Raw genomic sequence first — 1,153,433 nt, 5'->3', positions numbered from 1 at the left:
ATTCAACTGGTTTAGGTTGAGAGACTGAATATACAAATGGACAACAGCCAGACTTTATATGACAATAGAATTCTGACCCGCTATCTGCAGCAACCAGCCCAGGAAACCAACACAGCCTTTGTAGCAACTGGCCCCAAACACTCAGTACTTAATATCTGCCAGCTTTCCTAATTTTGGCCCCTGCTTCCAACTGAAAATCAGCCAGGGAAAGTCAAATATGGACCCCTAACCAATCACATTGCATGCCCCACTTCTGGTCAGCCCCCTTCCAGCTTTCCCATTTCAACAACCCCGAATACGGCATACCTAAAAGCCTTCTTTTTTTTTTCCACTCTTCTGCCTGACTTTGAGTCTCTCTCTCTCTCTCTCTCTCTCTTTTAAATTTTGTTATTTAAATTAACCGGTTTATTATAGGCTACCAATGTTTCAAATGGTGAAGCTTCTACTGGTCTTTCAACGCCTTCAGTCTTCTGATGGCCGACCTGACTGTGACAGCAGAAATGGCGATATAGGTCCACGCACCACCTGTTACGGTTTTCGTGCAGAAACCACAATGCCAGATCCCCACAGCTTGTCTTTTCATTTTGCTTTTGCCACAGAAGGAGCAAGTGTACTTGGCATGCTGGCTTATTTAATTTTCCGGAGGGAGGCACCATAACGGGTCCCGCATTTACCCACAATCTGAACCTTCTTGGTGCGTTTAACCGTGTCGCTGCAAACTAGGTCTGAGCCCAGACAGCCTGCCTTTGAGTCTCTACCAAATGCAGAGGATGGTAATGTTTGATTCTCCTGCTAGGGCAAGCTCCAAAGAAATAGCCTTTGGCCTCACTTGATTGCTCTTCACTTATTTCCAGAGGATACAGCTCAGAAATCGGTTGTTTTTAAAAGTCCTCTGAGGGCGCCTGGGTGGCGCAGTCGGTTAAGCGTCCGACTTCAGCCAGGTCACGATCTCGCAGTCCGTGAGTTCGAGCCCCGCGTCAGGCTCTGGGCTGATGGCTCAAAGCCTGGAGCCTGTTTCCGATTCTGTGTCTCCCTCTCTCTCTGCCCCTCCCCCATTCATGCTCTGTCTCTCTCTGTCCCAAAAATAAATAAACGTTGAAAAAAAAATTAAAAAAAAAAAAAAAAGTCCTCTGAGTGGTTCTCGAGGCATCTGGGTGGCTCAGGCAGTTAAGCATCTGCCTTCGGCTCAGGTCATGATCTCACAGCTCAGCTCGTGGGTTCGAGCCCCACGTTGGGCTCTGTGCTGTCAGCGCAGAGACCACTTGGGATCTCCCCTCTCTCTGCCTGCCCCTGCTTGTGCTCTCACTCTCAAAATAAATAAATAAACTTCAAACAAAAAAAAAAAGTTCTCTGAGTGCTTCTGATGTACAACCAAGGTTGTGAACCCTAGCTGTAAATAAGTGGTTCTTTTTTTCTTCTTCCACGATTTTATTTAAATTCAAGTTAATTAACATATTATGTAGTATTGGTTTCAGGACTAGAATTTTGTGATTCATCACTTACATGTAACACTCAGCGCTCATCACAAGTTCCCTTCTTAATGCCTGTCACCAATTGAGCCCATCCCCCCACCTCCCCTCCAGCAGTTTAGTTTGTTCTCTCCAATTAAGAGTCTTTTATGGTTTGCCTCCCTCTCTGTTTGTATCTTATTTTAGTTTTCCTCCCCTTCCCCTATGTCCGTCTGTTTTGTTTCTTAAATTCTACATATGAGTGAAATCATATGGTATTTATTTGTCCTTCTCTGAATGACTTATTTCACTGAGCATAATATACTCTAGTTTCATCCATATCATTGCAAATGGCAAGATTTCATTCTCTTTGATGGCTGAGTAATATTCCATTGTGTGTGTGTGTGTGTGTGTGTGTGTGTGTGTGCACATGTACACCACATCTTCTTTATCCATTCACCAGTTGATGGACATTCGGGCTCTTTCCATAATTTGACTATTGTTGATAGTGCTGCTAGAAACATCCGGGTGCACGTGACCCTTGAATCAGTATTTTTGTATCCTTTGGATAAATACCTAGCAGTGCAATTGCTAGGTCATAGGTAGTTCTATTTTTAACTTTTTGAAGAACCTCCATATTGTTTTCCAGAGTGGCTACACCAGTTTGCATTCCCACCAGCAGTGTAAGAGGGCTCCTCTTTTTGTATCCTCACCAACTGTTGTTACCTGTGTTGTTAGTTTTAGCCCTAAAAAAGTGGTTCTTAAAGTTTAGTCCCCAGACCAGCAAATCAGCATCATCTGGTAACTTGTTACAAACGCAAATCCTATATAACTTGTGTTATTTTCAGGCAATTTCCTTCTATGCTCAGTTTCTTGGGAGTTTTTGTCATAAAAGGACATAATTCAAATACTGTTTCTGCATCTGTTGAGATCATGATGTGATTTTTAGCCTTCATTCGTTAATGTGAAGTATCATATTAATTGATTTTCATATATTGAACCATTGTCGCCGCCCAGAAATAAATCCAACTTAAGTATGGTGCATGATCTTTTTAACGTGCTGTTAAATTCACTTTGCTGGTATTTTACTGAGGATTTTTGCATCTGTATTCATCAGAGCTAATATCATACTCAATGGTGAAAAACTGAAAGCTTTTTCTCTAAGACCAGGAAACAAAGCAATGAGGCTGGCTCTTGGCTACTTCTATTCAGTATGGTACTAGAAGTTTTAGCCAGAGCAATTAGGCAAGAAAAAGAAATAAAAGATATCCAAATAGGAAATGAAAACGTCTGTTAGCAGATGACATGGTATTACATATAAAAAACCCTAAAGACCACACACACACACACACACACACACGTTAGAATAAATGAATTCAGTAAAGCTGCAGGACACAAAATCAAGATACAAAAATCAGTTGCATTTCTATACACTAAAAATGAACTACCTGAAAAAGGAAATTAATAAAATAATTCCATTTATAATAGCAGTAAAAAGGAAAAAAATACTTAGGAATAAACTTAACAAAGGAGGTAAAAGACTTCTATTTTGAAAACTATAAAACACTGACGAAAGACATTAAAGAAGATACAAGAAAGACATCCTCTGTTCATGGACTAGAAGACTTAATATTGTTAAAACGTCCATACTATCCTAAGCAATCTACAGATTCAATGCAATCCCTATCAAAATCCCAATGGCATTTTTTACAAAAATAAACAAATACTAAAATTCATATGGAACCACAAAAGACCAAGAATTGCCCAAACAATCTTACACACAAAGAACAAAGCTGAAAGTATCACACTCCCTGACTTCAAAATATGTTACAATGTTACAATACCCAAAAAGTATGGACTGGCATAAAAACAGACATATAGACCAATGGAACAGAATAGAGAAGCCAGAAATCACACATATATCACACATATCCACACATATACAGTCAACTAATCTTTAACAAGAACGCCAAGAACATACAATGGAGAAATGATAGTTTCTTAAACAATGAGGAACAGGCAAATAAGCCCACAATGAGGTATGAGCTGACACCTGTTAAGACGCCTATTAGAAAAAAATAAAAGGCATCAAGTGTTGGCCGAAGACGTGAAGACACTGGAACCCTTGTACACGGGTGGTGGGAATGCAAAACTGGTGCAGCCACTCTGGAAAACAGTTTGGAGGTTCCTCAAAAAATTAAAAAGAGAACTGCCCTATGACCCAGAAATCCCACTTTTTAGTATTTGTCCAAAAGAATTGAAATCAGGATCTCAAAAGATATTAATTAGGACTCCAGTGTTGATGGCAGCACTATCCACAACAGCCACGGTGTGGAAATGTGGAAATGACCTAAATTGATGGTCATTTCCTAAAATGACCATCCCCTGATGGATGAATGGATAAAGAATATGTGGTCTATACATGCAATGAGATTATCTGGCCTTAAAAAAAAAAAAGGAGGTTCATCCTGGATGAACCTTGAGGACCTTATGCTAACTGAAGTCAATAGTCATAGAAAGACAAATATTGCATCATTCCACTTATATGAGGTATCTGAAATGGTCAAACTCATAGAATGAGAGTAGAATTGTGGTTATTTACCAGGAGCAGGGAAGAGGGGGAAATGGGGAGTTGCTAATCAACGGGCATAAAGTCTCCACATGCAAGATGCATAAGCTCTAGAGATCTGCTCTACAACACTGTGCCTGTAATTAACATATAACATGGGGCGTCTGGGTGGCTCGCTCGGTCGGTCAAGCATCTGACTCTTGGTGTGGAGCCTGCTTGGGATTCTCTCTCTCCCTCTCAATCTCTGCCCCTCCCCTGCTTGTGCTCTCTCTCTCAAAATAAATAAATAAACATAAAAAATTTAAAAATGTATAATACGTTATACTATGATGCTAAAATAATACTGTATTCTACACTTAAAACTTTGTTGAGAGGGTAGATCTCATCTCATGTTAAGTGTTCTTACAACAATAAAATAACTAGAAACTTAAACATAAAATAAAAAAGAAATGTAAACCCGTAGGCAGTACAAGACCTACAAGACCTCACTTTGGGGGTGAGGCCCAGCTGTCTTTAAAGCCCTCCAGATGATTCTGGTGTATGCTAAAGGTTGCAAACCACTGCCTAAATAAAGTTTGAACAGATATTTAACAATATCGGTTTGAAGGGTCACCATATCATTTAGCTTCCTTAGGATGCCCATGTGTCTTCAAGTTGGAGGAATGTTATCTTTACCCACGAATAAGAACTTATTGAGCACTTTCTGTATGCTTGATGCTCTTCTGAGTGCCTCACGCGCATTAAATTTTATAACAGTACCCTGAGGTAGAAACCACTATTTATTTATTTATTAAAAAATTTTTTGATGTTTTTATTTATTTTTGAGAGAGGGATAGAGAGAGCGTGAGCGGAGGAGGGGCAGATAGAGAGGGAGGCACGGAATCCGAAGCACGCTCCAGGTTCTGAGCTGTCAGCATAGAGCCCGGTGTGGGGCTCGAACTCATGGACCACAAAATCATAACCTGAGCCAAAGCCAGACGCCCAACCAACTCAACCACCCAGGGGCCCCTAGAAACCATTAGTAATCCTATTCCTAGCAGAATCCAAGCCCAGGGAATTAGGCACCAGAGCTGGGTACACAATGTCCCCCTTCTGGCTCAAACTCTCCAGGAGCACGTAGCTCACTGCCTGGCACAGTAAATAATAAATTCTCATTAGTTCATAAAGTGAAATGTCAAAGATATGGGTCCTGAAAGAATTCTGATAGAGTGGCATGTCTGGGGTAGAGGTGGGAGATAGCAGTGGAGGGGGGAGGAGAGAAGAGGAAGGGAAAGGATAGCCAGAAGGAAATGTGGGCCTATCAGGTGCCTGAGAGAGGATCTGAAAGGAGGGAACAGAAACAACAATGTCAAATGTTCATTCATTGCCAAGTTTTGGGGTGCCCAAGGTCAGCCATGGGGCCCTAATATTCTGGGGCCATGTTAAGTTACTGACCAGAAAGGAAGCAAGGTCAAGCCAGAGCCTATGGGGTGCTTTGAGGGAAGTCCAGAATGAGGGAGTACAGGTTTCATTCCTTGAGGCTCCCTATCTTTCCCTTTCTGCAATAGTCCCATCTTGGGGCTCCTTCTGAAGGCATCTCTACCCCCCACCCACCCATGTACCATGTGTATGCCAAGAGCTTTGAGCCACAGACCCTCCTTTGGCCAACATATGTAAGAAATTCTACAAGTTGAGCTACAGACAGTAGGATTGAGAAAATGAGGAAGACCTGCATCCTGCCCGCAGGGAGCTTACAGTCTAATGGAGAGGCAGACATACAAACACGAAGTCAAGAGGGCAAGCTCCAGAACAGGGTATGAACAAAGCCTTGAGACCCCAGGAAGGACTAACGCAAAGCTTCATGAGGGGAGTAGCATAGGAACAGAGCCTTAAAGGGTAAGTAAGAGTATCTGAGACCAAATAAGATAGGGAAGGGGATTCCCAGCAGAAGGAAGAGCATGACCTAAGGCGGCGTAACGAAAGCGGAGCAAACGGTAAGGAATTGAATGCTTTCATGGCTGATGCAAAAGAAGAAAGCACAGAAAGGACAGAGGGAAGGTGGAAGAGCTGGTGGGAGATGTGGGGAGGAAAGGCGGGGTCAGATTAGCTGGGTCTTTAATAGCATGTAAATACCCACTGAAGCTGGCTTAAGCTAAGGAGAAAACTTTACTATAAAGAAACAGGAAATCTCTCACGAGCCAAAGGCAGGGGCACACCAGGATGCCAGGAAGAACTAAAACTTGGAGGTAGAAGGTCAGGGTGAGTCCAGGCAGTGTTCACTCTCCATCTTTTTCTCTGCTTCTCTCTGTAGATGTGCATCTCTTTCCTTCTCTCTCTCTCCAGACAAGCATTCTGCACAATCCAGTTCACGTCACAGAACACCTGTCCGGCTCATAGCTCTAGAGTTTACATGAGACAGACTCAGGCACAGAGAAAGTAATTCTGTGGTTCCAAACCCAATTTCTTGGGGAGAGAACTCTGACTGGTACGGCTCCAGTCATGGGACTACCCCTGGTCCAATCTACTATGGCTAAGAGGTAAGGTCACATTTTTGCAAATATGGTGACTGGCAGCCCAACTCTGCATGGAAGAGGGAACAGTTCCCAGAGGAGGGGGAATCTGTGGCTCATTTTGGGGTGAATATTCTGGAAACTCCAGACCATGGCCTTGTAAGCCACAATAAGGAGTTCAGACGTTCAGACTTTATCCTATAGGCAACTGGAGGAACTAAAAGGAATGATAAACATCGCTTCTTGGCCTTTTGGCTAAGGTCAAGTGTAAAGGAATGATAAGCCCGAATTTGTCTTTAGAAATGTTGCAGACTACATGAAGGATGGATCACAGTGGGAGAGACTGAAAGCTGGGAGTCCACTGGGGAAGTGTTGAGATCATCCAGGCCATAAAACAATGAGACCCAAACTAGGGCAAAGGTGGTGAGCACGGGGAGGCCTTTTAAGGACTGAAATGTGAGGACTTGGTAACTGCATGAGAATGGAGGCTGATGGTGAAGGAGCCAGGAGACCCCCCGGTTTCCCGCCTGGGAAGACGGGCAAGACAGAGGATGACGCTAAGTGGGACAAGGGCTGCAGAAGAGGAAGAACTGGGGGAGGGGCGCACAGAATACGGAGTGTGGGAAACGGAGGCTAGTTCAGAGCACACTGAATTTGAGAAGTGACGAAGAAACCGATGGTTCCCATCCCGTCTTCCTTCCCCAGGTCTCCTGAAAGAAGCTGCATTGCTAACATAGGAAAATCGGGTGGCGTCATAAAATGATTCTCATTTTGGTTGATAATTGTGAAATCAGAAGGAAGCTGAGTGTTTGGAGTCGGTCAATGTGTATGCCAGTCAGCTGTGCGAGCTTGAGAAAATTATTCAGCCTGGGGCTCCATTGTCCCATGTGTGAAATGGCATATCCAGCTGACCTCAAAGAATTATCGTGAAGAATCAGTGCGATAAAATCTGTAGAGTCCTTACGGTATGGATGGCCCTCGGGAGGTGGTCGTTAAGATCAGACTGTTTTCCTCCATCGCATGAACTGGAACTTTGCCCTGTGCCAGGCAGAAATGTGGCACCCACTGCCCCAGGCCTGAAGCTGGCTTTCCCTGATAAACAAACCCATCCACTCTCCGCCATAAATGCCTCAGGAAATCAAATGAATCGAACCTACCTACTATTTCACTGATGAACTCGTCTCTACATAGCTGCTGAATCCTAAATGGATTCCAAATTTGGGTCTGTGCTGACCATCAACGGACTCTGATGCATCTGACTATGTCGATCAAACTGATGGTGAAGACAATAACACAGCCACCTATGTTGCCTACTGCCTGTTGAGCACCGTTCTGGGGCTGGACGGAGCACAAACTCATGAAATCCTCACCAACAACTCTATGCAGTCAGAACTCATTACTAGCGTCCCCATTTTGCAGAGGAGGAGACTGAGCTCACAGGCGTATCCAGTCACAAATACCGCATAATTCACCCTCTTGTTTTTCACTGTTCTCCAGAATACGTCTCACTGCATTGCTTCCCAAGCCTGCCTCAGCCCAGCGTGACAAACGTCGAACACGACTTCAGGGAGGACTGATTCCCTCTTAGAAACAAAATAGAGCAGTCAGCTCCTTCGCCAATCTTTCCGTGTATTTGAATATTCTCTTTTGAGGAGGAAAGGGACTCCTGCTAGGGAAGCAGAGGTAGTCATGGCACGTTTGAGCCATCCTGGGGCTCTACTTCCTGTCACAATTTAGGGTGGGGGCAGGGGGCTATAAAAATCTGAACACACCCATAAGGCATCACCCCTCAGGTGGAGGCTGCCTACAGTACTTGTCTCAGGAGACCCGGTCTCACAATTGCTTAACTCCATCAAGATTCTTAACCTTTGAGGGGTCAAGGGTCCCCTTGAGAATCCAGGGAAAGCTGCTGCCTCTGTCCTCATTAAAATGCACGAGGAGGACGTTACACAAAACCCCAGGAAGTTTGGGGAGTGCAGGGGTGCCCTGAAGCCCAGCCCTGAACCCCAAGTGAAGCGGCTCTGCCACAGAAGACGGACAAGCCAAGGTACTTTAATCATCCCTCCAAATTCAGTCTCAGCTTATTAACTTGTACTGTAGCTCCCTGGAAATTTCTCTGTAACACTCAAATTTATATGCTCACTTAGCGTGCTCTGCCCTTGAGACACTTGGGAAATTAGCTGCAGAGACCGATTCGGATGGGCAGGCACAATTTCTCACCCGACGTGGCATTATATAGGGAATCATGCCCTGCCTTGCCAGCCTGGAGTACAGACTAATGTTGTATCTCTTTGAAAATTTCAGTTAAGGGACTCTGAATCTTCATCTTGATTGTAATGGAAACTCTCTGTTCTTATGGAAAGGTTGTCCTACCCTAAATAATTTCTGAAACCTCTGAGAAACGGTTACATAGTCTGTGACCAATCCTTCTAGCTGCTCCCGAAGCCCACCCTACCACCTTCTGGACGGACGTTGTGCAGGTCAGTATATGAAATGCTCCGTGCCCTTGAGCGAGCCAGTAGCTCAAGAAGGAGTTCTCTTCAAGCTCCTTAATTTGAACGGTCACCAATATTATCCCACCCTATGAAATGGCATATGTGAAATGGCATATCCAGCTGACGTGGCTGGATGGTGGTAGCGGTGATGCATGGGGGGGGGGGGGGTCTTAATAGTTTCCATGGACCACGTTCTTCCAGCTAACACATTGCTTCATGTATTGCTCATGTGGTAGATGGTAAAGACGTTCCATTGAATCAAGAGCTACGGAATATAATTGCTCATAAACCCACTAGTCCAGTAACAAAGGTATATAAATGCAATGTATTTATTTATGCATTAAACCATTCAAGTGGGAAATTACCTGTAATGGATTCCAAGCCAGCATACCTTTGGGTACCCTTCCTCCAGCTCCTCCCAGCAGGACAATTCTAGTCCACAGATTTAAGTAGGCAGGAGTCAGGGGTCGGGATAGGAAAGGTCTGGTCCATAGACATCTCCCGTCTATGCTTCCCCAGGGCCTGAGTTTAATAAACGCAGCACACATGTACCCTAAGAGAGGGTAGTAACTAGCTGGCTAACATTCTCACTCTCTCTTGTGAATGTGTTTAACTAGACAGCTATCCTCTCAGGGGCTCACAGGTCATTCACAGCTGAGAGTAGAAAGACTAATTGGAGGGTTGAAAGGAAGACCTAAAGCAAAGTTGGGAAACCACAGCAGGATGTTCAGGGCAGCCAGAGAGCAGTGAGTATCCGGAGGGCAAGACTCCCATCAGATGGGAATGATGGAGAGAGGAGAGAGACAGGCTGTCTAAGACGAATTTCACCTCATTCATAATTAGGCCCAAGGCCAGTACTTCTCTTCCCAGACTCACCCAAGACGTGCCGAAGATAATAATTTAATGCCTATTTCTACAAGGGTCAGATGAAACGTCTTTCCGCAGCGCTTGATGTCACTTAGGTCCTGCCTGATTTCTTCTTCACATTGGACCTGTGATAAATGCTGATTTCCAAAGTCATTCTACAATCCCTTGCAAAACAAACCACCCCAAACTTAGTGGTGAAAACAACAACCATAGCTACCTTGAGTAACGTTTGAATCAAGTATTTGAGCCGTCTATTCTGAAGCTAGACACGAAAATTATCTGTAAACATTGAACTTTGCTTTTTTTTTTTTTCCTTTTCCTGCAGAGGTATGGGTTAACAATTTTGAAACTACTTTATGTATATCCTAAGATTAAGAAAATAGAACAATATATCATGGTTCATAGGAACCAGGTTTTTCACTTCTGGAAAAGGAAGTCATAAATATGGAGAAGGAGAGAGTTAAAGTGAAGCTCTGTGGTGTTGGATCGGAATTAGAGAAATCAGTATAAACTTATGGTTTGAACCAATGGTTTTTAATACAAAGGGAGAGATAGAAAATAAAGTGTGGGTGTATATGTGTGTGTGTGCATGTGTATACAGACATATACTTCCTAGATCTGGCCAGTAAGAAAGCCAAAAAGCAAGGACACTCTGGTAGCAATAGGCATCCCAGGAACCCCGATTTTGGTTTCTAAATACTTTCCCTCTAAAAGGAAAGAGGGCTCCTTAGGAAAATGGTTGATTCCAAGGCCGGGGCAGGGGCAGTACAAGATGTACTGGGAACATCTTGTGTCAAAAAGGTACGAAAGTGCCCAAAGAATGACGGGAACATATCAAAGATCATAAGAGCCCCAAAGGCCAAATCTAGGACAACTTAAGCATCAGAATAATTCATAATAGTAACAGATTATAACCTATTGAATCAAATAGTTAGTTAAATCTGATTTTTATAAATAAATGAGGAAGAAGGAAATCTCTTTCAGTAGAATACTAATAAATGCAGAAGGAAGGATGAAATCAAAAGTCAGCCATCATGGTTCATCAATTGAATCATCAATGGATACTAAAGCGAGGGGATCAAAGTGTCATGAGAAACAGGATATTCACATGATCTCAACATATCACACTGTGAGATACTTATTAATTACAAAGAAAACGATAGTGACTTTATATGGACAAAACTTTCAGACACCATCATAACCCCATTCAAGTTTAACATCACCTGATCCCTTCTATCATATTTTGGCCAAAAAATGTATAACCTGAATGTAATCATGAGGAAACACCGCATAAACCCAAATTGACAGACATTCTACAAACTAAATGGCCAGTAAGTATTCTTTGCAAGTGTCAAGGTCATGAAAGACAAAGAAGGGAGAGGAACAGGATGGGTCCAGGTTAAAAGAGATTACAGAGAAAGGACAACTGGATGCAGTGTGCGAACCAGGATTTTCTTTTGCTAAAAAGGATGCCTGGGGGGCAACCGGCAAAACGTGAACGAGGTGTGGAGATCACATGATGGCATTTATTAAAATGTGACTTTTTGATATTATAATTATACTAAGTTTAAGGAAGATAGTGTTCTTGTTCTTAGGAGAAACGACTGAATCATGTAGGGGTGAAGAGATATTGTGACTTCCTCTCAAACAACTGAGAACGGCCTGGTGGTGGGGTGGGAGGAAATATTAACATCTGGGTGAAAGGGATAGGAGATTTGGGGGGGTACTATTTTTAGATCTTTTCTGTAAGCCTGTAATTACGTCACAACAGAAAGGGTTTAAAAACAACCATTTGCTTATTCCTCCTGCTTCTGTGGATTGCCTGGGTTTAGCTGGTCAGTTTTCCTTCTGGACTTACTTGGGCTCACTTGTCTCTACAGTCGGATGTCAGCTGAGACAGGAGTGTCCAAGATGCCCCTGCCCTCATCCTCTCTCATCTTCTCTGGTGACAGTGACTGGGGGGCCAGGCTCGGAGGGGCAGTGGGGTCTGGGTCTCAGCCTCAGGGCTTTTCCACATGGCCTCTCCAGCTAGGTAGCTTGACTTCCTTGCTCGAGATTTGGGGCACCTATGAGTGTGCAAGCAGCAGTCACCGTCCCCTTGAGTCATAGGGCCAGAGGAGGCCTGTGCCATTTCCACTGAATTCTGGTGATTCAAGAGACCCAGGGAGCCATCCAGGCTCCACGTGGAGGGACTTCACAAAAGGGTGACGATCCAGGTGGTTCCCTAGGCCAGACCTGGAGACCAGCCACAGTAACTGTAACAGAGTTCAATGAGGGAAGCGGAATCAAGCAGAATTTCTATATGTGCTACAGAACAAGGGGTTTGTTAAATGAGCAAGACCTTATACAACTGAGGGACAAGTTGGAGCTTGCAGGGAACCTGAGAAGACACGCACTTCAGCGGGGGAAGGACGACGCACAGAAGGCTACTAGAGAAGACCGGGGAGGCTGTCGCCTGCATCTGGGAGTGAGTTGCTATTGGTCAGCAGAGCTAATGGTCAGGAAAAGAGCGGATCACAGAGTCAGGAAGGGCGAGGACAAGCTCGAGTCTTCCGGCACCTCTGCTCGGTCTCTTTCAGCATTTAAAACACCACAGTGTTCAGAGAATGTTGGTCACTATTTCCCTTCTGCCTTCCAGATCTCATACAAATTTCTCTTTGGCCAAGTCGAAGCTGGAACCACAGAGGGAAGGAGACTGTGACAAACATAGCTCTAGCTTAGCCATGTGATGTCGTGTAAAACCACCGTAAGAGAAAAAGAGAAAGGACCATAACTGAGGATTTAAAACTTGATGGGATTCTGTGAGCACACTTCTTGGAGCCAGAAAAGGACTCCCAATGGAAAGATCATAATTAAGAACCCTCAATAAGCTTCATAAATATAATAAAAGCATAATGAAGCACACCATTTTTCTATGGACTGCATCAAACTGTATCTCCTAGGTACCAACAGTCTCCAACAAAACCTCAATTAACCAGAAACATGGCTGAAGTTTAAAGCTTAGGCTAAATTCTTTCGAGAGGGCAAAAGCAACGCAAACTCGTATCAGAGATTTATCCCAAACAGTTTTCTGGCTGGAGCGCACAATTCTTATTTTTATACTCATTGGTACTTACAAGGCACTGCTCTAAGGGCTTCGTGTGCGGGAATTCATTTAATCCTTGCCACAGCCCTGTAAAATAGGCATTATGATCACCCCCATTTTATAGGTGAAGACACTGAGAGGTTAGACGCTTGCATGCTAGTAAGTAGCAAAGCCAGGTTTGGACCCCCGTGCAGTGCTCGAGGCTGCTCCGAGCCAGTGGTCTAAAGTGTCATGCTCAGCCTCCTATACCATCCACACTCAGGGACTGGGCAAAAAGGACGTGTTTTCGGAGTAACAGCCTTGGGCAGGGTCCAATACTCTCGTTTGTAATAAACCTGTGTACTCCTCAATCAGCCAAGACTCACAGCGTGCCATGTGCCAGGCACCACGATAGGCTCTGGGATTACCACACCAAACAAACGCCGACTCAGACCTTGGCTCGTGGAGCTTCCAGTCCAGGGGGCTCACGAGTGAGAGCGTCATCGCAGGCAGCGGTAGGTATCCTTAGGACGAGTCGGCCATCAGTGACGGCATAATTGGCTGCATTTCCCCTGTACTACAGCAGGGAAGCATACATCTCCTGGAGAACTTTTTACTAAAAGCGTTAAAGTCGTTTTTAAGTCTCACTTTCCCCGAAAAGCCCACTACTCCAAACATCTCTGCTCCCAGCCTGCCCCCACCTGGTCCCTCCCCTGGAGCCCCAAGGCTCAGGCAGCGCTGGGTCCGCCCACCTCCCTGCCTCCCTCTGATTGGCTAATTTTCCCTTCTCTTCCTAACGCTGCTTTCGCCTGTTGGGTTTATTGGGCTCCCAGTCCTCCTGCCTCAGTTACAAAAAAAGGTAATTACCCAGATTAAGGGAAAACAAGTGGTTGGCTAATTATGAAGTAGCCTTCCCTGAGAACACCGAAGACGTTTTAAAATTGTACACAGCTGTCTCCCCATTGGGTCACGCAGGCCTGGAAACTAGTCAGGTTTTTTTTTTTTTTTAACGTTTATTTATTTTTGAGACACAGAGAGACAGAGCATGAACGGGGGAGGGGCAGAGAGAGGGACACACAGAATCTGAAACAGGTTCCAGGCTCCGAGCTGTCAGCACAGAGCCCGACGCGGGGCTCGAACTCACGGACCGCGAGATCATAACCTGAGCTGAAGTCGGCCGCCTAACGGACTGAGCCACCCAGGCGCCCCTAGTCAGGGGTTTTAAATCTCTCCAAAGGGAACAAGCGTGGGAAATGTGTAATTTAAACCAAAACAACCCCTCTTGCGCCCTAAGAGCTTGAGGTGGTTGGAATGTGCCTCCGTCCTAGGGAAAATTGAAGGTAGAGCCTCTGCACTGGCTGTCCACCTAAACACAAGGAAGGGGCTTCTTAGGAGCCTCTTCTGGCCTTTCAGAGTAAAGAACACAGTGCTCTGTCTGGGTTATTGTTTTGTCTTGGGGGTTGAAGTCGGATGGGGTGAAAACATACGGAAGCAAAACAAACACTGGAATGGACTTTGTGCGTTGTTTGAAGTCATTGTGTCTATTCATTTCACACACATAGAATTTCTGTGTTTTTAAATGGAAGACTTAAGAGTCTCAACTCCTTACGAATAAGCATGTGGTGAGGTCTCGAAATGTTTGTGTCACTGCAAAATTTATATGTTGAAATCCTAACCCCCACGGTGATGGTATTAGGAGGTGGAGCCACAGGAAGTAAGTGGTTCACGAGGGTGGAGCCCTCATAAGTGAGATTAGTGCTCTTATGAAAGAGACCCCAGAGACCTTGCTTGCTCCTTCTGCCCTGAGAGGTTACAGTGAGAAGACAAGGGTCTCTGAGGAAACAAATGCTCAACAGATGCCGAATCTGTTGATGCCTTTATCTTGGGCTTGCAGCCTCCAGAATGGTGAAAAACACATTTCTGTTGTTTATAAGCCACCTAGTCTATGGCATTTTATTATAGCAACCGGACTGAATTAAGACAACATGGAAACTCCAAAACCTGTAGTAACTCATGACTCACCAGTAAAGTTGTCTCCCTAAGGCTGGAGGGCAGGGATTAATTGTCACAGACTACCAGTCTGGAGATCTCTCTTGTCCAGCAAGGGAGAGGACACAGAATTGAATACAAGAGAGGCTAACGCCTGGGAGGAGACAAAAGCCCCAAACAGGGGTTTCATCTCCGTATTTGTTGAGCTTTCAAGATCTTACACACGTGGTGAACGTGGAGAAGACAATCAGACAGTCATCATCAACTTGTAAGAAGCAAAGGGTCTGGGGGGCAAGTGGAGTTTGTGATCAAAGTACAGTAGTACATTGGCGTCAGATGGAAAGTAATTTCCTGCAGGTGATATAACAAGTTACTCATGATCTCATTACAATATTTGGCTAGCTAAATTTGGGCATTTTTGCCCCGTGGTGGCGGCTTTCTGCCCTAACCCATTTATGAAAGTAGAACCTGGGGCGCCTGGGTGGCGCAGTCGGTTAAGCGTCCGACTTCAGCCAGGTCACGATCTCGTGGTCCGTGAGTTCGAGCCCCGCGTCGGGCTCTGGGCTGATGGCTCAGAGCCTGGAGCCTGTTTCTGATTCTGTGTCTCCCTCTCTCTCTGCCCCTCCCCCGTTCATGCTCTGTCTCTCTCTGTCCCCAAAAAAATAAATAAACGTTAAAAAAAAAAAATTTAAAAAAAAAAGAAAGTAGAACCTATTTCCCCACAGTTAGTCACTTAGTGTTGAGTGGTACTAACTAGCCTCCGAATAGTCCCTTCTCAGTGTGGTTGTGTGGTTCCCAGTTATAATGGGATTTCATTCAATCCTCACATCTCCCTCTGGAGGAACGAAGTGACGTCACTGCTGCTTACCCATATGCCAGGTTCTCCTGTCTTTCTGGCTTCGTTGTGCTTCGTTGCCCCCTTGAAATAAGTTTTGGCCACTTAACTTGCTTTGGCCAATGAAATGTGAGTGAAAAGGACACATTTCACTTTTGCAGGGAAGCATGTGAATTTGTCTTCCTACAGTAATCTTGGAAGCACATGCTGATACAGGGGTGCCTTAAGACCAAAGCGCCCTGGGGGTGCCTGGGTAGCTAAGTTGGTTAAACATCGACTCTTGGTTTTGGCTCAGGTCATGATCTTGTTCTTCGTGAGTTCAAGCTCTGCATCGGGCTCTGTGCTGACTGTGCAGAACTTGCTTGGGATTCTCTCTCTCCCTCTCTCTCTGCCCTCCCCCCACTTGCTCTCTCTGTTTCTCTCGAAATGAATAAATAAACTTAAAAAATTTTTTTTTTTTTTAAAGACCAAAGTGCCCTGGAAAGATGAACCATCCTATGGAGAACAGCAGTCCTGGAGAATGACTGTGTCTGCCGTGGACTTTTTGCATGAGTAAGAAATAAACTTTAGCAGTATCAAGCAACTGGGATCTGGGGGCCCTGTTACTGCAGCATAAAATAGCCTTCGATCAATATTACATGGTAGAAATGACCCAACTCTGGTTCTTGTTACAGCCCTTGGATGGTCTTGTTTTTTCCACCTCCTCGGATGCTAGCCATCATGTAAGAAATGCAGCCTTCCTGGGGCACCCACCCAGGTGGCTCACTCGGTTGGGCATCCGACTTCAGCTCAGGTCATGATCTCATGGTTCGTGGGTTTGAGCCCCGCATCGGGCTCTATGGTGACACCTCAGAGCCTGGAGCCTGCTTCGGATTCTGTGTCTCCCTGTCTCTCTGCCCCTCCCCCACACTCTCTCTCCCTCCCTCTCTCTCAAAAATAAATAAGCATTAAAAAAAAATTTTTTTTTAAAGAAAAAGAAATGCAGCCTTCCTGGGACCACCATGCTGTGAGAATGTCAGGCTGCATGACAGGCCCTGGAGGATACGACACTACCTGGGAAGAAAGAGACCAAGGAATGTTAAATGTGCCGGACATTTGAGTACAAAGTCCTTTGGGTAGTGGGTCCTCCATCTAGAACAGAGATAAACCATTCAGCCAAGCCCTCCACACATTCCTCACCTGCAAAATCATGAGCAAAATAAATGGTGGTTTTAAACCATTCAGTATTGGGGCATTTTGTTTCCTAGCTACAGATCACCAGAACGCCGAATAATAAATATTTTACAGTGACCAACAATTGTTTTTTGTTTTTTTTTTAAAATTTTTTTTTAACGTTTATTTATTTTTGAGACAGAGAGAGACAGAGCATGAACAGGGGAGGGGCAGAGAGAGAGGGAGACACAGAATCCGAAACAGGCTCCAGGCTCTGAGCTGGCAGCACAGAGCCCGACGCGGGGCTCGAACTCACGGACGGTGAGATCATGACCTGAGCCGAAGTCGGATGCCCAACCGACCAAGCCACCCAGGCGCCCCAACAATTGTTTTTTTAAATTGCCTGTCTTTAGTATATAAGTCCTATGTTGCAAGCTTCTATAGGCTATGAGTTCCAAATTAGATTAACATCAATGTCAAAATACAATCGCTCTGAGCCTCCAGCCCCTTGATTGCAACCACATAGACCCTGCTGTCATCCTTACTCTTCAGTTCCCCCCGTCACTCCGAGGAGCCCAAATGTGCTCTCAAAACAGTTAGTTAGTGGCAACGACCATGGGGTGTACAAGGCTACTTCTCTTGTGCTCCAAATCCCACTCACTCCTGTCCACTGCCTGAGACGCCACCAAAAACTGTCTCACCACCGCTGCTGCTCACTGGCCTTGTCACACGTGCTGTCCCTGTGTGCTGTCTCTCTAGTGGCCGCGACGCAATGCACAGCCACCCACCTGCTCCCCCTCTCCTACCATGCACAAGACCAGTAGCTTCCAGACAACTAGTGGGTGCAAAGCAGCCATCAGAAGGAACGCTGTGATCCTTCTCCCAGCTGTCTAGCCAAGATGCCCTGTTTGAACAATTCACAAGCATCTTGGAAAAAAAAAATAAGCAACAAACGAACGAAAACCTATGTGTTCCTACACGCAAAAGCTTTTTAAGCATGGCAGAGAACTAAAAGATTCTTAAACCCATCTTTCACCTTAGACTTTTGCATCTCTGCCCGTGCTGGACAGCAAGATAGAAACGTGGGAGACCGCAAACTCGGGAAGGTATCCACACCAGAGGACAGGAAGCAGCCTCAGAGAAAGAGCAGACAAAGAAAATGAAAATGAAAGGCAGAGGTGGGGAGGGGAAGGGAGTGAAGGGGAGGGCATCCAGCCTGGAGCAGGATTCTCCAGCACTCAGGAACAAGGCTGTAAGTGCCAGCTTAATAATGAATGGACCTAGTCAGCTCCCCGGGGAGCCCCTGGAGCCTCTATTCCTGAGGCAGTTGAATTATTGATGGAAAATATGTGATGTTCTGGCCTGCGCTGACAGCTGCAAGACAAGCTGACAGCAATTTAAATTGATTCTGCCCCCGATAAAGTGGAGGCCACTTTCTGATTTTCAGAGACGCTCAAGGCCCCTGTGGGCGGAGATGGTGAGGGACGCCAGGTTTCCCAAGGGTCCATGCCTCTCCCTCAGGTCTGGAAGCAGCAGGAGATCCTCGCCAGAATCATGGGCTTACCCAGTGCTGTTTCTTACTTTTGTGTGAGTCCCCGGAGACCCCGGATAGCTTTTCCACCTCTCTGAGCATTGCTCAACAGTCCCATGTCCCACTACGATCGCTCGGTCAAGCTCACTTCCGGATGGAGCTGGGCTTCGCTAACAAAGCACCACAACCTGGGTGGCTCAACAACACAGCTTTATTGTCTCAGCTCGGGAGGCTGGAGATCTGAGATGGGGTTGGTTCCCTCTGAGAGAGGCGCTCTTCCAGGCCTTCGTCCTGACGCTGGTGGTTTGTTGGCAACCGTTGGTGTTTCTTGACTTGAACCTGAATCGTCTCAGTCCGTACCTTCATCTTCACATGGCCTTCTCCCAGCGTGTGGGTCTGTCTCCATGTCCAAATTTCCCTTTCTCATAAGAACACAGCCATGTTGGATTAGGGCCCACCTCAGTGGTCTCACCTTAACCTGGTCAGGTGTTCGATGATCCTGTTTTCAAGTTAGTGTCCCCCTAAGGGTCCAAAAGATTCTATTGCTTCATTTTGCCTTATATAAGCATACCACATCAACACATTGTTTACCTTAAGTTTACACGATGTTATATATCAATTAGATCTCAATAAAGATGGGTGGGGGGAGAAGCAGTGGGGGAAAAAAAGTCGCTATTACCAAGCAAGGTCACATTTGCAGGTCCTGGGGCTTAGGGCCTCAACATCTTTTGTGGGGGACACAATTCAACCTGTAACCAAGTCCTTTACACCAGACCTGGCTTTCTTTCCTCTACACTGACTCCTGACCACCATCAATGTAGAAGACTCTGAAGTCACCTATCTCTTAGGCCCAACCCAGGGCATCCTGGCTCAATCCTGGAGCTCTGTGCCTCATCTGTGCCCAGCTCTGGCTTCAGAGCACCCATTCAGGTGAGTGTTCCAATCCTGAAGGCCCAGGACCTTGGGACAATATAGTGCTAAGTGTCACCGTCATCAATCTTGCCAGCTTCTCAAGGGCTCACACCATTCCTGTGCACCTACTGTGTGCAGGAACCAGTCGAGCCAAGCTGCTAAACCACACAGAGGGTCTAAAGGGTGACAGTCAACATCATGGAAGTATATTTGCTACACTATTCATGTTATCTCAAAGGCTAGCAAAAATATCGGATTTTCTCCACCCCTGAGGTCACCCCCAGAGCACAGAGCAAGCCCTCAAAGGACTTGGTACTAATCCCAGCTTCCACTGAAGATCATCGGAGTGACTTTGAGCAAATCACATAAGCTCTCTGGAACGTTCTTCCCTCACCTATAAAGCACATGCACTGATCTAGGTATTTCTAAGCTCTCCAGCACTAAGACTCAGGACAGGAGGGCAGAAATCAGGCAGGAAGCAGTGTGATGTATGGTGATATCTATTTCCCCTAGAAGCGACATGGGGCAGGTTCATCGATGTCAACTTAGGGTCCAGCATACCACCTGGAGTATAAAAAGTGTTTGACCGATATTTGTCGACTAAATAGAAGGATCAAGGAATTAATGAATGTCATGGCAATGCAATTTTTTTTTCCATAAGTTCTAATGTTTTTACCTGATCTGAGACAAGCTTGAGGAGCGGGATTTCCTGCAGGCATGTTGACCCCCCCCCCCCCCACAACTAGACAGACACAGCTGCAGCACTGGGGGGCCTCGGTATCCCCACACCAGAGAGCAGGGACCCTGGTAAGGAGACCGCCACTGAAGGCTTTTCTGGAACAAATTTTGTCTTCCCATTCTTCACATCCTCTTTTCCCAGCTACTGCTCACTTGTTCTCTTGTGGACACGCCCACAAGACATCCACTCTGACATCCACTCAATAGCTAACGCACAGGAAACTCTAACGTTTGACCATGGCCCCATCCCAGGGAAATTTCCCAAGAAAGGGTAAAAACACCAGGAGGGAGTAAAAAGTGGGGCATGGCTTCAGTGTGCTTGTGTGTAGGGGGCAGAATTCAAGAGAACAAAAAAATCCCTCTGGGATTAAAAAAAAAAATGTGTGGGGCGCCTGGGTGACGCAGTCGGTTAAGCGTCCGACTTCAGCTCAGGTCACGATCTCGCGGTCCGTGAGTTCGAGTCCCGCGTTGGGCTCTGGGCTGATGGCTCAGAGCCTGGAGCCTGTTTCAGATTCTGTGTCTCCCTCTCTCTCTGCCCCTCCCCCGTTCATGCTCTGTCTCTCTCTGTCCCAAAAATAAATAAACGTTGAAAAAAAAAAAATTAAAAAAAAAAATGTGTAAGATTTTCTTTCTCTCTCTAGAACTGCTCTGGTTGTCCTTCTCTCACCTTCCAGAAGTGGCTCCCGCTCCTCCGCTCAGGAACAGAAAAATGAGAAGGTGGCATATGCACAGGAGAGATAGAGGCAGAGGGGAAGGAGTGGCCCAGAGAATGATGAACAGAGTTCTGGGGGGGGGGCGGTTTCCTTTTTACCAGAAAAAGGAGAAAATTATGGACAACTGGCATCTCAGCAAAAGAGAACTTGAACACTCTAGCCTCTCCCTGCCCTGCCAAGGCCTTGCACAACTGCCTTTCAGACTCTCTGCCTTTCAGAATTGCTTCATCCGGCCCTGGGTCCCATGACCTCCCTCGTTATCTGGATAACTGCCCAGGGCTGGCCCGGGGGGGGGGGACAGGGTACAGCTTCATTTGGGGAGCAGGCTTTGGAAGCCAAGGGGTGGTGTGGTGCTGGGTATTGGGGATGCACAGATGGGAAGACACGGTCTCTGCCTTCCAGCACAGGCTGCAACAGAGGTTCCACGGCCACTCTGGGACCCACGGAAATGAATTCTGAAGTCTACACGAGAGCCTCAGAAAGCTTTCACAGAGGAGCTGAGGCTTTAAGGATAGATAGGCGTTTGTCAAGTAGAAAAACAAGGAGGGCCTTCCAATCAAAGGGAACAGCATGTGCAAAGGCACAGAGGTGCAAAGGAACCCTGGATGCTCTGTCGGCCAGAAACAGTTAAGTATTGTTGGATTGCACCGCTCAGGGTGGGAAGGGGCAGGAAATGAGGTCGGGCTGAGAGCTTTGGACTGTTACTTGAGGATACAAAAAAGGGACACGGTGAGGTTTGTAATCCAGGTAGAACACTACCCAAGACGATGCAACCTGGAAGAGAAGGAGGCTCTATAGCCTGAATGTTTGTGTCTCCCCCACCCCCCAGACTCGTATGTTGAATCCTATTGCCCGACGTGATGGTATTAGGAGGCGCTTAGGGCATAAAGGTGGAGCCCTCGTAAGTGGGATTAGTGTGAAAGACCCTACAGAGCTCCCTTGTCCTTTCCACCAAATAAAGACACAAGGAGAAATCTGCCACCCAGAAGAAGGCCCTCACCCGATCATGCCGGCACCCCGATCTAAGACTTCCAGCTTCCAGAACCGTGAGAAATGAACTTCTGTTGTTTCTAATCTACCCAGCATATAGTATTTTATTGTAGCAACCCAACTGGACTGAGACAAGAGCCAAGAAGAGAATGCAGATCTAGAAGCGGCATGGCAAGGTGGAGGTCAGGGGCTTGGTGGTACCTGGTCACTGGACAAGTTCCTCGGTCTCTCTGGGTCTCTCCTGTGAAATGGGCATAATAGAATCTGCACTTCAAGGTGAGGTCATTAGGGGAAATCACGCAGGTGCCTGGCTTATAGGAGGCCCTCGATGCACAGAAGCCATGACTAGCTGGGCAGGGGAGACCCACTTAGTCACCCGGAGATTAAGTTCAACGGTCTGTGTGCAGCCTCTCCCACCAAAAAAAAGAAGCACAAGAAGAAAAAAGGATTGGAGTTTACTTATCGTGGTGTTTTAAGGATGGCCACACATTCTTGGACACTCCTCCCATAGGTGGGTGGGTTCTGGGTCCCCTCCCCCTTGAGTTTCGGCGGGCTCTGCGCATCCACGCAATGGAATGTCGTTCAGCCTAAAAGGAGCGAAGCATTGACACATGCTACATGTGGATGGACCTTGAAGACATCATGCGGCGTGGAAGAAGCCAGACAGAAACGGCCACGTGTTCTAGGATTCCACATACACGTGATTTCCAGAGTAGGCAAATCCCCAGGGACGAAAAGCAGGTTGGTGGTTACCAAGGGAAACGGAGACAACGGCTTGATGGGCTTGCGATTTGTTTTGGGGGTGATGAGAACACTTCAGAACTCCATAGAGGTGGTGTTTGCACATCACTGTAAATGTACTCAATGCCACTGGGCTGTTCGCTTCAAACATTGAGCTGTTCATTTAAAAATGGTTGATTCCATGTTACGCGAATTTCACGCCAACCACAAAAGGTAAATGTAGTTGCTTTTGTGGAGCGTGACAAAGTTCTTCTCATAATTCGGGGATCTTTTCTCCCCTCATCCAGGGCTTCCAAAAACATTTTGCATTTGTCAAAAATGACACTTGCCGGCCCGTCACAGGACTGAGTGAAGAATAAGAGAATAAGCCATGTTGTTGGACAAACTCAATAGCTTTCTAAGTGTTACCAAAATGCTAAAAATGATTTTTATCATATTCATTATTGGGAGGTACTCAGAATAATATTGGTTATATATATATATATATATATATATATATATAGTCCCAGTAGTTTTAAGTATCTTATATGTGGGGGCGCCTGGGTGGCTCAGGTGGTTAGGCGATCGACTTCGGCTCAGGTCATGATCTCACGGTCTGTGAGTTCGAGCCCCACGTCAGGCTCTGTGCTGACAGCTTAGAGCCTGGAGTCTGCTTCTCTGTGTCTCCCCCTCTCTCTGGCCCCTCTCTCTATGCCCCCTCTCTCTATGCCCCCTCCCCTGCATCTCTCTCTCAATAATAAATAAACGTTAAAAAAATTATTAAAAAACAGTATCTTAAACATAGAAAAAATCCATTCTTTGTGAACACTTAGAATTTGGGGATTCCACTTAAAGTTCTGCAGAGAATTGTTCTCTTATTAGGAGCATAGGATAACATTTTGAGGAGGAGACATCCCACACGTTAATGCTTTGTGCGGGCAAGTGGCTAATAGAAGCAGGGAAGGAACGAAGTTTGCTTCTGGGGACTGCATGTTGCATTCAGCGTCTGCGGCGGTGCTAGGAAATTGTGAGTTGGGGGGGAGTCACTGGGAATGCTTTCGTGAGCTGAGGGGAAATTCTAGGGAATGAGGACACCGTGGAGTTCTGAGGCCCGGCCCCATGGTTTTGTGAGGGGATACAGGCCCGGGGAGAGCAGCAGAGAGCCAAGGGCTGGTGCAAAGCTTTGAGAGGACAGTGCTGCCCTAATTCCAGAGAGCCGATGTCCTTTAAAACCTTGCCCTAGATTCGCTGATCAGTCCCTAGAGTGAGGCGAGGGCTCTCAGAGGTGGGACCAAAAGTCTTCTTTGAGGATTGCCTTGGTATTTTGGGGATCACGCAACCTAATTCATAAAGGCGGAGGTAAATGCAAGGATACAGGCTCTGGGTCCAGGAATATGCCAGCTCAGGGTCAGGGGACCTGACTCACAGCCCCAGCTAGGTCACCAACCGTTCAATGTCAGGCAAGTCACTGACCTTCTCCACTGCTCACTTCTGTCAAGCGAGGGCAGCCCCCAAAAGCCCTCACCGGCAGCCAGTGCCACGTTCATACTGTTCCAACAAGCAGACGGCGAGGGTGTTCGGGTCATCTATAAGCTAGAAGCCTGGGGATGAGCAGGTTTCACAAGCTAGAAAATACATGCAAAGGGAAGGCGTTTTTACTGGAGCTTGAAAACTCGGTCAGTCAACCATCACGTATGAGGCAACAGACCTTTAGCGAGACGGGTGCTGGGTGCTGAGGGTACAAAGAAACGAGGACAAGCCCCCTCCTTGGAGGAGCCTGGAACTGAGAGAGGGAGACAAGTGCCGTGACAGCTGGAATCTCACGGAACCCAAGCTCAGGAAGTGAGTTAGGGAGCCCCGGGTTATTGAACTCGAACAGGACGCTGGAAAGACTAGGGGCTCAGTGGCCCCCCAGCCCTCCTTCTCCTCCTTCCCCTCCTCTCTCTTTGCTCCCCTCTGTGTCTCCTCCTTTTTCTTTGCACATCGGCTTCTTCCACGCGTTCATCGGCTTGTAAAGGACCCACAGACTTCAAGCCTAGACTCCAGATACATTCTAGTACCATTTTCCGTTTTGCTTTGTCTTTGTTTTATCACTGCCTGGCCTCAATTTACAGAATCATTTCCACTGCCAGAAAGAAACAGCCACCCGATTGATCCAGCTGAGCTCTTCAGTCCAGGGCCCCCAAGTCACTCGCCAGCGGGTGGCTCGCATCTGGGGGCTCAGTCACCGCCTGGAGTCCCACTGGCGGAGTGACGTCGTCTTGGGGGCTCCCGCTTCCAAGGGCCGTGAGCCAGGCGGGCTACAGAGGCTGTGCGCGGCTGGTCTGTCACTTAATCTGGTTCTCCACCAGGGACAAGAAGAGAGTCGGAAAGGGAGGGAGGCATGCCTGGCGGGAAAGTAGCAGGTGGGAAAGCCTAGAAGAGGAGGGAGAGTTCATGGCCGCTGGAGGCGCCTGGAGAGGCTCCAACGGGGGCTGCCTTCATCCCGGGGTGCGATCCCAACCAGGAGCATACGCCTCAACTGGTCCAGCAGGGGCGCCCGCCGAGCCCAACGGGCACCGGCTGTGAACATCTGGGGTGACAGAAATGCCTCAAGGTCAGGCCTGCCTGGACGATAAAACCTCCTCGTGTGTGTTTTTACTGGAGGCTGCGGCCTCACTTCCTCCTTTACCCAACGCACGGCTCTACGACGGGGCCAAGCGTGAGCTCTGCGGGGCTCGGCCAGGGCCGTGTGTCACCTCCAGGTCGCCCGTGGACTGGTCGGCGCGGCTGTGCCTTCTGGCTGCTGCCGGGTTCTGTCCCCGGGAGTTCAGAAGCCGCTCTTCCCCGTTCTCAGCCTTTCCGGGAAGAAAGAGGAGGAGGAAGCTGGTGTTGGAGCCACACTGGAGGCTGCAGGGAGTTGTGCGTTGCGCGTGAGGAAGGACCACACGCGTGGGAAGATTCTGATGAGGCTTCTCGGCGTCTAGCCCCGCCTGGGGGTGAGTCACTGCCATTCTGTGTGTACAGATGACTCATCGGAGCGCCTCCCTGCCTCCTGGGGCAGCGGGGGGGGGGGGGGGGGGGGGGGGGGGGGGAGGGGGGGGCTGCCTCTCTGCAGCGGTGTGAAGAGGGGTGGGGGCGAGGGGAGAGGCAAAGGGTACCTGCGGAGCATTTCCTATGCTCCAGACACCGTGTGAGCTGCAAAGTGCATCAGCTTATTCGACCAAACACCCAGTGAGGACTCGGGTCCGATGCTCTGGCCCCACAGCCCACATTCAGATCCACGACACGAACTCTTCCATTCCTAACATCCCCAGAGCCCACCTAATTCACAGGAGGCTCTGGGGACTGTCAGAAAAAACATCCAACGCCTGGAAACGAGGCAGAAAAGGCGGACGGCACATCCTTTCCATATCATAGCGGGTAAAAGACCATCGGAGGATTATCTAGAACTGTGCCGTCCTGTGCAATAACCCTGTGTGGCTATTGAGCTCCTAAAGTGTGGCTGGTCTGAATTGAGATGTGCTGTTAGTGAAAACTCTACACTGGATTTCAGAGACTTAGAATGGAAAAAAAAATTGTAACATATCTGAGTAAGAATGTTATGCTGATGACATGTTGAAGCGATAATATTTTGGATATATTGGGCGAGATAAGATACATTATTAAAATTAATTTCACCTGTTTCTCAGAACGGCTAACATGAACAACTCAGGCAACAACAGATGTTGGCGAGGATGCGGGGTAAGAGGATCTCTTTTGCATTGTGGGTGGCAATGCAAGCTGGTGCAGCCACTCTGGAAAACAGGATGGAGTTTCCTCGAAAAACTAAACATCGAACTACCTTACGACCCAGCAATTGCACTACTAGGCATTTATCCACAGGATACAGGTGTGCTGTTTCGAAGGGACACATGCACCCCCATGTTTATAGCAGCACTATCAACAGTAGCCAAAGTATGGAAAGAGCCCAAATGTCCATCGATGGATGAATGGATAAAGACAATGTGATACACACACACACACACACACACACACACACACACACACAATGGAGTATTACTCGGCAATCAAAAAGAATGAAATCTTGCCATTTGCAACTACGTGGATGGAACTGGAGGGTATTATGCTAAGTGAAATTAGTCTGAGAAAGACAAAAATCCTATGACTTCACTCATATGAGGACTTTAAGACACAGAACAGATGAACACAAGGGAAGGGAAGCGAAAATAATATAAAAACAGGGAGGGGGACAAAGCATAAGAGACTTTGAAATATGGAGAACAAACAGGGTTACTGCAGGGGGTTGGGGAGGGGGGATGGGCTAAATGGGGAAGGGGCACTAAGGAATCTCCTCCTGAAATCATTGTTGCACTATATGCTAACTAACTTGGATGTAAATTTTAAAAAATGTATAAAAATTTTTTTAAAAAGGATAAAAAAATTAATTTCACCTGTTTCTTTTTATTTCGTTTTTAAAATGTGGCTATTAGAAAATCTAACATTCCAGTGTGGCTTGCATTATATTCTATTGGAAACACTGGTCCAATGGAATGTACCTAGTACATCTCATTGTTTCCTATTGACCCAAAAGTCCCAGCCTTAGAGTGACGTCACTCGTTAATTTGTATATGTTTTTTTAATTTTTTTTTTTAACGTTTATTTATTTTTGAGAGACAGAGCATGAACGGGGGAGGGGCAGAGAGAGAGGGAGACACAGAATCGGAAACAGGCTCCAGGCTCTGAGCTGTCAGCACAGAGCCCGACGCGGGGCTCGAACTCACAGACTGTGAGATCATGACCTGAGCTGAAGTCGGACGCTTAACCGACTGAGCCACCCAGGCGCCCCAATTTGTATATGTTTGTCCACTAAAGATGCAGATCATTTCTGCTGACAGGAACAGAAAACCCCTAAGATTTATAGCCTGTTGGATTAATCAGTTTCATATCTAACCAAGCAAATGTATTTGAATATATTGTTGTTAATTTGCCCCTAAATATCTTAGCTTCTCACATGTTCCTTGTACTGGTCATAATATCTTACTGGTTCCTTCATTAATTGAGTCTTCAAAACTTCTTGATACATGTTCGCTTTCCATTTATCTGAGACTTGTGATTTTTACCTTTTAGAACAGCATCAATAGAAACAGAATGCAAGCTACACATGTAACTCAAACTTTTCTAGGAGTCACATTAAAATGTAAAATTACGGGTGCCTGGCTGGCTCAGTGGGTAAGGCATGTGACTCTTGATCTCAGGGTTGTGAGTTCGAGCCCCACGTTGGGTGTGGAGCCTACTTAAAATAAATTTTTTTTTGAGTTTTGTAAGTGAAATTAATTTTAAAAGTGTATGTTGTCTATCTCAATATGCCCCAAATATTACCATTTCTACATGTAATCAAAATTAAAACATTATGAATGAAATGTTTTACATTCTTTTTGCATTCTCCAAAAATCTAGCACATCACAGTTTGGACCAGCTACATTTCAAGTTCTAGAAGTCACTCGTGGTGAATGGCTGCTGTATTAAACAGTTGTGATATTAATATTAAACATATTAAACACAACAGAGAGGTTGTGACTCTCTCCTTAGAAGTAAAGGAATATGACCAAGAAATGAAGGCAGCTCAAGACATCTAGGGTTCATGTGTGAGCTGGAAGGCAGTTGTCTTCACAAAGACAACATAGGCCTAGAGGGAGAGGGGATATACCTGAAACTATATTCCAGTCCTCAGAAAATTCTCATCTCACCTTTGGATACTTTCTCCCACTCTGTCCATCAGTGGCATGGCCCTGAGCAAATCACCTCCATTCTCTGGTTCTCAGTTTCCTCATTTGTAGAACGAAGGGGTTGAACTTGAAGATCTCTGAGGTCCCTTCCGTCCATTGACGGGCCATCATTCTCTGAAATGTACTCGGGTAGCACATTGTGGGGAAGGCAGCTGTTGGACGTTTTCAGGTACTTTTGAGAGTCTTTTTCCTGTTCTTAGGTTTGCATTCCACAGTCTCTATAATGTGTGGTGTTGAGAGGCTGGCAACCAGATCTGGAGCTGTCTGCTTAACGGAGAAGTGGCTGCTTCCTTTGGGCAGGTTGTTGGGGGACAAGAGTTAAGACATGTAGGATTTGAGGTCCTCATGCAGCCAATTATCTTCCTCTTTGGCCTAAAAGTGTATTTTGTGGGGTGGGGTTGGGGGGTCTCTTGCTTTGTGGAGTTCTATAGTCAATCTTAAGCAATAGGAGATAAAGGAAGTCAATTCCCTTCGGAGGATCCCCAGGAGATGTGAAGGAAATTAGAAGCCAGACTATAACAAAGAAAAGAGAAACTGCATACTGATGGCTCACTTAAGGAGCTGTAACTAAGTCTCGATTTCTGTAGGTAAATGTTACGGGAGCCTTAGATTAAGACAAGGGATTAATTTTTGGATGTTCCTTTTAGATAAATCAATGAGGGGAAACCAAACTGGGTATGCCTTCCCCAACCCAGCAAAATGTACGTCCTGTGGGGACCCCACAACTAAATAGCAAAGAGAGCTTCCCCCCGGTGTAATCTGAGACTGGCCCCACGCACCAACGAAAGAACAAAGGACACAGAGAGAAGACGAGAGGCAGGCCACTGCAGGTTGGTGGCTGGCAGCATTAATAAGCAAAGGGAACTTACATTTAAGGAGTGTCTTGGGTAGCAGCATGAAGAGTAGATTCCCACACCTGCCACCTAAGTTTCCAAGTTTATATAGAAGCTTTAGGTTCAGTCACGTATACCTGCAGGTGTTCTCAATATCACAGCACTATCTCAAGGCTATGTCCTTGAAGCATCCTCTGGGAGTGGATAAAGGCAAGAGGAGCCCGCATTCCAGCGACAGGGGAGGGAGTGAGGAGCCCCTGATGGCCAGGGTCCAGCTCCCGGGTTAACTGGAGGTCATGTCTTCTCGAAGACCTCTCACAACAACAAGGGCAGTAGAAAATCACTCATGATTTGTGAGATGCTAGGGAGGTCCCCAAATACCTCCTCCACCACTGCCTAATGCACCTTTGGGGTGCATTAATAATTCCTTTGTGTCTTGGGGCACCTGGGTGGCTCAGTAGGTTAGGCGTCTGACCTCAGCTCAGGTCACGATCTCAGGGTTCAGGAGTTCGAACCCCGCGTTGGGCTCTGTGCTGACAGCTTGGGAGCTGCTTGGGATTCTGTGTCTCCCTCTTTCTCTGCCCCTCCCCCACTTGTGTGTATGCTCTCCCTCTCTCCCTCTCTGAAAAAATTAATTAATTAATAAACATTGGAAAAAAAAAAGAATTCCTTTGTGTCTTGAAGGGCAGTCTAATTTCAGGAGTTCTCTATGACAGTGCCTAGAAGTCTGGGGACACAGGTGTCCTCAGTCTTCTCAGTTGGCACATGGAAGCCGCTCACGCCTCCCGGCCCTAAAGGAAGGAACCACAGCAAGAGGTGCCCGCAGTAAACAGCTGTGTCTATCCCTTGATGCTGCGGAACACGGGTCCCTGCCTTCCCTGGAACTTGAGGGTATTTGTGATGCCCCCGGAATACCTAATGCCCTACACGTCTTCTGGCGTCTGTTCCTGCGTCTCCGTGCCCATCGCTTGCCCTCTGCCTCCACGCACAGACCTTGGTTTCTCCAGACCTGCCTTCCACATGCCGCTCCCCGACTGTCTGTTCACGTTTTTCCCTTCACCCGGCCTACTCTCCCCCTTCAAATCTGGGCTCCAGCTCCGCTCGGCCAGCCGGGATGTCTGATGTGGGGAAGGTCAGTTAATTCCTCTAAACGGCTTCTTCGATGTCAAGACGCAGAAACTGATACCAGCCCTGTTAACCTCATAAAGTTGGTTTTCCAGTTCCCACCTCTAAAAATGGTTTAAAATTTCAAAGCATCACACAAACGTCGAGGGTTACCAGAATACTGATGTGAAAGGAGCAGCAAACACAGGCACGGAGGGAATCTTGAGGTTTAAAATCTGTTGTGATGTTTTAGAAGGAATTGCATTCGCGGATTGCTAGCTCTGTAAAGGTGCGCCTGTGTTAAACGTGCCGCGTCACTTTCTTGTGAGGCAGGCGTGTTAAATGCGAAGTTAAATTCGGTAGTTGTTCTCTGTTCCATTTTTATCATGAAAACCTAATAATAGTTCCTCTGGACTTCGGTGGCTAAACCCACAGCGGATTGTTTTTTCTTCCTTCCAGGCAGGGAGTCTTTGATGTGGAAAATACTGCACTCTGAAGTTCTAGAGAGAGAACATGAATAAGCAATGACTTCTTCCCTCTCCTTTTATTTAGATCTCCAGCTTGTCCACCTGAAGGACAACAGAGGCTCAAAGCAGCAATAGCGAAAGCTGTTACTTGCCTGAGACCCCCAGCCCTACCTGTGGAATCCCAGCTTCTTGCAAACCCCTTTCCTTTTCTGGGGGGGATGTCTGATCCCAAGGCCCAGCGTTTGAATCCTTTTAACAGATGAGGAAACTGAGCTCAGAAGCAAGAAAGTTGTCACTGGCACAAAACTCACAAACAAGCTGTGGAAGGAGGGGCTGAGCCCTGACTCCCCCAGTGGCCCGTGATGGATGCTGAACACCAGACAAATGCTTTTCAAAGGCTGTTTTGGTCCCTTGTAATTAGACAAATGAGAGCTTAAAAGAATACCTGTATCCTACCCCAGATACTGATATGCAGTAGGTCTTGAGTGCTGTTGGGGCGATTCTAATGGGCAGTGTTTAGGAACCATCATTCTAGAGTTTTTATTTCTTGAGGCTCATTGTCAGCATGGAACATGGCTTCCCCCCCACATCCGAAACTGCTTTTTCCGAATCAGAGCTGGCAAATTTGCGCTGGGTCTAGTATCTCCTTCTGTCTCTGTCTCACATACGCTTGGGCCCTAGAAGTTTCGTTCGTGCCACTGCTCGTCACCAGGTAAATGTGGCTCTCGTCCCAGCCTGACCAGGTCATACCTAAACGTCAGACAGATGAGCTCTACGTTCTCAAAGAGGACTCAAGTCACAACAGAATCCGGGGAACACAAACGACCATCAGAATTTCAGGTATGTGAGGGCAGATACAACATGCTGGTTGTAGGTTAAAAAGAGCAAAAAAACAGATCCGTGGAGGTTAGGGAGCAGAAAAGGCCACAGTTCTGTGCCTCCCTGTGAATAAGAGCCCCACCAATGCAGAGGATGGTTATTGTAATAAAGCTGACCTTGGGCTAGAAGCCAAGTGCATTTCTTTAAAGTCTTTTCCAAATTAACCGATAACTCAAAGGGATACTTCTGTTACCAATATCCCTATGACACTATTTTTTTTTGTATTAAAAACCAGGCATCTATGAAGTCCAAAACAAACTTTATTCTGGAAATAAGGTCCTAGGAGAAGATGACCACACGAGAGTCATTTTCTCCAACCCAACAGTTTTTTAGCACCTATTGGGAGTAAGTCACTATGTTAGCTATTTACCAACTTAAAAAAGGGAAACCTTTTTTCTTAGCACAGAGGTCAGAAGGGGGGTTAAGTATCTATTCTGTATCTTTTGCTAAGTATCTATTCTGTGCCAGCTTCTGTGCCGAGTGCCGAGAACACAAAGATCAACAGGACATAGTTGCTGCCCTCTAGAAGCTTCGCTTGCAGGCTGTATTAGGTAGAGGACTTGGCTGGAGGGCTTCCAGAATGCCTCCCCTGATAGGCAGTACACACTTCCTCCTGGGATCCTCTGGTACATGCAGGTTCTAGCTGAGGACAGTTAAGGACAGTTATTGCCATCAGGAATTCCTGCCATCAGGAATAATTGCTGCTGGCAGAAGTGGTCTCCTGTTAACAAGGGTTTAGCGAGTTCGCAGTTTCTTTTACTTGTATAATTTTATTTAAAAAAAAAAATTTTTTTTTAACGTTTTTATTTATTTTTGGGACAGAGAGAGACAGAGCATGAACGGGGGAGGGGCAGAGAGAGAGGGAGACACAGAATCGGAAGCAGGCTCCAGGCTCTGAGCCATCAGCCCAGAGCCCGACGCGGGGCTCGAACTCATGGACCGCGAGATCGTGACCTGAGCCGAAGTCGAACGCTCAACCGACTGAGCCACCCAGGCGCCCCTACTTGTATAATTTTAAACCAGTGAAACTGTCGAATAAATAGTGTTCTCCATTTTCTTAACCTGAGAAGCTCTTTTTCTTTAGTCGCATCGGTAATGGGACAAAGAGAGATCACGTGCCTCCTGTTACAATGCCCTAAGGACCCGACAGCACCTCAGTAAGATTCCTGAAACAAAGTGCATAGCCTGAAACTAATGGAAAAACATCGGGATAAACCAACACAACGACAAAAAAGAAGGCCATCCTACAAATTATTTGGTCATGAAAGACAAAACTGAGAAATTGTTCCAGATCAGTGGAGACGAAAGAGACCTAGCAATTATATACAACTGAAGATCTTGGACTGGACCTTAGTAGACCCAGGGAGAGTTTTCTTTCTTTAGCCACAAAGGACATTAGTAGGACAACTGCAGGTTTGAGTAAGGTCTGTAGATCAGATGTTAGCATCACATCAGTGTAAATTTTCTGGTTTTTATAATTATAGTAAAACCTTGGATTGCGAGTAACTCGTTTTGCGAGCGTTCTGCAAGACAAGCAAACATTTCTATTAATTTGTAACTTGATAAACGAGTGATGTCTTGCCATACGAGTAGAAAACATGTGACACCGAACGTCACATGGTCACAACTGAGCCAATGGTTCTTGAAATTCGCTTTGAGATACATATGCTTGGGATTCCAAGCATGTTTCTGAAACACAGTATGCTCACAAACCAAGGTTTTACTGTGCATGGTTTTATATGAAACTATCTCGTTTTTAAGAAATAAACACTGCAGCGGTGGCCAGGTGGCTCAGGCAGTTAAGTGTCCGACTCTTGGTTTCAACTCAGGTCGTGATCTCGCGGTTTGTGCGTTCAAGCCCTCCATCCGGCTCTGTGCTGAGGGTGAAGACCCTACTTGGGATTCTCTCTCTCTCTCTGCCCCTCCCCCACTCATTTTCTCTCTCTCTCTCTCTCTCTCTCTCTCTCTCAAAAAAAGTGAAGTATATAGAGGTAAAGAGGCCTCATATCTACAATTTACTCTCAAATGATTCAGAAAAAAATATGTAAACAGTAATAGGTTGTGATTTGGAAAATCTGGATAAATTCTTTGTACTATTTTTGCAACTTTTCTATGGACCTAAAATTTTTAAAAAATGTTTGAGAGAGAGCACACCAGCAGAGGAGGGGTCGAGAGAGGAGAGAGAGAGAATCCCAAGCAGGCTCCACACTATCAGCTCATAGAGCCTGACTCGGGGCTCGAATTCACTGTGACATAATGACCCGAGCCGAAGTCAAGATTGGGATGTTTAACCGACTGAGCCACAGAGGTGTCCCTAGGTCTAAAATTGTTTAAAATAAAAAAGAGTATTTAATGCTATCATCATTTAGAATATGCAACCAAAGAAGGCCTTTAACTGCAAATCACCTAAAATTCCACAACATTGAACATACTTCTTTTGGAGAGGAGACACTCTCAGGTATTCACTAAATGATACAATCAAATTATTTAAAATAAGATACCCAGAATATTAACATCGTAAAATATGGATGTTTGGTTTTTGAACATTTGTTAATGTTTTTATTTATATTTGAGAGAGAGAGAGAGAGAGAGAGAAAGCAGGGGAGGGGTGGAGAGGGAGACAGAATCTGAAGCAGGCTCTAGGCTCCCACGTGGGGCTCGAACTCACCAGTGGTGAGATCATGACCTGAGCCGAAGTCCGACACTTAACCAACGGAGCCACCCAGGTGACCCGAATTTTTGTCTCTTAAGAGAATAATGACAAGACTTTGTTCTCGGGATAAAGCTGTTTTGTATCATTAGGCAGAAGAGTTTATTCCCTGAGATATGTATAATTCCTCATGGTTAGTGTTTTTGCTTTAAAGTCCTTTTGGGGCGCCTGGGTGGCGCAGTCGGTTGAGCGTCCGACTTCAGCCAGGTCACGATCTCGCGGTCCGTGAGTTCGAGCCCCGCGCCGGGCTCTGGGCTGATGGCTCAGAGCCTGGAGCCTGTTTCCGATTCTGTGTCTCCCTCTCTCTCTGCCCCTCCCCCGTTCATGCTCTCTGTCTGTCCCATAAATAAATAAAAACGTTGAAAAAAAAAATTAAAAAAAAAAATAATAAAGTCCTTTCAAAGAGGGGTGCCTGTGTGGCTCTGTCAGTTAACTCCAACTTCCGCTCAAGTCATAATCTCGTAGTTCCTGAGTTCAAACCCCACATCCGGCTCCGTGCTGATAGCTCGGAGCCTGGAGCCTGCTCTGGATTCTTTGCCCCCTTCTCTCTCTGCCCCCTCCCCCGCTCATGCTCTGTCTCTCTCTGTCTCTCAAAAAGAAACATTAAAAAAATAAATAAATAATAAAGTCCCTTGAAAGAAAAAAAAAAATAGCGGGGAGCAGGAATAGGTTTTCTTAGTTTATAGAACTGGGTTCTAGTTCTAAACCAGATGACCTGCCAGATTATTCGATTACCTAGTGTCACTTCATTTTTTTCAGTTTCCATTTTTTTTTTTTTTTCATTTGGGTTTCCGTTCTTTCGTCTTCTTCATATCAAACGCATTTGCTTTGTGGTGTCTTTCCAACGGCTCTTTCACTCAGAGTTCTCGAGAGCGCACATCTCTTCAGTTCATCCTTTGCACTGCCTTTGTCACTCTCCACCGGGAGCTGACATTGTAAGCGAGGCGGAAGACCTAAGTGGCTTCCCGCTAAAGCCTCTCCTCTCTGTGGCCCACTCCTCTTCATCCACTGGCTGCATGGCTCAGCCGGGGCTACACTCTGTAGGGGCAGGGAGGGTCTCACGTGACCGGAAGACAACTAGACATTGCCCTCCTCTGCCCAGGACAGACGCTAAAGCCAACTTTCAGAGTCTCCCACGGATCCTTTCGGGACCGATCACCAATTATCTCTTGAGCGTGCTCTCTGCCAGCTGCTGTTTGACCACCACTCAGACTCCACCATGGGGATTCCACCCAGGCAGCCCTTTTAAGCCAAGTTTCTGGTCTTGACCCTGGCTGGCTAGAAACAGGTCCACATTCTTTGCCTCCACAAACCTTGGGAGAGCAGGCCATTTCTAATGCAGTTACGTCTCCCCCACTCTGCCCTCAGCATGGCAAGCTAGACTCCATCTTTTGACTTTAGAGTGCCCAGGGAGCCTAGTGTCACTCCATGCCACATGGATTCGATCCCAGGATAGTCTGTGAGGTGGCCCCGTTGGACCACCCCTTCTCTCCTTCACTGAGCACTCCAAAGCTTTGTCCAAATTCTCCCATTTCCAAATTTTTTGGTTCTTCAAATTTGACCCCTTAGAAAGTTCTCCAAGAATGGACTAAGGCCCGTAAAAATGACTTCCTGGGGGCGCCTGGGTGGCTCAGTCACTTAAGCGTCTGACTTCGGCTCAGGTCATGATCTCGTGGTTCACGAGTTCAAGCCCTGCGTCAGGCTCTGTGCTGGCAGCTCAGAGCCCAGAGCCTGCTTCAGATTCTGTGTCTCCCTCTCTCTCTCTCTCTGCCCCATACTGCTCACAATCTCTCTCAAAAATAAACATTAAAAAAAACTTTTTAATGACTTTCTGGACAGCTCCCTTGCAAATCCTGGTAAAGAAAAAAAAATAACCAGCAACCATATTTATATTTTATCTAGTACTATTTATGGGTTAGAAATAGATTCTGTACCCTGAACTCTCATCGTCATTAGACTTTTCCTACAGAAACCAGTAAGACTCGAAGAATCGCAGAGGGACATGAGAAAAAAAAGTTGAAAATCTTAAGACTTGGCTATCCATGGGGCGTGACAGATGCCTCAGGGACTCAGGACTGAGTGCGGGGCATTTCCTCTAAAGATAGGGAAGCGCAGAACCTTAGGACAGTCTGAATTCGCTGAATTGGCTGAAGTGGTTTAGGACAAAAACTTCTTCAGGCCCTACAAGGACACGCTATGTGCTACTAAAGACTTTCCTGCTCCTTCATTTCGGAGACCGTACTTTTCATTTGTTCCAGTGTTTCCTAGTACAGCCTTGCCAACTCAGTCCTTCCTCTGACCAAATCTCCAGTTCTTGCTTCCTGCTCCTCCAGAGTAGGTAGGACGATTTTAGGGTGTAACGAATAGGACAGCAATTGACCATTTTGTATGCTCTTTCACCAAACTTGGTGGCTATTTTTCAGATTTTCTTTGCTTAATCTTACCACCATCAGGCAAGCCTTTGACTACTGAATGTACTGGCCTACTGTACCGTTTCCCTTTCTTCTCCTTTGTGACCTCTAGTGCCCAGAGCTGGATTAATCGTATCCCTTGTTTTAACCCTGTTCTTGAATGGATCGCTTTCTAATGAGTATTTGTGAACCCACCACCCCATCCCCAAGCCGGTAATGTTACAAATTACTTACATTTACCTATGTCCTTCTGCCCTAGCCTGTGCCCCCACCTTATCCACAGGCAACCTCTATCCTAAATTTTGTATCATTCATATTTTTGGTAGAGGAAAGAGAAATCCTATCACGTAGGTGTATGCCTAAGCAAAAAAGGTTTGTTCATTTTTGAACGTTATGTCGTATTGTTTTTCACAGAGTATTATTAAAATTCAGTCATGTTACCCGCTGGGCTGCAGTTATTTTCACTAATGAAGACTGCCATTGGATAAAATAACTCTAACCATTCTCTGTCCAATGGGCATTTGGATGGTCTATTTTGCTTGTTCAAAAAGTGCAGTTTTTGGTGCACACATGCAAGTGTTCCAGGACATACACCCAGGGGCAAGTTGCTGGATTATAGCGATGTGAAAGTCACCTTTGAGATAATGCCAAATTATTTTCCAGAGGGATTTAACTCCCATCAGCAATGTGTAAGAGGTCTCAAACCACATCATCTCCAATATTTGGCATTACCAGACTTCCAAATTGCATTAAGTGGGGGGTAAGACGGTGGTATCTAATTGTGGTCCTGGTTCACATTTCCCTTGTTAAACCTCTCTTCATATAATTACTGGTCCTCTATTTCCTCTTCCATGAAAATGTTCAAAATCTTTGCCCACTTTCCTATTTTCTTGTTGTTTGTATTATTCATACTGATTCTTTGTCAGTTATATGTGGTCTCAGTTACTTTCCACTTCCACCTAAATTTTTATGTAGTTGAATTTAAAGTTCATATATACACTGAGTCTGAGTTTACATATAACTTTCTTAGTTATACATGTTGTGTCCACTTTGAGATGTTTCCTTACAAACTGCAAAGTCACCAAGTTATCACCTCTATCTTCCGAACATTGTTCACCCGTTAACTCCTTCATTCTTCTGGATTTGATTTTTGTGCATGGCATGATTTACAAGTGCAAATAGCATTTTCTTAAAATACACAAAATTGTAAGTTACTTATTTCCTCTCGACACAGTGAAAGTTCCAAAATAGTACCTGTTTCCACACCAAACCAGTCATTAATGTGGAGAACCTGTTATGGCAGGTAACTTTATCCTTAATCTCCTTGCTTTGGGAATCATCTGCTGAGCAGATCCACAACCTTGTTTTACAGACTGTGGTTTTAGAACTAGCCTTTTTTGACTCAAAATGTAGTCTTCCCAATTATGTGTTCCCCATCCCCCTGTAGACTTCAGCAGTAAGGAGACTCAATCATTAAAGCCCATGGGAGCTTTGCCAAAAATGCATATTCCTGGACTCCAACCTAAGAACTTACAATCCTTGAGACTGGTTGCTGGGAACAGACATTTTTAAGCTCCTCAGGTGATCAAAAGCATTGAAACTGAAAACCACAAGCCTGTTATTTAGAAAACAGAATGTTAACCTATTTCTTCCCTAGACAGAGTCCCTTGCTTGTGGGAGCACGGAAATTGTCTTTTAAGTTCTCGTAACTTGAAGCCTCTGCACATGCTGTTAACCTCCACGCGCACCCCATTCGTTCTGCAAGTCCTGACTCAAACGTAAATCTTGTACTGATAGGTTTTGAGGTCTGGATTTGGAAATTAATACTTAAGTCTTTTATGCACATTTGACCAGTTTGTGCTTTCAGAAATTTCATGGAATGGGCTCAAATATGGAAAAAAGTACTCCTTATCAACTGAGTCTCTGGCATCACTCGGGATTGAAAAGAGCTGTGCCTAAATCCACCTACTTTCAACTTGGTTTCTATAGCCAAGACACATGTTTGCTCGTCCAGCATGATAGACATTCTTATCAACTGAGTAAGGGGCACCTGGGTGGCTCAGTCAGTTAAACACCCCACTCTTGATTTCAGCTCAGGTCATATCTCAGGATCATGAGATTGAGCCCCACGTCTTGGGATTCTCTCTCCTGCTCTCGGCCCCTCCACCACCCATGCATGCCCTCTATCAAAATAAACAAATTGAGTAATTAGGATAATACAGGGCAGGTGCAGATGTCTTCCAGAAAGTTCGCAGGTCAAAAGTCTTGCTATTCCAGGAACTACTTGGGGGTTGACAGTCATATATAAACTAAGACTTTGAAGAATCCAGGTGGGCAGTGTCGGATTTGGATGGATACTGCAACACTTTTGTGGTTAGTTTTCAAGTTAAAGCAGATCTACCGTGATGAGCTCTCTCCAAGACGATTTCGTCATCCAAGAGTATCATTTTCCTTAAAGGTCTGTTTGTGAAGTCTCTTTAAAAAACAAAACACAACAACCTACACAGATCCAGCAATACCTTATTTTTAGGCCTTTAATCTTTAGGAGAACTAGAATTAACCAAGAAGATTGTGACTGCCACGTCACACTAAAGAGAATTTTATGGACATACTTTCACATTTAGCATAAGATCCAAGTCTAGCCATCTTCCAAGTGCCTGGTTTCAGCCACCACCTCAGAACTGTAGATGTTTCCATTCCGGCACTAGAATTTCCTACATACAACAAAACAAAGCAAAAAATTATGGTTTCTTGCTCTTCCCCTCCAGGAATGTGTTCAGACGGTCTCTGAGAAGATAGCACCAGTTAGAAAGTTCCTAACACACTGCAGGTTCTCATGCAAGGACTATCGCGTCCGTGCATCCAAATGAAGTGCCCTTTTCCCCTAACGTAAAGGATATTAAACTGTTTTAATGATGCTGTCACTACTGCAAAGTCTCCAAAATTCTCAGATTTGCACCAAGAGGCCACGTAAGACTTTTCAACATCTCATTGTTGGTTAAGAGTTCCCCAATTATTCAATGAAGGTTTTACTCTCAAACTGAGGTCTAACCACAAATAATCTTGAGACTACACATTCCATATTGGCCTTGACTAGTTTTAAATAGGATTTGGGCCATGGGGCAGGATTGACTGCAGGGAAGCCAGAATGGAAAACAACTTGAGGCCTTAGTGAAGCCACTTCACATTCTTTTAATTCTCCTAGTCCTCCCTCCCCGACGCCATCTGTACGATCTTTATAGCATGAAGCAGCAGCGGACCTATGAAACGCAAAAGCTAGAACCAGAGGCCAGAGCTGCAGCCGAGTCCATCCTTTCAACTGATCGCACTGCTGGTTCTTCTCTCAAAGGACAACTGTGAAGTGGAATCTAGCTTTTCTTTGTTTTAAACAACTCCAAGACTACACACACACAAAATACACTGTTGGGTTCTCCAAATTCCTGGAAATACCACGTTACATTGACAAAAACAGACATGAAGCCTGGATTTGGGACAATTGAAGAAATGTTATAAAAATTTATTATTCAAATCCCAAGGCAAAAAATCTCAGGTTGGAAACTTCCTTCATCTATTGGGCACTAGTGCGTAGAAACATTAAATTAACAGCTAATATTAATGAAGTATTATCACAATTTATTTCAATATCAAACTAATTTAGATGACTAATGCACATAAATAGGCAAATGTGACAAGCTTTAGATTTTATTATTTATAGTTTACTTGAATGAGAATCAAGTCTAGCTTAATGTTCCTTAGCTATAAATGATTACTTCATGTCCTTGGCCTGGGGGTCAGGAGAAATCGTAAAAAAAGAGCCATGAAGAGGATTATCTTACCCCAATGCATAAAAGATCTTTTCTCCTTGAAAGAAAGACCCCAAGGCCTCCATTGCACTTTTATTTGAATGTAGTATTTGGGACAACTGTCCCAAAGGGCTGATATTTCCCAATTTAATCTGAGGTCATAATAAAACAAGCAACAAAACAGTATTTGGGATTTCAGTTTCTCACCCTTATCACCAAGACTCACTGCCTCCCATCATCAATATTTATTGAGCATTTACAGTGTACTAGGCACAATAGAACATACAGAAAACATTGTCCCTGCTCTTGAGGAGCTTACATTCTAAAAGAAAAAAAAATACACCTCTTTTAAAATGGTATTTTTGTTTGGTGTTTTCTGCAAGGTACTGAGGAAATAGTCTGTAGGGTGAGCTTTGGGTATAACTTAGCCCCATCATTATTTAAAGAGAGGAAGAGGAAGGATTTTAAAGGCAGACAATGACAGACCATTCAGGAAAGATAGGGTTTACAAGGAGATAAACACAATCTCATCAACTAAGGAGAGATTTGCTGCAGTAAATAGGATGAGGGAAATAGTTTGTGGGATGCAAGCAAAGGAAGCAAGGTATCCTTAGACATTGAGTGGAGCCAGAAAAATCATGCGGCCTTTTTTCCAAGTACACGGCCACCAAAGTAGGAATGGTTGGTGACAAGACAGAAGGCTAAAAAAGGTAATCCTGTACACCTGACAAATAGAAAGAATAAAGATCAAAATTGAAGGCAGGCTATAACAAGATCAAGAAATCCTTAAAAACAAAAGTGATTTGGAAGCACAAAACTTAATGCTACCCAATGTCATGATGGGCCAAGAACAAAAACATTGTGGCTTCCTAAGTCAGAAAATGCCATATACCAAAATTTTAAATGGAACACATTACTTTTTTTCCAATCAATCTCCCATCTGGAAAAAAAAAAACACAAGGAGAAATATGGGACATGGTGGTTGGGAACAGTAGTAGTTATAGTAGTAGTATTTTGTTGTTATGATAACCTTTGTACTTAAACTTGGTAAAAGCCCATTAGCTGCCAACAGGGAATAAGGAATAAATTTCCAAAAATGTACAATTTCCTTTAGAGAAGTTTCAGAACCAAAAGACTAATTTACATGAAAAGCTGTATAGAAAGTAGTTGAAAAGTCCATTCATAAAACTTTTATTCCACTTACATGAACTTAATACACGTGTTCTTAACAATTATGCTTGGATTGTTCATGAAAATTTCATAAGACATTAAACAAAGCTAGCCGTCATCTCAAGTTATTTCCCTGTTAACTATTTTTACAGCACATGCATGTTAGGCAAGTATCAAAAAAAAAAAAAAAAATCACAAAAGCAAAAAAAACCAAAAACAGAAACCAAAAAAAAAAAAAAAAAAAAAACACCCTAAAAAAAGTTAAATACATGGGATTTTTGTTTTGCTGCTGTGCTTGATATACATAAAGTAATGGATATCAAGCAATTCGTTTTACTGCATCTTTACTTGTACATTTGTTCTTAGATTGCCTAAAACATTTAAATACAAATAAAATGAGTGTAGCAAAAATAATGAAAGCAAACAGCAGGTAACTTTACAAATAATGGAATGTGAACCGTTTCTGCCCTTATCCAGAGTAAATTGGGTCACAACTAAAGGATCACTTCTGTAACTGTAGTCAAAGGTGTGCACATTTGAGAATGAGTACGCCACAGATACACATGGCTCAACATGTAATATCTACGGGACGCCCATTTCTACTACAGCCCTGTAAGTGCTCCAAACCTTAAAGTACCCACAAAAACTACACCTGTATCTGGAACCAATTATCCCTTTTATTCCCCACCAGGACAAACCAATATGTAGGCAGTTTTCTTTGCTTAGACATGGAAGCAGTTTTAACACTGGCCCCTGTGAAGCCACAATGTACCAAAAGTACTATGCCAAACGTTTATACTAGTATAAAAATTCCACATCCCCATATTGGCCACCTCAAGATGAAAACAGATAACTCCCTAAATGTTAACTGGCTCTACTCCCCTAATATTAAACATAAGAACCACATGGGAAATATAGAAATTCAAATAGAAGTAACATAAACCTGTCATAAATCGTAAACAAAAAACTATTTGTGGGACAGCATGAATGACAAATGGTCTACTGTGTAAATTTTAGAATGAGGCAGACAAAAGTTGGAAGGCCGGTTAATTTTCCCCTCCTTCTCCTGCTTCAGCTTCATCTCCTTGGGTATCCGATGTCCACAACTGGTTAAAAAAGAAAAAAAAAAAAAAAAAAAAAGATTTTTCAGCACAGTTCAGAAAAAAAAAAAAAAAATCTTAATATACTTATTAAGGTACCAAAACGTAACCACAGCTTTTGCGGAAAGGCTTTCTTTAGAAAATAGCAGCAATGAAGAGAACAATGAAGATGGAAAACATCCTTATTTTCTCCCTAACCACTGCGTAAACATTTTAAGCACAAAGAGTTGTCTTCAAATAACAAGGTCAGATACAAGAAATTCTTGATTATTCATATGAGAGAAAACAAAATAAACATCACAGAAGAGCCACAAAATACTAAGTATTAATAGCTACGAGAATATCAGACTGCCCTGAATACCCCCAATATGAGAGATCCTCTTAATCCAACCCATGTTCAAGCTCAGGTCGACTACTTTCCCTTGGTAAAACTTAAGACTCCCTACTCGAAAGGGAATCCCACACTCCATGAAATTCAAGAGTGAGGATATCAAGTCTGAATTAAATTACAAAAGGGAATCCCACACTCCATGAAATTCAAGAGTGAGGATATCAAGTCTGAATTAAATTACAAATTTAGCTTTCTAATGTTTTTAGCTTAGAGAAACATACCTTTGTCAATCTGTAGGATTCAAAATAAATAGCTGAATACAAAACACTGGTCACAACCCAACCTTCTGAGAGGTAATTAAGTAATTAAGACTAATGGATTCTATTAATTTTTCATTAAGTTTATCAGCAAGTTAAAAAAATGATTTCAAAATTAGTTCAGCGGCTTCAAATATTAACTTTTGCAAATCTAAATAGTTCATAATGACTTTTAGAGATAATTACAAAAGGCCTAATTCAAGATGATCTTAAATTTTATATTGCTTATACAATGAAAACACCTCAATATTTTCCTAACTCCCAAGTCACCCACTAGCCTTCTTTATTTATTAACCAAATAGATCTCTGGCCTGGAAAGGAGACTTCTTCCAAGGTCATATTTAAATTAAATGACCTCTGGAAGCCTGTGTGTTCCTATTAAACAGGGGTTTATAAGATGAAATTGTCTTCTAACACCTCTTCCCAGTTCTGAACTTCAAAGATTCTTGAATTTTCCATAAATGCCTTAAAAAACTTGACACATTTTTTCTACTAGGGTTATGCGTTAGCAATTATTAGTCAACCAGATCCAGACTCAAATACTAGGTAGTTTTGACAAAATTTCTTTACTTAACAGATAAATGATCTAACCAACTAATGATACCCAGTGATACCACCAAGGCTCAGAGAAGCCACAGTAACTAGTGACAGAATCAGAATATAATCCTTCCTTTTCTTCTTACTCAGTTGTTCCAGGATGCTCTTCATGCTATACTAATATCCAAAATTTAGCTGGAAGTACATGTATCAGATCACGCCCTCTCAAAAAGTGATGACACTGTAACAGTAAGCAGGCCCCAATTTCTACCTTATAGGAATGACAAGGTTCATCACTTCAAACCTTTAGAAAATATGAAAATTCTTAATATTAAAAAGAGGTAACAAATTGAAGTGCTTCTTTCATTTGTTGTAAGAAATTCATTCTTGGGGCACTGGGTGGCTCAGTCAATTAAGTGGCCAACTTCGGCTCAGATCATGATCTCATGGTTTTTGAGTTAAAGCCCAGCATCAGGCTCTGTGCTGACAGCTCAGAGGCTGGAGCCTGCTTTGGATTCTGTGTCTTCCTCTCTCTCTGCCCCTCCCCTGCTTGCGTGCAGGCGCTCTAAGATAAATAAGCATTAGAAAAAAATTAAAAAAAAAAAAAGGAAAGAAAAGAAAAGAAATTCATTCTTTACGAAAATACAGGTTATTCTCTTGACTAAAAAATCCCACAAGTTTCTGGTAGCCCCCAGTTACACTTTCTAAAATAATTTTGTTTATAGTAATAATAAAGTACATGATGCAGTTCAAAAACCTTTGCTGAGAGTATTCAATACTAGAATATTGAACAGGTTCAGAAAACCGGCAGTGAACTGGAATAAAGCTTAGAAGTAAAATATATGAAATGATGATATACAGTCCTCAAGCTCTACACTGACTGCAATCTTCACTCCTAGTTCATTACCTGGCACAGCAGAATTTGATAATTTTGTCACTTAAGCCTCAAAACTTCAAATTTAATATTTATCTGAAGGAGAATGGAAAAACCTATGGGACTAAAAAGACGATACAACCACTTTGTAAGGTGTAGACTTTATCTGGATCCCAATTCAAATAAAAAACTGTTTTAAAAAGGCATTGTACTTCTTTCTTTCAGTCTGGAGTCGCCTAAGCAGGGATAAGCATGACGTCCCATAAAAAGCCTTTTTTTTTTTCTTTAAACAAAAGGCTAGCTAGGCAAAATACAGTTCCATTTAGATTCCACAGAATATCTGCAATTTTGTAACTGAACTTACTGATGGAGTACATATGGAAGCAACTTTAAGAAAACTATTTTTTTTTTTAAGAAAATCATTTTTAACGGAACTTAAACATAAAACTTTACTATACTTTTGATACTAAAAACTAAATTCTTCTGTGACTAAAATGGAACAAATGGAAACACTCAGATTGGAACAGAAAATCAAACAGTCTATGTGATTAAAAGTTGAAAATCATGGGTTAAAAAATGATTTTTAAGAACTAAAATTGTAACACAACAGGTATGTAACTAATCAAAGTATACGTTTTTGGTCCTTGACCTATTTATTATTTGTTTCTGCAAAGGTGGTTTTTCTTCACAGCTCTAAATAGCAGATAGTATTTTGCATTCAATAAGGAGGTGAGAAAATATTCCTGTAGTTATCAATGAAACAACAGAATTTCAACCACAGTGGCCATTAATGATGTTTGTTATGTACTTACTGTCAAGTTGTCTCTCAGTAATTGCATTATTAGCGTGCTGTCTTTGTAGGACTCTTCACTTAATGTATCGAGTTCAGCAATGGCTTCATCAAAAGCCTATGATCGAAAAAGTACATTTAAGTGCTCAAATAATAAGGATTACTAAATTTCCACAAAACAGGTAAAATACCTACTGTCTTTGCAAGAGAGCAGGCTTTCTCCGGGGAGTTCAGAATCTCATAATAGAACACAGAGAAGTTAAGGGCCAGACCCAATCTGATAGGGTGTGTTGGTTGCATTTCCTTTTTGCTGATCTCAAAAGCTTCCTGGTATGCTTGTTGTGACTGATCCACAATCCCTGGGTAATAAAACACACCAAAATGTACTGACAAAGTTTGCACTTCATCTTCCTCCTTCAAACCAAACCTTTAATATCCAATGATATCCTCTGAAATATTAAGCTGTAGCAACCTTAACTGAATGAGGCTAATAAATTAAAAAACAAACAAAAACCTTCTCCAGGAACATACTAGCCACTGGTCAACGTCAAGACAAAAACAAATCACCTCAGAATTATTACATTTTTAGTAATCAGTCTGTACTGCTCTACAGTTATGCTGTGATCATGATTTATTAAAATTTTAAGGAAACATTCTTATGCACAAAATTGGCTTTTCAGCAAGTGAACATTTTAGAACACCAATATTAGGCAGTAGATGTACCTTCTCAGGACTTTAAAAAAATTAATTACTGCTCTTCATTTCGTGCTCTAAGCAATTAAAAAACACAACCCGCGATATCCCAGAGGCGCCTGTGTGGCTCAGATGGTTAAGTGTCTGAGTCTTGATTTCGGCTCAGGTCATGATTTCATGGTTTATGAGTTCAAGCCGTGTGTTGGGCTCTGTGCGGACAGCATGGAGCCTGCCTGGGATTCTCTCTCTCCCCCTCTCTCTACCCCTCCCCGCTGCTCACTCTCTCTCAAAAAAATAAACAAAAAAAAGACTATTTCCATACTGTGTTATATTATACAAACTCAACAAACACATTGAAAAACACAGTATACCTTTCTTGTCATCACCAGCAGCAACCTCAGCCAAGTAACGATAGTAGTCTCCTTTCATTTTCAAATAGAAGACTTTGCTCTCTGCTTGTGAAGCATTCGGGATCAAAAACTTTTCCAAAAGAGACTTTAGAAGAAAAGAAACAGTCATAATAAGAATAAAATCATTATAAGACTAAAAAAATATATCTGCATTTCTTAAGAGCATACTGTATGTAGCTTAAGTGACAAATTTTTAATACCGTTATTGCCAATAATACAATTGTTAATGTAGTAGGCCCAGGAATTTGTGGTTTAAAAGAAGGATGCTTTGGACAGCAATACTTAAAATCTGAAGTTAGTGTTGAATGTATTACTTAAGGATGATACATTTTGAATATGTACCTCCCTCACATTTTGCTATCTATATACATGCTGATAAAAATGACAATGTTTCAGTGAATGTGAAAGCAGCACAGCTCCCAACAAGCTTTTTCGAACAGGCTGTCAAACTTTCCATTTTCAAGGTAGTCATTAGAAGGAAAAGAATGTAAGAGATGAACCTTTTGGGACTCTGGAGGATTATGACCCAAGCAAAAACCAATAATGTAACAGACACTCTTAGAATGCATAAAGAGAAAGCAGAACAAAATTAATTTCATTTAGAAGAACACAATTCAAGCAAAACCTCACAACAGGCAGAAAGTTGTTCAAAGTCAAAAGTTTAACTGTTTCTAATTAGGACAGTAGGTAGATAGGATTATGAGAATTAAAGATCTGAAGAGTAAACCTGTAAATTCATTAAAGTGATGTTTAGCTAATAAAATACATGTTTACAGATGACACCAGACAATAGATAAAACTTCATCCTGTAATTTTGTTTTTTATTAACAATTTAAATTAATTTAAACCCTAACATGCTAATAATAATTACATTCTGTAACTGATACAAAGCAAAAAATTAGATGGCTGGATTCAGGGGAGAAGGCACAATAAACTAGTGATTTTTTTTTCTTTTAAAGGGGAGAAAGAGAATTCCAGTAGTACAATTAGGCAAAAGTTAATAATCAAAAACCAAAATCATCTCACCACCCCCAATTTTCCTAACTAAAAATACCCTAGGAATCAAGGGAAGTCAATTTTCAACGAGGCTTAGTCCCAAACTAGTCAGTTTTTACAAGGAAAAGAGTTAATTCTTGGTTTCTATTCTTCTGGCAGTCACCCAGTAATTCAGTCTAATAACACCTACTTATATGCAAAACAGTTAGAAGCTACAGATACCCAGATGAAGTGGGTAGTGGCCAACACAGCAGTAGGGCCAAGCTGCACAGCATTATGGGAAGGGGTTGAAGGTGAGAAGTCAATCTAAAATGTTTCCTGTTATTATTAACCAATATTTGAAACTACTAGCCTGAAATCAGACGAACACCTCGATTAGGAAACAAAAACTGTATTACAACCACACCCATAACCCTTGTGTTCAAAGATCTCTCAGTTCCAAGTGTTTTGTCCTTTGAATACCATGTTCTGTAGGACATGAGCAATCTTTGAACCCTAACTAAGGCAGCTCTTTTGGGATCTACCTCCAAAAACCACTGCTCCATTTAATGTAATCAGTGGATTTTTCACTGATGTGAATGTGATTTTTAAAAATGTCACTTAGAAACAAATGATTAGGCCTTTTCAAGTTTTATAAAAATAACATTATTCGTTCAACTATGGAAGGTGGCATAGCAGAGTGGCTTTGAAGTCAGTCTAGGTTTAAATGGTGGCAACTCTACACTTAGAAGGGTAAATTCTATTTCTGACAGACTAGGCTAAGGATTAGACTATGATGTCTAATTAAAGAAAAATATGTGATTAACCAGAATTCACAAATAATTTCAGATCAAATAGCAAAAGAAAAATATGCAAATTTAAAGAAGGCTCCGTGTATATACAAGTCAACTGTGAACTGTTCTCTGGCTCATTTACATATGTAACATTACATTAAGAATATTTTTAGGTGCCTGGGGGCTTCAGTTATGTGTCTGACTCTTGATTTTGGCTCAGGTCATGATCTCATGGTTGTAAGATCAAGGCCCACATTGTGCTCCATACTGGAAGTGGAGCCTGCCTTAGATTCTCTCTCTCCCACTCCCTCTGTTCTCTCACATATTCTCTCAAAAAAAGAAAAAGAAAAAAAAAGTATTTTCAAGTAAAAGAAGTGACAATAACTAAGCCCAATCATGAAAGTAATTTGTCACCTATGCATTTATATTTCAAATTTTACTGCTTCAGTATTTTTCACATTCACCTAATTCTACTGTGCTAAAAACACTAAGAATACAATGATGGGCAAGACAGTCTCTAAGTTTGTGGACAACTGTTCTGGCAAAGAATACAAATGAAACTAAGAATAATATGGCCCAGGGGCGCCTGGGTGGCTCAGTCGGCTGAGCATCTGACTTCGGCTCAGGTCGTGATCTCGGGTTTGTGAGTTTGAACCCCACATCGGGCTCTGTGCTAACAGCTCAGAGCCTAGAGCCTGGAGCCTGGAGCCTGCTTGGGATGTCCCTCCCCTGCTCACGCTCTGTCTCTGTCTCAAAAATGAACAAAACATTAAAAAGAAAATTAAAAAAAGAATAATACGGCCCAGTCATGACCTTCACTTTTCAAAGACTCTAACCCATTCTAGGTCAAGATGAGGGCCACAAACACGTGCAGTTAAGAGTGAATCACATAAGATGTACGTAAAACTTTAAAGTATATAATTTGTGGAAGTTACTTATGCAAGGTGTCAAGAAATTAGTAACCCATCTTTTAGGAGTATTAACTTCTGTATCCCCAAAAATGCGGTTTTATGTTGGAGTGAAAATTTCATATGGGAATTTTTTTAAACTGCAATTAAGCACCTCTTCCTCCAAAGTGAATGCCAAATTAGCCATAGTATCTGACTAAAACAGTAACAACAAAAACTTTAAAAGACATTAATCAGAAAGCACAAGTAATAGGAAGGTAAGACAACAGTAGTCAAGCAGCTTACTGGCCTAATGATTGACCAAAAGAACCAAATTAAGTTAATCAACAGTGACAAGTATTTCTGGTGAATGAAATGCTGACTACAAGTTGAGAAAGCAAGCTCATCAAACTGTACACTATGAAAACGTGCAGTTCTTTGTCAGTTACACCTCAATAAAGCTGTTACAAGTAAAAAGCTGAAAAAGCAGTAAGTGGCAAATAAACAGCAATCATATCTTCCAATGACATAAAAGCTAAGAACCATTAAAACTTAAACAAGAAGACTGGATATTAAAGATTAATAAATAAAGGGGCTGGCTAACATTTGGTTCGATAAGCTAACTATAATATAAAAAAACCAGAATTGTGGTAGACACTCTCTAAAGATGCCTACCACTAATTCCCCTCCATTCCTGTCCACATATGCCATTCTTCCTCCTGCTGAGGTGTGGAATTTATTCCCTTTCTCTTGAGTTCGGACTAACTTTGAGGACTTGCTTTGACTAAGAGAATGCAGTGGAAGTGACTGAGTTCCATTTCTGAGCCTAACGCTTACGAGGACTGGCAGCTTTCCATTTTGCTCTTGGAACCCATATCCAGCCCGTGAAGAGTCAAACCACCTTGCTGGAGAGAAGGGACAAGACAAGTTAGCCCAAGGAATGGGACATGTTAAGTAAGTCATTTGGATATGTGAGCTCCAGCCAAATGCAGCAATGAGTGACTCCAGCCAATATACCACGTGAAGAGCTTCAGTTGAGGCAAGCCACAGAATCACAAGAAAGAAAAAAAATCACTGTTTTAAAAGTCACTATAAATTTAAATGGTGACACATTAAACAACTAAGAAAAAGATCATGAAGATGACATTTCTGACACTTAAATTATTTAATTTGATCCTTCCAAAAGTTACCCATGAGATAGATACAAACAAATTATCCCTAACCTACAAAAGACAATGGGGCCCAGCTATGCTATGTGCTCAAAACCACAACTAACTTGTGAACTCCAACTAGGAAATCTGACCTGTACTACTAAAATTATGCTCCATTTTTTTTCTGCCTCAATAGGGTGATACACCTACCAAAAAGGATGTGATTCCAAGATATTAATAGAATGAGGAATCAAAATTAAGGAAAATGATTAAGTTCTATAAGGTATTAATGACACCAAATCTAGAATATATTGCTTCTTTAAAAAAAAAGTATCAAAACAGACACTGACAAACTGGAGAATATCCAGGAAAGCAAGAGTGGTCAAGAAACTAGAAACCATCACGAAGGTTTAAAGAATTATGACAAGAATGGCTCTAGACGAGACTAGTTAAATTTAGCAAGAGGCAGATTTCTGCTCAGTAAGAGAGATTTGTATGAGTGGTCCAAACTTGGAATAGACCATCTAGTCAGACAGCTCCATCTACTCTTCCAGAGATTTTTAAGGAAAAGTAAGATGATTATTTGGCTATTTTATAGAGGAGATTCATAAATCAGATGTGGTTTCATTCAACTCTAATGTTAGATACTGAAGATACAGAATTCATTCAATTAATTTTGACACTAAAGAGGCAATTAAGTATATTCATTTCTTAAACTGATGAAAGGGAAATAAAAGGTATATTTTCCAGACTAAGAAGCCAGAGGAAAGAGGCAAACATAGGGAGAAGACCAAGATGGAAAGAGTAAGAACAGGGGGCACGTGGGTGGCTCTACTGGTTAAGTTTCCAACACTTGGTTTCTGGTTTCGGCTCAGGTCATGATCTCACAGTCATGGGGATACGGGACAGAGCCTGCATCCGGCTCTGTGCTAGGCTGGCCGTGGAGCCCACAGGAGATTCTCTCTCCCTACCCCCCACCCCCACTCCAGCACACACGAGTGCTCGCTCTCTCAAAAAAGAGTAAGAAAAGGAAAAACAACAAAGCAGCACTGATAATCAGAAAGCAGCAGTGACAAGGAAAAAAAAATTGTGGAGGTGAGCAAATTAAAAAAATGGAAGGGAGGAAAGGACTAACAGCTATTTGCAAAACATACTAAAAAAACTTCAGAGAATATCCTACTAAATATACAGTGCAACCTCCTAAATTTCATTCATCTACTGTAGTACAATATAAGTGATAATGCTGGGACACTGTTAAGAATCTGAATTCAAAGGGGAAACATAGCATTATTTAAGAGGTAGGTGAGACATCACAACTTCCAACTATGAGACAAAGACTGACTACTGACATACCTGCATTTATAAAATTCTTCTATAGCATAGTACATTGTTTTTAATACAAATGTAATTAAAATGGAAAAGGATATTTAAGTCAAACACGAAATTAAAAAACATCTTAAACTCAAGCACTGAGGCTACATAATCCATATGAACCTTGCTGAAATATAATTTGATTTAAAAATTCACAGTATTGGGGCACGTGGGTAGCTCAGTTGATTAAATGTCTGACTTTGCCTCAGGTCATTATTTCGCAGTTCGTGAGTTCAAGCCCCGTGTCAGGCTCTCGGCTGAGAGATCAGAGCCTGGAGGCTGCCTCAGATTCCGTGTTTCTCTCTCTTCCTCTCACCCATTCACACACACACACACTCTCTCTCTCATTCCAAAGTAAACACACATTAAAAATTCACACTGTTTTCTCTAGCAATTTAAAAACCTGCTTTTGATGACAACCACTGTCTCTTGATGTTAAGTGGGACAGAAAGCAGCAAGATACCACTAGAAGCCCACATCCAACACCTCTCTGTAAATGTTCATTATCCAGTGCTAAGTGATATGGCTCTTTTTTTTAACGTTTATTCATTTTTTGAGAGAGCGAGCACACCAGCATGGGTGGGGGAGGGGAAGAGAGAGAGGGAGACACAGAATCTGAAGCAGGCTCCAGGTTCTGAGCTGTCAGCAAAGAGCCCGATGTGGGGCTCAAACTCACAAATGGGGAGATCATGACCCGAGCTGAAGTTGGACGCTTAAGCAACTGAAACACCCAGGCGCCCCAGAAATGGTATCATTCTTAAGATGAGGCACTGAACCTTAATCTAGTCAATGGATAGATTATGTGGCCCTTGAGGTTAGAGATAAAAGATTTTTCTCCACCTACAAATACAATTAAGCTCTTAGGTTGTGAAAACACTTAAGATACACATATGGGGGTCAAGCAATGACTTTTTCCCCCAAACCAGTCAATCTACCACAGCAGGATACATTAGTAATAGTTTCTAACACATGCTTTGATCCAAGAATGATCTAATACCATCAATGCTTTGACTTGGAAGTGCATTAAAATTAAGGAACCACATAAACCGACATGTCATGTAGTCTTGGCTGCCCTTCCTGGGGTAGGCTCAACTTGCCTCCACTAATAGGAACTTAAAACATTCAATCCTGACTGTGGTCAAATACTTGGTATTCTTTTATTTATTTTTTTTATTTTTGGGAGAGCGCAAGTGGGGGAGGGGCAGAGAGAGTGGGACAGAGGATCCAAAGCAGGCTCGGTGCTGACAGCAGGGAGCCCTGATGTGGGGCTCGAACTCACAAACCCAACTCATAAACTGAAATCATGACCTGAGCCGAAGTCCGACGCTCAACTGACTGAACCACCCAGGTGCCTCTGTGGTCAAACATTTCTAAAGAAAGGTTTATAAACTGAAAATCTATCGCCATTCTACGGACATACCACTATCACTGGTCCTTTAGTATGATTATAGTATGAAATTAAGAGGAAGAGTAAAACATCAAACCTTTAGGCAACAATTAGACCAGAAACTACCTACAACACCAAAACTACTACCTGAACCGGTGACAAGACTCTAATCTCTGGGTATCCAAGCACTTCTTGGAATAAAAGCTCAGTAATAAAGCAAACACTCCAAAATCAGGCAGACTTTGAAAGCTCCTCTTGTCATTAATTTGGTATCTCAAGCCAATTAATCTCATCTCTAATCTATAAAATTAAATCAAAATCCACTTCTATAAAATGATCAAAATGAAAATCTACTTCAAAGGCTGCTATGAGGTCTAAATGAGAGTATAAATAGGAAAGCGGCAATCTCCGTTCCTGACAGAGCAGGCACTCTATTCTGATACAAGGTAGGAGGATCCCAACATTCAAAAATCTGCTTTAGTGCTCCTGTAATCTTGTTTTTAATACTTTCCTTTGAATTCAGGAATCTAAAATTTGTGTAACTATTAAGAGGTTGAAATAGTGTGCAAAAAGCTTTAATTTTAAAACACAGGATGGTCCTATCAAAGGAAAGTAACATTTTCCTTTATTCTTTTTACAGCAGATTTGTAAAGCCATAATCTATGGAAATAGACTGCCAACTGCCTAAATTCAAATCCCAGTTCACCGCTTACTAGCTGCATCACCTTGACAAAGTTCTGAAATCTCCCTGAAATCTCAAGGTTTCTCATCTGTAAAAGGGAGATTATTATTAGTAGATGTAACACACAAGATTGTTGAGGATTAAATGAATTAATACATGGAAAGCATTTAGTACACAAGGTTACCCTTTGGAAGATAAAACAATTTAATCTGAACCAACAGTTCTCCAACCAACTATTCTTTCAAGTACTGTTTAAACTAATCAAGTAAACAAATTACCATAGGAAATATTTGCACTATAGATAGTAACTTAAATACCTTAAGCAACCAATCCACCACTCTCCCAGAAATCCACCTTATTAAGTCCAGACTCCCCTCTTATGTGATCTAATTTCCTCATGTTTAAAAAATGCTAACTTATTCCTCCCAACCATGGTACTTATTATTTCTCTCTAAACAGATACACTTTGTAGGAAAAAACTAAGTAGTGACAATAAATGCCCTGTATTTATGGCTTCAAGATTTTTGGTCTTCAGATCTCTTCATACTCATTAAAAAAAACTGGGGGGCGCCTGGGTGGCTCGGTCGGTTAAGTGTCCAACTTCAGCTCAGGTCATGATCTGGCGGATCGTGAGTTTGAGCCCTGTGTCAGGCTTCTGTGCTGACAGCTCGGGGCCTGGAGCCTGCTTCTGATTCTGTGTCTCCCTCTCTCTCTGTTCCTCCCCCGCTTGTGCTGTCTCTCAAAAATAAACAAACATTTAAAAAAATTTGAAAAACTGTCAAGATCATGGAAGTGGATAGAAGTTTTCCAAAATTCTCGTTTGTGCTTCAAAGCTTAAACTGTATCATTGGTCACAAATACCAATTGTTTTCCTTACTGACAAGCTCACTTTCTTCATTTTCAAGATGATGTCTGCCAAATACCCAAGTTTGAAAAACCATAGCCTGCCTGTCTGTCATTCTTTTGAAGTAAAGAGTGCTCTGTGGGTGGAAATGAGGAGGCAGCTAATTCAGCTCACAATTCAAATAATCACAAAAACTTCTGGAAATAACTGCTATACTTCCCATTATGCCTCAAAGAATACTAAAAAGATGTCTACATAAAGGCTATTAATGATTTTACAGGTTCAAGGACATTAAGTTAAGCGGGTCTTTCCCCCCTCCCAAAAAGTGGATGTGTGATGGTAAGGATTATATAAATTACTAACACAATATGGTACTACTATCTTTATTAGTATTGGAACCAGCAGTTTCAGCCACCACCGTTTTTGCATAAGTGCTAATGACCAGAGTGAAGAGTCAATGGTGACTTAGTATTATCATGAACATAGTTGTGACCTCATGGAGCCCCTCTAAAAACAATCCACAGATCACTTTTAAGAACTATTGATTTAAAGTAATCTGTGCTGGGGCACATGGGTGGCTCAGTCAGTTAAGCATCCAACTCTTGGTTTCAGCTCAGGTCATGATTTCATGGTTGGTGAGACTGAGCCCCATTGTCAGCACGGAGCCTGCTTGGGTTTCTCGCTCTCCCTCTGCCCCTCCCTTGCTCACTCTCTCTCAAAATAAACCTTAAAAAAAAAATAAATAACAGGGGCGCCTGGTGGCTCAGTTGGTTAAGCATCCGACTTTGGCTCAGGTCATGATCGCTCAGCTCTCAGGTTCTTAAGTTCGACCCCCACATTAGGGTCTCTGCTACCAGCAGAGCCTGCTTTGGATCCTCTGTCTCCCTCTTTGCCCCTCACCTGCTCTTCTCTTTCAAAAGTAAATAAAACATTTAAAAATAATAAGTAAATAAATAATAAAGTAATCTGTGCTAAATACCATCTGTCTTTCAGTATCTAGCTCTAATCCTATGTTCTCCCTAAAGCTAATTCTCAAAACTCTTCTGCTTAGGCCTACATTTTCTGTACTTCTAGTGTTTAGTGAAGAGCTTTTAATTAAAGGAAATATCTTAGCTTTTTTTTATTACACCCATATAACACTACAAACCATTAAAAAAAAAAAAAGAGGCATGTGTCAATATAGAATGAAGCCTAAGACAAACACCAAAGTCTAGGTGTGTGTAGGCCTGCATGTGCACAATTTACAGAATACTTTAGGGCTTTTTTTGGTTGGTTTTTTTTTTTTTTAAAAGATTTTATTTTTAAGTAATCTCTACACCCAACGTGGGGATTGAACTTACAACCCCGAGATCAAGAGTCATGTGCTCTAGTAAACAGGGCCAGAGAGGCGCCCCCAGAATAGTTTGTATATGATCCTACTCCTGTGTCTTCTTTAAGCTTTAAGGACACAAGTGTTTACATGGGCACCATAAATTCTCAGAAGGATACAAAAAGGACTAGGACTAATAGAGATTACCTCTGAGGAGGTAGGATAAAATCAGGTTTTCATTCATTCATTTATTTTTTACTTCATATCCTATGTTCTAGAACATCTAAATTATTATCCAGAGCAATAATTTAAAATAAAATTAGATTTTGTACCTTTAACTTCACACATACCTCCATATTCTTAACCTGCTTACAGGCTCTTTAAAAACACATATTTTGTACATATTAGGCCCTTAAGTATTAAATCCTCAGGCTGAATTATTACATATGTGTAATTTCAATAACTTCATTTTAATATAACAGAAGAAACTTAGAATAATCTTAAAAGAGAGTCAAGGAGGAAATAATCATAGCTCAGCAACCTGAAGACTCTCAAGAGTTCATCATCTTACCAAACCTCTAGTTAAGACAAAACAGGACAAATTCTTAAGCTTGCTACTGTAGGTCAGATAATGATTATTCTACAAAGAAACGTTCTGTTTCTCTAAAGACCTAAGAAACTCCTCAAAAATGACAAGCGTTTGGGTGCTGGAAGCACATATACAGTTGATTCTTCAATAACATAGATTTGAAGCATGTGGGCCCTATTAAGTGGATTTTTCACAGTACTGTACATTTATTTTCCATGATTTCCTTAATAACATTTTTTTCTCTAATTTTAATATAGTGTACAACACATATAACATAAAAATATGTGTTAACAGACTGTTTACAGTACTGGTAAGAAGTTTTTGGGTACAGTCAACAGTTGTACAATTTTCAACTGTGTGGGGAGTCCATGCCCCAACCCCCACATTGTTCAAGGGTCAACTATATTCAGCAGCCAAGGGCCAGGCTAGGTACATATATAACCTAATATGCTTCCAGGACCTCTGGATAAGCTCCAAGTTTGTATGTAATAACCCTGAAGTAGGCTAAGAGACAAAAATCCACCAGAGATAGGGTCTTCCTGTGTTTCACCGCAGCATTAATTTCAAAACCTCTCCCTTCCAATTTTATCCCAGGAAAACTTCTCTAATGCTGAATACTGAATACTGAATACTTCCCACACCACGACTATTCCTTAGATTTCCTTAGATTTTCTTTAAATTCAAGGTCACTATTTCCTATCTTAAATGAGAGTCAATTTATAGACTATGGGTCCTTAGAATAAACTCTAAAAAATGAACAAGAACCCATTATAAAATGTTTATATATTTATTTCAGCATTAAAGAATGGCCACTACGCACTTAAATTACATTGCTGTGATATAGACTTGCCAATACATAAAGCCAACTAATAAACAATCTAGTTCAAAGGAAAATTACAAGTTGCAGAACTGAGAGTATCTTCCCCCTTTCAAAGAGTAATCCATTCATGAGAAAATTGACATAACCCATTTAGAAAGTACTTCAGCAAAATACATTCAGTTCATAACCTCTGACAAAACAATCACATTATGGGGCATCTATCTTAAAAAAAATTCTACTGCTTGATACTCTTGTATCATAGGGTGTTTCTAGAAGTCCTTGGTGCTGTTTAAATTAATGCCCTATGTAACTATAATTGGTTAAGTAAAGGACAACATCATGTTATCTCCGGAGGGGACTATCACTTCCAGGAATTCTTCTCTAAAATGCACAATCTGCATAATAAGAACTCACTAGACAAATCCAAACTGAGGGACAGTCAACAAAATAACAGGAACAGTAGTCTTAAAAAAAGTGGCAAAATCATGAAAGGGAAAGAGTGAAAAACTGATCCAGATTAAAGGAGACTAAGAAGGGGCACCTGGGTGGCTCAGTTGATTAAGCATATGACTCTTGATTTTTGGCTCAGGCCACAATCTCTAGGTTTTGAGATGGGTTGAGATAATCCTTGGTGGGAGTGGAGCCTAGTTAAGATTCTCTCTCTCCCTCTGCGTGCCCCCCCATCCCCCACCCCCGCAAAAAAAAAAAAAAACAAAAAACAAAAAACAAACCAAAAACGAGAGTAAGAAGACATGACAATAAAATGCAAAGTATGATCCTGGATTAAATTCTGGAAAAGAATTAGAAGGTTATAGTGGTACTATTTGTGAATAAATTCTATAGGTTATGTAGTTTCTTTCATCAGTTATTTTATAAAATACTGATTTTGATAATGATACTGTGGTCATAGGACATGTTAACATATGGGGAAATCAGGTAAAGGATATATGGGAAATATATCATACTTGTTTTCCATTTTTTCCCTCCAGGTTTGAAATTATTTCAAAATTGAAGTTAAAAAATAAGATAACTGGTCAGAAAGACAATTTAACTACCATATGTAGATAAGATCATTTTCTCTTTTAGCTATTTAATACTGTAATTATTACATAAAAGTAAGTTTTAAAGGAAAAATTCTTTTTAATAGTGACTATTTCTAGAACATGACAAAACCAGTGAGTTTGCTCTCCATCCACATACCGTTCTTTTACTCAATTATGTTTTTCAAATTTTATTATTGGGTTGGTAAAATTTCTATTTAGGAGAGAAACAGCAAGAAACAAGTGATGATGCATTTGTAAATAAAAATATAAAGGGTGGGAAAGGGTCCCACTTTTTCTTTGAGTATCCCAACAGAGCTAAATTTAATTTCCCTTGATAACTATACATAAAATGGCATTTGCAACTAGTAAAATAGCCCCAGAATATCAAAGCAAAAGAACTTTTAATAAGATACTTATGGACTGCAATTTGAAAATATACGTGGAGTAAGCCTCCTTTGACTTGACTTCACCAAATATGTGAATGGGAAAGACCCACTCCTCTGTTGCAAATTGTACTACCGTGGCCCTCTTCCACGAAAACAAATGAAGACATTAAGATACAAATTTTCTGTTTTCATACAAATCATGAATGAAAAATGCCAGTGGTTAAAAGGGAAAAGGGCAGGAAATTGAGGCACAAAGGACTCCAAATGTGATTCTCATTATTTGCAGCTAAGTACAGAGCCCTAAAATACAGTCTAAAACTGAAGTCATTGTTTTTAACGAAACAAAGCACAGTGGTAATTTTTCCATTATTCTGACAATCCCCAATCCCTCTTAAAAATTCATACATTTATGACAGAGTAAACATCATGTCTCAATCGACAACTAAGGTGATATACAATGATAAGACAAAAAATATAGGGAGCCTGGGTGGCTCAGTTGGTTTACTCTTGGTTTCAGCTCAAGTCATGATTTCATGGCTTCGTGGGTTCCATGCTAATGGCACAGAGCCTGCTTGGGATTCTTTCTCCCTCTCTCCCCCCACCTCCCATCATGCTATCTCTCTCTCGCTCTCCCTCAAAAAAAAAAAAAAAAAAAAAAAGAGAGAGAAAGACAAAAAATATTAATGCTTATGGTGTAACCTAACCTCTGACCTTCAGTTTCTAATCTGCGAAAATAAAAAAAGCTAGGCTGGATGCTCCTCCAAGCCTAAAATCCAATGATTCTAAAGTTCAACTTCCAATTTATTTTATTATTTAATTACAAGCCTCATAACACCCTGCAAAAGTCATTTTTAATAACAGCTTCAATAGGAAATTTAACTCCAATTTTACAGCACACTGTGTAAGTTCAAATTTCTAGTCTTGCACAATTCGCTTGTGGAGAGTCTTCCCAAAACTTTCACTTTATTTTGCAGAGCAAATGAGCCTTTTATCATTCCTAGATCTAAAATTTTAAAAAGAAAGCAAGATTGTTTTGTTGCAATAGGGGCCCATCGATTTGGAAATTAGTCTCTTACTCCCCCTTGTGGCTGGAATGGCGTCTTTTCTCTCAACTGCAATTTCCATTAGTTGCTTCCAACCGATTAGTTAAGTGCCCCACCAAAACTGCTAACTAATCAGGTGGTGTCAAGAACTAATTTGCAGACATTTCTACTTAAATCCAGTTTTCTATGCAATGTTGGCCTATGAATAAGGTCATATGGTATGAAAAAAACAAGAGCTGCTTCACTTCAAGGATGGAGATCAAAGAGGATTCTGACTAATCACTTAACTGAATACATTTTCCATTAATAAATACATGCCAAATCTTCACCATTTAACTTCTAGAAAATCAACAACTGAATTTGAGAAAACCAAGATATATTATCCCTGGTGTTTAAGGAATGTCAAAGCCAGCCTGAAACTTCATTCTAATTCCTGTCGAAAGCTACAACAGTTGCTCCCTGCTTTTTTCCCTCCAAATGAATCAACAGATAATTTGCAGAAAACTTAAGTGATAGAAAGCCTGGTGTTCTAAAACAGTTTGCATGTATGTTTTGAAATATTAACTGGGTGAAAAGACTCACAATAAGTGGTATGAAAAAATGCTAAGTTAAATCAGATTCAGAGAACTGTCTGCCTTTGGATCCTTAATACCAGCAAAATAATCTTAGGATAATCAATGTTTTACCTCATATTCAAAATGTAGCTCCTAATGATTAAAAGTAAATGGTGGAAAGTACCAAAAAGAATTTATAGACCATTAAGTGGTAACTAGTAAAACTGTCCTGCTATGCTTGGGGGGGCTTTCCTTCTTCTCCCCTGCTAGCTGGTGTCAACCTTGACCTGGGCGGTCACCAATCAAGGCCCCATTTCTCAATATTTCCATCAGAAAACACTTTTTGTTTAAAACACCTAATTTGACAGTGTTTAATTTGCACATACACAGATTTATAGTATGTATAAACTCCCTAGTGGGACTGTATTTTATTAGTTGTTTTTTAAAAAAGGTGAAGACCAGTTCTTTCATATTCAAACATGAAGTACTTCCCCTCTCTCATATTATTTGTGTCTATTTTCCTAAGTTGTCAAGATTTTTTAAGAGCAAAGGACTTAACATCCTAAAGGTAGATACTATCATCATTCCCATTTTGAAGATGTAGAAATAGTCACAGGAATGTAATAACTTGCCCAAAATCATTAAAAAAACAAACAAAAAAAAACAACAACACCTAAAAGTCTGCATAGCCTGTTAGATTCTATCACCCTTTAAAGGTTGTATACGCTTTCCTTTATTTTTAGAAAAATTACACAAGATTATTCTTCAAGTCTTATTCTTGTGATCCAATTAAATTAACACTGATGATAATCCCCTCTCTCAGATGAAAACAACCAAAGGGGGAACTGGAAGGAAAAGTCATTATTCGTAACAAAGCGCTTGATCACTTTGGGATGTCATATTTCCAAACCTCTTCCAAACACAGCAGTACAATTCAAATCACTGAATTGAGAACTTACTTGTTCTAAGTATACTCCAGCCTGCCTATACATAATGCTGCCCTCAACTGTCAATTCCACAGAATCACATTTTAAAAGTAATGCATTTGGGGTAGGATTTTCATTAAATGTCCCTCTGTTAAATGCGGTCCAAGTAGGTCTATGTCCTTCTAAACTCTGGGAATGGTGTTTATTATATGTGTTAAGAAGCAAAAAAAAGTAAAAAAAGGTTTTTTTCAAAAAAGCATTTGTAATTAATCAATTAAGATGAGAAACCCTCAGTTCAGACTGGTTTGGGTTCCTTAGTAATACTGCTAATTAAAAAAAACCTCCTAGATCCCAAAAGCTATTTTCAAGAAGGCAATTAACCTCCCCTGAAAAGCGTTTTTAACTTCTCATTAAACAATTCAAATAAATGAAATCCCAATATAACAAAAATTGGGCACTCCTTACAAATTAAATGCAACAGGGTCTTTCTTAGATTAAAAACAAAAAAAACCAAAAAGAACAGGCATACAGGAGGTCAACCGTCTTCTTTTGGTCTACTTAACTCTACATACTAACATTTGACTGTCCTTACATTCTCACCTTGCCATCCTGCCTATGGCTAACCCCACTGTAAGCATATTTTCATTTAGGGGAGAAGGAAAGAATGCTCACAACAAATTCTGTCAAAAGAAACTGACAAAAGTTTTTATGCTGAAATCTTTTAGTTATCTATCTCAATGTAAACAAATGTGCATGTGCATACCACAGGACCATGCTAATAAATTAATCAGCTAGCTATAAATTCATGCTTTGTTGCCCCAAGAGCCAACTGTAGCTATAAACAAATAGGCAAGCCACTAGAAAGTAACTAGTGAATTCTGACAAGATGTACTTATGTCACACATTGTATCTTACTAAAAAATGCAAAACTAAATCGACCACAAATGACAACTGGTACCACATTTTCATTCAGAGAGAACAAATGAAGAATGACCTGTTGCACAGCAATGTACCAAATACACTGGGAACTGCTGAGACACAGTGGCTAAGCACACCATTCCTCCCAAGCCAGTTCAAATCTGTGCCACCTAAAAAATATTGGTAAACTTAGTATCTAATTAAATACCATAAACATCAATGGTCTATCCTGTTTTCAAGGAGAATGAAGGAATGGAGCCAATCCTCTTTAGTTGGGGAAAAAAAAAAAAAAAAAGAACAGGATAAAAGTAAATTCTAAATCATAATGAAGCAGAAATCATCAGGCCATAAAGATGGGAATTAGCAATGGTTTGTAACAGGAACAGTGAGTGGTTAAGACCAAACTAGACCCAAAGGCTTTGTGTATGGGATTTTGACAAAGAGCAGTCAGAGATAAGGAAACCAGTGTTTTACAGATATATAAGAGCTGTATGCAGCACAGAACTGCTAAAATTAGGTAGACAAAAGGACAGGTAATTTCAAAAGAAAGATGAACTCTAGCTTTTGACATATTGAAACTGATAGCAATCCTAAATCTCCTAAAGAGCAGTGTTTACTCTCAATGTAAAACCATCATAATAAAGAGCCGCAAGAATGAGGATGAAATCACAATAGGGATCTCTGAATTTCTAGGAAAAACAATACTCTAATACCTATTATAATTTCAGTGGATTACAGTTAGTTTTCTAAAACATGGTTGACATCTGAACATCTATAATTTAAACTTAAAAAAAATTTTTTTCATACATAGACACATTCTTCAATGTGAATGCACCAAAGACTGCCTACTTTTGGGATCAAAAATACATAGTCAAATTAATCTCAATAGCCCAATAACATTTAATTCAATATTATAAAGGCCAAACTATTTCATATACTGGGCTCCCTTTATGTGCCCAAACCACTATAGATATATAGAAAATATAGAAAGAGTATCTATATAGAACGTAGATACTATATTCACGGGGTAAAAAAGTCTTTCATAGGTTAGAGCCTCAATTATAAAAACAAGATAGATGTATAAATAATGATTAACTATAAAATGGAAGGCAGTGAGAATCTATTCTGGTATTAGTAAAAGGAGAAAATGAGTCCAAAGAAAAGAACCAGACCGTCAAAGATCAAATCTTCAAAAAATCTGCCACATTATAAAAGCTCTGATTTTCTTTTTCGCCTACCAACCCACCTTCTAAGAGGCAAAATTTGGTGTCATTTTTAAAAATTTTTTGAGAGAGAGAGAGAGAACAAGGGGGGTGGAGGGGGGGAGGTGCAGAGAGAAGGAGAGACAGAATCCCAAGCAGGCTCCGCACCATCAGCACATAGCCTGATGCAGGGCTCAACCTCACAAACTTCTTGAGATGATGACCTGAGCCAGATCAAGAGTCAGATGCTTAACCGACTGTACCAACCATATGCCCCTGGTGTCATTTCCTTTGCTGAAATTTTTTCCTGTCCTTTGAAGTCACCCATTCCTTAGTTTACAGCACTATACTAGGTGTATATACAGTAGGTATAGTAGTGTAGTATGATCTAACCAGTAACCATCTCTCCCAGTCTCATCTCTTGCAATATTACTGAAAAAGCATTTTAAAGGAACCGATGTTCTCTCCACCCAATGTTCTGATAGAATGATCCTGAATGCAACAACTCTTGTACAAAACCGTAATGTGCTGGATTAACCAAATTTCACTTAATTGACAACCTAAATTATACTACATTCTTCACTCCTAGCTAAGTAAACAGGGCAATGACCATGACTTGGACTAAATGCCTGAGGATAGTAGGTTTTTCAGATATTCTCTGGAATCCCCCTCAGCTTGTACCAGCAGTTACTGGTATCTGTTTAAGATATCCAATGGACAATCCAATATTTGTTTCCAAACCACGCTAAACTGGCTATTAATTACTTAAAATGTTATGCTACCTAAATATTAGGAAATACGAGTGTGAAAAGGTAGGTTACTATGAAAACTAAATTGAGTGCTTTGGAACAACTAGTTTTTAAAGGAGAGTCACACACAAAAATCACCTGGGTTCAACAACTGAAAGATTAGAAACAATTACACATTTCTAGGATTCTGTACTGACTGCTTATCAAACATTTATGTTCTCACTCTACTACGCAAACCCAAAATGTATTTATAAAGGATTCATCTGTAGGAGTAGTTAGCAAAGTATTTGAAAAGGTTATGGGGAGCACCTGGGTGGCTCAGTTGGTTAAGTGTCCAACTCTAGGCTTCGGCTCAGGTCATGATCTCACAGTTCTCACAGTGTGGAGCCTACTTGGGATTTTCTCTCTCCCTCTCTCTACCCCTCCCTGCACTCACACTCTGTCTCTCCCAAAATAAATAAATAAAAACTTAAAAAAACAGTCTTGGTCTCACATTAAAAACAGACAACAGAACACATATAAACATCTACATTTTCATTTAAAACAAAGGTTTAAAACAAGTATGATTGCACAGACTACTTTTCAATTAACCAACTAATTAGGATGCCTCTATTGTACCACTACTGAGGTATCACCAGTAGGATTTCTTTAACAAAAAAGCTGAGTGTTCTTAAAAAATGAAAAGCAATGGGGCGCCTGGGTGGCACAGTCGGTTAAGCATCCGACTTCAGCCAGGTCACGACCTCGCGGTCCGGGAGTTCGAGCCCCGCGTCAGGCTCTGGGCTGATGGCTCAGAGCCTGGAGCCTGTTTCTGATTCTGTGTCTCCCTCTCTCTCTGCCCCTCCCCCGTTCATGCTCTGTCTCTCTCTGTCCCAAAAATAAATAAACGTTGAAAAAAAAAATTAAAAAAAAAAAAAATGAAAAGCAAAATTATTCTTGGTAAGCTATTATAAATAACTCTAAAGTAGCTTATTTTCCACCTAATTCAAAATGCCTCTCTGCTGGGGCTGCAAACAATTTCTTCCTTTCTCTTCGGTAGATTCTAAGAGTTGTATCATTATTTTAGAAGTATGCCTGTCCTTCCTATACTTTTGGGATTTTAACTCAGGTGTTTTTCACTCTAATCCCAACTTTAAGTCCTTTAATCATTTCCTCAGTTTGCTTTTAACACACTAATAATAATAATCTTCACGGCTCATCTTATGACTAAAACTAAACATCTCCATGTCTCTTACTAGAACAGGTAGAAAGCACCCCATTCTTTTTTAAGTTTATTTGAGAGAGGGGGAGGAGAGAAAGAGCACTCACATGCAAGTGAGTCGGGAGGAGCAGGGAGAGAGAGCTCGAGAGAATCTTAAGCAGTGCAAAGCCTGATCCCACAAACCCTGAGATCATGACCTGAGCCTGAAATCAAGAGTCAGACGTTTAACGGACTGAGCCACCCAGGTGCCCTGAACATACTCCATTCTTACTGAAGTACTGCTATACTGGAAAAGGACAGGTAGCCTGGTGCTCTTAAGTTGTTGATTATTCTTCCCCTTCCCACCAGACAGCAAACACCTGCCTTTCTATTCTCCTTCTTTTATTTTCTTTCATTTCCCTATCATACACCTCAGACTTCCCAACTGTATAAAACACCTTACCAGGTGCAATACTTACTGCTTATCATGATTAACTCTTCAAAAGATATTGTATTATGGGGTGCCTGGGTGGCGCAGTCGGTTAAGCGTCCGACTTCAGCCAGGTCACGATCTCGCGGTCCGTGAGTTCGAGCCCCGCGTCAGGATGTGGGCTGATGGCTCGGAGCCTGGAGCCTGCTTCCGATTCTGTGTCTCCCTCTCTCTCTCTGCCCCTCCCCCGTTCATGCTCTGTCTCTCTCTGTCCCAAAAATAAATAAACGTTGAAAAAAAAAATATTGTATTATCAAAAAGACTCTGTCCAATGTATTCCTCTCTAGAAGAGACTGTAAGTATCTACTATGCCACAGAAAGTCTTTGTATTTTGAAACATACCAAAAGCCTTTTGACAAAAACATGTAAATATATTAAGTGGTAAAGAGGAGTATAACTGTAGAATTCTTTTGAGAAGCACTTATTCCAATAAATGAGCTGCGTAGTGATTTTCAGCCTCCAATTGCATACAGCGGTTTTCAAAGCCCAAGGCACATATTTCGATATTCAGACCAGGAAAGCCCCCAAAGCTACCTGGTTTCTTAGCTGCTTAATAGCAGTTCTGTAGCCTGGAGATAAAAACCAATGCCCAGCAACCACACCTTAAAAGTGCCCTGGGCAAATAAAAATGTAGAAAAACTTAATAAAATTGATTTCAGTCAAATTAACTGAGTTAACTATTACTGTTACTCTCCTAATGTTGCCAACTGTTACAAATGCTAGATTCAAGATTTTACTGCTTCACCTCCTATAAGCTGTTGTCTTACTCCTGTGGCTTTCAAATTTTTTAATACAACTTCGGAAAATTTACTGGTCAGTATGGACCCTCTGCCCCACAAAAATACAGTTTTTAAGGCTTCTTGGATTTAAATCCCATTCCTAGACTCTTGAGTTAAGAGACTCCTGATTTCATTCTCCATCACAATCTTACAGGGTAGACATTATTGTAACTGAACTCCATTTTCTCAGAGGGACCGCATGATTTCCTTAGGCCTTGCAACTATTAGATGGTTAAAAGTTGGTCTGACTCAACCGGGAGCCTGAGTGGCTCAGTCGGTTAAGCGTCCAACTTCAGCTCAGGTCATGATCTTGTGGTTCGTGAGTTTGAGCCCTGTGTTGGGTTCTGTGCTGACAGCTCCGAGCCTGGAGCCTGCTTCTGATTCCGTGTCTCCCTCTCTCTCTGCCCCTCCCCTGCTCACACTCTGTCTCTGTTTCTCAAAAATGAATAAACAACAAAAAAAAAAAAAAATTTTTTTTTTAGGTTGGTCTGACTCAAAACCTGGCATTCTTTTTACACCACTACATTCTTCTTTGAACTTGAACTGGGTTTTCTAGTATATATTTCCTCATTTTGTCATTTCACGTTCAAGACAAAACTGTCCAATTTTTAGCTTCTTGTGGGTTTATGCAGAGGAGGTATTAGAGATCACTAGTGTTAGGTCCCTGCCTGACTACCAAGAGAGCTTTTGGTCTAAGATCTGGCAGGAAAAGGCAGACTGCATTAGTTCACATATTGCAAACTTCAAATTAACAACACAAGGAATAACCCCAAGTTCTCTAGCATAAAGAGAACTCCATGCTGTCAAGAACATGCCTGTGACCATTTTCCACAGTAATGTTCTACAATTCTTGCACAAAGTGACAAGGCTACTCTTTGTTTAGTAAATGGTATAAATTAAACAAACACTTGATAAATGCACATAACCAGAATGGAAGTCACCATTTTGTAACAACTAAAAAGCTCTTTAGAAAAACTTAGCTCCTTTTTATGAGAAAAGATCTTAGCCAGTATCATATAGGTGCTTGACAGAACAATGAAGTCTGGTTCACCACTGATGCAACCGCAACAAAAACATTAAATTCTGAAAAGGGATTACCTGCTTATTTTTCTCAAATGAAAAAAAAAAACAAAAACAAAAACAAAATCAAAGTTCAGAAAAAGCTAGAATAAAAATTATGATTACTTTTTACCATGTGAGACCTTAAAATATAATTAAAACAACCTTTCACTAATCATCAAGTACATCAAAAATTTTTTTCTCTACGAGAAATGGCAGTTCTTCCGTATTTTATTCTTCCATTTTATTTGAAGGGGAAAAAGGAATTTTATGTAAGCTATTTCCAGAGCCAACATGACCTGTTTGAAAAAAGATGATAGGCCTACTTGTAAAGAACCACAGTATCTGTAAATACTGAATTTTCCCAAGATGAAACAGAAAAGGCCTTGGAAAATTAGCAGTGCTGCTGACCTAGTTCTACTACCCTCTTTTCCAAAAGAAGGCTTTTTGTTCATTTACTTAGCAAATACTTGAGTACATACTATATGTTAGGAAGCATGAACCACGCAAAGACCACTAACAGAGCAGAGCTGAAAGATCTACTTTTAGATCACCAAAAGACCAAGGCTGGAAGCAAAACTTTGTTTAGCTTTTGTATAGTGAAGGAATAAAACTTTGATTTATCTATATGCTCAAGGTGGAAATTTCACTCAGGCTTGGTGAGAGGCCAGTACTATTCTGAAGGATAACATGGGTAGTCACCAATACCAAACCCCATTAATAATCGACAAACAGAAGGTATTTACAGATTAATCTAGTTATTCTCATCCACTGATCCTTTGCAGTATTTTTTTTTCTTGGTAAGGAAACAAAAGGAAAACAAAATTAAAACTGCTAGTCTTTTCCTAGGAAAATCCTCACAATGACAGGAGCTTTTAGACCTTGTATGGGGAAAACATGCAAATACCTACCTGAAATAGCAAAGAAGCTTGTTAGTAAAAAGTAAAATGTTACTACATCCTCTTTTACTCCTAAGATTCCTAAGCCAACAAACTCTCTGAAACCAAAATAAAAATTATCTAATCTATCAGGTATAATAATTGGGGGGAAACCACCAGAGCTACAAAATTCAGTATCATGTATGCAGGTACTAGTCAGTAAAGAGAGTAAGGGGGGAAAACACCCAACACATTTTTTATTACAGAAAAACATATTTTTGTATTTTAAATATTCTTATTACCTTAGCAAACCACAAGATAAACATGTTATTTAGCCTTAATAAAAACATGGAATTCCTTTCCCATCTTAAAAATAAATGACACCTACCAATGTGAAGATTTTAAATAAAAAACAAAAAAGCACCGAAGAAAGATAATACATGAGAAGATTTTGTGAGCCCATGTTAACTAAGATAAAAAATACTGTTCTTTAAGACAGCACTGGGGCACCTGTGTGGCTCAGTCGGTCAAGCATCCGACTTTGGCTCAGGTCATGATCTTGCAGTTTGTGGGTTCGAGCCCCGCATGGGGCTCTGTGCTGACAGCTCAGAGCCTAAAGCCTATTTCGGATTCTGTGTCTCCTCTCTGGGCCCGCCACCCCTCCTCCATCCTCATGCTCTTTTTCTCTCAATAATAAATGTTTAAAAAAAAAAATTAAAAAAAAAAAATAAAAGACAGCATGAAGAAAGTACCATTTCAGGAAAATATTCGTAATTTAGGATGTAAAGCTATTCTACTAGTAATTAAAGACTTGTGTGTAAAGGAATATTGCTATGTTCTATTCTTTTAAGCTTCTTAGAGAAGCAGTGCTTCAAAACAATAGGTACTGAATTCTAAAACGACTTCTTGACTGAACCTGAAAAAATCAGGTTTGAGTTATTCATGATTTTTTACTCTAGTTGTCAAAGTTGACCACTAACACTTAAATGCAAGAAGAGGCAAAAAGCAACTCTGAAGCCATAATTTTTGGCATAGCTAATTCATTACATTATACTGGCTAAACCAAGGAAGGGTATTAAGTCTGTAATGAGTCTTCTATTACATCTCTCATACATAAAACGATATGCAAAATTCCTGTATCCACAGATGTACATTTAAGAAAATGAGTTCTAGAACTACTACAAACACCCTGACCACAACAGAAATACTTTTATCTTTTCAATTAGTATAAAATATACTACCAGTCTTTTTTAGTCTACCTGAAGTGACTGATACTCAGTATTCCATTTAATTTACACAAGCTTAACTACAACTGTTTTAATAACCTTTTAGTAATGACACCCTGAAGACTTCCAAATTGAGAACGCTCAATTTTATAAAGGAAAAGAAAAACCAAAGAAAGAAAAAGTTGAGACCAACACCTGATATTCATTATAGGAATCCTATATCATAGTGAAGCTAGACTGAATGTTTGATTCTCACCAGTACATCATTGCAGATATCTCTGAGCTCGGTCTCAATTTTCTCTCTGTATTCTCGAGCCATCTGCTGTTTTTTCTCAGCACCTTCCGTCTTTTGCTCAATACTTGAGACGACCCTCCAAGATGACCTACGGGCTCCTACAACATTTTTATAAGCAACTGAGAGAAGATTCCTCTCCTCATTGGATAATTCAGCTCCTTGCTCAGTTACAGACTTCATGCAGGCTGCCATGTCATCATATCGCTCAGCCTGCTCGGCCAGCTTGGCCTTCTGCACCAGCTCATTTTTATCCATGACTGGATGTTCTGCAGGGAAAAAAAGTAACATTCAGATATTTTTTCCATGAAAATAAAGACTAAGTATTATACCTTTTGTAAATGTTAGATTAACACCTCAAACCTAATTGCCTGTGGAAGAGTCTTCACATGAGGAATTTAACGCAGCCCTACAAAAGGATGACAATAGGAAGAAGAAAAAAAAAAAAAAAAGGGAAGGAGAAGGGAGAATGCCCTCAGCCTTCAGGGGGCAAATTTAAAGCCATTAACATAAATGTAGCAAAACTAAAATTGCATTACATCATCTTTGCTCAGAAGATTCTAATTTCACATAAAGTCAAAGCACATTTGATCAAAAGGCTACCTTAAAATCCATCCCTTACCTTACTTGGCCAAAATCTCAATTCCAATTTCCAATATCCTAAGTAATCCAAAAGTCAGCAGTTTTTCTTTAGTGAAAGCAGTGCCAATGAAGAACTTACAACCTCTACCATTTTTCCAGAACCATGATTCAAGTCAGCTTAATGTAATTCGTGTCTGTTCATTTTAATAATACCTACTGTTATAGTCAGAAGCATTTAAGTTTACATTTTATTGGTATTACTCCCACCCCAAACCCAGTGATCTCTGCAACACTTGACAGCTGATCTTGGCATGATAGTTTTCTGGAAGAACGGGCCAAACTGCTTGATTTAAGGCATTCTGAATACAAACAACCGCGCCTTTGCCATCTAACAGACCCTGACACCTCATCTACCTGCACCTTGTTATACACATACATGCTTTAAAAACACATCGATGAGTCCTGACTCTTACCTTCATGTGAGCACTAAGATGTATTTATTAAGTGCTTCTAGTGTGATTGGTGTTTCTTATGTCACTGCTCTAGTTTAAATGCAGAGTTATTGCATTATTTCCAGTCGTCAAAATTTAACTGGTTATATGATCACTCAAGCTGCCCTTACCATAACTTCCCACCTAATTCTCTCTCATCTTCAAGTTCCCTAGACCTTTTTTAACTTACCCGTTATACTTTTCCTTAAAGATATCCTTTTGAAGGGTGCTAAAACAGCACAGAAAGATGCTAAACCATACCCTGATCCCACAGCAAGTGGTAAATATAGAGCCTGAAGTGCACTATTAAAAGGTGAACAGAAGAGCCACTGTCACTAGAAGAATTGACACCCGGTATCAGATCCTTCACCTTCTCAGGAAAATCCCACAATACTTCTCTTTTAAAGCCAAATCGGAACAAGGTGAACAAGTAACCACCTAGCTTGGGTGCAAGGGATACCGTGTCAAAGCGAAACTATTTAAAATTTATGATTACATACCCCCCCCACCCCTCAAAATTACTAATTTTCCCCCTAGGATCTCAAGAACGCTCTTAGGTTAATGCTGCTTCTAACGAAAAATTATCAAAAACCAGTACAAAGGTTTCTCTCCCCAACCCCTCTGGTACAAGGGGAAGTGGATCGGGCTTCTCACACAGTAACTAGTACTCCAAGGCCTCGCCTCCGTACTGCGGAGAAGACTAGCCGCACCCATTTAACCCTTAACCGACGTAAGACGTCGAGTGAGGTGAAACGAACACTGGCAGACCTTGACTTTAAAGTGCAAATCCTTCCGTCCGCGCTATCCGCAACCACCCCTCCTTGGCTCCGCCCAAGTCCCCGATTCTCCCTCTTTGTCATGGCGGATCTGTGTCAAGGAGCCCAACCTACCGCCGAGTGTTAATTCCCCCCACCAGAGCAAGAGGGAGGAGCAGCGCGCCCCCGCCCGAGCCGGGGAAGGGGGGGGGAGAGCAGCCCGCCCGCCCCGGGGGCAGAGACGCCAGCGCCGCCCGCAGAAGCGGAACCACGACCGGCCGGGCGGCGGACACACCCCACTCTCCCACCCGCGTCTCCTCCGCCACCGGACACCGCTGGTGCTCATTTAGTCTATAAGGACCCGACAGCTGCAGCAGGTGGGGGAGGGGGCGAGAGCCACACCCAGGCGAGCGGGGCCACAGCCGGCTGTTACGCTCAGCCTCACCCGCCCCAAGAGGAGGTCACCATCTAAAAAGCGAGCACAGGGACCCTCGGTTCAAGCCCACCAGACAGACGAGCGAGACGCCGGCCCACCGTCTTCCCCATTCTCTTCTCTATCCCCCGCCCTGGGCGCACAGCCCCCATGCACCCGAAGGAAAAACAAAAAAACAAACAAACAAAAAAAAAAACCCAGCCCCATCCCCCACCCTACCGCGGAACCCAGGAAATTCGGCCCCGGGTCCCAGGCCAGCCCCACCCCGGAGCCGGCTCCCGCCCGTGCCAGAAGGGAGGCCTCGCCCTCGTGTACCTGGCGGGCGCCTCCGGCCCAGCCTCGGCTCGCGGCCCGGTCCCCAGGCCCGGCCCTGCCGCCGCGCCGCCGCCCGGGTGGGGGAGGGCTGGGTGCCGTCGCCGCAGCGCGGGGCGCGGAGGCTGCGCCGAGGAGCAGGCGGGAGAGGCAGGGGGAGGGGAGGGCGGCGAGGGGAGGGGGCGGCCTCACCTGCGCCACTGCAATGCCCGCAGCCGCCGAGTCATTATCTCGGGCGGAAGCGGGAGGCTGGGCGGCGACGAGAAAGGGGCTTTGGGGGGAAGGGGGGGCGGCAAGGGTGGGAACGGATCGCGCCCAGCGGAGCCTCGGTCACCCCCGGGAGCCGGAGGCCGGGCGGGTCCCTGGGGATCTCGCGTGTGGGCGCCCATTCCACCCGGGGGACGGGGACCGGGAACCGGAGCTTATCGGGGCCAAGGCGTCGATCCGGAAGCAAGCAGCCCGAGGCGGCCGCGAGCCGCCCGCCCGAACCCAGCGGAAAAGCCGCCGCCCGTCTCCGCCTGAGGAGACTCCGCCTCAGCCCAGCGCCGCTACCGCCGGGCGAGCGGGGCTGAGGGGCTGTGGAGCGGGGACGGCCCCCGCGCTTTCCGAAGGCTGGTCTGGGAAAGGAAGGAGTAGGACGAGGCGGCGGCGGCCGGGTCTCTTACCTGTGCCCGGAGTGGGTGGCGGCGGACGGACGGACGGGGGCTCAGCAGTCTCTGGGCGGCAGCGGCGAGGCTGAGACTCTGTCCCTGGATCTCGCTGCTCACAGGCTACAGCCGCTCCGCAGACACGGGGTTTCCTCCAATCACCAGCCCCGGCAGCAGGGGCACCACACGCACGATGACGTCAAACGCTGCTATGGCAACCGTTGATTGGTGCCCACAGCTCTGGGGGCCCAGTGCAACCGCCGCTCCCTAGCGCGCGCGTCCTGCCCGCCCGCGCTAGAGGGCGAGCGGCGGAGCGCACCACCTCTCCCGCTACCAACACTCCTCCCCAGCCCGCTCAGCTCCCAACTTCTCTGCTCTTGGGAGAGTGAGCCTGGGCAGGAAGCTCCTTCCTTTTTCTTTTCCCCCTCCCCCCACCACTACCTTCCTACCTCGCCTTCCCCTCGGATCCCCTGCAATCTTCCCAGGCTCACTCTTCCTCAAAACCAGCAAGAAGGAAATTCCTCCCCACCCCCACCTTGGTTTTCCGTGCGGCCTTTCTGCGCCTGCGCCAGTCACTCCCTCTAGAAGGGGCTCCGGTTCAGCAACATCCGGGACCTTTCACATTCCCCCCCCCCCCCCCCCCCGCCATCCCCTTCCAGGCTCCCTGGTCCGCCCCGCCCTCCGTGCCCCGCGATGGTTAACTGCCTCCTGGGCCGGCCGGGGGCTGGATTACGCGAGTGGCTCCGCCGCTCTGGCATTGTGATCAGGCCTTGGGGGTGGCGGGGGAGGGCGCGGTCAGACGGTCGGGGAGGGGCGGTGTGGCGCCCTACCCCCTCAGCCCGCCGCACCCCGTCGCCAGGCGGGGCCAACCTGAGCGCACAGCCCCTCCCTTCCTCCCTTCCGCCGCCGGGGCTCTACCTGCTGGCTCGCGGGAAGCGGCCTTAGACCTTTTAAGGCTCGGAATAGGGAGTGAGACGTCCGGCCCCGGAGTGCGGGCTGAGTGACGGGAAGGTTTTCCAATCGGGGCCTCGGGATGTGCGCGCTGTGACAGCTGCGAGGGGACAATGGGGGCGCCAAGCGGGGGTGAGGTGGGTCGGGCGGGGCGGAGCTGGCGGGAGGTGAGGCCTGGAAGGAGAGGCCGCCGCTTTCAGAAAGCCTACAACTCCCGTGAGGAGACGGCAGCCCGAGGGTTCGGGTGATCCTGGAAACCGTAACACGAAGAGAGGCAAAGAGCGGAGGTTGGACCGTACTGACTCGTTTCTCGTAGATCAGATTTTTCCATCCAAATCATGCGTCCAATTGAAGACTTGATGTTGCAGTGATTTAAAACCTAAAGATCATTCATTACCTGTTTTCTCCTGAAGCAAGGTTTGCGGGACGTGGTAGTTCCCAGGGACCCCGCTGACCCAGCGGGCAGTGGAAGGGGGCCGCAGGCAGGGCCAGGAGCGAGGACCTGGAGCCAGGAAGAGGGTAAAGTGAGGAGCGGAAATTGCAGGTGCCGCACCAACGGGCGGACCTAAAACGGTAGAGCCTCCGCCCAGTCAACTTAAGGAAGTTCAAAGAGATACATCGATGGTGTAAAATGCCTCTGCCTCTTACTCCCTTTAAACGTGTTAGAGCTAAGAAAAGATTAGCGCTTGGATGAGCTGCAAAACCAGTTGCAAAAGTCCTCTAAGTTTATAGTTGCAGTGAGAACTCAGAAATCTTCCTACTACCTTTTGCACACTCCATCTTGGCCTTACAGATTTTTCCAACCTATCCTTTTTTTTTTTCCTCCTCATAAATGTACTCTTTAACCCCCATCCCCTATTTCCCCCATCTCCCTCCCCTCCCTCCCTCCCCTCTGGTAACCATCAGTTTGTTCTCTATCGTTCAGAGTCTTTCTTGGGCTCTTTTTTTCTTCCCAACATACCTTTATTAAGCACCTACTAGGAGGCCTGCCTTGAGGCACAGCTGACAAAGGAGCCTCTGAAGAGTTCAGCCTCAAGTTGTCCAGAGGATTGAATTTGTCAATAGCAGACACGTAAAATCTTTCCTCGCTCTTGCGGCGCCTTGTCTGTTCTGTATGTTGGATACAGTGTTTCTAACACAGACTGGTCTGCAAATTACGTTTTGCCTGAAGTTCCCGCTGGCATTTAGACAGTAAAGCACAAACCAGGAAGAGAGTTTTCCAGTTTCAGGGTTTTTTATCCCCCCCCCCCCCCCCCCCCCGTTTCCGCATCAGGACAGATTCATGCTAGGCTGAATGGGTGAACAAATTGATCAGGGTTATATTTCTGAGATGGTAAAGTCACTGTTCTTTGACTCCCAAGTAAATTCTTTGTGAGAGTGACTCAAAGGAACTATTTCAAAACCCTTTCCTTTTAAGTTCTCTTTGCTTTTGTGCTAGGCATGGCACCAGAAAGTTGACAGAAGATATTGTTAAATCTTACTTAAAAGGGAAATTGATGTTTCTCTAATCTCAACAATGTGTGTAGGTAGAACATATGCCTTTTTGTTTTAGAGGAGGTTTAGGAATTTCTATGCATTAATAAATTGTGGATTTACCTTAGGAAACCGTTAAATTAGGCGTTTGCTTCATGTTTTAAAGAGCAAGGCATGTGTGTAGGAAACAATAGGAAGTATTAGGTTTTGTTTTTTTTTGTTTTTGTTTTTTTTTTTTTAGTATTAGGTTTTACATACTCGAATCAAGGAATTTGAGTTCATGGAATAAAGGTGTAATGGGGTTGCAGGGAGGCAAGAATAGAGAAAGTCCTAAAAGCCCCGAGTGATAAGTATATCAAGGAATAGGAATATCTATGGCAAGGATAAAGGCAAAACGAAGAATGAAGAGGACCTATGAACTTGAGCTGGGGAGAATTACTGGGAGAATTTCATGTAGCCTGACCTGTTTTATTTCCTTCACTGTTCAACTTTGTTGCCTCAGTCAACTTGCTCAACCCTCTGTGCCTTGATTGCCACATCAATAAAATACTGGTAATAAACACACTTAACTTGTTAAGTGGTGAAGATTAAATGAAGTTTTGTATATATGTAGTATATAAGTGTCTTATAGAAGTAGTTATAAGATACATAGAAGTCATTATAATCTTATACTGCTTAGCACCATTCATTGCGAAAAGTAATTGAACTATTATTCATTTATAAGCAGACATGTCTCTACTGTTCAAAGGGTTGTGAAGGCAAAATGAAACTATTTAAAATGTCTTTAAAAAGTGAGATATAAAGATGTTCCGTCTGGAAAGGCAAATTTGTGTGAGTTTGTCAGGACTAATGAGACTTAAGGGATAAGACAGTGAATATTTCTCCGTTCATGTATAAGGGACTGTAATGATGTCTTCACATCTATGCCATACATTAAAATAAGAAAGAGTTCAGGAGAATTTGCAAAAGTGCATCATTCAAATTGGAAAAACCTCGAAAGATCAACTCTCCTGATAAGCAGCAGTTACATCATCTTTTAAATTTAATCTCAATTCATTCAGGTTCTAATCTCACGTTAATATTATGATTTAATTGGAAAAATGCAGCATGATTTAATGGACTTCGGAGTCGGGACTGGGTACAAATCTTGGTTTGTCAATCAGGCTTTTATATAACCTCAGGCTACTAAATGGGACACAATACCCAATTCCATCAGATTATTGCAAACTTTGAGTAAGAAAGGAGAGCGCTACACATTGTGCTCTAGATCACGATTATCTATGGTTGGAATAATCTAGAGTTTGTTGCAGAGGCCGACTTCACCAAACCCATTTTGCTGTCAGGGCCACAGCTAGATTCCATTGCTCAGGTCTCCCTTGCAGTTAGGCATGGCCATGTGAGTGAGCGCTAACTAATGACATATGACCAATGTGAAGGGCTCCACTTGTAGGCCTGTCCCATTAACTTCCTCTGTGGACCTCTGGTCAGTCCCTGAATAGACCTCTATCTGCCAAATGAATGGAAAGGATTCCAAGTCTTTAGAGGGACCATGAAATGAAAGGAGCCTGGAAAAAGCCTTTCCCTGGCTTTCCCTGAAAGCCTTTCCCTGACCATTTTAGACTTTATTAAGGGATAACTTCTAATTTTTAAGCCACTGAGATTTAGGATTTATCTCCTAACAGCTAGCACTTGTGATACTGTAGATGGCATTGGCAAGTCCAAACCATGAAAACATTTAAGAAAAAAAGGGGGGGGTGTGGTTTGGGAAGAGAAACAAATGAAATTAGGGAGTAAGAAAAAGGAACCTGATCTTGTGATAAAAGGCAGTTTTAAATATTCTCAACTACTCTATTGACTTCTAGAATGACCTTAGAAAAGCAGGGTTTCCTTTTTTTTTTTTTTTTTTTAAATTTTTTTTTTTTCAACGTTTATTTTTGGGACAGAGAGAGACAGAGCATGAACGGGGGAGGAGCAGAGAGAGAGGGAGACACAGAATCGGAAACAGGCTCCAGGCTCCAGGCTCCGAGGCATCAGCCCAGAGCCTGATGCGGGGCTCGAACTCACGGACCGCGAGATCGTGACCTGGCTGAAGTCGGACGCTTAACCGACTGCGCCACCCAGGCGCCCCCAGGGTTTCCTTTCTTAATGCTAAATCAAACTGATAGTCTCACTACTTTATTTTCTTAATTTGCCAATTAACAAAAAGTAAAATAAAGCTACCATATGATCCAGTAATTGCAATACTGGGTATTTACCCAAAGTACGCAAAAACAGTAATTTGAGGGGCATCTGGGTGGCTCAGTTAAGCGTCTTTTCTCTTGATTTCAGCTCAAGTCATGATCTCATGGTTGTGAGACGGAGCCCTGCATAGGGTTCCACACTGGGCACGGACCCTGCTTAAGATTCTCTCTCCCTCTGCCCCTCCCCGTATCGTGAGTACACTCTCCCTCTCAAAAAAAACCAAAACTCCCCACTAATTTGAAAGGATATATGCCTCCCTATGTTTATTGCAGCATTATTTACAATAGCCAAGATATGGAAGCAACCCAAGAATCCACTGATAGATGAATGGAGAAAGAAGTGGTATTATTCAAGTAGGGATATAAAAAAGAACGAAACCTTCCCATTGAGAGCAACATGGACAGATCTAAAGAGCGTAATGCTAAGCAAAATAAGTCAGTCAGAGAAAGACAAACACCATATGATTTCACTCCTATGTGGAATTTAAGAAACAAAAAGAAAAAGTGACAAACCAAAAAACAGACTCTTCACTACAGAGAACAAACAGATGGTTCCCAGAGGAGAGGTGGGGGTGGGGTGGGGTGAAGAGTACACTTATTTTTTTTAATTTATTCTTTTTAAGTAATCTCTATGCCCAGCATGGGGATCAAACTCATGACCCCAAGATTAAGAGTCGTATGTCCTACTGACTGAGCCAAGTGCCCCAAGAGTACACTTATCTTGATGAGCACTGAGTAATGTATAGAATTGTTGAATCACTATATTCTACTCTTAAAACTAGCGTAGGACTGTATGTTAATTATCCTGGCATGAAAATAAAATTTTAATTAAATACACTATTTACTTGATGCCGTCCTCATTCCTCTGCCTCTTTAGCTTTTTTTCTTTTTTAGTTATATTTTTTTCAGCCTATACCTTTTAACTCTAGCCCCACATCCTAGACTCTAGGCCTATGCTCTGTGATACTTTGGTCATAGATGGGGTTTTTTGCATATCGACTTAAAAAATAAAACTGTAAACGAAACCAAGCCAACTTTGAGCTTTCATACATCAATAAGCACTTAATGAGGACCCACAGGTTGGGGTTATGTTGCTCGTTGGGAATATAAATGTGTAGATCATGGTCCCTTCCTGAAAGAGCTCACAGTCACATTCATCCTATAAATTACTGATGTGATTATCAGCAAAGTCAATTTTGCTTTCTTGCTTCCCATGACATTTTTAGTTCTCCAGTGAAAATTTTAGTTTCCTTACATTCTTAACTGTTGGATAGACATCATATCTCTTTGCATTCTCTTAAGGACAGAGACATTTTCTAGAGCATTCTTTTCCTGTGGTTAAGTCATTTCCAGATATATGCTCTTCCTTGGAATCTTTAGATTGTGTTATATTTCCTTGTACTGTAGAAATTTTGGTCCCTTTTACGTTGTGATGATTGTTTTCCTATTACATGTCAGCGAGGGAAGTTCCTTCCAGTCTGAGTTGGCCAACTGACGGATGAAATTTCCTCTGCTTCTCCTTACCATCCTCTTGAAAACTCTTAGGTCTAAAGTTGTAGGAGCGTGCAAGTACCTGCTCTCTTGGCCAAATTCTGGACTCCAGTAGACATTTACATTTATCACCTGTTGAGCAACCGCCATGACAAGATCTTGTCCTGTCCCTGCTGTCTAGTTGTCTGCAACGAGGAGAATTTATGTTGTCAAGAATCAGAGGCTGTGTGTGTGTGTGTGTTTTAAACAGCTGTGATAAATGTAAAAACTACAAGTGTGTGGGGCGCCTGGGTGGCGCAGTCGGTTAAGCGTCCGACTTCAGCCAGGTCACGATCTCGCGGTCCGTGAGTTCGAGCCCCGCGTCGGGCTCTGGGCTGATGGCTCGGAGCCTGGAGCCTGCTTCCAATTCTGTGTCTCCCTCTCTCTCTCTGCCCCTCCCCCGTTCATGCTCTGTCTCTCTCTGTCCCAAAAATAAATAAAAAACGTTGAAAAAAAAATTAAAAAAAAAAAAACTACAAGTGTGATTACTGTGGGCTGTCAGTGTTCTTCCACATGCTGCTTTATTTGCACTTCCTTATTCCTGGGGTCTGTCCATCACATTTTGTAACCAGCCACTCCTGCCTCCCTAGCTCTGTACTTTTGTTGTACCTTCTTTGGGGATTTGTAGATTTTGACCGAATAACAGTTTGAAGGCTTAACTTCTTCCTACCACCTTTGCCCTTTTTTTTCAGAGGATAAATTATCCATGATACAATTTCTAGATTCAACCTCCTCTGCCCTGTATAGTCAGTGGAAATTCCTCTTGAAAATATTTGGTTGACTCTTATTTTTCAAAAAGTCTTACATGATATTTTAATTCGAAGATGGGAAAGATTGTAGCAAGAAACTCGACACCATTTTAACATCTTAACCCTTAAGAGTCCAGAGTCCAGTCACTTATACACACACACACACACACAAATATATATATATATATATATATATATATATATATATATATATATATAAATTTTTAAAAAAGAGACAACAGGCTCCAAATGGAGTCACTTGTGCTTAGCCCACATTACTAAACCAAGACTTAATACCTAATGTAATTGCATTTTCAGCTTCTCCTGGGAATGTAATCTTAACTAGTCAGTCTGGAATTTCCCGGTCAGCACTACTAAGGTAATTCACCTGATAGACCCCTGCCATCCCCAAAAGGAAGGTGACCTTGCCCCAAACAATCCACTCTTTGCTTCTACCCCCTTTTGTTTTGTCCCACCTCCTTCTGCCTATAAAAGTCTTTCATTTTGTAGAGTTCTTTGGAGCTTTCTATATGCTAGATAGGACTCGACCTGATTTATGAATTGTTGAATAAAGATAATAGGATTTTTAAAATTTAATCAGTTAAATTGTCTTTTAACATACGTATAGTTTTTTAACATATATTTAGTAGAATTTATTTTTTTATTGCAGTTTTACACTCACAGCACAATTGAGAAGGTACAGAGATTTCCTATATATCCTTGCCCCAATTCATGCATAGCCTCCCCTATTTTCAACATCTCCTACCAGAATGGTATACCTGTTAAAATTCATAAAATTAATTTGTGAAAAGTGAATAGTATATTTTGTCAAAATACATTCACAAATCATTATCACCTGAAGCCCACAGTTTACATTAGAGTTCACTCCTGGTGTTATACATTCTATGAGTTTGGACAAATGTATAATGACATGTATCCACTATTACAGTATCATACAAATCATATATCATATCATATATATCATATAGTAACATACAAAAATCCTCTGCTCCACTTATTCATCTCTCTTTTTTTAATCTATGGCAACCACTGATGTTTATATTGTCTCCATAGTTTTGTCTTTTCCAGAATGTCCCAGAGTTGCAATCATAGAGTATATAGCCTTTTCACACTGGCTTCTTTCACTTAGTAAATATGCATGTAAGTTTCCTCCATGTCTTTTCATGGCTTTCCTTCATGGCATTTTCTTTCTTTTTAGTGCTGAATAATATTCCATAGTCTGGATGTACCACAGTTTATTTACCTACTTGTTTCCAGGTTTCAGCAATTATAAATAAAGCTCATCTACTTTGAGGAAATACCACGGAAAGCCATTGCTGGATCATATACTAAGAGTATGTTTAGTTTTGTAAGAAACTGACAACCAGTCTTCCACAGAGACTGTACTATTTTGCCTTCCCACCATCAATGAATGAGAGTTCCTATGGCTCTACATCCTTATTTGCATTTGGTGTTGTCACTGTTCTGGATTTTGGCCATTCTAATAGGTATGTAGGGGCATTGATGTTTGAATTTGCATTTCCTTGAGGACATACAATGCGGAACATCTTAGCATATACTTATTTGCCATCTGTATATCTTCTTTGGTGAGGTGTCTGTTAAAGTCTTTGGTCCATTTTTTTTTTTTTTTTCAACGTTTATTTATTTTTGGGACAGAGAGAGACAGAGCATGAACGGGGGAGGGGCAGAGAGAGAGGGAGACACAGAATCGGAAACAGGCTCCAGGCTCCGAGCCATCAGCCCAGAGCCTGATGCGGGGCTCGAACTCACGGTCCGCGAGATCGTGACCTGGCTGAAGTCGGACGCTTAACCGACTGCGCCACCCAGGCGCCCCTTTGGTCCACTTTTTAATCTTGGTTGGTTGTTTTCTCATTGTTGAGTTTTAGGAGTTCTTTGTGTATTTCGGGATCACAGTCCTTTATCAGATATGTCTTTTGCAAATATTTTATATGTGGTTTGTCTTCTCATTCTCTTGATCTGCTAAGTTTTTTAATGTATCACGTTTTTACACTTTGTAAAAGCACAGGTAAAGATTTTAATTTGGTGTTAAATATTAGAATAGCTTTTGGAAGTTACCACTGAGATTAGAGGTGCAGAAATGAAGACACTGGTGTATAATACATACCAGGAATTTTGTCTGAATTCAAGAGTCATTTCATATGTGAGGTACACTTTGCACAAAGAAAAATGAGAAAAAAATACAGGTGTTACCACGTCTGCTCACAAGTGGAGCTTGTCGCCAGGTGACAAGTGCTCGAGGAAGGTAAAGACAGCCGGGAAACACAGTTTCAAAAGTGCCTAATTTGCAATTCAGAAGTGATCAGTAGCAATCATGGAGTGAAAGGTCAGAAAAAGAATTTGTTCCTTCCTGGCACGTATTTCAGTCCTGGAGTACCCAAGAACAAGCAAAGGGAACATTTGGAATTCATTACGGATTTAAAATATAATAAGAATGCATACATATCAGAAGACACTTAAAAAAAAATTCCCCCTCTAGTAAAACAGGCATCTGGAAAAGGAATCAAGGGCAATGTGGATTTCTGGCAGTTTTCCCAGGACCTGATGTAAAATTTTTCCTGGATCTGAGAGTAGAATTTCTGTTTTCTAGTTCTCCCGGTCTTCCTCTGGGGCAATTGCTCTCAACTTGAAATTATTTTTAGGAGGAGTTCACACACTTTCTTGACCATAAAATCCTCAGGAATCCTTGAAATATTCTTTCAATGTTTCAGCAACTTGATAGGAAATTTGAACCAAACCCACTCCATGGGACAAAAGATGGTTACTCTGGGTAAGTCAGATGTGTGTTTTTGACGTGACTAACTCTCATACAGTTAATGCCTCACTTATTTGTTAAACATTGATTTTTTTTTTTCAATCAGGCTAATATATAGTTAGCAGGCTTCAGGCTTGAACTATTAAAAAAAATGAATAAGTAACAGCTAGAGGAACATTTGAATCGGTATGTGACCAGCGGAAAGAAAGGACACATGCGTAGAACTATTTCTCTAAACCACCATTTGTTAAAAGATCTATCTAAGCAGTTTATAAGATGAGGTCACCTTCCTTTTGTAACTTTCCTATCACAGCAGCACAGCTAGCAATAGCTTATGCACTCGAGCAGCGAGCAGCATAAATAAGTTAAAATATATCAGCTAGGCAGCATCTGTAGATGCGAGAAGGTAGGGATTAAAAACAGTACGAAGGTCACTCTCTAGAAAGAACAATTAACCCTGAGCTGCTGACAAAAAAAAAAAAAAAAAAAAAAGGCTTGATTGTTTTATTAGAGTAAGTTGAGAGTCAGAGGTCAGGAAGAAGTGGATGTTGTACTTGACCAAGAATAAAGGGAATGTTTAAATGCAGGGAAAGCTCCTAATGTCTTCTGCACAGACCGAAAGGAGAGCGTGTTCTATGATGAAGCTTTGGTTATGATATCCTACTGCTCTCCTTTGCTGAAACATCTCAAAGGCCTTTCTAGAAGGGCAAGTAAATATGATCAGGACCAGGGGATTCTGGAATGTCAGTGAAACATGCAACATGACCATGGACAGGCTTTCATCATCTTTAGGAAAACAGAACACCACCGATGGATCTGGGTTCTGGAAAGACCACATTTATTCTTTCATTCATTCTTGAACAGATGTTTGTTGAATAGCTATTTAGATACCAGAAGTTAACTGGTACTGAGAGTGGAAAGATGGAAATGAAAAAGATACTTCTGGACCACAGTGGAATCACATTTTAGTGGGAAAGGCAAATATATTCCATTAGCCATGTCCTTATAAGTAATTGGTAAAGATTGGTTGCATGGAAGAAAGATGAATAAATGGGCTTTTAAAAGAATAGAATAGCATTTTGGAGATTACTAATACTACTGTTGATGAATAATAACATGAATAAGTGAAATTCACTGATGAACACATTCTCAGTATTTATTTAAATACAGAAATACCAGGAAGTATTTCTCTATTCATTAAAGCTGAGTAAGTTTTCTTTATGTTCATTTCTCTGCAAAGGACCCTGATAGAGATTTGGTTAGTGATGAAATGAGATAAGGAGTAAAATGAGAAGAGAGATGAGACTTGGGTAATCCACTTGTGTATAAATACTGAAAATAAATGGGACATTATCATTTTTGAAATATTTACTTGACTCGGTACAGATTCAAGACATAAATTTAGAAAGGGCTACTACAATTCAAATATCATCTTCCAGTCTATTTCTGAAAAAATATAGGATATTTTTCAAATAAAGGATCATATACAAATGATATACAAATATCAAATATATTTTGATACATTGATAAATATATACAAATATAGAAAAAAAACCCATATACAAATAAAGGATCATATACAACAGCACAACCTATTATTTTCTGAAAGCCAAAATTTAACCCCTTGTGTCTTAGATCATTTCTATAGAATAAAAATAAAAAAGGTATACTTAAAACTACATACCAATAATAAGAGTTTTTTTTTTTTTTAAGTCATCTCAATGCTCAACATGGGGCTCAAACTCACAACCCCAAGACCAAGAATTGCATGTTTCACCAACTGAGCCAGCCAGGTGCCCCAATAATAAGGGTTCTTTAGTTGCTACTAATAATGAAGCATTCTTTTTTACCTTAACAGTGTGTCTTTCTCTTAAAAATTTAGCACCTAGCACGGTTTCTTAAAAAAAAAAAATAATTTCTATGTTTATTGAGTGAATGGTAATCAATGAGTTTTGGGTGTTTTAGTTTTCTTTTTATTTTTAGAGAGTGAGAGAGCATGAGTAGAGGAGAGGAGTAGAGGGAGAGAGAGAGAGAGAGAGAGAGAGAGAGAGAATCCCAAGCAGGCTCCACACTCAGAGCCTGACACAGGGCTTGATCCCACAACCCTGGGATCATGACCTGAGCCGCAATCAAGAGTCAGATGCTCAACTAACTGAGACACCCAGCCACCCTGCAGATTTTTATAGACAAATTATATTTCTTGTTCAGACCTTTCAAGAAGATAGAGGCTTGAGAAATTTTGAAGGAAAAAATGTAAATGTGGCCTGTGGAAGAGTTTGCAAGTTTTGTCCAATATACCTTCCTCCTTTTTCCTTAGCAATATCAGTACAATTTCTGATATACAGCTGGGCACCACGCTACCTGGAATACAACCCACATTTCTCACGGCCCATCCAGCAAGGTGGGCCCTGTAAATTAAGTGATGGCCAAGAGGTGGAAGGAGAGATTTCAAGTTTGACTCTTGGCAAGGGTCCATAAGGGAAAAGGATGCCCACTGCTTTGTCCCTTCCCTTTCCTGCTGGCCAGAATGTGGATAGGAAGGGCTCTAGCAGCCACCCTGGGCCAGGTGGAACAGCAAAGCTGAAGTGGCCCAGGGCTCTCACAACACCTGGGAACTGTGGTACTAGCCGGAAACCACAAGCTGGTGTTGTTGTTGGTAAGTAAAAGCTTATGTAATTAAGTCCTTGCTAATTGGGGTTTATGTCATATACATCAAACCTAATTCTAATCAATAGCTGTATAAAGAGCCCTAACATGGTTACCTGTTCTATGTACTTGTCATGGATTCTGTGACTCAAGGTTGAGGCTCAATTTGTTTTGGCTATAGGTGTCCAATTTATCTAGAACCATTTTTTGGAAAGGTTCTTCCATTGAATTTCTTTTGCACATTCGCCAAAAATCAGTTCGTCATGTTAGCGTGGGTCTATTTAGTTTATTCTTTTTATGTGCATTTTTAAAGCTTATTTATTTATTTTGATAGAGAGAGAGACCGCAAGCAGGGGAGGGTCAGATAGACAGGGGGACAGAAGATCCAAAGTGGGCTCTGTGCTGACTGCAGAGAGCCCTTCACAGAGCTCAAACCCACGCACCACAAGATCATGACCTGAGCCAAAGTCAGACACTTAACCAACTGAGCCACCCAGGCGCCCCTGGTTTGTTCTTTTTGTTACTGAATAGTATTCCATACATGGACATACTAATGTCTTTATCCATTCACTGAATGTTGGACGTTTGGTTTTTTATTTTTGTTTTTGTTTTTGCTTTTGGCTATTATGAATAAAGCCACTGGGAACACATACCAGTTTTTTACATGGACATTTGCTTTTGTTTCTCTTGGATAAATATCTAGGAGTAGGAGTGAGGGATTGTATGGTAAGTATATGTTTAACTTTATAAGAAATTGCCAAACTGTTTTCCAAAGTGGCTACACTATTTTACATCCGCACAAGCAATGTGTGAGAGTTCCAATTGTTCTATATCCTTGTCAACACTTAGTATTGTCAGTCTCTTTGATTATAGCCACTCTAGTGGGTATGTAGTGCTATCTCATTGTGGTTTTAAAATCCATTTCCCTGGTATGCCTGGGTGGCTCAGTTGGTTAAGCATCCCACCCTTGGTTTGGGCTCAGGTCATGATCTTGTGGTTTTGTGAGTCTGATAGCACAGAGCCTGCTCGGAATTCTCTCTCTCTCTCTCTCTCTCTCTGCTCCTCCCCAGCTCAAGCAGTCTCTGTCTGTCTCAAAAATAAATAAACTTTAAAATGCATTTCCCTAATGACAAATGATGTTGGATATTGTTTCGTGTGCTTACTCACCATTTGTGCATCTTATCTTTTTCTCATTTTTAATTTTACTTTTGGTCTTACTAATTATGTGTCTAAACAACACCAAATAAGTATTTTGAGGGAGCTTACTGTCAAAGGGATCTCGAAGTAGTTCTTCCCAGGCTCAAAGGATCTTAGAGCTTTAAGAAAACAAAAGTTGCTCCTCATTTAAAAGGAGAGAGAGAGAGAGAGAACTTTGTAATTTATCTGGTGTGTGTATATATTTGGATTTCCATGTACATACTTAGTTGTTTAAAGACCGATATGTAACTAATTAACTGAAAAAACAGTGCTTACTGTTCATTCTTTGGTGACTTAAAGTGAACGTGATATTTTGGTGGTCATAGTGCTAACTGCATGTTGAAGGATTTAACTTCTTCAAGTCAGGGTTTTAGCATTTTAGTGAATAACTCTTCTAGGTAATTTTTCTGACTCTTCCCAAAGGTAATCATTCCTTCTTCTAACTTTGAAAAGCCTCTCTGTGCTGCAAAAGATGCATCTCGGGACACGCCTTTTTTAGAAATAAGTGCCACAAATCCAGAAGGTAATGGCACTAGAGAGGGATGGAAGGCAGTGGAATATTCTGTCTTGCTTTTCATTTCTTCCTTTTTTTTTAAAATGTTTAGTTATTTATTTTGACAGAGAAAGAGAGAGCAAGTTGGGGAGGGACAGAGAGGGAGAGAGAGAGAATCTCAAGCAGGCTCCACACTGATGCAGAGCCTGATGCATGGTTCAAACTCACGAACCATGAGATCATGACCTGAGCTGAAAACAAGAGTCAGACACTTGACTGAGCCCCCCAGGCGCCCCTTGCTTTTCATTTCTATCCAGTAGTTTAAAGACCGGGGGTAGATTTGAGACCAGGGTCCACCAGGCACTGTAAGACCTATGATGCCAACCCAGGAGTACAAGTTAATCACGCTGTCAAAGGTGTTAACCTACTAACACAGAGGGCAATTCCTCATTCCTCTACTTTCATTCCTTTTTAAAGCATATTTTACCAAAATAGAAGAGAGTTCGGTAAGCATCAGTTCTTTGGCAGTGAAATGTGCTGCCTCAGAGAGGGTAAGCTCCCCATCGTTGGAAATATTCTGCCATATGGTGCGTGACATCTGACAGGAGTGATGTGGAAGTCAGCAATCAGTTGCATTGTTTAGTATCTTAATTTTATTTACTAATTAATTTGATCGAATTGCAATGCCCAGAGGCAGTTGGCCTAGTAAAGAGACTGGGTTAGAGTCTGACCTTCCGATCCTCAGCTTCAAAATGGCGATAATAGTACGAGGTAGAACATGAGAATTAGTGTTTTGTGAATAAAATGTCTGCCAATATGCTTGGCTTATAGTAGAGGGTCAATAAATAAGAATTCTTATTCTCATATTTCAGTCTTCCTTGTCTATAGCTTAAGTTAACCACTTAAATATTAGAAGTGATCATTGTGATAGGTTTTTATTTTTATTTTTACTTTAAAGTTTATTTATTTATTTTGAGAGAGAGAGAGAGAGAGCATGCGAGCAGGGAAGGGGCAGGGAGAGAGGGAGAGAGCATCCCAAGCAGTCTCCACAACTTGCAGAACCCAATGCGGGGCTCGAACTCACAAGCTCTGAGATCGTGACCTGAGCAGAAACCAAGAACTGAAAACTCAACTGGCTGAGCCACCCGTGCACCCCAGTGATAGGTTTTTATTTCAAGGTTACATTTTGTTATGGGTCGTTTTCAATAATTGGCCACTTATCACGTGCCAAGCTGTGTGCTAAGTGCTTTACATATGAATTCTCACAAAACTAATAGGAAGTAGGTTTCTTTATCCTTATTTCACAGGAAGCAGAGACACATAAAAGTGAAGTAACTTGCTCCAAATTCTTCAGTTAGTAAGAGGCAGAGATGGAATCCAAAGTCAAATCCTGACGCTGGTATTTTAACTGCTACTGTCCCCTGCCTGCCTTCTTTATTTTACTTGCTTTTTTTTTTTAATTTTTTTTAACGTTATTTATTTTTGAGACAGAGAGAGACAGAGCATGAACAGGGGAGGAGCAGAGAGAGAGGGAGACACAGAATCTGAAACAGGCTCCAGGCTCTGAGCTGTCAGCACAGAGCCGGATGCGGGACTTGAACTCACGGACTGCGAGATCATGACCTGAGCCGAAGTCGGACGCTTAACCGACCGAGCCACCCAGGCGCCCCTTTACTTGCATTTTAAGCTTGAACTAATCCAAAACTCGCCTGGCCTTAAACTTGCCCTCCGCTATGTTTGCAGGCATCATTGCGGATATCATTTTATAAACGTATTGGAACCTACCATGTATAAACTTGAACAATATGTGATCTCTTTAGCATACCTACGTTTTCTACCCTATAGGCCGAAGACCTAGAAACTGGTTTCTTCCAACTGGTATTCCATTCAACAAATATAGATAGAAAAAAATATCAAAAAATTCCCCCAAGGATTAGTGCGACAATGAACATTGGCATTTGCTAATGTTGATTTTTAATTAACATATTGAAAAGAAACGAACAGGTTTGAATATTATCTTTATAACTTTTTCTTATTTCTTTTCTTTTTCACCTTTGAACTTTTTTTAATGTTTATGTATTTTGAGAGAGAGAGAGAAAGAATGGAGGGAAGGGGCAGAGAGAGGGAGGGAGAGAATCCCAAGCAGGTTCCACACCTTCAGTGCAGAGCCCCATGTGGGGCTCGATCTCACAGACTATGAGATCATGACCTGAGCTGAAACCAAGGGTCGGACACTTAACCAACTGAGCCACTCAGGCACTCCTTCTTCACCTTTGAGCTTTTTAAAATGTTAATTTTCAAACTACAATTTAGATTGTGTTTCAAAAATTAAAATCCCCAGCAACACAACCTCTTAGTGATTCTCTTTTTCCATTTTAATCTGGCTCCTACCTGGGGAAAGCTCAAGGAAATAGATGTTTCTTATTGCATGACCTGAAGGTCAAAGAAGTCAAAGAAGTCACCCTGTAAGAGAGGGAAGAAATTACAGGAGCAAGGGCTCCCTGCTTCTAAGCTCTGTGTGTGTGTGTGTGTGTGTGTGTGTGTGTGTGTGTGCGTGTGTGTGTGCAGCTCAATTCTAGTTTTTGACTATGCTTTTAAGATTTTTACATATGGGGGAGTGCACAGATTTGGCATCAAATGGATGGTACTGTTAACAGTTCTATTTATATAGAATAACTTTAAACGAAACAGGGTCCTTTTAATTAGATTGTGAACCATTAGAGCCAAGGATGCTTTTCTTCTTTGTATCGCCTGCTGCGGGTGAAGAATATTGAATTCTCATTAAATCATAGAACCTGGACTTGCGAATTCACGTGGCCCAATTTCTCACTCAATAAATATGGCCTTTTGAATAGCCCAGTGATAGGAGTTTCCCGTCTCAGGCAGCAACTAATTCTACTTGTGTTGAATACTTCTAATTATTATTTAAAAATTTTTTTAGGGGCGCCTGGGTGGCGCAGTCGGTTAAGCGTCCGACTTCAGCCAGGTCACGATCTCGCGGTCCGTGAGTTCGAGCCCCGCGTCGGGCTCTGGGCTGATGGCTCAGAACCTGGAGCCTGTTTCCGATTCTGTGTCTCCCTCTCTCTCGGCCCCTCCCCCGTTCATGCTCTGTCTCTCTCTGTCCCAAAAATAAATAAACGTTGAAAAAAAAAAAATTAAAAAAAAAAATTTTTTTTAACTTATTTTCTTTTAATTTTTTTTCAATATTTATTTTTGTGAGAGAGAGAGAGAAAGAGGGAGAGAGGCAGAGTGCAAGTGGGGCAGGGACAGAGAGAGAGAGACAGACACAGAATCCTAAGTAGGCCCCAGGCTCTGAGCTGTCAGAACAGTTCAGTGCGGGGCTTGAACCCATGAACCGTGAGATCATGACTTGGGCCAAAGTCGGACACTTCACAGACTGAGCCACCCAGGCGCCCCTTGAAAGAACCAAGAAAGAAAAGAGAAAGAAAAGAATCCAACATTGAACCCAAACCTGGTGATTTGTACCCATTTTTCATTTTTTTCCCCACATGATGATTATTCAGGTTTTAACACATCATTTGTGTTTTCCTTTACACCTCTCCTCTGGGAACACGAGAATCACTGGGACGGGGGCAGTTTCTTGGGAGACTTTCACACGACAGCACACATCCCGGACTGGCATCTGACAAATCCTCAGGGCTAAGGGAAGAGAGCCCCTGCAGCAGCGAGGTTCTCTAGGAAGTTGAGGCTGAGAAAGAGACGTGCATCTAGCCCCATGACGAGGGCAGCACAGAGATTGCTGCTCAAGGAGTCTTGCACTGAGGGGAAATGGCCAGGCCTTTGCACCATTATCTTGTTCAGTTATTGGCTGGGGATTCCCCCCGGCCCCCAAGAGTGTGATCTTGTCTTGAAAAGCTGAGGCAGAGCCTCTCAGTTGCTGAGAGCTAGAGGGGATCAGACAGTGACACTCCCCACAGCTGGGCAGCGAGTCATTTCTGAAGTGAGCAGCACATTCTGCCTGCCCTGGAAGGGCGGTGGGGGGATGGGAGGGGGAGGGATGGAAGAATCTGACAGAGAAGTCTTGACAAGTCTTGATGAATGGTCAGTTATACAGGCGAGAGGTTGCAGGTAACCTTGATTACTAGGACAGCACTGCCATCAATAGACATAGCTTGGTTAGGAAACAGCCTCTTCCCAAGGTACCCACAGCTGCCTTTTACTGAAAGTAGCCTAATTATCTTCTGCATAAGTTGCCACGGCTTGTGCCTTCTATGTTGAGTGACTAACCATGCTCTTTTGCTGTGACTGATAGGGCTGGCCAGGGGATTGATCCACAGCCCATGGCAGCCATATGTAGGCTGAAGACGGCTTGATGTGAAACTGTCCATTTTGAACGGGGACAAAACAACTCAACACTCTCATTTTGGAAGGCTCAAATGTTAAGTGTCCAAGGAGAGCTTGAAGCAGGTGCTCAGGCTTTATTCTATTTTTTTTTTAATTTTTTTTAATGTTTATTTATTTTTGAGACAGAGAGAGACAGAGCATGAACGGGGGAGGGTCAGAGAGAGGGAGACACAGAATCTGAAACAGGCTCCCGGCTCTGAGCTGTCAGCACAGAGCCCGACGCGGGGCTCGAACTCACGGACCGCAAGATCATGACCTGAGCCGAAGTCGGCCGCCTAACCGACTGAGCCACCCAGGCGCCCCGACTCAGGCTTTATTCTAAAGGACACTAAGCTATTGTTCTTTTCTCCTGCTGCACTGAGTAGCCCAGAGACATGAGGAATCTAGAGGCCCGAAAGAAGCAACATGTCCTTTGCTACCCAATATCCTTGTAGTAAATCCCGATCATCACAGGTGATCTGGGCATATCACTTCCTTAAAAGAGTGTTTTTGAGTACCAAAATGAGAGTGCTGATGGTTATTTCTTCTTTGTAAAAGTGGGTGAAAAAATGAAGCTTGGTCCTGAGCCTCTAAGAACTGTCCCCTTAGTTCTTGGTTTGAGCAAAGTTGTACACTTTGGACATATCCAGCTTGTCTCCTCACCTCCCAAGGTTATTTTGCCCAGAGCGGGAGAGGTCACTAAATTTTGAATGTCAGGCTGCACTTTGATGGCATTCCAAAAAACAATCAGGCTACCCCAAAGTTGCCTAAAGTGATTATTTTCTGCATAATATTTTTCTACACTATTTTGCTCCCTCGCACTGAGTTCCAGAAAGATGGAGTGACTTGTGCAATAAACTTCTACTTTTGCTTTGCCATAAAATAGTCCTACCATCTGTGTTTTCACTCATTCATTTACATGTTTATTCGTTTTTGCACCCCCTACACCCCCACGACCACCATTGCACGTATCCTGCCCAACCGAGTTCAAATGCATTGAGTGGGCAGATATATTTTAGGGTCTTTGTAATTCTATCCTGCTCTTTGTAATTTTAATCATGTCACTCAAGAAGCCAGATGTGATGTTTGTGTGTGGCTTGGATAGGCTAAGGAGAGGCCTGGTTAGAATAAGGGATTACAGTTCTGCACCCACTTCCAATGTGTACAGAGATTTCCACCCCACACCACCAAGCAATTCTCAGACACCAGCTGGGTGTCCTATGATTCAACTGAATTCGGACACTATGTACTGGAAGAAAGCATCAGCTTCCATATGTTAAGGGCTCAGTACTCCAAGACGGCTCCCTCCCCCAATCTTCAGACTCCAGCCATCAGCCCAGGTTGTCAATTGCACTTCTGACCAATGGGCTGTAGATCAGAGGTTCCATGACACCCTTCTTGCGTTCAATTAATTTGCTGGAATGGCTCAAAGAACTTGGAGAAACTTTCTCTTACCACATCACCACTGTGTTTATAAAAGCAGGTAACTCGGGAATAGCCAGATGGCAGAAGTTCATAGGGCAGGGCATAGGGAAGAGATCAGGAGCTTCCACTACCTCTGGGAGTGTGCCACTGTCCCCAAATCTCCATGTGTTCACCATGTGTTTTCTGAATCTTGTCCGTTTGGGTTTTTATGGAGGCTGCATTACTGATTACTACTACATTACTGCAAGACTGATTAGGTCATTGGCCATTGGTCACCAATGGCCAATGATTCAACCTCCAGCCCCTCTCCTTCCCCCAGAAATGCAGGGGATGGGACTGAAAGTTCCAACTCTCTTATCACTAGGTTGGTTCTCCTGGCAACCGGCCCCCATCCTTAGGCGCAATCCAAAAGTCGCCTTATTAACATAACAAAAGACACCTTTGTCACCCTCCTCACTTTGGAAATTCCAAGGGTTTTAGGAGCCAGAAATGTGAGGGACAAAGACCAAATGTATATTTCATATTATAAATCACAATATCACAGGACTAATTACTTGCTTCGTAGCAGGACTTTTGTTTCCATTTTTTAAAAAATAAAAATATTCACCACAGGATCATCTTAGAATGTTTCCATGTCTACATTTAAACTCTTTGATGTACCCAATTTGAATTTACACTTCATTGTCCTCAAAAAGTAGTGATCAAGTTAAGTAGATACAATATGCTTGAAATAACTGCTCTTCATAATTGTAGACGACACATAGCGATAGCTTCGCTTTTTTTTTTTTTTTTTTGCTTTTATATGGCTAAAAATACTTGAAAAAACTGAAGAAACATGGACGCATGACTTAAAAGAGGCCAAGAGGCTCTCAAAATGAGGACTGAGGATCTAAAATAATCTGCCACTTTATGTCACGCCAACCATAAACGCAAGCCACTTTCACACTAAGGGTAAACGAGACATGGTGAAAACACCTTTGGAGTATGATTCTCAAGTACAGTAATGCGGACATGATAGAGCAGGTACTATTTTGCCCCATTTGGTGAAAGGAAGAAACAGACCATGGTTTTCTCCTACGTTTTCACTGTTTTAAGTAGCTATTATTTTCACAGGATTCACAACTCAAAAGGTGCTATACAAGATGCAGGGAAAAGTCTCCCTCCCACCCCATCCCAGGGGAACGTGAACCTTCCTTGGCGTTTGACAGACACCTCCTTGCCCAGCACTCACCACCTCCGTTCATTGGCTCATTCAACAAATATTTACTGAGACTTATCTAGTGCTAGGCACTACTCACAGGTGTAAGGATACAACAGACAATAAAACAAAAACCCTGATCGTCTGGAACTGACACCTTAGGGGTGTAGAGGGCAGAAAACAAGGAAAAGTAAAATATACAGTATGTCTGATGGTGAGAAGTGCTATCCAGGATAAGGAGCACCAGATTGGGGAAGGTGCTGTTTGTGAAGATTGGGCTCACAAGGCCTTTCTGATAAGGAGATATTGAAACAGATACGTGAACAAAGTAAACAAGCAAGACATATGGCTCTTTGGAGAAAGCTTACTGACTAGAAGGAAAAGGAAATGCAAAGACATTCTAGGAAGACTTGTTTCTTGAACTGCTCTACCCAGAGAGCAACTTCTGTTCCTCTTCCAAAGGGAGGCTCGTGGGAGAAATCACCTTTTCAATATCTTATTTAAATCTTAAGGTTGGGGGTGCCTGGGTGGTTCAGTCGGTTGGTTAAGCTTCCAACTTCTGCTCAGGTCATGATCTCAAGGTTTGTGGGTTCGAGCTCTGCATTGGGCTCTGTGCTGACAGCTCAGAGCTTGGAGCCTGATTCATGGATTGTGTCTCCCTCTCTCTCCGCCCCTCCCCTGCTCGTCTCTCTCTCTCTCTCTCTCTCAAAAATAAATTAAAAAAAAAAAAAACATTAAAAAAAATTTAAATCCTAAGGCTGAACTTGAGTTGGTCATGGTGTCTTTGTTTCAAACCTAGCAACAATAGGTATTAATTGGGCCATTTACTTATAGGAAAGGATTACTTTTTTTTTTTTTTTTTTTTGGAAAGGATTACTTTTTAAAGTAAGCTTTATGATGAATGTGGGACTTGAACTCATGACTCCGAGATCAAGAGTCATGCTCACCAACTGAGTCAGCCAGGCTCCCTAAGAAAGGATTGTTTAATATATAAGTGTACTTTGCTTAACTAAGCACTTTTTTTTGGTGGCAGGTTGGGGGGGGGGAAGGGTAAGATATGTGTTGATTATATTTTCATAAGCAAATTGTTTTAAAACATGCAATTTTGTACCAGCTCTGAACCCAACAAGCATCGTGCGTCCTTCTAACCTCTCTTCAATGATAACTTTAGGGCAGTGGTTCTTGCATGGGGGCAATTTTACACCCCAGGGCACATCTGGTAATGTCTGGAGGCATTTCTAGTTGTGACAACTGCATTGGAGGGGAAGTTGCTGCCGGCCTCTAATGGATGAAGACTGGGGATTCGGCTAATGGTCTTATAGCGGTGAACAGGACTGCTCCCCAAACAGCAATTATCTGGTTCCAAATATCAACAGTGCCAAGGCTGAGAAACCCTGCCCTAGGATAACAAGCTTAAACTAAAACTTACAGGAGAGAGGGAAGGTTTATCTTACGGGGCCAACATTTCATCCAGTGCCCAAGTAGTCCAAACAGGGAAAATGAGACCCAGACGCCAAGTCTGACCTTGGGACCCCATTTTTTTCAGAGGTCAAACACCAATTTACAAGGCCACTCAACCCAAGAAACTCAATGGCCAGGGAGTTCTGTGAGGCCCAGTAGACTCCTGGCTTTCCTATTTTCCAGCACCTTGCTTCTTTTATTGTGTGCTTTTTTTTTTTTTTTAAATTTTTTTTTTTAACATTTATTTATTTTTGAGACAGAGAGAGACAGAGCATGAATGGGGGGAGGGCCGGAAAGAGAGGGAGACACAGAATCTGAAGCAGGCTCCAGGCTCTGAGCTGTCAGCACAGAGCCTGATGCGGGGCTCGAACTCACGGACCATGAGATCGTGACCTGAGCGAAGTCGGAGGCTCAACCGACTGAGCCACCCAGGCGCCCCTATTGTGTGCTTTTCAAAATTCCCTTCTTCTGCCCAAGATGTGTTTTCTTCCGGATATCAAAAAATACGTTTTGTATTTACGCAGGAAAGAAAAAAAATTTTTTTTAAATACGTGGCTATAGTGGCTTATAAAATTGTGGATTAAGTTTCTCTGCTGAAAGCGTTTTCAGTAATGGAGGGCGGAAAGGGGTGCATGTGAAGGGATAAGCAGTATAATGATGCCGTCACCCAGATAACCATACTCTGGGTGAAAGAAAACCGTCCTAGCCACTCAGTAGCAAGAGAAAGAGGAGAGGAGCGTGATGTCTCTGTTCTCAGTTTCCGACCAGGTTTGGGAAAGCCTGGGATATTAATATTTTTTGGTACCTAATTTGTGTTGCATCCAGTCACCTTGTATAGGAATAAAGAACTGGAGCCAGGGGATTGGTTTAGAGCTTGCTTGAAACTACATATATTCCCTTAGCAATGTGGTGTCCCCACTCCTCAGTGATATGGACACCACAAGGGTATGAGCTCTGTGTTTTGCTCTTATGAGCGTAATGACTAGAAGAATAGCTACCGTTTTAATTGTGGGCTTAAAGGCAGGTGCCGTGTTAAAAACTACAACCATTATCTCATTTAATCTTTAGGCTACCTCCAGCTATAGAGGTGATATATATCTATATTAGAATATGGATATTCTGAGGAGGCAGGGCTCAGAGAGGTAAAGTAACGCGCTCAAGCTCACATAGCAGAGACCAGAAAGAAACCGGGACTCCCCATAGCTGAGTTCTTAGGCTCCTCCCATGTGCCTGTGACAGCTGTGACCTAGGTTGCCTTTTGTGTTCTAAGGAATCTCTGAGAATGTTTCCCATTCCCCTTTCCAAATGAAAGGTAGGCATTTCTAACACAATTCAATGAAAGGACACACACCTTAATAAGCTTTAGGGGAAGAAAATGTCACATTTTCCCCTCCTGTGCGGTTCTAGATGACCACGGCTCTTCTAAACTCTGATATTTTACTTACGTCACTCCAAAGCATCAAATTTCTCTTTGAATGTTGATTTTTACACACACACACACACACACACACACACACACACACACACGATGATTCTCAGTTTCAAGTGGATTCCTATAATTCCATAGCACCTCCTCCACATTTCTGATGGTGCATGCATCATGCTGCATTTCATTTGTTCAGCATATATGTTTGAGACCTTGAAAGGCCAGGCGGTGTTCAGGTACTAGGGATTCAGCCACGAATCAAGATGCAAAAGTCCCTCCCTCACCGAGCTCGAGCTCGCATTCTAGTTGGGGGAAACTGAAGATAAAATGGGGAAATGTAGGGCAGGTCAGTTGGTGATAAGTGATATGGAGAAAGATCATGCAGGGAAAAAGGTAGGAAGGGTGGGAGAAAAGCTGCCATTGTTGGGCCTTTTTGCTTACTCACCTTCTCAAGGACAGACACCAGTTGAACTTCTGGAACTTATCACCTTTCTTACTGCCTGACCTCGTGAGGCTCCGGAAATATTTGTTGATTGCACGCACAGGATGCACATTTCATGGAGCTCACTTAGTATGGAAATAGTTTGCTTTTCACAGCTTTTGGTGAAGGATGTATTGGTTGTACTACTAAAGGCCTTTCCAAGAAGGAAGTGACTATTTATTTTTGGGGTGGGTTCTCTGCTTTCTATGGTTTTATCAGGACCCAGTGTATGCTGGCAGTTTTTGAATAGAGTTCCAGCATAAGCCCACAGAGAACAAAAAATAGACTTGGTCAGCAACGATGAAGCTTATTCCTTTTATGGGAAAGATGAGAAATGAGAAATTAAAAGGCAAGAAATAAAGCCGGTGTCAGAAAAGGAGACAAGAAAAAGCGATGAACAGAAACAAGGAAGAAACAGCAGAGAAGGACGTAAAAGAGAGTGAGTTGGTAGAAAAAGCCTCAGCCCCGATAGGAGAAACCCACAAACCCTAACTCTAATTCAGCTTAGAGAATTCGAGAGAGGACCATGGAGCAGGGAGAAGAGGAAGCCTCCACTAGTAAACCCAAGGCAGAGAATCCTAATTTATTTCGATTTTTGACTGATCGTTAACTATTCCTAAATGTCTAGTAAGAGCTTATATCTCCTCCCACCTGATACAACTATCCTAAGTCATCTTCACAGTCCTTGACATCGGGAGGAGAAACTTTGGAAAGGAGCACCCAGGAGACAAGCCTTTTTATGTGACAGATGGATCAGGAAGCACAGTGAATGCAGGGTTGGTGCCGTGGGTCCTGAACGGGGTCAACACAAGTCCTGGCTCCCGAAACTTAGCAGTGGAAAACACAGACAGACAAATGTAAAATTTTATGAGATCTATAAGGAAAGCATTACTCACGCCAATTAATAAGTCTCCTCAAAAATAGTCAGAAGCAAGAAGTGAGATCTCTTTTTAACGACCACTTCATGATAATTTGGATGCACTCAGCGTCTGTCTCATAGGGTTGAGGATTCTTGTCTATCTTGTGGCACCAACCACACCTGCTTTTTGACTGCTTGCTGACCTGGGAGAAGGAAAGGCAAAGAGATGTCGATGACTATAACTCAAGTGGCCGCAGGTGGGTGGCAGTCGGCGGCCAGGTTGAGGAAGCGGGAATAGGTGGGCACTGGTAAGTGCTCCATATTGCCCGACACAAAATGTCAAGACTCCTCCTCATGGTAGTACTATTTCTGCTGAAGACATTATCAACGTTTATTTATTTTTTTTTGGGACAGAGAGAGACAGAGCATGAACGGGGGAGGGGCAGAGAGAGAGGGAGACACAGAATCGGAAACAGGCTCCAGGCTCTGAGCCATCAGCCCAGAGCCTGACGCGGGGCTCGAACTCACGGACCGCGAGATCGTGACCTGGCTGAAGTCGGACGCTTTAACCGACTGCGCCACCCAGGCGCCCCATGAAGACATTATCAAACTGAGACCACGAGAGAAGCTCTTCACATTTTCCAGAACCTTCCCCGTCTCAGAGGAATGGGGATTAGCACGGTCTACCACAAATTTATTTCAGGAAAACCAGGTATTTTCTGCCTTTGCATTCTCACAAACGCTCTAGGAGTACATGGAGGCACAGAGTGGTCAAGTAATGTACTCTGGGTCTCACTGACTGGTCATTGCTGGAGTCAGAATTTGAACGTAGCCCTGACTTGTTTGAGTGCTTCTCACTCCCTCTGCCTGCCCCTGCCTGGTATTCACAGGACGGGAGCTGCGGAGCGCTAACAGCATGTAGGAGACCTGAGGATATAAAAGCATCACCGATCCAGGCATTGGGGGAAGGGTAATGACTAGACCAATTTATATTTTCTGGAGCACTTACAGCCTCCAACTGAAAATGCATCCTGGCAGGAAGTGCTTTAATTATTAAGATCAGCATATTGTTTGCCTTGCAGACAGGCTCTGAGAAAAGTCTCCCTTAGAGTCAGAGTGGGGAAGGGAATCTGCTTAAGTAGCAATCAGTCAAGCATTATCTTTCAAAATATTTACAGATTAACAGATAGAGAGGTCACAGTTTCTGTGGTACCGACACCCCAACGTATTTTTGGTTCGCTTCTCTCACGGAGAGTCGAAGACAACAGAAAGATTGTGGATATTAGTTATCAATGTGGGAGGCCCCACAAAAGACAGGGAGGGGCGACTGGTTTGCTGACTGAACGGAACAGGGGCACAGTCGAGAAGACGGGAGAGGAGGCCTGCCAATGACCACCAATAGGACGCTCCATGCGAGGCCCCAACTTGCCTCCTCGTGACATCATCGAGTTGGGTGCTCTCCAGAGCTACGAGAGATCCAAGAAAGGGATAAGGAATATAAAAAGCTATTCATAGGAGAGCTGCTGTCTTCAAAAGAAAAGAATGCGTAGGATAAAACAATGTCATTTGAAACTCCAGCAAATGGATAGGAAAGGTGTGACCACTTTTTAGTTCCTCAGTTTTAAGATAACTGTACCTGATGAGGGTGGTGTCTACAAGTAACCTGAAGACTTTAAAGTCCGTCTTATGTCACAACTCCAAGGTTGGAGGAGGGGAGCACTGCTCTGAGGCCTCAGGTTTATTTGGAAGAGCTTTACCTTTCTCTTCAGTTGAAGTTAAACACACGGATGGGATTAAAATGAAATGATCTTCATACAACTTTAACTTAGTCCCATGACAAGCCACACCAATGGTTATGTATTATCAGTTAATATTTTAATAAATTCTGCAACTGTCTAGCCTTATTTTATTGCATTATTATTTTTACTAGTCACGTTATTATTTCTTATTGCATTGTATTTTCGCGTGTGCACATTAAGAGTTTCAGCTTATGAAAACTAAGCATTTAAAAAAAAAAAAAAACAAAACAAAACAGGGGCGCCTGGGTGGCGCAGTCGGTTAAGCGTCCGACTTCAGCCAGGTCACGATCTCGCGGTCCGTGAGTTCGAGCCCCGCGTCGGGCTCTGGGCTGATGGCTCGGAGCCTGGAGCCTGTTTCCGATTCTGTGTCTCCCTCTCTCTCTGCCCCTCCCCCGTTCATGCTGTGTCTCTCTCTGTCCCAAAAATAAATAAACGTTGAAAAAAAAAAATAAAATATAAATAAATAAAAAAAAAACAAACACCAAATATTTTGACCCTATTTGAACGTCTCCATTACAAGAATATTAGACCAGGACCTTCAAAGAATGGAAATGACTCCAGCCTATTTTAATCTCCCAGAGGTCTTGTCTAAAGCCAAGTCCTCCTTTGCCAGCTATCGCTCAGGCAAAGATTTTGAGAGATACAATTAAGAAAAAAAAAAAAAAAAGACTTCAAGTTCATTTCCATTTGGAAGGATGGAAGGAAATCGAAATGCTTGTTGAGAAGCAGGAAGTAGTCAGAGCGCTATACAGCTCCCGGGCCAGAAGGCATAAGCATGAATTACGGTGCTCCGGAATTTGTTGAAATTACAAAGCACACGTGGCCACTGATGTTGGGGATATGGTTTTAAATTTTGCAGGACAGGAAAAGATTTTCAGGTGTTTGTCCAGATGTTTGGTCTGGGGTTCTGTGAGCACGTCCCTCCTCCTCCAGATGGCACGACCTTTGCCCAACTCTGCCTCTGACACATCTACCCTCTAAAACATGAGCAGAAACCTGCCTCCGTCTGTTAATACTTATGATGAAAAATTCAACAATATGGCCTTTAGAAAGGTAAGGATGTGTTGTCCCAAGAGAAATCCTCAGTATTTCAAGATCCTGAGATGATTGTAATTCAAGAGTAAGTCTAAGGACTCTTCCTGGAATGGTTTGCAAAAAATAAGGAATATGAGGTTACTTATGTGTGTGTGGCAAAAAATTGTATCTGGCAAGAATTTCTCCTCCTTTCTTTCTCAGCCTTTTTCTGAAAGTGGGTGGGTGCTTCTTGTAATTACGGGACGTTTAATGGACACACGAGCTTTTTTGCAGTATTGATGGCTTATTCTTAACTTGGCTTCATTCCTCATAAACTGGCAAACCCTAAAAGACGCCATCAGCAGCTTAGAATTCCGTGTGTGTTGAAAAGTGCAAACAATTTAGAACAAAAATCAATCAGCACATTTATAATTAACAATGGTTAATTTTAAAGGGAAAATACACCAAACATAACAATTTCGTAGCAAAACTAAACTGCACAGAATAACCAGGTGCTTATTGACTTATAGAGTATTAAACTTAGCCCTTGACCTTGTTTAATTAAAACAAAATCCTCTACCCCCCCTACTCTAAAGGACTACACAAATTTCTCCCTCTAAAAATAGATGAACTCCCTTTCTCATGAATGCCATGCTTCTCGCCACCCCCCCCCCCCCCCCGCCCCCAGGCCTTTGGTTCTTTTTGTTGGCAAGGAGTTTCAGCTTCTAGTGATCTTGTAAAAACTTGGAACCCTCAGGCAGTGGGGACAAAGTGTCTAAGTCTCCCCTTTAGGTCTGGGGCCTCCGCAGGACCCACAGGGGACCATCTCTGATTTGTCCCTCACCACAGCCACATTCCAGGTGGATGCCAAGTAAATAAATATTTGTTGACCAAAGTGTCCCCAACACAAGTCATTCTTGAGGTTCTCTGAAAGCGTGCTTGTTATTTATTAAGCGCCCCAGTGGGTCAGAGTCAATGAATTTCAGAGCTGGAAGGGATTTGAACGGTGACCTGGTCCAACCCCTTCATTTTATAAACAAGGAAATTGAGATCCAGAGAAAGGCACCCTGCCCAAGGTCACACACCTAGTTCTCAGCAGAGCTGGAAGCAGAATTCCCAGCCCAGGCTGCTTCACCCTCTGCAGTTGCTTTGCACCTAATCAGACCTGATCCCTGCTTACGAAAGATTTAGAATTTCATCCTACCACATTTTTGAAGTTTGACGTATTTGCATAATCAGAATTGTAGAGTTGGGATCTACTTTTGGATTTAGGGGGAAACTGCAATGCGAAGACAGAAATAGCAGAAAAATGAACACCCCTACCATATATATTTAAAAAATCAATTGGCTTTATTTATATCCCACTTTGTCCCCAGAAAGATGTTAAGAAGTTTTTAAAGGGACATACAATATAACAAAATAAAACAAGTAAGGACAATACTCTAAAAACAAGTTAAGAGAAACGACAAAGAAGGAAATAAACATAGTAAAGTAAGTTGGGAACTAGAGCGAGATTAGTGTACAAAGTACACCCGATAAGCCCTAGATATTTGCTTCAAGGAGGCTACACATTTGCCAAGGCTCCAAACAGGAAGCAGGAACTGTTACAAGATTCATCATTCCCAGATAAAAAACAGACCTAGCCTGGAAAAGCACAACTCTCCTTACTAAGGAGGCCAGAGAGAAGGTTCTCCCGTGTGTCCCATTATATCCTGAAGTACACTAAGATAAACTGGATTCGGATCACAACCTTTCTGAGGTATTCGTGATTAGCCAGTCAACTCCCCCCGCAACAGGTGGAACAGAGACTTTTCAAGGTCACTTCCTGGCACTGGGTCTACTGGATTTGGAGAAGGAGGAAGGGATCCTGGGACTTTCTCTTCCATAGCAGACCTCGGGAGAAGGTCACCACGCATCTCGGTTATAAACACAGACGCCCTTTTAACCTAGCCGAGGAGTCATTTTCCTCCTCTTTGAGGAAAGAGGGCTAGCTGGAGCTATGGCTCACCAAAGTTGGCCCCCTCCTCTTCAGTTTTGAAGAGCCCCTGAGGAAATTCTCTGAGGCCCAGAAGTGACAGCCAAGGAGGCTCCAGGTTCCTTGGAAGCAACTTCTAAAATAGCTGTTTATCTTGAAGGGCTAGCGGGATTGGTGAAAAATGTAGAAATGACTGCCCTGGGTATCAGGCAGAGGACCATTTGGAGCTCTAAATATCCAGTATATAATGGAAGGAGACTGAATTACCTGGGGGGCGGGGGAAGGAAAGGGGAGGGAGGGTTACTAAAAGGACAGTGGCCCCCCATCTACCGTTTCCCTCTTAGTGAAAACACCAAAGAAACACCTGGGTTCTCTGCCCCTGAGAGTAAAAGTGTATTTAGATTGCTTTGCAGTAGAGGCGGAAGGAAATCTATGTTGCAAAAAGGTGATTTGTATTTTAGTTTCCATTTCTCATTTTGTTTCCTAGTCTACCTAGGAAATTGCTGTTGAGAACAATAAATGGAACTTGAACCAGCTCAAATATTTGGGATGATATCCTACCACACAGGGGAAAAGGAATACATATGCAGATAGAACAAATAGTGTTTCCAGTTTCAAACTTCTCTTTGATCTTGATTACCAAAGTATTAAATAATCATTGTGGGCAATGCAGGAAGTAAACTTTAAAGGAATAGAGGATAAAATCCCCTATAATCTCATCCATTTTAAGGTTTGGTGAATTTCCCACCATTTTCATTCTTATGCATTCTTTGTATACATAGTTATGATTCGATTCGGAAATTAATTTGAAAATCAATTTCAAGCTGCAAGACAGTTCTTCGATGTGCTTCTTGTCATCATTCTCTGAGTCCAGAACATTGGATTTCTTCTGCAGTAAGTCTGTAAGGTATGACTAAAGGTAAGAGGCAGGTTTTTTAGCAAATCTCTCAGAACGTAACCATCTAAATGGGCAAATCCCCTTCAAGGTATCTTGGGAGATAGGGACATAATACCACCACACATTTATTCTAATGCTGCTGACTTAACTTACAACGCTTCTGGGATTTCTCCTCTGGAATTACTTTCTAAATCTCTGGCACTTTCTTTTGAATATTATCACATTGACAAGTTTTCCCACTTTGAGGGTGAGTTTGATATTTGGAAATTGCCAAAAATTGTCAGAGCTTGGGTCTGATGAGTAAGGTATGTGACCCCACAACCTGGGCAATATTGTTTTTGGTTACAAATGCATCACGTCCCAAATGTCATGAAACATTTTCTCGTGTGGTAAAAAGGTTTTGAAATGGAAACCTTTTAGTAGAAGGGAGAGTTACCCTCTCTCCATAAATCTTGACAAATTCTATTGTGTGGAGGGGAAAATTATCTCTGTCAGACCGACTTATTCTGGGTTTTCTGACTTGTAATTACATTTTTTTGGTGGCCAAAATCTATTTGTTTTACAAGCTCCATGATAATTCCATTCTCAGTTTTGAGCAAAGCATAAAGTATTCCATATTCAAATATATGATAGTCACAAAGGTAAATTGTTCGTAACCAATTAATGAACTAAAACTACACTTACTGTTACCATTATCTCAAGATACAGAAGACTTCATGCTTTAATTATCCTGTTACTCATTTAATAATGTTCTCTCTATTCATGTCAGCCTGAACATTCTTTTCCCAGTTTCTACATCAATCTGGTAGCATAAAAGAGGAAATTAGAGGGCCCTGTTTGTCAGTACAGATTGTTAATATTTCTGAAGGTTGCGTACAGAATCATGTGTAGCTTTCTGAATTCTCAAGCTTGCATAATATTTTAAGTACAAAGTATAACTCTACTCAGTGTTCTTTTATCGTGTTTCTTCTATTTGACAGCAAAAAATTGCAAGCATTTTTATAATGCAAGGATTTTAGTAAACATCTTGAAGAAGAGCCAGCAATATTTCCTTTTATACTTTTTTCTCTACAAATTCTTGGTTATTCCTGAGAAGTTGAGATATAGAAACGGTGATGTTGGGGGAGGGTGTGTGTGTGAATAGATATATATGTATTAAAAAATTTTTTTCCCTGTCTTCTTGATATTCATGAGTTTTCTTATTCCTTGAAGACTAGTCTCTTTCCTTCCACCTACAAACGTTTTCCCCCTTTTGGTTTGGTCAATTTTGTGAAAGGAAAAAGCAAATACTATCTGTTGGGGGCCTGGGTGGCTCAGTTGGTTATGCGTCTGACTTCGGCTCAGGTCGTGATCTTGTGGTTTGTGAGTTCGAGCCCCACGTTGGGCTCTGTGCTGACAGCTCAGAGCCTGGAGCCTGCTTCGGATTCTGTGTCTCCCTCTCTCTCTGCCCCTCCCATCCTCCCCTTCTTTCTCTCTCTCTCTGGCCAACAGCTTTTAGCTCCTATCGATCGGATAAGAATGTAGAACTCACAAGTAGCAAATGCATTAAGTGTCCCCAAGCTGCCCCTACACTCTGCAGGAGTCTCAGTAGACCCCCGGTGTCCTCCACAGCATGGACGGAGGCCATCTTCTCTGGTGTCCTCATTGCAGCCTTAGCCTGGACATGTGGTAAGTAAATACTCTAGGAGTGTGCTTGTCTTTTGCCATTCATTAAGTCCCCACGTTTTTCTCACCTCTAAGCCTTCAAGTATGTGGCCTCTCTTTGTCTGGCTAACTCTGACCAACCCTTAAGGCCTTATTTCTGGAGCTCTTTGAGACTTAGTGCCTGATTAGTACAGGCCCTAAGTAGAAGGTGATTGCCTTTGACCTCACTGCCTTGCATTTCTTCTGTCCTCCACACCTCACAGCCTAATCTAGGACTCTGTTTTTCCTCCTTGCTGTCTGCCACAGCAAACATCTATAGAATAAATAGATGAATAGATGAACGAATGAAAATCCTTCACACTTGTCCTAACTTTACCTCCTAGCCACTATATCTGGAGATCTCTGTCTCTGCTGGGTTTCAGGGGTGGGGAAGGATTCTCCTAGACCTTAGCAGTATAGCCCGTATATGTTTGATCTTCATAAATGGAGCGCCCACCAAGTTGAAGAATGTGGGCATTCTCTTGCCACATGATGGGCAGACATTATCTAAATGGAGTTTAAGTAGAAAACCTATATGATAAATAATAATCTCAAGTTCCACCTCTCAGAAATGTTATTTTCTTGTCCAGTACCATTGATCTCTGTCTTTTGGGCTTATGTTTCAACTGTTTGTTTATGAATGGCTATAATAGAGGCAAAGTTTTAGGTAAACAGTCATCTTTGAGAGCAAAACCATAAAAAAAAAAAACCTTCTTATTCTATGGAAAGTTTACTTATATAACATGCATATGCTATAAAGTTGGAAGGATTGATGATGAAAATTATCCAAAAAGTTTTTGAAACATTCAAAAAAGTTGAGACCAAAAAAGACGAGGTTTGACAGGATTAAATTAAAGCTCTGCATGTAGATTAAAAAAAAAATCAATTACACAAGCAGAGGGTGGGAGAAAGCAGGCTTGGAAGCTGCTCATATGGAGAAAGTCAATTATAACTGACTCAAATGTTCAGCCAATGGTGTGATGGTGTTACTCTGAAAATTAATGCGTTTAGATTACCTTAAAGACACCAAGGTTTGGACTCAGGAAGTGGAGGCTCCTTTTGCTCACTCAAATCAGTCTGCTGTATCAAGGTACCCCCTTCTAAGAATATCTACAGGCCAGAGCATATCTGGAGTAGCGATTTTCTTTTTTTGAGTAAGCTCTATGCCCAACATGGGGCTTGAACTCACTACCCTGAGATCAAGAGTCGCATGCTTACCAATTGATTGAGCCAGCCAGGCACCCTGGAGTAGTGATTTTCAAACCATGGGTTGTCACTTATGAGCATAAAATCCACTGAGTGGATAGCAAACCAGCCTTTCAAAAAAATAAAATAGAACACCATAGAGTTGAATAGAAAAATAAAAGTTCGTGGCAGCTAATAAGGCTACTTATTGTTTTCTGGAACTTGTGCTTTGGCTTACATGCATGAATATGCATACTGATGATATATAAAATGGATTTCTTTCTGTGGGTCATAGTCAGCAGAGTTCCAGAAACAGTGATCTAGAGAAAGATGTCCAGATGGTGAGAGGGATGGACACCTGGTTATTTAAGAAACAATTGCAACAATCGGGAATGTTTAGTGTGAAGGGGAGAAGACCATAGGATGACATAAGAACTGTCTTCCAATAGTTGAAGGACTGTCATGAGGAGGAAAGAACGGCTTTGTTCTCTGTTATTTCAGGAGACACAGGTTCAGGGGAGGGAGCTTTTAGATCACTACTCAGATACACTATCTGACAATCGGAGCTGTCCATCAATGGAACTGCAAAAACATTCTAGAAGCAATGAAGCGTAAGACGGGGGACCATCTGTTAGGGTTACTGTGGCAGAGATTCTTATACCGGGAGAGAGGTTGAATTAGACACCTTTGAACGCCCCTTTCAACTCAGAGATTTGGCCGTTCTATTTTCTCCTGTTGGTGTATCTGAATTTCATAAGTTATGTGCTTTAGATCAGGTAATTAATTCAGCATTTAAACTAACAGCTATCTTATATGCTTATAATATTCTGTGTTACACCATTTAATTTTTAGTCATGCCTTATCTATTATTTTTTCTAAGCTTGTTTATTTGTTTTGGGAGAGAGAGAGGAAGAGCACAAGCAGGGGAGGGGCAGAGAGAGAGGGAGAGAAAGAATCCCAAGCATGACAGCATGGAGCCTGACGTGGGGCTTGAACTCATGAACCGTGAGATCATGACCTGAGCTGAAACCAAGAGTCAGGTGCTTAGCCGACTGAGCCACCCAGGCGCCCCTTCATACCTATTATTTTAAAGATGAGATTACTAAGGTCACTTGGATACTTGGGGAGAAGTGAGATAGTACCTAGGCCTCCTGAACTCTAGGCTTTCGATTTAACTGTGGCAGCATCTTGACCCCGAATATCGGCCCTGACATTACTCAGACTGTGGCAGACTCTGCTGAGTTCCTACCTCAGTATCTGTTCTCTTCTTGCTTAGGGCAGAGCTCCCAGTTTTTACCTGGCTGTGACCTCCTGCTGAAAACACCATATCTTCCAGGTTCCCTTGCACATATATATATATGGTTAACTGGGCTCAATTATGTCTAAGTAATAGGAAAGGAAGGCAGTTTCTGGAAAACTTGCCAAAAAGACAGCTGATATGTGCTCTTAGCTTCTCCATCTCCTCCTTCTTCCCTTCCTCCTTTCTGTAGGTGGATCTCAAACAGCCATCTTGAATTGTGAGGTGGAAACCATGTGCCCAGGACGGTGTAGCCTGGGGCCCTAAGACCATGCCATTGCCATAACAGCCCTAGAATTGTTCTTTTATAGGACGAGAGAGAAGGAAATTCTGTCTTCTTTAAGTCAACGTCATTTGTTTGTTAGAGGCAGTTGAAACCAATCTCACTTGATAAGCAGTGTCTTTCTCTCACATGTGGACATTGGGTATCCTGCCTTTATTTGCCGTAAACCTGAGAGGATGTTAGATCTTCCGAAATTAGAATTTCAGCATCTTGACTGACATCTTTCATAATAGGTGCACACCTAAAAACGGGCCTATTTCTGTCTAGGTATTTCCAGGCTTCAGATGGGGAATATTTGTGGGCTGCCTGGGTGGCTCGGTTGGTTAAGTGTCTGACCCTTGATGTCGGTTCAGGTCAGGGTCTCACGGTTCACGAGATCAAGCCCTGCATTGGGCTCTGCACTGACGGTGCGAAGCCCGCTTGGGATTCTCTATCTTTCTCTCTGTCCCTCCCACGCTCGGTGTCTCTTTCTCTCTCTCTCTCTCTCTCAAAATAAGTAAAAATTTAAAAAATTTCTTTAAAAGGGGTATATTTGCAAGCAAATTGCTGTTTTAGTGTATTAAATGCTGCTTTCCTTAGCCCCAGTTAATGAGACTTCCAAAGATTCCTGACTCAGGCACTCAGAGAATTGGAGCCATCCATTTCTCTTCTCCCCTTCAGACAATTTTTGCGATAACGATAGTCCCCTCCCTCTTTTCCTAGTCCCAATTCACCCCCGCGACCAAACCGGACCTTGGTTTATCATCCGTTTTACCATTTAACTGCCATACAATGGGGCTGGCAGTGACTATGATTCTGGGCAGGGCCTAGATGTTAAAGCGTTCGGGGAACTTGTGCAACCCTTCCCATTGTCTCAAGAAAAGGGGAGTCTGAGGTGCTTCTTGCACGGTTGTACAGCCAGCCTGGCAGAAAGATGATCTCAGAGCCCTTGTGTAAAGAACAGAGCATGATGGGTAAGGCCTGAAGATGGAACTTTTCTATTTCTAAAACCAGATTTTTTTTTTTTCAACGTTTATTTTTTATTTATTTTTGGGACAGAGAGAGACAGAGCATGAACGGGGGAGGGGCAGAGAGAGAGGGAGACACAGAATCGGAAACAGGCTCCAGGCTCTGAGCCATCAGGCCAGAGCCTGACGCGGGGCTCGAACTCCCGGACCGCGAGATCGTGACCTGGCTGAAGTCGGACGCTTAACCGACTGCGCCACCCAGGCGCCCCGGAACTTTTCTATTTCTACGGCTATGGTCTCCGTTCAGCTTTGCAGCAAGAAGCGGAATCTGCTAGATCTTCTGGTCAGTCTGGTTCTATTCTACTGCAGCTTTATCTCATATCTTGAAATCACTGTGATGTTTGGGGATAACAGTAGATTTCTTGATTCCTGGTTCAGAGCTCTACTCATAGCGTTATTCAGGGGTCCCTGGTGGCGGTACTTGGGAATGAATTTCATGTCCTTCGTAAATTTATACCATTAGAACAGAGAAAGAGTAATAGAAAGGCGAGTCGTCGTTTTGGGGCCGATTCACACAGCAGCCCGAATTCTGATGATGACATGAATTTGAAAGGTTTATGGTATTATAGAGTCTCGATCTGAAATCTGAGGTTCTGCCAAGATTTCTTTTAAAAGCTCATTTTACTTAGGAGAAAAAAAAAAAACAAACCACATCCACATATTTAAATGATATCCTATGCATATACCATAGGAGAAAAAGAATCATAATCTACTGAATAGCATAGCTACAAATGTTTATTTCAAAGACAATCCAGAGTCTCTAGAAGAAAGTTCCAAGTTGGACTCAGAGTAGAAATAAACATGGCTTTTGCAAAAGCATCTGGTGTGGTCCGACAGAGCCAATAGTGCTGCTTGGAGCAATTTCCGTGGCCACCTCCCACTTTCATACACGTTTTCTTTAATGCCACAAAAATACATTTAAAAATCATTTTTAAAAGGCTCATTCATAGTGAGGCACGAAGGAAATATTAGACCTCTAAAATCTGACTCTGTAACACATACACATACACACACACACACACACACACTCACACACTCACGCTCTCCTCTCTTCCCCTACCCCCTCCGTTAAAGCGAACTACCAGGCTATCATTCTTATCTGAAAAACAAAAGGAGAAACCTATTACAGCGCAGTCGCTTTACTTTTCAGATCAAATCCTTTTGAAGCACTTTTCTTTTCTTGGTGAATACCTTTAACATGAGAAATGACAAAACCATAATAACTCAGGATCCATAAAAGATGAAGTGTGTCAGGTGGTTAGGACAGGAATCTTTGGGTTCCTATTTCCTCCTCTGTCACTTTGAACCCATCAGATTTCATCCTTGCTCAGCTTCTCTAGCTCTGAGGGGAAAGCAATACCTGTTTCTCGAAGCTAGAAATGTATTATTGTCTTGACGTAAAGGAAGTCCGCCCTCATGACCACAAATGTGAGGATGAGAATCATTTTGAGCCTTAATACCTCAGCTATTTTAATACAATAAAAATCAAGGGAGCAGAAGAACTGGGACAAATAGCCTGAGGCTCACCGAAATAAAGTTTACTTCCGTTTCAACTACATGAATTGATCCCAAGGACCGAGTCTGGTTTAAATGAGATGCCTCTGAAATTCTTCAGCTAGAAAAACTTCACTTCCAGGAGTTTGCTGACAAAGAGGTATTTGTCTCCTGCCTCTACAGAAGGCTACATTACTCATTCTTGGCCTTTCCCCTCCCAGGTGACTCCGCCCAACATGATCGCCAAATAAGGCAATCCTCCAAGTGAGTTTTCCTTCTATTTACTGGAATTAGTTAGTGAACAGGAGGATTTTTAAAGGACTAGCTGGTTCTCTTTCTTTTTGGACACCCTTGACTCATCGGCCGGGGAGAGGACTAGAAGCGTAGAGAATAATGGTTCTCCAAACTGGTGTACAACAGGATTACTCGGGGAAATTTTAAAATACTGATGTCTGATGTACTGGTCTGGGCATTGGGATTTGTTCACGTTCCTCGGGTGATTATAATGTGTGTGCATTTGGGCCTGGCGGAGTTGTTAGAACTTACAATTTGTGCTCCTTTAATTCAAGAAGCCACCATCGGTAGTAAAATTAGCTGTCACTAACTGAGCACTCCCTGGGCCATGCACTCTGGTTAGTGCTTTACATGCATGATGTCATTGTATCCTTCCCACAGCTGTGTGTCAGGCCCTAGTGATAATCTTCATCATCGGGTCTAAGGCAGCAAATATTTATTGAACACCATTGTGTTAGTCACCACTATGAACACACGGATGAGTAAGACACAGTTCATGCCCTTGAAAAGTTAATGATCACAGGGATTCATTATAACCATAATATAATGAAGAACACCTTTTGTGAGAGAGTACAAGTTACTAATGAAGGTCAGAGCAAGGGGGTGGGGGGGGGTGGGGGGGTGGGGAGGGTACCAAGAAAGGTGACACTGTAGGCTCAGTGGTGTGCTGCAACCAGCTCATTCTGGTCTCTGAGGACTGATACCTAAATTTCCAGAAATGTTGTGAGCCAAGTGAAGTCAAGTTGGTAGCTTGAAATTGGCCTTGGTGGGAGTATTGAGCTATGAAAATTGGCAAACACTACAAATCCAAGCTCTTTCTGTTCACAGAACTGGTTGTTAACAATTTACGAGCACATCACCGATGGATCTTAAAAGATGCATAGGATTTCCCCCTGAAGAGGTGGGATGTGCCAGGTACAAAGAAGAGTACGATCAAAGGCAAAGAATTGGAAGAGAATTCAAGTTTGCTCAAGAAAGAAACAATCGTCTAGTTTGCCTGGAGTAAGATACATATAGGAGAATAGTAGGAGTCACAACTCAAAAGCTGAGGGAGGACTATATCAAGTCTAAAGCTTCCATGTAAAATGTCTAATAGAGTCGGACACGTAGTAGGTGCTTTAAAAAGTTAGCACCTTTTTTTAATTTTTTTTTTTTTTTAACGTTTATTTATTATTTTTGGGACAGAGAGACAGAGCATGAACGGGGGAGGGGCAGAGAGAGAGGGAGACACAGAATCGGAAACAGGCTCCAGGCTCTGAGCCATCAGCCCAGAGCCCGACGCGGGGCTCGAACTCACGGACCGCGAGATCGTGACCTGGCTGAAGTGTCGGACGCTTAACCGACTGCGCCACCCAGGCGCCCCTAGCACCTTTTTTTAAAGTTAACGTCTTTTTCCCCCTTTTCTTTCTCCAATAAAGTTCAAACTTTTGACATCTAAGGCTCTCTAAAAACCCTATGAGGCAGGTATTTTTTTAAATGATGAGACTGAGGGGGCGCCTGGGTGGCTCAGTAGGTTAAGCGTCCAGTTCTTGATTTCAGCTCAGGTCATGATCTCACAGTTTGTGAGTTTGAGCCCCTCGTTGAGCTCCCTGATGATGGTTCAGAGCCTGCTTGGGATTCTCTCTCTCTCCCTCTCTCCCTGCCCCTCCCCGTTCTCTCTCTCTCGCTCTCTCTCAAAGTAAATAAACTTTATTTTTTTTTAATTTTTTTTAACATTTATTTATTTATTTTTGAGACAGAGAGACAGAGCATGAACGGGGGAGGGCCAGAGAGAGAGGGAGACGCAGAATCGGAAGCAGGCTCCAGGCTCTGAGCCGTCAGCCCAGAGCCCGATGCGGGGCTCGAACTCACGGACCGCGAGATCGTGACCTGAGCCGAAGTCGGACGCTTAACCGACTGAGCCACCCAGGCGCCCCAGAGTAAATAAACTTTAAATGATGTGACTGAGGATCAGAGAGATTCAGAAGCTGGACAAGAATCACAATTAATCGCTGCGTCTTATGTCAGGAAAGTGAGGTGGATAATGACTCTGGGATGGTGACTAGGAGAACGGAGGTACAATCTGCAGAAATGGGGAGCAGAGAATGAGGGGAGACCTGGCAGCACAAGTGGAATTTGGGAGAGAACCAGGGGCTGGAGGTATGGTTGGAAAGCCACTACCCAGGGCTTGGTGAACAGAAACCTCTCTTCCATTTCTTTTCTTTTCTTTTTTTTTATGTTAATTATTTATTTCGAGAAAAAGAAAGTGAGGGAGGGGCAGAGAGAGAGAGAGAGAGAGAGGGAGAGAGAGAATCCCAATCAGGCTCCACGCTATCGGCACACAGCCCAACACGGGGCTCAATCCCGTGAACCATGAGATCATGACCTGAGCTGAAATCAAGAGTCGGATGCTTAACTGACTGAGCCACCCCTCCCTTCCATTTCCTTGGATCTGTCAGCAGTGAAGGGCCCTGGTTTCTCCCTTTCTCATTCTCCTCTTGGAAGCTGGGAGGCTCTTCACTTTAATCTGTTGCAATTTTAGGGATCACAAATCAACATTAGCTCCCCAGGAGCACTCAGGATTCTGGGGCCTGTACCCAATGTCCCTGGAGATTTAGGCCCATCTCTGGAAGCTAGAATGCTTCTTGGGAGTATCTAACCCCACCAAGCTCTCGAACTTTCAGCCATGACTTTAGTTTTCAGTGGAAAAGCTCTGAACCAAGTCTCTCTGCCTCTCAGAACCAGGAGAGCCTGACCTTTGGTTAAGAGAACGAGGCGGATTTCCTGAATCCGTCCCAGTGAGGCTTGACCACCTGGTGACATCTAGGAGAAGGGAGGAAAAACGTGCCCTTCGTCTTTCTGTAACTGGCCTGTGGCAGACGGTCTGTACCTAATCAGTGGAGCTTAAAGAATGGGTTCGAGGGTCCAAATAGTCTGTTTTGGAAGTAGCTCTTCTGTTCCTTCTCAGCACTGGTGAAAGTCCCAACCTGAGGCTTCATCTCTCTTTTTTTTTTTCCTTCTAAAGTTTTTTTTCAAGCAGGCGCCACACCCAACTTAGGGCTTGAACTCACAACCCCGAGATCAACCACATGCTCTACGGACTGAGCCAGCCAGGTGCCCCATCTCCTGCTGCATCTTGAACAAACTCCTAAACTCCTAAAGTACAAAGCCTATCCAGACGTGGAAAGCCCTGCTTTCTTCTACAAGCCTACAGACTCTGAAGAACATCTTTTAATCCTAGATTGCATTTGAAAATTTCTGGGTACAGATTGTTCCAATTAAACTCTTAAATGTCAAAAGTTTCTTAAAATAAAAGCCCTGAAAATAAACTAAATCAGCCGTTCTGGATTACGGCCAACAGAAATCAAATTACCTAACCAGATGGGGATTCTGTAAACGAAAGGTAATAGCAGTTGTTCACGGCGTAGGGCCTGACCAAAAAAAAAGCAAAAGGCGTTGGATAGGTCATTTTTCCTTTTCAGATTGTTTCCCAAAACACAGGGTTACATCCTAATAACCAAATGAATTGTGCTTCCTGCAGCATCTGTTCACAGAAACCCCAAAATATCCCCGTCACATTCTGGAAAAAGCTGTCGGCCGGTTAGCAAAACAACTGAGTTTATTCAGAGTGAGAGAGGGATCCAGCAGCCGCTTGTCTACCTGGAGAGAAGCATGTAGAATCACTCGCTCCAGTCTCCGTCGGCCTGAATGAGGGCATCAGCAAGAGGCAACTTGACCCTGACCCAGCAAGCGGGGGTCCCGCTCACCAGGCCGCTGAGACCCAAGGGGGTGTGCTTGGCACGAAGAAGACGCAGCTGTGCTAGAAATGCTTTCCCGTATGACTACTGACAATATCACAAACGGATACCCTGCATTGAGCCCTGCGTTCTTGTCCTGAGAGCACAACAGAATTGTTTGGAAAGAAGTGCTTCCTAATAACCTTAGGAAAGTGATGCCGTCACATATCTTCCTACCCTGTAGGGGGAGGTTAGCACCCACACTGGAGAAGTGGGATGGAGAATGACCCAGGCCAAGGGCAGACACAGACAAGAACAGAGGCAAGTGTCCAAGCCTGGGCTTGGGCTGTGGAGCTGTCAGCACCACAGGGCATCGGGCAAGGTCAGGGTGGTGTCAACAGCCCGAGATGCCAATGGGAACAGGGGTACTTGGTTGGCCGACAGAAGGGGTGAAGAGGCCAACTGGGGAAGAGGGAGACCCCTCTTCTTTCTTTACCTGGCTCCCCATTGGGTACCCTATCGGCCTGGGCTCAGACCTCACTTTCCCAAGGCAGTCCCCAGTGCAGGGTCAAGTGCCCTCATTCACTCCCCTATCACCCCGTGATTCTCCTACACAGCACTCATAATTGAAGTGAGTTATTGATGACTGATTGTGCCTTCCTCCCTGCTAGAACACTCCACGAGTTGGGCCGGGGTGGCATCTGTCTTCCTTATGGCTGCGTCTCCAGTATCCAGCACAGTGAGTGGCCCCTTGTCAGCCCTCAGTGCGTCGTTTTGGGAGGAAGAAAAGATTAATAAAGGGCACACAGGAGAATAGGGGTGCACACAAAGCCTGGTCCTGCTCTGGATCTCCTTTCTGAAAACCGCGGGCAGGCTCACAATGGTGGGTGACCCACCCCAGTAACTGACCCGTGGGGCCGACACTCGAGGACATCTGGTTGAGAAACCTGAAACATCAATCGCTCCTGGAAAAAAAAAATGGTCTCATTTTATTTCTTGGTGTTTCACCGCTTGACAAGGTTTTTGTCTTTCTCCAGGGTTCTGAGATGAAAACCTGCTGTAACTTGAACTGTAGATACTTCTCAAGGATGATGGTATGTTGAAAGAATGTAGTTAAAATGCTCGTTAGGGATCATCTACCGTTGTAAGGAACAGGGTAGAGGAACAGACTCCCCCACTCCTTGAATTTACCCAACAGGATTTTACCAAGACAGGATGAACCTCTGAAAAAAAGATAAGCATTTATAATGCCATGCAGACAAAATCTAATGAAAGACAGCTGAAGGAAACAGGCAAAGAAGCAGCTTGAAGAAGCCCGTGTTTTACAGGCAGACCTTTAACAATAGCTCTGATACCCAGGGAATTATTGATGGTGGCTGTCAAATCAGTGGCTGATAGAAGCCCAGAAGCAGAAAGGCGACTGGGACAATGGGTTTGGGACTATTAGTTGGGGGAAGCAGTGTTCCTCAAATTTCAGTGTTTTCACAACTTACCGGTTGAGTAGTTCTGGCTAGGGGCCTGGATTCTGCCTTTTTTTTTTTTTTTTTTTTTAATGTTTTATTTATTTTTGAGGGGGGGGGGTGGAAAGAGCAAGTATGAGGGGGAGGGGCAGAATGAGAGCGAGACAGAGGATCCAAAGAGTGCTCTGCACTCAGAACGGGGCTCGAACTCACAAACTGTGAGATCACGACCTCAGCTCAAGTCTGACGCTCAATGGACTGAGCCACCCAGGAGCCCCTGGATTCTGCCTTTTTAGCCATCTCCCAAGCGAGGCCCGTGCAGGTGGGTTTTGGACAACACTTTTAGTGGCGAGGCTATAAAGCGCTGCAAGAGAATGTCCGGGAGTTTTGCCTTCGCCCGTGGTCTCTTGTGCACGACAGGCACTCGCGTCTTTCCATTTTACTTAGATTCTTTGGGTTGCAAGGAATAAAGGGTCACTCAACCCAGTTCAAGTGCTCAGGTGTGTGGTGAAGGCATTGCAAAAACAGTGAGGGTGATGGAGACTTCTGGAACACAGGATCTGTGGACTAGCCAGGCCTCGAAGAGACCGGAACCCGATATCGTTGGGAAACTGGGTCAGCTGGAGGGACCTCAGGGGCGGGAATTTGTGGAATTTGTCACCCTCGTGCTATTCTTTGAAGGGCTTTCTTCTACCTCACAGATTTTGCCATCCTGGGCTTTCTCCTAACTTCTGCTTGTTCACAGCCTCCCCAGCACCGCCTCTGCCCCACAGCCTGTGTTCCTTCCAGGATCCCTTCCCTGATAGCAGGGCCCCTCTGGTTCCCACTCTGGACTGGCTTCCCTCATCAGACCGAACTGGCCACTCGGCCTTTCTTCCCTCAGGTCAGGTGTGCCCCCGGGAGAGGATAGATATGGCGATGGCCAGGAGGTCGGACCTGACTGCTGGGGGCAGGTGCACGTTGTGCTCTAGGAAGGGCCTTTTAAGGGTGTGTGGGGGGGGGCGGGTCATGGTATTTGCCTCCTCCAGGAAATCCAGGGCTGGCTGAATTCCAGCTTCTGTGGTCCCTGGAGAGTGGCTTTCTGAGGCAAAAAATATCTTTCTTCAGAAAAGCATTGGGAGACTTCCTATTTGGAAAGGTCTGGTCTGTTCTACTGAAGGGCGGCGGTGGGCGGGGGGGTTGGTTATTGATTTTGCAGTTTTTAAAGGGTTGGTGGTTTTCCGAAGCCTTCATTGAGACTAAACTCAGGATCCTTTCCCACCCTCGCTGCCTGCGGGGGGTGATTGGCTCGGGGTCATTTGGTCCCTGCTCCTCCTGATGGAGCTGTGCATACGTGCACATGCATCATCCAGCCAGTCCTTCCATGAGGACTGATTGACCTCTCAATGTGCCAGGAAGTATAATTGGGCCTGGGGATACAGCAGTGAACAATAAAAGATCATCTCTGCCCTCATAGAGCTTGTGTTGTAGTGGAGGGAGGCAATGGATAAACATAACAAAAACATGAATTCTACATTATGTTAAAAGGTGACACGTACTTTGGGGGAAGAGTTACAACAGAGTAAGTAGGGGTAGGGAGTGCTGGTGGAGGGAAAAGATGGGTTGAGAATTTTAATAGCAGTGGGAATGATAGGCTTCACTGAGAAACTGACATCTGAGCCAAGCCTAGGAGGGGACGAGGGAATTTTGCAATATCCCCCAGGAAAAGACACTACAGGCACCTTGGAGTCTTGTGAAACCAGCCCCCAAAACCCCCCGGGAATAAACAATGGAGTAAGAGTGTGACAAGTTGGGAGTATCCCATGGCCATGCACCAAGAATGGCCCAAGTACAAATATTTCAGGTACAATATGGGAAGCAGTGGCAAAGTCCAAGTTCACTTCAGTGTATTAGTCTTTCAACTTTTTTCGTAGTTTTGAAAAATTGAAAACAGTTGGGAAAAAAGTCTTAGCTGTGACAATGGTATTGTGGTTATGTAGGAGAATGGCTTTATTATTAGGAGGCAAAGTATTTAGGGGTAATATGTCATGATGTCTGCAACTTTTTGCCAAAGAGTACTTGAAAATATCTTACGGAGGGGGCGCCTGGGTGGCGCAGTCGGTTAAGCGTCCGACTTCAGCCAGGTCACGATCTCGCGGTCCGTGAGTTCGAGCCCCGCGTCAGGCTCTGGGCTGATGGCTCGGAGCCTGGAGCCTGTTTCCGATTCTGTGTCTCCCTCTCTCTCTGCCCCTCCCCTGTTCATGCTCTGTCTCTCTCTGTCCCAAAAATAAAAAAAAAAAAAAAACAAAAAAAAAACGTTGAAAATATCTTACGGAGATAAAGCAAATATGGCATGATGTTGCCAATCGCGAATCGAGCTAAAGAATGTACTAGAACGCACCGTTCTTGCAACTTTTCTATGGATTTGAAAAGTTTCAGAATAAAAGGTTCGATTTCACTCTTATTTACCCGAGAGAAATGAAAACATATGACTACACTTAGATTTGTGTGAGAATGTTTATGGCAACATCATTTATAATAGTTCCAAGCTGGAACTGATCCAAATGTCGACCGATTGTTAAGGGTTAAACAAAATGTGGCATATCCATTCAGTGGAATACAACTCAGCAACAAAGACTGAACTACTGATATATGTTACTAGCTAGATCAGTCTCAAAAACCATTGTGCTATGCGAAGGAAGCTAGAAGCCGGAGACTACATATTATGTAATTTCCTTTACATGAAACATCCCCAAAGAGAAAAGAAAACGCAGATCAGTGGTTGCCTAGGGCTGGGGTGAAAGCGGGGACTGACTGCAAACAAGTCTGAGAGAACTTTCTGGAGTGATGAAAATGTTCTAAAAGGGGGGGTGTGGTGATGACTGCACAACTCTACAATTTGACTAAAAATTATCACACTGGAAACTTGCAGTGGGTAAATTTTGTGGTATGTAAGTTATGCTTCAATAAAGGTGTGGAAAAGAGTTAAGAAAAACCCCAGAGTTGATTCTCTACCTGGGAATCTGATGGTGAGACTTTATCATTCATCCAACAGATATTTTTTGAGTCCTACTATGGGCCACGTACCGTGTGTAAAAACCTGGGGGTACGATTTTGAAGCCTGGTAAGCGTTATGAGCTGTTTGTTTGCTATGTTTTCTATGAGACCTGCCTGGGAGTAGACGGATGGACTAGAAAGTCTGTCTTTCTTATGCTGCTTGCTTTGTTTGAGTTCTGCCAGAAGCAAAGACTAGGATGAATGTGAGTTGTTTATTGGGCAGGTGTGGTGGTAACATGGTGGCCTCAAAAAGATACGTCGGTGTCCTGTGCCTCACAAACTATGAATGTGACATTTGGAAAAAAGAGTCTTTGCAGATGTGATTCACTTAAAGATCTCAAGCTGGGAGATCATCCCAGATTACTTGGGTGAGTCCTAAATCCAATGACCAGCATCTTCAGAAAAGACAGAAGAGGAGAAAACACGGAGGGGGAGAAAGCCACATGGAGACAGAGGCAGAGACTGGAGTGATGCAGCCATAAGTCAAGGAACACCTGGAGCCACCAGACGCTGGAAGAGGCCAAGGAGGATTCTCCTCTAGAACCTTCAGAGGGAGTTCAGTCCACACCTAGACTGTGGACTCTAGAAGAGGGAGAAAGTGAATTTCTGCCATTTTAAGCCACTGAGTTTGTTGTAATTTGTTATGACAGCCTAGTAAATGAATACAGCAGGTGATCATACGTGAAGAAGGGAGGAAGGGAGACGTGGAAGGGGGGCAAGCCAATACAGGGAATGCGAAGGAGTGCGTTTCCGCCCTGCGGGACCTTTGGAGAACCAGTGAACAAGGGATAAGGAGGTTTGGATGTCCACCAGCCACTGCTTGCTGATTGAGGGTAACTCAATATTATTAATATTGTTTATTACTATTTAATGGAAGGTTCTCCTGTTCCCATTACATTTGTCTTACATGTGAGCTCTATAATCACACACTGAATCAGCTATCTCCTTGTACGTATGCCAGAAATGCTGCCGGATGCTTTGTGTGGAGACTGGATCTCCTGACTTCGGCCCTCCCAGCACCCAGCTTAGTGTGGAAACACAGCAGATGAACGGCTGGGTTTCTCCCCCCTCCCCCTTCCCCGTTACTCCTCCCGCCTCCTGGTCCCAGTTGGAGTCACTGCCGAGCAGTGCCTCCCACAGCTTTCGTTTTTTGCCTGCCTGTTCTTTGTTGCTCCCAGCCAGCAATGTTCTTTTTTTGTTTCTTTTCTTCTACTTTCCCTCGGTAGAAGCCTGCCGTGCGTTTGGCCACGACTGGGTGGGGAGCTCTCAGTGACTGTCTGTATCGTTTTATAAAGCTCCCAGCATCAGACGTGGCATTTTATATTCAGCTTCGCTCACCAGTCAACTGGTCAACACCCCCCCCCCCCCGCCGCCCTCCCCAATGAGGACTCCAGGGTACCGTTTAACACAGAATAAATGTACATACCCGAAATTAAAAATTCAGGGCACCTGGGTGGCTCAGTGGATTAAGCGGCCGACTTCGGCTCAGGTCATGATCTTGTGGGTTCGAGCCCCGCGTCGGGCTCTGTGCTGACAGCTCAGAGCCTGGAGCCTGTTTGGGATCCTGTGTCTCCCTCTCTCTCTGCCCCTCCCCCCGCTCCCACTCTGTCTCCCTCTCTCTCAAAAATACATAAATGTTAAAAAAAATTAAAATGTATCTGGTCATATCAAAGCTCGGCTGCTCCTTCTCAGGTTGGGAAACTCCTGGAAATGGCACGTCTGTGCTTGTGGGTTCTCACCACGGCGTCCTGGGTATGATCCTGGCTGGTCTTCCTCTGCTTGGCTGTTTACCTCTCCTATGAGCTGGAATCAGGACAGAAGAGCATCCAGAGACTAAGGTAATTTGGTTTCTAGCCATCTTTGGCTTGGATTTTTCTGGCAACCTCTGACAAGCAGAAAGAGTATCTGTACTAATGGCATTATCTTAGCTGGAAGAAGTGATTTTTTTTTCAAATGCTCTAACAATAATAGCTCATATCTGCTGAGTGTTTGCCACACGCTAGGCTCTGTGATAACTGCTTAGCATTCTTCATCAATTTTAATACTCACAACGACCTTACAGAGTCATTCCTTTATCGTCCTCGCTTCACAGATGAGGAAGCAGAGACGTGGGGAGTTCAAGCACATGTGTGGAGCCACATGGGTGGACGAGCTAAAAGTCAAGCCTAGGTCCGTCTGACTTCAGAACACGTGTGTTGAACCTTCCAGGTGTGTGGCCTTAGATCAGACGTTTTTAAATGTCTTTTGTTCCTTTCGAGAGAGAGTTAAATGGAGACACTGAAAAAGCAACGGCTTCTGAAAGTGTCCTTAGAAAACCCCACTGGTAGGAGCCAGGTCTATCAGAGTCAGTGCAAATAAAGCAGTGGGATTCTGGCCAGCCAGAGAGTGGGCTTGTGCTGTTCCAGAAGACGGGATTGCCTCTACATGGAGGTTTACTGAATGGACATTGGAAGGAGAGAGTGAACACTTTGGACCAAGGGGATGGAGGGGAATCAAGGCCTGAGCATCTCAAAGACCATGGGGGCAGCAAATGAGAATGAAGCTCAAAGCGTAGGAGCCTGGTATTCATGAAGGCATGGGAAAAGAAGGGCCGACTGTTGGCATTCACGGCCCCATGATACGGGGTCACTGGGGCGCACGGGGCGTCAGTGAGACAGTGGTAACCTGACTCCCCATCCGGTCACATGGGAAGGCTTCCATTGTGAGAATTCTGGCCCAGCATGTTCTCTGCCGGCTTGGCCTCCTGTCTCTCTCCTGGATGTCTGGCTTTTATCACATAGGAACAGAGGAGAAAAATAAATTGGGTACATGGATAACATTTAAGTGACTCTGAAAAGTTTTGTGGTAACATGGACCTGTTTCAAGAATTATTTTTAACTGCAGACATTTGGTCCCAGTGGGAAATAAAACTTAAAAGGACAGTTATAATTAGGTCACATTTTGAGAAACTTATTACAGTTTGCTGTATGTCCCAGGAGCAGTGTATCTTAAATGATTTTAGTATTTAGATTCAATCGTGGTGCAGAATTCTGTTTTGCTATGTGATAATGGGAAGCATCCAAGAGAAATTATGGTGGCAGTGTTAGATGAAAGCGAAGGCAGGAATACATTTAATTTGGGAGAGTAGAAAGAGAAATATCATATAATTTGCTTCCTTACTCCCCTCTCTGTCTTTTCTCCCTGGCTGACTCCTAAAATAGTGTCTACGGAGGGAGCCTGGATCATTCCATCTGTATTCCCCATTAAATGCCCCTTTATTTCAGCTGAGGGTGAACATTTGACCAAAGATGACCCTGTCATTTCTCAAGTACAGTATAGTGAAACAATTTGGTGGAGGAAAGGGTGTATCCCATTGGAAGCAAGAAAATAAACATTAACTGTGGGTATAACAATGTTTCTATGATCTCTGTACAGGTTTCAGAGCAAGGGCTTACTGGGGAATGCTTATAGGACCCTTGGGAGTGAGGCTGGTGGAAAAGAGGAAGAAAGGTTGGAGGTGGGGTAAGGAGATGACAGCGGCAGAAACAGGGGTCAGAGTGCCCTTCTGTGAAAAATGTCCCATGAGACCTTCACTAGACTGGAGACTGGCAGAGCTCAAGGCCCTTTGCTCTGTGTTCTGTAGACAAATGATGAGGTCTGGCCAATCTCTTTCCCCCCAAAGCATCCCGTGCATTTGTGAAATTTAAAGAAGGAACATCAAAACTTATCTGTATAGCAGTGAATTAAAATGGGCCAGAGATGTTTCCTTCAGCTGACAAAGACGTAATATATTCTTATAGCTAAGTATCTGCCCACAGAAATGATTTTACTAGATTCTCCTTAACCCTTTTTAATATAAAAGGGTTCATAAAATCTGTATTCTTTACCATTTGTCTGGGATTAAATCATGATTTGCCTTGGATGAGTGGGTGTGTGGCTATGTACGGGTTAAATCGATAGGACTGGGTAGAGAGATCTGAGCTACGTGTGCAAAAAGCCTCCTTGCACTTGATGCACAGGGATGCTGCTCAGGGAAAAATGGCACGGTGGGTCCACTCCCTGACTGGACAAAGGGTGAGGAGTTAGCCTTGGTGAACACCTCCGTGAGGGTAAATGGCAGCCATTCATGATGCAACGGCCATGGGGACAGACAGTTCATTCTGAGGGTCCTCTTCTCTGGGCAGATCGACATGTCTGATGTTTCCTGCCTCGTCTGCCCTCCAGTTTGTACCTATTCTTCTACACAGAAGTCAGAAAATGTATTTTGCAGCCATGGAATCTATACTGGGGAAGATAATTGGAAGAAATACTCAGGGATCAGCGGTTAAGGAGCCATCCTACTTTCTGTGTCCAACAGTACCACTGACCTGGTGTCCAGTCCACTCCAGCCCATTCTTTTCCGTGCCATTCTAAGAGGAGGCGTTTCCTCTCTCTGTTTTCCTATCTGACAGGTCGTCCTATGATGTGGTAGACTACTCTGTTACTTGATGGATGTGTTACTACTTCCAGAGTAGACACCAACAATTTAGGCATCACTTAACTGAGGCGCCACTAACCCCAATGCTTAAAGGAGCCAGGCAAGTAATATGAGTGGGCACAGGTCAAATGGGGACTCGCAGAACTGTAGAAAAGATGGCCGTTCTTAATATGGTATGTGGGTCCAGTGTTGCCAGAATTCTCATTTTTTTAGGGAGAGTTTAGGAATCTGAATTTTTATATGATCTCCTAATATTCAAATGTTGGGTAGTCAATTCAAAAATTAAGTAACTTGTATCCCAAAGGAAGAATCAAAACACCCCCCCGCCAACACCCTATCTAGACTCTGTGGTAGAAAATATCTTGGCACACCAAATGATTGTTAGTGGATATTTTTAGGAGCAGGAGTGAGAGTGTATGGGGACTTTTACATTTTTCCTCAGTATACTTTTATACTGTTTGAATTTTTGATAATGAGAATACATTTATATATTGCATATGTAGTTATTTTAAAATCAACAGTCTGAAAAACAGCCTGAAAAGAGAGACTGGATTTAGGATTTGGAGTGACTAGAGACTTACATTTAACATGGAAGATAGATTGAAAGACAGAAACCAATGGAAAAAAAGGAACTTGAAGGAAGCAGGAAAAACATCAGGGAATCAAAGTAATCAAAAGCACTGTCAATTTATGAAATAAGAACAGAACCCTGTACAAATCAGAGAATAAGAAAGGGCACTCAGAAATTAGAAGTGCAATGATAGAGTAACATTCAGTTGAAAGGCTAGTGGATGAAATTAATGAAACATCATAGAAAGGAAATAGAAGATACATATTTGGAAAGTAGGAGAAAAACAATATGAAATTGAGCGTATTGATTCAAGAGTTCCACACTCAACTGATAGCATATTCAGAGAGAGAACAGAAAAAACTGAGGAAAGAAACTGTCCAAAGAAATCATACAAGAAATCCCATGGGTTGCCCGAACACAGTAAAAAATAATTGTAAAATAAAACCTCATATCAAGGAACATCATCATGAAATTTCAGGACACCAGGCATTAAGAGAAGATTTCAGAGAGGTTTCCTGAGAGCAGAAATAAACCACAACAAAGGACTGGAAACAGGATGACATCAGACTTCTCAACAGTAACACTGGAAGGAAATGGAACATTTGGAAAAAGTATTTCTGAACAGATCTATAAAGCCAAACTAATACCAAATGTGAAGGTATAATGAAACCATTTTCAGACATGCAGGATCTCAATTTTTTTTCTAGGTACTTTTTCTTGAGGATTTACTAGAGAATGTATTTTACTGAAATGAGTGATCAAATCTAGGGGGCTTGGGATCCAGACCCCATGGATGAATGGATCCAACACATGAGACAGAGGGAGCAAAGGAAATTCTCAGGGTGAGAGTAAAGACAGGTTTTAAGATGGCTGCTATGAAGCAGGACTAGAGGGAAACAAATGCAGAGAACAAAGAATGAATGGAAAAGTTCTAGGAAAAAATTGGAACTGATAGAGGATCTCGTATATGATGCATAGAATATTTGGGGAAGAAATGGTTGATAAATACACTAAAAATGGGCAAACAAAAATGAAATGGTTAAATGAAAAACAAGGCAATTATGAACTCCAGGGAAAAACTTTAAATATTCAAGAAAGGAATGTTAATGATTCTATACCTATGTTTCGATTGTAAACGATATTTGCATCGTCATAATACTCAACTATTAAGTATGAATTTAACAAAAAATTGTAATGTAACCATTTGGAAAAATGAAGGTGAATGGTGAATAGCTCTGTGTGTGCATGAGGGGTGGAGGATATACAATAGAGCTAAATAGTTCTCTTCTATAGTAGAAAATCAGTAGATCATGCTTAAATTGAGAATTGAGAAATAATGTAAACATTTTAAACATTATTTTTGAGGGAGAGAGAGAGTGTGTGCACATGCATGCATGTAATCAGGGGAGGGGCAGAGAGAGAGGGAGATAGAGAATCTCAACCAGGCTCCATTTTCAGTGCAGAGTCCAACATGGGTCTTGATCTCATGACCATGAGATCATGACCTGAGCTGAAATGAAGAGTCAGATGACCAGTTGACTGAGCCACCCAGGTGCCCCAATAATATAAGCATTTTAAAAGAGAAATTTACAGATGAATATCTGAAAAATCAATTAACAGGTTTTAAAGCTTCTGGAAACAGAATTAGGGATGGGGCTAGGGTGGACCATGAAATGGATTTAGAAAAAAAATTTTTTTAACCTTTGTTTATTTTTGAGAGACAGAGAGACACAGAGCATGAGTGGGGGAGGGGCAGAGGGAGAGGGAGACACAGAATCCGAAGCTGGTCCAAGCTCTGAGCTGTCAGCATACAGCCCGACTCGGGGCTCAAACCCATGAACCGTGGGATCATGACCTGAGCCAAAGTTGGACGCCTAACCAACTGACCCGCCCACATGCCCCGGATGGATTTTTTAAAGCAAACTTTTGGCTTTTTAAAAAACTAGTCACTGGGGGTGTGTCCAATGTTCTGCTATTACCAACAATGCTGAAATGAATAATCTTATACATATGTTATTTCATTTGTGTGCAGAGAAGCTGTGAGATGACTTTCCAGAGGTCAGAGGGCAAATGTATTTGTGCTATTGATAGATAATGCCTAATTGCTCTCCAAAGGCTTTGTAGCATCTTATTGTCTCACCCAAATCGTGTGAAAGTGGTTATTTTCCCAGTCTCGTTAGAAGAATGTGTTGTCGAACTTTTGAGTTTTTTTTCAGTCTGATGGGTGTCAACCTGCTCTAATTACGAGTAAGGTTAAGAATCTTTTAGGGGCACCTGGGTGGCTCAGTCGGTTGAGCATCCGACTTCGGCTCAGGTCATGATCTCGCAGTCCGTGAGTTCGAGCCCCGCATCGGGCTCTGTGCTGACAGCTCAGAGCCTGGAGCCTGTTTCGGATTCTGTGTCTCCCTCTCTCTCTGACCCTCCCCTGTTCATACTCTGTCTCTCTCTGTCTCACAAATAAATAAACATTAAAAAAAAATTAAAAAAAAAAGAATCTTTTAAATGTTCAAGAGCCATTTATAATTCTTTTTTTTCCTGAATACTCTATGTCTTTTGCCCAAATTTCAATTTTTTTTTGTATCTTTTTCTTCTTGATTTCTAGGAGTTCTTTACATTTTAGGGAAATTAATCCTTTTCACTGTAATTTGATTTTTCAGTTTGTTCACGGAGTTTGTTATTATTTTATGCTAAGTTTTTGACTAATATGGAGTAATATTTAGAAATATTTTCTTTGCTAGGGGCGCCTAGGTGGCTCAGTCAGTTGAGCACCCGACTTGGGCTCAGGTCACAATCTCATGGTTTGTGGGTTCGAGCCTTGCCTTGGGCTCGCTGCTGTCAGTTGGGAGCCTGCTTCAGATCCTCTGTTCCCCTCTCTGTTCCTCCCCTGCTCCCAGTCTCTTTCTGAAAAATAAATAAACATTTTAAAAAATTAGAAATATTTTCTTTGATGGACTCTGGATGTTGAGTCATAATTAGCAGGGTCCTCCACACAAAAAGATTACATAGTAATTCGTCAATGCTATCTCCTAGTGACTTTAAGTATTTTAAAATTTTCTCCATTTAAATCTTTGATCCATTTTGAATTTACCCTCATATATTGAACCAGCTTCATCTTTTCCAGATGGCTACCCAGTTGTCCCAACTCTATTCACTATTTGATCACATTTAAGTACCTATATTACCCTGATTAAAAAAAAAAAAAAGTAAACCAAACAAAGAGAGGGCAGGGGGCAGAGATAGCCTGAGCTGAAAAGGGAAGGGAGGAAGTGGGACGGTCACATCCTCTTTCCCAGCCTCGGTGTCCCCACACGGCCATTCCGATGGCCATCTATGTAGAGATGTCCCACCCTGTGGCTGCTTTGTCAGAAGGGATTCTCGGCTGCAAGAGGGGGTCACTACGGGGAGGCTGGCCAAGCTCAGACACCGGAAGGACGAGTTGGATTTCAGACCCTGGGAGGGATAATAGCAGCAGCCACTCCAGGAAATTCCCTGTCACAGGATGACTCAGCTCTGACCGCCTTCCTGCCTGAAGGCACTTAGGGTTCCAATCCCTGGGAGGGAGAATTTGATTGGTCACTTGTCCATCCCTGTCCGAGTCCTAAGATTAGCTGAACACCACCCCCAAGTGCGTGGGGGGTGGGATGGGGCAATGTCTCCAAAGGAAGAGGTGTTGGGTAACAAAACCAAACAAAGCCCCCACAGTGGCTGTCCACAACGTTTGTAAAAATAGTAACAATAAAAATAGCAGCTATTTGTGGACTGCTTCTATAGTCTGGGAATCATGTGAAGCAGTTTCTCATTTATCTCTCACCAGCTGTGTGAGGTTGACAGGTGAGGAAACCGGGGCTACAGAGAAACAAAGGGACTTCTCTGACCTAGTAAATGGCATCACCAGGATACATACCTGGCTGTGTCGACCCCGACCCCGTCTCTGCCTTTTAGCCATTCAAGGATTTCCCTTGGAGAAAGAATAAATGTGGAACTCAACAGGTGCACCCTGTGTCCCCTGTCAGCCTCCATGGGCTTCAGACATGGCTATCGATGACTGTTCTGACACCCAGGGGGCTCCTTCGTGTTCTCGTCACTTACCCTAGCGCTTGTTACCTACTGATGTGGTGAGCACCGGCTGTCTATGGCACCTCCAGGGGCTGAGCTTTCTCCTTCGTTCTTTCCTCACAGCCATCTTTGGGTGAGGTCATCTGGGCTGGATTGATGATCCTGTTAGGGAACCATCTCTTGCTACATGTACAGGTCTCCCTCGGACCCTGAACCGATGCCCTCTTGTGCACCTCTGTCTACGCTTGAGATAGGGTCCCTCTTCATGGGGTCTGTTGCATGGGAGACTGGGGGGGCCACCTATGTCCCAGTGTGTTAGTCGCCACACTCTCGAGATCATAACTGCCCCCCGAATAGGGCTCACACATCGCTGTGCAAATACCCCCTGCCCCTCCCCCTGCCCTGAGCCTCCTCTTGCCTGCCTGGATGGCTGAATTAGAACCGGGTGCTCTCCTTGAATCGTCTGGCACCCGCCCTGCCCTACTTCATCCCTAGCTCCGCCAGCCCGAGGCGCTCTGTTGGCAAGGGTCTCCTGAGAGACCCTATACGGCCAGCAGGGTGCTGACCCCTTTTGGGCCACACGCAAGCCAGGAATGTCTTCTCCTTCCTGTTCCCTCCCTTCATGATTCAGAAAACTTCAAAATTCTGCCATTCCCAGGGCTGGGCGGCTTCTGTTGGGTGTGGTCTGGAGCTTGCCTTCAGTGGTAGAAACACCGTGATCAATTTAAGCACTGAAAGCACACATTCCGCCCTGCAAAAGTGCTGCTCTTCCAAATGCGATCTCTTTAGGACCGAGCGACTCACTTGTCTTTCCCCCTGGGATGCACGGTGTTATATGCCCATGCTGCCTACAGCTTGTCCCAGGGTGGCACGGAAGCTCCCTCTGAATGGCCATGAAGGTCACCTGCAGCTGGGGATGGCCACAAGAACACCTTTTCCTATGTAATCTAGGGGAAGGGAATGCTGGCGGTTCTCATGAGGTGCAGAGAAACTTCTCTCCCCGTCCATGTACCCATGAGGGAGCAGGGTGACAACCACCAGGATGCATGGGTTCTGTGGTCAGATGGTGGACTATGAGGCTATGCACACGGTCCCATTACTTCTCCAGTCACTGCCTTCCCCACGCTGTCTTCTCAGTGAGAACAAGTCTGATGACTCTATTTAAAATGTAACTGACTTGGGGCACCTGGGTGGCTCAGTCGGTTGAGCGACCGACTCCAGATTTCAGCTCAGGTCATGATCTCATGGTTTGTGAGTTGGAGCCCCACATCAGGCTCTGTGTTGACAGTGCGAATCCTGCTTGCGATTCTCTCTCTTTTCCACTCTCTGCCCCTCCTTCTATCTCTCTCAAAATAAATAAAGTTTTAAAACAATGTAACCTGACTCTAGGATTCTGGAGCTCTCTTCCCTAGATCTCTTTTTCGCCAGAGCACTTAAATCTGCAGCCCACTACACAAAACGCAGTTGTGAGGCTTCTTGTTTATTTTGTCTCTCTCCACTAGAATTTAGTCTGACAAGGTCAGGCAGGGACTTTGGTCTGTTTTGTCCAGGATGTGTCCCAACCTTCTAGAACGGTGTGGGCATGTCGTAGGTACTCAACAAATATTTGTTAAATGAATGAATGATTCACTCCTAAATGTTTCTGGTGGCTTTCAAATGTGTTCGCTAATACTGTGATGATGCTCACTTCAAAAGTCAAGTGAATTCCCTCCCTAGTTGAGTGATGGACTCCATTCCAATGAATAAGATGTGACTTCTAAGACGGTCATAAAAAGGATAGCTTTCACCTGGCTCTCCCTCATGGGTCACTCACTCTAGGGGAAGTTAGTGGCCTTGTGAAGACATTCAAATAGCCTGAGAGGTCCATGTGGGGAGAAAGTGAGGCCTCCACCAACAACAGCACCAACTGGCTGGCAGTGTGAGCCAGCCATCTTGGAAGCAGACTCTCCAGGAGACAGCGGCCCGAGCCAACACCGTGACTCTAACCTCAGGAGAGAACCCAAGTCAGAACCGCCCAGCTAAGGCATGCCTGAATTCCCGACCCACGGATATTGTGAGGATAATAAATATTTATTATTGTGTTATCCCACATGTTGGGGGGGATAATTTGTTATGCAGCGATAGCGACCTAACACAATTTCAAGGTCACCTCGTGCGTTTAAAATATGACTTGCATTACATATACCCCCAACTTTGCAAGGAAGCAATGCTGTATGAAGTGAGGTCCACATCCTGATACGTAAATGGAGGTTGTGGAGATTTGATGGAGAGAGAACAGGCTTGGGGATATGAAATATAAAACAGTGTCAGATGGTCTCCAATCTGGCACTTATCCTGGGAATATCATTTTAAGGCAGTGTGTCCCTGGGAGAAGTGAGTGTTTGCCAGGAAGTTGGTACAGAGACTGGAGCCCTAACCCAGTGGCACGTGTTGGGTGAAAACACTTGTCGGCTTATTCCAGCTCCAGTTGTTGGTTTCCTCATGGTGCTGGCACGTGGTGAGGCACAGGCTGGGACCTGCCCAACAGCTCCCGATCTGGACTGCACAAAGACTGAAGCTGTTGTTGTTGCCTTCCTGTAACTCCAGAGCGACCTTAAATTATATTCCCCAGTGGTGGAATAGCCAGAATAGTACACCGCTGAGGACATGAATTAGCCCCTGCGGGATACAGAAGATAGAAAATAACCGCTTGGAGAGCTGCAACGTACCGAATCCTCACCAGATAGGCACCTGCCAGTGCTCTGGAGGACATTTCTCTTAGTGCCGTGAATAGTGCCAGACGAGAGACTCTGGGGGCTTCCTGCCTGCCTCCCCGCTTCTGCCACCAGGGATCACCAGCCATGACCTGGTGACTTGGTGTTTGGTCCCCGGAGCGCACTCCTGCTCTTGGCGTGTCTGACTGCACAGCTCAGAGGGGCAGATACAGCCGGTCTAGGGGCGCCATTCAGGCCGTGTAAGAAACTTGGCCCTCATGAGAATGATTGGCTTTTCACAAAATTATTGACGTTCTCCTTTGGCTGAAATTCTCTTATCTGGGAGTTTCACCAGATTAGGGGGGAAAAATTCAAGGGGGCTTTGGTCACTGGCTGTTCAGACTACCTTTCATCAGTCCTAGTTGACAGATGGAAGGAAAAAAACCAAAGGCTGAGTGTTTTATGAGTATCGCAGTAGGGAAGTCAGAGTGTCTGGGAGACCTTGCTTGCTAGTAGTAATAATTATGGTAGTAGGGAATGTTTATTGAGCATCTGGTATCTGCCCAGTGCCATGCTAAGCACTTTATGTCTATTTTCCTACTGGAGACTCATGACTCGCCTATGAGCTAGGTACTATTTTTATCCTCATTGAACGGATGAAGAAACTGAGGTTCAGTGCAGTAATTTGCTCAAGATTACCTGGCTGAAGGAGGGTCTCATTTCAGGTCTGCCTATGAACGAATCTATGTCCCTAAGTAGTATGTGGTCACTGTCCTGAACGGTGCTGGTTTCTGAGTATCTGCCTGTTTCCAAGGTTGGTAGATGTGTTGCATCTCAAGCCTGTCATATCCAGGCAATGCCTGACACCAAGGAAGGAGAGGGCAGAAAAAACCAAAGTAGGCCCAGCCCTGAGTTACTCGTCCACACTGCAACAGATGTTCATGATGATCGTCCTGGCTTATAACAAAAAAGTTACATCCTGTCCTTTGCTTTAAAAGGTAGAGGGGTGAATGGTGAGTTTTTGAATGCTTTTCTGCCAAACAATTAATATTTTGGGAAAAGTGTTGGTTCTCAAAGAGGAAAACCTCAACTATGTGGAGTATGCAAAAGACTGCAGGCATTCCTAACACTATTGGTTAAATATCTTTGTGTTAACATTCTAACACAGATGTACATTGAGATGACACAATTTTCCCATTTTGCAGTATCCTATAAGTGGACCAAAAGAAGAGGAAACTATTCCATTGTGCTATCATTGGCTCCTCCCTCCTCTACGTAGAATTCACCATGGGCTTCTCTAGGCTTGGCTGTCTGGTTCATATAAATAGACATATCGGTCTCTCTACATCGGTCTCTCTCTCTCAGAAATGATTGATGAGGGTCTCGATGCCACAGCTATACACTGATATAATAATTATGTTTGCATACCCAAAAAACAAGTAATCCAATGTAAAAATGGGCAAAAGATATGAACAGACATTTCTCCAAAGAAGACATACAGACAGCCAACAAACACATGAAAAGATGCTTATCCCTTATCATTAGAACAATGCAAATCAAAACTACAATGAGATGTCACCTCACACCTGTCAGAATGGCTAGAATCAACAATGGGTGTTGGCAGAGACGTGGAGAAAGGGGAACCCTCTTGCAGTGTTCGTGGATATGCAAACTGGTGCTACCACTGTGGAAAATATTATGGATCATCCCCAAAAAGTTAAACATAGAACTACCCTACAATCCAGCAAGAGCATTACTGGGTATTTACCCAAAGAATACGAAAACACTAATTCAAAGGGATTCATACACCCCCTATATTTATAGCACCATTATTTATAATAGCCAAGATATGGAAGCAGCCCAAGTGCCTGCTGATTAATGAATAGACCAAGAGGAAGTTTTATGTATACACATATTATTCAACCACAGAAAAGGATGAAATCTTGCCATTTGCAACAACATGGATGGAGCTAGAGAGTCTAACGCTAAGAGAAATAAGTCAGTCAGAGACATACCATATGATCGCACTCATATGTAGAATTTAAGAAACAAAACTAACATGCAAAAGAGAGAGAGAGAGAGACAAACCAAGAAGCAGATTTTAACTATAGAGAACAAAATGATGGCTACCAGAGGGGAAGTGGGTGGAGGACGGTGAAATGGCTGATGGGGATTAAGGAGTGCACTTGTCGTGATGAGCACCGAGGGATATATGGAATTTTTGAATCACTATATCGTATACGTGAAATATAACACTGTATCTAAGTAACTGGAATTAAAATATAAACTGAAAACAATTATGTTTGCACCAATAATAGTAACCATTCATTGAGTGTCTGCTCTGGGCCAAGGCACTCAGCTAGGCACTTGCATACATAGTTTCTTAAGCCTCTTAATCACTCCATTGTATTTTGTCCATTATATACATCAGAAAACTAAAGTGCAATGAGCTCAAGCAACTTGCTTAAGATTTCAGACACAGTAAGTCGTTTAGGCACAGATTTGCATACTCATCTTTTTCCAAAATCCATGTTTTTCTGAGACAAACTCCCTGCCTGAGGTCATGATAGGCAGGGAAGAATACCCTGGACGGGGCATCTTCATATGTAGAGAGAAAACTGAGAACAACTTCTATAAATATAATATTATAAAGTTAGGTTGATTACACACACACACACACACACACACACACACACACACACACACACACGATCCAGTTACTCATGATGAGCACCATCCTTTAAATTAGTCATCCATGGGGCACCTGGGTGGCTCAGTTGGTTAAGCGTATGACTCCAGCTCAGGTCAAGATCCTGTGGTTTGCGGGTTTGAGCCCTGCATCAGGTTCTGTGCTGACAGCTCAGAGCCTGGAGCCTGCTTCAGATTCTGTGTCTCCCTCTCTTTTTGCCCTTTCCCTGCTCACTCTCTGTCTCTCTCTTTCTCTCTCAAAAATGAATAAACATTAAAAATATATATATAAAATAGTCATCTTTGAAGTCATCTTTGGAAGACTATTACTTCTTCCAAATACTATCTAAAATGCTTGCAATTTCTCTTTGAAAACTCTACTCACATTTAGCTTACATTCCCCACCCCCACCCCCCAGTCCTGGTTTCTTTTGGTTACAGCCAAATTTGACCAAATAATGGTGTTTCCCATCTTGTTCACATACCTTGGTCACCAGATTTACTTCCAAATGACTTCAATTATTTCCAAATCACCAAATCCACTCACGGAGGAAGATTTGAGGCCAGGAAGATTTGAGAATTTTTTATAAAATTCTGCAGCAGGCTCTAGGGATAATTTTAAAATACAGTGAGCCATGGTAGCACGGTTGGAAAAAAAAAATTTGCTATTTGGAAATATAAGCTCTGATTTATTTGTTAAAATAATAAATAAAGTCATATTATTTGCAGTCACCAGCTTATTACATTAACCCCTCCCTGGATCTGCTTTCTCTCCTTACACTTTGTTGGTTGCTGTGGATTTCTCCATTGAGATGGAATTCGGAAGCCCATCAGTGAGATGACATCTCACTTGATACAATAATAATTGCAAAGGACTGGATTTCATGATAACCTAGTGCCTTGATTCTCCAGTGAGGGCAAAGCTTTCCTTCAACATTCATGGGATCACTTCTCACCCAAGGGGTTCTTCATGGGCTTCTGATTTGAATCTAGGAAAACTGGTGTCGGTAATGAGTAAGAGAAACATGGGCTTAAAGAAGCAATGTTTTTATGGGTTGGAGATGTTTCTCAGATCAGGTCAGTGTAAACGCATAATGGAGAAGGAAGAGGTAAGAGTAGCCAAGAGAACAGATGATGTGATAGATATTTGTGGCATTCTCTTTTGTTCTCTTTTAGGATCCCCCATCCTGGGCTTCAGTCATATCCCAGTGGTATAAGCCTAGTTGTTGGAAAGTTAATTTTCTTTGGCTCTCCCCCCAATTTCAACCAAGGCCAAGCCCTGATTCTCACTTACCATCCATGGGAGTTTGCACTAACCCTCACATCTGAAATAGGAGCCCATGGAGAAAGCTCAAGAACTCTGAAAAGAAACGGTAATGTGAAAAAATACAGTGAATATATCTTCGCTTCTATCATGCATTTTCTTTTAACACAGCAGATATAATCACCTAGGGGAGAACTAACATTTGTTGAGAAGATGAAAGGCCTTAAGCACATTGCATGCCGTATCAATCAAAATGCTATCAGGAAAACAGAAATTATAATAGGTATTTTAACCAGGGGGTATTTAATATAGTGAATGGATTTCACATGTGTTGGAATATCCAAAAGAAAGCAGTGAAGTCGGTAAATACAGGGAGCAACTTAGGGCTGGGGGGAACAAAAGGAAAGAGGTATAACCTAGGAATGTAGAGGAAGAGCCACCATCTTTGTTGTTGGGCTGCTGTAGGACCATCATGTACTTGGCACTAAGATTGGCCAAAGGGCGCTGGGTGGCTGGTGACAGGGCCTGTAGGAAGTGGCAAGACTCTGGTCTAAAGTTGTTAGAGTGGTAGCTGTCCTAAGGAAGGTGGAGAGAGGAAGGAAGTCCCTTCCTCTCTCCTCCTGCCTCCCAGTCTCCCAGTTGTGCCTCCCAATTGCAGACCCTAAGTGGAAATCAGCTTGCAAGGGAAATCTGGGAAATCTCATTTTCAGAATCTAAGCCCATAGCCTTACAGATCAAAGTATAAAGGGTGTGCATGGAACTGAGAGATCATTGACGAGCACAATGAGTCAATTCACTTAATACTCTACAAAACTGTGAATAAATAGAAGAAACAAAGTTCAGACCAGGGTCTAATACCAGAATCCTTGCTCTTGTAGTAAGTTCTAACTCAGTTTACATTTATACTTTGCCCTTGCCTTTTTTTTTTTTTAATCTTAGCATTTATTTAGTGCTGGCTGTGTGCCAGTGCTGTGCTAAATGCTCAGGTTCTGCTTATCCTATTTAAGTTTTGAAACAGTGCCGGTAACGTTGATGAAAAGTTGCCCAGTAAACAAGAGGATAAGAAAACTAAATAAGAATAAACCTGGTTTCTTGTGTTGCAAATGTGTGCATATATGTATGTACATGTAAATTTTTTATATTATAGAGATTAAACTCTTTATATATACTTATATAAGTAAATTAATATGTGTATGTATTTATATAAAGCTGTATATATATAATTACATGCAGACCACTTAGGTGAAAAAATACTATAATCAAAGAAGAATAAAAATATTGTCCTAGATTGTTGAGCATGTCATTCTAATCAACTTCAATTCATTTCAGAGAGTAATTGTTAAATACATATGTGTGCTCAGCACCGAGCTAGAGACCATGAAGGATACAAGAAAAATATATGATGAGGACCCTGTTCCCAAGAAATGTGCTGTCTAGTTCTGAAATTAAACCTAAGCTATACAGGACATCATGTACAATGAAAACATAAAGGTCAAGGGACGCCTTGGGAAGTCACTGAGGGCTGGGATTGTCAGGGAAGGTTGTCAGAAAGGGAGGAGACGAGGCAGAGGGGGCAGTGAAGGCAATATGGATGTGGAGAAGTGGACAGACCCTTCCACGTTAGGGAAGACCATGAGTAAAGGCTCAGAGGTGGGGCACGAACTCAATGTTTTATTGTTTTATTATTTTTTTAATGTTTATTTACTTTTTGAGAGAGAGAGAAACAGAGCATGGACAGGGGAGGGGTAGAGAGAGAAGGAGACGCAGACTCCAAAGCAAGCTCCAGGCTTGAGCTGTCAGCACGGAGCCCAACGCGGGGCTCGAACTCACGAAGCACAAGATCATAACCTGAGACGAAGTCAGACGCTTAACTGGCTGGGCCACCCAGGAGCCCCACAAACCCCCTGTTTTAAATGGCAGCAAAGGCACTGGAGATATGAGTGAAGGAAGGAACATTAGTTGGATGGTGGGCCTGAGTCCTAGTTGTCTCTCTCAGTATCCATTCTCCCCTTTTTCTGTTCGGATGGAAGGTTAAGCTGGGCACAAGACCAGCCTTCCTTGCAGCTAGGTGTGACGGGGCCACTAGATTCTGGCTGATGGGATATCAGCAGCAGTGATGTGTGAAATTTCCAGGCCATGTTCCTGAAAGGAAATGAGTTTGTCCTCCATTGCTCCTATTTCCCTTCTCCTCCAGGAGTGTGGGTGTGCTGTTGAACCATTTTGGACATTGTAGATAAGGACACCATCCTAAAGTTAGCACACAGAATCTAGAAAGAGTCTAGACTCCCAACATCGACAAACTGCCGTCCCAACCCTGGAGCGCCAACAGTGATTGATAAATGAGAGGGAGGATTCCAACCGAGAGCCACAGGGGTGTCTTCTGCTCTTGGGCATCCATAGCGCTGTTTGGAGATTCTGGCATTTGTTCCTCTGAGGTAGCAGTAGATCCTCCAAAAGTAGCCTCACCTTGTCCACACATCTGCATAATTGCTCCTAAGAGTATCTTTTGGGAAGGCCGTTCAGAGAACCGAAAACACAGTGAGAGGATCGATTTTTCTCTCCATATGTTAGGCAGGGACACCCAAGTTTCTGGCCAACCATGTTCGGAAGGAATACGAGACTCGCTGCGAATCCAGAAAGCTGCCGTAAGATCTTACAGTTGGTGTGGGGGAGGTATTAAAAAACACTAATATTTCTGGAATGGAAGCATAAATTGCATGCAATAAAGATATCACAACCTAGGACAAACTGCCTTTGAGATCAAATACGTCTTGTGGAGAGGACTGGACCTGTCTTTTTGGTTGTCTCTTTTCAAAATAATCCCCACTGAAGGGCGAGTTGTTGCACTGGCTCCAGATCTGCAGCATCTTTCTCTTTCCCGATATGGCAATAAGCAAAGATCCTAGAACCGGACTTGGGGAGAAGATAGCCCTGAGGCTATCTTTGAGATCAGGCTCTTTGAGAATCGTTCAGGATTCTTTCATGTTGGAAGGTGAAGTGTCATTTAAAAAAAAAAAGGTGAAATTCACACAACAAAAACTATTTCAATTTTTTTTATTGTATGTGTGTGCGTGTGTGTGTATGTGTGTGTGTGTGAGAGAGAGAGAGAGAGAGAGAGAGAGAGAGAGAGCAGAGGAGGGGTAGAGAGAGAGGGGGGACAGAGGATCCAAAGCAGGCTCTGTGCTGTCAGCAGGGCTTGAACTCATGAACTGTGAGATCATGACCAGAGCTGAAGTTGGACACATGACAGACCGAGTCACCCAGGTGCCCCCCAAAGTAACCATTTTAAAGTGAATAATTGAGGGGCATTTAGTATATTCATCATGTTGTGCAACTAGCTAGAGAAGTTCAACGCGTTTTCATCATCCCAAAAGGAAACCCTGTACCCCGTAAGCAGTTACTTCTCATTCTCCCCTTTCGGGCCCCCGGCAACCACCAATCTGCTTTTCATCTCTATGGAAATACCTGTTTTGGGTGTTTCACATACATGGAATCATACAGTATGTGATCCTGGGTGTCTGGCTTCTTTCTATTTTTATTATTGATTTTTTTTAATGTTTATTTTTGAGAGAGAGAGAGTGTGTGGGAGGGGCAGAGAGGCAGGGGGACAGAAGATCGAAGCTGGCTCCACGCCATCAGCGCCGTCAGCGAATAGCCCCGCGTGGGGCCTGAACCCACGAACTATGAGATAATGACCTGAGCTGAAATCAGACACTTAACTGACTGAGCCATCCAGGCACCCCTTCTTTCTTTCTTTTTTAAATGTTTATTTAATTTTGCGCGCGCGAGAGAGAAAGAGCAAGCACACAAGCAGGGGAGGGGCAGAGAGAGAGAGAGGGAGACAGAGGATCCAAAACGGGCTCTGTGCCGACAGCAGAAAGCCCAATGCGGGGCTCGAACCCCAGAACCGTGAGATCATGACCTGAGCCGAAGTCGGAGACTCAAACCACCGAGCCACCCAGGGGCTCCCTGGCTTCTTTCATTTAGCATGTTTTTGAGTTTCACCCAAGTTGTGGCAGGTGCCAGTGCTTCACTCCTCTCCGTGGTGGAATCGCATTCCAGTAAATGCATACGCCCCAATTTGTTTATCCATCCATCTGCTGAAGATCATTTGGGTTGTCTCCACCTTTGGCTGTCATGAACGGTGATGCTATGAACACGTACGTACAAGAACTTGTTTGCACACCCACTGCCATTTTAATGAATATATAAAACTCAGGACTCAGGTGAGGAGGAATTAGCATCTGAAAGTCCAAATTCTCATTCTTCCCCACGTCAGAGGGCAGGTTGCCGGGAAGGGGCTGCTACATCCACCAGTGTTGTTCTAATGGGCCCCCAGAGTTGCGTCGCAGAGTGGCTCTGAGCGTGAAGGAGGCTGGTAGAGTCGCGGGCCCTGACATCTGTCTTCACTGCTGCCATTTCCTTTCTTTGAAAATCCAGGCAGGCACGCGGTCGAGTCATACTGAAGGCCCACGTGTGCTTTGCCGGGTGCTCTCTGCCCGGTTGTTCTCTTCATTGTCAGTTGTCCTCGCACCTTCTGAAAGGTGCCTTCCTGGCGCTAGCAGAAAAACAAAACTTTCCGGGTTAGACCAGAAGGGACCCCAGGCCTCCGAATGAGAGCCAGAGGACAACTACGCAAAGGGACCAGTTCTGTAAAAATAGTAACCGCTGCTGTTTATTGAGTATTGAGCATCTGATCCATTCACCAGCCCTACGAGCCATCATCCCCATTTTACAGATGAGGAAATTGAAGTTAATTCAAGCACAGCTGATGCGTATCTCGGAGATATTGTGGGTTTGGCTCCAGACCACTGCAATAAAGCGAGCGCTGCAATAAAGGGGGTCAAATGAATTTTTTGGTTTCCCAGTGCATATAAAAGTTACGTCTCCACTGCACTGTGGTTTAGTAAGTGTGCAACAGCATGACGTCTGAAAACAATGTAGATACCTTAATTAAAAAAATGCTTTATTGTTGGGGGCACCTGGGTGGCTCAGTCGGTTAAGCGTCTGACTTCATCTCAGGTCATGATCTCGCGATTCGGGAGTTCGAGCCCCATGTTGGGCTCTGTGCTGACGGCTTGGAACTTGGAGTCTGCTTCAGATTCTGTGTCTCCCTCCATCTCTGCCCACCCCACCCCACCCCCCCGCCACTTGCGCTGTCTGTCTCTCTCTCTCTCAAAAATAAGTAAACGTTAAAAAAAAAAATAGTTTCTAAAAAAGAACTCGTCCGACCAAGGGACGCGGGTGGCAATCAGCTGTGAAGCTGTCCCTCCCAAGATGTTTTGATTATCCCCTGATCATCAGTACCCAACATGACGCCTACCATGTGGTTGGTTCTCGATAAAGAGATCTTAAGGCCGGGGTGGGGGGGGGGGGTGGGGGGGGATGAATTCACACACATGTGCATGTTATCACAGCTTCTCTGTGGCCAGGACACTTCGTCTGCCTCATCTCAGGCAGCCTGCCAGTGTTTGTTATCTGGATCCACAGTGCCTCAGACAACTTCTAAGGGCCACCAAGAGGGTATATTAGTTTCCTGGGGCTAATCTATCACAAGTCACCACAAACGTGGCAGTTTAAAACGGCAGCAATTAATTCTCTCCCAGTTCTAGAGGCCAGAAAATTGACATAGGTGTCTGAAGGCTCTGGGGGAGTAACCTTCTTGTCCTCTTCCGGCTTCCAGTGGTTCCAGGCACACCCTGGCCTGTGACCCCCAATACCAGTCTGTGCCTTCGTCTTCATGTGGCCTCTTTCTCGAACTCCAGTGCCCCTCTGCCCTTCTCTTACAAGGAAAACTGTTATTGGAACTAGGCCCGCCTACACAATCAAGATGATCTCATCCCGAGATCCTAAAGTTAATTATAACCAAAAAGGCCCCTTTTCCACATAAGGTCATATTCAAAGGTTCTAGGGATTAGGGCATGAGCATACCTTTGGGGGGCAGGGCAGGGGGGCATTATTCAACACACTGTCAAGGGCCCAAAGCCTCAACAGAGATAAAGAGAAACCATTGGTTCCAGGGTGGCTAATCTTCCTCTATGGTGTCACACAGCAGGTTACTGCCAGGTCCCAGCACTGCCCCCCTGCAACCACGGTTGACCGTAAATCTGTGAAGCCATCACAGGGCACCCCAGGAATTAAGTGAAGAATGTTCAGATTTTCCAGGCTGCTTGCTGGGCCTTCACAAGAATGGTCCAGCTGAACGAGGCCATGACGAGCTATCGTGGCTCATTTTACGAGCTCAGTAGAAATGCCTTGATAAGCCTGGAGGTTGGACAGGTAGCAAATCTTCTCTAGGGGACAGGGGGCAGGAGGTCGAGGGCTGGACAGGGGAGTAATAAGGTTGGGCTGGGTTTTTCCTAACCTCCTTCCGTTTGGCCACTCTGAAGCCATATTTCCCTTCCCCTTCTCTCAGCACCAGCCTTGTTCTTCAGCACCCGGACCGCTGACCCATGGGCTCCAAAGACCCAGGCTACGGTCCTGGGAATGTGTAATGGTCTTTGTGTGTCAGCTCGTGTCAACTTCTGCTAAGGTGACCAGATATTTAGTCTAACATCACTGTAGATGTGTCTATGGGGCTGTTTTTAGATGAACTTTATATTTACATTAGTGGATTTTTGAATAAAGCAGATTGCTCCTCATATGTGGGTAGGCCTCATGCAATCGGATGGAGGCCTGAATGGAACAAAAGGCTGGCCTCCCCTGAGCAAGAATAAATTCTGCAGCAGATGGCCTTTGGACTTGAACCACAACATTGACTCACCCCTATGTCTCCAGCCTGCTGGCCCATCCTGCAGATTCTGGACTTGCCAAGCATCCGTAATCATATGAGCTAATTTCTTAAAATAAATCTCCCTTTCTATATATGTGCATGTTCTATTGATTCTGTTTCTCTGGAGATTCCTGACTAATACAGAGTAGCCTCCACTTTCCCAGCCTGGATAGCAGCCTTCTCAAGGGTGGGGGTGCTCAGCCCCATGCTCCTTCTCTCTCCCTTTGATCTCCCTCCAGACCTTGCACTTTCCAGCTCAGAGAAAAGCTGCCTTTTAGCATGGAGACCGATAGGTCCTATTGGGTCTGTAGTATCGTTCTCTTTGTTTCAAACTGATGATTGTAATTTCACCCCATTCAGGAGCCGTCCCTCCACCAGCTCAGTAGGGTTCATGGAGAGGAAGCATCTGAGGCTAAGAAATGTCAGAAAAGGAACAACAGTCCCGGCCCAGCTGGGGTCTGGAGGGGTCTGCCAGGCTGAGCTGAGTGGAGAAGGACAGCACCCATGTGAAAGAATAGAGACTATGGCCTGGGTGGCAGCTAATCAAGTTCCCCCTTGTCAATTAATGAGTTTAATAAAATCCTTGACATGCGATCATTTTATATCTATATGAGAATCATGATTTTACCTCTTTAATTAAAAATAATTATGCTTTAATAGAGCCCAACCTCTCTCAACTCTCCCCCAAATGACATGACATCATAACAAAAAATCTATTAACATGTATTAATACTCTAGAGTTTTAATATGTACACAGAATGGGACTAAACCCTACAAATGAGTAGGAACATTTTCAAAATTTCCTACCCTTTTTTTTTAATTATGCACAGGTTTATTGACATTATGCTGAATTTAAAAATCGAATTAAGAAGATCAGCGGATCTCGATGCAAGAGAGGAAAATGACATTGTGTCATCTTGTCAGAAAAGATGGTATGTTTTCCCATTTGTTGATGTGTTCTGCTGTGTGTTTTTGGAATGTTTTGCTCATTTCCTTATTGAGATATAATTGACATATAACATATTCGTTTCAGGTGTACGACAGAATGATTCAGTATTTGTATATGTTGTGAAATGATCACCGTAGTAAATCCAGTTAAATTGCATCACTGCACAGAGTCACAGAATTTTTTTTTCTTGTGAGGAGAACTTCGGAGATTTGCTCTTAGCAGCTTTCAATATGCAATACGGTGTTATTAACGAGAGTCGCCATGCTTGATCCCTCCCCCTCTTTATCTTCAAGACGCCATATTTGGAAGGACCAAAGATGTGCATCATACACCTGCCTTTTTCCCTTCTTTCAGTCTAGGCCAGTGGTTCTCAGCCTTGAGGTTCATAAGAAGAACCGTCTGGAATGTTGTTGCTAGGACTATGAATACTACTTACGAAAGCAACGGAAAGAGCTTACCGTATCTTAAGAAACGCCTATGGTAATAATGACAATATGAAGATTTTTGCCTTTCATGAATCTGAAGCTACCAGACCATGAATCTGAAGCTCCTTTCCCCCATAAAATACAACCGCACCACAACTGCATCAAGGTGTCTGAGGCTCTTAAGCTCTCAGTGGCGTTTCTCTCCTATTGTACTTCCCTGGGAAGGCAGGTCTCGGGTGTTGGAGGTGCTTTTTTTTTTTTTTTTAATTATTTTTTATGTGTATTTTTATTTTTGAGAGAGAGACAGACACACAGAGTGAGAGCAGGAGAGGAGCAGAGAGAGAGGGAGACACAGAATCTGAAGCGGGTTCCAGGCTCCGAGCTGTCAACACAGAGCCCTATATGGGGCTCGAACTCACGAACCGCGAGATCATGACCGGAGCCGAAGTCGGACGCTTAACTGGTCTCTGAGTTTGAGACCAGTGTCAGGCTCTGTGCTGACAGCTCGGAGCCTGGAGCCCGCTTCAGATTCTGTGCTTCCCTCTCTCTCTGCCCCTCCCCTGCTTGCAGTCTCTCTCTCTCTCTCTCAAAAATAAAGAAACATTAAAAAAAAAATAAATAAATAATTCTTGAGGTGAAATTCGCATAACAAATTTATAGCCATCTTAAAAATGTACGGTTGAAGGGCATTTAGTACATTCACAGTGTTGTGCCACGCTCACCTCTATGAAGTTCCCAAACATGTGCGTCCCCTCAAAAGGAACCCCGTAGCCATTAACAGTCATTCCCTACTGCCCTGTCCCTCCCAGCCCTCGGAAACCATCAATCTGCTTGCTATCTCTATGCTTTTCCTTATTCTGGACATTAACGCATACGTGGAAATCAACCATAAGACTCCGCAACAATTTCCACTCCTGGATCTATACCCCAAAGAACTGAAAACAGATACCCAAACAGGTATTTGTACACAAATGTTGACGGCGGCTGGAACAGTTAGGTCTTCCCGGGAACCCTCTGCGGGCTTTCTTGTGGTTCTACAGGTAAATGTCTCTTCCTCTGAGAAAAAGCAACAGTGAGGACAGAAACAAGAGAAAGACAGAAGCCGTACCCAGTTACCCCCATTGGCGCTCTGCTTCCCGGGCACAACAACCCAGCGTGACGGGTGAATGTTACCCACTGGGGGTTCTGGACAACAATGAATCAAATACACCCAGAAGAGAGAGGCTTGGCAGACACATTCGGGTGGTTCACCAAATTCCCAGGAAGCTGGGAATGCCTGCCCTGGAAGCCACAGAAATGGGGGAGTAATCCGGGGTCCCTCCTGCTTAAAGACGAGTGCTGCCTCGAAGCCTGTTATATAAGTGAGCTGGATTTCCAGCCTATGGGGAAAATGCACAGGAGAGCCTGCCTCAGGGCAGGCTTGTGGTCATCATGGTCAACGGTCAGCTAGGAGCTGGAGGCTGGCAGACCCATTGGTAAAGCGGGCCTCTTTCTAAATCTGTTTCCTCTTCGTTAATCGCGGAGCATTTTTATTCTAGCCTTCTGTGGGCTCAGGAGCTTGGCTGGTACTACACTCCCGGTTTGCAAAGGAAGAAACTGAAGCTGCGGCCTTTTCCAATGTTTTCTTCCCTGCTCTCACTTCTGGCAATTATTATAAAGTGCACTCATTATCCTTACAATGGTTCAGAGATTAAAGCTTAATTCAGTCTGTTATTTCTGTGGCTTTGCCTAATAGCATTTGCACCTGTACTAGCCCCACTAGGTGGTGAGGCCAACGCCTCCTTAAATCACCAGAGGATGTGCTTTGTGTTCTTGTCTTGGCTCCTACCGGTCTGGCCAGAGGCAGTTTTCATAACATTTTAATGGGTCACCAGGGTTTTCTATGGGGACATCTGTCTCCATCACAGGCAAAATGGGACTCTCCTGAGAAGAAAGCCGGCCTGTAGGAAAGTCAGCTTTGACTTCTAAAATGCAGTAGTTGAGGGGCGCCTGGGTGGCGCAGTCGGTTAAGCGTCCGACTTCAGCCAGGTCACGATCTCGCGGTCCGTGAGTTTGAGCCCCGCGTCAGGCTCTGGGCTGATGGCTGGGAGCCTGGAGCCTGTTTCCGATTCTGTGTCTCCCTCTCTCTCTGCCCCTCCCTCGTTCATGCTCTGTCTCTCTCTGTCCCAAAAATAAATAAAAAACGTTGAAAAAAAAATTTAAAATGCAGTAGTTGAATACCTGGTACCCTTTGTTGACAGGCAATGCACATGAACGTGCTCTCTTCTTCATGTGGCTTATCACAGTGCCCGGTAGGGAAGGAGACAGATCCGGGTTCAAATCGTGGCACAGCTGGTGTTCCATGTGTCATCTAGATGAGTCCTCTAATCGTCCTGAACCTCAGTGTGCCCAGCTGTGAGGTGGGGTGACAGAACTAAAGTTATGTATAATTGAATAAAAGAATTTGAGGACGTGCTTGACAAATGATAGGTCCGGTCAAAGATAATAGCATTATTATTCATTTTAGTACTAACAGCTACCTCTAGTCTGAGTTGACCAAAAAGGATCAGACCATGTGGGGACGTTTTCAGCCTTATAAGCTGTGGTTTATGTGATGTTAGATATAATGGGGCTTTCCAGACCTCAACATGGTCTGGGGTTCTCACCTACTAAACTGGCCCCTCCACTCCTCCAGCTACGTGGTTTATTTAATCATCTGGGGGCTTAGCTAGGTTAGGGCAGCATGTTGAGGTCCACAATGTCTGTGTGGAGGGGGAAGTCCAGAGAAGCCCGTGGCAGGGTAGCGTCAGGTGGAAGAGTGGGGAAAGAACGATCTGGTTTTTTTTCTGTATTACTTTCAAAGCTTCTTTGGTTCTAGGAGTTATCTAGATGCTTTTCAGTGTATCAGCCAGTCAACAAGTGTTAACTCAGCACCTGTTCTGGCTGGTATGCTAGTCCCTTCTTACACCCGTTCTTACCTCCTCTGTGTCTGCTCTTGGAAAGGTCACTATAAAATAATACAGCGTTTTCTCCCGAACAAGGGGGAAAGGGTATATGAGCTAGCCAGAGGACTGTGTGACCAAGAGGGTGTCTGAGAGGAGGAAAGCAGACAGGGCCAGAAAGGAGATGGGGGAGAAGAGAGCGGTGACATCTGGTTAGCAGAATACCTGCTGCCACGGGGTACCCCTCTCTGCCCAAGCCCCTGATGCTGCGAATTACCCCTATGGTAACTCTGCCTTGCAGACAAAGGCGATGGGGGGGGGGGGTGGGTAGCTGAATAACCCTGGCCAGAATTTCCCAGGGGATTTGCAAATTGCCTGCTCGCACGTGTGTGACTATTTTTTTCATCCTTTGATAGAAGACGTGCTCCCATACTCCCAAGTTCTCGGGCTTCCTTTCTGCAAACACTCCCTCCGTCAGGCTCAGGGGACGAGGGAGATGTGACCCTGGTAAGAAGAACACAGCCAGAGACTGTTCGGAGGCAAAGAAAAGGACACAGAGAGATGGGGGGGGGGAGGGGTGCCTTCCTGCCTGGCTTGTTTATTGCCACAACTTAGGGAGGAGACACGTGCAAGCGCTGTGCCACTTTCCTTCTTCTCTCTCTTCAGGGTTCCTCTCCCTCGATTGCCCAACAGCCCAGGACAGACTCCCAACTACCAGCCGCGCCCGCAGATTCCCAGCCTGAGAGAAACGTGTTGCTAATACCTTCCGGGCAATTTGTTTAATTAAAGCTCAAAACAAGTGTTGGTTCCTGGTATAAGTGGAGAAATGGAAAGAAAATGAATTACCCATGGCCAGGTCTGCAAGTTCTCCCGATTTCTCGTATCCTTTGTTAGCCAAAGGAAGGAGTGACGAGGAAGGACCGTGGCTAGATGTTTAATTGGGCTCAGTAGCACACATGCAAACCAGAAGTTGTGGATGAATCACGGTACACGATGTGAAGCAAAATGTATTACATATCTTATCGTATGTTCGATCCCTACTTGATTAAAATAGCAATTTAACTTATATCGCCTTTGTTGTTTTTGCAACTCAATAAGACCCGCTGTCTGGGTGCACCAGCCCCTAGAAAACAGGTTTCCAAGACTTTGAAAGTGAGTCCTGCTGTTACACGGATTATTTTTTACGGCATCAACCATTTAAAGGAAAACAATTGGGGATCTAGTTGAATACAGTATTTAGTAATGCGACATGTTTAATATTATTCATCTATATCTTCAACCATTCGAGGGAAATCACGTGCAATACAAAACAATATGCCCAGTGTAATCCTCGCCTCCTGCCCCCAAGAAAACAAGGAATCTACCTGTTTTTAAATTTCTGCATGTCCAATAAATCCATTTGATAGATTTTTTTTTTAATCTCAAGGTTTGACTTTTTATTTTTTTATTTTTTAAATTTGTTTAATGTTTATTTATTTTTGAGAGAGACAGAGAGAGAGAGAGAGACAGAGTGTGAATAGGGGAGGGGCAGAGAGGGAGGGAGACACAGAATCGGAAGCGGGCTCCAGGCTCTGAGCTGTCAGCACAGAGCCCGACGCGGGACTCAAACTCACAAACTGTGAGATCGTGACCTGAGCTGAAGTCGGACGCCCAACAGACTGAGCCACTCAGGCGCTCAACTTTTTTTTTTTTTTTAATAAATGTTTATTTATTTTTGAAGAAGAGAGAGAATATGTGGGTGAGGGGCAGAGAGAGGGGGATGGGCATCCAAAGCAGGCTCCCTTCTGTCAGCACGGGGCCTGATGCGGGGCTTGAACACACCAACGGTGACCTGAGCCAAAGTCAGATGCTTAATCAACTGAGCCACCCAGGCGCCCCTCAAGGTTTGACTTTTTATTTATTTTTTTATTTTTTTATTTTATTTTATTTTTTTCAACGTTTATTTATTTTGGGGACAGAGAGAGACAGAGCATGAACGGGGGAGGGGCAGAGAGAGAGGGAGACACAGAATCGGAAACAGGCTCCAGGCTCCGAGCCATCAGCCCAGAGCCCGACGCGGGGCTCGAACTCACGGACCGCGAGATCGTGACCTGGCTGAAGTCGGACGCTTAACCGACTGCGCCACCCAGGCGCCCCAAGGTTTGACTTTTTAAATGACGTGACAGAAGTACCATTCTGTATTTATAAATACACATTTTAAAGGCTTCATTCATTTCCTCACTCATTAAACGTAACTGAGCACTCACTACATGTAGGTGTTGCTGTTGGTGCAGGAGATGCAAATTACATCACTCTGGGTGACTCTCGTCCCCTCTTCCTTAGCCAGTCAACCTCCCGGTAACATCCTGCACCTTGGTATTCGATTGGAGATACCTGATGGGAAAACGGCTCCTGGACACTCTAGAGTTTCATGCATCAACTCGTCAACCTCATGGAAACACACCAGCTTCTCTGTGATGGGTCCGGCCAAGCCTGGGTATATTCCTAATTGACTGGCACAGGTTGGGTCACGTGACCACACCTGCACCCATCTCTGTGGTTGAGGGTGGGGGGCTCTGATCGGACAGCCTGGCTGAATGTTTACTTGTAAGGGGTGAGGAGGTCAGGTCCTCACGACCCCATGGTTTCCTGAAAGGAGAGTTGCCCTAAAACGAGCCCTATTGCTGCCTCTTTGGCTCAGATCATCATCACTTGACCCAGATGCCTGCAGTGCTCTCCTAACTGGCCTTTGCACTCTAGACTTGCTCCTCTCCAATCCAGGTTCATCATTCCCGGACTAAAGTAGGACCCCATCACTCAGTGACTACCCCATGCCTTCAGCGTAAAATGCAAGCTTTTAAAACTTGGCATACGCAGCTTTATCTTGCACACGGAACCCCTCACCTGGCTTGGGGACTGCTGTTCTGGTGCCCAGCCCCCTGCTACACTGATAACATTGTACCATCTGTCGGCTTGCCTGACTCTCCCCCCAAGCCAGAGCGCTTTAAGAGCCAGGATATTGTAGTTTGGCTCACTCCAGCTCATTGCAAACCCTTCGGAGCGCATTTTCCTGTTGGAGCTAGAAAGCTAAAAATTGCATTTACGAGACCGCCTGGCAGCTGGGATATAGAAAGGTAATGTAAGTTCCATCAAGCAGGTATACCTGTATGAGACTTCATTTTTTTTAAACGTTTGTTCGTTTTTGAGAGAGAGCGACAGACAGACTGCGAGCGTGGGGGAGGGGCAGAGAAAGACGGAGGCACGGGATCAGGCTCTGAGCTGTCCGCACAGAGCCCGGCACGGGGCTCGAACCCACAGACCGAGAGGTCATGACTTGAGCCGAAGTTGGATGCTTAACCGACTGAGCCACCCAGATGCCCTGTATGAGACTTTAAATAGAAGCAAAAACTGAAGAGACTTCTGGCAACCTTGGTGGTGATATCTGATCCTTTGGGGGCAGGTACAGGTGAGTTTCTAAAATCCGGCCCCCAGCACAGGATGGCTATAATTATGGTGTTTCCGACTAGAACATTGCCTTAATGGAGTTGGTGCTTTTTCTTAGTCTGCAGTTCCCAGCTTCATTGCTGGCACTTGTATAGACACCAAGCCTGGCCCTGGCCCTTGCCACGATTCTGTGAGCGGCACAATTCTCTGGAATAAAACTCTTTCCACAATAAAATAGTGGATGCTATTGTTGGCAATTAAGCGCCCTGATTAATAGAGATAGCGTTTAATGCCATTTTGTGTCCGCAGCACCCAGCACTATGCCTGGCCCGTGAGGAATACCACACGCCTGTTGGCGAATGAACGTTTGAATGGCTAATTGTCTCTGTTCCTAGAGCGCTCACTGCACGCTAAGACAGGCGCGCATGAGAATATTTCAAGGTAACAGGTTGTAAGAGAGTCACGAAAGTTAAGAAAATGCTGAGACGGGAGCATCAGGACCGTCTCGAGGAAGGTAACATTTGAGATGGGCCTTTAAGAATAAGTAGCAAGTCGTTGGCTAGATAAGGAGATAGAGGCCATTCCAGGCAGGAGAATGGTATACCCGAAGTGCAAACACATGAGATGGCAGGGCACGCTCAGGGAATGCGTGTGGTTGGGTAGGATATGACCCTCTGGTCAGGAGATAAAGAGGGACAGGGCAGGGGAAGCCAGGATGTGAATAGCAACAAAGGTTAGCATTTCTGGTACTCTCTAGACACTGGATCCTGAACTATGTCACATTACCTCAATCCTCACCATCGCTATTACTCTCATTTCACAGGCTGACTTGACCAATGTCGTATGTTGCAAGTGGCAGAACACATTCAGATTGAGCTCTCTCTGACGACCACGCTTTAGACTTTATCCTGCAATGAATAAGAACCAACGAAGGTTGGACGACGGCAGAGGAGAGATAGCAGCCACAAGTCAGGAGTGGTGAGAATGGGGACGATTGAATACATCTGAGAATTTTGTTTTTTATTTGTAATTAAAAAAAAAATGCATGGGGCGCCTGAGTGGCGCAGTCGGTTAAGCGTCCGACTTCAGCCAGGTCACGATCTCGCGGTCCGTGGGTTCGAGCCCCGCGTCGGGCTCTGGGCTGATGGCTTGGAGCCTGGAGCCTGCTTCCGATTCTGTGTCTCCCTCTCTCTCTGCCCCTCCCCCGTTCATGCTCTGTCTCTCTCTGTCCCAAAAATAAATTTAAAAAAAATTGAAAAAAAAAATGTTATGTTTATTTGTTTTTGAGAGTGAGAGAGACAGAGCACAAGCGGGGGGAGGGGCAGAGAGAGGGGGAGACACAGGATCCAAAGCAGGCCTCAGGCCCTAAACTGTCAGCGCAGAGCTGGATGCGGGGCTCGAACCCGCGGACCGTGAGATCGTGACCTGAGCTGAAGTCAGACACTCAACCGACAGAGCCACCCAGGTGCTGAAAAATATTTAAATTTTTTTTTTTTAATGTTTATTTATTTTTGAGAGAGACAGGAAGAGACAGAGCACAAGCAGGGGAGGGGCAGAGAGAGAGGGAGACACAGAGTCTGAAGCAGCCTCCAGGCTCCGAGCTGCCGGCACAGAGCCCGACGCGGGGCTCGAACTCACGGACCGTGAGATCATGACCTGAGCCGAAGTCGGATGCTCAACCGACGGAGCCACCCAGGCGCCCCACTGAGAAATATCTGAGAGGCTGCATAGACGAACTCGGAGACCAATGCCATGTTGCAGAGACTGAAGGCGATAGGAATGAAGAGTGAAGCCGAGACCTGGGCTCAGGCACCTGGGTGGATGGTGGCGCCATTCATCAAAATAGAGAAAACAGGTGAAGAAGCTGGTTGGGGCGTTGATTCGCGATATTGGTGTTAGATATGTTGATACAGGATTCCTACAGGACGATAGCTTGGAGACCATCGAGATATCCATTTGTCTGAATCTGTAGGGCCCGTGACCCTGGAGTAAAGCCTGGTGCCCGGGGTGTGTTGGCGGCTGTACAAGCACGTCTGGAATCTGGCCCAGCATCAGGCTGAGCGAGCCCAGGGCCTTGCGTCGCTGCGTATTGAAACTGACTTGTCAGGCCACGGAGCTACAGAGAAGAAAGGCTCTGGCCGAGGCAGGCAAGCAGGCGCCCCGCTCAATAATTCAGCACAGAGCCTGTCTTGGCTGCAGAGCTACCATCACAAGGAGCGTTTTTAAAGCCAAACCCGATTTCTGTGCGAAGTCATGCCTGAGCAAGCTGGATCGTTGCCAAAAGACAAGAGAAGGCTCCAGGCCTCTTTATACACAGGCCCGGGGAGATTGGGGTACTTCGTGATAAAGCTGTCAGTCTCCGCAGGGCAGGCATGTGACTCATTTGCATATGTCACTTCCTTCAGCACACCCCAGCCCGCAGGCCCCTGACTCCAAATCCCGCGGACAAAGAAAGCTGTCCCAAACGACCTCTTCCTATCAGATTCAGGCTTTATTATGCTAGAGGGTCTGGCCGCAGATCCCTTCACTGCTCTGGACCAACTCAGAGCCCCTCTGGCGGAATGGAGCTCTCTAAAGGGAAGGGCACTTCAGAGGGGGGTTCAGGCACGGCCCCACAAGGATCAGGGAGTGGAGCAGAATGGCCTGAGCGCTGCTGACATTCTGCCACCAGCGGTCGGCTTCCAAAGCTCTGGGAGAATGGGCCCGTTCCGCCTTCTCGGCACGCTGCTCCCCAGCCGGCCACGGGGGCCGAACCCTGGGTGGTAGCTACCCGAGTCTTTGCTTCTCTCAGTCTCTGCTTCCATGCCTCCTTGATTCGCACTGGCCTCCTGTGCTACCCATACTTGGGGATCGATTACTTAGCAGGAGACTGTAAGGAAACCTTCCCCTGGCATGCACAGCCGTGCCCAAGGGACTGCGCCGATGCTTGAGTGGTTAGTAGCCTAGTTAGGACTGGATTCAGGTGGCCTTCCTCACTCCCTCCCTCCCTTCCTTCTTTCCTTCCTTCCTTCTTCTCTCCCTCTTCCTTCCTTCCTTCCTTCCTTCCTTCCTTCCTTCCTTCCTTCCTTCCTTCCTTCCTATTTGGACACTGGGCAGGCTGCTCCTGGTAGAAGGGATCTGGCCTGGGTGCTCCAGGGTGCTCTCTTAGCCTGCCTGGCCTCCTTCCCCAAGGGCCAAAGGCATCCGTATTTCAACAGGTCTATAACCTACTGGCCGAGCCAGCAGCTAGCAGAAACTAGAAATAACAAAAATGTGTCCTTCCCTGCAGGCTGGCTCGTCCCTGCACCAGGATGCCAGGCGTGGTGGACAGGACACAGGCTGGAGGTCAGCCCCCACCGCTGTCCCTTACGGCAGGTTCTCTGTACTGGCCACTAGCTTCGCGGCTCTGGAGGAGGCCCTCCCCACCAACAGTTTATCGGTGCGCTATGATACGCCAATCGGCAAATTCTGCTTCAGAGATTCTCGATCCCCCCCCATCCCCATTATGTAATTCAGAATAAAATTTAAAATAAAAACAATACTGGCTCATAAAACACAAGCTTACAACAATACTGACTCACAAACTTACCCAAGTGTTGAAATTCTAACGAACTTACTCGGGATATTTAGATTGCAACATTCTTGTTCGCTGAAGAATCTTGTTCGCTGAGGGTCTCAAAGCTCATGTTTAGGGGGCCCACTGGGCAGTCCGGCCCTGGGCCTGGGGCCCCCTCCTGGGTCCCTCTCGGGCCCTGCCCCATCCCTCCTTGATCCTATCATCCTGCGTAAAAGCACAGCTCAGACCTTGGCTGACGGCGCTCACGCCTGACTTCTACTCCCCGCCCCCCACCCCGTGCTGGCTTCCTGAGAGCCCTATCCCAGCAGTGATCGTTTTGACTATGCTCTTGTATTTAGACCCCTAACCTTTCCCAACTGTGTCTGAGTCCCAATTCCAGTCTTGTCACGTGGGCTTCCTCATGTTATTACCACCGGACCCACGTAAAATCCGTCACGTTTTGGGGATCGGGACAGTGGGGCAATTCAGGAAATCTGACTTCCTTCCTGCCCTTTGGTGGTTTTAAACTAAGTCCATAAATAATTTGATACTCGCCCCACCCCCACTTCTGGAGGTGGAGCTTAGTTCTCTCCCCTAGAGTGTGGGCTGAGCTTCTTTGGATCAGGATGTAGTCTTCCTTGCTCTTTCTCTTGGATCACTTACTCTGGGGGAAGCCGGCCGCCATGCTGTGAGGACGCTCAAGCACCCTGTGGGGAGGATCACGTGGTAAGGGACTAAGGCCTGCCAACAAGGAGCATCTGAGTGAGCTGTGGTGGCGGTGGACCCTCCCACCCCAGTCAAACCTCCAAGTGACTGCAGCCCCGATCATGTCCTGACTGCATCCTTCTGAGAGACCCCGAGCCAAAACCACCTGGCCAGGCCATTCCCAAATTCCTAGCCCACACCAACTTTGTGACATGATAAGTGTTGATTATCTGAAGCCATTTAGTTTCGAGGCGATTTGTTGCCTAGCAATAGTAACTCATATATATCCCAAAGGTGGGACTGGAGAGAGGGACGGCGGAGTCTCACAAAAACGGTTTTCGGGGCCAGGAGCTTCCGTATCACTCATTACCCCTTTCCCCCGAAGGCATCATATCCCCGGTAGATATGGTTTCCTTGCTTCTCTGTCTCCCAGACAGACTGTGGGCCCCTGAGAGCAGGGGCTCGGCTGACCCATCCTAAATGTAGCCAAGTTCTAAGGATACAAGCTTAAAGGGGCCAGTCACAAAAAAATTCTTTATTTTTCTACACCTCACCCAAATATTTATTTTTGGCATCTGTTCCGAGGGTAGCATACACAGCCGCTTCTGGGGACCCTCTTCCTCTCAGATCTTGTTTGTCTCAGCTCCTTCCACGCCCCTGTTGGGCTGTGGAAATTACTGTGTTGCCTCTGTTTGCTGCAGGATGTGGGAAATTCTGCCAGCTGTTCGCGGGTCCTCCAAGGACCCTGGGGACTATAAGGTTTGCCACTTCTGGGCTTCTTCCCTGGAAAGGAGGCTCAGATACCCCTTGCTCCACGTCTCTTCCTACAACCACTGCCTGGTAACACAGGATTTACCCCACTCACGAACTCTCTTGCTTTCATTTTCACTGTTATTTATTTGCCTCTAGCTTCCAAATCTCTTGTTTAGAACCGGAGACATTTAGGGCCGTGTGTGTGTGTGTGTGTGTGTGTGTGTGTCTGAAATATCTCCGGTTTTTTTATAAAGCGTTTTAACCTACAGAAAGATCAGAAAATAATATGAGACCTCTGTACCCACTACCAAGATCAAACCGACCTTAGCATTTTGTCATATTTGCTTCAGATCCTCCTCTTTTTAAAAACAAAATAAATCAATCGCTATAGATAGAGCCCAATACCTCCGCTATCCCCAGCTTCTGCAAGTAATGACAATGCCAGAGCTGGTGCTCCTCAGTCCCTCAGAGATTTCTGTTTTGTTATAACTTGTTTCTGCACTTAAAACGTATATTCTAGGGGCGCCTGGGTGGCTCCGTTGGCTGAGCGTCCGACTCTTGATTTCAGCTCAGGTTATCATCTCACCGTCAGTCGCGGGATCAAATCCCAGGTGGGCTCCGTGCTGAGGGTGGAGTCTGCTTAGGATTCTCCCCCCCCCCCCCCGCGCACCCCTCTCCCCCACTTGGGCACTCTCTCTCTCTCCCTCTCTAAAAATAAAAATGTAAAAAGTATATTCTAGTGTTACATGCATTTACAGATTTTTACATAAAGAGTGTCATATTGTACGCATTTGTTTTCTTTTTTCCACTGCATATTAATACTTTCTTTATTCCTAAGGTAGCAATTTACATAAAGCAAAATGCCTTCTTTTTAGGGTCCACTTCTGTGTGTTTTGACAAAGCATGTGACCATGTTAAGACCCCCACAACCGAGACGCAGAAATGACCCATCACCCCAAAAAGTCCCTGCTAGGACCTTGGTTGTTGACATCCCAGGCTCTGGCAGATGGAAAGCCTGGCCTTGGTTTTCAATCTCAGTGGTGTTGTCTTTCTATCAGTCCACACCCAAAGCAATGCATGCCCGAGGACTGAGGGGGAGATGGCTGGGGAAGGTTAGAAGATTCAGAAGCAGGAATCTGTGCTAATACCCCCACAGCTAAGTCCTACTGCCTGGCCAAAGATAGAGCCACAGGAAATGTCGGTGACTCAGTGAATAAACAAATGAATGAATGAAGCCATGTAAGAGGAGGCTGGTGGGAGTTATTTTCTTCTCCAGCCTTCCTGGGTATCAGGAATCACCAGAAACTTCACGCCTGGGCAGCGGATCGTCTGTGTCCTTCTGCCGGGCTGCAGCCCCGGTTTTTGGCTCCCAGCCGCCGGGGGAGGTGGGGATTGACTTCGGAGACCATGTATCCGCTCTACATTCCTATCTCCAACATTCTTAGTGCAGTCTTGTAGGCTCTTCCTGGGACAGGAAAGGGTCTCCTGGGCCCACCCCTGCTCTTGTCTGTCAGGATGCTCCCAGTGAACCGGTAGCTCAGGGCTTTTCTCCCCATGAGAAAAAAAAAAAAAAAAGAATCCACTTGGGCTCCTAATTATAAAGTGTCAGCAAAGGATCCCTTTAGACTCCGTTAACTATAAAACTTAACCTTGGGGCGCCTGGGTGGCGCAGTCGGTTAAGCGTCCGACTTCAGCCAGGTCACGATCTCGCGGTCCGTGAGTTCGAGCCCCGCGTCGGGCTCTGGGCTGATGGCTCAGAGCCTGGAGCCTGTTTCGGATTCTGTGTCTCCCTCTCTCTCTGCCCCTCCCCTGTTCATGCTCTGTCTCTCTCTGTCCCAAAAATAAATAAACGTTGAAAAAAAAAAAAAAACTTAAAAAAAAAAAAAAAAACAACTTAACCTTCTCGGGAAAGGAGATCAATACTCCTCTCTTCACTTTCTCTGCAGCCCAAGAATCTGTATCAGCAACTATGGCTCTCAGCATGGTACATGCTTTCAGAAGAAAAAAAGTCCTGTGATTGATTAGTTCTAATGTCTCTTGTGAGAGAGGGACAGAAAGAAGGAGAGAGAAATTTAGCTGTGCTATATTTATCAACTCTGACCTATACCCTTGATGCTGGTCTATTGCTTCTCTAAGATGTTAGAGACACAGGAGCTTCTGCGGCAAAAAGCCTCTCGTCCTTTTACGAAGACCAAGTTGCCTGATGCTGCCCCACAGCTAGCTGACCTAGAAGGTTCTGTCCGGATGCAGCCACGGTAGCGGCATTCTTTTTGTAGCTAGGCTGAGAAGATAAGACAACAGCACAGCAATCAGCTTCCTATTACCCCAGACTCTCTGTGCTGGAGGTAAATCAATACAGATTTCTGGACTGGCCTTCATTTCTCATTGAAGGTCCCGAAAGCAAGTCCAAGGGGGCTTTCCTTATTTAGCACCCTGGTGGAGGTGTGTGCTTGTCAGAGCAAGAACGAGCCACACAGGTCCCCCCGTGTCGTTGCTTCCTCTGATGAAAGAAAACAGGCAGCCAGGCCTTGGGAATTCTAAGTTGCAAGGGGAAAAAGAGAAGTTGCCACTCATATCCACTTTCCTGTTACATGCACTGGCCCTACGGGCTTGTTGACTTCTTGCTTCCGCTAACTGGTCACAATAAAGGATGAAGACCGACTCTCTGGGCTTTAAATAAGAATTAGCTAACATACTCAGCACAGCTCTTTTCTCTGCCGCATAGGAAATTCGCAGGTCTGTACTAGTGCCCAGTGGAAGCGAAGACTCTGAATGAAGAGTTTTCCCTTCCCCCCCCCCCACCCCAAGGGCTCCTGAGGACCCATGGGGGAGGGGCAAATTTGGGGACCAGCAACCAAGAGAAAGCCCTGAGAGCCAAGCACCCATGGTCTGTAGTCCTCACTGCCGGTCAACGTAGCCTGGCCGTGTCCAGACTACATAAATACTCAGTCAGACTGCTGGGAAGATCTGAGACCCTTAAAGGAGTTGGAGGAGGGTGGGGGAGGCGATCCGTGCAGAAGATGGCGTCAGGAAATGCTAAGAGCGAATACAAAAGTCAGCCACGAACGAGGCAGAATGGTTTCTACCAAGCACAGCTTCTGTTCTTGGCTTAGAATTTGCATAGACATTACTTCTTGAGGCGTAAGTCGTGCGGGAATTTGACTGCCTGGGTCAGAACGATCAGAAGGAAGAAAGCAGGCATCTCTCAGTTTGATTCTCTAAAGTCTCCTCCTTTACCTGGAAGTCAAGTATGTCACTTTGAGGCTCCTCCTAAGCCCCAGGAGAGCTCACTGCCCTATCCCGGGACAGATGCTCTCAGGGGCCTCCCGTGGGGATGCCATTCTTTGAGGGGTCCCAATTGACGCAGGAGTCGTTTTTGCTAGGAAGCCTTCATGACACCCCCAAACCTGGGCCAAGCCCCCTCTCTGCGCTGCCTCAAACCCCGGAGGTCACTTCCATCAAAGCACATATGACATTGGCTTCCGTATGTGTCCATCTCTCCTGGTAAACTACAGTGACTGGGACAGGCTGGTGTTGTAATCACCATTACAATTCATAGCAAAGTGCCTAGGACATGGTAGGTGTCAAAAAAAACCATGTATTGAGTGAACATAAGAAAAAGAGTGTTTGGGGGAGCCTCAGAGTGGGATATGCTGGACTGCTGCTCCTAGGGCAGGTCCCTACCAGAAGGTACCTCTGAGTTCTTTATTTTTTTAAGTTTATTTGTTTATTTTGAGAGAGAGAAAAAGAGCACACAAGCAGGGGAGGGGCAGAGAGAAGGAGAGACAGAATCCCAAGCAGGCTCCACGCCATCAACACAGAGACCGATGTGGGGCTTGAACTCACGAACTGTGAGCTCATGACCTGTGCCAATATCAAGAGTCGGACGCTTAGCAGACTGTGCCACACCCATCCCTGGGCCTCACACTGCTCTGCCTCTCTCAGGGTCTCCAACTGACTGCCACTTCCTGACTTAACACTGCTTCGTGGTCTATTGCCCAGCCTGGTTCTCCCCTCAATTCACTAAGATTTGGGGAAAGAGTCTCACGGTTTCAAGTCGTCACTCCTTTTTGTCCCCACTTGCTCTTAAAAAAAAAAAGTCTATTTATTTATATTGAGAGACAGAGAGAGAGAGAAGGAGGGACAGAGAGAAAGAGGCAGAGAAAGAGGGAGAGAGAGGAAATCCCAAGTGGGCTCCACACTGTCAGCACAGAGCTCAACCCAGGGCTCGATCCCATGAAACGTAAGACCATGACCTGAGCTGAAATTAAGAGTCAGAAGCCCAACCAACTGGGCCACCCAGGAGCCTCCCCCTCCACCTGCTCTTTCCAATGAGAAGTGCCATAGGTCTTGAGAAGTTTATCAGGAAGTTACCAGGAGGACAAAGGGGAAATTTCATCCCAGGAAGAGGAAAAAACTAATACAAAGAAGAAAGAAAATCAAGTGAGAGAGGGACAACTAGAAACCTGGGGTGACCTGAGGTGATGCGTAAGGTGGGCTGGGGGAGACCATGAGGAGTGGGGATGGAAGGCCTTGCCTTGTCAAGAATTTTATGGGAACTCATGAAAACATCTTTGAGCAAGAGAGTTCTTGATTAGTTGTGTTTATATTCACTGTTCCTCATGTTACCAAGGGCTAGTGTCCTTGATAAATAAGGAGCTTGACATTGATAAAGAAAGTCGATTTTAAAAATCAATAAACTGACTTTTAAATATAGCCAATAACTCCAGAGAAGAAGGTGCAAGAGATATGATTAGCTGGTTCACAGCAAAGGAAATACAAATGGCTCTTTAACATACAAAAGATGTTCAATCTCACTCATCATAAGAGAAATGCAAATTAATTCTCTACACAGATCCCATTTTTACCTATTATGTGGGCAAAAATCCCAGAATTTGATAACACAGTCTGGTCGCAATACCAACCACTGCTGGTAGAAGGTAAATTAGCACAACTCAGGGGAAGGCGATTTGACGATATCTACCCAGATTGTAACCGCTTATACCTTGAGCTCCACTTCTGGGATTTGACTATAGAGATATACTTGTACACATGTGACATAATGCATATTCAGGGTTATTAATCAGAGCACTGTTGTAATGGTGAAATATAGGGAGCCGCTAAGTGCCCATCAATCGGGTACCATTGGGTAGATGGTGATGACAGATTCCGTACAATAGAATATCATGCAACTGAGAAAAAGAATGAGATGTGCTCGTGACAGGGAAGGGATCCAAGATATCCAAGATAGCTACAAGACAGCTAAGAAAAAGGTAGGCCTGCATAAATAGTTGGTGCATTTTGTGTATAACATGGGGGAGGAGAAATGAGAATATGCATTTGTGTTCTCTTGTAAAAACATAAAGGAATTAGGTGAGGTGCAAAATGATTGCCCAAGTAGAGGTGAGAGAGGTTTGGAAACCAGGCAGATGGGGGTAGGTGTGAAAAGGAGACTTTTCACTGTGAACCTTTTTATATTTTTTGAATTTTGAATCCTGCGAATGTGTACCCTATTCAAAATATTACAAAAAGATAGTTTCCCGTTTCCATAGTCTTTCTTTCAGAAGACTTCTGTAGCCTGGTCTGATGACTCACACCATCTCCAGTGAACCCTCAATGTTAAGAAATATTCCCCCCAAGCAAATTCATACATGTCTTTAGAGGACAGGGGTACCGCATCACCCAGCTGTAAGTTATTAGAACTCCCTCGAGGTTGAAAATACCCCGCCCCCCCATCCTTCCGGGGGTTTGGATTTGGGTTTCTGCATTTCCCCACGTGCTTCTTTCCCACTCAAGTGGTCATTTTCAGATAGTATCTCTACTTAACAAAGCCAGTGTCTGCCCTTTGTTTTCTGATGTTTTTCTTCCTTGGGCATTCCCTCCCAAAGATGACCTTGCTGAGAAGTTCTTGAGAACTGGTCACTCTTGGTGCTTGGTGATTGCTTGTCCAGACTCTCTACTTGATGCGTATCAAATGCGGCTGCCCAATTTGAACACCTTGTAAAAACATTTAAAAAATCACTCAGTGAAAATCCTTCAAACAAGGAACAGCTGGGCTGGAGAAAGAGCCAGCTGGTTGCTCACCACTTTCTCAGAAGTGTGGTGGGAAGCACAGTGTTCAAGAATTCCAGGAGGCGAAGGGCAAAATTAACCTACACAAGCCCCTTGGTTGGGATGTGATTGCCTGAGAAAATGGCCCTCTTTTGGACCAGCTGTATTCGCAAAATTGCCCTCTTTACAGAGCAGAATCAGAAGGCTCTGGGGGTTGGGTCTGAGCTTCCCTTTTCTTGGCTTAATTGCTCTGACTGTGACACCTTCACTCAGGTCCAAGCTAACTCACTGCGCCCATATCTGCTGCAGATGCTGATGAAGTATTTATAAGCTCAGGTCCAACCAGGTTGACTCAGTCTTCTGCTTTTCTTCCCTAAAGCTGGCTCTTTGTAAGAATTCTGTTCACTCCTGCGTAGTTTCATTCCCTGGATGGAAAAGTCTGTGGCTTGGTTACACATATGGATTCCCAATCAGTTACAAACTCCTGGGGTGCAGGGACCACCTGTTTTTCATCTTTGTTCCCCCCACAGGTGCTTACCTATGGCTGACCCTCCATCTGTTTGCTTAGTAAACAAATAAGTGCATCGCTAAGTGGATTCCTAATACTTGTTATGTATTTAGATCAGCTCTGTCCAACAGAAATTCTGTGATGATGGAATATATAACGGTGCTGTTCATTATTGCACTCACAAGTAGCTGCGGAGCACTTGAAACGTGGCTGGTGTAACTGGGAGACTGAATTCTAAATTTTAATTCATTTTATTTAACTTGTCGCATGTGGCCAGTGGCCACCATATTGAATGTGCAGATTTAGATTATTGGCTGCGTAATTTGATCACCTACACTAATAGACTGTGTAGCCTTCTCAAGTTAACTCTTTTTGCTTAACATGGTCTAGAAATTTTCAACAACAGTTTGGAAGCAGTGAAAAAGCATATTCGCACATACCGTGGCACTTGCCATCATCACCATGGGCAAAGAGAGGCCAGAAGGAGAGAAGGTGAATAGAAATGAGTTCTGCCTGCCTTTTTATGAGTAAGTCTTGGGTCCCTCAGGAGTGTAGACGGTCAGCCTCTTGGTTTATGACTCACCTCTTGGTTTATGACTCTACAACTGCTCCAAGCCCTGCCGGCAGGCTGGGCACAGAGTCTGGGCTGAATTCGAGGGACAAGCGTCATGTGGTGAGTCATTCACAGCATTTCTCAGAGCAGGTGTTCTTTGGGAGCCTCCTCCAAGGGCCCCACCCAACCTGCCTTTCCCTGCAGGGGCAACTGTAGCCCGAGGACAGGCATGGAGTTCATTCCTGTTCAGGAATGTCTGGGGTGGTGTGGAGTTACCAGGGACTCGTGCCCAGAGACCCCACAGGGTTTGGATGCTGGAGTGGGTTTCGAGCTCCGACTGCCCCGGCAGAGGCCGAAGTCCCCTATGTGGGTACAGCAGCAACTTCAGCAACTTTCATGCCAAACCGGGACCTTTTCTTCAGTACTTGGTCCCTCTGGTTCCACCCCTCGTTGCCCAGGACAGAAAGCAGAGTGTGGTTTCACCAGTGGGCTGGAAAGCCTGGGGCTCCACAGTCACAGCAGGAGCCTGGCTCCAGAGTGGGCACTCCTGTGTGTCTGTGTGTCTGTGTGTGTGAGTGTATATGTGTGTGTATGTGTGTGTGTATATGTGTGTGTGTGTGTATGTGTGTATATGTGTGTGTGTGTATGTGTGTGTGTGTGTATGTGTGTGTGTGTGTGTGTGTGTGTGTATGTGTGTGTATGATCCCCTAGGTGCCACTATCTTCTAATGCATGCAACAGGACAGAATCTCCACACCCAAGGTGAGCAGTGCCTGTTTCTCCTGTTGAATGGAGAAAGTTCCCTTTGCCTTCTGGACTAGGAAATGTCGACAGAGCAAGTCATGAAAGTGCCCGTGAGGGAGGCCAGGTCACTAAGCCGGAACTCCCAGAGCTGCCAGCATCTTCTACTTTCCAGCCTCACGGATACAGGCTCCTCACGGAGCCGTCTAGCCCTCCCCAGTCCCACGCTACACTGTCCCTTCTTGGGCTGCCCGTGGTCTCTCATTTGAAAGACAAAACGACTGCAGCCCTGGGTCCCTGACACAGCAGAACCCCCACGGTGCCTGAGGCCAAGGCAGTGTCTGGGTACAGTGTTCGATGGGTGGCGAGCCATCTTCCGGATCCCAGAGTTGTTTCAACCTATCTGACGCACCCTGCGGGCCCAGCGGGCAGGGCGGGGGAAGCCCATACTGTACGTGACGCACGGGAGAAGCGCCGGTTACCGTTTGCACGAACCACGCCTCATTCAGGGCTCAGGTGAGTGTCGAGGTGACACGTTAATGCGCCTCGCCCTCCCTTCGCTCTGCTTCCCCTCCCAGCCTCATCTTTAAACTCTTCACGGGCTAGGGGCAAGCCTAGGTGTGGAGAACAGTTGGCGTCCAGAGACCCGATCATTGCAAGAATCACGTGCTGATAGCATGGTAATGTACTGTCGGCTTGTCAGGACTTTGCTTCTTGAAATTCCATCCAGCTGCACCTACTTTTCATCACTGCCCTACTTTCTTAGAGTTACTCATCCCTGCAAATGGTGTGGTTCTTTCTGGGCCAAGTGTGACTGAAAAGGCTGCTGGGAGTGGATCACCCTGGTCATTCTGGAAAATTCTAGGTTTCCTGGGAAAGTATTCTGTCCCAGCCTATTTGTGGCGCCGTGCGTTTCTTGGGTTGCTGAAGATTAATACCCACAGAAATGATTCCCTAAATAAAGAACACTTCTTTGAGGGCAAGTCTATCTCCGTGCAGCACAGTCACAGAATTGTAGACTTTAAGGACTAGAAGGGAACCTAGAGATCACAGCTTCATTTTTAGGGTAAGAAAACAATACCACAGAGGTCAAGCAATTTGGTCAAAGTCATTGCAGTTTAGAGACAGAACTACTAGAACTCTGAACAGACAACCGATCAAGATGATGCATAAATCAGCAAGTTGGGGGTGACTTCAATTTTTTTTTAACATTTATTTATTTTTGAAAGAGAGAGAGAGAGTGTGCGAGTGGGGGGTGGGCAGAGAGAGAGGGAGACACAGAATCCGAAGCAGGCTCCAGGCTCTGAGCTTGAGCACAGAGCCCGACAGGGGGCTCGAACTCACGAACTGTGAAATCATGACTTGAGCTGCAGTCGGACGCCTAACCAACTAAGCCACCCAGGCGCCCCAGGTTGGGGTTGACCTCAGATAAAAACAGGGGACTTATTCAGGACTCCTTATTTAGAGGAAAGGATAGGGCTTCAAAATTATTTTGAAAGCCTCCGTTTTTTTCCAGCATCAGATACTCTAAATGTTATCATATATTAAGGAAGATGATAAACACATTCTCTCCTTGACCATAAAGTGTTTTTGCTTTTTCTCTCCCTCTAAATTGCATCAGCTGGATTTGTATAATTTGGGATTCACCTGATTGACTGACTCTGGTCACAGGGGAAGACCCAAGGGAAAGCTACAACTGGGGACAAAACTTGCTCTTCCCTCTCTCCCTGATAATTGCCCGTCAGCTATCAGATGTGGACTGGTTTGGTATTGGGACGAGAATGGGGGGAGCTGACACCTTCTTATGAATTAAGCAAGCTTTGGTCAAATGAACCCCTTTGACGTAGGTGAGGGACGTTCAGAGCCTTACTGCCATGGGGATAGTAGGATACACGCAAGATGGGTGAAGTCTCTGCTTTTTCTGTGAGCCACATGGGTCTCCCTTCATCTCATCCTGGAAATGCAGGGGCCAGAGTTTCTCCAAGTGGGATCTGGTAAAAGGATGAGTTCATGCTTTCCACAAGGTTCTTTATCGGTTTTTCACTTGTCCTTCTAGAGGCCATTCCCGTTCTGTTTATGAAAGAGTCGCTAGTTAAGAATCTGGCTGTCATCCATCCTCTATGTTGGGCCAGTGTTGTGGTGGAGATCCTGTTTTCCTGGAGATGTCAGGCTTATAAACTAGTGCCTGGGCTGATGGTTCCTGTCTGTTATGGTCCATGTACCCCAGTGCTGTATCTACACTCTCCTCTGTTATTCCCCCAACAAGATGTTATGTTCCTTGAGCCCAAATAACAGAGCTTATATTTTCTTTAATTCCCTAGCTAGTCCATAGCCTGAACACATCATACATACTAATAAGCAGTTGACTTGAGTTTTTAAAGGCTTAAATTAGGCAGGAACATACATTTATAGCAAAATATGTATGTATTGTATATAGAGTAAAAATTCAAAGTAAAAATAATGGTGTTACTTATTCAAGTTGGCAATGAGAAACAGAATTTTTTTTTTTTTTATAAAAAACTATCTTGGTAAAAGACTTCAAAAGCCCAAAGGTTCTCAACAATGCCCCTTAAGAAACGTGATGGAGATGTTGCAGAGGGTGAGAAGTCAGCTTGGAAGGTGTCAACTTTGCATTCACATATGTGACGAAATCAGACGACACCTCTGAAAACTCAGAACCAAAGGAAAGGTTGAGAAATGTAACAGATATTGACTACGTCCCCCCAGAGTAGATGGTTTATCACCCTAGCATGTGTCGTGAGGACAGACTGGGCCCAAGTGTCAGGTGGTTGGACAGATGAGGGGAAAGCACATTTTGGGGACAGATGAGGGAGGAAAGATGAGGGAGGAAAGCCCTCCCAGAGCTGGAGAGCCATGGCTCAGATGTGACCAAGAGCCACCATGTGGCATCATTTCAAGGGGTTTTCATGTACCTGAGGTCTGACACCTGGGGAAGCTCATTCCTCTAGAGGTGCCCTGCAGCCTGAGTGTGCCTGCAAATTAAAGAAAGCATCAGACTCCTATCCTTTGAGCTGAGTCAAAAGGCAGGGTGGTGCTCAGCCATTTAACGTTAGATTTTAACATGGGGGGCTTATACAGTCCCTGCCACCTTGATGTCATCCACACGATCCGCAGCAGCTAGGGCAGAAGGCAGGAGATGGGACTCAGACCCTTGTAGCACTTTACTGGGAGATAATAAGCAAGAACAGCTAGCATTTTAAACTCCAAATTGCTTAGCCCTGGAAGGTTCTGTGAGGGGAGGAGGCTGAAAAAGTTTGAAAGGAAGGATTGTTCTGCTGTCTTGGGTGCTGGTAGAGGATTAAATATCAGCACTAACACGTGCATTTAAATCGTTCCACTGGGTTGGAGAAGTTTTAGCCCAAGGTCACTTATTTCCAGTTCTGAACACAATTATCTAAGTTGTTGCCTTAAAATTTTCAAATGCATTTTTGAGCTGGATTTCGGCCAAGCTGTCAGGCAGGCATTTAGAGGAATGTTGTTAGCTTTGGAAATTGTTCCTTCTGCAAGGACCCTCGTGACCCGGAGGAATTAACCCGTCTCCCCCAGTTTCCTCTTTGGAACTGGAGACCTCTCTGCCCCCTCTGACTTGTTTTATCCTGGTTTCTAGTCAAAGCCCACAGAAGTCTCCCACTTTTGCTTTTCTGGAGGCTCTCTCCCAAGTCTGGGAAAAACAACAAACAAAACTCAAAACTCAACCAGACACACACACACACACACACACACACACACACACACACACAAGGTAGAGTATCTATTTTGGGATGTATCTTTGAGGAGAGTCTGTTCCCTAAAACTGTGTCATTGACTTCTGTTTTCAATGACCAGAGCCGAAACTGAGCCAAGAAGGCCTGATCTTAGAAATAAGGGCTGTGACTACCTCAGCCCAAGAGTGATGAAGACAAACCAGAGGAAGGTGTGCTCATGCCCATGACACTCTGGGTTCCCCACTCATCTCACAGGAAGAAACTTCTCTCCTCCTTTCTCTGTGGAAGACTCCACAAGCAAGCTGGGGGTGATCATGCTTGAGCTCCCCTAAAACTCTTCCCTTTCCCGGTTGAGGCAGGCCTGGATGCAGGGATTACGTCATTGCCAAGTCCCGCAGCACACTCTATGGGAGCCTCAAGCTGAGCTGAACTGTGTAAGATCAAAAGCAGAAGAAGCTTTGCACTTGCCCCTGATGGCAGGCTGGGGAAGGCCCAACCAGGTACCTATGACTCTTTGGGGACATCTCTTTTTTTTTTTTTTCTTTAATACTTTTTAATGTTTATTTATTTTTGAGAGAGAAACAGAGACAGAGCGCAAGTGGGGGAGGGGCAGAGAGAGGAGACACAGAATCCGAAGCGGGCTCCAGGCTCCGAGCTATCGGCACAGAGCCCGACGCGGGGCTGGAACCCATGGGCCGCGAGATCATGACCGGAGCCGAAGTCGAACACTCAACCGACTGAGCCGCCCAGCCACCCCCGACTGGGGACATTTCTTACCAGACTCAGACATCAGGTGGGCACTAGGCATCTGGTGGGACATCAAAGGGACATTGAGAATGTCCCTTGGGGGCCCAGGGAAGACCTGAATTTCCAAGATGTGTGTGTTTAATATTTAACAACAGGTGGGAGGAAGCCCCGGTTTTGTATCATTTGCCAATTTCTGTGGTGTAAATACCCCCAAGCTAACAACACGACGGTAACTGGCTTGCAGAATTACAAAATATGGATGATGGTCTCTTGCGAATAAAAGCCAGCTCTGGCTCCCCATTGGCACTAGCCCACATGCTGTTGCTGAAACTGACCTGAGGACCCAGTGCAATGGCCTCGGAGCCAGACATCCACGGAGGGTCTCCCGGCCCTAGCACCGGGGAGATATGTGGCTCCGGCATGTGACCTAACCTTTCTGAGCTTTAGCATACTTATCCAGAAAACCAGGGTGAACAGTAGCTGGAGCAGCCTCTGTGGCCAGATCGATGGAAGACCACGACTGGCAGCCCTCGCCCTACCTCGTGGTCTAAATCAGCAACGCCCAGAAGAAGAGGAAGCCATTTTGAGCGGGCACAACCCCCGGGGGCCATCTCAGGGGTCACGTGCTGATCTGGAGGGGGTGTTGTGAGGCTGGAATAAGCCAATGGATGGGAAGGGCTGCCCTGTAGCAGGCATTTGGTCCCCAGTAGCTATGAGTCCCCGACGTGTCCCACGCCTGCTTATTCCTCCTGCTTTCTCCTGCTAAAGTCCCCGTGAAACCGGACACCCTCGGGCCTCTGGCTGGGGTCAGGCTCACCCACCCACCTGTTAGAAACGGCTCTGTGCTCTGCCTCCAGTCCCCACGTGACTAACCAGACTGGACCACGCAGAGTCGAGAGGCCTCAAGAGTCGGCCTTAGTGCCTACCCACCACATTTTTCGGTGTCTTTTTCTTCAGTCTCTTTAGCCACCGATTTATATCCCGGGTCCTGTTCTCAAAGGGCTTTGCTCTCTGGCATGACAAGCCACAGCCCCTCAAGGGGAATTACAGCTGTGTCTCCTAGAAGGGGGAGGTGAGGAGCACTTGGCCAGTGCCCCACAACGCCTCCTGGCCATTCGCAATCCCCACACACCGCTCCAGCTTCCACCCGCCAGCACGGGTATCTTCTTGCTGCCTGGGGACGTCCGCTCGCCCTGGAGCGCCACCTGCTAACAGATGGAAGGTTGAGAGCAGCCCCAAGGCAGCATCCTGCAACCAGTGACTGATGAGCACCGGGGAAGGACCCCCTGGTCTCCACCCCTTTGAGGCGAGCTACCTCTCAACACTGCATTTGACACCAGCCCCAGAGTTTCCCTGACGGGATTAAGTGACCCCACACTGGTAGCTGGCTAGATCGCAGATCCTTTATTAGCTGCCTTCCTTTTCTTGTCTTTTTCCCGTTTCCGTTTTTGTTTTTTTTTTTTCTTTTTGGCACCTCCCAAATACACTGCGATTGAGTTCTTGTCTCAGTGTCTTGCCTGTGTCCGCTTTAGGGGGAACCCAAACGATCAGAGTGGATGTATGAAGAGCCAAAAGAAGGATTCTTGGAGAGTGGGAGTCCAAACTCTGCTTTCTTAACCGGAAATGGCACAGTCTGACGCATACACGGGAATGGATGGGAACGATGGGACAGAACACTTGGAAGTGGAAATTATCCAGCAAAATCAGAGAGGTTTAGCTACCATCCTGACAACACTTAATGGGAGGACAGACGCTGCTCCGGGGCATCATAGGCCAAAGGAAGCGTGTGGCTTCCTGTCATTGAGCCAAGGTCATACAGAGGAGGACAAGCCTGTAAGACTTGGGCTTACTTAGGCCCCTACATATTGTTGGGGCTCATTCCGGCAGGACATCTGGAGCACATTCTAACTCTTCTCTCTGGTCTCACCAGATTTTTTTTTTGTCTTTAATGTTTATTTATCTTTAAGAGAGAGAGAGAGAGAGAAAGCAGGGGAGGGGCAGAGAGAGAGGGAGACAGAATTCAAAGCAGGCTCCAGGCTCTGAGCTGTCAGCACAGAGCCCGATGCGGGGCTCCCCCCCCACGAACTGTTGAGATCATGACCTGAGCTGAAGTCAGATGCTTAACCGAACGAGCCACCCAGGCGCCCCCACCTTTTCTTTTTTAAGTAGGCTTCGTGCCCAGCACAGGGCTTCAACTCACCACCCCGAGATCAAGGCCTGAGCTGAGATCAAGGGTCAGAGCTTAACCAACTGAGCCACCCAGGGTGCCCCCAGATTCTTGAATAAAAACCCCTCTATACATGGGAGCCATTCTCATGGAGGCCAGACTCCCATTGCTTAGGATAGGTCGCTATTTCTTGGCTCAGTAGAAGGGAAAGCAGAAGATGGGAACTCTACTACATGGGCCCTTTTTAAACTCCTGTGTATGAGAGTCTGTGCTAGGAGCCAGGAGGGATTCAGGAAGAATGCGACCTGCCCTCACCGAGCCCCCAGTCTGAGTAGAGAGACAGGCAGGGCACCCACTCACCCACTAACTGCAGACAGAGCCACATGAAGATTCTCCTAGAGTATCTGGTCTACCAAAGTGCCGATAGAGGGCAGAGAGCAATGACCAATTTCAATTCATAGGGTTGAAAAGGACATCCTGTATTGGGTGAATGGAAATAAACCTGCCAGCAGAAGGTCAGAAGCATAGGAGGAGCTCCCTAACCTTGATTCACATCTAGGATCTTTTCCACATTGAGAATTCTGTAAGCATTAGTGCACAGAGACTGTCTTGTAGACCTTTGATGAGTTATAACTACAGTTATCTGCAAAATGAAAGGCAAAAAGCCGAGGGTCTATTTGTAGCTCAATCACCAAACACTGGGAGGATCCGGATCTGCCTGCTATTATCCCGATTGGCCGTCCTTGCTGTCAGAGAAGGGCGTACGGTTGCTCCCGTCCATCTCACTTGGCTGTGATGGCCACGGCATCCCAATCCCAGATACCAGACGACGAGAGACCTGCAGTAAGGGAGGTTACCTCTCCAGGAAGGAGCCAGAACACAAGTGGCAGCTTTAGTACCAGCCTCTACGGCCTTTGCTGCCATGCGCTGTATTCCGGTGACCTCCGGAAGGGACCACATTGGAGGACGGGTTCCTGTAGGGAGACATCTTGGCAAAGGAAGACGTCTCTCCCATTTACAGGGAAGAGATCGTTCTGTGGTGCCCGGAGAGGGGGAATCCTAGGGTATGCGACGGGGTGGGAAGGAAAACGGGCTGGGAAAATGTCAGATTATCGGAGCCCAAGTTCAGGACGACCACGTGAAGCCGTGCGAGCCTGGGTGAGCCGTCTTCATTTTGAGATTCAGGGGAGCGCTTGCAGCCTGCACCCTGGGAATTCTCCCCAACCCTCCCACACAGCGGCAGGAAAGATGCATTGCGTGTTTGCTGCCTGGCTGCTGCCAGGGGAGGAGGCTCCCGCTCTAGCTGAGCAGCCCTGCAAGAACATGGAGCCGTGGATGGGTGTGTGGGAGTCGGGGGAAGGGGGGGGAGGACCTTGGGCCCTCCTAATAGGCAGAGGGGCGGGCAGCTGTTTAAGGAGGAGCGACAGAGAGGGAGGGCGACAGAGCTAAAGCAAAGGTCACTGTTAGCTGCTTTATCTAGCTAGCTTGCTCTGAGGAGGCCGGGAGGCCATGATCTGTAAGTTCTGGTGTGTGTGTGTGTGTGTGTGTGTGTGTGTGTGTGTGTGTGCGCGTGCGCGCGCGTGCGCGCACGCACATGGCATTGTGTGTGTGTGAGAGAGAGAGAGAGAGAGAGAGAGAGAAATAGAGAAAGAGGGAGGGAGAGAAGTCATGAGAAAGTAACTTAGGGAAACCGGCGATACTTGTCTTGAGCAACTTTTCACTAATCAAAAGCACTTTCATTCATTCCACAAATGTGAAAGGTGATTTACTTATGAATTAGATTCTTGGGGTTTCCTGTTGGTTTGTTTAGAAGATGTGAGGGAGTGGAAACATTTGCTGGGACAATCATTTCTCCTCTGTTCCTCGCCAGGGAGAAAACAAACCCTTAGAGAAGAACGTTCTTTTCTCCTCGCTTTCTACTCAGCCCATGACTTCTCACCACTGCAATTGTCTTCTCTCCTGACCTTGTTCTCCTCCTTGCTGCCAGTTTACTCTGCGGAATCACTGACTCAGTCAGTCAGCCTGTCCGTCGGTCAGTCCACACACATATATACCAGGTGCTAGTGTCTGTGGGTGGACGCCATTAAATAAGCAGATTATAGTTTTCACTTAGTCTAGGGAAGAGTTTTCCAACAGTCAATTCACTACTAAAAGGAGCTCGCCCTTCATGGGGGAAAATGTGTGACTGCTTGAGCCAGCAACAGCCAGCTAGGATGCTTCTGGAGGATTCTTGCATTATGCGTGGCTTGGCTAAGGTAATACCCGAGGTTCCACCCAATGCTGAGAGTCCATGATTTGCTTGTGATAATTTTTTTTTTCAACGTTTTTTATTTATTTTTGGGACAGAGAGAGACAGAGCATGAACGGGCGAGGGGCAGAGAGAGAGGGAGACACAGAATCGGAAACAGGCTCCAGGTTCCGAGCCATCAGCCCAGAGCCTGACGCGGGGCTCGAACTCACGGACCGCGAGATCGTGACCTGGCTGAAGTCGGACGCTTAACCGACTGCGCCACCCAGGCGCCCCAACTTGTGATAATTTTTAATGGAACTAAATAGACACCGAGGAAAGACTGTGGTCCCTAACTTGGATTTCCCCCCTCAACTCCAAAGCGATCGAGCACAACAAAGTAAATGTTCACACTGATCTCTGCTCTCTCTCCACCATTGGATGACTTAACCATCTGTCTAGACTGAGCCGAAGGGGTGATAAAAAGCGCAACGTGAGTTCTCTAGAGTGGAGACACCGTGGAGAGGAGACAGGGCCTGTGATGATGCTTCCTCTGATATGCCCAGGCCGTGGCTCGATTCACCCCCCCAAAAAAGGCACGCGTCCTCCTCAACCAGAACGAAAGGTAACGATCGAAAATGAAGGACCGGATGAAGAGACAGAAAACCGAAAACAAGCAGTTTTCTAACCAGAGATCTGGCAGCTTCTCCAAATCACAGTGGGCAGAGTGAAGCGGGGTTTCACTTCAGGTCAGCTCGATTCACTCTCACAGGCACATTTTGCGCATTCCCACTACATGAGTCTGTACTTTGGGGATGGGGAGACTGAGCTCCACGACTCTTCCCCGAGCAAATGAACCTTCTTGCCTGCCCGTCCTGAATCCCCAGGCCTGTGCAGGGGGGCTTTCTTTCCGGAGCCTTCGATGCCTTCCCTGGGCCCGGTTACCATTCTCATCACAAAAGGATGCCGGCCAGAGACCTCCATGATGAACATGGGGAATATAATAAGCTGTGATTTTAATAATCCTTCCAAAGATGAAGAAATTCTTGGTGGAACCCACCCTTCTCTTGACTCTGTTCACGAATTAAGTATAAATCTGTATCTTTGCCTTTTCCTCCGTCGGAGTGCTGTTCTATAAAACTGCCGTTAATCAGGGAGAATTGACAATGGAAATGTCTGTCAGAAAGACCCTTCTTACAATTGAGACCTAGCCTGTCGTAGGAGGTGAGGTAATTTCTTCTCAAGCTTCTGGTATCCAGGGAGAAAAAGGAACAACAAAACAAGGTCTGTTAATAAAGGTGTGAGAGTCTCTGGGTATTTTCTGTTAGTCAAGAGACCTCAAGGAAGGTTAATTCTGGGCTGAAAGCAAACCTTTGTCGAGGATTTCATTTTAGAAGGTTCAAAAGACACCAGGGAGAGAGAGAGAACAAGAGGCAGGAAGAGGCATGCACAGAAAGAGGGAGAGAGATGAAGGCAGGGAGAAGCAGGAGAGCCTGGCCTTGCTGAGATGTCACAGGAGAGAGTCACAGATACAGGCTCCAGCAGTTTGATCACTGGAAAAATGTCTGTTAAGAGTTGATGCAATGGAAGAGAGAAATTTCTGGATTTATTATTTTTTTTAAAGGTGTGCCTTTGCTCCTGCTGCTCTGTTCACCTGGAATGCCCTATTCCTGTCCAGCCTTTAGCCTCTCTGTTCTAAAAGGGGCTCAGTTCAAATGCCTCCTCCTCCATGAAGACTTCCTGGGTATCTCTAGTTACATATACAGTTGCTTCGTTTTCTGTAGGTCCCTAGCAGTTTTTTTTCCATTAATTGTTTTTATATCTAGTCATGGCAAAATACACATAACATAAATTTTACCATCTTAAACATTTTTCAGCATACAGTCCAATACTGTTAAGTGTAGTTATATTGTTGTGCAGCCAATCTCCAGAACTTTTTCATCTTGCAAAACTGGAACTCGGTACCCATTAAGCATCACCACCCCGTTCCACTGACCACCACCATTCTACTTTTCATCTCAATGAATTTGACTACTTTAGGTAGTCAAATAGGTGAAAATCATATGTGAAATCATACAGTATTTGTCTTTTTGCGATTAGCTTATTTCACTTAGAATAATGTCCTTAAGGCTCATTCAAGTTAGTTGCATGTATCAGGATCTCCTTCATTTTTCAGGAATATTAATTTGATTCTATTTTTCTAATGGCATTTATGGCACGCGGTCTTATTTTTAAGCAACATTTGCACATTATACCTCTCTTGCAGAATTCTAGATCTTTGGAGGACAGGGTCTGAGTCTCCACACAGTTGAGTCCCACTGTACCTATTAGCCCGGTGCTTGGCAGAGAACTGGTGCTAATTTATTGAGAAGATCACAGGACCCATGCTCTTCGTCTTGAGTGGGCTCTTTAGAGCTCCCAGTCTCTCAATAACCACACCCCGCGAAAGACTCAACAGACGTTTAAACCTTTCCATGTCATCAAGCTGAGGTGAGCAGAAAGGGATCGGCACCAACCATTTGGGGCTGCTCTTACCCCACAGCCTTGAATCAGTCGTGTGTCTTCTCTTGACTTGAGCCTTCTACTTCCTTTTGGCAGGCATCTCCTTTGGGACAGGACAGTGGGCCCAATCTTAAAAGAACAGAAAGTAGGAATAAGAAAGAGTAAGGGGAGAAGGAAAGAGTTCACACAAGAATGCAAGCTGATAATTAGATTTAGATTTTCCATCCTGCTAACTCTCTGATTGTGTCATCGCTTTTAATATGTATCTTCTGATAAAGATGGGGTGGTGATGGGGGGCAGAGGACTGGGGAGGGGTAATGTTAATAATCATACTAAGCATTCTTTCCTGCCCTCTCCCCCAGGTTGTCACTGTAGAGGACAGCTTTTTTTCCAACTCAGGAACAGCAAGGGAAGCCTTGCTACAATTTGATTTGGGAGGTTGGAGAACTAAATGCAGCTTTACGTTTGGTCTATAATAGCTATTTTTAGAGTTACTTTAGTTAGCTTGTCTTAAAGCCCTGCCTTTCCCTTTGTCCTTCCACTGTCATTTGTAAGAGGGGATCATGGAACAAACACAGGCATTGAGTCCAGCAGTCTTGGGTTCTACCGGTGATATAAACTGGGGTGGGCCAATTCACCTCACTGAACCTCAGTTTCCTTACCTGTAAAGTGGGGAGAAATACCCTCCTCCCTCCCCAGGCTTTCCTGATGATTCAATAAGGCCATGAATATTAACTGCCCGGTCTGGCATACAACAGTTGGATAATACATGTGAATTTCCTGCCCTTTTCCTGAGTTGACCTGATGTCCCTCTTTTCCAGGCTGTGGCTGAATTGGCTTCATTTGGATCCTTGACTCCACATAAGCCACATTCGCTGCACTGGTTTTGTCTCTTTCTCGGCAGGCCATGACCCCCAAGGAAACCCTATGGCAGCTCCTCCTGTTTTGCGATGCCTGGATCATCAGAGAAGAGTACTTTGGTGTGGGATAAGGCCCTGTTCAGGCCTAATAGAACCTTGTTGGGAGATGGAGTTTTCAAGCCTACACGGCAAATCACAGAAGAACAAACCACCACGGTTCAATTTATTTGCCAAATGATTTATCTCCATGGTAGGCAGCAGGCTCTGTGTTTGTACATTGCTTGGAGTGCTGGAGCCTACCTACAGAAGGCCCTTTATTTTTTTTTTGACCCACGTCACCTTTATTAGCAAAGCCTAGTCCTAAGGGTCAGCAAACGGGTAGGAGCTCAGCCAGCCCAGAACAAGCAGAAATATGAAAGCAGTTTTTGCCAGAGTCTAACAGAGCCGGTAGCCTCGTTGACCCAGAATGCCAAAACCAATGGCCTGTTGTTGAGAAGAAGTACACGGAATGTGTTTGAATTACCTTGGTCCTTCTCATTTAGGTGTCATTGCATTTATCTGGAGCACAAAAGAGCTGTACTTTGTCACTTTCTCCCATCAAACTCTTCCCCCCCCCCCCCCCCCCCCGCACTTCAGAGAAGAAAACAACTGCTTCCGGCGAGGTGGCGGTAATCAAGGCGTCAGGGAAGTACCATTGGAGTCTGGCCTTAAAAGATGGGTAGGATTGGAAAATGTAAAGATTTGGAAGCAGGCCTTTCTGGTGGAAAGAACAGCAGCGACAAAACATAGAAGTGGAAACTTGTAGTGGCATTGCTGGAGAATTATTGGGAGACTAAGCTATACAGAAGGGATAATAAAAATAGGTAATATTAAACACTGTGATAGACATTTCCTAAGACGGTCTTTAGTCTCCGCCTTCTGATCTTTATGCTCTGTGTGACTTCTCTCCTTGAGTATGGATTGGATCTATTGACCTGATGAATAGAATGAGTAGAATGTCTCTGAAGTAATGGGGTACCTTCTGAGATTAGACTATTCAAAGACCATGGCTTTTTTCTTGAACACTTTCTCTCTTGCTGTTGCTTTCTCTTGGGTTGGGTGCCCCGAAGAAAGCCAACTGCTATGTCATGAGGCAGTCCCGTGTAGAGGACCACATGCGGAGGGACTGAGGCCTGCTAACGACCATGTTAGTGAGCTTGGGTGTGTCCCTTCCCTGCTGTGGCCCAGCCTGCAGATGAGACCTCTTTGACTGCTTGACTATAATCTCTTGAGTGACCCTGAGGCAAAAGCACCCAGCTAAGCTGTGCCCTGTTTCCTGACCCACAGAAGCTGTGGGTAGAAAATGTTTATTGTGGGGTGCCTGGGTGGCTCCGTCAGTCAAGTGTCCAACCTCAGCTCAGGTCATGATCTCACGGTTCATGAGTTCGAGCCCCGAGTCAGGCTCTGTGCTGACAGCTCAGAGCCTGGAGCCTACTTCAGATTCTGTGTCTCCCTCTCTCTCTGGCCCTCCCCTGCTCGTGCTCTTTCTCTTTCTCTCTCAAAAATAAATAAATATTAAAATAATAAAATAAAATAAAATAAAATAAAATAAAATAAAATAAAATAAGGAAAATGTTTGTTGTTTAAAGTAACTAAGTCTGGGGGTAATTTGTTATGCAGCAACAGATAACCAATACAAGCACTTACTCTAATGTACCAGATGCTGTGATACATACTTCCTATGTCTGACACCATTTAATCAACATTAGGTGAGTATCCTTGTCCCAATTTTTTCCAGTTGAGAAAACCAAGCTTTAGACATCTACCCAATGCCTGTTACACATCTAGTAAGTGCACAAGCTGAGACTCAAACCGGGCTGCCTTATTCCTGGGTGTGTCCTCTTAACTTGGACACTCTATATTCTACAGTTTGGTTCACTCCCTCTTCGCTCCACGTCCCCCAAGGTCTGTTGGCAACACGGTCCTCGTGCCTCGTCAGAGCCTGGAAGGAAACTTGGGACTTTCTCTGGAGTTTTTTGAACAGAATCTCCCTCTCTATGTCCAGTTGTCTCTGACAGGCTGTGCTAGGTACTTGCAGCTCCAACCATTATGACAGCAGTGACCTCCCAGCCCCCAGGACCCCATCTTCTTCCTCCTTATCTCCTTGCCACTCCTTGCCCTGGGCACCACCTGTGGTTTTGGAAGTCAAGGCCTGTAGGGCTACCCTTGGGTGGCATAGTGGGCCCCTTTCTCCTGCCCTGGGCTGGAGGTTGTTTCCCGGGAGACCATATCATATTCTTCAGGACCCGACAAATACAACTTTTCCACTTCCTTCTATCACAGGGCGAGAAAGACCCAGAGAGTCCTGCTCCTACTCCAGGAGATGAGGACTCTAACCCTGCGAGTCCTTCTCTAGTCTCTGGTAAACAAGTGGAAACTCTGCCCAGTCTAACTCTGCTTCCTCCACGGTTTCATTGGACACTGGTTTATTTCAGGGTGTTCCTAGGAGATTTATACTCAACACTCCTCGTCAGTCACATGTGGTGGTCTCTCCCTGGGCCTTTGCAGGGAGGCAGTGATGCAGATGTGTGGGCTGCCCCATCCTGGGTCCCGAGTAACCACGATATTCCTTCTCATCACGGTATCTATTGCCAATTTAGTGAGCTCTTTGATACACTGAGTCTCAAGAGGTCCATAGATGAATGATTACCTTTGGCTAATATGAAAAACAAACCAACTAATCAAACAGAAACTTAAGAGTTAGGAATGACCTTTCGGGACTGATAAGCCAGTCTTCACTGTTGATCTGCTACTACGTTTTGCTGTACTCTGTGTATCAGTTCATAAGCTCAAAGGAAGCCACTGCTCAGAAAATTAGCTCCAACCCCCTGGACTTTACACCTTAGTTCCCTGTTAATCCTTGATGGAAATGAGCAGGGCCCTAGGCTTCAAAAGAACTTACAATGGGAAACTAAAGTCCAAAGGCAATCTCTCCCCAGTGGCAGGAGAACTAGGCTCTCAACCCAGCTCTACCACCTGTTTTCTGGAGGATCCTGGGGGGTTCACCTCACCTCTGTGAACCTGTTTCCTTGTATGTCACACCAGGAGGGTGGGGCAGGCCACCTCCAAGATCTCTTCTAGTCTTCTAGAAGGTTTTATGGGCTGGCCTCTGAACAGGGCACCCCGCCCCCACTCTGTCTCCCTTTCCTCTGCTCAGATGGGCTCCCCAGTTCCGCTGGCTCTCGAAGTAGTACCCGTTTGTCCGGAACAAGGTCTCACAGAAGAGTATAGGAGCAATCTTTTGGCTCTCTGGAACATTCTTAACGAGGCGGGAGCTTCCTTTCAGAAACGTCACGTACGGTCTCCAAGCACCTGCGGCCGCTCATTCCCCACTCCTTGGGAGGTGAGGAAAGGGAGGAACAGTAACGAAAGAATAGCCAGCCCCTTCCTCCCGGGATTAGGGCACCAGGCTGGAGGCCTGCACAGCCCTGTGATTAGGCTCCGTTTTACAGAGGCGGAAAACCAGGGGATGCTAGACTTGAGACTCAAATTCAAGTACGTGCCAAAGGAGACGCTAAGGAATCCATAAATATTTATTAGAGTCAAAAGGTCCTCAATAGATCATCTGAGTTGGCTTTCAGGCAGTTTATCCAGCAGAGAAGTAAAATGATTTACTCAAAGTCATACAGATTGAGAATTCATTTGATTCACATTATGTAGTCAGACACCTTTCTCTAGGAGGACTGACTCAGAACCCTTTTAGAATCAGTTCAAGGACATATGGGTTGGAGGCAGCCAGTTACTCTGCCTCCCCTCTCTTTCCTAGCAGGACTTCTCCCACTTTCTAAAGGATGTTCTTTGGCCTCCCACACCACAGACTCGCCTGATATCAAAGGGCCACGTGTAAACACCCTTCCTTCTGTCTTATCAAAATCCCTCTTGCCTGGGTTTATCAGAGGTGACTCACTCCCTGGAGCCCTTTGCAAGGATCTGGGCTGGGGCTGCAGGGCTGAGAGGTACCAGCCTCTCTGCCCACTTCAGAGAAGGGCCTCTTAAACCTCCACTCTTCTCCATCTGCCCCAGCTGGGAGCCCCGCCACCCGCATGTAGGGGAGCTTGGCCCCAGACGCCACTCCTGGCCTTTGTCACAAAACCCTTGCAAGGGGGGGCCCTTAGGGGCACAGGATCCTGAGTGACATAGGAACCAGGGCTGATGGCTGTGGGAAAGAAGGCAAATGCTCCGAAACGTGAGGCGAATGGCGGGTACCCCACCCTGAGGCCGGGTACTCAAGGAAAGCTTCCTTTCGTGCGGGAAACGTTAGCTCTTCCCTGGCCCTTCCAGTCCAGCAGGAAGGGGGAGACATCCCATGAAGACATGGCAGCTGTGACCATCGCTGCAAAGAAGAGGTTCACGGGAGCCTCAGGGGAGAGTGACTGATCTGAGAGGCCAAGCCAGGCGTTCCTGAGGAAGTGGTGTTTGAGAGGACTCCAGAAGGGGCACAAGCAGGGAGGGGGGTGTCTGGCCGGACAGAGGGCAGGGCGTGATGAGGAAACTGCGGGGAACGGAAGGGGGCCCATGTGGCCCAGGGCAGAGTGTGGAGGGTGGGGGGGGGGGGGGGCAGAGGTAGGATTCAGGACTGCAGGGGAAGGTTGTGTGTGTCAGCCGCTTTCAGTCTTGTCTTTGTGCTGCAGGCGGGGGGAAGCCTGTAGAGGGACCGGAGAAGGGACTGGCGTTCAGGGGACACTGGCTATGTATGTGGGCACCCAGCCCAGGGAAAGCCACGAGCCCAGAGGCCTCTTCACCCTCTGGTTCAAGCAGTGTCAATGGGTATGAGTGTCCCCAGGCTCGGGGACCAGGGAGGACATGGTGGAGTCGAAGGTAGGGTGGGGTCGGAGGCCAGCAGAGTGGGCGCTCAGTGTCACCTTCCCAACCCTGGCCAAGCGAAGCTCAGGTCCCTCTGGGGGCGGTCTCCTCCAGATGCTGCCCTTCCCCCACCCCCTGGAGCTCAGTGCGCACCCTGGGCGTCTGCGCGCCTCCTCTGCCTGGCTTACACCCCAGGTGCTGTGAGTCACCTGCGTGGTGAGTCAGGGGTAGAGGTGGGAACGTGAGCCCCGGGGAGGCTGGCGAGGCAGGTGGGCGCAGCCCCGCCCCCACGGCCGCACCCCCACCCCAGCTCTTCAGAGGAACCCTTCGGTCCCATGGGCTGCAGGAGGCTTCTTCCCAGCTCCCTCTCCCCCACGCCCACCTCCCTCCGCCACCGGCTACCCGCCACCATCACCATGGTGACGCCAGCTCCCGAGGCAGCTCCGCGATCAGATCAGATCCGGGAGTCGAAGCAGGGGGAGGGCGGCTGGTCTCATTAGTCGTCCTATTGAACTGGGTGCTTTTCAAATCAGCTCACAGCTGCACGCGGCAGATCCAAGGTCTGCTCACCTGAAGGGCTCACCTCAAACACAAGAGGCGAACTGCTGAACGGAACATGTATTCCATGGGGACTTGTTTGCACCAGGAGACGATGCACCCCAGCTTTTAAGCGCTGAAGCATACTAGTCTGTGGGTCCGGGCTGATACCCAAGATTTAAGGGCCACTCGCTGGGTGACTTGAGGTGGACTTGTAAGGCTTTGGTTGTGAGAGGCAATTTGGGGCCACCCAGACTGGATTCAAATCCTCACCCTGCCACTTTATCAAAGGGATACACTGGGCCAAGTTACTGAAGCTTGCCGGGCCTCAGTTTCCTCTTGGGTAAATGGGGGATAATCACACTCACTTTGTAGGTTGTAGTGAGGATTAAAGGTAATTTATGCAAAGTGGCACATAGCCCTACGAAAAATGGCCATTGTTGTTGCGGCTGTTATTATCCTTAGAGTTTCGAGCCCTTCCAGATGCTGCACAGAGGCTTGTTGATTTGAGGTTGACACAAAAGGCAGGTTTTCCCAGCAGTGACTTCTGGGCTGCCAGGACCATCAGTTTCAAGATGGTGGGTAGAGCAAGTTCCGACCTCTCCTCAAAGGTTTCTTACATGATGGGAGACATAATGTAACCTTGAACTGCAGTGTATAAAGACATTGGACCGGTGAAGGAATTGGCAGGAAGAAGGAAAGTCCAAACGGAGTGCCAGGGGGCAGGGTAACACAGCTCAAAGAGGGGTAAGTTTCTACTGTTCCATAGAACCTTGACAAGCCTATAAAAGGGGATGGTGTGGGGCCTGAAAAGAGAGAGATTATTTAGAAATATTTATAAGAGGCAGATAGACTTGCAGGTCCCAACCCCGACTCCCCCTCCTGCCTGGGACAGGAGAGTTATTTTCCAGAAAAACTGGATCAGAGAGACTTTGTGCTACCGACATCAGATACAGAGGGAAGCTGGGGTCAGGTGAAAGTTTGCACACTAAGTGAGCCCTTCTCCCCTGCCTCTTCCCCCTCCTTGCCTAAGACCGACAAGGGCAGGAGAGCGAAAGATTCTTTCCTGCAGAAACCAACCCAATCCAGGAAAAAGACCTATACATGTTGACATTTGGAGGCTCCTGGTGAAAAAGTCATTGCCTACCTGAGTACCCTACAATAAATCCCATCCATGTATACAGAACTTCAATCAGCTCTTTAGGGCCCCTTCCTTAAATCCAGTCCGAGCGGCAGTCAACAATCACCACAGAGGAAAGCATCCAATGTGACAGAGAATACAATAATCAAACAGGAAGACAAAAGGATCTATGAAGGAAGCAGAAATGATGAATGAGCAGCAGACACTGAAAATAAAGTATATTTGATATCTTTAGAGGCAGAGGAGAAAATGCTGCATCCATAGGATGTGATGAAAAAGGGATAATCAAAGCAAGAAAGGGTGTTTGGAAATCAGAAATACGAAATGAAAATTTCAAAAATTCTGCACCAGCATTGGAAGATAGAGCTACAGAAATTTCCCTGAAAGCAAACAAAAGAACAGCAATACGAGTAAGAAAGGGAATTAGAGGAGTAATTCAGAAGGGTCGACACCCAGTAAAAGTAGTTTCCGAAAGAGAATAGAGAAAAGTGATGGTAAGGAAATTATCAAGGAAATAATACAAAAAGATGCTCTGGAACTGAAGGACACGGGTCTTGTCTAACATGCCTAGCACAGGAGTTGAAAACGGACCTAGACCAAGATACCCCATTGTGACACCGCAGAACTCTAGGGTTGATAATTCCTTTATATTTTGCATTTGATTTATCTAGGGATAAAAAGGTCTTAAGAGTTTTCAAAGAGAAAACTAAAAAGTTACATATAAAAGATCAAGGGTCAGAACAGGATTGGACTTCTCAATAGTAGCATTGGAAGTAAGAAGACATTGGAAAAATACTTTTGTTATCCCAAGGGAAAATTATTTTCAGCCTAGATTTCTATTCCCAGCCACACTATTGAATAAGTATGAGGACAAAACAAGGACATTTTCAAACACGCAAAATACAAATAAGTTTATCTGATGTACCCTTTCTTGGGAAGCCAATGGAAGATGCTCCATGATGAGGGAGTAACCAAGAAAGAGGAAGAAGGCTTGTGATCCAACAATGCAGAGGGGAAAGGGAATTTCCAAGATGCGGGTGAAGGAAAGTCCCAGAATGACAGTGGTGGGGCAGGCCTAGGAACCAACCAGTTTAGATTAGAGAAGAACATTGAGAACTCCAACAAAAATTTCTCTAGGAAATTCTGATTATTGATAGATTTGAGATCTAAAAAGGATTGTATAATGAATCCGTTTGCAGAGCTGTTGGAACTATGGGAAGACTTAGATATTTAAGGAAACAAAACAAATGCAAAATAAAAGGAATTATCAACTCCAGAAAGAAGAAAACGTTGAGAAAAACAAAACAAAATCTCAGTTCACTACTTGGCTCAGTAATGAACAATGTTTATTTTACATAATCATAATAATGAAAACACTGTGTGTGGATTGAACCAAAAAGTAATAAACAATTATGTTGGGAGGAGAGAAAGCACAGGAAGGGGAGGGGTGAATGATTTAAAACGTTCACTTACTATAGTGGAAAATATTTAAAATAAATGACTCAAGAGAGAGAGAACTACGTGTGCCTATTATCCAAAAACATGAATGTAAATACCAAAAAAGGAAGAAAAAAAAAAAAGCTATGAATGTTGCAAGTGGTTGCCTCTGGGGAACAAAAGAAAGATGAGATAGGAAGGAGGTCAAGGGACTTTCACAGATGGTGTATTTTGATAAAATATAAATAAAAATTAAAAATCCAAAAAAGGAAAGAAGACCGGACCTGTGTTGGTCCAATGATGGCTTTACAAACGCACACCTTCAAATCCCTCAGTGATAAAGTCAGCAAAGACAAAGTGTCAGGTATATGCATTGCGTTAGGAGAATTTCTGGAACTGGGACCGTTTATTCCTACTAATATGAAAACACCAACAGTAACAACTAGCGATCGTGTCCATAGGCTTTCAAGACACCTTAGCAAGTTTGCTACCATGTTATCCTATGCTTTCAAGGAAAACACTGAAACTCAGGATTTAATGGAAGTCATTGATACAGTAAGTGGTAGAGGCAGGACCTGATGCCAAGTCCTCTGTGGTAGATTATATTTTCAAAGATGGACTAATCCCTCATGCTCTTCTTCCACTCCTCCACCAAAAGATGGAGTCTATTTCTCCACCCCCATGAGTCTGGGCAGGTCTTGCATCAGCTTTGACCTATATAATGCCGTGAGTGAGTTTTGGTGACTTCTCAGTCTAGATCATTAGAAGATTTGCACCTCTTGCTTTGGTCTTGTGGGATATTCCCTCCGGCACACTCTCTCTTGGAAAGCAGCCTCATCCTAGGAGAAGCCTAAGCCACATGGAGAGGCCATGTGGGCACTTTAACTGCCACCAACTGCCAACCGTGTGAGTGAGCTGCCATCTTGGACTTCCAGCCCATGTGAACCTTCCTCTGACTCCAGGTCACTATCTGACTACAACTGCATGAGAGATGCCAAGTGAAACCACCCAGCTGGCATGTCAACCCACGGAACTGTGAAAGAGAATAATTAAGACTATTATGTGATGTCATGAAGTTTTAGGGTGATCTGTTACATGGCAATAGGTCACTGAAACATTGCTTAACACCAAGGTCCTTATTCTTTCCTCAATACCACCCTATGGGCATTTCTCAGCAGAGACATTGAAATTTGGGTGGGAGAATTTTTTGGTAAGAATTTTTTAAGTTTTCCCTGCACACTGTGGGCCCTTAGCACCCCTGGCTTTTGTCCATGAATCTGATACCCCTCCCCCAATGTCATGGTGATAACAAAGAATGCCTTCACAGTTTCCCAAGGGGCTCCTAAGAATAACATCCCCAGGTGAGATCTCCAGGTAGACAGAGCCATCTTGAGATGGTTTAAAGCTGAATTCCACACAAATGGAAAAGAGAAGTCACTTCTGTCAGTGGGAACGGACAGAAAGGGAAAGCGTGCGGGATAATAGCTCCCACAGTCCAACTGCAGAGTCTCCATGGCCCTACCTCTGACATCTAAGTTGCTGGTTTTTTGGCCTGAGCTCCCTAAGCCTTGCAAACTGTTTGGTGGTAACCATGCCCACAGGGGGAAAGGGTGTGGGAGGTACAGAACCATGGAGCATTCATCTGGGAGGGAAGGGAGAGATCATTTAGTGCAGCCACTCGCCTTACCGGCTACTGAAGCCAGAATGGGGAATGTGCACCAGGACTATACCCCAGGACCTCCCCCCCACCCCCAAGCCACATGCTCTTCCTACCACTCAGACAAGGAAATGCTTGTGATTGAGGTTATTTAGATGGCGAAATGGATAAATTTACTTTGGGCACACAGAATACAGCTGTCCAAGTTAGCCTCACATGACCGCCGGTTGGACAAGTTTTCCAGGGGCTGCTGTAACAAAGTACCACAACCTGAGTGACTTAACAGAAATGGATTGTTTCACTGTTCTGGGGCCTGGAAGTTCGTGATCAAGGCGTCGGCAGGGTTGGTTCCTTCTGGGGGATGCACAAGAAAATCTGCGTCATATCCTCCTCTAGCTTCTGGCGGCTTGCCCGCCATCTTTTGCGTTCCTTCGTCTTCATCTTCACAATGGCATTGTACCTGCCTGCATCTGTCTCCAAATTTCCCCTTTTTGTAAGGACACCAGTCACACTGGATTGGAGCCCACGGTGCATTAGTATAACCTCAACTTACTTCTGGAAGAACTCTATTTCACATTCTGGGGCTAGGACTTCAGCATACGGATTTGGGGGTGGGTACAGCTCACCCCATACAAAAGTTGCATGTCGGGGCGCCTGGGTGGCGCAGTCGGTTAAGCGTCCGACTTCAGCCAGGTCACGATCTCGCGGTCCATGAGTTCGAGCCCCGCGTCAGGCTCTGGGCTGATGGCTCAGAGCCTGGAGCCTGTTTCCGATTCTGTGTCTCCCTCTCTCTCTGCCCCTCGCCCGTTCATGCTCTGTCTCTCTCTGTCCCAAAAATAAATAAACGTTGAAAAAAATTAAAAAAAAAAACAAAAAACAAAAGTTGCATGTCACATGCTTTCTGTCTCTCATGTAAAGTGTCACTTTGGATTTCCGAAGTTTGCATCTCGCTTTGACTCTTGGCCTCACACTGTACGAGGCAGATTTTTCACTTGAAAAAATCTGATCAGCCCACCCGAGCCCGGGATCTGTCTCTTTTCCTGAGAGAACGTGTTGCGGCCTGAGAGCCGCTGCGGCAACTACAGAAAGTCTTTGACGGGGCCTCTAATCTGCTTCCGTGGCACACCTGTGACAGCTGTGACCTAGGTGTGAGTCACATTTTGCCTTCAGAAGGCTCTGAAAGAATGAAGTTAGCTGGCTGAAGACACCTGGGAAGTACAGCCACCTGAGCATGGGGAGCCTTCCAGCTTTAGAAGCACAAAGTCTTTAAGACACAATGGGACGAGGGGCGCCTGGGTGGCGCAGTCGGTTAAGCGTCTGACTTCAGCCAGGTCACGATCTCGTGGTCCGGGAGTTCGAGCCCCGCGTCAGGCTCTGGGCTGGTGGCTCAGAGCCTGGAGCCTGTTTCCGATTCTGTGTCTCCCTCTCTCTCTGCCCCTCCCCCGTTCATGCTCTGTCTCTCTCTGTCCCAAAAATAAAAAAAAATAAAAATAAAAAACGTTGAAGACACAATGGGACGAGACAGAATATGGGGAAAGCCTGATGTCACTGCAAGTCAGGGAGAAACGTTCAGTCATTTATTTATTCATACGTTCCTTCAACATGTTCTCAGTGAGCAAGCACCCAGTATGAGCCAGGTGCTGTGAAATTCAAAATCCGGTGGGGAAGAAAAGTAAACATACAAGCAATTCTGACTGCGATAAATAACATGGAGGAAACAGTGTGCAATAATAAGGAACAGCAAGGACGTCGACTTTTAACGGTGGTCAAAGAGCCCCCATAAGGGGGTAGCCATGGAGACCTGGAAGATTCGGGCAAGGATGCAGGAACAGCTTGTGCAAAGGGCCTGAGTTGCTGATGGACTTGGAACTTTTCAGGAACTGAAAAGAAGCAGATGTGCCCTGGAACAAAGATATGCCTCCGGCAGAGGCAAGAGATGAGGCTGGAGAGTAGGGTGTGGGCCAGGACCGGGATGGGATTTCACACAGACACTGTGCAAAGCCACCACAGAGTTTTAAGTAAGAGAGTGAGAGGGGTGCCTGGGTGGCCCAGTCTGTTGGGTGTCCGACTTCGGCTCAGGTCATGATCTCATGGTTCATGAGTTTGAGCCCCGCGTCGGGCTCTGTGCTGACAGCTCAGAGCCTGGAACCTGCTTCGGATTCTGTGCCTCCCTCTCTCTCTGCCCCTAGCCCACTCGCATTCTGTCTCTGTCTCTCTCAAAAATCAATAAACGTTAAAAAAAATTCTAGGGGCGTCCTGGGTGGCTCAGTTGGTTAAGCATCTGACTTCGAATCGGGTCATGATCTCATGGGTCATGAGTTCGAGCCCCACGTCGGGCCCTGTGCTGACAGCTCAGAGCCTGGAGCCTGCTTTGGATTCTGTGTCTCCCTCTCTCTCTGCCCCTCCCCTGCTCGCACTCTGTCTGTCTCTCTCTCTCTCTCAAGATAAATAAATGTTAAAAAAAATAAAAATAAAAAAAAGAGTGAGATGATTTGATTTCTTTGTTTTTTAATCATTCTCTCAGATTGGCAAAGATTAAGGTTTGAAAACACATGGGGTTGGCAAAGGTGTGAGGAAACAGACAATCTCATAGCTTGCTGGTGGAGTTATACGTTTGTAGAGGAGCAACTTGGCAATATTTATCAAAATCAAAAATGCACTACTTTGACTCAGCAACTTTGTTTCCATGCATTTATCCTGTATATGTAATGCTTGAAAATCATCATATACTAGATTATTCATTTTTGGCATTGTATGACTACACAAGATTAAAAAAAGACCCTAGATATCAGTAAGTGACTGATAACCCATCAATATCAACAAATAAGGGCTTGGCTGAGCAAACGGTGGTCATTCACACGGCATAATGCTGGACAACTGTAGGGATCAGGGACCTCTTTATGTACTGATGGGGGCCAATTTCTGAAATATACAGATAGTCCATTTTAAAAAGCAAGTTTCACCCACCTGAAACATTGTATGCCAACTATAAATCAAGAAGAAGAAGAAGAAGAAGAAGAAGAGGAGGAGGAGGAGGAGGAGGAGGAGGAGGAGGAGGAGGAGGAGGAGGAAATTCCAGAGCCGTGTGTAGAGTATATATATCATTTAAGAAAAAGACGTGTGTGTGTGTGTTTGGGTCCTTCAGGAGAGGAGTAATGAAAGCTGTAAAGAAACAAAAGACCTTGGCCACCATGTCAGAGTGGGGGAAGATGAAAGTGGGGGGGGGGGGGAGTGTCCAGAAGCCACCCGGGTGCCCAGGCTGGAGGCCCTGGCCTGGATGCTGGGGGCAGTGCGTGGAGATGGGGACAAGTGGGCAAATGTGCGGCAGGAAAGCCGGACAGGATGTTGGGGTGTGAAGAGAGAAATGAGCACGAGGGACAGCCAGCCAGGTTTCTCGCGTGACCTCCTAGTGGAGGTGCCGTTCACCTAGAGGAAGGGCAGGCTTGGGGTGGGGTGCAGGATAGAACTGAGGGTGAGGTTTGGGGCATGCTAAGTCCGACGTGCCAGCAATCACCTAAGCGGAGATATTGTACAGGAGCCCCAGTAGTGAGGCCCGAGTTTAGACGTCCTGCTCGGTCCCTCCCCACACCTCCACCCAAGAACACTGCCAGTGTCTGTAACAGACAGCTGGCTGTTTTGGGTGACGAGAGGAGGCAAGAGCATTCCTGGGAGGGGAGAGGGGAGTGCTGAGGTGTGGCAGACCGCACTTGATTGACATGCCACAGGAGAGGTAAGCCCGGGAATGGCAGGGCATGACTTGCATTGTAGAAGTCCCTCTGATGGGAACAAGACAGACAGATCAGAGGGAGGTAAAATGGAGCCACCGGCAAGTTATTGCTGGAATAAAGGAGCTGAACGAGCTTGGGGCCAATGGCGATGGAGAAGAGGGTAGGATGTGGATGGGATGTGGGGGTGGGGAGGGTGCAGGAGCTGAGAATAACTCCCAGCCTTCTGGCGTGAGTGACTGCAGGGGTGGTGGGGCCATTTCCCGAGAGCAAGTGTGGGAGGTGGAAGGGGGAGGCAATCCTTCATCAACCTAAGCTTGACTCGGTTCCTAGAGACGGGTCCTGTGTGGTAAGAAGACTTTTCTCCCAGCCTGTGTCTTACCACACCGCACTGCAGCCCTGTCCTGGGAACTTCGGGGGGCTCTTACTCTATCGTCACCAACTTTGACTCTATCTCCCCATGGCCCCCCCCCATCATCAAACCCTAAAAATCCTGCCATCAAACTATCTCGCTTCTGTCCTCACCTTTCTATTCTCACGGGGCCCTGAACTGGCAGGAAGTGACCAGGGCCTCTCTGGAACTCTGGAGGCCTGTCGCTGGGTCACAGGAGGCATCTGGCTGCAGTCGAGGCTGCTGTGCGTAAGATGACTCTACGGCCAAATCTATAGCCATTACTGAGGACTTTCCCCATAATAACATGGTGACAAGCCTTGTTCTCATAGATAACGCGGGCTAAATCCAAGGTTAGAGTTCCGCGGCATTTCCTCTGAAGCTTTGGGACTGGGAAAGTCCTTTGCTAAGTGGCTGATCACTGTTCATGCAGCAGCCCACCCCAGCGAGAGCCTGACTACCACACACAGAATGTCTAACACGATGAGGCCTCGGCTCTGGAGGGCCTGCCACCCTCTGAGTCACAGAGCCACACTGCACTGTACCTTGGGCCCCGTCCTGAAGTCAGGGACTGTGTGAGGCCTTCCCCAAGTTGACCAGGCACCTAATGTCAAGAAGCCAGGTAGCAGAAGCAAGGGGTGTGTGTGTGTGTGTGTGTGTGTGTGTGTGTGTGTGTGTGTGTGTGTTTGTGATTGACAGTGGATCGGGCAGGATGGCAGGAAGGCTCCCTGCTGAGGTCTCTGGATGGCAGAAAATGCACAGAAAAGAGCATGTCAAGTGGCTCTGGGACAGGGAGATGGCCTTATGCTTTTCTTACTCAAAGGTACTGCTTCTTCTGGGTACTGGCCACATTTGGAAGCTGGACCAGGAGCTGAACTTGGTTCTCAGAATCCCAGCAGGGTGGTCTGGAAGGTGACGGGGGAAGGGCGTAGGTATGCCTCAACTGCTTTGACTCAGGTTGTAACATGTCAGCGTGCTGGCGGGTTCTTCGTGTTTCAGTCAGATGAGGTTTTTGTTGGATGTTTAGTGACAGGCACCCTCTACTCACGTCATCAAAAGCCTACGGTGCAAGGGAAAATCAACTGCATATTCCTGAAAGCCAGGAAGTATCATTTCAAGTGCAAAACCTAAACAGACTTCGGTTACTAGGGTGCCCGAACGCAGTGACAGAGGGAGCAGGCGCTTGCGTGTGGGGTCGGGGAGAGAAGCTCCTTAACACCCACCTTCCCAGATGGGGAGGCAGCTCATCCCTCGGGGGCAGTGCCCTGGTGGGCGGCAAGGGCTCGGCCTCTTCCCCGCTCCTCTGGGCCCCGTCTTCATCTCTGTCTCCGACCTTCCAGAGGGTCCAGCACTGTGCGGGGCACGTCCTGGACCCTCGGGAGGTGCTGGTGGAGTGGCTCAGAGAAGGACTGGATGAGCGGTGAGTGTGTGGATGCCCGGGGCCACAGCCAGCTTTGGGGGCAGCTGTGTGACTCTGGCCAGTCACCCGCGAGCTTTCTGACCCCCGGGCTACGCCCATCAGGGTCATCTGCGAGACTTATTGGTCTCAACCAATAAGTTGCTGGACCTTCCCGTCATTAAGAATTGCAAAGCCTCGGGGCGCCCGGGTGGTTCAGCTGGTGAAGCGTCTGACTTCATCTCAGGTCGTAATCTCCAGGCTCGTGAGTTCGAGCCCCACGTTGGGCTCTGTGCTCTCAGCACAGAGCCCGATTCGGATCCCCTGTCTCCCTCTCTCTGTGCCCCTCCCCGCCTCAAAAAGAAATGTTAAAAAAACACAAAAAACAAACAACAAAGAATTGCAAGGCCTCTGTGACCGCTTCAACCACCTGCCAATCGCCCAGCTCTCCTCGTTTCTTCCAGAACCCCAATTCCCACCTCTTCACAACCAGACCAGGGCCTATAAAGACACTGATCTCACCACATCCCAAGTGTCCCTCCCCTCCGTCATCTTCTCGAGTTCCCCTCACCCAGCTTAAACTCCATGGCCAGTCATAACTCCGCACGTGCACATCAGCCCCCTCCCTTCTCTTGCACTGTGGTACTCACCCAACAGCCCCAGTGGAGCTCAGCCTTCTGCCAACGCCACACCGGCCCCCACCCCACCCCCACCCCTGCCCCCTCCCCCCAACACTGAGCATGAACAGTCAAAAAGATGAGGAGCAGGCCGGTTGGTGTTACTTCAGATATGAGGGAGCCCTTCGTGCTTTCTGAAAACCCAGCCACGTCCCCAGCTCCACGCGTTCCCTCGCTCTCCAGTCCCCCACGTCTCCGTCTCAGTTGATGACGTTGCTTCTGACTTCACTTGGGAAATCGTGAAATGAGAAGAGCGTTTAAGGAGACTCCTCTCATCCCGTCCGTGTTGGCGTGCGGGGGCGGCCGTGACCGGATACCACAGACTGGGTGGCTGAACCACCATTGATTTTCCCACAGCTCCGGAGGCCGCGAGTCCGAGATGAAGGCGTGGACAGAGTTGGTTTCTCCCGAGGCGTCTCTCCTTGGCTTGTAGATGGCCGCCTTCTCCCTGAGTCTTCACATGGCCTTTCCTCTACGTGCTCCCATTGTTGGCATCGCTTCCTTGTCTTATAAGGACATCATTCGTATCGGATTAGGGCCCCCTCATTCGGGGCACAGGGCCCACTCGCCTCCTGGCACACAGGCTTAGCAGTGGTAGCTCCTCCCAGGATGCCTGAGCCCCTCAGGAAAGTTTTGAGGGGCAGACAAACCCTCCCTCACCCCCTAGAGTAGGGCTATTTATTTTAAAGTAGATGTGGCCGGGCAGGGGTGGGGCGGGGGATTGCCTGGGTGGCTCCATCGGTTGAGTGCCCGCCCAACTCTTGATTTCGGCTCAGGTCGTGATCCCAAGGTTCATGGGATCAAGCCCCATGTTGGGCTCTGCATAGACAGCACGGAGCCTGCTCGGGATTCTCTTTCTCCCTCTCTCTCTGCCCCTCCCCCACACGTGCAGGCATGCTCCCTCCCTCTCTCTCTCGCTCTCTCTGAAAAATAAATACACTTAAAAAAAAAAAAAAAAAGATTTGGTGTTTCAGTCACTTCCCTAGATGCCAGCAAAGCACAAAGAAACAACGGGATTCCAGAAAGGTCAAACGGTTTTTGATCAAATGTCTCCTTTGTGTTTGGTGATGGAAGTGCTGAGGCCATCCCTTCTCCCTTCTCCCAGGTTCTTCCTGAGGCGGGCCTGGGAGGTGGCTGGTCTCTCCCTCTCTCCACCACGCCTCGGCTTTCCTGCGCCCATGGCTTCTGTTCCACAGCCGTGTCCAGGGAGGCCACACCCCCCGCATTTAGGCCCAAGGAGGAGTATCAGGCTGGGACAACCACAAAAGTTTATGGATAATCACCTTAGGCATGTAGCTCAAACGGAGTCCAAGTAGCACAGAGTTCTTAAACGGGGGAGAGCAAAGGGTCTGGAGGGGAAAACAACATCCACGGGCTCTTTCATATTTTTCTAAGTTTCCCCTAGGTTTCTACTGCATGCTGGTGTCTGGGGAGAGAAAGGGAGGGAGGGAGGGAGGGAGGGAGGGAGAGGGAGAGCCCAGGGATGGGGCAGGGGGAGAGAGGGGTTTTTATTTCATAAAGATTTTACTTCCCACAGTCTCAAGGAGGGAAGGAATCGGCAGTGCTTGCTTATTTGTCTGTCAGACCTATACACTCACCCTGCCCCTGACTCAGATCACCGAGAGGCCCAGAAGCGTGACGATCAATTAAAGCAGAAAAGCGGCAGAAGTGAGTGGCATGTATTCAAATCAAGGGGACACAAATCGTAAAAGATCGTCTTCTCCCGGGCCGGAGGCTGCTTCTCTTCCTTCAGGAAGGCCTTGAAGAAGCAATCACTTCTGTGTTCCAGAAGGGACGGGGATTCCAGATTTTTCTTATTAACTCATTCCTCATTATGATGAAGGTGTTTCTCTTCTCCTAGAAACCCTGCCCCCTGAAGCTTCAGCGTCTGTGTAATTTGCTTTCCGCAGTTTTCTGTCCGCTAGGTTAGCCCTTCTTGGTTAGGTTGTGATGATTCTCCTTTGGTTTTCTCTGCTTTTCTCATCATAATGCTTTCTTCACCTCATTTCGCTCAATCCTCTCTCCTTTTTTCTTCTCTCTTGTAATCTTCTGACTTCACAGCCATAGCACCAAATGCTCAGTGGCTATTAAATAAATGTTTCATATCAAGAAATCTTACACCGCTTGATGTGGAGTAACGGCTCACAGTTGCTGAGCATTTGCCGCAGGCCAGCTCTGGGCCAACCTCCCAGGATGGGATGCATTACATCCTGCCTGAATCCTCAAAGCTACCACATGAGGTTGTGGGATCCTCAGGAGGGCTGGGACAAGGCGGAGGCAAGCGGGACCCGCTCACTTTTAGAGTCCCGAAAGGGCAGGCCGACCCCCGAGAATGCCTCACGGTGCACTAGCCTGAGCATTACCGTGATTTCCATCTCTAACATAGAAGGAAATGGACAGATGGTAGGGCAGTTGCCCAACGTCACAGAGCTAAAGAAGAAAGAACATTTGAACACAGGTTTACATAAGTCCAGAACCCCAGCTCTTAAGAGTTATAACCAAGGGGCGCCTGGGTGACTCAGTTGATTGAGCATCGGACTTTAGCTCAGGGCATGATCTTCCAGTTCACGGGTTCAAGCCCCACATCAGGCTCGCAGCTGTCAGTGCGAAGACAGTTTTGAATCTTCTGCCCCCCCCCCCGCCCCCTCTCTCTCTCCCTTCTCTCTCTCAAAAATAAGCAAACTTAAAAAAAGGAAGAATTATAATAAATATGTACCCAGAGCACCCAAGTAGCTTTAAATGTCACCATTCTTAAATATGAAGAGAAAGACAAGCGGCTTTGACTTTTGAGGAAAGCCTCTAACCCAAATGCCAGAGATCTAATTAAGCAAACAGATAAAAGGGGAAAAAATGCAGGAAGTCCTAAAGCTGCAATAATGCAGAAAACAGAAGACAGCTTCAAACTAAAGCTTATAAACTCAAACAATGAGAAGATGTTGCATCCATGGATCGAGGACCAGATAAAAAAGAAACATTCAGAGAGTAGGGAAACGCTTCTAGAAATTAAGACATTTATAACAGAAATGAATATTTCAATAGAAGGCTTGAACAGTGAGGTTGAAGGAGCCTCCCAGGAAATAGAACAAGACAAAAAGAATAGGAGAGGAAAGATAGAACCAGAGAAGCAATGCAAGAAGTCCAACACCAAATTTATTGGCATTCCAGAAAGAAAGCAGAGCAAAAAATGGAGAGGAGGAAATTATTTAAAAAGACACCAAAAAATGTGGACCGACTGCCCAGAATATTTGAATTAAAAAAAAATAGATAAGTTATGGTGAAATTTGACAAAATCAGGGATAAAGAGATGATCATAAAGACTTCTAGAAAATATGAAAAATTAGGAATCAGAATGGTATTCCGATTTCTCACCAATCCCATTGGAAACTAGAAGTCTGTGGAGCAATGCTTTTAAAATTCTGAAGGAAAATGACTTCCGTGTGGATGTGAGGCTAAGCCAAAGACATTTTTTTTCAGATAGGCAAAATCTCAACAAATTCATTTTCCATGGACCCTTTCTCATGAAGCTACTTCAAGGATGTACTTCAACAAAACGGGAAAGTAAACCAAAAAAAGCGACCCGGGTAACATCTAATCCAAGGCAATCATGTCCAGGGCAACGTGGTTCAGTAGGTCTGGAGAGCTCTCAGTTCACGGTGGGGCCACAGGTTGGAGGACACTGAATACCTGTGTTCATGCCACCACAAGGACAAATGACCTGATAGCCTTTTAATGTACTTGCCTCCATTGGGAAGAGTTTAACAAGGAGTCAGAGGACTTGGTGAGAGGCACCTGAAAATCGGAGCAAATGTACCCGGGTGATTAACTCCGGGGAACAAGAAAACACTGTACGTGAAAGGAAATGTAATTATAGCAGACTCTGAGGCTTATCTGTGAATAACAGTTAACAATATTGACTGGGGCATATCAACATAAATTCTGAGTATTAAAGAATCCAAAAGAGGTGAAACATTATATTGGAGAATGATTGTGAATGTGTGCAAGTGTGTATAAAATGTAAAAATTAAATTCTCCTCTACTATAGTGGGAAGTTAATATAGGTCTAAAATGCGGAAAAGTCAAGAAATATATTACTTGAAACTACGGAGGAAAATACCAGAAAATGTCTGAGAGAGTCCAAAATGCCTGTCTCTGAAAACTGGGACTCAGGGAAGCAACATGCTTAGGGTAAGGGAGCCTCTGCTTTTTATTATAGAAAGAATACTACTGTGATACCTTTCTATGCTTAAATAAGATATATTTGTTACCATGATCAAAATTAATGTTAAAAGGTAATTTCAGTATCAGCTTATTTACTTGCCTTTTCTTTTTCCTCTTAAAACTAGAAACCGTAGTGGGGAAAATATCACTTCTTTGGGCCTTTTTGCTCTTTGAACAGAATATGCTGTCTTACTCCTTCCTCTCCTCTATTATTTATTATGAAGCAGAACAGCAGTTTTAATCACCCCTAAAGAGCCCATAATCCTCGACCCAATATTTGACTTTGAAATTAATTTTACAGCTCTGTTTGACTACACTTAGGTCATAGATTACGTTATGGAAAGGCAGCTTACGAGAAATTTAAAAGCTGTCCACCTTCCCCACCTGCCCTTGATCCAGAGTAAAGGTCTGCTTCACGGGTTCTCTGATGGAAAGTACCCATCACAACAACACAGTCCCTCTCGCCGATCGCGCCCCCATTTGTGTTCCCACACTTCGCCTGGAACTGGCTATCAAATTCCGAAACTTTTCCAACAGCCATTCAGTCACCAGCTCAATCAATGTTTCTTTTTTTAATCTTTATTTATTTTTGAAGGAGGGAGAGACAGAGTGTGAGCGGGGGAGGGGCCGAGAGAGAGGGAGACACAGAATCCGAAGCAGGCTCCGGGCTCTGAGCTGTCAGCACAGAGCCCGACGCGGGGCTCGAACCCACAAACCGCAAGATCGTGACCTGAGCCCCACAAACCGTGAGGTCATGACCTGAGCTGAAGTCGGACGCTTAACGGACGGAGCCACCCAGGCGCCCTGCTCAATCAATGTTTCTTAAGCATTCAAGGGTGCTCAGCATTGTCTTAACCCTCTGGAGGAGAGAAAATACCAGAAATGGTCTATGCCCTAAGGAACTTGAAACCCAGTTGAGACAGGGGGCCCTGGACAAACACAAAACAAAAGAAAAGAAAACAAAACAAAACAAACCCATCGTGAACAAGGTGGAATTAAGAGGTTATCTGTGAAAGGCAAGAAAACATAAAGACGTGCTGTTTGGTTCCCGGAAGGGGAGACCAGGGATGGCGAAACGGTCAGATCAGACTCCAGGGAGGAGGTAGACCTTGGCCTGTGTGCTCAGAGGTCATGTGTCGCTCAAAGCTATCTTTCTGGACTCCCCTGACTTGGCACCTCTCCCCTCAAAAGTTACCCACGCCTTCCTCTGGGCTAACGCTGGATTTTGGATATGCTTCTGGGACTGCAATCATCCCACAGCTCGACAACTTGGGCTAAACTCTCTGTTTACGCCACAAAACTGCGAGTTCCCCCAGCTCTGGGCTGTATCTCTTGGCAGGCCCGGCCCCTAACTTAGCTGAGGTGCTCAAGAATGTGAGCTGAATGGAAGAGCGAATATTCTTTACTGCAAGAAGGACAATGACGACTCGGGCACAGTGCGTGACACTGCAAGTATTTCTCCCCAGCCCCGAAGCGGGCCTCCCTTTCCCACCCTGTCTGCATGTGGGGGGCGTGGGAAGGCTGGTGGGAGAGTGGGGTCAGAGAGCCAGACAGGACAGGGAGTTCTCCGTAGGGGTCATCTGGGGGGCGGGGGGGGGGGGCGGGAACAGTCTGAGCTCCAGCTGTGTCTGGCACATGGAGGACTCTCAGAGAATTCACACGCCATCCTTCCCAGGCCCTGGGACTTCATACCCACTGCCCGAGGGCCCGGGAGGCTGAGTGTCCTCTCCTGATTTCTCAAGAACACAGAGCAAACCCGCAGTCAAGGTGGCCTTGATGGGGAGTGGCTCTGTGGGTGGCCAGTGTTGACTGAAGGCCCCAGATCTGTAGGTCTGGGGTCACCTGAGCCCATGTTATAAGCCTGTGGAGTACATGGAGAGGAGACAAAAGAGGCGAGTGGAGCAGGGGGGACCCGGCGGTCCCCTCACCCCCCAGGAGACACCACCAAGTGGAGCCAGTTAGGCTGACTCCGGAAAGATGGTGCCGGGCTGCCTTCTCCTCCGGTGCTACGCGGTCACAGTGAACTTCGGCCTCTTCGTTCGTCATAGGTTCCTAACAGTGTCTCCTTCGTGGGGTGTCTTCCAGGCCGGGCCGGGCCGGGCCAGGATCAGGCACAGACACGGCCAGCATGGTGGCTGGCTCGCGCATGGCACACTGGGCCCCCACCCCTCACCTGGGCACCGGCTCTCCCACGTAGGAGGTGCAGAGTAAGGCAGCGTCCTGAAAAACGACCGGCGTTCTAACCGTGACTTGCATTTTTTATAATTCTGGTTTTCTCTTGACCCAATTAAAAAAAAAAAAAAAAAAAAAAAAAAAAAAGCCTTTTTGCTCCTTTTCCTCTTGGGCCCACCGGTTGTGCTAGTTAAGGACAGCTCCAGGTAGATTGTGTCAATCATAGAGCAGGCGGGAGGGACCCTCAGAGCAGTCCCAAGAGGCAGTGCTGTGCCAAGGTCAGGGCGAAAGTCAGACTTCCTGGCTTGTGCTCAGCAGTCCTGGGGGAGGAGGGGGCTGGCGCAGAGAGGCAGGGACGGAGCAGGGCCGAATGGACAGCCCTTTGCCCCCATTTGCTTGAAGTGCCCTTCCTGACCAACCTTGGCCATCCTAGAACCACCTGAGATGCTTTTAGAAAACGTTCATGCCCAGAGGCATCTGGGTGGCTCAGTAGGTTAAGCATTGACTCTCGACTTTGGCTCAGGTCATGATCTCTCGGTTCCTGAGTTTGAGCCCTGCATCCCCCTCCATGCCGACAGTGTGGAGCCTGCGTGAGATTCTGTCTCCCTCTCTCTCTGCCCCTCCCCACCTTTCTCTCTCTCTCTCAAAATAAATAGACTTAAAAAAAAGTTAAAAAACAAAACCAACACCAACAACAAAAAGACGTTTATACCTAGACCCCACCTCTCCCCAGGATTCTGACTCCATTGGTCTGAGATGGGGCCTGGTTATTCTATTTACCTCCTGATGGTACAGCACAACCAAGGTTGAGATGCTCAGGGTTAACGGAACCTGGTTGCTGAGTTAACCCCTTCTTGAAAAGTTGTCTTTGGACAAGTCCTTCGGCACACAGGAGAAACGTGCTCAGGAGTCAGATGACCCAGGTTTGCATCCTGGCTGTGTGTGACCTTGGGCAGGTTATCTAAGCATCCCTGGACCTCAGTTTATTTATCTACATAATGGTCCCTCTCTCTCGGCGCTGCAGTGAGCATTATAGAGGTCAGGCACGTGAAGTGGTTGGCACAATACTGAGCAAGTCAGCCCTGCCATCGATACTAATGATTAGTTCTCGAAGAAAGCAGTCTTATCTGCTGCCCAATCTTGCAGGTGGAGAAAGCCTGGGGACCATTCAAGACACTCACCTCATGGCTTCTGCAAATGAGCAGGTGAGCAGTGCTACTCCAGGCCATTTCCTTTCTCCCCGGTCCACCTGTAAGTACCAGGGCACTCTTTCCGGCTCTTTCTGGCAACGACAGCGGGACTGCCCTTCCCTGATACGCCGTTTCCAAAGCCGTTCTCAGGTGTTGTCTCATTCAACAGCAGCCCTCGCCCTCCCACGACTTCTACAGCTCCTTCTCAGCCTGAGTAACACCGAGTTAACAAACGGAGCCGTGTCGCCGGGTGTAGGGGGCACAGACGAGTCACAAAGGCAGGCCACTCGGGTACCAGCTCTGGCCTCGCAAGGCATAAATCTCGGGCGCGTGTGCCTGTGCTGCCTAACCTCTCCTGCTGACACTTGAGCACCCGTGCAGCTGTCCGGCTTAAAAGAGCAACTCTGCTTTCCTCTCCGGGGAAGGGTACTGTGCCTCACGGCCCCCTGCCCTCCCCCTCCGGCAGGTGGTCACAGGGCACAGGGAGCCCTGAGGATGTAGGTGTGGGCACACAGGAGCAAGGAAAGCAAGCAAGACCCTGTCCCTTCCTAAGGCTTCTCCTCTTCCCAGGGGCTGCTTTCCTGGAGTATCTCTACCCAGAGAGCGACAATCCCAGGGGCAAGGCTGCCTGGAGGGCTGCCTGTTGGGGGGCTGCTCTCTTTGGCCTTGGGAGGCAGGTGCAGGGGGAATAAGCACCTGGGAACCAGGAAAGGTCAGAGGTCACTTCCTTGAAGAACTGAAATGAGGCTCTGTGGCTGGCATGAGCAAGCAAGGGTGACAGCAGGGGCCAAGGGTGACAGCAGGTGAGCCAGCGTCTGTGGGCTTGTGGGCTATGCACGAGGCCTGTCCTCACTGGATGACGCCGAAGGGACTGGCAACGGAGACGCCGTGACCAGATTTATGTTTTGTGTTGGCTTCAGCTCTACTTACAATCCCCTTATTCTCTGCAAGAAAAGTTCCACCGAGCTTCAAAGGCCAGCATTTACTTACTCGGGTGCCAGGCTGTGTATGAAGTACTCTACACGAATTGACTGCCTCTTCTACAGGGCCCCACGGCATTTCCAGGAGGAAGCCAGGGCCCAATTTTGTCCTCGGCCCATTTCAGGTCCCCCCCCCCCACTCCTTTGCAATAGAGTGAGCGGCGGTTCTAGGCCGCCTAGGTGCTCGAGTGGGCCCGCCGGAACCCTGCCCTTCTGATGTCACGAGGACCACACTCAGCATCGAAGGTTCTCAGAACCACAGGGATGCCTGACATTGGCTTTGCACACGCTCTCACCTGTTGCTTGAGCTCGCCTTTCTAAAAGCCATTACTGGGTGTCAGGATGCAAACAAGATACATTTCTCTGGATCGAGCACTTACACGTATCGGCCGCAAGAGGTTTCTTAATCCTTCCTGCCCCAAGTGAACTGCCCCCCAAATGGCAGAGCTCCCTTCCCTTGTGGAGGCTGAGGCTGCCCGGGCAGCTGACCTCAAGGGTGTGGGTGTCTAAAATAAGGGCCCAGGCGGAGCTATACCAGGAATGCACAAACTCACCCCCACCTTACAAAGCAGGAAGAAGGGGTGAAGTCGGTCATTCAGAAAATCCAGAAGCGCCGACCTCTGAGCCCAGGTAGGAATGGGAAAGGACCGTTGTATGGTGCCCCCTAAAAACCATCACTTGTTGAGAAACCACATTTGGCATTTGACGGACATTGTCCTCATCCTAATGACAGTCATGTCATAGATATGGAAACTGAGGCTTGGAGTGGTTACCCAGCCCAGGCACATGCCTCTTAAGAGGCAGGAGCTGGGGTTTGGACCTGGAGCGCTCCTGCCAGTGTCACCCCTTCCACAGGGGCGGAGCGGCCTGGGCCCCTGAGTGAGCAGGAGCCTGAAAAGAGGCCTGGTTTCCATTGTTCGTATTAGTCTGGTCCCGCCGTCCAGCAGTTCAGTCCCAACTGGCTAAACGTGTTCCAGCAACTGATCGCTGAGGCAGCACTGTCAGGGTGATGCAATGAGGGCTCGGAAGCGTTTCTTTTGTGCTTACAGCCAAGGATGAGTTGGAGTAGGAAGCCCAAGTCCTCCAGAGTCAGGCGAGACCAGCCCTTGCTGCACCAAGTGACAGAGAATACGGGCCCCTGCCTTGCACCCAGTCACAAAAATGGGTGACTTTCTTTGGTGACGCCTCAAAATACGGTTCTGAAATGGATCATGCAAAGTAGGGGGCGGCATATTATTCAAGAGTATCCAACGGATGCTAGATATTACCAGGGATGCGGTGTGGTGCTTCCTGTACATCCGGGGAAGGCAGACTGGATGGCACGAAAGTGACACAGGAATCGGTGTGTGTGCGTGCACGCATGTGCACGCGTGTGTGGGTTTGGACTGGGGGAAGGGATGGGGAGGCTGAGTATCTAGGAGGGCCTCCAGATGCCCCTCCCTAACTTCAACTGCTACTCTTCTGCTTTACTTCATTGTATATTGGAGCCCTTCCGCTGAAAACGGTTTGAAAATCACTACTAGAAGGGAATGGTGAGTTACTGAAGAATTCTGAGCAGAAAGGTGACAGAGCAAGATTTGCACGTTGGAACTATCGCTCCGCTTGCAGGCCGGAGGCCGGATTGCAGAGAAGCGGGGGAGGAGGCGGTAGGTCACGGGGAGGGGACTGCAGTACGACCTGTGGCCTGGCCTGCGGCCAGAATCAGGCAGCCGGGGACAGAAGGGGCGGAGCAGAGGGGGATTTCGGAGGTAAAATCAGAGGGACTTGGCAGTTCTTGGAATCTGCAAGATGAGAGAACCCGCTGGTTCCGGTCTGGGAGGACAGAGGTGGGCGTCACTGAGCTGGAACGCACCATCGAGGAGCAGCTTCTCAGGAGGATGAACTGAGTACCCGGCATGTGGGTGTGACAGCTTCGTGGGCCATTCCTGTCAAATCCAGACCTCAACAGAGAGCTCTGTCTGTGCTCGAGACATAACCTTGGGTTTTCAATGTACAAATGTCATCTAAAGGGACATGAACGGATGAGGTAACCTGGGCGGAAAGTATAGCTAGAAAAGGGGAAAGGACACTGGAATGAGGCCTGGGGAGCCCCAACATTGAGAGGGGGACAGAGATAAGAGAGCTAGAAGGAAACAACAAAGCGACTATACGTTAGCAGGCAGCTGGACATAAGCGTTTCAAGCTCAAGAGATAGCACCAGGCTCAGATTTGGGTCATCAGCACCTAGGATGTCCTCAGCGCGACAGAGTGAGGGTGGAGTGAGGACCAGGAGCCTTGGAAACAGCACCGTGTCGGGGAGAGGGTGGAGGAGGAGGAAACCTAAGAGGAGGTGGCAAAGGATCGGCCAGAGAAGTATGAGAACGAGGCCCGGGTAGAGTCTCAGAAGCTGGACCGGTCAGGGGACTTGTGGTTGCAAGTAATCAAATCGCTGAGTGAATAAAAAAGCTGAAGAATCAGGTAATAGGAACGCGAATTCTCTCACAAGAGGTCTGTAAGCGGGCAATTCCTGGGCTGGTTCCATGGCTAAGTCAGGCCTTTTGGGGCTTTCCCTCATGTTGGCAAAATGGCTGCAGCAACTCCAGACATCTTTTTTTTTTTTGCCAACAATGTGGCTTTCTGTGTCCCTCCTCCCCTTGTATCAGAAAGTAAATGTTCCCTGTGAAGCTCTCCCACGTAGACTCTCCCTCACACCCCCATTAACCAGTCCCAGCTGCAAAAAAGGCTGGATAGTGAGTAACTAGCATCTCAGTCTCGTGGGAGAGGCGGAGCTCTTGCTGCAAGAAGGGCGGAGAAAGGCTGGCAGTCAGGAGGGCGACTACCAGGGGCTTCCTCTGGAGCCCATAGAGTAGAGACTTTCAGAAGCAAGGAGAGGTGGTTTCCAGTGGAGTGACATAGCCCAGCACAACGGACACGAGCGATTGCACCGCGCAGGTTATAGGGAGTGCTTCCGAAAGCAGTTTCAGTAGGATGGCAGAGAAGTAGAAACGGAATTGCAAGCGAATTGAGAAGTGAATGAGGATAAGAAAGGGGAATAGATAGTGTAGACCAGTGGTTCCCAACAGGGGACAGGGAGACAGGCTTTTTCCCTCTAGGAAATGTTTGGTAAGGTCTGGAAACCCTTTCAGTTGTCACAACGGGGCTTCTCCACAGCTGTCACAATTGGACGCCGTCACAATCATCACTGCTGGCAGCTGGGGTCCTTGCATCCTTCCCAAACTGAACGGAAAGCGTGTCTTGTGGGTAGATGCTGCTAAGTGTCCCCCCGTGCTGCTAGAGGCTGAGTGCTTGTGTGTCCCCCCCCCCCCCCCCGCCAAATCCTCAGGTTGAAGCTCTGACCCCAAAGTGGTAGAGTTTGGAAAGGAGGCATTGGGAGGCAGTTAGGGTTAGATGAGCTCAGGAGGGCTGGGCCCTCGCGATGGGACTAGTGTCCTTATAAGAAGAGACCCCAGAGCCAGTAGCCTCGCTCTGAGCACTCTGAGGACGGGCTACTGAGGATGCGGTGACGGACGGCTATCTGTGGGCGAGGGAGAGAGCCCACACTAGAAACCGAACTCCGCCAGACCTCGAGCTCAGCCTTCCCGCCTCCGGAAGTGGGGGAAATACACCTCCAGGTTTAAGCCTCCAAGTCTACAGTCCAAGCAAACCCAAGCACCTGCACGGGACAGTCCCCACCACAGTGATCTGGTCCACAACGTCGGTAGTGCTGAGGTGGACGGACCCGGTGTAGACTATCCTTTCACGAAATTAGTTGGGATGGGGAAGTAGAGTGAGAAATGCAGGGGTGAGGAAGGTGGGAGAGACAACAGCATGTTCCCAGGCCAGGGACATGGGTCCAGAGGAAGGGGGTAGAAATTCGGAAGGGAAGTTTGGTTGCTGATGGAGAAGGATGCCACAGAGCTAGGAAGGTGGGTCAAGGGTTGACTGAGGGGAGGCCTCAACCAGGAAGAGTATCTGTGGCCCTAAGACTAAGAGGAGAAAACAAAGATGGGGTAGAGGCAGGTGTGGGGCTGGAACTAAGGGTTATTCCTGCCCCAGGGCCATGGCCTTCTGGAGTAACAGGAAACGAGGTCACCCACTGAGCGTGAAGGGGACGAGGAAGGAGGGAAGGGACGGTCTGGAACTGTTTTTAAGGAGGACATAGAGAGGGCAGGCCAACCCCCGGAAAAGGAGTGTGTTGAGAGCTTGGGTGAGGTTGGAGGCTGGGTCTGTCCTTGGCCACAGTCCCCGTGGCTGCGTGATTTCCTCCAAAACGCTCAGTACCTCGGGCCAGCCAGGACGAACTGGTGGGTCGGTGATGGAGGGATGCGAAAGGACAAGGACTAAGTGATAGAAAAGTGTTTCAGGTCATCAGGCCGGCGGCCGAGGCCCTGGCCAAACCACTTAAACTCTCCAGGCCTCAGTTTCCTCGTCTGTAAAATGGGCTTACCCATTACGTCACGGGGTGGTGGTGAGGTTCAAGTGACAGAGCTTACGGGAGCGGCTTTGTCAACGATGACTCTTTCCCTATCACTAGTTATCATCATTAGTCCTTAGCGGAGTGATGGTTACCAGCACTTTCGCGGGCATCTTCATTAAGTATCCTGCTACCCTCACTGCCCTCCTCCACTCCTGTGTGTTCAGAACAGGGGACTTCTGTCCTGGCGGGACAGACAGACAAATGAATTACCCCAGGACGCACAGAAGACCGCTGACCCTCCCTCTCTGGTGTCAGGAATCCTCTTGCTGCCCTGCCCTGACGACACCCCCCCCCCCCACTCCACCCCTGCCGCCCAGGGACCAGGCCCCTCTGTATCCCGTGTCTGGGGTCTGTCGTGCACAAGACTTTGACGAACACTGGGAAGGAACGGCATGCGCCTACTGCTGGTGCATCAGTTAATTAGGGCTTAGCTGGAGCGAAAGGGAGCCAGCCAGGGAGTGGGCAGCAAGAAGACAGTGAGGAAAAAGGGGTGGGGCGTGAAGACCAGCTGGGGACACAACTGTCAAAGAGTTGGAGCTAGACAAATAGGGGGAGACTGGGGGAAACTGGGAAAGGTGGACGTTCCAACAGCCTCGTCCACCCATCCTGTGGTGAGGACGGGTGACAGGGAGCGGGGGGGCCCAGGCCGGGGCAGAGGGCGGGGAGGGGAGGGCCGCGGATACCCCAGAAAGAAAGACACTGAAGAGAAGGACGGCTAGGGCTGGGGAGAGAGGGAGGGCCTTGACCAGAGTGCCTGGGACACCACATGCGGAGTCGCCAGAGCAGGAACCAGTTTGGGAGGGAAGAACAGGTGACCGACAGGTCAGTCATCGTTACTAACATTTTTTAGCTATAACCTGTGTAACAGCTCCCGCTCGTTGACCATCTTACCTACGGTCACTTATTTCGTCATAAGCCATGAGACGGGTATCGGTAACCCCACTGACAGACTGGGGCTTGCAGAGGCCACGGACCTGGCGGGGGCCACACAGCCAGTAGACGGTACAGCCACTTGAACCCAGTTCCAAGGCTTTGCGGCCCATGCGCTGGCCTCTGCACCACAACACGGACAATATCCCAGTGTTTTCGCGGAAACCCCCACCTCCCTGTGTCTCTCCTCACACATTCGGATGACTTCTTCCCGGGCCTAGACTTCCCGGTGGCTAGCGTGCCTGGCCAATATTGCCATCACCTCAGTTTCTTAGGACCAGGTTTTGAAGACGATCGTAGACTAAAGCTCAAAAGCTACGTATTTCAACGGCAGATTCAGGCCCTGCAACGGTTCGTGGAGGAGACAGTTTTGAACGGAAGGCTTTTTTGTCATTCTCTCCGCAAGCCACGAACGGGTTGCTTTATTCACTCGCTCATCTGTCTTTGTTCACTGAGGGTCACTGTCGTGTAACGGTTAGGAACACAGACTCTGGAGTTCCGCTGCCTGAATTCAAATCCTGACTCCCGATTTATGAGCTTTAGGAGCCTAATCTCTCTGGCAGTTTCTCCACCTGGAAAACGGGAATCAAACCTCCTAGGGTGGACGCGACGGTTAATGGGCTAATTACCTAAGGCACTCAGAACAGTACTTGGCTAACCTGTGCTGGGAGATCCCTAGTTCAGTGGGCCCGGCTTCTACCCTTGAGATGCCCAAGTCCAGGGAGGGCAGCAGGGCTGTCTGTCCACCCTACCTACCGGCCAGGACAAGGACAGGGTGAGGCCCGATTACCCTCGGCCTCTCCGGTGACTTTTCTCTCCGAGGCAGATGCTGCAGCCTCAGGCCAGAGCCCAGAGGGGGCGCGATGTGCTTCTGAGCTGGGTACCCTGTGCCAGCTTCGGGAGTTGGCTTCAACCCCCCAGGCACGAAGGCCTGCCTGTTTGAGGCTGTGCAACTGAGTGCATTCCTTTGATTGCTTTCTTCTTCCCCGACCCCAGAAACATCTGCCTGGCTGAGGTAGGAGAGGCTTTTAGGATGCTAGGGGCCGGCTCTAACAAGGGCTCTCTCCCTAGGGAGGCTGGCTGATGAAGATCAAGTCCCAAAGCCCAGAATGCTGACCCCAGGCACCTCACAGCGGAAGGCAGAGCCCAATAAGGGAAGTCATAGCCGTAAGTAGGGCACTGGCCTGGGCTTTGTCGCCTGCTAAAGACATCCGCTGCCCCCAGTGCTTTGTACGCGTCTTGGCTGCTGCTCCATCAAGGCGACAGCTTCTGATCTCTTCCTTTTGCTGGAGCTCCGGCAGAACAAGGCTCGAGTCTCATTTGTCTGTCTGAGGTGGAGGCTTTCAGAGCCAGGCAGCTTGGAAAAACGAGGTGACAAAAGAAGCCGGCCAGCAATTAGGTAATGCCAGCCTGCCTGCTGGGCTGCCCTGCACAGTCTGTCCCAGACTTCACTGGGAGCCCAGGGGAGAGCAGACACGTGGATTCTGGGCTTGCATTAGAGGGGTGGCCGGGGTACGTGGGGACGGAGGGGCCCTGGGAAGTAGCCAGTGACCTAGTGTGTCTGAGCCTCACCTGTGTCACGGGGTAAAGAAGGCCTCTCTCACTGAGAGGCATGAGGTCCTAACCTAATCGTACTGTGATCACAGGTGACAGGACGGGTGGTCTGTAAGGCCGGGTTCCTTCCTTCTCTAGTGTGATTTCAAGGCAGTAGCTTGCACTCAGGTGAGCTAACACCGGCCCATAGCCCCCCAGGCACAGGGGGGATCTTCTAATCCCCTTCCTCAGCCGGGCCTGGGCTGTGAGCTGGGGGCTCTGCCCCAAGCTGCTTAGAGCCCCTCTTCCGGGTGCAAGGCCCCCTCGAGGGGGTGAAGGCTTTTCCCCACACGACTGCCTCTTCCTCTCCGTGGTTTCCTCTCAGCTTCTCCACCTCGGACAAAGTCCTTTGCTTACTCATTTCTCTGAATTTTCTTCCAGGCTGGTCCTCCTATAAAAAAAACCCCTTTACTCCAGGTGCCTCGGCTAAGCGTCCAACTTCAGCTCAGGTCATGATCTCACGGTTCACACGTTCGAGTCCCACGTCAGGCTCTGTGCTGACAGCTCGGAGCCTGGAGCCTGGAGCCTGGAGCCTGCTTTGGGTTCTGTGCCTCCCTCTCACTCTGCCCCTCCTCGTCTCTCACTCTATCTCACTCGCTTTCTCTCTCTCTCTCAAAAAAAAATGAATAAAACATTCAAAACAAACAAACAAAAACCTTTACTCAAGGCCCAGCCCTGCCTTTCTGCAAAATTCACTGCAACACGGCAACTTGGGAGCCCAAAATCCCCAGAGCCTCCTAAGACTCCAAATATTTGGATCTCTCTCTACAACCAGGTACTTATTGGAGTGTTCGTTTTTGTTTTTAAAGTACATGTGGGCCTGTGTTTCTATACGGGGAATGAGAAAAGCCCAGAAATTCTTTGGTCCTGGGTTCAAGTTCTGGCTTCACTATTTACTAGCTGTGTGACCGTGGGCAAATCACTTAGCCTCCCCAAACCTCAATTCCCTCATCAAATAATAGTTTATATAAAAGTTTTCCCCATATATTGTCTCAGCAGCTCTTCAGAATAGACTTACAACAAAGGAATTATTAGAGATTCCTACTTTACAAAAGGAAGAAACAAAAGCTTTGAGAAGTTCTCTGAACTGCGTCCCTGGGACATACAGCTGGTGCCAGAACCTTGACTTGACTTTGGACTCCCCACGTCTTGTAGGCGATCAGGGGAGGTAAGGAACTCTCCCCAGTTTACTTCTCAAAGTTGTTGTGAAGGTCAAAGGACATCATCCGTCCGCCTGTTTAACAGGCTTTTGTTGAGGACCACGATGTGGCAGCTTCAGTCTCATGGTCCCACGGTCTCACGAGCAAAGGGTTCCACGGGCTGTAAGGAGCTGGGTGGATGAAAGGAGGGTGGCGCACCATCCATTCAGGGGAGGCAGCTGAGTCGATGTGCAGGGAAACCCATCCGTGGCATAACGCGGGGCACAGGACGGGGGCTCCCGTAGCCCTTGTCAAGGGTGTCCCGTCCCTCCCCAGGCCTCCCCGCCTAGGCCTCTCAGTTCAGCCTTACAACACCGTGTTCGGAAGGTACCATTTGCCCCATTTTACAGAGGGAGGGAATGTGGATCCCTGAGGAGAGTGGAGTTCAGTCCTGGCTGCATGTCAGAATCACTGGAAATCTTTAAAAGCCCAATACCGGGCTGAACCCCAGACCGCAAAATGAGGAACTGGGGGGACAGACCCGGGCATCAGTGTTTCTTCTAGAGCTCCCAGACCATTGCAGGTGCCGCAGGGAGGAGAGCGCCGAGTGGCTGGGTACCCGCAGTGGATGCTGGTGGTCTAGGTCCTTGAGGGCAGTGTAGTGTTGGGGACAGGGGTACGTTTAGGATGGCCTGCAGCTCCCTTTCTAGCTGGGTGATCTTGGGCACGCAGCTTCACCTCTCCCTGCCTGTTTGCCCAGGGTGCCATGGGGGTCCCTGCGGCCTGAGGGTAGAACAACTGGCATCTGTCAGAAGCTTCGGGAATGTTGGTTACCTTCCCTTCCTCCTCACCCAGCTGCTGCCCAGCTTTGGGCCATTTTTCTGTTTATCCACAAGAAGTAAAACTCAGATCAGTTCTCTCTCTTATTGACGACACTGCCTGGAGGCTGGGCGGACTTTGGGAATGGGCAGGGAGAAGCCTCGAGGGACGACTGGAGTTTAGGGCGGGTAGGTCTTCTTCATGCTGGAGAGCTCAGGCGGCAGAGACCCAAGCAAAGGCACACGGCGGGTCCTGAGCCACAGGCGTCCTCCCAGCTCGCGGGGCACTGGATCGTGCTTTATGAGGTGTCCCAGGAGGGACGTTTGAGAAGCAAAGCTGCCCGGAGAGCTGGTTGGTCAACAGCCAGCCAGAAATAACAGCTCTCCCCAGGTGTTTGTGGGCCAGAGGGGGTGTTACCCCAGAGTGGAGCTCAGCATAGTGCCTGACCATGCCCTGCCGTGAAACAGTATTCTTTGTTTCTTCCCTTTTCACACCCCACCCCTGCCCCCAGCAATTTGCGCAGAGCTTCTCCCAAGTCTGTTAGAGGCATCCTTGCCGCCTCGAGAAGTCAAGGTTTTTAAACGTTCAGAACAGGCCTTCGAGAATTGTCTTAGCAGGCTTGGGCTGCCATCGCAAAATCTTGTAGACTGGGTGACTTGAGCAGCAGGGATTTATTTTCTTCCAGTTTTGGAGGCTGGGAGCCCAACATCAGGGTGCCGGCGGGGCCAGCGTCTGGTGAGAACCCTCTTCCTGCCTTGCAGACGGCACACGTGTTGTGCCCGCACACGGCAGAGACAGGGTGAGTAGGCCGAGGACAGGGATCTCATCTAACCCTACCTACCTCCCAAAGGCCCCCACCTCCAAATACTGTCACGGGGGCCCGGGGTGGGTGAGGGGCGCGACTCGGTCCATAGCATTTGTGTCCTCTCATGCAAAATACGTCCATTCCATCCCAGTCTTGCCTCATTCCAGCAGCGACTCTAAAATCTCCAGTTTAAAGTCTCATCGAAATACCATCTAAATCGATGCAGGCAACTCAAGCTATGGTTCATTCTGAGGCCACATTCTTCTCCAGCTGTGAGCCTGCGAAACCATTTAAGTTACATACTCCCAAAATACACCCGTAGGACAGACACAGGATAGGCATTCCCGTTCCAAAAGGAAGAAGCAGGAAAGAAGGAAGGGGCAATGGATCCCAGGCAAGCCCACAGGTTAACAAGGCAAATTCCACTAGATCTCAAGGCTGGAGAATAATGTCTTTGGTTCAGTGCTCTGCCTTCCCGACCCCCTGCGACAATGGTCCCACCTCTGCCAGTTTTGTCAAGTCGGGGAGGGAGGCTCCCTCAAGAAGACTTTCTGGCCTGCCAAGTGATGGCCTAATCACCTCTCAACTGCCTTTAGGGCCCTTCTTCTTTTTCCTTGAAGAACAGTGCACATTGACAGACGCTGGTCCTGTAGCATACAAGAAGGTTGTGAACTTGCCTTCACTCTGTCCTGCTTTCTCGTGCTCCCTTCGTTTCAAACTGGCCGTGTCTCTGCTGGTTTAACCCCATCATTTTCCCGGCTTCCACTGAGCTGGCTGATTAGATCTGTGCTCACACCCGCGTTATTAAGTGGGTGTTCAGCCTTACCTTTCTTTCTCATTTTTTTTTGCAGTTATGCAGACTGAACATTTTCTAAGACTCCAAGCTCTGGCTCCATTTTGCTTAACGATTCCTTCTTTAATTCATGTCTCCCCTTTTGCATTTTTCTATGAGGGTTCGGGTAATACCAAGCGGCTCCCTCACCACTGCTCAGAGATCTCCTCAGCTGCATGTTCAACTTCACAGTTCACAACTTTCACCTTCCTCAAAACACTTTATAACAAGGATCACCTTGGGGCACCTGGGTGGCTCAGTCGGGTAGGCGTCCGACTTCAGCTCAGGTCATGATCTAGCAGTTTATGAGTTCGAGCCCCACATCAGGCTCTATGCTGACAGCTCAGAGCCTAGAGCCTGCTTCAGATTCTGTGTCTCCCTTTCTCTCTGCCCCTCCTCTGCTCATGCTCTCTCTCTTTCAAACATAAAAACAGTTAAAAAAAAAAAAAAGGATCACCTTTTCTCCAGTTCCCAATAACATGTTCCTTATTTACATCTGAAACCTCACCAGAGTCGCCCCTAATGTCCATATCCTAGCACGCACCCCAAAATTCAGTGTTACAAGAGTGACCACATAGGGGAGGGTCAGGCTGGCTGCCGTGCAGGAGACCAGCTGATGGGTGGAGGCTGAGCCTGCAAACCATATTCCCGCATTGAGACAACACTACCAGCCCCTCAGCAGGGAGCCACATCAGCATTGAGACAACACTACCAGCCCCTCAGCAGGGAGCCACATCAGCGTCCATCCCTTGCTCTGGGTGGGCCTCTGTGGAAGCCTGCCTGCAGGCAATCAGGGGGTTCAATGCTGGCCTATACGCAAGTCTCTTCCAAAGCCCCTCTAAGCTGTCCTACCTAAATACCAATTTTCAAAGGCCAGCAGAGTTACAAGCGTTCCGGTAGAAGGAGCCTTTGCACCCAGAAGTGCAGTGCTGATGGGAAGGAAAAAGTCTCAGCATTGCTGCATTGGTGGATCAGGAGAGTGGGGAGCCTCCCTCCCCTCTTATGTAATACATGTAACTGGCAACACAGTATAACAGTTTAGTACCCAGGCCCAGAAGCCAGAGTGCCGGACGGAAGTTCTGGCTTTGCCCCTTCCTGGCAGTTCGATCTCAAATATCTCTTTCAGTTTCCTGTCCTGAGAGAGGGAGATGATGACAATTCTCATCTCATGGAAGGGTGGCAAGAATTTAAGTGTTTACACTAGTTTAAGGAACATAGTAACTGCTTTAAAAAAAAATGTTAGCCATTAGAGTGCACTCATGAGAATATGCACAGTTATTGTCTGACAGCCGGTCAGGAGTGAGGAGGCAGTGAAGAGATGTGGTCAATGGGGGAGGGAACAGGTGTATGCCGAGGTGGGGTGACTTTGGTATCTAGCCTTTCTGAGCCTCAGTTTCCTCATTTGGAAAATAGGAATTACACAAAACGACACTTGCAAATCTTATATCTGGAAGCAATAAATATTCACAACTACATTTTGCAGATAAGGAAACTGAGGCACAAAGAAGTTAGAAACTTACTCAAGGTTACCAGCTAATACGTGGGAAAGCTGAGATGTGAGCCAAGGTCATCTGCCTTCATTGTAGAAAATACAACATGTTCATTTTTTTTTTCTATTATGGGCTGTTAACAGGATAACATTTGCCCACCAAAGGGATAAATGTATTCCTAAGCCTAATTTTCAGTAAATTTTTTCTTTATCTTTTTGTGATAGGCTAGCAGCTTTAAAGTAGAGATCATCTATCCACCTGAGCTGACATCTATCTAGACAGAACAGATTCTTCTGGGGTTAATGACCGTTAGTGGCTGATAGGGGCTTAAGCTCCAGTATACCCAAATCCACATACCAAACTGGAAAGATATCCCGATAATACTAAAAGGCGTAAAAGTGCCAGCTGACACTTTATTTCAGGTAGTATTCAATACCACAAAAGTAGAAAGGAGGTTCTGGAGAAGCTCCCTGGGAATCCCTGCAGGGCAGGTTTGACCTGGGCTTATAAACTAAAGACAAGCTTGGGGGCCTGGGGACCCTGGTCTGACTCCCATCTCTGCCAATTGTATTGTTATCTGCTAATCCTATCTCCCCAGGCGAACTCAACTTTGTTATTCAGCGACGCCCATTTGTGGTTGAGCATCCGTGGTCCCGGAAACTTCTACATAATCAGCGACTCACAAGTGTACCGACCACGTGCTTTAAAAAAAACTTAGGGTACTTGTTAAAATGCAGATTCCATGCCTTTCCCCGGTTCTACTCATCTTATCCTCTGCGAACAAGGCTGGGGAAAAGTGCATTTCTGACAAGTCCTCCAGGTGATCCCAAGCCAACCCATTCAGCCTGTACCCCACACCCCGGGCAGGTGGAGCAGCCCCAGAGAAACCTGCCCGAACCACGACGCTGCGGATCTGTCGCGAGGCTTTGCCTTGAGCCCCCAGATCATGATCCCCTTGGAGGTAGCATCCTCGGGGACGGCAGCTCCTGCTCAGGGCCGTGTGAGAGCTGCGAGGGTGGGGGGCTGGGTGGGGGTGACCTTGGTCCTGGACTTGCCCAGGGTGAGTGCAGGGCTTTGTAGGAGAGAAGCCACCTCTCTGGCTTTTGTCCCTGCTAGCTCATTAGAGGAGCCGGCTTCAGGAAAGAAACGCATTCTTCCGGGAGGGGGCCGTGTGGCCATACGCCCAGCAGTCAGCCGTGACTCAGCTTTGGCCGGCTGGCGCCCGGGCCTGGGGCTGAGCCGGACAGGAAACAAAGAACCGCTCGAACGCGCCCTCCCGGGGCCGCGCCGCACCTGCCGGCCTGCCGCCGCCCCCCTCCCGGAGGCGGCCTCGGCGGGGCGGCTGTTGCCGGGCGGGCGGGGCCCTCCGCGGAGGCCCGCGGGCTCTCCCGGCCGCACCCCGTCCCCCGCCCTCCGAGCCGCCCCCCTCCCGGTCGGAGCCGCCGCCCCGTCCCGCGCCTCGCGGCTCTGCGCCTGCGCGCGCTGCTCGCGGCGCCCCGCTCGCCCGGCCGCCGGGCTCTCGGTGCAGACCGGCACCCCGCGAACTCACCCGAAGCGGCCTCCCAGCGTCCAGACAGTCGGGGTTCTTGAGAAGGAGGCTCCCAGCCCTCGTCCTTCCGCAGCCGGTCTCTGCCCAGCCGCACGCACCGGCGGGAAGGAGACCCGGCTGGGCACTGCCCCGGCACCGGGTCTCCCCGGCCTCCCACCCCCGACTGCGTCGCTGTGCTTTGGGAGGGGACGGCAAGTCGCTGGTGACTTCTACCTCCACAGCCTTCAGCCTGTCCCTTCTTCCTGACAGGGGTCTCAGAGGTTGCTGCCCCTTAGAATCACCTGGGGAGCTAAACCGCGAAACAAAACAGAAGCAAACCCCTCTGATGCCTAGGTTGCCCCCAGCCCCCTAAAGTCTGAACCACGAGTGTGCGTTTGCAAAGTTCCCCAGGTGATTCCAGTGTTCAGCCAGGGCTGCGGAGGGCGGACCACGGACCCAGACCCAGGCTTCTCAAACTTTAATAGGCACTGAAATCACCTGGGATCTTGTTAAAATGCAGGTTTCGATTCAGTAGGTGTGGGGCGGGGCCTGCGAGCCTGCATTTCTAACAGGCTCCCCAGTGATGCTGAGGCTGCTGGTCTGGGGGTACATCTAGGGCTGAGGGACACTTCTGTAAGTGCTCCTTGTCCCTTTACCTTTCTCTTGTGATGTCATGGAGAAGATGTGGGCCGTGGAGCAGATGGCCAGGGGTTGGAATCTCACCTCTGCCACTCTCCTAGCTTGGTGAATGAAGACAGACCCCACTTCTTTATGCGTGAGATTGGGGTGTGATAGTGACCTTGCAAGTTTCTGGCAAGTTTGATACGAGATGATGTATGGAAGGCACCTGGCACTCAGTGAGCTGTCAGTGAGTATCAGCTCTCTGAGGATGGCTAAGCTCTCTATCGGCCCTCATGGCAGAATCAGCCAGGATATGACAAGTAGAGGAAGGAACCTTCCAGGCTCCCTCTTCCCTGCTCTCTGCCCTCATAGGAGGACTGCTGGGCTGAAGCCAAAACTCCACTGTTGGGTGGGGATGGGGAGCAGAAAAGGAAGCGGGCTGAGTTGGAGGGATGAAGGGTAAGGAGGGTCCCCACGAGAGCCCTGAGGAGACCTGAGGCCCTGGGGGAACAGTCCCGCTGGAGGCAGACACCGATGGTAGCAGGAAGAGTGACCTGAGCAGGTGGTGAGTCACGGAAGGCTGGAGAGCAGTGGCCATCAAGGGTCAGGATCCCCGGAGACAGAGAGAACAGGAAGGGGATGGCCCCAGGAGAGAAGATGACTATACCTGGGGAGCTGCCTGTCTGTCCCATTGCCCCTTGGAGGAGTTAAGTGTGCAGGCTTTCCCTGGAGGCTGTGCGAGGCTGTAGCCTGTTGCTAGTCATGTGACCTTGGGCACCGTGACTTAAGCTCTCCAGCCTCAGTTTCTTCATCTGTAAAATGGAGCTGTAATCACTAACTCAAAGGATTGTTGTCAGAACTAAGAAAGGCGATCCTGTAAAGCCCTCTTATCAGCGACTGACACACAGCCAGTCCTCCGAGGGTGTTTGGTATTTCTCCCGTTGGAGAGATGAGCAGCCGGAGGCTTGCTCCCCAGGAACACCCAGGTCTGTGCTCCCCTCGCTCCATCATATAGGTGGAAAAAAATCACACAGGGATTTTTTAAGCTCCCCAGACGATTCCAAGGGGCAGTGACCTTTGAGAACCACTGGTAGAAGGGAGGGGATGCTGAAGTCTGGGGGGGGGGGGGGTTGGGGGGGTTGGGTAGAAGCCGCCAGCAACTTGCCATTTCCTCCCAAACCTCTTGGGCTCCCATTCGGTCAAACACCCCTTTCAAACCGACTTTATGACTTGGTGAAGGGCCCACCATGCCTGCTTGTGGTGGACTCCAGCCAGAATATGTCTCAGGTGGTAGTCCAGTGAAGGGGTTGGAAGTCAGAAGCTCCGGATTAAATCTCGCTGCCTCCCTCGGGACTGGTGGTGGCGTCCACGGGCAGTGACGTTGTGCTAGTCCCGAGACGTGCGAATGCTCTCTTAGGACCTGCCCGAGCACAAGGCACATTTAGGATGTTCTCTTCTAAATGCACGTGAGATTGGAAAACTGCAGTCTCTTTGAAAGCGCAGGCCTCTGATCTGATGTAGCTCCAATGGGCAGCTCAGTAGGCCGGATTTTTTTTTTTTTTTTTTAATTTTTTTTTTTTCCAACGTTTTTATTTATTTTTGGGACAGAGAGAGACAGAGCATGAACGGGGAAGGGGCAGAGAGAGAGGGAGACACAGAATCGGAAACAGGCTCCAGGCTCTGAGCCATCAGCCCAGAGCCCGACGCGGGGCTCGAACTCACGGACCGCGAGATCGTGACCTGGCTGAAGTCGGACGCTTAACCGACTGCGCCACCCAGGCGCCCCCGGATTTTTAAAAACAAGCTTTCTTTTACCCAGAGCTCACGGGCATCAAGCAAGCAACGAGCCTAGAGCTGAGGTGTGGGACACCCACGGTCCACCCTGAGCCCTGCTGGTGCCGTGTTCCCTGCATTATTCTGTGATCTTTGCCTTTCACGACCTTTTCTCCTCCCCTGGACAGTCAGTTTTGTTAGTTTCCATCACCCAGCAAAATGCCTGCCATTTAATCAGTGCTTGCTAAGTGCTCATTAACAATGCACAAATAACTGAGCTGCGGGAGCTGGGGCAGGCCCCTCACTTCTGTTTCTCCTGGGCCTCAATTTTTTCATGCATAAAATGGGGTTTGGACTAACTTTGATCTCTTAAACTCCCTCTTGCTCTTACAGCCGCTAAATTTGAATTATTCTTCACCCGGTCGTAATCCACTTTATTTTTCCTTCCCAGGTACATATTCCTACCTTTGACCTTGATTTTGTTTTCTCCTTACTCAAATTGGTGGATGAGCTTTAGAAAATGATGACAAATGCCCTGCCCATTAAGGCCTGAAGTTCCTTTATTTTCTCAATCAGTTCTTCTTGGTTAGGCCATCCATCTATTTGTTTTTTAATGTTTATTTTGAAAGAGGGGTGTGTGTGTGTGAAAGCAGGGGAGGGCAGAGAGAGAGAGAGAGAGGGAGAGAGAGAATCCCAGGCAGGCTCTGGGCTGTCAGCAAAAAGTCCGATGAGGGGCTCGATCCCACCAACTTCGAGATCGTGACCTGAGCCGAAATCAAGAGTTGGCCGCTTAACCGACTGAGCCACCCAGGGGCCCCCATCTTTTTTTTGTTAGAGGCTCACTGGGCTGATCATTCTGGGCTTTCTCTTCTCTGATCATGTTGGCAGCCTCTGCAACATCTTTGAACACATCACTTCTGTGGCCTTGGCAGCATACACATCTGCACCCCCTTTCCTTTGCCCAGATCAGGGGAGGTGCCACTCCCTTCCCCCCAGTGCATGATGTGGTCACCGGACGCAGCACGGGCCCACAAGAATATCACCACCCACAGGATTAGATGAGTTTCACCACCCCCGTCCCCTCTAAAATAACTTCCACGTTTACCTGTTGGGGCTGAAGGAGTCCAAATAGAATGCGGGTTCTGAAGGGAATCTTTTCCCCTCCAGGAAAGCTGCCACGGTGCGATTTTCCATAATGTTGGCCTCACCCTTGGATATTTGCCACTGATGAGTCAGCATGTGTGGTGCTGTCTGTAAAGGCGACCACGCACAGGCCATCTCTATTTGCATGTGCTGGTCCTCTCATCAAAAGGTAGAGGTGATGCCCTCCCCCTTGAATCTGTGCTGGCCCTGGGACTGGCTGTGACCAATGGAAGGAGATAGAAGGGATACTGTTCTGGTTCTGGGCCGAGGCCTTGTGTTCCCTGAGCCTGAGCCACCAGGTAAGGTGCAGGCTATTCTGCTGGGCAGAGAGCCAGCAGTCAGCCTCAAGGCCCCTAGGGTGTCGGCCCCACCTGGCTGACACCACATGGGACAGTCCCGAGACGGCACAGATGAGCTCTGCCCAAAGTCCTGGCCCACAGAATTGGGAGCAATAAAATCGTTTCGTGGTTTAAACTGCTCAGTTTTAGAGCGGTTTGTCACATAGCAATAGATAACGGAGACATTATACTCTCTGGACCTTCATTTCCTCATTGGCGAAATGGTGGGTCTCCCTTCCATCTTGGAGGCCAAGCCAATGCCTCCGTAAGCAGCATCAGACTCTCTCACTGTAAATAAACCTCCTGACATCTGGTCTCCAAACGAGGGTTGAAATCAGGAGAAGTGCCCCTGAGTCCTAAAGACCACCAGCACTGGTGCAACTGAAATTCATCAAGGAAAACGCAAGAATGTAGTGAGAGCACTGGCTTTGGAGTGAGACTTCCTAGCTTCGGATTCCAGTTCTGCCACTTCCTGGGCCCCCATCTTGGACAAGTCTCTTTCTCCAAGTCTCAGTCTCCTCTCCTGTAAAATGGGGATAAGAATAGTGCCTCCGTATAGGATTAATGCGAGGAGTAGCTAAAATATTGCCCATATATTACCCAGCACGGTGCCTGGAATGTTGAAGGTATTCAATAAACAGTAGCATTCCCTTTGCTGGCTCTTATGGTATTTTTGTTTTGTTTTGTTTTTATATCTTTCCATTGAGGAAGTGTAAAATAACCAAAACATGATAACCTAACCTTGCCCCAGTCAATGAGAAAATGAAATTACGTATTACCAGGGGGCATCCATAGCACGGGTGTATATTATCGTCGTAGGTTCAGAGAGAATTTAAGTGATTTCTTTGGTGTAAAAAAAAAAAAAAAAAAAAAAAAGCAGACTGCAGGGGAAGGGCAGCAGGAAGAAACTGAAGGATTTGCTTTCATTTCTAAAAAGATATTTATGATTAGAGGAAGGACGGATGAAAGGGATGAAAAAATTAATTTGTGGCTTTGTCAAAACCAAGCCCAAGGAAGCTGCACATTGGTTCGCACATTTTTAGAGAAAAACAACAGTGGAACAAGAGAAATCAGAACCTAACCTACCATCTGCCACAGATGATTCTGTAGCTCTCTACCAGAATCTCATTAGCATCTTCTAAGAGGCTGATTGTGCCACCAGCGAAACAGTGGTGGAGAAAGGGCCACTCACCCGCTGGGCACAAACTCCACCTGAGTCTGCTCTGGCAGTGAGGTGGCTGGATAGGAACCTGGTCCTCTCTCCCGATTCCCTCCCTCACGCAGGAAGTCCCCGGGCGGACGAAAGCTTCAGCAAGGAGAGAGTTACCCTTTAAAATCTCTGCTCCAGGCAGCGAGAACAAGGAGGAGGAGTGATTGGCCTAGCAAAGACAAGAATAACACCGAAAACCCACATTTGCTTCTAGTTCTGGGCCTCCTGGGTCTACTCTCCTCCTGGCTACATTTTCAAATGCTACATTTTCTGGAGCTTTTTAAAACCCGGGCCTGCCAGGTTGGAGGTGCAGGGAAAATGGACCCCTCCCCCACCTTCCCAGCTCCTCAATCCTCCCACCTTGCCTCCCAAAGGAAAGCAAGACAATACAAGACTGTTCTCCAGTGGCTTTCACCTACTCAGGAGCTGTGAAAAGAATTTTGAGCTTTGCAAGGAAAATCTCACAGGAAAGGGGGCCAAGTCCAGAAGATGATTCCCCAGAAGGCTTTAAGGAATTCTGATGTTTCTTACCATTTCCTTAAATCCCCCTTTCTGGGGAAATGTGTGAGGCTGGAACCTGAGTGTGTGTGTGTGTGTGTGTGTGTGTGTGTGTGTGTGTGTGTGTACACACATACATACGTACATACACACGTGCAGATGCTCACACATACATGTATACATACAAATATGTACGAACGAAGCAAATACCACCCAATGGTCTACTCTCTCCAGGAAGATTGGGATCCATAAGATTCTGGAAATCTGCTAAACCCTTCGGGGACCCATAATTCACTGGACCCTTTTACTGGGGCCAGAACTGTAGAAACCCAAATCCAAAGGTTTGCTTTGATCCCATCCAGTAGGATTTCAACCCAGGGTTACTTGACTCCTTTGCCCCAATCTCCTTGTCTACAGACGTCCCAGGTCCCTAAGCAATGTATATTGCCTATTTGGTGTCCTCTTTTCCCCAAATACTCTGATCACACTCCTTTCTTATGGACATCCCCCGAGGACTTCAGAATTCATATGAGCAAATGGGTAGGTCTACAGGGAAGGTGATAAACTAAAACTAGATTAGATACACTCCAAGTCACAGGACTTTTTTAAAAATGATTTTTTAAAAATGTTTATTTGAGAGAGAGAGAGCGCACGCGCACGCGCGCATGCAAAGCTGGGGAGGGGTAGAGAGAGAGAGAGGGAGACAGAGGATCTGAAGCAGGCTCTATGCTGTCAGAGCTGACACGGGACTTGCGTTCACAAACCATGAGATCATGACCTGAGCTGAAGTCCGATGCTTAACCGATTGAGCCACCCAGGTGTGCCAAAACTCAGTTTGTTTAATGCCCTAAGAACTTGGGCTGGAACTTCCGACCTTCTAGGTTCATCATTCATGAAACCAAATGACAATGCTGAATTACTTTCAGGAGGGTATCAGCTAAGACTGTGAAAATTAGCACCAGTGGAACTTAAGATGAATTAGTTGGTCCTTTATGGTTGTGAGGAACCCCAACTAGCTTAAGCAAACAGCAGCTCAAGCACGGACTCCCATCACTGAGCCAGAGGCTCCGTTAAAGCCACAAAAACTCTCTCTCTTCTGGTTTTGTTCTCTCCTAATGGCTGATAGGCAAAGGGAGGTATGGATGCAGACAGTTCCATTCTTCTGTCATCGCAGCCCAGCAACCCCCCCCCCCCGAGAAAGAAAGGTTATTCTCCCAATATCTGTCAAGCCAAAGGACCCTTTTCTGATTTGGTGTGGCTGGGATCACGCATCCACCTTTAGGCAACCACTGAGGACAGGGGGATGGGATCCACGAATGACACTGGGTGGGGGATGGGACGGTAACTCCAAGGAAGAGAGGGCTGCCATTACCAAGAGCAGGGGCAAGGGACGCTCTTCACACACACACACACACACACACACACACACACACACAGGTGTTTGCACTATGTGCAAGAAACACATTCAACATTCACCAGATCTTTCTCTTCCTTTGCCTTCAGATTCAGCTTTTACAGCCTAGGTGCTAATTGGAGGAACCCTGAGTCATGGTCTGATGCATGTTTTCCCACACTACCAGGCAATTCTACAATCCTCAGCGGACAGTGAGTGGGTGCCTACAACTCAGCTCAATTCTGACACTCCCCGGAGATGGCATCAGATCCCACAGGTGAAGGGCTCCCTCCCACAAGACTACCCTCCACGCCAGATGTCACTTGCCAGTCCAAGCTGTCACCTGGGCTTCTGACTGGCCATAAATTGGGGGGCCCCCACAACACCCTCCTCAGGTTTGATTAATTTGCTAGAGTGGCTCACAGGACTCAGAGAAACATTTACTTACATTTACCAGCTTATTATAAAGGAGATAAATAAACAGCCAGATGAGAGGTCCATAGGGTGAGGCCTGGAAGGGTCTGGAGCGCAGGAGCTTCTGTCCCCATGGAAGTGGGGTGTGCCACCCACCTGGCACCTGGGTGTGTTTACCCACCGGAAGCTCGTCAAATCTCGTTACTCGAGAGCTTGAATAGAGTTTAACCTGCAGCCACCAACACCCCCTTCCCTCCCTTTCCCAAAGGTCACGGGTGGGGCTGGAAGGTCCAACATTCTAATCGCTGGACCTTGCTGGTGGTGGCCAGCCCCATCCAGAGGCGATCTGGTATTCCCAAGCTGAATCGCCTCATTAGCATAACCTCAGGTATACTCCGGGGGGGCCCCCAAAGATACTCCTGTCACTCAGGAAATCCCAAGAGTCTTAAAGATCTTTGTGCCAAGAACTGGGGACAAAGACGAAATGTATTTATTACACCCCACATGGTTAGGCATCAGATGCTAGCAAGGACAAAACAGAAGGCATTAAGCCGGGCTCCTGCCTACACTTCTGTGCATTTTCGGGGCTAAGGCTATTCCCAAGGCTTGGTTTCGCTCCTTGCGGCCATCACCGTGACCTCTGCCTGCAGCCCCGCCCTCATGCAGTTACTGACCTGATCCCAAAGTCGCAGGGCTCACCCGCACCAGGGAGACGGCCCCGGGGCCACCCTCGCCCCTGGGACCGATTGTTGGAACAAGTATAAAAGAGTCCCTACCTCCCTCAGACCCAGCCCGACACCTTCCTGGCCCCGTCACCTTGAGCCGGCGCCCCTTGGCTGTGCAGATTCGGAACGTGTTACCTCTTCTCGCCTCTGAGGCCTGCGTGTGCTTAGCGGTGGCTCGCGGAACGACACAAGCGGATGCCAATGTGTGCCAACGTCGTTCTGAGCGCTTTCATGATATTCGTTTATTGGATACTCATACAGCCCTATGTGGTATGCATAATTATTGTTATCCCCGCCTTGTAGACGAGCTAACGGGGGCGCTGAAAGGCTAATTCACGTTCGGTCATGTGGCATCTAAGTGGCAGAAGTGAGAAACCTCAGGCATTAAAGGGAAGTGGGTAAGTACGCAGACTCTAAAATAAGACCAACTTTGTCACACCGTGTGACCTCGGGCAATTTGCTTCTCTCCTCTGAGCCTTGGTTTCCCCATCTGTAAAATGGAACTGGACATTCTCAGTATATTCCAAGACTCTTCCGCCGGCTCCTTCGTGGCCTATACTCTCCTCCCAGGTGCTGTCATTCAGCCTTGGGCCTTTGAAAGTCATCTACACATTGATGGTTCTCAAAGGTAGGTCTTCAGACTATTTCCCGCGAACTCCTGCCTCTTGAACGTTTCCACTCCCACGTTCGTCTGCATCTCGAATTTAGCAAAATGGAACTCTTGCTATTCTTCGTCAAGTTCCTTCCTTCCCCGGTGCTCCCAGTCTCGGGGCATGGTACCACCACCCACCCCGTTTCTCAGGCTAAGAATCTAGAATCTAAATTGTATTCCTCTTTTCGCTCACCCCATAACGAATCGTTCATTAAGTTCTATCGGCACAACCTCCCAAGTGTATCCTGAATTCTGGTCATTGTCACGGCTTCCACCGTCGCAGACAGAGTTTTGGCCCAGAGTCTGCCTGGATCACACAGCCTTCTAGTGAATCTCCTCGACCCCATCCCTGTCAATTAGATCATTTCATGTCTCTGCTTACAGCCCTTCTGCGACTTTCCACTGCTTCGGGATAAAATCATTTCCATGATCTATCCGGTCCTCCTTAACCTGGCCTCTGCTTTCTCCTCCAGACCCTCCTGCCTGCTCTTTTCTTCTTGTTCTGTGACAGCAGTCTGTTCATCTATTTTGGTCACTGCTACGTTTCGAGGGCCTAGAACACTGCCTGCAGCATATTACCCTTTTTTGTTTTTTTTTTCTGTTACATTGCCTGACTACGCCCACCCCGCGAGAACGTGCCTCGATGACAGAGACCTTGTCTGTCCACTCGTAGCTATATCCCAGCATCTAGAACAGTGCTTGCCACATAGTAGGTGCTCAATAAGCAACGGTGAACTGACTGACGAACGCTTACGGTTGTTGCAAAGATTAAACATAAGAAAACAACCTCTTTGGAAAGCTGGAGGTCTCTAATGAAGCTAAGCACACACTGACAAGGACCAGCAAATCTACCCCTGTGTATATATACAAGAGAAAGCAGTATAGTACATACATCCATAAATTGCCTTGGACAAAAATGTTCATAGCAGCCTATTTATAATAGTCAAAAACCGGAAATAACCCAAATGTCCATCAAGAAGGGAACTGACAAATTGTGGTCTATTTATATAATGGGATAGGATTCGGCTTCACATGGCTGAATCTCACCGACGACGTATTGATCAAAAGCAGCCACACGCAAAAAAGGACATATTGTGTGATTCTATTTATATGAAACTCAAGAATAGAGAAAACTAATCCTGGCTGCGCCCGGTGACCCCTTTCCAGTGCCACTCGTGCTCTGAGTGGTGCGCACAGCCTTTGTGATACGCGGAAGTGAGACAACACTGGTTCGAAGGGGAAGGATTTGCATGAACAAATGGTGGAGGGGTCAGTGCGGATACTGTGGGTGGAAAGAATGTCGATGGCCTTGGTAATTTTGGAAAGCCATGTGCAAGGCTGTCCTGGCCGACAAAGGTTTGTGGAACGGCTGGAAAAACACAGAACTTTCAAAGAACACCAAAGAGGATGCTGTGGCTTCACGCAGGAATCAGATCTCAAAATGTAAAGCGCACGATGAGTGTGACCCCACCGGTGACCGTTGCTGCTGCGGCAGGTGGCTTCCTGCCCGGTGCTGGGAGGAACCCGGGGGGGGGGGGGGAGGGTAGCAGCAAATCTTTTTCCTGTTCCCTGGGCCCTTGTCTCCAGGGCTGCAGGGGTGAAGGTGCTCCTCCATCTAGTGGTGGAGCAAAGCCCTTTGGGGGGCCCTTTTCACTTCATCTGAAACTCTGCCAGTGAGAACAGGAAGAGAACGGTTTCGTAACACGTATCTACATACTAAGTAGTGAGGTGTCTACTTAAGAACCAAGAGATCAAGATTTCCTTTATAAGAAAAGCCCCCAGAGGCAGCGCACAATGGCAAAGGCCCTCTGTCCATCACTCCCCTTGCATCCACCTTGCAGCCATTTCTCCGTCGTCCATCTGTCACGTTGCAGCAAGGACTTTAGCTGGTTGGGAAACACGGCTATCAAAATTAACAGCTCGGTGTGTAACCAAAACCTTGTGAAACCTAAAGGAAAGCTGAATTCAGCAAATGTGCAACAGCAGGGCGGCAGAAATCAACCACAGTCGCTGGAGACCCTCGGGGATGCAGATAGGCATGGCTGGGGATGTTTGATTAGGTCGGCACTGATGCTAATTATGTACAGGTATTTACTGTGCTTTCTCTCCTCAGATACACCACGCCCAGGCTGATTAAAAAAAAAAAAAAAAAAACCTCCGCTTTCTGGAAGGCTGGGAACGTGTTCTGTTGTTCCCAATGATGTCCAGTTTAGAAAAGGGAATATGGTAAGTGCTATTCAGAACAAGTGGATAAGCACCAGTGAGGATTCCATGTGTCCCTCCAATCATCTTTCGTTTCAAAAAAAAAAAAAGTGGGGGCGCCTGGGTGGCTCAGTCGGTTGAGCGTCCGACTTCGGCTCAGGTCATGATCTCACGGTTTGTGAGTTCGGGCCCCGCTTCGGGCTCTGTGCTGACAGCTCAGAGCCTGGAGCCCGCTTCGGATTCTGTGTCTCTCTCTCTCTCTCTTCTCTCTGCTCCTCCCCTGCTCATGCTCTGTCTGTCCCTGTCTCAAAAATAAATAAAACATTTAAAAAAAAGCGCCTTCCCACAAGAGCTCCTCAACCTGAAGATAAGTGAGTAAAGGAAAAGAGAGGTCAAAAGTTGGAGGAAATGGAAATTTGGGTTTCAGTTTGAATCGAAATACCGTGTAGTCAGTACCTACGGGTGACAGTGTTGTTAGAAGATTATCCTGGAGTGAATTCAAGAGGTGACCTATGAGATCAGTCATCTGTGGGCGGGACAAAGAGTCAGTGAATAAGCAGCTCCAGGGAATGAAGAACCTGTAATCCCCGTCCAGGCAGCCAAGAGACCAGCCAGGCATTGTCCCAGCGATGCAATAACCTGTCACTTGCGGTGGCTAAGACACCTGAAGAAAAGACCCCATCAAGCCCAAATCCTATCCATTAGGGAAAATGGCTGAAGCAAAACATGCTGACAATTAATTGTATCAACCAAGATGACGTGTAACCAGTTTTATTTAATTAGATGATACATACAATTTTCCCCTGGTCGATCCTCTCAGATCTTTGAGGGAATTGCTGTCTCATCCCAAATGCGTCTGGTGTGTTGTCGATCAAGATTCCCGGGCACTGGAGTGGCTTGTACCCCAGCCCTCCGCAACCGTGATCAGAATAAGAAGGACGACCAGGGATAGGGGTGAGGGGGCGCCTGGGTGGCTCCGTCGGTTAATCATCGGACTCTTGTTTTCAGCTAAGGTCATGATCTCACATTGTGTGAGTTCGAGCCTGGAATTGGGCTCTGAGCTGACAGCTGGAGATTCTCTCTCTCTCTCTCTCTCTCTCTCTCTCTCTGTCTCTCCCTCCCTCCCTCTGCCGCTCCCCTGATCTTTCTCTCTCTCAAAAATAAATAAATAAATAAATAAATAAATAAATAAAAAGAAAGAAAGAAAGAAAGAAAAGAGGACCAGCAGGAGACGGATGAAGCAGGACAAATCCTCTGACATGCAGAATGCAGATACCGAAAGATGCTTTGTTAATTGCTTCTTTTTTTTTCTATCGAGACTATGATAGGAGGGTAGACATCTGAGGCCATGGCGGGACGAGCTTTCTGTAGAATGGAACCCGGCAGAGAGAAGCAAGTCTGATGAAGAGATCATCTGCGCAGCGGTTCTCAGCCTCGTCTGCACGCTGGGATCCCCTGAGCTTTACATCCGCTGATGTCTGGGTCCGACCCCAGAAATTTTTAGTTAATTGGTCTGAGTGCAGCCTGGGCCTCGGAGACTTTAAAAAAAAAAAACAAAACCCTCTGGGTGGTTCTTACAGGGAGCCAGAAGCCACAACCTCTCATCTAGAAGCTCCCCATCCCATCCTCAGGGGCTTGACTCAACAGCTCTTCCTGATTCGGTACCCCATCTCGGGGCCCGCGGCTGCCAATGACTTTTCTTTGTTTGCTTGGATTAGTTGGAATTGAATTTCTAGCGTTCTCGGCCGAGAGAGATCCAAGCAAAAAACTAAAAAGACTCTAATCACAACTAGCACCATTCAACATCAAGGATGTGTGAGGCAGTTTGCAATGCTTTTCTTACATTAACTCATTTAATTTAATCCCCATGTCCCCAGAGTCAGAAAACTATTATGGCCCCCATTTGACAGATGAGGAAATGAGACCTCAAAAGATGAAGTGATTTGCCTAAATGGACACAGCCTATAAAAACAGAGATGGAATGTGAACCCAGAGACTTCCTTAACCACCACACTTCAAGGTAGAACCAAGAAAGGGGGCAGATTCTCTACATAAAGCCCAGAAAGGGGACCTCCCAACAGCCAGAATATGAACACTTATCAGGAAGACGCTTTTGGTTGTCGTAAGAGAAAAGGCCCAACTGCACCGGCTTGCACAATTATTTAACATATCGAAGGAACGGAGATGGGGCAGAACGGAGGTTGGCTGACCGAGGGGCTCATTCTGAGCCACCGGACACCCCAGTTCTCGCCACCTGTCCCCTCCGCTCGCCGTGATGGCCTCTTCCTCAGGCCGGCCGTCCTCAAACTCGCCGATGGTTGCAGGCCCGCAGACATGGTTTCCTCAGCCCGTAACTTGCCTGTTGAACTATGGTAAATGGGTGGAAAGAGGAGGTAGCTTTTTAAGATCAGACTCCTTTAAAAAAGCACCTTTGCCCATAGGAAGAGTGAATATCAGACTCCTCCTAGAGCATATTGGAGTCATCTTCTCCATGATGCCAAACCTTCCTTTTTATTTCCTGAGCCTGGCTTGGACCTTGGCATTCTCGCGGGCAGCGAGATCTGCTACTTGGGCTCCGCTGTCTCTTTTCATTGGGCAGAAACACCTCGCGCCAGAGGCCTCCAGTCGAATTCGTCTCCCGCTTCGTCACGGGGAAGGGGAATGGAGGGGGCATCAGGACGTGCTGGGTCTGCGGCTCTCAGCCAGGGTGCTGAAGCAGCCGGGAGGGGTGCATTTTCGGTGGTCAGGAGGATTCAGGGAGGGCCATGACCGTTAGCGCGTCGAGCCGGAAAGGCCAGGGGTGGTGAACTCCCTGCAGTGTGTGAGACAAGCCCATGCTTGTGAGCTACGTGATTTCTGAACATCTCATTGAACGTTCCCACGGGGGGGGGCGGGGGGGGGGAAACCTGTTCAAAATCATCTGAGCTAAAACCTACTTCTCTTTTATCTATGCACCCAAAGCATTTTAAAAATACCTCGTATTTTCCAGGAGAGCAACGACCGCGTACGTCAAAGGAATACCGTGCTCGGTTTTGTTCAGAACTTTTCCAGGAGTCGTTCGCTGCCTTAGAAAAATCACATGAGCAATGCCAACGCCATTCATGGAATTCGAGTCTCCACTACAACAAGCCTGTGTGGGCCTGCACGGGGAGCTGCCAGCCCAGAAGGATTCTGGGGAGGGACCCTAGCACCTGGAACGTCGTAATGCATTTCTTCTAGCGTGGTCCTGCCCAGCACTTGCATGTTGACATACGTCCTATTTTATTCTCAATTATTTTCCTCTTATTTTTTTTAAGTGCTTGTTAATGTATTTTGGGAGGGAGGGAGAGAAGCAGGGAGAGAGGGAAAGAGAGAATCCCAAGCGGGCTCTGAGCTGTTAGCGCACTGCCGGTCTCGGGGCCCAATCTCACGAGCCGTGAGATCACGACCTGAGCTGAAATCAAGAGTCAGACGCTTCACCAACAGAGCCACCCAGGTGGCCCGATTATTTTCCTTTTCTTTCTTGATTTTTTAAAATGTATTTACTTTGAGAGAGTGCAAGAGTGAATGGGGGAGGGGTAGAGGGAGAGAGGGAGAGAGAGAGAGAGGGAGCGAATCCCAAGCAGGCTGCATGCTGTCAGCCCAGAGCCCAACACTGGGCTCGATCCCACAAACTGTGAAATCATGACCTGAGCCAAAATCGAGAGTCGGACGCTCAACTGACTGAACCACCCAGGCACCCCCAGCTCCAATTATTTTCCTTTTAAATTCTACTTGGCAACTTAGATCAGGCAGTTGGCTTATCAACAAGAGAAACTGATTTCTCCCCGTTCTGGAGACTAGAAATCCAAGATTCGGGAGGCAGCATGATCAGGTTCTGATGAGGGTGGATGGTCATTTTTTCTTTGTACCCTTATAACGCAGAGAGGGACAGTGAACTCTCGGGGGTCTTTTCGAGGGGCACTAATCCCATCCCAGAGAGCTCCACCCTCACGGCCAATTACCTCCCCAAGGCCCCACTTCCTAACACCATCACATTTGGGGTTAGGACTTCAACCTATGAATTTGGGGGGGACACATTTAAGGCATAACACTTTGTAATATGGTTAGTGAATTTTTGGAAGTTATACGTATAGATAGACTATATTATCTATAGATTTCATTTCCGTGTAGTACAGAGGAAGCTGTAAAAACATTTGCCGTAAAAAGAGGGTTGTTGGATCTAACAGAATGAGAGCCGCTATTCAGAGCGGTCAATATGCACCTGTGGCACCAAGAATGGGACTCGCCTCCTTGACACCCGGGCCTCCACAGAGGAGGGTGGAACCTGGACAAAGCGAGGTTCCTTTGGGAAGAAAGAAGTGGGGCTGGGCCGCGGAGCAGGAAGAACGCTGTCCCACTGACCAAACCTACTTGTCCTGCCCTCTACTCCAGCGTCACCCAGCAACCCCCTGATGACCGATGTGGCCTCCTGGCTGCTTGGATACTGGGAAGAATTGGCAGGGGGTGGCTCCCCATGCTGGTGACTAGGGTCCCCGAAAAGGAGCACCCTCGGTCAGGACAGATACACTGACAATCTGATTGATGCATCATTTCCTATGAGTTTGGACATCAGTCCAGGGCTGCCAAACTGATGGGTTCTGGGTGTGGTGACCAAGTGGCATTCTGGGATTGGCAATGCTGGCGGGGGGCGGGGGGAGGGCGGTGCGGGGCAGGGGGAATAAGCCCGCTGCTGGGCACTGTCACCTTGAACGCCTTTCTGGGTGGCTTCCTAGCTTGTGCTGGCTGCGCAACCTGTAAGCTAATGAAATGTCACACGGGGCCTAGCGAGGAAGAGCCAAGTAAAGGGAACCACCCTGTTTGGGGGCTGGGATTGGGGGCCACGGAGACAGCTACCTACCTTTCCACGAGTCCCTCCCCGTGGTGGGGCTTCCACTGGGTACCTGTGTGTCCCTCACAGCTTTAGACTTCTCTCCCAACGTCAGGGTGCAGTCTCTGGGCCCAGTCCTTCCCTGGGGGTAGGAGAGGGAGCCAACCTCACACAAGCTCCCACTCAGGGACTCATCCCCCAGAGGTGCCATCAGGGAAGTCCCGCTGTACTCACTGAGGAGACAGGAAGGCCGAGGGGTTTGTGTCCTGCTGTGGGCAGGACTTCCTGCTCAGGTTCCTTCCAAATAAATCATTCTGCTTTTGCACCTTAAAAGTGAAGCAGAGGGGCACCTGGGCGGCCCAGTTGGTTAAGCATCTTACTTCGGCTCAAGTCATGATCTCACCATTTGTGGGTTTCAGCCCCGCGTTGGGCTCTGTGCTGACGGCTCGGAGCCTGGAGCCTGGAGCCTGCTTTGGATTCTGTGTCTCCCTCTCCCTCTGTCTCTCAAAAATTCATTGATTAATTCATTTTTAAACAAGTGAAACAGAGCAAGCTCCTCAGGCGAAACCACAGTTAAGTGGGCGGTGGGAGAGCATTTAAAACAAGCACCAACACATGAAAACCAATCAAAATATTAAAAGCACGTGGGGTATCTGGGCGGCTCACTCGGTTAAGCACCTGACTCAATTTCAGCTCAGGTCATGATCTCATGATTTGTGGGTTCCAGCCCTGCATCAGGCTCTGTGCTGACAGCTTGGAGCCTGCTTGAGATTCTCTCTCTCTCTCTCTCTCTCTCTCTCTCTCTCTCTCTGTCTCTCTCCCTGCCCCTCCTCTACTCACTCACACACTCTCTCTCTCTCTCTCAAAAATAAGTAAACCTAAAGAAATATTAAAAGCATTAAAAATTTCATGAACCCAAGTCATAGGTCGGTAAGGCCATCAGCTTTCCACCTTTATGAGAAAAGACTGTGGGGGAGGGGTCCTTTCTTTCCATTTCTAAAGGGTGCAGGGTTCAGCATCATGCATGGAGAACTCCAGAAAACCAGGACTCTTTGTTTTTTAATTTTTTTTTAATGTTTATTTATTTTTGAGAGAGAGAGACAAAGTGGAGTTGGGGAGGTACAGAGAGAGAGGGAGACACAGAATCCGAAGCAGGCTCCGGGCTCCGAGCTGTCAGCACAGAGCCCGACGTGGGGCTGGAACTCACAAACCATGAGATCATGACCTGAGCTGAGATCTGACGCCCAACTGACTGAGCCACCCAGGTGCCCCTGGAAAACCAGGACCCTTAAGCTCGAAGATGGTTTATGTTCCCCACAGACCTGAGGGCCTAGGACCACTCCAGCTATACAAGGTGCCTGGGGGCCACAGGCCCAGGGGTGCTGGCAGTCCTGAGAGTGGAGATATGGTTCTAGCTCCCCGGGGCTACAGCAGCCACCACCGAGAGGCCAGAAAGCGTGGCTGAGGGGTGCTTGCGATTACCAGGACAGCGCCTTCCCTCAGCCTGATGTGCGGCCCAGCATGGCGACCATGGGACTTGCTCTTGACCGTCCATTTGACACATACTGATTACTGAGTGTCTATTCCATGTCAAGCACTGTTCCGAGTGCTCAGGATCGGTGTGGCTGAGGTCAAAATGGAGTGGGGTGGGCCTCAGCAGCTACCGCTTATAGAGAACATCTTTTGTTTCTTTGTGCTTTTTTATATATCAAAGGGGTTTGTGTTGCCTTTAAAGTCAGGGAAAAGGCTATTAAAGTAAGTTATTAGAGATCATTTTTGAATAAATGTCCACAAGGAAAATAAACGTGCATAGGAAATACCAGGTAATTCCAGATCCGCAATAACAGTGGACTTTGGACTCCCGGGAGGCCTTAGGGGGTGTGGTCAGAAAGCCAACACCAGAGGATTCTCGAGGGCTTGATTCTGAGCTGCTGTTGTTGGAGAAATCCTGTCCTTGAGAGTGTACTTCCTGGGGGAGGGGGGCGGCTATGTCTGCGGTCCCAAACAATGGAATGTTAAAGGTGCCAAAGATGGGCCAGGCCAAAGGTGCAGAAGGGACCCCTGAGGAAGGCGAGCACTGTGTCCATCTGACCACCATCTTATCATGGCCTATAGCACCCAGGCTGTTACCACCTAGGAGGCACTCAACGCGTTACTGAACACATAGCTGTTGGGCAAAGCTTCGTGGATATGGTGACCTGGTAACCGGAGCCTTGAGAGAAGCCTCTGCTCATTGCAGAGCCTTTGTTTCTCCCTCGGTAACTGCAGGAACCAGTAGGTGCTCTCTGACCACTGCTAACTTTGCTCTCGTCACATTCACCATGTGACCTTGCGTTTTCAGCCTTCCCACGGCGGTCCTTGGTTTAACTTTGTCCTCATGTCGTTTAAACCTGCTCTTTCCTCATCAACTTCCGCTTTAAAAGGCCATGTCCTCTTCTGTCCTCACAAAGATGCAAACACAGTTTTCTAAAATTCTCTTCTGGTTCCCGCAGTACATTGTTTTCAGAAATACTTTGCCCTTCCTCGAGATTTCAGGATAACGGTGCGTTTCCTTTATATGAAGTATTCTAGAACTTACCCTGCGACGAAGAGTGATCTGTCCGGGTCTACTGATTGCCAAAAGATGCAGTGTGGCTTCCTCTTGGCACCCCTCACTGCCCGTCTGGATGTTGGTGGAATCCATTCCTCGGGTCTTCAACTGAAAGAAAGTATAATGTGCACAGCTAGGTGCAATTTCTAATATCCAGAAAGTAGTTACTCCTTTAGTCCTGCTTCATAAGGTTGAGTCAGAATGTTCTCCTGCATCTAGTATCTGGTTTGTCGACATTCTGAATACATGAAATGTGTGCGCGCGCACACACACACACACACACACACACACACATACAACCATAGTCCCCAGGATGTACTGTTACCAGAACTCTTCCTGTATCTGTCATCCCCAAAGGTACCCCATGTGCTGGACTACACTCTCCCAGGGCACAACTGCCATAAACTATGCCCACCCACCCGCTGCCATCACGTATACATGTACACAACTTTCCACTTACTGTTTTCTGGGAATATATTTATTAAACTGGGACTTGCAGTGTCTAAATAAATGCAGAAAGCGAGAGCTTACTGTTAGTAAGCTTGGGAAGAAAAGAATGAAGTTCTGTCTTGAAGCAAAGAACCTGAGTAATTGAAGAATGGATTCTTGACGTTTTGGGCAAGCCAGACCTTGGGCCTCTAGGCCAAAGGACAAAAATCTAGAGAGAAATAAAATGTCCAGCTTCCTTCTTTGGCATTATAGGCCTACATCGCTTGACATCATGGAGTAGGTCCTGTGCCCGACTTTGAGTCTCAAGTCGGCCGTATAAGACTTAGAATTACCCTAAATTTCCTCCAAATTCAGGCAGTGGATTTTCCAATTGTCTTAACTTATGGTGGGATTATGAACGCTTACTGTTTTGTGCATCCTGAATACGTATGTTAGTAGAAAGTTAAAAGGCTATATTAGGTATTGGTAAGCAAATTCCATTTCAAACGAGAAACTCTGAGGTATTTATTACATCTGCATTCATTCAACTAATATTTATTGTATACAGATCATGTGCCTGGCACAATGGTAGACACTGATAGTGAAAACTCAGCCCCTGCCCTCTTGAAGGTCTAGAAGGTGTTTCAGACTCTGAGGAATTGTAATACAATATGATCAATTCTTCACGGTGACATACAAGGAGGTTCTACCCTACCCTTCACTCTGGTCCGTGAACCAGGCATCGTGGGAGAAAACCCTGCGATGAGGTGCTGGGGCTCAGTATTGAAGGGTCTTGAATGTTGTGTTAATAAGTTTGGATTTGGATGGGGAGTCACTGAGGAACGTGGTGCAAGGGAGTGAGTGGCCGGTTTGAAGCTGGGATTTAGGACGTCACTCCAGTAGCCAAGTAAGGGGTTGACTGAGACGGGAGAGGAATGGAGCAGAAAGGCCACTCCAAGAAGCTGGCCCAGTCGTTCAGTGCAGATTGCAGCGCTGAGCCCTTGAATTCAGTGTGAGAGCAGCGGAAACAGAGGGGAGGCAGACAAGTTCAAGTTCAAGAATCTGGTGATCAGCTGCACGTGGCAGTGAGGAGCGGCAGCACTGGGGATGACACAAAGGGACTAGGTCCCTGGAAGATGGGGGGTGTCAGCACCCAAGCAGGAAAGCCAGGAGCACAAGCAGGACTGGGAAGAAATGGATAGTGTGGCTTTGGACTTGAGAAGAAAGCACCCACCTCTCTACTCTTTCCTTCACACACTTATTCACTGTGTGAACTCCATTCTGAAGTTCCAACACATGAGGCGTTGAAAAGTTCTACAAAGAAAAGCCCGAATAAACCACTTGAAGAAGATATTGATGAGATAATTAACCAATGTAATCATGCTAACTCATCACTTAATTTCATATGCTCTGGGGTCAAATGCGGTTAAGCTGGTGCTTTTCATCGTGGAAATGTCCTTCACTCCAAATGAAGCAATGAACTTGCTTTGTGCTCCCAAAGGATATGTATTATTTGTGATTTTCTGTCTGGAGCCAGTTGGGGCAGAAATGTAGGGACCTTTGCCCAAATCACGAACAGTGTTAAATGTCAAGGCAGAAACAAGGCTCCAGAAATCTGATCATTTCGATTTACACATTAAAAAACAGTCGCTAATTTAAAGGGGGAGGATAAGAATAAACTTGCCTCTGCTTTAGATTTATTATAATCTGGTTCTATTCTCCAGTATTTGGGTTTCTGGTAAAATTCCTCTCTGATTTGCCCATCCCTTAGGTCTGTGGGTATAATAAAAGAGAAGTCACAGACTAGTTCTGATTAATTTCCATCATGAGAATCAACTCTTGATTTTCAGGGAGAGAGTAGAGAAGGAATGACATGGGTAATTAAAATCCACAGATAGCACAAACATCCAATTTAACCAACAATTTCAAATCCTCCTCCACTGATTTTTTTTTTTCCCACTAGAGGTGCCAAGTAGCAAGGCTCAGCCCAACTTCTGGGGCGAGATGTAACAAAATGTGAACGAACTAATGAGAAGGCAAGTAGGTGGGTGCAAGAAGAACAATGAGAAGTTGGGGGTTGCTGGCCTTTCTGAAATGGAAAACCGGCCACTCTTTCTCACCCTGTTGGTTTTCTTTAGAAGAATCACAATATCGGCACTGTCGGTTTCACGTGGGGGATGCCAGGCTGAATTCTTAGAAAGGCCAGCTCGCTGTTTGCCCATCGCCGAAAGCAGCTCACAGGCAGAGCACGTAAGATGGGTTTTTAGTGAGTATAGGCAGAATGAAGGGACAGAGCGGGGGCTCACCTTCCAGAGCGGAGGCCCTTGTCACTTGCCTCAAGCTTTAAACGCCACCAGTTTGAGCTTCTGCTATGACACAGACCCAACCCAGGCTGCAACTGCCAGCATTTTAGACTTCCTTAGTCCTGGCCCTTTCTGAACGCCTTCATCCGGCCTCTCATCTGCTTGCCATTCAAGGCTGCACATTCTCTAACTAGAATCAGACCTTACTTCTCACTACTCTCCAAATCACATACATCAACCTCTGCCCACATTTACACACTGGTGCTGGAGGGTGTCTGCCCTTCTCACCATCTCGTCTTTTCTCATGTCATTCCTTGAACCCCCAAACATAGGTATTTTTCAAGGTCTAGCCCTCCTGCGAAAGCTTCCCTGTTTCCCCAAGTTCAAAGTGATCAGCACTGTGTTAGTATGTCTTTTATGACACTTAACCACATTATGCTTTCATTATATCACACTAGCTTATGTGCCCTGTGACTGTAATGTTCTCAGAAATGTGGATCATGACCCACTAGTGAGTTTTGAAATCACTGTGTTGGGTCATGACTTGAATTTTTAAAGATTAAGTAGAAAAAAAAAATGGAACATTTTAGAGTGCATTACACATAAACATATTTCTCACTTTGGTTTATGACCAAAAAGCTTGAAAGTCACTGCCTCACATAGTTAAGACATTTTCAGCTTCTATGGAACAGAAAGCCTTGAACCAACCAGTTTAAATAACAAAGGATTGGGGCGCCTGGGTGGCGCAGTCGGTTAAGCGTCTGACTTCAGCCAGGTCACGATCTCGTTGTCCGTGAGTTCGAGCCCCGCGTCGGGCTCTGGGCTGATGGCTCAGAGCCTGGAGCCTGTTTCTGATTCTGTGTCTCCCTCTCTCTCTGCCCCTCCCCCGTTCATGCTCTGTCTCTCTCTGTCCCAAAAATAAATAAACATTGAAAAAAAAAATTAAATAACAAAGGATTTATTATCTTATATAATGAGATGTCTAAAAGTGGAGGCAGCTCTGGGTTGGTTTATCATCGACTTATCAACAATCGAGGACTCAGATTTTCGCCATCTCTGTCATCCTTCCAGCTACCTCCCCTCACGTCTGCAGGATGGCTGCAGGAGTTCCTTGCATCATAACAACATCCAGAGGTCAAAAAAGGGAGCTACTTATTCTTTGGATCTTTTTTTTATCAGGAAAGAAATCTTTCTCAGAACCACCTTCCCCGCATCACGCACAGCAGGACTCCTTTAATTCCTCGTTGAAATAAACTGAAATAAAATGAATGCAGTGTCTAGCCGGGAGTGGCAAGGAAAACCAAAATTAGTTTAGATGAGGAGAAGAACACCTTCCCCGAGCACCTGTCCGGTCAGGAAGAAGGGGGAGATTGACGGATTTGAGGTAGTCAAGCAAAAGTGTCTTCCAGCTCCATACAGAGTGCATTGGGGTAGGACCAGAGTCTCATTCCCTTCACAGTCCCTGCCACGTGTACCGCTTCGCAAATCGAGACTGTCACCTCAATTTCCAGTGACAAATTAAACCAATCACTTTGCCCCAAAGTATAAATATTCATGGGATGCACAGATCAAATATCCAACCTGAGATACTGGGAGGCATTCTGCAGGCATGAGCTGCCGACATAGAACTCACCAGGGGCTAGGATTTTTTTCGGTTTTCATTTTTCTACTGCCTTTCTAAACATGAAGGGCTAGATTAGCAACACTGTACATTGTAATACCATTTAAATAATAAAATACATATTTGTCACAATGCAGATGGCAAGTGAAGAGCTCACAGATGGAAATGTGGCTCCTAAGAAGAGACGGTAAATGTGTGACGGTGGGTGTGGGGAGATGGCTGCATCGGGCTGGAGAGACATTACGTCATCCCAGATATGGGCTTTTTTTGGGAACCTGGCAGGATTACTGCTGAATCATTCAGCTAGGCAAATTATTGGCATGTTCGTTGGACAAAGGTCCCTGTAATTAAGCCCTTGTACCGCCACACTCTTTGGCATCTTTCTGCTGATGTTACCATTTAAGGGCAGCCTTGAAAACGTGTATACGTGAAATAACCGTATCTACAAGAGTCAGTGGCTTTAGAGCATGGAGCCAGCACTCTTTGTCCTCTCTTGCACGCACACGTATGTGCGTGCATACACGACACACACGCACGCACGCACCCCTCATCAGAGAAACCACGGGTTCAGAACAATTTGAACTGCAGGGACGCCTTTTGCCTCTGAGATTCCCAGAATGCTTCTCTTTGCTGCTGTTACAAACGCCAAGATCCTCCCGTCTGCCCAGTAGGGAAGACTAGCCTTGTGAGTGTCTTGAAATTCCTTGAAAGACGGCCATGGTTGTGGAGTCACAGGGCAAAACTTGTCTCACCTGCTAGAACTTAGGAGGCTGGAGGTGAATCTGGTTGTTCTAAGGGGGAGGCGATACACTTGCCTCTGCTACTAACTTATTACCTACGTGTGAGGCTGTGCTGGGTCTGCAGGCCTCAGGCCAGGTCCCGGCTCGGCCAGAGCTTGCTGGAAGTTCCACGCTCAGTTTCAGGGGCCTGGCTTAAGAAGGTCCTTGGCTAACCAGATGGTGTGCCGCCAGCCAGAACATGGGGTGTCCAGAGACTATGGGGAAACGACGGAGAAAGAACACAGTAGCAATAAGTACCTTCGAAGTTTCCATTTGGTTTATTTTCTCTGCCAACCTGAGGAATGTACACGCATTTGAAAGAGGTTCTAGAGACCGTAGACCAGAGAGATGGACGTTGTTGCCCGGGAACGTTCTTTTTTTTTTTTTTTCTAATTCCCCAGGAACATTCTTACGTGGGCGATTTAACAGATGGCTTGGAACCTTGGAAAAGGAAGTGGCAATTACAGAGGGCCACATGGCCTCACCCTCGTTTCCTTTCTGTCGCATGACCCATAACTGACAATAAGAGTTAAAACACACAGAGTGCTTCCTGTGTGCCTGGCTGGATGCTGTGTTTCAATGCATTTAAGCTTCTCAAAAACCATGTAGCGGATGCTATTATTATCTCACTGTCTAGATGAGGAAACTAAGCCTTAGAGAGAGAAGAACCTTTTTTCTGTTGGTGGCTGTTCCTCATTTTCCCCCTGGCCCTCCAAAAGGCCATCTCATTCCCACTCTTGGGGACTCACTCGGATGCTCCGAGCAAGGCTTTCCCTGCCCGCTCGTCACTCAAAGTAGTCCACCCCAACTTCAGGTCCACTGTCACACTCCCCCCGTTCATTGCCTTCGGAGGACATATTAGAGACTTGTTTACTTACTGATGGGCTTTTTTCTTTTAAGTCTCTACCATTCCCTCAGCTTGTGAGGCAGAGACCCCATCCCTCCCGATTGCCCTATGGTAATGTCGAGCAGGGTGGCTGGAATATAATACGTACTCACTAAAAATTTGAATGAGTGGATGAGTATGATTCGTCAAGGGGATTTGGACATGAGTTTGTCTCACGCCAGGGACCAAGTTTTCAGCCCCTGCTCACGTGTTTACTCACTCATCCCTTCATTAAATTATCAACAGGTGCCAGGTACTGAGGTAGGTGCTGGAGATTCAAGAGAGTAAGACAAGTCTCTGTCCTTGAAAATCTCATGTAAGAAGGGTGATGGTGATAGTTTGGAGGGGTGAGGAAGTGGGTTTATAAAAAAGCACAAATAAAAATGTAATTTGATATGTCTTATAATAGAGTTAAGTACAAAATGACACAGCAAGAAAGAGAGGAGACCACCTAAATGCCCCTGCCAAACTTGGAAGACTTCTACAGGGCAGGTGACTTTGAACCTGAACTTGAAAGAGGACTCCGGGGGTGTCTGGATGGCTCAGAAGATTTTGGCTCGGGTCGTGATCGTACAATTCACGAGTTGGAGCCCCGTGTCGGGCTCTGCACTGACGGTGTGGAGCCTGCTTGGGATTCTCCATCTCCCCCTCTCTCTCTGCCCCTCCTGCACTCTCTCTCAAAATAAATAAATAAACTTTAAAAAAAAACAGAAAAGAAAGAGGATTTCGGACTATTAGGGAGGAAAGCACACGTGCAGAGGCAAAAAGGAGAGAACTCATGGATCTATCTGGGGAGCGGAACAGAACTTGTCCCCAAACCTACACTGCCGAGTCATATTTTGCCCATGGTGCCCAGCTGTTGGGAGGGTCACTGACCAATTGACCCCTTGGTGAAGCCATCAAGGAGGACAAGTGCACCTGATGTGGGGGTGGGGGGTGGGAGGGCACCAGGAGGTGCATCTGAGTGATCTCAAAGGTGCCCTCTGACTCTTAAGAGTAACACGACCCCAAGGCCTGTCTCTCAGAGGAAGGCACCAAAAGGCAGAGCCAGAAACAGCCACATTCCTGCCCCTAATACGGGGGATTTCCTAACAAAAGGGCTAACTATAACCGCTGTGTAGTTTTCAAAACCTCTTCTCAAATATGATCTCATTTGATCCTCTAACAGCCTGCTAGATCTGTTCTGAAGTTCAGTAACACCATTTATTATTTATTGGATCAACAGCTATGGAGCACCAGGGCCCAGCCTGACCGGGGCAATGCAAGTGGGAACCGCACAGCTTCTGGCTCCAAAGCGGCCACATGCAAAGAGACACGACAGCAGAGAGTAAAGGGTGTGACCCCACCCAGCATGGAGGGAAGAGAGTTAGCCGAGGGCCCGCAAGAGCAGAGAATACTGAGTCAGCCAGTCCTGGGCCCAAATTCTTGCCCTGCACCCACTTGCTTGTAAGACCTTGGGCAACGCAAAAAGATCATTAAAAAGAAATTAAATGAAATAATATATGTGTACCGTTAGGTTATAGTCTAGCCACTAAAACAATGACTCTTACGTAAACAATCGCTTTAACAAGATGGAAATTGACTTCTCTTTCACATCAACACCCAGCCAGAGACTGTGGCTCTGCTCCAGGAAGTCACCTGTCCCAGGCTCTTTCCACCTGGTTACTCTGCCAGTTGTAGGGGTTGACCTCATGCACCTGGTCCAATACGGCTCCTCACCACAAGTGATGCTGTGTTTCGATGCAGTTTGATACGGAGCTAAAACGGGGTCGCCAAGACCTGGTCCTTTCGGTGTGGCTTCTCCCCTCTCCTCTAGATGAGGGCTGTGCTCTCCTATCCGGGTGGTAGGGGGGTTTGGGTGGCTCCAGACTTCATGGGCTGAGAGCTTTATGTCCACTGTGCCCCTTCTAGGAGCTGAATGTAAATCTTGGACCTGACTCTCAGCAACCCGCACCAATCCTATTGGCCAAGGGTGTGGGAGAAGTTGGTGAGCCAAGGCGAATTAGGGTCCCCTCACAACGGCATGGCTGAGAATGGGGGAGAGATGAGCCCACACACAAAACTCACCTTACCCCTTTACCAGGAGAAGGATGGATGGATGCAAGGTGGTGGGGAAAAAAAATCCCTCACTCCTTCCTTCAATCAGTTATATGTACTTCTAGGGTATATAATCCATAGCAGAGGTCTTTGAACTGTACCCTAAAGGCCACAGTTTTGATTAGGCCCCTAACAGGTGCATTTATTTTTTGTAAGTATACACGCGTGCGGGTGGCACCCCACTGTCCATGCTTCCTTCAATAGCATTCCCCGATAGGCACGTTTAGCATTCCCTAATAGATGACGTTTCGTAGGATCCTTTGCAGCTCGCAAAGTCATGTGACAAAATGCTAGGTAAATGCTAAATGCGGACAGTACAGTTTCCAGGAAGTGTCCTCACGGGAGGCACATGTGATTCTTCCTTTCTTTCTCCTTGCCGCCTAGAATGTGAACAGGACGGCTTGGCCATGAGCAACAGCCTTGGATAGTGAAGTGGCAGCTGCCTGTTGAGAATGTTGGAGCAACCAGGAAAGACAGCTCACCAGCCGAGCGGCCTGCCTCCGGAGTCCATTTACCTGAGGGGCAAATTAACTTGTCTCTTGCTGAAGCTCCTGTCGTTTTGGCTATGCTCTTCTTTCTTAATCTCAGCCCAAACTGATCCTACTGGACATAATTATGTATGTTATGATACATGTACCAAAGCAGATTAAAAAAAAAAAACGTTCTGCATTTTGTGCCCCATTGGATAGAGTCTCACACCCCTTTGGGCTGCATCCCTGCCCCCTTACTTTTGGTCTCCTCGGTCTTTGCCCTGCAGTGCTCCGTAAGGTTAGTGACGTGCGGGAAGCTGTCTGCTTCTTCTCCCGGAATACACTTTGCTCTTTGAGGCAGGGGTCCCGAAGTGAGTCCTCGGAACCAACCTAGCACGGTTGGGCCAGCATCCCTCCCAGGCCCTGCCTTTTGCTGCCTGCCAACTCTTCCGGGTCTGTTTCCATCATCTAGACTTTGTTTTTGCCTCGGGGAAAGAAAGCACGCCAGCCAGTCTGGTGGAATTGACAAGATGCGATGTAACCTGAACCTAAAGAAGTAGGCAACCGTGACCTGAGTCAGGGAAAGAAAGACGTGCGCTCGCAGCCCGTGCTGTTGCTAAGGTGCACCCACTCACTGACCAACTTCTCAGAGCACGGGCTCGCGCTAACTTGCTAACGTGGCCTGGTTCTGTGGGGAAGGAGGGGGTGGGGGGAGGAGGCAGAGAGCTTTGTTTTTGGAGAGCTTCCTCCAGGCCCCAGACCTCCTCTGCCCCGGAAGGCAATGGCCAGGCGCCAGGACTGCCCCGCCACGGCAGAGACTGGCGGAATACACCCACTTCCATGACTCCAAGTCTGAGGCTCTGCGGACCCCCTTCACGGCCGTGGCTGGGAAAGCAGACCCTGCCTGGTATGTGGACGATCCGGGTGAGTCCATGCTCCCTGCCACCACCCCCTGGAGGCATCGCTGTCCTGATTGTATCACGGCTTCGAAATTCCCTGACTCATGCCATCCTCAGATTTTTTTAAAAAGAGCTTATTCAAGGGGTGTAGGCTGCATGCTCCACCTGTTCCCACTCAACACAGCTATTTAATTACAGCACCCGTGTGTGTGTGTGTGTGTGTGTGTGTGTGTGAGTGAGGAGTCAGGGAAAGGAGGCGTTGGGGAGGGGCAGAGGGGCTCCTGGACCAGAAGGAGAAGCCCTTGAAGGAGGCTTGTGCTGATCCCATTATGAAAGGGAAATACTGCTGCTCAAAGAAAGGCTGGCCCTTCACCCCAGAGCTGGGCAGGTCAGAAATGAGGAAGACTTCTGGGGCCGTGCGGGTCGGCTAAGAAAAAGCCACCGATGTGGGGGAGGGATGCTTCCCCCCACCTCCCCCCCCCCCCCGGCTCCTCGGCTCCCACTGTTCTCCTACACCGCTAGGTAGCCAGGCTGCCACGTGACTTGCTAGTAACCATGGCAACGAACCCGGCTCCTCCGTGGAGCGTGTGGAGAGAAATCCCACAGAAAGATGACGGGGGTGCGGGACGTCGTGTGGTACCCAAGGGCAGGGGAAGCCAGCTCCGTCGCGGCCGGGGCAACTGTTGCCGTCGTTGTCGTGGAGGAAATAGCAGGGGCTTGTTCTCTTCTGAGCTCGAGACGCTGGCCGTTTTCTCCTTCTGACACTTGCCTCCCTGATCTTGGAACGCGGTTTCTGGAGATGAAAGACAAAAATAGCTCTCTCTGAAGGAGAGGATGCTAATGCACGCCGTGCTTTCAGACATGGGCTTCTCGCTGTCAGGCGTCCACCTCCAGTACGCGGAGCCTTGGGCCAGGTTCCTCTCACTGTCCCTGACCACAGCGACAGCCCCGGGGAAGCCGACACGCTGCCGGCAGCCAGAAGCCCCGAGAGGCGGTCTGGGGCCTGGAAGACCGCAGGGCGGTGCGCGGAGGACAGGCCAACCCGACCGCGGGCCCTCGCCACTCCCCTGCTCACAGGCACAGCTGGAGGAAGTGGCTCACATATTCCTTGTTGCCGACAAGGACATAATGACAGTTTGGGGAAACACATATTGTTAAGTGATCCGGCCTCCCACAGCCAACGTGGGAGCGCAGGGCGGCCCCTTCTGGGGGGCGAAGACCTGCCTCCGCGGACGCCGGCTGGCAGGTGCTGCCTCCTTAGTGGGATGCCCCTGACTCAGCCAGTTACTGCCTGTGTGACCTTGAACCAGTCACTTAGTCTCCTTGGATGCTAGTTGCTCTCTCCATCTTTAAAAGAGGCACGGTAATATTTGCGTGGCCAGGCCCACTGGGTTTGTGTCACAGTCATGCTTGAAAATTCCCTACCAGATATCATCATTCTTTTCCTTAGTTGTAGAAGTATTCATTCTTAAAGGGTTCTGAAAGTTGGAATGAGTCAGCAATTAGGTCGAAAGTGACAGTAGTGCAAAGCTACAGAAATGACCGTGATGGGGTTTGTAGATAACATTTAATGAGTGCAAAGCAAATTGCCTGTTGCATTTAAATCCTAACAACACCCCTACTGGTATGACGGTTTCCGTTTCACAAATGAGGCCCAAATTCACATAGCTGGTGGTAGAGTCAGGATTCAAGTCCCGGGGAGTCTGATTCCCAAGCCAGGATCTTAACAGCCACAGGGGCCTGTGCTGGGGTGGGTCCACTGATGCATTCTCCATGCTCCTGGAGTTGAGTTACCAGGTGGTTTCCTGGGGGTTCACAGAACAGCATGGGGGCGGTGTGTGTATGTATGTGGGTGTGTTCACAAAGCAGCCTGGGTGTGTGTGTGCATGTGTATATTCACAGAGCAGCATGGGGTGTGTGTGTGTGTGTGTGTGTGTGTGTGGTATGTGTATGTGTTTATAAAGACTGGACTGCCTTCCTTCCTCATCTGGGAGTTCCCCATTTGTCCCATGCTGACATGACTATCTCTTAGGGTCCTCGCGGAAGCTTCCAGAACAGCCCAGAGTGCTGCCGTCTGCCCTAGTCTCAATGGAACCACAATTAGTGGGCATGGGAGGCCAGACAAATGGAGTCACATGCCGCTGTCACAGAGACAGAGGAGCAGAGTGGGCAGGTTAAAAGCTAGACAGCAGGGGGGCGCCTGGGTGGCGCAGTCGGTTAAGCGTCCGACTTCAGCCAGGTCACGATCTCGCGGTCCGTGAGTTCGAGCCCCGCGTCGGGCTCTGGGCTGATGGCTCGGAGCCTGGAGCCTGTTTCCGATTCTGTGTCTCTCTCTCTCTCTGCCCCTCCCCCGTTCATGCTCTGTCTCTCTCTGTCCCAAAAATAAATAAAAAAAAAAAAAAAAAAACGTTTGGAAAAGCTAGACAGCAGGGGTTGCCTCACGTAGTGCTGGCTAGCCTAGTTACAATGGTCACTCCTGACTCTTCTCATCCTACCCGTGGCCTGGAAAGCCCACCCCTCTGACCGGCCAGGGTGCATTTGGCACCGGGGATCACCCCCCCCTCCCCCGCCACCACCCACCCTGCAGGCAGAAGCAGAGGCCAGGGTATTTATGGTCCTGGCTCCCTCCCTCCTGGGATGCTGTGGGTTGGCTGCTCCTCTTATTTTGGGGGGTGATAAGGACTCTGCCGCCGCCAGCCCTGGGGTGCTTACCCTATTCCCTGCCGACTCCTTAAACCCTGCTCACCCTTTTACAAAATTCCTTTCATTAAACTCTTCTCAGTTCCCCGGCTTGAGAACGCTAACCTGTCCCTTCTGGGAGCCTGCCTGATACAGCGGGAGGAGGGTACCTCCCACCCACAACTGTTAGGGGTATTAAATGGGCCAGTAGGCGTCAGTGAGCCAGCATGTGCTCCAAGCGAGTCAGCAGGTGAAGGGGTGTCAGTGCCCCTCCCCAGGGCATCTGCAGTCACCCTGCCCAGGGCTACAGCGTGGCTCGCAAAAGCCCGGACTGTGGCGTGGGCCTGGGTGGGGTGACTCTTCTTCCCCAAGCCTTGGCTGGTTTGCAACAGGAAACCGTGCCTACTAAAGAAATTGAAGATGGTGGGGGTTTTTTTGGTTTTTTTTTAATGGGAAAAGGAAACAAAACATTAAGTTCATTGAAGGCACAAATGCAGGGTCAGATAAGCAGATAATGATTACTCATTTATCCTAAAAATATTGATTGAGCACCTGCCACCTGCACAAGATTTAGCAATTAATAATATAGGCCTGGCCTCATTTTCTCATACAGCTTACACTCCAGTAGAGGAAACGCACTGTGAGGTGCGGTGAGGAAAGTGCCTTTTAATTGAGTACTTACCACGTGCCAGACACCATGCAAAGCGTTCCATTTATATCATCTCACTTAATTGCACAACACGGGAGAGGTCGACCTATCTCCTTTTTGCAGTGAGGAAGCTGAAACCCAGAAGATGTTACATGATTTACCAAAGTCAGTGACCATTCAAAAAAAAAAAAAACCCCACCGTTTATTAAGCACCTACTGTATGTATGCCTTGTCTTATCCCTGCTTTTCAAGAATGTGTAGATAGTAGGAGAGATAGGCACCTGAACAGATACTCCTCAAACAGTGGGTTGTGTGTGGTGATCATAGAGATATGCTCAGGGCATTATGGAAACACTCAGGAGGGATCCTCAACCCCTCATGAAATGTCAGGAAAGGCTTAGGGAGGGCAGCCTTGAGGACGTGAAGCCTCATTCGATTTTTAAAGGTAAACTGGTAACGGCCAGGTTGGGGTACAGTGGTAGGGGGAGAAGAAAGCCACGCAGGAAGAGGGAGTGCCAGAAGCAAAAACAGACAGACAAACAGACAAAAATCAGGTTGCAGCGAAGGGGTTGTGGGTAGGGGCCAGGTCCCCGCAGAATTTTATTTGGTAACAAGAAATGTGGGCTGCCAGTCCCATAGCTCACCCTCTAGGTTAAGGAGCTCAAACAGGGGAGTCACGTGGCTAGCTCTGGATTTAGATAGATCACTCTGGCTATCACGTGGAGGACAAACTTGAGGTGGACAAGAGAGGGAGCAGAGACTTTTTAGGAGGCCACCAGTAGTCACCAAGCCAAGAGATCATAAGACTCCAAAGGAGGTCAGAGGTCCAAGGGATGGAGAAGGCCATCGTTTGGAGAACTACTTTAAAAATCTCAGAATGTAATGACTGACTGGTGTTGAGATACCTGAGTTGGGGGAAGGGGGGAGAGAGGGAGAGAGGGAGAGAGGGAGAGACAGAGAGAGACAAAGAGAGAGAGACTCCCTTCTGGTCCAGAAGAAAAACAAACTTGGAAGGCTCGGTGGCTGCTGTCTTGTCTGAGACCTTTTGCGTCTCTCATTCCACTTTATTTTGATTACAGACCCCAAGGAGTGGGGCCATGATCTGAGCTGGGTGTGTCAAATTTGCTCCCGGGAGCTTGAATCTGGGCAGTGGCCTTGTTCAGGCTACCAGACGCCAGGCTGTCCAGTGATTCCCTTGATTCTAGGAACCATCTTGCAATCCTTCCAATTAGTCTCTTCCGTGCACCGGCAAGTCAGGGTCAGTCCCTGTTGCTTGCAGCCAAAGAGCCCTGATGGGGAGATGAATTCAGCCCTGGACCTGGCGGATCTCAGGCCCACGCGACACCCATGTGAGGACCAGCACCTCCAGGAAATAGAAGTCAGAGGGGAAACGTCTGGGCTGGAGTTATCGGCATGTAGATCATGGAAATCATGGCTGACACTAAGAAAGAATCAGTGCCGAGAGGGTGTGGGGGAGAGAACACCGGTGGGCGGAGGGAGACATCACGGACAACAAGCAAAGGCTGCGAGGAGGAAGAAACAAGAACTTGAATGTTCAGAGAGAGACCAGGAGAACTAGGAGAGGCTTGATTTCATAGAAACCAAGGGAAGAAAAGTTTGAAGAATGAACAGTTGAGGATTTCACGTACAGCCAAGGGGCCAAGGGCACTGGCCTTTGAACTTGACAAGAAGTTTGTTGATGACCCATAGGGTAGGATCCCTAGAGGGAGAGGTGGGAGGAATAAGCCAGGCTGCCTGCGGAGAAGTGAGGAAGAGGAAGTCAATGGCTCTGGGAGTCTTATGGGAGGTTAGTTATGAGAAAGGAGAGGGTGGTGGGTGGGGGCAAGGTCACAGCAGGGTTTATGTCAGTGGCTCCGGGGCTCCTTTGAGTCAAAACCTGCTCCCCTGTGCCTGAAAGAATGGGGCTTTGGCTGGCAGAAGTGATCCCAGCAGAGCATTCTTTGCAGGGGTGGTTTTGCCTGAGGGTCTGTGCATCCCTGGGGCAGAAGAGCATTTGGAAAACTGACAAAGTCCATAGCTGGTAGGTATCTTGTGCCGACTTCCTGCCTGACTTTGTTCTGAGACGGCCAAAACAGCAACTAAAGGAAGAAAGAGAGGCAAAAAAAGAGGAAACTCTCTGTTGGCTCTTTTGGATTCCATCTAAAAATCTCCCTGCCCACCGCCCCCAAATTTAGGGGGTGAGAATGCTCAAACCATGTCTGAGAAATTAGTATTAGAATGACACTGACTACCCTCGTGTTAGTTGATGAGTGTGTTCCTACAAGGAAGGCCTGGCTTGGCAGGTGCACTGTGCTAATGCTTCACATAGACTTTTTCTTTAGATATTTACTGGCAAAGGATGGCAATAGAATTGAGCCAATGACAAGATATTTTTTTTTTCAAAAATCATTTAAAAGAATTCTTGAAATTATAAAATTTGTATACGGTCATCGAAGAAGGTCTGGAAAATCCGCAAAGACCTAAAATAGCCAGGAGTCCCACCATAGTAATACCTTCTTGGCCTATTTTCTTCTAGTCTTTTATTTCTAGTAGCAGGTCCAATATTGATAGCTGTTATGATGGCCGAGCCACTAATGTCCGTTGCAAGGCTGATCTCAGGAGTGACTGTAGGACAGACAGCAGGACCCTATCTGTAGTGTGTGAGGGGATGAGGGAAAGATGAAAAATGCAGGGGGAAAAAAACCCATCGGCTGGTCAGATGTCTGTCATAGCACAGGTGTGCCTTGTGGTAAGAAACCTAATGCCCTACTGCGAATTCCCATGTCGGGGTATCACTCTTATTTTAGTTGTGATGGCAGATTGGGTTATTGGTCCCTAGTCTTTGTTCCTCCCATCATGTGACCCTTCCAGCACCAGAAGAGTTGACTGATAGTTCCGTGCCCCATTGTCTTTGGACTTAGCCACATGACTTGCTTTGGCTAATAGAAATTAGTGGAAGTGATGTGAGCAGGGGTTTTAGATATGCCTTCATGGCTTGGCTTAGTCTCTTGCATTTCTGCCACCTGTCACAAGATGAAGTTGCCTGGATAGCCTCTCGGAATGAGGAGACACTTGGAACAGACCTGAATACAACTGGCAGCTTGGAGCCACACTTTGCTAGTTTCATTCACCCAGGAGAGTCATAGCCCCCTGCACACCCATAAGCAATAAGTAAATGCCTATTGTTGTAATGCACTGAGATTATGGCATTGTTTGTTACACAGCATTTTAGTAGCAGACATCTGAAGGAAGCAACTACTATAATTGCTTGGATGTGAAGCTTCAGTAATATCTGACATCTGCATTTCCTTTATCCCCATAGTTATTTCTTGTCAAGTCCTCTTTAGCTCCTTTGAATTCTCTTCCATATCTGTTCCCTGACTCCCTTTCCACTGCCATCATCCTTTAACACTTCCTACCTGGGTTCCTGCAATGGCTTCCTTAATGAACTTATTTCTTCCCCATCCAGGAGTGCAAGACTCAACCGCCTTACAAAACCCCCTGCACCACAGGAAACCTCTGCTCAAAAGGCTGAGAAGGCTTCTCTTTATTTCAAAGTAGAAGCAGCCAGGCAACTCAGAGCTAAGTTTTAATAACCAGCCTCAACCTGGCGTTCTGATACAATTCTCTCCTCTGCTTTCCATAGCTCTCTTTTACAGCTGACCCTTGAACAATGGGGGGTCAGGTGTGCTGATCGCCCTGTGCAGTCAAAAATCCGTGTATAACTTTTGATCCCCTAAAAACGTAGCTACTAATAGCCTATTGTTGGCCAGAAGGCTTATCTGTGATAGAAACTGTCGATTAGCATCTATTTTCTATGTCACGTGTATTGTATTTTTTTTTTTATAATTAAAAAAAAAATTAAAAAAAAAAAAAGAGTATTGGCCTCAGGGGTGCCTGGGGGGGCTCAGTCAGTCGAACGTTCGACTCCTGACTTCAGCTCAGGTCTTGCTCTCATGGCTCGTGAGTTTGAGCCCCGTGTCAGGCTCTGTGCTCACAGCGCAGAGCCTGCTTGGGCTTCTCTCTCTCTCTCTTCGCTCTCTACCCCTCCCCCACTGACACTCTCTCAAAATAAATACATAAACTTAAAAAAAAAAAAAAAAAAGACTCTTGGCCTCATTCTCGACATGGCAGGCAGAATGCTAGACATCACATCCACCATTCCAGGCAGCAGATTGGAAGAAGGACAAAAAAGAAAAAGGGAGTAAAGAGTAGATACCAGCTGGCCTCTCCGGGTAGTGGCCACATAACATCTGCTTGTACCTCATTGGCCGTACTTATAAGGCCAGATAGAGCTGCAAAGGAGGCTGGAAAGTATAGTCTTTATTCTGGGAGGCCACATGCCTAGCTCAAAACTGGGAGTCATTACTATGGAAAAGGAAGAAAGAGGGGTATGCGGGGGCAACAGCCTGTCTCAGATATATTCCCTTGCTGAATCCTCATGACACTCCTGTGAGATGGATACTGTTCTTATGCTCATTTTACAGAGGGGAAAACTGAGGCACAGAAAGGGTGACTACCTTGGCCAAGGCCACACAGCAAGGGTGAACTCAGGCGCCCTGCTTTCGGAACCTCTGCTCTTCACCCCCATGCCACCCAACTTCCCTGGGAGTAAATCTGCCCACCTGACTCATGTGCTCCCTCAGCTAAGCTCCCTTCTGTCCCCTGCACCTCCCTCCAGGGCCCAGGTTCAGGCTCTGCCTGCTCCTGTTCTTCCCGATCTCCTCCTGGAAACCCTCCCCCTGTGCGGCATCATCGTCCTGGCTGACAATGCCCAAGAGGCAGAGAAACAGCCAATACAGCATCAGAATACATACTCCGTCTAGGCAGTTCGGTATAGTAATTAAGAGCTTGAACTCTGGAATCCAGCAGAGTGAGGTTCGAATCCTATGTGACCTTGCCCAAGTCACTTGACCTTTCTGATCCCTCTTCTTTAAAAAGGGAGGTAGAGAGAACCTGACACATAGGACGATCGTGAGGGACAAATGAGATCATGCACCTAAGTCCCCAGGCCACCGCTTGGCACAAAGCAGGTGCTCAGTACAACAAAGCTGCTACGATGTCCTTGCCTTCCAGACGGGAATGCCTTAGACAGAGAGGGGAAGAACGACCTTTGCTGGAGGCCCTTGCCAACTGTCTGCCTCTCCTCTCTTAGGGATCTGCAGGGGTTGCTTGTGTACTTCCATCTAGGGCTCCAACCCTTTAGACATGGCCCTGACCAACCGTTAGGAGTGACAAGCTCTGATTTCCTTGATTTGGAATACAACCTGGCCACCCTAGGGAATCTGGTTAGTGGGGGAAATGCTACTACTGAACAGATGCGAAATATCCCTCGTGAACAGAACGCAGGGCATCAAGGTATCTGCCAGAGGGAATGATTTTTGTTGTTACACAAACATGTCCTATCAGAGCCCGTATAAATCCAGAGAACAGGTGCATTTCCAGAACAGATTACCTACCTCTGGCGACCGAGGAAGGGGCAGGGGAAAACAGGCCACGTTATTTTAACATTCAGTAATGCTCTTACTGGACGTAAACAGAAATGAAAATCGGGACGGATGGAGGAAAAAACACCTGCTCATGAACAAGACGCCTTCTCAGGAACAGAGCTTCTTGTGATGCTCTTTGTTTTACCCAGAAAGAACCGGGTTCTATTCGTTGGGCTTGGGAAGATGCAGCAAAGCCCGTGCCCGACCACGGCAAAGGCAGAGCTTTCTGGAGGCCCCCTGGCCCCCTTTCTGAACCCCTCAGGAGGCCAGGCTCTGGTGCCCTCCAGCTCTGCCCTTCCCTGCCCCCAGCTGCCTGCCGGGAGGCACACATGTGGACAACCAAGCTGTGTTTCTCTCTTACTTCGTTCCTTCCAGTCCACTCTTCCTGCTTATTTCCTTATCACCCTTATCACCTTATTTCCTTATCACCCTTATTTCCTCACGTCCGGGCTCGTATTGTCGTCTTCTGAACAGTTTCTAGGCTCCGAGTCTCCCATACCTCTCCTCGCCACCCCACCTCCACTCACACAGCCACCAGTCAGAAGGGCTGACCTTTTGTACCTCCTCCCTTTGAGTGTAAATTCTTCTTACCATTTTCCTTGACTGTTTTTTCAGAGGTGAAGGATTCTAGCTCTCCAGACAGTGCATTTCTTCTTTAAGTTTTGACTTCTTTTCTACTGAATCCAAACCTATGTCCCCGATTGCTTCCAGTCAGCTGAGAATTTAGTCCACCAGCTCTCTCTTTCACAGTTTTTCTCCTCACATGGAATCCTTCTCTTTCTCCCTGTGGCAGACTGTTAATTGCCTTCCCCGAATCTGTTTTCTCCTTCAAAAGTAATAGTTTTGGCTGGGCATGGGGCTACCCCGTGAAAAACTACATTTCCCAGACTCCTTTTCCACTGGGGGTGGTCATGGGACTATGCGCCGGCCAACACGACATGGATACAAGCAACATAAGCAACTTCCCAGTTATATCCTTAAAACGACTGAGCGGTTCGTCTTGGGCTCTATCTCCCTGCCTCCCTGGCTGGCAATGGGGAGGGCTGGAGCGGTCACTTTGAACACACAAGTGGAAACCTCATATTGAGGACAGAGCAGAGAGACTTGGATCACCTACCTTGACTGTTGAGGGAGAAATGAACTACCAGCGAAGTAAAGCGTCTGTCTGGTGGACCCCTTTGGTACAGCAGCTTAGCCTGCACTTAATATCCTCGTCCTCACTGACGACAGTCCTACTCATTCTGTAAGTCTTCGTCCAGGCAGACACGTGCCTTTCCACCCTTTGACTCTCAAAGCCCTTTGACCTACCCCCATTCTACCTTGGACTACACCGGTCTGTGGAGGAGTCCTACTTGCTCTTTGCAGCTCGAAGAGGACAGGGGCCAAATCTTCATCATTGTTTTATATTATACGAAGCCTAACACCCAGGCTCACGTGTGATGACTGAGTTAATAAATACGAGTAATTAAAATGAAGTAAATAAAACGAGTACTAAAATATAATAAATCACTAATAAATGAGTTGAATGAATGTATAGGTTATTCTTCATTGTCTCTATACGCAATGACTTATAATAAAATGAGCAACTAGTCGTATGTGTTTAAACAACCATATCCCGGGGTGCCTGGGTGGCGCAGTCGGTTAAGCGTCCTACTTCAGCCAGGTCACGATCTCGCGGTCTGTGAGTTCGAGCCCCGCGTCGGGCTCTGGGCTGATGGCTCGGAGCCTGGAGCCTGTTTCCGATTCTGTGTCTCCCTCTCTCTCTGCCCCTCCCCCGTTCATGCTCTATCTCTCTCTGTCCCAAAAATAAATAAACGTTGGAAAAAAAAAAAAATTTAAACAACCATATCCCAAAACTGCTAGATAAGAGGTCATTGTCAAGCTAGAGAATGAGGTGCCATACTTGTCTTTCTCCTGTTCAACATTACTATCAGTAACTTCAGTGGAACGGTCAGTATACCCATTGTACCTGTGGCTAACATAATGGGAAACCAATAAACTAGATAAGAGAATCAAGAACAACAACAACAAAACATTTGTAAAGACAAGTACAATGGACGAAAATTAAACTAACAGATGAAGTTCTGAATATCAGCTCAAAGGGTGGGCAAAAGGAAAGGACAAAAGAAGACTCAATTAAAGATTATATTTTTTAAAAGCTTAAGGATTTTGACCAGAAGCCCAGTAGGAATCAAGGATAGGATATGATGGCCAAAAAAATGTTAGTGCAATTTTTGGGCTGAATAAATTCGTTCGAGAACTGCTTATTCAGTGCCTATTCCGTGCCTGGTGTTGTGCGAGAGACAAGGGTGAAGAAGGTGTGGCCCCTGCCGGCAAGCTTACGGCACAAGGCAGACGGTGCTCGGTGCAAAGAGTGTGACCACAAGCAAGTAGCTGAGTTTGGCCTGAGTGTGGGGAACAATAAGGCAAGGGGGGGGGGGGTGTTCGGCACCAACCTGTAGGGCATCCATAATGCCAGGCTATGGAGATTGGCATTTATGTGAAAAGAGGGACAACTGAAGGATATTACGGGGGGAAAAATCAGTGTTTTAGAAAGATTTCTTTGGAAGCAGTCTGGTGGGCAGACCAGAGGGGGGAGACCTAACAGCTCAGAACCAGAGGCATCTCTTTAGAGACTGTCTTGTTCAATATCTTCATTTTGTAAGTGAAGAAACTGGGGCCGAAGGTATAAATCATGTACCGAAAGCCACAGGGCTGGCAGAGGCACAGCAGAACTGGAATCCAGGACGGGCAGCTCCTCTGTCCAGGGAGTGAGGACAGCAGCCATCAGACCTCATGTAGCTGTTGGAGTTTAAGAAAGCATTTCTGGAGAGATGTGGGGCAAGGAAGCCAGTTAAAGGACTATGTCCACAGTCAAGGTAAAAAAAAAATACTGAGTCATGGGAATAGAAAGAGGGTGAGCTGGGACAGAAATTGCTTCGGTGCCGGGAGCTGGAAGGGGAGGAGGAGAAGCAAAGGCGACAGAATTTGGGGGGCTGGGAGACAAGGCGGACAGCGGTGGAACTGATGGACATTGGGAAAGCAAGGATGACGAACAAGTTGGAGGAGTCCCACTTTGGGGAGGTCCCATTTACATAAAAGAGGCACCGACCAGGGGACTGTGTCACTGGAAAGCATCCGGGAGAGGGTACTGAGGAAGCACCTGCAGGAAGAAGTGATGGAACAGCTCGGTCTGGAGAAACCTACACTGATGGCAAACAGTGGAGCCGAGACCCAGGGAGGGATACAATAGCTGGCTTCCCATGCCTGGAACGCTTTCCCGGCCGTCTGTGACATTGCCTCCTAATTAGCAGGACACCAGTGCAAGGCAGCTGAGCAGGAAAAGGCGTGGAGAGGGCCTGGACCCAATCATCAGCAGTGAGGCAGAAGGATCAAAGGTTTTGGAGCCACACAGACCTGGGAGCTCGGCTCACCTATGAGCTGTGTGATGTTGGGCAAATGGCTGGACCTCTCTGTGCCTCAGTTGCCCCGTGTCCAAAATAAAGAGGCTGCACTGGAAGACTTCAAAGATCTGGTCTAGATACAAAATTTCTTGGTGCTAAAAAGGTGGCTTATGTGCATGGAATAAACGGGCGGAAATTTTAGGGTTGTCTGATTTGGATTGGGCTCCTGACACTGTACCAACATCGGTGATGGAGGATGAACAGCCAGCCTGCTTCTGGTGCCCTCTGTGGTGGCGTGTAATGACAGAGCGGGGCTGACACGTTCACAAAAGCACTTTCCTCTGTGGGTAGGAGTGGGAAAGAGTCCCACTTAGCTGATATCACTAATTTTTAAAGAAAACCATATGAGCTAACAAGAACTGCAAATGGATGTGGGAGCCATGAGTCAACCACTGAGTTTCAAATGCATTAATTTTACATTATAAATGACACGGGTTTAAAGTTTCTTCGATTTTATAAAACTTGTGATTTTTCTTTAAAAACAACAAAAAAAAACTTATCCAGACACACACCAATATGTGTTAAAAATACTAAACATTTACTTCCATCCGGAAGCATCCTTAAAACAATGATTGGACTCTTAGCTACGTTCATGAGAAAATCTGTTTTCGGACAGTCTTGTAAACTGATTAAGTATTTTCTGGGCAAACTACCTTCTTCCTACAAAAAAAAAAAAAAAAAAAAAACCCCAGTTCTTGTTACCTTCATAGAATTTTTAAAATTCCCTTTCAGGCTGCTTTGTAAGGGATAATGCTGCTTACACAACATCCGGCATTTCTACTAGAAATGAAATTCCAAAGGCTTCTGGATAAGCAGTATTTATATGTAATCCTTACCTCTTAAATATCGAGTTCTTAAACAGCAGAAGTGAGAGAGACTGTTTTCCTTTACTGTGGTAGATTCGGAGTGACTTTACAAATTGTCCGGTAGAGAACAAAAATATAAGACCTGGAGATTATGTAAGAAAGATCCGCGCTTGTCGTCCTCACCTCCAGGCAAAACAAGACCCAGAGGCAGAAAAGAATTTTCAAAGCCTGACTTAGAGGACGGTGGAAAATAATCCCGTCAAATCAAAGTTTAGGGCAGTGTTGGACTGTGGCAGGAAGAAAAGAACATTGTTAAAAATAGATACTCACTCTCTTTTGGCCACGGACAGTTCTTGAACATCTGACATTAGCCAGTTTTAGCTCATCCTGTCACTTAACCATTCCTAGCTCGGTTTTTTTCCTCACCAAAGTGGGGGTGATGTTACTTATTTACTACCGGGGTGAGCCTGAGGCCGACGCGAGACAACACGCACGTGAGACGCTGTGTAAACCACAAGGCACTTCAAATACAGGGCTTCGCTGCCATCGGCAGAGACGGCCTGCCCCTGGGTGATGCTCACACCGGGGAAGGACTAGTGGCTGTTGTCTAATAACACGCGCTGTCGGTTTCCAAACCGCAAGTGGCATTCAGGGTGACATAGCATTATTAACGGGGAAAAAAATCTGCTCGGCGCAGACCTCCCACTTACACTAATTAAAGCTCCACACAGGTAGAAGAATGCATGGCTTGAGATCCACCCTGCGGGCCTAAAGGACAGAATCGTCTCCAGCATTTTTTTTGTGTGTTTGTGATAGCAGCATTCTTTGTTTCAAGAAGAAGAGTGGGGGAGGGAACATATGTGGGTTTGCTCAAATGCTCGAGAAAACTGTGCTACGCGGCTGGAGGGATAAAAGGGGGGGGGAAGCACTAAGGAAAGAACGTGCTAAATCTAAAGGTGTAAGCGAAGCACTCGGGAACTGACTGAAAATGCTCTGGTGCCAGGTGAGGCATGGAATGACGAGAAAGCAGACTGTGCGCGTGTTGCAGAGGTGCGTGTGGAAAACAGGTTTCTCCTTGTAATGAGCTTTGTGGCTGGGAGAATCTTCCTCCAGTTTTTGACCATTAGCTCCGGCCCAGAATCTCGTCCGTGGTTCTTGGGATGAGCTAATGAGGCTGTGGGCTGGCTCTGATTGGGGGCGGCTCAGTAGCTCTGGTCTCCTTCACAGCCACCTTACACCTCATACCCTGGGGCCCAGGTCCCTAGGAGGGCAGCCCCCAAGGTCGCAGAGGGGTGTTCCCTGTAAAGGAAAGCCAGGGAGAGCACAAGCCTTTTTGATGGTGACTTGGGTACTTTAAGCCAGATGTCACTCTTTGGATGAGGTGAGGATGCCTCCCTCCCTGAGCCACACCCCCCCTTCTTAAATGTTATATTTTCCAGGAATATGCTAGAGAGACTACTTGTCCTCCAATGTCTGTTCTCTTCCTCTCTTAATAGAATATCAGTTTTTACTGGTTGCCCCAAATAAAGACATTTCCCAGCCTTCCTTGTGGCTTGTGTGTGTGTGTGTGTGCGTGTGTGTGTGTGTGTGTGTGTGTGTAACGGGAGATTCTTTGAGAAGCAAACATCTCCAAAATGCAGTCTTCTGCTAAGTCTGCAGAATATGCTTGGAGCCCGTGTGGTTTGTTAGGAGGTGAACTTGTGCAGAGAGTGTTGGATACACACTGCGTGACAGCAGGCTGGGCCTCGGACATCCGCAAGGGAGTGAAATCAGGGCAGCTCTTGCTAAGACGGTTCTCTATTATCTGCGTAAGAACTAAGAACGGAGTGCAAGTGAGTCACCAAAGTTAAAGGCGAAAAACAACAGCTGAGATTGGACCAAGAGACCAATAAGCCACAGTCTGTTACATATTATTGCACAGTGTTACGGGGGGGAGGGGGAGGTTTTAGACGGGTTTAATGTGGAAGAATATGAGTTGGGCTATTCCAACCCTGTCCCCAAATATATGTGTTTGTGTGTGGGTATGCGTGGCCAAGATACATAACTACATTTTGTACAGGTACCTATATGGTGCCCTTTTTTAACCATATTTGTTTCATTCTTTCTAATTCTGAGAATATATACGTGTATCTTCCTCAGTTAGAGTATAACATTACTTGGGACAAAATCCCTTACATTAAATTCACTTTCATAAAAAGAAGGTTCACAAGTATAGCTTTCAAAGAATCTTAGTATTAGAAACAGGACTAGAGGGGCGCCTGGGTGGCTCAGTCGGTTGGGCGGCCGACTTCAGCTCAGGTCATGATCTCGCGGTCTGTGAGTTCGAGCCCTGCTTCGGGCTCTGTGCTGACGGCTCAGAGCCTGGAGCCTGTTTCAGATACTGTGTCTCCCTCTCTCTCTGACCTTCCCCCATTCATGCTCTGTCTCTCTCTGTCTCAAAAATAAATAAACGTTAAAAAAAAAAAAGAAAGAAACAGGACTAGAGGTCCCTTTGGATGTGTTCAAGCAGGCTGTAAATTCACATAAACTGAGCAATAACTCGGTCCACGTCTCTCCCCCATGGCATGTGAGGTTATTTTGTGCGATCTTGTCAGATGTGGGGACAACCTCCATCGCCAGCACTCCCTGACCTACCCAAACAGGAACGGTCTGCTCTTCCGTACTGATTCTTTAAAGTCACACAACTTTTTAATTAAGCATGCTATAACGTTTCCAGGAAACAGATTCGGACTTACTGGCTTGTACTGTCCATGAGTCACCTTTGGGACAATTGGGCTGATGTTTCTGTGACTCCTGTCTTTTGACGTTCTCATTTCCCATGCCCTGTAAGAACCCATGGCTACTCAGTTTTATCTGCAAATCTTTTCAGCGCCCTGAAAGCACGTTTTTGGGGCCAAGAGACACAAATCTATTTTGTCAGGCACCTCTATAGAGTGTTCTCTTTTAACCAGATTTGTTTCATCCTTTCTAATTCAGAGAGCTATCTTTGATGGAGAGGAACCGGAAAGGAGTTATTTGTTGACTTAAAGGTATCACGAAGAATAGAGTCCTTCTAACGTTTAAACAGGGACGGTTCTCCACCCTGGCTGTACATCAGAACCACTTTGAAAGATAAAGGCAAAACAAAACAGAAAAAAAAAAAAAGCCTGGAACCCCCCCCCCCCAGACATCCTGACTTAATTGATCTGGGCTGGGGGCCTGGACATCTGTATTTTTCTAACGTGTAGAATTGAAAATCACTGCAAATCGAACCATTAGAAAAGTTATGACTTTTTTTAAGGCTCTATTCCATAGGAAATCTTGTCTGTTGTCGCTTCAGCTGCAGCAAAGCTGTGGCAGATAAAAAGAAACCTCCAGGCTGTAAACCCACATACCCATGGGGGCCCTGAGCATCAGGGGTGGGGGCAGACTACTTAGCTTAGTGATTCTGAAACTCTATTTTTGGATAGAATCAGCTGAGGACCATGTCTGAAATACAGATTCCTGGGGGGTGGAGCTCCATTCTGAAGTGGTTGGGGACAGAAGGAAGGCGGGGGTGGTCAGGAATCTGCATTTATTACCTGCAGGCCAAACGATGCTGACGCTCCCGTCCACAGCCTTAGCCAGTGGCACATGCGTGGGACACTGTTCAGTATATTCACAGCAGAACTCCTCAGTGTCAGTCGTGACACTGATGGGCTGGGGATGGCTTAGAGTTCAGCAGATCCAAAGGGAAAAGCCTGATCCTGGACCACAGAAACAGATGCTGACAAAGCCATGTTTTCTGGAAGGTCCCCATCATTTCTGGGTTGATTCTTTACCGATCCCTCCCCAGCCGTGTCCTGCAATTTCTGGTCAGCTGTTGTCTTTACACCATGCCCCTCCTTTCTTAACCTTTGCCCTCTAAACACAATTTCTAAGTGCTGACTAGCCCCAGTTGGAAAAGCCTCAGCTTCAGGAGCCCTCCGGGTACCTCCCACCCAGGAGAGCGCTCCGTCACTGTCCCGGGGCCTCTGAGGTACCCGAGTGCCTTCTTTCATGTGACCAAACTGCCTTTCTGAGGGCTCTCTCTCTCTTATACCATGGCCCCTTTTCCTTTCTGGCCATGAAGTCCTACCCAGGGGTCTCTAAACTTACACAGTGTGCACCCCATCCAAGCGAAGCCTCCTACACCCCAGAGCTGAGCCCCATCCTGCCCTAGAGCTATGCTCTCTGCTTACCCAGGCTCTCCCTACTGGAATCTGGGCATGGTGTTTGCTCTTTTTCTCACACCCCTTTTCCACTGTTAGTCTCAATACCTTTTCTTTTTCTTTTTTTTTAATGTTTATTTTTGAGACGGAGAGAGACAGAGCATGAACGGGGAGGGTCAGAGAGGGAGACACAGAATCGGAAGCAGGCTCCAGGCTCTGAGCTGTCAGCACAGAGCCTGACGCGGGGCTCGAACTCATGGACCGCGAGATCGTGACCTGAGCCGAAGTCGGCCGCTCAACCGACTGAGCCACCCAAGCGCCCCAATACCTTTTCTATATGAAACTGTGAACTTGCAACCATACATGTTTCCTTTTAGGAGCAAAGTCTATCTAAATAGGCTGTCATTTTTTCATTCTTCATCTCAGAGATGAAATCATCAACACGTCACAAGTTTGCCAAACGCGCGCTTTTAGTAGACCATTCTGGTAAAGGATCAGAGAACTGAACTACATGCTTAACTGCATCTTTCCTCTTTCTCGAATCAGGATTCGGAGACCATGGCCTACAGATGCTGGATCCCGTGGTCCTCAAGTTTTGTAATAACCCCCACGGCGACATCACTTGTCGTCACTTCACTTCTAATTTGGGGACATACACTGACCCTGTCACCCCTTATATTAGGCCTTCCATATCCCAGTCCTCACCCTGTTTCTGGGGTACCTGGGGATCCTAGGTGTTAACATCGCAAGTTCCCTTTGCCTAATACAATCTCCTAACGAAACCCAATATAAGATTCCTTACCCTTTCCCATTGTTCCATGAAAATTAACAGATTCTCCAACTGCTCTGTCTCAGCCACACACACTTTCTTATGAATACCAACATTTATAGTTTCACCTGAGCCCTTTTCTCACCCTTTCAAATGTCAGCGTAAAGGCCTTTTGGTGAAATTATGGAATTTCTGGCAAGCACATTTTTCCAGATCTTCCCAGGTAGACTTTGGCTCTTACCAGAAATCCATCGTTCTGGCGTGACAGTTGCTCTCCAGTGTCAACTGCTTGCCAGAAACAATCAAGAATTTGGAAAACCCTCACAAAAGGAATGACAACAGATGACTTTTGGCTCACGACCTTTTGTGCTATGAATAGCCGGTTGCTGGTCCGCCCTACACCTGGGAAATCTTGACTGGCAGCGTGCGGTGCGGCTGGATCTCAGGAGACCTCGTTACTTGTTGAGTGTCCGTCTTCATGTTCCCAAGGCCCGCGTGCCAACCTGGCCCTTCCTCTAGTTGCTGCTGTTGCCTGCTGAGGAAGGGGACTGCTTCTCTCTCCTGCTGCCACAGGTCTTTATCGAAGCCGTCAGAGGCCGGCCTTGCCGAAGTCCTCTCAGGAGCTTCCGGCTCATCACCTCACACCTAGGTTAGAGACATCTGACTGATGCCACTCAGGACCACCTCCAAGGACTCCTACCTGCTAACACTCACCCCGACCGTCCTGATCCAGTGGGAGCGCGTGTGGACCCAGCCATCTCTACCCAGTGGCCGCGGGCAGGTTTTGTTCTGTTTTGTTTGAGGATCTAATCGGCAAAGTGGGACAAAGACCATTAGTCCCGATGTTCTTTTTACAACTTGTCCCATTTTATTTCAAGATTTTATTTTTAAGTAATCTCTGCACCCAATACGGGGCTCGAACTTACCACCCCAAGATCAAGAGTTGGGTGCTGACTGCGCCAGCCAGGCGCCCCAAACAAAGTCCATTTTTATTTTTTTTTCTTTTTTTTTCAACGTTTTTTATTTATTTTTGGGACAGAGAGAGACAGAGCATGAACGGGGGAGGGGCAGAGAGAGAGGGAGACACAGAATCGGAAACAGGCTCCAGGCTCCGAGCCATCAGCCCAGAGCCCGACGCGGGGCTCGAACTCATGGACCGCGAGATCGTGACCTGGCTGAAGTCGGACGCTTAACCGACTGCGCCACCCAGGCGCCCCACAAACTCCATTTTTAGAACACACACATATTTAAGATTCTGAGACTCCACAGACTCTCCTCCTCCAGTGATTAGCCCTTCCCTCAGTTTCACAAGAGAACTCTTGAGATGGGCGCTCTACCCCTGCCCTTTCCACCTTCCCAACTCCCATTCCTTCGTTAACCCGTTTATTTTTGGCTTCCCTCGTCACCACTCACTCCAAAATGATCTTGTTAAGATCACCAATATGGCCACCTGCCGCCAAGACTTTGCTAGCTTCCTCTTCCTGGCTCTCCTCTCTGAGACACTTACCAGTGAGTGAGTGCTCCCTCCCTGAGGCACCCTCCTCTCTGAGGTGCTCGACCTGTTCCTCCCCTGGTTCTTCTCCTTTCTTGACTCCTCTTCCTCTACTTCATCTGACTGCTGGCTTCTGCTCAGGGCTCCTCTCCTCAAAGTGATCTTACCCAGTCCCATAGCTTTAAATACCTTCTGCATGGGGGCGCCTGGGTGGCTCAGTCGGTTAAGCGTCCGACTTCGGCTCAGGTCACGATCTCGCGGTCCGTGAGTTCGAGCCCCGCATCGGGCTCTGTGCTGACGGCTCAGAGCCTGGAGCCTGCTTCCGATTCTGTGTCTCCCTCTCTCTCTGACCCTCCCCCATTCATGCTCTGTCTCTCTCTGTCTCAAAAATAAACATTAAAGGGGCGCCTGGGTGGCGCAGTCGGTTAAGCGTCCGACTTCAGCCAGGTCACGATCTCGCGGTCCATGAGTTCGAGCCCTGCGTCGGGCTCTGGGCTGATGGCTCAGAGCCTGGAGCCTGTTTCCAATTCTGTGTCTCCCTCTCTCTCTGCCCCTCCCCCGTTCATGCTCTGTCTCTCTCTGTCCCAAAAATAAATAAATGTTGAAAAAAAAAAATTAAAAAAAAAAAATAAACATTAAAAAAAAATTTTTTTTTTTTTAAATAAATACCTTCTGCATGTTTAACCACTCTGTAATTTCTATCTTCAGCCAATCCCTCCCTGAGAATCATATATGCACCTGGACCCACGTGCTTCAAGTACGACATACTTGACATTGCCGCTGGGCTAATGGCCATCGCAAACCTGTCCAGAGGTGAGTTCTTAAATTCCTGACATGCTGTTCCCAAAACTCTCCCCTCACCCATCTTCCCTATTAGATCAGTTTATGGCACCACCACCTGCCCAGCTGACCAAGCCAGAAGCCTGGCAGTGGGCTCTGATTCCTCCTTTTCTTTCATTCATAGAGAAGCCATCGGCAAGTCTTGTTGGTTCTACCTTTAAAATCTTTTCAGTCAGCCCATTCGTCTCCTGCCACCACCCAGGACCAAGTCTCCACCGCCATCTCCCAGGATTGTTGTTAGTCTCCTAATTGTCTCCCACTCCCACGCTCGCCACGTTCCAGATGATCCTCCACATGGCAGGAAGGGTGCTCCCGACAAAATGCCAATCGAGTCACATCCCTCTCCTTCTCAGAACATCTTCCATTCTTCCCGCTGCATTTGAAATAAAGTCCAAAAGCATCACCACAGGTGACAAAACGTTGCCTTATCTGGTTCCTGCCCACCTCCAAACCTCATCCCATGCCACACCATCCCGAATGTTCCCTTCACTCCAGCACACGGGGCCCTTCCAGTCCTAGAACAGGCTAGGCTCTTTCTTGCCTCCGGGCTCTGTACTTGCTGTTTCCTCAGCCTGCAAGGCCGAGGTTACCTGGCCTCCTGAGAGGAATCTGACGGCCACCTATCTAGAGAAGGGCACACCTGTGGTACTTTCACAATACCTGTGTTCCCAGCGGACTACAAACTGCATGAAGGCAAGGACCTGTCTATCAAGCCTAGGGTTGCACCCCCAGGCCCTGATACGTGGCTGATTGGTACTGAATGATGATCCAGAGGTGGGTCTTTTGTCTACAGATTCCTAAGGACCAACCTTCATATGCCACAGCTCCCCATAAAGGTATGCGGTTGTAGGATCTCTGGCACCTGTGAAAGCGTGCTGCTCAAATCCCCTAGGCCATGGGAACCCAGCTGACAGCTCCAGTTGTGGCCCCTTGGATCCAGCAGTCTTCCTTCTGGGGCCACCCTCTACCCACTGCCCACCCGGCCCCCAACCACTGCCCAGCCCTCCCCTGCACAGGAGGCCTCTCTCGGGCGACTTCTGCTTAGGGGAACACCCCATTGGCCTGGCAGAAAGCTTTCTCAGGACTGTGTGGCAGTCTGACGCTTCTCCCCAGTTCTTCCTTTCGTATCAGTTCTCCCTTCACAGGCGTGAGAACTGCCTGGTAGTCTGGAGGCTTTCCAGGAATATTCCTACCCTCTCCCTCGGTCCTTCACAGGCATGTCCCCTACCCTGTTGCACTTCCAGTCCTGTTTTGGCATCAGTTTCCCAGGTGCCCCTTTAGAGCCTTGAAATATTGATACTATAAACCGCAGTCCCGAAAAACAAACTCTTACCTGATACTGTGTGTAAAACCATCTGCTCCCTTCCCATACCTCCTCTAGGCAAGACCTTCAACTAGAAGAGATAAAAAAAACACCACCTGTGCCCCGGAACTTCTGGTTTACCACCTAGGGTTCCAGATCACTCCAGATACATTCCAGATGTCACTTAACCTTTGTCCCCACAGGAGCTAGCAGAATAGATAACCACTGGCTGACCTGGTCAGTTCTGGCACAACTGAGGCCCGTGATCCAGACAGGCAGCGTTAGGTTCATACGCAGGCATCTATAAACCCCTCAGTAAATGAAGTCACCAACTACTGGCCCTTGTTTGGTTGTACTGACGTTGTCTCTGTAGCTCCTAGAAGGCTTCACTCGTGTTGTGGAGAATAAAACCTACTCTCTTGTGAGGGGAGAAGCACATTTGGCTCTATAACTTGTATACGTGGCATTTCTTCACCTTCTCTGGCTGAAAAATCAATCCTTTTTGCCCTACTTCTGTGTAAGCGCCATGAACACCAATGGTCTGTTTTGTCCATTATCATGTCCCATAAAGGCACTTGGCAACTGCTGAGCAAATTGTCCCATAGGTGCTTTCCCATTTTCTGAAACTCAGAGTAATCAAGTGACTTTCCCATTCAAGTGGCTTATCTGCCAGGGTCAGAAAAGTAGATTGCTTATTGTGTATGGTTAACATTTACTGAACACTCGCTCTAAGCACCCAGTGCTTACATCCCATTTAAGAGGTAACTAACTCTCATCATCGTCCCTACTTTGCCAATGACTACATACATAGGTCTGGCCAGGTTAGGTGACTTACCTGAAGTCACAAAGGGAAAAGGCGGGGCTGAAACTCAAACACAGGTGAGGTCAGAGCCCACGTTCTAAATTCTCACACCATACTGCTTCATCCCAAATGACAAGAAACAATCATCCCCCTCGACACGATCAGAACTGAAAAGAATAGACTGTTAGATCTTTGGGAGGCTAATGAAAGGTCAATAAAACATCTGGTAGCGGCAGTAAGCCACAGGGCAGAATTACATTTTGCCTTTCCTTAGAAGAAAAATAAGCGGATCTCAGTGTTAGAACAGTAGCTCAGTAAGATCAACACTGTCAGCGATCCCGTCATTGACAGAACAGCTGACACTGACTGACTCGAGGTACCCACGTCAAGACCCAATGATACATGGACCAAACAAAATGGGGCAGTGTCCTCTCAGGCTGCCATAAGAGAAGATTTGAGTAGATGGAAAAGGGAGAAGGAATAGAGGACAATACAGAAGAATTACGAGAGTTAAGCAAGCGTGTGGTTTTCCCCTGAGATTTGCCGTTCCCGGTTTTGCATTTGACCATTTAAAGCATATATCACATTCCTCTGTTCAGTCTTAAGGGGAAAACTGCCAAATGTTGGTTGTGGATTAATCGCTGCTGTGCCATTCAGCTCTTGTTGACACAGGGACGAACATTCGAAATACGGTATTAACAACTGGTGGGGCGCGGGCTGGTCAGACAGGTCCTGGGCCACAGTGCTGCCGCAGGGTCTGCCAGGCCCCTATTCTGTCATCCCTTTTGTTGGTAGGGCAGAAGGAGGTTATGGAAAGCAGAGGGACAGCGTGGCTGAGGAGTGGGCATCATTTGGGATAATCGGTTAAGTTATTCCCTACTGGGTAGAAGCATCTTAATATGGTTAAGTGGCAGGGCTGGTCAGACTGGTACAGCCACGAATCAGCTTTGGATACGGGTTAATTGGATCCTAATTTCAAACCTCTTGGGTGAAAACGTTTGACCCTGAACTTTTTATTTCACGTTAGATCAAGTTATGTTAATGAAGAACTAGCTTAGAATATGAAAGGCAAACCTCTGTATTTCAACGACGTAAGCGTCACTCCGTGGTCTTGGTACGTTAAAACCATTTCCTTTGAAACTCCAAGTTTTCCTTGTAATCTATCTTCCCCCAGGGATCTGACGGTAGTCACATCAATCCCACAACAGGAAGATTAATTCTTTTAGGCCTGTAGTTAGACTTTCGAGAACAAAACAAAATACTAGTAAACCTCAAGTTCTTTGCCCATGCAACCAAACACCCTTATGGAAGTGGATTTGGAGGCAAGGCCTCCCTCACGGAGGGCGTGTCCAGCGGGCTGTGGCATTTCCCTCAAGCGGCCGGCTCTTCAATTAGAGCCTTTCACAAGGCGGGCTGATTAAAATCCGGTTTTATATTGAGTTGGTGAGTTTTGTAGTTAGAGCTTTCAAGGTGTTTTAAATCACAGAGGCCCAGCTGAGCAGGGTGACTCTGGTCATGGGAATTTTCCCCTTTACACAGTGCAAACAAACCGTTAAAAAATAGTGGCACTTTGAATTTGGAAGCCGAAACCCAAACCGATCAAACCAAACCAACCAACAAACAAAACCAGTTTCACAGTGTGGATGGAAAAGGAAGGGGCTTCTATTTCCATCTGTCTGTACGGACTGAATGATTTACCACAAAGCACGAGTTACTTTTATTATCTACAAACTAATTACCACCACCCAGACTGTAAAGAACAAGGGAAGGGAAGAAAAGCTCCAAATTAAGACAGGTATTTCCCACCACCTATCCATTCAAAACACAAAACAGCATCAAATATTTTGAATATCTGCACCTATCCAGACCGGATGCCCTGGCCAGAATGTACCTGCACAACCTCCTTTTCCAGGGAGTGCTGCTACCTGTCAGATGGCCAAGGGCCACGTTTGAGGCTTTTCCTTTCTACCATGTAATAGCTGGTGGTTATCCTCATTTCAGAGACGAGAACAGTGGGATTCAGAGATGTGCAGTGAGTTTACTGCTCAGAGTCACTCAGATTCTCAATGGCAGGGATAGATTCAAATCTAAGTTTGCCCGACTGACACAGACCTAGGCGATTTCCCCCGCATCAGTGACTCTTAACTATCTTCTTCCTGCTATGATGCACATGCGATTTCACACTCGCATCTGTGACAACCAGGCATACCTAGAGTTTATATGTGTGGTTCTCTACCTGCTGCATGTAATTCGAGCTCTTTCTCTCCCTCTGAAGAAAGCATGCTGAAATGCTACTAAGTGGTGTTCTTGCAGGGGACAGACAGTCTTGAAACCATTCTAATTCATAAAAGAGTCTACAAGCTTTGGTACTTAACAGCAATCACTAGTTAACAGCTTGCTTTTCATAGCGTGAAAGCACACACCAGCACATCGCACACGGTCTTGGAGAACCACTGCACTACACCTCAAAGGGCTCGAGACTTTACAAAAACACTTTAACATAGATTTTAAAAATATCCTCCTTGCACCGCTAACGAGAGCTTCCGAACGGCTCCTCTGCCATTTGTCCACGCAAAACACGTTGGGACGCATGGCCTCCTTACCCACGTCAAAGGACAGCCAGGGTGGAAGCTTGTGTATAGACCTTTAACTCCAAAATTGCACTTCTGGGAGTTTTTCTGAGAAAATAACCACTATTACATTTGAGTTAAAAGACTAAAATAAGTCTCATAGTTTAAACTTGCCAGGAAGGATATCGTAATGTCAATATATTCCTAAATAAATGAATCGATAACTTGGTATCCTCTATTTTCATGCTACCTAGAATGACTAGTACATTTTATGTCACCGAGGACTAAAACACTGAAAACGTCGGTTAAGATGCTATATTTGGGGCGCCTGGGTGGCGCAGTTGGTTAAGCGTCCGACTTCAGCCAGGTCACGATCTCACGGTCTGTGAGTTCGAGCCCCGCGTCGGGCTCTGGGCTGATGGCTCGGAGCCTGGAGCCTGTTTCCGATTCTGTGTCTCCCTCTCTCTCTGCCCCTCCCCTGTTCATGCTCTGTCTCTCTCTGTCCCAAAAATAAATAAACGTTGAAAAAAAAAAAATTAAAAAAAAAAAAAAAAGATGCTATATTTGAATATGGCATATTTGTTTCTAAGTATTTTATGCCAACACTTTAAACATAAATTAAGCTAGTTGTGCCTAAAAAATAGACAACGCCAAGTACATTTTAAGCTCGAGCACTGGTGCCGAACTACAATCAGGTTTCCCTGGCCATCAGGGCTCCGGGCCTCTCTGAAGGAAGCCTTGACTTAGGTATGGACATTTACCACAGGACACTTCCTGGGCTTCTCAAGTCAGTGGTCTACATCTGCTTCCTTGCTACCCAGGTTCTAACCCGTCTTATTTTCCCGAAACCGCATTTCCTTGACCTCAGAGCAGCATTTGGGATGACGACCGCTGCACTTCAGAAATGCATCTAATCCACACCCTGGCACGAAGCAGGCATTCACTGAATGATGGCCGTTCGCGCCTCTGACTGCCCGGCCTTTGCTCACTCTTCTCACAGGACTCCCGGAGCCCATAGTATCCTGGTACGCTCAGTGTGTCCCTGTCACCTGCTCTTTTAGTCACTGTTCCTGGCTCCTTCTCTACCCATCTTCCAAATGGCAAGGCTTTCCAAAGTTTTACACACAGCTTTTTCTTTTTACTATATACTGCCTTAGAAATAAGCACCATTTCTAGGGTTTCAAAGATCACCATTATGCACATTAAGGAAAATCTCTATCTTCAGTCTTAAGTCACAGTGTCACATTCCAAACTAAATGGGCTAACTACTCAAGAAGTGCTGCCGTGTACCTTCTACCAGTCTACTTTTTCAAGGGTACACTGGGTCTTATACTTTTTGCAGGCTTTGCATGTTTTATATGCAGCGTGGACCCTTTATACATTTCACTTGCTTTTACTCTTTTATGGATCCATATGCATCCTTAAGTTGCTAGAAGCTCTTCAGCTTAAAAACAAATGGGAAACCAAGGTCCCAAGTTCTATGCCAAAGAACAATGGTTTCCAAAGTGAGGTGTGTGTGCATCCCCAAAGGCAAGGGAATTAAAAGCAAAAATGAACTACTGGGACCTTATGAAGATAAAAAGCTTCTGCACAGCAAAGGAAACAACCAACAAAACTAAAAGGCAACCAACGGAATGGGAAAAGATATTTGCAAATGACATATCGGACAAAGGGCTAGTATCCAAAATCTATCAAGAGCTCACCAAACTCCCCACCCGAAAAACAAATAACCCAGTGAAGAAATGGGCAGAAAACATGAATAGACACTTCTCTGAAGAAGACATCCGGATGGCCAATAGGCACATGAAAAGATGCTCAACATCGCTTCTCATCAGGGAAATACAAATCAAAACCACACTCAGATATCACCTCACGCCAGTCAGAGTGGCCAAAATGAACAAATCGGGAGACTATAGATGCTGGAGAGGATGTGGAGATACGGGAACCCTCTTGCACTGTTGGTGGGAATGCAAATTGGTGCAGCCACTCTGGAAAACAGTGTGGAGGTTACCCAAAAAATTAAAAATAGACCTACCCTATGACCCAGCAATAGCACTGCTAGGAATTTACCCAAGGGATACAGGAGTACTGATGCATAGGGGCACTTGTACCCCAATGTTTATAGCAGCACTCTCAACAATAGCCAAATTATGGAAAGAGCCTAAATGTCCATCAACTGATGAACGGATAAAAAAAATTGTGGTTTATATACACAATGGAGTACTACGTGGCAACAAGAATGAAATATGGCCCTTTGTAGCAACATGGATGGAACTGGAGAGTGTTATGCTAAGTGAAATAAGCCATACAGAGAAAGACAGATACCATATGGCTTCACTCTTATGTGGATCCTGAGAAACTTAACAGAAACCCATGGGGGAGGGGAAGGGAAAAAAAAAAAAAAAAGAGGTTAGAGTAGAAAAGAGCCAAAGCATAAGAGACTCTTAAAAACTGAGAACTGAGGGTTGATGGGGGGTGGGAGGGAGGAGAGGGTGGGTGATGGGTATTGAGGAGGGCACCTTTTGGGATGAGCACTGGGTGTTGTATGGAAACCAATTTGACAATAAACTTCATATATTGAAAAAAAAAAAAGTGAGGTGTGTGTGTTCCAGCTGCTAATACGATTCAGTGGGATGTTGGAAAAAAATTATTAAAATGTTCTTTCTAAAACCACAGCGAGATACCACCTCACACCAGTCAGAATGGCTAAAATAAACAACTCAGGCAACAACAGATGTTGGTGAGGATGCGGAGTAAGAGGATCTCTTTTGCACTGCTGGTGGGAATGCAAGCTGGTGCAGCCACTCTGGAAAACAGTATGGAGGTTCCTCGAAAAATTAAAAACAGAACTAACCTACGACCCAGCAATTGCACTACTATGTATTTATCCAAGGGATACAGGTTTCGAAGGGGCACACATACCCCAATGTTTATAGCAGCACTATCAACAATAGCCAAAGTATGGAAAGAGCCCAATTGTCCATCAACGGATGAATAGATAAAGGTGTGGTATATATATACAATGGAGTATTACTCGGCAATCAAAAATAATGAAATCTTGCCATTTGCAACTACATGGATGGAACTAGAGGGTATTAAGCTAAGCGAAATTAGCCAGTCTGAGAAAGACAAGTATCGTTATGACTTCACTCATATGAGGACTTTAAGATACCAAACAGATGAACATAAGGGAAGGGAAGCAAAAATAATATAAAAGCAAGGACGGGGACAAAACGTAAGAGACTCTTAAGTACAGAGAACAAACTGAGGGTTGCTGGAGGGGTTGTGGATGGGGGGATGAGCTTAAATGGGTAAGGGGCATTAGGGAGGATACTTGTTGGGATGAGTACTGGGTGTTATATGTAGGGGATGAATCACTGGAATCTACTCCTGAAATCATTATTGCATTGTATGCTAACTTGGGATATAAATTTAAAAATAAGTAAATTTAAAAAATGATTAAGATTGTAAATTTTGTTATGTGTCTTTTACCACAATTAAAAAACAGAAAAGAAAAAGAATTTTTTCATCTCATCCTAATTTAAGGTCTATTTTTGTGTTGCTTTATAATTACAACGAACACACATGTATATAATTTATAAATACATTAGTAGTGTATATTCAAGAATTTTTAAAAATATTTATGTACTTTTTGGGAGAGCACAAGCAGGGGAAGGGTAGAGACAGGGGCAGAGGATCTGAAGCAGACTCTATGCTGACAGGCTGACAGCAGAGAGCCTGACGTGAGGCTCGAACTCACAAACTGTTGAGATCATGACCTGAGATGAAGTTGGATGCTTAAGTGACTGAGCCACCCAGGTGCCCCAGTCAAGAATTTTTTTACTCACATAATTTTATAATTGAAGTTTGGAGTCCACGGACATGAAGAATAGTCCTGACTTAAACTATATATATATTATTATATACCATTCACCAGGTGACAAAAATAAGCATTTTTTTAAAAGTTTACTTATTTTGAGAGAGTGAGTGAGTGGGGAAAGGAAGGAGAGGGAGAGAAAGAATCCCAAGCAGGCTCCACATCTTCAGTGTGGAGCCCGATGTGGGGCTTGAACTCATGAACCATGAGATCATGACCTGAGCCAAATTCAAGAGCTGGACACTTAACCTACCCAGGTGCCCCCGAAAGAAACACTTCTAAACTAAGTTTGAGATCTAAGAGCCTATTAAAATACTGAACACAAATATACCCTATAGTTGGATGTACATCTCAAGTCCAAATGTGATAAAGACATACGGACACCTATCCTGACTCAACATTCTCCCCATGTAAAGCTTATAAACATCTGAGAAAGATGAGGACAAATTAAAGATCAAGTGGTTTTTATGTTAAAATAAGTCAATATAAGAGTAGTTCTTCCCACTACTTTTTCTATTTCTCTCTTGACAAAACTTGCTCAAAGTACAGAACTACCTACATAGCTCCTGCACTGTGCATGCCCTGGTATCATAGGATTATTGAATGAGAAGGGATCTTGGAATTGATTTACTTTACCTCCCTCCACGTGCTAGAAAGCCCTGCTGCGCTGTCCCAGACATGATCAGACAGCTGCCTTGCTAAGAACTTGAGGGAAGGGAAGCTCAGTCCATAACCAGTCATTCTGCTCCTGGGCCAGATCCAGCATTGTGACGACGTTTCTTACGGTCAGGTAATGACTTCCATGATCTTCCAGACCAGCCCCTAGAACAATCAACAACTTTCCAAGTGCCTCCCTTGCAAACATAGCTTCAAGTCAACTCAACATACTAAACCTCTTTTCCCACCGAATGGAATTTAGCCAAGCACTGTTCCATTTGAAAACACCGAAAACAAAGACACCAAGAATCAAACACCAATTTCACATGAAAACTGGCTATCAATGAATGAGGAACACTGTGTGTAATTATGTGTGTTCTCCTAAAGTAAGGCTGCATTCCCACCTTTTAAAGCAAGGAAATCCTATTTGAATCAAAGTATGACTCAAAATGTGCCTATAACAAACACATTGGCTCTCACATCAAAAAAAACAAAACAAAAAAAAAGAAAATAAAAGACAGATTTCTGTCCATATTTTAGGCTCATACAATACGATTTTTATTAATCCTAATTGGGCTTAACGTTTATTCCATTTAAACTAATTCTTGTTGGTGTCACTTTAGTGTTTCAGCCTAAAATCTTTCCGAACTGTAATTCTCTATTGGCTTCCCTCCATATTTTGTGGTACCTGCAAACTGCTAATACACACACACACACTTTAAACTAAACAAGACAGAGGTTTATGGAAGTTGACAACATCTATTAAACGTATCAGTACAGAAGTTCAAAATTAGCTTAAGTCCACTTATATTACATTACTCTGCCCTGATGAAATTAAGATGTATTATCAAGCTGTCCCTTGACTTCATGTTTTGTGTGCATTTCAAAAAAGAAAAACGACTTTGAAAACCATGAAGTATTCCACATGTATGGCACTGCCTGTAACAAGCACTCAGTATGACTTTAGGAATCTAAAAAAAGGAAATCCAAAAAATTTTAAAAGTAATCCACAAAAGCAACAAGAACGACTTCTTACAATTCAGGGAATATTCCACTTAAAGGTAATGAACAGTTGCATACTCCATCATAAACATTCAAGTAGGCACATAACAAGACAATTCCTGGTTCCTAAGAATCCTAAGTAAGAACAGTATACATCGTGCTGGAAAAATAAGACTATTCCAAGTGGCTCAGAGCTAGAAAGAGTGATCCTAGGCGCCAGGAAAAGTTAGAGTTAGGACTTGAAAGAATGGAAGAGAAAGATGGCACACTAGTTAAGAGACAGAAAAATCATGTGGACGCAGGGAAAGGGTAGTGAGAGTTACTCAAGGAACAGCATGGGATCAGACAGGGCAGCAGAAGGGGCTGGCAGGAAGTGCAGTGACCAGACTGCAGACGACTTGTCAGTCCCACAGCACGGGGGTATATTCATGTGGTGGGAACACCTGACAGCTTCAGAGGTGGGGATGTGGCTTTACTGTGCTTCCAGAGAGTTTCTTATTGCAGGGAAAGTAAATGTAGTTGGGGGAAGAGATTAGAAACCTACACACAAAAACCAGTACAGGTGAGGAAAAGGGGATTCACAATTAAAAGCTAATGCACGTGGGGCGCCTGGGTGGCGCAGTCGGTTGGGCGTCCGACTTCAGCCAGGTCACGATCTCGCGGTCCGTGAGTTCGAGCCCCGCGTCAGGCTCTGGGCTGATGGCTCGGAGCCTGGAGCCTGCTTCCGATTCTGTGTCTCCCTCTCTCTCTGCCCCTCCCCCGTTCATGCTCTGTCTCTCTCTGTCCCAAAAATAAAATAAAAAACGTTGAAAAAAAAATTAAAAAAAAAAAAAAGCTAATGCACGCAATTAATTACCCAGAGACTATGAGAAAATTTAAAATCCTATCCTTTCTTTGATATCCTCTTTTGTGCTTTATGAAAATCAAGACAGATTACCTATCTATATTTTTTAGAATAGCTTCTCATTGGTATTACTTTCCTAGAATGACAGTGCTTCAGGGGCGCCTGGGTGGCTCAGTCGGTTAAGCGTCTGACTTTGGCTCAGGTCATGTTCTCACAGTCTGTGAATTCGAGCCCCACATCGGGCTCTGGGTGGACAGCTCAGAGCCTAGAGCCTGCTTCAGATTCCGTGTCTCCCTCTCTCTGCCACTCCCCGGCTCATACTCTGTGTCTCACTCGGTCTCTCAAAAAATGAATAAATGTTAAAAAAAAAAAAAAATTAAGAATGACAGCGCTTCAGACTTACTGGCAAACTGCAAATTCCTACAGCCTTCTGAGTTGTGATTGACCAGGGCCAAGTGAAGACCCAGGGAAATCCTGTTCCCCTTCAGGGCTCCATCATATTGGGTTTGTTTCCCTTTTACAAAATACATAGCAAGTAAATAGACATTGCTGAGGTAGTGCTCTCCAACACCCATTCCTTTTTACTGCTTTTCAGAAACCTAGACACTTTTCAGAAAAATATCAGCAGTTGAGTTGAGCCCTGAAGAATGGGTTGCATTTCCACAGGAAGAGACTGGAGTTAGAGGGAAAAAAAGCTATTTCAGTAAGAAAATACACAAGCAGAAATGGGAAAAAATAAGAAGGGCGTGTGTGAGACGTATTACGTACTAACTTTTAGCAGAAGGAAGATAGTGGGAAGAGAGCTAAGTTCTTGAGCACCAACTGACTGCGTAAGAACTTGTCTGTCATTTTCTCTTTAAGTTAGAACCATCCTTTGAGGTAGAGATTGGGTTCTGTGTTTCCTAATGTGACAAGATACGGTAGCTCGGAAGGGTGAAGTAACCTGTCCACATTCACTCAGCTGGGAAAAAGCAGAGGCGAATTTGAACCTTAATGCTGCCATCTTTCTTACTGGTCATTCAACTCCCGCCTTAAATGTTTTACAACCTCCTATCCTAGTTGAGAAACCGTTCCTATTAGAAATATTCCTATTTCTAATTTCTAATTTCTAATTCCTAATTTCTAATAAGCTATTCAAAACAAGACTTAAAAACAATCTTTTGTTACTATGAAAATCCATATACATATACAGAAACATGAAATAACAGAACTTAACAAAATGCGGATCCGAAATAAGCTCTAGAAACATGAAAGGTTGTTTTCTTACTGCAACTTCCTGAATTGACCTAACGTACAAACTTAGTGGAATCTAAAAACATAAGAAAAAACACCGACTATAGCAAAATCTACTGCATGGATCATTAAATAGCCACAAAAATGGCTTATACAAACTTTGTAACATGAAAAGACCCCACCTGTTATAATATTAAGTGACATGGAAAACATAATGTGCAAAAAGCAACTACATAAAACCCAACTTTACTATATTCTTCCAATTTCTGTACGCACTGAAGATGTTATTTTTGTGATGAAGCAGAACACAAAAAGGATCATGTAGAGATACACTGTAGTCTGGGACCATTTAGGGCCAAGCAAACATCTCAAAATACAGCTCTTTGGGCCCAGCTGTATCATTGCATTATAGCAGGACAAAATTTTTGCCTGTAAATCTGCATACATAATGAACTTGCATAATCAAGAGTGAAACCACAGACAGTATACTGTTAAAAAAAAAAAAAAAGTCCAAAAAGTTGTAAAAAGATCTCTATTAAAAATAAAAAGCACCAACTGAATATTTGGTAAATATGAGTCTTCCTACCATCGTGTCACTCTCCTGCCCCCAAACCCTGAAAGTGTCCTGACAGCGTTGGGAGTAATTTGAACTATTTATTATGATGTACACACATTGCAGTCTGGCCCCATTCTAATGACTGCTCCCTACTCCCACCCATGGGCTCAAAGGCTCTCATTCTCAAGCCTTATGCTCTGGCTGGCCTACTCACTTTCTTTCAAAGAAACTTTATGTACTTAAACTGAGCTTTTGCTCACTCAGCCACCCTCATTTGGACTCCCCCCATTTACTCCCACTCCTCCCCAGCTGACTCCCCGCCTTCCAGGCACAAATCAACCTCTCTAACCCACAAGTCTTCTCCCTTGTATAGATTCCTGTAGAAGTTATTATTTATAAAACACACCACTTAACCCCATAGCCTAAAATTATGTAAAATGCATTTTAATTTCTAAAGATAAAGGACCTTTGTTTTTTTTTTTTGACCTTTGCTTATTTCTTTCATGATAATGAATTACTTCTATATTATGCTTTACAGTTTATAAAGCAATTTCACATGTATTATTCTCAATAAATATCCTGGTAACTTAAAACAACAACCTCCTACTTAGTGGCCACATCTTGGTCTTTATTTATTTTTAAAGTTTATTTCTTTATTTTGAGAGAGTGCGAGCAGGCTCAGCGCAGAGCCTGATGCCAGGATTGATCCCACTGTTAGATCATGACCTGGGCTGAAATCAAAGTTGGACACTTTATCAACTGAGCCACTCAGGTGCCCCCAGATCTCGGTTTTTAAACACCATTCTCTAATAAAAGGACTCAGGACTCTGGAGAAATGGCTCATTTGAGGACCAGGGCAGAGAAAATACAAGATGAGCATGCAATTCTTATAGTAAAAAGTAAGGAAATGATCAAAAAAAGAGGGGGCATATGAAAGGGATACAGGTGCCAATCTGAAAGAGCTCTCACTGGCCAAAGCTGAACTAATTTGAATAACAAAATAAATAATATCAAGAGTGCATATGGATAAATGACAGGAAGAACAAATCTTCCATATAGAAGAATTCCAAATAATACACATAGATACTCCCTTCCAGGAGGTGGAGCCAAATCCCCACTCACCTTAAGTTAAGGGCTGGACTTTGAAAAAAGGGGGAAAAAAAAAATGTTACTTTCCAGTGGAGAAACCTAGCAGACAGCACCTTCACCATGAAGGCTAACATCACCCATGATGTCATGTGGGGATCATCTTCCCCGAGGATGCAACAAGAAGGGCACTTTATCTGTGGTCTTCCTCACTAAAACCTGGTACCCTAATGCAATCGTGAGAAAAACAAATCCAAACTGGGAACATTATACAACATGCTGCCACACACCTCAAGTGTCAAGGTCATGAAAAACAAAGAGAAGACTGAGAATCCACTGCAGACCGCAAGAGACCAAGGAGGAATGCCAACTAAGTGCAATGTGGTATTCTGGACTGGATCTTTTAAGAAAAAAAAAAAAAAAATTAATAGACAAACTGGTAATGGTAATATAAATGGTAAAATACCAATGCTGGTTTCTTGGTTGTGATAAACACACCACAGTAATGTTTAAGATTGTAACAGTAGGATAAACTGATACTGGGCACGGGGATGAGAATGCCTTTATACTACACCTTTAAAACTTCCTGTATCAAAAATCACAAGCTTTGCCTCAAGTGTTCACTGCTATTATTAGCCCAGGGGACACCTAACCTGCAGCCAAGACTGCAGGTCTCCCTTCCCTCCTCAGTAAAAATGTTCTGTACTAAGCGGCAGTACCTCTAATCCCAACTGGACATTTTCCTTAAGTCCTTTGGGTGAAAAGATGATCAGAAAATAAGTCTGTGGGGCGCCTGGGTGGCCCAGTCAGTTAAGCGTCCGACTTCGGCTCAGGTCGTGATCTCGCAGTTCATGGATTCAAGCCCTGCGTCGGGCTCTGGGCTGACAGTGCAGAGCCTGGAGCCTGTTTCGGATTCTGTGTCTCCCTCTCTCTCTGCCCCTCCCTTGCTCGTGCTGTGTCTCTCTCTCAAAAATAAACACTAAAAAAAAAAATAAAGTCTGAACAACTCAGCACAAACAATATTAAGTTCATATGAGTGCTTGTGAATAAAGGCATTTCAAGGTTTTGGAATCTAGTTCATTTGACCAGATATTTAAGTCTCAGTAGGATTTAAAAAACCAACCAACCAACAAACTTAAGTAAAAATAGATGGAAACACTTTAAAAGACAAAACCTAAGCAGTACGGGTGCCATAAGGTTTTTAAAAAAATGTACATTAAAAAAACCTTTTTTTTGATGTTTATTTATGCTTGAGAGACAGAGTACGAGCAGGGGAGGGGCAGAGAGAGAAGAAGACACAGAATCCAAAGCAGGCTCCAGGCTCCAAGCTGTCAGCACAGAGCCTGATGCAGGGCTCGAACTCATGGACTGCAAGATCATGACCTGAGCCAAAGTCGGACACTAGACCGACTGAGCCACCCAGGTGCCCCAAAAATGTAATTTTTAAAAAAAAGACCTTGGTTGTTTGACAAGTGACCAACAAACTGCTCGACATGTGTGAGTAAAAGGAGGTAATATTAAGATTTATAATGAAGAACCTTAATATCTAGTTTAAATTTGATATTTAGTACTAAATTAATATTTAAACCGAGACTATCTTTGGCAGACCAGGATGCATGGTCACCCTAACTGTAAATCTAATTTTGAGAAACACCGTTATATTCTTGTAGAGGAAATATTATGATGGCCTACTTACTAATTAAAATTTTAATAATACGGAATCCAAAAAGCAAGTCACACTTAGAATTTTATAAGACTGAAGACAGTGACAAAGTAAGGTACTTATTTGGTCTACAAAAACCTAAGCTTACTAATGATATCACCTATAAAAACAATGATGGTGTATACATAAAAAATGATGAGAAAGTAATAGGATTTTAACATAATTACTTCACATTGCAGATATGCCCATATGGACACAAATGATTAAAGTCTGGCTCCATATATGCAGATTTTAAATTTGGAGCCCTACTATGTACAAAAAATTGGAGAATGCCTATTCAAAACCAAAAATTAAAAAATCCAAAAAGATGGTAACTCACTAAAAAGCTTACCCAAAGAACATTTAAAATAGAAGACATTTCAGTTCAATATGGTAATCTGCAACTAATGACAGGTTGAACTTTCATTAATAAAACATCTATTTTCTCAATAAAGTATATAGATGTTTTATTAAATCTACACATAGGAAGGGCTAAGGTTTTTCTGAAACATTTACAACAGATAAAATTAGGGAAGCCTGAAAGATTTCAGTAAACACAACCCCTAGTGTTAATCTTCATTTTTATACACTCAAAAAAGTATATGTCTGACTAAAATCAAACCAAACCAAAAACTCCCCAAAATGAAAATTCTAGCACAAATAAATTATTCAGATTAAATTTAAATATGGTATTTTAGTTACAGTTTGGACTGTGGCTATCACTGTATTTTAGAAAAAGGCTTTGATATTAACTGCATTTTAAAACAGATGGAGCATATTCCATATACTAATAAAAATGAAACACAAGAATTCTTTTCGCCAAAATAGTAACATTGGAAATTCTATTTTATTCATGCTACATATAGCTCAAGTTTGCATTATGATGTGATTAACTAGCTATGCAGTAGCCTTAATATAAAAGCAAAGTGTTATCTCAAATTGGAGTCTGTGTCCTAAAGGACTTACCCATTCAATTTATTGACCTAAACATTTTTCATTTTAGTATTATTTTTACATTAATAGCCAATTACTTCTCCCTTCCAACAACTTACACTTACTCTACACAGGAAGGCTTCAGAATGACAACCTTTTCCTTTTCCCTTGTTAAGTATTCTGTACACCTAAAATAGACCAAACTTCAGGAAAAACAATGAGAAATGAAAGAAATCTCTTGCTGCCTTTAGAATGACTGAGCTCTACACTCAAGAGGCAACTCTGAGTTGAGAAATTAAAAAAAAAAAATGGGAAGAGGCAATATAAAAATCTCCTAGAATGTAGAAGAAATTAGACTAGTTTAGTTTTCTTTAATATCTTCTTTAATAAGACATTACAGCACACAACTGAGCCCCAGTGTGTCAGTTAAACATGGGGATGTAGATCCATATGAAGTAGAATGAAACAAATTTAACCTTAACCCCATTCCTTTTGGCAATTAGTGGAAATACAGAATACAAACGGACCAATTCTCTCTCAGTGTCTCAGATTTTATAAAGTCTTTGAAGACACCATAAGTTTTATAATGAACTTTGCTGTGGTCTGTTAAAGAATCTTCAAATTAAATAATGAGGATGCTTAAGAATTTTAATTTTCCCCTTAGAGCAAATTTAACTCAAACATAATAAAGAAGGGATTGTAACTAATAATCCTTACGTGAAGTATGAGAATCAATGTCTTATGCAAGACCAATGCAGCTATTTTCCTATCACTGAGATATAAAGTTAAATATGGTGTCTTCAGCTGCTTATAAAAAAGGGTTAAATACAAGAACAAAAAGCTTTTATTCTGAATTACAGCCAGTAAAACAAATGAAAAAAAAAAAATAAAACCAAAACTTGTGAATGGTTTTTAAATGATTTGTTACTAAATGTAAACATACATATGGTCAAAGCACTTTTAAAAACCTTTAAATTGTAATTTAACCAGAACTTCTGTAATACCCACCACAAGCAATCAGGCAAATTCTAATGTTCTGGTAACCAACATATTAGGAAACAACAGATATTAAATCTGAACTTAGGAAATTACACGGAAAAAAAAGACTATTTTAAAGTAAGAACATAACAGAAGTTGCTAAGAAACTATCACCACTGAAGCTTTTCCTCGTAAATATCTTATTTTAAACTTACAGTGAAGTCAAACAAGGTGGGCAGAATACGCACAGCTATGAAACAAATGCAGTGATGAATTACAGCAGAAAGAGGGAACGCGCTTTGTGACCCACAGGATCAGATTCGTGGCTCTAAGCAATTACCAGTAAATAGTTGAGTTTTCTTCCTATTATATTAACTTCAAATTTTAAACCGAGTTAAAGCAGTTTCACTAGTAAAGCTAATAGCTGACAAAAGCAAATTAGAAGGACCCTAAAATTAGTCTTCCTTAACTGGATGGGATATACCTCATCCATCGGAACCAACCCACTTCCCCATCCTTAGAGCCAAAAGAATGTGGACATTGGCCTATTTTAATACTTTTCTAGTTCAGACAAATCATACTGTACAGTCTTTGATTTCAGGAACCAGTACAAAGTAAACTTCTAAAACCAACCATTCACTTACAAACGAAAGGAGGGAGAAGGTTCTGGGAATTAACCCAGCAGCAAGTCATTCCAATCTTCCTATTAAGGAAAACCACTCATAAAATTGGCCAAATTATTAATAAATTCCATCAAATTTGGAGTTTTAATCTCAAATTAATGAACCTGAAGAATTGTGAAAGAATCCATAGGTGTAATTTATATAAGATAGATCTTCACCAGTTCACATGTGATCCATCAGGTTTTGTATTAAACGAAAGCTGGATTATTTCGTTACGGCATATACTTCAGAACCTATTCTTTCAGAAGGGCTCACTGAAAATCCAACCACATTAGGAATTTGTCAGTTATCTAGAGGGTATACCTGGCTGGCAGCTACGGCCAGGTCACACAGCAGGCTAAAATATTCCAACCTCAAACACAGGAAATGATCAGAGGGGGAAATGACACATGGTGGTAATATACCAAGGCAGCAGGTAAGTCATTCTTCACCTAGACCAGCAGCTGCCAATAAAACTATGAATGAGTCTGCTCCAATGTAACTAGCGAACCTGCCACTGAGCTGAGAAAGGGAGATAGGAACTGCGCTTGCAATTCTAGCTGACGAATTCATTAGATTTTTATAAGGCAAATAATGTGGAAGGTTAGAACAGAATTTCTAGAACCATTTATCCTGTGATGTTGTAAAATCAAAGTACTACTTTATTAAATGAGTTATTTTACACAATATGAACATCAATATAATTACAATTGTAAAAAAATTTTTTATAACAAGGATGGACTGATTTTCAGATTTCCAAATCAGAGTCAACTGTACATTTACACAGAATTGTCTTTGCATGAAGCCCAAAAGGGAACAGCATAAAAATGAGTGTTTCTGTAGCCCCTTTATTTTTGCTGATCAACAGTTTGTTAGAAAAGCAGCTGCAGGTTTGTTACCTAAGGTCTGAGACAGTAGAAGAGCCAAAGGTGTCGTGAATTCACCTATAAAACATAAATGGAATTTTCAGTGAATGTAAGCATTGCACAAATACCACTTATACGCATTTCAAATGTCTAAGAAAAATGCACCACATGCATAAGCTACCAAGTCATTCTGATGGATCTGTCAATGATTTTATACACAAATCTTTGATAAATTTACTTTAAAAAGGAAGTTATCTCACACCATCACCACCACTTAGGGAAAACAAAAACCACACAAAAAATGTAAACTGATTATTTTCAAGCCACTATCAAGTTTATACAGTGTAAGCCCACATTTTGCTACATATTTCAATGCATTCAGAAGCTCTGTTAAACACTCTAAAATACCTGCAACAAGGCACTCAGGAACATTGTTCTGCATCATTTCTGGGAGCAAGACCCTCAAATGCCTTTGTAATAGTTACTTTCTTTAGGCTGGTAAGTCTCTTCCATTCTTGGACCAGAGCTGGCCAGCATCACCTCAGCCCCCCATTTTGGGCTACAGTAGTAAAAACTTGGGTGTTTCAAAGGCATTGAGAAGATCTGGTTTGGGAAAATGGGTTTTTAACAGTTGTGAAGGTAAACACTAACTTAAAAAAGGGGAAGCAATAAAATCTCAGCTAGAAAAAAGGTAGACATTAATTTCAGTTACAGAAGTAATTTTGCTCTCATATACAACCTTGACATTAACAAATGAAAAGACAAAAGGTCAACTACCTGTAAACAACTTTATGCCTGAACATCAGCCAATTCTGGAGGAAGTGGAGTCTTAGGATGCTTGCTTTCAAAGTGCTGCTTGAAGGTCTTAGGGTCTGGCATTTGTGTCTAATTTTTAAAAATGTGCAAAAAAAGAGTTAGACCTTATTCATGAAATAAAAATGTGTTAACTTTTCAAATCCTGAGCCTGCTCACGATAGACAATCGTCTCAAAATACTTTGAAGTTCCTGCAACTAGTGGCTGGCATATGAAAAAGGACCTCGTAACAAAGAAATTCCTAACGTATGACCGTATTTCACATATGGTGAATAGAATAGGTGGGTTACATAAAGGATTCCGCTTGTTTAACAGGAAACAAGAGATAACATTTACTTAACACATTATGTTAAGCAGGTTACCTGAATTCTCATAGGACCTTCCCAGTAATCTTAAATTAGTTCCTACTATTATTCCTCATTTCACGTAAGAAACTAAAACCTAGAGTGTAATTTGTCCAAGATCTGTTTCAACCTCATACTGTACTTCAGTTCTCAAATGTTACACTACACCAACTTCCCTAGGCAAGGACCTTCAGTAATTTATTCTCTTGCTCAGGCAGTTAAACAAAACACGAAATACAAGTTTTGGCTATTTTGGCTATTTTTGGGAGTTTAAAGAGGTGAACTACTCTAGGTCTTTTATTATTTTTTAAAACTTGATTTACTTATTTAGTGTGTGTGTGTATGTATGGGGGGGGGTGGAGGGAGGGAGGGGCGCGTGCAATCGGGGTAGGGGCAGAGAGAGAATTCCAAGCAGGCTCTGTGCTGTCAGCAGAGAGCCCACTGCAGGGCTCAATCCCACTCAGGAGCGGAGATCAAGAGTCAGATGTTTGAGCCACACAGACACCCCTACTGTAGTACTTTCAAATCGAAGCATTTACTCATCAGTAATTTAATGAAATTTACTTTTACCCTGTCTCTTTCCAAAGAGAATTTAAAGTTGCTCACTTGCATTATTTTCAGTGTCTCAAAGCTCAGTATGAACAAGATACTTAATGTAATAGGTTTCCTCTCTTAACAAGAACTTTCATGTAGTTTGAAACTTCAATTTCGGGGCGCCTGGGTGGCGCAGTCGGTTAAGCGTCCGACTTCAGCCAGGTCACGATCTCGCGGTCCGTGAGTTCGAGCCCCGCGTCAGGCTCTGGGCTGATGGCTCAGAGCCTGGAGCCTGTTTCCGATTCTGTGTCTCCCTCTCTCTCTGCCCCTCCCCCGTTCATGCTCTGTCTCTCTCTGTCCCAGAAATAAATAAACGTTGAAAAAAAAATTAAAAAAAAAAAAAAAAAAAAAAGAAACTTCAATTTCATCAGTAATGCCTTCAGATGATAAACTTTAGTTTTGGAATCGTGTCTTACCAAGATCCCTTCCCACAACCCTACCAAGGTGTGGGGCTTTGGAAAAAAATACATATACATATGTATACATGCATATGTACTGGGCCACCGTCACCATGTATTTTTCCTTTGGCACTTCTATTCACGAACTTCAAAGGTGCTGAGCTTAAACAAAAAAGCAAGAAAGAAACTGGCTTGGAACTGAAGAAAAACTTCTTTGAAAGGAAGTGTGGTATGGTGGCCTGGAGGGTGGGCTCAGGAACTAGACTGCCCAGCTTCAGATCCCAGCTCTTCTCTGTACTAGCTGGGTGACCCTGCATGAGTTATTTAATCCCCATGGCTCAGTTTACTCTTCTGTAAAATGAGAATAATAAAAGTCCTTTATCTCAGAGGGTGATTTTGGGGATTAATGTGCTCATACGTGTAGAACACCAGATAAGCACTCAATAGTTGTTATGACTACTCTTCAAATCTAATAAAACATATGAATTCTAGGAAAGGCCCTAACGTAAAAATACTCTGTAGAGTTTTGCAGACCTCCTAAGAATTTAGTAAAGAAAAAAGACAATTACATAACCAGGGGTATACTTGTGTCTCGTACAGCTCTAAACTAAGAATGTAGATCTGACTTCTTACAAAGTTCAAAGTGTAGTATCTGCCCTGAAGAAGACATCTTTATTCTTCACGAGGAAAAGGACTTTGCTTTGTTCACTCCCTTCCCCCAACACCTACAGAACTGTGCCTGGCCACAAGAGCCATTCAAAAAAATATTTATGGAAGAGACAACTGAAGATGGAAACCTAAAATAAGCAGCTCTCCAATCTATCTATTTTGCCATGGCTGCAAAACTTTAACCTCGATACAGCAAAGTCTAAGCAAAGAACTGTCCACAGGAGGGTTATGCCGTCCCACTCCCCTTACCCTACAGACAGTGCAGGTATATATTAAGGCAGCTTTGGCAGCAGCCTTTTGGTCATGTCCTTGTTTCTTCTTTTGTCCAGCTTGCTTTTTGGCATTTTTCTGCTGCGACTGAATCTTCTGCTGTCCACGAGCCATATCTAAAAACAGAAGTTGAGGCATTAGAGTGATTAATACCGAGTAATCGAAGTATGGTAATGCTCTCAAGAGTTGAAGACTTAAGTTTTATAGAGCTGTCAGTCAAAATGTATGGGTTTTCAAATTCTCACATACAATGCTACTAGAGAATAAATTAGTACAACCACTGTCGAAAACTGTTTTGGTGTACTCTATAAACCTAATAATTCCACTCCCGATATAAATGCAAATGTACATATACACCCAACAGAAATGTCGCATTTCCCAACAGAAATGCAAATGTACATATCCACCCAAAGGCAGTACAAGAATGTCCAGAGTACTTGTTTCCAAAACTGGAAACAGTGCAAATTCCAGTTAATAAAATGGATACATAACTTGTGGTATACTTATCAATGGAATACTACCTGCATTCACAAAGAAAAAACTATGGTTACAAGTAACAGGGTCGTATCCAGTGTTAAAGAAAAGAAGCCAGACACAACATACGGGTTGCATACAGTTCAAAACAGGCAAAGCTAATCTAGGAGGTGGTGACTGGGAAAAAAGGGCATGGAGGGCAGTTGATACGTTCTATCTCTTGATCAGGGTAATGGTTATATAGGTGTGTTCACTTGTAAAAACTCACTGAGCTGTACATCTAAGATCTGTATAGTCTGCCGTACGTAACCTTCAAAACTTTACCAAAAAAGTTTAGCACTCTTCCCCAAGCAATTGCTTGATCACTTTGCAAAGGTACTTTCCCTTTCTAGTATTAACTGTCATGAATTAAGATTCTTACAATTTAAGAGAAATTTAGAGCTGTCATCTAAAGGTTCTGAAGGAGATCCTAAGAGCAGTGGGAACTGTTCTCCTAAATACTCAGGTTACATAAAACCACTATGCTATTCTAAATCTTTCTAAACAATTGATCTTTGCAGGATTGCTGGAGAAATTACTAAATAAGATTAAATTAGTTCCCAATTGAGAGAATAAACCTTGTAAAAAGGGTAAAGGTACCTTTACAAAAATGAAAGGTACCACTTTTTACTACTGATAGTCTGAAATGAAGCTAAATGGGTTAAAAATAAATGTCACTGAAAAAGTTACTTTTACTTTTTCATTAAATTTAAGTCTTCTTGGAGCACCTGGGTGGCTGTTGGTTGATTCTTGATTTCAGCTCAGGTCAGGATCTCGCGGTTATTGAGTTCAAGCCCCACACTGTCAGTACAGAGCCTGCTTGGGATTCTCTCTCTCCCTCCCCTGCTCTTGCTCGCTCTTCAAATAAACTTATAAAACAAAAACAAACAAAAAAAAACAACAAAAAAAAGAAGAACTGCAGAAACTTAAAAAAAAAATTAAAGGCTTCTCAAACCAAGAAACAGATTCTTAACTATAAAGACCTGATGGTTATCAGAGGTGGGTAGGGGGATGGGTGAAAATAGGTGATGGGGATTAAGGAATACACTCATCATGATGAGCATTGAGTAATGTATAGAATTATTGAATCACTAATATTGTACACCTGAAATTAATATAACACTACATGTTAACTCTACTGGAATTAAAATAAAAACTTAATAAAAAAACATTAAAGTCTTCTTTTGGGCAACACACGTTAAACCTGCTCATAAAGGGCCTAGGAGCCCCAGCTACCTTTTAAATATATTGAAATTGGGTCCTAAGTAGAATTCCTATGTATAGCTTTGACTAGCAATGCAATTAAATTTTAAACTTCTAAATCACTGCAGGGCATGAACATAACATGGACCTACATCACCTCTGACCAGAAAACAGTACTGGCTTTTTCTGACTGGGATCCTAATTAGTTAATGAATATAAAATCAAAGCATTTCATAGAAGCACATGAGGTTCTCCCGAAAAAAGGAAAAAGGGAAACTGAATACATAAATACACTGCTTGGACAAGTTCCCACTAGTATTTAACACTGAACTGAAAGTCAAGTAAAATATAGAAGAGACTCAATGCTTTTCTAAAAAGCCAGCTATTTTAACAAACTACAAAAATTTTTAGTATGCTAGCCTAATGTAAGAACCCCGTTCCCATATAATGGTAAATATTACCAGATGTGTTAGTCCTTGAACACCAAACTTCCATTTTCGCTTTTCAAAAGCCAAATATTTATTATTTCCAAGCCAAACGGAATGATTTTAAGTATATTTAACTACAAATGTTATGGCAGCATATCAAACCTGTTCCCACAGAAACCGTTTTTAGATACTTGAGTATGATGTGGATGCTAACAGGTATGCAATCTTTATGTATCCCAGTCTATTATAACATCTTGTATCAGTACCTTATGTTAGAATACTTCAGTCCTCTCAGGCTTCTGAACTCTTCTACACAATGTCTGCCATGCATGCTAACACTGATTTTGCGGGTAACCTCAATTGTTTTAATGCCACTGATTCCTGAAATTTCTTTGATAATTACAAGATATTAGCTATTCTGATATCACTTTCAGGCAGTGCTCTGTACAATGTCATGAGATGAATATTATTTTTAACTTTTCCACCTAGCACTTCTCCTAAAATATAACATTACACTACAGATTTAACCTATTTTCCACTGTCATCTAAAGTAGTAAATAAAACCATAAAAGCTTTGATAAGTATAAAGACTGTTGTCACTTGTTCTTATTTTTAAAACACAAAACTGAACACCCCGTAAAGGAAATCGAATCAACAGTCTAAATGCGTGGGGTAGGCCCCTAACTTCCAACAACTCACTGCATTAATTTCCTTTCTGAAAGCAGAAATGCAAACGAACAAGCCACCTGCTTTTGGACAGCTCAACTTAAGAAATGCTCTCAAGCCAAATCGAATTTTCTACAAAATCTTAAGCACAACTTCTTAATTACATACGACAAACTCAGGGGCAACAAGTCACTTACAAATACCTTAAACGCAGATTTTTAATGTTACTCTTATTTACTGCAATTTTCCGAGAGGGCTGCAAAGAGGGAAGTAGAACGAATAAAGAGTTGTTCTAAAATGAAGAGCTTTTACAGGAGGCAACAAGTAAGGAGTGCCCCCTAAAATCCTCTTAAAACCCAAACAACTGAGTAAGAAAAGATTTTTCGATCCAGGAAGTAGGATCATTCTCCATAACCATCTGAAACGAAGAGGCCCAGGCAGTGATCAACATCCTGACCCCCACGTTTTAACTACATCCGTTCACCGAGGGTAGAGAAAAGCACCAGGAGTAAGGTCTATCTCACCCAACACTTGACCGACCCCAGCTGCAGCCCGGCCCACCTTCCTTCCCAACCGGCCTCTCCCGCCTCGGGGAGCTCCTTCCCCGGTCCGGCCACACAGCCCCCACCTACCCGCCACTCCGCACAGATTCCGGCCCGAGACGCGCCTCCCCGAGGCTTTGGCCGCCCCAAACCCGGCCCCTTCGGCCACGGGGAGCCCGGGCCTCGAGAAACCGACCAGCTGCTGTCGCCAAGGGGTAAGGTTACCGCTCCGCTCCGCGGCCTGCAACCCGGCCACCTGCAGGGCCTGGCAGGCGCCCGAGCTCTCCCTCCTGCCCGCGGCCCGCGCTGGGACAGGACGGGCCGCCGCTTGGGAGACGGGGAGGCCGGCGGCCCCTCGCGACCCGCGGCGACCCCGCCGCCGGGCCCCCACCCCGGCTCCCGGACGTCCTGCGGCGTCAGCGCCGCCCCCACTGCCGCTCACCCGGGCCGGGACAGTCTTGTGTCGGAGAGACCGCGCAGCGCGAGAGGGCCGGGGGAGGTGGCCGGAGGGAGAGCAAGGGGGAGCGCGCCCAGCACCGCTTCGGCCTCCTCCACCCGCCAAGGAGGGGAAAGAGGAGAGCGGAGAGCACAACAGCCCGCGCCTCGAACCCGCCGCCGCGCGCGCCCGCCGCCGCCTCAGCCTGGGGGGAGGCCACTACGCTCGTGCCCGCGCACGCCGCGCAGCTCTCCCAGTCGCCCCAGCGCCCGCCCGCTTTTCGCCGCCCACTCGCCTTCCTGCTGCGGCCACCTCCCCCGCCCCTCCTCTGCTCGCACGCCTGCGCCCTTTCCGGTCGCGCAGGCCAATGGCAGCGCGCCCCTATTACATAAGCGCCAGGGGGCGGGGCCTGGCGGCGCCGGCGACCCCTGCGAGACGGGAACTGCAGGGGACGTCGCCCTCTGTCCCCGGCGCCCCTCCTCTCCCGCGTGCGCTATCTAGGCGGCTTCAGCCGGCGCCGCGCCGCGTGTTCGCTGTCCTGCTGGGTGACGGCCCGCGGCGTGTTTCACAAGTCGCTCGCTAGCACACTCACTCGGGCGGCGGCCAGCCTCGGCCCCCGCGGCCCTTCGCACTCGCCTCCCGCCTCGCCGGCGCCCTGTTATGCTGTGGCTCCGGGGACTGGCCGGGAGAGGTGCGCCAGCGCCGCGGCGGCGTGGGACACCGGGCAGCCCGCCACCCGGACGCACCGCCGCCCTCGCCCCCAGTGCGGCCCGTGGGCCCGGCAGCTCCTAATAGGGACGCGGCCTTTGTTCTCTCATCGGCCTGCCTTTACCGCGTTCCCACGGAAACCCCGGTTATTTACTTATTTACTTATTTATTTATTTTACCAATCTGGGGTTTTTAGGGAGTTCAGGATTCCAGCCTCAGTGTTGCTGGCTAGGGCTCCCTGATCGGATTAGCGGACTACTAACTATACAGAGTTGCTAATATTTGGGGGAAATGGCTAAGTTGGGTTGGTTTGGTTTCTCTTGATTTATAGGCCACAACAGCCAACTTCCAGTATCTGATTAAGAGCGATTGCGATTGTAACGATTATTGTATCTGCTGATTATCTGGAAAGGGCATTTTAGACATTGGCTTTATTCTCTCGTGCACCCACCCCACCCCCCCTTGTTGGTTTCTAATTAGATTTATTCGTAACAAGGAAAAGGGAGGCTTTTGCATTTGACCCAGTCACCTTGCCCATAGTCTCCACTCTCCCAAATTTGCCTGTAAGTGTGCAGGAGTTGCTAGTTTAATATAACTACATCCCAGGTTAGCTGGACTGGGATACAAATATTACAACTGAACTGTTTAAAATAACCAGGAAAGGGGCGCCTGGGTGGCTCAGTCGCTTAAGCCTCCTACTTGAGCTCAGGTCATGATCCCACAGTTTGTAAGTTCAAGCCCTTCATCAGGCTTTGTGCTGACAGCTCAGAGGCTGTAGCCTGCTTGGTATTCTGTGTCTCCTCCTCTCTCTGCCCCTCCCATGCTCTTGCTCTGTCTCTCAATAATAAATGTTAAAAAAAAATTTTTTTAATCTCTTTAGTTTTCAGTTGTAAGCTAATTTTCATCACCACATGCCCAAATAGATATTGACCAAAGGAACTGGAGGTGTCTAGAGAACCCAAAACTTGGCATATCATGAAGCTCTAGCTTAATCAATATTCACCATAACCATAATAACTGTATTAACCTGTCTACTAGAAGGGGATTGTGGTATTTGGAGAACCTAGAGACAGGAAATCCAAAGAGTTGTGTTTGGCCATGAATCAGAGTGGGCAGTGGAAAGGGACAGCGAAATTTGGCCAGCTAAGATAAGTCGTCTTAACTAGAGAGGTGATTTTTGCTGTGAAATAGTATTAATATGCCACTTGTTACCAAGGCCTAGGTGAAACATCCATTTAAGCCAGTGTTCCTTAAAATTCTGCATTATACCACCTTTGAGAATTTGGTAAAAGCTAAGGAGTGTGCTCCCGGAAAGTTCATATACCTAAAAACTCAGCCCCATTGGTACAGTTTCTCAACCTTGGCACTACTGATGCTTTGGGCTAGATAATTCATTGTTATGAGGGGCTGCCCTGGGGATTGTAAGATGTGAGGCAACATCCCTGTCCTGTACCCTTTTGAAGTCAGTAGCACCCTATCTCCAGTTCTGACAAAAGAAAAATGTCTCCATACCTTTCCACATGTCTTCTGGGGGTCAAAAAACTCCCTTGGTTGAGAACTACTGCATAGAGGGTGTGGTATTATAGTAACTATATGTTGGTTAGGGCATTTGAAATCTGAAGGGAAAAAAGGAAAAAAGGAATGGATAAGATTCAGCATCTGAGAAGTGACAAACAGTAAAGGAAAGGCGGATGAATTAGCATTACTACCAGCTGGTGTCCTACTTATTCTATAGAAATGTAGAGGCAGCAAATGGGATATGAACGCCTTGGAAGGATTTTTATACACATTTCTGCTTTTAATTGTGAATGCTGCAGTATTTCTACTGACTGGTTTTCTTCTTCTACCTTTAGAAAATTACTCTAGGTTAATATGCAATAAGCATGTGCCTATTTTCAATCCAAAATCACAATCAGATTAAAATGCTTCTCTGGAGACTTGAAAAGACTGATTTATTTGTATTCATGTCTGATTTTCAGGGCTGAGAGAGCTGATGGTTAATCAATATATTATTTCTCAAATGAACGGATTATTCTGAATCACTTTTCCCAATTTATCTGTGATATGTAGGTTAATAGCTAAATATAGGAAAGTGCTTAGCTTAGAGAGGTTCGTTAGAGTATAAAAGAGGCAAGGTCCTGGCCCCATAGGTCCTTCCACTTAGTGATGCATAATAATAGCAATAATGACAACAATAACTCAAAACAAAAATGTTCCCTTTTCTATATCTTATTCTTCTAATCGACTTCTTATTGTGATTTCTCAGGGCAGGAACCTCTGTTTTCCCAAAGGAATCTCATTCATTGCTGTGGCTTTAAAATAATGAACTTCTGGGGTGCCTGAGTGGCTCAGTCGGTTGAGCATCGGACTTCAGCTCAGGTCATGATCTCATGGTTTGTGACTTTGAGCCCTGTGTCAGGTTTTGTGCTGACAGCTCAGAGCCTGGCGCCTGCTTTGGATTCTGTGTCTCCTCTCTCTGCCCCTCCCCTGCTTGTGCTCTGTCTCTTTCTCTCTCAAAAATAAATAAACATGAAAAAAAATTTTTTTAATAATAAAATAATGAACTTCAGATGACCCTACATCTATCTTCTAGTTCAATTCTCTTCTGATTTCTAAATTGATATATCCAAATGCCTATTTTCCATTTCCACTTTAATGTTTTATAGACATTTCACATTTAATACCGTATGGTATTGAATCAAAGAAGCTATTGATGGTAAATCACATTTATCTCCACCAAGATAAAAAAAAAAAATTACTGCCACTTGTACTATGGCATAATGCTAAGATACCCTTGATTGTACAGTATCTCAATTTCAGAGATGTTAGAATTGGTTTTTAAAATACTGCAATTTATTAGAATAGCATCAAAAAGAATAAAATACTTAGGAATAACTTTACAAAGAAGTGCAAAACTTATATTCTAAATGCTACAAAACATTGTTGAAAGAACTTAAAGAAAACCTAAATAAATGGAAAGGCATTCCATGTACATGGATCAAAAAATGTAATATTATAAAACTAGCAATATTCCCCAAATTTATCTGCAGATTCAGTGCTTCCCCTATCAAAATCTCAGCTGTCATTTTTGCATAAATCAACAAACTTATTTTGAGATTCACCTGGAAATTCCAAGGAACTCAGGGTAAAATAAGAAATAGATTTGGTCTTCAACCAAAGCTCCTAAACCCTCGGAATTTCCTGAGTGATAGGAGTGTCTTTTGTCATTGATAAGGAGCTCCTTTTGAGTTTACCTGAATTTATGCTAATTCGTGGCTTAGGGTGGGGCTCCTAGATGGTCTCCAGATAAGACTGGTGAACATATCAAACAAGGGAGTAGAGGATTAAAACTGTCTTTTTTTTTTAATGTTTATTTCTTTTTGAGGGAGGGGTGGGAGGGGCAGAGAGAGAGGGAGACACAGAATCTGAAGCAGGCTCCAGGCTTTGAGCTTAATCAACTGAGCCACCCAGGAGCCCCAAGGATTAAAACTTTCATCTACAATAGCCAGACTATTGAAAAGAGCCCAAGAGTCCATCAATAGATGAATGGATACAGAAGATGTGGTATATAGGGGCACCTGGGTGGCTCAGTGGGTTAAGCCTCAGACTTCAGCTCAGGTCTTGATCTTGTGGTTTGTGAGTTGGAGCCCAGTGTTGGGCTCTGTGCTAACAGCTCAGAGCCTGGAGCCTGCTTTGGATTCTATGTCTCCCTTTCTCTCCTCCTTCCCCTGCTCACACTCTCTTTCTCAAAAACAAACATTAAAAAAAGAAGATATTTTATATAAATATATATATATACACACAAACATATATATTCCATTATATATATTATATACGTATTCCATTATATATATTATATATGTATTCCATTATATATATTATATATATATTCCATTATATATATTCCATTACACATATATTATATACATATATATGTATATATTATATATAATATATGTGTAATGGAATATTACTCAGTCATCAAAAAGAATGAAATCTTGCCATTTGCAATGACGTGGATGGACCTAGAGTGTATTATGCTAAGTGAAATAAGTCAGAGAATGGCAAATGCCATTTGATTTTACTCATCTGTGGAATTTAGAAATTAAAACAGATGAACATATGGGAAGAAAAAAAAGGGAAAGGGAAGCAAACCATAAGAGACTCTTGACAATAGAGAACAAACTGAGGGTTGATGGAGGTAGGGAAGTGGGGGATGGGCTAAATGGGTGATGGGTATTAAGGAGGGCACATGTTACGACAAGCACTGGGGGCTATATGTAAGTAATGAATCACTAAATTCTCCTGAAACCAATGTTAACACTATATGTTAACTAGAATTTAAATAAAAATTTGGAAGAAAAAAAAAACCTTTCAGCCCTAACCACCAAGCTCTAGGAAGGCAAAGGGAGGGGGCTGGAGATGAAGCTCTATAAAAACTATTGAGCAAGATTAGATGAGCTTCCAGGTTGGCAAACTTATCCACATGCTGGGAAGGTGGCACACCCCAGTTCCATGGGGACAGAAGCCTCTGCACCTGGGACCCTTCTGAACTTTGCCCTATGTACCTCTTTATCAGGCTGCACATCTGTATCCTTTATAATGTCTTTTATAATAACAGTTTAAACATAAGTAAATGTTTCTCTGAGTTTTGTGAGCTGTTCTAGCAAATTAATCAAACCTAAGGAGGTGATCATGGGGACCTCTAATTTATAGCAGGTTAGTCACAAGCACAGGTAACAGCCTGAACTTGCTACTGACATCTGAAGGGCGGGGGTGGTGGCAGAGGGCACTGTCTTGTAGGACTGAGCTGTTAACCTGTGAGACCTGATGATATCCCCGGGTAGATAGTGTCAGAATTGAGTTAAACTGTAGGACACCCAGCTGATCTTGCAAAATTGTTTGATGTTTGGAAAACCTATATGTCTGGTGTCAGAAGTGAAGTAGTGTTGTTCTGAAGTATTGGGAGTAGAGGAGACACGGGGAGGGGAGGAGTCTGCTCTCTATTTACATCAGAATAGCCAAAACAACGTTGAAAGGAGGACCCAAGTTGGACGACTTACCCTTCCCAATTTCAAAACTTGGCTGTAAAGCTACAGTAGTTAAGACTATGGTACTTGGAGAAGAACAGACATTTGGGGGGCACCTGGGTGGCTCAGTCAGTTAAGCATCTGCCTTCGGCTCAGGTCATGATCTCGCTGTTCATGATTTCAAGCCCCACATCAGGCTCCCTACTGTCCACGCGGAGCCTGCTTCAGATCCTCTGTCCCCCTCTCTTTCTCCCCCTCTCCTGCTTGCACACACACTCTCTCACAAAAATAAATAAATAAAAACTTTAAAAAAACTTAAAAAAAAAACCCAGGCATTTGGTCAATCAGATAGACTTGAGAACCCAGAAATATTCACACTGATTTCAACACAGATGCCAAGAAAATTCAACAGGGAAAGAATAGTCCTATCAACAAATGGTGGGGGAACACTTGGACATCCACATGCAAAAGAATGAAATTGAAACCTTATCTTATGCCGTACACAAAAATTAATCAAAATGGATCACAGACCTAGGTGTAAATGCTAAAGTATAAAATTTTTAGGAAGAAAATATAGGAATAAATCTGCATGACTTTCAGTTAAGCAAAGCTTTCTTAGATATGACACCAAAAGCATTCATGACAAAAGAAGTAACCTATTTAAATAATGGGTAACAAATCTGAGTAGATATTTCTTCAAAGAAGATATACAAATGGCCAATGTATACAAGAAAAGGTGCTCACTGTTATTAGCCATCATGGAAATACAAATCAAAATACTGAGATAGTATTTCACACCTACTAAAATGGTGGATGTAATAAAAAAAGACCGGAATTACGTGTTGGAATGGATGTGGAAAAAATGGGACCCCCATACTTGCAATGTAAAATGGTGCAGCCTCTTTGGAAAATATTCTGGCAGTTCCCCAAAAGGTTAAATATAGGGCTGCCATACGATTCAGGAATTCCTATTCTAGATCTATATCTGAGAGAAAGGAAAACATACATCTACTCAATAGCTTGTACATGAATGCTCAAAATAGCATTTTGGCTATTTATAATAGGCAAAAAGTAGAAACAACCCAAATTTTCATCAACTGATGAGTTGATACATTAAAGTGGTATATATATATATATATATATATATATATATATATATACACACACACCATATATATACACACACCATATATATATACACACACACCATATATACACATTTTATATATATAATAATTATATATATTTTTATATTATATAATTTATATCATATAATAATAATTATATATATAATATGGAATATATATAATATTCCATTTAAGGAATATATATATATAAAAAAAAAAAATCCCTAAATGGAATATTATACACCCATAAAAATGCATGAAGCACATGGCCAAATATTGAAAACATTATGCTAAGTGAAAGAAACCAGTCACAGAAGATCATATATTGTGTGATTTAATTTATATGAAATGTCAAAAATAGGCAAGTCTTTAAAGATGAAGTAGATTAGTGGTTGCCTAGGGCTGGGAGAATTGGAAGGAGATGGGAAGTATATGGTAATGGGTACAGACTTTCTTTTGGGACGATGAAAATGTTTTAAAATTGACTGTGGTGATGATTGCACCACTCTGAATATACTGCAAACTACTGAATTGTGTACTTTAAATGAGTGATTTGTATCTTATGTGAATAATATCCCAATCAAACTGTTATATTAAAAAAAATTTTTTAATGCTTATTTATTTTTCAGAGACAGAGACAGAGACAGAGTGTGAGTCGGGGAGAGACAGAGAGAGGGAGACACAGAATCCAAAGCAGGCTCCAGGCTTCAAGTTGTCAGCACAGAACCCCACGTGGGGCTTGAATTCACAAACCGCGAGATCATGACCTGAGCCGAAGTCGGATGCTTAACTGACCGAGCCACCCCCCTACCATGGGGCCTTGCTATATGCCCTCCCCTCTCTTGTATGCCCTGCCCTCCCTTCCAGTATGTCTACTTTATATTCCTTCTTCAAATTCCAGCTAAAATATCACATTCTCAGAAAAGCCTTCCTTCCTTGAGCCCCCATCTAAATGAGGATTCCTCTGTGTGGAGAAGAAGGAACTCTCATACACTGTTGGTGGGAATGTAAACTGGACAGCCATTGTGGAAAACAGTGTGGAGGTTCCTCAAAAAATTAAAAATAGAGATACCATATGATCGAATAATTCCACTATTCGGTACTTACCCAAAGAAAACAAAAACACTAATTCAAAAAGACATATGCATTCCTATGTTTATTGCAGCATTATTTACAATAGCTAAGATGTGGAAGCAACCTAAGTGTCCACTGATAGATGAGTGGATAAGGGAGATGTGGTACACACACACGCACACGCAAGTGCGCACGCACATTGGAATATCACACAGTCGTGAAAATGGATGTGATCGTGCCTTTTGAGACAACATGGATGGACCCAGATGCTACGTGAAATAAGTCAGAGTGAGAGAGACAGATACCACATGATTTCACTCATATGTGGAATCTAAAACAAAAATAAATAATCGAAAAGCAAAATCAGACCTATACATACAGAGAACAAGCTGATGGTTGCCAGAGGGAAATGGTGAGATGAGCAAAATGGGCGAAGGAAAGAGGGAGATACAGACTTCCAGTTATGGAGTAAATACGTCATAAGAATAAGACGCACAGCAGAGGGAATATAGTCAATAATATTGTAACAGCAATATACGGTGACTACACATGTGGTGAATATAGCATAATGTGTAAACCTGTCAAATCACTATGTTGCACATCTGAAACTAATATAACATTGTCAATTATACTCAAATAAGAAAATTTAAAAAAAAGAGAGAAACACAAATACAAAAGGCAATTCTAAGAAAGGGAAGCATTTTATACTGTCGACTATGCTCATGAAAGTAAAAATATTGAATAGCAAAGAATAGAAAAGCTAGGGGCGCCTGGGTGGCTTGGTCGGTTAAGCGTCCGACTTCGGCTCAGGTCATGATCTCACGGCCCGTGAGTTCGAGCCCCGCGTCGGGCTCTGTGCTGACCGCTCAGAGCCTGCAGCCTGTTTCAGATTCTGTGTCTCCCTCTGTCTCTGCCCCTCCCCTGTTCATGCTCTGTCTCTCTCTGTCTCAAAAATAAATAAACGTAAAAAAAAAAAAAAATTAAAAAAAAAAGAATAGAAAACCTATAATGGAGTGGGGTGTGGAACAGTATTTGAGTGGATGGCGTCAAGGTTATTGATTCCTTTAAGGGTGGCTAATGAATGCAGGAAAACCTTCAGGTACTTACTTTTACAAAGAGCTCCGTTGGGGCACCTGAGTGGCTCAGTCGGTTAAAGCGTCCCACTCCAGCTCCAGCCACGATCTCATGGTTCATGAGTCCAAGCCCCACACTCAGATCACGGAGCCCACTTGGGATTCTCGCTCTCTCCTCTCTCTGCCCCTCTCTTCCTCATGCTTTCTCTCTTGGTCCCTCAAAATAAATAAACAAACTTAAAAAAAATAATAAAAAGAGCTTTGCTGAGGTGTAACTGACACACAATAAACTGAATATACTTAAAGTGTTAACAGATAAACAAACAAGGATTCGTCTGGTTTAGTACTCTTGTAGCACTCTGTACTTTTCATTCTTAGTAATTTATTATAAATATAGACATCATATTCACATATACATAAACACGTATGTATATACATATACAACCATATATAATTATATATATAAGTTCGTGGAATATATGTAAATTTTTCCTTTCCATTTGACTCCTAAAACAATAATATGTAACATTTCTGTATTGCCTACTCTCTACCAGGTACTATTACACATACTTGATAGTACTTCACACATTTTCATTCATGTAATTGTGTCAACAATTCTTAGGTAACTGAGGTATAAAATGGTTAAGTAAGTTACCCAAGATTACATGACTAGAAAGTGGAAAAGATTTTTTTTTAAGTTTATTTATTTATTTTTGAGAGAGATCGCGTGAGAGAGTGGGAGTGGAGGTAGGGCAGAGAGAGAGAGAGAGAGGGAGAGAGAGAATCCCACCAGCGCAGAGCCCAATGCAGGCCCGATGTGGGACCCAAACCCACCAACGAAGAGATTGTGATCCCAGTGGAAGTCAGACACTTACCCAACTGAGCCACCCAGGCACGCCGAAGGTGGAAAATATTTGACCCCGGCAGTCTGGTTCCAGATCCTGGGCTGACTGTTCTACATTGCAACGGAAGGCCCATAGCTCCCTGGTTACCCCTGTGTAACCAGCATTGAGCACAGTGCTTGGCAGGGTGTAAGCATCAATAAACACTTGTCGAATGAAGATACACCTGAATGATCCCTCCATACTAGGTTGGAAGTCCTCCTCTAAGTATCACAGAGCATGCTGTAATAGCATTTACACAGCGATAATAATGTAGATATGGATCTAACCACAATTATAACTACAAATATAACTTAATTGGGAGGATGCAGGGATGCGAAGTCGAGGCAGGATGGGGCCAAGGAGGTGGGAAGAACACTGAAAGCGAGCTAAATTCTTACTTGCCACAGCGGGACGTCCTTGGATGATGCGTAACACTGAGAAAAACTTGCAGGAAATGGTAGTATACGAATATTTTGCAGAAGTGTAGAGGTAAATACCAAAAGAATTGACGGACAGGATTGTACACAGCTGTGGCTGAAAAGAGAGAAAACGGCAGGCAGGAAACTGAAACTGTTTTTCCTAACTAGCCTGGTAGGACTAGTAGGGTGTTTTAACTGTGTGCATGCGTTACTGTGACAAAACAAAAACTAACTGAACAAAATAGTCTGCGTTTCTAATCATTCTCTAACCGTATCTGTTTCCAGGCAGTATGGATGTCTTCATAGTGCTCGGTGCTTCAGAAAGACGGATGAACAATTCCGGGTATTATAATGAGTCCAGGTTTTATTAGCACCTTGGCATCTCCCTGCAGTTAGTCTCTGCTTCTCATTCCAGGTAAGGACATGCCTTGGCTTCCCCTGTTCCATTTTTCTAGTTCTCGGCATACTGTCTTTATCTTTAGACTCAGGCAGCTGAGTCAGCTAGGGGGAAAAGTATCCAAAACGTAATGTGCCTGTCCTTGCTGGCTTTACATTATTACTCTTAAACAGGTGGAAACACTGAGACAAAACAGAAAAGTCCAGAATGGAGTGTTTCATTCTTCCCCAGACAGCAATTCATACAGATGTCTACTGGGTGAGGGCCTTTGCCTTGATCTTAACCAGAGAGCTGTCTTGGTCTAGCTGATGGCTTTGATTTTGTCCAAAGTCCACTGATTGCATTGGTGGCGGCAGGCTGATTCCATACGGAGAAATCTGTCCTGAAAATGACTCCTGTAGTTTCCCCTGACTTCTGCTGATCTGCAGAGACATTTTTCTAACGTCTCCACTTTGAACCCTTACTTTGGAGGAGAGAAGACAAGAAAAAAGCATTTAGTTGCACTCTGAAATGTAACTACTTTTTGGCTGAGTATGGTTATTAATGTTTCTAATTACATGCTTAATTATATTCTGTGTTTGATTTTAATAGTAGTTAAGCCATTGAGACTCCGGAGAATGTTTAATGGTTGATTCCCCAGATATAAAACGAAAGAGGGGGTTTGAGTGACTTCCCAGACCCCTCTAGTCCTTGAACGTCTATGACTTGATGACTCAACATGAACTTCATGGTCTTTTAAAAGAACTCTATTTATGAAAGGCAGAATTAAAACCACTCCAAACTCCATCCAGCTGCATTTTTTTTTTTTTTTTTTTAAGGTATGCTTCACACCCAGTGCAGAGCCCAATGCAGGGCTTGAACTCATAACCCTGAGATCAAGACCTGGATGCTTAACCAACTGAGCCACACAGGTGCCCCACCCAGGTACAGATTTGAAACCAAGGGTGCTCACTATTTACATAGAAGATGACAATGTAGTTTCTGCATACTATAGGAGAACTCTAAGTGTTTGAGGGATGGGTAGAAAATAGTATGAAGAAGGAAACACTTGTTTGAAACTAATGTCACTGTGTTCATCATGTTTTTTGTTTCCCGTGTCTTATGGCGTTTTAATATTTGGGAGGCCTTCCAGCCCCAGGGAGAGACTGCCCCTCCCGGTGCTAGCTACTTCCTGAGGATAATGGCAACCTGCCTAGAACTATGCCTTCTGTATGCATGTATAGTCTCGTGTGTATCCCCTCAACACTCTCCCTGACTCTCCGACAGCACACCAGTGTTAACCCCGACCTAAGTCATCCCAGGGCCAGGTACCAGTCAATCAGAGATCATCCCTATAGCCCCCAAACTGGCCTGAATTATTCAAACTGGCTAATTCTAAAATGTTTGCTCTGCCCAGCCTTGACTTTCCCACACAAACCCCAATAAAGGCGCTGGCCTAGGCTTTCCCCTGGCTTCTGCTTCTGTGGCCTAACTACAACCTGGTACCCCCCCTGTGACCCTGCGTGGTGTGGTGGGCCCCCTTCTCTGTGGTAATGTAAGTAATAAACTCTTTTTTCAATGGCATTGACCTCGCCATTTCGTCATTCCCTTACTTCCATAAATTAAAATCTCATGGGTACAAATGAGACAATGATCTACACTCAGTGTTTGTTGAGTGTGGAAACTGGGAGAATTCCCTGGCCTCCATGTTCTTTGTAGGTATGGTTGGCTCACCTGCTTAGGACACCTTACAAATGATAATCCAGACTTCTAACTCAGTCCCCACGCAGGCCATGTAGCTTTATAGCATTTCATGATCACGCATCCAACCCCGAGACTGGGTCAAATTCCCAAAATAAATGTTTTATCTTAAAGTATAATGTGACAGGCATGTGGGGATAGAGGTGGAGAATGACAGATAATCACTTCAGCTTGTTATTTTGGAACCATTAGTCATAGGGCATGCCCTACTGAAGCTAGGTCCCTAGTATTGTCTTCCCATATAAAACTGAATTCATAAAGAAGACATCCAGATGGCCAACTGACACATGAAAAAATGCTCAACATCGCTCTCATCATCAGGGAAATACAAATCAAAAGCACAATGAGATACCACTTTACACCTGTCGGAATGGCTAACATTAACAGCTCAGGCAACAACAGACGTTGGCGAGGATGCAGAGAAAGAGGGTCTCTTTTGCACTGCTGGTGGGAATGCAAACTGGTGCAGTCACTCTGGAAAACAGTATGGAGGTTCCTCAAAAAATTAAAAATAGAACTACCCTATGACCCAGAAACTGCACTGCTCGGTATTTATCCAAGGGATACAGGTGTGCTCTTTCGAAGGGACACATGTACCCCCATGTTTATAGCAGCACTATCAACAATAGCCAAAGTATGGAAAGAGCCCAAATGTCCATCGATGGATGAATGGATAAAGGTGTGGTATATATATACAGTGGAGTATTACTCGGCAATCAAAAAGAATGAAATCTTGCCATCTGCTACAACGTGGAGGGAATTAGAGGGTATTGTGCTAAGCGAAATTAGTCAGAGAAAGACACATATCATATGACTTCCCTCATATATGGAATTTAAGATACAAAACAGATGATCATAAGGGAAGGGAAGCAAAAATAATGTAAAAACAGGGAGAGGGACAAAACATAAGAGACTCTTAAATACAGAGAACAAACTGAGGGTTGCTGGAGGGGTTGTGGGTGGGGGGATGGGCTAAATGGGTCAGAGGCATTAAGGAAGACACTTGTTGGGATGAGCACTGGGTGTTGTATGTAGGGGATGAATCACTGGAATGTACTCCTGAAATCATTATTGCATTGTATGCTAACTAACTTGCATGGAAACTAAACACTAAAAAATAAATAAAAAACTGAATTCACGATTATGTCAAGCCTCTTATCGATGATAATAGCTATAATTTGGCCACTTACTGTGTGTCTCTAATCCTCACATCAGACCTTCACAGTTAGGTCTGATTATCCCCAATTTTTTGACGAAAAAACTGAGGCTCCAAGAGGTTACTTTTGTCACTGTCACACAGCTACAGGGTGGGGAGCTAGTAAGTAAAAGAGCCAGAACTGGGAATGGAAAGCTGATTCTAAACCCTGCCTTCTTTCCCCCACACCACACTGCCTCAGGAATGCATTCCAGCGTGGAGAATTTCTGTGCCTGTGAACTGCTGATGCCCTGCATCAGACTTAAATAGTGGTTAACATGGGTGGCAAGCTTCTCTCTGTTGCCACGACTATGCCCTGCTGCTCTTTTGGGTGCCACAGGGATATCTCTTATCATGTCTGGCTCTTGTTTCTTAATCTGAAAAAACAAGGGATTTGGAGTAGACAGCTGTCTTTTATGATAACTTGGATTCTTTTTTTTTTTTTTTAACGTTTATTTATTTTTGAGACAGAGAGAATGAACGGGGGAGGGTCAGAGAGAGGGAGACACAGAATCCGAAACAGGCTCCAGGCTCTGAGCTGTCAGCACAGAGCCCGACGCGGGGCTCGAACCCACAAACTGCGAGATCATGACCTGAGCCGAAGTCGGACGCTTAACCGACTGAGCCACCCAGGCGCCCCACAACTTGGATTCTTAAAATATGCTGGTAACTTTGCTACATCTGATGTATGAGAAATTTATATTTCATAGCCTTCTTATTTCCAAAGTAGGTTTGGAGTACCCAAATACCCAAGTGTTCACTTTATTTAGCTGACATTTTAACTTTTTTTTTTTCTTTCTTATAATTTCAGAAAGTCAACAAAGAACATGAATTGGTTAACCTTAAAGAGAGCTATCTTTAGTGGCCTGGAATTTAAAGGACAAATAAGAGAAGGATGTCTTTAATAAACAAGTGATGTGTCATTTGGGACAAATGCAGCGTGACATGTGGGTTCCTCCAACACAGTCATCAGGATACTTCAGCATACCTGGCATAGTTCACATTTGCAAGGTGTATGTGTGTGTATGCGTCAACCTTAGTGTTTAATTTCACTACTCGTCCGTCTCAGCAGGGCTTGTGCTTCCGGCGGTCTTTCTGCCCGTGAGGACAGGTATATACACAGATTCTTCTTGTGCCTGATCTATATTTTGACATGTGGCTTACACAGGTCAGACGTTTGGCTCGCCAGAATCTGTGACCAGGATAGCATATTATTATCTGGCCCACCAGGGGATTGGACCCAAAGCGTAGCCAACTATTCTCACCAATCAGTTCAGGAAATGTGACATTTTCACATCAGCTGGGCCATTCATGCTACTTCTTTGTGTCTCCGTTTCTACATTTTTTTCCCCCAGAGATAATAACACCTCCGTGACACTTAATGGAAGCCAATATTTTGCCCGATAGAATATGTTGACTGCAGGCTGTTAACTGGCTTATAAGATAATCCAATTAACTGGAGAGAAAGACAGTATACAATGTTAAAAACAGTTGCATTGATTAAAACCTAATTACAACTAAGTTGAAAACTGGCTTTTTTTTAAAAGAACTTTTTCAGTTTGGAGGAAATTCAATAGGGGGAAAAGAAAAGGAAAGAAATTGAAAGAAATAGGAAGAGAATTTTTCCTGTTTTTGAGTCAAAACTTTTTGAGGAAACATATCTATTCCAACCCCTGTTTTTCTTACTCATCAATAAAATGCAGCATCCCATAAAATTTGCTATAATATGATGCTCCAGAGTTCTTTAATTATCAGATAAAGTCTCTTTTCCTGTTACATTATTATTGTAATTACAGTGTACTTTTCAGCTGGCCCAGCATTTTTTTTTCATAATATAAATGCTTAGTCTGATTTGTGATCAAAAAAGCGGCAGAGTTAAAAATTCAGGTCATAAACATGTATTGAGATGGGAATGAAAGTAGCAGTTCCAAAATATTGGAAATGCGGCTGAATAAGCATTTACGGCAGGGCGTGATCCTGAATAATGCCAATATATCTGGTTGCTGCCTCGTTGGGAAATGGATGAGTCGACTCGCTAGACAAGTCCAACCGAGACTAACATGAGGTTCTGAAACTATGGGACAGCTCTCACCTTCTGCTCCCATAGGATGATGTTTGTCAGCTTAGAAAAAATTGCCAAGCACTGTGTTTTTCAATAAGACAAAACGGGCCATAGGGTTTTAATGTCAGAGCAGGGCTTTGGTATGATCAGTGGAGTTCGTTTCTGAGAGCAGCTGACTGATGTTCTGCATTTTCCAGCTGAATACTTCACATGCCATGTCACTGACTCCCTCACACCAAAACCTCAAGTGTCCCTGTGCCATGATGCACCTGCAGTACTAATGGACAGTCATTTTCCACCCTCTAAACATATGATCAATCTATTTGCTAAAAGGAATTCTGGCTCCACAAATGTGAGTTTTATTTTCTTATTCATCTTCTTCCTCCTTCCAAACAAAAAATAAGCTAGACAACTGTTGAAAATTTCTTACATCATTCCTGCTTCATTGCCATCCCAAAGTATGTGTCAGAGAGGGGAAATGTAGAGGGACTGTCTTAATTCAGTGTGCAGACTAATTGGGAATCCCGCTGGAAATTTATGGAAAACAAATCAAGGACTGCTCAAATGAAATAATCATGAGATTGATCCTATATATAAAACATGTTGATTTCTATGAATAACTCAAAATATCTAATCTGCTTACTTATTGGCCTCTTTGTAATTATAGGGATTATTTTTTCTTTTTCTCTTTACATCATTTACTTCTGTTACTTTGAATTTGCCTTCACAGCAGGTAAAGCATTTCCTTAATGCTTTTTCCATAAAAAGAGTAGTATTTAAGGATCTGTTAGGAAGGAATTTAGAAATAGAAGAGTCCTAAAGTTTGCAGGAAACCATCAAAGACATCCAAATAGCCAAAGCAATCATGAGAAAGAAGAACAAAGCTGAAGGCATCATGCTCCCTGATTTCAAACTATATTAAAAAGCTATAGTAATTAAAGCAGTGTGATACGGGCATAAAAACAGACACATAGATCAATGGAAAGGACTAGAGAGCCCAGAAATAAATCCATGCATTTAGTCAATTAATTTATGACAAAGCAGTCAAGAATGTACAATGGGGGAATGACAGTCTCTTCAATAAATGGTATTGGGAAAACTGGACAGCCATGTGCAAAAGAATGAAAATTCACCACCACCTTATGCCATATACAAAAGTTAGCTCAAAATGGATTAAAGATCTGAATGTAAGCTCTGCAACCATACACTATGGAAAACAGCATGGAGTTTCCTCAAAAAATTAAAAATAGAACTAACATATGATCCATCAATTCCACTTTTGGGTATTTACCTGAAGAAAACAAAAACACTGATTGGAAAAGATATGTGCATCCCCATGTTCATTGCAGCAGTATTTACAAAAGCCAAGATATGGAAACAACCTAAATGTCCATCAGTGGATGGAAGAATGGATAAAGCTGTAGTATATATATACAATGGACTATTACCCCGCTATAATAAAGAATAAGATCTTGCCATTTGTGACAATATGGATGAATCTTGAGGGAATTACACTAAGTGAAATAAATTAGACAGAGAAAGGCAAATAATATATGATCTTTCTTATATGCGGAATCTAATATATATATATAACATATATATTATAAATATATATATAATATATATATCTCAAGCTCACAGCTATGGAAAACAGATTGGTGGTTGCACAAGAGGGGGTGGGAGAAGGTTGGGGGTGGGAGCAATGGATGAACTGTTTTGTGAGGTTTTTTGGCTTAAATAAATTGAGTTTTAAAAAAATCTGTTACTAGTGGTGAAGCATGGAGAAGCTCCATAGCTGCTGGGCACTGGTGGGAGTGGGGAGGCTGTGGCCACGGTGAGCCCAGTGGGGGTGGGAGATGGTGCACTTGGTGCATCCTGTGAACTGTGAGAGGGGAGAACTGCAAAGTCTCTCTCCCAGAAGAAGGAAATTGTGCAAAGGCAAATCAGAATAAGCACCATTTTTTTTTTCTAGTAGCAAATATCCTCAGGCAAAGATTGGCGTTCAGATTTAAATCGGATTTAAATCACCCATTTAGTTCTATGTCTCGCAGAGTGAATTTCATGTTAAAGGTCTGCAGGTCTTTTCTATTAACAGAAGTAATCAGCTATTTGCCATTATTCATTTAAATTAGAAATGTGCATGTTTTCTGTTGAGTCCTTTCCTCTGCCACCTGGTGGATTTTGCTTAAAACTGCAGTAATAATGTCCTGAGTTGAACATGTCATATAATTCAGCCATAAAGAGGGAATGAGATTCTGACACATGGATAAGCCTTGGAAACATGATGCTAAGTGAAATAAGTCAGACACAAAAAGACTAACACTGTATGGTTCCACTTATGTGAGATATCAAGAATAGAAAAATTGGGGGTGCATAGGTGACTCAGTCAGCTGAGCGTCTGACTCTTGATTTTGGCTCACAGTTGTGAGATCGAGCCCCACATTGGGTTCCCTGCTGAGCATGGAGCCTGCTTAAGATTCTCTCTCTGTCTCTGTCTGTCTCTCTCCCTCTGCCCCTGCCCCCTGCTCATGATCTCCCTCCCTCATGGTGGGGGGGGGGGGGGGGAGACAAATTCACAGAGACAGAAAGTAGAATACAAGTTTCCAGGGCTGGGAGAGAGGGGAATACGAAATTATTGCTTAATGGTTATAGAATTTCTGTTTAGGGTGATGCAAGAGTTTTGGAAATGGATTATGGTGATGGTCACACAACATTATGAGTGTACTTACATGCCACTGAATCATACACTTAAAAATGGTTAAAATGGTAAACATCATGTTGTATTTTACTGTAATAAAACAAATTTTAAAACACGTTAAATATCATTCTTTTATGATTAAGATAATTAGAGTCATTACTCTTAATGGGCTGTCAGTAATTGTCATGCGGTTTTCCCATGAGGCATCCCAGAACCCATGCCACATAGTTGATCATTATAAAGAAGATCATATTTTATTAAAGGAATAAAGTTATAATCGAGAGTTACATTTGGGAGTACATGAGCAAGGAAGCAGGAATGTGTAAGTTTCAGAGATGACCAGAAATATGCCATAAAAGCCAAGACGTTGTAACAGTTGTCACGGCTTAAGACTATTGTGTATGTTTACACACGAGATAGAGAGGGCATTAGGGGAAGGCAGCACCTGACTCCGGACACCCACCAGGGCAAGGGTGACCCTGTGCAAGGGGTCTGGTAATGTCAAATATGGTTCAGAAAAATGGCGTGCCTCAGAAGACAGAACAGTGGGGCAGAGAATCTGGAAATCTGGAAAGGGAGCCATGACAGAGAGGTACGCCCGTGATATAAAATAGACATCTGGGTGGCCGATATACGAGAGCCAATCTCCCAGCCACTGGGAGGGACAAAAAGCAGGACTCTAGTTCCAGGGAGGAGTTAAGAATCTACTCAGTTTTATAGATCAAGAACTTGGAAATAAGGAAAGCTAGCCTAAGTTTTGATAATAATTATATCCTTCAATTTAACAATTTGTTTATAGGGAATTGATTCCATAGAAGTAATTATTTAGCACAAAGATGTAACTATTAATACAAACATTTTAATAGCAACAGCACTTAAAATAATGAAAATTACTATTAACTGAAAGGCACAATAATAAGGAAATCCATACAACAAAAAATGTAGTCATTAAAAATCCTATCATGGAAGAAATCCCAAAGGGTTGTAAATATGGTTTCGTTTCTGTAAATACTAGAGACTGTTCTTTGGTTAGACAGTACTTATGTAAGAACTCCACTGGAAAAAAATAAAAGGAGATTACACTGTCAACATTTTATATCAGAAGCCCTCTATGTTACTCAGAACTTTTCATCGCAGAGAGAGATCATGGGATAAGAGAGGTCTTTCTTTTGCTCATTTCATTCATGTTGTTAAAATGTTTTATTACCTTTGTATGTTTTACTGAAAGAATGCTTTTATAAAGTCTTGCATGGATGCAGAGACCAAAAAAAAAAAAAAAAACAAAAACTATATAAAAAACGTTTGCTTCTGTTGTTGCCGAGGGGCTCTGCTCAGTAATAAATACCAGCTTCATTCATGTGTTCACTGAACACCTACCTTGTGCCCAGTTAATAGTAGACAGAGCCCTTGTTTATAGGTTGCTTACACTCTAAGGCAGGGAGGCAGACGACCAATCAGGACACTACGCATGACTGTGGGCGGTGATTGATGCTATTTACAAAATAACAGGAGACAGCAAGACTGGAGTGGCCACTTCCGGGACAGTTCAGGAAAGGCCTGATGACCAGCTATGTATGTCCACCGGGTGGAAGTGTCCTGCACTTGACACTTCTATTGAATAATAAATCATGTCATTTCATACAACTCATATTTATCTGCTCTGCGTTCAAGTATGGCAGGAGGCAGGTGGTGTATTATTGAGAAGGAACTTACAAGAAATGTCATTCTTGACTCACTTCACAATTTATTGAGAAGCCAGAAAAAGTATTACCAGATCATTCATCCAGACGTTACAAAATGAGCTTCCACATTTTTCTGTCCGGAAAATGTCTAGGACACGACTCTAAGTGGATCCTGCCCCAAAGCTGCTAGACCAGGGTGCAAATGCCTAACTGTGGTGCCCAGCCAGCGTGCCCACTTAGCCCGTCCTCTGCCTCACCTGTCCTCCACCAGACTCTGCTGTGCCGGTGCTTCTGCTACTGCCTCCAGAGTTGATCAGACGCATTCATTCAGTGGGCATTTCCTGAGTGCCTAGTGCACACCCTGTGCACACAGAGCTTGTAGCCTAGTAGAAAAGGCAGACAATTAAACAAGCAATTACAACAAATTGTAATCATGAGATAATAAGCTGCTTCAGGGATTCTGAGCATAGAGCACAGGGAGAGTCATGAGAAAAGGGAAGCCAAGGACTTGCCAGTTCTCTTTACCCATCATTTTTCTTTTTATTTCAATTTTTTTTCAACGTTTTTTATTTATTTTTGGGACAGAGAGAGACAGAGCATGAACAGGGGAGGGGCAGAGAGAGAGGGAGACACAGAATCGGAAACAGGCTCCAGGCTCCAAGCCATCAGCCCAGAGCCCGACGCGGGGCTCGAACCCACGGACCGCGAGATCGTGACCTGGCTGAAGTCGGACGCTTAACCGACTGCGCCACCCAGGCGCCCCTACCCATCATTTTTCTAACAGAACATTTTCAAACCTACACTGAGGCAGAGAGAATAACAGAATGAAGTCCCATCTCCATCAGCCTGCTTCAGTGACTATCAATTCATGGTCAGTCTTGTTTTCTCTATGCCTCTTCCATTTGACCAACTCTCCTCCCCTACTCCTTGGATTATTTTGAAGCAAATCCCAGACATGGTTTTATTTGAAAATATTTGTGTATTTATTTTATCTTCAGCTCCCGGTACAATATCTGCTCATGGTAGGCACTCACTGGCTGAACTAATTTGTTTGCTAAACCAACAAACACTTGAGTGGACGGAAGAAAGGCACATATGAAGGACATTGTCTGCCATATTGGAGTTTGGACTCAGTTCTGTGGCTGCTGGGAAGTCAATGCAGGGTCTTGAATCAGAGAGTGACATAAAGTAGTCACTCTGTCTAAAGTGGAGAAAGAATTAGAGGTGGAGGCTGCATCCACAGAGGGATTTTTAGGAGGCTATTGTACAAACCCAGGCAACCAGATTACAGTTCTGTGTGGGAGAGGCTGAGTAGCTGGAAGAAGTGAAAGGGGGCTGGGGAGGAGGCTGGAAAAAAAAAAAAAAACCAAATTAACACCTAGAGATAGAAAGAGGAAGAGAAGGAACATAGCCGATAAGGCAGAACAACGAAAAAGAGCCAGAGAAAGAAGAGGGTAAGAGTATAAACGAGAGGATGCTGAGGAATGTGGAGGGAGAGGGGGGGCACAGGACCAGGGGCCTGGCCGGTTCTTACGTTGATCTCACGGTGCCATGCTGGGCAAATGCCCACTGAGAGGAGGTTGCCCATTTCCTGCCAGTCCTCTTTGCCTCTCTGGATTGAGTGCCAGCTATTCTCAAGCCGATACTTGGTCCAAGAAGGGAGGAGGAAGGGAGGGAGGGAACAAGGGAAGGGCAGTGCCAATAGTTCTCAGGGATTTGCGGGTATCCTAGAAGCATCTGGGCAATGTGAGAGGAGGTGAAATCTAGGCAGGAAAAGAGCTAGCAGGAACCAGACTGAGGGGGAAGAGCCTCCAGCCAACTGGGAAGAGGTTCAAGGCCAGGTCTTCTCTCAGAGGGAGCTGGAGGGGGAACAGAGCTCTGGGCAGATGACCAGTGTCCCTGGCACATCCAAGTGGTATTTAATAGAATGCAGGCAGCTCAAGGCTCCCATAAATACTGGCAGCAGGGGAGGGGGCGGCCACCCTGTCCTCAAGCACACACTGAGCCCCAGGTATGGAAGCCACTTGTTGTCCCTACCCCCCTCTGCCAGACTTTCAGGTTCAAGGCCTTGGCAAAATAGATCTTACAAGTGAACAAACAGCCTTTAGAATCCAAAGCTCGGCAGGAAGGGGATGAATATTTGAGATACTCCTATTTTCTAAACTGGCGAGATTTAATAAGGTTTCCTAGCCTCCATGAACATCCATTTGTCTTAGGGGTGCTGTGAAGGATTTCCCTCCATACAGCTGCCCTCTTACCACATTGCTTCCTCTGCGGTCTTAGGTGGGCAAGACCTTGGGTGGTGGCTGACAGTCATTGGTCAAGTCTGTTGCCGGGGCAGAGTGACTGGCTGTAGCTCCTCAGCAAGGATGAGTTGACTTTATTCTTCTCCTTTATTTTCCTTCCAGGCCAACCAGAGGCTGCCCCCTGCAAATGTGTTTACTTTACAGATTCCACCTTCCCTTGGGTGGAGGCTGACCTTTGACCGGGGTTAGCAGACCCATTTGGGCAATGACCCTGAGGTATGCTCCCTGACCTAGCTTTCACTGGCAGCAAAGGTGGAGTTTTGTTAGCTCTCTGCTACCTCTTTTGTCCAGAACTTGGGGACTTGCTCTTCCTGGATCCCTGGTGGGCCTGGAAAATGCTATGGGCAGCCAGGCTTCTGCAGGCAAGCCTTGGCCTCCAGCAGAGGAAGAAGATGTCCTGGCCTGCTCTGTCATTCCCTTGGGGCTCCTGGTGACATCCCTGACTGTCTTTTTGGCTTCTCTGTGATATATGTGGACAAGTTTCTCCCAAACTCTTCATGGAGATATTTGCATCAAAAGAGAAACTAACAGCTACGGTAAACAAAAGGGACCACAAGCAAGGGACTGGTGGATGTTATTCAGATTCCCTGTCCCAAACCACACATATTTTACAGAAAAGGGAACAGCCACCCTTAGTTTATCTTGCTCAAGAACACTGATTGCAATCTATTATGTACTTTGTTCCTGTAAGACGGATAACCTGTATCACTGCAGGTCCTGAACTGGGAAGTTCAGGCCCCATTTGACAGTTTTCCTACTTCTCTCCTTGTCCCTCCAGATGCCGCAGGATCAGATCGAACATGAACCTCTGCCCTTGGGTCTGAACGTCTGGACTTAAAACCGGTGCTTCTAATGGTACAACATAGTAATAGCTCAGCGTGTGTTAGCAGAGAATAGTTCTGGATAATGACATTTTCTCTAAAATGTGACAACTGAATTCCTGAAGTTCATAGTGTATAGCCATTTTAAAAAGAAAGCTTTCAACAGTATGTACTCATTACCCTGCCTTAGTTAACAGAGTGGGCTGGAGCAAGCTTAAACTTGTGTTAATTTAGAATTGCCATTGGATGCTCCTGATATCACACTTGGCCCATGGGAGAACGAAACATAGCCTGTTGCCTCTCTGACTTCCATCACATCACCTCCTAGCCAGCCATCTGTGTCCCTGCTTCTATTTCAACAGTCCATGTTTAATAGTCAAGTTTAATAGTCTTTCTTTTGTACCACTCTCCCTTTAGTAAGCTCTCTAAAGCCACAGATATTCATAGAATGAGAATTTTTAGAGCTAGAAGGAAATTGGAGCTCCCAATTTGTCACCAAGGGCAGGACTGCAGGTTGCTAAGGAAACCTGACAATCCAGTGTTGGTACCACTAAGTCAAGATCGCTTTCTCTGTGCCTCTGAAGGAATCAATTATCAAGACTTTGTCTCAATTGGCATTGTTGAGGTCAGTCTTGTAAACTAATTTACAGCTTATTTTCATGGTCACTGTTAACCTGGAACCAGGCCCAAGGAGGAGAACACGGCTCCGCCCAGATCCAATCCCACCTACCAGAAGTGTCATACATAGAGATTGGAACTCTCTAAGTTCCCATCCACAGTTCATGTGCCTCTTGAGTCCATGTGAGATAGAGCCATAGGTAACACTGAGCATTTAAGATGTGTATGAAACAGTCCGAGCCAAAGATTAGGGAATCGTGATGAGAACAGGAGAGTGTCCAGATCCTCTCCGTTGTTCCAACATGAAAATTGGCAGGTTTGGTGACTGGCTTCTGGGTGAAGTAGGGGGATGGTCCCAGATAAGCCAGCTCTCTAACTTGGGTGTGGCACAAACCAAGACTTAGAGCACACAGGTAGGAGCTATTTTAGAAGTGTAGATAGCAGGTTTCTCTTTGTGCACATATTTCAGGGGATGTGTAGGGGAAATATAGTCCCTGGCTTAAACACTCAGACTGTAACTATTCTGGAAGATGTTTATGGAATTTCTCCAACTCTGAAGATCCTGTGGTAGAAAGAGGCAAGACACATTGGTTCTCTTGGACCAGGTTCTTCCACTAACCAGCTATGTTTCCCTAAGCCTAACCACCTATGTTTCCCTGGTTCTTCCATTAACCAGCTATGTTTCCCTAAGCATGTCATGACTTTCCTGAAATTTCTGAAACATGTTTTACATATTTAATGAGAATATTTTCAAGGTCTGTTTTTTTTTTTTACTTTTTTTACTTTTTTTTTTTAATCTTTATTTATTTCTGAGAGAGAGAGAGCGTGTGAGCAGGGGAGGAGCAAAGAGGGAGGGAGACACAGAATCCGAAGCAGGCTCCAGGCTCTGAGCTGTCAGCACAGAGCCCGATGCAGGGCTCGAACCCAACGACTGTGAGATCATGACCTGAGCCGAAGTCAGACACTTAACCTGACTGAGGCACGCAGGCGCCCCTCAAGGTCTGTTTTAACTGTGACATCCATAGCCAGGTCTCCTTTTCCAGGGTGGTATATTCAATCAATGCGTTTATGTATTGCCACTGAGACAGCTATGTTGGCCTCACACTCACAGCCTCATCAGGTGAGTCTGGTAGAATCTTTGTCTCTCTATCGGGTATTGCCTGCCGCGTGTGATTTGAACCTAGCGGATTATGTGCTGGTTGCTCTGCAGTAGCTGGAGGACTTAGACTTCTAGCACTGTGCTAATTCACTTGCCTTACCATCTCTGCCACTTATTTGCTATTGTGCAACCTTAGGAAGGGTCTTTTGGTTTTGGTTTTGCTTTCTTTAAGTGGTGGTAAAAAATCACATAATATAAATTCACCATTGTAGCCATTTTTAAGTGTACAATTTAGTAGCTTTTAGTACACTCACAATGTTGTGCAACCATCACCCCTATCAAGTTCCAGAATATTTTCATGATCCCCCAAGGAAACCCTGTACTCATTATGCAGTTATTCTTCATTTCCCCCTCCCCCAACCCCTGGCAACCAGTAACCTGCTTTCTGGCTCTATGGATTTGCCTATTCTAAATTTTCATATAAATGGGATCATACAATATGTGTCCTCTTGTGTTTGGCTTTTTCACCTAGCATAACATTTTCAAGGTTCATCTATGGCGTATATATGAACATATATATATATGTGCGTGTGTGTGAGCACTTCATTCCTTTTTATGGCTGAATAATATTCCACTATATCCATATACCACATTTTGCTTATCAATGCGTCCGTTGACGGACATTTGAATTGTTTTCAACTTTCGGCAACTGTGAGTAGTGCTGTTATGAATGTTTGTGTACAAGTTTTTGTTTGAACACCTGTTTTCAATTCTTTTGGGTATGTACCTAGGGGAGGAATTTCTGAGTCATGTGACAATTCTATGTTTACCTTTATGAGAAGCAGCTGAACCATTTCACATTCCTACCAGCAACGAGTGAGGGTTCCAATTTCTCTGCATCCTCACTAACACTTGTTATTTCTTTATTCCTTTATTATAGCCATCCTAGTGGGTGTGAATATCCCCCTGTGGTTTGGGTTTGTATTTTCCCAATGACTAGTGATGTTGATAATCGTTCCATGTGCTTGTTGGCCATTTGTATACCTATCTATTAAAATCTTTTGCCCATTTTTTTCATTGGATTGTCTTTCTGTTGTTGAGTTTTAAGAGTTCTTTATATGTTCTGGATAGTAGGCCCTTATCAGATGTATGATTTGCATATATTTCTCCCATTCTGTGGATTGTCCTTTCACTTACTTAATTCTTTGATTTACAGAAGTTTTATTTTTGATGAAATTCAACTCATCTATTTTTTTTTCTTTCATTGTGTTTTTGGTGTCATATCTAAGAAAACATTGCCAAACCCAAGGTCATGAAAAGTTACCCTTTGGTTTTCTTCTCAGAGCTTTATAGTTTTAGTTCTTACATGTAGGTCTTTGACCAATTTTGAGTTAATTTTTGTATACGGTCTGAGGTGGAGGTCCAACTTCATGCTTTGCAGGTATATACCCAGTTATCTTGACAATACTTAGGAAGGTGCTTATAACTGTTGGTTTAATTCCACAGCAGCTAACCATATTAACTGTGCTACACTTTCCATGTATTGTGCCCATGCACAGTAGACACTGCTGATTGTCTACCTGTATCCATTATTCCCTCTTTCTTCCTAACAGAATCCTAGTTTTGTTTAGTACCTACTTCTCTCCTATATGATTCAGGGTAAAGTGATCCCACCCTGTACTCCAGATCTTGCTAAGCCTAAGTCTGCTGTCCTCACAGTATGGTTCCCCAGGCCCTTTCAGGAGTTTTATGGGATCAAAACTATCTTCATAATAATACTAAGATATTATTTGCCCTTTCCTCTGTAACTGACATTTGCACTCATGATGCAAAAGCACTGTCGGTGCATCAGCACGAATCGAGTCACTGGCACATATTATACACACTGTAGTAGTATCATTGTATTCTTGCACTGCACCATGCACTTGCAGAAAAAAACACCCCAACTAGTTTTACTTAATGTCTTTGATGATGAAGAAAAAAATTTAATTCATTAAATTTTGACCCTTGAATATGCATTTTTGATATCTGTACTTTTAAAAACGGCAAGTTTTCATAAATTTCTTCTCTGCCTATTGAAAAATATGATAATTGTCTTGAGGGAAAGCAGGCATGTGATTGTGGGGTTGCGGTTTAGCTCCTTTTTTACTTGAAAGAAGGACTGACCAACTATGGTTACTTAAATTTGAGTATTTGGTAGACATTATCTCAAATTTGGACAAAGTGAGTCACTTCAGAGAAAACAATGGACAGTATCTGTTACCAGTGATAAAGGGCAAGCTTTTGAGCAAAATTAGAATTTTGGAAAATTTGTATTTGTCTCTGTGAGCTTGATAGCTTTCCTATATTTACTGATAGCTTCCCAATATTTAAAGACTTTTCTTTTTTTTATTAAAAAATTTTTTTTTACATTTATTTATTTTTGAGAGACAGAGAGAGACAGAGCACAAGTGGGGGAAGGGCAGAGAGAGAAGGAGACACAGAATCCGAAGCAGGCTCCAGGCTCTGAGCTGTCGGCACAGAGCCTAACACGGGGCTCGAACCCACAAACTGCGAGATCATGACCTGAGCTGAAGTCGGATGCTCAACCGACTGAACCACCCAGGCGCCCCTAAAGACTTTTCTGATAAGATCAGTGGTGATATTAATTAATTAGATTACTGTGATATTGTATAATGAAATGTGTCAATATTTAAAAGATCTGCATAACTCATTGAACTAATATTTTCCAAATGACCAATGCTTGACTTTAACAAGATTATGCAAGAGTTAAAGATCCATGCAAGATAGATCAATGGATGTAACAAAACATAAAAACTTCACTGATAGGGTTTCAGATCCACATTATAACCAATCTTCAGGAAACTAATCTTGGGTTTGAGTATAGTATCAAAGAAGAATATCTACAATATCTGAAAAGACTATTAAAATGCTCCTTTCTTTTCTAACTACGTTATCTGTATAAGACCGATTTTTTCCATATACTTGAAACCAAAACAACATTGAGTATTTCTCAGTTTTAGTTCTTACTGCAACAAATGTTGATAGATATAACCCACATCAACAGTGTCCTGAAACCAATAGTTTTGAGAACTACTCAAACTGGGTCTAAGCTGTAATGGTATCATTGAATTAGTAATTTTACTGTTACTAGAATTTGCCCTAGCTCTGTGTATCTTGTTTTGAACAAACTAACTTTCTTCCTTTGTTTAAGCCAGAGTAAGTAAAGCTTTACTATGGCTTACAACCTAAGCATTCTGAATGGGGCATCATGGCGCAAACTTCAAACCAATGGACTGTTTTTCTCTGATGAAGTGTATCTAATGCTAAGACATCTTCAGCTGTTTTTGTTTCCTATATCTGTAATGCATTTTCATCATTTAAATCATTTAAATCCAAGTAATTTGATTCTTATTGTTTACTATCCACAAAATACAGTGAGCTGAATACTTCCTTCCTTCCAGCTAGCCCCTGATTTTTTTTTTTTTAGCTTCTTCAAGATGTTATATGTAATGTTGTTATTATTCTATCTGCAGTCTCAAATTCTTCCAATTCCTGAGCCTGTTCTGAGTAAGGCAATAAAGATCTCATGAGCCTTAGCTTAAGACTCACTACTGCTCTTTACCTGGGGTTGGTGCATGGTGGTAAGTTCTGGGCTACAAGGAGCTCTCACTTTTTCTTGCTGTTTAATTCTCTGACCCGGTCTCCTTATTGCTTTCCCTTCCTAGCCTTTCAGTTTCCTATGAATCCTATAGTGGACATCCAAGTTTTTTGCCTTCTCAGCATTGCTTCTTCTGGAAACAGAATTAATGGGATTCTGATTTTCCTTTGAGGAACCAAGTCTTCACATAGTGCATACAATTTTCTGGAGACTGTTGTGCAATTTTCTGGGGACTGCCAAAGTAATGGCAGATGGCCCATATTAAGCCAATCAGGCTGTCTCCCCTTGGATAATGAATCTTGATTGAAAAGAAGAAAGGACATAAAACTGTTGAAGTTGGCACTAGGAAGAGATTTTCCCTTTGTCCTTGTTACCTGAATCCTCAGAATCACTCTAGTTCTTGTCCTGAGGGCTGGATGTTCAAGTTGTCTATGGATTTGTGAGCCACCTATATTCTTTCTTCTTTACTGTTTATTTATTTTGAAAGGGAGTGCAGAGAGAGAGAGAGAATCCCAAGCAGTTTCCTTACTCAGCACAGCCAGACATAGGGCTTGATCCCACAACCCTGGGATCATGACCTGAGCTGAAATCAAGAGTCGGAAGTTCAACTAAGCCACCCAGGCGTCTCCACCTGTATTCTTAATAGATTATTTTTGTTAAAGGGAGTTAGAGTCCAAATTTGTGGCTTTCTACCAAGAACTTGGACAGAGATGTGAAAAGCTGCTCTGAGTTGCCTCCTACTAGATTGGGACTTTGGTGCTCCACCTACCTCATTGGGCCTCTGGTGCCTCTCACCCATAGATCAGAGACTAATGAATGACACTGATGGACAATGAATGAAATTAGTTAACCTACCAGCTACTTAGCTGGTTAAACATTCACCATCCCTCATCAGATTCCTCCATCAGATCACATCACTGTGGATGTGGATGAGCAAAGCCTGAATGAGCAAAGCCTGTTCCCTCTGTGTCTATTCAGACAGTGCACAAGTAATATCTTGGATTACCCCTGGAGGGCTAAGCACTGACTGGTCCCAATTCCTTTTCTCCCCATCAGTTCTGTGCTTATGAGTCCCAATATTCTTCAGACTCAAGACTTCAATGAATTTAGACTAGATAAAGGACACATACCTGTTTTACATACATCTTTAATATGCATTAGAAAGAACATGGGACCGAGCACAAGAACACCTGAATTCAAATCCTAAATTTACTACTTGCTATGTAGCCTTGGGCAAATGATTTCATTTCTCTTGAGCCTCAATTTCCTCATTTGCAAAACGGGTTGTAATTATTCTTGCTTTACTTACCTTTCAGAGAGGTTGTAAGGATCAAATTAGATGCCGGATGTGATAGCAGGTAATACCACCAGACAGTTTCTAAAGGACTGGGATCTTTTACCTGCATTCTAAGTACATGGCATAGCACCTGGGTCATAGTAAATACAACATGTTGGTTGAAGTAATCCACTTTGGGTGGGAACCAACTAGAATTGGGACTAAATTGGTGATGGGGAAAAAAGAGGAGATCTAGGAGCATGGGGTCTCATTATTCTGTTGTCTTGTTCTTTGGCTCCTCTTTCAGGGCCCTTTACACTAGACTGAATTTTTGCAACACTGAAAACCTGGGTTTTCTTCCTCCCTGGTTGCCATTGACACTGGAACAGCCTGAAAGAACAGCTGAGCAATTCATCAGGCTCTTGTGGCTTAGAAGGACTGGGAGCCCACTCTAAATTAGATTTCTATTGACACACAGGCTCCAGTGGGGATGTTACAATTTGTGGTTACAAGCATTGTTCAGAGGTTGGGTGAAAGCTTTTGCTAAGCCCAGCTGCCTCAAGTTTTGCATCAACTTGGGCAAACTGCCAGCCCTTCTGCCACATTCTTTCCAGACCAGAAAGACTGAGTATCCATCACAAATTTTTCTAGAGTAAAATAAGCCAGCAATATATAGGTCCATGTGCCCTTGGAATGAAGCAGAGATCAATGGGATTTTTTTATTGTTAATTAAAAACTTATTTTTAGTGTTCATTTATGTATTTATTTTGAGAGGTGGCAAGGAGGGGGAAGGGCATAGAGAAAGAGAGGGAGAGAGAGAATCCCAAATAGGCTCCACACTGTCAGTTCAGATCCCGATGTGGGGCTCGATCTCATCAACAGTGAGATCATGACCTGAGCTGAAATCAAGAGTTGGACACGTAACTGACTGAGCCACCCGGGTGCTTCAAAAACTTATTTTTATTGAGGTCAAATTTATATTCAATACTACTCAAGAGATCTTAAGACTACAACTGGATGAATTCTTTCAAAAGTATATACCTAAGTAACCAATCCCCCCAGTCAAGATGTAGAACATTTCTGTCATCCTAGAAAGTTGTCTTCTGTCCACTTCCTTTTAATCCTTGCCCAACCAGTAGGCAACAATTTTTCTGTCTTCCATTGGCATGAATTAGTTGCCTTTTCTACAATTTCTTATAAATGTAATCATACAGTATGCTGTTTTTTGGTCTACTTTTCTGTGCCTGGATTCTTGTTTTTGAGATATATCCTTGTTGCATGCATTTGTAACTGATTTTTTTAATTGCTAATATTTCATTATATGAATATACTACAATTTTTTTATCCATAATGTTTTTGATATTTATTCTCATTATTGTGTGTATGAGCCTCTCATTATTTTTTACTGCTGAGTAATATTCTATTATACAAATACACCATAATTTGTTTACCTCTCCTCTAGTTAAGAAACATTTGGGTTGTTTCTAGGTTTTGGCTATTATGAATAAAGATACTATAAAGATTCTTAAAAAGTCTTTGTGGATGTATGTTTTATCTACAAGTGCAACTGCTGGGTCACACAGTAGGTATATATGTAACGTCCTAAGAAACTGTCAGATCTTTTTCCCATAATGGTCTACCATTTTACATTCCCACCCATAATGCATGAATTGCTTCATACCCTCACTTATACTTGTTTTTCAGTTTAATCGTATTACTGGGAATGATATTGCTGGTATCTGACAGGGTCAGTGGGATTTTAACGGAATTCTCTATACTTGCTACACACACTTCTAGGCAGGACAGATGAGGGCGATAGGAGGATCCTGGCATCAGTTAGGTGTTCTGGAATTCCACACTTGCCTTCTCCCTATACTTCACCAAGTTCTGCTGATATTTCCTTCATAATCTCCCCCATTTTCTACACCCTTTTCCCTTTCAGAGTTATCACTGTATTTAATGCTCTGACAGTTTTTATTCTGGGATTGAGCCCTTGAACCTAGGTCAAACTCTAGCTCCTGTTCCAGAAAAGAAGACATCCTTGAGGGCAAATAGTGTCAGGAAGAAAAGGTCTTACCTTCACCTCATCTCAGCCTATTGGCCTCCTTTAGGACACACTAGAGTGTGCAAGTCAGAGCAGATACCATGGCCATTCTATCATGTGGAACAGAAAGTTCTTTGGGTATTGAAGATGATTTACAGTAATCATAGGATTTAACCCAGTGATCATCAGAGCTTTCTCAAGAGAATACAGTCAAGGATGACTTCAAAGTTTTGAGTCTAAAAAGGCATCTCTGTGGATCCTTAGACTTCAGTTCCAAAAACCTATTGGTTTAGGGGAGCTCTCCAGGGTACTGGACTTCTGCCTGAAAACATCTCTGACACCAAAGACTAGTGTTCCATGCCTGCATCTAACTAATATCTGTGTTTTAAACATTGTCCTCCCTATACCAGCTTTAAATCCCAACTCAAATTCTGTATGCCTATGACTATCTTTAAGACATTCCCTCTACGCTCCCACCTCCCCAGTCACTCTGTTGGGTCAAGCTACCATGATCTTCCAGCTTAGTGCTTCTCAAAGTTTAATGTGCAAATGAATCATTTGGGGATCTTGTTGGAATGCAGATTCTATTTCTAGATTTGGGGAGGGACTAATATTCTGATGCTGTTGGTCTATGGATCACACTGAGTAGTAAGGCACTAACTGATTTTCCCACTACAACTCTTGTCCCTCAACAGTAAAGTTACCATTTTGAAAAACAAGACCTTTCAGTGACTCTAGTTACGCTAAGAATGAAATCTAGTGTCCTTCTTGTGGCCATAAGGCCCCTGCTGCATGAACTGGCATCTGTTTACCTTCCTTGCCACCTTAGGTACATCCTTCCCCCTCATTCTCTATTCTTCAGTCTCCTAGAACTTTGATTACACTTACAGAGGATAACATTCTTTCCAACCCCAGGGCTTTGCACGTGCCATTTCCCTCCTTGGAACCCCTTATTTTTTTGTGGAACTGCCTCTTTCCATTCTTTAGGGATCAGCCTAAACCTTCTTAGAAACATCCAACTGGAAGGTAAACTCTATGGAGATATAAACACGTCTACTTTATTCCTTCTGTAGTCTCAGCATATAGTACACACTCAATAAATATTTGAATGAATAAATATAAATACCACAAGCTCTACCCAAACTGGTCTTGATTAACACAGGTTTTGTTGTTGGTTTGTTTGTTTACCAGTTTCAAGTAAATAACTTGTTTTTCTGACTCGTACCTCCAATCACTGATTATTTCATCCTGAACAATTTCCCATAACCTTCTAATGGCTTTAATCTCTAAATTTCCAGCTTGTTAACCCACTGTATTCTCCATCATCAGTTAGTGAACCTGAAACACACAAATATGCCTATGTCCTAATGCCCAGAACCTATTAATATGGTAAATTACATGGCAAGGGTGACACTGAGGATGTGAATAACTGAAGGATCTTGAGATGGGAAGATTTTCCTGGATTATCTAGGATCAGAGTCAAAGAAAGGTGATGACAAAAGCAGAGGTTAGAGAGAGAAAGGGAGAGAGAGAGAGAGAGAGAGAGACCTGAAGTTGCTATGGTCCTGGTTTTGAAGATGGAAGAAAGGGTGATGAGCTAAGGAATGCAGATGACCTTTAGAAGCTTGAAAAGGCAAGGACTTCTTATCTCCAGAACTGTAACATAATGAACCTGTGTTAGTTTAAGCCACTAAATTTGTGGCAACTTGTTACATCAGCAGTTGAAAAACAATACAGTTAATAACATAGAGAACATTCCAAAACTCAAGTTCCCAGATACCAGCCAAGGGTCATCTCTGCAAGCAGGTCTTTCTAAAGAGCAGCATCAGCCTACAATTGTTAACTTTCTCCTGGACAAGCCGACAGCCGGCCAATCATGTAACATGTGAGAGGAATCAGCCAACATCAGCAGGGCTGTCTACCCACACCACAGCAGGCTGCAGAAGTCCGGAGAAGACCCAAAGAACTGCCCAAGATATTATTACTGTGGGCAATAACATTAAATATTTATTATTTTAAGCCAGTGAATTTTATGATGGTCTGTTATGCGGCAACAGCTAAGTCACGTGGAATTTGAGAACTTTGAATAGGAATTCATGAGCCCGGCCCATATGCTTCATCTTATCTTTTGTTCAGAAATGGCTTTATTTACACTGGTGTACGTCATGTCAACCACTCTTTGTTCTTTTCCTATCACCATACTTTCCTCCATGTCATACCCTTATCTGGAATGTCTTTTTCCTTCACATCTTTGCCTACTAGTTCAGAATGTAATTGACAGACATTTGGCACGGACTTTTGTAAGCATCTGACTTTGCAAATCTAGTCAATTGGTGCCATTTGGAATTTGGTGAGGATCAGGCAGTGTGTTACTAGTATTAAAGAGGCATTTAAGTCATTGCCGTCTGTAAGCTCTCAAAAGAGCGAATACTTTAGGAAACGTTCCCCTTGGGTGAGAAAGTAGAGTTGGTGAAGGGAGCTGCCAGTTGTTTTTTCCTGTTGGTTAAGAAGGAGGTTTGTTGGTCCTTTGAAGGCTTATGGGACTCTTACTTCTTCCGTCCCACAGCCGAACTGTCTGGTACTCTCATTGGCACTTTATGACTGTGTTTATAAATGCTAAGAGCTCATCTGGCCCAAAGTTAGGCAGCTTGTTGTCTTTCGTTACCATTTAAGTGTTAAAGCTAGCTACAGAGTCCTGAAATCGGCCAGTGTTCTGAGGGAAGAGCTGCAAATCTTGTTGACAACCACAAAATGGCGACTCAGCAAACGCTCTTATTGAGTTGTAAAAAAGAAACACAACCACCAGTATTTATGGAGTGCTTACTCCGTGCCAAGCTTGGGGCTCAGTTATAGAGGTACAGAGTTGAATAATATAGAGATAGTCCTTAACCTCATGGAAATTGTAATATTGTATAAAAACAATAGTTAATGTCAGAAGCAAATAATATCCCTAGGCCAGCAGTGAGATATAAAGGCATCTGAAGACAAAAAGAAAAAATCTGACAATCATGATGTCATCTTAAGAATATCCTAATATCTTTTGTGTGATATGACCTATACATTTCTAATTTTTGTACCAATATTTCATAACAGTCCCATATTCAGCGATATTTATTAGGTACTAACTATATTCTAGGCACTCTGAGGAAAACATGAAGAAGACCAATATAGTCCCTGCCCCCGTGATTCATGCATTCTATCTAAACACTAATAGAACGAACAAAATATCTGGGCCACAAAAGTGTGGTTCATATTATATTATTTGTATATTCTGCATTATTGCAATTTTTGAATTTTGTTATATCAAACACACTCCTAAAAATTATGCTATTTTCTGGCCAAGCTCTTTGATACATAGAGAGAGATGCAGATTATGTGGGTAGTCAGAGTTAGATTATGAATGAGCTGCAAGAATGAAAGAGCAGACCTTGGGATTTCCGGTGATGTTTTCAATGGACCACCAGAGCATCTCACTATTCATATAATGAGCATTGTGAAAAGAGCACCGCACTTGAAATCAAGAGTTCGTGGTGGACCCTTTGCCATGAAACACTGCCGTGTGGTTTTGGGTAAATGACTGTAGACCTTCTGTCTCCTCTAAAAACAAGAATTTCAGCTCTGCTCCGCTCCAAAGATCGGTAACTCTCTGATCTATTTTTCCCATATAGTTGTTATTGAAATTCCTCGGTGACTTCTGAAAGTTTAAATTTAGTAGAGAGAACCGGCTATCTAGATACAGAACTGTCCGTCAAGTCACATGTTACTACTATTCATTTCAGCAGCAAGAACATGAGCAGCAAAGTACATTTGCTAATTAACCAGGGTTTCTTTGTGTTTAGGCAAACAGGATTTGGGGCACTAGCCTGGTAGGATCACTGACTCTGAAAGCCTGTTTTAGCCACTGTTTCAGAAAGAACACTGAGCTTCAATTTCAGGATGTTAGCCCTGGCACAGGGACTGGGACATAGAGGGGTGGTGCTAAGGCGCGTGTGGCCTTTGTAATTCTGCTCACCCACAGACCTACAGACTCAAAGTCCTGGAGGAATTTGCCTTTCAAATCTTTTTTTTTCCTGCAGCAGAGCATGAATGGCTTCGGCCTTAGCCACTGGGGAACCCCTGGGGATGAAGGGTTTGCAATTTAGTCACCTTAAAAGCCACCAGGCTGGTTAGGGAGTTTTCTGAGCTTGAAAACGCAAGTAGGAGTCAAGCAAAATGAAAAATCTAAAGATGTTATTGAAGTCCCCCCAGCAAATATTGGTGCTTTAAGAATATCAGAATACTTTTTGGAGGGGAGACCATCTAATTGCTTCTCACCAGGGAGCCTTGCACACGTCACCTCTGACAGCACCAAATCGATGGCTCACTCCTTAAACCCCGGGTGAAGAAGGATGGCATGGGCTAATAAATATTAATGAGGCCATCTCGGGCATCAATATTTATAAAGAACTATTAATGTGTAAAAGACAGAGGGCAATGGGGGGCGGGGGCGAGGGATAGAGGGCACACTGCCACTGGCTGCAAAGGAATTCCTGCCCCTCGCTGAAAGGCACCTCCCCAGGTACCCTGTCCCCACTCCCATCCGTACCAGGCCTCGTTATTTACAGAGCCAACTTCTTTTTACAAAAGGTACATTTTGATTACTCATAGTTGAATATCTCTTCCTCCCACCTTCGTGGTAAATATCTAAGCCAGCATGACATTTCCCGCGCCCCTGTGGATTCCCAAGTTCTTCTGGTATCTGTCATGGCTGTTCAGGTAATGCAAGCACTTTTTAATATTAGCCTGAGTCAAACACGGTGTGAAGGTGAGTCTGTTGTTAGTAAGATTAAATGTTGTAAGGCTTGCTGGTGGGCTTAAATGAGTGAATGCACATGAAGTCCTTAGCACAGCCTCAGACATATGGGAAGCATCGGTGCACTTCACTAGCAAATTCATCAGGGCTCTGGCAGGAACCAGATGGCACGTTCAGACTAAATAATCCCAGGAGGGCTTAATAAAGGGTCTACAGGAATTTACAAAGGTATGGACAGCATTATGAGGGTTAAGGACGAGGGATACTGCAGTAATGTGGGGACACTGAAGGTAAAAGCCCTCAATGAGTTAGGGCCAGGGCAGGGAGTGGTTCGCTGAACCCAGAAAGGGCTGCAGGGATCACCTCCCTGACCAGAGCTGTGGCTTTCCCCAAAGGAATACAGCCAGCCCACGTGATCTGAAGGGAGGGAGCACCACACCCTGGGGAATAAATGCTGCTCCTTGTCTCTCCTCCTTCCCCCTCCCTCGATTCCCACCAGCACCTCCTTTCAGCTGAACCCAACTAGAAGGGAACCTGTTTTTACAGTCCACACGGGTCAGCCTTCCAGGGCTTAAAATAGGAGGGACAGGCAAGCAGAAACTACCCAGGAGAGCTAGCATTAAACTCTCACCTGTTTAGGGGCACCCAGGTGGCTCAGTCAATTGAGTGTCTGACTCTTAATTTTGGCTAGGGTTGTGATCCCCAGGTCATGGGATCGAGCCCTACATTGGGCTCCACGCTCAGCATGGAGCCTGCTTAAGATTTTCTCTGTCTCTCTCTCCCCCTCTGTCCCTCTCCCCCATGCATGCTCTAACAACAACAACAACAACAACAACAACAACAACAAAATAAAATCTTACCTGTTCTGACTAGCTGAGGAGACAACTAGTCAATCTAAGTTAAAGAGACATCTGAACTACCAACTAGCCTATGAGACCCAGCATGGGAATCAGGAATGTTCCCTGGGGGGGTGGGGGGGGTGGGGGGGGGGAGGGTGATCACTGCAGTAAATAAATAAGAAACCACATTTAGTTAGTGCCTCAGTTATATGTAAATAAGTACTTCTAAACCAAATGAGAGTTTGAAAACAATTTGTTTTCTTCGAGTAGTGTATGCTTCCTCTTTTATGCTACTCATTCAGCAGACAGAGATAAAATTTACTCCGTGCTCTTCTGAATTCATCCTAATTCCTGATCCAGTTGAATCCCATTGAATAAAAACTCTATTCTGATACATTTCAAAGATTCAATCAAATAATTCTGGGATATTCAAGACCTGGAAGTTGTATTACTTTGTGTGTATTACTTTGTCAGGGCTGCCACAACAAAGCATCACAACTGAATGACTTGGAAATATATCGTCTCACGCTTTTGGAGGCTAGCCGTCGGCGATCAGGATGTCTGCAGGGCTACGCTCCCTCTGTAGGCACTAGCAAAGAATCTGTTCTAAATCTCTGTCTTAGTTTCTGGTAGTTCCTTGACTGGTAGCAGCGTATTCCAATCCTCACATGGTGTTCTCCCTGTGTGCATATCTGTCTCTGTGTCCAAATTTTCCCTTTTTATAAGGACACCAGTTATATTGGATTGGGGCCCACCCAAATGACCTCACTTCAGCTTGATTACCTCTGTAAAGATCCTATGTCCAAATAAGGTCACATTCTGAGGTACTGAAGGTTAGTACCCCAACATAACTTCTTGGGGGGCACAATTCAACTCCTAACAGAATTCTTTGGGCTAGCGTGTCCTCCTCAGGCAGACAGTAAGAGCTGGCTGTGGGGTTATCTCTGTGTCCTGCCTTCATGAAGGAGAGCATCTTCCTGTGGGGAATGATAGGCTATAGCTGGGGGCAGCTTCACGAAACCTGGGGCCCCAGATGAGATGACTCCCTGATATTAAGAAACAAAGAGTAAGAGCAAAATTAATATAAATCAACCATTTAAAAGGGAATCCAGGGTTGCGTGTGAGAAAACAAAGCAGTCGATGTTATAGTAGCAGCAGGGCTCAGAGCCCCTTAGGGACTTGCAGAAGGAAAGCCTCTCCTGGGCACTCTTGGAAGCAGACCAGCCATCAGTGCCCCCCCCCCCCCCCCACCATAAAGCTTCTGAGAGCCCACGGCACATCTAGGCGAAATCAGAACCTATTTGCAACAGTTTCCACCAACAACCCCGAAACAATTTGAACATGCTTAGCCTATTACTTTCTCACCAGCCTCTTGCCCCTAAAATCCTTGGTCAGTGACAAAAAAGCAACTTGTTTTCTCTTCCTCTCCCTGGTCCCGTCTTCTTCCTGCCCCTCCCTGGCCCCCAGTATCTCCTACCCTTTCTTGTATGTCTTCTCCCTTACTGTTAAGCACAAAAATGAATATTAATATTTCCCAGGATTTTGTCCTTGGCCCATCCACTGTTCTTCTTTTGTGCAGTCCAAGGATAACCTTACTCAGTGTCATGATTTCAACCACAGTCTATATTCAATTTCTCGGTTCTCCGTGTCTGTGTCAGAGCTCTGCATTGTCTCTGTTAAACCACTTGCTACAGTGAATGTTTTCATCTTTTACACTAAACCATCTCTTGTTTGTCATTGTATTTCCTGGTGCCTCAGAATGATTGACATGGTTGTCAGTCAATAAATATTTGCTGAATTGTACGGTATAAAATGACTCCAAAATATTTATCTTGATACCCCTCCTAAGCTTCAGACGCCTCCTTACATCTGCCATCTTGCTGTTCCATGGGTGCGCATGTGTTCAAAACTGGACCACTCCCAGTCTGCTTTGCTATCTCGGGATGGCCCAACCATTGCCCTCACTGCTCACACTGGAAACCCAAGAAGCCATACTTTATTCCTCTCCCCTGCACCCTCCATTTTCAGTCAGTCATGAGGCCCTAAATATTTCTCACACTTACCCCTTCTCCAGTCCACCCCCCGCTAGAGTGCAGGCTCGTGCATCCATTTTGTTCACCTGCAGGATTCCTGGTACCTGCAACTGAGCCTGCCACATAATAGGTGCCCCAACATATTTGTTGAATGATTGAATCCCACTAACACTGTCTATTTCAGTTATCTGGGCTGCTTCACAAACCTACCCTAAAGCAACACTCATTTATTATTCTGATGGGTGGTTCGTGGGCTGGTCTTGCCAGGGCTCACTTAGCAGTTGTAGGCGGAGGGTTGCTGGAATGACTATCTGACTGGGATGCTCAGTTCTCCACCTTGTCTCTCATCATCCAGTTGGCTTGCCTGACTTCTGGGTAGCATGGTGGTCTCAGAGTTCCAAGAGGGAGAACCTGAAGCTGCATGGCCTCTTGAGGCCTAGGCTTGAAAGTCACATAAGGTCATGTCTACTGCACTCTACTGATAAAACCCTGTGACAAGACAAGGGCAAATTCAAAGGTGTGAAGGATAAACACCTCTTCATCAGAGGAGTGGCGATGCCACATCACAAAAGGGTGTGGACACAGGAAGTCCTGGGTCACTAGAGAACATCCACATCATCTCTCTCCCAGTTACCTGCAGCAGCCACCAACCTCCCGAGCTAATGCACCCTTCAGATCTGTTTTCCACATAGCTTCCAGAACCATCCTCGCAAAGCAAAGATCTGACCCTGCTGTCAACTCCCTTCGTTTTCTTCCAAAAGGTAGAAGCTGCCAAAAAGGACAGCCTTTGAATAGCAAACGGTTAGCTGTAATTACGGCTCCATCTACCTTCCAGTGACAGTATTTTGGTGCAGTGCAGAAGGAAACGCACGGACACGCGCACCCACTGGCCTGCTCAGGACGCGGTGACGAGGCATTGAGACACCCCCACTGAGTGCGGGCGGCAGCAGCCTGCAGTTGCTTTTACAATTTGGCCATCTCCCCATTTTGACTGTGAGCTGAAATCTCGCAAAATGGGGAGTGGCAAGGGGGCAAGCTGAACAGAAGGGAGGTTCTGCGCATGCACACACACACACACACACACGCACACACGCCAGGCGGTTGGGAAAAGGCAAAACCTGCGGGAAGAAGGGTGGCAAGGGGAACGCAGCCGGGATCTTTCTCCCTCCTGCTTCAGTTCTCTTTCGGTAACTAAGAACATCCACGGAAGCTGGAGTGAGGGAGAGTGTGCGCTTTCCTTATCTTTTTATTCGTTGTTAATTTCAATTTACGGATTGTCAGCGTTTGAAAGCTATGGCAGGCGTCTTCAATGCTTTTGCTAACGAGCTTCTCAGCGCCAAGTTGCCATCATTAGCATCGTGGGGAAGTACTTCCCCAGCACCCACCAAATGCTCCTGGGTAGTGTTGCCTGGTTCTGTTTCTGCACAGGCTGTGTCCTCAGAGCACCCAGCAGGAGATGATGGAGAATCCTGAGATTGAAGGGATGCAGGGATGGCCTAAGGTGCAGGAAATGCATCTCTGCAGATTCCATTTCCCTGGTGCATGGTTCACGTTCCAAGCTGTGAGATGAAGGAGGAATGGCAGGTGGCTCCTGTTTACAGGGCAAGTGGGCAGAAGGGGGATCAGCTCAAAATGCACCCCATCCAACCTTTTCTTGTAGGCCTCAGCACCAGGGAGCACTTGGAGGTTCTCACTGTTCTCAACAGAATGACAGAGGAGAGGGTGTTAGCAGTTGAAAGGAAGAAATAGGTGTGGGTCTAGGACAATGGGAAAACCAGAAAAAAGGAGGTGCACTGGGGACAATCAGGATGGGGCACCCAGAGCCAGGGCTCCTATGTTTGAAGCCTGGGTGTTTCCTTACCCTTCCTGGCAAGGTGATGGGAGCTAGAATGCCCATGTGGTGGCCACCAAGACAAGCAGCCCTAGGGCTTCAGAAATCTGGGACCTTGGAAGCTGAAGACACTAGAAGACAACAGACATGGAATGGAATGGAATTAGACTGGGGGCCCCAGACACATCTGCCGGCTAACTCTGCCTTTGCTCCTGCTTGTAATTGGAACCGGAGATAGAATCTTGGCAAGTGGGGATGCCAGCACAGCACGGAACACGGTTTTCTAATGTAACCAAGGTCTCTTGCTCTACCAGGTGGGTACAACAACCTCCCGCCCCTGGAGTGGAGGCCCCTCATGCCTCCATTAGCAGGAAGTCCACACCGTCCCTCATCAGGTCATGGAATCCCAGAGCCCTGGGGGGCTTCCCCAGTGCAAGGGATCAGTCCTATCACTCCTACCTCATGGGAAGAAACCATAAATCCGGTCATCCCATCAAAGGCACCTCTTCTCTGCCCTTTTTGCCACCGCATGACATCACTGGAAGACCATCATCTCCGCACTTGAAGAAAAACCCCACATCTTCAGCAAACTCCAAGCTTCGTATGGCAGTGATTTGGGGGCAGGACTGACTCTCCTCCATCTGCCCTAGAATTCTAGCCCCCCAACCCCTATGTGTTTCCATAGCAGTATCCTTACCTACTTTTAAGTAATCTCTACACCCAACGTGGGGCTCAAACTCATGATTCTGAGATCAAAAGTCTCATGCTCTTCTGACTGAGCTGGCCAGGTGCCCCTCCATAGCAGACTTCTTAATCACACCTCTTTGACAGCCCTTTCCACATAGCCTCGCTATTATTTCTCTAAAAATCTCTTTCTCTGTCAGAACTTGTATACAGCGCCTGATGTATATTGTGTTCATTGAATGAATGAATGAAAGAACGTTACTTTCAGAAACACCTAAAATCCCGGCTTATATTTATATAGACCTGCAATATAGATAACAAAAGTAGGCTAAAATCTTGAAGTTGCACAGGGGGCATCAAAAGATGTTATTTCATTCCCTTGCTTTGATAATTAGAAAAATATATATTCAAATATTTTTAAAGAGATAGATGGCTTCTTCAGTCCTCTACAGTTATCTGTTCAAGCGGCTTCTATGATTTTACATGAGGAACCTGAGGCTCGGGTTGGTTGACTTGACCAAGGTCGCACAGCTAAAAAGCCAAGGAGGTAGGTCCTGTACTGAGTCTCTCTGCCTCCAAGCCTCTTTCCTCTAGGCCACACTGATTTCCTTGTGATCCCTCACTTAAAACCATTGATTTATTTGTTTGCTAATTTAAGCTCCTAGCCTAGAGTAGGCACTGTTTTAGGACTTATGCATAAAAGGATACAAAAAAAATCTATATATCCTGCCTGGTGGGTCAGAGAAGGCTTACAGAGCAGTAGCATCTGAGCTAGGCCTGCCTCTCCTGATTAAGCCAGTAAATCCCCTTTTTGACAGAAGCTACCATGAGCAATGATATGTAACTTGCAACTAAAAGTTTCCTCATACATGTTATATGGATGTAGCAGAATTTATTAACCAATCTGATATTGTTGGACATTTACGTTGTTTCTAAAATTTCACTATTAATAATAAGATTATGACGAACCTTTTATTTTATGTATGTATTTATTTATTTTATTATTATTTTTTTTAATATTTATTCATCTTTGAGATGACAGAGAGAGACACAGCGTGAGTGGGGGAGGAGCAGAGAGGGAGGGAGACACAGAATCTAAAGCAGGCTCCAGGCTCTGAGCTATTAGCACAGAGCCTGATGTGGGACTCAAACTCACTGACTGTGAGATTATGACCTGAGCTGAAGTCGGACGCTTAACTGACCGAGCCACCCAGGCGCCCCTATGATGAACCTTTTTAAAAAAAGATTTTATTTTTAAGTAATCTCTACACCAAACATGGGACTCAAACTCACAACTCTGAGATCAAGAGTCACACGCTCCACTGACTGAGCCAGCCAAGTGCCCCTATGATGAACCTTTCTGCATATGCCTGTTTGTATACGTGTCTCAAAGCATTGAGGATACGTCTTTGGTCTGTTACCATGTCGCCTTCCAGAAAGATTTGGATCAATTACTCTTCCGCCATAATTGCAAAAGAATGCCAATTTCTCCCCAATAACCTACTTCCTAATTGCAAGGCCCTGTATAAGGATCAGGATAATATGCATAAAAATACTTTACAAATAGTTATTAAATTTTTACCTATTATCAAAGAGCTTTCCTCTTAAGAAGGGAAACTATTATGTTTTGGGTGCTTCCTATGTGCTGGGCACTATACTAAGAACTTCCCATGCATCATGCTTTTTAAACTTCGAAACAACTCTTTGAGAAAAGGACTATTTTTTATTGAAATATAACTGACATACAATATTCTATTAGTTGCGTGTGTGTATAACACAATGATTTGACTTTTGTAAACACTGAAAACTGATCACCACAATAAGTCTAGCTACCGTCTGTCACCTTACAAAGTTAATTCAGTATTATTCACTGTTCTGAAAGGGACTCTTATTATCCCCTTTTCATAGGGGAAAAAACCGAATTGAAGTAATTTGTCCAATTTGCAAAGCCAGCATCGGAACCCAGATCAGTCTGATTTCAGCTTCTCACTCTTACCATTGCTTATGTTAAGCGGAATGTCTAAGTATGAAATAGCGGGGGCATCAGACACATAACAGTTAACGATACTACCAGGCAAAGTTAGGTACTAGGTAAGTTATACAGATGGCTATGTAAGGTAAATGTGTGCCTTAGCTAGGGTGACCCAGCCCCGGCTCTCAGACGGCAGGTGAAGGTGAAAACATACGTAGCCTGGCAGATAATACTCCTCAAAGACATTTCTCCCTCGTTTCTTTTCCACTGCCAGGCACCCCCCAACTCAGTGTGGGCATCCCTTCCTCACCGAAGACGGTGCTGCGGATCGTCCAAAACTTCCTCATGTCATTTTCATCAAAATTCCCTGGTTCATAAAAAAAACTCAGAAGGTGTTAAGATTCTTACTTGTTCTTGAGTCATTGATTATTACAAGTCGTTGATTTGGGTAATAACTATTACCCAAAAAAGACTAGTTTATTTTTCCCTATCTACTCCCCTTGTATTTTTATTCAAACCAAGAAGCCTCGCTTAATTATAAAAGTAATTCATTTTCATGCTACTGCAAAATGAAAATATGAGTCAAATACACCAATTACATCTCTCTCCTTTTAGTAGCTATCCAGGTACTTTGAAAACCGCTCACAAGTCTTTGGAGACAGTCAACTGGCTTCCGGTCTCCTCCCAGACTGGTGCTCAGGTGCCCACGTCCCAACTTAGGGCTGTCAGTTAACACAGATCAGTCTTATCAGGCTGTGGGCCTGAGGCCTTGGACACACCTGCCACACTCCCATGTCATCTCTTTGGGACGAAGGGGGGTGAGCTGCCCACGTAATGGGCGACTTTGTAGCATCCTGGTAAAGAGATACAGGGACTCGACCAGTTTACCTAGATGACCTGAGGTCAGCTTCTATATCTGTTTCCTCATCTGCAAATCGGTGAAAAATTACATTCTCGGGGCCTTTGTGGGTATTAAATGAGACACTGTATATTAAACTCTTCGCCCTGTGCTCGGCACATATTGTGTTCAAAACATAATTGTATACGCGGCTCCACACTGGGAACAAGAAGGGAAAAGATGTCCTTTCAAGACCCCTGTCTTGAACCTCAAACAGCTCTGCCTCTCCATTCCCTGGGCTCCGTATTCCTCTGAACCTTTGGGAAGCGGAAGGTAGCAACGAAGGAGACCACGCCACCTCTTCTAACACTCTCAATGCCATCATCACAGATCCAAGCTCTGTCTCGCAGCTCTCCTCTACCTCAGCTGCCTGTTTTTGGCTACTGCCTTTGTTCCTGCTTATATCATGCATTTTCCCCGAGAGAAAACCCAGAGGCATTCCTTGTTCTTCCTCTCGCTTGGCCTCCTGCACGGCTACAGTGCGAACAACAGTTGGAGTTGCAGGATTGAAGAAAAATAATGAAAATGATGAATTCATACCCATTTGCACATTAAAAAAACCTCTGCTTTCATCAAAGCAGAAGGTGAAAGAACATTCCTCATCGGCTTCAGGTTATTTAAAGTTACATTCTTATAACAATGGAGTTAATAAAAGATTGTGTACAATTCACTCTATTTTAAGCCAGATGTTCACAAAGCATGCTCTATAGAATACCTGTTCAGAAGAATGTTAGCAACACAACATTAAAGAAAATCCCTTGCTAGCACAACATGGGAAAAGGTGGGCTAAGCAAAATTTAAATTGTAGGACTCTCTCAAGGCCACAAGATCAAAGTGCACACTGAATCTCCAATGGGGGTTATGGTGTGTGATATTTTCCAAATTGGACTTCAAGCTCTGTTTTTGAGGAACGTCTCAGAGGACTTGCGTTCTTCTCGACCCACTTTGGAAAACAGATACAAATCCAAGGAAGATCACATTTAATGACTGTTCCAGAAACAGAAGTGAGGCTGAGAATGATATACTTGAAGATAACCAGAGAACCTGTCCTTCTGTTGCCAGACAACAGGAATTTAAGAGGAAAGGGAGGGTAGTGGTTAGTCCTCTACCAAACTGGGGCAGTAGATTTGGGGGACAAAGCAGCACCTATGTAAAGAGCTCTTTTGCCCTGGACAGTTGTCACCGAAGGGGAAAATAAAACATGCCCTGAAAAGAACATATGCTACATAAACATGGCAGGGTAGAGGGCAGAGGAGAATGGTGTGGGATATGTTGGGGGGAGTACATTCCTCTCTTCAGCTTTTTGGACATATGGTAGAATTATGCAAAGGAACTAAGCCAGTGCCAGCGATTATTAAATACAAGGTCCAACCATGTATTTCTGCAACAGTATACAAAAATCACTTCTTCGACCACATGGGAAAAAAAAGAAAACCAGGAGTGCTTCGGTTTTGCCTCACTTAGACTTACAACCACTACACCTGAGTGACTCAATACTTCTCTCCCTCCCTCTCTACGTTATCAGTCATGCTACTCCTGCTCGTGAGGCCTCTGTCCTTGGCCACCGACTTCCCCCCCACCTCTGTCTCATCCCAACGTCAGACAGGATATATCCCTCGGTTTAGGGCTATTTCACTTGCCTGTGGCAACAAACGGACAAATGTATTGGTGCATCGCACTGAAGAGCTAAAGAGGAGTCTGGGCTCAGGCCCAGCGTGAGCAGCGTGAGGGGGGCCTCAGTCAAGGTCATGAGGACCCAGGTCTCTCTGCTGCATCTTTTGGCTCCACTCTTCTGTGTGCTGGCCGGCTCCATACTCGAGCTCCACAGCTTGGCCAGATGGCTGCGGCCCCCCGTGCCCGGCAGATACAGCCCTCTCTTCCCCAGAAGTCCCTGCAGTGGTCACCACTGAATCTCATTGGCTCTGGCTGGGTCCGGTCGCTGAGCCAACATAAGCATTCCTATCTGCTCCTTGACTGACCTTGCCCTCCCTCGAAAATTTGATGAATTTTTCACTCAGTGATTAATGTCCTATTGCCTCTGTGTCTTGGTGAATTTCCCTATATTTTAAACAAGATACAAATTATTCTAACAAAATAGTAAGAGTTATAAATGATACCTGAATAGGGTGGATACAGGTGGTTCGGGGTCGTGAAGGCCTGGCCCTGGAGGCACTGCCTGGATGGAAGGCACCTGAGAGTTGATTCTCCACGACGGTCCAGATGGCATTAGGGACCCTCTTCTCCCTCCGCGTCCTGAAGGAGAACAAGGGCACTGGGCTCTGTAGATCAGAGTAAACACAGGGTCTCGGGTCAAACGAGCAATGTGGGAGAAGCAGACTCTTTCTTGTTTTAGTACCTTTCTCTCCTTTTATCTGATCTTTAGAATATTCTAAAGCGTTCGGCTTTACTTTTCAACCATTCCCTGGTGGTTCATTATAGGATTAACCAGGCCAACATGCATAACCCACTGGTGTGAATTTTGTGGCTAGGGTTATGTTCTAGACTCACTTATGTTCGGTTCTGTGGCAGAAATACCAGACTCTTGCTGGCACAGTACCAATACCGGTAATATCAGGATCCAAGCTTCATCTGGCTGCTGTCTCCCCCTACCCCACACTTCTCAACTCACCAGCATCCTTCTCCTTCACCCCACCTCTGTCTACCTCCCTCCCAGCCTACCCTGTCTGCTGTGCATCCCTCCAGGAGTATAAAATAGGGTCTCACGTAGAGGTTCCCCGGCTATCAGTGACAGAGGACATTACACTATCCCTGCGGCCTTTGCAGTTAAGGCCTCGGAGAGGTGGGCAGCCCAAGACCCTCCCCATCCCTCCATCCCATTCCTCCTGCTGGTAGCACAGCATGTAGATAGACATGCTGGGCTCCCCCACACCCACTCTGTCCTGTTGCCTTAGCAACGAGACTGAGAAAGTTGGGTTTCTTGGTATCCAAGGTTACACTGTGCTCAGACGACTGCTACATGTACAAATGGATCTCTAGTTCGGTGAGAGGTTTTAACTGTATACAGGTGGATACGAGTGACACAGCGAATCTGGGTCTGATCACAAGATTCCCTTTCGTTTGTGTAACTAGAACTCAGGGTTATCACTAGGATCATTTGCAATCAGCAGAAAGAGCTGCTTTCTTTCTTCCCAGGAGTAAGGAAAGTGGGTTCTTAAAGGCAGGGGTGAGAACTGGGGCGAGAGTTGATAGAAAGGGAGCGTCAATGTTATTATTTACTTTTTATTCAGTCACGTGAATTTACAAAAGAAGAGGACCGTGCATCTTTGCCCTTTACGGTTCATAGCCCAGGGTGTTTTTTGGGGTGGTCCCACAGACCATCTCCCCCAAGACAGCCAAAGGTCAAGCTGGTAGTCAAGGGACACACATAGCTCACCCCAGATACTCATCTGAGCAGAGGCAGCAGGCCCTCAAACCCAGAGTCTTTTGTTGCCTCAGCCCTGCTCTGCCTTCCCTGCTCTCTCCTGCCATGGGGGGGAAGCTTCTCTGGGCCCAGCTCTACCCGGGTTGTGGCCTCTCAGCCAAGCTCAGCCACACAAGTGTCCCAGCTGAGTTCCTGCAAGGAGGAACGGCTCCATGGGCCGTTGGATCCAGAGTGCCTGTCTTCTAGCTTGGCTCATGACAGACAGCCCTTGATGGTTTCCAGAGCAGTTCCACAGACATCTCATGCGATGTTGCAAAAATCCAAGGAGGAGGAAGGTAGTTTATCCGGCCCATGTTGCAAGTGAGCAAACAGGGACTTAGAGCAGCCCACTTAGTAGCGTGGACCTGGTGCTTGTGGCCTGGGGTCCTCCTCTCCCTATCTCTTAGCCCCATGACCCGGGAACGTGGTCCTGCAGAAGGCAAATTTGCCATCCAGTTTTGAAGGAGATTTTACAGACCCATTTTAGTTGGCATTCTCTCAGAGAAACTGGAAGAAATTAAAGACAACCCCACCAGCTGTAGTATTAAAGTTCTCAATAAAGAAGTTCATGGTCAGGGTGCCTGGATGGCTCAGACAGTAGAGTATGCAGACTCTTGATCTCGGGGTTGTAAGTTCGAGCCCCACGTTGGGTGTAGAGCTTACTTAAAGAAATAAAATCTTATAAAAAAAAAAAAAGAGTTCATGGCCACAGTGACAGTATTTTCTGAACTAAAACACAGGATATGTGGTCTTACCAATGGTTCTTGCTAATTTCAGAACTTGGTCTTATGAAAAAGAAAGCTCATCAGATTTAAATCTCATTCAGTTATACATGTAACCAATTGCCATCAGTGGAAAAAATAAAATGACTTGGATCAGGATTATCCCAGAAAGTTGGGGCCAGTGGGGCTGCATTGATGATGCTATGAGGTATGAAGCCACACTTACTTATTTTTTTAAATTCACATTCTTTTTTTCTTTCAAGAAGATTAAGGTGATTTATAAACAACTTCTATTAATCCTTTTGTGAATACTGAAATCAAGTTTAATAGAAATTGATCACTATAGGTTTCTTCTAAAAAACCTGGCAGGATTAATATTTAAGAGGAACCACAGAACTCTGATCATTAACGATACTCTTTTCAAAAACTCAGATTAGGAAATTAGTAAAGTCAACAGTTCAAACACGGAAAAAAAGTGATCTTCGATTAATGTCATGATCCATTTTTCTTTCAAAACTTTTAAAGGAGGGGCGTCTGCGTGGCTCAACTGGTTAAGCGTCTGACTTCTGCTCAGGTCACGATCTCATGGTTCGTGAGTTTGAACCTCACATCAGACTCTCTGCTGTCAGCATGGAGCCCGCTTTGGATCCTCTGTTCCCCTCCTCTCTCTCTCTGCCCCTCCCCTGCTCGTGCTCTCTGTCTCTCTCAAAAATAAAAAATAAACATTAAAAAAAACAAAAAGCCTTTAAAGGAAACTTGATCTTTGTTTTCAGGGTTGTTGTTGTTTTTTTCTTCTGGTTTCCTTTCAAGGAGGTTTCAGAAAGATTTAAGAAACATGTAGGTCAGGCAAATGTCTAGAATTTTGAAGAATGAGATTATAAATTCTTTGCCACCAGATCTTTCCTCACAAGAAAAGCTGGTGACAACAACGTGCCAGGGACTTTATTTTATGACAAATAGAAACAGTGAAGTTTTAGCATTAATTTGAAAAAGCTATGCTCCAGAAACATGGAAACACAGCAGCCAAATCATTTCTTAAAGGTTTTAAAATAAAAACCTAATTGCAATATAATTTTATTACATTTTTATATTGCTTGTAAAATTACAATTACACAAATATGAAAACAGGCTTCTGTTACTTGACTGTCTCATTTTATGCTGTTCTTGGGACAATTTATCCTTAAATATAATACTAAGCAGCTTTAAGTTGCCTATTTTACAACATCAACAAAATTAAGCTCCCTGTGTCTTAACCTGGAGTATTTCACGAGAAAACATTCTTCAGATTTAATAAGTGTTTTATGGATTTAAAGGGAATCGAAATAGAGTCGCATGATAGTTTTTTTTTTTTTTAATTTTTTTTTTTTTCAACATTTATTTATTTTTGGGACAGAGAGAGACAGAGCATGAAGGGGGGAGGGGCAGAGAGAGAGGGAGACACAGAACTGGAAACAGGCTCCAGGCTCTGAGCCATCAGCCCAGAGCCCGACGCGGGGCTCGAACTCACGGACCGCGAGATCGTGACCTGGCTGAAGTCGGACGCTCAACCGACTGCGCCACCCAGGCGCCCCAATAGTTTTTTTTTTAAATAAGATTTGCATTCTCTGTAGGTGACTATAAAAAAAAAAAAACCCAAAATTTAAACTCCAAACCATACATACGGAGGCTCCTTAAATACACGTTTGTTCTTGCTTAATCTTAAAGACTGTAAATTACCCACCACCACATCTAGTTCATTTGCAGCCTCGTGCCCAGGGGCTTAAGTTTCTTCCCACTTCGGAGATGCCCTGTGTAAAACCTATTTACACAAATATTCAAAAACTCGCAAAGTGCGTACGAGGATAGCTGCCTCTTCCCTGCATCTGACGGGTGTTAAGGATTTTCCACCCTGAGCAGTTGCGACACAGTCTCTTCGGGAGTCCAGGTCTGAGGTAATGAATCCACTTACTGGAGAAACGATTCACCAGAGAGAAACCCGGTACAAAATGTATCCAAGTTGAATCAGATTCCCAAAACAGCCACCAGATTTGCCCAGATTTGACTCTATGACCGACACAACCAACAGCAGTTGAAATGGGTCACAAACACAGCTTGTGTGACAAAAGCGACCAGATTTTGGGCACTGCACCAAGACCTTTCTTCTCCCTTTTTTCTCCTCCGCACTTTGTCTTTGGCCAGGCTACGCACCAGCACAATTGGACCTTTGTTCCACGGCCCACCCAATAGTCAGTGGGGCTTCCTATTCTTGTGTTTTTCCTCCATCTGCACAAAAACCAGCCCTCCTCCTACCCTCTAAATCAAGATTCATGCGGTGGGCAGCAGCTTTTGCTAATAGAACTTGAACTTGAAGGATGAAAGAGGACACAGAATTGAGTTGCCTTTTGAGGGGTTAATTGAACTTAATCCCGGATGGAATGAATGGCTTGAATGTCACTGCCCTCCTCTTCCCGTCCCCACACTCCTGCTCCCAGTGCTGTGATGCTTGGTTCCTGACACGCTGTCCTAATGCCAGCTTCTTCACAGAGACTTTGCACAGCACATTTGTTCTCTCTGATCTGCACTTCCGAGTTCAGCCAGTTATTTGTCCATGAGCTCGACACATTTACTGATCTTTTACCATGGGCCAGGCATTGTGCTGGGATGCAAAGATCCATTCATTCAACCCATTAATTATCAATATTTGTTAGGCTACTATTGTGTGTTCTAGGTGCCAGTTACACAGCAGAAAACATAGCTGCCTTCATGGGGCTTATAATTTATGGGGAGTGTGGCAAAGACAAATTTACAAATTACATATATAAATTATATACCATGTTAGGTGAGTGCCTGAAGAAAAATACACCTGGGAGAGAGATAAAGGGTTGGATAAACTTAAAACTGAGCGGGGGGTGGGGGGGGGTCGCCCCTGGGTGGCTGAGTTGGTTGAGCAACTGATTCTCGATTTCAGCTCAGGTCATGATCCCAGGGTTGGGGGATGGAGCCCCAGGTTGGGCTCTGTGCTGAGCATGCAGCCTGCTTGAGATTCTCTCTCTCTCTCTCTCTCTCTCTCTCTCTTTCTCTCTCTGTCTCTCTTTCCCTCTTCCCTGCTCACTCACTCTAAAATAAAATAAAATAAATTAAAATAAGGTGGTTAGGGAAGGGCTCACTGTAATGATGAGCATCTACAGATGTGTGGGGCAGAGCCCTGTAGACAGAAGAATAGCCATGCCAAGGCCCTGAGGCACAAGAGTGTTTGGAAAGCCAGTAATGTGGCTGGGACTGCGTTAATGAGGGGCAGAGTAGTGGGAGGTGAGATTGGGAAATAGGTAGAGGCAGATCATATGGGCCTTACAGGATGTGAGAAGCTCTTTGACTTCTCAAAATGAAACGGGGAGCCATTTGAAGGTTTTAGGGCAGAGGAGGGACATAATGTGCTGGGGTAACAACTGGCTGGGGGATGGGGGAGGCAGAAGCAGGAAGATCCGTGGAGGCCCCCACAGTAGGAGTGACAGACCGATGTTGGGGAGCAGGCGGGGCGAGGAGGGGTGGTGTCCAGGTGGTAGGGAGCATCGGAAGTCCGGATATATTTCGAGTATGGAGCGGATAGGATTTGCTATGGATCAGATACGGGACGAGGAAACAAGGAAAGGAGGTATGACTCCGGTTTTAGGCCTGAAATCTGGGACAATAAGAACGAGACGCAAATACGTGCCTTCAAAGAGACGGCTAACGAGGGCCCTCGTGGCAGGAGCGCCTGCTGTCCCAGCATGAGGCCGCGGGGAAGTCGCCCGGATGCCTCGGAGCAGCCAGGGCTGGCTGGGGCCTGGGGCGGGGAAGGCAGTGCACCAGGGTCGGGGTCGCCAGGCGGCCGAGGCGGGGAGGATGTTGCAGACTCAGAATCCACCAGGGGCCTGCTGCTCGGGGGGTGGTGGCTGGGCAAAGCAGGAGTGGCCACCAACGATGGCCCCGGTGCTGCCGGACCGAAGCGACAGTCCCTAGCCGTCCTTCCGCGGTTGGAGAGGCCAGGCCCGCCTTTCACCCCTTCCGGTGCAGCAGGGAGGACCACGTGACAGTCCTGGCCAATGACACGTAAGCTCGTGTGGGTGGGGCTTTGCGGCAGAAACGTGCTCCGCCCTCCCGAGGCAGGAGTCCCTTCGGGCCGCTAGGGCGGCTCGGGCGGCTCTGGCTGCTTCCGGGAATGCAGACGCCGAGTGCCAGCAATACGCGTGCACCTTCGAGCTGGCAAACCCACGTGCTAAGTCAGGAGGATGTAGAGGGAAGGTGGAAGAATGAGTCTTGATGAGGGTGAGCTGTTGCTCCCACTCTGATGGCCTGCTTCTAGACCTCTCCTAGGTGAGGTCATGAAAGGTCTTTGCTTGCGGAAGCCTCTGTTAGTTGGATGTTCTGTAAGTGCCCAAATCGTTCCTAAGTAATGGAGCCAGAAGCCTTGCAGACCTTGAGAGTTGCTCCAACTTGTGGGCGATGGGGAACCCGCTGAAGGGTTTATGGGGGAGTAATGTGATCTGATTTCTACTTTAGAAAAATCTGGCAGCAACACGGGAGCTGAACTAGGGACTGGAGGCAGGGAGGCCCAAATGCAAGAGAAGGACCAGAGGTGTGGAGGGCCCTGTGTGCCAAACGCTGGAAGACTCTTAACCTTGGGCACCTCTTCCATACCTTCTCTAAGGTCCCTCTCTACTTGTGGGAGAAGCAGAAGGGGCAAGAAGAAATTTCTCTAATCATTGCCTTTTCTTTCTGTAGAGATTTCAACGCTACATAACAAATTAGCACAAATACAGCAGCCTACAGCCACACGCATTCGTTATCTCAGAATCTCCAGTGGGGTCCGAAGTCCAGGTGTAGATGCACTCTCTGTTCAGGGTCCCACCAGGCTGAAACCAAGACGTCAGCTGCGTGTGATCTCAGCTGGAGCTCAGGGGCCACTTCCAAGTTCAGTCAGTTGGCAGAAATCAGTACTGGGTCTTTTAGGACTGAGGTTTCTGCTTTCTTGCCAGCCATCAGCCAAAGAAGCTCTCAGCTCCTGGAGGTCTCCCCGGGTCCTTGTCATGTGCCCCCATAAGCAGTGCTCAACATGGCAATTTGTTTCCCTCTTTGAGGCCAGCGGGACAAATCTTTCTTGCCAGTCCAGCTAAGATGGAAGGTGTATGTAACACAAAGGAATCACAGGCGTGACGATCCCATCCCATTCCCAAGTCCTCTTCATATGAGAGAAGGGGATTAGACAGAGAATATATACCGGGGGGGGCGGGAATCTTGGGGGCCATGTGGAATTCTGACCACTCTACCCATTATTCTCTTTTCCTCTCCTTTGCTCCTACTCTCTGCACTCATGTGGGACCTAATCTCTATGTAGTTCCTACCTCTAGAAAAATGTAAGTCATATTTTGGCATAGGAAGTTTCTTGTCAAGAGGGAATTTGAAGTGAATCAAAGGAACCTGACTGGAACTAAACGTCCCTCATTGGCCAGTATGAAGTCCATTAGATTTGTTTGCCAAACTATAGTATTCACTGTGTTCTAGGTATTGCTGTTGAATGGCTTATATACACGATGTTATTTGATTCCCTCAACATCTGTTTGAGAGGAGCATTGGTGTCCCCATTTTACAGATGAGGAATTTGAGACTCGAAATGGAGGCACTCAGGCTCACACAAGTGGCAAGCTGGGGAGGCAAGTCTTTTCAAAGGCCTACTCTTCACCACCATGCCTTCACCACCATATTACCTCTGGCTGTCCCTTCACCAGTATGTGTGTGGTGGCCTGGGGGTGAGAAGCAACAAAGGCACCACTCAGAATGACATTCCTCCATTGCATTAAGTAGAAAACGCACCATCCTCCAAAGTTATACACATCCAGTGTCTCAGATGGGTTCCTTTGGCTTCTCTCTGTGATGAACAGCATCTGACATTTTCAAATCGGCCTTGACACATCCTCATCAGAAACACAAATTTGAATGAAAGAAGAATTTTAAGCCTCAAAAATCAGAAAGAAGACTTCTCAGCCTGCTTCCTGTTCATGAAAGGATTTGGGCCTCTACCAGTAATTATCAAAATGTTGAGACCTCGATAACTTCCCCATCAAGTATGAGGTAAATAAAAGTGTCTAATCTACTGCCCAGGAACTTTATGATTGTGTTTCAAGGACTGAGTATTGGGGGCTGCCAACTGGTTGAGATGGAATATTCCATGCAGCAGTGCAATGCATCCGTCTCTATGGAGGCTCCAAACGGGGGTGGTATGAAGACATATTAAACTATAGGACCTAAGTGCTGGTTTATAACTTAAAAGGAATTGCATTTGTCTTCAAGAACAATAGAGAAGCTTTCAACCAATTGAGTCAAACCCAAGAGAGACTTGTAAGAAACGTCTCATAGAGGCGAAAATATCTCACAGGTGATTAACTATCACTGAAAATCTCATTGAGGTTCTAAAAAAGCCGAATGCATCCATTGTGGGATAAACTGTGGACTCGACTCATTGCAGTTGACAATACCTCCCTGCCTCTACTTCTGACACCGAGCCAGTCTGTCTAAGGAAAGGAGGGCCATCCTTTTAGTCATCTCAAGGCAGGAGCCACTGTGGCATCTGTGGAGGGCCTGGGGCACAGCGTTAACATCTCCTTTGCCCCTAAACATGGGTACATGGCCAGAGACACTTTGAGACCCCAAGAAAGAATTAGGACATGGCCATGTTTCCCATGCCCCACAAATGAAATCTTAACCCTGGGCTGTTTTGTGATCAAACTGTCTTCCATGTAGACCTGGTGAACATATAACAAACGTCCCTTCCACTTCCCCCAAGGTAATGGAAATAGAGTTTTGACTTCAGCTCTACCTTGCTATACAGCTTCTTCTCTTCTTCCCTGGGCTTGTCGCTTTCCAATGCTTTTCTAACGGAAAGAGCCAGGGAGACCACTGTGTGTTTTCCTTAAATGAGAACCAGCATGGAAGTATGGGATGAGGTGGCAGTGACTTGTGTTTGCCCTTTGCTAAACCAAGTGTTTAACTGACTTCTTATTTAGTTACACAGCAGGTTGGAAATCCTTGTTTATGACAGTATATTATGCTCTTGTTGATACATTCGATTAAACCTAGTTTGATTTTCTATGATAAACATTAAATTTTTTGCAAAAAAGTGAATTTTATCCTTAGTAAAAAAATGGCACAAAAATAGACACATAGAGCAATGGAATAAGAATAAAATAGAATAGTAAAACCCAGAAATAAAGCCACAATTTTACGGTCAATTAATCCTCAACAAAGGAGGAAAGAATATACAATGGGAAAAACAGTCTCTTCAACAAATGGTGTTGGGAAAACTGGACAGCAACATCCAAAATGATGCAACTGGACCACTTTCTTACACCAAGCACAAAAATAAACTCGAAATGGATTGAAGACCTAAATGTGAGACCCCAAACCATAAAAATCCTGGAAGGGGGCATTGGCAGTAATGTCGTTGACATTGGCCATAGCAACATTTTTCTAGATAGGTCTGTGAAACAAGGGAAATAAAAGCAAAAATAAACTATAGGGACTACATCAAAATAAAAAGTTTTTGCACAGTGAAGGAAACGTCCACAACAAAATCAAAAAGCAACCTACTGAATTTGCAAATGACATATCCAATAAAGGGTTAGTATTCAAAATATATAAAAACTGAAACAATTCAATACCCCCCAAAATGAATAATCTAATTAAAAATGGGCAGAAGACATGAATAGACATTCCTCCAAAAAAAGATATACAGATGGCTAACAGACACATGAAAAGATGCTCAACATCACTCATCATTAGGGAAATGCAAATCAAAACTACAATGAGATATCACCTCACACCTGTCAGAATGGCTAAAATTAAAAAAAAAAAATAGAAGAAAAATCGTGTTGGCGAAGATGTGGAGAAAAAGGAACCCTTGTGCACTACTGGTGGGAATGTAAACTGATGCAGCCACTCTAGAAAACGGTATGGAGCTTCCTCAAAAAGTTAAAAATAGAACTACTCTATGATCCAGTAATTACACTATTGGGCATTTACCCAAGAAATACAAAAACACTAATTCAAAGGGATACATGCACCCCTGTCTTTATTGCAGCATTATTTACAATTTCCAAATTATGAAAGCAGCCCAAGCGTCCATCATTTGATAAGCGGATAAAGAAGATGTGGTGTATATACATGCAGTGGAATATTATTCAGCCATAAAAAGTAATGAAATCTTGCCATTTGCAATGGCACGGATGGAGCTAGAGTATAATGCGAAGCAAAGTAAGTCAGAGAAAGACCAATACCTTATGATTTCACTCATACGTGGAATTTAAAAACAAAACATAAGAGCAAAGGGGGGAAAAAGAGACAAACCAAGAAACAGACCCTTAACTATAGACAACAAACTGATGGTTGCCAGAGGGGAGGTGGGTAGGGGGATGGGTGAAATAGGTGATGAGGATTAAACAGTACGCTTATCATCATGCGCACTGAGTAATATATGGAATTGTTAAATTACTATGTTGTACCCCTGAAACTAATATAACACCATGTTAATACTGTAATTAAAATAAAAATCTTAATAAAAAAATAAAATTGGGGCACCTGGGTGGCTCCGTTGGTTAAGTGTCCGACTTGATCTCAGCTCAGGTCATGATCTTGCGGTTGGTGGGTTCGAGCCCCGCATCAGGCTCTGTGCTGACAGTGCAGATCCTGCTTGGAATTCTGTCTCTCCTTCTCTCTGCCCCTCCCCTGCTTGTGCTCTCTCTCTCTTTCTCTCTCTCTCCAAATAAGCCAGTAAACTAAAAAAAAAATTTTTTTTAATTAAAAAATAAAATTAAAAACATTTATTTATATCTTTAAAACAAATCAGAAAGAAGAGACTGTGTGGGGGTTAAATCCAAGGCAGAGCTTCCAGCTTTTAGGACTTACATAAATTTTGTCTAGAAATCAATGGAGCATGAATAGAAATGCTGACCTACCCCAAACAAAGCACACACCTTCCCTGGGCCAATTGCCCAGATCTTTGCATGGGCCAGTGATGCCTGGGCATTGCTTCTTCAGAATTTAGCTCTTGATTTGTTGCTGCCAGGATTCGGACCAAGGCTTACAAAGGAGGCAGGAAGCTATCGGCACAAAATGGCCACATTGCTTTGTTTTAGAATCTTTGTCTACACACGTGGGTGAAGAAAGCACCACAGAAAGCCTGGGAACGTGTAAGGGAAGCCACTTAGTACGGTGGTAAAGATCATGGGCACTGGCCCAAGTCCTGTGTTTAAACACCTGCTTTGCCCTTTAATAGTTGTTTGACTTAAGAAACTTTTTATTATTTATTTATTTAAAAAAATGTTTTTAATGTTTATTTATTTTTGAGAGAGAGAGAGCACGAGCAGGGGAGGGGCAGAGAGAGAGACACAGAATCTGAGCTGTCAGCACAGAGCCCCATGCAGGGATTGAATTCACAAACTGTCAGATCATGACCTGAGCTGAAGTCAGACGCCTAATTGACTGAGCCACTCAGGCAGGCACTCCTACTTAAGAAACCTTTTAAAAAAGTGATACAACTTTATTTCATTCACTGTTACACTACCACAGTTTAAATAGGAGTACCGATCTCTCTGTTTCGATTGAGGTGTTATTGACATATAATAGTACATTAGTTTCAGGTATACAAAGTAATGACCCAGTGATACGTATATGCTGCAACATGATCACCACAATAAGCTAACATCCATCACCTCACAGAGTCACACATTTTTTTTTTTCTTGTGACCAAAACCTTTAAGTTCTACTCTCTTCGTCGCTTTCAAATATGTGACACAGTATTGTTAACTATACTCACTGTGCTGTACGTCCCATCCCCATTTAGGGAAGATTTTTTTTTTTTTTTTTTTTTTTTTTTACCCTCTCTGAGCCTCAGTTTCTTGATCTGTAAGCTGGACACGCGAAGACACCCACCCGTGAGAGAATTTAAATGAGATATGAAACCACCTCGCCCGGGGCAGAGACCCTGCCCCCAGGAAGTGTCTGATAAGGGATGATGGTTGGTGTTTTGCCTTTGCAGCTGTTCTGGTCTGCTCGGCACTGTCTGCCAAGCTCTAGCAGAGGTACTTCCATGCCCCGGTGGCGGCAGCTTAGTCAAATCGCAGGCAGGAAACGGTGCATCTTCTTTTAGGCTAAGCTCCTAACCAAGCTAGGTTAGAGAGGCCCTTAGCACGAGAGGATGTTCAGAGTTCCACTGACAGAGGCACAGGAGAGTGTGGGGAAGGGATCTGGGAAGAGAGGCCAGCGCCTGTGAAGGCCCGGCGATGAGACACGGCGCCTTCCTAGTGCTCCGCGGTCTGTTGTTACTGAAACTTAAGTCCTTTACGTGTTTCCCGCCCTGGTGTCTAGAGGAATGCGTAACACAGAGGAGTGTCGCCATCTACGTCACTTAGAGATTTAAGCGTTTTGAAAAGTTTGTGTCTGTGTATCTGAGGCATACACACACACACACACACGCGGAGGCAACATTCTCCAAAAGTTCAACGATAATTCTTGTCTCAGGAATCAGGACCTGTTTCACAAACTGTGACCCTAGGAGGAAGCCCACTGCTTCTCAGATGCAGGGACCCTGGGAACAATCCTCCCGCTGCATATTTTAAAGCAGCAAACCTGTTAGCTCAAAGTCTAGGCACTGTGGTCAGCAGTTTGCCTGCATGACGTCAGTTATGCCCTTGTCTTTATCCATTTCCCCTCAGCTCAGGCTGTAGGCCACTTCCTGTAGACCTGGAATGTTTGATGGGCAGATGGACCTTATAATACTCTGCCTAACTCGGAGACGGGAGATACTGCTGGCTTGTTGCTCTTGTTGGGGAAGCCTGAATGGAGGCTCTTTGTACCCATGGCCTTGTGACCCAGAAGGGACAAAGACCAAAGGGCCGGCCACCATGGTGAGGGGGGACAGAGCACTTTCAGCTTTGGGGCATGGCAGCTCTTCCTTTCCGGCTCTTTGATTCCGTACCCATATCGTGTTCAGCCTTGTTTGCATCCTGTCTCTTTCAAACTATGCCACAGAATGACACCATCTGCAAACAAAAGTATCTTCCCCTAGATCTAAGAAAGAAAGAACGCAAGCAAGAAAGCAAGCAAGCAAGCAAGAAAAGAAAAGAGAAAAGAAAAGAAACGAAACGAAAAAGAAAAGAAAAGAAAAGAAAAGAAAAGAAAAGAAAGAGAAAGTCAACCAAATGAAAACCAGGGCAATGTCAGTGTCCTTGGGCCTCCAGATACTGTAACTTATGGGCAAAAATAGCTGCAAAAGGAATCACAGATCCCTCCGGCCCTGACGGCCTGGATCAGGCCAGATGGAGACCACAGGCTCCCCCGCAGGGCCAGGCCTGTGGCTGGCCAGCCTCACCTGCCTGCCCCTTTCCCCAGGTACCATTTTGAAGCCTGGGTTTCTCTGCATTTTTATTCTCTTCTCTCTGGAGTCTGCTGTTCACACGCAGGAGTTACTATGGTAATGGAAAAACCCTGTTGTGTTAGAAATTTTGTAGAAATATAATTTAGGCAGAAGCGTGAAGCTGGTGTGTTTATCTTTTCGTGGGGATGGCAGCCCAGATTCTGAGTTTCCAGGGGAGCTGGAAGAATTCAGGTCTGAGCACAACTGTCCAAACGCCCGGGAAGTGGGTCATCGCCTGGGCCGGTGGACTGGAATGGACCATCCGCCAGGCCTGGGGGAAGCAGGGAAGGCCTGGAGTGGGGCAGAGGACAACACCCTGGCCTCACTCCCTTCAGAAAACTGTCAGCACTCCAGGTGTGCTCATCACCCGGAAGAATCTTGTGAATGAATAAATGAGGATAGGGCCTTATTTTTAGTTCGTTCCCCAAGCTTCCCTTCTCCCCTTATTAAGGGAGGAGGCTGGACTGAGACCTCCTGAGAGCAGAGCCTAAAGCTTATTTGGGTTTTGCCCCCTCCTCCCCTGCTCCCCATCTGGCCCCAATCCTAGGCTCAGTAAATGCTTATGTTGACTTAACGCATAGCACTGAGAACAGGACAGACGGATTTCGTCAGTGATGTGAGGAATAGAGTGGACAGCCCCTTCTGCAGAGATTTAACTGAGCAGAGTTCCTAGGACAGAGCAGCTTTGAGTTCTCATGTGACTCTTGAGACCTGTCTCTACAGGGGTGAGCCTCCCCACCTCCCCCAGACAACCCAGGGCAGTTCTTGATGACCTACTATGCAGAACCTTTCTGTGCCTCACAGTGTGACCGACCGGCTTATCGGCCCTGCCTCCACTACTCCACCCCTTCCATTGTGTTTTGAGGCTAATTATCTTTTCCTCTGCTCTGCGGCATAAACCACAGGGAGGTGACTTAGGTGTTCACACTAGCGTTTTATCAGAATCATAGTCTCGTGGAGTGTAAGCACTGCCATGCATCTGAAAGATCATCTGGAACCATGAGCGATTCACAATCTCTTTTCCACCCAGCCCTCTAACAGGATGAAACACACTTCGATCAGGAGGAGGAACCCTTCTAAAGCGGTGATTCTAACTGGGGGTAGGGTGGGGGGGGGTCACATTCGGAATCACAGAGGGCTGGGGGAGGTACCTGTCAGGTTTGCTTTGTGTCATCTAGAAGGCAGAGGTCTGGGGGAAAGGCAACACAGGGCAGATACATTTTGATAAAGGTGACCAAGGACAGCCTGAACGACACAGCTAGAAGCAGTCCCGAACCCCCTACACCCCATGGTTCTGATATCCCTTTGTCTGTGCCGAGAAACACCAACCAAGTTAACAACTAATTGTTTAGATGTGGGAAGCCAGGGAGACCCAATGATGGGAAGCAACCAGAAACACACAGAAAAGAGACAATGCTTTGTGTCAAATTCAGGTCCCTGACTCCCAACCCAGGTTAGGATGTAGCACAGTACATAGCTGCCTAAAAAGGACTATGCTTTCTGAAGGAGAGGAGTAAAGGTATTGATCCGTTCAATCATTAATATGATATTGTGGGGTGAGGTGCGTCTGGGTAGCTCAGTCGATTAAGCGTCCGACTCTTGATTTCGGCTCTGGCTGTGAGCTCATGGTTCACGGGTTTGAGCCTCACGTTGGGCTCTACACTGACAGGGTGGAGCCTGCTTGGGATTCTCTCTCTCCCTTTCTCTCTGCCCAACCCCCTCCCTCCCCACCCACTGGCACCGTCTCTCTCTCTCTCAAATAGATAAACTTAAAAATAAAATAAAATAAATGTGGGATGAAGAAGGAGCCCAGGAGAGAGGTGGGAAAGGCAGGGGACCGCGGGCATCATCAGCTAGAGCTAGGGAAGTGGAGCCGTGCGGCTGGGAGGGCAGAGGCTGTTCTCCAGGATCTGCAGGCTGGGAAGGAGAGGGCTGCAGGGCTGAGGGCCCGCGCTGGGACACCTCTCTCCAGCTCCCTAGTCACTGACATCATGTTGGTCACGCACCAGCTCTAGCACTTGCCAGCTGAGTGACTCCGGCAGGTTGCCTAAATCTCGCTGTGCTTCAGTTTCGTCTTTCGTAAAAACGAAGACGGCAACGAAAGTCCTCATCTGCCAGGGGACTGTGGGGATCAAGCGAGGCAGTTGAGTGTGAAGTGGTAGAAGGTGATCTACTGTGTGAACAACAATGAGTGTATCGCCCTGGCTGGTTTAAGGGTGCCCAGAAAGCCAAACAAAGAATGTCAGGGTTGTTAGAAAACGGGAGCAGTTACCGTGGAGAAAATGTATCAAAGTAAAGGGGGTGGGAGGCGGGGGGAGAGGGGAGGTTGACCAGAGCCACCAGAGTCTGTCTTGGGCAAATCAGTGAAGGGGGGGGCTTGAGTGTTAAGGCCTCTCACATAGCTGTCAAGCTTGGTACCAAACGATTTTCATTCTTTTTCTCCAAGCCCTCCCTGCTCGTAGAGCCTTCCTCCCACCTCCCAGGTATCCGCTCCCATCCCACCCTTTGGCCGTAGGTACAACCTCCCGCCACCTGGTGTGGTTCCCTCACGCAAGGACACTTGTGTTTGCAACTTTACCGACAGTGGCCCTCAGACCTTCCCTGCGCTCAGATCCCTGCCTGTCCCCTGCTAGGTGACAGACGGCTGCATCGAGGAACAAATCCTAGACATTCGTGGCATACTGCTTTCTGAGTGCCAGAGTGGCCTTCATCACCATTTCAGGCGACGGTCACAAAGTTTGAAATTGGTATTCTAGGCAAATATGTGGTTTGGGATCAAAGGAAAGCAAAGTGCTCATCAGGAAGGATTCCTGGTCATAGCAGATCGAGCTATTTCTTTCCCAGGGTGACGTTCACCACGCCCAGTTTCCTCTGCCTATATGCCCCAAAGACACCCCCCATGCCATCTGTCCCAAACTGATGGCACCATCATATCTTCAAAACCAGCTTCCCCTTTGTTCCTTTTCACAGGTGCTGGCAGCCCCCACGATTAATCAAATCTGAAACGGGTCGTTCATTCTTGATTCCCCCCTCTTCCTGAACACCCTGCCACCATTCAACCGCGTCTGCTAAATTTGGGTGACCAAGTGCTATGGTCTGATAGGTTGTGTTACCCCCAAATTGATATGTTGAAATCCTAATCTGCAATGAGATGGTATTTGGAGGTGGGGCCTTTGGGAGGTACTTAGACCATAAGACTAGCACCCTCACGAATGCAACTAGTGTTCTTATATAAGAGACCCGATGAGAGAGCTCCCAAGCCCCCTTGTGCCATGTGAGGATACAAGAAGTCTGTGACCTGGAAGAGGGCCCTCAACTGACCATGCTGCCACCCCGGTCTTGGGCTTTCGGCTTCTAAAATTATGAGAAGTTTCTGTTGTGTATAAGCCACCCAGGCTGTGGTATTTTGTTCGAGCAGCCTGAATGGACTAAGGCACCAACTGTCCCAGTTTTCCTGGGACTGAGGAATTTCCCAGGATGTGAGAGCTTCAGTGACAACATTAGGGAAGTGTCATGGACGGAATGTTCTAGGCAAAATTCTGGGAAGGATGTGACCCTTAAGCATTCGTATAGCAGTCAGTGTTATGCCACATCCATGTCTCTCAGAATTTGGGGGCTCTTGTTAACATCCACTGCAAGTCTCTGCCTCTGAACTTAGGGGCTTCTCCCCCCACCCCTGCCCAACCTCCGAAATCTCTGCCCACCTGCACGTAGATCAGAAGTGCTAGGAAACGGGGCTTCTGGGTGGCTCAGTCAGTTAAACGTGAGACTTCAGCTCAAGTTATGATCTCACAGTTTGTGAGTTCAAGCCCCATGTTGGGCTCTGTGCTGACAGCTCAGAGCCTGGAGCCCGTTTCAGATTCTGTGCCTCCTTCTCTGTCTGCCCCTCCCCCACTCACGCTTTGTCTCTCTCTGTCTCTCAAAAAGAAACAAACATTATGGAATTTTTCCTAAAAAAAAAAAAAAAAAAAAAAAAAGCGTTAGGAAACTCTGAGCCTTGGGAGCAGTTCTCTGGAGTGGTGTACAAATGCCCCAGCCCCCTCTCTTTGGAAAGGATAATTTGGAGATGTGTTATTTTACATCATCTCTCAGTTTCACCACACATTTAAGCAGGTGATTCGCTGCCTGCCCCTCTCTCTGGGTCGCTTCCCTGCCCGTGCTCCCTGTAATTCTCAGATAAACCACTTGCCCCCCAGTCTGCTTCCGGGGAAGTCCAAGCAAAAACAGTCACCCGAGGAGAAGCCCTACGCCTCACATTGGAGCTTGTAGATCAGGACTATTCAATAGAGCTTCCTGCGCGATGGGAATGTTCTAGATCTTTGCTGTCCATAGCGAGAGTCACTGGCCACGGAGAGCTATGAAGCATTTGAAATGTGGCTAGTGTGACTGATAGGCTGAATTTTCAAGTTTACTCAATTTTAACTAACTTATACTTTACTAGCCACATGTAGCTTGTGACTATCATATCGGATAGCACACATTAGGGGTCAACCATACCTTTCTCTTTATAGAAGTAAAAAGTGTTTTGACTTCTTAAAAAACAAGGGTTGGGGATTGATAAGAAGAAGGGGTGTGGAAGAGGTGGGGTGAAAACCCCGGTTTTTGAGAATTCCCTTTCCCCTGGGTCTGTGGAAAAAAGTTGTGTAGTTGGAGGATGATTCACTGATGCTGTCCATAAAAGATAGGACTCACAAATCATAGACTTACCTGCGTTAATTATAAATAAGGCTGGCACCCCTCAGGATGCTCTTAGGTCTTGTAATTAGTTCATATAAAATCACTCAAGTGTTCTCTCGGTAAAGTTCAAGCTACATCCAAGCTACTTTAGTATGTCTTGTTCTTTCAGCTACATGTTCTTAGAGACGAGGTTTCCCATGACCTTGGGTTTATTAGGTCACCATGAGAGGTTGAGAACAACCTCCTTGGCAGGCACGTTGAATACATCTTCCTAGGAGAGAGTGTTTGCTAATAACCATTTGTAGTGCTGAGAAAAAAATAAAATCTCTTCCCAAAGTCAGGCTGTTCACACAAACCAAGGGCCCTTGTAATTATGCAGAGTTTTGTGTTGTGACCGGTTGTGCCTCTTGCTGTTGTTAAGACAGAGGTAAGTGCTTGGGCTTTGGGCCACCATGACCTAGGGCAGACACCTGACACTTCCTCTATGTGACTGTGACCCTTCGTCACTTAATCTTTCCCCATCTGTACAATGGGCATAATAGTTGTCCCTAATACCTGCCCCACTGCAGCGGTGTGAAAAGAGCAAACGAAGCAATGGAAGGAGAGGTCGGCACATTGCCTGGCATCCAGAAGGCACTCGGTAATTAACATCACCTTCACCAGTGGCAGCCCACAGACCCGAGTTCCGATCCCAGATCCTGTGACCTTAGCCAAGTTGCCTAACCTCTCTGTGTCTCCATTTCCTCATTTTTATTTATTTATTTATTTATTTATTTATTTATTTATTTAACCTTTATTTATTTTTGAGACAGGGAGAGACAGAGCATGAACTGGGGAGAGGGTCAGAGAGAGGGAGACACAGAATCCGAAACAGGCTCCAGGCTCTGAGCTGTCAGCACAGAGCCCGACGCGGGGCTTGAACTCTCACGGACCACGAGATCATGACCTGAGCCGAAGTCGGACGCTCAACCGACTGAGCCACCCAGGCGCCCCTCCATTTCCTCATTTTTAAAGTAGGGATGATCTCTAGCTTGAAGGATAGCGTAGAACACAGATCATTCGTAGGCAGTACTTGGTATGCAAATTGGTACTAATTATGTAATTATTATTCTACCCTTTCCCCCCTGTAGTAATAGGCACATGGTGGAAATGGAATGAACACTTTCTAACTTGATTTTTCCCTCCTCTGCTGAAAAATGCTAGGCCTCTTTGAAATCACATTAGTGAACTCTGAAATTTGAGTTGCAGTCTATCAAGCTACGTCAAGGGTATTCCCTCATTTGACTTCTTGTTTTTTTCTGATTGTAGTCAGCGATACATTTTGTATTTTATATGACAATTTCAGTCATTTTTTGGGAGGGGGCTAGGAATAAACCAACATTATATGAGTACTTTGTGTCCAGCCCTGGGTCCAGATTTACCTATATAGTCTCATTTTGTCTTCATAACAATTCTTCGTTGTTCCTCTAAGGGGCTAGTCTCATACCCATTTCAAAGGTAGGGAAACCGAGGCAAAGGGTGGCTAAATGGGTGGTACAAGATCATACAGGGCAAAGCCATGTTTCAAAGCCAAGCTGTCTCTCTCCAGAGCCCCAGGTCTCTGGTCGTCTGCTATCTCCACACGATGTGAGCTTTTCCTCTTCCTCAAGGGGCTCAATCCTGGCAAAATCTTGTTAACACGAGGGTGGCCACATCCACTTAAGCTCTTCTGAGTGTCTCTGTTCTTTCCTCTCCTTGACCCGCTAGATCCCAGCAGCAGTTCAGGCCCTGGTCTCCCTGCCCTCGAGATCTAGGTGGACAGCAGCTGTCCCCACTTGTCACATCATGGCGGTAGATCCTGTGCTTGCTTCTCTGTGGTTAAAGAGCTCAGTGAAGCATATAATGCTATAATGGATTTCCAGTTGCTTTAGCTAACATCCTAGCTCTGGTTTCCTGCTCTGGTTCCACTGCAGGCCTTTACCATTCTGATGCAGACCAGGTAGCACAGATTGGGGGGTAAGTGGTAATGCGGTGCGTGCATGCTGCAGGGAGTCAAAAGCAGGTTTTTGGTTCGGTCTAATCTCTCTTGTCTGTCTCTATCTGTCTCTCTCTCCAACAAACTGTTTATTACACAGACACAAATGTGTTGCAAAACTCCCCCTTTTCAAAAGCAAGATGGGGGCGCCGGGTGGCTCAGTCAGTTGAGCGTCCGACTTCAGCTCAGGTCATGATCTCGCGGTCCGTGAGTTCGAGCCCCGCGTCGGGCTCTGGGCTGATGGCTCGGAGCCTGGAGCCTGCTTCCGATTCTGTGTCTCCCTCTCTCTCTGCCCCTCCCCCATTCATGCTCTGTCTCTGTCTCAAAAATAAATAAACTTAAAAAAAAAGAAAAAGCAAGATGGCGGCTCATTTCCAGGCTGCTCTGGTGGGTTGAACAATAACCATATATGGGCCAGATCCGGGCTGCATGTCACATAATTCACATTCTTGGCTTCTTGAGTCACTGTCATTATCTAACCTTTCCAGAGAGCCTGCAGTGTGTGGGCATGGATGGACAGGAAATCAGATAAGCCCCATCTGTGTGCGCATCTGCTTGGGGACCTCTTTACCTGTTTCTGGAGAAAGAGTTTCACATTTGCAGTAACATGACTGAAAAATTCTTGCCTTAGAATCTAAGGCCTCTTTAACTCTGGAGGGAACTATCAGAGGTTCCAAATAGAGACAGATTGTAAAACTGTTCTACAGTGAGAATCATTCTCCGAATCCAGTCTTCATGCCAAACCTCTTCCTATTCCCTTTAATCTCAAAACTATTGAGACAGATTCTTCTTCTGCCCTCAGTCCAGCCCTCTTCAAACTGGAAGCACCTTTGGAAGCTTTCTTTTGGAAAGTTATCCCTACGTGGTGGAACGCGTCCATGCCCCTCTCCTTATCTGTCCGTGTGCCCCCCACCCCCATCTTTGCCCCCTGGTTTGTGTAGAAAGCCTTAATAAGAAACAGTCTGTGAGAGTTTTCCAGGGCTCTGCAGTGAGGTGACGTGGGGGAGCTCATCCCATCCCAATGGTCCCTGTGTGAGGTCCAGGCTTAGGGTTGGGATACCCACATTCTCCTGAGGAACTGGTTGGCTACTATCCTAGGGACCCTGTCAGCTAACTCTGGGCTCACGCACTTGGAGGCCCATGGGGCATTTCCCATGAGGAGCGTGGGCTGGGTGGGCCATGTGAGAACTGAGAGCACGTGAGTCCTTCAGAGGGGAGCTGTTAGCTCCAGCTGATGCTGCCATCTGGGAAGGCAGGCCCAGTATTGTTGTACCTTCCATATCTTCTGATTGTTTTTTTTTAAAGAGAAGCCAGAAATGCTTTCCAACAATAGGAAATGTCTCAATTTGTTAAGGTTGGCGACCATCCAACTGAAACATAAACAAATAGTACTGGAAGGACCCAAACAACATATCAGTGGGCCACATTTGGCCCACAAGCCGCCATTTGCAACTTTAGGCAAACCCTCCTGGCATTGACTACTGAACCCACATGCGTGGCCTACACTTCGCAAGCCTAGAGGATGTTGTGGCATGCATTTTTTTACTCGATAGTATTTCAGGCTTCACCTTCTGTATCCTTGTTTCCGTTTCTGTTTTCGCCATCCTCATCACTTAATCCTGTTGAATATTATCTTGTTAAATTGCATGTGCCACTGAAGAGAGCTTTCTGGAATAAGAAAGCGAAGTCATCCACTACTTATCTGCAGCACGCCTTTCTGCCCTGTTTCCCCACGCCTGCTCGTTTGGACAGGTCTTCAGATGAATGCCAATTAGTCTAAGACAATCATAGTAACTCCACTCCTCTTGCCAATGACTGGGTTGGGCATGGTCATGTGACATACCTCTGACCAACGAGATATAAGATAAAATCGGAGGGAAGGGGATGCACCATGGGAAAGTTTTCCTTGGTGAAAAATCTCCTGAGTTCCTGATGCCCTTGTCAGTCCCAGAGCTAGCAACCCAGGGCCTCCCTCCCTCTGCATCTGGTCAGGTGAAATAGTTAGTTTTTCTTCATATTGAAGCTACTTTTGGTCAGGTTTTTCTATTGTTTGCTACCAAAAGCATCCAAACTGATACAGAAAAGAAAATTTCTGGGTCCCGAACCATACTCCACTCAAGAGATGAGATGACTTATCTATCAGTGGGCCCAGGCTGACTGCCCCTTGAGGCCTCTTACATGGAGAAAACCGAAGACTCTGCCCTCTCTGCCAGGTACTTGGGAACAGATCACAGGCACATTCATTTGGCGACATTTACCAAATGCCTACACGTGCAACACTCACCTCCAACAACCATGTGGGTAGGGGCAGGAGGCACCAGATGTGTGACAACCTCACAGAATTCCAAAGATGAAAGCTGGAGGGAGTCCTTGCTTAAAAGGGCCAGGTGAATACATTTTCATCTCACAACCTCTCGGGATTCCCAAACCGTCAGGATTGGGCCAGCTTGGGCCTCCCTCCTTTCTTGTAGCAACATTTTAGCCTCTTACTCTACCACCAACTAGAAAGTGTGGTTAGAGACACCTGGCAGAGGCGTCCAGGGCTTAGCCAGCCCTAAAGGGGCTGCAGTGAGGAGACGTGGAGGGTGTTCACTACATTCCACAGCGGCCACCCTATGGTCTGGGAGTCCTTCTCCCTAACTCTAGGTTCCTCCCAATACCTTCCATCTCCTGAACCCATTAAGGCCACAGAAAACCCTACGAGGAATGATGATAATACTAACAGCAGCAGTAATGGTAGGAATGATTAATCCCGAGTAGGACTGTGTGCGTCAGACCCTGTCCTAAGTGCTTTACTTCTATTAGCTCGTGTAACTCTCGCAGCAACTCACGACTTAGGGGATAAGTTGTCCCCATTGTACACATGAGGGACCTGGGGCCCAAGTCACATAGCTAGTCCCCTCACAAAGCAGGGATTCGAAGTGAGGGGGTATGGTTCCAGGGTTTGTGCTAACACTGTCCCACCCAGGGCTAATTGTGACCACTGCTGGCATGGGAAGAGGGGATAGGAAAACGTTTACTTCTCACTCTCTGCATGACTTGGATTTTTTAAAAAATCTTGAACATGCACTACTTTGGGCTGGGTTAAAAATATTAGACATGACAGCGACCACACACTCTTGGGAGCATGTGTCTAAAGATTGTACACCTTAACCTCTGACCTGCTGCCCCTCGTACAAGCCTATGTGTCCCATTCCTCCAAATTTCTACCATCCTCCACACTGAGGAGACACTAGAAGAAGAGAGATAAAGGGTGGATTCTACAGGAACCATATGGTCCCCAGATAACCTTGGCTAGAGCACCTCTGACCCGGGGAAGGGGTGAAGTGGAGAATTAGTCAAGTAAAGATGCAAGGAAGGTGAACTTGGGCGGGGCATTTGTCTTTGCTCTTGGATTGCAGGGTTTATAGCATGAGGGTCAGAAGCTACTGATACGTTTCTACAAAGCGAGCATCTGATTTCTTGGGTAGGTGTCTTTCTTCATTTAGATGCATGTACCAGTATTATGGCTATGTAACAGTTACCCCCTCAGTTCGGTGGCATAAACAGCTACCCATCACGCTTATGGGTTCTGTGGGTCAGAAATCCAGCCGAGGCAGAATGGAGATAACTTGTTGTGTCTGCTCTGCAGTGCTGGGCCTCAGCTGGAAGCCTTGAAGGCTGAGAGCTGGGATCCTCTGAAGGCTCCTTCACTTGCGTGTCTGGTGGTCGGTGCTGCCTGTTGGCCGAAGGTCTCAGTTCCTCTCCATGTGATCTCTCTACTTGGACTAGTCTTGGCTTCCTCACTGCATGGTGGCTGGATTCCAGAAGTGAACATTGAGAAGATGGCGGGGAAGGGAAGAAGAGAGAGAAATGCAAGCACCAAGTGGAAGCTTTACCCTTCTTGGGATCTAGCAGCCTAAGTCACACAGTTTCACTTCCGCCATTCCCCAGTAGTCAGCACAGTCACAGGCTCGTGCCTAGACTCAAGGGAAAGGAAAACAGACTCTACCTCTCAGTGACTGGGTGTCAGTCGCACTGTAAGAAGGACATGCTGTATGAGATAGATATCTCCATCTTTGGAAAACCATCTGTCCTGTCATATGATGATGACAGCAGCAGTAGAATGTCAGGTGTCATCGACCAGAGAGACCACCCGCCCCTGTTATAGCTTTGAAAACACTCCTCACACTAGTTTTAACAATTACCCATCCTACAGGTGTGCTATTTCAAAGGGGCACATGCACCCCCATGTTTATAGCAGCACTATCAACAATAGCCAAAGGATGGAAAGAGCCCAAATGTCCATTGACAGAAGAATGGATAAAGAGGATGTGGTATATGTATAATGGAGTATCACTCGGCAATCAAAAAGAATGAAATCTTGCCATTTGCAACTACATGGATGGAACTAGAGGGTATCGTGCTAAGTGAAATTAGTCAGAGGAAGACAAAAGTCCTATGACTTCACTCATATGAGGACTTTAAGACACAGAACAGATGAACACAAGGGAATGGAAGCAAAAACAATATAAAAACAGGGAGGGGGACAAAACATAAGAGACTCCTAAATATGGAACAAACAGAGGGTTTCTGGAGGGGTTGGGGGAAGGGGGATGGGCTAAATGGGTAAGGGGCACTAAGGAATCTACTCCTGAAGTCATTGTTGCACTATATGCTAACTAACTTGGATGTAAATTTAAAAAATAAAAATAAATAAAAATAAAATAAACAAGTAAATAATGCATTTAATTTGTTAAAAAAAAACAAACAATTACCCATCCTTCCCTTCCATCAGAGTCTTGTTCTGAGCCAGTTAATCTGAGAAACCGGTCTCTGTTCACGGATGCTAATGGGTTACTCATCTCATAAGACCTAACTACAACTAATAGGGACCTGCTTTCTGGAGACATGGTTACTTAGCCTAAGAAGTGACTTAATAATGGTCCCAGAGGAAGGGAGTGGGCACAACTGGCTCTCTTTTGGTGCCGCTCAGCTCATACTGAGTAGACAGCCACTTGTCTCTCTGAATGCCAAGCAAGGATCTGTATGACAGTTCAATTAGTGTAAGATTGCTAAGAGCAGGTATTCACTGCATACCTGAGCGTGTAGAGGGGAGCACACAGAAGTCCTTTATCTTCTGGATCAAAGATGTTAACAATAATGGTGTTTGAGTGGTAGAATTGGGAGTAATTTTTGTTCTCTAATTTTCTCTATTTTCTAATTTTTTTCATGAGTACGTATTACTTTTATTTTATTATTTTTTTTTTAACGTTTATTTATTTTTGGGACAGAGAGAGACAGAGCATGAACGGGGGAGGGGCAGAGAGAGAGGGAGACACAGAATCGGAAACAGGCTCCAGGCTCCGAGCCATCAGCCCAGAGCCCGACGCGGGGCTCGAACTCACGGACCGCGAGATCGTGACCTGGCTGAAGTCGGACGCTTAACCGACGGCGCCACCCAGGCGCCCCTATTTTATTATTTTTTAATGTTTATTTATTTTGAGAGAGAGAGAGAGACAGAGTGCAAGCAGGGGAGGGGCAGAGAGAGAGGGAGACACAGAATCCAAAGCCGGCTCCAGGCTCTGAGCTGTCAGCACAGAGCCCGATGCGGGGCTCGAACCCATCAGCGGTGAGATCATGACCTGAGCTGAAGTCGAACGCCCAACAGACTGAGCCACCCAGGCGCCCCTGTATTACTTTCATAATAAAAGAAAGAACATTTTTAAAACTTTCATCAGTAACAGGCCGACACGAAACCATGGCTCCAACCCTTCTCTGTCACTATCATTGTGACCTCTGCCAGGGCCCTAGAGAGACAGCTCTCTGACTTTGTTCCCACAGGTGTCGATGTTGACACCATACCTAACTCCTGCTCCATCACAAGGTTGTCACAATTATCTCATGGATGAGCAAATGCAAAACATTTGGAAAAGGCATTATTGCAAAGATACTATTTCTTGCTATTGGCCCTTTTTCCCCCTGAATAAGCTAGACTTCCCCAAAACGATAAAAGTGAAGCCAAGTTGTTTACTTGTTTACCCTAACATCCATGGCCATTGCAGAGGCAGACGCCGAAATATAGGTTTCACAACATATTTAGAAATCCTGTGAAGCTCCTATCACAAATAGAATTTCCTTTAGCATTTTCTTCTTTGGCCTTCTCGACATCTATCTTACAACTCTATGCAGCACCTGTGAGCTAATAAATAATGTATTCAAAGAATTCTGCAAATCCAGAAAGGTCACCATTTGTACACCATCAGTCTATCAACAGAAATTTTTGGCTTAAAGTAAAAAAGCAGGCTTATTTTGGTGACTGGTGACTTGGAATACCAGCTGCAAAAAAGGAATGGGAAATGAAGACCTGCCACCTAATCCCTTTCCAAATATTCATTTAAAGTCCAACTTTCATCAGAGTGGGTGAGTCTTCATGGGTGAAACCTTGCCAGATGGATTGCTGGTGGGAATGCAAACTGGTGCAGCCACTCTGGAAAACAGTATGGAGGTTCCTCAAACAGTTAAAAATAGAACTACCCTAGGACCCAGCAATTGCACTACTAAGTATTTATCCAAAGGATACAGACAGGTATGCTATTTCGAAGGGGCACCTGCACCCCGATGTTTGTAGCAGCACTATTGACAATAGCCAAATTATGGAAAGACCCCAAATGTCCATCGACAGATGAAAGGATAAAGAAGACGTGATATATATATATATATATATATATATATATATATATACACAATGGACTATTACTTGGCAGTCAAAAAGAATGCAATCTTGCCATTTGCAACAACATGGAGGGTATTATGCTAAGCGAAATTAGTCAGAGAAGGACAAATATCACATGACTTCATTCATACGTGGAATTGAAGATACAAAACAGATGAAAATAAGGGAAGGGAAGCAAAATAATATAAAAACAGGGAGAGGGGCAAAACATAAAGAGACTCTTAAATGCAGAGAACAAACTGAGGGTTGATGGAAGGGTTGCTGGAGGGGTTGGGCTAAATGGGTAAGGGGCATTAAGGAGGACACTTGTTGGGATGAGCCCTAGGTGTTATATGTGGGGGATGAATCACTGGCTTCTACTCCTAAAATCATTATTGCACTGTACGCTAACTAACCTGGATGTAAATTTAAAAAATTAAATTAAAAAAAAAAAGAAAGCTTGCCAGATGGGTACATGAAGATTGGGAAAGCGGCATAACCTGGAATTGAGACGAGTTGGGTTGCTACAAGCCTTCATTAAGAACTGAGGGTATGGAGGCCCCTGGGTGGCTCAGTCAGTTACGCATCCAACTTCCTCCTAGGTCGTGATCTTGTGGTTCATGAGTTCAAACCCTGTGTCGGGCTCTGTGCTGACAACTCAGAGCCTGGAGCCTGCTTCAGATTCTGTGTCTCCCTCTCTCTCTCTGCCCCTCCCCATCTCGTACTCTGTCTCTCTTTCAAAAATAAATAAACATTAAAACAATTTTTTTAAAATAAAAAGAACGGAGAGTATGCACAGCCTGCCGTGGGTGTCAGCTCTGTTATGGCCTGCAGTCCCAGGCCCTGCCTGCCTCGTGGCACAGCTGAAGAGGTTAATGACCCCGCAGAGACTCAGGACCACTCACCACCAGCTCCTTGGGTCCCAGAGCAATCCTGACTGAGGCCCTAAGCCTTGCACAGAAGCCCCATCCTTGCCCCCAAGCTGGGAATGACTTGTATCGATGACTTCAGTCTCACCGGTTTCTTATGTTTCAGCGGCCCCACTCTTCCCTCGTCCTGTGCCGTGAACATGACCTGCAACAGGCACTCTCACCCAGAATCCATGAAATAGACGATATCCCCATTCTCCCAATGAGGAATGTAATTTAGAGTCGTCAGAGGACTCGCCAAAGGCACACACCAATGGCAAAGTCAAGTGTGCCCGTGTGCAGCCCTGCGTCCCCAGCTCCCGCTGGATCCCCGGGGTGAGCTTCCACCCCCTCCTTCCGCCCTCACCGTCTCCGTTCAGTAGCACCTGTGTCTTCTCCAGGGCACGTCACTGTTGCTTCTTGTGTGCTGTGGGCTTGGCCGCTTCAGAGGTATAATCACTGGGTGCCAGGGAATTTGGTCTGGAGAAATTTCACCTTATCAGGAGAAAGGAACACTTTCATTCCTTTCTCCACCTGAACAAACACAGCTCACCACCGGAAAACACAGTATTGGCAATTTCCCCTTCTCTCCAGGCCGTGGGATGCCCTCCGGTCTCTGACTTCCAATATCTGGCCTAGGATGCAGCCGGTTTCTTTCAAAATAAGGGGTCCTGTCTTTGGAAGATGGCACCCTGACCTCACAAGAGCTGTGCTAACCGTACTCAGAGCAACTCTCGCAGTGAAAAGGTGAAAACCTCAAGCACAGAAAAGCCTCCTGGATCTCTCCTGCTGTCCTTAAACAGGGTGGTCCGGCAGGGAAGTCTGATTTGTATTGTTTTCAAAACCTAACATTCTGTTTGTTTTCCATCAGGGTAGGCTAGTCAACAGTGAGCAAAGCCTTTCTTATGGCTAAGAACACAGGGAGAATTCTAAACCAGTTTTTAAAATTGAAAATGGACATCCGGCCCAGGAATCTTACTCTACAAGACAGAAATACGTGTTTGCATGTTCTGTCTCAGTTGCTTGAGAAGAGGCTCCCGTATCTTGTGACCAAAGGCCTCTGGTCCCAGAGGCTGTGTGGGTCTGGTTCCTGACAGGCCTAGAATTCCAGCTTCTAATCTTTTGCAGACCTCAGTATGGACAGACTAAACTTGAAATGTCTGCAAAGGCACTACACGTGCTGGCTCTTTTCTGGGCTCAAGTTCATGCCTTGATTGCATGAACTGTCTTCCCTGGAGAGGCCGACTTATTCCGCTCCAGCTCTTTAATCATTGTTTGTACGAGGCTTGATCAAACTTTCTGAAGGGCAATTGGTTTTAAATGGGCAGTCACAGGCTCAGCTGAGGTCTAAAAAATACATTTTCATTCTATTGTAGTGGCAGGATACACAGAAAATTGCACGGGGATCAGAGAAAGCAAGAGAGGGGAGGGTCAGCTCAGGACAGGAAGAGAATACATGTGTCCACAAATTACATAATCTACAATTACGTAATACATCAGCAAGTAACACTCTAGGTCCCAAACTCTCTGGGAGGAAAAAAATAATAACTTGTTTTCCTCTTCCCTTGTCCTTTTCTTCCTTCTCAACAGTGAAAATGAGTTATGATGCAAAATCATATTGCTCGAAACCTGTTATCAACACCCACCCTTGGAGACAATATTAAACAAGCAGAGAATGACTATTCTCCATTTAATTCTCCTCTAACACCGTTACTATAACTACCACTACTAAGTACGACATCCGGATAGGCCTTCTCAGATTACAAAACTCTTCTTATTCCATTTGTCACTCCAAAAAAACTCTGACTCTTTGTTGCCATGATCCTCACTTCGGAGATGAGTCAATCCGTCAGTTTCTCGCTATGTAGACAGGAAAGGTCCAAATCTACACTCTCTGATGATACTGTGGATTGGGATTTGGGGATGGCTGCCCCCTCCGTTTCTACCCTTAGCCCCTCTAGAGAGTGACTAGCACACCGTGTGTGAGTAGTGGCCACCAAATTCTGTCTGGTCATCGAATTGTTGCAGAACAGACTTAAACCTAGAGGTTTAACACCACAACCGCTTTCTTGTATGTCACAATTTTGTAGATCAGGAATTCAGAGAGGACTTGATAAGGTGGTTCTTCTGCCTGTGGTGTAGACTGGGTCATTCGGTGGTATTCAGCCGGAGCGAGCTGGTCTGGAAGATCCACGACAGCTTGCTCACATAAATGGTGCCCTGGCAGGGATAGCTGGGAGGCTGTGGCTTTCTTCCTCTCCCAGAAACCTCCAGACCTCTCCATGCAATCTCCCCAGCAAGGTTGTTGGACTTGTTACGTGGAAGATTAGGCCTCCAGATCCAGTGTTCTGGGAGACAGGAAGTGAAAGCTGTCTGACTCCTAAGGCCTGGACACGGTCAAAGCAGTCCTAGACCCTGCCCCGATTTGAGAGGGATGGCAAATGTACCTAATGTGTTTGCACAACCCCATAGAAACCACAGAAGTCCAAGACTGAAGCTATTTGATGATGATGTCTCAAGAGTTGTCTATGGATACTCACAGTTTTGAACAATTTTGATTCACAAGGGAGAAAAATGCATATTATCTGCTTCGGGGCCCACAAATTTCTACCCTTCAACAAATGACCAGCCTTGGATTTCCCAGAGTACATGTATGTGACTGTCAACTGGCCACCCCCAAGAAGACTAAAAGAAGAGAGAGTTCTGGGGTGGTTTATGAGGCCTGGATTTTCAACAGCTTGTTCCTTCCCTTAAGCAATGCCTGAATCCTGATCCCCTGAACTGTAAATATTACCATATATGGCAAAAAAAAGAGACTTTGCAGATGTGTTTAAATGAAAGATTTTGAGATGGAGAGATCATCCTAATGACCTGCGGGTGCCCAACATGATCACAAGGATCCTGATAGTAGGAAGGCAGGAGACCAGGGCGGGTAGCAGGCGATGTGATGCAGAAGCAAGTGGTCTGAGTGATGTGAGGAAGGGACCACGAGCCAGGGAATGTGGCCGGACTCTAGGAGCTGGGAGAGGCAAGGAACGCATTTTCGGTTAGCGCTTCTAGAAAGTACCAGGCCTGCCAACATCTTGATTTTAGTGCTGTAAAATACATTTTAGATTTCTGATCTCTAGAACCATACCGTGATAAATGTGTGTTGTTTTAAGCCGCCGAGTTTGACCAATGAGTTACAGTAGCAGAAGGAGACTACAACCTTCCTCTAAAGCATAGCTAAGAGATTACAACATCTCATGGGATTTGTATCAACAAAGGAGTCAACCTAATAAATAAAATATAGCAAAATCTTCTGCCCAGCGAGAAGTTACAATTTAGCATTCTACCCTCCACTAGATCCCTGTTAACGCCCTGCACTCTTGGATTTACTCTCCCTTCCTTTCTAAGGGGAACCTCTTCCAGGGAAAAGAATGAAAAGTAACCAAGAGCTAAAGACCATCTTCTAATGACGGAGGGAAGGAAGAACAGTGGATTTTGTTTTTGTTAAATAACACTTCTAAACTCAAAAGAGTGGTTTGACTGGGTGGGGGAGGGTATCTCTTTTAAGAACAAGGCCATTAGGGGCGCCTGGGTGGCGCAGTCGGTTAAGCGTCCGACTTCAGCCAGGTCAGATCTCGCGGTCCGGGAGTTCGAGCCCCGCGTCGGGCTCTGGGCTGATGGCTCAGAGCCTGGAGCCTGTTTCCGATTCTGTGTCTCCCTCTCTCTCTGCCCCTCCCCCGTTCATGCTCTGTCTCTCTCTGTCGCAAAAATAAATAAATGTTGAAAAAAAAATTTTTAAAAAAAAGAACAAGGCCATTAAACATTGAATGCATTTCTTAAGAATTATCTGAGTGATTCAGTTGACTTTTCACATCAGAGAATAGAGCTTAACTAATACCTTTTTTTTTTATATATATAGCGAAATACTGTTGGGGACTTATGTAATAATGCTTATTTGCTTTTGATGAGTACTTAACAGATCACTGTCTGTGAATTTTAAGGCTCATAACAAGTAAGCTTGTCTTTCCCTCAGAGAGCAGGGAAGAGAAGGCTCATCCAGATCCCACACGTGCCTTCCACTAAACCTCTCAAGTCACTGTCAATGTTCTTACCTAACTTCCTGCTCCTCACCCAACAAGAACTGGGGAGTTGGAAGTGGGTTAAATGGAAAATGAATACGATATTTGCCCGTATCAAGGAACAATTTGGTCTCAGTTTGAGCAAACTGACCTTCAAGACAATAGGGCGGGGTGCCTGGGTGGCTCAGTCAGTTGAGCATCCGACTCTTGATTTGGGGTCAGGTCATGATCCCAGGGTCGTGGGAGTGAGTCCTGTGTTGGGCTCCTAATTGAGCATGGAACTGCTTAAGAGTCTCCCCTCTCTCTTTCCCTCTACACCCCCACTCAAAAGTTGAAAAAAAAAACAAATAAAAAAAGACAACAGGGAAATATGAATATGAACTACTGTGGCATTAGGTGATAAATGCATGGTGAGCGTGTTGAAAATGCTATCTGTTAAAGATGTGCCTCTGACATATTTATGGGTACCATGACATGTTATCTGAAACCTACTGTACTTCCCTATCCCCGGCTCCTAGAGTTATGATGACAGATGACAACCTGTTGAAGCTGGATGACGGGGTCCTTGGGGTTTCACTTTACAATTCTTTCTACTCCTGTGTTTGCTTTGAATTTTCTATGATTAAAAATAAAGAGAAAGAGAACTGTGGCCTTGGGCCCCAGGACAAATACCATGGAGATCTCATTACAGAGGGTTCTCTTCTCTCTCTCTCTCTCTTTTTTAACGTTTATTTATTTTTTGAGAGAGAGCATGGGCAGGGGTAGAGAGAAAGGGAGACACAATCTGAAGCAGGATCCAGGCTCTGAGCTGTCAGCACAGAGCCCGAAGCGGGGCTCAAACCCACGAGCCGTGAGATCATGACCCGGGCTGAAGTCGGAAGCTTAACTGACTTGAGCCACCCAGGCGCCCCGAGGGTTCTCTTTAGTATGTCTGTTCTCAGCCTAGATCCTCCGCTCGCCTCCTTGAGCACTTCAGTGTCTGAGGGCAAGATCTGCCCTGGAGCACGAGTCTCAGGAAGGTGGATGTGGCGAGCCATTCCTGGCCAGCATTTCAGACGAGGGAAAGACAACCTCCAGCTTGTCTGAAACAAGGAAATGCTCTCCAAGGCAGCTCACTGTTGGGCACCAGTGGAGATGGGACCCATGTGTCCCAAACGAGACAGAATCAGGGTCAGCAGCTGAGGGCTGGAGTCCATGAGGCTCCCAGAGCACACCTGGGCCCACTCAATAGTTCCAGAATCTAGTCCCGAGAGCCCCTTTCCCTTAAAGATTCCCCCTCCCCATTTATTTATTTGAGTGTAGTTGACGCGCAAAGTTACATTAGTTTCGGGTGTATAACATAGTGATTCAACAAGTTTGTAAGTTAGGCTATGCTCGCCCAAAGTGTAGCTACCACCTGTCACCATACAATGCTCTTACAGTGTCGCTGACTTTACTCCCTATGCTGTGCCTTTTATTTCTGTGACTTATTCATTCCCCAACTGGAAGCCTGTATCTCCCTCTCCCCTTCACCCATTTTGCCCACTCCCCACGCCCTTTCCCTCTGGCAGCCACTGGTTTGTCCTCTGTGTTTAGCCTGAGACTCTTGATGAATTCCAGAGCAGAAGGCGGAGAGGCAGGGAGTTAGGTACAAGGCCAGGGAGGCGTAGTTGTAGGAGAAGCAGCTTAAAGTGGTCACCTGGACAGCAGAAAGCGTGCTCCCTACCTTAAGACAGACAGGTGGTAGGAGGGTCCTCTGCTCCCAGGTAGGGCACCCAAGTGTACTCACATGGGGGTAGGAGAGGGATCCTCTCTAAGATGATTCCTGGGCCCGGAGGCCTGGCAGGGTCAGGTGTGTTTTCTGGCTGGCGGAGCGAGCTCAGCCGCCCAGCTTGGCTGGACTTCAGGGAGCCGCCTGGGACAGTGTCACCACCGGTCCAGTCCCAACCCAAGGCCTCCAGGATGCAGCCCGCCATATGCCAGTCAGCAGCAGCGAGAAGAGTCGCTGACACCTTTCTGAATCCTATCATGGAACCCTATTCATTCAGTTACAGGAAAATAGTCTACCAAGGGGCATGATTTTCTGCTGAGGTATTGAGAGTCAATGGTTCTCAACCCCGGCTGGACATTAAGACCACCTGGGAGAGTTCAAACCCCCAGCGCCCCGACCCTGGCCCTGACCAATTAGGTCAGCACACCTCAGGGGTGCTGAAAAGCTCCTCAGGTCATTCTCAGGTGCCCTGGAGGTTGGAGCCACATTTTGTGAATCATTCAGGCCTCTGCTCACCTGTCACCCCACAGAAAGGCTTTCTCAGACCAGCCCACTGAAAGAACCTGCTTATTTTCTCTTCCGAGTACGACTGATGACTGAGATTACGTTACGTGACAGATTTATTTGTATGTTTTCATCGTCTCACGGGCAGTGGGCATCATTTAGTCATCTGCTTTGCTCACCCCCATACCCCCAGCTCTGAGAACTGCACCTGTCACACAGGGGACACTCACTGGAAGGTTCCTGAATGAATGTATTAGCAGGAAGCAGTTTTTATACGTTTTAGGATCCATTGACGGCTGTGGTGGATGCATAATGTCTATAAGATTGCAGAGGAGAGGAGAGTGGATCAGAGTGGAGCCTCGCCCTAACTCCAGGCTTTGGAGGAACAACCTCCCTGAGGTTGTCGAGTCCCTCGACGTTACCGGTAGATGGCCCAGCAGAGTGTGGTGCACAGCGCCATCTGCTGGATAAAACAAAAGCGGGTTTGTTCTAATGTCCTGGTGGGTTGTTTCAAAGCGGCTCTCCTTGGAAGAGAGCAGAAGGCAAGCCTCATCCTCAGCACATTCACCAGTTTGAGTGAAGCACCACGATGGATGAGTGTGTGTGTGTGTGTGCGTGTGAGAGAGAGAGAGAGAGAATGGAGACAATGATTGAGATTTTACCGTGGATGAAATTGTGGGTGTGTGTGCACGTGTGGACAATGATGAAGATTGTACCTAAAGCACAAATGCAAAACCAAAATCCGCCACTCCTTTAGGATTGATCCAGGCAGCGAAGAATCGCTGGGTCCGTGCCAGGAAAGTCACACCTAGGAATCTTCAAGTAGCTCTCAAAAGTGAAAAATGCCAAGCTCACACTCTGTGGGAAACACTGCTCTCTCGCCCCTTTCCACATCTGTTGCTCTGAGGCCAGACTGAGGTGACACCATAAAGGGCTAATTGATGGTCTTTGATCAATTTCCTGGAGCTAAAATGACAGAGGGCCCAGCTGTTAGAAGATTCCAAGTACTTAAGCGGATTTCCAAATGCTTACCGCATGTTCGGTAAACTTCAGACTAGTTTAGTTTTTTTTTTTTTAACCTTTATTTTTGAGACAGAGAGAGACAGAGCATGAATGGGGGAGGGGCAGAGAGAGAGGGAGACACAGAATCGGAAACAGGCTCCAGGCTCTGAGCCATCAGCCCAGAGCTCGACGCGGGGCTCGAACCCCCGGACCGCGAGATCGTGACCTGAGCTGAAGTCGGACTCTTTAACCGACTGAGCCACCCAGGCGCCCCTAGTATTTTTTTTTTTTTCTAACATTTATTTATTTTTGAGACAGAGAGAGACAGAGCATGAACGGGGGAGGGGCAGAGAGAGAGGGAGACACAGAATCGGAAGCAGGCTCCAGGCTCTGAGCCATCAGCCCAGAGCCCGACGCGGGGCTCAAACTCGCAGACCGCTGAAGTCGGACGCTTAACCGACTGAGCCACCCAGGCGCCCCTAGTTTAGTATTTTTATACCGTAACCTGATCTTTAGAAGGACAGCTCAATAATCTCTCAGTCTCCCTCAGACAGACAGACAGACACATACACACCCCTCACTTACACCCACACCCCCCCATATACACACCCCTCACACACACACACCCCACGTACACACCCATCACAAACCCACACACCCCACATACACACCCCTCTCTCACTCTCTCACACACACACACACACACACACACACACATCATACAGGTACACACAGGATTTAATATACTTAGAAGTTTCCTTAGACCCTTACAAGAATATTTATTTCTATTTCAACTTGAAAACATTGGATAAGGCCAGAAATAATCTCTGGGGGGAACAGAGATTATTTAACCAAGAAGGAGAAAGTTAATTTCATAGAACCTTCAAATGCACAGGAGGCCTTGATTAGAGAAAAACAGGACTATGATGCGTGTGACCTCGTCATGCCGTGTGGAGGCTTCCACCTTATGGGGTTCTGTTCAGGGACATCACGCTACCCTGTGTGATAGCAGACCATGTGACAGAATTCTAAGGTCTACCAAAAATTGTTATGCCAAATATGGGCACCAGCTGTTCTCCAAAGTACAGAGGTGATAACAAGAACAAGAACAACAAAAATCAGCCTACAGTGTGGCTGGAGAAGCTGAATTAAACAGCAGGATGAGCTTCCCAACAGTGAGATACCACATTCTAGACCAGGTCATGGAGAGAAGCTCTGAAATACCTTCTCTGTGTCTTTTCAATGTGTGACAGATACTCATTTGAGATTTCTGGAATTGAAGGTTCTCAGGAATTGGAGGAAATGAAAAAATAAGTAAACCCGGCAGTCGTTCAGTGAATATTTAACGAGTGCCCAGTCTACGTCAGGGCCAGTCCTGGTCCCTGGGGGGCATGCAAGCCTGTGCATGACCCAGTCCTGCCCCTCTGGGAGCGAGGCATGTTGCCAGTAGGCACTAACCCCCCCAGGAGAGGCTGCCTCTCATGGGCATGACCAGGTTGTCCTTGACCTGAGGCTGGAGAGATGGGTCGGATTTTGTTTGACAGGACAGCTGAGAGGGAGACGAGGGGGTGTGACCAGGCCAAGGCAACAGTGGGAATGTAGACCCAGACCTAGGAATACACAAGTCTGGTCTAAATTTAGGAGAGTGGGTCGTGTGGGCTGGAGGAGAGATACGTGGGGCTAGGTGGGGACCGGTGAACTGGGAAAGGTAGTTGTGGGTGACCGCGAAGGCCAAACTGAGGAATCCGGACTTTGTTCATGAGCAACAGGATGTTAATTATGACCTTGAAGATGCCAGGGGTCAAAAGGAATGCTGTGACTCACATACGTTCTGAGCCTGGGTGTTGGGTCTCATGGGTGTCCCCTCTGTGTCCTGAACATCTGGGTACAGGCACGGGGGGGACCGCTGGGTCCTCTCTGGGAGAAAAGGTAGCTGTGGCCCAGGAAGATGCCACCTCCCTCCAGACACGCTTGAAACCCAGCTCGGAAGGCATAATCTGAGCAGCATTGCCTTAAAGGGTCATCAACGAATTTCTACTTTATGATGTTTGTAAATTACAATCTTCTACAGATGATAACCCTCTATTCCAGATACTAAGAGGTCTATAAATATCTTGCTATTTTTCGGCGGGGGGGGGGAATACCTCCCGCCTTGGTATTTTGAGACTGGTTTATTTCCCTTATTTAAAATTTTTGCCTACACTCTAGTTGCTCCCTCTGATCAGCCTACTGCTATTTGGAGGCATTTAAAAAACTGAAGTCCTGGGGCGCCTGGGTGGCTCAGTCGGGTAAGCATCTGACTCTTGGTTTCAGCTCAGGTCACGATTTCATGGTTTTGTGAGTTTAAGCCCCACGTCGGGCTCTGCACTGACAACACGGAGCCTGCTCAGGATTCTCTCTCTCCCTCTCTCTCTCCCCCTCCCCTGCCATTGTCTCTGTCTCTTTCAAAATAAATACATGAGCTTTAAAAAATAAAGAAAATAAATAAATAACTGAAGTCCTTCCAATATTTCTGGGACAAGAGTAGCAAAGTGGTTAAAGTTGGGCTCTTGAGTCAGACTTCCTGGGTTCGCATCTTAAAAACAAATTGTGGGGGCACCTGGGTGGCTCAGTCGGTTAAGCTTCTGACTTCGGCTCAGGTCATGACCTCGCAGCCAGTGAGTTCAGGTCCCGCATCCGGCTCTGTGCCGACAGCTCAGAGCCTGGAGCCTGCTTCAGATTCTGTGTCTCCCTCTCTCTCTGTTCCTCCCCCACTCACACACTCTCTCTCTGTCTCTCAAAGATGAATAAATGTTAAAAAAACAAAATTTAAAAAAATTGTGGACATATTACTTACCCTCTCTAGGCCTCTGTTTTCTCATCTGTAAAATGGGCCTAACAATGGTCTTACTACCTGATAGGATTGTGAGGATTAGTGACCTAACACACGTCAAGTGATTACAAGTGCCTAACACAGAGTCAAAGCTCATATATGCTCCCTTTATCACTTCGCATCCTGTACTTGGGCCAGAGTCTGCCCCTATTTGGTAACAGCTCACCTGGTAACAGCACACCTGCCTCCTGATTTCTTTATTTTTATATTTTTGATTAAGTTTATTTATAACTGAAATAAATAGAGCTGGGGAGGGGCAGAGAGAAAAAGGAGGGCAGAGAATCCCAAGCAGGCTCCAAGTTGTCAGCACAGAACCCAGTGCAGGGCTCGAACTCAAAAACTTGAGATCATGACCTGAGCCGAAACCAAGAGTTGGACGCTTAACTGACTGAGCCACCCAGGCACCCCACCTGGCTCCCGATTCTTGCATTGGGAGCCTGCCCTTGTGTGGCTCCTGCTACCTTCTGGCCCTCAGCTCCCGCCCTGTCCCTTTGCCTCTGTACCCAACAGTACCAGCCTCTGCTAGACACGTGCACTCATGGATGCTTCCATGCTTTTGGGCGGATATTCCCAGGAATTTGTACATCTCCTCTCCATCACTCAAACCCAACACAGGGGTCACCTCTTCTGTGAAGACAGCTCCCTCCCCACACTACCCTCTATCACGTCCCCCGCTCACCCTGGAGACCGCGCCGTCTGCTGTCGTGGCCTGGGCCTTACTCACACTCCTGTTACCACGCGCACGGCGCTGATGGGTAATGGCAGCTTCACAGGCCTAAGACCCAGTGGACACCTAATAAAGGTTGGCTCTCACCTGAACCAATTTGAGCTTAGACGATCCAAATTGGAGCTCTAGGCGTGTCAAAGATGTCGTCTCGGGCAATGTGAGGTGGGAGTCAAAGATGTCGTCTCGGGCAATGTGAGGTGGGAGTCGGGGACACCCAGACCCGATCAGCAGCGTTCCGCAACGCTTCTGGCTTAGTTAGGGACTCCGTACGCCTGCAGGTGAAAGAACAAGATAAATAAGAACAAACACGTGGAGCTGGTAAATACAAGTGTAAATGCTGCACATGGGATGGGGTGAATTCGAGGCTGGGGTAAGGCAAGCTAAGACTTGGATCTGAGGAGAAGGTGCAGGGCGAGGCAGGCAGTGTGGGCACGGCAGCGCCTTCGAGAAACCCGACAGTCCCAGAGGGAGGACACACACGCCCTGTGCGGGTGTACTGCCTCCAAACGAAGCCAGGTGAGGGTAGGGTTTCGGAGTAAGAATCACAAGGGGAAGACTACCAGACATTCTTGGGCAAGGGGCCTTCATAATACAGGTCCTGTTCTGCTAGTTTTTAAGTGCTTTTAATACAATTCTTTAATAATTATTTATACAATGAATAGCAAGGAAGGAAGCGAAACACAGACGAAAAAAGATGAGCTACGGACTCAAATGGACACCTGTGTTTGAATCCCAGCCCCACTACCGGCTAGTTCTGTGACTTAGGCATGTTCCTTACCTTCTATATGCCTCAGTTTCTTCAGCTGTGGACTGGAGATGACACATGCTTCATTTGGGGGCAAGGTCACTTTTACGAAAGGTATAATTTACATACAACAAAAACTTACCAATTTTAAGTGTTCAATTTGATGAGCTTTGTTTTACACATGTAATTGTGCAACCACCACTGCGGTAAAGATGTTGAGCATAATCACCCTAAAAAGTTTCCCCCCGGGGGCGCCTGGCTGGCTCACTCAGAAGAACATGAGAGTCTTGATCTTGGGGTTGTGAGTTCGAGCCCCACATTGGGTGTAGCGGTTACTTAAATAAATCATGAGGGGCACCTGAGTGGCTCAGTCGGTTAAGCGTCTGACTTCGGCTCAGGTCATGATCCCAAAGTTTGTGAGTTGGAGCCCCGCATCAGGCTCTGTGCTGACAGCTGTGCGCCTGAAACCTGCTTCAGATTCTGTTTCTTCCTCTCTGCCCCTCCCCTGCTCGCACTCTGTCCCTCTCTCTCTCAAAAATAAACATTTAAAAAATAAAGTAAAGTAAAGTAAAACTAAATTAAAATAACTAAACTAAACTAAATAAGGGGTACCTGGGTGGCTCAGTCGGTTAAACAGCCAACTCTTGGTTTCAACTTTGGCTTGGGTCATGATCTCATGGTTTGTGCGTTCAAGCCCTGCATTGGGCTCTGTGCTGACAGTGAGGAGCCTGCTTGGGATTCTGTCTCCCTCTCTCTCTCTGTCCCTCCTGCACTCTCTCTCCGCATTCCCCTTAGCAGTCAATACCCCCCTTCCACGCCAGCCCCTGGAAGCCAGTGCTCTGTTTCCCATTATCACAATTTTGCTGTTTCCAGAATTTCATACACACGGAAACATACAGTATTATAATCTTTGTGTTCTATTCTTTCTTCCCCGACTTGGCGTAATGCTTTTGAAATTCACCCACGTTGTTGCTATTATCAAGAGTCTCTTCCCGGCCAGTTCAAGTACAGTGGTCTTTATAATGAATTGTCACAACCAGTGACAGGTTTCTTTCTTTCTTCTCCCCGCCCGCTGCCTCACTTGATTAGCCTGAAATAAAAATAAAATGAATAGTTCATACCTTTTTATTGCTAAGTAGTTTTCTATTTTGTGAATATTATGCAATATGTTTGTTCACCAGTCGATGGACATTCAATTCCAGTGTTTGGCTATTATGAATAAAGCTAGTACAGGCATTTGTATACAGGACTTTGGGCAGACATACATTTGCACTTCTGCAATGTAAGTGCCTGAGGGTGAGAGTGCTGGCCATATGGCAGGTGTACGTTTAACTCCATAAAAAATGTTTTCCAAAATGGTGATATCATTTTACATTCTCACCAGCAATGTATGAGAGTGCCAGTTACTCCACATCTTCACCACCATTTGGTGTTATGTGTCTTTTAAAATTTTAGCCATTCTAGGGGCGCCTGGGTGGCTCAGTCAGTTAAGCGTCTGACTTTGGCTCAGGTCATGATCTCGCGGTCCGTGGGTTCAAGCCCCACGTCGGGCTCTGTGTTGACAGCTCAGAGCCTGGAGCCTGTTTCAGATTCTGTGTCTCCCTCTTTCTCTGACCCTCCCCTGTTCATGCTCTCTCTCTGTCTCAAAAATAAATAAATGTTAAAAAAAAAATTAAATAAATAAATAAAATTTTAGCCATTCTAATGTGTTTGCAATAGTAACTTATTGTAGTTTTGATTGTCATTTGTTTTTCTGGTAACACTTTTTATGTGCTTAGTGGCCATTTATGTGTCTTCTTTGGTGTAGTGTCTGTTCAAATATTTTGCCCATTTTTTTTTTTTTTTTTGTATTGAGTAGTTCCTTTTCTGAACTATATTGAGTGGTAACACTGCTTTATATATATTCTGGATACAGTCTTTTATCTGATACATGATTTGCACATATTTTCTCCCATTCTGCGGCTTGTCTTTTCATTTTTAAACAATGTGTTTTGAAGAACCAAAGTTGTTCATTTTACCTTCTCTTCTGTAGTTCATGTTTCATGTGTCCAAGCTAAGAAATCTTTCCCCAGCCCAGGTCACTAAAATTTTTCCTGTGTTCTCTTCGAAAAGCTTTGAAGGTTTTCTTACCCTTAGGTCACAGGATCCATTCAGGGTTAATTTTTATCTATAGTGTATGATAAGGGTCAACATTCATTTTTCTTTTCTTTTTTTTTCTTTTACATATGGATAGTCAACTATTTCAGCCCCACCCGTGGAAAAGATTATTCTTTTCCCATTGAATTGCCTTTGCTTCTTTGCCAAAATCCAAATGGCCATGCACATTTCTATTTCTGAATTCTCTAGTCTGTTCTAGGATCTATATACCTATCTACATCAATACCACTTTTGATCATCGCTGTAGACTTAGAACACACCTTGAAATCAGCTAGTATAACTCAGATGTTCTTCTGCTTTAAAATTGCTTTGCATATGGTACCTCCTTTGCATTTCCATGTATACTCTAGAACCAGCATGTCAATTTCCACAAAAGCCTGCCAGGATTTTGACTGAGATTGTGTTGCATTTATATATCAAAATTTGGGGGGAATTGACATCTCAACAATATTGAGTCTTCTGAACCATGAATATGGTATATCTAGCCGCCTTTAATTTTTCTCAGTAATGGTTCATGATTTTCAATGTACGTGACTTATACATGTTTTATGAAATTTCGAATAAAGAATTTAATATTTTAATGTTATTGCCTATGGCATTTTTAATAATTTCAGTTATGATTGTATTTAATAATACAAACAATTTGTCTATATTGTTGTATGCTGTGATCTTGCTAAATTCACTTTTTAAAAGAATTTTTTAAATATTTATTTATTTTTGAGAGAGAGAGAGAGAGAGAGACAGAGTGTGAGCGGGGAAGGGGCAGAGAGAGGAAGACACAGAATCTGAAACAGGCTCCAGGCTCTGAGCTGGCAGCACAGAGCCTGATGCAGGACTCGAACGCATGAACTGTGAGATCATGACCTGAGCTGAAGTCAAAGCTTAACGAACTGAGCCACCCAGGTGCCTTTAAATTCACTTAAAAAAATTTTTTTTTAATTTACTTATTTTTGGGAGACAGAGAGAGGCAGAGCATGAGCAGGGGAGGGGGAGAGAGAGAGGGAGACACAGAATCCAAAGCAGGTTTCTTCTGAGGCCTCTCACCTTGGTTTGTAAATGGATGTCTTCCCTGTATCTTCACATGGTTTTCTCACTATGCATGTCTACGTCCAAATTTTCTCTTCTTCTATATGGGCACTAGTCATATTGGAGTATGACTCACCCTAATGACCTCATTTTAACTTAATACCTCTTTAAAGAAACTATCTCTAAATAATGTCACATTCCGAGGTGCTGGGGGTAGGACTTGAACATATGAATTGGGGAGGGCAGGCACAATTAACTTATAATACTCTCTCTCTCTCTTCTTTTGGAACTTCAATTTATAGGCCAATTTATATTGTTCCACAGATTACTGACACTCTGTTCTTACACTTTTTTTTTCAGTGTTATTCCTCTCTCTGTTTCATTTCGTATAGTTTCAATTGTTTTGTTTTCAAATATGCTAACATTTTCTTCTTCCACGTCTGATTATGCACTTTTTGTATTAGAAATTCCATCTGGGGGGCACCTGGCTGGTTCAGTTGGTTAAGCATCTGAAGCCTGATCTCAGCTCAGGTCAGGTCATTATCTCACAGTTTGTGGGTTCCAGCCCCCTGTCTGGCCCTGCACTGAACAGGGCAGAGCCTGCTTGGGATTTTCTCTCCCTCTGTGTCTGCCCCTCCCCTACTCATATGCACACTCAAGCTCTCTCTCTCTTAAAATAAATGAATTCACTTAAAAAAAAAAAAAGAAATTCCATTTGGGTCTTTTTACGTCTCCATTTCTCTCCTTGTCACATCATGTTTTCCTCTGACTTTTTAAACATGGATTGTATTTTTAATAGCTCATGTATCACTCATATCTGTTAATTCAGTTCTATCATCTATGCTATTTCTGTGTATGTTTCACTTAAAAATTGTTCTTTTTTTTTTTTTTTTGGTTTATGAGTTGTATTTTCCTTCTTTCCATGTCTAGTAATTTTTTTTAAAGTTTGTGGACCTGTAATCTCTCTCTCTCTTTTTAGTTTATTTATTTATTTTGAGAGAGAGAGGCAAGGGAGGAGGGCAGAGAGAGAGGGAGAGAGAGAGAGAGAGAGAGAGAGAGAGAGAGAGACAGAATCCCAAGCAGGCTCTTCACTGTCAGCACAGAGCCCAATGTAGGGCTCAAACCCATGAACCCTGAGATCATGACCTGAGCTGAAATCAAAAGTCGGCTGCCTAACTGACTGAGCCACCCAGGTGCCCTGATGTTTGGTAATTTTTTATTAGATGCCAGATGTTGAGAATTTTACATTCTTGGATGCTGGATATATTGATATATTCTTTAAATATTGTTGGGCTTTGTTCTGGAATTCAGTTACATCACTTCGGAAGAGTCTGATCCTTTCGAAGCTTGATTTACGATTAGTTAGGAAGGAATGGTTAGAATAGTCTTTTATCTAGAACTTATTTGGCCCCACTATCGAGGAACACCCTATGATGACTATCCAGTGCTCCACGGGAAGATTTCCCAATTGGGCTAGTGTATATGAACTAATCTAGTCATCTAGGATTTGTTAGAACTCTTGGAATTGTTATATCTAACCTATTCCAGGGATTATTCCCCCTCCCTGCTCAGTGGTTTCCTTACATGCATATGGAGATGAGGACAACACAACCAAAGATTACAAGGAGATCCCTCTGAAGAACTTTGAAGTGTTCCTCTCTCTCTCTCTCTCTCTCTCTCTCTCTCTCTCGCTGCATGTGTCTTCTCCAGCATTATCTCTGAAAAGTTTATCATTTTTGCCTCCCTGTGCTCTGAATTCAGTCTTCTCAACTCAGTGAGACTACTGGACTCTGTTTGGGGCCATCTTCACTGCACTGCAGCCTGTAAACTTATTCCAAGTCCCAAGCTCGGATACTCATAGGACTCACCTCCTTTGTTTCCAGTCTCTCAGTGATCACTGCCCTGTAGTACCTATTGTTTAATGTCTGAAAGACATCATTTCATATATTTTGTCCATTTATCCAGTTGCTTAAGGTAAGAGGGTGAATCTGGCCCCTGGACGGAAGCAAAAATCCTCATATTTTCAAAATTTGTATTAAACCTGGTAATATGCTGGGGATGTAAATCACCTAGCAGAGTACTTGGCACTTGAATAGAGATAAGCTCCTTTTCTTCTCCTCATTTTGAAATGGTACAGGAACAACGTGAGCCATTTGAGCCATTCGAGCTCATGTGAGTCATTCCTGATGCTACAGGAAATGAATGGTTAGAAGAACATTCCATCTTTGTGCTTTAGAAATATACTTCAATTCCAGACGCATTTACTGAGCGTCTATTGATGTGAGTTGCTATTCTAAAGCAAAAGTTTTGTCCACAACAGTGATTTCAGAGATGCTGGCATTCTTCCTCACGAGACTCCGCTTAGATTCCCATTTATGAGAAATTAAGTTTTGATGGTGAAGTAGGGTACTTCCTGGTGAGATTTACTGCCACAGACTTTGTCAGAATAGATTTCTTCTAATGATCAGGTCCTTCAGTAAAATGTATCTTCTACATTTCTAATTCTAATTGACCAGGGAGCTACTGCCCTGACCCATTAGTGTGGAGGTTGAAGCCTGCATTGCCATAATTTGGTGCTTGTCTTTCTTGTTTCCCTGCATTCTTCTCCTTGTCCAGAATGCCTGCTTGTGTCTTTATAATCCCAACTTTCAGTGAGTAATGCTGTTAAACTCTGTACTTCGACTTCTTCCTGCCTACAGTGACAATAATAAGAGTGCCTGTTTCGCAGGATTGTTGGGGGGATGCAGTGACTTCATATGTGTAAAGAACTATAAACTGTACCTGGCAGACAGTGAGTCCTCATTAATGTTTGCTATGATTATCATTGTTACTACCGCCACATTGTTGTTTGTTAATTATTATTTTTACGTTACCCAGTGAGAGCAGGATGCCCTGGGGAGGGTCCTTATTTTAACTGGACTGTGATTTCCTTCAGAGAAGGGTCCATTTAATTTATCATTGTCTCCCTCGTGTCCACCTAGCCCATAGGAGCACTAGGGTGAGATGGTTAAGGTCAGGGGTCAACAAACTTTTCAGTAAAGGACAGATAGTAAATATTTTAGGCTTTATGGGACACAGTCTCTCTGCCCTTGTAGCACAAAAGCAGCCATAGTCAACACAAATGGGCCTGGTTATATTCCAGTAAAATTGTATTTTCAGGGGCGCCTGGGTGGCTCAGTAGTTCAGCATCTGATTTTGGCTCAGGTCATGATCTCATGGTTCATGAGTTCGAGTCCTACAGTGGGTGAGCTCCAACCCTGCATCAGGTGAGCACAAGCCCCGTTTTGGGTGAGGCCCACCTCTCTCTCTTCACCCAACCCCCCTGCCCCATCCCTCCTGAGGTTCTCTCTCTCTCTGCCCCTCACTCACTTGTGACCTCTCTCTCACTCTCAGAAAAACAGTTGTATTTTCCAGAACAGACAGTGGAACAAATCTGGCCATGGGCCATAGCTTGTCAACCCCTGGTTAAAAGTCTTACTCTGCGAATCACACTGCCTGGACTCAAATCTCAGCTCTGCTACTAACCTTGCGACTTTGAATTACACCTTACTCATCCTTTGAGAACAAACTCAAGTTCTCTTCCTGTGGGAATTCCCTCTTGATGGCCCAGCCACAGGCCACCTCTTCCTCTTCCTCTTTATGGAAGTTCATTTGACATTATACTCTAGGTGGCCTTGGGTTCTCCAGAGAAATGTGACTATCTAACTTGTCCCCACATACTTTCTCTGTTTACCTCGTCATCAAATCTCTCCTGCAGTGGAACATAAGCTCCTTGGGGCAACTGGATGGCTCAGTCGGTTAAGTGTCCGACCTTGGCCTAGGTCATGATCTCATGGTTCACGAGTTTGAGCCCCGCGTCAGGCTCTGCGCTGACAGCTCAGAGCCTGGAGCCAGCTTCAGATTCTGTGTCTCCCTCTCTCTGCCCTTGCCCCACTCATGCTCTGTCTCTCTCTCTCTCTCTCTCAAAAATAAATAAACGTTTAAAAAAAAAAAAGAACATGAGCTCCTCGCCATTGGTTCTCCAGCACCCAGGACAGTGCATGGCACGTAGCAGGCACCTAACACAATATATTGTTTATTGAATGAATAAATGAATATTTTGTATTGTTGTGCCCTGTGATTTTTATCATTTAATTTTTCTCTTTTTGGCTTTATTTCCCAAACTAGAGCCATAGTTTCTTGAAGACACGTCTCCGATCATCAATTCAGGATTATCATGAAGATTAAGGGAAATTACACGTATAAGCATCTAACCCAGAGTTTGATGTATACGTGTCAACTGCTTGTTTACTAGTTGATATTTTCTTCTATTCACTTCATAAAGGTTTACTTCCCAGCCACTGTGAAAGGAATTGAAAGGCAAGGTCCTTAGACAAGTATGACATCTAAGACACTAACTGAGGTATGTCATCAATGTAGCTGCATGAAATTGCCATATTTTAAACTCTGCAGTTCTGCAGGAAAGTGGTGGTATTTTTGCCACAGCCCACATCAAAGTCCAGATGGAGTGAGGGAGGGATGGAAACGGAGCCCCATAACCCCCAGGAACTCTTAAGATTTCATCTCCTGAGTAGTATGGTCCATCTGTTTTCTGTAACTTCCTTAGCAACTTAACAAGTAAATCCTTAAATAGTAACTGCCAGCAATATTTCAGGGGTTTTTTTGTATTTCTTATCAGGTACAAGAACCACGAAGGTAGCCCCTTATAAACCGTTCTGCTGTGAGAGACGTCCACCGAGTTGCTCTTCTGGATCCATATGCCCTTCAGTCTGTCTCTAGGGGAGGTCTCTACTCACAAACCCTTCATTGGACATCCATCGTTCCTACCAATTAGCATCCAATATCCCTTCCTGAGGCAGCAGCTGCCAGGTGTTCCCCGGGACCCTTTCCCATCTCAGACTAATGGTTAGGGTAAGGATGGTGTCCCTTGGATAATTACTTATTTAGCAAATCATTCTGAGAAGCACACCTCTTATCTATCTATCTATCTACCTATCTATCTATCTATTTTGGGAGAGAGAGATTGGATCCCAAGCAGGCCCCCACTGTCAGCCTGGAGCTTGTCATGGGGCTTGATCTCATGAACCTTGAGATCATGACCTGAGCCAAAACCAAGAGTCAGACACTTAACTGACTGAGCCACCCAGGCACTTCAGAAGCACATATCTTTTTTTTTTTTTTTTTAAGTATGTAAAAACAATGCTTGTTCTTGCGACTTTCATCTCCTGGATGGTTCTGTCTTTGAAGAGATTTTTTTTGTGTGTGTGTGGTTTGATTAGAAATGTGCTGGTCAGACCTGGAAATACGATGAGTGTGTTCACACGTCAAATCGGTTTCTTATCTCAGGTGATGTTTTTCAAATCAGGTCTTTTTGGTTTTCTTTTATTGTTATTTTAAATATGACTGAATTTAGTCACCACCAGACTAGTCAGTGCTGTTTTATCATTCAAACTCCCAATAGCTAGAATCCAACCTCAGAAAATGTGCATTCTTACACTGTTGACCATCATGAAATGACATCAGCAGATTGGAATAGGAGGCTTCGTGTTCTTCATCTTGGTTCGTGGGTTTCACCAGCAAGTTCCCAGCACCCGCCAAGCCCAGATATGACAATCATAGATATTTTCAGATTTTTCAGTCCTGATTTCTAAAATATCCTTTTGTCTCCAACCATGTCTAGTTAGCCAGCTGTCTCGATTTTTGGATTGGGAACCCAAATCACTGTAAGAATAGAGTGCTTGCTTTCATCACCCGAATTCTTAGCTCCTTCACTCCACTTACTCTGTTCCTTGTCCCTCTTGTTCTTCCTGCTTCTGGAATGTGAGTCTTTGGCTTTCAGCCCTTCCTTTGGCAAACTGTGATGACCTTTTCTCCTGATGATTATTGTAGCGGACAATGTCATGCTTCCTGATCCACTTGGGTCCCCTAAAATATTGCTATTTTTAATTATTGTTTAACTACACAAAGACAGCACTGGAAGTGCTCAGGGGTTCCCCATCCCCTCCTCCATAGTCTCAAGACCATTAGCCACTGACTGTAGAAGGAGCACAAACACCCAGCTGAGGTTGGGACAACTGTGAGGCATTCCTTATGCCCATGGTTCCCCTGAGGTTGAGGCTGAGGCTGAGCCTTGCAGAGCCTTCTGCCTGAGATCTCCCCCTTGCTTGGTGTTATGGGTGGAATTGTGCCCCCCCCCTTGCACCCACCACCCAATTCACACATTAAAGTCCTGACCTCTAGTACCTTAGAATGTGAACTTATTTGTAAATAGAGTAGTTACAGGTATAATTAATTAAGATGAGGTTATACTGGAGAAGGGTGGGCCCTAATCCAATATGATTTGCATCCTTGTATAAAGGAGAAGTTTGGACACAAAGACGTACACATGTGCAGAATGCCAGGGGAATGTGAAGGCAGGGATTGGGGTGAAGCATCTACAAGCCAAGGAAGACCGAAGATTGCCGGCAAACTACCAGAAGCTGAGAGAGAGTCGTGGAACAGATTCTCCCTCACAGCCCCCGGAAGGAACCAACCTGCCAAGACCTTGGACTTCTAGCCTCTGGAACATGAGATAATACATCTCTGCTGTACAAGCCATTCAGATGGCAGCACTTTGTTAGGGAAGCCCTGGGAAACCAATGCCCTTGGCTTCCTACCTTCTCCTGTCCTACTTCCCACTCCCTTACATGTGTCTTCTGGGAGCACTTCCATGATCAAACCACTTGCACATGAATTCTCATCTCAGGGCCTGCTTCCTAGGAACCTTGAGCAGATATCGGGTGTTAGATATCTCTCACCAGCATGGATCTCTCCTGAGCTAGACAGAGGATCCAACTGCCCACCCGACACCGCACCTGGTCATCTCCCAGATATTTTAAACTCAGTGTGACAAAATCAGACTCACCACTTATGAAGTCTCTCTGCTCCCCAACCGTGCCTCCCTAAAATGTGATGGCACCATCAAGCTTGAAATGGCTCATGTCAGAAATTTGAAAACTACCTTTGCCCACTTTTCCTCTCTCACTCTCTTAGAGCTCATCATTGTTCAAAGCCTGTCAGATTCCCCCTCAGTTCCCAAGTCTCTCCTCCCCACTCCATTCCTCTCTGTTACTGCCCTGGCCGGTCCTTCACTTATCTCTCTTGGATGATTACACTAGTCTTCTCGTCCCTAGTCTTCCCTCTTTTATCCCCTATACCATTCATACCAGAATGCCTCCATGACCCAACCCAATGATGTTACTCCTTTTCTTAAAACTTGTCAATGTCTCTCTATCACCAAGAGATGAGATCCAAATTCCTTGGCATGGTGAGCCTAGCTCCTGCCCCATGTGGCAGCTTCCACATGGGCCTCACTGAACCATCAGGAGTTCCCTGGGTGTGTATGCCAGCGCTCTCCTGCCTCCTGCTTTAACTGTTTTTAAGTCTAGAACCACCCCCTGCCTTCATCCCATGGCTGGCTAATTCTCATTTGCGCTCCAATCTCTTCTGAAGCTTGACCAGCTCCATGGAGCTCCCCCAGCCACTCCACCTGCCAACTCTGCTGTGCCCTGAACATCTTGACCACACCCCAGGATGTTACCCATCATTCTGAATTGTAATCGTTCACCCTTCTCACTAGACTGAACTCTGTGAGGAGCAAAGGAGAGAACACAGCCAGAGCTAGAGCCAGAGTGAGGGAGCTGGGCAGGGCCTGGAGGAAGCTTTTCCAAACCCTGCTTTGTTATCCTACCAGCAGTGTTTTCTTTAATACCATGTTCCTGGACACTGTAAAACCAAAATTAACCTCATCTCCATCCCCCCTCTCCTCTCCTTGATTGGTGCTACCCTTTGCCTGGGACAGGCAGACAATCATGGTGGCAACAGAAAGACAAGTTCCTTGTCTTACTCTGGTGGCAACAGAAAGACAAGTTCCTTCTAAGGTTTTAGGGGTTTGTGTTTGTCTTGAGTAAAGGAGGAGGGTGAAATCAGAACTCAGAAGGGGAGATTAAGCTCATCTTTAAGTATAGTCTTTTTGTTTTCTGCCTCTTGTCTATTGCTCTAACGCAAAGGTTTCCATTGTTAAAGAAATGAGAACTCATTTAGACTTTGAGATTAGAATGCAGGTAGTGAGTATCCTCAATGCACTACTTATATAAAATGCATTTTACTTTATCTTTACTGAGTTTACAATGGAAGGTTTGTGCTCTGTGACTCATTCATTCAGTAAGCATTTACTGAGCACCTACTATGTGCCAGGCACTGGGCTAGATTCTGGGGATACAGAATTGACTAAGAAATGGTGCATCTCCACTGGCAGACACCCAAACACTAAAGAGAACACTGTATGGCTGTCAGATGGCCAGTTGTTCCCCAATCTTTCTTCTTGCCTTCTTCACGGTAACAGGTTCCTCAGCCCCTGTGAGCACCTGGGGCAGATAGTGAGAGAGGGGCCGGGACTCTCAGAGGCCAGTAGGAAAGGATGACGGTGGTGGTGGATGGGGTGGGAGTGGGGGTAGTTCTCAGGAGCAGAGAGGAAGGAAACTTTGCAGCCATAACATGTGACCCAGACTTCAGGAATGAATACTGGAGTTTTGTTAATCCTTTTTTTTTTGGAGATGATTATATGGCTTTTCTTTGTTAATTTCTTAATATAGTGAATTGTGTTGATTGATTTTTGAATATTAAACCCATCTTCCTCCACATCTGGGATAAACCCCATTTGATCATGATTTATGTATTGTTGGATTTGAATGGCTAAAATTTTATTTAGAATTTTAACAACTGTATTTATGATAGATTTTGGTCTGTAGTTTTTCTTCTCTTTTCTCCCTTCCTTCCCTCCCCTCCCCTCCCCTCCCCTCCCTTTCCTTTCCTTTCCTTTCCTTTCCTTTCCTTTTTTTTCCTCTGTAGTTTTCTTATAAAGTCTTTGTCGGATTTTGGAATCAGGGTAATATTGTCTTCATAAAATGAATTGGTAAGCCTTAGACCTTGGATTTCCTGGAAGATTTGATGTCGATTTGGTATTATTTCTTCCTTAAGTGTTTGTTTGAGAGAATTCACTAAACAAGCATCTGGGCCAGGAAGCTTCTTTGTAGGAAGATTTTTAACTAAATATTTAATTTCTTTAGTAGATTTAGGGCTATTCAGGTTCTCTGTGTCTTCTCGAGTGAGTTGTTAGTTCGTATTTTTCGGGGAATTTGTCCATTTCATCTAAGTTGTTCATAAAATTGTTCATATTATCCCATTAGTATTTTTTAAAATATCTGCAGGATCTGTAGCAATGCTACCTCTCTCATTCCTGATATTGGTAATTTGTGTTTTTTCTCTTTTCTTTCTGATCACTTTCGCTAGAGATTTATCAATTTCATTGATCTCCTCAAAGCTTTTGGTTTCATCAATTTTTCTCTATTACTTCTCTAGATTTTTTTTCTTTCATTGATTTTTATTCTTATCTTTATTATTATTTTCCCCTTCACCTTTCTTTGGATTTCATTGGCTCTTCTTTTTCTGGTTTCTTGAAATAAAAGCTGAAGTCCTTTCTTTGACAGCTTTCTTCTTTCTGAATATTTGGTGCTATGAGATTCCTTTTAAGTATTTCTTTAGCAGAATCCCGTACATTTTGTGTTTTCATTTTCATTAAGTTCTATTTTGCCTTTTGATTTCTTCCTTGACTCAGGGGTTAGTCAAAGTGTATTATTTTACTTTGTTTCCACATCCCTGGGACTTCAGAGATCTTTTTATTACTGATTTTTAATTTAATTTCATCATGGTCAGGAAACATAATGTATGTGACTTGAGTCTTTTTATACTTCAGTCTTATTTTGTTGCCCAGAATATGGTCTATTCTGGTAAATGTTCTGTGTGCACTGGAAAAGAACGTCTATTCTGCTGTTGGTGGTGTTCTATGAATGTCAGGTTGAGCAAGTTGCTAATGATGTTCAAACTCTCTGTATCATCACTGGTTTGCTCACTACCTGTCCTATCAGTTATTGAGAGGGACACATTGAAATCTCAGACTGTAATTGTGGATTTATTACTCCTTAAAGTTCAGTCAGTTTTGGCTTCGTGTATTTTGAATCTCTATTATTAGACACATAAGCATCTAGGATTTTTATGTCCTCTTGAGGAGCTGACCCGTTTGCCATTAAGAAATTGCCTTTTTAAAATTCCTGGTAATCTTCTTTGCTCTGAAATATACTCTAATATTAATATAGCTACTCAACTTTCTTTTGACTGGTGTTGGCATGGTCTAGCTTTCCCCATCTCTTTAGTTTTATCCCATCTGTGCCTTTCTATTTTAAGTGTATTTATGAAAGGCCCTACACAGTTGGGTCTTCCCTCCGAATGCAATCTGACAGTCTCTGTACTTATTTAGACCATTTACGTGTAACACGATGATCCGTATAGTTTGTTTAAATTGACCATCTTGGGGCGCCTGGGTGGTGCAGTGGGTTAAGGGTCCGACTTCAGCCAGGTCACGATCTCGCGGTCCATGAGTTCGAGCCCCGCGTCGGGCTCTGGGCTGATGGCTGGGAGCCTGGAGCCTGTTTCCGATTCTGTGTCTCCCTCTCTCTCTGCCCCTCCCCCGTTCATGCTCTGTCTCTCTCTGTCCCAAAAATAAATAAACGTTGAAAAAAAAAATAAATTGACCATCTTACTGTTTGTTCTCTAGTTTTACCATTTGGTCTTCTTTCTTTTCTCTTTTTCTGTCTTCTTTTGGATTCCTTAAATATTTTATATATATATTTTTTTTTTAAAGAGAGAGGGCATGAGTTGGAGAGAGGGATGGGGGAAGGAGAGAGAGAGAGAGAGAGAGAGAGAGAGAGAGAGAGAGAGAATCTTAAACAGGCTCCAGGCTCGGCACAGAGCCCAATGTAGGGTTCGATCCCACAACCCTGGGACCATGACCTGAGCTGAAATAACAGTTGGATGCTCAACCCACTGAGCCACTCAGGCACCCCTGGATTCCTTAAATATTTTTAGCGATTCCATTTATTGGCTGATTAACTATGATTCTTTGTTTTCTTTTATTAGTGGTTGTGTTAGGAGTTAGAGTATATATTTAATTTATCCATCTACCTTCCAGCGATACTGTATCACTTCACATATAGTACACAGACCTTCCAATAGCGTGTTTTCATTTCTCCCCTCCAGACCTTTGTGCATCTAGCACAAGCCTGGGAGGTGATTCTTTATTTCAATTTATTATTTATTATAATACTGCTATCAATAGGACAGTAGCTAACATATATTGAGCACTTCACATGTGAGTTCTCATTTGGGAACTTGTTTCATCTAAGTAATCTCAGAATGGCATCTCCCATGTTACAAAATATCTTTACATAAACAACATTTCTGAGTACTTGCTCTGGGCCCAACACTGTTCCAGCTGCATGCAATTGCATGCACTGATTTATTAACCTTAGTAATAACCCTGCAAGGAAGGTAGAGGGAATTTGGGTCGCTTGCTCAAGCCTGGAATCTGAGCCTATCAATCTGACTCCAATATCTACCTTCTTAACTGGTGCACTCTTAATAGGGACTATACTGATCTGTTAAATTAAAATAAATAATTATAATACTTTTAGTATAACAGATAACAGATAAAGATATCAAGGAAGTCATCTTGGCTCTCCAAAGGCAACATTTTTCTTTTGAAGACCCACATACTAGTCCCCTCTTGGAGGCTTGCTGATTTTGACGGCTCATGGAGCCGTCAGGCACTCAGATCTCTTTAACTGTCTGCTTCCTCAGATCAAAGTCTTGGCTTCACTTTAGAAGTAAAATCTATGTTTTTAAGAGTATAATCTTACTTCACCAAGTTTTATTTTTTGATAAGTTTTCAGTGAAAATCATTGTCCAAGAACCATGAAGTTTAAAAAGAAAGGGCCAGGGGCGCCTGGGTGGTGCAGTCGGTTAAGCGGCCGACTTCAGCCAGGTCACGATCTCGCGGTCCGCGAGTTCGAGCCCCGCGTCAGGCTCTGGGCTGATGGCTCAGAGCCTGGAGCCTGTTTCCGATTCTGTGTCTCCCTCTCTCTCTGCCCCTCCCCCGTTCATGCTCTGTCTCTGTCTGTCCCATAAATAAATAAAAACGTTGAAAAAAAAAATTAAAAAAAAAAAAATAAAAAGAAAGGGCCAAAGATCTATTCTACCATCTGAGTTCTCCTTTTACTTTTAGAGTCTTGTAGGGGATTTATGCTTTAAAATTATATTTCTTTTAAGATAGTTCTAGAGGAGCTATGGTGGATGGGTGCCTAGTTAACACAACGATTTTTTTCTTGAATAAAAGAAGACTAAATCAACACGAACTAAAGTACTTGTGCTACGAGCCATGTAAATGCGGGTTATTCTGCAGGACTATACACTAAGGTATTCTTATTTCCATTTTACAGATGAAGAAACCGGGGCTCAGGTTAACACAGCTAATACATGGGAGAGGGGAACCGTGAAAGCAGGTCTCTCTTCAGCACACGCCATGCTTTCTCTAGTTCTGCTCATCACCAGAGAGTGCATCCGTTATTATTTTCTTTTTACGGTTCTTATTTATTAACTGTAAGGGCTAAAGTACATTAAAAAAGAAATAACCTTGTGGTTTCTTATTTTACATGGAAGCATATTTCTAAAGAAGTCAAGAAAGGAAAAGGAATCTGACGTTGATGCTTGCCTGGGCGAAGGTGGGGAATCCCATAGGTTTTTGTTTTTGTTTTTGTTTTTTTTTTGCGATGAGACACAGATTGCTGTAATCCGTATTCACTTTAAAGGTGATATAGCTGTTACACATTCTGCACATACTGTTTTGTGCACCCAATTTCACTGTTTTTGCTTTGGTCAGCAGGTGGCAATATTGGGTCGCAAGGAACATTTAATGTTCTTAAGCGATGAGGTCAACAGTGACTTTACTTTCATGTATATAACTGTATTTTACAATAAAATAATGGGTTACAATTTGAACTCTTGAATCCTATTTCTTCCCATGAAGAGGGTAACACAAATATTTCAGGCAGCTTCTTTGAGAGGGGTGCGTAGACGTCAGGGTGCTTGTCCTGGAACCTCAGTGAGGAACGGGACCCGCATTCTTACCCTCTTGCAGTAGAGCCACTGGACCCTGATGGTGACCTCTGGACTCCTGAAAGTAGGCGCTAGTCACAGGGCTCAGAGTCACTTAATAGAAAGGTAGGTTCCTCACTTAAAGAAAGTGACGATGGGGCGCCTGGGTGGCTCAGTCGGTTGGGCGTCTGACTTCAGCTCAGGTCACGATCTCGCGGTCCGTTGAGTTCGAGCCCCGCGTCGGGCTCTGGGCTGACGGCTCAGAGCCTGGAGCCTGTTTCCGATTCTGTGTCTCCCTCTCTCTCTGCCCCTCCCCCGTTCATGCTCTGTCTCTCTCTGTCTCAAAAATAAATAAACGTTAAAAAAAAAAAAAAAGAAAGTGACGATGGAGATTATAGCAATATCTCATTTCTTTAGAGATTCCCCAATCCAATAATTTCAGTTGTTAAGATGCCATTCTAAAAGTGAATCAGGGTGGGAGAGGGGAGCATTTACACCAACACAATGGTTGTAGAGTGGATGCATAGAGACAAATTCATGTAACTTATGCCTGAGAGAGACACTGAGCTCCTATTAGAAACTGTTTACTCTTAATGCAGACGGAATTCAAATGTGGCTACTTAGTTTTCAGGTACACAGCAGAGGTGGAAGAGAGAACAATTGCTGGGGGCAGGTGCAAAGACAAACTCAAGTTCATCCATCAGGGTAGGAGGCCTGGGAACAGGAAGACGAAAAGAACAGAAGGTGAGACTTGAAGGCCTGGGACTGCAGGGCTAGGACAGACAGCCCCAAGGTGTCACTGCGCAGTGCTCAGCCCAGTGATAAAGGCCAGGAGCCATCCATCTGAGCAAGGGTTGTATCTGCAATGCTCCATTTCATAAGGCAAGTAAGTGTGTAATGAGATAGAGATGAAGAGATTCCTTCCAAAGTGGGGAAAGAGAAAAAATGTTTGCTGCAAAGAGTGGTTGCAGTGACTGTGAAAGTGAACTCTTCCCCCAGGGAGAGGCAGTGTGAGCCCTTGGGTCTGGAGGCTGACAGACCTGCGCACAGATCCCAGCCGAGACATGTGGAGGGAGCAACCGGCAGGTGCTCACGCTCCCTAAGCCTTGGTTTCCCCATCTGTACAATGGGGATTAGAGGGTTTTGGTGAGCGTGCCAAGCCCTTAGCCCAAGCCAGCATACATCAGTCCCAGCTATCATTTTTTATGCCAGGTAAGCCAAAGTGTAGATGTGTGGTCATGACCTCCACCTCTGTTGGGATCCCTAGGACCACAGCCACGCCTTGGATTGCCCTTTTCCTGCACAGGTGTTGGGCTGGTTCCCGCAACTGGGCCCGGGGTTCTGGCTGTAGCCTACGGGACACTGTTCTCTGTGTTTGCTGCAAAGCGTGGCCACTGGTCCCACCCCACCTGTATAGCTGGGGATCCCTGGCCATATGGCCACTCTGCCCCCTGCACTTTTGGCCACTCTCAGTGCTGCTTCCACCTTGTGCCTGGACACTGCTATTCCATCCCACCAGCGAGGTCCTCACTGAGGCCCAACAGTATAGTGACCCTCTCTTTCAACTGAGGCTCAGCAAAGCCGGTGTTGCGAGACTGAGCCCGGCCTCGCGGACAGCACTGACCTCAGGATGAGTCCCTGACTGGCTGGACCCTGTCCCTTTCCTTATGTGAAATTCGCATCCCTCCTATCACCCCTCCTTGCTTCCCCCAGGAAAGCACTTTTAGCGCCTGGTGGCTTTGATGACAGCTCAGCGTTCCCACACTGCATTACAAAGTCGAACCTGGGGTGTGCCTGGTTCCCAGACACGCCCCATGTTAGTTTCTTGTGGCTGCTGTTACAAAGTACCGCAAACTGCGTGACTTAAGTCAACAGCAATTTATTCTTCCACAGTTTTGGAGACCAGAGGTCTGCAATCAAAGTGTCGGCAAGGCTGTGCTCCCTCTGCAGGCTCTAGAGGAGAATTGTCCCTGGCCTCTTCCAGCTTCTGGGGGCTCCATACATTACTTAGCTGTGGCTGCAACACTCCGGTCTCTGCCCCACCTGCACATGGCCTTCTACCCTTCTGTGCCTTCTCTTCTTGTGTCTCTTATACAGACATGTGTCACTGGATATAGGGCCCATCAGGGTAGCCCAGGATGACTTTGTCTCCAGATCCTTAATGACATCTGCAAAATCCTTTTTCCAAATAAGGTCCCATTTGCAGGTACCATATCTTTTGGGGGCCACCATTCCACCCAGTACACACCCCCATGCCTTGCTGGTCACTGAACGTGGAGGGAGAGCTGTGGAGGATGGCTCTGGAGTCTTTAGTTTGGGTTTCCCCAGGCTCTTATAGGAGTCCATTTGAGGTACCTACTCACCCTGCCCCTCCCCACTCCCCTCTCTCTTCCCAGTTCCAATGCCTTCCAGCAATCCAGGCCATGTTCATGCATGCTAAGAATGGACTGGAAAGATCTTCAGCATCTCCAGAGCTGTCCATAGGAGACACCGTGGTCCCTGCCCTCATGCCACACAGTTTTCCCAAAGCAGGGCCCTGTGAGTCCCACTAGGGGAGCCCCAGCACCTTCAACACTCTTACATTCAATCCACGAACCTAGCTGCCTCCCTGGTAATCTACCTCGGACGTTGACATCACTCCGTGAGCGTCCCAACTGCAGCCTCACCAGGCTCTGTGTATTAGATCACCTCCACCTGCTGAAAGTCCTCAGCACCGAAAGTGTACCCATCACACACACACACACACACACACACACACACACACACCAAGTCAATGCCTCAAGGTAAAAAACCTAGCACCGTTAATCCCCACAGGTATTCTGAAAAGATTATATCCACGTTGGACTTTTGGAAACTGGCTTCGTTTTTTGCAGGGATTTTCAATATTTTAGCAATGATCTACATTTCCTTTCTCATCATTTAAATGTCTTCTCTCCTAATTTAAATATTCCGGTGCAACTCCCAGTTGTGATTTGTAAGTGTTCACTGTAGTGAACGCTCAAAAGTCACACAGGAGGTGGGACGACCCTTCGTCTGGCCGGTCTGTCCCGGACATCAGACATCGTGAAGTGTCTCTCAGCCCTGCCCCCTAAAGGCCAGCAGTGCCTCCTCATCAGTGAGGACCAGAGAGCAGTTCCAAAGAGCAGAACAGGCCAGGGCACTGGGCCTGGGAACCAGAGCCCCGTCCCCCAGAAGGGATCGGGGGTACCTCCCGGGAGGAGCTGCAGGGCGTGCTTGTGAGCAGCCAGGCTTTGCTGAAATGGGTTTCTCTGAAATGTTTTCTCAGTTCCATCTCTTAAGAGTATCCTATTCCCTTAAAATAACCACAGATCTTGCTTTTCTGATATAAATCTGGGGTTTTTTTAGGTTTATTTATTTATTTTGAGACAGAGAGAGAGAGAGAGAGAACAATCAGGGGAGGGGCAGAGAGAGAGGGAGACAAAAAAAATCCCCAGCAGGCTCCTTGCTGTCAGCACAGAGCCTGAGGCAGGGCTCAAACTCACAAACCTCAAGATGATGACTTGAGCTGAAGCCAAGAGTCGGGATGCTTACCCAGGCGCCCCTCTGATATAAATCTTGAAACATATTGATTTTACTGATGGGTGCTGGATAAGCTCTAGGTTTCAATCTGGCTAACATTTAATAATTTGAAGACCTGCCAGATCTTTGTGTCTATATGGGGAAATTTACCTATATGCAAATGGCCACATTTGCTGAACCCGACCAAATACAAAGCAAGCCTTCATTCTTTCAAAGGATCGGTAGCCTTTGGGAGAGGTGCGTGAGCAGGATCCACAGATCCTTTGCCGGAGGGGGATCTGCTGGCTGCTTTCCGATTCAACAAAGCCAAGGTGGGGACTTCTACCCAGGCCCCTAGTTTCGGGTAGTGTGCTTTCCTCAGTGCTGCTAACTTCAGGACTCTGTGTGTGCTAATTACCCACATTCCCAGGGGGCCTGTATTCCCCGGAGGTTTGGAAGAGCCCTTAGATTTTTACTTTTTGGAGCAAGATCCTCAGGCCTCTGGCAGCCAGGTGCTCCCAAACTCTCCACTTGGAGCCTGCTTTCACCTGGCCTCGCTTGGCCAGCGGGTAACTCCCGGAAGTTGTAACTAGAGGAGGAGGAGACGGAGCTCTTTCTGGTGCGTAAATATTGACTTGTGGTTTTGTATCATGGCAATCAAGGCCCTTCTTGCCCTGAGCCTGCCACACTCTGGACTCCTATTCCTCCGCACATTGCCCCCCACCATTCTATTGCACAGACAATTAGATTGGCTACGATCTGAAAAATAAGCATGAAAAAAGCTCTATTTTGTTCGCTCAAGTCTTCATTTTAGATTGTCTTTCCTCTGCCTCGCTGCCTGGTAGAAGCTTCCTCCTGCTTCCTGGCCTCAGAGAAGGCTTGCTGGCTCAGCCTGGCTAACACTCCCACATAGCAGCATTTCGTGCCCAGGCCACGTGGGCCCAGGTGTCGTAGCTGTGGGCCGCCTGCCTTTGGGAGTCTGGGTTAGCCACTCCTCGCTTGTTCTTTCAGCATCTGGGCAAACATCTCACCAAAGCCCTGTCTCGGTATCATAATGGCCCCCGCTGAGCTGACCCCAAGGCTATGAGCTTCTGGAGGGCCAGCCCACATTTCTGTTTGATTGCTTGCTTTTGTGGCTCCCCATCCTGAGCACAATAAATAGCACAGACAAAACGTGCTCAGCTAAAATTAACTGAATTAAGTAGAATTTCAAAGCTGAAGGGAGGACAATTAACTTCAGATCATCTACTCCAGAGATCACCACATGTCCAGAGAGACAAATTGGTTTGGCTAAACTCACCAGCAAGTTATGAGGGAGGGAAGACTAATCCATTCGCCATGACAAAATGGTTCCAGAACACTTGCTTTTTACTTAGCGTTCTGCACGGCATCATGGGGTCAAAAGAGACAAGGACATTTGTTTTTCCACATAAGAAACTTACACCGCAGGGGCGCCTGGATGGCTCAGTCGATTAAGTATCAGACTTGTGCTCAGGTCATGATCTCGCAGTTCATGAGTACCAGCCCCGCTCTGTGCTGACAGCTCAGAGCCTGGAGCCTGCTTTGGATTCTGTGTCTCCCTCTCTCTCTCTGTCCCTCCCCTGCTCACTGTTTCTCTTTCTCTCTCAAAAATAAATAAAAAACGCTTAAAATTTTTTTTTAAAAAAGAAACTTATACTGCAGCTCCCTGACAGTTAAATTATATTGTAGCTGACCCTCACCAAAGCCTTACTGATAGATCAGTGAGTGGGCGAAGGACGAATCTTTTTATTATCTAAACTCCCTGGTGTAAAATGCACACAGATATGAGAAGATGCACACAGTTTAAGTATACAACACAAAATTCTCACAAAGTGAGCACTCACTTAACGACACTCCTATCAAGAAAGAAAATTATGCCGGTGCCCAAAAGCCATCTCTACGCTTTCTCCCAGCTACTGTCTATTCTTCTTCTTCAAAAGCAACTACCTTCTTGACTTAACCCTGGATTTGTTTTTGCCTGGTGTTGATCTGTATGTAAATGGAGCAGTGTAGGGATGGTTCCTTTGTGCTGGCATCTTTTGCCTAATGTCATGTTTGGGCTGTCATGGTATATTAGGTGTGGTTTGTTCCTTTTCATTGCTGCATAGAATTTCATTGTATGATCCCACCATCCTCACCCCCACTAACTTAGTTTGAACCCTAAACGGCCTGGTTTTAAACACCGCCTCCACTCCACGGTACCTGTGTGATTTGGGGTAAATTGATAAATTTCCGGTGCCTCCGTTCCTTCATCTGTAAGATGTGCATAATAATAGTTTATAATGTAAAAAGGATTTTATGTTATGTTCACAGGTCTATGCTTTGCTTTTTAAACGTAAAATTTTGTTTGGGTTATTATTGCTATACCTACGCAGATCTTGTGCGGATCTGTATCATTTTTAAAAATGGCCACACAGTATTCCATCCTATAAATGCATTATACCTTATTTAACCAGTCTCTCATTGGTGGGCATCTTAAGTTGTTGGCAGACTTTGCTATCATAAACAGTGCAAGAATTACTAAGAATATACCTGGCTGTCCTTTTGCAAATACATTTTGGGTTAAATGTCTGGCAACGTGCCAGATCAAAAGGCACATGCTTTTGAGATTTTGATCACATTTTTCTCCAGAGGTTGTACCAATTTATGCTTTCAACAACCACATGTCAGACAACCTGATTCTCATCAACAATGAACATTACCAAATGTGTTGAGTTTTTGCACACTGGCAAGGTGCAACATTTTTATCTTTTTGTTTGTTTTTATATTTAAACAATTTTAAGAACCGGGGTGCCTGTATGGCTCCGTCGGTTAAGTGTCCAGCTCTTGATTTCAGCTCAGGTCATGATCGCACGCTTGTGCGACCTAACCTGACCCTGCGTCAGGCTCCACACTTGGTGGAGGGTTAGGGTTAGGGTTAGGCTCCACTTGGCGTGGAGCCTACTTGGGATTCTCTCTCTTTCCCTCTCTCTGCCCCTCCCCCAACTCTGTCAAAATAAACAAATAAAATTTTTTAAAAAATTATGAGAACCATTTGCATCTACCTGCTCGTATTTTTAGTTTATTTTTCTACCAGATTGTTTTTGGTTTTGTAAGAAAAATTTAAAACTCTTTGTAAACTAAAGAAGCTTATACATTCAAGAAATATGTTGCATATAGTTTCCTTCCAGCTTGTCATTTGTCATTTGATTATGTTTACCATACATAGTTTGACTATCTTGTTGTGCAATTTATCAATACTTGCCTTATGGCTCTGGATCTTGTGTTTTGCTACACCACTCTGAGATCGTCCTTTGTTTCATTACTTTCATAGTTTTTTTTTTTTTTAATTTTTTTTTAACATTTATTTATTTTTGAGACAGAGAGAGACAGAGCATGAACGGGGGAGGGGCAGAGAGAGAGGGAGACACAGAATCGGAAGCAGGCTCCAGGCTCCGAGCCATCAGCCCAGAGCCCGACGTGGGGCCTGAACTCACGGACCGCGAGATCATGACCTGAGCCGAAGTCGGACGCTCAACCGACTGAGCCACCCAGGCGCCCCATGTTTGTTTTTTTAATGTTGAAGTTTCTGCCCTATTTGGGATTTATTTTGGTAAATGCGCTGGGCAGGAATAGAGCTTTATATTTTTTTCAAAGAGCTAGTCAGTTCTCTCATAATTTATTAAATGATCTAAGTTGTCCAACTGGTTTGGAATGCTACTACCTTCAGAAGGTACTAAATAAGTCTATGTGTTTGGTTTTCTTTGTGAATTCTGTTTTCCATTCCATTGAATTATCTGGCCATTTCCTCTCTAGAAGAACATGGGATTTTATTCACTCATACGCTTTAATATCTGTTAGGGCCACTTATTCTTCCTACCCCTTCCCCCTCCCCCCCAAATTTTCTTTGTATTCATTTCTTTGGATTCTGGTATCATTTTGGAAAATTCCTTCTCTTCCGAGATACTATTGTATTGAAGTAACAACATTTATGCACTAATTCAGAGAGGTTTGATTTTATATTATTTTCTGTTTCCAGAATGAGAGAAATCTTCTGCTATATTGCTCAGTTATTTAAAAGTTTTCTGTGTATACGTTTTCCACATTTCTTCGACAATTTATTTCTTAGTATTTTACTTCTTCACTTGCTATGGTAAAAGGAGATATTCTTTCTATTATATTTCCCAACAGGCTATTGTTTATTTATATTAAAACGATTTATTTGTATACTTTAATGAATCACCACCTTTTGATACTCTCTTTAGCTCCCAAGTTTTGGGGTGAGCCTCTTTACCTCTCTAAAAATATAACCACACCATCCGTAAATCACAGTCACTTTACTTTCCAATATTTGTATCTCTTATTCCTTTTTCGAACTGCATTGGACTGTGCTTCCAGAACTCTGTTAAGCAACAGTGGGAGAGTGTTTTAATGTTGTGCTTCCCTTTGGTGTGTGGGAAGACCTGTGGTTGAATCAAGATCAGACCCTCTTTCCTCTGTTCTAGGCCGAGCTGGGAAACTAAACTTTGGTGAGAGAATTCTCCCTGAGCCAGTCACCTCACGGGAGCTGTGTCAAAGCCCCACTCAGTAATAAAGTATTTGTTGTCTTTCTTTGTTTACCATGTGTGTCTGTCTCTCTCAGTCTCTGTAGGGGTGGATGAGGTGGAAAGGGCAGCTACCTGAGACCAGATTTGAGCTTCCTTGTCTCCTAGCCAAGTTATGTCCCGCCCTGCTATGTCATTCCCAGTAATACATTTTTCACTTACTAACTATAACTCATTTCCTGTTTGACATTTTTACCTTATATGTGTTTATTCGAATAGTCTGTTTTACCAACCCTAGTTTATGTTTTTAAAGTTCTGGAACCAAATTGCATTTCCCCACGTACACCCAATCCCCAGTGTGAAGTCCTGCATGCAGTAGGGCCCCCAACAGCTAATTAACTGACGTTACTTACGGGAGTACACCTGGAAATTAGGAAAGTGCACTTTACGGACAACATGAAGATCTTAATAACAATGACAATGGGGAGGGGCGCCTGGTGGCTCAGTCCAGTAAGCATCCAAATCTGGACTTTGGCTCAGCTCATGATCTCACAGTTTGTGGGATTGAGCCCCACATTGGGCTCCATGCTGACAGCACTCAGAGCGTGCTTGAGATTCTCTCTCTCGGCCCTTCCCCTGCTCACTCACTCTCTCTCTCTCTCTCTCTCAAAATAAATAATCATTAAAAACAAAAAACAGGGGCGCCTGGGTGGCGCAGTCGGTTGAGCGTCCGACTTCAGCCAGGTCACGATCTCGCGGTCTGTGAGTTCGAGCCCCGCGTCGGGCTCTGGGCTGACGGCTCAGAGCCTGGAGCCTGTTTCCGATTCTGTGTCTCCCTCTCTCTCTGCCCCTCCCCCGTTCATGCTCTGTCTCTCTCTGTCCCAAAAATAAATAAACATTGAAAAAAAAAAACAAACAAAAAAAAAAAACAAAAAACAAAAAAACAATGAGAATGGTTGCCTTTGTCACCTCTCAGCGTTGTTTCCAGAATCAAATGAATAATGGAAAGGAGAGTATTTTGAATATGTGTACCATTGCTAAGGCTGATTTTCCACTCCGCCTACCATGTTGTAATGAAATGACGACTTTGGTTTTCTTGACTAGACCACAAGCTCCTGGAGGACAGGACCAAGTCGTATTCATCCTTGAATTCCTGGTATCCACCCCAGGTCTTGGCATATAGTAAGTACTTAATGTCTGTATTGCTGAATAGAACAGCAAAAGGTCTTATTTTGATATGGGGCCAGTTGTGTGGTTGGTCTGAGGGTCACATGAGACATGGCTCCAGTTCTAAATGGCCACAATAGACCAATCACCTAAAACAGGACCCAGCTCTGGAGCATGCCAATGCCTTGGAGCTCCCCACCTTTGGTTTCTGATGATTTATCTGGTAATTAATCGCATGGTGCTTGGGGCTATTTCTTCTGCTATTAAATGCTATTAAGTTATTTTATCATTTTGCTTTTTCTCATGTATTTAGGTCATTTCCTAAACAGATGGCATACAACTTGGGGAACAGTATACGATTATATCTGTTAAAGATTTCCTGTACTCCTGGTACAAAATATTGTCCCTGGCCCTGACCCAAGCTCATAAAAAAGTCTTTTTTCCTCTCTTCTATTTCTGGACTGATGGTTTGACTTCCTCAGTTAGATTCTTTTTATATTTTTAAAATCCAAAATGCTTTTCTGCTACCCTCTGGATTCATGGGTCACTGAGTGATAACATAATTGCCATTTATGGAGGGATTACCATATGCCAAGCACTGTATGGGGCACTTAATATAGAGAAGGTGTCCTGACACATGCTTTGCAGAATAAGAAACACTTGAAAATTCCCTTTCTCTATTCTCTTCCAGTAGAGCAAGACATTTGGGCTATCTGTATTTCAGGATGCACACTGGGTCCCCACAGAGAGCACTGAGGAGGGATTGCTCATTTGAGGTGAAGAGTCACGTGACAATTTTAAACGATTGTTAAATTACTCTGGTGACTTAGAAGCACCTTGAAAACTGGATATTCTAAGTGCCCAAGGCATGCAATTTTCCAAGGTGCAAACTGTGGTTTGGGAGTTTTGAAAGAGCATTGGCTACTTTTGCCCTGCAGCAAAATGAGGACTTTATTTGAAAACCGTATTCTGGGGGCACTTGGGTGGCTCAGCGGTTAAGTGGCCGACTTCAGCTCAGGTCATGATCTCAGTTCATGAGTTCTAGTCCCGTGTCGGGCTCTGTTGCTGACAGCTCAGAGCCTGGAGCCTGCTTTGGTTTCTGTGTCTCCCTCTCTCTCTGCCGCTTTCTCACTCGCACTCTGTCTCCCTCTCTCAAAAACAAAATAATAAACATTAAAAAAATTAAAAAACAAAAAAAGGAAACTGTATTCTGTGTGAAGCCTCATCATGAAAGCATAGTTCAAGGACCTTGGAGAGGTCCTAGGAGAGTGAAACCAAAGTGACTCTACAAATGCCAAAGGAGCCTTACTGGGAAGGGCCTGCCAGGGGCTTGCATCGACCTGAATTGGAACAGTAGTTGCTAAACTTTTTGTATTGTGTCTCTTGCTAGTAATACTGAAATAAACATTTGTGCCCATGTCTTTGCATTTGTTATTTTAAAATCATGCACATATACAGCTATGCCATTATATTATGTATGATACAAAGTATACACAAAAAGGAATATTTTTAAAGAATGAGAGAAAAGGGAAAATAAGATTTTAACAATAATTTAAGCTATCTATACAATACCAAGTTACTGAAAGTTGTGTAACTAAAAGTCCATTATTAGTAGTATATTTTTATTATTACTATCTTAAAATCTTATTTCGACACTTGAGCCTGAAGTCAGTTGACTTTAATACTGGGTTTAAATACTAGTTTTAAAATGGTATCTCATAAAGATATGCAGAGCCAAGTGCAAGAATACATCATTGGCTACATTTACTGAATCATATGTGTTTTTCAATATGTTTACATTATCCACTTTATAGAAAAAAAAAAAAAAGGTGCAGGAAGGTCCAGAACTTTCCAAAGCCTCTAGCTAGGGCCAGAGCCCCAGTGTCCTGACCCCCAGGACATCACTCCTTCCATTCCAAGGAAAACCATTTTCCACCCAATGACATCTTTGCTTTACAAATACTCTCATACCAGGGGCACCTAGGTGGCTCAGTTGGTTGAGCGTCCAACTTCAGCTCAGGTCAGGATCTCACGGTTTGTGAGCTGGAGCCCCATATCGGGCTCTCTGTTGTCAGTACAGAGCCCACATCAGATCCTCTGTCCCCTTTCCTCTCTGCCCCTCCCCCACTCATGCTCACTCTCTCTCTCCCTCTCTCTCTCTCTCTCTCAAAAATAAACATTAAAAAGTTTATATAATTTATTGTCAAGTTAGCTAACATACAATGTATACAGTATGCTCTTGGCTTTGGGAGTAGATTCCCGTGATTCATCACTTACATACAACGCTCAGTGCTCATCCCAACAAGTACCCTCAAAAACATTAAAAAAAACAAAAACAAAAACAAATACTCTCATGCCCTTTCACCTGTGTATGTCCGGGGTCATGTCCCTCCAAGTAATTGCAAGATGTTTTTTCAAGGCAAGAACTGTGTTTCTACTTCGTCGTATTCCCCTAGTGCTCAGTGGACAGTGGGAAGAAAGAAGGAGGGAGGTAAAGGAATCTGCTTTCACACCTCCAAAAGGAGCAGCTCCACCAGCTAGGGATTACCAGGATAGAAACGCTCTCCTGTCGGAGAAAAGGTACACTCCTTGTATCACAGATGCATTCTTTCTGTCTTGTCTTTTCCCATCTGTTCCTGGCACCTTGGGCCCAGAATATAATTATCAGGGATTAAGCTAACTTTACTTACCTTTCCAATCATAAATGTGGAGGCAGTTTTTTCCTTGTTTGCAATGGCTTATTAAGTTGCACATTGATTTATTAAGCACCGCAAGGCTAAAAGTTCAAGTGGCAGATTTAAAAATAGTAATTTGTTCAAATAAAATCTCAGCCATAGGATTAACCAGGACCTAGCCTCCTCCTGAGGGAAACCTGCAAAATGGTCCCCCACAACATCTTTGTGTGGTGTTTCTCCCATTTCCTGATATATTTCTTCTTATCCCTCACAGCACACTGTTTCCAAGAATCACACCTAGATATTTCCCATTGTCCCGCTGAGATGAAGCATCAGGTAAGACCAAGGGATCTATGAAGATAGAAGAGAATACGGGGTCAAGTTCTCCTGGTGGGGCTGGCACAGTTCCAATGCCATTTCAAACTGGAGCCCCGGGGCAGTAATAAATTGTTTTGTTTGCCTAACACTCCTGGTAGCTTCCAGTAAACTTCACATTTCTCTCCTCTCTTTGGGGGAAATTGATCCTCTGCCCTGCTTCAACTGTTGAGTTCTATCCATGGCTGCCAACAAGAACGCCCCACTCAGCTCACATTAGAACTAGGGATGGGACCCAGGCCATGCTAAGGAGACACCTTCGCTACCCTAAGGAAACTTTTTGGGATTGAATGTCTTTGGGTGGTGATGGTAGGGGCTCTGCTATCTCCTTTGGCCAGGCTGGGAAGATATGTGAGAGCGGATACTGCAGCCATGATTCCTCTGTGTGGAATAAGTCTATCTGCCTTTAGAGGAAGAAAAGAAGAGCTTATAAATACAGAGAAGCAAAAAATGAGAGTGGAAAGACAGTCTTCTTTAACTACAGCTTTCCTTGTTACATAAACTCTAAATAACCCCTTTTGCTTCAACTACCTTGAACTGAGTTTCGGTCACTTACGATCAAAACGGCCCCGATGAGGACAATGCTCCTTTAATGAGTGCCTGGTTCTATTCCCAGTGTTCAGAGACAAAGGTGAATATGATTCTGTATCTGTCCTCAAAGTACTCAGAACCTATCAGGAGAGGAAGTTACACACAATCACAAAGCAATGTGATGGCTGCCACGGTAGAAGGAATGAACACAGCCACAGGGTTAAGGGAAAGAATTCCGAAAGTGCTGAAACTAAAGATGGAAGTTTATCTATTTTTTAATGTTTGTTTACTTATTTGTTGGGGGGAGAGTAGAGAGCGAGCAGAAGAGGGGCAGAGAGAGAGAATCCCAAGCAGGCTCCCGGCTCTCAGTGCAGAGCCCAATGTAGGGCTTAACCCCATGAACTGTGAGATCTTGATCTGAGCTGAAACCAACAGCCAGATGCTTAACCAACTGAGCCACCCAGGCGCCCCATGATGGAAGTTTAAACTAGGCCTTCAAGTCTCTGGAGTCAAGGCAGATAAAGACCCAGTAGGATGGGCATTTGTATCCAGTCCCTTTCCCTTACTAACTGGGCAATTTACTTACCTTCTCAGTTCCTTCTGTAAAATGGAGACCATAATCATATCTATCTCATAGGTTTTGGCAAATATTAAATGCTATAATACTTGTAAAATGCCTGGCACAGTAAAAGTCTGGTAAATGTCAATGATTACCATCCTCCTCCCAAGCACAAAGTCCACATCCATGTATTTTTCGGGTTTACCTTTTAAATAGAGTCAATCAGGGCAACACAGCTAGGGGAGAGCATATCTTACACTCTGCTTGATAGATACACTGCTTCCTAAAGAGGCACATTTACATCACCTCTCATGTATACTTGGTCACGGCCTGTATATTGGGTCTGGATCCTTGCCTCTTTGGAGAGAAGAGTCTCAAAAGGAAGGAGAGACCCCTGCTTGGACCTGAATGAACTCAAGGTAACATCTTACAGAATCTGAACAGGAGGCAGAAATCCCATTAATTTACAAGCTGTTATGCAGGGTTTCAATAATCTCAGGCTTATTATCATTCACAAAATCCATGGTACTAGCTTGGTTGGTTCAGCTTTGCAAATTAATAGACACTGAATGAAAAAAGCACAGAGGGGTGCAGTTCCACATCTGACTCTTTAATAACCATTCCCCAAATTCTAAAGCCAAAGGCATCTAGGCCTGATTTTGTTTGGGGGATCCTCCTGGGACCTGGAGCATGATGGGATTCTAATGAGCCTTGATGACTGGGTGCTTAAATTTTGTTTATTATGAAAACCTAGTTAGTCTTGTGTGGCAAACTGCTTTATTTCAGCACAAAGAGCATAGAATTGGAAGTCTGTCTCTGACCATATAATGGATTGAGCTAATATGCATGCCCCTCCTATTACAAACGCTGAGAGATGCTGGATGAAATAAAACCACCACCTCCTCTAATTTAAATCCATAGCTGAATGAATAGAGAGAGGTTACTTGGTTTAATGGCCTGATGTGGTGGTTTGAAACTCTTGATGATGTTATCTTGGAAGGCATGTTTTGTACGTGAAGTCTGATGGACTAATGAGTGTGCACGCGAGCAGAGGAGAAATATGGAAGAACGGAAAAAGCTTTACATTTTAGTACATTTAATAACACTTTATTTATGCTTCTTGAGTCAGAGGCCCCTCAGTTTCATCTTGCCTGGGCCCCATAATCATGTAGCCGATCCTAGGTAAGTTTCTATTTATTAACTTAGGTGGCTAAGTATATAGATGTTTGCTTTATTATTATTCCTTACACAGCTCTCCTGCATATGTGATACTGTTTACAAAAAGAAGAGAATAGGGGAAAAAAGACAGGTAAAAATGCTTTCAGAGCCTCTTTTCCATAACTCCAGTGAGGCTGGTCTTTCTTATAGAAAACGGATTTTATTTTTGGATGCTACCAAAAGTAATGTGGCAATGAGTCTGATTCATGACTGCTGGAAAATGCCACTTGAATTCACACATAACATCATTACTATGACTGAGTTTGTCATATGGTTCACGAACTAAGATCTAAAGAAACACACGCTCACACCCACACACACACACACACACACACCCTGTTTTGAACATACTTTTCAATACATAAACATCACTAGATTGTTAACATGCTTCCAAGTAGACTCTTCTGATTGGATCAGTGAACTTGGAGAGTATGAGTCCTGATAAGACAGTTTAGAAATAGGCAAACTACTTTAAAGTCCTTCCTCCACACAGTCCTTGAACCCTGTGAAAGTACAACAAGGATTCATTTCACAATTCCCTCTTCTAAAAAAAATGTAGAGGAAATTCACCAGGCAAGTCAACATAAATGCATCTTCCACCGATGAAAAAAAGGCCTGTTTATCATTTGGCTAAAATGTATGTGGAAAAGATGAATGTGTGATGCCCAGGGTGTCCTAAATCTATATCACACTCCACCTGTAGGTTTAAGATAAGGTTGGGAGATAAAGTTCTTCACTTCTAACTAATCGACACCTTTTCCCCTGCTTTGCTTGACATTTGGTGGAGCTCTCGATCCTTTCTTTTCTTCTTCTTCTTCTTCTTCTTCTTCTTCTTCTTCTTCTTTTCTGGGACAATTTAATCATTCTTGCCTATTAATTTAGATCAAATTGGACAAGCCAGTTCCCATGATGTGTGATTTGAATGTGACTTCTACCACATTTAACTTGCAAACCACGCTCTGGGTGATGACTGCCGGCAGTGGTAACAAGGTGGACGTAATTCCACACTAACGGCATTCGTGAGCTGTATCTTCCCTGATGCTGGTTGCTTCCCATCTCTGGGGAAGAAGCAGGACGGAAGAGTCCTTAAGCTTGTTAAACAAGACACCCGGGCCCTCCCGGGAAAGTTGCTATCTGCCTTGAGGACTTTCCTGCTTGGCCAAGTCAGCGGTGGGCCCGGCCCCTCCCCCGGCCCTGCTCACCAGGAAGAAAAGGTGCGGGCCTCTGGCACAGTCACCAGGGAGCTGGTCTCCAGGGCTCAAGCCAGAGACATGCTAGAGCCAGCTCATGCCAGCTTGCTAGAACCAACTACACACGTCTCTTTCTAATTCGGTGTTCAGTGATCTCACGTTGGTGGACTGAAATCAGCCATGGTAGGTTTATTTACACCAATAGAATTAGCAAATACAAAGCTTTTCTGTTTAGAAAGCTTGCTGTTGAAATGTTTACCAGCACACCACTGGCTGAAGCCCTGAGAGCTGAGACTCAGAGCCCGTTAGGAGGTGAGGGGTAAGGTAAGGGGCCTTGGGAAGGCTGGGCTGCATCCCTTTAGTTATGATTTAGTTGGTCACATTGTAGGAAAAATTCCAACACAAGGACCAATCTGGCAGGACCGTTCTCAACAGCACAGACCAGCAGCTTGGCTGACCTCATAGGCTAAGGGTGAACTAGGTGTGTTAAATAGCCATTCATTTTCCACCCACTCGTTTAGGAGCAGGGAAACACTTGTTCTTCCAGATGCAGATCTGGCCAGGGTTGAGAACTAAAAAGATTTCATTACGTGTCCCAGAGTAAAAATAGACACCTTGCTTTTTTTAAATGAAAACCACATGATCTCTTTTGATATTAATTACCAGTTTTGAATTTAAAAATTTAAAAATTAGATAAAGAACTAAATTTTAACTTGAAAAAGAAAACCTTAATCAGAATCGATATAGAGGGGCACCTGGGTGGCTCAGTCAGTCGTGTCCGACTCTTAGTTTTGGCCCGGGTCATGATCTTACAGCTTGTGAGTTTGAGCCCCACATCAGGTTCTGCGCTGACAGCTCAGAACCTGCTTGGGATTCTCTCTCCCTCTCTCTCTGCCGCACTCTCACTCTCTCTCTTGCTCTCTCTCTCTCAAAATAAATAAATAAACAAAAAAATTCTTAAAAAAGAATTGATACAGAGAAAAAGGCTTGCATAGCATTTTTTATAGGTCTTTACCATGTTGTACATAGAGTGGTAACTTTCTGCAGGACTTGGCATCTGTTCATATAGCCTAGCAGAATGTATAAATGGAAACCATTCTGAAGGATAATGCACTGTCACCCTTGGTGAATTTGGATGGATGGATGGTAAATACTGAAAACTCCAGGGCTGCATGTGTATTGTGTATTGGGTAGTCTGTCCTCACCGCTGTTGCCTCAGTTGATGGGAGGCTGCTCCCAATGCAGCTGACATTATCTGAACCAAACAGAGACGATGATGGATTGAATCCACTTAGCAATATGACATAGACAAAGTAATGCCCAGAAGTGTGTTTTTGTCTCTGCAAAAAGGAAATAATTTCTGTTTCTTCTTTTAAGATGAATACCCAGTTTCTAGACTCATCTGATTCTTTTAAGAACGTCTAGTTTTTAGACTCATTAAACTGTCATTTCTTTTTAAATCCAAAACTGACGTTTCTGATCACATCACTTTTATCCACATCTAAGGGGCGCCTGGGTGGCTCAGTCAGTTAAGCCTCTAACTTTGGCTCAGGTCATGATCTCTTAGTTCATGAGTTCTAGCCCCCCATCGGGGTCTGTGCTGACAGCTCAGAGCCTGGAGCCTGCTTCGGATTCTGGGTCTCCCTCTCTCTCTGTCCCTCCCCCACCCATGTTCTGTGTCTCGCTCTCTCTCTCTCCCTCAAAAATAAATAAAACATAAAAAAATAAATAAATAAAATTTAAAAATTGAATTATTCACATTTAAAATTGTGAATACTAGGGGCGCCTGGGTGGCGCAGTCGGTTAAACGTCCGACTTCAGCCAGGTCACGATCTCGCGGTCCGTGAGTTCGAGCCCCGCGTCAGGCTCTGGGCTGATGGCTCGGAGCCTGGAGCCTGTTTCCGATTCTGTGTCTCCCTCTCTCTCTGCCCCTCCCCCGTTCATGCTCTGTCTCTCTCTGTCCCAAAAATAAATAAAAAACGTTGAAAAAAAATTTTTAAAAAATAAAATTGTGAATACTAAAAAAATTCTACATAAAATTCCCACTTCAGGAATGCCTGGAGATTCTTTTGTTTCTTTGTGAACGTGTACGAAGAAGAGTCCGCACTAACAGCTGTAGGAAGTGTGAGAAATAGGCAGCATTGAATTAAGTGTGTTCTGAATATCTGGGGAAAACGTTCTAGGTTTATTCAACATTTAGGCAACCGCTGTCTTTGTAGACTACAGCTAATTCTGCTCTCTGGAGAAGAAAGCTCCTAATCCCAGAATTTATTAAATGCTTAGTACCTTGTTAAGAAAAGCCTGAGGCTAAAAATGTCAACTCTAAAATGTCAGAAAAGTCTGAAGTTCTCATGGCAATGTTAATTTGCTCTTCTCAAAAGACGTTTTGACGTTAATAAAAATATTGTTAACAGACCAGGAAAGTGCAGCTCCTTCTGAATTGTGTTGAGTCAGCTCATCTTAATTAACCTACAAGATTCCTCCATTTCCTGGGCCCAGAAAAGTCTTTCTTGGTGCTATAGAACAAGAAAGAAAAATGGATGGACTCTATGGCTGGGAAGCATGAAGAGGAGAGACATGTTGTTGGAAAAGCTCTGAGCTGAGTTCAAAAGGGCCATGGCTAAAGTCTGGGATTGTGATGCCTCCCACTTTGGTTTTCTTCTTCAATATTACTTTGGCTATTCGGGGTCTTCTGTGGTTCCATACAAATTTTAGGATTGCTTGTTCTAGCTTCAAGAATAATGCTGGTGCAACTTTGATTGGGATTGCATTGAATGTGTAGATAGCTTTGGGTAATGTTGACATTTTAACAATATTTACTCTTCAAATCCAAGAGCATGGAACGTTTTTCCATTTCTTTATATCTTCTTCAATTTCCTTCATAAGCTTTCTATAGTTTTCAGCATACAGATCTTTTACATCTTTGGTTCAGTTTATTCCTAGGTATTTTATGATTCTTGGTGCACTTGTGAATGGGATCAGTTTCCTTATTTGTCTTTCTGTTGCTTCATTATTAGTGTATAAGAATGCAACTGATTTCTGTACATTGATTTTGTATCCTGCAACTTTGCTGAATTCATCAAGACAGCATGGTATTGGCACAAAAAAAGACACATAGACCGACAGAATAGAATAGAGACTCCAGAATTGGAGCCACAAAAGTATGGCCAACAAATCTTTGACAAAGCAGGAAAGAATATCCAATGGAAAAAAGACAGTCTCTTTAGTACATGGTGCTGGGAGAGCTGGACAGCAACACGCAGAAGAATGAAACTAGATCACTTTCTTACACCGTTCACAAAAATAAACTCAAAATGGATAAAGGACCTGAATGTGAGACAGGAAACTATCAAAACCCTAGAGGAGAAAGCAGGAAAAAACGTCTCTGACCTCAGCTGCAGCAATTTCTTACTTGACACATTTCCAAAAGTAAGGGGAATTAAAAGCAAAAATGAATGATTGGGACCTCATGAAGATAAAAAGCTTCTGCACTGCAAAGGAAACAATCAACAAAACTAAAAGGCAACCAACGGAATGGGAAAAGATATTTGCAAATGACATATCGGACAAAGGGCTAGTATCCAAAATCTATAAAGAGCTCACCAAACTCCACACCCGAAAAACAAATAACCCAGTGGAGAAATGGGCAGAAAACATGAATAGACACTTCTCTAAGGAAGACATCCAGATGGCCAACAGGCACATGAAAAGATGCTCATGTCGCTCCTCCTCAGGGAAATACAAATCAAAACCACACTCAGATACCACCTCACGCCAGTCAGAGTGGCTAAAATGAACAAATCGGGAAACTATAGATGCTGGCGAGGATGTGGAGAAATGGGAACCCTCTTGCACTGTTGGTGGGAATGCAAACTGGTGCAGCTGCTCTAGAAAACAGGGTGGAGGTTCCTCAAAAAATTAAAAATACATCTACCCTATGACCCAGCAATAGCACTGCTAGAACTTACCCAAGGGATACAGGAGTGCTGATGCATAGGGGCCCTTGTACCCCAATGTTTATTGCAGCACTTTCAACAATAGCCAAATTATGGAAAGAGCCTAAATGTCCATCAACTGATGAATGGATAAAGAAATTGTGGTTTATATACACAATGGAGTACTACGTGGCAATGAGAAAGAATGAAATATGGCCCTTTGTAGCAACATGGATGGAACTGGAGAGTGTTATGCTAAGTGAAATAAGTCACACAGAGAAAGACAGATACCATATGTTTTCACTCTTATGTGGATCCTGAGAAACTTAACAGAAGACTATGGGGGAGGGGAAGGAAAAAAAAAAGTTAGAGAGGGAAGGAGTCAAACCATAAAAGACTCTTAAAAACTGAGAACAATCTGAGGGTTGATGGGGGATGGGAGGGTAGAGAGGGTGGGTGATGGGTATTGAGGAGGGTACCTTTTGGGATGAGCACTGGGTGTTGTATGGAAACCAGTTTGACAATAAATTTCATATTTAAAAAACAAACAAACAAAAAAAACCCAAAAGGGCCATGGGCAGCCACATGGTTTTTATCATGAAACAAGTTAATGGCAATTGAATATTATGCCAGCCCCATCCACTGGAAGAAGGTGGCCTTAGGACTCTGGAGGGCTCAGAATCCAGGGAGAGTCATGCAATGATGGGGCTTTGGATCCCATGGCCCGCAGTCTGCCTTAGTGGGCTAAATGTCAAAGCTTTTGCTAAAGTGTCCTTAATCTCTGTATGGTTCCTGAAGCTACGGCTGATGTCCTTGGTTTCAAATCTATCTTTTGTCCTGCTTCTAGTAGATCATTAACATAAAACTGGAAAATGGCACTCAAGTCAATGAAAAAATCTAAAATAAATCTTTTAGATCATTGGATGCAAGCGTCTCTAAACTGTCCCTGGGCAGGCTAAGTGCCCAAGGCACTAGGATTGAGACTATGTTGGTTCCCTGGCCATTGCTGGCTGACTGTAAGATCCTGAATACATCATTCAAATCTCTGACTTGGACCTCATGTAAAATACAGCAATAGCTATTACATATTTTGTGTGTATGTCTGTGTGTGTGTGTGTGTGTGTGTGTGTGTGTGTGTGTGTGTCAAATTAAATGAAATAATAAATTATAAATACTTCATCAGGCATCTGGCCTGAGAAATTATGATTTATTTACTTAGACTCCTTCCTTCACCCACTCCGTGTCCCCTTCTCCCTGGCTACTACATACACTTGTTGTTCTAAAAGCTATTTAAAAGGGGATGCTTTAGGGGTATCTGGGTGGCTCAGGTATAAGTCAGTTAAGCGTCTCACTTCAGCTCAGGTCATGATTTTGCCGTTCAGAGTTCGAGCCCCATGTCGGGCTCTGTGCTGACAGCTCAGAACCTGGAGCCCTGCTTCAGACTCTGTGTCTCCCTCTTTCTCTGCTCCTCCCCTGCTCACGCTGTCTCTGTCTCTCAAAAATAAAATGAACGTTAAAAAAAATAAATAATAAAATAAAAGGGGATGCTTTATACATATTGTTTGCTTCACTCTCTTCCTAACCAAATTCTTTGTTTATCCACATACCTGGGGTTTCTTGTTTGGTGAGAACAAGCAATGTTGTTAAAGTGATGTGCAATTGGCCAATGTTCCTTGCACTAAAGATATCCTAACTGTCATGTCAGTATCTGTTGCATCTGTGAAGAATTTTGATTGGGATCAAGTCCAAGCAACTACCAGTGGTGGCCCAAGGTATGTTCCTTAGAGAACGAATCTGAAGCATTTGATAAACCAAGGCGGTGATTCTCCACTGTGGCTGCACATTGTGATTCCCTGGAAACCTCTAAAAGTACTGATGCCCATAAGAATCAAGAGCCTTTAAAAATTTCATACCATTGAACTGGGCAATTCCACTTCTAGGAATCAATCTACTCTAAGAAAAGAGAGATGTGAACAAAGACATATGCACAAAGCATCTCAAGCATTTAAAAAAAATTTTTTTTAAATGTCTATTCATCCCTGACAGAGACAGAGAGAGAGAGAGACAGAGAGAGAGAGAGAGAGAGAGCAAGTGGGGGAGGGGCAGAGAGAGAGGGAGACAGAATCTGAAGCAGGCTCCAAGCTGTCAGCACAGAGCCCGACGCAGGGCTTGAACTCATGGACCGTGAGATCATGATCTGAGCCGAAGTCAGACACTCAACCGACTGAGCCACCCAGGTGCCCTGTCAAGCATCTTTTAAAAAGCATTTTCCAAGTCTAATTAAATGAATGGGGAACGGTTAGATAAAATATGATATGCCCGTAAACAATTGTAGATCCATTAAATGACACTTAGGATATGGTATTAGAAGTTGGGATGTCATTACTCTTGGGGCAGGGATTGTGACTGGGAGGGGTATGGAAGAGGTATAAAGGGGTGCTGGTAATACTGAATTTCTTGACCTGAGTGCTGGTTGTACAAGTGTCTTCACTTCGTGAAAATTCATCAAGCTGTACTCTTTTAACATATGCATTTTTTAAAACACACATAAAATTTACCATATCAACCATTTTTAAGTATATGGTAGTATTCAGTACTCTCACATTGCTGTGCAAGGGATCTCCAGATCTCTTTTCATCTTGCAAAACTGAAACTCATACCTAGTAAATACTTCCTCATTTACCTGCTCCCCCAGCCCCTGGCAATCCCCACTCTGCTTTCTACCTCTATGAATTTGACGACTCTAGGTACCTCATGTAAGTAGAATTATTAACAGTATTTGTCTTTCTGTGACTTAGTATAACGTCCTTAAGGTTCATTTGTGTTGTACTGTGTGTCAGAATTGGCTTTCTTTTTAAGCTGAATAGTATTTCATAGTATGGATAGACCACATTTTGTTTATTCATTCATCCATCGATGGGCACTTGGCTTGCTCCCACCTTTTGGCTATTGGGAATGATGCCGCTATAAACATGGGTATGCAGTTATCTCTTCAAAACCCTGCTTTCGGGGTGCCTGGGTGGCTTGGTCGGTTAAGCATCCGACTTCGGCTCAGGTCGTGATCTCACGGTCCGTGAGTTCGAGCCCCACGTCGGGCTCTGTGCTGACCGCTCAGAGCCTGGAGCCCGTTTCAGATTCTGTGTCTCCCTCTCTCTCTGCCCCTCTCCTGTTCATGCTCTGTCTCTCCCTGTCTCAAAAATAAAGAAACGTTAAAAAAAATTTAAAAACCCTGCTTTCAATTCTTTTGGGTATGTACCCAGAAGTGGATTTGCTGGAGATAAAAATGCACTTTCTATCTGTATGTTATACTTCAATGAAAATTTAACTTTTTATTTACATCAGCAAATACTGATGCCTGGGTTTTACCTCTAGGAATTTTTATGAAATGCCCTGGGGTCAGCCTAGGCATTAGACTTTGTTAAGCCCCCTCAGTGGATTTTAACATGCAGCCAAGGTTGAAAGTCTCTGACCTCAGAGATTCATTTAGAGCATTCTTACATACAGCTTGCAGAGAGCTGTGCAGGCATCAGGGACTGGGGTATTCATTCTTCACCCAACCTATGCTATCCCTTCAATATTTTAACTTCAAATCATTCCCATCACATGGTGACCTAGACCAGGAAATAGTAGGTCAGTCAGTGCTTTGTGCCTTCCATTGGTTGCAGGTAAGGGAGACAGCACACCTGGGTCTTCATTTCAGCCCTTGCCAGAATGAGTGCACAGCGTGCTCTTTCTGCCCATGGAACAGGTAGGTGGGTGCCTCCATGCTGAGACTATTGGGATAGCCAGAAGGGCCTCCCCAACATGCACACATACAAAATATTTCTCCCTGGAGCTTCCCAAAAGTCTTCACTTCCTTTTTTTGCATGATGTAAATTCCTGCCAATGAGTAAGAACCTCCTTTATTTCTCCAAACTTTTGTTTAAATTCTAGTTCATTAACATGTAGTGTAACATTGGTTTCAGGAGTAGAACTTAGTGATTCATCACTTACATGTAACATCCAGTGCTCATCATAACAAAAATCTCTTTTAAATGCCACTGACCCTGGCAGGTTATATGTAGACTATTGGCCATTTAAACCATATTGTGAATTAGTACAAATAGATATTTTTCAATAGTAAAATTATTATTTTCAAAAATAAAAAGCTGTGATGTCAAGACATGGAAGCAGGGTTTTTTTCAGCCTCAGTACTGACATTTGGGCTGAATAATTCTCAATGTGAGGAGATCTTCTATACCTTGTAGGATGTTTAGCAACATCTCCAGCCTCTACTCACAGGAGATGCCAGGGCACTATAACCCTCAGGTGGAATCACTAAAAATATCTCCAAATGTTGACAAATGTCCCTTTGGGGGCAAAATCCTCTCCAGCTAAGAGCCGCTATACTGACAGAATGAGAAGTTTGATGGAATAAGAGAGTAAGAAGAAATTTTGCAACGTTAGAAATTCAGGCACGGTTAGAGCAGATCAGGCCTGGATAAGGGTGGGTAGAGGGGTGTCAATGCCCTTTTACGTCTCTACTTGTGTCTCAGCCCCAGAAAACCCTCCTCAGTGTTCTGAGGTGAGAAATAGGTGCATCATGGGAAGCAGCAGGGCACTGAAGACAAGACCATCCATATGAAATAGTGCCTTGCACCTGCATGAAAGCTCTGTGTCCCCTGGACACAGGAAACCAACTGGTCTCCTCTCCTTTGCTGCCTCCAAAATGTGGATGTTGTGAAGTTAGGGCGTATTATGGGAATCGTCTTGCCCCACCCTCTCCCATTCAAAAATTTTTCCAGTTTTTCATGGCGACAAAGCTACCTCTTGTGAACGTCATAAATACGGGTGTTCATGGACACAACATTATGCCAATTTATCACCTGTGAAACCATAACACATATTCCTAAAGTTTCTTAAGTCTAATCTGCCCAAATTCTAAATGACTCTGTGTTGCTGAAGTACATAGATGGAAGGCAGAGGAGGAGCATGCTGGCTGGTGGCTGAGGCCCTGCTTTCTAGGGTGACCCGGAACTTCTGCAAACCACCTCTTCCGAATCAGGTCCTTTCCTCACCTTGGAGCAGGAACCTTAAAAACTATTTCCCAAGACTGTCTCTAACTAACAGAGTGTGTTTTATGCCTGTTTCCTTCCAGTTCATTCTCTTCACCTGAGGCTTCAGCTTTATTCAGGTGATGGGACCCTCAGCCTCTCACCATGAGGAATAAGCAGCCGTAGGCAGGGGAGCCAGCACCCCTGTGAAGGCAGATGCTAACCCCCATCCCCGAGACTTCTCCGTCCCCTGCTCCACCCAGCTCCGCTCATGACTCTAGTGGGGCGGCCATTTTGCAATGAAAGACACTGAGTAAACAAAGCACTGGCCAGGGAGATTGGCTCAGATTTAACAGAGGATGTGTACAGGCCTTCAGTGCTCCTCGGCTCACAAGCTTTAACCACCGTACAAACTGATTTAGAACACTAAAGCCCAACTGTTTGTTTAGTGCCTTTATTGACTCAATTCCCGCCTCTAAGGCAGGTGGCCTCAGCCAGCCACTCAGTCATTGTTCTGATCCGTTCTCCTCAGTGACACAGTGGCCTCCCTGTTAAGAGTTCTTTTCTTTATTTCATTTTCTGGTCCTTGAAAAGTCGGACAATTGACTCACATTTACAGATGTAGTGTTTCATTTCTAAAGAGGCATAATTCCCTCTAGTAAAAGTTTTCAGCTGTCGAAATGGGGTTGTTGCAAAATAGGGACTTTTCTACCTTCCTCTTGGAAAGCGAAGGACTGATTTCCCTGGTGACTGTGAGGAGTGTTGTCCCTGTTCTGGTATATTAACTCTTTCTGACCCTTGCTTGTAAATGGCTTCCAAAGTGCCCTAATGGATAATTAAGATGGGCCAAAAAAGCTTCTACAAACCTCCCATTGTGCCTGGCTCCACTGTGAGAGTTAATGATTTCTCCAAAAGGGCAACTTGGAAGAAAGAAGCTGGATTGTTTTTCTCGTGGTCTACTGGAACAATAATATCATTTATTAAGCATATATTTTGTGCAAAGTACCATGCCTGGTTTTGTTGTTTTTAGATGTGTTGGCTCCTTTGATATTCACCATAAACTTGTGTGCAGGGTACAATTGCTCTCTTTTATCAGATGGGGAAGCTGAGGACAGAATGGTTAAGTAGCTCGTCCACAGTCCCTCAGGGTCCACAGGCAGAGCAGGAATTTGATCCCAAGTCTGTTTGACTCCAAAGCCTGTTCTACTCCCTCTCTGGCCCCTGGTCACTCATCTAGGAGAAAAGGAAAACCCACGAGACCCCAGGTAGGGGGCGGCACGCACATGGAGTGGGCCAGGGAGCCAGGCCAGAAGTGGCACCAGTGGGGGGTTTGCTATGGCCTGGCAGGTCAGAGTCCACTTGGCCACCTCCCCCAGGGGCACAGAGCCTACATCCTCTCTTCTCTGTGGCCAGGGCTGTCCTGGGACAACTTCCTCAAGCTTTTCTGTCAGAGAGCAGAGTTCATGTGTCACTTGATCTTTTTTTTTTCTTTTTAATGTTTATTTATGTTTGAGAGAGCGAGACACAGAAACAGAGCGCGAGCAGGGGAGGGGCAGAGAGAGAGGGAGACACGGAATCTGAAACAGGCTCCAGGCTCTGAGCTGTCAGCACAGAGCCCGACGCGGGGCTTGAACTCTGAACGGCAAGGTCCTGACCTGAACCGAAGTCAGACGCGTAACCAACTGAGCCACCCAGGCACCCCATGTGTCACTTGAACTTGCCGCCAGTAAGGGAAGCTGGGAGAAGCACACAATACTCACACATTCACACACACACATGCAACATGCAGATACAAGTACACTTGTGGGTCACTCAACCACATGCACACGCACATGTATTCATTCAGACACACACGTGCGCGCACTTGGACATTCATATGCACATTTGCAGACACACGTATACACGCATATGGATGCACACACACTAACGCACACACATCCACACACACATATCCAAATTCATCCAGACACATTTACATCCATCCGTACACATCCGTCCTCAACAATTCACGTGCATACTCATTCACACTTCCACTTGCACACACTCACACATGCATACTCACAAATGCACGCTCGCAGTGAAACCCTTCCACTCATATAAAGTCATGCCTGCCCACTTACAAACATCCACTCACATGCACATTATTCACACACGCACACTCACACACCGTCACACGTATTTCTCTTACTTCCTGCACGAAGCTAAGGCGCAAGGTCAAGAGGCCAACAGCCAACATAATAAATTGGAAGCGGGTGGTGTGTTGTGGGGTTTTGTGACTGCAAAGCCACTTGAAATCACTGGAGAGCTTAGAGCAAGGGCACTGGCTTTATTTTAAGGAAATGTGGTCTCTCTCCTAGCTTTAACTGGCTCCAGTCTTCATGAGCCAGGTTTTTGGCCCCAGGCCCTTTGGTAAGAGTATCCGCTTTGGAGTCTCACACACTAGCTCTGCAACCTTGGGCAAGTAGCTTAACTTCTCTTTGCCTCTATTTTGTCATCTGTAAAATGGGGATCATAACAGTGCTTACTTTATAGAGTTATGAGCACTAACCAGGCTGATACATGTGAAGTTCATGGGCCAGGGAAGGGCACGGATTGTTCAATAATAGTGGGCCATGATTGGGTTTACTCAATTTCATTAATCAGGCAAACCTGGTTAATTTCATTAACCAAAGGCAAACATCAATGGAAATTTTGTTATGGAAGTGAGGTCCAAGGAGAGTTGCCAAGTTTTAAGGGCTTTCTGCCCTGGTGGCTGTAATCTATAAGCTTGAGAAGGCCTCAGGGCAGGGGACAGCTATCTTTTCTTCTTCTCAGTCTAAGTGTCCTAGGGTCCCTTAGACTAGTGAGTGATAAATCGGTCCGGGGGGCGGGGAGTCAGAAGGGCAGCATCTCAGACTCATGAAGAGGCCAGGTTTACACCTTCCTGTCCTCCCTCCCTCCTCCTTAGTTAAATTAATCCTTATCTTGTGAAAATTTTGGAGAAGAAGCCATGCAACAAACAAGACTTTTATTTTTGTGCTCAGCTTACTTGCAAGCAGCTCGCGTTTAAGGATTAGCACATTTAATCTGCACTCCCAAGACCTCTCCTCTTAAAAGTTACAGAAGAAAGTAGAATTATTTTCATTAAAGAGTAGTTAGACCAATGGCACACTATTTCGTTCTATTTCTTTCTTTCGCTCAGATTCTGGATCAGTTTGCAAAATTTCCAAGTCTTCATTATCCCACCACTTCCCCCCCACCCCCGTTCCACCCCCGGCAGGCAGTATATTGCTTTGCTCTGGCAGCAACTCTGGGTCATGCCTTCTCTTTCCTTCTTCCCTCTGTGACAATCTATATCTTGGTTCTGTCTTTCCCTCAAAAAGTCCCCGTGGGGACTAGAGGCTGTTTCTCTCCTTCCAGCCTGCTTTCCACCCGAGTAGGTCAATGCTTGATCAGAAAGGCACTATTTGCCTTAGAATTCCAACTATTTTGTTATCAGAGCAGTCATCTCATCAAAGGAATGACCAGAAAAAGGCTATTTTACAGTCTCTGAAAGCACAAGTTCCTCTCTTGTTTGCCACAGAGATAAAGGGAGGTTTCCCAAGCAATTTTCCTTTGTAATTTGTTTTTTACGTTTGCACCCATGTTTACCAAATAATTCCTATCTATGCCTAGAGACTAATTGGAATGATATTCACTGACTGCTAATAAGAGTTACTTGGGGAGGTGACATGGGGTGATTTTTATTTAAGATTTCTGCTTTGTACTGTTCCAAATCAATTGACTTAAAATGAAGAAAAAACTTAAAAACATACACACAGCAATACAGCAATCATTTAAAAAAAAATTCTTCAAAATGCACCACTTTTTTTTTTTTCTGTAGTAGTTTTTGAACACCTCACTCAGCTGGCCAGTTAAGCAGGACTCTTTTCAGAGCTCTGTTCAAGACAGGTTTGGGGATAAAAAGAAAGTTACTCTGGACATGGAGCCAACATTTCCCTTCATTTTGGAAGGCACGGTTGAATTATCAACTCAGAAAGCTTTTATAAAATACACCTTCTGGGAGCGCCTGGCTGGCTCAGTTGGTGGAGCATGTGACTCTTGATCTCGGGGTCGTAAGTTCGAGCTCCATGTTGGGTATAGAGACTACTTAAAAAGAAAAACCTTTTTTTTTTTAATTTTTTTTTTCAACGTTTATTTATTTTGGGGACAGAGAGAGACAGAGCATGAACGGGGGAGGGTCAGAGAGAGAGGGAGACACAGAATCGGAAACAGGCTCCAGGCTCCGAGCCATCAGCCCAGAGCCCGACGCGGGGCTCGAACTCACAGACCGCGAGATCGTGACCTGGCTGAAGTCGGGCGCTTAACCGACTGCGCCACCCAGGCGCCCCAAGGAAAACCTTTTTAAAAAAAATTAACAGTAAAAGAAATAAACTTTAAAAAAATACACCCTATGGACATATCTTTCTTCAGGTATTGTTTTGTCAGATTTCTCTAAGGACAAACACCACGGTCAGTTGGGAAGGGTGTTCAGGGGTTAGTGTGTGGGCTATTCCTGGCGTCTTTAAAATGAAAGGAGGTCCTTCTTGTACAGAAGGAAAACTCCAGTTTTCCCTTGGTGAACACCACTGGCTACACTTCAGATATACACCCTTGGGGTTAATTTCAGCTTCCAGTTCAAGTCTAGCTTCTTTCATAAAATCACGTGTATGAAATACATCTAACTTTGCATATAATTATAGATAACTCATTTTCTTTGTTGTGGCAACATATTAAAACTTATTTATCCATTCTAGCGCATAAGGTCATTTGGGTAGTTTACGGTTTTGAGCTATTATGACCTGTGAGACCATAAACATTCTAGTACATGTCTTTTGGTAACCGTATGTTAGCGTTTCTGTTGAGTATGCGTGTAACAGTGAAACAGAATACAGTATGCGAACGTTCAGCTTTACTAAATACTACTAAACAGTTTTCCAAAGTGTTTGTACCAATTTACATATCCAACTGAGTGTATGAGAATTTCAACAGACCATTTTTTTTTTAAAAAGATTTGTGATGGACAGTGACTCTGGAGAGAAATACTAGCCTGAACTAGCAGATGATAATGCGCCCTGAGGACTTCCAAGAAGTCCAAAGCGCCATTCATTTTCACGTTAGACGGAAACATCCCTCTGAGATCGAAAGATCGAAACATCCCTCTGAGAGATAGAGGGGCGTGCCTCATGCCATGTTTTCCTGAAGCAGATGAAATTCTATGGAAGCAACTGAAATGCTTTTTCTAAACGCCTTACTAAGCTCCATATCTTCCCATGCTCCCCCAGAGCTTTGATTTTAGGTCCAAATGCCTGTCTGTGAATTTGTTACAGGAATTTCATGCTCACGGTAGCATTTCTACTGTAACATTACTAGTCTCAAATAACAAAGCCTAATGCTGTCACCCCTCAGAGCATTTCCCAGGCATTCAGCCAGTAAAAAGGGGCATATTCGAAAACTCTCAGGCCTGACCTTGAAGGTCTTTGGACAGCCTGTCTAGGTTTCCTGGCCTGGCTACTCCTCAGACACACCTGGGCAGCTCTTCAAACTTCATCCCCACTCTAGAACAAGTGAGTTGAATTCCTTGGGGTTGGAACTTGGGGATCCGTATTTTATAAAGTTTTCAGGTGATTCCGATTTGATTGGAGACCACTCGTCAAACTTTGGAATCACTGTTGCCTCCAGATAGAAGAAGGAGGAGGAGAAGGAGGAGGACAAGGAAGATAGAAGATAGTCATCCAATACAAATACAATAGCAAAATCCCAAAATAAGAAGGGAAGATGAGGGAAAGGTTAGGCCTTATCCTCTTCTTCAAAGTATTCAGTGGTAGGTGGTTCTGATTCCAGGGTAATAATAATTATAAGCCACAATTACATGACATTTAGTAGTTTGCTGAATGATATCACATATATTATGTCACTTAATCACTCAAGACTTCTTCATGGTAGAAAGGATAATCCCCAATTTACAGAAGGGGATACTGAGGCTAAAAGATTAAGTGAGTGATATACATGCATTGAATAGTAGATCTAGGACACAAACCCAAGTCTCCTGATTCCCAATTAAAAAAAAATTTTTTTTTCATGTGTATTTTTGACAGAGAGAGAGAGAGAGAGAGAGCAGGAGAGGGGCAGAGAGAGAGGGAGACACAGAATCCAAAGCAGCCTCCAGGCTCTGAGCTGTCAGCACAGAGCCCGACGCGGGGCTCGAACCCACGGACCGTGAGATCATGACCTGAGCTGAAGTCAGATGCTCAACTGACTGAGCCACCCAGGCGCCCCTGGAATCAGAGATTTTTAAAAGTTCACCTTCCAGTGGGGAGAAAAACAAATCCTCGTGCAGAAATGCACCAAATGTCATGGTCATATCTAGAGAAATGACAGACCGCCACAATTAGACCAAAATGGAAAGGGGAGATTATTGCCGTGATCACCCATTCAATTGGGCATGTGGATTCATACTCTCTACTCCGACAATAGGTCCCAATTATTAACGATAAGAACTTGCTTTGGGGCGCCTGGGTGGCTCAGTCGGTTGAGCGTCCGACTTCAGCTCAGGTCACGATCTCACGGTCCGTGAGTTTGAGCCCTGCATCAGGCTCTGGGCTGATGGCTCAGAGCCTGGAGCCTGGAGCCTGCTTCCGATTCTGTGTCTCCCTCTCTCTCTGCCCCTCCCCCATTCATGCTCTGTCTCTCTCTGTCTCAAAAATAAACAAACATTAAAAAAAAAATTAAAAAAAAAAAAACGAACTTGCTTTGATATACTCTCACTTCAAAGGGGGACTGTTTTATTTTGAAACAATCCCACTGCCTCCAATACCCTGTTAGTAGACCCTTGGAAATATGCTGTTAGGTTTCCCATCTATATTCTATAACATGTGTCTACCCTCTCCTGACTAAATTTAGAGGCATGCTGTCTTATTAGTGGTTCATTTAGATGCTCTTTAAAGAATTATCGATGTTCAAAAGAGGTATAGAGGCCTTAAGTAACTGTAGGGAGAAGCTCAGGGATTCCCTCCCGGGTCTGGTGCATAGGACAAATGGCTTCCATGCACCAGGAAATAGCTTTGTTTATACTCAGCCCCTGGGCTGGACAGAGTAGGGGTAGGTACGTGTGTGTGTTCATATTTTCGCGGCACAGGTTGGTAGCATGTGGATTTTTTTTCCAACAAGCTATTTCAGTAGTGACAATAAACCACTCACTTTATTTTCAAACACCTACGAGTTATTCAACAATAATAAATAGTTGTCAGATGCCCGATGGGCACCAACAGCATCTTAAGCACAGAGTCCATGGTGGTGAAGGAAACAGATACGTCCCTGCCCACACTCCCCGCTTTCCAGGTTGACTACTGAGAGCCCATTAAACATTTCTGGAAGAGTAAATGTGGGCAGTGCTCTTAAAACTGACACTTCACATCACTGCTTAACCTGCTTGACATTTCTGAAGCACCGCACACGACTGATGGCCCATCAACTGTGCCCTTGTTCACCCTTTGGTTTCTGTGTCCCTGTCCTTCCAAGTCCTCACATGCAGGAGTGCTTGCTCGCCTTCTCGTGATCAGTGCGTCTCCTCGGGACAACCGTGGCGTCCTCTTGACTGCTGTCCCTGCTCCAAGGGCTCTGACTCTTGTCCTATCTTCCACGTGTTCATTGGAGTTATATTTCGTTTTTCCCCTTTCCAACTCAAAATAGTCATAACTGACAACTACGTGTGTTTTAAAAACATTTACAGAGAAAGTTCCATCTATTGTCTGAATCAACGAGCCCTCGTTTGGAGCCTTCCGTGGACCAGGCTGGTACTAACCTGGAACTAACATGAGGCTGGTCCAAGATAACACCGTCAGGATGTGATAGGCACGAACACAGTCTTCTCATCCTTAATTCTGGTTCCTTCCATCTGCTGCAAGGTGGTTCCCTAGGAAGCAGACCCTGAGACGATGATTCATGTGCAGGAGGGTTGGAAGGAAAGTTCTCAGGACTGGAGTCTGTAGAAGGGAAGGGGAGGAAGTGGCATTGGGCAGAGGGAGAAGTTGGGTGACAGCACAGTCTCAAAAGAAGTCTTAGCGTTCTGAACACGGGGTGGCTCTCGGAGTGTCTGCTTTGAAGTAAGACTCACAGCGGGAGGGGGTGTGAGTTCTTCGGTTTTGAAGGGGGATCAGGGCGGTGCATCTCAGCCTCCACCACACCTCCCACATTGCTAGGATTCACTGCAGGTGACTGATTTGACTTGTTGCATTGAGCTTTAAATAAAGGGCAGGGAGTTCCTGGAGAAAGAGAGCTGAGTTCCTGCGGTCAGGACTACTGCCCTAGGTGGTGGTAGAACAGGAAAAGGCTGGAATGGGTCTGATCAAGTCCCACCTGATAAATGAGCAAAGGCCAAGGTCAGGCCAAGGTGGACAACCGTATTTCTTGGCTCAGGTCTTCCTTTACAGATGCTGCCCCTTTTGCCTGGAATGTTCTTCACTCAATCTTCAGGCCTCTGCCCACATGTGACATCCTCTGTGCTATCTCCTTGGGCTCAATCTAAATTAAAATCTTAGAGACCCACTTGCTTAATATCCTGAAACCTGCTTTTGTCACATTAGTCACTCTGTGGCCCACTGGGGGACTATTTATTCAATTTTTTCTCCTATTTTGCTGAGAGCCTCATGAAGGCAGACATTTTTTTTTAACATGGCATCTCCCGTGACTACTGGGTGCCTAACACATAGTAGGTGCTCAACAAATACCTTTTAAATGATTAAAATTGCAAAAAGAGCTACATCAGGGTTCTTTGCTTGCACAAAATGGAAACTGACACTGACATTATTAAGCAAAAAGGGGGTTATAGGAAGAGTGTGGGAGACTCCCAAAGTCACAGAGAATAGGGGTGAAAATAGGCAATACCCAGAAGCTCTACAGAGGGTCATGAGGCTGGGGCTCTTGGACAAATCAATCATTTTCAGTCGCTACCATTCAGCCTAACAGTCAATTTCCACAGGGGAAAGGGAGTGTTTGACTGGTCTAGCCTCAGTCATGTGCTACCTCTGTGGCTGGAAGAGAACAGAAAGAGGAGAACAACCTCACCAGGGTATATACAAAAGGAAACTGGGGGAAGTTGAAGGAGAAGAAATGGATTAAGGGCAACCAATCAAACCAAACAAACCCATTTCCATGATAGGAGCCAGAGTGAGGAAGGAGAGTCCTGACTACCTGGGGGTATCAGGGAAAACTCCATGGCAGCACGGAAGAGTCTACCCTACTTTCTCTATCCCAGCACCAAGCATTATGCCTGCCACCCTGTAGATGTTCTAAAAATTTGTGTGTGCGGATGACGTTCCTACCATAAGCATCTGAGACTCTGGTCACTGGACCATGAGTGGTGGGCCTGCTGGAGAGTTTACACCTGGGAGCAGCCTGCAGCCCACGACAGATGGAAGATGGTGGGTGAATATCTCCGCTTCCTTGCCCTTGTTCTACGATGTCACCCAGAGGTCCACTGTGATTGACTCCCAGCTGCCCATGGCAGGAACCTGCTCTTTTTTTTTTTAATGTTTATTTATTTTTGAGAGAGAAAGAGGGAGAGAGGGAGCAGGGGAGGGGCAGAGATGGGGGCATAGGATCTGAAGTGGGCTCTGTGCTGACAGCTGAGAGCCCGATGTGGGGCTCAAACTCAGGAACCATGAGATTATGACCTGAGTCATAGTTGGACACTTAGCCCACTGATCCACCCAGGTGCCCCAGGAACCTGCTTTTTAATGCACGCTATAGACTTTTCTCCTCTGTCTCACGTCCCCACACCCCTCCTGGGGCTTCCTGGAATTACTTCCCAAACAAGTCACTTGCATTCAAGTCCTTGTCCCAGGTGGGCTTCCTAGAACAGCAGGCAAGAAGGCAGGGGCAGTGAGGAGTGGCTGCTCTCAGTAATTACATGAAGACGAGCAACGCTGTCAGGAGGCATCAGAGAACATTTAGTCTCAGGGTGATTCATTCCAATGTTCTTCCCACCCCTGCAACCTTCCTCACAACTCTGAGCCTTCCATGGTCATGTCCACTGGTACCAATGGGTAGGTACTCAGAATGGTAACTCAGTTTTCAGTCGATCTGAGAGAGACATAGTCAGGTGGTGGCTTAGTCCATTCAGGCTGCTATAAACAAAACACCATAGATTGGGTGGCTTATAAACAACAAATATTTATTTTCTCACAGTTATGGAGGCTAAGAAGTCCCAGATCAAGGCACCAGAGCAAATGCAGTGTCTGATGAGGGCCTGCCTTCTGGGTCATACATGGCCATCTTCTCTGTGTCCTCACATGGTGGAAGGGGCCAGGGGTGTCTCTGGAGTCTCTTTCATAAAGATACTAAGTCCCATTCACCTCTCAAAGGCCCCACCTCCCACTCCCATCACCTTGGGGGTTAGGATTCCAACATATGACTGTGGGTGAAGGGGACAAATACTCAGTCGATAGCAAATGCATAAACTGCTATCAGAGAATCTCCCTACACACTGCCAAAGCTGACTGGACGTCTCCCTACACACTGCCAAAGCTGCCTGGATGGCCCGTCTTGTGGCTTGCCTACTTCCCTGGGACATGGGATTTCCATAGCTCCTCTCCCAAATGATCTCCAGCGTCACCCCTAAAGCATGAGAGCCCACACAATGATGTCACTTCAGTGCCAGGTCAAGGATCGGGGGCCCTGTCTCTCAGTGATCTCTGAAACGCAGATCTAGTCATGACCTGGGTTTGCTCAAAACAAGGACTCCCCGTTGTTTGTGGGATGACATTCAGACTTCTTTTTTAATGTTTATTTATATTTGAGAGGGAGAGTGAGCACAGGGGCAGGGCAGAGAGAGGGGGGTGGGGGGACAGAGGATCTGAAGCAGGCCCTGCACTGTCAGCACAGAGCCCCATGCGGGGTCGAACTCATGAACTGTGAGATCACGACCTGAGCTGAAGTCGGACGCTCAACCGACTGAGTCACCCAGGTACCCTGACATTCAGATTTCTAAGTGTGACTCTTCGAGTTTTTCATTCATGACCTGCCAGCCTTTCTAGAATCTTCTGCCACTGCTCCTCCTTGTGGCCCCCAGGGAGCCACACCAGACTGCTATTCTCACCATCCTGCAAACGTGCACCTGTTGTCCTAAACTTGCAGCTTTGCTCTTGCTGATCCTTACTCTCCCAGGCCCCTCCCCGCCCCCATTTGGGTCTGGTAAAATCTCTTCTGTAAAGCTGCTCAGAATGCCCCTTGCATACCTAGCTAGGAGTTATTGCTTGCTGTTTCTGTCTGCTTGGTTTTTACTGTTAGCAAACGTTACTGCACTTAGTTGCATGCAAATCTGATTTCCCTAATAGAACTGAAACTACTTGAAGGCCGGCTTTGTAGCTGCTGATCTGCCATATGCTACTATGGCTCCATAAATAGTCTGCTGCTTTAAATGAATAACAATAAGCACTTTAAAGAATACCTTTCTCCTCCACTGTTACCATATCTTTCAGGGAGAACAAGCTAGAAAGAAATCGTTTCCACTGAGAAGTCACTTCATTATTTTTTTCAATATTTGGTTTTTATTTGAGAGAGTGTGCATGTGTGAGCGAGAGAGAGGGGCAGAGGGGGAGAGAGCATCCTAAGCAGGTTCCATGCTGAGTGTGGAGCCTGATGCAGGGCTCATTTCCATGACCCTGGGATCACGACCTGAGCTGAATTCAAGAGTCGGACATTCAATTGGCTGAGACACCCAAGAGCCCCGAGAAGTCACTTTAATATAAGGCTCCCTGAGGGGCGCCTGGGTGGCTCAGTCGGTTAAGCGTCCAACTTCGGCTCAGGTCACGATCTCACGGTTCGTGAGTTCAAGCCCCGCATTGGGCTCTGTGCTGACAGCTCAGACCCTGGAGCCTGTTTCAGATTCTGTGTCTCCCCCTCTGTCTCTGACCCTCCCCCATTCATGCTCTGTCTCTCTCTGTCTCAAAAGTAAATAAACGTTAAAAAAATTTAAAAAAAAATATATAAGGCTCCCTGAGAAGAGGCCTGAAATAGCAAAATAACAAGCAGCATCAAGAAAGCCTAGATATGTTCCTGGTACGAACCTGAAGGTTCTTGGGGCACCTGGGTTGCTCAGTTCATGGAGCACGTGACTCTTGATCATGGGGTCATGAGTTTGGGCCCCATCTTGGGCTAAGAGTTTACTTTAAAAACAAACAAACAAACAAACCTGAAACGAGGCTCCCAGTGCCATTTCCTGGTAGGATCTCTCTCTTCTCTCTCAGAAAGAAAGTTTAAAGGAAGGAAGGAAGGGAAGAAAGAAAGAAAGAAAGAAAGAAAGAAAGAAAGAAAGAAAGAAGAGAGAGGGAGGGAGGGAGGGAGGGAGGGAGGGAGGAAGGAAGGAAGGAAGGAAGAGAGAGAGAATGAGTGGGGGGCGGGGAGGAAGGAAAGATTTCAAATGAAAATTTCAGATACAATCAGCACATATATTCAATTCCTCAGAAGGAGTTCCCCAGTGCTCAGTTTCCTCTGCCGATATTGCCTGTAGCCGGGGGCCTTGGGCAACTGCAATTTCAGTATTCTCCATTTTGCTCCAAGAAACTGGTGCAGTCTATGGAACAGTTAAGAGAATTGGCACCAAAGAAAACCTAGGCTCTAAAAGGACAAGCAGGTGCTTTGCTAAATGACCTCAACAAGTTCCTCCAGAAAAAGAGAGGCAGTAACTGCGGCCAGGCTTTCTTAGCCCCAGGCATTGTTCCTAAGCAGGCTGGGCACAACATGATGGAGGAGGACAGTCATATCCCAGCTGGTGGAAATCTTGTCAGTTACTTAGGCCTTAGTGTGAGCCAGGCACCGTGAGCGGAGTCCAATGCTTGCAGGTCTCATTTAATCTTCACAGGAAACTAGGAGACAAGAAGGACTTCTGTGACTTGCATTTTGCAAATGAAGTTTCGAGATGTTAGGGAACTACCCAAGGTCATGGCACCCCTCGACTGCAAGACAGGACTGGAATGGATGTCTGCATAACTCTGAAGCCTGTGCCCTAAAGTTGCTCCTTGCAAACTTGGCTGCATGTTAGAATCACCCTGGGATCTGGGGAGATGAAAAATAAACCAGACAAACAATAACAGCAATAACAAAACAAAATATATAGCATGTTACATGGTGATAGGGATCTAGAGAAAAATAAAGCAGAGAAGAGGGACAGCGTGGGGAAAGGGTAGGCTTTAGTTTTAAATATTGTCAGGAAAATAATCAATAAGATAACATATCAGCAAAGATCTGGGGGGGAAAGAAGAGGAAGCTTTGTAGCTATCTATAGGAAAAGATTTCCAGACAGAGGCTATATGGCAGGTATAAGGTCCTGTTATCAAACAACTGGCCAATATGGCCAGAGAGATGGAGGTGGGGGTGGGAGTGGGTGGGTAGCAGATGAGGTCAAGGAATCATGTGGAACCTTGTACCACTATAAGACTTTTCTGACTCTGTAAGTCTACTGGTCAAATTACTCATATTCAACTTCAGCAAGCATTTAAAGCATCTTACATCTGAAAGTAGAATTGACCTAAGCTTCATTAAAAAAATGTATCTTCAAAGTTGGAGCACCTGAGCAAATGTTTGGGACCAGGGTCCAGAGAAGGGAGGGCTAGAAAACTGGGGAAGATGGCAGAGAGGGGCAGTAGGGTCCAGCTAGGGCTCTAAGGAGTCACCCAACCACCACAGGCCATCCTTCCTTTGAATAAAAAAGAACAGGCACACCTGAGTGGCTCAGCTGGTTAAGCACCTGACTCTTTATTTCGGCTCAGGTCATGATCTCAGGGTTTCTGGGATCAAGCCCCACATGGGGCTCTATGCTGACAACACGGAGCCTGCTTGGGATTCTCTCTCTTTTCCTCTCTCTCTGTCCCTCCCCTGATCATGCACGCTTGCTCACTCTCAAAAAAAAAAAAAAAAAAAAAAAAAGGACTTAAAAAAATAACATTATAAAAAAGAACATCACAAGGGCTACCTGTAAAATCCAAGCTCCTTCATTTAAAAAAGTAATGGTACATGGATTTGTAAGCATTTTATTTCCAATTCTCCTCTTTCAGAAAGAAATCAGCAACTTTTTCTCTCCATTGCCTACCTTCTGCCTTGCCACCTATCTGACTTCTTTGATTTTTATCCTGCTCTCCTAATGATGCTCTAGATGGTTTCTGTTTAACCGGCCACAGTCCCTTTGTTGGTCTCTTCAGCTTGATCTCCTTGTCCCCGCCCCCACTTCCAGTTAAAGCACTATTTTCGGTGGTGGTTACATTCTTATTGTGGCCTATGCTCAAGGCCTATGTCCCACCACAGCAACCCCCTTCCCCACTGCATCCTCCTATCACATCCTGTATCTCATCCTATGTCCACATCTTGGTCCCTGTGGGAGACTGTTGGACCGAGGGCCCTCAATAAACCACACCTTGGAATAGTTGCCACCTGTACAGATCCTCCTACGTTGACCGTGGGGTGGGCCATGTGACCTGCTTTGTCCAGTGGGACATTAGCAAATATGAAGCAAGCAGAGGCCTCATTAGTGCTGACACATCAAGGCTTACATTCTGGAAGTCATCTGCGCCACTGTAAAATTGCCTGAGCTAGACTACTGAAGATCGGGAGAGAGAGACCCTGATGGATGAGATGCCACCTCAGATACCGGGCCAGGCCAAGTTCCCAGTGGAACGCAGCCATGTGAGGTCAGCTGCAGCAGGTGAAGCAAAGAAAAGCTACCCACCAGAGTCTGTTCAACCCTCCGGCTCATGAAAACATAATAAATACTGTATTTGTTTTAAACCGCTACGTTTTGTGGCGTTTTGTTATAAGGCAATAGATAACAAAAGCAATCCTCATCTGATCTGGTCCCAAACCTGTCAGTCCCAGACTAGGCCAGGACATCCCCATACCTGTGTCAAGGTCAGTTTCTGCACGTCTACATGCTTTCACCGAGACCTTCTACAGGCATCTGGTTTGGGTCAGCTTTGCATTTGGACTTTTCTGAGCAGGAAACACATTGAGGGAAAATTGGGTGTACAAATATTCACTAATAGCATGCTGTGTTGTGACTTATGTGTGACTCACCTCATTCACTCCTAAGCCTGTATTCTATCTGTCATTACGCTGAATCATTGTTTGGAAAGGGATTCAAATTTACACTCTCTGTCAGTCAGGGAGCACAGCACTTATGGTTTGGGGTTTGTTTGTGTTTTTGAAAAATGTCCTCTTTGTGGGGTTGCCTGGGTGGCTCAGTCAGTTAAGCACCCAACTCTTGATCTCAGCTCAGGTATGGATCTCAGGGTCCTGAGTTCAAGCCTGGTGTTGGGTTCTGCCCTGGGTGTGATGCCTACTTTAAAAAAAAAAAAGTGCGTTCTTTATAACGGTATTGTCTCTGTATTGATTTCATCCTCCTCACATCCTTTAGTGTAAGAGAGTGTTGGCAGCTATAACTAATTTTTTTTTTTTAAAGATAACTGATCCGGGGTGCCTCAGTGGCTCAGTAGGTTAAGTGTCCAACTTTGGCTCAGGTCATGATCTCGTGGTTCAGGAGTTCGAGCCCTCTGTCGGGCTCTGTGCTGACAGCTCAGAGCCCAGAGCCTACTTCAGATTCTGTGTCTCCCTCTCTTTCTGCCCCTCTCCCACTCGTGCTCTCTCTCTCTCTTTCTCTCTCTCTCAAAAATAAACATTAAAAAATTTTTTTAATAAAAAAAAGATAACTGATTTAAAACAACTTAAATGTTCATTTTATTTTATTTAAAAATATTATTTTAAAATGTTTATTTTTTTCAGAGAGAGAGTGGGGGAGACAGAAGTGAGAGAGGAAGAGAGAGAGAATCCCAAGCAGGCCCTGCACTGTCAACACAGAGCCCGACGTGGGGCTCGAACTCACAAGCTGTGAGATCATGACCTGAGTCAAGATCAAAAGCCAGACACTTAACTAGCCAAGCCACCCAGGTGCCCCTAAAACAACTTAAAATTTTAAATTTTAGCTCCAGAAATATTTGAAAAAAGATATTCATTTTTCAGTAAGAAAGCTATATTTTCATCTTGAAGGGTTACTTACAAGCTTAGGCTAATAAACTTACTTTTGGTCCATTAAATGTGCACTAAAGGGACCTGGGATTTTGGACGAGTGGCCTTCACTTGAGAAGCGTTCACATTGGCCTGAGGAGTGGGTTGCCAAGATATGTACACATCCAGTGGGTGTGCTCTGGGCCATGAGCACAAATGCAGAAGTGATTTGGTCTGGTCTGTGTCCTCTATTGTCAGCCTTGGGCACAGTGCAGGGACAGAGGTGTGCTTCATAAATATTGACTGCATAAGTGAGTGAATTACCTTTATGAGCAATACAGTACCTTGGAAATGGTGTTCCATTTTATATAGGAAACGCAACATCTTGATAAGTAAAAAAAGAAGGAAAGGAAAGGAAAGGAAAGGAAAGGAAAGGAAAGGAAAGGAAAAGAAAGAAAGAAAAAGAAAGAAAGAAAGAAAGAAAGAAAGAAAGAAAGAGAAAAAGAAAAAATTAGAATAAAGAAGCCATTGCTCCAAAAATAGTAAAAACCAAGTTCAGTACTCTCCTTCAATCCCTATGTCAAGTATTGATGTGAAAACAAATTCAATGTATGAGCAAATGAACTCTACAGAAGGTCAGGGAGAAATTAATTGTATGTGTCCTATTACGCATTTCATTTGAAATATGAAAGGGAAGGTGACATTTTGAAGGCAAAAGAGATTTGAAGGATCATTTTTCTGATTAAAAGGAATAGTTTGCTTTATTTTTTAAGATCCAGATATGTAAAAGTGAATGATATAAAAACTACCTCTACAAATAATAAAAACAAATTGTTGTCAACCCTATACACATATAACAAAAGTAAGGTTACATTTTGCAATATGCTTTATTTTTTTTTTTTACCAATGTATTAGGCATAACTTTTCATTTTGTTATCTTTTCAAGGATTGCATTGTGTTACTCTACCCCATTTAGTGTGGCTACTAAGTTATCGTGGACAATTTTCCAATTTTGGATGCTTATAATTATATTGTTAGAAATGGCGCTATGATAAACAATCTTATAAGTGAATCTTGGCAAATATATGATTTTTTATAGCCAAATCCTAAAACAGTGGATTTCCTGAGTTAAGTGGTATGCATTTAAATCTTTTCATGTTTCCCTCCAGAAAAATATTGTACTTTTTTTGTATTCCTCCCACTTAGTTCCTGGACATTCATCACACCACTAATTATTAGGATTTTTTGTTATCTTTTTAAGTATGATAGATAAAAAATAATAGCTCATATCTGAAAATTAGCTAATTATTAGTGAGATTAGATTATTCTAATATGTTCAGGGATCATTTGTATATCTTCTTTTGTCAAGTACCAGTGTGTATCTTCTGGCTACTTTTTCTATTGTAATGTTTTTATTTTATGTATTACATAGAATTGACATTAACTCCTTGTCATGTAATTTGCAAATATTTTGCCTGTGTGGTCATTTGTCTTTTAGTATTGATTGATATTTTTACTTTTTCCCCAAGAGAATGCGAGAATCTTAGGAAGAATTTCATGGATTTTGATAATACCATCTGGTCTCATTTTGCACTTGATTATTTTTTATTGACTTTCAGATATTGCATACACAACGTTGTAGAATAATTTCAAGTCTCCAAGAATGCTATAATCCTTCAGAGAGGACTTACACTTGCTTCTGGAAGAAAGCTTAGGGTTCTAACAATCCAGGATCAAGCTAATCTAATTCCCAGGTTTGAGATGATTGGAAGCTGCATTCAGTGTGAAGGTTCATGTATTTCCACACTCCGTCAGGTCAGGTGTACCTTTCAGGATGCCGAGCCAATGCATGGGGCATCTACTAGAGGCTTCCCCTTTCAGTGATCTTGTATTCTTTTTAAAAAAAATTTTTTTTTCAACGTTTATTTATTTTTGGGACAGAGAGAGACAGAGCATGAACGGGGGAGAGGCAGAGAGAGAGGGAGACACAGAATCGGAAACAGGCTCCAGGCTCTGAGCCATCAGCCCAGAGCCCGACGCGGGGCTCGAACTCACGGACCGCGAGATCGTGACCTGGCTGAAGTCGGACGCTCAACCGACTGCGCCACCCAGGCGCCCCACAGTGATCTTGTATTCTTAATTTTTATCCCCTTCACTCCTCAGAGCTCTCCAAAGTGCCGCTGTCTCCAGCCTCTTGGCCACCTACTTTGGAATCAGCTAGCACTTAGAGGAGTAAAGCATCCCCAGGTGCTGGGTTTATGCCCCTGAGTTTCCTCCTTCTTTTAGACCTTGGCCATGCCATTCTTCACAGGTTTTTTAGCTCTCAGACACCTTCAAGCAAATGTATTTTAAACTCTGTTCAGTTTTTGAAATTGCAGCAAAGTGGTCGATCTCAATTGCTTAGTCTGTCATTGCTGGAAAACCAAAGTGCTTTTGAAAACATGAATTCAGTTGGAATGTATTTAGAGTGAGTTACCCTTTCATTCCCAGCATAATTCATGGAGCAATATTTTTATAATGACATGAACTGTCGCCATTACCATACTGTAAGTGATTATATAAATCCTGATTATATAAATATTTGGGTCTATTTCTGGACTTTCTATTCTGCCGTACCCTTTTGTATATTTCTGCACCAGAACCAAGTCATTTATTGGGTACAGTCGATTGCTCTAACTTTATAATACATTTTAGTACCAGGTGAGAGTTCTCTTTTCTTCCTTTTTTTTTTTTTTTTAACGTTTATTTATTTTTGAGACAGAGAGAGACAGAGCATGAATGGGGGAGGGTCAGAGAGAAAGGGAGACACAGAATTCGAAACAGGCTCCAGGCTCTGAGCGGTCAGCACAGAGCCCGACGCGGGGCTCGAACTCACGGATCACGAGATCGTGACCTGAGCTGAAGTCGGAGGCTTAACCGACTGAGCCACCCAGGCGCCCCTCTTTTCTTCCTTTTCACAAAATGTGTTTTGGCTCTTCTCATGTCTTTGTTCTTTTGGGTGAATTTTAGTATTTTTAAATTACATCTGCCCCCCCCCCCCATCTCATTTATATTTTAATGGGACTCTTAGGAACAACTTTTAATATTTAGTTTTTAGTGCAGAAGCATGGCATAAAATCTATTTAGACAGGTCTTTTAAAATTTATCAAAGCCTATATACAAGTTATCTTTTATTCCTGAGCTTTCTCAAGATATTTTAGTACACTGCCTGGGGTTTTTCAAGTAGCCAGTGTCTGCTGGTAATGATTAATTTATCTCATCTTGCTCAAAATACCTCATTTCTTTTTTTTTTCTTTTCTATTTTGTCTTATTGCATTAGCCAGAACATCCACTATCCAGAGCACTGTTAAACACTAATGATGATAATGAACATCCTCGTATTCTGATTTTTAACTGGATTACTTGTACACTTCTCTCAGTAAGTATAATGGATGTCAGCTATTGATTTAAAAGAGAGTCTTCACTGAAACAATTTTTTGAAAATATTGATAAAAGCTGCATGATCTCATGTAAAATATAGGATATAATATAGATTATACTCATATGCTCATATGCTTCCTATATCTTGTATTTGTGTCTTAGGTTGGTATATTAGCTTCTTAGGGCTGCTATAACAAAATGCCACAAACTGTGGCTTACAACGACAGAAATTTATTCTTTCACAGTTCCAGAAACTGAAATCCAAAATCAAAGTGCTAGCAGGATCAATTCCTTCTGGAGGCGCTGAGGAAGAATCTGTTCCATGCTTCCCTCACCCTTCTGGTTAGCAATCCACAGTGTTCCTTGCCTTCTAGATCTTTCACTCCAATCTCTGCCTCCATTTTCACATGACTGTCTCCTCCACCTCTGTGTCTCTGTGTCCGAATTGTCCTCTTTTTATAAGGACACCACTCTAATCCAGCACGACTGCTTCCTAATTGGTTACCTTTGCAAATAAGGTCACACTGACAGATCCCAGGCAGACACGATTTTTTTCAGGACATTATTCAATCCAGTGCAGTTGGGATCTCCCAGAAGCAGACTCTGAGATGAAGATTCATGTGCAAGCCATCTATTTCAGAAGGGCTCCCGGAGGAGGCCAGTAAGAGAGCAGGAGAGCAGAAGGAGCCAAGCAAGAGTGTGATGGCAGGCAAGACTTTTTGGAGAGATGATGCTTTGATATAATCAGGGAAGATCTGCATTAAAAATTATGCCTCACATTTGTCCCCATCTGAGGCAAGGGAGTCTGGACTGTCATATTTCCAAACCAGTTAATCATGAGATAAAGGTTGCCCGGGAAGGTGTAAAATCCCAGGCACTTCTGTCTCTGCATTTGCAAGTGAAGTGTTCCAGTAACTTCAGGGAAATGTTCCAAAGCAAAGTCATAGCTGTAAGCTATTAGAGTAAAAACTCACCTGAACTAGGTGAAGGGGACACAGAAATAGTGAAGAGGTCCAAGGAAAGTCAAAGTGTCTGCCACAGGTATCTTTTTTTGGTGTGTGTGCATTCATGTGTCAAAAATGTCATCAAATGTGTCCATTATTTTTTCTGGAAATCTGCCGGGCCTACTTAGTGTAGCTTCTAGCATTCTTCCCTAGGTAAGTCCTAGATTCCTTCCATTTCCTTCCTCCCTAATTTAGTCATCATTTACAAAGTATTATAAACCTGCTTCCCTATACTCATTTGTAGCTCTTCACATTTTAGTACACCCCTAATGCTGGAAGTCTCCATAAAAGCTTTGAAATATGCGGTGACAAAAAAAAGTTGTCAAGGAGAAATGTTGGTAATAATGAGAGAGCCTCAGGAGTGGAGGCAGATGGCAGAGAAGGTAACAGAGGCAGTGAGAGACAGTTTGCCATCAAAGTGATGGATGTGGGGGCATCACGAGGCAGGAGACGGAGAGGCAAGGACCACACAAGTTCTGTTACACCCCATACGCGCACATGTGTGCACACGCGTACACACACACACACACACACACACACAGCAAACATGCAAACGAACAATCCACAGAATCCCGATGAGAGCAACCCAGAGTGTGCTAGGCCAAATTTGGGCCTAGAACCACTCTGGAATCTGAACATTCTGGGGGACCCACAAGAAGACTCTTCGAATGAAGTTTTGTAGGAAAGCCTTCATCTGAAGAGATAAGAAAGTCAGGCCCTCCCAGTGTAAGAAAGGAAGCACAATTTTATACGTAGGACTCTGTCACAGAGCTGATCCTTTAGCTGAGGATTGAGACTAAGGTCAGAGGAAAGGAGGGGCGCTTGGGTGGCTCAGTCAGACCGTCCAACTCTTGGTGTCGCCTCAGGTCATGATCTCAAGGTTCGTGAGATAGGGCCGCATGTAGGGCTCTGTGCTGACAGCATGGAGCCTGCTTGGGATTCTCTCTCTTCCTCTCAGCCCCTCCCCCCACCTCTCTCTCTCCAAAAATAAATAAATATGTTTTTAAACAATTGGATGTTTACCTTCTAAAACAGCAAATAAATTTTGGTTGTTATTAAAAACAACAACAAAACAATGGAAAGGAGACTGTGGGTAAAAATGAAATGACCTCTTCTCGCAAAAAGTCAGATGTGATGATGGCAGCACAAGGCAGCTCTCCACAGGGACCCTTGTAGTGAGGTAAGGGTGAGGCACTCGTCTGAGCAGACAGGACTGGCTACTTTTGTCTGCAGTGGGCATGATCTCAGGTAAGCGCAGGGTTCTGGTGTATTGTGAGTCCCACGGCGTCAGCAGAAGTGGGCGTCAGGGGGCCCACAGATAGGAGCAGATGTGGCGCAATAAGGAGGAGACTTCGTGAGGCTTTGGGAACATCAGAGACTGTGGTGCAGGCAGCTCTCCGGGAAGCCAGGGCGGGAGCAGGAGCGGGGGGGGGGGGGACAGGAGTGGTGTTGGGTAACCCACATCTGTGAGCACATGCGTTTCCTCCAGGAAACATCTGGGGGTGGGTGAGACCGACTTTAAAAGAGAGCAGGGTAGAGGCTCCTGTGTTTGTTCAGGTCCTCTGAGAAGCAGACGCCATGCCAGGGTTAGATGTCAAGGGACTGATGGAGGACAATACCTGTGAAGGGAAAAAGAGTGAGCCAGCGAAGGTGGGGAGAGCCCTCAGATTCGTGTTGTGTGTCTGACTCCTGTGAAGGAGGAGTTAAATAGGAAGAGTCCCAGACTGCGGGCCAGTTCTCAGAAGGCGTCAGCCTGGCCGAGGGGAGATCTGGAGCCACAATCTCCCAGTTGAGGAGTCCTGTGTCCAGCCATGCCCAGGAACTCCATCATGCTTAGTCGTTGGCTGGGTGCAGCCCATGGAAAACATGGCGGTGACACCAATGTGACAGTAGAGCAGGAGGGGCTGTCATTGGAGCCATCAGACAACCCTGCTCCCACCTTCATGACTACCACAGTCCCATACAAGCAGATGGCACCAGCACAGAAAGGTATCATTTGTGATAGTCTGTGAGGCCCATGTGATCTACATGGAAAAACTTGGGTTGCAAATGCTCACAAATTTTAAAACTCTTCGGAGCTGAAAGAGTTATACTCTTAGTTAACTGAACTCTTTTATCCAGAACTATGCCCTTATTCTCTCATGATGCCTGCTAACTAGGGCACATCTATAGGAGATAATATTAGAAGGCATCAAAGAGATTCTGAAATCACTGATAACTTGTGCAGACATGGTCAGAATGAGAACTCTTGGCCTCAGAATATCAGAAGATAACAGAATTGTTTGCATTTCTCTACATGCACATGGGGTTGGCTAGGGTGATACAAGCGAGGATATATGAAGGAACCCAGGTAAAAGAGAAACAACCAAACACCCCTCCTCCAACTGAGCAGAACTCTACAGCTGTTCAGTTGTCTAAGGAATAGAAAGACTGCTTGATGGGCCCAAGATTTCAGAACACTGGTGAGGGGAAGGCTTTTAATGGGACTGAAAACCTGACCTAGCGTGTATCTGCAACGATGCCATTTGCCAGGACTATGCATTCAAGAATTCTTTGCTCAACTGGTGCTTCTGCCGCTTCAGGTTGAGCTTGTTTACCAACACACAGCACCTAGGGGTCACCCCTGGAAAGTGTGACAGGTAAATATAGGCCAGGGGAGAAAAAGGAAGTGCATAAGTGATGGCAACTTACTGAACTTGTTGTGTTAAGAGGTGATGGCAACCAAAACCATAAACAGAATCACTATTAAAAAGCTTAAATGAGTTCGTGCCCGACAGATCATTAGCTGTGATGTGAAGGTGCCCTGCTTTGGTCTTTAGAGGGAAACATCAGAGAGATTGTCCTGTTTGGGCCACAACAGTATCTACTGGGGCCTCTGTGAAAGCCAGAAGTACAGTGGTTCCAATTTAAATATTCTCAAGTAAATGAATGAGTGAATGAATGAATGAATGAATGAATGAATTCTAAGGTAGCTGTTAACTTCCGTGGTTGTGCTAGCTTCTGGTCATCACACTTTTGTTGGTGTTGGAGGGCTTTTCAACCAAGAAGACAACACTATGGGCACCACCCAGCCTATGTGGTGCTCAGCCCTGGAGGATCCTGGAGCCCTGTGAGTTTCCTTTTATACAAGATGTTGAACCAGAAGCTGCAGCATGTGGGGGAACAGAGGTTATGGGAACCCTTTTCAAACACATGCTTCCAACCCATAGAACAGAGCATTTCTGGTTGAAGAGATGGTTGGGGGAGGATGGGGGTTGAGTACAGACAGTGTGTCACCTGTGCCCATCCTCCTTCACTGTCCCCAGTAGAGTCCCTAAGAACCCTCTTCAGGGCATATGGCAAAGGAAGCCGATTTATTTAGAGTTGGACTGGATGCTCTTTGACCATATGATGACAGAATGCCACACCATACTGGCAATCAGAGTTTTCTGGTGAATGCTGACAGGCTTTTCTAAATTTCAGCGTGGTGACCTGGATAAAACACAGACTTCAGAGTCTGAGCACGTGAGTTCCAGTCTTGACTCTGACACTGGCTTTGTAACTTTGGCTAAGGCCTCTAAGTTTCACTTTCATGGCCTTTACGATGGGGAGAATAACATTTCCCTCAAAGAACTCAAAGCGAGATGCCCATGTTGTCTTGGCCAAGAAGAGACAGTCCTGCTCAAACCAACATTCTCCAGGAGCCCTTCTATGGTTCTCTGACAGCCTTTTGTACCTTGATTCCCAACATCCCCTGCAGGGCCCTGTCTTTGGCCATCTACTCTGTAGATATCATTGCAGTTCAATATCAGTTTTTCCTGGGACATGATCCTAATACCACTCTTTGACTCAACCTACCATGACCATGTATGAAAAGCATCAGGGCACTCTTGGACTAGCCTTGCAGGACTCAGGCTGCTGGAGGGGGAGGGCAGTAGGTGGGCCTCAGACTCCAAGGCCTGCTTGGTTTCTGATCTAGCTCAGAGGCAGCCTTCCTACTGGGACTTGGGTTCTGGGCCCTATGCACTGAGAGAACATGCAGTGACTTCACCTTCTGCCAGCTGAATTTAGGCATCTCGATCCTTCACCCCAAATAAGCATCTGTCCTGACTATAAGCCACTGGGGGAAATCTTTAAGTCTGTAGTGGGTGGCATACACTGGAAAGACCAAACAGTAGCCAAAGCTGAAGAGTAAGAGAACAAGTTGGGCTCACCCCAAATGAGTGCTCGCTGCCTAGAACAGTCAAAAAAGTCACCACGGAGAATCCACTCCAGCCATGAGCATGGAAGGCAATAAGGGCTCTAAAGAGGCAAGAGTGGTAGGGTGCCAGGGTGACTCGGTCAGTACAGTCCTCATCTCAGGGTTGTGAGTTCAAGCCCCACATTGGGAGTAGAGCCTACTTTAAAAGTATTAATAATAATAAAGAGGAAAGAGTGGTGGCCTGAGAGTTGGGAGGACTGGGCTCCTGTCTTGACTCGGCCAGAATCCAGCTGTCACCATCCTTCTCGCCTTCCTCATCAGTAAAATGAAAAGGTTGGATGAAGGGATCCCATAGCCTTTCATAAGAAAGATCCTATGAATACAGGGCTTGAGTTACACGCATTATTTATTCTCCAGTGCCGCCCTCCCCGCGTGCCCCTGCCCCCGCACCCCCCCCCCCCCCCAATCTGGGCACATGGGAAAGTGGAAGGAAAGCCAAACCTTCCAATCTGGCTTCTTTGGGAGAAGAGGCCCTCAGTTCTGAAGAAACTGAGTGGAAGAAACACCTCGGCCTTATCACAATTTATGCTAAATGATGCACCACTGATATCTATAACACATGTTCTTGTAATTCCTGATCTCAGGAGAGAAGCTCCCTTCTGTTCATTGTGAGGGAGTTAGCAGAAGTGAAAGGATGTGGGTAGCAAGAACTAGGGAAAGAGCTTTGTCAAGCCCCATCACCCTGGATGCCTGGCAACTCAATCTGGTGAATATCAGATAGGTAAACAAATCTGTTAATGGTAGGAAATGGAGCGCAGCTCCACAAACTAAGAAGAGAGACCGGGCCAGATACTAAAGGCCCCTTTCCTTTCCAGAGGCCATCGTTTCGGTCTTCTTGCTGATAAAGAGAATGAGACAGGGGCTTACACTGTACCCAGAACACGAGGTGGTACGGTAATCACATGTTCCAAATGTCAAGCAGCTCGACAGGAAACAAGAATAACAGAAGTTGGCAGAAGGAAGATGGGAAAGCAAGACGCCAGGATCCCTGTGATTCTGAAGGAGACAATCAAAGGAGCCAGAACACATGTCACCTCTGGGTTCAGCACGGAGGGCTGTGGGGCTGGAGGAGGTCCCAGGCCAGCGGGGAAAGGCCAATGGGTCCTCCCCCATAATCTTCCTTGAGCTTGCACCTTGTCCCTAGACCATCAGAGGACTTTCATGACAACCCAAACCCAATTTACGGCCGTTTGATCAAATCATTTATGTGAAAATTCTTTATATTGTGTATGCCACGCATGCCTCGTATACCAGGCTTACCGTGTTTCAGCCTGTCTTCAGGATATTTTTGGATATTAGGGAACCAATGAATATTAATAGTGACCCAGATCATGACCATCATTAGAATAGCTAACTGCCAGAAACTCTCCCAAGCACTTTGAGCATATTTTCTCACTAACGTAAGTACTATTATCATCACTATTTTACAGATAAGAAGGCTGAAGCTCTAAGAGTTGAAGTCATTTGCTCCTGGTTACAAAGCTGCTCAGTGGTGAAGCTGAAACTCCATCGAAAACTAGTCACACCCAACTCTATATTTTTAGTAAATCCATATTCTCAACCAGGCTGGACAATGCAGCCAACAGTAATCAGGGGGCATTTAGTGAGCACTCTCTAATTCTCAGGTCTGCCCATGCACCTTCTACTGATAATTCCCTTTAAATATTCACGGCAGCCCATAGTGTAAGTGCTATTATTACCACTCTTTTTCTATTATTGTATTGTTACAGGAGAAGACGATGAGGCTTGAGAGGTTGAGTAATTTGCCTGGGATTACCTGGGATGGGAATCCAAGCAGTCAATTTTGGATGCAACCCTGGGAAGTCTGACCCGTAAATTCGTGCCGTTAGCCACTGACTTAACTTTAGAGAGAACCCTTCTGACTCACTGACCCAGAGGTACACATGCTGCGCGTTGACAACAATCTGAATTTCCAGGGTAAATCCTATCTGTTCAGCAAGTTCAAGTTCATATTTTAACTACCTAGGACTCTTCTCACAGGAGCAATGTTTGATACATGGTTGGTCACCAACATGTACCAACAGTATGGATCTTGGGTCAGTTTCATTGCTCCCCGATTCATGCTTGGGCTTGAAATATTTATTGCACACCATTAGTAACTTCCTAGGAAAAGGAAATACTCCTATGTGAATTGAAGGATGATGGGCTTTACCTCCCCGTGAAACTTTGTATAAACCTTCCCAAAATCAATACGTGGCCAACTCCACACTTACTTTGCTCCCATTCACCATCCTGCCAGGGCTCAAGCCCTGTCACTAGTAAGGGCCAGGTTCTTAGAACTATGCTGGCTATTCTAAGCAGAGCCTCTGTGTCATCAAGAGCTTTGGGATTTCCCAGCACTAGACTTCTATTTGACCAAAAGTTCTAATCTGTTCCAGGCTTCCTTTCCCCTGTCACTGCCTCCAGACCTCCAACACATTTGAAAAGGCCCACTAAAGGGTTTCTAATGTTCACCTCCATTTCCTTCAGTTTCGATGTAAGTTTTCAAGAGTCTTATCAGCATGAAGAATCTTGAGGTTTTTCTGATGCAATCTGCCCACTTCCCAAATCTTCCACATCAATCCATCGTAATTTGATTCCAGACTAAAAAACAAACAAACAAAATTGTCAGTTCTGGGGTGCCTGGGTGGCTCACGTGGTTGAGTGTCCAACTCTTGACTTTGGCTCTCGTTATGATCACATGGTTCGTGAGTTCGAGCCCTGAGTCGTGCTCTACGCTGACAGTGTGGACCCTGTTTGGGATTCGTTCTCTCTCCCTCTCTCTGCCCCACCACTGTTCATATTCTCTCTCTTTGGAAATAAATAAATAAACTTGGGGGAAAAAAAAAACATCGGTTCTTTCATATGAATAAATGCAGGGTGCTCCAAGGGCTTCACAATTTCTTTGTCCTTATCTCTTCACTAACAAACACACTATTGCCATTTGAGGAAACAGTTTCTTTTGCATCCTTAATCTTTTGTTTATTGTTAATTGTTTTTCTCCCTTTGAACGCTTCAAAATGGCCATTTGCATCTTTCTATAACTGTGATTTTTGTCTTTTTGAACTAGAATTTGCCCAACCTTTAATTTTCTCAAGCAGTTGGACTAGATTAGGGCCAGCAACCTTTTTGATGTAAAAGACCCGATAGTATTTTAGGCTTGTGGGCTATGTGATCTCCATGGCAACTGCTCAACTCTGCCATTGTAGTGCAAAAGTAGCCAGAGACAATACACAAATAAGCAAGAACGGCTCCAATAAAACTTAATTTATGGTCACTGAAATGCAAGTTTCACATTAAGTTTTCACCTTTCATGAAATACTATTTTACCAACCACGTAAAAATGTAAAAGCCATTCATTCCTAGCTTGCCATGCACAAAATCAGGCAGTGGGCCAGACTTGGCCCCTAAACTAGATGATTCTAAATTTCCTCTTTATTCGAAGTATCATGACATTTCAGAACTAGAGGGAGCCTTAGAAGCCATCAAATCCAGTCACCCTGTGCGCCACAGAAGGAAAGAGGAACCCCCAAAGGGAAAGGGACTGACCCACACTTACACAGCCAGCAGGTGAGTGACAGTTCAGGACCATAGCAGGAGTCCCTGCCCTGCCTACAGTATGGAGACACTGAGGCTGGGTTCCATGTATAAGCAGAGGAGATCTCTTCAAAAAGTTGCAAGTTAGGGTTACCACCCTTTACTCTTTCCTGGAAATTTTAGATCCTGGTGTTTAAGTAAAAACGTGACTTTGAGCACTTAATTTGAATACATGTATAAAGTACTTGCTTCTAATGTAAAACACTAGAGAATTTGTGTAGTATACAAATACACTTTTTATTATTGCTGTTATAGTGAAGGTCAAATTAGACAATGGTTTCAATGAATTCAGAGCAATTTACAAATGTCCGCCATTTGTGACACTTTGATTAAAAAAATAAATAAAGTAAATGTATCTAGAAAATCTTCTTGGGTGATTTGGACTGAAGTGCTGAATACAAGAATAATCACACATATACGCACACATTTTTGACTTGTCCCCCAAAGACTGGTAAAATTAGCACAAATAAATTAAAAACTTCTAGACAAGCTATACATGGGGCATGCCACCTCTACTCTCTAAGAGGCCCTCCAAAGTATTAGTGACAAAAGCCTTATTGTTGTAGCAAGATTGAGTCCATCACAGGGCAACCACACTAAAATATGAAGCATCTTTGTAAAGTCTATCATTCCCCATCCAAACGATTTAACCAAGTAATAAGACCATCAAAAATACCACACTTTCCTTTCCCTTTTCATCTGTTAAAAATGAATAAAGTATTTTGGAGGGATGTGGTGTATATGTATAGGGGGGTGGGGTGCGTGCGTGCGTGCGTGCATGAGTGCATGCGTGCATGTGTGTGTGTGTTGGAGGGGGTACAGGGCAGCTGCTTTAAAAATCAATGCTTTTGGGGTGCCTGGGTGGCTCAGTTGGTTAAGCATCTGACTTCAGCTCAGGTCACGATCTCACGGTTCATGGGTTTGAGCCCTGCGTAGGGCTCTGTGCTGACAGCTCAGAGCTTGGAACCTGCTTTGGATTCTGTGTCTCCCTCTCTTTCTGCCCCTTCTCTACTCATGCTCTGTCTCTCTCTCTCAAAAATAAACAAACATTAAAAAACATTGAATGCTTTCGCTTCCCTTTTTGGTGACCAGAAAAATAGGAAGCTGATGTAGGAATAAGAGGGAATTTCATAAAAAACAGCCTATTAAAGCAAGTTTTAGAATGGTAGTGGAGGAAGGAGGAGGTGGACCAGAAAGAGAGGACTGTTCCAGCAATTCCCATCTGGAACTTGGTTTACACTTCCTGATTCTTCACACAAAGCCTACAGTTTCTTAACTTCCAGAGGGTCCCTGCCTTAGCAGCCAGCTCTGGCAAGTGATCCGGGGAGACAGTATTGCAAAGAGAGAGATGAGAGAGACCTCCAGAAGCTTTGCTGATGGCCCCCATCTTCCATAGTCATCCTGTTGTGGATTGCAGGCTCACTCACCTTTCTGAACCCTTTCCTGACTGAGGCTGTCTGTGCACACCTGGGAAGAGGGATCAGAGGTTGGAGCAGCAGCAGCCCCAAGTGATGTAAGTTCAGGTCTCCATGTACCAGACCTGGAGCCAATCTCCTAATGAGTCAGGCCTCGGTGATTCAAGGATTCAGCAAGATGCACTGAAGCTCCCAGTCAAGAGGCTGGGCTACATCCTTATGTGTGGAACCTTACTTTGCAGGTGCTAAACCATTGCCCCTCTGTTCCCCAGACCTTTTGGGACCTCAAGGCCTTCATCTCACAAAAGAAAAGGATCCCGGCTTACTTTGCAGTGTAGGAAATGATTGGCTTAGCTTTTTCTCTAGGCTCGAGAGGCCCTTGGCCTCGGTGTACCATCTCGAATGTGGTGGCCTGCCTTCTCTGTTCCCTTAGCTACACACACCACCCCGTCAACACCTGGAAAGGAGAATCTGGGCATCCCACGTCCACTCAGTCAGAAGTCCTAGACTTTTGCTTCTTTCTGTTCACCTAGCTCCCTTCTTGGACATATTTGATTCCTAACCTGTCAGTGCTGTCTTTCTTTTCCTACCCATTTCTAGAGCTGTGGGCTTTTATTCATGTTTGTTTATTCTTTTATTTATTCCTGCCACCAGCGTTGGATGCCACCATATGCAGGCACCATGCCAATGCTGGTGGAGAACAAGATAAAGGAGGTCCCCGTGTGCTTGGGACTTGAAGCTTAGCAATGAACAAGACAGCTGAGAAAGAATGACCTAAGGGTTTACATCTTTTCCATGTGGCGAGTGCTATGAAGGATATCAGCTCACTAAATATTTATAGAGAACCTACTGGAGCCAGGATGAGTGCCCAACTGTGATCATAAAGACACCCTCTCGCCCCTATTTTCATGAAAACAGACCATTAATAAAAAACTCACGCCTGGAGCGCCTCTGTGGCTCAGTCAGTTAAGTGTCCGACTTCAGATCAGGTCATGACCTCATGGTGCATGGATTCGAGCCCCATGTCAGGCTCTGTGCTGACAGCTCAGAGCCTGGAGCCTGCTTCGGATTCTGTATCTCCCTCTCTCTCTGCCCCTCCCCCACTCACACTCTGTCTCTCTCTGTCTCTCAAAAATAAATAAATGTTAAGAAATTTTAAAAGAAAGTCACACTCATGAATGTCACAATTATAATCTGAGTACCTGACAGGGGAACGTAGGGTCCTGGGGGTCAGAAGTAACTTCTGGGAGGAAATGTTATTGAAGCAGAGACCTGAAGGGGGTAGGACACAACGAGGCCCACCTAGCACAGGGCCTGCACTAATTAGCAGCCATTCACTAAATAGTAATATTTAATATAAAGTAAGTAATTTGCATTTCTTCGATAACACTCTGGTCCTCTGGGTAGGCGTCTCCACTCACCTTATTCTCACATCCATTTGCTCTCTGGGAAGAACTTACTGCTAACATACTTCTATCTACCTACCTGAGCTTATTACTACCCACAAATATAAGACCAATAGCTAATTTATATTTTGGCTTCTGAGGTGGATGTCTCACTACTCTGATTAACTTAAACCCATAGCAGTCCATCCTTCCTTGGCCTCTGTACAAGCTGGAAGATTAAGCAGGAGGAGTAGGAATGGGGTGATGGATTTGTAACAACGGAAGCTTAGGGAGCCAGCAGGTGCACAGAAGTGTGGCCATGCACTCGGGGCAGAGCTTGGGCCGCAAGCCCTCAGTTCCCTCCACTGCTTATTCTTTTCAGTGCTTGTTGTCCTGAAGCACTGCCCAGGCTCAGAGAGCTTAGAAACAGTCCCAAGCCCGGGAACACAAAGTTCTCGTTTTAGGTCTTCTCCTGGGGAAGAAGCCCCTTAGTGACCTATTGTACTTGCCTGGAAAGAAGAGTCATAGGACAGCCCTGAGCTGACTTCCCAGGGGGTGGAGGGAGTGGAGGGAATCCTCATTAAGATCATTTGGAGGCACTTAGTAAAGATGAAGTTTAGGTTCAGTACTGAGTATGGTTCTTAATAAAACCCTTGGAGCTTCTGGGAGGAGAGCTGTTGAGGCATGGAGGCGGTGATCAGGGGGAGGAGGAGGGGGAGGGAGGGCAGTGCCCGGTCAGGATCCTGACTCCTGTGCTCACTGGGAGGACATGGTCTGACCTCTTCTCCCATTTCACAGCTATTTTGTGGCAATATTTCTGCAGTGGGAACAGGCTGCAAGATCTGATCATGCTCAAGCGGTCACCTCGTTCTCCTCCTGGGCTTTATTGAGGGACTGTTGTTCATGTCCCAGCCGGCAGGTGGGCGTCCCCTTTGATGCACACAACCTCTTCCTCTGGTGGTTTTCTCTGATTCCAGTTCCTTTTAGACATATGATCTGTGATGATTTGAGGGCCTCACAGAAATTACCCAAATTGCTCAGATGTGGGATGTAGGAAGAAGAATTGTTTTAAATTATCCGCATAAGATAGCCATGTTTTAGAAATAAACTAGGAAAATTAGGGGGAAACACACATGATCCCATTAACTTAAGACATTACTACGACTCCCATTTTGATGTACTTCCCCCATCTTTTCCCAAATGCATTTTTTTACATTGCTATGATAATGGTCCATTAAAACCAGTGTCATATTTTGCCTTATGTTTCCATGTCTTCATAATAATCACTCTGAATGGCTAGATACTGCTCATTGAAAACATAGATCATATTTATCTTAATTGTTCCTTATGACTTTACATTTTCTTGCACCCAGTTTTTTCACAGTGTATGACCCTAGAAGAAATGTTTTCACACATGATCCACGGTATAGGTCCAAGAAAGGGCCTGAGCCATGTGGCAGAGCAGTTCTCTGTGCTGAAGGCTGGCTCAAGTCAAGGATGCCTTCATAGGTATCTGGAGTGAGGTTAATTGCATATCAGCCAGGTAGTGCCCCATACTGTAGATAATAAGACTATCCTGGACCCTGGATTGTGAAAAGTCAACAGGAACCTTTCTCATTTCTCATCTCTGCAGGCCCTTTCTTCAAGCTCTTTCCACTTCTTTGAGCACATGGTGGATGGAAAGTGGCCACCCCTTGGTTCCTGGTTTCAAATCACCATTCAAGAGACATTCCCAGACTGGCTTCTGTCCCTTAAGCCTTGCTCCAAATTCCGGAGAGAGGAAATCTAATAGCCCCATTTAGGCCTCTCTTCTGTCAAATACAGGCAAGGAGTTAAAGTCATTCGGTTCCCACTAGAGGCCTAAGCTGCTTCTATAATGGGTGATATATCCTGTCCCTTATCCCAGGCCAGCCCTTCATTTGTGACCTATCTCCTACTTCTCTCCTTCTCAAAGTTGTGACTCCTGGGGCGCCTGGGTGGCGCAGTCGGTTAAGCGTCCGACTTCAGCCAGGTCACGATCTCGCGGTCCGTGAGTTCGAGCCCCGCATCGGGCTCTGGGCTGATGGCTCGGAGCCTGGAGCCTGTTTCCGATTCTGTGTCTCCCTCTCTCTCTGCCCCTCCCCCGTTCATGCTCTGTCTCTCTCTGTCCCAAAAATAAATAAAAAACGTTGAAAAAAAATTAAAAAAAAAAAAAAAGTTGTGACTCCTGCAACCATCCCAGCCCTCCCTTGGGTCTCAATTTCTCCCATCATTCATGTCATTTTTGGGGTCAGCAAACGTGTTCTAGTGTCTTTCAACTTAAACAACAAACCTCCCTTGACTCCACGTCTTTCTCTACTTACCACCCAGTCTCTCTGCCCCTATTGACTGGTAAGATTCTCAGAGGAATTCTCTGTCCTGCTGTCTCTATTTCCTCATCTTCTATTTTCTTCTCAGTGTCTTCAACTGGATTTCATCCTTCCACTTCCATTAAAACTATGCTGGTTAAGGTGACCAACACCTTCAACTTGGCATATGTCTATCCTCCTCTAAGTCAAGCTTTCAGAAATATTCCATACAGTCAACCACACCTTTCTTGAAATATTCTCTTTTCTTGGATGAGGATACCATATATAATAGATGCTTTGCTGTGCCAGTCAGATTCCCCCAATAAGGCCAAGGAGCTCTTCCTCCAGTTGTCAGGCATGTTGGTGGTTAATCAGCTTGGGGCTCACTCCATCTCTGGGAACTGCTCTCAGACAAACAAACTGCCTTGCCCAAACCTAAGCCCCTTCTCAGGGGTAGTCCATACCCAAGGACTGGTTGATGTGAGTTGATGTGAGGGTGCAAAGTCCAGCTCCCTTGCCTCAATTTGGAACAACTCTAAAGGTCCATCCAGCTCCAGAGCTGGGCTGGACTGACTACAAAAACCATGGCATCACATCTGAATTTCTCCCTCTGCCCAGTCCTGCTTCTCTCACTTCCCTAAAGATGTCGTTCCTGAGAACTCCTGAATCTCCAGCCCAGAATTCATTTCCAGGGGACCTGACCTAGGATAACAAAGTCTCCTGGTTTTCTTCTTACCTTGTTTTCTGCCACCTGGAATTCTTACAAGTTCATTCCTGTATATCTTCATTCCTGGTTTCTTTTCTGCCTCAACAACTTTAAAATGCCTCGTTTTTCCTCTCTTCCCCTCACTACTTCTGATCTCTCTTTAGCTTTCTTCTTTTCTTTGTTTGTATGATCGGGTTGCTACACAGGCGCTAAACAGAGAACCTATAAGATAGTGGTCCCAGCCTCTCAGTTTTCCTTAGAAATAACCATATTACCCAACAGCTATACTCAAGTTGTCTGACACCTAAGGGACAGAGAAATGGCAAGATGGATTTTATCTGCTGGGTCAAGTGAAATGTGTGCAGCAATGTTTATTCTTCCATAATTGGTTAAGTAAATAGTATTTACCCACGGCACAAACCTGAGGACTTGTTATACAAAATCAAACCAGTGATGCTGAAACCATGTACTTAGCTTCAATTCTCCTGTAAGTACATCTCATCCTTTCTCTTAATCCATTTCTATAATAATAACAATAAAAAAAAAGGGACCAAAAGTTTGAATTTGCAGCAGCTATAAACTTTCCAGCGGGGCAAGGGAACACTTTGTCACAAAGAACTTCACAAGCTGAGGCGTCAAGAAGAAATCAGCTTCCTAGACTATTATGTACAAATGAGATCGCCTAGATAATTAGGAAATACCTGTTACATGATGTAGTGTGCACGTCCTGAAGCATATTAAAGCATACAAATGATGCTGATCTCTTTGTTCTGACAAACACACATGGTTATGTAAGATGTTAGAGGAAGCTAAGTAAAGAGTATTGGGAATCCTTTGCATTAGCTTTGCAACTTTTCAGTAAATCTAAAAGGAAACGTCTCAGTACTACCCAGTTTAATTTGTAAGTCCAATTTGATTAGTACCTCTGTGATGCTGAAATGGAGTATTTGGTGACCCAACCCTTCAGAGAATTGCCATGCATACCGAAATCAGAAAAAAAAAGGTCTTTAGGCAGCTAAACGCTCTCAAAAACTCAACAGGACAGGCGGCGTCATCCCGGGCCCGCGCACAGCAACTGTGCACAAAGACAGTGGAAAGACTGGAATCTGCGGGGAAACACAGACTGCAGCAAGAAGTGCTAGAAGGAAAACTACCAACAAATGCACAGCTGGTTGGGGACATCTGGTGCGCAGCACGCGGAACCACATGCTTCATGGAGTTGACTGAATTATAATGTGTTTCAACGGAGGACATTCATAATGATGCTCTTGGATGACAAAGAAAGGTTGAAGTCATTTTTGGCTTGGACAGAAAATGCTTCTTAGAAGGTCCTGCTCAACTCTGCTCATACACCCTCCACCCAGGAGAAATGTGGTGGAGAAAGAAGAGCATGGGCTGTGGAGCTACCATCCCACACCGTCTGACCCTGGGCAAATTCTTTCATCTTTTTGAGTCTTAGTTTCTCCATCTATAAAATGAGAGTAATGATCGATATTAGATCGGTATTAGAATCTTCATGAAACAGATAGCAAATGCCTGGCACTCAGAGGGCATGAAGGGTTCAGGGAGGTGATGAATAGTTATGCGCACACCTGACTGTCTTGAGATTTGGGGTTGATGCTCAGATCACCTCTCCAGCTGTGGGACTTTGGAGCCCCCTTCCCGTATGATCCCTGGGCACAGGAGGGACTGATATGGGTCAGGCCAACAATGTTGTCAAGTCCCAGTGATCAGGGTGAAGCTTATGGACTGAAGAGCAAAGAGGTGAGAAGCTCTGGCATCTTTGTGGTCTCGGCTTGACTCTGTCATCTTCTCTCTGCATTCTTTCTCATCCTTGAAGTTCCCATGAGGCTGGCAGAGTAGGTGAATCTGGGGCTGCCATTGCCCTCAGGCTCCAAGATGGTGGCAGATTGCACACTGGCAGGTGCCAGGTCTGCTCTGAGCCTTCAGGAGAAGCACTCCTCCTTTGGGTTAATTGTCCCTGACCCTTTCCACCATAAGAGTGATAAGATCCGGAGAGCCATGAAGGCGACGAGCCGGGTTTTAACTGAAGCCAAAAGAGTCCTCCTCCCTGATCTATGAGGTCCCTCCTCATTCGTCAGGGGCCAAAGGCTCCAGATGGTCATCTGGGGCCAATGCCTAGAACAGAATCTTCCCCGCAGAGCTCCCTCAGAATCCTCAGCATAGACAGAAGTAGAGGATTCTCTCATGACTATCATAGTCTCTTGAACCTTTCCAATCTGTAGACATTACTTGACACTCTAGAGGGATCATCTTTCACTTGCACCAGTCAGTATCCCTGCTTTGGGCTGAGCCCTGGCTTACCAGTGCTCCCATTCTATTCTCTAAGTCTTGCTGCAAAGAAGCTTGTCCCAGGCCCATGCTCTGCGTCTGTGCTCCAATGCCCTGGCAAGAAATGTATACCCTACGCCTTAGAAAGATATCTGTTCAAATTGGCTCAATATACAAGGACTGGCAATCAAAGAAGAAAGTGCCATATATTATGAAAATTCATACATGTGGATATCTTATGAATCTAGACATTACTGAGCACACAGTAGCCAAGCATATTTTCCCTGACTGTCCTTGAAAGAGGTGGCAGTTTAGAGGCACGGCTTGAGTTCTCTTGAAAGCACCTGTCACTTGCCACTTCTCACTTTGCTACTGATTTCCTGAGTCCCCGCTCATACGTCTCCACCTTCTCCACCTCCTTCTGAGACTTAGGACTGAGGTCTGTCACTTCCCAACATACTTGAAACCAATTCTCAGCTGCCAGACTCTCATTTCTGACCACATATATACAGCATCTTTTCAGATATAAACATGATAATAATCACTCATAAAATTTTGTCGATAGCAGTGTCCTGATTTGAATTTCTCATAAAAGGCAGACAAAATCTAAACTAAATGGCCATGAGATTGTGAATCTTGTTTCCTCTGGAACTGCTGACACTCAGCTCATTTCCTTTTCCAGGAGGAGGCAACAGGTTCCCACTCTTTCACCTCCTTGCCTCTCCCCTGTCAGATCTATCCTTCTCCAGTGTCCACAGGCATCTCCTTGTTATGTTAGTGGCTTCCTCAACCCTGTCAGCAACTTTCGTTTGCTCCTTTCCCTTCAGGTTCATCTTAACAGTGTCACCCTTGCTTCCCCTCCAAGAATAATTGCTGAGAACTTTGCCCCCGTCCCCAAATCCTCTTGCCATCACCCACCTCCCCTTGAGCAGTGGGCGCCGTGATGGCTAGTCCGGAAGGGGTGAGTACATCAGCTTTTTTGTTGTTGTTTTGTTTTATTTTACTCTCTCTTAGAGGCAAGTGTGGATAATGATGCAGAGAGTATGAAATCTATTTCAGCGAAGCAATGAGAAATCGTCAGTGCACACTGAAGAGGTGAACCCAACAAAAGCCTTTCGAGCATCCAGCCCCACACGTGTAAAATGAATCTATGGGAGAACCCGACTAGAAACACGAAGACATCATTTTGTTTGTTGTTAAGATAATAGAAATCAGGCAAAATTGACAGAACACACTTATCTTTAGCATTCCCTTCTTTACTAGATTCAGAGCCTGAGCTCAGTTCCATTCTATCTGCCTAAAAGCTGGCCCCACGGGCTCATTTTCACAACGGGGACAGAGAACCCCAAATACGTGGTAGTGTTTCAAACAGAGGAGCAGGTTACTAATGGAGAATTTAAAAGATCCGAAGCATTTGTTTAAATTGACTAGGACCACGAAGATGGGAGACGAGGTCTTCCCAACCTACTTAATACTGCATGCTGACTGCTTCTGGTATCTTCCATGTAGCAAACTGGCCCCAGGGAGGGGAACAGCTCAAACACATGCAGAGACATTCTGGGGTATCGAATCATCAAGGTGGGACTTTCTGAATCTTTACCTATTTTTACCTTGTTTTCCCAATCTTCAGATGGGTGAATGGCCAAATAAATGCAAGGTTCCAGGTGTTGGGGAGACAAACATGGCTAACACACATTTCTGCTCTTGCAGAAAGCAGACATATATCTTCATTTTCATGAGAACAATCCAGCAGAAAGAGCTCAAGACAGGACAACCACAGGAAAAGCAGAAAGGGGATGACCAAAAGGAATGGGTATCTAGGAGGGTTCTCTGCTCCAAACCATCCCAAGCCTAGTTCAGGGAGTTTTGGGTTTTGCCCACCTAAGCCTCCAGAGATCCCTTAGTGGGGAGAGTTGGGGTTGGGTAGAGCCCCAGCTGGTCTCCTCCACTTTTCTGGGGGAGCATTCCCCCAGGGAGGCCACTTTCTCCCAAGCCTTTCCCATTCAACCACATGAATTCTTAGACTTCCTGGCCCCTAAGACCTGCTGTGATTCCACTAGGGTTGACTAACCCTCTCCTCAACACCTGGAGCTCTCGGAAGACACCAGGGCATTTTTCAAGAATGTTCTAGAGCAACTCCATCTCTCCAGTTGCTTAGGCTACAACCTTGCGGTCATCCTTGACTCCTTCTTTCACACTGTACTTTTAATCCATTGGCGAGTCCTTTTGGTCCTACCACCAAAATATATACTGGATATGACCTCTTCTTTCCACTGTTACCACCTTGACCAAGTCACCATCATCCCTCTTTTGGATTTTTGCAGAAGCATTTTACCTGGTTTGCTGACTTCATTCTTGCCCTTGTACAATCTATTCTCAACACAGCTGTCAGAAGGATCCTATCGTTCCTTTGCTACAAATGCTACAATGCCTTCCCATCTCACTCAGAGTACAAGTCAAAGTGCCACAGAGTCATGACCAGCCCAACCCAATCTTGCTGGCTTATCTGCTTCTTCATGGTCTCACCTGCCTCCTTCTCATTTTTTGCAGATACCAAGTACACTTCTGCCTCAAAACTTTGCCCTTGCTCTTTGCTCGGGTGAGATACTCTTCCCTCAGAAACTGGCCCAGCTCATTTCTCATTTCCTTCATGCCTCTACTCCAATGTTGCCTAATCAGTAAGGCCTTCCCTCATCATCCTCCTTCCCAATCCTGACCCTGGTTGACTGTGCTTGTTACCACTTCTTACCTGACATATGTATTTACTGGTTTGCTTTTGGTAGTCTCACCCAAAAGAATGCCAGCTTAGTGAAGTCAGGAACTTTGTCTACTCAATTTACTGCTGTAACTCCAGGACCATGGACAGGAAGCACTCAGGAAATATTTTTGAATGGCTAAATGAATGGAAATTATTTGTGGTACTGTAAGGTCCAGTGAGGTATGATGGTAATCTAGACCTACACTCTAGTTTCCAAACCTTCTTTAACTGTGGAATCCTTTGTTTACGTGAAACTAAGTGGTTGAACGATGGGGGAGAGTTGGGGAAGTGGAGGCCTTTTCCTGGGTTTCTCCTCCCACACCCCAAGGAAGTCCCCAGCGTACCGTGGCTGAACCTGCAGGGGTTTGAGGAGCACAATTTGAATACCAATGATCTGGGAGATAATCTTAATATTGTGACTGTTCATAGTTGTTTAACGGTTATTCTGTCTTTTGGCTTTAAATTTGGGCACAGCTATGGGTTCTTTCAAGATGTTCTCTAATTAAATACCTTAACCTCAAAAGAAGCTCACCCTCCTTCTGAGAAAATAGAACTTGCTTTGCAGCAATCAGCTTTACAATGGTGTCTTCTGGATCCCTTATGTGGTGAACAAAAAGAGGACTTCTTGTAATGGTATTTTGGCAAGACATCACTGAAGTAGAACCCAGGAAAAATGTTCACATTTGACTTTTTAGTAATAGGCAAAGAATAAGAAACTAAGGGATTTGTGTTTCAATAAACTTGCATGAAGTGGCTACCTTGTGCCAAGCTAGGTGCTGAAGACTCAGTCAAGAACAAGACAGAGTCTGTGCCCCATGGAGCTCCCGTTTGAGAGGGCCAGGCAGATAGAAAACACACACACAGATAATGAATTGTTTGTTTTCAGTTAGCACTGCATGCTATGAAGAAATCAAGACTATGTCATAGAGAATGATGAGATTTGCCAAATAAGCATAGACTTCTTCACTATTCAATTGTCCAAAAAATCAATCAAGTTAATTTCCATATCTCAAAACTGAACAGTAACATTTCATGTTCAGAATGATTGTCCAGAAGAGTCAGACAAATTATATCCCTTATACTCATTTTTAAGAAGGAAATGAGAGAAAATAGGAAGGAAAGAGAAAGGGAGGGGTAAAACTATGTTCTAGAAACATTTCTTGCAAGGTGAAGAAAATCCAACTACCAAAGCATGCCACTCCTGAAGCATTCCAGTCAATCAAGGATTTGTTGAACCTATTACAGCTGCATCTTATTACTCTGGCTACTTAGATTGAAAATCTAATAAATAAGTGAATAATAATAAATAAATAAATATAAAGAAAAGAGTGCTTATACTTATTTATATTTCCTGATTTTTAAAAATTACACTCTCCCTTTAATAGAGGAAATCCTGATGTGTTTTTTGTAAATGCATTTTGATTTCACATATACCTCATTACTTAATCTAGCTCCTTTTAGATTTACAAATGGTGTCCTAGTCATCTGTAGTCTTTACATAACTGGAAAGAATCATGTCTGGAAAAGTGACACATTTGTAAAAGTGACAATCTTTCTTAGACCTTTTCTAGATCGATCCAATTTAATTCAGATTGATGCACATTATTACAGAGTTTGAAAAGAGTTGAAGACACATACTAGACCATACCAATCGCCCAATTGCTTCCATTTTCCTTGACTGACAAACCAAAGGCAAAGGCATCCTTCTCAGAGTGAGACCAATTAAACTGAGTATGACACAGGCGGGAGACTGCATGATTTGGATGCAATCCCCTTCCCATCCATAAATATAGCTTTTAAAGCCAAGGATAAAGGATGTGACGAGGGTATGAACTTGGGGCAGAACTGATATTTTTCAGGGATGCGTGGGTGGCTCAGTCAATTCAGTGTCCGACTCTTGGTTTCAACTCAGGTCATGATCTCGAGGTTCATGAGATCGAGCCCCCACTTTGGGCTCTATGCTGATAGCGTGACAGCCTGCTTGGGATTCTCTCTCTTTCTCTCTGGCCCTCGTCCTTCCCCAAAAAATTAATTAATTAGAAAAAAAAAAAAAGAACTGATACTTGTCAAAGCAAATTTCTGTCATACTAAGGTTTGTGAAGAAAACCAAATGCTTGGTCATAGTAGAGGCAATCTGGAATGTTCCTAGGTGTGGTGGCACCGATCTAGGCAGATATAAAATTAGAACAGTGCAACCAATAATAAGATTGAGAGTTTTAAAAGGTGGTTCCAGTGGAGATTCCTGAGCCACGGTTGGAAGTTGGTTTATCCTCTCCTCCACTCTCAGACACCCATGTAGTAATCGTTAGCTTTGGCGGGCACAGTAGGTGCCATTTGTTTTATTCATTATCTCATGCAACTACCTTGCCAAGTGTACCATTATTATACTCATTTGCAGATGCAGAAGTTGAGGCTTCGTTGGCTAATTTGAGCAATCTCACATACTAGTAACTGAAGGAGTTAGGATTCCAACGAGGCAAGTGGCTGCAGAAGCTGCATTCATAAACACTACATCATGAAAAGCTGCACTTTGATCTCATTGTGTGTTGGCATCTCTTGTAAATTTTTGTTAAAAGAGAAAAAAAATCATGTTGTTAAAACAAACCACATTCTCCCCAAACTAGGTTTCCAGACCACCCACTTAGAGTAATTAGAACATCTCTACTTACTGCAGCTGTACCTTGCAAAGAGGGGTAAATGGTAGTCTCCACAGGGACGCAAAACTGTCCTGAGCCCAGACATCTGAGATAATAATAACAAAGAGGAGATAATGACAGTAATTAATAACAACATCCACCATTTATTGAGTGCTCACTGTGTGCTAGACATTAAGGCATTATGCTAGCTACGTTACAGGGATTATCTCAATGGATCCTTCCCCAAACCTTTTGAGGTCAGTACTATTGTTATTCTGAATTTTAAGAGGAAGAAACCCAGACTTAAGCCTTGTGCCCTGCCCAAGGTCAGGCAGGACTCCTAAGTGACACATATTTGAAACTTCATCTATTCGATGCAGAAACTGCATCCCTAATCACTAAACTCTATACAGCCCAAGGTCAAGCCAAGATGAATGTCATGAGGAGCTGGGGTCTGGTTAATGGCCTGAGTCCAAAACAGACAGATATGAGCCTGCTAAGAAGAAAGTGGAATAAGGTATAGCAGTTTAGAATGCATTCATCAAACCAATGATTCACTCTATTATTCAACAAATACTTATTTTTAAATTTTTATTTTAATTCCAGTATTGTTAATATACAGTGTTATATTAGTTTCAGATGTACAATACAGTGATGCAACAATTCTCTACATACTAAGTGCTCATCATAAGTGTACTCTTTAATCCCCATCACCTATGTCACCTCTCCCCACCCCCCCACCTCTCCTCTGGTAAACATTAGTTTGTTCTCTATAGTTAAGTCTGTCTCTTGGTTTTCCTCTCTTTTTCCCCCATGTTTATTTCTTTTGTTTCTTAAATTCCACACATGAGGGAAATCATATGGCATTTGTCTTTCTCCGACTGACTTAATGTCGCTTAGTACTATACTCTCTAGCTCCATCCATGTCACTATAATGACAAGATTTCGTTCTTTTTTTACGGCTGGATAATATTCCAGTGTGTGTGTGTGTGTGTGTGTGTGTGTGTGTGTGTGTGTGTGTCTTCTTTATTCATCTATCAATGGACACGTGGGCTGCTTCCATAATTTGGCTATTGTAAATAATGTTGCTATGCAATCTTCGAGTTAGCGTTTTATTCAACAAATTATTCCTTGCATGCTCACTATTGGTTTAACTGAGCTGGTTCCACTCATGAGCTCTTTAATTCGTTCAGCAAACATGTATTAAGTGCTTCATCCTGGAGAGATAAAGATAAGTAAGTCCCTGTCCCCAGAAGCTCCAGCCTAGCAGACAAGTTGTGTTGACAAATCTCTAAGAAAATAATCACTAACTCAAACAAACCAACCAAGTCCCACTGACCAAACCCCACTGCTTTCTGGATGGCTCCCTTCCCACTGATGGAGCCCGGTGTCTGAAGGAGTTTTGTATTTGCAAAACTGATTTCAGAGCTCCTGCTGTTGATGTACCCTGCTAAAGGGTGCCGATCTGTGAGAGACAGCACTCTTTTACTCATTTGTGAGTTTCGGATATTCAAACGTAGACCCAGAACTTAGAGGAGGGATGCAGACTGAAATCGCTATGCATGGGGAATGGACGGGAGTTACGGCTGGTGATGGAAGGGAGTTAGAGCTGATGAGTGGAAGGAAGGGGTTTGGGATGAGACAAACCCTGTGACAGGGCAGACATCTAAGGGGGCTCTCTGAGGACAGGGAATGATTACGAGAATTTTAGGACGCCTCTATTGAAAACATGCTTTTAAACTGCTGCCTGTATTATGTTGGTTGCAGTCTAATCCTTTCCTCACCCACATCTTCAGTAAAAGTCTGATATGTTGGTGTCACTTGAGAAAAGAGGAGGACAGTGCCATTCTGCGGACCCACGAGGCAGCAGGAAACTGGGTGCAGACTGACTGTGGGAACTGCAGCCCCCAGGACAGCTCAAAAACCTTGAGGTGGGAGCTTGACTTGCTGGGCTGCAAGGGGCACAGGCGGGGTGGTAAGGGCCGGGAGGGTAGATTCAGCCCTGAAGGCAGAAATACCTCGAAAGGCTAGTTGACTGGGATAACTACAGACCCTACACTTCGGAGTAAGGGGGAACTTCCGTCACCACGAGGACTTCCTGCATGAGATCGTTCCTAGGCTGGGCTTCCAAGGGTAAGCGCAGCCAAGCAGAGACAGGCAGCATGAACATTCTAGGCAAAATGCAGGAGGGAGAGCAGGGGGGTGCACCAGGCACAGTAGGGTCTGTGGGAGGAGCTGGCAGGGGTCTGCAAGGGTGATTCCGAAGAAGGCCAGGGCCCAGGACCGAGCATCCTGGGGAGGCTGTTTATGCATCCACTGGCCCTGGTTCCTCAACAGTCTTTCGTGATGGAGTTTTCACGGGCTCTGCTGAAATGAGGAAAGTATGGACATCTGTGTAATTTTTTTTTTTCCAACGTTTTTTGTTTTTTTGTTTTTTTGGGGACAGAGAGAGACAGAGCATGAACGGGGGAGGGGCAGAGAGAGAGGGAGACACAGAATCGGAAACAGGCTCCAGGCTCTGAGCCATCAGCCCAGAGCCTGACGTGGGGCTCGAACTCACGGACCGTGAGATCGTGACCCGGCTGAAGTCGGACGCTTAACCGACTGCGCCACCCAGGCGCCCCTGGACATCTGTGTAATTTAAGAAACTTTTTTTCCCTTAAATTATATGTATTTTCTACCATTTGGTTGTAATAACCTTTCTTTCACGAAAAGGTAACGGTCATTAAGTGGTCATTGTTTCAAACGACATACCTGACAAAGGAAAAAGTTGGCAGCTCTACATGGCTCTCCAATATTATTTTATTTAATTTTACTCTATTCTATTTTACTTTGCTTTACTTTCTTTTCAACTGCCCTAGAGAACCCAGATGTGCAGGAAGCAGGGTCAAGGGGATCGGGAGAGGGGGTTAGCAAGGCAGTGATACAGATCTGCATTTTGGAGTGAAAAGTGGTCAGGATGTGAGAGTTACTTGGGAGGGTGGGGCTGGTGGCAGGGAGGAACAGAGGGCAGAGCCCTGATGGCAAAGAGCTCTCAGCCAGGGCAGGGATGGTAAGGGCGGGATGGACCCAAACAAAGGCAAGAAATGTGTGAGAGGTGGGCACCTGGGTGGCTCAGTTGGTTGAGCTTCTGACTTCAGCTCAGGTCATGATCTCACGGTTCGTGAGTTCGAGCCCCGCGTCGGACTCTGTGCCGTCAGCCCAGAGCCTGCTTTGGATCCTCTGTCCCCTGCCTCTCTCTGCTCCTCCCCTTCTCTCTCTCTCTCTCTCTTTCAAAAATAAATAAGTAAGCTTAAAAAAAAAATGTGTGAGTGGTAAAGCTCCAGGAGCTGAAGGGCCTGTCTTGTTCCCCTCTGTTTCTGGTGTCTGAGGTGCTGACTGGCCCAGCCAATGACCAGTACATGCTTACTGACCGTGAACAAATGTGGAGACAGGTTGAGGGCAGCAAATGAAGGACCGAATGGGCGGGCTCATGCTTCCTGGCCCGTGTGGCTGGGTAGCTGGTAATGCCCACAGCTGAGATGAAGGAAAACAGGCAGGAAGCCGGACTGGGGCAGACGGCAAGTCTTGCTTCAGAAGTGTGCGGTGTTACGGGGCGCCTGGGTGGCGCAGTCGGTTAAGCGTCCGACTTCAGCCAGGTCACGATCTCGCGGTCCGTGAGTTCGAGCCCCGCGTCGGGCTCTGGGCTGATGGCTCGGAGCCTGGAGCCTGTTTCCGATTCTGTGTCTCCCTCTCTCTCTGCCCCTCCCCCGTTCATGCTCTGTCTCTCTCTGTCCCAAAAATAAATAAACGTTGAAAAAAAAAATTTTTAAAAAAAGAAGTGTGAGGTGTTAAGGGTTTATGAGACATCCAGGGGAGAGGCTCAGCAGGCAGGCCCGTCATAGGCAGGAAGGTCCAGGGAGAGGTGGAGGCTGGAGCTGAGGTTGAAAACACTTCCTAGCGCGTGGCCAGCTGAGGGAGAGGGAGGGAGAGCTACTGTGGGATGCTTAAAGAATTCTCTCACCTGACTGTAAGCTGGCAAGCTAAACTTTTTTTTTTTTTTTAATGTTTATTTTTGAGAAAGAGACATAGTGTAAGTGAGGAGAGGAGCAGAGAGAGAGAGGGAGGCACAGAATCCAAAGCAGCATCCAGGCTCTGAGCCATCAGCACAGAGCCCGACACAGGGCTCGAACCCACAAACCGTGAGATCATAACCTGAGCCGAAGTCGGTTGCTTAACTGACTGAGCCACCCAGGTGCCTCTGGCAAGCTAAACTGTATCGAAAATTCCAGAACACATTAGTGTGAGAAACACGGTCCCCCGCCCCCACACTCCGTTAGGAAGTACAATGTGGTGGCCTGCGGTCCTTGGTGATACGCTGGGACTTCGAAATTTACCCCGCCATCCCTGCTTCACATACCCAGAATCTTCTCTATCAATACATCCCTGATATACCCACCATCCTGTAGCAACTTAAATGCTTCCCATTTCAAATCTTGACTATACACGAAAGCCTTCCAAAGGATGAGAAAATATTCTAAATAATTAAGTTTGTATATCATAGGTTTTATCAGACACACAGTTTGAGCAGGTTAGGGGAAAAACGTCTGGGATTGTTTTTTCCTCCCAAATTCAGACTTTACTGCTTAACCTGGTTTCTTCAAGGTTGATGTGATTGATGTCAATCAAGGTTGATTATTGATTCTAACCTGCTTTTACTGTAAAAATCAGAGGAAGAAAATAGATAAATGAATAAGCGTTTGGGTTGGGCATGAGAAAGGGTACCTTGTTTGGAACACTCTGTTTGGCAGGCACCCTGCGGGCCCTTGAACTAGGCTCTCATTGAATCTTCACAAGGGCACCGCAGGGCAGCGCCATTTAACACTCGCAAATGAGGGAACTGACAGGCTTCAAAACCTGTCCTCAGTCCTACGCTCAGTAAAATGGTAGACAGCAGATTTGAACCCATATCTGTGTCTCTAAAGCCCTTGGAAAGGCTCAGCATTACTCTGATTGCGCATTTGCTACTGTCCTATTAGGCAAGGCCTGAATTTAGAGAGAACAGTGCCTTGAGCTGAAGTCCTGATTTCAAGGGTCACCAGGTAGGAAATCTCTCCCCAGATCTTCTGCCATGAGATTATTCCACTGCACTTGAGTAAAGAGGAGGCGGAGAGGGGGAAGAAAATCAATGGATCCCAACACATTTACACCCTGATAGTTCTGAGGAACGAAGGCAATGCGCAGCCTATCAGGACACCTTGACTGTCATCAGGCCAGGAGACCCACAGAGGGCACCCCAATCGGGGCAGAGGTGACTTGTCCAGGCAGATAACCTGCTAACAGAGGTCACTCCAGGAGCTGGGAGTGATGGGAGGCAGTGATGGAGAGGCTGCGTCACCACTCAGCCTTGTGATCCAGCCACCCTCACTCACTTGGCAAAAGAGCGGGGGAGGGAGGAGGTTTTTGGAGAAGTTAAAAATGAGGCATGTGGTCAGTATTTGGGGAAACACTGACAACCTGAGGGTTGCAATACAACGATATCTATTGCTGTGGGGCCTATTCGCTCATTTCTTTAACAACTATTTTTGAGTGCCTGTTTTGTAAGTGACGCTGGGGCCACTAGTGGTGAGTAAAACAGACACAGGCTCTTGCCTTTGTAAAGTTTATCATCGGGAGGAGAGGGCGTAGACGGTAAACAAAATGACCAACTGTAATCATTGCTTTGTGGGGACAGTGGCGTCAGACCTCTGGGAGTGGTCTATTCCAATCACGGTCTTGGGGAGGCTTTCCGGGCGGGCAGAGTAAGGCGCCCAGCAAGAATCAGCACACACCCCCTGAGCACTAACATGTGGCCGTCTGGAAGAGAGAAGTTATCTTCTACCTCTCATGCTGCTTTTGGGCAGGTATGGGGGATGGAGAAGTGTTCCTGAGCACAAGGGCAATAGATGGCTGATCGTTCAAGAATATTCACGCCTTCCCATCTACCTCCATGGTAAGAGTATATTTCCTTATCCCTTGACTTTGGGGTCAGTTGTGTGACTTGCTTTGGTCAGTGGGTTGCTAATAGCTGTAACGCAAGCCCAGAGCATTGGCACTGCCCTCCTGCTCCTCTGCCACGGTCATGGAAAGAGCTCGCCCTTCTAGCTGCTGCCCCTTCGGCCTGGGCCCCAGAGTGAACACAGACCGACCTCAATCCGTAAGAGAAGCCCAGTCCAGCTGGAGCTGGGGCTCAGTGCAGTCACTGCTGACCCACAGTAGACACGCAGAGCTGTGAGCGTGAGAATAAACGGCTGCTGTTGTAAGCGGTGAGTTTTGGGGTGGTTTGTTACACAACAGTATGTGGCAATCGCTCATTGATACAACCAGTAACAGTGCCAGGACGTAGCTGGGAGAATTAGTCTCCTCTTGCTCAAGCTCTCCCAAAACAAACAATCCAACTGAAAACAATGGATATACTATGCAAATACAGCATCCAAAAAAAAAAAAAAAAAAATCACTTAGCACTTGCCTTCTTCCCATATTCCAGCTGTCACCTCCCACAGGAATTCTGGAGCCGCCACTGTGGACAAGAGCTTCTGCCTCTGAAAGTGGGCATTACTGCAAGGGCATGGGCATCCCGGTGGCACAGGTTACTCTCTTCATACCATTCTTGGCCTCATGGTGGCTCTGATCTTTACGGCTAAAGGCAGAAGCTTTCATTTCCTCTTCCAGTACCTTCCACGATCTTTCTCTCTCTTCCTTCCCCCAGCCCCACCCTGACATTTACTGTGAATAGGCTCTGACTGGGTCTGTGATGGACAACTGGGGTCCAATCAGCTGGGCCCAGGATATAAGATCAAGTTCAATGAGCATGACTGTAGGGAGCCAGCTTCCTGTGAGTGAGTATAGAGTGGGAATTTAAGGGGGGGGCATTGCAAGTTGGGCACAAGGTCCCAGAATAGTCTATTCTGGGCAGGGCCATCTCTGTTATTTCTTCGTATTGCACATTTCATACAGTGCTGAGCACACATATGTGACTCCCAGAAGCTACAGGCAGACTGATGGATCGATTACAGTAGCATTTTTACACTGGAAAAGAACACCTACCATTGCAGTGATTATAAAACTAGTTACCGGGCAGTATTAGGGGACCAAGATTTCTCATCATCCTCAAGTAACACTGGACAAAGAGCCAGTTAAGTGATGCCATTGCAGCCCCAATGTTTTCCCTCCAGGGGCTGAACTGAACCCCAGTCCTCACTCTCCACACCCTCTGAAAGAAGAACATTTTCAAGAAAGTCAGAACAATCTATTCCCCATCCCCTTCCCAGCCCCAACCATCACAAGTACACCTCTTCCACTATAAGGTAATTTTATCTATAGCAAGAGCCACTTACAACTAAAAGGTATATTTAAGGAAGGAAGGGAGTTCTTGCTGCAAAGGTTTTATGGCTGGATGGTCATTGCTTAGGTTTGCCTGGGGGTAATAAGGCTAAAATCGAGCCATGAGTCAAGGGAGCAAATCAAAATCTGAGTCAGATCTCCAGGCTGGGTTACAAGTACAGCAGTGTTTCCCAAAGTGGATGCCAGGAAGCACTGGTTATAGGGGACATCATGAGAAAAACAACAACAAAAGAATCTTGTGGTTAAGTCAGAACCAGGAGATCAGAATCAGCTCGCTGAGCCAGAGACTGGAAGACAGAAAAGCTCAGAACAGAGTAACGAAGAAGCTCCAGAGGTCAGGCTCAGAGGGTAGAGCAGAATGACGGCCCAGCCGTGTAAAGACTACAGTAGAGGTCGAGACAAAGTGCTCACAGAGTACTGGGGAAGGAGAGAGGAATCATACCAGAGAGACCTAGGACAATTTCCCAGACTGGGACGTGTGCCTCGCGCGCAGTCGGCATTCGTGTAGAATCAGTGATGTAGACAGGATTGGAGCAGCACTTGGAGGAATGGCAGATGGGCAGGCAGGAAGGTCATTTTGGGCAGAGGACACATTTGAACAATAGCCTGGAGCGTGGGGTTGGTTCCACCTGCAGGTGGTTGGAAAGGGGGGCGTGAGGCTTCAGCTTTGTGCGTTCTCAGCATCTCCCCAGGGAAGGGAGAGTGACTTTCAGCCTCGTGCTGTTTCAGGGCACAGCCTTGGAATGAAACAGGACCCGCCACCCTCATCAATGCCAGCTTTTGACTGAGATTGGGCCGAGACGGGGCCAGGCAGCCCCAGTTCCCGCCTGCACAAAGCGGACACCCGACCTCCCCTGGCGTGTGCCACCTGTGCTCGGCAGAGCCGAGTGTCCATTACTCTGAGCTGCAGGCTCCCAGGCAGGGCCCCCCTGCTTTGTTCACTGCCGCTCCTTTGAGCCAGACGAGCAGCGGGGCTGGAGTCTCCTCCCCTGCCCGGACGCTTGCTTTGTTCTGCAGGACAGCTCTGCCGTTGTGTGCCTCAGTCCGCGTTCCAGGCCACTGAGAGTGGGAGATGCTGTGTCCTCAGTTTAAAAGGCTCCGGGGCTCTTGGGTGGGAAGGGAGAGTGGAAAACATCGTAGAGTAAGAATGTCTATGGAGAGTGCAAATGCCCAGTGCTGAGCCTTTTGGCAAGACTTTCAATGAAAATTCACGTTCAAAGTATAACATAGAACAAAATTAGAAAGCTTCCCCTTCGTTCAGTAGTACTCAGGAGAAACCAAAGAAGCCTAGGAGACATTAATTAGAGTCAGAATCATTTCCTGGCCTCCTCCAGTGATCAACCTTTAAATTTTTGGGTTTTCCTGCCTGTAAGACGGGCCACCTCAGTCCACAAGGCAGCCCTTGTGACATGTAATGAAAGTGTTGATAAAGACAAGCAGAGAAGATGAGCGTATCTGGTGAAGACTGGGAAACTTGAGCAAATTCCCCCATCCCAAACGATCCTTCCAGCAACTGCTGACGAGAGTGAACAGAGGTATTTCAGTACTTCGGTCAGGGAGATGTTCCCAGCTGCCATCCTGGCTCGACCATTTGTCTGCTGGTCAAACTGGGTCGAAATACTTATCTCACCCTCCTGTTAAGTGGGGATAATCACATCTACTTGACAAGTAGTTGTGAAGCTTCGGTGAAATAATAGGTATAAAACATTTAGTGCAATGCCTGTACCTCACAAGTGCTCAATAAACGTTAGCCCTTCAGGGTGAAAAGCACTACCCTACCTGTCAAGACTGTCCTTAATTTTTTTTATGCTTATCTCTTCATTTAGAGAGAGAGAGAGAGAGAGAGCACAAGTGGGGGAGGGGAAGAGAGTGAGGGAGAGAGAGAGAATCCCAAGTAGGCTCCGCACTGTCAGTGCAGAGCCCGACGCGGGGCTCGAACTCATGAACTGCGAGATCATAACCTGAGCCAAAATCAATAGTCTGACACTTAACCAACTGAGCCACCCAGGCGCCCCAAGGCTGTCCCTTTTATACCAAACATGTGGGTACATACATTCATAGCCTTTGATCCAGCAACCCCCCTCCCAGAACTCGCCTTAAGAAACTATACCACCAAGAGAAAAAATACAACAGAAAAAAAAAACAAAAACAAAACAAAACTGGAACAGCTAAATGATGAGGTATACTCATTATAAAACATCCATTTTATGGACTATTCTGCAACCATTAAACAGTGTTAAAAAGTGTTACAAAGAATAAACAGTGTTAAACAGTTTTACAAAGAATAGGCGAAAGAATTTTCAAAAAGAAGAACAAAACTGAACCTTATTTCAAGATTCACTGTAAGGCTACAGAAATCAAGACAGTATGCTATTGGCATAAGGATAGACCTGAATGAATCAAAATTGAGCGTCCAAAAATACACTCTTATATTTAGTTATACTTAGGGTCAACCAATGTTTTTTTTAACATTTGTTTATTTTTGAGAGAGAGAGAGAGAAAGAGAGCATGCACACACATGAGTGGGGAAGGGGCAGAAGGAGAGGGCGACCAGATCTGAAGCAGGCTCTGCACTGAGAGCAGTGAGCCCGATGCAGGGTTCGAACTCACAGACTGTGAGATCATGACCTGAGCCAAATTGGGATGCTCAACCGACTGAGCCACCCAGGTGCCTCTATGGTCAAGTGATTTTTGACAAAGGTACAGAGGCAATTCAGTGAAGAAAGGATAGTCTTGCCAACAAATGGTAGTGGGACAGTTGGAGAGCCACATGCAAAACCCAAAACACTTAGATCTCACATTACACCAGACACAAAAATTAAGTTAAAAGTGATCACAGGCCTAAACATAAGAACTAAAAGTATAAAACTTTAGAATACAACAGAGGAGAAAATTTTGGGGACTTGGGATTAGACAAACATTTCTGAGGTATGATACCAAAAGAATAATCTGTAAAAGAAAAAAAAAACAAAAAACTGATACATTGGACTCCATCAGAATGAAAGAGGTTTTCTCTTCAAAAAAAATAGCACTAAGGAAATGAAAAGCCAAAAGGGAGAAAATACTTGCAGATAGTGTATCTAACAAAGGACATAAGTCCAGAATATATTTAAAAGCCCTTATAACCAGAAACAAGAAGAAAAACAACCTAATTTAAAAATGGGCAGAATATTTGAAGTCACTTCACCAAAGAAGATATATAAAGGGTAAATGCACAAGAAGAAATGTTCCACGTCATTAGTTATTAGGGAAATGCAAACTGAAACCAATGAAAAACCACCTTCCATCCACTTTAAAGGCTGTAAACAAAAAGAGAGACAATAACAAGTGTTGGCGAAGATGAGGAGAAATTGGAACCTTCATACCTCGCTGGTGGGAACGTAAAATGGTGCGGCCACTTTGGAACACCTTGGTCGTTTCTTTACAAAGCTAAACAGAGTTACCATATGACTCAGCAATTCCACTCCAACTTATCTATGCCCATGTAAAAACATAGGTTTACAGCACAGTAAACAGCCAAAAATTGGGAACAATCCAGGTGTCCATCAGCTGGTGAGTAGCCAAACGAAACGTGACATCTCCACACAAGAGATATTATTCAGGAGCAGACTACTGACATATACTACAATGTGGATGGACCTCAAAAACATTTTACTAAGTAACATACGCCAGACACAAGTTTAGATAAAATTTCTAGGAAATACAAATCTCTTCCACAGAAAGCAGATCAGTGGTTTCCTAGGACAGGGGATGAAACCAGGAACTACAAATGGGCACAAGGGAAATTGGGGAAAATGGAATTGCTCTAAAACTGGATTTTAGCAATGATTGCACAGTTATATAAATTTGCTTACTTTATAAATTTATAAATTGACTAAGAGTCCTATAATGATACACTAAAATGGGTGGATTTTATTGTATACAAGTTACGCATCCACATAATACTTTAAAGGTTATGTAGCAACATGAGTAAATTATGATGTTAAGTAAATATAAGAAAGCTAATGCAAAACATGTAAGTATTTAAAAGCCGTGAATGGTTACAACCAATGGGCGTAATCAGAATAAAGATGGAGGAACTATGGCGCAATAACACGAGAAATTTCGTGCGTGTGTCTTTTAACAAAATGTTCCTTAATCACTTTTTGTTATTTTAAAAAAGACAGAAGACAAGACAGACTGCTTTGCACTTGGTCCTTTCGCTTTGCAGGGGGGAGGGGGAGGGCATAATAACACCTCCTACTTCTCTAGTTCTTTTCTTCTGCATTGCCAGAGAGCTTTACAGACGTCAGCTCATTAATCCTCAACAATCCATGAAGCAGGCAGAGAATATTATTACCTCCCCCACTGCACTTATTCTGATTCATTTAAGGGTAACTTATTTGAACTCATGATGAGGGCTTTCTTCGAAGCCAGTTATAATCATATTTTTAGGTATTCTAAATCTTCGAGTATGTATACACCAGAACCAATGGATTACATTTTAACCACCGCCTCCCGAACCAGGCTATTTCTGCCCCCTTCTCATTGTCCTCTTATCCACTCTAAGCTAAAGCTGAGGTGTCCTGTTACCTGGGCTTCAAAACAAAAAACACTCAGCCTGCTGAATGCTTCTGGTGGACCAAAATGGAGTATGTTTCTGTGCTATCCTCAACTTCTCTGGACCACAGAAATGAATGTTCAGGAGCCAGCTTAGCCAGTTGATGGATAACACTTCATGTTGCTATGGTTAAGGACTCACTTCCTCTCCACCACAAACAGGTGAGGTCCCATGTTGGAGAACAAATTATTCCTAAATAACAAATCCTGAAGAATGTCCTTGTTCCTTAAGAATTCCACCATATATGTATTGTCCCCCTCACTTCATTTACCAAGTGACCTCCCTCCATTTTTTCAAGCCAAGAGCCGATTAAAACATCTTTCCTTTTTCTCCCTCGCGTCTCCTTAAGTAATTTCTCCCTCCTCCACACTACGAAGCATCCCACGCTGTAATGGGTACAGACCTCCACTTTTCTCTTTATCGGGCTGCATTATGAAGTATATTTGCTTATGTGCTTGTCTCCCTCAGACTGTGAATTCACCGAAAAAGAGTTAATGGCACAGTCATCTTTGAATCCCAGCACATGGGGATGGCGGTGATGGTGATGATCATATTAGCTGCCAGGACTGACGTAACAAATACCACAGAGAGGGTGGCTTAAACAACAGAAATTTATTTTCTCGCAGTTGTGGAGACTAGAAGTCCAAGCTCAAGGTATAGGCAGGGTTAATTTCATGCTCTCTCTTCTTGCCTTCCAGATAACCATCTTCTCTCTGTGTCTTCACATGGTTTTACCCTGTGTGTGTCTGTGTCCTACTCTCCTCTTCTTATAGGGACATTAGTCATATTGGATTAGGACCCACCCATATGAGATCATTTTACTGTCATTACCTCTTTTTCTTTTTTAATGTTTATTTTTGAGAGAGAGAGTGTGAGGGGGGAAGGGCAGAGAGAGAAGGAGACAGAATCTGAAGCAGGCTCCAGGCTCTGAGCTGTCAGCACAGAGCCTGACGTGGGGCTCGAACTCATGGACTGTGAGATCATGACCTGAGCCGAAGTCAGACACTTAACTGAGTGAGCCACCCAGGTACCCCTGTAATTACCTCTTTAAAGGTCCTGTGTCCAAATACAGTCATATTCTGAGGTACTGAGGTTTGAGACTTCAACAATGAATTGTAGGGTGGGGAGTCAGGGGGAGGGAGGACACAATTCAGGAGGGAGACAGAATTCAGCCCGTAACAATGGTGATGTGGAGGATGATAACAACTGCCATTTATTGAGTGCTTACTATATACCCGACACTTGACTTTCCACCTGCTATCTCTTTTACTCTTCAATGATCCTATAATTATGATCAATATTTTGTCCTCCCCAGTTTACACATAAGGGAACCAGGCTTAAGGAGATTAAGTCACTTACTCAATGTCAGAGGGTTAATGTGTAGTGGAAATGAAAGTCAATCCAAGTTATTTTGCCTCCAGAATTACACCTAATCACCATGTTATGATACATGGTACATAACAGAAGTGCAGTGTATGTTTGAAGAAAGAATGACCGAATAAATGAATGGAATAATGAAGAACATGGACATGTGACATTTAGATTCAGTTGTACTACAGACCACATCATAGTTCTGAAAACTTATGTAAATTACAGGTTAAGTTTGATAGATGGTTATCCTAAAAGGGAACTTCATTCTTGTCTTCTGATAACAGATTTTTAAAGGGATTCCATCAAATTTAAAATCTAGTACTTTTTTGCTTAAAAAAATAAGAGCTGCAGGGCACCTGGACTGCTCAGTCGGTTGAACGTCTGACTCTTGAGTTAGACGCAGGTCACGATCTCACGGTTCCTCGGTTTGAGCCCCACGTCAGCCTCTGTGCTGGCAGCACAGAGCCTGCTTGGGATCCTCTCTCTCCTCCTGCTCCTCCCCTGCTTGAACTCTCTATCTCAAAATAAATAAACTTAAAAAAATAAAAATAAAAGCTGAAGTCATACATTCAAAGAACTATAGAACCAGCAGAAATTTCACACGTCATCACTTTCAAATTTCATCTTTGTCAACTGAGGAAACAAAAGCTCAGTGAGGTTAGCTGACTTGCTGTTACTTTATTAGACTAATAACACATTAATTATGCATCATCGTTCTCCCTATTTATCATCCCTGCGCTCTTAGGTGTGGAGTAATCAAATTAGGTTCTCCTTTTCCCCAAGATCATTCCAGAGTAGTTGGGGGGTTAGAAATGTCAAAGGGTCATAGTAGGGCAAAATCAGCAACCTTTCAAAGTCACCTTCCAAGTTCTTTTCCCATTTGCCTCCCCACCGCCCGGCAAGTGCAACTCATCCAAACTAGAGAAAGGGGGCTTTTGCTCCCCTCCCGTGGCTGGGAGGAATATTCCCTAACCGTTGCTGATGAAAAGCAAAGCAAACTTCTCCAAAATTCCCAGAAAGATTAAGCAAGCACATGTATGGAGTGCTGCTAGGAAACAACTTGTGTTCATAGCCCCACTGCTCCTGACAGCATCCCCTACCGGGGTGCTGGGCCCGGCAACAGAACATGGAAAATCACAGGTCTCTAAAGACAGAAAGGAACTCACCACTTATTTAGTCCAACTTCCTTAGAGGAGGAAATGAAGTTGTAGGGGGTGAATAACTAACCCAGGATTGATCAGGCAGTTAATGAGATTATTGGAACCAACAGGTCTCTTCCAGGGAAGAAGTAGGCAGGCTGCATTAAGTGCCTCTCACACCCAGCATCCTTCTTATAGCTGGGCAGTATTTTCCAAAATGGGGTCTGCGTGCCATTCATGGTTACACAAGATGTTTTTAGCTATTGTCTTTTAAAATGAGGGGCGCCTGGGTGGCTCAGTCAGTTGAGTAGCTGACTTCGGCTCAGGTCATGATCTCCCGGTTTGTGAGTTTGAGCTCCACATCGGGCTCCGTGCTGTCAGTGCACTTTGGATGCTCTCTTCCTTCCTCTCTCTGCCCCTCCCCTTCTCAGACTCTCTCAAAAATAAACATGAAACAAAATTTTTTTAATAAAATAAAATGGGCCAGTATTTTTTTTTTTTTTTTTTTTTTTTTTTTTTTTTTGGTAATAGCTATGTATTTGTTTCAATTGATACGAGAAAAAAATAATTATCCCACAAAAGCTATGACGGGTAAAACTGATCTAAAAGAGATGGCCAACTTGATTCAAAATACATTCATTTAGATGTTCTGGAAAGTGAGTTGACTTAAAGAAAAAAGTCCAAAAATAATATTATAGAGGGTACGATGACAGGACAAAGATCGTGAGGTGGTGTGCAATTTGAAATGTGGGCCATGCTGAACAGGACACTTCTCTCCTTTTCATAGATGCATTAACTGGTGGGTGGAGAAGACATGGTATCTGCCCGTAAATACAACAAAAATGTATTTACTTCTAGTTCGGGGATCTGGTCTTGCCCTGTCCTTAGGCACCAGGACCACTCATTTATGTGCCCTGGTCATGGGATTCCAATGCCTTCAGGGTGGCCATCAGACAGACTTTCAGATGAATGTTGTAAATACATTGTGAGAACAGCCATTGCAAGGAACTTTTATTGATACACTTAAACGTTTGGTGCTGAAATGATGAACCAGAAAAGATCCTGTGGCAAATGTTCTCATGGCGTTCTGTCACCTATCGGATCCCGGTCTTTTATCTGCAGATTGGCAGATTGGACAGCAACCAGTCTACACTTGTCTATACAACTGCCGTTCTGACATGTTTACTATGAAAAAACACACTTTGTTTTTATAGGAGGAATAATATCCTCAAAGGGCAACTTAGGTTTCTCGTTGCCCAATTTAAGCTGGTCCCAGATATCCTTAGCCTTTAAGTAATCCCTTTCTTTACTTACAATGTCTCATTAAGGCCTCAAAATTCACGAAGCTGACTAATGAGTTAAGGCAAGGCTTTCTGCAGAGTTTTTCTGGGGCTGTTTCCTCATTCACAAAGTGCTCACCTTCAAGATTTGGGTCTGGGACATTTGAAATCAACAAGCAGAGGCTTAAACCGCCCCCGGCCCCACTCCCTCAGAGGAGGAGCAAGCATTAATGTGAAGTGTGTGGGCCCAAAATTCTGTACCCCAAATCCTCTTACTTAGTCCAGTGCCTAGAGGCCCACGGAGAGTCCCCCAAAGACAGTCCATCAAATCTTCCAGTCCTACAGAGAGACTTGTGGTAATGTTTTCTTAGAGTCATGATGTCAAAGGAGCATCCCAAAACAATTTGGAAAGATGTGAGTTCAGCCCTGTGGTCAGATCTCACAAGCATCTGAATGGCATGCAAGCCTACAACAAATTACAGGGCAATCCCCGGGCTGGCTTTCAAAACTTCTCAGGGAACGTATGTCCAAGGGCCCTTCTAGAATGTTGCACTCTGCTTTGTGTTAAATAGAGTTTAAGACAAGACATTCACCCAGTCTTAAAAATGTATCCTTCTTACCTCTGAACCTCCCTTTAGTCGGAGGCCGTTAAGACCATCGTAGCTAAGACCTTACAAGTGTTCCTGCCGAATACAAGCTGATTAGAGTCTCACAAGATAAACACAGCTCCGCTCCTGGAGTGAAGTGACGGGACTAGTGCCTCACTGGCACTCCACCATCTCACCGGGGCCGAGCCCCCACCCAGCCCAGCCTTCTCGTTCTTTCTACCTGACTCTGTGGTCTTTTCCCGGTTTCACTGTATAAATTCTGGAACCCACAGTGGAAGCAGCACTTCTTGTCTGGCTTGTGGTCTTGGCTGGCTTGCCTCTCACTCCAAGCTCCAGCTCTCACCTGGTCTCTCTTTGCTCCTACCCAGCTCTCACACCCAACTCCCTTATTACTGTCAATTTCTCCCCACTCCCATGGCCTGAGGGCCTCCTTCCACCTCTCCTCTGACTGGAAACTGAAGCCTTTCCTTCCAATGAAACACTTTCCTGCTAGCTTGAGAACTTTACACAACACATTTGAAGACCCAGTTGCTTCAAGTTGACATTCTGTATTCACCACAGAAGGGAGATTTCCATAATCTCACAGGAGATCTTCTTCAAGGGCAAACCACCTCAAAAGGAATTTGGGTGGGAGACATAACCCTTGGAAATTTTCTTTAAAAACAAGAAGAAAGTAGTAGAAAAAATACGCCTTAAAAGGGATATTTAATATACAAAAATGCATCTTGTATTTTGGTATCATCACAGGTAAGGTGCCTCTTACCAGACATTGCTAACACTTTCTGACCAGTCCACGTCTCCTGCCACGTGGGCAACAGACCAGGTGAGCCTGCCTCCCCAGACTCAGCTGGTTGTACCCAGCAAGGACATTGGTCTCAGGGATGGCCCATGGGTAGCCTGTGACACTGACTCAACAGCTAAAGTCAACTGACTCAAGTCAAATCCTTCTCGGGATTTAGGGAAAGACACCCAGATGTAAGTTAGGTATGGTAGCTGGACCTGGATGACCATGCAGATTTGGGGACTGAATGGCCATCTTGGGCTGTGTGTGTACAAATAACCAGAAATAGCCAGCTGGCAAGGAGGAAGATAAAGGAGACAACATACAGAGAGAGACTTTGCTGTGAGGGGGAGAGTTGGAAATGTGAAAAGAGCACGTCACAGAGATGTCTTGATTCATGCCTTTCCTGAGGCTGGGTTCCTTGGCTCTTCCCAGGCTCCCATGCATATATGCCCTTTCAATAAACTCCATTATTCCTAAAACAACATGAGTTGAGTCTGTGTTCCTGATTACGATAAAATTGGTAGAAGCACTGAGTGAGTTAGTCTGTGGGACGCTAACCTGGGTGACCAGCAGAGCCCTCTCCCAGGGCAGGTTGGTTAGTGACCCCTCCTCAATGCTGGCTTGGACATCAGCCCAGGAGATGCACCCAACCATATTCAGTTCTCATACCAAGACATCGGTCTCTGCCATTTTGCTTTAAAGGAGTTGCCCATCTCTTGCACATCCATGCTAAATCTCTCTAGTATAGATTCACAGACACTTGGTATAGGAATGAAATGATACTATCATGTCCAACCACTCACCTCAGAGGTTGAATCACCTCCGTAGATCTCTGGTCAATCATTTTCCAGTGACAGAAAATTATAATAAAATCACTTCCACAGCTACCATTTATTGTACCATTTATTGAGCACCTGCTATGTGCTAGGCACTATGCTAACCACTCTACAAGCATCTTCGTTTTTCTGAAAATAGAAAATTTATGTTTTAAAGGAGAAACAGAAGCGAAGCGGCACTTATTGAGCACTTACTGTGTGCCTTTCTCTTTATAGACACTATTTCATGTTATACGCTAAAACCTACTGGGATCATTTTCAAATGAAGGAACTAGGGCTCAGAGAGCTCAAACTGTTGCCCACAACCACAGCCACACATCTAGTTAATGGTGGTGTCAGTCAGAACCTTTTGCTCACATTGAAAAAATTCCCATCAACTTACGTAAAAATAGAATTTATTGGGAAGAGATGAGCAGAGCGTGGAATTGCAAACCACACCATAAGGAATCCACAATCCTTGATGATTCTCTTTAAAGACTGAAAGCAAATGGTGGGAAAATATAGCTTGAAGGAGATGCTTACTATACAAAACATAGTTCGCATTTTGGTATATGCTCATTGGTCAGGGCCCTGGTCAGGGAAGAATCAGTTCCAGCTGTTTTCCACCCTCATGTCACCCAGCTCAAGACAGTGTCCTGGGAAAAAGAATCTGACTGCGCCAACTTGGGTCACATACTCAACTCTGGGCCAGGGGTGAGTGGTACAACTTGATTGGCTGTCCCACCAAGACTGCTGTCAATGGGGAAATGTCATTTCTCCAAAAGAAATCAGGCTATTGCTTTTAGAATAAAGAGGAAGGGACTCTGGAAAGCAAAACAACAGATGCCTACCAAAGCGATGGAACTGGCATTCAAACATCCTTTCCGCCGCTTTCTAGTCTGAGGAATAGCAAACTTTATATAGGATCAACACCAGTTTCCCTCCAACTTCTCCTCATTGGTCCTGAGGTTCCAACTTGGAGTCACACAACAGCAGCCTATTCTTTGTTGCATCTGACAGTCCTTCAACTATTTGAAGGCAACTAGCATACTGTCTTCCCACGCTGCCCCAGCTCTCCAGCGCCAGTCTCCTCAAATCTGGCTATAAATATTTCTGGTTCTGTAAACTCTTCTTCACATGATATGGTTTGAGCATCTTCTCCCCTGGTGGTTCTCCTTAAAACCTGCTTCAGATTTTTTTCTTTTCCCATTTAAAGCACGGGGGCCAGAGGAACTCAAGGGTAACACTTCTGATATGCTTTGTTCAAAGCAGAGTAGAGAAGAGCACGTCGGAATTACAGAACCTTAAAGACCAACTGGTCATTTGCCTTCACTTTCTGCCTGATACAGGCTCTAGTGCCTAATGAGCCTAGTTCTGCATCTTAGTATTGCTATTAGTTAGCTGTATACGTCAGGTAAGTTATTTATGCTTTGTGGGTAGCTTCCTTCCCTGGTACCTGTAATCATAACACATGCCTATAGACGCTGTAATTATTCAATGAGACAATGCATGTTGAGTATTTCCACAGTGCCTACCCCATAGCAGACCCTTGGCATACTTACTACTATTACCATTTATTATTATTATTCTGTCCCAAGAAAGTGGCCATTCAGCCTTTCTATGGCCACTGAAAGTGGGTCATTGCCAGAGAAACCATGTCTGTCCTTCAGAGTTTGCTTAAAGGCACAAGAAAGACAGACTGGTCAAAGAGCACAAAGGTCAGAGTTTATAGACACTATCAGACGGAAATATCCTTTGGGAAATAAAAACAACCTTGTTGGAGAATGTGCAATGCTATAGGGTAAGGAAACAATGGTACTTCTCTTTGGGTAGGTTAAGCGCAAGTTAACTTTGCTTTCCTTCCCCCCCCCCCCCCCCAGGATTCTCAGGAAGCAGTTATTATTTCAGAATCCACGAAGACCAAGTTCTCATTATCAAGGGTAAAAACCAGCATGCAAATATTTGTCTTTTTTTTTTTTTTAAGATTGTTTTAAGTAATCTCTACACTCAATGTGGGGCTCAAACCCTCAACCTCGAGATCAAGAGTTGCACACTCCACCAACTGAGCCAGCCAGGCACCAAACAGATATTTGTCAATACCCAGTAATTAAAATGGCTTCTCACACCCATAGTAAGCTCTGCTCACACGACTTTCAAACTTGGATTTCCTGCTCCCGTAACTAATTAGGCAAATAAAACAAAGCAGGCCTGGAGTATACATGTATATGCTCTAGAAATTGGCCATCACCTTTACTGCACTGAGACGCTGCTCAGAATGGCTAGAAAATGGTGGGGATGAAGGTAGTGGTCTCTGTATGGTGATCAGTGGTTTCAGAAACAACTGCAAACTTATTTATGTATGTATGTATGTATTTATATATTTATTTATTTTGAGAAAAAGAGAGAGAGAGCGTGCACAAGAGCACATTAGAGGAACAGAGGAAGAGAGAGACTTTTAAGCAGGCTCCACGCTCAGTACAGAGCCCGATGCAGGGCTCCATCCCATGACCTGATCATGACCTGAGCCAAAATCAAAAGTCAGACAGACAACTGACTGAGCCCTCCAGGCACCCTGACAACCGCAGACTTTAAAGTGTTTGTAGCAGTAAGGCGTCATTAAGGGGATAGTTAAGAGAACTGGGTTGGAGTCAGAAACAATAACTAGATTGTGTGACTTCCCATTTGTCCACAGAGGACCAACTCTGAGACTTCATCATGGTCTTATGAACCCTGGCAGTATGCCTGTCTCAGAACAAGAATGCAAAGCTGAATGAATGAACGAATCAACCGCCTAAGTTCAGATCCCAGCTCCGCACTTAACCACGTGTGATCTTATGCAAGTTCTGGAACTTCTCTGTGCCTCGAGCTTGTCTATAAAATGGAGATCATAATAATACCTGTCTCAGGATTGCTGTGGAGACTCAATGAGAAAATGTGGACAGTTTAGAACAGCACATTCCCCATAGTAGGAGCTCGCTACCTGGGAGCTGTGATTGCTCTGACTCTCCAATATCATTACCACTGACTTTGGATCAGTCCTGGTACATGGTCTGTACACAATAATCCTCACGTTGCACAGATACCCAAAGAGTTAAATTGCTACATTAGCAGCTGTGTTACCACCAGCAATGGTCAACAACGAGACGGCTAAGTTTTTGTTTGCTTGTTTGTTTCTGCCAATTGAATTTTAAGATCCTTTGCTTCACTATAATTAAGTCTTTGAACTGGCAACTCTCTTTCTATGTAATCACCAGCTGCCAATTCTCCCTGGCCTTCCCATCTCACTAACAGGACTTCAGTGATGTGCACCCAATGATGGACTTCAGAGCTTTGGGAACACACAGGGGAAGGGGAAGCACCTATCATTTATCTGGAGGTGACTTAAATAATTTCTGCAACAAAGAGAGACAATGTGAAAGAAGGGGAGGTTTTGGTTCTTGTTTTAAAGAAAACTAACTCGGTAAAAAAATTTTTTTAAGTTTATTTAGTTTGAAAGAGAGAGAGAAGCGGGGGCAGAGAGAGAGGGAGAGAGAGAGAATCCCAAGTAGGCTCCATGCTGTCAGCGCTGAGCCAGATGAGGATGTGGGGCTCAAATTCGTGAACCGTGAGGTCATGGCCTGAGCCAAAATCAAGAGTCGGATGCTTAACCAACTAAGCCACCCAGGTGCCCCTGAGTTGGTAAATTTTTAAAAGTTAACTACTTGGAAATGTTAGAGTTCTGAGCTTGTTTCAGCCATGTACCCTACAATATTGCAATCAATTTTCAGGTCCCAATCTCCCTTGACTTGATTCTCTCCCTTCTCATCAATGATTGAGTATGATACAGGCAAGTTAAAGTCATGTACCAAAAGCCCCTTGGAATCAAAAGGAAGCCATGTGATGCATGTGGGTCTATGTGTAGACTCTCCATTATACTATATATATTATGTATATAATATTATCCTAATATTCTATTATTTTAACCACACAATTACTTTCTTTAATTATGTTTTACCAGAACAACATTTTTAACTTTTAAAATATACAGATTATGTACAATTTATTGAGGAAAAAACCCAGAACTTTATTTTTCTGGTGTCTTCCGTAACTGTGCTGATAAAAGTAGCTAACATTACTAGACTGTCTCAAGCCAGACACCGTCCTTTAAGGAGCCTATGTTTTGCTCTTAATAATATTATGGCCTCCTTAAAAAGAAAAGGGGGGGGGGAGTTGAGGGGAGGGTGGAAGGACTTTTCAGTTCTATTATCTTTGGCATTTTCTACCAGTCTGGAGTTTTCTCGGGTCTTGAGACAAGAAGCGCATATTCATCTAAGACAAAAAAAAAAAAAAAAAAAGAGTCCTGAATGTCTTTACAGTTTCTTCCTTGAGCTGTCTAGAGGGAACTATTTATTTTGCCTCTTTACCTTGCAAATAGCTAACGGCTTCCAGCCAGGGCTCAACCCAACCCTTTTGTGCCCTGCAGCCATCGCTGTGTCTTTAAAAGAAAACCGATTCTCTGGAATGCTGTGCGTGCACATGCCTGTCCTACTCGGCAGGCCCCACCTGCTGAGCAGGTAAACCAGATCCTCCTGCCGGCCTCTGCAGCCACATTCCAGCCAGGCAAGCTCCTACTCTCTAATTGTTACCTGTCAAACAGGTCAACCAGGCACTTGGGTCTGGTCCAAACATGCGCATGTTCCCACGAAACCCTAAACCTGCAAACCTTTGACCTTTCTATAGTTTCCCCAATTCCCTTGCTTATTTCAGCCGGGGCTGATTTAAATCCAAATGATGACTTTTTAACGGGCACATACATAGTTTCTTTTCTTCCCCCTCACCATGGATGGTAAAGCTGATCATGCAGTGTTTGGGGTTTCTGGACTAGCACACCGTGGTAATTGGAATTGACCAGAAGGCAAAGATCAGGGTAGCAAAGCTCCTGAAACGAAACCCACAAGCTCTAAATCACTCCTGGAAATCACAGGCTGTCCACCTGACCAAATGGAGAGTGAATTCCCTAGGGTGGATTAAAAAATGGAGGTGCCTCCCAGGTGAAAACTCGTTTCCTCTCCTTCCTGGCACTAGGCCGGCAGCCGAGAATGTGGCCTATCAGCCTCAGCCTCAGACTTGCTGCTTGTGAGACCTTAAGTCACGGGAACCGTTTGGGCCTTGACTTCCTCTCTCTGGTAAAGAGTAGAAGGAGGCTACACAGGTTCTAAGGCCTCTTCGGGTTCCATTCCAAGTAGGGGGATCATGTCACAGGAATGCCGATGCCTCTTCATCCTTACTATTTGGGGCTGGGTGGGAGGCTTGGGCGCTGGATCAGCTTGGGGCCATCTTGATTAGGTTACCAGGTCTGGGCACTTTTCCTCAAGCATGGGTCTCCCCTCTTGGGAAACCTGGATAGAGTACAGGACATCCATCTGAACCTATGTTTGCCTCTGTATCTCACCTAGTGAGTGCAGTCCTTCTTAATTGGGAGAGGTGACTATCTCGATTGCTTTGGTAGTACGGACTATCCTTTTTCACTCTGCTGGTAATGAATTCAGACCCAAAACTACAGGCTCACCGAATCCAAATGCTTCATTTTGCAGATAAAGAATCTGAGAGCTAGAGAAGGGGTATGAGTTACCAGATGTCCCTCAGTTAGTCAGGCTTTACACTTAAGGGACTGTGGGAGTTAGTGAATGTTGTGGGCTAGGAGAATCACTGCCAGAGAAGCGACATCGGAAGATGCTCCCTCTCAAGACTGCTCCAATTAAGGAATGTCAAAAATCCAAGCAAAGAACACAAGCTCTCTCTTCCGAGATGGGTGGTGCTATCAGGCCCGTTTGCTGGGGCTGGGGCAGCAGGGGGAGGGGGCGGTGGGAGGTTCTCCTCTCGGGCTGGACAGGTTATTCTACAAAGAGCTAAGGATCACTGCATGCGGAGCAGGGTCTGGCACTTCCTGCTCGTTCGTCCAGCTCAGACTTGTCTGCCAGAGCCAAACCTGCAGGGCTGGCTCCCAAGAGAGAAACTTCCTTGAGGCTCCGGCATGGTGGAGTCAGGCAGTCTGCAGGTCTGCTTAGCATCCTTCTCACCGGCTGCACAGTATACGGTGCATGGGCTTAAGGAGAGGGACTCCAACCAGAAGCCTGCCTGGTTTGGTCCCCAGGGTGCCATTAACTCACGAGGGCTGCTCTACGCCGTGGGCACCAGGACCCCCACTCCCCCCGCCCCCTGCCCAGACAGACACACAGAAAGGGGTTATATGGACGGAGGGGGGCTTCAGAGGTCAAACTGGACGAGCGGGCCCTTTGTCTCCTTGTGAAGACCTTCCGGAACGTGTAGACCACTACGTGTTTGCTTTAAAATAAACATTACGCAGTATTTACACAACATACCTGATTAGCATTGTTTTCTCATTCCCAAACCCAAAACTTTCCACACATAACCAGTTGTTCAGCCGTCAGCTTCCATCAAGTGCCACACATCCTGATTTTCATACTCTTCCCCAGTTCCCTCCACCACGTATTGACTGTGGAACACTGAACCCGTTATAGGGTCTTCCTGAGCCCTTAGCTTCCTCAACGGCATGATGGGAACACTGTCCTACTGAGGACGTGGCTGCACTGTGTGGAAGAAATGACATGGCGTTTCCTGCCTGGTATGAGGCTTCACACATAATATGCATTTAGTGGCAGCTGTTTTTGTTGCCGTGACCGATGTAGTGACCCACGTGGCCCAGTTTCAGAATGGTAGTTCTGATGATCAAAACGTAACTTCAGAGTAACTCGGAGTTCTTTACTTGCTGGTCTCCAACACCGTGAAGGGGGTCTTCTCACACACCATAGCAGCCCCCTGTCCACGCGTTGCCTTCAATTCCAGGCTCCTTCCCCTGCCGTCCTTCGTACTTCTCACTGCCTCCACTCGTCATGTGTTGGCAAGCGAGGTGGGGTTGAAAACAGATTTTAGCATCAAAGACTCCAAAGCCTGATTAGAAAAGGCACACTCTGAAGGAGAGGGTGTTTTCGGTCATGGCTTGGGATCTTCTCCACCCTCATCCTCCTCTGTTGGCTATAGATCATCCAAATGACCACATGGCAGTAGTGATATTGGGTGACTGTCCCTCCCTCACCCTTTCTTTAGGTCACCACACTGATCACAAAGCAGGCTTTCAGAGCAAGGAGTCTAAAGGCTGAGAGAATCTACCAACGGGGTAATCTGGCTCCCAAATCCTCAAGTGTTGACAGCTCTCGTTAAAGCCCTGCCTTTTCTAAAATCAGAATGGCCCGGGGCTACCCCGAGCACACTCTACAGGGCAGGGTCAGAGCCCTGCCCCCGGTAAAAGCAGCCTGGCCTCTGGGGTGGAGGAGGAGTTCTGCCGGACATTTGGCCCAGGGGTCGATAAGGAAGTAAATCAGTCAAGGTCCTACCCGGAACAGAGGGTGTACTCAACAAATAGTTGTTGAATTCGGCCTGACTGAGCCCCATACATCCGATGAATCACCAAAACTTTTCAATTTTACCCCCTAAATCTCTCATATCTATTGACTGCTTCACATTCTCCTTGCTCTGCCTCCCACTTAGAGCACTGAGGTTTTGCATTTGAATTAATGCAACAGCATCCTAACCGAGCTTCTAAGAATGGTTTAGGTGGTCTTTGATGGTCTAGCTGAGAATTCTCTCTGCAGCCTCACTCCTGGCCACTCCCCATCTTGGATCTGGGGCACACCGCACCTGCCTGGGAGACCCTCCCTGCCCAATCCCTACCCATCCCTATGCATCGCTGTCTTCAGGAGTGTCTACACTCTACCAAAACCAGTTTGGAACCCCCTCTCAGGCTCTTGCCAGTACAATGACAGGCAGACGTTCCATCCAGGTCACTACTGCAGACTGCTCGATGGGCTGTTCAATATGCGTTTTCTCATGTGATCTGTAGGACCACACAGGTGTGACCATGCCCCCTTGACAGATGGAGAAACTGAGTGTCAAGACACGAAACAACTCGCCTACAGTCAGCCAGCTGAGACAGAGGCAGAGTCTATGTTAATCCAGATCTATGGGACTGAGTCCTACGCTTTTAATTCTACAAGAAGCTATCCCAACAATACTCAACTCACTCTGTAATTAAACAAGTCAGGGGTCAAATAATTAGTTAATGAGGCTCTGAGGCAATAATGAAGGAGATCAAGAGATTCTCGTGAGCATGAGAGAAATTCAAATTCAAATTCAAGTGAACGTGTGACTTTTTTTTTTTTAATTTTTTTTTTCAATGTTTATTTATTTTTGGGACAGAGAGAGACAGAGCATGAACGGGGGAGGGGCAGAGAGAGAGGGAGACACAGAATCGGAAACAGGTTCCAGGCTCCGAGCCGTCAGCCCAGAGCCTGACGCGGGGCTCGAACTCACGGACCGCGAGATCGTGACCTGGCTGAAGTCGGACGCTTAACCGACTGCGCCACCCAGGCGCCCCAACGTGTGACTTTTCAAAGGAAGGTGTCTGGGTCCTTTGGGAGCAGTTGCTGTTTGAGCCACACTAGACTAGCCAATTTAAAATATATATATATTTGTTTTATTTTTTATTTTAGGGAGAGAGAGAAAGAGTGCATGAGCAGTGGTGATGGGTGGAGGAGGGGCAGAGGGAGAGAGACGGAATGCTGAGCAGGCCCCATGCTCAGCGTGGAGCTGGTCTCAGGGCTCAATCCTATGACCCTGGAATCATGACCTGAGCCACATTAAGAGTCAGACATTCAACTGACTGAGCCATCCAGGCACCCCTAGATTAGTCATTTTTACTCACATAAGTATTTAAAAGACACTCTTACAGTCACATTCTGAAGAACTTTTTTACAATGATTACAAATGAAATGGGGGGTGGGGGGACCGTGCCTGGCTGGCTCAGTCAGTACAGCATGGGACTCTTGATCCCAGGATCGTGAGTTCAAGCCCCAAGTTGGGTGTGGAGCCAACTTTAAACAAACAAACAAACAAACAAACAAATAAATAAAATTTTGGGTACAGACACACATTTTTGCTTTGAGGTTAGACACTAGCAATTAGAAAGTTTTAGGAGGGAATGAGTTCTGAAAGGCAGTCCTCCAAAGGCTGAGATGTAGGGAGTGGCCACAGTGGCCACAGAGAAAGAGACCACCCAGAGACTAACAGGAAGAGCCTGGGGGAGGATGACACACGGAGGGGCTCTGGGAGGTGTGTGGGGGACACAAGAATGCCAGCACCCTATCTTTCCAAAGACCCCCGGTGCTCCTGAGCTCAGAGACAAACTAAATTTGATGCAGAAGAAACAAGCTGTCCTGGGACTGGTGGTGGTTAGAGACATGGCGGAGGGAGCTTGAATCTGAACTGCTTTAACCAGCATGGGAAGACCAATAGCATGCACCAAGTGCTGCCTAATGTCTCACCTGGATACTCCTGAGAGGGCTTCAGGATTAAATGTCTGAGTTGATGCCAAGAAGGACATGAGGACATCAACTGATCTGGCTTCCTTCCCTTCCAGAGAATGAGAGTCAACATGACTTAGCCATGGGCTTTGATTGGAAATAAATATAAACAGGAGCAGACAATTAAGACTCTAAGTGTGAAGGGAGTCACATCCGGTTGCTTTGGCTCCTTCCCACCCTGTCTTCACTTTGTCCCACAGCCCTTGCCTGTTGGACTTCTGGTTTCTGCTCCAAAGGCTGGGATTCAAGATCGTGAAAGAATGAATAAGATCATCAATTCAAAACTTAGAGGATGCAGCAAGATTTGCTAAACAAATGATGTGAGAAAGGAATGTTTTTCTTAAACTAGCCATTGTAAATCTTTTCTGAGATAAGGTATGGTACACAATAACAAAATGAAATAAGAATTAATATTGGGGCTCCTGGGTGTCTCAGCCACTTGGGTGTCCAATTTTGGCTCAGGTAACGATCTTGTGGTCCATGGGTTAGAGCCCCATGTCGGGCTCTATGCTGACAATTCAGAGCCTGGAGCCTGCTTTGGATTCTGTGCCTCCCTCTCTCTCTGCCCCTCCCCAACTCATGCTCTGTCCCTCTCTCCCTCAAAAAAAAAAAAAAAAAAAAAAAAAAAAATTAATATTGAAGTTAAGAAGAGAAAGGTAGCTATGGTGCTTATAAAAATTCCTTGATGGGTGCCTGGGTGGCTCGGTTGGTTAAGCGACTGACTCTTGATTTTAGTTTAGGTCATGATCTCACAATCGTGGGATCCAGCCCTGCGTCAGGCTCTGCTCTGAGCATCGTGCCTGCTTGGGATTCTCTCTCTCCCTCCCTCTCTCTCTGCCCTCCCCCTTTCAAAATAAATAAATAAACTTTTAAAAAATGTAAGTAAAGACATTTACTTACATTTGAATGTAGAAGTATAGAACTAAAACCCACCATGTCATCAGTAGCACCCATCCAGTCCGCTAAACAAAGAAATCATATCAGAAAAGGAAACATTTTTTTACAGAAGGTCTGCAGAAATCAGCTTGTGCTTTATGAGGGAGCATCATAGAATGTGCAGGCTATATCCCCAAATGGAAAGTATTGCTCCTGTTTATGGAAGAAATACGTTTAAACTTGAATGTCAGAAAACTACATGAATCAATTAGTGGCTGAGTGAAGCAATTGAAATGCATCCAACTTCCTACCTGCAAAAGGTAATAATGTTTCATCATAATGAACGATAACGGCCTGCAATGGCATGTGAGCACCACGAGGCTGACACAAACACATGCACACATACGCACACACACAAAACAGGATTTGTGCTGCTCAATGACTTCAACAGCAAGTCCTTCCACGAAGAAAGTAGTGGGACTGCAGATCCATGTGTGTCCAAACCAAATCAGTGCTGACCCTGTTGGGAGCTTTGGCGAAAAAGGAGCCGTCCAATGGAGGAAGTGGCTAAAGCTGCCTGCAGAAAAACACTAGCCTAACTTCTCTCTGGGAAAGGGAAGGAAAAGCTACACTGTTCAGGTTTCATTAATACATTTATTGAATATATTAAGAAAGTACAGGGCGCCTGGGTGGCTCAGTTGGTTAAACGACTGACTTTTGATCGGGCTCAGGTCATGGTCTCATGGTTGATGAAATCAAGCCCTATGTTGGGCTCTGTGCTGAGTGTGGAGCCTGCTTGGGATTCTCTCCCTCCCTCTCTCCCTGCTCCTCCCCTGCCAACGCGCACGCTCACTCTCTCAGATATAAATAAACATTAAAAAGAGAGTACAATTCTTAATATGGGCAAAATTCAAAAAGACTTTGCAAATTTATACAGAAGCATTCTAGCAGTCTATCGTGTGTCCTTGAACTTGCCAAGGGCTTTCTGAGAAGACATCATCACTTCCCTCCAATTTTATTATTATTTTACTTCATTTTTACTTGAAGATACTTTTTTAATTTAAATTCCAGTTAGTTAACATGCAGTGTAATATTAGTTTCAAGTGTATGAGATAGTAATTCAGCACTTCCCTACATCAGCCGGTGCTCCTCACAGCACGTACCCTCCTTAATTCCCATCATCTATTTAACCTATCGGTTACCCACCTCCCCTCTGGTGATCATCAGTTTGTTCTCTATAGTTAAGAGTCTGTTTCTTGGTTTACTTCCCTCCAATTTTCATCTAACTGGGTAGACAAAACAAGTGACGGAAATGCAGACTGTCTCCGGCCATGGATGAGTGAAGAAAGTTTGTGTTGTTTGGTTAACCTGGGGACACAGAGAGTCAGAGAGCAGAAAAGCATATGCTATGGGATTAGCCAGCAAAGGGCAGTCCCGTTAAGTAAATTAATTTAAAGAAATCACTTGGACTTCAAATGTCCCAGTTCCGTCCATGATGCCCAAACAAATCATGACAAGGATACTTGCTGGGTATCTCCAGGGCTTATGACACTGGGAGACTTACTATATGCAAAGTGCCTTACATGTGGTATCCTCTTTAATCCTGCCACCGCCACCAAGGGGCGTGCCTTAACACCATCCTGTGGTGCGGGTGAGGAAACTGAGACACAGAGCAGCTGATCACCTTGCCCTAAGTGACAGAACTAGTAAGTGACCTGAGATATTAACCACTACCCTCTACCAGCCAGAGAGTAAATGCTCGGTAACTGTTGAGGCTTCCTGGCGAGCAGAGAAGCTGTCGAAAGTCTCAGCATCAACCTACTACTTCTGCTAAAGTAACACCGGCTTTGAAACACAGATAGTTGGTTTGGAAATCTCAGGGGCATCAGTGTATTCATAACACAGCATTTATACAAAGGATTTTCAGTGAACTACTACTACTCAGAATATTTGCCCATTAAATGTTGAAGGGTCGCCTCTAAACATTCCATTCAGCTTATAATGCTGATTATAACAAGCAGAGTTTTGGCAACATTTAATTCTTTCCCACGCTAGAATATCCGATTCTGCCTAGTTTTGTCAATAGAGGTTAGGTTTAATGCATACCACCTAATTTCTGGATTTAGTGTTTGCCCCTTTTGAACCTGTAAGAGGTGCAGCTAACATCTACAGGAGTCAGAAGTCTTACCCAGTGACATTTTGGAACAATCCAAGAAATGCTGACATTTCACTGAGATTTCATTTAAGGTGATCCAGTGGTCCCTCATGGAAACTACCTCCTTTACTAAAATCCAGCCTGATAGAGCATCAGGTTTAAATGACACACAGATGCCAAGATTCCCAGCTCCTCTTGTGGCATTAAGAATGTGTTACATTGTGGAGTGCCTGGGTGGCTCAGTCAGTTGAGCATCCGGCTTCGGCTCAGGTCATGATCTTGCGGTTCATGAGTTTGAGCCCCGCCTTGGGCTCTGTGCTGCCAGCTCAGAGCCTGGAACCTGCTTCGGATTCTGTGTCTCCCCCCATCTCTGCCTCTCCCATGCTCATGCTCTGTCTCTGTCTCTGAGTAATAAATAAACGTTAAAAAAAATTTTTTTTTAAAAGAATGTGTTACATTGTTTTCTTACAGCCACTCACCCATATTGTTTAGGCCCCATTATTATAGTCAACATATTACACAAATCACTTGGATTTTTCTTTTTGGTATATTGGAATAAAAGTGTCCATTATGCCATTATGCAAAAACATGTAAGTAATGAGACCTAAAATACATAGCTAATAAACCCGAGAGGGTATTTACCCCAGGTAAACCATCACGCAGGTATACAAGGGGACATACACAAGGATGGCTTTTGCAGTGCTGTGGTGTTTGGGAGCTAGAAGCAATGTGGGTGGGTACCATTGGGGGTGTGGATGGGGAAAATATGTTGGAAGCATGGACTAGAATACTCGACAGCAGACAGGAACAAAAGACTGGGTGGAGTGAAAAATGAACTATCAGAATAAGGCTGGAGCATAATGCATTTACATAACACAAGGACAGGTATATAGAGCAGCAAAACACATTTTCACAAGAATGCATATGAACACCAGTGTACGTTGTACATGCATCAAGTATATGAGGACGGTTGCCTGTGGCGAGGGGGTGAGATACTCAAGGGAGAATGGAGTAAAAGGGAATAAATACGAGAGAGGGCCTTGCATGGACCGATGAAGACGACGTACTGTGAACTGATGAATATGACAAACTCAGGTCTGCATCTGAGATCCAAAGCCCAGAGAAGTACATTTAACCCAAAAAAGGTTTTCATCTTGGGCGCTCAGCCCTGTGGCTCCTGAGTGAGGTGTTTGAGAGCAAGGTTAATGATTGCTGGTGGGTTTCTTAAGTTCCCTGGACGTGCTTGGAGGCTCTTTAGGCCAGAGCCTCTCAACCTTGGCTGGACAGGAAAGATACCTGGGAAAAAGTAAAAAAAAAAAAAAATCCCCCTGCTAGGCCCCACCCCCGGAGCTTCTATTATGGGTCTGTGGTGAGGCCCAGGCATCTGTATTTTTCCAGCACTTCCCAAGTAATTCTAGTGTGCATCCAGGATTGAGAACCCGTGTTTTAGGCTTTTTTTTTTCCCTTTTCTAGTTGCCAGTGTTGCATTCTTCAGCATTTGAAAAGAGACGGCTGAAATCAGACAATTTTCCTTTTGCCAAACATCAATCTCATGGCTCACAGAGAGCACCAGAGATAGCATAATTCATCGATTCTTTTAATTATACGATGAAAACTTCTGGCTGGCCACTGCGTGTGCTTAGGGTGGGTACTGCATAAACCTAGGGGATGTGTCCACAGCACAGGTTATGTATCTGTTGCTCCTTGGAGTGGACCAGTGCACAACCTGCTCTATGGTACATGGCAGCCTGAGTGCCCCCTGTGTGCCACACACTGGGCTAAGTGTCTTGGCTACATTGGTGAACCAGATGGCAATGTCACTGCCCTGGTGGAACTTCCAACCTCCAGGAAAGGTGGTCACAATGTGATTTCCATGAAGCGTGGCTGTGCAATGGTGGGAAGGGCACTTCCGGAGCTCAGGTCAGGTCCCCTCACCCAGTCTAGGGGTCAGGAAGGGCTTTCTAGAGGAATTGAAATTTGGACCAAAATCTGAAATGTAAATACATAGGATGGTCTGTGATGTGGGAGAAGAACCGTCCCATCCACCAAGAGGAACATCCCTGAAAGGGTAGAGAGATTTTACCATGCTCATAACATAACAAAGGAACTGAAAGAAACTCAGAGTGAGTGAGTGTGATGGTCAGGGATGAGAGATGGGTACTCCAGAGGAAGGCAAGTTCTGGTTACAAAGGGGGTTGTGGGCCAAGTTAAGAAGTCTGGGCGTTATCACATAAAATATTCAAATATGGGACTTAGATCATTCTGGCAACAAGAAAGAGTTCATACTGTAGGGAGGCAGGGGTGGGCGCGGAGGACTAGTTATGGGACTATTGTGCAGATCGGAGTGAGAGATGGGGTGGCTTGGACAAGGCCAGGGAAAGAAGAGAAATGGACATGTGCGAATGATGTCCCAGAGAGGCAGACATGGAGAGTGCCTGAGGGAAGGGGCTGATGCTAGACAGGGGCGGGGCCATTCACTGAGCTAAAGCACAGAGAGGAGGAGAAGATGGGGTGGCATACACCAGGGAAAGATGCTGATTTTGCTTGGACATGTTGGTTTTGGGCGGCCAGTCTTGCAGGGTCAGTTCCTGGGAAACAGGCTCTGAGACCCAGTTTGATGAACAAGGTATTTCTTAGGGTGTGCTCTTGAATGCAACACAGAAAGGAGGGGAAAGAAACAGGAGTAGGCAGAAGGAGAGATCCAGCTGCAGCACAGGTCTAATGACTGCCTTGGCTGAGGCAGAGTATATTTTCCAAACATGGCCCCACGAACTGTGTCCCATCCCACATATTCTTACCGTGAGTTCGAAGTTCCTCCAAGGAGAGGTGGGGTCTATAGTCTATATTCTTGAACTTGGGGGGACTTTTAAGCTGCTTGACCAGAGTGATGCTGCATGACTCCTAAGGCTAGGTATAAAAGGCAATATGGCTTCTGCCTGGCTTCCTCTCTCACCATATGCATTTTAGGAGCCCTGAGTCAACAAGTAAGAAGTCTGGTTTCCCTGAAGTCTCCCTGCTGGAAAAAGCATGTAGAGAAATCATGTAGTAGGTAGAGAGAGAAGTCTGAGGAGGCCAGCAGTCTAGCTGTCTGCAGTTTGAGCATGCCCAGTCCAGGTGCCAGACCCATGAGTGAGTGAGCGAGCTTTTAAATGCACCCGGCCCCAACCTCCAAGCTACCCCAGAAAACGCTGGGTGGAGCAGAGACAAATAATCGTTTTGTCCCTTCTTCAACATGGAGACCAGCCCAGACTGCAGATTCATGTGCAAAGTAAGTGTTGCCATTGTCTTAAACCATTACACTTTGGGGTGGTTTGTTACACAGCATTAGATAACCGGCCCATCAGCTCACCTCTTGGGGACCTTTAGAACTAGGATGGCCATGGGGCACCTGGGGGGCTCAGTTGGTTAAGCGTCTGACTCTTGATTTTGGCTCAGGTCATGATCTAATGGTTCCTGAGTTTGAGCCCCCCATTGGGCTCTGCACTGACAGCAACTGAGCCTGCTTGGGATTCTGTCTCCCTCTCTCTCTGCCCCTCCCCTGCTTGCTCTCTCTCTCTCTCTCAAAATAAATAAAAATAAACTTAAAAAAAAAAAAAGAAGAACTAACATGGCCTTTCAGAGCCATTCCAAGTTGGGCCAAGATGGCAGAGGCTTCATATCCCACACTGATGAGTGACTGGATGTGGCTGCCTGAGAAGCAGTGTGACCTTGGACCAGGAGGGTCTCTCCAGCTGAGGCAATGCTGGAAGGGGTGGACAGCTGAAAGCTGGATACAAACAGCAGCCCCTGTAGCTGGGGCAGAAAGTACTTCCCTGAAGGGGGAATCTGGGCAGCACATTGCTATGACTACCACAGCCAAGGAGACATCAAGCCGTCTACACCGTCTAGACCTTGGAAGAGCATGATGTTGGGAAATTGAGCTACAGCACAGGGTTTCATCCTGTGGTTTCAACCTGCACTGAATCCTCTGAACCCAGCGTCCTGCCCTGCCAAATCAGCACTCAGGATGATCTGCGGCCTCCTTCGGGTTACCCTCGTGCCCACTAACACTGAGAATCTCTGGATAAAGATGATATCAAAGCCAGGGAGACTACAGAGGATGAAACGAGAACCCTGAAACACCACCACTTGCGACGAAGTTAGAGGAAGAAGGGCTGCCAAGGAGAAGGGGTAGGAGTGGGGACCACAAGTGGTTTCCAGTAGGAGCAGGCACTGGTAGAAAATGCAGATTCAAGTACAAGAAGGGTGAGAACACTGGAGTGTTTATTGGATTTGGCAATAAGGAGGTTCTTGTTGGCTCTAGCCAGGGAGTCAAGGGGGGTGTTCATCACATGGGGTAACTGTGGTGAGATTTACTTCGAGCAGCTTCCTGGCTGGGAATCCTGGGGCAGAGGAAGGGACTAGGGCTAAGAAGGACTAAATGAGAATTGTCTCGAGATGGACCCTCTGCACAAAGCAAAAAGAAAAGGGCTGACAACACAGGCAGCACAAAGTAGGATGGGAAAGAGTAAATGAGTTGAGAAGCTAAAGGTAAGGCCATATAACCCATGAGGGAGATGAAGGGCCAGAGAAAGGAGCTAAACCCAGGAAGATGTTTATTGTCAAATAGTCTACAGGGTCTACACAACCCAGCCAAGGCAACTCAGAGGAGGCTCTCATTTAAATAGTCACTTCAGGGGTACCTGGGTGGCTCAGATGGTTGGGTGTCTAACTCTTGATTTTTGCTCAGGTCATGATCCCAGGTCTTGGGATCAAGCCCCACATTAGCATCCAAACTGAACACGAAACGTGCTTGGGATTCCTTCTCTTTCTCTCTCCCTCTGCCCCTCTTCACCACTCACGCCTTCTAAAATAAAAAAAAGATATATAATAAAATAAATAGTTACTTTGGTAGGCAAGAGAGCAAATGTGTTTGGAATCAACAGACTTTGATTGGGTTCCCAGCACACAAAGCAGTATCTCCTTGGAGAGTCACTTAACTTTTTAAAGCATCCATTTCCTTATCTGTAAAATGGAGATCATAATGCCTACCTTGCTAACTTTCCTGCAAGGACTATAGCTTATCCATTCATTCAGAGAGCATTTACTAAGCATTGCCATGGGCCAGACACCCCGCTAGACATGGGCAGTAGAACAGAGAACAGCAGAGACCGGCCCGTCCCTTCCTGGAGCTTGTCCTCTAGTGAGAGAGATCAGCATTCAATCGACTCTAACAACACTGACATCACTACAGTTGTGGTAAGAGCTACAAGGCAGAAGAAAGACAAAGTCTGTTAGATGCCAAATAGTGCCCGGGACAGAGCAGGTGTGAAGAAATGGTATCTACAACCACCTTCGCCACTGGGAAGATATTTAATGGCACCGTGTTCAGAAAAATTCTGAAAAGAGGTATTTTACAGTCAGTATCTGCAGCTTCCCTCTCTCTGCGGTTTTCTCCTCCTGGGCCACTGTGGTACGTCACATTTTGCTTGTCAACATTAGTACTTAATTAGCCCCATTAAACACTTCCCGGAAGAACTGAGCCTACCGGGAGGGAAGAGGGCACTGTTTCTCAGCCTTCGAAGTCACACGTGAAGATGGCAGCCTGTGTCACTCGACATGTAAGCTTACTCTTGACATTCTTACACACGAAAACAAAGGTTTTTAAAGTGTTCTCTCCTCATGCTTTCATTTGTTAGAAACAGCACAAAGATGCTCTCTTGTGACGGTAATCTGGGTAGCGTATTGGCGCCTCGTGTGGTTTTTTTTTTTTTTTTTAATTTTTGAAGTAATGTTAACATAGAGCTGACTCATCTGGCAGGGAAGTTTGCCAGTGTGAGTCAGGAGTGAGTATGAGAGACATTTTACAACTCATCCGCCAGAAGAGTCGCTGCTAAGAGCCCCCGCTGGGATAGCACGTCTGGACCAAGCATGGGATTTGATACTCGCCACGACTCTGTGACATGCTCACTCTATGTTACAGCTGAGGGAATCGAGACTCAGATGTTTACGGAGTTGTCCAAGGCCTCACAACGGGGACTCGACCCAGGCTGCGTGTCTCCCCAAACCTAGTCCCCCGCCCCAAGCTGTCTCTGGAAGAGGAGGAAGCCGGAATGGGGCTTGCGATGCTGGGTGGTCCCCTTGGGGAGGTCAGCGGAGGGGCCCCCGGCTTCCACTGGCTCGGCACACCCTCTCCTACTTCGGCAACTTCCAATCCTCACACATACGTGATTTGGGGCCAGGGACCGTGTGGCCCTGCTCTGAGGGAATACAAGCAGGGCGGCTAAAGTGAGCCTGGGCCTGGGAAAATGCTGACTGGGCTGGGCCCAGAAAGGAACTTGGGCAGGTTAGTACAGCTGCAGTGGCTTTGCCAGAAGTATGTTGTGCAGGTGAGAGAGAGAGAGAGAGAGAGAGAGAGAGAGAGAGAGAGTGTAGGAGTGTGTGTGTGTGTGTGTGTGTGTGTGTGTGTGTGTGTGTGTGAGAGAGAGAGAGAGAGAGAGAGAGAGAGAGAGAGAGAGAGACACTGTGTGTGTGTGAAGAATCCAACTGAAGGAGTTCAAAGGTGAAGGTGCTGTTTAGCTGCCCTGGGTTACTCCGAGGCATACCCACTCCTGATTGACTGCGACACCACATTTTTAATTTTCTTTAAGGGGGAGTCTGAAGGAACAGAATCCCGGTGTTACCTGAGCCACTAATCCCTGGGAGTGAAATTCCTACACACCAGCAGGTATTATTTAGAGCCTTTCTCAATTAGCAATCATAACACCTGAAGCTTTGAACCGTTGTTGTATGTTTATCTTTCTCTCCAAGTTCACTCTGTTGGCTCTCAGAGCCAGCCAAGTTCAAATAACCTTCTGTCTGGCAGCCACGGAGACAACACCCCCAGCCCCCACCCCAAAGCAGTGATAACCAGACAGAGGCTGGAGCCGATTTCCGTGATCTCTGTGTGTGTTCTGCCGCCTTTTTAGTTCATTGTGCTTTGAGATGTGCCTACTGCCATCAAGGATTTGTGGTAGCTTACAACGGTAAAACCACGCCCCCAACAAAAACGCCCCGGAAACACAAAAACACTCAGATCAAAACTCAAGCCATGGTAAAAGAAAGATGTTCCAGGGTGTGCGTTCTGATGCTTCGTTTTCGCTTATGGTAAAAGAGACCCCATTGGAAGTGCAACACCAGGTAATGGTTAAGATTGAGCCGTTAGGAGTTACCCCGTCTGGATTGTTTTTTTTAATTTTTAAAAAATTTTTTATTTATTTTTGACAGAGAGAGAGAGAGAGACAGAGCATGAGCGGGGGAGGGGCAGAGAGAGAGAGGGAGACACAGAATCCGAAACAGGCTCCAGGCTCCGAGCTGTCAGCACAGAGCCCGACGCGGGGCTCGAACTCACGAACTGTGAGATCATGACCTGAGCCGAAGTCGGATGCTCAGCCGACTGAACCACCCAGGCGCCCTACCCCGTCTGGATTTTAACTATTGTGCTGTTTGCTTGAGTTCTCTAAGCCTTGCTTTCCCCGTCACTAAAAATGGGGACAACAATGCTACCTATCTCACGGGATTGAGAACCAAGTAAGATAACGTATAGAAGGCGCTTAACACAGAGCCTGGCCCACGGTAAGCAATCATTTGAGTTGTGCTGCCATTTTTACTGCCATTGTGGAATTTTAATTACCCCCACCTCGCCTCTCTTTCTGGCTGCGTGCACAGATCTAGGTGGGATTTCTCCTTCTTTGGCCCCATGTGAAGACAGGTGTAGTGAATGTATTACTGGAGTCCTGTCATCCAATAGCCCAAAAGTGGATGCTATGGACTGCTCCTGTGCACGACAGCAAGATTATTCAGGCTCACAGTCCCCTGGGATTTCTTTAATTTTTTTTTTTTTTTTTTTTTTTTTTTTTTGCGCTTTGGCCTTGGTTGCAAGCTCTATTGGACATACACGTGGGACCTGCCATCGTCAGCTGTAGGGCTAAGCTGAGTCGAGGTGATGCCATATGCTCAGCAGGTCAGGTTGCATTGACACTATTCCAGGGGTATAGCCCAAGAAGATCCATGGGCCTCTTTCCACACCAACCTGAGCTCTGTTGCTCTCTGAGAAACACATGCTCGTCAGAGCAACTGATGTCAGAGAACACAGGGACCCGATTTGATGGACACCGTCTATAGCACAAATACCTCCAGGTGCTCCACCCCAAATACCTAGACACACAGCCATCACGTCCATTACTTTCTAATGGTCCCCAGTGGCCACGTGAGAGATGATCTATCACTCCTCAAACAGAATTAAATACTCAGGAGAATCCCACTGTGCCCTCCCTCCCAGCTTCGCCCCAGCTTTGCCTCAGTTCCCCAGCTTCCTGAGGCCAGCGTCATCTGGACAGGCAGGCATGTGGGAGTTACCCCAAGAGCTATCAACCGAATTCTGCCCAGTATCTGTGTTCCATGTGGATGTCTCCCATTCTCTCTCTCCAGCCAACAAGATGGGTTCAGGGGCTGCAGCGGTTCACTTTTTATCTCTGCGTCCCTGTCCCCATCTCTCATCCTCCGCTCTACTTGGTGCCTGGAACTTAGTATGTGCTCCGTAAATGTTGAATCGGAGTAGGAGTATGAAAGCAAGGAAGCAAAGGAATGCAGTATTTTGCAGAGAAAATGTTAAAGGAGAAGTAAACCCTAGAGACCTTTACGTTGAGCCCCGACAGGGAACAGTCAGGGAGACAGAGGCTGTGGCTCCCCCTAAGACGTGATGAGCCTCAGCAGCAGGACCAGCGTCCAGGTGTCCCCCCTCTCGCTGTGCTGCCGTGCTGCCTCTTATTTCCTTCCTCAGTCGTCATCTACCGTTCTTCTCAGGGAGACTCCAGGAGTCTGCAGGGCTCTCTGTCAGCTCCACCTCTCCCTGAAGTCACTAGTTCATTAACTACAGTATAACTTAGCCTGGCCTCATTACAAAACCAAATCAATAAATACTGATTGAATGTCTACTACGTCGACAGCCAGGTGAGAATGAGGGAAGGCAGGAAGCAAAGAAGAGAGAAGCTGTGTGCAGCTTCTCTGCCTTATTAATGATCAGTCTGACACCCCCGTGCACATTTGAAACACGGTCCTGTGAAGGCAGCAGGCATGCTTGTGGGCTTTCGGCTAGGAAAGATAAGGTGGGGAGGTCTCCGCTGCCTCTAGAGAAAGCCCCTTTCCCCCTCAGGCAAGAGGGAGAGGAGAATGTTGTGTAAATAATGAGACCCAAACTATACCCTGTTCATGTACCAGGATTCTAAGAATGATTAAACCTGACTATAGCTCCAGGATAAACAGAAATTTAACATTGCAGTTGCCCGTGCACTTTCTCTCCATGTCTGTCTGTCCCTCTCTGTCACACACGCGTGCACACACACAATGTGAACATCTGCTACCTCCTCACTGGTCCATAAGGGAGGCAGTTTAGTTTGATGGAAAGGTAACACTGGGTGCACTTAAAACACTTGACTGCTGGCCCTGCTCAGGCTCGTTCACTGGGATCCTGGCTTCCTCATTGCTCCAGGCCCCTACTTGTCCATTTTTAAAAAGTATAATGCTAATCTCATTATTTATTTGTTTTACAAGGATAGCTTCATGGATGTAACAATCCTTACAAGCCGAACTGCTGTATGCCCCACACAGCTGAAGTATTCTTTGAAAGTTGACTATAGACTTCAAGTGACTGATGGGACAAGTGTCCTTATAAAGAGGAAGCACCAGAGAGCTCACTGACTGTCTCTCTCTCTCTCCCCCATTTGAGGACACAGTGAAAAGGCAGCAGTCTGCAAGAGGGCTCTCACCAAAGCCAAATGGGCTGGCACTTTGACCTTGGACTTCGCAGCTTCCAGAATGGTGAGAAAAGAAATTTCTGTAGTTCAATCTACCCAGTCTATGGTGTTTTCTCATGGCAGCCACAAAACGAATCTCAATAAATTAAAAAGGAGAGAAACAACACAAAGTATGTTCTCTGATCACGATGGAATGAAATTAGAAATCAATAGCAGGAAAAAATTGGGGAAACTCACAAATATGTGGAAATTAAACACTACACTTCTATATAACCAATGGATCAAAGAAGAAATCAAAAGGGAAATCAAAAAAATGCTTTCAGGTGGGGTGCCTGGCTGGCTCCATTGGAGGAGCGTGCAACTCTTCATCTCGGGGTCGTGAGTTCCAGCCCCACGACAGGTGTAGAGATTACTTAAATAAGTAAAACTTAAAAAAGATAATTTGAGGTGAATGAAAATGAGCACACAACGTATCAAAATGTATAGAACTCAGCTATCACGGTGCTTAAAGGGAAATTCATAGCTGTGGCTGCTTATATTAAGGAGAAAGATCTCAAACCAATAACCTGATCTTCCATCCTGAGATACTGCAAAAGGAATAAACTAAACCTAAAATGAGCAGAAGGAGGGAAATAGTGATTAAAATGGGAATTTAGGAAGAGCTGACAAGATGGCACAAGTGGAGCAGGAGAAGCGCACCTTCCGCAAGCTCACCTACCCGGGCAGACCTGAACCAGCTGCTGGACACGCCCTACAAGCAGTTGATGCGGTGCCCAAAAGACACGAGGCTCAGCCCAGGTCTGTGGAGGACGCAGCACTCCCTACTGAAGCTCCCGCGCAAGGTCAAGAAAGAGGCTTCCCACACAGGGAAGCTGGAGGTGGTTAAGATGCATGTTCCATCCTGCCCAAGATGGTGGGCAGCATGGTGGAGGTCTACAATGGCAAGATCCTCAACTAGGTAGAAATCAAGTCCCAGACGATTGGCCACTGCATGGATGAGTTCTCCATCATCCACAAGCCTGTGAGGCCTGGCCGACCCGTCGTCGGGGCCACCTACTTCTCAGCTTTCTCCCTCTCAAGTAGCCTGTTTCACCAATACATTTTTTCTATCTTCTTAATTTCATTTATTTTGAGAGAGAGACAGAGAGATCAAGAGGGGGAGGGGCAGAGAGAGTGGGAGAGAGAGAATCCCAAGCAGGCTCTGCACTGTCAGCATGGAGCCCGATGTGGGGCTCCAACTCACAAACCATGAAATCAGGACCTGAGCCAAAACCAAGAGTCGGACAATTACCTGACTGAGCCACCTAGGCACCCCCACAGGCTGTTCCACCAATAAAGGAACAGACTTCTCTAAAATAAAAATAAAATAAAAAATAAATAAAAATCATTATTTTTAAACTTTTTTTAATTTTTATTTTTGAGAGACAGAGACAGAGCATGAGCAGGGCAGGAGCAGAGAGAAGGAGACACAGAATTTGAAGCGGGCTCCAGCTCTGAGCTGTCCACACAGAGCCCGATGCTGGGCTCGAACCCACGAATTATGAGATTGTGACCTGAGCCCAAGCCGGGCGCTTAACCAACTAAGCCACCCGGGCACCCCCAAATAGTAATTAATTAATTAACTAATTAAAGTGAAAATTTAAAGAAATAGAGACTAGAAAAACCACAGGAAAGAAATCAATGAAACTAAAAGCTGGTTCTTTGAAAAGAATCAGCAAAATAGCAAACAATTAGCTAGATTGACTAAAAGCCACCTACAAACAGACTTTTGGATTTATTTTTTTTTTTTAATTTTTTTTTCAACGTTTATTTATTTTTTTTTTGGGACAGAGAGAGACAGAGCATGAACGGGCGAGGGGCAGAGAGAGAGGGAGACCCAGAATCGGAAACAGGCTCCAGGCTCCGAGCCATCAGCCCAGAGCCCGACGCGGGGCTCGAACTCGCGGACCGCGAGATCGTGACCTGGCTGAAGTCGGACGCTTAACCGACTGCGCCACCCAGGCGCCCCAGACTTTTGGATTTAAACAGACTTTTTGCTATGGGGCCCTCAGACCCCTACTCATCCTTTACAACAGCCACAGAGACTGAAGCTTTAAAAGCTGATGGTCTGGTCAACACAAAGGCAAGACTGGAAACCAAGTGTCCTGTCCGCTACCTGGGGCCTCTGACCCACCGCATCAAATGCTTGCATGTCAACTTGTATTTGAAAGGCAACAGGAAACCTAATGAAGAGAAACTTGTCATGATATGAGCTGAGAAATCCTGAGTAAATCAAATCATTGCCTCCTACTTTGTCTTCAGCACAAGTCAACAAGTGTCCTATTTTGACTCATTTGAAGAAAGGATTACTCTGCCAAGCGCTGGACCTACTTTGTCTGATTGCTTAAGAACAACCCAAGGCTACAACAGATGTGGTAGGAGAGAACTTATATCATGCTTGTATAAATAGCTGTTCTCTTTCAGGATCATAGCGACGTTCGGGATTATAATCCTAGACAGGGAAAAGTTGAGCAGTGGAGGAACTAGGATGTGCACTGTACTAGAAAATATGCTCTATTTTATGGGAGCAGAATCCGCAGAACATTCCCTGCATCTCTCACAGTATTTCAGAAGCACTGCCCCCAGGGGTGTGTGGCAAAATCTAGGATGACCCTACTCTGTGATTTTGGAGAGAATGCTTGAGTCTTTCCTGAGGAAAGAGGAGCCTTCCTAGAACAAAATCAAAATCTCAGGACACTGCTCTGATGGGAGTCCCTAAATTGGTCTCCCTATTGAGCAAACAGCTTATGGCGGCCCCTACTATTCTGTGTAGGGGCATGACTACTCTCAAACATGGAGACTTTGCCCCCCCCTTTTGAAAGTTTATTAATTTTGAGAGAGAGAGAGAGAGAGCAGCATGAATAGAGGAGGAGCAGAAAGAGAGAGAGAAAATTCCAAGCAGGCCCAGTGCTATCAGCACAGAGCCCAACAAGGGGCTTGATCTCACAAACCATGATATCGTAACCTGAGCCAACATCAAGAGTCATATGCTTAACCAACTAAGCCACCCAGGCGCCTCTAGACTTTGTCCCTTTTAAGTAATATTTTCTCACAGGGTTCCAGCAATAGGCATGCCTTCACAGTTCCAGCTAGGCTTGCTCTCCCTCTTGATATGAATTTCATTCAGCTAATGAGAGAGTAGAACCTGAAGGCAGGGAGAGGATTTTAGTTGCAGTCAAATGAGCTTGGGTCAAAGGAAGGAGTCTTGGAGTTATAATAACAACAGTTATTGACTGAGCGCTTGCTATAGCCAAAAAGTATTCAAAGTACTTTATGTGGATTAACTCATTTAATCTCAAAAATTGTAATACAGCTACTCTTATTGACTCCATTTTATAGATAAGGAAACTGAGGCAGAATCTTTAAGGAATCTATCCAATGTCACAAGAGGCTAGGTTCCATTAAGTCCTTTCTTTCTTTCTTTCTTTTTTTTTTTTTCACCACCCCACATAACCAGCCTTTTGAGGGAGTCAGCTTTAAGATTTGGGGATACCCGGGTGCCTGGATGGCTCAGTCGGTTGAGCGTCCGAATTCGGCTCAGGTCATGATCTCACAGTCCGTGAGTTAGAGCCCCGCGTCGGGCTCTGTGCTGACAGCTGAGAGGCTGGAGCCTGCTTCGGATTCTGCGTCTCCGTCTCTCTCTGCCCCTCCCCTGCTCATGCTCTGTCTCTCTGTCTCAAAAATAAATAAAAACATTTTAAAAAAATTAAAAAAAGAAAAGATTTGGTGCTACCAAGTACTGTTTGGAATCCTATAAACAAACCTCCGCCTTCCATTTGAAAAGACTGGAGTCTAGAGTGTCCACTAGTGTTAATGATAGAAGAGTTAATTACATAAGGCACAATATATAGCTCTAGTTTCAGTAGTTAGAGACCACCAAACCACAAATTCATTTGCTAGATCCTTATAAAATAATTCTGGATATTTCTGGGAAAAGAGAGAGCCTTGCCCAAGGGTTCTAAACCCTGGCTGCTCATTAAAATCACCCGAAGAATGTTTAAAAACGTTGAATCAGAATCTCTAGGGCAAAGCTTGGACAACTGCATTTTTTTAATCACCCAGGGGAATGCAGTGCGTAGTGAAGGTTGAAAAGCACTCGCTTTGCCAGTATTTGATATATTCTTGCCTCTTGGAATGCCAACACTCTAGTTAATAACCCAACTGGTGACAGTGGAACAGGGTTGGGGCATCTTAGGAAAGCAAAGCCAGAATGGCTGCTGGTGTCCTGAATTCTTTCTGTGAATTAAGAACTACTCGGGTGCGTGGGTGGCTCAGTAGGTTAAGCATCTGACTCTTGATCTCAGCTCAGGTCTCCACCTCAGGGTGGTGGGTTACAGCCCTGCGTGGAGCCTACTTAAAATAATAATAATAATAATAATAATAATAATAATAATAATAATAATAAATAAAAGAACCATTCACATAGCATGTAACTACTTCCAGGTATTTTATATAAACATGACATTAAGTTAAAGAAGGTAAGTGCTGGAGCAAACACAAGCTTTTGCAAGTAAACTGGCTTGTGTTTGTCTAATCCAGAAAGGTATCAGCAGACCTATCCGACATCCACACGTATCTCAGCCTTAGACTTTCCCTCTCTTGGCATGCAAAGGCCTAAGGGTCCCAGACTAACCATCTGGCCTCAAAGCTAAAATCAGGCTGAGATCTAGACAGTCAGTTATTTAAAAAAAATAAATAAATAAATTAAAAGAAAAAAAAGGAAAGTGTGGGCCAAATGAAGGACAGGCAGTCTCTCCCAACAGAAGAAAATTGGCCTGCTGGCCCCGAGGGCATGGGCTAATGTACAGGACCAGAGGAAAGAAGTGGGAAGGAAACAGAATGCCATCTCTCAAGCCTGCCCCCCACTCCCTCCTGCACGACATAAACAAACAGTTGTTTGAATCACTTTGCTTCTCCTTTTTGATCCTGCACAATGATAAAGACCATCCCTATGGTGTTTTCAGGGGTAGTTACAGAAAACTGCATTTTGTCAGTTTGAATAAGTCAATTTGAATGAGTCCATTTTTTTTTTTAAAGGCTGAGATCAAACGGAGGTGAAGGAAAGTGGGGAGTGGGGTTAAATGGTCCATTTGAGATGTTTGCCTTGGGTTACATGAGAGGGAAAACGGAATGTGCGCCCCTGGGCAACACGATGCAGGGCCCTCGCGGCGTCCCCAAGCATCTTGCAGTAAGGAGAGGCACAGGATCAGGCCAATCCCTAGACTCAAGGCAGCACGTTGAAATCCAACTCCTTTTCTAAGGCAGAATTAACCTGAAGACTTGAGTTAATAAAAGCTCTTTGATGAGCCATGATGAACAATGACCAAAGCATCAGGGTCCAAAGAAAACAATTACAAATGGAAAAACAGCTGAAACTGTTTCTTACATTTGTCACTGAAATGCAAAGTGTGTGCTATGAACATTAAATGTCTCGGCGAGTCGTACCTGTGGTCCATTTACCTGGGATCTGACGACGTCATTAAAGCGAACACAGTAACACACTAGTGGTCTTGCTTTGAATTCTGAAACCTGTGAATTTTTACGAGTTGTCTTCTTTTTTGCACATTTCATAGCACGCAGAAAGACTGAACTGCAACACTGTCTTTCCCCATCCCCCTTTCCCCACCCCCTCAACCTTTCAAGTTTTGGCCCATATGCTAATGACAAAGGGAACACCGGGAGGGAGGGCTTTCCACTCTAAGATCCTTTGGTGCCCAGCATGGGCTGGAGTCAGGGAAGGAGGGGGTTCACTTCCATCAGAGACTGAGTGTCTCAAATTGGAGCCTCTGCTTTTTTCTAAGGAGGAAAGCCTTCTTGATGAGGCTGATCATAAGGACAGATAGGGATACTGCTAGCCAAGGTTTCTTAACTTTCTTTATTTCAGGTTTGCATATTCACTGACAAAGATCCTCATTGTTGAGAAACTGTCTGAAACCTTTTTATATGCATTTAAGCAAAGTGAATTTGCTTTCTCTAATCCCTAGGAGGAGGGCGGAGAATCGCTATTTATTAAAATTTTAAAGTGAGCCAAGTCTCTCACAAACACCCTCATTTTAAATCCTGTAACTACCCAGTGAGGTCAGCATTATTACTTCCCTTTTACACAGATAAAGAAACTAAGGTTCAGAGAGGGAAGATAACTTTTCCAAGGTCACACAGTAAACCCACGGTAGAGCCAGAGACTTCACTGGTAACATGATTAAGACTCAGGGATGGAGGCTGGAGGATTGTGGGGAGCAGAACAGAAAGAGCTACAAGACTGGAACTTCGATGAAATACAACTGCATGAGCATGATGGAAATAACGTGGACTTGGGATTTAACCAAAATGCTCGAATTCGCCTTCACTGCTGAGCGGTTTATCCTCGGGCACATTATTTCCTCTCTGAGTGTCAATTTCCCCATCCTAATGTGTATGGAGATATGCGGGGCACCTTGCTGATCACTTTTCCTGTGTGTCACGTATATCTAAGAGAGCTCACATTCACATGCACCCTGCAAGCTGTTATTGATGTCCCACCGCCTAGTGAAAATCTCTGGAAATAGGGAGGTGATTGTGAACAAGGCAAGTACGCCCCTTGCCCTCACATAGCTTGCGTTCTAGGGATAATTCGAGGTATGAGTGGGTTATCATGTCTAGCACATAGTGTGACTTTAGTTTTAAACGTCAGTTTTCTCTTCCTTTGCCATAATTCGCCTCGTTGTGCTCCACGGAGTTCAGCTATTAACCTCAATCACATAAAATTAACAGTTTTAGAATCAAAAATGGTTAACGAGCAGCAGTTGTGTATGGTCTAACATCGCACGGAAGGGAGAAGACCAGCCTTGATTTAAAACAGTAATAGAAGTAACGTCCCAGCGGAAGCTTGAATCGCACTATTTTCCTTGACTTCCCAGAAAGGCAAGTCCATCCCTCGCTTTGTAAAACCAGGTTCTAATAGCAAGGCATCAAAACAGACTGTTGAATGCTCACTGAGGTAGAAAACCAGAGCCCAAAAGCAGTGTCCCACACTAGGAGCCAACAGGTGGGAACAGGGGCATGGCAGGTGTAACAGCAACAGAGGCAGGCTGGCTGGCCCGCTGCCCACCTGGGCAGACTGACCGACCGCAGCCACCAGCCACAACCCAGAGCAGGGCAACACTGCCGGCCTTTCTCCCGGAAGCTAATCTAACCAAGAGAAAAGCACCCAAGAAAAAACAGTACCACTTTGAACCCAGGCAAGGCTTTGTCAAGGGGGATGCCCAGAAAAATGCACTCTGCCCAAAGGGAATGCTCCTTTGGCAAAAATTGGGCTGCTCAAAGAATTTGACTCCATTAACATCTCAATGACCCCACGTAAGCTCTCAATGATCAAATCTCATTAATAGTACTCTCAAGGACAATTACCTATCATTATGGATGTATTGCTTTGCCCTTTTAATTAGGATGATAATGTCCAGTGTAAATAAAGCCTTTTTTGCTAATTTCAGTTGTGCACAATGAATAGGCTTTTTTTCTTTTACTTTCCCCGCCCCCCCCTTTCCCCTAGGGTTCTTTGGACTGAATTTACTCTGGTTCCTGAAGTGTGGAAAAAGTAAACAAGGTTTTGTTTGGATTCTCTGGGCTAAAACACACAAAAGTGCCGGAAAGTTATCCCAATGAAAATAATTATTCTGCGGTTTGACAATAGTTTCAGAAAATGTTATAGAACAAAAAAAATTCCAGAGTTTTTGTTATAATTAAAGAGGTTGGGTGGGGGGCTATTTGGCCTATTTCCAACTGCTTTGTATTTCCACAGAAAGGTAAACAACTTAAAAAATTCATGTTAAATTTTAGCTACATGGGTATTCGGGTCATTACAAAAAGGATCCCACTTGGCAGATTAAATATTTCACATGATTACATCAAATTCAGGTGCAAAACTTAAAGTAATCGATATAAAATTTCTGAGAGATGAGATGAAACAAAGGACTTACAAAAAGAAACAAAAATCATTGAAACAAGTGACTTTAATCTTTCCTCGTGGCCCTTAGTGATCTTAGTCTAGTTTGTGAGAATGGACTTACCTCTGGGGAATGTGCTAATGGTCCCCAGGGTACAGGTGTCCCTCATGTGACACAGCTCTGGAGAAACCTCTGGCCGAGAGCAGTCGGAAGTGGACGCCACGCCTCACTTATGAGAACAAGAACATCTCCCTGGCCTGTTTTGCATGTTGTTCTGAGGCTAAAAATAGGCCAAGACTTATTAAATGGCTTGAAGTTCTACAGCAGAAAATAACTTGTCACAAAAATGCCAACAGTTAGGTGGTTAAGATTATGAGTGATTATCGTATTCTTTCTTTCTACAGTGATTACTGAAATGAATTCCATAACTTTGTGGTAAAAAAATTAGGAAGTAAAAAATATATGATGCTATATAAGGTAACTTTAAAAAATAGTATCTTCGTTGGCCCATTTAAGGGGTTTTTATAATGGTTGGTTCTCACCTCAATTACCATTTATATAGAGGTGCTTGCTTAAAGTAGGGTAAACCCTAATGTTCTCCACAAATCTATGAAACCTCTCTTCTATTTACCATTTAAAAAAAAAAAAAGATGTTTTTTTCCTTTTTTACAAAAAAAAGTTCATTTATTTTGATAGAGAGCGAGCGAGCACAGGGAGGAGCAGAGAGAGAGGGAGAGAGAGAACCCGAAGCAGGCTCTTTGCTGTCAGAGCAGAGCCCAATATGGGGTCCATCTCACGAACCGTGAGTTTATGACCTGAGTTGAAATCAAGACTCCAACTTTGAATTAGGTGAGCCACCCAGATGCCCTGATGTTTGTATCTTTTTAAAGATCTTTATCTCTTTATCCACAAAATCCTTGAAGATGATCTCTGTTATATTCCTAACAAATATTGAAAAATATGGAGACTGAAGAATGTGTAAACAAGCCTTTAAAAATCTGTATTTCTTGGGGTGTCTGGGTGGTTCAGTTGGCTTAAGATTCTCTCTCCCTCTGTGCCCCTCTCTCCGGCTTGTGCACTCTCTCTCTCTCTCTCAAAATAAAAATAAAATAAAGACCTATATTTCTTTGGTTATAAGAAATAATATAAGCCCACAAAAATTTTAGAAACTATAAAATAGTACCTAAAAAATTATCCATAGGGGCGCCTGGGTGGCTCAGTCGGTTAAGCGGCCAGCTTCGGCTCAGGTCATGATCTCGTGGTCCGTGAGTTTGAGCCCCGCATCAGGCTCTGTGCTGACAGCTCAGAGCCTGAAGCCTGTTTCAGATTCTGTGTCTCCCTCTCTCTGCCCCCTCCCCCCCGTTCATGCTCTGTCTCTCTCTGTCTCAAAAATAAACGTTAAAAAAAATTAAAAAAAAAATTATCCATAAACCTACCAACTGGAATCAACTGTTGTCAGTATTTCTGTGTAATAGGCAGGAAGCCCATCACAGCTGGGGGCTCCTTTCCAAGAGGCTCTGGCCCTCTCAGTTGAGGGCAAGCATGCCAGGGCTCAGTTGTATTTGTCACCAGACCTATTTATGCCCCTTGTAATGGAAGTGATTTACTTGAACATTACATAAATTAGGGAAATACGAGTAAGAAAACAAAGAGAGTCTCTATGCAAACCAGATCGAATGTTTTGGAAAGACTCCACAGAGGCAGGAGTTTTTTTTTTTTTTTTTTTTTTTTTTTTTTTAAATAGAAGGGATTCTGCACTCAGGTTGCCTTGACTTCAGTTTGAGATGGAGCTCTTCCCAGGCACTGTATTCCATGTTCTAGAACAGCTGTGGGCAGACTGAGGCTGGGCCAGTCACTTCAGTCCAATAAACCACGATCTGGAAATTAATAGACTTCAGCTTCCCTACCTATGAGATAAAATCACCTGGCTGGAAAACTCTGTATCTAGAAGACTGGAGAGGCTCTCTCAAGGACATCTGCTAGTTCCGTACACTTTTGAAGATTTGCCCCAGATCCTGCAGTTGGATAACAGTTTAAATTATCCAAAGCTTTATCTCAATACCAGCTCAAGTTTTCCCGTGCCGCCCCAGGGAAAGGGCCCCCTTCTTCCCCTCATTGCTGTTTCTTTTGGTTTTCATAATTTAGAAAGTGCCCCCAGAATGGTTAGGGATGAGTCAAACTCCACCAAAGCTGTGTTGGTCCAGACTCCTACCCAGATCTACTCTGTTTAAGAAGGTTGGAGAAAAGGGAGCATGGTCAGGTGACGTTCCTGGATGGAGTCCCAGCTAGGTGCTGAGGCAGGAGGAGGCTTTCCAGAGACTTTCTGGCAGACCAAATGAATGGACTAGGCAGCAGCCGGCTCATTTTCCATTTGCCCCTCCCCAGAGGCATCACTGCCAAGATAGTACGAGGGGCTCTGGCAGTGACCTCTGTTGTCTTTGCCTATCTGGACCGTACCCCTCTTCCCACTGTTGCCGTGGGGACCCCTACCCTTGTCCCAGTGGATGCCATTTGGTGGGTCTATCAAAGTGCTAGAGCAAGCAGCCAGGAGGCCATCTGTCCCGAGGTAGGCCGGTTAGATGCCTTCTCTGGGATCTGAATCTTGGGCTAAGGGGCAGAAAACGGTGTGCCAGCACCCTGAGCAGACCATTAACTCATTCCTGCTGACTCAGAACCTGAGAGCAGTCTCAGTTCCTGTCCCGCCTGAGCCTGAGTATTTGGATTTCTTCTTGATTCTGTTAGCTGTCCATATGTTTCCACTGAAATCTGTTTCTGGCTAAAGTATCCCAAACTAATTTCTTCTGATTGAATCCTGAGGGACATAATTCATTCAGTGTGTGTATGTGTGTGTGTGTGCACGCACACGCATGCATACGTGTTGTATGTATGTGTGTATACATATACACCCAAATATGTGTGTTTTGCCCTGGAAGCAGGGTCTGTTCATTTTACAGTCAATCATACAACAAATACATATTCAGTCTACCACATATATGCCTTCCACTAACATCTAGGCCACTGAGCTAGGAATAGAAAGCAGTAAAATGAGCAAGATTCAATGCTTTGCTTTGAACCCGTGGTGCATGTGTGTGTATGTGTTTAGCCAGGAGAAGAATCCCACAAACTCACCATACCCTGTTGTAGTGGACACCTATTGGATTATAAGCCTTGTCCTTCTAAATTGGTGGCAGTGGGATTGGGGCAGGGACTGGTAGCTATTTCTCCTGCACGCTGCCTGCCGCAAGCTGAACCCCTCATCCAACCTAGGCCAATCATATTTTTCTCCCAGGAGCTTAGAATGGGGAAGGGGAAACAGGTGTGGGAGGGGAGGAGCGAGAAGGAGAGAAGGACAGAGAGAAAGGTTGAGACACGGAGTTAGTGGGTTTCCTCCATGTGGGTCAATCATAAACACTTGAATGGAATAGGAAACCATCTTCTGCCCATGGAGTGCATGAGTAACACAGCAAGGTAGTTTGCCGAGAAAGAAGAATGGCGGGACCATCAGTGAGAAACCAAGATGAGAGGCGGTGAGAGGCCACCCAGCTACGGGCCACAGACCCTTTTTGAGACCTACATGCACTTCTGTCTTTGGATTCCGTGCGACCCCTGGATCCCAATAATGTATTCTCACTTGCATGGCCAGCTCAAGTACTTGCAACTCGGAGTCCTAATACAAGCATGAATTTCAAGTGCTGTGGAAACCCAACCTATAGAAAGACACTCTCTAGGGTGAGAAGAGACTCTACAAGGCTGTCTGTACATGGTAGGTATTATTTCACCCCTCTTTTGTCAGACTCACAGAACGTTCACCTTTCCTTACATCCCTAAATGCTACTGTTGGTCTTGTATTTCATGTTGTGTCACTCCACTGAATCCTCCAAGTGGGATTAGTTGAATTCTGTTTCATCGTGGAAGACAACTATTTTTAAATGTAGGCTTATGTTTTTACATTTAGGGTAACCACTCCTAAGATACTTGCAGAATTAGATACTTCAGCATTGGCATATTTTGCTTTCATTGCTGCGTTCTGCTGTTCAATAGCTTCCATTTCTATGTTCCATGAACATAAATATATTACCACCACAGATTAAGATTTGAAGCAAGTCTGGAGTGCCTGGGGTGGCTCAGTTAGTTAAGCGTCTGACTCTGGCTCAGGTCATGATCTCACCATAAGTTTAAGCCCCGCATCGGCTCTCTGCTTTCAGCACAGAGGCTGCTTCGGATCCTCTGTCTCCTTCTCTCTCTCTCCCTCTCTCTCTCCCTCTCTCAAAAATAAAACTGCCTTGGTGGCTGAGTTGGTTAAGCATCCAGTTCTTGGTTTCAGCTCAGGTCACAATCTCATGGTTCGAGAGTTCAAGCCCCGCATGGGGCTCTACACTGACAGGGCAGAGCCTGTTTGGAGTTCTTTCTCTCTCCCTCTCTCTCTGCCCCTCCCCTGCTTGATCTCCTTCTCTCTCTCAAAATAAATAAATTAATTAATTAAAAAAAAAAGATTTAAAGCAAGTCTGACATTCACACAGTCCTTCACAAGGACACCATCAGAGGGCATACAGCGAAATTTATCAGTTGTAGCCTATACTGCACAGCATATAATACCAAATCTTTTCCTGTCATGGTTGCCATGACTAAGAACTCTTTGGTCCCATCCAAATCCTTGCTGACGCCATTCATTAACACAGCTAACTAGAGGGTACTGTTCACACCTGTGCACTCGTCAATTGAATACACCACTGATAATTTTAGAGTCGCTTAACTGATGTGAAAATTTTGGAAAATTAACTGGACATGTCGTTCGGCTGCTCGTGTTCTTTCGTTGTCTTGAACAGTACCTGCCTGCAGGGAGCATGGCCTTTCCAGGGAGCACAGCCTTTCCTGTGCTCTCCCGGTGTCTGTCTGCAGGCCCAGGACCCCAGGAGACTGCCACTCTGGAGTTCAGGCTGCAGGCCCACTGTGGTTCTCCCATTAAGCCCTGACCTCTAATGTGCCTCTCTCAATTATAAAAATGACCTTTTGGCCTCCATCTTTAATCTTTACTTTGTTTCTCACCTTGTTCAGAACCTAGGTGTGGGAAAAAAAGTGCAATTGACTGGGGGCTCCTTTGGCAAGCCCATAAAACCATACCTCTAATTTTTCCCTCCTCATTTTGCACATGCTGAGTTCCAGTTTTTCCCAGTTGCTGGTTAGGGCGGATATATTTTGCTGCATTCAATAAATACTTTTATAAGCTCACATCGGTAAAAGGTTTAAATGTCCTGATGTCAAATTCATAACCGCATTTTTTTAATGTGTATTTATTTTTGAGAGAGAGAGAGAGGGAGAATGAGAGGCGGAGGAGCAGAGAGAGCGGGAGACACAGAATCTGAAGCAGGCTCCAGGCTCTGAGCTGTCAGTACAGAGCCCGACGTGGGGCTCAAACCCACGGACTAGATCTTGAGATCATGACCTGAGCTGAAGTCGGATGCTTAAACCCACTGAGCCACCCAGCTGTCCCCATAACCTCATATTGCAGCAACTTCATTCACTTTATTCACATGTTAAAATGACCTTTTGAAATGTTTATCTTCTTTTTTAGTTTGGCAAAGTTTTCATCGTGTATTGTCTCATTTATCCTTATTCTCCTTATGGTTTTTTATAACAAATATTGATTTGTGTTCTTTAGATACAGTCATTCTTTATATAATAAACATAGCAATATTCTTGATTTCCACAGAGGAATAGTCTCTCACAGTTTTCTTAAAATAGGTGGCCCTTTCAGTCTAAAGGGTTTTGTTGTTTTTTTTCCCCTCATCTATGCTAAAGGCATAAGAGCAGAAAATGAAACCAGTTTCTTTAAAAAGAAGCCGAAACCCGATTTTTATGTGAAATTTCAGTTGAGAAACATTTTTTAATGTTTATTTATTTATTTTTGAGAGAGGGAGAGAGAGAATTCCACGCAGGCTTCACATCATCAGCAAAGAGCCTGATGCAGGGCTTGAACTCACGAAACGTGAGATCATGACCTGAGCCAAAATCAGGAGTTGGACACTTAACCAACTGAGCACCTAAATTTTTTAAAAATTAATTAATTTTTTAATTAAAAAAGTACTGCCTCACGTCAAAAAGAATCACTGAGCATATCAACAAAATATATATGTTTTTTGGTCAGAATCCTCCCTAATCCCCCAAGGGCTGCTAGTTTGCCTATTACCAGAGGCATTAAGGAGCTCCTAATGTGGTTGGGCACAGACTATCTTTGTCATGAAATCTGTGGGGGCCAGGATTGGGGCCCCTCTTTGGGACAGGCTGTCTTCCTTTCACGGGGCTGAGATGCTTAGAGCAGGGAACAGAAGGGGGTAGGCATGGTGAGCCTATCCCAGCTAAGAACCCATTTTGCATTTTGCCTCTGGGGCAACCCAGGCACCCGGTGACTCACCAGCACTCTTTCCCAGATTCCAAGCTGGCGAATTCCATTCTCAGACTTTCTTTCCCTTAACTTTTCTTTCCCTCTGAATCTGCCCATTCTCTCTGTTTCTATTTTCTAAACTGGAGAAGTTCAGGTTCTGTAGACTGGGGGGTACTTGTGAATCCTACCAACTGGGGAACACAGCTAACAGCCGAAATAAGAAATATACAGTCACATTAGAAAGGCAAAGTGTCTCGGGCTAAAATATAACAGCCAGGAAAAAAAAATATTTCAATTGTTGTAGAAAAATATAATATTACAGAATCCAAAATGAAAACTACTTTTAAGAGACACATAGAACATTTTAAGCTTTCCTATAAAACTGATTTGATAAGTTTTATCACACATGATAAAACTTTTTACAAGCCTTTGTTTTAATAAATTAAAAACAAAGGTTTTTTTTTTTAGTATATTTTTCATGTTTTTTGATCATTTAAATATCCACTTTTTGGAATTGCTTATTCAAATTTATTGGATCATTTCCCATTAGATTGCCTTTTTCTTATGGATTTGTACAAGTCTTTCTTCTTCTCTTTCACTCTTTTTTTCTTTCCTTTTCTTTCTTTCTTTTTTTTCTTTTGGCCTACTCCAAGGTCATGAAGGTATTCTTCTGTGTTATCTTCTGGAAGGCTTATGATTTTACTTTTAACATTTAAAATTACAATCTATTGCGGTGTCCGGGTGGCTTAGTCACCTGAGTGTCCGACTGACTCAGGTCATGATCTCAGGGTCATGGGATTGAGCCCCACATGCTGAGTGTGGAGCCTGCTTGAGATTCTCACTCTCTCTCTGCTCCTCCCCCTGCTTGTACTCTCTTTCTCTGTAAAATAAAAACATAAATACATTTTAAAAATTTTTAAAAAGGTGTGCTTGGGTGGCTCAGTCAGTTAAGTGACCGACTTTGGCTCAGGTCATGATCTCTCAGCTCATGAATTCGAGTCCTGAGTCAGGCTCTGTGCTGACAGCTCAGAGCCTGGAGCCTACTTAGGATTCTGTGTCGCCTTCTCTCTCTGCCCCTTCTCCACTTACTCAATCTCTCTCTCTCTCTCTCTCTCTCTCTCAAAAATAAACATTAAAAAATTAAAAACAGGGGCGCCTGGGTGGCGCAGTCGGTTAAGCGTCCGACTTCAGCCAGGTCACGATCTCGCGGTCCGTGAGTTCGAGCCCCGCGTCGGGCTCTGGGCTGATGGCTCGGAGCCTGGAGCCTGTTTCCGATTCTGTGTCTCCCTCTCTCTCTGCCCCTCCCCCGTTCATGCTCTGTCTCTCTCTGTCCCAAAAAGAAAATAAAAAACGTTGAAAAAAAAAAATTAAAAAAAAAAACATTAACAATTATAATAAGTTTATAATCCACCTGGAATTAACTTGTTTTGTGTGAAGTATGGAGGAAGTTCCTTTCTTTCTTAATTTAGATATCCTATTAGCCCAGATTCTTTTATTAAAAAGACTGTCCTATCCTTACCACACTGCATATAGCTTTGTCATAAATGGAGGTATGTGGGTCTACTCTGTCCATTCGTTTTCCAAGTTTGTTTTTCCTTAAGCTTTAAAAATGACCCGTATGTGGAAGGCAATGTCTAAGACGGTTCCAACGATCCCCATCTCCTGATATTCACACCCTGGTGTTGTTCTCTCCCACAATGCATCAAGACTGATTTGTGTGACCAAGCAGGAATGGTATACCCCACTCCCAGAATGAGGTTATAAAAGATGATGAGGCTTCTGTTTCCTTCTCTCTCTCCCTCTCTCTCTGTCACTTGTTCTAGGGAAACCAGATGTCATTTCCTGAGGATATTCAGACATTTTTGTGGAGAGATTCACATGACAAGTGACTGAGCCCTCCACCCGACAGTCTATGGCACAACCTCGTGAGTGAACTTGGAAAGAGATCCTCTAGCCTTCTGATGACTGCAGACCCAGAGCATGGCTTGGCTGCCACATCATGAAAGGCCTTGAGCCAGAACCACCCAGCAGCCCTGTTTATGGATTCCTAACTTTCAGAAATCAAGTGAGATAATGTTTGTGGTTTTAGCCTACTATATTTTGGCCTGGTTTATTACATAACAATAACTAACATCCCATTTTCACTTAAAAATGCTCACGTATTGAAAAATACTAACAGAACTCCTAAAACTGTTTGTCAGTTTTTATGAGTTATTTCTGTTGAAATGTCAAAGGCATTTTTAAAGCAGAGAATTGCCTATTAATGCCTTACATGCAGTAAGAATACAGGCGGCTCTGACTTTGAGCACACCATTGTTGCAGAAAATAATGTCGCAGCAACTGACAGAATGAGAAAAAAAGCAAGATTAAATCTAAGATGTGGGGATAATTTCTCGGGATCCCTTCCTTCTGGACTATTTATGATCCTGGTGGAAGCCTAAGAAGCCTATTTCTTTAAAATCCTTAAAGTAAAGAGCAATCACCTTTCCTCTTCCTTCTTCTCTTTTTATTCCTACACTGACAGTCTTTTTAAAAAATTAATTAATTAGGGGCACCTGGGTGGCTCAGTCAGCTAAGCATCTGACTCTTGATTTTGGCTCAGGCCATGATCTCATGGTTTGTGAGATCGAGCCCTGCCTTGGGCTCTGTGCTGATGGTGTGGAGCCTGCTTGTGCTCCCTCTCTCTTGCTTCTTCCCTGCTTGATCCCGTGCACGTGTGTCCTCTCTCTCTCTCTCTCTCTCTCTCTCTCTCTCTCCAATGTAAATAAATAGACTTTTCAAAAAATTAATTCATTTTTAAAAAATGTTTATTTATTTGTTTTTGAGAGGGGGGCGGGCAGAGAGAGAGGGAGAGAGAATCTCAAGCAGACTCCACAACGTCAGCACAGAGCTGGAGGCGGGACTGGAACCCACCAATTGAGATCACGACCTGAGCCAAAATCAAGAGTTGGCCACTCAACAGACTCAACCACCCAGGAGCCCCTAATTAATTAATTAAAAACATATTTTTTAATGTTTAGTTTTGAGAGAGAGACACAGCATGAGTGGGGGAGGGGCAGAGACAGACGGAGACACAGAATCGGAAGCAGGCTCCAGGCTCCGAGCTGTCAGCACAGAGCCTGTTGCAGGGCTCAAACCCGTGAACCGCGAGATCATGACCTGGGCCGAAGCTGGACGCTTAAGCGGCTGAGCCACCCAGGCGCCCCTCTGTTTAATTAATTTTAAGTAATCTCTATGCCTCTGTGCCCAATGTGGGGCTCAAACTCACATCCCCAAGATCAAAAGTTGCGTATGCTCTGCCGACAGAGCCAGCCAGGTACCCCTACACGGGCAGTCTTAAGGTATTTAAGTTAAAGTGCAACTGGAGGGGCGCCTGGGTGGCTCAGTCGGTTAGGCATCCGACTTCGGCTCAGGTCATGATCTCACGGTCCGTGAGTTCGAGCCCCGCGTCAGGCTCTGCGCTGACAGCTCAGAGCCTGGAGCCTGTTTCCGATTCTGTCTCCCTCTCTCTCTGACCCTCCCCCGTTCATGCTGTCTCTCCCTGTCTCAAAAATAAACATTAAAAAATTTAAAAAAAAGTGCAACTGGAAAATGCAGTGAGGATCTAGGCCATAATGTGCACAGCAGTTTGCCTGGAGCAGAGTTGATGAAGGAGACTGTTAGAAGGTAAGACTGAGAAAAGTCAGTTGATGTCCTTTCTCTCTTGATCCAGGGAGCTGGGATAAGCCAATACCTGGTTCCCCATGGATATAAGCAATGCCTTATTTTCCCCAAGTCTTGTTTTCTCCTTCTCTTCATCTCTGACTCCAGGGCCTGACCATGAATTTGCCTATATTAATTCATGAGGTGTCTTTGTTTCAGAGGGGACCTCCCTGGCTTTAGGGAAACTGTTTTCTCATCCACTTTCTTTCTGCTCCCTTTGTTTTCTTGGTTTGGACATTATCTGATATCTTGGGAAAGGAATTCCCTGCTGCAAACCCGGGCCTTAGAAATTTCATCCTTAGCTTAGTTCTCACTGGCCCCCAGGAGAGTTGTATCATTTTTTGTTTAACTGTCCTATTTTCAAATTGAGTGCCCTCCCCCCCCCCCCCCCCCCCATGCATGTGCCTGTGCACATGCACGCACACACACGCAGACTTCCCAAGCTGTCATCCACTCAGGGGCCCATGAAGCATGGAGACCCGAGCTAGTTTCACATATTCTGGTTCTTGAAAGACTTGTTTCAAACCCTCATGCCCACCTCCCAGACCTGTCCACACCCTTCCCTGCAGCATAGCAGATGGACAAATATGGAAATTGAGTTCTGGATTTTGTTGCTTTTTAAAAGAATGTTTTGCTGATAAAAAGAAATTAAACTCACACAGCAAGATGAGAAACAATACAATGAATCCTCTTCTACTCATTCACCTAAATTTAAACATCATGAAAGATTTTGCCACATTTGCTTTACCTCTTCTATTTCCCCCTTCTTTTGAACTATTTTAAAGCAAATTTCGGATAATTGCACCTCTACATATCTCCCTATACATTTCTGAAACGTTAGTTGTCTAAATCAAGATCCAAACCAGGTCCACAAATCACATTCAGTTGCTTGTCCTTTAAATCTGCGTTAATGCAGATTCCTCCCCTCTCCACCCCACAATTTTTTTTTTTTTCCACATCATGGACTTGTTGCAATGAGGAAGCCTACTTCTTAAAGAAGTGGTCGAGATTTGTCTATTTGGCTTCCTGGAAACATTCGTTTCCCGCTCTTCATTTCCTGAGGCTTGATGAGACTCCGCTTCATTTGTAGGCAATAACACCTCAAAAGTGGTGTCATAGACTTTGTAGCACTGTACCTCAGTAGGCCCACAGTGTCTGGTGGTCCTACTTTTAGTAATGCTAAGACCGACCAAGGGTTTAGGTGGTGACCACCTAATAGCTCATTCTAAATTTCGATTAGCCATTCATCATGTTAGTTTCATCCATCGATAATCTCAAGTGAGTTCTGAAGGGGAATCTTTGCTGCGGCAACAGACCTGGCCCACTGGTTACAATGTACTTAAGGCAATCTCTTACACAGTTGACGTGTGAACAACACAGGTTTGAAATGCACAGGTCCATCTTAGGCAAATTAAAAAAAAATTTTTTTAATGTTTATTTATTTTCGAGAAAGAGACAGAAGGCGAGTGGGTTGGGGCAGAGAGGGAGACACAGAATCCGAAGCAGACTCCAGGCTCCGAGCTGTCAGCACAAAGCCCGATGCATGGCTTGAACTCACAAACCGTGAGATCATGACCTGAGCTGAAGTCAGACGCTCAAATGACTAAGCCACCCAGGCGCCCCTTTGATAAATACAGTATAGTACTCTGAATGTATTAACTCTCCTTATGATTTTCTTAATAACATTTTCTTTTCTCTAGCTTAACTTACTGTAAGAATATAGCATATAACATGTATAACATACAAAACATGTGTTTGTGTTACAGGTAGGGCTTTCGGTCAACAGTAGGCTGTTAGTAAAGTTTTGGGGAAGTCAAAAGTTATACGTGAATTTTAACTGCACAGGGAGTAGGCACCACTAATCTCTGTGCTGTTCAAGGATCAACTATATTTCTTTACCCTGAACCCCCAAAAGATATGGCTTCCACTCATGGCTGTATCTCCATCCTCTAAACAAGTGCTCCTTAAATATTAATGTGCATATAAATCTTGTTAAAATGTGGATTCAATTCAGGAGCCTGAGACTGTGTACTCCTAATAAGCCCTCAGGTTATTCCAAAATTACTAATCTGTGTCTCCACTTTATGAAGCAAGGCCCTAGTGCGTTTCTTTCTTTTCTTTTTCTTTTCTTTTCTTTTTTTTTTTTTTTTTGATGTTTATTTATTTTTGTAGGAGAGACAGGGCATGAGTGGGGAGGGGCAGAGAGCAAGGGAGACACAAAATCCGAAGCAGGCTCCAGGCTCTGAGCTGTCAGCACAGAGCCTGACGCGGGGCTCGAACCTGTAAATCACAAGATCATGACCTGAGCTGAAGTCAGAGGGTTAACCGACTGAGCCACCCACGTGCCCCAGCCTTAGTGCATTTCTAGCATTTAATATCCCACAGGAGCCAGAAGGAGCTAGAGATCAGAGATTTTCAAGAAATTTTCTGATGATATATGACAACTGGCCTTAAGAATTAGGGAGAACATAAGAACTGGGCAATACTATAGGGCTCTCTTCCTGGCAAATCTACCCTCTTCTAACCTGGAAAAATACTACATGGAGACCAGTCATGGCCTCAGAAGCCCTCCTGTATGTGGCTTTTGCCTCTAGTGCAAGAGCTCATTACCATCCCCTTCCTGCTGGGCTGGACCATCTAGACCAACTCACCTCCTCCTCCTCTTTTCATGCACATCTCTGCCTGACACTCTACAACTGGATATGGAAAAAGGACAGAGATAACCATACTATGCTCTGGTTTTCTCCAAAACCTAGTATATTGAGAAGGGCATCGACCAGCTACGGAGACCTGCCTACTATCTTCCACAGTACTCTGGAAAAGCTCAGGGCTTTCTGCCAGAACCACCCAGAAAGAGGTGAGATCATGTGATGCAGGGGACGGAGGGAGCTGTATCAAGATCAGGGCAGATAATAAAAGCAAATCATTCCTATTAAGCAAATGCTACAGACACTTGTCCTAAATTTTCTACTGTCTGAATCTCAATGCTCCCAGCTGGGTTGGGATATCAAGCTAGACATATCATGCATATGTCTTGGCTTGATATCCTAGATCCATGGCTTAGTTTTACCACCTTTACGCCCATTTAAGTTTCCTCCAAATACCCTTTCTGGCATTTTTGCTCCACCTCCTCATTTTCATTCCTGGTTTATGGCTCTGCTCATACTTCTATTTCGCAGTTCCAAGGCTTAGACAAGGACAGTCCCCTCTAGTCTGTAGCCCTGCAGATCTCATGTCAGACCACATTCAGCTTGGGCGTCCTTAGCAGAAGACCAGCGGGGCTGGATTCAGGCAATTGGAGTTAGATTGGGGTAGTTCTCAATTCATAGATTAGATTAGGTTAGGTTAGATTGATTAGATTGCCGTATGTGTGCTGAGGAATTGCTTAAGGTTTTCAAACAGGGAAGGGACAGTCATGATATTAGGTTATTTGAACATGTTTTCCCAGGTACAGACGTTTTCAAGAGTATATCGAAGCATCAACAGTGAGCATGCCTCATTAAAAATCTCAGAGAGAACATTCTGTTCTGCTATAGCCCTAGCCATGGTCTCTGGGTTCTCATTTTGGCATTTTCCCTTGGGTAAATGTCGCCTCTTTTCAGTTTATTTATAGTTCATTTAGACTATCAAAGCAATAACAATTCCCCAAATAGGAAGAGATGCTCTAATGGTCAGTGGGATACATGAAAACCATTTTTTTTTATGAGAGTGAAAGTATTAATACCCTACAACTATCCTCTCACTTTCTCCATCAGATCAATTTGTGTTATTTTCTTCAAAACCTTGCCTAAAGTATTTGTCTTCTACGAAGTCATTCCTGACAAAAACTACCACATTTTGATACAGGAAGAACTTCTTCACATTCAAGGCTAGGAAGTGGCAAGGTGCAGGCTTTGGAATCAGGCAGATCTAGATTTGAATCCCAGATCTGCTACCTACCTGATCCAAAATGAAGGTCAAATTTACCATCTGGATTACGAAGCTATCAGTACTGTGGTATCCGTTGGGTTTTTTTTTTTTTTTCTTTTTAACCAAAGGCCAGTCTTTCATTTCTTTCTTGCTAAAATAACCTTACATGTTCAAATGTTGAGTGGAGATTCCTTGATTCAGCTCCTGATGGATCCAAGGTGGATCCAGCTCCTCATCTATACTGGTCATGTGACCCAGTGCTGACCAATGAGATATAAGGTAAAATTTGATGGGGGATCCTGGGAAAGATTTTCATTGCCTGAAGTGAGTGCCTTGTCTACCTTTACCTCGGTTTTAAGTTCAGCTGTGTGAAGACATGATACTTTTTTTTTTTTTCAACTTTTTTTTATTTATTTTTGGGACAGAGAGAGACAGAGCATGAACGGGGGAGGGGCAGAGAGAGAGGGAGACACAGAATCGGAAACAGGCTCCAGGCTCTGAGCCATCAGCCCAGAGCCCGACGCGGGGCTCGAACTCACGGACCGCGAGATCGTGACCTGGCTGAAGTCGGACGCTTAACCGACTGCGCCACCCAGGCGCCCCAAGACATGATACTTTTTACCTGAGAGGTAGATAAGCACAAAGACACTGACCTAGACCTCTGAGTTATGGAGTTGCCAATCTAATACCAGCAAGTGCACCCTCCTGTTCATCCTAACTTCTTGTCGTGTAAGATAAATTAACCACTCTTGGGTAAAAACCCCTGCTAGCTGGCTTCTCTTTGGCTTGTGGTTGAAAGCATTCTTAACTGTTGTAATTACCTATCTCATAAAGTACTATTGAAACTTAAATGAGGAACCCAGTTCTGCACCTGGAATATGGAAGGTACTCCATATATGCTCATGGAATTCATTTATTTATTCAATATTGCTGGTGAAAGTGCTCAGTTTGGTGTTTCCCTCAACTGAAGTCCCTCAACCATGGAATAATTCTAGAAAGGGAAGGATGCTCATGATTCTGAGTATCGGTCATTTATTCACTCATCAAATCTTTACTAAATGGTAGGCAAGGTGTTAAGCTCTGGGGAAACAATGATGAACCTATTAATAGGCATAATCTCTGTCCTCCTGGAGCTTAGAGTCTAGTGAAGGGGGATGGTCAATGATCGAACGCCCCTCAAGTAACTGTGGCAGGTGCTTTCAAGAAGAGGAGCATGTTTCTACAGCAATAATGGAGAAATGTATCTTCCCAATATACCTATTTCTAATCTGGAAGAGCCAGAGAGACTTCCCTGAGGATGAGATGATTAAGCACTGATCTGAGGGGAAGTTAGGAGCTAGTCAGATGAGAGAGAAAAGACAGCAAAAGTTTAGGGAGATAGAATAGTAAATGCAAAGTCCCTGGGCAAGAGGGAACATGGTATGTTTGCAATTCGTACTTTTATTTTCAAAATTTATTTTGATTAAAATCATATAAGCATGTAGGTGTATGTGTATAAGTTGTAGATGTGTATAAAACTATATCCATCGGTTTAAAAGTCAAATAATTACATCAACTGATAATGTAGAATATAGTATTGCTATTGAAAAATACCAATCCATGCCTCACTTTCACTCTACTGCCCAATCCCGCTCCTAAGAGGTGACCTTATTTAATGAGCTTTCTTTCTAAAATGCTAACATTTACTTCCGCATTTCTAAACAATATGCCGATTGGCTGACCCTGAATACATTTCCAATTTTTCCTTTCTTGCCTGCGTTCACGTGAGGGTTTGGGAAAGCTAGATACCCATGTTTCCAGCCACTCTTGCAAAAGGAGGTGACTGTGGGACCCCAGTTCTGGGCGAGGACATGAAGGCACTGGAGGCTTCTAACATCAGTGCTGGAATTGCTGTCGTGACTGATGGCATAGCTGAAGCTGACACCGTCTCTTTCCCCTTCTTACTGCCTTAAACATAGATGCAATGGCTAAAGATGAAGAGATCATCTGTGTCCACCAGAAAAAGACCCAGAGGATCTCAGAGATGCCAGAATTAAGCATCAGAACTGAAGCGAGCAGCTGTTAACTTTCAGATCTTTTATTTTTTAAAGTGAATAAAACTAGGGGCGCCTGGGTGGCTCAGCTGGTTAAGCGACCAACTCTGGATGTCAGCTCAGTTCATGATCTCACGGTTTGTGAGATTGAGTCCCACCTCGGGTTCTGTGCTGACAGTGCGGAGCCTGCTTGGGATTCTCTCTCTCCCTCTTTCTTTCTGCCCTTCCCCTGCTCGCTCGCTCTCTCTCTCAAAATAAATAAACTTAAAAAAATTAAGGTGAAGAAAGCAAAATTTTAAAGCTTTCTGTTAAAGCCACTGTTAATATTTATGTCGCTAGGTTTTGATTTATGAGACTTAGGCAACAACTGTTGACTTTCTATGATGGTAGATGACATCACTCTCTGCCACAACATTCCACTTCCTCCTCACCCGTGAGACACTATTGTCTTCCTCCTTCCTGATTGAGTTTTATCACCCGTTTTAATACATTATCATTCAGTAATTCCATTATTATGATCATATGATTATTATCTGCTGTCAAGCCAAGTACATACTAAGATTACTATGATCGAATTTCCATTCTTATATAATTTCTTTCCCCCTGGACCTACTGAATGTTAACTGTCTACTTAGTTTCCTTTGTACCTATTGCTAAGACTTTCCTCCCCCTCAAAAGAATTTCTCAATACAACTTTCCACAATGTTAAATGCAATCATTGGATTCTACCCCCTACTGTCACCCAGAGACCTCTGTTGAAAGACAGTCTCTCTGAGTCTGCTACAAAGCCATCATTCTGGCCTCCCTCTAATTGCCTTTTCTGTTTTCTGAGTCTCAAGACCATCTCTTTCTTGGTTCTGCCTTGTTCTCCTAATTCCTAACGGAGCACATTATTCACTATGTTTCTGAGAAAGGGTCCATGGGAGGCACTTTTGAGACTTTGCATTTCTGAAATGGAATTTTATTCTACTTTTATTCTTCGTTGATAACTTGTCTAGGCATAGAATTCAGTATTCAGAGGTATTGCTTTTAATATCTTCAAGCTGACACTATTGTTGAGAAAGCTAATATATTCTGATTCTTGATCCTTTATGTCTGAGTTGTTTCCCTGCTCATTTCATTTTATTTTTACCCTCTGGAAAGGTAAGCCCAGAAATTTAATCATAATTGCCTCAATTTACATCATTTAGAATCCACTATACTGAGCACTACATGGTCAGATCAATCAGAAGGTTCATAATGCTTAAGTTCTCAAAAATAGTATTTTATCTTTCCTCTAAAAGTTTTCTCCCCAACATTTTTTTCCATTTTTTTCTTTCTGAAACACCTGTTAGTCACATATTAGATCTTCCTGACCCTTCTTGCAATTTTATCTTTTTCTCTTGTATTGTCTATTTTGCTGTCTTTTTATTCTATTTTCTGGGAGGTTTCTTAGATTCTGTCTTCAAATATACCATAAAAGGCTCTATTTCAGCTTTTACATTTTTAACGTCTGCAAACTCATTTTGGTTCTGATGATTGTTTCATTGTTTTTAAATAGTATGCTCTTCTTGTTTCATGACTGTAATATCTTATATATTAATTATATAATCTTTATCCCATCCCTGTATGGTACTGTTTTCCTCAAAATCACTCTTTTTTAAATTTTTTATTATTTATTTTTTTAAATGTTTTTATTTTTGAGAGAGAGAGACAGAGGCAGAGACAGAGACAGAGCATGAGTCAGGGAGGGGCAGAGAGAGAGAGAAGGAGACACAGAATCCGAAGCAGGCTCCAGGCTCTGAGCTGCCAGCACAGAGCCCAATGCGGGGCTCAAATTCACAAACCTCGACATCATGACCCAAGCCCAAGTCGGACACTTAACCGACCGAGCCACACAGGCACTCCAAAATCACTCTCTTAATTACATTTTTGCTCTGGCCTTTATACTCCATTTTGGAGGGTTTTTTTCTCAAAGGTGTGGCAATCATTGACCTCATATTTATACTTAAGAGCATGGCATAAAAAGCTTATTAGAAGTTGCCTGGGTGAGGACAGGACTTGTTGACTGATGGAAGGCAGGCATGGGTGGTGGTGGTATAAGCTTTGCTCCAGGTTCCCTAAGCTAGGTGGAGAGAGCCAGGAGATGGTATCTCCCTAATTAGCATATGGTCTTTCACTTACTCCCCTGGCTATTCAGTCCAATGCCTCACTCTTGATGACTGATGTACCCAAGCCTCCAGTCTTCCAGGTTCAGTCTGACACTTCCGTCTCCTGCCATGGAAGAGGGATGGGTTTGTGGGCTGAGCTGTGTCTCCCCTAAATTCATGTGCTGAATCTGTAACCCCCCGTGCCTCAGAATGTGACTGTGTTGGGAGATGGGCTTTTAAAGAGGCAATTAACATAAAATGAGATCATACGGCTGGGTCCTAATCCATTACAACTAATGCCTTATGAAAACCGGCTGGCTCAGTTGGTGGAGCGTGTGACTCTTGATCGTCGGGTTGTGCGAGCGCCACTTTGGGTGTAGAAATTACTTACAATAAAATCTTTTTTAAAAAAAAAGTTAAGAAAAGAAAAGAAAATTAGGACTCAGATGTACATTCACAGTGACAAGACTATTTGAGGACAAAGCCAGAAGACAGCCATGTAGAAGCCAAGGAAAGAGGCTTTAGAATGAAGCCAACCCTGACAAGCCTTGAATCTTGGACTTCCAGCCTCCAGAACTGTGACAAAATAATTTTCTGTTGTTTAATATTTTTTTAAATGTTTATTTTGAGAGAGCGAGAGAGTGAGCACGAATGGGGGAGGGGCAGAGAGAGAGAGCAAGAGAGAATCCCAATCCCAAGCAGGATCCACATTCAGCAGGGAACCCAACATGGGGCTTGACCTACCGACCGACTGTGAGCTGAACAGAAATCAAGAGTCAGACGCTTAATTGACCGAGCCACCCATGCAACACAAATTTCTGTTGTTTAAACCACACAGCCTGTTGTACTTTGTTATGGCAGCCTTAGGAAACCAATACAGATGGGAGCTTGATTATGCCGGTGGCGGTGGGGACCTAGGGTCCTAACAGATTTGTATCCAGATTTTGAATCAGTCCCTCTGGTTTCAGCCCTACCGCTCACTCCCACCTTCAATGATAACTGGAAATTTGATTGCTCTGCCTTATGAGGTCCTACCGACTAGTCAGGCTAGTTCCCCAGGGTCATCCTTCTTCTCAGCTCAGCCAAGTCACTTCTTCCTCCTGCAGTCACGTCCCACTTCCCCGATTTTGTTGCCATCTTTACCCTTCTCGTCTCTTCTCTTACTCCTCTATCAGTGGGACTGCAGGAAGAAGTAAACACATGTATTCAGTGCACCCTGTTTTAACAGGACCACGAGTTTTACTAATGGCCAGCCCAGGAAACAGTTCTCTCCTGAAGGAAGTATGCGAACCCCAGCTGACTATTAGCTGAATTCCACACCACTAGACCAAGAGCCTTCACAGAAGGAGTAAATGTCGATGCAGATATACATATCCATGCAACTAGGAAAAACAGAAGTGGCCCCCAAACTGCAAGAAAACTGCTATTTACCGCTCAGTTGGTTAAGTTATAAATCTATACGTTGATTTCAAATGTAGGCATCCAGGGTATCTTTCATTCTTCCCAAGGTTTCCTCTTGGGGATAAGAGCCAATCAAACAAGTTCGGGTTTTTATAGTGCAAAACACGGTTCTGCAACAGATTCAACGACAGACACGCTGTAGTGGCCCGTGTATGGTAACGTGTAGGGGGCCAACAAGCAGCAGCCAGACTTGTCTGACGAGAACCATAGCCCTTGAAAACTTGGTATTTCTGCCCAGATGCTGCAGAAGGGGCATCCTTCTCCCAAAGTCTCACTGTAATAGACTCACCATAATGAAACAACAATTTAGTATCAAATACTAAACGTCTTACTTTAGGAAAATGTGATTAGCTGTCCTAACACGTGCTAAAGATTACTAATAAAAAAAATAAACAATTCCATTTTTCTTGGCTGGGAATTTAACTACAACTTTAATCTTATAAATGAAATGGTTTGGTGTAAAAGCAATACCCTTTTATCACTAGCTTTTTATCTGGAAATTTACTTGGTTGCTGCCACCTAAAGTGACAACCAAAGCTCTACACTGTGCTGAAACTTGGAAGTCTGTGACGTGTACTTTGGCAAATACCAGGTTCATTTTTTTTTTTTTTTTTTTGATGTGCTAATTGTTCCGAGTAAAGACAGTCGTCAGCCATTATATAAACAATCACTAGGTTGGGGACTGAAGAAGAAGAAGAAGAAGAAGAAGAAGAAGAAGAAGAAGAAAGGAGAAGAAGAAGAAGGAAGAAATCTGGAGAAGAAGAAAGGAATCTTGACCATCACGGACCAATAAAAAGAAAGGTTTGGCCATAAATGCCGGTTTTGTCTGCACCAAGAAATTTGGGACAGTTTGATAAAAGCTTTTGGATAATTTTTTTTTTAATGTATTTTTTTTTAATTTTTTTTTTTAACTTTTATTTATTTTTGAGACAGAGAGACACAGAGCATGAACTGGGGAGGAGCAGAGAGAGAGGGCGACACAGAATCTGAAACAGGCTCCAGGCTCTGAGCTGTCAGCACAGAGCCCTACACGGGGCTCAAACTCACGGACCGTGAGATCATGACCTGAGCCGAAGTCGGATGCCTAACCGACCAAGCCACCCAGGCGCCCCTTGGATAATTTTTTAAGTAGCTGCAAATTAAAGATGACAGATGGACTCACACTTGTTTATCTTCATTGTCTCCTAAAAAGGACAGTAAAGGGACATAAAAAATAAATACACGGGAACAAAGCGGATGAAGGAAGGGTCATCTGCAAAAGATATTTCAGTACAATTCTGGGCGACGGGGTGGATGGAACAGTAGGAACCGCTTTAAGAGAACAGCAAAAGCTACACTCGCATGTCTTCCTAGAGGTCAGTACAGAAAAAGCCCAGATTATGCTATTGTGCTTCCGAGTGCCTTGGGTCCAGAGATCATCAGAGGAAAATGCTGATGAGAGGTCCCAGCATCCCAGAAGTGAGGAAGAGGTGAGAGGCTGGGGCCTGAGTGAATGTGGGCATTTGGAGTTGTTAGGCCTTCAGGTCCCCTGTCCCATTTCTTGCAGCTGGGTGATTACCTCCAGCTGGAGAAACAGCAGAGAGACTTGTACACCAGGCATGAAGAAAGGCAGGAGTAAGGCACCTACAGGAAAGAAAAGAATATGAAAAACTGCATAGTAAGCTGTGACTCACCTGGGCTTCCCCCCCAACCCCGAACTGCTTTCAGAATATCGGCAGCCAGGTGAATGTCACTTCAGGCAAGAGATTGCAGCTACTTCTCCAGAGAAACTAAAGAGCTGAAAAGGGAAGAGCCTATAGAATAAACAGCCTCCACCTGATCACCATACAGCACGCCCACTCCTTCCCATCCTCACACATAGTTTCTGGTGGGGTTTTATGACCTCATTCTTAAGTATGAAAGGAGAGTCAACGGTTTGCAACATTTGATGAAAGCCTTCAACGCGGTGAAATTTTAGAATACTAGAGAACTAAGGAGCATAATTATGACATTTCAAAATATTAGAAACAAAGAGACTATTCTACAAGTTTCTAGAAAGAAAAATTCCTGGCCACAAAGAAATGGGAACCAGGATGCCATTGGAATTTTCAGCAGAAACACTGGATATTAGAAGATAAAAGAGCACATTTTTATCAACTTATTAATGAAGAATTTCAACTTAGAATCCTACACTTGTTCAAACTTTCCATCTAAAGTAAGGGTTGAGGGGCGCCTGGGTGGCTCAGTCGGCTGAGCTTCCGACTTGGGCTCAGGTCATGATCTCACAGTCCGTGAGTCCCAGGTCATGGGTTTGAGCCCTGCTTCGGGCTCTTTGCTGACAGCTTGGAGCCTGGAGCCTGCTTCGGATTCTGTGTCTTCCTCTCTCTCTGACCCTCCCCTGTTCATGCTCTGTCTCTCTCTGTCTCAAAAATAAATAAACATTTAAAAAATTAAAAAAAAAAATAAAGTATGGGTTGAACACAGCCATTTCAAGTTTTACCTTCTGTACCTTTTCTTGGTTTGTGGCTGGAACATGTGCCATGAAAATGAAGTGGTAACCAAGAAAGAAGGCGTAGGACAGAGAAATGGGGTTTTTGCTCTGGAGATGAAGGAATGTCCCGGGATGACAGCTGACCAGTGGGTCCTGACAGGAATTCATCTTCTTTGGAGCAGGAGGACAGTGAACTTTTGGAGGAATTTTTTTTTGGGGGGGGGAGGGGTGGAAATGGGATTGTTTGATCATTTGGAAGATAAATGTGACAGTCATTTGATACGTTGTAGAAAAAATATAAGACCACGTGCATAACAAACTAAGTAAACAGATTAAAGGCTGTATAAGAAAGAAAACAACCACAGTACACTAATTGGCTCTGCTGTGACTGGTATTTGCACAGTCATCAGCTACTTAGTGGCCCTCAACTGTGAGTGAGCTATGTTGGAAGAACAGTGGAAGGGGAGATTCTGGGCTTTGAAAGAGCTAAATCCTTATCTAAAGGCAACAGGTGCTCAAAGCACCACATCTAAAATGATAAATCAAAAGACAGCAGTATAAATCATTTAGCAGCAGAGAGGTCAGGGCACCCGGCTGGCTCAGTCGGAAGAGCGTGTGACTCTTGATCTCGGGGGTTGTGAGTTCAAGCCCCACGGTGGGTATAGAGATTACTTAAAATCTTGAAAAAAAAAAAAAAAAGAAATGGGGAGGTCAGCGACAAAAGAGACAGCTAAAAGTGGAATGTGAATGCCTCTAGAAAGGAGGTTAAGAAGGTGGGGAAAAGGTAGGTATTGCATTGTCTTAAAATATTACATTATCTTGAAAAAGTGTGTATGCTTATATTGTGGTTAAAAACGAAGAACAAAATTTTGTAATTCACTTGCTGAGCGTGAAACACGGAACAACCAAACCTTGTCTCATAATGTAATTCTCAGGAAATATGTGACCCATAAAGGTTAAAACAGAAGTTGCGTATCATCTCTGGCAACCTAGTATTAACTTGAAATAAAACAGGATATGCCTTCCATGCCCTCTTTATTTTTACTATTCATATGTATGGACTGGATTTCCTGTCAGGACTTTCACAAATATTTCTTTAGGAACAGTGGTTATAAATTAAACCTTTGGTAATTGGTGTTGTTCCCAAACAGGAGAAACAGCACCACAAAAAAGTCAGTTTCATCCTGAACTGTTTCCATAGCAACCATATTAAGCTGGAAGGATAAAGCACCTTTGTAGTCGCTGCTTCTATTGAATTACAATGTAAATGTTGATGCCTGCCTGGGAACGTCAAATGACAACAGGCTTACAGAAGGGGTTCAGTGGTTGTTTGCAGCTCTGGAATCCCAGACTAGAGTTGCCATCGAAGAGGCAGGCCTGGGCCATCTTGGCGTCTATTCACCCCAAATCTCCTCACCCCATCAAAACCACGCCACTAGCCATCTGCCCAGCTCATGAAAGGATGCTCACCTATGTGAAAATCTGTAATCTACCTGGTATCTTTTACACATCGGGACACGGAAAGTGTTTGCTCTGGATAAGAATGTTAAAAATGCAATTACACAACAGACTCGGCAATCTTTGTGTTTTTTCCCCCCTCGGCGCAGAAAGTAAACTTCAGTCCCTCACTCTTCCGACAATGTCAAAAGTCCTCTTCAAGTGTGTGTTAAAAGCCCTGCGGTTGTGCTGCCCATTTGATTCCGGTTCGGCTGGCCTGGGGTACCTGGGTTCAGCTCTCCTTTAGGCCTTCCGTTCGACCCACAATCCCTAGTGGTGGCAAGTGTTTCTTTTTTTCCTGCCCCCTCCCCCCCCCCCCCGCCCCCACGCGGCCGGCCTCCGGGAAGAAGGAAAGCGTGGCGTGAAGCCTACTCCTAGCAAATGACCCTCAGCTCCCACGGGCTGCAAACGTGCCGCCGCTCCACTCAGGTAAACTACGGAGTGAGTTACCTGCACTTGGAGAAGGGCCTTACCTGAGCGCGCCTCTGCCAATGGCAGCTCACCTGAGGGAGCTTTGCAGCCAATCACGGCGCAGCTCGTCCCTCGGGCTTGTATCCTTTAGTGAAAGAATTCAGCTCCTTGCGAGAAAGTTACCTGTGGCCGCCCAAGTCCGCCACTTTCTGCTCTGTGGCTGCCCACTGCCACCTTCCAGGAGGACTCCGCGCCGCCCGGCCGCCTCCGAGCTCGGGCCCCATGTGAGGGGCCCCCCCTTATCCCACCTTTCCGGCTAGGTGAGGGCGCGAGCGGGCGAGCGAGCGAGAGTGGTGAGGGGGGACGGAAAAGCAGAATTACCTGTAGCTCTTGTTCTGCCATCTCGGGCGCTCTCACACACCTTCACCTGCACAGACTTGAAAGTCCAGTTTCACCAGAGGCTGAGGCTCCAGGAAAAGGGGAGCGAGTTCATTGGATCAAACATGTCACAAGAGTCGGACAAGTAAGTGGATCACACGCGCCGGCTGCTGCTACTACCACTTTGGGCTGATGGCAACTGGTTTGTTATGTTTTGGTTTTTGTTTTTTAAGTTGCTATTGTTGGTTTTTTTTTTTTCTTTCTTTTTTCTTTTTCTTTTTGGTGTATCCAGACTTCTCCAGATTGTGTTTCTACCCTGGTTAAGGGGAGAAACCCTACAAGAATGTGAATGTTTAATACCCCCTTTGGGCCTTGATAGTCAAAGTGGGTTTTCCTCTTTTCTTCCTCCCTTGCGAATGGTCTCACCTCCCGTCTCCCAGGGCGAATACTTGCATATTGACAGAGGTTTTGGTAGATGAGGGCGGGAGGCCTGTTATTCCCCCCTCTCTTTAGTTGCTCCTGCCGCTTCAGGCTGCTAAGGCCATTTGGAAATTCAGCCGAGTTCCTACGAGGTGTGCAAAGGGCCTGCGAGAAGAGCGGGTCTTGGCCGCTTTTGTGTGCGCGCAACAAAGAGCCTTTATCCTGGCGCAGAAACGGCCATCTTCCCGCACTGGGGCAGGAGAGTGCGTGTGTGCGCGCCCGCGTGTGCGCCCCTGGGCCCGGGCGAGGCGCGGGGTCGCGGGGCTCCAGCCCCCGCCCCGTCCCCCTCCCCCACGCTCCCGCGGTGTTTGGCCGCCTCCCGCAGGTGCGGGAGGACCGGGCCCTACGGAAATGAGGGGAATTGATTTGAGGCCCCGATGTTGCACTTCCGTGGGGCGGGAAAGGCCGCCTGCGACTTGATTCACCCACGTCCGGACGGCGTGTGCACGCCCCTGCGAGCCCCGGGCCCTGGCCCGGCCAGCCGGGCCCTGGCGCTCCACGCCGGCGGCCGCCACCTCTGGGGTGGCTGGCGGGGCAGCGAGGGTCGCGCCGGGCCTTCCTGGGGGGCTCGGAGGGCTCGGGGCGGCGGGGCCCGGCTTCCCGCGCCTCGAAGGCAGGGCGGGCAAGCGCGTCCTTTCCGTCCGGGACGGGAACTCTGGGCTCGCCCGGGATCGGCGGCCTGCGCGGCCCGCGCCGCGGGTAGCCGGGCCCCGGGCCCGGTCCAGTCGCGTCCAGGCGGCCTCCCGCAGGCCTGGCCCCCGCCTCGGGGACGGCTTTGTGCTTAGCAGGGGGAGGTGGGGCCGAGGGCGGGAGCGGGAGCGAGCCGGAGGTGGGTCCCGCGGCCTTTCTTGGGATTAAGTGGCGACACTCCCTTCCCCCTCTCGGGCGCGTCCCTGGCTGGGAACTGGCTGAGTCCTCTTGGAAGTGCCTACGGGCCACCTTGCTGCCTGGTAACTTTGCTCTGGTGTCGTGGCCACCCCAAGGAGACCTTCCTGAGGGTGTCTCCGCCGGGGCCAGGGCGCCGGGACGCCGTCGGACCCTCTCCTGACGTGGCCCGGGGCCAGTCCCAAACTGACGGACCCTGAGTGGGCAACAGGAATGCCCGGAGGACCTGTCCAGAGGTGGAGGGGCGGGCCATCTTCAAAGTAAAGCCGCTGGTAGAGTAGGCGTATCGAACAACACAGGCTGTCATGCTTAAAAATAAAAAATAAGCAAAACCCAGAACAACAACAACAAAACCCTGCCAGATATTGGTACCGCTTTACCCACCAACGAAAAGCGGACTGCTGGCTACACAGCGGACGGGAAGAACTGCTGGAAACAAACGCTGGAAGAGGGTAGGAGTGGGGGTAGGGATAGGAAGGTGTGTGATTGTAGGAGTATTGCCCAACCCACCCCCGCCACGTTTTCTCTGTAGCCTCTGAGAAGTCACTACTCGAGCTTGAAAACTCCAGTAGCCCGAAGTCGGAGATGACAGCAGAACTTTTTGGATTGTTTTGATCTTCGTGTCAAAAAATGGTTGCAAATCGGAAAAGACTTACTGCAGTTCCTTAATTAAATCACACGATTAACATTTGGTTGCACTGCTTAGTTGTGTATTACAACATGACTCAAAATGAGTTCCTAATGAAAACGGGTCGATGTTTCTTTTGCCCTGTTAGACCTAGCGCCAAGAAACGATGTATTTAGTATTGAGAAAAGTTCAGCACAATGCGTTACTTAATTTTTATGGGTAATAACTATTTGGGGTTACTTGTATTTAAGGAAAATAGCTTTTATCTAATCCTAGTTTCCAAGACATAATTTTGTAGCCTGGGAAAAGTAATACTAATAACGATACCCATAAAAAACTGCTGCAGCCCAATTGCCTCTCTTTGCCTGGGCTATTGAGAAATTGCTTGAAATTAATAAACGATCCTTGGGATCAATTTTGGGAACTATAGCCTTTGTTTTCTTAATGTCCTCCTCTAGCGGAGGACCGGCAGGGGTGGGTCCCGGATTCGCTGGCCTGAAGTTTATGCCTTTGTGTGTGTGTTAGTTACGTGGGGTCGGGGGTGTGGGCGCTAAGAAAAAGGACAGAAGAGCGAGTTACTGGGGCTTCCTGCTACAGCAAGCAGAGTCCTGGAGCCTGAGCTTTATCGGCTTCATGGGAAAACCACCTAGGAGGCATGTTTTCTAGAAGTAACCCAAAAGAATACACACAGGATATTTTCCCATAAACCCCATCAAAGTGTAGGTAATCTTTTGGTTAGCAGAGGAAGATAATTCCAGTTAGCAAGTCTGAACTGAAGTAGCATCATCTTTTTTATGGTTGTGGACTTTTCAGATTGAAACGTTCTGCTTTTTATGTCCTGTAATGTTGATGCTATCACTAATTAAAACAAAGTATTTTTAGGACAGCTTGTCTTTGTACATATTTGAAGATTCTCTGTTCCCTCTTAAATTTTATGAAGATTTATGATCTTTGTCAACAAGCTTGTGTATTCTAGCAAGGCAATGATAGATTTAGAAACTTTTTTTGCTGCCAAAACATACAAAATATATTGAGGATATAATATTATATATATATGTATATAATTTTGATATCCACAGGTATTTTTCATTACACAAATGTTTTCTGATTACCAGCTATTTGCAACACATTCAGATAGGCATTATAAGAGAATAAAAAGATGTATAAAGATGAGCCACGTCCTCCAGGGGCTTACACTCTCGTGGAAGGTGAGACGTGAGCAGACATAATTGTAATTAAGGCAATACCTGGTAAGTGCCTAAAAAAATCACAAAGAAAATATAATAATGTATTATCAGATCATGGTATATCAATCCTCCTTCCAACTCACCTCGTTTTTGTCTAGGACAATTACTTTTAGGCATTCAATGTGGTTTAAGGAGTCTGGCCATTATTCCAGAAAAGAAACAGAAATTGCTCAAAGTTATAGATATCTCATGTGGTATAAACTTTCAAGTAATGGGATAAAACATTTTAATTAATTTTTTTACTCTTTAGTTTTATACATGCATGTTTGTTTCCATTTGGCTATATAAAATGTATTTTAAGATCATAAACATTAAGTAATCATATCTTCCTCAAACCACTAAAAACCATTAATTTATTTGACAAATGTATCTTGAGTGCCAGGCATTGATCCTGGCATTGAGACCCACTAGTGAATAGAACAGAGTCCTTGCCCTCATGATGCTTACATTCTAGTGGGGGGAAAAACAGACCATCAATCAAGAAGGAATACATAACAAAATAGAGGTTGATAAGTGATATGAAGGAAAGCAAAGCAGACCGAAGAGATTAAGAATAATGGGAGTTATTTTATATAAGGTGGTCAGGGATGGCCTCTCTGATGAGATGCACTGGAGATACCTGGGTCAAGAGTACAGGTCCATGGAAGAGCAAGTGCAAAGGCCCTGAGGTAGGAGAGTCCTTGGCATATTCAGAAAGGAGCCCGTAAATCAGAGAGGTAGAGAGATAATGGTAATGAAGTAAACTAACAATTCTGTCCTTCATAGTCCAGATATCTGTATATTTAAAAATAGGCAATTATAAATGGTTCTGGCAATGGAGAGGTGAGTAAATGATAAGCTAATAGCATCAGCCTTATCTCTTTCCCCAAGTAGCACCAGTTTAATGGTTAAGCTCTAGTGTTCTCTTCCCTACAATGGATTAAATTCTATATACTCCTTAATTTAGAGATGAATAAGTTCACATATCCTAGAAGATTCCTGGAAACTGGAACAGAAGAAGAGGGACCAAAGACAGCTGGTGCTTGCTCTCTCACCCTGCTTTCCTGCCTTCCTCTTGCCCTAATCCAGTGCAAACTTGTATCCTTTAGGAAACAAGATTTATCCACTGTGTTTGGAAGTGAGACACTCCAGTCTGCTTTGGTTAGCTTGGTAGCTTCAATGAAGTAAACTAATATACAGGCAAAATTAACATATTGAAAAATAAGAAAACGCTAGACAATAAGATAAGAATTTGGATTGACTTAAAAAAAAGTTAAATTACATGTGTGCCTAATAAATACACTATTGTCTTTATGTATATTGTGTTTAATAATAGAAATCTCTGAGAAATCCTTTAAATCATTGCTTTCCAAACTCATCTGATTACAAAAATATCACCTGAAGCATTTGGTAAAACTACAGATTGCTGGGTCCCACCCCCTAGCTATGGAATCAGAGGGGCCAGGGCATCTGAATTTAAAAATTGTCCCAGGGGCGCCTGGGTGGCGCAGTCGGTTAAGCGTCCGACTTCAGCCAGGTCACGATCTCGCGGTCCGTGAGTTCGAGCCCCGCGTCAGGCTCTGGGCTGATGGCTCAGAGCCTGGAGCCTGTTTCCGATTCTGTGTCTCCCTCTCTCTCTGCCCCTCCCCCGTTCATGCTCTGTCTCTCTCTGTCCCCAAAAAAATAAAGGTTGAAAAAAAAAATTAAAAAAAAAAATTGTCCCAGGTATATTTTATGTACATTTATGATAGTGTCAGTGAAATAATGCTTTAAGTGAGTACTCAACATTACTTTAATAAATTCAGTATATATATATATATATATTTCAGTATATATATATACACATATATGCATATATATACACACATATATATATATATATATACACACACACACACACATATACACACACACACACACACACACACACTCAGGTGTATATCCACTGTGTCAGTGAAATGAAACCTGGGAGCTTTATTTTACATTCTTTGAGCTACCCTGTTTAAGCAACTTCTGATACAATTTCAATTTGGTTTAAGAATTCTTCGGCCGCCTGTCAATTTTGTTTGCTTTCGTTGTTTTGCTGAACTGCCCCTTCTGGAAGAATGGGATCCTTTTGACAGGCCATATATTTCCAGAGCTGCTGAGGACCTCATTTGGAGTGATGTCACCCATGTGGGTCTCTGCCAGGTTTGTAGCTAAGTGTCAAGCTCAGATTTTAGGCTGGAGCCTACTCACCAGGGAGTTAGGTTAGAGTTAGAAGGTCAACCTTGACCTTCTGCACTTTCACATTAGAACCTGAAACTAGTGCACCTTTTTCTAGGGATAGGCATTGAATTTAGAATCTATTCAGTAGCACAAGGTCAAAGATAACAAGTTCGAATCTGATGTTGTTCCTGGTGAAATGATTTAATGGGATGATGGTTGCAGTTTCATTTCTAGGGCTAAGGGTAGCTTTAAGTATTACCTGATAACATGGTAGTATACTGTCTATTGTCCTGTAAATAGGTCCTGTTTTAAACTGACCACCAGGATCAGGCCACCCAAATGGGCCCAGTGCCCTCTGGTTCAAGGAGGATTAGAGTAAGTGCTGGAGCAGTTGATGAAGCACTGTATCTAGCAATTTCTATTAGACTCTGCAGTCAAAAGGAGAATTTAAACAAGTAGTCAGCTAAGTCCAACATACATAGGCACATTTAAATAATAATACTCAGTAACCTAAGAAGTATTTGTTTGAAATCTATAGATAATTTTAAAAAGATTATTATTTTGATGTTAGGTTTTTAAATCTACTTAAAATTTTTTTAATATTTATTTATTAATTTTTTTTTTTTTTTTGAGAGAGAGAGACAGATAGAGTGCAAACAGAGGAGGGACAGAGAGAGAGGGAGACACAGAATCCAAAAGCAGGCTCCAGGCTCTGAGCTGTCAGCACAGAGCCTGAAGCGGGGCTCAAACCCATGACCCGGGAGATCATGACCTGAACTGAAGTCAGTTGCTCAACCGACTGAGCCACCTAGGTGCCCCTAAATCTACTTTTTAGAAAGGCTTAGGTAGCTCAAGCAAATGCTTTGGTTCCTCTTTGTGACTTTGATATAACTGGGCATACATTTCTGGTTAAAAGATGAACAGTTGGGATAAAGAGTATTTTCCCTCTTACTTCCTCCTCCCTAGTCTGAGCCAAACATGCACCCCTTCCTTCCCTCCCTTCTTTCCTTTCTTCCTTAATCTGTCTGCTGATAACTGCTTTCTTGATTGTTTTTTTCCCTCTTATAGTACTTGGTGGAAATGGACACATGTATAGCTTCTATGCATTGAGATACATGTGAATCTGATTTTAGGTACTATTTTAGTCAGTGAACTTTACTGCATTCTCTTAGCATTCACATGGAGCATAGCATCCCAACCTTGTACCTGAGCCAAGAGTTAAGAAGATGGTAGTAGGAATGATGTTGCCTTATTTAAGTCAACTAAGTTTAACCTTGGAAAATGTTTACTTTTGAGTTATTCTTAGCATAAGAGAAACCTTATCCTAAGTCACTTAGAGTCTCCACTCATGATCCCTGGCTTCATATCAGGGTGTGGACCTTCTCTTCCTTTTCAAAAGGGATTCAAGGATTCCTGCTCAATTATAACAACTAAGTATAAGCTAAAATTGAGTAGTGATTGGTTTGGCAAACTTGTTCAGGAAAAATTCCTTAGCAAGCAGCAACAGGTTGAATAGGAATTTTTAGTTTGGCCCAGGAGGACTAGTGGTTGCTCAGTAACAACAACATGTACCTGGGAGTCCCTCAGACAGCTTCACAAGTCTTCAAATTGAGGCCCCCAAAGTTCGGGTTAACCTTCTTCTCCACCTGGCCTGCATATTTCCATCCTTTAGAGAAGTCCCAGCTCCTTGGTTCAAATCCATCCATCCGTCCATCCATCCGTCACTAGGAAATTATATTTTATGCTGTAAGTCTTTTAATGGTAAATGTATCCATCCATCCGTCCATCCATCCATCCATCACTAGGAAATTATATTTTATGCTGTAAGTCTTTTAATGGTAAATAGTAAAAAGGACTGGACTAAAATGGATTAAATGGGATAGAAACAAGAAAGTATCTATCTCTTTGAGGATCTACCTCCCAACCCCCACCGCACCCCACCCATTTTTAGTAGGAAGAGGATCAAACAGTGTTTAACTTGATGTGTTTTGGTGACTACCAGGATTAAAGTAACATTATTTCTAAAAACAGCATGTTTAGAATTGCTATATACAACACCATACAAGTGCTCATTTTTAGAGTTCTTTGGAGACTCCTGGAAAAGCTGGTACATTTCAGGGGATTTCAATGTACATTTCAACAATAAGTAGGGTTATGGAGATTGTTTACGCATTTGAATGGGCATTCAGTGGAAAGCAATCGCTGCAGGGATGAAGAGCCTTATTTTACTTTGTAATGAACATGGCAATGAACTTTGTGGGGAGCACTTTTAAAGTGATCTGACTTCACATTCACTCGCAAGGAAATGCTTCCTTTACAAGTGTGAATGCAGACACCCTCCAGAGTAGAAAAAGACAGCAAGATTTGCTTGCTGTTTCTCTTTACTTTGGTGCCGGCCTTTCATCTGAACGCTGGATGTACAAGTATAGCTTACCCCCCCCTTCCCGCCCCCACCCCTTGCCACAGTTTTTTTTTTTTTTTTTTTTTTTTTTTAGGTCTCTGAATTCAGACTGGAGTTTTAGAAAAGACAAGTGCAGTAAACGCAGTAAAGAGAGGAAGAGAAAGAGAGCAGGAAGAAACTGTTCTTTAGTCACTGTTAGAGTTGCCAGCATTTTCTTAGTAGGAGGAAAGTTGCTGCGCTACCTGGCTGAGGTTTACTGTGGGATGGCGTGTGGCTATTTATCCTTCTGGGGAATTGATACTGACTTTAACCTGAAGCCTGGAATCCTAGAGCTAGGGAGGGCTGTAGAAATCACATAGGGCATGTGAGTACCCAAGATAGGATTTGGAGCTAAAAGTTTGGTGTAAGAAGTAAAGTGCCATACACTCTTAATTCTGTGTTGCATGTTGAGGTTGTAAATATGGGTTGAAAATTGGACATTTTGATTAATTTGAAAAAAAAATACGCTGGCTTTTTGGGGGAGATTGGGAACAGGGGAGGCATTGCCTATTTACTTTTTAAAATAGGAACATGAATACATGAAATGCCTGTTTAAGGTTCTGATAGTATTAGTGTGAGTTAGAATGGACTTTCCTTCCCACACTCACCCCAAATCATTGTTTTTAGTTCTCAGTTCAGTGAGCCCCATAAAATAACTGCTTTCTGTACTTCTTGTATCTAACTTTTCGAAGAAGCGCAAAGAACAAAGGTAGCTCTTTTTTGCCTCTTTCCTGAATTGCCAATAAGATAATTAACATAAGACCCGAGAACTCTTTTTTCATTATTTTTCATCTGTAAAATAAAATTGAAATAAATGAGCTCTGAGGATAATACCTGCTGCAAAATTCTGAGTCTCAGTTTTCTCCCTGCAGAGGGTTCTGGGCTGGTGGCGACTCACAGAAACTGTAAAGGGTGTTAGCAAGATAGGAAAGTACTGGGCACAATGGGACTTGCTTCCATTCCGAAACCACCCTCACCCCTTTAGCAGAATAAAAGGTGGTCTGACTAAGATGACAAAGACATCCGGCAGGTGGGAGAAATTCAGAGGGACACATGGAATTCAGATGGGCAGGTAGGAAGTAAAATCAATGGTTTACCTAGAGGAGCCCCGCACAGCTTCGCTAGAATGATAGACAAAAGGTACAAGAAAATCAGATAATAAGGGCTGGTAGGTACTCTGAGAACTCTTTCCAGAGAGAGTCTAGGAAGTGGGTTACCCTGGGCAGGTTTGAGTGAGAATGAGGCAATATCAGAACAGATGGAACATTGAGTAAAATGTAGTAAGCTGAGAACCTTAGGCTAATTGGGAGAACCTCTTTCTCCCTTCCCTTTCCCTTCCCCTCCCCCTCCCTCCTTCCCCTCCCCCTTCCTCCTTCCCCTCCCCCTCCCTCCTCCCCCTCCTCCCCCTCCCCCTCCCTCCTCCCCCTCCTCCCCCTCCCTCCCCCTCCTCCCCCTCCCTCCTCCTCCTCCCCCTCCCTCCTCCCCCTCCCCCTCCCCCTCCCCCTCCTCCTCCCCCCTCCTCCCCCTCCCTCCTCCCCCTCCCTTCTCCCCCTCCCCCTCCTCCTCCCCCCTCCTCCCCCTCCCCCTCCTCCCCCTCCCCCTCCCTCCTCCCCCCTCCCTCCTCCCCCCCCTCCTCCCCCTCCTCCTCCCCCTCTTCCTCCCCCTCCTCCTCCCCCTCCTCCTCCCCCTCCTCCTCCCCCTCCTCCTCCCCCTCCTCCTCCCCCTCCTCCTCCCCCTCCTCCCCCTCCCCCCTTCCCCTCCCTTCTCCTCCTCCCCCTCCTCCTCCCCCCTCCTCCCCCTCCCCCCTCCCTCTTCCCCCTCCCTTTTCCCCCTCCCTTCTCCTCCTCTCCCTCCCTCCTCCCCCTCCCTTCTCCTCCTTCCCCTCCTCCCCCTCCTCCTCCCCCTCCTTCCCCTCCTCCCCCTCCTCCCCCTCTTCCCCCTCTTCCCCCTTCTCCTTTCTTCTTCCTTTTTCTTCTCCCCTTCTCCTCCTCTTCCCTACTCCTTTTCCTCCTAACTAAATATAATTCAGGGACACCTATTGCCAGACAATATTACCAAGCCAGTAGTTTAGTCAGTGTTCAGGAAAGGTATTAAATAATAGAAGGATAAGAATAGTATCTGTGGTTTCACTTCAATTATTAGGTAATATATTATTTCACATCAGGCATATATAATGACCATTCATTTAGGTCTGGAATAAAATCTCCTCTGGTATCCTATTGTGTGATATGTAGGATTTAAGGTCTCTGAAGTCAATTTTCTCAGAAGTCAGTAACTGCTAACCAGGACAAAATGGATAATGGATTGTAGCTCTTGGAAGATTTTCATGTTGGAGGACTTTTTCTAGGTTACAAGTCCCTTTACATACATTTTTCTTCCTCTGCAGACCACGATTTTTTTTTTTTTTAGCTGCTTTGGAGTCTTGGTGTCTCCTTTTAAAAATATGTGTATCTTACATATCTTTGAAAGCATTTTAATAAAGGACAGATGCTTCAATAGAAATATGGTCAAAGAACATGAGTAGATAATGCACAAAAGTTATAAAAAAACTGGGTTTGAGGAAAATACCTTTCTAGGAGGATTATAAATTATTGTAAACTTTCTGGAAGGCAGTGTGGTAAAACCGTTTGAAATGGGCCTACTTGTTGACAGGACACCTGGATTCCAGTTGTAGGGATTTGTCTTAAAGAAATAATCAAGGCTATTAATTGTAGCATTATTTTTGAAAGCAAAATATCAGAAAATCCCTCTAGCGCCTAGCTCCAAAGGATTGGTTTCTGTGCTTGGTGAGATGGTGGGATTCTCTGCAAGCATAATAAATCCTATTAAGAAAAATATTTAATGGCAGGAGAAAATGTTCATGATGTATTGTGTTGGAAAGTTTACAGACAGAGAAAATAAAGCATCAATAATAATAGCAGTAACCCCACAATAGGTTAACAGTGGTTTGCTCTCTGGAGAAATTATAGATACTACTGTCTCTTACTTGTCTTTCTAGTTTGCTTTAGTGAGCTTGCACTGCTTTTGTGATAAAAGAGAAAAATTTAAAGGTTACATTGTAAAATAGTCATTCCACCAGGGAGACATTTGAAAATAACGCTTACCTAGTCTACACAATGGAAAAGCCCGCCTGCTTGCTTGTTCCCGGTAGCATTTATCTGCTCCCCCACCCCCCCCCCCAAGAAGTCCCTGCCTCTCTCCGTACACTTCACTGCTGCTATGCCTCCCTCACCTGTAGCTTTGTTGGGTTTATGTCTCAACAACCTTGTATTTTTGGATTTGCCCAATTATCGGCTTCCAGCTATTTTTCAAAATAGAACAAATGGGTGTAGGAGTTTCCAACCCTTGTATAATTTGAAGCTGGGGAATGACTAAGAAGGAGAGGAACTCCTTCCACTCAGTAGGCTGTACCTGTGGTTTCCCTTGGAGAAAATTCTCTGTAGAGGAGGCAGCCTTGACTCAGACTCTGCCTGAGAGTTTTTGGGAGAGACTTGGTGATGAGCCCAGTTGTTTTTAAGCTATAGGAGGAACACGGAGAGCACAGAATATGACTTCCTTTAAAAATAAAAAGCAGTTGTCGGCAAGTTTGAGTTTCTGTTACTTTTTAACGACAATTTATTTTTTTCCACAATTTATTTTTTTCCATAACGTAGACTTGCATTTTCCCTGGAGGGCCGAGCGAGTGACTCATCTACCTGCTTCTACAAGCTGGTACATAGATCATGCCAGACGGGCGCTGGAGTCTGTTAGTTAAGCTGTATGAGATTGCATCACTGGATTTCCTGCAGGCTCTTTAATGGAGTCTTTGTAGAAAATATGAAATTATTTGCTTATCAACATACCCGAGAGCATCCACAGTAGGGAACAAAAAGTACACAATATGAACTTGGGGGAGAAAATGGCCTTACAGAATCACTGCAGTTGCCAAACTTCTGTCAAGGAAAGAAAAAAAAAAAAAAAAAAAGACGGGGCAGGGAAAGGGTGGAGGGAGTTTTTTTTGAAAATGGAAATGAAGTCTGTAAATAGGAGCAAACCAAAGCAATGTTTGGCTATGGGAATCAACACAAGAGTTTGAAACAGAAACTCATGGTAAGTATATCTTTTGGTTGTGGATTCAAAAGTGAAATTTGCAATTGCCCCTTTCTCTCCCATGCCTACCTGGTTTCCCCTCCCCCATATGTTCCTTCTTATAGTGCAGAAATGATCAGACCTCAAATACTGTATCTTACATTTTCAAAAATCGTTATATTCTTTGAATGTTCAAAGTCTAAATAAAAGCACGTATTCTTACAGGGCTTGTGGGAGCCAGGAGCGAAGGGCTACAGTTTTGTCTTTTTATTCGTATTTGTTGTCAATTTTAGCAAACAGCCTAACCGGTGTGGTTTGTATTCTGTTCAGCCACGTGAAACCACAAATTTGCTTTTTGAATTTGCCCGCAAATCTCGGTACACGATTCATTGATCACTTCTAGTATCCTGAGGTTGAAATAGACTGGGGCAGTGATTGTTTCTCTCTTTCCTCATTTAAAAGACCCGTATGCTTTTTTTGTCTTCCTGATCCTTCCTAAACAATGAAATACCTGTGTGGTAGATACCTGGGATACATTTAATTACAAGTTGCAAGTTTTTCTATTGCAGCATACCCATGCTTGGCCAGGTGAAAATTGAACACGCCACTGAGAGCTTTTTGGACTAACTAGATTTTGTTGTTGTTGCACCAGTATTCCTGGACTATGGAGGAAATTGAAAGGTTATGATTCTGAGATTTTTATTGTACTGACCCTAGGCTGGACAATTTTGTAAATCACTGTTTTGCAGCCTTTCTGCATGATAGGCTAAACTGCTTCGAAGGCCATCTCCCAGGCTTTCATTGTAACTATTTTATAGTGTACTTCGGGATTTTCATGTGTGTGTGTGTTTTTTTTAAGCGCCATTTTGGGTGGAGACTTTCTGATTATGAACATAATATATGGCCATTAAGAAAAACTGGAAACTAGAGAAAGTTACAGAGGAAAAATCATTCATAATTCTAGGATCCTAACACTGTATATTTTCTTACAGTGTCTAGTAAGTGCCTGCATATGAATGTGGTTATAAAAGAATATATAAATTATTATCCGCCCTTTTTACAACATTCATGCCATTCAGGGCTTTCCATTTAATGCTCTATTATTAGCATTTTACTTGTTTCTTAAGTATTCTACATAACACTTAAAGATGAAATCAGCCATCTTCTATTTTTATTTAGGCTGTTTTTACTTTTTCATTATTATAAATCATGCTTGTATATAAATCTTTGTATCTCTGGTTATTACTTCAGAATAGGTTTCTGGAAGTATAAAAATGAAAAGACATAAATATTTTTAGGTTCTTGATATGTAATTTGAAAATGACTTCTAGAAAGAGTGTAAAGCCTTTTCTTCCTACAGTGGTGGAGAGTGTCTTTTGCACATCATGTCCTCAGTAAATGAGAATTACAATTTTTTTGTCAACTCGAGAGGCAAAATAAAAGGGTACTTTTGTTTTAACTTTCAGTTTGATAATTAAGGAAGTTAGCATTTTCTCAGATGTTTATTGGTCATTTATATTTCTTTTTATTAAAGATCTGGCTCTTGCCCTAGCTACAGTTGTGTGGTGTCTTGGATGAGGGGAGCTTGGGGCTGAGTTGCAGCCATGCTTCCCCTGGGCCTCTGCCCAGTGAAAAGGGCACCTTCCAACATCTGTACAAATGTACCGTATGGGTTAGCAGGGCCCTCTTCTTATTTTTTCACTCGTTAAAAAAATAAAAAATAAACATCTATGATGCTGACATTTTTATTATTGATTTGTGAGGGCTCTTTACACAGTTATAATTATTAGCCCTTTTATCAAAATTCTGGCTATCGTTTCCCCAACTTCTTGTTTGTCATTTAATTTGATGATGTAAACAGTGTTCAGAGCTTTACATTTCTCGGTGACAAATAGTACAGCTCTTGTACGTGTGTGAGTACTTTCATGGCTTTCAAATCGTGATTTGGAAGTTTGAGATTAACCTTTAGGGACTTGTTAAAATCTTTTCTTTTGGGTTAGCCTTAGTTTTAAGGTTATTTGAAAGACCCTTGGGGGAAAAAAAAAGACCCTTGATAAAGTAAATAATTCATAATTGATTGTAAAATCATTAAAATATACGATTTCTTTCAAAACTAACCACTCAGTGGGGCACTTGGATGGCGCAGTCAGTTGAGCATCTGACTCTTGATTTTGGCTCAGGTCATGGGATGAAGCCCTATGTCTGGCTCAGTGCTGAGCTAGAGTCTGCTTGAGATTCTCTCTCCCTCTGCCCCTCTTGCTCACTCTCTCTCTTAAAAAACAAAAAAAAAACCAAAATACTATTACTTGGAGATGTTAACACTGCTAACATTTTGACATGGATATTTTACTGTCTGTCTTTTCCATGTATGTACATACAAATACACTATGTATACAGAGATGAGAGTAATTTACATTCTGTTTAATAACATGTTTTTAATTAATATTGATCGTGGATAGCTTTCTATGACAAATATTTAAAAAAATTTTTTTTAATGTTTATTTATTTTGAGGGACAAAGAGAGACAGGGTTGTGAGCAGAGGAGGGTCAGAGTGAGAGAGAGCCCAAGCAGGCTCCAGGCTCCGAGCTGTCAGCACAGAGCCTGATGCAGGGTTCAAACCCACCAACCACTAGATCATGAACTGAGCTGAAGTCGGAGGCTTAACCGACTGAGCCACCCACACACCCCTCATGATAAATATTTTTAATGGCCCATGGTTTTGCATGGAATGGAGACGTCCAAATTAAGCAGTTCCCTGTCATCATACATTTAGGGTTTTTTTTTTTTTCTCAGTTTTTTACTATTAAAAGCCAATATTTGAATGATTATCCTCAGAGCTAAATCTTCATATACTTCTTAGTTATGTCCTTAAAATATGTTCCAATGAATAGACATTCCTGATCAAAGGTATGCTCTTTTTAAAGACAGTTTGGTTCATATTTCCAAATTGCCATCCAGATGTTTTCTTCTCATTAATACCCACCAACGGTGTATCTGAGGGAGTCAGATTCCGAGTTCCTTCCCCAACAATGCATATCATCCTCTGTTTAGTATTTGCCAGTTTGATAGGGTAAAAGTGGTAAGTTATTTGGGACTGTGTTTCTTTCCATTTACTCAAATTGTCTTTTTTTGTCTCAGGAGAGCTTTATGTTTTGATTTTAATATATATAATATTTTGATACCTTAAAAGCTCCTGATGGGGTTTTATAAAGAGTTTGGCATCACTAGGAAGAGTCAGTTAGCAGAATGTCCAGCCATGGTCTCTTGTCTCAGGACAAGTCACTGGGCCTGAGAACTGTCCCTAGTTCACAGCCCCCATCCCTTGGCAAAGAAAGCAGTGACCCAGGTCTGCGCTCAGTCTCCCTAACCAAAGACCACAAGTTCAGGGAACTGCATCAAGGGGTCGGGAGCCTATATCTCCAAGTTGACTGATGATGACTGAGTACAGGATGAATGTATTCAAACAACAAATAAGTGGTCACCACACACATCTACTCCAGCTTGTGATTTATTGACTGCTTATAGGCCAGGCACAGAACCGGGCACCATGCCAGGTGCTGAGACCACAGAGATGAAACAGACTGCTAGTTTAAGGTCTGAGAAACTTAAACAATATAATTAGGGGAAAAAAAGTAATTAGAAAAAAAATGCACATTTACCTTCTATTTTGGAGGTAATTAGTTGTGGGAAAATTGGAGGCAGGAAGGGCCAAAAAAAGACAAAATATTGCAAATCTTCGAATTTTCTGCTTTATTTTGATTTGAAAAGTCCTCTCCCTGTTTTTCATTTCTCAGGCTTTGGTTTGGTCAGGCTTTTATCCATTGACATTTTGGGGGGTCTATTATTATCGGTTTAAGAAACACTTTGGTTGTTTATCTAAATAGTAGGGCTATTTAAAATGGAGTCACTTTTCAAAGATAAATCTCTAGGGCTCTGTAATTAAACCTTGTATTAAAAAACTCTTCTAGAGCTATGGGGTTAAAACATATTTCCATTCTCTGTCATGTGCTTGTAGCGTTAAAGGTGACATCTGTAGAAACTGGTAATTTATGGAAGTGACTTGGTACTTTTCTAAACATCTCGGACAATTAGAAATTTATTTTAAAAGTGTTGGTGGCATTATAGCCAGCTGCATTAATAAGGAACTCATGGGGTGCCTGGGTGGGTGGCTCCGTCGGTTAAGCAGCCGACTTCAGCTCAGGTCATGATCTCACAGTCTGTGAGTTCGAGCCCCGCGTCGGGCTGTGTGCTGACAGCTCAGAGCCTGGAGCCTGTTTCGGATTCTGTGTCTCCCTCTCTCTGACCCTTCCCCGTTCATGCTCTGTCTCTCTCTGTCTCAAAAATAAATAAACGTTAAAAAAATTTTTTTTTCAAAAAAAAAAAAAAAAACTCATAATCTGGTTTGTGAATTATTGAGGCTTGTTTTCTTCAATCTTCTTATCATTAACCTTTTGGATATATAATTTTTTCCCCCCTAAAGACCTAACAAAGGCACGAAAAGGAAAATTCAGCCTAATTTGTTTGGCCACTGATTAAGGAGAAAAAAACATTTAATTCCAGTAGAAGGTAGAATTCATTATTTTATTTTAATTTTTTACTTTTTATTTTTATTAAAAATTTTTTTTTATGTTTATTCAATTTTGAAAGAGATAGAGCACAAGCAGGGGTGGGGCAGAGAGAGAGGGGGACACAGAATCTGAAGCACGCCCTAGGCTCTGAGCCGTCAGCACAGAGCCCGACACAGGGCTCGAAGAGATCATGACCAGAGCCAAAGTCAGATGCTCAACCAACTGAGCCACCCAGGCATCCCTATTTTATTTTAATTTTTAAAAAATGTTTGTTTTTCAGAGAAAGAGAGATACTGTGAGTGGAGGAGAGGCAGAGAGAGGGACAGAGAGAATCCCAAGCAGGCTCCAGGCTGTCAGCTCAGAGCCTAATGTGGGGCTTGAACTCATGAACTGTGAAATCATGACCTGAGCTGAAATCGGGAATCCAATGTTTCACCGACTGAGCCACCCAGGAGCTCTTAGAATGCATTAATTTAAATATATTCTTTGATTTTCTAGGATTTCATGTGAACCATGCTGTACTTTCTCTTGTTATTTAAAATTTTCTTAAAGCCATAAATTTAAGAATTGTTTGATTAGGAAGTCTACCATTTGCAAGGTACAAATAGTGGCCTTCCGCCATGAAAACTATATAGCACTATGTCATTGAAGGGCAATCTTTAAGTAATTGGTCATATTGCATATTTTTCTCTTGTTTCCAGTCTGACCCTGGAATAAGTATTTGTTCATGATTTTATGATTTCTTTTTAAATATTTTAATGGCTACAGAGCATTACCTGTGGATTTGCTCATTGACTTAAATTTAGGTTACATGTAGGTTAACATAGTTCTCACTGTATAAAATCATACTTTTATAAAAATTCTCAGACATAAAACCTTTCAAGATTTTTAGATCACTTCCTAGAAAGAGTTTCTATGAGTGGAATTTACTGGATTAAAATATGTGAATATTTTTTAAAAATTTCATTACACAATAACTATACATTTAGGGAGGAAAAAGACAAATACACCTTCTATAATTCTCTCCTACCATTTTCTTTCTTTTTTTTTTCATATTTTTATTTATTTTGAGACAGAGAGAGAGAGAGAGAGAGAGAGAGAGAGAGAACATGAGCAGGGGAGGGGCAGAGAGAGAGGGAGACACAGAATCCAAAGCAGGCTCCAGGCTCCAAGCTGCCAGCACAGAGCCTGACGCGGGGCTCGAACTCACAGACTGCAAGATCATGACCTGAGCTGAAGTCGGAGGGTCAACCGACTGAGCCACCCAGGCGCCCCTCTCCTACCATTTTCAACAGAATCTTGACAGTTTCTAGATGTGTTTCTAGGTGTTATATATTTATTACATATGAATGTGTATGTATTTGAGAATTTTAAAAATTTTCATTTTTTCTACATAAATGATTTTATACATGTTATAATTTTGATTTTTCATGTCAATAATACAGAACACCTTCTTTTTTAATGGTTGTACAATAGTCCACAGTATGAATATATGCGTGGCTAAAGGATGAATTCATAGAAGTGGGTTAAAGGCTAAGCATATTGAAATCTTAGAGTGTTCCTCAAAAATGCTACTTTAATTAATATTCCAATCAATAATATTTGGATATACCCATCTGCCTACCATCAACCAATGGATCTTTTCAGTCTCCAAAAGTTTTGCTACCAGGAAAACTGTATCTATTCTCTTACTTTACATTTCTTTTTTTCATATATCTAAAAGCCATTTTTACTTATTTTTTCCCCTGTGGACTGTTAATGTTCTTTGCTTATTATTCTATTTCATTGTCGGCCTTTTTTTAAAAAATGGCTTTGTTGAGGTATAATTAATGCATAAAGAACTGCATATATTTGATGTGACATATTTTGCACGTGTCTTAATGTACAATTCAGTGAATTTGGAAATACGTAAGCACCTGTGATACCATTACCATAATCAAGATAATAGATATATCCAACACCTACCAGAGTTTCCTGTGTCCCTGTGTGGGTGTGTATGTTAAGAACACAACATCAGATTTACCTTCTTAGCAAATTTTGAAGTGCATAATACTGTATTGTTAACTACAGGGACTAATGTTGTATAGCAGCTCTCCATAATCTATTCATCTAGTATAACTGAAACTTTAAACCTGTTGTATAACAACTCCCATTTCACCCTCTCCCTAGCTGCTGGGGAATACAACCCAATGTTGTATTCTCTCCTTTTATGAGCTTGGCTACTTTAGACAGCTCATATAAGTCCTAGAGTATTTGTCTTTCTGTCTGTATCTGGCTTATTTCACTTCACATAATGTCCTCCAGGTTTATGCATGTTGTTGCAAATGGCAGGATTTCTATTTTTTTAAAGGTGAAGTAATATTCCCCTGTATGTATACACCAAGGGAATTCCTTATCTATTCCTCTGTTAATGGACACTTGATTATTTGCATATCTTGGCCATTGTGAATAGTGACATGATGCACAGTGAAGCGAAGATATTTCTTCGAGATCCTGATGTTCATTCTTTTGGATATATACCCAGAAGTGAGACTGCTGGATCTCATGGTGTTCTTGGTTTTTTCCTGATGAGTTTTAAGAGCTATGTATGCACTGAGAGATTAGCCTGTTGTCTACCAGTTTGTCATGTGTCTTTTAACTATGTTGTGTTTTTGGCTCCGCAGAGATTTTTAATTTTTACGTAGCTGAATTTATCTGTTTTCTTAAATGGCTTCTAGATTTTATCCCTTGCTTAGGAAGCCTTTCTCTATTTTAAAGTTACAAACAACCCCTTCCCCAACACTAATTTCTCCCAAATTTTATTCTGCGTTCTATGCCTTATGATTTCACATTTCTATTGAAAGCTTTGATCCATCTGGAATTTACTTGATGAAGAAGTGAAGTAGGATTCATACTTAATTGTTTTTCCAGATGGCCACTCTATTGTGCCAATACCACTTATTGAATAACACATACTTCCCCTGCTTTTTGAAATCACATATTAAATATTTATGTGTATTGGGCTGTTTCTTTTTTTTTTAATAAAATCTTTTAATGTTTTTATTCATTTTTGAGAGACAGAGAGAGAGGGAGACACAGAATCTGAAGCAGGCTCCAGGCTCTGAGCTGTCAGCACAGAGTCCGATGTGGGGCTTGAACTCACAAACCATGAGATCATGACCTGAGCCGAAGTTGGACCCTCAATCAACTGAGCCACCCAGGTGCCCCTTATTGGGACTTTTTCTTAACTCTTCATTCCTTTCCATTGATCTATCCATTTATGCTTCAGAAGCAACAATGTACCTATTCACTTATCTTTATAAAATGTTTCCATATCTGAAAGGGATGTGCCATATCATTACTTTTCTTTTAAAATATCTTCCTGGTTATTTTTTCCTTCTTTTCTTTTCTTTTTTTTTTTTTTTTTCATTTTCATATAAACTTCAGGATCAGCTGCTGTAGTTTTCAAGAAATCCTGATTTGGGGTTGGGGAAGAAGGAAGGGAATACATTAAATTTTATGGATACCTTTGGTATAGAGCTGATATTTTATTAATATTATAAATTTTTATTAATTTTGTAACTTACTAATTTTAATTTTATTAATATTGTTAATATTGTATCTTACTATTTAAGAGGACAGTATGTCTTGCTTCATTTATTTCTTTAATGTTTCTCATCAAAGATGATAGATCTTGCATCTTTACTGTTAAGTTATTTAAAAATAAGTTTTCTGGGAAGCCTCAGTGGTTCAGTTGGTTAGGCACCCACTTCGACTCAGGTCATGATCTTGTGGTTTGTGAGTTCGAGTCCCTCATCGGACTCTCTGCTTTCAGCATACAGCCTTCTTTAGATCCTCTGTCCCCTTCTCTCTCTGCCCCTCACCTGCTTGTACTCTCTCTCTCTCTCTCTCGCTCTCTTAAAAATAAATAAATATTTAAAATATTTAAATTTTCTCAAAAGTATATTATCTTCTTGGTACTATTTTAAGTGGAGTCTTTTCTTTTTTTACATGTTTTAGCTGTGTTTTTTTTTTTACTTAAAAAATTTTTTAATGTTGAAAATATATTCCAGTTAGTTAGCATATAGTGTAACAGTGATTTCAGGAGTAGATTCCTTGATGCCCCTTACCCTTTTACCCATCTTCCCTCCCACAACCCCTCTAGTAACCCTCTCTTCTCCACTTTAAGAGTCTCTTATATTTTGTCCCCGCCCCTGTTTTTATATTATTTTTGCTTTCCTTCCCTTGTGTTCATCTGTTTTGTATCTTAAAGTTCTCATATGAATAAAGTCATATGATTATGGCTGAAATTAGTCTGGCTGACTAATTTCACTTAGCATAATACCCTCTATTTCCATCCACATAGTTGCAAATGGCAATATTTCATTCTTTTCGATTGTCAAGTAATAGTCCATTGTATGTATATACCACATCTTCTTTATCCATTCATCCATTGATGGACATTTGAGCTCTTTCCATACTTTGGCTATTGTCAGTCGTGCTGCTGTAAACATTGGGGTGCATGTGTCCCTTCGAAACAGCATACCTGTCTGTATACCTTGGATAAACACCTAGTAGTGCAATTGCTGGGTCATAGGGTAGTTCTATTTTTAATTTTTTTTTTTTTTTAAATTTTTTTTTTTTTCAACGTTTATTTATTTTTGGGACAGAGAGAGACAGAGCATGAACGGGGGAGGGGCAGAGAGAGAGGGAGACACAGAATCGGAAACAGGCTCCAGGCTCTGAGCCATCAGCCCAGAGCCCGACGCGGGGCTCGAACTCACGGACCGCGAGATCGTGACCTGGCTGAAGTCGGACGCTTAACCGACTGCGCCACCCAGGCGCCCCACTATTTTTAATTTTTTGAGGAGCCTCCATACTGTGTTCCAGAGTGGCTGCACCAGCTTGCATTCCTACCAGCAGTGCAAAAGAGATCCTCTTTCTCCACATCCTCGCCAACATCTGTTGTTGCCTGAGTTGTTAATGTTAGCCGTTCTGACAGGTGTGAGGTGGTATCTCATTGTGGTGTTGATTTGTAGTTCCCTGATGATGAGTGATATTGAGCATTTTTTCATGTGTCGGTTAGCCATCTGGATGTCTTCTTTGGAGAAGTGCCTATTCATGTCTTTTGCCCATTTCTTCACCCGATTATTTGTTTTTTGGGTGTTGAGTTTGATAAGTTCTTTATAGATTTTGGATACTAACCCTTTATCTGATATGTCGTTTGCAAATATCTTCTCCCATTCCTTCGGTTGCCTTTTAGTTTTGCTGATTGTTTCCTTTGCTGTGCAGAAGATTTTTATTTTGATGAGGTCCCAATAGTGCATTTTTGCTTTTGTTTCCCTTGCCTCTGGAGATGTGTTCAGTTAAGAAGTTGCTGAGGCCAAGGTCAAAGGTTTTTGCCTGCTTTCTCCTCGAGGATTTTGATGGCTTCCTGTCTTACATTTAGGTCTTTCATCCATTTTGAGTTTATTTTTGTGTCTGGTGTAAAAAAGTGGTCCAGGTTCATTTTTCTGCATGTCGCTGTCCAGTTTTCCCAGCACCATTTGCTGAAGAGACTGTGTTTATCCCATTGGGTATTCTTTCCTGCTTTGTCAAAGATTAGTTGGCCATACGTTTGTGGGTCCATTTCTGGGTTCTCTATTCTGTTCCATTGATGTGAGTGTCTGTTTTTGTGCCAGTACCATACTGTCTTGATGGTTACAGCTTTTGTAATACAGCTTGAAGTCTGTAGCTGGTTGTTTTTATATACCGTAGGCATTGATTTTTAAATGTTATTTTTCATCCACCTACCTTACTTTATTGCCTTTTGCTTGTAACAATTGTTCCCCAGATTATTTTGGGTATCAGTAATGAGGTCATATTGTGTGTAAATGATGTTTATTCATCTCTTCCAGTTTTTCTACCTTTTATTTCATTTTTATTTTTAAGTGTATCAATCTATAACTATAGAACAGTATTAGCTAATACTAATACGTGTGAGAGTGGATATCCTTGTCCAACGCCTTCAGGGTTTCAGCATTAAATATTATCTACTCTTTGAAAAGCTCTTGGTTTTATGTGCTCTTGTACCTGTCTAACTGAACTCCTCTATTCTAGTATCTATCTATCCATTCATCTCCTCTTCTCCTCTCTCTGAGTCTCAAATAGTCTTATGTTATCTACAAATAATGATTATTTTTTCTCCTTTTCAGTTTTTCTGTTTTCTTAAATCTTTCTCTTTTATTACATTGCTCAGGATGTAATGTATGTTGAAAAGCAGGGTAGCAGAGGACATTCTGGAAAGGAAGTGGTTTTAATGTCTCATTTTTAAGCATAATGGGACTGTAGGTTTTTTGGCTATCAAGAATGATTTTCATATGAAGGTTATTCTCTTACTATTCTGATATCCATTAATAAATTTCCTACTTTTTTTGGGAGCAGTCTTGTATTCCTGGGATAAGCCTTTTGTGGTCACAATGTGAAAACATATCGATAGATTCAGTTCATCAATATTACTTTGAGGATTTTATTTTGTATTCACCCCATTCTCAGTACTTACTGGAATTATGGCCTTTGTGACATGGGGAAGTTACTTCATCGCTCCGTGCCTCAGTTTCTCCTCCAGAAAACTGGAATAATAGTAAGAGATCTTGCCTCCCAGCATTGGGGTGAAGTATATAAGTCCATGGTATATGGTAAATCTTCAGTAAATGTCAGCCATCATTAATCATTGACACTGTAACTGATCCTGTTCTCTTGTTAATTGTGTGTGTGTGTGTGTGTGTGTGTGTGTGTATGGGTCTATGCTGTCTTTTGCATTTTGATCTCCATGTTATGCCAGCTGATTAGATTGAGTGGGGAAACTTGCCATGTTTTACTACACTCTGCAATAATTCAACAATTTTAGAATGATGTATTGCTTGAAGGTTGCCTGTGCCTGGTGAAGGTCCTTGATGAACTTTTCAATTTCTCATATGCTTCCTTTGTCTATTCAGACTTTCTATTCAAGGCCAAGGTTTAGCATTTGTATTTTCCAGGAAATCATCAGTTTCTGATCTCTCTCTCTCTTTTTTTTTTTTATCAGTGGTATGTCTTCTCATTTCTCACTCTTTTTTTGTTACTCAGGTTTTACCTCTCCTACCATTACCTTCATCCCTGCCCCACCCTTACACACATACACACACACACACACATTCACATACATACACAGACACACACAGAGGACAACTCATCATTGCTGTTATGGATAATTCAACTAGAAAAAAATGGGGCCACAGGAGAAAAGAGTTGGGCAGTGGTTCATGTAGATAGAACTGTTGTAAAATGTAAAAGGAGACTTTTTATCTCACATCAGATAAATATATATGTAAGATTTTGGCTCAGTTTATGTGTAAGTTAATTCAGAGCCTCCAAGAAGCTGTCACTAAGATGAGATTAATTAAGCAAGGACTTTATGAAGGGAATGCTTTATCCCAGGGTCCTGTGAGGAGCGGTAGGGAGGGCACTGGGTAAGGCTGGGAGAGCCCCAAGCCTGGAGGCAAGTGTGGCCCTGAATGTGGAAGAGAGGGGGGGCATTGGGTGGAAGCCTCTTACCTGCCCAGCAGTCTATGGGAGCTTCTTCAGAGCTTTAGGAGTTCGGGTTAGTTCTGCACCTGCTTTAGCACCTGGGCTGAGCTCAGTCATGGGCAGCGGGCCGCTTAAGGGAGGCCTGGCTTCCGCGGCAGCTGTTCCCTGTCAGCTCTGTCTCCGCTGCTGGAGGTCTGCAGGATGCATTTGAGTGACTGTCACAGAGTAAAAGCTTCCTAACAGTGAGAACTTCCTAGCAGTGGAATGACTGCAAAGACTTGCTACTGCAGATGTTTAAGCAGAAGGATGTTGGTTGCAGGGGTGGTGGGGGTGGGTGGGTTGCTTAGGTTTGAGGGAGTCTCAACCTTCAAGTACCATTTCTGTCCTCTTGCCCCCCCATCCCCAACCCTTCCTTTTCTCTCTCTGGTTCTTCTCCTCCCCTTCTCTGCTCCCTGCTCTTAACCTCGCACCCCCCCCACCCCCACCATCCTTCCCATCCTCCTTCTTTCCTCTTTCTTCTCAGGTCTCTGTCTTTCTCTCTGTCCACACACACACACACACACACACACACACACACACACACGTGTTATCACTCTTCCTACTTCTTAAGCTTTGTTTACAAATAAAACATTTCTTTTAATATTGAAATTAAACACCTCAGCACCTCCCTGCCTTCTCCCTTCCCTCAAACTGTCTTTCTCCCTCTCCTCTCTCTCTCCCAGGGCTTTGTCTCTCCATTAAGTTCAAGAATCTTGCAGCTGACTTGGTTTCAGTCCTGGTGTGCAACACAGTCAGGGAAATAATACTGTGAAATGGGGCCAGGGAGCTTCTGTCCTCTTGTCCTTCCGCTCCTGCTGTCCTTTGGAGTCACTGTTGAAAACCAAGGTGTATTGTTCATTGGTGGTTAAATTTTCAGGTTTTGATGGGAGGCAGTTGAAGGGTTCTTATGTACACCCTTTTTAAATTTTTATGTAAAAAGTTTTTTTAATGTTTATTTATTTTTGAGAGAGAGAGAGAGAGAGAGAGAGAGAGAGAGACAGAGCACAAGAGGGAGAGGGAGACACAGAATCCGAAGCAGGCTCCAGGCTCTGAGCTGTCAGCGCAGAGCCCCATGTGGGGCTTGAACTCGCGAACGGTGAGATCATGACCTGAGCCGAAGTTGGAGTGCTTACACCCAGGTCCCTCAACTCACATACACCCTTTCTTCCCCACCCCCCCCAACCCCAACATGCCGAGGGGCACCCATAGTGCTAGAGGCTGGGGCAGGGGAGACTGCCAATGTCAAGTAGGTAAGGTGTCCAGGAAAAGCTGCGGATTGCACCCAAGACATCAGCCTGATGGTCCCTTCTCCTGCTGAGGCTTCCATTAGAAACTCCTAGTATCTCTTGCCAGCCCACTGGCGTCCTCCAGGCATGGCTGACTAATTTTGAACCTTAAAATGTTAACGTGACTAGCTAATGTAGATATACTTACTGTGCCACAGGTAGTGGTCTCAATATGTTACATGTATCAGCTCAATTCTTTCTCAAGCCACACCTCTGAGAGTTGATGAGAAAATGGGGTACAGAAAGGTCAAGTGGTGTGCCCGGGTCCCAGAGCTAACAGGCAGGAGAGCTGGGATTGGAAGCCCTCTGGTCTGATTCTTTCTTCTGAATGTAATCATCATGCTTCCTTGCCTTCGAAAGGGAACAGGCTAGGGGTCCTGATCCCCTTGTCAGGAGATTCCCGCGCCCACCCACCTACTTTATTTCACCAGGAACTTGGTAGTTTAGTGAGTCCATGGTAGTCATGGGCTGCCTCTGGGCCGCAGACATGATTCCTATGACCTGCATGGTATTTTTGTAATATGTATTTTTATTTGTCTCAAAGAAATGTATTTAGCTTAAAATATCTAATAATACTAGAAAGGTTTGTGAAAAATAGCTGTTTCCTGAGATCCGCCCTGCTCCTTGGATTCTGGTCTCCAGAGGCAGCCGTGCTGAACTCTTTTCCTTGGTAGCCACCTTTGTATGTCTCAGTAAGAAATACTGCTATTTCTTCATCTATCCATGTTAGGTATTATCTATTGACTTCCAGCCATGGAGGGTTTTGTAGGTTTGTTTGTTTGTTTTGCCAACCAAAATAAAAAATAGTGTTATTCTGGTATCTCTGAAGCACAGGGAGGGAGGAAAGAAGGAAGGAAGGCTGGAAGAGAAAGAAAGAAAGAGAGAAAGAAAGAAAGAAAGAAAAAGAAAAAGAGAGGGGGGAAGAAAGGAAAAAGAGGGAAAGAAGGAAGGAAGGAGGAAGAAGAAAGAGAGGGAAAGGAAGGAAGGAAGGAATGTAAGAAGGAAGGGGGAAAAAGAAAGGGTGGGGGGAAGGAAGGAAGGAAGAAAAAAAGGAAAAGAAACTATCCCACATTTTAGCCCCACCTCCAAGTCAAGAGGCTGCCCCTACAGGCAGAGCAGTCCAAGGGCCAGGTCAGTCCTGCCCAGGGCTCCACGGGGGACCAGCCCCTGGGTTTGGTTCCTCAGGCCTGACTGGGAGGCTGTCTGCTTCAGTTTAGAGAACCTAGGCTCTGGACTAGGGAGGAGAGACAGAGGTCAAGGTCAGAGGTCTAGACCACTCAGTTCTGGTGCTCCAGCGGCTGTAGCCAGAAGTCAAGGTTAAGATGTGGCAGCCAAAGCCGCCCAGTTCCATGGTGCAGCGGAGAGGGCCAGAGGCCAGGGGCCTGAGTACTTCATCCTGGGTTGGCATCCAGAGGGCACTAGACCGCTCAGAAGGGATGCTCCAGCAGGGGCTGGGCTTTGTGCTTCTCGGCAAGGGCAGGCCACTCTCAGGAGCACTGCTGTCTAAGCAAGGACTGTCCTGAGCTGCTCTAGGAGGTGAGGCACTGGTGCAGATACCTGGGCTGAGGCTGAGGGTTAGGGGCGCCTGAGGTTTTGGGGATGCTCCCTATTGGGGTTCTCAAGGTTGGCCCCCCTTCAGATTCTCCCAGCCCCTTCTGACCGCTCCTCTCCCCAGGCTCCACTTCCCACTGGGACCCTGAGACCAGGGTCAGGGGCCTTTGAAAGCCGGGGCCCCTCAGTGGGGGCCAGAGAAGCGGGGAGCAGTTCAGGGCATCGAGGGGGCGCGCCAGTCACTAGGGCCGTGCAGGGAGGAGCGGTCACGAGGTGGGGTGCCTGCAGGCCGTGCACACGCTGCTGCCCTGTGAGTCCTGTGACCCTGGGCCTGCAGCGGCGCCGCTGCCGTGCTCCCGGTTTGGTGCTCCCGTTAGAGTCCTCCCGGTATGGCTCTCCTAGTACGGAAGCGGCGCCAATGCCCTGCTCCTGGTGGGGTGCTCCCTTTGCGATGCTCCCTTTTCCGTCCTCCTGGTATGGTGCAGTGCTCCTCGGAAGCGGCGCCGCTTCCGTGCCCTTGGTGGAGTGCTTCCGGTGCGGGCTCCTCGGAGGCGGCGCCACCCACTGCCCCTCCACCCCCCCCCCCCCCCCGCCCCCGCACTGTCTCCGGTGGCTGCAGGAGGAGGGGTGCAGGAGTAGAGGTAACGTTCGCAAGTCTTGCCTATCTTAAGATGTAGTTTATCTGCCATCGTAGCTGACTGATAGTTTGGTTAGATACGGAATTCTTTTTCCTCCGAATTTCAAAGGCACTGCTTCATTTGTTGCCAGATTCCAAAGAGGCTGACCCTTGGCGGGTGACTTTTTTCTCTCTGGAAGCTTTGAAAATCATCTTCATATCCTTGATTTTCTGAAGTTTCATGATAAATGCCTTAGTCTCTCTCTCTCTCCCCCTTCTTTTGTAGCAGGCATTCCATGGACGTTTTGATCTGGACATAAAGATCCTTCTGGAGAATCTTATATTATTATTTCTGTGAGAATCACTCTCCATTAAGTTCTCTTTTCTCATTAGGGAATTCATACTATTCTCACGCTGGGCCTCGTAGATTCTCCACTTTGCCCACGTTTTCCCTCCTGTTGTTTATCTCTTTGCCTTTTTGTTCTGCTTTCTGCAGGTGCCCTCGCCTTTATCATCCGACATTTCCATAGAATTTTTGACATTTTGGGGCGCCTGGGTGGCTGAGTTGGTTGGGCATCCAAAATGGTTCAGGTCATGATCTCGTGGTTTGTGATTTCCAGCCCGCGCTGGGCTCTATGCTGACAGCTCAGAGCCTGGAGCCTGTTTCGATTCTGTGTCCCCCTCTCTCTCAGCTCCTCCCCTGCCCCTGCTCTGTTTCTCTCTCAAAATTAAATAGACATTTAAAAAAAATTAAAAAAAAAAGAATTTTTGACATTTTAGTTATATATATATGTATATATATTTTAGTTGACAAGAGTTCTTTCTTATTTCTAAAACTGTTTTTAAATGTTTATTTTTGAGACAACATGAATCGGGGAGGGGCAGAGAGAGGGAGACCGAGGATCCCAAGCAGGCTCTGCACTGTGAGTCCACTATGTGGGTCTGGAACTCACCAACCCTGAAATCATGACCTGAGCTGAAGCTGGACGCTTAACCTACTGAGCCACCCAGGCGCCCTATCTCCCTCCTTCTTACTCCATAGGTGCAATAACCTCTTTTTATCACTCTGAAGATATTACATTTATTTTTCTCCAGTTTCTGCAGCGTCTCTCTCACCTGAAACTTCTTGTTTGTGTTTTTGTTTTGACCCTCTTGATTCTTGTCTCTCTGTGGAGCTGTTCACTGGTTCCATATTGGATGCCTGAGAACAACAGCTATTCAGCAGCTGGCCGGAGCTGTGTGGGGGTGTGGCAGGGAGAGCACCAGTGGGCGGGCTCCTCGATGGGCTCATTTCTCTGGAAGGTGACCGGGCAGTCAGTACCTTTTCTTTGGGCTACCTCCAGAAGTCAGTATCTCTAGGCCTTTCCTCTGGGGCCAGTGATTGTTTCCAGAGAAAGCCCTCTGCTTATAAGCAAGGAGATGGGATTTTGGACACTGGTGGGGTGAGGGGAGTTTCATGGCTTATTTTGTGGTCTTGTCACACAGTCCCTTATTTTCATTCAAGGGTTTTATCTCTCTCTGGTGCTTGGTGCTCCCCAACCCGGGGCCTTTGGGGTGTAATATTACCAGAGAATTAGCCTTCCGTCCACACTAGGATGTGGGAGAAGTAGATGTTGGCTGCTGGGCGTGGGAAAAAGATCTGGGGAGGGAGGTTTCATCTATGTACTTTTTTTTTTTTTTTTTTTGAAAAGTGCAAGCAGGGGAGGGGCAGAGAGAGGGGGACAGAGGATCTGAAGCAGGCTGTGCACTGACAGGCGGACAGCAGTGAGTCCAATGTGGGGCTCGAACTCACAAACCCCAGCCAAAGTCAGATGCTCCACCAACTGAGCCACCCAGGTGCCCCATCTTTTATGTACTTTTAATCAATCTTCCTGTTTTCAGGCATTCCCCACACTCCACATTCCAAGATCCCTAGTGCTTCCAATTCCTTAGCCTTTCGGGTTCTCTGGTACTATTTGACTTGCTTCTTGACCTGTTTAGCTGCCATTTTAATGGGGTTTCAGATCATGTGCTGAACCTGCCGTATTTAACCGGAACTCTTGCTGTACCTAACTTTCAACACCTTCCCTCTTCTTCATTTGATGTTCTACTTCTGGGATATTTATTATCTCCACATTTCCTCCTCTTTGCCCCTGATTATCTGTTACCTAGTGACTCTAATTCCTGCTTCCCTTTTGCATTCCCTGTGATTGTCGCAAGCCTTTCCTCCATCATTAATTCCATTTTCAGTTCTGTTTTTGTTCTACTAATGCTGTTGTTTTGGTCTTCTCTTTTCTTAGCTCTGCAGTTTCCCTTTCTACCTAATTCTGTTGCCATCAATTTCGTCCTTTTGTTTTATTGAATTCACGTTCTTATTATGTCTTATAGTAGAAGGCAACTTCTGGGCACTGTATTCTTTTTGGGGGGAGGGGCTAGTTCAGCTTTCTTATGCATGCTATGTTCTTTCATTATTTATTCAATATCCTGTGGTACTTTTGCCCTGTTTCTATGCCATTTCTTTTTGACTTGTTCGTGCTTGGTATGTTCTATTCGTACCTTGTTTTGTTATATTATAGTCAAGATGAATGATTTCTTTAGTGTCTTCCCACCATCTGAGACCCGTTTCAGTGCCCTTTCAAAGCCAGCTTGAAGCCTGGTCATTTGAAGATGGGACAGGGCGGAAAGGCTCAGCTTGGCCTTGTGTCGCCTGCGAGTGACTTGGTTAAGTGCTGTGTGGTGTTGATTCCACATCTGCAGGAAAGCGTCCTCTTCCTGTCTGTGTGGGGGGGTGTCTTCGGGATTTAGGTGAGACCCCTACTTGGCCATGGAGTGCTGGGGCCTCTACGTCTGATGGAGACAGTCATCGTAGTTGTTCACACCTCTCCTTTCCTTTCTCACTTCTGTCCGTCACTTGGGTTAAAAGAAAAGGGTACCTGAGAGTATAGGCACCATCACTAATAATTCGCAGTGGAAAATTGTCATGAAACTTCATCTAGATCTTTTAACGGTCTCTCTGCCCCTTCCCCAGTTTTTCCCTCCTTCAAAGAGTCTTACTGAATTTGGCTACCATTTTGTTTTCAGTTCTGCTAAATTCTTCTTCACTGCTGGGAATGTTTAGCACTAGCTCCTTCCTCCTCTCGGCGTAGCCTCTGGCTAGACCAGGGCTCCCAGGACAGCCAAGTCGGCAGAGAAAGTGTTCAGACAGCAGCCACAATAATGCCAGCAAGTCACAAAAGCCACCAGGACAAAAGGTGGTGCTGATTGGCACTCCAGTGACCTCTTTCTGTCAAAGAAATCAGGGTGTGCACTGTATTTGATTGAAGTCTGCAGGACGCCTTTATTGGGCAATACTCTAACATTTGTTGGGGAATCTGTGTTATTTTTTTAAATGCTCACTTTCCTCGGAGACAAGACAGACAAGATGAGGTTTTCTTAGAGGGTCAGATAATATAAAAATCACCACACTGACATTTGTCTTTTCTTCAGACTTTCAAGTGTATTTGAAGTAGTCTGTTACAAGCTTCACAAGCATTGTAATTAAGCAGCTACAATTCCTAGAAAGCTTTATGTCTCCTGCAACCCCACCTCTCTGTCTAGCAGGCTAAGCACGCGTTTGGCTAGCATCTGCATAATATGACTGAAGTTGGAGACGTTTTCATGCAGCGGTGATACCAGCTAGAAGAGGCAAGGCAGCTTGGATTCCCCAACACCTTGGTGTTTTGTTTTCCTTTAAAAAATTTTTTAAATGTTTATTTATTTGTGAGAGCGAAAGAGACAGTGCAAGAGAGGGAGGGGCAGAGAGAGAGAGAGAGAGAGAGAGGGAGACACAGAATCCGAAGCAGGCTCCATCCAGGCTCTGAGCTATCAGCATAGAGCCGGATGCGGGGCTCGAACTCACAAACCGTGAGATCGTGACCTGAGCTGAAGTCGGACGCTTAACCAGATGAGCCACCCAGGAAACCCCACAACACCTTGCTTATACCCACTGACCCTATCGCGTAACCCGCAGAAGAGTCGATGTGTCTGCAGAGTCCTAGATGTTCTAGAGCTTCCAGGCTCAAGATGATCCTCTATTCCTGATGCAGGTTTATCCCCTGTGATGTCGTGCTTTGTCCGTAATAGAGCAGCATGCCCTCCCTGAGCCCTCTGGTACGTCTTCCTTCCGAATGATCACTTATTAAACTTCCGTGTAACTTTTCCCATTATCAAAGCATACTTGCTACTCTTCTCCTCCCTTGGTGGGGCTCCACCCGAATTCTGGTCTCTCCTCATGGGTTTGGTCACAAGCACATTGCCGTTTTACAGGCTGCTGATCTTTATCTCAGGTATTTCTGCCAGTGCCTCCCTGCTAGTTACTGAAACAACTTCTCCTTCTCTCCATGTCCCTTCAATACAGAATGATTCACTCTTAGCCAATCACAGTTAACCTATAGATGGCTGAGATCACTCCATTTCTTTTCCCTTTTTTCTCCCAGACTAGAAAGACCACAAGTTCTTTTCATCTCTGCTAAAGTCTGTTGGTGGAGGTAATAATTTATCTCAAAAGGTTTTCCCAAGCTGCTATTCACCTGTCACTGGGCCATATTGGGGAGATAACTAGCGAGAATGCTCCATAATTAGTTGCTTTAACTTCTGTCTCCTCTATTGCTCTAGGTGAGGCACATATGTACCAGAACCTTCTGTGTCCTCTGTTTAGCACCATCTGTTGGACTGTAATGACATGCAGTGTCCCCCTTCACTGTTTGGTGAATTTTTGAGACATACACACAGACATGCTATTTTTTGTCCATTTGTGTTAGGTCTTCTGGGAAAGAGACTTTGTATTGCAGCCTCACTTTGATATGTTCAACCTGAAACCCCTATACATTTTTACTGCTTCGTTTACCAAAGTTATCTCTTTTTTCTTCATAGATTCTTCCATTGTTTCTGTGTTTAACAAACTCTTCCCAAATCCAAGAGCAGATGAAAGGTTCACTTACATATTCTTCTGTATGTTTGTATGTGCAGTTGAACACTAAATTGCACTTAAAAATGGTCTGAAATTTATTGTAAAGGTCTCCAGTAAAGGTCTAACTAGACAGACACACAAATGAAATGAAATACCGCACTTGCTTGCCCCAACATTATTGATTGGGAGAGAGATTCTTTCATTCCCCTTCCTTCCTTCTTGCCTCTATCCCTCTTTCCCTTTTTCTTTTCTTTGACTTTCCGTTTTTATTTTTCTCCCTCTCTTCCTTTAAAATTTCTTTATGTGTATATAATTTTATACACAGACACAATTTGCATAAATGCACAGTATAATTATTACACAGTATTTTTGGTGCCTTTCTCACTGTCCTTTTCTTGCTGCTGCTTTCGACACTCCTGCCCTTGACCCACGTCACACACACCCCAACGCTAAGTGTGTGTACGTAAAGATACAGGTGTATATATACATGTGTATATTCCTATTCATTCACATAACATGTACAGTTTTAAAATTAGCGTATCTTTTACAACTTCAAGCACAGATCTAAGGCAGAGGAATAACTGAGTGAGTGCCTCTGATAATTGTCCAGAAGAGGAAAAACAAGTAATTGGTTCTTATTTTTCTGATCGTGTTCTCAGAAGCCCGCCTGAATTCTAAGAAGTCAAACCAGAGTTTCACTGGTTTTTATTTTTTCCAGCATTTTTATTTTAGGTGAAGCTTACTACATAGGAAAGCCCGCTTATTTTCCCCATTTTGTTTTAGGGGAGGAACATCTTGTGTAATCAGTGCGTTTGGCATGGACTTTGTATGGACTTTCCCATTACTTCCGTGTATAACATTTATGGGTCTGTAATCTTTCCTTATCTATTAGGGGTAGAGCTGTATGCTAACGTTTTTACCATTGAATGTTTCTGTTAATTTTGAAGAACATGAACTAATTCACATGCTGTGTGAGATTACAATTTGAGTAAGATGGGATACCCATGTGTGCAAAGCTGGTGAAAGTGAGGACCTGCACCTAAGTCAAGAATAAAGCACAGGGGCACCTGGGTGGCTCACTCACCTAAGCGTCCGACTCTTGGTTTTGGTTCAGGTCGTGATCTCACAGTTCGTGGGTTCGAGCCCTGTGTTGGGCTCTGTGCTGACAGCTCAGAGCCTGGAGCCTGCTTTGGATTCTGTGTCTCACTTTCTTTCTGCCCCTCCGCCACTTGCACTCTGTCTCTCTCTGTCTCTCAAAAGTAAATAAACATTAAAAAAAACGTTTTTTTTTAATTTAGAAAGATTAAAACATAAAATATTGAATGCCTTGAGATAAAAGGGCCATGGAATCTTAAGGGAGACACTATGAAATGATGTATTTTCCCATTAGATAGAAAATAATTTTTTTATGTATTTATTTATTTTTGAGAGAGAGAGAGAGAGAGAGGGAGAGAACACAAGCGATAGAAGGGCAGAAAGAGAGTGGGAGACACAGAATCTGAAGCAGGCTCCAGGCTCTGAGCTGTCAGCACAGAACCCGATATGGGGCTCAAACTCACAAACCATGAGATCATGAACTGAGTTGAAGTCAGGTGCTTAACCGACTTAGGCACCCCGAAAATAATTCTTTTTTTTTTTTTTTAATTTTTTTTTTCAACGTTTTTAATTTAGTTTTGGGACAGAGAGAGGCAGAGCATGAACAGGGGAGGGGCAGAGAGAGAGGGAGACACAGAATCGGAAGCAGGCTCCAGGCTCCGAGCCATCAGCCCAGAGCCTGATGCGGGGCTCGAACTCACGGACCGCGAGATCGTGACCTGGCTGAAGTCGGACGCTTAACCGACTGCGCCACCCAGGCGCCCCAATAATTCTTAATTTATCTCTTTGTTGGACCATTTCAGTAGCCTCGTTCTTGATTTCCTAGTACCTCTTTTCTTTTCCATCCATTTACTGCAGCTCCAGTGATCTTTGTTAAAATGCACTTTTGATAAAGTTGTTCCATTGCTAAAGACCCTGCCTACCTATCCCATGCACTTAGAAGAAGTTTTAAAATTCTTAAATTACAGTTCCTTGCATAATCTGGCTGCTGCCTGTCTCTTAAGCTTCACCAGACCTTGCTTTCTTCCTTGTTGAAATGTTGTGGTCCAGCTACACCTCCCTTGATTTAGTTCCTCTGTTGGAACTAGGCTTCCTGCCTCAGAGCCCTCACACATGCAGTTCCTACAATGCCCTCCTTCACCTCCCCTTTCCTTTTTTTCCCCATCTGATTTTTCCTCCCTCAAGCCTCACTTTGAGTCTCCGTTCCCCAGTAGCCCAGTCCTAAATGCCCCACCTCAGTCTAAACTAGGTCCTGTGTTAGTCTGCAGTCTCTGAGATGACGACTCTCAGATGGGATTAAACATGCGAGGATTCCATTAGGGCAACCACCCCTGAGAAAAAAAATGGGGAGGGAGCTGGCAAAGATGGGAAGGGCTACCAGACCCCCAAACAAATCTGGCCTCCTGGGAAAGAGAGGGGGAAAGTATGTTGAGCGGAAGCCTGCAAAGACTCTCTTGCATTCTTAGGAAGCTTCCCCAAGGCCGCTGGGGGGGGGGGGGGGGCTTCTAGCCACAGTCAGCCATAAGAGGAACCCCCTGCCTTCCACGGCCGTGCACTGGGATGGACTGGGAGCAGCCCAGGAGGAAGGTGTGGCCTCCACATAATAGATTTCAGATAGATTTCACATGATAGATTTCAGAGCCGACAGCAGCTTCTTTGGTCACTCATGCTTTCTGTAGTTGGAGGACCATGAAGTGAAGTGTTTGTGGCCACCACAGGATCCACGTGACATAGTCTCTCATTGCACCGCGTGCTTTTTCTTCATTAACACTTGTCACATCTGCAGTTGTGTCAGGGCAGAGACTGGGTCTGTGTTTTTCGTCTCTGTGTCCCAGTAGTCAGGGAAAACCAGCCCATCGTAGACACTCAGTTAAGCCTGTTGATCAATGTAGTCTTAATTTCAAGTTTGTAAGTAGAAGTGACTCTGTATATGAAATACATGCCTTCCACAATCCAATTTTCTGTTACAACTTTATACCTGTTACTCCTGTATCTAAGGGTTGGAGCCAGTTGTGCAAAAAGGGAGCTCAAAGTGTGAGCACTGGGATTAGATTTCTGTTAGCTTCTAGGGGAAGCTCTGGTGATGAGATAGATCTTGGAATGAAGGAAGGAAGGCAGGGGGAGGGAGAGAGGGAAGGAAGGAAGAAAGGAGAGAAGGAAGGGAGGGAAGGAGGAAAGAAGGAGGGGAGGAAGAGAGGAGGAGAGGAAGGGAAGGGAGGGAGGAAGGAAGGAAGGAAGGAAGGAAGGAAGGAAGGAAGGAAGGAATAGCAGATATTTTGTCTCACTTGGTCAACACTATGTCCCCTGCACCTAAGTCAGTGCCTGTTGCACAGTAGGAGCTCAGTTAAGGTTTATTCAATGAATTGAGAGAGGGCAGGGTGTGTGTGTGGGGTGGGTGGGAGGGAACCTTTTGCCAAGCATGCATATCATTTTTACTTTATCCCCAAATAGAAGAGTGTTTATGTGTCTACAAAGCACACCTACAAATTAGCCAGTAGTGTATGCATCTTCCTACAACTTGTCCTGTAATCATTTTGATGTTAATAAAGATCCCTGTGTAGTCCCAGAGAAGTGGTATGATCCTTCTGGACCCCAGTTTCCCCATTTGTAAAGCGAGAAGTTTGGAGTCAGTAATGATGAAGGATTCTTTCAGCACTTACATGCTATATGATTCTCTTCACAAACATGGAAACAAGTTGTATGTCAGGCCGTTGTGAAATACACGGATGTATAGAGTATATCTAGTTCCAAGGAGTTTTGGAACACATTTCATAAAATATGAGATGCTTTTCAAATTTTCATTTCTCTTCTAAGTAGGCCTTTTGGTCACAAACTGGGAGGGTTCACAGAGTAGAAATCTGTTCTTGAAAGGAATCAGTGGGAGCTTTTCCATTTATTTGGGTGAGGAGGGAAGGGTGCACAGTCGAAGCCTCATGCTTTGGAGCGACGAATCAAATAAAGGTTGCTGTGACCAGCTTTTATGTGTGAAGCAGAGAAAAGGAAACCAGGAATTCTGAATGCCACAATGAGGAAAATGCCCAACTTATCAGTTCCCTCAAGCTAATTCCTTCAGTCCCGTACTTCTCTCTCAGCTGGATGGTCTTTTCTTCCATCTATATTCAGTTATAAAACAATATTAAATAAAATCTACTAAATCGAGACATCACTCACAGTTCCACCAGCCAATGTTAATTGTTTTTATTTTTCTTTGTTTTGCTGGTTCATGACCTCATTTACTCACTCATTGACTCACGCTTACTTGTTTAAACGCTGTTGATAGGATAGTCAATCAGTAGTCAAGTCCTTAGCAGAATGCCCCTCCATTTGGGTGTGTCCGCTGTTTTTCTCATGATTAGCCTGGGGTTATGGGTTTTAGGAAATAATACCACCGAGGTGAGGCATCTTTCTCATCACATCATGTCAGGCTGGGCATGATGTCACTAGTTATGTCAACCTTCATCACTCAGTTAAGGAGCCGCTGACAGGTTTCTCCCTGTGAAGTTACTGTTTTTCTCCTTCCAAATGATTGAATCAGTTTTGGTTATATTTTTCTAGAAATGTTTCCATTTTGTCTAAGTTTTCAAATGCATTAGCATTAAGGAATTTGGAAATTCTTATTTATTTATTTATATTTTTTAATTAAAAAATTTTTTTAAATATTTATATATTTTTGAGAGAGAGACAGAGCATGAGCAGGGGAGGGGTAGAGAGAGAGAGAGAGAGGGAGACACAGAATCTAAAGCAGGCTCCAGGCTTTGAGCTGTAAGCACAGAGCCTGACACGGGGCTCAAAGTCACTAACCACAAGGTCATGACCTGAGCCGAAGTCTGACCTCAGCTGAAATCTGACTGAGACACTCAGGTGCCCCCAGAAGTTCTTTTTGTACTTTGAACTACATCTGAGCTTATGTCTTCTTTTCTTTTCTAAAATTTGATTATCCTTGCCAGTTTGTTAGTTTTGTCATTTCAAAGAACAGACTTTTGATTCAAATTGTCCTTTTTATCATGTCTTCATTAATTTATGTTTTATCTTTAGTAGATCCTTCTTCTTTTTTTTGGAGTAGTTCTATTATTTTTATTTTATTTTATTTTATTATTATTTTTTAATGTTTATGTATTTGAGAGAGAGAGAGAGAGAGAGCGAGAGAACGAGTGGGGGAGGGGCAGAGAGAGAAGGAGACAGAATCCAAAGCAGGCTCTAGGCTCTGAGCTGTCAGCACAGAGCCTGACGTGGGACTCGAACTCACAAACCATGAGATCATGACCTGAGCCAAAGTGTGACACTCAACAACTGAGCCCCCCAGGTGCCCCTATTATTATTATTTTTTAATATTGTGTATACTTACTTAGCTCTTTAGCTTTTATTCATGTCTAATAAAAGCACTCAAAGCTATAAAATATTTACTGTTAGTTGCTGATTTATCTATATTGGCAACATGTAAGATGTATTTTATCATTTAGTTTTGATTTTTGAAAATTTCCCTTAAGAGCTATTTTTTGACCTCTTAGTATCTGGATGAGTATTTTTAAACTTCTAATTGTAGAGTGTTTAAAATCCATCTTTGTTGTTGTTGATTTAAAATTGGATTATGTGTGGTTAGAGAATTTAGTTTGTGTTGTAAGAATTCTTTGAAATGGGTTGTCTTGCTTAGTGGCCTGATACAGTGACAATTTTCTTATGAATCATGGGAGCTTAAAATACTGGTTTCTTTTTTAAATTCAGTTTGAAAGCATCTTTTAAAGGCAGGGGTAACTCATTATCACTTACTGTAATTGCCGATGTGTTGTCAGCTTTTATTTTTCCCACATTATGTCATCATTTTTATTCTTATTTTCGTTTCATTGAGGATATATATTTTTAAATGCTTATTTATATTTTTTGAGAGAGAAAGAAAGAGAGAGAGAATCCCAAGCAGACTCCATGCTGTCAGCGCAGAGCCCGACATGGGCCTCAGTCTCATGAACTGTGAAAATCATGACCCGAGCCGAAATCAAGAATCTGATGTTCAACGGACTGAGCCACGTGAGCGCCCCGAGGATATTTTTTTAAAGTAGGCTCCGTGTCTAGTGTGGAGCTCAGTGCAGGGCTTGAAATCACGATCCTGAGATCAAGCCCTGAGCTGAGATCAAGAGTCAGATGCTTAACAGATTGAGCCACCCAGGCACCCCAACATTGAGGATATTTCTTTTTCTATTATTTTTCTCTAGTGATTTTCTAGAATAGTGGCTCTCAAACTTTTTGTTCTTAGAATCCCTTTACACTCTTAAATTATTGAAGTTCCTGAAAAGCTTGTGTTTGTGTGGACTTAAGTAGATAGATATTGATACTTGCCATATTAGAAATTAAAGATTTATGACTTAATTAAAATCATAATTGTAAACCCATTGGATATTAACATAAAATGAAAAATAAAATTTTCCGAAACAAAAGGATTTAGTGAGAAGAATGATATTGTTCTATATTTTGCAATTCTCTTTAATACCTGGCTTAATAGATGAAGGCTGGAGGGGTGCCTGGTCCATTAAATGTGCTATTCTTGATTTCAACTTGGGTCATGGTCTTGTGGTTTTTGAGTTCTAGCCCCGCATGGGGCTCTGTGCTGATGGTGTGAGGCCTGCTTGGGATTCTCTTCCTCCTTCTCTCTCTGCCCTTCTTCCCTCTCCCCAAAATAAATAAATCAGCTTAAAAAAACATTAAAAAATAGATCAAGGCTGGATTCTCATCTGTTTTATTCAGTTTGTTGCAGAATGTTATTTTGGTTGAAGTGTATGAAGAAAATCCTGCTTTACACTGATAGTTGGAAAAGGAAAACATTTTTATAGCCTTTTCAGATAATTGTAGATATTCTTTGATATGGCCTCAAAATTTGACAAGTTAAAGGATAGTTGCAGTGTAGAAACTAAAATGATACAGTGAACTTTCTGTACTCTGTTACATTAAAATTCCTGGGCTTGACTTCTACTGTGAATGGATATTTGACCTGTGTGTGATTTCATAACGTCATGCATTGGCATTTGGAAATATTGGTTGACTGAGTTATTTAGATCTTCCAACTGTTACCGTGTTCATGATACGTTAACAAAAAGTCACATCTATAAATATCTGCACTGATCTCTTTGTAAATCCTTAAGTATTATGAAGTTATCAACAATGGTAGATGCAAGCTTTCAAAAATTATACTTTTTGTTTGAAAGCTCAAATTATACCATTGACAGCAAATGCTGCCATTTGTTTTCCTTGAAGTGAGAGTCACACTTGGTTTCTTTTTGAGAAAATGTCGGCCAAACACTCAAATCTGAAAGCATAGTTTGTCTGTGAAAAACAAAAGCAGCTCCTTCCATTTCCACTTACCGATTGCACAAAGGCTTCTCCTCGAGGTGATCTTTGTTCTTCAGAACGCAGAAGGGCTTTGTAGGGAATGCCCACTTTGATATACACAATATTGGAAAGATGTGTATCCAGAGTTTGAGATTAATAAAATTAATATTTTATACAGGTTTGTCAAGGACATTCCCAAATAGTACTTTTGTTTGTGTGCTTGGTTGGTTTGTTTTTGTTGTGAGTGTGCATCGGTAAGAGCACAATGGCTCAGGGACAGTTTTATGTCACTGCCCTGATTCATGTCAGGAATAAGAACTTTCACCCACCATTAGTGGGTACCATCAGTGCAAGTGTTAACATAGTGAAAAAGACAAATAATGTCTTAGAATTATTATGAAAACGATTTTGACCTCATGAGCCTCTGAAATATCTAAGAGACCCCATAATATTCTCATTATGAGAATTGCTGTCCTAAAATTTGTACATCCTATTTTTATCCTAGTAACTATAACCATTGGGTTTTTGATAAACCTATTTGAAGTTATATTTTATTTTTTTAAAAGTTTATTTTGTGTGTGTGTGTGTGTGTGTGTGTGTGTGTGTGTGTGAGAGAGAGAGAGAGAGAAAGAGAGAGAGAGAGGAGAGAGAATCCCAAGCAGGCTCTGCACGGTCAGCACAGAGCCCGGCGCAGGGCTTTGTCTCACGAACCATGAGATCGTGACCTGAATGGAAATCAAGAGTCGGATGCTTAACTGACTGAGCCACCCAGGCATCCCCTAAAGTTATATTTTCTATCAATACCAAGAATTAATCATTATCCATTACTCTTCCTCCATACAAAGCAAGATTTTCCATACACCTTTTTATTTTTCTTTTTTTATTTTTTTTTTTAAATTTTTTTTTCAACGTTTATTTATTTTTTTTGGGACAGAGAGAGATAGAGCATGAACGGGGGAGGGGCAGAGAGAGAGGGAGACACAGAATCGGAAGCAGGCTCCAGACTCTGAGCCATCAGCCCAGAGCCCGACGCGGGGCTCGAACTCACGGACCGCGAGATCGTGACCTGGCTGAAGTCGGACGCTTAACCGACTGCGCCACCCAGGCGCCCCTCCATACACCTTTTTAAAAAGCCACTCTCCTATTCTCAGATATTTCCTTCTAATTTGGTATTATTCTTTTTTTTTTCTTAGCAAAATGAGCACTACCTCAAATAATCCAAAGTGATAAAGTAATAAAAATGAGTTTTCTTACCACAAAGATGTTTTCTCAGATAAACTTTTTTTTTTTTAAGTTTTTATTTAAGTTCCAGTTAACATACAGTGTAATCTTAATTTCAGGTATACGGTATAGTGATTCAACACTTCCCGACATCATTTGGTATTATTCTTAACAATCCTTTCTTAGTGGCATAAATTTCATTTCCATGAGCAGAAATTATTTACAGTGAATTTCACGTTTTACTGGTGTATCTGATAACTGATTGCTGTGTTACTTTTCTTCCCTCCCCATCAATGTCTTTTTACGCTTCAAACTGAGAAATAATTCTTTCAAAAGGGGCGGATGAGCAGAAGAGGTTCTGAGTGTTTTCATGGCGAAACAGATCTTGATTTTGCCCTCACACGGAATTGAAGGTTCGCTGTGTTCATAGTTCCACCTTCAGACCCCTTTCTCGTCTTGCAGAATTTACTGATGCAGATGAAAAGTGGACTGGTTGACTGTTTTCTTTGTTTTTATTTTTGTTTTTTTTTTTTTAAGTGACTTAGTTCTTTTTCCATTTGTAGGGTTTTTCATTTAATTTTTAACATAGAACTTTTGCAGGATTGGGTAGACATGTTGTTTTTTATTACCCCTTCCTGCTCTCTGGAGCCTTTCAGTCTCAAGACTCAAGTTTTTCTTCAGCTGGAGAGCATTTTCTTCTATGATTTCTCTGATTATTTGCTTGTCTTTGTCATCGTCTTCATTGCTTTCTTCTGTTAACTCTCGCTAATTGAACATTATACCCCTAAATCTATTCTGTGTGCCTTTTACCTATGTCTTGTAGTTTCCTTTTTTTCTTTAAGAGTGGCAAAATTCCTTGGTTCGACCTCCCAGGTTATTTATTTTTTTTTTTTGCTCTTTTCAACTTAACCCTCATACAAAAAATTATTAAATTTCTGACCTTTTTATCGTGTTCTGTGATGATTTCCTTTTCACAGTAACCTGCATTTTCCTTATAGATGCAGTATCTTGTTTTTAACATTTTCTGCATCCAAAATTCATTGTTTTCCTTGTCGGTAAGCCGTTTTAGTCATCTCGGGGCTGCTCTTTAATCCTTGTCTCGTTTCCTAAAATACCTAATGATTCTTAGTTGTCCCGTCAACAGTGAAGAGTCCGACTACTCGTCTTTTAGAGCTGGCAAGGTTTGTTAGCCGAACAGCGCACACTCTTCGCCGGGGTGTGCTGTTGTCATAAAGTGGAAGGAGTGGCCACAGGTGCTGAGGGTACCTGGAAGATTCCTTTGCGTTTGTACAAGTGAGGTCCAAGGGAGCAAGGTGGGGATTGAATACCTGAGAAGACTTTCCTGTTTCAAGCTGAATTCTTTTCTTTGTTCTCATTTGGGAGTTTGAATTAACTCTAGGCATTTCACCAAGTTATTTCCCTCTCTGGTCCTAGGGCCCCCCAAAGGCTAACTCCTTGTGTCTTTAAGAAGCGAATGCTGGGGCGCCTGGGTGGCGCAGTCGGTTAAGCGTCCGACTTCAGCCAGGTCACAATCTCGCGGTCCGTGAGTTCGAGCCCCGCGTCGGGCTCTGGGCTGATGGCTCAGAGCCTGGAGCCTGTTTCCGATTCTGTGTCTCCCTCTCTCTCTGCCCCTCCCCCGTTCATGCTCTGTCTCTCTCTGTCCCAAAATAAATGTTGAAAAAAAAAAAAATTTAAAAAAATAAAAAATAAAAAATATAAAAAGAAGCGAATGCTCTGTCTAGTTTGGCTTGGTCATGGATGCTGAAGACGCTGAGTTTTCTGGGCTCAGTGGGAAAACCAGTTCTCACTCAGTAACCCCTCCTGCACCAGAGCTGGGGTGCAGCCTTCTTGATTTTGGTTTCTCCTCTAATCCAGTCTCTCTTGCTTTCTATCTTCTCCAATTGCACTAATATTTCTGTTCCCATGTTGCCTATACACATGATTACTTCTCCCACTTCAGGGAAACCTTTGAGATAGAAGTCCACACATAGAACGGTTTGAGATGGAAGTCTGTCCTGCAGCCTTTAAAGAGGCTTTTGTGGTTTTGTTTTGTTTTGTTTTTGTTTTTTGCTAGAGATTTGAGCCTGTTAAGTTCCTCCGAGGAACTGATGCCCTTTTTAACTTGTAAAGCTAATATGGCTTAAAAATATTTTTTTTCCTGTAGAAATGGGTTATTTTTGGTTGCTATCTATATACAGTGTTTCTAATATGTTCTAATTATTTAATTTCTTTTTTTATCATGTCAATTATTTAATATTTTTCGCAGGCCATTTAAAAACAGATGACGTCTAGCCACGTCAAACTAAAGGTGAATATGGGGGAATTTCTACCCTTCCCCACACCCCTATAATTTATTTGTGTTGCTTGATAGGATATGCAGCCTGCAGAATATTTTAGCACCTTGGAATTCTACAAATAATTGCAACGTGTTGTCTGTGTTTTCAAGGACTGTATAGTCTTCCCCTTTTGCACAATTTCTCTAGAACTCTGAATTTGGACATCATCTCATTTACTTCCATGTAAGAAATCCCCTGTCATGTTGCACCCTTGCAACCAGACTGTTTTCTAGTTCCCTTTTTTCAAGTGACTTTTTATTTTCTGATTGTGATAATAGAGCATAGTCGAGAATTGGCAAAAGGGACGGATGCTTAAGAGCTCAGACTCTGGGATGCGGTTCTGGTCTAAGCTGACGGCCCTGTGACCCTGGGCAGATTACTTAGCACTTTCCGCTTAGTGTGTTCATCTGTGCAAAGGGCATCGTTACCATTCCTGACTTTAAGGCTATTGTAAGGAATAAGTGGTAACCCGTGTTTGGGGCTTAGAAAGCATATCTGGCATATGGTAGGTGCCCAGTAAGTACGTGTGACTCATTACCATTGAACACTTTGATCTTTTAGGAACACTATTTGAAAAATGTAAAAACAGAGGGGCTCCTTGGTGGGTGGCTCTGTCAGTTAAACGTACAACTTCGGCCCAGGTCATGATCTCACAGTTTGTGAGTTTGAGCCCCGCCTGGGAGACTCTGCTGTCAGCACAGGGCCCACTTCAGATCCTGTCTCCCTCCCTCAACCTCTCCCCAGCTTGATCTCTCTCTTTCTCAAAAATAAATAAACATTAAAAAATATTTTTAAGTATGCAAGCAGAAGAAGCAAATAAAAACTCACCTCCAATTGTTGTTAACATTTTGAATTTTGATTTACATACACACAATTACCAATTTTAGTTATACCGTACATTGAGGTCTTTGCAAATTCTTTTCATTTTGTAATTCTTTCTTGTCCTCTTCCTTCCACTTTCCATTGTGATCTCTTTCTCCTTATGGTGGTTTCTAGTGCTCTATGATGTATGTGCCTTTTCTGTTTCAGTATTTCCCTTATCCTCTCAGTCTCGTTTCTGGATTACTTAATAAGTGGACTCTGGGCACTAGCAAAACTGGGGCACCAATGAGAGAGAGAGAGAGAGAGAGAGAGAGTGTAAAAAGTGTGGGGTGGGGGAGAAAGCAGGGAGGACGTGGGAGGGACAGGTATTATGTGTCAACCAGTTAATCAGCATATTTTGCAAGGAGTATATCTAAAATGGCACTATCTTCATTTCAATAAACATAAGTTTTGTTTTATAGTTTATTATTTTAAAAACTATGCGTTTTATGTGGTGGGAGGCATCATAATATTTTCACTGAATTAGTTGGATCCTCTCTTTTTAAAACATAACCATCATCAATGTGAAGATTATCAATATCACCCCAGGCTTCTGGATTCATTTCATTTCCCTTGAATTCTATCTGGATTAGGTCAAGGGTAAAGGTTAGTCATTAAGAACAAGTGCTCAGTGTGGAGACTTCCTCATAAATTTCAACTCTTGCTCTAACATGGAAACTCTGTGCTATCTCTTGTGATTTGCCTCTAGCAAGGACCAAAAGGAGGGATTACTGAAGGTGGACAGCAGTGAAATGACTTAACATTGTTGGCATTTAAATCGTGACATTAATGCTGGCTAGGATGATGGGCTCATCAGTTTCCATTTGCAAGTATTACTCTGTTAATGGAGAAAAATGCCAAGACTCCAGAAGAAAGAATAATCGTCACTTCTTGAAACTTTGCTCTTAAGTCTAGGGTCTGACTATGGCTGAAGTGATTATATGCCAATAAGCAGCTACAAGATATTGAAGTAGATGAAGACTAAACCCTGAGTGCTGAACACTCAGTATAAGATAAGATATTCTATGTGGAGAACAGAATTCGTATTATCTCAAGATAAAGGCACTGTGTGTGTGTGTGTGTGTGTGTGTGTGTGTGTGAGAGAGAGAGAGAGAGAGAGAGAGAGAGAGAAAACAAGAAAGAGATGTGGATGGGGGGATGGAGGGGGAGATTGAAGTAGAGATTATAACATGAAATCCTGTGAATTATATAAAAACTGCATTTCTTAGAGAAAAGGAAGTGGCTTGTCCAGGGTGGAAAAATTCTTTTGCCTCCAGCTCAAGTCAATGTTGAGAATGATGGACAACAGGTAGGAGTAAAGGCCCAACAGTTTCGGACCTTTGCTGATTGGGTTTTATTCTTCCTCTTGTTTTGCCTCAGGTCCCCATGTAAATCTGCTTGGTTTCCTAGTGATGTAGCTCACATTTAAGGAGACTAGAAGAATGAATCCTCAATTTGTCTAATTTGAAGGTGAGAATTAGGAGGTGAGAGAAAGATAGTTTAGATATGATCAATAGTTAAATTAGATTTACAATTAAGGCAGGGTGCCCGGGTGGCTCAGTCCACTGAGCAGCCGGCTTTACAACTCAGATCATGATACTATGGTTGGTGGTGAGTTGGGGGGGGCACGGGGGGGGGGGGGCGTGTCAGGCTCTGCGCTGACAGCCCGGAGCCTGGGCCTGCTTCAGGTTCTGTGTCTCCTTCTCTCCCTCTCCCTCCCTTGCTCATGATCTGTCTCTCAAAAATGAATAAACATTAAAAAAAATTAAATTTACAATTAAGGCAACTTACATTTGTGTAGCACTTTATTTTTTTTTAATGTTTATTTATTTTTGAGAGAGAGAGAGAGGGAACATGAATGGGGGAAGGGCAGAGAGAGAGGGAGACACAGAATCTTAAACAGGCTCCAGGCTCTGAGCTGTCAGCACAGAGCCTGACGCGAATCTCGAACCCACAAACCGTGAGATCATGACCTGAGCCGAAGTTGGACACCCAACCAACTGAGCCACCCAGGCCCCCCTTGTGTAGCACTTTATAGCTCACAATCAACTTTACAAATATGCTATACATTGATTTTATGAAAACATGAAAAATCCAGCTCCTGTCCTTCCCCCATTCCCTTTATAGTACTTGAAACTACAACTTATATATACGTAAATGTTCTAGGAAGACGATTCCATGGGGCTGCAATACGGATTGAAGAGGGGAAACTTGAAGGACAGGGAGACTAGCTGGAGGTGTGAAGAGATAGGACTTAAAGCTGGGATGATGGATATGGTAACTGACTCTGTATAAGGGACAAAGAGAACTAACAAAGGCCAGCATGTACATAGCTTTTACACTGCGTCTGTACTTAATTCTGACAGAAATACTAGGGAATGCATATTATTTTACTTCATTTGAAGTATATCTCAGTTTTACAAGTGAGGAAACTGATGCCCAGAAAGATGAACTTGTCCAGGGTTATACAGCTAGTAAGTTGTGCAGCCAGGATTCGTACCCAGGCAATATGGTACTGAGTGTATCTTTTCAACCAGTACACAAGACTTGGTTCTAGACGACCAGGGACAGAGGATGGCGAGGACTGCCCGGCTGAGAAGTGATGATTAGCTTAGTTTTGGACCTGTTGAGTTTAAGTTGACAACAGAGCATCCGAGCAGAAAGTGCAGAACTGGGTCTCTGGCAGTACACATGTGTTTGTCATTAAGGTAGAAGATCAGTGAAAGTCACTAGAATCAACAACGGAGATAAAAGAGAGAAGCCTTCAGGATCATATAAAAGGAGAATTGAGGTGGAATACAAACTGGGAAAGAATGGCCACAGAGGAGAACCACTCTCCCAGTGTCTTGGAAACCAGGCAAGGCAAGATTCTACAGATGTAAGAAATGGCTGAGAAAATTCAAGTAGATTAAAAACTGAAAACAGACTGTTGGATTTTGAACAGAGGTCACTGATAGAATCAGTTCTAAAGAGAAGTCATACTAATAATATTATTATATATTATATTACTGTTCATAAACTATTATTTCTTGAACTATTTATCTGTAATGTGCCAGGCACTTCATTTATAAATATCTGGGTTATTCCTTTAGAACAGCTTTAAAAGATTGATATCATGTTCCAGATGAAAAAAATGGAAGCTCAAAGAAGGAAAGTAACTCCTCTAAATTCAATAATTGACAAAACTGAAATGAAAACTGAGATTTAGGGGCTCCTGGGTGAGTCAGGCAACTGAGTGTTGAGCGTCCAACTTCGGCTTAGATCATGGATCCCATGGTTTGTGGGCTCAAGCCCCACTATGGGCTCACTGCTCTCAGTGCAGAGGCCGCTTCGGATCCCCTGTCTTCCTCTCCCTCCCCCTCCCCCTCCCCCACTCACTCTCTTTCTCTCAAAGATAAATAAACATTAAAAAAACACAAAAAACTGAGATTTATTCAAATCTGAGATTTATCCAAAACCATCCTCTATCTGGATTGAGAACCCCTCCTACAACAAAGTAAACCAAAACAAAAAAGACAAAAATCAGTGTTCTCCAAGAGTTATGAAAGAAATGGAGGGTGAGAAATGGATCAAAAGTGATAATTTGTGTGACTATGTCACGTCCTCATTTTTGTTTGGGGTCTGAAGTGACATGGGTTTGTGTCTGGATTTATTGGCCATCACTACACATATTTTTAGAAGGTAAAGATATTCGCTGTTCCGTGTGCTTCTCCCTAGCACAGCATTCCTGCATTAGACTCTTGGTAATGCTTGTGGGGGTTGGTAGATTGCCTCTGGCAGAATGTGATCTGGAGCTTTTCCTGACTCCTCCTTGTGATCTCAGTCTCCGTCGCATGACTGCCCCACCTCTTTCCCTGCTTCCGCTGATGACTCATTTTAACTGTTCTCCCAACATCCACAAAGTAAAGTAGTGTGTTGAAGAAAAAAATGAGAACAGATATATGTGCGATCTAACACTGCCTTTAGCCTGGCTGTGAATGCTGTCAGGTATTAAACTAAACTTTTCTCCAAAGAAGGCCCAGGGATCAAGTTTATAGTTGCTGTTTACAGTTCTGTGTTTGAGGCTACCCAGAACATGCCATACCAACAGCTACAAAGAGACTATTTAAAAAAGTTGACCAGAGCTGCAGGAGAACTGCCATTCCAAAAGAACAATGAGGAAAGTCAGCTTCAGAGTTACCAAACTTTGGTAAAATCTGCTCTGTGAAACTTTTCCTTTCTTTACAAGTCTGCATCTTTGCTCAGTGTACCAGTGATTATGCTGTTTTTATTAAACCAGGCTTTATTCAACAATGTTCTGTACCAGAGAGATTATAATCTATGAAGCCAAAAAACAAAGTCATTCCTCAGTTATAGGAAAGAACATAAAGAGGCTCCTTTTTGCCATCAAAATGTGAAAAGAGCCAGCTAGTAAAGTGCTTTCCCAGGATATTTCTTTCCACGAATCATGTAAGGATTCACCAACCGTTTCATCATAGGGGAAAGGCTGATGAGTCTAAATTTATGAGTGAAAATTTGTGCTAGGAACCAATGAAATCGGCAATCCAGAAGACCCGGGAGGAGGGAGGAGGAAGGAGGGACATTAAGAAGGAAGACTGGAAGAAAAATCTCTCCAGTGAATCAGGACACCACTTAGTGTAAACTGAGAGTTGGCTCTTACCCTTCAGCCTGGCACTTCCTGTTAAAGTTTTGGAAATTAGCCAGTGTTGTCATTAACACGTTTCTCCTCCCAGCAATGTATGCTTCTCTCAGTCATCAAAGAGAATAAGATCCAAATCTTTTTCAACGATGAGGTCACTGCAAATAACATGAAGCTCTTCATTCCTGTAGGACTGAGCATTTTAGGTGTTTAAGCATTTAAGTGAGTGTGATGGCTGGACCCTGCTGGACACAGATTAGGTTTCAGAATTTGCTGCTTCGTCCTCTAAGTAATGGAATCAGCCAGGGTGGCCCCAGCTGAACAACCGCGGAAGAGGTGATGGTGGCATTGCCACACCTGGGCTCATCACCTCCGCGCTCTTGATTCTCCCCAGAGACCTCATTTCCTGTAGTGACAGACCCTTAAGTTGTCACCAACATTTCTGTCCCCAAATCCAACCATATCCTATGTAAGTTAGTAATTTTTGCAACATGAAAATGCTATTTTAGTATTAGTTTCGAAAGTATAAATTTTTCTAGCGGACTCCAAAATGAATACAAGAGAGCTCCTTTTGTCAGAAAATTCCATTATTCTGAATTACCAAAATATTCTTCACTTTAAAAAATATTGCCCAGGGGCGCCTGGGTGGCGCAGTCGGTTAAGCGTCCGACTTCAGCCAGGTCACGATCTCGCGATCTCGCGGGATCTCGCGATCTCGCGGTCCGTGAGTTCGAGCCCCGCGTCGGGCTCTGGGCTGGTGGCTCGGAGCCTGGAGCCTGTTTCCGATTCTGTGTCTCCCTCTCTCTCTGCCCCTCCCCCGTTCATGCTCTGTCTCGCTCTGTCCCAAAAATAAATTAAAAAAAAAAAATTTAAAAAATATTGCCCATATCTGCCTATTTCAGCATTGACTAACACATTCCCTCCCTTCAGGTCTTTGTAGACACTTTAGTTCCTCCTTGGTCCTCCGAATAGGTTGGTCTCCTCTGTCATGCACCCTTTCTCAGGCTCATCGCTCTTTTAATGCTGGTTACTTTCTCTCCTCCACTGGACTGCAAGCTGGGTGGGCAACGGGACGGGGTCTGTTTTGTTTGTCACTGCATCCTCAACGACTGGCGTAAGGCCTGGCATCCACTAAGTTCTCAATAAACACTTCCCTCTAATTAATGATTATCTTTAACACTTTTTTAAAAAAAAAGTTCATTTCTTTATTTTGCCAGAGAAAGAGCGTGTGAGTGGGTGAAGGACAGAGAGGGAGGGAGGGGGAGAGAATCCCTCTGACAGCGCAGCTCGATCCCACGACCCTGAGATCATGACGTGAGCCAAAATCAAGAGTCAGATGCTTAACAGACCAAGCATCCCAGGTGCCCCTATCTTTAACACTTTTAAATTATAATTGACTTTACCAAAAATTGGTGGACCTGGAAACTTTACAGGAACAATGAACGGTGCACTGATTGTAGTACATGTTATTTGTATAGCAGTGTGCTGTTTACAAAGCTCTATTTTATCCATTTTTTATCTGCTTCTCACAGTCACATCGTGCGGTAAGTAGGGTAGGCCTTGCTGTCTTTATTTAAGGCATGGAAAGCTGAAACTCCAGACAGTTTTCTACCTCTGTAAATGGTGGGCAAGGACTCCCTTCCAGCACCCCTGCCAGTCCACGCCCCCACACTGCCTAACGGTTAGTAAACCCTTCCACCAGGGTTTTTCTCCTTTACTTCCAGATACATCATTTTACCATTTTAATCCACTTCATTTGCAGTTGGGTCAGTATCCCTTCTTTCTTCCCAACCAGTTGTTTTGCCGAACCACCGACGTAGAGTTGAAATCAGGGGCCTGGAGACTATCCAGCCTAGAATTCCACTCTGCTAAATGTGGATTTTCCCACCCTTACTCCCCGATAGATCTTACCAATGACAGTGTCATTTTCTGATCTTACACCAGTGCGTGGCACCACGTCAACACAGAAAGGGCCCTCAGCACAGTCTTTGTCGAGAGTGGGCAACGTTTCTCTCTCACAAAGTGAGCCGAAAGGCCATCTACCATTGGGAGGTCCTGTAGGAGTGTCAGCCAAAAGGTACACCCTCTTTTCGAATTGAGCGACCATAGAGGACCCACGGTGGCTAAATTTCCATCTATTAATCCAGGTGTTGCCCTCACCAGTCTTGTTGCTTGTCCATGTTATGTTATCATGTGTTACAGCTGTTATTGAAATACAATAGGTCATCCTTACATTTTGGTTCTGTTTCAATGAGCAAACGACAGAGGGCCAGAAGACAAGTGCCAAAGCCTTTCTGGGCTCCTGTAGCTTGACAACTGGGGTCCTGGCCCAGGGAGCTGCAGAGGACTGTCATGGTATTTGGGTGTTTGAGTCACTGTCACATCCTCTGTAAGAAATTACCTTGTCAATTACCAAGTTTGGCTTGGTTAGGGTTGATAAATGACTCCAATCCCTTTCTGTCTCTGTTGAAAATTCTCCAGGGGCACCGAGGTGGCTCAGTCGGTTAAGTGTCCGATTTCGGCTCAAGTCATGATCTCACGGTTCATGGATTTGAGCCCCACATCACGCTCTGTGCTTACAGCTTAGAGCCTGGAGCCTGCTTTGACTTCTGTGTCTCCCTCTCTCTCTGCCCCTACCTCACTTGCACTCTGTCTTTCTTGCTCTCAAAAATAAACGTAACAAAATTTTTTTTTTTTTAATTCTCCATATACTCTATTCACTTTCCATGAGGATTTTATAACCTGGAACTTCTATGTCATCGAAATATAGTAGGATCCTGTGGCCACCCAGGGTTCACATAGAGTCTGTGTCATTACTGTTGCTTCGTATGGTTATTACGCAGCATGTCTACAATATGTCTTATTTACAAAGTAGCTTATACTGCCATTTCAATGAAGAGATGTGGACTGGTGTATAATTTGCAAACCATTTCATTTTTTTTAATGTTTAAAAAAACTTTTTTTAATATGAAATTTATTGTCAAATTGGTGCAAACCATTTCAAATGTAGATTCAACTAGATAAAAGTTTTTAATAATCGTTAATGTATTGATTGCATTTAATGCATTGCACATATCTATTTATAATTAGAACTCAGAGATTTAAATGAAACTTGCTTCCTCTCAGAGTCACATGCATTCTAATATTCCTTAATAAAGAGCAATCAAATAAAAATGATTTGGCTCCTAGAATGCCAGAAGATGAAAAGCCCAAGTGCGAAGAGGCTCAACTTAACAATCCTCATACAACCTTGTAAAGACCATTATTACTTCTCAGGGGCCTAGGGGCTTTATAAATGCAATGTGGCTTTGGTGTTAACCTGCCCTTCTCCACTCTGGGGGAGTGCAAATTAACCATGTAATGTATGTAAATTTGGTGGAAAAGGGATCATTTCTCTGATAATGAACCTCACATTTCTCTTGCTTTCAAGTACAAAACGACTGGTGGCCCTAGTGCCCATGCCCAGCGACCCTCCGTTCAATACCCGAAGAGCCTACACCAGTGAAGATGAAGCCTGGAAGTCGTATTTGGAGAATCCCCTGACGGCAGCCACCAAGGCGATGATGAGCATTAATGGTGACGAGGACAGTGCTGCTGCCCTGGGTCTGCTGTATGACTACTACAAGGTAGACCCCGCAGCCCCGCCTGCTCCTCTTCAGGTCCCCAGAGAACCGCCCGCCCCTTCCCCACCGCCTCCCCCCCCCCCGGTTGATGGGAGGAGTGGAGAGAACTTACTAGTTCCGAGGTCACATTGGAACTCAGCCTGTTCTGTTCTCCTTGCGTCCCTGCTTTCCCATCGCTGGAGCAGAACTTCACCACCCACCCGCAGGAAGTTTTCAGTTGGGGATAATTACTTCTGTGTCCTCTGTTCACATGCATGTAACTCCTACTTCATACCATATTGCAGATACTTCCTTGCTGCCATTTTCACTTTATGATTTTTGGTCAATAAAAAGATGACAGGGGCGCCTGGCTGGCCCAGTCTGTAGAGCAAGTGACTCGATCTCAGGGTTGTTAGTTCAAGCCCCATGCTGGGCATAGAGATTACTTAAAAAAAATTGCATTGAGTGCTATACTGTAATTTAGTCATCACTCAGTTTTGGGGCCTTTAGGTTGCTTTTAGATTTCTCATTTTTTAAAAATAATAGAAACATTTTCTTTTTAAGTTCAAGTTAGTTAACATACAGCGTGGTCTTTGCTTCAGTGATTCATCTCTTACATATGACACCCAGTGCTCATCCCAGAAAGTGCCCTCCTTAATGCCCATTTGGAGTTTCTAGATTTATTGATAATTTTAGTTTTATGAAAGGAATATTCCAATGAGTGCTTTTGCAGCAATTCCAAAACCCACTTTTGTTATAACCCTTGTTTCCATGTGTTTTGATGGGCACTAAATATTTATTTAGAAAAATCCTTGAAACAAAAGGAATGTAATTCACTTACCTTACAAAAATACCTGCCGTGTAACACCTTCAAAATAGGACTATTTCAGGAAACCAAACAGGAAACAGTGGTCTATTTCTTAGGAAGGGATGACCAGTTCCCTTAGCGCTGGTGAAGTGTAAAAAATCAACAAGTATTTACTGAATGAGAAGATTTACTGCCAGCTTTGATTGTAAACACCGGTCTTGTTTAGGCTGGGAATTGGCACAAAGGTGACAATGGCTGTGTTTATGTTGCTAGTCGGGCACAGTGAATGCTTTATTTTTGAACAAGAACTGAATCCCCGCCCCTGCCCCCTCCCATCATGAGATCACCCAAGAGGAACAATTTTCCTTTTAGTTAGCTTTAATCTCTTCCTCTTTTCCCCCCTGTTTCTTGCTCTCTGTGGCCTTCCAGCTCTCCACTTTTGCACATTGTGTTGTTTCCTTTCTCTGTCCTAAACCAGAGTTCTCACTCTCCAAAGATCTCCCACCATGAAGAGTGACCCTGATGTAATCACTTGGGTCGTTACAGCTTCCTTTTATAACTATATTAAGTTAATATGTTGATAGTTTGGTAAGACATTGAAGAACTATTTTAAGAAATGTCTTGAATTAATATATTGTTCTAATTTTTTACAAATAGATTTTATTCCATCCCTTTGTGGTGGGCGTCATTTCAGATAGCTCTATTAGATGGCAATTCCTTTGTATTAATGAAAAGAGAAATATACCTCAAAACCAAATAATTAGTGGGGCGCCTGGGTGGCGCAGTCGGTTAAGCGTCCGACTTCAGCCAGGTCACGATCTCACGGTCCATGAGTTCGAGCCCCGCGTCGGGCTCTGGGCTGATGGCTCGGAGCCTGGAGCCTGTTTCCGATTCTGTGTCTCCCTCTCTCTCTGCCCCTCCCCCGTTCATGCTCTGTCTCTCTCTGTCCCAAAAATAAATAAATGTTGAAAAAAAAAAAATTAAAAAAAAAAAAAAACCAAATAGTAATTTATAAAAGCAATGTATTTTATTTCCCATAGGTTCAGAGGATAATTATTAGTAAATGTGGTACCTATTTACCTCTCCTCTTGCATATTCTTAATATTTAAAGGAAAGTTGAAACATTGCTGTTTGTAAATATGTTGAGATGCAGAGTAAGGAGTTTACATAAAACTCAATTTGTTGTCAAGTCTATAACTCTACTGAGTTAACATTTTTCCTGATTAATTTATTAATTTAGGATATAAACATTTTTTAAATGTTTTTATTTATTTTTGAGAGAGAGTGCATGTGCAAGCGGGGGAGGGGTAGAGAGAGAGAAGGAGACACAGAATCCGAAGCAGGTTCCAGACTCTGAGCTGTCAGCACAGAGCCTGGCGCGGGGCTCAAACTCACGAACCACGAGATCATGACCTGAGCTGAAGTCGGACGCTCAACTGACTCAGCGACCCAGGCACCCCTAGGATATAAAACTTTGAAATAAAATGGTTTCGGAGACTGTGTGGACAAGTAGAGTTACATGGCTCCCTTTATGTCACACAAGCTTGGATTATGTTTTTGCTTGAAACATTTTAAACGTTGAAGAATTAGTCTTGTTTCCCAAAACTGTGTCCAAGTGGTCATTTTCAGGCCTGAAATCTCTGACATTCACAACTTATATATGCTGGTATTAAAGTTAAAACAGAGTTAAATCTACTTTGAGGATAGACCTTCTTTCTGTATAAAGTAAAATATTAATGAAAAAAAGAGATTCTATTTTTTGAGTTGTAAGCTGTGGGAAGTTAAATTATTGTTACAATTGCTGCCGTTTTATCACTTAAATTTGATAGATTTTTTTTATACTGCTTTGGAAGTGCTAATAGAGTCTTTTTGTAAAATACACCATTTTTCCTCATTGCTAAGGTTGGACCGCATCACCCCTCAGGGGACAGTAGTGGGCTTTGTCACAGACAGGAGTGTGTGATACCCAGCAGGCACTCAAGAAATGGTGATCCCTGTCCTTGGAAACTGCAAAGGCATATCTTGGTATAATAGTTCACACATTTCAAAGTCTTTTCCTGTACATTTTTAAACTGTCACCATAGGATCACTGCAGTGAAGCCCATCAGGTTTTATATTTTATACTTCAAGCAACTAAGTGGGATTTATTCAAGGTCAGAAGACAATCCTGTAAATTTCCTAATATCCATTCTGTTACACTGTCTGTATTAGTCTGAGGGGCTGCCATAACAGAATTCCACAGACTGTGTAGCTTAAACAGCAGAAACTTATTTTCTCAGTTCCGGGGGCTGGAAGTCCAAGATCAAGGGGCTGGCAGGCTTGATTTCCGGTGAGGCCTCTCTTCCTTCCTGACTTGCAGATGGCTGCCTTCTGGCTGTGTCCTCATATGGCCTTTTCTCTGTGTGTGTGTATTTCTTTGTGGTCTCTTCTTTTTCTTATAAGGACATCAGTCTTATTGGTCTAGGGCCCCGCTGTTATGGCCTCATTTAACCTTAATTACCTCCTGCAAAGCCTGTCTCCAAATATAGTCACATTGAGAGTTAGGGCTTCAACACATAAACTTTGAGGGGAAACCATTCATTCAGTTCATAACACTGTCCACCACTAGAAATTGCCTTTTTTTTTTTAATGTTAATTTTATTTTTGAGAGAGAGAGAGAGACAGAGACAGAGTGAGAGCAGGGGAGAGGCAGAGAGAGAGGGAGACACTGATCTGAAGCAGGCTTCAGGCTCTGAGCTGTCAGTGCAGACCCTGCTGTGGGGCTTGAACTCATGAACCATAAGATCATGACCTGAGCAGAAGTCAGATGTGTAACTGACTGAGCCAACTAGGTGCCCCAGAAATTGCCTTTTTTTGAACCCCATTTAAACATGGGTTCAAATTTTTAAAAATCCATTCAAAGCTTATTAGATGGGATTTATTAAAAATAACCAAATTGCAGGACACCTGAGTGGCTCAGTTGGTTAAGCATCTGGATTCAGCTCAGGTCATGATCTCACAGTTTGTGGGTTCAAGCCCCGCATTGGGCTCTGTGCTGACAGCTCAGAGCCTGGAGTCTGTTTCAGATTCTGTCTCCTCTCTCTGCCCCTCCCCTGCTCACACACTCTCTCTCTCTCTCAAAAATAAATAAACATTAAAAAAATAAAAAAAATAACCAAATTGCTAGAATTCTCAAAATTTATGGGCTCAAATATTAGCCTAGTTTTATATCCAGTTCAAGCTACTTATCAATAGCAGCTCCAAAGTCAAGTGTGAACTTTTGATGAATTTCAGGCATGACAGAAAAACATAACAGATTCCATTAGTTAGTTAATTTTAAAAGTGGTTTGACTCACTTTATCTTCATTCTCCCCTGAAGGAGCTGGTGGTTCATATTTATCTGATTCCAGCTCTATGAAAATAGCTTCTTTGGCTAGCTGGTTCCTAACTGTTCTGTTGACTGTAGAGTGCTGGAAACCAGTCTGTTGACTGGCTTGTTTGTCCATTTATATAGCCATCTATTTATCCATCCGTCCATCTGCATATCATCTGTCCGTCCATCCATCCATCCATCCATCCATCCATCCATCCATCCAACAAATTTTCACTAGCTGTGACCATCCAACAATGATGATAAATATGGAGGTAGAAAGGGTATCCAAAGGCAGAGAGGACTTTGATGGCTCTGCTGAAAGAAGGAGCATTGCATGTTTGACATACAGTGTGACTATATACATGGCAGTGATGGGGCCACCCAAAACTGAGGTGGAATGTTTTTTGCAGCCATGTTCTCAAGAGTAATTGGAAGCATTGGAGAATTTTAAGTAAGAACATAGTGGGATTAGACTTGCATTTTTTTTTTTTTAAGTTTATTTATTCATTTGGAGAAAGAGAGAGAGAGAGGAAGAGAGAGAATCCCAAGCCGGCTCCACACCCTCAGCGCAGAGCCTGATGCGGGGTTCGGACTCATGAACCCGTGAGATCATGACCTGAGCCGAAATCAAGAGCCAGACACTCAACCGACTGAGCCACCCAGGTGCCCCTAGACTTGCATTTAAAATTTTTTTTTTTAAACGTTTATTTATTTTTGGGACAGAGAGAGACAGAGCATGAACGGGGGAGGGGCAGAGAGAGAGGGAGACACAGAATCGGAAACAGGCTCCAGGCTCTGAGCCATCAGCCCAGAGCCCGACGCGGGGCTCGAACTCACGGACTGCGAGATCGTGACCTGGCTGAAGTCGGACGCTTAACCGACTGCGCCACCCAGGCGCCCCGAGACTTGCATTTTAAAGGCCAGTCTGGATCTTCTTAATGGATCCAGAATGGATTTGCTGGGACTGAGTGACGGAGAAGAGAGACCATTTGGCAGGCTGATGCAGCAGCCTAGGGAAGAGATGTTGGAGGCTGAACCAGGAGGCAAGCGTCCAGAGGAAAGTGGGTGGATTTGAGTCACATGGGATTTAGCATAAATGTCTTCAAGACTCATATTAGAGCATGTCTCAGAATTTCCTTTCTTTTTAAGGCTGAATAATAATCCATTTTATGTATATACCACATTTTGTTTATTTAGATGGACATTTGGGTTGTTTCTAGCTTTTGGCTATTGTGAATAATGTTGCTTGAACGTTTATGTTTTTATGTTATCTGTCATCCTCAGTTGTTAATAGGAGCTATGTTTCATTCACCTCATTCCTTCTTTTTTTTTTTTTTAAATATTTATTTATTTTTGAAAGAGTGTGAACGAACAGGGGGAGGGCAGAAAAAGAAGGGGACAGAGGATTGGAAGCAGGCTCTGTGCTGATAGCAGACAGCCCTATGCAGGGCTCAAATGCACCAACCACGAGATCATGACCTAAGCCGAAGTTGGACGGTTGACCAGCTGAGCCACCCAGTTGCCCCTCATTCACCTCATTTCTATCTACAATGTATACTGTAGACCCTCAACACTGGCACGTGAACAGAAGACTTAAAATTGGCTTATTTTTATTTAACAAATATTATAAAATATTAGATACTCCAAGTACTTTGAAAAAAATTAACTCATTTAATTTTCCTGAAAAACGCTCTGAGTTATAGTACTGCCATTGAGCATGGTTTACCGATGGGGAAAGTGAGGCAGAGCTTAGTTACTGATAGAGCTGAGATTCGAACCCAGACAGGTCTGTGTCTTGACTGGTAGCCACCTTGCTATGCTGTCTCCTTCATCCATCTGACTGGCTTGCGTACGTATCCAGGTGAGTGGAAACTGTAAGAATTTCTAGAAGAACCCAGAAGAGGGATGCTTCTCATAAAAGCTCTTTTATGTCAAAATAGTGAGGGCTGCATTTGAGTGCAAAGGTGTTTGGCTAGCACGAAGATATGGAGATGTAGCAAAACAAAACAAAACAAAATATATAAACAAACAAAACATTCATCCAACCAACCCACCAAATCTAAACCCACTATTCATATGTTTGGAAACTATGGCAGAGATATGTGAATGACCCGTGCTGCAGTAGGGTGATTGGATGGTGGTCAGAAATGCAGCCGGCAGGAGTTTCTTTTCTCTAGTAGTACTTTTCAATAACCTTTCAGGTAATGTGCTGGCATTGTAGTTGCAAAGACAGCACTAAAAGTGCATTAGAAGAAGAATTTGGAAGCAAAGCTACAAACTCTATGGGGATGGTGGTTAAAGGCTGGCCCAGGTATATTAGATGCTGCTCTCCCACTAGATAGTGTAGCCCCACGTCTGGTTTGCTGTCCTCCGTGTCAGCACCCAAAGTCCCTCATCAGAGTGGCGGGTCAGCCCCTGTTGTTCAACAGGATGCTTGTTGTTAACGCGTGATGATTTCTGTCTGCTTCAGCGTCTGGATTCCCCATCCACACATGGTGTTCCTTTCCCCTCATTCACTTCCAAGGTGGGGCGGGCTTGGGCGGTGGTCGGGTGCAGGCAGAATTGCCCCTGTCAGCAGTGCGTAGCAGAATCATGATCATTATGGCCTTCTGTTTATCATCACCCCTGTGTGTCTGATGCATTGTCATTGCCACTCGGGCTACTCGCCTTTAACCATCACCTGCCTGTAGCAAATTTGCCACCTCTTCCCGGAGAACATTCCACCTCATTTCTTTGCTTCTGCTGGTCTCTAGCTCTGCACATAGGTCACAATTGCATCTATGTGAATCTCACTGATGGTTGGTGATATTTCTAGGTTCCTCGAGACAAGAGGCTGCTATCTGTGAGCAAAGCAAGTGACAGCCAGGAAGAGCCGGATAAAAGGTATGGTATTATATAAAGGGATATGCCTGGCTCCCCAAATAACTCTTTTTCAGTGTTTTTGAAAACCGTAGTATTCAGCTATAATTTTTGTTCTTAAGGGAAGATGGGACCAAAAAGTTTAGCCTCTTCTCTCTGTCTTTGAAGAGTCTTGACCAAAACTGGATCTCTCAGTAGGGACCACAAATTGCATCCAAAGGGTCATCAGCAGGTTCTTGATGTACCCCCTTCCTGGAAGCCTGGATATCCCGAGTTAGAGGTGAAATGCTGGCAAGATAGCGTACTGCCGGGGTCAGCTCTTGTGATCGATCCCATGGCTGGGTAATTATGATCAAGCCCTTGAGGGAGTGAGCCCCATGGAGATTGCTTTTGATGAGGGGGAGAGGAAGGAGACTGGGCTGTTTCTCACTCCAGGAGGCGGTTGGCAGAGAACCAGGCATGGCAGCACATACTGTGAGGGGGCAGGGGCAGGACAGATGTTAGGAGATCATTATATGACACCCCTTTTCCTGCGATCCTGAATTAAGAACCGATTGAAACACAAGACACAGACAGATTGAAATTGAAAAGGAAAAAAAAAATCAGTTTTCTTTCTGATTAAGCCAACAGAGAATGCCATTTTTGAATCTCGGCTTGTAACATGTCAATCCTGACTTAGGTATGTCTATTCACCTAGTCTCAGGCAGGACTGCAAGCCTCCCTGAAGGGACAGGCCACTGTGGTATGGCAGGGGTGACTGGAGTCCTCTCTGTATGGCTGGGATGAGCCAAACATAAAGAGGAAACCAGAAGGGACTGAACCACCTTACTCAGCTACTTCTCCCAAACTCATTAATCAGATATATCCCTTTCCTGCAGAGGAATAGGGGAGAAACCGCAGTGCTTTTCCTTTGGTGTTTCTTCCTAAAAAAAAAAAAAAAAATTTTAACATTTATTTATCTTTTTGGGAGACAGAGAGAGTGAGTGGGGGAGGGGTGCACTTGCGCGTGCGCGCACACACACACACACACACACACACACACACACACACGCACACAGAATCCAAAGCAGGCTCCAGGCTCTGAGCTGTCAGCACAGAGCCTGATGCAGGGCTCAAACTCAAGAACAGTGAGATCATGACCTGAGCCAAAGTCAACGGCCCGACCAACTGAGCCACCCACGCGCTCCTGGTGATTCTCTCATATGGAAATATGAAGTCAGGAGAAATGAAATCCCCTGCTAGCTCATATATCCAGATCTTACCTGGCCTTGATGGGATCTGCTTATGACACGAATGGCAGCAGGAACCACCCCACCAGCCAGCAGCCCTGGGCTGTGTATCACCTCCAAAGTACACCCTTAGCAAAGGTTAAGGCTGTCTGCATCTGATGTGCGGTTTTAAAGGAATCTTCTGATGCTGTCTTGGGACCCTTGTTGGTAGCAGTGATGACAGGGAGAAGGAGCCTGATACTCTTCAGATCTTGTGACTTTTCCTCCCGTTAGCCGGTATTTATTAAGCCAAGCAGGTGCAGTCTGCTAAATCGTATACCAGTATTCATAGAAGGGTCAGGGAAAAACATGTCTAAAATATGTGCTCCGTCTGCGTCATAATAGACAGAAGAGACCATTTGTCGTTACAGCATCTTTTAGAACAACATCGTATTTTCATGGTTATTTTGTGATTTCGGTGGAGCAGCTTCAAAAAAACTGGCAGTGGGGTACAGACAAAACTACCTTGTGTAGACTAATTATGACCTCGTAGACTTCAGGTCGAATGTAATTTGGAAGGATATCATTTGATCTGCAGCATATTCAGGAATTAAGGTGCCAGGTGCTTGCATGGTGTCATTATAACTGTCTGTATATAGAAGTTGGTACTTGGAAAAATAACTGAAAGTCTGGCATGACCCAGATTTTTTAAAACACATATTTAATGTACCGTTTGTAGTCTTGCGTTTTTTTCCTCCTATTGCAATATTTGGTTCAACTTTAAATTCTATTGCGGGTGAGCCAGTAGCTCACGATAATTCTTACTTTGCTATAATCAGCCATTTTTTGGATGTCTTTCTGAAGTTCTCTAGCTTCTAAAACTACCGCTGTTCTGCAGAGGCAGTTACACATTCTAGGATGATGCTGTGTCTATTATTTCCTCATCGTGTGGTAATATCGATGGTTCAACTAGGTTTATAGTTTATAATATAGGTTTATTTATATTTATTTACAATATAGATGTATACGACTCTATAGTTCGCTTGTGTTGGCTTATAAGAATGCCCCAAATATTTTGACTTGTGTCTCTTGTTTGGGATTCATGTGTCTTGCGTGGATTAGAGAATTAACAAATTTAGCTTGAAATGGACTCTAAGCGCAGAGGAGTTGGTTAGCTTTGAATCTGTTGGCGAAGGCAGTAGGTGTGTGCTTATAAAAGTCCAGAAGAGTAGAAACTGGACACTTGCTTTGGTAGCTAATCAGTGTAGACCAACCAGCCCTTGTACATCCAACTCACAGGACGTTATCCACATGTATTACTAGTTAATCCTCCACAAAAGAGTCTGGGGTAAAATTAGTTTGGGAAATTCCGGGTTATAATGAAACAGGCGAAGGAATGCCTGGGAGCCTTTTCTGTGTTCATGATGTTTGTGACCCACCCAGGCTGGGTTTGTTACGGCAGTTTTTGTTTTTGTTTTTTGTTTTTTTGAATACTGATTTTATCACAGACTCCTGTCTTTGAGGACCATCTGTTAACATTCCATGCAATATTCTAAACAATGGAGTATTAGGAAATGCTGACATAAACGCGTGGTCTGGGTTTGGCATCATCTAGCTAATTGGACTCAGATTAAACGTAATTTGTAAATTTCACCATGTCTTATATGCAGATTCACTGTATTGCTCTGACCATGAAAGCAGGTCAAAGCCAGAATGTAGCCTTGCAATTTTATTCTTTAAAGAATTACTTTCTGGAATGATTTCTACAGATTTGTGACAGACTCAGAAAAGTTTAGGTACTTTTCTGGTGTCTTTATTCATGTCGGAGCCATTCTTTCCTCAAGCTTCATTCACTTTGAGGTTTTGTCTGAGAAATCAAAGCCAAAAATGCACAGTCCTGCTGGAGAGCTAGGCAAGCTCAGAGGGGCCAGGAGAGGTCAATTCTGGGAAGAAGCAATTTTATTCAAATAGTTCTCTCTCTATGAGAGATGCCAGTTAGCCCACACTAGTGGGCTAACTAATTTAAAGCACACACACACTCATACACACACACACGCTAGTTAAAAACAAAACAAAACAAAACAAAACAAAACACAGACATTGGAGATAGGGCTCCATACAAAATATGTATTTTTTTTCCTCCATATCATTCAGAATAATCTATAAATGAGAGGTGCCCCAAATTTTACTGACCACAGGGACTTTGCTAGTAAAATCACTGTGCTATCCACAATACTCTTCCATTGACGAATTTCTCTTTGCTTCTGCTCTCTCCCAGAATTCTGTAGTATAAATGGAAAGTATTTTATCCTAGCCTGGTGAGAACTAATTTTCCAAATCCTTTCCTTTCTCTTTGTACCAGTCAGGAGGTCTGAGATCTGAGAGAGCTTGTTTTACATAAGCCCAGTGATGCCACTCTCTGAAGCTCCAAAAGTAATTCAGTGCTAAGGGTATCAATGAGCTCGTGTTGTTTCTCCATTTAGTGAAAATATTTTAATGATAAATTCTCATTGCCTTTTGTCTTTCCTGCAAGGAGGTTAGCCCACAGAACAGTGAAATATATTCTTCCCACTGCCCCCCTTCAAGTTATTGTCCCACCCCCACCTTAAAAAAAAATTTTTTTTAGTGTTTATTTAGTTTTGAGAGAGAGAGAGAGAGAGAGAGAGAGAGAGACAGAGCATGAGCAGGGGAGGAGCACAGAGAGAGGGAGACACAGGATCCGAAACAGGCTCCGGGCTCCAAGATGTCAGCACGGAGCCCAACATGGGGCTTGAACTCACAAACCGTGAGATCATGACCTGAGCTGAAGCCGGACGGACGCTCAACTGACTGAGCCACCCAGGTGCCCCTAAAAACAACTATTTTATAACTTTTTCTTTTGAAAGTTTTCAAACATATCCAGGAGTAAAGAGGACAGTATAATGAACCCCCAAATACCCACCCCATTCTCCAGGTTCAGCAGTGGTAGTTTTTGGTTACACCTGCTTCATGTCTACCTTTTCTCTTTCTCTCTCTCTCTTTTTTTATTGCAGTAGTCTTTGAAATAAGTTCCTGACATCATGTCATTTCATCTCTAGCTACTTCTCATTTATATCTCTAAATAAAAAGGACTTTTATTACATAATCTCACAATCATTATCGTAACTAAATGAACAGTACTTCCTTAATAATCACCTCACTTGAGGTCCATAGTCAATTGCCTCAAAGATCCCATTGTCTCAAAACGCCTCTTTGGCTTTTCAAATCAGGATCCAAACAAGATCTACTCATCCTGTTTGATTGTTATGTCTTTCAAATCTCTTACTCTAGAGCAAGCTTCCCACCCTCCTTTCTTTTTTTCATGCCTCTAACTTATTGAAGAAACCAGGTCAGTAAGATGTGTTACATTCTGTTTGTATGATTGTTTCCTTTTGATTTTGTTTAAGTTATTCTTCCATCCTTCTGCATTTCCTGAGAGAAATACAGAGTTAGATCTAAGGCTTGCCAAAATTCAGGGTCAACTTTTTTTTTTTTTTCTTCCCCTTTTCCCAACTGCACTTTATAGGCGGGGTAATTTGCATGGTTCCGGGAACAACTGTCCTACCTCTAGTCATGCGAAGATCCACTGCATTCCCTTGTAAAGTTCACCATCAGCTTTTTCCCTAATGGCATTAACATCCACTGGTTGTTGCTGGCCCCCGTTATTTTATTAGGAGTCGCAAAGTGGTGATCTTTCTAATTCTGTTATGTTGGGGGGGGGTGGGGGGGTTTAAACATGCAGAAACTGCCTTGGCACCAGCGAAGCCCAGAGTAATCTGACTGGAGGAGAAAACCGAGTGCAGGTCCTAAAGACTGTTCCAGTAAACCTTTCCCTAAATCAAGACCACCTGGAGAATTCGAAACGGGAACAGTACAGCACAAACATCTCCGAGAGCCCGGCCATCATCCCGGTGTCCGGAATCACGGTGGTGAAAGCTGAAGATTTCACGCCCGTGTTCATGGCCCCACCCGTGCACTGTCCCCGGGGAGATGGCGAGGAGCAACGTGTGCTTATCTTTGAACAGACCCAGTATGGTGTGCCCTCCATGGCCAGCCATAGCACCTACCTCAAGGAAGACCAGCGCAGCACCCCCGACAGCACTTACAGCGAGAGCTTCAAGGACGGAACCGCAGAGGTGAGTCCCTGGCTGTGTCCGCAGCAGCCAGAACCTCAACCCAGAACCGCCAGCTAGTTTTGTTTCTGTTTGCTTTTGGAGTGGGATCAAGTAATTAAAACTGTGAGTTCAGAGTTTTCAAAACATGTGTTTGTATCTGTATAACAAGGTTTTAGGGGCGCCTGGGTGGCTTCGTCAGTTAAGCCTCTGACTTGATTTCCGTTCAGGTCACAATGTCATGGTGAGATCATGCCCTGAGACAGGCTCTGCTTAAGATTCTCTCTCTCTCTCTCTCTCTCTCTCTCTCTCTCTCTCTCTCTCTCCCCCCCCTTCCTCCCTCCCTCCCTCTCTCTGCCCCTCCCCTGCTCGTGTGCTCTCTCTTCCTCTCAAAAAAGTTTTTTCTTAAAGTTTTCATTTGATTTTTCATTTTGAAAGACAGAGAGAGGTAGAGAGAGAGAGAGAGAATAAGTGGGAGAGGGGAGCAGAGAGAGAGAATCCTAAGCAGGTTCTGCACCATCAAAGCAGAGCTTTGCATGGGACTTGAACTCACGAACTTTGAGATCACAAACTGAGCCATAGTCAGATGTTTAACCTACTAAGCCACCCAGACACATGTATTTTAATAATTTTCTAGACCTCATCTAGTTTGTAACCTTCCAAAAGGTAGCTAAAGATGCTGCCTGTGCATTTTTTGAAACAGTGTGACTCTTTAAGACCTAGTATGATTGAATACTCAAGAAAGAATTTGCATTATCAGCAATCAAGTGTGTATATGCGTGTACATTTTATACTTTACAAGTAGAGACCACATATTCTTTTCATGTGCCTGTAGAACTTACAGAAACAAGGTTCTTTGCTCATTTGTTTTAAATTCACCAGCTTGAGGGGTGCCTGGGTGGCTCAGTCGGTTAAGCGTCCAACTTCATCTCAGGTCACGATCTCGCGGTTTGTGAGTTCGAGCCCTGCGTCGGGCTCTGTGCTGAGCTTGGAGCCTGGAGCCGGCTTCAGATTATGTGTCTTCCTCTCTCTCTGCCCCTCCCCTGCTTGTGCTCTGTCTCTCTTTGTCTCTCAAAAATGAATAAATGTAAAAAAAAAAATTATTAAATTCACCAGCTTGAAAATTGTGGTAGTTGTATCAGAATCAACATCAGAATCCATAGAAAGTTCCCTCACCCTTAAAGTTTTCTTGAGCCTCTGTATTTGAAACCTTCTCCTCTCTCTTGCTCTGGGCAAGCACTAACCTGCGTTCTGTCACTATGGTTTCAATTTTTCTTTCACTTGAGATTCTTCTATTTTGTTGCTTTTGTTAATCGTTTATTTACTTGCTAAATAGTATTCCATGGTAAGCATATTATCACAATTTGTTTGTGATATATCTGTTCACCAGTTAATGGACATATTTTGTTGCTTCTGGTTTTGGCTATTATGAGTAAGTAATGCTGCTGTGAACATTCACATGTATGCTTTTTTTTTTTTTATGTTTATTTATTTTTGAGACAGAGAGAGACAGAGCATGAGCAGGGGAGGGGCAGAGAGAGAGGGAGACACAGAATCCGAAGCAGGCTCCAGGCTCTGAGCTGTCAGCACAGAGCCTGACGCAGGGCTCGAACTCACGGACCGCGAGATCATGACCTGGGCCGAAGTCGGACGCTTAACCGACTGAGCCACCCAGGCGCCCCTACATATATGCTTTAATGTGGACATATGCTTTCATTTCCTGGGTAAATACCCAGGACCAGAATTGCTAGGTCATGGGGTAAATGTATGTGCAACTTTATAAGATACAGCTGTACAGGATGGCCATGCCATTTTCATTCTCACCAGTAGTACATGAGGGTTTCCATTTTCCTCATCCTTGCCCAAACTTGGTATTGTCAGTCTTTCTAACATGAGCTATTTTAGTGCATATGTGATGATGTCTCATTGTGGTTTGAATTTGCTTTTCTCTGATGTCTAGTGGTGTTGAACATCATTCATGTGCTTCTTTGCCCATTCTTACAACTTCTTTTGTGAAAAGTCTGTTCAAATGTTTTGCCCATTTTTTTTTATTCAAAAATTTTTTAATGTTTATTTATTTTTGAGAGACAGAAAGACAGAGTGTGAGCAGGGGAGGGGTAGAGAGAGAGGGAGACACAGAATCCGAAGCAGGCTTCAGGCTCTGAGCTGTCAGCACAGAGCCCCATGTAGGGCTCGAACTCCCGCACCGTGAGATCATGACCTGAGCTGAAGCCAGCTGCCCAACCGACCAAAACACCCAGGCTCCCCTCACCCAATTTTTAAATGGGGTTACCTGTCTTCTTCTTTTTATTTTTTATTTTTATTTATTTAATTTACATCCAAGTTAGTTAGCTTATAGTGACCTGTCTTCTTTTAATTAAATTGTTAAGAGTTCCTTAAATAATGTGAAATCAGTTATATGTTTTACAGTCGGTAGGTAGCCTTTTTTGTTGTTGTTGTCGTTTTAACCGTGTCTTTCAAAGAGCAACAGTATTTAATCTTGATCAATTTTTTCTCTTCTAGTTTATGCTTTTTATGTACTTTTTAAGGAGTCTTGGTATGACCCAATGTCGCAAAGATTTTCTTTTGCTTTTTTCCCCTAGGTTTTTAATAGTTTCACCTTTACATATAGGTTTATCATCCATTTTTGAGGTGACTTTTGTAATGGAGTAAGGGAAGGGTTGAGGTCCATTTTTGTTTTTTCTCCTTATCACTATCCAGTTGCTCCAGCACCATTTGTTAAAAAGACATCTTGTCTCCATTTAGTTGCCTTGAGATCTTTGTAGAATGAGTGTAATTGTGGGTTAGTTCTCCAGTTTTTGACCCAAGATATTGAATGCATTTTTTTTTTTTCCTATTGGTTCAGGTCAGCTTTTCCAACATTTAGGAGCCATGCCCCTGTGTTTGAGATGATGGTCATTGGCTTCCCATTTTTCAGTCTGCCCAGGACAATAAAAGACCGTGGCAGAAGGCGAAACAGACGGTTTCTAATTTCCTAAAGAGGAGTCAATGTCGTGGCAGTGTGCCAGATGCTTGCAGCCTGCTGCCCGTTTAGTTGCCGCGGGGGCAAAATGCCACCACCTGAGGCTGAGATTGCACCCTAAATCATAATATTTGAAAATAATAAACATTTGATGGGCCTACTTACTATGTGCTCTGCTCATTTAATACTCACCCAAACCCTATGAGGGGTGTACTATTTTTGTCATCTCTGTTTTCCAAGTGAGTAAACTGAGGCACAGGGAGCCTGCCTATGCCCATGGTCATACTGCAGTAAGTGGTAGAAATAGGACTCATCACAGGCTGCCAGGCGTCAGGACCTGTGTGGGGCCTTCCAACCCTCAGTGGTTCCATTCCTAAAGACAGGGAGTGACTCACCCCAACTTTTTTTTCAAAATTGCATGTCCTCTGTCAATGTCATTAGCGGTATCTTATCTTTCAGAAGAGCCAAAGGGACTGGCTCTCTGCAGTGTCGATAGGGAGTTAGGTGGGCAAATTGCTCTGGTGACCCTCTGTCACCACTGAGTCCCTGCTGTACTGTGTGAAATCGGGGAAGAGCAGAGTGAGACATGATAAATCCCCTGCCCTTAAGAGGCTACCATATTTCTTGAGTTCTGGTAGCTTTATAGTCAAACTTTCAATGTCTTTCTAATAAAAAATAATGCCTTGAAGTTAGCTTCCATAATTTCCTGGGCCATATTGCTTAAAATAGTTAACAGACATTTTTTTTTTTTTTTTTTTAACCGAACAGGGATCTTGTAAGCTTTTTGGCATTATTGAATATTTATGATTTGCCCACAGGCAGTTGGGATGTTTCAGCGAGGAAAGCAAAAGCAGCTTACTTCACATGGGAATGTCGGGCACATGCTTTTTCATTAAAAATTTGCCACTGAGGTTTTTCTCAGCGGGTGTGGAAATCTCCCATTAGTCACATAAGAGTCCACGGAGGTGGCCCAATGTCAACAGAACCATGATGCTGTTTGGGGGTGTATGTTATCGGTTGTGTTTGTGTTGTAGATAAGGAGGCTTGTGAAAGGAAACTATTGTATTTGGGGTTTTATTTGGAAGGGAATGAGAAAGTAACTTACATGAAACTCAACGTGAAGACTATTCTCAGGACATTTGGTGTAGCGGCCCTCCTCGTCTTGGAAATCAGTGTTTACGTTGTATATTGTATTTAAATCTGATGTAAATTAAATGGAATCAGATCTGTTGTTATCTTTAGTCATGGCATTGCTAACTGGTTCTAAGATTAGGTGAGTAATTTCACCAGGTAAATTTCACTAAGAAAAATTTGTCTAAAATCTGGTACTTCTTTCAGGAAAACTATTTTTTTTTTTTAATTTTTTTTTTTCAACTTTTTATTTATTTTTGGGACAGAGAGAGACAGAGCATGAACAGGGGAGGGGCAGAGAGAGAGGGAGACACAGAATCGGAAACAGGCTCCAGGCTCTGAGCCATCAGCCCAGAGCCTGACGCGGGGCTCGAACCCACGGACCGCGAGATCGTGACCTGGCTGAAGTCGGACGCTTAACCGACTGCGCCACCCAGGCGCCCCCAGGAAAACTATTAAAATGTCTGGGACTCTTGTTGAATTAGCAAATTTTATTTTATTTTATTTTATTTTATTTTATTTTATTTTATTTTATTTTATTTTATTTTATTTTATTTTATTTTATTTTATTTTATTTTATATTATTTTATTTTATTTATTTATTTATTTATTTATTTTATTTATTTATTTTTTTTTCTTAAAATGTTATATTTTATTTTATTTTATTTTATTTTATTTATTTTATTTATTTATTTATTTATTTATTTATTTTATTTATTTTATTTATTTATATTTTTTTTCTTAAAATGTTATATAACCTAATTGAGAAATTCATAACCTATAAGAGAGGGGGTTTACTTTTTTTTTTTAATTTTCTAACGTTTATTATTGAGAGACAGAGCATGAGCACAGTAGGGGCAGAGAGAGGGGGAGACACAGAATCCAAAGTAGGCTCCAGGCTCTGAGCTGTCAGCACAGGGCCTGAGGCGGCACTCGAACTCACAAACCACAAGATCATGACCTGAGCTGAAGTCGGCTGCTTAACCGACTGAGCCACCCAGGTGCCCCGCAAATTTTATTTTTTAAAAATGTTTATTTGTTTTGAGAGACAGCACACATGTGAGTCAGGGAGGGGCAGAGAGAGAGAATCCCAAGCAGACTCCATGCTGTCAGCACAGGGCCCCGACGTGGGGCTCCAGCCCACTAATATGATCGTGACCTGAGCCAAAATCAAGAGTCAGATGCTTAATTGCCTGAGCCAGGTGCCTTACAAATTTCATTTCTTATTAGAGACTGATTCTTCTGTATGTGTGTGTGTGTATGTGTGTGTAGGTGGATATCAGAGAAGTGAGCCGTTTGGCTCAACTGAGGCTGGGAGCTTTTTAAGACAGTGGTAACATTAAAAAGTTCTTTAATGGATTGATTTTAGCTATTATATTGTGCAGTCCCTGTGTAAGAACATTTGGTAAATATTTACTTCTACTGGTGCTGCTTTGATTTCTGTCCTGTAGAAGCTTACTGTTGGTCTATAAGACATGGAAAGGAGTTTTTACAGAAAAATTATATGTACAGTCATAATAAAAATCAAAATGGAAAGAAGAATTTGCTTATTCTGTACTACAATTTTGTGTCAGTTAAAATGAGTCTATCTACCTGTATGAATAAAGGAGCACCAGAGTCTTAGTGATTTAATACACTAAAAGTTTATTTCTTATTAGTAAGAATCCTGATACATGTCTGCAGACCTCTTTCTAATTAACGACTCAGGAATCCAGATTCCGTCCATCTTATGACATTCCTGTCTTCATATGTGGCCTCTGGGCCCCCCTGCTTGGGAAGTGAGATCATGAAGATTGCAGACTGACTTGTAAATACTATGACCTGATCGTGACATGCATCACTCCTGTTCATCTTTCATTGGCTAGAACTAGTCACATGGTCTTAACTAACTAACTGCAAGAGGGCTGAGAAGTTTAGTTCTGCCATGTGCTTAGGAATGAGAAGAACTATATACATGGGCAAGCACCAGATATTTCTACCATGTATTTAATAATTCAGTCCTTGGTATGTTACTTGTCAAATTAACATAGTTTGCAGAGAATCCTGAAATGAAAGCAAGGAATGATTATTTGTCATACCCAATAGATCTACGATGGTTAGTTAGTGATTTTATATTCATCTGTAGACTGATAACTGGAAGTTATCCTGAATCTAAGCCCTGTCCAGTAGGATTAATTGTTTTTCAGTTTTTTCTTAATGTTTATTTATTTTTCAGAGAGAGAGAGAGAAAGAGCATGAGCAGGAAAGGGGGCAGAGGGAGAGGAAGACACAGAATCTGAGGGAGGCTCCAGTCTCTGAGCTGTCAGCACAGAGCCCAATGTGGGGCTCGAACTCATGAACCATGAGAACGTGGCCTGAGCTGACGTTGGACGCTTAACTGACTGAGCCACCCAGGCACCCCAGCATGATTAATATTTTAACTAGGAGCTCATTTCCTCCCACACATTTAAAGAATAACACTTTAGTAAGAAAGAAAGAGAGAAAGATATGTATATCTTGTATACACACACACACACACACACACACACACACACACACACACACACACCATGGAGTAATAGTCCATCACAAAAAAAGATGCGATCTTGCCATTTGCAACAACCTGGATGGACCTAGGGGGTGTAATGCTAAGTGAAATAAGTCAGTCTGAGAACGACAAACACCATATGATTTCACTCATTTTGGAATCTAAAAAACAAAACAAATGAATAAACAAACGAAAAGCAGAATTAGATCTATAAATACAGAGAACAAGCTGTTGGTTGCCAGAGGGAAGGAGAGTGGGAGAGATGGGCAAAATGGGTGAAGGGGAGTGGGAGATACAGGCTTCCAGTTATGGAATGAATAAGCCATGGGGATAAAAGGCACAGCGTAAGGAATATAGTCAATGATGCTGTAAAAGCCTATGGTGACAGATAGCAGCTACACTTGTGGCGACCGTAGCATAATATAGAGAGAAGTTCACTCACTATGTTGGACACCTGAAACTACTTTAGCATTGTGTGTCAACTATACTCAAATTAAAAAAAATGTTTTTTAAGGATAAAAGTCTTAAAAATGTTGAATCAAGTACTAAATTGGAACATAGTTTCACTTGTGATTAATGCACTTGGTTTTACTATGTTTATTTTAGACATATTGATATAATGCATACGGTACCATCAGATTTCTCTCCTTTTATTACATCCATTTGTTTCTGCATCAAGCAACATTTTGGAAAACGCTTAGCATATACATTTTATACTTTAGGAAGATTTCGGTTTCTCTGTGTGTAGTCAAATTTGCTGTGATTGGATGACCCGTTATTCAGATTGATAGCAGTCGTCTTCCCACCTCCCGAACACAATGGCCATGGAAGCCCTTGTCTGTTACACCTGGTACTTTGCAGCACCATTTGATACTTTGATCACTCTTTCCTCTTAAAAATGCTCTTGGTTGGGGCGCCTGGGTGGCGCAGTCGGTTAAGCGTCCGACTTCAGCCAGGTCACGATCTTGCGGTCCTTGAGTTCGAGCCCCGCGTCGGGCTCTGGGCTGATGGCTCGGAGTCTGGAGCCTGTTTCCGATTCTGTGTCTCCCTCTCTCTCTGCCCCTCCCCTGTTCATGCTCTGTCTCTCTCTGTCCCAAAAATAAATAAACGTTGAAAAAAAAATTAAAAAAAAAATGCTCTTGGCTTCATGTCCACAGCTTCAGTTGTCATGTATCTCTAAAGGCTTTCACATGTTTTCTCCAGTTCATGTCTGTCTTCTTTGCTCTAGACCTTCGTATCTAACTGCGTATGACTCTCCATCTATCCTGAATCTGATCTGTAGTCTTTCCTTGTGTTTTCCACCTTAGTGGGTAGCACCACCATCCTGGTTTCTCAAGAAACTAGGATATTTCTTGATATTTTGCCCCCCCCATCCATTATCAATTCTATCAATGTTTCTAAACATTTCTCAAATCCATTTTTCTCCATTCTGCTTCCACCATGCTGGCCCAATCTGTCAGTTTCTCTGGCCTATAATACTGCCTGCTTTTGTACACTGTACCAGGGATAGTGTTTTCAAAATGCTTATCTGATTATGTCACTCCCCGCTTAAATCCCATCGCTTTTAAGATTGAGATATAAATCTTTAACGAGTATACAAGGCATTGCATATTCTGCTTCTCTTCTGCCTTTCCCACCTCATCTTCTACCTCTTTCCCCCTTGTGCTCTCTGCTGTGGGCTCCATTCGGTTCTGTGAACCTGAAATACTTCCTCTTCCCTCAGGACCTTTGTGCATGCTGCTCCATGTTCTCGAAGTGTGCCGTGTAATGCCATAGCCACTGGCCACATGTGGCAATGAAAATTAAATAAAATCAAGAATTTAGTTTCTCAGTCCCACTAACTACCATTTTAAGTGTTCAATGTGACTTGTGGCTACTGTATTGGACAAAGAAGATACAGAAGACTTCCATCTTTAAACTAAATTCTCTTGGACAACACTGTTCTAGAATATTCTTTGCCACCTCCCACACCCTTCCTCCTGTGTGATTTCCTCAGGAAATCCTTCCCTGCCCTCTTCCTTCAGTTTCTAGTAGAGTCAGTTTTCTTTGTATCTAAGTCTACCAGCAACTACCGTGAACACATCTGCAATCAAAGTTACATTTATTTAGCCTGCTTCAGCAGGGGACCCTTAGGAACAACTCTGTAACATAGACTTGGGAGTTGGTCTTCATAGTGTTTGGGATTATACCGGGTAAGTGTAAAGAGGGATTACGGAGGTGACAGCCAGCTCTGGACTGGATATGAGAAGTCACTGAGGCAGTCTGGAAATTGGGCAACCATAGTTCAGGAGATGAGATAAGCCAAGCAGGACTGAGGATGCATTTGCTAAGAAAGCAGCAGTTCCTTAGAAGGAAGACGTGGGATCCACTTTCGTAGCTGTGTTCCTGTCTTCTGGGCTTCTGTTGGAAACATTGTTGGTCTTGTCCGTGTGCCACCAGAAGTAGTACACAAAGGCCGATTGTCAGTGGGACTGATTTTTTACTCTCTCAGTCGTGCTGTGCTCTCCTACAACTCTGCTGCTCTTCTCCAGAGTGCTGGCACCACTTTGTGATTTTTTTGAATGAATGGTATTTTTAATGAATATGTTTCCTCTGGTAGACCGGAAGTTTCATGAGAGCACGCACCTCTTCCCTTTGTGCTCACTTTGGTACCCATAGCATCTAGCACACTGCCTGACACGAAGCAGATGCTCAGTCTTTATTGAAAGAGTGGATAAATGAATAAATGAATGATAAGACCTAAGAAATTTGGTGGCTGATCAAAGACACGGAGGCAGAAAGTATCTGATTTTCTGACAGTTGACGAATCGTTTGTCTTTTTCCAGTAGACTCTTAAGCAGACGTCTCCTTCCTCCCACCTAAAAAAATTGTAGACTTCTAATATCCAAAATTTAAATGTAACATTCTTTTTTTTTTTTTTTAATTTTTTTTTTCAACGTTTATTTATTTTTGGGACAGAGAGAGACAGAGCATGAACGGGGGAGGGGCAGAGAGAGAGGGAGACATAGAATCGGAAACAGGCTCCAGGCTCTGAGCCATCAGCCCAGAGCCTGACGCGGGGCTCGAACTCCCGGACCGCGAGATCGTGACCTGGCTGAAGTTGGACGCTTAACCGACTGTGCCACCCAGGCGCCCCTAAATGTAACATTCTAATATTGCCTGATATCTCGAGTCCTCTCAGGGTCGTCTTTAAAATATATGTTACTGTACCTTCTTTACTCTCCTTTTTCTCAGTCCACATGATTAAGAAATGTATAGATGCACACATCAAATCACAGTAAAGTACGGTGTTGTTGGCTGTCTGCTTGCCTTTGGGCATTCTACAAATTATGTGAAAAGATTTCCAAATGGTTGTGGAAACTTGGTAACTGTAACCAGAATGACCCAAACATTTTGGGTATGACTCTCCATACTGAATCAGGTAGGGCTGTAATGACCCATCAATGTGATCGGGTCTCATGAAGGATTATGGTGTTTTCCAGGTGGACCACACATTTAATTTTTTAATTATAAAGACAATATAAAATAATGAAGGATAAAGTTGTAAGCTTAGACATTTTGGCCACATGTTTACTGTCTTTATTTTTTCATAGTTCTTGTTCACATGTGCCTTATTAGGGTAAGATTCTGTGTTTTAGTCAGCATGCAGTCCCTTTGAGTCTGAACAGTCGTAGTATATCACACCTTCTCACATCACCTGAGGGGTTAGAACCACAGAATTTATAAGTTTAATGTGTTTTAGTAGGCTAGTCCTCAGGTTTCAGAATTCTGCGGCATGAACAATAAATTCACTGAGGCCTGTGTTTACTAATGCTGGTCCACCAGAATTAGTTGTATTCGTATTGTTATGAGTTACTGCATATTCCATCAAAGGAGACCTTGGAAATGCATTTCCTCTATCCCTTTTTTAAGTGCCCTTTTCATCATGCTACCCTCCTACTCCAAAATTTTCTAATTCTTAACTATACTAAGTATAAATACCTTTTCGTAGATCAGCCCTGGCCAATAGAACTTCCTACAGTGATGGAAATTTTCCTGTATTCGCTCCATTATGGTAGCTACTAGCCACATATGGCAATTTAGTACTTAAAATATGGCTGGTTGCCCGAGAAACTAAATGTTTAACCTAGATTTTTAGGTCCTCCCTTCATAATCAAATCAGGCCCGTGTCCTTGTCCCCATGTACACACCACATTTGTGCCATCATTTTGTCTTGACTCATGTTGGTTTTCTTTCACCTGGATTACTTTTTCTCAATTCCTTCAATTGATCCAGCTTCTCTTTAGCTTCCATGGGTTAGAACAGTCTCCACAATTTCTACGAAATCGTCCTGTCATCTTGCTGACCTTCCTTTCCTGGCAACGCCCATTATTTGCTTTTCCATCCAGGACACCTGAATGGATGGATGGATGGATGGATGGATGGATGGATGGATGGATGAATGATTCAAAATAGACTTTCACATTTAGTCGTTTGGTCTATTTTACTTCGATTTGTTGTGGTTGTTGTTCATGTGAATTTGCCCATCTCTTCAACCAACTTTCGGTGGAGCCCCAGAAGATTCCCATTGAATGCTTTGTTGATTGATTGATTCATTGATTGATTGCAAAAGAAACGCAAATCTGTATCTTTGATTCTTTGTCACAATTATTGAACCAGTCAACAAGCTCCTAGGATGCACATAAATGCACTTTGATGGCAGAAACCATTTTCTTGGATCCAGGGAATTTATAAGACGACATAAAAAGAAGTATCCTGTATATTTTACTTATAAATTGTGAATTCTAGAGATGGTGGTTAAGGATCGTGAAGAAAGTTTGGAAAATAGCTGTGAGTAACCCTTTCCTGTGAAGGAAACTGGTGAGCTGTGGTCAAAGAATGGAAGCTTATGGCTGTGAAAAGAGAGGCAGGAAAGTTGTTGTTTTGAAAGAGACACTAGAAAAAAGTCACATTGGGAGGAGCAGGTGTGTGTGGTCAACCAAGTGCTTTTTCATCCTGTTATATTCACTTCAGGATCAAGTGGGGGTGTTTGCACATCTACTTTTAAAAAGGTTTTAAAATGTAACCAAGTGCTTCCAGCTTGCACTAAATAACAACTGGATATCCTTGGATCCAGGCTTCTTCACACATAATACTAGGCTTTAGAGTTTCCCTCCAAAACGTACTCTTAGAATATTGTGATAAAGATGATCTTAGAGAAGGGCACTGAATATGGTCAAGTGATTACTATAGAATAGAATTTAATACACATATATTGAGTTCACCATGTACCGAGTACTGTACTTAGTCCTTTATATCTATTAACGCATTTATCCGTCTAATCACTGTAAATAAGCATTTTGCAGATGCAGAAAACATGGCACTTGCCTCAATTTTATACAGGTAGCCAGTTAAAATGTTAGAATTTCGGACGCCTGGGTGGCTCAGTCAGTTAAGCTTCCAACTTTGGCTCAGGTCATCATCTTGCGGTTTGTGAGTTCGAGCCCCTTGTCGGGCTCTGTGCTGACAGCTCGGAGGCTGGAGCTTGCTTCGGAATCTGTGTCTGCCTCTCTCTCTCTCTCCCTGCCCCTTCCCTGTTCATGCTCTCTCTCTCTCTCTGTCTCTGTCCTTCCCTTTTAAAATAAGTAAATAAAAAAAGAATTTATGATTTTTGGAATATGCACTGGCAATGATAGAAAATGGAAGAGTTGTTTTTATATGTTTGAAGAAACAGGTTCCAGTACCTGCAGACACTTTTGCAACACCTGTGGACGTGTGAATATGGACATGTGAATAATATGCAAAGCACAAATACCCTTTCTGTCCAGCATAATTCTCAGTGTGCAGGTGATATGTGAGTTCTGTGCGCAAATGACAACTATTTTCATTGTAGTTGAAAACACAGTACTAAAAAATGTGTCACTTTCCTTTCTGAAGTGAGGATTTAACAGTTTGGATACATTTGTCACTTTTTGTTTCTTTTGCATGATGACTTACCTATTTGTTTTAATTTTGATGACTCGTAAATTTTGCAGAAATTCCGGAGTGCTTCCGTTGGAGCTGAGGAGTACATGTACGACCAGGCATCAAGGTAGGCTCCCGGGAGATGCCCCTAGAAACTGATGAACTGCTAACACTTGAAATGTCTCCCTACGTTATACTTTTGAACCTTTAAAAGAAAATTATTTTCTCTATTACAATGACTTCTAAATTGCTATTTCCAGTCTTGACCTACATTCTGAGGCCCGGACCCTTTCTCTGTTCTTTTGGTTACATATCCCCTCTTGGGTGATCCTCTAAAGCTCAGACGCATGGGCTCCAACACAGCATGTGAATAAATGGAACTCTTTGTCTTTCCTTCTTTCTCTTTTTTTTTTTTTCCTTTCCTTCCTTCTCCTCTTCTTTCATCGGTCTGCTTTTATTTCCTATCGTGGCTAAGGATGGAACCATCCTCCAGCTACCCACCCTAGAGGGGTAAAGATCTGCCTGACCTTTCTTACTACACTTTCATCATACTCGCCAAGTGCCGAATATCCTATTCTACCTGTCCTGTCCCTTGCAACTTACTCTTATTCGTGTTCTGAACTATAAAAATATAAGTGAGCTTCCTGCCAACACTTTCTTCTTCCTTCTGTTCCACTTTGCACGTATTTAGCTACCAGGTACCGTACACTCTGGTGCCCTCCGTGTACAAGCCATGCGAGAGGGATGGGGATGAGATACACCCTCTCCCTACAAGAGGCCCGTAGACTTGGAGGGGACAAGTGTAGTGATGGGCAATTGTAATACAAATTGTAAGTGGTGAGTCCTGCCACCGAGATACATAAACAGAAAGCTGAGAGGACCTACAGGCCTGTGTGTGCGATGTGGGTTGGGAGGAGTGGGGGGTGGGCCAAAGCTTGCAGGAAGGGGCATTTGAGCCACATCTTGAAGGACAGTTAGCAGGAGTTTTCCAGGGAAAGAAGGAGTATTAAGAACATTCTAGGTAGAGGTGCCAGATGTTCAAAGACCTCGGTCGTGATCGTGTCTGTAGATAGGAGAAAATAGCAAGAAATGAATCTCTCTCCCATTTATAAAGCTTACCAGTGATTTCTGACCTAATTAAACGCAAGTTACTCGTGAAGGTAGTCAGAGCCCTCTGTCTGCTGGTCCATTTACTTTAAACTTTGTCCTCTACTGTATCGCTTGCCCCTTTTGCTTTTATGTGTGTGGCTGTCTTCTGTTCTCTCTGTTTCCGCCTAATGTCCTCCTCATCCTTCAGGATCTTGCTTCAACCTCAGACTCCCCGTTTGGTCTCCCCAGTCAGAATTTGGGTGTGTGGTGTTCATGAGGGGGAAGGGGCATGGTGGGGAAGATAAGAGTTCCAAATAACCTTCTAAAATGTGGAAATACATACATAATTTGCATGCTATAAGCCCAAATCACCATGTAGTCAGCTGTCTGGTTGGTGAAAAGAACATTGACCTGTCAGTCACTTGACCTGTCTTCTCTTTCTGCTGCTGTCATTGTCCACTGGAGTGAGCAAGTTTCTCAGCCTGTCTTCAGCTGTGAAATGAGGAAGGTGTTTTTTTTTTTTTTTCTTATGTTATGAATAGACAGGCTTAGGGGGCACGAACTCCCCAAAATTAGATTCAAAACTATTTCTGTTCATATGTGCTTTTTTTCTGGAGAGAGGGTTCACAGCTTTCTTCCTTTTTTTTTTTTTTTTTTTAAAACAAAGTCTGTGCCCTAGACAAGTTGCAAATTGCTGGTCTAGGTGATTCTTAATATCCTGTCCAACTCTCAAATTTTATGATTCAGTGGCTGTACTGAAATTGCTTTTTCTAAGCAAAATGACAGTGAAATTGGTTCTGTCTTGAATGATTTATTTCCTACCTAATTCTAAGACACATATTCTGGAATTTGCTTAGTTTATCAGTTTAAGGGTAAGGTTTTTATCATGAAATGAGGAATATTGTTTTGCCCTTCACATTTCATTCTCCTTACAAAACTTACAAAAAATTAAACATTGCCGAAATGTTTAACATAGAAAGTAGGGGTCCCCCATAATGTTGTAAGTAGGTCATTTTAAGAGGTGAACTTTGACACATTTTTACATCCAGCTTTTCAAAGACTACTGAATTAAAGAGCTAAGAAAACAATAGGCCCAGTGAAGAGCTTTTGATGATTAAAAAAATACACAAAACATTGGTTATTGGATTATCACTATAGGCCATCCAGCAGTGTAGGAGAAAGAAATATTTCTGAATGGACATCTTAAACAAAAGAGATTGTGGCGCATACCTGTTTACTTTAAATAATGGATAAATTCTCCAAATTTGGGAAAATCAGTGTTTTTATTTTATTTTGCTTTTATATATTAGGGAAATTATGTAGAGCAGCGATCTGCAAACTTTTTCTGCAATGGGTTATATAGTAAATATTTTAGATTTGGCATACCATATGTCACAAGTACTAAACCCTGCTGTTATAAAAGTAGCCATAGACAAGACATAAATGAATGAATGTAGTCGTGTTCCAATAAAACTTTATTTACAACAATAGGCAGTGAGCTAGATTTGGCCAGGGGACCATTGTTTGCAAACTCCTGATTTACAGCAGTTACCCTTTCATGAGTTCTTTTGCAGTCTTGAAAGCAAAAAACAAAAAACCAAAAATAAAAAACCCAGTTTCTGCTATGGAACTAGATTCTCAATAGTGAATGTTTGAGTTTCATTTAGGTTTTCACATTTCAAAATGTTTTCAAGTGGGATATAGCTATTTTGCAACATCTTGGTTGTACAAAAAGAGGTCTAGGTACAGGTATGAATTAAACAAAAGCTTTCACACATTTGGCTTGTTGTTGGGATAAAAGTGGCAAATTCTATCGATTCTTAAGCTTCAGGCGTTACTGATTGCCATCCAAGACCTAACAGATTCTTCTGGCACAACCTTACGTAATTGGACAGGCTCCTCATGGACTTTTCTCTTCCTTCTAAACCATCTGGTTTATGAGCCACTATTAGAAATGCTCTATACATTGTATTAGCAATGACCTTTGGTCTGGTCTCATCTCTTTGCCATACGTTGTGTTTTGTCTCTGAAATGGAGTAAATATTGGTTAATATTCCTACAAAATGCTGTCAATGTGAAATTGATTAGGAAGGCAGAAATGTCCAAGTGAGTGAATCTGACCACTGTTTGTTTTCTGTTCACAGTGGCACATTTCAATACACCCTGGAAGCTACCAAGTCTCTGCGTCAGAAGCAGGGGGAAGGCCCCATGACCTACCTCAACAAAGGACAGTTCTATGCCATAACGCTCAGCGAGACTGGAGACAACAAATGCTTCCGACACCCAATCAGCAAAGTTAGGGTATGATCCTTATTTCTCAAATAAAGCGCAGAGGGATCAGATGAAGGGAATTGCTACCTTCCTTCATCTTGCGGGAGGGTGTGGAAAAAATTCCAAAATAAATAATTCCAGAACAAATGTCAGAGAGTTGGAGCAGGACAGAACTCACTGGCTTACCGTTTATCATTTTAATCAGTAACCAATAAACCCCAGGGAGGGACATGGTTGAGACATGCTTTCTGGCTGTATCCAAGGGATTTTCCCAGTTTCCTTCATTACCTTTATGCTACCTAGTTGTTGTTCTTGTGTTCAATCAATTGATCTTAATTTTTCAAGCAGGTAGTTGTAAGTCGGAGCCTATTTGTGGGCAAGGAAAGAGCTGCGGCTGTCTTCTGTGAGGGAGGCTGCAACTTATTCTGTGTCCCCGGACCCTTTGCGACTTGCTTACAAAGCCCTTCTGCAGCCCGGTGCTTCCTCAGGAGTAAAGTGAGGCATGACATGATCCCTACCAGGAGTGACTCGGTGGAGTTTTCACATTCATGAGTATTAGTTCCGTTTGTTGGAAATGGAACTGTGCCGGAAGCCTACCAGCTTCTGGCATTCTCGCCGCGGCCAAGAAGGGAGGAAACTGGTAATCCTTTTCTCCTGAAAAGGAAAATCATAGCAGAGCTCTCTGAAAAGAGGTTGAAGGACTTTCCTGCCCGATTGTAAAATGATTTGTTTTACATGCTGTGTGCATAGTGCCACCCCACCTTATTTTATCCATAGCTACCGCCTCCTAAGCTCTTTAGTACATTGAGAAGAAAGCCATGCTGTCCCTAGAGAGAGCATAGTGACTTTGCCCCCATCCCAGATGCCCATGCAAAGGTAACAAATGAAGGAGAAGAGAGAGAAGAGTATTTGGGCACCTGCTGGCCAGCTTGTCTGTTACTAGTTTTAGGTAAAATCATTGTAGCAGTGATCTCTCAGTCAGCTGGGTTTTGTGGCTTTGTTTCAGTGAGAAAGATAAGGAAGGTTGCTGGTCATTTCTCAGGCCAGCAGTTCTTCCTCCCTGTAAGCCTGTCCCAGTCCCAGATCAGAGCTGCGGGAGGCAGGGCAGCTGGGAGTGAGAGAAAGATGTGGAGCGAATGTCCTACCCAAGGCTGAGCCCGTTGTAGGCGGAAAGGGGGCTTGGTGTGTTCCCTATCCTGTGGTCAAGGCTGTGGCAGAGGGGGGCCATCCTCCTCCTCCTCATAATCATCGTAATGGTGGAGGGATATAATAATAATATTAATGACGACAACAATGACAGAGAGATGCCATGATACTAACAAGCGCCACAACGTAACAACTAATATTTATTGGGTGGATCTTCTATGTGCCGGGCACTGTGTTAAGTACCATATATCTAGCAGTCCATTTGTTTGAAACTAACAACCCTATGATATAGGCACTATTTTTGTAATCTTACAGATGAGGAAACGGAGCCTTTTAGAGACTAGTAACTGGCCAAGGTTACACAGCTAAAATGTGAGGGAACCAGGATATATCCTAGGCAGTCAGATTCCTGAACTCATTCTCTTAACCACTAAGGTACACTGTGTTGAGTCACATGGAGGGCTAAAAGCCATAAGCGTTTTCGCCTGGGACCCACCTCTGGATATATATGCTGGGCTTCCTACCCTATACCCCCACGTGTGGATGCCTGGTAAGAAGACTCTGGATAAATTTACTTTTTAAAACACAATCTTGTAAATTACCAGCGCATGCATAACTCTTTTAGATTGTATAAGTCTATAACCAGTATATATATGCACCCTCTTAACAGCACCATTATCTTCACCCTGAAAAGATGGTGGATGGTTCACATTCTAAGGCCATGACTATTGAGTTTGAGTATAGACACTCTTCCAAGAATTCTACTTCATTGAAACTGTGGAAATAATTTAATATTTAATTTATTTCCATCTGTTCATTTTGGCTAGAAAGAGCCCTGCTCTCTTACGGACTTCAGTCTAACACCCTTGGAGAGTTAGAATGGTGCCTTTCAGAGGGGTCTTTCTTCCTCCTCAGCTCTGGGAGAGCAAGCCAACATGGAGGAAAAGAGGGATGCACTTGGAACCCACCAGCATTAATTTTTGAGAACAGTGTCATTCTGAATAGAAGCATGTATGCTTGGTAATAGCATTTTCAAACTGCGTTTTTCTGTATTACTGAAGAAACAAATTTCCAGACCAAGAATATGCCATTATTTAGGCTAACGTAGTCATTTGCTACAAAAAAAATTACCTGCTATTTTTATCTTGGAACAGAAAGAAAGAAACACCAGGAGACCACTCCCTGAACTTTTACATATATGGTAGTCCTTGCCCTGTTATGTGTGGGGGATACATTGGAGGTCCCCCCCACCCCCGCAGTGGATGCCTGAAACCATGGATAGTATGTAGCCATTTATATGCTATGGTTTTTCATTTACATACGTACTTATGATAAGGTTTAATTTATAAATTAGCAGAGTAAGAGATTAACAGGAATAGCTAATAATAAAATAGAAGAGTTTTAACAATATACTGTCATAAAGGTTATGTGAATGTGGTATCTCTGTCTCTATATATCTTACTATACTCTGCTCACCCTTCTTTTTGTGATGATGGGAGATGATAAAATTCCTACATGAGGAGATGAAGTGACATGAATGATGTGGGCACTGTGACCGTAACGTTACGCTACTGTTGACCCTTGGATGAGATATCAGAAGACACTTCTTTGCTTCTAGACTGTGGGTGACCAATTGTGGGTAACAGAAGCCACAGTTAAGGGGGACTATTGTAAATGGCGAAGTTTCAGGAAATGGAAGACAGATTCAGGAAGTGGGAGAGAGAAGAATGAAACGCTTGTGGCTCTTAGTTCCACCAGAATAGCCAGTGATGCCTCTTCTTGTCATCTTTCTGTACCTTCGAGGGTCATGCTGCTTGTGAATCCGAATAATAGGGATATTTCCGAACTAGTGTTCCTAACAGACACCTGCTTTCCTGTGTAACCAATGTTCACACATACTTTGGGAATCAGCCCGATTTGGAGTTGACGGTACAGCCGCAAGCATGTATTGTGTATCTCTTATTTGCCAGGCACCAGGACCACTGTCCTTGTCCTCTTTGAGTTGGAAGCCAATGGGAAGACATTGCCATCGACAGAATAGTTATAAATAATTAATGAAATGACTACAAGTGTGCAAAATGCTACAAGGGAGAAGTTATTAAGGAATGAGAATCAATGAAACATTCTGCAATAGTAGGAAAATGTCCAAGAAGTATTTTGGTTATGCAGGGAGGAGAACACCAGTATCCCTGATATTGTAGTTAAAGGGATTTGGGGTTGTTTGTGTTGGTGGGGTCTTATCTCGTAAGTGGCAGTGAATTAACATTTATTTAGTTTAATGAGGATTTTTATCATTTAGAACTCAAAGGGGTTTTGGATTCTTATTTCTACAAGATATGATTAGTTTTCCAAGAAAGCCCATCCAAACTGTGTTGAAATAAATAAAACAGTTGGCCTTGTAGCTTTTGGTCTGTAACTTAGATCCATGTTCATCAGTGTGAACTCATCTTGTAGTATTTCTTTCATTACCTTAGTATTTCTCTCATTACTCCACTATTCCAGCCTGAGGCACTTAATTAGGCTAGAAACAGGTGCTTGCTTCTTTTTTTTAAAATGTTTTTTTTTTTTTTTAACGTTTATTTATTTTTGAGACAGAGACAGACAGAGCATGAACAGGGGAGGGGCAGAGAGAGAGGGAGACACAGAATCCGAAACAGGCTCCAGGCTCTGAGCTGTCAGCACAGAGCCCGACGCGCGGCTCAAACTCACGGACCGTGAGATCATGACCTGAGCCGAAGTCGGACGCTTAACCGACTGAGCCACCCAGGCGCCCCTAGGTGCTTGCTTCTTTATAAATGGCACCAAATTCTATGTTTCAGAATACAGAATTTCAAAAATGTGTTTGTTTTCAGTACCAAATAGATTTTTTTGGTATTCCCACTCGCCCCACAAGACAATAAATGTGCTGTTCATTGGTTAATTTGGTTGTTTATGACTCGTGGTAACGAGTAGGTAGGATTCTTTTTTCCTATGTACGGTTCTCATTTCCCAATCACTTTTTAAATAGGCCCATCTGTAAACAAACTAAGCTGCACAGCCGAGCTTGTCTGGGTTTTGTAAAGCAAGAAAAGCAGCCCCACGGGAGCACACCTCTGGCCGGACTGCCAGAACTGGAGGCTGACGCATCGGAGGCCCTGGGCAGAAAGTAAAACCTGTGATTCTCCTCTCTACAGAGCGTGGTGATGGTGGTCTTCAGTGAAGACAAAAACCGAGATGAGCAGCTGAAATACTGGAAGTACTGGCACTCTCGGCAGCATACGGCGAAGCAGCGGGTCCTTGACATTGGTAAGTTGACCTTGACCTCTCCGTGTGGTCTTTGGTGAACTGCCCTGTTGCCGTGATGCCAAGGAGAGCCTGGCACACAAATCAGAGCTGGGACCCACACAGCTCTTCAGGAGAAATGCCAAGCACGAGGCTGTGCACTTTGTCAGTACATTGGGTACAAATCAGGCTGAGAAATCAAAATCAGGCTAAGCTGGGTGCAAAGCACTTTTTGTTCTATGGAAGTCAGCTGTGCCTCATATAATAATAGTGATACATTTGGATTTGCGACGACCGTGTCGGTTTCTAAAACGTATTTCCAGGCCCTCCTGTGTTTGGGTCTAACGGCCAGTCGGGCCGACCAGATGAACTCTTATCCCGCTGTGACACGAATAACCTCAGGATCATTTGACTCTAAGGTACTTGTGAAGGTCACATGACTGGAAAGTGAGTTCTGGCTCTCTAATTCTCTGTCTAGTGTCCCTTCAGCTCCAACACATGCCTTCAGCTCCAACACATTAGGTGGTCTGGCAAATGACACCTTTGAGAGAGTTTTTCCAGCAGGAGGAACGAATTTGCCAAGTATATTTCCTGGAGTTTGTGTATTCTTTTTTAATTTTAATGTTTATTTATTTATTTTGAGAGAGAGAGAGGGAGAGAGAGAGAGAGCACACGTGTAGGGTGGGGGCAGAGCAAGAGAGAGGAAGAGTGAGAGAGAGAGAATCCCAAGCAGCCTCCGCACTGTTAGCCCAGAGCCCAACATGGGGCTTGATCTCATGAACTGCAAGATCATCACCTGAGCCAAAATCGAGGGTCAGACGCTTAACCAACTGAGCCACCCAGGCGCCCCTGAAACCTGTGTATTCTTAGACACGATGTCTGTTCTCTACAGACAGGTAGTCCCTGGGTGGGACTCAGGATTCAGCCAGGAAAGCAGAGTCCATGCCAAATGGTCCCACGGAGGGAATCTGTTGCAAACATTGGGAGGGCTGAAGGCACCGGGAGGCATTCCAGAGATGAGCAACAGCAGGAGTCTGCTGCTGTTACCTGCAGGGCTGGAAGATCAAAGGGAGGAGGTTGTGGGTATTGGGAGAACCACCCAGCAAGAGCTGGAACCATAGTGGGGGCTGCCTCAGCAGGAGCTGGGGCCACAGAGGGAGCAGCTTTGCAAGAGGAGGAACTACGGAGGAGTCACTGCCAGACACACCTCTTTAAAGAATGCCAACTGGGAGGAGGGGACGGAATGCCCTGTCTTCTCCCTGTCTCCCAGCCTCCCACCAGTGCTTCCCAAGGGCCGCATTTACCCTGAAGCCATTGGCACAGCCTAGCAAATGCAGTTTGCGGGAATCGACCTCTGGGATACAGAGTAAGATGGGAAGTCAGGGATCGGATCTTAAAGTTTCTAGAAGGTATTTCAGTATGCAGACAGTAATATATGTGTTTCTAAGTAATTTTAACACTGCATATGCTGTTTTTATAAGAAATAAGTAATTTCTCATCTGTGGGCTTTCTTGCCTCACTTTGCAGCAAAGAGGATGCAGTCGCAGTGAGTGTAGGCAAAGTGAAGGTTTCCATTGTGTTGGGTTTCAGAAGGTATTACTGAACCATTGAAAGAAAGGCATTACTGAGCCATGGCTTTGATTTCTTACACATTGCAATGATGGATGTTTAGACACTCCCATCTCACCCTTGCTAAGGTCTCATGACCAACGGCAGAAAGGTTAGTGACTAGGTTAGGGTTAGAGACTCACAATAGAACCTATGGAACTACTTGCTGGTTTATCCTGCAAGATGGTTACACCCCTCCTCCCCCCAGTGCACACCAGCATGCCCCCCCCCCCCCCCCGCCACGTACACCTCCTACTAGTCAAATGTATTTATAAATGCTTAATAATAAATAATAAACATAATAACTTTAATGAACCAGGAAACTGAGCCCAGAGAGACCCACTGACCCACTTTGCCAAGTGACTTCTCAGATAATTAGTGCAAGAGCTAGGATGAGACAGTGTTCCTCACCCAGCCCTTACATAGAAGCTCCAAGAGTGAGTGACTAGGACACGGGCTTGGGGATACTTGCCTTAACCTGCTTTGTAGCCAGTCTACATGGAGCAGAGGAACAATTTTATTTTATTTGAAAAGTTAGCCTTATAATTATTACCCAAGAAAATGAGAGGAGCAATTAAGCAGAAATATGGACTAAGTCCAAATAAGGCAAATAATAAAAGCATTTTACTGGCTTACCTGCTGGTTCAACTTTGATAGTGTTGCAAGGTTTACTTTTCTTAGACCAGAATGATTTCTCAGCTCTCACAGGACTTCAGATCTTATCTCTCTTCTTATCACCTCTTGCCTGCCTTCAGACTTTTCTCTGCAACCCTTTACACACGCATGGGCACACACACGCACACACGTGACTTATCTTTGAGATTTATGACTTTTACTAAGAAGCTTTGTGGCTTACTTGGGCCACTTGCTCTGAACCTGAACCTGAGGGGTGTTAATCAGTCCCTTAGCTTCAAATGGAAAATGGACTTTTCTCACCACAGCCTCAACCTGACAGCTGCTCACAGAGGATGAGGAAATATGCAAAAATCTTACATAATTCGTTCTTTTACTAGATTAAAAAAAGATCAAACCGCGCACTCCTCTGCCAGTTGATGGCTAACACCATCTCCAGTATAAAGGGGGGGCCGAAGCCACGATCACGTGTACGTCTGTGTGTGGTACCCCGCCATCAGCGGGAGCTCTGGAGTGTGGTGCTGAGAACATTGTGAAGGCTCTACCTTGGTTCCAGCAGGGGAGTGAGCAGTGCCTGCTGAGGGTGAGGGGAGGCTGAGGAGTGCATGTGCCGTGTAGTTGCCAGTTTGGGTCGAGAACCTTCTGGTAGCCTAAAGAAGGAAAGGAAGAATCCAGCGTTTAAAAATGTTTTACTTTGCTTTAACCTCCGTGAAGCTGGAGGTTATAGTTAGGGCTCCAAGGCTGCCGTTTCTAAATCTCCACCAGCCACCGCGGCCATCAGGTTCCACCGGGCCCTCTGGGTAGTGACCTTGAAGTTGGGAGTTCGAGACTGAGATAAGGCCCCTTTCGCTAAAGCAGAGATTCATAACCTGTGGTCTTCAGAGTCTGTGGATGGACTGAGGGGAACCTCAAACTTCTTAAACACAATTTTGTGTGTTGAGGCATGCAGAGTCGTTCATCTCATTTTTCTGGAGGTTCCCGGGGTAACCGGCCGTCCTCCAGCTCTCTGCCTCTCTACCTCCACTCCAAGCAAAGCCCACTGAAGCCTCCGCCTCTCTTTGTATCTTTCCTTATTCCGCATCCCCTCGGCACTCATACGCAAGGATTTCTCTCGTCTCTTGTACCCTGTAATGATGGCTGGCGAACATTCTACATCTTTCCTGACGTACATTGATCTCACTTGGATTAGAATGTTGGTTGCTCTCCAAGGCTGCTCCTCATCCCCACATACTTCTGGTCCTCTGAGTAGCCCCTCAGTGCTGGTCTCCTGCTGGGGAGAGGACTCTCAGTGTTCCCGATGGAGTCCTTTCTGTGGGTCCGTGCAAAGGAGAGTGGGAGCCCGAGGGCCCAGGGCCCAGGGCACAGGGAATGAGGCTGCTCCTCAAAGCACATGATGCCTTGGCTCCCAGGTTCCCTGTGTCCTGATTGGAGTCGCCAGTGGGGCTGCCCTGCATCACACCAGGCACAGCCCTCCTTGGGCAGATACTTGCCCATTACATGGTTTGTCCCATCACTTTTTGCCTGTTGTCACCTTATCAAAGAGACCTTCCCTGTCACCTTACCTAAACGGCATATCCTCATCGCTCTCCAGCCCCTTCACCTGTATTTTACTGCAGAGCGTTTATCACCCCCCTACATTTTCTTTATGTATATATGTTTCTGTTTCTTATTGTGTCCCCCCTCCTACTAGAAGGTAAAGCCCATGAGTGCAGACACTTGTCTCTTTTAGCACAGGGCCTGAGACATAGTGAGTCGTCAATAAATATTTCCTGAATGAATGAGTGAATGGACGAATGAATAAAGAAACGTGTGGATTAAACTCTTATTACACTGACAGAAGGCAGGCCTCTGGAAGGACTGAACTATGTCTTAATTATCTCTCTCATGTGTTCCTTGTCTTCTGTGTCCCAGGTTCGTTCATATATAAACATTTTGTCCTTCATTCCCCAAAACAATTCTAAAAACTGAGGTGGTGAATGGTTGAGAATTTTCCCCAAGGTCATGTGCTTGGTAAGTGGTGTAGGTGAGGTGGAAACTCAAGAATGCTTGAGTTTGCACCACTTGTGGGTTTTTTTTTTTTTTTTTTATTCTCTGTCCTCACTCCACTGTATATCATCTTTGGATCTCAACCCCTAGGTAGTTCATGGCCCCAGCAGGCCCTGATTACTTGTAGAGTGACTGCAGACATCCATTGCCTGACCTTGCTGATGTCCTGCTTCCCCTTTCTCAGCCTTCCTCTCCAGACATGAGGCTGTTTGGCAGTCTGGGGCATGGGACTCTTGGCTGCTGCTAGTTCTGATGTTTCTGAAAGCCAGTTCAGATATGTGGTTCTTGTACATTAGGCCATAAACTATTTTGCGGGGGGCGGGGGGGGAAGGAAACATTAGCAATTAGTTTTTACTTGATAAAAGTAAAACAAACAGACTTCAGCCCAAGCGGCTCCGGCTGCTTTTCAAAGCATGCGAGCAGAGTTCTCTAAGCCTCACAAGTTCTTTCTTGTGAGCTCGTTGAATGAACAATTATTCCAGGTCATAAATGAGTTTACATTCTGCAGCCCAAGGAGCTCTTCTGTGCCAATTATACCTGAGGTCTCCTGTATGGAAGCGGCACTTGGATTGTTTCTCTTGTTTGTTTATCTCTGATTGTGAACGTCCCTTTATAAGGATGCGGAGTTAGTGCTGTCCCCATATTAGTTGCCACCGGCTTGCAGAAAGGCATGGCTATTCCTTATTCATTCAGCAAACAGGCCAGACCCTTTGTTAGGAACTAGTGATTTAGAGGTAATGAGGACAGAGCCCCTGTCCTCAAACTGCTCGAGCCTGGGGGCAAGAAGATGAATAGCTAAGATGTCACACAGTGAATGGCATCTTGGAGGAGCACTTCCCGGAGGAGGTGTTTCTGAGACCCCTCAGAGAGGATGACAAGAACATACCAGGTCGACAAGGTGCCATACGAGTGCGTGGCAAGCCAAGGAAACAGCGCATGCATACCCAGGAATCAAGGCAGAAGAACCAAAATGAGATTGGCAAATTATTTTATAAAGTCTGATAAAATTGTTAGCAAAGATGGGAGGGCTGGAAACAGACCTGCATACTAGTAAGAGTGTTCATTGATTGAACTAATACAGACAGTAAGGTGAAAGAAGGAAGTCCTGAGGAAATGGGGCTGAGGAAATGAGCGAGAAGGGCTTGGGAGCTGGGGAAAGGCTTGCCTTTTAAAGGAGAATCTTAGGGCAACAGGGATGTGTAAGGTAGATGGGTTTGCTCGTCTCTCCAAAAGGAGGCCTGGATAAAGCGGTTTCCGTGTGGTCCAGGCCAAAACTCCAGGCCTCCCGTAGAGGCTCATCAAGCCTGGCAGAGTGTGTGGGGGTCCAGGCCCCGGAAAGCTGTAGGCGTTAGAGGGCCATTGACTCGTGCCACCTGTGTCCCAGTGGCAAACCTGACCTGCAGGGAGAATGTTGGGGAAATGCTACCCCAGGGGCTTTGCAGAAGGGCATCGCCGCAGCAGATGTTGAGGGTCGTGAAGCTCAGAGTTTTTCATCCTCTGCTGCTTTAACACAGTCTTGGCTTCATAAAGTCTTGTTGCACAGTTTTGTTGGGGAGATATTCAAATGTGTGTTTGTGTGTCTGTGTTTGTACTTTTTTATATTGAACTGTAGCATGCATACCTTATTTTTAGTGTTGCTATTATTGAACAGAGTGGAGTTTAGAGATCCAAGAATATGTAAGAGAGGAATAATAAAAATGATACCTACATATTGTCATTCATCCAAGTGGGTGCATTCCATTTGTACATCAGTCGTCCCAGATTGCTGGTAAGGACAGATGGAGGGAAGGGTGCAGAAATAGCAAACAAATAGGATAATGTAATGCCATGACATTTCTCTTTAGTGAGTTGTAGTACTTGAACCCAGAGCCTTTGGATAACCATTGAGGGTTTTTAGCAGCACTGTCATGGGATGATATCTGTATTTCAGACAGTTAATTCCAGGTCAGCATGGAGGATGGGGTGAAGTGAGGGAGAGACTGGTAGTGGGAAGACCAATTATAGCCGGGTGAATGGTGGAGAGCCCCCCGGAGGAGTGAATTGCAAAGGGGAGATGCAAAGTTATCCCAGGACCAAGAGACGGATTCTAGAACTGATCGATCCTCCGTGATGACTGGCTGTGGGGATAAAGGAGAGGGAAAAGATCACAGAAACAAAGTGTGGCTTTGCTAACTAAACGGCTGCCCTGCTTCTAGGTAGTGGTGTCAAGAGGAGCTACGTAGCCAGGAAGTGCAGGCTAGCCAGGTGCTGTGTTCAGCCAGGGGCAAGACGACTTTGAGGCACCGTCTACACGCGGAAGTTCCCCGGGACTCCTTTGCACAGTGGCGTCATCCACTTTTGCGCAGCGCGAGCCATTTAAAAATGTTTTACGTGAACCACAAATGACAAAACGAGCTGGACTACATCTCAAGCTTACTCAAACCATGGATAACTCCAAGACCGCTTTCTGGGGAAGGCACATATTTCTCTTTGCTCCCTTTCATGGAGGGAAGGAAAGTTAGAGGAAGGTCCACAGCTGAAATTAACTTTACAGAATGAGAGCCAGAAGCTACAATAGATAAATTGAAGCACATTCACATACAGTTTCTCTCTACTGGACAGAATTAAGACTTATTTTACCACCTTACCATGCAGATGTTCCAAAATAAAGAACACCGTGGTTTTTGCATTTTCACAGCGGGTGGCGTGGATTGTAATGACAATGACACTGTAGTGCAATGACACTGACTCCACAAGCACATCTAAATATGCCTCATTACTTTGTAGTCACATCCAACAAACCATTATCAATATAACTTTGTGGCTAATTGTGAAACCAACAATTTGTTCTTCGTTCCCTCTCTGTCTTCAATTTTGATCAGCAGTCGTCTTTCCCTGTATCGGGATGTGTCAGTTACATTGTTAATATTAATCCTGTAGTCCTCCATGGTAAATAGCAGCAGGCGGTTGTAGTTCATCTTTGATTATTAGCATGTGATTATGGGATTTTCATCTGTCCCTCATGCAAATCTATCTTTTTAGCGCCAGTTTTTAAATGCCCCTTGTATGTCAAGGTAAAGCTTTCTTGAAAGCTTAAGTCCCGATGAGGTGGAAATATTTCCTGAAGTTTCGTTCTCAATAGTTTTCTTTGCAAGTTGAAGAGAAGCCTTTTGGAAGACTCTCCAGCTCAGAATTATCCTGACCTTGGTGAATTACTCCGCTTAAGCTGTTCTTTCCAGGCTTCAGAGCTCTCTTTAGTCTGGAATCATACCCCACTTTGAAATAGGAATTGTGATTAAAATTAACGTGATTGTTTTTTTTCTTGGAGTTTTCTAGAGGAAAGACCAATACCATATGATTTCATTCAAATGTGGAATTTAAGAAACATAACAGAGGAAAGAAAAGTGACAAACCAAAAAACAGACTCTTAACTATAGAGAACAAACAGATGGTTCCCAGAGGGGAGGTCGGTGGGGGGGGGTGGGTCAAATAGGTGAAGGAGATTACTAGCACACTTACCTTGTTGAGCACTGAGTAATATATGGAATTGCTCAATCGCTATATTGTACACTTGAAACTCATATAACACTGGATGGATGTTCACTACACGGGAATTAATTTTTTTTTTTTTTTTTTAATGGAGGTTAATCTTAGTGGAACTTGAGCAGCTGCAGGAATTGGGTTTGTGGTTCAAATTTAGTGAAAGACAATTGACGTGAGGATTGATAGTTCTTGTAACGTGTCTGTGTCCTATACCACTAGTTACCAAAAAGTCATTTCTTTTGTTTGATCAGAAGGTACTGCCCACGGTGGCCAGTCTGCTGTAATCACCTCAGACCTGCAAATGGGGCTCCTGTCTCCAGCACGACAGCCCCCAACATTTTCCCACCCTTGATGATACTTCCAGACACTGTTAACTTCCCAGTTAAGCCAACTTTGATTTATAAAAGAGACCTGAACTCTTTGTCAGATGATGGTACTTGATCCTTCGTGAGAGACTTGAGAAGTGCCATTCCATGAGAGGACATTCCAGTCTTCTCTCGAAGACCCATTCTAGTGCCCAGCAGCCTTCAGTGTCAGCAATAAGCTTCAAATAGCCAAAGATAAGTATGTGCAATTGTACTTTTGAGTTGCAGATTGAAGAAATTCAAACACACGCTTACACATGTGAGTCACCTTCTGCTTTTAGGGAAGTGCTGTAGCCACAGTTACTGAAAATTCCTCTTCGCCATCAACTTTGGTTAAAAACATTTATGTGATAAAAGTGTGGTAGGCTATTAAGGTTATATGTTTTAAAACATTATAAGGGGCACCTGGGTGATTCATTGTGTTAAGCATCTGACTCTTGGTTTTGGCTCAGGTCATGATCTCACGATTTGTGGGGTCCAGCCCTGCACCAAGCTCTATGCTGACAGCATGGAGTCTGCTCTCTCTCCCACTCTCTGTGCCCCTCCCCTGCTTGTACTCTCTTTCCCACTCTCTCTAAGATAAATAAACATGAAAACATTATAAAATGCAAGTACTCTTTAAAGTTTATTCAGGCAGAGCATATTGATTTTCAGTTCAGTAAGCATTGAGCCACTGTGGGTTTTCATTTATTGCATTGCATGTCTCAGTATGCATCCTAGAAGCTCATTCTGTTGGGGACAACAGCTCTGGGGAGAGTCACTTCCTTCTCAACATGTGTACTTAGTGTGATCCAGCAGTTCCTCCCCCCTTCCCCCAGCAAAGGGTCCAGAACAGAGCCAGAGTTCATATGTCCAGGCCCTGATTCTTGGAGACTTCCTTTTAAACTATTGCTGGGTCTTCCTCTTTCCTTCCATTCTGTGTTTCTTCAAAATGGCGTCCACTAGCCCATATCCTACACTGCTAGTGTCTCTCCATCCAGTATAGTCTGTCTTTTATTAAACAATCTTTTTAAGTTTACTCATTAATTTTGAGAGAGAGAAAGAATGGGGAAGAGGCTGAGAGAGAGGGAGAGGAAGAATCCCAAGCAGGCTCCACACCGGCAGCACAGTGCCCGATGTGGGGCTCGAACCCATGAACTGTGAGATCATGACCTGAGCTGAAGTTGGATGCCTAACCAACTGAGCCACCCAGGCTTCCTTATTAAAAAATCTTAGTGCCAAATCTACAGGTCCTTTTTTGCCCCTCACTAGTTTTCCTAGTTGCTTCCAGCTTCTTCTTTGTTCCTCTTTAGGGCTCTGCTTGCCTAGAGTGTCTCTCCCTCCCTCCTTGACCTGGCAGACATTTCACCCCTTAAGACCTTTTCCTCCATTCCCACTTGGGTGGGATCTTCCTAATCTTTCCAGGCAGAGTCAGCTGCCCCTCTGTGGGTTTTGGTTTATATCTCGTCAATGCCTATATTTTAAATATTCCTACATTTTAAATATTAATCAACTATACTATAGCCTTTTCGATGAAAGTAGTTTAATAACTAATTACTAACATAAAAATAGAATACATACACTAATACACCAAGGGAAATGACTCATTTTTTTTTTTTTAATTTTTTTTTTCAATGTTTATTTATTTTTGGGACAGAGAGAGACAGAGCATGAACGGGCGAGGGGCAGAGAGAGAGGGAGACACAGAATCGGAAACAGGCTCCAGGCTCTGAGCCATCAGCCCAGAGCCCGACGCGGGGCTCGAACTCACGGACCGCGAGATCGTGACCTGGCTGAAGTCGGACGCTTAACCGACTGCGCCACCCAGGCGCCCCAACTCATTTTTAACTTAACTAGAAATCATTACTGTTTCGTGGAGGCAAACACATAGGAAATTGTTTCAAAGCAAACTTTCAAAAAAAAAAAAAAAACTAGCTAGATTTGGAAATTAAAAATTGTAACGAAAGTGGCCCTTAGTTATTTTTCTTCACTGCTCCTGAGAAGTATGTTTACCTGGTTCCAGGATATTATGGTTGACCAAACCTTTCCCTGCAAAGGGTTTCCTTAGTGCTGACAATTTAAAAACCCTGAGTGGTTAACCAGAAGGAATGTTACAGAGGGGATTAAAGCATGGCATGGATGCTTAGAGACCCCTCTCAAAATCTTAATAGACCCTCTGTACTTAATGCAGTAAAATGCTTTATTTCCTGTTTTATGTTCCCCCCTCCCCCCACATTTCGTGGGCACTATACCGTCTTTCCTCTGCTTGATGGAACCTTTTCTGTATCTTCAGCAGTGGAAGACCATGCTTTCGTCTCAAACATGTAATCTGCGCTTTTATTTGATTTCATCTTTTTTGTCTGAGGCTTGTTTCTTTTCTTCAGAGATGCTTTTAATGAGACCCCAGGTAACCTGATAGTCTCACGGTTTGTAGTATTCCTTGCTTGGCTTAAAAGTTACAAAAAATATGTGGAGATACACTCTGATAGTTTCGTGAGGCTCGTCTGTTGATGGAACAAAACCGCACAGCCACCATCGTCCGCTATCCTTCAACATTGACCAGAAGCCTCTCTCTGGCTGCACTTTGCAACAGACACAAACATGCGTCTTTGCCACACCCCCGAGTGCGAAATTAGGCAAATCTAAAGTTTTCCTTCTTCACTTACACCACCTAAAACTTGCCAAGAGAGAGTCTTTCCAAAATTAAATTAAGCTCTTTGAGGTTGTAGAAACCCAAGTGAGGGAAAGCTGGTCAGAAGAAACGTCTTTGAACAGGCTCCCAGGAATGCAGAGCCACCTCTAGTGTTTGTATTTTTGAAAAGACAAGTATTGCAATAACTGAGTGCTACATGAGTGAGCATGATCTTGTAGGGTAGGTGCTGCTATTATCTGCATCTCACAGATGGGGAAACCCGCTTAGAGCAGTTATGCAGATTTCCTTAGGTGGCTGCTGGTCCTGTTGAACTTATCAGGACAGTCCCCGGATGCTGTGGCCTATATATATATATATACACATACATACATACATATATTTTTTTCTTTTTTAGAGAGGTGGGCGGGGGCAGAGAGAGAGGGAGAGAGAGAATCTTAAGCCGGCTCCATGCTCAAGTGTGCAGCCCGATGTGGGGCTTGATCCCACGAACTGTGAGATCATGACCTGAGCTGAAATCAAGAGTCAGACGTTCCGCCGATTGAGCCCCTCAGGTGCCCCTCGAATAAATATATTTAAGAGAATTAGAATTTCAGTTTTGAAATGTTGTCTAAATCCTCTAATAATTGATAGAAAATAAGTAAACAGGAATGGCAGTGTGAGTAATTCAAGTAGCAGTGAATGTAGAAATCATTCGTGGAACGAACTAGAATAGCTGGTGCCGTCCCCCCACCCTGCACCCATCACGTACAAACTCACCTTCCTGTGTCTGTTAATCAATGTGGTGTGTGTGATGGGGCAGCCGGAGGCAACTGGGGAGGTTAAAAGTGGAGGTGAATCCAGAAGAAATGGCAAATGTTTATGAGGATGTGAGGAAAAAGGAACAGTTGTGCACTCTTGGTGGAACGCAAACTGGTGCAGCCATTGTGGAAAACAGTAGGGAGGTTTGTCACAAAATTAAAAATGGAACTACACTATGACCCAGTAATTGCACTATTGGGCATTTACCCAAAGCGTACGAGAACACTAATTAAAAAGGATACATGCACTTCCATGTTTATTGCAGCCTTATTTGCAATAGCCAAATAATGGAAACAGCTCAGTTGTCCGTTGATAGATGAATGAATAAAGACGATGTGGCATATATATATGCATATATATACATGTACATATATGCAATAGAATATTACTCAGCCATAAAAAAGAATGAAATCTTGCCATTTGCAGCAACATGGATGGATCTAGAACAAAATAAGCCAGTGAAAGACAAATACCGTATGATTTCACTCAAATTACATTCACCGGCATTTAAAGAACAAAACAAACAGAGGAAAGAAAAGTGACAAAACAGACTCTCCCGGACTTCAAGCTGTATTACAAAGCTATAATTATCAAGACAGTATGGTACTGTCATAAGAACAGACACTCAGATCAATGGAACAGAATAGAGAACCCAGAAATGGACCCACAAACATATGACCAACTAATCTTTGACAAAGCAGGAAAGAATATCCAATGGAATAAAGACAGTCTCTTCAGCAAGTGGTGCTGGGAAAACTGGACAGCGACATGCAGAAGAATGAACCTGGACCACTTTCTTACACCATACACAAAAATAAACTCAAAATACTGTTTCCGATTCTGTGTCTCCCTCTCTCTCTGCCCCTCCCCCGTTCATGCTCTGTCTCTCTCTGTCCCAATAATAAATAAACGTTGAAAAAAAAAATTAAAAAAAAAAAAAAAGGGGCGCCTGGGTGGCACAGTCGGTTAAGCGTCCGACTTCAGCCAGGTCACGATCTCGCGGTCCGTGAGTTCGAGCCCCGCGTCGGGCTCTGGGCTGATGGCTCAGAGCCTGGAGCCTGTTTCCGATTCTGTGTCTCCCTCTCTCTCTGCCCCTTCCCCGTTCATGCTCTGTCTCTCTCTGTCCCAAAAATAAATAAACATTGAAAAAAAAAAAAAACTCAAAATGGATGAAAGACCTAAATGTAGGAAGCCATCAAAATCCTCGAGGAGAAAGCAGGCAAAAACCTCTTTGACCTTGGCCTCAGCAAACTTCTTACTCAACACGTCTCCAGAGGCAAGAGAAACAAAAGCAAAAATGAATTACTGGGACCTCATCAAAATAAAGAGCCTCTGCACAGCAAAGGAAACAATCAGCAAAACTAAAAGACAACTGACAGAAAGGGAGAAGATATTTGCAAATGACATATCAGTTAAAGGGTTAGTATCCAAAATCTATAAAGAACTTATCAAACTTAACACCCAAAAAACAATCCAGTGAAGAAATGGGCAAAACACATGAATAGACACTTCTCCAAAGAAGACATCCAGGTGGCCAACCGACACATGAAAAAATACGCAACATCACTCATCATCAGGGAAATACAAATCAAAACCACAATGAGATACCACCTCACACCTGTCAGAACAGCTAACATTAACAACTCAGGCAACATCAGATGTTGGCGAGGATGTGGAGAAAGAGGATCTCTTTTGCACTGCTAGTAGGAATGCAAGCTGGTGCAGCCATCTGGAAAACAGTATGGAGGTTCCTGAAAAAATAAAAATAGAACTACCCTATGACTCAGCAATTGCACTACTATGTATTTATCCAAGGGATACAGGTGTACTGTTTCAGAGGGACACATGCACCCCAATGTTTATGGCAACACTATCGACAATAGCCAAAGTATGGAAAGAGCCCAAATGTCCATCGATGGTTGAATGGATAAAGAAGATGTGGTATATATATACAATGGAGTATTCCTCGGCAGTCAAAAAGAATGAAATTGTGCCATTTGCAACTACATGGATGGAACTGAAGGGTATTATGCTAAGTGAAATTAGTAAGAGAAAGACAAATATGACTTCACTTATATGAAGACTTTAAGATACAAAACAGATGAACATAAGGGAAGGGAAGCAAAAATAATAAAAAAACAGGGAGGGAGACAAAACATATGACTCTTAAATATGGAGAACAAACGGAGGGTTACTGGAGGGTTTGTGGGAGGGGGGATGGGCTAAATGGGTAAGGGGCATTAAGTAATCTACGCCTGAAATTATTGTTGCACTATATGCTAACTTCCTGGGATGTAAATTAAAAAATAAATTAAATTAAAAAAAAGAATAATGGCCCTGCAGGAACTTGGGAGATGTTTTTTTCCAGACTGCACATCACATTAAAGGGGAAAAAAATAAAGGGAGAGACAGAACCAACTTAAAAAGCATTTCTTTGCCAGTTAAAGACTGGATCAAATAAAATCGCATTTTTTTTTTATAAAGAAGAAAAAAAAACCAGATTCTTAATTATAGAGAACAAACAGATGGTTCCCAGAGGGGAGGTGGGTGGGGGATGGATGAAAAAGGTAAAGGAGATTACGAGCACACTTATCTTGCTGAGCACTGAATAGTATATGGAATTGTTCTATCACTATATTGTATACTTGAAACTAATATAACATTGGATGTTCACTACACTGGAATTAATTTTTTTTTTTTTTTAATGGTGGTTAATCTTAGTGGAACTTGAGCAGTTGCAGGAATTGGGTTTGTGGTTCAAATTTAGTGAAAGATAATTGACGTGAGGATTGATAGTTCTTGTAATGTGTCTGTGTCCTGCACCACCAGTTACCAAAAAGTCATTTGTTTTGTTTGAATTTTTTCAGTCTGCAACTCAAAAAAGTACAATTGTACGTATTTGAAGCTTATTGCTGACACTGAAGGCTGCTAGGCACTAGAGTGGGTCTTTGAGAGAAGACTGGACTGTCCTCACATGGAATTGGCAATTCTCAAGTCTCTTACTGATGATAACGTACCGTCATCTGACAAAGAGTTCAGTTCTCTTTTATAAATCAGAGTTGACTTAACTGGGAAGTTAACAGTGTCTGGAAGTATCATCAAGGGTGGGAAAATGTTGGGGGCTGTTGTGCTGAAGACGGGGGGAGCCCCGTTTGCAGGTCTGAGATGATTACAGCCAATTGGCCACCGTGGGCAGTACCTTCTAATCCTGTATACCTATAACTTTTTGTCCCCATACCTACCCCTAAGAGTGTTGGTAAACTAAGTAATAAGATGAAGAATGGAAAGCTAAAGTTGAACATAAGTAGTTCATGCAGTATACAAGAATGAATTACTTACCAAAGCACTATGCATGTCTTCATCATTCATCAAACTGTCAGAATGTACCAGGCACTATTTTTCAAGAGACGAAATAGTTTCATGAAAAAATAGACTGAATCTAAATCTCACTGAATAACATAGACTAATGAGAAGAGCTTAATTTTAAGCCCATCCAAGTTTATTTAAATTCAGAGCTAGAAGCCATGGTGCATATAAGGTACCACATGCACGTATGTGTTTTTGGGTCTGAACAAAGGGTATGACTTATTCTGTATTTGAAATCAAGTTTACAGCCAAGACCAGCGTTCTTCAAAAAAAATTAAATCAGAATAAAAAACACTAGCATACACGGAACACAGTAATGTGTTACAGTGTAAAATGCTTTTCTTATTTGTAAGTTTATTGTCACTACAATTGAAAGCTAGAACATTGGCTTATAAATTCCTTTGCTAGAAACAGAAAGGTAAATCAAACACAAATAAAATATTAGGAGAGAATTCCAAGAAAAGGGAGAATTCCAAGAAAGATTCCCTCTTAAATGATGTGTGTGAAGGTAATATATTCAACTATGAATAGTAAATAGGAAAAATATTTATATCCAGCTTTCATATCAAAGTCACTCTATATTGGTCACATCCTATAAGTAAGTCACAAATTATGTCTTCATAATTTCAGCCATTCTTGTTCTAGGTTGTATATGGAAAGGCACTCATTTGAAAGGTAGTATGTCACAGAAATCAGAGGACTCTGGCTATGTACGTAGGCAGAATTTCTTAGGTTCCAATCCCAACTTGACCACTTAGAAGCTAAGTGATTATCTGGGAGGGGAGGTAGTTAACATTTTTTGCCTGTTTCTTATTCTACACAGTAAGGATAATTTAAAAAGCTACTGGTTACAATTGTGTGAGGTAATGTTTGGGAAGTATGTATATTTAGCACACACTCGGGCTCTCAAAACTGGTGGCTGATCCTATTATTTGCTCAGGGGTCAGGACCAAATGATGGAAATACATTTAGAGCCATTAAAAAGCAGCTCAAGTGTCAACACACTTAAGAAAAGCCAACCTCCGACTAGGGAAAAGCATGATAATGGATATAATGAACTCATTCACCTTCTTAGGAGTCATCCAGGCTTTAAGAAGCTACTTCTTTGATTTTGAAAAACAAAAAAATCTCAAAACCTACTTGGACTAGGGTTTCTTTATTCTACCTATTTTAAGTCAGAGTGAATACTTCTAGAATGACCCTCAAGTGTTTCCTGAATTTGAGCTGATTCTATGTGGTCTTTGCAGCCAGAGGGAAGCAAATGTTTGAGGACAGGTTGATAGGGGAAGTAGGGGCCAGTGTTGTTCCCCTCACCCACTGAAGGGTCTGTTTTTAGATATTGTTTCCCTTTTGTCGATGAGATAATCACGTTCAAAGAGGTTCTGTAATTTATTCAGAGTCACAGGACTTGTTGAGAGCAGGACAGAAATTAAATTTGGGTCTGTGTGTCTCCACCCCCAATGTCCTTTCTTCCTCTGCTTTGGACAGCACCCCATAAATCGACTCCTTGTATGGTCTTTGCCTTTTTTTTTTTTTTTTTTTAGAGAGAGAGAGAGCCCACAAGTGGTAGGGGGAGGGAGAGAGAGAATTTTATTTTTTTATTTTATTTATTTATTTATTTTTTTTAAAATTTTTTTTTTCAACGTTTTTAATTTATTTTTGGGACAGAGAGAGACAGAGCATGAATGGGGGAGGGGCAGAGAGAGAGGGAGACACAGAATCGGAAACAGGCTCCAGGCTCTGAGCCATCAGCCCAGAGCCCGACGCGGGGCTCGAACTCACGGACCGCGAGATCGTGACCTGGCTGAAGTCGGACGCTTAACCGACTGCGCCACCCAGGCGCCCCGAGAGAGAATTTTAAACAGTCTCCACGCTCAGATTGATGCAGGGCTCAAACTCACAACTGTGAGATCATGACCTCAGCTGAAATCAAGAGTCAGATGCTCAACTGACTGAGCCACCCAGGCGCCCCACGTCTTTGGCTTTTGTTGTTGTTGTTGTTAAAAAAAACAAACAACCTCTTCTTAGGCTGCCGGGGATTCACGCTGAATTGGCAGTGTGCCATTTTCAGCATTCCAGGGCTCATTATTTCACTAGTCCAGACAGAATCCACACTTTTCAGAAGAGAAACAATTTTTTATATTAATTATACCATTCCTTTTAATCTCCACAATATATACAAAAAATAATTTAAAAAGATAGTTATAATTTACCAAGCACGTGAAGCTTAATTAAGGTGAGGGAATTAACAGTTCCTTTGACGGCATTCCAGAATCACGCTTACACATACAGTTTGAGGAAAACTCAGCCTACAAAATCTGCGTCTAAAAACTGATTAACAGACCACCGATTATATGCAAAAAGTAAAAGAATAAGACGGCAAAAAGGACTCACCTCATGCTTTCCACAAGAATTAAAATAGAAATGAATCCCATCATTTCTCTGCAGAATGTAACTTGCCAGAATTATATATGAAAAGCACAGCTCATCTGCCCATGCTCAGAAGTCCTTCGCCAAAACACTGTAGTTGGCCATCGTTCTTCTTCAAACCTCTTGTTTTCTCAGAAGGGCTAACTTTTGAACTTTTCTTTCCATCTTCATGGAGCCTCATGGAACTGACCCAAGTGCTTCTCCACTAGCTAGTTGCCATGTATGATGTGCTGTGATTTTTCTCTACAAGGTATTCGTATCTGGTGACAACTTACTGTTTAATTTTGCAAGATAAATGTAGGCAGTGATTAATAGTTTTGGCCTTCGGCAACGGCCAGACCCAGATTCAAATCACAGGTTGGCCTGTTACTAGCCATGTGATCTTCTACGAGCCACTTCTCTGTAGGAGGAGGCTGCTAAGATCTACCTCACAGAGCAGTTGTGAGGATTAGATGAGCGCGTGTTGGTAAAAGACTTGGCACATGCTTGGCACTCAGTAAGCTCTTGGCTTATGGCAGTTGTTATTATCCCAAGAGTATTTGCATTTTAATGTCATGAGATGACAATATCCTTACCCAAAGGAATGGATGTTTCAGGATGGGATTGCAGGCATGAGAGCAAGCAGACATCTCGGAACCGGTGCTGTTCAGGTCTCACCATTTAGGTAATTGCTTGGGTCTCCTATATGCACGGTTTTCATCCACTTGAGGGGAAATCGTTGTCACATGGATCACATTGATAATTGGTATAGGACCTCACTGACAGATGTCGCTTTTTCTAAGACTGCATGTGGACTGAATCAGGTGCACCCAAAGGAGTAGTCATTTCAGTTTGCCACAGAGCAGTACTACCCAAAGTGTAGACCCCAGACCAAGAGCATCAGCCCCGTCTAGTGGAAGCTGATTAGAAAGGCACATTCTTTGTCACATCCCAGACCCACTGAATCATAATCTCTGGCAGTGGGCCTAGACAACTACATTTTACCAAAGCGCTACAGGCAATTCTGATGCACCCCAACATTTGAGAAGCACTGTTATAGGACACGAACACAGGCCTTTAAGCTTTGGGAAACCAGAAATCTTCACTCTACATCTTTGGGGGAGCCTCCTACAGGCCCTAAAGAATGTATATGGCTGTGCATTCCCATACACTTCACTCTGACATTCTAAGGACATACATAGCCTTAGAGAGGACCCTGGAAAGTTTGACTATCACTAGCAACGTGACATTAACAATGAGATCAACTTCATTCTTATTTCATTAGATAGAGTCCCATTTCTTTCATGGTTTCATTCTTTTCTATGCTTCAGATTAGTTGTGTACTTTAGGGTTATTCTTTTGTGTATAAATTATTGAGATTAATAAGGACGATCTTCAGGGGCACCTGGGTGGCTCCCTCACTTAAGCGCCCAACTCTTGATCTTAGCTCAGGTCTTGTTCTTAGGGTCATGAGTTCAAGCCCCATGTTGGGCTCCATGCTGGAGTGAAGCCTATTTGAAAAAAAAATTAGTAAGAACTACCTTTAAATTTCAGATTTAAAAAAGGCGGGGGGGGGGGTGCCTGGGTGGCTCAGTCAGTTGAGCATCCAACTTTGGCTCAGGTCATGATCTCACAGTCCGTGAGTTTGAGCCCCGCGATGGGCTCTGTGCTGACAGCTCGGAGCCTGGAGCCTGCTTCAGATTCTGTCTCCATCTCTCTGCCTCTCCCCCACTCATTCTCTGTCTCTCTCTCTCTCTGTCAAAAATAAATAAACATTAAAAAAAAATTTTAATTCAGATTAAATTTGCATAAATTTTTTTTGGAATCTGTTTCAGCCAATTATAATTTTATTTCAACATGCTGATTTTTGGAAGCATCTAATCCATTTTCCCATTTATATCCTCATTCTTACTAAGTAGATGTTAGTATTCTATAGACATTTGCAACCCAGGTACCAAACATGTAGTTTTTATTTTGCCTTGTCTTCTTTTAGAGAAAAAAATCCATTCAAAATGTAATATGTTCAAAATTAAGTGCTTTATAATTTTTTTTTTTTGAGTGGGTTGATTACTTTTCAGCCATGGTGGCTATCATGCAAGAACAAGCCATACACTCAAGTCACCTGACTTCTTGTCATAGAAGGGAATTCCAGGTGCAGGAGGTTGAATGGTGACCTTCCAAAACTGCTGTGTCCATGTCCTAACTCCCAGAATCTATAAATAGGACCTTATTTGGGAACAAGGTTTTTACAGATGTAATTAAGTCAAGGTTCTCAAGATGAGACCATGCTGGATTAGGGTGCGCCCTAAACCCAATGACAAGTCCTTAGAAGGTAAGAGAAGAGGGAAACAGACACAGAGACACAGAAGAGAACACCATGTGAAGACAGAGGCAGAGATTAGAGGGATATGTCTATAAGTCAAGGGACACTAAGGATTGCCAGCAACCACCACAAGCTAGGAGAGAGCATGGAACCTATCAACCTTCAGGGTCTCCAGAAGGAACCAACACCGCCATCATCTTGATTTGGGTAGTCTGGCCTCCAGCGAATAAATTTCTGTTGTTTCAAATTACCAACATTGTGGAAATTTGTTGTGGCAAGAAACTAAGCTTCTTATGCCAGCTCATTGACAATGCCTTTTACTAATTGCAACTATCAACATTTGCAAAATTTGGGTTTAAGAAGCTTTCTTGAGGAAAGGCTTACCAACAGGTTGCTGAGTTTCTATTTCTATACTATGAGCCATAAACCCTTAGGCAAACAACAGTAACACCGTTTTCGGAAATGAGAGGTATAACTATTAGCGTTTTATTCATTGGACCAAAAAACATGTGGACAAGCCAACATCAATGTGCATAAGCTGCTTAGTCTTAGAAAACTTTCCTAGTCACAAATGATAGCAGAGCTATTTTACCATTGTAGGAACGGCTTAGAGACTAAAGATAAACAGACATTTCTTATATTGCATAAGGTTAAAGAGGAAAGTGTGAGATCAGTCTCAGTTATATATTTGGTTTAGAATGCTTGTGGATACATTCATTCACTTACCCCATTGTTCAACACATTTATGGAGCGCATCTTATCTGTATGATGTTAAGCATTGAAAAAACAGCAGCGTTTAAGATCAATTCCTTGCCTGCATAGAACAAATAGCTAATGGGAAATGCTGGTAATAAATAAGTAAACAGATAAATAAAATATTGGCACATGGTATGAAGGAAATAAACAAAGTAATGTAACCACTCAGTAAAAAGCAGCCTTACCAGTGTTTTTGGGTTTTGTTATTGGCATAAAAAAGCATATTAAATGTAATTGTGTTGTTCATTTATTTGTCTACTTATTTATATTCTCTCCTTCTGGACCGTAAAAGCCACATGATCAGGGACCTAGTCTTGTTTCTTGCTGTCTCCCCAGTGTGATGACACTGGCTGGTACACGGTGGACACACGGTACATATTTGTTCAATATATTTATTTGGTGATGAAGTGAATATGATACAAACTGACAGAGGCCCTATGCACGATTAGGGGATGCAGAAAGCATTGTATTTGTATAGCATTCGTATTTAAGATCCTTAGTCAAAGTGTTTGACCAAACTGCCTTGGTTTGTCTTTATTTCTAAATATGACTTTTGGTTTTTAAACATTACAGTTGACCTAAAGCTGTTTAAAAATGCTAATCAGGGCGCCTGGGTGGCTCAGTCGGTTAAGCGTCCGACTTCAGCTCAGGTCATGATCTCGCAGTCTGTGAGTTTGAGCCCCGTGTTGGGCTCTGTGCTGACAGCTCAGAGCCTGGAGCCTGCTTCAGGTTCTGTGTCTCCCTCTCTCTCTGCCTTTCCCCTGCTTGTGCTCTGTCTCTCTCTGTCTCTCAAAAATAAATAAACTTAAAAAAAATTATAAAAAAGTATATTTGCCTTGGACTTGTTAATTTCACTTCTGAGACTATATCTTATTGAAATAATGAAGTATATGTGAATATTTAGCCATAAAGATAATTAAATGAAGTACTATTTATGGTAGCAAAGTATCGGACATCATCTAAATGACCAACAAGAGCAAAATAAAGTTTTGGCAAAGTTATTTTTAAAATTCAGTATAATAGTATTTTGCAATTACACTAAATTGCATTTTCCACAAGTTTATTTATTGACATGGAAAGATGCTGAAGAAGTATTAAGGGGGAAAAAAAGCAAAGTAAAAATAATTGTCACAATACTGTATAAAAATATTTACATATTGTGGAGAAAGGGAGACAGACTGAGGGAGGAAACAGGAAATATTTACACAGATGTGTTGTTTGTGGAGTAGATTGTGGTCTTTATGATGAATGCTTTTTTATTAAAGTGTGTATGCTTTTTTTAAGACGTAAAGATAGGGACGCCTGGGTGGCTCAGTCGGTTAAGCCTCTTGCTCTTGATTTCAGCTCAGATCGTGATCTCTTAGTCATGAGATCAAGCCCTGAGTCAGGCTCCAAACTGGGTGTGGAGCCTGCTTGAGATCCTTTCTTCCTTTCCTTCTGCCCCTCCCCCACTCATGCACACATGGTCTCTCTCTAATAATAATAATAATAATAATAATAATAATAATAATGCAAAGATACATGGTTTTGCTTTAAAGTTTTCCTGGGGGAACCAACAGAAACATGGACAAAGGCCATGAACAGGCAGTTTATATAAGCAAACACCTGTTTAGCTATCCCGGATGTGAAGAGATGCTTGAACTCACAAGTGGAAGAAGAAATGCAAATGTTACGTCAATAGGATACCACTTTGTACCCATTGGATTGGCAAAAAAAAAAAAAAGTTAGAAATTGGGTGAGCAAAAGGGGAAATAGGATTCTGGTGGAGTCTAGATTGGCACAACACATTCTAGAGAATGGGTCTGGAGGGCTATTTTGGAGGGCATGTTAAAAAGTAGGTTTTTCTGTGATTAACCCTCAATACAGGTCCTGGTAATAAAGAGAAAACCAAATCAAACTGACTTTATTTTATTATGGATTAATATGGACTTATTATTACGGACTTTGTTTTATTATTATTTATGTCACGGGTAGAAAAAGCAAATAGGACCTACTGCTTCTCTCCACCTGATTCATACAAGCACGATGGGTTGCATTACTGTAAGAAAGTGGTGAAAATCTTGATAAAGGATCACATGAACTTGGACTTTACAATAAGTGAGGAGGAAATGGATAAAAATGACTGGATATGTGAACTTTAGGAAAGCAGACTTCAAAATGTCACAGCATGAGCACAGCTTGTTAAAGCCTCGAGAAGCCACCAGCCCCAGAGTGACACAGCAACCCAGAAGGACACAGCTTGAAGAGATGACCATTTAGTCAGAATCATGTCCGATTTTGTAGGCAACAAACACTTGACACATCCTGGGAATTCGTCATAACACCCAGCTCCTGTCCTGGTGCAGCAAGAAAAATATTCATAAAGATTTTATTTATTTATTTAAAAAATTTTTTCTAGTGGCGCCTGGGTGGCTCAGTCAGTTAAATGTCCGACTTCGGCTCAGGTCATGATCTCGCGGTTTGTGTGTTCGAGCCCCGAGTCAGGCTCTGTGCTGACAGCTCAGAGCCTGGAGCCTGCTTTGGACTCTGTGTCTCCCCTTAGAGAGAGAGAGACAGAGCATGAGCAGGGAAGGGACAGAGAGAGGGGGAGACACAGAGTCCAAAGCAGGCTCCAGGCTCTGAGCTGTCAGCACAGAGCCTGATGCGGGGCTCGAACCCACAAGCCGCGAGATCATGACTTGAGCCGAAGTTGGACGTTTGAGCCGCCCAGGTGCCACTAGAAAGATTTTATAAACAAAAAGACCTCTTCTCCTGGCCCCCATTGTGGGCCTGGAGTATGAGGGCACAGAGAGGTGTCCAGTCCTGATTGTGAAGGACATGATAGATCATGGTGTAAATTTTAGCCCTGAGAAAAATTAGAAAAAGCACGTGATCTGACTTTCATTTCAGAAGAGTCATGATGAGACCTTTGAGAGAAAGAACATTTGTGATTAGGTGACCACCCTGTGAATGATCCAGACCTCGAAGGAAAGCAGATGGGCCGTGGACCTTGTTGCCATCTAGGCAGGACACGGCCGATGTTTATTTAGTACAGAATCAAAGTAGGCCAAAAGTAGGGGGAAATCCAGATGGTAAGCATAAGCTAAAACACTCAAGACATAGTGAGGATTAAAACTAGGAATATTGAGGCACCTGGGTGAATCAGGTGGTTCAAAGTCCGACTGTTGATTTCGGCTTGGGTCCTGATCTCACAGGTCGTGGGTTCCAGCCCCGCGTCAAACTTCAGGCTCTGCGCTGACAGCGTGGGGCCTGCCTGGGATTCTGTTTCCCTCTTTCCCTGCCCCTCCCTCCCTCTCTGTCTCTCTCTTTCTCTTTCACTCTCTCAAAAATAAATAAATAAACATAAAAAATTAAACAAACAAAAAAGCAGGAACATCATGTCCAGGCCTTAATGCCATGTATGACGGTGACAGTGGAGAGCGTGGGTAGTAGGGATCAGTTGCGATGTAGTATGTGTACCAGAAAGCTGGAGACCACTCGAGGGTCCATATCTGGGGAGAGCGGATAAGTAAACAGTGGCTGATGGTTACCACAGAATTCTCTACGGCTGCTGTTAGACGTAGGCATGCCACCAGCAATGTGATTAGAGACCCGAAGAGGTTCCTAGCTAAGGCTGCCAGATAAAATATAGGGTGCACAGTTAAGTTTGAATTACTGGCAAACAACAGATACTTCTTCAGGATAAGTATATCCCAAATAACTGCTAGATCTGGCAAGTCTAGCCATAGCACAGCGCAAGTTCCGGAAATAACAGCTATGCACACAGGCAAATCAACCCAACGTATTTTCTAAGCACACATAGCAAACACCTCGATAGCTGTTGCGTTTGTGGGAGAGGATAGGGAAGAAAAATGAATACATAAATATTCACATAAACAAAGAAATAAACGAAGAGAAGGCCTTAAATGGACAAGTGGTAATAGGGAGGTGAAAATGATTAACTCAATTCTCTGCACCTAAATCCAAAAGGAAGTAAAAAAAAAAAAGAAAAGAAAAAAAGTTTCCTTGCACTCTCCTGGAATCTCTTCCCTGGGTTCCCGCAACACTGCCTGGCTGATAACCAGCATATTGTTCTACCAGACCGTCCCTACAGATGACTCTGGCACCTTCCAGCACAACTAAGCTACAGGAATGTGAGGAGGTGAAGGAGTGGATATGTGTCCAGGGATTCAGGAGGGAAAAACACTAATAATTCTGTAAACCTCGTAAAAAATGAAACCAATAAGCAAATCTCTTAGGAACATCGCTTCACCTAGATTTGCTCTCCCAATAGCAGAACATTCTCATAGAGAAAATATTAGTAAAAGAAAATGTGCGAGCACAAATCCTTAACTGTTGCTAAGGGGTAGCCGGAAGAATAGGCAAAGTTTAAATCTCTTCATTGGAAAATGACATTTAAGTACATGTCATCAAGTAACTCTTACTCTCTTAAAACCTTTTTCTTTTTTAACGTGACAGCTGATTACAAGGAGAGCTTTAATACGATTGGAAACATCGAGGAGATTGCATATAACGCTGTTTCCTTCACCTGGGACGTGAATGAAGAGGCAAAGGTGAGTGAAAAAAGTAGCCTTGATTCATTTCTCATGCCTTTTAAATAACGTCACCGTTCCCTGCAGATGATTCTTTCACAACAGCCTCTATAAGTAGGGAAAGATTTGTTAACTGAAGCCAGGGGTAAAAAAAAAAAAAAAAAAGGGAAATGAGCTTGTTATCTTTCTCTAGAAGTTACGCACATTCAGTTACGTGCAGTTAAATTGCCTTTTGGAGGATAAAGGAGAAAAGGGAGTGTGTGCGTTTCTCTGTGGCCTCTCGTGGGATGGGCCAAGCTGCATGCCCCTCCCCAGTCCTCCAGCTCCCTGTGCTTTATTTTAGCACATGATACTGGCAAGGCTCGTCCAGAAAACCTCGTTCACCTACACTGCAGATTCCCCTAAACAGCCCTGACTGCTGCCTTCTACAGAGGCAGGAAAGTGTTCAGAGCTAATGTGTCCATCGGTAAGTGACTGGGCAGGCCTTCTGGCCCCATGACTCCTTCCAGACAGAGCCTGCTTGAGGGAAGGGTACAGAAAGCACGACTGGGGGTCTCTGACCTTCATTCCCTGTGGTAGAGCTGGCACCGTTACATTCAATCCTGTCTTTAATCCTGACTGCTTCAACTTTTGGTCATTTTTCTTGGTCCCAGCATGGTTAGGAAAGGCAATGGTAAAATCTACGGCGAGTTGTGCCCTGAGGGTAGATGTCCATACTGCACTGATTTGGGTAAAAAAAAAGTAAGACGCATGGCTACTCAGGTCTGTCTGCCAGACATGAGTCTCTTCGGTTTTATGAAAACTACAGACTCTACTTAGGCTCACTCTTCTTTCTGTGTTGTTTAGCTTCTGATCCTTGAGCCTTATTTTGCACTTAAGAGAAGGTTCCAGATGAAACCTAAGCTTGTTTTCTGCCTCAGTTATGTACCATTTAGGAGGGTGTTAGAAGACTGTCTTCAAACTAATGAAAAGATCAATGTAAACAGTTCCCTTCAATGCTTTATTGTCTTCGAACAGGGGGAAGGCTGGGTGAGAAAGGAAGCTGGATGGGAGTTTGTGGGCATGAGTTATGTACAATATGAATTGCTCAGTGTCTCATTTCACTCAGGTATGAAGCGATGTAAATGAAATTGGCTTTAGGCCCAAGAAAGGTGACCCAAATGGGTGAGCGGCAGCGGAGTGCCAGAACAGCCTGGAGAATGTTCCGGTGGCTCAGTGCATCCAAGGGGAGGAAGTAGGCCTTGCAACAAACGGATGGGAGGTCAGGTCCCACACAGAACTGTAGGGAAAGTTTGTCTTCTACGGTTCACTCCTCCTCCATTTAAAGTTCCTTGCTCAAATCTTGTGCTTCCCGTTCATAACTCCATTCCCTCAGCAGCTACATTGCTGGGGTAGATAATGAAAAGGCCATCTGGGCAATGGCACCGTGGAGTGGGGGTTGAAGTCCTCAGAGAGTCATCTGACCTCCCTGGGCCTCAGTTCCCTCCCACATACAAACAACAGCACTTTTCCAGTGGTCTCTGCTGTACCACACATTGTGCTGGGATTATGACGTGGGAAGATCCAGGGCTCAGGGAAAGGCGACAGGGAAACCAATAACCCCACAACAGTGGGAGGGGTGAGAGGCAGGCCAACTATATAGGGAGCACAGGGATCAGGAAGACAGTGGGATCCTATCAGGGACAGTGTCTTGTCAGGGGCGCCTGGGTGGCTCAGTCCGTTAAGTGTCCGACTCTCGAGGCTCTTGATTGCGGCTCCGGTCATGATCTCAAGGTTCGTGAGATTGAGCCCTGCTCTGGGGTCTGCGCTGACATCACAGAGCCTGCTTGGGATTCTCTCTCTCCCTCTCTCTCTGCCCTTCTCCCGCTCACGCACGTGCGCGCGCACACACACACACAGTCTCTCTCCCTCCCTCTCTCTCGAAATAAATAAACATTAAAAAAAAAAAAAAAAGAAAGAAAGTGCCTTGTCAGTGTAAAGCAAGCTATAAATGTGAACTGTGATCATAGCCCCAGTTTTCATTATCAGGCGGTCGTGATAATGAGTGCTAGTGGGTAAATGTGTCAGTAGGGACCTTTTGAAGAACATGCCTAATCAGAGGCGATGGTTTAAATGATGGAGGCTCTGCAGTGAACTAGCAAGGTAGGTAATTTGGGGTTGAACTGACCTTTCTTTTAGCCTAGTGCAGATGATATCACTCATTTCCCATAGGTAGGAGCTCACTTTTCTTCTTAAAATGTGTGTGGTTGTGCATGTGTGTTGTTACGGGCTGACAAGTTTAAGCTCACATAGACCTTGACAAAGGGCAGTGGAGGATATTTCATATTGCTTACTGTGGCAAAATGTTTGTTTAATATATATATTTTAGTGACTATAACTTGGTTGTTGCCATTGTATGCAGTCTGGGTTGATCAAATAAGTAATAAAAAAAAAATAATAATTTCCCCCAAACTACTGGCAGAATTTTCAAAGAAAAACCGTAAAAGTTAAATTCACTTCATTCTTTAAAATATTACTGATTTTATAATAAGCAGATTGCAAAACAAAAAACAAAAAGCAAAGTTGTGGGGCGCCTGGGTGGCGCAGTCGGTTAAGCGTCCGACTTCAGCCAGGTCACGATCTCGCGGTCCGTGAGTTCGAGCCCCGCGTCAGGCTCTGGGCGGATGGCTCGGAGCCTGGAGCCTGTTTCCGATTCTGTGTCTCCCTCTCTCTCTGCCCCTCCCCCGTTCATGCCCTGTCTCTCTCTGTCCCAAAAATAAATAAAAAACGTTGAAAAAAAAATTAAAAAAAAAAAAAGCAAAGTTGTATGACTGTTGAGAAAATGGTTTCCATAAAGCAAGAAGTAAAAACATCCTTCCTACAGCAGAATTGTTTGTGATTTTCATCATGTGGACTTCTCAGGAGCCATTGACCTTGCCTTCAGGTTCCTATTTGTAACATCCACAGAGAAATTTTTTGTAGGTTATGAGGCCGGGGCCCCATTCAGTGTCCTACATTATTTTGGTTTATGTGGCCAGAGGACACAAAATTATGACCTCCAGCCTTTATGTGGGCCACAGAATTATATGTTGTGTTGTACCTCATGCATTTGTGTACTCCTATTTCAAATTAAAAAAAAAATTTGCCCACATTTCATAACCAGGAGATTATAATTATAATTACTATTTTTTTAGATCTAGACTTCTGGACTCTTTTGGATAATTAAAGATTCTGGCACCCATGAGTCTAAGCATTTGCAAGGCCATGAGTGGCTCTTAGGAGATACTGGCTGTTCTTTTTAGTAACATCCTTTTCTCTAGCCTTTTCCATTCTGGAACTTTCCCTGCCTGGTCGTTGGGGACATGTGAGTTCTTAATGCCTCAACCACACACTCTCAAACTACTGAATATGCAGTTTACATCTTCACTGGCTTTCAGTGTTGGGGAAGGTAGTGACACAGTGGAGGTTGCCAGCATTCCCGGGTGCCTTGGCCAGGCTTTGGCAGCCGGCCAGAAGTTGCCTTGTGTTAGCTCTGTTCAAGAGAGTTGCTGTGACCGTTTGAATGCCCACAGTGGTGGTAAATCTTGATCTTTGAATATGTTTAAAGAAAAATATCAGAAATCGGGGCGCCTGGTGGTGGGGGGGGGCTCAGTCTGTTAATTGTCCCTACTTCAGCTCAGGTCATGATCTCACGGTTCGTGAGTTTGAGCCCCGCGTCAGGCTCTGTGCCGACAGCTCGGAGCCTGGAGCCTGCTTCGGGTTCTGTGTCTCCCTCTCTCTGCCCCTCCCCCCCCCCCCCAATAAATAAACATTAAAAAAATTTTTTAAAATAAAAGAAAAACATCAGAAATCGCCTGGGTCCAAGTCTGAATACGTATCGACACGTTTGATAATACCACTTCATGGTTAAAAATGAGATTTCCTTTGTGAAAGACCAGCTTTAAAGACAGCAATGTCAGAAGAGACATTACAAACATACTTTGAGTCACAGCAGCATCATTTGAGAAAACCATATGTCTTCCTACGATAACTATGTTAAAGAAGAGCTTTTATTTGGACATTTAAGGTTCGGGGCGTTCATTAAAAAAAAAATAACGGCCTGGTATTTGGTAGTCTTAGCACATATGCATAATCAAGACTCGATGATAAAAGTTTATGCGTTTTTCGAAAGCACAGTTCCTACTTTTTTCTTTTGTTGCTGTCCTACCTTGCATTTCTAGTTCTCCTTTAGCACAAATAGAAGAATGGCAAGGATGTGAAACTCTAATCGTTTAATCTAACGATAGGAAAAAGTTGGGCCAGGGAAGGTGTTAAAACTATTAGTCAGAATGAGGCCTGGGGATTAGCTGCAGATTTTCGGTCTCAGTCGCAGCACGGTTCTGGCAGAACTGTCAGAGTTCTTCTACCCAGAACCGGTTTTGCTGGTTGTGCCACAGCGTCCCTCTGCGCAGTGACACAGGCAGCAGAAACAGTCTGCAACTGGACGTTCTTTTCCCCTCAGGGTCTGTGCGGTCTGGAAGCTCATGTAACACGAACTGGTGTCCCTGGGTCCCTGGGTCCCTGGGAATGACTCGGTGATATCTGGGTGGGTGAGGTCCTGAGTGTCCACGCTGTCACAGACTGGAGATTGATGGGGGTCTGAGCACAGGGTGCCAGCACTGGAGTTTGGGCAGTCAGACGCTCGTCCCGGCCCCGGAATGGCTGGCTTTGTGAATTGCCCCTCCCGAGCTGCGGTTTCCTCAGCTGGCAAATGGCAGGAAGAGGTGACAGAGAATTAAGGTCCAGTCCATGCGATTCTGTTGGGAAGGTCACAGTGCTTCATTCTTTCACGTGACTCCCGTTTCCAAGGTCCTTTCACTTTTTCTTTTTTTCCCTTAGCCAAACGCTGGTACCTACAAAGTAGATCCGTTGCTCGCTAATCCCCAAGATGAGGAATTCCCAGGCAAGACCCTATTGAATTATCGAAGAGCAGTGAGCTCAGATTCCTGGCACCGAGCACTGCCTTTCTTCAGGCGATGACATCACCCCCAGAGCCGAAGGGCAGCAAACCCTAATTACCGACTCCCCTTTCTCCCAGATTTCTAAAGAGATTCTTGAAACCGGGCCCCTTGTTTTTGTCCGGTGCCGTTTTCTCTGTTCACAGTGATTTCAAGAAACCGCGATGTGCTACAAACGCCTCTCATGTGACCACAGAGAATTACGTGAGCATTAAGATGCTACTTGGTGCTCTGAGGAACAAGTTTCCTTTCTGTGTATTTTCTACCGGAACACCATAGCACTGTCTCCCCCATTTCTATGCTTCATTCTTTCTGTGGTGTATAAGCTAAGACGAAGGAGGCTTCTTTCCATGAAGCCTTTTTTAATCCCTCTGCATCCAAGCCTTTTGGAATGATCTTGATCCAGTAAAAATGTTGCTCCTCCCTTAACTACCAGCACTGCTAAATAACCAAGCAGTTAGATAAACCCACTACTACTCTGTCTCCCATCCCTGATTTTTAAAAGAACTTATTATAATTCAAGAATAAGAAATTCTGTCACTCCTGGGTTACTCTTGGCTGCCTGTCACCTGTGCCTGTGTGCAGAAGCAGGGATCACCCTCCAGAGCAATGCCTACCCTGTCCCTCCCCTTCTCTGTGCTGAGTTGCAGGAAGGGGCTCTGGGGGGTCGCTAGTCCAGCTTCTACTCTGCCGTATCAGCAGTGAATGTTCTTCCTGCATTTGGGGGTTCAGGGAGGAACTTTCCGAAAGGAAGTTGTTGTAATTTTAGAAAGGGTCAAGGACACAGATAAGCCGTATGTTTTTATCCCTGTTAAGCTTTTGTGCTGAAATTGGGGGTGGGCAGGGCTGAGACCTGGTCAGGGTGGGGCAGGGAACAGAAGGGTGGTAAGACGTTATGGATCATTTTCTTGTGTATCTCAGATTCTGATTCCACTAAATATCGACTCCTACGTAGCAGGCACTGCAAGATTAGGCAAGTAGACAAGGTGGACTTTAAACATAAATCCTCCAGAGTCCATGCTGTTAAACATCCCATGAAAGGGAAATCTGCATTTTTTTTTTTTTTTTTAGACCCAAGCATACTGTGATTTTTCTTCTCAAAGCAATTTATGGAGTACAGCTCCAGAGAAAAAGAAAACAAATGGTTGGCCCCATCTCCTTGAGTAAAGCAGTTCAATCAAGCCACCATGATTTTGTCACTGTCTCCTTACTGCCCACCAGCAAGATGGGTTTGCTGCTCCAACACAGTCTCTCTCTGTCCATGTCTTTGGTTGCCCTGGTACATTTTCTATTGATATTATACATATTATCGATTAGAATGAATATGGGAATGAGGACTGTTCAGCTGAGTGCGTGTGTGTATTAGCCTTACATTAGTGATCTCATTTGCACGATCACTAACTTTGTATTAATTAAAGATCGGTGCATGCTTTGTAATGTAACTCTGAGACATCCCAGTGTTTTCTTCACCACAGTGATATACATCTATACTTCTCACTTCTCTCCAGCTGCTTTCCTTGGTATCCCGAATTTCATTTTCATATTCATGTGCGTTATTTTTGTACACTTTTCTTTTACGCTTTTGTTTCTGTTGTGAACGGTGGTATAATGCTGTTATGAACCGTGAAGGCTATTCTTTTCTCTTTTTTGCAATGCCATGCGGGAAGCACAACATGAAAAAAAATTCAAGGCAAGAGTGATGATTATCATTAGAGAAAATAAAGTTTACAGGAGGCACACAACGGTTTTTAGCTTTATGTTTGCAACTTGAGAATAATCCAATAAACGAAAGCCCACATTTACCGATCTAGTAAATTCAAAGTAAATATTTACACATAAGCAATATTCATTTTAGAGATATGTTCCTCTAACTTTGTGGTCCCTTTGGATGCTTTAAATGAGTTGGATTTGTGGAAGAGATATCCATGTAATTTTTTAAATTGTAAGGAAATTCAGGGTGGGGGGTACATGTTGATATTTCTTCTGAGCCCTATTTTCCTTAATGTTTGTACCTTTTATTTATTGCATTTATATCTGATTTTGCTCTGATCCCAAGGAGATATTACATGAGAACTGAGACCCGGTTTGAGGGATAGAAACATGGATGTGCTGATAAGAGTCAGCTGGCTGGCCTGGAAAATCAAAATGGAAGTTGGGAATAAAAAGTGTCCTCTATTTGTAAACCCATTCTTAAAATAGAAAATGGAGGGGCGCCTGGGTGGTTCAATTGGTTGAGCGTCTCACTCTTGGTTTCGGCTCAGGTCATGATCCCAGGGTTGTGGGATCGAGCCCTGCATTGGGCTCCGTGCTGAGTGTAGAGCCTGCTTAGGATTCTCTCACTGTCTCCCTCTGCTTCTCCCCCAGTCGCACATGTGCACTCTCTCTCGCTCTCAAAATAAAAAAAATAAAAGAAAATGGCGTTTGTTTAATGTCCCAGCATGGCCCTATAGCTGCCTTGGACTAAGGACACTTGATGTGGCCTGTGTCATGAATTCCTTCACGTTGTGAGATGTGAGGAGAGCTATCGTGGAGGGTGACTTACTCTGTCCCCATGTACTCCAGGGTGCTTCCTTTTCTTGATGCACGGGTTAACCCTTTCTCTTCCCAGTGCTGTCTTTTCTAGGTACAGCTAGTGGTCGGTAAGCTAAGCTTAGCTTTTTGCTCCATCAGCTGCTAATGGATGGGAAAGACAGCTTTTCTGTCCTCATTATCTCAATGTTAGTAGCTTAACAGATAGGCTGGTGGAAACACCAGTGCTTTGATCAGGGCCTACGTAAAAATACTAAGTTGGCGAAAATGTAAGTGTTCTCACCGCCTTGTACACTGCAAATTATCCAGTCTTTTTTGTGGGAAATAAGGTTATGCTATTTGAAAGACTGGCTTGAAATTCACCAAATCATGGTGCATCCATTAAATCGTCCCAAATTTATTATATCTCTCATTCCTTCTCTTTCCTTTCCAATACTTCTTTTTGGTCTAAAATAGTTCATCAGTTCTTATTGGGCCACCTCACAGCACTTAGAAAATTATGGTCTCTGTAGTCTTGACAAATCTCACCTTCTGATGGGATGTTTCTAAATGGACTGTGTTCTCTCTCTGCCACACTCCAGTGCTGGATCCCAAGGCAGAAGACAAGATAATGTAAATATCGATTTTCAGGATGAAAAAAGAAGCCAAAGTACTGGCTAAGGATGGCCATACTCCTGATGCCCCATGGGCTCATGACCTGGCTCATTACCCCAACCCCCAACCTCCTGCCAGCAGTCTGGGGAGCCCTCTTTCTGCTTATAAGACAGTCTGGGATGAGATGAGCTTGATAGCTATTGCTGAGTAAGAAAAAGTTACATCCCAATTTTTCGTCTAAGGAGGGCCCAGTTTTAAACAAGTCATCTTGTGGAAGGTTAGAGAACGTTATAAGGCATCTTTCATGGTCTCAAAGGTAAAGAAAGGCTTGGGGGAGGCTCCGGGGTGGGGTCGTGAAAGGTCCAGATACACACTGCGAAGCAGGGCAAATGGCATTTTTGTGTGTTTGCTGGGGCGTGGTGTGGGTGAAGGAAGTTTTAGAAGGGAAAGGTAAACATTTGCTGGAGTCTTTGGTATTGAACTTAAACAAAGCCATGCCTTTGTTCCAGTTTTATAAGGTAATGGTTGGTAGGAAAAGCTCTAAAGCTAGAGTTAATTCACATATAGAAGGAATAATCTGTGGAAGGCATCTCACTGAAGATATCAATGGCCTGATCTTTTGTTAGGTTGTGGAGTATCCATGGTTTCTGGACTGAATTCTGCTCAGGGCTCTGTAATTTCCATGCATGAATTACTGTATGTGTGCCGAGAATTAAATTACAGATTTGGATTTCATAGACCGATGGCGGTGCGTGTGTATGTGTGTGTGCGCGTGCGCTCTCATGCACACACATGCACCAAGGTTAATATTTATTCAATGATTACTACATACTGGGCACTCCGCCAGGTGCTTTGTGTATATTATGCAATATTCATATCTTAAGTGGATAACACTTTTCATTTAAATAATGAAGACTTTGAAGCCCAGAGAAGTTAGCCAGCTTAATGAAAGTTGCACAGCTAACGCGGAGCAGAGCCAGAACTCCCACCTTGGGCTATCTAAAGCACGTGCTCTTTCAGCACTGCCGTTTTGTATTGAGGAGGATCGAGCAGGAACATATCCGACATTATTTCTGGCAAAGGGGCGGTCACTGCTTCGAAGCAGCTTGCCTCTTGCATATCATGCACTAGGCCAGGCAGTGGAAATTCACGGACAGATAAGCCAGGCAAAGTGTCTGCTCTTGGAGAACATTTTGGCCAGGCTGAGAAGTAAGACATAGCTGTAAATAAATGTAATATGAATGGAAGAGTGACAAAGATTCTTATGAAAATAGAGGTAAAGTGCCAGGAAAGGTCTGGAAAGGGAGAAAATTCTTTTTTTTATTTAAAAATGTCCCCAACTTTTTCCTTAAAGAAGTTAGAGGGGTGCCTGGGTGGCTAGGTCCGTTAAACATCTGACTTCTGCTCAGGTCATGATCTCACAGTTAGTGAGTTCAGGCCCCACATCGGGCCCTGTGCTGACAGCTCAGAGCCTGGAGGCTGCTTCGGATTCTGTCTCCCTCTCCCTCTGCCCCTCCCCCGCTCATGTTCTGTCTATCTCTCTCAGGGATGAATAAACGTTAGCAATTTTTTTAAAAAAATTACAAATGAAAAGCTGAAAGAATAATACAATTATCGCCACATACCCTTCACTGGGATTGACTCATTATTAATACTTTGCCAGATTTCTTTTATCTTTTCTCTCTCTCTCTCTCTCTCTCTGTCTCTCCCTCTGTCTCTCCCTCTGTCTGTCTGTCTGTCTCTCTCTCTCTCTCTCTCTCTCACACACACACACACACACACACACACTTATACTTCACTTCTAAATACTGTAGCATGTAGAGAGATCACCTTTCTGCGGGATCAGGGAAGACATAGGGAGGATTTGGCATATGGGCTGTGTCGTAAGGGTCAGTTGTAATGTAAGCACATGGAAGTTGGAAAGAGGAGCACGTCAGGTGGAAGAACAGGATGCTCGAAGGTGTGGCGTGGAGAGCACAAGAAGAGCAGGGAATTTGGGGCAGGAGAACTATTAGGAGTTGTTTATAAAGAGGGGAGGATAGAAGTCATGGGAAAGGATGAGATGCAGACTCACCCCACTGAGGCATGTTGGAGGAACCAGACAAGAAAGGGGTGGTCAAGAAGGAGACTACAGGGGTGCCTGGGTGGTGCAGTCGGTTAAGCGTCCGACTTCAGCCAGGTCACGATCTCGCGGTCCGTGAGTTCGAGCCCCGCGTCGGGCTCTGGGCTGATGGCTCAGAGCCTGGAGCCTGTTTCCGATTCTGTGTCTCCCTCTCTCTCTGCCCCTCCCCCGTTCATGCTCTGTCTCTCTGTCCCAAAAATAAATAAAAAACGTTGAAAAAAAAATTTAAAAAAAAAAAAGAAGGAGACTACAGAAGAAGGCAGAGAGGCAGGGGATGGAGCCGGGGAAGAAGGAAGAACTAACTGGCCAGTGAAGTCAGTGCAGTAGGTCGTGGTTTCTCAAAGCCTGGCCTTCCATGTGTGTCATCCATCTCAACTTGGGTTAGACGTGCAGGTACTTGGATCTCTCACCTCGGACCTACTGAATTGGAAACCCTGGGCATGGGGCCCTGTAATGCATATTTTACCCAGACCTCCTAGATGCCTACTAAATAGGGAACCCTTGCTTATAAATTTGCTATTGAGTCCTCGAAGAAAGCAATTTCAGTCACATTGTGAGGACAAAAGCCAGATTAAAAATAGTGACATGGGGGGCGCCTGGGTAGCTCAGTCGGTTAAGCGGCCAACTTCGGCTCAGGTCATGATCTCGCGGGCCGTGAGTTCGAGCCCCGCGTCGGGCTCTGTGCTGACAGCTCAGAGCCTGGAGCCTGTTTCAGATTCTGTGTCGCCCTCTCTCTGACCCTCCCCCGTTCATGCTTTGTCTCTCTCTGTCTCAAAAATAAATAAACGTTAAAAAAATAAAAAAATAAAATAAAAATAGTGACATGGCCTTATATACTGTGAAAAATTTATATGTGCATGTGTGTACGAAATCCATGTTGAAAGACACACGTTGCATCCTTGTAAGATGAAAAGACTGCAAACAGCCCAATGGTAAAGAAATTATTACTCCTTATTTCACAGTTCTTTAAAAACGAAAAGGGCTATCTTCAAAATTTATTTAGTAAAGCAAGATGCATAACTATGTTTACTGTGGTACCATTTGTATAAAAAAAGAATAATGATATGTATTGCATGGCATATTTCTAGAAGGATACACAAGAAATTATGAAAGATCCTCAAGAGACTGTTGGTTGTTTAGAGAACTATGCAGGGTGGGGGGGAGGTGTTTTCAGTTAATTCTTTTGTGCCTTTTGAATTTTGTGCCATAGTATTACAAACTCAAAGCAAGTTTTAAGTATTAAACATGAGCCAAAAAGGATTCATATAACAACAAATGATCAGAAAGTTGAGTCACTGAATCTTTTCAGTCTGTATTTACATCCTTCCTCTGACCGGGAGCTCATTATTTATGAAACAGGCCACCCCACTGTGGTATAAGGTCCAAATTCTTCCTCATCCTGAGATGCCATTTCACAAGCTGTGTTCAGGTGAAGGGCAGTAAAGATCCTGCCTGAGAGATTTCTCTCTTGCTCTCTCCCTGTCAAACCCTGTGACTCCACCCTTCTAGAAGTGTTGTGCAGAGAGTGATTTTCTGTTGTAAAAATCAGTTCACTTCAATTAAATATCTTTTTGCTCAAATTAATGTGAATCCTAATTAACCTGCCTTTGAATCATTTGGCGATAGCATCTCAAGATGCCTTGAGAGAGAATCGAGGGAGGAAGGAGGGCTTGAACTGGGGGACTGGAGGGGACACAAAGAACTAGCCTTGCAGGGGGAGCAGCTGGGGGTGGGGGGCAAAATGGGCGTGGCTTTGTTGGCTGTGCCATCAAGGTGAGGAAGGGCTTGGGGTCAGAGAAAGGAGCAACCCTAGAGACCACGGTGATGAGGAAACTCCCTTAGATTTTCACAGCACTGTACAGTTTCAGACCTAATCTCATTTTATTTTTTTAAACATCTATTTATTTATTTTGAGAGCAACAGAGAGAGTAGGAGCAAGCGAGCAGGGGAGGGGCAGAGAGAGAGAGGGAGAGAGAATCCCTGCTCTGACAGTGCAGTCCCTGACTCAGAGCTCGAAGTCACATACTGTGAGATCATGATGAGTGCTGAAATTGAGCTGGATGCTTAGCCAACTGAGCCACCCAGGCGCCCCAAACATAATCTCATCTTAAAGTGGCGCAATATTGGGGCGCCTGGGTGGCGCAGTCGGTTAAGCATCTGACTTCAGCCAGGTCACGATCTCGCGGTCCCGGAGTTTGAGCCCCGCGTCAGGCTCTGGGCTGATGGCTCAGAGCCTGGAGCCTGTTTCCGATTCTGTGTCTCCCTCTCTCTCTGCCCCTCCCCCGTTCATGCTCTGTCTCTCTCTGTCCCAAAAATAAATAAACGTTGAAAAAATAATAATAATAAAGTGGCGCAATACTGAGGTAGAGATTGTTGCGCCTATTGAAAAATGAGGCAAGTGAGGCTTAGAAAGGGCAAACAGTCCAAGGCCACAGTGCTGGGATTTGCATCAAGTACCTGACTCTGAACTTCCTGTACATTTTTTTCCCTCGCTGCGCTTTCCCCTCATTTGGCTTCCAGTTTCCAAGAAAGCTCTGTCTTTTTTCTTACATAACTTCACTTTTGAGTCGATCCTATTTAATCCTTGCTTCCGAGGCTCTTAGGCCCCACATTCCACCTTTCTGCAGCCTCTGACATTCACCTTCTCTTAATGTGGGAACACCTCCTCCATCTTGGAAGAACACCTCTGCGTGGCCGTGCTGTCTGCTACCTGCTTCCCCTATTCCTGTTCATCCCTCCTTCCCCCACCACATTCCCCAGCTGAGAAGCCTTCTGTCTGTCTCCAAGTCTTGGCTCACCCCAGCGATCTAGCTTCCTGCCCTTCCCTCCATTAGTCGGGCCTCTCAAAGGGATACAGGACCTCTTTACGTCTGAATCTGGTGGCCTTTGCTCAGCCTTCACTCTCCTTGTCCTCTCTGTGACTTGAATGTTGAGTGCTACGGCTGGAGTTCTGTCTTGGCCCCGATAATACATAACTTGACCTCATTAGGTGTTCATGACTTGATCACAGTGACAGACACATCGTGGTTGGCCTCTTCCGTCACCAGGCGCCTTCCTTTGGGCTCCACCTTAACTTCCCCCTACACACCCTCCTCTCCCACAAGGCTTGCCTCGTTGCTCTTTTCAGAGTCAGCATGTATCTGTCTTCCAACTCGTGACACCTATACCAAATCTTCCCTGGCTGACTTGCCGATTTCTCTCCTTTTCATCAAGTCTTACAGAACTTATAGTCTGGGATAGTCAGTTTAGTATCTAATTATCTACATTTCACAATAGCAAAAACTGTAACATCTCTCTTCTTTCTTGAGGATAGGACTGTACTGAACACTCCCTTATTTCCCATAGCATACATAAATAGCATCATCCATGGCATACACACACACACACACACACACACACGCACACACACACGGACGTATATTCATCCAGAGTATATGGTTGGTGCTCACTTTATGTTTGTTGATATGCAAGCAGGTAACAAATTTTGAGGATAAATCTGATCAGAGCAGCTCATTCTGCTGTATTATCTTGATGACTTCAGCTACTCAAAGCAATCTTGGCTCCTAAGAGGTTCGGCTAAAATGAAGGCAAGAGTATGGATAAAGAGGGAAATGTGTTTTTAGAAAGGTAATTTTCCCTTAATGCATTAGACAAATATTTGTTGAGTATTTATCATGGGACTGGCACTAGGATTAGAGTGACCTTGAGGCAGACAAGGGCCTCCTCTTATGGGCTTGCAACCCCGTGGAGCAGACAGGCAATTAGGCACTAAACAGAAAAACAATAAGATAAATCCAAACGATGTCAAGTACTATGAAGAAAATAGAGGAGCAGCGTTATAGAGTTTGCTTCTGGTCCTGGGCTGAGGTGGGAAGAGGAGGAGGAAGATAACTCTAGACGGGGTGGTCAAGACAGGTATTTGAAGAGTTGGCACTGGACTGAAATCTGAATGAGAAGGAGCTGGCAATGTGCGGGACAGTGTGTGGGGCAGCACTGGAGATCGAGGGCACAACAAATAGCAAAGGCTGTCAACCGGGAACAAGCTTGGTTTGTTGAAATGGAAAACGTTGAGGACTAAAAGAATATGGAAAACTATGGTAGACTCTGTGAATAAACCTAATGTGTATGTATGTATATGCAGACATACCCAGAGTATCTGTAGGAGAAAATAAAGAATTATGAGATTTTTAGTAATTCCCTAAAAGTGCTATATAAATGGAAGTGTCAGAAAATCTAAATTTCTTAGGTTCTCAAGAAAATCACAAATTCTCTCATTTTTTAAAAATGTTTATTTATTTTTGAGAGAGAGAGAGAGAGAGAGAGACAGTGTGAGAGCAGGGGAGGGGCAGAGAGAGAGGGAGACATAGAATCCGAAGCAGGCTTCAGGCTCCAAGCTGTCAGCACAGAGCCTAACTCGGGGCTCCAACCCATGAACCATGAGATCATGACCTGAACTGAAGTCAGATGCTTAACCAACTGAGCCACCCAGGTGCCCTTATCTCATCATTCTTGAATCCCACCATGTAGCATAATACCAGGCACAGACAGAAGATACATGATAAATATTTGATAAATTAATGCCTGAAGGCAATGAATGAATGAATGCCTAAGACCGAGAGGTTATGTGTTCATATTGTCTACTTTTAGGCTGTCTTTCTGTCTTAATTTGGCATTGCCTCTGCACCCAATTACCATCATATAAAATGGAAGAAAAATGCTGATATTTAAGAAAACCACCCATATGGTCTTTAATAATTCTAAGAATCAAGAGGAAAACAGAGTGGGGAGATTGGCAAGAGCACACTTATGTATTTATATATTGTTTGTGTTTTAGAGGGAGAATGCTGATTTCTTGTTGTACGCTATGTCGCTCTAATCTGCAGGCTAATGCTTCTGCAATTTCTTGGAAAAGAGCTCTTCACGTCCCAAAATAAGGAAATAAGTAGCTGTCTTCATCTTTAATCAGAAGAATCTTGAAATGCAAAATACATTGTTTAAAGAGGAAAAGATAAATGTTTTCCATCAAATCATCGACATTATGATTTTTTAAATCCCAACTTGCGGGGCGCCTGGGTGGCTCAGTCAGTTAGGCCTCCGACTTCAGCTCAGGTCATGATCTCGCGGTCCGTGGCTTCGAGCCCCGCGTTGGGCTCTGTGCTGACAGCTCAGAGCCTGGAGCCTATTTCAGATTCTGTGTTTCCCTCTCTCTCTGACCCTCCCCCATTCATGCTCTGTCTCTCTCTGTCTCAAAAATAAAAATAAATGTTAAAAAAAATTTTTAAAAAAAATCCCAACTTGCTTTGTAAATCAAAGGTAGACCCATTTATTTTAAAAGCAAGCTCTTGAAAAAATCTTAGGGGTTAATAATCAAGTTAATGTGGTAATTCTAAACCTCATTGATTTGTATTTATTTTGATAAATCTTACTATATGCTTGGTGCACAACTGAGAGTTATTATATTCTGGGCAAAGTCACTTGTCTTTTGTAGGAACTACAAACTGGAAATTGTAATTCACATGTAAAAAAAAAAAAGGGTTTATTAAGAAATGTCAATTGTCATGAGACTGCCTCTGTTTCTGGAAAGGTCTTGGTATATTTAGAACCAATCTTTCTATCTGAATCAATTTTTGAACCAGTGACAAAATTATAATACTATCTATTATCTGCCTAGATACACTTGATTTAATTATTATTTTTCTAAAAAATAAATTACGTACTGTCAGAATTACAGGAATATTAATAGCTGAGGTTTTGAAAGCATTATATGAACGTATATAATATTCATAATTATCGGGTGACATACCCAATTGTTCATGGCATTTATATGCTCTTTACATAATCAGGGCTCCTACTGGAGTGAAAAAGAATTTTCTGTGCTTGACATTTGGGTGAACGTTTGGTGGAGAGAAAGCATACCTTTTCCCTAAGTTTCTGTAGCATGCATTTGCAAACAGTACTTTGTAGATAAACTTCCAAGAAAATGGCTTTCACGTTTGCCGGCTGTGCGTGGAGCTGGGACATGTTTGGGTTTGCAAGATGAAACAAATAAATGCTTATCAGTTCTCAAGCCAGGGTTTTAGTTAATGTCCTTCCATCCCTTCCCATCCCTTCTAGTCCCCAACTGCAGTTAAAGTTCAACCATTTAGGTTTTAAGTGCAGCACAGTGAGACTATGATTACTACCATGGGGCACGGAAACTGTGCTTTACTATTGGGTTCAGGCAGCCAGGTAAGAGGAGAGCGGTGCCAACTCTATTATAAAATCCCTGTTAGGATAGTTTTGGGAGCTGCCAGCTCAATGTAGCAGAGAAGGCAGAGTCTCGTGTCATTTAGTTTGTATAGGATCAGGAGGCCATGCATCAAAAAGAGCCCATTGGACCTTTACTAAGAATCTCTCCCATTAAAAGGACCTAGTCTAAGTGTGTCCAGGTACAGTCTCGTGTGTTGTAGCTCATTTGACCTTTAAAGACCTTCTCTACCGGGGAGGATTTAGTCTATTTATCGTAGTATATTGCCAGCGGATCTGTCCTACTCAAGCGGTCCTTGTAAATATACACATGCCATCAGCCCAGCTCTCTTAGTTGGGACTTGGAGCTGACAAAGGCCACAATTATCATTGCATTCTGCCTGTCTGAGTGCGGTCCACTCTGTGTGATGTATGGGTAATTCACTGACCCAAGTGTGAACCCTAATACCTTAGGAAATATACATCAGAACACTTTTGTCTTTTGGATTCTGTAGTACTAGGCAGGTTTTATGAGGGAGTAGAAAGGAACCAGTCTGTACTGAGGCCCCCCGTGAGTTATAGTCACTACCGAAAGATTTCTGTATGAAATCCATGGTCAAAAATACGGACAATGGCATAGTTCCCCAGAGTGGTCATTGATTTGCTGATAGAAAGCTGTGTTTTATACATTCTGGCCAAGATAAGCCTATTGTCAGTAATAACAATAACAATAGAAGAAGTCAAGTGTTCCCAGGAAAGTATACTTTTATTTGTTGGTTTGACCTAAAGATCAGCATTTGACGACGTTGTTGTAGTCTTTAGAGCTCCATCATGTTGCTTCTCTCTCCCCATCTGGCCTCTGACTTCCGTGATTACAGGACTACAATTGGTGCATCTGTCCTAGTCTCTAGCACAGTCTCAGGAACATAGTAGGCATTTAAAAATATTTGTGGCACACATCAATGTTCTCTGCAGTTAGGGCATCTCCAGGAGCAGCAGACCGCATTTGCTGTCTACTTTTACCCTGAAAGTTCAGGAAGAGAGACAGGCCTGGTGTAGTCTTTCTCAGTGGTCTTTATCACTCAGTTCCCCTGAATCACTTGACATTTGAATTTTGAGTCCTTTTTCTCTACCATTACTAATTAATGATAGTCCATAGTCTCATCCCAGTGTCTGTGCGGGCTTTGCTTCACACATGTCCTCCAGGTTCAGTGCCGTGTTCTGTGTTCTCATGACCTCTGTACTTGACCACCCTGTGTTGGTTATTACTGGATTACTCCTCTGTCCTCCCCTTGGACCGTCCACTATGTGAGTCAGGGGTCTGGCTTTGTTCTCTGCCCTCAATGTCTAATGTTATGTTTGACTTACAATGGGCTTGTGTTGATGTTTATAGGATGAATAATAAGAATGAATGAATGAATGAATGAATGAATGAAAGATATCCATGGTTACATCATCTCTAGGCACTTGTTTTCATATGATGGCTGGAAAACTGAGGGTCTGTGGCACAGTGCACAAGGTTGTTGTAATTCGCATGTCACTAAGACATTTCATCTTAGCCTTATTGTTGATGTGGTGCGTTATTGCTGTGTTTCTCGTGACCAAGTAAGAGGCTCAGAAACAAAATTAAAAAATGATCTTTGTATTGATAAAGCACTAAAAATGAGATATCTGCTTGTATAAATTACCAAAAACCTACAGGCAATAGAGCTTAAAATGAATTAGATCAATCCTGGTAGGAAAATCAAAGATTTGAATGGCCTTTAAAATGCAGTTCATGCCAGCGGCTCTTTGCTTTTGCAGAACTGTTCTTTTTGATGTTGCTGTGACACAAAAGGTCAAGGGTTTGAGAGTGAATGAAAATTTCAGTGGGACCAAATAAAACATGGGTCACATAATGCATCTATGCAGTTGTTTTCAGAATATTTAATAATTTACATTTTCATCCTTCAGGGAAGGATTTTAAAAATAATTTTAAGAAAAAAGTTGAAAACCAAAGACAGTAAGTGACTTGTCTGAGGTCTCTTAGCTGGTTCATGTTGGAGCTAGAACTAAAACTTTGGGCTTTTGGGGGGAGCCTGACTGGCTCAGTCTGTGGGGCCTGCAACTCTGGATCTCGGGGTCATGTGTTTGATCCCCACATTGGGTGTAGAAATTACTAAAAAAAATTAAGTAAACTTGGGCCGCCTGGGTGGCTCAGTCGGTTGAGCGTCCAGCTTTGGCTCAGGTCATGATCTTGCGGTTGACGAGTTCGAGCCCCGCATTGGGCTCTGTGCTAACAGCTCAGAGCCTGGAGCCTGCTTCCGATTCTGTGTTTCCCTCTCTTTCTGCCTCTCCCCCGCTCATGCTGTCTCTCTCTGTCTGAAAAATAAAGATAAACATTAAAAAAAATTTTTTTAATTAAATAAACTTAAATAAAACTTAGGGGTTTTTCTACAGATAAACTTATTGATGGATTCATCACATGTTTATTGAATGCCTGTTCTCCACCACACTCTACATTAGGTACGCCTAATACAAAAATAGTAAGAAATGGTCTCAAATCTCAAAATTAATAGTCAAGGAGGAAAAACAGATATATAAACAAATAACTATTTCAATGCAGTAGTGTGCAAGGGGAAATGTTCCCTACTTTTGTTTTTGGTTTTGTTTTATCCCACAGGTCAGAGATTTGAGACAGTGATGTAATATTAGAAGTGACAGCTTTAATATGTTGAAGAGATAGTGGTTTACACATCTGATTTATGCATGTTTGAAACATAGGTAAAACTTTGCTGATATGCCTAAAGGAAAGCATCAATTGTCTATTTCAAGATTTAATAAGAAAGCAACAATTTTTATACATTTAAATTATAAACTACGATATATATAATGTTTCATGTGCTCAGCATGTTCTTATTTCAGCGTATCCAAATGTTCTTCACTTGTCCTTAGAAGATTGTGTAGTGTTGTGATTCCAAGTCTTAGGCTTATGCATTTTTTAATAGATCCTTTTTACGGTGACTTGTGACCTTTTCCTTTCTTTCTCCCACCCTCAGATTTTCATCACTGTGAATTGCCTGAGTACAGATTTCTCGTCCCAGAAAGGGGTGAAAGGACTTCCTTTGATGATTCAGATTGATACATACAGTTATAATAATCGTAGCAATAAGCCCATTCATAGAGCTTACTGCCAGATCAAGGTCTTCTGCGACAAAGTGAGTAAAGATCATAAAGGTATCTTTGTTATTAGATACTACTTTTAATGACGTTTCCCCCTTGTTACCTTCTCTTGTCTGATGGTGTCAAATTAATTACCTTATCACACTGGGAGTTGTAATCTGTCATTTTCAATTCCTGTTAGATATCTAGGGAGTCATCAGTCAACTCTATTCTTTTATTAGTCAATCAGTTTCACCACTAATTTAATGACTGATTGACACTGCACTGTACCATCAGTCTAATTCACTTAGATAACTGAAATAATAGATTAATAATTTTTACCGGGTATAAGCCTGTCCCAGAGCATATCAGTATAAGATGTATTATTTTATGGGTTAAATGGGATCTCACTTAGAGCTTTTTGGAATGGAAATGGCACCTATAAAATAAGTTTATTAGTAAACATGCACTCAGGAGATACAGTTTTTTTAATCACTCTGAATCCCACTATAAGAGATACAATAATTAGAATGGCAAAGCTTAAAACCCTATGATTATGTGACATGAGATCCTTACAAATCCCAAATATGAGTGGGAATAAGCAACAACAGTTTTGAGACCTGTATGGTATCAGCATCACGAGGGAAAACAGTGGGGCTACTTGATAACCAAAGAACAGGTAACCTACAAAATCGCCCCCAGGTACTCACTAGAGAGTGAAGTGTGCCATCTGAGGACTGTATGTGAAACTGGGGTGGGAGGGTACAGATTCTGTAGACTCCAATTTGCTATTGCTGTTGGGTGCAAAGGGATGGAACATTGAAGTGTTTAGGGCTCTATGAACTCCAGAAAGTTATAAATTTAAGTTTCCTTCTAGGGCAAAACTCTGCAGTGAGAAAAAGCTGCTAGGAGTAGAATCCAAGTTGAATTGGACTCCTCCCACTCCTCCCCCCCCCCCCCAAAAAAAAAGGTATAAAGTAAAGAGAAATTCCAAATAAAAAGGGTGAAGAGAAAGGATATGGAGTAAACAAATCTCAGGAAATACAAGACTGTTTTTTTTGTTGTTGTTGTTGTTTTTTTTATCACTTTGTGAACACATCTGAAGAGAGAGCATGAGAGCCATGAAGCTAGCAGAACTATCCGGGTCCATTCATTTCACTTAAAAATGACCATCAGGAAAGAAAAACAGTTGAATCCCAATGGGTATCTCATGAAAATGGAGACTGAGATCACACTGACTTCTCTGTGGACCTACCCATGAAACGGGTGAAACCTATAGCTTAATGTTCCAAAATGAGCCAAATGCAATTAAGAAACACACAGAAGTCATGAAGACCAACATAAATCACATACAAAACTCAGGCATGACATGTCTTGAGAATAGAGTGATTTGAAAAGAGTTGTGATAGAATTCAGAAATAAACAATTAAAATATTTCAGAAGTAAAGACTACACTAGAAGCAAAACAAGAGTGAATAAATATACCAGGGGATGCCTTAGGAGAAATATGCAAGTTGGAAAGAGCAAAATTTTAAAAATCAAAAGAAAAAAAAGAGAGATGAGAAAGAAAATAATAGATATAAGAGAGTGGTAAAGAAGATCCAATATACATATAATAGGCGTCTTTGAGGTAGAAAACTAAAACAATGGAACAGGGTTTCAGTGGCAGAAGCAAGGTGGGTGAAAGAGTGGTGGTCATGGCCCTGGAGGTGGTAAAGAAGGATGACAAGGACCAGAAAATGAAATACGAACCTCCTGTGCCAACTAGAGTGGGGAAAAAGAAGAAAACAAAGGGACCTGGTGCTGTCAGCAAGCTGCCACTGGTGACCCGTCACACTCAGTGCCGGTTAAAATTACCGAAGTTAGAATTAAAGACTCTCTTCTTGTGGAGGAAGACTTCAGTAGAAATCAGGAACAAATGAAGACTTTAGAAGAAAAGCAAGAGGAGGAAAGATCAAAGGTGGATGATCTGAGGGGGACCCCAATGTTGGTAGGAATGTTGGAAGAGATCATTGATGACAGTCATGCCATCGTGTCTACATCTGTGGGCTCAGAACACTACGTCAACATTCTTTCCATTATAGACGAGGATCTGCTGGAACCAGGTTGCTCAGTCTTGCTCAACCACAAGGTGCATGCTGTCATAGGGGTGTTCATTGATGACACGGATCCCTTGGTCACAGTGATGAAGGTAGAAAAGGCTCCCCAGGAAACCTATGCTGATATTGGGGGGGGGGGGGGTTGGACAACCAAATCCAGGAAATTAAGGAATTTGTGGAGCTTCCTCTCGCTCATCCTGAATATTATGAAGAGATGGGTATAAAGCCCTCAAAGGGGGTCATTCTCTACGGTCCACCTGGCACAGGTAAAACCTTATTAGCCAAAGCAGTAGCAAACCAAACCTCAGCCACTTTCTTAAGAGTGGTTGGCTCTGAACTTATTCAGAAATACCTAGGTGATGGGCCCAAACTGATGCCACTGGAACAAAAACATATGACTCAAATTCCGGTGGTGAGAGAGAAAGTCAAAGAACAACGTTGGAACTGTTGGACCAGTTGGATGGATTTGATTCAAGGGGTGATGTGAAAGTGATCATGGCCACAAATTGAATAGAAACTTTGGATCCAGCACTTATCAGACCAGGCCGCATTGACAGGAAAATTGAGATCCCCCTGCCCGATGAAAAGACTAAACAGCGCATCTTTCAGATCCACACAAGCAGCATGACACCGGCCAATGATGTAACTCTGGACGACTTAATCATGGCTAAAGATGACCTCTCTGGGGCTGACATCAAGGCAGTCTGTACAAAAGCTGGTCTGATGGCCTTGAGAGAACGTAGAATGAAAGTAACAAATGAAGACCTCAAAAGTCTAAAGAAAATGTTCTTTATAAAAACCAAAAAGGCACCCCTGAGGGGTTCTATCTGTAGCTACCACATTGGCCTTCAAGGAAATGGTGGGGAGTGTCCCAGCTCCGAGGAAGGATGAGGCTGGGGAAGTTGCCCAGAGGGACCCATGTTCCAGTTGCCTTCATCCGTTGGCCACGTGCAGTGCTCTGCCCCCAATAAAGCAGGCTCCTTCTCAATAAATAAATAAGTAAACATATAAATAAATAAATAAATAAATAAATAAATAAATAAATAAATAAATAAAAAGACAGTGGAACTAAATCAATGCTAAAGATGATAAATCGGGAAAACTGAAAATATAAACTATATGTACAAATAAATCTATGTATATTTAAACAGCCTACCAGCACGTACTTGGGAAAACTGATGCAGGAAATCAACACCGAATTGTTAATTTATTAGACTTTAAAAATATTCTTGGGGCATATAAGTAGAAGAGAAGAGAAGAGAAGAGAAGAGAAGAGAAGAGAAGAGAAGAGAAGAGAATAATTAAAAAGTCACTATAAGGAAACCTTTGTCATCAAACTTTTCAATACCACTCTCAGGGACATTTAGGTAGCCTCCCCAGTAGAAGGGCCAGTAAGTCAATAGACACAGTTGTATAAATGAGAAAACAGTGGGTCAGCTGCACAGGTAACTTGTCTAAGTCACACAGCGAAAAAGTAGAGAGCTGGATGCAAATCCGGCCTGATTGCAAACCCATATTCCTTGAACTGATAAACAACCATATGCATAAAAAGCCAAAATGACAACTGAGGATTCAAAGCCTCAACAAAGAGCCAAGGTAGCCTGTTAAAAACAACAGAGAACAAAGAAAAATCAGTACATATCTTTAATTCAGCATATTGAACATGGAAAAAGCATTTCCAAACGATGTGCAACAGGGAATTTTTTTTAAAGTACAAGTGGGATAGCATTTAAATAATTTGAATTCCCTCACTGTATTCCAGATATTTCAAGGGAGATTGTAGAATTCCCCCCTCTGGGAATCTCCTTAGAGGTGAGGAGTAAGATTAGGGACAAGGAGAAAGGAAGGGAAGGGGTAGAGACACTGGGCAGTCCAGTTACCCTTACGTTAGAGCTGGAATTGACAGTGGGAAAGAGAGGCCTCAAGGGATGCTCATATAATTAGTTTTGTCAACAGTGTCGATATGATAAATACTAAAACTCAAAACAAAAGAAAAATGAAGGATGAATAGTGTTGTTCACCCATGTCCTAGGACTCTAAGAAACTAGTGATATAAAGAGTTTCCAGGGGTAGTTTTTAGCTTACTTCTCCTGTTGTTAAGGATAAGGAAGAAATCTCAAGTAGAATGCATTAACCTTACCTGCTGGTAATTTTTCTAATAAGCTAGATATAAAATCTTCTGTAATTTGGCATATATGCAGCTCTAATTTCAAAACCCAGGCAAAACTTACTCCTGGGAGATTGAAAAGAGAAAAAGTTTAATTTTTCCACTTTTCAAATGGGTGCGCGAATGCAAATGATTCATTTGAATTATCCTCTAAAGCAAAAGAGCTAAGAGCTATTCCAGTTTAAAATATAAGATTCCTAATCACAGTTGAGAACCCTAAACAGATGCAATTCTGCACTATTTATAGTTCTCCGGTTTGATTTATGATTAACACACCTGTGAGATACAAATAAAGACCTTCTCTAATTTATTTTTGATATTATGATACTTCTTTGAAATGCATATGTTTATGCATTAAAAAATTCAGGATCTGTCTATATATCTACCTATATCAATACCTATGTCTCTGTCTTTATATCTGTATTTAATAACTTCCATTATCTTTGCTGAAAAACAAGAATTGTATTACTGTAAACAGTAACTACGCATTGTGTAAAACTTGAGAAATGAAGCCATGTTCTTTTTTTTTTTTAAGATTTTTTTTTCTCTTTATTAATTTTTGTTTGGAAAGATCTTGGAAGTGACAATTGTTGAAGATGATGAAAAGCTAAAGATGCCCCTGCAAACTATCTTGGTACCTTGGCCAACTTTCAATCTGTTAAGGACACATTCTTAAAATAAATTCAGGGGAAACAATTTAAGTGTCAAATAAAACAAAGATAGCCATCACCCCTCAAGAAGTGGCCACAGTGATCACAAAATAATCAGGAAATCTTCAGGCATATTTTTCAAATCTGACACTCCAAAGTGAGCATTTAGGCAGGGGAAATTATTTTCAAATGACAAATTTGGTCTTTATAGAAAATTGTACTGTTCTGGAAGTAGACTTTTTGCACTTTGATAAGAGTGGAAAGAATGTCTTAGAAGCTTCGGTCACAGATAATCAAAGGAAGGAAAGGAATTCATGGAAGGTCAGGTTCAAGGAAGCTTTCTTCATCTTAATTAAATGTATCTCAGCTTTTCTGGGTCATTGTGAAGTCAAAGATTGATTTTAGAAATGGGAACTAGAAATGTTTGGATACCATCAGACTTGTTATTTTATCATGCCGATATCTGGGCGTTCTGGGCAGGAAATTTCTAATATTGACATGGCAGCAAGACTGGGCTCTATGGGGAGCCACTCATGTTTTATGTTAATCCATTTGGTTTGGCACATCAAAGAATGCCTGTAAAATAATAAGCAGGTGACTCTATTTCTTAAAAATTGACATTGAACATATATAAGTCTTGAAACAGATTAATTCCAGACCTTTTTCTCATAGTAATAGTACCAAATAAAGCACTAATTTAGAAATACAACTGCCTGACCAACCTTGGGGTCTATCTTCAGTGAGTTGTAATTTATATAAAATTTCACACTTTAATTTATGTTAACTACTATATTGTACATAACTCCAAGTACATAGAAAAATGTCTGATATGAACCTAACAAAAAATGAATAATGGGAGACTTCTGCTTATGTTTCACACCAGTTTTGACAAGGTGAGGTCTGTACATTTATCACTTCATTATCTACATATAAAAACTGTACAAAACCTTAATATATCTCGAAGAAACTTCCAAAGGATATATTTCTATATTTTATTTCCCTTTTGATGTGAATTTCCATGATGTATAATTGTCCATGACAATTCAAAACTTAAAAGTGAAGCACTATAAAACAGTTACTCCCTTTTGGTAGTGAGAAGTTTTTATGACATAAAAACATATTTAAAATATCTGGTAAAAAAGGGATGCCTGGGTGGCCCAGTCAGTTAAGTGTCCCACTTCGACTCAGGTCATGATCTCACGATTCATGAGTTCAAGCCCCACATCGGGCTCTGTGCTGACAGCGTGGAGCCTGGAGCCTGCTTCGGATTCTGTGTCTCCCTTTCTCTCTGCCCCCTCCCTCCTCGAGCTCTTTCTCTCTCTCTCAAAAATAAATAAACATAAAAAAGATTTTTAAAATACCTGGTTAAATTATTGTATCTGTCCAGAATCTATGTAAAGCTCTTAGAACTCACCTGGCAGAGAGTAAGTGCTATGAAGAATGGAGAGAGGAAGAAAAAGAAAACTGTGGGAGCATCTGTATTTGGAAGAGTGAGAAGAAGAAGATGAGTTGGCAAAGCTGACAAAGAAGAGTGACTAATAAGAATAAGAATAATAAGAATAAGAATAATAATCAGGGAATCCTTGAAGGCCAAGAAGGAAAGAGCTGTAAGGTGATGGTCAACTGGTTAAGCAGGGTGGGATCTGGCAAGGGAAGCCAATGAAAAGTCAGATTACCAGGAACAGAGGAGCCCCAAGGAGGTGAATAGACCAAACTTTTTTTCTATTTGGTTGAATGAGCACCATCCCCAAGCACTTCTGCACACATTAAAACAAAAACCAAAATCACACTCGTATGTGCAAAATGATCTTACACTTAGTTTCCTTAGCCCTCCCCTCATTTCCATTACTGTAATGATTTTTAAAAGTTCCATGACAGGGGCGCCTGGGTGGCGCAGTCGGTTAAGCGTCCCACTTCAGCCAGGTCACGATCTCGCGGTCCGTGAGTTCGAGCCCCGCGTCAGGCTCTGGGCTGATGGCTCGGAGCCTGGAGCCTGTTTCCGATTCTGTGTCTCCCTCTCTCTCTGCCCCTCCCCCGTTCATGCTCTGTCTCTCTCTGTCCCAAAAATAAATAAAAAACGTTGAAAAAAAAATTTTAAATGTCCTTCAACTTGTCTCTTACCTCTGTCTTCTTCTAAAAAAAAAAAAAAAAGTTCCATGACAATGGGCAAAGGGGAAGTTTTCTAGGGAATTCACACTCAACTTTAATGCTCTCCCTGTGCCTAGGAACCATATTGATAGGGCAGCGCTTTATCTTAATGACATTTTATTATAATCACTAAAGTTACCTAACTCCCCTCCCTGGGATAGGAACCTGAGTCTGGTCGTTCTGTGTGGATTCAAAATTGAAGTTGTACAGACAGACAGGATTTCAAAAGAGGGGGCCATCTGGAAGAAGTGGGATCACTCAGAGGTGAAAATGTACTACAGACTGAGGATCGGTCTCCGCCTTCAGAACCGAGTCCTGACCTCGCCAGAGGAACGGAAACAGGGCTGCCTGCTCTCCCTTCACCCTCGTTTTGTGTCTTATCCTAGAGGTTTGTATGCTGACAGTATTCTTGCATGCTCTGATAACATGCCTGGCATTGTTTTTCCCTGTCAGGGAGCAGAAAGGAAAATCCGAGACGAAGAGAGGAAGCAAAACAGGAAGAAGGGGAAAGGCCAGCCCTCCCAAACCCAGTGCAACAACTGTGAGTGTTGCCGAGGAGGGGTGGGCTCCAGCCAGGCCAGGTCCACTAGGGGAACAGGTGGAAGGAAGGGGGTGGTGGGCAAAACTGTGGGTATGTGAGGGGTGGCTTGCTTTTCCCTAGCCGTAAAGACTGGGTGAATTTTCTCTGGGAGAAGCAAATGGGATCACATGATCACAGATTGTTTGTGTTGGGAGGGACTCTGTAATATCATGGAGACCAACATCCTCCTCCTCCAGACAAGGAATCTAGGGTGCAGAGAGGGACAGGAGGGCCCGAGAGGTGCCAGCCACCTCAAGAGTGCTCACCCGAAGTTCACGCTCTTTTCGTTAGTTTGGCAGTAGGAGAGGGGGAGATGGTAAAGAGTGTTCACCTCTCTGGCTTTTGGGAAGCTTCAAACGAGAAAACAGAGAACTCAGACTGGGGCTCACAGCTAAGAGTTCTTAGTCACGTGTAACCCTCTCACGTCCAGCCTCTGATGGGAAGTTGGCCGCAATACCTTTACAGAAGAAGAGCGACATCACCTACTTCAAAACAATGCCTGATCTGCACTCGCAACCGGTCCTCTTCATACCCGACGTTCACTTTGCAAACCTGCAGAGGACAGGACAGGTAGGACCTATCTGCTAATATCCACCTGCCATCCATCCGCAGGGCCGGTGGAGCCTTGAGGCAGAATCACATCAGGCAGTGTTGACCTTGAAAGTAACCCCTGCACTCCATGCCTCCCATGAAAAGTCAGTCATTTTGTAAGAAAGTGGATTTTTATGGAAAGGAATGTCTCAGGAGAGGAAGCTGAGGGGAAGAAGGGAATGAGCTGATATTAGTGAAGTGTTGACAAAGCAGTGAAAGAGGAAGAAAGTAAGGACACTGATAATCTGAGAAAAAGTTGTGTGCTGTCCCTGTGGTCTTGTGAGTTTAGCCTGATGCAACAGAGCTCCACCTCATGGTGGGAAATTAAATTGCACCTATAACTTCAGAAGGTTGCCCAAGAGGAAAACTTTATCGATTAAATAAAACCACATCAACAATTCTTCCCTTAGTAAATGAACAGTTCCCATGGAATAGGTAGATAATTTCACACCAAAAGAAAAAATGAGATTGTAGACATGCCTTTTTAAAAGTAATTTCCGTCTTCTCCTTATATCTACAAGTAAAATTAAAGAACTAGAATTAAGATAACATAAACACCCAATAATTAACTCATTATGGTAGCTCAAGTTGATGAAATATTCTGTGGCCACTAAAATTATAATTACGGAAATTATGTGGCAACAGAAGAACTAGTTATGATAATATTCAGTGCGAGAAAACATTAGAATACCCATTTGTGTCTATACTGTGATCCTAGGTATGTACCTGAACTTGAAGGCAACAAGAAAATTGCAACACTTGATGAGGCGGGTTAAGTGATGGATGATTTTTTTTCTTTCTTTAATATTTTTAGTATTACTTATTTTATGTGGTAAATTAAAATTGGGTGGAAAAAAAAAAAAGTAGTTCCCTAGCATTATGCAGGTTTGTCTTTCACCAAATCAAATGGCTCTCAGTGAATCTTGTGTGGGTTAGTTTTCTTTCAAACTCAAAATCCTCTGACGAAAGGTTTGTTTTGAGAAATAGGGCCATACTACACACTCAAGTTTTTCTTCCGTTCTGAGTGTTCAGAAACTCAGTGGAATTCACCTACAAGGAGAAGTCATTATTGGCTCAACTTTCTCCTTAAGAATCTATTGTCTCCCAACCCCCAACATACATGTTGTTTCATTATAGGTATGAGACAAAGCAGTTATACAGCCGGGGTTCTTTGTTGCTGGACATGACATAGCATGGTAACAAAATACTTCATGTTTTTTTTCTTAGAGTACATTCCACTAAAAACTAATTTAACATTCTTGTCTGACTTGTTTGATAAGAACAAGGACACAAAGGGGAAGGAAGAATGTTAAGGTTTATCAAGCTATGAGCGCCAGCACCTCATTTCATTCATTTGTTTAATTCCCAAGAACAACGGTGATTTGTATAGTTACAGTCTTAGCCCCATGGGACTTTATGAAGCTGGGTATCCACACTTTCCAAGAGAAGGGATAATTGAGTTAAATTGTTCTTAACTGTTTACTGTCATGATTCTGGCTTCGGCTCTGTGTCAAAGCTGACAGCGTGACCTGTTCTCTTGGGAACACGTCTCTGAAATAGACAAAGGTATAAATGAATCTTCAGAGGAAAAGACCGAATCTGGCTGCTCACGGCTGTCAGCCCTCTGGCCGCACTTGGGCCTCCGTGTCTGAGCTAGGTTCCTAGCCTGTGACCAAATCAGAAGGGAAATGTCGCCTCTAAAGTTTGTTGGTTGTAGCAGATACGAAGCAGCTCAGCACCCCCGAGTTATTGGCGAAGTTAAGTTCTACAATCTGGGGCCACTTTTGCAGAGCCCTCAGGTTTCCCCTGTGGCCTCGAAGTCAGAGTTAAAGGGGTCAGTGAGGGAGCCTGCCTGAGCTTTGGGCAACAAAGGAACACAGTCAGCTGTGCTCTGGGACAATGCGCGAATATTCCATGGTTGATCAACTTACTTGGCCCAAGGACAAGAGCGCCTACGGTGGCTGGCTAGGGCTTAAAGGCTGCCTTGCCTTGGAACAGCTAGAAAGCAGGAAGATGCATCCAGAGGTAGGAGGGAAGCCGGCAGTGCCAAGGCCTGAGAAGTTGGCGTGGTGGGGGTGGAGACCGGCTTTGCCCTGCAAAACAGGATCCAGCAGTGGCCAGTTAAAATATGGACCAGTTTCACCATAAATGGCGACTTGGGTAGGGGAGGAAGGCGGGTGATGGTGTGCCACTCAGGAATCACTGCAGACACAAGCCTTGTCAAAATCAGCCACATCAAAGCCCTGTGCAGCTGGAAAGTGAGCAGCCCTCCAGCTCTCAGGGTCGGTGAGAGACCCCCCAGCCATGTTGAGGGCTCATCAGCTATGGCATAGCAATTCCTAGTCACCCGAGGACACGGACTGGGGAGTGGGTATGTTCACTGTCAGCCTACGTGTCCCCTCCTCCTCCTCCATTACCTCATCGATGCACATGCGGATTGGAATCTTCATCAGAGAATTATCAAAAAGTATGAGGGAATGAACCCAATGTGCAGGCACTATGGAGATCTTCAGTCTCCCTCTCCTCACATTAAATACCAAATGGTCACTGGCTTTTCTCTGGAATGGCTTTAGAAACAAGCGATAAGGGGAGCTTGGGAGAAATTGTGAGACACAGAGGCATCATCTTTCCGGATAACGCACACTTTGCAGGCATCAGCCTTCCTCAAGGCACCTGAACCCAAGGATCACTTCACTCCTCCTCCGTACCCTCAAGAACAGTCTTCCCAGTTGTCATTTGTAAACAGCCTTCCTCCAGACCACAAGAGTGCTTGATACGAATTCAGGTTCCCAAATTCCATTCCATGTCTTTTTTTTTTTTTAATGTTTATTTATTTATATTGAGAGAGAGAGAGTGAAAGGTAGCATGGGGGAGAGGCAGAGAGAGAGAATTCCAAGTAGGCTCCATGCTGTCAGCACAGAGCCTGATGTGGGGCTTGAACCCACGAACTGTGAGATCATGACCTGAGTGGAAATCAAGAGTCGGACACTTAACCGACCGAGCCACCCAGGCGCCCCTAGTCCGAGTCTTTTGCATTAAAATCTCTGAAGAGGGTTCCGGGAATTTGCCTTTATGACAAAGGCTCCAGATATTTTTTATGCACTCTAAAGTTTGAGAAACACTGTCTAAAAATTAAAGCCATGCGATAAGCCCTACAGCCAACAAGGAAGAAACAGCAAGGTCATTGCGTGAGAGAAGAAGTGACAATTCAAGGACAGTGATAGGAACAGTGTCACAGAGGCTATCCAGGAGGGCAGGAAAACACTTAAGAGAAGGCTGCTTCATTTTGGGGTCACCAATCAACTTTTCAGAGAGCTGTCCATGACCCTGTCATATAGACAGACAAGGCACATTTAAAGAAACTAGCAAAAACAAAACAAAACAAAACAAAACAAAAAAACAGGCCAGCATCAGGAACTTTTTCCCAAAAGTCCAGTTGTGTGGCCAGTGCCATGGCCCAGGCTCCCTCACTTACGTGGGTCACTCTATATGCACCTAAATAGACAGTCTCATTTCTAGAACATCACCGTGACAGATCCTCCAGAGCCACACTGAAACTTGGGGGAGGGAGGAAGAAAACATCTTACCTTTGCTGGTTTCTATTAAGAAGAAACAAAATATACAACAATAGACATAAAAATTTTTTTTTTTTAATTTTTTTTTTTTTCCAAACGTTTTTTATTTATTTTTGGAACAGAGAGAGACAGAGCATGAACGGGGGAGGGGCAGAGAGAGAGGGAGACACAGAATCGGAAACAGGCTCCAGGCTCTGAGCCATCAGCCCAGAGCCCGACACGGGGCTCGAACTCACGGACCGCGAGATTGTGACCTGGCTGAAGTCGGACGCTTAACCGACTGCGCCACCCAGGCGCCCCTAGACATAAAAATTTTTAAGAGGAGGGGCACCTGGGCGACTCAGTGGCTGAGTGGTTAAGCGTATGACTCTTGATCTCAGCTCTGGTCTTGATCTCAGGGATGTGAGTTTGAGCCCCGTGTCGGGCTCTGTGGTGGGCATGGAGCCTGCTTTAAAAAAAAAAAAAAAAATTAAGAGGAAAAAGTTCCTTGTGGAAATCTAAGTAATGTAGAATGACTCGTGCCCAAAGAGTTGCAGGTAACCAGCCTTGTCGTGTAGGAAATCTGGGCGTGGCAGCATCCCAGGAATTGCCAAGAGCCTTTGAGAAAGTTTGTAGGGAAGGCGGCAGTCTAGGCGAAGGTGCTTTTCTCCCAGGCAGCTGGGGGAGGGGCGGTGACCAACCGCATTAGAACCGGAAGTGACTTTTGAAGTTAAACATGTAAACGTCTGATACTAACTGGGGGTATTGTTCTTCACCCAGACACAAATGGTCCTGAAGCACACAAAGAAAGCTCAAGACAGGCCTGCAATTAATTTTTATAAATAATTGGGCCGAGAGATACATCCCACATCCCCTCTGGATTTCTGTAGTTTCATAAAAGAATATGGATGCTTCATAAGTTCTTTAAATCTGATTCTGCCTGCCACCATGCTGACCACCTAAAGAAACCTGTTCCCAGAGGTCTTCTGGCCAGGAGCACCTCCTAGAGGCACATGATCTTTCCCCAGCCTGAAGACGGTTGACCGCTAAATGGCTGTGGTTGCGGGATGCCAGAATAACCCAGGCCTTTTCGGGGAGCCGGAAGAGGCCCGGGTGATGTTACGGCTACGCCGCGTGGGACTCTCTTGCTCCCCTCTCTTTGCCAGAGCGCAGTAGCCGTAGGCAGCTCACCTATGGACCCTATGGGATTGGTTACTCACAGGCCTTGCTCCAGAGATCCTGCTAAAATATTTCTTCAATATCAAAAGCCAGATTTGGCTTAGAGCTGTCGGTAATCTGATCAGAATGACTTGAGCTAATAATAATCAGATTTCTAATTTTACTTCCTTAAAATCTAAGAATTATCCTAGGGAGAATATGAGGTTAAATCTGTATTTCCTTGGGGACACACACACACACACACACACACACACAGCATCATTAAACAGATTTGTCTTTTGTCTTCTTGAAGAGACAGCATAAGCCTAGGAAAAGTTCTGTGCATCACGTAATAGATTTCCATTTCTTGTGTCTGACCTACAGTAAGCCTATTGTTTTGTTTCACAGGTGTATTACAACACGGATGATGAACGAGAAGGGTAAGACACTCTGTTCTTTCACTTTACCCCCAAAGTCCGTTCATGTCGGTGGAAATGGCTCTTAGAGCACTGGATAACCATGGGCTCAGCGCTGAGAAAGGCTTGACCCTGGGCACTGAGAGGAAGGCTGGGAAATGCTGCTCCCCTCCTAAGCCTTTCTTTATCCCTCCTTCCTATGATCTGCCTTTGAATAACTAGCTATTTTTCTAAGTGGCACATCTCTTTGATTCTACCTTTTCACTGATAATCCAGTTCCTGAAATCTTTGGCCCCAACACAGGATCGAGGTGAGCTTGAGGTGGCAGCCAGGCAGACATCCTGCCCTGCTGAGTACTGGGGTCCCCACATGTACCTCTTGAAATGGGCCTGGTGTGCTAACGGTGAGGCTGGTGTGAATGAAGCCAGGGAGGCTGAGAACTTAGTCACTGTCCATGGGATTGTAGGTAAGAGGGGGTTTACATGGTGTCCCTAAGGCTCCCAACTGTCTTGCACATCAAGTTTCTGCATGGTTCTTTCTATGCATTTACTCATTGTATAGCCTCTAGAATTTTTGAGACAAAAAGGAACCTTCGAGGTCGTTTAGCTGACCCTCTCTCCTAGACTATGTACCAGAATATATCACATTAAAAAAATTTTTTTTTTTAATATTTATTATTTTTGAGAGAGAGACAGACCTTGAGTGGAGGAGGGGGAGAGAGACAGAGGAGACTGTGTCCAAAGCAGGCTCCAGGTTCCAGGCTCTGAGCTGTCAGCACAGAGCCCAATGCGGGGCTCCAGCTCGCGAGCAGTGAGATTATGACCTGAGCCGAAGTCGGATGCTTAACCGACTGAGCCATCCCGGCGCCCGAGTATACCACATTTTTGATAGGTGATCAGCCAGCTTCTACCTGAATATTCTCACTGTATGTAAGATAGCTCATGACACCATGGGACACTTGCACTCTGAGAAAGTTAGTTTTGTCTGTTGAACTGATGTCTACCTTCTTTTGACTTCTACCCATTGCCTCTAGTTCTCTCTAGATAAGCCTCATGCTTTCCTCCTCATTCAAACATAGTTTTACCTTTCAGCATTCCCACTCCAGGGGACACCACCGAATTTGTTAATAGTTTCCTTAGAACTGGCTCTCAGAAATAAACATCTGTCCTCAACCACGTGAGTTGGAGGTTATACTGGGATGATTTCTTGTGACCTGGACCCTATTTTCCTCTTCAGTATCTATGTTACATTACATATATACAACTCAAATCTTGGTTTGCATTATGCATGTATAACTGGAATCTCTAGATCATTTTTTTCAGAGCTTCCCTATGCTTATGCAATTTATATATGTACTTAGAAAACATTTCCAGGCGAAGTAAGTGGAGCAGATATTGCTGTGTTCATTTCCTAGAGCGGAGTTGGGCAGACTGCAGTCTGAGGACCAAATCAACCCACCACCTGTTTTTGTATTGTCTCCGAACATTTTTAAATGGAAAGAAAATCCAAAAGGAGCATGATATTGTGCGACACGTGAAAATTCCATGAGCTTCAAGTGTCCATAAAGTTTAATTGGAACACAGCCATGTTAATTCCTTTATGTCTTGTCTGTGGCCGCCTTGTGGCTACACCAGCAGAGCTGAGTCGTTCCAACACAACAGAGCCCCGTGTAGGAGAGCCCAGATGTTTGTTAATCTGGCCCTTTACAGAAAGCGTGTGCCATCCTCTGGCCTAAAGGGTAAAGAATCTCAAAGGGGTCATTCCCCAGCTGGTTAGTAGCTGAACCTTGTCCATCCAGGATCTGGCCTCTAAATTCTGACTTCTGAATTTGCTAAGTACCAAATTAGATTGTTCTTTTTATCTTGGCACATAGGTAATATATTCGCCGTGGCTGGAATGAACAGAAAGATTAGCGCTATCGGTTCTAATCTGTTACTCACATATTTTACAAGGGACAGTGTGGCGTCATGGAAAGAACAGTGACTCTGAGCTTAAGGAAGCCCACATTCTACTCCTGGGCCGTTGCTTACCAGTGTGAGGCCTGGGGCTGGCTCCTTGGTCTCTGGGCTTTGGTTTCTTCAGCTGTAGCATGAGGATTTCGCATGAGGTGATCTTTGAGGTCTCATCTAGCACCAACATTCTTCCCTTCTCATGGGAAAAGTTAGCCTCCTAAGTGACAAGTGTCTGAGCCCCAAGTGCTGCTTCATGCGCAGACCTCACCTGTGAGTCTACCTCAGCCTACACGGTCCTTCCTTGCAAGTTGGCAGCATTTAGGTGGCCAGTTGACCCACTTCTAACTCGTGTGGCTTGACTTCTCAGTGAGTTACCCTTTGTTATTGTGTAATCGTGAGGCCTGAGGCCCAAGTCTGTGTCTGTCATACATCCAATTAGAGTTCAGTTGAGCAATGCGGGTGGCTTTGGAGCTTCAGCGTTAATACGGAGTTGGTAGTTGCCTATGGTTATATGTAAAAGTAATAATTAACCTTCAGTGGATATGTTGCCTAGGCACCGTACTAAGTGCTTTCTATGCATTGTCTCATTGAACGCTCCCCGCATTCCCATGGGGAAGGTGCTGTAATTACCTCCACTTAAGAATGAGCAAACTGGAACTTTCGAATTGAGAAACGTGTTCCAAGCCACACAGCAGGCAGTGGTAGAGGGTTGGAACCCGATCTAGCTGCTTTCCCCGTGGCCTGCTTTTAGCCATCGTGTCCTGTCACCTAACCCTCTTAATTCTTGATCTGTGACTGCCAAAGAGGCATAGAGACGGGCCCTCACCGTGATAGCTTTCTGGCCGTGGCAAAGGCACATCCTCGGCTCATCTTTTGGGGTACGGGACCCACGTTGTGACAAGCCCGGATTCGTATACCTGGCAGAGGGGGTCAGCTCACCGAGCCCCGAGGACTGTCACCGTCCTCGGCACTTGCATAGCCTCCATCAGGGCTGTCTCTGGCCACTTCTACACCCCCTGCCAGGCACAGTCAGTCAGTATGAAGGCATCTGATTAAGAGCAGGATTCACGCAGCCACCAGCGGGAGGAGGCACACCAGAGCCCCTCCCCCAGCAGCTCCGAGGCCAGCGTGCTGGTCAGACACAGGCTCGTTCACCAGTAGAGCCTGTGGCCTGAAGTTCTGGTAAACCTGAATGAGATTAAAGAGGGAAACCAAAGAAAATGCAGATGAGGTGGGATGGGAAGCAGTCATCAGCCAAGGGCCTACACAGAACAAAAACAGGAACACCTGCCTGTTCCTGCCTCCTTGTCTGATGATAAACGATGGTTTGGGGTGACTTCTCGTGTGAGTTTGGCAAGCAACAGACCCCGTGCAGATTTGTTTCATAGGCAAGGGTACAAGTTAGATACAGAGGCTTTGGGTACCACTTCTCAGCAGCAGGCCTCTTATTGCACTTTGGAATCACCTTGGGAGATGAAAATTATGGGGATTTTTATTTAATTGGTGTGGGATGCAGCTTAGGTACAGAGACCTTTTTTTTTTTTTTTTTTTTTTTGTAAGTTTATTTGAGGGACAGAGAATCCCAAGCAGAATCCATGCTGTCAGCACAGAGCCTGACACAGGGCTCGATCCCACAAACTGTGAGGTCATGACCTGAGCTGAAATCAAGAGTCAGATGCTTAACCGGCTGAGCCACCCAGGCATCCCAGTAGGGAGACCTTTTTAAAGTCCCCAGGTGATTCTAAAACTCAGCAGTGTTTGAGAACCACTGCTCAGGAGCCTGTCGCCATGATTGGAATCAGGCTTTTACAAGCTCTGTAATTTAATAGAACAACTGTTTGGAGTCTTACCTAAAAATAGCAAATAATAATACCTGATAGACTTATAAGCATTAGTATCTCAAATGTCCCGGCCTATGGAAGGTGCTTTCAAAAAACAAAACTCGTGGCTATTATTATTATTGTTAAGGTTCCTTTTCAGGCCCCCAATAAATGAAACTTAATTGGGAAATGGAAAAGAGGGAGATGAAGCAGAATGGAAAGAACAAGCCAGACAGGAAGAATTTCCTGTGGAATATGGGCCCTTAACCAGGGATTCATGAATGGCTCTTATGCGGAAGAGGGAAGGGCTTTAAACCCCCTGAAATCATATGTAAATTGCTATGAAATGTCATGCATGGTGGGAAAGTCTATTCCGTTACTTTTGGGGATCCGGCCTCCATCCCCATCTGACCTCTAGTTCCTGGAAAACCCTTCTTGCCTTACTCTCTTGTCCACAGTCGTCCCCACGGGAGTGCCCCCTATTCCTTCCTGCCGTGAGGTCCCTTCAATCTAGCAGCTCTGTAGCTTTCGCACTGCATTTGAGGCACAGGAACCCTTGGCAAGTTTGGGTGGTCCTGTGTCTGGAGGAAAGTGATTTTCCTCCATAAATCTTCCATTCATTGCCTTGGTGCTGCTTAGGATCCTCAGACCACAATCCTCTCCAAAACCTTCTCTTATCTCCTCGCTCATTCTCAAAGAGAAGAAGCCCCATTGTATAATCTCCTCATGAAACTTGGGAAAACGAAAGCCAGAAGACAAATGTTGGGCAGGGCAACCCTGTAGATTGGTCCCATACCAGCTCAGAGAGACAGCTCCCAGAGTGACTGCACTCTTCATGCTGAGTGCCGCCAGCAGAGGGCCCTGCCATTCCTCTTGGCAAAAGGAGAGTACTTAGATCTTGCCAAACCAAACCATGAGCTTGGTCACAGTGTTGCTGAGAAAAAGAGGCAATTCTGGTAGTCATCTACCATGAAAGCAAAGGCTTTGAGTAAAATTCAATACCTTTTGGCCTTTGGGGAAATTAGAGATTATTAACCGATCACCAGGGAGTGCATTTAATATTAAATTTGAAAAGTCATCACCCTGTGTTCATCAGCACAAAATAAAATTCTTCTAGAATTCTGCAATACAAGTTTTTTGAGTGAGAGAGAGAGAAAGGCAGAGCATGAGCATGTGCACCAGCTGGGAGGGGCAGAGGGAGAGGGAGAATCTTAAGCAGGCTCCAAGCCCAGCTCCGAGCCCAAGGCGGGGCTGGAGCCTGACCTGAGACAAAATCAAGAGTTGGAGGCCTAACCAACTGAGCCAGCCAGGCACCCCTGCACTACTTCTTTTAAAGGGGCAGTTTCTCAGAGCTCCAAGTATTTGTCTTTGATAAGGTTCTCTTTGATAAGGGATGCTAAGCAAACCATGAAATGTAGGGTATGATAGGCTTTGTTTTACCACAAAAACATGAATACAAAGGTGATTAAAAGCAGAGGGCAGTTGGGGCTCTTGGGTGGCTCAGGTGGTTAAGAGTCCAACTTTTGATTTCGGCTCAGGTCATGACCTCATGGTTTGTGAGATCGAGCCCTGCGTCGGGCTCTGTGCTGACCGTGTAAAGCCTCTCCTATCTCTGCCCCTTCCCAACTCATGTGCTTGCATTCTCCCTCTCTCTCTCTCTCTCTCTTTCAAAATAAGTAAATAAACTTAAAAAAAAATAGAGGACAATTTCCTTAATGTCCCAAAGAGGAAATGAAAACATAAATTAAAGTTTGGGAGCCAGTTTGAATAGTGAAACTTTTATGGCTATCTCCAGAAGCATCAATGATTTACTGATACTTGCTCTATTGATTTAGTTAACCTACATTTAAAGAATAATATATAATTTAGAAACCTGTCACATTTTATGAAACACTTTTATTCAAATTCTTTTATTTTTATTTTTTTATTAAAATATTTTTTGAGTTTATTTATTTTGAGAGAGAGAGAGAGAAAGAGACTACAAACAGGGTAGGGGCAGAGAGAGAATCCCAAGCTAGCTCTTCACTGTTATGAACCGTGAGATCGTGACCTGAGCCGAGATCTAGAGGCCAACATTTAACCAACTGGGCCAAACAGGCGCCTCTTTAAATTCTTATAATTCATCTTTGATGTAGTGTCTTTCTCATTACTAAAGTTACATTTTAGCTCATCTCACATCATTTATCAGGGGAATTCTTTGCCACTACCATCAAAGTGGAGATACAGCGCTTTTTAAATCCGTATATGTGAGATTGTCCTTGGAAATTTTATCCCAAGCCACAGATATTGATTCTCGTAACATTAGAAATAGCTACACAAGTGACTGCCGCTGTGTTGCCTCCCATTTTCAATTCTGTTTTTAATTAAAATTTTTATTTCAAGGTAATGGCAGATCTGTATGTAGTTGTAAGGAGCCCGCCTGCTTTTTGATTGATACATTTTAATTTTTTAATGTTAGATATTGAATTTAAAAACCCACCCAGTAGTACTCAAATCTGTATCAGATAGGCAAGGGGAGTTTTAAAAAAAATATTTAATATATTTTCATCAGTTTCTTACATTAGTACTGGTTATTCATGCTTGTATGCTACTTTGCTGTTTTGCAAACTGGAAGATTTAAACTAAAAACTCCTTTTGTAAATTTAACCTATATTTACCCTTGCCACTGCTCTTCATTTCTTCCTCGATTTCTCTCTTTTACCTTGGGATTTTTTTTTTTCCTGGTGCCTGAAGAACTCTGTTTAATATTTTTCTTGTTGAGCTTTTGGCAAAGAGTTCTCACATACTGTTTGTTCATTGTGTGCTTGTTGTTAAGTGCTTTTCTTTCACAGTCACTTTTGTAGGATAGTTTTGCTAGATACCAAATTCCAAGTTGTCAGTTGCTTTCTTTCAGTTTTGGTTTCCATCATTACTGTTGAGAAGTCACAGGTCTGTCTTATTGTTGCTATTTCACATGTAATTGTCCATCCTTCCCTCCCTCCCTTCCTTCCTTCCTTCCTTCCTTCCTTCCTTCCTTCCTTCCTTCCTTCCTTCCTTCTCTTTCTTATTGTTTGAGGAGGCTGCTTTAAAATGTTTTTTGGAATTTTCATTAAGGTGTTCCTACATGTAGGTTTTCTCTACTTTTTTCCTGCTTGGTATTTTATAGCACTTATTGAATCTGTGGGTTGATGTTTTTCATCAGTTTGGGAACATTATTGGCTATTCTCTCTTCAAGTAGTGCTTCTTATGTGTTCTCTCTCTCCACCCCTTTGAGATCATAAATGGGTATTAGAACTTTTTATTGTGTCCCTATGCTTTTTATGTGCTTTTCTCAAACCTCTGTCTTCTTTGCTCACCAAGCATCAGCCTGGATATTTTCTATTGACCTAACTTTCAACTCTGTTAAATTCATCTACTGAGTTCTTAATTTCAGTTATTGTCCTTTTTAGTTCTAGGATTTCCACTCAATTGGTTTATTTGTTTTAATAGATTCCAGCTCTGTATGTCTTCTCATTTATATTCATGAGCACAATAATTACAATTATTTTAATGTTCAAATCTGGTAACTCAAATAATAATATGGTAGAAGTGTGTTTTCTGTGGGCATATTTCTATTGCCTTTTTTTCCCTCGGTCCTTTTTTTTTTTTTTTTTTTTAATTTTTTTTTTCAACGTTTATTTATTTTTGGGACAGAGAGAGACAGAGCATGAACGGGGGAGGAGCAGAGAGAGAGGGAGACACAGAATCGGAAACAGGCTCCAGGCTCTGAGCCATCAGCCCAGAGCCTGATGCGGGGCTCGAACTCACGGACTGCGAGATCATGACCTGGCTGAAGTCGGACGCTTAACCGACTGCACCACCCAGGCACCCCTCCCTCGGTCCTTTTTATTAGTATATTTGCTAAGCATTAGTTGAATGATAAACAATGTATGTAAAAATTACGGAAGATTTAGATGACCATGTTTTTCTCTTGTGAAGGTTTTCCCTGTCCTCTGGTGTGCAGCCTGCATGAATGCAGAACATTATACCCCAGTCAGGGCAGAACTGACATTAAGCTGGATTGCAGTTTGTATTAGCCTCAGACTACCTCTAATTTATCCTAACCCCCAGACTGTAGCTCTGAGGAAACTTTCTATGGGCCTTCCTTCTTGGTGGGGTCCGGAACCCAATTTTTGCCTCTCTGGCATGGGGAGACTACTCAAACATCTTCTATGATTTTCAAGAGCTCTCTGCTTAATCTCCTAGTCTCCTGTCCTGTGTAGTTTAGCGACTTGGCACATGCCTTGGAAGGAATACTACATTGTCTGGCTCACTTCTCTGTGCTTCCCTACTCTCTGGAAGTTTTCCCATAAGCCCTGGATATCTTTGCAGCACCAAACACCAATTTCTGTTTCTCTAACTTCATAAGATTGCCAAAAGCTGTGCGTATGTGCTTTTGTCCCTGCGTATGTGCCTCTGCTAGGATGATCACCCTCTGCTCCCAGTTGAGAACTAGCTCTGAGGGAACAGTGGCTCACTGATCACCAGCTCACCTTCTTTGTCTTCTCTTCCCTGAGATTTCTGCTCCTGAAGCGCTCGCTGGCTGCCCCATCAGCAGTCTCCAATACCTTCAAGAGGTCTTCTGTTTGTTTTTTAAATTTTACACAGTTTCACATTGTTCTTGGCTAGAACACTGGCTTGCCACAAGCTACAACATCTTGTCAGAAACAGGAATATCTGTATTTCCTCTTCAAATAATCCTTCGGGGGTCTACTGACCTGGTTATTCCTTGCATTTTTGAGCTTGTAACTCCAGTAATCATTACGAAATCTAGATGTGGGTTTTGTTTGTGTTTTGCTAATTCGGTCAGATGAATTCTATCACTGCCCCAAACTAGTATTGATTAAAGTCATTTTGGGATGATTACCCAACAAGTCATGTGTTATTGAAATCAATTGAGATCCTACTCCATACTGTAGGAGACCTTGTAAGGACTTGAACATAAGAGGGCCTCCTCTTTTCTGAGGCTACATTTTCTGAGGTGAGGAAGCTCAATTCATTTGAGGCAGACATGGTAATTAGCACACATAGACCATAAGCAGAGTTGTGAAATAGACAAACTGTGTCTCCATGGTGGCTGCAACTCATTTCTGCTTTATTTTGCTGCCTCCTCACTAGGGGCAAATGGCTAGTGCACCTCAGCTTGGCCGGTGTGGCCAGAGACCCAGGCCTCAGAGCTGAACACCTTCCCAAATTTTTTCTGATGAGACTTAGCAGTTTGTGTGTACCTCAGCGACTTTCTTTCCCTGAGATTGACCCCACAAGGCAATGGCTTCTTGGACTGCTAAACCTGGGGTCACTCACAGCCACACATTTGCCAGCGAAATAGAGGTTGATGTCAGAGGAAGCACCTTCTTCTGTTTCTCTGGTCCTTCTCTGGTACCGCAGTGGTACAATACAGTGTAATTGGACAAGGCATTGGGAGACCTGGAATTTGCGTCTTTTCGCCTATTAAGTGAGTCTGTCATACCTGGCCCTCTTTTCTTGCCTTTGAAAATAAATGAAACATTTGAATCCAGATCACACAAACTGATGATTCCTGCTGGGTTTATTGATTCAAAAGTGTGAAAAAGCATTTTTTTTTTTTTTTTTTTTTTTTGCCCTCCCAAGAGACATGTGGTTTATCCAAGATGTTATTTTAATGGCAGAGTTTGTCATGGCTCAGAATTGGGTGCTATCAAAAGTCAGCAGAACTGGAGAAACATAAATAGATCTTGCTTGGTGAGAAAAAGAAAATCACCGGTTTAGGAACCCTCACACAGCAGGAGAGCATGTCTGGTGATATTTCAGGCTCTGTACCTGTTACTAAATATCACCAGACTGGAGCTGTGTGAATAGATTTTTAATCATCTGTTCCCAAGGTCACGGTCACTCCATTTGCAAGACAATGGAATAACATGACCTGCTTTTATGATAACAGAGTTAGGTGAAGACAGAAGAAACAGTGCCCTAACAGCTTATTACTGGCATGAACTGGGACTTGAGTTTGAGTTTTCCCTCTAGTTGTGTTCGCCATTTGGCTTACTAGGGAATAAAAGAGAATGCTGACTCTTAATATTGATTTCTCATGCCCTCACTCATCATCACCTCGGATTCTGAGTACCTTTATCATGAGGTTGTCCCTCAAAGCCACATTCTCTAAACAGTCTGTTTTACTTATTAGCTGCATTGCCCTGTACTTATTCACTAAAATAGGGATAAGATTACACCGTGCCCTGGCTGGCTCACACAGGGTTCATGAGACCTAACTGACGAACAAGATGAAAAGTACTTTGTAAAATATGAAGTTATTTAAAAAAATTGATAGGCCTTTTTGAAACACTTAGAGTATACGATGATAAATTAAAGTATTGTTGGTTTAATAATTTAAACTATTAGAGTTAATAGAAATACTTACTGAGATGTCCATACTTTTGTACCACTTTGTACCTCTGGACCCCACCACTGGCTTGACTTGAGAACCGATAAATAGCTTCTTAATGACAGCAATGCCAATGGGGAGTTGCCTTTGAAGCAGGGGTTTGTATTATCTTGGAAGTTTGGTATTGATATAATGTCAACCTGCCGTGCAGGAAGCTTTTCCAACGTGGGTCCTTAACTTGGGCCAAAGTGGACTATTTGTTCTCTGATGGTACATGGAAACTTGGATGTCTTTCAAGGTCTCTGCCATATTTATTCTTCTCCATCTCTCTCTCTCTCTCTCTCTCTCTCTCTCTCTCTCTCTCTCTCATCTCTCCACCTTTAATCATCATTGTCCTCATCATCTCTAACAAGTAGCACTTATAGCAGGCAACCTTGTGTGTGCTCTCTGTATGTCAAATTTATTTAATTCTTTCAACAGCCTCCTTTTAAAGACAAGGAATCTGAGACTCAGGGCAGTTGAGGAACTTGTCCATATTCCCATAGCTAGTAAATTGTAAAGCAGGGGTTTAAACCAAAGTAGTCTGGATCCAGAGTTCACTTCTTAACAATTCTACTGAACTGCCTGTCTGGCATTGCTTCACATGCCTGGTTCCAGGCATCTCCAGAGACAGTAGAAATTTCTCAATGTCTGTCTACTCCCTTAAGGGCTTGAAGAATACCAAGACTCCATTCAGGAGCATTTTCTCTGTGTCTGAGCCCATTCAGGTGGCTTGCTATAACAAAATACCATAAACCGGGTGGCTTAAGCAACAGAAATGTGTTCTGGAGGCTAGAAGTCTGAGATCAGGTGCCCGTATGGTTGGTGTCTGGTGAGAACCCTCTTCTGGCTTGCAGATGGCCCTCTTCCCGCTGTGTCTTCACATGGCAGTTCTTTCTTATTAAAACGCTCATCCCATCATAGGGGCTCCGCCTTCATGTCCTAATTACCTTTCAAAGGCCCTACCCCTGAATGTCACCTTACTGGAGAGTGGGGTTTCAGCATATGCATTTGGCACACACCTGCAGCCCGCAGTACCCAGCATCACTGACTTCTCTTCAATGACAGTCTGTCCTTCTAAAGCTTTCCCTTTCCTTAAAGAGGCCAGAATGGTCAGGAACTTTGGGAGGAAATGCAGAACCACCAGCACGGCTCCGGTGGGGACATGTGGGGACCCAGCACCATATGGGATCCAGGGAGTGGAGGGAGGGGATCCAGGGGAGGAAACGGCTGGGTAGCCAAGGTCTGGGTCTCTCGAGAACTTCCACCACTGCGGTCCCATCTACTTCAGCCAGACAGAGCCATAGATGAGCAGAAAGTCGGGGCAGCCTCAGAAATGACAGCCAGCCAGGCGAGCCCATACCATCTCCATAGGGCCCCCCCCCCGCCCGTGCCCTCAGGGGCTGGCAAGAAAGTGCAGGACACTCAGGCCCCAGCTAGATGGGAGGGGTTGATAACTTGGAGACCACAGAGACCCCAGGGCTCACTCCTGCTCTCCCCACCCCAGCCCCGATCTTTTGAGCAGGAAGGAGGTTAGGTGCGGGATGGAGTGGCTGAAACCCAGGCGTCTCATCTTGGGTCCATATTCAGCAATGAGGAGTATGTGTTTGGTCCATGCCCCAAAGACATTGGCACGTGTGTTCTGCCCCAGACAGGGATGACCTGGGACCTGTAGGGGGAGGAGGGAGGTTGCTGAGTGGATCCAGTTGTGGAAAACTAAGGATGGTATAAGCAAAAGAAAAAGCCCCAGAAACGCACACGTGAACCTTTCTTTTGGTCCCCTGCATGCTCTACTTAACAATTTCTGCCCATCTTTTCTAGCAGCAGTGTCCTTGTCAAACGGATGTTCAGGCCCATGGAAGAGGAGTTTGGCCCAGCACCTTCTAAGCAGATGAAAGAAGAAGGGATGAAGCGAGGTATCTCCTCACTGGCATTGCCAAGGTTACCCACCCTCCCATCATGAATGGTGGGGGTGCTTCACGGGGACGACCGTGCAGCCCCGCCCAGGCCCTGTGCTTCAGGGCTGGCCTGGGGATTGTTTATTGACACAGGAAAGTCCACAGTCTTTTCCTTTACTTTCAGTCGTATCCTTGTAAGCACCATAAGCAAACATTTATTCTTTCTGGGCACCGGTTCTCTCCTTTGCCTTGGGAGAAACGTAACCAGTGAGGTCAGAGGTTAAAAAGAAACTTGTGCTGCGTATGTGACAATAGCATCTCATAAGAATCGTTCCGTAGATGCAAAGGATTAACCTCGTCCAAATAACGTGAGTTCTGACCTCACAACTGACTTTCTCGCAGTCAAGGATCTTACTCCACTTCATCAAGAGAGTAAGAAACAAAGCGAGAGTGTGTCAATGTCTTGCTCAGCATGTCGAGGCTCTACGTGACTCACTGGCCTTCCTTGGAGCAAGAGGAAAGTGTGGGGAATGGCCGTTTCCCCCCATATCCTGCTATAGCCAACACCAGGAGCTTCCAGAGATCTTAGACATATGGTACTGGAATTTCAGTGAGTCAGGTTACCAGGTTAAATATGTTCGCCGTCCACACAGGCTTGAGTTGTTTGCTAATGAGACATTTTCTTTTCTGTTTGTTGTAATGGGATTTGCATAATGGTCAAGAGCATCCCCTCTGTAGCCTACCTCAGCCCTTCAGAGTTGTATGACCTTGGGAAGAACCCCCTGCCCCTTCAAGTCCTCATTTGTAAAAGAGGGCTGACAAGAGTTCCTACCTTTAGAGTCCCTGTGAGGACCGGTGAACTTTAATGTATGTAAAACACTTAACTCAGGTGCCTAGCACATAGTAAGCACCCTGTTCACTATTGTAACTGTGAGTTTTATTATTAGGTCTGCATCTAGTTATGGTCTATTCATCGTGAATAAGTAATTCGTGTTTCAAAATGGAAAGAGCATGAATACCTGGGTGGTGTTAATTACATTAGCAACATTTATACCTTTAAAAGACTGGCTGATTTCACAGGCTTACCATCAAACATTCAAGTGCATTTTGAGCACCATTCCCGCGTGCCTTTTATATCACATACTTCAGAATGAAGGCAGAATTATATGGAAATGAAGAATCACACAGACGACAGGAATTGTAGCTCCCATCCATATCTAGTGCATGCTGGCTTGTCCAATGGTTGTGTTTTTCAGATTAGTTTGAGACTGTGAGGTCAGTACAAAAATTGCCACTGGGAATTTTATCGGGCTGTGACAAAAAAGTAAGTCTGCGGCCTTCCAAACATCTAAATCATAGAGACACATGAGGGCGCTGCAACCCACCAGCAATAGAGAAATGTTCTCCTGGGAGTGGCTTTTCTTTGGAAAAAGGACAGTGGAGTTACTGAGCCCCTCGCCTGGAGCTCCCAGTCTGAGCTGGTCTTTCACAAACAGGAGGAATCAGGGTCAGTGATGGTTGCTATTGTTTATTCCTTGGAAGTTCTCCAGGAGAGAAAATGATCGTAATTATCACCAATGCCATTCTTTGTTGTTCTGCCTTGGTAGCTACTTCTCTGGGTGGCTCCGTGGGAGTCACTTGGAGCCTGCCCCTGTGGCCGTCTGCCTCTCCTGTGGTGTCTGGGATGCAAGATGGTCCTTAATGCTGTCGTTAATGGAGTTGATTATTTGAGTGTCCTCCCTCAGATACACAGTGACAGAAGCGGACGCCCTGGGGCAGGCTGTGGGGGTGTGCTGTGAGCCCAGCGTGCCCTGTATGACTGTCAGCATGCCCAGCCGAGGGGGGGGGGGCGGGGGACGGTGGCACGACCCTGTTTCTCCCACAGCCCATCAACACGCCTCCATCCCGTCTTTAACCCCTTACGGTGACACTTGGGGCAAGAGTATCAGCCATGCTCTTTCAAAGACAATGATTTTAAAAGAAGTTTGTAAACCCAATGGAAGCAGTACTCATTTTAATAGAATATGTTTGGGGTTTCCTTAGTGTCAGCCTGCTGGAAAGTACATTTTTCTGTTGGTGGCTGCAGGAAGAAGTTATAGAAGGTTCACTGTAACAGCCGCCATATTTTAAAATTGAATTTTCCTCATCTAGTTATACCTGGGGGGGCCTGTGGTCTAATTGTTTCTCATTGTACTGCTGACGCTGAGTCCTCTTACACTGCCGTTAGGTCACCAGATCATTTTAGCTGAAATGGAAACTATCAAATATTCCTTCCAAAGGACTAAGTTTTGACATCTTTGGAGACACGCTCAATGTGTTTATTTAATTGGTAGTTTATTTTTATACTTGGTAAAGAGAAGAAACTTTGCAGTACTTCAGGGTTGTTTTTTTTTTTTTTTCTATTTTGTCGTGCACAAACTGAACATCTGCTGTCTACAGAAAGAAAATGTAGGCAGAACCCATGTGCATTCACGTAGACTCTGCCTTTATAAAGCAAGCAGCTTTAATGACGTCCTTGGGGACTGGGGAGGGGTGGGAAGAAGGGGCAGGAGTTTGAGTTAGAGTGGGGTTTCATTTTCTGGCTCCAACTTCATTCTTTCTGGTGGTGACTGTAGCTCTCTTGACTATGGTCAGAGGCTCAGCAGAGTTTCTTTTTTCTTTTTCTTTTTTAAAGTTTATTTCTTTATTTTGAGAGAGTGCGTGGGAGGGGCAAAGAGAGAGAGAGAGAGAGAGAGAGAGAGAGACAGAGCTCTGGTGTGGGGCTTGAACTCCCGAACCATGAGATCGTGACCTGAGCTGACATCGAGTCGGACGCTTAACTGAGTCACCCAGGCGCCCCTCAGCAGGGTTTCTTGACTGTACATTCTTCCTGGAATAGCCAGGTGCAGGGGGCTTCAGTCTTGGCCTTGTCCCTCCCTCTGAAGTTAGAGCCAGAAACCACATCATTGGAAGAAGGAGAGAGAGCAAAGTCAGCTCAGGGGGCTGGAGGGTCACATCGGAATGAGGTCCCCAGTGTTTCTGGGCCACGCCCCAGGGTAGTGGGTGTAGGGAAGGGTCTGCTGTGACAGAGTGTCTTCTCTCTGATGGTGTCTGGGGTCCTGACCATCTCTCCTAGTCAGCGCATCAGCAAACTGGGACTGTTCCGTTATAGACAAGTGAACACAAAGCTGGGCTTACCTCCACTGAGGAAACTAGAACCGCGACAGGTGCTTCATTGTGGCATGTGCCGAGGGTGGACCGGGGCTCGCTGGGTGCCGGGCTCGGTGCTAAGCGCCCCACGTGGGTGCTATTCATTTAAGTCTCACGGCAACATTATTATCCCCGTTTTCCAGGGAAAATCAACACTTGGAGAGGGTAAGTGAGCAGGGCCCCACAGGAGGCTGAACTGGGGTCAAAGCCAGGCCTGTCATACTCCACATCCTCCTCTTCTCCCTCAGCTTGCCTCTGACAGGCACTGGCTCCCTCCCGGGCCTTTGCACATGCTGGTCTGGCTGGCTGGAGTTGCTCTCCCTGCCCTCTCCCCCCACCTCCCCGCCTCCGGGAAAAGCCCAGGCCCTGTAAGCCCTCTCTCATGTCTTTTTCCTTCTGAACTCATCCAACCCCGGATGGCTATCTGCTTCTTTGAGGAATGCCTCAAATTCCTGCCTCCCTAAGTGACTACAGATTCCTTAAGGGCAGACCATGCCTTAATTCAGGGCTGCACCTCAGCTCGTAGCACATAGCCTCATGGGTATTTGCAATATTTGTTGAACGATCAGATGAATACATAGGAGTCAGAGGTCACAGAAGGAGTTGTATCATGGACCCACCTGGAGAAATCCACTGTGAATAGTGTGGGACAGCATCACAGCCTGCTAAGTGTAGCCTAGTTGTCAGTATACCCCATCGAGGGGCCTTGGCCCCCCGGCTGCAGGTCATCTGTGAAGGTGCATCAGTCACCCTTGTAGGGGTCATCAGGGTCCGGGGTCCGCGACCTCGCAGATACTGTCAGCCTCTGGCAGGTGTGTGTCAGGAAGTGGCCGGGAGTGGTGGCAGCTGTGTGGGCTCCTGGGTCACCGCCTCGCCTCTGCTTCTCTTTCAGTGCTTTTGTACGTGCGGAAGGAGACAGACGACGTGTTCGACGCTTTGATGTTGAAATCCCCCACGGTGAAGGGCCTGATGGAAGCGGTAAGCAGGGGGACCCGTCAGCCTCTGGGAAACCTGCTTGTGTTCTCCTGAGCTGGAGTCCGTTCGTTAAAATGCAGCCTTCCAGATGGCTCCAGAATGAGCTTTATAAAGAAAAAAAAACCAAAAACAGATTTAGGGAAACACTGATCTGACCTCCATCACTGTCAGGGCCTCTTAGCATCTTTTTTTTTTTTTTTTAATTTTTTTTTTTTCAACGTTTATTTATTTTTGGGACAGAGAGAGACAGAGCATGAACGGGGAAGGGGCAGAGAGAGAGGGAGACACAGAATCGGAAACAGGCTCCAGGCTCCGAGCCATCAGCCCAGAGCCTGACGCGGGGCTCGAACTCACGGACTGCGAGATCGTGACCTGGCTGAAGTCGGACGCTCAACCGACTGCGCCACCCAGGCGCCCCAGGGCCTCTTAGCATCTTAAGGAGAAGGAAACGTTAGACAAACTGCCAATTCCTGTCAATTTAAGGCTAATCAGAGTAAGATTGCCGTACAGGAAGGTTAATCTGTGAGTTTCCATTGGTCTCTGCATGAAACCAAATTAGATACGTCTAACTTCCAAATATGCACAGAACAAAAACAATTAGGAAGTGTCTTGCGAGCTGTGATAGTGAAATCCAAAATAAAATATGACAGAGTGATGTATGTATACATATCGGAGGTAAGAGATATCTGAAGTCCCTCCCTCCCTTCTCATCCCTAATTTAGTCGATCATGGTGGAACCTGGGCTCAGGAAAAGTTATTTTATATTTTATCCATCTGAGTATGACTTTAATATGACTCTACTTTGAATATGATTTCTCACTGCCACTTTGTTTTTGTTTTGTTTTGTTTTGTTTTTGTTTTTTGAGTACAACTGTGTTATAGAGGATCTGGGTTTTCTATGGTGATGGAGACACTGCCAGGGGACCATCCCAACTCATTTGTGGGTCTGCAAAATGGCTACATTGGAACAGCATCTTGGGTTGTGAGGCAAAACGTTAAAATGTATAGGATAGTGGAATCTCTAAGTGGAATCATACAATATGTGGTCTTTTGTGGCTGGTTTCTCACACTCAGCATAATGTTTCAAACATGGTGTAGTATAATTAGGACTCCATTCTTTTTGACGGCCAAATAATATTCCGTTGTATGGATATACCATGTTTTGTTTTTCCAAATTCATCAGCTGATCGATTTTTGGAGTTTTTCCACCCTCTGGCTGTTTGGAATAGTGCTGCTGTGAACATTCATGTGCAAGTTTTTGTTTGAACTTTTGTTTTCACCCACTGAGTAACCTCTGCCAACCCTCCCCCACCATAGGAGAGTTGAACTTCTGATATCTCACAGGGGAGTTCATTACACATTCCTTGCTTTGCTTGGCTGGGGGTATGGGGGAGAGTAGTGCACGCAGAGGAAAAAACGATTGGCAAACATGAGTGACTGGGCGCCTATCATGACTGTGCGGTGTCACAAATGGCACTCAGAGTCTTCTGTTTCCTTCCTTGTAAACTGTGGACAGTGCCTACCTTGGAAAATTGTTCTGTTTGTTTGTACTGCCCTTGACCTCTCACTATCTTAGAAAGAACTCTTGATCACAACAAAGAAGAATGGAATTATTGTTCAACCTGTGTCCTATTGGGTCGCTTTTCTTCAGGAGTGGATAATTCTTTTACTCGTCCTGAACCTCCCACACCTTCATTTCAATGCCATAATATCATTACACATACAGATGTAGACACCTGGATAGAAAAAATTAGTTCTCTGTCAGCAGATGTTACTGAATGCCCCCACACTTGGTGTCATTTGGATAAAATAGAATATTCCTCTTTTCATCTGCATATTTGGTATCATGTCAACTAAGCCATCTGTGTAACTTCGGTGATTCACTTTGGCTGCTTTATTCTTTTATTTTTATTTTTTAACATTTATTTATTTTTGAGACAGAGACAGAGCAAGAACGGGGGAGGGGCAGAGAGAGAGGGAGACACAGAATCGGAAACAGGCTCCAGGCTCTGAGCCATCAGCCCAGAGCCCGATGCGGGGCTCGAACTCACAGACCACGAGATCGTGACCTGAGCTAAAGTCGGACGCTTAACCGACTGAGCCACCCAGGCGCCCCAGGCTTCTTTATTCTTATAATTAGGTTTTAAACCTGATTACAGACAGAGATTTTGTGATGATGATGGTGGTAGTGGAGTTGACATGAGTTTTTAAAGTTCTTTGGTTTTTCCAAGTGATTTTACTTAGTAATCCTACAAATGAATCTTCAGCTGCGTAGCCTCCTTGCTGGTCTCTGAGTCCCCTAAGGCCTACTCATACCTCAGGGCCTTTGCACCTGTTTCTCCTTCTGTCAGGAGTGTTCTTCGTGTGGACAACGCTCACTCACTCTCTTTTTTTTTAAGTTCATTTATTTATTTTGAGAGACAGTGTGAGCGGGGGAAGAACAGAGAAAGAAGGAGGATCTCAAGCAGGCTTCCTGCTGTCAGTGCAGAGCCCACGTGGGGCTCGAACTCACAAGACCGTGAGATCATGATCTGAAGGCTCGCTCTCTTATATCCCTCGGGTCTCTGCTTACATGGCCCTTGCTGAGATGGGCCTGGCCATACCACCTACAGAAATGGCTTTTCTATCACTGTTCCCTTACCGTGCATTGTTTTACTCCATATTTGACATATTTAACATTTGCTAGACGTTTATTTTTTTTCTCCTCCCCAATAGAGTGTAAAGCTCACGAGCACAGGGACTTTGTGTCTTCTGTGTATCCCCAGATCCTTGAGCATAAATATTTGACTGAACTGAACGCCTACTATATACAGGCCATCATGCTGAGTGCTGTGGGTGGCATGGTTTCACATGCATTGCTTTATTTGGTCCTTGCAATACCCCCTGGGAACTTGGCATCATCACCATCTTACAGAGGTGGAGACTGAGGCCCAGAAAGGGGGTCTCCCAAGGGCTGATAGCTCCACAGAGTGGTGACGCCGACTTAAGCCCTTGAGTGTGTTACATCCAATTAGATGTCCACACATGAAAAGCTACTTCCAGAAGAATAAACTTTCCAAGTCATAGCTCACAACAACTGAAGGAAAGAAAAGGAGGCAATAATAAACCATCAAGCAGAAGTACTATGTGTAGGGGTTGACCCCACACAGTCAGGTTCAAATCCTGGCCCTGACACATTTGAGTGATGTGACTTTGGGCAAGTTACTCAACTTCTCTGTACCCCAGTTTCATAATTTCTGAAATAAGAATAATAATAACGTGGGCCATCGTTATAAGGATAATGATATAAAATGAGATGTAGAGTTGTGCTGAAGATTAAATGAGGCCACATACATGGCACCTAAAAGTAACACATAGAAATACTCTATAGATAGATGATAGATTAGATAGATAGATAGATGATAGGTAGGTAGGTAGATAGATAGATAGATAGATAGATAGATAGAGGATAACTGTAAGTACTACAGGGTAGGGAGGTGGATTGAAATTCCTCCAAGCCAAAGGGGCTAGAGAAAGGGGTAGGGATGTTCTCTGTTGTTCAGTTGGCTGATGCACACAAGGGAAGGGGTTGTTCAGTGGACCTGGTGGCACCCTCTTCAATTCAACTGAGTTGTTCATGCATGGCGATAAACGCCACTGCTTCCTGATTCTCTTGATAGGTTGAATGCAGCCATCAAGGAAGTGTTTGCAAGCCAGAGTCTCCTCCTTTTTAAATGTGTTTCTTAGAACCCACACTGAATAGTTTATAACCCCAAATAGAAGTCACTGCCTTCCAGAGCAGGCTGTCCTGTTGGATGTCTCTAGACAAGGCAGACTGAGTCCTACATTGGTGGAAATCAGTGGGAGTCTCTAAGTTCTGTCTGTCACATACCTGAGGTTTCTGGGCAAAGATAATACTCTACAAAGTAAAAATCTAAAAATTACAGCTCATCAGGCAACCAACCAATAACACATTGATGAGATATGTCCAAGATCTAGAATCCTCCTGGGTGTAAAGGAAGTCTTTGGGGTCTTTAAAAATATTAATGATGGGTTTTTAAAAATCATAGAAGTGGATCATCGTGGGGGCTCCCAGGTGGCTCAGTAGGTTAAGCATCCAACTTTGGCTCAGGTCACGATCTCATGGCTCGTGATTTTGAGCCCCACGTCAGGCTCTGTGCTGGCAGCTTGGAGCCTGGAGCCTGCTTTGGATTCTGTGTTTCCCCCTCCCTGTGCCCCTCCCTCACTCATGCTCTCTCTCTCTCTCTCTCTCTCTCTCTCAAAAATAAACATTAAAAGAATAAAATTAAAAAAAGAAGTGGATCACTGTTGCAGGTAAATTGAAAAGCACAGATTAAAAAGCAAGCACTCTTACTAACTGCTGCCTTCAAGAGCACGTCTTTTCCTTGCATAGAGAGCAGGGTTTAGGGGTGATATCATCCAGGGCCTGGGCAGAAGGAATCAATTCTTCTATAACCCACTGACAGATGGCCAGCTTCTTCCACATGATATCTTGCACAGTCCCACTTCTTTCCAGGGTTTCTGAATTTGCCAAAACACGCTTCCTCGCCTGGCATGGAGGCAGAGGACGCTCTGTCACTGTGGCGTATTATCAAGCTGCCACTCCCTCTGCCTGTGACAGTTGTGTGGAGGGCAGACATTTGCCCTTCAGTCTCACGTATGCCCATTTTCTCTAAGAGTTCAGAATCTGAAACCGGACTGCCAGATTCTTACCTTTGAAACCCATCTCTGCCACTTATTAGCAGGGCAAATTATTTAATGACTGTCAGCTCGAGTTGCCTCACCTGACCAACAGGGCTCAGAAAGGTACCTATTTACTGTAATGATGCGTCTGTTGGATCAGAGTGTTATGTGCCCCTATGATAGGCACTTAGTAACTACTCAATAAATGCTAGCTGCTGCTGCCACTCCCAGCAGACCCAAGTCCAGACTGGAATTGTGCTGGTTTTATGCAAATTGCCTAGTTCTGATCGTTATCGACTGATTTGTGAGCCGAGGTACTTGCATTCCTGCTCTGGGGCGTTGGGAGTCAAACCTCTGAAAAGATCAAGAATCAGAATCACTTTTCTTTCACAAGAGAGGAACTTACAGATAGGAGTCTGATGGCGTTGGGTAGAAGCATGTCCCTATTTTATTTTAAAAAAGAAGTTCCAAACGACACCAACCAAAGTTAAAAAAAAAAACAAACCCTTTCAGGCCAAGCAAGTCAGAATAATAATCAGGTACAAATAACACATGGTCCAGCCGACAGCAAGTTCTCACGTAGGGAATGCTGATCAGAAATTCTTCCCTTTTTGTGCTGTGGCACGTCTTTGGTAGTGTGATGAAGTCTATGGACCCTGCTCTGAATAAAGTTTTTCAATGTACAAAATAAAAAACACAGGATTACAAAGGAAACCAATTCTATCGATCACATTGAGGTCCTTAATGAAAAATATTTGTGCTACAGGAATATATGCGCTCCTTATTCGTGCACTAACATGATCTATGGGTGGGACTCATAACTACTGTACTTTCGAAGTCTGATGGATGAACGTAATTGATATTTCGAGATCTGTGCCGTAATTCTAATATGACATGAGAATATCTGTGACTTCCATTGGTAACAAAACTCAGTTACCGCTAAGACTATTGTATGTTCCTAACTGAAGGGAAGGTTAAATTAAAGTCCAAGGTTAGCGAAAATAAAGATGTACGCTTTCCCCACCCCAGTTCATGTGCGTCCTCCGGGCATCTGCAGACCCCAGGTTAGGGAGCGCTGGCTGAGACCAACCCGGAAGTGCTCAGGGAGTGGCGGCTCCAGGAACGATGCCGAGGGGACCCGCTCCTCCAGCATTGGTTCTGTGCACCAGCTCTGTTGACTGGGTGGGTTTGGAGCCCCACGGGGTGGGGGCCACGGTGAGCTCACTCCTGAGCAACGGCCACACCTCCATCCCTCAGCAAGGCTCCACTCGCAGCGCTCTGCTCTGGGTGCGAACCAGCACACGTCAGCGTTTCTTTCTCGGTTGGCATGTGCGGGTGTGGACGCCAGGACCCGGCAGATAGCGCAGGTGCCGGGCTTGGGAAGACGAGAGGAAGGAAGTAGAAATTCTCCCAAAGGGCAACGGTATTGAGCCTGGGGAGGAGTGACAAAATCTGTGCCCATCCTACCTTATTCAGACTATCTCACCGCTTTGGAAATAGCATGACGATGCTCAAAGAAACTTGCTGCTGTTAGAGCTTCTTTAGATAGCTATAACATAGCATCTTCCCCAGACGGTTGCTAAAGGAACTGGAGAGTCTGAGGAAGGGGTGCTGAGCTGTTACACAGCCAGGGTTCTGGGGCCCCCTTATTCCCAGTTTCGCTTTTCCGCGGTGTCACTTACCTGTGGTCAGACGTAGTCCAGAAGCAGATGATCCCCTGATGATCTTTGGAGGGTCAATAGCCTGACGCTCAGCTCATTCGTGTCGCTTCATCTCGTCACGTAGGCATCTTATCAGCTCACGTTATCACAAAAAGAAGGGTGTGTCCAATACAGTAAGATATTTTGGAGAGAGACCACATGCACATAACTTTTATTACAGCATATTGTAATAATTTTTCTGTTTTATTATTAGTTATCAATCTCTAACTGTGCCTAATTTATAGATTAAACTTTCTCATGTATGTGTACGAAAAAAACATTGTGTGTGTGTGTGTGTGTGTGTGTGTGTGTGTGTGTGTGTATACATACAGGGTTTGTTACTGTCTGAGGTTTCAGGCATTCACTGGGATCTTGGAGTGTATCCTTATGGATAAAAGGGGACTGCCCTACTTCCAAATAATTAAGCATGTGTGGCAACTTTGAATTTTGCATTTCTAATGAATTCTGATGTAATTTGGCTTATCTTTGTGACCCAACACATGATTGCTTCTCTTTAGGAGATGTGTGTGTGTGTATATGAAATATTAAATCTAGCATAGCGACGATATTATTCCTTTGTTCTTACTTGCCTTAGGTGTGTCCAACTCTAAAAGCAAACCGGGAGTATGGGCGACTGCTGTCCTCCTACAATACTGTGCCTGTTCCTGTGCTGAAGTGTCACTTGTTTTTCTTTCAAATCTGCCCACCATCTTGTACTTGGTGCTCAAGTGCTGTGCTGTTGGAGGCCTCAAGTTTAAGATTGCTACACCTTTTCCTACACTGTGTTTTTTATCATTGCATAATATCCTGGGTAACCTCATCAACCCTAACGCTCACCTTGTTGTCTACAAATGTCCTCACCCCTGCTCTCCTTTGTTTGCTAGCCCTCCAGCCATCCCCTCTTTAGCCTTTGCCTCTGGTGTTTTTCTGCCAAACAACCAGCTGGTTCTCTTTCTTTCTCGCCCTTCTTTTAACTTTTCTTTTTTCCCTACGCTGACACTCTGGCTTTCGATGGAAAAGGGCAGTTCGTTCTCATTTCGTAGAATGACGAATAGACTGGATTTTCTGTCGTCTGTATTTTTCTTTATTATTGATTTTACTTTGCAGTTTCCTCTTGCTGCCTCTTCTGCTTGGCAGACTTATTAACTTGCTGTTTTCCACCTTTTCTGGAAAGTTACTGTTTACGTTTCCTCAGTTATTTCGGTCCCTCCTCATTTCTCTGTGATCGGAAGATGAAATTCCAGCTATGTTTTGCACCGTCGCTGTGTAGCTCCCCCCAGCACGAGGCGAGGCCGTGAGAGCTTTGGTTTCTCCCTCTCCTGCCGCCTTCTCTTGCTTAGCCGGAGTGCGTCGGGGGTGCTCACCCCTCTGTCCCCACAGACTCCCGACTTCTTGGTGTTGCTGAGATAGTTTGATGCTTTCACTCTAACAAACGATGAGATTTGCTCCCTTAGTGTGTCCTTTTTACTTCGAGAATCTTTATTTGGCCCTTATTTTGCACCCCCATTCCATCTAACTATGTAAACAGCCACACACAGTTACATCCTGATAGATAACTGTCTATCTGTAGTTAAGTATATATCAATATAATATAGATAGATGAAGAGAGGGTGTTTGTATACATTTAAAAATTTATTTATGGCACAATGCTAGTGGTTTGTTGTCCTCCCCCTTCGCCTGGCAGAAACCTCTTTTCTGATGCATTTTCTGTTTAGATAACGTTCTTTTGTGAGTATGTTCCTCCTGGAGTGAACATTTCATTTGGGTGAAATGTTCTCTGAACTTTTGCATTTCCTCGATACCATTTTTTTTTCACCCTGATGCCTGAGGCATAGCTTATTGGTGTACAAGGTTCTTGGGGTGAAGTTCTTTTTTTCAGTAGTCTAGAGAGGTTACTCTGCTATCCTTTGGTTTCTAATGTTGCAGATGGGAAGACCGAAGCCAGGTTTATTCTTCTGTTCCTTTTTTTGGAGGGGGGTGGTGGTGGTAACTTGTTCTGGAAGGTTTCAGAATGTTTTTATTACCCTTTGGAGATCCGGCACTTTGTTCAGAATGGCCAGATGCGTGTCTTTCCTCGTTGATCTCTCCCGGGATTCAGGAGCCCCCCGCTTTGTCCAAAAACCTGGGTCTTTCTTCTATTATTTGTTTAATTATTTCCTCTTCTCCATCAGTTCCTTTTTCTCTGTCTGGGACCCTGGATAGTCACATCTTCTGTGGCCTACCTCTGTTCTTCAAATCTCTCTGTTCGCTTTTGTTTTTTATTTTTTTTTTTAAATTTTTTTAAATTTTTTTTTTCAACGTTTATTTATTTTGGGGACAGAGAGAGACAGAGCATGAACGGGGGAGGGGCAGAGAGAGAGGGAGACACAGAATCGGAAACAGGCTCCAGGCTCTGAGCCATCAGCCCAGAGCCTGATGCGGGGCTCGAACTCACGGACCACGAGATCGTGACCTGGCTGAAGTCGGATGCTTTTGTTTTTTAAAGCTGCCTTTTTTGTTCACGAGTTCCTCTATGCTCCATGTCTTTGCTCTGCTTTTGAACTTGTTTTTCTAATTGATCTTTCCTAATACTATTGGTTTGCTGTGTTGACTACCAGTCTTTCAGTTCATTTACTGAACTTTAGAATGTGTTTAGTTCAGTAATCGTATTTTTGGATCAGAATTTTGCATGTGTGTGCAATCTTCATAAGTGTTTTTTTTAATGTTCTGTTCAAATGGATGCCTACAACACAAGCACCGTTCATCCTCTCCGCTGCCCCCAGGCCATGTCATTTTACATACTGGGCACATTTAGGCTCTGCTGTGGGCACAGGGCGGTCCCATCAGTGATGGAGCAGTGACGAGTGGAAGGCAGGCTGCTGGTTCCCCAGGCTCCTGTTGCCCTCTCAGCCTTCTTTTCTGCTCCTCTGGGCTTATTCTGGGGATGAGGAGTCCTTCCTGTGCAAGTGGAGGGGTAAGAGGTGGGAATGTGTGCTTGTATGTGGGATAAGCTCTTCCGGGGATCCAGAGCTGTCTGCCTGTGCCCTAGGGCTCCTCAGCCTCTTTTCAGAGCCCCTGTTCCACTGCCCAGCTGCCCCTGTCCCAGAACTCACTTATCCTAGCTGGCTGTGAGTCCCCCCCAGCCGCTGGGCTCAGAAGAGGCTGGTGGATCGGATTTGGGACAGAGAAGGCATGACAGACATTGAGGGTAGGTCTCTCCAGAAGCCATCTCCAAACTATGATTGCTTTATATTTGTAAAAGTGAATCACAGTCGTTGTCAAAAGGAGGACGGGGGGAGGGCAAGCCACTACAGAATGGTACAAAGTGAAAAGTAAAAGAGTCTCGTTTCTGTCCATTCTCCCAGGGTAGCCGCTGTTAATAGATTAATAGATTGGCAGGTCCTTCACATATTTTCTATTTCCTTACATACTTATTTCTTTAAAAACATGAATGGGGGGGCGCCTGGGTGGCGCAGTCGGTTGAGCGTCCGACTTCAGCCAGGTCACGATCTCGCGGTCCGTGAGTTCGAGCCCCGCGTCAGGCTCTGGGCTGATGGCTCAGAGCCTGGAGCCTGTTTCCGATTCTGTATCTCCCTCTCTCTCTGCCCCTCCCCCGTTCATGCTCTGTCTCTCTCTGTCCCAAAAATAAATAAATGTTGAAAAAAAAAATTAAAAAAAAAAAAAACATGAACGGGGTCACACCATATATACTGTTTTGCAATTTGTTGGCTTTTTCCCCTTCGTGTGTTAAGGACTTTATTTTTCATATAGGCTTGTCGCATTTTTAAATGACTGGATGGCTTTCGACTGTGAAGATACCAAAACATGCTTAATGAGTGCTTGTTATATACGGTTTTCTCTATTATGAACAACGATGCTCTGAAAAGCTTTGCGTACGTCTGGGCGTATTTCCGTAGACCAAGTTACTAGCGGTGGAATATGTGGGAATATGCTTTTTAAATTTTAAGAGCTTTTCCTAAATTTCCCTCCAAAAAGCTCGAGCTTGTTATTCTCCACCTATGGAATACGAGATCTGACGTTTTTCACGCTCTAGCTGACATATTATCATATTATCATTCTTCTAGTTTCTGTGAGCCTGGTAACATAAAATTCCATCCTACTGGTTCAATTTGAAATTTTATTTTATTTATTTTTTTTTTTTTAATTTTTTTTTTCAACGTTTATTTATTTTTGGGACAGGGAGAGACAGAGCATGAACGGGGGAGGGGCAGAGAGAGAGGGAGACAGAGAATCGGAAACAGGCTCCAGGCTCTGAGCCATCAGCCCAGAGCCTGACGCGGGGCTCGAACTCACGGACCGCGAGATCGTGACCTGGCTGAAGTCGGACGCTTAACCGACTGCGCCACCCAGGCGCCCCTCAATTTGAAATTTTAAAGTGAGGAGTGAGGTGGTACATTTCTTCATGTACTTACTGTCCTCTCGTGCTTTTCTCTGGGAGTTACTTCTTCACGCTGGGTTCTTCCTTTTCCCGTTGACAAGAAAGTTTCATAGTATATTGTCTGTCTTGTGCTCCTTATGGCGGAGTTTGCTCTACCGGTATTTGTAATTCTCTGTTGTTTGATCAACCTTTTGACCTTGTTTCTTCAGGTTTCATGTCTTCATTGGAATGATCTTCCCTCCTTGAAGATGACATCAATACAAAGAACTGACCCATGGTTTCTTCTTATACTTTTATGGTTTCAGCCTTCCCGTGTAAATCTTTGCTCTATCTGAAGTTCATTCTGATGTCAGAAGTAGAGAAGGGATCCAGCTTAACTTGTTGAATTTTTTCTATATGGCTACTTATTTAACCCAACATCGGGGCCGGGGTCCATTTTCTTTCCGGCTAATCTGAGATGATACCTTTATTGTAGATTAAGTTACCATGTGGCTGAATCTTTTGTTGAATGACTCAAGGTTTAGGCACAGGAGAGCCTTGCAGCTGAGCCGTATTGGGAGCTTGACTCCTGAGTGAAGGATACGGGCACCCAGGAGAATCTCCACGAGACTGAGAGCCGAGGTTTCTCTCTTGCCTCTGCTTAGCCTCCCCTTCCATGCTCATCTGCCTTTCTGTTATTGGTGTTACAGATATCTGAGAAATATGGATTGCCTGTGGAGAAGATCGCAAAGCTTTACAAGAAAAGCAAAAAAGGGTAAGAAAGAAACAACTTAAACTGACTTCCAAATCAGAGAAGTCTACATAGTCCCTTTAAAAAAAAAAAAAATGGTGTCTGCCTTTTGTTAGTTCTGTTTCCACCTTTTATAAAAACTGTGTGTCATCCTTACAAAGGATTGCTGAGCAGCTTGCAAACGCAGTGCATTTTGAAGATCTTTAATAAGATAGGGAGGGAGGGAGACAGTGCATTGTCATGATGCCGCCTGAGATGTCCTATTGCAATGTCAGAGTGGTGGAATAGAAGGGTCTGGAAGGGGTGAGGACACTGGGGAGAGTGGCAAAGTCAGCTCTGCCAAGTGTGGAGTGTGTAAAGAATCACATGCTACTCTGGGGTTGGTTTCAGGGTGACACATGAAGAACCAGAAGCGCTCAGGGTATAGCGAATTCTTCTGAGGTGAATATTAACAAAATGATCTAAATGACCGTTGGACCTGCTTATTCTCAGCGTTAAGAACAATAACTCGTTCATGAGGCGTTCAGTAGGTTCTGGGCCCCCTGCAAGTGCTTTATATACACTGCTCTGTTATTCCTCCCCACGCTTCCACCCCCCAGCCTTCCTAGGGCTTCCTGCGTATGAGGGTCTAAGAGTAGAGGCTGCGGGAGCTGGATTTAGTCCCAGGAGAGCGTTTCCACCGAGTCAGCTTCTGGAGTTATTTTCCTGCAGAAAATAACTTTTTCCTAAAGAAAACAGGTCTTTAAACTCTTCTCTGAGCCTCTGTCATAAAGGAGATTGATTTGCTGAGATGCTCAGGCTTTCTGAGTGATGGGTCTCTTGGTAGAGCAGGAGTCAAATGGGAGACCTTTTCCACTGGAGCCCTGTTGGGACGCTCCCTTAAATGTATGTTACAGTTTTCCTCACAGTCAGTGCAATAGGCTGAGTGTATTCCTTTGAGGATGAGATTTGAGTGGTGTCTCAAGGTCTTACTGCCGAGCAGAAATCCTTAGTGCAGACATACAGTCTGACGGCGATAATGTTTCACTTCCATCGAGCGCCATGTTAAGCCCTGCGCTAAAAACTTTAATCCTTACGACAACCGTCTAGAGAGGAGTTGTTTTTCTTATTTTTGCAGAATAAACTGAGGCTCCTAAACTTGCCAGATGACACATAGCTGTCAAATGAGTCAGTTCTTCGATGGCAAACTGAGATCTGATTTCCAAATGATGGAGAGACCCTAGAGGTTGTTGGTTCTCTTAAAACTAAATCCACTTGGGATAGTTGACCATAGGTCACACGTGGTGAAGGGCGAGCTTTAGAGCCAGGCAAAGCCAATTTCTGATCTAGCTCAGCCACGAACCAGCTGGATGACCTTGGGGAGCTGATTGACCTTCCCTGCACTCAATCTTCTCATTTGCAAGGTGGCGATGGTCACGCCTACCTTCAAGACTGCTGTGAAGAGTAAACACAAGGTCTCTGAAACCCTGAAACACATTACATTCCCAATGGGGTAGCCACAGTTCTTCATCTTTGTCTTCCTCTGACTATGGAGTACTTTTTTTTTTTTTTTTTTGAGAGAGAGAGAGAGAGAGAGAGACCACAAGCAGGGGAGGAACAGAGAGAGAGAGAATCCCAAGCAGTCTCCGCCCTGTCAGCACCGAGCCCAATGTGGGGCTTGAACTCACGAACCATGAGATCATGACCTGAGCCGAAATCAAGAGTTGGATGCTTAACTGACTGAGCCACCCAGGTGCCCCTGGAGTACTTTTTTAAAGTGTATTTTCAAGAGGCAGTATGGTTTAATGCAAACGGGGGACACGTGTAGGACCCGGCTCTGTCACTAGCTTACTGTGTGATTTCCGGCTCATCTCTCTGAGCCATAGTTTTCTAATCTATAAAGCAAGAGGGTTGGGTTGAATGCCTCCGGAGACCTGTTTAATAAGGAGTCGTGAGGTTAGTTCTGAACAATCGAGGCTTTGGGTTCTTCAGACTGGTTTCTGCGGGAAGAAAATATGAGGGTCTTCTTTTCTTGCCTTACCTCCTCTCTCCTCCACCCTTCCCAGCCTCCCTTGCCAAAGAATGGCTAGGGGAGCCCCCAGCCTGGGGTCGGTCCTTGCCCACCACTTGCTGTTGATGGCATCTTTGTTTCTTACCCCCCACCCTCCTCCCCGGCAGCATCTTGGTGAACATGGACGACAACATCATTGAGCACTACTCGAATGAGGACACCTTCATTCTCAACATGGAGAGCATGGTGGAAGGCTTCAAGATCACGCTCATGGAAATCTGAGCCCTGGTCTCGGCGTCCCCTCAGCAGGGGCCCTCGGTGCATTCCTCCCTGGGAGAGGTGGAAGCCCCGGCCCAGAGCCCTGCCCCCCCCCACCCCGCACCCCCCAACCGCTGTTACAGACTGTGCTGGGAGCCGGGCGAGGCACAGAGCCCCGTCCCTTATCAGTGTGTCTGGCCCATCCCCTGGCTCCTGCTGGAGCTAAATCCTGAGCCCCTCAGGAAGGCGCGCTGGGCCTGTCAGACACTTATTTATTGTCCACCTGTTTCTGGAGCCCTGGGGTCCAGGCCTGCCAGGACTCTGCAGGACACTGCTGGCCCCAGGTGAGACCGTCCAGAGCCCCCCCTCACCTTTCAAGGGAAACACAGCCAATCTGTTCACCCTGAAGAGCCCGAGAACGCCTCACCTCCGCTTGCCCTGAGCGGCTGGTCAGAACGAGCTGCTGCCCACTGCCGCCGTCGGGTGGGGTCAGAGGTGGACACCCGCGTCCTGGTCACAAGCCTTCAGGTGTCTCTGGGGAAGGCCGTCCTGCTAAACACGTCTGGGGGTTTCCAGTGAGTGGCCGCCAGGCCTTGTACAGGAAGACATTCGGCTACCGTGTAATTAGTAACCCAGAAGGTACGCCTGGCTATTATGTACATAGTGTTTATAATATGGCAATAATATATTTTACCTGCGGTACGTGGGCATGTTTACTGCCGCTGGCCTAGGGGAGACGCGTAGCTGAGGCTCCGCTTTCTGCGAGAGGTTTGCAGGGGACGCGCCGGGACAGGGAAGCGGCCTTCGGGCTGTCCGGTGACTGCAGGGGTGCCAGCGGGCACGCCCGCCCTGTGGGCCGCCACGCTTGCCTCCCGGTGATATGCTTTCCGGCCTCTCTCACTCTCTGAACGGTCTCGTCAGCGGGAAAGGTCGGATTGTCTGAGGCCCCAGCTCCTCCAGCTTCAGTGAGCTTTCCGGACAGACCGCATGGGGCTTGCGGCTGGGCCCCGTGCTGGGGCCACTGCAGAACTTGGTGATCATGAGGACCAGGCCTCTGTGCAGCGCCTGACAGTTGACAAGTGCGTCTTTCATCTCAAGTGGCTCCCCCAAAAGCCCAGCTGCGGTTCTGAGAGTGATGCCAACAGCTTAGCTCCGAATTCACAGGCTGGGGGGCTGCTTCCCGTGGCCACCTCTGCTCCGGGCTGCTGGATTCGGGGGGAGGGGGAGGGGGTGCCCCCAGAGCCTCCTGGCTCTTCCGAAGGGCAGCCCCTGGAGGAGGACTGGGAGAGAGAAGGCCTGGTCCTCCCGTACATGCTCTGGGAGACGAAGAGTAGAAAAAATGCTTCCCTAAACACTCGCGAAATCATGAACCGTCCTGGGCCGCTGTTCTCTCTGAAGGGACAGGTAGGTGGCCTGGGGGTTTGCGTTCACCCTTGTGGGTTGAAGCACTGGCCTTTAGGTAGCCAGACACGTCCCCAGCCCCAGGTCCTGCACTAGGGCAGGTTCTATGTAAGGGCCCAGATTTATTTGTAAAGCACTTTGACGTCTCACCCAGGGAGTTCTCTCTCCAAGGGCTCCCTGCCTCGCACCCCACCTGCCCCTGACGCCCAGAGCAGGACAGAAGGGCTGCTTCCAGCCCAGCTGTTTCTCCTTGAGGCTATAGACGATTTGGATGGAATGGACAGCGGGTGCCGCGCCGAGGAAGATGTCCGGGTGATGGTAACGGGGCACCTTTCTGTGTCTTCTGGACACGTTATCCCTTCCTGTGGTGCCAAAGGTTTGCATCCCGGATTCAGTTCTGCTCCCATCTGTTCCCTCCTCCCCCGCTCTGGCTGCCATGCCCTGGACCAGCAGCGTGGGGACCCTCCTGGGTCCTGATGAAGCTCTGTTCTGTGACGGACAGATTCAGTGTTGAAAATCTATGACGTACTCTGCACTTCGCGTGCTCTTTGCCTCAGAGGTGGATTGGAACGTGACTGGCAGACGAAACGGCAAATACTGTTGGGCTGGGGCAGAGACTCCAGAGTAGGGAAGAGATAAGATTTGGGGCGTCTGACACAAGTTACCCTACCCTTTTTTCTCTAGTCTCTTTGGGGAAATGTTTGCTGGTCTTCCCCAAGAGAGGATGATCAGAGACGCCTTTGCATTTGTTTCCAGTCCCTGAGCCATCACTGTGGTGACCCCCACCTACCAGAACAAAGAATGTGAGGCCAGTGCCACCGAAGGGTGGTGCAGAGAGAGCATCACCTCCCATCTGATCTGCCCCCCATCCTTCTCCTGCCCCCTCTGCATTCTCAGAGTGTCCATGGTCTAGCTTGGATGTATGTCAGCAGGGCTTTGAGGAGTACAATTTTCTGAGCGGAAACACTCTAGAAAGATAGGAAGACTTGCCTCTTCTCTTGTCCCTTCAATTTATTACACTTAAACAAATATGCTTCTCTGAAAAAAATCCATGTAAAATGAGGGACACGTGAAAAAAGTATTTTTCTTACACATACCCACACTGCTTAGACTTAATGGGTGTCTGGAGATTGGAACCAACAGAAAAACGCAGTCAGATGTCATCTTGGACTTGGATCCTGAAAGACTAAGGCACGTCCCAGCCCAGAAACTTACGAGGCGTGAAATGAATCAAACATTTATTTTCCTTCTTATTTAAAATTAGGAAAATGCAACAGAAACAGAGGGTTTGTGCCAAATTCTGTGAACGGCCCTTTCTTAAAAACAAGCAAGGGAGATTGAAAGATGGACAATTTGCTCTCGTGTTTTAAACAAAAGAAAAAGGCAAATGTAACTTAATAGTTTTGTAAATGGGAGAAGGGGAATCTATAAACTATAAATACAGTTATTTTATTTTTTGTACATTTTTAAGAGAAAAAAATAAATATTCATAACGTCAGAGTAAATGACAGTGTCTGGTGCTTTCTGTGAGGTGGGTGTTGGGGCTTCTTTGCCTTGTTGGAAAGAAGCCGCAGTGTGGCCTTGGGAAGATTCTAGGCCCCCTTTGGACACCTTCGGGTCCTAGACTTCAACACAGCAGGCACGTCCTCTGCCTTGTGCTCCACCCCATGGTTACAGGAGAAGAAGGCTGAAGAAATCAAGACGCCTTCACTGTGCCTCGATGGGCCACCAGGGTGGTTATTCTTGGCCGGCTCCTCAAGGCAGGGAGAGTAGGTCCTGTCCACGGGCTTTTAACTTCCTCACCGCCTCGCTCATGCTTATCCCCATGTAAGTTATCACAGGAACTTTCTGGCTCTTTAGTTCATTTGTACCAGCCCCTACAGAGGCTGAAACCACATGGCTAAAACTCCAGTTCCATCACGATGGTCTCTTGCCCCCCAAACTCCCAGGTCACTAGGATCTGTCAGCTCAGAGGCAAACAGCCGGACTCAGGATTCCAGTGTTCGTTAGCGCTTCCTCTGCCTGCCTCCCCACTGGGCCACCATGCTGTTCAGCCGTCATCCACGCTCAACTCCAGAGAGCCTCTGAACAAGCAGCATTTCTTCTCTCTTTCACAGTAAGGTAAGTAATGAAGCTACGTTATTTATTCTAGAAAGCCTTAATAGTTTGAAGCTTGTAGGGTTTTACAGTGCGTAGGCATCAGTCAACAAAATCTGATGAAGAGACCTATGCTGATTTGTTTTTCTGTTTCCTGACAGTGAAATATACACACCCTAGATACCCGAATATGTATTTTCAGCGCAAATGTTTCTATTTATCTGGAGTCACCAGGATGCTCACAGCCTGGGAGATGTCACATGACGAGCCCTCTTGAAAATAAAGAGCAGCATACAGCTCTCGCTTTAGCTTCTCTCCAGTCTTGCCTGGAACAACCCAAAGCCACAAGATGGCAAGGCCTAAAATAATCATTGGTGGTCTTTGCAAGTCGGAGGGAGGGGGCAGTGTGAGTGAGGGATACCAGCATTTCCGGTTCAGCTCTGAAGGGAGGATGGGAGGCCAGGGGTTTTCATCTCTTTCCCCCAAGCAGAAGTCTCATTCTCCAGAGGACCCCTTTGAATGTGATGACTTGGAGGAAGATTTCACTCGCAGCGTCTTGTCGACTCAGCATTTGTTAACTCACATGGAAAAGACACCACAAACTTCTACGGAAGAAATCCGTGTGTGCGACATCCACGCGGCAAAACCTGCGGTCAGTGGTCTGACCACAGATGACGTGAGAGAAGTCACCGGCCGATACTGTCCCTCGTAGTCCCTGGTGTCGCCTAGTCCATCGCTCCCGAGGCCACACGTCCCTGGGCTAGCTCTCCTGTGGACCAGCATTTCTACATCCTTCTGCATTTCACACTGTCTACATACACAGCTTTCAAATCTTGGCTGAAAATTTGCCTCAAGAAAGTCTTCTCTGATGGCTGCAACCCCAGTGGCACTCCCAGCAGCCGCTATGCCGGGACCAGAGGGCAGGGGAGAACAGGCTGGGGGAGGAACTGAGGGAGGAGGCTTCTGGAGGGATTAGCAATGGGCCACAAGGCCTTTTTGCCATGACCCATGTTCCACGGCCTCCATGGGTGGTCAAGTGGACCCACAGGTCTGAGTAGGTCCTGTAAAGGATGTAGCTGGTCTCCACATCTGTCCTGAGGCAGTCCCTCCCTTGGCCGGTGGCAGCCAAGGTGCTGGGTGTGCCTCGCCATCCCCCCGCTCCCCCCAAATATGGAACTCTGGTCAGGTAGGTGAGGATGACCAGTTGTCAGGGCCACAGGCTCCCGTCCCGGCTCTTGCCTTTCACTCTGTGCTAATTCAGTTCGTTACTTTGCCCCATGCTAGGGACAAAGAGGCAGGTTAGATGTAGTCTGCCCTCCGAGGCAGTGATGTAGGTCCAAAGTGATAGTGGCCTGGCATCAGCACAGTAATAAGGGCTCATCCTGGGAGAGCCAGGGTTCTGTCATCACCCCAGTTCTAAGGCATAATATAACCCCTCCTACCCTGAGCTCTTGTACAATGTAATGAAAAGTCACCAATGTGAAACTCACTTTGGGAAGGCTGCCAACTCGAGTGTCTGAGCCCATGGAACTGAGGGTCAACAGGAATGGGTAAGGGATGGTCACTGCGTCAGTTCAGGTCGTCCAAGAAGCAGAAGCCAGGATGGGATTAGACATTCAAGAGATTTATTGGGAAACTCATGTGAAGGCTAAAGGGGTAGTGAGCAGGGAGAGATAGGGAGAGCGTGTGGACTAACCCCTGTGAAAGGAAAGAAAGGAAGGAAGGAAAGAGGGAAGAGAGAAGGGGGGAGGGAAGGAGGGAAGGACGCTTGGGTAAGATGAGCTTCAGACTGCGTCACCCAGGCCCCTGAGGAGTCCTCGAGTATAGGTCACCTGCAGGAAGAATCTGTGTGGGGCAGGAATGGCCAGTCCTAACACTCCACCATGTGCGGTCACTGGGAGCAGCCCCAGAGAATGTGGCCTCAGAGTAAATGCTAAGGTGGTTCCAAAGATTGCAGCCAGAGCCTGTCAATCAGCTAGCAGGGCTCTCAAAAGGTAAGATCGGAACAGCACACCACCCCCCCCCCCCCCCCCGCCCCGGTGACCACAGCCAACTCCTTCTAAAAGGTGTCCCATAGAGATTCACTGGGGCTCTATTCTTACAAGTAAACATTCACCGAGTGGGGTTTCTGGTCTACCAACTTAGTAGGCTACCTTTTTTCCTCAGGGTCCTCCATCCCCCCACTTCTCTGAGCTCTGCTAAAGGGGTGCACGGGTTAATTTGGGGGACTCAAATTCTAGGAAACACGGGGGGGGGGGCTCTGATCAGCCAGAAGCAGCAAAAGAGAAGGGGATGTTGAAAGGGCACTAAAGGCAAATGTTACCAGCTTGTTCCCTGGGTAGCAAACACCTCTCCTGCACCACTCAAGAAAGAACTTGATGTCTGCTCTGCCATGGACATAGATGTAGGCCACTCTGTGATTGTATTCAGTGTGCTGGACAAAACTTACCAGCTGAACCGTGAGCTTGCTTCTTTGCTAATAACTCCTACCTCCACTCTCCCAACATACACACGCCTTCAAGACTATAGTGCCTGGTACTGTGTTGAGTCGCCATTGAACACTCAGTGTCAGCTCAGTAAAGTGATTAAATACTGGTATTGGGAAGATAGAGCCTGTCCATCTGTCTGTCTACATGTGTATGATACACTGGTGGTAGCTGTTGGTATTTAATAAGGGTCGGCAGGCTGAGCTGGGCAGAATTTTGAAGTATTTTCACCATCCTCTCTAGAACTCTTAAAATGCCTTCTCTTTCCTGGAATAGTTCTGGGAAAAGAAGGCATGAAATAAGACTCTCTGAGACTCTTGCCCCTTCTGAGCTGCCTTAGGGGGTTAGCTTCACACCATGGAATGTTCTCAGAGTAACTGCTGGTTGCAACCCCAGGGATGTCTGGGACCGTGCATGGCGCATTCGCACCGAGTGCGGCAAGCACCCGAGACCTATCTAAGTCTTGGTCAGCATTCAAGTGTAGAGAAACCTGGGGTGCCTGGGGGGCTCAGTCGGTTGAGCGTCTGACTCTTGATGTCGGCTCAGGTCATGATCTCAGGGTCATGGGATCGAGCCCCAGTCCTGGTCCACACTAAGCATGGAGCCTGCTTGGGATTCTCTCTCTCCCTCCCTCTGCCACTCCCCCCTCCCCAAATAAACATTTAAAAAACAACAACAAATGTAGAGAACCCTGTTTGACATTAATGTACCATTGGTTACACCCTTGGCCTGAACATCTTTTCATTACGCAACAAACCTTTCTATTTTAGGCAGATTTGGCTGATTCTCTGCTGCCTTGGGAAATACAAGGCTCGATATTCTTTTTCTTGTTTTTCTTGCAGCTGAAGAGCCACCTCAAAAAACAAGAGTGCTGAGCATACTCAAGCCAAGAGAGGCACGTGTGAAGTATCGACATTTCTTCCAGAGACAGTTCTCGGGATCTCTCTCCCATAGAGAACTCTCAGATGACTCCTCAATGGGCATGCCCCCTCCGTGCCTGGACTAGGCTGTGAGGGGATCCAGTTGAGTTGGGGTATTAGGACAATGCCCTGAAAACAGGAGCCTTAGTCTTGGAAATTTGCTGGAAATTGCCAGGTTGGCTCCAGCAGGTGCAGGAGGGCAGGTTCCCGATCTGTTTGGCAGCTGCCAGCCACCTCTCCATCGGTGCCATGAGCAACAGGCTCAAAACTCGAGAGTATCGTGACCATTGCTAGTCCGTAGGGACAAACGGTGAAGACAGAACCCCTGTAGGCCAACTCCATTCCCACAGGAGGTCTGGATGGCCCATGAGGCACCTACTGTAGCTGACACTCAGTCCCTTTTTTCTAGGTTAATGGCCTTCTGTGCTGGAGGCAGGGCCAATGACAACGACAAAACACACACCCTGATCCGAATTGCATGGACGGTGTGGGGTCTGCATCACATCATCTTTTCTACGGACTCTTCTCCAGGCTGAAAAGGTTAGAGGGCAGAGAAGAGGAGATCAATCTGTCACTGAAGAGGAAGTTGCCTTCCATTGCACTTAACGTTTGGACTAGAGTTTGCAGCGCCAGTTGTGAGGAAGGAGAGGCGGTGAGAAGAAAGTGAGGGCCAAGAAATAAGTGAGTGGAGAGAAGGAAGCCCACGTGCAGACCCAGGATGCTTTCGGACAGGGCTTTGGGCTCGGCACCTCCCCATTCCCCTCTCACAAACCCTGGCTCCCGTGTCTCTAGGGCAGGAGCCACGCCCGGTGCGGGGAGGCGGGTATCAGCACCTGGACCCTCACTCAGGCATATTGACCTGGGGCAGCATGGTCAATGAGGCACAAAACCCTTATGTCCCAATCAAGTGCTTGAATGCCAAGCTAGTGAGACACAAGGTCAACTGATATGGGGGCCTCTCCACATGATGGGATCTATGAATATATATAGATGATCCTTGAACAACATGGGTTCGAACTACATGGGTCTGCATATATGCAGATTTATAATACTGTAAATGTATTTTCTCTTCCTGTGACTTTCTTACATTTTCTTCTCTAGCTTGCTTTACTGTAAGAATACAGTGTATAACATATATACAAAATAGGAGTGAATTGACTATGTTATCAGTAAGGCTTCTGGTCAACAGGCTATTAGTAGTTATGTTTTGGGGAGTCAAAAGTTATGTGTGGATTTTTGACTGCATAGGGGTCTGTACCCGCAACCCCCCCATTGTTCAAGGATCAACTGGAGATTATTAAATCCATTTGTGGAAAGTGCCCCCCTGGGACATAGAGATGGGATGGGACAGCACCCTCCACATCCCTTCCCCACCCTCAACAAGGGTATGAACGGATAGTCGGCCACTCTGTATCATCCTTCAAGTCATAAGCCACTTTATTCCAGTCCCTTGAAATCACAGACTGCCTTGATTTTAGACAGAACAGACCATTTCCAGAGGTCCCTCAACACAGCAATGACAATAAACAGCCCAGCAAAGGAGTGACATAAACTTTTAGGCATTCAACCTTCTGGGTGCTGCAGAGTCCCTTGGCCAAATTTAAGTGCATTGCATTGGACATACAAAGCCCTTCCTGGGAAGGAATAGAAGAGAAAAACAACCATCGAGAAAATACAGACAGGGTCAATGGCAGGCCAGGACAAGGACTATTTCTGTGCATCTCAGGCGTGTCGGTGTTCGTCAGCCATGCATCTGGCTCTGTTTTCTCTCCTAAGCAGCTGGAGCCCCTCTCCCCTCCCTCTCACTACAGCTCTCAGTTCTAGGGAACTGGATGAGTCTGGCTCAACAAGATGTCCTGACCGAAGGCAGAGCCCAGGCGGACTTGCCCAAATATTAACTGACTCCCCACCCTCTTTGGAGAACTGAAAGGGAGGAATTTGGTCTTCAGTCCACAGCAGGAAGGGCTTTCCCTCCCAACCCCCGGGTGGGGGAAGGATGCACCTCCTGAACACGACCAGCAGAGGTGCTGGGTCCCTCACGCCCTCTGCTCTCCGCCTCTTAGGGTAATCCCCTGGTTTTCAGACCCAGATCTTACCACTCGGCCCAAGGAGGAATTCGGCAAGTCTCAGGGCTGACCGACTGGGAGGAGCTGACGCTTAGAGGAAGATAAAGATTATTTTACCAAGTCTAGGCCTCCAAATTTCATTCTGCAAAGTTGGTTCATTTTGGCCAACCATACAAATTCAGATTTTTGCTACCAGTTAAAATGGACTCAAGTAACACAGAGGAATCTAGAGTTAGAATGGACTCAACATCATCTTCCTCATGGTTATTTCTGTCTTTCTGTGGGTCATGATCTTCAGGAAGTAGCTTCAGTGCAGACAGACCCACTAAGGACCTCTCGGCCTCCTCCTGGGGCAGGGTCTACCATCTACATCCTTGAGGGTTTGGACTTCCCCATGCCTACTGCTTGGGAAAATATGACGGACTTACCTGTGATCAGCAATTTTTACTCTTAACTTTCAATTCCAATTAGTGTGCGTGAGATCGCCAGACCAAACAGCGACGCAAATTTGCACTGTCACCTCTCAAAATAGAAATCTGCATTCAAAGAACATGGTGATGGAAAGTACTTTGGGATTCCCCATAGCAGGCCCTGGATATCACAGACGCACTGGCCCGTGCCTTCTTCATGATGAGTCAGCCGGCTGCCCGACCTCTGGTTGTTTGAAGGGCCACTGGGAGCATGAAAAGGTCAGTATTCCAGATACAGCTCCCTAATCATACATGTGGCTTAAACCACTGGGAAGTCCCAAGAATTTATGGTATATATATATTTTTCGGGTCTAAGGAATATTGATCTATTCAGAAGAGTACCACACTTCCAATCTAATACCACTGAGCTGCTGGGCTGAGTGAGCTAACCATCACCTCACATCTCTCACAAATATTAACCTTCTGGTGGCTCCCAAGGACGTGTCCCACTTAAACCTGCCCTAGTCTATTCTCCAGGCACAACCACTCTGGAAATGCATTCGAAATTAAGGTTGGGTCCTAGTCATGGTGACTTTGTACTTCTCTGGAATATATAAAATATACCTGTTGATTGGTGCATTTGTGCAAAGACAGATATGACTTTAAAACAAGACATAGACATTCATTATAGTTGGCTTACTTCACATTAAGCTACTAAAAACAGTCTTCTGTAATAAGATTGTATTAGTGCTCACTAAACATGCATTTCATTTAAACAAGGCAAAACACTTAATTTGGTCTGCAATACCCAATAGTTTATGTACAGCAGTCTTTTGTCTTAATCACAATAGGCAACAAGATGGGTCTGGTTTTGTTATATAAGTTACCATTTGTGTTTAATTTCCAAAGAAACTCATCTTAGCTCAGCTAGTGTAAACGCCGTGAGAAAACAGCTGAGCCATCATTTTCCTCTTCTCTACGAATTTACCTTGACACGTTCACAGCTTAGACACTACAACAGCCTGCTGGGGAAGAGGGTGGAGTGGACGCCTCCACGTCCCTTCTATAGCCTGGCCCCAGAGGGTTCCTTGTCCTTGCGGAACCCAGCACATGGCACCATCACCCCGAGGGCACGTGCGACTCCAGACCCGGGTGGGGAGTTTTGTTTTTCCAACAAGCCCCTGGAAGCTTGCGATTGAATCACTGGACCGAATTGTTTTCCCTTCTCTTGCCTCCCCGAGTCTTCGGTTTCCGAACAGAGACATTGGAATCAGAAGAAAAATGACAATAATAATAGCGATGGAAAAATCATAGAACAACGAACACCACAAGGTCTGTGCAAGACAGCACTGTCCATGCTCGGCCACAAGCGATTGGGGCTCCGGGCATTCCCACAACAAAGGAAGCTGAAGGCGTCACGGAGGAAGGTGCATCTGACCTCACGGGGGGGCAGCATCACCATCAATATTGTTTGGCAAAAAAAAAAAAAAAAAAAAAAAAAGACAAACTTGTTAAAAAGGAAGATCGAAAGGGAACACAAGCAGCTCTACGATCCGTAGGGCGCGGGGCTCAGAACTGGCCGGCACTGCTGGGGTCACACTGCAGGAGGCGCACTATGGACGGGTCGCTCTTGGCCCCTCGGATGAATTCCTCCAGGGACAGTTTTCCTAGAAAGCAAGAGGACAGGTGAGCGGTGGCTGGTGGCAGCTACAGGGCCTTACGGTCGTCCCACTGCATCTTGGTGGTGGCGACCGCTCACCTTCTCCCCTGCGGTCACACCCTCTGCCCTTCCCGCCTGAGACCCATGGGGCAGGGCGCGGCTCATCACCGCAAAGCTAGCACCTAGCACAGCACCCTGCTTCCTGGGAGCCCATCGCTGACCTGGTGGCAGGTGGCCCTGACAGGACCCCTGCCCTCATAGCTCTTCCAGCTCCAGGCTCCCAGGAGGGGGTGGGAGGTTCTCATTCAGTATTTGTGAACAGTTATCTGGCCTTTGTATTATTATTATTATTATTATTATTATTATTATCATCATTTTAGAGAGAGGGAGAGAGAGAATCCCAAGCAGGCTCAGTGCTGTCAGCACAGAGCCCCTGATGCTTAACGGACTGAGCTACCCAGGCGCCCCTGGCCTTTGCATTTTTAGGAGAATGAGCTGTGCTCTGTCAGCACCAAAGCCGTCACGGGATTCCCACGGTTCCCAGAGCCTGCTGGCCTCCTTCGGGTACACTTAGGTCTGCTGCAAGAATCCCTCTGCTTGCACGTGAGCCGAGGGGCCCTCGCAGACATCTGGGGGGAGGACCTTCTTTTGGACAACATGGGAGGAGGCTGCCCCTCCATCCAAAGTAAGGAGAATAAAGGGGTGTTCGCACGAGGCAGACGGATGCCCCGCCGGGTCCTTTGGGTCAAACAACAGGCTAGAGGAGGGACACCTGGCCTCCTGCGATCCCATTCCTATCTGTGTGTCCCTTTTCTTTCTGAGTAAGCTGGAATATATATTGAATTCCCTTCTGTCATACTGTTGTGGAGGGTGGGGGCGGCACAAAGCTTCTCCACCATTGCTGATGCTTCCAGAAGGGTCCCTCCTTGGGAAGAGCTGCTGGGCCTGCTCTTGATAGGAGCTCCCACAAGGGACCTGCTCCCCCTGCCCCTGAGGACAGCCCATGCCCACTGGGGCTTCCTGTTGCTGTGGGTCTTGTCCGAATGCCCTCAGGCTCTCACACTAGGCTCTACCCGCCCCCCCCCCCCCGCCCCCAACAAAATCCATCCTCAAGGATTGTCTCTTACTTCTCCACTTATTGCAGACCCAGACAGAAAGGATACTGCCTATGGAAGCCTTCACCACCCCATACTCAGAGACATCAATAAATATGTCTTCCCCTTCATCACAACCCACTCCCCCAGCACCTAGTTCTCATTTAACCAAATCTACTTTAGCTACGAGGAGGAGAAAGGTGGGCTTTTATGCATCTATTTATTTTTAATATAGAGCAGGCCACCTCTAGGCTTTGTGTCCTGCCCCTGCTCTAACCGTGGTTAAAATGGTGAAGACTTGTTAGGTTTGAAAGGCTGGCGTGAGCAAAGGCAGAGGGCAATGGCCACTTGAACACTTGAGCATCTCCAAAGGTAAGCCTTGGGAACCCTGGACCGGAAGCAGCGGGGAACACCCAACATTTCACCTCTATGTCTGGGTCTCTTGGATTAACTCCCCATGTGCTTCTGAGTAGACTCCAGGGCTACGTTGCCTGTGTGTCCTGACTTTTCCAGTCTGAGGCCTGGGGCTCCACGCAAAGAGCCTCCACCAAGAAGAATCTCACAGTGGGGAGACTGTAGGTGAAGCCTCTGCTCCAGGCTCCCGCCCCCTCCCCACTTTTGCCCCTTAGGAAAGCACCGGGCTTTTAGCAGCGGGATGTGTTCCCCGAGTGCTGCCCCAGTCAGGACCCCAGGACACCATTATAGCGAGCCTCTAACTCCCTGCCTATGAGCAGCACACACGAAAGTTTTGTCCTCCAAGCACCTGCACCTTCGCTCATCCTATAGCTCTCTTCCTGCCAGGGGGCTGGGCCCTAGAGCAGGACACAAACCCACCTGTGCTCCCCTGGAGCACCAGCAAAACGTGCAGTTGAAAATCAAGTTCATTAACAAACAACCCCATTTGTTTTGTCTTCGCAAAACAAACTATCTGCCGTGAATTAAGGTGCGTAAGGGGAAGTCGGATGTGATAGCACCTTTGGGCAGGAAGCAGAGCAAACAGATTGGTCCGCACCCTGCAAAAAGCCAGAGTCTCAGGCAGCTGGTGCCCCAGAGGCGCGTGGAGTAGAAAGAGAGGCTCCCTGTACTACAAAGCCTCCTGTCATTCTGTCCACCAGCACCATTTGGGGGATGCAAGAGCGTTCGCACGTCACGGACAAGATTTGCTGGGGACGCCCAGGGAATCAGGGGAGCTGGTAACAATAGCAAGTGTTACCCTGCCTGACGCGTGGGTTTCTTATGTACCAGACTCAGCGCTCAGCGCTTTAAATTCAGGTGTCCCGTCTAAATAGGGTGGCCAGATTTGGCAGATAAAATACAGGATGCCCAGTTAAACACTGAATTTCAAATAAACAAGAATTCTTCTCATATAAGTATGTCCCGTATATTTCACAGGGCATACTTCTAGAAAGAAAATCATTTGTTTATCCAAAATTCAGAGTTGATTAGGCCTCCTATAACTTATCTGGCAACCCAATATCTAAAACCCACTGTCCTTGAGTTTGAAATCCACTCTTCCTTTTCACTTGGGATTGTTCTGATTCCTCTTGTTGGGTCTGAATTGTGGATGGCACCCTCAGGGTGGAAACTGCTGGCCACCTCCCTCCCCTCCTCCCCTTCCCCACAAGGGCTGGGGAAGACCAGACTCCAGGAAACCAACACCTTAGGGCATGCGCAGAAGAGCCCAACCACACCCCCTGGGCAGGCTGGGGTGAAAGGCCAGGGTCTGAGTGGAGTAGCACCAAGTCCCTCTCTGCTTTCTGATTAGCTGGCCTGCAGGGATCCAGCCTGCTGTGGCTTAGGCCTGTTCCCACCTCGGTCCTTCTCTGTCCTGTACTACCAGGGAGCATGCGGGATGAGCCAGTTTCACAAAGAGCTGAAAGCCACGTCTTTGCGGCCAGTATCTTGCCCTCGGGTGGCACTGCCCTGCCTGGGTGGCCCCAGCCCCTCCAGCAGTCCCCACTGAGCAGAGCAAAGCAGCCTTGGCCGCCTACCATCTCTGTTGGTGTCCATCTGGCGGAAGATCTTTTCTGTCCTTTTCTCTGGGGTTGACTCGTCTTCAGGCATTTTCATTACAGAGGAAACCATCTTATAGATCGCCTGGGGACAGAAACAACGTATAAGCCAGAAACATAACAGCCTTATTATTAAACCTCCCAAATGTAGGGGTGAATGGGACATCCTCCATTAGCCCAGGGAGCTAGTCCCATTCCTGCCGATCTGTTGTAGAAAACCGATGTGCAGTGACTAAACTTGCTTGCTCCAGCAGTGAGAACCTGGCAGGAAGACCCACTAGACCCCTGTGTCTCAGACTTTCTTGTGCATATGAATCCCCTGGGGATCTTGTGAAAATGCAGAATCTGATTGATCAGGGCGGGGTGGGGGTAATGGGGGCCTGGCATTCTGCACTTTTTTAAAAATTTTTTTTTAATGTTTATTTTTTATTTTTTTTTAAATTTTTTTTTTCAACGTTTTTTATTTATTTTTGGGACAGACAGAAACAGAGCATGAACGGGGGAGGGGCAGAGAGAGAGGGAGACACAGCATCGGAAACAGGCTCCAGGCTCCGAGCCATCAGCCCAGAGCCTGACGCGGGGCTCGAACTCACGGACCGCGAGATCGTGACCTGGCTGAAGTCGGACGCTTAACCGACTGCGCCACCCAGGCGCCCCTAATGTTTGTTTATTTTTGAGAGAGAGAGAGAGAGACAGAGTGTAAGCAGGGGAGGGGCAGAGAGAGAGGGTGACACAGAATCCTAAGCAGGATCCAGGCTCTGAGCTGTCAGCACAGAGCCTACCCAACACGGGGCTGGAACTCACAAAGGGCAAGACCATGGCCTGAGCCTAAGTCAACACTTAACTGGATGAACCACCCAGGTGCCCCTGGGATTCTGCATTTCTAACAAGCTCCCGTGTGATGCTGCTGTTGCTATCCTGAGAACACCACTTCTAAAAGCAAGGCTGTGGATAACAGTCCTCAGGTCAGAAAGACAGGTGGGTCTCTCCACCTTGGTCTCTCAAGCATAATAAACCCATGATGGCCTGCAAATGTCCGCGCATGTCTTCTCCCAGGCAGACATTACTAATCCATCCCAATCCTCTCCCCCTCCCCCTGCCCCCATATGTGGCAATCACCTCACATTCCTTTCCAGCAAGCTCCCGGGCATCCCCAAGATGGAGGCAAGCCGCCATCCAAGCTTTGTATTAAATAAGTTAGCAGCTCAAGGCTTAAGATAAATTGGGTAAATCTGATGAGCAACAGAGGGTTTGACTGAGTTTCGTATGCAATACTGAAGCTGTCTCCCCCACCATAGTGGAGCCCGTGTGGTACTCAGTAAAGGCTTGGAATGTGGCAGTTGTCAAATGTGGATTTGATTTGGAAATAATGTAAAGTCACTGTTTTTATCCCCAGGCCATGACTTTGCTAATCAGATTCACTCTGGCTACTTTCGTCTGGGGAAGCAGTTTTAGAAAAAGTAGATTTTGCAGGAGGGTGGGCATAAAAAAATCTGGAAAGTTCTGGAGCTTCAGATGCCATGGGATAGTTGGAGGGAGGGGAGAAAAGAAGCCAGCTGAGAGAAAGTAGTTTTCCAATGAGAAATGTGTGAGAGAAAAAAAATTGATACTAAAGGCTCAACTTAACTTGCTTTACAGTCTTTTTTAGGATAAACTCTGCCTCATTCTGGAGAAAAAGGCGGCGAATGTTCTAATCCCAATCAATAAATGAGGAATGAAAAACTGACTCACCCAGGGTTCACCCTTGGGCGGATTCCACACCATAGGGATCCCTCAGGCCAGGTTCCCTGAGTCTGTCTGAAACCCCCCCCCCCCCCCAAAGCCCTTGCTCAACTCCAGGGTGGCCTCCACAGTGATTCTGCCTGGGAGAAAAGTCAAGCTCAGAGTTACAGCTCTGTCTCAGATCGTGGGTGTCACTGGGGTAAACTTGGCCATAGCTCCCTCAGGAAACGTTCATGGAAGTGTGCAGTGAAGGCATGAAACAAACCACACTCTGTCTTCCTCCTGGACCCCTACTTGCTGTCCACTCTAGCCCGGGTCTACACCGCCATCTGTGCTGGGCCTACAGTGCCAAATGCCAAGCTTCTGGGGACACCTGACTCCTGGAGGGAACTAGAAAAGCCCATAAAGATAGAGTTCTTTTTACAAACAGGAAGACAGGTGCTCAGAGTTCCTGGACCAGGTGAACATTTGGTGACGGCAGCAGAGAGCAGAAGTCCTCTCCAGAGCTCGACAACCTGCCCAACGCCCACCTTGGTTTCCTGGACCAGCAGCAGCTCTGTTATGCTCTTCCCTTATCTCAGTGCTCACCTGGCCCTCTCCCTCTCCCAAAAATCCTACTCATGTGTTAAGGGCAGGTTGAAATGTTACCCTCCTCCAGGAAGTCTTCCAGGGTCTTCCTTCTATGTGTAATTTCCCTTCCTCTGTGCTAGCAAATGGCTCTATTCAAAGCCTCTCTTGGATCATGCCATCCCATTTGCTCGAACTGCAGCTACCAGCAACATTCTCCTCTTAGATGGGATGGTGGCAGTCTGATCTGGCTATTCACTGAACCCCTGACAGTTCCTAACACAGGGCTTTGCACAGACTTGGGCTCAGAAGTTTGAAGGATTCATTCAGGAATAACTGTCCCCAGCCCCCCCATCGCCTCCTCTCAGGCTCTTCCTCTACTCTCAGTGTTCTATTCTGCTTCTCGTTATAAAGTTCCCCTTTCTCCTCTTGTTATGCTTTTCTCAGTTTCCCATTCTCTTTACTTCCTCCCTCTCTGTATATAATTAAACATACTCATGTGAAACCCCTTAAAGATTCTGTTGGGGAGGGAGACTTTCCTCTGCCCTTCAAAAGCCCTCTAATTGGACTGAGACTCGAGCTGACAAGAGACAAACAGGAGGAAATCAGATGTAATATTGTGCACATGGGGAATCCACACAGACATCAAAGGTTCCAAAGACAGTCGAAATGAGGCATGTATGTCATCCTGAACTAAGGAGAAGGGGGCACGGGTCTGGGACTTGGAAGGGAAAAATTGTAATTCACAGGAAAATGAAAAGGAGTAAATGTTTGGTAAACAAATGTGTCCTGGGGACACTTGGGAACCATGGGACGTAGAGGACTTTGATCAAACAGGCCTTGCTGTTAGGTTCCTCCCTGTCTACCACACCTAGATCATACCATAACGTAGCTCTTTGGGGTGACGGCTCTCTTCCTGGAGCGGGTCCTCTACTAAATTCTTTTTAGACAGCTGTGGGGGAGGCAAAGAGCTTTCCTTGAATCTGCTCAGTTTCAAATGCTCAATTAAAAAACTCAAAATAATCTTCATGCCTAAGTGGCCCATCCTGGGCACCCTGCCCTTGGCCCCCACAATTTTTCAGTCTATCAAAAGCTACGGGCTCTCCGCTCAGGAACCAGGCACACATGCTCGTGGATCTCCACTCACTGTTACAGACAGCTTCAGGGGCTCATGGATTCAGGAGCCCGTCCACGGACTCCAGGTGGGAAAACCCCTGATCTCAATTTACCCCCTCTCCTTTTGTCATTCATCCATTCACTCAGTCATTCCCCAACTATTTGTCAATCAGCTGTCACATAGCAGGCCTATCTACCCCATCCTTGCCCTCAAAGGTTTACTGTTAAATAAGGCAGACTGACATTATTTAAACAATCAAAGAAATGAGTGTAAAACATTTGTTGAGGAAAGTGCTACAAAGGAGGGTGCATGGTCTTATGAGATGTTGTAACGGGGGAACACTCCTTGCCGGGAGGATGAGGGCAGTCCTCCCCGAGGAGTGAGGAAAGCAAAAAGATGAAGGAAGTGGACAGCTTACAGAGAAAAGCGACAGAGGAAACAGGTGCATAGACACCCAGGTAGGAAGAATGGCAAGAAGGCTGAGGGAGTGTGGGGGATACGGTACAAGATGTGGCTCTGGAGCAGCTCAGGACAGACCACTGGGGCCCCCGATCAGATGAGGGTATTTGTATTTCTCCAATAAGCAACCAAAAGAGAGAAGCGATATTAAATTTGATTCTATTTGCACCTACTCCCCAAATCCATGCCTACTCCCTTACTTGCAGGCAATGGTGGTCAGAGAATTTAAAAACTGTCATTAATAATTTACTCATCATTTATTGAGTGTCTACTACGTGCTAGGTGGTGGCAGTCAACTATCAACATGACCGATATGGTCTTTCTTATTGTGTATCTCACCAGTCCTCTGGTAGAAGGCTAGGGAGACACCATATTGGTGACCCAAAGCACCATTTAGATGGGTGCAGTGACTCCAGCGATGTCTGACTGTTACAAAAGCCTTTACTTACACTACCTCTGGTTCCCATGATGGTGAGTAAACTCACTGGTCGGGAGCATTCCTTGGAACTCCCAGCCTCTAAGAGCTGGGGCTCATGAAATTCTTCTCCTTCTTGGAATTCTGATGGGAAGTCAACTGTGCAATAATCCAGAGATTAGTCCCTTAATACTCTTGGTTGAACAAACGAAAGATCAAATGAACAGATGAATTTGTGTTAGAAAACGAGGTTCCCACACTCAACAGAAGGTCTTTAAGAGATTTAGCCTTTTGCTATTAGGCCAAAGGAGTGGGGTTGGAACAGAGAAATAAAGATGGGCTAATATAAAAACCAAAATCCAAATCAAAACAAAGCAATGAAGAAAGTCAGGATGCCCTTACCTCAGTATATTTGCAAACAGGACTTCTGGAATTGGGCAAGAGGCACAATGTCTGAGCATATTGTAAAGTTGAGGAGGAAGTGAGGGCTCCTTCGAGAGGCTCACATTCCAGACAGCTCTTTCATGGCCCTAGATTAGAATTTTTTTTTTTTTTTTTAATGTGCATCAACTCACAGACAGGGGTTAGTGGATTATTCACAAAACCAGGTCTCTGATGTGTGTGGCACCAGAGCAGTGAGCAAAGAGCTGAGGTGACAAGTCCCTGTGGTCCCAAGAGTGAGTAAGTAGATGGCAACCAGGCAAAACCACATTTGGGAAATCGTCTGTCCCCTTCCCACGGCATCAATAACCCAGAGCTGATTGCATTAGAACTTCAGAATCTAGGACTCCACAGCACAGGGAGAAAAGACACAATGCCAGACAGCAATCTGAAACAAATCATGTCTTTTATTAGCTCTACTACCCCCCCTCCCCAAATTTAATGGGATTAAACCATGAAGAGGCCAGGCTACTTTCCTGCTTATTTTTAGCAATGTCAATGAGAGGCCCAGCAGGGACATCCTGTTTTTAATTAAACTTGAAGAGCCTTATTCTCAAATCTGGGTAAACACAGAGCTATGGGTTGCCCAAGAGCCCAGCTCTGGCTCTGCCCCTATATAGGCTTGGGACAGTTTTCTGCCCTGCAGCCCGGGGTCTCACCAGCTTCCTTGTGCCCTATATTTTTCTTCCTTTTTTCCTCTGAATGAACCACTTCTTGGAATTCTGGAAAATTAGGAGTCACGTCTGCACTGATAAAAGTTGTAGGATTAACGGAGGGCAGGCACAGTGCCAAGAGTCAAACTTGACCTTCTCTCTCTAAAGGAAACCAGACCGTCTTTTTTCACCAGATGGAGGGTCTTCTAACAGGGCATCCAAGGCCACGTGACAACTGACCAAGGGCAGAAGAAGTTAAACGGTACAGGGTGGGGGGTTGCTTTGAGATTCTAGATAAAGAACAGCACCCCACTTAGAAGAATATTGCACATCGGGAAATGAGGGTGGAGAGAGGCCGTGAGGATCTTTCTTAGAAACACTTTTGAAATAGGATCGAAGTCTGTGTGTCTGGAATGGTGTCAGTGGTTTCTTGTTCAGAGTGAGAAGAACACCTGAAGGCAGTAACTTACCTAATGTTCTGTGCAGGTGCTGTAGGTACCTTCACAGGGAGAGGGTGAAGGGAGAAGACCCTGTCCCTTTTCAACCAAAGCCGCTCCATTCCTATTTTAGGTTCCATGTAAGATTTTACTTGAAAAAAGCAAACTCATTGCCCTCAAAATCCTGTGTGTGTGTGTGTGTGTGTGTGTGTGTGTGTGTGTGTGTGTGTGTGCGCGCGTGCGCACGGGCATGTGAATAGCCCTGCCATCCACCCTGTGGTGCAAAGACGTCTTTGGCACCTCTCTGCCATCTATCTCCATTTCTAGGACCCAGTGAATCTGTCTCCTTAGTATTTTCTTAAATCTATCATTCCTCCTGTCACTGTCCTCTTTTAAGTCAGCAACGATACCCATCATTCTTAGATATGGGCAATTAATATTTGTTTTCAATCTTACATTAAGTGCAACGCAAAAGCAGCTTCAAAGAGCCCCATCCGAAGAGGCCTTTTATTGTCCCTAACAGACATTCCAGAGCTGTTGTATTCTAGGCCTCCATGTTTGGGGGGTTGGGGGGCAATGATGAGTTTGATTCGGGAATACTGACCTTCAAGTGCCAGTGCAACATCTCGGTGGAGATGTTTACTAAGATTTGGACGTAACAAAGTTGGAGATCTGGAAGTAATCAGTTGTTTCCTGCATAAATTGGGGCTAATAAGGTTGGCATGAAGATTCAATGAGATCATGCACGTGCACTGAGTTGAACAGTATCTTGCAAAACTTCATGTCTACCCAGAGCCTGGTAAGGTGACCTTATTTGAAAATAGGGTCTTTGACAATGTAATCAGGTAAAATAAGATCATGCTGGATTCGGACGGGCCCTAATCGATCCAGCAATTCAAAGGAAGGAAAGTTGGACACAGACACACAGGAAGAATGTCATGTGATGATGGAGGCAGAAGCTGGAGTGATGCAGCTGTGAGCCAAGAAATGCCAAGTGTTACCAGTCACCACCGATGCTAAGAGGCATGAAACAGATTACCCTCCCCACTGGAGTTCCCAGAAGGAACTAACCTTGTCCCTACCTTGATTTTGGACTCTGGCCTCCAGAACCCTGAGAGAATACATTCCTGTGGTTCTACGCTTCCCAGTTTATGACAATTTGTTATGGCAACCCTAGGAAACTACCACAGCGTGGAAAGCACTCATCATTATGCTCAACCCACCGCAAACACTGATGAGAGGAGACTTCTTGGAGGGAATGACAGGAAATAAGGGCTGTAGCTGGAACTCTGAGAGTATCCATGTTCAGGGAGCCGAAGAACGAAGAGCAGTCCACAAAGGACATTGGAAGGGAAGAGCCAGAGAGGGCTGCCTCGCTCACATTGCCAGATGGCATACTGGATGCTAAGAGTTAAACTCTTGTCATAAGATTAATCCCCTAATAAGAAAGGGATAAACCAAACACAACTGGTAAGCGTGAAGATTAGTCCTGAGAGGAAGCCACTAGCCGAAGCAATTGCTTTAGAACTTCCTCCAGGAAAGAAATCGAAGGTGCACGCCAGGGTCATATCTGTGGTCCACATTCATAATTGAGAATTAGGTGAGGGTGTGGACCTGAATTCCCAGGTACCATATCAAAATAGATTAGAAGCTCTTGTCTCACCCCTCACTCTTTTTCCCCCAGAATCAAAAGAGCACAGTGTTTTAGGTCTCCAGGAATATATTAAAATTGACCTAGTGTCTGTGACACCAATTTAGAAAGATGATCGGGAGGAAAAACGCAAGGTGCCACTCAGGAAGTGGCTCTTAAAGAACGTAAAGAAGGTTTCCTGGTCCTGACCTTGGTCCTCTGTGGCACAAATACTCACAAGCTGGTTGTGCAAAAGGTCACAGTTGGTGATCTTGCAACCAGCTGGGACTAATCTGTGCATTTGTGTGGTGCTCCTGGAGGGCAAACCTGTGCCCGGTCCCCCTGCTTGGGAGTCTCTCTCTCTCTGCCCCTCCCCCGCTCATGCTCGAGCTCTCTCTCTCTCTCTCAAAATAAATAAACATTTAAAAAGAAAAAATTCCAATACTGCTAAAAGAAACAGAAATGTACCTTCTGTGATGAGCTGCCAATATACCCCCAACCTCCTTCCTTCAGGTCTCATTCATTCAAAAGGTATAAAAAGGTAGACTAAGGGTGTCCTGAAGTTCATTTGCCTTCATCAAAAATGCCAATTAACTCTGAATCATAACTAGGAGGAAGGGTCTGATTCCAAGACAGCATTCTCTCCCTGGGAGTGCTGTGGTCCCATTGATGGATCCTCAAATTCAGTGCTCTCTTACCCCCAACATCCCAGGGAAGGTCCAGGCATTCATGGCCAAACCAGCAATGCCACTCTTTGGCTCACTCGGCCCCTTCCTCGGCCCCTGTGCTGTGAAGGGTGTAGGTGTGCAGACCTATCTCCACCTGGGCTGATGCACAGACAGGAAGCCTTCTCCCCGCTCTTGTAGCAGAGGGCTGACCCTAGCTCCCACCCAGAGGAGAGGCTCTGCTGTAAAATGGGGAAAAGTCAGAGCTGTGGTCTGGCTCATGACTCCCGAGAGGCAGTTTTGATGCAGTAAAACACTGGGCCTAAATCATGTTCCCAAATTTGTCACTTAAAAAAAAAAATAAGCATGTGAATGTAAAAATGCTCAAGACTCTAAAAATAAATCTGTGTATGTTTTTGCTTGTTCATCCAGATGTTGATATAGCACAAAATTATTTTTTTAAAAAAGGAAAATATCTGCATTTTAGTATATGTGGCAGACTGAATAATGGTCCCCCACAAGATGTGCCTGTCATAATCCCTAGAACATGTGAATATGTTACCTGATATAGTAAAAGGGACTTTGCAGATATGATTAAGTTAAGGACCTTGAGATGGGGGACCAGTCCTATCTGGCTGGTCTCAGTGTAGGTGCAATGGCCTTTATGAGTAGAAGAGAGAAGAGAGTGAGATGCCCAGGAAAACGCTCGTGTGAGAAGGACTCAATCAATCTACTATTGCTGACTTTGAGCGTGGATGAAGGAGGCCACAAGCCAAGAAATGCTTCCCCCATAGGTTGCATCCCATGGACGCCTTGATTTTGGTCCAGTAAAACTAATTTCAGACCTCTGACCTGGAGAACTGTACGATAACGACCCCGTTGTTTTAAGCAACTAAGTTTATGGCAATTTGTCACAGCACCAAGAGCAAACTGCCACAGTGCAGTCAGTGTGACAGAGACCAAAGCTTGTCACCGTAAGCCATTCTGTGGACACGGACGCCTAACTGAGAAGCAACATCAGGGAAGAAAAACACTAGAAAATGTAGGCAATACTACACTCCATTCATTGTCAAGCCTAATTATAAACTTGTTGGGACCCCAGTCTACACCCCGCCCGGTTTTAGTGTCTGTAGGTGAACACCACAAATTTGCATTTTATTAAATTGCTTTGCATTGCTGAGTCTTGGAGGAGCAGAAGTTCGGTCAAGAGTTTATATATCAATGCTTGTCATCAAGCTGTAGGTTTTACTCACTTTAATAGGACCTTAATTTGTGAATGCTTCTGCTGGCCTCTGGCCTGCTCTCATCTCCTCATTCTCTACCATATATTTGCCCACATGCAAAGCGGAAACCCAATGGGACAGTGACTCTCTGAAGTACATGCACCCCTGCAAAGGTACTTCCTCAATGGTGCAGACCAGCTGGAACCAAAAAAGAGAAAGAGAGAGAGAGAGAGAATCCGCACAAGGATACACAACTTCTTGGGACAGGGACAGGGTCTGGAGTGTGGGCTTTCAGAATGGGGTGAAAAAAAGAGAAGAAAAATAGGAAGGGAAGTTTGGCAACATCCTACACATTCCAGTTCATCCACGGGAAACTTGGGATTAGCATTAGAATGAGACAGAATACGTGAATCGTCAGTTTGCAAAGTAGCAGAATAGAAATAACATAGCCCTTAATAGGAAAATGATTCTAAATGTAATTTAATCTCATTGGCAATTTGGAAGTCGCCTCAAGGTGCCACAGTATTTCCTCCCCACGGTGGGGGGTGAGTCGTGAATGTCAGTCCTCAGGGTGCTGTAGGAAACTCCATTTGCAGGCTCCGGAAAAACCCGTGCTTACCAGCACCTTCTGCACATTCTCTGCAATGTTCTCACCCTCCCTTGCAAACCAGAATTCCTCAGCCCAGGGAGAGTGTCTGTATTCCTCCCCTACTATTTATTCCCAGCTACTTAGCAGTGCTTCAGGGCAGGTGTGAAACAAAATGGGTGCCGGGTTTGATTTTCAGAAGCCCGTGGGGTCCAGAGGGTTCTCCTTGACTGGGGGTCAACATATTCATTAATACTGGCCACCACATCATCGACCAGGAGAACTGTGCAAAAAATGTTAAACAGGAGCTAACACAGTGGCTAACAGGATTTTTTTTTTTCTTAGATCCCAATCAGGAAGTAGTTCTCTTCAAAAGGAGAATGTACAGGGGCGCCTGGGTGGCGCAGTCGGTTAAGCGTCCGACTTCAGCCAGGTCACGATCTCGCGGTCTGCGAGTTCGAGCCCCGCATCGGGCTCTGGCCTGATGGCTCAGAGCCTGAAGCCTGTTTCCGATTCTGTGTCTCCCTCTCTCTCTGCCCCTCCCCTGTTCATGCTCTGTCTCTCTCTGTCCCAAGAATAAATAAACGTTGAAAAAAAATTAAAAAAAAAAAAAAAAAAGGAGAATGTACTCGCCCCTTTTTCTGCAGTGAGGCAGAGGACATGGCGGAAAGTGGGGTGGGGGGGGTGGGGGGGGGTGGGGGGGGGTGGGGGGGGGTGGGGGGGGGTGGGGGGGACAGAGCACAGCACCATGCCCAGATAAAAAGGAGAGAGAAAATAAAGCTAATGAAAATGAGTCCCATTTGAAATTTAAATTTTTGTTTAATTAGCAAAGATTAGGAAAAATCAGAAACGTGCAATGACCTGGGACGCCCTTCAGTCACTCAGGGAGCATGTTTGGAAAAACAATTTGGCACAGTGTCAAGTGTCTCAGAAATCAATGCTCCTTCCCTTCGGCTCAGTGATTGCAATTCTGGGAATCCACTCTAAGGGAATAGTCCCAAATATAGAAAAAGCTTCATGCACAAGAATTATCTGTTATTTTATATTTAAATGTTACAGTATCATATATATAATAATAAAACGTGGAAACAACCTAAATATCCAACAGTAGGGGAAGAGTAAGTAAATTATATCGTATGACTATTATGCAGCTATTAATGTATCATTATTGGGGCACCTGGGTGGCTCGGTTGGTTGAGCATCAGACTTTGGCTCAGGTCATGATTTCATGGTTCGTGAGTTCAAGCCCCGCGTCAGGCTCTGTGCGGACAGCTCAGAGCCTGGAGCCCACTTCGGCTTCTGTGTCTCTCTGCCCTCCCCCAGTCGCGCTCTCTCTCAAAAATAAAAGAAACGTTAAGAATAAAATATCATTATTAAAAGTTTTTATAACATGAGGGGCGCCTGGGTGGCTCAGTGGGTTGGGTGTCTGACTTCGGCTCAGGTCAGAGCTTGGAGCCTGGAGCCTGCTTCAGATTCTGTGTCTCCCCCTCTCTCTGCCCCTCCCCCCACTCAAGCTCTCTTTCTCTCTTAAAACTAAATAAACATTAAAAAAAAAAATTTTTTTTTAAGTTTTTGTAACATGAGAAATGCCTGTATTACTATGTTGAGTGAAAATGGCAAGGTGCAAAATTTCATATACGTTATGAAGTCACTTAGATATTTTTGAATGCGTGGAAATAAGAACAGAAAATATTATTTTCTACTATTAGAAAATTATTAGCGGTGATTCTCTTTGTGGGAGGAGTGGGATTATGGAAAATTCTTCCCTTTTGTTTTTATATTTTCCTACACTGCTCATATTTTTACAGTCGAAATTATATTTTTCATGCATTTATCCTTGGGGGAGGGGAGAAACCCTTTATTCTTGCTTAAGATCCCGTCTCTGAGGGATTAATTTAACACACCGTATTCAGACAGTCGCTGCTCTGGGTGAAGGAAGAGGCACAGAAAGACCTGGTTGGCAGATCTTGGAGAGTTAACTAGTACAAAGGTCAGTCGGATTCCTGCTCAGCACCCGGCTCCGTGTGCACCTGTCCTCTCTCACTGCCCGTGCAGGTCCAGGCCCCCTGGCCCAGGAGCAGACCCCAGGCCTCAGCTACAGTAGCTCAGGGACAAGTCAGTCGCGTGGGTCTCTTTTGGCCCTGCCCTTAGTTTCTGTAACCGGGTCTCCGGGGTTCCTTGAAAGCAAGTGCCCCTCTGCCTCCATCCTCAACCCCACCAGCAGCTTTCCGGCTCCTTGTGTTACATGCCCCCTCCCTTCCAGAGCCCCACCTGTTCCCCCAGGGGCTGCAGATCTATCCCTGAACCCAGACGTCCTGGAATGAGTGCTGGCTTCTGAGACGAGCCCTCCAGGAAGCCAAATGTCCACTCTCTTGGACCGCTGTCTGCTTCCAGATGCTTCCCTCTTGGGCCCGTTTGCCTGCCAAGATGGTGAGTGACGGCCAGCCCTCCCCAGTGCTGCCCACCCACCTAGTCCTGCTTATTGCCTGCAGCTGTCCTGATCCTCCCCTCAGCTATGTCCCAATCTCCTCAAGCTCCTCTCTGGGTCCCACTCTGCTGATCAAACAGTTAGTTACCATGACCATAGCTCTTTATGCCCGTTCCCAATCTTCCCTTGGGGTCTGACAGGGAAAATGTGGCAGACGCTAGGGCCCACTCTCCTGTTCCACTCAGTATTTACTCTGGGTGAGTGATTTGGAGGACTTGATTCTTTACGATGTTTGTATCTCCGATGAGACAGAACCTAGTCTAGAGATCCCGGCTTTCATTCAACAGTCTTAAGAAAGTTGGGGGCACCTGGGTGGCTCAGTCGGTCAGGCATCAGACTCTTGATTTTGGCTCAGGTCATGATCTCAGGGTTTGCGAGTTCGAGGCCCACTGACAGCACGCAGCCTGCCTGGGATCCTCTCCGCAATCTCTGCCCCTCCACCTCTCATGCTCTCTCTCTCTTTCTCTCTCTCTCTCAAAATAAATAAACTTAAAAAAAAGAGTCTATGAAAGTTGTAAATTAATGATGGTGGTGATGATGAGCTTTTCTATACGGCTGGGGCTGTGCTAGGCACTGAACACGGACAGTCACATCTAATCTTAAAGTAACCCCACAACATGGGTGGGAACCACTGGCAGTTCCATTTCACAGATAAACACACTGAGGCTCACTTAGGTGAATTAAGTTGGTCAGAGTTACAGAGGTAGTGACTGAAAGAGGCAGGGTTTGAAACCCAGGCCAGAAATTGATCATTAGACACCACTCCAGGGGATAAAACCCCAAAGGTTCGAGGGGCGCCTGGGTGACTCAGTCAGTTAAGCGTCCAACTTCAGCTCAGGTCATGATCTTGCAGTTTGGGAATTCAAGCCCTGCACCAGGCTGCTTTAGATCCTAGAGAGAGATGCCTTTCTCTTTCCTCCCCTGCTCACATATGCTCTCTCTCTCTCTTAAAAATAAATAAACATAAAAAAAAAAACCCAAAGGTGAGAGGTCCAGGCAGGTCACTGGGATGGGTGGATGGAGGGGCCGCAGGGAGAATGATCACCTGAGGAGTGTATGTCCATTTGTAGGGTGGGGGGGTCACCACAAAGCACCAGGGGAGTAAGGCCAGGCAAGATTGGGGGCCCAGGGTTGCCAGATCTGAGTTTTCAAGAGATGCCAACCAGTGTGCATTTTTGTGTGCAATCTCCCTGTTCTAAAATATGGGTTCAACATTTTCAGAAACACTAGGTTGGCCACATCAAAGCCTAGATGGGCACCAGTCCCCAACCCACACAGTGCTATACTGTGCACCTCCCAGTCCTTACCTGTGACTCCTGCTCTTCTCTTTGTAAAGGGTGAGGGCTACGTACCTGCACAATCTCTAGCATTTCTGCCTTGCTGATGTAGCCATTTCCGTCCAGGTCATACATGCTGAAGGCCCATTTCAGCTTCTGTTCCAGCTTCCCCCTCGAGGTCACACTCAGGGCTATGATGAATTCTCTAAAGTCTATCGTCCCATCTCCATTGGCATCAAAGGTGCGGAAGACGTGCTCTGCAAATTTGGAAGCATCCCCATAAGGGAAAAAGTTCCCGTAAATTTTCTTAAACTCTTCCATTGACAAGTGTCCACTGGGGCAGTCTCTCAAGAAGCCTTTATACCATTCCTGGATCTCGTGCTCTGTAAAGTCTGTGCTTTCCAGCAAATCCTGCATGACCTCTGGGCGAAGCTTGCTGTTCTGTTTCCCCATCCTGGCAGCGAGAATTCAGCTGCAGATAGAGAAGAATATAAATCATTTTTAGACCTGTTCTTTAGAGGCACGCTTTGTCATTTGTGATTGTTCCTTTGGAAAAAAAGAAACAAACTCTTTTAGTCCAATAACATTGTCTAGGATTTCCAACGCAGCCAAACAAAATGGTGGAAAGACCGACAGAAAATGCAGAGCAGAAATACCACTGCCCAGAAAACTGTTCATGTCTTTCGTACAGAGTCACTCTTGGAAACTGTAGATACATAATGAAAGAAAGAGGGAGAAAAGGAGGTGGGGGAGAAGAGAGAGACAGAGAAATTGGCTACTTATTTCCACCTTTTCTATTTGCAAGAGGTCTACTCTGCCATTAAGAAGTCTGAGGCTCTAACACACCCAATCAAAGTATTAGTAGGGAGAATTTAAGAAGAACTGGGAGAGAGAGAGAGAGAGAGAGAGAGAAAAGAGGTAATTTACCATGTTTTACTGCTAGAATATTTCCAAGGCAAGTGCTGCTTAGACACCTTCTGAATACTATAAACACAGATATGAGTAAGGAAAATAGAAACCTTCTAACACCATTAAATGCTACCAAACTAGGTCAGTTATTTAAATTCACAAGGTCAAGACACTGTTAACATTAGGTTCAGATGGTAAAGATGAGGCTTGTTTATGTGTATGCTTCTGGAAGAGGCCAAACTTTCCTTTTTAAATACAGAGAACTTCATATTCTCCTATTATAGCAGTAGCTCACATCCACAGCAAAATAGTAAAATAGCACCGCAATGCTGAAAGGAAAAAGGTAGCATCATTTCAGAACTTAATGCTTCGAGATAGCCCTGCTAGCATTTTGGTGTGCGTCCTTCTAGATTTCCTATATGCAAGTTTATCTGAATGTACTATTGACATATACTTTAATACATCTACTTTTCAAAAAACAAGGATATATTTTGTTACCTATTTTTAAACTTAACATAGTGTGGGGGACAAAGACAACTTTTATTAGATGGGAAACAAGCCTATAATTATCATCTTCCTATTCACAGAGCCATTCAGCATTGATTGGGCACCGTGTACGGGGCATGTGTCTGGTGCTGTGAAGGCAAAGAAGACTGCCTAAGTTCAAAAGCAGGGGTGGCAGTGAGGGGACAGTGTATTCGAGACCCATTCCCGGTTACGAGGGGAATGGATATGGTGCAATGACAGGACATAGAAAGGATCCCCGAGCCAAAAGGGGGCATCGGTGCTATCGGGAAAGTCTTCTTGGGGAAGGTGATATCTGAGCTTAGTTCCCATCTGCAAAGTCTTAATAATTTGAGCAGTTACATTTTGCATTTTTCCTATATTGGGAAAAAAAATCCCGAAAGTAAAGCTTGGAAAATTATGGAATACATGAAACACAACACATACCCATTTTAATCATGATTCCCAATTTTCTCTGAGATTTTCTTGTGTGGTGTTTATTTGTTAATGTCTGTCTCCCTCCCTCTGTAAGGTCAGCCCCTTGAGACAGAGTCTCTACTGAGGTCACTTTGTCTCTCCAGGGCCCCCACAAATAACACTTGGTGAGATAACGAACAAAGGAGCGACCGGCAGACAGATAAATAATTACAACAGGGAAGTGCGTAGTAATCCTCCCAGAAAAGGAGTCTTTCTGTTACAGTGGGGAGGCCCTGGCTGTCAGAATGCTATTTGAGTCACTAAAAATATCTCGTTAAGGCTTGGTTTTGGAATGTCTTTCTTTCCCCCCATTTTATTGAAATATAATTGACATATACATTGTATATATTTAAGAGGTACAACGTTAATGACCCACTACTATACCGATCATCATGGTAACTTTGGTTAACATCCATCACCCACATAGGAATGATTTTCTTTTTTTAAAGTTTTTCTTAAGTATGTTTATTTGTTTGTTTATTTAGAGAGAACGTGTGTGGGGAAGGGTCAGAGAGAGGGAGAGAGACCCAAGCTGATAGTGCGGGGCCTGACACAGGGCTCGAACCCACCGTCTGTGGGATCGTGACTTGAGCTGAAATCAAGAGTCAGATGCTTAACTGACTGAGCTACCCAGGCACCCCCAATTTTTTTTCTTCTGATGACAGCTTCTAAGTTCCAACTCTCTTAGCCACTTTCAAATATGCAATACAGTATTGTTAGCTATTGTCACCAGGCTGTGCATTATAGCTGTAGGATTTATTTAATAACTAGAAGTTTGTACCTTTAGCACCCGCTAACCCAGGTGCCCCTCCCCCACTGTCTGGGATCTCTTACACTGAATTGCCTGTATACCCGTCTTTTGCCCCCACTAAAAATAAATTCTAGAGGGCAGTGTTTGCACCTAGCAGTGCTCAAACTTCTTGTTTATATCCATAGCCCAAGAACAACACCAAGCAACCTTAGTAATTGACGAGTTGACTGATTTTGTTTCCTGAGTTCTGCACTGGAGGCAGAACTGGCCTCGCTCTCGCTCTTAGGCAGGGACCCTCGGAAGGGTAGGGAGAACAGGGCACCGGTCCTGTTAACAGGACCAACAGGTGCAGGAAGGTCCCCTTTTACGTGGAATCTGGCAAACCCGATTTTATGCAAGAGCAAAATTAAACTACAGCTCCAAACAAAGTACAGTTTACAAACTGAAACTTTCAGTAGCTCTCATTTTCCTCGTGTTATCTCTTTTTTCTGGAGGGAGAAAAACAAAGCTAGGCTGGTTCGTATTAGAATTTTAAAACTATCATGTAGTTGCTAAGTTGGCAATTTGCCCGAGGCAAGAACTCAGAAACATGAGGTAATGCATAATACATGGGTTTACAGAGCTCCGAAACATTTTTATGAAATTTATCAGTAATTTCACGTTTCCCTCTTTGGAGGGGGGGTTCTTTAGAGTACAGCTCTTTGGTGTGGTGTTCAATCAAATCGCCATTACTATTCTCTGGTTCTGTGCAAATCACCATGTGCCCAGCCCTAGGAAAAAAAAATACCATTTTGATATTTAAATCTACTTTCTTAAAGAATGATTGATTTTTTTGGAGATACAAAACACTGCTTCTTCACAACTAAAGTTCCTTTCCCAACATTTAAAAAGTACTTCTCACTCATTAGATGTTTTTGCACTAGAGACAAATTGCCTCAACATTTTGGCTAAGTCTCCCATCGAGACTGATCTGTGTGCAACTATTTTCCAGTAAACAGTAATTAAACCACATTTACAAATTCATTAGCACAGAAAGGCCATAACACAAACAAGGCAGAAGAGCATGGAATAAGTTATTTGGGAAGCTGTGCTTTGCAATTTAGTCCAGAATTTGTTTCAGTAGATAACTACAAACACTTTACCAAGTATGATGTCTGAACTTGAGAAAACCATCTGGACTTGGTTAGACTGTACAACGAAAATCTCAGGGGACATACGATAGAGTCTCTTTCCCTGGGGGAGGAGGGGAAGAGAGAGGAATGCCTGAAAATACCTTTTTCTTTTGGAAGACAGGAATTTCTGCCTGTTTGAGTTGAAGAGGAGATAAAAATACCATCACAGGGAAATGCTGCATTAATTAGCAGTCCCGGAAAAAATCGTCTGGAGACAAAAGTTGCACATCAGGTCAAATCCTTTTCATTACTCCATTTGGTTATTAAAACATTAACTCTGTGCTGGTAGAACACAGTGGGGAAAAACTCAGGCCCTGGAATAAAAATGCTTGGGTTGAAAGCCTGGCCGAATTGTTGACTAGCTCTTGGGTAATTCGCTTAACTTTTTGGGGCGCCTCAGTTTTCTCGTCTGTAAAATGAGTCCAGTAGTAGGAGTTCATATCTCACTGATTTGATGTGAGAGTTGAGTGAGGAGGCAGTCGTATGTGTAAAGCACTGAGTCAGGGCCAGATGCTGTGGTAAATGAAAACCACGTCTTGTCCTTGATGGCCCTTCATCCATTATTGTGTTGAAACTTTGAAGCAACACTGAGTGAACAGCTTCCTCCATTTTATAATGGAGGAGCAAAAAATGAAAACTCAGAGAGGCCGAGTGACTTACCCCACGTCACACAGCTTGTGAGTCAGACAGCCAAGTGGTAACTTCGGCCTCGCACTTGGCTGTCCACTGGTTTTACCACTACGTTCTACTAACTCTACTAACTCTGTGGACAGAGCACAGAGAGAAATTAAGACGATGCCATAAAAAATCAGAAAGAAGTAGTTAAGAGAGAGGACACAACCTCCTGTTAGCACTCATCCATTTCACACATAGGGGCTAACTGTCTCCTAGGAGGGAGGCACGGCTCTAGGCACTGGGAATTCATCACAGACACAACCCTAGTTACAGTCTTGTGGCATGAGACATACAATAAAAAAGATAAATAAGTGAAATGTTACAGGAAACTGTTCCATGGAGAAAAGTAAAGAAGGGAGGGGGTGGAGGAATACCAGGAGTGAGTGGGTAGGTGGGTGTCACAATTGTGAATAAGAAGCCAGAGAAGGCCCCATTAAAGTGATATTTGGATGGGGTGCCTGGGTGGCTCAGTCGGTTAAGCGTCCGACTTCGGCTCAGGTCACGATCTCACGGTCCGTGGGTTCGAGCCCCGCGTCAGGCTCTGTGCTGACAGCTCAGAGCTTGGAGCCCGCTTTGGATTCTGTATCTCCCTCTCTCTCAGACCCTCCCCTGCTCATGCTCTGTCTTTCTCTGCCTCAAAAACAAATAAAAACATTAAAAAAACACTACAGTATAAAGTGATATTTGGAAAGGAAGAGACGAGGTGAAGGGGGTAGCCATGGAGATCCTGGGAGAAGACTGCTCCAGGCAGAGAAAACGGCAAACAGGAAGGGTCTAGACAGGGAGCATGCTTAGCGTGTCAAGGATGCGGCTGGAGCGGAGGGCGGGAAGGAAAGCAGATGAGACCAGAACAGTAACAAGGGTCAGGTGACGTGGGACCTGCAGGTGACCTTAAGGGCTGTGACTCCCACTCTGAGTGAGACAGAGCCACTCCAGGATTTTGGCTTATATTCTAACAGGGTCTCTCTGGCTTCTGTGTTGAGAATAAACCAAAGGCGGGGTAGTGCAGAGGTGGGGAGACAGCTGGGAAGCCACTGTGATGACCCAGACAAGAGCCAATGGTGGCCGGAACCAGGGTGAGGAGAAGGAACTGGAAAGGGAGACCGAGAGGGACACCGAGGCAAAGGGAAAACACAAGACTGACGCTGCCTGCTTGGCGGCTACGTCCTTCGTGCCCAGCTCAAGGCGGCACCGGGAAAGCATTTGGTGCAGAACAGAAGGAACCGTGGCTCTTGTTCCCTCTCTGAGTGCTCCCTGACCCGCCCTGCATCTGTGGAGGCCGCCATCTGCGGCCCAACCGCCCACTCCAAAGCCAAGGGACTCCTCTGTCATTCCTTCTGCCTTTGTCCCCAAACCTGTCTCAAATCCATTACTTCTCAGCATCTCCATCGTCACCACCTCAGTCCAAACCGCCATCATCTCCGGCCGGCTGTCCGGATCGCTCTCCCCAGTGGGATGTCCCTCTTCACCCTGTGCTCCCTCTCCCCACTCCCACCCTGCCCCAGCCTCTTCCCCACGGGTCCCCAGAGTGACCATTTAAGAACACACAACAGACTCTGTCACTCTTCTGTGTAAAGCTCTAGGAGGGCATCCCAACACACTTTGAATAAAATCCAGACTTCACTCTTGGCCCCTCAAGGCTCTGTGCGAGCTGCCCAGGCCACCTCTGACTAATCTCTCAGTCCCCTGTGCCCCCGACGGGGCCCATCTTTTAACTATAAAGGCCTTTGCTTCAGCGCCCTGAGAAGACCTTTAAATAGTAAATATATCTCAGCCCTTTAATGTATATGTCTATATATGCAAATCTTAAATATACAGAAGATACATAAAATACATATATTTACTAAATATATATTTATATATAACATGTATATCACGTATATCTTACAAATGTATAACTATTTATATACCCATATATATTTATACATATTGTGGCTGAATCTGTGCTGCATTTCATTAAGTGAAATGCACACCAACTCTATTCAACATCAGCATTCTGTTCTTCAGTAGTTTATGCTGAGATGGGCCACGTGGCATTTCCCAACTTATTGTGGGCCGCATCCAGTCTCCCAGGGTCCAAAAAAATAAATCCGGGCTTGATACTGACCACAGATGAGAAAGGAAAAATACACAAGGTGAGAAGACACCAAAACCACCAGCAAAGGACCATGACCAGGAATCTAAAATATAAAGCGAACCTTCCATTTAAAACGAAGAGAAAAAGGAACCACTCCTAAAAACGATGCCATGGAGAAAGGAAATGGTGAATAGTGGACAACCTTTTGAAATATAGTGCTTCCTTTTTTGTATTTTGTATCTGTGGAGTGAAAGAGGTACAGCATTTCATTTCTGTGATTCCTCATGCGGTTTTACACACTCTGGGAATTAATTCTTGAGAGCCCAGAGTTAGACGTTCCAGATAAAAGTCCAACTGACCCTGGAGAGCCTGGCTAACTTCACAGAAGTCGCAGGGCAAAGTGCACAGAATTTGCAAGATGCTAGAAGCTGACGTCAGGTTTAGCGGCAATGAGGAACACGGGACCTGCGGTGGTTCCAGAAAGAGACCAGGTTAATTAAAATGTTTGCCTAGCTGGACGTGTAACCTTGACCTTCAAGAGTCGCTGTGAATTTTCAATCAATGGAATGTCTAAATGATGAAAACATAACCAGAAAAAGTTTCCTAAAGTGTAAGGTAGGAAATGATAAAAATTATAGATGAATGGGAACAAGTGTTCATTTACCACGACACCAGGTAGTGTAGCCATCTGAGTTTTGTAGGTGGCTAAAATCCAGCAAACACATTTCTGGGGCAGTTGTCCCTGATTTTCACTGAAAAAAGAAAAAGTGAATAAATAAAAACCTGAAGAGCACACTGCTCCAGAAATTTCCCTTCAATGAAACTTGTCTCTCAGTGGGAGTTTGAAAGGAGAACATATATATATATATATATATATGTCCATATATATATATATATATATATATATATATGTCCCTATATATATATATATATATATATATATATATATATATGGACAGGGGACATACTATATCTATATAGCTATATATCTATATATATGGAATATAAGCTGATATATTTATATATAGTGGACAAATTAAGAAATAAAACAGTGGTGCAGAAAGGGAAGAATTAAAATGTGAAAGAGGGAGGATGAAGTGATATAACAGTTTCACTAAACTCGTTTCATCTTGCCCAAAGAATGTTCTCTCCTCTGGCCTCTGGTAAGATTAGCTGAGACCTATTTCCTACAAGCTCACGTGCACAGCAAAGGTGGCTTGGCTGAAACTGCCTGAAGGCCTATGTCCCGAGGCTTACAGGATGGCCTTCTTCCCTTGAGGATGGGCACCTGGACCCGCACCTGTGACTCCTCGTCACACACCTGGCACCTGCTCCCCTTGCAAAGAGGGGACAGGGTTGGAGATGAGAACTGAACTGATACAACAATACAGTGAGGAGGAGGCTCACTAGAGACAGCCTTGTTCTTCTTTCTGCTTTCCCCCCGCTGTGTGGTAAAGCCCAGGAAACACAGTTGGTCTTCTCAGCGTGAGCAGGGCTTACAGTCTCCGAATTAATCTGGGGCTCTTGTTCTATAGACTCTGCCTTTCAGACTGCAGAGGGCCTGGTCTTGGACTCTTTTCCAAGTTTTATTTTCGACAGAAATAAAGGGCAACCACATTCCTGCCAATAAAGCGTATTTCTGATAGAATCTCAATAGAGCACTATCTAACAACAACCCCCTCCCTGAAATGGAAATATCATTTTTGGTTCTGCTACTTACCAAAGTAACACATCATTATTGTAAAAAATGCAAGTAATCAGGGGATATAAGAATGAGAACACGAACACTCTCACTGGGATCTAATATAACTCTACAGAAGATAACCACTATTAACCGTTGTATTTGTATATATCCTCTTAAACATTTAAATGCATATATATGAAATCCGTATACTCTAACCACAATGGGATCACACTATCCTATTCTGGAACCTTCACTTTCACTTCAAAGTATACTGTGGGGGCACCAGGGTGGCTCAGTCAGTTGAACGTCCAATTCTTGGTTTCAGCTCAGGTCATGATCTCATGGTTCATGAGTTCCAGCCCTTGCATCGGGCTCTGTGCTGGCAGCAAGGAGCCTGCTTGGGATTCTCTCTCCCTCTCTCTCTCTCTGCCCCTCCCCTACCCGTACTGTCTCTGTCTCTCTCAAAATAAATAAACTTAAAAAAAAAAGTTTGTTAAAAGTAGACTGTGGATATTCTTCCATGTTAGACATATGGATATATCTCATCTTTTTAAATGGCCGAACCTTCATCGATTGATTCAATGGATGGTGTTGAGCACTGACCTTGAGAGCAGCATTGAATTAAGTAACTGACAAAGTGTTTACTAATGTCAGGCTTACAGTCTTTTGGTAGTCTACTGCATATTATTTAATCCCTCTTGATGGACATTTAGGTTGATTCTGCTTTTCTTTCATTCCCTTGGCATTTACCTGAGTCCTGGTTCTCTAATTCTTTGGGCAATATATATTATAAAGAGGTTCTTGATGTCTTAGATAAGTACCATGATCTCTAGACCCTCCCTTCGAAATTTTCCAACAAGCCATTTTCCCTGGAGACTCTACATCTTAATTGTGAATTTTGCAAGAGTCTGCACAGCAACTAGTATCAGACATGAAGGAGCGCTGGAAATGGACTTGGAACTCCAGCCCAGCCCAGCCCCCCTGGTCTGCCTGTGTTACAGGCACACACGTGCAAGTTTAGCCTTTCTTATTTCTAGCACATAGGACGGCATGCTCACCCTGCTCTTTCAAGAGTACATGACTATTAGCATGGAAATACCCCTTCTCTACTTTTGGCTTAAAGACATATTTTGCCCAACAGCATCCTAAGTGCTCTGTTGCCCAATGCTCCCCTCCTGACCTTCACGTCCACTCTTCTCCCTGCTACTTCATGTCCAACTAATGGCTAACTTCCCACCACCCCCTCCTGGATGGCCAGCCATTAGAGGTGAACTTGCATCGTATGCTTAAAGTGCCCTTAAGTAAGTGGACAGGGGCCATACTAAAAGGTCACCTTCCAGGCCTGCAGAAACTACAAAGCTATCTCAAAGAAAGTAATTGTTAGAGGGGCCGAAGTCGAGGGCTTCAGACAAAGTTAACCTGCCTGTCTGGGCTACCTTGGAGCCAGGTGCCAGGGCAATGCTGACGGCAGTAGTGGAAAGAGGGGGGACCTCTGGGGGCCCTCAACACTCCTCCAGGGTTGCCAGGGCTAAGACCATACCATGGTCAACTTCTGTGGAATTCTGATTGCCATAAACATCTACTTAACTAAAGGTATTAAAGAGTCTCTTATTTAAAAGATAGGAATTATTGGGATACCTGGGTGGCTCAGTTGGTTGGGCATCCTACTTCAGCTCAGGTCACAATCTTATGGTCTGTGAGTTCGAGCCCTGTGTCAGGCTCTGTGCTGACAGCTCAGAATCTGGAGCCTGCTTCAGATTCTGTGTCTCCCCCTGTCTCTGTGTCTCCCCTTCTCTCTGCCTCTCCCCTGCTCGCACTCTCTCTCTCTCTCAAAAATACATAAAACATTAAAAAAATTATAAAAGATAGGAATTATTACCTTGGGTTTTGATAAAATAATGAAGGGAAACAGTGAGCCATCATGGGCTGAGGAGGACAAATAGATTAGCCATAGGGATCTAGGCCTCACACTTAACCAGCAGCGCGAGGTACCAGAGGAGCTCCGCTCCTCATTTTTAGACATCCTCTAGGGGCCACAAATGCATTTAGCTAATTGATACAAGCCCCTCCATCGAGTCTAAGAATAGTTCGTAATTTTTAAAAAGTTCATTCAGCAAACATGTGTTTAACATCTACCGTTTCCGGGCTTAGCGCGAATATTCTTATTTAAAAACTAGCATCCTACCTGGGATAACAAAAGGAAGGGAATCTGGGATTCCGGTTGCAGGTCAAAGCAATTTCGTTAATATTTATTTTCACAATTGCGCTGTAGAATTGGTGAGATGGTTATTGCCTCTTCGTTTTACCCTAAGAATGAGGGGTTCAGAGAAGCTAACTGTTAAGACAAAATCATGCAGCCTGTGGCTGTGGAGAAGCAGGATTGGAAGTCCCCTTCCCATCCCCCACACCCTTCACATCCCTGGCTCCATCACCTTTGGTGTTTGAAGGGTCGCTTCCATTGGAAGGTACAGATCGATCATGATCACTTTCTCCCCCAGCCAACATGGCTGAAATATTAATGTTTGTGCACCAAACATACGTCCAGGTGAGAAGGCCATTAACCAACAAAAAGACTATGAAGTAGCATCTTTTAAGTTCTTACACCTTTTGCATCCTCCAGCAAGGTGCGTGGAAAGGGAATTGGACTTGGTAGCAGAGGAACGAAATTGAAGTCCTTATTATAGTACTGTGTTTTGTGACCTTGGGGAGGTCATTTGACCTCTCTCGGTTTCGTCCTTCTTCAGAAAGTAGGTATAAGAACACCTTTCTCCTAGGGCTGTCTGAAGGACTAAATGAGAAAAAGGAGCCCGAGTGAATCGGGAAAAGTTCAACATCGTGTCTTATATCCACCAGGTGCTTAATACACGTTGACTATTAATCTAAATGAAATAAGGGCTTGGTGGGTTGTTCACAAAGATGAGCCTTTCAGATTTGGGAACACTCTCCCCCATGCTTTAATGGAGAATTAGAAAAACAAGAGGAAGACAGTCAGTCACATGAGGGGGTGAGCTTCCAACCTGATTCACCTCCCCGGAATCACTTGCCAAATGTGAAAGAATTTGTGGATTTGCACCCAGACAGGACTCCTGCCAGACCTCCATGACTGAGTGTTTTCCCTGGTGGAAGTTATCACCTTAACTTGAAAGTAAGCAAGAGATCCCATTCGAGAAGAAGCTGATGGAGAGCAGGACACTGTTTCTTTCTTTGGTCTTCTGTCCTGAGGCTGGGGAGGGCTAACGGGGGTTTGGGCAGAATCAGAGCAGGCTCAGGGAAACCCCACAGAATTTGCCATCCTGCTCTGGGAAGGTACTAGTGCTAAAAAGTGGACTTTAATCCAGGGTCTGGCTGGACAAGACTGGTGTTTTCAGAACAAACTGGATATAAGATACCATTAACAAACATCAATGATTGATTGAATCAATTCTTTCCTACCTGGGGAAAGAAATGATTCAGTTGTTTTATTGCTTTTTTAAACCAGGTTTTCCCAAGAAGATCAGAGGTGAAAAGGAGGAATAAACTGGGTTTAAAAAAAACCCCAAACTTCCATTCATCGTTGGGGGGGGGGAGGGAAACATCCACAGAGAAATCCTTGTCTCTCAATTTTATTTCTTTAATGTTTATTTTATTTTTGAGAGAGGGAGAGAGAGAGAGAGAGAGAGAGAGAGAAAGATAGAGAGAGAGAGACAGAGTGCGAGCAGGGGAGGGGCAGAGAGAGAGGGAGACACAGAATCTGAAGCAGGCTCCAAGCTCTGAGCTGTCAGCACAGAGCCTTACACGGGGCTCAAACTCAATGAACGGTGAGATCATGACCTGAGCCAAAGTCAGACACTTAACCAACTGAGCGACCCAGGTGCCCCGACTCAATTTTATTTCTAATTATTGCCCAATTTCTTAACCCAGGCTTTCATCATCTCCCACCTGAGCTCAGAAATATTAACTGCTCTCCGTCTTTAACACTCTACCCGACCATGTCATGTTCCTCAAAAAGCTTCCATGTTCCCTACTGATGACAGATTAAGGACTAAACCCCATAGCCTAGCATTCCAGGTCCTTCAAGGTCATGCCCAAATTCAGAGGAATTGTCAAATTCTTCACTCTACCCTGAACTTGTACACATGGCTTTTATTGCCACTCTAATCCCCACAATGGTCCAATGAACAAAGCTCATGAGAGCATAAACATAAAACACTTTGTAAACATTAAGCTGTTTCCTTAACTAGTCAATATTATAACCGTGACTCTCTACTTATTGAATCTTACTTGGTGTTCAGATGGAGGTTATTACTTCCCGCATTCAGCTGTCCTTCCTCTTGCAAGTGAGCATTAAGCATATCCATGGTGTTTTGTTGGTACATCTCTATACAGCTGAGAAGGACGCTGAGCCTGTTTCCCCTGTAGATGGTGTTACTTTCCTTGTGTCGCTTTTAAGAATTCATGGGGCACCTGGGTGGCTCAGTCAGTTGAGCGTCCAACTCTTGGTTTCAACTTGGGTCATGATCTCATGGTTTGCGGGTTCAAGGCCCACACTGGGCTCTGTGCTGACAACATGGAGTCTGCCTGGGGTTTTCTGTCTGTCTGTCTCTCTCTGCCCCTCCTCTGCTCTCTATCTCACTCTCAAAATAAATAAAAATAAACATTAAAAACAAAACAAAATAAAAGTATTCTATGAAGCAGAGGGCAGCTGGAATATTTATACGATTTTGTGTTAGGCGAATAGTAAGGTGGCTGGCAAGTATTCCTGGAGATTATTCAGTTGGTAGTAACCAAAGCTGCTGTGTCTGGACTTCCCAGTGAGTCTTTCTTCTACTAAGAATGTCTGGGGAGCTGGAAATTTTCTTTGTCTAAGGCCAAAGTTTATCAGGGATAGTATTAGGTTTGGTTTTTTCCTTACATTTTGTTTTGCCTGGGAAAGAGTGGTCTCAGGGGTAGTAGGATAGCGGTCTTTGAAGGTAGCATAGTCACTATAAGCTAGCAAAGGAAAAGAAGAAGTCCCCCAGAATATAACAACAGATACTCTTTGGGGGCTGATCTTACACAGGAGGGGTGATAAAGCACAATGGTTAAGTACATGGGTGCTGGAATCAGAGGGCCCTCAGATGCAATCCTGGCTACAAGACATACTAGTTGTATGGCCCTTAGGGACTTGTGCTTCTTCGCGCATCAGTCTCCTTAAGTGTAAATTTGGGTTTTTGTCAGGATCAAGTAAGATATGCAGTAGAGCCTGGCAAAGTAAACACTTCCCCCCCCTCCTCCTCCTCTTCCCCCTCCTCCTCCTTCTCCTCCCCCTCCTCCATCACTGTTGTCGTCATTACCATTATCATCATCATCATCATGTTATTGTCTCTCTGGCCATATATCCTTCTGTCTCCACATTCCTTCCCTCCACTTCAGCTTCCCTGGTTTCCTTCCTTAAACATGCCAGGCATGTTCCCTCCTTAGGGTCTTGCACATGCTGTGGTCTTGGTCTCGAGTGTCCCTGTGCCCCTGTATCTTCGTGGTTCAAATGTTTCCCATATCCTCATGGCTCAAATATCCTCCCATGAGCCCATGGCTCAAATGTCACCCCCTTACATCACTATAGCTTGATAGCTTGAATGCCTTCCCTCACATCCTCATGGTTCAAATCCCTCCCTGCCCATATCCTCATGCCTCATTCCTCACCTCCTTCAGGTCTACTCCAATGTCACCTTCTCAGTGGCACCCTACCTTATCTCTTAGCAATAATTTTAACACCTCTTTCCCTACTTTGCTGACTGCCTTAACACTTATAATACACTATCAACTTAATCTTGTTTATGGTCTGTCTTTCCCCACTAGAAAAGAACTTTCACCAGGTCACAGATTTTGGTATGATTTGTTCACTACTCTATGCTAATGCTAGTGCTGAGAACAAAGCCTAGCATATAATAGTTGCTCAGTAAAAATCTGTTGAATGAACAAATAAATTACTAAATTCAATTTGGTCTCAATTGTAATTTAACCTATTTTTTCTTTGCTCCTAATCTCACAATACAGATTATAATTTTTAAAAATGTTTTAATGTTTACTATTTATTTGGGGAGAGAGAGACAGACACAGCATGATCAGGGGAGGGGCAGAGAGAGAGAGGGTGACACAGAATCCGAAGCAGGCTCCGGGCTCCGAGCTGTCAGCACAGAGCCCAACGTGGGGCTCGAACTCACAAACCGTGAGATCATGACCTGAGCCGAAGTTGGATGCTTAACCGACTGAGCCACCCAGGCGCCCCCAGATGATGAAAATTTTAAATAAAACAGAGGACAGTGTTTTTGGCATCACGTGCAGCCCTTCGTGAACCCACTCCCCCTTGCTGCTAATACTTACTGCACTCCAAGTGTATGCAGGGCACTATACCGGCTGCCCAAGGCCACAAATTGAAACAAAGCATAATCTCCTCCTGCATGAGTTTACAGGGCTTTCACATAGCCTATTTCAGTAAATCCTTGAAATGCTGTGAGAAAGGAAGGGGCAAGATTAATTACCCCTGCATTAAAGCAACTGGGGCCAAATGTCGAAAGGTTTTCCCAAGGTTACATGGCTGCCGAGCTCCAAAGGTAGAAGAGAACCAGACCTTCATACTTTGTCCACTCAGCAGCCTCACAGGAGAACACACAGCAGTCTCGGGGAGGATGTTCCCAAGTGTTCGAGGATGTGTGTGTGTTTGTGTGCTGGAGCAGAGCCTGCCTGCCCAGCTATTTACACTCAGGTTACTATTTCCATTTCTTGTTAAGAAAAAATGGAAAAGGAAGCTTAATCGGAAAAGAGAGAAGGTGTGGTTCCATGGTGTAATGGTTAGCACTCTGGACTCTGAAAAGAGAGAAGGTGAAAATGCATCTGCAAAGCGAATAAAATACAAGAAATCTAAACAAAGGATCCCCGCCATCTCTCACAGAGAAAACTGTGTATGGTAGTTCCTGTGAGTTTACTCACTTAACGTCTTGCACACCCACCTACCCCCTTCCCAGCAGGAACCACCTAACATCTTTCACTTCTAATGAGCGACCTTATCTTTTCTTGTCCTTGTGTTACAACAAACACTAAAAAACACCATAGCACTGGGCGCCTGGGTGGCTCAGTCAGTTGAGCATCCGACTCTTTGATTTCAGCTCAGGTCATGATCTCACGGTTCATGAGATTGAGGCCTACGCCGGCTCTAGTAAAACTTCGGACTGTACGGATGGGATTGGAGCAAAAATGATTACAATAAAAAAGTATGAAAATTTCAAATGTATCCAAATAGTTTCATTGAAGAAAAAAAGCAAAAAGAAGTGTTGCGTTGTATGTCGCTATTCTGTCTGAACAATGGTGAAGATAAGTTTGCCAGAACTTCTCTTGCCCTTCATTAATGACTTCTGATGTGCACCAGTGTGTGAAATGATAACAATATTACTCCAGTCCTCTGAATCAATCACTTGTTTCTTTAAGAGCAGCATGTTCCCTTATAAGAAAGTTATGCAAAAAATAGGACAGAAAATAGTAATACAAGAACACGGAAGCACAGTGGAATTGACACACTTCAGTGATCAAAACTGAATTGGATTCATTTGTACATAAAAGCCAAAAATATCCATTCGTCAGTCTGAATGTCCATCAACTGATGAATGGATAAAGAAACTGCGGTTTATGTACACAATGGAATACTATGTGGCAATGAGACAGAACGAAATATGGCCTTTTGTAGCAACGTGGATGGAACTGGAGAGTGTGATGCTAAGTGAAATAAGTCATACCGAGAAAGACAGATACCATATGTTTTCACTCTTATGTGGATCCTGAGAAACTTAACAGAAGTCCATGGGGGAGGGGAAGAAAAAAAAAAAAAGAGGTTAGAGAGGGAGAGAGCCAAAGCATAAAGGACTCTTAAAAACTGAGAACAAACTGAGGGTTGATGGGGGGTGGGAGGGAGGAGAGGGTGGGTGATGGGTACTGAGGAGGGCACCTTTTGGGATGAGCACTGGGTGTTGTATGGAAACCAATTTGATAATAAATTTCATATAAAAAAAAGCCAAAAATAAAAATTTTAAAAGCTGAATTGTAACTATGGTATGCATGTAGCTTAAATCACTTCTTTCCTTTGGGTCACGTGGACTTTACCTATGCATTAAGAGGCATATCTTTAAATGCTTAAATCTGTCCCTAATGCATTAAATAACAGGATTGAAAAGTTAGAACAACACCATTCCTACCGTAAAACTGTGAGCTATGAGCTACACGATATAGGAGAAGCCTGGAGTAATGTCTTCATTCCAGGAGCTCCCATTTCCCTTTAAATGGTTTCACAAGAATTTCCTGAGAATGTGCTGCATACCTAGGGCGGGGCAAGATATCACGGTGTGTTCAGAGGACAGAGGGATTTAAATAGGATGGAGAGGGGCGCCTGGGTGGCGCAGTCGGTTGAGCGTCCGACTTCAGCCAGGTCACGATCTCGCGGTCCGTGAGTTCGAGCCCCGCATCGGGCTCTGAGCTGATGGCTCAGAGCCTGGAGCCTGTTTCCGATTCTGTGTCTCCCTCTCTCTCTCTGCCCCTCCCCCGTTCATGCTCTGTCTCTCTCTGTCCCAAAAATAAATAAACGTTGAAAAAAAAATTAAAAAAAATAGGATGGAGAGAGGGAAGACAGGTCAGCTGGCAAACCAGAGAGATGGTCGCTTCACGTTAGAGACGTGCTGTCTATACTCAAGGAGCAGAAGTACGCAAGGCGACGACACGTTACACATGAAACAATGAGAGCAGGAGTTCTTTTCACTACGACTTTGGGTTCGGGAGTGGGCAGGGTGATTGGATTTTGCCTATGATCCTACTCATGGAAAAAGGCAAAGGTAGCTTTATGGTCACAAGGGAACAAGAACGAGGCAGTACAGGTGAGTACAAAGTGATGCTTTTCTCTTGAACCTTCCCTGCCCCTCATCCCTCAAAAAAACCGAGCTGTGAGTGACACTACAAATTCTGAATCTGTTTTCATTTGTCACAGGTGCCAGAAGAAATATGACAACAATAAACTAAACTCTTCATTGATTTATGAGAACATGATTATCAGATTTGGATTAGAAAAACAACCTGAGGATGAAGCTTGCAGTATAGCTCTGGATACTGCATCTCATGACCAAATTTTATGTGAAATCTGCTCCTCTCTCCTTGGAGAGGAATCACAAATGGGGTGAACAAAGATCCCCACGACGCTTGGAACAACAACAGTAAGTGGGAAAGGCTTCCCTTGGGCCAATGTGTTGGACAGGAAATCACAGAGGTGGCTTCGAGTCTTGGAGTGTGTGTCCCCGCTTAACTCCTGAGAGAAGGTGCAAAAAACCCTGAAATACAGAGACCCATGGCACTGACTTGGAGGAAATCCCCCATGTGACTTCCAAGGGGAAGACAATTTGTTGGTAGAGGATCAAAGACGGACCAAGGCTCAGGCCCTGGGCCATCACCCTATTTCTATCAACCCTTTCTCCCTCTTCAGCTCCCACTGTGCTTGGCACTCAGGGTCCTCACGATCCTCCTCAAGGACTCCAGCCCAACCCCTCTGCATCCACCCAGGCTGCTTTCTGACAACTTTCTTCTGCCAGTGCTCACCAACGGAGGCAGCACATAGCACTGTGGCTGGGAGCGTGGCCTTTTTTGGACAGACCTAGATGGGAACGTCAGCTCTGACTTGCCAACAGAATATCCCTCACGCTCACCCCCACCTCTTCCCAGAGCACACACACACACACACACACACATACCTGTGCATGCGCACACACACGCATACACATAATTTAGCTTCTTGAACCTACAGCATTTTAAACATCTCCATCCAAAAAGAATCATGGCTTCACATTTGCATAATTTAAAGTTCACTTGGGTGTTTTTCCTAGTCAAGGAAAGAGCCCCAAAGCAATAGAGAGGTCTCCATCTCTAACAAGACCCATAGTGCTGGCAGATTTTTAAGTGACTTTTTTTTTTTTTTTAAAGCTTCTCTCTGTCGAGGTTTAAAAAATCTTACAGAGTTTCAGGCTTAGCAGGGATCCTGTCTCACTAGTTTATCTGCCATAGATCTTCACTATTCAAGTCAGGGTTGGTCAGGAAGCTAGCTACCTGTGAGAATCTACTTACTATGCATTCCTATTGTGGTGATGGGCACAGCAAGTGTTTTATATACAAGGTGACATCATCCGTGCAGCACCCTGGGGTGGGTGGGTGAGGGTGACCAAGGCTCTAGGAGACCTGAGGGCTCCTGCCACCTGCAGGGGGTGTGTGAGACTTGTTGGTGCCACAGTGTCATCGTTGTGCAATGTGGGTGTGGTCTCTTTTGCTCCGTTCACTCTGGAGCGTGTGCACACGTGTGTTTTCTGTATGCCGGGCATCAGTGTTAACCGTGTGGCAGCATCTTGCCAGCCGGGTGGGCTTAACTCTGCGGGCTTTTCCAGTCTCCCCAGTGAAACTCGTCAGAGCTACCGCTTTGTCCTCGGACATTCATTTCCAACCAGGCTTTGACTGTTGATTAGAAAGAAGCCCTTAAAATAATTACATTAGCCTGAAATAAGATCACTTGTCTTTTCCTTTGGAAAACAATTTTCAGGTTATAATCACCTCAACTGTTTCTAAATCAAGCCTTGGGAATGGCTCTGCAGAATGGATGGTTTCCACAGGTGGAGATGCTTCAAAAAGAACCAAGACTTGTGATCGGAACTGACCTGTCACAGAAATCCTAGTCCACTCGCTGAATAGGGTTAGCAAGAGGACCGACCGAGGCAAGTGTGGTAGGGCCTTGTGGACCTCTTTCTGAGACCAAGCTTGATAAAAGGAATATTACGGATAACTCTTAGATCAGAGGCCATGGGATCCGTATCCTGCTCTGCCAACTCAAGCGTGCGGCAGGCTGTTTACGCACACTCCCAGGTCCTCGGTTTTGTCACCTGCAGAATCATGATGATGATGAGTGCGTAGTGCCTGTGGCTGTTATGAAGGAAACAGGCATAAAGTGCCTTCGCCTACACAAGAAGGAGGAGGGAAATTTGCCCTCCCCTCTGCCTCTATTCGGGTCACTCCTCGGGAAGCACTGACGTCACTGGGTAGGCGTCCAGGTTACAAATTTGCCAAAAGCAAGGATCACAGTTAAGGTTAAGGTTCAGTACATTCCCTTTGCTTGTCTCTTCCACCTGGCTCTAGAGATAAGCAGAAATCTCTGGCACTTTCCCCCTTATCCCTTCTGCTCACAGGTGGTACAGTGACTCTGTCCTCCCTGGCTTAGCAGCTGAACGGTGGTAACACTGGCATCTGAATTGAGAGGGTGGAGGAGGGCTCTGCATGGGCCTTGAGCCTAAACCATCCCCTCCAAGCTGCTCAGTGCAGAGCCTGCCCTGGTTGTCTGGCTAATGATAAGAGACACTTTGATTTCCCGACGTCTGTGTGTTTATAGTTCCCAGTGGGAAGAGGAGGGGACTGGCAGAAGAGGGTTTGGCTGTTTCCGGATCTCGGTACAACGTCAACGAACACTACCTCATGGAATAAAATGGTAGCCAATGCACACCGAAAGGAAGCTTCACTCTCCGAACACAGGCTGTATGCAACCCTCCTCCAAGATGTTCCCATTCTAGAGACAGGGACACTTCCACTCCCCTTTTAAAAATTCCCTCTCCTGCACTAGCAACCAGGTGGCCCTCAGCTGGAGCTTTCTGTCAGAACCTCAGCCCTGGCTGCCTAGGCGTGGATGGTGGGAAGTGAGCAGCCCGGCATCTCATCTCTTGCCAGGGGATGAGGCAGGGCTGCCTTTTCTGAGGGGTGTTTGCACTCGGCCCTGGGAGATTTGAGCTGTAAAGATGACATCCTTCCGCACAGCAGCCTCTCTTTTCCAAGCAAGGAAGGCAGAGTAGGTTTCTTTTCTTCATCAGCAATGGATCCATTTCTGATCCATTCGCCACGATGGAATGTGTCATCACTTATTTTCATGCTCTGTTAACCCCCCCTCCCCCACAGCCAAGGTGAAAACAAAGCTAATATCCATCAAGAGACCAATGGATAAGCAAAATGTGGTATACACACACCATGGAATATTATTTAGCCTTAAGAAAGAATGAAATTCTGATACGTGCTACACCATGGATGAACCTCGAAAATATTATGCTAAGTGAAATAAGCCAGACATAAAGGGACAAATATGGCATGAATAGGTAAATTCAGAGAGACAGAAAGTAGAATAGAGGTTACCAGGGCTAGGAGGAAGGGGGTGAACAAGGAGTTAGTGCTCACTGTGTATAGATTTTCTGTCTGAGGTGGTGAAAAAGTTCTAGAGATGGATGGTGGTGATGGTTATACAACATTGTGAATGTACTTAATGCCACCGAATTGTGCACCTAAAAATGGTTAAAATGGTAAATTTGATGTTATGTATATTTTATCAGAAGGAAGGAAGGAAGGAAGGAAGGAAGGAAGGAAGGAAGGAAGGAAGGAAAGAAAGAAAGAAAGAAAGAAAGAAAGAAAGAAAGAAAGAAAGAAAGAAAGAAAGAAAGAACCAACCACCCAGCAGTCCTGGGATACCAACTCCATGGAAGAGAAGGCTCCCAGAATTCCATCCCAATTTCCCAGCATCCACATGTCACTGAGGCACAGCTTTTCTGAGTGGCCAAGACAAGATCAAAGCCAAAGGAAACAATGTTCTTCACAAGACTTGGCAAAGAGCATTTATTAAAGCAGTCCCACTGACAAAATAATGGACTCCACGATTGTTTCTGTTCATCCAAGAGGACAGCATGCCCCAGAGGCAAGGAGAAGCAGGCAGCATTCTGCTTTCAAAGGCTGCTTGGCCCTTTGACCAAATAATAACCAAATAAGCCTGTTGTAGTCTCCAGCACATGATTTATGACCATAGATATTATTGATTTCCAAATCAGAACTGTAAATTCTTGGGGCGTCTGGCTGGCTCAGTTGGTTAAGCATCTGACTTCGGCTCAGGTCATGATCTCATGGTTTGTGGGTTCAAGCCCTGCATGGGACTCTGTGCTGACAACTCAGAGCCTGGAGCCTGCTTTGGATTCTGTATTTCCATCTCTCTCTGCCCCTCCCCTACTAATGTTCTGTCTCCTTTCTCTCTCTAAAAAATAAGTAAACATTAAAAAAAATTTTTTTTAAAGAAGTGTTATTTAAAATAACAAGAGAACTGTAAATTCTCTAGATATTTCTGGAAAAAAAAAGATGATTGCTCTCAAACAATGGCTTTTTTTGGCTACTGTAACTACAAAACTTAATTCCCTCATTTCTGCTCATGAAATATAAAAAAAATTTTCTGATTTTATTATGCCAGTATAAATAGATTTCCTCCTACATGTTTCTAGAATATGATAATTTCTTTGGCCTTCTTAATAATCCTGGCTAAGAATAACTGGTAAACAATATATATATATATATACATACATATATATATATATATATATATATATATATATATATATATATATATATATATATATAAATTCTTTTATCCATGAAAAAAAAAGCAACTGCCAACTATAATTCAGTGGGGTTAAATATAAAGAGCATAACTTACATCTGCTTCTTTATTCCTAATAACAATTGTAAAAATAACTAAAATATTCTGGACACTGTAGTCATGGAGACACTACTATCTCCAAAACGTAAAATATAATTTGTTGAGGAATGTCTAATAAGACAGAATGAAAACTAACAGAGGCAAGCAAACCTAATCAAAATCTTGGTTTCAGTCTAATTAGAACAGAGAAAAGAAACCCACGTGTCAGAAATCCAGAAGCAGCAGTCAAATAATATGAAATCATCCTGTTCTTTCATCTACGAATGGAGTTGTGTTACACTTTAACCAAATAAAGTGTTTTGACTAGATTCCAACTCTGATGGACCCTGAGGTAGGGAAGGAAAGCTGCGTGATGAATAATAGATAAATAAGAGGCAGCCCCTACTCTCAAGAGCTAGCAGTCTAGTGCACCAACATACAATGAAAGCTACAAATGTGAACCCTGTAGATAATTTAAAATATTCTAGTCATCACATTAAAAATTGAGAAGAAACATGGGGCTCCTGGGAGGCTCAGTTGGTTAAGCGCCAGCTTCGGCTCAGGTCATGATCTCACAGTTCATGAGTTCGAGCCCTGAGTCAGGCTCTGTGCTGACATCTCAGAGCCTGGAGCCTGCTTCAGACCCTGTGTCTCCCTCCCTCTCTCTCTGCCCCTTCCCCACTTGCACTCTCGCTCTCTCAAAAATAAAATAAACATAAAAAAATTTTTTTAATAAAAAAAATTAAGAAAAAACAGGCGGAATGAATTTTACTAATACATTTCATTTAACCAAAATGTATTCAAAACATTATCATTTCAACATGGTATCAATTTAAAAATTATTAACGAAATATTTTATATCCCTCTTTTTTTTGGTCATTGTTCTAAATCTTTGAAATTCCAAGTGTATTTTGTATTTACAATACATCTCAGTTGGGGCCAGCCACACTTCAGATGTTAAATAGCCACATGTGGCCAATGCTACTGTACTTGATGGCAAAGATAGTGGGAGGCAAAGAAAATATGCAAAGAGCTCAAAAGCAAGACCATCCTCATCAGGGCTATAAAAGAGCCGTAAATAAAACATCTGTAGTGTCTTCAAAGAGGTGGTTGCATCTGAATTGAGTCCTGAGTTAGGAAATGGTATGTCCAGACTTGCATTATATAAAGACCTGACTGGTGGCTGAAGGGAAGATCAGATGGTTGGGACAAGGATAGAAGGAATCAAGAGTCTAGAAAAGAGATGCTGGAAACTAGGGCAAAGGCCAGGATGGACTTAAGAGCTATTTTGGAGGCAGAATTAGCAGATGTAGTAACTGACTGGAAATGGGAGTGACACCGTCTGTGGTTACCCAGCAGCCATTTCTCTGACCTTCCCTGTTTACAGAACTGATTTTGTTCAGGTGTTTTGCGCCCTCTGTAATGCCTCCTTTGGGGAGAAGATGAAAGAAGTCCTAGCCCCAGGAAGGTGGATCTTGTCTAGCATAAACCAATTATAGTTACTTTATTTATCATTGACTACCTTAGGAAGGAACATGAAATCCAATTTTGGCCAATGAGAGTTGTAGATTAGTCTGCAAGGGTGAGGATGGGATTCTGAGAAGAGCTTCTTAGACCTTAAGAAAAGATACAAGGAAGAGATAGTCTCTTTCCACCTCTAGTGTGTGGTGTGGTAAGGATGTAATTAATGCCTGGAACTACCACAGCCAGTGTCATCCTGAGGTGAGTCAACCAACATCTGAGAATGGCAGAATGGATGTAGAGACTCTTGGTGACATCATTAAACCATGGAATTAACCAACCCTGGAAATGCTCCACCTCTGGGCTTCTGGTTTTGTGAGAGAATGTATGTAGGGATTATTTCAGATATATGGGGTCATCCCTTATTTGCAGGTGACAGCATGCTAACAGATAAGAAAAGGGAAGAATCTAGATAATGCCCCAACCATTGGTAGTAACTATGACTTTCCTTTGTTCAGTATGCTAGATAGCATAAGAAGCTCTTTCAACTCATAAATCCTCCTAAAAGTCCAGGCAGGTGTTCAAGCAGATCGTCTTGTCTGCTTTTGCCTGCACAGGATCCCTCTCCCCCATTCTTCCTTTGCATTTTTAGCAACTAGTATAGTACTTGGGATAAAAAAAAAAGACTCCTCTCATTCCTTGAGCTTTTTCTATGTGTCAAAAACTGTTATATGTTTTATACACAAAATCTCACGTTATTTCCTCATTCACACTGGCTTACAACAGCTCTGTGAGTGAGGTATTATCACTATTTAACAGATGAGGAAAATAACTGAAGGTCAGAGGGGTTATATTATAAATTCAAGGTCTCAAAGTTAGGGACTTGAACCCAGAAATGTCTCTCCGTAAAGGTTATGTTCTTTACCACTGTGATACAATAGCACAGAGTAATTCAATGTTTATTGAACGAATGAATCAATTGATTGAACAAAATAAACAGGCACTCAAAGACATTAAGTACCTTGCATAAGGCCACCCACCTAAAGACAGGTCCATGACTTGACAAATGTCTTTTAACCCAAAAGCCATTGTCCTTCCTACCACATCCTATGACATCATTTCCCCCCCAGCTTTGTTGAGGTATAACTGACAATTCATGGCTATCATTCATTTGGCACTTAGTTAGACACCACTTTGAAGGGTTCCTGGCCATCTCTTTGTGTATGAGTCTTGACAACCAGATTATCAATCCCTTGATGTAGCATTGCTTTTTTGTGGCTCTCACAGCAATCAGAATAATGTATTTTTCCCAGTTAAGAGTTTGATTTCAACATACAGTATCCTCAATATACTAATGGTATAAGATGACCATAACTCCTGGTTTGCCTGCAATAGTCTTGTTTTACATCTGTTGCCCCAGCTTTATTATTACTAGATAAATATTAATAATCTCAAAAGTAATCCTGTTTGGACAATAAATTGTATAGTCACCTTAATCATGGTAAACAAAAGCTTAGTTTGGCCTGTTCAGCTATACTCTGTCAACCGTGCCCAGCACAGATGCTTCTGGATGGAGGTAGATCCAACAGCCATCAAGGTTCATATTCAACACTGGAACACAGAGAGCTTTCATGCAGAGAGCCTACCATGCCTCATCACCTCTTTGATCCACCATTTGTCCCATATTCTTCTGTCCCTCAAAATCTCTTCTCCTTTGTATCACTGGTTTCCCTTCCAGCAGCCTCTTTCCGGCCCTTATCTCACATCCTAAGGCTTGCCGGCAGAAATGGGGTAATAAGTTTGAAAAGCCAGAGAAATGCATTCTAACATTGCTGTAACTGTCTAGCAACTATTTGTGGCTGAAATCTTTTCAACTAAAGCTCAACACTTCTTTGTAAACAGTAAGATAGGAAAAAACAAAGCTTTTGTGGCTAACCATCTACCTTTTGGCCTTTATGTCATATGTGAATGTGTTTATGTCCTGAGAATATGGGGTCACGTGGTAAACGAGACTATCTATCTATCTATCTATCTATCTATCTATCTATCTATCTATCTAATATTTTAACCAGCAAAAATGTATCGTGGTGGTAACAGGAGATTCCCAACAGGTTAATGCCATTGTGAGCTCAGCTGAAATTACTTTAAGTTCTGGAATTACTAATGAGGTGGAGAATAAGAAACAAAATAATTTTTAAACACACTATGCATATGGAAGTATCTTATCAGAGGGGACCTACCAAAGATTAAATTTTTTCATGAAGACAAATGGCAAAAGTGACATCTAGGTGGCCTCATTTATGAGTATAAATGTGGAGCTAGTGGCCCTGCTGTCTACGGAGAGAAATGTTTCAAGATCCTTTATTCTGAGGATTTCATAGAAAGCTGGTTCACTGTGTTAAAAACCTTGGGAAAGAGATTACATGAGTTGGCAGATGCTTTAAGAGGCCTTGACTCAGCACATGTGGGGCTGACCTGCATCCTAAGAAGTGGCTATATAGGAGAACTCTCTTGGTTGGGATGTCCTCCTGCCTGACTTGTCAGCATGACCAGCTAGGAGTCCCTGTGGCAATGAACAAGCAGTGACTGTCAGACTGCACAGGACTAGTGTCCAATATCACTACTGTGTGATACTGAGAAGTAAGTATGGGGTAGACCAGGAAGACCTTAGCAATTTAGGCTGGGCACATGGAGGTGAAGGGCTATTTCTGAAAATAAGCCCTGGAGATTGCTGAACAATTAAAGGAAGGATGAGACCAAGAGAGATATATTGGCCTGCCTGCTTGTAAGATATATGGGAATTCTGAAGATTTAACTAAAAAATGAGAAAGATGTCACTTCACTTGTACCCCATGTTGTGAAATAGTTCCCACTATTTGGAAATCCATCTGACAAGAGGATCCGGCTGGATGAGATTGTCCTGGTAAGAATCTGGCTCTAATGCACACTATACATAGTGTATTTTGTTTCATGGTTACTAAATTTGTCTTATTAGAATCGCTGCTATTCAATGTGTACGTTATTGACTCTTATTCACCCTGGCAATAAATTATGCCATGGCCATCTTTCCAACAAAGGTGTTGCTGATAACTTCTGGAGGGATTAATGTAGTCAAAGGCAATAGTGGCCACTTCTCAGTTGCCCATATCTCTGTCTCCTCTTTAAGATAATATTATTCCTTTATCAACAACATCTTTCCAATAAGCAAATGACCTCGCACTGTAATCCTTTTTCCCTTCCTTGTTTCCTCCTGGGCTCCATGTCAATATTTACACATCACCACTAACTCCTACTGTTTGCCTACAATGGCCTTCAGATCCTGTCCTCAACCTCTCATCAAATAACCTCAGATTTTCCATTATTTAATATTGTTTTGCATAACATTTCCACTTTGACAGGAAAACAACTTTCCAAAGTCCAGTGCTAGCTTCTCTTTTAAAAAGCAAATTAGTTGAACACTCAACCATGGTGAGCTGTGAGAATATTGTCCAATGCTGTTTGCTAATTTCTCACTGTTCACTCAATTTTCATTATCTCTGTGGAAGCCAATACAGACCATGGCCCAACTTCAGAAGGCTGCTGGACCAACTGCTCAGTGGGGCTTGCCATCACTAACTCCTGTGATTTCTCTTTCCAAAGAATAAGAAAAAGGGGTAGAAGAATGGTGAGAAGAAAAGTTGGCCATCTGTCTTCTTCCTTTCCAGAAGTATCTTGAATTTCAAGAAGTATCTTGAATTCCAACAGTCCAAAACAATCTCATTTTCCTAGGACATTACTTTTCATTTATCCTTTGTCACCCCCACTTCCAGACAGTCACCACTTTTTATCTCTTCTATTAACCCCATACATCTACTGTCAATCTCAGAAAAGTTTATTGTCTTGTTTGCCTTTTCTCCATCCCTTGCCCACACTCCACCTTCATTTGTTTCTAGCAAAATCCCCAGACACAATCGACTTTCAATAGATACTGAGAGAGTGAACGTGAACATAATTTCTTGCTTGCACTAGGGTATTCATTTTTTTTTAATCTAGTCTCTCCTCCAGACAATTCCTCACACAGCTCATAGAGAGGCCATTTTTAAAAACTCACATCTCTCCACACCATTTTGTTGCTTGCAAACACCAAGAACATTCCATTGTCTTTGATGTCAAGTCTAATCTTTCAGTCTGACATCACAAATTGCCGCACAGTGTCACCCCAACCTGTCTTTTCTAAAGCTCTTGACTCCCTCTCCACTCACTCCTGCTGCAACCACAGAGAGGGGAAGGTTCTTCTTAAATGACCATGAGCTCTTGCCCCCACTGCCCTTCCTCACGTGGTCCCAACTTCTACCAAATAAAGGCTGAATCAATTGCTTAGTCTCCAGTTACAAATGATCATTCATTGAGCATGTTTTAGGTGCCAAATGCTGTCCTGAGCACATTATATACTATTTAGGTATTTTTTTTTTAATCCCAGTGATAACAATGAAAGTTGGGCATTCATTTATTCCCTAACTTGTGCGCCTATTTGATAATGCCAGATCCAGAATTTAACCCCATACATCTGCCATCAAAGACAGGTGCTCTTACCCACCAAGTATGCTGTCCCCCACTCCACCCCACCCCCCTGCCATTTGTCTCTAGCTGGTGCCCACCACATTATAGGAGAGTTGCTATTGACAGGTGAAAGTTCCCTGGAGGGATTATGAACAACTTGATAGCAAGGCTAATTCTTACGTATCTGCATACCTCTGGTACTCAGCATAGCACTAACACACAGGGAATGCAAAACACTTTTTTTAGGTAATCAAATTTGAATCTATGCATCCAATTAACAGGAAAAACTCGATCTTAGTTGAATCAGATACTTGAGCCACCTGTAGATCTCAAAGCTCTTTTACCTAGAAAGAACAAATCCAGTGACTCAATTGGATAACGAAGTTGAATCTCCACTTCCATCTCCAACCTACTCCATAAGTTATTATTTTTAATTCATCAATAGGAACCTGGCATTGTAATACACATGGCAGCCATCTGCGATCCAACCAGCCAAGCATACAAGCAGAAACCTCCCACATTTTCAATAACAGCATTGCCTAATCTGAAATGCTTTTTGGAAGACAAAGAAGCATTCATAAAATGAAACAGTAGTGAATGTTGATAATGAGAAAGTTTTACAACAAAGTGTCTTGCTGATTTATACAGTGCTTCCATGCCAATGGCTAGAAGAAATTTTTACAAAGATTCTGTCTTCTAAGCCTAGGCAACATGCCAGAAAGGTTGTCAGTGTCTTTAAAGACAAGGAAACTGAGAGAAAGAGGAGGCGAGGGGGAAGAGGGAGGGAGAAAGAAGCGAAGGAGGAGGTGGAAGAGAGAGAGAGACTTGCCTTTAATCCCCTGGCACAGAGCGGAAACTGTAAGCAGTAAAATGAAAACAACAATCATTTCCCCAACGCCCCCCTCTCTGGAAAGAGCGCTCATCTGAATTTCAGGTTGGTCTTGAGTATATCCCAGAATGTGCATACTCTCAGGGCTGGGGAGGGCTATGTTTTCTTTCCTACTCCTGCATCAGTTCAGCCACACAACAGAGTTCTGAAGAGCAAGGAGCAGGGAGCCATAAAGCTAGACATACATCCCCAAAGAAGACCAGAAAATGTCACCAGAGTTTCAGGTTTCCTGACTGAATTTCCAAGGGCAGCAGTCACTATGATTTTCTTTCCTTGTGAGAAAGAAAGAAAGAAAGAAAGAAAGAAAGAAAGAAAGAAAGAAAGAAAGAAAGAAAGAAAGAAAGAAAGAAAGAAAGAAAGAAAGAAAGAAAGAAAGAAAGAAGGAAAGAAAGAAAGAAAGAAAGAAAGAAAGAAAGAAAGAAAGAAAAAACGAAAACAAAAACGAAAAAAAGTGAAAATGTAAGCTTCTCCCGAAGCTTGACTGAGGTAGCAGTATCTGATGCTCAGAGTGTTGGATAAAGATGTATCAATAGCTCACATCAGAGGAAAGGCTGGCCTGGTCCATGATTAAACAACGCCCCAAACTTAATTCTCATAATTAAGTAATTCAATAAAGGTCAATCACTCCTGCATTCTGCCACTGAGTATTCAAGGCCATACCAGACCCCAAGAGGTTAGTCAAGAAGGTGGCCCATAAACAAGCTGGCCCAAGGCTATGGCTCCAGCCCCATTAGCCTGGTTCTGACAAGACTCTCCAAGAGCGACCCGCTGATAATACACAGATTAGGCCTGGTTAGAGAACATCTCATCCCATTTCTCCCAGTGGAACACCTCAGATACTGACAGTCTGTCACCCCAAGAACACATAGCCCAGATTTCCCACTCCTCCCATGCTGCTTGGCTGGCCTGGCCAGCACCAGACTTGATTTTTACAGTGCTTATCACTGCAGCTTTACCTCCAGGCCAGTGGGCCTTGAAGCAGCTGGGAACAAGAGCCAGCTGGGGGCCCAGCTGAGCAGCCAGCCATTTGGAGCCTTCCACACGAGGAGAAGAAAAGGATTGGCCAAGGGCCATCCCACTAAATATTCTGGGACGGACAGATGACAACAGGAGGGGGAAGGGAGCCCGTTCATCCTAAAGCAAATGCAAACCGACATGTGGATTAGGGGTAGCCGAGGTTCTGAGAGAGCATCCAACAGTCTTTACCAGATGCAGCAAACTCCTTGCTAATTCAGAGAAATGAACAAAGGCCAGTGTGCATTCGTGAAATTCCAAACCCACAGAGCAGAAGCTGTTTCTTTCAAGTTCATAAAGCAACTCAACTTCATTTTAACCCCGTTTCAAAGTGAGGTGCGGCTGTGCCCTCTGCGACTTGAATCTGTGTCTCACGGGGCATAAGCAGCGGCCATTTAAATTCAGTAGCTCATGAAATCAAGGCCTGCAAGGTTGGCTCTCATGAATATGATAAATATCATCCCTTATATTCGTGTTTACCATATTTATTTACCCAGGCTGGCCTTCCTTCAAAGGCATCATAGAGATAAACCCAGAGCCGGTTCAGTTCCAATGATCATAAATTGCCAGTTAGCAGAGAGCAAGCGGATGAGGTTTTTCCTTTATAGCTGGAAGCCTTGTGCTCTGTCCCTTCCTCATGGGAGCTGTGAAAAGTTTGAACAGATGTTCAGATTCAAGGGGAGGGACGCTTTACTGCTGCTCTATTTACTTCCTCCAGCAGGATCCGTTTTCATTTCCTTATGGACTAGAGAGAACAATTCTACCAGCCTAACAGCTACCTGGGGGAGGGGAAGTCTGGGATCCCGGTTCCCATGAAACATGATGATTTGAGAAAGGAATGCAAGTATGCCATGAAACCACACTTACCTCTGGCTTCTGGGTCTCAACATCCAGCCAGCAAATTTCCTGGGACAGCAGCTTAATCTGTGCGTGCATTCATGAAGCAGACCATCAGCAGGAACACGAACCCATTTAGCCTGCCTTGTGTCTGTTTTACCACAGGCGGCCCCTCCAGCTTAGCATGAAGGGGTATGTAGGTGTATAGAGAACCTACCTCTGACAATGTTCCCCTCTGACATTTATTTTCCTTCACTATTTACCCTGGGATTAAATAGTGTTTGTTTTGGGCATTATAATAAGAATTCTCCATAAAGTCTCTTGGATGAAAGTGTATTAACCAAACCACCCAATCAACAAATATTTATTGAACACGCTCAATACGCAAGGTGCTGAGCATAGAAGAAAGATAGAGCTCTGCCCTTCAAGACCTAATTTAATTGGAGGTAGCAAAAATATTCATAGACACGGCCAAGTAGGGACTTTCACTTCTCTCCCAGTGTCAATCTCGCCTCCCTTTAGGTAATAGAATTTCCTAAGCTGGGCACGTGGCTCGAGATGGCATTGCTCGGTTTGTCTTCAGTACGGTCATGAGACTAAGTTCTGTCCAACAGGTATGGGATATGAGTAGAAGTGAGACGTGCAGCTTCTAGGTCATAGCCTTAAAACAAGTCACTTGCTTACTTCTCCTACCCATCCCCCTTTCCCAGAGCCTAGAATGTGTCTGTGGGAGTGGGAGCTAAATTCTACCATCATGAGAACACAGTAGAGAATGGTGGGTAGCAATATGGAAGCAGCTGGGCAGGAGATGACCCTGGGAGACTATCTCCTCTCCCTGATTGCTTGTCAACTGGAGACAGAGAGAGAGAGAGAGAGGATCCTTTTGTCTTGTTTAAGCCACTATTATTTAGTTTCTGTTAAAGCAGCTGAATCAATATCCCAACTAACATATACCTATTTTCCCTATTCGACAGGGAATTTCTGGAATCTTCCTTATTTCCCCAACCCTATCACAGAGTCCACACAGAATAAGTGCCCACCTCATATTTGTGCATGAGGTTACAGAGATATAGTTAATAAAAATGCTACTTTGCTCTTGTGAAATACTTCGATACCAGTATACGTATTGTAAGAAAATAAAAAGATTAACTTATAAGGAAAACTCCAGAGTGATGACTGGCTTAGCTTCTTAAAAGCATAACAACAACAACAAAAAGGCATGGGGAACATAACATTAACCTGTTGGTGTATGAAAGGTGAAAATATTTCATGAGGATTTTATCACATGACCAAAAGGCATAGAGATAAGAATAAGAGAATAACCTTTTCCTATGGTCAAGCATAATCGTGTAAGTTAGCACTGGTCTACAGACACTGCTATCTGGATAAGGTCTCCTTTTAATAAAAAATGGAAAAGAAATGCCCAACAGCAGTACTACAGAAACTTACCTAACGTCGGAGCTTCTTGCCTATGACTGTTAAGTACTGTTCTAGAACTGCTTTACTACCTATTCCCTGTGTCACCTTGGCAAATTCTTACTTCCTTTAAGCCTCAGAGTTTCCTCACCTCTACAATGGCAATTCATTCAACCGACACTTACTGCATGTATTCTACATATCAGGCATTGTTCTAGGCAGTCTAGAGGCAGAAAGAAAGACGACAATCAGAATGAATAAGGAAATTACATGGTCTATAAAAGGTGTGAAGAGTATATCATTAAGAGGATAAAATCAGAGCAAAGGAGAGCAAGACAGCTGGTGGCGGCAATATTACATATACATATTTTAATCTTTATTTTTGAGAGGAGAGACAGACAGAGCACGAGCAGGGAAGGGGCGGAGAGAGAGAGGGAGACACAGGATGTGAAGCAGGCTCCAGGCTCTGAGCCGTCAGCACAGAGCCCGATGTGGGGCTCCAATTCAGGAACCTCGAGATCATGACCTGAGTCGAAGCCAGAGGCTTAATTGACTGAGCCACCCACGTGGCCCTAGTGGCAGCAATTTGAAGCATGGGACTCACACAGTCTTCTGTGAGCAGTGCCAGTGGCTCGGGTTAGGGTAGTAGCAGTGGCAGTAGCAGGCTGTGGTTGAATTCTGGATATATTTTGGAAGTAGACAGGAGTTTCTGACAGGCTGGATGTGAGATGTGAGATGTGAGAGGAAGTGAGGAGTCAAGGGTGTCTCCAAGGTGTCTGGCTGAATACACACTGGAAGGATGTCGTTGTCAACCCATAACACAGGAAAAGGTGGGTAGAGTAACTTTTGTCCTAAAGATCAGTAGTGACCACGAGGTGCCCAAGTAGTTGGTGTAACACTATTCTGGGTGTTTTTTGCGGGTGCTTTTGGACGAAATGAACATTTGAATCAGTACACTGATGAACGCAGATGTAGGTGGGCCTTATCCAATCAATTGAAGGCTTGAATAGAAAACAAAGGCTGACTCTCCCCAAGTAAGAGAGAATTTTTCCTGCCTGTCTTTAAACTGGGACATGAGCCTTCTTCCTGCTTTTAGACTCAGGCTGAAATATCAGCTCTTCCTGCTTCTTGAACCTGCTGGTCTTCAGACAAGAACTAAATCATCGGCTCTCCTGGCTCTCAGGCCTTTGGCACTAAACTATCAGCTCTCCTCTCCAACTTAACAACTCATCCTATACATCTTGGGACTTGCCTGTATCTTTAATTCTTATAATAATAAAAATGCATGCACGCACGCATACATACATACATGCTTAGGTACATCCTATGGGTATATATATACACCCTATTGGTTCTGTTCCTTTAGAGAACCCGATTAATGTGTGGTGCTAGATATTCAAGGGGTGAGTCCAGTAGGCAGTTGGATAGGAGTCTGGAGTTTGGAACTGAGTGTAGGGCTGGTAATATATATTTGGGAATCCCTGGCAAAGACAGTATTTAAAGCCAGAAGACTGGGTGAGATCACTGAGGGAATAAATATTGATAGAAAAGAGGAATAGTTACTGAATCCTGGGTCCCTGCAATGTCTAAATATCAGGGACCTCAGCCATGGAGATTGAAAAGGAGCAGCCACTGAGACAGGAGGAGGAAAGCAAGGAAGTGTGTTGTTCTGAAGCCAAGGTGAAAATCACAACAAGGAGGAAAGAGTGTTCTCTTCTATCAAATGCTGCTCTTCTATCAAATGTGATGGCATTTAGCAATGGCAGTGACCACCAGTGGCCCTGACAAGAAAAAAAGCATTATAGAAGTGGAGGTCAAAGCCTGGTAGAGTGGGTTTAGGAGTAAACATGAGAAGGGAAGTTGGAGACAGTGAGTATGAGCCCTCTTTGGAAGAGTGTTGTTCAAAAGAGATGCAAAAACAAAACAAAACAAAACAAAACAAAACAAAACAAAACAAAAAAAACCCAGGACAGTTGTGCGCAGAGGAAAGGGGGCCAAAAGAAGGATTTTTTTTTTTTAATTTTTAAATTTAATTTTGAAAGAGAGAGAGAAAGCACATGGGCATAAGTGGGGGAGGGGCAGATAGAGAGGATTTGAAGCGGGTTCTGCGCCCACAGCAGTGAATCCAATGTGGGGCTTGAACTCACAAACTGTAAGATTATGATCTGAGTCGAAGTCGGACACTCAACTGAGTCACCCAGGAGCCCAGCCCCCACCCCTTTTTTAAATGGGAGAGCTAACAGCATGTTAGTAACACCATTAGGTGTCATTTATGGAGCACTTGCTGTGGGGCTAGGTGCTTTACATGTGACACCCTATATAATCCTAATGGTTTTGTAATGCAGATGCTAACACCTCTTTCATGCAAGGAAATAGATATCAAGGGAAAGTGAGGCACTTTACAAAACCACATTCAGTAAGGGGCTGTGTCAGGATTTAATCCCGGGTAGTTCTAACTTGAAACCAGGGACTCTATCACTACGGTGTATTTCCTGCCTCCCGTAACAGAGCCTGCTACTCAGAAAGCCTCAGATCAGGCCTGCGAGGGCCCCAGGCAAATGTTAGCCATCAGGACTTTCACGGTAGGTAGGAAGCTCCTAACTGTGCAGAGCAGTGTAGTGTGCAAAGCGATTTATAGCCTTCTCTAGTCCCAGCCTGTAGGAAGGTAGCCTATAACACAGCATCCTTCCACGGACTTCTATACACAGCACTCCGTGAAAATGGCACTTCCATCACACCCAAGGAGAGGAACAGACAATCCTGTGCAAATTCTATTTTCAGATTAGGCAGCGCAGTGGCGAGAAGTCCTGCCCTTTCTTGCCTGGCACACTGGTATGGATCGAGGGAGCTTCATACATATCTGCTGCTTCTACCGTTGCCACACTGAGCTGAGGACGACACTGTTCTGGAGACGGGGTGCTATGGGAAGAGGCTCACTGCTACCCTTGACAGTGAGAACTCCTGGGGTCTCTGGCTATTGTCAAGCCCTAATATGTCCACAAATCCAATTTAATCCAAGATTAAATCAGGCTGCAAGATTAGATTCCTTTTAAAAAATGCATAATTAATTTTTTTTTTTCTTAGCGAAAAGTAAGTTGCTCCTGGAATCTTTGTTCATGCTCAGAATCAGATTGGATTATACGGCTCTATGGAAATTCACGGCACTGAAGAGAAAGAGGCTGTATATGTGAGGGAGAGGGAGGGATGAGGAGAGAGAGCATCTGTCTTCCAAACCCGGTGCTACTGTGTAAGAGGACAATCCAGATGCATCAACTCAAGCTACAGCAAGAGTGACCAGGTAAGAGCTTAAGGAAACCCTCATCAAGACAGGACGCCCTGGAAACAGCCATTTCAATTAGTGCCAGACTGGCTTGAAGTGAGGGATTAAGAGGTCATTTCAAACTGTAGCTCAAGATTAATTTGTGTAGCTCCTTTCCCCTGTAATGTAGCACTAACCTTGATTCCCTCTTCCCATGAGGTTCTTACAGAGGCATAAGTTACTAGGCACAAAGGGGGCTTGAATTCTCACATCAAGAGCTCCACCGAAAGCCTTCCGCATCCTTCTTGTCCATGGTGGAGAACACTGATAACGCTTTCAGAAATGCCCTTTATGGTTCCACCCACACACTTACTTTTTTCAGTTATTAACTTTGATGAAAAGTGGTTGTTTTGTTTTGTTTTTGACAAAATAGCCCATAAGTACTACCTTCACTACGCATCACAAAGGCGTTCTTTTCCAGTTTTTCAGTGGGCTCTCCGTCATCTCTGCGTTATGACACAAACATTAGAAACCTGGTCACCGGGAGAAAACTAAACAGCACATTCCACTTTATGTTGGAAACAACTGAACTTCATTCATAATCTTCAGCATTTTTTTTTCTTGGTTCTAGAAATAACATGTGCTCTTCACCAGAAACAAATTCAACCAATACAGACAAAATTAAGGGATAATGTGAAAATGTTCTAACAATCCCATCCCTCAAAGAGCATGATTAATAATTTGTGTATATTCTTCCAGACTATTTTTTATATGTAATACATATATGTTAGAGATCCCTGGCTTTAACTTCTTAGAGTTGTGTGAGAAAATTTCATGAGTTTTCAAAAAAGCTCAACGTAGGTATAAACACGTCTATACCTAAAAATAGACATGTGTGTAAAATAGACATGTATGTAAAAAATACATATATTTTATATATGCACACATATATATATTTTAAATATACACACATATATACATTCCTATTTAGTTTACAAAAATCAAATCATAATCTACATAAAATTCTGCAACTCATTTTTTTCCATTTATGGATACTTTTCCATTTTAGAAGTAGTTGTTTCTGATAGCATTATATTGTCACTTATATATTGTCTGCACTATGCAGTGTCTGAAGGAAAGTAAATATTCAATAAACATTAGTGCTTTCAGTAGGTAGAATGCACTTGGTCCAAACTGATATATCTAACAACATCTGGAGCAGATTTTTAAAATCGAGATTTAGGATGACAATAAAGTGGATTAGTGAGACTAAAGCTGAAGCCACATGCTGGAATAAGATGGTATTATCCATCCTGCAGGAGTAAGTCAGCAAGCAAATGATGATTTGTACAGCTATAAATGTGACAAAGGATCAGGTGTCAGCCATTGTCAGCCTGTCCAGCACGGTTACAGGAATTGCCTAAGGACTGAGCTGATTGGGACCCTCTGGGATCCTCCTCTTCTGCGATGGTGAGAAGGTCATGATCCATATTACTCTACTTGAGTCCATTGGGTTTACCTTCCCATTTCTGGGTCTTACTACTCAACTCTCAGACGGTGTCTGCAAATGTTGCACATTCAATGAAAATGCAGCGTTCCCCTGGAGAGCTCGGTCAGTTAAGTGTCCAACTCATGGTTTGTGGGTCCGAGCCCTGCATTGGGCTCTGTGCTGGCAGTGCAGTGCCTGCTTGGGATTCTCTCTCTCTCCCTCTGTCTCTTCCCTGCTGGCTCTCTCAAAACAAACAGACAAACAAAAAATGACAATACAACATTCCACTAGCCCTTGCATGATGCTGGCAGCCTGTCTCATTCATTAGCACGGAATGGCTTTGGCCTCCCAGGCTCTCTGCACTGCTTGTGTCCACTCTTGACCTCTGGTGTACTCGGCAGCCCAGAGCTGGGCAGGCCACCATGACCGCTACTCATTGGGAACAACCATATGCTAGGCATACATGCCTAGCTATATGCTGGGCACCAGAGCCCTGGTGCTTATTTGTTTTTTAGGGGGTTTTTTGGTTTCTTTTGTTTTTAATAAGCTCTATGCTCAATGTGGGGCTTGAACTCACGATCCCAAGATCAAGAGTCGCATGCTCTACTGACTGAGCCAGCCAAGTGCCCCCTAGAGCCTTGGTGCTTATGAATGTTCCACCACAGCTTTTGATTCTGTGTAATGAGTTACATGATACATCTGTAAGACTTCAGTGGAAAAGGACAAAACACCAATTTGGTGACCACTGGAAGTTTCCCTTGGACAGAGCAGATTCCACAGCAGGCTTTCTTCTCAGAGGAGAAGCAGCATGATTTCTGCAGCATGGCACGTTCAAATTCACAGTCCACCCCTGCAGACCATAGCTGCAGTGAACTCCTTCAGCTTCCCGAGAAGACCAATGAGAAAACTGATAAGAAAGGGTGTGTTATTTTACGTGTGGTAGGCAGAATAATGAGCCCCAAAGACGCCTGCGTCCTAAGCTCTGAAATCTGGGAATATGTTGCCTTATATGGCAAAAGAGGTTTTGCAGATATGATTAAGGCAAGAATCTTGAGACGGGAAGGGTGTCCTGCATGATCCAGGTGGGCCCAATGTTATCTCAAGGATGCTCATAAGAGGTCAGAGGAGAAGATGTGACAGCAGAAGCAGAGGTCAGAGTGATGCAGGCAATGTCTATATTCTAGAATGTCTAGAAGCTAGAAAAGGCAAAGAAAGGAACTCCCCCAGAGTTTCCAGAGGAGAACTCTGTTCTGTTGCCCACTTGAGGCTTCTGACCCAGAACTGTAAGGCAATAAATCTGTTGTTTCAGATCCCCACTACCTCTGTGGGGATTTGTTACAGCTGTCCTAGGAAACTAATACAACGTCCATATCCCAAGTGTCTTATAACAATACTTTCCAGCATAAACCAGAGGTCCTATACCAAATTATTTGAATCCATAAGATTAATGTTTCCTGGTGCCTCAAAGAGTCCATCGGTGAAGTTCTAATTGAGCTGGTTCTCCCTCTTCATAAAGAAAATGAATTATATTATATTACCTGTGAGCTTTTAATTGAACATTGCCTGTAAACCCTACATATTTCTGAAACTTAACAGTAGAAGGCCATGTTCCTTTCCCTTGGAAAATAGCATTGGCACACTACCCTCTAATCGATAAACATTCATTCACTGATCCACAGCTTTACGAATCTACAACGGGCAGGCATGGTTGAAAGTGGATGCAAATTTCCTTTTTTGCCTAGATGCCTGTGAACATTTTCCACACCCACCTACAACAGCAACTTTCATCAGGTCTATTGTACAATGGTTCAAAAGTCTTCCTAATTTTGATTCACATAAATGACTTGAAGAAAAGAGTGTCCCTGTTTGTTTACAAATACAAATTTAGAAGCACTGTGAAATCTCAAAATTAGCCACCAGGGAGAAAAGAAATCAAACAACCTAATTAACCAAGGCTGAGCCCCTTACATTCATAGGACTCTGGATACTGCTGGCCAGCCGGACCGAACAGAGAACAGACAAGCACTGATGGAAGAACCAGCAGCCCAGGAATAGAATTCAAACCACCAGAGTGAAGATCATTAGCAGATTGATGAGACTTTTGTTGTCCCAGTCACTGAGCATGAAAAAGAGTCCTGTAGCTCTGGAAGCTTCCTAGCTATCGTCATTGTTATTTGAATAAGCCAGGGAACATCAGATTTCAGAACTACATCCCTTTGTGGCCATACGTTTCAGAGAGTAGGCTTTGGTTTTTGGAAAACCTGCTGGCTATCCCTGTGCTTTCCAACCCAGACACCACAATAATTGATGTTTCTGTGTCGAAACTAGACTGCTTGGAAATAGCTGAAGGAACACTAGTTGGTTCTCTTGTATTGTTCATTTCTCCAATCAAGAGCTCCAAGCAGCTGTATGTGCCTGGCACACGAGGCTAAGCCTCTTAAAGAAATCTCATCTGAAGCTGCCATTATACTCGTTAGGCAAAATTTTTGTGATTATTTTCTTTTTCTGGATTTTCCCCATTACCTATGATCCCCTTGTCAACAGGCTCCTTCTTACTCTCTGATGGGAACAATTCACACCAAACAAATGATTAAAAATGCCAGAATCACTACACAAACGTGTTGCTGCTTTTCTGCAAAGAAGCAGGCTGGCAAATAGTTGCTATTTCTTTACCAGGAAAAAATAAAGTTAGACCGGTGGCTTGTCTCTATGTGCCAGCTGTCATCTGGGACGACAGGGACTCTTGACCCACTTGGCAAACAGCAGAAACTTCCCAGTCTCTTTTTCTCCCCCAGAGCACAGGGCAGGAACAGTCACAGCCCAGATTTCCCAACAGTCATGATTTCAAATAATTTTATTTTCAACACAGTGACTTGTTTAATCTAAAACTAAATATGGTTTAATCCTTACACTGGTTGAAGTCTATTAATATAAATGTTTTTTACAAAAAGATAAAATTTTTAGACTCTGTGTTATTATGAGGCAGGGTTAAGATCATATGGTCACTGTATTTGTATACATTATCATGTCTATTAATAAGGTTTAAATTTAACTCCCCGAGTCAAACATAACTTACAATGCACAAGAGTTCAAACGAAATGAGCTTTCCTTCCTAGTCATTGCAGCCTATGGATCTGATGTAAGTTCCAGTTCCTCCCTGTCAAATTGCTTGCTCTCCTTCTGCCCACCCTCTTCAAAAAACAAAAATAAAAAGTGAACTGCCATTCCGTAAGTGCAGGTGGGTGAAACACACAAGCAATAACAAGTCCCGTCTCTGCACAGGTTAGGCTGTCTGATGTGACCCTCTGCAGAGTTTTAGCAGGAACTACTTTAGCATCATAATACCTCCAGGGGAGCAAGTCCAGGTGGGTCAGCCTGGGTGAAAACATACAAAAATGCATCATTCCTGGGATGTAGTTGCACGAAGCATAGAGGAAAAGCTTTTATTATTTGGGAAATTGCTGAAAATAAATGCTATCCACTATATAATAATCAAAGAAAATAGCCCATTCTTGTTCCATCTCTCTTCTCCACTTAAACTTGCAAAGCCTCTGGTTATAAAACACACTTGGGGGTAGCCTTTACTGCACACGCCTGGATTTTCAGAAAAGATCAGACTAGTTACTAAAGGGCCTAGGAGAACATGAACAGATGGGTCTAATTCCTAAAGGAATCATTAAGATTGTATTTTATATTTGTGAAGCTTAATTTTTGCAAGCTACTCCCATGACTGTTTTGAAGTTGGATGGCAAGATTATTAAGAAGTCATTTTGGATAGGTGGAAAAGAATGGTACCATTAAAACTGTAACTCACATCTCCTGATTTCTTGGTCCTATTAACAAAATAACACTTGCCCCCAACAAAGAGTGGGTCAGTTGAATACCTAACCCTAGGCACTTTCTATGGTAGTAATTGGAATTAGAAATAGTAACTGAATTGTTTCATTCATTCATTTAATGAATAATCATTCTACAAATAGGTACTATTTGAGTCCCAAATATGTGTCAGAGAGAAGAAAAAGATAGGCACGAGCCTGCCATCATACAGTCCATAGCCTCATCTTACTCCTTTATGGGAATGGTAGAGACCAGGAATGAGGCCACAGAGGGTTCTACACACCCCTGAGAAGTGAGGAAAGGGTGTTAAGGCAAAAGCTTCAGGAGTTAAGATGGCAAAAGAGCCATAGGAGTTAGCTTCTAAGAAGAAAGTGTTCCACGGCCAAATTAGTTTGGGAAATACATCTTACCATATATTCCCCTTAGACATTTACAAGCAAATTAAAAGCACTGAAAAGTCCTCTAAATAAGAAGCATGCTAAATTTCCTTCACCCAGCAATTATGTTTACTGTGGAACATCCCACAGAACCCTCCTTCACACCTTCTGTGGGTTCCACTGTGGGAAATCGGATAGGTCTCGTCTTCTAGCAGAGTTAGAGGGCTCTGATTTAGAACACACATTTTCCTAGCAGTATACATACTTGTCAGAAAGGCCTGCTAAGATACGCATTTCCAGAACCTACTTGGCTTTGAGTAACTTTCCAAGGAGACAGAGAACAAAGAATCTCTGCTGGTTCCAGACATGGGCTTTGGAAGGCTATTCCTAAAGCCACCTCCTTCAACATTAGGCACTTTCCCTGGTTTCTGGATCACGGATTGTATTGGGACTGGGCTCCATAACTTCTGACTTTGGTAGCTGTCCATTCTTTTTGACCCGAGTCTTGTCATAACCCCACTTGGCTTCCTGGTACTTGTTCTCACTCTTTGGTCTAAGGACATAGACTGACCCTGGATCCCACAGCCTTACTCTGCAACTCTGAGCCCAAGGGGCTCTCGTGTAAAGCTTTATACATGAACTCTCTTACTTCAGAGTCAACATAGGACTCACTACCTTACATCTAACCTTGTGCTGCCTTGTGAGAATTAGTTACCTGGAAGGCAAAGGTAATGGTCTACCTCATTTTAATCGAGAAAATTTCACAGTTATCTAGTTACCTTAGAAAGGTTTAGTGGCAGAGCACTTACGTATCTTATCATATCTTATCTCATTTCACTGTCCTAACCAATGATGAGGCAGTTACAGTTTTTACCTCTGTTTTCAAAATCAGGAAACTCATCATTTGAGAGACAGTAACTTTCCCAAGGTAGATACATTCTGATAAAGACAGGATTTGTACCCAGGCAGTCTGACTTCAGAGTGCATGCTATTCTGAGATCAATAAGCCTGCCTTGATCCACCCCTCTACCCTAATCAAGGTCTCCCTGTTCCCCTTCTGGAACCACTGCCCAGGAGAATGGCACTCTTATGTGGTTCCCAACATCACCCCTTCCTCACCAGTCTGGTCAGTACCCAATACCCTGGGCTTGTTTTCCTCTCCCTGTCTTTCTGTCAGAGTGATGCATTTCTAGAATTAATTACTAAATCACTCTGTGCAAATGTTCCTTTTCTGCAAGATGCTTTTAAACCAGGCTAAATCTGTATGTCTCCAGAGACTCCACATGCTGAGACTCTACTGGTAAGATGGCAGAGATGTACCATCATCAGGTCAGATTTTAAACTTCAGCATCCCTTGAGCCCCTGCTTACTTTGCCTGGGCCAACACTGCCAACCCTCCCTGCATATGAGCATCTTGGAAGCTTTTTTTTTTTTTTTTTAACAAACAAACGAACAAACAAAAAAACAAGAAACTATGCCTGGCCCGCACCCTAGATCAAATGACTAAGAATCTTCAGGAGGGGGACCCTAGCACTGGCATTCTTTAAAAGCTCTCTAGATGATTCTTGCATGACACTAGAGTTGAATATTCTTTTCCCAAACATAGGGCTATGTTTGTAAGTGGAAACACATTTTCTAAATTTGGGTCTTTGTACATCCCACTGAGGCTGGTGAAAGATGAAAATCTGCTTACTCGGAGGAGGGAAGGGGGTTTTAAAAATCACAGGCCTGACTCTGATCACCATGTCACCATGTGCTTTTGAGTCAGAATCAGCTTCTTTGGGGTTTGGTTTTCTCACCCAATAATGAGGGATTAATACTAACTTACCTCAAAGGTGGGTAATGAGAAATGATTAATTCAGATGGCCATCAGGTACTACTTAGGCAAAGTTAAAATGCGTCTCTAACAAGCAAGGGGATGTCAGGGATTTTCCTCTTAAATATTGGCAAGAAAGCCCCAGTTATACATGCAGAGGCGGGGTGGATCGCAGTGAGGCAGACAGCACAGACCCACAGATCACCCGTAGATGGCGGCTGCTCTTTCCTCCCATTAATAACTGTCCTCCAGATAGCAAGTGGGGAAAATAAATCAAAAGAAAAGAACACAGGTTCTTTGGCACACTCCCAGAAAACTGATGCTGTCTTGCTGACAAACTGTTTCCTGGAAACAGGTGTGCCCTGACTCAAAGAAAGTGGGGGCCTACAATGAAAGAAAATAACCAAAATGTTCCTCCACTTTACAAAGCTTTCTTGAAATAGAAACTTCCCTTGTGCATAGTTCATTAACTTATTGCTCTTGGGGAGAAAAAAAAATCATTCCAAAGTGGAGATGGAACTCTGAAACGATCATGTTAACCACTGGGGAAATAGGATTTAATTTATAAAACCTTTACAGTAACTCATGATATTTGGAGTGAGGTTTACTCCCATGAAGCTAGAAAGAGCTTGAAGAGGAAGATATATTTAGGTTGCAAGATACAACTTTCAGCCCCTGCCAACCACCATCTCAGGTCAAGGTGATGGAGAGGCACTCACCGCCATGGATGTGAGGTCTCCCTGGGGTTTATCAGTTCTGCCAGCCAGGCTCTCTCCTCCTACAGCTCCTAAGAGGCCAGCACCGAGGTTAGCCTCGTTGGAATAAGAACGACTTCACACTGATTCCTTATATATTATTATTCCCTGAATACTACGCACCAAGGAAGGCAAAGAGAATAAGGCGTGTTCCCTACCCTCTACTCTTGTCAACTTACTGTGACCAGATATCCACATTTGACAGCCTTGATCTTTTGGGAAGTGTCCCTAAATGGCTTAGGGATAGGGCTGCCGATAAAATATGGGAAGTCCATTTAAATCTGAATTTCAGATAAATAACAAATCATGTTTGAGAAGAAGTATGTCCTAAATACTTGATGGGATATACTTATACTAAAAAAATCTCAATGTTTCTCTGAAATTTAAATTTAACTGGGTGGCTTATATTTTTTACTTGCTAAATTTGATAGCCCTACTTAAGAGATATGTAGGTTCTGTTGTAAGCTTGAATTGGCCCCACCCTTAGGTTGCTCCTCACTGATAGGGAACTTGGGAGTTGTTTTCTAGTTGTGGTAGTAATCTGGGCTGATAACTTCTTATTTGCATCATATCTCTTTGTGATCAACGGCATATATCCACCACAGGAGCTTTTAGTAATGTTAGTGATGCCAGGTGGTCATGTTGGGTTGAGAGTGCAGATTGCGGCTTCATAATTTACTGATCCCTAAAGGCAAGAGTCGGTTTCAGGGACTAAAGCAGTGCCCGTATTCCAGGATCTCTTGTTAAATCCAAGGGCACAGCCATTTGCAACAAATGGATGGACCTAGAGGACATTATGCTAAGTGAAATGGGTCAGACTGAGAAAGACAAATACCATATGATTTCGCTCATAAGTGGAATAAAAAAATCAAATGAATAAACAAACAGAAAGCTGAATCAGACCTATAAATACAGAGAACAAACTGATGGCTGCCAGAGGAGGCAGGGGGTGGGGCAAAATGGGTGAAGGGGCGTGGCAGATACAGGCTTCCCAACAGAATGAATAAGTCACGGGAATAAAAGGCATGACATAAGGAATATAGTTGACGATACTGTAACAGCGATGTATGGTGACAAATGGTAGATACACTTGTGAACACAGTATAATGACTCACTTTGTTGTACACATGAAACTGATGTGTGATTGTGTCAACTATACTCAAATAAAAAAATAGAATAAAAATAAATACACACCTACATATATAAATACACACACACATACAAACATAGGATCAACCCAAGGGCACAGAACTTGCCTCCTCATGTTATGTGCGGACCAGCAGCCACATGCTTGACTGAAATTCCTGGTGCTGGGCAGTCTGTCCACAGCAAGAGATCCTTGTGTAGTGAGAAGATTAGGAGGTGCTGGTGACTGTCAAGGGTTAGTTGCTGTGAGTTAAGAATCACCTGGAAAATGTAAAGAAGCAGATCCCAAGCCCCAGCCCTCTAAATTCTGATTCCAAAGTCCAGAACTCAGCCTCAGGAATCTGCATTTTTTAATCACACCACTGCAGTTCTGACCCCAGTGCCGGACGCCTGTGTTTAGACCCCTCTCAGGCTCCCGGGAAGATCTCAGCTAAGAGCCCTTGGGGATCAGTTGGGCTGGTGCTCCCATCCACTGATCCAGCAGCTCAGATCCAGCTGGGACTCTCTTCCTGTGTCATCTTCGTTTCTCTCCTTATGTCCCCAGCCCTGACTACTGCAAGGGCTGCCAAAAATGTGTCCCTTTATGCCAGTCACTTTATACCTTTAGCATTTCCAGACCTTGTTTTCCTATTAGCATAGCTTAGGATTTCACTGATAGTTGCCAAGGTAGTTCCTGAGTCATACAACTGGGAATGCCCTGCTTTATAGTGTCCCACATTTAACAGAAGACTGCTGGAGGGGCCACATAGCTTCACCTTTAAAAACAAGTCCAATGCGATGCTGAGAAGTTGGGGGTGTGATGGACGTGCCCTTTGAGTCAGGGTCTCTGCCTCGGCAGAGAGGAGCAAGCCCACAGGAACAGCATACTCCGCAGACAATCCTGTATTATGAACAACCTACGGAGATGTCTTCAGTGACAGTCTAAATCCTGGAGTAAATTAGCCCCGAAGACGAAAGATGGACGATGCGTGCACTATGTCACGGAAACGAAATGGCTGAGATGGAAGGAGTAAATGGCCTGCAATCAAAAGCAGATCCCTGCACTTACCTGGGACAAATTCCAGCAAATGTGCTCCATGAGTCTAATTTCAGAAAAGGCAAACCCAATCCCTCTTGGATTTCATTCATTCTTCCACTCATTTGACAAATATTTATTGAACACCTGCTACATGGATAGAATAACACATCTTGAAATGAAAAGACTCATTTTAATTAACCAGGAATTAAAAGCCTACTTGCTCTGAAAACCAGTAGGTTTTTTTTTTTTTATTAAGTTATCAGAAACAGGAGGCAAGCCTCTCAGACTTTTGGGGAGCACTTTTAGGTGCGGACTGGAGTCAGAGGCATTGGAGCAAGAAAGTTCTGCCAGGTAATTGCGTGAGAGGCAGAGCTCTGCAAATGAGGGGCTCATGTTTCACCAGTTTCCAGAAGGCTACAGGAGCCCAGTAGGGCTTGGAAGCCCCATTGTCAGCTGTCTGTGGTTCACACTGTTCCTGTGAAGTGAGGGCACAATACAGTTCATGATACTTAAAAAGAGTGTAAGCAGATCCTTTAATGTAAACTTGCAAATAAGACTGGGGCAGGTTTTAGGTCATGATTATAAAGAATCAGGAAGGATCCTTTATCAACACATAAGGAACTGAGGAGCCAGCATTTATACAATAGTTCTAATTAGACCTTCATTCACTGAACTGGCGAAAATTGAAGAACCTCGTAATAAGATTGCCACTCAGCACAAAGGACACAGCAGAGATTAGAGATCGTATCTGGATGAACCACTTATCTACAGCCACTTTGGGAACAACCTCCACCAGTTCCCCCAAAAAGCCATATCCCAGTTTGCCTTAAGCTTTCTCCATAATTTTCCTTCAGCCTGAAACATCCTCCTAAAGCTTCTCCTGACAATCAGGAGGTCAGTGGTCTTGTCTTCAGCAAAGAAAGACAACACACTTGTTTCCAAAGTCAGTATCAAGCTTGCTCATTCAAGCTTGTTCACTCATTTAGTTACCTGGTTATTTGACCTGTATTGGGCACTTAATGCATGCCAGCCCCTGTGGGGTACACTGAGGATACAGACATGAAACAAGGCATCTCATCTACCCTCAAGGAGCTTAAAGTCTAATGGAAGAGACAAATAGGAAATTGTAGAATTGTGTGGTTAGTGTTATAATACGGGTTTGTATTATGCAAGAATACTGGGGAAGTCAGGAAGGCTTCCTAGAAAAGGCAGCACTTGAGTGGAGTCCTGAAGGATGATCTGTTGGAGGCAGATATTATGAGTCCAATGATGGAATCAGCTCATGTGATCCATCTTCTTTCACTTTGTTCTCTGGATAAAGGATCCATTTTGATCACATGTCCAGCCAGGGTTGGGAGTGCTGTCTGGGGCCATGAAAGAAAGAGAAATGGCCTCGTGGAGAGTAAGCCTTGTGCCTTGGTCTCATGCACTAACACACTGGAATAACCATGCTGAATGTTAATACAACCTCACTCTAAGATGGTAGAGTAAGCATGCAGGTTTATGTATTCTACCTCCAAAAGTTCCGATGAAATGGCAGAAAATATGTGTGAAAAAGAATGATCTATAACAAAGATGGAAATCAAAAAAGGTTGCCATCTGTAGACAGAATTTTTTTTTTTCAAAATTCCGGAAAACAGCAAACAGACATGGTTGGATTGAGCCAATAAAACCACCACATACATTAGGTTTCAGAGAGAGCTGATAGAGAGGTGAGAGCTGTTCTTCCCAATAGGACTCCAGAGGAATCAGGTCTGGAATCAAAGGGGAAAGGAGTATACAGGGTAATTAATAGAAGGACTCTGCCGAAGCTTTTTTCTCCATCTTTTTGCACCTCACTCCAAACTCTGCACAAAAGGGCAATACACCTGTGCAGTTCATCCCTCAAAATATAGTCTTCCTGGTGTGGGCATTTGGGGCAGTCATAAGCCTGCCTACCTGCTTCTTATTCTCAAATGTGCCTGCCATAAGCCTGCCTGCCTGCCTTGCCCTGCATGAGAAGCATGGTACAAAAACATTCCTGTATAACTGCTAAGGAAGTCCCATCAGCCACCTCTACTAGTCAACCCAGTATTTCGTTTATAAATATGATTGGGCCAGTCAAAAGCCAAGAGTTATTTAAGAAAAACCAAGAACATGAAAGAGAAGGATCCAGAAGAACAACAGAACAAGTGATGCCAAAGGAAACAGAGTTCAATCAGGACATAGAAGAGAACTTAAAAAAAAAAAAGTGTTATTACTGTTTTCAGGGAAATTTGGGAGAATACTGTATCCATAAACAAGAGGATGCTGCTTTAAAAAAGGAGCCATTAAAAAAAACAAACAAAATTTTTTGTAAAAATTAAAGATTTTAAAAAGACCTGAGTAGAAAGGCTGAACTCAGCCTTTCTGAATGATATGATGCAAAAATAAATATGAGATCTGGAAGACAAAGTTAAGGAAAGTCTAGTAATGTACATGAAAGAAAAAAGAGAGAGAAAATATGAGAGAAAATTTAAGAACATAGAGGAGAGAGATCCAAGATCCAAAAGATCTAGTATTGCCTGGGGCTAAAAGACATAATACCCCTCCAACAATAAAAGCTGTTGGAAGAGAAAACACAGATGACAGAGAAAGTGAGTATTTCAAAGAAATAACAGGATATTTTCCTGAACTGAATAAACCTTGAATGTTCAGATTAAGACAGCCTAAAGTGGAATAATGGAAAAAAAGACATACCTGGACACTTCCTGGTGAAATTTATGATCTCCAGATACAAAGAGAAAATCCTGAAAGCTCAGGGAGGGAGTAAAAAAAGTTACCCGTAAAGAGAATGGCAGCAGACTTTGCATCTTCTTTCAGGTTTGCTGGAAGACAATGGAACAAAGCCCAAAATATTGTGATGGAAAGTTATTTTGAATCTATTTTTCAATTATAAGGGCAAAATGCAATCTATAAGGAGTAGGCCATGTTGATGAAACAACTCAAAATATACTCTAGAAAAATTGAAAATGAATCCAAGACATAGGAATACCCAGAAACAATGGAAATAATTCAGTTCTGATGGAAAGATATCCTAGTGGAACAGCCTATTTGGTCTGAATTAGAAAACAGGATAGTGAAGAACATCTTCAACAAACAAAAGTTTGTATGATAAACTGGGTATTCTTTTTAAATGTTTATTCACTAGTTGAGAGAAACAGGGGGAGAGAGAGAGAGAGAGAGAGAGAGAGAGAGGTGAAAGAGAGTCCATGCACAAATAGGGGAGTGGCAGAGAGAGAGAGAAGGAGAGAGAGAATGCTAAGCAGGCTCCATAATGTCAGTGCAGAGCCCAACGTGGGGCTTGATCTCACAAACCTTGAGATCATGACCTGAGCTGAAATCAAGAGTCTACCGCTTAACCCACTGAGCCACCCAACCGTCCCATGACCAACTGGATACTTAAGACTCAAAAAGTCAACTATGACAGGACACATAGGTACTTAAGATTTAAGTCTCTTCAGGTCAACCAGAGAAAAGAAAGATAATTAGAAAGGCCAGAAAGATAAATATACATAAAAAGCAATCATGATCTAAATATGAAGCAAACTTAAGTATAATTTTTATTCAAACAATGAAATATAAAAAAAGCACTGATGTCTGAAGCACATAAAGTTAAGTCTCTGTGGTCCAGGGAGAGGATCAATAAATACAGTAAGTTCCTCTAAAATCTCTGAGTTCTAGTTCAGTGGTAAAATAACTGCTTCCTTTTTGTAGGATTTATTTTCCCTTTTGGAAAGGATTTGTAACTTCATGGACTGTGTTTCTTACAGATTATGCTTTTTATCGAGTTCCCCCCGCCCCAGGAGAATATTCCTAAAGGTAGAATTAAGTTTCAAGTTCTGGTTATAAACCTTTTATTTCCCCAAAGGTATTTTTGTTTGATTATCTGTGGTCTTTTCTGATCTTCATGAGACAGTTAATTAAGATCCACTAACTTAAAACATAAACCTATACAATTAGAAACAATTAGTTTTTAAGATATGCCGATTCCCCAAACTCACTGTATTTGGTTGATTTAAAATTTTTAATTGGCAATTCAATTTCATTAGAATCCAATAATTCCTGCTTTAAAGAAATTATTACCTTAAGTTCAAATTCTCATTTCAGAGCTCTTTTTCTTCTGTTAAAGTAAAGTAAAATGAATTATAATGCTTTTTAATTTGAAAATATTAATTGTGGTTGTTTTAGGCAGTGGAATTTTAAAGTGCAGTTTATCTTCTTCTTTATATTCTTCTGTATTATTCAAATGTTTGATCATAAACATGTACTGTTACATACTTACATTATTTAAAGGGAGCATTAATAGAAGGCTAATATAAGACTATTTGAGTATATCACTGGGACCAGAAACTCTCAGGTTCAATGCCTTACTTTTTGACAAGCAATTATATGAGCATTATATATATATATATATATATATATATATATATATATATATATATATAATTTATATTTTTACATAATTATAATTATGTATTATATATAATTATGTAAAAATTATACTGATGAGTATTTAAGTAGGTGGTTTGGAAAACATGTTTCAGTCCATCATCTCCATTGTGTGTCTGAAATCTCTATGTCTTGGAACTCTGCATAAACTTTGCCCACTTGTAAGGGATGCCTGGGTGGCTCAGTTGGTTGAGCATCCGACTTTGGCTTGGGTCATGATCTTAGGGTTCTTGATTTCGAGCCCCGTGTCAGCTGTGCTGACAGCTGAGCGCCTGGAGCCTGCTTCAAGTTCTGTCTCCCTTTCTCTCTGCCCCTCCCCCACTCACACTCTGTCTCTCTCAAAAATAAACATTCAAAAAAATTAAAACAAACAAACAAACAAACCTTTGCCCACTTGTCAATCCAAGAAACTTCCAGTTATCTGGGGACTTTTAACAGGGATTTTACTAATTGAAGAGTGTATACAAGAGAAAGAGAAATTATAGGTTTATTTTAAACTTCCCTACAATGTCCCTATTTAAAGAAAGTAAAATGGTGATTACCAGGGCCTGGGACGAGGGGAAAACAGGGAGTTAGTGTTTAATGGGAATGGAATTTCAATTTGGGAAGATGAGAAAATTCTAGAGAAGTATGGCAGTGATGGTTGCCATGAATATGCTTAATGCCACTGAATTATACACTTAAAACTGTTAAAATTTTTTAGGTTAATTTTATATTATATATTTTACCAAGATAAAAAAGCCCCTCTTCTTAAATCCAGACATGATTTAATGTGATTCAGTGAGACCTTTCCTTTTTTTTTTTTAACAGTATCTCAATATTAGTTATCTTTTTGTCAACCTGTAGCAAGACTAAGCTTTGTGCCTTTTATAAGACACTTCGTGATTTTAACAAAGTAATCCTCCTGGCAAGGATGCTGACAGAGATCTTGGTCAATCTTGGTATTAACCCCTAGGCTGTTTTGAGGGCCGGAGGAGGAAGTCAGTCCTTTTTCAAAGAGCAACGGATTGGTTGGAAGTTGCCCAACAGTTTTGAAGGTGAGCATATCAGATGTTAATGATAGTTACTTTTACAAAATGGAATTTAGACCAGAGGTTGCATCTTTCTTAAATAGCTTCTATTTTTGTGAAAACATCTTCTGGAGATGCCAGAAAATAATTTCATGAAAACTATAACTTGCAGTTAAATTTCTGCTCAGTGTCTCTGTAAAGAAATCCCCCAGAGAGTGAATGGTTTGAGTTAACTGCCCTCAGCAACCGGCCTTGAAAGAGAGAGCTCAGGGATCACCAAGTGTTCGGTGGCCATTCACTGATGAAGAGTCAGTGGGTAGCAAGAAATGTCAATGCACACAATGGGCCCAGTAAACAGCATCGATTTCCAAACGTGCACAATTGCCAGCAGCAGTGGTGAGTCACGTTCTGTAAGCATAAAGCACAGCCTTTACTCTCTTTCAGAGGTGGAGATAACCCACTCTCTGTCCTCCACTGCTTTAAAATCCTTATGTCTTTGGAGCCTTAACAATTATATCACAGAGTCAATTCCTGGGAGGCACTGGACGTTAGGGACAGTACTTACTTATTTATATATAATATATATACACAAAAAATATGTATCGTAATCACATCTGCATGTATAATTTACAATATTTTTCCTGAGAATGGGACATTCTAAGAACATTCTGATAGTTGCCAAACACATATATTGATGGCCAGTTTTCAAAGACTCAGATATGATGAAATATACTTGCAACTAAAATTTCACTGAATATAATTTAGTCTTTCAGTGATGACTCAATCAGAAGACTTACCAGGATAATGGAGCAATGTCGCAGGGGTTTTATTATAAATATCAATGATCACCACAGTATAATTCTATGGAAAATGTTATAAAGGCTTCACTTTTTCAATTGGTTTGGGGTTTACGTGAATATGACTTTGCTAAAAACAGATTATAGTTTTAAAACTATGAAGTTGCATAGCTCTCCCTACAGATATCAGCCAGCTAAAGTTAAAAGAGCCACTCACACATCACTGATAGCAAAAGATAATTCCCATTTTTTTAACTTAAAAAGTTAGAACTTTTCTATGAGAAAAATAGAGAAACAGGAAACAACACATATTTGGGACTTTAAAATAACTTGGGTAGGGGCGCCTGGGTGGCTCAGTCGGTTAAGCGTCCAACTTCAGCTCAGGTCATGATCTCACTGTCCATGAGTTCGAGCCCCGCGTCGGGCTCTGCGCTGACTGCTCAGAGCCTGGAGCCTGTTTCAGATTCTGTGTCTCCCTCTCTCTCTGACCCTCCCCCGTTCATGCTCTGTCTCTCTCTGTCTCAAAAATAAATAAACGTTAAAAAAATTTTTTTAAATAAAATAACTTGGGTAGAGCAAAAGTAAACAGGGTTATTAAAATATTACAACACCATTTGACACATACATCACTTACCTGCTCCCCAACTTTCACAAGTTTCCTGCTGTCTATCTGATCAAATCTAGCTTATCTTTAATTGATAAATTCTAGATTCTCACAGACCCACCTTATGTATTGTATGTTTTTTCCTTTTCCCAACTTTTTTCTCAAACCCAGAAGGGTGAGGGTCAGTTTCTGTTACCAGAAGGTACCCATGATGTTTGTTACTCATGGACAGTCCTCTCACTTCTGTTGGTCATGCCAAATATTCTCTCTCCTTCAAGACCAGTTCAAGGTTTACTTCCTCTCTGAAGTCATCTCAATGACACACATCCTTCTAGAGTTAACCTATTCATTCATCACTTACCAAGAGATTCAATGAGTAGATACAATGTGTTGAGCACTACACTAGGCACTATGAGAGGTTGTAACTGAGACATAGCTCTTCAGTCTCAGATGCATATGCTGTCCAGCCTTCCCATTTAGACTAAAACCTGTACAGTTATTAAGGTTGGTTGGTCCTGGTCCTGTATTATGAGTGTAGTATCCTACTTCGTTGGAACATCTGGAACGAAGTGGGACACGTGCTGATTTTTGAAACGTCTGGGTCACTGGACCGCATGTGCCTGGTGTCAATGGTAAGCAAGTGAGAGACAACTGGAGGAGCCATACCAGTCCTTGGACACAAAGAAATCTTTTCATAAGCCTTCAACAACAGGGCCCACTACATGGAGTTAATAAATGTTGAATAAACACAAGCATGAGTGGAAAAACCAATTAACCTTCTAAAGGGAAGGTGGGAAGTCCATCTGGATAGGGTGACATTTAACTAAATAAGAAGACAATCAGGGGTATTGACTTCTTTGCAGCAGAAGAGACAGAGATGCCTCTTTGAGTGAGGACATAAGGGCTACATTTCTGAGTATTCCAAGTGCTAGGTCTGACCAACACATGGAGCCACAAGCCAGTGGGACAGTTGCCATTTTGGCAGCTTTGTAAGACAACTTTGCTGAATGAGCTAAATGTTACCTGGCCAAGAGGAATTCCCTAGCTTTAATGCAAACCATTAGAGCAGAAAAATAGGCTTAGAAGCATTGGAAATGAGCCAAAAGAGAGTATCGAGAAGACAGCCCGATCTAACAATAGAAAACTAGGCAGCAGATTAGACAGAGTAGGTGTGAGAAAGGGAGACAGGAGCTGATAAGAGGACTAAACTGTGACCAAGGGAACATAGCACAGGTACCGCTGTCCACACGGACTCTCCTGTACAGAGGGTCCCAGCCAGCAGAAGCAATGAGGGAGATTTTACTAAGACATACAGTCAAGTCTCAGTGTAGCCCAAATCTTCTAGAATGAGCAATAGCATTACTGTGTAGGGCACTGTTTTGAATTTACAAACAAGATGTGTACCGAATGCCCAGGTGTAATTTGGCAACTGAAATATACTTTCCTCCAGAAATTATTTTAATTAGGTAAGGTACTTATCTGAAATCACAAAAACCTATTTAATCCATATGTACTAAAGTTTAATCCCTTTTACAGGTATTTCAGTCAAAGCTAATTACGCTATATGCTCCAAGTACTCTGATTGCTTAAGAAATAATGCCAAAATTCATGTACTTAAAACAGTAATTTTTATTTTGTTCATGAATGTGTAATTTAGGGCAGGGTTCAGCAGGAATAGCATATCTCTGGTCCACTTGGCAGGAGGAGGGATGGGGAGACCTAAGGGCTAAGGCCTGGCATCCTCTGAAGGCTTGCCCACTCATATGTCTGGCTCTTGGTTGAGGTCTAAGCTGGAAATGTTGGCAGAAACACCTATACATGGCCTCTCCATATGGTCTAGGCTTCCTCACAACATAGTGGTTGATTTCCAAGAGCAAATGTCACATGTAAGAGAAACAAAGAATAGCCCAGAGACAAAGCAATTGTAGCTTTTTATGATCCAACCTTGGAAGTCACCTAGCACTGTTTCCCTGAACCAACTGAACCAATCACAAGCCTACGTACATTCAAGGGGAGGGCAAGGGATTCCAGCTTTTTATGGTGAGTGGCAAGATTCTAGAAGGTGATGTGGGCCATAATTAAATGGCCAATTTTTGAGAGGACAATCTACTACAACATATTACAGGGAAAATAAAATATATTCCACCTTGAAAGGCAATAATGTACCATAGAGAATTCAGAGCCACGGCTCTAGGACCAGATACCTAGAACCCTGTTATATACTCTTGTTTGATGCTAGGCAGTTTGCTTAAGCTCTCCATGCCTCCATTTCCTCATTTATAAAATTGGGATGCTGTGAAGGAAAAACAGTTATTTTGAAAAGAGTTTAAAAGCCTATCTAGCTCCCTAAATGTTAGCTATTATTGTCACCTAAGGGAGACACCTGCCCCAACTTCAGCAGTGGTACTTCATGGTTTCTGGGGAAATGGTGGTGGGAACAGCACTACCAGAGGTAGAAAATTAAAGAGAACAGCTCACATTATTGAGTACCTAAAATCTGTCCCTTACTATGCCACAACATAAGTTGACTTCAAAACCAATAAGACAGGCACTAATATTATCCAGGTAAGCAAACTGTGACTTTGGGTCACACACTTTTGGGTGTTACTTTGGGTAATTTGCCCAAAGTAACACCTGCAAGTGGTGGATGCCAGGATTTCCCCCAGATTAGTTTAACTAGATAGGAGAAGTCCGAATTCCTGGATATCTGCATGGAGCAGAACCTTTCTCCTAAATCTGATTTGCAGCTGAGTAAAACATGAATGGTATTATGCCACTGGGAGTTAGGGTTATTTATTACAGCAGTAAGCCTACGTTGACTGGATTAGTACAGGGAAAAGACAGACATACAGCTGGCCCTTGAACGACAGGGGTTTGAATTGTGCATGGGTCCAGTTATATGTGGATTTTTTTCTGGTAAATACAATACTGTATTATCTCTTCCTTATGATTTTCTTAATAGCATTTTTTCTCTAGGTTTCTTTATTGTAAGAATACAGTATGTAATACATATAACACAAAATATGTGTTATTGACTGTTGATGTTATTAGTAAGGCTTCTGGACAACGGTAGCCTATTAGTAGTTAAGTTTTTGGGGAGTCAAAAGTTCTATGTAGATTTTCAACTGCATGGTGGCCCTCCCAACCTCCAAGTTGTTCAAGGGTCTACTATACTTGGGCACCAGTAACTTAAGGATTCCTTAAAATAAAATGGCTCCTTTATTTGCAGAAGACAGCATATTTGCCTAAAAGAAAATCATTCTTTAGGTCCCTTCCTACCAGTCTCATTTTGCTTCAGAATTAGAAGACAGACAGCCTTTGGCCCACCAAGAATAGGGCTGGGCGTACTGATCTGGAATCCTTGGCACTGATACGAACAGACTGCTCACAAATTAGGTTGGCTGTTCACCAGCTGAAGAATGCTCCTTCTAAGTTTAACTCAGGTGTAAAATCTTATGGCTCCCAGTTGTTTGCTTGTCTCTTTTGTTTTGATGTTTGCTTGTTTATTTGTTTAAAAAATTTTTAATGTTTATTTTTTTGAGAGAGACAGAGCACCAGCAGGGCAGGGGCAGAGAGAGAGGGAGACACAAAATCTAAACAGGCTCCAGGCTCTGAGCTGTCAGCACAGAGCCCGAGGCAGGGCTCGAACCCACAAACCACTCCAGATCATGATCTGAGCGAAGTCAGGCACTTAACTGACTGAGTCACCCAGGCGCCCCTGTTTGTTTTTAATGATAATTCTCATTTTGGCTATACTGGCCAGCATTAGGAAGAAACTTGGGTGTTGATATACATAGGTTCCCTGTATAAGTAGACTCTAAGTTCCATGATGGTAGAGACCTTGCTTGTCTTGTTCACCATAGCACCCCTGGTGTCTAGTCTAATGCCTGGCACACAGTAGGTGCTCGAAACTTGTTTGAATGTACAGAAGACTGAATGTTTGAATAAAAGCTCAAACAAAAATCCGAAGTCCATAAAGTAACCTGGGCTCTTTATGCCAGTGGCATATATCATTCAAAGACCGTGTTGGGGAGGAGCCCAATGCTTCCTATAATACTGTGGATGCAGTAGCCAGTTAATAAACATTTGCCTCCTGTAGCACTTGATGCCTGGGAACGCGTAGGATGGGCTAACTTTTGTGGGATGCTATTTTTTTTTTTTATCTCCAAGGATGTTGTAAATATGGTTGTCACAAAATTGGTTGTGGTTTTAGTTGTATGAATCTGTGGGAGTCAGCTGAGCAGACAACCAAAGAATATAACATTTCTCAACATGTACCTCTAAATGGACAGGGTTTAAATTCATAAAAGTAAAGAAAATCTAGAATCACACTTTAAAATTCATCCTTGCATAAAAATGTGCAGCTTTGGGTTTCTGGCAGTCATTGGGACAGAATTCAGAAAATGTGAACAATCCTTGCATTAGGACAAGCAGCAGCTGAATATCGTTCAGATTAGAGATTTCTTTCCTGCAAATCAAATATAGAACTTTAATGTTAGCTGAGTATACTGCTGTACATTGGTGCAAACTAAATTTTAAAGAGATTCTGTGTCTCTTAATTAAAGGCATTTATAGAAATATGTCCAAAAAAACTAAAGTTCACTGCAGAGATAAAAAGAACAGACTGCCTTTAGTTTGGAGAACACGGCTCCAGTGAATTTAAATATTTATCATATAATTTTTATATCAAAGTCTTAATGAGCACTAACTTTTATGGTATCACTTCTGGAGACAATAAAAAATACTATATTTTGGACTGCTATTTCTAGTTGGATTCCCACCATGGGGGACCATTTAAATAATAGATGATTTCATGAAAAGTAAAGGCACATTCCTTCCTGAACTTAAAATTTCAAACACCTGCCATCAAAGAAGCAAACAGTACATCCGGGAGTCAGAGATTTTAGACCTTTTCCAAGTTTCTCTATCAAAGTTGCCTCAGAGACTCAAAGTCCCCAAAGCAGGTGTTCTTTTCTTGTCCAATGAATTAAAAACATTTGAGAAAAAATCCTCTTTCATAATTCCCCCGAGAACACACGAAGAAAAATTGCTAAGCTTCCATTTCAAATGTTAGGGATTTGGATTGAGTTTAGACAACAGCTTGCACAAAATGTCATAGCTCCAACTCTCTTACGCTGACGTGGGGGGTGCTGATATAATAGAAAGAGTGGCTTTGGACAATTGAAAGGCAGACTTGGAAAGGTAATGATACCTGACATCAGCCAACCTACTGCAAAGCTATCTAGAAACTTGGGCAATATCTTCCACAAATTCAGAGTGACATGAGAATGAGACAGTTGTCTACATAGTCTGACGAAACAATAACATTAACACCTTCTGGATTGTTCTTAAATATCCAATAAGTCAAATAAGATTCTGAGTTTAAATTACTTGGGAAGTGTCTTTACTCCACATTTCATTTTGAATATGGTCCATCCTGGGGACCTCTGGTAGATAAGCCAGCAGGCTCTACCCTGTGTAACGAACTAACGTTGCAACTTACAATTCACGCAATTATGTGCTTTCCATTAAACTAAAAAGTTACATAAGTTCTTTTTTTTTAATGTCTATTTATTTTTGAGAGAGAGAGAGAGACAGAGCGTGAGTGGGGGAGGGGCAGAGAGAGACGGAAACACATAATCTGAAGCAGGCTCCAGGCTCTGAGCTGTCAGAACAGATCCCGAAGCGGGGCTCAAACCTGTGAACCGCAAGATCATGACCTGAGTCGAAGTCGGACACTTAACTGATGGAGCCACCCAGGCGCCCCAAAAGTTACATAAGTTCCTTAATGATCTCATATAATATCCCACATTGTTCATCTAAGTACAGCTTATTTTCTTTGAGTGGATAAAGGTTGCTTTGTAAATAGCTAAGGTCTTACTTCCATGGTCCTTGGTTTTAACTTGCATAACTTGCATTAATACTGAGTGAGTCCTTCCCCTTAACCCCTATCTGATGAGGTAAGAGTTCCTCAGTCCGTGTAACCTAAGAATGTTTACAGATTTCACGGAGGAAAAACAAAAGAAAGTTATAGCTTGGTAGCTGTCTGGATAGATCATCCCTTTTCACACAGAAATTAGAGAACACTGTGAAATTCACACATTCAGAGAATAAAATCAGCTGTGGAACTGAATGTGGAAATGGTGGTGTGGGTTTTGTCCGATGCAGTTCTGTGACATTTTGGCATCACTAGCTTACACGCCATTTAACTCTGGGGTGAATAGAATTCAAAGGGATCCAGGAACTTGGATGGGAAAAATATTCCACTTTTAGTTTTACCAGTCTCAAGCTAAAATTTAGTATTTCTTTTCATTGAAATGTAGGCTACAAACCACACTACCTGTGATTTTGTTGCCAAGAGAAATCACGGATATTCTCACATCACGTTACAGTCGGTATGGATTTTTCTGAAATACCTTTTACACTCATCACAACTTCAAAATTATGGTATTTATACCTGCTGCTAGTTTGTATTATTTAATAATAGATTATTAATAAGGCACATATCACAATTTTTAAAAATCTGGTTAATGTATTTCAATAAGAGTGGTTTCCTTTGTGGTACTGCATACTTTATCTTACGCATTTAAAAGCATCATTCTGAGAAGTCTAGAGGCTCTACTAGGTTGCCAAAGAAGCCTATGACACCAAACAGGTTTGAAAAACCCCGAAACTATACCAAGTATCTAATAATTCAACAGCGGGCTTCAGAGTAAATCATTCCTTGCTGCTATCTTGTGAAGCTGAAACAAAGTTGACCTTGAAATCAGTACAGCCTCATTGCTGTAAATAGGCAATTGTGAAGAAAGTCATTTTTTAAAAATTTTGCCATAAGAACAAAAAACCTGTAGATTTTAGAACATCTAGGGGCGCCTGGGTGGCGCAGTCGGTTAAGCATCCGACTTCAGCCAGGTCACGATCTCGCGGTCCGTGAGTTCGAGCCCCGCGTCGGGCTCTGGGCTGATGGCTCGGAGCCTGGAGCCTGTTTCCAATTCTGTGTCTCCCTCTCTCTCTGCCCCTCCCCCGTTCATGCTCTGTCTCTCTCTGTCCCAAAAATAAATAAAAAAACGTTGAAAAAAAAAAAGAACATCTCTGCAATCGTGGCATATAGGATGCTCTCTTCTGGTGATAAATGTGATCACTGACATATTGCCATCGACACTGACTTGTTCTCATATATTTCACACTGCTGAAATGCAGGGCATTTTATAAGGGCATTGAACACAATCATTTTATAACTTTAACTTAAAGCATCACAGAGGGAGCACTAGGAAAATCTTTGCTATATCTTTGCTATCTAAACTGTAATGATAATTCCTTATTTTTCATAAAAGAAGGAACCATCAAAGTACTCCATCAAAGAGAGTGCTATTAAGTCACAGTGCTACCGGTCCTATTCATGCTCATTTGAAATGTTGCAAATCAATTAACATATTTCTAGGGTTGTTAAGAATGTGGCCTCTGAGTTATTATAATCATGAGATAAATCATATGGTGACATGATGCCTCAATAGATGTGTCTTGATTTAAGCATACTGGACTTTTTGGAAAATCCTCCATGGGGACTCTGGCCAAAGAGAAACTTATCAACTGTCAGTCAGTTAAATGAATTTTCAGTCATTGAAAGCTATTGAAAAATTATTGATGCACACACAATTTTTCACTTATCACTGACTGAAGCGAAATACGGTTCAAAATCCTCATCTCCATCTCCAAGAGTAAAATAAATGCAAACAGAATTCTGAAACTAATTAAGAACAATATATTCTTGCATTGCATTGAGATATAATTCACGTAAGATATATATTATTCATGTACATAGTTAAACCATTATTATCTATCCATCAAAATAGTAGGTATATTACATGTGCTGCTCTAAAATCTGCCTATTTCTCCTGTTGAATTTGTAAGATTTAGAAACCTGATCATAAATGTAGACTTCGATTAAATCGATGTCAGAGGTTTTTTTTTTTTTTTGAATTATCAGCTGCAAAACCATCCAACCTGTGTGCAATGATAGAAAACCCAAAATTACTAAACTTGGGAAGAAAATGAACTACAACAATGCACATAAAACAATTTGCATTGTATACTGTGACAGGAATAAGGAGATAAGAGGCCTTATTAATCACAGTTATCAAATTATTCATTCAAGACCTGGAGCAAAATTTTAGTGACTGTTTATATCTGTATTTGCATTAAAGTGACCCCTACCAGTGATAATTTAGTTTTAGGGCTATTCTTTTCTTCTATGGGTAATATTTCATTTCTTAAATATAAGAACAGCTTACATGACTCCTTCCTTAGTGAAGAGCATCCAATGCCACTCTCCACACAGCTGAATTTTCAGAGGAAGATACTGAAAATGTACACTTTGCTCTAACAACCAAGAAGCAACTGCATGCACACAGGCGTAAGAGGTTCCACCCCAACTTCCTTGGCATAGTCCAGATTATTTTTCTCTAAACAGGAAGCTGTTGACAGTTTCTCTGGTATTTTCAGAATACCCTATTTACAAGAAAAGTCCCAACTTTTGTTTCAAAGTATAATGTTCTTTCCCCGCTGTGCCTATTGTTGCTAATTATGCATGCTGCAAACAAGATAGAAACCAAATTCCAAACTATTCCAGGCTGATTTAGAATGAGGAACAATTGTTTAAAAAAAAAAAAAAAAAGCAGCCAGCAACATATTGCAAGGCTATGCTGGAGTCTTTAAACCCAAAACAATGCTGAAGGGAGGATTCCTGGAATTCAACGGGAATATTTGGCTCAGCTGCAAAATCCGTATCTCTGAATAATGTCATGCTAGCAAGTGTTGAGCAAGAAAGGCTATTATATTTTAACTCACTTCGGAGAACGTTAATCCAAATTTAACCAAATTCCGGAGACTCCACACAAAATTAGCAACTGGAAGCCGCTTCACATTTTTCCCCCCTGGTACAACAATAATTGCTCATGAAGACAAACTTGTAGGAGGTAAAAGAGACGGGAAAACCACAATAAGCTATAAACCATCCAAGTACTGTATATAAAGCAGACGAATTACCTCACACAAAAGAAGTGCAAGATTTAACAGTCCATGCTCTGCAGCCCCTGGAAAGCAGCGGTGCGGCGTGGAGAGCAGCAGCGGTGGCGGCAGCAGCCAGCATCCACCAGATTCTCACAGGCCTTTGACTGTGTGGACTCAGCCACAGACTCTGCCTCCAGCTGACGTCAAAGTCCCTGTCACATGGCCAGATGAAAGCCAAGAGAGCATTGGTTGCCGTAGCAACCACAGAACAGCTCTGAAATTATTTCAATAGGTCATCTGTCACTGTGGGGTGCATGTGTGTGTGTACAACGTGTATACACACACACACACACACACACACACACACACACACGCACACCACAGTCATCACGGACAGCTCCCGGACAACCTCGGCCCCTGAAGTTGTGACTCAAGCTTGCCTATAACTTTCCTCTTTAAGACTTTTATGTCTGTTTTCTGACACTTCCTCGCAGGAAAATGCATGCCACTCCGAAGTTCCCACTGGTCTCGTTATCACCAGCACAAAGCGGGCATCTCTCTTTATAGAACAGAAGGAAAGAAAATGAAAAATTCTGGAGGGGAGGGGGGTTAGTTTTCTGAGCTAATTAAATCTATTTGCAAGCAAACGGATACAAACAGAAACTCAAGGGGAATTGGAAGAAAACAGATCTTAAAAACTCCCTAAGAATCCACGTCGATGTACTGAGACCATGTTAGTGATGGAAAGAAGAACAAGAAACATGGGGTAGCAGCCCAGAGTCAGATGAGAGAATCCAAGGACCCCGACAGCAAGTGGGATGGGGGAAAACGGCTGATGAATTCCAAAGTCCGGCAATGTAAGATGTCTGTGCAACAATGATGACCAAAGTTTCAAAACAGCACCACTTTAAAACGGCCTTGGGAGTACATCGAAAATACTTTTAGACCTTTGCTTTGAGGCCGCCATACAGGTGCCAAATCCTCTCCTCCTAAATGCTCTCCTCCTAAAGGCTATCATCTGAGCCCCTCTGGGGCTCAGTGTGGAGTAAGTGGGTGAATGCCTCATGAACGCCAAGTGCAGTGAAAGCCTACAGTCGCAGAATAAAGAACAGTCCTGCACGTTTTCTAACTTCAGCTTTATTTCCTTTAGGACAACCCCGCGTACTTCTAATTCAGCACACGTGCTTATTTCCTAGTTCATTCTCCTTCTCAATTAACAGGAAACCAATTAAACAAAATGGAATGAGGCCCACAGGAAGGACCCTGAAAAATACACGCAGAAACTGTATACTCATTCAAAGGGAAAAGAGTTAAAAGGTAGGGGAAAAGAGATTGCTTGCAAAACCCGAAGGACCTTCTCATGCTAGTGTTATCAGGATTTCTACTCTGCTTCTTAAAAAAAAAAAAAAACGGCCAGGGCAGGGGGCGGGTAGCTCTGAGGTGCTACAAAACATAAACGGAAGCTAAACCAGCTGAGCAGATTACATTTGTGTCACTCTAAAAGAATGAAATTTCTTCAGAGTCAGAAATTGCTTCTTGTTGAACAATAAGACTAATGTCCAAACTGTGGCTGTAAAATCCTTCTATTCCTTCTTCTTCTTCTTTTACTTCTGTCCCAGCCCCAGCTGGGAGAAAAGACATATTTGTATTTGAAAAGTTATTTTCCTGATGCTATTAGCTATAGCAACGCAAAAGTAAAATCAAGCTGCAGTGCTACAATGATTTCAGAGTTATGACAGATGAGAATTTACCTGTTCGCACAAGAACAATGAGCTTTTTGAGCCCAATGTCCATCTGAAATAGGTCGAGATGTCTCAGCAGGGGCAGGTCAGCCACAATTCACAATTTTGCAGTTTGTTACAGTTATGGTTCTGGGTTTCTGTTCAGAAATGCACATCCTAGTAATGAGCAGAATGGGAAGAGAGGAGAGAAAGTATGTCTTTGTAGACTTCACATGTCCTCTGAGCTGCCTGCTGTAACATCTCCCTGACTCTGGATCCATGGCTGACTTATCGATCAGCTCTTTCTGTAGCTTCAGCATCTGAGTAAAACTGCAGTACCAAGCTCTGCCAATAGGTGATGTCCTCTGAAACAAGAAGTTCTTGGTAATGAAAATTCCTAAAACCCAGGGCTTTAACCTGAAATTCAGCAAACACTGACATCTTTTCCTTTTGAATTTTCCATCAATTTTTAGAGTAAGGACACTTTATACTGACTTGGGCTTAAACTCATTATAAGTCAAAATAATCAGTGGACGGACCTTCAAAAAGAAAAGTGGATGCATGCTTTCTCTTGCATACTTCCAAAATGCTATCACTCATTTTCCCTTCGCAAACTACCTAGGACTAAGAGCTTCTTCTTACAGCTGAAGAAGCTTCCAGTCACCTGCAGGGTTGAAATCATGATGACTGATCTCACTGGTGCTCAGGTTTCTACCAAGTTGGCTAATTAATCCAAATGTAGTTGAAAATATCATGGGACATACAGATGTGGGTTTTTCCAATCACAGCCCATCACACTGAGAGAGTATGTCGTTTAGGTTTTAAATGACAACACATTTTTTTAAGGTGAACATGATTCACTGAATTTAAAAATATCCACTCAAAAACAGTTCTGCACCACAGTTTTCATTTGCTGTATGAATGCCAAGGCTGCCTATTATTAGTCTGACCACTTTGCCAGAAATAACTGATAAATACCCAACAGGGAGTCTGACTTGGGTTCACACACCTGAACTAACAGGTCCTTTGGGTCATGAACAGACAACTAGAATCAGCCTTTCTAGGTAAAAATGTTCCTATCTCCCCATCTTAACATTAGTGGGAAGGCCATGGACGCATTTTTGGAGACAATGGGTTCAAATCTCATCTGGGCAAGTTATTTAAGTCCTCCGATCCTTAGTGCCTACATCCTAAGGTTGTTGTGAAGGTTATAAAGTTAATGTTTTCTAAAAGTCTGACTCCCAGCCATAGGGTAGATGGCTTAATGTGTATGCCACTTCTGACTCTAGTAAGTTTATCTTTCTGACTCTAGTAAGTCTACAAAGACTTTTGGGGAAAGGAGACTCTTATTCATCTCTACAACTCCGTGTTTAGCACAGGGCACAGAACATGATGAGAGCTCAAAAAATGTTGAGTGACTCTCCTATTGGGAAATCACTGCTGAGCAATAGAAAAAAAAAATGGCTCCTTTTTATTCTAAAAGAGAAGAGAATAACCCCTCAACCCCAAAAAAGGCAACGGAAGGAAAAATAAATATTAAAATGTAGACTTATCACAAAATTTTCTAACAAAGAAAGGGTTCAAATAAATTTACCAAGTAAATCAAACTTATCTCTACTAAATCATGAGATAAGTTATATGCCGATGTACTTTATGGCTATTGCTGTTGATGTTGGATAATCTTTTTTTATTTTTAAAAAAATTTTTTTAATGTTTTAATTTATTTTTTGAGAGCGAGAGACAGAGTGTGAGTGGGGGAGGGGCAGAGAGAGAGGGAGACACAGAATCCGAAGCAGGCTCCAGGCTGCGAGCTGTCAGCACAGAGCCCGATGCAGGGCTCAAACCCACGAACTGTGAGATCGTGACCTGAGCCGAAGTCTGACGCTTAACTGACGAGCCACCCAGGCGCCCCTGGATAATCTTTTATATTAACTTACATTAATTGAGTACTGAATACATGTCAAGCATTGTTCTAAGTGCTGTCAAGATATTAAATTATTTACTATAATAATCCTATAAGGCAGGTACGATTCTTTTCCAGATTTCACAGCTGGTGAAACTTAAGCATAGAGATGTCAAGTAATTGGCCTACCTAATACATGGCAGAGCCAGAATCTACACTCAGGAAGCCTGGCTTCATCAATTCTGGGAAATAATTTACATGTGATGCATTCTTAGAAAGAATCGCATTATTTCTTATGTTCATTTTATACTTGAGGATTGTTCTCTATTTTTAATTTCTTACGAGGGAGAAAAGGCCAACTTATTTTTTTCTGCATCTGGGAAGTCTAGTTATCTAATCTCGCTTTGGCCTTAAGGAGTGATATGGCAAGAAAAATCGAATCACGAAGATTTGAATCAAAGAGAACGGGCAAAGTCGTGAAAATATCCTGAATAAAACGGTGCCCAGGTTATTACAGTTTTCACTGAAGCAACTATTTGGATTGCACGGGCTTGGGCAACTTCCGTTGCCCACCATGGTGGAGTTGCGTGTGTTCAAACCAATACTCTCACTGAGATAATAGTAAGAGCTGGATTTTTTAAAAAGTGGTTGGAAGACATCAATGAGTAGTAAAGGCAGACAAATCTGTAAGTTCCAAGATCTCAGATAAAAGGAAAATACATTGATATAAGCCCAACATTCTCTACCTGCTGCTTTTCTCCTCAAGTTATTTTGATACGTGGTGTGGGGCTTCTGGGATTCTCAGAGACTAGAGAGATAAAAATTAGAGTACAAATGTTCAAAAGCACCCAGGAATTGGGGGATTGAGTCCTGGCTTAAAAAGAAAAAGGTACCATAAAGAAGTGATACTAAGTTTCTGAACTGTTTTCCTCTTGAAGTGTTTGCCAATTCCTAAATGATGTCAGGCACTAGAACAAGAAGTAAAGCAAAAAATGCAGCAAAGAGCGTGAGAACGTGAAGGGAGAGGTTAGCAGTCTTGTAGTCCTAGGGAAACAAAAATTGGAGTTCAGGATCCTCCGAGGAGTTGGAGCTGGTAAACACCCTAAGTTTTCAGGTCTCACAACTCAAAGGCAATGCCACAGAAATCATGGAAAACAGGGAATAGATGCATCCTCAGAAAACCCAGGATCCATTCTAGATTTATTACAGTGCCTAGTTGGATCAAGGTAATTTGTCTATATTCTAACTATCTTCTAGAAAAAATTAACCCTCTCTAAAGAAAAATGACATCATACAAAACCTCTATCATTTTTCATACACCAATTCCAATTTGATGCAAAACTATTAATCATGCCAAGAGATAGGTCTAAATCCAAGAGGACAAAATAGAGAGAGATCCACTGGTGAGTCACCTTTTGTAGTTATCAGACAGGGACTTAAAATTAACTGTAAGTAGGGGTGCCTGGGTGGCTCAGTTGGTTAAGCATCTGATTCTTGATTTGGGCTCAGGTCATGATCTCACAGTCATGGGATCAAGCCCTGCATCAGGCTCCATGCCCAATGTGGAGCCTGCTTCGGGTTCTCTCTCTCTCTTCCTCTGCCCCTTCCCCCTGCTCTCTATCTCTTAAAAAAATAAAAAATAAGATAAAAATAACTGTAAGTAATATTTTCAAGAAAATAAATGGCAAGACGGATCATTCAACCTGTAAAAAATTAAATCTATGAAAAAAGAACTATTGAAATTTAAGAACTAAAAAATCCAATAACTGAAATTAAGAACACAACAGATTAGTACAAGAGTACAGAAGATATGGGAGCCTAGGTGGCTCAGTTGGTTAAGAGTCCGACTCTTGATTTTGGTTCAGGTCATGATGCCGAGGTCAAGTGGGATTGAGCCCTGACTCTGGCTCTGCACTGAGCACGGAGGCTGCTTGGGATTCTCTCTCTCCTTCTCTCTCTGCCCCTCTCCCACTTGTGCATGCTCTCTCTCTCTCTCTTCTTCAAAATAAATAAAACTTTAAAAACAAAAAAGAATAGAGAAGATATACCAAAGAGAAAAATAGTGAAATGAAAGGTAGATTAGCAGACAATATCTAGAGTGAAGTATAAGAAGAAAAGAAGAATGGAAAATGCAGAATCAATGTTTAAGAGACATTCAGGACATGATGAAAGGCTAATGTGTGTATTTGGGAGAGGAGAGAGAGATAGGACAAAAGCAATATTTGAAGAGAAGGGGCTGAGAAATTTATAAAATTTATAAAACAACAGATTTAAGAAGCCCTTTATATCCCAAACAGGATAACTACAAAGAAAATCACACGTAGACACATCATGACCAACCTGCTGAACACTAAAGACAAAGACAAAATCTTAAAAGCAGTAAGACTATAAAGTCATATTAAGTCTAAATTTTTTCATGTTTTTATTTATTTTTCAGAGAGAAAGAGAGAGAGAGAGTGTGGACAGGGGAGGGGCAGAGAGAGAGACACACACACAGAATTTGAAGCAGGCTCTAGGCTCTGAGCTGTCAGCACAGAGTCCAATGCAGGGCTCAAACCTGTGAACCGCGAGATCATGACCTGAGCCAAAGTTGGACACTCAACTGACGGAACCACCCAGGCACCCCATAAAGTCATATTAACTCTAAATGCACAACAGAAGATTTTTAACAGTAAAATTCAACAGTAAGACAAACAATCCAAGTAGGAAATCAGCAAAAGACAGAGATATTTCCCCAAAGAATATATACAGATGACAAACAAACACATGAAAAGATTTTCTAACATTATTAACCATCAGGGAAATGCAAGTTAAAAAAAACCATAATGAGATATCACTAGACATCTATCAAAATGACAAAAATAAAAAATTGCGACCATATTGAATGTTGGCAAGGATACAGAGAAACTGAATCACGTATACATTGCTGGTGGGATTGTAAAATGATACAGCCACTACGGTGAATAGTTTGGCAGTTTTTCAAAAGTGTTACACATGCAACCACCATATGACTCAGCAATTGTGCTCCTGTTATTTCAGAGAAATGAAGACTTATGTTAACACAACAGCTTGTATGTGAAAGCTTCTAGCTTTGTGATGACCACTAATTTGATGCTTTCAATGGGCGAGTGCTAAATTTTAGCGTATCCACACCTGGGAATACTATTCCGTACTAAAATGGAACAAAGTACTGATACACAAGAAAACCTGCATGAACGTCCAGAGAATTAATTCCCGAGTGAAAAAGCTACTCTCAAAAAGTCACAAACTGTACGATCCATTTACATACCATTATTGATATGGCAAAATTATAGAAGCAGATTAGTGGTTTCCAGAGAGTAATGTGGCGGTGGGTGGGAGAGAAGTACTTATGTTGTTAAAGAACAACTGAGGGATCCTTGTGGTGATGAAAACTTCTGTGTCTTGACAGCTTCTGTATCAATGTCAGTATCCTGGTTGTAATATTGGATCACAGTTTCACTACCTTTAAGGGAAAGTGGGTAAAAGATATTTGGATTCTCTCTGTGTTGTTTCTTACAAGTGCATGTGAATCCACACTCATCTCAAAATATAAGTTTGATTAAAAACATTTTAAATGGATATAACACAAAACATTTTCAGTCAAAACCTGAGGGAATTTTTTGCTTCAAAAGAATTACACTAAGTTTCTAAAGAGTTATTTAGGCAGAACAAAACAACGTGAGATGGAAACAGAGATACAGAAAGGGCAAATATATACATAAGTCTAAATGAATACTGATCTTATAAAATTATGACTTGTGGGGCTTAAAATATATATAGATTCAAAACATAGGGCAATATTAGCAGAAAAGGGAAGAAAGGATGGATAGAATTGAGACGTTCTAAGATTCTTATATTCTGGTAAAAGTACTAATTAATAAGTCTCTCATAAGGTAAGGGTACACAGTGTAATCCTTGTATCCACTAAAAGACTAACAAAAGAACGAATAGCTAATAAATTAATACATCAGAAAACTCATTTTTAAAATTTCTTGATTCCCCAAAGAAGCAAGAAAGGAGGGGGAAAAAGGAAGAAAATGATAGGAGAAATAGTAACATCAAAGACTTAATCTCAAACAAGTCAGTATTTACCAAAATACGTAAACTGATTAAATATTCCAGTTAAAAGACAACAAACATCAGATTATATTAATAAGCAAATTCTAACTGTACTAGACACAAGAAATGGAAAGTGATTTATAAACTACCTAGCAAAAGCTGGTATAGCAACATTACTATCAAGAAATATAGTGGTCGGTAGTATTATAAGCAAGAAATACGGCTAGAGGGCACCTGGGGGGGGGGTGGGGCAGGGCTCAGTCGGTTAAGTGTCCAACTCTTGATTTCTGCTCAGGTCATGATCTCACGGTTTGTGAGTTCGAGCCCTGTGTCAACTCCATGCTAGCAGTGCAGTACCTGCTTGGTATTCTGTCTCTCTCCTTCTTTCCCTTCACCTCCTTCACTCTCTCTCAAAATAAAAAAACTTAAAAAAAAAAAAAAAGAAAGAAAGACTACTAGAGATATAAAGGAACACTTCATGATTTGCCTTTCTAAACATGCATATGCACCTAATAAAATAGCACCAAGATAAATAGAAAAAAAATCATGGTCATAGTATTGATTTAACATATCTTCCCCAATAACTCATAGAACAAACGGAAAACAACAAGTTAGAGATATAGAATATCTCAGTGACAAAATTAACCTACTTGGCTTAATTAGCATATGAAGAATAATCTAAATTACAGAATACATATTTTTTTCTAGAATGTTTTTAACAATATTGACTACATGCTGGACCATAGGAATGTCTCCAACACATTATAAATGACCAAAATCACAGAGTATACTCTTTGTACACAATGGAGCACAGCTAATAATCAGTATTAAAAAGACAAATAGAAAACCTCTTAAATCGTTTTTAGGTGATACATTTCTAAGTGACCCATGGATTAAAAAAATTACATTGCAATTTAGAAACATTTTGAACTGAATAAGATACAATGCATCAAAACTTGCATGCGCCTAAAGCACTATTTAATGAAAATGTGTATATATGTTAATTAACACACACACACACACACACACACACACACACACACACACACGTTCTCTTTTAGAACGGCACTTTGAGGAGCTCCATGGACATGTTCCCCCTACAACAAAAATAACCAGTGAAGAATACTTTAAAATATCATAAAGTCTCTGAAAATCTTACTTAGGGTATATAGCCAGTGAAGAAACCCTTATTCAAGAAAAAAATACTAAAACTTGATAAGAATATTCAGAGTCTGTGGCACTTGAGTCATGATCCTCCCTAACCCCTTAGCTCAGTTTGATGGACGCTAAATGCTAGAAAAGGTGTGAACAACAAGACTGGGTTCCTTCTCCCCTCAGCTCAAAGGATACACTGCCTCCCTGGAAAAGGCAGACCATCAGCATTTCTCCTGTTTTGGTGTCAAATTCCTGGTGAATACAGCCAAGATGGTGGGGGCTCCCTTCGTCCACCTAGCCCCCACTCACAGAGCAAACAGGTTCTACTCCAGGTACAATAGGTAGAGAATGCTGGGGCCTTACTGCTCTCAACAAGTTCACTTGTAGGACAGAGATTCTATATCAGAGACAGTCTCAGAAGACTGGAGGCTACCACCATAGTCCGGTGCCCAGAGTAGTTACTCAGAGCTTTTTTCAGAGAGGCAGTCCATAGGAACAGAGAGCTTTGAAGATCTTCCCAAAGGAAATGACTATTTGAAATCGAGTGTGGAGAAGTTCAAGTTTAAGGGTGCTCTGGAAAACGATGGAGATTTGCGTGGTAAAAATTCAGAGGAGGCTGACAGAAGAGCAAAAGCTAACCTGCAGACCAGCCAGTTTACCAGAGAGAACCAGGGAAAGAGCTAAAAAGAGCCCTTCTTTTGGGATCAGAACAAACCTCAAAGACCTTAAAGTGCCTTAAAACCCCTTTGATAAACGTAATTGGATGGCATAGAAGAGATCAGGGAAAGAGACAAAAAGAGCCATACTAAAACTAGTCTTCCCAGGGTGACTGGGCAGTTACTGAAAAAGTGATATGAATAGCACCTTTGTATTGTGCTTTATGGTTTACTTTCACAATTCTATTCATTTGACCCTAAATTAATACAAGCATTTAATTTTTTATAAGGCTGAATATCCTCAATCTAATACCCACCTCAAGTAGTGGGGAAAAAGCAAAGTAAAACAATGAAGGTAAAAGGAAGGGAATTATAAAGAGAGCAGAAATTAATTAAATTGAAAACAATGTCCAATAAAGAACACAAGAAATCCAGAATTGATTCTTGAAGCAAAATAATAGAATTAATAAACACCTAGAAGAATAAGCAAGAAAAAAAATCACCAATATCTGTAATTTTTAAGAAAAGCGTAGCATCGCAGATCCTACAGATGTTAAGATGTACTTGGTTTCACAGGTTCTTGGAACAGAAGATACCTTAGTAGTCCTCCAGTCCTATCTTCCTTCCAGTGGAGAAATCCTCTCTATACCATGTCTGATAGATAGTAAGCACCTGCTGCTTGAATACCTCCCAGATGTAATGAGCTCTCCACTACAAAATGTCAAGACATCCATCGTACAATGTTCCAACTGTTAGAAAGCTCTCTCTTATGATGAACCAAATGTCTCCTTCCCACCACTTTAAAATCAGGCTCATGTTTTGCTCCTTGATGCTACAAAGAGTAAATTGAATGCTTTGGTTCACATGATGGCCCTTTAGAGATCTAAAAGAGCAGCTATTATGTCTATAGCTGCTAGTTGTCCCTCAATACCCATTTTCTCCTCCATAGAAATAGAATCCTTAGGTGGGAAATAGCTGCCCAGAATAAAGACGTTTTCCAGCCTCCCTTGTTGCTCTGTGGCTTTGTGATTAAGGACCAGCCAATTAGATGTGAACAGATGTCATGTGTAGCTTCCAGGACCTTCCTTAAAACCCAATGAGCAAACAAACTTGTCTGAGCCCTTAGACTTTTCTTTTCCACTCCATTTACCATCCTACTGCTTGGGAGCATGGATGTGACGGCCACCACTGTGGACCGTGGGGAAGCGGGCTATTCACCCTAAAGGTGGATGGTGGAGATGTGAGCTGGCAGAAGCCTGGAATCTGAAGCCTTCATGGAGAAAGCTGCCATTCTAGTCCTACTGTACTTCCCTCTGGATGTGTGTGTGTGTGTGTGTGTGTGTGTGTGTGTGTGTGTGTGTGTGTGTGTCTGAGAGAAACAGAGACAGAGATAGAGAAAGACAGAGAGAGAGGAAAGGGAAAGTTCTTATTTAGGGCATACTTTGTGCATATTAAACCTATTCCCAACTGTTAGAGTTTCTACCATCAAAATTTGGGAACTTTATGGGGCACCTGGCCGGTTCAGTCAGTGTAGCATGTGACTCTTGATCTCAGGGTCATGAGTTCAAGCCCCACATTGGGTACAGTGCTTAATTAACCATCTTTTTTAAGTTGGGAACTATGTGCAAGTGAAATGCCACATGTTAAATAAGCTAATGGAATTTCATGAAATTCCCAGAATCCTTAGAGAATAAATTGTAATACATCCAAAAGTATTGCAAAATAAGTGCTATACAACAGCTCTTCATTTATCCAAATAATTAAACTAGTACCCTTTAAGCTATAATATTCACAAAAGACTCCTTAAAGTCTTTCTGGACACTGAGGAGTCACGTGGGTTGAAGATAAAGAAAAAGGAGAAAAGAGACAACAAAATCATTCAATGAATAAAAATGGCCTCTCCTACCATCCTGCCTGCCTTTTCAAAGATTGAACGAGAGAAATAAATTCTTTTCTCAAAGAGAGAGAATTTCTCACAGGAAACTAAGGATTTTGTTTTGGAGAAAAATCTTCCACAAATCATCTCTTTGTATTTCATTTCCCATACAAAAGAAAAGCTGCAAAATGCCACTTTCCCATCATCAACATCTAGTACATTTAAAGCAAATATTGTAATAAGATCTTTGGTTTTGCCTTTTTGGAAAGATTGCTTTGGAACCATAACTCTTCCTTTGCTGTCAGACTGACACCATTGCACATTTATAAATCACAGATCATCAAGGATTCTATCACTTCCTACTTCCAAGGGATAAGGCAATAAACCCCAAAAGAGTAAAGAATCTAGATGTTTCCCTGGTGGTGGCTGTGTTGAAAGTGCAGTTCCTATAAACAGGAAGGGAGAAGCAATCCTGAAATTCATCTTCAGCCCAAAGTCATACATTTTGTTGAGTTTTTGTGCAAAATGTTGGCATTAAGGACTCTTGCTGTGTTAGAATGGAAAGGATATGAACTTTGGGGTTGGGTACACTCAAATCTAAATGTAGGCTTCCCAAACATGGACTTTTTATATCTGTGACTTTGGACAACGTACTTGACCTCTCTGAGCCTTGATTTTATTATCTGTGTAATGGAAATACTAACAACTACCTTGCAAGGTGGTTATAAGAATGATGTTCAAATTAGTAATGCATCTGCTACAGTTAAGGAAATGGAGCAAATGTTCATACTTAATTAATAATTAAAAATGTGCTAATTAAGGTCCAGTTTACCCTGTTACTGCTTTCTGAAAAACAAACTTACATAAAATGTGATTTTCTGTTTTCATTGAATTCCTTAGAGAGCAAATTATAACAGTTCTTAATATCAGCAGAACTCTGAATTTATATTTCCATAGCCTATAAATCCATTTAATAGCATTTGTGACAGTTAAAAGCACTGCATAGAATCCTATTTAGCCTATTAAATTATTTATGCCTTACAAAAAAGGGAAAGTAGGACATTTATTTTATTAGGTTGCTGATATTAGCTTCTTTTCTAAAAAAGCCACCCCTAAAAAAGCACACGCCACATACTCCAAGAACTGCAAATCTATAGTTTTAATGCAAATTTTTTTTCCATAATAACCCTTACACAGATTTGTACAAAACAAATGTTCTAACATGGTAAAAGAGGTGAATCTTGCCTTAATAAAATCAAATGTATATAAATCTTAGTGTAGCAAAACAATCAATTAGAAGATTTAAAGCATAAATACTTCCTCTGGTACATATAAAATGCAATTCAATTATAGAAAAAAAATGATTGATTACTTTTCAGAAAAACATTTGACTAAAGGAGGCAGCTGTCTTGACTATTGTCCCAATAATCAGAATACTTATTTCACTCATTGTATTTGGGCAACATGATAGACAGATTAATGCTCTCCACTTCCTCCCCCACCCCCTACCCCCAGATGTCCCTCTTCTAATCCCAAGGAGACTATGAATATGTTATCTTACATATTGAAGGTGAATTAAGGTTGCCAATCGGCTGACCTCAAAATAGGAAGATTATTCTGGATTATCTGATGAGCCCAATATAATCACAAGAGTTCTTAAAAATGGAAGAGAGAGACAGAAAGATGGCAGCATGAAAAGGTGTTGGCCCAATGTTGCTGGCTCTGAAGATGGGAGAAAGGGGCCATGAGCCAAATGTGCAGGCAGCCTCTAGAAGCTGGGAAAGGAAAGGAAATTGCTATGATTTGAATGTTTGCATCCCCTTAAAATCCATTTGTCTAGAATCTAACCCCTAATGCTATGGTATCAGGAGGTGGTGCCTCTGGGAGGTGACTGGGTCATGAGAATGAAGCCCTTACAAAGAGGGTCCAGAGAACCTTGTCACCCCTTCTACCATGTAAAGATACAAGAAGTTAGCAACCTTGGAAAGGGCCCTCACATGACCATTCTGACACCCTGATCTTTGACTTCCAGCATCCAGGACTCTGAGAAATAAGTATCTGTCATTTATAAGCCACCCACCTTATGATTTTTTAAAAATTTGTTTTAGACTGAGAATATGAGTAGGGGAGAGGGGTAGAGGGACAGAGAGAGAATCTTTAGCAGGCTCCACACTCAGCATGGAGTCCAACATGGGGCCCAATCCCATGACTCTGGGATCATGACCTGAGCTGAAATCAAGAGTCAGACGCTCAACTGACTGAGCCCCCCTCCCCGATATGAGTCCCTGATATCTTTGTTATAGCATCCCGAATGAACTACAATAGAAGTGGATCCTGTCCCTCCTGTTCTAGAGCCTACACAAAGGATCACAACTCTGTCTATATCTTGAGTGTACCCCAGTGAGACCCATTTCAGATTTCTGACCTCCAGAACTGTTAGATAATAAATTTGTGTTATTTTAAGATTGGGATAATTTATTATAGCAGCAATAGGAAACTAAGACAGGCAAGAATTGTGTACACCTTCTAAGCAAGACTTGATGGAAGAGATAAATAATGAGCTCCTCAAGGAGCTAACAGGACAGAAAAGGGGAGAGAGCAAATAGCCTAGGAGAAGCACAGCAAAGTGCCATATGGCCTCAGGGGAGGGAAATGTCCCTCCCAGTTGGGAGTAAACCCACTGCTAGAAAACCTGCTGCAGTGTCTTTACAGCAGCCTTCCCAGAAGGCAAAGGCCTGCGCTAGTTGAACTTTGGTCATTCCATCAAGTCCTCTGATTCTAGAAATTCTATCTACAAAAAGACTTGCATTGCAAAAATGGTATTTTCAAGAGCTGGCCTGAGCGTGGCTCAGGTCAGAGAACATGCTGAATGACAAGCAAGAAAAGAAACCAAGGGACCACACTGCTCTCTTGCTATCATCTACAGTTAAGATCTGACCCAGCATTACAGGAAAGGGTACATTCTCAGATGGGCTGGAATGAGATGGCTCATATCCAAAGCTATCTGGACGCCTGTCCTATCAAACCTGCCTTGAGGTTGTCTTAGTTTCTTATACTCTTACCTGTGGGAAGCCACAACGGTTTTCATTATGGTACCAACCAACCAACCAAAGTGTGAAGTTCTCTCTGAAGAAGCACAGTAACCACTAAAAAGGCACTGAATGGAGTTCCTTTCAGTGGGCTACACAAATCCCAGCACCTCACCACTACTACCAAAACAACCTATGAGTCAAACTCATCACCAAAGCTGTTAGGGCTTTGACTCTTTTACACGTAAAATGAGACGTTCGATTATTGAATTTCCCATAGTGTTAAGTTGCCAATATCCTTGGAGTTCAGCCCAGATATCAGCAACCTCATCAAGAAGAAGTGAGAGCCCACAGTGCCCGGAGGCACTTGTGCCAGGGCTAGAAGGAATCCAGAAACAAGACTTCACATTGGCCTTTTCTCCAAACGATTTTTTATAAGGGATTTCACCATGAAATCCTCAATTGCCTAAAAATTAATGAAGCAGGGATGGGAGAAGCAATGGCTGTGGGGTAATGGCGGGGGGTGGGGGGTGGTTACCCTTGCCAAAGGAGAAGAATCACAAGTCAAGATGAAAGGAAAGTTACTGACAAAGCTGTCTGCTTCGGAATGAATAACAGTGGGAGCTCCAAAAGAATGAAGAGAGGCTTGGAGTCAGAGTCACATAGCAAGAGTCCCTGGTTACAGCCTCTGAGCGACCCGGGGCCTCTCCAGTTCCTAAAGTTACCCTACAGGCTCCAGGAGCCACTTCAGCATCATATCAGTAACTTTGCTTTTTGCTGAGCCAGCTTGAGTGGGTATCCCATCATCTGAAAGCAAATAAGCTCTATCTAATACAAACACAATCAGCACATCTTTGTCCTTCACTGAATTAGTGCCATTGATTTCTCAAAACTGAAAAGGACCTTGGGGATTTATCTAGCTCAATTCGTTCATTCATTCATTCAATCGTTCATTCAAAAATCTTCAGTGAGTGCTCTCTGTGTGTCAGGCACTGTACTAGGCTGGACGACTGTAGCAGTGAATAAGAAAGACACCGAAGTTGGCATTTACAGTTACGAAGAATTACAACATTTAATAAGTAACAAGTGACGTAGAATGGGAGCTACCTGGTGCTAGCCCAGGAGGACCTAACTCAGCCTGGCATTTCATAGAAAAACTCCCTGAGAACATGACACAGGAATGAAGAAGAAAGAGACGAGGGAGACAGTTGAGGAGTTAGTTGTGAGAGAGCAGTGAGTTTGAAATCCTGGGGCTGAGAGGTAGCCTGGCACATTAGAGGAGCTGAAAAGAGGCCAGGATGGCAGAATGCGGAGAGGAGTAAGCAGCGCACCATGAGTGAGCTGACTGTGGGGCAGCGTATGTAGGGCTTTGCAAGCCAATGTAGCAAGGCGACTGAATCACTTGCTCAAGGACACACAGCTTGTAGGTGGCACAGAGGAGCCTAAGTCATCTAAGCGCTGATACAAAGACCAATTAACATTTTAAAGTAATGTTCTTTTAAGATTTCTTTTCTGGTTCTAAACACAACACATGCTGATTGTAGAGCAAACTCAAAGTGGCACAAAGACCACCGTGGAAATGGCCCCTAGGCGTGTGCGTGCAATATACACCTTGCATCATACGATGAACCTGGGCCAATCCATTCTCCCCAGACACTGGATACCTTTAGAAAGACTTAAGGGGCGCCTGGGTGGCGCAGTCGGTTAAGCGTCCGACTTCAGCTCAGTTCACGATCTCGCGGTCCATGAGTTCGAGCCCCGCGTCAGCCTCTGGGCTGATGGCTCAGAGCCTGGAGCCTGTTTCCGATTCTGTGTCTCCCTCTCTCTCTGCCCCTCCCCCGTTCATGCTCTGTCTCTCTCTGTCCCAAAAATAAATAAATGTTGAAAAAAAAAAAAGACTTAAATTATCAGATTTGTCCAGACTGAGCCATAAAAAAAGTCTCAGGACTAGGGTTCATGGCGAAAATCTGTCCATTACACAAAGGAGCCCATGGCCTTCCCCGTATGTCAGCTGCTTGCCCATTTTTACTGCATAAAACTGTAGACTTGAAGATAACCTAGTGATTATACACAGAAAAGTGTCTCGAAAAAAATGATATCCACACATCCCCCCCATTTCTTCATGGCTTTGTCTCCAGGAAATTTCTAGACATTTCAAAATCAGAAGATGGTGTTTCTATCCTCCGACCACAGAAGCCATTTAGAATGCCTCTGCCTCTCTCCCCACTCCTGGCTGCTCCGGTTCCTTGGTCAAACCCAAACTGAGCGTTTATGGTAAGGATTCATGCAGCGGAATAGAAGCCCCCTGTTCTTCCTCCTGGGAAGGTGCCCTGCAAGCCTAAAGGAACCAGCGTTCCGCCCCCCCCCCCCCCCCCCGCAGGTGGCATGGCAAGCGACAAGCCCTGGGAAGCCTGGGGAGCAGATAAAGCGCTTGATTAAGATGCCATCCTCTTCACAGCTAATTGGCAGATCGTTTTAGGAGTTCATGACTTAGAATTTGTTCTTTCCTGATTGTCATTTTGTTTCCCTGCCACCCATTAAACGAGTCTCTTTGCCTGTCCTAGCGGTTCCCAACCCAATAATAATTATGGTTTCAGCCTCTTGCCTTGAGTTTCTGACAGCATAAATAATGCAGGTGCACAGAAATAAAGTGTAGCTATGCTGGCTTTTGCTTCTTTAGCCAATCAGCTACCCCCGCCCCCCCCAAATAAAAGTAAAGAGACTGAATTGATAGATGCATTTGACCGTCCAGCTGCCAAGAGGGCATTGCCAACAATGAGGATTTCAGAATAATAACCCTAAAGAGAGAAGGTTCAGAGCGTCCCATTCACTGTGGCCGCGGGCCTCCTGAAAGAGGCATTGTTCTCAGCAGGTCAGGTAGAAGAGCCCTCCCATGAATGCAGCATTCTGAGGAAACACGAAGCCATCCTTTTTTTTTTTTTTTTAACCATCTGACACCAGAAATTTCAAACGTGATTTGGTTCTTAGGGAGCAAAACTATACCCTCACAGGTGTGGAATAATCAGGCATCTAAGAACAGCAGTTTCTCCAAAAACAGCTGCAGAAAGGATAAAGATACAAGTCGTCCGTTTTAAATCTGTGCCATGGACTCCCCAGCTTAATGTCTGCATTCTGAGAGCTGGGGGGAGGGCTGTGAAATCGGGCTTTCCAGCTGCTGGAAAGAGGAGGGGCCCTAATATGAGGGCGTTGCCTTGTGCCTGAAATGCAGTTTTTAAAGTGCCCAAGTTTTAAGAGGATAGAATGTGGCACAGTGAAATGCTCAAAATAAAATATTCACCCGTTCCATGATCCCGCACAAGCCCTTTCCCCCATTCGCCACCCCCCGCCTCATGTTTTCTTCTAACCTTTAATTTGACAAAGAAAAAAAGTAAATATAGTGAGGACTTTGGGGGCTTGTTTTACACTCGGCACTGTGCTGAGTACTTCATGTAAATGATCTCATTTGATCTTCACAATGGCTGCTTGAGGTAAGGATCATTATAACCAACCAGGGAAAACTCCATCTAAGGAGAGTGGCCATCATTTGCCTGAGATGCCTGACCTAATTTGTACAGTTAGACAGTTCACACAAGAGCTGGCACTCAAAATCCAGAAGCCAAAGGTTTTCAGAGCCAAAGGTTTTCCCTTTTTTCCACTCAACGTGGGCTAATGAATGCCTTCTACAAGCCTTCAAAGTCTCCATATATTTCCTTTTCAGTTGCTATGCAAATGCCAATGAATGGATACGGACGGTATAGTTAACCATTCCCTGACTCCCGCAGAATTCAGCTACTTCTAGATTTTCCCTATTATAAATGGCACATACAAACATCTTCACACATTTACTTTTTCCTTTGATTTATATCCTGAAGAATAATTCTAATGAGAGTGATTACAAAGTCTTAGGTATGAAAAGTTTGTGCCTGTTGATACTATTTCTGTTCAGATTTTTAAATAAACTAATTAAAAAAAATTTTTTTAATGTTTATTTTTGAGACAGAGAAAGAGCATGAGCGGGTGAGGGGCAAAGAGAGAGAGAAACATAGAATCTGAAGGAGGCTTCAGGCTCTGAGCTGTCAGCACAGAGCTTGATGGGGGGCTCAAACCCACAAACCACGAGATCATGACCTGAGCTGACATTGGACGCTTAACCAACTGAGCCACCCAGGTGCCCCAATAAACTGTTTTAACTGACAGTAGCAAGAAGCAAATATACCACTTCTCCAAAGCTTGTCAGCACTGTATCAGATATATACGTTTATATGTATGTCATATATATAATGATATATATTTGTTTATTTATTGTTCTTAGTTTAATAAGTGCCACATAATAACGTGTCATCACTTGGATTTTTCTTGCCTGACCGAGCGGACAGGTGGAACATATTTTTACATATGTGTTGTCATTTGTGCTTCCTTGTCTATATGTTATATTTAAGACCTCTGGTCCTTTATTCACTGAGACCCAGATTTCGATCCCTCACCAGACATCGCTTGGTGCATTCCAAAACTGATCTTTCTCTCCCCTATTCCCAACCCACCCTGGTGAAATGATGATGATGATGATGATGATGATGATAATGATGATGATGATGATGATATCACCCCTATGTTAATCCTACCTAAATCCCTTCCTTCCTCATGGGTTTTGCCCAAGACAATGAATACTAGAAAAGACATATAGAACCTTGTGCTACAAAGAGATTCAAGCAAAGAGCTCTAGACGTTCAAGATGGCTCTCTCCACCCGCTGGACAGTACAGTTTCTTGGAGCTTGTAGTAATATTACACTGGGAAGTATACCTTGGCAACATATTCATAAGTCTTATTCTTATTCCATATCCAGGTATTCCCTGGGTTGTGAATAAAAAATCCTTTATGTTTTTGAGGAGAGAAGGCCACCGTGTGCTGGCTGGAATGTGTTGGGTGGAGTTCTTGCCCCAGCTCTGGAAATGAAGAGCTGTGAAGCTTTTTCTGGGATACTGCTTTCTAGGGGGACAAAAGTAATTCCTACCTCATAAGGTTGTCGTAAGTCTTAAATGAGAAATATTTGTGCATCACCTGGCATCTCTGTAAAAGCACGTCAAACGGCAGTTGCCTCCCCCCAAAACTTTCTAAGGAAACAAATTATAAAAGATAAACCACAGAACGTATTGCTTGATATTTTCCAGTCATGCCCTGTCCTTAAATATCAAAAAAATGAAAGCTATTTAGAAGTTAAAATCGTTTAGAAACTTTAAAGAAAGCCGTGTGAACGTGTAGTTATTGACACACTGGGTTGTTCCTTGTCAGCTTCGTCTAGAACATACCTCAGCTCTGTGTGAAGGACAGAAGTGAGCTGGTCACTGGCCTATTTGCCCTTGACTCCATTCCTTCCCTTCTCTGCTCACCTCTGTTTTGCAGGGAGTGGACCCTGCAAGTTCCACTCTCCGGAATCCTGCCAGCTGACTGCTAACTAGATCCAAGCAGTGGGAGACACTGGTGTGTGTCGGGAGGGGAGAAGCCATCGTTCCCTTCTGCTTCCGGCCACGCATCAAGCAGGGTGGGTCAGTTCCGACAGGGGCCACAGCAGGTGGCTCTGGGCTCCAGTGGTGCTGACTATTCAGCAGCATCAGGAGGCTTGGCAGCAAAAGCAGACTCCAGCAGCTGCCACGAGTGTGCGCCTGGGCTCCGGGACGCCACCGCCACCCTCGTGTCTTCCGGTAGCAGCTGATTCACACTCTCATCCCTGAGTTAACCCACCTCCCCTTTTTTGTTCCTTCGGGCCTTACTTTTATAAATTTTTTTTTTTCAATGTTTATTTATTTTTGGGACAGAGAGAGAGGGAGACACAGAATCGGAAACAGGCTCCAGGCTCTGAGCCATCAGCCCAGAGCCTGATGCGGGGCTCGAACTCACGGACCGCGAGATCGTGACCTGGCTGAAGTCGGACGCTTAACCGACTGCGCCACCCAGGCGCCCCAAGGGCCTTACTTTTAAAATCAGTCCCATTTTGGGGCGCCTGCGTGGCTGTGGGTCAAGTAACCGACTTCAGCTCAGGTCGCGATCTCGCGGTTTGTGAGTTCGAGCCCCGCGGCGTTGGGCTCTGTGCTGACAGCTCAGAGCCTGGAGCCTGCTTCGGATTCTGTGTCTCCCTCTCTCTGCCCCTCCCCTGCTCACACTCTGTCTCTCTCTCTCAAAAATAAATACACATTAAAAGAAATTTTAAAAATAAAATAAAATTAGTCCCATTTTAAATCTCCTTTGACATACTTAGTTTGTATTTTCTTTCTTTTTTAAAAAAAAATTTTAAATGTTTTTATTTATTTTTGAGACAGAGAGAGACTGAGCATGAACGGGGGGGGGCAGAGAGAGGGGGAGACACAGAATCGGAAGCAGGCTCCAGACTCCGAGCTGTCAGCACAGAGCCCAACGCGGGGCTCGAACTCACAAACCATGAGATCACGACCTGAGCTGAAGTCGGACACTTAACCGACTGAGCCACCCTCGCGCCCCAGTTTCTATTTTTCTAATTAAACCTTTACTGATATAATTAGTTAAAAAGTGAATGAGAAATCCCTTTCTGATGACCAAAATCATACTTGACCCAACAAGGCCCATAACATGCAGTCTAGCTGCTTTTATGAACCTTGTGAGGATATAAAAATGTCCTTTGATATTTTGCATTTCTGTAGAGTTCAAAAGTTTTCTGGTGACAAATGGTACCTTCTCACGGAATGCCAGAATCATTCTGGTAAGTAGTTATAGTTTTAGGAAATTAAAAAGATAGTGAGAATGTACAATGTTAAAAAAAATTTCCTGATGTTAGCAAGGCCATTAAATTTTCTACTTAATCAAAAGAAAAGAAAAAGAGAGGGCTAAGAACTGGCTGAAAAACTAGGTCTTAGAACTCCTGTTTAAAAAACTGCAATTCTGGGGTGCCTGGGTGGCTCAGTCGGTTAAGCTTCTGACTTTGACTCAGGTCATGATCTTGTAGTTTGTGAGTTCGAGCCCCGTGTCAGGCTCTGTGCTGACAGGTCAGAACCTGGAGCCTGCTTTGGCTTCTGTGTCTTCCTCTCTCTCTGGCCCTCCCCAACTTGTGCTCTCTCTTCTCTCTCTCTCCCTCTCTCTCTCTCAAAAATAAATATTGATTTTTTTTTAAAAAACACTGCAATTCTATGAGGCACCCACATGAAAAACAAGAAGAATCCTTCAATGTTCTTCCTTCAAGTCTAAGTTTCCACATATAAGGCCTCGCCATTGGCAAATATCAGTCCATCCGACATCCTGAGTTTGGTCCAGGATAATTTCAAGAGATCTTTAGGACAAAGGTATTAACAATATTTGTGACCAATCCAGACAAGACTTTGAGCAGATACAAATGTAAAGATCATCAGTCTCCAGGCTTCTAATGGTCAACAGCATGGAGAAAAAAACATTTCTAGAAAGAAGGAACCAATGGATGCTTACAGGTCTGATAGGTTCTCAAAATACTAGAAAATTCAGACTGTACTCAGATTGTGCTGCTCTTTAACTGGGGGTTAAGATCAGAATGCAGGCAAGCCCTAGAGAGAAGCCATAAAATTCTCTGAGTGTGGTGGAAGAGGACAACCACCCACTGTCGAAATAATTATATAGGGCAATGCCAATGGAGTCAACTGAAAAAGAAAATTCTGGAAAGATCCCTCAGTCCGCCTTCCAAAATCCTAGGAAGAAAATTAAATGTAGCAGCTTCCATATTGATCTACATGGGGCCAGTTTGCCTTGCAAATTTTTATTTCCCTTTGATCAGCTGTCAAAAGAAACAATGTAAATCCTACAATTATCTTGAACAAAATGTCATTTAATTGTCACGAAACGTCTATATTCAGTCAATTGTTTCTTTGTTCTGATCTCAAAAATAAGGGAAGAAAAAAAATACCTTCTGTCAGTAGAGCACAGAACCTATGCTCTATTCTAACTGTGATCTTGGCCTGCTCCCAGCCTCTATATAGAAGCTGGAATGTGTTATTATTACTGGCAGTATTTATTACTGATAAGTGCCAACTTTCCTATCTATTGAGCACTCTCCGTTTCCAGTGGCCTTTTGTACCATGGTCCTGATGGGGCCCATGGCTGTGTCCATGAAGGAAACATTCCCATTGCTATTCTCACAGGGTGATAACAGCTTCCAAATTATGAATAAAACCACCACACTAGGGTACAAATATGCAAAGATCCTGTTTTCCCTTAACAACTCATTAGAAATGTATCTTCTTGTTTTATATAAATCCTTACTTTTTTTTTTTTTTTTTTGGCTGAACCACTGTTCCTACCATCTCTTCAGAAAGTGGGTTCATTAAATTTACTTCTCTCCTTCATCAATAAGACCAGCTGAAAAGGGCAAAGAATTGAGCGACTACTGTTTGCCCAGTAGTGTGGACATCTTTTATATTACCTCTTTTACTTAATCCTGACATGCATGCTGTGAGTTGAAAGTCTTATCCCCTCTTACAGGTGACACAACTGAAGGTAATCAACTTGACACCAGTAGAAGCAGAATGAGATGAACCTGACATTTGAACCCAGGTCTGTTTGACCTGCAAATGTAAGCTCTTCTGAGTGTGCCACACTATGGTAGTCAGACTGGACAGAGGTCATCATCATTCCATACAAACTAATAATAAGTCACATGATACCAAAGAGAAATCTCTAGGTTCTTAAGTGCCAGCATCATTCATAGTGAACTTTCCTTCTGAAACGTGATAGGGAATCTTTTCCAAGAGGCAATTATATTGGCATCATTTCCCCTCCTCTCCCTTCTTTGTGAAGTGTCTCAGCTGACTATGCCCACAGATGCAGCCTGCAGAACTTGACAGTCATATCCTACCCTGCAGCGATCCCTCCAGGTTTAGAGGCCACACTGTCTTCCAGCAGCACTTCCCAAAAGGCAAGCCTGAGATCACTTCCTGCATCTGTTGTCACCTCTGAGCAGAAGGCTGGGTCATCCAATTAAGTCAGCACTCAGTAAGGGTGCTCCTCTACCTCTAGTGTGCACAGGACAGTGTGCCAGGGCTCCTTGCCTAGAGGGCTTGTCCTTGAGGATCCACCAGTCACTGCATTCATACAAGGAACAGCCTGAGGGCTACGGAAGTGTGACAACATCTATAAAGACACAGAGGGGCAGCCCCAACAGAAGGAAGATTCTTGAGTAATCTCGTTGGATCTGGGCCACCACAGAATGTGGATAAATGGAGAGTAATATGATCCTTAGGATGTGTTTTTCCACCATGACTACGACAGCTCAAGAAAGAAGCTAAGGTCATTCTGAATTGGATCTCAATCATACTTGGGCCCCCAAGTTAAGTCAGACTCCCTCGAAGCTGTGGAGCTAAGTGGCAGGTTATCCTATGGCAGGATAATGTGCCAAGTCATTAATTTCAGTTCTGTCCTTGCTATGCTTTCACACCTCTGTTTAAGAAAAAAAAAAAAAAAAAAGTAGGCGGGGACACCTGGGTGGCTCAGTCACTTTAGCGGCTCAGGATTTTGGCTCAGGTCATGATCTCATAGTTCATGGGTTTGAGCCCTGGGTCAGGCTCTGTGCTGGCAGCACGGGGCCTGCTTGGGATTTTCCGGCTCCCTCTCTCTCTGCCCCTTAATGACTCCCTCTCTCTCTCTCCCTTAAAACAAAACAAAACAAAACAAAACAAAACAAAACAAAACAAAACAACAGTAGGCAGAATCTGAGTTCCCTTGACTGAGAGCAGGGATCTGCAAACCTTCTGTAAAAAGCCAGATAGTAAATATTTTAGGCTTTGCAGGCCTATCTACCTTTGTCCAAGTACTTAACTCTGTTGTTAACAGCAAAAAAGCAGCCCTAGACAATAAATAATGGGCATAGTTGTGTTCAAATAAAACTTTATTTAAAAGTTAAACAGGAGGCAGGCTGGATTTAGCCACAGGTCATAGATTTCTGACTCCTGACTTAGAGGATTTAGATCTCAAGGCCAAAAGATATTAACTAGAGACTATCTCCCTTATGGTTTTTGTTTCCAGAAATGTAAGCTCATGAAACGTGATCAGAGGAGAGGAGAGGAGAGAGTTGAGGGCCTTTGGAAGTCAGAGAAAATCACTGAATTACAATGATAAAATATTTCCAAGGTTCATGGGGTTCTATTAATAGCTGGGACCAGCCCCTACCCCAGCATCTAAAATAAATGGGGATATGGTATGACCCCAAAGAGAAATGCCTTCATGGTCTACCCAATAAGGCTGAACCCTGGGAATCAGGTTATTTATCTTCGGTAATAAGTTCCATTCCTAAATGGGGCATGGTAGCAAAAAAACCCAAAAAAACAAAAACAACAACAACAACAACAAAAACCCACAACACTTCAGGAGACTACAGGAATTTCAGTAATGAGCATTTATTTCAGCTAAGAGCACTTTACCATCCTGAGTGTTTTGCTCTGCAAAAGACTTCCCGGATCTTCCCAGGATTCCTAGATTGGAGGGTCAGCAATGTATCTGGATGAAGAAAGGTCAAGTAAAGCTGAGATGAAAATCATATTTAATTAGATTTTTCATCATGCGTAGTGTAAAATCATCTGCTACGTGCCCAATAGTGCAAATTACTCTTGCTCTTAATTCTTTCAGGGAAAGAGAGAGGGGGAAGACAGACAGAGACAGACAGAGAAGGGGAGAAAGAGAGATAGAGAGAGACATGAATATGCATGTAGATGCTTTGGAATCTTTGGATAGATCGAATTTTAACCATAAAGTAAGTAATGCAAGATGGCTCAGTAGTATATTTTCCTTTCAACTACTGTTTACTATTTATAAAAGCGCTTATTGGCAAACAAACTGTCACAGCCTAATTTAGAAGGGTTTTTGGTTAGCAGTTGAGCAGATATTGGGGTACCCTGTAAACCATCTTGCCTCGGCTTCAAAAGCACTCTTGTGCAGAGTCATTGCTGAAATATTCACAGAGAAATTTCAAGACCACATAACTGTTCTTTTGGTGTATAAATAGCTATCCAAGAAATAGATGAAAGCTTAGTTCACTACTCTGTTAGTGTATTAGTTTCCTGCGGCTGCTGTAACAATATTGCCACAAACTTGATGACATAAAACATCAGAAATACATTCTTTTAGAGTTCCGGAGGCTACAAGACTGAAATATGTATTTCTGGGCCAAAATAAAGTTGCTGGCAGGGCCAAGCTCTCTCCAAAAGCTCTAGGGGAGATTCTGTTCCTTGCCACTTGCAGCTTTCGGTAGCTGTCAGCTTCTTCTGTCACTAAAGTATCTGCCCTGTGTCACCTTGCCTTCTCTTCTGTGTCAGATCCCCCTCTGCCTTTCACTTACAAGGACACTCACGATTGCGGTTAGGACCCCCCAGATAACCCAGGATAATATCCCACCTCAAGATCCTTAACTTAATCACACCTGCAAACACCCTTTTCCACATCTGGTGGTTCTGGGGGTGCGGACCTGATACTCTTAGAAGCTACTATCCAATTTACTGTAACTATCCAGCCTAACAAGTCCTGGAACCAATAGTATTTAAGATTAATATTTACGATTACAGCTTCTGCCTTGTTTCTGTGATCATGTGGATCTGTGACACTCTCCAATGGCGGGAGAACTTCCCAAAGATACAGATACATAGATACCCATAGATCATCACCACATTGTGCCACTCAAAGGATCCATGCTGCATTCGGTGGGAAAGGCATGTCCTGGAATTGAGCAATACTGTGGCTCCAAGTATTACATTACATTGAAATGGTTTCATGTCTGACCCAAATACCCGGAGCTGTGCTGGGAAAGGAAGGATTCCTTTAAAATCAGCCTCTGGGACCAAGAATATACTCCCCCAATCATCCTCTTCCTCATAATAACACACTGTCAACCACTAAATTTTTCCTTTAGTTCTTAAACAAATTGCATCTTCTATTTCAACCACCTTGTATTCACAACTTGAGATTTAGTTCTGTAGAACTCCCCAGATGGGCACAATTTATTTCCTGAAAGGAGATTTTATGATTTTCCCCCTTTTTAAAAATGTGTGTTTGTTTTTGAGAGCGCGTGCACACGCAAGAAGGGGAGGGGCAGTGAGAGAGGGGGACAGAGGATCCGAAGCAAGCTCTGTGCTGAACCCTGAGATCATGACCTTAGCCGAAGTCAGACACTTAACCAACTGAGCCACCCAGGTGCCCCTTATGATTTTTCTGAGTGAGCATTGTGATAGGTGCCAGGAATGCAATGGGCAGGTGGAGGAGACAAAAGTAATAATAAGTAGATGATTTCAATATAACATGGCGACTGAGAACTAACTCCATCACCTTCCACCACCCCCACTTGGACCATTTCTCACCTTGATCACTGCACTGTCTCCTAACAGGCCTCTACTTCTGCACTGGCCCCATGTTATGGACTGAATGCTTGTATAGAACCCCCCTCCACCAAACTGGTATGTTGAATCCCTACCCCCTAATGTGATGGTAGTAGGAGGTGGGCTGCACGGGAGGTGCTTAGGATGAGACGAGGCATGAGAGTGGAGCCCTCCCGAAGGCATTAGTGCTCTTATAAGAGTCCCAAGAGCGCTCGCTTCCCCTCTCTGCTCTCCACAGTGTCAGGATAAGTCAGCAGTCTACAGCCTGGAAAAGGATCCTCACCAGATCCCAGCCACGCTGTCACTCTGATCTCAGACCTCCAGCCTCCAGAAATAAGAAGTCAACTTCTATTGTGTACAAGCCACCCAGTCAGTCTCTGGCACTTGGTCACAGCAGTCGGAACAGACTAAGACACCCCACTCAGTCTATTCTCTGTAACGCAGCCAAAACAATCCTGTGACAACCCATGTCAAACCAAGTCATATCCCCTGCACAGAACCTACCAGGGATTTCCCATCTCACTTGGAGTAAAAGTCAAAATCTTTGCAAGCCTCCCAAGACTCTGCCAGTCTGCTAACTGCTTCCTCTCCTCCTTAACTAAACCCAGAGCACAATCCTTCCTCAGGGCTTTCGTCCTTAATGTTCCCTCTGTGCCGTAAGCTCTCTCCCCAGAACCTGCAGGACTCACGCTCTTAACCTCTTTATGATGCTGACTCCCGCATCATTCTCAGTGATGCTTCCTCTGATTGCTGGATTAAAAATTGCAGTGTATTCCCTGCAATGTACAACCTAATATCTTTCTCTCCTTTGTTTTTTCCCATAACATTTATCATTGGCCAATTTATTATATGTCTTACTCATTTTTTAAAGTGATGTATTTTCCCTGTGTACAATGTAAGTTTCCTGAGAGCTGGGATTATTGATGGTTTTGTTCACTGTCTATTTTGTATACCCACTATCTAGAATGCTGACATCGAGTAAATGATGAACACATATTTGTCGGATGGAAGGGTAATGAATGGCTGGCTGGCTGGATGGGAGGATGCATAGATGGAAAGATAGGTGGATGAATGGGTGGATGTCTACACAGGGTATTACGGGAGTGAAAGATGAGGACACACAACCTAGCCGGAGGCAATGGGCTTTAGGAAGGCAAATACTCCACTCCCCTGGTCACACTCTTCATGGGTTAATTAGACAATGATTATTAGGTCTCTTTCCCACTTTGATTCTTCATGACAGTTTTTTTTTTTCAGCGTTTATTTATTTTTTGGGGGACAGAGAGAGACAGAGCATGAACGGGGGAGGGGCAGAGAGAGAGGGAGACACAGAATCGGAAACAGGCTCCAGGCTCTGAGCCATCAGCCCAGAGCCTGACGCGGGGCTCGAACTCACGGACTGTGAGATCGTGACCTGGCTGAAGTCAGACGCTTAACCGACTGCGCCACCCAGGCGCCCCTCTTCATGACAGTTTTAAGTGTTAATTTTAATTTTTCCAAAAGCTATTTTTCTAGATAGCCTAATTGTCACTGCATAAAAGGTCAGCCTATTGGGTCTCATCTTTTAATAAAAGAAAAATGAATAAGTCACCTAGAGTCCAACAATTCCTTTATAATATTTTGACAGAAGATAACTTAAAGGATTTATAGGGAGCCTTTACGCATTGCACAAGATTTTCATGGTCACTATCCATTTTATTCCACAGTGTTATAAAGACTCCACTATATTTTACAGGCCTGGTTTTTATAAAGTTAACCTATGTTAGTTACATCCTGTAACATTTTGTGTATTTCTGGCATTAACTGTTTGTTACAAGAGCTTTCCTCTGTATGATTCAGCGAATGAATCATTTGGTCCTATCTTTATCTCGGTGGTCATATTCACCTAAAGTTTTCCATAAAACACTTTTTAATTAAAGAAGCAATTTAATTGTTGAAGATATATCATTCCCAGTGCATTTTCCTCTATGTGGTACACAAACATGCACACACAGGCGTACCCACACACATATACAACGTAAAGTGGTTCTTTAAATTCTAAATTATTAAAACAGAATCTAGCAAATACTCTAGGCTGAAACATATTGACAGCATACATGTTTTTATACCACTACACAACAAACATCCCACACTGCATCATCTGTTCTGATCCTTGCTTCTTCAGACATCCTGCAATATTTTCTTCTTCTATTCCAATAGTATGAGCTCACCAAAACAAAGGTATTTTGTTTGTCACTATAAATACTTTTTATGTATTACTTCAACCATCTTTAACAGCATCAGGAGGAGCAAGTATTTACCCAGTCATATGAGGCTTTTTTTTTTTTTTTACTAACAAGTAAAAAATCTCAAAAGAGGCTTTTTTAAAAAATTTTTTCTAATGTTTATTTTATTTTTGACAGAAAGAGACAGAACATGAGTGGGGGAGGGGCAGAGAGAGAGGGAGACACAGAATCGGAAGCAGGCACCAGGCTCCCAGCTGTCAGCACAGAGCCCGACGTGGGGCTCGAACCCACAAACCGCGAGATCATGACCTGAGCCGAAGTCGGACGCTCAACTGACTGAGCCACCCAGGCGCCCCTCAAAAGAGGCTTTTAAATATTTGTCAGTAAATTTGGCAAACATTTTAAGTACTGTTGAGGGGCTCCTGGCTGGCTCAGTTGGCAGAACATGTGACTCTTGCTCTTGGGATTGTAAGTTCAAGCCCCATGCTGGGCGTAGAGATTCCTTAAAAAGAATAAAATCTTAAAAAAAAAAAAAAAAGTACTGGGGCACCTGGGTGGCTCAGTCGGTTAAGCATCCAACTTTGGCTCAGGTCATGATCTCACGGCTCGTGGGTTTGAACCCCACGTTGGGCTCTGTGCTGACAGCTCAGAGCCTGGAGCCCGCTTTGGACTCTGTGTCTCCTTCTCTCTCTGCCTCTCCCCTGCTCATGCTCTGTGTCTCTTTCTTTCAAAAATAAATAAACATTAAAAAACAATAAAGTACTGTTGAGAATCACACGTCTCTACCCACCACTGGTGGGGGGTTGGTAAACTGTAGAGGTTTGTTTCATGTTCTAGATGTTTAGTTTTTAAGTGAATTATTAATCACAGTAACTTCCTAATGTCCTTGAGCTTATATTACAAGACACAATGGATACTTGGGTGACATTCATCATCGAGAATAGGGAAGGTAATTCACTTTGCAAAAATGTTTTGGCAACTTGCTAGCTTGGATGAGATTGTGGTTGTTTTCGGTATTGTATGATGGCTGACAATGAGCATACACCAGCAGTAACAGAAACATCGCTTGGCTGTTTCCTGGGCTTGGTGCGTGCTCGCGTCACTAGCATTACCCCCACTGATCATTTCTTTGCAAGAATCATTCTGGAAGTTGCTTGTTCACTCTGTCAGAGGAAGGAAGACAATGAAATCTTTAGGTTAAACACGGGTCAATGTAAAGCAATGTGCTGAAAGTGGACAAGCAAGCCAGGGGGGGGGTCTCTCTGCCCCTCGGGGATGTGGGCAGCCCCTCAATCCTCGGGAGACCACATGGGGAATATGTGATGCAGGGATGCCTGACATACAAAAAATGACAGAATGTGCTAGGCTCAGTCCATATTTAAAATGTTGGTAAAGCTTAATTTTTTTTTTTTGCTTTTTCACTTCTTCTTTTTTATTTTTTAGAAAAAAAAAACCTAAATAATTTTCTTTTTGCAAGCAGTAGATTATCTTGTGTACTCTCTAGAGTATAGTGGGCCACTTATTTTAGGGGCCACTGATTTAGTGGGAAGAGTACTAGCCACTTAGAGGGAAATTTCCTCATAAGCCTGCCAAGACAATGGTCTGTAAACTAAAAAGCCACAGCAGTGAAATAAATGATTATTACTGTTCAGGAAGATCTGTCTACCTGTGTCACTTAAATTATCTTAACCTAAGTCCATTGCCTTTTTGTGCACGCACTCTCAAAGCAATCCCCAATTCCCCAGAGAATCAGAATTGCGATAACCTGATAGACGAAACCTACCAAAGGATATCTGAAACCCTGAGTAGATGACTGCTTTGTAGCCTTTTCCATGAACCCCGAGAACCACCTCCTGAGGTCACAGACACCACACCCCCGCCCCCCAGACATCTTCTCTTCTGCCCCAGGAGTCAAGCCCCACTGAGCCCTCAGCACAGCCCGCTCAGTGGGAACTGCCATGTACTCCTTCTGACCTCATCTAGAATATTGCAGAATTAGATGACCAACCACGGTTCACAGTGGGCTCCACTCCCATCATTTCAGCCTGAACCCACAGAAGCCCTAGTCCTTGTCAAGAAGTCCAAATTTCTCATGACTCCAGAGGCATAAAGATTCTCACAAAGCAGCCCTGATTCTTAGAGTGTCTCTTTTATCAGCAACAATGGAAACATTCTCCTTTATGTTTTGCCAGTACAGATAAAGTCCTGTTGAACAAAGAGTCCTCTTGAACAAACCAGATCTGCCTCTAGGTTTTGCCAGGGCTGTCTCCTCAGCACAACTCTCCAGACCAAAGAGGAAAGAACATATATGGAGTGGTTCCTATATGCCAGACTTCTCCATCTGGTCTGCATTTGAAGGTAGGTTATATCTCATTTACATGCACTCCACCCTCAATAACAAAGAAATGCAAATCCTCCTTTCTCTATCCCCTCCAGTGGAAAGAAACACTCCTCTCCCCTTCTCCCTCCTTCTCACTCTCCAGGCCCATAAACCCAGGGGCCTCCTATGGGGTCTCTAATAGCCTGACCCTTGTGCCTAAGGCAGGGAGTTCAGACCCATACATGTGACAAAGCATCTTCTTTCTCTGCCCTCAAAAGTACATTGCATTTGATTCTCTTTATCTTGATTTCTACAATTTTTTTTGAGTGAAAAGGAGAGAGAGAGAGAAAGAGAGAGAGAGAGAACCCACCCACGCAAGCAGGGGAGGCACAGAGGGAGAGGGAGAGGGAGAGAGAGAGAGAGAGACAGAGAGAGAGAGAGAGACAGAGAGAGAGAGAGAATCCCAAGCAGGCTCCACACTGTCAGTGCAAAGGTGGACGTGGGGCTCAATCCTGTGAACTGTGAGATTGTGACCTGAGCCAAAATCAAGGGTCAGACGCCTACCCAACTGAGCCACTCAGGCGCCCCGCCACAATAATTGTTTTTGTTGTTTCCCAGCACATAGGAAGTTCGACAATCAGAAACAATTTCCTTTTTATAATGACAGTAAAATGTTAGAATCAATACCAAGTCTATTGAATTTATGGTTCTATTTACAGTGAAAATAAAATCTAACATAGCCCCCAAAGAACTAGGCTGCCTCAGGTAGCAATTGCATCAAACCTGAAATATGAGAAATAGGTTATGTTTGTTGTTTTAAAGGAACACCTGACTCCAGGGGCCTACTCAACAACAGACATGTTTGAGATTAATGAGGATTTTTCCTTATATAAACAGTGAAAACTCCAACATAAATATTGTGCATTCTGACCTCCAGATTCCTTATAGACAACTGTGTTCTTGTCACCCCTGAGAACCTGGTCATGGCCAGGGGTCTGAATAGATGGGGACTCATCATTTACCTGCCAGATCTGAAATGACCAGGTCAGCCATATCTGTCCTGCAGAGGTAAGTCTTTCACTGTTATTTTTAGAAAAGTGCCCAGCTTGGCAAACCATCGGTTTTCAGCCACCACCACTGCACCCCCCCCCACCCCACCCCACAGCCTGCATCAGGAGAGACTACAAGGTCATGGTAGCTTGCTCTTAAGATTCTTCATTGCTACAGCTTCCCCTTGCACTCTGAGAATCTGCCCAGGCCTCAGTTTCCCCATATGTCAGATGAAGGAGTCAGACTAGCCAAGTGCAGCTCAGATTTTAATGCAAGACACAAATCCCCTGGGGATCTTGTTGAATTGCAGATTCGAATTCAGTAGGTTTGGGGTGGGGCCTAAAATTCTGCATTTCTAGCAAGGTCTCAGGGGATGCTAATGCTGCTGTCCGTTGCATGGACACACTTTGAGTAGCAAGCAGTTAGATGACTTCTAAAGAAACTTCTCGTGCAGCAGTTTTTTCCTATTCAAAATGGTGCAAAAAGGTTAAGCAACAAATGCTGCAACATAATACAGAAAAGCTAAATATCTAAAGAGAGAAGTCCCTTATCCTTAACCCAGTTCAGCAGACTGTCTAATCTGCTTTGGCCAGGACTGTTAATAGGTTAGTTTAACCAAGCACATAGGATCTCCAATGTCTACATATTTATTCACCTTTTTTCCCCATGACTAATGAAAATAAATTATTTTGCTTTTTTTTTTAGAATGCTGTTGCCTCAGGAAAATTCAATAATTGGCCCCCAACTCAGACATCGTGAGGCTGAACTGTTATCCAAACTGGAAAGGAGAGAGAGACAGACAGACAGACAGACAGACAGACAGGCAGAGAGGTATTTGAAGGTGGTGAGTATCCCAATTTAAAATAAAATTCATAATTCTCAAAGAGTGAGGAAAACCGTCCCCCTTCTCTTACCTTAAGTTTGGGCTGAAAGGAATAGTTAGCAGACGAGAAAAGCAACTGATCTGAATGAATCTGGGAGTGGTAAAGCTGGCATTCAGCTTTCTCATTCTGGATGAGAGACTGGCTTCTGTGACTTGTAAGAATTTATAGGAAGTTAATTAACCACCTGGGACAGATGGCCATTGTTTTGTAATAACCCCAGGGAAGGTAAGTCCATTCTTCCCTCCATAACTGGCAAGGAAGAGGTAGAAAAGGGACATTATTGGTGTCTTCTGGGGACGGGGGGGGGGGGGGGGGGGAGATTTGTAAATGCTGGAATGGTGCCAGGGTCCATATGTTCAGAACTGGCTGGAGGAAATACAGGGAGCATGGAACAGAGGAAGGAGGGTGTATAAGTGTATGCAAGAGGCATTAATCACCACATGTACGTCACAGCTTTCTCTACAGTCCACCTGTCTGATGTGTGAGGACATGCCAGTGCCTCCCTGAGAGGACGAGTGTCACCCAGATGCCCAGGAAAAGCCTGTAGGCTTAACATGCCCAAAGCCTGAGCTCATGGGAGCCAGGCTTCAACTTCTGCTGGAAACATCTTTTCCACCAGCAACTAGGCTTTTTCCGTGCTCAGTGCACACACCAGGTGTGGTTAGGCCACCTGCCGGGCCTTCAGTTTCCCAGTTTCCTGGTTCCTCAGTCCTCTCCTTATCCCAACTGGAACTCCATGCTGGCCCTGCTTTAGGTACTGATCTGCTCAAAAACCCATTTGAAAGCCTTCCCCATCCTTCTGGGCTGCTGACTAATGCAACAAAGGGATCTAAACTGATGGGTAGCATGTATATAGCATTATCCCTTCTAGGAATAGCTTGCATTTGAACAAGGTCTTTGAACAGTGGGGCAATGCCTTACTCCCGAATAGTAACTCCAATAATATAACACAATGAACCCATAGAAGAAACGTGATGGGGAAAATGAGTTGAAGACACTTTATCTACCCATCCTTCCTGAAGGACTAGGTTGATATCAGCCCAGGTTCTGGCCAAGTTAAACTGTACCAAGGGTTTTGAGACAGTGCTCCTTTTCAATATGGCTGGTTTTATCACTTCCACCTGTTGTTGATCGGAGAGGGTTAGAGGTGGGTGAGTGCAGTGAAGGTGCTGGTCAAAGCATCTGGAGGCCTGAGTCCTGAGCTTGCCTCTGCTTCTCATGCGCTGTGAGATCTTGGACAAGTCACCTCATTTCTCGCTAGCCGTGACATCTTCCCAGAAACAAATCTATGCTACACAAGGAGGAGCCTGAAGAGTTGGTGAACAGCTACCTGTCTGTCACCCAGAGTCTCCTCAACTGAACATACCTGGTGACCAAAGATGACAAATTATAGAACGATATTGAACAGTGGTAAGGCAGAATCACATTAGGCCTCGCAACCCAAAGGCTGGTATCACCTGGGGTCTACAAAGGATCCCTGGTGTTCATAAAAAGCATGGTGAGATCCAACCTGCACTACTACTGGATGCCAGAATCACAAAGACATGGAGTTCCTCCTGAAAATAATAAATCCATGGATATGATATAAACATTATTTATCCAATGTAGAACTACATTTCATACTGAAAGGAGGAGGCCGGGCTATGGCTCATGGAAGCTTCTCTTTTTCTATTTGAAGAGCAAAGATGAATACAGTCAAGTACAATAAGGGGATTAAGAAAGACACACTGGATTTAACCTATTTCTCTCTTGGCCCGGGACACAGCAGTCATTCTTTTCCACCGTTACTATCACTAATCAGACAGTGACCCAGTTTCAGAGGACACAGGCATTTAGAAACACAAATGAAAAGATATGCAAATTGTGTTCAGTTTTCGGAGGAAAGTTCAATGAAATAGGTCAAAGTATCTGAACCTACACCTCTTTCTGCTTCTGAGCAGTACTCACAGGGAGATTTAGTTATTTTCCTGGGCATTGGTGCCTTCACAATTTGCCCATTGCCTGGGCAAATGTAGAAACAGGCCTGCAGCAGTAGTTTCCAAACTGTGTCCTGGGGAACCCCTTGTAGACTCAAATGGAGCAAATCAATGGACATTAGTCCTCATATCCAACTCCACTTTTGTCTCTCTGACATACCACACTTCGGTGTAAAATTTTCTTTAAATAAAGGATTCTTCGGCTAAACAACATCTGAAAACCCCCGGTAGACATCACCGCTCATTTCCAATTCTAACATTTCATGATTAGTCCTCATGACTAGAACAATCTCAGTAAAAGCCTCCATTCATCCCACAGTAAGACACTTTTTCAGCTCTAAATTTTAAATTACCGTTAAGAAAGCAAAACTAGGTTGGCCCAATCTCTTAATTCTCTGTATGTGTCTATCAGGAAGTATTTAAGTCTTAAAGTTAGTCTCAGTCGTGTTGAAGAATATACAATGAAATCCTTCATGGCCCGAAGAGAAGAATCTTGGTAGATTCAAAATAATTATTAGTTAAATCAAATTTTTATATATCAAATGTAGATAACCCTAATTTCAAAAATCTCTAATAAATTTGATTTTTAGTGTGACCTCTAACAGTTGTTCTCAAGCCCAGCACCTGCTTTGTCAACCCTGCTGCTTTGATAGAGTTAAGGGATCCTTCTTGTACCAAGATGTGGGGGAACTCTCCATTGCCAATTGCTTCACTGAGATGTACTTTTACAACACCCCAGAGCAACAATAATCTTATTTTCCCATTAGTAATCAAGATATGCTTTCTCACAGTTGCTATTCTTCCTGTGATCTTGAACCTGCATGCCCTGTCTTTGGTTGATGCCATTCCTGAGCTATAAACCCACTGAGAATAAAACAGAACCTTCTCAGTATCTAGCATGGTTCTTTGTGTACAATAGATACCCAATAAATAAGTAAACATTAGTGTAAGACACACGTGACAAAGACCAATATATGTAAATCAAACCACTTAATTCTATTACCTGCTAACATTTGGATATCTATGCAAGTCCATCATATCTTGTTATATAAACAAAATGTGCCTAGGAACTCCCCAAGTAGGAACTTTGGCTCCAATTTTCAACAGCAAACGTTACTTCCTACTTTTTTTTAAATCTGGACACAATCACTGCCACTGGGGCTCCCACTGGTGTTCACCCCCTCTCATTACTGATAGGCGTCACCATTCTCCTCCACAGACAAACCACTGAGATTACAAATATAAATCTTGTTCCCTTAGCCAGCGTTCCCACCTACCTGCAAAAATACCCAAAATAACCAAGTCCAGAGAGATCACTGTGGATCTTCATCAAAACCCTGATCCCTGCCACCAGAGCATGCAACTGGCCCTTGTCTGGGTTATGATAGTCTCTCAACCCAGTGATGGAGACTTCATTGGAATGTCAAGTGAGCTGGCAGAGGTGGCTAATGTTTTATGGGCTGGTAAATGTCTCAAAACAGAAACATATCCTCTGCTGCAATTCTGTGTGCTGCTCTGTCTCTTCTCTCTCCACATGAGGACCTTGAGGCAGGAGTCATATCTATCTTGTTCAGTCTTAGGTGCCCAGGTCCTAGCACAATGTCTAGCATGTGGTAATTGTTGAATGACTGGATGGATAAAAGGAATACAAAGTCAATTGGTGAGCCATTATTGGTATGGTATGTAGCCATTTTTGTTGTGACAACAATCTGATTCTCTAATAGAGTTTAAAAAAAGGTAATATACTTCAAGTTCATATAGCTTTCTGTGGTCATTAGTATTTAAAACTTTCCCCCCAAAATTAACACTTTCAAGAAACAGGAAAAATTCTGGAGAAGTTCACACTAAATGATCTAGGGTAAGATCAGTGTACTCCAGATGTTTCGTAAGCGAAGTCACCCCTCATTCATTCATTGAGATCAAAATCTGACAGTAATATTTGGTGTTTCATTGGAGGGTCGTTGGATGGACCACTGCTTTATTTTGTCAATATGCATGTTTTACTTAAAGAGCATTACTTCATGGCACTTTTATAGGTAATAGAACATGGATAATATTGGAGCTCAATGTAATAACTAACGCTCACAACAAGATTCCTAAGTCAAGAAGTGAAGCACATTCTAGGCCCTTTTACTGAGGCAGGGATATACTTAATTTTTTTTTTTATCCAGAAAATGGTTCAGCACATATATGCTTATGTTTTAGCTACCTGTTCACCAGGCTACTGGGTAACACCTCCTTCTACATCAATGCTGGTAAATATAGGATACCATAGTAACAGTGAGAGCTTAATGCAACATTCCTTTACTGAGCACCAGCCAAAAGCCAGAAAACATATAAGGCACTGGTGATATCGAAGTAAGTAAGATAACGTCCCTACCTTCAAAGAGTTCACAGTCCAGTGCTGAGGAAAGCTGTCTGTTGGACAACTAGAATTCTGTGCCAGGTCTGTGGTGACCAGCGAAGTGGAGGAAGTGTCGTCGGCACACAGGAAGGAGGGTATAATTAAGCCTGTGTGGGGAGGGTTGAAGATGGTTTCTCAGAAGAAGTGGGTTTACACAATGAGAGATCACTTGGTGAGCGTTAAAATGGCCTCTAAGGAATGCTGGCGAGGATGAACAGAAAAGGGAACCCTTGCCCACTGTTGGTGGGACTGTTGACTGGCACAGCCATTATGGGACACTATGGACGATCCTCAAAAAATTAAAAATAGAATTATCATATGATCTAGCGATTTCATTTCAAATTCATAGAAAAAGAGATCAGATTTGTGGTTTCCAAAGGCAGGGGGTAGGAGGAAGGGAAATTTGAAGAAGGTGGTCAAAAGGTGCAGACTTCCAGTTTTAAGACAAATGAGTAGTAGGGTACTAGGAAGGTGAGTACAGCCTGGTGATGACAACATATAACATGCGGTAAAGTTGTAAAGAAAGTAAATCTTAAGAGATCTCATCACACCAATTTTTTTCATTTTTTTCTTTCTTTTTTTTTAATGTTTTTTTTTTTTATTTTTTAAAAAAAAATTTTTTTTTTCAACGTTTATTTATTTTTTGGGACAGAGAGAGACAGAGCATGAATGGGGGAGGGGCAGAGAGAGAGGGAGACACAGAATCAGAAACAGGGTCCAGGCTCTGAGCCATCAGCCCAGAGCCTGACGCAGGGCTTGAACTCACGGACCGCGAGATCGTGACCTGGCTGAAGTCGGACGCTTAACCGACTGCGCCACCCAGGTGCCCCTTTAATGTTTATTTTTGAGAGAGAGAGAGAAAGACAGAGTATGAGTGGGGGGTGGGCAGAGAGAGAGGGAGACACAGAATACGAAGCAGGCTCCAGGCTCAGAGCTGTCAGCACAGAGCCCGACGCGGGGCTGAACTCATGAACCACGAGATCGTGACCTAAGCCCAAGTCATATGCTTAACCAACTGAGACATCCAGGTGCCCCTCTTTCTCTTTTTATTGTATCCACATGAAAGGATGGATGTTAACTACATGTACTGTGGTAATCATTTCACAATATATGTAAGTCAAAACCACCATGATGCATATCTTAAACATATACAGTAACGTGTATCAATTCTATGCCAATGAAACTGGAAAAAAAAAATAAAAAGAAGAAGTAGAGTTTAAACTGGGTTTTGGTAGAGGGCCTAGGTGGTGGGGAGGGGAGAGAATCTAGACTTTGGAATTCCCAAAAACTAAGGAACAGAGGAAAAGAAAACGTTGTGTGTCCTGTTCATGGAATGGTCACAAGCCCTGTGCAGTTGTAGTTTAGCTACATGGAGGGTTGGGGTGGGCAGCACAATGGGATGTAAGGCTTGAGAGATATCATAATGATATTATAATGACATATATATGATGATAATATATATCATATATATATATATAGATGATAATATTATCATCTAAAAGGCCATACTAAGATAATTGGCCTTCACTGGCAGCAACAAAAGGGGCTTTCCATGAGGAGAATGACCAGTGGCTCTACTAAAGGGTGACTCAGAGGGCTTGATACTCCTGTCCCCAATCAAATAGCTGTCATAAAAAATACAGTTGGTATCATACACGTTTGCTCTGCAAACATGCATTCAAGACAAGTTCCTCAGCCTTCTTCTATACTGCAGTCCCTAAATATGTAGAAATTCAGGAGCCACCCCTGAGGGCTTCCATATTCCACAAGGATGTGTATGCATAAAGTCAAATATATCTAGAATATAGTCAAAATGAGTGGCTTGCCTTCCTTATTTCAGTCATGGCACTGTACCAAAGGTAAGTTGGAGTAATGAGGAATGCTCAGGTTGCTGAGAGGAAAATAGAGACGCTTGACTTGGATTCAGTCTTGGAGGGCAGGGATCTCGCCAATTAACTCCAGACTCCCTGTGGCACAAGCTGTATATGTTGGCAGTCAAATAACCGAGAACCGATTGTGTCACCCCAGGCAGTGTTAAATTAGATGTATAGCATATCTTCCACAGCTATTAATAGTAAAGAGCCTAGAGCCATTAGAAATATGCCCATGTAATAAGGAAATGAAGTGCTCTTAAATGTGTAAAACATCATTATCTGTCATCTATAGGCAACTAAATAGAAAAACACAGCTTTAGAGCATCTTCAAACTTAACGAATATTCCTGTGAAGACCATAGGTCTATAATAAACTGGAGACTGAATGAAATCCTGGTTCTGGCTTCTAGACACTGGCTAAAAGAAATGAAGTAACTGCAAAAAAAAAAAAAAAATGTACGTGAAGGCACAGGAGCACGTACCAATGAATATATTTGTGGTGATTCTTTAAAAAATGAAGTCGGAGGCAAGCTGTTTGTGACTGTTTAAGCAAAAGTGACACTGAGTAGACCATGTAAAGTGCAGCCTATAAAACAGGAAACGCCTTGCAATTTAAGCTAACTATGGACTTTTTACTATATGGAAAGCTAATACATTATAACATACATAAAAGTAAGTACATGATCACTTTTAACAAAATCAGACTCCATGAAACTGTAAGCCAATTTGGCTACATCTTCTATATCACTTCTTTCATTTTTATTTGAGGAAAAAAATGTGATCATGCAAACAGCAGCCATAAAGCAAACAGGACAAATTATATATTTGCAAAGGAAATTGCAGGTCACAGTACTGATTTGTTTAAATCTAGCTACCTTTGGTAGAAACAAATGTGCCTATCATTCACATATATAAATCATATTTAATGTTTGCAAAGAAGTTTAAAAGTTGTTGAGGTATTATTTAAACCACAAATATATTTTATTATACCATTTATTACGTACGGTAAAATGTCACATGGGTGGATATAAAAACCTCATCATTGATTACGATGCCTAAAGAGCTACTCTGCAAAATTATAAAAGTAATTTAAGTATATACTAACAATATACTAAAACAAGGTCATTAATGTCTTTTATTTTTTTAAAGATTTTTAAAAGTTTATTGGGTGGGGGGAGCATGAGTGGGGGAGGGGCAGGCAGGGAGGGAGAGAGAGAATCCCAAGCAAGCTCCATGCTGTCAGCACAGAGCCCTGATGTGGGGCTCAATTTCATGAACCAAGAGTTCATGACCTGAGCCAAAAACAGGAGTCAGACTCTTAACCAACTGAGTCACCCAGGCACTCCTCATTACTGTCCTTTAAATATCAAAACCCATGAATTCAACACAGTGACTAAGGCATTATTATAACCGGAGTGGTGAAAACCAGCGACAAGAGTGACAGACTACCATATTTTTATATTCTTAGTTCTGTTTATGTGTCGACTGCAGTCTCAGAGGTTCTAAAAGGGCGTATTCAAATTCATTTCCAAATCATCATTTGTTTTCTTCTCTTTTCTAACTTTAGTCTGTACAAATCTTTCTGGTTCACTCGGGCCTCTGACACACAGGTGTAGACACGGGGCCAGCTGGCCAGTCTAATCAGATCAGCTTCCAACCCTCAGGGGCGCTGCAGTGGGCACCCAGCTAGACTCACAAGGAGGTGCTGCACACGTAGTTTCATCCACTGCAGACACTGCTTCTTGCCCCCCACTCCCCACCCCTCTTCCCTTCTTCTAACACAGGGTTCCTCAATCTCGGCACTGTTGGCATTTTGGCTAGATAATTCTTTGTTGAGGGGACTGCTTTGTATGATGCTTAGCAGCATTCCTGGCCTCTACCCACCAAATACCAATAGCAACTCTCTCCACTGGCTCCTAGATTTAACAACCAAAAATATCTTCAGACATTCCCAAACGCCCCTTGAGTTAGGGGTAGGAAGGTGAAATCACCCTGGATGACAACCACTCTTCTTCCGGGACCCTGTTGACGACCTTATCCCCGTCACTCTGTGAGCATCTACAAGCTGTAAGGGAGGTGGCCTCTCTTCCCAGCCAAAGAAGGTAAATCTTTGTTGGCCCATATCAGTTATGGTGGTCCCATTCCCGTTCTCAGCCCTTGGTTTACACAGGGACATGTGACACAACTCCGGCCAAGGAGACATGAAAAGAAATCTGCAGAGGGGCCCCGGTGCAAGGGTTCCTCACTCTTGGGTGTCCCTTGGGTATACCACACACACACACACACGCACGCACGCACGCACGCACACATACATGTATCCACATACACCCCTTGGGGTGTATGACAAATAAAGAAAAATAAATAATGGAAATAATAGAGTGAAAAAAGGGGTGGAAGGTGTGTATTAGTTCGCTAGGGCTGCCATAACAAAGCAGCATAGCCTAAGTGTCTTAAACAACAGAAATTTATTGTCTCACAGTTTTGGAGGCTAGAAGTCCAAGATAAAGGTGTCACCAAGGTGGTTTCTTCTGAGGCCTCTTTCCTTGGCTTGTAGATGTCCATCTTCTCCCTCTGTCTTCACAGTGTCTTTCCTCTTTCCATCTCTGTGTCCAAATTTCCTCTTTTTTTTTTTTTTTTAAGGACACCCATACTGGATTAAGACTAATGACTTCATTTGAATGTCATTACCTCTTCAAAGACTTTATCTCCATATCTAGTTACACTCTGACTAGAGGTTAGAGCTTCAACATGCGAATTTGGGGGGAGGGATGCAATTGAGCCCATGACAAGGCAAGAGACAAAGAAGAAAGGGAGGCAGATGACAAGAAGACAAAAAGAGAGAAGTGGATGTGTCTATTGGGAATTATTTCCTCTGTAGGTGATAGAAATTACCAGTATTCAAATAAGACTGTGCTTTTCTCACTAATATTACAAAGTCTGAACATACGTAGTTTGCTAATACTGGGTCAGCTGGTAAAAAAAAAAAAAAGTCACAAAAAAACAGGCTCTTTCACTATTTCCAATCTATTACCTTTGGATTTGGCATCCTAATGCTTGTTGTCTCCTGGTCACAAAATGGCTATTACAACCCCAGACATCATGCCTGCCCTCAAGGTAGGAAGACAGGGAAGAAGGCTGTACCAATGATCTTCCTCCTACTCCTGCTCCTTTTATATAGAAACAAAATCTGTCCCAGGAGGCCCCCAGTATATTCCCACTTATGTCTCATTGGCCGTAACTGGGTCATGTGGCCAGCCCTGGCTGCCACGGAATCTGGCAGAGCAAATATCTGGCTTTCCAGAAACTTTGGTCACAGGCAGCAAGGAAGCAGGTGATTGAGAGAGCTATTAGATTAGTCAATCAGCCATATTTATCCAGGGGAAAGAAGGAGAGAGGAGAGAAAAGAATAGGAGGGGGCTGAAGGGAAGACAAGAAAGGGAAACTTATCTACAATCATTATTAATTACTATATACAAAAAAGCAAGGTTTTCATATGCCACTCTTTCCGGGGTGTTCCCCTCGCCTGTTGATTGGCTATTACAACATACAACAGCTTACCTCAGCATCTAAATAATTTCCCATCTTTTGGCCTAAACATAAAATGTATTTAACAATTACTTCTTGATAAGGAGTTGAAAGTGGATAATAATAAACTGCATGTCTACCACATGGAACATAGTCCTCAGCACATAGTAGATACTTACTAAACATCGGTTGAATGAATGAACTCAACCAATCCAGATCAATGCAAAAAGAGCACATGGCATCTACTCCACAAGGAATCATTAGGATTTCTTCGTTGTGAAAACTTATTAGGAATGCAAATTCTTAGGCCTCACTCCAGACCTACTGAGTCAGGACTAGGTAGAGTCAGCAATCTGTGTCTTAAACATTCTACAGAGGTGTGGAGGCATGTTAAAGCTTCTGAACACACACACACACACACACACACACACACACACACACACTCAACTATCTCTGTCCATAATTTTAGGGCCATGGATATTTTATTCACCATAATTTCCTTTCTGTGTTACATTGATCATCTCAAGACAATATTCTGTTCTAAGGATTTTGTTTAAATTTCTTACATGTTATGAAATATTAAAACGTAGAGTACAGAGAAAAATACAAAACACCCACGTACACACTCTTAGGATTTAACAGCTGTTAACATGTGCCATGGTTGTTGCATGTCTTTTTAAAGTTGTGAGGCCTGGCACTGTTCTCTCCCATCCTTCCAACCCTCTCTGACGGATGGTCTCTGTTCCTAAGCATCCTGAGCTTTTCCTGCTGCTTCCTAAATCCCAGGCTAAGAGAGGCAAGCATGTGATGGAAAGCGCATGGTCTCCGGTGTTCTCCCAGAGGCCTGGTTAACAGCAATTTGCATCACCTGGAGCTCTATTACCTTGTCCCTTAGGTTCTTTTTTTTTTTTAATTATTTTTTTTTTTACTTTTTATTTATGTATTTTGAGAGAGACAGAGCATGAGCAGGGGAGGGGCAATGAAAGAGGGAGACACAGAATCCAAAGCAGGCTCCAGGTTCTGAGCTGTCAGCCCAGAGTCTGACGCACGGCTCAAACTCACGAACCGCGAGATCATGACCTGAGCTGAAGTCAGACACTCAACTGACTGAACCATGCAGGCGCCCCAGTCCCTTAGGTCCTGACGACAGATGCTGATACTGGCTTCATGTTCAGACACCCAGGAGGGAGGTTGAGAATGAGCTGAATTACCAATATCACATGCTACTTGTCCAAAGTGCAACGCTAAATTCTTTTGTTTCTTGTTAAGTTTAAGAGCAACGTTCTTTCACAGGAGACCCACCATCAAAAGAGAAAAGAGAATAGCAAACTCAGCTAATGGCATCGATGCTGGGAGGAGTGAGTTCTAATTCTGGCAATATTGTGCGGGGTGCTTGTTCCCTGTGCACTGTTTACTCCACATGATGGAGGAAAGAAAATACTACCTGATTCTTAAATATAAGTAGGCTTATAAAGTACTTCCACGCATACTTTCCCATTTGATGACAAATGATATCTTTGTTGCCCATGGTGGCCCCAGCACCCAGCACGGTACCTGCTACACTGTGGGCCCCAACCAGGTGTTTGTTAAATGAATGACAGAACGATGACTCAAGTGATAGGTCCAGAATTTCTGGGAAGGAAGGGCCTGGGTGGTTATCTTGCTGGACTTGAGCCATTAGAACAGTGCTTCTCTAATGATTTCAGGAGGCGAAAAGCCTGTGTCTGGGTCTAGGGACCACACTTAGAAAACTACTTTTTTGGGTACCCAACAGAGTCCATTTGCGGGGGGCTTTCCATCCTATCCAAAAGCAGGATTTTTGTATCCTTAGCTTGGTAAGGACTGCAGGCTGCCTACCAAATGTCCATGATCTCTTTCACCTCCTGGAAGAATGCCAATTTTATTGAGAGCAATAACATACCTAGCTTCAAGAACACTATTTTTCAGACACCTTTCAGCTACAAATGTCCATCTGACAGTTTTACCAATGAAATGTAGGTGGAAGTCACCAGGTGGCCCTTGTAGGAAAGCCTTTTAAAGGGGATTGGCTGAATGTTTCTCTGTTGGTATCTTATACCAACCAGTCTGTCCACCAGAAATTTCTCACTTTCCTCCTTCTTTCCTGGAATGTGAACATGATGCCTGGAGGGGTTCAGCCACATGGGGACCACAGGTGACAAGCAAATGCTAAAAATGCTTGAATGGACAAAGGTGCCTGGGTCCCTGATGACATTATGGGCTATTGTGCCAGCTCTGGACTGCCTACCTCTAGACCTCTGATGATGTGAAAAAAGGAAAACCTGTAATTTATGTAAGCCGTTGTTTCGGGATCTGTGTTATTTGTAGCCAATGAAATTCTTTCTTTTTTTAAATTTATTTTGGGGTGGGGGGTGGGGTAGAGAAAGAAGGAGAAAGAGATTCTGAAGCAGGCTGCATGCCTTCAGTGTAGAACCCAGCACAGGGCTCAATCCCACGAACTGTGAAATCATGACCTGAGCCCAAACCAAGACTCAGACGCTAAACTGACTGAGCCACCCAGTGTCCCTGAAGCCAACGAAATTCTTAACTAAAACACCTACCATTTTTAAAGACCCCAGTGCTGGATGTGGAGATGTTAAATATAAGATATGTTTCCCACCCTCATGGAGCTTACGGTACAGCTGTGGAGACAGGAAATAGACACTGCTCTTGGGTGAATGTGAGACACAAGAGGCTTGAGGGTTAATAGCAGCCAGAACACCTCTCAGGCATTCTGAGAAACTGTTTTAGAAAGATTTAGATCAGGGAGTACTGGGGAGAGTGAGGTATGTGGTTGAACTTAGAAATCTTGAAATAAGAGGTCTATTTAAGCTCATGAGAAACAGTGATCCCACATGAAAAGAGGATGCTGGGAAATGTTCTGGTCCATACGAGGGATGTAAATAGTAGAGAATTATCCATGGTACAAAAGAGAAATGAGGAGGAATATGCATTATAAAAGTCTAAGAAAGGCAACGTCTCAAGAAAGAAGAGAAGTGATCCAAAGTTGATATAAAGAGACTTTGGAAGTCAGGTAAGTGATACTGCACAAGATAAGCATGTGGTTTTTCTGGTTTTTGCAAACATTTTAAACCCATGGAATCTTTATTTTAAGAAAGCATCATGGGAAAAACATCCCCAAATGGAGCTATTCTGGTGAAATAAGTCATAGAGAATGCAAAGGGTCAGCAACCTCCTTTCTCCTGTTGTATCCTGGGACCTCCACAGAGCACCAGGGAGCTACAGGGACCAACTTATGGGATGATGGAAATGAAGGTACATGTGGAAAACTGACTGGTTTCAGTACCATGATGCAACTCAGAGATGAAGGAGCAAGAGAAAACTTGAGAAAAAGTACTGTTTGGGAATTCAAGACATCCTGAACATGTTCTAGGTTTGCTGAACTATTGACATAAGCAAGCTGTTAGACCCCTCAGAAGATCCATGTTCAAGATGCTCTCCAGACCTAAAAAGTATTTTATCCTAAGTTTGGGGAAATTATGTTTAGAAAAAAAGTGATGGTTTCCAGAGTCTGCGGGTTTGCATGAAGAGTCACACTGAAATGCTCCTAGGATTTTTAGCGTTCAGGTGCTCTTTGCTCTTGAGAGTTAAAAAGTTTCTTTCACGGAGCCCCTTCTCTACTTTCTGTGCTAAAGGAGTACGGTCTATGATGTTGACTTCGAAGTTTTACCTGTGTCTGACATTAACAAAGATAAGAAAAAGATAAAATCCAGCCTGAAAAATATTGTTCTGCAATATTGCTTCTAAAAATTGTAAGACGAATGAGTGGAATTTGGTATCTGATCCCAAGTGGGCTGAGAAGTTGTGACCATTTTGGTGGGTTTTTTTTCATAAAATAAAAATATATGTTGATGCTCAGCCTGGATATAAAGCTCTTAATTTGTAAAGTGCCCCATAATAAAGTTTTTGTCAATTATTCATAATGTCACTCTGCAAAAGGTCTTCATTTTCCTGCTCATTTTCCAGATAGGAGACCAGAAAACACGTCAAGGTGAAATTCACTAACTATAGTTTAATGACACTAGCAACTTGCCTGGCCACATTAGCAAAGGAACGAAGTCTCCTGCATTCTAATCTTTCTAAAATTAGCCAACACAGCCACTATGATGGAAAGAACCATTCATTTCATTTCGTAAACCTGCTCTGGACAGAATTATAAGTGAGCAAAGACAAGTTCATGCCAACTTTTATCTCTGCTACTATGACTGACATGGAATTTGAAAGGAAGAGCAAGACAAAAGGCGAGGCTCCGAGCAACGCACTGTAATACGTTCAAATTAAAGACAGAGACACTTTCTTGTGGCTGCCCAACTGCCTACATAATTCAGGATGTTCTTCTACATTCAATAAAACTAATAAAAAGTTTAAGTTTTGTTTTTTTTTTTTCCAGATGATATTTAAAGTACCTTTCAAATCCGATTAGCCAAACCCTTGTCATGACTGAAAAGGTCTTCAGACTGAACATGTACACAGTCCAGCTCTGGTGGGTGTTACTCCGAGGGACCTGTCACTGAAGAGGCCCTATGCTTCCTAGAGCCACAGGAGTGCCACAGCCCCTGGCATCAGCCACCTGCCCTGTAAAGGAAAGTATCTGAAGTCCTATGTCCTCTGTATCTGAAGTCCTATGTCCTCTGGGCTAAAGCCTGGAAGCTCTTCTAGGAAGCATAACCCAGATGAACCGTAAGTCAAAGCACTTTCAGGCTACTGGGACATAGCTGCCCACATACAGACAGGACGCGCCAGCTGCCCTGCTATGTAAATGGACGTAACACGGAACTAAATGCTTCCTAAGAGGTCATATTTTCTATAAGTAAATGATGAAAGAGAAGTACAAATGTGTGCAGAGGCTGTGAGGGAAAAAAATGCTATACACTTGTACTAAAGTAAAACTTGTACTGGGCTAATGCTTTCCCTAAATGCAAGACCACTTGGGGAAGAAAAGGAATATGTGAACCTATAGGTTATTGGAGAACTCTTGAATGTTTAAACAAATTAAAACAAAACAGTATCTCGAGCCATCACAAGATATAAGATAAAATGATGAAAGACTTGAAACAATTTCTATGTTTGTTGTGAGTTTTCTCATTGCGTAGCCTCATATCTTCAAAGATGTGTGAAGCACAGAGTAGAAGACATGTTATTCTGATTTTCTTTTTTTAAGTTAGGTCTTTGGGAGTTAAGATACATCTATAAATATAGAGTGTGACACCTTCAAGGAAAGCAGAAATGATAATAATCAGTCCAGTTCCAGGGTTAGAAAGTCATTTAATGAGTGGACCTAGATGAACAGTCCTCCAAGTGCACTCAGCAGTGTTAACAGGGTTTACATCAGAAAGGAAAAGTTCCACGGAAAATTGCATTTGAGAAATACTGGATTAAAAGGTTTTGCTTTTTGTTTTTTTTTTTTAACTTTAAGGCAGCTCAAAGCTTTGTGTATGTTTTCACATTCGTAGCAAATCTCAGAGCAGGAGATAAAGCATGAAGCATTTTCCAAATTTATTTATAAAGCCATTTTATTCCTGGAATATCTGGTGGGATTGGTGTTCCTTGGTTTACATTTTAGGAAATGCTGAACTAGATAAGACTTGTGAATTGCTATAAAAAAGGAAGGGAGTGAGGGGAAAAGGGAGAAAAGATATGAAAAAATGCAAAATCTTAGGTAATTTGAGGTCACGTGCATCTGATAGACTCACTGTCTTTGCCATATCTGAAGGTGTAAAAAGAGAGGAAAGTGTATGACATTCTAACTAAACTTTTTAAAAAATACAAATAGTCGTGATAAGACAAACAAACAAACGAACTTAGGGTCATCACCCATGGATCTACCATAGCTTTCTCTTCTGGCCCATTTTCCTTTGAAAATAAAACTAAATATAAACAAGAAATTAAAAATCAAAATAAAACACATGGTATCAAACCATGTTTAGGTTATGAGTAATCAATCTCGATCATGGATTTTCCCCTGAGAACTCTCTGGACCCCACCCACACCCCAAGAAACTCCTCTTCACTTCGGCAAACTGCAAATGCTCACTAGTATTCTCAGTGGTCACTCAGGACCTCCTGGGTGCTTTTGGTTACCATGGATCATGCCAGGCACCATACTCAACACTCAGAGCACACTGTTCCATGGATGGCCTACAGCAATGCTATGAGGCTGGGGCATCAGCTTCCTTATATGAATGAAGCAGTGTAAACTCAGTGGACATTAAATAACTTTTTCCAAGGGAGTCATATCTTCTTGACTTGAGTGCCTCCTCTATTGCTACCTCCTACTGAGTTCTTTTCACATTTTTACTCTCTTAACTCCCGTGCACAACTCTGAACTTGTTGCCTCTGTGATGCCCTTCCAGACCTAAGCCCTGTATTGGCCTTGGAACCTTGATTTTCACTACTGGAGGCAAGTTTGGCACGTCCTCTGTTCCAGCTCACTGTGGGCAATCAACTCATGACATCAGCCACTTGGCTAGAACCTTCTCCAGAACAACGGGAGTTTGGGACCCCAGGCCAGAAGGAGTGACTCACTCCCATTCAGTCTTTATCTTTGGGACACATAACAGAACTACAGTTACAGGAAGAAATGAGGACATTACGAATCTAGAAGACTGAGGAACACATTTTGGAACTGGTCCCTGATGTATTAGAGTAGTGTCCATACACATAGCAATTAAAATAGAGGTCACAAGCTCACAAACTTGTAAGAGCTTGGATGCTATGGTCTATAGTGGTGGAGACTGTGGCAAACTGGTATGTGTGTGCCTTATCCATACAGATAATTGTGGCTCAGTTGTTGTGGCTGAGTTGGAAACATAAGCTTAATAATGTCTGGCATTCCCATTTTCAAAAGAAGTAAAAAAAAAATCCAGATTTCTCTGTAAATTTTCTAAACTTTTGGGTTGTGAATGGGCCATATAAAACATATTCATGGGCCAGTTTTCATCCTCTGATTCTAGAACATTGATTGAAAAGATAAATAAGCAACCTGAGAGACAACAGAGGGCAGTAGTGAAAAAATAAACTCTAGAGCCAGATTTCCCATGTCCAGACACTGCTCCATCACTCACTAGCTCTCCTGCAACCTCTCTTTGCCTTAGTTTCCTCCTCTGTAAAGTGAAAATAATATCAGTACCTACTAATGGGGTTTAATGAGCATTAAATTAACATCCAAAAAGTGTTTTTAATAGTAGCAGGCATTTAGTTAAGCATTAAGTAAGTGTTTATTTGAAAAGTTCTCTGGATAATGAAATCCTGCCATTTGCAGCAACATGGATGGAACTGGAGGGTATTATGCTAAGTGAAATAAGTCAAGGAAAGGCAGATACCATATATTTTTACTCATATGTGGATCTTGAGAAACTTAATGGAAGACCATGGGGGAAGAGAAGGGGGGGGAAAAGTTACAGAGAGGGAGGGAGGCAAACCATAAGAAACTCTTAAATACAGAGAACAAATTGAGGGTTGGGGGGGTAGAGGGGAAAGTGGGTGATGGGCATTGAGGAGGGCACTCGTTGGGATGGGCACTGGGTGTTGTATGGAAGCCAATTTGACAATAAATTATATTTGAAAAAAAATTTTTTTAATTAAAAAAAAAAAAGAAAAGTTATCTGGATAGAGCCCAAATGCCCATTGGCTGATGAATGGATAAAGACGATGTGGTATATATACACAATGGAATAGTACTCGGTGATAAAAAAAAAAGAATGAAACCTTGCCATTTGCAACAACGTGGATGGAACCAGAGGGTATTATGCTAAGCAAAATAAGTCAGTCAGAGAAAGACAAATATATGATTTCATTCATATTTGGAATTTAAGAAACTCAACAGATGAACATAGGGGAAGGGAAGGAAAAATAAGATAAAAACATAGAAGAAGACAAACCATAAGAGACTCTTAAATACAGAGAACCAACTGGGGGTTCCTGGAGGTAAGGATGGTGGGGGATGGGTTAAATGGGTGACAGGCATTAAGGAGGCACTTTTTGGGATGAGCATTGGGTGTCACATGTAAGAGATGAATCACTGGGCTCTACTGAAGCCAAGACTACACTGTATGTTAACTAACTTGAATTAAAAAAAAAAAATACCAACAGTAAGAAGAAAGAAAGAAAGAAAGAAAGAAAGAAAGAAAGAAAGAAAGAAAGAAAGAGAAAGAAAGAGAAAGAAAGAAGCAGATAGAAAAGAAAAGAAAAGAAAAGAAAAGAAAAGAAAAGAAAAGAAAAGAAAAAAGAAAAGAAAAGAAAAGAAAAGAAAACTTCTAGAAAACATAGCCCAAGAAAACCTGCCCCGGCCAGCTTTGGAACCTTCTGGATGGCAGATACATTAGAATTTCTCACTCAGACTTAAGCTCACCAGGATGGAAAGACATTTTGGAGTAAGAGATTCTATAAAACAGGTGGGGATAAACGAGGACCCTCAGTATGACATATCTGGTGGCAGTGCATAGAAGACAGAGAGACTTAAATATCCCAGCACTAAAATCTGGTGATTTTATATGGAAATGAGGTTTTAAGTCGGTAAGAATGTATTTCTTACTGGTCTTAATAATCATCCACAAGACTTGGGCAGTTTTGAAACAGAGAACGGAAACGGTCTCTCCTACACACAGGGAGTAACAGGTAATTGTTTAAATGTTTGAATCTGGACTGAACGAAGTTATTCTGCAGGTTTGGGTGGGAGACAGCGTGAAGTCAGGTGCACTGGATGGAGAGCTGGTACTCGTTCTCTGCTAACAGGCAAAAAAGGAACAGCTCCATAGCTTCCTCTCTTCCCAAGAAGACAATGAACTTCAACTGTTAAACCTCCCCAGGGGACCCCGACATCCCATTTAAACTCCTTTCCACCAACCCAGTGTGAAGTTAAGAAAACCAAACCCATTAGAAACACTAACACTTGCACACTGGAAGTCATGGGAGAGGCCTGGTTGACCTACAGGTCACCCCAAGAGACACAAAGAAGCAAAAAGGGACTTTTAGGAAAGACTGCTGTTTCGAGGATTGAAAGTCAGAGGCTTAACATCTACTTTGACCCAAAACCCAGCTTGAGCCCCACAAGATGAGAAATATAAAGCACATTAAAAAAATGTAACCTTTAGTTCTTACTTGCAGCTTACTCAGAAAGATAAAAGCATTCCCTTGTGCAGAGGTCTCTGTGAGTGGGTTGAGCTAGGGGAGCAGCTGCTGCTTGGGGGTCCCTCTGAGGTCTGGACTTGGAGTGTACACAAGCTGTCGGCCCCGAGACGGGTGTTGGTCCCTGGGCACGAGAAACTTCCTTTAAACAGATCAACTGATCCTCATGATGACGAGCCTGGAGACACTCTACTTCCAACCTGGTTTCAAACAGTTCGGTTATTTGCAACCTAAGATACCAGACAGCATTTGGTGGGAGAACTGCAGTCCTGAAGCGTATGGGCAGGAAGCTCCTACACTCCCTTTTCTACTTCCCATTTACCTTTTCTCTCCAACTCCCTGCCGTTCCATTTCCCCTCAACCTGCGTCTTCCTCTGCCACTAATTTCCCTGGTCTCTCCAGTAAGCCTTTTCTTATTCTTGACGTTTCATTCAATTTAGCACAAGACCAGCAATCAATAGTTTATTTAAATTGAAAACTGTATTTTCCGACTGAATAAACATAGGTTTTCCAGTCTGCCACCAAAGAATACACGGACCTGATGTTTAAATGCAGGGTGCTAGCACAGCTATTATCCTGGAGTGTAACAGCATGTTTTTTGTTTTTTTTTTAATTTTTTTTTTCAACGTTTTTATTTATTTTTGGGACAGAGAGAGACAGAGCATGAACCGGGGAGGGGCAGAGAGAGAGGGAGACACAGAATCGGAAACAGGCTCCAGGCTCCGAGCCATCAGCCCAGAGCCCAACGCGGGGCTCGAACTCACGGACCGCGAGATCGTGACCTGGCTGAAGTCGGACGCTTAACCGACTGCGCCACCCAGGCGCCCCAACAGCATGTTTTGATACAACATCATATGGCTTAAAAAAAAAAATTCACAACATACTAGATTAAGACTGGGTACCTGAGTCATTCTTTTAGTTATTTACAACATTCATTCATTCACCTTATACAGCAAGCCTGAATGAGTACCTCGATGTACCAAGTACTATTAGTACGGGGGATACTGAGCTGGTACAACTGAGAGACTGGCAAGTCCTACACAAGCAGAGCAGTGAGAGTGGGATGGGTTGAAGGTCAGCACAGAGTGCCTTGGAAACATGAGTCTGAGCCTCCCGAAGAGGCTTCTGGGGATGAGGGGGAGTGGTTGCAGAAGACACCTGGAGACAGTGCTCAAGCTGAACATGAAGGATGGGTGACAGGCAGAGTCAGAGGGGACTGGTAACCCTAATAGAGAAAATGGCAGGTGCAAAGTGATGGGAAAGGAATGCACATGGCTTCATTCAAGATCTTCTAGCTACTGGGTCTGGCTAGAGTAGGTTAGGAAAGTGAAGAGAAATGAAGCTGGGCAGGCAAGTCTGCATGAGTCAGCTCATGAAAGGTCACACTGAGGGAAGAGAGTTTATAATGAAGGAGATGGGAGCCACTCAAACACTCTACATCTCCCTGGAGGCAGTTAAAGAGTGGATGGGAATAGAACCAAATGAGAGGCAGGTGCACCTACTAAGAAATTATTGTTGTAATTTAGGTGAAATAAGGGCCAAAATGAAGGCAGTGGTGACGGGGATAAAATAAAGAGATGACTGAAGGAGATATATTTAGAGGGGATGGGTAGCAATGACACTTGTCTATGTGATTGATCCTATGTAGCAAGTGAAAGAGAATTCAGTATGATCCTAACTGTTGGGTTTGGTAACATGAAACTTCTATTAATCCCCTATATCTGGCTTTTTTTTCTCCTCTAGACACATAGGACGGTAATACCAAATTCTCTTGCTGCTAAGTAGGACATGACTAGGTCTAGCCAATGGACTGTGAGCAGAGTGATATATGTAATTTCTAAGCCAGATCATTTGATAGGCAATATGAGATCCTCCAACTTTATCTTTCCTTGGAAGCATATGCTGATAAGAAGTTTCCATAAGATGAGGAGCAGCCTGGAATACTGAGCCAACACATGAATTCGCTACCCAGGAGAGTCACCTGGACCCATGATAGATTTCACACGGGTGAGAAATAAACTTTATCTGTGGTAAGCCACTGAGATTTGGGGCACTGTTTTTCATAGCAGCATAATATAGTCTATCCTAACAGATACACTCAAGAAATGGATGCTCAGGTTTATTTTTAATTATTTATTTATTTTTTTAGTTTAAAAGGTCTATTTCTTGGTATTATTTCCATACTTATTTCATATTTGTTTAAAGTTTTAACTTGTATAGACTGTTTATAAAACAACTAACTTTTATGAATACACAGATGATTTGGTATATGTATACATCGTGAAGGGATTTTCACATCCCCTCACCTCACATATTTACGTGTGTGTGTGTGTGTGTGTGTGTGTGTGTGTGTGTGTGTCCTACCTCCATTCTCCTCTCTGTTTTCATTTGTTCAAATTTTTTTTTTTCAGATTCCAAATACAATTGATACCATGCAGTACTTGTCTCTCTCTGTCTGGCCTATTTCATTCCATGATGGGATTTTTTTTTTCCTGTAGAAAAATGCCACTGGAATTTTGATAGGGATTGCACTGACTCACTAGGTTGCTTTGGCTGGTATGGACATTTTAACAATATTAATTTTCCAACTGATAAGCACAGAACATCATTCCACTTATTTGTGTCTTCTTTAATTTCTTTCATCAATGTCTTATAGTTTTCAGTGTACAGCTATTTAACCTCCTTGGTTTAATTTATTCCTATTAATATAAAATATTAATTTTGGGGGGATGCAATTGTAAATTATATTGCTTTCTTAATTTCTCTTTCCAATAGTTGGCTGTTAGTGTATAGAAACACAACTGATTCTTGTATATTGATTTTGTATCAGCAACTTTACTAAATTTCTTTATTAGTTCTAACAGTTTTTTGGTGAAGTCTTCAGGGTCTTCTATATATAATATCACATCATGTGCAAATAGATCTTCCTTTACAGTTTGAATGACTTTTTTTTTCTTGCCTGATTGCTCTGGCTAGGACTTCTAGTACTATGATGAATAAAAGTGGCAAGAATTGACATCCTTGCCTGGTTCCTGATCTTAGAGGAAAAGCTTTCAGCTTTTCACACTCAGTATAATGTTGGCTATGGGCTTGTCACATATGGCTTTATTATGTTGAGGTACATTCCCCCACTACCCACTTTATTGAGAATTTTTATCATAAATGAATGTTGAATTTTGTCAAATGCTTTTTCTGTATCTACTGAGGTAATCCTATGATTTTTATCCTGCATTTTGTTAATGGGGTGTATCATATTGATTGATTTGCAAATACTGAACCATCCTTGCACTCCAGGAATAAATCCCACTTAATCATGGTGTATAATTTAATGGTCTGTTGAATTCAGTTTGCTAACATTTTGTTAAGGATTTTTGCATCTCTATTCATCAGGGATATTAGCTTGTAATTATCTTTTCTTATAGTCCTTGTCTAGTTTTGGCATCAGGGTAATGCTGGCCTCATATAAAATGAGTTTGGAAGTGTTCCCTCCGCTTCTATTTTTTTGGAAAAGTTTGAAAAGGATTGGTATTATTATTCTTTAAATGTTTTGTAGAATTCACTAATGAAGCCATCTGATCCTGAACTTTTCTTTGTTGGAAGGTTTTTGATTACTAATTCAATCTCCTTAATAGTAATTGGTCTGATCAGATTTTCTATTTGTTCAAGATTCAGTTTTGGTAGGTTGTATATTTCTAGAAAAATATCCATTTCTGCTAGGTTATCTAATTTGTTGATGTATAATTATATAGAGAGTTTCTTATGATCCTTAGTATTTCTGTGTTATCAGTTGTAATATGTCCTTTTTTGTTTCTGATTTTGAGTATTCTCTTTTTTTCTTAGTCTAAGGGTTTTTCAACTTTGTTTATCTTTTAAAAAAAAAGCTCTGAGTTTCATTGATCTTTTCTATTGTTTTTTTTTTTTAATCTCTATTTCATTTCTTTCCCCTCCAATCTTTTTATTTCCTTTTTTTTCTATTGACTTTGGGCTCCATTCTTCTTTATCTAGTTCCTTGAGGTATAAAGTTAGGTTGCTTATTTGAGAACTTTCTTGCTTCTTTTAATTTTTTTTTTTAACATTTATTTATTTTTGAGACAGAGAGAGACAGAGCATGAATGGGGGGAGGGCCAGAGAGAGAGGGAGACACAGAATCTGAAGCAGGCTCCAGGCTCTGAGCTGTCAGCACAGAGCCTGATGCGGGGCTCGAACTCACGGACTGTGAGATCGTGACCTGAGTGAAGTCGGACGCTCAACCGACTGAGCCACCCAGGCGCCCCAGAACTTTCTTGCTTCTTAATGTAAGCATTTATTGCTACAAACATCCCCCCTCAGAACTGCTTTTGCTGTATTTTTTCACTGTAAGGTTCTGTGATAGATAGAAGACATAATCCTTGCTCTCAGAGAACTTATAACCCCTTGTTATCTCATAATTATATAACTTTCATTACCAAAAAAATTCCTTAAATTTGCAGAAGGATTCATCAGCAGGCTGTCCTTAACTAGTAAACAAGACTGTATTTCCTAACACCACAAAGTATTCTTTCACAGGCTTTTAATTACCACATCTGACAAAGAATTAGAAATTACTATGAATTAGACTCAATCGGAAACGATGTTTCACAGATATTATAATGTAAATTAATAGGTAAATGATTTTATAATTTATAGATTTGTTGTAGACACAGTTAGTTGTTCAGAAACAATTATTAGGTAGGTTAAACTATATCTATATACTAATTAATGCACTACTCTGCAACTGTGACATTTTCTGGGACTTCGTGGATTTCTCCTAACCAAGTTATCCTTTTGAGGCCTTAGGCACAGAGCCTATAACTTGGTAGCTGGTTCCAAATGAATAGTGTTTTCTTAATTATGATCCACGAAGCCATGCTTAGGCTTGACTTTTCTAAGTCTTGGACAAACGTTAGAAAATGTTTAGCATGTACTTTACTGTACTTTTTCTAAAAGTAATCTATTCAAATTACAAGCAAATATTAACTAGTGGTTAATTTCTAATAGCATAATAAGAAGGAACACAATTTGCATAAACATTTTTAAAATGAGAAATACCCAAGTACAGCTTTGCACACTTCTCATAACTTTGACTACTGTGACTTAGTGTTTATTTTAACATTAGTTTTCCCTAACAGGGACAAGTAGAAAATCCTTTCAGTATTTTGGGAAGAGTCAAAGTCTGGTCACATGTCTTGCTCCTGGCTCCCTGAGATTAACGCCAAATGACTAAAATTTTTCCAGCTCTCTCTGGTAGTTCATACTTCTTTTTTTAAAAGCCATTAATAATAGATGTTTATGAAGCATTTGCTATTTCTCAAGTACTCTGCTAAAACTTTTCCATATTATTTCCTTAAATCTTCACAACCTGATATGGCAGGAGCTCCTGTTCTCACCTTATAGATGAGAAAGTGAAGGCACAGGAAGGAAGGTCAAGTCTGTAAGTCCTCATAGCTGTTCGGCAGTGGTGTTGAGCTGGAATCCAGGCAGGCTGCCCCTGGAGCCACTACTCCACCAGCCCATGCTTGGCTTCTCAAAATTCCCACCAAGGTTCCCCAAACACCCCTCACTCCAATAGCCTTCTCATCACCTTTCATCAGAATGTGAGGTGTGATTTGGAAGAATGAAGCATGTCTGTCATTCGTGACTATTTTTTTCTCAACTCTGAGGTTTTTCTGTGACCAACCAGATTTATTCACTCAATCTGGATATTGGTTCCGTAACTGTAGGAATGAAGTTTCTTTCCATTTGTCGGCTTTGCCTCTGCCAAAGACTTGCTTTGAATTTTTAGAAAGATTGGATTTTCTCCCCCCTTTTTTTGAAATGTCTTAAAACTATGTTTCTCACTTAAAAAAAAAAAAACAAAAAAAACAGGCTTCCTCTATCATCTGCTTCTTCCCACCAGCCAGGAGGATTTAGGCTAGCATTGCAGTCTGTGGTGGGTATTCTTAAAATAAATAGGGTTTGGAAATTTAGGGATAACACCTTAAGAAGGCACGTTCCTGTTCCTCCATAGAAATGGAATTAAATTCCTTATCATTCCACATGTATTAATATCATGTAAGGTAGCCATTAAATGCTTTGAAAAACACAAAAGCATTTTGAAGCGATTGAGGTAACTCTAACATGCAGGAAGACAGAAAACTGAACTATGTTCATCAACAATCAGAATGCCCCCTTAAATTAGGCAGTATTATATATTTTTGAAAGCATTTTCACATACTGTAATCTCAATCTCAATCAACCTTATAAGACACATGAAGCAAGTCTACTACTGCCATATGGTGGTTCAGGAAATATAGAGCTTTTTGCTTCAAGTCACTTGTGAAGGCAATTCTAAGTGTTCCAGTCTCTTTACAAGAGGCTAACACAGCGAGTGAAAATGTATCTACTCTTCATACACGAATATCAACAACCAACAAGCAAACAGAACCATGACCAATAAGAACCACCGTGCATATTAGGTGCTGAAATGCCAGTGCTGATTAGGGTGAATGGAGTTAATTATGAACACCTGCATGGAATACTGCACTCTTAGATACTGATGGAAGAAAGGGGGCAAACAGGAGACAGGTGAGCTAGGCATTTTAAGATAACAAGAAATGGCTTCTTTATAAAGATTTGACAAGAAAACCAATATTGTATATGACCTGATAGGATTGTTGTAATTTCCTAGAGGGACAAGGAGTACTTGTAATCTTTACCTGTCGCGAATGGAGGACTCCAAATAGAATCATTCAAGGGTTTGTCACAAAGACTGGTTAGAGTAGTATAACTCAGTCCCTCCCAGAAGCTGTTGTGACTCAAGGACTCAAGCAAGACAGGGGTTCCTGGGTTCTCCTTGATCATTGGCAGACCTGTACACATGTCCATAGAAGATGATATGCATCAATACTCCACACCCAGTTCTTGATTTTCCAGAATAAGAGAGATTTTGAAGAATGAAAGCTTGCTTGTTCCTAATTCCATCTTAACCAATGAAACTTTTTATCATTGTTGCCAGAGAGACTTACATCAAACAGTCAACCAAATACTATGGTTTGAATTTCCTTTCCTATTGTGTTTGTTGGGGGCTTGGAGTATGGAGGTCAAATCCCTCTTCTTCTGACTTGATGTGTATGGAAGGACTTCTGGAGGAATATTCCTAGCCTCTCTCCTCCCTGCCTCACTGTCCTGGGGCAGAAGCAGTGTTTTCTACAAATCTAAGCTTTGAAAATAGAAAGTAGGCATGTGTAGCCTTAGCCCTGATTTACTCTTTTTTTTTTTTTTCTCTTTGGGATGCTAACTGCCTACAGGAAGCACACACTCTTATACGTTCTCAGCATATGCTTAGGAATACAGGGTTTATCCCTGTGGGGATCTCTCTCACTCTCTCCCTTACCCCTCCTCTTTCTGATGGTGATAGTGGGTATGTATTTTTCCCATTAAATTTGAGTTCACAGGTTATGATCTCCAGTATGGTAGATGATAGACTTACTGGATTCTGGTGAAACAAAAATTAAGATTTTCTCATCCAGTATCATAGCTTTAAATAAAAATCTATATACTGATAGTCACCAGATTTATATCTCCAGCTTGGACCCTCTCCCCTAAACTCCAGATCCATATGTTCAACTGCCTGCTCATGCACTTTTGCAAGTTTCACTATCTTAGATACAAACTCCATAAGGGACTGATTTTTTGTGTTTTGTTCACTGCTCTATCCTGAGTAACTAACACAGTTCCTGGCACATTGGAAAAGCTCAATAATTATTTGTTGAAAGACTAAATGACTGTGAGGTAATGTCTCAGAAATTTCTGAATTAACTTTGAACTGAAGTAATTTTAAACCTTAATGATTAGAACTTTGATTTCTTTGGACTTTAACTCTCAAGGGCAAGTGCTTTTGATTTTGGACCTTAATTCTGTTGGACTTTAACTCTGGAGTTTTAACTTATAGACTTTTTCTCCCTGAAATTCATAATGGGAAAAAGTTTACGCCAAATTGAAGGCATCACCAGTTTGTTGCCATTTCATTAATATTTATCTTAATATTGTCATTTGATCTTCCAGCTAAATTTCTGATGTGACTGTTGGGCACTGTGACACAATTAAGGACAGATTTTCCAGCTTTGAGTAATTTAATTAATGCATCACCTCTGAACTTAGCATTGACATTCACTGTTCACTCATATGATGTAGTGTTGTCTATTCCTTGGCAGTCTGTACTTTTTTAACTAGAGAGCAGTTGCAGATTGGAGAGCTGAGGGGCTCCTGTGCACTTTTTTTTCTTGCACAGTGTTTAAAATTAAAAAAAAGATTTCTACCTTTGTCCAAAAGAATTAAAAGATGCAACCACACTGGGCCCCTTTGTGCTGCTTCCTTTAGAAGGGGCAGATGGTCTCCAAGTTACCACCATCCACCTCCACACATTCAGTTATGTCACCCATCTGGCTGCTGAAGGCAAGACTGGCCCCTGCTCTGAGCCTCAAACTTTAGAGGCCTTCTTCTGGCTGCATTCCTCCTCATGGGTCAAGGAATCCACAAGCCAAGGGCATGTGCCCACATCAACTTTGCACTGACCTTCTCCTAAGTCTAGACTACATTTCAGCCAATGATCCCAGAATTTCCTGTTCAACTGGTCTGAGACACTTCGAGGACCTGTGTGAGCCCTTGCCTGGGGCCCTTCTCCCTTCTCCCAAGGGCACAATAGCAGTGCTGCCTCTCAACAATAGCCAAATTATGGAAAGAGCCTAAATGTCCATCAACTGATGAATGGATAAAGAAATTGTGGTTTATATACACAATGGAATACTACGTGGCAATGAGAAAAAATGAAATATGGCCTTTTGTAGCAACGTGGATGGAACTGGAGAGTGTGATGCTAAGTGAAATAAGCCATACAGAGAAAGACAGATACCATATGGTTTCACTCTTATGTGGATCCTGAGAAACTTAACAGAAACCCATGGGGGAGGGGAAGGAAAAAAAAAAAAGAGGTTAGAGTGGGAGAGAGCCAAAGCCTAAGAGACTGTTAAAAACTGAGAACAAACTGAGGGTTGATGGTGGGTGGGAGGGAGGGGAGGGTGGGTGATGGGTATTGAGGAGGGCACCTTTTGGGATGAGCACTGGGTGTTGTATGGAAACCAATTTGACAATAAATTTCATATATTAAAAAAAAAAAAAGAATAGCAGTGCTGCTGCTGTTCTTAAGGGCAGGCAGGACAGCTGTGTGTGTGTGTGTGTGTGTGTGTGTGTGTGTGTGTGTGTGTGTGTGTGTGTATGTGTGTGTTGGGATGTAAAGATGGTGCTGGAAAATGCAGGACTAGAAATTTCACATATGTGGTAGACTCCCCCGCCCCCAAAGAAATCCACATCCTACTTCCTAGAACCTGTGAATATGTTACCTTACATGGTACAGATACAAAGAAGTTAAGGATTTTAGGATGAAAAGACTACCCTGGATTATCTGAATGGGCCCAATGTAATCACAAGAGTTCTTATAAGAGGGAGGCAGGAGGATCAGAGTCAGTAGAAGAAAATGTGATGAGGACAAGAGGTTGGAATGATGAGATGAAGGGGGCCATAAGCCAAGGAATGAAGGTGGCCTCTAAAAGCTAAAGGAGGCAAGGGAATAGATTCTTCCCTCAGGACCTCCAGAAGGAAGAAGCCCTGCTAAGAACTTGAGTTTAGACTTCTGACCTTCAGAATATGACAAGATAATAAACTGGGATTATTTTAAGCCACTAAGTTTGTGGCAATTTGTTACAGCAGCTACAAGAAACTGACACAACATGCTTGCATGGGAGGTCTGTCGGAGGGGCTAGAGATGGGATGGGAAGAGAAGGTGAGGGGCCGCCAGCTCAGGCTTCCATCTGTACTCTTGCCCCAGGCAGCATCATATACTAATTTGTAGTAATGTAGGCTCAAAAGATACTGTTTCCATCAAAGACTTAAACCACAGTCCACACATATATTTTAAGTTTCACATGTCCTATCTGTGCAGTGGCCAAAATGCCAGGCATTGATAGCACAATAGTATTCAAGTAATCCACCCACTTACATATTAGTTATAACATTATTCAGGACCAGGCTACAAAGAATAACCTCATCAAATCATGATAGACCAGATATGAAGAAGAACAGCATTTTATTGGGCTTTCATGCATCTTTTCCACAAGCTTCAAACCAAATTTCTCTGTATCAAATTTCTCAAGTATTCACTTGTGTTTCTGTTCCTAGGAAACAGACATCATAATATGTTTTTTTACCATTCAAAAATTCAGGAAATTAAAACCAGAAAATACACCAGGTCATCAGCATGGGCACAACGCTTATTCACAAGGAGAAAGGAAGGCTAAACTGGATGTCTTGATCTTTTCAACTCAGACTCCCCAAACTCTCCTCAATTCATATACTTAAGAAACATCTTTCCCATCAGAAATATGATTGCTTCCATGGCTTAGGTCTAAAGAACAATGACTCTTTTTCCCACTAGAAATCGGTGTTGGAAATGAGGGTTTTGGAGGACAGGCAGAACAAATACCTAATAAGTAAACATTTTCTCCACAGTTTCTGCTTTATCTCAGGAGATTCTCTTCAACTTTGATTTGGTTGTATATGTACTCTCTACAAATCACTTTGTTTATGTAAAGTTCATAAGAAATAAACAAGAATCAAAATCACATGAAAGAATCTACTTTTTTTTTTTTTGGTGGTGGTCTGATGATCTAACTTGTTACTTTGTTTGAATCATTCCAGGATCTAGCCAAGGTCCGTGAGCTAAGCTGTCAGAGGCACATTAACTCAGTGGCCCATACCATGTGATGAATGCTCTTCTGGAAAAGGCTGACTCACCATGGTGCTGCTGAGATTCACAGGCTCTATACAAAGGTCTGACTTGGTCAAAGCCTTGACATAGTCTTGAAAATTCTGAAAAGTCAAGGCATATGCAAAAGTACTTTTGGGCATGTTCGTTCTATGTCTCTCGCTCTCGCACTCTCTCTCCTTTTGGAGGGGAAAGGCCTGGAGAAATAAGACTCTGTCCATGGGTCTGCCTCTAAAAAGAGCCAAGTATAAAATGTAAAAGAGAAAATAAATAATCAATAGGGAGAGAGGAAAGGGAACTTCCAGGTACGGTTCTCTGACCAAAAGAGAAAAAAAAAGAAAGAAAAAAGTTTTCCTGAGTTATCTAAAGAACATCTGGCAGAAATTGACCAGAAAACGTAATTTCAAATGAGTGTTCTCTCAAGTCTGGAAAGAAACCAAAACCTTATTATAAATATCCTAGTTGAGGTTTTGGAAGAACAGTATATGAGGCTACATTTCATGTACTTTGAGAGCAATTTAATTCTTAGGTTTTTCCTAATTTCATCTCAGGAAAGAGTAATCAATAGCATTCTTGGCTCAACTTAACAAAGAGCTTCTTGTCTTGTGGCTGACTCTGTTTTCTTGAATGTATGAACCATACCCAGTATCCTCAGAGCCTCTCAGTTCCTGTCCTCTTTTAGAAAGGATAGAAACCGTATCAGCACTCCCTCTGAGAGAGCACTATTTTTAAATAGAAGAATCTGGAAAAATACAAAGCAACACAGAAATTTTTCCTGATTGGCCTTTTGCGCAGTTGATTTGGCTCTTAACATACCCCTCTAACCCCGCAAACAAAATTCTATGGTATTAGGACTCAGCAGCTTTTACAGGAGTCCAGTGCAATGTGTGTTGGACCCCAACACCATGCACCCACACACACGCACACACACAACAGGGCTGTGACCATCTGCAGGCACTTACTTCAGCTGTGTGCCAGGGGAGATGTTCCCAAACACAGATATTTTAATCCTCTGGAATTCAGATTTTTTAAAAAATGTATTTACTCTTCAAATATGACTAACCCTTGCACATGTGTGTTTGAATCCATCAGATCTGTATTATGAGAAAGGCCAACAAATGTCCTTCCCTCTCTTTATTAAGTGTGAAAGGATGCTAGAGAAAATCTAGACTTTTCTAGCTCCTTCTGTCTGGTAGTATTAAATCCATCTTTCCTGCCAAAGCCATGTGTCAAGGAGGAGCTCACATGTTCAGAGCATGATCCCACTTACAGCAAGTTTATTGAGGAATACTATTTCTTTGGCCATTCAAGTTGACCCTCAAATGTATCTAATCAGTTCTCACATCATGAATGAGAGTCCGAGAGAAAAAAAGAGGATCTCTACAAAGTCCCTCACCTTTCACTTCATCCTCTGCTTCCTTGAGCAACTGCATTTTCCTCCAGTATTTTCTCCCACCACCCCTTTGTTTTCCTGCTACTTTATCTTATTCCAGTTAATTACTTTCTCTCCATTCCTTTCCTATGCCATTCATTCCCATCTTTTAAGTCAACAAAATACCTTTGTTTCCTCCTTCCTGCTTCTTTGGGTCTCTTCCTCAGAGGGAAGGCTTAGTCACTTCTGTACTTCATTCCAAGCCAAAATAAAGTGAACAACCCCCAATGTCTTATAATGGGATCCCCAATAGTTTCACTGAAAGGAATGGCTTTTTATATCTTCCCAAGCTCTAAGATCACTGGAGGAGGGACACTGACAACAGTGAAATCTCCAGGGCCCTACCCCTCCCCTTCATGGAGGTGTTTCCCAAAGTGTGGAATGCATAACACTAGTGTTACTTGAGACAACTGTAGGCAGTGCATAGTTGTGGTAGATTTCAGTTGTTTGCTTGTATTGTGCATTATAAAAAATAGAGTTGGGATATCAAATCCGCAAGTTCACCACTATTACTGCTTGGGGCAAAGGTAGTTCAAATACAAAGAGGGGGTGTTTTAAAGAAAGATACTAAGTAGAAAATAGTATAGATGGAATGTGTACACAGTAAAAATCAGGAAGATGGGACATGGGTGACTAAAGCTTGGGAAGCGCTGTCTGATGGAAGTGATTTGAAACTAAGAAGAACATGGCGTGATGTCAGCTTCTGGCCATACTTCCTCCTTCCTTGCAAAGCCCTGAGCTCAAGGCAGAGGCTGGGAATGCAGCTGTTACCCAGAATGGGATTCACAATTTCACACCAGGGACAAAAATATGTAGAAATGTTTCTGAATGGATAAATCAAATTCATATCCTGCTATAGCCAAGGATCACATTACCAGTGATTTACAATTAAAAGCGCTCTGATACAATCCTTCCAGTTTAGAAGCTAAAAAGCCCAAGGAGGTCACATGATTTAGTTAGTGTCATCCCAGTGAAGAGTAGCAGAACTAGAACTGGAAGCCCAAAGTTTTCTCATTCTAAATCCTTCTACCACATTATTGTTGCCAAATGAGTCTTTCTGACACCCAAGTCTTACCTATTCCTGATTATATCTAGCTAGATTTAAGAGAGTAGCAGGAGGTAAAATCAGAGAGGCAATATAAGGTGGTGGGGAAGACTTTATCAGGACCTGGAGACCAGTGTGAGGATTTGGGGGGGATTCAGCCAAAAGGTGGAGCTAATTGTTGTATCCCCTCCAGGCAAAAGAGCCAGAGGAAGTGACGTAAGTAGAGAATTGTCTGTCACTAGGGCAAACTGATAATATTGCTATAGAGTCCTTTCCTCAGAGCCCTCTTTTAAAATGTTTTCTTTGGGGGAAAAATGTCTAATTTTAGAATAATTTTAGTTCACAGAAAAGTTGCAAAGTCATATGTACAGACAGTTCCCATATACCTCTTACCCAGCTATTGCTAACATTTTACGCAGCCATGGTGTAGTTATCAAAACCAAGAAATTAATACTGGTACAGTACCATTAAGTAAACTACAGGCTTTATTTGGATTTCCTCAGGTTTTTTTCATTATTTTGTTGTTGTTCTAAGATACAGCCTAGGATACCACACTGTATTTTGTCATGAGGTTTTCTGAGCCTCTTCCAAGTTGTGACAGCTTCTGGTCTTTCCTTATTTTTCATGACTTTGACACTTTAGAAGAGGTCAAGTATTGTGCAAACTTTCCTTCAATTTGGGTTTGTCTCAAGATTAGCCTGGGATCAGGGATTTGGAGAAAGAATACCACCAAGGTGAAGTGCCCCTCTCACTGCATCGTATTAGTGGATACATGCTATCAGTATGACTTATCAACAGTGACATTAACCTTCATCACTTGCTTTAGGTGGTGTCTGTGAGGTTTACCCATTGAAAACTTTCTCTCTTCCTTTCCATGCTCTGTTTGTTAGAAACATGCCATTAAGTCCAGCCTACACCCAAAGAAAATTAAGCTACACCTCCTGGATGAAGAACTATCAAAGAATCTGTGACAAACATTAAAACTACCACAGTAATTAGTAAATATTTTGAGAGAGATATGTTGAGTCTATGCAAATATTCTCTTTTCTCCTTAAAAGTTTGCCCACTGATCTTAGGATTCACCAGTGGATCTTGCCTGCAGCATTATTGCTATGATGTCCTAATGATGATTTTCTATTGCCCACATTTCTTCTACACTTACAGTTTAGAATTCATCTGTTAAAAAAAAATTTCCTTCTCTTCCATTTATTTATTTAATCATTTGTTTCTATTAGTATGAACTCATGAATACTGATCTTTGCTTTTAGTTATAATCTAATACTATTATTACTTATGTTTTGCTCAAAATGTCCCAGCTTCGTCTATAGAAAACTTTCAGGTTGACTTCTATATCCTTTTCACATGCTCTCTTCTTAAAAAAAAATACAATTTTTTTAGCACTTTCAAACTTTCTAGCATTACAAGATTCTCTATATTTATCTTGCATTTTTCCTGCCTTAGCTTTATAATCAGCCATTTCTCCAAGGACCTCTGGTTTCTTTGATTGGAGAATGGTATTTAGAAACCAAGATGTGGGATCTGAGTGTGCTCATTGCTACCAGGGTGTCATTTGTTTCTAGGTTCTCTCAATAGGCAGCTAGAGAATATATGTATTTATATGAGCCCACACATACACACATATCAATATTAATTTCTGTGTGTATTTGCCTGTATGTATATATAAAATATGTACATATATGTATATGTATACATATATATGTATGCATTTGTGTTAATGTTCATATATATATATATATATATATATATATATATATATATCAGTATAATATAAGATTACATTGATATCCCCAGAGCTACTCTGAATCAACTGGCCTAATATTGAGACCCAGTGTCATCTTAAAGGCTCCACCCTGTCTCTAAAATCCTAGATTAGCAACTGTTATAGGTTGAATTGTGTGCCCGCAGAAGACATGTTGACATCTTAACCCAAAGTACCTCAAAATGACCTGATTTGAAAATAGGGTCATTGCAGATGCAACTATATGACTAGCACCCTGAAAAGAAAAGGAGAAGACAGAGACATGGAAGAAACACAGCCATGTGGATAGAAGTAGGGATTAGATTTAAACTGCCATAAACCAATGAATGCCAGAGGCTATCAGAGAGGGAACAGACAAGGGAGTATTCTTCCCTAAAGCCTCTGGAGGGAGCATGGTCCTACCAACACCTTGACTGCAGACTTCTGGCCTCCAGAATTGTGAGACAATAACTTTCTATTGTGTTAAGTCACCAGTTTGTGATACTTTCTTATGGCATCCCTAGGAAACTAACATAGCACCTATATATTTGATAGTATTTCCTACCCTTTATAATCTGATAACACACAAATTTATCCACTTTACTCCAAAGGCTATCTCAGTTATATCACATTTAAGCCCATCTGGATCCTTCCTAGACCTCTGTCCTTGGTAGCAAAGATAGTATCTTATTTTTTGTTACATTGCTATCATCTGCTTCAGTGCCAGGTACAAATGCTCATTAAATGTTTGCTGACTCGAATACCTATAGGCCTCCTCTGTCCACCTGTTAGACTAGCCAGGAAAGTCTTCTTTCTAACACCTTTTTTCCCCACTTTTTGGCCTCAAGATCCTCTGGGTAAAGTTCATTTACCTGTCTTTCCTTCCTCCCTCCCCTCTTTCTTCCCTTTTCTTCATTTCTTCCCTCCCCTTTCTTCCTACTATCCTTCCAACTAACATTCACTGAACACATACCATGTGCATAGATTAGTTTTAGACACCAGAGAATTAACAGTGAACAAAAGAAACAAAATCCTTGCCATCTTGGAGGCCTACATTCTAATGGGGGAGAAAAATCTAGAATTTGAACTGCAAATTACCTATGTATAAATGGCAAGTAGTGGCACAGAATGATAGAATGTACTTTGGGAATGATTTCCATGTGTTATTTGGCCAGTTGTGGTCTGGTAGCCTCCTTCCCAAAACCAAAGCCCCCAGCTGAACAGCCGTACTTTTCTTACTCAATTTCTAAATTATTCTCCTCTCCCAAAGGGGAGGGAGGAGGAGGCAGAAGGGGGCAAACAAATTGGCTAGAAAAAAAGTAGAAAGGAAGGAACAAGAATATGGATTCTCCTACAACATATTTTAACGCCAACTCTTCCTGAGCTGTGTCAGGCTGAGTATCTTACCTATGTTAATGTCTTTGTTGTTATTACATCATTAATTAAAAACACAACCTCATGATGATAATGGCTAGCCAGTACTGAGAGTTTGCTATGTGCCAGGAAGTGGTCTAGACACTCAACCAACTTGATCCTACTTACTCCTCACCACAATTCTATGAGACAAGTACTATAATTTATCATTTCACAGATGAAGAGCTGAGTGCTCAGAGAGGTAAAATCATTTGCTCCAAACCCCACAGTTAGTAAATAGCCGAGTCCAGACACAGATGTCAGTATGTCAGACTTCAAAGTCCTGACTCTTCCTCCTGTTTTCAGGGAACCCTCCCTCCCCAATAGGCAGCACTGGCTGGCCAGGCCTGCTACCCAACACAGCCTTCAGACAGAATTCTTTCCATGAAAATGTTCTACTTAACAATGGCCCCTCTTGCTGACCCTGTCCCTTTCACCACTTCATTGTGAGGATTTTTTTTCTCTAACTCCTCTGTCCCAGGGTTCTATCTCCCTTGGTTACTGGGGTAACAGATATCTTGGGTGATATTTGCTGGATTTCCTATGGCCATGGCCTCTTTATCTTTCCCAGCGCCTCTGAGCCATTTAATGGTCTCATTATTTAAGCCAGCTTGGAGCAATTTTCCAAAACATCCAATTAGCAAGTGCACAGAAGGAACTGGGTCCATAATTAATTAGTGACTCTAGGACACAACAAAGCAAAGGCAAAGCCAAGGATGTGGAGAGCCCTGAAGAAGCTGTGGGAAGAAGATACACACATTCCAGGATCCTTCCCCACAAAGGGCAAAGAATCAAACAAAGTGCTCACTAATTCAAATTCCAAAAGCCCTCCACACATTTTGGGATTGAACAACATCAATCACTGGGTGACAATCCCAAGTGGAACATCTCCCCTGCCAGGATGAATGGCTGCTTCTGGTTTTTTTTTTAGCCAAGAACTGATTCTTTCCCCATTGTTTTCGTGCAGAAGGTTGGCCCCTCTTTCCTCCCACAACTGTTCTCAAGCCTCTTCAGAGACAGTCTTTCCTACAAGATGGCCCGAACCACTGGGATTTCTTGCTTGTCATCAGAACAGAAGCCAAATTAGAACACCAGGATTTAAGAGACCAAGCTAGGATGACTGTGGCGGCCAAGGAAGGGGAGATAATAGAAGAATGCCAGGATTCTCAGCTGTACTGGTACTATTCCAGTTTGAAGAAGAAAGGAGGGCTTTGGAAGAAGTTCATCCAGATCAAATTTTCCCCAGACACCGACTCATTCTCCAATACACACGTGAAGTGTAAATGACAGGGGACTGCTAGCACTAGCAGCAGGGGACTGCTATTCGTGAAGGTGTTACCTTTTCATTAGGAGGAAATAAAGATTATTCCTTTGGAGTTTTTCGGTTACTTTTTTCTTAGGAGGAAGTAAGGATTATTCTGTACACTTTTTGGTTATTATGGACTCTCATTATTGCCCAAAAGGCCAGAGCCAACAAAACAAGTAGTCTGAAGAGTATTATAGCAAGTTCCCACATCTCACAGGATGACATCACCATCACATACTTGCCAGCAGTGAAAATAAGAAGACTTATAGAGAACGTTAGAGTTGTAGGAATCTTTCACTACTTTTTCTTACTTATAGCCTAATTTCCTTTTGGTTCTAGATTCAACCAATAGCCAGCTTTCAGGGCTGATCTCTATAGTAAGGGACTATACCTAAGCCCACCCCATGCCCCACCCCCACAGCAAGCCACAGTCTAAGCACCTTGATTAATACCATGGCAGTGAATGCAAGCAATGTTAAATGAAAAGGAAAATGAAAATAGCTACTAAGACATTTATAAGACAGACTAGTTACTGCTGCTGCTGCTGCTCAAAAGAATAAATAACCATGATGCATGTTGCTAAGCAATGTTGCATTTTCAGTCCTTAATAACTCCATTAGTAACAAAGGATGACAAACTACACTTTGAGATTGATGAGATGCTTTACCTTGCTTCTGTGAATAATCAGCCTCAGCAACCATGGCTTCCAACACAAAGCAAAAATGATTACCCTTTGTCTCCTGGCTGGGATGCATATTAGAACTCAGTGGTATATGTCCGATTGGAAGGTCTAAGGACTCTCTGCTAACCCCATTTATCCCAGTGTCTTTAAGTCTTAAATTAAAAAAAAAATAAGTGAATTGATAAATAAGCACACACTCTTTCCCCCCCAAATTCCTCTTCTTGGTTATTATATATGTATATGTAACAAGTGCTTGAAAATTGTGAATTTTAAATACCATATCCTTAAAGATTTGTAGTACAATGGTTCATCCTTCTGATTCAAAGATAACACTGCTTTGGGGAATTCTGTGCAAGGTGGCCAACTCTGCAGACCAGTCCCAGGTCCTGAGACTATCGATGACAACTACCCCTTGGTTTAGAGATGCTAGGAAGTTGCTCAGAATAAGCTGACAACTAATGGCTTCTTGCCCCTTTCCCCCAGTTTCCCAGCATTCTCTGGTTACCCAGAATTCCCAGTTACCTAATATACCCCAGTTACTCAACATTTCCTAGCTATTAGACAGAAATAGTCTGCAAGAAAATAATCTCTTCCACAGGATTCTACCAATGGAATACTGGAACTTTTCATCTCCTTAGACAAGCACACTGCACAAGAGACACTACTATCGGATAGAGCAGAGTCTGGGGCCAGACTTTTTCAGGTAGATCTCAACTACGTAATTTCCCACTGAAGTGACTTGGGGCAAAGTAATATCTTCCTGCCCCTATTTGCAATGATTAAGTGGAATATGCAAAGTGCTTAAAACAGTGCCTCCTTCTGGCATCTTTTGGCTCTGGAGCAGAACTATATAAGCGTTTGCAAAAATCTTCAAATACCTCCCTGGTCAAAACAAGCAAATAATTCTGTTTCTAAAAGGAGAAAAAAAGCTGACTCCAGAATTCACCCTTAGGATCTTTATTTGCTGCTTTTATATTTCAGAGGAAGCCACTGATCTAAAGAAGCTAGAAATTGCCAAAATATGAATTCCTATAACATCAAACTGTTACTAATTATGGTTCTGGTCACATGCCATATGTTTCCCAGAAATAACAAACGTTCCATGGAAAAATAAGTGGCTAATAACGGTGGGAAAAACATATAGTAAATTTCCTTGTTTTTCTTGGCTGTTAACTTTAAAATAATGAAATAGTCAATAAAAAGTATGAACATCCAACTGCAGCCACTTTTTACCACTTGAGAAAGACTCTTGAACTACTGAAAGTTAGAAATCTTTGTTCAAAAAAAAAAATGGAAAGAAATAAGAAATCTGTGTTCCAAGAGCACTGTCAAGTAATTTATTCTGAATCTCTTACATTTTCAATTTTGAAGAAAAAAAAAGTTACTCATGTCCCAGGTGTTTTTCCCAGTAGAAATTACAGTGGTGGATGTTAAATTAACTCCATGTGATTCTCATTTTCAGAAATAGAATTTTAAACTGCTGAAGACTTTCAATGTGCCCCCTTGAGCTGCATAAAAGAAAGGCTTTAAATATAGTTTTGTTTTTGTGGGGTTTTTTCTTCTAGAAATACATTTCTCTCAAACAATTTCTCAATATTGCCATTTAACAGGCTAAGTGTTTTAGATTTCTTTTAAACTCCTTTCATTTTTACTTAAGTGAATTTGAATGCAGCGACTTTTTGCAACTATCCAGTGAAAGAAAATTAAATTATTGATCAAGTAATCTTCACTTATAAAGGCCATACCAGCGGTAGGAAGAAGGAGGTATGTTTTATTTCAGTGGCTTTTATGTGTTTAATTTGTTTAATGTTTATTTATTTTTGAGAGAGAGAGAGAGACGGAGCATGAGCAGGGTTGATGTGTTAGGCAGAAAGAGAGGTAGATGCAGAATCTGAAAAAGCTCCAGGCTCTGAGCTGTCAGCACAGAGCCCGACACAGGGCTTGAACACACAAACCATGAGACCACAACCTGAGCAGAAGTCGGACACTCAACTGACTCAGCCACCCAGGTGCCCTTATTTCAGTAGCTTTTAAACTAAAGAGCAATATTTAAAATAAATCAGTCTGATATTCTCATTCATTCCTATTTTCTGATACAAGTAAGGCATGATAATCCTGTAGGTGCTAAAAATTGATTCAGATCTGATCCAAGTTACTTGGGAGACAGGTGCTGTTATCTATAGCATGATACTTCCACATGCAATAAATGTGTCTGCTATGTGACAGGCAATGCCAGGGGCTAGAATTATAATGATGAAAAAAGCAGACCCGGGTCCTTTCCTCATGGAGTTTATAGTCTGGGTCAATGCTCCTTAAAGTGTGGTCTGTGGACCTGAGCCACCCCCATGAACTATTCTTATCAGACTGAAACAGGACAAGTACAGATATTGCAAGTAACTATTCAGACATTTTTTACACAAGTTGGACATTGCTGCAACATCCAAATAATGTGTGGTCAAGTGGATGCATCTCATGGAATGTGGTATAGATGGGGTATACGCAGAACTTGGGTAGTTAAGTTTCACATGGAGAGATGTAAGTACCAGTCATGGACAAGAGGATACATATTGGCATGTAATGAATAGGAAATTTTAAAAAGCCTAGTCATCCCCATAGATAGTTTGAAAAGCACTAATCTAGTGTTTTCCAAGCATTATAGGAAAGAGAGAAAGAGGGATGGAAGGGAGGGAGGGCGGGAGGGAGGAAGACAGGGGGAGAGATAGAGAAAGAAAGGGAGAGTTTAATCCCAACTGAGAACATTTGAGAAAGTTCCATGTAAGAAATGATTCTTAAGCATGAATTCGAATTTCAGGGGTTAGACATCACAGCACAAGAAGAGCTATGAAGGCAGAAAAGTGCAAGGAGAGGTCCATCCTGTTACTCAGGCCACCTAGTTCATTGCTGTCAGAGTGATAGGGGGACAGGAGCAAAGGGAGGTAAAGAAAATGAATCTCAGGAGGCGGACTGCAGCCAGTTAGTAGAAAGGTTTGAGCACCATGAAAAAGAATAAGAACTTTATTTTTGAGAAATTAGTACTTTTTAAATATTCCTGAGGGGGGGCCTGGGTGGCTCAGTCAGTTAAGCATCCACCTTTGGCTCAGGTCATGATCTTGCGGTTCGTGGGTTCAAGCCCCACTTTGGGCTGTGTGTTCACAGCTCTGAGCCTGGAGCCTGCTTCAGATTCTCTCTCTCTCTACCCCTGTCCCACCTGCACTCTGTCCCTCTCTCTGTCTCTCTGTCTCTCTCTCTCTCTCAAAAATGAATAAATATTAAAAAAATTTTTTTTAATATTCCTGAATACAATAGTGACAGGAAACAAAGCTCTATTTTACAAAACAATATATTGGTCTCACTTGAAATATATGCAACATTTTGAGGCAGGAGGCCTTTAGGTAAAATAAATAATTAAGACCCCTGGACGGCTCAGTCCGTTAAGTGGCCGACTCTTGATTTCGGCTCAGGTCATGATCCCAGGGCTCCTGAGTTCGAGCCCTGAGTGGAGCCCTACATCAGGATCTGCACTGACAGTGCAGGGCCTGCTTGGGATTCTCTGTCTCCCTCTCTCTCTGCCCCTCTCCAACTCATGATCTCTCTCTCTCTCTCTCTCTCTCTCTCCCCCCCTCTCCCTCTCTCCCTCAAAAATAAATATATAAACATTTAAGACATAAATAAAACAATAACAAAAAGGAATTTACAAAAAATAGTTCCCCTAATGGTGCCATGTATTAGTTACATGTCTAAGTAAATTTATGCAATATTAAGTCTTCCCAGGCACCATAGTGTAGTAAAATACCACTTTAGAAGATCTATTCATGCATGATTACGGTAATTTTCAAATGTCATTTCTTAGCTGAACAGTGGCAGAGAGAACACACATTCTTCCATGTTCAGAAACATTGATTAAACCACAGATATTAAGGGAACATTAAACCAATACACTATTGTAATAACTTACACTAAAATGTTAAGTGCCAGCACCAAAAGACAGAAGAGTGGCACTTTTTTCTCTCTGTTGTTCTCAGCCTCCCATCAAACTAGAATTGAACTCATTAAATGTGCCTCATTTAAGTTTCTATGTGTCACCTAGAGGCTCTTAATTCTTGCAGCTGAATGAGCTGGAGTCTTTTTAAGATTCCCATAAGCGTATCTTTTAAAAAATTAGGTGATCCACCAAGTAAGTTTGAAACTTTGAGGGTAAAATTTTATACAGTTTTAATAAAACAATCCTCTCAAAGTGTAGGCACCCTCCCCCAGAGAAAAATGTATTACCATGTTAGAATTTCACAGGTTTGGCTGAGTAAAAATCTAATTGGTTACCCTTCTAGCTCAGGTTTCATAATATCATTTTTAATTGTGATGTAGGAACTACAGAATTATAAAGACACCATCCTGTTAAACTGAAAGCTATGCATTTAGGATTGCACATGTTTTCGATACAATATAATACCAAGCTAGAACACAGGATTGGGAACCAGTGACTATGATATACTAAAGCAATGGTTCTCAAGTGAGAAAGTGAGTTTGCCCCTCCCAAGAGGCATTTGGCAATACTAGAGATGACTGTCATGATGGGGGGGGGGGTGGGCGCAGGAGGAGATAGTATTGGTACCAGAATGCTACCGAACATTCTTCATGCATGGGACAGCCCCTCACAACAGAATGATCTGATCCAAATGTCAACAGTGCGCCTGAGAAACCCAGTACTAAAGGATCACATGAACATTTCCATTACTTTTGGCATATATGGGAATAATAATTTTGATTCATACAATCTGAAAATCAAAAGTCAGGAAGTTCCTAGGGACTAAAACAGATTATTATTAGGCCTCCCTTTGCTATAATGAACTCTCCTCTCAGTTTTGCGAGCAAGACCCGAAGGTGACCCTTAGAGGTGCCCTGGTTTAGTTCCATCAATGGTGATACTTTATATGCAGATATGCAAACGCTGTCATCAGGGAAGCTTCAAGGAGATCTTCAGAAAAGACAGGCATGACTGAAAATTCGAACAAGATTCCAGATGTGTATTATTTTCAGAGTCGTAAGGCACTGATGATTTTAAGATGGACCATCAATTAAATAACAGCTTTTGGGAATGTGGCAAAGAAATACCTTTTCTTAAATGTGTACATTGACTGTAGGATATGAATCTTTTTTTTAGAGATGGTAAATGTGCAAAATTTACAAAATATATTAAGTGTGTAATAAGATGTACTGAGTTCTTTTTGTAAAAAGAAATGGACTGAAATACTCTCTCTTAGATCCTTCTCGATCAGTGTTAGCTTCCGTTGTTTTCATTTAAATCTTTGTATTGCTCCCCTCCTGCTCCCCGCACCGGTCCAAGAAGAGGAGGTAAGGTGCCAGGTGGGCTGTGGTATCACGAGATCCTCAGAAACAAGAATACAAATCTCACAGCTTCCCTCTCTTGGAGTTTCACCCGAGTCTTCAACTGTGAGTTGAGTACAATGAAGAACACCCGTGCTAAGCATGGTCTTAGCGCTGCTAGAACGTATAACTTAATGAAACAAAGGAATAACTACACTTGGATGCAATACAATAAATATCTGAAATTATTTTTAAAATTCCACCTAAAAACTACCCACACCACTTATACACAAACAAAAACTTACCATAAGACCTATATATTATTTCCTTATTGGCACATTATCTGCTTGTTCCACTAGAATTTAAGATCCATGTGAATAGGGATCTTGTCTCGTGTTTATTGGCTGAATGAGTGAATGAATGAGTGAACATCATCTCCCAAAGAGCAGAGTCATTATAAAATTGCAAGCTTCTTTTATTTTCACACTAGGGACACAGGTCGATAGGACTCACTGTGTATAATAAGCTACTCACATTCATTCACTCATGTATTAGTCTCTCATAATCTGTTCCTGCCACCTTTCTAGCTTTCCCTCTTTCTCTCCAGCTACAGTGCCCTTGGTTCAGTTCCCAGTAAGCTCCATGTTCCCTGATACCTGAGAGCCTCTGCCCAGAACACCCTCTTCCATGTTCGCAATCTCTTCAAATTTCTTCAGGGAAGTCGTCCCTGATCACCACTTACCTAGATGTAGTGCCTGTGTTTTATGGTCTCAGTTTCCCATGTTTGTTTGTTTTTTTTCCCATCACAGTAATGGTCACATTTGTAAAATGTGTGCAATTATTTCATTAACATTTCCCTCCCAGCCCACACCCCTCAACTACAGGCAGAAACCATGCCTATCTTGTTCCCCATGAATATTGCCATCATTTAACACAGGGCCGTCACATAGCCAGTGCTCAATATTTATCAGGTGAATAAATGAATTATGTTTTTAGGAACATTATGTTACCAGATATACAGGTCTAGGATATACTAGATCATTCTCCACTAGGACTCAAGTTAGTAGGTACTTAATCAACACTTTGGGGCTAAATGGAATCATTTATCTACTGTCATTGAACTACATGCTCCTAAGTCTACATGATACTAATGGAACGTATTGCAAAATTGTTGAGAAACCAACTGCTCTCTTTCTATTCTGTTTTCTACACACTAATAAAAATGCAGCTTGGTTTATTTATTTATTTTTTCAATGAATTTTTTTTAGCTGTTTTGCATTAAGAACATGACTGCGTGGAAAATAGTTGTCAGCGAATCAATTATTTGGATGATCAGTATCTGTCTCTATTTGAAAACAGCTGGAAGCATACTTTAATTATCCCCTAGATATCTGGTGTCTTCTACTCTTGGGCTCTGAGATAATTTCTCCCCATGACTGTTCTTGAATGATAGATATTCTGTTGACACAATAGGTGGGGTTTTTTTTTGATAGAGGAGAATTTATAGGTAGATATTCTGTTGACATAACAGGTGGGGTTTTTTTTTGATACAGGAGAATTTATAGGAAATTGACAATAAAGAGTGGTGAGCTCCCAGGCTAGAAGGATTAAAATAATATTTGTAAGAGGAGAAGGAAGGAGGTGTCTAGTGCAAAAACTATAGAAAAATAGAATTCCATGTAATATCATGTAACTGAGAAGCCAGTTACATAGAAAGCCTTGGGGAAGATATGATTTCTTGGGGATCCAGACAAAATGACTCTAGCCTCAAGGAGCTAAAGAGAGATACCCAGATGCCAGGAATCAGAAATAATTGTAAACCTGGAGTCTATTCATATACTTCACTTTAAAATAGTTTCTTTACATGTATCTTTCCTACCTATTGCTATCAGGATCTCTGTCACTAGGTAAGGGTACCTGAAATTCTTGAACAAATTCCAGAATGCACAGGAAATGGGGCAGTATTTGCTAACTTAGGCCATCCATTTGGAAAGTCCCAGTTGGGAGATTTGGCCTCTATTCCAGAGGTCATCCTTATCCCTGCCTTGTCCACGCCTCCCTCAAGACCACAGTAGTCTTGAAGCAGGAAGTGGCTCCTTCACTGCCTCAAGACCTCTTCTGTCAATTTCTCATCCAAACTGTCCTCCTGTGAATCTGGAAGATGCCTTGAATCTGCAGCATCAACTCCAGCGGCCTAGCCTTTCTCTGCTCCACATAAACCAGAGACGAAGTCCAGCCTACCTGGGGCTCACTCACACAGAGAATCTACAGTAAGGAATCACCTGTCTCTGAAATCACAGAAGAGAGACCTGCACACTTGAGGAAGGGCAGGAATGTCAAAAGCTAATTGCAGGCATATGGATTCTCCACACCTCCATGTCTAGGGGAATGGTTGCATCACACTCCTGCTCTGCTGTCTTTTGGCCAAGAACACATATCTTCCTATTACTCTTTGGTTTGACGTCAGAAAGATCCAAGGAACTAATGCAATGGCTACTATCGTGTTTATGGTTGTGATAGCCATAAGTACTTCAACCAGATTATCCCAAGACGTAAGAGCCTCTCACCACCAACTTAAATGCTCAATTCTATTTTGGCTTCCACGAGCAATATACTAGAGTTGCGGCTCAGTTCTTGATGATACGAAGAAAGAAAAAATTAGAGTTTGCTTAGCATGACCTCACATACTTTATTATTGTCCGATGTATCACATTAAAAGGACTGGCCTACCAGAGTTGGAATACAGACTTTCCCTTTCACATTCTTATCACATCCAGATAAGCCATGTTGCTCATCTAATGCCTAAACTTAATGGGGACAAAGGAAGTGGGATGAAAAAAAGCTGAGTACATTTAAATTTCAATTTGCATCAACTTACTTCCCTTCCCTGCAACACCAGGAAAATACACTTGGTTTTGTTCTTACCCACATTTGTTTTATGTTTGCCATTTGTTCTTCGTTTAAAACTGGCCAAGTAAACATCAGATTAATATTCACGCCTTACTTACAAACAGTCACAAAAACTATTACCAGGACCTAAGCCATATTACCTTGCCTATAAATCTTGGCTTGGCTCTCATCTGGGGCCATTAGCATATCTTGAAACTTTTCCAAGAACTTCATATATCAGTAGATTTCCTTTCCTGAAAAGCCAATTTCCTAAATATTCAATGAGATGGCTTTCGAGACCCACATCAACAAATTAGGAAATTAATCATGGTCCTAATTTAACAGGAAATCCACTATTGCTGGTACTGCTGTCCTAATTGTACCATAATAGAATTTCAAAAGAATTGTTTCTGAATTAAAAAAAAATCCCATCTACTTGCTGCACAATATCTTCTTCAATTTTCCATACCAAAGAGTAGATGTAGAAAGTAAGGAACGGCACATACAGGAAGAAAGTCAGGTTTTTACTTCATGATCATGTCCCCTATTTGTTTTTTTTTAAGTAAATTTCTTACACTTAAATGAGGTTCCCATTTAATCAGAGTCACCACAGAAGAGATTTTTTTAAAAAGTAGAAAGGGTGCATAGTTTTCTTGTCACTAATACACAAATTCATCCGGAGTTCAAGTAGAAATGTACACCTCATGGCAAAGCTCTAATGACAGCTAATAAGCCAGCACATTTTATTTACCAGACAGCAAACATACAAACCCACAATAGCCTAACTAGGATGCAACATTTTTGCCTTCTGAATCATAATTTAAGAATAATCACAACTTAAAACCCAGACATTCAAGAGGTTAAAAAAAGGAACTCACAATAAGCAGTCAGACAGCGCCTCGGATTGCACAGCCTTCCACAGGATCACGACAGATTTTATCACCAGCAGCTCCGTGGCCCTGCAACTGAGATCACTCATAATTAATGAATATTTTATTTGAACATTTGACAGCTCAGTAAGCAGTTTATGTAAGGCCGTTACTTTTATTTCTTCTGTAGTTGCCTTTGCAAACAGGAAACAGGAAACACACCTTCAAGAACACTGACATATCTCAGCCTAATTGGTCTTTGGCTTAAAGTACCCAGGGGCGAGTCTTGTACCACAGGGGAGATAAGTGCAGTCCCCAAAAGCATGAGACTCAGGTCTTAGCACTTCACAGTTTAAAATCATTTAGACAGATGCTATGCAGTCCATTTATTACAGAGAGAAACTAGCCTTCTCAGCAACATTCAGGCCTCATGGCCTTAATCCTGGAAGGACTATAAACTTTAGAATAAACTCATGTATATACCAATATATATACATATGTATACATATTATATATAATACACACATATGTGTTTACATATGCACATAAATATATACTATATTAAGTAATGCATTATTTAAAACATATATATGTAAGTAATATATTATTTTAAATAATATATATTTAAATAATATATATTAATATAATATAGTTATATTGTTATGTTATATTATATTATTATATTTATATATTTATAAATATATATTAATAATATATTTATTATATTTATAAATATAAATATATATTATATTTATATAACAGGATTTCCTGTTAAGTTAGGAACATGATTAATTTCCTAATTTGTTGATGATATAAATTAATATATATTAAATAATATATATTTAAAGAATATATTTAAAATAATATATATATTTTTGCCTAAACCATATATTGGAAACTATCACTCAGGAATCTTTTGGCTACAAATAACACAAACCCCACCTCAAACTCACTGATTCAAATAAATAACAAGACAAGGAAATATTATGGTTCATTGAGCTGGGGAAAAAAATGTCCAGGTGTACGGTTGGTTTTGGGAAAACAGAGGTTCACCACATCATTTGATTCTCTGGAGTTCTCTTGGCACAGGTATTCTCTGTAGATTGATTTCAACCTCAGGCTGCCTCCTTTCATGGTACAAAAAATACTAGCTGCAGCAATTCAAGACCACTTATGTATCTTTCAAGAGGATAGTGTTAGTACTCTGGCAGTCCCAAATTCTGAGGTCACTCAGATTGCCCATCACTGAATCAGTCACTAATACTTTGCTGAGTGGCTTTAAATTAATCAAGGCTTATCCCTGGAGGTGAGGGTAGAAACGTTCCAAAGAAAAATCGCATGGGAAGTCACTCAAGATACTGGAAGGGAAAAGGGATTATTATGGAGGAAATCAACAAATGTCCAGCACAACAATCTTTGGCAGTAACCTGAAGATTGGTATTTGAGGATGTGCATCCATGAGAACACTGTGTTCTCTAAAGATGTCAACAAGAGAATGAGCTGAGGTTCAAGAGATACTGATTACCCAAATCTTTACATTCAGGTGGGCTTTCTGTTAACATTAGATTTGCTCTCTAAAAACATAGGTCACGAGAGGCATCTGGGTGGCTCAGTTGGTTTCAGCTCAGGTCATGATCTTGTGATTTGTGGATTCAAGCCCTGCATCGGGCTCTGTGCTGACAGTGCAGAGCCTGCTTGGGATTCTCACCCTTTCTCTCTCTCTCTCTCTCTCTCTCTCTCTCTCTCTCTCTCTCTCTCTCTGCCCCTCCCATGTGTATGTGCTCTTTCTCTCAGTAAAATAAATAAAAAAGCTTTAAGAAAAAGAATTTAGGTCAGGATACTTCCATTTTGTTTATGAAATACATTTTATAGTGTATGAAGTGCTCCTGCATTTGATTTTGATCTTCCATTTTGACCTCCAAACAACTCTGTCGGGGGTGGGGGAGGAACAGGCGTTCCCAATGGAAGTTTAGAGAATGGGGCAGACACTGCTGGTTACCTATCCAATTCCCAGCATACTGTTTTTCTTTACAGAACCTTGATTTTGTTCAGGGCAGCAATTTGCCCTGTTAAAACCACAGCTAAGGATGGACAGGTGGAACAGCTTGGACCCTGGAGGTGTAAGCTAACATTACTGCGTAGGCTTCCTGGAAAAGCTCTTTAAAAAAAAAAAAAAAATGTTTATTTATTTTTTGAGAGAGAGAGAGACAGATCACGAGCAGGGGAGGGGCAGAGAAAGAGGGAGACACAGAATGTAAAGCAGGCTCCAGGCTCCAAACCATCAGCACACAGCCCGATGCGGGGCTCGAACCCAAGAACCGTGAGATCATGACCTAAGCCAAAGTCAGATGCTTAACTGACTGAGCCACCCAAGTGCCCCCTGGAAAAAGCTCTTTAAAGAGCTCTCCACTCGCTTTTTGCTCTTTGCCCTTCCTCTTCTTCATGCCTGAAACATTGATACAAGGCCAGAGATAGAGACATACTTTGCAGTCATGAAGTAACAAGCATGAAGACAAGAGCCACACGCTGTGAAGCCTAAACTGAAAAAAGGAGCCACTACACTAGTCCTGGTTTTCCTGCTCCCAGGCTGTTATATGAGGGGAATAAAACAAAACAAAACAAAACAAAACACACCTTTATTTGGCTAAGCTGCTGTAGAAGGGTTATTACAGGAGCTGAACGTACTCTGGATACAAGAAGCTTTTGCAACCACGTAATGACAGATCAAGGCTTAACTCCAGGCTCTTGATTCCTTGTCCAGCAATATTTCCCATAAACAGCAGTGCCTTTCCAAAAGCAGAATCTGTACTCTGAATACCACACAAACAGGCATGTTAAATTTATGCTTTCTTTCTTAACAAATAGCTTCTTTAAATGATCTGAGTCATAGTTCAAATGGTGAGAAGAGATTCATTGCTTTTCATTGCTTTTTGGTTTCTTTAGCTTTTTAACACGTGACACTCAAGCACTTACAAACCCGCTAAAGCAAGAATGTCTTGGCTACAGTAAAGGAAACCCATCATTTGACCAAAATTTCTTTCAAAGTTGCCTAAAGGAGAATTGGCCATCTTCCCAAATCTCACCATGGTTGAATTTTCTTCCTGGACCTTCTCATGAATTCAGGTATTAAAAGACAAAAGAGGAGTAGGAACTTGGAAATCACCACTCTGTCCTAACAACAAGTAGAATGCAAGAACTCCTCTTGGAACACGTTAAGATAGGGAAGCACACAGGGCAAACCACTGTCCCCCAGATTAGAGAGATGGATGGATGGCTTCCCTGAGCAGGGACTTACCAGCAGCAACTGCTGTAGGAAGCAGTGCTGGGGTAGGAAAACTTGAACTGTAATTTCTGAATTGCTGGAATTTCTGTGGGGACAACTCTGAGAGTTAAAAGCTCTGGGGGTACCTAGTCAAAAGGGAGCTCTCCCAATACTGTGAGATTTACTTGCAGGACATCTACCAGATTCCCACAGTAAATATCAGAGAAAAATCCCCTCCAGCTTCCAGAATGCAGAGGGCGAAAGGATCCATTTTGAAATATGCCAGAGCACTCTGTTCTTTTTCTTTTTTAAATTTATTTATTATTTATTTTGAGAGAGCAGGTTGGGGAGGGGCAGAGAGAGAATCCCAAGCAGGCTCCGAACTGTCAGTGCAGAACCCGATGCAGGGCTTGAACTCACGAACCGTAAGATCATGACCTGAGCTGAGGTTTGACTGAACCACCCAGGCGTCCCAGAGCACTCTGTTCTTAGCAAGGCCCACCCTCTGGGTAAACTAGTTAATGAGAGCCTAACCTGCTAGAGTATTATGAGAACCTAACTGACCTGGGAAAGGGAAATACTGAAACCAGTCTCCTCTAGCCTTCAATGTGGGAGAAAGCAAATACTGAACTTCAGTCCACTCCAGCCATCCTGAGAAAAGGGGGAGAAAAAAACTGCAACACTGTGATGGCCACAGTCCAGAGGCACAGGCTTGCTAAAAGGCTGATCACAGAATGCGTAAAACACCTCCTCTCTCTGAGAACCTCACCACCACATTACTAAAGATCTATTTATAGCAGTTCCTTTCACCTGGTACATTGTATCTGGCTAGCAGGAAAAATTTACAAGGCATACCAAAAGAAAAAGCGCGCACACACACACACACATACACACAACTTGAAGAGACAGAGCAAGCATCAGTACCAATCAAGGCTGGGAAGTTGGAATTAAAAGACAACAGAGCTCTCACAAAAGGATGAAATAATTTACTGAGCCAAAAGTCAAGGAGGAATCATACCCAAAGATCAATTCCAGAGGGATTAAGGACTTAGCTAAAAAAAAAAAAAAAAAAAAAAAAAAAAAAAAAGTTATAATGTGGAAGAAAATATAGAACATCTTTCAGACCTCCAAATGGGAAAAGCGTTAAGGCACAAAACTGTTTATTGCAGAAGGAAAGATTGATAAATGTTCCCTACTATAATATTAAGATCTTTGTTTATCAAAAAGTACAATAAAGAGGGACACCTGGGTGGCTCAATTGGTTGAACATCCAACTCTCGATTCGGCTCAGGTCATGATCCCAGTGTTGTGGGATCAAGTCCTGCATTGGGCTCCATTCTAAGTGCGGACTCTGCTTAGGAGTCTCTCTCACTCTCTCCCTCTTCCCCTCTCCCCCATTCATGCATTCTCTCTCTCTCTCTCCCTCTAAAAAACAAAAACAAAAAAAGTATGATAAAGAAAGCAAAAAACTTGCCAACATCTGCCACAAGTTTGCAGCAAGTAAAATCAACAAAAGGCCAGTTTTTAGATTATATAAAGAAATGTTACAAATCAGTAAAAGACAACATAATAGAAAAATGAGCAAAAGATCTGACACATTGTCACAGAAGAGAAAAACAAGAATGGTAAATGTACATATAAAAAGACAAGCAACCTCATTTGTAATCAAGAAAATGCAAATTTAGCTGATGGTGGGTGTATTAGTTGATATAAGCCTCTCAAACAATTTAACCTTAACTCATGAAGTTGAACACACTCCTACCTATATTCTCTAGAGAAATTCTTGCATAGCAGCGCTGGAAAACAGGCACAAAATGTTTATAACACCTTTCTTAAAAAAAAAAAAAAAAAAGCTATATTTAACATAAATGCCCACCAACAGGTAAAGAAATAAACTGAGCTACATACATATAATGAAATATTAGACAACAAGGAAAATGAATAAATCAAAGCTACAGGCAACAACTTGGGTGAACTGTAAAAGCACAAAGAATGAAAAAAAAGCAAGTATTGGTGACTTGTTTTTATAAATAAAACCCAAGAAGAGCACATACAAACAATATTTTTGTTTAGGTAAGCCTACATCTAATATATTTTTATAGTTACATTTCATTTTATCACACGTGAAGATCTGTGTAACCAGCACTGCAATCAAGGTACAGAACTATTTATCACCACACAGAACAACATCCTACTACCATTTACAGCCACACCCATCCTCTCAGCTCCCACCCCTTATCCCTCGAAACCACAAACTTGTTCTCTTTCTAATTTTGTTATGTCTAGAATGTTAATAAGTGGAAACATATAATATATGACCTTTTGATGTTGGGTTTTTTAATTCAGCATAATGCTGAATTGAGATCCCAGGCACTGCCTGTATCCAAGTTGTTATTTGTATCAATAGTTGGCTCCTTTTTATGGCTGAATAGTATCTCACCGTTTGCATGTATATTTCACCACTGTATATTTAACCACTATTTATATTTATGTATATTTAACCACTATGTATATTTAACCACTATTGTAGGACGTGTTGCTTGTTTTCAGCTTTTGGCTTATTACAAATAAAGCTGTTGGGAAAAATTGTCTATAAGTTTTTCTGCGGACGTAAGTTGTTTCTCTGGGATAAATGCCCAGGAGAGGGACTGCTGGGTCTTATGATTCAGTTTAGGTTTAGTTTTTAAGAAACTGCCAAGCTATTTTCCAGAGTGGCTGTACCATTTTAACCACCATCAATGAATAAGAGATTCAATTTTGCCACATCTTTGCCAGCATTTGGCATTATCACTATTTATTTCAGGCTATTTTACTAGATGTGTAGTGATATTTCATTATGGTCTTCATTTGCATTTCCCTAATACCTAGTAATGTTGAACATCTTCAAGTGCTTATCTGCCATCTATATGTCCTTTTCAGTTAAATGTCTCTTTCTATCTTTTGCCCATTCTCTAATAGAACTGTTTCTTTTTTAACTAAGTTTCGAATTCTTTATATAGCCTAGATTTAAGTCCTTTGTTAGGTACATGTTTTGTTAAGTTTTTTCTCTCCATCTATAGCTTGTCTTTTCATATTCTTAACAGAGTCCTTTATAGAGCAAACATTTTTAATTTGGATGAATTTAAATTTATTTTTTTTCTTTTGGAAATTATGCCTTTAGTGCCATGTTTAAGGACTCTTCACACAGCCAAAAGTCCTGAATATTTTCACCCATGTTTTCTTCTAAAATTTGTATAGTTTAATATTTTATATTTAAAATTGTTTAAGTTTATTTATTTATTTAGAGAGAGACAGAGACAGCATAAGCGGGGGAGAGTCAGAGAGAGAGGGAGAAGATAAAGAATCCCAAGCAGGCTCTGCACCATCAGCACAGAGCCCAATGTGGGGCTTGAACTCACAAAACTGTGAGATCATGACCTGAGCCAAAACAGAGTCAGACACTTAACTGACTGAGCCACTCAGGCGCCCCTATATTTTATATTTAAATGTATGATCCAATTGGAATTAAGCTGTGGGATTTTTAGGTTGAGGTTATCCAGTTGCTCCAGCACTAATGCTGAAAAGAATATCTTATCTCCATTGAATTGCTGTTACATACTTCTCAAAAATCATTTGGCTATATTTATATGTGACTACTTACAGGTCTTCCATTGATCTATGTGTCCATCCCTCCCTCTGCTATTTCCACAGTCCTCATTATTGTAGCTATGTAAGTCTTGAAATCAAGTAGAGTGATTCCTCCCATTTTATTCTTTTTCAAAACTGGTTTAGACATTCTAGTTCCTTTCCCTTTTTGTATAAATTTTTATTTTATTTTGTTTTTTCATTTTTATCAAGTTTAAACATTTTTATTCCAGTATAATTAACATACAGTGTTATGTTAGTTTCAGGTGTACAATATAGTGATTCAACAATGCTATACATTACTTAGTGCTCATCATGATAAGCACTATTTCTCCATCATTTCTCCCTTCCCCCCATCCATCTCCCCTCTACTAACCCTCTGTTTATTCTCTATAGTTAACAGTCTGTTTCTTGGTCTCTCTCTCTCTCTCTCTCTCTCTCTCAAACTTATTTATTTCGAGAGAGAGAGCAGGGAAGAGGCAGAGAGACAGGGAGAGAGAAAATCCCAAGCAGGCTCCCTTAGTGTCAGCAAGGAGCCAGATGCTTAACCAACTAAGCCATCCAGGCACCCCATCTCTCTTTTTTTCCCTTTGTTCATTTGTTTTATTTCTTAAATTCCACATAAGAGTGAAATCATATGGTATTTGTCTTTCTCTGACTGATTTTATTTCACTTAGCATTATACTCTCTAGCTCCATCCACATTGTTGCAAATGGCAAGATTTCATTCCTTTTTATGGCTGAATAATATTCTGTGTGTGTGTGTGTGTGTGTGTGTGTGTGTGTGTGTGTGTGTGTACCACATCTTCTTTATCCATTCATCTATTGATAGACATTTGGGCTGCTTCCATAATTTGGCTATTGTAAAAACTGTTGCAGTAAACATGAGGGTGCATATATCTTTTTGAATTAGTGTTTTTTTATTCATTGGGTAAATACCCAGTAGTGCGATTACTGGATTGTGGGTAGTTCCATTTTTAACTTTTTTTTGAGGAAACTTCATACTGTTTTCCACAGTGGATGTACCAGTTTGCCTCACCACAAAAAGTGCACAAGGATTCCTTTTTCTCCACGTCCTTGCTAACACTTGTTGTTTCTTGTGTTGTTCATTTTAGCCATTCTGGCAGGTGTGAGGTGACACTGTAGTTTTGACTTGCATTTCCCTGATGATGAGTGACATTGAGTATCTTTTCGTATGTCCATTGGCCATTTATAGGTCTCCTTTTTGTGTAAATTTTTAGAGTAATCTTGTCTATATTTACAAAAATCTTTTCTGGAATTTTTGTAAGAATTTCATTAAACCTAAATATCAATTTGGGGAAAGTTGACATATCCACTATGTTGAATCTTCCAATCCATGAATTAGATTCATAGTATGGCTCTTCATTTATTTAGATCTTCTCATTTGATTTCTTTCATCAACATTTTGTAGTTTTCAGCATACAAATCCTACATGTTATGTTAGATTTACATACAAGTTTCATATGTTTTTGAGCTATCATAAGTGATATTGTACATTTAATTTCAATACCCATGTATACATTGCTAGTATATAGAAATACAGTTGATTTTTGTTTCTTTTATACCCTTCAACTTAGCTGAACTTACCTATTAGTTCTAGTGTTTTGTAGATTCCACTGGATTTTTCTCATGCCATCTGCAAACAGAAACAATTTTATTTCTACCTTCTGATCTGTATGCCTTTTATTTTCTCTTCTTAGTTTATTGTACCGTGTAGAACTCCCAGTAGTATGTTGAATAGTTGTAATGACAAAGAACATCCTTGTCTTGCTCCTGATATTATGGGGAAAGAATTCAGTCTTTCACTATTAAATATGCTGTTAGCTGCAGGTGTTTGATAGATATTATGAAATCAATTTTAGGAAGTTCCCTCCTATTCCTATTTTTGAGAGTTTTTTTTTTTTTTAATCATGAATGGGGGTTGAACTTTGTCAAATACTTTCTCTGCTTCCATTAGCATGATTGTGATTTTTTTCTTTAGATTGTTTATATGGTGGGTTATACTGCTTGATTTTCAAATATTGAATGAGTCTTACATCCCTAAAATAAACTCCACCTGGCCATGGTATATAATTATTTTTATATAATTATTTTTATACATAGCTGAATGCTATTTGCTATTTGTTAAGGAATTTTGCATTTATCTTCATGAGAGCCATTAGTCTCTAGCTTTCTTACATTGTATTGTCTTTTTCTAGTTTTGGTATCAGAATAGCTTCATAAGATGAAGCTTTTCTATTTTCTGGAAGAGAGTGATAGGATTGATGTAATTCTTTAAATATTTGGTAGAATTTTCCAGTGAAACCAACTGGATCTGGAATTTTCTGTTTTGGAAGGACTTGTATGAAATGGATTCATTTCCCAAAAAGCACAAGCTACCACAACCCACACAACAAATACCGATAATTTGAATAGCCTTATACCTAAGAAAATTTAATTAGTAATCTGGAAGCTTCCTTCCAAAACAGAAAATGTGTAGGGTTGTTTGAAGTATTCCTTTATTTTTCTTTTGATGCCTGCACGTCTATAGTGATGGTTAGTCTTTTTGATTCCAGATACTGGTAATGTGTGTCTTCTCTCTGTCAGTGTTGTTGAAGGCTTATCAATGTTGTTGATCTTTTCAAAGAATCAGTTTGGGCTTTAATCTATTCTCTCTATTGTTTGTCTCTTTTCAATTTTATTGGTTTTTGTTCTTTATTATTCTTTCTTATGCCTGCTTTGGGTTCATTTGCTCCTTTTTACAAATTAAAAAAAAAAAAAAAAAAAACTAGTTTCTGGAGGCACCTGGGTGGTTCACTCAGTTAAGCATCTGACTTCAGCTCAGGTCACAATCTCATGGTTGGTGGATTTGAGCCCTGAGTCGGGCTCTGTGTTAACAGCTCAGAGCCTGCAGCCTGCTTTGGATTCTGTCTTTCCCTCTCTCTCTCTCTGCCCTTCCTCACTTCTGTTCTCTCTCTCTCTCTCCCAAAAATAAATAAACTTAAAAAATAGTTTCTAGAGATGAGAATTTCAGTTATTAACTTGAGACTTCTCTTTCCTAACATACTTAGTGCTATAAAATTCCCTCTCAGAACTGCGTTAGCTGAGCCTCACAAATTTTGTTATGTTGTATTTTCATTTTCATTTACTTCAATGTATTTTTAAAAATTCCCTTAAGAATTCCTCTTTGACCCACAGATGTTTTAGAAGTTTGTTGTTTCAGTTCTAAGTATTTAGAGATTTTCCTGTAATGTTTCCATTATTGATTCCTGGTCTGATTCCGCTGTAGTCAGAGAATACACTGTATGATTTCGATTCTTCAAATTTGTTGAGGTTTGTTTTATGGATTATGGCCTATCCTGGCATATATTTTGTGGCACTTGAAAAGAATGTCTTTTCCCCTGTTGCCGGGTGGACTATAAACATAAATCAGATCTGGCTGACTGATCATGTTGCTGTGTTCTCTGTACTGGCTGGTTTTCCATCTAGTTGTTCTATGAATTGTTAAAAAAAGGTGTGTTGAGGTTTCCAACTCTAACTATAGAGTTGTCTATTCTTTCAGTTATCAGCTTTTGTTTCACATATTTTGCTCTGTTTGGTCCATATTTAGGATTTGTGTGCAAAATATTATGTTTGCTATGTCTCTTTGGTAGATTGACCCTTTTATCATTATGTAATGTCCCTCTGTCCCTGGTCTTTTTTTTTTTTTTCTTTTTTGCTCAGAAGTCTTCTTTATCTGATCTTAATATAACCATTCTTGCTTGCTTCTGATTAATGTTTGTATGATATATCTTTTTTCTATCTTTTTACTTTCACTCTCCTATATTGATATATTTGAAGGTAGTTTCTTGTAGACAGCATCTAGTTGGGTCATTTTTATTTTTATTTTTTTTTAATTTTTAAGTAAGCTCTATGCCCAATGTGGGGCTTGAACTCACAACCCTGAGATCAAGAGTCAAACGCTCTACCAACTGAGCCAGCCAAGCACCCAAACTGGGTCATTTTTTTAAATCTATTGTGTCAACTGCTTTCTTATAATTTGTATACTTAGGCCATTCACATTTAATGTAATTACTTGGGTTATGGTCTGCCATTTTACTTTTTGTTTCCTGTTTGTTATTTTCCCTTTCTTTATTTTCATTTTCCAGCCTTATTGTGGATACTGGAACATTTCTTAGAATTCCATTTTTATTTATCTATAGTTTTTTTTAGTATATCTCTTTGTATGGCTTTTTAATGGTTGTTCTTCATATTACCCTAAATATATGTAACTTGTCAGAATCTATTATTTTTTTTCATTTATTTTTATTTTTATTTTTTTATTTAATTTTTTAATGTTTATTTATTTTTGAGAGAGACAGAGAGAAAGAGCATGAGTGATGGATGGCAGAGAGAGAAGGAGACACAGAATGTGAGGTAGGGTTCTAGGCTCTGAGCTGTCAGCACAGAGCCCAAGGCAGGGCTCGAAGTCACAAACTGTGAGATCATGACTTGAGCCAAAGTTGGACACTTAACAGACTGAGTCACCCAGGCACCCTGTGAGTCTATTGTTTTTAATGTTATACCAGTGCAATTAGATTCCTTAACTCCCTTTACATCATTTTACTCTCCCTCATTTATAAAATAACTTTCTTTTTTTTAAAGTTTATTTATTTGAGAGAGAGAGAATGTGCATGAGTGTATGTGGGGGAAGGGCAGAGAGAGAGAATCCCAAACAAGCTTTGCACTGTCGGTGCAGAGCCCAACTTGAGGCTCGAACTCTCCAATTGTGATATCATGACCTGAGCTGAAAGCAAGAGTCGATGCTTAACTGACTGAGCCACCCAGGCACCCCTAAAAAATAACTTTCTTAAACATTTCTTCTACTACACTGAGTCACATCAATGTTAAAATTTTGTTTCAATCATCTAATTTAGAAAACTAAGAGCAGAAGGAAGCTTATTGTATTTATCCCTATTTTTACTCTTTGTTTTATTCTTTCTTCCATACTGATGTTCCCTCTTCCATCATTCCCTTTTTGTTTAGAGAAATTTCCTTTAGCTATTTTTTTAAGATGAGCCTGCTGGTGACACATTACTAGGTATTCCTTCAGCTGAAAATGTCTTTATTTCCCCTTCATTCCTGAAGGATGTTTTCATTGCTTGGGTTGACAGTTCCTTCAACATTTGAAAATATTCTGCCACTTACTTCTGGCCTCTATGGTTTCTGATGAGGAATTCACTATCTAATTATTTCTCCTTATAGATAAGGTCTCATTTCACTCTTGCTGCTTTCAAATCTTTTCTTTGACTTTATTTTTCAGAACTTTGACTAAGATGTATCTTAGTGTGGATTTTTTTAGGTTAATCCTGTTTGGGGTCTTACTCAACTTCTTGAAACTATAGGTCTGTGTCTCTTACCAAGTTTGGAAGACTTTCAGCAATTGTTTCTTCAAATACTTTTTTGGTCTCCTCTTCCTCTTTCTTTCCTTCTAGCATGCCGATGATACACACGGTATACAATTTTTATATCCCTTTGGGTCCCCTGAGGCCCTGTCTCCCCACCCCCACCCCCCAATTTTGATTCTATTTTCTCTGTTGTTCACATTGGGTAATTTATTATTTTTTTTTTCATTTTTATCTATTTTTGAGACAGAGAGAGAGAGAGAGAGAGAGAAAGGTGGAGAGGCAGAGGGACAGGGAGATACAGAATCCAAAGCAGGCTCCAGGCTCTGAGCTGTCAGTACAGAGCCCAATGCAGAGCTTGAACCCAGGAACTGTGAGATCATGACCTGAGCCAAAGTCAGAGGCTTAACCTACTGAGCCACCCAGGTGCCTCAGATTGGGTACTTTCTATTATTTTATCTGTAAGTACACTGATTCTTTCCTTTGTTTCTTGTATTCTACTGTTGAACCCACTCATTAAACACTTTTTACTTCATTTATTATATTTTTCAATTTCTAGGAAACTGAAAAACATAGCAAAATTTAAAAAGAACACAAAAATCAAGCCAAAACATTTTTTTTTTTTTGATGTTGCAAAGGGAAGCAACTCTTTTCTGCTTCCTAAGAAATGAATACATTGATGGGGGGACAAGGGGTTGAATGACCATGCAGACTGATACGACTCGCACTTGGAAAGGTCTTGCTTTCATTCAACATCTCTCTCTAGAACATGTCCTGGGAGTTCCTCTCCAGAAAAATGTGGCTGTTCTGGGCATAACTGACTCCCAGAGACAGGGCAGGCAGTTGAGGCAGGAACAAGCAATGTTTCAGCATTAAGCTATAAAATACTACAGTACTGGGTGCTACAGAGCTTTCTTCCTCTGGCCTTTTCTTTTCTGTTTTTATGTATGTATGTATGTATGTATGTATGTATGTATGTATGTATGTATGTATGTATGTATATTTCAGAGAAAGAGAGCTTGAGCAGAGGGGAGAGAGGCGGAGAGGGAGAGGGAGAAGGAGAGGGAGAGGGAGAAGGAGAGGGAGAGGGAGAGAGGGAGAGGGAGAGGGAGAGAGAGGGAGAGGGAGAGAGAGAGAGAGGAAGAAAGGGAGAGAGTGAGGGAGGGAGGGAGGGAGGGAGGGGGAGAGAGAGAGAGAGAGAGAGAGAGAGAGAGAGAGAGAGAGAGAGGATCCCAAGCAGGCTCCATACTCAGCACAGAGCCCAACACTGGGATCATGACCCGAACTGAAATCAAGAGTCCATCACTCAACCAACTGAGCCACCAGGTGCCCCTTCTAGCTTTTTCAATCCCACCTTACCACTTCCTATTTTAACCCTTCTGCTCCATAAGATCCTTTAATCTTTGCATGTATTTTTATACTTTTCTCTCCTCTGGCATCATCTTCCTCTGGCATCCTGCTTGTTCACCTGGTCGCCAACCCTTTTTGTGTGTATTAGGGCATTTTGTTCATGTGTTGCTTCTCTGACCCAGCTCCTTGACTGGGGCTCTTGACCTGGCTAAATACCACCTACACATTTTAATGGGTTCACTTTTAACAATGCTTATGTTGCTCTCCAAAGCTAATGGAATACAAATCTTTCTTTCTTCTCTTCAAGGTGGGGGTGAGGGAGACTGATTTTCAAGCCTCCTCTCTCTAGGAGATGTTTCTATGTGATCACCAGCTGCTTCTTGTACACGCTTCTTCCATACCAAACCCAGCACGTGGAGGCAGGAAGAGAAATGGGTAGGAGGACAAATTAACACTGAAAAGCTTGACAAATACTAACAGCAAATACTAAAAATAACTAGGCAGAAGTAGTCTACTTTTAGGAATTTCATTTGTGCCTTTGTGCTGGGGGCGAGGAGGAGGGAGAGATAGGGCTGTGGAAAAGGGACTGGAAATGTTACTGTTCTCTGGAGGTGGAGGCACTAAGAATTCCCCAGGCAGACAGCACCACCCCACCCCCTCCCTGAAATAACTCTTTCTCAGCTTTCTCAGGCTTCCACAGCTCTGCAAATGGCTCCCTCCTGGTGCTGCAAATGGCATGCCTGTTTTTGACAGCAGAGAGGAAAAGCAGCTAAGAGATTCCAGGCTGGTTTGCTCCTCAACTTCACCTTCTCACTATTGTAGAATAGCCTGGCCATCTTTTGACCTCAGTCCCAGAGAGCAGAGGGTAGTTGGGAACAGTGCGTGCCGCCTGTATGTCTCTGAGTGTCTGGTGTGCTGGGTGTGACATGGCAAAGCTATTAATCCCACATGACACAATCTGCATGGTAGATCTCACAGAGTAGGGGTTCCACATGTCCCCCATAAAGGCTTCTGCTGGATATTCCTACTGCCCCCTTCTAAGATTGGAGACACAGACAAACAATCCTGATCCTTTCATGGCCAGGATCTCCTGGTCTAATAAAATGGAGGAAAGTGAGTCTGTTAAATTCTGTTTCTGTCATTTTCCCCTCCTTGGTGAGAAATTCAATTACACTACGAATTAATATGGATCACTAGCGCTGAAGGAAGATACAACACGAGGAAAATAAATGGTTCCCACTTAGATGAGTTACATGCACTTTTGAGCTCTTCATCATATCTGTCCCATGCAAGCAGCAAAGAGGGAGTATCTTGAGCCTGAGTCTTCCCCTCCTGCTCCCCTAATCCCTTCTCCATAACATGTACTTGATAGCACAGAGAGCAAAAAGAAATAAAAGCCTTCCTTCTTCTTCCCTACTTCCAAAATCTCCACCTCTTTATCTCCCCCTCCTTCTTTCATGGCTTGGATGAAGAGGGAGCATCCTCCATGCAAAGGTTAATCCCTCCATTTACATCCTGATTCTCCCCCTCCAGCATCATCCACAACTCACTCCATCCCTTAATCCCATCACCCCTCTTACATCCTCAGGATGCCACTACCCTGGGCTCCTCAGAGGCTGGCAAACAGCCTCGGCCTCTCTAATCCTGAAAACCTGCCTTCCATTTTGTTATTCTTTACCATCTCATATCTCTCCTTCTGTTCTCCATCACAACTCCTATAAGAGAGATATACGCAGATCACTTCCATCTCCCTTACTTTATTTACTCCTTAACCCGTTGCAACCAGACCCCCATCTGCTTTCTCTAAGGTCCCTGATGATTTCCACGTAGCCAAAAGCAATGGTCTTGACCTTTCTGTTCAGCACTCTGCCTTTGGATTCCATGATAGTACAATATCCTAGCTTTCCTGGGTCCTATCTGTCTCTCCCTAGGCTCTTATACCATCTTTTCCTCTTCTGACCATCCCATAATTATGGGCAATCCCCACAGGCAAAGATTGCTAGATTTAGCAAATAAAAATACAGAATACCCAGTTAAATTTGAATTTCAAATCAACAACGTATATATATTTTTTAGTGGAAGTGTACCTAAATACTGCAAGGAACATTCTTATACTAAAATATGATTCTTCGTTGATCTGAAATTCAATCTTAACTGAACATCTTGTATTTTATCTGGCAATTCTACCATAGTTGTTTCTTCAATGCTCATCTCTTCTAACTTCCTCCCTTATGAGGTTTTTGATGCTCAGGCTTCAATGATTACCTTTTATCAGGTAACTTCTAAAATTTCATCTGCAGCAGTTTCCCCTCTCTCCCTCCCTCTCCCTCTCCCTCTGCCTCTTCCTCTCCCTTTTCCTCTCTCCCTCTCGCATGCATTCCTCTGTTCTCTCCAGGGCATTTTACAGTATATTCAATTTATTTTATATAAAGTCAAACTTATTATTTTTGACCCCAAAACCTTTTCTACCTGGCTTCTCTATTTCTACTAATACCTCCTCCACCCTCCCAGCCACCTCAATTACAAATCCAGCAGTCCTCCCTAGTCAAGTGGCTGAATATTGGTTAATGTTACTACTCTCACTGGCATCATCAGATCTTTCTTCCCATTAACATGGATACTGCTAATAGAGGCCCCTGCCATCTCTATAGGACTTATATAAACCATACTAGGCTAGCGAAATCATCTTCTGATTAGTCCCCCTACTTCTATTCTCATTCACCTTCCACTCTTCCACACTCAGTTCATATCCTAATTAAAGCACAGGTGTGGCTATGCCATTTCCTTGATCAAGGAAGCTTCTAGTGGCTCCTGGTTAAAATTCAAACTCCCTAGCCAGCATTCAGGGCCTCCCATAAGTTGATTTTTCTCCTCTTAGTCTCCCTGTCATCTCCTCTATGCACCCCAAACCTCAGACACATCAGAACACCATGTCTGGGGGTTTCCTATCTCTGCTCACACTCAAACTTAGAAGTAGACTACTTTGAGCATGACTCTTACAATTTCTGCATAAATGGGTGTTCACTAAATACTGTTGAATTTGTGAAATCAGCTCTAAGTTATCCATATTAACAGAAATTAAGTAATTAAAGCCACAAACCATATATGTGATAAAACAAATGAATTCACTTTTCTACAAACCCATTTTTTTCTTTCTACCAATTAGGGGCAATGTCAAGCTTGTATAAACATCTCATGCCTTGTGATGTCAAGTCACAACTGGACTCTGACAGAGGACCTGCAGGGGCACAGACAGACAGAGATCTCACCTATTCTCTGCTGCCTCTCTTGACTTACTTTTTGAACTCTGATGCCTTCTCAATATCCCCCAGTTCTTACAAATGAAAGGTAATATTCTCTGTAAATGTACTTGAATTCTCTGTTACATAAATTTCCAAATGACAGTATATTCTAAACTGTCGCCAACCCCACATACTGATCCAAAAACATCTGAGTGCTTTGATAAGCTGAATCAGAGGTCTACATCAGACCAGACAGTAAAGGTTTTCAGCTTTGCAAACCACATGGTCCCTTTTGCAACTACTCAACTCAGCCATTGTGTCCCCAAAGCAGCCACAGACAACACAAAAACAAATGAGCAGGTCTGTGTGCCAATAAAACTTTTCCTACAAAAACAGGCAGCTGGACTGTGGGTCATTGTTTGCTGACCTTCTGACCTCAATTAAGTTCCTGATGAACCATTTACTTCATGTTTTCTTTCCTAAGTATATCTCACCATGGTAGTCACTTGATTAGAAAGAAGGCTGGAATTTCATCTGATATACAGTCTTTTCTTTTTTCACAAAATTATACTTAAACCAAAGCCAGGACCCCAGAGTGGGTGAGGGGAAACAGGAAGTGGGGACCTGAAGCCCGCTCTGGAACTCTCCTCCCAGCTGAGTGGACACCACCCCAGGGTGGCGGCAAGATGAGGCTAATGGAATGGGTAGCACACTCTCCTTGGGCACCAATCTTACAAAGGCACCAAAAAAGTCAGCAATCAAAATAAATAATACTTTAATGCAATATTTTTGGAAATCAAAAACATCTACAATAAACAAAATATCAACGGTTTAAATAAAGACAGGATTACAATTACTGATTTTTTTCTTTTGTCTCAGGCTCTGATATGACTGTGCAGAACACTGTTTCTGATCTTATCTTTATGTAAAATGTTGGTAGTGTGTTCATCATGATTTTTTGCATGAATTTTAATTTAAAAAATATTGTATTTAACATTATTTACCTTGATTATGGAGTTCTACAGTGCCCGCTTCAATTTTGTGCCAAAGTGAGTGCCCCATTCACCTCCCTTCCCACCCCTTCAAATCAAGCCCGTGTCACCTTTTGCACTATCAGAGTCCATGACCATTTTAGAGAATGATAGACATCTCTTTAATGTTACCTTTAAACTAGATCATTCCTCTTGGCTGCTTTGATACCATCTTGATGGGGCGCCTGGGTGGCACAGTCGGTTAAGCGTCCGACTTCAGCCAGGTCATGATCTCGCGGTCCGTGAGTTCGAGGCCCGCGTCAGGCTCTGGGCTGATGGCTCAGCGCCTGGACCCTGTTTCCGATTCTGTGTCTCCCTCTCTCTCTGCCCCTCCCCCGTTCATGCTCTGTCTCTGTCTCAAAAATAAATAAAACGTTGAAAAAAAATTAAAAAAAAAATATACCATCTTGATTACTGGATCTGCCACACACACAGGTAGATCTGATGCACGTGGAAAATCTTGGGCCAGACTCTCTAGAGTCACTTTTTTTTTTTTAACATTTATTTATTTTTGAGAGACAGAGAGAAACAGAGCGTGAGCAAGGGAGGGGCAGAGAGAGGGAGACACAGAATCTGAAGCAGGCTCCAGATTGCGGGGCTCGAACCCACAAACTGTGAGCTCATGACCTGAGCTGAAGTCAGACGCTTAACCAACTGAGCCACCCAGGCGCCCCTCTCTAGAGTCACTTCTTAAGGGACATATTAAGATGAGAGGGAATAACATTTTATTAAACACATACTAAGTGCCAAGTGGCACTATGCTAAGAAACTTTACACCCATCATTTCATTTAATCCTTATGACAATCTCATGAGGTTTGATTCTACTCTTTTGCCTTCATGATGAAACAGAGGCTCAGATAAAATGAGATTATCAAAAATACTAAAGCCAGGCTGAAGCCTTCTGCTACCTCACACTATCTGTCAAGAAGCTGACATTTTGGACATGATTAAGGCACTTTATTGCCTTCCTACCTTACACTTGTACAGAATCACTCTCATTTATAAAGAGCTTTCAAATGCTTCGTCTCATTTGAGCTTTACAATAATCCATGAAGGTAAAAATCTCCTATTTTTAGATATTCTAGCAGGAATTCATCAAGTACATTTTATGAGTGAGAACATAGAAACTGTAAGTAACATAACCCAAGGTCACCAGCTAATAAGTAGCAAAACTAGAATTAAAAACCCAGATCATCTGAGGCTTGGTGAGTTTTCATTACCTCTTTTCCACTCCAGAGGAACACACCCAGCATAGGTATCTTTGACCCAATACCATCCATGTTCATATCACAGTGAGTAACTTGAGGAATAATATCTGAGAAATTTTGATCAGAGGAAATCAGCATTTAAGGGAAGGAAGCTAAAGTATGGAGCACTGTCTACCCTGATGAGGAAGATCTGAGGAAAACAGGGGCATCAGAAACAGAGGATACCTAGGGAGTGGGGGGTTTAAGGGAGTGTAGGGGGTGTTAGAAGGATGGCACCATGAAGAGGATCTGAAGCAAAGCCAACCTTGGCCGGCGTCACCTCTGACAAAGGTCATTTCCTCTTGGAGCTTGGAGCCATTGTAATTATAATCAAAGCAATTGTAATCAAAGCAACTTCTGTTCAAACCCCTAACCTTTCTGGATTCCATGCTTCAAGAAAGCACAGGAACAATTTCCAACTTGCAGTTGTTCCACATGCCGCCATGATTTTGTCATCAAGAGGAGCATCACACAGAACACTGTGGAGACCATTCAGATGGGGGAAATAATCAACCCAAAGTGAGGACAGGATGCAGGAACAGAGAAGAGCGATGCAAGACATTAGAACATCATTTCCAACCCAAAGCTGGGGAGAAAATGGCAGGCACTCTATTTTGGAAAGAAATCACATTTCATGTTATTCCAGGCAACTTCCAAGGAGGCATCAGCCCATGTGACAGGTCACACCTGACATTATATCTCGGTAACAAGATGCACAACAGGCAGTCTCAAGTGTTTAAAATAGTTGAATGTGCAAAATTTCACAGTCAGTCACAAGTTCATAAGAGCTGTGTGCCTCTTTCACTGAGGAGATGCCACACCATGCTGGGATTCCACAGGGCAACATGGCTTTTCCATTCTTCAAAATAGAGCAGCTCAAACAATCCTCTGGCAATTTTTAACTACACAGGAATAGAAACACCCCAGGCAGAGTGTGAGAGACCAATCTTGTAAACAGCAGGATGGCAAGGTATAAACAAGAATCAAGGAAAACATACAGATTAAAAAAAGTCATCGCTTTTGACAAGGACAATAAGATGGGAATAAATTCAGGCCCAAATATCATGGAACAACAAAAGCTCAGAGAAGTGCTAAATCACAAGCCAGGTGGCGGCAGGAATTTGCAACGATCCATTCCAATCTGCCAACTCGTCCCTTTTGGCACCAGGCTAGATTGCACAGACTCCTCTTCCAGTTTCGCATGCTTAGGGATTGTTTTTTGGTTTTGGTTTTTCCTTCCATGAAGCACAACCATCGTTTTCAAGGCTGGTGCAACTTTCCCAAGTCACATCTTTCTTCTTCCCTGACCCCACAAACAATGTTGCTTTGGAGAACCACAAACCACACTAGTCCCCTCTTTCATTTGACTGAGTCATTTTCTTGCATGCAGAGAAAATATGTTCATAAACTTATATTAAGTCTTAGTATATCTTTTATACGATCACTTGTGTAGTACAGCAAAACACCAGCATCTTCTATCCTTTCCATCACTCTACCAATAATTAAGCACTGAGCACATACTCTCAACAGTGGCCTGGGGATAACAGAATGAGCTGGGTCCTGGCTTTGAGGACCACACAGTCCAATGGAGGAGACAGAGTCTGAAACAAACAATTCAGAGAAGGGGTGAAGTTACCCTACCCATCCTCTGTACAGTAACAATGTTGGGAACACAATGCATGGGTTCCACTGATACTTTTTCCACTCCCCAGTAGGCTGCTTCTAAGCCAAAAATGCCTCTGCAGACAAACTGATCAGAGGATTATGTACCTAAGGCTAAGTAAGCACAGACAGACACTGAACAGCACTCATGTTTTCCTATGAGGACAGGAAGTCCTTTCTAGGATGTTCTCCGCCTTCAATACCTTGCTCTACATACTTGTTCTCAGCCTCAGACCTCCAACAGCCTTGGTTGGACTTACAATCCTCCCTAGCTCTAGTTGTTATCATTATTACTATTATTATTATTATTTTAAATGTTTATTTATTTTTGAGAGAGAGCACACAAGCAGGGGAAGGGCAGAGAGAGGGGACAGAGGATCTGAAGTGGGCTTTGAGCTGACAGCTGTGAGCCCAATGTGGGGCTCAAACTCACAAACTGTGAGATAACGACCTGAGCCAAAGTCAGACGCTCAACCAACTGAGTCACCCTGGCACCCCACTCTAGTTATTATTACTGATGGCTCCCATGTTATGCATGTTTATTATGTGCCAAGAATGGCTATACTGTAGCTGGTCGAACTTTCATAACAACCTTGGGATGGGTTTTGTTTTAATGTTTTTAAGATTTTATTTTTAAGTAATCTCTACATGCAATGTGGGGCTCAAACTAGAACCCTGAGATCAAGAGTCACATGCTCTACCAACTGAGCCAGCCAGGGGCCCCTTGGGATGGGCTTGGTTACCCTGATGTTACAGATGAAAGAAATGAGCCTCAGAAAATTTTAGAAACTTGCACAAGGCCACAAAGCTGATGAGTAGAAAAACTGAGATTAGAAGCCAGGACCATGTGATTAGAAAGGTTCTTAAGCTATATGCTAGTCTGCCTGTAGGCACATGTAGTCCAGCTCTCCTGCTAGGTTATTCACACCGTAAGGACCGAGGTTAACATTTCCATTTTTTAAATAGTCCCTAGGCAGGGTGGGAATGGGAGCAGAGTAGGCATCTACCTGTGTGATGTGACTCAAGGGAAGCCAGACAAGAATGGGTTAAAAATATTCCCATTGTTCCCTATCACAGTGCCTGGACTTTCAACACTGGAGGACATCATTTGGGGCCTTGAAGTCTTCCTCTATAAGAACATGATTGCCCTAAGAAAAGTCATACTTGGCTGAGACCTCAGTGAGGTTGGGGCTCTGGAGAATGAGTCATAGGAGAGATGCCTGGACAGGAGCCTGGCAGCTCTGAGAATGGGCAGAGGGGTCCAGAGAGGAAAATGGGAAGGTCTGAAGATGGGAGTAGACATTTGGCTTGACTGACCCCACCTTTGTGACTCCCAGCACAGAGTGAGGCAAATAGAAGGTACAGAATTCTCTTGATTTGAGGAAACACTTTTTGATCAGGCGTAAGAGTTAGAGGCATGGGACATGGTGGCAGGTAGGCCTCAAGTGCTGAGGGCCGTGAGCCTTGTGAAGGCATAAAACACAAGAAACCCTTGCCCTCAAAGAGCTTATAGTCTCCTTGTAGAGAAAAATTATCAATAGCGAACAATGGGTGAGTAAGACAAGATAGGAATGACCAGGCACAGAAAATATGTGTAATAGGAAATTCAGGAAAAGAAGAGCACAGTGTGGGAGGAGGTAGTTTCAGCTTCACGGGGGTACATGGGGCCCCAAGAACAGTACCAAATAAAGAGATAAACTGGTAAATGCCTGGCTTATGTCAAAAGAAGACCAAGTTGGCCACAACCAATTGCTACCTCAGCATTCCCAAACAAGGAAATCCAACCTGGATTCAATCACCATGATGCAAAATAATGTTAAGATGGTCTAGAAACCAAATCTGAAGACAGAGCGTACAGAGATACTATTTAGAAAATAAGCCCAGCTTTTTAAATGAAAGGATCTAATGGTTGCTCCAATCATAATAAATAAGTCCAGAATTTCAGTAATAGGTGAAAGTATCTAGATTTATATATTAAAACTGATGGCAAAGGCAAGTCTAAGCCCTTCTAATACTGAGGAAAAGAGATCTGATGACTACCATGGGCCTAAAACCTTGGCAAATTCCAAGACCTACCACTAAATTCAGCTCTGATAAAGAATGGCTTTATCCTGTGACCTTCAGTAAAAGCCAAATTCTCTTCTTCTGGGCTTTCACTGAATACTTCCTTCACAATCAGGAAAGGTTACTTCTATTTACTCTAACATATTTGGTATTTTTTTAAAGATCCCTTTATTTAATTCCCACAAAGAAAACAACCCCGAGGAAGAAAGCAAGTAAGCTTTGACCTTTATATGCTAAATGAGTTATTTTACCAATAGCTACAGGTGAATAACAATCCTTTGTACACCTTGCACAAGAGAAACCAACAGCTTACAGCCTAAGGCTTAGTTGTGAATGAGCAGTGAAAGCAGAAATGTAGGTAGAAAGAGACTTGAAAAAGAGGTAAAGGGTAAAAAAGGAGGAGCCACAAGAAAGCCTTCCTCTTTTGAGTTTCTTCATTGAATTATTGCAATATATATATTTCCTTTTCATTTCAGCTTTGTTGTTAATAAGCCTCATTTCCACAAGTTGCCTATTTTCTTCAAGGTGGCTACATATCTGAGATACAATCAACAAAGGTCTCTGGTTCCATCAGCTAATAGCTTTGTATTATCTCTGTGGAGATGTGCAGATACAGTGATCACATTATACAAACCCACAATTAGACACAGGGTCTAAAAAACGATACCTGTGCTTTATTTCCAAATGCAAGCAGCCATTTGGCAAATATTGTTCCAATGCCTAAATGTTAGGATTTCTGGAACATTTGGTGTTATAAGAAGCCATCAGAAAAAATACATATATTTTTGAGTTCCTGAAAATCTGGGTGGTGACTACTATACTGGAGCAAAATGACGACAGCAGTATTTCTGTATTTAACATTTTATAAGAAAAGGATTCAGAATCCATAAAAAGAAATCAGTGAAAATGAATATTTAATATATTTAAAATACACAAATTTATAAGCAACATGTAAAATGTAAAAATTATAACCTAAACAGTACCGGACTATTAGTAATTATCAGTAGACAGAGGTGCCTTGGTAGCTCAGTCAGTTAAGTGTCTAACTCTTGGTTTTGGCTCAGGTCATGATCTCATGGTTTGTGAGTTCGAGCCCTGCATCAGGCTCCATGCTGACAGTGCGGAGCCTGCTTAGGATTTTCTCTCTCTCTCTCTCTCTCTCTCTCTCTATCTCTATCTCTATCTCTCTGTCTCTCTCTCTCCCTCACTCCCTGCCTCTCCCCTGCTTGCTCTCTCTCTCTCTCTCTCTCAAAATAAATAAACTTAAAAAAAAAAACAAAAATAAGTATCAGTAGACATAATTTAAAAACCTAAGTATTAAAACACTAAACAGTCTCAACAATGAAAAAAATTAAGTCATAAAATGTTGAAAATAAGATCATATTATTCAAACTTTTATGAGACTTCTTAAAATGCAGAAATGTTGTCAAAATTTTGTCCAAATTGCTTCACTGCTAACAAAAAAGAAAACACTAGTTAGGAAAATGGTGATGTATTTATGAGCTATCTCCAAATATTTTTTTCTGGCTCCTTCGTCGTAAATAATTATAAGTCTCATTTGATAACTTTGATGAATATTTTTGAACTTTGAAGAGTATTTTTAAACATAATTTTGTGTACGGGGGTAGGGGTGGGGATGAAATTTATTTATTTACTTCAAGCTACAGTCTGCCTGAAAACAAGAAGCCAGCATTTCCAGTTTGTTCTCCTCTTTAGTTTGCTCATATATGCCTGGATCTGTTTCAAAACTCTCCTGTTGTAGTGGATATATGCTAAGGTGATCCCTAATGAGTCAGGCCCTAGTATGAGCCTCTCCTCTTTTTTTTCCTTTTAATTTTTTAAAAGTTTATTTATTTATTTTGAGAGAGAGACAGAGAGAGCAAGCGGGGAAGGGACAGAGAGAGAGGGAGAAAGACAGAATCCCAAGCAGAATCTGCTGACAGTGCAGAACCTCACGCAGGGCCCGACGCAGGCGCCCCAACTCACAAACCATGAGATCATGACCTGAGCTGAAACCAAGAGTCAGACACTTAACTGACTGAGCCAACCAGGCCCCCCAAGCCTCTCCTCTTGAGTGCAGGCATAGCCTGTGACTTGCTCCTAGCCAACAGAATACAGCAAAGCCAACGGGAGAGTCACTCTCTTGGTAAGGTTACATTATGGGACCTTCTTAGGGACCTTCTTAGGTCCATCTTAGCCGACTGGAGTAAGACATTCTCCTACTGGTTCTGAAGTCAGCTGCCATGTTGTGACAGGGCCTGTGAGAGGCAAGCAGCCACATGGCCAGGAACTGGGAGTAATACCTAGATGATGAGAGCACCCACATGACAGCCAGCAAGAAAACAGGGTACCTCACTCCTACAACCTTAACTGAATGCCACCAACAACCACATGAACTTGGAAGAAAAAACTCAAGCTCCAAAAAAGACCAAAGCACAGTCAACGTCTTGATTATACCTTTATGAGACTTGAAGCAGAGGACCCAGCTAGGATGTATCTAGATTCCTGATCCAAAGAAACTGGGGGATAATAATTATATGCTGTTTTAGGTCACTAAATTTGTGGTAATTTGTCATGCTGCAACGTATAACTAATGCACAAGTCATAATCCACGTTAGCTCCGAAAACAGTTATTCTTGCAAAAAAAAGGTTTGTGTTACCAATTGTTATTTTCTGTCTCCATTTGAGGACAGCAGAAATATAGCAGAAGGCTTTAGATATGTGTACACCTTTAATCAATTAAAAACTTCAATGCAGAATATAATTCTCTATGTATGAGTCTCAAAATATAAATTAGTTAAATTCAACATTTTTCAAAATATTATTTTGGTACTTGGAAAATGGAAAATATACCTCCAAACCAGTTTTTTTTCAATATGCACACTTCCTTATTTTTTTAAATAAACTTTTTATTTCAGTGTTAGATTTGCAGAATTATTATGAAGATAGTATATACAGAGTTCTTGTATATCCCACACCCAGGTTCCATTATTAACATCTTACCTTAGTATGGGACATTTTTCACAATTAATGAACTAACATTGATACATTATTATTTACTAAACTCTATAGTTTATTCATATAGCCTTAGTTTTTACCTAACGTCCTCTTTCCATCCCAGGATCCCACCCAAGATACCACATTACAGTTAGTTGTCTTGTCTCCTTAGGCTTCTCTTGGTTGTGACTTTCAAAATTTTTAATGACCTTGACAGTTTTGAGGAATACTGGTCAGGTATTCTGTAGGGAGTACCTCTACTGAAATTTATCCTATGTTTTTCTCATGATTAGACTGGGGTAATGCGTTCTGGGGAAGAGGACCAGAGGTAAAGCACCATTCTTATCGCATCCTACAGGGATACCCACTATCAACATGACATATCGCTGTTGATGTTAATCTTGATTACCTGGCTTGAGGTAGTGTTTGCCAGGTTTCTCGATGGAACTTTATTCTTTTTTTCCCCTCCCTCTCCCACTTCACTCCTTGGAAGAAAATCACTACGTGCAACCCCCATTGGGAGTTATAGTTAACTTCACGGAAAGCAGAGTATCTACATACAGTATTTGGAATTCTTCAGCATGGGATATTTGTCTATTCTTCTCATATATTTATCCAATTATTTATATCTGAATAGATATTTATTTCATGCCTTGGACTATACTACTACTTTATTTATTTTCTTGCTCAAATTGCTTCAACTTTGGACACTGGGAGCACTTTTAGTTGGTTCCTGTATCCTTGTGATGCACTGTGTGTTATGCCATTGTGAGGTGCTTTTTGTTTTGTTTTGCTTTTCTTTTTTTTTTTTTCTTTGAGCACTACCTTACTTTCTGGCACTATAAGATGCTCCAGGCTCATTCTGCATATTTCTTGCCCCAGTTCTAAATTAGCCATTTCTTGAAGGAGCCCTGGATCCTTTTTATTGGCAAATAGTATTAAAACCAAGATTTGGGTGATCGGTGTGTTTATTGCTACTGAAGAGTCATGGCATCTAGGCCAAACCAGTTTTTCAGTCTCTAAACATGGGACCTTAGAATGTCCCTATACACTTAATGTATTTTTTAATTTATTCAACAAACATTTTTACAGAGATTACCATATGTCAGGCGTTATTTTAAGCATTTTGCACATATTAACTCATTTCATCCTTGTAATAAGCTCATCACAACAACGAGATAGGTAATGTTAGTAGTCCCATTTTATGGAGGGAAAAAGTGGGATACTGAGAGGCTTAGACATGTGGCCAAAGTCATTCAGCTAGTAAGTGGCAGAACTAGGAATTGAACCCAAGCATCTGGCTTCAGATTTGGGGGACTAACCAGTACACCACATTGCCTCACAGTGGTAAGGAACACACAGAGCAGAAAACTGATGAATTAATTAACCCACCTACGTTCATTCTCCAACAAATATTACGTGCCCCTTAGGTGCTAAATTCTGTGCTAGACATTACTTGGCTTAATGCCATTTGAGATACTTTCTTGGGCTACAGCCCAACTTAAAATGAAGGAAGAAGCTATTGTAATATGCCCCTTGAGAGGACTCTGGCAGCTGCCTGGAATGAAGATGGAAAAATCAAACCACTCAGCTCAGTAGCTGCAAATATACTTTATTAGCTAAAGGTAATATCCAAGGGTGATAGGCAGTGTCTTACTTATTTCATATCTATCTATTATCCTTTCCACAAATTTTAAAGAGAGGGTTTGGTTATCTTTTCCTATATATGAAACTCTCAGTCATTATGCCACTGTTTGCTGATAAAATATTTGAGTGAAACTGTCTTTTGTGAAAGTCATTAAACAAAACTGAGATTTCCATTTACAGCTGACTGAAAGACAATTTTAAGTGTCCACTTACTTTTTGACAGTCACTAGTGGGTGGTTCCCGGAGACCAAGCCAAGATAATCTAAAGGAAAACAAGCAAAATAACCACAGTGAATGAAAATATCTTCAAGGACCGCAACGTCATCCATCCCCACAGATTTTAGTGGCAGAGCTCTAGGAAGCTTCCCATGGTGTGGCTTTAGTTGTCAATAACACGTTTTAGGAATGGGAGATGGGCTGGGCAGAAAGGACTCACCTAGAAAAAGGAGGCAGAGGCTAACACAGTGGGGACTCTGGCATTAACCTCTTGCTGATATTTATGAACTCCTTGGAAGAGGATATGGATTCACGGGAAGGGATCGTCAAGAATATGGGCCTTAATTTTTCAGGTCAGAGTGAGCATTATATGAACCACCTTCTAGAAATACCAAAGTTTAGGGACATGCCAGAAAGAATTAGCAAACACAGTGCCTTAATGCAATAATAAGGAATCACAATAAAATAGATCCATAAATGGGAATAATGTATTGATTAGATTCATAGGTCAGAGGAAAGGACTAATCAAAGGTTTTAGCCTGTGAGGAGCCTAGCCAAGCAGGTTTGATTAGGAAGACTTCAAGGGAGGGCTGTGATCTATTGAATCCTATTGCCAATGGACATGGGAGAAGGGTGCTCTCTCAGATTTTATTTCTGGCATTTGCAACCTCTCTCTGAGGAAAAAAAAGTGCATCTTAGTACCTCTGGGTGTACCAGTCTAGAAAATCTAATTAATCTAGCGAATATAGTTTCAAAACCAAACTATCAATGGGGTCAAAGCCCTCTTTGGAAATATGTAGGGTAAAAAGTCCCAACACATATCACTGAATTCTTAAATATCAAGTATCACTTTTATTAGGAATAAAATACCAAAATGTGCAATTGTTTGAGTTTCTAAATATCCCCCCACTGTTATTTTAAAAATTATAATAATTCGGGGCGCCTGGGTGGCGCAGTCAGTTAAGCGTCCGACTTCAGCCAGGTCACGATCTCACGGTCCGTGAGTTCGAGCCCCGCGTCAGGCTCTGGGCTGATGGCTCAGAGCCTGGAGCCTGTTTCCGATTCTGTGTCTCCCTCTCTCTCTGCCCCTCCCCCGTTCATGCTCTGTCTCTCTCTGTCCCAAAAATAAATAAACGTTTGGAAAAAAAAATTAAAAAAAAAAAATTATAATAATTCAAGAAGAAAAACGTGTTCCAAATGACATGGTAGAAAAAAATATAACATTCTACCAATTTCTTTGTATTTGATGGTATACCAATCATCGCAAAATATATCTCCGTCAATACACCAAGGACTCATACTCCTCCAAGCATTTAACAGAGAATTAAATACACTAAAAGCAGAAGTAGAAGCTTTACCAAAGAGTTAATATAATTTGTCCCTTTTAACATACAATATTGTATGTTCATACATATCGTACGTCCCTTTGACATACAATAAAGGCTATATATCTCAGTGGTTGCTTCCCAACACTAGGTCTCTTTATACAGAAAAGTACATGTAATAACTCTAAAATCCCTGACATCCATTTCAAGTTGGTCCTTTCTTTTCCTTTAGGATCCCAATCAGGAAGTTTATGCTTTATGAGCAAATAAATACAGCTGGCCAAATTTGTTTTTTTCAGAAGCCTGAGGCAAATCCTTTTTTCATGGTGTCAGTGCTTAAAATAGTTACCTTATATATTTTGGTTTGCATATAAAAATTTCAAGGTTTATGATATGAAAGTCTGAGCGCATTCAGATACAAACTGCTTTGAGGTGTTTTACATGTTGTATGAGGATATTGTTTAGTTATCAACACCACTATTTCTAACCATCCTATCTGTCAGCTATACCATCCACTCATGCTAATGATGATTACAATGGTTTCTGGTCTCAGTGTTGATATCTAGTTTTTTTGGATGCCAAAACATACCATTTTCACTGAGCAGCATATTCTGACAAGGACTTATAAATAGAATCGAATAGCCCTTTACATGTTCATTTTCATTTGATTTAATAACTCTAGTAATTTGAATATCAGAATCCAACCCTAACCTTCCTCAGGAAGTGGAAAAGGCTTAATATTTATTCATCTGGGAAAAAAAAAATGTGCCATGCTCCAAAACACAATTAAACTAGGAACAGATGATATTCATCCTCTCAGGGGCATTTAGGATAAGCTAAATATATTCACGACACAGCTGACCGTGTATAAATACAGCTACCACTGCAACCAGAGAGTTGTGTCAATGGCAGAACATTCATGGTTTAAAGGGAAAAGCCACGAACCCTACTATGGTGGAGACCACCTCTAATCATGCCATCAGTGCTGCTCTATTTTACACAAATGTTGAATAAAAATATTTTAAACCTTCTATTGTCTTGTTTCCTGCCTTTTAAAAAATATTTTTGAGAGAGAGAGAGAAACAGACAAAGCATGAGTGGGGAAGGGGCAGAGAGAGGGAGACACGGAATCGTTAACAGGCTCCTGGCTCCGAGCTGTCAGCACAGAGTCCAACGTGGGGCTCGAACCCATGAACCACGAGATCATGACCTGAGCCAAAGTTGAATGCTCAACTGACTGAGCCACCCAGGTGCCCCTCTTGTTTCCTGCTTTTAGACTGGGTATTTAAATGAGGATTAATCTAGTTCTCTCCACATCAGCAAATATGGAAATCAAGTATGGAGGGAATAGATTTAATAGGATACTAATTTCCATTAAAGGATCATTGCTATTGCCCTTGTTCCTCATAGCCCAACCTCACTTATGCTGGGTGCTCTCCTAAGCTTCTTTCAGATGCTATGATTCATTCTGATGCCATGATTCTGTGACTCGAGTTGTCAGAAATAGGTATTTTTTTCATTTCTTGCTCAAAGCTGGTCTTAAATTCAGAAAGCATGATATGACAAAATAAAATCAGTAACAATAAAAAGAAACAAAACTGATTCCAGGGAAGAGAGATTGGATAAATGGGGTTAAGCAAATGCCTTTCCTAGTCAATTGGTCAGTCAGCAACATTTACAGAGAGCCTACAAGGGCAGAGCCTAGATGGAATCATCCCCTCTGTTCAGGCCGCCTGCAATGCCCTGTGTGGGAAAATGGCTGGCTGGTTCACCAGCAGAAAGATACAATCAGGCAATAGCCATACTCCAAGGGGTGTGTTTATCCATTCCTTCAACATTTATAGAGCATCCACCATGAGGCAGGGAAATGAACAACATGACTTCACCTTTAAGATGCTCACTCCTAGAGGGGAGAAGCCAGCTAGTCACCTATGACAGACAAGTAAACAAATAAAATCATCAAAATGTGAACATTTGCATGACAGACTCACAGGAACTTGAAGAGCTGATGTGAACAATACCTGCACATACACCTTACTCTTTCCTTTCCCTTCTGATGGTTTTTCTCTCTAGCACTTGGTCATTCGCACCATCCTCGCTTGATGTCATATATTTGTTTATTTTTGCCTGTCTGTCTCCTCCCACTAGAGGGTAAGTCCTTGAAGGCATGGGATTTCTTTGGTTCACTGAGGTAAACAACTAGTAGGTGCTCAACAAATATTTATAAATGACTGTATGAGTGAATAATCATTATAGAAGTCATGCAAAATCAGGAATGATTACCTGTAAAGATGGGAGAAATGATGTTCCGTTATTACAAAAGGCAATTACATTTTGACAAAGAAGTCAAAAGTCAAGAGATATTTGCTTCGCAGGTCCTTAGGGACAACTAGCAAGAAGTCCATGGAGTACAGGTAGTCTTGTCTCTCCAGTGTTCTGACCTTGTAGAACTGTCCCCTAGCTCCCTGTGGCTTTAATGGGGCAGCCAAGCCCAGACATCTACTCCTCTGACCACAGAGGAGGGCCCGAGCCAAGCTAGGCCAGCTGGTTCTCCCTCCTGGGCATTTAAACCGACAGCAGACAAGACTAAGAAGGAATGGAAGCTGTGCTCTCCGGAGCAGCAGCATCTCAGAAGGATGGTTTATGTATTCTTGCTTCTGAGACCCCCAGTTGCCCTGGTTCCCGTCTTCCCCAAAGCCTGTTTGGCCAGCTCTTCCCTCGGCTCTTTAAGCTATTAATATCCTTCCAATAAACTTTTTATTTTTTCCTGGCTCTGGGAGTCTCAGTTTATTCCTGATGATTACATTCAAAGCTCTCTGTGACCACAGGGGCTGATTAAAGGACGAATGTGGTTTGAAAAGTCTCAGAGTAAAGAATTTTTATTGAGCACTAACCATGTGCTGGTACTGAGCTAAGCTCTTCATAGGAGTCATCCGATTTAATCTTTGAAACCATCTCCATGAGTGCCTATTCCTATTTTAAAACCCTTAAGGACAAGCCTTAAGGACATCAAGGCTTAAAGAAGTTAAATAACACACCCAAGCTCCCACTCTACCAAGTGGCTGAGCCAGCATTTGACTCCAAAGACCTCGGCTTTAATACTTCCCACTGTCCTCCTGTGAGCCACAATTTTGAGTGTGGGATAAATCATTAAAAGTGCCACCGGTGTCATCGCCAGGTTAGGTGAGTTAGGGTTAGGGATTCGGTGGAGTCAGAGATCCTTGGGGAATGGATAGAGTTAAGGGTAGTGGTGCTAGTTTCCACGTTCATAATCCAGGATTCCCACATTCCGAACTGTGTTATGGTTTATTTTTTCCCCCTATACCATGTAAAGAAATAAGGGGAGTTTCCCCGTGAGAATTGCTAAAACAAGTGCCTGGAACAGATGGTTCCAAAGTCTGAAAAATACTTTAGCACAACTACATATTTTTATTAACTAACCACCAGATATATGTATACATGGAAGTGACTGTAAAACACATAAATATATCTTATTAAACTTAAACAGAATGTATCCCCAATTCAGCTTCCTCTTAGACTGATCCTAAAGTCACCTCTGGCTACACCAGTGTTTTCACACATGAGGGTAAATGCAGTCGTGATGCGGAGACCATGACTCTTAACCATTTATAGTCAAAATCTCCTTCTCCTGAAAATCTTGCAAGAACGTTTGACCATGTGGGCCAAATGGTAGGGTTCCAAGCTGCTGAGCTCACAGTGCATCTGGCCCTGTGCGTTCCCATCCTTCAAGTCTGCCCTTTCTCCATGATCAGAGGGTCCTCCTCCTCCTACATCATGCTAAATAGGAAGCAGAAAAGGGTCCATGCATCTGGTTTAGGAAGTCAGGAGAAGCCAAGTCCCCTGATCCAGATTCATTAAAGTGTGCCACTTCCCTCAGGGAACACTGTACAGGAAAGCTGTGCAGCAGGATGAATTAGCACCATTCAGCCCACTGAGTTTTATGAAGTCTTGGCTCTACACTATCTCCCTGAGACAGAACTCAAAACAGTTGTCTCCAAACCATCTCTCATTGGTACCGGTGTGTGAGTATGTGGGGGTATGAGTGAAGGTGTGTGTCCCTCTGTAGCCAGGATATCAGTTGCCTTCGGTCGTTACTTTGAATCTTTCTACTCCAGGGAAGTGGTGATATTGCTGCTCTGGTATTTGTTTCTGTTGCAGATCTTTTGCGCCTCCTTTTTGGGGGATTTTGCCAGTGATTTTGCCTTCTGAACTAGAAACTCCTTAACAGTGTCATAATCAGGAGAAGGCTGTGGCCCCAGCACCAATGTTTCTGGCAAAGCTGAGCTTGAGGCCAGCCTGGACTGTTCCACCAAATTACTTTGTGGGCTGCAAGGTCAGCCAGTCTATGGCAGAGTAAGTATGAATTACCTGTATTCCAAGGACCAGTAAACAAGCAAAATCCATCCCAAGGTAAAAATTACTGCCCAGTGATGATTTAGACTTTAAATAAGAACCCGGCTGTTGACCTGTAACGGTTCACTTATCCTTTGGGTGAAACACCAACACACCTCCAAGGGATGAGGGTCAGGCCTTTGTCCTCAAGGCTAGTCAGGTCATGTTGGCAGCCCTGAAGCAACCCTGAGTGGAGAGAGTGCATCTCAAGTCAGACGCTCTATCAAAGGAATACCAAGGAACTGAAGTGGGAAGCAAAAGAGATCTGGACTCAGGACTCTAGTGAAACATGTGCAAGACTTTGTGTCCTGAGCTGTGAAATAGTCACTGACATTATTTAGCAAGAACTATGAACATGCGTGGCTTTTCTTGTAGCAGATGCCTCAGGTGACAATCAATATAACCTTTCTTTTCCCTTCCTTCCTTCCTTCCTTCCTTCCTTCCTTCCTTCCTTCCTTCCTTCCTCCCTTCCCTTCCCTTCCTTCCGTCCTTCCTTTCTTCCTTCCTCTTTCCTTCCTCCCTTTCTTCTTTCTTTCCTCTTTTCTTTTTTTTTTAAAAAATGTTTATTTATGGGGTGCCTGGGTGGCTCAGCTGGTTAAGCATCTGCCTTCGGCTCAGATCATGATCTCGCGGTTCGTGAGTTTGAGCCCAGCATTGGGCTCTGTGCTGACAGCTCAGAGCCTGGAGCCTGCTTCAGATTCTGTGTCTCCTTCTCTCTCTGTTCCTCCCACACTCACACTCTGTCTCACTGTCTCTCTCTCAAAAACAAATACGGAATAAAAAAATACACTTATTTTTGAGAGAGAGGGAGAGTGCAAGTGTGGGGGTGGGCAGAGAGAGGGAGACAGAGGATCTGAAGTGGGCTCTGCACTAACAGCAGAGGGCCCGATGTGGGGCTTGAACTCACAAACCACGAGATCATGACCTGAGCTGAAGTCGGACGCTTAACTGACTGAGCCACCTAAGTGCCCCTTCTCTTTTCTTTCTTTATCCCTCTCCCTCTGTTCTTCTCCCTCCCCTTCTTCTTCCTCTCGTCTCTTCCATTTTCCTCTTAGCACAAATACTCTCATTTACGGGTATAGACATATCCTAGTCACCATGCAAAGCACTTTGCATATATTACCCCTTTCACTTGACATAACAATCTTCAAAAGGAGAAACTGTTCTTATTTTGCTATGAGGAACGGAGGCTTGGGGAGGTGACAGCTATATTAATGGAGTGTGACCCCATAACTGCCTCACTCACAGCCCAGACCTGCTCCATTAGGAAACTTGACATCTTTCTCTTGTTAAACAGATAGCCATCACACGGTCCTCACTGCATACTACCTAGCGTTTGAGAAGAGATTTTTCTGTAGCTCCTGTCTTTGGCACCCTGCTCACATCCTGCCTGCCTTCTGCTTTCAGTTATGGCTGGAAGGCAGATGGAGGGGAGTGCAGACTCCTCTGGGGCTGGCAGTGCCCCCTTAGTCATGCCCCTGGGTGTCTTCTGACTTTCTGCCTCCAGGCCTTCTCCAATGCTACAGAGACCTACAGTCTACAGGTGCAGCCAGGGAGCACGGAGGAGAAAAGCCCAGGGATGGTTCTTGGCCATCTTGATTCTTGGCCAGTGGAAGTTTGGTGCTGATGGCTAAATATGTGGCTGCCTTCTAGACACAGCTCTAGAACAGGAGACATTCTAAAGTAATCACATCCGTATTTGCCTACTCAAATCCAGATCCCAAAATTTGCTTCTCGGGAGAAACTAAACTTAGACATCTTCCAATGACTTTTAATTCCATTTGCCTTGTTAGCAGACCATCTACTTCGATGTATGTGCATTCTCTGTAGTCATCGAGTATCTCAAATGAAGGACTTTCTACCTTTTTTTTTTCACCATTAACCCGTTATTTCCTTTAACCACAGCTCCCTCTAAAGAAAAGGATGCAACAGGAAAAAGCATGCTATAAACATCTCTCTCTTCTTTGCTCAGAGTCCTGAAGCCCAGCTTCAAAGCCTCTGGCTTTGTGAGAGTGAGGACCAGACACCTGAGCATGCTGTTTTAAAACAAAACTTAAATGATGATAGTGTAGCCAGTTAATTAATTGGAAAATATTATTTTGCCATCAGATATTTAGGCATAAATCATAGGCAGTTCATATAAGTGACTCTAAGGTTTATTACTCTCACGCAAAAAATTATGTAGAATTTTTCCTTTTGACATTAGTTTTTAATTATCTAGAAGCAGCACCGATAGCAACTGTTTTTCTTCTAGGACATCCCCCTCTCTCTACACACACACACACACACACACACACACACACACACACACTTTGACCCTCACACCTGCTAAAAATCAAGGATTCTGCATCTCCTTCCATTGCAGAAACACTCTTGCTTCTATCTCTACCCTGACTCAGGACCACATGGTAGGCTGAATAATGCCCTTCAAATACGTCCATGCCCTAATCCCCAGAACCTGGAAACGCTACCTTATACAGAAAATGGGACAGCACCCATGTGATTAAATTAAGGCTCTTCAGATGGGGAGACTATCCTGGATTATTCACATGGACCCAATGTAGTCACAAGGGTCCTTATAAGAGGGAGGCAGGAGCATCAGAGTTAAAGCAGAAGGCAGTGGAAGCAGAGATGCAGCCAGGAGCCAATTTTCAGCTAGGAGCCTCTAGAAGCTGAAAATGGCAAGGAAATAGATTCTCCCTTCAGAGCCTTCAGAAGGAACTATCCTGGTTCCACTTTGATTTTAATCCTTTAAAACTAACTTCAGACTTGAGACCCCCCAGAAGTGTACGAGAATAACTTTGTGTTTTGTAAGTCTCTACGTTTGTGGCATTTTGTTACAGCAGCCACAGAAAACTGGTAAAACCCCCTCTCACCCTGCCACTGCTTTTCTATGCTGACCTCACTAGCACCCACCTTTGCTCCCCTCCCCTAGCCTACACACTATATCCAAATGAGGGGCTTGAAAGTAGTTCCTGTCTCCTCAACAATGAATAACTTGTCCTGGGTGTTGGAGACACCTCAAGGCACCAGAAACTCCATAGCATGAGGATAAGAAATGCTTGCATGCAAGGGGCAGGAGGTACAGAAACACTCTGGGACAGCACAAGGGCTGCTGAAAGGATTTAGGAGTCATCATATAGGTAGGTGATGGTTAAAGTCAAACCATAGCTAGAGCATGTAAATATATGATAGTGACCTTGACTGAATTAGGAAATGGATCAAAGGGATTTAGTTTGCAAATGAAAGGCCTCTGAGAGATACCATAGAAAGTTAACAAGAGAAAAAGTGATCTAGAATATAATTTTTAAAAATCTATCTCGAGTTGAAGTACAATCTCAGCTGGATGATGAAGAGGGTTGCATCTCACTCAGAGAGAAGCTTCAAAGAAGCTCTTGAGTTCTATATCAGGCACAAGCGTACAAAAATACGGTTCCTGCCCTTAAGGAAATCACAGATAATTTCTTTGTAATGTAATGTGTGCTGTGATAATGGTGTCAACAAGCGTACTCCAGGGGCACAGTAGAGGGGACGGTTTGTCCAAAGGATGGACTGGAGAAAAATTTCCTGGAGGAAGTAGTAGCTCATTTGAAGGATGAGTAAGAGGGAGAGAAAGCAGGGGAGCATTCATGGTAGAGGAAATAGCACAAAGTCCTGGGGAGGGGGTAGTGACATGAATAAGAGTAGGTGAATTCCCCCGGGATGAAAGATTATGCACAGTGAGAGGAACAGAGGAGGAAGGATGAAGCCTGGAGAGGAGTAAGGGTTAAAGAGACGGCAAAGGAAAAGAAGCCCACAGATTAGTCCAAAAAAGAGCAAGAGGGCTGCAGGAGGGAAAAATCTAGAGAAAATGGCGTCATGGAGCTAAAGAGGGTAGAGAGCTTTGGAAAGGAGGGAGTCGAGGGAGAGGAGTACTAAAAGGAACAAGAGAGAACCAGGAATGAATTTTTCTCAGAGCGGGTTCATGAGATGATGAGAGTAAAAACCAGATTGCAAAGGGCTTAGAAGAAGACAGGAGTAATGAACTGGAGGCAGCATCCTGGGACTGCACTTTCAAGTATCTTGGTTGAGAAGGGAATGAGAACCATGCCTATTTGTCAGGTTTTTAAACTTTGGAGACAAAAATAGGCTTTACAAGCTGCCTCTAAAGAGAAGAGATAAGGTTTAAATACACAATAAGAAGATAGGAATCACCTTGGGCCTTTCTCCTCAAACTTAGACAAAGCTAAAGTAAGTGGAAGTATCACAACAAGAACAGAGGGGCGAGCTGACTGGGAAAAAGGAAAACATTTTTAAAGTAAGATTGGGGCACCTGGGTGTCTCGGTCAGTTAAGCGTCCGACTTCGGCTCAGGTCATGATCTCGCAGTTTGTGAGTTCGAGCCCCGCATCAGGCTCTGTGCTGACAGCTCAGAGCCTTTAGCCTGCTTCAGATTCTGTGTCTCCCTCTCTCTCTGCCCCTCCCCCATGCTCGCTTGCTCTCTCTCTCTCAAAAATAAACATTAAAAAATTTTAAAAGTAACAGACTATATACATAAAAAAAAAAAACACTTGTCGAAGTCTCAAAGATTTCTAAAAGAATAAAGATGATCTGGAAGCAAATGAATTAGAGAAATGGGGAGAGGGGAGAAGTTAAAGATGCTTAGACCAAAGAAGTGGACCCACATCAAAGAAGCAAAATTAATAATAATTAGAAAAAATCTTATGAAAACTACACGATAGAAAAAAAGTGAAATAGGTGAAGAATTTCAGACAACTAAGGTATAATGATAAAGTAGGAGACAGAGGACGATTGCAAAACCCAATTTCCACAGTCACCCCCGAATTTAACAAACACTCCTTGAGCACCGACACAGGGGGACAGGACTATATTTACTTAACAGCAATAAACACAAAAATAAAAAATTTTGCTTAAGAATGACATTAACGTGTTCTTTTCATGAAGCCAAGGGGTCAGATAAGATTTTGATGGATCTAGCATAAAACTGAAGAGTTGAGAGTTTACAACAGAATTCAAGTAATTAAAATGACAGAGGGGAAAATGTTTTTAATAAATAAAATGATAGAGGAAATTTAAGAACAAGAAGAAAGGAATGATTGGCTGTGTCAAACACTGTTACAAAGTCCGGTAGGATGAGTATTGAGAACTGATCATCAAGAGGTCACTGAAGGTTTTGGGAGCTTTCAGGTTACACGTATTTGGATAATATTGTGAAGAAAAGATCAAAATTGCAACATCAGGATGAGCAGACAAACACACAATCCAACTCAGTCCTGCCATTTCTAATCGTTTCTTAGCAAAGGAATAATTGTAAAAATTTGCAAGCGCCAATAGAAACATGTAGTAAGTAATTGCATCCTGAAAACGTCTTAATAATGACAATGAGCTGTAGTGTATCCTTAAGCCTGAGGCTGAGGTCAGACTTTCAACCTGTGCAGAGCACAGGCACATGACCCTACAGATCCCCAGTAATTACCTGGTGATCACCCCCATCCCAAGTCTGTCTGGCCTTGCCAAAGGGTGAGGTCATTCCTGTATTCACTTCTGGATGTCAAATAATTAACTCCTCTCTTGTCCTTATTCATTGAAAGGATAGAGTAAAAACGTGCATGAGAAGTCATTTTTCAACATCTTGTTAAACCTGCATCTATCATTGCTTAGATCTGATTGAGACTTGCACACATTCACTATTAGAGAAGACAAGCTTTATCTCTTTCACTGACGCCAGAAGAAAAAGTCTTCTGTTAATGAGTGCCAGGTCACTGACTGACTGTCAATAAATATACGATGAATTAATGAAGGGTTAGGAAATGGGAGTACAGCAATAATTAGCATAAGTATAGTGTAAAGTAAATGCAATGTAAATTAGCATTAGTGAATGAAGGTCTTTCCCACAGTTTCAGGATGGATAGATAGCACTTTACCTTGACTCAATGTTCCATTTCTGCAGTGTCAGAGAAACTCATGGATTCAGATTAATTGAAAGGAAAACACATCTCAATTGAGGAGATGTCTGAAATACAGACTAGTTTTAATGAGGCACGCCTTTGTAAGACAGAAACTAATTGCACACGAATCAGCGGCAAGCAACATTAAATAGATTGTCTCCCCAACCCTTTCAATGACTTAAATAGGTGTTTTTAATTCTTTCTCTTTATTGCAATTTTTAAAAGCTGTAAGTAGCTTAGATTTTCTCCCTATCTCCATTCCAGTTGACAGAAAAATTTGCTCAGCAAATCCCTTCTTAGTAAAATAATAATAATAATAAACTTTTGCTCAACCCTGTCTAAACAGCTACAAACTCGGATTTTATTAATGTGGTTTGGTAATAATTAAGTGGAGTCTACTTGTCACCGTATAGCATAACGGTCGCATTACATTAACAAGCCCAGCAGAGAGAAACCACACTGTGGAATAGCTACCATTTGGGAAGTATTTTCCATCTGAAAATGTCATTTGATCTTCATGACAATACCATGAGGCAGCTACCATTATCCCCATTTTACTGATGCTGAAACTGAGATTCAGAGAAGTGACGTAACGGCCTTAAGATCGGACAGGCAGTAAGTGACAGGAGCCAACATGATCCTAGGGCGGTCTTACTTTAAAGACTTACTTTATCGTAAGTCTTACTTTACTTTTAATGAGTGTTTTCCTCATTATATCGTTAAAAAAAAAAAAAAAAAAAAAAAAGACCCAACTCTCTCGAAGTCAACTCAGTGCAGAAATGGAGCTTTTAGGAAAGTGGTAGTCAGCATGTACTTAATGCTATTTTTTAATCCCTTGATATTCTTTTCAAGTTTGAGGCTGTGCTCTTTGAACACTTATCGACATCTTGAGCCCAGGAAATTCTGCTGCATTTGCAATTTTGAGAGGAGGAACAGTACCTAGATAAATGGTCTGGAGTTGGCATGGTTGAAGTGAATCTCAATTACTTTTAGAAAATTAATTATTAAGGCAGAGACACAGAGAAAATCAGTTGCTTTGGGCAGCAATAGGAAGGAATTGGGTTAGAGATGAAGGAGACCTTCCTGACCATAAGACAAGATATGAACCGAGGACATTTAGCGACACCCTTGTGTGAAGATATATATGACAAATGGTGATCCATCATCGGTCACAGGAAATGTATATGGAAGCAAAAGGATAGTCAATTTTATTTTACTTTTCGAAGTTTGTTTGTTTGTTTGTTTGTTTGTTTATGAGGTGGGGGGAAGGGAGAGACAGGAGAGATGGAGAGAATCCCAAGTAGGGCTCCATGCTGTCAGGGCAGAGCGCGACGCCAGGCTCGATCATACAAACCATGAGATCATGACCTGAGCCCAAATCAAGAGTCAGATGTTTAATGGACTGAGCCACGCAGGTGTCCCAGGATGGTCAATTTTAAATGACTCCAACATGTGCCCCTCAAATGTTGACACTACTGGTGAAAATACAAATTGTTCTGTGCTGTTTTGTGTGATGGTCAGTCAGTGTGGCCATAAAGAGCAGACACAGGAGATGTTCAGGAAAACAAAAGTTTGTTATGCTCACAGGTCCTGGCCATACGGGGCCACGTGGGGGAAGCCTCAGGGTGTTCAGGAGGCACAAAGCAGGAGTGAGGGGGAAATCTAGGCCAGAGTCTTTATTGGGGTTTCCATGGGAAAGGCAAAGCAGGGCAGAGTCAACAGTTTAGGACTGGCTCGTGTGAATAATTCCAGTGGGCCTTAGCCTATAGCAGTGGTCTCTCATTGCCTGGTACTGGGCCCTGGGGTTATTGAGGGCAGGAGAGATGTTGGTTTGGTGTGAATGAGCCAGATGGAGGAGATGTGTCTCTGGATAGGTGAGTTTTCTCATCAAAGGCATGTTCCCCTAGAGTCTTTTGCTATCTCTAAGAACTGGCTAGCCCAGGGAGGGACAGTCTCTCCCTAGCCAGAAAGGTTTTTTGTTTTTTTTTTTTAAGGTTTCAAAATATCATAACATAGAGGAAATTAAAAATACAAGCCACACGCAAATGTACTAAAAACTGGCATCAAATAGTAGAATCTGGATAGAACCCCAGCATCTGTTTAATCTGCCGTATGACAGCCTTTCTCCCACAGAGCCTAAGCAAACAGCAGTAGGCACAGCTGGGTTGGGGAAACTCAAAGGGCGAGCACAGTACAATGAGCACAGCTGGTAGACCAGCAGACAATCCAAACCCAGAATGAGACAAGCTCTAGGTTTGGACAAAAGATATTATAAAGCATCACAACATACTGGCTAAACTGCACAGAAGCTAATTGGTCAGCTGCTGAATGCAACACACACAAGCCTGAATTTTCTGTAAGTTAAAGGCACATCCCCCAGAACAGCTAAATCTGCCACTGCCACAGAGAGCATATTTGGATGTATCCAGAGGCTTCTGAATAGAACCCACCAAAAGCTATAAATACTCTAAGATAAAATTAAGGATGTTTACAAATGATTTTTTTTAAGTTTATTTATTTATTTTAAGGGAGAGAGAGAGAGCACAAAGAGGAGAGGGGCAGAGAGAAGGAGAGACAGAAACCCAAGCAAGCTTTGGGCCATCAGCACAGAGTCTGATAAGGGGCTCAAACTCACAAACTGTGAGATCGTGACCTGAGCCCAAGATCAAGAGTGGGACATTTAACCAACTGAGCCACCCAGGCGCCCCTACAAATGCTTTTTAAGAAGAGATGAAGAACCAACTTTTCACCAACAAACAAAGCCAACATATTTAAGATTTTAATCTAGTCTGAAATAATAAATATAATGGGAGAAATTCTACTGGAGAAATCCCCCTCCCACACGCAGTGTAGGTTATAATACATCTTAAACCTCAAAAGTAACCTCAAAAGTAGTCTATGCTTCTCTTTTGTCAGAAATGTAACATTCATTCATTTACTATCCATATGAACTCATGTTTACGATTATTCCGATGTATAACATACACTTATGACCCAGACTGCAAAAAATAGCGTCTGTGCACCCTTCCAACTAATATGACAACCAAGAACTCACATGGGGCATTTCGCGGTGCACTTGTCATGTGTGTGCACCTGCAAAGATGTTTACCAGCAAGTCGGAACGACAGGTTGACACGGAGTATTGACTGAAAGCATCATTTCAGCCAAACTACAGCAATTTCTGAAGTAAATCATTGTTTGATGTCAATTCTTTCACAGTCATTAACATATCACAAGCACAGGCCAAACCATTTCATGTCAGACAAAGCTATATTTCTTTTTACATCAGGAAAACCAAAAACTCTACCACACTTTGTGGTGGTAGAGTTCCAACTTGAGTCAAGGGTATGAAAACTACAGTTGAAACCAAGAAAAAGGCTTCACATAAAGGGGAGCAAAAAGGAGAGGCCCCAAGTCTCACTCAACACCATTCATTTCAAACACTGCGTATAGCTTACCTAAAGAATAGGGAGAGACCGACTCTCAGCACCAGGATTCATGTTCAGACCACATACTTGGTAAACCATATGTGCTAATGAGCAGAGACAGATGCACCCCAAACCAAAGTCAACCCATCTGCTGCTGGCCTCTTGCTAATCAAAGAATTTCCACTGACAAGGTACCAGTGTCAATCTCGACTAGCTTAGCAACAAAAACCTTACCAAGGTATACCAATTTTTCACATCAAGCAATTTCAAACATTTACTTATTAGTTAGCCCTTGCCTGTAAGGACCACATAGTCCAATATGGAAGACAGAATCCAAACAGCGATAGTGTGAAAAATGCTATTAGAGGTATGACGTCTATACCGTAGGAACACAGGAGGTGGACAGCCTTTCCCTGACATGTTGGAAACTACTAAGAAAAGTGCAACATAACAACCACCACCATCATTTACTGAGAACTGACGTTGGGTCAGGCATGATTCCAGTGCTGTACATCTTTTACTTAATCCTTACAATTCAATGAAAGAGAAAATAATACAGTACAACATTCATTAAACATTACCATGTGTGAGGCATTGCTCTAAAGGCTTTTTCTTTAATGAACTCATTTAATCCTCACAGCAAGTCTGTGCAGATCTTATGACCTCCATTTTCCAGATGGAGAGACTGAGGCACTGAGTGGTTCACTAATTTTCTCAAGGTCATCTAAATAGGAGGTGGTTGAGCCAGCATTTGAAACCGGGCAATCTGGCTCTGCTGCCTACATGCTTCACCACTAATATATGCAGCCTCCACCCAACTACCATCCCATAGTTACAGATAAAGACTCTATGGCCCAACTAATGAGTGGCTGACTGGATAGAAAGTGTAAGTGGTCTGACTACAGAGCCTCCCCTCCTAAGCTCTATCTCATGGAACCATGCATGTGAGCTGAGACTGAAGGATGCAAATTTCACAAGATGGAGAGAAAGAGAAAGGGTGTTCTCAGGAGAGAAAAGGATATGCAGAGAACCATCCATCGTGGAGAGTTCCAACACTGGGAAGTGGTCCGGGATGGCTCAGTAACTCCTCTGGTGTTGCCCCACTGATCCGTTCTTGAAGAGGTGACTCAGAAGAGACTCCCCACCAGGGAGAAATGGGCATTGGCACAGAAGAAAATCCCTGCCACCGATCAATCAAGGTGGCCACCCTGAAACCTTACGAACACACAGTTGCTGTGATTTTTTGTAAATTCAACTTTCAACATAATCCAAAATGCCAGGAAACACTCATTTCCTATTCGCAGGAGGTTTTGCAGAGCTGATTAGGAACAAAGAGCATCATGCCCTGTTCCTTTTATCAGGAACCTCATTGACAGAGTCATTTACTTTTTATGAGGACAAATGAATATGGGTAGTCTGATTAGAAGCAGAACAACATGAGCTCATAAACCAGACTCTGAACACAACATCTGGGACACAACAGCTGTTGGGAGAGGAAGTTGAAAATGCATCACACGAGAAGAGACACCAATGCCAGGCACATTTGGTGTATCCGATTGACAGATGCAATTGGTTTTGTGTTAGTAGACTCTAATGGTGAGCATTAGCTAGTCCCTCTCAACAACCTAACATTGATATTATTATTCTTTATATGGAAGGATGGTCACCTTGGGGTGGAAGTGGAGTGACAATGTATTGGGCATGCAAGGTGGCTCCCAGTCAAGCCATTTCTTCTCACAAGTCTATTACCCACAACCTTTTTTGAGAGATCCTTCACCATAGACCAGCCTGCTTTGTAACTAATCGAAGCAGAGACAAATGTGTAACCCAAAGGCAGGTTTTACAGGCTGTCCTATGAGTACTCTATCCAATACTAGAGAGTGACACCATCAGATTTTCTTTTGAAGAGTTTAAAAGCTAGACATATAGAAAAGAGTAGACCATAGAGAGGCAAAAAAGGCAGAAAGACAGATGAGTAAATTAATGTCAAGAAACAGCAGGCACCATGATTGATGTGGGTCGTGGGGGAGCAGAATGACGTTGGCGACAAGCAGCCTCTCTCTGTTTAAAGAAAAAATCACTTACTGACAATAATGGTACATACCAGCTTTCCTCCTGCCCCCACCCAGATCCATGTCCTTCCCTTCTATGCCCCAGGAGGCTGATCTCTACAGATTACATCACCTGAGATCCCTTGCTTTCTGGTTTCCTGTTGAGCTGTGCCAACTGGAGACACAGCAGGAGATCAAAGGGTGGGAGGAGAGAGTTTGGGGCATTTCTTCCCTTTTTCCTCCCCGCCTTGCATCACGCCTTGACAGTGATCTGTCTTTCGACAGCTACGCCCCTGTCAATGGTCCTTTCCATTCCTCCAGTGCTTGCCAGCTCCAACTTTTACCTTCAGGCTCAAGAGTGAGTCTCACTATTGTCGACCCTGGCTGCTTCAGCATCCGCTTTGGCTCACCTGCTCCTGTCCACCCACCTATAAACAATCCCTTCGTTAAATTATCTTTCAAATGCCAGCCTGGGAGACTTTCTTTCCAGTGGGGCTGATTTGTGGAAGAACACAAAATAGAGGGCAATGAGACAAGAGTAAGTGGAATGAGGTCTGCTAAGAGGCTCTTTATTCTTCCCTGCACCTCTGTTAAATAAATCCTTTCACCTGTGACAACCTGTGCTGGACTCTGGAGAACCCTGGTCATCTATGGGGGAGTTATGGAGTCACCTACAAGCCTTTTCTCATTATGACATTCGCTCAGCCAGTGATTTCTTACACAAGCATTTATTGGGCCTTTACTATGCGCCAGGCACCATGCTAGGCTCTGGGGATCAAGTGGCAAACAAAATAGGCACAGTCTTTGCCCTCAAGTATCTTACAATGGTCAGGGAAGTAGGTAAGGCAGGGGTTTGAGTAGTGAATGGAGCAGACGGTGAACAAATAATCATGTAAATAGGCTTATTATTACAAACTGTGACAAGTGACTCAAAAGAAAATTGGAATCTAAGAGAATCATAGAAAATCTCACTTAGAACATCAACTCTGTTTAATGCCTAGAGCTGCTATTGGCCAAACTACCCATCTCATGGATGAAGAGACTGATAAAAAGTGAATATGGAGAAGACTGTGAGATAAACACATTTAGATAAAAATACCTGGGATGATAGGGTGGAGCCATGTCACCTCCAACACCTCCTTTTGCTGCTGAGAGCAGATGAGGCTGGTTTTTTTTTTTTCCAACGTTTATTTATTTTTTGGGGGACAGAGAGAGACAGAGCATGAACGGGGGAGGGGCAGAGAGAGAGGGAGACACAGAATCGGAAACAGGCTCCAGGCTCTGAGCCATCAGCCCAGAGCCTGCCGTGGGGCTCGAACTCACGGACCGCGAGATCGTGACCTGGCTGAAGTCGGACGCTTAACCGACTGCGCCACCCAGGCGCCCCGAGGCTGGGTTTTGATAAGTACGTTATGTGGAGGACAAGTTTTGTGGTGGCCAATTCGGTCCAGACACTGTCCTCAATCCCTGCTTCCAAAATTTTCTGTCTCCAGAGAACCTGTCTCCGGAAAGGCAAGAATTTTATTGAAGAAGTGTGAAATGAGACCAAAAAGGGTGCCAGTCGCTTCCTTTGTTCAACTTGGGAAAAGGTTTTCATCATTGCCCTTTTTCTGAGGGCACAAAGCATTTAGAAGCACCTCCCAGAAGACTCCTCGACACCACATTGCTTCCCTTGGGGTATGAGTGATCTGACTTAATGGGGTGTCAAAACTTCGGGGGGAAAAAAGAGGAGGAAAGTCCTCCCCTTACTTTCTTTTGTCCTCCAATGCCTTGGATAACTAGTAGTGAAGATATGTCTTCAGTTTGCCTTTTATGTGGTAATCCATTAGGGACAAAAGAACATTGAATTTGGGGGGTCTTATTTGGGGACTGTGGCAATTTACAACCTTTGATGTTTTTATACAATATTCATTTAATAGTCAATGAATAATTATTAAGTTCCTATTATGTGTCATACATTGTGCTAGTCTCAGGGGATACAGTAATGAGCTAGACTTACATGGTCCTTGCCTTTAAGGGATTTCTGGTATGGCCTGAAAGACAATTAGCAAGCAATTGCAAATAAATTACAGTTAAGTGTTACACAGGGTACTTATAAGGAAAGCACTTAATAAAGACTAGAAGAAGAGTGCCTGGGTGGCTCAGTTGGTTGAGCATCTGCCTCTTGATTTAGGCTCAAGTCATGATCTCACGGTTGTGAGATTGAGCCCCACGTTGGGCTGTATGCTGGATGTGGAGCCTACTTAAGATTCTCTTTCTCCCTGTCCCTCTGTCCTTCCCTTGCTCTTACATGAGAGCCTGCACCCATTCTCTCTCTCTCAAATACATACATACATACATACATACATACATACATACATACATACATAAAATAAAGACTAAAAGTGTCAAGGAAGGCTTGAAAACTGTCACTTTAAGTTAATTACCTAAAGGATGAATAGTAGCTGAACAGAAAGGTTTGGTGGGTAAGGGACTGGGACTGTCTTAGGCAAAAGAAACAGCTTCATGTGCAAAGGTACTGAGGTGAGAGAGATACATAGGGACATTATGAGTGTGATGAAGGGTCACTGTGGTTGTAGGAAGGGATGCAAGAAAAAGAGAGATGGGTGATAAGAGTGAAGCTGTTGCAATTGGCTGGGTCATGACCACACTTGGGAGCCAAGTTAAAGGTTTTGGCTTTTATCTTAAGGTTTCCAGGTGTCCCTTGAAGAGTTCTAAGCAAGAAAATACATGATTAAGTTTATTTTCTGGAAAGATCATATTGATTCAATGTGAGATAAGGGCTAGAGCATTCCAAGACCGGAGGTGAGGGATGGTTTAGGGAAGATGTGGCAACAATCTAAATGGGGGATGATGCTAGCCTGGACTATAATACTGACTCAACATGCAAAGCCACAATTATCATCAAGCTTGAGTCGAGCTTGGCCGTGTGAGTTGGCAGGACTTATGGTGGACTGGATGGACATAGGTGAACGATGAGACTCAAGGATGACCCATGTCTCTCACCTGCCCATCTAGGTAAATTGTGCTGTCAGACTAAGAAAGAGCAGGTTTACTGAACAAGAAGGAAAAATCATGAGGAAATTTTAGTTATGAAGAACTGGAGGTGATTTCAAGGTATCTGAGTGAAGACACTTAGTAGGCAGTTGACTAAACCCATCTGGCACCAAGAGAGAGATCTAGCTGGACCTGAGGATGCAAGTCTTTAGATATAGAAGGTAATTAAAGCCATAGCTATAGCAACTGTTCAGGGAGAGGGTAGTGAGATGAAAACGGAGCCTGAAGGAGAACCCCAAAGAACATTTAGTGGACCACCAAAGGAAGAAGAACCCAGAATAGACTGTCTAAAGAGAATGGGAAGGACGCATGGAGGCCATTCCACACCTGAGTTTGCATGGCAGTTACCGGACTCAAGCCAGGCTGCCTGGAGGTAGGTCCTGGCTCTGCTAGTAAATGACATGACATTAAGCAACTTACTTAACTTCTCTGGGCCTCAGTTTCCCTCATTTTAAAATGGTGACAAAAGGGGCGCCTGGGTGGCTCAGTCGGTAAGCGTCTGACTTCAGCTCAGGTCATGATCTCGCGGTTCGTGAGTTTGAGCCCCACACTGGGCTCTGTGCTGACAGCTTGGAGCTGAAGCCTGTTTCGGATTCTGCGTCTCCCTCTCTCTCTGCTCCTCCCCCACTTGCACTCTGTCTCTCTCTCAAAAATAAACATTTAAAAAAAAATTTTTTAATGGTGACAATAACATCTACAGAATCTACTTCATAGAGTTGTTCTGAGGATTACATGATTTAATATGTATAAAGTGCTTACAGGAGGGTATGGCTTTTACCAAGTGCCCATCAGATGTGAATTATCATTAACCGTGCCTTCTAGTGAAAACTTACAGCAATAGTAAACAACTTGCTTAGTTAATTCAGCTTGCCAACGGTGAGGTATTCCAAGCAGTGGAAGGTATAAAGAATGGGTACCTTACTAACTACCAATCTTGTATTAACTACTTACATTTATAACTATCCTCAAATAAAACTTGAATTGGAACAGAACTTTAATTTGGCAAAAAGCTTGTGTTACCTTTCATTTTCCCAGTAATGCTATGAGCACGGAGGCTTGTTTCCTCATCCAGGAGAACAAGAAAACTACCCAAGGGAATACAGAATATACAGAATCAGGGTTTGAACCCCAGTTTTCTGGCTCAAGGTTCACTAATCATTACAGGTCAGTCTCCCTTCTTCCCCTGCTTGGATATATGTTTGTAGGTCCCTGTCCCTATAGCACTCTAAAATGTTTCCATTCAGTTTAGAGATGGTTTTCACCTGCAGCAACCCCTTCTGCCACCCAGCACTGTTAGAGAGGCTTATGGGTCAAACGATTTAGTACATAAATATTATTACTACTACAGCATGTAGTCCTCAGTCTTCTCATCTATCCAATGGGATGCTCCACTGGTCAATCTGCATTTGGTAAACAAGAAAGAGCTGATCAAACTCTGAATTATAGGATATCCCTCCTTCACCTCCATTATGAACTATCATAATTCTATCAGCGAACTTATAGGTAAAGAACGTAATCAAAATAGAGCAGGTGGTTGCATTTTGTATTCTTCTGCATTTCAACTTAGTATAAGAAAATCCAGCTTGTTATTACACATGTGTGCACCCACGTGTGTGTGTGTGTGTGTGTGTGTGTGTGTGTGTCTGTATTCAACTAAATGATCCCTATGTCTCAGGTTCAGATCAAAAATAGTGATGCTGTATATTCAGAACGCTGAGAGGTGGATGATTTCTTCCACCGCATCTGTGTCTATGGACACAACATTGAGTGAGAAAGGGTTATCCTGCAGTTCACATCGTGTTCCAACAAGCAGCCAGACTGTGAAGTGAGTCACCACCCTGTCAGGCCCTTCCTCAGAGTTCCTCCACTGGGTTGTCTCCGGGCAACAAGGGGCTCTAAGCAGTGCATAATTAAAGCCAGAGTAGCTGGGGAGGGAGAGAAGGCTGATTATTAAGGTGTCAAGAAAGAGCCAGGTGGGAATGATGATGGATTGAAAACATACATTTAGCCTTATTCTCTGCCCAAGCCCCATGAAAATAACAGTAAAAGGGCTTTATTATAGGCATAAGCCCACAAGGACAAAGAAAATGTGAAAAGAGACAAAAGCAATGAAATTTTGGAAGCTGGAAAGCAGATGGATAAGTGGTAACTGACTCAACAAACCTGAAAATATGAATCCTAAGGCGGTAGTGGGAAAGGCAAGAAGCAACCAGATTTACATAACCCCCCAAATGGCTCAGGAATTGGCAGGGCCAGGTATTTCTAGAAGAAGGAGTTGATGTTGGGGCTAAAAAAGCAAGAGGATTAATTGAAAGTCTCCTTAGAGACTGTCAGATCTCCAAATATCCTCCATATGCAGCAGGATAACTGTATATTATAGAATTCATTATCTCCTCAATTCCTCATCCCTCCCTTTGGCATGTGATTTTGTAGGTGCAACCACCAGAAACAGAAGGTACATCTCCGCCTCACTGATGTTGTGTTTGGCCAGTGCAGCGAGTTCTGAGCCTAGGCCTTAAAATACCCTGTGTTTCCACTTGTCCCTGTTGGAGCTCTGACATGGCCATGGGAAGACTCTGCCCCCAGGAACTGCTAGTCCATGCAACACACCTGATCTAAGCCCACAGCCTGGATCCAAGCCCAACCAAGCCCAGGTGACCTGCAGTCACATGAGCCAGGAGCAGGTGCTTGTTGCTATGTATGATATGCCATTGAAATTTCGTGGTTACTTTCTGCACAGCATAGTTGACTAAGATGCGGTATGTCCACACAAGTGGAATACTGCCCTAACAAAACTCAAGTATGTGGCATTGGCTTTTGAACAGGTCACAGGGGGTAATATGCATATATAAATATATGAACACATTCGTATCTGGCAACATACATTTTGAGAGACTAAAAAATGATGAAGAAAACACCATAAATGACGAAAACTGGGGTGCCATGTTTTGTAATGCAAAACATTTGGTATAATTGGAACCTATGGTAACTTGGAAGATAGAAAATATACCCAATGAACCCGAAGCTGTGAGCAAGGAGGTTTCCAGGTAGAATGTTGACAAAGAGGACTAGGACATCCTCGGCAACCTCAGGCCAACACATGAGGAGTGGCCACATGTGTAAGGATTTAGACGGGAGGCCTTGCTCCATAGATGTGTGGCAGGAAGCACATTAGATGAAGGCTGGACTCAGGGCACAAGGCTGAGCACAGACCCCATAATTCTACCAGCCTCCGCTGGGGCTTTGATGGTGTTTCCCAGCTTGACTTGGAAGCATCTAAGTTTGCAAAGGGTTCTGCGCCTGCCACTGGGCATGTTGGAACCGGTGGCCCCTAAAGCACATTATTCATATTTTAACATTTCTCCTGGTGCCTGGTACCCAGCAAAGGTTTCTTGAACAGAGAAATAAATGATCGTCAGTCACTTAACCCACTTGACTTCAGTTTTCTTGGTCTTTTCCAATGCTAGGTTTCCACAATGGATATCTGTCCTAATTCTCAGGCTATATAGTGAGGCCTGGGAACGTCTGGGATCTGTTTGTTCAACTTCAGACTGTCCCTCAGGCATCTGCCGTAGCAACCAAGAGAGATCCATCCCCTCCACACTGAGTCCTTGCTTCTCCCAAAGTTATCACAGCCAAGCTTGTTTAAACAAGAAAGAAGAGAAAGAAAATTCAGTTTATATGTTGTTTAAAGACCATGGTTCTATTTCAGCTGCCAAGGACTTTTTTCTTGTCATTACTGCAAAAAGGAGCAAGTTCTTCAGAGGGCAGTGTTAGATCTAAATGCTTCTTGGCATCCCCAGAAGATGGTGGGCAGGAGGCAAATAGGAACTGGCTGCTGTATGGATCCAGGAGAGAGCCCCAGACAGTTGCCCCTCATGGTCCTCTACCCCTCAGGCAGCTGAGGGCACCGGGTATTGTCCACGCGAGAATGCAAATGTAAGCTACATGGGACTCTGGGTCCATAAAATGAAACTTCTAAAGAGCTCACGTCTTCACATGCTCATCTCTTAGGCTTCATATGCTCATCACACTAGACCAGCTGAAAATCAACCAGGCTTACAAACTCCTCCTCTTCTCCCAGCTCTGGCGTCTCTTTCTGATTCCAGCATCTCCCTCTCCCTGTGACGTCATCCTCCCGGGCGGGCAGAACTGCACTTCATTTTACCTGCTGATTTCCCTGGCTGCAGGCAGCGGGCAGGGCCAGGCAGGTAATGCCAATCAGACACACTTCAGCTCCCATTCCAGGAAAAACATTCCCAACGTTGACCCCCACTGTGCCCACTTGCCCCGCCCATCTCCGATCACAGCTGCAGAGCACACTTGTCACCAGAGGGCTCTATATGGGGACTCTTCATCAGCTCTAAAGAAGAAAGAGGCGGGGCGCCTGGATGGCTCAGTCGGTTAAGCGTCCGACTTCGGCTCAGGTCACAATCTCACAGCTTGTGAGTTCGAGCCCCGAGTCAGGCTCTGTGCTGCCGCCTGGAGCCTGCTTCGGATTCTGTGTCTCCTTCTCTCTCTGCCCCTCCCCCACTTGTGCCTGTCGCTCAAAAATAAATAAAATGTAAGAAAAAAAAAAAAAAACCAAAGAGGCTGAAGGCATAGCTTAACACCCTAATATGCCTGGCACAGGAGAGGCAAAAGGAACACGGAGGGCAGGGGAGGCACTTGACATGCATGTCGTGATGATGAGAGAGATCTAACCATGGATGGCACTGAGAGGTTTCCTGGGGCTACTTTTTCTCCAGGATGCTAAGGGAACCAAGAGATCTCCATGAGTCAAGATGAGAGTATAGATCTCCACGGACTTGATGCCCATCAGCTGAGCACACATGTCTGACAGAACTGGCTGTCAGGAGGCAACCGCAATACCCTTCTTTCTAGGAATCACAACTTCTCTTTCCCCATTTCCCTTCTGTCTTCCTTCTCTCCTTCATCCCCACAGGTATTGAGGCATTTGGGTGGCTGCATTGCCTGGACCTCTCAGATAAGCCTGGATGTCTTTCAGGAACCCTCCTGCAGCCGGCCCAGGATATGAGTCTCTCGCTTTAGTGGAGGGGAACTGTCAGGACATTCATGCATCTCCATTTGGAGGAACGACAGCATCTCCTTCAAACTGAAGTAGATATGGGGCAATGGTTGCCCCTCTGTCACCCACTTAACCTGTCACTAGATGAAGAACAGCCACTGCTGATGGTGATATGGTCCTCAAATTGGGAGTATCTGACTGCTGGCTCTTTTCCCAACTTAAAGAACATCCTAGGAAGCATGAGACTGCCACAGTCCCACTGAAGTTGTCATGATGTATACCAAGAGTCAGCTGATGGCTATTAGGACCTCGCCTTAATTCAACCATGCTTAATTCATTGTCTGTCTTGTCTGCAATCTGGAGATACATGGAGTATAAGGTAAAAATCTACCTTGCACTAAATAATTTGTAGAACAAAGATGGCAGTGCAGTTATCACTTGCTCTTCACAAGGCGCAAGGAAATCTGCTATCTTGAAATGAAGGATCAGAGACCTCAGGAGGTCCTGCAATAAAAACCGTTTATGTTGGGGGGCGCCTGGGTGGCTCAGTCAGTTAAGCGTCCGACTTGGGCTCAGGTCACAATTAGGTCCAGTTCAAGCCCCACGTCAGGCTCCGTGCTGACAGCTCAGAGCCCGGAGCCTGCTTCAGATTCTGTGTCTCCTTCTCTCTGCCCTTCCCCCACTCATGCTCTGTGTCTCTTCTCTCAAAAATAAATAAACATTAAAACATTTTTAGGGGTGCCTGGGTGGCTCAGTTGGTTGGGCGTCCGACTTCAGCTCAGGTCACGACCTCACAGTCTGTGGGTTCGAGCCCCGCGTCGGGCTCTGGGCTGATGGCTCGGAGCCTGGAGCCTGCTTCGGATTCTGTGTCTCCCTCTCTCTCTGCCCCTCCCCCATTCATGCTCTGTCTCTCTCTGTCTCAAAAATAAATAAACGTTAAAAAAAAATTTAAAAAAAAAAATTTTTAAAAACTCCGCTTATGTGGAAGACAGGACTTGGCCCAGAGCCTTGTTCGTGAAAGACACTAGATGCATGTCGCATCTCATGAGCTAGAAGGAGACTCACTCAGGTTGTTTATGAAATGTCTGTGAATTTAAAAAAAAATTTTTTTAATGTTTTTATTTATTTTTGAGACAGAGAGGGAGCATGAGCAGGGGAGGGGCAAAGAGGGAGACACAGAATCCAAAGCAGGCTCTGAGGTGTCAGCACAGAACCCGATGTGGGGCTCGAACCCACGGACTGTGAGATCATGACCTGAGCTGAAGTCGGACGCTCAACCAACTGAGCCACCCAGGTGTCCCTGAAATGTTTGTGAATTTTAGAGGGCACAGCCATCTTTGCCTGACAGCACTGTGACTGGCTTACCTTCTGTTTGGATGTAGAGGGTCTCGGAATAATCATACCTGGAGGACCATTTGTTAAATGCTTCCACTGTACCTTCTCTTCTAGTCAAAAACCTTCAATGGCTCCCTACTGCCAGTGGATTTAAGCCCTGGCTACTCAAGGCTGTCCCTAATCTGACTCCATTGGCCGTTGGCTGCCTATTTCCTCCTACTCTCTGCTTCTCCCTCATGTTCTGAGTCACATTAACAGCAGGTTAGCCAGATGTCCAGTCCAGAAAAGGTACATAATGAAAGATCTTACTCTAACCAAATGCAAGCAAAATCTGCATTCTCAGTATAAAGCCATTGGCATTCAACAAGAGAGGATTCCGCAGAGGCTAGGAGTCTACAAGTCGGAGTAAAGGACAGAGAGGCCCAGCGAGAGACGGTCTGAGAAGGGAAGGGCAGGCCGAGGGTGGGAAGGGGAAAAAAGGGAGAGGTCATCCAGCAGCTGCAAGGTGGAAAAGCAAGCTTGAAAGAACAGCCAGATCCTTCCAAGTGAAATGATTCAGACTTTCTCTCCTTCTGCTTTTCGAAATGGCAGGTAAGAATGATACCTGGTTACAATGTCCCACAAATAACATGGCAGGCAGTGCTGTAAGTAACTTGCCTATATAAGCTTGTTTAGTTCACACAAGCCTATGAGGGAGCTACTGCTGTTACCTGCATTTTGCTGACGAAGAAACTGAGGTACAGAGTGGTTTACCTGAGGTCAAACAGCTAGTAAGTGATAGAGCCAGTTCCAGCCCTAGACTCCAACCTGCTCTGCCTTTTCCATCCACCTTACGTTGCTCACACATTGCTACAGACTGGGGAGGTGGAATTTTGTTTTGGAGGTGACTAGAGAAGGGAGAAAAGGGTCAGTTAACACATGGATTAAAACGTGAAGGAGTAAAGAGTTATTAATAGGAAATTCTGCCCTCTCCTGTGCCCTCTCCACTTTCTGCCTATCACAATCTTCCCATCATCTGAGCTCACTCAAATGCCACCCTCTCTAAGCACTGTGGACATGAAGTGATCACCTCAGACATGGCACCATTTCTACTAGGTCTCATTTTATAGGTGTTTATAGCTTCATCTTTTTTTTTAAGAACAAACAATGCTTTCTTGAACACTTCTACTATATAATAAAGAATTTGCCTTTGACACTGGTTCCTAAAAGGGACCCTCTCAATCACTGGAATTTTCCAAGTGACAGCAGTGTCCTTGTTGCTCTTGGTGGTTCCTTGGACCACACCTGAGGTTATGCTAATGAGGTGGCTAATGGTACCCCCTACCCCCTGAGATAGTTTCAGGATAGATGATGGCCATGCTAGAAAGACCAACCATGTGACCAGAGGGCTGGGGCCTTGAGCCAGGTGATAGCAGCCTGACTTCCAGGGAGGGGAGGGAGGTTGGAGGTAGAGTTCAGTCACACGGCCAATAATTCAACCAATCATGACTATGTAATGGAACCCCAATAAAAGCTTGGCATACCAAAGCTCAGTCAAGTTTCTGGCTGGTAATACACATTGATGTGCCAGGAGGGTGATGCATCCTGAGGACAGGGAAGCCTTGTGTGGAGGACCACCCAGACCTTACTCTGTGCATTCCTTCATTTTACTGGTCCTCATTTGTATCTTTTATAATAAAACTATGATCTTGGGCACCTGAGCGGCTCAGTCAGCGAAGCAGCCCACTTGATTTCAGCTCAGGTCATGATCTCAGTTTGTGAGATGGAGCCCCGCATTTGGATCTGTGTTGACAGCAAGGAGCCTGCTTGGGATTCTCTCTCTGTCTTTCTCTGTCTCTCTCCATCTCTCTCTCTCTCGCTCTCTTCCCCCCACCCCCACAAAATAAATAAATAAACTTAAAAACAAAACTAGGATAAGTATAGCACTTCCCTGAGTCCTACAAGTCATTCTAGCAAATTATTGCGACTGAAGAGGTAAGGGAAGCCCCAGATTTGTAGCCGTTTGGTCAAATGTGCTGGTGGCCTGGAAATCCCAGAGCTTGTGCCTAGTGTCTGAAGCAAGGGCAGTCTTGTGAAGACCTGAGCCCCTCCCCTGTGAGATCTGACCTAACTCTAGGTAATCAGTGTCAGAACTGCATCGCAACTCCCAACAGACTCTGCAGACACCTGGTGAGAAAGAGACACAGACGCTGGCCCCCTTCACAGGGCTGAGTCTAGCCAGGAAGGCAGAACCTGACAAAGCATCCATGAAGCGAGGAAGCTTTATTTGTTTGAAGTGCCCACAGGTGAGGCCTGTGGCAGAGAGAGCCTCAGCACCTAAAGACATCAGGAGCAGGACTGTCTCTTATTCATCCGTATTGTGCAAACAATTAGGATGATGATTTGGATATCCCAGGTACTCGATAAATTACGCCTAATTAAAATCAATGGAATACAACAGCGCTTTGTTCAGATCAGAACATTTTCTACCTTGGAAATTCCTTGGTGAGTGACCCCCTCTCACCTGGCCAGATGGGTTACGCGACATGGAAACCAGAGATATTCCCAGTCCTAAGGGCCTCTGCATCTCCCGTGGCTTGCCTGACCTCTGTTTTGATTTTCCTGTTCAAGGCACTCCTCCCACGTCCCCCCTTGCCCTCCTTCCCTCTCTCATCAAAAAAAAAAAAAAAACATCCTTACTTGGGGAGGAATAACCATCACCCTCCTTCAATCAGAGGGCTGGCTCAGTCGTTCTGCAATAACCACCACTAGTGATTTGGATGTGAGAGGAGAAGAAGAGAGGAAGAAAGGAGAGAACTGGGGCCAGAATTCTCCTCCCAACCACAGTGCTCCAGGAAGGCCCTACAAAGTCATCTCGTTAACACCTGAAATGAAACCTGCCTGCCACTCTCAGCAGCATAAACAGGTTCGCACCCTCAAACTGGGACTATAGAGAACACAGAAATGAGAACTGTCATCATCATCATCATCATCATCATCTAAATAGCCACTATGTGCCAGGCAGGGTTCTAGAGTAATAATACATGTTTTCATAAATGATTATTCCGGGAAGGTTAACCCTTGCTCTTCACCAAGTCCTTGATTCTGTCTGAGCTTCAGTTCCTTATCTGCACAGGAGAGCTTAGACCCACGTCCAAGGTCATGCAAGCAGCCAGTAAAGGAGACAGGACTTGCTTACTCGGATGATAGTCAAGAAATAATATGGCCAATCAGTTAAACTTTAGTCTCGTACTTAACCTTACAGAACTGAGCGAGGAAAATGGCTGGAAGAAGAACATACTTTAAAAGGCTGAACATCCCTTTACCTAACCCACAGCATCATGCCTAACTAGAAGCGTATAATCATGCAACAATTACAGTTTGCTTCCATTCTTAAAATACATTTTACCCAAAGTTCATTGTGCAGCTTAAGAAAATGTAGAAATACCAACTGGGGAAAAGTTGAATTCTGAGCAAGTCATACTTAAATAAAAATTTAATGCCTCCCTCTACCCAAAGAAATCAATGAAAACAGGAAAGATCTCTTCCTTAATGGATCTCAGAGATAAACACAGATACTATCATTAACCCACTGGGACTTATGAAAGTAATTTTGATTCTTGCATTATTGAAAGGGATCTAGTTCTAGCATACTCTAAATTCTAATTAAACAAACAAGGAAGAAGTTTTTAAATGAACAATGCAATCAAATATAGACATTCTATTTAGACACGGTAATGTTAGCATAGCAAGCGAGTTAAAAAAAGAAAAGGGAAAATAATTATTAAACAGATGGGTGGTGAAAAGTTGTTTTTTTTTTTTTTTTAATGCACAAAGCCTTAATCTGAAGCCAAGCAGAGATGAAGATAAACAAGAACTTGCCCTCCACGGCCAAAGAGCATAATACCCAGGAAGTCAAATGAAACCAGTCTACAGTACTGCCTGCAGTTAATATGAACTTATCATCCTGATGCCAAATGAAATATTAAAGCAAGTTCCCTATTTTTAGGGCTTTGTATCTTGGTGGTTGTATAATGAATAAGGATGTGTCTTGGCAAACCTGCCTGTAGCCTGGAGAATATTTGTTTTCTGACCAAAAATAGTTGGAATCTCTTTAAGTACGGGACGGACACGAAGTGATCAGAGCTCTTGAATTTGATTCAACCATTGAATCAGAAAGATCAGTCAGGAGCTCAAGACTAAGGGCCTGATACCTTGCCTGGTTATACAAGAACCTACTGGAACATAATGATGGCAATCAAAAGTTTAGGCAGCACTTTGCCTATGGTGTGCGAGACACATTTTATACAGATCTCTTGTGAAAAACTGGAGGCTTTCCAGAGCTGAGAGCTTTTGCAGGCTGTTGGAATGGAGCCCCCAGGTTGGAAAGTAGCAGGGCACCCCCACAGCAGAGTCCCCTCTTGGAATCTGGCCAGTGCCTACCCTGACACCTGAAAGATGTGCATTTCTCCACTAGAAGCGCTTTTCTCCTTCTGTTCTGGGACCCCAGCATTGCCCAAACTACTTTACCTCTGTGTCAGGATGTCTCCAAAATCCAATTCTATGAGCATACCTGGGGCATCCTTTACCTCTCTGTGCCTCAGTCCTCTCACCTATAAAATGGGAGGATTGAACCTGTTGAATTCTGGAAGTCCTTTCCAGTTCTGCAAACGAAATCACAATGAAAAATTCTAGATTCCAAACCCCCCCAAATTAACTTTTGGACTTTGACAGCCTTGGCCATAGCTGCTAGCAATGGACATGTTTTCATCTAGCCAAATATCACAATTATGTTTACTTGGCCAAAGATGGACCAACAGTCTCCCAACAGCTCTTAGAAAGTCTACAACTCTGTCACCATAATCTCATAATGTTTGTGTGAATTTACTTTCAGAGCATAATCAGCCATATAAACTGGAACTTAGTTATAATACCACTGAACATACAAGGAGTCCAGCACAAGGAGTTCTTGGAGCTCATTCAAGGGAGTTATGTTGTTAAAGGACTCTTGATAAGTTACACAGATGTTTTAAAAGCTAGAAGAAGAAAGAGGAGGAGGAGGAGGAGGAGGAAGACGAGCAGCTGCTAATATTTGTTGACTGTTCACCATATGCCAGGACCTGTTCCGGGTCTTTGCATGATTATCACTAAAATCTCCTCTCAATCCTATAAAATGGGCTATTATACCCCATGTGCTCAAATAGATGAGAGTAATGGGCACCAACAGGATAAATAATTCACCCAAAGACACTCAGGACTAGAATTTGAACCCAGACAATCTGGTTTCAGAATTAGCACATTTCAAACAGTTTCATTTTAAATACAGTGGTACAGCATATGAGGGACATCAGTCCCTATATCTGTCTTTACTTAATTAAAAAAAATTTTTTTATTTGCAAACAATTCCAAACATACAGAACAGTTGAAAAAACATTTGAACCATTTGGAAGTAAGTTGCTAATAATCTGCCTCATCACTTCTATGAAACCTTTAGTGTATTTATGCCGCAACCAAAACACAACCATCAAAATCTAGAAATTAACACTGAAGCACTGCATTATCTCATCCTCAAACCCCATCTAGGTTCATCCATTTGTCCCAACTATGCTTTTTCTAGCAAAAGGATCCAGTTCAAAAGTAACATATTGCATTTAATTGTATTGCTATTACTCTCCTTTAATCTGCAACAAGCTAGCTTCTGGATCATTCCTTGACTTTCGTCACCCTGGCAGTTTTTAAAAATTACAGACTAGTTATTTTAAAGAATGGCTCCCAATTTGAGGTTTTCTGATGTAGCTTCATGATTAGATTTGAGTTTTGACCTTTGGCAGGAATATCACAAAAGTGAAGCTGTGTTCTTACTGGACTTATTAGATGGCATGTAATTTTGATGTGTCCCATTACTGGTGATGTTCACTGGAGAAAACTAGCAGACCCATCAATGTAAATTCCTAGTTTTTCCTTCAAAATTGGTAAGTTTTTCATTAAAAAGTACTTTGAGGCTATAAATATCCCATTCCTCAATAAACTTTCAAATTATGTATTTATTTATTTATATTAATATGGACTCATATATTCCTGTTTTATTCATTGGGTTACAATCTGCACATTTTTTTAATGCACAAAGTATCCCAGATTTGGTAGGTGGGAGACCCTGCAAGCCAGCTTCTATGCTCTGTTAATATGTTCCATCATTCTTCAAGTACCTTCTTACTTTTTGGCACAATATGAGGTTCCAGGTTCATCTTGCACTTTCCCTGCCATAGCTCTGGAGTCAGCCAGTTCCCCAAAGAGCCCTGATTTCTTTTAGTGGAAAATGGTATTTAGAAACCAATACGTGGGCACTGAGTGTTCTCATAGCTGTTGCTCCCTGCCCCCCACCGTAAACATCCTTTTTACCCCTCTCTGGCTTCAATACCGCATAACTGTGCAGACAGCCTCCTCATCCAACTTGGACTCCAACGTCCTCCCTGAGTCACTTCAGCATCCCTCCTCTGTTCCCTCCTCTATGCACACTAAATAAACACACACTTTGCTCAGCCCTATCTAATGCCTTTCGGACTGGATTGTTCGGGAGGAACAGAGGACGAGGATTTAGCCTGCCTTTAGATCACCCTTGTTTACTAATTCCTTCACAAGGTCCACAAGAAAGGAACACTAAAGAACTTCCACATTATTAATTTCCACTTTCTGTATATTTCCATTGAGATGCGCCAGTGCCCACCATACCATTCTGCTGCTCTAGCCTGGTCAGTGTCCAAACGGTAATGGCAACACCAGAAGAACAAAACTCATTGAAGTAGCTGCTAGAAGACTGAAACATCAGAATCTATCTAGGGAAGAAATAAGTTTATTGACTCCTTTAAGAGCAGAATGCACTAAAGCACACTGCCTCTGACCCATTTTTTAGGAAGAAAAATTAGCTCAATCACTTAACGTAAACAAAAACAAAGGATGGATGGAAGGATGGAAGGATGGAAGGATGGAAGGGAGGGAGGGAAGAAGGAAGGAAGGAAGGAAGGAAGGAAGGAAGGAAGGAAGGAAGGAAGGAAGGAAGGAAGGAAGGAAAAGAATGAAGGAAAGAAGGAAGGAAGGAAGGAAAGAAAATTCATTTAATATACTAGTATTACTGTTTTTACATGTAGGAATAGTGTAAGTATAGTGGAAAAATGGAAGACAATATAGCATGGGATCTGCAGGTGTTCAATTCACAGCTGATGCCACCTATGTCACTAATAGCTGAAGGGCAAGTCACAGAAACTCTGTGTGCTTTGGCGTCTCATTTATAAAATGGGAAAGTGATAGAAAAGGACCAGTAACAATCATAAATTGGATCACTTTGCTTCTCTGCTTTTTAATCACCCCCCAAGGTTTCCGACTTTTCCAAATTCTGTATCTTGGCCTTGAGGACTCTTCATGACTCCTATCAGATTTCACTTTTACCCTCACCATATAATCTGATCAACCTGATGTGATTCCTATTCTTTGAACATATCAAGCTCCTTCCCTCCTCTGTGCTTTGCACTTGCTGTTTCCTCTGCCCGAAACCCATCTTGACACTCAGATATCAGCCCACATGTCGCCTCCTCAATTTAAAGCCATCTTCTTCAACCTCAAACACTCTCTATTGTACTAACCTGTTTTATTTTCACCACAGTACTCATCACTATCTGAAATTATCATATTTGTTGGCTTACTTAGTTATTATCTATTGCTCTTACTAGACTATAAGAATATGAGTCAGTGACTTAGTTGTATCCCTAGCACCTAGGACAGTGGCTGGCACATAGTAGGTATGTAAATAAGTTTGAATTACACAAATGAATGAATGAATGGTAGTTATTTCATATAATTTTATGAGTATTGAGATAATAAAAGTAAAATATTTGGCCTAGAACCTGTTACATAGTAAATCAACAATCTGTGGTATAATTTAAAAAGACCACGATACCAAGTTCTAGTCTTGGCTCTTTCTCCAGCTAGCAGGATAACTTTGGGCAAGCCATAAATTCCCCCCAAGCCTTAGTTTATCATCTGTAAATGCTGCAGGGTGGGTTAGAGCATCTCAGAGGTCTCTTCTAGGATTAAAATTCAATACTGTTGCATATATCATGGTCAAAGTTTCCAGCATTGCCCAATGGTAGGTTAATTCTTCACTGGTAAAAAGTGAACTACTGTTGCCTTAGCAGTATCTCAGAAAGGCTCATTTTAGTATTGCCTGGATATTCCAGTTTCCATTTGCTAAACTATACTTTTAGCTCAAGTTTACAAGGGGTTTCCAGGCAACTTTGCAGAGTTCTTGCATTTTCCACTGCACTTCCACTCTTTTCCCTCCCCTAGTTTCCAGATACAAAACAGAGGCTGGTTTTAGCCTAACAGTCATTTGGCCCGGCCATAGGGAAAGATTTATCAAAATAGAACCCAAGAAAATTTCAAAAAGATCAGTAAAGATTGGTGTTTCTCCTGGATATTCTTCGTGGAATTTCTGGATCTTGGTTAGAAATCTAGTCCTGGAGACATCAGTTTACCTCCAAAGAGAGAGTTATTAAAGCTATAAAACGCTATTAAAGCAGAGAACCAATCTGTGGATCATGCATTTTGATGTTTCCAAGAAAACTGCAGAAGCCTATACTACCCACACAAAAGCTCATGAGTCTCCTCCGTGACCCTGAACTCACTGGCTTAGCAATCATCCACCCTTGAAAACCATTCCTGGGCAACAAGGTCAAAAACAAAGCAATGTGTCTCACAGACAAAGCTGTGTTGTGGCAGAGTCTGCCAAACTCAAGTTGGGAGCCTGCATTCATCTTTTTACCTTGATGGTCCAACAGAACATTCGATCTACCTACAACATAAAATAAACACAAAAGAAAAAGGATAAGCATCTCTTTCCATTCAGCTTGCTCTCGTTCCTTGATTTGTTTGCACCAATCAAGCCAATCTGGCTGCTGGTCTGCTTGGTAACTAGCTTCAATCAAATAATTTTTAGTATTTCCAACAGTCTGCTCCATAACAACCCCCGCCCATGAGTACCTGGAAAATCTCCTTCCATTTAATCAATTTAACCAAAGTCAGTTTCCCCAGCAGATCCAGACATGAAAAGAATAGTTCCCTGTCATCATTGCAAAATGTCACCTGGAGAAAGGACTCCTCTGATCTAACACTTCTGTTATATAACAACAGTCTCACCTTCACCCTTTTCTCCTGATACAGACTTTTAAAATTAAGGGTTGAAGGCTTGCTACTCACATCCCCAGAACAGCAGCACTACCTTCAGGCTTGCTAGAAATGTGGCATCTCAGGCACTTCTCTAGATCTAGTGAATTAGAATTTATATTTACAGGATCTCCAGGTAATTGACATGCACACTAGAGTCTGAGATGGAGTAAGTTAGAATAACGTCTTTGAGGTATCTATTTCAAATGAAATAAACTTATTCCTAACTTGTCCCTATTCATCTGGGAAGAAGGAAAATAGATTATTAGGCTTGTTTATCACAGAGCAATAACTGATCGTTTACCTCATAAAGTCTTTTTGTGATATTATTTTGGTCTTAGAATTTATTTTTCCTTTTTATTTGGTAGGATTTCTCATAATCCTGGAGCAGATTAAAAAAAATAAGATGAATTAAGCAATACCAATGGTATGCTAGTAAATTGGCTTTCCAGAGAGGAAAAGCCCTGGTTTGTACTGTTTGCCAGTTTTGATGGTGTAAATACTCCATAATCAATTTCAAGCTACCGAGGATTTAACAACTGTTTGCAACATTCCAGAACTTTAATAATTAGCTTTTACAAGATGTCGTGAATTACTATGAACTACTCCAACACATCACTAAAAGACCCTCAAAACAGAAACTTATTTTCAAGTCATGACTACGCCTCACTCAAACCTATTCAAAATGAAATAACATCAGGCTAGGCCTCCTAAACATACTTTTCATTATGCCATGCCTCTGCCCCAGAACCTAAGAAGCTTCCCTATTAATTATTGAGCATATATAAGTTTATTTTCCTGTTTTTTCAAAACTACCTCTCATTCCTTACACTGAATTTATCCACTTCACTTTCTAAATGTTTATTTATTTATTTTTGAGAGAGAGAGAGAGAGAGAGAGAGAGAGCGAGCGAGCACGTGCACAGGTGGGGCAGAGGGAGAGGGAGAAAGAGAATCCCAAGCAGGTTCTGTGCTGTCAGCACAGAGCCTGACACAGGGCTTGAACTCATGAACTGTGAGATCATGAACTGCGCCGATATCAAGAGTCTGATGCTTAACATACTTAGCCACCCAGATGTCCTGCCACCCTTCACTTTCTAGATCTCCTTAACATACACCATATTCCCCACTTTGGTTTCCTGCAACTCACCAATTCTTGAGTCCATGACTGAGGAAGCTTGTCACTCCAGTGATTGCCATCTAACTTCCAACAATAAAGCCAAAACTGCCACAGGATAGAACCAGTAATGCAAATGGCAGATGGTGAGATGGACAGAATCTGGGTGTTGACAACATATTTGAGTTTCTGAATCCATCTTTGCTGAACTTGCCCATCATCTTACGGACTTCCCATTATATAAACCAACAAATATCCAAACAAATTCCACTTACAACTGAAAGCAAACCTAACGGTGGGCCTGGAAGAAAGTTCCTTGATGGAATAATAAGCCACATCACTGTGAAACCAAATAGGCCATCATAAACACAAGCCGTAATGGTTTCTACCAGTCCTATAATCCTAGGAAGAGAGAAACTATTTGGAATTATATTTAGATCCACTAAGGAGTTGATCATGATAACAATATATTATAGTAGTTCATAGTCTCATTGAAACTTAGCTATGGAAAGGATCTTAATGGTCTTATGATTCTACTTCCTACCAAAGGAATCCATGACAGGCAATTACCAGCCTCTTCAAGTGAATGGGAATTCAAATTCATGTCCTTCCAAGGCAGTACATTCTATTATTCTAAACTCTTTGTGATGAGGGGCACCTGGGTAGCTTAGTCAGTTAATCGTCCAACTCTTGGTTTTGGCTCAGGTCACGATCTCATAGCTCAATGAGTTTGAGCCGTGCATCGGGCTCTGTGCTGGCAGTGCAGAGCCTGCTTAGGATTCTCTGCTTCCCTCTCTCTCTGCCCCTCCCCCACTCACTCTGTCTTTGTCTCTCTCAAAATAAATGAAATTTTAAAAAGTTTTTTAAACTTCTCTGTGATGAGCTAAAATATGCCTTATAATTTCTAGTCACTGGTCATAATTCTCCTCTCCCAAAGCACACCCAAAAAGACCTTGAGATATATGAAAATATTGATCATGGTTATCTTCCAAGTACCTTTTTGCAGTTTCCAGATATCTCACCACTTCTTAGCTACAGAAAGGACAGAAGCCAATGGTATACCTCTAGACATATTCCTACACATTGGTATCAGCTTGCATGAATCTATTTTTTTTCACATAATGTTTCCATCTATTACAAATCTAAATTTTCTCTAACTTGACCACCAAGAATATAGTATTAGTTGAGGTAACACCAGTTGCTGCAACCAAATTTCAGTGGCTTAATCCAATAGTTTATTTCTCCCTCACAAAGATTCAAAAGCAGGATTCTGATTGGTTATGACTCATGGTCCCAGGAGCTTTCCATCTTGTGGCTCCACCAACTTTAATACCTGGCTTCCAAAGCTACCATGGAAACAGAAAGAATGTGGAGGATCCGGTACAAGGTGTGGTTATAGCCAAGTTTGAAAGTGTATTACATCACTTTTGCTACCATTCCATTGACTATAATCATAACCCAGTGATATACAATACTTGACTAAAAACACACGCCTGAGAAACATAATTGTATAATCAGGAGAAAGAAGATAGAAGCTTGATGAACAGCCAATCTCTGTCACAAATACCATATGAAAACATCAAAACATTTGTCTAAATATCTAAACACTTACAGAAATCCAAATTATCCATAAGAACAGTCAAGGACTTGCCTAACTTTGACAGGAGAAAAGGAGGGGCACCTGGGTGGCTCAGTCGGTTGAGTGTCCGACTTCAGCTCAGGTCATGATCTCACGGTTCATGAGTTTTAGCCCCGCATCAGGCTCGGTGTGACAGTTCAGGGCTTGGAGACTGCTTCAGATTCTGTGTCTCCCTCTCTCTCTGCTCCTCCCCTGCTCACACTCTGTCTCTCTCTCAAAAATAAATAAACATTAAAAAAAATTTTTAAAGAAAGGAGAAAAGGAGAGTCTCACAGGAAAATAGGACTGGAACACATTTTTTATATTTCATAAAAATGGAAATATTTTGGCATGAAATAGGAAACACCTGAACAAGAACGCTTCCAAAAGGTTTCCTAAAGAGTATATTAGTAAAATTCATTTCCTCTATAGCATAATAAAAGAGCAACAGTAGGTCAAAAGTAAAAACATTTATTTTTAGAAAAGATTTTCTGTTGTCTGATTTGTAAAGAACAGTAATGCTGTGCTGTTATTCTCACCTGATTGTTAATACTTATTATTTAATAAGATGAGATACATCATAAAGGATACATTGATAGATTTGACTATGTGAAAATTAAGGCTCCTGTATGTCAATAAACAGTGTAAAATTAGGAAAATATTTGCAATGATTATGACAAAGAAATAATATCCCTAAAATATAAAGAACTCTTGCAAATAATTAAATAACGAGAAATAAATTCTCTGATGGAAGAAACAAAGAACATGACTAGACAACTCACAAAATATAAATTATCAGTATAATAAAATAGTACGACTCAGTAGTAATCAAAAGAACAAGGGGTAAAAGTTACCCATACTTTGCCAACTAACTTGCTAAAAGATTTTTAAAGGTTAGTAACCATATTGACCAGAATGTGCTAAACCTACAATTCTTTTAGAACTGTTTGACAAAGGTATGAGGAGGCTTAAAATTGCTTTCTGATCCAGAAAGTCCACAGTTGGGAGCCTACCTTAAAGAATAATCAGAGGAGGTCACAGAAATTCCTACCTGAGGATGGTCACCATAGCATCATCTTTAATAGTGAAAATGAAAATATCCAATGTTTGTAAAAGTTGCTTAAATAAATTATGGCACATTTACACGAGAGAATACAATGCATCCAGTAAAAGTCAAATTTTTAATTTAATATTATTTAATATTTAATAACAAAAAGTACTGCCTGAGAAAACAAGTTAGGGAACAAAATAATATATACTGCATGATCCTAATTTTATAGATATATGTGTTCAGTAGTATATAACACATCTATGATAACAAGTAGTGGGAACACTTGATAAAGAGAAAGGGATAGAGCTTTCTACACAGTGCTGGAAATTTCTGGAACAAACTAAATTCTAATTATTTCCACTTCTTACCTATTTGTTGGTGATCACATAGTGCTTACTTATGATGTGACCTTAAAATCTTACAAACTTTGCAATTGATCCATCAACAGTGTTTAACCACAACAGAGGCTGCCAAGGAAGTGTGAATTCCCATTTCCCCAAGAGGAGGGAGAGCAAACAGGATCAAGGAATTCAAAGACGTTTTATTAGGAAACCTAAGTGCTTCTTCTGTACCTTTTGATGTGAAAACAATATGAGTCCAGGACTACTCCCTCTTTTGGTGAAGTCTTTCTTCCTGAGGAACCTCCGTCTGGATGGGACAAGAATCTTAGGGACCCCTATTCAATCCAAGCAGTCAGATGTGATTCCTCTCCCTTTGCAAAGGAGAAGGACAAAAATTTGAATCCGCTCGTTGATGTGCCCCATTCTTTGTCACTGTAGGCAACCCATAGTGATACCACTAAAGGTAGCCTCTAGCTGCAGCCCCAGAGCCTGCCAACTAGTGGTGGCTCAGAACCAGGCTTCTCAATGCTAGCAAGAGCAGGGAAACTGAGGCTCACTCCATGGCCAGTAAGACAGCCAAGCGTGACGATTGTCTTCCAGCCTCGCTTTCTTGGACACTCCACTCCAAAACAGGCCTGGGGTCCAGCATTAGAGCCCCCTGTTGCTATAACATTTACAATTTACACATACACACACACACACACACACACACGCGCGCGCGCACACCTACGTTCAGGCCAGACCCTCTGCCAAGACAGGTTATTCAGAGGAGTTCCAACATCAGAATCTCCCCTCTAACGCCTCCAACTTAGTATGGAATCCACATCACTAGCTAAGAGCAAGGGTTAGATCCTCAAAGGGAAATAGAATATGGAAGGTTGCCCCTGAAAAGGCCTTATGCAAATCTGCCCAGCACTCTTCCCAGACACCTTTCCGTTCTGCATAATAATGAGTTTTGGAGAACTTGTGACCATGTCTGTCCCTCTACAGAGCTCCAGTTTTCTCCAAGCCTCAAACTCTCCAGTTATATTCAAGGAGTAGTGGGTGGGTATTTGCTTTATATCTACATAGCCAAAGGGGGCTCTGCAAAGTAAGTCTTCCCAGAATAAGGAGGTTTTGCTTCCAAAAGAAGAAATCCCAAAAGCTGGAAATAGAAACAGTCAATACCCTTAAAAGACAGTTTGTCTTGCTTAAAAGAAAAATAAATAGATTTAAGTTCCACCCCACCAGGCCCCCTATACCTCAGAACAACCTTCTGTATTCAATGAGATCAATACATAATTTTTGTGACTAATAGGTTTTTCCATGCTGCAGTTTTAACCATCTAGGACTAAGTCATGGTAAGCAAAGATCATCTCTTCGAAGTCAGTGATCGAGACCAAAGAACTGCCTGGAGTGCTTTGCTGTTGAAGTTTGGTCTTTTTATCTATAAAATGAGTCATAATGCCACCCGTCTTTTAGGACACTATGAAGAATGCATGATGCAATAGCTACACGGTGTGTTGGACACATGATATAATACAGGCACAAGAATCTGGCACCAAGAGAGTGCTCAGAGTTTCCTTCCCCACTCCCCACACAACACCCTTAAACCCTCCACACCTTTCTCAAGTACAACAAAGAAAAAACAAAATTAAAAACCAAAAGCAAAACGTTCATCCAAATGGCATGCATACGCTTTCTACATTGTGCTCTTCGAACTCTATCAGTGATTTTCCCCCTCCAAATAAAATCTCAGCAAAACTGCAAAATGTAAACAGAGAGAACCGATGAACATATTCCTCAAGCAGCTTCCTGAAAACTCCGTTGCCTTGCGAAAAACACCTGTTAGCAAAATTCAATCTAAGCATCTCGGCAGACTCCCGGGTTGCTTTGGAATACAGTGCGGAGGGAACTGTCATCGGATGCTCCTATGTTCACAAAAGGAAAAGCAGGTTAGAGCTTCCATTGGCTCAGTCACTTAAACCACCTTGGAATCTGGCAACACCATCGCTCTCTGCATGTGAGGAAATCACCCAGGGCAAAGCTGGACACACCACCTGTCTCCATTAGATCTGGTGACACGCAGAACCATTTGTTCCTTGCTGTTCTCAGCACAAAGCTAAGGATATTTTTAATTAAGAAAAACAATATGGTGCCATCCAAATGATGTCTTCATTTTTATCTAACAAGCTCTGCAGGCCTATTTTCACATTAAGGGTAGAAATCCCCACCCGCGTTAGCTGGTGGATACATTGCTCAGAAGAGATGGAGAAATCTGGATGGTTTCTCCTATTCAAGATTACCTCCTTCTGTCTCTGAACAGCCTCAGTCAAATTCCCCCCACACTCAGCAATAAGGATGACACTGTTACCCAACATAAATTTTAACTTTTCAAAGCCCTTCAACACTGATTTCATTAAAAAAATTTTTTTTGAGGTTTTTATTTATTTTTGAGAGACAGAGACAGAGCACAAGCGGGGGAGGGGCAGAGAGAGAGGGAGACACAGAATCCCAAGCAGGCTCCAGGCTCTGAGCTGTCAGCACAGAGCCCGATGTGGGGCTTGAAATCATGAACCGTGAGATCATGACCTGAGCTGAAGTCAGATGCTTAATCGACTGAGCCACCCAGGCACCCCAACACTTATTTCATCTGACTGAAAGCCATAAGTTGGGGGGAGGTATTAATTACATTAATTATCTCTTAATGAAGTCATAAGTAGAACCCAAGTATCCTAACTCCTCAGCGGGCCCACTGCCCACGAGAGCCCAGGATCACTTCTACCTGGCAAAAAAAAAAAAAAAAAAAAAAAAAAAGCTTAATGTTTTGAGACAAATCTCAGAAGGACTTTTTAACTCTTCCAATAGGAAGTTTCATACTCGATAACTACCACTAGTTAATTGATGACATTTCATTATATTTTGTGACCCATCTAGAATTTACCAAGCCCTTTCACACATTTGATTAAATCATATGAAATGCTGCTGTTTTGGCTTGTTTAGACTTAAACAATTTCCTGTGATTTAACCTCATCCTTTATAACTTTCAACCTTCTGTAGAATAAATAGGTTCAAGTTCTTAGTTTTATTTCAGGTCTGGGAAATGTACAAAGCAGAAACAAATCTAATTACGTGTGTGTTTATAGATAATAAAGCATAAATTGTTTGGCTTAGCCACTGAGATACAGCTCCCAGTGTGCTATCAGAAGAATAGCAATTTGTAAATAATAAGTAAATAAGTAAGTAAATAAATAAATACAACTGTAAACATTAAGTACCTTGCCTCTAACTGGACTCTCATTAGCTTTTTTTTTTCCAATCAGTGGTTGGTTTCTGTAGGTAATTTAGCTAACACAAACCATTCACAAGCCCAAGTCGCTACTTACTTCGGCCTGTACTCTTCAGATACTGAGAATGCATGTAATAATCTTCTGTATGCCTTTTATTTCTTATTTTTAACAAGGAAATGATGGAGTTTTGTTCATTTACTTAAACTGCTTCTGCTGACTTCTCTTTCTTTAATATTTTTATTTATTTTTGAGGGAGAGCGAGCGAGCACAAGCCGGGGAGGGGAAGGGTGATGACAGAGGATCTAAAGCGAGCTCTGTGCCTACAGCAGAGAGCCCAACGTGGGGCTGGATGAACTCACGAACTGCGAGATCATGACCTGAGCCAAAGTCGGACACTTAACCAACTGAGCCACCCAGGCGCCCCTCTGCTGACTTCCATTTCTCCTTCCAACCTCTTTTTAGTCACATGAATACTTTCACTGCACTACTGTATTGCATTGTAATAGTGTTGTAATAATCAGATTTTTCCATGCAAATTTCCCATCACTGGTGTTGCCTGCCCCCTCCTTGCAGGGGGGATTTCTACCATTCATAGAAACTGAACATTTTGCAGAGTTTATGTGGCCCCAACCAGTAAATCTCTATGTGCCCCCAAATTGTTTTATAAGATAACCACATTCTAGCGATATGTTACTCTATACAGTTGTTCAATTTCGGGGTTCAAAGTGAACATGTGGTTTAACATAAAACCAGGCTCTCTTTAAGAAGGCATATGACGGAATGCTACTTCTGCCATTGTTGTATTAGGCTTAGGGTTTTGTTTTTTGTTTTTTTAATTTGGAAGAAATTCATAAACCCACTATGTTGGATCCACTGGGCCTGTTGCATTATTATATTTCTCCCCCTGCTGAGGTCATTTCCCTGGAGGGTTCCAAAGATAAAAAAGCAGAAGGCTTTGGTGTCTTTCAGGGTCTTCAACTTAACTTCTGCCGTCTTTGCAACATCACCCCTTCCTCCAGAGTGCAAAGGTTACGTGACGGCCCACGGTGGCACTGGATCCACACTGGGCACTGATCAAAAACTTGCTTTTGTCAGGTTGTTTCCTTAAATGGTTGAATAAAAGACTAAGACCCCAGAAGGACTGACCTGGCCTCCGGACTCCGTTTTTCTCCACCTGGCTGCCCACCTAATCCCAATAATGCTTCCTTTTCCCTCCAGCTTATAGCTATCATGTCTGAGAAAGCTAGAAAAGGTATGAGAAAATATGTAATGGATCAGAACACGGCCATGCCATCTTCTGTACTGGAGAGAGTGGGCCCTGGGACTTGTCTTGGGTAGAAGAGACTCCGATCCAAACAGCCTTTCCTGGTATTCTCACAGAATCCCCGCAGGAATCAACTTATTCATGTGAGGAGGAGGAAGAGGAGAATGCGGCTGAGGACAAAAACCCATGTGCAAAGGAAAACCTGCATCTCTGGAATGCACTGGCAACAAATAAAAACAAAGTCAGGGACCTGGACAAAATCAAGTCTTCCAGTGACAGAGACAACAAGCCTGGTGGAGGGGCAGCGTGAGAAGGCAGCACAGAGAGAAGAGGCCAGACTTCACAGGCGGGCAGCACCGGGCTCCAGACTCAGCTGGGCCACTCACAGGCTGCACCACCACACGCAAGGTCATTCGCCTCTGCTTCCTTGTCCACAACAGGGGCAAAAATATCCTCTCCAAAATGTTGCTGCAATTAAATGAGATAACCTACGTACCGCTCCAGTAATGTGGGGCTAACCATTATTTCCCCCTTTCCTCTTCTTTTTCTTGGGATGGAATGGAGGAGAATAACATGGATCAGAATCCACTTGGCAACCTTAAAAGAATTTCTGCAGGAACAATGAATTTTGAAAGCTAATGTGAAATCTGCTACTCACTGAATTCAACTTCTCTCCAGAGCATTCATCAGTAAGCACATTTTTAAAGTGTCCTCGGCATTTTTTCCCAATAGGCTTACATGGTTTAGAAATATTTCAGGGTTAAGTTTTAGGGGTGGGGAACACATGTAATCAATACTGAGGAAAAGTCTTGAAAGAGGAGCAAACTCTTTTCTCCACGATGAGCACTGATGTCCTCAGTGCAATTCAGCTGCCCTGGGCCACACTAAAAGACTGTTACCCCAGAATCCCCAAGCATTGTGTAGGGTGAATGGGATCAGCTCTAGCCACCAGCTCTCAAACAGATCGCATGTTCATTTGCAGATGGAAAAAATAGCTGCAACTTCAAGAGCAACTGATGAGCTAGGGCGGAACAAAGAACTCCGGAAGTACTCCATGAAAGAAATTAGCAATGATTAGGCTAGGGGGACAACATCTAGAGGTGCCCCAGAGCAGGAGAGGGACGAGGAGAAGGGATATGGAGAAGCAGGACGCCAGGACCAGCGCCTTAACCAGGAATACAAGAAAGGAAATTGGCACAGGGAAATTTTCTGTTCCAGGTATGTGACTGGGGACTTTTAAAATTATGATTATTATTAGACTTTATTCTTTAGGATAATTTTAGATGTATGAAAAATTGAACAGAGAGTGAAGAGAGTTCCATATACTGTACCCTTTCCCCACATAGTTTCCCGTTATTAATATCATACATTAGTATGGTACATTTGTTACAGCTAATGAACCAGTGCTGCTACATTATTATTAACTCAAGTCCATAGTTTATTACGATTTCCTTAAGTTTTAACTTAACGCCCTTTTTCTGTTCTAGGCAATGCATTACATTTAGTTGTTATGTCTCCTTGGTCTCTTCTCAGCTCTGATGGTTTCTTAGACTTTCCTTGTTTTTCATGACCTTGACAGTCTTGAGGAGTACTGGTCAGGTATATTATAAGATGGCCCTCTACTGGGATTTGTCTGATGTTTTGTCATGATTAGACTGGGGTTATGGGGTTTGGGGAGGATGATCAGATAGATGAAAACGTACCACATACAATCAATATTTTATGACTGCTGAAGTTGACTTTGACCATCTGGTTGAAGTAGCATTTGTCTGGTTTCTCCAATGTAGTTATTCTTCCCCCACATTTCTACACTGTCCTCTTTGGAAGGAAGTCATTATGTGCAGCCAAACTTAAAGAATGGAAAGTATTTTTCCCCAGGAGAATTTTTAAGAATAAAACTAATATTTTAGGGACACCTGGATGGCTCAGTCAGTTGAGCATCCAACTTCGGACTTTGGCTCAGGTCATGATCTCATGACTTGTGAGTTCAAGCCCCATATCGGCTCGCTGCTCTCAGTGCGGAGCCCACTTCAAACCCTCTATCTCCCCCCTCTCTGCCCCTTCCCCACTTGCACTCTTTTGGAAATAAATAAAAACATAAAAAAAGAACAAAACTAATATTTTACCCTAAATTATCTATGTGCTACTATCCCCCAACCAGTATCTGTAAATAGTTAAGAGACGTCTACTGGGCATAAATTGCCAGGTATGAATTGTTCGGGGGAACCAAGGAGAAGGGGCTGGAAACTGCATGTGGGTCCACACAGGGCAGACAGAGGAGAATGGATGAGCCACCCACGTGAGGAAGAGCTCAGGAGCAGCCAGCAATCAGAGCAGGCATGGGATGTGAGACCATAAGCCTCCAGGATTTTAGAGCACCTGGGATGGAGTTCAAGTCCAGTTTATGTGTAGTCCAAAGAGCAAGGTGATCACAGGTAACATCGGAGTTACACGTTTTTCTGCACTTCAGGTATTTATTTAACAGCTACTAGAAGGTAGGCACTGCACTAGATGCCAGGAGCTAGGGACAGAGACGGTGATGAATCGAACACTGCTTCTTCTCTAAAGAGCCTTAAGGAGATCTAAATGCCAGCAGCTTGATAACACTCCCATTCTTGCACTTGCTCAGTTCTTCCATTGGCTTATAATCTTCACTCAGCGTCACTCAGAAGCTGTGTCAAGAAGTGGCTGGTGGCAAAAACTTTGAACCTTCCTGCCTCAATAACTTCTCCCCCAAGGCCAATTCAAATATTTTTTTAAAGAATATTCTTTGATATAATTAATCGCCATTTTACCTATTCTCCATATACTATAAATAAAAGCATCTTTGGAAGATTTTTCTAATTTTATGGATTTTGATAAACTGAGAGAAACAGTATGTGCTCGCTTTACAAATTTACCTTCAAGACAAGTAAATCCTTATCCCACTATCCACCCCCAGCAACAAGAGTACTGCCCCCAACCCTCTTCCAAGTAGAAATTCTAACACCCACCACATATGATATTGTAGGCAATATATTATTATGGTTTTTTTGATAAATAAGAAAATGCAAGCACAAAAAAGATGGGTGACTACCCAAACTTTGGGATTTGTAAATCAACTTCAGAGCCAGGATTAGAACAACCCTGAGCCTGTCTGCTGAACCATACATAGCACTCTCCATTTTTAAATATTTAATAGCCTAATGCACACATGGACAGCTCAGGCATGTGAGATGATGTAAGAAGAAACCCAATGACACTTTCTGCAAATGCTCTGCGTTCAAAACAGCAGGAGATAATACAATTTAAGGACATTCTGCCAAGAGGTAACCACCATTCTGAAAATCACACATGTATTCAGGATAGAAAGGTTCATGGACATGCCCCTTTAACTATACCACAAAGGACAGGAAATGGAAAAATACCAACTATGGCCAAAAGTTAATGCAAATATTTTGGAAGAAAAGAAAGTACACATCTATGTAAGCTACATATTTAGATTCCATACATACTGAATCAATGCAATGCACACAAACACCTAGCACCCCAGAACATTTGAGCAAGAGGGAACCTTGGATCATCTCAAAGGTAGGGTTTTCAAATGCTTCTGAAGCCTTAGAATCCTATGGTCAAATGAGATACAAAAAATACATTTATCATTTTAGTTGCATGGATTGGCCCAATGATCCCCTGGGCTCTGAAGAAGATCAGATAAACACTATTTGAAAACCATTTCTTTAATCCAATTTCCTTATTTTACAGGGCAATTTGAAAATATGCCAAGATTAAGATAAAATTGTGTAAGCAGCAGTAGTGTGTGTGTGTGTGTGTGTGTGTGTGTGTGTGTTATTCACAGCCCTGACCTTATATCTTCATGTTCCAAAAGTTTGTAATATCTGCCAAAGCTTCTCAAATTCAAGCCTGCATAGGAATCACTGGGAAGCTGATAAAACACAGATTTTTGAACCCTAACCCCAAACATGCTGATTCAGAAGGTCAGGGTGTGCTCATGGATTCGTGTTTCTAACCAACCCCCAAGTGCTGCTGGTGCTGCTGGCCTGGGGCCCTCACCTTGAGCATCTGCACTAAAGGACGGTGTGCAGATACAGCCTTGCACTACTGGGAAATGGGGGCACACAGAAAAATCTCCCTTACAAGCTCTCATGCCCAACACACTGAGGTACTTGCAAATATTTGCTGAACAAATGACCAACAAGTGAGACCTCTAGGATTTCAGGTCAGCTGCTGCCACCTAGCAGCTCCATGACATTGGATACAACACGTCTCAACATTGGAACAGGGCCCAGGTTGACCCTCTAAGGCCCTCACATGAATAGCCTCATTCCGTTATGTTTTTCATACTTTCCAGGCAAGTTTCAGTGAAGGAAGCACAAGTTGTAAGTTCTATTTTCTTTTACCTTACTTACATCTTCTCTTTGCACCCCACATTCACTCTCCCCCTTGCTCCATCATATTACTGGCCCTGCACAACCCACCCTATGGACTCAACAAATGGGTTTCCTTATCCTCTGACTTCTGTACCCATAGAAGGCACTGGAAGGAGGTCAGAGGTGGCCGAAGAGTGAGGTAACTTTGCATTCCCCAGCCTCCTCCCTGCCCAGATGTGCCAGGTGGGCCCTGTTCACTTACTAAAGGGCCCAGCTCCTGTCAGAGGGCTATCTTCTGTCAGCTACCCTCTTTGGGTTCTGGTAACTCTCCATCCTCCCCCTTCCCAACTGCAGCTGGCCCTGGGCTACTGCACCACCAACAGTTTCTATAAACACTACGTTCACTTTAGGAAACCATCATTTGATTACACCCTCCTCAAACTGCCAGTTCAAGAATGACTTCCACCCCCTGCTGGGACCCTGACTGGTACCCAGGCATGTCTCCCTGACTGCTCTCGTGAGAGACCCTGGCTTGGGGAACCAATCTCACCCCCCACTAATGACTTACTCTCCCTATGTGAGTCCCAATTTAGTAAAACTACCCACCCCTTCTCTATCTCACACAGGGATAACAAGATAAAATAGTCAATTTGAAATCAGTTCACACTTTCAGAAACTCAAATGTTCATACCCAACTTAGTTGTAGCATTTGATGTATGCCATGGCTTAGAAATGCAAAGCTATATACAAAACAAATCTCACACATGGATTGTTTTAGACTTTATTTGCCTGTTTGCAAGTATTTTGCAAAACGATCGATCCTTTCATTAGCAGGCTGCCTGTCATTCAATAAATGTTAGCTATTACTAGGCAATGTAAACTGAGCTCTACAAGGCACCAGGCACTGGGCCAGGCCCAGTGCACATGAAGGTGAACAGAACAGTCTCCTCTCCTGCCTTCATGGAGATTATAGTCTGGCAAAGGAGGGAGATACTAAAAACTGAGTTACAGAATTTACTCTTAGCTTACTATTGTGATAAGTGCTGCACAAGCTCAGTGCTAGGAGTGCACCAGGCAAAGGGGCAGGATGGGGATGGGGAGAGGGAGTGGGAGGTGGGGGAAAGGCAGCCTGACCTTGCAAAAGAAACAACAGGTTTCCATTGACATACTTCATCTCACAATGGTCTTTTCTGAATCTTTTAATGGAAATTTAAGTTTAAAGAAGAAACAAAGACATAAGAAATACAAGTACTTTGAAAAAGTAGAGGTGGGGGGGGGGGCGCCTGAGTGGCTCAATGGGTTAAGCATCTCCTTGATTTCAGCTCAGTTGCTGATCCCAGGGTTGTGGAATTGAGCCCCACATCGGGCTCCATGCTGAGCTTGGAGCTTGCTTAAGATTCTCTCCCTCTCTCTCTCTCTCTCTCTCTCCCTCTCTCTCCCTCTCCCTCTCCCACACTCACTCTCTTTCCCCCACCAAAAAAAAAGATGAGGGAGGGAATTCAAAGAGGGAGAGTAGGGGAAACAACCGACCAGCATGAACCATTATTCGGCAGTGGTTAAGGTGAAAAAAAAAAAAAAAAAAGACAAGTATTGTGATTATTACATGTGTTCTCACACCCAGAGAACAAGTTTCTGTTTTCTATTTTTGGCCTAAACTATTTTTATTCCATAGTCACACTCTACTAAGTTTAGATACCTCTGCTGAAAAATTCCAAGTATTCTAAGAGAATGGGGAGATGTTTTGCTTTCCTTTAGGACCTTTTGTTGGAATTGTGGTGTAAGTTGCCCAAAGAGTCATTCTAAGTGCTCAAATTACTCAAAAGGCACTAAAAAAATGAACCAATTTTCAAAGAAGCTGAATTTTTCAAGCAACAAACTTGGTGTTAATGGATCTCAGCGTGGCCCCTTGGACCCTCGCGTGCTCTGTACCTCTTTCAGACACCCCACTGAAGGCCACACAAATGGGAACACTGTTCACAGGCTACCCCACTGTCCTTTCAGGTGCATTCGCTCTGCCCTAAGCCTGTCTGGGGTCTTCTCTCGTGCAGCCCCTGGCTTCAGTGCACACAGGTACCCGCCTTCCCATTTCAGCAACAGACTCCCTCCTTCTGACATACAGCGGTCCTCCCAGAGTGTGATACCCAGAATTTCCATCTAGTCAGCACAGGGCAATAGGGCATATTACTCATTTCCATGCGATTACGGAAGGTCCTGGTACTTAAGATGGTCTTCAATTATTCAAAGATAAGGCTAAAAAAGCTACAGGCAAGTCATGGTAAATAGAGCAGGAAATGAGAAAGCCCAGGGGCTGTGTCTTCTCTCTTCCATCTCTCCCCGGCTCTATAGCTCCTCCCCAACAAGCCCCTTGTCTTCTCTCAGTAGCATTTCTGTTACAGCAGATGTGTGGCCCATATACACAGCGGCCAGTGGCCCAGGTACAAATACTCTGTCCCCTGTCCAAATAAGTGTATACACATGCTTGTCAGACTACATGGGCTGATTTTTTGAGCTCAGCAAACATGGCTTCTATACTGATATGTAACTATGTTTACCTCCTTTTCTCTCTTTTTTTTAAAAATTTTTTTAATGTTTTTATTTATTTTTGAAGGGGAGACAGAGCATGAGTGGGGGAGGAGCAGAGAGAGGGAGACACAGAATTTGAAGCAGGCTCCAGGCTCTAAGCTGTCGGCACAGAGCCCGATGCGGGGCTCAAACTCACGAACTGTGAGATCATGACCTGAGCTGAAGTCAGACGCTTAACCGACTGAGCCACCCAGGCGCCCCCCTCCTTTTCTCTTTTGTCAATTTACACAAATCTTATTATCTTCGGTCAAGCAACTGGAGATTAGGAAGAGCACGCATATCATAACCAAGGTCAAACTATTGCCAAGTGCTTCATCCGGGCTCCCAGCTATTAGCACCGTCCTCATTCTCATTTCCAATATTTATGAAGAGTCAGGTCCTGTCCAAAGTGCTTTATTTCAGTTGTATTTCATTTCATCTTCCCGTGAATTGTACTTCATTTCATCTTCCGTGAATATGGCCTTCCCGTAAGGCCATATTAGCGTTTTCCTTATTCATCAATGAGGAAGCTACAAGCCTCAAGAGATGAAGTTACTTGCCCAAGTTCACCTAATAAACGGAAGACCTGGGATGTCAGCCCAGGCCTGTTTAATTCCACTGATCAGTCTCCACATTGTAATGACATTTGTGAAAATAGAACTTAACCCTTTAACTGAAGCATGTATTATGTGGTGGTGATTGCAGGGGGGGAGCATTTTTTAAACAGTAGTCTCTAATAAACATTCCTGATTGTAAGCTCCGAGAAGGCAGGTATCCTGCTTATCACATTTACCATGGTATCCCCAGAACCTAGCACAGAACTTGGTACGTAGAAGGTGTTCATCAAAGGCCTACTGAAGAAAAACAGGGAGAAAGGGGAGAAGAAGGGAGGGAGGAGGTAAAAGGGGAGGGAGGCAGGCAGGCAGGCTCATAAAAGAAAATAGCATGTTTGGTAAAGAAGCAGACAGAAATGTCTAACTGTCTGAAGCTCAATTCGTGGATGTGAATTCTGTGGCCCTTAAGAAATATGGAGGCGGTTTTTCCATGGTTTGGGGAGAGAACAGAGTAATGAACAAGACTGAGAGCAAAATATTTGTCCTATAGTAAATGGGGCACTCAGATCAATCTGTTCAGGAAATGGGCAAAAAATACTTTAAGAGCAAAACCCCAGGGAAATATACTGTAGTGGGCAACTTTTCACTCCAGAAGATCCCAGGAGTGGAGGTACACAGGTGACCATTGGTAGAGGAACACTGGGACCCGTAAGTAACCAGGAGGGCACCTTTCCAATCGCAGTCATTCTGGAAATTTTTCTTTTTGCTAAAACCAAACAACATCCATAAGGCCACCCGCACTCCAAAGCATGGAGAAGAAGGTATTTAACATCAAGAATGATGTAACTCACATTAATTCCACAGCTATTCACTGCATGTCTACCACGTACGGATGGATGCTAGGGACAGATGAGGAATCAAGACAGTGTGTCTACTCTTATGCAGCTTACAGCGAATCAGCAAATCGACATGAGAAATATCAGGAAGTGAGAAGTGCTGTGCAGAGAATTAAAATAGCACGTTGGAAGCTCTCACAGAGCCTACAGCAAATCAACAGCTAAATAGGAGCAATATCCGAATGGGATAAGAGCTCTGCAGAGAAACCATAATAACAAATAACCACAAATAACACAATTAAAAACAGGAAGTCATTCTGAGTTTTCTCAGTAGAGCCAAAAGCTACAGTCTACTCTTCTTCCCTGAATTTATAGACAGACTTCTTTCAGAATACTGCAATAAGCATGCGGAGTGGGGTAGCAACTCAAATTATTGTAAGACAGAGAGCAAGACCGGCAAACAGAAAGAAGTGAATGACCCTCAATGTATAAGAGTGTTGAGGATAGATTCTGCAGGCCTTGGTCAGCTATCTTTCCAGGAAACCCTGTTTTCCCAGCCAGTCTAAATGCCACGGAAGACCCCGTTAGCTTCAAGGAGCAGTGAAAATCAAAAACTCAGCCAGCCTCGCCTTTGCATTACCTCAGGGCCTGAGGGCCCTCATGAGTCCACACTCAGCACCCGGGGGGTTTGGCAGCTGTGAGGAGCAAGACACGCACTGGGCTGAGGCCAGAGCAGGAGGGAGGCCTGGCAATTCTGTGTCAGCCTTAGCATCCCCGGAAGCCACCATACAGAGGCCAGGACAACAGAAGTGCAGTACTTAGAACAGCCAGGCAATGGCCTTCCTCCCTCACCAGAGTAAGAATACCATAATCACCAACCCACATCCCCCATCACGCTCCCACCCCCACCAAGAATCTTGTGCCGCATTAGCCAAATCCACTCCCGGGGAAGTGGCCCAGCTGGGGGGGAGGGGGTGCAGGGGGACACATTAGATGTTGCATCACAGTTACACTGCGTCTTCCGGTGAGGGTGGCATTTTACAGAAGCAGGGACATGATGCAAACATTTCTGGCTCCCAGTGGGCAGCCATGTCGTAGGTACCAGGTACCCAGCGGTCTGTGTGCATTCTGTGAGCACAGGAGAGCCACTGAAAGATTTTCAGGAGTGGAGAGACCGGATCCGTGCTCTACAGGAGAAAGATGTATTGGCAAAGGACGGGTCTTGAGATACATAGAGAAAAGCTACCAGGATGGCAACGTATCTGGAAGTAACGAAAAATGAGAAGCAGCTTAAAGCCCTGGGGAACAAGAAGACTTAAAATAGTCCCCCTCAAATCCTTCAAGGGCTCACATCTGAAGAAGGATTTAAATTTCTCTGTAAGAACTCAAATGGAAGTTAAAGAGTTGGAATGAGGAAAGGCTATACATTTCACCTGAAGACCAAACAAAAGAACTTTCTGGTGACTAATGCTGAGCAAAAATAGAGCAGGTTCCCCATGATGGATGTGACTCACGGGAGGTATTTAAGTATAGTCCAGATCACATGACCATGAGGCTCCCTGTCCATTTTAAGCTCTATTATTTCATGATTTCCTATGTTGCCCAAGGCCCTTCGAAGTCTATCTAGCCCTACCCACCCTAAAAGCCCTAATGCAGGCTCCATTTCCAAGTCACTCCTGGCCTTTCGATAATCCTCTCTCCCTTTTCTGAATAAAGCACTTGTTACCCGTGCCATTTATCTGGGAGATCAGCACAAACAACTCTGCGGCACTGTTTCGATTGAACGGTTATTTATTTCTTGCCTATCAATTACCGTTCGTTCGCAGGTTTTATCTCTGCGATTAGACAAGAGCTGCTTGAGGGCTGTAACCTCACCTTACGTTTCTAGAACTAGCCCTGTGCCTTGCACATAGCAAACGCCAAAGACTCCTCAGTGCCTACTCTGTAAAACCGTAGAACTCGGTTCTACAGCCACTCAAGACACCTTATGGGCTCTTTCAGATGTCTGATCCTCATTATTTTATTTCCTGATTATACTGTTATATTTTAGTTTTATTGAGCTACATATTTCTTCCAACTAAAATAGTATTCTTCCACAGCATATTTTTAGAGAAGAGGGGAAAAAAAGATTGACACTTTTAATTAAAAACATTTTTAACTTTTTTTGCCATCACAAAATAAAAGGAAGGGTTCAGCAGCAGAAAATGTCATCCAGAAAACCAGCCACTTATGAAAGGATTAATTTTTCTCATGGTTGAATTAAGCAAGTGCAATTAACACTACTGATTTATTCTCCCACACAGAGACTGCCTTTGTGACTATTTGAATTCACGGCCAATAACAAATTAAGGTGACTTTGAAACTGAATGACCATAATGAAATTTTTAGCCCTTTGAGTCTTCTTCACACGGCTACACTTGCTGAATGTGGATGCTCCAAGGACTATATCCTATTTATGTGAATGTTTCTTTTTCTAAGCAGAGCCTTTGATGTATACATATTCCCAGTATTGGAGGACAGTCCACAACCTTATTTTTTTGGAGCAGGAACCAGCTTCATTCCAAAGCCTAGAAGGCTGAAATTGCTTTAAGATACTGCTTTTGATCAAGCACCATGAGCTTGCCATATATGAAGTCATTTTGCTCCTTTGGGATTAAGGCAGATTAAATGGAAAACACCACAGACCCACTTTATGTGTTGAAAACCACTGTACATGTAGTCAGGTTTCTTAAAAAAGCTTATATAGCCTTGAAAATGCCTATGATTTCTCTATACATAAAAAATCCCACGTACTGTTTCCACGTGATGTATTTTCCCACTAGCATATGTTGGAAAGTGTAAAGGGCTCAGTAGACATGTGCACTTTCTTCTATCTTGCCTGACCCTACTGAGTAAGCAGAGTGTAGGCAATTCCATTTGTAAATAAAAAATAAACCATGATGTGGGGTGCCTGGGTGGCTCAGTCGGTTGAGCGTCCGGCTTCGGCTCAGGTCATGATCTCACGGTCTGTGAGTTCCAGCCCCGCGTCGGGCTCTGTGCTGACAGCTCGGAGCCAGGAGCCTGCTTCAGATTCTGTGTCTCCCTCTCTCTGACCCTCCCCCACTCATGCTCTGTCTCTCTCTGTCTCAGAAATAAACATTAAAACAATGTTTTTAAAGAAATAAACCATGATGTGAACAGTGCTAAACTTCCAAATATCTGGTTTCTACCAAATAAGCACACTTCTGAAATACAGGTTGGACACTTCTCAGAACGTCTCCCTTTTGAGTACATTTATCACAGTTCACCTGCCTCTGAGGTCCTGTCCCTCTGCCACCAGGCAGTGAGGGGTGTTGCAATCTAATGGACTGAAATGTTTCCTCCTTATCCCTGTACCTGGCCCTCCCAGGAGATCTGCTGACGGTTTATTTCCTGGTACAGAACCAGTGTCTCCTTTCCTTTAGGCAAAGTTAGTTCCAGCTACCTCTGCCATCTACCTCAGAACGCCACCATCACACCATGGCCTGAAGAAAACCAGAAATATGAAGTCTCAAACTCATTTTGTCCCCAAGCTCACGAATTTGGTGGGGAGTGCGGGGCCGGGCTGTGAGGTGAGGAGAAGGCAGATTTCATACAATCTGTATTTTCACCCATATCCTATTTGAGAGAAGCTTATGTTAAATCCATCATGCAGCTAGGCGAACCCAATAAGCGTGTCTCTGTGAAAGAACAGCAACTAACAAACCAAAACTGTAGGGTTGTGTTTATCTGTTGGGATGGACATTTTCCATTGGCCCCTTCAAATCCACTATTCATCCTTCTCCACCCCGTTCTGTACCCGAGAAGGCTAAATTTTATGGAATGTAGCAATGGACCTCTTGCCCTCTCTCTGAGTTTTGGTTGGGGTCTGCTAATAGAAGGCCTTGGTAGATGATCAGAAGGAAAGAAAAGGGAAGTTGGAGGGTTTACTCTTGCAGTCTTGTTCCTGGTGGGTGGATGTGTTCCTCTGCCAAAAGCACAGCCCCAGCCAGTGGCCTACCCCCCACATCTAAGCCTGGTTCCCTCCCTATGCCCCTTCTGGCCTAGGGGTGGTATTGGCTCCCCAGGGTGCTTCCTTTGTTCTTTGTTGGTAACCATGCCTACACTTTTCTAAATAGGTTTTTCCTTAAAGTCTCACACCTACCTTGCTTGAGTGTGCCATCTGTTTCCTGCCTGGACTCTGTAACATTACTTTCAAACTAGCATTGCCCTGAAATACCTTCACCTGAGGTTTCTACCAACCATGAGCACCTAAGGAATCGGCGAGAGGAAAGAAACCAAGTGGTTATACATTGTTTATAAAAATGACTCATTCCTGGGATGCCTGGGTGGCTCAGTTGGTTAAGCATCTGACTTTGGTTCAGGTCATGATCTCGTGGTTTGTAAGTTCGAGCTGCACGCTGGGCTCTGTGCTGGAGCCTGCTTCAGATTCTGCATTTCCCTCTCTCGCTCTGCCCCTCCCCCTGCTTTCTCTCTCTCTCTCTCTAAAGTAAATAAACATTAAAAAAACAATTAACAAAAAATGACTCATTCCTTATTCTTTGGACAGTTCTCTATTTTTAATTATTTAAAGTTTCTAGGGGCGCCTGGGTGGCGCAGTCGGTTAAGCGTCCGACTTCAGCCAGGTCACGATCTCGCAGTCCGTGAGTTCAAGCCCCGCGTCGGGCTCTGGGCTGATGGCTCAGAGCCTGGAGCCCGTTTCCGATTCTGTGTCTCCCTCTCTCTCTGCCCCTCCCCCATTCATGCTCTGTCTCTCTCTGTCCCAAAAATAAATAAAAAACGTTGAAAAAAAAATTAATTATTTAAAGTTTCTAAAGATTTTAAAGCCAAAAAACCTCTCCTTAATTAAAACATCATATACCACAATTTGAAGCTCTGCATCCACGAAAATTAATCAAGCTTCTGCTCCCAAAACTAATGATATAGAGGGAGCTCTCTGCCAGCATATGGTTTCATGACATAGTCTTAATAAATATCAGTATACAGTATATATCATTATGACGGCAGATAGCATTATTTAGAGAAGAAATGGTCTAAGCCTTTAAGAATAAAAACCTGCTCTACAGGACAGCTGATTAAATTTTGAAGCTCTTACGTGAAAGGAGTTTGGAATTTAATACAGAAATTGTTCAGCTATTACTAAATGACTCAAAAACAACCCTCAGAAACCTGGGAGATCGACAAGTACTGAAGCATGTTCTTTCCATCAGTGGAAAGGGCTTAAAGGACTCTCCAAATAACATCTGTGCTCCCCCATATTTGAAATTAAAGACAAGCCAGAAGCTATCAAGCAGAACGTTAGCCATGCAGAACACATCTGAAGAACACAGTACACTAACATTCTCTTGATTAAGTTTCCTTAAGAGCAAGATTAAGGGAGAGCTGAAAAACAAGCACTTGACTTCCAAATCACAGAAAATGGCATTTTATGATGGACTCTGTGACTCTCCAAGACAAGGCCACTTAGGCAGTTCCCGCCATCATCTCAGATCATGTCTGCGACGCAGCTTCTCATCTCTGCTGAGAGCTCAGGCATCCCACACACTTTGGGGGTTGGAATACCTCAAATAGACACCAGCTCTCCAAATAACCTGTGACAGTGGACACCAAAGTCAAGGACATGGATTTTATGGAAGCTAAAGGGCCTATGTAGCTGAAAGACCTATCCACAGATGATCTACTTTGGTAGACCACAAAATAGCTCTGAACAGGGTCAATCCCATGCCCCCTTTAACCCAGCATTCTGCCCCTCCCTGAGAACGGTTATTTAAATACCAGCTTCAAAGATGAAGGACATCCTCTAAGAGCATGTTTCCATTTTTTAATGTTATTTATTTATTTATTTATTTGAAAGAGAGATAGAGAGAGACAGCACGTGAACAAGCAGAGGAGGGGCAAAGAGAAAGAGGGAGAGAGAGAGAATCCCAAGGAGGCCCCAGCACAGCACAGAGCCTGACACAGGGTTCAATCTCAGGACTGTGAGACCATGACCTGACCCAATATCAAGGGTCAGTCACCCAACTGACTGAGCTACCCAGGTGCCCCCAGCATGTTTCCGTTTCTGATCCATCAAAGATTATTATATCACTTGCTATTATTCTGCCCTTAAAAATTATCAAGGAATATTTGTAGACCCCACCCCCCCAAAAAAAATCAAGGAGACTAATTGGACGACAACAACAACAACAACAACAATAACAACAACACCAGTCTTTTAGTTTCTTTCATCTAGCCAGAGGTTCTAAACTGGTGGCCTCGGAGGTTGGGTCCATCTGCTTTAGGAGAAGCACGTTCTTTTTCTCCTTTACAACACCACCCCGCTTCACTTATCTACATGATCTATCTGGTCCTGTCTGAGATATTCTAGATTCACTCCTATGAACATTTAGAGATATAATTAAAGAGAGGGTAAGATGAACTGAAAGGGTGGGGTTGGGGATAGAATCCTATAGATGCCATGGTGGTTTTAAAATATGTTGGCCAATTCTAAAGAGAAATTAAGAAAGCAATCTCATTTACAATTGCACCAAAAATAATAAAATACCTACGAATAAACTTAACCAAGGAGGTGAAAAACCTGTACTCTGAAAACTGTAACACTTTGATGAAACAAACTGGAGATTATACAAACAAATGAAAAGATATTCGGTGCTCATGGCACAGAACATATATTGTTAAAATGTCCATACTACCCAAAGCAAACTACAGATTCAATGCAATCCCTATCAAAACACCAATAGCATTTCTCACAGAACTAGAACAAACAATCCTAAAATTTGTACGGAAGCACAAAAAAACCCAAATAGCCAAAGCAATCTTGAAAAAGAAAAATAAAGCTGTAGGCATCACAATTCCAGATTTCAAGTTATACTATGAGGCTGTACTAATCAAAACAGTACGGTACTGGCACAAAAACAGATACATAGATCAATAGCTAGAAAGTCCAAAACAAACCCACAATTATATGGCCAACTAATCTTCAATGAAGGAGGGAAAAGTATGAAATGGAAAAAAGACAATCTCTTCAATAAATGGTATTGGGAAAACTGGACAGCCACCTGCAAAAGAATGAAACTGGATTATTTTCTTACACCATACACAAAAATAAACTCAAAATGGGTTAAGGACCCAAATGTGAGACTTGAAACCATAAAAATCCTAAAAGAGACCACAGGCAGTAATTTCTCTGACATTGGCCATAGCAACATTTTTCTAGATATGTATCTTGAGGCAAGGGAAATAAAAGCAAAAATAAACTATTGGGACCACAAGAAACTGAAAAGCTTCTGCAAAGTGAAGGAAACAATCAAAACTAAAAGGCAACCTATGGAATGGGAGAAGATATTTGTAAATGACATACCCAGTAAAGGGTAGGTATCCAAAATATATAAAAAAACTTATACAACTCAATGTCCAAAAAAACGAATAATCCAATTAAAAATGGGCAGAAATCATGAACAGACATTTCTCCAAAGAAGACATTCAGATGGCCAACAGACTCATGAAAAGATGCTCAACATCACTCATCATCAGGAGAATACAAATCAAAACCACAATGAGATATCACCACACACCTGTCAGGATGGCTAAAATAAAAAACACAAGAAACAAGTGTTGTCAAGTATGTGGACAAAAAGGAATTCTCACGCAGTGCTGGTGGGAAAGCAAACTAGTACAGCCACTCTGAAAAACAGAATAAAGGTTCCTCAAAAAATTAAAAATAGAACTATCCATGGGGCACCTGGGTGGTTCAGTCAGTTAAGTGTCCAACATCAGCTCAGGTCATGATCTCACAGTTCATGAGTTCAAGCCCCGCATCAGGCTCTGTGCTGACAGCTCAGAGCCTAGACCTGTTTCGGATTCTATGTCTCCTCCCTCTCTGCCCCTTCCCCACTCGCACTCTGTCTCTCTCTCTCTCTCTCAAAAATAAAATAAATATTAAAAAATTAAAAAAAAAAAGAACTATCCTATGATCCAGTAATCACACCACTGGGTATTTACCCAAAGAAAATGAAAACACTAATTCAAGAAGACATATGCATCCCTGTCTTTATTGCAGCATTATTTACAACAGCCAGATTATGGAAGCAGCCCAGCTGTCCACTGATAGATGAATGGATAAAGAAGATGAGATATATATATACAATGGAATATTACTCGGCCATAGAAAAAGAATGAAATCTTGCCATTTGCAACAACATGGGTGGAGCAAGACAGTATTATGCTAAGTGAAATGAGTCAGAGAAAAACAAATTCCATATGATTTTACTCATATATGGAACTTAAGAAACAAAACAAATGAGCAAAGAAAAAAAAGAGACAAGCCAAAAAACAGATTGTCAACTACAGAAAACAAACATATAGTTACCAGAAAGGGAGGTTGGTGAGGGGATGGGGAAATACGTGATGGGGATTAAAGCGTACACATATCTTGATGAGCATAGGGTGACATGGAAGTGTCGGATCACTGTATTGTAACCCGAAATGAATAGGACATTGTGTGTTAACTATCCTAGAATTGAAAAAGAAAATTTTTAGTAATAAGTAAGACATGTTGGCAAATTCTGTGACATTTCTAGCATTTATTTTATTTATTTTTTTTTTAATTTTTTTTTCAATGTTTATTTATTTTTGGGACAGAGAGAGACAGAGCATGAACGGGGGAGGGGCAGAGAGAGAGGGAGACACAGAATCGGAAACAGGCTGCAGGCTCCGAGCCATCAGCCCAGAGCCTGACGCGGGGCTCGAACTCACGGACCGCGAGATCGTGACCTGGCTGAAGTCGGACGCTTAACCGACTGCGCCACCCAGGCGCCTCCATTTCTAGCATTTAGAAGTAGAGTTGAAACCCTTCCCCTTAAATATGGGAAGGCTTACGTTACTCATGCCACCAAATAAAACATGCTGGTAATTTAAGTCAAAAGAATGACACAGCTTCCGCATGGCACTCTCTCTCATTCAGGCTGTTTGCTCTTGGAACTCAGCCACTGGGCTGCCTGGAAGCTGGGCAGCCATGGAGAGTCCCATGTGAAGAGAAACCAGGGCCCTTCACTCCAGATCACTGGCTACTCCACCCTTCCACCCAAAGCTCCCAGCTAATAGTCAGAACCAGCTTGCCAGCCATGTGGGTGCACCTTGGAAGTGGTTCCTTGAGCCTTCAGTTGACCCCACCCCCACCTCCCAGCTGACGCCGCTTGGAGCAAACACAGGCCTTCCCACCCAGCCAGGCTCAGATTAGAGGTTCATGAAGAATGAAAATGATGGCTGCGTTAAGTCCCTAGGCTTTGGGGTGACTTGTTATGCAGCAATATATAACCAGACCAGATGCTCAGACTCAGAAAGTTTTACTGGTAATTCCAATGTGAAACTTTTTCAGTATGTTCTCATCTAGTGAGAGGACAGAGAAATGAGGGAGGAGACAGATTCTATAACTCTCATATTTCTTAAACCCATGAGAACCTAAATATAATGGGGGGAAAAAAAGGACCTGTGACCTTTTATAATTTGACATTTTACTCACTTTTAAGGGCTAGAAAAATTAAGAGAGGCGTTCAGCATTAATGTTGCTAGGGCTGGAGAACCACACACGAGTGGGCATGCCGATCCCTGACCCTTCACTTTAAGATCCCTCAAACATTTCTTTTTTCTTCCCAAGCTGCTTATTTTTACTGGCAAGATTATTTATAGTCAACCCTTCTCTCTAGAAGGACACCAGATCAAATTCCAAAAACACGCATTCAATAACATGCAAGAGGTGAGGGCTGAAACTCCAAAGATTCAGGGGTTGTTTGCCCTGAGAACTATTTGGCACGCCCCTGCCACACGAAGTTCCGGAAATCTGTCCATCAGCACGTCACCCTCTCCTTCAAGAACAAATGATCATCCCGTTTTATTTACCGTATTAAATCTAATTTTCTTTGTCCATCTTCTGTGGTACCACGACTTCACCTTATATATGTAACTGTGTCCCGTTGCGCCTTGGTTATTCCCACCTCTAAGCTTTGACTCACGCCAAACCATAGCCCCTTATCTGTGTCTTTAACAGTCAACCGTCTTTCAAAGCCATGTTCACACCCGCTATCAATTTTTAGAAAAGAAAAAAATCCCCTAAACATGGCAGGTAACCACAATTCCTCTCCCTGTTTGAACTCTTACAGCACTCATAATCCACAGCGCTCGGACACATGGGCAGATTTGCCCATTTCCCACCATTGCTTAGAGGTCCCTCAAGGGCAGGACCATGTCTTTATCATCTTTACATTCCTCCCCGCCACTCCAAACACACTCAGAGCCTCACTCAGTACCTTGAATACCTTCTGTGCTAAATTACTGCTTATGAGATTAGGTAAATGAACTAAATAATAAGGCAAATAGCTTACAAACCTCCTTCTAGGAATATTTTTTATTTTAACCAATGCCTAATCCTAAGGAATGAGTCTTTAATTGGCCAATTTTGAGTCTGCACCTGCCAGTTAGGATCAGTAAGTAAGTGTCTGGGGGAAGTGGGGACGCTCCCAACATGCGTTGCTACACATGGCCCGGAAAGCCCTTGAATCCTACCAGCACAGAATGGGCAGGATGTTTAAGATTATCTAGCACAGAAAATTGTCTTGTGTTTCTTGCTTATGAAGAAGATGTGAAAATTAGTGTAAACCTCATTTTATACACGAAGACAGTAAGACTCAGAGAGGATAAGTAGTAAGCCCCAAAGCAGCTGGTTATCAGCAGGAATGGCCTTGACCTCAGGTCTCCTGACTCCTGTTCCAGCATTCTTTCCACCACAGAAACCTGGAGGACCATTGCCTTTTCTCAATGAACATTCATTCCTCTTTGAAGAGCAAAACTTTGGGCAGTGTTTCAAAGTGAACATTTGAATGGTGGTTTTAAAGTCAAGTTTTACGATGAAGGGTGACCCTAATTGCTAGACCTTTTCTTCTCAAGCAAAAAATCCAAAAACCCATTTCCTCCCTCTGACTGAGAAAGGTGTGTTCATGTATCTAATTTGCAAGCAATTTTTCCAAAGCAGAAGGGGTCTTTTCTGAGCACTGCATCATACATTGTCTCTGGGCCGAAAACAATGAGCCAGATCATGTGATTGGCATATCTGAAAGAAAAACACAAAAAATGAAAGCCTGCGCATTAAAAACTTAGGCAGTATGTGTGCCTTGACTTGAGAAACTGATAAAAGTAACTTAAATTGTGAACCCTATTCTTTTAAGAGGCTCAAGAATTGCTCCCATCAGTACACAAGCAAATCCTTTTTTACCACATTTTATATTCCAGATTCTAAGATGAATTACATCTTTCCACTGACCTTGTCAACATAGGTCTTTCTCATAACAAGAAGTAATAAAAGCAACTCCATGGTCTAGATCAGACAGGTAGGCTGACACAGCAGCATAAAGTCCCCAAGCGATTTTTAATTTAAAATAGTAACTGGTAAGAAATGAGCATTTCACTTTGTTTTCAAGTTCTTCCTTGATACTTTGATTAAGGAAAAATTATAGATCCTATGTACAGATATAGATATGTAAATCCTATGTATGTTAAAATTTAAGGAGTTTAGTACAGTAGTTAAGAGCCCATACTCTACAGCCAGACCACGTAGTTCACAAACCCCAGCTCTGTCACTTACTGTGTGACATTGAGAAAGTTACCTGAAACACTTTCTAGTTCAGCCCTACATCTCAGCCATAGAATTGATAAGATTTTTTAATTCATAAGTTTGTTATAAGGATTCAGCGGCAATTATGTAAAGGACTTGGACCAGTGCCTGGCTTGTAGTAAACATTTATAATATTAGCTGTTATTATTATCTGTGACAGGGACAAAATTATTGATATATGAGTATACACAGTCTTCCCCTTTCTCCTCCTGCTTCTAAGGAGGATATATCTCTTGACTGTGGGGTCAGCTCTAGGGTTTTCTCTTGCGTGAAGCCTGAGTCGGGGTTTGAGCAAATCTACCAGAGAACATTCAGACTGTATTTCTCAGGGGAGGTTCTATGTAGCAAAAAGTATTGCGTGTAGGGTGTGTGGGCTTCTGGGAAGATGGCTGAATGCTTGAACTAGGTAGTATGTGTCATCAGAAAGGGAACAGAGAAGACTTTAGACATGAAATAGCAGTGTGAAGAGAGAAGGAAAGGCTTCCAGCAACTGTGCTTCCAACATGTGACAGAATTGAAAGAGACATAGCTGTTTAAAGAAACTCCATTTAAGGGGCGCCTGGGTGGCTCAGTCGGTTAAGCGTCTGACTTCGGCTCAGGTCATGATCTCACGGTTTGTGAGTTCGAGCCCTGCGTCGGGCTCTGTGCTGTCAGCTCAGAGCCTGGAGCCTGCTTCGGATTCTGCATCTCCTTCTCTCTCTGCCCCTCCCCGACTTGTGTTCTGTCTCTCTCTGTCTCTCGAAAATAAATAAATGTAAAAAAAAAAAAATTTAAAGAAACTCCATTTAAGTTCTTTAAGAGATACAATAAAGATAGGAATTTTCTGTAGTGGATTTGATTATTGGATATTGTTCCCTGAATGTGATGTGCTGAGACTGGAGTCCATGAGAACCTAGATTTTATATGTATCAAACAATTTGGAGTACGTGGTGTTAGACTTCAAACAAGAGCAGACTAACACAAAGTGGTAAATGTCAGGAGTAGAGCACACAGCTTTCAAAGGAGCTAAAATATTCCCTAGATGTCTTTACTGCAGCCCTTTAAAAAAATATTTTGGCAGGAGGTATCCAGAGCCATAAAAATATTTATCCTGTTAGACGCAGAACTAATTCATCCTAAAGGGGGAGAAACATGTTTGTACACAAGAAAATGCTCGTGGCAACATGATTTGTACTAGTAGAAAAATGGAAACAACCAACAAACTAACCAAAATAGAGCATGTTGATTTAACAGAATGATAGGACTTTGTTCAAAATGATAATATTGAAACTTGGGAAAAAATTTTATGATATCATATTAAATGATCAAAACCCAGAGGAGTGATAGCAATCCTGGAACTGTCTATACCCAGCTTAAAGGACACAGAATAATAATATACCCTTAGAATTACGGGCAATAGTTCAGCTTGCAGATGCTTTCTGGCCAACCCAGGCTTCTCCAGGCTTGCACAACTCTTTCATTTTCCTCAGACTAAATGACTTTATAAGAGTAACCCTCATGCGACTAGACTAATATCCACCACTGCCCCCCCCCCCCCCCCCCCCAGCTTAAAGAGATCCGGGCCTGGCCCCTCTAGCCCTCCTTTAGTTCTGGTGCAAAAATAACGAAAAAGAAAAAAAGGATACAACAAACACTTTTGTACTTATTCTTCTGGTTTTAAAGCTTTTTTTTTTTTTTTTAATTTTATTTTTTATTTTTGGGACAGAGAGAGACAGAGCATGAACGGGGGAGGGGCAGAGAGAGAGGGAGACACAGAATCGGAAACAGGCTCCAGGCTCTGAGCCATCAGCCCAGAGCCCGACGCGGGGCTCGAACTCACGGACCGCGAGATCGTGACCTGGCTGAAGTCGGACGCTTAACCGACTGCGCCACCCAGGCGCCCCTTAAAGCTTTTTAAATTTCACATTCTCTGACAATTGAATCCAGAGGGTTGATAAAGGCTTTCACGGCACATTTCTTGAAATAATTGTCCCAGCATGCCTGAAACAGCAAGTAGAGAACCAGGAACAACGTTTTTTTTGAGAGCCTGTGTGATCCCTTCTACACAGTCTGTAGAATTACACCTAGTTGTTTATTTAAGGAATTTGCAAAACACGATGGAAACATAACATCTTAAGGCCACTCATTCATTCACTCATTCATCCCACAAGTGAGCACCGACTATGTTCCAGACACCATTTTGGGGGCAGCTGATGTCACGGTCCCAGTTTGCAAAAGATGCAAGGAACAGGTAATTCTCATAAAATGTGATGAGTGGCTTGGGAGAGAAAGTAGATGGAGACCAAGGAGGAGGCACACAGCTTTAAGGAAGTCACAGAAGCGAAGATAACATGCTCCTTTAGTTCAATCCTAATACGTTCAAATCAATCATGTAGGGAAGATGAGCAAATAGGCCTCATTCAGACTGTCTTCTTGTTTCTGAGTCATAGTCTCTCAGACTGTCCAGGCATTAGGGCGAGTAACGTTCTCCCAAACAGCCTCCAACCACCACTTCAGTAACAGACACCATAAAAGAAATTTGCGGAACCAATTCCCGTCAGCAAACAGCAGATGAGCTAGCATTCTCCAACCCCCCACCGGGGGCCAGGCCCTCAAACCAACTGCCAGTCTTGCCATTTTGATTTTCTCTGTCCTAGATGAAAATATTCCTTCTCTCCATCTGGCTCTGTGAATGACAGGAGTAGGAAGCAGTTTATTTTGGGTTTAGGAAGTAGAAAAGAAAACATATTTTGTTATTTTTTTTTTAAGGTGGCAGAGAGCATACCGAATCATCTTCTCTTGCCTGGCATTGTATAGACAATATGCTATTTTTGTGGAAAAGATTCCTCTTCTCCAATGCTGATGGTGTCCTGAACAGCCTCAGTGTGGTAAGTCAGAGAAACCACACACTGACACCGGCTTGTCACAACTGCCATAATTATCAGGTGCCCCTGAATCTCTCATGGAAAACCCATTAGTGCCACTTGTTCCCACGAGGCTGAGACCCTTAGAGCTTCACACAGGATGAGAATTAGAGAAGAAAGGGATCCAACACTGATATGGAGATATCCATAGTAATCCTACTAACACAAAACCCCTGACCTTGAAATAGTCTTATTGTTGCCCCTCCAATAAAATTTCAGGAGAGAAAAAAAAAAAAATAACTTGAAAACATGCAGAAGCTTGCAAACGTTACCCTCTTGACATAAATGGTCCTAACTTGTGTGCCTGAGTTCTCCCCCACCCCACCCCCAGGCTTGTAGAAGCCAAGGAAGTTCGGGGAGGACCAAGAAGGGCAGAGGTTTGGATGCCAACCAAGAAAAAGGGCCAGAGAGACAGGGAAAGAGCTCAGCAACCCATCGAAAGCAATGGGAGTAAAGAGGGAGGAGCCGAAGAGAAGAGAAAACAAAGGAGAATGAAACAAATCAGGAGGTGCTTTTTATAGGATGTCTGTGGACAAAGCAGGCGCCACAGAGAGTCCAGACCATCTCAGAAGGCACAGTCAGTATGTTAAAACACTTACTACGCTTCTGACCTCTCGCTGCCCATCATCCAGGCCAAATGAGGTCTCTTAAAGGGGCAGTCGCCTTGAAAGTCCTTCAAGAAGGTGTCTCATGGACCTTGCCATACCACTTGTCAAAAATTCCAGCTCTGCAACCGGACAAACCAGTTGAAATCTTGGCTCTACCCACCTCCCCTGTGTGACTTGCCAAAATCCCGAGTCCTCTGGGCCTCAGTGTCCTCCTCTATGTAGTTGGGACGCGAACAGTGCATCTACCTTCTAGGACTGATATGAAGATTAAATGATGTCAGCTCCCAGCATTTCATAAATAAAAGCTAGTATTAAGGACTGTGAATTGACTGTGACTGGTGACATATTTTTTCTTTGACTTACAAGGACATTCAAATGAATGCCATGTTCTTCAAAGCAATCATCTTGAAGTATCTTCAGGCAGGATTTTTCTTTCCCCCTAAAGTTTCCTTTGCTTAATACGTTTCTGGAGAACTCCTCCTTTGGAATTGCCTCCAGCGTGAGTAACTTTGGTAACAACAAATCTCTCTGCAGATGCATTATGACCAGAATGGTCATTCAGAGCCAAGTGCACTATTGAGAAGAGGAGCATCTTTTTGATCAAACGTGAGGAGTGACTGTAAAGTCCCATTGTGGTCCCAGTACACGTGTCCAGCTCTATCTGCTTCCACCACTCTTCCATCCTATGCCCTCGGGATACCACAAACCTCACCATTCCCCAGACAAGCAGAGCCTTTCCTGCCCCCAGAGCTTTGTGCGGGCTATTCCTCCTAAATGGAATGACACAGCCTTTTCTCCCTAGTCCATCCAGAAATATCCCACTTAACCACCATGCCCCCGCCACATCAACACTGCTATGAAGCTTTTCCTCTGTGCATGAAGCACAATAAGATAGCCGTTAAGAACACAGAGGTGAGAAGCCAAAAAGACAAGGACTCAAGGAAAGCATCAGACAAGACAGTGACGTGCATGGACATGGTCACAAGCTGTGATCTTAGATGAGTTGCTTCACTTTCCAATGCTCAGTTTCCTCGTTAGTGAAATAGGATGAAGAGCAGTAGCGACTTCAAAGGGCTATTTTGGAGATTATACAAAGCACCTCGAAGAGTATCTAGCAAATGTTTGTTTAATAAAATCCTAGATCTGTCATCTCTTGGCTTGGTGGCCTTAAGTGGGCTATTTAACCTGTTCCACCCCTCAATTTCTTGACTTTAGAATGGGGATAAGAAAAAGTAGCACAAATTTCATATGATTGCCCAGGATTAAATAAAATAATGTACATAACTTGCCTAGTATATAACATATGTGGAGCTTATGTATGTTAGGATTTCAACAAAATGAGTTTTTTTCTTGAAGATATTTCTTTTGAACTCCATAATACCTTATTTATATCTCTACTATGGAACATATAAAATTGTAACAACCTAGACAGAGTACATGTTGAGGACAAGAACTTTGTCATTATTCTTCTGAAAAAGAGAAAACCAGTTCTGCTGGCAATGGGGGGGGGGGGGGCGGGGAGGAGGGTTTGAAAATTGAAACAGAAACCACAACTTACAAAATTGTACTGTGACTCACAAAAATAGAAAAACTATACCAAACCATGACATGCAAGACAAACTAAGTTCAGCCTCTTTAACACTCACTCTTTCAGACCCACGGTGTTCTAAACAAGGCCACAAACAGACTAGTCTAAGAATAATGCCAGTCTTATGTCCTACAGACAAAGACTTTTTAACGGTCCACTGACTGTTCCAGCAACTTCAGAGTTTATAAATTCTGACCAATCTCTAGCCAAGACCATCCATGACTAACTCCAGCTTTACAAACTCTTTAGATATTCCTCCCTAATTTCCATCTCCGCTCTGTTGAAATGCCCCACAACCCTCCATGGTGTGTGTTCTCCCTTGCTGCCGCAGGCCAATAAACCTAAGTTTGCCTGACTACGGTGTGTCCCTGGTCGTCTTTGGTGGATTCTAACACATCTCACATGCCAAGGGCTTGGCACAGAACCTGGTACTAAGCAGGCATTCAGTAAATTGTGTCTTCAACAAAAGAATGGAGTAATGAGACTCCTGCTTTCATAGCTTAAGAGTTCAGAAGATAATTCTAAACAGTTTCAAAAATATTAGGCGCCACATCCAACAGTCTTGAGGGGCCTATGTACATAATTTTCTAAGCTGCATATCTTTTTTAATTTTTTTTTCAACGTTTATTTATTTTTGGGACAGAGAGAGACAGAGCATGAACGGGGGAGGGGCAGAGAGAGAGGGAGACACAGAATCGGAAACAGGCTCCAGGCTCTGAGCCATCAGCCCAGAGCCTGACGCGGGGCTCAAACTCACGGACCGCGAGATCGTGACCTGGCTGAAGTCGGACGCTTAACCGACTGCGCCACCCAGGCGCCCCTCTAAGCTGCATATCTTAAAGAACCATCCTCAACTAAAAATATGTAATCAGGAACGCTGATGAGAAGCCAGTCTCGCTGCTATGCACTTAATACACATCAAACATAATTCCTGCTTGATAGGAAATGATAAACTAACTGAAGACAGAAGGTGAACAGGCAAGTGGACAGGGTCTATGCTCCCACAGCACCAGACAGAGAGCTTGCCCACAGCAGCTGCTCACAGAAATTTACGCATTGGTTACTGACAAGGATTTTACTCTGTAGGTGATAACTGGCCAAGAGTTTCTGAGCAGAGGCAGATCTTGATAAATATGATGGTCTAGGAAGCTTCCTTTCTAGGAGCACGTTAATACTAGGAGCTGGCGGCCTTGCAAGAGGTTATCTCAATAACCAGGCCATTAGGAAGGTCCTTGCCTATTGAGATAACAGTGGAAAGGAAATGAATCTCTCTTGCAATGCTAGCACCATGGTGACTAACTGATTTTGAGGGAGCATGGAAGGCACCAGAGTTAAAGATGCATCAGTGTTTACCACCACAGGATCATGGGAAAAGATCCTGACACAGACTGAAATAGCTGCAAGGCTAGAAGTGATATTTACATCAGCACTAATGCCCGTTACCCTGGGTTCAGGTTCTTAGGTTAAAGCAAGTAGCGTGGCCTTGCACTAACCACCACCTACCTGCTCTAACACCTTGCACAGGTCAGATCAATAAGGGCAAATTAGGTCTTTGTATCCACTTAGAGTAACTATCAGCAGCTTATTGATTCTAGCTACTCAAAGTGATGACATTCCCTTCATAAGGCATGCTTGACAGATTTTTTTTCTTTAGCTTTGCTCAAAATTGCAATCAAACTCATTTAAGCTACAAAAGACCCTTGAACTTTATTTAGAGGTGGGTGCCTGGGTGGCTCAGTTGGTTAAGTGTCCAACTCCTGGTTTTGCTCAGTCATGATCTCATGGTCCGTGAGATCGCATGGAGTCTGCTTGGGATTCTCTCTCTCCCTCTCTCTGTCCCTCCCCTGGTCTCTCTCTCTCTCTCTCTCTCTCTCTCTCTTTCTCTCTCTCTCTCTTTCTGTGTGTGTGTGTGTGTGTGTGTGTGTGTGTGTGTCTCTGTCTCTTCTCTGTTTCTCTCTCTAAATAAATAAACTTAAAAAAAAAAGAAAGACCCTTGAGCTTTAAGCCAATCCACCACTAGAATGAATAACTTAAGACCTTTTTTTTTTTTTTAACCTTTTTACTTAACATTTTCATGATATAAAGGCATCAGCCACTGTGGCCAAAGACAAAGCCAGGCCAGACATTTTTCCAAGCTAAGGAAAAAGGAAACACAGTTGAGAATGATACTGTAAACTAATTAACATATATAAGTAAATAATATTTTCCAAGAGCACAATTTTATTTTTTCCTGGAACCTTTTAGATGCAGGTAGCCCTGCCCAATAATCCATCACAAATGTGGAAAGAAAAAGGGGGGTTAAACAGAACAAAAATACCACAGAAAATAGGAGACTGATAAGCTGTCACTGCATTACATTTTAAAGATTTGATATAAAGTATTAAAGAGAGATAGTCCACAAGGAAAAGGAAAATCAAATATGAATTTCTTTTCCCAATAATACACTTTTCTGGGCACTGCTGATTTGTCACTCACTTTAAAACCCTCAGCTAAAGAAAACACATTTTCAGGTCCCTTTACTGAAATTGCTGCACCCAGTCTATTTTCAGCTCTATTTCTCTGAGCCTCCTAAAAAAAATTCTTAAATCATCCCGGGGCCAGGTTTGGTTAAAGTTGCCAGAAGCCTTTAAGATGGTTTTGTTACTTTGTTTTTATTTTCAAATAATCTCCGAGTGGGGGTATGGGCTAGAGTGAACATTTTTTCCCAAAAATGAGCCTTTCTACCATTTGGGTATCTAGGTCTATTTCCATTAAATAATCCATGTACAAATAACCAATGAACAACTGCAAATGATTATTTAGTAATTACACTTAGCTCCAAAAGAAACGGCCCATTAAAACGGTAAGAACCCATAGTAGTCCCCCCTTATCTGTTGGGACTATGTTCCAAGACCCCTAAGTGGATGCCTGAAACCACAGATCGTATTAAACCATACATATACCATGTTTCTTCCTATACAGACATATCTATGATGAATTTATAAAGTAGGCACAGTAACAGATTAACAATTATAACTAATAATAAAATAGAACAATTATAATAATACACTGCAATAAAAGTTATGTGAATGTGGTCTCTCTCAAAATATCTTACTGTACTGTACTCCCCCTTCTTCTTGTGATGATGTGAGATGATGAAACGTCTACATGACGAAATGAAGTCAGATGAATGACACCAGCACTGCGCCATAGGGTTAGGCTACTACTGACCTTCTGATGATACTCAGCAGAAAGATCATCATGTTTCTCATGACGTCAACATATTCCTCACTACACAGTGAGGCTAAGAAAACTTGAGAAAACAGGGTCTTTATGCACTAAAACTTCAGAACAGCCTAGGGGAATAGTAAGTTTTTAAAGTGCTAAGACCGGCTCTATAGAAAACTAATTTGCTCATTAATTTAGTGCATCCGCTTTGCATATTCTCCAAACCCAACGTCACAAGTGATCATTTTGGGGGCTCAACAGCAACAGACCGTTTTGCTGGTAATTCCCAACCCCTTCTCTACAACATCCCCAACCGTACTCCACCTCTCCCACCCCGAAGATGATCATCCATACTGCCTGGCCCTCTGGCTTCCTGTTGGGTTTGACTAATGGGGGAGCACCCGCCAAAAATGGGAAGGTGGGAGGAGAGCACTGTGCTGTTTTCCCTATTCTTTCCCTGTTTTACTGCAGTGTCGCGCAAGAGTTCTGTGCCTTCACAGCTACGCCTTCCATCAAGGAGCCCTCCCTCCATGATTACAACCTTCCCTGGACTCCACTATCTGTTCCTCCCGTCCTTTCAGCCTGGGCAATGGCTTCCCCGTTGCTGTTCTTGGTTGCTGTTCTTGGTTCTTAGCTCTTGGGTGCTGAACCACCCCTTGTTTGTTCCCGTCACATTGCCCACAGGTCTGCGACAGCCCCGTCATTAAACTCTCTTCATTCAAACCCTCTGGGTTAAATTCTGTTTCCCGCCAAGATCCCCATGCAACCACTGTGCAAAATAAATATAGAAGCGCTTGTGTCCTGGCTGAGGATGGTAAGCAAACATAAAAGGAGACCGATATCTATGAAAAACATGCATGAGCAAAACAAACCTCCATCACCCTTTCTGTTTGGGCAAACAAGATATTTAATGTCAAACTTAATGTCAAAAATGGCAAAACACAGCTAATATTCTTCCTTTCTAACTTCTACTCCTTTTTTTGAAATGAGGGGGGAAAATATAAGTCTTTTATCCCCACTATCAATATTCTCCCATTGGTGGGGCGCCTGGGTGGCGCAGTCGGTTAAGCGTCCGACTTCAGCCAGGTCACGATCTCGCGGTCCGTGAGTTCGAGCCCCGCGTCAGGCTCTGGGCTGATGGCTCAGAGCCTGGAGCCTGTTTCCGATTCTGTGTCTCCCTCTCTCTCTGCCCCTCCCCCGTTCATGCTCTGTCTCTCTCCGTCCCAAAAATAAATAAACGTTGAAAAAAAAAAAATATTCTCCCATTGGAAAAATTCTAGGAAAGCCAGTTCTAAAGACTAGAGATTCTCCATAAGTCATATGGATGCTTGAAAAAGATGAGATTTGTATCCACTCCTATTCTTTTGCAATTAGGAAAAAACAACAACAACATTGTCTGAATCTTTTTCTTGGGTGCCCAGAATTCAGTTGAAGAGTGAATTCACTATACTGTAGAAAGGGTGATGATAATGCCTTTCAAAAACTAGGGCCAAGTAACAAAACAGAAAAAAAAAATTTCTCAAAGCACTGTTTTATCCAAATTGTACAAGATGGTATTTGACACTTAAAATTCATTGTCACTTCTAAGACTATATTTCAGATGGTACTTCTTTTTCTTCAGTCTGGATATTTATTTATTTAGCTGGAGGCTACCGTTTTCTTTATATCATTAACCCACCAAAAGGTTATTTGCTGAATTTGCAACATGCTGCTAAACTGTACAGTTTCCAAGGCTAAATGTAATGTTTTTATTGGATCCTCTTTTTTTTTTTTTATTAAGCTATCGGTCCCTAATGACATAGTAGCTATGAATTAATAAGCAGAGCACATGTGTTAACTCAGGCACAATGAACTAATCAGATTCTCCTGCATTTTACTTTACAGAGTGCTGGTTCTTCCCACCTCAAGCTCTCTCTAAATCTATTCTCCAGACCATTCTCCACCCATCCTCCCTCCTCTGTGCCCAGGAACTAAGTCACCTGTCCCCTGCCCTCGGGCTCCTTGTAGAGTTCTGCCAATGGGAGGCACCAGCAGAAGACCAGGGTAGAGGTGATTAAGACCCAGGTCAGGCTTCCTCCACGTCCTCTGCACGTTGGAGTTCACGGTTCCAGAAGTGACTGGCTCTCCAACTACACATCCCTGACCACTGCTCCGCCTGGGTGGCCCCTGCTCCTCTTGCCCGTGTCCCAAAGAAAGTAAAAACTTTTCATTACTAAGAGTTCCTGGTTGCCTTACAATCCCTTATATGTTCCTTTCACTCTGTGTCTGTAGATAGTACTTCTGCTCAATTCTCCTCAGACTCCTTCCGAGTGTGCCTTTTGTTTCCTGCTGGATTCCTAACTGATAGGAGTATGACTTGAAATGAAAACCACCAGGTTCCCTCAGGCAAGGGGAGGTCCTCCTAGACTGAACAGGAAAAAGGACATTAGTGCAAAACCTGGTGAAATTGTAATAAAGTCTGTAGCTTAGCATTATCGCACTGATAGTAATTTGTTAATTTCGACAACTATATTCTGGTTCTATGTAAGAAGGTTAACACTAAGGGAAGACAGATGAAGGAAATACAGAAAATTTCTGTACTATCTTTGTAACTTTTCTATGAATGTAAAATTATTCCAAAATAACATGTTTATTAAAAAGAAAAAAAAAAAAAAGCAGACTCCCAGACCCTGTATCAGACCCCTGAATCAGAATTTCAGCAGAGGGACTGAAGCAGGTGGTTTGAAGATCAAATCTTAAAAGAGCCTCACTCCGTCGGGACTTGGAAACTGTTAGTTCCGGTTGAGATAAGGATGGAAAGACTTGTTTACCGATGCCAAATTACAGCATAATTACTCGACTATTTAAAGAAAAGAGCCAATTGAAGCTTTGTCAAAGTTCGCCTTCTATTCCCAGTTAATTAGAATGATTCATCCCTCGACCAGTCTCTGTATTTAGTTTCTTGCATTAAAAACCCTTGAAAAGGTACAGGTAATTATAGAACCAAACAAAGAAAGTGACAGTGGAGTTCTTCCACTTCCTCCTCCCTCTGAGATCAAGGTTTTTTGCAACGTGTGTCCTTTTTATTTCCCCCAACCGAGTTTCCAAGGGGGCGGGGCCAACCAACCAGACTGCGAGTGGTTTTCTCCATCTTGTCCAGGATGGGTTTCTCCAAACTTGCTTTAAGTTCCTGAAGGCAGGACCCATATTTTCAGCATCTTCTGTGTTTTTCTACAGCTGAGTGCAGTATTCTTCACCCATTACTTTGCTGGATTGACAACCTGCACTTCCCCACTACATCCACATCACTATTTATTTTAGATCACCTGTAATTCTTATATTCAACATTTTCTGTGCCACTGGAATTGTGTAAGGAAGGGAAGGTAGAGGTGAAAATGATGGCATTGTTATTACTTGTTTATTAACAAAAATGTTAGCTGGGCAATTACTATGTGCCAGGACTATTCTAGGCACTGGAAATCTAACAATGATAAAATAATTCCTACCTTCAGGGAGCGTAAAGTCAAATCAGGGAGACATATGATTAAACAGGTAGGTGCCAAATAGGCTCAAGGTTCTTCCTACCATCCTCACGCTTTGCCCATCATGACAGAGCAACTGGAAACTGCATGAAGATGAGAGTAGACTCTGGTTCCAGGTCTATCTCCTCATAAGAACTGATTTTAAAGGAGGTATAATCTTTCTCTCAATCCCTTCACTCAAAACAAAACAAAACAAAACTTGGGGCGCCTGGGTGGCTCAGTCGGTTGGGCGGCCGTCTTCGGCTCAGGTCATGATCTCGCGGTCCGTGAGTTCAAGCCCCGCGTCGGGCACTGTGCTGACAGCTCAGAGCCTGAAGCCTGTTTCCGATTCTGTGTCTCCCTCTCTCTGACCCTCCCCCGTTCATGCTCTGTCTCTTCTCTGTCTCAAAAATAAATATTTATTTATTTTTTTTAAATTTTTTTTTTCAACGTTTATTTATTTTTGGGACAGAGAGAGACAGAGCATGAACGGGGGAGGGGCAGAGAGAGAGGGAGACACAGAATCGGAAACAGGTTCCAGGCTCTGAGCCATCAGCCCAGAGCCCGACGCGGGGCTCAAACTCACGGACCACGAGATCGTGACCTGGCTGAAGTCGGACGCTTAACCGACTGCGCCACCCAGGCGCCCCTCAAAAATAAATATTTAAAAAAAAATTAAAACAAAACAAAACAAACAAAAAATGGGAAGAAAAAAAATTTCTCTCTGCTTTGTAGGGGTTGTTACCCACCTCAAATAACAAAGGATATAAACATTCTCTGAACATTGCAAAGTGTTATAAAAATGTCAAGCAATAGAAATTAATGATTTAAACAGTCCCTGTCCACTAACTCTAAGGCAAAAAGACAGTGGTTCAGTGGCTTTTTCCATTAAGCAAAAATTTCAGAAAATACGATTTTATAAAAAGCAATCCTTTCAAAGATCTAAACTCTGTTGCTGTGGAGTTAGCAATTAGTGAGAATTAGATTAACATCAAAGAACCGTATCAGAGGGGAGAAGTCTCCTATGAGGAAAGCAGGCCTGCCATTTTATTCACGGTAGACCCATTTTTATTTCACTCTCCCTGAATAGGAGGGCTCAGTTACCTAGACTCTTCTCTAAAATTGAAAGGGATTTCTTAGCAAGAGCCATTCACATTTCTATTTTATTCAAAAAGAAGCTTCCAGATCAGCGATAAAAGAAAATCTGTTAAAGTCGGTGCTAGCACATAAACCTGCAAGCAGTTTTCAGCAGATATCTTATAAAAGATTATGCTTGAGAGAAGTTTCAAAAATCAGATTTGCTGTTGCAGATAAATATAGTGTCTATTCTCAGCTTCTAAGGTAGAAAATGTTCTAGTGGAGCAGTTTACCATCTTTTTCTCTGCCTGGAAAAGTCGATGAGCTTCTAAGGGCTCTCCGGATACCATGGTAACCGCATGATTCTGATCAAGTCTGTGGTGTCTGGGGTGCAGGTTAAGAAACCTTAAAATGCTACCTAAGAAAATATCCATTGGCGACGCTGCTGGTATGTTTGAACTGGACATACGACACATTCACTCCAGGTGCACATACAGCTGGGAGCCTCTACTGAGCCCTAGCACTGAACAAGCACTCAGGTAACCAAGTGAATATAAGACACCATTGAAAAGAACTCACAGTGGGTGTGGTGCCCAGTGAGCAGTAAGTTAACTATAAAATATTCAAGAATGTTGGGGCACCTGGGTGGCTCAGTCCGTTAAGCCTCCAACTCTAGATCTCAGCTCAGGTCACGATCTCAAGGTTTGTGAGTTCAAGCCCCGCATGGGGCTTGCTTGGAGCAGAGCCTGCTTGGGATTCTGTCTCTCCTTCTCTCTGACCCTCCCCTGCTGTGCTCTCTCTCTCTCTCTCTCAAAATAAATAAATAAATTCAAAAAAACTTTTTGAAATATACAAGAATGTATAGGAATTATATTGTAAAGTTTTAGCTTTTATTCCAAATTAAAATTTTATTCTCCAGTTTTTACTGTAACTTCAGTTGTGAAAGTCTTTCATGAAGAGCACTTCAGCTAAGTATAGACCCAAGAAAAAGCTGAATGTTGAGCAGGGGAACAGTAAGAGGGTCAGAAAGAAGTTTACGTTGTTCTCTGGGGCTTCAAATGCAATTAGCCTGAAAAATTATGGAAAGGAAAAGGAAAACTATTGGCCTATAAAAAGAAACGGCATTTTTTGGCTTTCCCAGTAAGGCAAAATCACATCTGGCATGTGGGACTCTGTGAAGTCCCACAGCACCTAGACTGTCTCCCTAGAGGTAACATTTTCCCTTCACCCAACAGTAATGAGCCAATGTCAGATGACAGAGACTTTCTTTCACTGTAGCATATGTGTGCATGTTCACACCAGTGTCAGATTATACCAGGAATCACTGTGGGGCTCACCATAGACAGGAACAAATGAGCACCTCAATCATTTTCCTTACGTGTGAAAGAAATTTGGTCACTGACCCAAATGAGCTTCACAAAGCCCGTGAGTGAGCTGAATTTTTTCAGGAAATATTTAGGAAGTACATGCTGGAGCATCACAGTGAACCAAGAGCTAAAAGAGACACAAAAGAAATGCCAGGCCTGGCCCCTTTTCACCCTTTGATTGAAAAGATAAGACAGACTTGCAGGAAATAGGTAGCATTTTGTTCTATCTCTCTTGCCCCTAACACTCTCCATTTCTTCGTTGACCTCATGGAGTCCTTCGTCTTGGCATCCGCCCACCCACCCTATCCATTAATCACTTCCTCTGTCTCCAGGATCCTCCCCACCGATCCCCACCCCCACACACCCCTTGGTCTCCTTTCCTTCTGCCCACAATCTGAGATGCTCGTGGTCTCTTCATAGAACCCTCGGTATACGTGTCTTCTCTTTTTAACCCTGGATCCAACCTGTATTCTGTGTTCTCTGCTCCAACACTTAACACTGCTGGAGAAAAAACACACAATCACATAGATGCTTTGAAGAAGCCATGCAGAAAGGGCCACCGGAAAATGTTAATCCCCCAATTAGAACATAAATTCTTCGAGGACAGGAACTGTGTCTTGTGCTGTTTCGTTAAGCCTAAGGGCATCCTAGCAGGCTTAATTATCCTTGTTGCAAAGGAGTTAATACCAAAACCAGAAAGACTGAGGACAAGAAAAGGTCCATACTCATTAGACAGATAAACTGATTTTTTTAAACTTTCACACATGGTTTATGTGAAAATAAACACAGCTATTCCAAAATAAAACATTCAGTAAAGTAGCTTTAGAAGGCACTGATACTTAAAAAACAGCTGGTAAAAGTTATTCTGTGGATCTCAGTTATTCTGTGAAGAGTTGTAAAGCTCTTCAAACATATTTTATAATTCAGAATAGTTTCTAACGTAAGCTTTTTCTTTCTGTTAATTAAAGCAATGTAGTAAGATCTCACTTACTATACTACATGGCAAAGCACCTCTAAAACTTCACCAAATAGCAGCCATCCTTGGGTCTTATCTGTATACCTCCAGGGGAAAATGAAAGCATCTTCCCATGTTAGCCAGAAAGGTAAATATCAAAGGAATCCTGAAATAACTCATCGCAGAGAGGAGAGAGTCAGCATCCTATCAGGCCAACAGCCACTATGAGGCATAAAGTTTCAGCGTGACATTGCTGAGCCTGAACAGGGGGTCCCACGGAGTCTTGAGTACTCTGAGTCCACACTGCAAATGTAAAATGCTCTTCCCTCACACCAGTGGCGAACCTGTCTCAGAGCCGGATGCAGGTCACTGCTTTGCCAAGCCAACTGCAACACAGGCCACGACCCTCATTCCAGCTTGGCAGGAACAAACCCAAATGTTGCCTGATTCTCCTACAAATGTAATAATATCTAACAAGAGGCTGATTGGACAGCCCAAGATGTCATTTCCTCTAATTAAGGAATGCTCGAGAAAAACCAAAATAGCCACAAAGCACTGTCAGCAAAGCAATCAGCAGCGACAATTAGCTGTCAGCTCACAAGCTTGAGCTGAGCCTTGTGCAGGGAGCAGGGCTTGTAGCTGTGGCTTTCCAAATCAGCATGACAGCAAGAGTCCAGGATGACAAGGCCGCGGAGAGGGTTCAGAACCTGCTGCACACCGACGGGTGAGAGGAGCGGCAGCAGCTTGTTGGTTGGTGGGTTGCTGTGTGGCAATGGAGGGAGACCCTATGAAGAATCCTACAGTGACCTTCCAGAGTAGCTGGAAGTCTGCTGGCTACAGCCCATGCTGCATTCGCCACGAATGACCCTTCTCTACCTGGAACGATGCTACCCACTCTTGACAATGTATAAGCAGCCTGTCTGCATCTCCCTTGTGAGGAATTCACAACTCCAGGGCACGTGAGCTCTCTCCCTTCTCAACTCCCATAGCCAATTTCTGTCTATACTACAAGGTCATTAACAGGAGGAGTTGAGAAAAGTATATAAAGAAGCAAATATAACACAACTGTGTCACACTATGTAATAATACATAATAAGATTGCCGGGGGTGGGCGGAGCGCCTGGGTGGCTCGGTCGGTTAACCATCCGACTTCAGTTCAGGTCATGATCTCACAGTTCATGAGTTCCAGACCCGCGTCAGGCTCTGTTCAGAGCCTGAAGCCTGCTTCACATTCTGTGTCTCCCTCTCTCCCTGCCCCTCCCCTGCACGCACGTGTGCTCTCTCTCTCTCTCTCTCAAAAATAAACAAACATTAAGAAAAAAATTTTTAAAAGACTGTGTGTGTGTGTGTGTGTGTGTGTGTGTGTATGTGACAGACATATATGTATATACAATTATTAAGAGGAGCACCACTGTCCCCTCCCCCGCACCTCTGCCTGGGCACATAAAACTGTTTGTCTTCTTAAAACTACTGGAAAGTAATTTCTACCCTTTGCTGCATCCCTTCTCAAGTTGCTCAAGTTGCTGGGGCCAAGTAAGGAAAGGGACTTGGAGGTCTGGGCACCCTCCCTTCTACTTCTGGCCTCACACTTTCCCATGAAAGTGTATTTTAGCAACAGAATAATAGGAGACCTGATTATAGCTGACCCTGGCCATAATTTAAGCTCATTCTCAATCCAGCATCACTGGGAATAAAACTGATGTCTTGCTCCCTGTCTGAAGTCTGCATTTAGTTCTTCGCCCGTAGCAAACCCAGCCTTGATTTCTTTTGCAGCAGCAACATGTCCAACTCAAAGATACATTTCCCAGACTCCCTTGCAGCTAAGGGTGACCACTGACATTAAAGCAAAATTCACTGGCCTCAGGCAACTGAGATAACTCTTTGTCTGGGTTGACTCAGCTGGGAGGCATGACCTTGGGCTCTTCTGGAGGGCTTCTCTATCTACTTGCTGAGAACAACCACATACCTGATGGTCCCAAGTTGAAAAAGATATGTGAAAACAATTTAATAATATTGCCAGGACTCTTTGACTTCATGTCTCTCACTAAGGGGAAGGAAAGGTAGGCCTGCAAATACCTGGGTACGAAAGCAAAAGGAAAGACGAAAGGAAGGCAGGCACTATGATAATCCAGTGGTTGTGGCTGGCTTTTTTATGGTATCAAAGGAAAGAGGACAACTTGAGAATTGGGATGAACGTAAAATTAACTTTTATCGAAAGACGGGGAAAATGAAAAAAACTAGAATTCTGGCAGCACATTCTCATCACTGCATCACAAGGTACTCAAAGTTGGGAAGATTCAAAAGCTGAGGGCTCTTGGCATGGGTCTCCACAGAGGGATGGGTCCTTGGCTAGACCTTGGCTTTGAAGCCTCAATAGTAGCTTCATGTAGGAACTGAAACCAAGGTGGAGAGGAAGGCCAAACTGCCCCCATGAGGCAGGCTTCATAGGTCTAAGAAATACCTTTCTTTATAAGAGGAAGCAACAGAAAATCCCTGCTACCAGACAGACAGTCAAGGGTTTTGAGCGCTAGGGACCAAAGCTCAAAAAAGAATTTGAAAATAAAGGCATTAAGTATGCATATCAATCATTATTGTTCAGTGAAATCCAATAATTTAACTAGACAATGCATTTAAATGCCTTAATTCTGTGCACTATGTCCCGATTTATTCCTAAACTGGATTACCTTCACAATATTTTGACTTTGAAGGATTTTAATCTCATTATTGAAAGCACAGTTGGCTAAAAAGGAAAAGAAACAGTGATTATGTAAAACACCACTTCTCAAAGATCCGAGTGCGTAAGAATCCCTCCGGGTCTTGCTATCTTGTTAAAATGCAGGTTCTGATTCATCAGGTCTGAATGGGACCTGCATTCTGCTAACAAGCGCTCAGGTGATGCTGACGCTGCTGGTCCCCGGGCCACCCGTGCAGTAGCAAGGATGTAGAGGGTTAAACATATCCAAGCTGCAAGTCAATGTGACTGTTCCTGAGATGGCTGGGGAATCAAGATTTGTCTGGAATCGTCTGGAATTATGATACTGCACTGCTTGGCACCATGGACATCTGGCATTCTTCAAGATACTGCACTCTACCCCTTTTCTGAGAAGCTGCAAACCTCCAGAATGCCAGCTGTCCCTTTCTTGTCTTCTTTTAACTTGCTTCCCTTTCTCCTGTTTTCCCATGAAGGCAACTAGAGAAGGGAAAGGCGATCCTGCTCCTTCCCTCACCTCGGCTCACAGAATCAAGCTATTCTATTGTGTGATTCCCATCCCTATACGCAGTTATTTCCTGAGAAAGAAAAAAGAAGGCCAAGTAGGGCCAACCAAGAGAAGAAGAAAATTTAAATCCTCTCAGTGCTCCCATTAAGTGTTGAATTGTGGTTTTACTGCCTTCCTTTATTTCAGCCTTCGTCCATTTCTAGCTGGCGTTTTTATTTACAACCCAAATTTTCCTTTCTTGACAGTGGCTTTAAAAAGCTGCAACACAGTTCTGCGTCCACTGAAGACAAGAACGCCACAGAAAATATCACTTCCTAACAATGAGAGAAAGCTGCATAATTCCACAAAGTCACAACTTGTATCGAGCCGGCCAGACAGCTAAGATTACAAGGCAACCAGGTGGACTAATTTAGAGAATGACATGGACCTCCAAGGAGGGATGGGACACACAAACTGTCACCTTTGACAGAGTGCTCTAGGAGGAAAGAGCCATCATAAAAGCAGGGAAGAAAAAAACAGCTGAAATGTTAATGAATCCTAAAGGGCAAGTATGTGCTAACATGGAATTCCTGGGAGCCTCTCTCAAGCTTCTTTTCCCATCGGCTTCCAGTGGGTACTCACAAGAAGGATTGAGGGGAGGGTCTGAGACTGAAGAGTGATTCTTTATTTGGGCACAGGCAAGAAACCCATCCTCTTCCCACAACTTTGTTCCACAGTAAGCAAGAGCTTTCAACCACTGGGAGGGGAGCAGAAAACCTTCCCACTCCCAAGATCCAAGCAAAAAGATCCATGGATTCTTGAGAAGGGCAGAAGCAAAAGCTATCTACCCCTGATGGAAGGACAACAGACTCAGGCCCAGAATCCAGTGCTGACACAAAGAAGAAATCTGCTGCCACTCAGGGAGGGGCAGGATGCTCTCTCCCACCAAGACACCCACAGACACAAGGCAGAGATCGGCTGCTGTGAAGAGGAGCAAGGAACCAGGACAAAGCCCAGGTCCCAAGGTGTGGACACACAAGGCCCGCCCAAGACTGAGGCTGGACCAGGAAAGCTGACGACCTCACCACCAAAGCCACCACATTACACCGAGCACCGAGCAAAATGAGCACCAACGTGGAGAGAGATCCCCTCAGCAGAACAGGTGTGGCATGTCTGCCGAAGGCTAAGGACGGGGGTTTAGACAGTGGGAAAACCCTCTGGCACACCAGGCCAACGAAGCATAAGGTGACTATGGTCCACCACTGGACAACGCTGGAGTCTGGCAGGCTGAAGGTAACTACAGCCACCAGGAGCCCAAACCCCCCCAAACTCCGTATCAATAACGGTTCCTGTCATCTGCTAACAAGATTACTCAAACCCTCACATCGATGACCTTACAAAAGAAAAAGTGTCCACCATGAAACCAAAATTATGACGTATTTTAAAAAACTAAGGAAAAACAACCCACTGTCAGGATAAAGCAACTTACAGAACTAGACAGCTATGACTCACATATTGGAACACTCAGACTGAGATTTTAAAATAGCTATGATTAATATGTAAAAGGTGCTCATTAAAAGAAGAATAAAATGCAGGAAAAGATGGAAAAAATCATGGAAACTGTAGGAAACAAATTCTAGAAATAAAAATGTATATCAGAAGTAAAGGTTTCCTTTGATAGGCTGATGAGGAGATAGGATACATTTAAAGAAAAGAATCCGTAAACTTAAAGACTGGTCAAAAGAAATTATCCAAGGAGAAAGAATTTTTTTTTAAGTATCCAAGAACTGTAGAACAATATCAAATAGTCTGATATGCATGTAATTAGAGTACCAGAGGAGGAGGAGAGAAAAAAAAGTGCCAAGGTAATTAAAAAAGAAAAAGGATAGCTTTTTTAACACATAGTGCTGGAAATTTAGATGTCCATATAAAAAAGTAAACCTTGACTTTTACCTCACACCAGATACAAAAATTACCTCAAAATGTGTCATATAACTAAATGTAAAGCTTAAAACTATGTAATTTCTAGAAAAAAAAAACAAGAACATATTTGTATTCTTGGTTTTAGAATCCTGACAACCATAAGAGAAAAAATTTTGATTAAGTTGAACTTCATGAAAATTAAAAACTTCTGATCTTCTAAAGCACGTTTGATAAAAAGCTTGTATCCCCAATATATTCGATTATAGATCAATAACAGAAAGATAGGTAACAGGAGTTTAAAAATGGGGGAATGATTTGAACAGACATTTCACCAAAGATATACAGACGCCAAAGAAACACTTGAAAAGGTGTTCAACATTAGGAATCACTAGGGAAGGGAGAATTAAAGCTACAAGAAGGTACCACTATATACGAACTCAAACTGCTAAAATTACAAAGACTGATACTAAGTGCTGATAGGCTGTGGAGTAACTAAAACTTTCCTATATTGCTGACTGGAATGCAAAATGGCACAGTCATTTTTGAAACAGCTAGAGGGATTTTTCTTAAACAACGTTAAGCATACAGTCGCTATACTTACCACGTGATCCAATAATCCTACTTGTAGTAATTTACCCAAGAAAAATGAAAATATAAATCTGTACAAAGACCCATTAATCAGTGACTACAATAGCTTTGCTAATATAGCCCAAAACTATCGATAACCCAAGTGCTCATCAACTGGTGAATGGATAAACACGTTGTGGTACATCCACACGATGGAATTCTACTCAGTAATAAAAAAGAACAAACTACTGATACGGGAAAAGCAGGCAGGAATCTCAAAGACTTTATGCTAAATGAAAGAAGCCTGAAATGAAAGTTTACATATTGGACAACTTGATTTACATATTATGAGAAAAGAAAAACCCTGGAACAGAAATCAGATCAGCGGTTGTCAAGGGCTGCAGGTAAAGAGAGTCCAAAGGAACACTCTTTCAGATGTTGGATATACTCTGCATTGTGACCATGGTCATGGTTACATGATTGTATACAGTTGTTGAAATTTATTAAACCATAAATTTCAAGAGAGTGAATTTTACTGTGTATTACTTACACCTCAGTAAGCCTAACCAAAATAAATAAATAGATAGTACTACAGACAGCTTACTTGACAACTATATCATAAATAAATATTCATTTAAAAAAAAAAAAAGCTTCTCAACTTAAAAAAAATAGTACTACAGCAAAAGGAATGTGCCTGGTCAAGTGTGTACCCACATAGAAAAAATTAATCTTGACCCTTTACTTCACATCATACACAATACAATCAATTTCAGATGTATTATAGATCAAAATGTAAAAATAAAATCATACAGCTTTCAGAAGAAAACAGAAAACATCTTTCTGATCTTGGAATAATGCCAAAATTTCTTAAATAGAACAGGAGTGCCAACCACAAAAGAAAAAAAATGAATAATTTATATCATTTTAAAGGAATTTCTGTTCATTAAAAACTGGAAGATAAACCACAGGAAAAAGAGGAGATATTTACAATATATATAACCTGGCAAAGGCTCAAATCCAGAACACTTATTATTAAAAATGTCTACAATTCAATAAGAAAGACAATTCACTAAGACAACCCAATTTTATTTCCAAAAGACTTGAATAAGCACCTCAATTTTTTTAAGATTTGAAAAGGACTTTCATAAACAAGATATACAAATGGTCAATTAATATATGAATATGTACCCAACTTCATTAGTCGACAGGGAAATGCAAGTTAAAACTACAACTTGATATTATACACCTACCAGCAGAGCTTAAATTAAAAAAACAATCCAACAAAAACAGAAAATACCTTGTACTGGCAAAAATATAGAAAATCAGAACTATCACACACTCCTGATTGGCAGTTAAATTTTTAAATTAATGCAACCATTTTGGAAAACTCTTTGATAGTATTTGCTGAAGTGGAACATACACCTACCCCAAGACCCAGAAATTCCCCTCCTGCATACAAAGCCAACAGAAATGTGTCTATAGAGCCACAAACAAAACTTACCAAAACTGACTCAGGAAGAAATAGAAAACCTAGATAAATCAGAAGTTAAAACACAGGGTAAAAATTCCTCCCACAAAGAAAACAACATGCCCAAACTGGTTCATCATTAAGTTTCATCACACCTTCAAGGAACCAGTAATTCTAATATTTTGAAAACCATTCCTGAAGAGGAAAATACCAGACAGGAAAATTTTGGCCAATCTTGGGACTAAAATTTAGCAAACTACATCTCGCTGAGTGTAGAAAGGATAATGCACCATGATCAAGTTTGGTTTTATCTTAGCAATGCAAGCTAGCTTAACATCCTAAAATTAATTAAAGTCAATTACCATGAACAAGATTTTTATCAAGGGATAAAAATCATTTGATCACCTCAGTAGATTAGAAAAGCATTTAATAAAATTCAACATGCAGGTGAAATTCACTTTGAACAAACTAGGAATAGGAGAGAAACTTCTTAATCTGATAAAGAATATTATTAAAGTAACACCATCAAATTATGTCCCATAATTGATTTGACACAACTTAACTACCATTGCATGTTTAGATTCTTTCCTCCTTATTTGGCTATTATAATTTATGCTGTGATAAACAGCTTTGTGCATGTTGATACCGTTGCCTAACCTCCCTGTGCCTTAATTTCCTCATGTGCAAGATGAAAATAAAGCAGCACCTGACTCAGAAGGCTATGGCAAGGCTCAAATAAGATGTTGGATTTAGGTCTTAGGGAGTCTTGGGAGAAAAGTATGGCTTATAAATCTGAAAAATCTTATTCTATATTTACCTGGTGGCAGATTTCTCAAAGCACACCGTAGGCTCAAGTCAGAAGAAGTCACTCTGTCAAAAACAAATAAAGTTATTGTCTTAGGTTACCAGGAACTAAGGATGTAATATCTGAGGAATGCAACCGACGATGGGAAATACCACTCGCTCCGGGATTCCCCTGCAGCATTTGGACTTCTGCCCATCCCGGCTTCCTTCCCCCAGTCAAGTGAGGATGACTACTATCATACTCTTTTCATCTGCCCTCGACCTACAGCACTCCATTTCTGCCCAACAGCCAGAATGACAATTCTAAAATTTGAGCATGGCACGCTATACCTCTCCTGGAACCCCTTCCACAACTTCCTCTTACTCTTGGGATAAAGGCCAACCTCCTTGCCATGTCTTCTAAAGGCCCTTCATCATCTGTTGCCCACCTACTTCTCTAGCTTTGTTTCTCATCTCTGTTACCACTGTCTGTGCTCCAGCTACACTGGACTTCCTTCAGCTTCTCCTTCGTTGCCACCTCCCTGCTTTTATACACACGGCTCTCCCTTTCCTACTCCCTTCCCCACTCCCTCCCCCTTCCCCACTCACCTCCACATGACTAACTCCTACTGGTCCTTCCATTCTCCACTCAAGTGTCACTTCTTCAGCCAGACCATCCACTCCCCTTGACTATCTTAAGTTCCTCTATTTACTTTCCCAAAGAAGCCTGCACTTTTCTCTAACATCATGCATGCAACTACTTACTCAGTATATCTCGTCTTCTCTGTGAGCCCAGGGATCATAGTTATTTTGTTTACAGCTATATCCTTATGCCTTGCCTAGCACTGGTCTCACAGTAAAAACTCAATAAATATGTATAGAGTTAAAGAATTACTAAACTCCCTCCTCATTCCTGAGCTTTCTAACTCATCTTTTGATTCATGCTGCTAATTTAACAGACTTCCTCGTTCACTACCACATACCATCAATTGTTAAGGTTCACTGATTGTACAGACAATGCTGTTTTAAAGAACAGTAAGAAAAAAATTGGCTGCAAATTAAATTGTGATACAATACTAACATTTAGAACTTTAATTTTATACTTATTGAAAGTCTCTATTAGACTTATGTAAGACCTGAGTTTTATTATACCCATCAAAAAGGAGAGTATGAAAATGTAAGTGAAATAAATTGGTTAGGTATGCAAATTTACTTTGGTTTAGGCATTCAGTCGGAAGCCACTCTTCAAATGACAGTTGACATAATATCCAATGAGTGTGTTTTCCCACACAATATTGTCCTCTATGCCACCAAAGCCTTTAGTAATGCAGCATTTCCTTTTTTTTAAGTTTATTTATTTTGAGAAAGAGAGAGAATGCATGCACATGCACATGGGAAAAGGGCAGAGAGAGAGAGAGAATCCCAAGGAGGCCCCGCCGTGTCAGCACCGAAACCCACGTGGGGCTCTAACTCACGAACCATGAGATTATGACCCTAAGCAGAAATCAAAGAGTCGGACGCTTAACCAACTGAGCCACCCAGGCGCCCCAGCAATGCAGCATGTTTTAAAAGTGTTCAAGTATTGTATCTGGGATCTTCTTCTGAGCTTCGGATGCTTTTCCACAAGTGTTGGTGTTGGCAAGAAGATCTTACTAATAGATGCCAGGAGATTTCAGTCAACACCTAGGACTTACATTCCTTTCTCAGATGGTCATCAAATGGATCGCTGACTGAATCGCTGGGGGAGGGGTTTCCGTTGTCTTCTTCTGCTACCAGAACTACCAAGTTCACACGTGCCCAGGCAATGCAACTACGGCACAAATACCACCGGACCAATTGCAACACAAGATGCATTTGGTTGTAGACACATTCCGGTATCAGAGTCTCAAAATGTGAGAAAAATAAAACTCGACTCAGAAGCAATGAAACATGAGAGGTTAAAAAAAAAACTCTTCAGAGAACTTAGGAAAGTCAATAAAGCAAGAATGCAAATAAATAAAAGGAATAAAAGTCAATAAAAGGAAGAATGCAAATTCTCTCTCTCTCTCTCTCTCTCTCTCTCTCTCTCTCACACACACACACACACACACACACACACACACACACACACACACAAGCATGATCAGAAATTTTGACTTCTCACACACTGAAGTATGGAAATGAGTGCTCAAGGCACTGGCCTGGGAAGGCAGGGGGCAAATTTGGCCCCACTCCACCAGCCAGGTCCTGGCACAGTTGCCTCCACCCTGGAGGAAGAAGGCAATTCCTGACTTTCCACCAGCCCAGCCGTGCCCTCATGGACAGAGTCCTCCCCGAGGTGTGTCCTCTCCCTAACTACTTTTAACCTCTAACTTTTTACCTATTAAAATACTTTTTTTCCCCTTCTTATTCTGTGTGTATGATTTTTAAAAAACAGATCTGCCCGCTTAAAGTTTTAGCTGTATAATACAGTGCCGTTAACTATAGGTGCCATGTTGTACGGCAGATCTCTAGAAGCTGTCCACCTTGCATGATTGAAACTTACATCCACTGAACAGCAACTTCCCTTTTCCACCTCCCCCAGCCTCTGGCAACGATCACTCTAGCTTCTGCTGTACGAGTGTGACTGCTTTAGACACTTCTGATTAAGTAGAATCATGCAAGACTGGCTTATTTCGCTTCACATAATGTCCTCAGGGTTCATCCATGTTGCTGCAAATGACAGGATTTCCTTCTTTTTTAAGGCTGAGTACTACTCCATGGTATGTATATACCATGTAAAATATCATTTTTAAGGACACCACTTTTAAGTTAAAGGAAAATTCTTAGAAACGTGCCATCACATTAGAGCAGAGCAGACTATAGTGCCAGGGGTTTCCTCATCCCCAGTCCAGTATTCCAGGGTCTTGGGGTCTCAATTTGTGAATGCTCATCAATGGCAGAGAAAAGGAGGAAAAAAGAGACACCACCAAATAAGCCAGTGGGCGTCTCTGTGCCCCAGTTTCCTCACCTGTAAAATGGTCATAGTCAGGGTTCCAGGAGGAAAGAGATTACACACTCGAATGGGCGTTTTAATGAAGGGGATTATTTACAGGGCATGGACAGGGTTAAGGAAACTGCCAAGGGATAAAGTAGGTACCTCCTATTGGCCAAATCCGAAGAGAAGCCAGAGGGCAGATAAGCCCATTGATGTGATCCCTGGAGATGAGCATCCCAAGGCTGAAAACAATGTTGAGAAGGAGATGACAGAGAATTTGGGGACGGCAGAGAATACCCAGCACATGTCATCTCTGAGTTCCCATAGAATTCTAATATTCTGTGACCATTCTGGTACAGAATTAAGCTTTATAACAGCAAGAAAAAAATTCTGTTTACTTCAAAGATTTGAGGATAATCCACCAGGATGCATTTTTCCATCCCTCTGTGTGCTTAGCCCAGACAACAAGCACTCATTTGCTGCTCCTGGAAACAGCTCATATTAAGAACATCACACTAAGCATTCCCTGTTTTCCTTTAACTGAGCTCTTACAAATGTAGTGGGATTCCGTTTGGAGCTAGTAATTGATGTTCCTCCTCCTCGTCTTAGCCCCTGAGACCCTCCCCTTTTCCGGAAGGAGGATCCTGTAGCATCCACGACCTCACAGATGAGATGTTCCAGCAGGAGCAGAGAAAAGGCTTTTGGCTTTCTAAAGCCCAGCACTTAGTCTCAGAGCACAGACAACAGAGCCAGAGCAATGTTTACCACCTGCTCCAGCCCCCAAACCCCACACCCAGACCAGAAGATTATTTTGTGGGGAGAAAGTGTAGAGAGAAAGGACCGAGCAGACATTGTGGTTCCTGAGCATGGGGCTCCCACAGCCTTTCCCCACAAGCTGAGACAGTAAATGGTTAAGTACCCCATGGGTTATTTCCCTCTTCTCACTCACAACTCATTTTCAAATCTCCCCTGCTTTCCCTGGCTGGGCCAGGCTCCAGGTACCACCTTGCCCACCGCACGCCCGCCCTCCAGCAGCGGCGAAGGCTACAGGCCTCGGGAGTCACAGGGGTGTTCAGTCCTAGGACACAAGTGTGAGATTTCTAACTTCAGAAATCAAGGATCCTTTCAAAAGTCTCATTTTGATCAGTGGTTGTTCTAGAGAAGTTCCTGGTATCACCTGTTTTAAGGACTCAGGCAAAGGTGCTGTCCAGTTTCTAGCATCTGTCCTTTCCGGAATTTCGAGGCAATGCCATGCTCCAAAGGGCATGGGGTTTTGCTGAAACTGTTCTACAGATGTCCAGCTGGGCGGAGACAGCCATTAGAGAGATGTCACACAGTGGCGTGAAAGCTCTCTCAGAATAGAGGAGAGTCACGCTGAGTTAGAATGAAAACCCATTTGGAAAAAAACAGAAATACGTGTTCTGAGAAAACCACATCTTTTCTTCTTTCAAACGAGTTAGGTTATTTCCAAGCGGCTTCATGATGTGAAAAAGACTAACTTCTGGCAAATAAACTAAAAGCAGGAGGGAGGCTGCCATTCTGCCCCTTTGAAAGGGGGAGTCTAGGTGGGCTGGAGGGTTCAATAATTATCTGATTGACTGTGGCCAAATTGCCTCACCTCTCTGTGTCTCGTTTTCCTCATGTGCAAAAATACCAGGGGTCTGGATTAAGAGAATTACTGAGGTCCTTTCCAACTCTAAGAATATATGACTTTCAAGCTGGAAAAGAGACTTTCCAGTTCAGAGTCCAAGGATTTGCTATTGAAAAATGAAGCAATGTAAGAGGAAACGCCATTATCAGCCAACGGGCTGTAGTCTGACAAATAACAGAAAAGAAATGCTCTGTGGAGCCTGTCACTTGACACGTTATAGCTGCATTCCCAGCGTGGATGATACCATACAAATGGGTTATTCCATGCATCTCGAGAATGCCCCGACCATATTAGGAACTCTCCTAAGTGGCTCCTCTCCTCTGTAACATTACACAGTGCCGTTCCTGACATGGCCATTTCAGTCAGCTTCAGACTCAACTCTAGATGAAAATATTACAGTTGGATGATTTGTCAAGTGCTAAGTCTAATCCTTGCAGCTCTTTTTCCAGAGTCCTTAAAAAGAAGAGTGCCAGATGTTAGACTTGTATATTTAATGGGAAACTGAATGGGGAAACAAAACAAAACAAAACAAAACGCAGCAAGCCTCGTTGTAATATTTAACTGTTTTTGAAAACCCACCATCTAAACAAACCAAAAATAACATATTTTCAAAACTGTGACAAAGTCAAATGTCTCTTAAGTACAAAAAATAAGTCTGTCATGGGCCATTCAGAATAAAGCAATCTGTCAGTTGTAAAATGCAAGCACTCCTTTATAAGTAGTTTGCATGCTTCCAACTCCCTCAATAAAAACCATGTTAACATATCAAAAATATCCAGAGAGAATTTCATCAATGTCAGAAAACACTAGCTAATCAGTTACTTAGGTGACATCAGGCTGGATCTCCCACAAGCACTTAGCACTTATCAGGGATAAATATAACTCATCATCTATTGCCCAAGCTGGTCCCCTTCTTGCTATCCCTTTCCACTCATCACACAAGCCAGGATACTGGACATCATTTAATACTCCTCTCATTGATAACCAAGTTCTATAGATTGCACCTGCTGAGCGTCTCGGTCTCCTATCCTCGTCCCTACTGTCACTCCCCAAGTCAAGCCTTCACCCTCTATCTACTGGACAATTTCAAAGTCTCTTAGCCTTTTTTTTTTTTTTAAATGTTTATTTTTATTTTTGAGACAGAGAGAGACAGAGCATGAACAGGGGAGGGCCAGAGAAAGAGGGAGACACAGAATCTGAAACAGGCTCCAGGCTCTGAGCTGTCAGCAGAGAGCCCGACGCGGGGCTCGAACTCACGGACCGTGAGATCATGACCTGAGCAGAAGTCGGACGCTTAACCGACTGAGCCACCCAGGTGCCCCAGTCTCTTAGCCTTTCATGTCATCAATTAATTCATCCATCCTCGACATTTATCTTTTTCAAAGATAAATGACATTTGACATGTCATTTCCCTGTCCATACCCACTCTTCAATGGGTTACTTACAGAAAGAACCTAAACTTCAGCATAGTGTCCCCCCTCACACCATGTGCTCCAACCTGGTCACAACTGCTTAGTTTTCCACTGATTGTGATATCCAGGTCTCTGTGTCCTAGCCAACCATCTCCTCCCCATCCCACCTCCAAAAGGGTCCATCTAACAATTCTGCTTCTTGGGAGATGAAAACTCCTCCCTGGGCCTATGCAGTCCATCCCCTCCCTCTCTCTTCACCTGACACTGCCCTCCTTCTCCACTGCTCAGATCCGGGTGTCCCAGCCCTCTGTAGGGTCTGCCTCGCTCCTTCAGGCAGCCATTGGTACATGTGGAGGCCCTTTCCTAACTACTCTCCACTTGCCTAACATGAACTCATTCTTTGGCTCTCAAGGTCAGTGTGATTTCCTCTGAGAGACTTTCCCTGACCTCTCAAAAGAAAATCTGGTTCTTCTGCTGCATACTAGGCAGCCTACTCTTCTTTTCCCTTATTGCACTTAATCACAACCAACGGTTACGTGTTCATTATCGTGGTTATTAATTCCAAACCCATCACCCTCCATGGACACTGACCTCGATGAGGTAGAGACAGTTCAGATCCAAAATTTACCCCCAGAGGCTAGCACAGTGCCTAGCACACAATAAAAGTTTTTAGACCAATTCATGGTATTGCCAGCTTCACTTGCTTTGCAAAAAGCTCCTTTCACTCCTCCCCGAGTCCCCACATCTTCAAGCTACTGGGTTGGGTGGGCTCTAGGGAGGAAGTTTGGCCTTTTTTTTTTTTTTTTCAATGTTTATTTATTTTTGGGACAGAGAGAGACAGAGCATGAACGGGGGAGGGGCAGAGAGAGAGGGAGACACAGAATCGGAAACAGGCTCCAGGCTCTGAGCCATCAGCCCAGAGCCCGACGCGGGGCTCGAACTCACGAACCGCGAGATCGTGACCTGGCTGAAGTCGGCCGCTTAACCGACTGCGCCACCCAGGCGCCCCAGGCCTTTCTAAAGCCTCAGGACCAACTTCCAAAGCCCTCACCTCTCTTCCCCCCTCTCCTTTACTCCAACCCATTAACTCATCTCAGATTGTTCGTCCCTCAATTATACAAAGCAGGGAGCAAATCTGGCAAAGGTGGAACTATCTTTAGAGAATCAAGGAGGAAGAAGAAACTTAGTGGGTAAAAGCAAAATTCTCTGAGGGGGAGAGGAGCGGAATTTCAAACACTGCATGTTAACGGTATGTGTTGCTTGTGCATACACACGTGCACACACATACAAACACGCAGGCAGAGAGACTATGCATGATTAAAAGAGGTGGAAGAGACAATGGCTCCAAAACCTATTTAAGAACACAACAGGGGGGCGCCTGGGTGGCGCAGTCGGTTAAGCGTCCGACTTCAGCCAGGTCACGATCTCGCGGTCCGTGAGTTCGAGCCCCGCGTCGGGCTCTGGGCTGATGGCTCAGAGCCTGGAGCCTGTTTCCGATTCTGTGTCTCCCTCTCTCTCTGCCCCTCCCCCGTTCATGCTCTGTCTCTCTCTGTCCCAAAAATAAAAAAATTAAAAAATTAAAAAAATTAAAAAAACGTTGAAAAAAAAATTAAAAAAAAAAAAGAACACAACAGGGACTGTGTATTAGGTGGTTTAGGAATTACTGTTAATTGTCTTGGGTATAATCATGATATTGCGGTTATGTGGAATAATGTCCCCATTCACTTGAGAAGTATTTGGGGGTGAAGTATCATTGTATTCTCAACCTGTATTCAAGTGAGTCAGAAAAGAATGTGCACATGTATAGAAAAAACTTGCTTAAACACAAACTTGATCCAATGTGTGTATATATGGAACAAGCAAGAACGAGAAAGCGCGTGTAGCAAAATGAGATTGTGACTATGTACTATTCTGTCAACTTTTCTGTCAGTTGGTTTTAAAAATAAAAAACGAATGAAAAATAAAAAAATAATAGGTAAGGAAATAAAGGCCCTTTCACATGTGCACTAAATATCCCCCACAACGCCAAATATTCTTATAAGCGCTCGCTGCACTGACCTGAGGGGGAAACAACACCCACAGCCCTTCATGTTGGGAGCGATTATTTACTAAGCCCTCAGGGAATGCAGCTTTCTGATGGAAAAGTAAGAGCTTCTGGGCAGTGCCTGGAGGAGGACTAGCCCTGGAGGAATCAAGGTAACCTCCTGAGCATTTCCTGATGGCCTCAGCACAGCGGCCCCTGCACAAGACAGTCTGCCTTCTTCTTTGCCCTTATACCTCCCCTCCTGATAAATGACCACGATTCAAACATGAATATGATGCAGCCCCAATCCTCCAGTTTTTATTCCAAGAATGCCTGCTTAATTTATTGTTCAAATGAAGACACTTTTCAGAGTGAAAGAGGATGCTAACCAGACAGGGTGCTAGGACAGAGCATATATTGGGGCTGTCCCAGGAAATCTGGAGCTGTCTTGGGAACATCTGGATATATCGTCATCCTATTTATTTTCCAGGAGTGGGTATATTAGACACATAAAATGCTGGCAACAACAATGTTCATTTAACTATGTAACAAAATAATACAAAGCAACTGCCATCGACAAATTGCCTGGAAGTTCAAAGGTAGGATAAAGTAATTTCTTTGGAGGAATCAGGAAGAAATTCATGAAGGAGGGCCATTTCACATTGGTCTTAAAAACAAGAATAGTATTTCTGTACGTAGAGATGGAAGGGAAGGGAAGGCCATTCCAAATGGAAATAATTACATGAGCAAAGGCCAAAGTAGGAAAGCATGACAGTTTACCAGGGAAATTGAAGCAATCTAATGTAGCTGATCTGAAGGGGTGTCCAAAGGAAAAAGAAGAGATGAACCTAGAGAGGTCAATTGGAAGCACAGTGAAAAGTATATACTCAGTCCAATAGGCAACAGAGAGTCACTGAGCGTTTTTGAGAAGGACAGTAATAAGGCTGCAGAGGGCCTTGAAAGTCAAGCTAAAGAATGAAGGCCCCCTAAGTCAAGCTAAGACTTAAGAATCAGATAGATCTTTTGTAGAACAATCTTCTACAATAAAACACCCATAAGTATTAACCAGTCTGCAAATAAGAATGATATAAACCAAAAGAAAACTGTCACAGAATGAGAGAAGCTATTTGCAAATGACATATCAGATAAAGGGCTAGTATCCAAAATCTATAAAGAACTTATCAAACTCAACACCCAAAAAACAACTAATCCAGTGAAAAAATGGGCAAAACACATGAATAAACACTTCTCCAAGGAAGACATCCAGATGGCCAACCGACACATGAAAAAATGCTCAACATCACTCATCATCAGGGAAATACAAATCAAAACCACCATGAGATACAACATTACACCTGCCAGAATGGCTAACATTAACAACTCAGGCAACAACAATTTTATTTCAATAAATAAAATTTAAAGAAAGTATCTTTTAGGGAAATACAAATCAAAACCACAATGAGATACCATCTTACACCTGTCAGAATGGCTAACATTAACAACTCAGGCAATAACAGATGTTGGCGAGGATGTGGAGAAAGAGGATCTCTTTTGCATTGTTGGTGGCAATGCAAGCTGGTGCAGCCACTCTGGAAAACAGTATGGAGGTTTCTCAAAAAACTAAAAATCGACCCAGCAATTGCACTACTAGGCGTTTATCCACGGGATACAGGTGTGCTGTTTTGAAGAGACACATGCACCCCCATGTTTATAGCAGCACTATTGGCAATAGCCAATGTATGGAAAGAGCCCATATGTCCATCGATGGATGAATAGATAAAGAAGATGTGGTATATATATACAATGGAGTATTACTCGGCAATCAAAAAGAATGAAATCTTGCCATTTGCAACTACATGGCTGGAACTGGAGGGTATTATGCTAAGTGAAATTTAGTCAGTCAGAGAAAGACAAAAGTCATATGACTCCACTCATGAGGACTTTAGGAGACAAAACAGATGAACATAAGGGAAGGGAAACAAAAATAATATAAAAACAGGGAGGGGGACAAAACAGAAGAGACTCATAAATATGGAGAACAAACTGAGGGTTGCCGGAGGGGTTGTGGGAGGGGGGATGGGCTAATTGGGTAAGGGGCATTAAGGAATCTACTCCTGAAATCATTGTTTCACTACATGCTAACTAATTTGGATGTGAATTTTAAAAAATAAAAAATAGAATTAAAAAAAACAACTGTCACAGACTGATGTCATAAGCTTCTCAAAACCACCTTTATTCCTTCTGATGGGTGGTTCTGTTTTTGTGTGCTAGGTCAAGTATTACTTCTGGCAAATTTTCTCAGGAGCCCTGTGGCCAGAAAGCCAGTGTCACAGAAACAGAAACAAGAGAGTTAAAATGTTCAGAATTGTCCAAGCTTGAGAAGATGAAAAGAGAAAGCACAGCACTTGAACCAAAGGAAAAGCAGGTTACCAACAGGGGAGGGATGTGATAAATTTCCTTTGAAGATCGGAAATTATGTTTTGAAGGCAAAGCTAATTTTAATGCAAATTCTTCTACCCCCCACACACAAAAAAGCCTGAGGCAATCTCACATTTAATAAGATTAATTATAGTTTTTCCCAAAGGTTAATTTATAGATATGCATTGGATTACATGGAGAATTTTACAGGGGAAAAATTAAGACAGTGTTTTGACCATTTTTAGTTTTATCCCAGATATCTGACTAGACAAGAGCACATGCCTCATAGAAGAATATGTTATTGTAGAGAAAACTATTAATATCAAATCTTTTCAGCAAAGCAATCTCATTTCCAGAGAGAATGGCCCGACAGGAAGCCAGTGCTCTGGTCTCTAAACACAAAGCCCAGAATATTTGTAAACAGAAAGCACATATGCTCTTTCTATAGAGGGCGTGCCCTGTTCTACAAACACTATTCCCTGGTCAGCTGAGGCCATAAAAGAATGAAGAAAAGGTTGATCGAGAGAAGTAGTTCTTGAATTTTCGATCCATGGAGTTTTATATCTACAAGGACACCCAGGAAAAGTAAGCAGGAGCCAACTTGAAAAGGCTGCCACTGGGCTTTGAGCTTGCAAAATGATAATTGTAACTAAATGCTTACATCCCCAAGGTCACACACGTATATACACCTTTGGAAGATGAAAGGGAACAAATTCATTATTTTGAAACCTGATAAACAAGAAGATCCAAATATTTTTCTTGTCTCTCCTATTATATGAACTATATACCACTGAGTGACCAAAAAATAGAGGGAGGTAAACAATTCTTTATAAAAGTATTCCACCTGATAAATTAAAAAAAAAAAAAAAAAAAAGTCTAAACTAGAATGTCAACTCCAGGACATAAGTAATTCTAAGCACTGAGCATCAACAATTGTTAAGTTTACAAAAAGAGGGATCAGGCAGATATTACACACTTCCTGAACACTCCTTTAAAACTGCCAAAAAAAAAAAAAAAAATTCTATCTGAATCTAACCAAACCTTGAAATCCAGCTACCACGTTGCAGGAAATATGGAAGACAGAGGAACACAGTGAAATGTCTCAGGAGTATGCAAGCGGCAAAATCCACACTATGAGCAACTCTACTAAGGTCAGAAGGCTGGATTTATCCACGCATAAACTATACAAAAAAGAAAAAGATGCAGCAGGACTCTATATTAAAAGAAAGGTGCATCAATTTTTTAAATGAGTGAATATTTTAAAAAGCATTTTCTAGGGATACACATTTGGGTGATTACTATAAAAGTCTGAATAATGGTCACTTATGAAGGAAAGCAGAAGGGCTATAATTGAAACCAGGCATGTGGAAGAGGTGTCTGGGGTGAGAGGCAAATTTCTATTTCCTGACTTGGGTGGTCAGTACAAATGTTTTAGCCTTATGGGTATTTATTAAGCTATGTATTTGATTTGGAAGGGGGGTGTCTTTCTGTGCTTTGTTTTACAATAAAGTTGCTTAATTTAAAAAAAAGAAGAAGAAGAAGAAGGAAGAAATGTCCAGCAAACTCCTTAGAAGCATGAAAAAGCATCTAAAGAACCACCCGGTATTTTCCAAATTTGGGGGGGGGGGGGGGAGGTGGGGTGGTGTGTGATAGGTAAATAAGGCAATGATTCCTATTGGGGGAAGGTGAGTTAAAATATACTCACTACATTTCTATGCTCAATACTAGAAAAGGGTCAACTAAAAAGGAATATGGTTCAACTAAGAAAACTTTAAATTTTTTTTAATGTTTATTTATTTTTGAGAGACAGAAAGGGACAGAGCATGAGCAGGGGAGGGGCAGAGAGAGAGACAACAGAATTCAAAGCAGGCTCCAGGCTCTAAGCTGCCAGCACAGAGTCCAATGCAGGACCTGAACCCACGAACCACGAGTTCATGACCTGAGCCGAAGTTGGCCGCTTAACCGACTGAGCCACCCAGGCACCCCCAACTAAGAAAACTTTAAAAGAAAGGTATGTTCATTAATATGTAGAACTTTCTGTGGCCTCCATTCCCAATGAACCTCCCCGCAATCCCCAAATTGTTGTAGCCCATCTTCCATGTACAAGAAGGTATGGTGTAACAAGCCAGGGGCAGGCCCTATATAAGAATCACAACTTAGAATACTAACATTTTAGGGGCGCCTGGGTGGCGCAGTCGGTTAAGCGTCCGACTTCAGCCAGGTCACGATCTCGCAGTCCATGAGTTCGAGCCCCGCATCAGGCTCTGGGCTGATGGCTCGGAGCCTGGAGCCTGTTTCTGATTCTGTGTCTCCCTCTCTCTCTGCCCCTCCCCCGTTCATGCTCTGCCTCTCTCTGTCCCAAAAATAAATAAAAAACGTTGAAAAAAAAAATTTAAAAAAAAAAAAAAAAAGAATACTAACATTTTGGAACAAAACAAGCCTCTTCTGCAAATTTTCTCCCTCTGAGAAATAGCTGCTGAGTTCTCCCCTTAAAAGCCAGTTCCTAGGCTCTTGTGGAGACAGGACTCCTGGCCTTGGACGTCTGATGACCACATGACCTGAACTGCCCAGCGTAAATTAACTGTGTCATTTGATCCACCAAAATCCACCTGATCCATAAAAATCAGGTAAGTGTAGCCACACTGTCACTGAGTGAAAGCGAAATGTAAGATGTGTCTGTAGCATGTCCTAAAGGCACAAATATTACCTTTAGGTGATTAGGTGACTCAGATTTCCACGGCCACCTCCTCCTGCTACACTGCTTTCTCTCAACCCACACCAATGGCCTCATGAGGAATTCCCTGGAATCAGCGGATGTTGAAAAAAAAAAAAAATGACTTGGGCATATTTTACAGATGATTCCCCATTATATATCAGCACTCACTGGAAATAGATGTGGCCCTGAAAAAATAGTGGAGAAAGAAAATCTTCCCAGTTGGTAGAACTCTGCAGTACCTCTGGATATCCATTTTCTCTAGACTGAAAGATAGCCAGAAGTACGAATCTACAGTAACTCATAAATAGTGGTTAACGATTTGGCCAGACGTTCAGAGGGAATACAAAGAACAGAATTAAAACACTGGTTAAAAGGAGGACTGAGGAGTAGGTATATGGATGACCTTTTGGAATGGGCAAAGGGTATGAAATATCCATATCCCATGTGCATTCCCATAAAAGAGCATCTACTACAGGGCAGGTAGGTAGACAAGATAAGACATTCTGAGAACATCAGTCAGCATTCTTTTCCCAGCTACCCCAGGACTTCTCTTTACAGTGTCCATGGCAGCAATCAAGCAGGTTACACACAGACTGACCAAGGCAAATCTGACTCCTACCATTACTGAGTTTTCAACTCCCCAACCGCAGAAGCCAACAATGAGCTCCAGTGCACTAGCTAGCCACCTGATGGGGGTTGATTTACATTGGTTCCCTTCCATCATGGAGGGGACAAGGATTTGTCTTCGCTAGAGTAAACCCATTCTGGTTATGGGCACTTTTGCAAATGCCACCATCCACATACTTACACAATGCCTTATTTTCCATCATAATCCCCCTCATCTTTCTTCTGGCCAAGGCAATTTCTCATAAAAGAAGTTCAGCAACTGGCTTAGCAACATGAAATTCTACGGTCTCGCCACATACTCCATCATCACCAGGAACAGCTGGCCTGACAGAATGGTGGAACCATTTACTGAAGCCTCAATTCCCTTACCAACTGGGAGATAATACCTTGAAAGTTTATGGCACTATCTTTTAAAAAAAATTTTTTTTTTTAACGTTTATTTATTTTTGAGACAGAGAGAGACAAAGCATGAATGAGGGAGGGTCAGAGAGAGAGGGAGACACAGAATCCGAAACAGGACCCGGGCTCTGAGCTGTCAGCACAGAGCCCAACGCGGGGCTCGAACTCACAGACTGTGAGATCATGACCCGAGCTGAAGTCGGACGCTCAACCGACTGAGCCACCCAGGCGCCCCTATGGCACTATCTGAACAGGATGCAGTACACACTTTGAATCAACCGCTCATACAGGACGTTATTTCTTCCATAACTAGAACACGTTAAATCTGGGAACCAAAGGTTAATGTTGGAGAATCTGCTTTTATTACTACACCTAATAAGCTAATCACAACAATTTTGTTTCCTGCCCCTGAGATTTGGGGCTCTGCTGGTTTAGAGTTATCAGTTCTCAAGGAAAAATATTTCCATTGCGGCCACAAGAATGATTCCACTGAACTTCAATTTAAGGCTGCCCCCTGGTCATTTTAGACCCCTCATGCCATTGAGCCAATGGCCAAAAAAAAAAAAAAAAAAAAAAATTTCTACTGTATGAACTGGGGTGATTGGTCTCAATTATCAAGATGAAATAGGCTTGTTGCTAAACAACAGAGGCATGTCTGTAATCCAGAGGACTCTCTGGGGTTCCATTTATTGCTTCCATGTCTAGTAGTAAAGTTAATAGAAGATTTTACCAGAGCAATAAAGGAAGGATGACTAAGGGCAGACTCTTCAGGAAGAAAGATTTGTGTCCAACCACCAGAAAAAGAGATCTACAAAGCAAAGAACTAGTTAAGGGGAAAGAAACATGGAAACAGATAAGGAAAGACGGAAAATACACAGCTACAGATATGTAATGTAGGTCCTATGTCTATAGATATAAATACATATATATCAATATTGATATATGCGTACATATCAATTATTGCTTATGATCAGTTACAAGAGTGAAACTGTGGCAACTAAGTTTATTTTCTTCCTTAATTTTGTATATAGAAATCCTTTCCCCCTTTTTCCTTTTGCCTATATCCTATAAGGAACGCTGGTTGATAGTTCACTTCACAAGTTAGTTTTCCAGGCTATAACATAAATGGGATTTTGGCTAACGTATAAAAGAAATTAACATCATCCAAATACGGATGCACTGACTGTGGAACTTGGCACCTCCCTTATCAGGGAAAGAATGAGTATGCTTTCATTTGCAAAAGGGATAGTCGCATCCGCAGCAGCACTATAATGCAGCCGCTGTTGTGTAAGTTTATAGGGGGGCAGAAGGCTGTGTATGGCTCAGAGGAGACAAAGGGGGGGCTGTGCCTAATAGGTCCTGCTCTTACTCAATTCCACATTCTTTCTTCTATGTGCCCTCCTCTGACGACACACCACATTTCTCAGGCTAACTCGCCCCTGCCTTCCTACCGGGTTCTCTCATTTGGGGCACTAGCGGGAGAATGGAAAACAGGAAGAAGGGAGAAGCAGCAGCAGGAGCAATGATGATATCATGGCCGGCACATGTGGGGGCCTGGGCTCCTGCTCAGGCATTTTGGTAACAGCAGAAGTGTATGCAGGGGCTGTCTTCTACTTCTGTGCTCCTTAGAGCTCCTGGCCTAGGGCAAAACTCAGAGTAGGCACCTGGTTGTTCTGTTTTGGTTTTGTTGTGGTTAAAACACACACACACACACCATAAAATTTACCATCTTCAGCATTTTTAAGTGCACACAGTTCAGTGATGTGAAGCATATTCACATTGTGAAACAGATCTCTAGAACTTTTTCATCTTGCCAATCTGAAATTCTATACCCATTGAATAACAACTCCCTTTTCCTCCTCCCCACAACCTCTGGTAACCACGACGGTACTTTCTGTTTCTATGACTCTGACTACTTTAGATAAGTAGTCACGGGATTTTTCAAAAATTGACACAATTGTAGACTCTCAGAGTTGAAAATTATCTCAAAAGTAATCCAGGCAAAGGCCTTGCCCTGGGCATGGATCACGCCTCTTTCACCTTAAATTCAGTAAGCCTCTATTTTTTGATCAACGGATCTCTGCTGAAAGAATCCCAGTGACCGTCTTCAAATGGTGAGCCACGCTCTGGGTGGGCACTTCTTGTGAATGAAATGAATGAATGAATGAATGAATGAATGAATGGTTCTTCCTTACATTAATCTACGATGTTGAACTTTTACCCACTGCTCTGGGTGTATTCTCCAGCGTGGAGTACATTCCCTTCATCTTCCAAAGGTTACGTGTCTTTCAGCTGTTTTACAAACATGTTTTTATCAAGTATGCTTTAGCCTGCCATGAGACAGCAAGATCTGCATAAAGAAAGTCAGGAGAATATCAAGTGCTGTTGATATCCAACACGCAGCAACCAGAGTGGCCAGAGGGAAGGCAGCAGAATTCAGAAACTAATTAAAACAATGAATCCTGCTTGCTCCTGGGGTCTGTTGCACATCCAGATGTGCACATCCAGAAAACTGCATATTCCACCACATGTTCACAAGATTACTGACAGTTTCTCATTAGGTGACTACTTCGCAATTTAATAAACCAGAAGATTCTCTCCCAGATAGTCATAATATTTGCCACGATGCGAGGACGAAAATGGTCACTAATGAAATTTCACTGGCAAAAACCTATCTATTCAAAGTGATTTCTGAAGGTGCAGAGGCAAGACCTCATTCTTGCAATGTTGCTAGAAACATTCATGGCAACCTTTCCCTGAATAATGGGCATAATACATTATTTATTTATATCACAAATTCATATGGTTGTTATAGCTGCATAACCAAAAACCAATAATAATAAAGAATATGAAGAACCCAGACACTATGACAAAACATCTCTGATGGAACATCAGAGGCTGGACCAACTTTGCACAAAAACTTGACTCCCTGAGGCTGCTGCCTCTGCTGCATGTTATACACACCTTGGGCAACTGTCTTCACCAACTTCATCTTCATTGGTGTTAAATGCATCCAATGTGATTTGATAAGCAGCACTTAATGTCACTTTAAAAGAGAAATGTAGGAGCGCCTGTGTGGCTCAGTCAGTTAAGCATCTGACTCTCGATTTCAGCTCAGGTCATGATCTCACATTTCACGAGCTTGAGCCCCGCATCGGGTTCAGTGCTGACAGTGTGGAGCCTGCTTAAGATTCTCCTTCAATATCTATCTCTCTCTCTCTCTCTCCCTCTCTCTCTCTCTCTCTGCCTGGCCCTCCTCCACACCCTCTCACTCTCTCAAAATAAATAAATAAATAAACATTTTTTAAAAGAGCAATAATTTATAAGGAATAAATGTAAACTGCAAATAAACAAATGGAAAAATGTCTAGCTTGTAATCAAAGAAATGCCAATCAAAAGAACGTAAGACACTACTTTTGGCTTCACAAGTGAGGATAAGCGGAAACAGACACTCTTAGTACTGCAGGTGGAAATGTACATTGGTATAAACTTTCAGAAGATTAATTTTGCTAATAAATAACAACTTTTAAAAGATTCATGCATTTTGGTGTGGGTTTTTTGGGGTTTTGTTTGTTTGTTTAGAGACAGAGCTCAAGTTGGGGAGAGGCAGAGGGGGAGAGAGAGAAGGAGAGAGACAGAGAGAGAAGGAGAGAGAGAATGAATTCAAAGCAGACTCCACACTCAGAGAAGAGCCTGATGGAAGGCTTGATCCCACAACCCTGGGATCATGACCTGAGCTGAAATCAAGAGTCAGATGCTCAACAGATTGAGCCACCCAGGCATCCCAAAAGATTCATATATTTTGGCCCAGAAACTTCATTTCCTGGAAGAAATGATTTTTTAAATGCGCTATAAAGCACAACATAGGGAATACAGTCAATAATACTGTAATAACTTTGTATGGTGACAGATTGTAACAAGACTTATGGTGATCACTTCATAATACATATAAATATTGAATCACTATGTTATACACCTGAAACTAATATAATATTGTATGGCAAGTATATACTTCAGTAAAACAATAAGTCAAATAAAAATTAACTAAAAAGTACATAAAATGAACACATTCAAAAATGAGTAAGAGTTTCGTAATTTATAACAAGAAAAAATTGAAAACACCCAAATATCAAACACCCAATAAATTCAATAAATTATGGCTCACCCAGAAGATGGAATTCTCTGCAACCATTAATAAAAGGAAACATTATATAGTATTACAATGTAGCAGGTTCTAATCTAACCGTGAGATCATGACCTGAGCCAGTATCAAGAGTCAGAGGCTTAACTGACTGAGCCACCCAGCCACCCCAAGAGGACCCAATTTTTTTTTTAATTTTTTATTTTTTTAAGGGAACCCAACTTTTGACATGACTGCTTGGAATAGACTTACACACTTCACATCTGTTTATCTCCTACTTGACCATGAGACACTGTTGTTGTTGTTGTTGTTGTTAAATCTTCATGAAAACTAAAGAACAAAAGGGGCGCCTGGGTGGCTAAGTCAGTTAAGTGTCCAACTTCCACTCAGGTCATGATCGCGCGGTTCGTGGGTTCCAGACCCACGTCTGGCTCCGTACAGACAGCTCAGGGCCTGGAGCCTGCTTCAGATTCCATGTCTCCCTCTCTCTCTGCCCCTGCCCCTCTCACACTTTGCCTCGCTGTCTCAAAAATAAACACTATAAAAATTAAAACAACAACAACAACTAAAGAACCAAGTATCCTGATCTGAACTGATAGCACTTTTAAATAACATCAAAGATTTTTTTAATTTCAACCCTCAAAGTTTTAAAGCACCCAACCTGTGTCCAAATAAAGTCTTTTTATTCCCCACCTCCACCCCTAAGTCATCTGAATTTAGATATCTGTGCAGATATTTAACTTCACGAACAAAATGCCCAGCCTGGTGAGGACAGTGCTGCTTAGTATAGAACCTTCTGGCCCGTGACTCATTGGGATTTCCTGCCGGCCCTTGCCTCGCTGTACTAGACTGACCCTGGAGCTCCTCCATGGTGACTCCTGACTGAATCACTTTTGAGATTTAAATTGCCCCAGGAAAAGGGCAAGTGAGACGTGACAGAAATTAAACCAGCACCTTCCCACACAGACTCTGCCCACACTCTACAGAAAGGAAACAACTACGTGCGGGTCAGTGGCACAGAGGAAGTAATTATATTCTCTCAACAATCTCTGCTCTGGAGAAGAAATGGTTACTGTGGAATAGTCTGTGTGGGGCTTGTAGACTCTGTAAGAAATTGGGTGAGCCCTGGAGCCTCCAAGAGCTGCTGCCTCAACTTTCACCAGGATCAAGTCCGCAAACTACCAGGCTGATCTTCACCCCCGCGCATTTGGTGACCTTGACCGCTCTCATGGCAGCAAAGCCCCTAAAGGCCCCAAGTACTCGGGCTCCAGATTCTGCAGCACTAACCAGAATAGCACATGAATACTATTTGTATTTGGCGACATATCCATATTCATTAGTAACCCATTCACAATCTTCTCATACTTCACTTTAGCAATGTTGCTGAGACCCTCTCATGGGCTCCACAACCACAACGACTATAAAGGGAAAATTCTAGACGGCTGTCAAGACTCACCCCCAGGTACACACACCTTGTATAACTGCTTCCCCTCGAGTGTGGGTAGAACCTAGGAATATGATGATATAGCCACTTCTTCAATTAGGTCATGTTACATGGTTAATGGTGACGGGAGAGCCACTCCATCCACTAACCAGAGAGATGGGAAGTCAGAAGGAGGCACTCCAGCTGGCCTGAAGAAAGCAAACATCTGTGCTGCAAACTACCAATGGGAGCTACTTGGAAAGGAACTAGAGGTGGCCTCCAGGAGCTGAAAGTGATCTCAGCCAACTGCTAGCAAGAAAACGGAAGCTTTGGTCCTCCAACATCAAGGAAATGAATCCTGCCAACAAACAGTGAGCTGGAAAGATGACCCTGAGCCTCCAAGATCACAGCCCCTGCTGCCACCTTAACTTGACCCTGGGCAGAGGACCCAGCTAGCCTGTGCTAGACTCCCGATCCCCAGACACTGTGAGATAATACATTTGTGTTGTGTGAAGCCCAGGTTCCTAAGTTGTGACAACTTGTTACATGGCAATAGAATACTAATATGATGGCCACCTATGACATTGTCAGAATGCATGCTGATGTTCTCTCATACTTCCAGTCTTCAGAAGAAATTCATGTCTATCACACTCACCCCCAAGGGGAGTAATAACTGGTATTTATATAATAGTTTTTAGATTATTTAACTTTCAGATCAATCTCACCTGACTATTAAATCATTAATCTGAGCAAGTTCGGGCAGTGGTGATTAGGAACAAAGATTCAGAGGCCGGGCCTCCTGGATTTGAATCCTTCTTCTGCCATTTACTCACTGGATGAGCTCAGGCCAGTTCCTCAGCCTCTCTGTGCCTCAGTTTCCTCACCTGTAAAACAGGGATACAATAATTCCTATCTCCTAGGCTTGTGAGGATTAAATGATTTTACATAAAGTCCAGCACCAGGTAAGCGCTGGACAAGTATTTATTGTTACCGCTATCCGTGGTAGTATCTAAACACACTAGGAAAGCCAAGTTAGCTTTGTTCTCTTCCCAACATAAGATTCTGCAGGAATCGCAGCCTAAGGTTTTACCAGGTTGTACAACAGTGAGCTTGTGTGTCATCTTGGAGAAGGGTAACCCAAAGCAGGGAAAGAATGGGTCCCCACCCTCTAGCACATGTCCTGAGTGGAATGGGGGAAGCACATGCAAGAAAGAATGAGTTTTCTGCATTCCCCAGAAAGGACCATAGATCCAGGGGCAAGCAGGAGTGTGATGGCTTCCTTAGGTAGCCTTGTAAACAGAACCTGGTTGCAACAGAATTCTGGATTTGACACAAGTGGGTTCCTGCCACTGTGACTGGACTCACACGGCCTGTGCCATCTGCATTCTGAAGCACAGATGGGCTGGCTGCCTGTGGTCTCATGCCATGGTGATCAGAGCCAGCAGGTGTTCCTTCTAAGTGGACGTGGTTACAGTAAAACCATTAAAAGCGTCACCCCTAAATTCTTCTGGCCAGTTGGGGTGGACCCAGGAAGCCTGGCAATGCCTCCTGAGGTGCTGCCAGATCCATAGGTGACAACGACAATAGTGGCCTCGTCAGTGGGACTGTTCCAGGGGAGATGCCTGGTGTACCCGCCTTCATAACATAGAGACAGACTCATAACAGGACACTTTCTAGTTCAAAGAGTACTCAAGAGGATTAAAGGTATGTTTTCCCTGTGTGGCTTTTGTCCCATTAAAGTACCACTGACCAAAAGCCTACCTGGTCATGTCTCATCTGTTTTACTAATTTCTCAATTTAAGTTTGTTTTTTTTTTTTTTAATTTTTTTTTTCAACATTTATTTATTTTTGGGACAGAGAGAGACAGAGCATGAACGGGGGAGGGGCAGAGAGAGAGGGAGACACAGAATCGGAAACAGGCTCCAGGCTCTGAGCCATCAGCCCAGAGCCTGACGCGGGGCTCGAACTCACGGACCACGAGATCGTGACCTGGCTGAAGTCGGCCGCTTAACCGACTGCGCCACCCAGGCGCCCCTCAATTTAAGTTTTAAAGAGCTCTTGGTGTGTGTATGGGTGGGGGAGTGGTGGTGATACGAGCATCTGGGTAAATATCTAATTCTCTCTCCCTCTCTCTCTCTGTTATAAATATCCCTCTTTTGTGCCCAGCCGTCACCTGTACAGCCGTCCTGCCACATAGAGAGGCATGCCTGGCGTCCCCTATCTTTTCAGTACTTCCCCATCCCTCCTCCTCCCCCACAACAAATCAATCATTGATAAAGTAAATGGAAAACTATAGCTGAAAGCACTTTGCTTTACCTCCCACTTGCACAAAGGCATATTGGTTTTATGTCAGAGGCTTTACCTTAATTCATACTGGAAGACGTCCTAAGAGATCCAAAAAGAAGGAAGAAAACTCAAATGCCTGCACGTTGTGTGCAGTCAGCACACAGGAACAGTGTATAATCTAAGTTAAAAAGAGCAAGCCTACATGACTGGCCTTTTACTACGCTGTGCAGACCGAACAAAACACCCAAACAAAAATCTCACAAGTGGGCCATGGATGACCCTGGGGCCACTAGTTGGTAATGACCCCTGACCTAGATAGAGGGTAGGAGGCTCTTACAAGAGCCAATTTGATCCAAGGAATGCAGACCTCCAGGCAAAGACATGTGGAGCTCAAAGAAAAAGTCAAAGCAACTAAAACTTACTGAAAATTGCCACTCTAGTTGATTTGTGAGCTCTAAATTCTCCAGTTGGCATGGCCAGAAGTCCAAAGGAAGTCTAGAATAATACAGCAGCCTAAACACAAAAGCCCACAATCAAGAAGAAATGCCTCAGCTGCTGGCATCCAATTACCCTTGATATCTTGATGAAAGAAAACTGTTTCCTCTTTCTAATTAAAAAAAAAAATCCAACCACCTACTATGGTAGGGTGGATTTCAAACCATTTAGCAGCAAGCTCCACTACTCAAGGCATTCCCTATTGGTAGAAGGTCTGTAAATGCCTTTCTCCCTGGGAGGAATTCCCAACTAACATCCCTAGAGAGAACACTTTGCCCCAGCAAAACTTGATCTAGAGTTAGTCTTTTCATTATATGTATAACAGAATGTCAGAGTGGAAAATTTCCTCTCAGTTTAGAGATAATAATCTCAATGCAGAATTTCAAAGTTAGTGACCAAGAACTAGTCAGAGGACACAGAACCCCTCAACTACAGCAAGAATATCAAGGTCAGAGATAAGAGAAAAGGATTTGTGAGGATGTGTTCGGAGACAGCTGTATGTTAACCCATGGGAAGGGGCAAGGGTGCCTATTCTCACTTCAAGCCTGGTGAAGCGAAATTCAATGGGACCACTCAGAGAGCTGGACATGTGACTCCTGCATTACAGAAGTCACGGTGAACTGAAAATGCTCCAGGGCAGGAGGTAGACCCGAGGTGCGAACACAAGTTCAAGGAGAAGCATCTGTGTTGGAAATTGGGTGGGGCTGCACCCAGAGCCCATCCACACAGAGAATGCCTACATGTTTCCCCTGACGAGGTAGAGACAGCGCCACTCACAGGAGTGTTGGTATGAAGTCACATTAGGTCCTGTCTTGTAGGGTCTCCCGGATGCTTGACAAAAGCTGGAGATGACTCCAGGTTCCTTGGGATGAAGAAGGAGTAAATGAAGAGCCAGAGTAGAAAGAGTATGTCATCCGCATCAAGGCAGCTACAGATGAAAGGGTCCCAATGATTAGGGTGACAAATGGGGTGGCAGTGGGGGTTAGAGAGTGGATAAGTTCTGAAAAATCCACAAAAACATCCAAGGGGGGGAAAAGTTAGCCTTAAACACCCGCCAGGCTCAGAGAGTATACAGCTATCTAATGGCAGTGATAGCAGTAAAAATTTTCGTGGCTTCTTTGATCTTTCCATCCCTGCGGGGAGGACCTGGACACAGTCACAGGGATGGGCAAAGTGAACACAAGTGAAGGAGACAACCACACTCCTTCTCCATGAGTTCTGGCAGAATGCCGCCCCGACAACAATATCTCCTGATATTTACCTTAGATTTGCTGCCATCAGTGTGTTGACAGCAAAGTATGGATGCACCTCTCACAGAAGGAAGTCACATCAGTCACATCTGCTCATTCTTATTTTAACTTTACCTTAGATAATTGTGGGCAATTAACTGGATTCTCCTATTAGTATATGCCTCACATGAGTTCTTTACCCATTTCCATGAGAGGAGAATAGTTCATACAACTTGAAGCTTTAGAAACTCTTACTTCGCAGGGAAGGGTTTAGAGCTTGGGTTTTGTTTACTGGGGTCCTTTTGGTGTTCTTCCTGCCAGTTTCTGTAGTTGTTCCCATGGAGCGACAGCCACTTGCGCTGATTCCAGTCACAAGTATCAGCATTGCCGATGAAACACGAATAGGCTGTCCCAGGTTGAAAACCTGGATGTGAGCAAAATGCCATAAAAATAATTGAAGGCTGAGAATTTGGGGCTTGGAGAAGGAAAAGTCAAAAGAGTTGAGACCATTAGGAAATGACCTGAAATTGGACTGAAAGGATAAAAGACAAAATGTTAGAAGGTTAGCAAGCAGCTGTTTTCCATCACCATTATAGACAGAAAATGAGAGGAAAAAAAAAAGAAGAAGAAGAAGAAGGAGAAGAAGAAGAAGAAAAAGGAAAAAGCTACATATGTTGTACTAAATCAGGCTGGGGTTAGAAGTGGGGGTTGGAAGAAGAACATTTCGTAACTACTCATTTTCTTTGCTTTCCTGTTCCTACCTGAAGTAAAGGCCAAGCCAGAGAGAAGACATCTGGTAGGTACTCCTGAAGTTCTCGCAAGTTACATCTCTACTGGGAAGAAAAACAAGTTGAGCATTTGTCCAAAGAAGCTAGTTTGCCTCAAAGGACTGAAACCAGAATGTTACCAGACTCCCTGAGCACCAACACTTGACATTTTAACGTATTTTCCCTTACTTGCAGCCAGTCATGGCCTTCGTTTGAAGCAGAACATATTAAAACAATGTGTGGAAAAAGTTGCTACATGAGTTAAAAATAATTCTTTTTGGGGCGCCTGGGTGGCGCAGTCGGTTAAGTGTCCGACTTCAGCCAGGTCACGATCTCGCGGTCCGTGGGTTCGAGCCCCGCGTCAGGCTCTGGGCTGATGGCTCGGAACCTGGAGCCTGTTTCCGACTCTGTGTCTCCCTCTCTCTCTGCCCCTCCCCTGTTCATGCTCTGTCTCTCTCTGTCCCAAAAATAAATAAAAAACGTTGAAAAAAAAATTTTTTTTAAAAAAAAATAATTCTTTTTAAAGAATTTAAGCCTGAAAATATGATGATTTAAGTCTGATGAAATACTAGATGAGGCAGAGAAGAAGAATTTGAGAAGACAGCTGGAGAGGCTGTGAAGTTATGATACATAACTGGAAATAGTGAACAAACTGATGGAAAAAAAAAGTTTATCCTTGCAAGGGAAGCTGAGGATGCATAGAAATGGGGGTCCAGGAAGAGAGGAACATTTGGGAAGTTGTGGACCTAGGGAAAAGGCAGCATAACTTCTACAGGCACAGGAAGGCACTTTGACCTCGCTAAAATGGAGACCGGGAGTATTACGTGCCTACCTTACCACTCTCACCAAGGTGAGAGCAAAATTAGAAAATTCTTACATTTTATCCTTTATTACATAACTTACTACATATAATTACATATAGCATTGTTACATACATTTTATATAGCATTTTCCAAATAAAATGTGATTTTTGTAAAAAACTAAAAGCGTTGGCTCATGATAAACATTCAAAATTTAGCTATTCTTGTCATCATTATCATCACCAACAAGGCTCATCTACACAGAGGATCCCTGAATTCCCTTGATACCATTGTCTTTTAAACACTTTTCTTAATGTTTATTTTTGAGGGGGGGAGGGGCAGAAAGCGAGAGAGGAGACACAGAATCTGAAGCAGGCTCCAGGCTCTGAGCTGTCAGCACAGAGCCCAATGCAGGGCTCAGATCTCACAACTGCAAGATCACAACCTGAGCCAATATCAAGAGCTGGATGCTTTTTTTTTTTTTTTAATTTTTTTCAACGTTTGTTTATTTTTGGGACAGAGAGAGACAGAGCATGAACGGGGGAGGGGCAGAGAGAGAGGGAGACACAGAATCGGAAACAGGCTCCAGGCTCCGAGCCATCAGCCCAGAGCCCGACGCGGGGCTCGAACTCACGGACCGCGAGATCGTGACCTGGCTGAAGTCGGACGCTTAACCGACTGAGCCACCCAGCGCCCCTTATACTCTTTTGACCACAACCCATGTAGGAAAAAAAAAAATTCATGGTGACTTAGTACATCCATACATACATATTTGAAGCCAATATTTTCCAACACGATTATTTTTTTAATAGATACAGCATACTCTGGTATTTTACATTCTATTTCATTCCATTTATTAAATACTGGTGATGGCCCTCTAAATTGATACTATTATCATGAACTGGTTAGTTTAAACAATGACGCATTGCACTGTTCCTGCCAGCTATTTCTAGGAACTCACAAAGACGGCTGAGTTCACTAATGTTGATTGAGCCTATAAAGTGGTAAGCACGGTGTGAAACATCAAATGCTTAGATAATTCTCAAGTTATTTAATCCACTCCCCAAAATATCTTCTCATATGTGATAAAAAAAATACTCTGGCTACCTGATAAACAAGCAATGCTGGTATTCATTTTGCTTTCACAGATCATACTTTACTTTAGACCCGGTCTACCAATTACATTAAAATAACTGATTGTTGGGTAGATGGTCCCTGATGTTGCACCAAGTACCTATAAACTGCACTTCACCAATCGGGAACCATGAGTGATATATCCTCCTCGAATCTGAAAGGATCCTCCTCAACAATGTAAACCTAGTCTGTTACCACAATGATATTGGTCTTTCTTGTCTCTGTCTTGTCTCCCCGTATCTGTTGAAGCTTCTCTGTCAGAATCACATACTCTTAAGTACTTCCCTTACACGTTCCTAAGCAATGTTCACGAACCAGAAGAGTAAAAGCAATACATTCCATTGCCAGTAAGTTTTCCAGGTAGATAAATACTGAATCTCTGGTCACATTTTATTATTATTACTATTACTACTACTGTTATTATTATTATAGCTTTGTCCAACTTCATGAGTATTTTTTAAATGTTACAGAGGTCATATTTGACAGTGTTAATTAATTCGCTGATATTTGAAAGACTCTTAAGTAGCGCTACGCAGAACTTTCTTGGATGATGGAAAGTTTCTATATCTGCACTGTCCAGTAGGACAGCCACCAGCTACATGTGATATTGAGCCCTTCAAATGTGGCTAATGCAACGGAAGAACTAACCTTTGTTTTATTTTAATTACTATAAATTTAAACAGTTGCATGTGGCTAGTAGCTAGTATATTAGTGCAGATGTATTTATCATAAGGCATAATAATGATTGTGATGAGAAAGAAAATAATAATAAAAGGAGCCATTTATTGAGTATTTATCAGGGACCAGGCATTAGCCTCAGCCCTTTTTACCTACATTAAATAATTTGCTTCTCACAGCAATTCTACCCGGTAAGTACCATCATTATTGTGTTTTGGGTTGAAGAAAAATGAGATCACATAGCTGGTAAGACATGGAGCTGAGGTTCAAACCCAGGTCTGCCCCCAGACCACAGAGCAGAAGTGTATTCCTTCTCACAATAGCTACTGGCCGTGCATGTGTGATTTCAATTTAAATTGATAGGAAGATGAGCTGTACGTGAGACTTGAGAACACGTGACTTTTTCTCTATCCTTTAAAAAAAAATCTCCTCCACTCAGTGCCCAAGACTGGCCTCTAAAGAAAGGAAAATTCTATGACTGAGGACTCTTCCAGTTCTAAAAACAAATGTCTCTGTGATTTAAATAAAAGGTTTGGGATCAAGAGGTAAACTAGAATTCAAATTGTATTTATGGTTTGGAGAATCTCTGCCCACTTGAGGCTATGAAACTATTTTTACATTTACTTGAGATTTATTCTTGCCTGCTTCTGAGAGGATTGGGCGGGGGGGGGGGCGCTTACAGATTAAACTGTGCTAAAGATATTTAAGGATCATAAAAAGCAGAGATCATTTGGAAAAACATTAATGTAAGAAGGTTTTTAAGCACCCAGTTTCTGAGAGAGGATTAATTAAAGCTTTCCAGCTAAGACAAAAAAAATTAATAATAAACAACTAATAAAAATGTGCACATTAGATTGCACATAGAATCTGTTGTTCCCCGTTTTTTTCCTTGACAAAGAAATCAAACTGATGTGCAGTTTAAATTAAAGATACAGCATACGCAAGCACTTCCCATCTCTTCTCTATAAAAGCAGACAATAGTGCAGCAAAATTAAGTCAGTAAAGGCCACTCTCTGAGAAGTCCTATAGCCCAGGAGCTCATCTTTTGAGAGCATGTAAGTGTCCTGCCCATACAGCACCAACGCAGATGTGGCTTCCCTGCCTGGTCCCCTCTGAATGGCCTCTTCTGTCCATTGTCGCTGCTGATCACTCAGGCACCGGAGTGGGGGGTTAGCAGCCCCATCCAGCAGAGGAGGATCGATGGGGCACTTGGCTCTATGAGTATGCTCTCTCATGCTAATGTGGGAAATCTTTATAAGTGAAGAACTGTCTGTTGTCATTTACTTGCAACTGAGCTGAGTGTGTGTGTGTGTGTGTGTGTGTGTGTGTGTGTGTGTGTGTGAGAGAGAGAGAGAGAGAGAGAGAGAGAGAGAGAGAGAGAGATACAGAGACAGAATGACATTTCATTAAGTGTTTTAAGTGTGTGGGTTTTGTCTCCTACTTTCTTCTCCCTATTTGGAGAAAAGAAATAATCACACACACACACACACACACACACACACACACACACACACGCAATTTCTACTTTGAAACAACTAATTTTTTAAGGGGATTTTCTAAGGAGTAGTGATTTGTCTTTATTAGGTCAGACACTTAAAGGACTTGGTTGCCGCTTACCCTTTAGCACACAGCTGCCTCTAACTCAGCTTTGTCCTCATTACATTCCCTGAGCTGGTGGTGAAGGGAAAGTTAGGTTAAAGAGGATAAAGGGGTACAAAGCCTTTGACATCCTTAATGTGTGCCTCCAATTCCACTGAGAGAAAAAAAGGAAATGTTTTTCTAATTTGTATGCTTACAACGTATGGGCTGCTTTATATGCCTTAATTTAATCCTCACAGATCCATCAATAGCAGGCAGGATCTTTATCCCCATTTTATAGATGGAAAACACTGTGTTAAATCTTATGTCCAAGGTCTCACATGTGTCAAAGCTGGCACCAAAACCCAGACTGTCCACCCCAGATCTTATGACTAAAGTCACCAGGCTGTTAGTCCTTGAAGGAAAGAATCACGTCTGTATTGAATACACATGTACTAGGGCCTAGCACACGGTAGCCTTCAACAAATGTTGGCTGACGGACTGGCTGAATGTTCCTTATCCTCACTTCCTTTGGGTTACCCCACAACTGTCCCCTCAGAACACCTACATAGCCTCAACAGTCTTCTTTTGTTCTAAGTAAAATGGGGTTCACCAATCTTCTCCATTCATTCTTCTATCCCATTCTCACTCATTCCACTCAACATGTATTTCAGTACAATGTGAGTAACAGCAGAAACATAGCCAAATTAATTGTGTAAGAGCAGGTGAACTGCTGTTCTTTCATAAATGGGGTTGAGAGGAGCGCCTGGGTGGCTCAGTTGGTTAAGCATGGAACTTCGGCCCAGGTCATGATCTCGCGGTGTGTGGGTTCGAGACCCGCGTCGGGCTCTGGGCGGACAGCTCAGAGCCTGGAGCCTGCTTTGGATTCTGTGTGTCCCTCTCTCTCTGCCCCTCCCCTGCTCGTGCTCTGTCTGTCTCTCTCTCTCTCTGTCTCAAAAACAAATAAACATTAAAAAACACTTAAAATAAGTAAATAAATAGGGTTGAGAGTTTCAAAAATTAATGAATGTTAACAAGAAGGGCAACAGATTAAGACCTAGATGTTGCTATTATCCCTGTTTATTTGTTTTTAATTAGTAGACCTCATTTTTTAGAGCAGTTTTAGATACAGAGTTCCCATATATATCTCCTCCTCTCCCACACTGTTTCTGCTACTATTAACATCTTACGTTAGTGTCGTACATTTGTTATAATTGATGAGTCAATATTGATAAATTACTTTTAACTAAAATTCATGATTTATACTAGATTTGCTACATTCTATGGGTTTTGACAAATGTATAATGTATCCACCATTATAGTAACGTACAGAATAGTTTCACTGCCCTGAAAATCCCCTGTGGTCTCCCTCTTCCCTAACCCCTGGCAACCCCTGGTCTTTTTTACTATCTTTATACTTTGGCCTTTTCCAGAAAACCATAGACTTGGAATCATGTAACACGTAGCCTTTTCAGATTGGCCTCTTTCACTCAGCAATATGCATCAAAGGCTCCTCTGATCTTCTCATGGGTTCCCAGTTCATTTCTTTTTATTGCTGAATGATATTCCCTTGAATGGATATACTACAATTTATTCATTGATCTGTTGAAGGACAGCTTGGTTACTTCCAAGTTTGGACAATTATACATAAAGCTGCTATAAACATTCATCTGCAGGTTTTTGTGTGAACATATGTTTTCAATTCATTTGGGTAAATACGAAGAAATGTGATTGCTGGATGGTATGGTAAGAGTATGTTTAGTTTTGTAAGAAATTGCCAAGCTACCTTCCAAAATGGCTGTACCATTTTGCATTCCAACCATCAATGAATGAGAGTTCCTGTTGCTCTGTATTCTTTGCCAGCATTTGGTGTTGTCAGTGTTTTGAGGTTTAGGTGCATAATGGTATCTCATTGTCGTTTTAACTTGCAATCCCTGTGCCACATGATGTTGAGCATACCTTCCTGTGCTTATTTGCCATCTGTGCATCTTCTCTGGTGAAGTCTGTCAGATCTTTTGCCCATTTTTTAATTGTTTGTTTTCTCATTGCTGAGTTTTAAGGACTTACGCTCAGTTGTTTTGTTGTTTTCAACACAGAAAAACCTTCCTTTCTGCTCCATAATTCTCTTCCTCTTTTTGCCAATTAGGTACCGAAACTCACCTGCTGCTGTTTTTCCCAATGCTGCCGAGCTCTACGCTGGCCTCTGGGTTAACACTGTTATTCAACAGCACTGTACTCCAAAGGTCAACAGTGATAAGACTGAAGGAAGAAATTATGAAACTCTGTCACTTAGGGCTTGAACAGTCTTGGCCCAACGACCAAGCATCCAAACACAGAAGTCGAAAACCACCGTGTGCCATGCAGACTGCAAACTACAGTGGATCGAGTTAGCACAACATTCCATTATTTCAATACTTTTTAAACATGAGAGTCCTGAAAGTTCTCATTTCTCTAGGGTGTTCACTCTGAACAATGAGGAGGCATCTTGAAAAAAGAATTTCAGGGGCTCCTGGGTGGCTCTGTCGGTTAAGTGTCTGACTTCGGCTCAGGTCATGATCTCACAGATCGTGAGTTCGAGCCGCACATCGGGCTCTGTGCTGACAGCTCAGCGCCTGGCGCCTGCTTCAGATCCTGTGTCTCCCTCTTTCTCTACCCCTCCCCTGCTCGCACTCTGTCTCTCTCAAAATTAAGCAAACATTTTTTGAAAAATTTATTTTAAAAAGGAATTTTAAGCAAAAATTAAATGCAGGTCTTCAAATAGGCAGAAAAATGAACACTTTTAAACTTGCTGCAGAAAAGTATATCCATCAGAATTTTTCTATAGAGAAAGAAACTGTATTTAATGTTCTTTGGATTTTTATCAGCGGCAAGGTAAACAGGAAGAATCTCTCAGAAGTGCTTCATGGAGTTATACAAGAACTATTTTTTAAGCATTTTACGGTTGGCAGCTTAAGATAGTTTTTTTATTTTTATTTTTAAGGAAAGGATTTCTTGGTTCTTCTGACAGGTTGATAACATGTACCACAGATCTCAGTAATTACAGCAGATAAATTCTGATGAAGCAGTTGAGAAGATTATATAGCCTAAGAATATCGGAAAAGAAAAGGGAAAACGCTGCCACTGGGGTATGTCCTTTTCATCGAATACATTTGGCCTGAAAATTGCGTCAGGAGGTCAGGAGGACTTGAGGGAGTTAAAACCACACACAACCCAGAACGTTTTCTTTTTTACTTAAAGTCTTCTCTCTCACCTCACCTGCTCACAGTTTCCAAAATGGACAAAGCTGAGTCTTGCCTCTTTGTTTTCCCACATTTAGAACTGAACAGATGTCAGCAAAAACCTCTTGCAAAGGGCTAGATAGTAAACGTTTTAGGCTTTGCAGGCCATACAGTCTCTATCACAACTATTCAGCTCTGCAGCTGTATATGAAAGCAGCCATAAACACACAAAGGAATCAATGTGGCTGTGTTCCAATAAAACTGAAATTTGAATTTCATATACTTTTTGTATGGTATGAAATATCGCCTCCCTTTTGGTTTTTGTTTTCAGTCATTTAAAAATGTAAAAACCATTCTTACCTGGAGGGCCATACAAAAATGAGCACTGAGTCAGATTTAGCTCATGGATCACACTTTGCCTTAGAAGAAATCTCAAAACATTAGACAGTCACAATAGAAACAGGAACCAGATGCTTCTAACGCAATTACCCATGGAATCCTATAAGGAGACAAGCTTCCAATTTACATATATAAGAATGCTTTGCCCTGGAAATATTTAGTACATATGTTTAATGAGTTCCCATATATGTTATCTCATTTTATATGTGCTGTGAAATTCAAACCTAATGAAGAAATCTTGAATTCTTCATTTTTTTACGTAAATTTTCTTTAAAAAAAAAAAAAGTTTTTTATTTCTTTTTGAGGGAGAGAGAGTGTGAGTAGAAGAGGGGCAGAGAGAGGGAGAGAGAGAATCCCAAGCAGGCTCCGGGCTGTGAGAGCAGAGCCTGATGCGGGGATCGAACTCATGAACCATGAGATCATGACCTGAGCTGAAACCAAGAGTTGGACACTTAACTGATGAACCAACCACCCAGGCACCCCAAGAAATCTTGATTTCTTTAAAATTTAATTTAATACATCCTCTCAAAAATTGGGAAAGTTTAAAATGTTAAGTATTTAAATACTAATATTAAATATGGTTTTAATATTTTAAACATTAAATACTTTAAATTGGGATGTTTAAAAATTTCTCTATACTTGGGGCGCCTGGGTGGCGCAGTCGGTTAAGCGTCCGACTTCAGCCAGGTCACGATCTCGCGGTCCGTGAGTTCGAGCCCCGCGTCGGGCTCTGGGCTGATGGCTCGGAGCCTGGAGCCTGTTTCCGATTCTGTGTCTCCCTCTCTCTCTGCCCCTCCCCCGTTCATGCTCTGTCTCTCTCTGTCCCAAAAATAAATAAATGTTGAAAAAAAAATTAAAAAAAAAAAAATTTCTCTATACTTAACTGGCTATTAAAAGTGGCATACTAGTGGGGCGCCTGGGTGGCACAGTCGGTTAAGCGTCCGACTTCAGCCAGGTCACGATCTCGCGGTCTGTGAGTTCGAGCCCCGCGTCAGGCTCTGGGCTGATGGCTCGGAGCCTGGAGCCTGTTTCCGATTCTGTGTCTCCCTCTCTCTCTGCCCCTCCCCCGTTCATGCTCTGTCTCTCTCTGTCCCAAAAATAAATAAACATTGAAAAAAAAAAATTTAAAAAAAAAAAAAAAGTGGCATACTAGGGCACCTGGGTGGTTCAGTCGGTTAAGCGTTCGACTTCAGCTCAGCTCATGATCTCAACGGTTTGTGAGTTGGAGCCCCGCGTCGGGCTCCGTGCCGACAGCTCAGAGCCTGGAGCCTGTTTCGGATTCTGCGTCTCCCTCTCCCTCCACCCCTCCTCTGCTTGCGCTCTGTCTCCTTCTGTCTTTCAAAAATGAATAAACGTTAAAAAAAAAAATTTTCTAAGTGGCATATTAAATGCTAAACATGAAGACAGGTGCTAATGAATAACACTACTTGACCACTTACTGTACAGCGGGCACTGGATTAAGCATTTTCCACAGGGAATTCCTTCAACCCTCATAGCAACTCTAGGCGTTGACCACTGTTATCCCCATTTTACAGTGGAGGAAAAGGAGGCACAAAATTAATGAACGGTGGAGCCACGATCCAAACCCAGACAGACTCTCCCCAAAGTCAGCATTGTTAACCACCCAGCAATACTGGCATATGTCAGCCTGGTTGAGTGTCATTTCCCTTTGGCTCCGAATCCGTAATCTCTTAAGATTTAAATGGGTTCTCCTTCCTTTAAGTATTTATATTTACCTTTTACTGCCACGTGAATGCCTATTTTGTTAAGGACCCTCCTTCTTAAAGTGGCAGATTCACCAATCAAGGTAAAATATATATAACCACCTAACCACTCACAAAAGTTTGTTTATTCACATACAAGTTGTACCCTTCCCAGTTCTATCAGGAACATCTTTCTAAGATATTAGAACACATTAATTATGATTTTCTCACCCTCATGGCATCCCTCACAGGTAAAGAACTAAGTCACATCTTTCTTTCAGCCATTCACTCATTCTCATTCCAAAACACTTGTACTGAACTGTGCTTACTATGTGCGAGCTATTGTCTAAGGGACAGGAAGGTCTAAAAAATGAATAACGTCCAGTAATGGTTAATTTTTTTGTGTCAACTTGGCTAGAACATGTACCCATTTGGTCAAACACCAGTCTAGATGTCACTGTGAAGGTACTTTTATTTTGAATTTTTTTTTAACGTTTACTTATTATTGAAATACAGAGAGAGTCAGAGCGTGAGCAGGGGAAGGGCAGAGGGAGAGGGAGACACAGAATCGGAAGCAGGCTCCAGGCTCTGAGCGGTCAGCACAGAGCCGGACGCAGGGCTTGAACTCACAAACCACGAGATCGTGACCTGAGCTGAAGTCGGACACTTAACCGACTGAGCCACCCAGGCGCTCCCACTGCGAAGGTACTTTTAAAATGACATTACCATTTCAGTCAGGAGACTCTGAGTAAAGCAGATTACTCTGTATAATGTGAGTGGGACTCATCCAATCAGTTGAAAGCCTTAAGAGAAAAAGATTGAGGTCCTCCAAGAAAGAAAAAATTCCGCCTCTAGACTGTCACTGCACTCCAGCTGTAGCAGCCTCTCTTCTCTGGGTCTCCAGCAAGGCAGACTGCCATGCAAATTTCAGACTTGCCAGCCTCTACAATTACATAAGCCAATTCCTTAAAATAAATCTCTCTCTCTCCCCCCCCCCCCATATATATATTTATGCATAAGCATATATATGCTTCTAGACATCCTATTGGTTCTGTTTCTCTAAAGAACCCTGACTGGGCAAAAGATGTAAAGTTCACTGACTGCTGAGATACAGACCAAGTGAGCTCTGGCACACTGCTGGTGTGAGTGTAACCTCTACAACCACTGTGGGATGCAATCCACTGAAGTCGAGTAAAGATAAAGGTGCACTCATCCCGTGACCCAATCACAGAAGAAAAACCACGTGGCGCTGCATAGCCACACCCACTGAGAATCACTGCTGTGTTGACAAAAATAATTCCCAAGTTTCTTAAAAAAGATTGCACTTCGTGTGAAAGCTTCAAAACTATCTCAACCCATTCAAGAAAGACAGACCTAAGTCACATCCATTCACGAGAAGCTAAAAACGCCAATGGAACCACTCCTAACACATCTGGACCCCGCTGCACCCTGAGACAGTAGCGGCAGCTGCTCACATTAATCAGCCACCCACAAATGGCCCGTTGTTCCCACACCCCGGAGTGAAGAGCCTATGTTAACGACAGAAAGAGAAGAAAGCCCCTAGAGCACTGTCTGCATATAATAAGTGCTTGATAAACATTAGCTATTATTAAGAACATAAAAATACACATTTCACTGTTTTCATTTTAAGTGACTTGCTAAAAAAGCACCTGCCTTCCCCCTGGGACTTCTACCCCCTTTATGGGGGGACCAAGTGAACCCTTCTGATAGAATCACCCCTTTCTGTTGAATAGTCACTTTGCTCAGACATGGCCGGAATGATTCTTTTTTCAGCAAATTAATGAAGAGTGAAAAGTGGTCAGTCATCAGTCTGTCAGCTGGTGTGTGAACGACGCAATCCTTCCCTTAAACACACAATACTCCATCATGTGAAACCTCTCAGTGAATGGCTGACAGAACAAAAGTAAACTAAAATCTAATTTCTCCTTCAGCTTTCTTGTTACTTTCTTCTTATTTCCTAGTTGATCTTGGTGAACACCAACCTGTTATTAGAGCCTCATTTTTTCCACCCCCTATCGTTGTAAATCAAAACAGAGTCCTTCAAAATCTGCACAACGCGGACATGGGAGGCACAGAACAAACGCTGAGAGGTGAGTTTCAGTACAGACTTAAGTTATCTTTTGGGGACACGTTAGTATGAAGAACATGCATTTTTTTTTTTAACGTTTATTTATTTTGTGAGACAGAGAGAGACAAAGCATGAACAGGGAAGGGGCAGAGAGAGAGGGAGACACAGAATCGGAAACAGACTCCAGGCTCTGAGCGGTCAGCACAGAGCCCGACACAGGGCTCGAACTCATGGACCGCGAGATCATGACCTGACCTGAAGTCGGACGCTCAACCGACTGAGCCACCCAGGCACCCCAGAACATGCATTTTTAGAAGGTGATTTGGCATGCTTCCAGGAGATCAGTCTTCCAGATACATTTTAAAGCTTTTAACCAAGCAATTTCATTTCTTAAAAAATTATCCAAAAGGAAAAATAACCTCATTAAATAAGTGGAAAGATTTAACAGCATAGCTTATTTTCTAAAATTTCTACAAAGAATTTTTTCAACTGCTCTCATAAGAACAATAAGGCTTATGCTTGTGCTTGTGTTTGTGTTTGTTTGTTTGTTTGTTTTAAGAGCATGAGCTTTAGGTGAAATAACCTTGAGTCAGACTTCTAAGGCTGCTCCCTTAATAGCTACATGACCTTGAGGAAGTCACCTTCTTTGAGTGCCAGCCTTAAGATCTGTGAAATGGTAATAATATACACTCTCCCAACCCCCAGAGGATTTTGTGCCAATCTGAAGAGATAAAACTCATTATAGAGCTTGCACACCTACATTTCACCATCAATAAGTGCATTAAGTGTAACTTTGAAAGAAGGGGTGGATATGTGAGTGAACAATCGAACAAACAATCCCAGAGTCTCTATGCAGGGCTGGTTGGTCATTGGGAGGAAGCCAGGCTGTTTCATGGGCTAGAGTCCTCCACCTTGACTGCAGACTCCTGCGCTGAGGGAAACCACGAAGAAGGTATGGCTCTCACCCTCCCTCTCTATCATACCAAAGACCTGTTCCCTTGTCCCACCCTGGCTGGTGAGCCTTAAAGACCTTTTAAGGAAAGAAGCCTAATATTGATCACCTACTGTGTACCAGGCACTTGGTGAAGGGCTGGGCAAAGCCTGGTCAACGAGATCAATGTGACTCTCATGAAGCAACATTATTTCTTCTTCTTTTTTTAAGCAACATTGTTTCTTAAACATTAGGTGAATATAGGATTTACATCATTGACTATTCATGCTTAGATACAGTACCAAGGACGATGGAGCCATCAGTTCAACTGCTTGTTTATTTTTGAGACACAAACTATTAATTTATTGAGAAGAAAATAGAGTGTGACTGTAGTCGTTCACCAACAGCCATGACAACAGTCTTTCAAAGACTCCCTAAAACCCTTAGAATTGGGGCGCCTGGGTGGCTCAGTGGGTTAAGCGTCCGACTTTGGCTCAGGTCATGATCTCACGGTCTGTGGGTTCGAGCCCTGCATCGGGCTCTGTGCTGACAGCTCAGAGCCTGGAGCCTGCTTCAGATTCTGTGTCTCCCTCTCTCTCTGACCCTCCCCCGTTCATGTTCTGTCTCTGTCTCAAAAATAAATAAACATTAAAAAAAATTAAAAAAAAAAAACCCTTAGAATCAAGCGAAAACTCATGACATGACCTGCAAATTCCTTGGTAATCTGCCCTGCTTATTCCTATGGCCTCATTTGTGGGCATCCCTTGGTGCAGATACAGCAGAAAATCTTTAATTCGTCTATCCCTCCCTGCTCTCTCTCACCTCTGGGCCTTTGTACATGCTTGGCAGTATGTCCAGCCCTTTCTACAAATTACCTGATTAGCTCCTCACAACAAGCTTATGAGGTGGCATGAGGCTGTCATGGGGCTGGCAAAGTTGAAACTCACAGAGTTACCATCAACCACAGGCAGAAGATAATACGTCACCCCTGACAAAGGAAAGAACACAGCGCTTTACTGCATGAAGGTGGCTTCCAGAGCTGGAGTCTCAGCAGCACACCATGTGACCACCAAAGACCCGGGAAGGTACCCTTCTATCCTTCACACCACCGGACGGAAGTGAGGATCTCCCCTGGTCCATCCGGCTTCTCCACCTGGCCCTAGTTTCCTAAAAGAGGTCTTTATACCTTTGTGACAATTTTCACTATTCCCTGCTGATCGGGTACAGCCAGGTACAAACTCTAAATGAACACCACCCAAGTACAAATGCACACTGTCTTGAAAACATTCACCAGTGAGCTTCTGTCTGACCATTCACATTTCAGAGTAGTCCCAGGATGTGATACCAGAGACCAATCCCGGGTGCCCTTGAGATCTGACCATCTAAGTAACTGGCCTCCATTCCAGCCCCCAATAACCCCCAGCTTCTAGTATCCACACCTCTGTGTAATTCTCTCCCATATTAGACAGGGTTGGTCACCATTTGTTTCTGTAACCAATAAGATATAACAGAAGGGATGAGCTATCCCTTCTGAGATTAGATTATAAAGGAATACAGCTTCCATCTGGGGCTCCCTCCTCTTGGATCACACATTCTGGAGGAAGCTATATCATAAGCAGCCCTATAGAAAGGCTCCTCGCGTAAGGAACCGAAGCCTCCTGCCAACAGTCAGTGAATTTAGAAGATCCTGTAGTCCTGCAGCAAGATTTCGGTCCCAGCCGACACCTTAACTGCAACCTCATGAGAGACCCTGAACCAGCACCACCCAGCTAAGCCACTCCTGGATTTCTGACCCTAAGAAACTGTAAGATAGCAAACGTTTGCTACATTAAGATTCCTTGGGAGTAATTTGTTGCACAGTAGTAGACAACTAACACAGCATCCCAGTGGAAGGAGGCTTCAGACTTCAGGAAGTATTATAATTGAATCTATTTTACAGAAAATGACACAGGGGTACAAAGAAGTTAAGTGACCTTCTCATGGGCTACCCACCTAAGAAGGGGTAATGTCAGGATTTGAACATAGTTTTGGCTGAGTCTAGAGTCAGTGCTGTTTTAACCATAGCAACAAATACTTCTTCTGCTTCTTCCTTACCAGCCTTGAGTCTGGGGGATCATAGCCCTGCCATTGTACTCCCATATGACTTCCATAGCACTCCGTATTTCCTGTATCACACACAGTCCTTACCACGCTATATTTTAATGTTCTGCTTAAGAATCTCTTCTCCTCCCACTGAACTGTAAACTCCTGGAAGGCGAGAACCTGTCTGCGTTCAGGCATCCATTTGACAAATGTTTATTGCTGGGCACTGGGAATACAATGACCAACGTAAATAGACACGACTCCACCCTTGGACAACTTAAAGTCTGGTAGGCGAGACAAGAATCCATAAACTAAATATAAAATTCCAAGTGCAAAGTGCTACCCAGGAGCTCCGAGAAACATCTGACCTAGTCAGGAAGGGCAAAGAGGACTTCCTACAAGGTGGCCGCTGGGAATGAGGCCGCAGTGGGAGCCACAGCGGTTATCCAGTGAAAAGGGGAAAGGTGGGGCCCTCCAGCAGAGGAAACGCACACTCCAAGTTCTCCAGAGGAGGAAGGAAGACGGCGGATACAGCGAACCAAAAGGAGGCCGGTGGGCAGAAGCACAGAAGCTGAGACACCTGGAGGGAGAAGAGGCTGGGAGAAAGGAAATGGGGCCAACCATGCACTGTCACCCTGTAGACCACATTCAGGAGCCTAACTTGCCCCTAAAAGCAATGGGAGCAGTGGCAAGGGGTGGGATTACAGAGGTAGAAAGATTCTATTTGTGGTTTAAAAATTTTTTTTAGGGGCGCCTGGGTGGCACAGTCGGTTGAGCGTCCGACTTCAGCCAGGTCACGATCTCGCGGTCCGGGAGTTCGAGCCCCGCGTCGGGCTCTGGGCTGATGGCTCGGAGCCTGGAGCCTGTTTCCGATTCTGTGTCTCCCTCTCTCTCTGCCCCTCCCCCATTCATGCTCTGTCTCTCTCTGTCCCAAAAATAAATAAACGTTGAAAAAAAAATGTTTTAAAAAAAAAATTTTTTTTAATGTTAATTTTTTTTTAGAGAGACAGAGATAGAATTCAAGTGGGTTAGGGGCAGAGAGAGAGAGGGAGACACAGAATCCAAAGCGGGCTCCAGGCTCTGAGCTGGCAGCACAGAGCCTGATGCGGGGCTTGAACCCACAAGCTGCGAGATCATGACCTGAGCCGAAGCCGGACGCTCGACAGACTGAGCCACCCAGGTGCCCCAAGACTCTACTTGTGGTTTAAAAGGGTCACTCTGGCTGCACTGCAGGGATAGCCTGGAAGGAGGCTGGAGTGAAGGGGGACAGATCATTAGAAGGCACTTGCAACTGCCAGCTGAGAACTTGTCCACATTGGAACCCCGGTGCCTTGCACAGTGCCTTGCCTAGAGTCAGCCCTCCATATGGGACAACCGAAGTGAAATCCGTGTTGAAATGGACGAATGGTAATCTGCTGTAAGTAGAACAAGAGAAAGAACAGCACAGAAGAGCTCTGAGACCTTCAGTGACTCAGAGGTCACAGCCTCAAAAGGGAAGAAATAAGGTGTGAGGCACTGACAGGTGGAAAAGCCATGCTAAGCTTGCCTCATACAACATGTCAGCCCTCATCTATCCATTTCCTTTTCCAAAACTTATTACATGGAAGTTATCCCTCCTGATTACACCCCAAATAAGAAACCAATAAAAGATTGTTTGAGACATGAGACATAGCCTGGCTGACATTTGAGCTAGTCTAAAATCGTACGAGTGTCTGCAGCTCGGTAAGACCGCTTCAGAAACTATATTTTTTTTTAAAGAGGAAACAAAACACAAAACCGTACGGTGCCCAGGCAACTCTACAGTTTACAGAATTTTGTGACGACTTTGCTAATTTTATCCAAGTCACAGCAAAATGAAAAGAGAAGAGTAAGCTTTAGAAACTTGATTTTTAATTTTCCCTTTAAAAGCGACCATTCCACAGTGATATATATAAATTATTTCTAAATCCTTATCCCTTTAAATAACCTTCAATGAGTCTTGACCCCTAAAGGGGCCCTTGGTCTGCTGATCAGCGTGAAGCATTTAATTTTACAAGTTTACAGAAGATTGGATTAAGCAAATTCTGACAGAGAAAGATCTGGAAAGGGAGGGAAGGGTGGTAGAAGGAATGAGAAGAGATCCAGTCACTGATAGGCTAAAACCGGAGACTTAGGTGGCTTAGTCGGTTAAGTGTCCAACTTTGGCTGAGGTCATGATCTCATGGTTCCTGAGTTTGAGCCCCACATCAAGCCTCGCGTGGAGCCCTGCATCTGGCTCCACGCTGATGGTTCAGAGCCTGCTTGCAATTCTCTCTCTCCCCAATCTCTCTCTCTCTCTCTCTCTCCCTCTGCCCCTTCCCCAACCTGTTCACTCTTTCTCAAAATAAATAAACTTTAAAAAATAGAAAAGGAAAAACAAAGTTTAAAATCAGAGACTTGGGTGAACTATCTAATGAGGATTTTAAGTGGAGAAAAGCTATAGGGTATGCGATATAACTCCCCACCCCACCCCCAAACTTCATCATGAAATCATCAATAAAGTCTAAGGGCTGCCCTGAGACAGCAGCAGTAGGAGTTATTCTCGCTGAAAGAAGCAGTGAATTATCTGGTTGGTAGCTGGGCAGCAACGGCCCCATGTGCTCTGTCCCTCTCTCCTTTCCACAGACCTGCAAGCTCACAGTGTATACATTCTCCAGTCCCCTTGTCTCTGCCTTTGGGGTGCACATATTCTCATTCTAGCACTACCGATGGCTGATTCAGGGGAAGGAGCCACAAACCCACTTAGCCTCACATTTAATGCCTGAAATAAACTCGATTAAAGAATGTGACTTTAGACATGAGGTTAAGTGGGTTTTTAGAGATATATATAAATACACACATACACACACACACATATATATACTCAGTCAAGACCACTCAAGACCTTTTTTTTTTAATGTTTATTTATTTTTAAGAGAGAGATAGAGCGCGAGCAGGGGAGGGGCAGAGACAGGGGGAGACACAGAATCCAAAGCAGCTCCAGGCTCTGAGCTATCAGCACAGAGCCCAACTCAGGGCTCGAACTCACAAACCATGTGATTATGACCTGAGCTAAAGTTGGATGCTTAACCAACTGAGCCACCCAGGCATGTCTAAGAGACCATTTTTTAAAGACCAAACAAAACATGAAACCATTATATATAATTATTTAATGTAACATATGATATATATCATAAATACATACAATTTTATAAAATAAATATATTTATAATTTATATATAATTTTTCACTGTCTGGCTCCTGTATTTCTTAGTTCTGAACTCAAGCAAGAGAGTTATTTATAGAATGCTATGTTATTTATAGAATATATTATAGAATGTTATGTTATTTATAGAATCCCTCCACTTATGACCCCAACATCTGTAAGTATACTGAAGCAGGTTTGCAAGAATACACTAGATATTTCACAGAAATTATCTCTGTGTAAGTAAATTTGATTAGATTTTATGGTTTCCCTGTTAGAAACATGTATTGCTAAAAACTTCAAACTCTAGCCCCTACTTAAAAATAAATGCTTCATTTTACATTTCTATCTGTCTTGAGGTAGGATTTAAATCCAAGTCAAATCTTACCCTGTTGTACTGTTCCTCTCGAGTTTAGGTTAAAATTACTTCTTTTGACTCCACTTCCTCCACATTTAGTTCTCAGATCCATCTAGCTTTCACCATCTGACTTCCTTCTCTCTTATCTCTCTTCTCTCTTATCACTGCCCGAAAATATTTTTGTATTTTTTCACAATGATTACCTGCTCACATCCAGGATAGTTTTGCGGCATGAAGCAGTTGGTATTCACCAAGTTCCTACAGTCTGAACTTTTAATATAATAAAGCATTTGATGGAGACTGGATCAGAGAATATACAGTTTATGGCCAATTTAAAGTCCATAATTGCTGATAAGTATTCAATAAATGTTGGCCGATGACCACTTGAAAATGCATTCTAGATCATACTAAGAAAGCTGATTTCCCAGCTTAGGCACCTCAATGTTAGGAACTTTAAAACAGCCAGTAAGTTCTCTTTTTATGATATGCCATCTTTAACTTTGAAAGCAGCTAAAAGAATGAGGACACGGGTCAAATGATGTGGTTAGAAAGGGAGGTGAGCAAGATTTACTGTTATTTCAGTGCAAAGGGACACTGTAACCTTCAGGTACTGTGAATATAAAGTTTTGGGTTTTTTTTTAACTATAGCAATGCTATGCTTGTTTTTATTGAAGATAAAATCCTTAGAACTTTACCAAAACTCCTGTGATTCACAGTGGCTAACCCATTAACTTTATGGATCAATGACTGAGACAGACACGTAAAGTAAGAAAAACTAGAAAAAGAAGAAATGGAATTTCTCTACCTACCTACACGTGTCCCTGTGGCCAATATCCATTTTTCTTCTACAAAGAAAGGGATTATTTTTCTAAAATAGTCAACTGAGTTAAGCTAGCCACTAAAATTCTTAAAACCACTAAGAGCATCTCTGTTCCATTTTGCCATATATACATTTCCACAGCTCCACAGCACTTTCTTTCTCACTCCTGGCAACAGCACAGCTACACAGAGCTTTCTTATTCTCTCTAAAACAGTCTCCACACTATCAGGCATCCATACTTCCCCTGTGGCAGAATAATAGTACCTGAAGATGCTCTAATCCTCACAACACGTGACGATTTTACCTCACATAGCAAAGGAACTTCACAGATGTAATAAGGTTAACAACCTTGAAATCGATAGATTACCCTAGATTTGTCAGGTACATACAGTCTGATCACATGGGTTCATGCAACCAGATAGATGTCAGTGTGAGAAGGACACTATCTACTGTTGCTGGCTCTGAAGACGGAGGAAGGAGACCACAAACCAAGGATCACAACCTCTTTTAACTGGAAAAGGCACAGAAAGGCATTGTCTCCTAGGGACCCATGGAGAAACGCGCCCTCCCAACACGATAATTTTAGCCCATTTAGACCCATGTCAGACTTCTGATCTACGGAATATTAAGTAAGTTTGTATTGTTTGAGCTACCAAGTTTGTGGGAATTTATTACAGCAAATACAGTCCTATATGTATTTTTGTCACCTAGAACATCCTTCCCTGCCTTGACTACCTGGTAAACATTTCATTCCTGTAGGTCTCTATTCAAATATCCCTTTCCCTGTGAAGACTTCCCAAGGGCCACACTTCTATCAGGTTCTGTGGGTCACTCTGTCCTCTTTGTTCCCAAATCTCTTCATATTCACCCCAACTGGGCATAGTGTGATTACTGTTATAAACAGAACTCTATCATCTCTCTATACTACCTATCTATGATGGCAGAGACCATGTGTTTTCATCTAAGTACCAGGTCTATCTTGCACCTAACAGGTACTCCACAGTATTTGAATGAATGAATGAATGTTTGAAAAAAAACTGTGGGGGGCGCCTGGGTGGCGCAGTCGGTTAAGCGTCCGACTTCAGCCAGGTCACGATCTCGCGGTCCGTGAGTTCGAGCCCCGCGTCAGGCTCTGGGCTGATGGCTCGGAGCCTGGAGCCTGTTTCCGATTCTGTGTCTCCCTCTCTCTCTGCCCCTCCCCCGTTCATGCTCTGTCTCTCTCTGTCCCAAAAATAAATTAAAAAAAAAAACGTTGAAAAAAAAAAAAATTTAAAAAAAAAAAAAAAAAGAAAAAAAACTGTGGTCGCAGGCTTCTAAAAGAAGTCAGGGAAAATATGAAATCAGACTATACCAAGGTAAGACTATTAGTAAAATACTGGGGCGCCTGGGTGGCTCAGCTGGTTAAGCATCCGACTTCAGCTCAGGTCATGATCTCGCGGTCTGTGAGTTGGAGCCCCGTGTCGGGCTCTGTGTTGACAGCTCAGAGCCTGGAGCCTGCTTCGGATTCTGTGTCTCCCTCTCTCTCTGCCCCTCCCCTGCTCATGCTCTGTCTCTCTCTGTCTTAAAAATAAATTAAAAAACATTTAAAAATTTAAAAAAAAAATATTATTAGTAAAATATCAAAATATGGGGCGCCTGGGTGGCACAGTTGGTTAAGCATCCAACTTCAGCCAGGTCACGATCTCGCGGTTCGGGAGTTCGAGCCCCGCGTCGGGCTCTGGGCTGATGGCTCAGAGCCTGGAGCCTGTTTCCGATTCTGTGTCTCCCTCTCTCTCTGCCCCTCCCCCGTTCATGCTCTGTCTCTCTCTGTCCCAAAAATAAATAAACGTTGAAAAAAAAAAATTTCAAAATATGATCTAAACATCCATTTTTCTAAGTTTGTAATCTGCCACGAATCACTGCTACACAAATGCAACATTTAGGGGGGGAAACGAATGAGTATTTAATGAACTCTTAAAATTCTCATCCTGCTAAATTTAACTATTGAGTAGAAGGGAAAAATTCTCTTCTGTGATGAGCCCTGCAGTCTCCACCTCTAGTCATGGCTGACAGATTTGGGGTTCCTGGTACCCTTTAGCTCTCCTTAGGGTGTGGTTCCCTAATTTAGGGTTTCCTAGAGGACTTGTTACAAGTCGTCGGGGGCCCTACCCTCAGAGTACCTGATTCAGCAGGCTGGAGAGGGGCTGTGAACTTGCATGCCTAACAAATTCTCAGTGATTTGGAAGATGCTGGTCAGAAAGCACACTTTGAGAACCACTGATCCAGGGCAAGGCTTACCCCAGGCCTCTGGTTCTGACCACTTCCAGCTTCTCTGGACAGTCAGTCTAAGAAGACCTCACTTCCATATCCGGGCACTGGCCAGCATCCCTTGGCCCAAGCCCCAGGTAAATAATGATTTCCTTCCTCCCCTCCCCAAGCACACAGAGATCTCTCTTATGGAACCAAACTCTCCGTTTCCCTTCAGTTTCCCCAGGACTAATCCTTTCCCACTGACATTGCAACACCTCTGCCTTGACTGGAAATCAGAAGCCTGTGGGCTTAGAACAGACCAGCCACAGCATGGAGGCCCTGAGAAACAGCGTGTTATCAGAGAACCCAAGGAATCCAACAGTCTAGAGAGCAGATCTGATGAGATCACATTACAACTGGGCAACTGTGTCCTGAATGCTTTGAGCTTAACTCAGTCAGAAAAAAAAATACTAACTTCTTCATATAGAAATCAAATGTTTCTAAATGGGTGAGCCGTTTACACAGAAATAAAACATTTCTAAATGGGTGAACTATTTCTAAAATAGAGCTAAAAATTCCCTCCCAATTCTGCCTAGCGGTATTATTTACATCTGGAAACAAAGCAGTAGTAATCTATTCCCCTCATTTCTCACTGTTTGGACTGACCGTGTTCAGGATGGTCAAACTCCTCCCCCAACAACACACTCCACACACTTGCAATTCATTCCCCCGCACTTCCCCCCCCCCACTGCCACCCCCCCACTTCCATTGCCCACCAGCAAAAATGGTGAGATATAGCACAGGTTCTGAGAAAGAACAGGGAACATTGTCCCAAAGATTATGGTGGGTGGAGCCTAGCGCGAGATCTGCACGAGCACGACTACCTGCAGAATGGCCAGATTCTCTCTGAGAACTACAGACTCCTTACCAATGCTCCCCAGGGTGGATGGATAAAGGTATTTTGTGGCTCCAGTGGATACCCAAGTACTTCATGACTGTGCCATTAGGGTTAGACCACCAGCCCTAGACTACTGACATTTGAGGCCTAGACATAAGGAAGCTGGGCATCAAAGCTAAAAAGTTCAAATTTCACCACATTCCAAAGCCCAATAAATCCTTTTTCAGACTGGATGCTGTTTGTTATCACCTAACCAGCACTGACCTGGGCAAGCAAGCCTTAACTTCCTTTGAGTTAAACCTGAAGTGGGCCTTACAGCTTTAAGGCCTCCGAGAACTGAAGATTTACAGCTGCATTTCAGCCCTGCTCTCCATGAAGTAAGAAATGTGGATTTTTGCTGCTGATTCCCAATAGTCCTGAATTCATAAAACTGAACTTTGCAGTCATTTGAATAATATTTTTAAATGTATTCAACATTACATTCAAATTCCCTTCCCAGGATGATGTTTTCATTCCAGACCAGCCGCCACCGACCTCCACAGTCGGCAGAATTTTCAGACATGCATAAATATAAGTGCACACACAGCCATTTACCCTGGTGAAACTTCACGTACGCACGGAGATTATTTTTAGTTAAGGAGCCCAGTCAAAACTTTGTATAAAGCAAAATCAAGCAAGAGCAAAATTGGTAGACAAAGTGATGATGTTCTTATTTTTTTCATCTATTTTTAAATTCTTTTCTAGACATTTCTAGACATGAGTCAAGAGCCGTAAATGCCATAGTGAAGACAGTTTTGATGATAATGGTGGCAACATCAGTAGTCAAGTTATTCCCCGACTTTTTCGTTCAATATAAAAGCCATATGTAGACAAGATCACATCTATCCAGATAACTGTCACTTTCCAAACACGTCAGAGAAAAGTTAGTTTGCCCATTTGGAAAAGGGAAAAAACAAAGCGTTCACCAGATACATATGTAGTCAAACAAAAATTAATTGATTATCCACAAGATCATACACTAAGGGCTGAGACTTGATCGTTTTGCCTGCTGTACTCCTAGCATCTACAGCAATGACTGGCACGTAGTAAATGCTCAATAAAATCCAAGCTTACACACTCCAGTGTATGGCTAACTAATCACTATGCCAGCTAATCAGTATCAATCAGCTATTGCCACAGTAAGCTATGTGGCAAACAACCACAGATGGTACAGTGAACGTTCTTTCTTTCTTGCTCACACATCTGTTCATTGGTTAGAGATTAGCTAATCTGGGTTGGGTTCGGCTGGGTTCTGGTCAGCTATACATGTCTGTCATCCTCTGCAGGACCAAGAACAACTGAGCCATGATCTTCTCCCAGAGACAGAGAGGAGTACAAGAGGCCAAGCCAAATCACAAGCTCCTTTCAAGCTTCTAGTTTCGTGTCAGCTAATATCCCACTGGCCAAAGCAAGTCACATGGCCACACCAGCATCCCCCAGGTGGGGAAGTATACTCTTCCCACAGAGGCAGAGTGGAGAGGGAGCAAGTGTCTCCCATAGACCAGCGTTTCCAGAACTTGAATAAGGTACTTTCCTTTTATTTTAAAGAAACAAAACTTGAGTTGCCTTAGTGGCTCAGTCAGTTAAGCATCTGATTCTTGATTTCAGCTCAGGTTACAGTCTCATGGTTCGTGGAACTGAGCCCTGTGTCAGGCTCTCCTCTGACAGCACAGAGTCTGCTTGGGATTCCCTGTCTCCCTCTCCCTCTAGCCCTCCCCTGTTCATGCTCACTCTCTCTCAAAAAAAAATTAATAAACATTAAAAAAAATAAAGAGGGGCACCAGGGTGGCTCAGTCAGTTAAGTGACTTCGGCACAGGTCATCGATCTCATGGTTTGTGAGGTCAAGCCCCACGTCAGGCTCTGTGCTGACAGCTCAGAGCCTGGAGCCCACTTTGGATTCTGTGTCTCCCTCTGTCTCCCCCACCCCTGCTCTCTCTCTCTCTCTCTCAGAAATAAACATTAAAAAAAATTTTTTTAAATAAAGAAAACTAAATTCCTCAAGGACCTCTAGGGTTGGCCAGTGATTTTTATTATGATTCACTTAAATATATAGAACTATAAAGTGACATACCTGTCTTGTGCTGGTAGTCTTATGCCACTATTAAAGCAAATGTACAAACTAAATTCAGACGAAACTGCAAAGCCAATAAAATTCAAAAATACCATTAGTGCATGTAAAAGATTAGGTTGTTTTGCTGAAACTACATTGCTGCTTTCAATTTGACTATGGTGCTGACTTCTATGGCCCAGTTTCCTTTGCGTTTATCATGCCTATGCTGCTACATGCCATATGAAGACCCCATTTCCCAAACACTTTTCTCTCTTCTAAAAATAGCACCCAGTGATATCATTTGGTCTGCACTTGATGCAAACACATTATTTTTATATTAAGCCTGCTTCTATTTTTTTTCTCATTAGACCATGACAATTAATGAACTTCTATTCAGAGCCAATGCTTCAAAAAACCCAGTGCACCAAAAATAAGAGAAGGATTAATGCTTGCCGTGTTAAGTATCATCAGATGACCCAGAATAAGTACATAAATGGCCATGTTTTTAAGACCATTATTTAAGTGAAACTTCAAAATTTTTAACTTCTCACTGAAAATCCCCCAGGGAAACACAGACCTCGGGGAGAGAAACACTGAGAAAGCCCACCATCTCCAATCTCCGGCTTTCTATCCACAGTGCATTATAAGGCCACTCTGAGTACAGCCTCGCATTCTGGGCTCTACAGCTCTGTCTGCTGCCTCTCTGTTGCTCATTCAGAGTTACCAACATGTCCACTACAACCCCAAGCCATGCTCTAAAAGCTCAAAAGTACTTTTGATAGACTATCTAAGATTAAATAGCCGGAAAGATTAGGAAGAAGAAGGCCTGAGAAGTACACTGTCATTTCTTCACCAGGGGTGGACATCTGTCCGTGTCTGCCTTCCTAGCATGCACTGGAACTATCCTCCTCAACTCCCTGCATTCTGGCTGGGACTTCTGGTAAGGGGACATGCAAAATGACCCAGCCACCTTGCTCTTCCAGGAATTTGCATCTCCAGGGAAAGAATGTCCGGATGGAAAACAATTGCTCCTGATTTATCCCGATGTGAGTCCTCAAAAGTCTGTCCCTTGGTTCCCCACTATACAGAACCCCTAAACTGCCCAACTTCCTTTCTGAGGCCAAGTCCTGTATCATTCATGCTGCTCCTTCGATTCTGGGAGCTGCATGAAAGCCTTCCAGTGGATTCCTTTTTGGCTTAAGTAACCAGAGTTGGTTTCTGTACCCCAACTGATAAATATTCCAACATGAATTTCTAAACATAAACAACCTCAAACAAGGCAATGATTACACGAACAAATGCAACTGTGTTTGCCTTTAGGTTCCCAAAACAGAAGTGATCTCATCCCCAAATGCTGTTTATGCTGTATAGTCAGCTGCTGCAGCCCTGGGGTTAACTCTTCCTCTTCCATCCTCCAGCTCCAGAGCTCTGGGAGCTCCCACCGACAGGAGAGAGCACTGACAAAGGTCACTCCCCGACGTTGTCAGGGTTCAGGGCAAGGGTCACTGGACACTTGTGTGAGACAGGTTTATGCTCCGCTAACCCATTCCCAGACCCTCAAATGGGTGCAGTAGGGCAGGGAAAGCTGAAGAAGGACCAGTGGATGGCTCCCTACACCTCCACGGTACAACTAGATTCAAGTCTTTCAAATACAACTAATACGTGCTAAATCCATTTATATTCTTTTATTCTTTGTATGAGCATTGTTCCCTTCCTTTCTGACACGTGTGGAGCCTTTTCTGCTTCTACAATTGATGCAGGTCAAAAACAAACACCATTCCACAGACAGAGAGTCCTTTGGGGATAGGGACTAAATCTCAATGACTTTTGAAACCTCAGGGTCAAGCACAATGTCTGCATGTAGTACGTGCTCAGTGAACTTGTTCGTTATGCTGGATGATTGAATCGATTACTCAGTCAATCCCAGAATACACACAGGCACTTCTGGATCACCACCACCACCACCACCAGTATCATCATCATGACCATAGCAAACACTGATATGGCATCTGCTCTGTGCCAGGTACTGTTCTAAGAATCTCCATGTATTAACATTTAATCTTATAACAGCTGCAGGAGGTAGTTACAATCACCATCCCAATTTTACAAATTGAGAAACAGCCTAGAGATGTTAGGTAACTTGCCCAAGGTCACTTGAGTAGAAAGTAGCAGAGTAAGGATTCAAAAATAGGCTGTCTAGCCACAGAGTCCCTAATCTCAGCCACTATACTGCACCGTTATGACAAGAATAGGACAGCTCAAGTCCACTTCAATGCCTGAAGAGGGAGATCCTGCCTTTATCGCCCACAACACCTGCTACAGCAGGTGCAGATTAAATGACCGGCTCAAGATGAACAGGATTCACTCCTATTCCTTCCAACACCTGCTACAAAGAGACTGCAGCAACAGTGGACAAAAAACAATCACACACGTACTTTAAGTATATTGTATCCTGAGGAATTTGGGATACAATATATTTATGTTTTATGTATTTATTATATTCAGGATACAATATATTTAAGTTTTATCCACAAATTAGAGCTATTAACCAAGTTCACAGAGAGGCACTTAAAGAAATGTAACACACATTAAGCCAAAGCTGAAGTCACTCTTAGAACAGCTTATTTCTGGATGACATGAGAATATTTATTATTTTTAATTTTATATCTAAAAATAGACAAAAGGAAGAAGATTAGACACACTCCTATAAGACGATGATGATGATGATGATGATGATGATTTTGAGAGGGAAAGGCTTTTCATAAATTGCGGCTTGAAGATGAGAACTGAAACAGAAACTTCAACATCCCTTACTGTCATAAATACTACAACTAACCAATTAAAGGAGAAGCCAAATCCAAAGCACTCAGTGCAAGTAAATAAACAGACACATTAAAGAGATTAATCCTAAGATAATTCAACTTAGCAAAGTGAGCAAAGTTGGCTCTTCCTTCTAAAAGGAAAAGAGGGTTTTTTTTTTAATTTTAGTGTTCCCTAGAAACAAAATACTGACATTAAAAACAATTCTAAATATTTTATTTTATCCCTTGCATGGAATACCAGAAAGAACCTGTACTTCCTTGTTCATGAAATGTAATTCAACAACTTATACAAGTTTTATCTCTCCCAGTTGTCCCGTCCTGGTAAAGAGCCAAACACCTGCACAGGCACTCAAGCCAGCAGAGGTACAGAGGGGCGAAAAAATCACACACACACACACACACGCACGCACAGAGGCCTTAGCCAGCTAACTGCTGTCTGTTGACAACTAAACCAAGTTTTTGCTATACTGGTGTTATGAAATGCACAAAATTACCTGCCACACAGGAACACGACCTCTCTGTCATGGATGTTTGACCCAGTGTGCAAAGTTAACTGGTGTCCATAGGAAGTGCCCTTGCAAAGTGGCCAGGACTGAATGAGGCCCTTAATAGAATTTCATACCTTACTCTTTACTTCATGCTTTGTTCTTCTGTATGCGCGTCCTCATCTGCCCATGCACCTACTCATTCAACTAGTATTTATGGAGGACCCAGGCCTGCTTCAGTTTGAGATCGCTTCAGTTAAGTCCAGCCTATAACAAAATACCAAGCACAGCAATTCTTCTCAGCCTAGCAAACAATCAAGAAACCCCAGGCACTGGACTCCATGGCCCTGGAAAAACGAAAAAGCTAACGAGCAGAAGAAGGGGCTTTGGGGCCTGAAGGGGGAGTGGAAAAAAAGAAACAGTTGGAGAGATGCTCTCCAGACCTAAAATAGAAATGCTGAGAGGTCGCAGCAGATTTCAATCTGCTAATCTGAAGAGTCACATTACTTTGTTCTGATACGAATCAGTGAGGCATTTTTTCATATCTGCCCATGTATTTCCATTGCCCCAGACACAGGCACCACCTCCTGACGAAGTCCATGTGCAGGTTACCTGTCGCCCACCCTGACCCCTGGAAATGAAGGGGCAGGGACAGAGGGGAGAGTGGGCAGGGTGGGGGTGTGAACAGCCCGAGACCACTCCAGCCCCTGCCCAGCTCCTGGCAGATCCCCAAGGAATGTTCGTTTCCAACCTTTGTGAGGTTATCCTCTGTATTCAAATGATAAATACAATGCTGAGGCCACTCCCGTGATGAGAAAGGGGAAACACTGAGGGCAGGGGCTTCAGCTTTTGCCCCTATCACCTGCAACCTCCCTTCTTGACCTCATCCCCAATTTTAAACTCCCCCTGAGTTACAGGAATTATCTACTGGAGTATTAATATTATAAATATCACCACTACCCTCCCTCAAAAAAAAAAAAAAAATCCCAGCACATGTCCACTCCACCACATTTCCAAGTAAATAGTGTCATGAGCTTTTTCTTGACAATGTTAAATAATTTTATAAATATACACGGCTCTCAATTATTCATGGGAAGATAGATAAATAAGTTTTGAGAAAACCTACCAGGATTCTTTCAGCTATTGGTTTCACTTTCCTGTGCCCAACACACAGTTGATAACAAGAAGAGTCACTTCTCGTCACATTCCCTATCTCCTAATGGTCAGGCCAATAAATACCGTAATGATCAAAGTGCAGGCAGCACAGAGAACTCCAAAAAAAAAAAAAAACCATGGGTCACGTCATCTGGAATTATCATGAGGACACAGACCCAGAAATAAGTCTTGCCTCATGAAGGCCAACTCTCTCCTCGCTCACTGCTCCTGAAATGTGTTTTATGTATTGGGTTGTGGTACCCTAGGACCTTATTCATTTGCTATGAAGACCAGTTTAAGCTTTTTGCCTAAAACGAGAGGAGGTTTGTATCTCTGATACCATCTTGCAGTTAATTAGAGCCTTGTTCAGCAGTTCCAGAATCTTCATTGCGTTCCTAGTCTGTAAGCGGCTCTGGACCTCCAGGACACAGCACAAGTGAGACACAGTTCCACCTTTATGGGGTTTAGGACATAGCTGCAGTCCTTAAATACATAAATAGCCACTTGATTACAGTTGTGACATAGTTTTTTCAAAATACAACTTGTGAAAACCATTTCCTTTCAAGACTTGCAGTGAGGAAGGAGAGAGAACATCAGCAGTGAGGCAGGCACATGCACACAGGGTAACATATCACTATGGGGCCTGTCTGAAAAGGAAACTTCTACCTAATTCTTTTAAGTTTATTGATTTACTTTGAGAGAGAGGGACAATGTGTGCACACAAGCAGGGGTGGGGCAGAGAGAGAGAATCCCAAGCAGGCTCCATGCCATCAGCACAGAGCTCTACGCGGGGCTCATCGCGGGGCTCAAACCTATGAACCATGAGTTCATGACCTGAGCCGAAATCAAGAGTTGGATACTTAACTGAGTCACCCAGGCACCCTTAATTCTTTCTCGTACCCTGAGAAAGTAACATGAGTTTTGTATCCCAAGGCACTTATGCAAGATGCACAAAATTATGTTAAACCAAAATATTGTAGAAAAGTCTTCAACCGTCGCACAACGTTTCAGTGAGTCCCCCTTTGCACAGCCCCACATTATGAACGAGGCATTTGGCCTGAGGCTTGTCCTGGATGTCATCCTTCTGTAGTTCCTGTCAACACCTTGTTCTAACCCCCTCTGACGTCCTCCAAGCTCTACCCACCTCCACCCACCACTGGACACCTACTCCCAAGCTCATTTCTACGAGGATTCAAGGAGGATTGCAGGAGACTAAGAGAAATCTTTCAGATTCTAGAAACTAAAATGATAAAATGATGTCTGCTTGACCCAACAAACCCTGCCTTAGGTAGAGAGACCTCCAAACTGTTGTGCAACCCTAGCCCATGGAGAGAAATGGGTCCACTTTCTGAGTTCTCCCTCACATGTGTGCAACCTCTTATTTCTGTCTGTGCTTATTTCTAGCACACTGGCCTCTGGAAACACCTAAGGTGACAGGGAAACATGTGAAGCTATTTTATTTTATTTCATTTCATTTTATTTTATTTTATAGTCAAAAACTTTATTTTAAAAATCATCATAAGCAAAATTAAGTTGGGAAAAAGAATTTGTAATATACGTGACAAAGGACTAATAAAATAAGGGGGAAGTAGGGAAAGGGGCCAAGGGTATGAAAAGAACTCAGAGGAGAAAGAATAGCAGTTAATCAATAAATATCTTGAAAGATGCTCATTCTCAGTATCGATTGCAAAATAACTTAAACTGTGGCACATCCACACCATGGGATACTCAGAAGTAAAAAGGAATGAGAATGAATTCTCAACACATGCAATAATCTGGATCAATCTCCAGGGAACTATGTTGCGTGAAAAAAGCCAATCCCAAAATGTTGCATACCTTATGATTCCATTTGTGTAACATTCTTTTTTTTTTTTTTCCAGAGTTGTATTGAGATGTAATTCACATATCACACATTTCATCCAAAACGTTAAAGCCAGCGTGGCTTTTTTTTTTTTTTTTTTTTGTATATTCACAGTTTCGCAACTATTACTGCAATCTAATTTGAGAACATTTCCATCACCCCAAAAAGAAACACTACCTATTAGCAGTCACCTGCAATGACCACCCTGCTGCCCAAGCCTTAGACAACCACCAGTCTACTTTCTGTCTTTATGTGTTTGCCTATTCTGGACATTTCTTGTAAATGGAATCATGCACCATGTGGTCTTTTGCGATTAGCTTCTTTAACTCGGCACATTTTCAAGGTTCCTGCATTCTGTGGCATGAATCAGTACTTTCCTTTTATTACCATTCCAAAATGTCACATGTAATCAACAACCAATTCTCTAATTCTCTGATTCTTTGACCTTCTGATACCAGCTGGGTATCCTACAGTTCAATTCAATTCTGACACTAACCACCCAAATGTAGCATCAGACTCCACAGGTTTTTATTTTTATGGATGTACTGCCATTTATTTATTAAGTTTAAAAAAATTCTAGTATAATTAACATACAGTGTCATATTAGTTTAGGTGTACAATATAGTGATTCAACAATTTTTTTTAATGTTTATTTATTTTTGAGAGAGAGACAGAGCATGAGCAGGGGAGAAGCAGAGAGAGAGGGAGACAGAATCTGAAGCAGGCTCCAGGCTCTGAACTGTCAGCACAGAGTCCCATCTGGGGCTCAAACTCACGAACCGAACCGTAGGATCATGACCTGAGCTGAAATCTGATGCTTAACTGACTGAGCCACGAGGTGCCCCAGTGATTCAACAATTCTATAGGTTACTCAGTGTTCAGCACAATAAATGTAGTCTTATTCCCCTTCACCTACTTCACCCCTCCCCTCACTCACCTTCCCTCTGGTAACCAATTTGTTCCCTGTTATAAGAGTCTGCCCTTTTGTTTTTCTCTTTTTCCACGTGAAGCCATTTTGAAACAAAAACCACATCTAAATCTGCAGCCTCTGTCAGGACACCAAACTCAGATCACAGATTATTGGAAAAAACGTATTCATTTAACTCTGCTATGGCTTTCTTCTCATCCTTCGACTGGATACTTTAAAGTGGTACAGAATCAGGGGCGCCTCAGTGGCTCAGTCAGTTGGTTAAGTGTCTGACTTTGGCTCAGGTCGCGATCTCGTGGTTCATGGGCTCAAGCCCCACATCGGGCTCTGTGCTGACAGCTCAGAGCCTGCAGCCTGCTTTGGATTCTGTCTCCGTCTGTCTCTGCCTGTCCCCTGCTCATACTCTGTCTCTCTCTCTCTCTCTCTCTCTCTCTCTCTCTCAAAAATAAATTAAAAACAAAAAAATTTAAAGTGATACAGAATCAGTCTTGTCCCATACACACACACACACACACACACACACACACACACACACACTCACTCACTGTCCTTATATGACCTTGACATGATTTCCTTTTAACAAAGACTCTCCAGGAAGAGAATCTAATAAGTACCATGAGGCGTTATCTTCCGGAATGATCACAACTGCCTCCTGATACCATAGGACGCTGGTATTTTGAATTGTGAAATAATGTAAACCAGATTTTCAAAGTTAAACATACACCTTTTAGGCAGCCTAAGTGGTATCATCTGTACCCTCTCTTCCTGATGAGAGGAATTTGTAGCTCAGGACCTCATCCCACACATTGTCGTGTTAACCCACGGCAATCCTGTAGCTGGAAGCAGGGACCCAATGAAAGAGGGGGCAGAAATACAGAATAGAGAACTGAACTGAATCACATCTAGCAAACAGACTTCCCCTTTCATGTTACACTGGGGCCTGTTGTTCCTGTCCTTCTATCTGTCCTAGTGCAATAATATTTCCCAGCAGGCCTCACGGTGCCAGAATCCTTTTCATCACATGCACATCTTCTCTGTTCTGCAGACTTGCATTTACATTTCCCGTGCTCCAGTTTTACCAGTCTTGTTCTACACAGTTGGCTTTATCTTCCGGTGTGTCACCCACAGACCCACACGAGAACTAGTTTTGTGACCTACCATGCTCGACGCCCAAAATGTTTAAAGAAGGAAGGGATGACACTCCATGGAGTTACAGGCCAAATATGCACTGGAGACGTCTGTCAGCTTCATCAGGAGTCTGGACACCAAGTGAGGCGCCAGACCAAGAGTGATCAGGAAGATCTCATGCTCCGACTTAAACCCACTTGGGGCTGCCCAGTGTGGCCAGAAAAAAATTCCACTCCTTCCATGGCCTACAATCCCTGCGTGGCACGGCCTTTACCTTCATCTCCAGTTGCAATTCACATCATGTATCATTTCTCTTCATGCTCAAACCACTCTGGCCTCTCCCCTACTCCTTTCACATAAGCCAAGCTGTATCTTGCCTCAGGGCCTTTGCGCTTGCTCTTTTCTCTGTCTAGAATGTTCTTCCCACTGCTTTTCAAAAGGCTAGAGCTGCTTTTGTCTTGGATCTCAGCAATCCCCTGGTTACCCAGTCTGAAGGCGCCTCCCTACCCTAACTCAGTTACTCTCGATTCCATCACCTTGCTGATTTCCTTTAGTTTACTTATATTCCTTTTTTTTTTTTTTTTTAACATTTATTTATTTTTGAGAGAAAGCACAAGCAGGGTTGGGGCAGAGAGAGAGGAAGACACAGAATCCGAAGCAGGCTCCAGGCTCTGAGCTGTCAGCAAAGCGCCCAACGCGGCGCTCAAACCCACAAAACCACGAGATCATGACCTGAGCTGAAGTCGGATGCTTAACCGACTGAGCCACCCAGAAGCCCCTAGTTTACTTATATTTCTGAAATAATATAGTTTTTTTTCCATAGTAGCTGTATAGTACATATTTGCATGACAATTAATTGCTAAATTAACTTGTGTTTCTTCTCTTTCCCTTGTTCCATAAAAGTAGCCAAGTCAAACTCTTGCTTTTCAAATCTTTTTTTTCAAAAATCTTTTTCTTCAAAATTTTTCAAAGTTCAAAGTGAAGTTTCTAGCAAGATATTTTCCTTCCTGATGTTATTCCCTAAAACCTGAGTTCACTGAAGGTATTAGCTAAGTGCCCTTAAAGACAACAAAGGGATATAGGTAAAAATTAACTGACATTGGCAAAAAGAGATGGAATGTGGCAGAGATAGCTGACCTGCCACCTAAGATTCGTATTCCTTTTCCATGGTGTAGACGTGGTGCTGGGAAGTGGCTGCTTAGCCAAGAACTCCATTTCCTGGACACCCTTGCACCTGGGCAAGGCCATGTGAATAGTTCTCATCAATAGAAAGTGAGAGGAAGTATTGCGTGTCCCTGTCTGGCCAAGGGCTTCATATTCCATGCTCTTTTCTTCCTTCCACATGGTGGGGAACAAAGGACTTTGAGTCCCTGGAAGATGGTGAATTTGTAAAATGGAGACAGCTGGGGGCCCTGAGTCAGTGCCTAGAGGGGAAATGTCCAGCCAGAATAAATGCATTCAACATTGCAGGAGGAAAAAATATATATTTATTATGTTAAACACTGAGATTCATGAGTGTGTTTCAATAGCTGTCCACCATGGCAAGTTGGCTGAGCCTGGGAGACACAATGAGAGTGGGCAGGACTCACCATCCCCTGGTGACAATGTCCTGTGGACACGGCAAGGCAAGGGGTGTGTGTGTGTGTGTGTGTGTGTGTGTGTGTGTTATAGCTAGAAAGTCTGGGCTTTATGCCCAGGTCCCACTATTTGCAATTAGAGGCCTTTTACTGGTCTTCCAAGTATCCTCACCATAAGCCTTCTCCATTCTGGTGTAACCCTGATAAGGAAAGGGGCCTCCCGAACAACTGAGATTACATTGCCAGTAGTCTGGAAGATGAGAGCTCCAAAACACATTTAAATTAATTTTTCAAAATAAACATATAATATTCTTTACTTCTCTAAATTTTTGGACTGAAATTTCTATCTGTTACATCCGTTGAATAAATGAACAATTCCATAGTCACAAAGACTAAAAAGCAAAAACAAAACACTCTTAACCAAAAAAAGTATAAAATTAATGAAATTCAGCTCATCACCACTCATCCAATGCCACAGCAGGGAGAATCTGCTGATTTAAGCAAGCATGTTGGGGGTCGGGGGGGAGGTGCAAGATGGCGGTACAGGAAGATCCTGAATTTACCTCCTTCCACAGACACACTGAATCCACAGATACACACAGAACAGTTTTCTCCTGAAACCTAGCTGAGCAGCTGCATCATATCAGCAAACAACCAAAGAGCTACATAAAGGTAGGTAGGATAGGCTGAGACCCTGTATTACCATAAACCCCACCCATGGTTAAGCAACCCTCAACTGGGAGGGAAGTCAAAACCCAGAACTATTCCCTGCGAAGTGAAGAGTTTGTACCCCACGTTGGGCACTTTGTAAGACCTTCACCTGGGAGACAAATCCCCAAAACATCTGGCTTTGAAAACCAATAGTACACACATCCGAAGGACCATGTGGAAAGACCGAAAGGCTATAACAAACTGAGAAATGCTTCTTAAAAGGCTTGCATGCAGACCTACTCACCCCAGAGCCCAGTGCAGGAGCGGCCATTTGAAAAACAACCAGACCTTATATCAAAGAGATTCACCTGCTGATCTTAAAGCCTCTGCCTGAGGGCACAGAGCCTACTGGGATACTGTCTGGGATGGAGGCCCAGGCGGGCACCATTTTTTCCTGCTCTCCCTCTACCCTACTAAAACCCGTGGGGCTTCTTTTTTCTTTTTTAATTCCAGGCTTCTTGTTTTTCTTTACCTTGCAAATAGCAGGTGCCACCTTTTTTTTTTTCTTTTTTTCTTTTTCTGCAGAAGCTTCCATCTTCATGCTCTTCCTCTGACATGCTCCACAAAACCAGTATCTCCTCAAAGGGAGCTTTTACACACGTCTGGTGACCCCATTTTTGAAGCTGTAGCTAAGGGGACACCCCTTATCGTCTGACTCTGGAGGTGGGGGGTAGGGGTTTGTGTTCCTGGGTCCCGTGCGGCTACCGCCCCCAGGGCTCTGCACAAAGGGCTGAAACACACCCTCAGTCTGTGCAAGAGGCCTGTTAGCTTGTCCTGGAGCTTCAGACTGAGGGGCCAACTTCAGGTTTGGCACACAATCTGGGGGCTACTGAGGAGAAAATGCAGACTGGCAGATGCCATTTTTGTGCTCTCCCTCTGCCTTGCTACAGCTCACAGGTGTCTCTCAGAAAGGAGCTTCTATGCTAATTTGAGCCCCACTATTTGTGACAATAGCCTAGGGGACACCTGGTGGTCAAATCACCTGGTCTAGTGGCCACAGGGCTTACACTTGTTATCCCACAGGGCTGTATATATATTGCATACTTCAAAAGCTATTGCCTGAGAATCTGGCTTCCAATCAACCCGAACCTAGGTGCTGAGATCCTCCCATTTGGGATGTGGTCAGGTTTGGGCATATCCTCAACAACTGGGAGCTATTAAAAATAAAATAGGCTGCTTAGACAATCACAAGGATTCAAGAAACAACCAAGAACTAGGGCAAAGTTGAACAATACGTTTCATTGCCTACATGAGGCCACTCTTTCGAGACTGGGAGAGGGAGCAGTTTCATCTAATACATAGAAACACACACAGAGAGTCGAGCAACATGAAGAAACAGAGGAACATGTTCCAAACATCAATCAATCAATAAAACAAACCTCAGGAAAAAAGCCTTAATGAAATGGACAGAACTGATTTACCTGATAGAGTTCTCCCAACTTGGGAGAAGAATGGATGAGGCAAGTGTATTGATGTCTTTTAAACATCTTTACCTGTATGCCTGACACACACTATGCAGTTATTTAACAAATATTTATGGGGCACTTCCTACGTGCCAAGCACTTCTTTACAAGTTTGTGCAAAGCTAACAACAATACCTCCCCTACAAAGCTTAGACTCATACAATAGTATTGTTTTTAGAATAAATTGAAGTACAGGGGTGCCTGGGTAGCTCAGTCGGTTAAGCATCTGACTTGGGCTCAGGTCATGATCTCACTGTTTGTGAGTTCGAGCCCCGTGTTGGGCTCTGTGCTGACAGCTCAGGGCCTGGAGCCTGCTTCGGATTCTGTGTCTCCCTCTCTCTCTGCTCCTCCCCCGCTCATGCTCTGTCTCTCTCTCTCTTTCAAAAATAAATAAAAACAGTAGAACAAATTGAAGTACAGAACTGATAAGATGATACGACTTGGTTAGATCAGTAGTAACTTTCCAATATTACATAAAAACAATCCATGTTACTTTTTAATCATGAAGTAAAAGCTCTAATTGCCAAATGGAATGTACTATTTGTGTATAAATAAAAGCCAAACAAGACCTGTAGAAGAAGTAAACATTAAGGAAACTTGACATAGACAACATGAATTGTTGCTGCTGTTAGGTACAATAAAAATAAAATACATAAAGGGAAGCACATTTTGAAGACCGTTTTGACGGGGAAAAAGGTAACTAAATGAAAAATCTCTGTTATAAAAAGTCAGCTTTCTTTGAAGTGCAGAGTTTGTACCCCACATTGGGCACTCTGTTCTGAGGGGGTGCTGAGAATCCTGTGTCAGTTAAGAATGTTTCATACCCAGGCTCTACAACTGCCAAAAGGGGCGGGGGTCGGGGGGGTGGAATGTCCAAGGGAAAATCAACCAACCTTTCCAGAAGGCCAAGGTCATGAGTGTTCACAGTAGACCACTCCCAAAGGGAGAGAAAGGAAATTTAAATCAAAGCAGAAGAGCCCTGGGGGCAGAGCACAGCAGCCTCCAGAGTAAGAAGGTGTCTGATTAAGAACAGAAGTACTTTGATGAGGTGCCTGGGTGGCTCAGTCGGTTAAGTGTCTGACTTCAGCTCAGATCATGATCTCACAGTTTGTGAGTTGGAGCCCCGCATCAGACTCTGCGTGGACAGTGCAGAGCCTGCTTGGGATTCTCTCTCTCTCTCCCTCTCTCTCTGCCCCTCCCCTGCTCATACTCTATCTTTGTCTAAATAAATAAATAAACTTTAAAATACAAATAAGTAAATAAATATTTAAAAAAATAAATAAAGACTTCTAAGTCCACAATCTGACCAGACCCCCATGCTGAGACCAAATCCAGATTTCCAGATCGGCATCTCCACTTGAATGTCTTACACACATTTATAACATTCAAAACTGAGGCCATTATCTTCCCCCACCTAACCTGTACCTCCTCCAGATGCTTTCCGTCAGTAGCCTCACTATCCACCCAGAAACTTACAATAAACCACGATATCTCCCCTCTTATTGCCACTTACATAAAATCAATGCCCGATTTTAGCAATTCTTCCTCTGAAATTCCTTTAACATCTGCCCACCTCTCTTCATCTCCATGGCCAACACCTACCCAATAGAGGCCAAAATTGCCCAACCCCACCACACCCCAGGTTGCCAGGGCTCCATAAGTCCAAAATCGCTTACTAAGCCTACACTGCCCTACTCTCTTCTAGCTTCATCATGTTCTGTCCCAGCCTTCTTCAGGTTTCTGGAAGGTCCCATTTTCTTGTCATCTCAAGCTTCACTTATGAGGCTCCTGCTGCACTGACTTCTCCCCCACAACCATCCTCCCCAACTGGCCAACCCATTCTTCTGTCTCAGCTCCCTGTCCTCTCAACACACATCAGATGAGGTCTCTGTACTACGCTTCATTGCACACTATACTTTTCCTCCCTAGCGCTTATTATAATAAATATAATTCATTCATCGTGTATTTGTTCATTGTCTGTTTTCCCTGATAGCACGTTTTAAAAGGGAAGAGATTGGGGCGCCTGGGTGGCGCAGTCGATTAAGCGTCCGACTTCAGCCAGGTCACGATCTCGCGGTCCGTGAGTTCGAGCCCCGCGTCAGGCTCTGGGCTGATGGCTCGGAGCCTGGAGCCTGTTTCCGATTCTGTGTCTCCCTCTCTCTCTGCCCCTCCCCCGTTCATGCTCTGTCTCTCTCTGTCCCAAAAATAAATAAACGTTGAAAAAAAAAATTAAAAAAATAAATAAATAAAAGGGAAGAGACTATGTCTGTCTTGCTCCCTGTGTGACATACAGAAGAAACGTGATAGGTAACTAAAGAATGAATGGATAAACAACTTCATTTTCACTCACTCTGGAGGATTCTCTTCTCTCTGAACCTCAGGTCTTGGCACAGCCTGTCCCCTGTGATGGCAGCAGTCCACCGTCAGCACTCCATTAGTAATAAATTTAAACAGACCCTCCATGAATCCTTACGAATTAACCCAGAACCAATCACCACCCCACATAACCTCAGACCAGGAGTCTGCTCCCTCATTTGGATGTCCATCTCCTGAAAAGTAATTTACATGTAATCCATGTATACAAAGTCAGTGTTAAGGTAAGATGAACCTTCTAACTCAAAATAATGCTTGATAACTATATGGTGTTGCATACACTTTAATACATTAACCACATCGTTTAGCTTATTATTCATAAGGGCTGAATGGCGTGTTCAAGACCTCAAAGTTAGTGATAGAGCTGGCATTGGAGTCCAGTTTCCTAGACTCCCTGCCCATGGCTCCTGACAACTGGTTGAGTTAGCCCTGTGCTGAGGTCTGGGGGAAGGAAGTTTACCCAAGAAACACCCTACAGAGTGAAGAGCTCGGATGCTTAACCGGCAGAGCCACCTAGGCACCCTGCACACAGGCATTTTATTTTAATTTTTTTAACGTTTTATTTATTTTTGAGACAGAGAGAGATAGAGCATGAACGGGGGAGGGTCAGAGAGAGAGGGAGACACAGAATCTGAAGCAGGCTCCAGGCTCTGAGCTGTCAGCACAGAGCCCGACGTGGGGCTCGAACCCACCAACTGTGAGATCGTGACCTGAGCTGAAGTCGGACGCTTAGCCGACTGAGCCACCCAGGCGCCCCAACACACAGGCATTTTAAACCAGAGTTTGTCCTAACTCCCCACTCCTTGGTAAGTTCCCTGAAGGTAGGAGCCATATCGATCTAATTGCTGGAACCACAGTTTATCTCACTTGCTCAAAGGCTACAGTGTTCTATACATTTTGCAGAACTTAATGGAATTCTAACCCCTACATTAGGAACAAGTTACTAGCATAATATGCATTCATGTGATGTGAAATTACAGCAGGAGCCCACAAAAATGAGCTGTCGAACTAAGCAAGATCATCTGCTTCTGCATATTAATGTTTTAAAATGTTGGGACTTCTTGTTCATTCATTTTGACATCTGCTAGCGCTTGCTGGCAGAATAAGCCATAGTAGTGACTGAACTTAATTCCATTCATTAAGTTAACCTCTTCAGCATTTGGAAAACACCATTCTTTAATCGAAGCTGGGAAACAGACAAGTCCAATTCATGAAATCAACATTCTGAGGAAGCCTACTTTGGGATTCACAGCTGTGGAAAAGAATCCCCTGGCAATTCATCCATCAACAGCTCCATTTTTGTTGGAAGTGCTCAACAAAGCCTTCTGAATGCTGTGGAAGCCAGCAGGTGACCAGAGTATACTGTATCACATACCTGGATCCCCAAAAGGAACCCTTCAAAAAGAATGATAGGTCCATGTCCTAGGTTCAAATCCTAAGCAAAAAGCAACAATGTTACGGTCTTAAGTTGTTGACCAAGTAAGTTCCACCCACTTAAGATGATAACCTCAGTCCACCCCAGTTAGAAATTCTTTTATGATCTTCTAACCATAGGAAGGTGTGAAATTAAAGATAGAGATGAAATAACTCAAACTTATTATACTTTGCTGTTAAATTTAGGATTAAGTTTTATAATCTTCAGGATACTCTGGATGCATTTGACATTTAACTGTAAAATTTAAGACTGTCTGACATTAAAAAATCTGATGGGTTTTTTTTTTTTTTGTAATTTCAATTTAAGATGGATATGACTAGACTTAACAGCCTGAAGGTGAATGTGCACCATTTAATTTAGCATTTATTCACTTCTTTGACAATTATTAGGCACATTCTTTGTACCTAGAACTTGAAGAATGCAAAGGAGTTAACATAGCATTTTAAAGCTGAAAGGGTCCTGTTCTAAAGAAGTTTACGTACTGGTGTTATGGGTTGAATTGTGTGCCCAAAACTTCCTATGGTGAAGTCCTAATGCCCAGTGTCTCATAATGTGATCTTATTTGGAAATACAGTCGTTTCCGATGTAATTCAATTAGGATGAGGTCATACCAGAGTTGGGTGGGCCCTTAATCCAATGTGACTGGAGTCCTTATAAAATAGGTAGTGCCTTAATCTCTGATTTCTAGGCTCCAGAACTGTGAGACATTAAACTTCTGTTGTTTGAAGCCACCTTGTTCATGCTATTTTGTTTTGTGCAGCCCAAGCAAACAAATACAACTTGTTCTTTACCCATTGCCACTTAGCTCCAAGCCCGGCATTCCCTTTTCTGCTCTGTGATGCTGAAGCTGGGACTGAAATTTTTTTTTTCCCTTACTCCCTTGTCAGCAGGCATCCAACATGGCTGTGCCAACACAAGGCATTAGGGAGAAAGTGGAAGGTAAGAAGAGGGAGAAAGGACTTCCTTGTGGTTTCCAGTTTCTGCCAGCATCATACCAACAAAAGCACAGGCCGGCTTCAGTCCCCAGCTTTTCTCTACACTCCCAACACCAGCCACACCCATGCCCCCCTCTGAGGTGCTGGTAGCTGGGCCACACCAGCCTGGCAGAGTGCCAGCCTCTGCAATCCCTCGGCAGCCAGGCTGCACCCCACCCCAGGCACAGCCCAGCCCTGCCAGGCCCCTCCCCAGAGTTTCTGCTTCTCTTCATTCTACCTCTTCCCTGCTACTTCCTGTGGGTGACTTCACCATTTCCTCTTGCTCTTTCAGGTTTCTAGCACGTGTAGAACCAACTCCTTGTACAAAACCCCTGCTATCTGAATTACCTAGCGTGGCCTTGGGCCTTCTGACTTGATCCTGACTAATTAGTTTACAATCCCCATGAAGAGACAAATGGACAAAAATTTGAAAATATAAGCAAGTCAAGATTTATAATAAATATGTTGGTCATGGCGCAGGTAAACATTCTCAATGTGATGTTGCTGAGAATATAAATTGACTCATATTTTCGGCAGGGAAGTTTGGCAGGATAGATCAAAAGATAAAATATACACAGTTTGAGCCTGAAAATCCCACTTCCAGAAATGTATCCTAAGAAACTAATCAGATAAACGCTCGAGATTTATATAGAAGGATGCTCACTGCAATGTTGCTTAAAATAGTTTTAAAAAATCTAAAACAAAAATAGCTATCAACAAAAAACTTGTCAGTTAAATTAATACATGCATCACGCACATGCACACGCGCGCGCGCGCGCACACACACACACACACACACACACACACACACACACACACAATGTATCCTGGGTAGCTGTTAAAATAATGTAACTCTGGATTTCTTGACATGAAAATATACCCATGTCTCTATAAATTGTTAAGTGACAAAAACAGATTTCCAGACACCAGTTATAGCATGAAAACAAAACATGGAAATTAATTATAATTATTTTGTACCAAATGATTACTAACAGTAATTATTTCTGGGTAGTAGGAATTTAGGTGATTAGGCAAAGTGCCCATTGCTGGGGACAAAAAGAAGTGTTCTATTAATAATAGTCACAGAAATACTTAGAACACTTAGTTTTAAATTTTTTTTTTTCAACGTTTATTTATTTTTGGGACAGAGAGAGACAGAGCATGAACGGGGGAGGGGCAGAGAGAGAGGGAGACACAGAATCGGAAACAGGCTCCAGGCTCCGAGCCATCAGCCCAGAGCCTGACGCGGGGCTCGAACTCACGGACCGCGAGATCGTGACCTGGCTGAAGTCGGACGCTTAACCGACTGCGCCACCCAGGCGCCCCGAACACTTAGTTTTAATGTCAACATGTAAAACTTGAAGAGACCCAAATATATAAAAGTTGAAAATTTCAAGTATTTAGAGAAAAAAGGAATCACCTTGCATTTATATTATTTAATCCACATTTACAAGGGCATGCATTCTATGATTTTCTCTTTTCTATTTCTCGGTCACTTTCATTTTTTTTCAAGGTGATCCTTATTTACTCAACAGCAAAAACATAATTAGCTCATCCATATGCTAGTTCTTTACTGATGTGTCTAATTTGATAGAAAAAAATGTCAACTAAAGGGGAACAGAGAGCAGTCCCTGTGGCCTGGAGTCAAAACTGCCTTAAAATACTTTACCAATCTACTGATTAAACAGCTAACAGTGTATCTGCAGCTTGGAAAGAAACAAAGAAACAACAGAATGAATTACCTCCTTAGAAACAAACTCCTCAAGCAATGCAAGAGACATCCTCACCCAGCCACATGGACAATGGAATCTATAAATGACAACTGCAACCAAAATGCAAAAATGGGTATATCAAAGTCCAATGAGTGCTTTTGCTCCTTCCCTGGGTATCTGCAGCTTCCAGGCTGCCACTTCCCGGTCCTATGAATCCTCAGAATGGGCAAGAGTGCCTGCTTACTGGGAAAAGACCACCGCCCCCTTATGTGAGCCCTCATCCTCGCTCCTTAATACCACTTCACTCACAAACCCCAAGTGTATACTAGAAATCTAAAAATAGCATTGCTCGTTGGAATTTAAAGGCTCAAAACTGAAAATTTCCCAGGCTTCACTCCAGTAATATTGAAAATGCAGATTCTTTTTTCTACACCAACAGAAGCTTGGGGAATTGGGACTGAAGGCAGTGAGGTCCAGGAATCCATCTGCCACATGCTATCCTGGGCAGAAGCAGTCACTGCTATTTTGGAAGTTTCAAAATGTTTGGCAAGAGTCCTATAGAAGAACCCACTGAATGCTAACATAACACCAGAGAGATATCCAGGAACTGAAAACCACAAACCAGGCAGAATGACCCAGAGAGTCCTCAAGTCACCTGTAAACAACCTTTGCAAATCAAGATATGCCAACTCACAAAAATGGGTTTTAACCAGAATCCTTTTTCTTGGTGGTAATTCACTGATCATATAAAAGAGTAAATTACCACTTTAATTCATTATTTTCCCCATCATAATTTACACAGTCAACCAAAGTTCTCTGAATATCTCCCATGTTTAAAGCGTCGTGGTAAGGCTTTGTCTCAAAAGATCTTGCCTTACAGTTAGTGGACGAGGAAAGAAATGCACAGAAAGTGTGCAATAAAGCATGAAAATAAAATAAATAAAAGGAAGAATTAGAATTTCCTTATTAGCAGATGACATAATTATGTTCCTAGCAAATTCAAAGGAACTTATCTATTAACAACGATGAACAACTATTATGTCAATTAAGGGGAGAAACAAGATACAAAGTTGGTATATAAAAACCCGTGGTGCAGGCACCTGGGTGGCTCAGTTGGTTAAGTGTCCGACTTTGGCTTAGGTCATGATCTCGTGGTTCGTGACTTCCAGCCCTGCATTCGGCTCTCTACTGTCAGCACAGAGCCCACTTTGGATCCCCTTTCTCCCTCTCTGCCCCTCTCCCACTCATGCATGCTCACTCGCGCTCTCTCTCTCTCAAAAATAAAAATTTAAAAACTAGTTGTGCTTCTATATACTAAAAATCAACAACGAGAAAAAGAAATTTTAAACATAATACCATTTATAATGACATAAAAATGAGATACACAGGTCTAAATTTAACAAAATACAAGCAAGAAATCTAAACTGAAAATACTGCTATTGAGATAATGAAAGGAAATCTAAGTAAATGGAAAGATATACCATATGCTTGAATTGTTAAGACACAAATTCCCCCAAATTTACCTATACACCCAACAAAGTCCCAGTTAAAATCCCAGCAGGTATTTTTTTTTTTGAATTGACAAATTGACAAATTCATTCTGAAATTTATATGGGAATTCAAAGGACCCAAAAAAGCCAAGACAATTTTGAAAAAGAAAAACAAAGTTGGTAGGTTTAAAATTCCAGACTTATGACTTAGTATAACTTGAACAGGCACTTTGAAAGAGAAAACATCCAAATAGACAATAAGCATATGAAAATATGCTCAACATCATTGTATTCGTCATGGAATTAAAACCACATGCTTCATTAAAATCACAATGAGGGCGCCTGAGTAGCTCAGTCGGTTAAGCGTCTGACTTCAGCTCAGATCATGATCTCGCAGTTTGTGAATTCAAGCCCCGCGTCAGGCTCTGTGCTGACAGCAAGAAGCCTGGAGCCTGTTTGGGATTCTCTGTCTCCCTCTCTCTCTGCCCCTCCCCTGCTCATGCTCCATCTCCCTCTGTCTCAAACATAAATAAAACATAAAAAAAAAAAAAATCTTTTTTAATCACAATGAGATACCACAATACATTCAATAGAATAAAAAAGGTGTGTATCATCAATGATACCAAGAAGGTAGATCAACTCTCATATACTTCTGGTGAGGATGTAAAACGGCACAACTCCTTTGGAAAACGTTTCGTGGTTTCTATGAATGTTGAACATCTGCCTAGCCTATGACGAGCAATCCATTCCCAGGTACATGTGCAAGAAAAAGGATTTGTTCAAGAATATTTATAGCATCTTTATTCATAATTGTGAAAAACTGGACACAATTCAAGTCTCCACCAGCGAGAGAATGTATAAACAAATTATTATATATTCACACAATGAAATTCTACACAGCATTTAAAAAAATAAAAAGAACACAGGCACCTGGGTGGCTCAGTCAGTTAAGTGCCTGACTTCGGCTCAGATCATGATCTCGCAGTCAGTGAGTTCGAGCCCCATGTCAGGTTCTGTGCTGACAGCTCAGAGCCTGGAGCCTGCTGTGGATTCTGTGTCTCCCTCTCTCTCTGCCCCTCCCCAACTCACCCTGTCTCTCAAAAACAAATAAACGTTAAAAAAAATTTTTTATAATAAAAAGAACAAACTACTGAGAGACATATAGCATGGATGAAACTCAAAAGCATTATGTTGAGCAAAAGTAGCCAGAGACAAAAGGAGCACGTGTTGTATAATGCCATTAATCTGAAATCCAAAAACATGAAAACTAATCCATGGTGATAGAAATCAGGATGGGGCACCCTGGTGGCTTAGTTGGTTAAGCGACTGGCTCTTGAATTCGGCTCAAGTCATGTCTCACAGTGGTAAGACTGAGCCCCACATCAGGCTCTGCGTGAGCAAGGAGTCTGCTAAAGATTCCCTCCCCCTCTCCCGCTGCCCCTCTCCCACTTGCACGAGTGTGTACACACACGAGAGTACGCTCTCTCTCTCTCTCACTCAAAAAAGAAAAAAATCACGACAGTCATTAATTACCTCCAGTAGCTGACAGTGGCTATATGCTGGAAAGGAGCATAAGGGAACTTTCTAAGGTGATGGAAATTTTCTGTGTCCTGATCTGAGCGGTTGTTGCAAAGCAATATGCAAATATGAAAATGCATCAAGTTGTACAATTAAAATTTTTGCATTTACTATATGTAAATGATATCTCATTATAAAAGAAAGTACAGAAATAACCAGATGGTAGGAGGAGAAGGTTCCAGAAAAGATGTGCATATAAAAGGCTATCGGAATGGTGAAATTTCAATCCAAGGTGGCAGTGAAGGATGGGGAGGAGGCAGTGATCAGTAAAAGCTTTACATTTAAAATGACCCTTGAAAGAGGGAAAAGGGGGGCACCTGGGTGGCTCAGTCGGTTGAGCATCCGACTTTGGCTCAGGTCACGATCTCAGGGTCCGTGAGTTCAAGCCCCGCATCGGGCTCTGGGCTGATGGCTCAGAGCCTGGAGCCTGCTTCCAGTTCTGTGTCTCCCTCTCTCTCTGCCCCTCCCCTGTTCATGCTCTGTCTCTCTCTGTCTCAAAAATAAATAAAAAACGTTAAAAAAAAATTAAAAAAAAAAAAGAAAGAGGGAAAAGGTTTCAATCTAAATAAATGTAGTATGAAGGTGAGAGGAAGCAAAGTATATTGTAGGAGAGAAAACATTACACACTGCTATGATCTAAGAGTTTATATTTCCTCCAACAAATTCATTTGTTGAAATGCTAGCCCACAATATGGTGAAACTGGGAGATCATAACAAATGGGATTGGTGCTCTTATCAAAGAGTCCCCAGAGAGCCCCTTGCCCCTCCACCATGTGTGGACACAGTGAGTAAGCACCCTCTGTGAGGAAGCAGGCTCTCACCACACATTGAATCTGCTGGTGCCATCTTGGACTTCCAGCCTCCAGAACGGTGAGAAACAAATGTTTGTTGTTTATAAGCCATCCAGCTTATAGTATTTTTGTTATGGTGGCCCCAACAGACTACAACACACATTAAGTAATGAGAATCTGAACTGAGGTAGATACAACAGGAACAGAGAAGATAGGAGTAATATTGCAGAGCCAGAGTGGGGCTGACTTGGCAACTCAAAACAGACACCAGAGCTCAGAAGAAAGATCAGAGCTAACAATGGTTAGGGAGTCCTCCTTAGTATGGTGACATGTTACATTTGGTTAATAAGTATTTGTTGGGTGGATGGATGAATGGACAGGCAGAACGACAGAGAGAGAGAAGGAAGGAGATTGAATCAGATTATCAAGAGACATGTATCAGGCTTAGCCATATAAAATTGCTGGTATTTTATCATTTTTTGACCTTCTAAAAACTGCAGTTTCATACGAGTCAGTCTAAGAGATAAAGAAAAAATAGGGATCAAGGACAGCTCTTTAGGCCACTCCTCCATTTAGGGAGAAGAAAAGCCAGAGAAAGCAGACGGGAAAACACATAATAATAAAAATAAGAATAAAAGGCTCTATGCATTTTGGCAAATATATTGCCTTAATTTAAAAATGTCTAACTGGAAAAAAACTCTTGTCTAAAGACAGGAACTGACAATTTACAGAAGATACACACAGCCAAAATGCATATAAGAAATGTTCAGCATCACAACAGAGAAACAATCATTAAAACCACGGGATACCATTCCAAAGGTTTTTTAAAAAAACAATAGTATATATTTCTGGCATGGATTTAGGAAAACATTCTCACATATTTTCAATAGTCAAAATTCATAGAGACTTTCTAGAGAGCAATATATCTGTATGTATAAAATTCTTTAAGTTTTTCATATCTTGTGACTCAGTAATTTCACTTCTAGGAATTTGTCCTAGAGATTTATTATGTGCATAATTAAAAAAGCACATTAAGATATATGTACAAAGATGTTTACCATATCCTTATTTATAATAAAATAACCCAAATGTCTAATAATAAGTTAAATGTCCAATAGTGGAGAATTTAAGAATATTATATAGTTATTTTTTTAAAAAAATCATCCTTTTGGGGTGCCTGGGTGGCTCAGTCGGTTAAGCGTCCGACTTCAGCCAGGTCACGATCTCGCGGTCCGTGAGTTCGAGCCCCGCGTCGGGCTCTGGGCTGATGGCTCAGAGCCTGGAGCCTGTTTCCGATTCTGTGTCTCCCTCTCTCTCTGCCCCTCCCCTGTTCATGCTCTGTCTCTGTCTCAAAAATAAATAAACGTTAAAAAAATTTTTTTTAATAAAATAAAAAATCATCCTTTTATAAGGATATTTAATGCTATAGGAGAAAGATCATCATAAATCTAATCTTCAAAATAACATTTTGAAGTTGTCCCTTTTTTGATGATGAGAAATAGAAATATACATACATATATATATATATATAAAGAATATCCAAAATACACCAAAATCCCCACATGGCAGGATTATAGTAAATATGGCTTTGTTTTTATTTATTTATTTTGCTCTTTTGGTTTTCGTTTCTGTTTTTTTTTTTTTTTTTTAAACGTTTATTTTTGAGACAGACAGAGACAGAGCATGAACGGGGGAGGGTCAGAGAGAGGGAGACACAGAAACTGAAACAGGCTCCAGGCTCTAAGCTGTCAGCACAGAGCCTGACGCGGGGCTCGAACTCACGGACTGTGAGATCATGACCTGAGCCGAAGTCAGCCGCTTAACCAACTGAGCCACCCAGGCGCCCCTCGTTTCTGTTTTTAAACAGCATGGATTGCCTATACAATTTTAAAATAAACTAAGCATTATTTAAATTTTTTTTTCTTAGAGACAGAACGAGTTGGGGGAGCTGGGGAGAGGAACAGAGGGGGAAGGGAGGGGGGAGAGGGGGAGAGGGGGAGAGAGACTCTCCAGCAGGCTTCATGCTCAGCGTGCAGCCCCATGTGGGGCTCGATCTCACCACTGACCATGAGATCATGACCTGGGCTGAAATCAAGAGGCAGTCGCTTAACCAGCGGGGCCACCCAGGCACCCCAAACATTATTTATTTTAAAAAACTACATGGCTTTCCAGCTGTCAGCACACCAGGCAGCCCAGAGGGCATGCGTCTGTGCCACAGGCACATCTCTTTAAAGGACTGCACAGAGATAGGTTTACCATGAAGCCAAAGAAGCACGGGCACATTCTGAGGGCACACAGGCTTTTCTGGAAGTCTAGGAGGAAGCCTAGTAGTGTGCCTACAGGCCACTTGTTTTTATTTTTACTTTTGCATTTATAAGCTATAGCAGCAGCAACGGGTTCCCACCGCAGTCGCCTTCCACCGCCAATTCTCCTCCATCATACTTTGTCTCACAGCAGGTGGCGCTGGAGTTGCCCTGCACATTTTGGGGATCTGAGTAAGAGGAAATTAAGTTGCTACACATTTAGTCTGAAGCTTCATAGGGCACATTAGTGAGGTCTGTGATCATTTCCAGGTATAGCTGAGTTATTGCTTGATGTCCCAGGGGAGTTCTGGTTGTCAGGAATGTTCCTACCACCCACTGTGCCGACTACCCAGTATCATTTCATAAAAGCACAAGGCCAGAGGAGATGAACATGTCCTGAAACGCGAAGCACTGGAAGAAACAAGGTTTGAAATGCACGGAGGCAGAAGCTCATCTATGGGAAAGATCTTCCAATCATCCGAGGTGTAGCAGACAGTTCACCTCTCATTGACATCTGTCCTCATTTTTCAGGATTCTAGAAGACTACAGAAGTACCAAGGCAGAGGGTAAACTAATTAAACAGATTTAAGTGGGCAAAAAAAGGCAGCAGAAGGACAACCTGAGGTCCACAGATTGCTTCCCAAGTTGTGATTCACCCATCTGGACAAATTCCTGTTCCAATCTGTAATAGTTCTCCCTGTCTATTACCTCAGAAGTTCCTGACCTACGTGTGACAACTCTGAAACCCTAAGAGTCTGACCTAACTTCCTGTTTGGCACATCTACTTCCTTCAAGATCATAATCCTTGTACCCCAAAGCTAGATCGGTGAACTGTACCCTTTCTCACTGGTCTCTAGGTCTCACGAATTAGACTTGGCCTTCAACCCTCATTGAACTTTATCAGCAACTGTCATGGCAGTTCTGCAAAAATTCCTTAACCTCTGCCTATGGCATATTGACTTCCACAAAACATTCATTATCTATGTGTACGTAGACTTACACCTATCTCTACAAACGACTTGAAGAAGCTTACAAAAATATATTCAATAAACTAGAATAAGGTCATTTCGTCAATTATGGGCATACAAGCTGTGAATCTTGTTTTACTACTTCACCATTCCACATGCACGGCTTTCTTCCACAGGTCATAAGATGGCTGCTGTATCTCTACACATCATGGTTACATTCCAGGGAAAGTAAGAAGGGAAAGATATAGCACCACAGACTTCTGCTTATCTCTTTTGGACAGAACTAAGTTCCATGGCCGCCGTTAGCTGTTAGGTAGCTGAGAAATTGAGTTTTTAACTGGGCCCACTGCTGCTCTGAAAAAAATCAGGGGTCTGTTAGTAAGAAAGAAGGGGGACGCAGGGCGCCTGGGTGGCGCAGTCGGTTGAGCGTCCGACTTCAGCCAGGTCACGATCTCGCGGTCCGTGAGTTCAAGCCCCGCGTCGGGCTCTGGGCTGATGGCTCAGAGCCTGGAGCCTGTTTCCGATTCTGTGTCTCCCTCTCTCTCTGCCCCTCCCCCGTTCATGCTCTGTCTCTCTCTGTCCCAAAAAAATAAATAAAAACATTGAAAAAAAAAATTTTTTTAAAAAGAAGGGGGACGCATAGCAAGTAGGCAACTAATAGCAAGTGCCCCCCCCCCAAGAAACCAGGTACAAACCAGGTACATGTCACCAAAAGTTTGTGTGGTCCAAAAAATCTTTCCTTACGTTATGAATATTTATATAATATTACATATTTATATAATACTATATGATTATGCAAGCCTCCTAAAAAATTAAAATTATAATAACCTAAATAATTACTTACAGAACATCTTAGGGCTCCCATTTTCTTCTTTATTTCTCCCTTCCGAAAGTTTCCCCTCCTTATTTAAATCAGTAATAAACTCTTAACGATAAACTTAATGAAAATTTGGCAATGTGTATCGAGACTCATGAAGATGTCCCTGGTTTTTTTAATATTTATTTATTTTTGAGAAAGAGAGACAGAGAGACGGAGCATGAGTGGGGGAGGGGCAGAGAGAGAGGGAGACACAGAATCGGAAACAGGCTCCCGGCTCTGAGCCATCAGCACAGAGCCTGACGCAGGGCTCAAACCCACAAACCATGAGATCATGACCTGAGTTGAAGTCAAACGCTCAACCGAATGAGCCACCCTGGCGCCTCAGAAAGTGTTCCTGTTTTGACCCCCAATTAGGGTGGCCAGATTTAGCAAACAAAAATTCTGAATACCCAGTTAAATTTGAATTTCAAATAAAAATGAATACTTTTTAGTATATAAGTATGTACCAAATATTACATGGGACATACTTATATACTAAAAACCTATTCATGGTTTATCCAAAATTCCCGTGTTGCTGGGAATCCTATGTTTTATGTGGCAATCCTATCCATATTACTGCCCTAAGATTTTATCCTAAGGAAATAACATTAAAAAAAGGACAGGACCCCTGCAGTGACAGAATAGTGGAAAACTAGAAACAAAGTAAATGCTCTGAGAGAAAAGTAAATAAACCGTAGGCATTCTAATCTATGGAATAGTACTCAGAAAAATAAAACTATTAAATTATTAAAAACTATAGAAGAGTATGCAAGTTTTGTGTATGCTAGAATGAAAATTCTAAAAATGCATATAAATAGTAGAAAGACCAAAAAGGAATATAGAAAGAAAAAAGTTGTGTTTATTAGGAAAGATTTGGCAGGTTTCCCTCCTTCTCAGCTTTTAAAATATCTTCATAATCATTGCCAAATATTCTGCTAGGAGAACCCCTGGTGAATTATCAAGTTAAGCTGAGTGACCGGAGAGGTTTGCAGATGAGGAAAATCAGTCTCATTTTTCCCAGAACAGTGCCGAGCCACCTGCCTTCTAGGTCATTGCTTGGCTGGCTCGAACAGAATGCCTCCCTGAAGAAAAATGTAGGGGTTGGAGCGGAGAAACGGAATAAGATTTGAAGGGCCGTGTAGCATTTGCCACATTTCAAGGGCATTAAACTCAATAATCTAAGTGAGAAAGGTCAACTCTATTATCCACAGTTACAGAGAGAAATAGAAACTCAAAACGACTTGCCAGGGAGAATATATCCTCTCATAGGGAGGAGAATCGAGGGGATGGGCATGAAATAATACCTGCATTCATCTAAGAGGCGTTTGTACTGAGTAAGCACTTTGGCTGTATTTCTGAGCATGTCCCTCTCAGGCTGGTGAACAGGTAACTGTAATCATATACAATGAAGGGCATGCTTTCCTTTTTCAAGAATACGTGCTTTGCAGTTTTTCTAATGGTGATGATAGGTTTGTACGATCACCTACACAGTTCACCCCGCTCTGCTTGTGGCCCACCCACAGCTCACATCTGCACAGCTGGCCAGGAGGGAAGATTCAGGGCACAGAGTGAAGCAATGCTAAACCACTTTCCCCAAACACCCACCCCCCTGGCTTCCATTAGAGGGCATCCCTGAAATCACGTCAGGTCTCTTAATCAGCATCTGCTCACAGCATTCCTGAACTTAAGTAACGCTCTCTACTCCTTCTCTCTCTCCTTTGAGGGCAACTGTTCACCTAGACTCCTAGGATGCCTTAGCAGTATTTGGGTGAAAGACTTATTCTGCCAATGTCAGGAGATTGAAAGGATCATTTCACCACTGCCTGAAGAAGAGTCAACTGGTGATGGCCCCATCCTGTGGTTCTTCCACAGGATGAGTTGGGGTTATGGATGCTGGATTGCATCCATGAATGTGGACATGGAAAGGAAACTTTTTCAGGCTGGGCCAAGAAAAGGAAAAAAGACAGAAACACGGGAAGAAATACAGGTCCTGGTGGTACTAAGAGCCTCTAAGATCCTTTGGAAAGTAAAAGGTAAGATAGACCTAGTAATAAGCCTATAAAAATGACATAAATTAAAAGAAAGCTATCATAAAAGAGAACGAGTGAGAAGCAGTATCTTTGGAGTCGGTCAACAAAATTTCAGTTACATTTTAGGCAGGTTTTAAAATCCCCACCCTGTCCTTTCCCCTTCTCAAGATACCTGACTCTGCCCACAAAAGTCAATGGACCTCAGCACGCTTCACACCCCATTTGCTTTGGCCGCTACTGATTGGGCCAGGAGTACTTGGCAAACTTAAAGGGGACCGACTCGTTGGTGGGCTTGATATCAACTGAATTCACGATCTTGGGAATTTGACCTCCTCAGTCTTCTTAGCTGGCTTCCCCCCACTACCCCACCTCTAGGAGTCAGAGTGCCCTAGGGATTAGTGCTGGGCCTCTTTCTCTGCCCTAGTGATCTCAGCTGGACCCTTGGTGAGAAGTAGCTCCCAAACTCAGATCACCAGTCCCCACTTCTCCCATGCTCCCGATTTAAATATTCAAGCAACTGCTCGATACCTCTATCTGCATGTCTAGTATGCACGTCACAGCTGAACACATCCAAAATACAAATTTAATTTCTCCCCTCAGACCTGTTCCTTTCCCAGTCCTCCCATGGTGGCAAAAGTCAATGCCACACAGCTAGTTCCTCTGGAAAAAAACTTAGTCATTAACCTTGATTTATCTCTTTCTCAACACCCCACAACCTGCAATGTCCCTAAATGGTCACTTCTCGCCAGCCCCACCACCACCCACCTGGCCCAGGCCACCACCATCTCTCACTGGATTCCCGCAGCAGCCACGTGCATGGTCTCCTGGCTTCCACACTGGCCCCTTTACATTCTGTTTTGCACACAGCCACCTCAGTGATCTTTTAAAAATGTGAATCAGATCATGTTAACTCCACTTAAGACTCTTCCGATGGCTTTCCATCTCACTTAGAAAAACTCCAAACTTCTGACTAAACTACAAGTCCCTTGGTGAGTTGCCCCACTCCCCACCTCCCACCACTTGACCCCTCATTCATTAACTCGTGCCACTATGGCTTCTTGCTGTTCCTTTTACCCGTTACTTTCATTCGTGACCCAGGGCCTTGACATACGCTGATCCCTTTGCCTGGGCTCGTGTCTCCTAAATCTCGACCTTGCTGGCTCTGCTCCTCATCCAAGTCGATTCAAATACTCCCTTCCCCCCTTTCTTTAAAGTGGCCCAACATCTCCCATCTCCATCACCCTCTATCCCATCATCTTATTTTATTTTTTATTTTTTATTCGTTCATCTATATCTCAAAAGGTACTGTTCATTCATTCATTTGCTTATTTCTTTGACTGCTGTCTGACCTTCCCGCAGGGGACAAGACTTAAAACAGGCTCTGGAGCACAGTAGGCACTCATTAATACTTGTTAAAGAGATGCACGTGACTCTTAGAGCCCGTAGACAGTCAGTGGTAACTGCTAGACTTCATGGGTCATAAATGCTCAAGGTTGGGGGCCTTACTGAACCTAGGGGAAGAAGTCTCAAAGGTGAAAGGAGCTGGGCAACTCGACCACCGCTTCAGCTTTGGTTTCCAGTCATTTTCCTGCAGCAGCTCCCAGGTAGCCTGGCTGCCTTCCACTGCCTGTGTTTGGGAATTCACCTGTTGTATCCTCGCTCCTTTACCTGAGCTAGCTTCAGGGAGCATCAGTTTCTTGCACACAAACTGCACCGAGTACCAGCTTAGAGCAGAGACTGCAATGCTGCAAGCTGCCTGTCGTTTGTTCCTTTTCAAACCCTACGTAGGTAAATCACCCTCTGAGGAAGTGAGCTGGACAGAGAGGATACTCTCCACAACTGCAGCATTTCTCCATTTTATAGGGAGAGAAGCAGAGAACCAGAGGTGTAGGCGTCTTTCTCGTGACAGCCAGCTGGTCCCTGGTAAAGTTAGGATTTCAAGATAGGAAGGATTAACTCTTCCTCTCATGAAAGATGATCTCCAGGTACGCCTGGGTGACTCAGTTGGTTGAGCATCCGACTTCAGCTCAGGTCATGATCTCACAGTTCGTGGGTTCGAGCCCCGCGTCGGGCTCTGTGCTGACAGCTCAGAGCCCGCAGCCTGCTTGGGATTCTGTGTCTCCCTCTCTCTCTGCCCCTCCCCTGCTCATGCTCTGTCTGTCTCTCTCTCCTTCAAAAACAAATAAACATTAAAAAAAATTAAAAATAAAATAAAAAATAAAAAAAAGAAAGATGATCTCTATACCTAGTGCATGGAACCCACTCTTCTGAAGACGATCACAGCATGACAGCCTTCGCTTTCCACAAAAGGGGGTATATAAACAACTCTGCCATCCCGAACGCAATTTTCATGAAATAAGGCGTTGAAGTTACAACTGTGCATTCTTTGAAAGGTTAGGAGCGTAACAGCAAAGCGCCGTATCTACAGCAACAACCGCTGCTGTTTGAACAGCCCTTTTCTCACACACCTCCTACAGCTAATCCCTTGACAGCTTTAAATGATTATTAACTGCAATGCATAATTAATAAATTGGATTACTTTCCCTTTGCACATCTGAACATATAAAGCAATCTGCCAACATTTAAGGAAATCCCGTCAGGCCACGAGGCGTTAAATCATATTTAAGGAAGTGAGAAATTAAGACACAGGATAATGGCAAACTTGCCCAAATGCTATAAAGCACATCCAGCAAAGTGCCACAGCAACGAGGCGGGGCTACCGATTCTACTGCCGCCAATTGTGCATGCCTTGTCAAACAATGGCAGAGACCTGATTGCAAACACACAGCCATTCCGCGGCACTTCTCAGGCCTTTTAAATAAAAATAGATCCCTGCTGCCACCCACCTTCTTTAAAAAAAAAAAAAAAAAAATCCGCCCAGGAAACATAATTCATCTCTCTTCCAATGACTTCACACAAAAGGTTAATGGCACGGTGTATTATCAGCAGTCAGCAGTGTTTGCTATTTTCACTTCTCACCTAAGAGTTCCATTATTCCGAACAATCCCAAGCAAATACCTTCATTTAAGCCACCCCCGACCGACCTTTATAGCCTAATACTAGGTTCATCTTGACAGCTTCATTTCAAGGCCAGCCCGCAGAATTATCCAGAAACAATATAGTACGTCGCACCATGGTATTCTTTTCACATAGCACAAATGGAGGGTGAGGCAAACCAAATATCTCACTGAGGATTTTAAGGGTTGGCTCCTGAGTATATTATTGTCCTATTCCTGTCGGAGCTGGTCACGAAACTGCAGGGGACCTCAATCCCATCGGATTAAAGTATTCTTGGTAGAGGCTGAGTAGGAGAGGGAATTTCACAGGTGTTCCCATGATTCAAAGAGAAAGCCTTGCGAGTTTCATTTTACTTGGAACGAAGACTCTCAAATAAAAGGATGGGCTCCGCAGAACCTCTGGGGGATACTAAAATTCTGTGACCACTCCACACGATGGGCACGAAGGGCTTGGAGCCTCCACAGAAACTGTAATTATAAGGAGACGCAAGGACTGGCATGAGTCATACCTTACCAATGGTTTTCAAATTATTTACTACCAGTGGGTTCTGAGCCACTCTGGCTAGTCTATCTAGGTCTCCAGCCCACTCATTAGACATTAAGGCCAAGCTTCTTTTTTTCTTTTTCTTAAATGTTTTATTTATTTTTGAAAGAGAGAGCATGCGTCAGGGAGGGGCAGACAGAGAGGGAAGCAGAGGATCTGAAGCAGGCTCAGCGCTGGCAGCAGCACGGAGCCTGATGCGGGGCTCGAACTCACAAACCACCGTGAGATCATGACCTGAGCCAAAGTCAGACACTCAACCGACTGAGCCACCTAGGCACCCTAAGGCCAAGCTTCTAAGAGCACGCTAAGGCCTAAGGCTTCGATACATGGGACAAGTTTTGGTGCTAGAGAAGGTCTGAAGAAGGAGTTTTTTTTGTGATTTGGTTTGGCGTTTTTTTCTACAAAGTTTGATGCTTAGACCATATGCAGCATGATCACCTGTGGCATTGGTTAAATATTCAGATTTGTGGGCCCCTAGCCTTTTGTTCTGAATCTGAGCCCTGGTATCTGCATTTTATGCAAGTTCTCCAAGTTTGAGAACCACTCCCTTAAGAGTAGAAGCAACGAGGCACACCTGGGTGGCTCAGTTGGTTAAGCGGCCGACTTTGGCTCAGGTCATGATCTCACAGTTTGTGAGTTCGAGCCCCACATCGGGCTCTGTGCTGACAGCTCATGGCCTGGAGCCTGCTTTGGATTCTGTGTCTCCGCTTCTCTCTGCTCTTCCCCTGCTCACAGTCTGTCTCTCTCTCCTATAAAAATAAATAAACATTCAAAAAAAATTTTTTTAAAGAAAATAATAGAAGCACTGAAGGGGCTCTTTTATGATCTCTTCTCCTGGTGGTTTGTCTCTTATTGTCAAAAGAAAAAAAAAAGTAGAACAAAATATTCATGCTTTCAATAATGTTAGAAAATGTACTGTTTACCATAATGTCAATAAATCACACGAATACCATATGACCAGCCTACAACTGGGTCTGCTTAGAATTCAAATGGATTAGCACATTATTTTTGAGGTTAAATCTCTAATGAGTCCTTTAGTATTCACTGTCTCAACAAAGCCCCTCTCATACAGAAAACTAGTCTTTAATAGCATTGCTGTCATACGGACGAAAACAAGACTATGCCTTGGCACAAACTGTCCCTGAGCTTAAAAAGCTTAGCCCACTTACGCCAATGATTGATTGAATGTTGAGGAGCATTTAGATAATGGGAAGGTAAAAGCCCAGTGGTTCCCCTCACATGTATGCACACTTTCTCTCCTCTTCCGAATTACCACTCCTTTCCTATGAATTCTCCCACTGGTTTGGCCAGCCAGCTAAAGTACTGTGCACATACCATAGGCCAGACATCATACTGGTATTTAAAGATGATTCCTTTTTCATCCTAAGAGTAAAAATAAATATAGAACATCGTTATGAACGGAATACTTATGTGGCCCCAAAATTCCTATGTTGAAGCCCTAACCACAATGTGATATAATTGGAGGTGGGGCATTTTCAAGGGGATTAGGCTTAGATTTGGTCACGAGGGTGCAGTCCTTTAGTACTTCATAAGATTAGTACTTTATAAGAAAGGAAGAGAGAATCTCTCTCCATGTTCACGCACCACACACACACAGAGAAAAGGCCCTGTGAGCACACAGCTAGGAACCTGTCTGCAGGCCAGAAAGTGGAACCTTGATCTTGGACTTCTAACCTCCAGAACTGTGAGAAATAGGTATCTGTTGTCACCCACTCTATGGCGTTTTGTTATAGAGTCCCAGCTAAGACAGAAATCATTTAATAAACATATTTTAAAAATTCAAGAGCTCAGCTACAAGCCCCTTACGAGGAATTGGAGAAACACTCCGCTGGGCGTGGCGGGTGCTTTCACCAATACCAAGCCTAATGGAAGCCACCATCCTAGAGGCAACCTAGAGCCAACAGTTTGGTCTGTTTGGTGGGAAAGGAGTGGCTGACGGTCCTATGCATGTGATCTTAACCCACTGCTTTGCCTTGCAGCAATCACATCATGAAAGAGCAGACCTGAGCATTGCATTTAAACTGCCTTCCTAACCCACAGTCTACACTCCCTCCTTGAAGATACTAATACTACCATAGCTAAGTTAGCTTCTTGGGTTCCACCTTGAAGAGGGCAAAAGGGAATAAAAAGGCGTCAGCATTTGTCCTAAGACACTGTCTCTTTGTGTTTATTATTTTCAAGTAACAGCCCTTTAGACAGTAGCAATTTGAGAAGTAAAGCTCTCTCTGGAGATATGATTGACACATGAGCTCTCTGTGCCTGACAGAAATTGATAAAAATTAAAAGGCCTCTTTAAATTGCGTCTGCTCCCCAAATTCTTCTCCAACTAAAATAGATGTGGAGGATTCACCTCCCCCCAACTTCCACTCCAAATGGTCTAAACATGCAACTTCCATAAATGTCCCACAAAGAAAACACCCCTATGTGTTATTTAATATTTGAAATTAGTATTTCCTCAGCCACGGCTAGAATCATTGTTTTTCTTTCAGATGGAGGTCATCACTAAAGAACTCTCCAGCTTTGAAAAAAAAAATGAGGGGCGCCTGGGTGGCGCAGTCGGTTAAGCATCCGACTTCAGCCAGGTCACGATCTCTCCGTCCGTGAGTTCGAGCCCCGCGTCGGGCTCTGGGCTGATGGCTCAGAGCCTGGAGCCTGTTTCCGATTCTGTGTCTCCCTCTCTCTCTGCCCCTCCCCCGTTCATGCTCTGTCTCTCTCTGTCTCAAAAATAAATAAAACGTTAAAAAAAAAAAAATTAAAAAAAAAAAAAAAGAAAAAAAAATGAGAGGAGAGAGTTTTTAAGATACAACATGGTTAAACAGAATCCTATTCTGTTCAGAAAGCTTTTTAGCAAAAGAAACTGAGTGCTCCCTCCCAGCAGGGTGCATTTGTAATGGGGCTGTGAATGCATGTGAACATTTGGCCTGCCTCTCCAATGCTGGCTGAGGCCCTTCTACCAAGGCTCTGATCAGATCACTCTCCAGTCCGTGGGTGAATAGTGCAATAAAAGGACTCAAAACAAAAACAAGAATTACTACTGAGACGTGACCATCTCCTCCCCCTGCTTCCAAAAAGCAAAAGAAAAATCAATGTATTTCACTTCTTGTGTTTATTAACAATGATTCTTTTTCTTTTGGGGTATGAGGATCGAAACAATAACTGCAGGAGGCAAGACTCTTAAAAAAATAACCACCTGAGTGTCTCCCCTGCTGATGAGTTCATAAAGTCTGACTCAACCTTAAAATGGCAACCAGTGCAACTTTGACTCTGAAATTGTCTAATTGAATCTAAAAACCCAGAGCAAGAAGACACTTTCCTTCAATTCAAACAATCCATGAACAGTACTTCAAACAAGCTCAGCATGGTTTGGACTTAAACACACTGTTCTGGAACCCCTTACAGGCCTTCCCATAACCAGTCACAGCGTGATGGCTACTGTCATGAATATAAAGGAAAGGTGTAGTGCCCCTGTGGATGGGGACAGTGACCCTTTCTTGTGTAGCAGCTTGGATTCCAACTGGGTGATCCAACATAAGGCTAAACAATTCCTTTATTCCTTTTATCTTTATTTATCTTGTTTTTTTTTAATCAAATAACACATGTAATTGTTTTAAAAAGTCAAATCGCACTATAAAGCTAAAAGGAAAAAAGAGCAGCCTGTGACCCCATCCCTTCCCACCTCCCAGGCTCATTCCCCACAGGTAACAACTCTTAACTCTTTTTAGCTATTTCCTCCCATCATTAACCTCCATATTTTTATATTAAATACTTTATTGCTATTTCTTGATTTCTTTTTCCATGTGGACATTATCTACTACTTCCTACGGTCAAAGATTTGAATTTAGAAGTTACATTACTTCCTCCCATTTCTCCACCCCACCATCACATCGAGAGAGCAATATCACTATTTTGAATAAAGCAATACAGAATTTACATTGTTAGGGCGATGAGCCCAGACTGCCTTGGTTCTAATCCTGCCTCCAATGGGTACCAGCTATGTGGCCTCGTGCATCATTTTCCATCATTGTAAAATGAAAACTGTATCCACACCTACTTCATGAGTTGCTGTGAGGCTTAAATGAATAATTATGTGCACTGAAAAGAGTGCCTGGAATAGAATGAGTGCTCTCTAAATGCACAATCAGAATAGATTTCCTTTCTTGTTCATCCTCTTTTCTGTCTCATTTTTCATTTACTCAATTTTCTATGTAACTTTCACTATGATAGCCTGAAAACTCCCAGAATTCCCTAAAATTCCTCATTGCTTATATTACAGTATGTACTAGCTGTTTGCTTTCCTTTAAAAAAAAAAAAGTTTATTTCTTTATTTTGAGAAAGAGAGCGAGCATACACCACACCCACGTGCACACGCTCTTCAGCAGGGGAGGGGCAAAAAGAGGAAGGCAGAATCCCAAACAGGTTCCGTGCTCAACACAGAGCCCGAGGCAGAGCTGTACGTGGGAATTGATCTCACAACCAGGAGATCACGACCGGAGCCAACATTAAGAATCTCAGATGCTTAACCAACTGAGCCACCCAGGCACTCCAAATTTGTTTGTTTTCCTTAAGGACATCCCTCTTGGAGTGCCCCATCCTCCCGTTACAATCTGCCCAAGCTTCATGAGCCCGATGCACACTTTAAACCAGGTATTCCCAGGGCGCCTGGGTGGATCAGTCAGTTAAGCGTCCAACTTCTGCTCAGGTCACGATCTCATAGTTTGCAAGCTCAAGCTCTGCATCAGGCTCTGTGCTGACAGCTCAGAGCCTGGAGCCTGCTTCAGAGACTGTGTCTCCCTCTCTCTCTGCCCCTCCCCCACTCGTGCTCTGTCTCTCTCTCTCTCTCTCTCTCTCTCTCAAAAATAAACAAAAACGTTAAAAAAAAATTAAATCAACGGGGCACCTGGGGGTGGCTCAGTCGGTTGAAGATTCCGACTTCGGCTCAGGTCATGATCTCGCGGTTTGTGAGTTCGCGCCCCACATCCGGCTCTGTGCTGACAGCTCAGAGCCTGTAGCCTGCCTCGAATTCTGTGTCTCCCTCTCTCTCTGCCCCTCCCCTGCTCATACTCTGCCTCTCTCTCTCAAAAATAAATAAACGTTAAAAATTTTTTTTAATTAAATCAGGTACTCCCTTCCCCATTTACTGTGTGTGTCCTTGACCTGATCCCGTGTCTCCTGTTTTCCTCCTTCTTGATTTATATTCCTTTTTGATGGTGCACATCCTCCAGCATATTCCTAAGTCAAGATACATGGAAGTAAATTCCTTCAGTCATACAACGTTGGAAATGCTTTTATTCTACCTTTACATTTGCCTGAAGTTCTGCAAAATACAGAATTCTAACTGGAAATAATTTTTCCTCAAAATGTTGAGGGTAATGCTCCATTATCTTATAGTTTCTGGTGTAGAAGAGTCTAGTTCACCTCTGATAGCTGATTTCTTCTCATCTCTAATAGCTCCTAAGATTTTTCTTCATTCCCGATATAAAATTTCATGGTGACAGACATCTCTTGTACTGGGCACCCAACAGGCCCTTTAGTCTGGAAATTCATACCCTTTGGGGAATTTTCTTGTATTTTTTTTTTTCTCTTCTAATTTTCTTCATGTTCTTTTTGGAATCCCTATTATTTGGATGTTAACTTCTTGGACTTTCCTCCATTGCTATCTTTTCTCTCCTATTTCCCCATCTCTTGGCCCTTCTGTTCTACTTTCTAAGAGCTCTTCAACCTTACTTTCCAACACTTCATTTTTATTTCTACTCTCATAGTTTTAATTTCCAATAACTTTTGTTATTTTAAGATCCCTTTCTTGTTAATAGCATAACGTTCTAGTTTAAGAAGTGCAATAGCATCTCTTATCTCTCCAGAAATACTTTTTTTGAAATTTTTTTTTAACGTTTATTTATTTTTGGGACAGAGAGAGACAGAGCATGGACGGGGGAGGGGCAGAGAGAGAGGGAGACACAGAATCGAAGCAGGCTCCAGGCTCTGAGCCATCAGTCCAGAGCCCGACGCGGGGCTCGAACTCACAAACCGCGAGATCGTGACCTGAGCTGAAGTCCGACGTTTAACCGACTGAGCCACCCAGGCGCCCCCTCCAGAAATACTTTCAATGTTAATGTTTTCTTCCGTTGCTAGCCTTCTTTTCTTCTAGTTCCTCTTTTTTCTTCTTCATTTTGTAAAATTTTTTTAAAAGTTTACTCATTTAGGGGCGCCTGGGTGGCGCAGTCGGTTAAGCGTCGACCTCAGCCAGGTCACGATCTCGCGGTCCGTGAGTTCGAGCCCCGCATCGGGCTCTGGGCTGATGGCTCGGAGCCTGGAGCTTGTTTCCGATTCTGTGTCTCCCTCTCTCTCTGCCCCTCCCCTGTTCATGCTCTGTCTCTCTCTGTCCCAAAAATAAATAAAAAACATTGGAAAAAAAAATTAAAAAAAAAAAAAAGAAAAAAAAGTTTACTCATTTATTTTGAGAGAGTGCGAGTGGGGGAGGGGTAGAGCGAGAGAGGGAGAATCTCAAGCAGGCACCTCACCATCACCCCAGAGCCCCATGTGGGGCTTGAACATACGAAACTGTAAGACCATAACCTGAGCCGAAACCAAAAGTCAGACACTTAACCAACTGAGCCACCCAGGCTCCCCTTCGTCATTTTTAACTCTATTCTTCATGAAGGGACTCTCCTCAACTATCTGGTGAGATTTGGCTGTCTGTTGATAGTTACGATGGTCTCAAAAAGATGAATGGAAGTTCTGGGAGAGTGGGTACAACGTACGGCGAGTGATCGGCAGGGTCCTGTCATATTGTTGGGAGATTTACAGATGTCAGTATCTTCGTCTTTGCCACTCAACTCCCCAGCAAAGACATTCTTCCATCTTCTGTAATGCCTGTGCATGCACATGTCTACGTTGGGTGAGGAGGCACAGAGCCTCACCCCAGATTTTCACGTAACTCACAGTTTCTCAACCTCAGCACTATTGACATTTGAGGGCATATAATTCTTTGTTATGGGGGCAGCAGTCCTGTGTATTATAGAATATTTAGCAGAATCTCTGGCCTCTACCCACTAGATGCCAGTAAGAAATCTCCACCAAGTTGCAACAACAAAAAATGTCTCCAAGCGTTGCTAAGTATCTGTTGGCTTGTCCTACAGTCTGGGAACTCCCAAGTTCATCCTCTCTAGACATAAACTTATCTGTGCAGAGTGGAGGGAGGTACTTGTCTAGCATCACCAGCGGAGGGAAGGAATCCTTTTTAAACTAGCTAATGCTCCTATCAGCCCCACTTTCAGAGGTATCTAGTGCCACCAATATCTGAGCCTGCCTTTAGTTTTGTGACACAAAGCCATCTTGCTTGTTGTTGGCTACAGGCTTTTAACCAAGTAGGAAAAGCTAAACCCCAAATCAGTTACCATTATTCCATCTACTTTCCAGATTTCGAAATGTAGTTAGCATCTCTTGTATATAGTCATCTCCTTTCCTATTCCTTTTGTCTTCATTGAGCTAATGCTACATAATCCTTTCTCTGACATTTTAGTGATATTAGGAGGGGGGACAGCCAACAATAAACACTGCATCTGGGTATCATGTTTTTTAACCTGAAACCTCTCAATTCTTTAATTCTCCAATTCTGGTAAATGAAGAAAGTTAACAATTCTCATAGCAGCAAGGAATACATCATCTAAGCATCTCTCATGACTGTACAAGAGCATACATACAGGTCTTTCATGTACTTTTTGTCAAAATCCCAGAGTTGCTGTTTAGAAAAATACACGAAATAAAAAATACTGCACTAAGACTAAACCAGACCAAATCTCACCTCAACCCAGGGCTGGTAAAGCCTGGGTTATTTTGCGATTGAGCAAAGCTCTGGAATAAAATCCTGTTAATATCAATAAATCTACTGTAACCACTTTCTCTTTCATATTAAAGATGCAATTCTGTATCGCAGAAAGACACAAGGAACATCGGCAGCCTTCACAAGTCAAGCGGCCCTAAGAAACTACATTTGTCCTCCTGAATCCACCTATTGGTTTCCACGCCTACAACTACCATCATCCTGCACCAATCCACCATTCATCACTTACCTGTACTCCTGTCTAGTCTGTCACTATTCAGTTCAGTCCAGTCCATCCTCTATCACAGTGATCTTTTCAAAGAGCTAATATGTTCATTTCACATGCCCCTAACCCCACTCCACCTTCAAATTCAGTGACTTCCCATTGCTCTTGGGAGGAAGACTGAAATCCTTAACATCCCCACAAGGCTAGTCCTTGCCCACCTCTGTAATCTCCTGGCCTGATGTGCTCCCTCTTGCTTCCTGTGCTCCAGTTACACTAACTAGCCTTTTTCCACGCTCCTCCCACCACTGGCCTTCATTTGTACTATTCTTTCTTTCTGGAATGCCTGGAATTCCTGGAATGCTATTTACCCACACAGCCCCTTCAACCAGTTATTTCCTACCCATCCATCAAATTTCAACTCATCCTTGGAGTCAAGAGCCTTCCCTAACTCTATAACCAGAGTGTTCCTTTTACAGCACTAAAGCCTGTCATTTTTTTTGTCATCACATAGGAATCCTTCATTTCTTTATGTGCTACTTTGATTCATGCTCCTCTGCTCTTCCATTAGACTGTAATTAGGAGAAAAGGAACTATGCCTGTCTCACTCATTGCTCTGTCCTCAGAGTCTTGTACCTTCCCAGACACTTAGGAGACACAAACAACGTACCACTTGTATAAATGAACGATTTCACTAAGTTTCCATGAGTTAAAGAATTACCCTAGGTGCCATAGAAAAAAAACTACTCTTTAGTTCTTTATGAGGGACTCTTCAGTATGATTGATAATTGTAGCTGGATAAAAGGAAATGTATTTTTATCATACAGGGTATGATCACATGATTTGAGGGAGTCGAGTCAGAGATTGCTAGCTGCCAATGTATCCATTCTCTCCCATCTATATTTTTGGGTGGGAAAGTGCCCTACTAAAAATATTTGCATTTCCCTAGCCTCCCTTACTGACCAGTATAATTACCAAGGTTGAAAAAACAAAACAAAACAAAAATAAAACGGAAAGTAGAGTTTTGAGTAAGGATCTTAAGAGGGTTGATTCAGCTGGGGATTATGGCCCTTTGCCTCCTCTTTTCTCCATCTTTCTACCTGGAGCATGGATGTGATGGCTCCAGCTCCAGCAGCCATTTTGGACTATAAGGCTATCTTTTTTCTTCCAGCTTTATTGAGATGTTAACTGACTATATAACATTGTATAAGTTTGGTGTACAACATGATGATTTGATATACATATATATTGTAAAATGATTATCACAATAAGGTTAGTTAATACATCAATCACCTCATATAATTACCATTTTTTTATGTATGTAGTGAGTATTTTAAGATTTACTCTCTTGGCAACTTTCAAATATACAATACAGTATTGTCAACTACAGTAACCCTGCTGCACATTAGACCTCCAGACCTTACTCATCTTATAACCAGAAGTTTGTACTCTTTGACTACCTTTACCCATTTCCCCCACCCCTGGCAACCACCAATTTACTCTATGTTTCTATGAGTTCAGTTTTTTAGATTCCATATACAAGTAAGATCATACAGTATTTGTCTTTCTGTGTCTGACTTATATTCACTTAGTATAATTCCGTCAAGGTCTATCCATGTCATTGCAAATGGCAGGATTTCCTTCCTTTTTATGGCTGACATACATAATTGTTTTCATGTCTTGGCATTATAAACAATGCTGCAATGAACCTGGGAGCATAAATATCTCTCTGAGATCCTGATTTCATCTCCTCCAGATATATACCCTGAAGCAGAATTGCTGGAACATATGGTAGTTACATTTTTAATATTTTTTTTTATAATTTTTTTTTAACGTTTATTTATTTTTGGGACAGAGAGAGACAGAGTATGAATGGGGGAGGGGCAGAGAGAGAGGGAGACACAGAATCGGAAACAGGCTCCAGGCTCCGAGCCATCAGCCCAGAGCCTGACGCGGGGCTCGAACTCACGGACCGCGAGATCGTGACCTGGCTGAAGTCAGACGCTTAACCGACTGCGCCACCCAGGCGCCCCTACATTTTTAATATTTTAAGGAAACTTCATATTGTTTCCTATGATGGCTGTACCAATTTACATTCCCACCAACACTGCACAAGGGTATGTTTTTCTCCACATCCTCATCAGCATTTGTTATCTTGTCTTTTTTATCATAGCCATTCTAACAGGTATGCAATGATACCACCTTGGAGTCTAGATTTGCATTTTCCTAATGATTAGTGATGTTGAGTATCTTTTCATGTACCTGTTGGCCATTTATAGATCTTCTTTGGGAAAACGTCTCTTCAGATCCTTTTCCCATTTTTAAATTATTATTTTTATTATTTTGCTTAATTGTGTCAATTCCTTATATATTTGGAGATTAATCCTTTACCAGATATATGATTTGCAAATATTTTCTCCCATATAAGGCTATCTCGAGAACAGAAACGTGCACTAAAGATAGAACAGAAAACTAGAAGAGGCCTGGATCACAAAAACTAAGAGGTGGCCACACTTTCCCTGGACTGACTACTTCCCAATATTTGTTGTAAGAAAAAATAATAAATCCTCAAGCCACTGAAACTAGCTCTGTTCCCAGCAACCAAACCTAATTCCTAACTGCTGTGATAGTTAATAGCAAGGAACAAATCCTGCCCTTAAATACCTCACAAATTGCTGAGGATAGGATGGATGGCCCAGGGCCACAAGAAATCATCAGGGCTAATCAACTCCAACCAAGTCCCTAAGGCAGTGGTTTCCAATGGAACCAAGGTATTTGATTATAAAGTTTCCAGGGAGGGACATTATACTACTCCTTTCATGATGAAAAAGCCATTTCCAAAATTATCAATCACACCCAAAAAGAGTCACTCTTAAAATACAAAACTCGGGGCGCCTGGGTGGCGCAGTCGGTTAAGCGTCCGACTTCAGCCAGGTCACAATCTCGCGGTCCGGGAGTTCGAGCCCCGCGTCAGGCTCTGGGCTGATGGCTCAGAGCCTGGAGCCTGTTTCCGATTCTGTGTCTCCCTCTCTCTCTGCCCCTCCCCTGTTCATGCTCTGTCTCTCTCTGTCCCAAAAATAAATAAAACGTTGAAAAAAAAAAAAATACAAAACTCAGGTAATGCTCAGACTGGTTAATAATCTCATCATGAGCCATGCAGTTATAATAAATTCTATGAAGAGTGCAAAGAAACTCACAAATTCATTTACATGACATCAGCTTGATTTAAAAGTAAGTGGGGGGGGGGGGTGCCTGGCTGGCTCCGTCAGTAGCGCATGCGACCCTTGATCTCAGGCTTGTGACTTTGAACCTACTTTGGGTGTAAAAATTACTTAAAAATAAAATCTTTTAAAAAGTAAACAAATAAAATAAAAGGGAAGTGAGAGCATTAATCAAACAGTCTGTATCAGGCACTGAGCCGGCTGCTTTGTGTAACCTACGTCATGTGAACCTCACAACAGCTATGTATGATAGAGGTTGCACTCATTTTATAAATAAGAAACTGAGAATCAGAAAAACAGTATGTGGCGGCGTGCGGGTGGCTCAGTTGGTTAAGCGTCCCACTATTGAGTTCAGCTCAGGTCACGATCCCAGGGTCATGGGATCAAGCGCCACATTGGATTCTGTGCGGAGCGTGGAGCCTGCTTGGGATTCTCTCTCTCTCCCTTCCGCTGCCCCTCCCCCACTCTCTCTAAATATAAATAAACTTTAAAAAATCTTCAAGAGAAGGTAAGTGACTTGCCCATGGCTTCTCAAACAAGCAGTGGAGCTAGGATTCAAACACAGTGGTCTCCTTTGTCCACAGAGCATACATTCCAAGACCCCCAGTGATGCCTGAAACTGTGGATGGTACCGAGCCGTGTATATGCTGTATTTTCTCCTAAACACACGTATCTATGATACCATTTAATTTACAAACTAGAAACTGTAAAAGATGGGGCGCCGGGGTGGCTTGGTCGGTTAAGCGTCCAACTTCGGCTCGGGTCATGATCTCACGGCCCGTGAGTTCGAGCCCCATGTCGGGCTCTGTGCTGACAGCTCAGAGCCTGGAGCCTGCTTCAGATTCCGTGTCTCCCTCTATCTAGGCTCCTCCCCTGTTCATGCTCTGTCTCTCTCTGTCTCAAAAATAAATAAACGTTAAAAAAAAAATTTAAAAAAAAAACTGTAAAAGATGAACAACAATAAAATAGAACAATTATAACAATATGCTGTAATAAAAGTTATATGAATGTGGTCTCTCTCAGAATATCTTAGTATATACTCACGCTTCTTCTAGAAATGATATGAGATGACAAAATGTCTACCTGACAAGATGAAGTGAGGTGAGTGATGAATGACGCAAGCACTGTGACGGGATCTTACACTACGTCTGAGCGGCTGATGATTTGTCAGAAGGAGGCACGTTTTCTTCCCTGCAGGTTGTCCTGGAAAAACTGAAACCTTGGGAAGCCAAACTGCCGCAAGAGGAACCTCAGCTAAGAGGGGGACTATGGTACTCCTGCCTCCATGTCCTGTACTGTTTTCACTACCCCATGCTGCCTTGTGGGATTATGATTTGTATTAAGAAATAAATGTTTGATCTTCATCCCAGTCCCTGGCAAGGAGGTCCTAAAACCTTTGGAATTTTCTAAGGTTGAGAGCAATAGAGATGTCTTTTGTTATGCTAACGAGGTGACTTTTGGGAAGTCCCTAGTCATCACAGGATGAGAGCTGATCTCTGCCACAGGAACCAACTCCATGATAAAAGGGCTAGAACTCAGTCCCTTCTAGACCTCTGGGAAGGGAGGAGGCTGAAGATGGAGTTTAGTGGCCAAGGACTTACTCAGTCATGCCTATATGATGAAGCTTCCATAAAAACCCAAAAGGATGGGGTTCAGAGACCTTCCGGATTGGTAAACACATGGAGATGTGGGGAGAGTGGCATGTCCAGAAAGCACAGAAGCTCTGAGTCCCTTGCCACATACCTCACCCTTTGCATCTCTTCCATCTGGTTGTTTCTGAGTTCAATCCTTTCATGACACACTGGTGATCTAGTAAGTACAATGTTTCTCTGAGTTCCATGAGCCACTCTAGCAAATTAATGGAACCCAAGGAGGGGCCTGTTGGAACCTCTGATTTATAGCTGGTCGGTCAAATGCACAAATGACAGTTGGACTTGTGATTGGCATCTGAGCGGGGAGAGCAGACTTTAGGACTAAGCTCTTAACCTGTGGGGTCAGTCACTATCTCCAGGTAGATTATGTCAGAATCGAATTAATTGTTGCTGGTGTGGGGAAAAAAATACATGCTGGAGTTGGTATCAGAATCGAAGCCTGAAAGCCAGCAATTATTATTATCCTGACTGTGTGGCTGACTTCACCAAGTCTTGTTAATGAGCAAATGCTCTTCTTCACAGGATTAATCAGTAAGAAGTTCTCGTGAGTTGAATTGTGTCTCCCACAAACATGTGAAGAAAATGAAGTCCTAACTCCTAGTACCTGTGAACGCAACATTATTTGGAAATGAGATCCTTGCAGGTGAAATCAAATTAAGGTCAGGTCATACTGGTCTAGGGAAGGCCGTAATTCAATGACTGGTATCCTTAGAAGGAAAACTGGACACGAAACACACAGGGAGGGGAACATCATCTGAAGACAGAGACCAAGATTGGAGTGATGTGTCCGAAAGCCAAGAATGCAAAGGATTGTGGGCAACCACCAGAGGCTAGGAAGAGACAAGGAAGGACTCTCTCCAGAGTCTTTAGAGAGAGCATGGCCCTGGCAACATCTTGATTTCAGACTCCTAACCTCCAGAACTAGAAGAGAATAAAATTGTTGTTTTAAGCCACCCAACTCGTGATTTGTTACAGCAGTTGTTAGAGGAAACTAATATAGAAGTTGGCCCTGACTTTGGGCTGTTTTGGCCTTAGCAGGAGCATATGTTTGGCTGAGTATAAAGCTATGTCCATGTCATGTGATGTGGGAGTGAGGCACTGGTCAGATGAAGCTAGGAATGTGTCTAGTATTTCCTCCTGCCCAGTCCAGGAAGGCAACTGAAGAGGATGGAAGAGATGGAAGGAGGGAGGCAGAACCAAGTGTGGTGAGAGGCTCGGACTCAAGAACCAAGCTGGGCCAGTGAGATGTGAACAAATAACAAGTATTCAGGATGGTGACTCAGGATCCCTCCTTATCCAAAGACTTGAAGGACCTCATTTTTTCCACTCACCCATATTAGGGCCATAAAAGGTAAACCAACTTAGTCCTGTGTTTAGATTTTGAACATCTGTTAGGTTTGGACCAGCTGAAACCCAATGAACAGCGGCTGGCTCCAACGTTATATTTTGTATAATGCCAAAGATGCTGTTAGTGGGTTCATTAAAAGGTTCAATTAACTGAAGCCAATGCTTAAGATCATTGGGGAGATAATTACTCAAAATGTACACCCTGAAATGTATAGAATTACTAATGATACAAACGCAAGCCAAGAAAATATTCTTGGTAAAATGAAATGGAGTAGGGGGTAATGGAACTGAATGGTGTATAAACTCACTTTTCATTATTAGGCTTGTTTCATGGAGGAAGTACCCATTTCTAGATAGTTTCCAGGAAAAAAGAAACATTTCAAAGACCATAATTCTCCTATTTATGACATTCTCTTAGACCAGTCACCTTTCAATGAAGCCAGTGAGATAAAATAAACATTGCCAAAACTTTCCTTTTATTAGGGTGACCAACTAATTCCAATTTGCCTGGAAATGTTCTGCATTTAGCACTGAAGGGCCCACATCCCAGAAACCCCTCAGTCCTAGGCAAACTGTCTGTCACCCTACCTCTGATAAATGAGAGATGGTCACGTGAGCAAGCACCTCAGGGCAGGAAAGGGTTGCAAAGATCCAAAACTTATATTCAAAGAAAAATCTTAGGAGTCAAATAGGTCTAAGAGATGAATCCAAAATGAAGCCAACAGGCTGAAAATCAAAGGCCACTTTTCAAGTTTACTCACCTTGGTAACTTTTGGCTTCTCACTGACCACTCCTCACTCTCCCTCTCCTCAGCCCTCACTATTCCAGGGCTCAGCCATGGACCCTCTTTTCTACACTCATACCCCAGGTCATCCCAACCAGTCCAGGATTTAAGTACCACCTCTAGACTGACAACCCCCAAATCTTTCTCCCTCTGGCATTCATGCCTTTCCAGGTCCACACATCCAATTGATGACTTAACATACCCACTTGGGTCCAACTGGCACCTTAACTTAACATGTATAAGTTTGCTAAGGCTGCCATAACAAAGTATTGCAGTCTGAGTGGCTTAAATGACAGATACTGATGTTTTCACAATTCTGGAGGCTTGAAGTCCAAGATCAAGGTGTCAACAGGGTTTTTCCTCTAAGGCTTCTCCCCTAGACTAGTAGATGGCCAACTGTCTTCTCTCTGTGCCTTCACATTGTTTTCTATCTGTGTATGTCTGTGTCCTAAACTCTTCTTATAAGAACACCAGTATTGGATGAGGGCTGGTATCCTTTTCTCCTACTCCATTACTACAACTTTCCAAACCACCGTCATTATCTTGGGTTACAGCAAAACCTAAGGAGTCTCCCTGCTTTAGCTTCTACTCCCTACAATCCATTCTTATCAAAAGCAACCATTGTTTAAATGTAAAAAAGAACATGACACTTTCCTACCTAAAGCTCATCAATAGATTCCTATTGCCCTTCGAACAAATCCAGACCCACCGCCCTGGCCTCCAAGACGCTGTGTGCCTGCGTAGCCTTATCTTAAGCATGTCTCTGTTGCCCTCTAGGCTAAACCCAATGACACACTGACCTCTCTGCTCCTCCCACACATCAAGCTCATCCCCATCTCCAGGCTTCTGCACTGCCCATGCATCCATCTGGAATGCTCTCTTCGTTATTCTTGTGACATATTCCTTTTTGTTATTCATAATTCAATTTCAATCCTCTTTCCTCACAGAGGTTTTCCCTGACCATCTAACAAAATATAGTCCTATCATCATTCTATTCTATATGAGTGATCATATAATTCTACTTTAATTAGAATTCTACTTTTTTTTAAGATTTTATTTTTAAGGAATCTCTACACCCAACGTGGGGCTTGACCCCACAACTCAGAGATCAGGAGTCTCATGCTCTACTGACTAAGCCAGCCAGGAGCCCCTAGAATTGTACTTTTAATTTTTTTTTTTTTTCAACGTTTATTTATTTTTGGGACAGAGAGAGACAGAGCATGAACGGGGGAGGGGCAGAGAGAGAGGGAGACACAGAATCGGAAACAGGCTCCAGGCTCTGAGCCATCAGCCCAGAGCCTGACGCGGGGCTCGAACTCCCGGACCGCGAGATCGTGACCTGGCTGAGGTCGGACGCTTAACCGACTGCGCCACCCAGGCGCCCCTAGAATTGTACTTTTAATTCTCTTTAATTCTACTTGAAGTCTATTTTCTTGAGACCAGAACCCTTACCTGTCTTTTTCAACCCCAAATTCCTAGAGCCTAAAAGGGTGGATGGCACAGAGTAGGTGCTTGATAAATATTTATTTCTATTGAAACAAACGAGTTGCACATTCAAGGAAGAGGTGCTACCTTTTCTCCAGGGTGAAGACAAACTAGACACAATGGGTTACTTCTCTAGTGATTTCTAGAAATACAATCACAGCCCTGAAAACATGGGCACAGCCAGAAGTCATGGATGTGTAAGGACTTGAGAAGGCTGGCAATTCCCAGGTAACTGACCTATGCTTCACAGTCTTAACTCACCTAAGTCCTAGCCTATCTAAGCCCCATAATCTAAGATATTACAAAAGGGTCAACTAAGCACTAAAGACCTGAAAGCAACTAGGACAGGAGAAAAAAAAAATGAAGAAAGGCAAAAAAATTGGCCCATTCACTACATCGAATGTTCATATCACACTTGATAGTCTAGCTTATTTTTCAGGGTTCTTAGTCACAACCAAGGGGACCCCACACCAAGATCCAAACCCAAGGGCGCTCAAGCAGGAGGTGATTTTACTTTATTTTATTTTTAAAGTTTATTTATTTTGAGAGAGAGCACATGAGCGGTGGAGGAGCAGGGAGAGAGGCAGAGGGAGAGAGAATCTCAAGCAGGCTCCATGCTATCAGCACAGAGCCCAATACAGGGCTCAATCCCACAAACCATGAGATCATGACTTTAGCGGAAATCAAGAGTAGGACACTCAACCAACTGAGCCACCTAGACGCCCCGAGGTGATTTTATTATCCTCTGCTATTGTGTTTGTGCCTTCTGTGGCTCATAACTATAACATGTTTATTCCAGATCCATTACTCCTGACAAGGTCATCACACACAGATGCTGTTTCAACAGAAGTTGAGGGAGTTACAAAGGCCAAGGCCATGAGTTCTGGATGCCCACATGAGGCCGGATAGAGCTTCTTTGTTAGCATCCATTCCCTGGCAATACTCAGTAACCTCTTTTCAAAGTACCTCCTTATTCCGTGCTCTCATCAACTTATCCCATCATTTTTACCACTGAAACCTTAGTCTTCCTGCTCTCTGCCCTGACAGCACCTGTCTGATAATCAGACAAAACAGAGTCTGCAGCCCTGACAGGTACGTAAGTCATTATTTTCAAATTTGAAATTACGGCATAATAAACCTTCACCCTATCTCTTTCTCTCGTTTTCCCATGGACTCTCCCACCCTCAACCCCACCCCCAGCCCCCCCAACCAGCCAACACAATTCAGAATGTACTGCAAAGGCAGGGCCACAAAGCAGGCCACACACTGCACAGTTTCAGAGCATACCTTTCATAGGATGTGAATGGCACTCTCCACACAGCCCCAGTCACTCCCTGGCAAAGGCAAGTGGCAGGAGGCAGTAGAATAAGTCTAGTCTGTGCTTGGGGTATGAGTCGTAGGAGGCGCATGAGTACATCTAAGAAGATCTGCATGAGGGCTAGGTCGGAAGAAGACCAAGAGTGAGAAAGAAGGCTGAAATACCCTCTATTCGTCCTTCCACATCCCTGGAGACTGACCTGTGTGTGCTAACCTCCTGGGGCTCTCTTGCCCTCTGGCTTCTGGATGGGTTCAGGCAATAGGAAGCACAGGAGAAGACTGGAATTCAGGATGAGAGACAGAGACTAGGGTATTTCTCCTCCCCATTTCTTCCCCGCCAGGCCACAGTTTGGTACATTTCTCTGCCCCAGGCCTTGGCTCCCGTCAGGCCTCTCTCTCCTCAGCTACTACTCTCTCTGCTTCGAGAACAATTCCTCCCCTTAGCCCTTTAGGTCTGAGGATCCTCCCACTTCTAGTAGTTCCTGGCCCTGAGGTGCTTCGCCATCCCTCAGTGGTTTCCCTAACCTTCTTGACATCCTATAAATACTTCTTTTTTTTATTTGGGGGAGGGGGAGCACAAGTGAGCAAGGGGCAGAGAGAGAGAAGGAGAGACAGAGGTGGGACTCACCCAACACAGGGCTCGAGCTCACAAACTTAGAGATCATGACCAGAGGCAAAGTCAGATGCTTAATGACTGAGCCACCCAGGGGCCCTATAAATAATTCTTAATTAAACTCTCCTCAATCACCCCTTTTAAAAGTTCATTTACTCAGTGATCATTAATCGAGCAACTCTGTTAAGGCCTTTGTGATATGCTGTAAAAGAAATAAAAATGAATAAAACTGGTAGCTCACTGTAGAGAGTCTGTCCTGGGCATCTTTCTTCTTCCTCTGACATCACACCCTGCCCTTCCAATGAGGAACTCATTCCAAACACTTAACTTGAAGGGATTTCCCCTATGTCTTAAATTTAAATGTATTAATTAGTTTTAAAAGAGGTTTTTTAAAAAAGGTAGATCTTTTGGGGCGCCTGGGTGGCGCAGTCGGTTAGGCGTCCGACTTCAGCCAGGTCACGATCTCGCGGTCCGTGAGTTCGAGCCCCACGTCAGGCTCTGGGCTGATGGCTCGGGGCCTGGAGCCTGTTTCCGATTCTGTGTCTCCCTCTCTCTCTGCCCCTCCCCCGTTCATGCTCTGTCTCTCTCTGTCCCAAAAATAAATAAAAACGTTGAAAAAAAAGAAAAAAAAAATTTAAAAAAAAAAGGTAGATCTTTTATCGAAAGGCAGTAAGTCTATATCAAGATACAGAATTGATCCTTGAAATACGATTTAATGACTAAGCCCATTTGAAGTGAAAAACGTACCCATACACATTAAGACTGGCTTGTTTTCTTAAAACTGCAAGCCCAGGGGCGCCTGGGTGGCGCAGTCGGTTAGGCGTCCGACTTCAGCCAGGTCACGATCTCGCGGTCCGGGAGTTCGAGCCCCGCGTCGGCTCTGGGCTGATGGCTCAGAGCCTGGAGCCTGTTTCCGATTCTGTGTCTCCCTCTCTCTCTGCCCCTCCCCCGTTCATGCTCTGTCTCTCTCTGTCCCAAAAATAAATAAAAACGTTGAAAAAAAAGAAAAAAAAATTAAAAAAAAAAAGGTAGATCTTTTATCGAAAGGCAGTAAGTCTATATCAAGATACAGAATTGATCCTTGAAATACGATTTAATGACTAAGCCCATTTGAAGTGAAAAACGTACCCATACACATTAAGACTGGCTTGTTTTCTTAAAACTGCAAGCCCATCGAAAATAATAAAAAGTAGTTATAGCAGGAATTCAGTAATTCAGATGAAGGTTTGCGGCATTAATTTAAAAGTCTAGGTTACAAAACACTCTTAAAGAAATGCAATCATAAAGCTTTTAAGAAAACACTAAGCCTGGAGGCTCTAAAATCTTATGTAGTAGGAAAACAGCTATGAGGAGGGGACCAGCTTTAGTGAAGGGAATAGGATTTGAGATTTGCATCTCAACTGTAAACTCTAACTTCTTCTGTAAGTACTTAGAAACAATCTGTTTCTTAAAGAATTTAATTTCTTCTGTGCAATGCCAGTTGCACTCTTGACTTCATAAACTTACGTCCACAACTGCATTAGTCCAAAATGGTAAATACGTATCAGCAAGCCCAATTCTAGTGCAGTGCCTACCTAAACAACCAAAATTCCAAGTTGACATCAAGATTTCGTTCACAGTGTTATAAAATGGAATTGCCATATGCCTAATGTCAGATAATGATATTCAGGCTGATGTTATCATTAACAAAAAGTCAGAAATAGCACTCTGTCAAAAAGAAGACCAAAAACTTATCTGACCTTTCCATTTCGCACTCAGTGGGAAAAAAAAAAAAAAGCACTTTCCCATCTTAATGCAACCTGAAAACTCAGACATAAAATCTAAATTATTTTCACATTTCCCATTTATCAACACCTACAAGAAAAAGGTCTGATTAGCATACGCAGCACACCCAAGCAAGATGAACAAGCTTTGTTCGGATCAAGAAAACCAAATACATCGCAAATTTCTTCCTCAAACAGGAGCTTTTTATAACTAAATTCAAGACTGAATAACTCACAAGATGGTACTTCCAGATATTTTTTTTTTTTTATTTTAAAAAAAATTTTTTTTTCAACGTTTATTTATTTTTGGGACAGAGAGAGGCACAGCATGAACGGGGGAGGGGCAGAGAGAGAGGGAGACACAGAATCGGAAACAGGCTCCAGGCTCTGAGCCATCAGGCCAGAGCCCGACGCGGGGCTCAACTCACGGACCGCGAGATCGTGACCTGGCTGAAGTCGGACGCTTAACCGACTGCGCCACCCAGGCGCCCCCAGATATTTTTATTAATATGATATTAAGTTTTGAAAATCCCACAATAACCAGTTTTTACAATTTTAAAGAATCTAAGTTATTTTTATGAGATGTCTTGAAGAAGGTTTTTCAAAGTGCTTCCCGAAGAAGTTCATTTAAGCCAAAGCCTAGTCCTGTAGGGCTTTGCCTCTAGGAGACCAGGGGAAGAAAGCAAAGCTCACACTACAAGAGCATAGCTGGGAAACTGTCGAGAACATTGTCCCCAACTGCAAATGCTTAAGGATTCAAACAGATATGTGTGCCACTGTTAATAGCGACATTAGTCCCAATAGCCAGAAGGTGAACAACCCATGTCCATTGACAGGTGAGCAGATAAAATGTGGTATATGATGAGGCAAGATGACAGGCCGCAACACCTCCCCCCCCAACCAGGTGGGATATATGTGATATTCCTCAGGCACTCCTGGCTACCCAAGAACAAAGAAAAGGGGGAAAACAAATGGTTAACCGATTGAGGTCATAGTCCTGCAGGACCTAAGTCTCCATCACCCCTCCATAGTGATGTGGGAAACAAAGGCAGAAGGAAATGGCAGATAGAACTAAATTTCCTTACAACCTGCAGCCCAATGACAAATACTTGAGGCTGGCAGAGTAAAACGTTTCTCTAGGAACTCCTTACTGTCTTAATGTTAATGCTTCGCTAGAGGGAAAAACCACCTTAGCTTGACAACAGCTAGGCCTCCCAAATCCTGGGCGTCTTCTTAGCATATGAAAATCTCACTGGAAACTTCCCCTGGACTTTACCTCCCCCAACCCCATAGTATATAACCAGCCTCTCCTCATGGTCCCCGGGCAGCCCTTCCTGCCCACGGGTCCTGTCCCTGGGCTTCAATAAAATCACCTTTCTTGGTCATCGGCTCCGGACCCACAAGCACCACCATCACTCCAAGAACCTCATCAGTAGATACGTACAAATGGACTGTTATTCAGCCTTAAAAAGGAAAAAATTCTGACACACGTACAATATGGAGGAACCCTGAAGACATGAATGCCAAATGAAATATGCTAGTCACAAAAGATAAATACTGTATGATTCCACTTAGGTACCTAAAGTCGCCAAATTCAGAGACAGAAAGTAGAATGTTGGTTGCCAGGGGCTGGAGGGAGGAGGGAGTAAGAAGTTATTTAACGAGTACAGAGTTTCATTTCAGTTGGGAAAGATGAAAATAAGTTTCGGAGATGGATGGGAGTGATGGTTGCACAATATGTGAATATACTCAATATCACTGAACTGTATAGTTAAACTGGTTAAATGGCACATTTTATATTATGTATATTTTACCACCAAAAAAAAAAAAAAAATGCTTACAGGGCGGGCAGGCCTAAGGAAGGGGGGGAGGAAGTAAAAGTATAAAAAAGTAAGTTTTAGAACAGCAGGAAGAGTAGAGATTCTGGCGAGCAAGGGGGCATGTGTCCTCTCTAAAAAGAACAGATGTTTGGGGCACCTGGGTCAGTTAAGCACTCAGTCAGTTAAGCATCCGACTCGTGGCTTCAGTTCAGGTCATGGTCTCATGGCTTCATGGGTTCAAGCCCCCCATCAGGCTCTGCGCTGACAGCTTGGAGCCTGCTTGGGATTCATTCATTCATTCTCTCTCTCTCTCTCTCTCCACCCCTCCCCCACTCACACTGTTTCTCTTTCTAAAAATAAATAAATAAACCTAAAAAAAGAAAGTGAGAGAGAATGAAGGAGAAAAGGAGAGAGGGAGGGAGGGAGGGAGGGAGGGAGGGAGGGAGGGAGGGAGGGAGGGAAGGAAGGAAGGAAGGAAGGAAGGAAGGAAGGAAGGAAGGAGGAAAGGTGTTTCTTGACTTGCCGATCGCTGCCATGTAGAAACTGAACCTAGTATTCTAGGTAGATATTATGATTTTTCAAGAGAAGTCTAAAATCCACATTTTTATGAGACCTCTTCTATTTTCTCTTTTTAAGTCGGCAACAAATTTTTTAAAGTTCAAAAAAACCCTACCGGTCAAATAAAGCATGTGTGCAGGCCTCCAAACCTTTTGGTTTAGACAGCGAATTGACATCATTCTCTTTCGGTATGAAGGCCACATGATCCAGGGAAGCGGGCGGAGTCCGGAACAACATCAGCTTGCGCAGAGGAATTATTTCCAGCCGGTGTAGTGGACCTAGGCACCGAATGGAAAGCCTACAAATGTATCACAACCATACCCTTATTCTAGGAAGCTACAAACAAGTGGAAATGGGGTGTTTTACGTGTGTTTAGTTGTGCATTTGTATGCCTAAAATGACAGCCTTTAGAATTCCTGAACATGTAAGAACAGACTGTTCAGTTAGTGGCCAGTTTAACAGATGCCCACGGTAGTCTCAGATAAGAAATGAATGTGCCATTAAAGAAAGGGTGCAATAAAATGTGGGCAGCATTTATCCAAATCACATGAAGGACAACTCAGCAGTATTAATACCCCTAACTCTTGCAAATGGGGCTGTGGGAACCTGAATTCTAAAATAAAATCCGTGGCTTAATCTTCTGTCTCACAAAGTTGGGAGACAGGCAGTGATAATTTCAAAATGATAAAACATCTTAGAATAAGCTAACATTTACCAGTAAAAGTCATTGTTTGAAAAATACAACTCTGGAACAGAATTAATAGCCCTTAAAATGCATCTTCCGTTCTTCAGAATAGCGAATTTTATTTTTTATGTTTATCCTATTGTTCTCGTTTGATAGATGAGGCAAATAATGTCTTTAGGGTAAAAATGCAATCTGAATTCATTGATTGCTAGGCTGTAATATTCAAATAAAATTCACAAGTGTTTAGTGAGCACATTTTGTATGCTCAGTGTTGTAATGGGCGTAGAAAATACCTAAGGATTGTGTCCATCTGCCTTGCCCACCATTAACATTCCCCCCAAACAAGCTACCTTACATTTCAAATGGGGCAACAAGGAAAGCAAACACAAACCAGTGAGAGGTCAGGAGAGGGCAGAATCAACCCTGGAGCTCCCCTGCGGTCCACACAGTAGAAACATTTTGTGCTATAATATCCTCAACCCTTGTTGAGAATCACTTTTTTTTTTTTTTTTTAAGTTTATTTGTTTTTGAGAGAGAGAGAGAGAGCAGGGGAGAGGCAGAGAGAGAGGGAGACACAGAATCTGAAGCAGGTTGCAGGCTCTGAGCTATCAGCACAGAGCCCGATGTGGGGCTGAAACCCACAAAGGGCAAGATCATGACCTGAGCTGAGGTCAGACGCTCAATCGACTGAGCCCTCCAGGCTCCCAGAGAGTCTCCTTCTTAAGGCATAAATATCAGAGTTGGAAGAGACCAGAGGACATTCAGCTACCTTCCACCTTCGGTAGGTAAGGATTTTATCTCCATTGCACAGATAAGGCATCTGAGGCTCAGGTAAGGGATTTGTCCAAAGCACATAGTATGTGGGAGAAGGGACCAGAACCCAGACCTCTGCTTCCAAGGCATAACCCCACCTGTCCCCGGTCTACTGCCCATTGCATCACCAGCAGCAAATACTCTTTACTCATGCAAGAGGCATTTAACGAGTGTCTTCCTTCAGTGTGGCAAGCTCTACCCAGTCCCACCAGATGTTTGATGCTCAGCTTGTCACATTGTGAAAGTGTAAAGGCAAGAGCAAGGGGGAGGAGAGAAGAGACAAGCTCTCTGTCTGTGTTCGGTGGTGCCTCACAATGTCTGCACCTCTGAGGGGTCACTACAGGTCCATTCCTGGTCTGCAGCTCTGCAAATTCAAAAATTTGATTTTATCCGTTCCTTCAAGGGTGATGAAACCCTGGGGGACCGACTCACGCTCAAGACACAGACTAATAAACCAGAAGGCAAATTTACTCATGAACAATGAGAAATGGATTGTTTTGGTGGGCCAACATATGCTTCTATTCTGCTTTGCAACCCCTTTGGGGAAACCAAATCAGGAAGAGGAGATGCTTCAGAAACTACAGACTCAAAGAAAGAGGGCTTTGGTGGACGGGGCTTCAGACAAACCACATAGCTATTCACAAAATGCCCACCACATCTTCCCTCCAGTGTTTACCCATGTCTTCAGCCTGTGATTGCCACCTCTCTTCCCCAACACACCCTGTCCCTTTCTCTGCAGGCTAAAATAATATTAACAACTAGCTAATATGAATAACTTATTGAATGCCTACACAGGCTGAGTACAGGTCTAATAGTTTAACATGCATGATCTCATTTGATCTCCCCAGTGTTGTAAGATAATTTTTTTAAAGGGAGAACAATGACAGAAACTAAGACTCAGAAGAGTCAACTTTCACATAGTCACACAGCTAAGCAAACCACTGTCAGGATTCAAACTCAGCAAATCAGCCCCCAGACCCCATGCTCTTAACCATTATGCTACTCTGCCTACAGGTACTCCAATTCCCTCAGTGGCCATTTCATGCGGCGCTGCCTCTGGTAAAGCCTTTCATGATCCCCTGACCAGATGTGGCCTCACCCTCCTCAGGCCCCATTGCTCCTCTAGCTTTTGCTGCATTTGTAACTACCATCCCTAGATTTAAGGCAACTATTTATATTTGCCTACTCAGGCCACCAGAACAGAATATCACCAGCTGGGTGACTTAAACAACAGATACTTATTTTCTCACAGTTCTGGAAGCTCCAAGTCCAAGATCAAGGTGCCATTAAAGTTGGGGTTGGTTTGTTTGTTTTTGCTGTTGAGGTGCTCTTCGTGGCTTACAGAGGGCCACCTTTTCCCTGTGTCCTCACAAGCCTTTTCTCTGTGCATGTAAAGAGAGAGATCTCTGGTGTCTCTTCCTCTTCTCAGAAGGACCCCATCAGATTAGAGCTCCACCCTTATTTTTACGGCTTCATTTAACCATAATTATCTTCCTAGAAGACCAATCTTTAAATACAATTACATCGGGGGTTAAGGTTCAATACATGAATTTGGGAACAGTAGGAGAACACAAGTCAGCCCATGGCAGCATCTAATAGCGAATTATACTATAAAGAAAATCATATTATTGGAACGTTCCAGGAATGCCTTTAAGGCTTTCATTTGCAAATAACTCAGAAGGACAGTGTTGAGGGTCAGCAGAGGTCCATCACGCACCACTGATGAAGAAAACCCTCAAGTTTCCAAAGGCAATATTGCAGAGTAGGCTCCGGAGGCAGACTTGGGTTGCATTCAGTGATGGCTGTGTGGCTCTAGGCAGATGGGTTACCCTCTCAGAGCATCGGATGCCTCCTCTTTGCTTTTTAGACCAGTCCCCTGCCTTTGTACAGGGAAGGGATAAAGACTGATTTAGCTGATACTGATGAGGCAACCAAGGGCAGTAAAGAGGCGGGTGGTATAGGAGGTAACTAGATTTCTGCTTAATTAAAAGTAATGAATATCCTCTATGGCATCAGGCTAGGGGATGCTTCCTGGGGTCATTCAAATCATATATAGTAGGGAAAAGCCCTACTACTAAGAATGGTAATCACTGTTTTAGAACAACAAAGTATCCAGAGATAAGACAAGACCTTTTTCTTCAGGGTGTGTAGGGATTTCTCATATTTTGTGGCCAAACAGCATTTTTTGCAATACTCTTCCACATTTGAGAAACTGCCTACCTTGTGAATCCTCACTTCCCCAAGATGGAAGTCAGGAATTTGCCTACCCAGCCTGCCTTGCACCCAAGGTGTAAGCATGTGACCTTGGCTCCACCAATCAGCGGCATCCATGCAAAAATTCTTTTCAGAAGAGTGGGATTAAAGAAAGAGGTACCATGTGGAATTCACTGTAGTGGGGATTGGTGGAGTATGGCAGAGAAATACCCAGTTTGCAGAGGCAACAGTGATGGTATCCCTGGGACCCCACCAGGAAAAACTTACTCTCTGGTATGAGCAGAGGGACCTATGTTCTTTGGTGGTCACACTAGGGTCCCACTGGAGCCACTAGTGGTATAATTTGCATAGTGTTCCCGGCTGCATGCCCTTCAAGGCTGACTCTGGTGCTCCCAGAAATCCTTTGAGCTCCTTAATATCCTTTAAAAAGAACTCCCTTTAGGGGGCGCCTGGGTGGCTCAGTTGCTTGAGCATCTCACTTTGGCTCAGGTCATAATTTCACGGTTCATGAGGTCCAGCCCCGCATCAGGCTCTGGGCTGACAGCTCAGAGCCTGGAGCCTGCTTTAGTTTCTGTGTCTCCCTTTATCTCTGTCTCTCTCTGTCTCTGTCTCTCTCTCAAAAATAAAATAAAAACATTAAAAAAATAATAAATTTAAAAAAAAAGAACTCCCTTTCTGTGTAAACTAGCCAGAGTGAGCACTGTTGTTTGCAACTGAGAACCTCAAACCAGCATAAAACCAAATAACAGTTGTACAATTAAATGAGTCAAGAGAAAAGTAACACATTTTGGCATATGAGGGGGCTTTTTAAATCCTATAAATATAAAATGTTGAAGATGTAAAAGAAATTAAGGCAGCTGTCTACAAAACTTTGATAGGCAAAGGAAGCTGATCGTCTGTTGCAAAGGACAGCTGGACCATTGATGTGGTGATTTTGTCAGCACACCTACACACAACCTACTACTACTCAAGACTTGAGGTTGCATAGATTCAACCTGTATCTGTGAGCACGAAGACTTGCTATTTTAACCTCTCCTGGACTCGAAGTTCCTGATTTAGGAGACAGTTAAAAACAAAGCTATTACTTCCCAGTGGGTATTAAGATCATCGATATCTAAACAGGGCAATTTAATCATTACCTAGATAAACTGGGTCTTAAATCCTAGACTCTGAGAAAAGTTTACATAAAACCTTTATGTAATTCACCAAAGTCATTTCAATGCCAGAACAACTTAGACTTGAAACAGAGGGCACCTAACAAAAGCCTTTCAAATCTTATCACCATGCTTGATCAAAAACTGAAGACAAAACCATCCTGCAATGGGCTTTCTCAAAAAGATACAAGTCTTAATAATAATTTCCTTTGGTTTAATAACATTCTCTTTCAGGATTAATGACCTAACAAATGAAGATGTAGGCCTTTCCAAACACTTTGGATTTCCTAGGGTTTGGGATTTATCACACACAAATAAGATAAGGTCAGTGACCCAGACTCCTTAACTTGAGTCCCAAAACCTTGCTTATGGATATCCAGTTATTTATAACATATCTGAAAGTATTCCAAAGTAGACATGGGTTATTTTTTGCCTGGGCAGCATCCATTCCCATTTCTTTGAGTACTAACATCTCCACTGTCACTGGAGACCATACTCCCTCATTTCCAGTCCATGTGCTTCAATAAGGAGGTGGTTTAACCCCTCTCCAGAGGTCAGCAGCCTGGCTGCCATGTTTGATTGAAAGACTGGCATGTAATCAATTTAGGGCAATGAGAATAAAGAATTTTGATGGAACTATAGAGAAAGAGAAGCTGCTTGTTGGGGTGTCTCATCTAATAGCCTTAGAGCTTCTGATTAGTGTCTTGATATCATGGAGAGCCTGCTTGATGATGAAACCAACCCAGAAGAATATAGAGCAAAGAGATGGCAAGAGACAGATTTCTGACAATACTGTTTGAGACATGGATCCAGCCACACCTTTGCCTTTACAGTTACGAGAACCAATTAATTTGATTTTTTTTCTAAGCCCCTTTGAATCAGGTTTGTAACATTCGCAACCTGAAGAGTCTTAACAGATACAGATTCCTTTAAGCTAAGACTTTATAAAGATAGCAGAAGCGTTAAAGTATTTAGCTTTAAATATTAAAGTATAAAATAAGCTTGTACCAGGGATGTTAAATCCCTGCTATGAACAACTTCCCATTCCAGCATGAGCTGCCTTACCCACAATCCCCTGCTCAGAGAAACGGTGCTGAAGAAGTCTGTGCACAAAGCAGTCACCAATGGACCTGGGATGAACAACCAACCCAAAGGTAGCTAATTATTTTGCTGGCCAGGCTCCATTGATTGTATGGCCTGGCTCAGTGAGCTGGACCAAACTCTCACTTATGAGTTAGAGCCAGGAGATACTGAGGTCTCAGCCAGCGGCTTTATGGGTTGGCGATTCAGAGGCCATATGTAAAATGAAGCAACAAAAGAAGATAGGAGAGAAAAAGAGAGAAGCCAACTGAGCAGAGACCACATGACCTCTGAAAAACAGAATTACCCCATTCCCAGTTTTCCTGTCTGCTGTTTTGGCCCCCATGAGCCCAGCTCTACTCTGTTTCACAGGCACAGAATCCTTTCAAGGGGCAGTGTTGTACATGAGTTAGAGAGTATGGCTCCCAAGTGACCACGTGGGCGTGAGTCTTGACTCCTTCTGCCCACTCACATGCCTAAGGCCACATTCTCTACACCTGCCCTTCTACTGAGTAGAATAGGGATAACACCCTACCTCCCCGGGTATGGGAGAAAAGTCTATGTGATAATATACTCTGGATAATGTAATGATAGCAGTAGTCATTGTCACAATGAGCCCCTGTACTTGAATTAGTGTAGTGATATTCTAGTCCTTGACAACTGAGAGGGCCCAAACTAAAGCAACAATTCACTAAATGATTAACTTAAATATAACTCTATTTCTACCCAACATATAGAGAATTGTCGATGTCCAGATAGAATTACAGTGTAAAATCCTCTTTAACAGGGGGAAGACTTAGCCATGAAAGTGCTGAGCTGGTAACACTTGAAAGAGAGTACGATGTTCTCGTCCTCTTTCTGTATCATGCCCTGTTCCTCTTGGGTCCCACACTGACCCCCAGCACCAGTTAACTCCATTTACAAGGGCTGATAGGCCAACACCCGAGACTTCTCTGTCTGCAACTGCTTGCAGCTTGCCTGGGGGTGCATTGTGTGTGCCCCACAAAAAGATGCAGATGCTGCGAGAAACAAGAGAATGTCTATAGACTGTCCTGGCTTTTCGCGTGAAGGAAACAACTAAGCCAAATCCAGAAGCCTTCTCTTATTATTCAAACGACTGTACTGTGATTACTTCCTGTTTTGAGCAGCCCCACTCCGTCTGAGGTTGGAAAAACATTCACCTAATGGCTGAGGGTTTTACTCTGTTTTGTCCCCTCCTGTGACAGCTACACAAACTACTGTACAGACTTTATCATTCTGAACTATCGATCCATGCTTTCCAGCCTTAAAAAAAAAAAAAAAGATTTTGCTAAAGAAAGATAATATAAATCTGGGGTGTTTGAGTGGCTCAGTTGATTAAGCATCTGACCTCAGCTCGGGTCATGATCTCATGGTTTGTGGGTTCGGGCCCCGCATCAGGCTCTGTGCTGACAGCTCAGAGCCTGGAGCCTGTTTCAGATTCTGTGTCTCCCTCTCTCTCTGCCCCTCCCCTGCTCACGCTCTGTCTCTTCCTCTCTCTCCCAAAAATAAATAAATATTTTTTTATGAAAAAAATAAAAAAGAAAGATAATATAAACCACCTTCCAAAGATCCTTTTTTATTTAGAAAAAAAAACCCTCTATTTCCACAGCAAAAAATATATGTATATATTTTTTAAATCCACACAAATATGTTTCAAATCTGTTCCCCAACATGCATTAAGAATAAGAGGCATACAGGAGCCCTGAGAAAGGAACAGAAGTTTTTTCTTAAGGAAAAAAGAACTTTTCGCAAAGACCTTGGTGTATTTGGTTTTGCATTCTTGGCTAAAAGGTAATAATCAAAGGATGAAATCTATATTCCCTAGGTCTTTCTCTCTCCCTCCTTTTGGTAGACTCAGGATGTGAGTTTTTGAGAACAATCACTACTCTAAAAATCAGAGAACTCATGTATTCTTACAGCTGCAGAAGAGGGCCAAGGGAGAGAAGAACTGAATGTGTCAGAACCCTCCAGTGTTTCAGGCTAGAAGACATTTCCGCGTGGGAATAAGCCACTTTCTGACTCTACAGTCAGTCCCTTGACTTACAAGCTGATCATGTTCTAAGTTTCTGATCAAGGTCCAACCTGGAATGTTTAGAATCTAGAATGTCTTCTCCCCTAACAACAATGTTAAGCACTGACTATGTCACCCTAAAACAGCCATTCTAACCCCAGAATTCCTAGGGGATTACATAGTTTTGTCCTGTGGGTCCTGCACAGTCCAGACATAACTTGTGACCCTCCTTTATGAAAATGCATTCAGAGTTCCAAATAAGACATAGTGTTTCAGGGCTTCTGACCCTACAGGACTGTCACCAGTGCCAAGACATCAGTGGTGGCCAAGGCCTGCCCTCCTTCCTCTCACCCCACGCACACTGACCAGCTAAGGGCACCAAAATGGGTAAGGGTAGGAGCAGGAGGGGTCCTTCTGGTCCCTCCTTCTGGTCCCCACTTGGTCACCAGCAGAGAAGGCAAAAAGCAGGAACTTGAGGCCAGCAGGGTGAACGCCAGGGCCACAGTGTGCAGGAATTAGGGGGGAGGGGAGCAGAATTCTCTGAGGCTTGGGCTGGCCCGTTCCCCCAGCTCAGCCAGGGACTGCCTGTCCTCTTAGCTTTCATTTCCACTGTTGGTTGCTAAGTGCTCTACATAATGCAAAAGTAAATAGTTACACAGCGCAGTTTGGAATACACAAAAACACACATCAATCAGCCAGGAAAAAAAAAACCTCTCAAAGTTTCTAGGTTTATTTTTAGATCCTGGTTGGCCAAATGAGTAACCTAAATGTCCAAAGGAAGAGAAGCTGGGGCTGAAAAGTGTATTTAGAAACAGGAGACACTGATACTGCAGGTCTCCAGGCCGTCTTAGCTTATAAAATATGCATCAGTCAAGTCCTCAGGTGTTTTAAGTACCTCACAGCAGTGCTTGAATAGGGTCCGGGATCCAATGCACTCACAAGACTTGCTCAATAGAAAACATCATCCCCTGTCATGGGGTTTCAAGAAATTACAGTGAGTGTAACATAAAATATTGATATCCTTTAGTGAAGGACCCAATTTAAGAAAAGTAACTAAAACAATGCTTAAGTAATGAGTGTAAATCCATTAAGGAGAGTAAAAAGTGTTTTATTCACCTTATATTTCCCATGACATCTGGCAGAGTGCCTTGAATAGAGCAGACACACAACAATGCTTATTAAATAAATAATAATACTCTTGGAAGAGCCCTTGTTTCTAGGCAAAACCATTATGACCTCCCTGAGATTCTCCATGTGGTGCTCAAACTAGCCAACCAGACTTGAAGTTTCAAAGATAAATTTATCACTCTAAAAGGAAATCAGAAGAAACAACAGAACGACAGATAGCATAATAGAAAATAGCGAACCGTCAGCTTGAAAAGCAAGAATAACCCTGAGCAACTCATTGAGATTTGCTTACTTCTTCACCTGTAAAATGAGATTATATTTGTCGCCCGACCACCATGTGGCATCGCAGTAGAGACGGATGAACAGGTGCACTCCAGCCTTCTCAGACAACACCCACAAGCTGCCTGGTCATGTCCAAGTTACAAGGCAAAATCTGGGCCCAATGGGACTAAGTTATTTTCAGCGTAACCACCTCATTCTAGGAAAATGAAAAATCATCCTTCCCTTAGAAAAGACCCTTCTGATTATAATGCCACTTGTTTATAGTTGGAAAAAATGCACAAGTAAAAAAGAAAAGTCATTTGCTTTATGGAAAGTTTAAAAAACACACACGCACACAAAGCACCATTCAGTAAAGGGTGTTGGGACAACTGGTTTACAAGTTAAAAGAGAGAAATAATCACTTTACCTCCTCATTTCCTCCTTGCTCTCCACCAAAATAAATTATAGTTGAGTTAAATAATGATACGGGTTTTTTAATGTGAAGAATTCTTTAAAACCCATAGAAAACAGAGCTGATTATTTATCAAACCCTGTGAAAGAATGCAGCAGGCTGTCCTATCAATGGAAGAAATTATGGTGAAACATTTACCCACTTAACAACAGAAAAACTATAATCAATGGGCAAGCGATAAATACACTGGGGAAATAATCATAGCAAATGTGTCTGAAGATATTTTATTACATATTATTAAGGATCTTATGCCCATATGTTTTAAGGGAAAAACAAACCAAGTTTACAGAAAAATTTGTATACTATGACTGTTTTGGTAATAAAAAATGAGCCCCTTTTGTATTTTAAGAAGACTGTATTTATATGCTCCAACAAGGAGAAAGGGGAGGAGACACAACTCAGGCCTTTAACACTGGCTACCAGGGAGGCATGGGAGTAAAGGCCAGCCAGGAAAGCCCTTCCTTTGTGTGTCTTTGTCCTGAATTGTAATTTGAAACAAACAAAAAAATTGTAACTGATGAGAAAAACATCCAAAGGCAAAGAATATGTAACAGAAAATTAGGAAAAGAAGAAATGCAGCTAGTATACAATATGAAAAAGAAATGTTTAGCCTCACTAGTAATCAAAGAAATATAAAGGCAAATAAAGTATTTTTGGTGACCAAATTAGAAAAAACAAAATGTCAAAGTGATGATATCCAAGGTAAGAGAAAGGTAGATGAAACCCACACAATCATACAACACAAACTGCTTAAATTTCCAAATTATTTTCCAAACTTGCATTTAGAAAGCAAATGGCAAAGTGAGTCAAGAGTTTTTAACAAAAGTTCAGAGATCCGGGGCGCCTGAATGGCTCAGTTGGTTAAGTGTCAGACTTCGGCTCAGGTCATGATCTCACGGTTTGTGAGTTGAAGCCTCGCATCCGGCCGGCTCTGTGCTGACAGCTCAGAGCCTGGAGCCTGCTTCAGATTCTGTGTCTCCTTCTGTCTGCCCCTCCACCACGTGTACTCTGTCTTGCGCATTATCTCAAAAATAAATAAACATTAAAAAAAAAAAGTTCAAACATCCAACCTACTAAATCCACTGGAAATATATTATAGGCTATAATCTTATATAGAGAAAAAGATTTTGTGCAAAAATAGAACAAAAAAACTACTTAACATTTTGACCAAATGACCAAATGGGACGGCTAAGTAAACTGAGGTATATCCATTCGATGGAATAGTACATGCCCAATTAAACACTGTCTACAAAAAACATATAGCAAAATATAAAATTCTCATAGAAGCAAAAACTTCCATCTCTTTTACTCTCATTTTTTACCTCTGACACGAATGTGTGAGGGTTTTTTTTTTTTCCCCACACCAACAAACTCTTCAACTCTCCGGATGCCGACTGTGTCCTATAATCCCAGAGTTAGCACAGACCCCACAGACTGGGGGGCTCAGTCCCATAAGACTGTCCCCCAATTCAGATGCCAGTTATAAGTCTCGGATACTTGTACTTCTGACCAACTGGCTATAAATCAGGGGTACCTATGATGCCCTCCTTGGATTCAATAATTTGCAAGACTAGCTCACACAACTCAGAAAAACAATTTACTTGCTAGATTGCCAGTTTACTGTGAAAGGATATGATTCCGGAACAGCCAGATGGAAGAGCTGCATAGAACCAGGTATGGAGGAAGGGGTGTAAATCTTCCATGTTTTCTCTGGGCAAGCCACCTTACCAGCACCTTGATGTGCACAGCAACCTGGAAGTTCTCTGAACCCCACTGTTTAAGCTTTTTTTTTTAAGTTGTTACTTAAATTCCAGTTAGTTAACATGCAGTGTAATATTAGTAAATTCAAGTGTATAATATAGTGATTCAACACTTCTATACAGCACCCAGTGCTCATCACAAGTGTGCTCCTTAATCCCCATCAACTCTTTAACCCATTTCCCCACCCACCTACCCTCTGGTAACCACCTGTTTTTCTCTATAGTTAAGAGTCTGTTTCTTGGTTTGCCCCCCTCTATCTTTTTGGCCCTTTGCTCCTTTGTTTGGTTTCTTAAGTTCCATATATGAGTGAAATCATATGGTATTTTATGGAGGCTCCATTATGTAGACACGATTGATTAAATTATAGGTCACAGGTGACTGAACTGGCTCTCCAGCCCCTTTTCCCTCCCTGGGCATACTCTTCTTACCCCTATCACTCAGAAATTCCAAGGGTTTTTAAGGAGCTCTGTGCCAGGAACTGAAGACAGGGACCCAATATACATTTCTTATTATATCACAATATCACAGCTTAGGGTATATGGCAAAATAGAAAATTAATTTTTAAATTACACAAAAATATGACTAGGTAACTAAGAAAAATATTTCTTTATAAAAATAATGAAAAGAAATGTTCCAAATATTAACCATGTTTGCCTTTGAATATTTTGGGTTATGGTAACATTTTTTCCTTCCTTCTAATTTTCTAAAGTATGCAGATCTTATTTCATGACAATGCCTTACTGTTGTTATAATGACAAAGTCGAGGGTATGGAGGAAACAGTGCTCAAGGTCTAGGGGACATATGCTTTAAATGACTGCATTCAAAAAAATCTAAGGCACAGTCTTCCTGTTGCTCTCTCAAGACACTTCAGAGGCCAGAACTGCATTCTGATTCTCACTGCTTGTCCTCTGGCCTGGCTTGGAAGTGACTGTCATGTCTTCCAAAGGGTGAGGCAGTGGGAACTTAACATCACAGGATTCCCACATCCCAGACCTTCTCTTCGGACAAGTCCCAGTGCAAAACCCTATCAAAGAGCACTTCCTGTAAATGTTCTACTAGAAACTTTAGATCACATGTCTAAAGAAATGTGTGTGTGTGTGTGTGTGTGTGTGTGTGTGTGTGTGTCTGTCTGGCCATCTCACCTTCTCTGTCCTCAAGGTCACCAAGCCACACTGCAGGACAATGATGCAGCAGTCTACCTCATTTATCAAATGATTAATCTAAGTGATAATGATAAATCTATTTACCTAAATAGAATAACATTGCAAAAGAGTGAGAACCATAGGACCCTGAGCCAGGACTGTGCCCCAATATTAAATTATTTTAAATAACAACAGATTAAAGTCCATCTCTCCTCTCACACTTGCCATACAATCCAAAGTAATATCTCAGATTCTTGGTGCAGTATTTCAGGCCCTCTCCCTAATACTGAGTTAGGCTAAATATTTCCCCTTCAGGTGCATTTAATGGTCAGATAGACACTCCAAATCCCTTACTGCATAGTACTTCAGAGATACGTATCATATATACCTTTACATAAAAATAATGAAAGAATGGGGATCCTGGCTGGCTCAGTCAGTTGAGCACGTGACGCTTGATCTCAAGGTTGTGAGTTCAAGCTCCACGTCGGGTGCAAAGTTACTTAAAAAATAAAATCTTTAAAAAAATAATGAAAGAAAATATTCCAAATATTAACACTGATTTATAAAAGAAAATCTTAGTGAAAGATTTTTTTTTTTTTTTTTTTGAGAGAGAACAAGCTCACAAGCAGGGGAGGAGCAGACAGGGAGGAAGACGGAGGAAGAGAGAGGGAGAGAGAGAATCCCAAGCAGGCTCCACGCTGTCAGCGCAGAGCCTGACTCAGCGCCCGAACCCATGAACCATGAGATCATGACCTGAGCCGAAACCAACAGTCAGATGCTCACCCGCATGAGCCACCCAGGTGCCCCGGCAGAAGATTTTAGTAAAAACAAAATTTAGTGAAGAAAATAATGATCCCTCCAATACATCTCCTTAGTAAATTCAAGTATTCGCAATAACTTGCGTGACAGTATTTTCTGAAAGGTGGTATACTTACACCTTTGTTAGTAAAGAACAGCCACAGCAGCAGAAGAACTTCTGCATGTGAGATGTTGAGCTCATGCTCGCATGTGTTACACACTTAACCTTCTCAACCCTCACAACAACCCCAGGAAGCAGCACCACTGTCACCCCAGTTGTTACCTAAAGGTACAAGCTCCAGGAGGTCACGCAGCTAATACGGGACAATGCCAAGACCGAAACCAGGCTAATCCAGCCCCAGAGTGGATATGCTCTTTCTGCTATAGCACTACAGATTGCATCCATGTTCTTTTTTACTTCTACCAAAAATATCTCCTGCCTAAGGCTGGCTTGGACGATCTGTGAGAAAAACAACTGGTATCAACTAGCCAACAGAATCGACTATCAGTACAGATTTAGTAATTCTGAATGAAGGAGGTACTGAATTACTACATCAATTTTCCAAAAGTGACAATCCCCAGATCAGAACTGGAAGAAGGAAGTTATATGTGGCCTTCCAATAATGGAAACGGGAGAAATAAACCAATGAAACGGGCTGGTGGGGAAAAAGAGAGGTATAAAAGAGACTAAAAATAGTTGCCATCTTATCTCTGCTGTAATAATAGCAGATTAGCACACGTTCTCTTGGAAATGTCACCTAGGCAACCAGAAATACAAAAAGATGCTCAGAAAAATACATGTATATACATCTATTTTTGCCATTTCTGAACATAAATGATCACTATTGCAATTAGGACAATCATTAGGCCATATATGGAAAAAAGAAAAAAGGTAGGCACACAAGAAAGTTGTGTAAGTAGGTATCCAATGTAAAGTAGGATAGTAAGATACAAAGGTAGGTATCTAACTGTACGAGAAGCCCGGACCCTTGGGGTGCCTGGCTGGCTCAGTCAGCGGAGTACATGGCTCTATCTAGGGTTGTGAGTCTGAGCCCCACGTTGGGTGTAGAGATTACTTAAAAAAATAAAATCTTGGAGGAGGAGGAGGGGGGAGGGGGAGGGGGAGGGGAGGGGGAGGGGAGGGGGAGGGGAGGGAGGGGAGGGGGAGGAGGGGGAGGAGGGGGAGGAGGGGGAGGACGGAGAGGACGGAGAGGACGGGGAGGACGGGGAGGACGGGGAGGACGGGGAGGACGGGGAGGACGGGGAGGACGAGGAGGACGGGGAGGACGAGGAGGACGAGGAGGACGAGGAGGACGAGGAGAGGAAGAAATCCTAACTCATTGCCTCAAATTTGGCCCAAAAATCTATTAGGAATGTTAAACATACCTTTCCTATGTTTTTTAAAACTCATGTTTTTATCTCATAAACCAAAAGCAGACTAATACAAAAGAGTGTCGGCTGGCAAATTTTAAAATAACATTTGGAAAACTATCTTAAGTCTCACTTAACTGGAGGGCTTCTATGGCCCGGTTTGGCTAAAACCGCCCCTGCTTGTCCCTCTTGTTTTGGTGTGATTATTAAAAAGTGCTCCTCCCCCACTTTCAAAGGCTTCCCGGTACAAATAATAAACTATATGGCCTTATATTTAACCAAGACATATTTCTTGACCAATTAACAATGTGCTGGCAACCAGGTTGAGAACTTAGATCAAAAACTTAGTTCAAAAAAATTGCATGAGATAAAATCCCTAGCTCCCAGATTACTACAATCTAATGGAGAAGACAGAAATAATACCCAAAACAACAATGAAGCAGTGAAAAGTTGATAATCATCGGTGTAATCCAGGCAGTAAGTGCTGCAGTTCTGATCAGAGACAGAGTATAGACAGTGTATCCCCTCCGGTGAGACACTCCATAGGAACTGTGTAAAAACACCCATGCTTCCGGAGCACTTACTGTATACCAGGCATCGTGCCTGGTGATCTCACTCCATGCTCAAAACAACCCTAGAAGTGAAGAACTATCATTATGCTCATTTTTATAGGACTCGTCCCAAGTATGACCAGAGAATTCAAATGCCTGACTCCAAAGTGTGTGCTCCCTGCCACTGTGGATGCGGACATATGGCTTCCTGCTGGCCCAAGCTTACCAGGAGTTGGCGCAAAAGTCAGTTACCAGAGCCATCAGCTTCTCCTTCTGCTCTGTAGCAGTGCAAGGTATGGCCCAACCCTGGCAGAGCGCTGCTGAACCAGCTGAGGCCCAGGTAGGAAACAGGGGGTGCTTTTTAATCCTACTGAAGAGTCCTATTGGAGAGACTACTGAGAAAAGTGTAATGAAGGGTGTAGAAAAGCAGGGAAGGCTGGCAACAGCAGGAAGTCATTACCATCCCTAGGCCTGAGTGCATGACTGGGGGTGGGGGATAAAGGAATTCCAAAGATGGAGGCTGGATGGAGAAGACCCCTGGCATGAGCTGTGGCCTTCAGCATACAGATGAAACCAACCTGCAGTATGCAACCCATCAGGAGGGAACGCACCCTTCCCCACTCTCCTCCCACTCTCCCAGGGGTGGGCTGGATCCACCATTGGCCAAATTATACCAGAAATCAAAGACAAAGATTGCCCTTGATGCGTCTCAGGGCACAGAGCAGGTGGATACAGGAGGAAAGAGGACATGGAAGAAAGAGCTGACAAGAGATGTCCACCCTGGGGCGCCTGGGTGGTTCAGTCGGTTAAGCATCCGACTTCGGCTCAGGTCATGATCTCACAGTTACTGAGTTCAAGCCCTGTATTGGGTTCTTTGCTGACAGCTCAGGGCCTAGACCCTGGTTTGGATTCTGTGTCTCCCTCTCTCTCTGCCCCTCCCCTGCTTGCTCGCTCTCTCAAGAATAAATAAACATTAAAAAAAAATTTTTTTTAAGGGATATCCAGCCTGCTTGCCATGTCCTTGTTCCTACATAAGAGTGTGTTCCCACTGAGGCAGAGTAAACTGGCCTGGTCAGTTTACTGACCTTTGCAGGAGCATGTGAGGTGCTATATTAGTAAGAAGGGGTCTAGCTCAGCATATGTGTGAGGCTGGTGCCAGTTCATGGGCAAGTGCCCTAGGTAGTTAGTTACACTAGGCCCCGTGCTTGGAAGGGCCCCACACTTGGCCTAATGCTCTGCTGACACCATTTTGAAATTCTTGATAATCTTTAAACCAGGGCCCCACAGATTATGTAGCTGGTCTTCGGGAAAGGCAAACCATTTTCCTCAGCTGGTAAGACTAAATTCCGTTAAGTATCACAAGATTCCAGGTATATTATTCAAAGCAGACAGACCCAAAGTTAATATTAACTAGAATCACAATGATACAGCAGAATATATAACACAATAAAGTGAGGGAACATTTTACCTTTTTTTTCTTTCTCTTTTGAAGTCAAACTGCAAAGTGGCTGAGAAACCCAAGTAAGCTATCCTCTGGAGAGAAACGGAACTTAACAAGGGCCTCTCCACAGCATGGAGGGAATGGATTTTGGCTCTTTATTCAGTTAATGTGATCAATGCAGACAAATAAGCAGAATAATTTATGCCCTGGGGTGGACTCTTGATGTACCCCACTTGATGGGATACAGTCTTCGAATTAGCCAGGTAATTGCCAAAGCTACCCTTGACCTTGCCTTGTTTTCCTGGTATACATAAGCCCCAGTTTGAGACAAAGTATTGAAAACCCACACACAGAAGGTTCATTGATGGGTCAGCGAAACTTACAAACTATATTTCTAAACTGATGCTTTCCGAAAGCCTAGAAACTAGAGCCTATACTGCTTCTGTTTCCATTTCCTGAAAGACGCCAAAATCCTTAGCCTTCCTCGGAGCATCATTTTGAAAGCATCTGGGAAAGCCCCAGGTGAGAAGCCAGAACAGGGCCAGTGTCTCTCTCCCATTCGTTTCCTCGAAGGCCACTGGGCAAAGCAAAGCAAGGAAACTTCCATCTGAGGCAGGGGTCAGACTGGTTTTTGATAGCCTCTTTCACTCACGCCCCATGTCAGAAATAACGGATGGTAGATTCTTAGCTGTCTTGTTCGTTTGGTGGTTTAAAGTTACAATAAAATTTCAGTAGATCAAAAGTGTTTACAAAACCCCTGCTGTGTCAAGGAACCTAGAACCCAAGCAGTAAATCAAATCTAGGGGCATCATGACAGAATCCAGCCACCAGCCCCTGGCATGGGCGAGCAAAGACTTCTCCCCCAAAGCCTCTGGAGGCTCAGCCGTGCTAATACCTTGATCTTGGACTTCTGGCCTCCAGAACGGTGAGAACAAACATTTCTGTTATTTTAAGCCACCCAGTTTGTGGTAATTTGTTACAGAGGCCACAGGAAACTAACATAAGCCCTCAGCCACATCTCTCACCTATGGCCTCAGCCTCACAACCTCCGGGAATGGAAAATATGAGGCCTTCCAATGCAGCCCATTTTGTTTGCACAGGGAGCCTACTTCTGAGCCCAGAATAAAAAATAAAATTTTTTTAAAAAGCACAGAGCTTTTTCTGGCTAGAAAGCCCTTTAGTCATGCCTTGGGGGAGGGGGGCCCACTAGTGACCCCACAGTAGACATTGCTTTCTTTCTCCATTCACTCCTGCCAGGATAGCACAGAGGGAAATACCATCTCCCTTGTACTGGAAACTCTTCTATAACGCAACCCGAGGTCTCATTAATGTTTAAGCAGCCAGGTTACACTGTCAACTCCTTTGGAGCTTTTCGCTAAAAGCAAAACAAAGCAAACATATCTTTCTCACACGGGTTTCAAGGGCTTATTGTTATCCCCACCAATTACATAGAAAAGATATTTTTTAATTTTTTAATGCTTTATTTATTTTTGAGAGAGATAAAGGCAGAGTGCAAGCAGGGGAGGGGCAGAGAGAGGGGGAGCCACAGAATCTGAAGTGGGCTCCAGGCTCTGAGCTGTCAGCACAGAGCCTGATGCAGGGCTCGAGCCCACAGACCACAAAATCATGACCTGAGCTGAAGTCGCATGCTTAACCAACTGAGCCACCCAGGCGTCCCAGAAAATATTTTTTTAATCTAAATACAATCATTCAGTTATGACATATATGAAATACGTGTTGTTATTTAGTGGGGGAAAGGGGGAAATTCTGAGCAGTCACTTCCTCTACATTTTGAGAGCCAAGCTAAGTTTGTACAAATCAGATTATTCCCAAAGAATCTAAACACACAGGTCTGGGGGAAACCTAACATTCCAGATCTGACTGGATGTACAGTGGAAATATTCCCTGGGTTTCAATCCCAGCCCCATTAGTTATTAGTGACCTTGGGTAGGTCATTCAACCTCTTGATGCTTCAGTTCCCTCACCTGTGAAATAAGGATCACCATAGCTGCATTCCCTCCTGCTGGATCCTCTCTGTTTTCCTCTCCAGATCCAGCCTCACTCCACTCTCAGCCCTAGGAGGCTCATTTCTAGATACAAGGTAGTCCTTATATCAAGTTTTCTTGCCCTCTGGCTTCTGGTTAGGTTGAGAGGCACCAGCAGAAATCAGAGAGGGGAGAAAAGAGTGGTTGGGGACCCTCATCTAGATGCCTCCACACCAGGCCACAGTCTGAGTGTAGCTATATTCCTCTACTGAAGAGTAATTCCAGAAACCTCTCTCTCACATCCCCCTTTCAGGGCTGGGGTAGTAAAGATTTACATGCATTGCTGGCCACTCCTGGTGATTTCCCTTAACCCTGCCCACATATTTATGGGGCGCCTGGGTGGCTCAGTCAGTTAAGTGTCTGACTTTGGCTCAGGTCATGATCTCACAGTTTGTGAGGTCAAGCCCCGCATGGGGCTCTGTGCTGACAGCTCAGAGCCTGGAGCCTGCTTCTGATTCTGGGTCTCCCTCTCTCTGCCCCTCCCCCACTCATGCTCTGTCTCTCTCTCTCTCTCTCTCTCTGTCTCTCAAAAATAAATAAACATTAAAAAAGAAAAAACCCTGCCCACATCTTTGTAAATAGTCCCTTCATTAAACTTTCTTCAGTTATACCCTTTGAGTATGTCATCTGCCTCCTTAGGGGACCCTGGTTGATAAACCGTTGAAAGGATTTTATCAGAATCAATTAATTAATGTTTAGAACACTGCCATGTTCACAGAAAGTGCATAAAGGCATTTGGAATCATTACTGTCATTATTAGCAACAGCAGTCAACTTAACTTGTCTGTGGCATCTTTGGTCATGAGATATCTCGGTGCCACATTTACCTTTCCTCCCCAAGTCCAATACCATTTAGTGTGGCAATAAATGTAATATCCACAGTTGTATAAATGTGGAGAAAACTATTAGGTTCTCTTTCATCTGAATAATTAAAATAACCCCCTAACTCTTCTGCTGTCTTTCTTCTCTTCACTCTCTATTTAATGTGGGGAAGTAATCATGCTCTTGCCACAAATACTCAATAGCTCCTCCCAATGAAATTCAGATTCTGCTACCGTCCCTCACAATTTGATCCCAACCTACTTTTAATACTATACTAAGCATTTCACACCCACTAGGACGGCTATTACATATTTTTTAAAAAACCGAAAACAGCAAGTGTTGGCAAGGAAGTGGAGGAATTGGAACCTGTGTAGACTGCTGGTGGGCATGTAAAATGGTAGCTGCTGTCGAAAACAGTATGGCAGTTCCTCGAAAAATCATATAAGCAATTCCACTTCTGGGCCCAGACGCAAAAGAATTGAAAGCAGGGACTCAAACAGATATTTTACACATCCATGTTCATAGCCACATTATTCACAATAGCCAAAAGGTGGAAGTCACCCAAGTGCCCACTGACAAATGAATGGATCAATAAAATGTGGTCTATCCATACAGTGGAGTATTATGCAGCCCTAAAAAGGAAAGAAATTTGGACACATGATACGACATGGATGAGCCTCCAAGACATTATGCTAAGTGACATAAACTTAGCACAAAATGACAAATACTGTACGATGCCACTTAACATAAGGCACCTAAGGTCGTCAAATGCATATAGACAGAAAGAATGAATGGTGGTTGCCAGGAGCTGGGGGGAGAGTTGGGGGCGGGGCGAGTTTTTATATAATGGGTTTAGAGTTTCAGTTTGGCAAGATGAAACAGTTCTGGAGATGAATGGTGGTGACAGTTGCACAAGAATACGAATGTACTTGATGCCACAGAACTTTACACTTAAAAATGGTTAAAATGGTAAATGTTGTGTTATTTATATTTAACCACAATAAAAAAAATAACATTCAAGAAATGCTTATCGCTTGCCTATCACACAAAACACTGTACTGGGGACATGTCAGCAAAACACACTGGAAGGTCACTGTCCCCACCGAGGGGGCTCTGCTCCTGTACCTCCTCCCACACGGTCCTCCTTCCAATGAGTCTGTCCCCTAATGACGTCTTGCAATTTCATGTTGAAATCTGAACTTCTTAAAGGTAGGAGACTAGATCTTATTCATCACATATCACTGGTACTTAACACAGTGTTGAACATGTGGAAACTGCCAAAGAATATTGGTTGAAAATGTGAGTAAAAATCCAGCCAAAGTAGTGTATGTCTTCCTTTTCCTCTTATCTTCTAGCCAGCCAGCCAACACCTAACATTTCTTGAAGTTAGTTAGCTATATTTTCAGAAATAAGAGGTCAGAGCTTTTTACTAAACTCACTTCAAATTGTTCTGCTAATGGAACGCCTGGCTGGCTCAGTCAGTGGAGCATGAGACTCTCAACCTCAGGGTCGTGAGTTCAAGCCCCATGTTGGACATGGAACCTACTTAAAAAAAAAAATTGTTCTGTTCACAAACAATTCTACTAAGTGCAGAATAATTACACTAAGTGTAGAAATTGTGGGTTGCAAGTCAGAACTCAACTGTTTACTAGCCATGTGTCCTTGTGCAAGTTACTGAGTGTCCCTAAACTTGTTTCCCTCATCTATGCTAACAGCACTATAGTGGACATCTGTTGCTTTGCAATCCAACATCCATTGGCCCATCTTCTGGTGACAGTATAACAACGTATTCTAACAATGTTCTTCTGGAAAATGACCCTGCTCCTACTCCTTAGCCTATGGCTCAAAGATAAAACCTGTGACCAAGCCCAAGCTCTACTAGTATATGGCCCTCCAGCCACAGGAAGAGGCACTGGATCCTATCAAAGCCAATAAAGTCAGAGCTAGTCATTGCAAGCGATGCTGGAATAGAGGCTCTCACTTTCTAGCTGGATTTAAGCCCACAATGGTTTAAATGGAGCCTAAAAATGGTGCCAACTTCAAAAAACAAATCAAGAAATGGAGAGAGAGACACCAGGTCCTGGTAATGATGCTTAAACCCTGGATTAAGCCATACCTGAAGTATATTTCTCTGGACTGAAGAGTTAGAAGAGACAAAATAACGTTCCTTTTTTTTTTTTTTTTTTTTAAAGTTGTTTGACACTTGCAACGGAATTGAGTCCTAATTAAAATAAGTATCTCCTGAAAAATTATTACAAAGTTTAAATGGGATCCTCATGTACATACATAGTACACACTTGATAAATGGAAGCTACTAATATTAACTATAGTGATAGTTTACGGTAATGGTAGAAATTTCCTGGCTTCTTCTAAGGATGACTTTTTAAATTGGTGCGCTCTGTCCCTGACGTCTGCCTTCATTATCCTTCAATGATACTCTCTTTCACGGTGACACAGATAGAGGGGTGGTAAGGACAAAGATTATATGCCACCACTTTCTAATCCCACACCCCAACAGACACCACTAATTGATCACAGCACTCTTTCCTGCCGAGCCTGGATTCAGCCTTGGATTCCTATTCAGCCCGGGTCTCTAGGCAGCCACTATCAATCAATCAAAGATGATATAAGAGGGGCGCCTGGGTGGCTCAGTCGGTTAAGCGTCCGACTTCAGCTCAGGTCACGATCTTGCGATCCTGTGATCTCGCGGTCCCTTAGTTCGAGCCCCGCGTCCGGCTCTGGGCTGATGGCTCAGAGCCTGGAGCCTGCTTCCCATTCTGTGTCTCCCTCTCTCTCTGCTCCTCCCCCATTCGTGCTCTGTCTCAAAAATAAATAAACGTTAAAAAAAAATTTTTTTTTTAAAAAGATGATATGAGAAATGAAACCTATGGTCGCAGCTCCAGAACAGCAGTTGACAACGTTTTTCTATAAACCACTAGGTAGTAATTATTTTAGGCATGGTCTCTGTTGCATATTCTTCTCTGTATTTTGATTTGTTTTGTTTACGGCCCTTTAAAAATGTAAACAAGCATTCTTGATTCCTCAGCTATACAACCCCCCCACGCCCATTCTGGAGCCTAGAAATCAGACTCAGGCTGTCCCAGGGAACTGGGAACCACCTTAGCTCCCTCTGCATGGATCCCGGGAACCCTGTAATGGAACGCTTGGAAATGCTGCCTCAGTCAGAAATGCACCCACAGAACATACTGAATCACCTGAAATGTAACAGAGGAACTCTGCTCTCTTCATACCAATCCCAGGACAAGCCGAAATCCACACTCCAGGGGAAGCCACAATCCCAGGAAGAGCTACAAAGTCCATGCATGTGGTAACATTCACCTCTGCCTCCAGAACCAAATTCACGGCACGACCTCTTCAAAGTGCTAGACCTCTATCCGTCATAGCCAAATGTGAGATCCCCCACCTTTTTACGAGTAAAGGGAAGAGTTCAAATCACTACATCTCTCCATTATTAGTCTGACCCTTTATAATTTAAACAAATACCTCTGAAATGGTGACAAGATAGCATGCCACACTGCTTTTGACCAACATCTTGCTCCTTAGTTATTTCCCAACGTTTTTTATGGTACAGTACTATACTAAAGATTGGTTTTGTCTTTCTATTATTCTCCATGTTTGCTTCTGGCTTTAGTGAGAAGAATTAAACTTTGTTTGACCTGCATTTATTTATTCATTCAACAAACATTTTCTGAGGCCCACAATCCACCCCGCAAGGCACCTGCAGGTAGGGAAGACTGATTGATGTGTAGATGATGATGCAGGGCGCCAAGCTAGGGCAGCACAATTAGCTGGGAACGTGGGGGTGGGGGGCAAGAGGTCTGCTGGTAGGCAGTAGGGAAAAATTCACAGGAGTTGCCCAGACGAGGAAGGGTGAGCCCAGCTCAGTGCTGAGCTGAAGCTACACGAGGAGAGGCTTGGGAGATGAGGCTGGTGAGGAAACAAGAGTGAGGTCATGAAATTCCCTGGAGCCCGAACTCTACCCCGAAAGCCACAGAAAACCTCTGAAGGAAATTAAGCAGAATGACTGGAGTCAGATTTTTGCTTTCAAAACGAGCATTCTAGTTGCAGTTCGGAGAATGGACTGGGGCAGGCGCGTCCTGATGCAGAGCAAGGAGCTGGTGTGAAGGCCATTGGAGCAATTCAGGCAAGAGATAAGGTCGTCAACTAAATCAGTGGCAGCAGGAAGAGGGAAAAGGGGGCTTAACAACAACAAACGACGAGAGCTCACATTTATGCCGCACTTACTAATGACAAAGCACTGTGTGAAGTGCTTTCCGTGTATTAATTCATTTTATCTGCCCAACGAACCAGAGATAGGTCGGCTACCTCTTATCAACCTCAAGCCACAGATCAGGAAACAGAGACGTAAGGAGCCCAGGGTCTGGGAGCTACTCGTGTCCCAGCCAGAACTCAGAGCCTGCAGTTTGGCGGCACAGCCCATGCTCCTCACAGCCCATTCACCTGGCACACTTACAGAGAGCGGGTCCTCAGGACTGCTGCTGACTAGCTGAAACGGGGGAGACTCCGGGGCAATTTCCAGGGGTCTAGCTGGGGCACCAGAACACTTGGGTTTCAGCTTCTCGAGCCTCCTCCTCTGACGGAAGCCCCTCCCCAGATCTGTACTCAGCTCCCAATGGTGCCCCTCCCATACGCCCACACTCCCATCACACCACCCCCTCCTCCACTGCCGCCTCTGCGTCCTGCATTTGACCCTCAAACACAGGCGTCTCCCAGGCCGAGGTGAAGACCCACAGGCATTGCCAATTAGGTCTGAGAAGCCTAGACCGAGAATCCTGCTCTTGGTAACACAGCTGCTTAAGTCTGTTATTTTCAAGTCAGACAAAGCTGGGAAAACTTTGAGCAAGCTTGTGTGGTTTCCTTCTCAGCAAGCGAGACCTTGGCAGCCCTACGTCTGTGTTTCACACCAGTTGCCCTGCGAACAGAACGCGTACCAGCATTTGGGGCCAGCGTTTAACAACAGAAGCACGCTTGACCGGCCTGACCTGCAGCCTTAGACCCTCAGGAAGAAAGTGGCCCTGGCGGGGAGGTCTTCAGAGAGCCAAAAGGCTTTCTTTCTCTCGGCTTAAAGCAAGCATCTGCAGCAAGAAACTTGTGCATTTCCTGCGGACAGGGAGACCTCCTGCCCCTCCCGGGCTGATACAACCCACTTTGCACATCCTGCTTCTCTGGAAGCTAAAAATAAATCGGTATGCACTGAAAAACACTCAAACACATCTCCCCAGCACACCCCTTCCCGAGTCCCCGAGGGCAAGAGTCGCAAATCTTTCAGGTCGGAGTCCCAAACGCACGCTACTTCCTCCTCTGGGTTCAACTACCGCCTTCGGTGGCTCCCCAAGCCCCCTCCCCAGGTCCCCACATCACACACACGCCTCCTGTAGACTCTCAGGGCGGACTCTGCAGCCCCGGGAACCAGCGAGTGCCGTCGACCCCAACCCCCGCCCTGAAAGGTTGCTCCAAAAGTCCCCGGGGCCACCAGGCGCACGAACGCCCCCTTCCGACCTAGTGCGCCCCCATACTGCCTGCCCCGCGCGCCTCAGCGCGTCCGTCCGCAAAGTTGCTCTCCCCTTTCCGGCCACCCAGGGTCTTTGGCTTTGTTTTATTTTCCCTCCGAGGCACTGAGGGCAGGACAGGGGAATTGACCGGGTGAGCTGCACCGGGAATGGCTGCAGGGACCAGGTCCTGAGGACCGCGCGCTCCTCGCGCCCACCCCTGTGCCGCCGGGCTCCGAGCACGCGGGTCCCCACAGCAGCCGCTCCCGGCGCCGCCGGCCCCCGCACACCCCGCCCCGCCTGCAACTCCGATGTGCCCAGGCTCCAGAGAATCGGAGGGAAGGCACAGCGACTCACCGCTTTGGCCGCTCCCGGCGTCTGTGTCGCCGCCAGAGAGGCGGCAGCGGCGGCGGCGGCAGCGCCTTCCCTCCGCCCGCCTCCCCCTGGACAGTACCGCCGCCCGCCGCGCCCCCCTCCCCTGCCTCGCCGCGTGTCTCCCTCCCCGCCGCAGCCGACGCCCCCTCCCCACTGCGGCCCCGCAGGCGGCCTCTCCCGGGTGGGCTGGACTGCGGGGATGCAAGGGGGTCGAGCCGAGGCGCGCGGTTTGCAGGTGCAGTGGACGCCCCACCTGCCCCGGGGTGCGGCCGCGGGCATTATCCCCGCAGTGACCGCCCAGTCCCAGCCCGCGGCCCAGGCTTCTAGCTAGGCTGCACTCGCACTTTCCAAGGGGTGCCGTTTGTTGGCCTGTTGGGGTCCTGGGAGGGGAGATTCAACCTACAGCACTTTCTAGTAGGCTTTAAGGAGAGCCTTGGATTCCTGATTGGAAGCAGTGAAGTTCAAGAGAACCTTGAAGGACAGGCCTGCAAGGTAGGAGGGGACTGCTCGTGCCTAACACATGTTTTCTCTACCTAGAGCCTTCTGTGAATCCTCTAGGGGAAGGACCTCTGGGGGGAGGAAGGGGGGTGGGGAGAGAGGAGCTCTCCCCATCCCCCACACCGCACCCGGACCCCATCGCCCACTGCAGAATGCCTTCAAAGCTTCCATCTGAACTGGAGATGATAAGAAACAAAAGTCTTGTCACTTCAGTAAGTCTTTATCAATGGCTGCTAGCGCGTGTTCTTGTCTTGCTGTTTTGACCACTCATGGCCTCACAAACCCCTGTTAACTTGTCAGCCCCAGTGGCATTGCCAGGACCCACAGAAGGTCTCCATAACAACTCAAATTCATTGATTAAAAATCTTGCTGTTTTAAAAATAACAGAGAGGCCCCACTGTAAAGGCATCATGACTTGTCCATGCTTGGTGTAATGATTACAAAATCTTTTAATATGACTAGTTATAAAAATGACAGTTATGTTGAGGTCCAATCAGCCACCCACTCTGCTTTGAAAATCAAGTAAAACATTCACCTAACCAAAACCATCCTTTTAGTTTTGCCTTTAATTTCCACATCATTAACTCACTGAGGCAATGGTTGAAAAATAAAAGTTATCTGAAAGGCCATTAAACCTTTACTGGATACTAAAATCTTTTCCTTGAGTTGAATTAGCAGATTAGCCCAGTGGCTCGCTTCCCTAGATATAAATTGCAATCACCTAGGAAGTAGGATTTTTTGTTTGGGTTTTTACTGTTAGGCCTGTGCCTGCACCCCCCACCCTTGCCCTGAAGGTTCTGATTTAACCTGTCAGGGGTGCACCTTTACATAGGGATTTTTTACTTTGGCCCCAGGAGATTCTGCTGTGCTACCAAGGTTAGAAACCCCAGGATTCGCCAGTCATCAAATAGGGCCTGAGGGAATGGGATGCAAAATAAGAAAATTGTGATGCAGGGAAAGGTGTGAGCTGGCAGTGTAAACTCAGATGTCCCTAAGGGACTAAAAAGAAGTGACCACGAAATGATGCAGACTGGGTGTACAGGGGCAAACTAGGAAGGGCATCATGCCCAAAAGAGGGTAGTGTCATTTTTTCCACGTGGGAAATGTAGGTCCAGGGTGGCCATCAAGTCAGATCTATTTTCTCACTCTGTTTTGTTTTGTTCTCTGGAGAAGCCAGAAGTCCACATTTAATGTGAACTCTTCTAGCTGTGAAATGTTGGTAACTAAGCTTGAAAATCTTTTAAATGTGCTAGGGGCCAAGAAAGAAGTTTGTAGGCCATGAGGGGTCCCCACGTCATCAGCTGTTAGGTGCTCCTTGCTTACAGACTGCCGGAAGAACACTGGTTGGTCCAAGACAATAGTAGGAAGGTGGAAGTGCTCGGGGACAACGGTGTCTCTGAGATGGTGACTTAAAAACCCACTTTATTTTTCAATTTTGCTTTAATGATCTCTGCGTTTTAAAAGCTTTTAGGAGATATGATTTGTAGCAGACAATTCACCCATTTAAGATACTCCGCATTTAGTATACTCTGCAGTTGTACAATTATTGACCACAATTTTAGAACGGATTTTGATCACCCCAAAAAGAAACACTGTACCTATTAGCACGCATTCTCTTCATTCTCCCCAGCCCCAGCCACTGGCAACTGCTAATCTACTTTCTATCTTTACAGATTTGCCTGTTGTGACTGGTTTCTTTCACGTAACATAATGTTTTCAAGGTTCGTCCATGTCATCAATACTTCATTCCTTTTTGTGAACAAATAATATCGCATGGTAGGGAAATAGTATCATATTTTGTTTATCCATTTATCGGTTGATGGACATATGGGTGGTTTCCGCTTTTTGCCAGTTGTGAATAATGCTATGAATATTCATAGATTTTTTTATGTAGATGTATGTTTTTATTTCTCTGGATTCTATATCTAGACTGGAATTGCTGGGTCACATGGTAACTCTATGTTTAACCTTTTAAGGAACTGCCACTTTGTTTCCTAAAGTAACAGCACCATTTTACGTTCTCACCAGCCATGTATGACGGTTCCAATTTATCCACATCCTTGTTAGGACTTGATATTGGCCATTTTTTTAAGTGATACCATCCTAGTGGGTGTGAAGTGATATCTCATTGTAGTGTTTTGATTTGCATTTTACTAGTGGCTAATGATGTCTTTCAAAGGTCCAAGTACAGTGAAATTCACTTTTTTTTAAATCTTATTTTTTATTTTTTAAAATTTACATCCAAATTAGTTAGCATATAGTGAAAAAATGATTTCAGGAGTAGATTCCTTAATGCCCCTTAACCATTTAGCCCACCCCCCCTCCCACAACCCCTCCAGAAACCCTCAGTTTGTTCTCCATATTTATGAGTCTCTTATGTTTTGTCCCCCTCCCTGTTTTTATATTATTTTTGTTTCCCTTCCATTATGTTCATCTGTTTTGTCTCCTAAAGTCCTCATGAGTGGAGTCATATGACTTTTGTCTTTCTCTGACTGACTAAATTTCACTTAGCATAATACCCTCCAGTTTCAGCCATGTAGTTGCAAATGGCAAGATTTCATTCTTTGATTGCCGAGTAATACTCCATTGTATATATATACCACCTCTTCTTTATCTATTCATCCATCGATGGACATTTGGGCTCTTTCCATACATTGGCTATTGCCGATAGTGCTGCTATAAACATGGGGGTGCATGTGTCCCTTCAAAACAGCACACCTGTATCCCGTGGATAAACGCCTAGTAGTGCAATTGCTGGGTCGATTTTTAGTTTTTTGAGAAACCTCCATACTGTTTTCCAGAGTGGCTGCACCAGCTTGCATTGCCACCAACAATGCAAAAGAGATCCTCTTTCTCCACATCCTCGCCAACATCTGTTGTTACCTGAATTGTTAATGTTAGCCATTCTGGCAGGTGTAAAATGGTATCTCATTGTGGTTTTGATTTGTATTTCCCTGATGATGAATGATGTTGAGCAATTTTTCATGTGTTGGTTGGCTATCTGGATGTCTTCTTTGGAGAAGTGTCTATTCATGTCTTTTGCCCATTTCTTCACTGGATTATTTGGTTTTTGGGTGTTGAGTTTGATAAGATCTTTATAGGCTTTGGATACTAACCCTTTATCTGTTATGTCGTTTACAAGTATCTTCTCCCATTCTGTTGGTTGCCTTTTAGTTTTGCTGATTATTTCCTTGGCTTTGCAGAAGCTTTTTATTTTGATGAGGTCCCAGTAGTTCATTTGTGCTTTTGTTTCCCTTGCCTCCAGAGACATGTTGAGTAAGAAGTTGCTGCGGCCGAGATCAAAGAGGTTTTTGCCTGCTTTCTCCTCAAGCATTCTGATAGCTTCCTGTCTTACATTTAGGTCTTTCATCCATTTTGAGTTTATTTTTGTGTATGGTATAAGAAAGTGGTCCAGGTTCATTCTTCTGCATGTCGCTGTCCAGTTTTCCCAGCACCACTTGCTGAAGAGACTGTCTTGATTCCACTGGATATTCTTTCGTGCTTTGTCAAAGATTAGTTGGCCATACGTTTGTGGGTCCATTTCTGGGTTCTCTATTCTGTTCCATTGATCTGAGTGTCTGTCCTTGTGCCAGTACCATACTGTCTTGATGATTACAGCTTTGTAGTAGAACTTGGAGTCTGGGATTGTGATGTTTCCTGCTTTGGTTTTCTTTTTCAAGACTGCTTTGGCTATTCAGGGTCTTTCCTGGTTCCATACAAATTTTAGGATTGTTTGTTCTAGCTCTGTGCAGGATGCTGGTGTCATTTTGATAGGGATTGCATTGAATATGTAGATTGCTTTGGGTAGTATCGACATTGTAACAGTGTTTGTTCTTCCAATCTAGGAACATGGAATATTTTTTCCATTTTTTTGTGTCTTCTTCAATTTCTTTCGTAAGCTTTCTATGGTTTCCAGTGTATAGATTTTTCACCTCTTTGGCTATGTTTATTCCTAGGTATTTTATGGGTTTTGGTGTAATTGTAAATGGGATCAATTCCTTGATTTCTCTTTCTGTCGCTTCATTGTTGGTGTATAAGAATGCAACCGATTTCTGTGCATTGATTTTATATCCTGCGACTTTGCTGAATTCATGAATCAATTCTAGTGGTTTTTTTGGTGGAATATATTGGGGTTTTCCATATAGAGTATCATGTCATCTGTGAAGAGTGAAAGTTTGACCTCCTCCTGGCCGGTTTGGATGCCTTTTATTTCTTTGTGTTGTCTGATTGCAGAGGCTAAGACTTCCAATACTATGTTGAATGACATTGGGGAGAGTGGACATCTCTGTCGTGTTCCTGACCTTAGGGAGAAAGCTCTCAGTTTTTCCCATTGAGGATGATATTAGCATTGGGTTGTTCATATATGGCTTTTATGATCTCAAGGTATGCTCCTTCTATCCCTACTTTCTAAAGGGTTTTTATCAAAAAAGGATGCTGTATTCTCAAATGCTTTATCTGCATCTATTGAGAGGATCATATGGTTCTTGTCCTTTCTTTTATTGATATGATGAATCATGTAAATTGTTTTGCAGATATTGAACCAGCCCTGCCTCCCAGGTGTAAATCACACTTGGTCGTAGTGAATAATTTTTTTAATGTATTGTTGGATCCAGTTGGCTAATATCTTGTTGAGGATTTTTGCATCCATGTTCATCAGGGAAACTGGTCTATAGTTCTCCTTTTTAGTGGGGTCTTTGTCTGGTTTTGGAATCAAGGTAATGCTGGCTTCATAGAAAGAGTTTGGAAGTTTTCCTTCCATTTCTATTTCTTGGAACAGCTTCAAGAGAATAGGTGTTAACTCTTCCTTAAATGTTTGGTAGAATTCCCCTAGAAAGCCATCTGGCCCTAGACTCTTGTTTCTTGGGAGATTTTTGATTACTAATTCGATTTCCTTATTGCTCATGAGTCTGTTCAAATTTTCTATTTCTTCCTGTTTCAGGTTTGGTAGTCTATATGTTTCTAGGAATTTGTTCATTTCTTCCAGGTTGCCCATTTTATTGGTGTATAATTCCTTATAATATTCTCTTAGTATAGTTTGTATTTCTACAGTGTTGGTTGTGATCTCTCCTCTTTCATACTTGATTTTATTTATTTGGGTCCTTTCCTTTTTCTTTTTGATCCAACTGGCTAGGGGTTTATCTATTTTGTTAATTCTTTCAAAGAACCAGCTTCTGGTTTCATTGATCTGTGCCACTGTTTTTTTGTTTGTTTGTTTGTTTCATTAGCATTAATTTCTGCTCTAATCTTTATTATTTCCTGTCTTCTGCTGGTTTTGGGTTTTATTTCTTGTTCTTTTTCCAGGTCTTTGAGGTGTAAGTTTAGGGTGTGTATCTGAGAACTATCTTCCTTCTTTAGGAAGGCCTGGATTGCTATATACTTTCCTCTTATGACTGCCTTTGCTGTGTCCCGGAGGTTTGGAGTTGTGGTGTTATCATTTTCATTGGCTTCCATGTGCTTTTTAATTTCCTCTTTAACTTCTTGGTTGGCCCGTTCATTCTTTAGTGGGATGTGCTTTAGTCTCCAAGTATTTGTTATCTTTCCAATTTTCTTTCTTGTGGTTGATTTTGAGTTTCATAGCGTTTTGTTCTCAAAATATGCAAGGTATGATCTCAATCTTTTTGTACTTGTTGAGGGCTGATTTGTGTCCCAGTATGTGATCTGTTCTGGAGAAGGTTCCATGTGCACTCGAGAAGAATGTGTGTCCTGCTGCTTTAGGATGAAATGTTCTGAATACATCTGTAAGTCCATCTGGTCCAGTGTGTCATTCAAAGCCATTGTTTCCTTATTGATTTTCTGTTTAGATGGTCTGTCCATTGCCGTAAGTGGGGTGTTGAAGTCCCCTACTATTATGGTATTACTATCAATGAGGAGTTTCTTTATGTTTGTGATTAATTGATTTATATCTTTGGGTCCTCTCACGTTTGGAGCATAAATGTTTACAATTGTTAGGTCTTCTTGGTGGATAGACCCCTTAATTAGTATAATTATGATACTAGTGCCTTTCTTCATCTCTTGTTACAGGCTTTATTTTAAAGTCTAGATTGTCTGACGTAAGTATGGCTACTCCTGCTTTCTTTTGTTGACCATTAGCATGATAGATGGTTCTCCATCCCCTTATTTTCAATCTGAAGGTGTCTTTAGGTCTAAAGTGGGTCTCTTGTACACAGCATATAGATGGATCTTGGTTTCTTATCCATTCTGTTACCCTATGTCTTTTGATTGGAGCATTTAGTCCATTGATGTTTAGAGTGAGTACTGAAAGATATGAATTTATTGCCATTATGTTGCTTGTAGAGTTGGGGTTTATGGTGGTGTTCTCTGGTCCTTTCTAGTCTTTGTTGCTTTTGGTCGTTTTTTGGTTTTGTTTTTTGTTTTTGTTTTTATCTTTTCTCCCCTCAGCGAGTCCTCCTTAAAATTTCTTGTAGGGCTGGTTTAGTGGTCACAAACTCCTTTAATTTTTGTTTGTGTGGGCAACTTTTAATCTCTCTTTCTATTTTGAATGAGAGGCTTGCTGGATAAAGAATTCTTGGCTGCTTATTTTTCTGATTCAGCTCATTGAATATATCCTGCCACTCCTTTCTGGCCTGCCAAGTTTCTGTGGATAGGTCTGCTGCAAATCTGATCTGTCTTCCCTTGTATGTTAGGGACTTTTTTTCCCTTGCTGCTTTCATGATTCTCTCCTTGCCTGAGTATTTTGTGAATTTGACTATGATATGCCTTGTTGATGGTCAGTTTTTGTTGAATCTAATGGGGGTCCTCTGTGCTTCCTGGATTTTGATGTCTGTTTCTTTCCCCAGGTTAGGAAAGTTTTCCACTGTGATTTGCTCACATAACCCTTCTACCCCTAATTCTCTCTCTTCCTCTTCTGGGACCCCTATGATTCTGATGTTGTTCCTTTGTAATGAGTCACTGATTTCTCTAAGTTTTAAATCGTGTTCTTTTGCGTTCATCTCCCTCTTTTTTTTTCTGCTTCGTTATTGTCTATAAGTTTGTCCTCTATATCACTGATTCTCTGTTCTGCCTCATCCACCCTTGCTGCCATGGCATCTATTTGAGATTACAGCTCAGTTATAGCATTTTTAATTTCATTCTGGCTATTTTTTACTTCTTTTATATCTGCAGAAAGGGATTCTAATCTATTTTCGACTCCAGCTAGTATTCTTATTATCGTGATTCTAAATTCTGGTTCAGACATCTTGCTTGTATCTGTGTTGGTTAAATCCCTCTCGTTTCTTTGTGCTCTTTCTTTTGGGGTAAATGCCTTCATTTTGTCATTTTGAAGGGAGAAAAGGAATTAATGAGGTAGAAAATTTTTAATTAAAAAAATTAAAATTAAAAAAATATTAAAATTAAAAATTAAACACACACATACACACACACACACACACACACACACACACACAAATCGAATTGATGATGCTAGATCCTAGGTGTGTTTTGGTCTGGGTGTTGAAAGTGGTTTGACAGATTAGAGAAAAGGGGGGGGAGAAAAAAGGAAATTGTTTGAGAATTTGAAAAAATGAATACACTGAAGCAGACTAAAATAAGATGCTGGGTGTAAAATAGAATTTGAAAAAAATATATACAAAAGTAAAGAATATAGTAGAAAAAAATTAAAGAAAAATATTTTTAATAAAAATTAAAAATAAATATGATTTTTTTCTTTTTCTTTATTTGAGAAAAAAGAAAAAACACAAAAAAGAGAAAAAAGATAAAAAAAGAAATCATTTGAAAATTTGAAAAAGTGAATACACTGTAGTAGACTAAAATAAAATGATGGGGCGCCTGGGTGGCGCAGTCGGTTAAGCGTCCGACTTCAGCCAGGTCACGATCTCGTGGTCCGTGGGTTCGAGCCCCGCGTCGGGCTCTGGGCTGATGGCTCAGAGCCTGGAGCCTGTTTCCGATTCTGTGTCTCCCTCTCTCTCTGCCCCTCCCCCGTTCATGCTCTGTCTCTCTCTGTCCCAAAAATAAAAAAAAAGTTGAAAAAAAAAATTAAAATAAAAAATAAATAAATAAAATAAAATAAAATGATGGAAGTAAAATAGAATTTGAAAAAATTTAGATAAAAGCAAAAAATATAGTAAAAAATTAAATAAAAATTTTTAGTAGAAATTGAAAGAAAAAATGAAGTTTTTCTCTTTCTGCATTCATGAAAAAGAAAAGAAAAAGAGAAAAAAAGAAAAAGAAAAAAGGAAACTTTTAAATTTGAAAAGGTGAATACATGAAGTAGACTAGAATAAAATGACGATAGTCAAGTAGAATTTGAAAAAATTTACACAAAAGTAAAAAATATAGTAGTAAAAATTAATGAAAAATATTTTTAATAAAAAAGGAAAATAAAAATGAATTTCTTCTCTTTTTGTATTCAAGAAAAAGAAAAAAATTGTAAAAGAGAAAAAGAAAAAAGAAAAAAACAGAAAAAAAAGAAAGAAAATTGAATAGATGAACCTAACAGATTGAAGTAGGAATGAAATTGCTTCCCTTTCCCCTACAAGACAGTCTATGTAGCTCCCTAGAGTCCATAAATTAAGCCGGTGGTGAGACTTGTGTTCTTGAAGAGCGAGGTTGGCCCAGTTGGTCAGGGCTCAGTGTAACAGCTCCGCGCCTCCACTAGATGGCGGTGCTAGCCTACTGGGGTGGATTGTTGCAGCGCTCATAGGTGCGTGGGCGCATGTGCGGGAGAGGTAAAAAATGGCGCCAGCCATCTACCCAATCTGTTCTTCCAGATCAGCAATCGGACACCTGTCCTCTGTCTTCAGCTCTCCTCCACTCCCTGCTTTTTCACTCTCCGTTACCAGGCCCCAGGCAGCACCTCTCTCCCAAGTTTTGTTTCAGATGCGGCTGTTTTCCCCGTCCCCTTACTTCTGACGGACTGTGGCTTTGACCCATTGTGCCCCTCTGAGGGAGGATCTCATCGAGCAATGGCCAAATGAGCGACGGCTGAATATTGGCTGCACCCAGGAATGCTCGCTGGACCCTGCTGCTGCTGGTGCCCCGAGACTGTGGCCAGGTGCCAGCCCACCCCAGAAAAAGTTCGCGAGACAGTATAGCAGCAGCGTTTCAGGGATTATGGAAAATCACAACACACATCTGGCACTAGGCTTCACCCTTAATGACCTTGCCCCAGCACCAGCAACTATACCCACCTTCCGGGGTCTGCTGGGGCCCGGTGGCTTGAACAGTCTCTACCAAATGTCCTTCCAGCAGTGGAACCGCTTTCCCCCGTGTGGCCCGAGAACCTCCCGGACCCCACTCTGCTCCTAGGGATTCGCCCTTCCCGCCAGAGCACCGCCAGGTATGGAGCTGCGGAGTTGCAGACTTTGCGCTCCCCTTGTTTACAGTCTTAATGGAATTTAAACCCTCTCCTTTCTCCTTTCTCTTTTCTCCTTTCTCCCTTTTTAGTTTAGTCCCTGCGGCTGTTTCCAATTTTCCACTTTCTCTCCAGCTGCTTTTGGGGAGGGGTGCTTCTCCCGTATTCTCTCCGCCCCCCAGTCTCCATCCTCTCTCCCCCCGCAAAAGTGGTTCCCTACCTTTCGCAGCTTATCGCTTCCCAAATTCATGTCTCCGTGCCGCGTACTGCTGAATACTGTCTGAAATTCACTTTTTTAAGGAACAACTCTGAAAAAAAATTTTTTCAACTCTGAAAACTTTGGTAAATGCATAAATTCATGGTTGTGTAACCATCGCCACCGTCAACATCCAAAACAGTATATTCACTCTAAAGATGTTGTTACCCCTGGTAGTCAAGGCCTTCCCTTAACCCTAACCTCTGGCAACCAATGATGTATCCTTTGCCTCTACAGTTTTGTCTTTTTGAGAATGTTATATCAGGGGAATCATATAGTGTGCAGCCTTTCAAGTCTGGCTTCCTTCGCTTAGCATAATGTAAGTGAGATATGTCTGTGTTGCTGAGCGCATCTGTGGTTTATTCCTTTTATTGCATGAATGGGCCACAGGTTGTTTATTCATTCACCAGTTGAAGGAAGTTTAGGTTATTTCCAGGTTGGAACAATCATGAATAGAGCTACAGTAATATGGGCCTCAGGTTTTTGTGTGAATGGAAGTTATCATTTCCCTTAGGTAAATACATAGGTCTAGGGTTGCTGGATAAGTGTATGTTTACCTGTTTAAGAAATTGTCCGTTATGTGTTAATATGTTATTCATACCTCAGTGAAAAATAAACTGCCAAACTGCTTTTGAAATTGCACCCCACAGCAACATAGGAGCATTCCAGTTGTTTTGCATCCATTCCAGGACCTGATATTGCTAGGCTTTTGTTGTTTTGGTTTAAGTCATTTTAAAGGGCATATAACAGTGTTAATTTGTATTTCCCTAATAACTAATGTTGATCATCTTTTTTGGGCTTATATGTCACTTGTTTAATTCCACTGAAGTCCCTTTTCAAAACTTTTCTTATTTCTTAATTGGTTCATTTGCTTGCTTATTGTTGAGTTTTAAGTGTCCTTTACATACAATGGACACAAACTTTTGTTGGTTATGTGATTTGCAAATATTTTTCTCCCCGCATGAGGCCTGTCTTTTCATTTTCTTACCATGGTCCTTTACAAAGTAAAAGTTTTAATTTTAATGAAATCTAATTTATCAGTTTTTCCTTCATGTATTATCCTTATGGTATCTTGTCTAACTCTTTGCCTAATCCCATGCCACATAGGTCATCTCTTAAAAGTTTTATAGTTTTGGGGCGCCTGGGTGGCGCAGTCGGTTGGGCGTCCGACTTCAGCCAGGTCACGATCTCACGGTCTGTGAGTTCGAGCCCCGCGTCGGGCTCTGGGCTGATGGCTCAGAGCCTGGAGCCTGTTTCCGATTCTGTGTCTCCCTCTCTCTCTGCCCCTCCCCCGTTCATGCTCTGTCTCTCTCTGTCCCAAAAATAAATAAACGTTGAAAAAAAAATTAAAAAAAAAAAAGTTTTATAGTTTTACATTTTATATTTAGGTCTGTCACCCATTTTAGTTCATTTTTGCATAAAGTATACTGGCTCTTTCTGTGCATGGATATCCAATTGTTCCAACACAATTTATTTTTAAAAGATTATTTTTCTCCATTTAATCATCTTGCACCTTTGCCAAAAATCAATTGATCCTATTTGTGTGGATTTATTTCTAGACTCACTATTCTTTTGCAATGATCTACGTGTCTGTCCTTTGGCCAGTACCACACTCTTAATTACTGTAGGTTTTTAATGAATCTTGAAATCAAGCAATGCAAGTCTTCCAACTTTGTTCTTCTTTTTCAAAATTATCTTGGCTGGTCTAGTTCCTTTGCCTTTCCACATACACTTTAGAATAGTCTTGTCAATAACTACAAAATTTCTTCTGATATTTTATGATGGCATTGCATCTATGGGCCAATTTAGGGAACATTAGCATTGTAACAACGTTCAGTCTTATAATCCACAAACATGATGAATATCTCCATTAAGTCATCTTTGATTTCTTTCATCAGTATTTTGTACTTTTGAACATAAACATCCTGCACATTTTTGTTAATCTTATAATTATGTATTTTCTTTTCCATAGGTGCTATTGAAAAGGTAATTTTCAATTCCAAATTATTTATGGTTTGTACATAGCAATATGATTGATTGAGGCACCCAAGTGGCTCAGTCGGTTAAACGTCCGACTCTTGCTTTGGGCTCAGGTCATGATCTCCTGGTTCGTGGGTTCGAGCCCCATGTCAGGCTCCACACTGGCAGCACAGAGCTTGCTTGCAATTCTTTCTCTCTCTGTCTCTCTGCCCCTCCCCAGCTCTCTCCCTCTCTCTCTCCCTAAATAAATAAACTTAAAAAAAGAAATACAATTGATTTTTGTATATCAACTTTGTATTCTGGGACCTTGATAAAGTCACTCACTAGTTCTAGGAAATTTTTGTAGATTCCTTGGGATTTTCTCTGAAGACAATCATGGCATTGGTGAATAGAGTTTTATTTCCTCTTTTCCAATCTGTATACCTTTTGTTTCTTTTTCTTGTCTTAACTGCACTTGCTAGAACTTCCAGTTCTATGTTGAATGGAAATGACAGGAGCAGACATCTTAGTCTTAGGCAGAAAGTATGTAGTCTGATTAGGAGGGTACTTTGAGTTCTCTCTCTTGGAGGGAGTAATGGGCATATTCTCTATGTAATTTAGATTCAGTATTCTTTCAAAGCACTCACCATACACACTCCTTAGGTGATTTTGATGCCCAGACAGATTTGAAGATGTACAGTCTAGAAGATAACTTTAGCTCCCTCTGGCTCATAAATTCTGTGAGACAAGCTCCTTTATTTAATGACAAATATTTACTCAGTGTTTTCTATATGCCAGGCACAATTTTATGTCTCTATATACGTAAATTAAAGCTCAGCGTATGCTCTCACCAGCCTTAAGGTCTAGTGGGAGAGACTCACATGTAAGTCGGTGTTGCAATGTAAATGTTCTATGTACTCACTTTACTCGATCTTAACTAGGTCCTTGAGGAAGGAGGGGTGTCTGCCTACTGAGTTCTAACTGAATCCACTGCGACTTAGATCAAAGCTATACTCCTCATAGCTACCTAACCCAGTATTTTCTGGATTTTGCCCACAGAGGATTTTCCTCTTGGTTATGGAGCCTCAGAATTTGTGGACTCCCTTTGAGATAATTGGAGTCTGTCCTCTTAAGTAAGATTTAAAATTTAAAAATTTCTCCTCAGATTTCTTTTTTTGTTTCCCCTCTTCATCTTACAAGCTCTATAAAGTGATCTTATTTCTTTTAGAGGTCTCTTTCTTCATCTCCAGTCAGGGATGATCATATCCTCACACTTCACATGTGGATCATGTTTTTTCCCTCCTACGTGTGTATTTAATTATATAGTCTTCATTTAATTCTATCTCATGCCTACTAGCTAAGGCTATGCTAACATACTCCACCAAAATCGCAACATCACTGTGGGGGCTTAAGGATAGAACAGTTTCTGTTCAAATGCATTATCTTCTGCTGCTAACACAGTACTGCTTTTTATCTCCAAAGTAGGTATATGGAAAAGTAGACCAGTAGCTTCTTGACAGTGGTACCTGAACAATCAATTATTTTGTAAATGTCTTCATTAATAATGATTTTCCAAAATAATTTTCATCAATTAATACATTTAATAATAATAATAATGCTTAATCTGAAAGGGTTTCAGAGAAGACAATAGTAAAGAGTCCCAAAAGTTTGAAGAAAATGTAATAAGAGAAAATTATGCAATCAAGAAAATTTTATCCATTAATTTTTCTCATGGTTAGGAAAAGACTCATTTCTCCCAATTAATGGTAACATACCTTATGCCAGGAATTTATCAGGAAGCCTTTTTGTGCCAAGCATGGGGGTTTACAAAGACATATAAGCTTGTTTCCCTACCATCAGGAAATTCTGTTTAATAGAGGAAAAAGGCATATAAACAGGTGGTGACATTGCAGTTTTGGGTATGCTAGGGTCAAAGAAGGACAGGCGTCTATAAGAGTTCTGAAGAGTGTCTCTAATCCAGACCCATGGTGAGCAAGCATACCTAAATTCTTACACAAAATTGGCTAACATTCACTGAGTGTTTGCTATGTGCTAGGGACTTTTTTTTTTTTAAAGCTTATTTATCTATTTTGAGAGAGAAAGAGAACATGTGTGCACATGAGTGGGGGAGGGGTAGAGAGAAAGAGAGAATCCCATGAGATCATGACCCGAACCAAAAACAAGAGTTGGACACTTAACTGACTGAGCCACCCAGGCAGTCCTGTGTTAGGGACTCAAGCACATGGCCCATATCAGCACATTTAATCTTGACCAAAAGCCCCACTACTATCCCACTACCAAATGAGGCCTTTTGAAAAATTAGTGACTTGCCCAACACCACACATCTCTAAGATGCTGGGTTAGAACCCAAAGTAAGGTCATTATACACAATAATGACCCCATAGAGATGTCCATGTCCAAATTCCTAGGACCTGTGAATATGTTACCCTACATGGAAAAGGGGAGCTAAGGTTGTAGATAGAATTAAGATTGCTGATCCATTGACCTCAGAGAGGGAGATTATCCTGGATTATCCAGGTGGGCCAGTGCAACCTCAAGGGTCAATAGAAATAGAAGAGGAAGGCAGAAGAGGTGGGGAAGGGGGAGGATATGAGCTACAGAAAACAGAGAGAGATGTAGCATCACTGGCTTTGAAGATGGAAAAGGGGATCCCACAGTCAAGAAATGTGGGCAGCCTCTAGAAACTAAAAATGGTAAGGAAACATTTTTTTCTAGAGCCTCCAGAAAGGAAAACAGCAGGCTGACACCTTGATTTCAACCCAGTGAGACCCATTTCAGACTTCAGAACTCCAGAACTATAAGATAGTAAATTTGCATTTTTTTAAGCCAACGTTTGTGGTATTTTGTTACAATAGTAACCTGAAACCTATACATAGACCCAACTCTTTCTCATTTCAAAGTGCAAGGCCTTGATTCCAGAACCCTCTTCCTGAGTTTTAAGTTAGAAGACTGCAAGCCAATATTTTTGAATGTATAGCTTGAAATATTTGGCCCTGAATTCCTAATCTGCAGATCCTATGAGCCATACATAGATATATTTGCAAAGTACATTTATGATTATGTTTGAAAGCCAAGACTGTATCATGAACATGTTTAAAGAAATGGAAACCCCTGTTTCCACCTGGGTGGCTCAGTAGGTTAAGTGTCCAACTCTTGATTTCAGCTCAAAGGTCATGATCTCATGGTTCGTGATTCAAGCTGAGTGAGGCTCTGCACTGACAGATACTTGGGATATTCTCTCTCTTTCTCTCTCCCTCCCTCCCTCCCTCTCCCTCTCCCCCTCCCCTTGCTCTCATGCCCACACTCTCTTTCTCAAAATAAATAAATAAACTTTAAAGAAAAGAAATAGAAACAGAGAAAATACATCTAAATATGCAGAAAGCAAAAGTTGTGTTCCAGGTACTGGGGCAGCATATTAAATTTTAGGAATGAATTGAAATAAATGGAACGGCTGTAAAATATTCTGAACTGTATGCAAAAAGATAATTATTAAAATTCAAAGTATGATAATAATTTTTATGTTACATTCTGCTTCTGACAGGTTTGGGTCTTGCTAGTGATTTCTTTCAAATCAAAAGGAGAATCAATGCTCCCTTCTTACCCCTGTGATTTCTTCACAGATCACGTTTTTTATTTCCACTTAAAAAGCACCCCTACCCAAACCCTTATCTGCCATAGGCTGATCAAGAAACATTCCATTTTACATTGACTAGTATTAGGAACTTTTATATCCAAAATGATTCAGAAATACTGCTCTAGATTAATCTTACATGGTTTTAGAGGTTGAAGTCCTGCTATAGCAAATTCCAGGGTAATTAAAATTGTATGGTGATAAGACTCATCCATTTAGGAGCCCATTTATTTCAAGAAATACTAATAAACAGGAGCACCTGGGTGGCTCATTCAGCTGAGCATCCGACTTCAGCTCAGGCCATGATCTCATGGTTCATGAGTTCAAGCCCCAAACCAGGCTCGCTACTGTCTGCACAGAGCCCACTTCAGATCCTCTGTCGCCCTCTCTTTCTGCCCCTGCCCTGCTCGCTTTCACTCTCTCTCTCTCTCTCTCTCTCTCTCTCTCAAAAATAAACATTAAAAAAAAATACTAATAGACAAAACAATTTGGACTCCAGTTGCAATGGGATTTGATCAATATTTTTCATGTCCTTATGAAAAGTATGAAGATAAAACTGATGATCTGACTGGTGATCTGACACAGAGATACAAAATTTAGAACAAGTCATGATATTTCCAGGATCCTCTTATCTTTCCTGCTGGTACTGCCATTCATATTAAAATGCCGTAGTTTCTGGTTGTAGTACAGTGTGGCAGTAGATTCATGCCCATGGAATTTGTACACAGCATCACCCAGAAGCAGCTGGTTTACTAGAGTGTTGGAAGGGCCTACTACAGACTGAGTTATGGCACCAATTGGGAGACAAAACTGAATGGATGAGGCAAGATGCAGGTATGCTTTAAGTTAACAACCAAGAGGAAGAGAGGTGTCCTCAATAAGCAGAATTTTAAAAGTTCCAAGAAGCAAGAGGTAGAAATGAGAGTAGCTTCTCTCACTATTGCACTTAAAAATTTCCTTCAGAATTTTTGCTTCCTCTGCAACCTTGAATTCTGCTGGTTTAGATTGTGGTTATTAAGAGAGAAACGTTTGCACCATCAGACACAACAAAACTTCCATTGAATTGGAAGCTGAAATGCAACTTGGCCATTCTGGGTTCCTTGTACTTCTGAACCAATAGTCAAAGAATAGGATTACCCTTGTGGCTGGCATGATTTACCCCAACTACCAAAGGTAAATAGATTGCTACACAATGAGAGTGAGGAGGATTATATCTGGAACCCAATGAGTTCTCTGAGATGCTTCTTAATACATATCCAAGAGTAAAAGTTAATGAAAATGTATTTTTAAAAAGAAATTCAGGACTACAAAGGATGCAGATCCTTTGGGAATGAAAGTTTGAGTCACCCCTTCAAATAAACAACTCTGATCAACTGAGATTCTGACTAAGGAAAAAGAAAACATGGAATAGGAGTAAAAGGAAGTCCAACAGTCTTCTTGTGGCCATTTATAAACATGAGGACTCTAACAGTCAGGAATATTTCCTTCCTTGCTTGTTATGTGCATTTGTGTGTGTATGTACATACGTATATCTATGTATGTTTATATGTGTGTGTGTATATATGTGTGTGTATGTATATATATATATATTTGTGTGTATATATGTATATATATGGGTATATATACACACTAATATATAATAACAATATCTACTATAATAGTACATATGCTAGTTATCAGTTAATTATTAGTGTGTGCATGTATTGTAATTCCCTCTACTCTTCTCCTGTCCCTTATTATTACATACAAGGATTATAAAGTGTTAATTAACTTTATAATTCACCTTTAGGTAAAAAAAATTCTCAGTTGGCACTGCGACTACATTTGAGAAGTAATTAATGTAGCCTAGAGATATCTACCATGATTGTCTTATAAAGATTGATTCAATAACTTTTGAAATTTTTCATTTCTTCATTTTGGGGAGAGGATGAGAAATGGTTTTAGTTATGCAAAAACTAGTTGCCTTTTGTTAGGTGAAAGCATGAGGAAGTTTTTGTTATTGGATGGAAGTTTAAAACACGTTTAGAAGGGTGGTTATGAATGCTCACTAGCTAAATGGATGAACCGGGTCAGTTTTTAAATTATTATGTATTCTGCTGTTGTTAAGTGGAGTGTTCTAGAAATGTCAGCTTTATAAAGTCCATAGTATTTTTTAGGACCTCTATATCTTTAATGAATTTCTGCCTACTTGTTTATGCTATCAATTACAAAAGGAGTGTCGAAGTCTCCAGCAGTAGAGTATAGAGTGGATTAAAATTGAGAGACAATAGTTTAATGACTGACACAGTTCATCCTCTTGGCTACTCTCTCCTCCAAGCTGAAGAAGGAGAGAGTTTGAAAAAAAAAAGGAGGTAGCCAAGAACTTCAATTTCAACAGAGAGATTAAATACGATGAAGCTCATGAAGAATTCATTTGTCTGGAGGCCTTTTAATGGAGTGGTTAAAGCAGAAGTTGGATTGATTAAGAACTAAACAAAAGGTGATAAATTAATGGAAAGCAGGTATAGACTAAACTTTCGAAAGTGCTGACAGTAAAGTGAAGAGGATAAAGAGACTGGAAAAGCAAAGGAACTAATCTTTACCAAGAGTTTCCTAAGGGCTAAGAGGTTTGCTAGGTTCTGTATATACTTTATTTTATTGCATCCTACAACAACCCTGTGAGGTATTATTGTCCGCATTTTATAGATAGAGTGAGGCTTAGAAAGATTAAGAAATATGCTAAAAGTCACACAACTAGGAAGACAGAGCACGAGCTTGATGAAAAAGCAACACACAGGCCCTAGAGCAGACATGGATTGTTTGGGCTATTCAGGGTCTACCTACCTCCCCCTTCTTCTGGTAACAATTCTTGAATTGCTGTAAGTAAACTACACATTCTCAACTTTCATCCCATAGGCTTCAGGTAACCTACAAGTGGGCATGTGATCTAGGCTTCAACCACCACAGCTCATATCACTTGAATTCTCTTTGCAAGCATTTTTGGGGAAAATAACCCAAGGACTAGCATGAATGGGTGATGACCCAAATCCTTTGAACTCTAAGGCATATAGACACAATTCTGGGATTTTCACTTGAACTTTTAGGAAAGCAGCTATCCTCTTTGGAGGGGAGGAGGATTAGAACCGAGAAGCAATTCTGAGTCCTGCAATCACCTTGTCCCTGTATAAGGAGAGAGGCTAGCAGAGAACGAAATCAACACAGCAGAAATCAGAGCGATGCAAAGGACAGAAACCGAGTCCTGGTGACATTATCAGAGCCACTGAATCCAGCTGCCTCTTGGCTAGACAACCCTAGATCTTCAAAAATCTCCACAAACCCCCTTTCTAGTTAAGTCGATTACATTTGATTTCCTGTTTCAACCCCGACTTGTACCTGAAGGAATCCTGATGGATACGAGGTCTCTCTCTCTGGATACGGATGACTTGAACGTGTTCATAGGTTGAAAGGAGGCAAGTGGAGAAGAAAATTATGCAGGAGATAATAACATAAGAGAAGTGAGTGATAGAGTCTAATTTATTTAACTGAGGTAATACCTAGTGTCTTACATTTTATTCCTGTTATATGTACACCTCTATTACTATCCAGAGAAAGTGCCTCTGAGGCAAAGTAGGAACTCAGTATCTCAAAGAATGATTATACACCATCCTTTTTCTTTATATGACTAGCTCCTACTTTGTTTTCAAGAATTAGCTCAGTGGTGTCAAACTCTAGAAGGGTGTCCCTTAATTTTTCCTCAACCCTATCCCACCCCTAAGCTAAATTAGGGTCCCCTCTTTGACATCTCATAACGTCTCCTGCATAAGAGGATCGGAGTCCTTTTAACAACCACCACATGGTCACTTGATTACTAGAACCATGAAGGACACCCCCTAACTGTGGTGTAAACTCCATTAAACCATGAGGGAGGCAAGGCAGAGCAGCGAAGTGAGACTTGGGAAGAAACTAGGTAACTTCTACCCTCTCCGACACCCTCTCTTCAATCCTACATATGCTAATGAAAGAGTCTGTAATTTGCTGCTCTGATACAATGAAAAGCATTAAAACAGACTCACTTTTGCATAATGTCTGTGGTGTACTTAATTAACAGCCTTTCTGGTCTGGCTACACTTATCAAGCTTTGAGGCTAACGGGAAAATAAATTGCACATAATTTACATAAAGTTAAAGGCTTAGAGAGAACCATTTTCATCTGACTGCATGCAGTATTGTAGAAGGAGAGAAATGAGCACATACACGTAATTATTTTGCTTTTAAGCTCCCATTTAATTTGGGGGGAAAAGCATACAATGTTTCTGAGTTTGACTTTTACCTGGTATGCTGCTGAAACTCAAAACTGATCAGAGAAGGAAGAGGTCTGTGCCTTTGTCTGTGGGTTGCCCTTTCAACAAATCCCCTGACATTCTCATGAGACTGAGGAGAGATGGCACAAAATATAAGTAGCTACGGCAAGACAGTGAGATGGGACACAAGCAAAAGCTTGTCCTGGACCATAATAGAATTTCACCAAGTAAATTTGAAAATTGTACATTTTTTAAAAGTATTTTAGCTCCATCTAGCTAGTCAATATGACATCTAGAAGCAAACAGTCAACAACATATTCAGTTACATTGCCATCAACTTGATTCTTTCTTCAGTCAGTCCATGTTGATGTTCACTGCCGTCACTGTGGGAGGATGTTCAAAACATGACAGAATGTGACACAAGGTGATACGTGAAATTGGCTCTGTGAATTATCAAGGGTGAGTTGTGGTTCTGTTTGTTAGGGTAAAGTATACACCTCAGAAAGTGTTCGATGAGCTGGAAACGCAGAGCAAAGATCAGCCATGAGTACCATCTTTCTCTAATCCCAGGTTCTCTAGAAAGATGAGCCTAAGGCAAGGATTAAGGTATGGATGCTTTCTTTGAGAAGTGTGAGCCTATCAGGAGGTGGGGGGAAGAAAAACTGAAGAAGACACAGAAAGATATAAAGCAGTGCTATGTGATTCATTACTGCACTTGCTAGTCCTTTAATGAGTCACAGAGAGCTGTTGCGGGTCATTCAGGTTCACTTGCTGAGGCTATGAGACTTTTCTAGAAGGGCTACAAAGAACAGCTACACATCATCAAAGTCTATGGAAGGAAGAAAGAAAGTGGATTTATCTGCCCAGCTTGCTCCCATCTCCCATTTCCTGTTAGTTAAGGCTGACTCCATGGAGAGCTAATTCCCCTGCACTGCCACGCTGTTTCATCCAAATCCCTGGAGGCCACTGGGGAAATCAAATTCTACACCTGCAGGATGGAATTCCATCCAGGTCTGCAAGTCAAAGGAGTGACTCAGTGCAGTTGAGCTCTGGGTGTGAGGTACATGGCTCATGAAGTCCCGGGGTTTCAAATTGGGGAGCCCTGCAAAGGGCTCATGACTTCCCATTAAGATGTGAACCTCGTGATTAAGGAGTGCACTTGTCATGATGAGCATGGGGTGATGTATGGAAGTGTTGAATCACTATACTGTACACCTGAAACCTGTATAACACGGTATGTCAACCAACTGGAATTAAAATGAAACAGAAAAAAAAAAAAGATGTGCCTCTGATCAAGCTGTTTCAGGGCAGTTCAAGTTGGAATGCATGCCAATCAATGACTACTAAAGGAACACTGTTAGCAATTTGGTATCAAATTAAGCTCTGTGGAGGATATGAAGACGTTTATACCTCAGTTCTTGCCCTTAAAATATCCAAACATATACATAGATCAGAGTTCTGGGCTACTAAGGCTGTTGGAATTTCCAGGGCAGGGTACCTATGAAGAGGGAGCTAGATAGGGGCACCAGAAGTATACATAAGGATTCACTGCATCTCTTTGGCCAATGATTGATGTATGAGTTATATATTGCAGCCAAACACCAAAACTTAGCAGCTTAAGACAACACACTTTCATCTTCTTGCAGTTTCTGTGGCTTAGGAATCCATTCATGGGCCCTCTCCTTCAGGATTTTCACAAGGCTTGCAGCAGCCAGAGCTGTGTCTCACCTGAAGTCTCAACTGGGGAGGACACACTTCCAAATTCATTTACCTGGTCGTTGGCAACATTCAGTCCCTTAAGGACTGTTGGACCAAGGGCCTTATTCCTTGTTTTGGCTACTGACTTGAGGTTGCCCTCAGTTCCTTGCCACACAGGCCTCTCCAATATGGTAGCTTGCTCATCTAAGCCAGAAAGTCTGCTAGCAAGACAGAAGTCATAACATGCTATTACCTAATCACAGAAGTGATATGCCATCACTCTTGCTGTATTCTATTGATTAGAAGCAAGTCATTAGAGGACCCACAAATATATGGCCAACTAATCTTCAACAAAGCAGGAAAGAATACCCAAAGGAAAAAAAGTCTCTTCAGCAAGTGGTGCTGGGGAAACTGAACAGTGACATGCAGAAGAATGAACCTGGACTACTTTCTCACACCATACACAAAAATAAAGTCAAAATGGATGAAAGACCTAAATGTAAGACAGGAAACCATCAAAATCCTCGAGGAGAAAACAGGCAGCAACCTCTTTGACCTCAACCACAGCAACTTCTTACTAGACATGTCTCTGGAGGCAAGGGAAACAAAAGCAAACATGAATTATTAGGACCTCATCAAGATAAAAAGCTTCTGCAAAGCAAAGGAAACAATCAACAAAACTAAAAGGCACCCTATGGAATGGGAGAAGATATTTGCAAATGATATATCAGATAAAGGGTTAGTATCCAAAATCTATAAAGAACTTATCAAACCTAACACCCCCCCAAAAAAAACAAAAAACAAATAATCTAGTGAAGAAATGGGGAAAAGACATGAGCAGATACTTTTCCTAAGAAGACATCCCGATGGCTAAGAGACACATGAAACGATGCTCAGTATCACTTATCATCAGGGAAATACAAATCAAAACCACAATGAGATACCACCTCACACCTGTCAGAATGGCTAACATTAACAACTCAAGCAACAACAGATGTTGGCAAGGAATGAGGAGAAAGAGGAAGCCTTTTGCACTGCTGGTGGGAATGCAAACTGGTGCAGCCACTCTGGAAAATAGTATGGAGGTCCCTCAAAAAATTAAAAATAGAGCTACTCTATGACCCAGCAATTGCACTACTAGGTATTTATCCAAAAGATATAAAAATGCTGATTCAAAGGGGCACATGGACCCCAATGTTTATAGCAGCACCATCAACAATAGCCAAATTATGGAAAGACCCCAACTATCCATCAACTGACAAATGAAGAAGATGTGCTGTATATATACAATGTAATATTACTCAGCAATCAAAAAGGATGAAATCTTGCCATTTGCAACAACATGGATAGAACTAGAATATCTTATGCTAAGCCAAATGAGTCAATCAGGGAAAGATAAATATATGATTTCACTCATGTGGAACTTAAGAAAAAAAAGCAGATGAACATAGGGGAAGGGAAGGAAAAATAAGATAAAAACAGAAGAGGAGGCAAGCTACAAGAGACTCTTAAAAACAGAGAACAAACTGAAGGTTGCTGGTGGGGTGTTGGGTGGGGGGATGGGCTCAATGGGTGATGGGAATTAAGGAGGGCACTTGTTGGGATGAGCACTGGGTGTTATATGTAAGTGATGAATCACTAAATTCTCCTCCTGGAACCATTATTACACTATATGTTAACTAACTGGATTTAAATAAAAAAAATTATAATGAAGGGAATACATTTACTAAAATTAAACATTCGTATATGATTATAAACAAAAAGTACTATTTGCAACATGTTAAAAAAAAAAAAAAAAGGAAGCAAGTCACTAGAGGCGCCTGGGTGGCACAGTTGGTTAAGTGTCTGACTCTTGATTTTGGCTCAGGTCATGATCTCAGGATCATGAGATGGAGCCCTGCATTGGGCTCTGCACTGAGCATGAAGCCTATTTGAGATTCTCTCTCTTCCTCTCTCTGTCTCTCGCTCTCTCTCTCTCTCAAAAAAAAAAAAGAAAAAAGAAAAGAAAGAAAGAAAGAAAAAAAAGAAAGAAAGAGAAAGAAAGGAAAAGAAGCAGCAGCAGCAAGTCACTGGGTCCATCCCACACTCAAGGGGAGAGGATTACATAAGGGCATGAATACCAGGAGGTGGGGGTCCATTGAGGGCCATCTTGCAAGTCAGCATTTGTAAACAGACTATGGCGGGGCTGGGGGGGGGGGTGGCATCACAAGGAAAGTTGGAAAATATTTTATTTATTTTTTATTTTTTTTAACATTTATTTATTTTTGAGACAGAGAGAGACAGAGCATGAATGGGGGAGGGGCAGAGAGAGAGGGAGACACAGAATCTGAAACAGGCTCCAGGCTCTGAGCTGTCAGTGCAGAGCCCGACGCAGGGCTCGAACTCACGGACCGCGAGATCGTGACCTGAGCCGAAGTCGGACGCTTAACCGACTGAGCCACCCAGGCGCCCCGAAAGTTGGAAAATATTTTAAACAGACTTGATAGTGAAAATGCATCATAGGAAAATTTGTGAGCTGCGTCCAAAGCCGTAATTAAAGGGAACGTTATAACCTTAAATGTTCATATAAAGGATTAAGAAAGGTTTAAAATCAATGACATAACTTGATACCTAAAGAAGATAGAAAATGATAAGCAAATTGAACCTAAAATACAAAGGCAAATGTAAAAATACAACAGAAATCAATAAAAATAGAAAAATAAATACAGAAAATTAAGAAAACCAAAAATGGATTCCTGGAAAAGATAACCACTGATAAACCCTTAGCACATCCTAATCAAGAGAAAATACAAGTTACCAATATTAGTATTGAAAGAGGGGAAATCACTACAGGAACCACAACACTAAAAGCATACAAAGAGAATAATATCAGCAATTTTATGTCAATAAATTCAATAACTTAGATTAAAGGGGCAAATTCCTTTAAAAACTCAACTCATCAGGTAATGGAATTGGCACATGACAGAAGCTTCCTCAGCCCTTGTTTGGCACATGATCTTAAACAGGGAAGGGAGAATTACAAGAAATGCTAAAGGAAGCTCTTCAGAATAAAAGGAAATGACACCACATGGTAACTCAGATCGACAGGAAAGAATGAAAAGCACCAAATATGGTAGTATGTGGATGAATATAAAAACTATATGTTTTTCTTTCTCCTCTTAATCTGTGTAAAATTCACTTGACCTTTTAAAGCAAAAATTATGCCATTGTGTTGTTAGATTTAATATATATACAGGTATTATATTATTTCATTTATAAGACATGTCCAGAGTAGGCAAATCCATATAGACAAAAAATAGATGAGTAGCTGCCAGGGCTCGGGGAAGAGGGGAAAGGAGCATGACCTCAAATGGGTATGGGGTGTCTTCTTGGAATGATGAAAATGTTCTGGAATTAAATGATGGTGGTGGTTGCACAACTTTTTAAATATAATTTAAAAAAACACTGAGTTGTATATTTAAAAGGGTGAATTTTATGGTATACGAATCATATCTTAAAAAATGTATATAGAGATAATATATATGATAAAGATAGCATAAAAAAACATGGGGGGAAATACAACTATACTACCGCAAAATTACTATCTTTCTTGAAGTAATTCAACAAAAGTCTAAGAAGATTGTGTTAAGTTAAAGATGTATGGTGTAATCCCTAGAGCAATCAATAAAAAATAAAAAGAGTTTAAAAAGCCAAGGTGAGGGGCATCTAGGCAGCTCAGTAGGTTGAGCGTCTAACTTCAGCTCAGGTCATGATCTCACTGTGGATTCCAGCCCTGCATCAGGCTCTGTGCTGACAGCTCAGGGCCTGGAGCCTGCTTCAGATTCTGTGTCTCCCTCTCTCCCTGCTCCTCCCCGACTCGCACTGTTTCTCTCTCTCAAAAATAAATAAACATCTAAAACTTTTTTTTTTTTTTTAATCCAAGGTGAAGGGCGCCTTGGTGGCTCAGTCAGTTAAGCGTCCGACTCTTGGTTTTGGCTCACAGTTTTTTGAGTTCAAGCCCCGCATTGATCTCCAAGCTGGCAGCAAGGAGCCTGCTTGGGATTCTTTCTCTCTCCCTCCCTCCATGCCCCTCCCCGCTTGCACTACCTCTGTCTCACTCAAAATAAATAAATAAACTTAAAAAAAAAAAAAAAGCCAAGGTGAAAAGCTTCTGCTTCCAGTCATGAAACAACTATTTTCAAAAATTGGACAACAGGTAACCCAGGACAGTGATCCATGAGAGGAGAGAAACAATCAAGTGGGCACTAGACTTTCCCCAGCTTTTTGCCTGAAAGCAAATTTGTGTCCACAGGTACAGGTAGAGGGAATCAAACAGAGCCCAGTGACCTCCCTGAAATAAAAATATAGACATTAGAGTTTAGGGAGATCAAGGCAGCTAGGAGTTTGAGGCCAGGGATCTGGACTGGAGGGGATCATGCAAGAAGACAGAATTTTGCATATAGCTCTACTTGAGTATTTAATGAGTACAGAGTTAGGCATACATAGAGTGAAATTTCACAAAGTGAGGCCAAAAATGACCAGAGTTGTAAACATAAAATTCCCCAGAGCTCATACATGGTACAAAGACAAAAGCTCTGACCAGCTATGGTTGAGGGTCCTCAGTGATCACCTGGGGAATTAACAAACACCATAAACTATGATTTCAACTACAGCAACTTGCATAAAGGGTAAACCCTGGGGCGCCTGGGTGGCGCAGTTGGTTAAGCGTCCGACTTCAGCCAGGTCACGATCTCGCGGTCCGTGAGTTCGAGCCCCGCGTCGGGCTCTGGGCTGATGGCTCAGAGCCTGGAGCCTGTTTCCGATTCTGTGTCTCCCTCTCTCTCTGCCCCTCCCCCGTTCATGCTCTGTCTCTCTCTGTCCCAAAAATAAATAAAAAACGTTGAAAATTAAAAAAAAAAAAAAAGGTAAACCCTAAGCAAATAATAGTAATAATAATAATAATAATAATAATAATATTGATGCGAACGATTTCTAACTTAGGAAACTAGATTTTTCTTTTTTCCTAATATATGGAAACTCTCGCACATTGCTGGTAAGAATGTAAAAAAATGGTACAGCCACTCTGGAAGACAGTTTAGTGGTTTCTTACAAAACTGAACATATTCTTATTTTATATATGTGTATATAGATAGCAATCATACTCCTTGGTATCTGACCAAAGGAGTTGAAAACTTACATCCACATAAAACCTTGCATAGCAGGTTTGAATAAACTTTAGCAGCCCTATTCATAATTGCCAAAACTTGGAAGCAACCAAGATGTCCTTCAGTAGGAGGACATGAATGGATAGATGAATGGATAAATGGTGCTACATCCAAACAATAGAATATTAATAGCACTGAAAAGAAATGAACTATCAAGGCATAAAAAGACATGGAAGAACCTTAAACGCACACTACTAAGTGAAAGAAGCCAATCGGAAAAGGCCACGTACTATATGATTCCAACATTCTAGAACATCCCAACATTCTGGAAAAGGCAAAACTATGGAAACAGTAACAAAATCAGTGTTGTGAGCGGCTAGTAAGGTGCAGGGGAGGGGGAGTTGGAGAGCAGTAGGAATAGGCAGAGCACAGATTTTTAGGGCAGTGAAAATACTCTGTATGCTACTATAATGTGGATATATGTCATCAGACATTTATCCAAACCCATAAAACGTATAACACCAAGACAGAAGCCTAACATAAACCCTGGATTTGGGTGATTACGATGTGTCAATATAAGTTCATCAGTTGTCACAAAGGTACCACTCTGGAGGAGAATAACCTAATGGGGGAGGCTGTGTATGTATGAAGGCAGGGGCTAAGTGAGAAATCTCTGTACCTTCCACTCAAATTTTGCCATGAACCTAGTGCTCTAAAAAAATAAAATCTATTTTATCTTTTCTATCTCTAACCTAACAATTATATTAAGAATCGACCTCACAGATACACCTATGTACACAAAACTTTTTAAGGAATTTTATTCCAATATTTTTACAGCAAGACCTCGGGAACATTCTTAGTACTCATTAGTATTGGGTTGGTTAAATCAATTATGCTGCATCCACATAATAGAATATAAAGCAATCATTTAAAAGAATAAGACACTATGGAAAACAGTATGACGTTCCTCAGAAATTAAACACAGAATTGCCATATGATCCAACAATTCCATTTCTGGGTCTCTACCCAGAAGAATTGAAACAGGGACTCAAACTAGTACTCATACACTCATGTTCATGGCAGCATTATTCAGAGTAGCCAAAAAGCGGAAGCAATCTAAGTGTTCATGGTCAGATGAATGGATAAACAAAATAGGGTATATGCCTACAATGGAATATTATTCAGCCTTAAAAGAGAAAGAAATTTGGACACACGCTGCAACACTGATGAACCTTAAAGACATCATGCTAACTGAAGTTAAAACATTAAGCCAGTCATGAAAGGACAAATACTGTATGATTCTAATTGTATGAGGTATCTAGAGTAGTTACATTCCTTTTTTTTAAGTTTATTTATTTATTTTGAGACGGGGCAGGGAAGGGGCAGAGAGACAGAGGGAGAGACAGAATCCCAAGTAGGTTCCATGCTCCACTCCCATTGCAGAGCCCCACGTGGGGCTTGAACTCACGAACCGCGATATCATGACCTGAACCAAAACCAAGAGTTTGTTGCTTAACCAACCGAGCCACCCAGGTGCCCCTGGAGTAGTTCAATTTTTTTTTTTCCTTTTTTATGTTTATTTATTTATTTTGAGAGAAAGAGAGCTCGAGCAGGGAAGGGGCAGAGAGAGAGGGAGAGACAGAATCTCAAGCAGGCTCTGAACTGTCAACGCAAAGTTTGACACAGGGCTCGATCCCACAAACTGTGAGATCATTACCTGAGTGGAAATCAAGAGTCAGAGGCTTAACCAACTGAGCCATCCAGGCGTTCCTAGAGTAGTTAAATTCTTTTTATTTTTATTTTTATGACTTGCATTATAGTTTTATTGAGCAGTGTTTGTCTACAGCAAGAGGAAGACAAAAGTTAGGAGGACTGGGGATAGTTTTTAGGTTAGCCAACAGTAGGATTGGCCTCACTCATACTGCCTGTGTCATCTCTACGTGTAGAATATACCTCTTATCTCACCTGTTACCTGGTACAGAGCAGTGCTCAATGAATCTTAACTATGATTTGCTGTTTAGAGTAGTTAAATTCTTAAGAGACAGAAACTAGAACAGTGATTGCCAGGGGTTGGGAGGAGGAGAGAATGGTGAATTAGTGTTTAGTGGATGTGGGATTTCAGTTTAGGAAGATGAAGAAGTCTGGAGATAGATGATGGTGATGGTTGTACAACAACGTGAATGTACTTAATACCATTGAAATGTATACTTGCACATCATTAAAGTGGTAAATTTTAGGTTATGTGTATTTTGCCACAATGACAAAATACTACTCCAATATAAAATCATTTAATGATGCAACTACTAAGCTCAGAGACAGAAAAGAAGAAGGAGGGGGAGGAGGAAGAAGAGGAAGAGAAAGGAGAAGAAGGAGACAGTTCTGTGTGAACAATGATGAATATTTTTATTTTTTTAATTTTTTTTTAATGTTTATTTATTTTTGAGACAGAGAGAGACAGAGCATGAATGGGGGAGGGGCAGAGAGAGAGGGAGACACAGAATCGGAAGCAGGCTCCAGGCTCTGAGCCATCAGCCCAGAGCCCGACGCAGGGCTTGAACTCACAGACTGCGAGATCGTGACCCGAGCTGAAATTGGACGCTTAACTGACTGAGCCTCCCAGGCACCCCAATGATGAATATTTTTAATGAAAAAAAGTGAGGGCACGACAACGTGAATAACATCTTGCCATTAGCATAAACAAACAAACCCAAATATTATTGTGTGTGTGTGTGTATGTGTATCTGTCAACAAGAGCTATTTGTAAATACAAAATATAAACATACCTATGTGATTAAATATGATAGGATATTTGTGAAAGGATGCACAGTAGCTTGTAGAGTCAAACCTCTTCAGGGGAGTACTGGTTGGCTGGAAGTTATGGTATCAGAAAAGTAATTTTTAAATATACATCTTTTTCCAGTCCTTTGAATTTTGAACCACGTGCATATATTAACCGTTCAAACGTTCTAAAAATATGTTTTTAATAAGAATTTGTGCAGTACCTTTGCAGGATGCATGCATAGGATTTATTAAGGCCGAAAGGAAACACAGCAGCCTGGCTGATGAAATAAATTGCACGAAGAGGTAGAAATGGAAACTCCCACGTTGTTTCTGAAGCCAGGCAAACAAATCATTTGGACTCCCTGAGCTTAACCGAGAAGGCACAATGGGATGATCCTCCAGGTGGGATGATTGATGGGGACCAGGCTGTAAGGGGCTGGCAGATTGGAGTTTATCCAGGGGGCAAAACAGAACCCTGAGAAAGACTCTGGCGGGGAAACAAGACAAAAGAAAAGGGGATTGAAGGAAGAGAAATCCAGCAGCAGCGTGGGCTTAACCCCCAGGGTGTGAGTGGGCACTTGCCTGGGGTTTGGCAGATTGAAAATAGCAGAAAATAGGACAGACAAAATCAAACAATGAAGGCAGCAGAACTCTACAGAAGAGGTCTGAGCCAGAGGAGGGGGTAACAGAGGTAGACAGAAAGATCCAAGGGCAAGACCTTGGGAAGGAGGGAAGGAGGGTGTGGTTTCTTATCCCCAGCTGCTGGTTTTGAAAGGTGGCCATGCCTCAGATTCACCTAAAGAATGTTTTTTAAAATACTGAGTCCTAGTTTTGGGGCGCCTGGGTGGCTCAGTCGGTTAAGCGTCCAACTTCGGCTCAGGTCATGATCTCACAGTCCGTGAGTTCGAGCCCCGCGTTGGACTCTGTGCTGACGGCTCAGAGCCTGGAGCCTGTTTCAGATTCTGTGTCTCCCTCTCTCTCTGACCCTCCCCCGTTCATGCTCTGTCTCTCTCTGTCTCAAAAATAAATAAACACTGGGGCGCCTGGGTGGCGCAGTCGGTTAAGCGTCCGACTTCAGCCAGGTCACGATCTCGCGGTCCGTGAGTTCGAGCCCCGCGTCGGGCTCTGGGCTGATGGCTCAGAGCCTGGAGCCTGTTTCCGATTCTGTGTCTCCCTCTCTCTCTGCCCCTCCCCCGTTCATGCTCTGTCTCTCCCTGTCCCAAAAATAAATAAACATTGAAAAAAAAAAAATTAAAAAAAAATAAATAAATAAATAAAATAAATAAACACTTAAAAAAATTTTTTTTAAATACTGAGTCCTAGTTCCTATACTAGATTTACATAATTGGTTTAATCAACCGAGCCACCCGGGTGTCTCCCCCCCACCCTGCTTTTTTTTAATGTTCATTTATTTATTTTTGAGAGAGAGAGAGAACACAAGTTGGGGAGGGACAGAGAGGTAGACACAGAATCTGAAGCAGGCTCCAGGCTCTGAGCCATCAGCACAGAGCCCCAAACAGGGCTCAAACACACCAACTGTGAGATCATGACCTGAGCCAAATTCAGATGCTTACAAATCTATAGAATTGGAAGAGGAGTGGATGGGGGAGGCAGTGAAAACTTGGATATTTATACTATCTCCACCATTAGCACACTAGTCCAAACCACCATCATCTCTCGCCCAAAATATGGCACATGTATATACTGGGTTCCCATTTCCATCCCCGGCCCTCTCCTATAGTGTATACTCTTCCTCAGGACAGCCAGAGGAATCCTTTAAAACCCAAAGTTAGATCTTGTCAGTTATCTGCTCAAAACTTTCAGTGTCTTCTTATCTCACTTAGTGTAGGATCCTAAATCCTTCCAGTGGCCTAGAGGTCCATCTTAATTTGCACCCAGCCTCCAGCTTCCACCTCTCACCTCCTAAGTCTCCCTCCACCCCAACTTACTGATTGTTAGTCACTGGACTTATTGCTGTTTTTTTTCTTTTCTTTTCTTTTCTTTTTTCTTTTCTTTTCTTTTCTTTAAGTTTATTTATGTTGAGAGACAGAGAGAAAGCACGAGTATGGGAAGGGTAGAAAGTGAGAAAGAGTCTCAAGCAGCCTCCACGCTCTCAGCACAGAGCCCGATGCAGGGCCCGAACTCATGAACCATAAGATCATGACCTGAGCTGAAACTACGAGTTGGACGCTTAACCGACTAAGTCACCCAGACACCCCCTTATTGCTGTTTCTTGAAAAAGAACAATAAAATAAAATAAGCATGCTCTTATCTCAGGTCCTTTGCACATACTATTCCTTCTGCATAATGGCTCTTTACCCAGATGTCCCCCCAGATATCCACATATCTTCTTCCCTCACTTCCTTTAGGCCCCTTATCAGAGGTCTTCGCTGACCCCCTGTCTAAAATAACATGTCTCCATTCCCATCACCTCTATGACCCTCACTCCACTTAATTTTTTTACGGCACTCGTGACCATCTGACATATATTTATGTGTGTATTTGTCACTTATCTATGACCCTCATTCTGTTTTATTTTCCTTCATAGCACTTGTGACCATCGGAAATATGTTAATGTGTCTCTTTATCACTTATCTTCCCACGCTCAAGTGTAAGCTCCATGTGAGCCAGAATTTTTTTGTTCACTGTTGTATCCCCATGTTTAGAGAATGTGTTAGCACTAAAACATATGAGAAACATAACCAATATTTTTAATAAATAAAACTGTTTATAAGTTCCCCCAAATGAGTCTTACACAGCCACCCTGGTGTGCAACTACTGGTGTAGCTAAAATGAAGTAAACTCTCAAATATTACAATGTGGATTTGGCTCAGCATGTCTCTCAATTGGCACTGCTTTCATTGACATCCAGGGAACAGACACCACACAAGACTATCCTTTTAAAGCTATGCCTGGGGTAGGGCACCTGCTCTGGGCACATCAGGAAGCAGAAGTTCTGCTCATTTTGTTCCCTGTCTGTTCTCTGAGGCACCCACTGTTGTCATCTGGATGGAAACAAGACTGCATCACTGAAGCCCTCGGGAAGCAGGATATGCCAGTCATCACAGGAGCCACAGAGTCTGAAGAATTCAGAACTTGCTAAGTGCTACTTTCTTTGGCTGTGAAATTCATCTTTTGGATTTTAATTTTCTAATTTGATGGTCTTAGAACTTAAATCACATGTCAGAAATAACACAACAAAGAATAGAATCGTGCTGAATAGCAGTTAAAGGGACAACCGGATAAATAATACTTTCTATGCATTAGAACGTCATCATTTATAAAAGGTTTCCACATATCTTATCACACCTTGAACCTCTCAACAGCCCTGTGATGGAGACAGTCCTGGCATTGAGGCCCCTACTTTGTAGATAAGGAAACTGGGTGTCATAAAATTGGTTGTCTTGTCAATTAAAAAATGATCCAAAGACTTTGACAGCTCACCAAAGAAGGTATTCTGATGGCAAATAGCATATGAGAAGATGCTCCGTGTAATCGGTCATCAGGGAAATGGAATTGAAAACAACAATGAGATTCCACTACACCCTGTTAGAGTGACCAAAATCCAGAACACTGACATCAAATGGCTGATGAGGATGTGGAGAAACAGGAACTCTCACTCATTGTGGATGAGAATGCAAAATTGCACAACCACTTTGGAAAAGTGAATATAGAAAACTAAACATACTCTTATCATATGATCAAGCAATTATGTTCCTTGTTATTTACTCAAAGGATTTGAAAACTTGTGTCCACACCAAAACCTGCACACAAATGTTTATAGCAGTTTTATTCATAATTGTCAAAACCTGGAAGTAACCAAGATGTTCTTCTGTAGGTGAATGGATAATCAGTGGTACATCCAGACAATGGAATATTATCCAGCACTAGAAAGAAATAAGCTATTAAACCATACAAAGACAGGAAGGGACCTTAAACACTACTAAGTGAAAGAAGACAATCTGAAAAGTCTATATATCATATGATTCCAACTATAAGACATTCCAGAAAAGGCAAAACTATGGGAACAGTAATAAGATCAGTGTTGTCAGGGGTTAGCAGGGAGGCAGGGATCAACAGGTAAAACACAGAGGATTTTCATGGCAGTAAAAATATTCTGTATGATACTATAATGATGGATTCATGTCATTATACATTTATCCAAACCCATAGAATTTACAACACCAAGAGAAAACTCTAATGTACACTATGGATTTGGGGTGATTATGATGTGTCAGTGAAGATCCATGCCATTTCATTTGATGCCTTTCACAAATGAGTCCTAACTCCCTCTTCCAAGTTCATTCTTGCAGTTTCAGTCTGCTCAACTATGGATTATATTCCCAGAAGTCCCCAGACTTCCCTGCACCTTTTTACACAATGCTCTTTTTTTTTTTTCTATGTATTTATTTTCAGAGAGACAGAGAGAGACAGAGCATAGATAGCAAGAGTGGGGGAGGTGCAGAAAAAGAGAGAGAGAGAATCCCAAGCAGGTTCTGCACTGTCAGCATAGAGCCCGATGGGAGGCTTGATCTCATGAGCCATGAGATCATGACCTGAGCCGAAATCAAGAGTCTGATGCTTAACTGACTGAGCCACCTAGGTGCCCCTACGCAGTGTTCTTTCTTCATGAGATACTCTTACTGTTTTCTCCATCCAGCAGACTTGTACTCACCTGCACTAGTAGCTACAGGTTAGGTTGTGTTGTTGAAACAAACAACAAACTCTTTATATCACTCTAGTGATATAAAACTCAAGGTTTATTTCTCAATCATACTACCTCCCCATCATGAGTCAGCTGGGGGTTCTGCTGAGTCTTTCTGACTCAGAAACCAAGGCTTATAGAGCAGTCTGATTTGCAGGGTTGTCAGGCACTGGGGCAGGGAAAAAGAGAGAGACAGAGAGAGAGAGAGAGAGAGAGAGCACGCCAGAGAGAGAGACCCAAATTGAGCATCGGTTTTTAAAGCTTCCATTCAGAAATAGCATACATCAATTCTAGTCACTTTCACTGATCACATCACAAGTGTGGGTTCAGGCAGGGAGTCCACAAATAGTTGGATCTAATTATGTTTGGAATATGCCAGAAAAGTGTAATTGAATGAGGGTTAAGGAAGGAGTATTGAAAATGATGGGCTTGGGGTCTAATCTGGGTAAGAAGAGAAGTGAGGTCATAATGTGTTTGACAGTGGTGGGGTCAATGAGTTGGAGACCTCTATAATACTGAAGGTGAATGGTCTCTGGAGGAATTCCATGTTTATTGGGAAAGACATATGTAAACAGGCTTGGACAGAGGGCAAAATTCAATCCACAATAACTACTAATTTTGTTTATTTAAATATACCTATTTTTAAATTTTTTATTTTTTCCCCAACTAAATTGTAAGGTCCATGAGAGCAGAGACCTTGTCTATCTTTCTAACCATTATATCCAAAATGGCGAGAACGAAGCCCAGCACATAGTAGCTGATCAGCAAAAAGCTGAAAACAAATGAATGAGCGAGGGAACAGGTGGAGGAGGAGTAGGTTTCTTTTACTTCCAAGGACTCCTGAGAAAAGCTGGTAAGTGACCCAGTCACCCTGGCCTAATAGATCAATTCCAAAGATGCTACCATCACTTTCTTTCTTTCCCATAGGCCTGCACCTTTCTTCCATTAAGTGTAGGTTATTTCTCTTTCTTTTGAATCTAAGCACACCCTAGGACTGCTCTCATCAATAAAATGCAATAAAAGTATATACATTCTGGGATCTCTTGGCCCAGGACTTAAAAGGACTACAAGCTTCTATTTCCTTTCTCTTGGAACTCAGAGACCATGATGCAGAAACAAGCCACATGGAGAGGCTATATGGAGGAGAATTCAAGTCCTTTCTTTGTCAGCTCCGGCCGGCACCAACCACCAGTCATATGAATGAGCCATCTTGGACGTTTCAGCCCAGTCTTACCTCTGCAGCCCCAATAACATCACACAGAACAAAACAACCTCTCAGCTAAGATAATTGACCAACAAAATTGTGAAAAATAATACAATAGTAGTAGTCTTAAGCCATTAAGTTGGGGGTGATTTGTTGCACAGGGACAGATGACAAACAGAATTTGGCACCTAGTCACATGATGGTCTATAAGAAAAACCTAAAACATGAAGGACTGGCTTTGAGAGCAAATAGTGGGGGGAGGCCCGAAGATTCTCAAAAGGCTATTGGTGAAGACTGGCAGAGCAGTGAGGACATCACTATTGGATGCTGGAGTAAAGGGGATACCATTTATATACCAGGAGAAATTTTATTACAACTGTCGCCGGTGTTAACATTACAAATAGAAATGGTGCTTCACAAACCTGTAGATCTGGCTAAGATTTCCAGGCAAAATGTTAAAAGTGTAGGATGGCTCCTTTAAGCTTCCTGTGCTTTGATAAAATACAAGAAGGAAGGAATGAACTAAATAACTATTTGAGCAGAATTTGGAGGAAAAATAGAGGGTACAGGGAAGTCTTCAAGGTAGCAAATGTTCTTCAAGTAAGAAATGGCCTTAAGGCAAAGATCAAATCTAGGGTGCTATCAATAAAACATAGCTTCAGTGTGAAATTCAGAACAAAGGTGCAAGATCTTTTGCAAAGGCAAAAAGATTTGATTTGGTGCCTAAGTGACCCTCAGGCCAGACAAAAATACTTCTAAATATCTTAAGGGCATGATTTGTAGACCCCCAGCAATAGAGCTTCCAAGCATATTAAGGTTGTTAAAGCAACTTTGATGCTGGTGTATAACTAGTAAACTAGGAAAGATAAACAATAATGCTAACAATCCCATCTGAATGTGGCTTCATGAAACATATTGTTGACAATGCTGTGAAATTGTTTCAGGTTTTCTAGAAAGTAGTCTGGCAATAGGTAAAAAATGTTTGTGTCTTTTTTCCAAATAGTTTATCTTTGGGAATATTGACCTAAGGAAATGACCCCAAAAGATAATTTTTAAAAAGCCATTCATCTAAACAAGCCTTCATGGTCATATTATTTATAAGAGAAAGAAACTGGAAACAATCCAAATGTCCAAAAATAGAGATTTGGATGTACAAACTGTGGTATATTTACATGACAGACTGCTCTATAATCACTAAAAAAGACAAGTTTATGGATTGTGTTGACTCAAGATTATGTGGGCTTGAAATATCATTAATAAAGGAGCAAAGTAGGAAATGGTAAGTGTATAGCAACTTCAACTCCATTAAAACAAGTACCATCTATATATTTTTCATAAAATAAAGAAAATGTGTATGCAACAGTTTAATGTTTAGTGTGCTTTAAAATTGAAGTGCTTGATATCCTAATTTGAAAGGATAAAGCAGATACTGTGGGGAATTGCTGGGAAAACAGTTAAGGAAAATTAGAACAGATACATTTATGTCTATGGGGTGTGTTTATTAAGAAATGTTGACAGGGACTTTACAATGTACTCAGCCCTAAGTTAGGCATACCAGATAGGAAAAGTAAGAGTAGGATATGGTCCCTGGGCTCAATAAACATTCAAAAAACAAAAAGGACGCAATAGATTATAGTGTAGATGAATTTTCTTTGTTTAATTCTGTGAAAAAACTCAAAGGGTTTCTTTTGCAACTAGGTTTTACAAAAACTTCCTAGAATTCTGTCATTTAGATACTGACATTTAGTCAGATACAGACATTTAGTATCTGGCATTTAGATGCTTTTGTTAAATTGTTGATTTAAAAAAAAAACTATTATTTTAAAAAAAATTTTTTTAATGTTTATTTTTGAGAGGGAGAGAGACAGAGCATGAGCAGGGGAGGGGCAGAGAGAGAGGGAGGCACAGAATCTGAAGCAGGCTCCAGGCTCTGAGCTGTCAGCACAGAGCCTGATGCAGGACTGGAACTCACGAACCGTGAGATCATGACCTAAGCTGAAGTTGGATGCTTAACTGACTGAGCCACCCAGACACCCCTCTATTGTTTTGTTTTTAAAATGCTCTCTTAAAACACTTGAACACCATGG

The 1,153,433-nt window shown here is 43.5% G+C and overlaps 5 protein-coding genes, 5 long non-coding RNA genes and 3 pseudogenes across 24 annotated transcripts; 6 read left to right on the top strand and 7 right to left on the bottom strand.

Annotated features, from left to right (window-relative positions):
- Positions 1-382: 382 nt before the first annotated feature.
- Positions 383-13,436, bottom strand: LOC112859292 (large ribosomal subunit protein eL43 pseudogene; annotated as a pseudogene).
- Positions 13,437-40,296: 26,860 nt separating this feature from the next.
- YWHAZ (tyrosine 3-monooxygenase/tryptophan 5-monooxygenase activation protein zeta) lies at positions 40,297-73,755 on the bottom strand. Its single transcript, XM_025922867.2, has 6 exons — positions 73,482-73,755; positions 70,208-70,512; positions 46,671-46,794; positions 45,802-45,965; positions 45,629-45,724; positions 40,297-42,763 (listed from the first exon to the last, which is right to left on the bottom strand). The coding sequence occupies exons 2-6, from the start codon at positions 70,499-70,501 to the stop codon at positions 42,704-42,706; spliced, it is 738 nt and encodes a 245-aa protein (XP_025778652.1). The 5' UTR covers positions 70,502-70,512; positions 73,482-73,755; the 3' UTR covers positions 40,297-42,703.
- Positions 73,756-224,840: 151,085 nt separating this feature from the next.
- Positions 224,841-245,246, bottom strand: LOC147571945 (uncharacterized). 3 transcript variants are annotated; one of them, XR_015247054.1, is made up of 6 exons: positions 244,370-245,246; positions 241,576-241,801; positions 240,368-240,657; positions 236,713-236,871; positions 231,513-231,632; positions 224,841-226,452 (listed from the first exon to the last, which is right to left on the bottom strand). It is a non-coding gene; the product is annotated as an uncharacterized LOC147571945 (long non-coding RNA). The 3 variants fall into 3 exon arrangements; XR_015247056.1 differs by having other exon boundaries at positions 236,717-236,871; XR_015247055.1 differs by lacking the exon at positions 224,841-226,452 and adding an exon at positions 226,478-226,897.
- A 4,451-nt stretch (positions 245,247-249,697) lies between these two features.
- LOC147571944 (uncharacterized) lies at positions 249,698-251,436 on the bottom strand. The gene is made up of 2 exons (XR_015246765.1): positions 250,239-251,436; positions 249,698-250,204 (listed from the first exon to the last, which is right to left on the bottom strand). It is a non-coding gene; the product is annotated as an uncharacterized LOC147571944 (long non-coding RNA).
- Positions 251,437-261,232: 9,796 nt separating this feature from the next.
- Positions 261,233-261,771, top strand: LOC147571943 (uncharacterized). Its single transcript, XR_015246635.1, has 2 exons — positions 261,233-261,338; positions 261,490-261,771. It is a non-coding gene; the product is annotated as an uncharacterized LOC147571943 (long non-coding RNA).
- Positions 261,772-280,206: 18,435 nt separating this feature from the next.
- ZNF706 (zinc finger protein 706) lies at positions 280,207-287,929 on the bottom strand. Of its 4 annotated transcripts, none has more exons than XM_086695147.1 (4): positions 287,906-287,929; positions 283,505-283,641; positions 281,214-281,321; positions 280,207-280,514 (listed from the first exon to the last, which is right to left on the bottom strand). In XM_086695147.1, exons 2-3 carry the CDS (start codon positions 283,637-283,639, stop codon positions 281,226-281,228), a joined length of 231 nt encoding a protein of 76 aa, XP_086551273.1. In that variant the 5' UTR covers positions 283,640-283,641; positions 287,906-287,929; the 3' UTR covers positions 280,207-280,514; positions 281,214-281,225. The 4 variants fall into 4 exon arrangements, with proteins under 4 accessions (XP_086551273.1, XP_025778404.1, XP_025778403.1 ...); XM_025922619.2 differs by lacking the exon at positions 287,906-287,929 and adding an exon at positions 287,320-287,452; XM_025922618.2 differs by lacking the exon at positions 287,906-287,929 and adding an exon at positions 286,968-287,101.
- A 1,604-nt stretch (positions 287,930-289,533) lies between these two features.
- Positions 289,534-530,550, bottom strand: LOC147571941 (uncharacterized). 4 transcript variants are annotated; one of them, XM_086695143.1, is made up of 11 exons: positions 528,871-530,550; positions 456,595-456,656; positions 441,947-442,038; positions 373,147-373,325; positions 368,667-368,918; positions 362,505-362,632; positions 334,394-334,555; positions 307,660-307,785; positions 297,201-298,488; positions 296,360-296,561; positions 289,534-289,637 (listed from the first exon to the last, which is right to left on the bottom strand). In XM_086695143.1, the coding sequence occupies exons 1-4, from the start codon at positions 529,087-529,089 to the stop codon at positions 373,315-373,317; spliced, it is 384 nt and encodes a 127-aa protein (XP_086551269.1). In that variant the 5' UTR covers positions 529,090-530,550; the 3' UTR covers positions 289,534-289,637; positions 296,360-296,561; positions 297,201-298,488; positions 307,660-307,785; positions 334,394-334,555; positions 362,505-362,632; positions 368,667-368,918; positions 373,147-373,314. The 4 variants fall into 4 exon arrangements, with proteins under 4 accessions (XP_086551269.1, XP_086551270.1, XP_086551271.1 ...); XM_086695144.1 differs by lacking the exon at positions 368,667-368,918 and having other exon boundaries at positions 297,201-297,743; XM_086695145.1 differs by lacking the exons at positions 297,201-298,488; positions 368,667-368,918.
- LOC147571942 (uncharacterized) lies at positions 297,267-304,500 on the top strand. Its single transcript, XR_015246605.1, has 4 exons — positions 297,267-297,415; positions 297,914-298,043; positions 298,844-298,949; positions 301,772-304,500. It is a non-coding gene; the product is annotated as an uncharacterized LOC147571942 (long non-coding RNA).
- On the top strand, positions 497,403-498,983 carry LOC112859291 (small ribosomal subunit protein uS19 pseudogene; annotated as a pseudogene).
- On the top strand, positions 528,880-705,132 carry GRHL2 (grainyhead like transcription factor 2). Of its 4 annotated transcripts, none has more exons than XM_086695141.1 (16): positions 528,880-529,007; positions 581,416-581,611; positions 588,563-588,630; positions 593,575-593,968; positions 606,600-606,655; positions 609,762-609,918; positions 614,208-614,319; positions 639,212-639,306; positions 658,770-658,928; positions 666,390-666,477; positions 666,947-667,086; positions 672,228-672,259; positions 684,247-684,341; positions 688,405-688,490; positions 699,938-700,002; positions 702,136-705,132. In XM_086695141.1, exons 2-16 carry the CDS (start codon positions 581,444-581,446, stop codon positions 702,248-702,250), a joined length of 1,830 nt encoding a protein of 609 aa, XP_086551267.1. In that variant the 5' UTR covers positions 528,880-529,007; positions 581,416-581,443; the 3' UTR covers positions 702,251-705,132. The 4 variants fall into 4 exon arrangements, with proteins under 4 accessions (XP_086551267.1, XP_086551265.1, XP_086551264.1 ...); XM_086695139.1 differs by having other exon boundaries at positions 528,987-529,210; positions 684,250-684,341; XM_086695138.1 differs by having other exon boundaries at positions 528,987-529,210.
- LOC147571940 (26S proteasome regulatory subunit 4 pseudogene) lies at positions 659,497-662,696 on the top strand (annotated as a pseudogene).
- Positions 705,133-710,543: 5,411 nt separating the features above from the next.
- On the bottom strand, positions 710,544-1,114,583 carry NCALD (neurocalcin delta). 4 transcript variants are annotated; one of them, XM_086695133.1, is made up of 8 exons: positions 1,114,450-1,114,583; positions 986,640-986,692; positions 899,016-899,064; positions 879,786-879,834; positions 871,302-871,388; positions 730,128-730,524; positions 716,352-716,457; positions 710,544-713,273 (listed from the first exon to the last, which is right to left on the bottom strand). In XM_086695133.1, exons 6-8 carry the CDS (start codon positions 730,503-730,505, stop codon positions 713,176-713,178), a joined length of 582 nt encoding a protein of 193 aa, XP_086551259.1. In that variant the 5' UTR covers positions 730,506-730,524; positions 871,302-871,388; positions 879,786-879,834; positions 899,016-899,064; positions 986,640-986,692; positions 1,114,450-1,114,583; the 3' UTR covers positions 710,544-713,175. The 4 variants fall into 4 exon arrangements, with proteins under 4 accessions (XP_086551259.1, XP_086551258.1, XP_025778415.1 ...); XM_086695132.1 differs by lacking the exon at positions 879,786-879,834; XM_025922630.2 differs by lacking the exons at positions 879,786-879,834; positions 899,016-899,064.
- Positions 822,726-824,813, top strand: LOC147571939 (uncharacterized). Its single transcript, XR_015247016.1, has 3 exons — positions 822,726-822,921; positions 823,821-823,951; positions 824,639-824,813. It is a non-coding gene; the product is annotated as an uncharacterized LOC147571939 (long non-coding RNA).
- Positions 1,114,584-1,153,433: the final 38,850 nt, after the last annotated feature.

This window comes from Puma concolor, chromosome F2, assembly GCF_028749965.1.
Source record: "Puma concolor isolate L17-30 chromosome F2, mPumCon1.1.hap2, whole genome shotgun sequence".
In the NCBI taxonomy this organism is placed as follows: domain Eukaryota; kingdom Metazoa; phylum Chordata; class Mammalia; order Carnivora; family Felidae; genus Puma; species Puma concolor.
The sequence above is the reverse complement of the archived record's forward strand: the minus strand, read 5'-3'. Positions and strand labels throughout refer to the sequence as shown.

Coding starts and splice junctions, on each gene's coding strand:
- YWHAZ (XM_025922867.2), bottom strand. CDS start 70,501: ATGGATAAAAATGAGCTGGTGCAGAAGGCCAAGCTGGCCGAGCAGGCT. Junction 46,795..70,207: donor ATATCTGCAATGATGTACTG/GTGAGAATCAAA, acceptor TTTCTTCTAAAG/TCTCTTTTGGAAAAGTTTTT. Junction 45,725..45,801: donor CCTGCTCTCTTGCAAAGACA/GTAGGTATTTTA, acceptor TTTCGATCATAG/GCTTTTGATGAAGCCATTGC.
- ZNF706 (XM_086695147.1), bottom strand. CDS start 283,639: ATGGCTCGTGGACAGCAGAAGATTCAGTCGCAGCAGAAAAATGCCAAA. Junction 281,322..283,504: donor ATACCTGCACTGTCTGTAGG/GTAAGGGGAGTG, acceptor TTTAAAAATTAG/ACACAAATGCCAGACCCTAA.
- LOC147571941 (XM_086695143.1), bottom strand. CDS start 529,089: ATGGCAGAACAAGAGCTACAGGTAATTCTGCTTTTCCGTCCCCCCTCA. Junction 456,657..528,870: donor GCGGACTTGGGCGGCCACAG/GTAACTTTCTCG, acceptor TTATTATCTCAG/ATGTCTGGGCTCAGGACAGT. Junction 442,039..456,594: donor CATTTACCCCTCTTTGCAAG/GTACAGCTGCAG, acceptor TTTGTTTTTTAG/TCTGGAATCAAATTACGATG.
- GRHL2 (XM_086695138.1), top strand. CDS start 529,191: ATGTCACAAGAGTCGGACAA. Junction 593,969..606,599: donor TCAAGGACGGAACCGCAGAG/GTGAGTCCCTGG, acceptor TAAATTTTGCAG/AAATTCCGGAGTGCTTCCGT. Junction 658,929..666,389: donor TCAAGGTCTTCTGCGACAAA/GTGAGTAAAGAT, acceptor TTTCCCTGTCAG/GGAGCAGAAAGGAAAATCCG.
- NCALD (XM_086695133.1), bottom strand. CDS start 730,505: ATGGGGAAACAGAACAGCAAGCTTCGCCCAGAGGTCATGCAGGATTTG. Junction 716,458..730,127: donor AAATGCTAGAGATTGTGCAG/GTACGTAGCCCT, acceptor TTCTGTCCCCAG/GCGATCTATAAGATGGTTTC. Junction 713,274..716,351: donor GATGGACACCAACAGAGATG/GTAGGCGGCCAA, acceptor CTTGCTTTCTAG/GAAAACTGTCCCTGGAGGAA.